The sequence below is a fragment of the Stenella coeruleoalba genome (assembly GCF_951394435.1).
Source record: "Stenella coeruleoalba genome assembly, chromosome: 20".
NCBI classification, from domain to species: Eukaryota; Metazoa; Chordata; class Mammalia; order Artiodactyla; family Delphinidae; genus Stenella; species Stenella coeruleoalba.
The window spans coordinates 31,337,728-32,343,110 of record NC_137166.1 but is presented as its reverse complement, the minus strand read 5'-3'; the positions used below and the strand labels follow the sequence as shown (position 1 = coordinate 32,343,110).

The window sequence follows — 1,005,383 nt, the reverse complement described above, 5'->3', positions numbered from 1 at the left end:
AGCTATCAAAAGGATAACCAAACCCTAACATGTGAACTTAAAAATGGATTGTGGGAAAAATTCTTTGAAATTCCCTGGTTACTCAGGGTGAGCTTAGCATCTGACCAGCCTCTTCTTCACTCCGTCTACTATTTTCGGATGTCAGTCTGTCACTGAGACTTCTAGGTCAGCATTTTCAGTACAAAGACTATGACCTCACTTTTTCTGTATCCACCATGAGGTCTGTGGCAGTCTTGCTGCCAAAACTAGGCTTCTGCAATTCAAAGCAGCAGAACCCAATTGCAGGTTGTACTGCAGTCACTATTCAACTAAATGAAACAGGCCAAGATTGCGAACCAAGATAAAGACATCCAGGGTAGTACAAATGCTGACAGGAAAGGAAATCTGCTTTTGTTTAGAGGCTATCTTCTCTTAAGAGCCAACAAAATATCTAGGAGTTAGTTAATGCTTATTTCTATGGAAATTTTGATAATCCGGTCACTCCACGCACACACCGTTCACTCTCAATTCAGTGAGAGATTCTGGGAACACCGAGGCTGGGCAGGATGGAATTATAAAGACTGATCTTATAACCAAGATCAGTGAGCTTCAGAGAGTAAAAATCAAACAAAAAATAATGAGTTTCGGAGAAAGACAAATATTATGTGATATCACTTACATGTGGAATCTTAAAAGAAGGGTACAAATGACATTATTTACAACACAGAAATAGAGTCACAGATGTAGAAAGCAAACTTATGGTTACCAGGGGGGAAGGGTGGGGGAGGGATAAATTGGGAGATTGGGATTGACATATACACCCTACTATATATAAAACAGATAACTAACGAGGACCTACTGTAGAGCACAGGGAACTCTACTCAATACCCTGTAATGGCCTATATGGGAAAAGAATCTAAAAAAGAGTGGATATATGTGTATTATAACTGATTCACTTTGCTGCACACCTGAAACTAACACAACATTGTAAATCAACTACACTCCAATAAAAATTTTTAAAAAAAGAATATGGAAAAAAAAAGAATGAGTTTGTTTCTGTGTGGGAAGTCAGCCTTCCCACAATCCACACTCCATTTTCCCAGTCCTCTCTGTTTCTTGCAAAACACACGCACTGGTTTGAAGAACAGTGATTCCTATGCCTTCCTGCCAGCCTTGATGGCACTCAGTCACGCTAGCTTTCCTTCTATTGCTTGAAAATACCACGCTTCCCCCCCGCCTGTGCTTGTGCCTCCTTCTCTTCTTGAAATGCTCTTCTTAGCTTGTTCCCTTTCCCAACCTGCATTTCGCTGGTCAATTCTTCCTCATCTATCAGATTTCCCACTCTGTTCACATGTCATATCATTTGTTGGGGGAAATCTTGCCATAACTGTCCCCCACCAATTAGATTCAATCTCCGGGTTGGCCACTCTTGCAGCATCCTCTACTCTTACTGCAGAGCAGTGATCACAGTTATATATTTATTGTTATGTATTTACTTAAGTGATTATTTGATTAATGGCTCTCTTCTTCCTACAGGGTGAGCTCTTTGAGGGCATGGACTGAGTATGTCTTGCTTAACACTGCTTTGCCCATGCCTAGCACAGTGCCTGGCACACAGTAGGGCCCAACAAATTTCTGTTGAATGAAACTCTGAACCACTGCAGAGTGTTGTCATTTGTGTGAGGGACATAAATGACATATGTCCCTCACATGACTTCACATAAATTATGTGATTCTTCAAGAATCAGCTGTGAATCCAGTCCTAAAACCTAACCAGAGAAACACTAATTCACCAGCACTTGTGCAAATTCACACCCCAAGTCTGGATTTCCCCCAGAATCCCCAAACCCAGCTTGGTGTGTGCTCAGCCTCTCTCATTTCCTTCGGTGAGTTTAAGCCACAGTGTGCTCTGCGGTTTAATTTCCTCTTTTAAAAGCAGGTACTATAACAAAATAGTGAGAGCCATGGCTGGGCTACAGAATTCCACACACTCGCCAGCACCATCCTTGGAAGGCTAGCCACAGACATGGGGAGATTATTAACACAATAAGCCATAATTCTGCAAATCTGTACTCAGGGACCTTTTTATTGCCTGGCTGGGGACTATTTAATCTATGGCTTGACTCCTTGATTACTGGATTACTTGGTTACTAAGTAACCAGGTAATTGACACATGAACCACAAGGATTTACAAAAGACGCTGTATCCAATATTAATTTTTATGAACTCAGTAAAAATTCTAGTTACATGTTTAGAGTTTTAATGAGGTTTATGGCATTTTAATATCCACATTCCATATCATAACTAATTCCTAACAGGTTTAGGTTTTCTCGTAATACTGGTTCTAAGAAAGCTTTCCTTTAAATTTTGCATTTATTAATAAGTTTTTAAAAAAACTTCCTGGTACCACGTAAGTGATTCTAAAGTTAAAATACCTGAAAATGTTTCTATGAAGCACATGCATATTCTAGGCCTTGCTCTCCTGTGAAATTTTCGTTTATGATATGGTGAAAAGAAGAGGTTTAAATGTGGCATTTCAAGACCTGTCTGTAAATTTCTGCTTCACCATCTGCTGTGTGATCTGGCCATACAGTATAATCTCTGAGCCTCCATATCCCTTCAAATGACTAAAAATCCTCAATTTGCAGGGAAGTGCTGTAAATGAAATGGAATAATATGTGAAGGAATTTTATAACCTGTAAAATGTCATACAAATGTTTTATTATTAATAATAACATTATGGAAATGTCCTACTATTCTTATAATACATTCTTACATTTTTTGTCTTGGATCCCCTATATACCGTGATTCCAATAACAGCCTCATACCTACTTTAATGGAAATGTCAATCTCCTAAAATATGACTTTGTTCAAGTACTGGAGCCCAATAAGAGCGGAAGTGACAGTCTTAATAGTTTTGACTTCACTATGCTTACAGCCTTGGCAGCTGAATTCTAATCACGTTCTAATCACTGGCATCTCTTCACTTACCCAGGGCCAGCACAGAGGTGGTGGGCAGCCACTCCAAGGTTGTTCCTTTCCCAATACTGGGAAAAAACCCCTCTGGGGACATGGCTTAGGGCTCCCAGTTCACCATAGCCACAAGCCTCCTCTTGCCACTCCATTATTTTTAAAGAGATACAAGGACATCTGTTAGCAGGAATCAAAAAGAAGAAAGCTTGGGGTCTTAAAGGCAACAATTCACCCCAAGCTCATGTTTGTATTGACAAGTTGGATTTTTCACTGGGGTAAGCACCCAACTTCTCATCTTTCCCTCCCTGGAAGGAGGTGGAAGTTTAGCAACGTGACCCTTTGGTATCTACAGTTAATAGCACAATTTTCAGAGGCCTCTTTGCAGGCACTGGCTGACCTGTCTTTCAGCAGGCCGCCTGCTTATGGGATAGCCTACATGGGAAGAGAGACCTACTCATCTTGTGACTCTCCCATGCATTATAAAGAGCAAATGAGGGCTTCCCAGGTGGCGCAGTGGTTGAGAGTCCGCCTGCCGATGCAGGGCACACGGGTTCGTGCCCCGGGCTGGGAAGATCCCACATGCCGCGGAGCAGCTGGGCCCGTGAGCCATGGCTGCTGGGCCTGTGCGTCCGGAGCCTGTGCTCTGCAATGGGAGAGGCCACAGCGGTGAGAGGCCCGCATACTGCAAAAAAAAAAAAGAAATTTCCCTGAAAATAAGGAGCAAATGAGAGCTAACGTTTGTGTGGCTCATACCTCTTTGTAAGGTAAGGTACATTTATTTTATTTAAATCTCTTCTAATAATCCTATAAGAGGATATTATGATCTAGATGAGAAAACCACGGTCCAGAGAGGTTACGTGTCTGGCCTGCGTTCACATAGCCAAGTGTGACAGGAACTAGGGCTTCATAAGGTCCTTAAGGCCTTCTTCTTTCCACTCTACATCTTAATCACACTAACTGCCTGTCGCATTAATTTCAGTTCAGTATCACATCCCTCCCAGACCAAACCCTCCCCATAACCATACGCTTAGAATCCTTATTAACACGAAGCCCTACGTAAGAATCATTTAAAATACTTTTTTCTCTTTCCAAATCCAATTGAAAATATCTTGCAAAATCCTGGCTGCTACTTAAATTTGTTCTGAGCCTTGGCCGTCCTTCCTTTTTCCTCCCTTCTTAGATGACAAAGGAGCGTCACAGAGTAAAGCATTTTTTCTAAATGAGGTAATTCCACCACTGGGATGGTACCTCTACTAAGCAACTCTGCTGCTGAGTTAGATCCTATCGACATTTCACATTCACCTACTCTTTTAGAAGTTTATATAATGCCAGAGTAAAACGTCCTCTCTGGAAAAGCTTGGCAGACAGAAAGGGGTTTTAGGTTAGAAGAGAAAAGTAGAGACAGATTCTTTGAGAGGCATCTCAGTTCTAATAGCGACAATATCATCATACATCAAGTCAGAGTGGTCTGACTTCGCCACATCGATTCTTAAAAGCTGATTTAAAAAATTACGCAATGAGCAGTGTGTAGGAAGAATACCCTTAAACAGAGCTTTTCTGCCAGCGCTTCTCATTTACTGTGGGGAAAGACATTCTTCCTGTGCCTCCCCCCACAGCTGCTATGCACTATTAATACCATTTGAAGAATGTAGCATATTATGGCATGAACAGCAGAGGGAAGAGACTGAGGTGCCCCTGATTCACCCTGGCACTTTGCAAAGAATAAATGCCCACTTCTGAGCAACACCCTCCTTCCCCAGCGAAGTGCTTGGACTTGGAGTCTTCAGTGAAACAGGTCCCCTGGGGGTGGTGGGAGAGAAGACGAACCCCTGAAATATCTTCTGAAGTTCAGGGCCACAGGCGAGCCCAAGTGAGCGTTTCTCATACCATGACCTGACGTTGCTCTCGAGGGACCCTGCAGGCCCGCCCAGGAGTGTTGGTCCCTACGCCCCTCCAGCGGCCTGAATGACAGATGAGCTAGATAATAGGGAACACGTGTAGGAGTTTTTACAGTTTACAAAGTGCTTTTACATAGTCATTACAAGCAAGGCCTCTCCAACAGACAGGCCGTCCCCCTCTGATTTTTGAGGCTCCAACTCTATTTTAAAATGTATGAATTCTAAAACAGGCATATAATTATAACATATCTTTACTAGTTACCCTTAATAAATTAGGGCCTTTAACACACACACACACACACACACACACACACACCCACCACCACCACCACCACCACCACCACCAGTGTAATCATTTCTGATTGTGCTGATGAGAAGATAAATACAGAAATAATAAAAATAATCACTTATAAGGCTTTATAGGCAGTATGGTTCAGTAATGGGGCACACGTTTACAGTCATAAGCTCACTGGCTTTTTCTTTCCAACTTGTTAGCCTATCTCTGTGACTGTGGGTATAAATTTGAGAATCTTCTAGAATGTGAGGTCACGTACCACCCAATGGTCTCTTTTTCCCACTGTGATAGACCAGTTCCAAGACAGCCATCCTTCAGTGGTACCGGGAGGAACTTCCTGCTCTACTAAACTTCATGGATCCTGTTTCAGGGACACTCTCATGGTCTAATATTCTTAAGTATACAACCTCATGCTTAGACAGGGAGAAATATTCTCTCAAGCAGCAATCTGATATGAATGGCTTAATAAGCTCTCTGATGGCGTGATAGCCATGACCAGTGGAAAGACTCAATGTCTAAAGCTGAAAGTCATTTTCAGAGGGATTCTGATACCTTAGCCTTTGGATAACATCTTATATGACTTGATCATAGGATTGTAAGTTGAGAAATCATAGTGGTGACCTCAACTTTCACCTTCTGATAAAATCACCCTTTGGATTTAATCACAATATTGTTGACTGAGGCATCAAATAATCCAAGTAGAGATCAGAGACAATTTTCCCTCTCAAAGACACAGACAACTTAATAAATACCCTCCTTAGTGGCTGAGATCAGTTCTCTTTAAAGAGTTAAGAATCCTGGAGACCCCTAGAGAATTCAGACTTCTGGGTGTTTTATCAGTTACTGTATTTCAGGTGTGAGTCAAAGAAATCTTTTTCTCAAACTACCTTAAGCAAAAAGGAAATTTGTCATCTCATTTAATAGAAAGTCAGGAGGTATAGTGAGCTCTAATCAGAGCACAATTAGGGTTCCAGCTCTGTTGTTCAGCTCTTTTCTTGGCACCCCCTTTTCTGTGCCAGCTTTTAATAGGGAGTTAATTCAACAAGGGTCTTTGGCATTTCTGCACATCTTGCGAGCAGAGGCACTGTCTCTATTCTGGACTATGTCTACAAGGATGTCTGTATAGTAAGTGGCCTTGGGAGACAGAAATAGTGTCTCCCTCTGGAGATGAGGACAGGCACGTGAACTGTCCATTATAAAAGACGTAAGTACCCTAAGCTCAAAATTCCTGGTGTGCACACGTATCCTGTGGCCCTTTCTGCAGCACCCTGAAGGAATCCGGCTCAGGGACCAGCTCTAAATATGCTGGTACTCATGCTATTTGCTGTGCCACGAGCATAAAGCCCTTCGTCTCTGGGCCAAGAGACATGCGTTTTCTTCCAGTATCCGTGACGCCGTGGCAGTCTAATTTTTTAGCTTGCAAATGTGGTAAAATATCAGACCCTTCACAATACACACGTAACCGCATTTTTTTCCAGGTGGATTTTGACATGGACGTAATATGACTGCTATTAGCGCTGGGGCAGCAGACTTTCTTGTGTAAGGTCCATAGAAGAGAGAGGAAATCTCTCCCTTAATTATAGAATATTAGCCCTAGCCTTCATCCTGATTGGGTCAATATAGGTCATGAGCCTGTCCCTGGAACAAAACAGTTACTGGGAGAAATCCGAGCGCTCACTGCTTCAGCCTGGGCTCCTGAGCCAATCACTGGCGAAGTCAGCTTCTCCTGAGTCACCTGGGGTCTGTAGAGACTGAAGAAAATCTGGATTCCATTAGGAAGGAAGAAGGAGTAATAAACGTTGGCAACCAAGAGTCTCCTCTAGAACAGTTGTGTCTGAGCTTCCCATTCTCTCTGTACCTCTGCATTCAAATCGATCTGTTCTTTAGGAAATGTGTCTGTACAACTGTCTCCTACCAACATCACACAGGGCTCTGCCAGTGGTGCTTTCCAGCTGCTCATATTTCAAGCCAATAGTTATGAGTTTAGGCATTAAGGGATCTGGTTCAGATCATAAATGTTATACAAATCAACCAGTATGGACTAAATGCTGCCACAGTCTATAACTGCTAAACGAGGGTCATGATTTCAGGCTGGTTAATATACTCTAATACACTAAATGGTTTTATGAAACCCCAGTCCAAAGGCATTCATCATAAGCGTGAAATTTTATACGGTCTTGTAGAAAAGCAGCAAGTCACAAGGAATTCTGGCTTCTGCTCACAGAGAAAGATTGGAATATAGACCGAATGCTGATTTGGGTGATCATGCTTCTGGCGGACAGGGCTACGTTGGATTTTGATGGGGCCCAGTTATATCTAAGGGGAGCAGTGCACGTCAGGGATGGGGGCTATGCTGATGAGTAATTACAGTGCTTTACCTACACTGAGGGTCATTGGCCTTTGGACACAGGCCTCCTCTCTGATCCTGAAGCAATGACAAGAATGTACTTCTGGGAGGCTCCTTAGAATCCAGTCCACACACTGGCCTTTGGAGAGAAAATACGCTTCTACAGGCCCAAGTCCCACTTCAAAGACGGGCCAGTTAACTCGAAAAGACGTTCTTTCTGCCACTGGACTGGACTGAAGCTTGAGGATGAACCTCAATGCCTAGAAACATCCCAGTGTGCCACCTCCTCTCTATGGAAGGCTGCGAGTGTTACTTCACTTATGTGAGCTTGTTCTGTCATTGTCCTTAAGAAGATAATTTTATGTATGTCAGAGGCTGCTGTATTAAATATGATAGTGCATATGAAAAAATATCCAAAAATGACGCCTGGCATGTGATAGAGACCCCATAAATGTTAGCTTCTATTTAATTAATTAAACTCAGAAAGTATATTCGTAGTCAAGAGAGTTTTGTAGTCAAAGTCAGTACCCTTTGTTTTCTTAATTTAGATGCTATAAAAACACATACTCTTATCCCTCCCTTCAGAAAGGTTACCTCTTCAAGTTATTTTGTAGCCCTGAAGAATATTTCATCTGTTTTGATATCTGGAAAGTCACTTCATAATTATAATAAATGGATTAAATGTGTCCTACGTGTGGTAGGCAGATTAATGAAACCCCAAAGATATCTATCAATACTTCCTAACCCAAGCAATCTGTGAAGATGTCCCTTAATGGCAAAAGGGACTTTACAGATGTGATCAAATTAAAGACCTTGAAATGGGGGGAATAGCCTAGATTATCCAGGTGGACCCAATTCATTCATATTGGTCTTTAGAATCAGGTATCTCTTCCCAGCTTTGGTCAGAGGGAGACACGATCGTAGCAGAATAATCAGAGATGCAATGTTGCTGCTTTGAAGATGGAGGGAGGGGCCATTAGCTAAGGAATGTGGGCAGCCTCTAGGAGCTGGAAAAGGCCAGGAAATGCATTCTCCCTTTGAGCTGACAGAAAGGAATGCAGCTCTGCCAACACCTTCAGTTTAGCCCAGTCTCAGACGTCTTACCTACAGAATGGTAAGATAATAATTTTATGTTGTTTTAAGCCACTAAACTTGTGGTCATTTGTTACAGCAAAAGAAGGAAACTGATATACTGTGAGATAGGCACTGTTCTAAATGCTTATCACAGTTTGCCTCATGCACTCCTCACAAAAACCCTCTAAGGTAAGTACTATAGAAAATTAATGCTTAGATTAAGCCGCTTGTTCAAGATCTCACAGCTAAGTCAGGCTTGGACTTAACCCCAAAGCCTGCCAATTTTATTCCACATTGCTGGAGAAAGTTGCAGTCTCTTCCTTATTATCTAATCCCTCACAAAACTCAGTAGTTAAAATAATTCAATAAATAATTACGATTTTCAATAGACTAAATCATGACGTTTCCTCTGGACTGTCGATTGCATTTACTGTGAAAACAACTTACTGGTTCTGCCTGGAGCTATTGGCAATGTTCATCTTCTTTTGGTTCTTCCATGAGAGACCTACAGCAGCTCTAGTGAAATTTCTCGAGTCATTGCTGGCCACCTATCTTCACGGGACACTTTCATGGAGAAACTCTCACCTTAAAGATAGGGCACAGCTATAAATGGTACTCAGAGCTGTGGTTTCAGCCACCCATCTCAAGACTTGCATATCCACCGAAGGTTTCTGGGCATATCCACCTCACCTCCTGTAACTCCTGGGACCATTTAGCAAAATTCCTCCAAGTTCCTAAGGTCCCTAGGCAGCCCCAAGCCCTGTAATTTTTTTTAATGTTGTAGTTTGTGTTTTTACTTTTTGTTCCTGACAACTCCATTACTCAGGAGGGCTCCCAGCCCTCTCCCTAACCAGCCAAAGAGACCCTCTCATCCTATCTCATGTCTCTTCTTTACTGGGAAGCCGTTACCTATGCTCTCATCCATTCAGTTGGAAGGTGACTACTGCTGCCTTTTCCTCTCTTCCCAATTTCTTTTTCTTTTGATGCTGGTTAAAACTCACTTTTAAAAAATCTTTCAAGCTTCCCACCTGCTTTTTATTTATTTATTTTCCAAACTAGACAAGCTTTCTAAGAGTGAGAATGATGGTGAACTGGAGAGAACCAAGGACAATGCTGGGCATTGTAAACAGTAGAAGATCAGCTCCATACACCTATTCATGATTTTAGGTAGGAACTGACCATGTAGATTAATCACCGTACAACTGCAGAACACTGAGAAAGATCTCAGAGATAATCTAATCCCAAATCCCTGCTTTAGAGCTGAAGATTTGCTTTAGAGTTGAGGCCCAGCAGCAGAGGTGGGATTTGCATGGGAGTCTCCCCTTCCCCCAGCAGGACCCTGCTACTCTATGTGGTTAAAAAATCCCAGTAGCCATGAGGTCAGGCTTGCACACTTCATGCCTTCATCGTCTTAATCACGCTTGAATTTCTGACACCCTCCCTCTCCATCTGCCGGTTCTTCCAGAATTACTGCTTTTTCAGGAGCCCCTGCCCAATTACTCAAGCAAGGCCTGAGTGGGGTTTGGCATATCCTGAGTGAGTTGAGAGTTCCAAAATGTTTGTTTTGTAAAATGGAGACTCCGTTCTACTTCATATCGACTTCCTCACCCATCAATCATGCTTTTTCTCTGGCAACAATGTCACGGGAAGAATGTGATTTGGTCCTATGCAGAGGTGATTAAGTCTCTGAACCTCTAGACTTCATTGGGGGGGATTTTGCAATGGCAAATCCTTACTCAATGACTAACTCATTTTTTGTTTTTTTACCACTTGAGCCTTGATACCACCAGTGAGCAAAGGCATCGCCCACGTGGGCTGTTGGGCTAAAGTGAAAACGTGGAAGAGTGAAAACGGACAGGAGGAAAGGGAAGGAGAAAGAAAGGGAGAATAAGGGGGAGGACCAAGAGGTGGAGGAAGGTGCAGAAAGACGGAGAAAGAAAAAAATCAGAGAAGGAGAGAGAGGAAAAAAATTGGAAAGGGAGGAGAACAAGAAAGAAGAAGCTAAAAGTGATCAGGAAGAAGAGAGCTGTAGAAGAAGAGGGTGAACTGGTGAAGGGAAAAGAGATTGCCATGGTAAGGAAATAAGACTGAAGAAATACAAGGAGAGGCTAAGGGATCCTTCCTCCCAATGCCTAGCCTCCTTCAGAAGCCATCGAACACAGCCCAGAGTAGAAGAGAAGTAGAGACAGTGCCGGGAAGAACACTGGCCAGATTGGAATTGGGGAATATTGCAAGCAAGTGAGATGACCTGCTATACTGCATCTCTCATAAAAGGAGATGCCTTGTGACCATTTATAATGACAATAGTTTAAAAAGCAGCCTAGGGCTTCCCTGGTGGCGCAGTGGTTGAGAGTCCGCCTGCCGATGCAGGGGACATGGGTTCGTGCCCCGGTCCGGGAGGATCCCACATGCTGCGGAGCGGCTGGGCCCGTGAGCCATGGCCGCTGAGCCTGCGTGTCCGGAACCTGTGCTCCGCAACGGGAGAGGCCACAACAGTGAGAGGCCCGCGTACCGCAAAAAAAAAAAAAAAAAAAAAAAAAAAGCAGTCTAAGATTTTTAAAAAATCAAAAATCAGTTTAAATCATCACAAGTCTCTTGAAAAGATTATAAACGGGATTAATTGTACTGCATGACATCCACCTAGTAAATCTCCCTCTTCATCCTCCATCTTACCAAATCCCACTTAGCAGGTCTCCTGGTCTCTTCCCTCTGTTCCCTCCAAGTGAGCCTCATTCTCTGACTGTCTGCCTCTCTCTGTACCCTCCTCACCTAACTGGGGCCCCATCTTCTATTATATAGATCAGTTAACCTCTGGGAGCTTCTTTAAATTATTCCCTGCCCTCCTTCTCCAGGTCCAGATGGGCGCACAGAGAGGTTAGAACCTGATGCTAACGTTGACACCTCCTAGAGGCTGGAGGACAGGGGAGTGGGGAGATCTGAGAGTAGGTTGAGTGATGCGACAGGGCAGCTCAGAGGGTCTGACTGGGCTTTATTCTATGGAAGCTACAGCGCGAGAGGCCCGTGAGCCCTCCACAAACACGGCCAAGGCACCAGGGTCTTTGAGCACTTAGAGTTTGGATGCTCACAGCTTTTCTTAAAAGTCTGCAATTTGGAGGTTTTTCCTAAATAAACCCAGTTCTACTGACTAGACATATATGGAGGGTTTGTCTTTGAACCAAAGTGAGATTTTACCTTCTCACCCTCACTCAGCCTCCTCTACCTCACCCTGCCACAAACTCCTTTGGGCTTCATGACTGTGAACGATTTCACCCTGAACGTTAATAGTAAGGCAAAACGCAATAAAGCCTGCAGGAAAGCAGGGGCACGTTAATAAGCCTATCCATTCTCTACTCACCACTAGAGACCTGATATCACCTTTTCACATTCTATGTTCAATGTAACTTCTAGCAAAGATGGACTCCATTGTGTACCAGTCTAGGTCCATAGCACATTTACTGGCACCCCCAGGACGGCGCTTTTTCCAGCCCATTACGTGATGCACTGGGGCTGCAGGAGAAGGCAGGGGAGGTGACGGAGTATGTGCCAACTATGGGAGCCAGCAGGAAGTGGTAGGGGCCTGAGAAGTGTCCCCAGGATAGGAAATATTTGCAACCTGTGGGTGACACTAACCTGAACAATATAAATGCAGTTCCTATATCTTTGGCTGACACCATGAGGTAGACGGCCCATCTACACTATGTTAAGAACTCCCAAAATATTAACAGGAGTGAGACAGTGAGTGAACGCACGACATACTCACATTGATGGGGGCCAAAAGAACTTCAGACCAGGGGGAAGCACAGTTTGTGTGTAGGGGGTGCTTCTCAGCTTGAACCTGTCACTTTAAAACCAAATCAACCAAAAGACTGTGAGAAAGCAGACCCACACCTGGATTTGTGCATTTTTTTAAGATGCATACGTAAAATCATTTCAGCCAACAATTCCGCTTGTAGGAACTCATCCTTCAGATATATTTACAGCTCTAAGCACAGATACATGAATAAGAATGTTCATTTTCAGCACTGTATGCCATATGTCCACTTGGTTAAAAACTATCACCTTAAAAAGAGTGAGGGGGGCTTCCCTGGTGGCGCAGTGGTTGAGAGTCCGCCTGCCGATGCAGGGGACACGGGTTCGTGCCAGTCCGGGAAGGTCCCACATGCCGCGGAGCGGCTGGGCCCGTGAGCCATGGCCGCTGAGCCTGCGCGTCCGGAGCCTGTGCTCCGCAACGGGAGAGGCCACAACAGTGAGAGGTCCACGTACCGCAAAAAAAAAAAAAAAAAAAAAGAGTGAGGAAGTTGCTTGTTCTGATATGGGAACATCACCAAGATCTATTATAAAGTGACAGAGAACAACATGTACAGTTTGCCTCAATTTATGTATACACACACACACACACACACACACACACACACATTTGCTTGTATATGTATAGGAAAAAAATTGGAAGGCTGCGAAAGAACCCATGATATGGGACCGAGAAGGGGTGTGGTAGATAAAGGGCCTGGGGAGAGAAGGATATAAGCCAGCCTGTGACTGGATGCCCTGCTGTACAGTTCGAATGCATTTTAACCAGGTCCGTATATTACTTATTAGGCCAAGCTCTCAACACCAGTAGTACTTCAAACGTGCCCCAGACTTACGACTTAGACAGGAGTCTTCCACTTCTGCCAACCCCCCTGGCTTAAGGAAAGCTCTTTCACTGGATACATTTTTGGAAACTCTCAAAACTCTTGTTAAAATAATGGCAGAAATGTAGGCGAGGCCGAGGCCAGGGTAGGGGGGCCACTGCCCCCGTTATTTCAGCTGTCCTGCCTGGTTCCACACGCTCCACTAAGCATGGCGACAATTTGGCCGGGAATAATAGCTGCAGATTCAAGGACGCGTCGGGGGAGGAAGAAAAAGTAAGCTTTGGAGAGCCATTTTCTTCCTACACTGTAAAAACTCAAATGCCAGGGGGCTGAGGGCAGGCAGGGACACAAAGTACTTTGTCTTAAATCTTCAGTGCAGTAAGTTAAGGTCTTCAAGCCTGCACACACTGTTGATGCCTTTTGAGCCTTTACATTCTGGCGCTGAGCGCACGTAATATACAAATGAAAAGAACTGGAGGTTTAATTTAGAATTCGGACAAAAGGCCCAGACACATGTGTCTCTATGGGAATGTTTGGGTTAGGGTGGGGAGGGCAGGGAGTGACAGCACGTGTCATTAGCCAGTGTGCACAGGCTGCTTTGGGGCTTTGATTGGGGGAACTCGTTCTGACTTTAACAAGTTTGCCAAGAAGACCTTCAGCTGGGCTGCATATGAGGCCCTGCTATTTTTAATATAAATGTAATGTTTTTAAATCCATCGATGGTGTCCTAGACCAGATTTGGTCGTAAGCAGCTGTGCTGAAATTGTAAAATCTCACCCTTGTGTCTGGTTTCACATCTGGTAACTCACGGCTAACAGTTACAACTCTCCAATAGTAATTAAATGTTTTCTTTAAAAGAAAAAACACCCACAATCATATCTGGCAGAATGCACTATTAAAGGAGTATTTTGACTCACAGCAACCACCGCCAAGAAGAATCCACCGCCAGCGAGAATTTTATAGGTAGTTGGGTACTTTTAGGTACTTTTTCTCAAGGTGTTGATCAAAATAAGTACACGTTACAAAAAGCAAAGGCAGTTTGCAACTGGGTGGATATTGAGTAACATTAAGGGACCATAATTGCTGGTGAGGAGAATGCCTCCTCTTTGATGTCAAAGGTGGCTTTTCTTTTTTGTTTCAGAAAGGAAGAAACTTCAAAAGCCGTAATTTCAGGACAATAAAGTACTCACATTAATATAGGTACCAGCTTTAACTGATCTTGAGCTCAGAAAAAAGTTTCAGGGTGAAAATGCTCTAGGATGAAGGAGAGAGAACTAAAATATTTTGAGATTTCTTTCCATACACCGTTTTAAATATGAATAAACGACACATAGATCCCTAATATAGTCTCTAGAAGCCCTTGTACATGTCACGGGGTGAAAACAGTTAACTCCTTATATTCTGAAATATACGGTTTTATTTTATCCTGTCATTTTAAATTTACGGGTATAGCTTATTGAATGAATGGATTCTCCTAATAGCTTAAAGATCCTGGTATAACTAGCAAGATACAGAAAAGATGCTCTATAAATTAACCATATTTTCTTTCTCTGCAATTATGTCAGTAAGGTGCAATTTTAATAAGATATAAAATAGAGATCTGAGTTTTCCAATGCTTTTTGTTTTTAGGATAACATTCTCATTTTACAAGTTTACTTATTTAAGATCTACAAGGATTTCCTATCAATGTTAACATTGTTAATATATTTAAACATTTCTTGTATGTGTGGTTCTATTCATATATCTGGTTCTATTTCTTCCACAATTAGTAATTTTCCTAAACTATAAGATTTTTGAGGGTGAAGTAAAAAGATGCATATAATCCCATTTTATAACAAGAGACAAGCTCAAGTGATTCAGAGGGATTGTTACAAAATTGTATTTGAAGTAATAAAATTAAAATTTTTTTTTAGTAATAAAAGATTGTGGTTTTTGTTTGTTTTTTGTTTGTTTGGATTATTTTTTGGGGGGGCATAGGATATTTGTATTAGTCCTTGGAAAAGGACTCTATTACTTAAACATCACAAACATAAAGAGAAAAAGGCATAAACTGTAATTATCTATGCTTGATGAATTTTTGGAGGTTAACTAACTTTTCTTCACACAGTTTAAATAGAGAAGGTAATGTTTTCTAGTGGATTTTTTGAGTTGTGCAATCATCATTCAATGTAGTTTTAGAATCTAATGATACGCGTTATTAAGAGGCGGAAAGGACAAGAAATGCAAGAACACGCCTGAAACAGCCCGAGCTTGCTTCAGTCCTTGGCACTTGCGTGGAAGAACTGAGGACCAAACGGGTTCCTTAGAACGGGCTGATATCTCATTAGAAGCCCTGGAATCCTGGCCTGTAGCAGCAGACCTCTGTCTTCACATTCTCTACGCTCTCCCTTAGGGATAAGTAATAAGAAGGCCTCCCCTGTAAGCACTCCTGTGATCCTGGAAACCTTGGAAGACAGTAAAGGTAGAATAAGTTTGGAGAGCACAGATCTCAGGAGTCCGCTTCCCGACACGAATGACTGCAGGGAGGTTCATGGCTTCAGAATGAAAAGAGCAGGGCTGGACAGTCTGAATGAAGCAGGTGCCATTTGAATCACCCAGGACTTGGAAAGCCCTGCTCGTTCGGAGCGGCAGGGTGCCAGTCTGCATAGCAGAGAAGCAGCTGCCCCTGAGGAGTGGTGCTTCTTCAAGTACCTCCTTTCCTGGGTTCTCTTGCTGCTTCTTCCCACCAAAGTGGGGAGTGGGGGAATGTGCAGCCTCCAGGAGCAATGAGGGGAAGGGGCAATGCAGAGGGGTGAGGGAAAGCAGAAACAGTGAAAAGCACTGCTTTTAAAAAAGCTTTTTTTGAGCTATAGAAAAAGCCGGGGTACAAAGGCATGCTCACTCAGCCCCTCCCTGGAGAGGGCTTGCTGGGAGAGTCAGGGCACTGAATTATGTATCTCCTTCCCCAGCTGCATTTGCTGACATGGTGTGCTGCTGCACTGCCCTGAAAGCCAAGTACACACTCAGGGTAATTTTGCTCTGATGTATAAACTGCTCTGATCTCCATAATCTTCAGGGTGTGGCACAGACTTAAAAGCCCTAAAAGGTGATTAGAGACAAGGTATTGACCCTTATCCAGGCCACTCAGGTCATCAAGCAGCCCAGCACATCTTCCTCGCTTGTGAATGATCAGAATAGAAGCCGCTTGTGGGTGCACGGAAGGTAGCGGGGCGGCATTGTCGAGAGCTGGCCTGGGATATGAGATTGGCTATTTCCCACTGGGTCAATGACTTTTTCTCTCTGATCCTCCTTCACTCATCTGAAATGGTAGATTTCACCTGGACGTTCTACGGCCCCACAGGTCTCAGTGCAAAATGATATGAAAACCCCAGGAATCCAGCCAAAGGTCAGCAACCACATCAATCCCCTGTCCATTCGGAGCCACTGAAATATCACAGACCCATCCGCCCTCCAGAAAGGAAAATACACCCAGAGATGGGCCAGGCAACTAGTGGTGTGTGGTTTACAATTCCTTCTGAGATGTTCTGCCTACACCTCCTCTCCAAGAAAGACCAAGAAAAGGAAAGCAGCTCTCCCATTGAGGAGAAGGGACCCCATCCTTTTTTTCACAGATTCTTAACTATGGTTCCATTCAGAACCAGCTGTCCTTTGAACCCTGCATGGCAGAGACAATTGCCACGGAGTGGTCATTTAATTCTCTCTCCCTCTCTTTCTGATGGCAAACATTAACTGCTGGCTACAACAGGACCACCTGCAATGTGTTAGTCATTAAAAAGGTCACCGTTACTAAACATTTTAAACTGTGAATAGCTTCAGATTAAATTAGGTGTAAAAAAAGTCATTTCCTCTCTGTGATAAACTCAAACACCTGCAGTAGGGCTCATGTTTACCAGGGACATAAAGGGCCTCTCCCGGCTGGCTCGCAGACCATTTGGGGGAATAAAAACAAAAGCCCCATTCTATCAGCTATCTCTCTGCCCTTGTAATAGGATTCTCTAAATTCAGTGACTGTGTGCACATCCCCTTGAGATGTGTGAGGATTGCATAGACAGGAATCAAAACCTTCATTTATGTTGGCCTCATGCTAGCTTCTTCAACACATCCATGTGAATTCCCTTATATGTTTTTCTTTTCATTTCCTCGTGTGTTTTTTATCGCATGTTAGTCCTTCAGAGTGTTGAGCACCCTTTCCGTCTATCACAATCTCCCTGGACTGCTTGATGTTTCCAGTCCAGACAAAGGCAGGTAAAGCAGAGTGAGTCTGGATGGCTGGCGTTTGGAGAGCATGGACCCTGTGCCGGGCACCGGGCTAGGTGTCAGCGTACAACCTGCAGATGATCCCCCCAACCTCAGAAAGCCTGTATCACTATCCCCATTTCACAGGTGAACACACTCGGGCTTTGAGAGGTGAAGTCGCTTGCTTGTGGGAAGCTCATGGCTTCTAAGCGAAAGGTCCAGGAATCATCCTCTCCTGCCACTATGTGGGCTGAGGCCACCATGGTCTCTTATCTGGTCCATAGCATTACGTTCCCAACTGCTTGCTCTGCTTCCACACTTTTGCCTGCCCACTAGCGCTCAGAGTGTGATTTTGAAGGTTTAAATTGGATGACATGACTCCCTGCTGAGAACCCTCCCATGGATTCTCACTGCAGTTAAAATACAATCCAGACTCTTCTACCTGATTTTGCCTCTGACCTCCTCCAGACCGCTTTCCTCTTCTCTCCCACGTTCCAGCCACGCAGGCTTGCCCTCTGTGCCTGTGTACACCACGCCTGTTCCCGCGCACACCACGCCTGTTCCCTCTGCTTGAAAGGCTCTACCCCAAGATGTGTGTATGTCAACGGCTCCCTCGCTTCACGGACGTAGCGACTGCAACATCGCCGCAGCCAGGCCTTCCTCACCATCCAGTCTGGACGATCCTTTATACCCTCTCCGTCACATCACCCTCTTCATTGTCTCTGTAGTTCTCATCGCTGTCTGAGAGCCATGCTTATTGTTCATTCTCCACTAGACTACACATGCCATTGGGGTGGGAACTTTGTCTTGTCCTCTGCTGTGTCCACGAGGCCTGCACGGTACCTGCCTAAGGCTGCTGATTACTGAACAGATGAACCAACGACTCACAGAACTGAACCCTGAAGACTGTGCTCCAAAGCTGGTCTTCCTTCTGTAGCAGCGATGACTGTTAAGCTAGACAGTGATGCCTGGTACAGGAGCTGGAACCACTACTGGCTTCAGAGACTGCTTTCTCACTCTGACCTGTACTTTCATCTCAACGTGCTTTCTTTCTTTCTTTCTTTCTTTTTTTAATGTATAGGAAAAGAAGAAATTTTGGACAATATGCTACTTATTTAGAGAAAATTTCCTTTGTATTTACCTATCCACTGTTTGTTTTTCCCATGCTTATCAATGTTGCTGGTAGAAAAAGAAATATGTCCTGAAACAGACAAATTTTAACAGTAAATTATACTTTCTTTGAAATACACTTTGTAGGGAAGAAAAGAAAGAGATGAAGTTATAACTAGGACTTATGGGGAATCATACATAACCCCCAGCGTATTTTATATAAGCCGCAACCAGTAATCTGGGTGTGTAAATGGAAGTGAAGACACACACGGACTCTGTTTTCAGATTTAAAATAACTTTAAACATTGTAATTGGCATTCCGGAGGGGAGCTGGGGGCGAGCTACTTTCATATTCAGTCCTTACACTTGGTGTACATGCCCCATTTTTATTTCCTCCCTTGTGTCATTTGTATAAAGGTCTATCTTTCCTAATAGACTATAGCTTTCTTTGACAGCATCACCACGTAGCACAGTGCTTTGTATCTAGTTAGTATGAAACAGCCTTTATATAGTAAACTTAGTTTACTATATAATCATTTTGATCTAGAGAGACCAGTTTTCCTATTGTCCCAACATCTCTTTCCTGTGTTTCTTCATAATTCTCTGTCCTTCACCTGTGTGTGCTGTAGGGCCATAGTGGACACTCAACAAATGTTTGTTGTAACCAATATGAGGCCTGGCCTGCACACAAATTGTAAAAACAGCTTGTGAATTTGAGAAGGGGTGTACTGAGTTCTGCATTCTATGACAGTCTTCAGACATGGACAGCACTGTGCCCAGTTAACAAGACACATACACCCCATGAAAATAACTGGGGATTGATAAGATTTGAAGATGAGGAGGAAATGATTCTAGTGATATTTAAAGACAGTTTACCTCAACGTTTTTCCTAACAGCTTGGTAGCAATTTTTTTTGTTTGGAAACGATCTGAATTTCCATTAATTTAAAAATAACTGGATAAACTGTGACATATCCCTACTATGGAATATTATTCATTTCTTATAGAGAATGAGCTCTTTACTTATTGACCTAAAAGGATTTCTATGGTATATTGTTAAATGCCAAAAAAAAAAAAGAAAAAAAGTCATCTAGAATACAGTGTGTTATATAGGAGCCTGTTTGTATTTCCAAAAATGTGTTTGTGTGGGCATGGAGAAATGTGTGGAAGGATACACACCAAACTGTAAAAATCTGTCATCAGAGTGGTGTGAGAATAGAGGGGTTATGGTAAAAGGGAGTCACTGTCTTTTCCTTTATACATACTTATTCTGCTTCCCTCTTTATAATGAGAATATTGCTTTTGGATAAAAATGTATTAGAAAATAAAGATTAAAATAAAATGCAATGTTTTCCTTGGAACAGGGCATATATCTCAGCTGGATAATAATCCTCAGAGTGTTCAGGGAATAGTGAGTTAAGTTTCTTTCCCTGATCTATGTCTCCTGATGAGCTCATCTCTTGTTCACAAATCCAGTTATCAAGAATAAATGGCAGGCTGCTGGGAATTGACCCTAAGGAAACGGGTCCAAGGAGAGAGCTCACAGAAAGCTCTCTCCTTTGGGTTATTTATCACATTGCTATATTATAGGACCATATTATTAGATACAACATAAGTGCCCTACAATAGGGGAAGAGCTAAATAAATGATGATACGCTCACTTGGAAATATTAGGAACCACTAAAATTGAGACGTCAAGCACTTTATAGTTCCCTGGATAATGCTTATATTACAATGCTAATTGAAAAGCACAGTAAGCAAAACTAAATTCTATGAGTACATTTCTATGAAAAGGATCAGCAAAAGACAAGGTATAGACACACCCCATAGACTAACGTGACTTACAGTGATACGTAGAAGCTGCCCCCAAAAGCTCATACAGTCAGGTTATTACAGAAATATTAAGTAGTCTCTCTGGGAAAATCACTGGGGGATATCGGTCCTAGAGTTATATGTCTTGCTTAAAATCATTTAAGAGGATGACATTTTGTCCAATATTTTCAAATAGCCTGAGACCATCACCATCTTTTTTTTTTTCTTTCTACCAAGTACACTACAGGAAAGAGCTGCCTGTATCTCAAGAGATAAGAAAGAAAATGGGATGTCTTTTGTTTGTTTTGTAAACTTGGTCAGTGTCCTGTGAGATCTCAGGGAAAATGATTATTAGTCCTAAGCATCACAGGACATGTTAATTCTCATTCAATTTGTTGAAAATCCCAAGAGAAAAACCATTTAAGGGCCACAAAAAGAGGTTGGTCTATAGTAAATGGTGAACGGAGCTCTGGACCGGGAGTCAGGAGGTCTTGTATTCGTTCATTTGTTCATCCATTCAATCATTCATTCATGTCTGTTATGTGCAAGCAGACTTTGGAATGTAAACTTATTAAAGCAACCTGGCCCCTTGCCCTCAGGCAGCTCAAGCTATGGTGGACTTTCTAGGACATAATCAAGTAATTATAGTACAGTGTTTTAAGAATGGTGATAAAAAAGAATATTATGGAGTATGAAGGAAGAAATTTTTGGTTCACCTTGAGGCAGTAGATTTGCCTTCAAAACCAATATGACCCTTGAATAACTGGGTTCCCGGGTGCTGACTACTAAGAGGCAAGACAGAGCAGTGGTTAAAGCAGGCTCACATCCCAGCCCCACCAGGAAGTGTGTGACATTGGGCAAGTTATTTAACCTCTACAGAGTGACTCCCTCAACTGTAAAATGAGATAACAACATTATATGCCTCACAAGACAAGTGTTAGAATTCCAGGAGAAGTTGCCCAGGCAGATTAGAGCATAGCACCTGGCTCATAATTCCAGCTGAAGAAATGATAGCTATATTACTCTGAGTAACAACGTCTCGGCCTCAGTTATTCTGGCCGGGACGAGGCAGATGGTATGCTCCTGCCGTGGACTATAATTCATTTGCTGCTTCAGGCACTGGATTTTGATCTGCAGGTGTGGAGCTAGGTTCTTAAGCATTCCAAACTGTTACTATTAATCATTTCCCTCGGAAACATTTCCGGAGTCGGTTTCCCGAGTGAATGCTATCAGTGGGCTGTGGCTGTGAGCAGAGGGGATCTTACGCATGTGGAAGCCACTCTGCCCTTCCCTGGTGTGGTACAAATTAGAGGGAGCCTGTGAGGCTTCTCTCTGGCTCCCATGGGTCCCCCCAGGGGACAGCATTGTGGTTTGGGTTGTCATCACAACTAACCACTCATTTCTCAACTGACGCCTTGTGTCACTCTGCACATCCCAGCAGGGCTGTGGGAAAGACTCCTGTAGAGCATTAGGAGGCAGGAAGACAGGCTGCACTAGGGGAATGAAGACGGCGGCGCGGCTGGGCTCAGCCGCCGGGCTTGGGAGGATGGAGTAAAGCCAGTCCTGCTGAAGCTAGGCACGTAATACACAAAACCAAGATTCCCTCTTTGCTTTCCAGAACAGCATGAAGGTGCTTTGACTTCACTGCATAATCTTGGATGGGACTATATTCCAAAGCAACTACTGAAATCCTGTGGTCACCCTAGGATCCTACGGCATCGCCCTTAGTAAACAGGGCCATACGTGCACATAACAGTAACGAAAGCCTATCTTCACGGAGTCCTAAGTTTCTTGTGTGCATTAATGCTTTAATCGTATTTCATTATTATGTCCATTTCATAGGTGAGAAAACTGAGACACAGAGAGATGAAGGTGTTTATCCCAAGTTTGCACAGCCAGCAAGAGGTAGAACCAGAGTTCAGATCCTGGCAGTGGGAGTTCTGAGCCTGGAGACTTAATCTCCATGCTGCGCTGACTTAAAGAGAGAGCACAGGGTCAACGTGATTCCCCAAAGGGCCCCATGAGCCCGCTGAGGTCTTACGTGGAAGACTCTGAAGGCCTGGTTTCAAACAAAGAAGCCTCCCAGAGGGGCCCTATTTCAGCTCTTAGCTGCAGAGCACGGACTAGTTTCTTCAGATCAACTCCTTACCAAGCAAAGGGGAGTTAGGATGGTGGGTGGGAAGAGTTTTAACCTTTTTCTCTGAAGAGGGGGATCCCTACGATTCTCAAGAGTGGATGAGAGCCCAGAGAACCAAGACAAAGGCAGCTGGAGTGGAATTAGGGAGAAATAAGGTAGAGAAGAAAGGCAAGAAAGGACTAAAAAGTCTTAATGTGTCTCCACCGCCAATTTGACGAAGGCTGACCCTGCTGATTCAAAAGGTTTGTTCTCAACTCTTCCTGTTCAGAGGAGGTTACTGGCATCTCCTTGATTTGGATATTCTCAAGTTCTACAGTCCAGCAAGTGCCAGAGAGCCCCAGGGGTCATTTGGTTAAAGCCTTGGCGTCAGAGAATTTCAAAGCCAAAAGCCAACCCCAGAAGCATTCGGTCCAGGTCTGCCCAAGCTGATGGGTATTTCCCGGTCACCTAAGTGGCAGCACCGGCCCTGGGTACACGGGTGGCATAAAGACACAGTCTGGTTGGTGCTAGAAGACAAGTAGGAACAGAAGGCTCCAGGGATCATGGCTACTGGAAGCACTAATATCAAACTCCTCTGGATGGGCCACTCTGGTGAAGAGATAACCCTTGGGTGGAATGAAGATGGGCCTGGAAAGAAACAAAGAGGAAAATAAGTGAAGATGAATGGAGTGGAGGAAGAGGAGACTAGCAGAATAAAGAGAAGACAGAAGGCCCACGAGCGAGGAGAGAGGAACCTGGCAGGAAGACGGGAATGTAGGAGCCAACCAGAGAAAATCGTCCATGGCTGAGGAACTCTGAGAGGCTGAAACACCTACTAACGACCTTTAGGTTTTTATTGGGTGGTGTTATGGAGATGATCTTCTCCCCCATTTTTCCCCCCATATTTTTCTTTCTTGGTAAAATGTGCTATTTTCAATGGCATTGTGTAAGTGACATTTTGGGGAAATCAAGAAAATGGGGCTGAGTCTCTAGGTTGAGTTTGCACAAAATGAAGACCTAGGGAATAGCTATCAGAGAGGAGATGTGAGAGAGATGGACATCAAGCAGATGCAGAAACTCAGAGTCAGGTCTGACTAGGTAAGTTCCCAAGGCAACTCCCTGGAGCAGTGAAACCAGCGGGACAGAATCCCTCGGAAGGCTTGTTGAGACACTGCTGGACTCCACGTCCAGGGTCTGACTCAGTTGGTCTGGGGTGGGACCTGAGAGTGTGCTTTTCCAATGCCCTCAGGTGAGCCGATGCTGTGTGCTCACCCTGGAAGAACCTAGAGAGATCTGGAGGGATCCTGAGGTCCTTACTCATTGTGGCTGAGGAAATGAGCCAGTTTTGTCTGAATCTCGAAGGACAGGATGATTTCTAGGTTATAAAGGAGTAATATACAAAGAGCCACCAGCAAGTTGCCAACAAGGTGCTTTTGACGTTCAAAGAAGGAGAGAATGCACATAACTCCTTTGCATACAGTGCTAAATCAGTATTGCCAGGCTCCCAGTGGGGTTAAGAAGAGCGACAACTTATGGTAAAGGAATCTAATTAGGGGTCAGGAAGCCTAAGTTTGAATCTCGGCTAAGGTTCTTACCATCTGTGTGGCCTTGGGGGGCAATACATTAACCTCTCTGACCCCATTTTGTCTACCTTACCCTGGGGAACTTTTCACTGGTTATTGCTGCTGCCACCATGCTGGCTTCCTGGCTCACACATGGACCAAGATTCTTTTCCTGATTCCCTGTAGCTTACGTGACAGGAGAATGGAGCACACAGGCTAGCCTTTACCAGAAGACTGTGTCGTAGCTCCCGTTCCCTGGAGCTGGAGTCTGAGATGGAGATTTGCAGGTAGGAGGTTGGGAGGCATCTCGTGAGCAACACATGCAAGGGAGTGAGGAAAGCAGAGCTGGGCAGAGGGAGATGTTGAACTGTGATGCAGCTGCAACAGAGGGTTCAGCCGAACTTCCGGTGAACTCCAGAGCAAGCCTGGCTCTGGTCAGTTGTCCTGGCTGCGGCAAAGGAGCTGCCTCCTTGAACCATTAAGTCTACCCTGCATTTCACGACCCTGGGAAGAGGGTTTAACCTTGGGCAAGGTGGTTCTCTTCAGAAAAGGGCAATGCCTCAGCTGCAAGCTCTCATGGGCAACCCTCCTGGCAGTTGGGAGAATGAGTGCCTTGGTCCCCAAATGGGAGGCAGGACTGTCTGCATAATTTCTGGAGGCCCTTGTTCAAAATTATTGAGAATTTCAAGGTGGCAACACCATGTACTAAACTGAACTCAGGGCCCTTCTACACACTGGACCCTACACAGGTTGTGGACCCAGGAAGCTGGCCTTGATGGAGGATCTGACAGCACATCACAGTGTCCAGTTGGTGTTGTGGAAAGGAAGTGAACACAGAGAGAAACCTCACACTAGCTCATTGGCTTACAAGATGCACCTCCTCTTCTGACTGGGGTCGTGTACAGGGTGACTCCAACACAGCACTTGTGGCAGAGACTTGTCCTTAAGGCCTCCTCGGGACCCTACAGGCTCTTCAGTGCAGACACAGGAGACCAAGAGGCGTTCTCTGGTCTTCTGACTTCCTGGTTGTTGGGCTTTGACTCTCAGTGTCATGACCTTCCTTTCACCTGGGTGAGAGACGGTGGGAATGCCCATCCCTTTTTGGAGAAATCGCACCTACGCATGGAGTGGGGCCCCACCCAACAGGCAGTGGCCGAGTAATCATCGTTCTGCCTACATGGAGCAGCTGACATTCCTCCAAGAGGCCCTCAGCAGAGGGGCGGCGTGTCTTTTCTCTACGGCAAGCTCTTTGCTCTTCCCCTGCGCCTCAATGCCCAGCCTGCCCAGGCAAGGCTGCCGTGGGCCTCGGTTGCCTAACTATTCCTCAGCCTCAGAGTCACAAAAGTCCCTTTAAATTAGTGAAAACAAATGTTTCGTTTGATTATTTTTTCATCAGCCAAAGCCCAGGGTTTCTGGACCCTGTCTTTCAGTTCTTTCAAATAAAATTTGAGGCAAAGAATAATCCCCTCTGCATAGTCTATCGGAGTTGCATTTTCTCTCCCTTTTTAAACTGTGTTCTAACCCCAATTCAGGGGCCCCCAGAGCCTATTAAAACTCGCTCAATAAGATGCAGTGTTCGCCACTCACTCTGACACAGGCCTTCTATTCCAGCTCGCAGCCCGTGTTTGCTCTCCTCACTCCTTTCTCTCCTTTATTCTACTTTTAGAATGCTGGTGAGTTGGTTGGGTTTCCTTTTTGTTTTATTTTACCTATTCAGTGGCTTGAAGTGTTTTATATCTCGCTTTAGGCAGTGGATAAAGGCAGCCTTCCTTTGATACCGGTCCTTTTCTGACTCTGGAATGTATCTTTGCTGAGTGTACAAGGGAAGCAAGACCGAGGTTCAGCTCTTTCACACACTCTCACCCCGACCCTCCAAAAGCAAAAGTGAGGGAAATGGGATTGTTCTCTGAATTCCAGCTACCAAAACACTGTATATAATTTGCATTCTGTTGTAGCCACCTATTATATGGTCTATAAATAACAATCACTTATTGTATAAACTTACAAAATAATTACCCAGGCAACAACCTTCTAAGGGACATGAGTGCATGCAAATGTACATATATATACACACACACACACATATATGTATGTATATATGTGTATGGTATATATGTATTACATGTATAATGTACACTAAGTGATTGTATATGTTGTAATGCATATCCATACATTGTATATAATCACTTAGAAGACAGATATATAAGTGAATGTATATATTATATATTCATTTACTTTTTAAACAACCTTATGAGGTAGCTCTTAATTCTATAAATATACAGTAAGTACTTATATATATTTTATAATATATGTGCATACATTATATAAAATAACCTTGAAGATATTTTTATATATATATATATATATATATATATATATATGGGGTTTTTTGTGTTTGCTTTTTGTTGGGTTTTTTTTTTTTTTTGGCCATGCTGTGCGTCATGTGGGATCTTGGTTCCCCAACCAGGGATCGAACGCACACCCCCTGCAGTGGAAGCACAGAATCTTAATCACCAGACCACCAGGGAAGTCCCTATATATGTATGTATTTTGATGTAATCTTTACCAAAGCCCCATGAGGTGGCTCTTTTCATTATCCCCATGTTCCAGATGAGAAAACTGAGGCTGTGAGCAAGGTAACCTGCCAAGGTCACTCAGCTGGTAAGAGGCAGAGTGGCTTCTGGGCCAGGCAGTCTGGTCCCTAGGTCTGAGCCTTGAAATCCCTCTCAAGGTAAACGGAAAGGGTGGGAACACAGGGACCCTAATCAGCAGAAGCTAATCTCTGGGCAGGAAAATATGCTTCTGTAAATGCTAATCCAGTTGAGTGCACTGTATCCTGCCTGGAGGGAAACCTAGATCAACAGAAGGACGTAGCACCTTGGGAAGCAGAAACAAGGAAGTTCAGAAATCTGGAAGCTGCCTGGGTGTCTCTAGCTGTCTTCGGGAGAGATGCTGACTCAGAACCCAAACATACAGTCTCTGCTCTCGCTTCCCCATTACAAGGGCTCAGCAGGGCTTGGGTGACATCTCCTCACTCTGCCCAGAGTAACTGCTCGTCGTGCTTCCCAGGAATCCTGATAGTAGGAAGAGAGCTCTGGAAAAGCCTTCTGGTTGTTATGGTGCTTAGGATAAGATATTCTCCACTGCGCACTAAAAAAATTGGTAGGTTAAAAGAAACATATTTTTCATTAGTTTCACTAACATGAGATGGAATCCAAATGTTACATGGGTTGTTGACCCTTTAAGTTGCTGTATCTTCATCACAACTGCTGAGACTCCCTGGGAGGCACTGGGGACTTAAAGTTTCTCAGCCACTCTTGGTCTATGAACCGTACTCTATTCTAGACCATGTGACCTTAGCGTGACTATCAGCCTCTTTTTAAATTCCACAAACTTCCAAGTCCTGCAAACATTCAGGAGACTAGTAGACTTTACGGAATGTGGGAGGATGGAAGAAAATGTATTTGTATCACAATAAACCACATTTTGTATTAAACATTAAATATTTTCACTCTTGAAACATCTAAGCACCTCCACACCACATTATTTTCACTGGTCACTTCACATCATCTCACCAGCTTCCACATCTCTCTGCTCCCTCCTCAGGAGCACAAGAAGGACCCTCTCCTCAAGTGCAAATTTAAACCCGGCCGCCCTGCTGTTAGCGTTGACTCCTGGTAACACATCCATTACCTTTTCTATCCTATTCCAGTTACCAAGAATTTTTTCTTTTGCAGATAAATTCAGTTCTCTCCCCCCAAAGAGTTCCAGTTCTACCAAGTTAAGGGCATAAAAGTCTAACTTGTTATAGAGATAATATATTTAAAACAACTCATTGTGGCAGGTTGATATATTTAAAACACTAAGATCTTAAAGACCCTCAAATTATTTTCAGGTGGACTTAGAATGAAATTAAACTTCTTCCCTTGACCTTCAGGGCTGTGCATGAGTCTACTTCTCCAACCTCACTGGATTCCACTCTCTTCCCCTCTGGCCCCCATTCTGATCCTCAGGCATCCTGTGCTCTCCCCATCTCAGGGCTCTGCACTTCCTGTTCCCTCTGCCTATACTACTCTTTGCCAGGTCCTCTCCAGCCAGCTCCTTCCATCCTTCAAGACTCAGCCCCATGTCACCTCCTCAGAGACTCCATCCTCGACTCCATCACTGAAATTAGCTCTGCCCACTCTCACCTGCAGTTATTCTAGCTCCTACAAGCTGTTCCTCACATACAGAAAAGATATTGTTTATCTATTCGTCCACTTGCTTTATCACATCTCTCCGACCTTCTGTCTTGTTCACCTCTCTATAACCAGCCTATAAAACAACACTTAGCAGAGTGGGCTCTCCATATTTATTTGCTGGATAAGTGAGTGAATGGAATAAATGGGCAACCAGTAAATGTTCTTTTTCTCCTTTCACATAAGAAATGTGTGAATGTACGTGTGCATGTATGTGTGCACACACCCATAAATAAATACGCACACACATATGTATATGATACAAATATATATACCTGTATGTACCTTATGCTTCCACATATACGTATCTCGTTATGACTACCTCAACGATCCTATGAGCAAATATTATTATTATTATCATCATTTTACAGTTAAGAAAACTGAACAAGTAACTGACTGGTTACATTACTAAACCTTCAGGTCACATAGGTAATTAAGGTATGCGTGCATGTGCACACACTCACACACGCATACACATACACACACATACATATCGCTGCGTATCTATGTTCTTGGCACAGATTAAACTAAAAGATTATTTAGGAAAACCATAATTCCAAAAGATACATGCAACCCAGTGTTCACTGCAGCACTATTTACAATAGCCAGGACACGGAAGCAACCTAAATGTCCATCAACGGAGGAATGGATAAAGAAGATGTGGTACATATATACAATGGAATATAACTCAGCTATAAAAAGAAATGAAACTGTGCTATTTGAAGAGATGTAAATGGACCTAGAGACTGTCATACAGAGTGAAGTAAGTCAGAAAAAGAAAAACAAATATTGTATATTAACGCATATATGTGGAATCTAGAAAAATGGTACAGGCGAGCCTATTTGCAAAGTAGAAATAGGGACACAGATGTAGAGAACAAACGTATGGACACCAAGGGGGGAAAGGGGAGGCTGGGCTGAATTGGGAGATTGGGATTGTATACATATATACACTACTATGTATAAAACAGATAACTAATGAGAATCTACTATATAGCACAGGGAACTCTACTCAGTGCTCTGTGGTGACCTAAATGAGAAGGAAATCCAAAAAAGAGGGGATATATGTATACATACAGCTGATTCACTTTGCTGTACAGCAGAAACTAACACAACATTGTAAAGCAACTATACTCCAATAAAAATTTAAAGAAAAACCAAAACCAAAACCAAAAAAACCCAGCATACCTTTTTTCAGTTTTCTTTCATTTTTAACTGAAGTATAATGTACATACAGTGAGCGCTCGTATCCTCATGCATTTTACATTCCCAGCATCCCACCCAGACGAAGACAGGGACCGTCCCAGCACCCCAGCAGGCTCCCGTCTGCCCCCTCCTTCTCCCCACAGGTGATGACTATTCTGACCTCTACTAGTTTTGCCTGTTTTTACATTTTATATGAGTAGAATCATACTATGGGTAGTCTTTTTTTGTTTGGCTTATTTCATTTTATATTGTATCTGGAGATTCAGTCAGTAGTAGCTCAATATTTACATTACTGTGTCACATTCCATTATGCGAGCAGACCACATTTTATTCATCCAACTGTTGATGGAATTTGCGTCGTTTCTAGCTTGGGACTTTTATACCTACTGTCACTATGGATGGTTTTATATGCATCTATTGGTGCTCACACACACTCAATTCTATTGAGAATATACCTAGAAGTGGAATTGCTGAGTCAAAGGTAAAGCATATGTTTGGCTGTAGTACATATTGCTGCAGTGCTTGTATAAAATTACGGTCCAGGCTAGCAGCATATGAGACCCCAGTGTCTCCTTTCACATCTTAATTACATAAGCATTTCAGGGGATTTAAAAATTAAGACTAGCTAGCGTACGGTGAGATACCCGCTAGAGGGACATCACAGATCTTTCAAATTGAACACACACAAGTCCAAGCCAGCAGATCTGGCTTCGAGTTCAGTGGTGATTTCCCACTGGCTCCCTCTCACTACTGTGACTTTCAGATAGCTAGGGGAGCCCAGAGGAGATGTGAAACAGTTGCCGGCTTCATCTGTGTCATGAGGGTGAAACCCATTATTATGAAAAACGTTAACCTTTCCTCTTCTGGCCCAAAACACCACCAGCTGTTGGGGGATGCCTTGTTTAGAGAACCCTGTGGTTTCCAAAAAAACTCTTAAAGCTCCAAAGAGGAAAAAAAAAACTACTCATCTGCTCCACGGAACCATTTTTGTTATTTGACCTGCCGATTTGTCACCTACATCTGAAGACAAGACTAGTCATCAGGTAAGAGGTGTCCCATATCAAAGTCAGGTCTCTCTCTTTTTCATACATAAGAGGTGACTTTAAAGCCAGCTGGGAACTCACAGCCTCACAGCCCTCGCTATAATTCATAGTTAGGAACATGAGGGACCTGCCTTTTCCTTGCCTCTCTCCAAGAAACTCCACTTTCACACAAGGACAGAGAATACATAAGTAACTTTATTTGGGCAGGTGAGGTGCTCGATTTTCAGCAAAGCAATTCAGGTTGGGGTTACACGTTTTAGCCAGTTTGGAGCCTCTTCTTAGCAAGCTGACTTGAAACTTGAACAAGGATAATAACATTCGATTACCCGCGGTGCTAGTCATTAGTGCTGTCTGTCAAATCTCTCCATCTGCCTCCCTCCAGGCATGTGGGAGGATTGCACTTTCTGGTCCCTCATGTTTGGATGGCGCCATAGGACTAACTCTGGCCAATGAGTTATGAATAGAAGTGACATGAGCCCCATTCACACTGGAGCTTTAATTTGTGGTCTCAGAGCCGTCAGAGCTCACTCCTAGCCTCTGGATGGTAACAGCAGCTTGCAAAATGGAGGCTGCTCTAACCACGAGGAACAGAGCCTTGGTGGTTGGCGCTCACCGAGACTTGTATTATCTGTCACTGCAACATAGCCTCGTCTATGCTAGTGGATACTCTCTCTCATTCATTTACACCCTTGTGTAAATGTGTCCTCGCTTACTTCTTTCAATCCCTAAGGAACTAGAGATTCTAAAATGGGGTTTCTTTCAAACAAGAAGCTCTAATATGGCATGAAAATCATGTCATTCTAAATGTTGTACTTAGTTTGCTATCATTTATTTAATATTTAAACAATAAGTAGTATACATTTGTTAAACAAGCAGTCATGTCAGTTAACAGGTAAGGAAATGCAGGAAGGAACTAAAAGGAGATGAAAGGAACACTGCTCATCTGAAGATGCTCGCAGGAAAATGCTGACACAGGGGCTTTCTGGCAAGAGTTGACAAGAGGAAGTGGGGAGCATTTAGAAAGTACAGGATCCGTATTCAGACGTCCTACAAGACGATTTCTCACTCACTCACGTTAAGGGGGAAAGTAAGAGGGAAGAGGATGAGGAAAGAATGAGTATCCCCCAAGGATTCTTTATAGACCAGGAAGTCTAGGTACACACAGAGCACAGAAACGAGGCGAAACAACCCATATAGTAGGACTGTTTCATTTCACATCACTTTTGAGAGCCAAACAGGGCGGATCTAATTGATTCCTACTGGGGACGGAAACAGTTTCTATCTTGCTCACTGTTGTAATCTAGGTGCTTACTGTAATACCTGGAATACAGGATGAGCTTGATAAGGGTGGTAAAATGAATGGATACATTAAGGAATTAATGGATGAGCATGGGAAAATGTTGACACTGAAATAGCCCTCACTGCAAGTTGAAAGTCATAGTTTCTCTCTTATTCCAAAACTTTGCAGAACATTCTCCCACGACCATTCTCTCTACTCATCAGCACTGAACAGCAGAGTTGCTCTGAAGTCCTGAGTTTGTGGCAGGCCTACCTACCTCAGGGGATAGAGTCAGGTAGCATCCTAACATCTGTCTGCCAAATTTGGACAAGCACAAACTCAATGGACCAAGTGATGCTGGAGCAGGTGCCCGCTGACTGCCAAAAGCCAGGTCCTGCCTTTTCCTTCCCCCCGACGCTCAGCATCACAGGAGAGAGGCTGCTTGGGCTCTGTCGCTGTGCCTCTCCTTTCTTAGGGTCTTTGTCTCCTCCGCTGTAAAATGAGGTGGCTAGATTAGACCAGGAATTGTGTATGAAGAACCACCAGGAGCTTTTTAAACACACAGATTCCCAAACGGCACTTCAGAGTTTCTGATCCTTAAGCTCTGGGATGGGATCTAGGAACCTACGTCTTAACAAACCTCCCATTTGATCCAGCCATGGCCGATTTCTGAAACCACACTTGGAAACAGAGGATCTTTAAGCTGCTTCCAAAGTCCAGCGTTTTTATAATGGTTCTATCATAATAATTCCGTAAATATTACATCCTGCCCCAGAAGTTTTTTTTTTTAAGAGACAGTAAATCCCTTGTGTGACCAGTCATACACATCCTTATTTATTTATTTATTTATTTATTTATGGCTGTGTTGGGTCTTCGTTTCCGTGCGAGGGCTTTCTCTAGCTACGGCAAGTGGGGGCCACTCTTCATCGCGGTGTCCGGGCCTCTCACTGTCGTGGCCTCTCTTGTTGCGGAGCACAGGCTCCAGATGCACAGGCTCAGTAGTTGTGGCTCACAGGCCCAGTTGCTCCGCGGCATGTGGGATCTTCCCAGACCAGGGCTCGAACCTGTGTCCCCTGCATCGGCAGGCAGACTCTCAGCCACTGCGCCACCAGGGAAGACCCCCCCAGAAGGTATTTTTAAGTGCTAAACAAATAAGTCGATCTCTGCTGATATGAAATTACTTTGAGTAGCTGAACATCTTCGTCCATAAAAGTAATGCTCCCCACTTCCTCTTAACTCTGCCAGGAAGTTGCGTCAGCGTTTCATCGCAAGCATCTTCAGATGAAGCAGTCTTCCTTTCATCTCATTTTAGTTTCTCTTCATGTTCCCTTACCATCAACTTAAAAAGGCTGGCATGGGGATTTTGTTGAGAAAGCCAATTCCTTAAAATTGTTTTGAGACAGAGCCCCAAATTCCTTTGGAGTATTTGCTAAACTCAAGAGCAATATTTTTAGGCTCCTGTCAAGCTCTAAGCTCAAGCACTCAGGGGCTGGGCTTCCAAGAGAGAAAAACCATAGATACAGTTAAGGGGGCTCCCACCTTGCCCAGGAATATATGAGATCCACCGTATACGTGGCATGGGATAACTCCTTACCCAAACCTGAATAAATCCTAAAGGCTTTCCTGAAAGTTTGTTTTCAGGAAAGGTGGGGGAGGATTTGAGATAGAAGATGTGATTTTGTTCTCTGTCGCAACTTTGCAGGGGCCTCCGAAGACTTCAGATTCCTAAAATCCTTTCCAGGGTTGCCTTGCTTCCCAGGCAATTGCAAACCATTTTGTCATCCTAGATGTCTTGCTCAGGGAAATCCAGGGTTAACCATGCTGAGAATCTAGATTTCAATCCTAGAATTCCACTTCCTTGCCTGAGGCTCAAGATGGGAACATTGGGCAGGGTGCCCAGCCCATGGCCCAGAGCAGAATTGCTGAGCATACAAGATATGCAGCGTGAGGTCAAGCCCCAGCGACATCAGAAATGGACCCTTTTGGAAAGTTTCATGAAATTCATGACCAACTGTCATCAGGCACAAAGTGGGAAGAGGCTGAAATCCTAGCGTCTGCAGCATCCTGTCTTGATAATGGTTCTTTCCTTGGTGACTCACTTAGACTGCCTTCTTCAACCATCTTTTCCAGCTTGGTTTCATTTTCCTTAATTCAAATATTAGTATTTTGCAGCTGCTTCTACTGTAACAATGACAATAGTTCAATTATGTTCTTGCATATGTCAGGTATAGTATGGTCTAATTTAATCTTCATTACACATCGCCATATTGCAATTATACATGCTATCCAAGTGTTAACGCATATTTAAACCTGCTATTCCTTTGTCACTGATTTACAAAGGAGGTACCTGAAAAGAAGCAGATGTCATAATTACACGCTTATTCAGCTCATTTTAAAGTAAGTCTCAAAGTAAATTGCAGATGAGCCAGGCATGTCTTGAAATTAATGTAGTAATAGGACACTAATGCCGCGATTCATTATGGTTTGTCAATGTGCCGTACTTCTGGAATGTGCGATAAAATTATATTAATACTCTGTGCTAATGAGATTAATGAATATGAACATGCAGGAGAAGAATGGAGTCCTTTGTTTGGCTATTGAAAAAATAACATATAGGTAATTAAAAAGAATTAATCAAATCATGTACAGCCTCATTTATATTAAATTAATTTGTCTGGTTTCATTTCTAATAATTAATCACTTTTTGCAAATTACAAAGCACTTCAGGCGGATGGAAGCACTACTGTAGGAGTTGTGATTCAGAATATTTAGAACGATCAAGGTGGTCCCTGTGGGTTCATATTAATTAAGGTTTAACAGTTTGGAAAATTGTAGCAATATTTTATGATTCATGTAATTAAACTCTGTAACAAAATGTCACAACTGCTAGTTACTTCTGCGCCTGTGATTTATATCTTCCTCCTTTTGGAGAGGAAGCAGCAGAAATGAAGTCTTCTGAAACGTGCCGACACAGTCAATGGGAAAACAAGCTGGTGGGTTCAATGCAAACTGAAGCACTTTGTCTGGGGCGCTGGTGCATCCTTGCACTTGCAAATTCCACCTTGGGGTTATGCAAATGAGACTGAGTCATATGATATGACATATGGTGGAAATCTCGGGGGTCTCTTCTGGCACGTTTGCCTGGATAAAAACTAAAAGGCAAGAGTTGTGTGTGCCTCCTTCCCAAACTGGATTGGGTGCGTTACAAACTCCTATTGACTGAGGCAGCTCCCAGAAAGAAAGGCAGCTGTTACCTTGGACCTAAAGGCATCTGGTTTATGTGGCCAGGGTACTTCCTAGAAACCAGTTTCCCCAGGCCCTGCTATCCTGGAGAGGGACTGCGATGGGAAGTACCTCCTAAGGACTGTAGTACAGGAAAGCTAGTTGTGTGCTTTCTGGCCACGAGTGGCTCTCTTTGCTGGCAGCTGGAGGAGTCAGCCCTCGCCTCATCCAGGACGCAGGTCTTATTCCTCACTGTGCACCAGAAGCGCCTGGGGATGTTTTTTTCTCCTAAAATCCATGTGTTGGCTTTCTCCCCTTTGTGGCCTCAAACCCACTCCCTGACCTTCTCATTCTGGTCTGTGTCTAAGGATGCTGACTTTGATGACTGGGTCTCTCAGCTCCCTTGGCAGCTGGATTATGGCTGGATTTTGCACGGGGGAGGCACCAGCTGGAGACAGAAAGGCAGGAGGGGAAAGAGGTCAGGTGTTTCTTCGCCATGTCTTCCCTGCCTTGGTGCTGTGTCTCTCCTCAAGACTGAGTCCCTTGTGAGTGACCACGGTCCCCTTGGGCAGCCCATCCTGCAGGGCCCCAGCTCTCACTGGCTCCAGTGACACTAATTCCCCTTCTTCCTTCAGCTCAGCAATGCTACTGGCTTCTTGCTGTGGCTACCTTCTGGGTGCTTCACCATCCTTGTCTTTAATCCAACTCTCTCCTCTATAAGCAACCACTTCATTAAAGCGTCTTCATTAAATTATATGATAGTGAATTCCTGCCTGGGCCTTGCCCCAGAGATTCTGATTCAGTTGGCCTGGGGTGAGGCCCCAGCACCTGTATTTTTTTTTAAATCATTCCTGATGATTCCATTGCGTAAGGTGGAGAACCCCTGCGTTAGAGAAAGAGTTGGTATCTCCAAAAACAGTTTGTACTAACATAATACTTATCATGAGCCAAGTTCTAAGTACTTTAAAAATACTGATGTATTTCATACTCGTAACGACTGAAGAGACAAATGCTATTATTATCCCATTTTACAGGTAAAATAGTTGAGGGCTCAGAACGGGAAAGTAACTTGCCAAAGTCATACATTAAGTAAGTAGTGAAGCTAGAATTCAATCCAGAATCTGTTCTCTGTAACACTACTATATGCTATAATATTGAGTTGTTTCAACTTATTCTAAGGAATGATTTGGAAATGGGGAGAACCTGATTGTTTATTCACATTTACCTTCAGTTGTGTATTTGTGCGTTCCTTCCAAAACATTTTAATGAGCAACTACTTATGTTCCAGGTATTGAGGGGACTATACTCTACTTATCAAGGCTAGGGTAAAAAAAAAAAACAGGTTTATAAATAGGTAAATAAACAAATATGTAAATAGATAAAACTGAAATGTGTATGATGAGTTAGGTGTGCTGTGTGGAGGGACCTCTGGAGAGTGGAAAATGTATTCTGACCAGGGATATGAAGAAGCCTTCACAGCAAAGGGGACATTTGAGATGAACCACAAAAGATCACCACATAGCTTACTGTCACTCGAGGACAGGATGGCTCAGATGGCAGAGGCTGGGCCTGAAGGGTGACATGATGTTTTAATGGTCATTTATCCCAATCATTTGGATTTTGAATTTTATCCTTTAAGCACAGAAGAACCAAACTAGTTTTTAAGTGAGGGAAAGGACATGACCATATTGGGGCTTAAGGAGATCCCTTCATCAGCATTGTGGAAAGTAGATTGGAACAAGCTTCAAGTAGGCTCCATGACACCTTTTAGGAGACTGTTGAAATTCAGGTGAGAGATGATGAACTCAGAACAAAAGCCTCCACGTTGTGTTGGAAGAGGTTGGCTGTTCCCGAGGAATTTTTAATTCATTGATTTTTGTCCTCTCTGGTCCAGGGCAGAGTCTGGCTATTAAACATAACGTGTGTGGTCTGGTAATGATGCTGAGCTGCCCGGTTCTGCCAGGCCCTTCGGGAAGCTCTGGTCCCTCTCAACCCACACTCAAATCGGATTAACTTGGAAATGAGAAAGGCCATGCCTTTTTATGCCTGTGAGCGGGTGCTAGGAACTTTGGGACTCCCATGGGAAAGGAACATACACTCCCAATCAGCAGCCATGGTGTTACACGTCTGTAAATAGCACTAATTGGGAACATTTTATTTTGTTTTGTTTTATTTATAGAGTGTACAACCCCATTGTTTCACTCAAGTATAAAATCCATCCAGGGTTCCTTTGTAGGTAATAACTTTATCCAGGCTATGCCATGGTGGAGGTAATACTAATGGGATGGAGAGTAAAACCCACTCAGAGACAAATGATGATAAAGTGAAATCTTTAAGAAATCGTCAAAAAAAAAGAGGCAGGGCCATGTGAGCTGTCTCTCCAAAGTGACAAGGCTAAAGAAGCGGCGAAGCCACCAGCCGGAGGCCCCGAAGCACATTTATGATTTAATTCCCATTTTGACATCAATCAACACGTATTAATAACTTCAGCCAGAGAAAGTAACGTCCTGGATGTGCTTTTACAGTGACATGCCTGCATCTAGGAGGCAAATTTCTGATTGCCAATTAAACCCCAGATAAGCTCAACCGTTTCCACGCATCCCACCCCACAACTCTGCACTCTATTTCAAACAGCACCGTGGGGCCCACAGTCACAACTTCAGTTTGGTATATTCCCTTAGCAACTGACACCAATTTTATGAACGAAAACCTGGCCTTATGGAATTATAAAATCCGTTAGTTGGAAGTGGAGGGTCTTATAGATTGCAGAGTCTGATCCCCTACCTGAAGCAATGTTCCCTGACATGTGGCTGTCCCACTTCAATAACTCAAGTGCTGAGAAGTCCCTTCAACCCAAGAAAGCTTTGTGCTTTGCCAGGGAATCTGTGGGTTTTAAGTCAGAGTTCTAGTTCTATCCCAGATAAATCTATTAAACCTATCTACTGTCTATCTATCTATTTATCCATCCTAACAGTGTGTATGTATATATATATATATGTGTACATATGCATATACACACACATATATATCTTATACTATATATATATATATATCTCCTATACTTAGTATCTATCTATCTATCTGTCTCTCTATCCATCTATCTATCATCTATATCCTCCCAGGGAACATTTGGCAAAGACTAGAGATATTTTTGGCTGTCACACTGGGGTGCGCTATGGGCATCTAGTGAGTAGAAGTCAGGGATATTGCTAAACATCCTACAGTGCACAGGATAGCCTCCAATAAAGTCTCCATTACTTGACCCCATATGTCAACAGGGCTGAGGTTGAGAAACCATGACCTATACATACATAGAAAAACATGTGAACACAAACACACACAGTTAGCCCAGTGTCAGTTGCAGTTCCTTTTACCCTGATTGTTAGAAAATTGATGGTTTCCTTAAGCCATTTAGTCTTAGATCTGCCCCTTGGAAAGGTAGATTAAGCTTAATTCCTCTTCAAATGACAACCCTTCAAATATATGAAGAGAATATGTAAGCCATCTTCCAATGTTACAATCTCCCCAAGCCAAGCACCCCCAGTTCCTTTCCATATTCCCTGTATATCAGGGTTTCCAATACACACATTATGATTTTGGCGGAAAATCATAAAATAATAAAAACCACTTAAGCAAATTAAAGGAAAAATGGTGGGGTGGGGGACAGTAGGATGACATGGAATTTGCTGGAAAGACATTGGTGTATCTCAGAATCCAAGGGAACACCAAACCTACCTGGTCTTTGGGAGAGAGAACAAGATAGAGAACTCTAATTTAGAGGAGAGGCTAGGTTTGTCTTTACTAATCATTGAACCCTAAAGGTCTAACACAGTGGCTAGAAAGTTGTAGTCACTCAATAACTATGTGGCACGCAGGCAGGAAGGAAGGAAGGAGGGAGGGAAGGAAGGAGGGAGGGAGGAAGGGGCCATGAGATGGGAATTTTCATAAAAAGGGAATTGAGGGCAATAGACAACCTCCAGGAATGTTCTTTGTCCTTTTTAGGAGCCACTGCTCTATGAAAAACAAGGAAACTATAAGCAAAAATAAGCATCCAGCACATGTGTGAAGCACTGACTCCTACCCTTTAAATACATCCTAGCTTCGATTCTTCTGTTTGTGATGCTAAATTTCTTGCTGCCTCTTTAAGCTTACAACATGTTTTGGTGCTTTGCAACATGCAAGTCTGTTATTAGAGATTCTGCTGAATTATTCAGGGCTAAATCAAGATGCGAAGACACCTTTTTTTGAGACAGAAAATTGGCAAACACTCGCTAAGATGCCTTACAGCCAAAAAAAAAAAAAAAAGCCCGCAAATTCTTCTGCAGCTGTTGTATTTACCAAAAAATGGATAATAATTAAAAAAAATTGTTACCTGCATAAGGATGATATGGCTCTCCAAGAATCTCTTTTGTCTCCAGCGTCAGTATCAGCTTTTGATAGTCACAGCCCCGCAAGAGATGTGCTTACCCTGAGAGCCAAGGGGTTAATTCCATCCTGAGAGCCAAGGGGTTAATTCCATCCCGAGAAGCTTCTGAAACACAAATGGGGTAACGCACAGTCAATATCAGAAATCAACATTAAGTGAAAAGATTCCCCTCTCTTTGACTTTCATTATAGGCCCAGGCATATTGAAAACCGCAATGACTCGGGGGATTGTGTCAAAACACACTTGATACACATCAAAAGGAATTGCATCAGCAGGGCTGAAAGAATCAATTGTCTTCCCTTCCAAAATGCTGACCCAAAAGCTCAGGGCTTCTGCAAAGTTCAGTGAGATTTCCTAGAAAGCTTCTGAAGGCAGTCCGGGTGTGGCACTGTGCAACAATTCTCTGCAAAAAGAAAAAGCATCTTGGCAATGCTTAGCAGCCAAGGTGTGTTCTGTACATCAATAAACTAAGAAAGAAGGTAGGAGAAGGAGATGAAGCGGACTAAAGAAAGCCTAAGGGCTATTGGCTACCAAAGGTATGGCCCATGGATGATAAAAGTACATAAAACTTGGGCATTTAAGCCAAGGGTCTGATTTCTAAAAGCTGACATAATTTAGTGTCAAGGAATCAAAGTGAGTGTGTCTCTAGCATGTTAACAGTATTAACTTAGCGTCAGTCAAATGTAGGCAGAGTGACACTCTCCTTTCCTGATGAATTCTGCTTTGGACTAAAGTCCTTCAAGGAATCTTCTATCTAGTTTTCCATTTCACCAGCCCCTATATCAAGTTACCCCACTCCTCCCCCACGATACGTGAACTTGACTCGTGCACTTAAGTTCTGAGAGTTAAGTATCACGCCAACAGTTCATCAACAAGCTGACGTCCACTAGCAACCAGGAGATTTGTAGATTTCCCCTATTGCTACCCTGGAATGGAGGCCTCAGCTCGAGGCTTCAACTGGTGAAGTCTCTACTGAGAATTATTAAATGGTGTTTCTGAAGCTGGTGAAAGATGAACTTTGGCTGTGGTCATGACTACCATTATCCCCCCGAAGCATGCATATGTATACCAATACCTCACACACACACAGCACTTTTAATTTACCAATGTCCCTAAGGTGCCCGATAGTCAAAAGACACAGCCAATGCAGTGGCCCTGTTGACAATTCAGACTGAGTCCATGAGGAAAGAAATTTTTTGCAACAAGAAGTTTCTAGAATTGAGTCAGGACTAGCCCCCTACCTCCCATCTAAATTTACTGCACTGGTGCCCCAGATTCAGTAAACAACTCAGTCATCATAAATCAGCTTTAAAACAATGCTGGAGCTGGACTGTCAGTGAGGGGCCACTTTTTCATCCTTTAATCGTGGAGAGCGTATTAGTAAGTGTTGAGATACACAGAATGAGGTGATACCTCAGTAATCTGAGAGTGATTATGCTTATTTTCTTGTTTAGACTCTGAAAACATTTACTGAACACTAAATTTTAACCCATGGCTCTGTTATCTGATACTAATTATAATTTAGTCCATTACAATTTCCTTGGGTTGCATGTAACAGAAAGGCCTATTATATTAGCTTAAACAATACGAAGTTTATGTTTATGTAACAAGAAGCTCAGAGGTAAGCAATCCAGAGCTGGTACCAAGAATCAGTGATGTCATCAGGGATCCACCCAGGCTCTTTCCACCTTCTTGCTTCCATTTTTAGCATATAGCTTTTATCCTCATGCTCACAATAGAGCTGCTGCATTTCCAGGAATCTTAGTGGCATTCCAGGTGGAAAGAAAAGGAAAGGGCCAAGAGTCAAAGAGGCAAAAGGGCTTGCCTTTTCATTTGGGAAGGGATGCTATCTCCAAAAACTTCTGCCTGTGTCTCTTTGGCCAGAACATTGTCACATGACCATCTCTAGGTACAAGGGAAGCAAGAGAAGTCTTTTTTTTTTTTTAAAATCTGGGGCACTGCCACGCTACACAAAATTGGAAGTCTAATAGCGAGAAAGAAATGGAGACGAATTTTTGGTAACTAGCATCAGCTACAGTATTTCATTTTAATGATCTGCTTACTCATTAATACTCCCTATTAGAAGCCCCATGAGGGATAGGACCACCTCTGTCTTTTTCATCATTGGTTTCCCTGTGTCTTTCACAGCGTATGGCATAGCTCATATTAAAAGAAAGAAGAGGGCTTCCCTGGTGGCGCAGTGGTTGAGAGTCCGCCTGCTGATGCAGGGGACACGGGTTCGTGCCCCGGTCCGGGAAGATCCCACATGCCACGGAGCAGCTAGGCCCGTGAGCCGTGGCCGCTGAGCCTGCGCGTCCGGAGCCTGTGCTCCGCAACGGGAGAGTCCACCAAAGTGAGAGGCCCACCTACCGCAAAAAAAAATGAAATAAAATTTAAAAAATTAAAAAAAAATAAAAGATAGAAGAAAGGACAAAAAAAAAAGGAAGGAAGGGAGAGAAGGAAGAAAAGAAAGAGAGGAAGGAGAAAAGGAAGAAAGGAAGTTAGTGGAGGAAGATTAAAGAAAGAGTAAAAGTTAACACAGAAAGGGGAATACATGATTAAATTGGGTGGGCTAACTATAGGCCAAATCCTGCCAACCACCCGATTTTATAAATAAAGTTTTATTGCAACACAGCCACGCCCATTCCTTTAGGTATGGTTTATGGCTGCTTTCCCCCTAACAGCAGAGTGAGTAGTTGTGTGGTCCACCAAACATAAAATTTTTACTATCTGGCCTTTGAGAAAAAGTTTGCAGACTCTTGGACTCAGCAATTGATGATTCCTTAGGCTCCTTAACAGATAAGCCTTACAAAATGTTATTTAAAAATAAATAACACGAAAAAAAAATAATAAAAAATAAATAAATAACACGGCAGCACTTGTGATAAGGAAGCAGTGGAGTTGAACTCCTGCCCCCTGTGCCCTTTTGCACCCTCCAACCACACTCTCCTTCCACAAGACTCAGAGGTGCCTCTGCCTGACCCCTTCCTTCACGCTCTAAGGAGCCTCCCACCTCTGCACACTCCATCTCACAGTCTGGCTCAGAAAATAAGATGGCTAAGTGTCTCTCTGCTTATCACGGTACTCAGTGGATACCGAGTGAATAAACAGGACTCGTGGGCACAGTCAGGACAGCAGGAGAAGTGTACGCTGAGCTGCCGGCTGCGGTACCTGCATTTTTGGCTTGGTTTTGCCTCGGGGAGGGTGAAACGGGTGGCCGACCAGAGCTGGCCCTGTTCCTGGGAGCTTTCCGGTCCCTCTTCTGGGAAGACTAGAGGTCTAAGCAGCTAACAGGCTGCCAGGGAACTCCTGGGGGAGGGGGGGCCGGGCCTTGCTAAGGTCCTGGCTTTCTTCTTCCCACCGAGCTGGGGAAGGCAGGGAGGTGCACCACGCAGGTGGTCGGCCCCAACCCAGGCACCCAGGGCTTTCTAATGACTCTTCCCCTCCTATCAGGGTTCATAGGACAGTCACCCTGCCGGGGTGGGAACACTCCCACACGCACGGCCCCAGCCTCGGCCCCTTCCCTTCCCTTACGTATCCGCCAAACCAAGGCCAGATATTTATTTCCCTTTTCTAGTTTCTTTAAATTTGGACAATTTTTTAATCTGAAAACAGATGGCAAGAAGAAACAGGGGCATCACCTCAGAGCAGACCTGAAAGTCTCACTTCCCTGTGGTCCACATCTCTCTAACCCCCAACACCTCATCCCAAAGGGCAAAGGCCGCTCTGAGCAAAATGCCAAACCAGCTCTTTACAAATAAACCTGTGACCAAACTGCAGCCATAAAACTTTGAAAACCACTCAGGTTGAGACATTTGGACTAATTACCAAGGAGCGGCGGCTACAGGCCCTCTCCCAACGCTGTTTATTACATTCCCTCCTTACAGGGACTCCCTGGGGTTGGTCTCTGAAATAAAGATTTAATTTGAGGGTAAATCAGAACAACAAAAAATGTAGCTCATTGTAAACAATAGTATCCCCAGCCCAGCTGAGCCCATCAATATAAAAACAGAAGTCTTCCTCATCCTCTCCATACTGTAAACACGTTAAATGCTATTTATTGTGACTACATGTGTGTGGCCCGGCATTAGTGAAATTGGGAGCGTTTTCGTGACTGAGAGACATAAACATCAAATACTGCTTCCATCATTCTTCCAGTTTTAAAGTTATAAAATCTAAATATTAATTTTAATAGAAAGGTTAGGAAATTGGAAACTGCAGTACCCACTGAAGTCATCAACAGAACACACAGTTCACAGAGGGAGCGTTCCAAGAAGATTAAGGAGGCAGGTGGGGTCCAGACGTGGTCCATGAAATATGACGTGTGTCATAAACAGTGGCTTAGGCCTCACGGCTCCTTACTAGCCCCGAGTCCTACCCAGCCAATGTTGTTTGTTTTTTTGTGTTTTTTTTTTTTAACTCAAGGCAGGATGTACACAGATACAATGAGCAAGAAAGGAGAAACACTTAATCTGCTGCCCACAAGAGAGTCAACTGGACCATCTTTGATTTGGAGTCTGGAAAAGGGGCACTTTGCTCGTCTATGACACCCACTATCTCCACACCCGTGATGGGCTGGGGCAGGCCTGCTGGAGCCACATTACAACTTTTTGGCTCGTCACGTACAACAAGTCCCAATTCTAGATGAAAGCAGGAAGCATGTATCACAGGCTCCTCACTGCCAGGCTGACTCACGTGGTCCTCTCCATTTACCAGTAAGGCCTTTTCGGTCACTTGTCCTCTCCTCTCTGGCTGCAAGGGGCACAGGCTTTGGCAGAAGCCACCCATCTGAAGGTCAGTGTCACTGTAGAGAGGGGGTACTTGATAAATATTTCGTTAGTGAATGGGTGGATGGATGGAAAACTGAATGAAGTATCGTCTAGTCAAGACACCTGACTTTTCTCTGGGGCTCCTTTTCCCCACTTATGAAGTGGGGACAATGCTAACAATTGTTCTATAGATCCTCTGGGATTCTTGTGAGGAAGACATTATGTGATTCCTGGAATGGCATTCTGAGAAATGGGTTTAGGGACCACTGGTCCTTGAAATGAAGTAGACTCCATTTCTACTACCACTCGGCTGTGGTCTCCCATGGTCAGTTCCACACCATCCTTCAGTAAGTCAGGAAGCAACAACTCTACCCATCTAAGAAGGATCTCCATCCCAAGCTGCCACAGCACCTCTGGCACTGGGGAGGAAGAGTGGAGTGAGGGTTTCTAAGCTCTGAATCCCCACACACCTACTCTTGCTAGGTGTCTCATCTACAGGACGAAAGAAATGCTGAAACATCCCACACTGCCTGTAGCCAAATTATTTTCCTCCTGACAAATATCAAACAGAAAAGAAGATGACTGGCCTCATACTCAATCCCCCACCAATCTGGAATGGGTTATATAAATTTCACATACTCTCAGGTGACGAGGACCCTCACTAGCTCCCACCCCTCTTCCCCCGCCCAAGCACACCATTACCACTCCTAGCATTTCCCTAAGGACTTCCATGGAAGAATAGTTCCATAGGATAATTCTTGCTATAATGACATGAATTCTGTGGTTACATGGTCACATAATACTGAAAATGCTATGTTAAACAAAGTTAGACAGATTTTTTTTTAACTATAGGACTTTTCAGAGCCTTTGATGTATGTTGGGAATTTCCATTGGTTATGGTATGTGTATTTCCAAATTCATTTGAAGATTGAATCTTCCGTTCTCAGTTTACCTAGAGAAAATTTTGTTTCAAAAAACAGCTTGAGAAACTCTGGGGAAAAAAATCACTTCCGTTTTGACAGGTGATTGCCTTAATTTGCTTTTAAAAGGACTAATCGACATACTTGGAGAAGGGTCCCCCAAGCATAGTCTGCTTTTAATCCCAGACCCAGGTTCTTTGGCCTAATGTCTCAGTTTATGGATGTTCATTTAAAGGCTCGAGCACCCCTGGGGAACTAGTGTAGACAAAGCAATAGGACACCATTTATTGCCCACACAGAGCACACCTCAACAGCGTCCACCCTGAGGGACTTGCAATTTATATATATGACAAGCTAGCAGCTAACCCCATAAGACAGCGTCTATACTTGATGAGAGCATTTAACAGAGTATCACTGCCTGAGAATGACTCAGCAGCTCAGAGGAGGGAAGAAAAAGCTAGAACTGGAAAGAGCAGGGATGGTGTTTGGAAGAAAGTGGAAACTAAGGTGGATCTTGACTGCCTTGGAGAAGCAGAAAGGACCCGGGCTCACATTTTCAAGCAGAAAAAGAAAAAAGCTCAGCAGTGTCTTAGGTCAGGTTCCCCAAAAGGAGAGGATGAAATACAGATTCTGATGCATAAATTGCATTATGGTATTTTCCCCCTTCAAGGTAAGGGAGCAGGCCTTTCGAACCCCACATCTGTCAATCATTGATTATGGGCTGTCCCTTGAAGTAAGGGGGTAACCTCATGGGCAAAGCAGCTCAGCAGAGGATGGATGCACTAGCCAGATAAAGGGATCTCGGTGGGACCCCCCAGCATCTATTATGAATAGCAAAGACAAAAATGTACAAGCGAACATAAGATTTTCATGGAACAATAAGAAAACAGTCTGAGTACAGGAAAAGATTTGAAATGTATCAAATCAGGCATATATAGGGAAGGGAAGGATACATGAATACTGTTCAGAAGCATTTTGTGGAAGCAACATATGCCCTAAGGTAGAGCCCGCCCCCCAATCCTGATATAATATATTTTGAATGTGACCTACTCAGTGATTTGATTGCTTTTTCCCTATATCTGATTTTATTGCTGCCATCCATCTACATTCTACAACAAACACTAACAGAACCTTTCTAGCGTGCTGAGGCTTCAAATAAAAAGCTGCAAGTGCAATTTGCTTTTTCCTTTCTTGCATCTCGTTGGCCTTTGGTAAAATTTTTCCTCTAAAACTCTTCTTTTGGATAAACTAAATGACGGTCCTCAGGGATACAAAAATTAAGACAGATATGGGATATGATATAATGTCTAATATTTGCAAGCTGCAAGAGGAAATGAGTCATTTGAATAACATAAACAATGATAACTCAGCTGAATATGACTAAGATGTTAAAAATAAGGTGTGTTTACAAGTGAATAAACTTCCTGATCATACTGCTACTCTCCAGAGAGATGGAAAGGGAACAGGCAAAGGTCCTTGGCATCCCATAAATTTCACTCTATTTTCCAGTGGTCAAGTGTGGTCATGGTGGGTTGCTCATGGTGGCCTCTCATTGCCTTTGATACAAAACTAAAGGATATACCCGCTACTGAGGAATGTTCTTGAGAGTCTACGTGATGGCCCCATCTTTGGAGTCCTTTGCCTTTGTTTTCCTGAAGATTCCTAAAGTAAAACACTGGAGCTATCCTTTCTTGAGGAACAAAACCTCATTTATATTCATTACCATTTAATTCTCCTTTCCCAGCCCTTCCCCCACTTTTCTTATTGAATCTCAGGACCCTGATAATAACACCCTACTCATCAGATCCTGATAACCGGTTAACGCAAACCTGTAAACGTATTTAAACTCAGATGTTAATGTCCTACAATGGCTAATTTCTCCTACCCAGAAGACACCGATGACTTATCAAGGGTCTTTTTCTCTTGAGCCCCACTGCTGTATATTATATGAGTAAAAATATCGGAAGAATATTGGTAAGACTTCTGTCCTTCCAGTACTTAGCTAACTTCCTTAATATTGTCTACAGTCCCTTGGTATGCATTCTCAAGAGGTTGGTAAGATTAAAAAGCTACTTGTCCAAGACCACCTTACAGTCAGAGCACTCACTGTAATTTGAGCTCTGTCAATGAGATGGATTCTCGGAGATCTGAAAGATAGAAAGTAGACAAAGAAAACTTTCTTTGGCAACATTGGCTGACAAGATACAATGGGCATATGTGTTTGTAGTTGTCCAGTTTTATGTTCCATTGTGTGGGAACCATATCTGTGGGTGTGAGACAACTGTAGGGGAAGTGGTGGCAGAAATAGTTTCCTTTGCTTCCTTTCAAAATACCACTGAAGTAAAAAAAAAAAAATCAATGGTATTTTCAGTATGTATATTATAGTTCAATCAAAGTTAAAATTTTTTTTAAAAAAATCAATAACAACCCTCTGAGTTCTGAACCACTCAATTTAAAAAATTATTTTGAAGTGCCTAAGTCCCTTTGTTAAATATCTCTCTGATTATAATGGCTAGAGTCCTTTCTGTTTCCTGCACAGATCTTTCACGGGTACAATAATTTTCTCCTTCACTTCTAAGACCATGCATAGGGGACAGATTTCAGTTTGGTTAAGGGAGTTTCCCAACAATGAAATAGACATACTGTTGGCTAGTGAGCTTGCTATCACAGAAGGTAGTTCAAGAAGAGATTGGACAAGCCATAGGAAATGGGTGTTATGAAGAGAATTTGACTACCAGGCAATAGCTTAGGCTCTACAATTTCTACTGTTCTGTATAACTCTGAGATTCTCTGATCTGGGGACAACTGATTCCCTTTGAATGTGGTCCCTGTGAGATTGCTGCAAGAGTTAGACAATCGGCCACTCAAAACAACTCCCAGGCCTCAACAAATATCAAAGGAGCCAATAGCACACATGTTCAGGTTCCGCAGGCCTTTTGCTGGGGCTGAGTTTGAACAAAACATGAGAGAAGGCAAGAATACCACCAACAACAACCTGTAGACAGAATCTAGAAGAAACTTTCATAGCACAAAGGCAACACAACAGGATTGAAGAACCCAAGGACAGAAAGATTTCTCATCCCACTTTTGCTGCCTTTCACTGGTTCAGAACTACAAGGACTATACTAACCAGAAAACTGCTGTCTCTTTACTTCCATAAGTATTTCTAGTTGAAACAACTAGGGTTGTGGACTTTTCATCAGCTCTTGTGAATGACTCTCCTTTGATTTCCATTCATAGATTATAACTTCTGGAGAATTCCTGAATATAAAAAGGGATGGAAGACTGGAAATAATACATGAACCCAGGCAGTAGCCTTAAGTAAAGAGAAGACAGGGCGATCTGTGATGGTAACATCCATGGGCCCATCTGCTCAGATCACAGTGCAAGGCACTGAAGGAAGGAAAAGAACCCTGGGAGGCAGAGTCACAACTGATGAAACTCTGCTTGGTAGGGTGCAGGGCACACATCAACCTACTGTCCAGCTCCAGACCCATAAAAAAAATCAACAAACACTCATATGAGAAGAAGGCTGGACCAAGGAGAAAGTCCATACACTTTGTTAGATTTCTTTGTATATGAAAAAACATTTTTTTTTGCATTCACTCTGTGTCAGGCACTGTGCTAAGTGCTTTCTATGTATTATCTCATTTAATACTGAAAACAACTCCATTATGTGTATAACTATTCCTGTTGTACAAATGATGAAACTTAAACTAGAAGGGTATAATTAACTAGCTCAAAGATACATAGAGAGTAATTGGGAGAGCTAGGATTTGCATGCAGACTGTCAAATATCTGAGTCTGTATTTTTAAGAACTCTGCTCTATTACCTAATTTGTGGCTGACTCCATGAGAAAATTAAAACCTGTGAAATAATGAAGAGAAAATAAAGCTTTGTTATTCTGAAGACCTAAAGGAAAAACAGGATTTTGAAAAGCATTTACTATAAAAACCTTACAACCTTTTAAAATTATTTTCTATTTAGAAGAATGCTATAAGCCATACTTTGAAGGTGAAGTATGAAGTCGTAAAGACCAGAACAGGTTAGGATGAAAGGAAAAATTAAAAATAGAGCACCACAAGTTCTCACAAGGGGTAGTGAAGGCAGATCTGGGGCAGCATGAAATATGTCAGGGGGGAGAGGATGAAACTGAGAAGTTCTCCTAAAAATGCAAAAGAAAACAACACAGGGATGAAAACGATGTTCAAGATAATAGACGTGGAAAATAAAGAATAGAGACACAAATTTTAAAGTGTTAAAAATCCAAGTCTTCTAAAGGAAGAAATCAAAACAAAACCTACAGATATCCAAGTCTCTGAGCTGATAAAACACAGGCATATTAGAATGGCTCACCACAGCCCAGCAAAAATCAATGAAAAAGGCCAATAATAAATCTCACCCTAGTGACATTTCCAAATTCTACGTACAAAGAAAAATACTAAAAGTGTCCAAGCAGAAACTTACGATTTCTTCAGAGGAACAAAATCAGGCTACTCTTAAACTTCTCTGAAACTTTTAAAGTTCAAAAACAACATTACCAAATCTGCAGACTTCAGAGAGGAAAAGGTGATAATAACCTAATATTTTTCTACCCACAGAAGTTGTCTTGCTTAGGGGAGGATGACAAAAAGCTATTCTCAGATATGGAAGAGTTCAAAAAATAAGCCTCTCGTGTGCTTTTCTTGAAAAGACCGTTTGGTGATATATGACTGGCAGCCATGGAACATATCAAAATGAAGATGGACAAGATGCCCGTAGAGAGATGATAGCAGAAAGGGACCAGCAGACTTCTCTGTGGAAGAGCAACATGAATAGCATGCAAACATCTAGATTTCTGCAGATCATCACCTCCACACACCAGACTCAGTTGAACTTATCACAATAATGAGCTTCCAAGCACATGGAGGTCTTGGTGCCTCCTCTCACAATGTTATGGGGATAAAACCTAAAATAAAATTAATTCTCTTTTTAACAGCTTTATTGAGGTATAATTCACATACCATACAATCTACCTAAAGTGTGCAATTCATTGTTTTTAGTATAGTCATAGTTACGTGCAACCATCCCTACAGTCAATTTTAGGATATTTTCATCTCCTTAAAAAGAAACTCTTAACCCATTAGCTATCAATCTTGTGTCTCCCATCTCTACCCCCAGCCCTAGACAACCACTAATCTACTTTCTTTCCCTATTCTGGACTTCCATATGAATGGAATCGTATAATATGTGGCCTTTTGTGTCTGGCTTCTTTCACTTAGCATAATGTTTTTAAGGTTCAATCATGCTGTAGCGTGTATCAGTACTTCATTCTTTTTTGTGGCTGAATAATATTCCACTGTATGGATACACCACATTTGTTTATTCACTCTCATCATCAGTTGGTGCGTATTTGGGTTGTTTTCACCTAGAATAAAACAAATTCTTTCTTTTAATTGAAATGTAGTTGACATACAATATTATGTTAGTTTCAGGTACACTTCATAGTGGTTGGATATTTGCACACATTATGAAATGATCACCACTATAAGAAAGTAACCATCTATCCCCATACAAAGTTATTGCAATATTACTGACAATATTCCTTATGCTGTACATTACATCCTTGTAACTTGTTTATTTTATAACTGGAGGTTTGTACTGCTTAATCTTCTCTACCCATTTTACCTCTCCCTCTCCCCTTCTCTCCTCTGGCAACCACCCATTTGTTTTCTGTATCTATGGGTTTGTTTAATTTTGTTTTGTTTTTTATATTCCACATATATGTGAAATCATATTTGTCTTTCTCTGTCTGACTTACTTAACTTAGCATGATACCCTCTAGATCCATCCATGTCATCACAAACAGCAAGGTCTCTTTTTTTATGGCTGAGTCATATTCTATTCTGTGTGTGTGTGTGTGTGTGTGTGTGTGTGTAGACAGATAGATAGATACCTCATCTTCTTTATCCATTCATCTATTGATGGACATTTAGGTTGTTTCCATGGGGGTACAGCTACTTTTTTGAATTAGTGTTTTTGTTTTCTTCAGGCAAATACCCAAGAGTGAAATTGCTGGGTCATATGGCAGTCCTATTTTTAATTTTTTGAGTAACCTCCATACTGTTTTCCATAGTGGCTGCACGATTCACATTCCCCACAACAGTGTACAAGGGTTCCCTTTTCTCTACATTCTTGCCAACACTTGTTGTTTGTCATCTTTGGATGATAGCCATTCTGACAGGTGGTATCTTTGTGGTTGTAATTTGCATTTTTCCTGATGAATGGTGATGTTGAGCATCTTTTCATGTGTCTGTTGGCCATTTGTGTGTCTTTGGAAAAATGTCTATTCAGGTCCTCTGCCCATTTTTCATTTAGATTGTTTGTATTTTTGATGTTGAATTGTATGAGTTCCTTATATATTTTGGATACTAACACGTTATCAGATATATCTTTTACAAATATATTCTCCCATTCAGTAGGTTGCCTTTTTGTTTTGTTGATAGTTTTCTTCACTGTGCAAAATCTTTTTAGTTTGATGTAGTCCTATTTGTTTATTTTTTCTTTCGTTTCCCTTGCCTGACGAGACAGATCTAAAAAAAATATTGCTAAGATGGATGCCATAGACCATACTGTCTACATTTTCTTCTAGGAGTTTTATGGTTTCAGGACTTATACTTAAAATATGTAGAAATCTGTTGTGTTTCCATACACTAGTAACAAAGAATCAGAAAGGGAAATTAAGAAAGCAATCCCATTCACAGTTGCATCAAAAAGAGTAAAATACCTAGGACTAAATCTAAACTAAGAGGTAAAAGATTTATACTCTGAAAACTCTAAGACATTGATGAAAGAAACTGAAGACAACACAAACAAATGGAAAGATATACTGTGCTCATGGATTGGAAGAATTAATATTGTTAAAATGACCATATTACCCAAGGCAATCTAAAGATTCAATGTAATCCCTATCTTCACAGAACTAGAACAAAGAATTCTAAAATTTGTACAGAAACACAAAAGACCCTGGATAGCCAAAGAAATCTTGAGAAAGGACAAAGCTGGAGGTATCAGGCTCCCTGATTTCAAACTATACTATTAATACAAAGCTAGAGTAACCAAAACACTACGGTACTGCCACAAAAACAGACACATAGATCAATGGAACAGAATACAGAGACCAGAAATAAACTCATGCTTATATGGTCAATTAATCTATGACAAAGGAGGCAAGAATATACAATGGGGGAAAGTCAGCCTCTTCAATAAATGGTGATGGGAAAACTAGACAGCTTCATAGAAAAGGACCAATCTGGACAACTTTCTCAAGCCATATAAGAAATAAACTCAAAATGAATTCAAGAGTTAAATGTGAAACTTGAAATCATGAAATGAATTCTTGAGGAACTGTTACCATTTATCATGGAAACAACTCTACTTGAATTCGGTATATCCCTTTTGTAGATTCTCAGGCAAGGTTAATTATATGTAAATAAAATATCTTAAAAACAGAGAAAGACACAAAAAATTACTGTGGTTATTTTGGGATTAAAGATAACATATCCTTTCTATGTTTATATATTTTCAACATTTAAAAAAAGGAGATTACTCTACATTAAAGTTTATGTGGAAAGTAAAAGGCACAGTCTCATGTGTGCAGTCAGTCCTGCTATATTAGTTTTGAAAACATAAGTTTTTTCTAATATGATTGATCTATTAGGCAACAATTTGAACATCATGTGAATTATGCTTTTGCACAATTTCTTCTGCAAGAAACACTAGGTGAACACAGAAAACTGCACCCTGCTGATGGGAGCCATGTAGGAATACACAAAACACACACTCGCACATACCTCGGACATCTACCAGCTACTTCCGTTCATTTTGTGTTATGAGACACGAACATCCACATCAGGTGTTTGAACGCTCCGTCAGATTTCAGGTGACCTTCCTTCTACTAATTCACAGAAACTCACAAGCTGCAACCCTTCCAACATCCATTTCTACAAGCAAACTCCAGGTCTTTTTCAAGCCAAAGTGCCGTACTTATTTGGCCATGCTGCGTGGCATGTGGGATGGTTCCCCGACCGGGGATCAAACCCGGGCCTCTACAGTGAAAGTTCTAAATCCTGACCGCTAGGCCACCAGGGAACTCCCCAGTGCCGTACTTATTGTAGCATTTATGTATTTCTTAGCCATTTCACATGCGTAACACTGTGCTACTATTTTTATTAGAGTCCTACGTTTTTTACTTTTTAAAAAACATGTTCTCGATGTTTTAGAGCATTGTACCCTTACCCACATTTCCGCCATAAAGCCTATGGCTTTTATTGTGTGATTTTGCATAGTGTAGTGGCTTTTAGGAACACATACGTTGAATCACAGCAGGACTTACTGTCCATATAATACCTCTGAGAGGCATGTAAGAAACTTGTACCTCGGAGAGGCAATTGGAAGTCAGCGAGCGATGTGAGGGAAACTTACTTTGCACTGGATTTTCTTTTGCAATGTGTTTTCCAGAAGAAATAGATTTGAGAAATAAAGTAATATTAACCAAATACTGCAACAAAAGAATCCAGGTTTGAAACTTTCTATTTTCAAGGAAACTTGACTCTGGAATACCGCTAGGCAGGGAATTGGAAGACATATACCATTTATGATTAAAACTAGAATTCACACAGTCAAGGGTCCTTTCAGTGAGATAAGATTATATGTAGGACTTAGTAAGATACTTGGCACATAGAAAATGCTTAATAAAAGTTAAATGAATGAATAAAAACTGGAATATATGGACAGATGAGCACATGGATGATATTTAGGGAAGGTGGCTCTTTGCAAAGATCCTTAGTGGTCTGAATCCAAATCTTAGATGAACACCAGTATTTCAGTCTGGAACAAGTCAAAGTATCGAAGAAAACTAGCCGGGAGTCACTGGGGAAACCTCCCGGTTTTTTTCTTTCATTGTGTACCAAGGCCTTCTAATTATTGTTGCTATCTCCCGTGCTGTAAAATATTTTATCGGTTGCACCACTTTGCAGCATTTTGTCTAAAGATTTTAACTGTCATAAATGCATCCAACTGTCTGCCAATGTGGAATAATAAATAATTATTATGTGAGTGACTGATTTCCTTTGAAAAAACATGAAAGGCCTCTAAACCTGGAGTTTCCTGCCCCACATAATGTGCGTGAAAGAAATGAGCATCAGTAATCACTGTCAACAGTCTCTTGTAACTAAGAATTGAATCATTTATCTGTCCAGCATGTGTAAATTATCATCATCGTCTATTCCAAGGGAAGGCCTAACGGCAATTTATGTTATAAAAATAATAAGATATGAGGGCTTAATAGAAATCACTTCTTGTTGCTCTACCGGGAAGACCAGTTTCCAGAGCCAGCAAGAATCGCCTTCCCTACAAATTCAGGCATAACTTCCAGCTGTCTATAGTTGACTTTCTTATTTGTATATTTTCCTCTTACCTCCTCAATGAAACTAAGAGCAAAGAGCCTGCTTATCGTATTTATGAAATGACCTTTCCCTACCTGTTTCAAGGATATTTCCCTTTATGACCAACAAAGATAATGCCAGGGAGCAAGTGAGTTCTAAGCACTGAATAATTGTAAATGTTCTGACATCCTCTGAAAATATTATCTGGGCTCTAAGTTGCTACATATCCATCATGTCTTCTCGGGGAGAGTTTTTGTTATATGTACTTTGTTTTTTTCCTGAACTAGACTGATTTTAAATTTAAACTTCAACAGCCCTTGGAGTGTGCCAATTTTCTTAGTTACCTTGACCTTGAGGATGTGTAGACGCCTTTGGATACCACAAACAAAGGGATTTGGGAAGGGGACACTTATATGTTTGAAAGTGCTTAAGTATGTGGAGTGAATTATTCTTTTTGTTCTTTGGGCTGAGCCTTCAAGGCTTACCACCCTGAGGGTATAGTGTCTGTTCTACACAGATGAGAAAACATTCTGTTCATCGTTTAATGGAAGAGATTTTTTTATGTTCTATCCCAGGTAAGTTCCCAGTATAAGCTCAGCCATGTCAGCACGTCCAAGGGGATGGTTGTGTATTGAAACTGGAGGATACAGTCTCGGGGGCTGGGGAAGCTCGCGTGCTTCCTGGAAGAATGAAAAGCCATGCTCAAACCATTCTGCTCCTTGTCAGTTCTGAACTGTTTAGGTATTCAAACCAGAAGTATCCTCTTAGCTCAGGAAATTCAAAGACATCTCAGATATGGTCCCTATCCTCAAGAAACTCAGTCTAGTGGGTGACATGGAAATGTGCACAGCTAATATTTTCTTCTGGTACAACATTTCTACTTTTAAGATTTTTTTCCCCACTAATTTGCACATATATGCAGAGTGGTTGCAAAGATAACCCTTGTACCTTTGTTTATTGGCCGTAATGTGGAAACAACCTACAAGTCCCTTATCATGGACTGGCAAATGTACCACATACCATACACTTAGAATATTATGCTGGCCTTAAAGAGAAGGAGGTTGGGCTTCCCTGGTGGCGCAGTGGTTGAGAGTCCGCCTGCCCATGCGGGGTACGCGGGTTCGTGGACCGTTCCGGGAAGATCCCACATGCCGCGGAGCAGCTGGGCCCGTCAGCCATGGCCGCTGAGCCTGTGCGTCCGGAGTCTGTGCTCCGCAATGGGAGAGGCCACAGCAGTGAGAGGCCCGCGTACCGGGAAAAAAAAAACTAAAAAAGGAGGTCATCCGTATATACCAGGTGCAGGACTCCCTTCCAATGAAAAAGGTCATCTTCTCAGTGAGGCCTACCCTGACCACTTAATTTAACACTGCAACTCCATCTCCCAACATTTCCTATCTCCTGACCCCTCTTTATTTTCTACCATAACACTTAGTACCATCTATCATAATGTATATTATGTTATCTAAGATAATATATTAAATATATATAAAGTGTACATATAAAAATATATACATTAATACATATTTAATGGTTTTGTTTTGTATTGTTTTGATTCAAAACAATAAGTAGAATAAATCACTGAGGGTGACAAATATATCTGTTTGTTCAATACTTCATCCCTAGAAGCTAGAACAGTGCTGGCATACTGTAGTCATTCAATAATTTTGGGATGAGTGGATGTGCTGAAGTGGAATAATCTTCAAGATATATTTTCAAGATATTATCTTTCAAAATTTCAAGTAACAAGCAAAGTAAAGTGAGGAATTGTGTATAGTATCCTAATTTGTGTACTAGTGTTGTTGATGTTTATGCTTCACAGAGGACCTCTAAAAAGATATGCAAGAGACTGGGAAAAGTGGTCTCCTCCGGGGAGAAGTACCAGGGGATGTGGGGTTAAGAGTAGGAGGAAGACTTAGGTTTTACTGCATATCCTTTCAGAAACTCTGATTTTTTGTTTACTATGTATGCATTTTGCTTTTTAATAAAAGAATGAAATACTGCCATTTGCAGCAATGTGGATGGACCTAGAGAATATTATGCTTAGTGAAATGCTATATGGTATCACTTACATGTGGGACCTAAAAAATAATCCAAATGAATCTATATACAAAACAGAAACAGACTCACAGACATGGAAAATAAACTTGTGGTTACTGAAGGGGAGAGGGAAGGGTGGGGAGGCACAAATTAGGAGTATGGGAGTAACAGATACAAATTACTATATATAAAATAGATAAGCAACAAGGATTTACTATACAGCACAAGGAATAATACCCATTATCTTGGAAGAACCTAAAATTAAATACAATCTGCAAAAATACCAAATCACTATGTTGTATACCTGAAACAAATACAATATGACAAATCAACTGTACTTTAATTAAATTTTTTAAATAAAATTAGTTTCAGAATCATGATTAAAGCTATCAGATGATGACAGTACCATGAGCTTCAAAAGAAGGAAAAACAGGGTAGCAAGACCTAGAGGAGAGCTTGATTAACTCTTCCTTTGAGAGTCAGGAGGGTTGCTCAGAGTGCTGGGGGCAGTTAGTAGATATCAGCAGATATAAAAGAAGTAGGGCTTCCCTGGTGGCGCAGTGGTTGAGAGTCCGCCGTCACAGGGGACGCGGGTTCGTGCCCCGGTCCGGGAAGGTCCCACGTGCCGCGGAGCGGCTGGGCCCGTGAGCCATGGCTGCTGAGCCTGCGCGTCCGGAGCCTGTGCTCCGCAAAGGGAGAGGGCACAACGGTGAGAGGCCCGCGTATCGCAAACAAACAAACAAAAAGAAGTAGAAAAGACACTCCAGCCAGAAGAAGTTACATGAGTGAGATGAAATGGCACAAAAGAGAAATACTTGTTTGGAGGAGTGGCTTTTATTGTAGACTTAAGGGAATGCTCCAGGGGAATCACTCAATGGGACAAATGCATCATCCCTTCTCTGGAATCAATCATATGGTAAATAAACAGGTCGTTGGATCAAAAATTTAAAAAGTAGGGGAAACAAAAGTTTACCACACTAAGACCTGGGAATCACGGTGATGATCGGTTATAAAAGAAATGAAATGGGCCTTCATTGTAAGGCATTTGACCAAGTTGCAAATCTTGTAAAGAACTATTTTCTGGTTGTTCCCTTGCAGTAAATCTGGACCCATTCAGAGGTCTAGCATGGTTGTGTCTTAGACAGATACAGGTAGTGATACCTGGACTATTCATTTGGAGTTTCAAATCTAAATACCTACAGGGGTTAAGGTGGTGATAACTAAGACGGAAGTAGGCAAGGATAAGAAAATATCTGGGAATACTTACCACTTCCCTAAAATTATATGTTTTCTTCCATTTTCCATGAAATGCACACATTTTGTCTATCTTTTGCTTTCTACTTTTTTGGAGACATGGAGATTTCTCTGCTTTAAAAAACAAAAACAGGGCTTCCCTGGTGGCGCAGTGGTTGAGAGTCCGCCTGCCGCTGCAGGAGACGCAGGTTCGTGCCCCGGTCCGGGAGGACCCCACGTGCCACGGAGAGGCTGGGCCCGTGAGCCATGGCCGCTGAGCCTGCGTGTCCGGAGCCTGTGCTCCACAGCGGGAGAGGTCACAACAGTGAGAGGCCCGCGAACCGCAAAAAAAAAAAACAAAACAAAACACAAAGAACAAAAAACCAAGAGTACAAATCCATGATGAATACGTTTTCACTCTGACCTCTACTGTGGTTTACTGAGGGCACTGACCCGTCTACCAGCGGATGGCATCTCTTCAACTCTAGTTTGTCACCAGGCAGGATTTCTGACTCAATGTTGCCAGATTTTCTGAATTTTTAAGAGAAACTGAAAAATCAAAGTGTTCATTTAAAATCTGCTACATTAAAAAAATACATTGATGACCAAGTAGAGTTTATCAGGGGATTGCAAAGCTGATTCAATTCTCAAAAATCAATCACTGCAATTTATCACATTATGATTATATCAATAGTACAGAAAAAGCACCTGACAAAGTTCAGCACCCATTCATAATAAAAACTCTCAGAGAACTAAGAATAGAAGGAAACTTAATAAAGACTATCTACGAAGAAATGTACAGACAACATTATATTGAATGCTTTCTCCATAAGAAATCAGGAACTAGTCAAGAATGTCCACTCCTATTCAATATCGTTCTAGAAGTCCTAGCAAACTCAGTAAGTCTAAAAAAGATATAAAATGCATTCATATGTGAAAAAAATCTCTATGTAAAAAATCCCTATGATATTTTACATGGAAAACTCATAGGAATCTGCAAAAAAAAAGTTCCTAGAACTAATAAGTGAGTTGGGCAAGATGGCAGAATAAAAGATCAATATATAGAAATCAACTGTATTCCTATATACTAGGAATGAACAAACTATTGTAAATATTTTAAAACAATACCATTAAACGAGCTCCCAGAAATGAAATTGTAGATATAAATCTAACAAAAAAAAATGTGCAGGATCTGTATACTGAAACTACATAATGCTGATGCCTGAGATCAGAGAGGACCTAAATAAGCAGAGAGACATACTATGCCCGTGGAGTGAAAGAGTCAATATAGTCAACATGTCAATTCTCCCCAAACTGATTAATAAATTTAATGCAATTCCAATCAAAATCCCAGCACGACTCCCTGTAGATACACGCTAGCTAATTCTAAAATTTATATGAAAAGATAAAGGAACCACAATAGCCAAAACAATTTTGAAAAAGAACAAAGTTGGAGGACGCACACAACCAAATTTTAAGATGTATCAATAAGCTACGGTATTCAAGACAGTGTGGCATTGGTGAAATGATAGACTCTTAGACCAATGGAATAGAAGAAAAAAACCCAGAAATTTTCTAGTGCACATAAATATCATCAACTGACTTTTAAATTTTTGACAGCAATTCAAAAGGAGAAAGGTAGTGGTCTCAAAAAACAGCACTGTAAAAAAACTGGATCTCCATATGCAAAAGAAAGATAAAATTAACTTGAAATGTATCATAGACCTTCAAATATAAAACATAATACTATAAAACTCTTAGGAGGAAATACAAAACTAAATCTTCATGACCTAGGGTAAGGCAAAGACGTCTTAGATATGACATCAAAAAGCAAAATACAGAAAAGAAAAAATGGTAAATGGAAAAAATGATGGGTCCTTATCAAAGTTAAACACTTTTTTTCCTTGAAGGACTCAATTAAGAGAATAAAAAGAGAAGCCATAGACTGGGAGAAATTATTTGTAAATCATATATTTAAAGATATTCTTAAAATCCAATAGTAAATAAACAACAAATTTAAAAAAAAGACAGACAAAATGTTTGAACAGATACTTCACCAAAGAAGATCTATCATATGCCAAATAAACACAAGGTGCTCAAAGTCATTAGTCATTAGGAAAACGCAAATTAAAATGAGATACCACCACACACCTATTAGAAGGCTTAAAATTTTTTAAATTACTGATAATATCAAGTGTCAATGAGGATGCAGAGAGACAGGAATTCTTATACATTGCTGGAAGGAATACAAAATGGCATAAATACTCTGGAAAACACTCTGGCGGTTCTTTAAAAAGTTAAAAACACACTTACCATAAGACCCAGTGATTTTACTTGTAGATATTTATACTAGAGAAATGGAAACTTATGTTCATACAAAAAACTACACACCGATGTTCATGGGACCATTATTCATAATCATCAAAAATTTGAAAAAGTCGAAATATCCTTCAGTAGATGAACGGATAAACAAATAGTGATACATACATACAATGGAATACGATTCAGAAATAAAAAAGAGCAAATCACTGACATATACAACATGGATGAATCTCAAATGCATTGTGCTAAGTAAAAGAATGTGGTCTCAAAAGGTTATATAACTATATAATTTCATTTATATGACATCCTGGAATAGACAAAACTATAGGAACATAGGACAGATCAATGGCAGTAAGGGGTTAGAAGCGGGGGCAGGGCTTGATTATGAGGGAGAAACAAGAAGGAATTCTTTGGGATGTTAGGCTTGTTCTGTATCCCATGTGCAGTGGGTACAAGAATTTATGTGTGTGTCAAAACTCATACCAAAAAGAGTGTATAATAGAAAGAGTGAATTGTGCTGTATGTAAATTTAAAATATTAACACATTAATATTTAAAATAAAGTAGGGAAAAAAGTGAATCAAATTAAACAAACAAAAAACAGATACTTTAGAACCCAAATGAAACCCCTCTTCAGACCAAATCCTACCCACGAACCCCCAGTTCACAGCTCCTGATTTGGACAAACAGACTGTTCAAGACAGACTGTACTTAAGACTTCATTTGACCCAGCTTCTTAAAATGAGGCTCAGAGAGGGAAAGACAATTGCCAAAGCCACACAGCTAGTCCATGCAGCCCTAGGACTGAAGTCAAGTCGTCTTACTCCTGCCCCTGTCCTTTGATGAAGGTTGTATATAAAGAGTTGCACCTGAATGACATCCTAAAATCTAACCTCACTCTCAACCACAGATTTTTGAGGAAGACTAGCAGGGGTGAGAAATTAACCTCATGAGAAAAAAGGGCAAACTCCTCAAGGTTCAGCATTTATAAGAAGTATATTAAAAATCATGACCTCAACAAATGATTCTAGTGAAAGTCTGGGAACAACAGACCTAGAACGATTTAACTGTTGAAATAATTCTGTCAAAAAAATTAGCAATATTACAGGGAAGGCTGTGGGCCCTTGACAGGTCCTCAGCAGAGACGTGTCTGCTCAGGGCTGCTATTGATTCTGAAACAATCTTGCACATGATAAATGAGAATGTGCTTAGGAGAGGATTCAGTCACGAGAGCCTCCAGATCAATCAGCTTGTCAACAGGCAGACGAAATTCAATTTTTGTTCTTAGTAAACTCTTATTTGGTGGCAGACCATCGTTTCTGTGGAAATTGCTTCACAAAGGCCGAGGGGCAGGCGTGAGAACATGGAAAAAGGTAATCTTTTCACAGCAAGTTAAAAGTGAAGAGTTAGGGATTTATGACTAAGAGTGAAGAAATGTGATTATGGCGCAGTGGCCGCCACAGCCCACCTTCTTTGCCAAAAGGACTAGTTAGAGCCAGCTCTGTGTGTCCTTGTTGATCGTCTGATGCAACCATCTTGGGAGGACATTCACTTAGGATGGGACCCCAGGCTTGTACACAAAACCCCATGACCCTATGACAGAGCTGAAAGGGGCTTCTATGGAGACCTTCTATTCAATTAGTTTAAACCATATAACACTGCCACTTCAGTAAGTTTTTTTTTTTTAAAGGTCAAATATTAGTAATTTTTATTCTTATATTCCTTTGCCATGATACTAGGAACTTTGAGGCACTTTTACTTCTTATACTCTTTTCAAAGTCACCCAAGAAATTAACTTCAGGACAGAGACTAGGGCCTAGGATTCTTGACTTCCAAACCAAAGTAGTCTTGTCCATCATTCTTGGCTGCCTCTTCCCAAAGACAGAGAGATGTCCCCCCATTTGGCTGTCGGCCCTTGAGTCAACACACATATATGGAGCACGTACACTGTGCCAGGCAGTGGGCAGTGGTCCCACATTGTTCTTATAGACGGCTATGTGACACAACACAGGCCTTAAGGAAATGGAAGAATTTATCAAATGATTGTGAGTGTACACAGCACTGCAAAGTTGATGTTCAAGAACCCTGTGCCAGCTGCACATTACAGGGGACCTCATATAACATGAGGGACAAGCACAGGTCCCTGAGGAAGCTGATCTACCCCTAAAGCTGAGGGATGGAAGAGAGTTAGGTGGCAAAGGTGAAACGAGGGAAGGAGGCCAGTGGTGTCTAGAGAGATCATTCCAGACAAAAACAGCATGTGCAAAGGTGCTGGGGTGGGAGTTGACACAGCTTGTGGGACTCACATGCCTAGAAAGAGGAAACAAGGGGGGAAGGGTTATAAGACAAGATTGGTGAGGAAGGCGGCCCTACATCATGTAGGGTCCTATAGACCTGCTATACACATAGACTCCTTTTCTGTAAAGATTGAAGTTTTCGGCACAGATTTTCCTGAGCCTTCTGTTTCATTCAGACACACAAAACCAGAAGAGCAGGGGGGACGGAGGGTGAGTAATCTCCTATGCTCAGGCCTCCTTCAGAGAGAATCCAGCCCAGATATTCTTTCAAGAGTGTTTCTGAAGTTTTCCTGCTTCAAGACAATTAATACTCAACCACCCAGAGCCTCTACAGACTGGGCCTCAGACTGCTCCCAGGTCCTGCCTCATTTCTGTCCCGCTGTGTTCGCTGCTCCATCCTAAGCGCTCATGATGACCCAGTGGCCCCAGCAGGTCCTCCCAAACTCATGCCATGTTGCCAATGGCCACCCAGTTCAACCCAGGGATTCCAGGCCTACAGAGTCTAATGGTTCAGGAGGATGTATGTGACTTTAAAAAATTTATCAAACATTTTCTTCACCACTCCCATGCAGAGACAGACCATGCTGAGAAAATAAATGCTGAATAAGACGGCTAAATCTTCCTTCAGGTCATCAAAAACCCTGATGCCAAAGACTGAGAGCACAGGCTTATACAGTATTCATTATATGTGGGGAAAATAAATGGAACTCTACCATTACTGAACTTGCAGAAACTAGACACTGACACAAACGATCTTCACTTGTGTGACTTCCTTGAGCCTCACTAAGTGAGAAGGCAGAGAAATGCCATCAAATGAAGAACAAGCAACCAACTTACATGATGATGGCCCCTGGATTAAGCCTTTTTTTTTAATAAACCCATTTATTTATTTGTTTTTTTAATTTTTTTTTGGCTGTGTTGGGTCTTTGTTCTGTGCACGGGCTTTCTCTACTTGCAGCAAGTGGTGCGCGGGCTTCTCACTGTCGTGGCTTCTCTTGTTGCAGAGCATGGGCTCTAGAACACAGGCTCAGTAGTTGTGGCACACGGGCTTAGTTGCTCCGCGGCATGTGGGAATCTTCCCGGGCCAGGGATCGAACCCGTGTCCCCCGCATTGGCAGGCAGATTCCCACCCACTGCGCCACCAGGGAAGCCCAAGGCATCTTTTTGATAAAGGTTAAAATTCAAGCTAGCTTTCCCAAAGCCTTTGTAATATTTTCCTCTAGCCAATAGTACAGTACATACATCTTTGGGGCTTGTTTTATTCTTTCCATAAGCTATACAAAAATATCTTCCTTCTTATCTTCCATTCTTTCCAATAAAGTGAACTCTTATATCCTCCCATCCAAAAAGGAATGAACCAGGACTATACTGGTTGGGTCTATTTGAAGAAATGACAGTAAAGAAACAACTTGTCCACTGGATAATTTGATAAAAGTTAAACTCATCTGCAATTTTTAATATCACCTATTTTGTGGGGACCTCTAAAGGCTAAAATATCTAGATAATGAGTTTAACCACGCAAAGAGACACGCAATACCACTTACTCCCATCCCTGGGCCTCGTACGTACTTCAGAGTGTCCCTGGCCTCCTCCAGCCAAAATACCACTGGGGCTAAGGGGACGGACCTCTGCAGAGCTCTGTTTCTCCCCTGGACCACATTCCACAAGCCAGGACCCTGATACCCCATGATCAATAAGCCCTGGGTCTGCTTCCCAGGCTGTGCTTTTCCGAGGGTGAATGGTATCCTCAGTGTGCATACCCCCAGGCCTGAGAGGGAGCTATGGGGAGCTTTGAAGAGGGAGAGACAGAAATTAGAGATGAGGCCAGATCGTGCACACTCAAAAGCTGGAGGCTCCCTGCCATGCAGGGGGAAGCTGGAGATGGAGAAGAAGGTGCATAGACTGGGCATCACAGGCAGCGCCAGAGATTCATTCTCGGGGAAAGGCCACGTTCCACTGCGCAGCTCTGAGGACTCGTGATGTGTATTTGTCAAGGACAGATCATATTGAACAGTTTGTTAGCTTGATTACTAATTATAAATATTTAAACATATGGCGTACATGCCTCCTGTGTCTCTTTTCCTGAGTCCCACAAATGTGACAGTTGAGCCTATATGGCTGTAACTATAAACTTACATCATCTTCACTCGCCTGCGCAGGGTGGCACAGCTAACCCCAAAGCACTGATAATCCCCAAGCAAGAGTGGTTCGAAAGCTTTTCTGTCTGGATTCAGAATTTTGTATTTAAAATTCCATGTATCATTATGTTTAAATAGAGTATTTAAGTATATAGTATATGTGATATTATATACAGCATATAAATTGTGTCTGTATGTATAAAAGGAAAAACTCTCCATTTTTCTCTGCTCTCCACTCTCTGAACACTCACAACACTTCTGGTCACCAAATATGTGGGTTCTTTTCCCCACACCAACCAATTCTCTGACAGCAGCAGGGTGTACTGCAATTCAATTCAGTCCTAACACTGTTTACCAGGAGTTAGCACAGACTCCTCCCTCCATCCCTCCAAGTTAAGGTCTCAGTCCCATGATACTTCCCCCACTTCAGATGCCAATTTCGAGTCCCGGGTTGTCACTTGTATTTCCGACCAATGGACGATGAGTCAGGGATACCCACGACCCCCTCTCTGGGTTCAATAATTTGCTAGAATGTTTCACAGAACTCAGGAATACAGATTATTATAAAGGATATGATAAAGGTAACAGATGAACAGCCAGATGGAGAGGTACATAGAGTGAAGTCTAGAAGGGTCCCAAACACAGGCATTTCTTTCCCTGTGGAGTTGGGATGAGTTACCCTCCTGGCACGTGAATGCATTCACCAGCCCAGAAGTTCTCCAGACTCCACAGTTCAGGGATTTTTATGGAGTCTTCATCTCATAGGCATGAGTATTAACTCAATCTCCAGCCCTCTCTCCTCCCCATAGGCTAGTGGGTGGTGCTAAACGTTCCAAGCTTCAGATAATTGCTCTGTCTTTCTGGTGAGCAGCCGCCATCCTGCAGCCATCCAGGAGCTCATTAAGAGTCACCTCACTAGAACCAAAGATTCTCCTATCGCTCTAGAAATTCCAAGGGACTTAGGAGCTCTGTGTCAGGAACCAAAGTCAAGACCACATATCGGAACAAAAGATGCTCCTAACACCTTTATCACACTTAGGAAATTTCGAAGGCTTTAGGAGCTCTGGCTAGAATTGGGATGAACCCCAAAACATCTACTTCTTATTATATCATGATATCACAATAGGTAAATGATTAAATGGTCTTTGAAAGCCCAACTATGTTCCAAATTATGTTTGCTTCAGAAAAGAGATTACCGTGTGATCACTTGAAGTATGAGAGTTAGGAGTCTTAGCAATCAGGAGAAGCAGACACTACACATCACCACCAAAATTCTCTCTGTGGAGGTAATTAGAGCTGGCTCTAATATTATATATATTTCGGTTTTATTAAATACCTTGCAGAATGAAATGGCTTGTGTAGGATATCACCAAAAATGTCTAGAGCCACCCGCAGATAAACAAGAAATATCTAACCCCTGAGGTGTCTGGAAAGAAAGATGCCCTGCCTTGTAAGCTGTAGAGCCATGCCTCACACGGAGTTCCGTTCCTCCACTCAAAATCTCCTGGAGCCCTCCCCATTCACTCTCTTCCTCTAAACAAAGGTGGGAGGTACAGAACGGATGGCACAAGGATCAAAAACTACAGGGAACCTTGAACAAACTAAGGACTTCAAGGAAATAGTGCACTCTGCTGCTGTAGTTCTGTAGGAAATAAGAGAAGCATTTCATTTCAGGGCTGTGTTTTAACATGAAAAATGACCCATATTCTTTATCCATTAAACTATTAGTACATCCCAGCATTGTGAGTCTTAATAACATTTCCTTAAATAATGGTGAAGTTCTATTGGTTTTATTTCTTCCAGAAAAAAATTGAAAAGAGGAAAATATAACATATTGGACTCTAAGATCAAGCTAATTAAAATTGTAAATGCCAATAATGATATCTGACAATTCTTTTCAACAATAACCAATTATTGTAAGCACTCCCCCAATAGCTATCAAATCTATCTCCACAAACCTCATTTTTTCACATTTGGAATATCTAACACAGATCATTTGTCCTAGCCCCTTCCATTAGTCTATGTACAAATATATATTCAGGGAATGGTATGGCTTATGTTTTGTCTAATTAGAGTATCACATTCCATGTTGAAAGCAATATTAAGTTACATTTAGGAAAACCAGAATATTATATGTTAAAAACCAGAATAAAGCTACACATCTGGTATATTTTAGTTGTGGGATATGCAATATTTCTATCCTTCCCAAATTCTGTCTACTGAAAATCAAAATGAACAACTTTAGGAAGTGTTTCCTTTCTGTTGAGACTTGAGGCCTAAACAGACTGCTTGGTGAATGGATTAAAAATATAGGTGGAAAAATCAAAAATTATTGGAGCGAGGAGATTAGAGCCTAAGGAAGAAGTGATGTGGTTCTGAAGGGTCAGGGGGCACATCTTGGGATACATGGGGCCTGGAGGAAGTCTACTGAAAACATCCCAGAGGAACAGCCAGCAGTGAGTACAGGATGCTGGAAGGTGAACCGACCTACAGACAGGACCGGGAGGTAGGCTGCACCAGCTCTGCGCTGGAAGTGGGAAGCAGGCTTCCTTCTGGTCCTCGTTGCTTACTCCAGACTCTCACAATCTTTTTGAGAGGGACAGTCACCAAGCAAAGGAAGGCTTTCCTTGGTAGAAGGAAGTATGTACCTCGCTACTGGATTGTGTAAAACCTCCAAAATAAACTGGGCAAGGGCCATTCAACAGAACAGGAATATTTCAATATTTCAGTATTTGTCACCAAATGGCACTCAAGGAGCAGAAGGACGATGAGGGAGCAACATTTTATGAGTCCAGATTTATTGATAATCTTGAGATGTCTTGTTTATTCATGATGAGAAACTTGTGAGAAAGCAACTGTGCTAATTCCCATCTTGCAGATGAGAAAACCGAGGCTTGGGGAGGTCTATGAAATCTTTTCAAGAAAATACATTTAGTAAAGGGCAGGAATTCTTCTGCAGGGTCTTTTCTCCTAATATTCCCTCTCCCTGGAAGGACAGCTCCTTTTCACGGGTCTGGTTCTGCATCAGAGTCCCTCCCTGTCCATCCTTGCTGAAGTATCTCCCTATGTGCTCTGCCCACAGCCCATCCACTCTGCACCACACTCCTGGTCTCCTTCCCTTCTCAGCACTCCTCTCTCTGAATTCTATTCTGTATGTCCGTGCTTTCTGGTGAACTGTCAGTCAGCTTGACTAGAATGCCAACTCCTTAAGCGCGTGTCAGTATCCCCAAGACCTAAATATTGGCTACTCACTCAATATTTATTGAATAAATGAGTGAATGAATGAATGAGAGAGGTTTCTAGCTCAGGTTTATCTAACTCTGAAACCTGAGCTTAATCTACTCCACAAGGCTGGCTCTTTTGACAAGAGCACAGAGGCTTTGAAGTAAATGATACACTTGGAACAATTGTTGTGACAACATTCTGGAAGGTGGGTGGGGGGTTATTAGCACTTTTTCCTTGCCCAGAATTTCTGTTAGTGCCATGTGACCAAAAGAGTCCACTCTGAAAGTCAAGGGAAATTGGGATGATGAAAAAGTGTCACCTAGAGTCAAAAATCCCCCAGGAAAGAAGAAAAGGGAAAGAAGAAAAAGAATAAGAACACAAGAAAGCCTCTCTTTGTCCCCATTTAGTTCAGCCAGATAATAGCTAATAATATTTATTTCAATTTCGGGGGCAGTTGTTATGTAGCAGTCACAATGCTAAGCCTTTAGGGCATGCATTATCTCATGTACGTGACCATCGCAACAACACATCAAAACTGCTACTATTGGAAACGGAAGCTCAAAGACATTGAGCAACTTGGCCAAGGTCATAGAGTTACTGAGTAGCTTGCTGAGACTCTAACAGGTGGTGTGTTGTCTCCAATGCCTGTGATGCTCTGAAGTACTGGGAATTCCTCAGATCCATCCCAGTGAGGATGAAGGAGCAGAAAGAGGAGTAGAAGAAGGAGATACTCCAAGTAGAAGACCATGGTGGACAACTTAACGAAGATCTTAACAGCACAAGTACTGCTGCATCTAGACGAACTTCTCAGCTGTGCCCAAAACCCATAGTATGGAATGGGTCTACAGAGTCAAAAAAGAGAATAGAAGCAGCTGTTAAATATATTTGGCTAGCTCATTCTTAGCTTATTGCTTCCCAAACAGGGGATCCCAACCAAGCCTTCTGTAAATCTTTGGCCATCAACCAAGAATTTTGGTTCTGGCCATTAAAAAGAATTCTTCAGCGACTCCCCCAAAATAAAGAGGCAGCCCTCAAATTGAATGGATTTCCAGTTCTCTAGTCTGTGTGGACTGGGACACAATTGAATCTAGGTTTATTGTCTCCCCGTGGCTTAGCTGGCCGCACGTGTCTCTGGAAATGGTTTTCCCAGAAGCCCAAGGTAAATGGCGCTATGGCCGATCCTGTGTAATCCCTGTGCCTTCTAGCAGTGCCCCCGAAAATGCATATTTGTCTCATTCGTCCTCCACTTCATACCCCTGTGGCCCTACCAGGTGCAGGAACATAACTCATAAGAAATATTAACATTAGCTGTTTATCATGGAGCTTGCAAAACAGAAAGGCAATAAAAGTGCAGGCTCACTCACTCAATTACCATTGAAATAGATATCACAAAAATTATTCAGTGTCAGAAATCTAATTTTGTATGATATTTCTATACATTTCCACTGCTAATTTTTCTTCCCTCCAGTATTAGTGAATTAATATGCTTCAAATGCCCCTCTAGCTACCCTGGGGAAAAAAAAATACTACTTATTTAGTTGAGCTACCCAAATCCATTAGACAAATTTCCTTTACAGCAAAGCATTGATGAATGAAATGTCTCATGCTAATGTAAGAATAATCAATTTAGAATGCTTATGACAATTAACAAAGCTGAAGATACGCCTTGAAGGCTCCATGCTTTGTCAGCCCTGATTTGGATTAAACTTGCACTAATGGGATCATTTTTCTTCCTAAAGGTATTCTTTTTAGGCAGACCTATCAATTAATATGAATTATGCATGTATAAAAGTACTAATGTCATTAATTAGACAAATTAATTTTTATGATGCAGTGGATAGACTAACACTAGATTATACGTGATAACTTCCCCACGGCGCCCGCCGATTTGAAATAAATGAATAGTTTATATTTGTGTGCTTTGCAACGACTCAGTCGGGATTAATCAGTCCAGTCTGTGGGCAGGAGACGGTTGAGATGCTGCACATACTTGATGGTCTTCTCAGTCAGAGGGGTCACTCCTGAGACAGCACAGCCCAGATTTCAACAGGGAGAAACTCTGGAATAATCCTACACAAGGTCATGGGGGAAATTAGTAAACTGTAACCATTTGTTCCGGCAACCTTTTATTGATCATCTTTCCCAAATTTACATGCTGTTGTCCAAGTGGGCTAAGAAACAAATAGAGCTCAGGAGATAATCAGTAGGGAAAGGGGCATTTTCCAATTGTTGAATTGGCAGGCATAGCTCATTTATGTTGGTCAAATTTGGTACAATATTTACCTTCTAACTCTGGATCTAAGTTATAACTCCTTAATTAGTGTTAGTTACACTCATTCTCAAATCCTTTAAGACTCTGATTTCCTCAAGCCTAGTACGTTATCTGAAGTGTATGACAATGAGAACCATTTGAAGTTCAATATTTGTAGGTGTAAACATCACCTTCTTCATCCATATTGCAAAAGGCTTTTGACTACAACTTAGTGAACACCACTAGGAAAGCAAATCCAAAATTATATTACTCCTTTTACACGCTTCTACTCTTTTAGTCTTTGTTTTGCAGGAACTTGAAACATGGATCTATTTTAAATTTTGTAACTGGAATGACTGATGACATATCCTAAAGTCAAACTAGGTCATCCCACCAGGGCAAAGCTGGTAGGAATTAAAGCAAGCTGATGTGACCTAGGTAATGTCTCAAAGTTGGGTACAAGACGTCAAATGTGCTCTCTTATTCAAGGTTCACATAGTTACTGCTGGGATATGGTAACAGCTCAATAAATGAAGGTTGAAAAAAGTGAGTAAAAGTATTCATTTTGCTAAAGACTTGACATGGGTTCTAAAAACAAGGGGCATCACAGACATGCGGAGGACATTTACGCTATATTCTAAGTGTTCTTTGTTACATCAAGGATGGCATGACATGTCCATGGAAAGCAAGCTCTTTAGGACAGAGGGTCCTGGGTGCAAATCATGAATCTACCACATTTGGCTGGGTGACCCTGGGGGTTCAGTGTTGCCTCACTGGGCTGTTGTGAGGTTTCAGTGGTGTGTGATTAGCAATACGATGTAGCACCTGTGAGCCTTCCACAAGAAGAATCAGTGTCTTTACTACTTGGAGCAAGGTACCAAAGGCAATGGCAACTTTTAGGGAAAATGTTGCAATTGCCTATAACTAAATACCTTCTTGGACAAATGCACTGATGAGCAGTAAGATGGACTCAAGCTCCAGTAAGAAGAAGTGGGATGGTATCCTATCCTCTCATTCAATTCTGATCGCATTTTCATCTTTTTTGGTAAGAGGTAGGTAAGAGAGGAAAAAGTGGTTAAGGTAATAGAACCTGGGACAGACTACCTGAGTTCAAATTTCACTCGCACCATAAAGCAGAAGTGTAAGCTCGAACAACTTGTTGAACCTCTTGACACTTCCTTTCCTTGCCTGTAAAATGATGGTAGGGTATGGTAGGGTTAATTCTGAAAAATGGATTAAATGAATTAAAACTTACAAAGTGCTCAAAACAAGGACTGTGACATAATAGATAATAGTACACACACAAGTAATCAATAAATAAAATTATTTGGTATCCATTGTGCTCTAGATGCTTTATTTAATTTAAACTTCACTATATCCTTGTGAGGTTTGTATAAATAACCTCATTTTACAGATGAGGAGCTAACTAACTGGGGACTGCAGATACTGAGCCCTCACCCTCCAGCCATGTGTCTAATCTCCCCACTCTGATTGTTCACTGTGGTCACCAGGACTCTACAATCATCCCCAATATTTTCTGGAGGAGAAGGAGAACCAGCAGTTTGTAGAAGTCAAGCCTGCAACTGTGAAAGGAACCAATCTTGCCTAGACCAGCAAAATGAGGGTAGGTTGTGACCAAGAAGGGCCCCACTTTGTAATGTCCATCCAAAAGATTAGCTCCCAGAGGTGAAATGGAATCATCCAAATCATTTTTGAAACCTTCTACACAGTCTGTGATGTCAGATACACTTTTTAGAACGTTAAGTTCTTAGAGCAGGTACTTTTATTTTCCTGTCTAGTCATGGTCTTGGTTTAGGGATGGTCATGTTACTCAAAGCAGGCCAATGATACTGAACTCCTGGACCTTGTTGAAACTGGGAACTGTAAGCTTGGAGCTGAAGGAGACCACTTCTTCGAGAGGGTCTGCTTGAGAATGAAGCACATAAAAAAGCCGAACTAAGAGATGGGGGCAAGAGAATAAATCCTCATAACATTATTTGAACCCCAGAACATATCCATACCTGAAGCCACCTAACCCTGGACTTCTCAGTTATGTGAACAACTGAATTACCATTTTTGTTTACACTAGTTGAAATCAATTTTCTGTCACTTGCCTCTGAGTGAAATGGGAACAATACTGGAGAAAAAACCCAGAAACAAACATTAATAATATCAACCAACATCAATGGCTTCTAACAGCAGGGTTTGACATTCACTTGAATTCACTAATTCCCTAAAACATTCCCAGAGGTTCGTTCTCTGGATAAATGTACCTTATAGATTTTATTTTTCCTGAATTCTTGGCTACCAAATCACTTTAGACACGACATTATAAACAATATTTTAGTAAGATTTGTTAATGTCTCTTTTGGTTGTTCTTGCAAAGGAGGTCACATAACTTCTTTATTCAAATGTGGGGTAGGGTTTCCTGGAAGAATAAAATTGCCACTGATCCAGATGGTTTGGTGACAATGGACTAGATCTTCAAAGGAAATGGCTACTTAGGAACCAGTGTCCACTGTTGTCTACATTTCTTCCCCCCTCAATATAATTTAGGGATCAATTAAACTCACGATAGTCTCCACTTTATAATTAATCTGAATATGAAAATTTTCCTGTGATTCTGAAAAGTGAACAGTAAACATGTTCCATTGACTACTTGAGGGAGTCATCAATAAGATCAACAAGGTTTCCTTCAGTCATTCGTTTCATCCTGTCTGAGCAAGTTTTGAGCAATACACTTGTTTCCTTCCTTGTCTCCATGACATCCTGAGGGCATCACCACTTGGCTGTAAGGCAGGTGGACAGCTCTAAAGCCATAAAAGATTTGGATCAGCAAGGCTCGACCAAGATCCTTTCCATTCTCTGACCATTTTTACTTTCCCTAAAACTTCAAAACAGGGTTGTGGTTAAAACTGTGGTCTTTGGAGTCTTATGACCTGAACAATATCCTTGCTTTATCATTTCTTAGATGCAGGCAAGTCACTTAATCCGCATATTATCTATACAATGGAGATAGTGATAAGAGACAGTTAACACATTCATTTGACCAACTTACTGAGCATTAACTATTTACTAACAAGCCAGGCACTCTTTTATGTACCTTGAGACACAAGGAACAAAAGAGACAAAATTCCTTGCTCTCATGAAGTTGATATTCTAGTCCATCTTGGCATGATATTGAGAGGATTCAATGAAATAATGCCTATAAGATGCTTAGCACTGTGCCTGGCACACAGTAAATGCTCAAGAAGTGTCAGCCTTTGTTGATGTTATTATTGCTAGTTATAGTTAGTTAAGTCCTCATAACTGCTGTGATGAGGATATATTTCTCCCACCTGGCACTGCCTTCTGCTGAAAGCTCAAATTCCCAATTCCCAGGCTGCATCTTTTCCAAAGAGGCTCCAAACCTAAATGTCAGTCATTTTTGCCAGAGTCTCTCCAAGCTCCCAGAAGACTTGATGATTCCTTCACTAACTCACTGCAGTGAAAGTTTCCTTCCCCAAAAGCATCCCATTGTGTGTGTGTATGTGCTCTGCACAGAAGAAATAGCACAGCATGGGGTGTATCCAAAGGAAAAGGAAGAGTGACATTAACTCAACAAGTGCAAGCACTCCTTGTAGACTAAAGGGAATCACAGGGTTTGAGGAAACCACATGAGGCTCAGCTCTCACTGCCCTTCTGTCCAAGAGTGCGCTTCCCAGCTAAACACTCACTATGCACAATCCAGGGATCTCCATGCTGTTCAAGTTGGTGACATGGTGTATCAACTAGGGTTCTTTGGTTGCAAGCATCAGAAAGTAACTCCAGCTCATATAAAGCAAAAAGGGAAATAATTGGTAGACCATGTGGTAGTTCCCACAAACCACAGAAAAGCTGAAGTACTGGGGTAAATAGTATACAATGATCCCAGCAGGGATCTGACTAGCAAAAGCTAATGAATTGTCTCTTCCAGGAATTCCCTCAAATGGAAATTTTTCTTTTGTTAGTGGTTAGTTTATTCAATTATGGTTGATTCATCGCCCATAACTACTCCAAGTGCCAATGTATAATCTATTGCCTTCAGCGCCATCTTCTAGTGTTCATCATTGGGTTTCTCAATGACTGGAAAGAAAATACGAATGGTTACCTCCTTGGCTTAGCTTACTCTCATTTCAAGGGAAAAATATGGGCAAAGTTGTTTTGTTTTTGCTTTTTAAACTGCAACCTGTATCATCCTGGTCAAAACATTAACATGAAAGAGATATTTTTGGAGGTAAGACTTAGATGGCCCTGGTGATGGAAGGTGGTCTCTAAGCTTTGTGCTCCTTCTGTCTGCTCTTCCAACAGCAATTGGTTCTCAGCGTTCCCCATAAGGAAGAAATGCCATTTTTCCATCAAGTCCTATGGAAACCTGAACCATGGGGACTTAAATTGCTAACCTTTATCCATACTCAACATTTTTTTCCTTTTTAATAAACTTTTTATTGAAGTATAACAGAGAAAATAATACATAAATCATACATGTACAGCTCAATAACTTTTCTCAAAGGGAGCACACCTGTGTGACCACTATTCAGATCAATAAATGAATCATGGTCAGAACCCCAGAAGTCCCCTGTATACTCCTCCAAGTCAAAACTCACCAAAAGCAACCATTTTCTTGACTTCTTACAACACAGATTTATTTAATCTGTTTTTAACATGTATAAAGGGAATCACATAATAGGTATTTGTGTGTGTGTGTGTCTGGCTTTTTTTCATTCAAAATTGTGTTTCATCCATAGTTTTCATCCATGTTTTTAAATGTAGCAAGAAGTAGTTCACTTTTCACTGATGTAAAATACCTCATTGAATGAATATACTACAATTTATTTTTCCATTTTACTGTTGGTGTAAGTTTGTTTCCAATTTCTAGCTACTAAGGATGCTGTTATGGACATTCCTGTCCATGCCTTGTGCACATGTGTATGTGTCTCTGTTAGGTATGCACCCAACAGAGGAATTTCTAAATCCTAAGTTAAATGTGTATTCAACTTTAGTAGAGATCACCAGTTTTCAAAAGTGATTGCATCAACATACACACCCACCCCAATGTAGGAAAATGTCCATTACTCCACATTTTCATCAACATTTAGCATTTTTAGGCCTCCTAATTTTAGCCATTCTGGTGTATGTAGATATATCTCATTGTGGTTTTAAGTTGCATTTCTCTAATGACTAAGGAGGCTGCTAGTTTTTAATATGCTTATTGGCCATTTGAATTTCCTCTTTCATAAGGTGCCTATTCACCTTTTTTTCATGTTATATTAAATTCGGTGTATTTTAAATTGTCAGAAGAACTTCCTGTTACCCTTTTATTCCTGATAGCAGTGATCTGTGGTGTGTGTGTGTGTGTGTGTGTGTGTGTGTGTGTGTGTGTGTGTGTGTGTGTTTTGTGGCTTCTCAAGACTACACTTTTCCATTTACAGATCACAGGCAGAGAAGATTCAGTACAATTCTTAAGGGCCCTAGGATTTTAGGAATCGTAAGTGAGCACTGGCTTCAACTTAAAGTCACCCACTGCATTAGCCCCTCACAAGAGAGTCAGCCTGTCCTTTAAAGCTTTGAAGCCAGACAATGACTTCTCCTCTCTAGCTAGGAAAGTCCTAGACGGCATCTTCTTCCAATATAAGGCTGTTTCATCTACGTCGGAAGTCTGTTGTTTAGTGTAGCCCCCTTCACTAATGATCTTAGCTAAATCTTCTGGATAACTTGCTGTAGCTTCTACATCAGTACTTGCTGCTCCACCTTGTCCTTTTATGTTGTGGAGTTAACTTCTTTCCTTAAACCTCATGAACCAACCTCTGCTACCTTCAAACTTTCTTCTGCAGCTTCCTCACCTCTCTTAGCCTTCATAGACTTGAAGAGAGTTAGGGTCTTGCACTAGATTAGGCTTTGGCTTAAGAGAACGTTGTGGCTGGTTTGATCTTCTATCCAAATCACTACAACTTTCTTCATAGCAGCAATAAGGCTGTTTTGCTTTCTTATCACTTATGTGTTCACTGGAGTAACACTTTCAATTTCCTTCACGAACTTTTCCTTTGAATTCATGATGTGGCTAACTGTTAGGTAGAAGGGGACTAGCTTCAGGCCTACCTCTGCTTTCAACATGCTTTCCTCACTAAGCTTAATCAGTTTTAGTTTTTGATTTAAAGTCAGAGATGTGCAATTCTTTCACTTGAATACTTAGAGGTCATTGTAGGGTTATTAGTTGGCATAATTTCAATATTATTGTGTCTCAGGGAGTAGGGAAGCTTGAGGAGAGGGAGAGAGACCAGGGGAACAGACAGTTGGTTGAGCAGTCAGAACACACACACAATATTTATCTACACATTATCTTTGATACATGTATTATTTATAAGTGTGCTGCTTAACAGCCAAACATTTGAGAATTTTCTAATAATTAAAAAATTAATATCTAGGTTAATTTCACTGTGGTAAAAGAACATACTATAGATACTATCAATCCTTTGAAATGTATTGATATTCACTTTATGGTGTAACATGGGTAAATAGTCTATGTGCACCTTAAAAAGAATATGTATTTTTACGGTTCTACAGCTGTGGGTGCAATGTTCTATAATGTCAATTAGGAGAAATAAGTTAATCGTGTAGCTCAGGTCTCCCATGATGTAATTTTTAAGGCTCATTTTCTCAGTGATTGAGAGAGGTATATTAATAACTCCAACTATGCTTCTGGGATTTTTTTTTAATTTCTACTTTTAGTTACGTTGATATTTGCTTTATATATTCAGAGGCTATGTCTTAGGTACATACAAATTTGGAATTATTCTATCTTCCTCATCTAATATTATGAACTATCCCTCTTTATTATTCATCTTTGCTTAAAATCTACTTTTCTGATATGAGTCTATCTACACCACACCAGCTTTTTTTTTTTTTTGGTAGTGTTTGAATGGTATGTCTTTAATGGTATACTGTTTCACTCTATAAACTTACATTTAAGTTTTGTCTTGACGCTGCATATAATGAGGTTTTAAATTTTTATTCAACCTTACAATGTTTGTTTTTTAACTGGGACATTTAGTCTGAATAAATTTAATGTAATTACTGACATATGTGTTTATAACTACCATCTTAGTTTTTGTTTTCTATATGTTCCACAGATTTTATGTTCCTTTTTATCTTCTTTCTTGTTTCATTTGGATAAATAAAGTAGTTTGGACTATTCCATTTTCACTCCATTAATTGTTGGTTATATATAATTTCATAGTTCTTTCATTAGTTAAACTAGGTATTATAAAATGGATTCTTGATTTGATAGAGAATAACTAGTATTGATACCAACTTCTGATTAACACACAGATCTTAGCAAATTTTAACTGCATCTTCCATCTCATGACTTTTACATAATCACTATGCACTTTTAATTCTACCTACATTTTTAACCCCACAAGATATTGATATTATTAATTTAGACTACCCACATATTTGTGGGTTTTTTTGTTTTTCATGCTTTCCTTCATTTTTATGTTTCTATCTGACTGAAAATATAACTCCTTCTGTCAACCATTACCACCTTACTATTTCTTTTACTAGAAGTCTGCTGCTGGCTAATTATTTTAGATTTTGTTTGTCTGGAAATGTCTTTATTCCACTCTCATTTTGGGAGGATATTTTCACTTAATATAGAATTCTAACTTGACAATTTTTTCTTTTAGCACTTTGGAAATGTCTTCTTTTGTGTTCTGACTTCCATTACTATTATTATTATTATTTTTTTTTGCGGTATGCAGGCCTCTCACCATTGTGGCCTCTCCCGTTGCGGAGCACAGGCTCCAGACGCGCAGGCCCAGTGGCCATGGCTCACGGGCCCAGCCGCTCCGCGGCATGTGGGATCCTCCCGGACTGGGGCACAAACCCGCCGTGCCCTGCATCGGCAGGCGGACTCTCAACCACTGCGCCACCAGGGAAGCCCAAACTTCCATTATTTTTGCTGAAAATTTGCTGTCAGTCTTGTGGTTGCTTCTTTGCAGAATTCTGCCCCTCTCCCAGCTGCTTTTATATTTCTCTTTGTTTTTGGCTTTCAGCAATTTTGCTACTATGAGCCTAGGCTTGTTCTGTTTTTATTTATTTTTAATTTTATACTTTTCCTGTCCGGGTTTAAATAATCTGTAGCATGATGTTTTCTTCAGTTTGGGAAAATTCTTGGTCATTATCTTTTTAAATATTGCTTTTGTTCCATTCTTTCTCTCCTATTCACTAAAGCTCTGATTACACGTTTATTAGACTTTGTATGTGTTACCCATTTTTATTGCTCTCCATGCTTCAGTCTGAATATTTTCTATTGACTTGTTTTCTGTTTCACTAATTCTCTTTCCAGTATGTTTTATCTGCCATTCAATCAATCTATTAGTTCTTAATTTCAATAATTTTTCAGTAACAGAAGTTCCACTTGATTCTTCTTTTTCATAGATTCCAATTCTGTGATGATATTCTTCATCTTGTGTACTTTATCAAACATATTAATCACCATAATTTTAAAGTCTGTGTCTTAATACACCAATATCTGGATTGTCTATGGATCTGTGTTATTGTAGCTTTTTTTTTCTTTTGAATTTTCATAGGTAGTTCGGTGTCCTTGCAGCCTATTAATATTTTATTAAGTGCCACTTACTGTGTGTGAAATCTGTAGAGGCTCTGGCTGATGTTATCTACATCCAAAGAGGTTCTACTTTGCTTTATCAGGTAGTTAGAATAGAGGTATATCACCTTAGTCCAGTGTAGAATGAAGCACATTTAAACTGAGACATTTCTGAATTGCCCTTATCCCCAGGATGTGGCCATTCAGTGGTACCCATTGAAATCCAGAGATGTTTGCCCAAAGTCCTTCTCTCCCTGGAGGATTCCAAACTCTAATTTTGTCTCCTTGGCACCAGGAGGCTGTCAAAAGCTCTGCCCAGTATCTTAGCCTCTGGGCTGCTGATTACAAATTGTCAGATGCCTCAGTTGAAAAGGTCATGTGGAATTCTCAATTGATTTTTCTACACTTTCCTCTCTAGGATTCTGCCCTCTTATGAGCTTCCTTGAAAATTCTAAATTCCAATTTTTATCTCCCTAAGCAAAAAATTTTGCTCAGATTCTTCTCGTAGCTGATGTTTTCTTAGTTTATATTCTCTTACCTCTTGCTGCTCATGAATCAGCAAGTGCCTCAAGCAGAAAAGTGCTGAAGACTTCGAAGTTTAACTTAACGCATTCCCCTTTCCTCCAGGACCACTCTTATTTACCCTGGTTGCCTCATTAGCTTTCCAATGCCTTCAAATAGAATTCTAAAACTGTTCTCCATGGGTGGCTGGATGTGATACAAGCTAGTCTGAAGGGAAGTTGGTAATAATAATAATCATATATCATAAAAACCTCTAATCTTATTGCAAGTATTGAACACTCAAATTTCTACAGAGATTGGGCAGGTAAAATAAATGGGGAAAGTGTGCCAGGTAAGGATGTCAAAGTGCAAACCACATACATACCCTGACTAACTAGGGAAGTGCTGTGTATTATCCATCATTGGACTTAAGAGTTGAAGCTGGAAATTTATGTATAATCTTCTGTATTTTAAATATTGTCAACTTTAAAAAAGTTTTTCAACCTGGACCTAGCAATTTATCTCCAGGTTACATCTAACCATAAATAGTTGACAAGCTCTTTCAATTTTTATTTTTTTGAAAATCTGTTATTTACTAGACTACATCCACATTTGAACTTATTCAAAGACTATTTTTAAGCAGTTATTAGTCATAAAAATCTGAGCTGGGTTTAACAGGAAATATATAATTAACAGTTTGTTACTTTTTGGAATTCACCAATAAGTCATGACTTAAAATAATATAATTCAAGAGAAAAATAACTAAGCACTCAGTAGACGATCACAGGTATGAAGTTCAATGGAAATTTGGAGAATAAAAAGATCTCTTCTGGCTGGCGAGCTAGGAAGAGAGTGGAAGTGAGTAACATTGTGCTAGAACATCAAAAAGGAATGAACTAGGTAAAGGTAGGGAGTCCAGGAGAGAGCAGGTTGCTTTGGGAAATGAGGAAGAAATGAAAGATGCACTTCTTCATTTCAGGAGGATGACAAACCAATCTGAGTCTGGCCTTGCACTCCAGAGCGAATCAGCCTAAGCTTAATTCCTACAAAGAATCATCAGCGTCTTTATCAAAGTATGCGAGACAACCACGAAAGCACTGCTGTTGGGTCAGTTCCTCAGTCTCATAAACAAGCCCCCGTGTATGTAATTATAACTAATATATGGGAGGAATGGACAGGGATGAACAGATGTTGGAACCAAATGAGGATACACAGAACACACCAGTGTGGTATAAAAACCTGAGTTTATATGGTGCAGCTGGCTGTGTTGCATGCTTTCTAAAAAATTTATTTACAAAGTGTGGCATCTGGCCTTCTATTGTCAAACCTCAATTTTTCTTGCAGATCATTTTCTCCTGATACAAAGGGGCTCTAGCAATGCCGGTAAGAGACTTCACTAAAACTCTCTGAAAAAGAAAGCCTAGGAATTAGAAGGAAGGGTGACCCAGAGTTCCCATCAGAGCTAAACGGCCTGAGTTTTCTTTGTCTACATTTCAAATCTGGGCTCTGTGAGTCTCCTAAAGCTATTGAGAAAGCCCAGGTCTATTTTGCCTGTGTCAGCATGATGCTAGTCAAGCGGGTTAATGGATTTTCCCCCCACTGAGGTGTCCACGGAGGTGGTACTATATAGAACTAAGCAGGAAGTCGCAAGATGTAAGAAAATACATGCCATTAACATGAGTGAGATCTGACCCAAATATACCTTCAACTCATTCCAAATGAGCCCCTTGGAACTATCCTTCCTCGATCAGTAGTTTTCAAACTGCCTTTGTGAATCCAGGGGTTATAGAACCTGCCACAGAATCACAGAGCTTCTACATCAACACGGCAGCTTTATGGAGGCCATCACCAAGAGTCACAGACTTCCTGTTCTCCAGTGTTTATTTTGTTTTTTATGATACCTCGTTTTTAAAAACTTTTTCAGTTTGGAAACCCATGAAACTTCCTTTATCCCCAGCCTCATGATGCTTTAGTGATTGGCTTGAGAAGCAGTAAAGTATTTGGGTTAAAACATAAAACTCTACATATAGGGAGCCTGAGTTCAAATTTTCTACCAAGCTGTGTTGATTAGGGGAATTGTTTAGCCTCCCTAAACCTCAGTTTTTTCATCAACACCAGGGACTGTCTAACTGAAACGATGTGTAGGAAGCATCTGGCATAGTGCCTGGCACACAGTGTTGACAAAATAATATCTACCATTTTTAATCCTATCTCCTTCTGTGCATTAGCTATGATAGAGTTGTAGCTGTACGCTTGCTTCCATAGCTTATTTATCAAGTTCACTGTTCTGTAAAACGATTTTCTTTTAGCAAATTCCTACTCCTGCTTGCACACTCAAAGTGTTGCCCTTTCTGAGAAGCTCTCCTTGCATTCCCCTACCTTCCTGAGTTCCTCAGTTCCTCTGGGTCTCCACGACAGAGCAGGCATATTATGCATATGTGCTTTGCCATCCCAACACTCTCCAAGGGGAGCTTTTCACCCTCTTGCAATTATTAGTGTATATGCACATCTTCCCTCCTTGACACTGAGCTCATCCACCCATCCATCTCTTGCTTTTGAATATCCTGCCCCCTGAGCTGTTTCCAGGGCAAAGTCAGGTTCTAGAAATGCTATAATGTAGACATGGATGGGAACAGTAAGCTCTCAATGAAGTGGAAGGGTCTCTTGCTGCCAGACTCACACACTGGACAGAGTTTTATCTTCTCATAGCCCATTCACATGTGTTCTCTTAGCAGTGCCTCCTATATAGCTTTCAGAAACAAGACGTGGACTGGAGCAGGCCAATTCCCTATTTCGTCCCCTCACCCCACTGGTGCGTGGCATCTGGGGGCCTCCTCAGCTGCCCACAGCATTAAGGAGTTGGACCTCCTGACTGGAAATATTACTTCTCCATAAAGAAAATATTTTTCAAATCAATTAGAAGCTTCTGTGACCTGCAGCAATTTAGGAAATTAGCAAACACTCCTTGTTCCTCCCGCAGGCTATATTTTATTATTGGATTAATGTGCAAAAAGCCCTTATTTTGTAGCACCAAATATTTACTTTGGAGAAGCTATCTGGTTTTATCGTGGATTTGCCTTGTACTGTCAACAAATTACTGCAGTGTGCATAATGAACTATGGAAGTAAAGAAAATATAGACAGGGCTAGAGTCACTTGGAAGCAAATTTTTGCTATTCAGGAGGGGATCAGTGAAGAGTTAACATCCGGTCACCCACTGACTACGTCTTGTGACCTTATCTCATAAAGCATGCAGAAATTTTTATTTTTATTTTAAGCATATGGTCTGCTTAAGAGTATGGGCCAGATGTCTATTGCCAGAGTTCCATCTGGGGGTTTGGTTCTATATCAAAAAGAGCAATCATAACTTCTCCACTAAGCCAGGGAGAACAGTCAAATAACAACAGTGGTGAGGCCATGGGGTGCAGGACAATGGTCGGGACGCTCCTGTGTCTCTACTCAGAAAGCACCTTTCAGGAGCTGCCTAAACAGTGAAATCAATTCTCCATTATTGGAAAAAATATTTAGAAGACCAAAATGTGGTATTGACTCAGTTCTCTTATTGATACCTCCAAGAATATTTGGACAAGAGGAAGAAGCAATCTTCCCTAATAGGTGGATACTTGATACTTTTGTACCCACTACTACCCCACGGTTCTACCCCTGAAATGGGAATCAATGTGAAAACTGTCCATTTGTCCATTCATCGTGGCAGCCTTCTTCCTGTGACACAGTGGCTGGTATGGAGACATTCTCTATATTATGTTCTTAGCTTTCTTTTCACGTGTAGAGTAAGGTTTTTGAGAAGTCTGTTGAGTATCTCTCCCAACCCCTACTGCCCCTGACTGCTTTTCTGCTCTGTCATCACATCCTTGTCTAAGCTCATGTTTTACAAAGTGATTGTCCTTTTATTGCCCTCAGCATGCATCCTTGCAGCTTTCCATTTTCTACACTGCTTCCAGAGCACTGGTTTTGAAATGCAAATCTAGTTTTCCTGCTCTGCAGATGAAGACAGTCATCCTTAACCAGGCCTACCAGATCCTGTATGCCAGCTACACTGCTCTCTGTTCACCCAACCAGGTCTTCTTCCAGAATGCCTCCTTTTCTTCTGCTACTGAGCCTTTGCCCGTGCTGTGCCTTCTGCCTGCCACGCCCTTCCTACTCACACCATGGGACCTAATTAACATCTACTCCCCACCAAGATCAACGTCAACGTTGGTCAACATCCCCTCTGCAGCATTTTACCACAGTTGGAATTTTACATTCATGTTGTCATTATTTCCTTAGCGTGTGTCTCTCCTAACACACGAGCTCTGTAAGGACAGGACTTCATCTTTTCTCTTCCTTCTCATCACTGCAGCACCAGGGCAGAGCACAGTGCTGGCCGCATAGTAAGTGCTTAAATATGTATGTGTTGGAAAGAATGTATGATCCCCAAATGTGAAGCTGTGAAATGAAAGCAGGTTGCCTTAACTCAAAAAAACCCAACACAAAACAACTTGTATACAGAAGAAAAACAAACAACCATGGTCAATATTATTCCAAGGTAATTCTATTAAAAAGTAATAGATTCTGGTCAAGACACTGCTTATTGCCTTCGGCAGATCTGAGTTGAAGGCTTAATAAAGAAAAATGAGCAGACAGGCCCTGTTTTCTAGTACTTTCTAGTGTGACAATCATACTGACAAGGGTTTAGGACTCATGGAAGCAGTACTCAAACGAGGTACACCTCTTGCCCATAACTGAAGGAAGCTTGGCTGTGTGGTAGAAACTCCCTGGAGGGCATGCAGTACTCACATTGCCCAGTGAAGATGCCATTAGGATTTTACAAACATCCTGGTTCTCTTCTCTTGGGCACATGAAACTAGATGTGACCATGTAACTTCCTTTGGGTGATAAAATGTAAGCTGAAGATATTCTTGTCATGTCCAGTGGAGGCTTAAAGAATCAGAGCATGATTCTTACTTTGTCATAGAAGCATATGAAACCTCTATCTGCCTTAGCCCTTGAGTCACTACGACAAGCAAGAGTCCTACTGCTAACCTGTGGTAGGCTCGTACTGATAAAAAAAAATGAGCCTTTATTGTGTTAAACCACTGAGATTTGGGGCCCTAGACCATGCTAGGTGATGCACCCCATTGGTCCTGCCGACATGACTGCTCAAATCAGAAGGACACACTGAGGGAAGAAGTAGAATAAGAATGTGAGAACAGGCATAATAGTAGGAGGATGGAAAACCTACTGAAAGGAGACATGCAGGATGGATCTGGGAATTCGTTCATACTCATAACTGAATACAGTGGGTTAGTTCTAGAATTCTGCCTCAGTGTAGAGGCTGTGGAGTGGTGCAAGGGCAGGGCTGGCCAAAGGCTTATGGTTGGCTAGAAAATGAAAGACAAGAGAACCAACACACACACATACACACATGCTTTACAATTTGCTTCTGTCCCTCTACTTCCTTCACTTTGGCCACAGCAACCATACAAATAGCCACCCCAATCCCTGTCCCCGCAAACTGAGAATCCAAAAATACTTCTCTGACCTCAAACCCTTAATGCCCTTCCTCCCTGCTTCTGCCGTTTCATCTCACATCCTTAATTATGAAATCCCCAGGTTTTGAAAAAAATAATTTATTAAGAGTTACTGGTATTCCAAAAACTCTCATTTGTGACTGTCTGTATTTTCCAAAATTTCTGTAATTAACACTTTTATAATCCCAGACCAAAACCAAACAAATATCACCCATTTAAAATATATATCTAAACCGACTTGTCCATATCCAGTTGCCAAGGCCAACCTTAGGCTGTAAAATCAACTACAGCAACAGCACAGAAACCACATCATAGTGAGGAATAGCCACATTCTTGCCCATAATACTCCCAACTGAATGTAAGATCGTGTCACAACAGGATACCAGAGGACAAGTTTGCAATAGTTTTTAACTGTGTTGAGCTACCATCAACATTCTGTTGATTTCCCTCAACTCTCTCCAGCAAGTCTGTTTCACGGAGGGTGTTTCCACGGGGGAAGACAAACAGCTGAAAATATTAGACAAGTCTGACCCCAACTAGAGCACAAATTAGTTTTACTTATTTCTTCAGGTGACAAGGCTTGGGATTAAACTGATGGAATAATAATTGTCTGTGGTATCTTTCATATTCAGTGAATACTACAGGGCGCACTGGATCCAGCTGTATATTCGGAAGGATAACATCCCTCAGTTTGAAACCAAAGTAGTCAGCATCTCAAATTTGGGACATTGATAAGAAATAATGATTCCTATTTGTACAGCGCATTTTATGGTCTGTTGCATTTTTTCCCCTTAAGTGCCTTTACATCCATTGTCTTAATCATTATTTGCATCAGCACCATTTCATAAGCAAGGCAAGTATAATTCCTGATTTATAGGTGAGGAGGCTGGAGCCCAGAGGGATTAGATGGCTCATCTAAATGAGAATTACAAGTCAACAGCAAAGGAGACTCAGGAACTCAGGTTACTGATCCCACTGCTTTTATAATATTCTGAGCTACTCCTACTGGCCCCCTACGATATGCCCTATTATGTTAACTCCTTCAATGCCCACAGCGACCACATGAGAGAAGTTTTATTATCCTCAAAGTAAGCGTGAGTAAACTAAGGCTGAACTGAATTGAAGGAGGAATGTAGACACAGCCACCCAGCAAATGAATCTCACACCCAGTCCAGTCTAACCCCAAAGTCCATACTCTTTACACAACACTGGCTCCCACAGGAGAGCACACTCACATTGATTTTAGAAGCTGACATGGTAAAGAAGAGCACTAGATGTTTTCACACAGTCCATACTGGTACTGCAAATTAAACCACAAGGACCGAAGACTAAATGTCACCTAGAAAGGTAACACAGAAAAAAAAAAGACATAGGACTTCTACTTAGCAATTATTTTGCTTAAGTTTATTTATTTCCAGAAAGGGCTGGAAAAGAGAAACTTTGGATTAAACTGGAAGGAAAAAGGTAAATGGATACTGTCGGGCTGGTATGGCGTATGGTGGTTGGTTTTTGCCCTGCAGGTTGGGGAAAGATAAGGAAAGTTGATGTAAAAACCTCGAGATTATATTCCCGTGGAGAGTGGGGGCAGAGTCCAAGTGAGGGGGAAATTAAGGGCTACCAAATTGAGGCCCAGGGCTTGGAAATTTTCTACAACCCTATGCACTGGGGTGGGGGATGGCCCATGGGTACACAGGCCAGAAGTTTTGTGTGTGGCAGGGGCAGGGTGCTGGCTGTGATGGAGAATGCTGGAAGTCCATCCAATCTGCCCTTTTCTCCCTTCATAGGATTAGAATTGCAAGAAGGCTCCCCTCTGCTCAGCCAGACCACATTTTCCAGACCCCTTAGAGTCTCACCTGTGGAATGTGACAGGAAGTCATGTGTCTGGTTCTGGTGATATTAGATATGCTTCCTCTACACTTTCTTCTTCCTACTGGTTGGAACCTGAATATGATAGCAACCTAGCTTCAACCATGAGATGATGACAATGCCCCGGGGTGTAAAGGAACAATGATTTGGCAGGAACCAGGGTCCATGCGGAGCAGGGCTGTCCTACCAAACCAGACCACTCACATGGGGCCCTCACATGGGTACATGAGGGAGAAATAAACTCCTTTGTTCTTTATGCATCTTGTGTTGTTGGGTCTCTCTATTACAGTAGCAAAAGCTGACCCTAATTAATACAGAAAATTGATGTAGGGCACTCAGAAATAGTCCTCTATTACACACCTTAAGCATCCAAGTTACTTCCCACAAATGGACCAGAAATTCATAAACAATACTATAAAACACAGACTTTGCTCAAAGAGAAAGTAACTCTCATGAATCAAATCACAGGAACCTACGATCTCTTCTTGATCAAGAATTCTATTCCGGGTTTGACCTAACAAGCATGCAATAGGCAGTATGTCCTATTTGTTTAAGAAGTATATTTTGTTCTGATAATCTCCACTTTTAACCACTGTTTTCATGCCACCTTGTAGTAAAGGCCATTAGGCAACTTGAAGCCATCTTGTGGGCAGGCTGACTTAAGAATTTCATCAGTCTTCATTTTTTCTCAAAATAGCAGTCTGAACCACAAACTGAACCCGAGTTTTATTTATCCTACTGTTACTCTGTAATAAATCTATTTTGTCAATCCATTTTAAAAATATTACTTATTAAAAATAAAAGCATAAAATCAATTTCTTAAAAATATATGAAGTCATAGGGCTTCCCTGGCGGCACAGTGGTTGAGAGTCCGCCTGCCGATGCAGGGGACACGGGTTCGTGCCCCGGTCCGGGAAGATCCCACATGCTGCGGAGCGGCTGGGCCCATGAGCCATGGCCGCTGAGCCTGCGTGTCCGGAGCCTGTGCTCCACAACGGGAGAGGCCACAACAGTGAGAGGCCTGTGTACCGGAAAAAAAAAAAAAAAAAAAAAAAATATATATATATATATATATATATAGACATAACAGTCACAAACTTCCAAGAAGTCACAATTATGCATCCCTTTGTATGTCCATACCCGTGTTCTATCACAGGCATGTGCTCTCTCTCCCCCATCCTCATCTTTTCACGGTCTCTTTCGGGTTCTGGAAAGAAGGCTACAAACCGGTTTAAAGTTCCTGGGACACAAGATGATTGAAACAGTGAGCATTTAAAATTCACATGTGCAAGGTGAACATCTGGAACGCATTCAAAAGAGGGAAAAATTATGAAATGAGAATATTATTAATAGCTAACATATTGCAAGACATGAATCAATGGACAACCTGTCTCCTAGATTCTTTTGGGGGAAAAAAATATTTGAAAGGAAAATGTACAAGACTGAAGAATATACTGCTACCATGGAAGGAAATATGATTTACGGCATCACCTTTCAGAGGTAAACTTGTCATTTGTTTAAAATGCTGATAATGTCTGCACTCCTTCCTCCTGCTTTATGTGATGCTGAGGGAAGAACTGTGTAGTTAACGAGGAGTTTTTTCTTCACCAGGGAAGTGGGATTTTCACACTTGCACTTTGTGGTAGCAAGTCTCAGCCCCACAGTTTATTTTTGTAATAATTAATAAAATATCACACTTCCTGACTTCCTTGCCCCTGCCCAGAGAAGGGCTTGCTGCCACCTTTCCGGGTGCTGTTGTAGGAAATGAAGCGATGTTACATGAGGATCCAGCTTAGGAAGGAAAGCATAAGAAGGTCCTTGTGTTCAATTGAGTGCTTTCTCAGTGACAGCTTCGTCAGAGGGTGACTCCAGTGGATCCCCAAATGTGTAATACGGTAGAGACGGAGACTGGTGTTTATAGCTCCAGGTGTTGACATGCTCAAGCAAACTCTGTCTATTTTATTAAGAGAAAAATAGTCCTCTATTACTCTTATTTTAGGTGTAAGGAAAAGGAACTCAGTTGCAATGAATCTGGCAAATGTGTCTCAAACTAAATACAAAACGCAAAGGATTCCCTTTCAGGAGTAGAAGAGTCATTCATCCATTTAACAAATATTTATTAAGTGCCGACCAGACTCCAGGCACTATTCTTGGCATGGGTGATATGGCTGTGAAGCAGACAGACAAGTCCTATAAAAAAAAAAATGAAAGAGGCAAACATAGTTCGGGGAAAAAGATATTTAAGCATCCCAGGTATGAGTCACTCTGAGGACCCAATCACTTTGTTAACACTCAGGGAAATCTAAGAATGGTGTTCAAGGCTTTTCACATCCTATCTGGCGGGCGGCCGAATCCACCTCCCACTAATCCTGCACCATCTCCATCACCATCACGACCATCATCATCTTTAGCAATAAACACGACAATAAGGTTTTTTGACTACAGGCCAGATATTAAACTCAATGCTGTATGCGCTTCACACCTTTACTCTTCACAGCAATCCAATGAGTTAGGTGGTATTATTATCCCCATTTCATAAATGAGGAAACTAAGGCAGAGATATGTTAACAATAACTTTGCCCCAAGTCACACAACTTATAAGTGAGAAGCCCAAGATGAGAACACAGGCAATTGAGTTCCTGAGCCCACTTCATAGCCATTCATTCTCTACGATATGCAGGACAGATCAATCCACATTTTCCTCTCCCTGCATGGTGGTCCATGCTGTTTGTGAAGCCCTGGAAAACTCTTCCTGTCAGGACAATAGAGAAAGCCTCCCCCTATAGCCAAGATCAAAGAACGTATATGCGACTGAGGACCCACACGAGGCTTCTGGTCCTCCTACTTCTGAGATAACACAAAGCTCAAAAGCAATCCATGCGCTATCCAGTATGTAGTCTATGAAGGAAAAGAACGGGTCTGAAGGTCACATTAAAAGTGAGAGAAGGTTCTGCCCCAAAATTGAAATGAGAAAATGAAATATACAGCTTTTCATTTGAGTTAAATCAAATAAATATTTGTTCACTTCATGCTGCCTGGGAACCCACTGCACAGGTCTTCAAGTAGCTTTCAATTTTAAAGACAGAAGGCATACTACAATAAAAACAGGACCTCTGCCATCTTGCATTTGGTAAGCCCTTCCTTAATGTCTTCATGAGCATCATTTTGTTTGAAACTCAAACACTCTGGGAAGTAGGAAGGGCAGCAATTATTTTCACCACTGGATACGTGGGGAAACTGAGGAAAGAGAAGAGAATGTGAATCACTAAACACATGCTAGACGTTAGGCTCCTCATTCATGTTTCATCAGAATCCTTGCTCAATAAGGAATCTCCCAAGGGAATACAGCCCTTCATTAGCCATATTTCTGAAGCGCCTAGCACCTCGGCTTCAGGTCAGATCGGAGCAAAGGCGCCCACAATAGCACTTCTCTTGCCCCCATCCTATGTGCTGCTCTAAACCCCAGAATAAAACAAATCCCAGCAATAGAGACTCTGCAACATGCCGCCACACTGCAGCGCTGCCTGAAGATGTTGCACAAGTTCTGGCAGCTCAGGCAGCGAGACTTTTATCATTGGTTCACATTAATGTACTTGGCAATCACACAGAAGAGCTTTTAAATCTAATGGGTCAGACAATAACAAAGCAGAGTTACATGAGCATTTTCAAAATGATGGGGCTGTGACCCTTTTAGGTACGTCATGCTGCCTTATCCCAGGGACGTGCTGGAGTTGTAGTACATCACATACACTTCAACTCTGTCCCCCTTTGTGGAACCACCACACAGAAGTCAGTAAATGGAGAGTATGTGCAGCATGAGTTTTCTCCAAGGAGCATATAAATCCGCACCTGTGTGGGTGCATGTTCGTGCGTGCGTGTGTGTGCCCGTGTGTGTGTGTGTTTGGGTGCACATGCATGTAAATTTCTCTGGCCTCCATAAACATCTCTGGCCAAAATTGGGATGACAGGCTACCTGGAACATAGGTATTCAGGCTAAACGGGACTAAACTTCAGGCTGTGAATCACAGCCTCTAAGGGCTTTCACTGTGCTCTGTTTTCTTCTTGAAGGTTCTAAAACTTCTGTTATGCTCCATCAGCAGTGGTCAGAAAGTTACCTTCCTAGACTAAAAATGTATTTAGATTTTAGGGAACGAAGTTTACAAAGTAGATCAAGACATTTTTTCCATCAAGTTTGAGTGTTAGAAAATTGTTTTTATTTTTTAAATAAAAGTATAGGATGTCTCTCATATGAAGAACTGATGAAATACTTTCAGAACTCTCCATATTTACTGAGGCATTTTTTCTTGAATTACGTGCACACCCCGCTTCCAGGTGATACCATCATCGGTCCTCTTATCAGTGTCAATAATTCCATTTGGCAGGCAGCAGCTAATTCTTTTCATGTGCTAATGATTAATCAGACAAGCCTATTTACTAATGTATCAGAATGCATTAGAAACATAAGGTAATGGCGGACAGAACATCAATTCAGATATAAATGAACTACATTTACATTGGATACCTATTGACTTATGTCACAGAATGAAGTAGAAAATGCAATTTACTTGTAAACCATTAAAATGAATGAAAATAGAACTTCAAACTCCATCTTCAAACATAACTTTATTGACTTGGCTGTGAGGCTTAAGGGAGTGTCTAACTAAGTTTAAAATATATAAATAACACACTAATTCATTTTGCCATAAAAGAGTTAGTGTCTCACCAACTAAATGCCATGGAATTTACTTAAGTTGGAACTAGTACAAAATAAAGAGAGGTCACAGACAGTAGTGTGAGGACATATTAGGGTTCTCGTGTTGGGGTTTTCTTATTTTAGCTCTCTTCTAATCTGGCTTTGTCCAAAATCCTGCATCTGTGCATGTCCCAAGGACACTGGTCCCTATCTAACAAACCAAAAATTCAAGAGTAAAACCCTTATGACAGAGAGAGAGGGAGAGAACGAGAGAGAGAGAGGAAGGTGGGGCTTTGGGGAGTTAGGTCAAGTAATGTTATACTAGTAAACACACTATGGGCTAAAACATTAAAACACTGGAAAGCAAAGTTAGGGGTCTACACTGGACTTTCATTGGCTAAAAGGGGCTATCAGAAGATATTTAGAGAAAGATGAGAATAAGTTTTAAGATCACGAAAAAGGGGGGGTGGATTTGAACTATTTAGTATAAAAAATAGCTGAGCCTCTGGGATGATATTTTTGCTTTTCATCTAGATGTTGAGCATGAAATAGACAAGACTTCTTGTCTCGGAGCTTCTCAGGTGTATAGGAACAGACAAACATGAGGAAATTGAAGCTACTCAAAGAAATATAATTAAATTCCAAGCTATTGTTTGTATCTATGACAGCTCAGATCCAACCAAAGGACCAACCACTGCTTTTGAATTAGGGACTTAGGCAATTGTTGCAGTTTTGAAAACCCAGTCTTGGGAAAGCTCATAGGAGATGCGGGGGTGTATATTAAGGGAAACTAACCAGCCTGACTGTCCCTTTCGTTTGAATCTCTCCATCTTAGACTACACTGTAAGGTGCTAATGAAATGTAATGTGTACCCGGAGCATCAAGCATTTTCCAAAGCATATTCCCAAGAAGTTGTCAAGAGAGGTTTGTTGATAAAGAATTTCATGATCAAATACGTTTAGGAAATTCAATATTAGCTTCCCTTTCTAGCCCTTTGAAAATTCACAGGGCAGCTTGGCATATTAAAGGCTCTGAAAAGTCCTGCAGTAAAGAAAACTTTTCAAATCTGTTCCACCAGCATTTTTCAAGTTGAATTAAGTGCAGGGATATTTGCTTCCCATATGCACGGATTTAGTGTTCCATAAAGCACAGCTTTAGAAATATTAACAATAATAAAAATACTGAAAAGCTGAAATAAAATATGTCAAGCCAAGTAAATCTATTTCTTATTCTAAAGAAAAATGGAAAGCATCCCTCAATGCTATTATTTGTCAAGAAAGAAGAAGCTAAAGGAACCCCCTCCAGCCTCAGCAAAAGGAAGCTCTCCGCATATTTGAATCAAATGCTCTCTTTTCTGTACTTGGGTCCCATCTGCTAACAAATACCAGACACAAACACCTGGCATTGAGGGGCACATGCCAGAATGGGCACGGGTCTAGGTGCTCCTCCCATTAAAAATAACACCACCTCAACACTCATTAACCTACTCAGAAGGACCTCATGCAGCTATTACTGCAGGTACCAAGAGAAGAATTAATAGCAGCTTTGTCTGTGCCCAAAAAGGAACATAAAAGCTCTTCCCGTTTATTCCCAACATCTAATCCATCAAGAAACTGTCCAAAAGATAAATTGGAGCTAAGCTGACTTTTGTTAATAATGTAACAATTTTGAAAGTGCAGCTTTAATCAAGGGGAAAATTCTCTAGAATTTGACAACCTTTTCCATTCCCTTTGGTATAGTCTCCATTCTTTTTCAAAACTGTCTAATGCTGTTTCTTAGGTGGTGTTCAATAGAAACCAGTCTATAATGCAATGCACTCTCTTTATGTGATATTTAGATATGAGATTGATCTCGTGGGCACCCTGGAGTTCTGAAAGTAGGATTATTGGATTTTGTGGCTTTCTCAGATGTTGAAGATCTTTAAACAGTGTCTTGCAAAGTTGCTACATCCCGCCTGTCTGTAAAACACTTATGAACTCATCAAAGAAGGCAGACTCCATTTTAATTAGACATGGTGGGCCAAGGTGGGGGCCAGAAGCCAACCTCCTCCCACCATCTAGTTAAGTGCCAGGACCACATCCACTTCCATACCTTGAAAAGAAAAATGAGTTCATCCGTCTCTAGATCAATAGAGCCTTAACAGGAAGACTGCTGACACAGGGTGGAATTCAGAATTCACAATAGCAGCGGGGACAAAAGACTTGGTTGTTAAAGCAGAAGTTTGGCAGCCATGTTATCTCCAGACTCCTCAAGAAGATTTTAATAGCTTTGGGCTTGGGCTGAATCAGATGGCAGCAGCAAAATGATAGTTTAGCCTCATGGAGTGGCTCCCATTTAAGAAAAACAATGTAATTAAGATACGGTATATTTCCTCTGAAATAGAGTCACATACTGGGGAGAAAGGTGGGGAGGGATAAATTGGGAGACTGGGATTGACATTACAAACTACTATATATAAAACAGATAACTAATAAGGACCCACTGTATAGCACAGGGAACTCTACTCAATACTCTGTAATGGCCTATATGGAAAAAGAATCTGAAAAAGAGTGGATATGTGTATAACTGATTCACTTTGCTGTACACCTGAAACTGACACAACATTGGAAATCAACTATACCGCAATAAAAGTTAAAAAAAAAAAAAAAGTAAGGTAGCTGTTGTGGAAAAGACACTACGCTGTTGTGGCCCACAGACCCTCGGAAGGCCCGGTATCAGGCATCAGGAATGTCTGGAAGCAAACTGGCTGTTACTCCAGAGGGGAAGTGCAGGGATTCTTAGAGCACAACCACCTGGAAACTCATGCTACACGAGCTGGTTCACGCATCTTGTCACTGCAATTAAGTAGTGATTTTCCTTTTCAGATTTGCAGCCAATGGACCAACCAATCCATAAATGCATAGAATTGATAGGTATTCTCATATCAAGTGTTTCCTTCCATCATTGTTTTTAAACTAGCAGCACTTGTATTCACATTTATATTCAAATATAATATAAAATTCTACCTGATGTAGCACAAAATTCCATGGGGCCTGATTTCCCGTGTATATATATGTGCAGCACAGGTACACTAACCACTGTCTTGGCTCTGAGGATAGAAGACGTGTTTGAGATGGCCCACTGGTCCCACTCCAGTACTGATGCTGAGGGCTTTCTTTAAAATACCACCGTCACTACAAGATACCATTACACACCTATAGGAAAGACGGAAGTCCAGAACCCTGACAACGTCAAATGCTGGCTCAGATGCAGAACAGTAGAAACACTCATTCACTAGCACTCATTGCTGGTGGGAATGGAAAACGGTACAGCCACTTTGGAAGACAGTTTAGCAGTTTCTTATAAAACTAAACATACTCTTATGGTATGATCCAGCAATCATGCTCCTTGGCATTTACCCAAAGGAGCTGAAAACTTATGTCCACACAAAAACCTGCACAGGAACATTTACAGCAGCTTGATTCATAACTGCCGAAACTTGGGAGCAACTAAGATGTCCTTTGGTAGATGAATGGATAAATCGACTGTGGTAAGTCCAGATAATGGAATATCTCTCAGTGCTAAAAAGAAATGAGTTATCAAGCTATGCAGGGAAAGACATGCAGGAATCTTGAATGCATACTGTGAAGTGTAAAAAGCCAATCTGAAATGGCTACATACTGTATTATCCCAACTTCTTTGCCTTCTGGAAAAGGCAAAACTATGGAGACAGTAAAAAAGTCAGTTGTTACCAGGCTTGCGGGGTGGGGAGGGATGAACAGGCAGAGCACAGAGGATTTTTATGGCAGAAATACTGTGTATGATACTATAATGATGGATACGTGCCATTATACATTTGCCTAAACCCACAGAATGTACAACATCAACAGTAAACCACAGTGTAAGCTATAAACTCTGGCTGATAAGGATGTGTCAGTGTATCAGTAGGTTCATCAATTGTAACAAATGTCCCCCTCTGGTGGGGGTGTTGATACTGGGGAGGCCACGCCTACATGGGGGCAGGGGCCACATGGGAAATCTCTGCACTTCCTTAATGTTGCTGTGAACCTAAACCTGCTCTAACAAAATTAAGTTAAAAAATAAAGATAAAAAATACATAAAGCTTAAAAAAATAAAACTTAAAATAAAAAAATAAAACTTAATAAAAAACACACCACAACACCCTCTGGGTGCCCAGGACACACGCCCTTGGCCTCAGGTATATATAAGTGTCCCATGGTATTGAAATGAGGGTTGCCCACATGGGGTGGGTGAAAGGGGCTCGACCAACGGGAAGGGCAGCCACTGTAGGTCCCCAGGGCAGGCTCTATGCTATATTCAACTGAGGGGAGGGATGGCTGGGCCCTCTGAAGATACAGAAGAGGTCCCCCTTCGTCTTCTAAGTGTACACCACTGACAAGGCCTTTTTGAGAGGATGCTGAGACAGAGGTTGAGGAGCCTCTGGATGCGGCCTCTGCTCTGCCCACTTGCTCCCTCCACTCACAGCCAGCTTCATAAGCCCACTAACCGCTCTCCCTCTTTACCTCTGCCATCCTCTCCCTTCCCAAAGTCCAGGACTTTTATTTATTCCTTGCTTATTAGGCTTTGCCCAGATCTATGCTCAAGTTATGCTCGTGGGTCTTCCCCTCAACCTACAGCCTGGGCTTTGGAAATGCAATTACCCATCGAGGACTCCTCCTTTCATTGTGGTTCGGTCATCCTTCCCTTGAGCAGTGAACACAGAATGCCTAGGTGACTGAATGGGAGAAGGGGCAAAGGGGAGAAGGAAATGCCCATGTGTCCTCAAACACATAATTCTTTCAACTTTTAAAATGTCACAGCATTCTATAAAACGCTCCAAGACTTCTAGGGACAATGGCTACTGAACTTGCTTAAAATGTCAGGAACAGTTTCAACACAGTGTTTCTTTAGTTAAAAAATGGAAAACTTAACTGGGACCCTGAGGTTGGGGTGGGTGGGATAGTACTGGGGGAATCACAAGATGTTGGAACAAGGGGACAGGAGCTCTACTAGGTGGCTCCACACCCACACCTCCAGCACACACAAACACAGACACACTGACACAGACACACTCAAAATATCATTGTCTACACATGGTTGTCATACACCAGTTATTTGTTTACAAGAAAGAGAAATGACCAAAGGCTCTATGTCGCAGTGAGAAAAATATTAGATTCAGGATTAAAAATCCTGGAATCAAGACTCACTTATCCCTTAAGAACTGCGTGACCTCACAAAAATTCTCTTTTCTTTCTGAACCTCAGTTTTCTCAACTGTTAAATAGAGATAATCACTTCTCTTTCCTGCTGGTCTCACAGGATTGGGAATTTTACATGAGATCATGAACAGATAAATGTTTTATAAACTGTAACATATTATCCCCTCCCTCAGGTTTTAGGTTGGGAGGAACTAATAAATAATTATCAAATTTGGGAAAGAGAAAGGGGACCAGGGAGGAAGAAAAGATCTAAGCTGTGTGAACAGAAAGGATTTATTGTGGTTCATCTTCTCCACCCTTATCTCCAGATGCAGCCTCATCTCCCAGCCATCCTCTGTGCTTTGGAATCTAGCTCTGCGTTAGGAAAATAGGGAAGGTATGGTGCCCCCGGCAAAGCCCATCCACAGTCCACTTCCTAGAACGAAATATAAATATAGTTTAAATCTGCTCCCTGGATGTTTCCCTAGCAGGTAGGTATTCAGCAAATGCCTCAACTTGCCATGCATGCCGTAAAGCAGTGCTCTCCAAATTAATTCACAGACTGCCAATACCAGAAGCATCAATAAGGTTGTTAAAATGCAGAGTCCTGGGCTCTCCCCCAGATTGTGGAATCAGACTGTGGGGCCTGTCACCCAGAAATCAGCATTTTAAGTGATTATGCATGCTAAAACGGAGACACATGAGGCTGGGGATAATAATAATGAAAATCACAATCATAAGAGCTTAACTGAATTAAATTTCTCTTTACATGTCAGATACTACCCTAAGTTCCTTGCATGCATTAATGCATTAATGCCCACAATCATGCTATGAAGTAAAGTACCATTATTATAACCGATGTGCAATGAAAAAACAGAGCTCATGGAGGCAAGTGACTTCCCAAAGGTCATGCAGGGAATAAGTTCCAAGGCTGAGGTTACCACCCAGATCCTGGTCTCTCCAGGGTACAGACACCAAACTCATACCTACAGGCAACATGAGACAGAAAGTACACGACTGTTCAGTGTCCCTAACCATGGGCAGGATACACTCCTCAGGTTATGCTAGGGCAAAATCAGCAGCTTCCAGAGCGAAGATCCCCCTCAGTGCCCACAGTCCCCAGAGACAGACAACCCCTCTCGCTTATTCCATTATGTTTTGCTGCTTGAGATGCATTTGTGATGTTTCATTTATATCCCCTGATCATACAGTGATTGCATCACTAAAAAGGCTGTGATGTTGATTTATACTATAGTTGCCTGTGTCTGTTAATTAGAGAAATATCATTTGGCTTCCTACGGCGGAAAAACAATAAATTATAGAGGAGGAAGGAGAAGCCATCGTCCCCCAAACCTCTGCTGGTTACTCCTCTTGAATCTTATTTATGATCCCAAGCAATTTTATTCCATTTACACTGAGAACCTTTGGGAAAAGCTGTAACTTGGACTGAGAAGGAAGGAACAGTAGAAAAAATAAGGTGGGAAAATAAATGTAGACGTCATCTCTCTCTGTACACCGAGTCACAGGAACAGTCACACACAGAAGTAGAGGTCAGGCCACTTCGAGTGTTCTTCCTCAGACACCCTTCCCACCCCACCCTCACCACAAACATCGCTGTCTACAAGGCTGGACTCTTTCTAGTAAAACCAATGAATAAGCAATGTGCAAAAAGGGAGTTGGGCTTCCCTGGTGGTGCAGTGGTTGGGAGTCCACCTGCCGATGCAGGGGATGCGGGTTCGTGCCCCGGTCTGCGAGGATCCCACGTGCCGCGGAGTGGCTGGGCCTGTGAGCCATGGCCGCTGAGCCTGCGCGACCGGAGCCTGTGCTCCGCGATGGGAGAGGCCACAACAGTGAGAGGCCCGCGTACCGCAAAAAAAAAAAAAAAGAAGAAGGGAGTTGCCTCTTAGGAACAGTGACCCCATATTTTCCATGCAGTGGACTGTGTGCCTGGCCAGGACTGCCTTTTCTCCAGCAACTACTTCTTGTTTATGCCTGAAGGGGAGTACAAAGAAAGAGATTTTTATTGATTGATTCGATTGTTTACTCATTCAACAAATATTAGCAAGTACTTCCTACATTGCAGGCCCTAGGTTAAGGCTGGGCATGCAGTGGTCAGCAGAAATGGTCACAATCCACAGAGCTTACTCTCTAATGGGGGAGATGACATGAATCAATCAAACAGATTTATGTGAAATCATAACCCTGCCGCATGCTATAAAGTGACCATGGGAGGCGTCCTCAAAGAAATAATATTTGAGTTAAATATTAAGAATGAGTTAACCTGGTTAAGACAGAGCGAAAAGCATTCTAGAAAGAAGGAATGGCATGTGCTAAAGCTGGGAGGAAGCAGGGTGAATCCAAAGGATTCAAAGTTCCCCGGTGTGACCACAGGGGACAGTGAGGGGGGTGGTGACCGCAGACTGGGCTGGAGAGGCTAGAGACACCATACAGGGTCCCCGAGCCGGAAGTAGCTTTTATCCCAAGGGCAGAGCAGTGGGACCCCGCTGCAAGGTTTTAAGCTAGGGTAGGGGAGTGGTGTGACCAGATTTGCATTTTGAAAAGATCACTGTTATGTATCTTGAGAAGATTTTGAGTTTCCTGAGATCAAAAAGGCCAGAAAATCAGGCTTAGGTAGGGTGGGGTGAGACATTATGAAATGTCATAGCACTTGACTCAACCAGGGCTTCGACACTGTCAAAGAGCATGAGCTTGTCTTCTTCCCGGCCACCTCCCAACCCCATCCCTGGATCATCTACTTGTACCCATCCATATTCACGCACAGAAGCGTCTTGTAACTGGCAGAAGGTGAAAGCAGGAAAGGGAGGGAGACAGACTGATGGAGGGGATGACACAGCGTCTGCTCCCTGCCCAGCTCCTGGGCCTGGATTTGAGCCCACGTCATGAGAGGGGTGAGAGCTAGAAAGTGACGTAACAGAGGCTGGTGCAACCTGCTCCTACAGATGCTTTCCTCACAAAGCCTTTCTTGGCCACTCAAGTTCAGGTAAGCCCCTAACAGGCCTCCCTGTTTCCATCGTAAGATGACCAAATGCATTTATTCAATTCTTTGCTAGTTGTGTCTTTTGCTCTTCTCTTTATCTCTATAACTTAGCATGGTCCCCTCCATATAGTAGGTGCTCAAAAAGCCTTGGTGCAATGAATGAATGGAGGATCAGTGAGTTATGACTTCAGCAGCATCAGGGGACATTAACTTTTAGGGAACCTGCTAGAGCAGGCTAAAGAAAAATATGAAGAAGTTAGGGTAAGGAAGATAAACAGGGAGGGATCCTTTTATTCTAGGGTGGCCAGGGAAGCCCTCTCTGATGATATTTGAGTAGAGACCTGAAGGAAGTGAGGGGAGGAGCCATAAAGATATCTGGGAAAGGAGCTTCCCAGGCAGAAGAAAGGGCAAGTACAAAACTGACAAAGAATTGTTAGAATTCATGAGTGAGTTACAGTTGATGCCATATTTTCCTGCCTGAGGATTTGAAGGATGGCATGTCATTCCCTGAGGTTCAGACCCTTGGCACAGACAAAAGTGGGACCTCCCTGGGTATTATCAGCAGGAACCACTCTAGGACACCTTCAGGTAGCCTCATAGGTAAGATTTCTGGAAAGTGCAGCCAGAGGGGAAAAAAATAGCAGTTATCAAGTGGAACTGTAGCTTCAGACTGGGTGTTTTCAGAGGACATGGGAGGCACCCCTCATGGGAGCACCGGGGAAGTCCCAGAAAATGTATAATAGGAAGTTACGGTAAGACATGGTAGTCCAGGAGAAAATTCTTTTTCTAACCATCTACTAGAAAGTTTCAGTACTGTGGGGACTGGAGGTTAAGGAGAAAAGACTTGACTCTTGATGACTTCTGACACATGGAAGTACTACTCACTTAAGCTGAATCCTTCTTGGAAAGGTCTGACGCAGGGTGGCAGGCATGAAAAACAATGCAGTGTATGAAAACACTTCATTCCACTTAGAAAGCCTTCCAATACGGAGATGGAAGCTTCCAGGACCCTACTCATCCTCAAATGACACGCCCTTAAAGTCCCAGACCACACCTCTCATTGCATGATCCCCTCACTGGCCACTGAGATCAAACTGGGCACCTTTCAATCTTTTGAATTCATCCTGTTCCCTCCCAGATTTTGCATATGCTATTCATTCTTTCTGGAATGCTTTGCCCTGTCTTAACTGAATGAATGCATCCTTAATATTATACTACATCCTCCAGTGTTTTCATTTTGTTCAATTTAAAAAACAGTGGAGGGACTCTCCTGGTGGCGCAGTGGTTAAGAATCCGCCTGCCGATGTAGAGGACATGGGTTCGAGCCCTGGTCCAGGAATATCTCACATGCCGCAGAGCAGCTAAGCCCATATGCCACAACTACTGAGCCTGCGCTCTAGGGCCCGCGAGCCACAACTACTGAGCCCATGTGCCACAACTACTGAAGCCCGCACACCTAGAGCCCGTGCTCCGCAACGAGAGAAGCCACCGCAATGAGAAGCCCGCGCACCGCAACAAAGAGTAGCCCCCGCTCGCTGCAACTAGAGAAAGCCTGCGTGCAGCAATGAGGACCCAACACAACCAAAAATATAAATAAATAAATTTATTTTAAAAAAAAAACAAAAAAGCACAACTGAATGTAACTTTGTAAAATGACCTGATACCAAAAGCTCTATAAAAAGTCATAGAAAAAACTTCCAACTTTAGTACATGATAGGGTATAGTACTTCAGGTGTTTTAGCAGTGACTACACAACAAATATTCATCATCTATTGTATGAAAAACACCAGGCACCAAACAGAGACCTAGAGAGAGAGTTCTCCTGTGCTTGTGACTTGAACCCAGACTTCACTGGCTGTGTGATCTGGGACTCGGGTCTACAGCCCAGTGCCATCATGGGTTCTCAGAGAAGGTTATTCTGTCCGAAGACCCAGGGTTATATTTTTGTTTTATTAAGGCCCTACTTCTGACCCAAGCAAGGGGAAAGAGAAGCTTCAGAAAGTGCCCTCCAAATGATGTGTGTGTATGTATCAACAGCAAATACCCGAAACTCTTAGTTTTACTCTTTTTGATTTTGCAACTATGTTTTTTGGTCTCATTTCACCATGGAAAGATGGCCTCAGAAAGTAAGAAATAGACAACTTTGTAATGCATCTGAAATATTATATCTATTTCTGTTTTTCAAACAAATTTTCATGCTTTTGAACATAGAAACCATTCTGTCAGAGAGAGTGCCCATCTTAGAAATCATCTGTTGTTGGTTGAATGCTATTCCTCAAAAACGTATGTCAAAATCCTAAGCCCCAGAACCTCAAAATGTGATTAGACTTAGAGATAGGGTCTTTAAAGAGGTGATTAATTTAAAATGAGGGTGTTAGGGTTAGCCCTGATCCAATCTGACTGGTGTCCTTCCATGAGGAGGCGATTAGGACACAGACACAATGGAGGGAAGGCCATGTGAAGACACAGGGAGAAGATAGCATCTACAAGCCAAGGAGAGAGGCCTCAGAAGACAGCAACCCTCCCAACACCTTGATCTTGGACTTCCAGCCTCCAGAACTGTGAGAATATAAACTTCTGTCATTTAAGCTACCAAGTCTGTGGAACTTTGTTATGGCAGCCCTAGCAAACTACTGCAGCCATGTTCCATCCCTGTGTGAACATCATACCAGCCAAGTCCCTGGTACTGAGAGCAAAAATTTGAAATTCACCTCACTGCCACCCCCCCATGCCCAAGATGCCCAAGGGTGAAGCAATCTCAGAACTGTTGTCTGCTGATTTATGTAATACTGTGGAAGTTTTAGCATCTTCTGAACTCTTATCAGGGGCTGAAACCCATCCCACATCTAAGGACCCCTTATTCCAGAAACACCCTGGACTTCATTCCTCTTCTATCTTCACATCCCATGAACACCCATGAAACATACCCTCCTATGGTTCTCAACCAGAGATGCACATAAAAATTATCTAATTAAATTATACTTGTCAAACATTCCTATGTTGGTTCTACCTCTGATCTCATGAATCAGAATCTCAGGAACCCAGATGAGGAAAAGACACATCCCAAAAATAAAAAGACGACATAACTGGAGATACCAAGGGTAAGCAAGTAGCCCGTGTGGCACTTATTCTCTAACATGCAACTAGGTCTTAGTATGGCCGAGTTTTATATTGTTCATTCTTCCATTCCAGAAATTAATTTTAAATTTCTCAAGTCTTAAGTCACATGAGAGCCCTTAACTCCTCTGCTTCAGTAGCTGGAGCTTCGCATATAACAGGCGGCTAATATTTGTGTAACCACTGCTGAAATACCTAAAGTACTGTATCTTATTAAGTACTGAAGCTGGAAGTGTTTTCTCTGGAAACACTTTTTATAGAGCTTTTTGCATTTTACAAAATTGCAGTATAATGTTTTTTTAATTGACAAAATGAAAACCTTGGAAGTTGTGGTAGATTGTTACTTGGGTGGTCACACCTTTGTGTAGCTTCTTCCCAGCATGACTCCAGCTTGGTCATGTGATTAGCTTTGGCTCCTGGTAAGTGACACGTGTGATGCAAGCAGAGGCCTGATAAACTCTGGGAGCAGCACAACAGACATTTTCAAATTTCCAGCAGCCACATTTTAAAAAGTAATGAAGTTAATTTCAATATAGTATATCTTACTTTGCCCATGTGCAACATATCGTCATTCCAAAATGGGGTCAATATTTTAAAAGGTACTAGAGATGTTTTACCTTTTGTTTTTCAGATGCAGCTTTCAAACTCTGGTGTGTATTTCGTACTTAAGGCATATCTCGATTCAGACTAAACATATTTCAAGCGCTCTATAGCCACATGCAGCTAGTGGCTACTGTACTGGGCAGTGCAGTCTTGGATGCTGGGACTTGTCCTCAGAAAGCACTTGGTCTTGGGGTGCTCCCTCTGGGGCCCCATCCTTCATGTTATGAGAAGCCCGGCCAAGCCAGGAAGAGGGCCCATGGAGGAGAAACAAGACACGGCCAACAGTCCCAGGTGAGCTCCTAGCTGGCAGCCAGCATTCCCACTTGCCAAATCAGAAATGGATCCTCCAGCCACATGGGAGCCATCCCCACTGAGGCCGCATGGAGCAGAGGTGAGCTCTCCTTTTTGAGCGCTACCTCAATTGCAGAATCTTGAGCAAGGGCATAGTTGTTGCTGTTTTAAGCCAGTGAATCACGTGGTGATTTGTTAAGTAGCAACAGACAACCCAAACAGAAGATATCAAGGATACCAGCTGATGGAACATTAATGATTTTCTTCTCTCCCTCACGCATCCATTCATTTTCTTTTTCTTTCTTTCTTCTTTCCTTCTTTCTTTTTCTTTCTTTTTCTCTTTCTTCCTCCCTTCCTCCCTTTCCTTCTTTCTTTCCTTCCTTCTTCCTTCCTTCCTTTCTATCTATCTATCTATCTTTCCTGACCGTACTCCACAACTTGTGGGATCTTAGTTCCCTGACCAGGGATTGAACCCAGGTCCACGGCAGTGAAAGCACAGAGTCCTAACCACTGGACCACCAGGGGATTCCCTCCATTCCTTTTCATTTTGACTCTTCTGCATATGCTCAGCTGGAGTCAATGGATGATGTAAAAGAAGTAAAAGTCTGGGTCACCATATGCAAGGAATTTATAGGCTAGCTCAGAAGCCACTGCTCAGTGGTGAAGGAGCATTACCTTAGGAGCACACAGATGCGGGGTCCCAAACCTGGCTTTGCCACTGTATCAGCCTGCTCAGGACGCTATAACAAAACATCACAAACTAGGTAGCTTAAACAACAAAAAGTTTATTTTCTCATAGTTCTGGAGGCTAGAAGTCCAGGATCAGCGTGTGGCAAATTTGGTTTCTGATGACAGCGTCTCTTCCTGGCTTGCAGACGGGGCTTTCTCGCTGTGTTCTCACAGGGCCTTTCCTCTGTGCATGCATGGTGAGAGACAGATATGTCTGGTGTCTCTTCCTCTTATCATAAAGACACCAATCCTATTGGATTAGGGCCCTATCCTTGTGATTTCATTTAACGTTAACTGCTTCCCTAAAGGCCATATTTCCAAGTGTAGTCACGATGGGGTTAGGGCTCCAGTGTATGAATTTGGTGGGGGCAGGAAGATATACAGTTCAGTCCTTAACAGCCACTAACCTTCCATGTAATCTTAGCCAATTCAGTTCACCACCCTGAGCAACCTTATTGCTATATCCTTTCTCATAAGTATGATATGAGGATTAAAGGAGATTATAGACATGAAAGAGAGAACAGAAAAAGAATCAAAAATATTTTTTAAAAATAATAGAGGATATCCTGGCCTTTTTTCCATCTTTGTGCATTCTGGGAACCAATAAATGATGCTGAATAAACAAATGACAGAATGACCAAATGAAAAAACAAAACTAATGAATGGGGGAGAAAAATTATCATGACACATGAAAGAACAAAATAAAAATTTTGCCTAGACCCAAGGATTCCTGCTGGGGAGATGATGGAGTCAATTATAACAATGACGAGGAGAAGATTGAAGGGGAAGAGGAGGACGGCGGATATTCTGAGCACGTACCATGTTCCAAGGAACGTGCAAAATGATGCCTATATTTCTATTCATTTGGGTTATTATTGAAGCAACAAGGCAACCCTGTAAAGTAAGCACAATTAGGTTAGGTCTCTTGAGAGAGGAACCAAAACCTGACTGAGACATTTCAAGTCAATCAGAACAGAAGTCAGAGGTAGGAAAGAAAAATGATGAGACCACCTTTAAAGGAGATGCCATTCTGTACCTGAGCGAAAAAATGAGGGCAAAGGGAAAGATGAAGCCCGGAAGCAGGTAAGAGATTTTTGCATAATGTCTTGAGGAGAAGGAGGAAGAAGACAGAAGAGGAGGAAGATGAAGGGGAAAAGGGGAAAAGAGATCGAGAAGGAGCGATAAAATTAGTTGTGGTGGACCGAGCACCAGTGGATGTGGCAGCTGTGGCACCAACAGGGCCAGCTTCGTGGGCATGTGGCCTGTGCAGGTGCACAAGGCCTCACACTTAGAAGGGCTCTGTGCTTGGTTAATGCTCTCGTGTCACCGTCTTGAAATTCTTAATTTTGGATCATTTTGCACTGGGCCTCACACAGCATTACATGCGGTCCTAATGGTGCAGTATGAAAGCTCTTATGAGCTGAGCTTTTACTATGAAACGTGATGGAGATCATTGCACACACGTGAGCCCATTTCCAAAGACGATGAATAAGCACAGACAGTAAGGACCCGGGCGGGGATGGGAAGAAAGTCAGTAGACTCCAGTGGCTAAGAGGCTGTGGAACAAAGAAGAGGAAGAGTCAGCATAGCCTGTGAACACAACCCCACGGTGGTCCCTCTTCTCCAGGGAGCTGCCCCGTGGTCACAAAGAGGAAGATATGCTCATGCTGCCTACACTGGTCAGGTTAGAGGAGACGTCGTTAGCAGAAAGCTGGTGTCCCAATGGCCATATCACGGAATGCCAGAATTCTGGAGTTCCTAGATTTTGCACTTCCTGCTGCTAAGCCTATTATTTAACATACAGAAAACCCTGAAGACATCATTCATTCATCCATTCACTGATGCATCCAACATTTTATGAACTCTCAGGAATGCCAAGTGCCATGCTGGTCCTAAGAAAGAAGTAAAAATAAATAAGTTCATCTCTTCTTTCAGGAAGCTCTCAGTTAACGCCCTCAGAAGTATAACACATGCCCAAAGTATAAAGCAAGTAAGAGTTAAGTGCTGGCATCGTGGAGTTAGCCTAGAGACCACGAGGCCCTCTAAATTGGCCCTGAGCGGCAAGTGAATGGTGGAAAATTGGGGCTCGACTTCTACTCTCGGTCTCTTTATTCACCCTGCCAGCATCTCTGCTTCCAGGGGCATCTCAAAAAATAGCCTCTCCTCATAGCCAGTGTGAGTCCTCTTGTTCCCGACCATCTGCAAGTACTAAGTCGCGGCAACTCTTCCCCAAAGCTGTAGATGCACTGAGCTGGAACCCTCAGCTGAGCAAACACGAGCACACAGACTCTCTGGCTGAGTGGATGTGGGGAGAGGACATGGCGTGAAATGAGAACAAAATGTAAAGTTCCACACGGCTGGACGGCATCCCATACCGTAAAACCCCAGCCCAACCGAATGAATGTGGTGGCCCTCCACCTCACCAGTCTAGAACCAACTGAACCAGGAACAAGTTAAGCCCCTGTTGAAAAAGCAAAAGCTACAAATCAATTCAAGACAAAACACTGCATTCTTAAAGCCGCCTTCCTAGAAGTTCCTTGGGCCACTGCACTTTCTACCCCCTAACTCCCTAAGCTTTCATAAACACTTACCATTTCATAAAACTTACAGTTTTGCACATGATTTCTAAGCTGCCAAAAATGTATAGTGTGCACGTCCTCGCCTGTTCCGACATGTTTTATAAACATCACAAGCTGTAGCAGCCATCCCAGATGTGTTCACGACTTATTTTTTTTCATAATTTAAAATCTGTTCGACCTGATGTTTTTTGCTCCGTGTGCATTTCAGCTGTAAAAAAGGAACCTGAAATATTATTCATGTGGTGCTATGTTGTTACACCTAATTTCTTCTCAAGTTCGCACTAAACTGCAATGTCTCTAGGAACCTTAAAAAAGGCAACAGCCGAGAAAGTGAGGAAATATGTCAAGGACTTGTAAATAAACAGCTGGCTCCCAACATATGGATTTTCTTCTATATTTTTCAGGTGCCACAATCTCCCATCCGTATCTGCCAGCCCTGCAGCACACGGCATAATTCAACTGTAATTGATAATGTAAGGGCAGATGGAGAGGACTGTCAGCTCCTCCCTTGGATCTCTGGGGACGCTGCAGAAATCAAAGCAGATGGCCCAATTGCGTCTTCTTTATGTGTTGCTGCAAGCTCCTCTGTCTGCAGGATAATGGATCATTACGGCCTGCTGTGTACAAACACCAATATGCTTTTAAATCTGGTTCTCAAGCTTATGAAAAAGCACTATATTTCATATTAATTTGTGAAGCTGCACTTAACAAGGTCCCCTGTTGTTAATTTACGATTTGGAAGGGGGGTGGGGGGGAAGTTCACATGGAGAGCTCACACACACACACACACACACACACACACACACACACACACCCGCCTCCTCCCCTCCCCCACTCCAGCTCTCTCTTAGCCTGACCACCCCGCCTCCCCCAACCCTGCCTCCCATGCAGCCAGTGGTGGTCAGCTGAAGGGAACACAGTATACAGATCTGCTGCTCTGATACTCAGTTGACGAACTGGATTCCAGCAGTCGGGGGCTTGCTGAACATGCCGCTGTAGAGGAGGTTGGGTTTTAATGCCCCGTCAATAGCATGGATAATGTAAAGGAGAAAAGTCTCAGAGCCACACTATCTCTTGCCTCCATCCTCCCGCTTCTCCAATGAGAAAAAAGAAGACAACGGGAGTAGGGTACCCACAGCCTTCTTACAGCGTTCAGAGGGGAAGGCCCACGGCAACATTGCAAAATCAGACTTTCAATGGAACCCATGCATCCACTTTGAAGACAATCTGAATCTTTGCCATTTCCTAATCGGCAAATCTTTTTAACCCCCTACTGTGTGCCAGAAAATATCCTAGGTCCAGAGGAGACCAAGGAGAATACAAACGACCTCAAGCCCTAGCAGCTCTCGGTTGTAGCTATCTCAACTGAAAACTTTCGAAGAATGTCATCAAGGCGTTGAGCTAGTCCAAGGCCACAACAGGAGCACGACAGTGGAACAAATAAATCCTGCTCAGAGACCCAGAATCTGTGGCCTAAGGAGTAAGTAGGACTTGACGAGGTGACAGAGTGTGCAGAAGATGCTGGGATCTCTGGGATGGAGAACCTTTGCAGAATCCTGAGCTGGAAAGTAGAAGAATTAGTCCTCCATTCTGGCTCAGGGCCTACCTTACTCTTTGTTCAAGTCCAAAGTCTTAAAGCCAACTGCACGTGTTCCTTTTCCCGAGATGCTCGTAGCTAGCAGCTGACAGGAGGGTTTGCAACTCAAATGCCTCTAAGGATCCAGCAGCTAACACCACAGTGTGCAGCTGGCCAGCTGTACGATACAAGGGATGAGCAAGCGGAAGGCAAGGGAATGACAAGCACACCTTGTAGACCAAAAGAGACCCTGGCCAGGGAGAGTGCAGGCTTCCAGTTTGTAGTACTTGCCTTCAGGTATTAGGACCTGTTACTTCGCATTCATTGCCTCGATTTTTTTTTCTCACGCAGCACCTCAAAGTCCTCCAAAGACCACAAAACAGCACATTTCTGTAGATGAGCTGCGGGCTTGGCCTGCATGCCTCCCTGCCACCTTTAGGGCAACTGCAAGTAAGGGGAGCAGCAGACAGGAGACTGCTCCCCGAGCCAAGGTCAGGCCAATGCCATCCTTCACTTAGACGCCAGAAACCAGCCTATGTTCATGTTTTGTTTGGATCTCACAATTTAAAACAATAATTTTCATGTAGCAACAACTGACAAAAGTTAAATATATGCATGTGTTACCTACAGAGCCAGATTCCTAGGTTCCCCTAAAAATTTGGAAGATCTGACAACCCCAGGCTGCATGACGACGTGGCAATCATTAATCATTGCTGGGAACTGAATACCACCAAGGCCCAGCCACCTCACTGTGGCCATGACCTCTGTGGACATAGTCTAAAGTCATCAGTCAGGGGAGCTTGTCAGCTGGGAACAAATGATTCTTGATCTCACCTTCTTTCCAGGTGGAACTAGAAATCCCTGAAAAACAAGGCAGCTTTAACCACACAAGGCAAATACTTTTTCATTGGCCTTCAGATGATAAATAATACAAAGATCATTATTCTCACAGACAAATGAAGAATAAAACAGTCACATATGGCAGCCCCTAAATGTGGTTTTTCTTACTAACAGGAATTAATTACACAGTAATCCTAAGAGAAACAAGATGTTCATGTCCATTACCCCATTTGCTAAATTTTTTTGGTGAAAGTATGAAATAGTTCATGGTTTATCACTAAACAAGCTTGAGCCGGGACTGTAATCAGTTGTCTAGAGCCAGGCAGGGACTGGGTTACATCTCCCAGAATCACAGCCTAGAAAAAGACATGAGGAAAGCAAATCTCCTCAGATGAACTGGACAACAGTAGGTAGAATAAGTCTTAATAGTTAAGATTCCCAAGCTTTCCTCTCTAATCTTTTTTTCAAAGCTTTAAAATTTTTCCTCCCTCCCTCCCTCCCTCCTTCTCCCCTCCCTCCCTCCCCCCTCCCTCCCCCTCCCTCCCTCCCCCCTCCCTCTTTTCCTTCCTTTCAAGTAGCTGTGAGAGGGAATATCCTTGCCTTGCTCCTGATCATAATGGCAAAGTTCTGAGTTTCTCATCACTGAGTATGTTAGCAACTGTAAGCTTTTGGAGATATTATTTATGAAACTGAGGAAATCCCCTTCTATCAGGACTTCAGTGGGGTTTTTTGTTTGTTTTTGCTTTCAGTTTTTAAAACTTTTTTAAGAGTAATTTCAAGTTCACAGTAAAATTGAGGGGAAGGTACCGACATTCCCTATATACCCCCTCCCTCTACATATGCGTACCTTCCCCACTATCAACATCCTGTCACCAGAGTGGTACCGCTGTTACAATCGACGGACCTACACTGACACATCATTAGCTCCCAAAGTCCACAGTTTGCATTAGGGTTCACTCATGGTGTTGTACATTCTCTGGGTTTGGGCAAATGTAAGATGACTTGTATCCATCATTATAGTATCAAACAGAAAACTTTTACTGCCCTCAAAGTCCCCTGTGTTCTGTCTATTCATCCCTTCCCACCTCCCTATCCCTGGCAACCACTGCTCTTTTTACTGTCTCCATAGTTTTACCTTTTCCAGAATATCACAGCTAGAAGCACACAATATGCAGCCTTTTCAAATTGGCTCTTTGCACTTACTGATTTGCATTTAAGTCTCCCGCATGTATTTTCATGGCTTGATAATGCGTTTCTTTTTAGCACTAAATAATATTCCATTGTCTGGATGTACCACAGTTTATTTATCCATTCATCTACTAAAGGACATCTTAGTTGCTTCCAAGTTTTGGCAATTATGAACCAAGCTGCTGTAAATATTCTTGTGCAGGTTTTTGTGTGGACATAAATTTTCAGTTCTTTGGGTAAATACTAAGGAACGTGACTGCTGGATCATATGGTAAGAGTATGGTGAGTTTTGTAAGAAACCATCAAACTGTCTTCCAAAGTGTCTGTACACTTTACATTCCCAACAGTTATGAATGGGAATTCCTATTGCTCCACATCATTGTTAGTCTTCCGGATTTTGGCCATTCTAACAGGTGTGTAGTGATTGAAATTTCTCTTTTCTGCTAAACAGTCTTTCGTAATAAGCAAAAGGACAATTCCATGTGTACATGTTGGTATTAACTCATTCCATGTCCTTTGACATAAGGGAGATGCCGATTTCAGGATAACGCTGTACATCTCATCTTCCACATTTATGCAAAAAGGGACAGAACTAGAGCCAACTCACCAGGCCCATATTGTGCAAAAGGCATTCATTCTATTAACCGCTTTGGGTCTCAAAATTTATTCATTCACCCATTAATTCATTCAACTCCCATATATCAAATGCCCACTGTGAGCCAGACTCCTTACTGTTCAACTATTTTTTTAATGATGAATTGAATTTATCTGGTTTTAACACAAGTTCATTGCTAGGCAGATATTTTATTCCTTCCCTTCTCCATTGTCTCCATTCTAGCTTTGCAAAATAAGAAACCGGAGGACCTTCAATGGTGGAGGAGTAAGACGTGGAGATCACCTTCCTCCCCACAAATACATCAAAAATACAACTATGTGTGGAACAGCTCCTACAGAACACCTACCGAACGCTGGCAGAAGACCTCAGACTTCCCAAAAGGCAAGAAACTCCCCACGTACGTGGGTAGGGCAGAAGAAAAAAGAAAAAACAGACACAAAATAATAGGGATGGGACCTGCACCTCTGGGAGGGAGCTGTGAAAGAGGAAAAGTTTCCACACACTAGGAAGCCCCTTCACTGGCAGAGATGAGGGTGGGCGGGGCAGGGGGGAAAGCTTTGGAGCCACGGAGGAGAGCACAGCCACAGGGGTGCAGAGGGCAAAGCGGAGAGATTCCCACACAGAGGATCAGTGCCGACCAGCACTCCCCAGCCCGAGGGGCTTGTCTGCTCACCCGCCGGGGTGGGTGGGGCCTGGGGGCTGAGGCTTGTGCTTTGGAGGTCAGACCCCAGGGATAGGACTGGGGTTGGTTGCGTGAACACAGCCTGAAGGGGGCTAGTGCGTCACAGCTAGCCGGGAGGGAGTCCAGGAAAGAGTCTGGACCTGCCTAAGAGGCAAGAGACCATTGTTTCCGGGAGCGAGAGGAGAGGGGATTCAGAGCACGAACCTAAACGAGCTCCAGAGATGGGCGTGAGCCGCGGCTATCAGCACAGACTCCAGAGACGGGGATGAGACGCTAAGGCTGCTGGTGCAGCCAGCAAGAAGCCTGTGTGCGAGCACAGGTCACTATCCACACCTCCCCTCCCAGAAGCCTGTGCAGCCCGCCACTGCCAGGGTCCCGTGATCCAGGGACAACTTCCCTGGGAGAACACACAGCATGCCTCAGGCTGCTGCAATATCACGCCAGCCTCTGCTGCCCACAGGCTCGCCCTGTATTCTGTACCCCTCCCGCCGCCCCACCCTCCACCGGCCTGAGTGAGCCAGAGCCCGCTAATCAGCCGCTCCTTTAACCCGCTCTTGTCTGGGCGAAAAACAGATGCCAGAGGGAGACCTACATGCAGAAGGGGGCCAAATCCAAAGCAGAACCTCAGGAGCTGTGCGAACAAAGAAGGGAAAAGGAAATCTCTCCCAGCAGCCTCAGGAGCAGCGGATTAAATCTCCACAGTCAACTTGATGTACCTGCATCTGTGGAATACCTGAACAGTCAACGAATCATCCCAAATTTGAGGCAGTGGACTTTGGTAGCAACTATGGACCTGGGGTTTGCTGTAGGCGACTTGACTAGTCACTGATTTTTATGTTTATCTTAGTTTAGTTTTTAGGGCTTGTTATCATTGGAGGATTTATTTATTAGTTTGTTTGCTCTCTTCTCTTTTTTGTCAACACTTTATTTTTATAATATATTTTTAATTTTTTTATTTTAATAACTTTATTTTATTATTTCTCTCTTTTTTTTCTCTCTTTTCTTCTGAGCTGTGTGGCTGACAGGGTCTTGGTGCTCCAGATGGGTGTCAGGCCTGAGCCTCTGAGGTGGGAGAGCCAAGTTCAGGACACTGGACCACCAGAGACGTCCCAGGCCCACGTAATATCAATTGGCAAGGGCTCTCCCAGGGATCTCCATCACAATGCTAAGATCCAGCTCCACTCAACGACCAGCAAGCTACAGTGCTGGATTCCCCAGGCCAAACAATGAGCAAGACAGGAACACAAACCCACCCATTAGCAGAGAGGCTGCCTAAAATCATAATAAGTCCACAGACACCGCAAAACACACCACCGGACACGGTCCCGCCCACCAGAAAGACAAGATCCAGCCTCATTCACCAGAACACAGGCACCAGTCCCCTGCACCAGGAAGCCTACACAACCCACTGAACCAACCTTACCCACTGGGGGCAGACACCAAAAACAATGGGAACTATGAACCTATAGTCTGCAAAAAGCAGACCCCAAACACAGTAAGTTAAACAAAATAAGAAGACAGAGAAATATGCAGCAGATAAAGGAGCAAGGTTAAAACCTATCAGACCAAACAAAGGAAGAGGAAATAGGCAGTCTACCTGAAAAAGAATTCAGAGTAATGATAGTAAAGATGATCCAAAATCTCAGAAATAAAATGGAGAAAATACAAGAAACGTTTAACAAGGACCTACAAGAACTAAAGAGCAAATAAACAATGATGAACAACACAATAAATGAAATTTAAAATTCTCTAGAAGGAATCCATAGCAGAATAACTGAGGCTGAAGAAAGGATACATGATGTGGAAGAGAAAATAATGGAAATAACTACCACAGAGAAGAATAAAGAAAAAAAATGAAAAGAATTGAGGACAATCTCAGAGACTTCTGGGACAACATTAAACACACAAACATTCGAACTATAGGGGTCTCAGAAGAAGAAGGGAAAAAGAAAGGGTCTGAGAAAATATTTGAAGAGATTATAGTTGAAAACTTCCCGAACATGGGAAAGGAAATAGTCAATCAAGTCCAGGAAGTGCAGAGAGTCCCATACAGGATAAATCCAAGCAGAAACACACGAAGACACATATTAATCTAACTATCAGAAATTAAATACAGAGAAAATATATTAAAAGCAGCAAGGGAAAAGCAACAAATAACATACAAGGGAATCCCCATAAGGTTAACAGCTGATCTTTCAGCAGAAACTCTGCAAGCCAAAACGAGTGGCAGGACATATTTAAAGTGATGAAAGGGAAAAAACTACAACCAAGATTACTCTACACAGCAAGGATCCCATTCAGATTCGACGAGGAAATTAAAAGCTTTACAGACAAGCAAAAGCTAAGAGAACTCAGCACCACCAAACCAGTTTTACAACAAATGCTAAAGGAACTTTTCTAGGCAGGAAACACAAGAGAAGGAAAAGACCTACAAAAACAAACCCAAAACAATTAAGAAAATGGCAATAGGAACATACATATCCAAAATTACCTTAAATGTAAATTGATTAAATGCTCCCACCAAAAGACACAGACTGGCTGAATGGATACAAAAACAAGACCCGTACATATGCTGTCTACAAGAGAGCCACTTCAGACCTACGGACACATACAGATTGAAAATGAGGGGACAGAATAGGATATTCCATGCAAATGGAAATCAAAAGAAAGCTGGAGTAGCAATTCTCATATCAGACAATAGACTTTAAAATAAAGACTAGTACAAGAGACAAAGAAGGACACTACATAATGATCAAGGGATCGATCCAAGCAGAAGATGTAACAATTGTAAATATTTATGCACCCAAAATAGGAGCACCTCAATATATAAGGCAAATGCCAACAGCCATAAAAAGGGAAACTGACAGTAACACAATCATAGTAGCTTTAACACCCCACTTTCACCAATGGACAGATCAACCAAAATGAAAATAAATAAAGAAACACACTTTAACACATTAGACAAGATGGACTTAACTGATATTTATAGGACATTCCATCCAAAAACAACAGAATACACTTTCTTCTCAAGTGCTCATGGAACATTATCCAGGATAGATCATATCTTGGGTCATGAATCAAGCCTTGCTAAATTCAAGAAAATTGAAATCATATCAAGTATCTTTTCTGACCACAACACTATGAGACTAGATATCAATTACAGGAAAAAAACTAAAAAATACAAACACATGGTGCCTAAACAATATGCTACGAAATAACCAAGTGATCACTGAAGAAATCAAAGAGGAAATCAAAAAATACCTAGAAACAAATGACAATGAAAACACCTACACCCAAAACCTGTGGGATGCAGCAAAGGCAGTTCTAAGAGGGAAGTTTATAGCAATGCGATCCTACCTCAAGAAACAAGAAACATATCAAATAAACAACCTAACCTTACACCTAAAGCAATTTCAGAAAGAACAACAAAAAAACCCCCAAAGTTATCAGAAGGAAAGAAATCATAAAGATCAGATCAGAAATAAAGGAAAAAGAAATGAAGGAAATGATAGCAAAGATCAATAAAACTAAAAGCTGGTTCTTTAAGAAGATAAACAAAATTGATAAACCATTAGCCAGACTCACCAAGAAAAAAAGGGAGAAGACTCAAATCAACAGAATTAGAAATGAAAAAGGAGAAGTAACAACTGACACTGTAGAAATACAAAGGATCATGAGAGATTACTACATGCAACTATATGCCAATAAAATGAACAACCTGGAAAAGGTGGACAAATTCTTAGAAAAGCACAAGCTTCTGAGACTGAACCAGGAAGAAATAGAAAATATAAACAGACCAATCACAAGCAATAAAATTGAAAATGTGATTAAAAATCTTCCAACGAGCAAATGCCCAGGATCAGATGGCTTCACAGGTGAATTCTATAAAACATTTAGAGAAGAGCAAACACCTACCCTTCTCAAACTCTTACAAAATATAGCAGAGAGAGGAACCCTCCCAAACTCATTCTAGAAGGCCAATATCACCCTGATACCAAAACCAGACAAAGATGTCACAAAAAGAGAAACTACAGGCCAATATCACTGATGAACACAGATGCAAAAATCCTCAACAAAATACTAGCAAACAGAATCCAACAGCACATTAAAAGGATCATACACCATGATCAAGTGGGGTTTATCCCAGGAATGCAAAGATTCGTCAATATACGCATTATCAATCAATGTGATACACCACATTAACAAATTGGAGGTTAAAAACCATATGATCATCTCAATCAATGCAGAAACAGCTTTCAACAGAATTCAACACCCATTTATGATAAAAACTCTCCAGAAAGCAGGCACAGAGGGAACTTACCTCAATATAATAAAGGCCATATATGACAAACCCACAGCCAACATCGTTCTCAATGGTGAAAAACTGAAACCATTTCCACTAAGATCAGGAACAAGACAAGGTTGCCCACTCTCACCACTCTTATTCAACATAGTTTTGGAAGTTTTAGCCACAGCAATCAGAGAAGAAAAAGAAATAAAAGGAATCCAAATCGGAAAAGAAGAAGTAAAGATGTCACTGTTTGCAGATGACATGATACTATACACAGAGAGTCCTAATGATGCTACCAGAAAACTACTAGAGCTAATCAGTGAATCTGGAAAAGTAGCAGGATACATTAATGCACAGAAATCTCTTGCATTCCTATACACTAATGATGAAAACTCTGAAAGAGAAATTAAGGAAACACTCCCATTTACCACTGCAACAAAGAAAATAAAATACCTAGGAAAAAACCTACCTAACGAGACAAAAGGCCTGTGTGCAGAAAACTATAAGACACTGATGAAAGAAATTAGAGATGATGCAAACAGATGGAGAGATATACCATGTTCTTGGATTGGAAGAATCAACATTGTGAAAATGACTCTACTACCCAAAGCAATCTCCAGATTCAATGCAGTCCCTATCAAACTACCACTGGCATTTTTCACAGAACTAGAACAAAAAATTTCACAATTTGTAATGGAAACACAAAAGACCCTTAATAGCCAAAGCAATCTTGAGAAAGAAAAACAGAGCTGGAGGAATCAGGCTTGTGGACTTCAGACTATACTACAAAGCTACAGTAATCAAGACAGTATGGTATTGCACAAAAACAGAACTATAGATCAATGGAAATGGAACAGGATAGAAAGCCCAGAGATAAACTCATGCACATATGGTCACCTTATCTTTGATAAAGGAGGCAAGAGTATACAATGGAGAAACGACAGCCTCTTCAATAAGTGGTACTGGGAAAACTGGACAGCTACATGTAAAAGAATGAAATCAGAACACTCCCTATCACTATGCACAAAAATAAACTCAAAATGGATTAAAGACCTAAATGTAAGGCCAGAAACTATAAAACGCTTAGAGGAAAACGTAAGCAGAACACTCTATGACATAAATCACAGCAAGATCCTTTTTGACCCACCTCCTAGAGAAATGGAAATAAAAACAAAAATAAATAAATAGTACGTAATGAAACTTCAAAGCTTTTGCACAGCAAAGGAAACCATAAACAAGACCAAAAGACAACCCTCAGAATGGGAGAAAATTTTGCAAATGAAGCAACTGACAGAGGATTAACCTCCAAAATATACAAGCAGCTCAATATCAAAAAAACAAACAACCCAATCCAAAAATGGGCAGAAAACTGAATAGACATTTCTCCAAAGAAGATATACAGATTCCAGCAAACACATGAAAGGATGCTCAACATCACTAATCATTAGAGAAATACAAATCAAAACTACAATGAGGTATCACCTCACACCAGTAAAAACGGCCATCATCAAAAACTCTACAAACAATAAATGCTGGAGAGGGTGTGGAGAAAAGGGAACTCTCTTGCACTGCTGGTGGGAATGTGAATTGGTTCAGCCACTATGGAGAACAGTATGGAGGCTCCTTAAAGAACTAAAAATAGAACTACCATATGACCCAGCAATCCCACTACTGGGCATATACCCTGAGAAAACCATAATTCAAAAAGGGTCATGTACCACAATGTTCACTGCAGCACTATTTACAATAGCCAGGACATGGAAGCAAGCTAAGCGTCCATCAACAGATGAATGGATAAAGAAGATGTGGCATATATATACAAAGGAATATTACTCAGCCACAAAAAGAAACGAAATTGAGTTATTTGTAGTGAGGGGGATGGACCTAGAGTCTGTCATACAGAGTGAAGTAAGTCAGAAAGAGAAAAACAAATACCGTGTTCTAACACATTTATATGGAATCTAAAAACAAACAAAAAAATGGTTATGAAGAACCTAGGGGCAGGACAGGAATAAAGATGCAGACGTAGAGAATGGACTTGAGGACAGGGGGAGGGGGAAGGTTAAGCTGGGAGGTAATCTGGGATGAAGTGAGAAGGTGGCATGGAAATATATACATTACGAAATGTAAAATAGATAGCTAGTTGGAAGCAGCCGCATAGCACAGGGAGATCAGCTGGGTGCTTTGTGACCACCTAGAGGGGTGGGATAGGGAGGGTGGGAGAGAGATGCAAGAGGTAGGGGATATGGGTATATGTGTATACATATAGCTGATTCACTTTGTTATACAGGAGAAACTAACACAGCAATGTAAAGCAATTATACTCCAGTAAAGATGTTAAAAAATATATTAAAAAAATATGAAACCATGTGTATATACACCCACCTGAAGCAATGGAGAAGAGGGACGGGGTCTACATGGAGCTTGGGAAGACCCCTGGAAGCATATCCTAAAACAGATTTGGGAACCTCCCTATGGTGTTTTCTCACAGGATTACAAGGGGAAACCCAATTGGTAGCTCAACTACCACATCACAAGGATAAAATTGCTTGTGTGTCTTGCATGCTGGTCTGTGTGTTCTCTAAGGGCCATGTGGCTATACAAAATGAGCAGAGCCTTTGAGCTTAGTAGGACCTGAGTTCAAATCTTGGGTCAGTACTTACTTGCTGTGTAATCTTCGGTTGCTTATTCAATCTCTCTGGATCTCCACAAAATAAAATAATTATTACATTATAGAGTTATTTATGAAGAAATAAAATAAGGCTGAAAACACATATATCACCTAGCACATAGTCAGTGTCATCTGTGATCATTCCCATACTCCAGGGACCAAGTCTCATTTGTGCATGGTCCCCAGTATTCACAGGGCTCAGAGAATATGTTTAAAACCAGAAGGATGTTTGCCTTACCTAACCTACCATTTGGGTACCCTTTCAAGGAGGATTAAAGATGTCAGTGCTTACTTTAATATTATCTTAGTGTCTCTAGTGCCTTTCCCCAAACATTAGAATCATTCATGGCCAATGTTTGGTCTTAAATGCAAGGATTTTCAAACCAAAAAATCCAAACAAAGCCACAAGGGATCTGGTCTTTGTGGTTGTTGGTCTCGGTTTCTAGTTTGGGGGGATATCCTCTCTGGGAGAGAAGACAAATCCTACATTACAGCATCATTTGGCAAACTCAGGATGATTTTAAGTTATCTTAGCCAAAGATCTCCTGGGGTTTAGGGAGAAGCTAGAGGTCCTGACACTAAGCTGGCCATGGAGTCTTTGCAACGCAACCCCTGGAGGCATCCTCTGTATGGGATGGGTTGGAGGCCTCACAGTGATAACCAAACAAGACAACTCGAAATGCTTTGTGAAAGTTAGTGCATGTTTATCAAGAGCTTGGAAGGGCCTTGTTGAGATTCTAATAGCATCTTGTCAGAAAGAATATGTACATGGATGAGAAGAAGTATCTCACTTCCTTCTAAAACTGTCCCTCACTTCCCCTGCCCATCAAGTGAGATGTCATTGTCCCAACTCCCAAAGAATGTTCTGAAGATAAAGTGAGACCCATAAACGAGAAAGAGCTCTAAAAAGCCACATACAAGAAATCACTCCATTACTATGGGTGAAGCAATAGGGCAGCATTTCAAAGAACGCGGGCTCTAGAGTGGAGAAAAATAGGTCTGAAGGTATTTATGTGCCTCAGGTTCTTACCTTGAAAATGCAAACAACTATCTACAGGAAAGCTGTGAGAACAAAGTGAGATATGTTGGCAAAGTGCTTGGCACAGTATCTGGCAAATAGTATGTACATGGTGATGAATAATCATATTAATAATAGAATAGTAATAGTAATTAATGTATATTGAACATTTTCCATGTTCAGGTTTGGCATAGAATATTCTGCATGTTTTATTCCCTTTATTCCTCATAACTACCCTGAGATTTGTGCTGTTATCCCCACATTACAGAGTAGGAAACTGAGGCCCAGAAAAATGAAATTATTTGCCCAGATTCAAATCAGAATGCTACAGTGAGAGCCATCGTTTCTCATCCTCACTGTTAGGGCTAGAGTGTAGCTTCCACATCATCTAGCCCCTTTCCTGTGTCTACACATATTCCCTTTGTAACATCTGTTATACAGCCAAAACATTTCAAGTTTCCTTGAATGATCCTGATGATGGGAACCTCACTACTGAGAATGTCCATCCAGCAGCAAAACTCTGTAAGCCTTAAATGGCTCTAGGGGCTTTCTGCTCTCCAGGATCATCACGAACAAGGAAAGACTAAGGAATAGTCACAGACTGGAAGAGACTAAAGAAAAATAACAACAAAATGTAATGTGGGATCCTGGACTGGATCCTGGAAGAGAAAAAGAACACTGGGGATAGACTGGTGAGATTCACGTAGGGCCTGCCATTTAGTTAATAGTACTGTACCCAAGTTAATGTCTTGGTTTTGATAATTTAAGTATGATTATGTAAGATGTTAACATTGAGGGAAACTGCATGATGGGTATACAGAACCTCTCTATTTTTGCAACTTTTCTGTAAATTTAAAATTAGTTCAAACTGAAAAATTAAAAAAAAAACTGTCCAGGATACAAAGAAAATTTGAATAAATACTGAGAAAAGAGATAAATGTTTCTCCAGAAGGAGAAGAGACACATAGCGCGTTCCTGGGGTCTGCTCGACAGAGTTTACATCGGAAGGCAGCACAGACAGCAGCAGCAAGCTGGCCCGTGCGGGCCCTCCTGGCTTGGAGATGCAATTGTTCTGACATCAGAAGTTCCTCTCCTTGAACCCAGCCACTCTCTATCCGCACTAGGCCGGCTCAGCTTCCTCACCCAGGACTCAGATAGCCCCAGCCTCAGCAAACCAGAAAAGCATAAGGAATTCAGAGCTGGTTACAAAGCCCTCCCATCATAGAAAACCTCAGACTGCCTTCTGGAGCTCACTAACCCTGAGAGAACTGATGGCTTTAGCCACCATGAGAGCAGGGCCATATCTTGGTCAACATGGGGGCTCAGCACAATACCCACAGAACTCTGTAAAAGTCTGTTAATAAATATACAGATGGGTGGGTAGATGGAAGGATAGTCAGTCAGTAACTTGCCATTAACTAGTCCTCTGGACTTAACAAATTCAAGGTTTAAGAAGAACTTTGAAAATAGCTTCATAATGAAGTTATATAAATTATATGTCTACAGAAGTGTTTTAAACTGAATATAGAATCACATCTGAAATTTGCTATGAATTGATATTTATGTGAAATTTTAGGGTTGAAATTCTTTTGCAAGAGGCCATGTCTATACATTATGGTGCATTGAAAAAGACATTATTAATGAGGGCTCCTGAGTTACCCCCTTAGAATAAAACTAGGAAGCAAGTATTTGATTATTCTTTAATTTTCTATCCTTCTGAAACTCAGATCAGCTGCTACCACTTCCCTGTTCAAATCTCCCCATTCTCATTTTTTTTTTCAACATCTTTATTGGAGTATAATTGCTTTACAATGGTGTGTTAGTTTCTGCTTTATAACAAAGTGAATCAGTTATACATGTACATATGTTCCCATATCTCTCCCCTCTTGCGCCTCCCCCCTTCCCACCCTCCCTATCCCACCCCTCTAGGTGGTCACAAAGCACCGAGCTGATCTCCCTGTGCTATGCGGCTGCTTCCCACTAGCTATCTATTTTACGTTTGGTAGTGTATATATGTCCATGCCACTCTCTCACTTTGTCACAACTTACCCTTCCCCCTCCCCATATCCTCAAGTCCATTCTCTAGTAGGTGTAGTAGGTTTATTCCCGTCTTGACCCTAGGTTCTCCATGACATTTTTTTCTTTCTTTTTCTTAGATTCCATATATATGTGTTAGCATATGGTATTTGTTTTTCTCTTTCTGACTTACTTCACTCTGTATGACAGACTCTAGGTCCATCCACCTCACTACAAATGACTCAATTTCAGCTATTATGGCTGAGTAATATTCCACGGTATATATTTGCCACATCTTCTTTATCCATTCATCTGTTGATGAACATTTAGGTTGTTTCCATGTCCTGGCTATTTTAAACAGAGCTGCAATGAACATTTTGGTACATGACTCTTTTTGAATTATGGTTTTCTCAGGGTATATGCCCAGTAGTGGGATTGCTGGGTCATATGGTAGTTCTATTTGTACTTTTTTAAGGAACCTCCATACTGTTCTCCATAGTGGCTGTATCAATTTACATTCCCACCAACAGTGCAAGAGGGTTCCCTTTCTCCACACCCTCTCCAGCATTTATTGTTTGTAGAGTTTTTGATGATGGCCGTTCTGATTGATGTGAGATGCTATCTCATTGTAGTTTTGATTTGCATTTCTCTAATGATTAATGATGTTGAGCATTCTTTCATGTGTTTGTTGACAATCTGTATATCTTCTTTGGAGAAATGTCTATTTAGGTCTTCCGCCCATTTTTGGATTGGGTTGTTTGTTTTTTTGATATTGAGCTGCTTGTATATTTTGGAGGTTAATCCTCTGTCAGTTGCTTCATTTGCAAAATTTTCTCCCATTCTGAGGGTTATCTTTTGGTCTTGTTTATGGTTTCCTTTGCTGTGCAAAAGCTTTGAAGTTTCATTAGGTCCCATTTGTTTATTTTTGTTTTTATTTCCATTTCTCTAGGAGGTGGGTCAAAAAGGATCTTGCTGTGATTTATGTCATAGAGTGTCCTGCCTATGTTTTCCTCTAAGACTTTGATAGTGTCTGGCCTTACATTTAGGTCTTTAATCCATTTTGAGTTTATTTTTGTGCATGGTGTCAGGGAGTGTTCTGATTTCATTCTTTTACATGTAGCTTTCCAGTTTTCCCAGCATCACTTATTGAAGAGGCTGTCGTTTCTCCATTGTATACTCTTGCCTCCTTTATCAAAGATAAGGTGACCATATGTCTGTGGTTTATCTCTGGACTTTCTATCCTGTTCCATTGATCTATCTTTCTGTTTTTGTGCCAGTACCATACTGTCTTGATTACTGTAGCTTTGTAGCATAGTCTGAAGTCTGCGAGCCTGATTCCTCCAGCTCCGTTTTTCTATCTCAAGATTGCTTTGGCTATTCGGGGTCTTTTGCGTTTCCATACAAATTGTGAAATTTTTTGTTCTAGTTCTGTGAAAAATGCCAGTGGTACTTTGACAGGGATTGCATTGAATCTGGAGATTGCTTTGGGTAGTAGAGTCATTTTCACCATGTTGAGTCTTCCAATCCAAGGACATGGCATATCTCTCCATCTTTTTGTATCACCTTTAATTTCTTTCATCAGTGTCTTAAAATTTTCTGCATACAGGTCTTTTATCTCCTTAGGTAGGTTTATTCCTAGATATTTTATTCTTTTTGTTGCAATGGTAAATGGGAGTGTTCTCTTAATTTCACTTTCAGATTTTTCAGCATTAGTGTATAGGAATGCTAGAAATTTCTGTGCATTAATTTTGTATCCTGCTACTTTACCAAATTCATTGGTTAGCTCTCGTAGTTTTCTGGTAGCATCTTTAGGACGCTCTGTGTATAGTATCATGTCATCTCCAAACACTGACAGCTTTACTTCTTCTTTTCCGTTTTGATTGCTTTTATTTCTTTTTCTTCTCTGATTACTGTGGCTAAAACTTCCAAAACTATGTTGAATAAGAGTGGTGAGAGTGGGCAACCTTGTCTTGTTCCTGATCTTAGTGGAAATGGTTTCAGTTTTTCACCATTGAGGACGATGTTGGCTGTGAGTTTGTCATGTACAGCCTTTATTATGTTGAGGAAAGTTCCCTCTATGACTACTCTCTGTAGGGTTTTTATCATAAATGGGTGTTGAATTTTGTCAAAAGCTTTGTCTGCATCGATTAAGATGATCATATGGTTTTTCTCCTTCAATTTGCTAATATGGTGTATCACATTGACTGATTTGTGTATATTGAAGAATTCTTGCATTCCTGGGATAAACCCCACTTGATCATGGTGTATGATCCTTTTAAGGTGCTGTTGGATTCTGTTTGCTAGTATTTTGTTGAGGATTTTTGCATCTATGTTCATCAGTGATATTGGCCTGTAGTTTTCTTTCTTGTGACATCTTTGGTTTTAGTATCAGGGTGATATTGACCTTGTAGAATGCGTTTGGGAGGGTTCCTCCCTCTGCTATATTTTGGAAGAGTTTGAGAAGGATAGGTGTTAGCTCTTCTCAAATGTTTTATAGAATTCACCTGTGAAGCCATCTGGTCCTGGGCTTTTGTTTGTTGGAAGATTTTTAATCACAGTTTCAATTTCAGGGCTTGTGATTGGTCTGTTTATATTTTCTATTTCTTCCTGGTTCAGTCTCGGAAGGTTGTGCATTTCTAAGAATTTGTCCATTTCTTCCAGGTTGTCCATTTTATTGGCATAGAGTTCCTTGTAGTAATCTCTCATGATCCTCTGTATTTCTGCAGTGTCAGTTGTTACTGCTCCTTTTTCATTTCTAATTCTATTGATTTGAATCTTCTCCCTTTTTTTCTTGATGAGTCTGGCTAATGGTTTATCAATTTTGTTTATCTTCTCAAAGAACCAGCTTTTTGTTTTATTGATCTTTGCTATCATTTCCTTCATTTCTTTTTCATTTATTTCTGATCTGATCTTTATGATTTCTTTCCTTCTGCTAACCTTGGGGGTTTTTTTTGTTCTTCTTTCTCTAATTGCTTTAGGTGTAAGGATAGGTTGTTTATTTGACATGTTTCTTGTTTCTTAAGGTAGGATTGTATTGCTATAAACTTCCCTCTTAGAACTGCTTTTGCTGCATCCCATAGGTTTTGGGTCATCGAGTTTTCATTGTCATTTGTTTCTAGGTATTTTTTGATTTCCTCTTTGATTTCTTCAGTGATCTCTTGATTATTAACTAGTGTATTGTTTAGCCTCCATGTTTTTGTATTTTATACAGATTTTTTTCCTGTAATTGATATCTAGTCTCATAGTACTGTGGTCGGAAAAGATACTTGATACAATTTCAACTTTCTTAAATTTAGCAAGGCTTGATCTGTGCCCCAAGATATGATCTATCCTGGATAATGTTCCATGAGCACTTGAGAAGAATGTGTATTCTGCTGTTTTTGGATGGAATGTCCTATAAATATCAAGTATGTCCATATTGTTTAATGTATCATTTAAGGCTTGTGTTTCCTTATTTATTTTCATTTTGGATGATCTGTCCATTGATGAAAGTGGGGTGTTAAAGTCCCCTACTATGATTGTGTTACTGTCGATTTCCCCTTTTATGGCTGTTAGTATTTGCCTTATGTATTGAGGTGCTCCTACGTTGGGTGCATAAATATTTATAATTGTTATTTGTTCTTCTTGGATCGATCCCTTGATCATTATTTAGTGTCCTTCTTTGTCCCTTGTAATAGTCTTTATTTTAAAGTCTATTTTGGCTGATATGAGAATTGCTACTCCGGCTTTCTTTTGATTTCCATTTGCATGGAATATCTTATTCCGTCCCCTCACTTTTAATCTGTATGTGTCCCTAGGTCTGAAGTGGGTCTCTTGTAGACAGCATATATATGGGTCTTGGTTTTGTATCCATTCAGCCAGTCTATGTCTTTTGGTTGGAGCACTTAATCCATTTACATTTAAGGTAATTATGAATATGTATGTCCCTATTGCCATTTTCTTAATTGTTTTGGGTTTGTTTTGTAGGTCTTTTCCTTCTCTTGTGTTTCTTGCCTAGAAAAGATCCTTTAGCATTTGTTGTAAAGCTGGTTTGGTGGTGCTGAACTCTCTCAGCTTTTGCTTGTCTGTAAAGGTTTTAATTTCTCCATCAAATCTGAATGAGATCCTTGCTGGGTAGAGTAATCTTGGTTGCAGGTTTTTCTCCTTCATCACTTTAAATATGTCCTGCCACTCCCTTCTGACTTGAAGAGTTTCTCCTGAAAGATCAGCTGTTAACCCTATGGGGATTCCCTTGTGTGTTATTTTTTTTTCCCTTGCTGCTTTTAATATGTTTTCTTTGTATTTAATTTTTGACAGTTTGATTAATATGTGTCTTGGTGTGTTTCTCCTTGGATTTATCCTTTATGGGACTCTCTGTGCTTCCTGCACTTGATTGGCTATTTCCTTTCCCATATTAGGGAAGTTTTCAACTATAATCTCTTCAAATATTTTCTCAGTCCCTTTCTTTTTCTCTTCTTCTTCTGGGACCCCTATAATTCGAATGTTGGTGTGTTTAATGTTGTCCCAGAGGTCTCTGAGAGTGTCCTCAATTCTTTTCATTCTTTTTTCTTTATTCTGCTCTGCAGTAGTTATTTCCACTATTTTATCTTCCAGGTCATTTATCTGTTCTTCTGCCTCAGTTATCCTGCTATTGATCCCTTCTAGAGAATTTTTAATTTCATGTATTGTGCTGTTCATCTCTGTTTGTTTGCTCTTTAGTTCTTCTAGGTTCTTGTTAAACATTTCTTGTATTTTCTCCATTCTATTTCCAAGGTTTTGGATCATCTTTACTATCATTATTCTGAATTCTTTTTCAGGTAGACTTCCTATTTCCTCTTCATTTGTTAGGTCTTGTGGGGTTTTACCTTGCTCCTTCATCTGCTGTGTTTTTTTCTGTCTTCTCATTTTGCTTAACTTACTGAGTTTGGGGTCTCCTTTTTGCAGGCTGCAGGTTCGTAATCCCCATTGTTTTTGGTGCCTGTCCACAGTGGCTAAGGTTGGTTCAGTGGGTTGTGTAGGCTTCCTGGTGGAGGGGACTAATGCTTGTGTTCTGGTGGATGAGGCTGGATCTTGTCTTTCTGGTGGGCAGGTCCACATCTGGTGGTGTGTTTTGGGGTGTCTGTGGCCTTATTATGATTTTAGGCAGCCTCTTTGCTAATAGATGGGGTTGTGTTCCTGTCTTGCTAGTTGTTTGGCATACAGTGTCCAGCACTGTAGCTTGCCGGTCGTTGAATGAAGCTGGGTGTTGGCACTGAGATGGAGATCTCTGGTAGATTTTCACCATTTGATATTATGTGGATCTGGGAGGTCTCTTGTGGACCAGTGTCCTGAACTTGGCTCTCCCACCTCAGAGGCACAGCCCTGACTCCTGGCTGGAGCACCAAGAGCCCTTCATCTACACCGCTCAGAATAAAAGGGAGAAAAAGTAGGTAGACAGAAAGAAAAAAGATAAAAGAAAATAAAGTAAAAGAAAATAAAAAATAATTTTTAAGAAAAAATTTTTAAAAGTAAAAAAAACAAAAGAAAAGAACAAAACAGAACCCTAGGACAAATGGTAAAAGCAAAGCTATACAGACAGTCACACACAGAATCATACATAGTCACACTCACAAAAAGAGAAAAATGGGAAAATATATATATATATATCTTTGCTCCCAAAGTCTACCTCCTCAACTTGGGATGATTTGTTGTCTATTCAGGTATTCCACAGATACAGGTACATCAAGTTGATTGTGGAGCTTTAATCCGCTGCTCCTGAGGCTGCTGGGAGAGATTTCCCTTCTCTTCTTTGTTCGCACAGCTCTCAGGGTTCAGATTTGGATTTGGCCCCGTCTCTACGTGTAGGTTGCCTGAGGGCATCTGTTCTTCGCTCAGACAGGACGGAGTTAAAGGAGCAGCTAATTTGGGAGCTCTGGCTCATTCAGGCCAGGGGGAGGGAGGGGTACGGATGCGGGGTGAGCCTGCGGCGGCAGAGGCCGGCATGATGTTGCACCAGCCTGAAGCACGCTGTGCTTTCTCCCGGGTAAGTTGTCCCTGGATCACGGGACCCTGGCAGTGGCGGGCTGCACAGGCTCCCCGGAAGGGGGTGTGGATAGTGACCTGTGCTCGCACACAGGCTTCTTGGTGGCGGCAGCAGCAGCCGTAGCGTCTCATGCCCATCTCTGGGGTCCGTACTGATAGCCGCGGCTTGTGCCCGTCTCTGGAGCTCCTTTAAGAGGCGCTCTTTATCCCCTCTCCTCGCGCACCAGGAAACAAAGAGGCAAGAAAAAGTCTCTTGCCTCTTAGGCAGCTCCAGACTTTTTCCCAGGCTCCCTCCCGGCTAGCTGTGGCGCACTAGCCCCCTTCAGGCTGTGTTCACACTGCCAACCCCAGTCATCTCCCTGGGATCCAACCTCCAAAGCCCAAGCCTCAGCTCCCAGCCCCGCCTGCCCCGGCGGGTGAGTAGACAAGCCTGTCGGGCTGGTGAGCGCTGGTCGGCACCGATCCTCCATGTGGGAATCTCCCCGCTTTGCCCTCCGCGCCCCTGTGGCTGTGCTCTCCTCCACAGCTCCAAAGCTTAGCCCCTCCGCCACCCGCAGTCTCCACCCATGAAGGGGCTTTCTAGTGTGTGGAAACCTTTCCTCTTTCACAGCTGCCTCCCACTGGTGTAGGTCCTGTCCCTATTCTTTTGTCTCTGTTTTTTCTTTTTTTCTTTTGCCCTACCCAGGTACATGGGGAATTTCTTGCCTTTTGGGAAGTCTGAGGTTTTCTGCCAGCGTTCAGTAGGTGTTTTGTAGGAGCTGTTCCACATGTAGATGTATTTCTGATGTATTTGTGGAGAGGAAGGTGATCTCTGCATCTTACTCTTCCACCATCTTGAAGCTCCTCCCCCATTCTCATACTATACATTTATTTGGTATTGTTTGTCTCCACCACCTGGAATCAAATTCTATGATAAAAGGATGGTTTGACTTTGGTCAGTGCCATCCCCCAAGAGTAAAGGACAGTTTCTTGCACAGAATCGGTGCTTGATAAACACTGATCAAATAGAGGACTGTTTTTCACTTATGAGCAGTTCCTAACAGTTAATAAGGTCCCATCACAAATCTGATCTGTGTCCCCAGCAGCCCAATGAAGTGCTTGGAAATTGAGGCACTAAGAGATTAAGTCAAAGTCACACAGCCAACAAGGAGTCTGGACCCCCACTCAGAGCTTTGGACCCCACAACGCTGGTGGCTTCCCTCAAACATCATCATGTAAGGCCGCCATAATTAAGTCCTACTCAACTTCCAGCATCCCCTCCCAGATACCTCATTAGGTGGGTGTTAATCACAGCCAGACCCCAGGGCCCCCTCTTTGCCCCTTACATGTGCGTCAAAATGTGGCTCTGAGGAATGAACAAGCTGAGCTTGTTGGTCACCATGTGACCAACACATAGAAAAGTGCCCTGCCTTCTTTCACAGGCTTTCCAGCATCAGCATCATTTCAATAAGTGCATTAGAACAATCCCAGGACACTGTATATCGTATTGTCTCATCTCCCTGGAGAATAATGCCCCCTATTCTTAACCCTGCTTCATTCTCATAGTTCCTCTGCTCAATGGGACGTATTAAGGCAATTTATCACAGATGAATCGGTATCTAAGCAATTAGTCTAATAGGCAGAGACTCACTTTTTTTTTTTAAGCCAACAGATTCAGTGGTCATTTCCTTAATCGGTACTGATTCAGCCCTTTCTGAAGAGTAGGTTGGGGCACTCCTTGAAAACTTCTCAGATTAGAAGAAAAGTCAGAACCACCCCTGACTGAAAAAGGAATTCTAGGATTAGAGGGATGTGTCCATTCTACTCTATCTCCCCTTCCCCCATCAGCCTACAGCTTCTGATGAAGGGCCAATGCCAGAGCTTAGGGAACAAGAAGGTATCGACGGGTCTCCTTGACCAGCTGTCACTGGGGCAGCACTAGAAGGCTGTGGTCCAACTACCCACCCCATCTTTGTTTTTAAATTAGCACCACCCTATAAACTTCTATCACTGTAAAGTTGCACAGCGATTCCCCCTCACATTGTTTCATGGCCTTTGCACAAGGCTCCCACTCAGACATCGTTGTCCTGAGTTCATAGTTGAGGAAAGTGAGATCTGGAGAGATAAAACATCTTTCCCAAGGATGTAGGGGAGGGGCCAAGGGTGAAAGATGGAGTGTCTTAGTCCGTTCGGGCTGCTATAACAAAATCCCACAGACTGAGTGGCTTATAAACAACAGCAATTTATTTCTGACGGTTCTGGAGGCTGGAACCCTGAGATGAAGGTGCCAGCATGGTCCTAATGCGGTCGCATTCTGGTGAGGGCCCTCTTTCTGGTTCATAGATTGCACTTTCTTGCTGTGTCCTAACATGATATAAGGGGCTAAGGAACTCCGTGGGGTCTCTTTTATAAGGGCACTAATCCCATTAATGAGGGTTCCACTCACATGACCTAATCACTTCTCAAAGGCCCTACCTACTAATACCATCACCTTTGCAGGGTTAAGATTTCAACATATGAATTTTGAGCAGACACAAACATTCAGACCACAGCAGAGAGCATGAGCTCTGGAATCAGATTGCTAGCATTATTATCCTGGGTCCTATGTTCCCTAGTTCTGTGACCATGGGCTTTTAAGTCATTGGTACTTAAAACCTCCATGCCTTATTTTTTTTGTCAGCAAAATGGGAATAGTAACATTATCTAGCTCTAACGAAACGGCAAATATAAAGGGCTCAGTATAGAACCTGGAACACAGAAAGCAGTCAGTAAACATTGGCTTTTGCTGCTGTTATTGTCAGTACTGAGAGTACAGTATTCTCCCTGGGTCACTGGCCCTGAGTAAATGTGGTTGTAGACTTAAAGATCTACATGAATCTAGTCATGAGACAGTCACTTGTCTGAGGGTGTATTGGGTGTGATCCAGTTGAGAGTATTTTTATTTTTACCCTATTTATAATAAAATGTGGCCAGAGTTTTGCTTGGTGGTGGCTTCTCCATTATTTCTGTGGGACCACCTTACAGGTGATCTTCCCTTCTTACGTGATAGTTGAGAAACTAAATTCTGAATCTTAAAACACAGTTTCTTTTCACAGAATTTCTTTCACAGAAAAGCAAAAGAATCCAGTTCTGAGAGAGAGGAGCAGAATCAAGCTATGTATTTAACAACTAAACCCCAACTACATGTGCTCTCTCTTTATATTCAGTCATTCAAAAGCTTGCTCTGTTATATTCTATAGGTTATGGTAGTGTGTATACATTTTACATTGACACATCCATATTACTACAGGGTTGTATCACAACACCTTGATTTCTGTGCTTCCTTATTGGGAAATTTACAGCAGTTCCGGGGGTAATTTTGACCATTCACAATTCTCACCATCTTTGGCACCCAGCTAACCTCTACCTACAGGTATATCCTATATCCCACTGTTTTTGAAGTGCCATTGTGTTTGGGAAAAGCCATTGCCTCTGAATTCCTGACAAGAGCAAGACAGTGTAGGACGGTTGATGGTTAGTCGTCTTATTTCACAGATGGAAAAAGAGGCCCAGAGAAAAGTTCCCCTCTCCTCCAGCCAGGATGACATAATGAGTGAGTAAAACCAAGAGAGTGCCTAGGTGAGCTGACATGAGAAGAGGGCCAGTGACTCCAACGCTCACAAATGGGATACACTGGCTGTTTATTTTCTAATGTAAATTCTAGAAGGAAATGGGGCAAGGAGGGGGGGTGGTGAGAGAACAAATTGGATGTAATCAGAATCAGATTTAAGATAAACTGTTAATGGTTAATAGGGTCAGCTACCCAAGCAGCAGCCAGACCTGGAATTTTCCACCCTTTCTCCTTACCCAGCATTCACTAGAGACCACATGTGCATTTGTCCAAGGAACAGTAGTTCAAGGAACCAGTTCCTGGTGCTGCTGAAAGGCAAGGGAAGTAACAGGAACCACTTTCCACTCTAAAACGGGCATGCCTTTAAATGAAACACGCCGGAGTAAGGGAGGGACTCAGCTTTAAGAGAGAGATGATAATAATTACAGCAATAAACCATAATAGCCACCTGTCCCCTGATCAGCATTGCCAACAAACATGGAGGGTTAATGGCCAGCACTAAGTAAAGGTCTTCGAATATTACACCTCATTAAATATTCACAACAATCTCTGAGATAAACATGGTAGTAAGTCTTATTTCAGAGATGAGGAAACTGAGAATCCAAGGGGTCAAGATACCGATCTAAGATCACCCAGCTAAGAGGAGAAAGAGTTGCCACGCAGTGCATTAGCGCTGAAGCACTGTCATGCATTATACCAATACTCTCTTAGAACATTTACAAATCTTTTAAAATTTAACTTGATTTTTATTTATTTTGTATGTGCCTCCTAGGTTATAAATCACTTTCAGGGGTGAGTATTCCCATGTCAAAGAGAGGAAAAAATTAAGGAAGATTCAGATCAGTATGTAGAAGAACAGTTCCAAAGGAGTGGGGTGAAAGGGCCGAGAAGTGCATGACTTCAGATCCAAGCCCCACATCCTTCTCCTCCCCAAACACACCCACCTCAAGAGGCAGGAAAGGAAGGGTTAGTGTGCAAAGCGGCCTCAGCTGAGGTTTCTTCAGTTAATGTCTGTCTGATATGGAGTGACTACTCCCCTGAGCTGGAGGACAGACAGATAGAAAAGGAGGGAGCAGACAAGATCAGTGGGGTGGGGCTCCCAGACCCAGGTTCTCTGCCCAGGCTCAGCCCCTGACCAGCAGCCAGCCAGCTCCCTGCATGAACTGCCACAAGACAGTGAGCGCACTCTCACATTCTCTGATTCCACCTCCTGCCCCAAAGTTAATATAAAACCGCCTCACTTGGACATAATTGTACTTCTCCATGGAAATGAGGGATTCCATGTGAACACAGTCACGGCTGCAAAAGCTCTCCTTTTTTAAGCATCATTGACTATCAGGATATTCAAGCCCTGGAGTGGCAATGGAATCCTTGTGGGGAAAACTCAATTAAATCCGCTGCAGAATGCACACAGAACGAGGAGGAGGGAAAAGAAGAAGAGAAGCGGGGGGGCGGGGGGGGGAGAGATTTCTTTTGAATAATAAATAATTACAGCCGTAATTCCTGGAAACCCAGATGGGGAACTAAATACATAATATATCGAGAGGAATTTATTTTCACAGACTTTGAGGATGTAATACAGTTTTTGGCACTTTCACACAGCCTTGGCCAGTGTTTCTGACAAGTGGAAGAGGCTGTTAACCACCTTTTCATGGAAAACATACCTCCATCTCGAGTCAGAGGTTAAGTTATTCTCTGGCCAAAAGAAGCAATCCATCATGCTTCATTACGGGGCAGATCTCACAATGAATAGCATTTGGCAGAGATGGAGAACTTAATATGACTCCATCTGGCAGCTCTGTAAACGGATCTGTCATCTCCAAGACTGGTCGAGGTGGTCAGGCGCCACTTGAGGTCCTGAACAAAATTCTGGCCGCTGCAGGGGAGGGAGGAATGTGGCTACTGATTCACACCTGAATAACAACCGCAACACGAAAAACCGCCGAGTGTCTATTTAAGCACCTACTAAGTGTCAGACTGCTGAGTAGAAAGTGTGCAGGTCTTTCAAGTCCTTGGTTAAATTTATTTATTTATTCTTGGCTCTACCACTTACAAATTCCTGATTGTGGGTGGGTAACAAACTCTGGCTCAGTTTCCCTGTCTATCAAAATGAGGACAACAGTAACACCTACCGTAGGGCTGTAATGCACACAGAGCCCTTGAGACAGTGACAGGTGTAGAGTAAACGCTTAGTAAGTGCTAGCAGGGCTCCGACCAAGGTAAGGCAGTCTTCTGGGGTGCAGTGTTGAAGGGGCACTCACTTTCAGGGTCACAAATCAGTGCTGTAATCTGTAAATTGTAATCAGTGCTGTAATCTGTAAATGTTTTACCCTGGATGTCTCTCTTGCTTCAATCTAGTCCCTGCCCAGATCTCAGGTTCACAGATGTAGAAACAAAGCTCAGGGAAGTGAAGTAACTTGCTGGACCCCACCCAGCCCGGTACATACAGAACCTGGACTCACAATCTGACTGTCCCACTATATATTGTTGTTGTACCACATCACACTGCCTGAAAAGCAGTGTGCAAATGAACTGTTAAGTTCCACAGTTTGGCCAGTGTCGAGCAAAGAAACAATCAGATCAGATGGAAATGCTGGTCTGAATAGGTGGGCTATTCCTGGGGACCCAGACAACAGTAAGAGAGGCCTCTGCTGAGTCTCTTTCAAGACCCAATTTAGGTGCTAAATAATGTAAAACTGCTTCCCCTTGAAAAGTGGCCAGAGTAATGAGAACTGCATCTCACTGGTCAGAGGAAAGAAAAAGAAGAGATACATGATTTTCTAGCAAAACCTTCCTTATCAGCTCTGTTGGGGGAAGGAAAAAAACAAGGCAAATAAATGACAAAAGCAGAGGAACCATTAATCACGCCGTTTGCTGTTGGTCTGCCGGCCGGCTGCGGGCGTGCAACTCACAGGCCACTCTTTGGCAGGAAGGAGCTACGCTCAGCCCAGCTCCAGGCAGGAGAGACAGGTGTGAGTGTGCCTGCAACCCTCGGATCCTCCTTGCAGCTCTGCCACTCTTTCTCTGTGACTTTGGTTAACTGGCTAAACTCCGTTGAGTTTCCTAATCTCTAGCACAGGGCATTTCATGCACAGTCTCCGAATTCCTTTCCAGCTCCAAACTCTCCATCCCCCATAAGCACTGAATTACATGAGCCAAAAGAATGCTCTGAAATAGAATCTCCTCTTAAAGTGTCCCTCTATTGTCTGGAAAACTTTCTAGATTCTTTGTATCTGACATCTTGTCACCGTTATTTTTTGTGGTTGATCAGTAAAATAAATAAGTAGACACATTTTAAATTGCTGCAGTGAGAAATTTTATACTTTCAACGTAATTTTCTGAGTGTCTGAAGTAGTGTTGGCAAGTCTTACCTGTGTAGGAGGTTCCCATACTCTAAAGCTTTGTCACAGACATCACTTCTCTTGCCCTTACAACCTCCATTTGGCAATTGAAGAATTGAGATTAGAGTCATGTAATGACTTCGTTTGTTCATTCATTCATGCATTCCTTCATTCATCCAGCCACTCCGCAAACATTATTGGGGGTCTTCTAGGCAGCAGACTCCGTACAAGGGGCCAGAAACTCAAAAATAGATAAAATAGAGTCTATACTCCGATGGAGACAGTGTAGTGACGACACTGAGAACAAAAATTTGGGATCTCAGTCCAGATCCCGCGATAGCTGGTCATGAGCTCTTTGACCTTGGGCAGCTTATTTTAACCTCTCTGAACCTCAAGTTACTTTTCTATAAAATGGGGATGTTATTTACCAGTTGAGAGCAAGTGTGGATCAGATGAGCTAATAATGTAAAGCACCCACCACAAGATCTGGGATACAAGCAACATAATGGCCGCTTTTCTTATGCGCTTCAACAACATTTTGAGTTGATGGCTGGGCCCAGCATGGAGAATTGCTATTTTTGTCTGATTATTTGTTTCTTTTTGCAGAGGACAGATCTCCCATGTGCTGATGGTCTTGTGGCAGCCAAGAGATGGGGAGCAGACCGCCTGCACAGTTCCCCAGCTTCACACTCCACAGCTCTCCGTGGAACTGTGCAGACCGGCTTCCAGTTCCGGGCTTGGCAATGAACCTCGGGAATACTCACCCACTCATATTTTAAAAAGGTCCCCTTCCTCCCCGAATCAAAGGAAATGCTATATCCCTTGGCCACACAACCCAAATAATCTCAGCAGCTCCCAGTGTGATTCAGATACCCTGCCCCACAAACGGATGTTCCTTCTTCCCCTCCTCATAGCAAGCCCCAGGGTTAGCTCAACCTGGCCAGGAATCCCCAGCCCAACCCATGACAAGCTGCTCGGCCCGAGAGCCAGGCCTTGAGGCAGCTCAGGGCACCAGCCTAGGGCAGTCTGGAAAAGTCACTGTGGAGGAAATCCCAGACACAAGGCGCCCTGTCCCCATAGTGAGGGGGACACTCACCAGAAGGGACGGCGGGCAATCCCCTCCTGCAATCTGAGCACTGTCGGCATGCAACACGGCACAGAAGGTTTTGTCATCTAGACTGTAATAAACCCCACTTCCTGAGCTCCAAGCCCCTCTGGGCTCTACATCAACCATGCCACCGGGCCCTCCGTGTCCCCTGGCTCCGTCAGAGCCCAGCGCACCATTTGGAGGACTCAGGTGCCACCCACATGTACTAATGAAAAGTGGCCCCTGGCCACCTTGGAGGACATGGGGGGATGGGTTACAGCTAAGACAGTGGATCTCAACCTTGGCTGCCCTCCAGAATCCCCTGGGAGCGTTCACAGTCCTGATGGCCAGGCTGCAGACCAGACCAATTAAACTAGAATCCCTGCAGGTGGGACCCAGGCATCAGTATTTTTTTTTTTTTTTTAAGTTGGCCAAATGATTCCAGTGTGCAGTGAAGTTTAAGAAATAGTACTTATGCTGGGCTGGGACTCCAGAGAGCATCCCTTCCTTCCTCTTTTCCTCTCTCTCTCCCTCCCTCCCTTGGTTTTTTCTTCGTACCTCCCTCCCTCCCCACCTCCTTCCTTCACTATTTCCTAAAGCAGCATACTCTGTGGTTAAAGCCCAAGGTTTACAGTCAAACCATTCTCACTTTGAATTCTGGTTTTGCTGCCACTGACTGTGTGAGTCAAAGGCAAAGTACTTCACCCCTCTGAAGTTCAGCGTTCTCATTCTATAAAACGGGAAAAATAAAAGGACTTATCCCAGAGAATCCTCGTGAGGATTACATATCACAGATAAATTGTTCAATATAGCACCTAGCAATTAGTATGTGCTCAATAAATGTGTGCTATTTTTCTTCTGGTTATTATTGTAATTTTCCAAAGCTATGCTAGATGCTGAGAATACAAAAGAAACAATACAAGTGTGATATTCATTCTCACACAACTAACTCTCTTCCCATTCAATCCCTAGGTGGACAGTGGCTCCACATCACTGACCAGGGCAGGGAGAATAGATATTTTTATTTTTCTTCATTATTTAATATATTTTTTATTCTGGCAAAATTTTTAAAGATATAATGTCCAAATATCCATAGGTTGCAAAGAAGTGGATATTCTAAGACCTGTGACGATACAAAATATTAATGGCTATAGCCATTACGTACTGAGCATCCTCAACGTGCCAGGCACAGTTCCATCACGTCACAAGCATACGGGGGCACCTGCTAGGGAAGTACAGTACTGAACAGGATTCCATCACAGGCTCACCAGCCAAGATGAGATGATATTACTGATACTTACATTCTGCAGATGAGGACTCCGAGGCTCAGAGTGGTTAACTATTTCACCCAGGGTCACAGAGGTGGATGCAAACCCAAGTTTGTAAGCTCCACATTGCTCCGCTTTCTGAATGGATGTGGGGTGTGCTGACGAGGGGATTCTGAGTTTTGACCCAAACAAGGAAGACAAAGCAGTTCCTCTAACCTGGAGATCTTTAGGGGAAGGACAGTGCCAAACTGGGGTGAGGGCAGGGTGTTAAGGGACCAGTAGCAGAGGAGGATAAGCATGGCCGTGAAGAGGGAGGGGTTTGGATGAACTCCCTTTCCCCAAGGAGCTGGGGAACCAGTGGAAGCCACCCGGTAGTGAGTGGGCAGTGAGTCCCTTTAAAGTGTCCAAGGTAGATGGAATGTTTCCAATCCACAGAAATCGTCGCCAAGTCCAATGATCTTGGTGTGTCTCGGTTTCTGTATCTGCAGCCTAAAGTTATATCATCAAGTATAGCTCGCTGAAACTGAATAGCAAGATACAAGTGGTGAGCAAACACTTTCAAGCATTCTTTAAATGGTTTATGGCTATCGAAGAGGACTTAACTTTACAAAAGGTTCTACTACCCAAAGTCTGAACAGCAATCGGTTTTGGGGGGAAAAGTCCTTAGGAAGCCTCACTGAGGCTCCGGCCCAGGCAAGCTGGATACCCTAGGTGTCGGCACACAGACTGTAAGTTTAACTTAAATTCCGCTTTAACTCAAGGCTCTGCCACCCATGATGGTGTAATCTCTCCGGGCCTCAGCTTCCTCATTTGTAAAATGGAGCTAATCATGTACGTTCCTCAGTGGGTTGCTCTGAGGATGAAATGCTACCATACCTGCTAAACTCTGAGAATGCTACTTCCCACATACTAAACACGAGAATCAGCTGCTGTTGGCAAAGGATGCCATCCTGTACTCAGGAGCTGCCCTCTCTCAGCCCAGGCCTGACTGTTGGTAGATTTCCCACTGTAGCCAAGTTCACTTTTGCTCTTCTGCCAGAGCTAGTTACATGTTATTTGTTTTGCAGGGTATTTGTTTTCCAATATTTTTACTAAGTAGGACAGCTATATCAATGAAGTCTGCTGCTTTATTGGTTGCTAATTGCTGGGGCATAATTGTTGCAATGTTATTTGGTGTTCCCATAATTCTCTGCAGCCAATCAAGGTGGCCAGTTCTCTAATTACAGCCCAGTGGATTCTCAGTCACCAGCATCCAAACACTTAGAGTGCTCAGTTTACAAGAACTCTTTTCAGCACTTTTACAAGAAAGGGCTTGACTGACCAAGGCAAGAAAGTCATGTCAGGAAATAATTTTAAGGATAATTTTGTAAGTATATATGAATATATAAAATAATAAATATTTTATAATTTTAGCGTGTATATTTTTTGAAAGCAGTTTTTAAGATCTGTCTCAAGACCTTTGCACATCCAACTCAGTCTCTAGCTGGACAAGAGTTGGGGTTTGTAATGATCATAATTCTGAGGCCCAGACAGATCTCAATAGGCCTTTGCAAACATCAGACGTTAACTGTACTCAGCCTGGTTTTGGCACTGCAAGCATTTGACTGTATTTGAAAGTTTTCTGGAACTTGTAACCCACTATGTCCTTTCTACAAGACAGGGAATCAAAATATTCAATCCACTAAAATCACTGAAGATAATGATAGCCTTAGAAGCACTCTGTGAGCTGCAACATAAAACGTTAAGCTATCGTCAGTAGTAAATTCATGATCTTAGTCAGATGACATCACTTCTTTCCTTCCATTTTCCTTAAAGTAAATCCACACCTTTTCTTTGACGTCTAAGGCCCTACATGTTCCAGCCCTGCCCACCAACCTCCAGCTCGCTCTCTCCCACCTGCCCCCGCTCCTTCACCCTGCCACAGCCGCCTGGCCTCCTTCCGGCTCGCTCCTCAAACACACATCATGGTTCCCAGCTCAGGGCCCTGGCCCTTGCTGTTCTTCCTGCCTACTGCTCTTCCCTCAGCCCTTCCCGTGCTGGTTCCTTCTCAACCGTAGGTCTCACCTCTGGCATTGTCTCCATAGAGAACACTTCCTGAACAGCTAGATGCCTTTCTCAAACTAAGTGTCACATGGATTTTGCTTTTACCTTAAACAGCCATTATCACCACCTCATTTCATCTTGTTAGTTAATTCAATTGTCACTCTGTTCGGCATGTAAGGTTCTGTGAGGACAACCATGGTATCCTCAATACTGGTGACAAAGATGGTCCATAACAGGTACACAATGAACAGTTGTTTGACAAAGCACATGAAAGAATGAATGAACACCATTTTCTGCTCCTTTATTTCAATCGTTTTCAATCTACTTTTGCTTTATCCAATATACATAATTATACTTATCTATAACCGCCTTATTTTGTATCACCGCAATGTTTTCTGTTATCATCACCACCACTGGTGCTCAATCAACTGCACTTATCGAACACCCACACAAGTATGTGCAGCAGTGCACCAACTGCTATAGAGGAAAATGAAGACCAAAAGTCATCACCTCTGCTGTCAGGGAGCCTTCGATCTAACTGGTAACAGGAACAAGCAGACTTGACATACATGTGGGCAGAGATGCAGCAGCTTTCGGCAGAGATTCTTGCTTCCTCTCTGTTGTGGACTGAACTGTGAACCCCCAGATTCACATGTTGGAGTCCTAACCCCTAGGATCTCAGAATGTGACTTTTAGAGTGACCATGAAAGTTAAATGAGGTCACATGGGTGGGCCCTAATCCAATAATGACTGGCATCCTCAGAAGAAGAGGTGTTTAGGACACAGAGGAAAGACCATGTGAAGGACAGGGAGAACACAGACATCTATAAGCGAAGGAGAGAGGTCTCAGAAAAAATCGACTTTACTTAACACCTTGATCTTGGACTTCCAGCCTCTAGAACTGTGAGAAAATAAATGTCTGCTGTTTAAGTCACCAGGACTGTGGTACTTTGTTGTGGCAGCCTGAGCAAACCGACACACTCTCCAATATTCATTTTCCCTTCCTTAGGTAAGTAAGTGGCTGAGTGCCTGGCCACCTAGGGGACTGCATTTCCTAGCCTACCCTGCAGATACATGTCGCCATGTGACTAATGAGCCGCGAGCAGCAGTGTCATGTGACCTTGGCTCTACCCCAACTCACTCACCCTTTAGAGCCCACTGATCACTCAAGTTCAAGGAGGCAGCTGGTTGAGAAGTAAGGAAAGAGTAGAAGACACTAAGAGGTAGGGGTGAGGGCAGACTCCTCTGGATGGCAGTCTACACAAAGGCCTCTCCAACCAAAGCTCGTCTCTTCACAATTCCCACCTGAGCTGTGTTGCGTTGCTATGCTGGCCCGCGTGGAAATCCACCAAATAGCAGTTTCCAAAAAATCCTGTAAGCATCTGTGGCAGGACCACGAGACATCAGCCATTTACACTCTAGCGCTTTCAAGTTCTAGATGAGGAAGATGCCTGAGGAAAGGGAGGCTTTATTGTGGAGCAGGCAAGTGGGGTTGAGGTCCTCTACTGAGTTTCTGACAGTGAGTGGGTCCTCAAAAGTGGGAGAAGAGCTCAGTAAGAAAGGCAGAAGAAGAGTCAAAAGCAAACTCACCTTATTTAAAAGTTCCTTTCGGGGCTAGACTAGACTCGTACTAGGATGGAGAGCAAAGACTCCCTCCTGCCTCGTTCCCAGAAGGGAAACGTCATAATTGTACACTTGATGCTACCTTTGGCTACATCACACGATAAACTGGTTTTGAGGCGCCTCCATGAAAACCTACCCACTATTTTTCACATGATACTTATGGATCCCCCCCCGCCCCGCAAAGAAAATGCATTCTGAATTCCCAAGAATCAAACCAGGTATTAGATTTTGGAACAACTTACTTGAAAGTACAGGATACTAAGCAATTTTGCCAACCAAACGGCAGAGAATGAGCCCAAGCTCAAAGAGCATATAGAGCACCAATAGTGAAGTTCACTGAAAAAACAAATTATTTCATGGATGTGGATTTCAACAAATCCTTTGTTGTGGCACCAAACACACCCCAAGGTACATCCTGTTTTCACGCCGTAAAGGCTGGCATTTTCTAAACGCAGACCCCTTCATTTGCTCCTGTGAGCCTGCCCCAGTCATGTGTCTGGGCCTCATGGGATGCTCTGGATTTGGGGGAAAGCTTCAGGTAGAGATTCTGTCAAAGATAAATGGCCAGGCCCGGCGAGCAGCACTGAACTGGAAGGAAGCCTGGGATGCAGCGCCATGAATCAGCGAGTTCCCTCAGGAGGAGAGCCAGTCTGCTTATTACACTCACCTTGTCATCGATCGAAACCATACAGACATCAGGCCTCGCCCCACAGGCGGTCAAAGCAGCAGTTTCCAATTTATCTGCAGCAAGTTAAATCCTGGAAAATCCAAAGTACAGGGGCTCAAAGTACAGGGGTCATGAGCCACCCTTGCCTACAGCACCTTGGGTGGGAAACAGGAGGCACCCGAGTGTCTGTGTGATTCCCAACCGGGACAAGAGAGAAGTGGGTGCCCTGAGGGTCATCTCTCCTTACCACTGTGTGTAAATAGCTTACTCTGTACTGTTTAGGCAAAAATATAACACCATAATGTATATTTAGTATGATTACAATTCTATTATATTTTATATATAACTTTGATAGTACACATACCAACGTGTTAATAGAAGTTACCCTTTGTTTTGCCATTATGGGCAACTTTTAGGTGCTTTTTACATACGTTTTTATCTTTTAATTTTTCTGTGCTGTGTGCTTACTACTTTTATAACAAGTAAAAAATAAAACCTAAAAGTGAAACACGACCTTTCCTTCTACTGTGCCCCCATGTTGCTTGGCTGCCTTACTGTAAAGAGTCCTCAAGATCTGTCAATATAATGCCCTTGAAATGCAATACTTCCAAGTGTAAGGGCCACTCAAAGAGGAGAAGCCAGCCCACTGTCACCACTACTCATTTGGAATCCTTCCTTTCTAACAGGAGCAAAACGTGACACTGCCAGGTCTGCAGTTCAGTTCATGGCATTTTGCCTTCCACCTCCTACAATAAAGTAAAAATCCCAGTCACTCTAGGTACCGTCATGTTCCATTTCACAAAACCTGCCCTTCTTCTCCACCTTTGCACAGGGCATCCCTGCCACCCCTCCTATCTGGAACCCAGAAGGGAGCTTCCCAGCTAGATTTTCCCCTGAAAGGTTTTGGTCTACACATTGGGCCGGATAATAAGATTCTTGCTTTGGCTGGGGCAATGCCTGGTGTGGCCAGTTCAGCTCAGAGAGGTTTTCTTTGCTGTCTCTGGATAAACCCATGACAGCACTGTGGATCATCTCGCTTCTGTAGCTAAGGTAGGCTTAATGTGCAGTTCAGGAATCCAAGTGTGGTGACACATGCACAGGAATGCAGTGTCACGAATGAAGTGTAACACCATAGCCAAAGCTGGCCATGCACACACCAAAAGGGTCTTCACCCAGGAGACACGAGAGCTTCATGTAAAAATAATCATCTCTCCCTGACGCTTGTACCACTAGAACTTCTTCCCATTGAGATAAGCATCACTTTCCCCTTTTAAAGTACAATTATAATTACGTGTCAATGAGTGTGGAAGAATTAAGCTGGAAAGTCTCAGCAAGGCAGTTAACCATGAACCTTAACCATTGCATCTGAGCTGAAGCATGTGATGGTGAAAAAGAGAAAACAACCAGAGAATAACTTCTGAGTAATGGGAGAGAAGCCTTCAGGCCCCATTCAGGTTGGAAGAGATCTTTTCCTTCACCTAAAATCAGTCAGGGTTATAAAAATCCCACCCCTTAAACCAGGGCAGAGCAGAACATGCCTTGTCATTCTTTTAAAAACATTCCTAGATTCCATGCAGACTGATGGAGAGCCAGAGCCCCAGTACTTCCAGGCTTTCAAGGATTCATAAAACAGCAAATAAGCCACAGAAAGGGAAGTGAAGGAGCATCTAGGCCAGTGGATCTGAAACTTGAATGTGCATTAGAACCACCGGGAGGCTTCTTAACACAGATTCCTGGACCCAACTCCCAGAGTTTCTGATTCAGGGGGAGGAGTGGGCATCACCTTGGTTTTGCTTGGCTTTCTAAGGTAGGACAAAGGGAGATGGAGGAAGATACTTCCTAGGCAGGCAGGAACACCAGGACCATTTCTGCCCATCAGCCATTGGGGAGAAGTTTCTCCCAGAGCAGAAGTAATCTTAGCAAGGCCATGCCACGAGGAAGAGTAGCCAGCAGCCTCTCTTCTCCCAAGATGGTACCACGCCGTAGCACTGCACCAGTCAGGAAAGGCTATCAGTGGCTTAACACAACAAAGTTTATTTTTCAATCTAGGCAGGTCTATTGCTGGCTGAGTTATGCTCTTGGATTGGCTTATCTTTCACGCACTTGTTCAGCATTCCAGGCGGCTCTGGTCTCGTGGCACCTTCACGCAGACCTCCACGATCTCTGTGACGCAGGAGGAGGAACCTGGGGAAGTCTTCCACTCTCATGACACTGGCCAAAGCACATCACATGGCCATGGCTAACCTCAAGAGGGAGGGAGGTGTAACCTTCCATGCGCCCAAACATGGAGGAGAACAAGATTCACTGGTTACCACTTACAATATCTACCATAGTGGCTCAATTGTATATTTCTTCTTGATCACATTTCATCTACTCCTGGGGAGTGAAGAGTGGGAGAGAAGCCTCAAGCACTCATGATATCAGAGTACAGGCACACCCCAATGAAAGAGTGGTTTAGAGAAGGGATAAAAGATGCGAAATGTTTTGTATTTTATTATTACAATTATCCAAAAGCTAGAAACAATATCGTGATAGTTGCTATTATTTAATGATTGAAAACATAGCAGGTAATTTGTTTATGTGATAACATTTTACAGAATCATACACACACACACACACACACACACATCACAGAATAAGTGCATATAAAAACTGGTGATTCCCAGTAAATCCAGTATTCTAGTTACCAGTATTGTACCAATAACAGTGTCCAGGTTTTAACAAGGTATTATAGTTATGTAAGATGTTAACACTGGGGGGAGCTGGATGAATGGTACACGGGGATTTTCTGCACTGTTTTTGCAACTTCTAGTAGGTCTATAATCATTTCAGAAAAAAAGTTAAAAGGAAATAGCAGAAGATTTTTCTACCCAGGTCCTTTGCCTCACATCTTCTCTACAAATGTCCCACACATGAGCTGCAAGAGAAGTTGTCTAAGTAAAGTGATCTTTTGCTGGGAAAGCAGGAAATCTGATTAATGTGCTGGTGAGGCAGCTGCAGACATTCAACTGCCTGTCTGCACCTTCGGTCTCTGCAGAAACATAGATGAAATCTCTTCTTTGAAAGTTAAAATAAAAGCCAGTCAATCCCCACGTGTGCCGTGCCCCGCCCCCCCGCCCCCCCCCCCACCTTTACCACAGGTAATAAGTGGGAGCCCCGGTGAATTGCTATGTATTTCCCTTTAAATTCTTGGGATTTCAGTGACAGACCAAGGCTCTCATCTGTCAGCAAACTGTTCCAGGCAGACCCATTACTTTACACTACAATAAAACGAACGACATCAGGATAATCCGTCAAACAAAAGCAGCTGGGAGCATCATCTTGTACCAGAGGCTGTATTCATTTGCCCAGAACATTTAAAAATCTATGCCCCAGCTCTTCTCCCCAAAGTCCTTATTTCACCCAATAAAATAAATTTAAAGTACATAAATGTATATTAAAAATATCTAAGCAAACACTTGCAGCTAAATAATGTTCACCCAGATATACCTACAATTTTTTTTTTATCGTTAGACATGTTTCCCATTCTCCCAAGTAAATATTTCACTGAAAATGCTCCCCAAGCAGTTGTTATCTCAATATTTTCACAATAGAATATTCTGTGCTCTACACATATAAATACTGTGAATAACCAGACATTTTCCCAAAGAGCTCTCTGATTTCCCTTCATTTTGCAAAATGATTCTCTCATAATGCTAGCTCTGAGAGCAGATGCCAGGCTGAGCAGGGTGTGAGCTCCAAAAATCCAAGTCACTAGCTCCCAGTAATTTCTTGGAGCCTGAAACGAGACGAGTCCTCATGGAATGTGTCAGGATGTTTCGTTCAAGGGTATCATGGGACAGTGGAAGGAACTCAAATGTTGAGGCCACACAGACCCATACTTGAAGGCTGTTTCTTCCACTTGTGTGGCTTTGGGCAAGTTATCTACTGCCCCATCTATCCAAAGCGTAACAGCGATAGTACCCGCTGCTTCTGTGTGGAGTGGCTGGCTTCTCAACAATATTTGGTCCTCTCACTTTACTTAAGCAGAGTCCTTAAGGGCCGGCCAGCCACATGGCAGCCCAGGGTACCCACTGTGGCTGTAATGTCCCTGCAGAGGACTCCTCACATTCATAAAGACCCTATGGCAACTCTTGAGAGGACTGAATATCCAGTGTCCCGTTAAGCTCTAGCTGTGGAGTTACTCTGCAGAACTGGTTCTCAAATTTGAGGGTGCATCAGAATTACCTTCGGAGGGGGAGGTTTATTAAAACATAGATTTCTGGGTCCCACCCCTAGAGTTTCTGATTCAACAGACCTGAGTATTACCTGACACTCTGCATTTCTAGCAGGTTCCCGGGTGATACTAAGGCTGCTGCCCTGGGGACCCCACTTTGAGAACCACTGCTCTAGAACAGGGGTGTCCAAACTTTTTCTGAAATATGTTAGGCTTTGCAAGCCATACAGTTTCTGCTGCAACTACTCAACTTTATCATTGTCACATAAAGAAACCATAGATCATACATTCTACATTCCAATGAAACTTTATTTATAGACCCTGAAGTTTGAATCTCCTATAATTTCACATGTCACAAAATAGTATTCTTTTTTGTTTGTTTTTTCAACTGCTTGAAAATGCAAACACTGTTTTTAGCTCTTGGGCTATAGGAAAACAGGTGGTTGGTTGGGTTTTGGCACCCGGGCTTATAGTTTGCCAAGCCCTATAACTAGAGCACCAGGAAAATGCGATGCTTCCAGCCCCTGTTGGATAAAAATGTCTGCAGTTTTCTTTCTCCATCTGTTTCTGTGCCGAATGAGCCGCTGTGCTGGACAGCGTTCTCCCCAGCAGCGCTCCCAGGGCAGCAGCAGCCTCCGCTGAATCAACACTGCCTCGGCCACTGAGGTCTTGAGAGTTTTCCCTGCTGCCCCTCACCGCCCACCACAGCCTTCTTTAAGCCTCACTCTTGCTCTTTTTATAGCTTTGCACACATTTGTCTCTGTGGCAAATTTACAGCACACACTGCTTGTCTGAACTATTTAAAGGCAAAATATTCTCGACTGTGCCATAAAGCTTTCCCATTCTGTGTGTTTTATTTCTCTGCTTGAGGACCTTTTATGAAATCAGCAGCTATAGGCGGAAGGAAATCATTTGCATACTTGGCTCCATACACCTGGAATTCCTTAATTTTAGGGATTAGCAAAATGAGTCTAATAAAAAGTGGAGGCCCTCGTTAATCATCTCTGTAAAATCCCTTCATTACCTGTTACTTGCGCCCAATCTGAGTGCCCATTTCAGGAAATGCACATTGTGCAGGTCAGTTATTACACTTTTATGAACTGATTTGGAATTTTATGTGACGCAGTTTGAGCTTTTAGTGTTCTTCAAAGTTAAAATGACTTTTCTCCCCCATCCCACTCTTAAGAGGACACCTCTCAGTGTTATCACAGAGATGGTCCAAAGGTGACAACTGTGAGAACCGTTATCATTGCGCTGAGAGTGGAGTCAGCATCAATCGTGTTGTTATTTGAGATGAGCTGGGTGCAGGCCCTGCTAAACTCGCTTCCCAAGTGGAGAACAAGTATATCCTCCTCTTCTATTCTGTTCTACGCCCATTCCCCAGAGAAATCTGGATGCTTCCAAGAAGTTCTCAATCCTACTCACCCCTCCTTATAGAATTGAGGAAAACTGCTTCAGTTGCCCCTGCTCTTAAGGAGACTCTGATTAAGGTCGGGCCTGCAATGCAGTTGCCATTGCTAGCTTTCTGCAAGGGGCAGGAAAGCACCATGTATACTGATTGCCAACATGTTTCCAGTTAATTCAGGGTTCCACATGCAACTCCTTACAGAATTGGAGAAACATAAATTGGTCCCACAAAAGTAGACAGTTCCCATAATTGGAGCTTAAAACAAAATAAAACAAAACAAATGAAAATCCTCTCTCTGAAAATTTCCCTGATTTTTTTTCAAAATATAACTACTATGTCACCCACCCCAAGAATAGACAGACCATAGCTGCCTGAAGTCAGCAGTTGTAATCAGGATAATTCTGAAACTGAATAATGCATACTGGAATGCTGTTTACAGGAAATGAGCAATTTATTTTATTATCCAAATTTTAAACCCTTTTAATATGCCTCTCAAGAAGACGTCTGATTTGGAAAATTGCAAAAGAGAATTTAGGAGAGGACAAGGGTTACTAAAAAATGTCAGCACTGTAAAGGCCAGATAAAGAAACTTCAGAGGTGGCTTGAACAAAACAGTGTATCTGCCTAAACTACCTCTATGCTGGTGACTATAAGGGACCAACATTACACTGCTTTGAGTAATAGAAAAATTGTGAGATGAAAAGTTGAAATGGAAGATTATATTCAATGGAAGTAATGCATTTATTAAATTCCTTTTCTGCAATTAATGTGTGTGTGCGCGTGCTCACTCAGGGACATACGTACTGACAAATATGTAAAATGTTTCTGTAAGAACCACAGAAAACACAGTAGTGAAAAGGGACTGGAGAAGGAATTTCTCTGCATCATCTTCCTTTCCAACCTGTTTACATATTCTAATTGTAGGCACATACTTTAATTTGGGGAATCATCAGAATTTATGTGGGTGGTAAGTTTTGAATAATTTTTGTGTTTTTCTTTATATTTATCTATTTCTAATGAACAAATATTTTAAAGAAACATCTTTTTTCAGGACCTTAATAAGCCTCTCATTTGAACGTAAAGGCAGAGGTATATGGATTTTGTACTTGTAATTAATTTTCATTCTTAGATATATTAAGTTCTCCCATATGCCCTGCATATACAAGCATGTCAGGAACATGTTTAAAGAGGCACCAAATTAGCAACTTGCCCAAGGCATCCATGGTTCTTAGTCCCACACCGCCCTTCAGGACTGACTTTGTGATTCAGAGGATTTCTGTTCTCATCCAATCGACCAAACCAGCTCCCCATGAAGTCGGAGAAAATAGTCAAATACCTAAGTAGGTGGGTAACCAAGACCCACTCCCACCTCTAGGAGAGATGCATGGTCTCCTGGCCTCTCTTGCTGCCCACAGTAGCCACCTTTGCACTCATAAAGAGCAGAGACAAAGGGCAGGAGGGACCAGTGGAGCTGATTTCGTGCGTTCTTTATGGGGTAGATGGGGAGCTGACACTGAGAGATGAGTCATGGCTTGTCCCAGATAATTCAGCTGGTCAGAAAGGACTCACACTCAGATTATCCTTCCACCACCACTAACTGCCTTAGGGAACCAGCTGGCTAGCCTCCCCCTCACTGTGTTTAGTTCATCCAACTAACTCATCACAAGTAGAAGAGAAGACAGGGTCTTGAGAAAAAAGGAGCAGGGAAGGTTGGTTTTGACGGAAGGCAAGTGTCCTAAGGATGCCACCCCTCCCCCATGGTCAGGGCATTAGGGAAGAGCCATGGTGAAAAGTGCAATGCAGGGGTGAACTGGGGGCTAACTAGATTTTTTTTTAATAAGGGGAAGGGAAATAACATGGATAGGACGCCTACATGCGTTAGCAATTTGCATTCATTCCCTCAAATAACTGATGGACCATCATCCCTATTTTACAAATGGTAGTAAATAACATGTTCTCAATCACACAGCTCTTGGTTGGGCTGGGTTTTAAGCCCAAGCCTGTCTGAGTCCAGAGCCCAGACTGGAAGTCTCTACATCCAACAGCCTTTAATATAAATATAAAGATTGCTGCCCAGTGACCATGCTGATGAGGAAAGAAATAGAGGGAAATACTCACTGCCTGTTTGAGAAAAAAGGGAAATTGCATTAACTGAGCATTTAATGTGCATTAAGCAATACTGTGTGTACTTAACATATGCTGTCTCATTAGATGTAAATTAGATGGGAGGTTGATATTGTGTTAGGGAGCGACCAAAGAATGGCCAACAGTTCCCACTCCAAAGGCACACGGACTCGCAGGGGTAAAGGGGAGGGGCGCTTTCCAGATTACTTCATCCAACACAACTACAGTTTTGACGTGTGATGTTCTTGGCTTGGGATAAATGATAAGCAACTATGTATGAGCTTCTCAGATTGGATGCCAAGCTGATTCTCTGCTTCAGCACCATCTAGAGGATTTCTCTGGATACTCCAAGCTGATGAATCGTAATTCTTGAATAATAATCATTCTCTGGGCTAAATATCCAGAAGTGGGTTTCTGGATCATATGGATCAATTTTTAATTTTTTGAAGAACCTCCATTCTGTTTCCCATGGTGACTGCACCACTTTGCATTCCCACCAGCAATACTCAAGGGTGTCAATTTCTCCACATTCACCAATACTTATTGTGTTATGTTTTGTTTTATTTTGTTTCGATAATAGCCATCCTGACAAGTGTGAGGTAATATACTTCACCGTGGTTTTAATTTTCATTCCCCTGATGATTAGTGACTTTGAAGATTTTTTCATATATTTGTTGGCCCTTTGTATGTCTTCTTTAGAGAAATGTCTATTCTAATCCTTAGCTCATTTTTTAACCTAGGTCTTAGTTTTTGGGTTTTTTTCCTTGTTCTTTTTTTTGATTTTGAGTTGAGGAGTTCTTTATATTTTTTGGAGATTAATTATCAGACATATGGTTTGCAAATATTTTCTCCCATTCTGTAGGTTGTTTTTTCACTCTGTTGATGGTTTCCTCTGCTCTGCAGAAGCTTTTTAATTGCAACCCCAATTCTGGGTATTTATTCAAAAGAGTTGAAATCAAGATCTCGAAGTGATATTAGCACTCTCATGTTCATTGCAGCACTGTTCACAATAGTCATTATGAGGACACAGTCTAATGTTCAACAGATGAATGAATAAAGGAAATACAGTATATCCATATAATGGAATACTATGCAAGCTTAAAAAAGGAGGAAATTCTGCAATATGTAACAACATATTGTTCATATCATGCTGAGGGAAATAAGCAATCACAGAAAAACAAATACTGCATGATTTGTCTTACATGAGGTATCTAAAATAGTCAAGTTCATAGAATCAAAGAGTGGGATGATGGTCACCAAGGGCTGGGGGGAGGGATAAATGGGGAGTTGCTAATCGATGGGCATAAAGTTTCAGTCAAGCAGGATGAATCAGAGATTTGCTGTACACATTGTACCTATAATTAACAATAATATACACACAGAAAATAGTTAAGAGGGTAGATCACATGGTAAGTGTTCTTACCACAGTAAAATAAAATTTTAAAAAAGAAAGTGCTAAGTTGACTTTTGGCACTTAAGTTCTTCTTGAACTAAATAGTCTCATTCAAAACCTTCATCATCATCACCATCATTATCATCATAATCATCTAACATTTATCCAATGCCCACTATAGGTCAGACCCTATACTGAGGGCTTTATATTTTTCATCTCATTCAATGCTCTCAACATTCCTATTAGGCAATCCTTTTTATTATCTCCTTTTTATAGATAAAGAAACCAAGACTTAGAGCAACTAAGGAATTTGCCCCAAATCACAGGACCACTAAGTGGTAGAGCCAGGATTCAAAGCCCAGGTGTGAGTTTCTAACCACTACACCCCATTCCTTTCCAGCAACAAGGTTAGTAAAGAACCTTGGCCAAACAAATCCTTGCTATTTATATCCTATTTGTAATTTTATGAGATACAGTTTGTGGTTTTGAAGGTTCAGAAATTTAAGTTTTTATTCCTCTCTTCCCCCATATCCTGCTCACCTCAAGTCAAACAAGGAAATTAATATCTACATCCAGACCCTGCCACCCTCCCCTACTTTTTCATCTTCTTCAGCAGTCGATGAGGAAGCAACCACAGACCTGGTTGCTTATCTACACTCATATCCCATCATCCAAATTACAGAAAAAGAATGGCATGACAGTAAAATGAGGTGCCAACTCATCCCTCAGGACTCTAAGGCCACAGCCCAAGGATGAAGCAATGACACACTACAGATGGTTTTGGTGGTTGCCACAGATGCCTGCTAGCTTTTCACAAAAGTCATCTTTTCCTCCTCAGCACACAGCCAGACTGCATTATCAGCCTCACATGCAGTTGGTTCTGACTGAAGGCTGATTCTGCTCAATGGGAAGAGGGGAGAAGTGACATGTACCACTTCTGGAACTGGTACATACCCTCCCAGTGTCCCCGCCTCACCCCACAATATACTCTCTCTTCCCACTCTGCCAGCTGGAAGTCCACACACAGGGTGACTTTGAAAACCATGTGTTGAAGATGGCAGAGACACCAGGTAGAAAAAAACAGCACTCCTGAATCATTTATAGAGAAGAGTTCTCAGCTGATCAAGAATATCACTTTGGTATTTTATGTGAGTAAGAAATAAATTTTTACTATAAACTGTGCTGATTTTGGCGGTCATGGTTTAAAGCAGCTATTCTTACCCAAACCAGTGCAGTTATTGCTTGATATTATCAATTATCTCAGTTACAACTATTAATATATTTAGTTCAAATAACAAAACAATGCTCCTCATAGTTAGGAGTATGAGGGCCATAGGCTAGGACTGGGATGTGGCTTAGGATGGTGACCCAGGAGCCTTCTTTTTAGATACTCTGCTCTCTCTTAGTAGTCATTTGCCCATATGCATATCACCTCATGGTCACAAGATGGCTGCTGTATCTCCACACCTCTATCTCCATACTATCCTAGGCAGGAAGAAGAAGAAGAAAGGGGAAACTAGAATGATGGTATTGATATCAGGAAAGAAAAAGCTTTCCCTTTCCCAACCAAACTTCTTGGTTTACATTTCATTGGTCTTGACTGAGTCATGTGCCCACCTCAAGTGGCCAGGGGTCTGATACAGTAAATAATGGTCATGGGGCAAACTGAGGGCCTGGAAAAAGCGCCACAGTATTTTTTAAAGGAAGATGGGGGCTAGGTAACAAACAATGTCTTTTTCAGTAATATGCGGAACTAGTATACAGGATCTTAGCAAAGAAAAATCACTAAGAGCCCTCTGCCTAGCCACTGCCTTGTCTAAAAGCCCTCATTCCTCCTCTGTCCCAACATACACATTTTGATCAACTACTCCACCTTTCTCCTGCCTGAATTCTATGCCCCTCCAACATGATGCCCCCTAATACATACATACATTTTTAAGATTTCATTTCCAACTCATAATAAACTAGGATCCTACTTTGGCTTTTGATTGAAATGTGCCATGTCTTAGAGTTGGAAAAGCATGTCTATGGGGATAAAAAGTCACCTCCCAAGGTCAAACTTGATTTTTTCCTCTCATCCTCCCACCCCCCTACTGCCTTCCACCAGTTCAGCTCCTCTCTCTCTCTCCTCACTGGCCTCGGCTCCTGAGTGCGCTACGCCATAAACAAAAGGACAGATTCACATCTCCTGGATAGAGAGTGGTTTTGTAGGTTTGGAAGAGGACTTACTACCAAGAGTCAACAGGAAAGCATCGCTATGTTGAAGACCCACGTGCAATAAGAGGACAAAACATACCAAACTGTGTAGTGCGTTTGGGAATGGAACCAGTAGTCTGTTTTTGCAGATTGTTCCGATTTTGCAAAAGAAAAGTACCTGTGTTTGAATTAGGGACAAATATTCCTAAGAACAGTCACCACCCTAACCCAACAACAAACCATCATTTTCACCAAGGATCCGAAATTTTAATCACCATACTCTCATGGACAGATTTACCACATAAGCCATTCTAGCTGAGAGGAACCTGCACCAGGCTACAAACATGAAGTGGGTAAAAATGTTGCGTCTGGTCTGTTGAGGGCTGCACGTCAGGGTGACTGTTCAAAACGAACCAAAGCAGACAAAGGTGATCTTGTGGGATGGTGGAGGCCAGTGTCCTGAAACTGATTTTGAATCTTACAGCCAATATCAATAGTCGTGGGACAGGGATGCTTTATTAAATTCAGATGCTCGGTGTCTTTCTTATTTCTATTACAAATCTAAAAAAATACTGTGTTGTGTTCGAGCCCAAAGAAGTCTTGATCATTTAAGCCTCACTTCCGCAGTCAACCATGGGAGGCTCATGGCTAGTGCTGTTGTGCGGGGTCAGGCCCTCTCTGGCTTTCTGGAACTGGAAGCCTGAACCTAGCAGATGTCTTCCCCTCTCTGTTCTTATTGTCCCTAAAGTGGGAATAAAAATATCTAAACTAATTATATAAAAGATACAGTATAAAAAAATAATGTACTAATAGGGATTATTATTCAAGCCTACTGTGTGCCTGGTTTGGTGTCACCTGCCTTATATGCAACTGCAATTAATCTACACCATAACAGCCACTTAAAATAGAAGGTTAGTTTCTTATTCCTACAGATGAGTACACCTGAGGCTCAGAGAGTGACTTGCCTGTCACATTTCTGGTATGTGACTGAGTTTGGACTGGACTTAACATCTCTTTGACTACAATGCCTAGACTAGTTCAAAGCCTTATACCAATTAAAGATGCCAGTTGATTTTTAAAGATGAACTTATTAAAGGGTTTAGGAGGAAGTGTGGTATACTCTGACTGTGGTTTGTTTTAAACTTTGCCTACCAGTGAGGAAACAATGTATTCAATTCTACGAGAAACACATAAAAGATGTTGAGCTCAAAATATAGCTTAGAATATACGCCTTGGGAAGCAATCATCCAGAAACCAAAGAAACACATCCCTGTCTCCCAAACTTTACTATCATACCTGCCAGTAGGGTGAAAACATTGTTCAGGATAGTTTTCAGAACTTGTATCAAAAGATTTGGATTTCAGAATACTTTTTAGAGGTTTGACTTTTTTTATTCCTCTTTTGACAGATAAATGATATCGAATGTAACTACTGAATATTTAGCCTATGTCTTTCTGTCTCTCTTGAAAGATAATGCTGGGAGAAGTTGGCCATCTGGCGAGGATACCAGGAGTCGCTGTGTAACTCTGTTGACTTTGTGTTTGTCCTTCCCCTTTAAGTGTCTGGACTACAAGCATATAGGCATGGTTATTTATGAAGCACTCAGATGTTAAAAGAACGTTGTCTCTGAAGCTTGCTACTCTGGCACCACACTGACTTTGACCCAATCTGGCACATTAATGGAAAATACCTATATAGATGTTAAGGTTGAATAATATTCTGGTAGAGCTCTTAAAACAAAATGGCAGCCAAGTTTTTAAATCAGCCTGCCTCTACTGGATTTTAAATAAGGGTTGCAGTTATATTTGAGGCATATATAGAAGTTACAGAAGTGTGTGGTTTTCCTGAACAAAGGAAACTGTAGACAAGTTGTCTGGTTTAATAGTACAACGATTTAATTAAAGTAAAAATGCTTGTCCCTTTCCCTTCTCCAGCTAGAAAAATTAGGATATGGTTAATAATAGGGAATGAAACCCACTTAACAAATCTGTAGTCCACTTTCTCCTTGGGGATGTATGTACTGAATTACATTGCCACTTGCACTACTTAATTTAGGAATTAATTGAATGCAGTCAGGTAGAGAGTGTGGCTTTTTTTCCCCTGCACATGAATGTGAGTCATAGAAAACACTGACAACAGGAAAATTACTATACAGATAAGACTCAGTCATAGTGTCTGTTAAAAGAACATGTCTTTTTGGTAAGATGCAGGTAAATCCTTGAACCTATACATGCCCTTTGACCTACCAATTTCACTTCTGGGAAACCATCTTAAGGAAATCATTAAGAATGTGGATACAGCTCTTGGAACCCTACAGTTGGATACAAAGAAGCCCAGGCTAAGTAACCTCCTTCAGGATGGAAAGTCATATGGTCATCCAGCCGTCACAGCCAGCCTAGCTGTTCCAGCCAATACCAACCACCAGACTTACGAGTGCGGTCATCTTAGATGTGCCAGCTGAAGTTGAGCTACTGTGACTAAAGTCATACGAGTTACCCTAGACAAGACTGACAGAAAAACACTCAACTGAGCCCAACTCAAATTGCTGATCCACAGAATCACCATTACAAACCATACTATGTAGTCTATTTCATTTGTCTTTGGAGGTGACCCTGATATCACCACATAGCTAAAGACAGTATTAACTAATTAATGGATATATATTGGAAGGAGTCAATGGAACAACCCAAGATGTAACAAATTCCATAGGTAACTACATTAGTTTGCTAGGGCTGCCATTACAAATTACCACAAACTGGGTGGCTTAAACAACAGAAATGTATTGTCTCATAGTTCTGGAGGCTAGAAGTCCAAAATCAAGGTGTTGGCAGGATTGGTTCCTTGTGAGGGCCGAGAGGGCCTAATCTGTCCTAGGTCTCTCTCCTTGGCTTGTAGGTGGTCATCTTCTCTCTGTGTCTCTTTACGCTGCCTTCCCTTTGTGTTTGTCTGTCTCTGTGCCCAAATTTCCTCTTTTTATAAGGATGCCAGTCATATTGGATTAGGGCCCCCTTAATGTCCTCATTTTAACTTGATTACCTTTGTAAAGACCCTATCTCCAAAAAGCTCACATTCTGAGGTACTGGGGCTTAAGACTTCAATGTATCATTTTGAAGGGATATAATTCCATCCATATCAGTAACTGCAACTGTAAAGGTAACTGTAAAGACCTTTGTGAGCTGAATACCTTTTAGGTATAACGGTGTAAAAGGCTGCAGCTCCAGAGAAAACAGACTTTCTGTCTCATCTGCTTGATCCTTTATCTCTACTCCAGAAAAAATTGGGCATTTGATGCTCTTGCATCACAATTTTAGAGGGAGATTTCTCCATCAGCAAAGGAGACTGGCTTTTTTGGATCTCCCTCCCTCTCCCTCTCAGCCAACAGTTACCAGGCTCAAACTGCAAGGACCCTGTGGACCAGACAGTCTCCAGCATCTCAGGAAAGCTGCCTCCTGAGCCTCCCAATCCCCTCAGCAAGTGAAGGCCCTAGTGATGCTCTGGCTCATGAAGCTGGTTAGGACTCTCTTCCTCATTCACAAACACCATTTGGACCAAATGTTGGGTATAAAGGGCTCCTGGCAGTTGGTGATAAGGAGCTAACCCTGACCAACAAAGAAGTGAAACACAAGGAGAGTGTGTGTGTTTGTTTCCTCCACTATGCCCCTTAAAGTGAGACAAGCACACCAGGGCCAATGATACATCTATTTTTTAAAAATAATTGAACAATAAAATCATGACTTAAAAAGGAACTCGAATCTTTCTTCTTTCTCAGTAGATACCACCGGTTCTGATCACTATATCCATTCAGCTGCCACATCTCCTTTGCAATGAAAGTACACAGAGGAAGTGACACAGATTTTCTTTGGTTTGTAAAATATTCAAGTATCTCCCAAAGCACCAAACTTCTAACCATTCCATCTACCACCCAACAGTCACTGAATATGGGTGCCCGAAGTGCTAAAAACAAACAAACAGCTTATTGCTTCTTTTCTTTAAGGTTTCAGCACTCTGAGGTCAAAGTTTTTACTAGGGAAACTATGTCAGGACTGTTCCATCTCTTACACCCTTAGACTAGACAAAGAAGGCAACAAGGATGCCATAGCATTCCACGCAACATCTTCTAAGTGTGAGAACAAGAGAGACCTGCTGTTCTGCAGGCAAAAGGGCACAAAGGAGAACTTTAAGATCTGAAGGTCCCACCCTGTAAAAGTAAGACAAATGCTTTCTCCCATGCTGGTCCACCCTCCTAGTTAGATTTGTCCAGTTAGCGTAAGAAGATGAGTCAGATTCCGGCTATCATGGCTGCCCCAGCCAGACAGTTAGGAAGTGTTACCTGAGTGACTACTGTGTGTCAGAGAATCAGAGAGGATCCCACTAGCAAAGAACTTATGGTTGCATGAATGAAGGCATAACACATGCACAAAAATAATTAGACAATAATTACATACAGATGTCCTCCCAGGTCAGGCAGAATCCAGCCCAGTGTGCAGCTGAGTATTTGTCAAAGACTTTGAATCTGTTCTTATATTTGTTTTCTCTTAGCCTTTCTCTCTCCTGCATCTTTTCTTGAATTATTTGCTCTCTGCCAGTCAACTTCACTCCATCCCCAACAGCACTTGTTTCCTCTTTCAACTGTTACAGAGTTTACACTTCACATTTTTTTAAATAACTATTTTCCCCACATCAAAAAATGACAATGCCATCCTTCCATTTGCTCAGGTCGAAGCCTTAGCACCATCCTTCTCTCCTCTTTTGTGTTTTTGTCACATCCACATCAGTTCCCATGCTTTAAAAATATATCAGAATCTGAGGACTTCTCTCCTCCCCCACTTCCTTGGCATCAAATTCTTCCCCCAACCGTGCTCATCTCGGGGTAACTGGTCTACCTACCTCCCCTGTGGCCCCACTATGACTTTCAGTTCTCTACACCAGGGAGTAGCCAGAGAGATTCAAAGTCCTTCCAGAGCTCCCACTGTTTCATGACTGGACTCCCAGTACGTCTCTGACTTTTTGTCCTAACTCTTATGGTACAAAAGGATTTCATTCCTTCAAGCAAGCAACTGAGCAGCAAGTGGAGAGACCCGGGACAGACCACATTATTTCAGGAGGCTGGCCAGCGGAAAAGCTAAGGAAGAGCAGGACTCCCATTTGTAGAAGAGAGCAGAGATCAAAGTGGCACCCAAGCCCCGGCCTCCTTCCCCTCGCTCCTCCGCTCCTCCGTATGAAAACTAAATCCTGCAGTAATCATATTCATTGTATCTATTTACATATACAGCATGTTGTATAAGATCCCCCGAGTAAGGTAATTAACACACTCTGTTCTTCAGTTGTGTCTCCCTTTTTCCTTCCTGCTGGCGCTGAAGCAGGCAGCATCTTTCCTGTGGCTGGGAGCATGTCTCCACTCTTTTCGAGGTGTGTAATAGACGGTTCTTGGGCCCTTGACTGATGTCACCAATATCTTGCCTGATACACTCATAGGTCCCTCCTCCAGCCCCCATCCCCTCTGTTTTAATGGAAAAACCTCTACTATTAAAACTCTCCTGTTTTTCCTCCGTATTCTCAGCAGGAGAGGATGTAGGTCTTTTCAAGAACAGGCAAATAAATTGTTGGTTCTTGTCCACACACTTCTATATGGCAAATCATCCAAGCTGAGGGGATGCGTGAGAGTGTAAGGGGGTGATGCAAACAGGTGAGAGTGAGACTCTTGTGTGAAAATTAAACTGAGTCAAAAAAAAACCCTAAATAAAACATAACACATATCCAATGAAATACAATAACAAAAAACAACAAAGCAGTTTACAGAGCACTGCCACAAACACACACCATTTTTGTTCCTACATCCCCATGTATTAGAACAAGAATTGCTCTCCCATTTAGGAGTTAAGACATGTAAACTTGACAATGTACTTGACAGGTACTCAGATGCTGAGCTGTATTCTGGGACATATTTTGAAAGCCTTAAATATATCTATCAAAATTATACATACTAAATTTCCAAGATTTTAAAATCAGCCTTTGTTTTCCCACTTTTAGCATTTCTGAAATTGGAATGTACCCACAACTGATGTGTATATTTAATCTGGCAGTGTTTCTTTCTTCCTTTTTTTTCTTGAAAGGCTAGTGTTGAATCAATGGTGTGTCTTACAGTCAGGGGCATTTTAGCTCCAAGGAAATAGGGTGTACACACTCACGAAAATGTGAGGATGGAGAGTATACTCGCCTCTCTGGGTTTATCCATTCTTTAGCTCCTCTTTGCTGTGAAATGCACACCACTGCAGCCCTGAAGTCCTGGGACAGCCTCACCCAGACTCCACTAGGCAGCCTGCAGTCTTCAAGGAGAGCTACATGCCTCCACGATCAATTACTTATTCTTAAGGAAAAAGTCCCTACAAGCTCTAAGCATTGCCAAGAAGTCAAGGAACGGTACTACTGCTGCTGTTGCTAGATCCCCAGAGGCACAGCAGAGAGGAGCGGGGAGTTCAAACCGTCGGCGGCCCCTACCCATCTCGGAGGACGTGAGTGAGTACTTGCCCCACCTTCTTTTGTGCTGCAGTTCCTGTTAGTGACAACAAGGCCAGGAACTAAATGTATGCAAGACAGGGCCACACTCTGCAAGTGAAGAAAATGCCTCGTGGTTCAAGCAGTATTTCTTTACAAATTCCTGCATTTCACCTCCCTGAATTTTACGCTGAATTTTGTCAGTTTATAAATTTGCACTACAGCTTGGCACTGGGAAGAGGGGGGTAGATAATCAAACCTACAGGCGTTTTACACACAGACACTGAAAAATAAAGACCATTAGCAAAAAGTATAATTAAATTAAAATGCCACCTTCCCATAGAAGCTCAGTAAATGGGAAATATATCAAACTGTGATAATACAAATGGGCTATTTCTCAAGGTGTGAGAATGTCAATGGAATAAACTCTGATAATTTGCTGACTTTTTATGCTGAAAGTAGAGTGATAGCTTAAAAATATATTACCACAATAACACACATAACTGTGTAGTATGTGTATAACTGTTTAACCATGTTAGCACCACAAATCTGGGAGCACCAAGGGCTGGGAGACACACAAAAGTCACTTAAAACAAAATTTCTCCTTTTGGGTGAGTTGGCCAGCCCCCAAATCCCAGTAGAAGTTTTTATTAGTCACCAGATGTACTTTTTTAGATCCATTCAGCCTGATTTATTTTGAATGTGTGTTTGCCAGTTAAGTTTAACACATCCAGTTAACGATAGCTGAATATCCTCTAAAAGCTATCTCATAATGAGGCCACAGTTCTTTGTAGAATATTGAAAATTACTTTTGGCATGCAAGTTCGTTTTGTTAATTCCTCTTTTAGTGCACAAATAACCTCTGAAAACCTGCTTCTAGGTGTTTATGTGTCAGGACAGTATCAAAAATTATTCAATTGCCAAGTCACATGTCAACACTTCAGTGTACAAAGCCTCTGAGAACCCCGATTCTCACTACTCTGCTGCCCTCTAGTGGACAGCTGGTAAATCCTCGTGCTCATTTTGATGTATTTATTTCAACCGAAGCATGCATGCAATGTCAGGCACTCCTATTTGCATCTCACCATGAAGGTAAGTGGCACTTTAGAAGTGGTAAAATATAAACAGGAAAACAGGAACCCGACTGAAACCCCTTGGAGGAACACTTAACAAAGGTGAGGCTGTCAAATATTTTCTAAGAACCTATCCATTTAAAAACAGTCACCTGTGGCTACAGCCATACCTTAGGAACAAAAGATGGCAGCTCTCCCATGCTCAAGTGATGGGCTGAATAGACTATCTGCCCTCAGGAGGTTTAGAAGTGGCTCAGTCTCTCTCTCCTAGAGTCACAGGGCACAGACCAGAAGGTCAGAGAGAGAAAAGACATTTAAAGTTCACCAACCCTTAGGTCAGACAGAGAAAGACAAGTACCGTATGATATCACTTTTATGTGGAATCTAAAAAACACAACAAACTAGTGAATATAACAAAAAAAGAAGCAGACTCACAGATATACAGAACAAACTAATGTTTACCAGTGCAGAGGGGAGGGGCAATATCAGGATGGGGGAGTGGGAGGTACAAACTATTGGGTGTAGGACAGGCTCAAGGATGTACTGTACAACACGGGGAACGTAGTCAGTATTTTGTAATAACTGTAAATGGAAAGTAATGCTTAAAATTGTGTAAAAAAATTTTTTTAAATACAATAAAAACTAAAAAAAAAAGTTCACCCACCCTAATGCTTCTCACACTGGATGACCTCAAGCAACATAAAAGCAATATTCAAAGTCTTAGCTGAATTAAAGGAAAATCACTACATAAATAAAAGTGCACTTGGTAGGCGTTATGATAATCATATATAATTGACAAGCCATTTTATTCCCATAATCACCTGATGAGAAGGCAGAAGCCCAGAGAAGACAGAGAACTTGCCAGGAGTCCACAGCTAATAGCTGGCAAAGCTGTAACCAGAACCCAGGTCTCTGTGATCCACAGCCCAGGGCTCTCCCTGGCACTTTTTTTCCCACTATAATAGCAGCAGGTCTTGAACACATTTTCATAATCAGTTGCAATGGACACAATGAGTAACCTGACAACTGAGAGCCAAATTATGGAAATGTGTGAATTCATTACTTTTTAGAAATAAATTAGAGTGGATCTACATTTATTCCTATAACAAAATCACTCTTACTTGCAATCCATGCGTGGTAGAAAAAGTGGTGGAGATACAGCTGTGAAGAACTGTCTGTGTTAGGAAAACAAATCTCAGTCCATAAGCCCAAACGAGCGAGAAATGTAAGTTTATTTTTTTAACTGTTTCTGTACAGACCCTATTTCACCAAGTGGTGTAAACTTCACTTCAGTTGAGACTGGGCTGCTGTGCCCTCTCAACTTACCTGGAGAGAAGGTAGCAGCAGGAAGGGGTGGGACACAGCCCTGGTCCTCAGCGTTGTCCTTTATTCAAGCCAGTACCCAATGAGACTTCCTCACCCCAGTCTGGGGCTCCGTTCACAGTCCCAAGGCCTGCCAGTTCCGTCAGCTCCCTGAACTTAAACCCAGAGGACTCTGAGTGTCCGGGAAGCATTCTCCTGCTTCCCTACCACAGACTGATGTGTCTGCCCAGACATTTCATGCAGTTATGCGCACTCTGTACACTTCAGCCTCCCCAGTCTGTACCTGCAAAGGAGCACAGCTCTCTTTTGCTCTCAGATCTCCTAATCCATGTGGCGTTTCCACTGTCACCACCCCTACCCTACACTCCACTTATCCCAGGACCTGCTTTATGTGACAAAGAACAGGGTTGTTGATCAAAGACCCACGAGCAGCCAATTTACCTCATTCATTAATTCAGTCAGTCTCTGTTGAACTGAGGATACCCCAGTGAACAAGGCTGACCAGGTGTCTGCCCATAGGGCTCAAAACCAAGAGACAATGACGCCATTAAGCAAGTAAAATGCACACAAAATGATCTCGGGGGTGAGTGGGGAGAGGGATGAGGGGCAATGAGGAGGGACGTGATTACAGATTGGGGGGGAGAGCAGAAGTCTTCACAAGGAAGGGTGTGTTGAGCAGAGGTTTGCATAAATGTCCAAACAGGGACACATTTCCTAATCCTGGAGTCTAGAATCTCTGCTAGAGCTGACCACCTATTTTTCCAAATAGCAAAAACAAAACACCATCCATTTGTGTGTTGGCCATTTTAGGAGCCATGAAAGCAAAATTCTTAAATGATAGGTTACAGGGGCTCATACGAGGTACAGCAGAAAAACAGCTAATATTCCAAAATATTATGATGGTACACATACATCCTGGGTGGGCTTTGGGAGGGATGTCCCTTGTGAGCAAGTCGTCTGTCATGTGTGCTAAGGAGGGGAAAGTAAGGCTGAGACCGTGGTCCTAGAGCGCTCCTTGATGTTTATTCCCAGCCTCTGGAGAGCAGAGACCCCCGTCCCAGTCACTGCAGATCCCTCGCCCTCTCACCAGCCCAGGCCTCTGGCTTGGCACCTTTTGCCCTCAGCAAGCACCCACCATGAGGCTGAAGGAAGTGACTGCACCACATCAATGTAGGTGATCATCTGTATAGCACTCCTGGCTCAGAAAAGAACTCTTGTCTTGACTCATCAATGGCCTTGGGGAAAGAGACGTCATCTCCCCACATTAATCCCTAGTCCAGGTATATAATGCAAATACTGATAGGGGCTCAGATAACATAAACAGGTGAAGCGAGCTGTTTATATTTCTTTACTTCTTCTCTCTTGTTGCTTCATTATTATTCTGCCTTTTATAGGAACAAGGGAAAAATAAAAATGTACTTTCCTCTTTACTATTAGCCTGAATAAGCATCACAATAAATGGCAACTTGTTCTATGCCTCAGAGGCAGGAAAACAATAGGGTGTGGAGGGGACCTGATGAATTGGAGAGCACGTGCCCCATCTAAAGAGAGAGGAGCTAAAGTCAATGTTCCCTTCATGGGAATATAGACATAGCGATGCCAAACCTTATGATTTTTCAAGGGAAGTTGGAACCTAACTCTTGTGAAATATCCTGATATTTAAATATTTGCAATTAATTCATACTATTTTAAAACTTTATGCAGGAAATAGGGGACACATCTTTGGACCAGATTCAGGGCATAAACCAGCAATCTGGAACCAGAATTTTAATCATATGTTCCCTCACTTCTGGGTAGAGCCCAGAAACCCTGGCCTGTAAGTCCAGAGATCTGCAATGAAGGCTTCATCCTAAAATAACTCTGTGTAAATGTGGGCAAGTTGCCATCCCTCCCTCATCTTTTGCTTTCTTCTTGGAACAAGGAGAGAATTAGATGAGACCAAATTTGTTCTTATATACACAATCTTTAGAGTTTAAACAGCTATAACAAATAGACCCTAAAATGTACATGGCTAAAAATAAATAGAAGTTTCTTTCTCACTCACCCTACAATCCAGGGTGGGACAGCTGGCAGCTTTCTTCCATACTGTGATTCAGAGACTGTCCCCCTTGTGTGTGGGCCATTTCCTAGCTTTGCTATTGTCTGCATCTTGCTGTGCTAAGGGAAGAGGTATTATGGAGAAAGTGTATAGCTGTTTCTTAAAAGTTATGGCCTGAAATCAGTACATATCATTTGTACATATATTCTGTTGGTGAGAACTAGTCACAGAGCCACACGTGGATGCAAAGTGAGTGGTGACTACATTGTGAAAGTGGGTAACTGTTTTAGTGGACATTTAGTATTATTCTTTGCTAGCTTCAAGCAAAATGTTGCATATGAGTCCAATATATAAAACAGTTAGACATGGAGTTGCACTAGTTGAAGCCAGAATATAGAATTCCTAAACTCCATGATGAAGACTGTATCACTACTCAAAACATTTCCCCTGTTCCTGGAGAAAGAATATCCTTCCTTGTTGCACTGATGTCAGGCTTGGCCATATTACTTGCTTTTGGCCAGTGAGTATAGGCAGAAGTGACAGGTACTATTGCCAAGCAAAAGCTATAAAAGCCATGGTCCACCTCTCTTTTCCCTCTGAAATGGGCCAAGCATGTCCTAAATAAGAGCTTCTCCTTCAGCAGGTTCTAGAATGAAGAAAATATGAAGTAAAACCAGAGTTGATCCATGATGATCATGTCACATGAGTGAAAAATATGCCTTTACTGTTGTAAGCCATTAAGATTTGGGGGTCATTTGTTACTGCAGCACAACTTGGCCTAAGCTGACAAATACACTCACATCTTCTTGCCTCGCTAGGAGCCTAGAAGCATAACTCGTAGAATTCAGCAACACAGAATCTGAAGAAGCACTGGAATAAATCATTGCTGAGATCCCTCAAAGTCCTAGCATTCTGTGATTCTAAGTCTCCAGATGGCAGGGCTTCTATATGAGTGATTTTTGTACCCCCAGTGCCTGACAGTGTGCCAGGTACACTTGTAGATGCTCAGTACGTTTGCTAAGTGTGTAACAAGTTATTCTGACAACCTTGTGTAACATGAATTAGTATAATTGATGGCTCTTCCCACAAGTTATTTCCTCTGCCTTGAATACCCTTCCCTTCCTCCTCCACCTGGTGGAATCCATGCTTCAAATCTCACTCAGATGTTCCCTTCCCTATGACAGCTTCATACTTGATCTAGAATAAGTGTGTCCCATCTTGGATTCCACTAACTCAGAAATTTCCCTAGGCCCTTTCATGTCATATTCCTTTGGAAGCAATGCTTGGTTTAGTGATCTTCATACTTTCAGTTCCTAGAACATTGCCTGCTTAAGTGCTCAACTATTAAGTAAATGAATGAATGCGATAGTTCCAATTAATCATAACATAAAAACAAAGAACAATTTGCTGTCCGATGTGCATCTTAAAATGTAACCTTCATAGGCTTCCCTGGTGGCACAGTGGTTGAGAATCTGCCTGCTAATGCAGGGGACACGGGTTCGAGCCCTGGTCTGGGAAGATCCCACATGCCGCGGAGCAACTAGGCCCATGAGCCACAACTACTGAGCCTGCGCGTCTGGAGCCTGTGCTCCATAACAAGAGATGCCGTGATAGTGAGAGGCCCACAAACCACGATGAAGAGTGGCCCCCGCTTCCACAACTAGAGAAAGCCCTTGCACAGAAACGAAGACCCAACACAGCCAAAAGTAAAATAAAATAAATAAAAGAAATGCATTTCCATTAAAAAAAAATGTAACCTTCGAAAACAAAACAAAAAATGTAACCTTCATGTGATTTGAAGACTGTAATTTAGGAAAGGTAACATCTTTTGCCTAAGACAAATGATCTTTCTCAATAACCTGATACTGCATCATACTACCGAGAATATATAATATCTATGTATATACATAGACTGTATATTACTATTTTATATTAATAATATAATTATATTAATTATGAAATTATAGCATTTGCTATGCCTTCCCTCAGGCTAAACACTGCCCTTCTAGTCATCTTTAAACAGATGTGCTTGAAGAAACTTCTCTGGGAGGAAAAGTATTCCCAGTCATTTATACTTTAGTATAAATTAGTTACTTAGTTCAGGATTATGCTTCCCTTACTATATACATCTATATGAATATACACACACATATACATGCACACACACGTGGCGATATATATATACACTATATATCACATATATGCTATGTATTTATTTAAATCTTCAGTTCCTAAAACTTCTGTTTTAAAAATGATGTATTCCTGAGACTTTTCTCCTAAAATTGTGTTTCGATTTGGACTTGTATGCCATGTAGAACACTGTGCTGTGGGATCTGGGTCTGTCTTTACCATCTACTGACAGAGAATGCTGGCCAAGTCAGTCAAACTCCCTTAGCCCCCAGTTCCTCAAAATGAAATAATGGATGTTTCACAAATGGTACTTCAGTCCACACATATTAGTTATTATTAAGAAGGAGGAGAATGGATGATGACAGATGGATAAAAAGTATAGCATGAAACAGAGTGTCTGGAGGCTTCTCCTTAAATTACACCCACCTGCATGAACTAAAAGAATATACCCTGCAAGGCAGGTCAGAAACTAAGGTAATGAAAGGCTCCAAATTCCCATTTATAAGCCAAAGCACCGTTTCTCCTATAACTAGATCACCAGGAATTTTCTTGTCTTCTTCTTAGTCAACTTTAATTTGGAGGCTCAGTGAAACTCTTTCAGGACCTCAGGTTGATACCTGAAACTCCAGCTCCCTCCATCATTTAACGTGTTAAACGGCAACGACTGTAATGCCAGGACAACAAAAACAGAGGGGAACAAAGAAAAGCTGGCATTCCAAAATAAACCAACCCTGCATATCAGGAACAAGAACGTTCTCTTCTAACTAAAGAGATTGATGGATCCTTTCTCCCCATCCAGCAGGAACGGAAATGATGACTCTTCCCCCAAACATAGCGACTTGAAAGGATAAAACGAAGAATCTTGTTGCCTCCCCTAAATAACCAGCATTACGAATGGGACTGACACCTTTCATCTTCTCACTCACAACAGCTGGCTTCTGAGGAATGGCCTCTGGGGATGACAGGATGGCTGGGGTGTGCTGGGGGCCATTCACTGAGAAACAGCTGTTTCTCAGGTTTGCTGGAAGGAAATTTTAATCAGGGTCAGAATGAAATTAGTTTGTATAGGCTTAGGCCTAGGCTTGTCCTGTTGGACAACAGAAAGGCAGAGGAGGCAAAACAGAATACAGGATATGGTAACGTAAAACCATCTTGTGGCACAATTTATGTGAAAATTTTAAACTCAGCTGGTGCCAGATTTCTCAATGTATTTGCCATTTCCACTATTTAAAAAATAGGGCTTCCCTGGTGGCGCAGTGCTTGAGAGTCCGCCTGCCGATGCAGGGGACATGGGTTCGTGCCCCGGTCTGGGAAGATCCCACATGCCGCGGAGCGGCTAGGCCCGTGAGCCATGGCCGCTGAGCCTGCGCGTCCGGAGCCTGTGCTCCGCAACGGGAGAGGCCACAGCAGTGGGAGGCCCGCATACCGCTAAAAAAAAGAAAAACCAAAGCCTTATCCAAATCTCTAATATCATCCTAGGGGAAGATTTTTGGTGACACTCAGAAGGAGAATGCAACAAGAATGATTATTAAGTTAGGCATCACAGCCTGGGCTGTGGCAGGCTCTGGAACTCACGTGGAGGCTCTAGAAGGATGCCTGGCCCAGGTCATTATTTGGAGAGATGCCCCACATTGAGCAAATGAGAAGGACCACTAACAAGGCCATCAGATCTAGTATCTGGGACGCATGATCTCAGCCCACCTGCACGCCAAGAACATCAGCTCATTACTGAGCTTCTCTGAGCGCCATAGGAACACGTGGTCCAGGCCATGGGAAATCCTCAATGACAGGTGCAACTGTACTTGGCACAAAGCCATGGCATTATTCACATGCCATTTCTCTGGGCCTCCACCAAGCCTCCATGTAGAACAGGGGTCACTGAACAGAAATTGTCGGCCCTGCCCAAGAAAAATCACAGAAGGCCCCATGGACCAGGTAGGAAAAGGAATGGAAGCACAGGATGGGAAGGAAAACGGAAAGGGAGAGGGAAAAATGACTTCTATACCCAGGCTTCTCCCCCACAATCGGCATTACTATCAATTCCCAATAGGAATTCCAAATAACTCCCCATTCTCAGTAAGAATTTTCAGTCTTCACTCACTGGTTCATCTTAGCTTCTCCTCACACCCAAAGACAAACTTTGAAGCATTAAACTTTCAGCACCAGAAGAAATCACAGGACAAAGGTCATAAACTGACAGACAACGCATAAGACAAATTCAGCCCTTCTGAGGTAGTTTCCTTGGTCTGCGCTTTCATTCCTTCTTTCTTTTTTAATTTCTAATTTGAAATTCTTTAAGCACTTCTTACCTCCCCCAGTTTGCCCCCATTCCTACCCGGCCCACTCTGCTCCTTTATATTACTCACCCAAAGGCATTTGAGAGGGCCACCCTGCCTTAGAAAGGGCACCCACAGACCTTCTTCCCCTCCAATCTTCCTTTCACCAGATAAATAAACCAAACTACTCAGGAAAAAAACGAATCACAGAGTGTAACCCTGGCAATCTCTGCTCACTGAGGAGAGCTGGTGCTTGCTCTGACATCTTGAAAAGGAGGTCATAAGTCCCCACGGCCTTCAGAGGAAATGCTCTGAGTTTATGATTTTATAGATATATGAAGAATCCTTTTGTTGGAATGATTTCAATAAAAGTGAGGCTGATGTTAGCTAAAGAGGGTGGGGTGATACAGAATGTCTCTGAGCTTGCCGTCTGGAGTCTCATTTTTGCAGGGCTATACACTCACCTGTCTTACTCACCTGTCACCACCCTATCCCAAGAAAAAGACCCTCCAAGTTAATCATCCCTGAGTGGCTCATTTTAGTTTATTGAGTAACACTGAGCCAAGTTCCTTGAGAGACAAATCCCAATCCCAAAGGAATGGTTCTCTAATGCTGTGATTTACAGCAAGACGGCATGCCAGAAGAGGAGAGAATTTGGACCTAGAGATCCCCCTCCCTCCTTAAACCATATGCTGAAGACTGGCAATGACTCTAGGACACAAACCAGTGGGGTTATCCTTTCCCCTATGACATCAAATTTTACAACCCAGTCTGAAGGATCACTTTATTTCTAGAAACAGATACTCACTCAAGCTGGCTTTGGCAATAAGGAATTTATTAGCAGGATGCAGGAAAGTTTTGTGAAACCTATCTGTGGAAATACAGCTGGTCCTTATGGGAAGTGGAAGCTTACCAGCCAGCTCTTCTTTTTGCCTCCTTATTTTGGGAACAACTTGACCTCTCATTTCTGCTTCTCTTTGCAAGCCCATTCCATTCTCCCTGTAGGCTCTTCCTTTTTGAGACCCGTTTTTCTGCTTCTCCAAACCTCTGCAAGTTTTATTCAGATGTTCCTCCTTGTGATCCTAGCTCCACACGGCCTTATCGTTCCAAGGGCAGTATCACCCAGCTGTGTTCTCCCTGCCACTCAGATTTTTGAGGGAGGCTGATTGGCTCAGCTGAGGTCAGGTGACCATCCAGTCACTCAGCTTTGGTAAAGGTCAAATGGAACAAAAAAAGTTGCTCCGACCTAATCTACGACTATGACGAACATTCTGAAGAGAGGGACAGCACAAGCCCTTGTCCCTGTCCTCCCGGTCTCCCAAGGTCGGAGCTAGAACGTGTCACTCTGGCACAGGAACTGGACAGGAGTTTGGGGACAACAAGCTTCAGCAATTCTCCGGGAGGAGCTCCGCAGATGCATTCCTCCAGAGGGAACTTCTTCCATCATTCCCCATCCTACTGGGGAAAACTGCTCTGGGATGAATTATCTCAAATTCCCAAGGGCATAAAAGGGTCTCCTATGCTTCCATTTCTTAAGCTACAGGAGGCATATCTCAGCTCAACTGAAGGAAATGCAAGGTGGCAGTGGAGGGTGCCTGTGAAAGAGGCCCATCCCCGAACCTCCAAGATGGGGCTAGATGGAAAGGAGGTGTCCTCCTACCTCTCGCCTTCCCTACCTCCCTTTCTCCTTCATGTGTCTATCATGTCACACACCTCTTTAGCACGTCATCCGAGCTACAGAAGGATTTTACATCTCAGCACACTTGCATCGCCTGGCCCAGCCTGGCTCCATGCCTTGCTGGACGAGGCAGCTGCCTAGAGGGTACAAGCCAATAGAGCCCCTTCCCCTAAACGCCTTCCCACCTGCCCTGCTGAGGTGCCAGAGCTCCACTTTCCAGCCACACGTCATGACCAATGTCCACGCTGCCCAGAGCAGGGTAAATATAAGGGAAATGTGATGTGACAGGACATGAAACACGATTTCACAAGAATTCAGCTACATAGATTATGAAACGTAAGTCAAAATTCTATTTGCTCCCTGCAAACTTTTTATCAAAATAGAAATGAAAAGCAGAGAACTCATGGAATGATCTACTTCGGTCATGGCATAATATAAATCTCTAACAGTAAAGGGTGGAGCATCATAAGGTGTGTGTGCACATGTGTGCACGTAGGAGGGGGAAGAGTGTGATGTGGTCAAGCTACTGCCTGAAATGCTACCTCCCTTGGGCTGAAACATCAAGAGTAAGATTTTGGTTCTGACACACACAACCTACAATTTTTCAAGACTTTCAATTTCTAGAGTAGGTAATTTACTGAAGGTAAGATCAGTTTCAGTTTTCACATTTGCTATTTTGGGGCTAACATACCTTATTCCCACGTCAATATTCTATTTTCTTTCCCTCTCAGGATGATGGCGATCTCAGCTGTGAGTCCAAAACCACTCTGCTGGGAGTGCTGCACAAAACAAACAGTCAGGGTTGAGATTTCAGGGAACTCTGGGAAATGCTAATGCAATTCCTTGGCACCTGTTGCCTTCACCCTACCATCAACCAAGAACTCAGTCATGGACTGCCATCAGGGGATTTTATTAGTTTGAGTTGTGACCCACCACGTGGCAGGCTTGCTGCAGCCCAGCTTACCCAGGGCGAAGGACACTTATCAAAGAGGCTTTTGAAATGCAAATACTATGAGAGAAAGAGAAAGAGACTGTGGCATCTGGTTCCTGGCTACCTCACTAGCTCCATCCCTCACTGAGCCCTCATCCCCATGCTCCAGTTTATGGCCTCCTAATTCTCAAACCACCAAACTCCGCCCTGTGACCATCACCTCCGTCTATCTGAAATGCTCCTTCCCTTTCCTTCCACCCTTCAGTTCACAACTACTTCTCTTTCAGATTTCAACTCAACAGTGACTTCCTCATTGAAGGATTCCCTAACTTTTAAAAAAAACGTTGAGGTGACTCTTTTATTTCCTTTTTTTAGCTTTACTGAGCTATAACTGACAAATAAAATTATAAGATATTTAAAGCATACATCATGGAGATTTGATATACATACACATTGTGAAAGGAGTCCCACCATCTAGTTAATTAACACATCCATCACCTCACATATTTAACAATTTTTTTGTTGGTTGAGAACATTTAAGTTCTACTCTCTTAGCTTATTTCAATCACACAATACAGTGTTATCAACTAAAGGCACCACATTATATATTAGATATGTAGATAATGTTAAGTATAGACTTTATTCACCTTATAGCTGGAAGTCTGTTCCCTTTTACCAATCTCTCCCTTTTCCCTCCACTCCCAGACCCTGGGAACCACTTTCTACTCTCTGTTTCTATGGGTCTGGCTTTTTATTTAGATTCCACATATAAGTGTTACCATGCAGTATTTGTCTTTGTCTGGCTTATTCATTTAGCATAATGCCCTCAAGGTCCCTCCACGTTGTCACAAATGGCAGTATTTCCTTCTTTCTTATGGTTAAATGATACTCCATTGTATATCTGTGTGTGTGTGCGTGCGTGTGTGTGTGTATATATATATATACACACACACACACACACGCACGCACACATATGCACACACACACACCACATCTTGTTTATCCATTCATCTGCTGAAAGACATTTCGGTTGTTTTCATATCTTGGCTACTGTGAATAATGCTGCAATGAACATGGGAGTGCAAATAATCTCTTCAATATCCTGTTTTCATTTCCTTTGGACATATACCCAGAAGTGGGATTGCTGGATCATACGGTAGTCCTATTTTTAATTTTTTGAGGAACCTCCACACTGTTCTCCACAGTGGCTGCACCACTTTACATTCCCACCAACAGTGCACAAGAGTTCCCTTTTCTCCACATCCTCCCCAACACTTGTTCTATTGTCTTTTGGGGGACAGCCATATTCTAACAGGTGTGAGATGATATCTCATTGTGGTATTGATTTGCATTTTCCTGATGATTGGTGACATTGATCACCTTTTCGTGTACCTGTTGGCCATTTGTTTGTCTTCTTTGGGAATATGTTTATTCAGTTCCTCTTCCCATTTTTTAATCAGATTGTTTTTCTTTACTATTGTGTCAGTTCTTTATATATTTTGAATGTTAACCCCTTATCAGACATACGATTTACAAATATTTTCTCCCATTATGTAGGTTGCCTTTTCATTTTCTTGAAGTGCAGAAGCTTTTTAATTTGATATAGTCCCACTTAATTATTTTTGTCTGCTTTTGGTGTCAAAACAAAAATATCATTGCCAAGACAGATGTCAAGGAGGTTACCCCTTACATTTTCTTCTATAAGTTTTACAATTTCAGATTTTAAATTTAAGTATTTAATCCAGTGTAAATTGATTTTTGTGTATGGTATAAGATAGGAGTATAGTTTCATTATTTTGCATATAGTTATCCAGTTTTCCCAACACCATTTATCGGCTTCTTTGTCATAATTAGTTGATCATATATGTATGGGGTTTTTTAGGGGGGGGCGCTCTCTATCCTATTTTATTGATCCAAGTGTCTGTTTTTATGCCAAAACCATACTGTTTTGATCACTATAGCTTTGTAGTATAGTTTGAAATCAGGACGTGTGACGCTTCCAGCTTTATTCTTCTTTCTCAATATTGCTTTGGCTTTTTAGGGTCTTTTGTGTTTACAAAATACAAATTTTAGGATTGTTTTCTCTATTTATGTAAAAAAATGCCACTGGAATTTTGATAGAAATTTCATTAAATCTGTAGATCACTTTGGGTAGTAGGGACATTTTAACAGTATTAATTCTTCCAATCCATGAACATGGAAAATCTATTTTTCTAAATCTAACAAAAAAATTTATTTGTGCTTTCTCCAATTTCTTTCATCAACATATTTTAATTTTCATTCTACAGATCTTCCTCCTCCTTGTTTAAATTTATTTCTAATTATTTTATTCTTTTTGATGCAATTACAACTGAGATTATTTCCTTAATTTCTCATTCTGTTAGTTTTTTGTTAGTGTATAGAAATGCAAGAATTTTGTACATTGAGTTCGTATCCTAAAACTTTACAGAAATTTTTTATTAGTTCCAACAGTTTTTTGGTGGAGTCTTTAGGGTTTTCTACAAATAATATCATGTCTCTGCAAATAGAGATACTTCTACTTCTTCTTTTCCAATGTGGATGCATTTTATTTCTTTTCCTTGCCTAACTGCCCTGGTTAGAACTCTCAGTACTATGGTGAATAAAAGTGGCAAGAGTGGGCATTTTAGTCTAGTTTCTGATCTTAGAGAAAAATTTTTCAGCTTTTTACCATTGAATATGAAATTAACTGTGGCTTGTCTTATATGGCCTTTATTATATCGAGGTACATTTCCTCTATACTCAGTTTGTTGAGAGTTTTTATCATGAATGGATGATGAATTTTGTCAAATGCTTTTTAAAAATCCATTGTGATGATTTTTATCCTTCATTTTGTTAATGTTGTACATCACATTTATTCATTTGTGGAAGTTGAGTCATCCCTGTATCCCTGAAATAAATCCCACTTCATGGTGTATAATCTTTTTAAGGTACTGTTGAATTTGATTTGCTAATATTTTGTTGAGCAATTTTGTGTATGTGTGTGTCTATGTTCATCAGTGATATTGGCAATAATTTTCTTTTCTTTTCTTTTTCTTTTTTTTTTGTAGTGTCTTTGTCTGACTTAGGTGTCAGGGTAATGCTGGCCTTAAATATGAGTTTGGAAATGTTCCCTCCTCTTCTATTTTTTAGTAGAGTTTGAGGAGAATTGGTATTAGTTCTTCTTTAAATGTCTGGTAGAATTTACCAGTAAAGCCATCTGGTCCAGGATTTTTCTTTGTTGAGGGATTTTTGATTACTGATTCAATCCCTTTACTAGTAAATGGTCTGTTCAGATTTTCTATTTCTCCATTTAAGTACTGTTTTGTTCTCATTTTGTTTTTTTTTTTAACTGAGGTATAATTAAATTAAATATTATATTAGTTTCAGGTGTACAGCATTGTGATTCAGTATTTTTATAGATTATATTCCATTAAAAGTTATCACAAAATAATGGCTATATTTCCCTGTACTGTGCTTATCCTTGTTGCTTATCTATTTTATACACAGTAGTTTGTATCTCTTAGTCTTATACCCCCTATCTCGCCCCTTGCCCCTTCTTTCTCCCCACTGGTAACCACTAGTTTGCTTTCTATATCTGTGACCCTGTGTCTGTTTTGCTGTATACATCCATTTGTTTTATTTTTTAGATTTCATATATAATTAAAATCACATAGTATTTGTCTTTCTCTGTGTGACTTATTTCACTGAGCATAATATTCTCTAGGTCCATCCACATTGCTGAAAATGGCAGAACTTCATTCTTTTTTACAGTTGAGCAATATTCCATTATAGATAGATAGATAAATGATAGATAGACAGATATAGATATAGATCTCACATCTCACATCTTATCCATTTGTCTGTTAATGGACACTTGAGTTGCTTCCATAGCTTGGCTATTGTAAATAATGCTGCTATGAATAATAGGGTGCATATATCTTTTCAAAATAGTGTTTTCTTTTTTTTCTGGATATACACCCAAGAGTGGAATTGCTGAATCATATTGTAGTTTTATTTTTAGTTTTTTTGAGGAAACTCCATACTATTTTCCATAAAGGCTGCACCTTTACATAGCCACCAACAGTGTACAAAGGTTCCCCTTTCTCCACATCCTTGCCAACATTTCTTATTTGTAGACTTTTTGATGATAGCCATTCTGACAGGTGTGAGGTGATATCTCATTGTTTTGATTTGCAATTCTATAATAATTAGTGGTGCTGAGCATCTTTTCATGTACCCATTAGCCATCTGTATGTCTTCTTTAGATAAATGTCTATTCAGGTCTCCGGCCCATTTATAATTGTTTTTTTATATATATATATTGAGTTGTATGAGCTGTTTATATGTTTTGGACATTAACCCTTTTCAGTCATTTCACTTGCAAATATTTTCTCCCATTCAGTAGGTTGTCTTTTAATTTTGTCAATGATTTCCTTTTCTGTGCAAATGCTTTTTTATGTTTCGTTAGGTCCCATTTGCTTATTTTTGCTTTTATTTCTTTTGTCTTAGGAGACAGATCCAAAAACAAACTGCTACTATTTATGTCAAAGAGTGTTTTGCCTATGTGCTCTTTTAGCATAGTTTCAGGTCTTGCATTTAGGTCTTCAATCCATTTTGAGCAACCTTAACCATGAAGTCAGTGATGACTCGAAAAACTTAGATGGTGGCTGCAATGGACCAAATATTTGTGTGCCCCCAATATTATTTTGAAACCTTAATCCCAATGTGATGGTATTTGGAGGTGGGGCCTTTGGGAGATAATTAGGTCATGAGACTGGAGCCCTCATGAATGTGATTTGTCTCTTTATAAGAAGAGGCCAAAGAGCTAGTTAGCCGCCCTCTTTCCATCATGTGAGGACACAGCAAGAAGATGAGCAACTGCAAACTGGGAAGAGAGCTCTTTCAGAACCTGAACAAGTTGGCATTTGTGATCTTAGGTTTCCAGCCTCCAGAATAGTAAGAGATAAATATCTGCTGTTAATAAGCCACCCAGTCTATGGTACTTTGTTATAGCAGCCCAAACTAAGACAGTAGCTGCATCTTTAAGGGTTTTACAGGGGGTGGTAAATTAGGCTCGTAGGCCAACTCTGGCCTGCTGAGAGTTTTTGTACAGCCTGCAAGGCCACAGTGGCTTTTACATTTTTAAACGATTGAGAAAAAATCAAAAGGATAATAATATTTCATGACACATGAAAATTTGACGAAATTTAAATTTTAGTGTCCATAAATACAATTTTATTTAAACACAGCCATGCCCATTCATTTACACAATTATTTTCTGTGGCTGTGAGAGTTAAGTAGTTTGATAGGCCCACAAAGCCTAAAATATTTACTAACTGGCCCTTTATAGAAGAAGTTTGCCAACCCTTGGGTTTAGGGTAGCCAGATAAAATACAGAATGCCCAGTTAAATTTTTATGTCAGACAAATGACAAATGATTTTTAGTATGTCTCAAATATTGCTTGGAACATGCATACTAAAACATATTCTTTGTTCATCTGAGATTCAGCATTAACTGGGAATTCTGTATTTTTATTTGCAAACCTGATAATCCTACCTGGGCTAGAATATGGTTATTTGCTCATAGTAAAGACCTATCAAGATCTTACTGATGGAGAAGAGCAAGAGATACTGATGAAAAATCTACCATGGAGAATTCCAGCCCCTTCAAATCAAATATTTTGTGAATATTTTGGACACCATGACTTTGAATTTAAACTCAGTTCAAAGGCACTTGGAGTGAAAAGACCAGTTTAAATAATTACTGGAAAAAAGGTTTAAATTTTATCGTACTAATGTTTAAGAAGATGCCTATGTTGAATAACCCCCCAATACGAACAAAGCATTCTTGCTTTTAGATTAAAATATTAGGGATACGTTCTCAGTACATGTTTTTAAGTATGTAATCTTGTAATCTTATTATTCGTTTTCAATACTTTTCCTAGTTAATTTTGTACTTTTAAAATAGGACTCAGCATCCAGGAACAGAAATCCAATTTATGACATTTACATAGGGAATAACAGGGTATACTTAAAAGAGTTTGACTCTCAAGTAGCCTCTAGGAATATATTAAACCACAGTTAAGGGTCTGAAAAACCAACTTTGGCTTCTTCTCCATTTTCCTGAGAGCCAGCCCTACACTTGCCTGAAGAGGCTGAAAAGAAATGTTCCCTTCAGCCGAACATGAGTAGGCCTATGTAAGATACAGGTAAGTTCTCCATTACCGTCTGGGCCCTGGGCCATTAATATTTGATGCACTTCTCATCATCTCTGTTTGTGTAATTTGTCAATGCCCAACAGGTCCTCTGCCAGCCATGCATTATAACTATTTTCAAAATATGTCATTGTCAGCCCTTGGCACACTCATTACTTATTAAGATAAGAGGCCGAATGAGGCAAGCAGGAGGTGGCTTGCTTACTTAAACACACTTGACTTAACTGCAGAGGAATCAAGCAATCTAGAGGGTCACAGATGGAAGGGCTTGGAGGGCCCTATCCCCTCTTCACTAAGCAGATGAAGAAACTGAGGCCCAGAGAGGGGAAGGGACTTTGCCAACGTCACAAAGACATTTTGTGCCAGAGCTAGAAATACAGCTCAAGTTTCTTAAGCTCTTGGTCCTTCCCGCCCCGACCATCACTAGCACATTCTCCTATGTGCACAAACTTGAAAAAAGGACAGATATCGTCTCTCTGAAGAGCAGAATCATCCACAGGGACAACTGAAACAGTGTTTTCTAGGTATGGTATATATACCCGTAATGCCACTCAAGATGATTTCAGATGTCAGATAACTACACTCTTTAAAGTTTAAATGATATACTTATTTTTAATGCATTACAAAACATGCATCAAAGTTACGATCTAGAGGCAATGTGCACCAAACCTAAGAATCTGTAGATATTATTGCTTAGGTCAAAGCTAAGTCCTAAACAGGGATTTGATTTAAAGCCACTTTGAATATAGTATTACTCAACCCATGTTTTCAATTACATAAACGTGTATCTTTTTTTATTATTACTTTTCATAATCAACTTTGGTATTTTAAAGATAGGAATTAGCATTCAGGAAGCAAAATTAAAAGACTTACACTCACAATAACACAGGGGTTTACAAACATAGCAAGAATAATAAAGATGATATTTGAAGGACCAATGTCTAGGGGAACCCTAAGTTATAATAGCTAATGAAAACATATTCATAAAAGTTTTAGTCATAGTTTAAAATACATAATCTAATAGTTACAATACCTAAGCAATCTATCATACATACAAAAATGGAAAGATTTGGAATATATATTACTAAAATGGTCCACATTTGGCTCCAACGCCTCAGTTTCTGGTTTAATTCTCCATCTGATGTCCCAGCACCTACATTCTCTCACTCATTCCCTGTGACATAGCTTATTCTTAAGAAATGCAAACAAAAGTGTTCCATCTCTTGTCTGGCGTCGCTTGAGAATGACCTGGAAGGGCATGACTTTGCCACATCCATCTGAAGCAAAAGAAGACATGGGAGGAGGCGGAGGAGATAGGTGTGGCTATCCCAATACTTAATGGGAAGCCTGTGGAAGGGATGGAGTGACCAACTTGGGTGTCAGGTTTGGGGCTGCCACCTTCAGGGGCTATGGACCCGAGGGGGCACTGCAGTGGGAACATGGATAGTAGAGAATGTGTACATGGCCTACATGTGTGGCTAAGCCCACAGGTCTGCCGTGGACTGTTGGTAGCCCAGATCTGTCATATACCTGATGTGAGTCATTCAAAACCAGGATGTCAGCATCATTCTGGATGCAGGATCTCACAAGATCCTATGAAAACAAATACTGTGCCAGTGGTGGGAGCAATCAGCTTCCAGGCCACCTTCCTAGAAGCAAGGACATCTGATTGACCCCACATGTGGTGCTCAGCAAATAGAGGGTCAGACAGTGCCCCGAAACAGAGGAACCCGGACTGGGCCCATGTGAATCCCCATCTGGCTCTGCTACCCTGCCAGAAGGGTCCCAGGCACAGGTGGAGTACTTAGAAAATTTCCAACACGGTGTCCCAAAGCAATTGGGCCCCTAAAGGCAAAGGCCTGCTTGCTCATCTCTAAGGATTTTAGGGCTGTGGGAACAGGTTAGAGAGGTCTTCCTCTGAGCCTCTCCTGGCATCTTAGAGCAGCGTTGGCACTCAGGGGAAAGAAGTTCACTGCGTGTCCTGGGTACGGACAGGAGGCCAAAACACTCCAAATTACTCCTAATGTCTACTCTCTGATAACAGCAAAACAGTACTCAGAGGCCAAAAGGGCACTTCTGGCCCTGCTCTGGCTGCCTGCTGGGGTCAGGGGCAAGGCAGGGCTCTGAGCAGTGACGGACAGGAGTCTGCCGGGAGCCAGGGTATCTGCTGGCAGGCGTTGGATCGTGGTAATATGACGATACCAGGGCTGATCAGGAAGGGACATTAACCCCTGGCCAGTCTGGGGGACCAATGATTTCCTGCAAAGGCAGGCTGATGGGAGGTCCTGCTGTGCCAGAGGCTAGCCCTGGGTGGTGAGGGAGAGCACCGAGGCCACACAAAGCAGACTCTGCCCTCGAGCAGGGTGGACTGCCTGCCCTTTAAGTTACCAGTCTGATGAAGAAGGAGCAGATTCTCATCGTTTAGGAAGCCCAAGTCAGATGGGAGTGGTGGGAAGAGGAGGGAGGGACAAAGTTAACAGCAGCAACAACAACAATAATAGACCAATGGGGTAGTGGGGGAGGGGAGGACGGTGCACCCACGCTTAACTGTATTTATTGAGCGCTTATTATGTGACAGCTGCTGTGATAAGCACCTTTACATGACTCCCTTCATTTAATTCCCCTAACACCCCAAGAGGTGCTATCATTAGCCCCATTTTACAGAGGAGGAAACTGAGCTCAGAGAATTTCAGTAACTTCCTCAAGTCAGACAGCTAATAAATGATGCAGTCAGAACTAGAACGCAGCTTTGTCTGTTTCTTCTTTTTGCTTTTGCTTCTTTAAAATTGAGGTATAACTGACATAAGGTTATATTCATTTCAGTTGTTCAATGTAGTGATTCTATATTTGTATATATTGCAAAATGATCACAACAGTAAGTCCAGTTAACATCTATCGCCATACAAATTTTTTTTTCTCTTGATGAGAACTTTCAAGATCCACTCTGCTAGCTACTTTCAAATATGCAATACAGTATTACTAACTATAGTCAAGATGATGTACATTACATCCCATGACTTATTCATGTTATAACTGGAAATTTGTACCTTTGACCCCCTTCACCCATTTTGCCCATTCTCCACACTAGGCAACCACCAATCTTTTCTTTATATCCATGAGCTCAGTTGTGTGTGTGTGTGTGTGTGTGTGTGTGTGTGTGTAATTCCACATATAAGTGAGATCATCAGGTACTTACTTTTTTCTGATTGACTTATTTCACTTAGCATAATGCCCTTGAAGTCCATCCATGTTGTCGCAAATGGCAAGATTTCCAGCCTTTTTATGGCTGAATAATATTCCACTGTATACATATACACCACATCTCCTTTATCAATTCAAGTTAAGTTGCCTCATGGTCAGTCTGAACATGATATCAGGTTTTTAAAAAGTATCAGTCTAACAGCATAAATATACTGGAAGGCAACTTCATTCTTTACTGAAGTCTCATTAAGAGATAACAAAGAATTACATTCATATATTTATAAAACTTACAAAGTTCTTTCGCAATCTCTCACAAAAGAGCAACTGCCCTCAATCTCATCTTTCTCCCTCCAAAATCCCAACTCTCTCAAAACTCACCTCTATCTCTGCCTTTCTCCTACCCCCAACTCTCCTCTCCACTTCTCTCATTCCCCCTCCTCCTTCCTTCCCTCTGTTCTTCTCTCTCTCCCTCCCTCCCTCCCTCCCTCCCTCCCTCCCTCCCTCCCTTCCTCTTACACTTCTCTCTTCCCACCCCATACACAGTATCTAGTATAAGAACCCAGACTGGCTTACTTCTTCAGTTCTCTGCCTTACCTATAACCACAAACATCACAAGAAGGGTCAGGCACTGGGCAAGCTAAGAGACCTCTTCTCAGAAGGCCAAGGAGCGGGGGCGGGGGGGGAGGGGACAGTGAATATATACATATTACTACATGTGATCCCTGCCTCCCTGACTAGGGAATTTGCCCTAGACTGTTGTGAACGTCATTGAGATTATGCTACCAAACACTCTATAGCTAGAGGGGTATTTATTATCCTTTTCCCCCATATGATGACTTTCCAGCACACTGTTTGCCAAAGTATCATGTGTTTTATTTTAATTGTTACATACTTCAATTCGCATTTAGGGAAAAAAAAGAAAAAAGTAACTATCAGGGAGGAAAATTACTATGTTGGGGAGGAGAAACAACTTTTCCTCTACCCTCTTAGTTTCTTATTCTAGAGGCCTGTGAATTAAACTGATAAAAGACAGACTAATAGGAGAAAAAAATCACAGAACTAGAACAAAAAATTTCACAATTTGTATGGAAACACAAAAGACCCCAAATAGCTTGAGAAAGAAAAACAGAGCTGGAGGAATCAGGCTACCTGACTTCAGACTATGCTATAAAGCTACAGTAATCAAGACAGTATGGTACTGGCACAAAAACAGAAATACAGATCAATGGAACAGGATAGAAAGCCCAGAGATAAACCCACACACATATGGTCACCTCATCTTTGATAAAGGATGCAAGAATATACAATGGAGAAAAGACAGCCTCTTGAATAAGTGGTGCTGGGAAAACTGGACAGCTACATGTAAAAGAAGGAAATTAGAATACTCCCTAACATCATACACAAAAATAAACTCAAAATGGAATAAAAACCTAAATGTAAGGCCAGAAACTATCGAACTCTGAGAGGAAAGCATAGGCAGAACACTCTATGACATAAATCACAGCAAGATCCTTTTTGATCCACCTCCTAGAGAAATGGAAATCAAAACAAAAATAAACAAATGGGACTTAATGAAACTTAAAAGCCTTTGCACAGCAAAGGAAAACATAAACAAGATGAAGAGACAACCCTCAGAATGGGAGAAAATATTTGCAAATGATGCAACTGACAAAGGATTAATCTCCAAAATTTACAAGCAGTTCATGCAATTCAATATCAAAAAAACAAACAACCCAACCCAAAAATGGGCAGAAGACCTAAACAGACATTTCTCCAAAGAATATATACAGATTGCCAACAAACACATGAAAGAATGCTCAACATCATTAATCATTAGAGAAATGCAAATCAAAACTACAATGAGGTATCGTCTCACACCGGTCAGAATGACCATCATCAAAAAATATACAAACAATAAATGCTGGAGAGGGTGTGGAGAAAAGGGAAGCCTCTTGCACTGTTGGTGGGAATGTAAATTGATACAGCCACTATGGAGAACAGTATGGAGGTTCCTTAAAAAACTAAAAATAGAACTACCATATGATCTAGCAATCCCACTACTGGGCATATACCCTGAGAAAACCATAATTCAAAAAGAGTCATGTACCAAAATGTTCATTGCAGCTCTGTTTACAATAGGCAGGACATGGAAGCAACCCAAGTGTCCATCAACAGATGAATGGATAAAGAAGTTGTGGCACATATATACAATGGAATATTACTCAACCATAAAAAGAAATGAAATTGAGTTATTTGTTCTGAGGTGGATGGACCTAGAATCTGTCATACAGAGTGAAGTAAGTCAGAAAGAGAAAAACAAATCCTGTATGCTAACATATATATATGGAATCTAAAAAAAAAATATGGTCATGAAGAACATAGGGGCAAGATGGGAATAAAGACACAGACCTACTAGAGAATGGACTTGAGGATACGGGGAGGGGGAAGGGTAAGCTGGGACAAAGTGAGAGAGTGGCATGGACATATATGCACTAACAAACGTCAAATAGGTAGCTAGTGGGAAGCAGCCACATAGCACAGGGAGATCAGCTCGGTGCTTTGTGACCACCTAGAGGGGTGGGATAGGGAGGGAGATGCAAGAGAGAAGAGATATGGGGACATATGTATATATATAACTGAATCACTTTGTTATAAAGCAGAAACTAACACACCACTGTAAAGCAATTATACTCCAATAAAGATGTTTAAAAAAAATAAAATAAAATAGAATTCAGAAACATGGAAATCCAAAAAAAAAAAAAGGAGAAAAAAGTTAATTTACACATGCAACATGTATACACACAGAAGTGCTCAGTGATGAATAACTCAAAGAGGTGGATAAAATTTGGAGATTTTTACCTAACTTAGTAGGGGATAGGAAGCAGAAAGAAAAGGCTCCTATGGGAAGAGCAGACAGGTTTCTTTAGGAAAGAAATGGGTTTTTAGGAAAACAAACAAGATATAAGAAAGTTTGTATGGGCTTAAAAATAGTACCACCATATGATCCAGGAATTCCATTTCTGGGTATTTATCTAAAGAAAACAAAAACACTAACCCGTAAAGATATATACACTCCCATGTTTACTGCAGCATTACTTACAATAGCTAAGATATGGAAGCAACCTAAGTGTTCATCAATGGATGAATGGATAAAGAAAATGTGATATATATACATATACACCACACATGATATATATAATGAAATATTATTCAGCCATAACTTTTGCCGTTTGTGACAATATGGCTGGACCCAGAGGGCATTATGCTAAGTAAAATATGTCAGACAAAGACAAATATCGTATGATCTCATTTACATATGGAATCTAAAATCAAAACAAAAGACAAAAACAAAAGAAACAAAAAATGAGCTCATTCATACAGAGAACAGATTGGTGGTTGTCAGAGGCAGGGGGGTGGAGGTGGGGGTGGTGAACATGGGGGAAGAGGATTAAAGAGTACAAACTTCCAGCTATAAAATGTCATGGGGATGTGATGTATAGCATGGGGACTACAGTTAACAACACTGTATTGTATATTTTAAAGCTGCTAAGAGAGTAGGTATTGAAAATTCTCATCACAAGAAAAAAATTTTAACTATATATGGTGATGGATGTTAACTAGACTTATTGTGGAAATCATCTTGCAATATATGTATGTGTATATATATATATACACATACATACATATAATCATTATGTTATACACTTGAAAGCAATATAATGTTAAGCACCGTTATATCTCGATAAAAAGGAAGAAAGTTTCTGACAATGTTTGTCTTTATAGGTATGAGCGGTCTGTCTCCTTTAGGGCCATAAAACTCACGCAGAGAAGAGATTTGGGGTAGGTTTTATTTGTATTCTCCGTTTTGGGAGTGGATCCACCCCAAAGATGGTTTTTATGGCAGATTTATGTGCCAGAAGTTGCTTTTAGTCAGATAAGGGAAGCTCCAAGAAGGTTTCTTTCTGCATCTGTTGAATCTCAAATGTCATCACTTTAAAATAATCTTCATATTAACTCTGGGGTTTCTAGTGGGTACCCAAAACTACATCAAGAGATAAAGAAAAAGATGTGTCAACTTATCCATTTTAAAAGAAATGTTAAGTAAATTACAGAACAAGGTTACAGGGATGCCAAAATCATGATACTGGTTCATAAGTTACCAAGTGAGGGATGTCATTCCCAGCCTGTGACAATCTGAATTAAAGTCCTGATTCACAGCTAGGGCTGCACCTGAGAAAGAGAGAGAGATCTGAGCTGTCCCTCCCTTGCTTTAAGAGGGGGGAAAGGCAAGCACGTGGCTTCTCCCTGGCCAAGGGACTATCTAGAGCTCCTCTTTTCGGATCCTACCCATCTTGCAAGCCTTCCGTGCCCCCCACTCCCTGAACTACTACAGCACTTATTTGCCTGTACAGATTATCTGGCACTTAACCTCAGATTACTTAATTTCCCACAGGTACAGATCCATTTTCCACTTAGATAGCAAGCTCCTGGGACAATATCCAGGCTATATTTTTTGTGCCATCTCCCACTGCACCTAATCTAATACACATTCTCCATACAAATTTATCGACAGAATAGTTTTAGAAGGCCTGTCAAACAGAAGCTGGGCTGGATGTTTTGGAGATAGAATCTGCTATGTCTAAGCCAATCACAACTGGGTGATTGTAAGTGGAAAAGCCAGAATTCACCACAAGATTCTCTGGAGAGATCTCAGTGGTAATGGAACTCAAAACATCTTCCTTTTCTTTCCAGGTAATTACTGAAGTGTTATCTCCTCTTTGATAAAATACAGATAGTGATCTTGGCTGTGGGCTTAATTAGGAAGCTCTCCAAATATTTCGTGTTATCCAAGGCTGCCATGTTATGCTTCTACACTGTGTCACCACTGCTGGGTATAAGAGACAATGCTGTGGGCTTCAACCTCCCTCTTGATGGTAACATCTTGGTTTTATCATCAAAAGAATATAGAGATTGTTCATTCATTAATTCTTAAGATCACAACTTCCTTTTAAATATAACTATGATGTCACTGCCCAAGATTTCTAAGTTTCTTCTTTTCTTTTTTCTATCACCACTTCTGTAGATTTTGCTGACAAGTTCACAGTTTCTTAAACACAAAGGCCATAGCAATAGGACTTCAAAGTCATCATAAAACAAATTAAAAAACCACAGATACTGAAAGTTTTTATCTTACTCTGGTTTATCTGGAAAATGGATTGTTTTCCAGGCAACAGGAAAAATCTTCACCTTTGATTGAAGATATTGTCTTTATTTACCCTGTACATTTTTGGAAAAAGTGGCAAGGCTTTATAATTGACCTAAATCTTCATAAATACCTTTCAGGCAAAACTCAGGAGTACTAATCAAATACCAAGCACCCTATTATTTGAAATTTAGAGAAAAAGGTAAAATTACATATACTGATGAGAGATATCATTGGAAAAGCCACCCTCTGTGACTGGATTTTTTTTTTTTGCAGTACGCAGGCCTCTCACTGTTGTGGTCTCTCCCGTTGCAGAGCACAGGCTCCGGACGCACAGGCTCAACAGCCATGGCTCACGGGCCCAGCCGCTCCACGGCATGTGGGACCTTCCTGGACCGGGGCACGAACCCGTGTCCCCTGCATCGGCAGTCAGACTCTCAACCACTGCGCCACCAGGGAAGCCCTCTGTGACTGGATTTTAACAATCTGTTTTCAGATTTGAATTTTCCCATCCTGCTCCAGCACATCTAGAAGGCATTCCTAGCAAGCTGCACTACCTCCTATTTTTGTAGGTCTTTGTATTTTCTAAAGGACTTCCACATGTGTTACAATGTTCATGCCTTATGTAAGGTGACCAAGGTCCTGGTTTGTCAAGGACTATCCCAGTTTTGGCACTGAACGTCTTGTGACCCGGGAAACCTTTTAGTCCTGTGCAAAGCAGGACAGTTGGTCACTGTAGCATAGCAACTCAATGAGTTAGGGAGGGAAGGGCTTATGCCCATTTAACAGATAAAGAAAATGAAGTAAAGTTGCATAACTCCCCCAGGGTCACCGACCATCTTATTTTACTCCAGTTCTCTCGCCACTGAAATCTACACCATTCATCTTCTTTATGGGCTCCCAGCTTCTCATGGGCAGGGATCTTACCTTGCTCATCTCTGAGTCTCTACCCCTACAACAGTTCCTGGCTCTGAGGAGTTTCCCCACAATTAAAATATTGGATATAATGGTGTTTCCTGCCTTTCTAAGGCCTACAGTATAACTGACTCAGATCAACACCAAACTCTCCAGGAACAATCCAGATGAAGGGAAAAGTTTTCAACCCAGTCAGGACATCATTTTCTCTCTCCTACCAGAGGGCTCCATTGCCCAGCTGCTGCATTTCCACAAGATTTATCATCAGTCTCTGCCAGATTTTCAACTCTCCATGTTAAATGTGTCAAATCCAGTCATCTCTGTCTTCTGAATTTCTCTCATTTCACATCCACATCTCCATCTTTAGTGCTGAAGTTGTGATCCAGTTCCTCATTGCTCATACTTCATTTCTCCCTGTTGTTTTTTTTTCTTTTTTTATCCCATATACAGTCCTAGACTCACCTTCCTAAATTGTCCCTCTTGTGTCACTTTCCTACTCATGGATTTACAATGGCTCCCAACTGGTTAACAAGTTGAAATTCCCTTCTTGTCATGCAAGTTCCCTAAACCCCACCCCCCATCTACTTGATCTTATTTCCCACTCTTTCGGAAGTAAGCCCTCCATTTAAACGAAGACTCTCTATCTCAATATTCTTCAAATTTCTGTGAAGCATTTGGCAGACACTGGGAAATATATATACAAGACGAGAGAGTAGGAAGCTGATCCCACATACTTGGGGAGACTGGTTTCTGAGTAATAGGTGCTTGATGTTAATGGAGTAGAAAAAGTCACCGAAGCAGAGTCTCTAAACCATAGCTCACACAGAGGTGGCCCTTGTCCTGAATTCTATTTTTTTCAGCCCCCATAATAATTTATTTTACATTGAAGTAGTTTTCAATATTTCAAAATATAGTCTTAATAGAAAAACCAGATTTCCAGCTTCTCTTGAAAAGCTTTTCGATCCAGCCATCTGTGGCTGCTCTTTCCACCTGGCAACAGTTAACTGGACTTGGGATGTTCTTTAAATGAGACAGACAGTTACTAATTCCCCCCCTTTACCCCATTATCTTATTTACATGCCCCTACAGGCTTCTTACTTTGTGATTCTTTGTGTAAAGAAAATGGAACAGAGAAAAAGAGCACAGAGAGAAAAGAAAGCAAAAGAGAAGGGAAGAGAGAGGAAAAGAGAGAATGGGAAAAGGAAAAGCAAAAGGAAGTGAAAAAAACCAAGAAAGGTAAGGAACATGGGCTTTACAGCAGCATGAGGGCCAGTCCCTCTGCAGCTGTAGAGACAATGGGCCCCATCATAGTCCCACTCACACCACAAAGAAATACTGCAGAAAGTCCAGAACACGGAATGAATCAGATACTTTAGTTGGAGCTGGAGTGAAACTCCACTGAAGAAGAAAAAGAAAGACTGCATCCATGATGACACTGAAACACATGGTCAAAGACTGAGTAGCTATGAAATGTCCCCACTGGCCCTCTCATCAGAGTCCATCTGAAATACACACCTCACCTTGCCTTCGTCTGTCCCCACCAGGTGAACACTTACACCTGTTAGGCATTGATCTGCGTATCAGTCTGTGCCACCAACAGTGCTCTCTGCCCTTTATTCCAGTCAGCTCCCTCAGTGTCAAAACTGAGACTTTCACATGGGCCTGTCCCTTTGCCATATGCTGGTCTGCTGTGACCACAGACAGAAAATCAGATCTTCTCAGACAAGGGTAAAAATCAGATCTGCAATGAGAAATGTTGCCCCCGCCAGTGTCCACTGAGATGCCTCCCCTGATTATATTGCCAATGTCTCTTTCTGTGAGGTGGCCTTCAGAGCATCATGGCTGCTATAGTCACATCCACATACCGACGGAATATTTTAAGGAGCTCATATCCTTCATACCTAGGCTTTCTGCGATGTCTCAGGCTGATTGGAAGTTTTAGAAGAGAAGCAAGAGGGCAAGAGATTTTGACTACAGAATGTATGGGTGCAACTATGTTATCAACTAAGGCTATGATATCAGACAAGCCAAGAGTTAAGACATCAAATAAATCCTACTTCCAGATAAAGAGGAAGGGCGCCTGGGCTCTCCAACTCGTGTTCTCAGCACTAGGCCTTCATTAAATAAATCTCTACGAAATGATGGATTGGAGGGGTAGAACTGCAAACTAAATATGCTACCTACTGTTTAAGAGATAAACAGAGTTTTCAGCACCTTTTTTTATCCTCTAGGTTTTATAGTTTCTCATTTCTGACAGTTTCTGACAAGCTTTCTTATTAGCCTAAGAGGGATAATTTTGATAAACAATATTATTTGATACTTTGGGGCTGCTTGCCTAAAATCTGGATTCACTGATCGGCTCCCGCGCTTAGATGGGAAACACTGACTGTTGTAATCTACATGTAATAGGCATTATGAGATTTAAGAAAAATAGCTCAGACTGCAGTTGAGTCAGTTTAGGACAGATCATTATAAAATTCCATTATCACCGCTACAAGTTGGACTATTTGTCATCACAGAAGAGATGACAAGCTCAGAAATACTACATTTGTTATTATCAGATGATAAATGATATTCCATTAAAGCTGCAATACATCATTGGCAAAGCTGCAAAGAAGATATCAAACCTATCAGGACTTGACTTATAATTTAATTTTCAAAAGCTGTCAACTAAAATTCCAAAGGCTAAGCATTTTCATTTTTAAAGTTCATCTTATTTATTTTCCTCATCTGTTAGTCTAATTTCAGTGATATGGCAAAAATAACTGATTATATGCAATGTATGATTCTCCTCTTTTGATTAGGTAATATATCAGGTGTCACTTAGGTATTAAAAATTAAATGACACATAATAAAACAAGAGAATCCCATAAAACACACCTTATTTTGATTTACTCACGTTGTGAAATACAACAGTAAAGCACAGGTCAATATTTGTTAAAGACACACATGCCACCAGAAAGCATATTTACCCGTTACTGAGCATTCTTTCATGCCGTCTATAGGAGAGCTAAACATGCTTTTACATTTGGTGTTTATAAAATCTTTCCACAGTTGAACAACTATTCTTTAGCTCAGTTCTATAAATCATAATCACATATTCCTTCTATACGTGCAAGTGCTCATACCTTCCCTGTTATTATCATCGTTACCAACATTAAGCACTCAAGTGCTGACTGGCATAATAACAACAGCTCTTACCAGTTTCTATCGATGCAAAAGCATAAGAACACATCCTTTCAATTTATGTATGTCTTGCTCACAATCAGACTAGCAAACGTATCAGAAAATGTTTGTGGACAGCCTGATACTAACTACATGAGCAGAATCTGCAAATTTGAGAACTGAAGGGCAAATTCTAAATCATTTGAAGGCTCAGAAAAGAGAAGAAATTTGCCCAAAGTCACACAGCAAGTGAGTAAAAATGATAGGAGAAGAAGCCATGATCCGCAATGCCTATTCTCATTTCTTTGATATAACACTATGCTGATTGACAGTGTATTATGAGAAATGTGACTCTTAATACTCAGGATTTGGCCAAGGGTCTAGCTTAAAGTTCTGTTAGCAGAATGGACTTAACAATGGATGCACAGATGGTGCAGTGGGTGAATGGATGGATGGATAGATGAGTAATTGCCTAGTTCTCTAATCCTCCATTCGGAAGCCTAGTTCATGTAAATAAAACCTCTGGAGTCCAACCCAACCTCATCTTTTGCAAATGCAGAATGTAAGGTGCTTCCCATTACTGTGCTGGGTCTCTCTCAGATCTTATAGAGCATTTCCAGGTACCCTAACAAGGCAAAGGGGTCTCTTTGCCTGACACTGAGCTGATCACAGTTATATATCTTCAGGCAGCACAGGAAAGCAAAAGAGCTGGTGCTTGTAGGCACTCTCCCCAACTCACAGATAGTGATGCAAACACCTGTCTAACTAGTAAGGCTGCAGTTATATCTCACTGTGAGCCATTGGGGGATACCACACCTCTGCGAGACACAGTACAGTACAGGCAAAATGAGAAAAATAAGGGTAATAGAGTGAGTTTTCCAAAAACCAAATGACTTAAATTCAAAGAACTTTTTCTTCTTTTTTTTTTAAATTGTGGTGAAATACACATAACATAAAATTTACCATTTTAACCTCTTTTTCTTTTTTTTTTTTTTTTTTTTTTGTGGTACGCGGGCCTCTCACTGTTGTGGCCTCTCCCGTTGCGGAGCACAGGCTCTGGACGCGCAGGCTCAGCGGCCATGGCTCACGGGCCCAGCCGCTCCAGGGCATGTGGGATCTTCCCGGACCGGTGCATGAATCCCTGTCCCCTGCATCGGCAGGTGGACTCTCAACCACTGCGCCACCAGGGAAGTCCCATTTTAACCATTTTTAAGTGTACAGTTCAGTGGCATTAATTATATTTGCAATGCTGTACAACCACCACTACTATCTATATCCAAAAGTTTACATCACCTCCAAACAGAAACTCTGTACCCATTAAGCAATAACTCTCTATTTCTCCCTCTCTCTAGCCTCTGGTAATCTCTAATCTACTTTCAGGCTCTATGAATTTACCTATTCTAGATATTTTATATAAATGAAATCATATAATGTTTGTCCTTTTGTGCAAAAAAACATCTTTTTAACAATAAAATATATATTTGTCGCAATATATGAATTTATAATAAAACGTAAATGTCCCAAACTTGCCTTGCCCCTCTCCACATTTTTACTCCCCATATGTAATCACTGACGACAGTCTAGTTTATCCCTCCAGTCTAGCTTTTCTAATCATGAACAGTTAAATTTCATAATGACTTTACTAGAACAGACTCTGGAATCAGACCACTTGGATGTGTCCACTGGGAAAGTTATTTCACCTCCCTAAGCCTCAATTTCTGCATTAGCAAAATGGCATTGATAACAATACCACTCTTCCACAATTGTGAGCTTGAAAGGAGATAAGGGTTTTAAAAGCACTTAGCGCAGTGCTAGATAAACAGTAGTAACTCATTAAATGGGAACTAGGTATAATATGGGGCTTTGGTTTTTAAAAGCAAAAATGTGATCACATTATTCATGTTGTTCTACAACTTGCCTTTTTAAATTCATTTCTCATTAATGCACACACGCCTACCTCATCCTTTCTTAACCGCTGCATAATACTAAAGGACTACAGTTTGTTCTCAAATTACATCACTCTGATATTTTATTTTGTATTAGGAAATTAATGGAGGTTGTCATTCTGGAGCCAGCACTGTTCTCAGGTGGGTCAACACAATTTCCAGGATTCTAATAATAATAATAGCAAGAAGAAGATGAATCATTTAATGAACTCCAACTGTATTCTAGGCATTGTGTCGGTGGTTTTGTATACCTTATTTCTGGTCCTCATCCCACTCTTCTGACTATGCTGAAAATAATCTCAAGTGTAGATGGTCCTGTGTGGGTGGATGGTGACTACAAACTGGCAGGTGATTCTTGGCATTCTGGAGAGCTCACCCATGCAACAGTGATTCACTGGACCATGGATCAGTCTTTGATTATACCTACCAATCTTGGTTTGCTCATTTTCTCTTGCCAAATTTTGGTCCAAGGAGCAGAGAAGAGAGGACGGAGGGAAGACACCTAGTGAATGGGGACTTGGAGATAATTCATTTCTTTCTCTAACACTAAACTTAACCTTCTAGATTCAGGGGTGAAGTTGAGAAGCAGAATTTTTTTCTTTTTAAATGAGCAGGATTTTACCTAGACACAAGCAAACAAATATAGGTGAAATGTGAACACACTTTAAAACCGTCTGCTTTTAAGTTTAATTAGGTCCAATGTGTTTATTTTTGCTTTTATTTCCTTTACTTTAGGCGAGGGATCCAAAAAAAATATTGCTGTGATTTACGTCAGAGTGTTCTGCCTATGTTTTCCTTTAGGAGTTTTATAGTATTTGGTCTTACATTTAGGTCTTTAATCCATTTTTTAGTTTATTTTTGTATATGGTGCTAGAGAATGTTCTAATTTCATTCTTTTACATGTAGCTGTCCGGTTTTTCCAGCACCACTTATTGAAGAGACTGTCTTTTCTCCATTGTATATTCTTGCTTCTTTAGTCATAGATTAATTGACCATAAGTGTGTGGGTTTCTTTCTGGGCTCTCTATCCTGTTCCATTGATCTATGTGTCTGTTTTTGTGCCAGTACCATACTGTTTTGATTACTGTAGCTTTATCATATAGCCTGAAGTCAAGGAGCATGATTCCTTCCACTCTGTTCTTCCTTCTCAACATTGTTTTGGCTATTCGGGGTCTTTTGTGTTTCCATACAAATTTTAAAATTATTTTTTTCTAGTGCTGTGAAAAATGCCATTGGTATTTTGATAGGGATTTCATTGAATCTGTAGATTGCCTTGGGTAGTATGGTCATTCTGACAATAATGATTCTTCCAATCAAAGAACATGGTATAACTCTCCATCTATTTGTGTCATCCTCAATTTCTTTCATCAGCATCTTATAGTTTTCTGAGTACAGGTCTTTTGCCTCTTTAGGTAGCGCAGCAAAGGAAAGCATTAACAAAATGAAAAGAAACTATGTGGAAGAAAATATTTGCAAATGATATGACTGATAAAGGATTACTATCCAACATATATAAACAGCTCATAAAACTCAACATCAAAAAACCAAACAACCCAATTAAAAGCTGAGCAGAGGGCTTCCCTGGTGGCACAGTGGTTGACAGTCTGCCTGCCGATGCAGGGGACACGGGTTCGTGCCCCGGTCCGGGAAGATCCCACATGCCACGGAGTGGCTGGGCCCGTGAGCCGTGGCCGCAAGCCTGCGCGTCCGGAGCCTGTGCTCCGCAACGGGAGAGGCCACAACAGTGAGAGGCTCGCGTACCACAAAAAAAAAAAAAAAAAAAAAAAAAAATGCTGAGCAGAAGAACTGAGTAGACATCTTTCCCAAAAGGAAATGCAGATGGCCAACAGGCACATGAAAAGATGCTCAACATCACTAATCACCAGGGAAATGCAAATCAAAACCACAATGAGATATCACCTTACACCTGTCAGAATGGCTATCATTGAAAAGACCACAAATAACAAATGTTGGCAAGTATGTGGAGAAAAGGGAACCCTCCTACACTGTTGGTGGGAATGTAAATTGGTGCAGCTACTGTGGAAAAGAGTATGGAAGTTTCTCAGAAAACTAAAAATAGAACTACCATATGACCCAACAATTCCACTCCTGGGTATCTATCTGAAAAAAACAAAAACACTAATTTGAAAAGATACATGCACCCCAATGTTCATAGCAGCATTATTTACAACTGCCAAGCACCAAGATACAGAAGCAACCTAAGTGTCCATCAACAGATGTATGGATAAAGAAGATGTAATATATGTATATGTGTGCGTCTGTGTGTGTGTGTGTATATATATATATATATATATACACACACACACACACACACACACACACACACACACACACACATACATACACAATGCAATACTACTCAGCCATAAAAAACAATGAAATTTTGCCATTTGGAGGACATTATGCTAAGTGAAATAAGTCAGACAGAGAAAGACAAATACTGTATGATATCACTTATACGTGGAGTCTAAAAAGTACAACAATCTAGTGAACATAAAAAAAGAAGCAGACTCATAAATGTAGAGAACAAACTAGTGGCTACCAGTGGTGGAGGGCAATATAGAGATGGGGGAGTGGGTAGTACAAATTATTGGGTGTAAGACAGGCTATAAGGATGCATTGTACAACACTGGGATATAGCCAGTGTATTGTAATAACTATAAATGGAGTGTAACCTTTAAAAATTGTATAAAAATTTTAAAAATAAAGAAAAGAATTATCACACCCCGCCCCCCACCCGCCCAATAACCATCTGCTAGCTTCTCAATCTCTAGTGTGGAATGAGGGGCATGTCTCTGTTCAGAGGAAAGTTCATGTTATAGTTCTCCAGCATTTTAAACAAGCAGCTGCTCATGTTGATTATAAAGAAATTGGAACAGAGACAGCCCAAGAGCCCACAGGGTCCCAAGGAGACTGGGGCCTGCTTTTCTGCTTAGGCAGGGGGAGGAAAAGCACATCTACCATAAAATCTTGGCAATTAGGAATGACCCCCTGCCCTGTTGTCCTACTGCCCCAGAGAGCAGGCTATCAGATTATTAAGTAAGCTGAGTGTTGTCCCAACTACTGTTAAAAATAGTTACACATTCTGGGACTGAGTTGTCCCTATTCAAGTAACTCACCAGTCCTTATAAAAAATACAGAAGAATAAAAGCCAATTACCTTCTTACTTTTCAAACAGTAAATATTGAATTTACATGTTGCTATCTAAATTCAAATTCCTGACATATAATCCTGTCGCATCAACCAGTTTTATATTTAAAGCTTACAGGTCTCAACTACTTTCAATGAACAAATGACACAATGAACAAAGACACTCTCATTACACAGTGACATTTTCCCGGAGTAGCCCAGGCCCTAGGAAAAGGAATTTTCCCAGAGCCTCTTGTCAAGAGTTGAGTGTTTTATTGCCTGGAATTCCATTTATCTTCTTATCTTTTAAAAATTCTTCCCAGTCTTCCCAGCCATATTTAAGTCCCACTAACTCCATGAAATCTTCCCTACATCTACTCCAACCCACTGATTTCTTCTTTTGCTTAATTCCTGCAAGTGCCGTATTCTGAGCAACATCGTTTGGGGCATTTACCCTTTCCTTCATCGGTATTGTTTTGTTGGACTGTTAAGTGCCTTGGAAATAATGACGGTTCATCATTTTCCTTCCATATCCATAGAATAATCCTGAGTGTATAGACTGAGCTCAGCAAATACTTGGGGCTTTAATCCAGAGTCAATAATAACAGAAAAATCTCCACTTGGAAGAAGAAAAACAAGGTCCACTTTCCCTTTCTTATTAATCCAATAATAAATCCTTGGGCAAATGCTTTGTTTCTACATAGGAAACAGTCAGGTGTTGGAATCTCAAGAAAAGATATCCTTTATTTGTCATTTCACTGGATTGGTCTCAATTCTTACAACCCATGACTTGAAATGGGCCAGGTTAGTAATATTAAATATTTGCAAGGTTAGTAAATATTTGCAAGTTTAAATATGACCTCCAAGTAGAGCCTCTTGTAAAGAGCAAACTCAGAAGCTGGTAAACTTCGCATGAGAAAACTGAAGCAGAGAGAGACATGGTCTGTATAAAGCAGTCTTTTTACTAAATGTAGTTGGAGTTTTTTGTAAAAGAAAAGGTTTTGGTGGTCAAATAAGGCTTGGGAAACCATGATTAACTGAAGTTATTTGTGTTTCTCCATTGCAAGATTTCTCAATACCTTTAATATGCTTATACCCTCCAAGAGAGGAAGTTAACATGCAGCATTTCAGGTTCTCCACCTGAACCCTCTCTCCATGGAGTATCTCTAGGTCTAGAATTCCCTAGAATTCTCTAGGTCATATTTTTGGACCTCTGCTCAACAGTCACTTACCTGGTATGAAGCCCTCCGTTGAGACCTTTTAGCCAAGCACATGGCTACCTGATTTCCATCAAGACAGTAGAAATACTGGTTCTCATTCACTCCACCCCCATCACCTGTCTATGCAGAATCCTCTATTACAATAAAAATAGTGTGTTCAGGAGAACTCTCTTCGGCTAAAGTAACTCTTCTACTAAGCCTGTTTATTTCACAGATTGATTATGTAATGTCATAACAAAGCCTATTCCTCAATCATCATTACACATAGTAAATATGTTATTATACAATAATCCAGCCAGCAAATAACACAGGTGGTTAGGCTTGCCAAAAATGAAACTCTTGTTCTCAGAGCCCCGATACAGATTACCCAAGTACAGAATGGAGGAGGAGGTGGTTAGTAATTGATAGCAAAACAAATAGAAAAAGCCGAAAGTTTCCCATTGAGTTTAAGGTAAAATGTGTTACTATGATATTGCTAAAAACAAGCACAAAACTACAACTTTAGGCTGAATTAACAAAAGTACATGTGCAGAAGTTAAATAACCTTCCCAGTTATTATATACATTATATATATATAATATATTATGTTATATATTCAATATTATAAAAGTTAAATAACTTTCTTCTACCCTTTCCAGAGGGTCTGGTAAAAGTTTTACACTGGATCCTAAGCACATTCCTGAAAAAGCCAATGTGCTGAAAATGTGCACTCAGACCCTGTTCTGTCACCTTTCCCCCACCTCCTGTGTTCCCCAGATCACAGCTGATTTCTCCCAGGTTCTATCCCAGCTCTGAGATCTTTGAAGGATATATGACATACTGCTTTTACCAGCCTGTCACAATGTCATAGAGTCATGACCTCAAGGAAGTCTCTTCTCATCTCTGAGCCCTGGTTTGGAACTCTGTGAACTGAGGACATTGAATTAGATGGGTCTGAGGTCCTCCCTGATCTGACATGTCACAATTTTATCAATGTATATGAGTCAGAGCTGGAGGAGAGCTTAGAAATACTTTGGCTAAAACATTTTTTTTGTTTTGTTTTGTGGTACGCGGGCCTCTCACTGTTGTGGCCTCTCCCGTTGAGGAGCACAGGCTCCGGACGCGCAGGCTCAGCAGCCATGGCTCACGGGCCCAGCCGCTCCGCGGCATGTGGGATCTTCCCGGACCGGGGCACGGACCCATCTCCTGCATCAGCAGGTGGACTCTCAACCACTGCGCCACCAGGGAAGCCCCCGGCTAAAACATTTTAACTCAAGGAATCCCTCATTGAAAAAGATATTTTTAAAATTCAATCTCAGTTATTAACATTGGAGTACAGCTTAGTTCTTTGGGGAGAAAACAGGGATTCGAAGAAATAAAACATATTCAGGGGAGTATTTAAAAGGCAGAATGGAAGGGACAAATCTGAGAGGGAAGGCTCAAAGGGAGGGCATTGGCCAGTCAGTCCCAGCAAGGGTCAGATCCCTCCAGATGTGCCTGAGAGCAATGGGATAGGAAAAGTGGCATTGCCAAGGGCTTTTCTGGGCTGCCTCCCAACAGCCATGGGCAGCTTCTCCAGTGATCATTTCTCCTCTGGCTGAGTTCCATCACAGGGTGCCACTGTGGCTTGTGTCCACTCCGGTTGTTCTTTCTGGGTCTCAGGTTCCCTAGCTGGACTCTCTTTATTAGCTGTCCCTTCTACCTCAGCAAACACTGGGCTCCACTCCCAGCCAATGCAGCTGAGCTGTCAGGGGCCTGCCCATTCCCAGGGACCTACCCAGGAGCTGACACACAGACAGTTTCCAAACACACCTGCCACCTACAGATCCCAAAGGGCCTTCTTGGGAACAACACTCTAATCAATGAGGAGAAAGAGCTGGTGGAGGATGCACTCAGTTTCCTGGCCCCCGAGGGTCCCCTCAAAGAGGTTTCTCAGAGGGTCCCCAGTGGGATTGAGCCTACTGATCCACAGAAAACTCCCCCTTTAACATGATTTTGATTGGCCTTTTCCCCTTCCCTGTCATGTGTCCTCACTCTCTCACCATGATTCTTCCTGGAATCATCCTCCCCAAATGTAACTTGTAGCTAAATCCTTGTCTAGGGGGAGACTTTTAGAAGGACCACAGGATAAATCACCCATTAAATTTCATGTCTGCCATTTTGGACCCTGCTGGGTTCCGCCCATGGCTAAGTCCCCTTTCATAGGTCTTGGAAGGGAAAACAATGGCAGGGCCAGAGTGGAAGTTCCTGTGAAAACCATAGCCCTGAGCACCATGCTCATACCCCCACCCCATCCCATGCATTCATCTCTGTCTTCTTTTTCAAATTTGATTTTAAATATTTACAGCATCATACATCTTCCCCACTAGATATTAGTAATGAACTGTTATTGTCTGCAAAACCTACCAGATGAGTGATGGCCAACTTAAAAAGAGCATCAATGTTTTATTCGTAAAATAGAAGCTGGGAACAGAAAATGCTTATGCGTTTTTAGGCCCTTCATCATTATTATTATTGATCCTCTAGTAGAGAGGAGGCACTCTGGCAATCAGCAGACAGAACTGCAGATTCCACATGGCACCAGTAAAAAATTTTATAAATATGTAAATGCTTATATCTGTTTAAATCCGTACGTAGGGCAAATTTCAAGAAAATGTAAATTTTCAACCTGTAAATTTCAAGAAAGAAGTGGAATGTGAACTGTCTCATTGACAAAGAAGGAACTCTGTATGTTGGCCTGTCCTGCCAGAGAGAAGACTGTGCCTCTCTCCCAGGTATTACTTTGTATTTCTGGGTTAAGGTGAAAAAAAATCAGAGATCCTGGTAGGCATTGACTAGCTAGAGTTGGCCTGAATTCCATCCCATATCTGCCCTGCCTTTCCTCTCTTCCTGCTTGCTCACAATTGTGACCCCCATTTTGAAGCTCCTGTTCTGACTCTGGTAAGCAGTCCGGCTGAGGGTGCCTAATGGGGACTGGATCCTGGGAGCTACACAGATTGGAGTTCAAAGCTCAGCTGGCCTTATCAGCTGTGTGACCTGGGGCATACTAGCTGCCCTCTCTGAATCTCAGTTTCTTTAACTTTTAGGTGGAGATAAGAATACCTGGGCTTCCCTCGTGGCGCAGTGGTTGAGAGTCCGCCTTTCGATGCAGGGGACACGGGTTCGTGCCCTGGTCTGAGAAGATCCCACATGCCGCGGAGCGGCTGGTCCCGTGAGCCATGGCCGCTGAGCCTGCGTCCGGAGCCTGTGCTCCGCAACGGGAGAGGCCGCAGCAGTGAGAGGCCCGCGTACTGCAAAAAAAAAAAAAAAAAAAAAAAGAATACCTACCTATCTACTTTGCAAGTCCTCAGTATTTGTGGCTCTTCCTGTCCAGTACGCAGGAAAGGAACCCACCAGTCTCTACTAGCTAACTCTCTCTGGTTATGGATGAACCTACGCTTTTCAGTTTTTTACCTCTGCCAAATGAATCTCCTTATTCCAGGTATTCCAATCTAGATGAGCTCAGGGCATTCAAAGCATTCAAATGAATTAAAAAGCTCTCACCCCATGGATTTAAGGCTTTTGCCAGCAACAGTTCCCTTCTAGGGTGACAAGGGGTAACTGGGAGTCCATGCCCACCACACAGCCCCATTGGAGCAGTAGCCAGCACATCTTCTCTAGATTCCAATCTGCTAAGTTGGAATTCAAGTGGGTGGAGACCATACTGGAAAACTGAAGCACTGGAAAAATACTAGACTGGGTGTCAAGCACCTGGGCTCCCCTCCCAGGCCCACCACTGGTGGCTGTGTGCCCTTAAGATAATATATAGCTCAGGGTCTTTAAGAGTATAAACCTGAGGTCTAGAAGTCTTGGGTTTGAAACTTGGCTGTACCATTCTCTTACCTGTGACTTGGGGAAAATGGCTTATCCTCTCTGGGCCTTATTTTAGTTACCTTTAAACTAGCAGTTTGAGGCTGTTTTAGGTGTCCAGTGAGGTTGGTGCATGGGAAGTGTTTAGCATAGGACCAGACGCACAGGAAGTGTTCAGATATTATTCTTCCTCAAGTGCTGGTTCCTCATGTGTAAAATAAGATGATGGCCTCTTGCCCCACCTATCTCACAGGCCTATAGAGAAACTCTTCATAGTATGGCTATGAAATCATTTTGCAGTCTCAAAGCATGTTGTTCTTGGGCTTCCCTGGTGGCGCAGTGGTTGAGAATCTGCCGCCAATGCAGGGGACACAGGTCCGAGCCCTGGTCTGGGAAGATCCTACATGCCGCGGAGCAACTAGGTCCGTGACCCACAGACTACTGAGCCTGCGCGTCTGGAGCCCATGCTCTGCAACAAGAGAGACCACGACAGTGAGAGGCCCGCGCACCGCGATGAACAGTGGTCCCCTCTCGCCGCAACTAGAGAAAGCCCTCGCACAGAAACGAAAACCCAATGCACCCAAAAAATAAATTAATTAATTAATTATTTTTAAAAAGGCATGTTGTTCTCCCAGTTCTGTACCAGATTCTGGATGACCTAACTGAAAGATTATACTTCAAATTGGCATTGTCCAATCACAACAAGGAAAGAACATGTGTATGCGGTTCCATTTAACCATGTCCTAGCTGAAGTTGTTGCTTGAGTCATAGAAACTGATCACTTAATCCCTGCCCTCATAGGGAGCTGATACCTCTCTATTCTCCTATTCTGCTATAATTTCCTGAAACAAAAGGCCCAGCTCTTTCCAGAGGGGAATGTCTTCAGCTAAAACTTGGGCACAGCAAAGCAGAAATGAGGCCCAGAGGCATTCTGGGAAAGGGGCATTCCTCTGCTGGGATGGGGGTAGGAGAGGGAGGTGGGTGATCTTCCTACAGTCACTGTGCCCTTCCTTCCGGGTTAGGCTGATTATAGGGCAGATCAGACTCAGTCATCAAGCTTGGCAGTATGGGTGACAGAATAAGAATAATTTAATGCCTTCTCCATGAGGGATAAAAGCTCTTACACAGACCGTTCACAATCACTATGCAGACAGACCCTGAATCCATCTGGCTGAGTCACTTCTCTCTGTGTCCCCTAAAACATAGAGCACAGTATCTGACACACATGCATAAAACAAGTGTTAATTGATTAAAGGAATGAATATGGAAGGGGAAGATGGGAGGATGGATGCTAAGTTGATAAATACTAGGCAGAGAGCAATGAAGATGGAAACAGAATACATGTCCTAGAGTGTATGTCCAGAGACAACGGCCCTGGATTCCAGATCAGGTACGAGGTTAACCGCAACAAAGCCTGCAATATTTTGCTTCAGAAGAGGCACCACATCTATTAATGATCCAGCAACCAGGATATAGATGCTGCCTCACCCTCTCTAACCTATGGGTCCATTCTGGTGCCAAGAATGAGACACAGAATCAGACTCCCTGGGGGGGCGGGGGGCTGGGGGGTGCAGTATGAGTTGGAGACTACTCTCCAGCCCCAAACCACACATCCCTCTCTCACTCCCTCTTGTCCTTATTCCTGCAGAAATGACCCATCTGCATTGGATTTCCAGGCTGGGTGGGGGGTCAGAGAAGCCTGTATTCTTACAAAGACAGAAAATTGAAGGAACAAAGGGCACTTTGGAAGGATAACATCAAGAGAATGAGGCTTAAGAGAGGGAGCCTAGCCTCCCTACGACTTCCCTGTTCTATCTGGATCTCCAAGAGGCCTCGGGACCCACTTCCGCTTTTCACTCATCTTACGAAGCTCTGGTTCAGTCAATTCCCATTTGGGCAAAGGATGCTCAGTTACCACAAGGCACAATTCTCCCTCATCTGTGTAATTCTCAGGGCTCAAAGGGCCTCTAATGAACTACCTATCAGTGCCCTTTCCTCCTTGGGGAGAAAATGAGTAAATCTCATGTTCAAAGGGATTCTCCTTCCACACACCACATCCACCTGATCCAGCCCTTTGTCCAGAGCATTTCTGCTTGGCCAAAACCTATTATACAGCTGGTCCTCCATATCTGCAGGTTCCACATCCTAGGATTCAACCAACTGCAGATAAAAATAAATCCAGAAAACTTCCAGAAAGTTTCAAAAAGCAAAACTTGAATTTGCCCATACCCATCAACTATTTATATAGCATCTACATTGTATTTACAACTAATTACAAAGCACTTACATTGTATTAGGTATTATAAGTAATCTAGAGATGATTTAAAGTATACAAGAGGATGCACACAGGCTATATGCAAATACTATGTCATTGCACATAAGGGATTTGAGCAACTGTGGATTTAATATCTACGGGGATCCTGGAACAAATCCCCAGTGGATACAGAGGGACGAGGAACACCTGTACACCTTCCTTCTTCTCAGGGAGCTGAGGAAATTGGGTTTGCATTCTAAGGACCTGGATTCCAGTAGACAGAATTATGGAGGTGGTGGTTGGCATATTTCCCTGACCATGGGGCATACCATGCCTCTGGGAAATGGGTAACAGACATCTAGACTCAATGGAGTGGGTGGGTGGAGCATAGTATTTTAACCAGTCAGGGAAGGTTTTCCAAAGTTTGAACTTAGAGCTGAAGGATAAACAGGAATTGCTCCAGAAAATGGACGAAAAGGTGTTCCAGGCAGAGGAATGAGTATGTTCAAAGGCCTGTGGAGGAAGGACGCAAGTAGAATGCCCTGATGCTGATTTGGGTTGTCATCCTGGGAACATGCTGGGATTGGGCTTCCCTGCCTCTCTGAAGGTAGGCGTGGACACATGACTTGCTCTTGCCAATGGAGTGTGAGCATACAAGTGTGTGTCATTCCTGGGTGGAAGCCTCAAGGGCCAGTATGTAATTTGCCATGCCTTCTTTTCCCAATCAGTGCACCACCACCCATGCGCCCACAACCCCACCATTGCTGATACATGTTGAACGCATAGTATGAACAATAAATTAGCCTTTGCACTTTTAAGATGCTGAGATTTAGGGGTTGTTTGTTGCAGCAGCTTAATCTACCATATCCTGACTGATAAAGAAGGTCAGTGTAACTGACAATGACAGAGTAAGGGAAAGCATCGTGTGAAGCAAGATGGAGAGATATTTAGGGGTCAAACAGTTAAGAGTTTTGTAACTCATGGTAAGGAGATTTGATGTCATCCTAAGAGCAAAGGGAAATCACTGAAGGATCTGAAACAAACAAACAAAACTGACTTTATATGGAGAAAAGATGGGAAAGAAGTCACATCATAGAGGAGTAGAAATGGTAGACCAGTTGTGAGTCTGTTTCATAGTCCAGGCAAGAGATCATCATAGTTTTGCTAGGGTGGTGGTGGTGACAGGGATGGGAAGTATTGTAGCTGAGATCTCTTTAGAAGGTTAAAATTGATGAGAAGTTGGTAATGACTGACTATGGGTGTTGAGAGACGGGGAGGCCCCCAGATTGCTGGCTTATCCAACTGGATGAAGGATGGGGTCACTTACTAAAATGGGTCCTAATAAAAGAGGAGCCCAAAGCAGGGTTTCAGCAAAAAGTTTATAGTGTCCAGGAATGGTTTTCAGCAAAGGACTTATTCCGACATTCATTCACCAGCAAGAAAAAAGTTTAACCCCATCTGAGAGAGCAGGCATTTTTTAAACAGTTCTAAGTATTTCATCATTGAAGCAAAGAAAGAATTTGCTTCAAAAAAAGAACTGCCTTGCCCTCACCCAAGGAAAAACATCTAGAAAAAAAAGTTTCCATGTCATTTCTGTAGAGCTGGAGGAGTTTTCTTCCCCATGATATTTTATGACAAAAGTATCAGATAGCTTATTAAGAAACCAAACAGGAAAGTAAAATCTGCTTTTTCTACTTGGCTTTGAGGGAAGTAGTAGAAACAACACACAACTCAGAGACAGAGGAGCCTGTGCTGAATCCCATTTCCCCATGTACTTGCTGGGTAATCTTGAGCAAGCTATTGAAGCTGTATAAACCTTAATTCTGTCATCTGTATAATCAGCGTATGGATAGCCATAGCTCAGATGATTATGAGAATTAGATGAGATAATATATGTGAAGAACTTAGTGCAGTCCTTGGGACATAGTAAGTGCTCATTAAATGTTAATATCTTACTAGAGGGATTATCTAACAGGGATACTGATGGGGAGCTGTAGAAGTTCGAAACCTAGATAAGACACTCCACTCCTCTTTCCCTATGGAGTTCCAACCAAAGCACTCTAAATACAAGGAACCGTAGCTAGTTGGGATTATAGGCTCTGGTCCAACTCTTCCATGTAGAGTTCAAAGCGAGATTGGGCAATGTTGCTCAAGACAGAAAACTAAATGAGAGCTCTTGCTTCACGTTTTCTCCTTGAAACCGAGGTGGCCTGTAGTCAGAGTTAGAGGAAGGAAACAAAAAGAGAGATAGGGGGGCTTCCCTGGTGGCGCAGTGGTTGAGAGTCCGCCTGCCGATGCAGGGGACACGGGTTCGTGCCCCGGTCTGGGAAGATCCCACATGCCGTGGAGCGGCTGGGCCCGTGAGCCGTGGCCGCTGAGCCTGCGCGTCCGGAGCCTGTGCTCCACAACGGGAGAGGCCACAGCAGTGAGAGGCCCGCGTACCGCAAAAAAAAAAAAAAAAGAGAGAGATAGGGAAGCCAGTCCTGACTCAGAAGCCGGCTCTTCCCAGATGTTCTTGCTTTGTGCAGACAGGATGTACAAGAGGAAGACTGCATTTCCTTTCCACCTTTTACCAGAGTGAGCCTGCCCACTCATAGCATGTGGGCCAATGACATTAACAAACAAGCTCTACTGGCAGATCTAATAACTACTATAATTTTGAAGCACTGTTGTGCATAAACACTATTTCAAGATCCCTGTGACAACTGTAATATAATATGAAAATACCAGGGATTTCTGTTGGTGGAAAAATTACAGGTGCCATTAACATTACTGTGGTGTGTTACGTACATTCATGACTGAAGATTTCAGGTAGAAGTTAGCAGAGATGGTATTTTTTCCCATCCAAGTTCATTCACCTCCCCTGCTGAGCTTCTATCTACAAAACCCCTCCTCCACAGGGATAAAAATCCCTGGTTGTATAGACACAGCCTCAGCTTAATGGAACCCAGCAGCTCACAGGGTTTCATTGTAACATATATCATTTATTAGGCACTTTCTGTGTGCACAACACAGTGCTAAGTGCCACAGAAGTCATTTTTATCCCCACAACAAACCTGTTAGGTAAGAACCATTATCGTTCTCATTTTTTCAGACAAGAACTCTAGATCAGACAGAGTATGTGATCTGTCCCAGGACAAGCATCTGGAAAGAGGTGCAGTTGGGATTAGAACCCCCGCATGTGTCACTCCAGAGCCTTGTGCCAGCTGGGACTCAGCAATAGCATTGATTCTGGCCACTCACCCAATCAACAGACCCAGGCTTGACTGATTTTGGAACAGATCACTCCATATGATATGCAGGTAGGAGCTCATCATATCAATTTTTTGCTTATCAATTTTTCAAGGTACTTAATGTCCTACAAGTAGTCAGTTGTTGAGATCTTTTAAAGTATTTAAGAATATTTCAGGAGAAACTAAAACCTCATGAGAGCATTGCTTTCTCATTGTCAACCCCAGAGTTAGCCCTTGACTGCTTTTAGCTATTCAATGCCAACAGAAATAAAAGCCAAAAGAACTTCAGTAGCAAAGAGCATTCCCTGAAGGTGCCTACCCCCAGGTTAATGGCAGGAAAATCTTTAAACCAGAACTTTTGAGGACTTCTAGCCTTGATTCACTATTTGAAAAATCAAAATATTGTAAACTTTCAAAGGGTGCTTTTCTGATGACAAGCAAACAGATTAATGGGCTTAAAAAAACTTTTTTTTTTACTGTCTGTTTTCTTTTGGCTGAAATCTAAGGGTTATTTTATATCCCCGAGAAATTCCAAGTTGCCCTCCAAGCTCTTATCTGACATCTAACCAATCTTTGAGTCTGATTGGGCTTTTCCAGGATATAACTACAGATTGTTCATTATCAGAGAAAAGATTTTTGCCCCTAGAATTATATATGTATTTCTCTCAAAGGACACTCAGAGGAGAAATGATCAATGAGAGAGGGCTGTGTGCTCATTCACAACATCAGTGCATTCTTTCTTTTCAGCTGGCTGCCAGGTTCTCTGAAAGTTAAAAAAGGAAGGAAACTTATAAATAAGTTTTCATTATGCTTGGAGTGGGGTTAAACACGGATCATCAAAAATATACTGACGAATCAATACTGAGTTCCCAAAGCTCTGCTGGTATTCCTGCTTCTGTTCTTGGGTTATTTTTAATGGTATGCATGGCTTAATTCCTACAAAGTATGGAAGCCTAATTGTTTTCATCATTGGATCATAATTACCCATTGTCACACTGCCTTAGTTTACCAGATCAGCTCTTATCACTCCTAGAAGATAATAAGGTTTTGAATGAAAGCTAACAGAAATGTCAAAATGTTGTTTGTTTAAGATGAAAGGGAGATAATGTTCACTACATTGGGTAATTTCCAAGTGGACCCATGAAGATGGGGCACAGAATTGGGAGACACTGGACAGTCAGATGTGTTGAGGAGATTAAGGGATATAATATAGGTAAATCCTATAGCACAGTGTTTGACCCATGGTAAGTGGTGGTAATTAATTGTTTTCTTTTTTGGCTACAGATAGGAAATATTTTGGGTTACAGATAGGTGAACCAGTTTGATCTGGTTTATCCCAGGGAAGGTTAATGTCAAGTTGGTTCTAGTAACTCCCTTCAGATACCTCTGTGGTGCATCCCTCCCAGGAGTTGTTCATATGCATTTAGGACTATGTGGTCTTTTCCTGTAATGGAACCTGTAAAGGTTACACTGATGAGCCCTTCTTGAACCTTCTAAACTCCGAAAAGGCAAGGACCAAGTGTCTTTTTGCTCCTCCTTGTGGCTTCCAAAGCACCTGGCACATAGTAAGTGCTCAAAAATATTTATTCAATGTAAGAACATGGGCGTGGAGAGAACATTTTGAACCTGGAATGATGGATCAGATGTCGTAAGATAAACACTATGCGCCTCATCATCATGTATAGGGCAAATCTGTGTTTGGGTTCTGGGAAAATCTCATCCATTTTCAATTAAATGGAATAGAATAAACATACCATACATTCTCAGTTCTTGTAGACCAAGAGGTACCCCCAAAAAGGAGCTCTCCCTGGTGCTGTTTACCCAGAATTCCACTGGCCTCCTGTTGATAAGACCCTTCAATTGCACAGCTTCAAGAGATCTGATCATGAATTAACCAAGACATGTAAATATCAAGTCCCTGTCCTACTAAGGTAGTAGGAATGTAATCTCAAACAACTTGGCTCTTCCTCTTCCCCCAGGGAAGGTTCTGGGATTGGGTGTAAGTAAGTAGTTTCACAGTACTGAGAGCAAGATCCTCTGAGTTTTCTGTCGGAGCTGATAACCTTCTGGGACACCACCTCCCTTCTCATCTTTGGCCACTGTTTCACATAGGTCTCCATTTTCCTTTTGATCCATGGCTCCTTCAGGTTGGGTGGCTCTCCAGTTACTTCTGAGACATGCTTGACACTGTGGGATTTATTTTGTTTCTCCCATGACATTGGGGAATAACCATCTATGCAAGCCTGTTTCAGGTCCCTCCCATAGTTATCGGAATCCTCCTGTCCACATCCTCCCTGACCCTGACCCCCAAGCCCAGCCCAATGGAATTCTATCTAGTCTCTGAAGAAACTGACTCAAGATGTTTCTTCCCAACATCTTGTCTGTGCCTTGCCTCCCCTTTACCCTGTGCCTAGTCCTTTAGAACATGAAAACCTGAGAAAGACTCATTTTTTCCCCTTGCTTTCCACGCTTTCATCCCTCCTCTGCTGCAGCCCTTTGAGCAGAGAAAACCTCTTGAATGAGGTGATGTGCATCTGGGCAGTTGGGGGGCAGGGGCAGATAGAGGGAAATTGCGGTAGATACTTTTTGTGAAAATGGCTTCAGTAATCCTTTCCACCCTTCTACTCTGACCCTTTGCAGTATGACTTTGCTGCTCCTTCCATAAAGATGTGGAGTCTATTTCCCCTCCTTTTGAATCTGGGTTGACCCTGAGTCTCATCCTGAGTCTTGACCAACAGAATATAAAGGAAGTGATATTGTGTGACTCTCAAGGCTAGGCCTCAGAAGTCCTTGCAGCTTTCACTTTCATCCTCTTGGAATGCAGCACCATGATGCAAAGAAGTCAAGGCAACCTTTCCTAAAGAGAGAAGCTCAGCTGACGGCCAGCACCAACTGCCTGACATGGTGAGAGGCTGTCCTGGACCATTCAGCCCCAGTTGAGCCCCCAAATCACTGAAGACACATGAGTAACCTCAGGCAAGACCAGCAGAAAAGCCCAACGCTGAGCCCAACCCAAATTGCTGACCCACAAAATCATAAGTAAATAAAACAGTAGTTATTTTAAGCCACTAAGTTGTGGAGCCGTTTGTTACAAGGCGGTAAGTGATACAGACTTAAAACACCAGGAAGAGAAAAGTTGGATAATGTCTTGATGTATTACTGTAGTATGCCTGTGCCTTAAGTTTTTTTCCAGGTATTTCGGCATCTCCTGTCCACATTTCTAGACTATTTGTCAGGAAATCTCACAACATTTAAAGTTGAAACTTCCCCAAGGAGTCTAGGGAAAAAATCAGAAGGTAGAAATGTAGAAATGACAGGGATGACTTCCTGGTATTAGCACTAGGTCCTGGATAGGTAGAGAGAATGATAATTGACTCAGCAAAAATGTACTGACATGCCTGTTATATGATCATGCTCATGGTACTGAGATAACAAAATAATCCCATTCCTTCAAAAATTTACAATACACTTGGTGGAAAAAATTAGGATGTCAAATATTTAAACCAATTTTTCCTTCAAAACCAGAGTCACATCTCCTAAGCTAATGTCCCGTGTTGAGACCATATTTTTAAGGGTCTAACAACATATACACTGTCTCTTCTCTCGCTTTTGGCATATTACTGTGGCTCCCAGAGAAAGAGCTATCTGCAAGAAGCACTTACGTTATGTTCGTTGAAATATCGCCAATAATTTATTTTGTGTGTAACTTCTATTGATCATGAAAACGCTTATGTGATCTGTTGTGAGGTCTGGGTTTGCTTGGTGATATTGATCGAGTAGATTCCTTTGTGAAAAGCTGCATTGATTAGTTTCCTGACAAGCTGTTAAGGCCACTTGCAAAGCTGTCACTGGGGATACTTGCAGTTAGAAGAGTGGAGCTCAACTGTAATGTCTCTCTGAAGGGAGACTGAATGGAAGATAGATGAATGCTGACTACATCTCTGTGCTAGGTAAACACCCAGTGATCCATCTCCCAGCTCTTTTTTTTCCCATGGGGAGAAAATTCATATACAAGCAGTGAACAGTCTCTCCTCTATCCTTAGTTAGCCTGGGCACTGGAAAATCTACCTGAAACACATAAGACTAAGAAGAGACAGAGCTGGTCACTTTTAGCAGCCTCATTCAAGTGCACTGTCAGCAGAACCATTCTGCTCTGCTCCTCTTCTGAAAGGCAACCTCCAGAAAGCCCCCCCACAGAATCCGAAATCTGGATGGAAGACAATAAATAAGATTTGTCATGAAAAATACAATGTGAACACAAGAGGGACTAGAACAATGGGCCTCAGCGCTTTCTGACGAAAGAACACCAGATCACAAGCACAAAGGACACTTGGCAATTCCCATTTCTTTACAGCGAAAGTTAATTAATAGCTTGGGCACCCAAAGGAGAACAACAGCAATATTTCAATCCCACCTCTTACAAGAGCTAAGCAAGAGTCTCTAGAGTTGGGGGTGGGAGGGAGAAAGAGTCTGACACTGGCTGGAGCAGCTTTTCCTGACGCATATGTTTTAGAACCCATTCCTCTGAAATGGCCTTCAACAGAGTTCCATGATTGACTGTTTGACTAACAGATGGAATACCTGTTAGTCTGTCTGAGAAGTCCCAGAAAAAAAGAAGTCTCAGGGTTACATGAAACACGTTTCAGGTTACATGAAACATCCCAGGGCCTCTGGGATGAAATTTCTCAATTTCATTTTGATTTATTCTCAGGCAAGTCCCTCTTTATTGCTATAAATCAGCCAAAGATCTCCTGGTGTGGTGATCTAGGCTGGTACTCCCAAGGGGTGTGTTTGAGGAACAACCAGTGGCCTTGTTTGGTTATCTAGAGGGGCTTCATTAATTTTAGTGATATTTCCAAAGTGAGGGGAAAACCTAGGTTGTTGTAGTTGATAGAGAAAAGGCTAAGAAGCTATGTGAGGGAGGAGAAAGGAGAAAAATGGGAATCAGGCACTAGGAAAGAACTGAAAAAAATGTTTAATGAAAAATATGCATTAAGTCTTTGGTACGGAGTAAGCAATGTGACTTCCTGATCTCCCCACAAAACCTTCAGAATGATCTACTTTATTTATGATACTTTACAGAGTCTGACTGTTATTTGGGGGATGGGAGGAGATGGTTATGAGCAATGCAAAGAAGTGTCAAGTCTGATCTCTGGGTGGGCTCGAGCTTCCCAAGGGAGACCCTGTCACATCTGACCAGTTTGAAGTGCTGCTCAAAAGTTGGATTAAAAATGAAGTCACATCCCAGTCTTAAACCCCTAAACCTCTTGATCAATCATGGTTTACAAAGCATCTAAAGAAAGGAAATTTTTGACCAACTGATCAAAGCAGCACTCAGAATGGAACCACTGATTGAATATTGACCTCAGCAGTCACTGTAATTGCATCTTATTGGCAAATCATTACTAGTTTATCTTAGTGATAGAAGGCACAGATTGAAATTACAGAGGCACTTACTTCTCTGGATCAAGTGAATAACTTGCAGGCAAAAAAATCTCTCTGGACTTTCAAACTATGGCAGAGGTGTGTGGGAGAGGGGGTAGGACTCTTGCTAGGAAGATTAGAGGTTAGCTTAGCCAACCTCCCTGTAACTGAGTATCCCCATGACCTCTCCAGTCCTCATTCTCTCTTCAAAAACACAACTCCAGTCACACCTCTTACAACAAGCCTTCCTTTACTTTCCAAACCCTCATCTAGTTCACTCTCCTCTATTTTGTTCTAGTGCAATATAGTGTATTGGTTAGGAGTTCAGATTCAAGTTGTGTGCACTGTTTCACACGCATCATCACTTTTAATCCTCACAACAACCCAATGAAGTGGGTTTTACTAATATCCTCACTCTAGGGATGAGGAACCTAGACTTAGTAATTAAAGTCAAAAGTTAAAAATAAGATAAAGTATATATAGAAGTTCTAACATACCTTATATATCTCAATAGGTAAGGATGCACTCTCTGAGAAGCATGTGCTGTACTTTGCAGTCTACTGCTTATGGAGACTGGTACACGTTTTCTGTAAAGGCCCAAATAGTAAATATTTTAGGCTTTGTAGGCCAAACGGTCTCTGTAGTAACTAATCGACAATGCTGTTGTAGTACAAAAGCAACCACAGATAAATAAATAAAGGAATGGGCATGGCTGTATTCTAATAAAACAGTATTTGCAAAATTAGGTGATAGGCCACATTTGGTCTGTGGCCATAGTTTGCTCACTCCTGTCTTAGAATATAAACTCCTTGAAGTTTGGGCATTATTCTCAATAGGTATTATAGAGACATATACCAATAGTAAGTCTCCAGTATATGCGATCTGATTCCAGAATCCAAGTTGGAAAGGACCATCAGTAGGAAACAAGACCATTTTCTGCTCCCTCCAAAAATATTGGCCTGAAACTACCCCTAAGAGATGGTCATTCAGGCACAGCTCAAACATCTCCACTGACATGAAGTTCACACCTGCACAGGTTACCCATCTTCATCAAGGGGCATTTGGGGGGTTTAGGATATTTTAAAATTAGATTTCTGTTTGACTAATAGAACACTAAGTTGGTAAATTTCCAAATACTGAAATCTCGACACGGTGAACACATTCTGTCCAAGAAGATGAGAAGATTTTTCTAGTGAACAATATTATACAGGGCATTCTAAATACACTAGTGAATATATGAACCCTGACTTTAAAATAGCCTCTCACCCAGCTGGAAAGATCAATGAGACTGATTGCATGTGCATTGCTCCTGTGTAAAACCATCTATGAAATGTGTTGCACTCATGTGTATGCCTACTCACAAACTATTTTTTCCTATTTTTCCTATTGGTTTCTTAGAAGAGAAGTAATTAGAACTGTAAACTCATCCTGGATTTCCATAGAAGGTAAAGTTTCCTAGAACATCCATCCATCTTTCCTTTTAGTCAGATACCCACTCATCTCATATTCACAAGCATCTACATTGTGCTTGGTCCTAAGGAAGAAACAAATACCCATAAACTTAAAATGTAGTTAGAGAGATAAGGCACAAGGGCACAAAAATTTAGAAAACTACATGTGATCTCTTGGTTCCATTCCCGTCAGAACATTTCTGAGAACTTTAACTCAAATTCAAGTGTCTGATGAGCTCTCAGAAGTTTTACTAGTATAAAAAGTTACAAGATGAACATACTTTTATTTTGGCCAAATGTAATAATCTTTATTTGCATTTATATATTGCTTTGTAACCTTTTAAAATGCTTTGAACATATATGACTTTCATGTATCCTCCTTCTATGAAACTGACATGGCAAGCAATGTTATCCTTATTTTATAGATCAGGAAACTGTGGTCTAGAAAGGGTAAATACTTTGCCCAAGGTCACACAAGTTAATGGCAGTAGTGGAACTAGAATACAGCCCCTGATCCCCAGCTCTTGGCCATTCCCATCAGACAAAGCAATCTTTCTCCTCATAATGTATATGAACCATTTATGAATGCAACTGGAGTTCCAATAATACGGGCTTGGGCTCTAATCAAGGCTGGAAAGAAAGAAACCCTCTCAAGCTACCACAAATAAAAGAAAAATGGAACATATGCAAGGAAACCACCTGGAACACACAGGCTGTAGGCTGTAAGTGCAGTCAGGTTGCATGGCAATTTGAAAATTCTCAGTAACAGATGCATCTCCTTCCATCTCTCATGTTGGTCTCTCTCATCTCTGCTTCTTGGTCTCCTCTCTCTCACCCACCAGCCCCTATTTATAAATGACCCAACCTGGCTACCAGCCACTAGCCCTGAATCTACATGCCCTACTACGCCAGACCCTCCCACCATCAACGGTTACCTCTAACCCTCCTAGCTCAATTAACCAGCAGAGATAACCTCGTCAGTGGTCACATCTTTCACAGTTAGGGGTTGGGCATGAGGTTAATATTGCGTGTCCTTACAGAGGCTGCAGCAGCTCGGCAAATTGACCTTTCTCATGGTTTGACTGTGAAAAGTAAATGGAGTATTCCAAGTAAAGCACTTAGAACAATGCCTGGCACAGAGTAAAATGTTGAGAAATAATAGTTATTCCAATGGAGTTGCACCAAATATTCATTTTACTTGCATGAATTCAACTATACATATCCAAGAAAGGGAAATAGAGAATAAGAAAACATCTCAATGCTCCAACCATTCAGCCCAGAATTATACTCAAAGAATGTTGCCTGGAGTGAGTATGAGATGAAAGACAAAGCTCTCTCATTCCCTCACTGGGTCTCAGTCCCTGTAGGTCCCTCACAGTGTAAGCATCTCACCACGTTGGTTGGGATTCTGATGCTTGAAGATAATGCTTTTGGTACAACATGGCCAGTTACTTCACCTGTGCTCAACAGCCTGGTCTGACACTAGAGGAAAAATGGCTGCACTGGAAGTCTCCGGTGAGACACCTTCTACAGCAGTGGTCCCCAACCATTTTGACACCAGGGAAAGGTTTCGTGGAAGACAATTTTTCCACGGACTGTGGCGGGGGTGCAGGAGGGATGGTTCAGGTGGCAATGCGAGCGATGGGGAGCGGCAGATGAAGCTTCGCTTGCTTTCCCGCTGCTCACCTCCTGCTGTGCGGCTTGGTTCCTAACAGGCCGAGGACCAATGCCAGTCCACAGCCCAGGGGTTGGGGACCCCTCTTCTACAGGGTTTAAAAAATAATATCAGGGGGCTTCTCTGGTGGCGCAGTGGTTAAGAATCTGCCTGCCAATGAAGGGGACACGGGTTCAAGCCCTGATCTGGGAAGATCCCACATGTCACGGAACAACTAAACCCGTATGCCACAGCTACTGAGCCTGCACTCTAGAGCCCACGAGCCACAACTACTGAGCCCGTGCGCCACAACTACTGAAGCCCACATGCCTAGAGCCCATGCTCCACAACAAGAGAAGCCACCACAATGAGAAGCCCATGCACCGCACCGAAAAGTAGTCCCCACTCGCCGCAACTAGAGAAAGCCGCGCACAGCAATGAAGACCCAACACAGCCAAAAATAAATAAATTTTTAAAATAATAATATCAGGTGGTTCAAGACATTCTGGCTTTAAACAGTTTCTAAAATTTGACTTTGATCAATTCTCACCTTATGAACCATCATTTTTTTTTGAACCATCATTTTTATGTGGTAAAGTATACATAACATAAAATTTACCACCTTCATTTTTAGGTGGACAGTTCAGTGGCAGTAAGTACTTTTACATTGTTGTGCAACCAACACTACCATCCATCTCCAGAATGTTTTCATCTTTCTAAAGTGAACTTCTGTTCACATTAAATACTAACTTCGCATTCTTCTTCTGCCATCTGAGATCCGACTCCCAGACCCTGGCAATCATCATTCTACTTTCTGTCTCTATGAATTTCATTATTTCGCTTATATAAGTGGCCTCATATAGTATTTGTCCTTTTGTATCTGAATTATTTCACTTAGAATAATGTCCTCAAGGATCATCCATGTTGTGGCATGTGACAGGATTTCACTCCTTTTTAAAGGCTGAATAATATTCCATTGTATGCATATATCACATTTTATCCATCTGTCAATGAACATTTGGGTTGTTTCCATCTTTCTGACTATTGTGAATAATGCTGCTATAAACAATGGTGTACAAATATCTGTTTGAATCCCTGCTTTCAATTCTTTGGGGCATATACCCACAAATGGAATTGTTAGATCTTATGGTAGATCTGTTTAATTTTTTGAGGAACATCCACACTTTTTTCCACAGCAGCTGTACCATTTCACATTCCCATCAGCAACGCACAAGGTTTCCAGTATCTCCACATCCTCACAACACTTGTTATTTTCTGTTTTAAAAATAGTAGCCATCCTATTGGGTGTGCAGCTGCACTGTTTTTGAATCTAATCCTTGGTAAGATACGATTTCACTACATTATGAATATGAGGCTGATAAAGGGGAGGACATGTCCAGTGTAACTTACATCATCAACCCAGGCAAAATACAACTCAAGCTAAGGGAGAAAGCACACCAGACCACACAGTGCTCGCTATTTCTCAGTGTCAGATTCGTCTGGCCTGTGCTGCCTGGAGAGAATCACATTCATCTGAGAGAATAAGAAACCATGCCATGCTTCTCACATCCCAAGGCATAGACGTCTTAGTCTGTTCAGGCTTCTATAACAAAATATCACAGATTGGGTGGCTTACAAATGACAGAAATTTCTTTCTCACAGTTCTAGAGGCTTTTGAAAAGTCCAAGATCAAGGAGCTGACCGATTCTGTGCCTGATGAGACAAGCTTACTGATTCATGGATAGCTGTCTTCTTGTTGTATCCTCACAGGGCAGGAGTGAGAGAGCTCTCTGGGTCTAATTCCATTCATTAGGACTCTACCTTCCTTACCTACACCTCCCAAAGACCCCACTTCCAAATACCATCACATTGGGGATTATGTTTCAACATATGAATTTTGAGGGACACAAATATTCAGTCTATAGCACAGAGAATATTCATTGCTTGGTTGCACTGCTCCTGCAATCCAAAAACACAGTCACTCTATTTTCCCATCAGTGATGAGATAGGGGGTAAACAAGGTATGTGCCAATCTTGAAGAGCAGCTACTGCTAAGGTGTAAAACTGCCAGATAAATACAGGATGCCCAGTTAAGTTAATTTCAGAAAAACAACTAGTAATTCTTTAATATAAGTATGTTTCAAATATCACCTGTATTTTAATTTGCTAAATCTGGCAACCCAACTCAGGTACCCAATGGCTGGCCTATCTCTGGAGGACAATGCAGCAATACTATCAGCACTTAGAGCTTTGCAGCAGTTTGGTTGAGGTGCTGAGCAGGAAATGAGTTACCACAGTCTTGCACAAGGATGCCCATTGTCCCCGAAATTGTTACAATCACCCCTGGGCTAGAATTGAGATATCCAGAGACAGACCTTCAAAGATGATATGTGAAGAGAGAAATAATCAAGCCTTAGAGGCAGATTATAACAAAGATGATAGAAAGATAAACTTCCCCTCTAAGGTGCATTCTTCTGAGCAACCCGGGCCCAGATGCCCACAGTAGTGAACAGATTGATAACCACCTATAATCAGCTTTTCCTCCTTTCCTCCTACTCTAGCAGTGCCTTGCTCCTGCCCCCTGAGAATACTTGCCAAAATAAATTAAATGCATGGAAACCACAGTCCCAAACTCTGTTTTGGGGAGGAACATTGTACAAGACAGCCATCAAATTACTTGCTTGGATTTCACCTTTTAGTAAATATTCTCCCTGGGTATTTCATTCACTCCCATGGACTTACTACCACCTACACTCTGATGATTTCTAATCTATACCTGTAGGGGAGACCTCCTTGTTAAGCCTTAGACAGCTCAATTTAGGTTTTACATAACATCTGTGACTTCTATACGTAGAAAAGTAAATCTGTCTCACTACCTACTGTCTTCTTTCTGCACTACAAATCCATATTCAAGCTGTCATAATAAGATTACTATTCAGATAAAAACTGCAAACTCCTTTGAATCTTCCTTCTCCCAGTCTGTTGACCACATTGCTCCAGCAGTGAGCTCTTCAGAGAGAAACTAGGCTGTAACTGCAATGTGCAAGGTTAAGTCTAAGGCTCCAGTCACAGGGATGGAGAGAAGAGGCATATTTGAGATAGATTTCAGAAATAAGTAACCCTTCAATGTGGCAGGACAAGACTAAAGGTCAAAGTAATTACATGATTTTTTTCTTACATACCAAGATCATGGTGGATTGCTGACTACTGTCTAGCCTGATATTCTCTCCATTGTAAGTTTTTAGAGAGATCTTTCTTGAAACTAGAAGAATCTGCAGGTAGTTAGGAAGATACCCTTTTGGAGTGGCAATTGTTTCAAAATAATCTAGTTAAAACCCATCATATTGAAAGATAGCTGATCAGGCTAGAAAAGAGAGAACAGGGACCATCAAACCTGTAGAAATTGAGCTACTAATTAAGAAATTCCATTTGCAGATCCTCATAAAAATCAACTGTAATTCTTGCCCTTGGGTCCCATGAGATGCCATCGTACCCTACCAATATAATAGTAATCAAAGCTGAATATCAAAGAAACCTCCTAAATCTTGGTCTAGTACATTATTTCAAAATTCCACATAACTTCTTTTTGTGACATTCAAATAGACTCCAAATTGAAAGTTTTGTAAGATGCTAATTACAGCTGAAGGTTTACTATTTTTGTGTGTGTGATTTTTATCCGGCTGGTGGCCTCTAAAATTACTCTGCGAGTGAATAGAATTAGGACAAGTATTAACCTCTGAGCAAATATAAAAATGATGGGTATACAATAGACACTTATTATATAATATATAAAAATGTATGAAGTATGCAATTTACATAACTTTTAGCAATTTTCGAATTATTTTATGGAAAGCTTAATAACAGAAGAATTGAATTCTCTGAGTTGGGATGTTTTCCCACTAGAAATACCCATTTTCTTTAGGATTAGGCACACACCTGCTGACCAGTCTAATGACTATGAAAATCACCCAAAACCATACTGGGGTACATCCTTTCTCATTTCACCTTTGGAAAACTTTCAGTCTGGACTGTTTTGGCCAAATATGCTTTAGTTTTGTTAACAGCGTAGGAGCGACTTGCCATTAGAGCAGTCCACTATTATTCAATTTGTCATCATTTGGATAATTGGGAAAGTGTTTAACATATATAGAGAAAATAAATTTTAAGCAAGTTATTAGCATAATGAATACGTAAGTAAAAATGCTGACTGCAAAGAACGCCAACCTGTTCACTAGGTAAATTCTTTGTCTTGTTGTATTTACTACCTCCAAGTTAGCAATTATGGAATTTCAAAACAATATTAATAGTCAATATTTAAATTGCCATGACTGGCACTTTGCAATGTATAATACTGTGTCATCTAACAGTACTAATAATTGATGGTAAAATTTGTTTAATGCCAAGTGTTTTACACTTGTCCATCATTTAATACTCACAAACCACTCCATGAGGCATGTTGTTTTAAATTTATTTTTTTAACATTTTTATTGGAGTATAATTGTTTGACAATGGTGTGTTAGTTTCCACTGTATAACAAAGTGAACCAGCTATACGTATACATATGTTCCCATATCTCCTCCCTCTTGCATCTCCCTCCCTCCCACCCTCCCTATCCCACCCCTCTAGGTAATCACAAAGCACCCAGTTGATCTCCCTGTACTATGTGGCTGCTTCCCACTAGCTATCTATTTTACATTTGGTAGTGTATATATGTCCATGCTGCTCTCACTTCATCCCAGCTTACCCTTGTCCCTCCCCGTGTCCTCAAGTCCATTCTCTATGTCTACATCTTTATTCCTGTCCTGCCCCTAGGTTCTTCAGAACCATTGGTGTGGTTTTTTCAGATTCCATATATGTGTGTTAGCATACAGTATTTGATTTTCTCTTTCTGACTTACTTCACTCTATATGACAGTCTGTACGTCCATCCACCTCACTACAAATAACTCAATTTCAATTCTTTTTATGGCTGAGTAATATTCCATAGTATATACGTGCCACATCTTCTTTATCCATTCATCTGTTGATGGACACTTCGGTTGCTTCCATGTCCTGGCTATTGTAAACAGCGCTGTAATGAACATTTTGGTACATGACGCTTTTTGAATTATGGTTTTCTCAGGGTATATACCCAGTAGTGGGATTTCTGGGTCATATGGCAGTTCTAATTTTAGTTTTTTAAGCCACTATGTTCTCCATAGTGGCTGTAGCAACTTACATTCCCACCAACACTGCAAGAGGGTTCCCTTTTCTCCATACCCTCTCGAGCATTTATTGTTTGTAGATTTTTTGAAGATGGCCGTTCTGACTGGTGTGAGATGATACCTCATTGTAGTTTTGATTTGCATTTCTGTAAAGATTAATGATGTTAAGCATTCTTTCATGTGTCTGTTAGCAATCTTTATATCTTCTTTGGAGAAATGTCTATTTAGGCCTTCTGCCCATTTTTGGATTGGGTTGTTTGTTTTTTTCATATTGAGCTGCATGAGCTGCTTGTAAATTTTGGAGATTAATCCTTTGTCAGTTGCTTCATTTGCAAATATTTTCTCCCATTCTGAGGGTGGTCTTTTGGTCTTGTTTATGTTTTCCTTTGCTGTGCAAAAGCTTTTAAGTTTCATTAGGTCCCAATTGTTTATTTTTGGTTTTATTTCCATTTCTCTAGGAGGTGGGTCAAAAAGGATCTTGCTTTGATTTATGTCATAGAGTGTTCCACCTATGATTTCCTCTAAGAGTTTGAGAGTGTCTGGCCTTACATTTAGGTCTTTAATCCATTTTGAGTTTATTTTTGTGTATGGTGTTAGGGAGTATTCTAATTTCATACTTTTACATGTACCTGTCCAGCTTTCTCAGCACGACTTACTGAAGAGGCTGTCTTTTCTCCATTGTATACTCTTGCCTCCTTTATCAAAGATAAGGTGACCATATGTCCGTGGGTTTATCTCTGGACTTGCTATCCTGTTCCATTGATCTCTTTTTCTGTTTTTGTGCCAGTACCATACTGTCTTGATTACTGTAGCTTTGTAGTATAGTCTGAAGTCAGAGAGCCTCATTCCTCCAGCTCCGTTTTTCTTTCTCAAGATTGCTTTGGCAATTCGGGGTCTATTCGGGGTCTTCTGCGTTTCCATACAAATTGTGAAATTTTTGCTTCTAGTTCTGTGAAAAATGCCAGTGGTACTTTGATAGGGATTGCATTGAATCTGTAGATTGCTTTGGGTAGTAGAGTCATTTTCACAATGTTGATTCTTCCAATCCAAGAACATGGTATATCTCTCCATCTATTTGCATCATCTTCAATTTCTTTCATCAGTGTCTTATAATTTTCTGCATACAGGTCTTTTGTCTCCTTAGGTAGGTTTATTCCTAGATATTTTATTCTTTTTATTGCAATGGTAAATGGGAATGTTTTCTTAATTTCACTTTCAAATTTTTCAGCATTAGTGTACAGGAATGCTAGAGATTTCTGTGCATTAATATTGTATCCTGCTACTTTACCAATTTCATTGATTCACTCTAGTAGTTTCCTGGTAGCATGTAGTTTTCTGTGTATAGTATCATGTCATCTGCCAACAGTGACAGCTTTACTTCTTCTTTTCTGATTTGGATTCCTTCTATTTCTCTTTCTTCTCTGATTGTTGTGCTAAAACTTCCAAAACTATGTTGAATAAGAGTGGTGAGAGTGGGCAACCTTGTCTTGTTCCTGATCGTAGTGGACACGGTTTCAGTTTTTCACCATTGAGGACAATGTTGGCTGTGGGTTGTCATATATGGCCCTTATTATGTTGAGGAAAGTTCCCTCCATGCCTACTTTCTGCAGGGTTTTTATAATAAATGGGTGTTGAATTTTGTTGAAAGCTTTCTCTGCATCAATTGAGATGATGATATGGTTTTTCTCCTTCATTTGTTAATATGGTGTATCACATTGATTGATTTGCACATATTGAAGAATCCTTGCATTCCTAGGATAAACCCCACTTCATCATGCTGTATGATCCTTTTACTGTGCTGTCGGATTCTGTTTGCTAGTATTTTGTTGAGGATTTTTGCATCTATGTGCATCAGTGATATTGGCCTGTAGTTTTCTTTCTTTGTGACATCCTTGTCTGGTTTTGGTATCAGGGTGATGGTGGCCTCGTAGAATGAGTTTGGGAGTGTTCCTCCCTCTGCTATATTTTGGAAGAGTTTGAGAAGGATAGGTGTTAGCTCTTCTCTAAATGTTTGATGAAATTCGCCTGTGAAGCCATCTGGTCCTGGGCTTTTGTTTGTTGGAAGATTTTTAATCACAGTTTCAATTTCAGTGCTTGTGACTGGTCTGTTCATATTTTCTATTTCTTCCTGGTTCAGTCTCAGAAGGTTGCGCATTTCTAAGAATTTGTCCATTTCTTCCAGGTTGTCCATTTTATTGGCATAGAGTTGCTTGTAGTGATCTCTCATGGTCCTTTGTATTTCTGCAGTGTCGGTTGTTACTTCTCCTTTTTCATTTCAAATTCTGAAATTGATGAGTCTGGCTAATGGTTTATCAATTTTGTTTCTCTTCTCAAAGAACCAGCTTTTAGTTTTATTGATCTTTGCTATCGTTTCCTTCATTTATTTCTGATCTGGTCTTTATGATTTCTTTCCTTCTGCTAACTTTGAGGATTTTTGTTCTTCTTTCTCGAATTGCTTTAGGTGCAAGGTTAGGTTGTTTATTTGAGATGTTTCCTGTTTCTTAAGGTAGGATTGTATTGCTATAAACTTCCCTCTTAGAACTGCTTTTGCTGCATCCCATAGGTTTTGGGTTGTCGTGCTTTCACTGTAATTTGTTTCTAGGTATTTTTTTATTTCCTCTTTGATTTCTTCAGTGATCTCTTGGTTATTTAGTAGTGTATTGTTTAGCCTCCATGTTTTTGTATTTTTTACAGATTTTTCCCTGTAATTGATATCTAGTCTCATAGCATTGTGGTCAGAAAAGATACTTGATATGATTTCAATTTTCTTAAATTTACCAAGGCTTGATCTGTGATCCAAGATATGATCTATCCTGGAGAATGTCACATGAGCACTTGAGAAGAAAGTATTTTCTGTTGTTTTTGGATGGAATGTCCTATAATTATCAATTAAGTCCATCTTGCTTAATGTATCATTTAAAGCTTGTGTTTCCTTATTTAATTTCATTTTGGATGATCTGTCCATTGGTGAAAGTGGGGTGTTAAAGTCCCCTACTATGAATGTGTTACTGTCGATTTCCCCTTTTATGGCTGTTAGTATTTGCCTTATGTATTGAGGCGCTCCTATGTTGGGTGCATAAATATTTACAATTGTTATATCTTCTTCTTGGATTGATCCCTTGATCATTATGTAGTGTCCTTCTTTGTCTCTTGTACTAGTCTGTCTTTTAAAGTCTATTTTGTCTGATATGAGAATTGCTACTCCAGATTTCTTTGATTTCCATTTACATGGAATATCTTATTCCATCCCCTCACTTTCAGTCTGTATGTGTCCCTAGGTCTGAAGCATATGTATGGGTGTTGTTTTTGTATCCATATAGTCAGTCTATGTGTTTTGGTTGGAGCATTTAATCCATTTACACTTAAGGTAATTATTGATATGTATGTTCCTATTAACATTTTCATAACTGTTTTGGGTTTGTTATTGTAGGTCTTTTCCTTCTCTTGTGTCTCTTGCCTAGAAAAGTTCCTTTAATATTTGTTGTAAAGCTGGTTTGGTGGTGCTGATTTCTCTTAGCTTTTGTTTGTCTGTAAAGGTTTTAATTTCTCCATCGAATCTGAATGAGATCCATGCTGGATAGAGTAATCTTGTTGGTAAGTTTTTCCCTTTCATCACTTTAAATATGTCCTGCCACACCCTTCTGGCTTGTAAAGTTTCTGCTGAGAAACCAGCTGTTAACCTTATGAGGTTCCCCTTCTATGTTATTTGTTGTTTTTCCCTTGTTTTTAATATTTTTTCTTTGTATTTAATTTTTGATAGTTTGATTAATATGTGTCTTGGCATGTTTCTGTTTGGATTTATCCTGTATGGGACTCTCTACACTTCCTGGACTTGATTATTTCCTTTCCCATATTAGGGAAGTTTTCAACTATAATGTCTTCAAATATCTTCTCAGTCCCTTTCTTTTTCTCTTCTTCTTCTGGAACCCCTATAATTCGAATGTTGGTACGTTTAATGTTGCCCCAGAGGTCTCTGAGACTGTCCTCAATTCTTTTCCTTCTTTTTTCTTTATTCTGCTCTTAGGTAGTTTTTTTCACTATTTTCTCTTCCAGGTCACGTATCCATTCTTCTGCCTCAGTTATTCAGCTATTGATTCCTTCTAGAGAATTTTTAATTTTATTTACTGTGTTGGTCATCATTGTTTGTTTGCTCTTTAGTTCTTATAGGACCTTGTTCAACGTTTCTTGTATTTTCTCCATTCTATTTCCAAGATTTTGGGTCATCTTTACTATCATTACTCTGAATCCTTTTTCCGGTAGACTGCTTATTTCCTCTTCATTTGTTTGGTCTGGTGGGTTTTTACCTTGCTCCTTCATCTGCTGTGTGTTTCTCTGTCTTCTCATTTTGCTTAACTTACTGTGTTTGGGGTCCCCTTTTCGCAGGCTGCAGGTTCGTAGTTCCTGTTGTTTTTGGTGTCTGTCCCCAGTGGCTTAGGTTGGTTCAGTGGGTTGTGTAGGCTTCCTGGTGGAGGGGACTGGTGTCTATATTTTGGTGGATGAGGCTGGATCTTGTTTTTCTGGTGGGCAGGACCACCTCCAGTGGTGTGTTTTGGGGTGTCTGTGACATTATTATTTTAGACAGCCTCTCTGCTAATGGGTGGGGTTGTGTTCCTGTTTTGATAGTTGTTTGGCATAGGGTGTCTAGCACTGTAGCTTGCTGGTCATTGAGTGGAGCTGGGTCTTAGCATTGAGATGGAGATCTCTGGGAGAGCTCTCGCTGTTTGATATTATGTGGGGCCGGGAGGTCTCCAGTGGACCAATGTCCTGAACTCAGCTCTCCTACCTAAGAGGCTCAGGCCTGACACCCAGCTGTAGCACCAAGACCCTGTCAGCCACACAGCTCTGAAGAAAAGCAAGCAAGAAAGAGAAAATAAATAAATTAAATAAAAAATTTAAAAACTTATTAAAAGTTTTTTGAAGTAATAAAAAAAGAAAGAAAGAAGAGAGCAACCAAACCAATAAGGAAATCCACCAATGCACCAATGTTAACAAGCACTAAAGACTATACTAAACAAAACAAAACAAAACAGCCAGACAGAACCCTAGGAGAAATGGTAAAAGCAAAGCTATACAGCCAAAATCACACAAAGAAGCATACACATACACACTCACAAAAAAAGGAAAAGGAAAATAAAACATATATATATATATATATATATATATATATATATATATAAAGGAAGAGAACAACCAAATCAATAAACAAATCTACCAAGGATAATAAGCTCTAACTACTAAACTAAGATAAACATAAAGCCAGAAACAAATTAGATGCAGAAAGCAAACCCCAAGTCTACAGTTACTCCGAAAGTCCACCTCCTCAATATTGGGATGATTCGTTGTCTATTCAGGTATTCCACAGATGCAGGGCACATCAAGTTGATTGTGAAGATTTAATCCACTGCTCCTGAGGCTGCTGGGAGAGATTTCCCTTTCTCTTCTTTGTTCACACAACTCCCGGGGTTCAGCTTTGGATTTGGCCCTGCCTCTGCATGTAGGTCGCCCTCTGGCATCTGTTCCTGACCAGGCAGGACAGGGTTAAAGGAGCAGCTGATTAGCGGGCTCTGGCTCAATTAGGCTTGGGGGCGGAAGGCATACGGAATGCGGGGTGAGCTTGTGGCGGCAGAGGCCAGCATGACGTTGCACCAGCCTGAGGCGCGCTGTGTGTTCTCCCAGGGAAGTTGTCCCTGGACCACAGGACCCTGGCAGTGGCGGGCTGTACAGGCTCCCGGGAGGGGAGGTGTGGATAGTGACCTGTGCTCGCACACAGGCTTCTTGGTGGCGGCAGCAGCAGCCTTAGCGTCTCATGCCCGTCTCTGGGGTCCACGCTGATAGCCGCGACTCACGCCCGTCTCTGGAGCTCGTTTAGGCAGTGCTCTGAATCCTCTCTCCTCACACATCCCGAAACAATGATCTCTTGCCTCTTAGGCAGGTCCAGACTTTTTCCCAGACTCCCTCCTGGCTAGCTGTGGCGCACTAGCCCCCTTCAGGCTGTGTTCACACCGCCAACTCCAGTCCTCTTCCTGAATGCGACCGAAGCCCGAGCTTCAGCTCCCAGACCCGCCCGCCCCAGCAGGTGAGCAGACAAGCCTCTCGGGCTGGTGAGTGCCGGTCGGCACCGATCCTCTGTGCAGGAATCTCTCTGCTTTGCCCTCTGCACCCCTGTTGCGGCACTCTCCTTGGTGGCTCTGAAGCTTCTCCCTGCTACCCCCCGTCTCCACTGGTGAAGGGGCTTCCTAGTGTGTGGAAACCTTTCCTCCTTCACAGCGCCCTCTCAGAGGTGCAGGTCCCGCCCCTATTCTTCTGTGTCTGTTTTTTCTTTTTCCTTTGGCCCTACCCAGATACGTGGGGAGTTTCTTGCCTTTTGGGAAGTCTGAGGTCTTCTGTCAGCGTTCTGTAGGTGTTCTGTAGGAGCTGTTCCATGTGTAGATGTATTTTTGATGTATTTGTGGGGAGAGTGGTGATCTCCACGTCTTGAAGGTCCGCCATCTTGAAGGTCCCCCTCCATGAGGCATGTTTATCATTATCCTTACTTTATAGACAAGGAAACTGGAGCTAAGGGAAGGTCAGAAACTTGCTCATATCTATCAATTACAAGTGTTTAAACCCTTTGACTCAACAATGCCACTTCTGGGATTTTTTCCCTACTGATATATTTGCAAATGTGTAAAAGTATTTATGTACAAGACCATTCACCTCAGTACTGTTTGTAATAGAAAAGACTGAAAACAGTCTTGTGTTCATAAGTAGGTTAAATAAATTATAGTTCACCCATATAGGAATACTATACATCTGGGAAAAATAAAGGAGTCTTCTGTGTGCAGATGGGGAAAGGTATTCAAGATAAAACTCTTTGAGGAATTCCCTGGTGGTGCAGTGGTTAAGAATCCATCTGCCAATGCAGGGGACACAGGTTCAAGCCCTGGTCCAGAAAGATCTCACATGCTGCAGAGCAACTAAGCCTGTGTGCCACAACTACTGAGCCTATGCTCTACAGCCTGTGAGCCAAAACTACGAAAGCCCACATGCCACAACTGCTGAAGCCCGGGTGCTTAAAGCCCATGCTCCACAACAAGGGAAGCCACTGCAATGAGAAGCTCGTGCACCACAACGAAGTGTAGCCCCTGCTCACTGCAGCCAGAGAAAGCCCAGGTGCAACAATGAAGACCCAATGCAGCCAAAAAATAAATAAATAAATTTATTAAAAAAATAAAAATCTTTGAGGGAAAAAAGAAAAATGCAGTACAATGTATATAAAAATTCCACCTTTTAAGTAAAATGGGAAAATACCAATCTATATTGTCTCAAATTTCATAGAATAGGTCTGGAAAATATATAGGAAACTAAGAACAGTTGTTATGAATGAGTGCATAGAGGGTCTGGCAGGGGAACTGGGCAGATGTAGGACAAGGTTAAGAGAAAGACATTTCACTACTGGAGATTTTATAATGTATTGATTGGAGTCTGACACATACCAGTGTGTTAGCTGTGCAAAGTTTGCATGAAAAAGGAAGGGAAGAAAGAATGGAGAGAGTAGGGAAGGCAGGCAGGGTAAGCAGGAGGGAAATTCAAGATAACACAGGCAGCAAGGACCACAGCCAGGCTTCAAACCCACCAGATTACTCTATAGTCCTGCTTTCAAGTTCTTTGCAACACTGAAGCTTATTAAGTCTTCACAATAGCTCCATGATATAATTATGGAAGTGCAAATAGAGCCTGAAAAAAGTTTTCCCCAAATCACACAAGCATTAAAACTACAAATACTGTTTTCTTTCTACTATACCACAACCACAGGGAAGAAGAAAAAAAAACATTATAAATATACTCAAAATATTCTAAAATTCTGACTCTGTACTAATTCCAACTCACCTCCCTTCACTATGGTTATTTCATAGGATCAACTGTAAATTAAAAGACCAAAAATAAGTAATGGGGTCTTAAAAGAGGTGTTAAGACAGTCTCTGTATTAGTTTCCTATTTCTGCTGTAACAAATTACTATAAATTTGGTGGCTAAAGCAACACAAATTTATTATTTTACAATTCTGAAGTCCAACACAGGTCTCACTGGGCTAACATCAAGGTGTTAGCATGGCTGCTTTCCTTTCTGGAGGTTGCAGGGAAGAATCCATTTCCTTGTATTTTCCATCTTCTAGAGTTTGCCCACATTCATTCACTCACAGCCTCTTCCTCCATCTGCAAAGCTAGCAAGGGCAGGTCAACTGCTTCTCACATCATAGCACTCTGACATGCTTCCATCTTGACACCTCTTTCTCTGATTCTCTCTTCCTCCTTTTTCCATTTGTAAGGCCCCTCGTGATGACATTTCACCCTTCCAGATAATCCAGGATAATTGTCTTATCTGAAAGTCAGTGATTAGCAATCTTAATTCCACCTGCAACCTTAATTCCCCTTTGCTGTGGAAGGTAACATATTATATTTACAGGTTGCAGGGATTAGGACATGGGCATCTTGGGACCATTAATCTATCTACCACAGTCCTTATGCAAGTTGAAGGAGAGAGGTATCTCTGTGTTGAGCGGTGTGGTGTATTCTGTGGTATGCCATTACTATGGATGTTAATGGGTGATATATACGAGTAACAGAGTGTCCTTTTATCAAATATTTTTGAAAAAAAAAAAGTGTTTTAAACCAAAAACAGTTTTCTTTTCTGTAGGATTTCAGAATTCTTGATGTGTCAGTGCGTGTGGTGACTTGCCAAGAGGGTATTTCCTAAACAGATCTGACACGGAATTCTCCTCAGTATGGTCCCTAAATATTGATCCTTTGTGGAACTTTTAGAATAAAATCTACAACACTATAATTTTTTTATTTTACTACATGACTGTATTCTCTTTGCTAATATTGCGTTAGATGTTTGCATCATCATTTATGTGATTAGGTTACAGTTTTTCAGTATAAATTTTATTTGATTTTGCTATTTTTTCAGAAGAATTAGGAAGATATGCCTTTTTTCCCCCAAATTCTAGCATTATTTGGATAATTTAAATGTTAGCTGTCCCCCCAAATTTAAAAAGAGTGCCCTATAAAATCATTCACCCCTGGTATCTTTTATTTATTTTTTATCCTATAACTTTAAAAAATTAATTTTGTTAGAGCAGTTTTACGTTTCTAGAAAAATTGAGCAGAAAGTACATAGGCCCCCTCACTCCCAACCCCACCCGCCCAGAGTTTCCCCTATAATGAACATAATGCATTAGTGTAGTAAACCTGTTATAATTTCTAAGCCAATGTTGATACATTATTATTAACTAAAGTCCATAGTTTGTATTAGGTTTCACTATTTGTGCTGCACATTGGATGGTTTTTGTAAAGGAATAATGATACGTATCCACCATTTCAGTGTCATACAGAATAATTTCACTGTGCTAAAAATTCCCTGTGCTTCACCTATTCATCCTCCCTTCCTTCCCCTAAGCCCCTGGCAAACACTGATCTTTTAACCGTCTCCATAGTTTTGCCTTTTCCAGAATGTCATATAGTTGGAATCATATAGTATATAACCTTTGCAGACCGACCTCTTTCATTTAGCAATATGTACTTAAGGTTCCTGCATGTCTTTGTGTGGCTTGATAGCTCATCTCTTTTTACTACTGAATAATATTGCACTATATATTCTTGCCACCATTTGTTTATTCATTCACATATCGAAGGACATCTTGGGTGCTTCCAAGTTTTGACAATTATGAATAAAGCTGTATAAACATTTGTGTGGACATAAATTTTCAGTTCATTTGAGTAAATTCCAAGTAGTGCAATCATATGGCAAGAGTATTTTTAGTTCTATAAGAAACTGCTAAACTGACTTCTGAAGTGGCTGTACCATTTTGCACCCCACCAGGAATGAATGAGAGTTCCTCTTGCTCCACATCCTTGCCAGTATTTGGTATTGTCAGTGTTTTGGATTTTAGCCATTCTGATAGGTGTGAAGTGGTATCTCATTGTTTTAATTTGCATTTATGTGGTGAAATGTGATGTTCAGCATCTTCTTCTATGCATATTTGCCATTTGTACATGGTCTTTGGTGAGGTGTCTGTTCAGATATTTTGCCCATTTTTTAACTGGGATGTTTTCTTATTGTTGAGTTTTAAGAGCTGTTTGTATATTTTGGATACCAGTCCCTTATCAGATATGTTTTGCAAATATCTTCTCCCTTCTGTGATTTATCTTTTACTTTCTTAACCATGTCTTTCATAGAGCAGAACTTTTTAATTTTAATGAAGTCTAACTTGCCTTTTTCTTTCTCTTTCATGGAATGTGATTTTTGTGTTGTAACTAAAAAAAGTCATTGCCAAACCCAAGATTACCTAGATTCTCTCCTACGTTATCCTCTAGATGTCTAATAGTTTTGCAGTTTACATTCAGGTCTATGATCTACTTTGAACTAACTTTTTTTTTGTGAACGGTGTAAGGTCTGTGTCTAGATTCATGTTTTTGCATGTGGATGTCTTTCTTGAAAATACTATCCTTTCTCCATTAAGTTGCCTTTGCTCCTTTGTCAAAGATCAGCTGAATATAGTGGTGTGGGTCTATTTCTGGGCAGGCTAATCTGTTCTATTGATGTATTTGTCTATTTTTTCATCAGTATCTCACTGTCTTGATTCCTGTAGCTTTAGAGTAAGTCTTGAAGTCAAGTAGTGAAGTCTTCCAATTTTGTTCTTCTCCTTCAATATTGTGTTGGGTATTCTGAGTTTTGCCTTTCCATATTTATTTTAGAATCTGTTTGTTGATATCCACAAAATAACTTGCTGGAATTTTGATTGGGATTGCACTGAATCTTAGATCAATTTTGGAAGAACTGACATCTTGACAATATTGAGCCTTCCTGTCTGTGTACATGAAATATCTCTCCATTTATTTAGATCTTTGTTAATTAATTTCATCAGAGTTTTGTTGTTTTCCTTACGTATATCTTGTACATTCTCTCTCCCTCTCCATCTCTCTCCCTCTCTGTCTCTCTCTGTCCCATTAATATAAATGGTTTTGTGTTTTTATTTTCAAATCCCAAATGTTCATTGCTGGTATATAAGAAAGCAATTGACTTTTGTAGAGTAGCTTTGTATCCTGAAGCCTTGCTGTATTTGCTTAATAGTTCCAGGAGGTTTTCTTTTGTTCATTCTTTGGAATTTTCTACATAGACAATCATATCACCTGTGAACAAAGACAGTTTTAATTCTTCCTTCTCAATCTGTATACATTTTTATTTCATTTTCTTGTCTCACTGCATTTTCTAGGACTTCCAGTACTATATTGAATAAGAGTGTTGAGAGTGGACATCATTGCCTTGTTCCTGATCTTAGCAGGAAACATGTAGTTTCTCACCATTAAATATGATGTTAGCTGTTGGGTTTTTGTAGATGTTCTTTCTCAAGCTGAAGAAGTTTCCCTCTATTCCTAGTTTGCTGAGAGTTTCTGTTTGTTTGTTTTGTTTTGTTTTTTAATCAAGAGTGGACAGGTCTGTCAATTTCTTTTTCTGCATCTATTGGTATGATCATATGATTTTTCTTCTTTAGCTTGTTGACATGATGGATTATATTCATTGATTTTTAAATGCTGAACCAATCTTGAATAACTGAAATAAATCCCACTTGGTTGTATGTACATTTTATACAATGTTGGATTTGATTTGCTAACACTTTGTTAAGGATTTTTATGTCTATGGTCGTGAAACATATTGATCTATAGTTTTCTTTTCTTGTAATGTCTTTGTCTGGTTTTGTATTAGGGTAATGCTGATTTCATAGAATGTGTTAGGAAGTATTCCCTCTGTTTCTATTTTCTGGAACAGATTTTTTTTTATCATTTTTCCTTAAATATTTGTTTGAATTCACCAGTGAGCACTTCTGAGCCCGGTGCTCTCTTTTCTGGAAGGTTATTACTTATTGATTCAATTTCTTTAGTAGATATAGGCCTATTCATTTTATCTACTTCTCCTTGTATGAGTTTTGGTAGTGTGTTTTTCAAGGAATTGGTCCATTTCACCAAAGTTATCCTAAGAGTTGTTCACAATTCTGATATCTTCTTTTAAAATGGTGGCTCTTAGACAAATCTTTATATTTCTTTTATGATTATTGAAGTAGTATGGCTATTTACCTTTGTTGAGCCACTGTGAATAATTCGTGTTCTTAGGAAGCTATCCACTTGATCTAGGACTTGAAATTTATTGGCATAAGGTTCACAGAATATTCCTTCTAGTTCTTCTAAACTTTTAACATCTATAGTTACATTTCTGTTTTAGATAAAACAAAGTTTTTCTCTCTCTTCTAGTGCCTTCTCCACTAGACTTTCAGGGGAAAGGGGGTCACTATGACTCTCTAAAGAAGAGGTTTTTGGTTTATTAATTGCATTTTGTTTTCTAATCCATTAAACTCAGTTTTCATCATCATTAATTATCTCATACCTTTATTTGGATTGTTTTGATGTTATCTTTAGTTTCTTAAGTTAATTATTTAATTAATTTCAATGTTTTAAATCTTTCTTGTTTAATAACTGAAATATCCACAGAGCTACATACTTTTCTAAATTATTTGTAAACCTGGGTTTGAGTTTCCCTAAGACCCCTATATTTTGGAATTTGTTTTCTTTATCGTCACATAATCAATATTGACAAATGTTTCTGTCATGAGAAAAGCATGTGTATTTGCTATAGGTCATAAAATTTTACATATATTTACTAGATGAGTTAATAGTGTCCATCTCTTAGTTAGCATTCTCTTTACTTTCACTTCATTAAAGACCCAAGTCTCTTCATTTTCTAGAAGCATCTTTTAGAGACTCTCTTGGGAGGTCTAAATCCAGAGCATTCAGACATAAGACCAGCCATATCATATTTGCAATGTCCCTCTTGGTTCCATCTCTCAGAAAGAAAAATGTCTGAAAGTTCTGGTGGCCACAGGTAGTACTCTGACAGGGAACTTTCTGATTAAGTGCTCACTGCATAAATAAGTTGCTGGGATACACTGAATTTTCTGGAGGAGAATTTGATCTTCACAAAATACAAACAGCAAATCAGTAAAAGAAATGGACTGTTCTCTTCTGTATTTCCAAGGAATGGGATTACAATAGGTGACAATGCAGCTCTCCTACGAAAAGGCCAATAAACAGTGAAAAGACGTCTCACCTACATTCATCCTTTACGATATTTTTCATCGACCTCTTCCTTTACATTCCCACCATTACCTCTGGTGTGCTTCAAGGTCCAATTAATTCAGACCAGGCCCCTCAGAAAAGCTTCATACCTAATGGTTCTCCTTTCCATCTCTGACCCTTTTCATCATTCAACCCCATAACCTCTATTCCAAAAGCATTACTCTGAGAACAGAATTTCCTTCAAATCTCCCTACAGAATGAAGTGAAAACTCATAGACACTGAAATTCCTTGACAACAGGGCCGGGCCTTTTTTCTCACCTTTCAACCTACTCATTTCCATTAATCCTTGTATCTTCCCAGACTGATAAACTCATGAACTGCATACCTATTTTTTGTTTTCCATCATTTTGTTAACTTTCGCATTGCTGAAAAACTTGTTTCCTAAACTGAAAATTGCAATAAAGTAATTATTTTATATGGTTCTTTGGTAACTTGTACTAAACACTGTGGTAAATGCTTTACATTTACATTTTTTCTTTAATCTTCACAACATTTCAATAAGCTAGGCACTGCTATTATCACTGGCCATTTAACACACAAGGAAGGACTCAGATGTTTAAAGCAGCTAAGTCTGAATCCAAAGCATACTAGGTTAAGAACTACACTATCCTCTCTCTTAATTGCCCTGCCAGGACCAAGAGATTTCTTGCAGCTTACACCAATCACTCACACAGAGTAAACACTCAATAATAGTTCATAGATGAATGAATAAATGGCTGAATGACTGAGGGAATGTGGAAATATATGCTAAAATGCTTTAGAGCTTATAAATTATTATGCAAATATTATTTATCATCCAGAAAATCACCATTATTAAATTGTTTTTATGAGACTGACTTTTTCACTTAATTCTATGCTTTGTATTAAGAGATGCTGAGTAAACACTGATTTACTTTTTTGTCGGTTGTTTTTCTCCCAAACCCAGGTAGAACCTCACCTTCCATCATATGAGCCACACGTCCAAATTGGAAAATACTGACAATAAGAAAATGCCATATTGAAGTTAGCCTTCTATCATGCATATTATTGGAAAGTCAGAAGAGATTCAAAACCAAAGACTGTAGAAAGGCTGTGTGTGTGCGCACACATGCGCGCGTTTGCACATACACACCTGTCCACGTTTTTAAACATTTAAGTCTTGCTCCATTTGCATTTGCTACATTTGCAGTGTGGACTAGTCTTGGGAGCCTCCTTCTGACCTTATACAATCTCAAACCGCACACAAGCACCAGATGTCAGTGTTGTGCCACTTTCAGGTTGAGTGTTTGAGGAGGCAAGCTGGTCTCTGTCACTTAGAGACAGAATAACAGTCATTTATATGCATGAACACAAACACCCTTAGGTGCTGGATAAATCTTAGAGGTCCACTGCAAACTGTAACTTGAGAAATTCCACAGCACCTTCTAACGACCCAGCTGTGTGGAAAGGGCTGGAGTGAATGAGCACAGGATGGATGGTGGAACCCACAGCACTCTTCTGGCCCAGAACCAGATAGAGACATCCAGTAAGTACTGGTCTGACTCCTTTGTCACGGCGTTGTGAGTGAGAGCGGAGGAAGGTGAGACCAAGTCAGTCTGCTTGATTAATGGACAGTGTGTCATGTTTGCAAGCCACATGGTCAGACGGTCAAACTCCTAGTGTGTCCTCAAGGCCTGACATAATCTGGCCCCTGCCGGGTTCTGCAGCCTCATCAGGAACCTCCCTCCTCTTTTCTCTTTATTCCAGCCACTGATCTCTCTCTATTCCAAGCACTATGTTCCCTCAGGACTCAAAGGCTCCGCTTAGAATATTCTTGCCATGCCCTTAGCTCCCATTTCTTCAGATCTCAGCTCAAATGTCCCTTCATCAGTAAAGGTCAAGTCCCACGGGTCAGGTCTCTTCTTTTATGGTCTCAGAGTACCCTTTAACTTCCTTTCATAGGCTTATCAGAATTTGCAAATATATATTTGTCTGATTATACGATTAATGTCTATATAGTCAACTTCAACTAAGGTGTAAACTCCATCAGAGTAGAGATGGGCTGTTTTGCCCATTAGTGTTTCCTAGTACCCAGTATAGTGCTTGCTATATAGAAGGTCCTCAATAAAAAAATGTTAGGGGGCTTCCCTGGTGGCACAGTGGTTGAGAGTCCGCCTGCCAATGCAGGGGACACGGATTCGTGCCCCGGTCCGGGAAGATCCCACATGCCGCGGAGCGGCTGGGCCCGTGAGCCATGGCCATTGAGCCTGCGCGTCTGGAGCCTGTGCTCCGCAATGAGAGAGGCCACAACAGTGAGAGGCCTGCGTACCGCAAAAAAAAAAAAAAAAAAAAAGTTAAATGGGTGAATGAGTGAATAAATAACTGAAGTGGTGAACAAACAAATAAATGAATTGATTTCATCCATTCTTCCTCTGAACAGACTTCCATGCACAAACGAATGCATAAAAGGTAGGATGGAAGTAGGGGAGAATATCTCAGGTAGCTGGAAAGGTGATGGTCGCTATGTGCCCAGAAGCATGAGAATTCAGCAAGCTAAGAGACCTGCAGAAATGCAGTCTGACTTGGGCCTAAATTCTGGTAGCAGGGCTTAAACCCTCCAAGCGGCAACAGGCTTCTGTCTAGCACTTTTGAGTATAATCAACATGCACTGGTCCTATCAGTAAGGAAAGAAGGTCAGGTTGCAAATATATGAGGAATACTGGCCTTTCTTCAGAATAAATTGTTTGACATATATTATGTGCAAAAGAAGAGATGATAGACAGAGATAGAGAGAAACAGATGGGCTGAATTTGTTCCTCTAGGGCTTATGCCCAAAGGTGGAAAAAAAAAATCTGGCTATTTTTCTTTCTTCCACAAGATGGGGCAATCGAAACGAATTCAGCTATAGAGCAGGAAGCGCTAGTGAATGCTTTTTCCATGTTTATAAGTTTGATTCGGGGAGACCAGAAAAATGGAGTCCGTTTTGAACTTGTTTATGCAACTGTATAACATTTCCTGAAAAGATCAGGCCTGAGGCAGACAACAGTTAGGCAAGAGGGGAGAGTCTAGGGCACATGCTCACTCCTTAGTGAGGTCGAAGTGACACTGCCCAGCTTTCAGAACTAGCATTCCAGCCCCAGGGAGTTGCATGTGTCTCCGGCAGCAAATTTACCATTTCTTCACATTAGGAGAAATTTCCAAATCAAATATAATGATGCTTACTTTGAACTAAATTATTTTAATATGATCCATCACAATGTACAAATTCTGTCTCTTAATAGCTTGCTGCTTAAAGTCTGCAATGATTTCATTCAGTGAAATATTCCATAATGCATTAAGCCAGGGCCTACATAAAATAATTATGACACTAAAAACTAGAGTTTTACTTTTCTACCTATGACCTATTTGCACATAATCCTTCTTGCTTCTACCTGGTTGTAGATCTGTTACCATATCATTATAAATCTATCCCTGGAAAGAACCTGGGAGAAATGGGCTCAAAAACAAGGTTTAGATTAAATTAGCACTGTTCAGAAAGATAATTAATATTTGTGTGGTGTTTTGATCTTCATCACCTCATTTGACCCTCCCGATAATCCTGTAGGTTAAATATTGTTTTTATCATCACTGTTTCACCAATATACAATACGGGTTATTGTCTTATTCAATATGCACAGTAGGTAAGTACTAAAGGTAAGCATGAAATCAGGTCTTTGGAATCCAGTTCTCATTCTCCATGGATGGGAGTGGTGGAAAGAGAGAAAGGGGAGAAAAGATTTAGAAAGGAGCTAGCATACCCTTGGTTTGAGGGCCAAATACACATTGTATAAGCTAGGAAACCCAGCCACGCTGGCTTAAATAATAAAGACAAATAATCAGCTCACACACTAGAAAAGTTCAGAAGTCCTAGTTGCTCAAAGGATGTGCTCATGGGCCCAGTCCTTGAGGTCTTAGGTTCATCTGCCAGCTTCATCCCATAACTTCAGTGGTTCTAGGCTACCTTCTTGTGGTAACAAAATTATCTAAGCAGGTCCAGATCTCCTACGGTCCCATTGAACCACATTTTCAGAAGAAACCAGTGTCAGTTTTTAAAGTTCCTCACCTGTGATTGACCCTCTTATTGGTTCAGACTGAGTCCATCTCTGAACCAGTCTCAGCTAGGAAGATCTGTGTGGCTTATTGACTTAATCCAATCAGAATCACTACACTGAAGCTGGGAATAGCATCAAACTCACCTAAACTCTCATTGCTAAGAATGAGTGAGTGGTACATTGTCCAAAAGGAAAGCCAAAAGGAAGAAATAGATTATGCCAAATCACAGAATTTATCTACTTTTTCTGTAATTTAATAAATTATAAAGCATTGCCTCTTTGAACAAATAAAAGACTTTGTGAGAGTTCTAGATCTATCTTGATTGCTGCATAATTACAAGAAAATGTATTATAAAATGTCCTGAAGAAAGCTTTAGGTATTAGCTTCAGAAAACTTACAAAACAAATTCATAGACATTATATGAGAGATACCTGGTGCCTAGAAAGCAGGATATTGCTCAGTAACCCTGGAATATTCAGAATTCAAGAGCAGGTAAGTATTAAGAGGCTACAGGTAGGAAAAAATGAAAGAACAGAAAATCTACATGGGTAGAAAACTTGCTGTGTCCCTTATATAAACATCTACAAAGAGCAGGGCTATCTAATTCAACTTCAGAACAGAGTCTGTCTACCAAACCACTTATTTCTCCAAGCCATAGTCTCCTCATTAGTACATGTGTTTGGGGTAGTGAGAATTACCTATCTCACAGTGTTCTACAAGAATTAAAGGCAAAAATGAGCATAAAAGGCTTTGTTAACATGAATGCTACACAAATGTAAGAATTATATTGCTGGAAATTTTATTTATAGTTATTTAAGTTGCTATGAAACAATGTCTGCCACAGGTTCTAAAAGATGTTCTCAAGCCTAAAGCCAGTTCTATATTGAACTTCCCAAAATAGGTGACGGTTAACTACATGTTTCTCATTTGTACCAACATCCCATTAGCTCCAGTCCATCAATCTCCAATCACTCAGAAGTTCACTGAATACACTCCACATAGTACACAGTGAACTTCTGGTACACACTGAACAGTATATATGGGTCTATATGTCTGTTTTCATGACTGGCTAATCAGCCCCACTTGCATAGACATCTACTAATAATTAACAAATAAATATCTTAAATGTTGCTACACTTTGTAGAAAAAAAGCTAAAAGTTCTGAAATGCAATGCCTGCCATTGCTTAATAGAGCTAAATTTGAAAGTATACCCTCAGAATATTCTCGGATTTCCTATGGGATGTCATTTGTAGATATCCAATAGATATCATCAAGTAGCTCTGCCTTAGGGATAGTGACTGCACAAGAGTTAGAAACATTTTCTTGGATGTGGCTAGTTGAGTATCAGCTCATGGCCCAAGCATTCATTGTTTTCCTGTATAAAGCATACCGTTTTATAGAAATTACAATGAATTACTCACTATAGGAGTAGAACGTATTTCCTCTGAGATCAGGAACAAGACAAGGTTGTCCACTCTCACTACTATTATTCAACATAGTTTTGGAAGTTTTATCCACAGCAATCAGAGAAGAAAAAGAAATAAAAGGAATACAAACAGGAAAAGAAGAAGTAAAGCTGTCACTGTTGGTAGATGACATGATACTATACATAGAGAATCCTAAAGATGCTACCAGAAAACTACTAGAGCTAATCAATTTGGTAAAGTAGCAGGATACAAAATTAATGCACAGAAATCTCTTGCATTCCTATACACTAATGATGAAAAACTGTGAAAGAGAAATTAAGGAAACACTCCCATTTACCACTGCAACAAAAAGAAAAAAATACCAAGGAATAAACATACCTAAGAAGACAGACCTATATGCAGAAAACTATAAGACACTGATGAAAGAAATTAAAGATAATGCAAAACAGATGGAGAGATATACCATGTTCTTGGATTGGAAGAATGAACATTGTGAAAATGACTATATTACCCAAAGCAATCTCCAGATTCAGTGCAGTCCCTATCAAACTACCAATGGCATTTTTCACAGAACTATAACAAAAAATTTCACAATTCGTATGGAAACACAAAGGACCCCAAATTGCCAAAGCAATCTTGAGAAAAAAAAACGGAACCGGAGGAATTAGGCTCCCAGACTTCAGACTATACTACAAAGCTACAGAAATCAAGACAGTATGGTACTGGCACAAAAACAGAAATATAGATCAATGGAACAGGATAGAAAGCCCAGAGATAAACCCACACACATATGGTCACCTTATCTTTGATAAAGGAGGCAAGAATATACAATGGAGAAAAGACAGCCTCTTCAATAAGTGGCACTGGGAAAACTGGACAGCTACATGTAAAACAATGAAATTAGAACACTTCCTAACACCACACACAAAAATAAACTTAAAATGGATTAAGGACCTAAATGTAAGGCCAGACACTATCAAACTCTTAGAGGAAAATATAGGCAGAACACTCTATGACATAAATCACAGCAAGATCCTTTTTGACCCACCTCCTAGAGAAATGGAAATAAAAACAAAAATAAACAAAGGGGATCTAATGAAACTTAAATGCTTTTTCACAGCAAAGGAAAACATAAACAAGACGAAAAGACAACCCTCAGAATGGGAGAAAATATGTGCCAATGAAGCAACTGACAAAGGATTAATCTCCAAAATTTACAAGCAGCTCATGCAGCTCAATATGAAAAAAACAAACAACCCAATCCAAAAATGGGCAGAAGGCGTAAATAGACATTTCTCCAAAGAAGATATACAGATTGCCAACAAACACATGAAAGGATGCTCAACAGCACTAATCATTAGAGAAATGCAAATCAAAACTACAATGAGGTATCATCTCACACCAGTCAGAATGGCCATCACCAAAAAATCTACAAACAATAAATGCTGGAGAGGGTGTGGAGAAAAGGAAACCCTCTTGCACTGTTGGTAGGAATGTAAATTGATACAGCCACTATGGAGAACAGTATGGAGGTTCCTTAAAAAACTAAAAACAGAACCACCATACGATCCAGCAATCCCACTACTGGGCATATACCCTGAGAAAACCATAATTCTAAAAGGGTCATGTACCACAATGTTCACTGCAGCTCTGTTTACAATAGCCAGGACATTGAAGCAACCGAAGTATCCATCGACAGATGAATGGATAAAGAAGATGTGGCACATATATACAATGGAATATTACTCAGCCATAAAAAGAAAAGAAATTGAGTTATTTGTAGTGAGGTGGATGGACCTAGAATCTGTCATACAGAGTGAAGTAAGTCAGAAAGAGAAAATCAAATACTGTATGCTAACACATATATATGGAATCAAAAAAAAAAATTGGTTCTGAAGAACCTAGGGGCAGAACAGGAATAAAGACACAGATGATGTAGAGAATGGACTTGAGGGCACAGGGAGGGGGAAGGGTAAGCTGGGACGAAGTGAGAGAGTGGCATGGACATATATACACTACCAAACGTAAAACAGATAGCTAGTAGGAAGCAGCCACATAGCACAGGGAGATCAGCTCAGTGCTTTGTGACCACCCAGAGGTGTGGGATATGGAGGGTGGGAGGGAGACGCAAGAGGGAGGAGATATGGGGATATATGTATATGTATAGCTGATTCACTTTGTTATAAAGTAGAAACTAACACACCATTGTAAAGCAATTATACTTCAATAAAGATGTTAAAAAGAAAAGTTAAGCTCCCCTAAAGACAAAAAAAAAAAGAGTTGGACATCAACAGAAGAATTATGCAAGGAGCAAGACTTACAAGATATAGAATTCCTGGTACACAGGCACATTTTCTCTCACTTTATCTCTCTATAGTAATCGCTAACTTAGTCTTTCATTCTTTTCTCATGTAAAAATAATCTACTTTGGTTCTTTTCTTAATATCTGAAGTTCTATAAGAAATAACTTGTGTACTCACAATGCTTCTGGGTTTTAAAAAGGGAACAATATGAAAAATTTCCCTTTCTTTTTTTCAGGCATGAAAATCTTTAGTAGCTGCATGAGAGTTAGGATGTCATTCTTATCATTTCAGTTCCTCTAATGAACTCTGCCACTAGTATTCTGTGACAGCAGTGTATAATCAAAAGAGAAGAGTTTTCATATTTAATATGAAATAGAACCACTCTTTTTCTACAGACATTTTGCTTGGTTTTTAGTCCACATCTCCAACTAGTTAGCCCTTGTTCTCAACATAGCTCATACTAAAAAGAATTTGTCTCCAAATTTGTGATCATATACTTAATTCCTAGTCCTTTAAAATATCCTTACCTTAAATATGGAATTTTCAGGTATTTCTCATCTAAATTTCTCTTCCTCTAACATTCATTTGTTATTCAGTAGCATCATAAATGCTCTTTACGGGACTTCCCTAGTGGTGCAGAGGTTAAGAATCTGCCTGCCAATGCAGGGGGCATGGGTTCGAGCCGTAGTCTGGGAAGATCCCACATGTCGTGGAGCAACTAAGCCCGTGCGCCACAGCTACTGAGCCTGCATGCCACAACTACTGAAGTCTGTGTGCCTACAGCCTGTGCTCCGCAACCAGAGAAGCCACCGCAATGAGAAGCCCATGCACCGCAACAAAGAGTAGCCCCTGCTCACCACAACTAGAGGAAGCTCGCATGCAGCAATGAAGACCCGATGCAGCCAAAATTATAAATAAATAAGTTTATTTTAAAAAATAATTTAAATAAATAAAATGTTCTTTACACAGAATCACTTAAAATTATCCACTAACTATGTTTTTCAGTATCTTTTATTTAACTCCTGAGACGTATGTTGAAATGTCCTTCTATTTACAGGTTATGCTTTTACTCGACATTTGAAAGCACAATTTTAACTTCATTTATAATAATTACGGTGAGTTCTTCACATATGAAAAGTACTAAAAAGAAATGTTCATTGAATAATAATAAGTAGCTTATATTTATGTAGCATTTATTATGCCCAAAGCACTATTCTAAGCACTTTTTAGAACTGACTTCTTTAGCCTCTATATAACCATAGGAAGCAGCTCTACTATTATCTCCCATTTTACTATTGCTACTACTATCTCCCATTTTACAGATGATATAACTGAGGCATAAAGAAACTTGCCAAGGTTACCTAGAGAATATATGCCAGAGGTGACGTTTTTAACCTAGCAATCTGGCTCCACACTCTGGGTTCTAAACCAATCAAAAATACTGCTATGACATTAAGGATCTGGAACCTTGATTTCAAAAACAGAGAAATAAGATCTCACTAAAATCTGTTCAGGAATGTAATTATCTTGCTTATGCCAGGTTAGAACTAATGATCCTCATGGTTTTGAATGATAATGATTTGGTAGGGGTGGAGGGAACACTTATCTGTATGTGATCCAATTTCTACAGTGAGATCTTAAATATATATCATCTGCTTCCAATGCAGAGGACGCAGGTTTGATCCCTGGTCGGGGAACTAAGATCCCACATGCCACAGGGCAACTAAGCCCACACGCCACAACTACTGAGACCATGCACCACAACTAGAGAGCCCATGCACTCTGGAGCCCATGCACCACAACTAGAGAGAAGCCCACACCGCAATGAAAGATCCTGCGTGCCACAACTAAGACCTGACACAGCTAAAATTAATTAATTTATTAAATAAATATATATATATATATGATCTGCTTAACTAATTAGCAACCTTATTCAATTCTCTGTATCACATATAATAATGCCCACAACTGTTTGAATGAGTCAGATAAGCAGCTACTGAGCAAAGACAAACATGAAAACTTGAGTCACTTTTTTGACACTTTATTCATTTAGAAGTATGAGGGTTTCTTCAACAGAAGAAACTTAGGGAAAAAAGAGAGAATTTCTTGAAATACCATTTTCCCAAGGTATGCAGTCTTAGGAACAGTTAGAACTAGTGACTTCACTGCTGCCAAGATTCTCTCACTTACCCTTGCTTAAAACTAGAAATTCATTGAATAATAATAAATAGCTTATACTTATGTAGCATACATTATGCCCAAAGCATCATTCTAAGCACTTTTTCAATACTGACTTCTTCAACCTCTACATAACCACAGGAAGCAGCTCTATTATTATCCCCCAATTTACAGATGACATAACTGAGGCATAAAGAAACTTGCTTCTCTGTCAGCTTCATTCTTTCCCCTCAACACATCTTTCTCAACACAGTAAAAAATCATGCCTGTCCAAGTTTCCTTTACTGGAAACTTCTTGCCTCTATTTCCCATTTCTAATTTGAAAAACTGTCAGGAAAGATTGGCCTAATTTGGGTCAGATGCCCAACCCTATGTCGGTCAAGTATGGCCAGGAGGATGAGGTTTGATGACAAATAGTAGCTGGAAACAGATGTTTGGAGTTGGGAACATAGGAGTTCCCAAAATAAAAGGGGGTGTATTGCCAGAAAGGCAGTCCTGGGAAGGCAAAACATGAGTGCCCACACAAAGAGGCCAGGTTAGTCAAGACATCAGCCTGCCCCTTACCAGCTGTAGGAGAGGGCAGGTAAAAAATTCCCAAGTCTCAGGTTTGCTCAGTGTATAATAAGAATAAGAATCCTGTCTATCTCACCAAATTGTAAGAATTGCCTGACACATGTGTCAATGTGCATAGTAACTTGAAAAATATTACAAAATTTCAAGGTATGACTGTTGCTATTACTATCTATATAGGTAACTAAATTTCCCATTTTTCACACTGATGCCTGGAGTCAGACTGACACAGCAAGTGGTCTGAACAAATTGAAGCTCATCTAGCATCAGAGGCTGTGAGTGTACTTCTTCTCAAGCCATATTGCAGTCCAGCTGTGCATGGTTATTATGCCAAGTTCATCAAGAGGTGGTTAAGCTTCTCAGGAACAAGTGGAGAGGAAGGCAGAATGAGACTTGGAGGGAAGGGAAGAACTCAACCAAGAAACACTGGCTAGTCTACTTTCCAGAGATCTTCCTTCTACTTCCTGAGCTTTAATTCACTGTTATATGCTGGAGACAATTACCAGTTAATTAACTTCCATGTGGACAAAGATGACTGTTTAATAGGTCAGCTATGTGTCACCCTGAAGTGAAAACCAACAAAGGAAAGCAGGGTAAATGATCAAAGGAATCAATAGCGTGATGCCTCTCCTAAGTCAACACTAGATACAGGGATGCAGTTACTGTTTTGGAACCAACTTCACTGCTAATGAGTGATAAGTGGCTGACTCCTGTAACTAAAGCTTGTTGTTTCTGTCTACCTTTCTCTTTATATAATATCAAAGAGAGAATCTCTAAATAATAATACAATATACCATTTACCTGACACACTTTAATCTCCTAAGCATGTTCCCCTATATCATTTATCTAAATCAATGCTCTTAAGGTCTATTAGAAGTACTGCAAAACTTGGGGGCCTTAAGTACTTGCCACTTAATCCATTTGGTGGCCTTGGGAAATTCTTGGCCTCTATTTCATTACTTGTAAATTGGGGAAGATAATATCTATCTCAAAGTGTTAGCGTGAGGCTTAAATGTAACGATTTATGAGACATGCTCTGTAAATAAGTGCTATATAAACATGAAAATTGTTTTAGGATCTAATGAGAATCCTATTAAAGTATACAAGGAAAATAGAGAATTTCCATGTTTGCATTTAATAAAACTATGACTCAATAAGTTCTAAAGACTTGACCAAGGCTACTCATAGGAAGCTGAAAGGTACAGGTCTTCCAGTCCCAAATCCACTTTACTACATTGTTTTGGCAATGGTCTACCAAAGATGGATGTTTTTTCTGAAAACATACCCTTTTTTGTCCTATTATTTAAGCTAGGAAAAGCTTTTTTATTTAAGCTAATTGAATGAACCATCCCAACAATTATGACCACTCTCCTTTTCCAGCAGAAATCATACAGATTCAAGTTTCACAGCACACAGGGTAGACACATCAGCCCACATTTATCTTAAAACTCTCGTTTGAAGGAACTCGTTCTGTAAGACCTGTTGGCAGCAAGCAGGCTATGGAGACTTATGGGTTTGCGATATTTGGAAGGGTGATATTGACTATGTGCGATCTTCACCTGACCAGCTACCGTTAAACCTACTTCCTAAGGAAGTTACAATTTTGCTGTCAAAATTAGAAATGAGGTTCTCTGGGCCTTTACAGTGAGTTTAGTCTCCTGCCTGGCTGAGGAGAGGCTCTCGTTTAATTGGGCAGTAGCAAGACATTTCAGAGATGCACGAAGCGTCTCTGTCACTCCTTCTGGAAGCAAATGCAAGGAGGATAAGCAACACCAGCACTGAACTGAGTGGGTGCCTTGGTGGCCCTGCCTTTGGAGGAACAAGACCTAAGAGGCTTCTGAAGCTTCCTGGCCAGGCCAAACAACAGATTCCTAAGACTCTGTGAGTGTCCCGGCCCCGGGTTCTTACTTGTCAAAGGGGAAACATGAGGGTCTCACCCTCTCCTGCTCTACACTTGCTATTGCTGCTGCAGTGTCTTAAAGATGGCCCCTGCTGCTTTGTTGCAAGGGGCCCTTCATAAATCCCAGTTGTCAACATACAATCAATTTTGCTATGGGCAAAAGGATGTTTCATTGTCCCAATATGTGCACCTGGCTAAACCACATCCACAGGCTGAATGAGCACTTTTTATTTATTTATTTATCTTTCCAGAAATGAACACAGAGTGTCTGCTCTGACAGTCTGAGGCAAAAATTTCATAAAAGCCATAAAGTACAAATAGTCGTCTTTTAAAAGAAGGAGGTGGGGCTCAGCCTGTAGAACAAAGCCCCCCCCCCCCCTTTGAAGACTAGCGATTCTAATTTGGAGCCATTTCCCACTCCCAATTCCAAATCTGCATCATTAAACCATGAACAAGTGAAGAGTAATAATTGTGAACGAGCTGAGTATTTTTTAATGATTTTCTGTCTTATACCCAAAGCAAATAAGCCAAATGCTTACTCAAAGCCGAGGGGGGAGTGAGGGTGGGACTTGGTTTTGCAATTTCTTTTTTTTTTCTATAGTCTTTCTTCTTCCACTGAAAGTGTCTATAAAATTTTTAAAGGAAAGTAGGTTGCTAAAACGTACTTAATTTGCCATGATAGATTGAGTCCATGCTTCAGTGACTGTAATTGAATCTGTGACCTATTTCTTTAGTAAAGTAGAAATAGTCTCTGGGGTTTTTGTCACTACCATCTTTTAATGAAATTCAAAAAGACTGTCAAAATGTCTGCACTTTTTCTACTGGTTGTTAATATTATTACTTTAGAATTTGTTACTTTTTAATTAATCTTAATAAATGTGTACATGCTCTACACCTGGCTGTTGGAAATGCTAGACATTGATTCTTCACTGTCATAAGGCAAAGCAAAATCAACAGGACAGAAAGGGCAGAGTGGCCAGGAAAGGTCTGGACACATTTTGGTTCCACTTTAAAAAAATACTTTAATGCATCCGTTTAGAGAACCTGCCCTGAGAAGAAGGGTGCACAGAGCATCAGCAGGCAACGCTGAGGAGCTGCCCCCATGGCCCTCTTCTTGCTGGTACCACCACTAACCGCCCCATCTTTGCTTTATGGGCTGCAAACCTGACAAGCCGACGGCCTCAGGAGCAATATTTTATTGACAAAACGTAAGAGAAAATATGTTCGGCTGCTTTTAAGCCGTGGTGTAGGAGGGTGTTACAGAACCAGATGGCTCAAATTAGTCTTTCATTTGCCAGGATGATGGGAAAACACTGCCTGGTTCAACAACTTAAATGGTGGTGGCTGCCTTGCCAATAGGTGGTTGGCTGTGATTTCAAGGGGCAGTTAGTTGTTCCTTCAGAGTCCAAAAGGACCCAAGGCTCCAGTTCTGAGATCCATCTCCTACTGTGGCAGGGGTGGGAGGGAGAAGCAATGTCTTCAGGTCCTGGCCATGGTGGTGTCCACAGGAAAGTTTTGCAGTGGTTTTCAAACATGGCCCCAGACCACAGCATCAGTTTCATCTGACTTACTGAATCAGAAATTCAGTAGCTGGAATGGGGTCCAACAATCTGTGTTTTATAAGCCAGCCAGACAATTCTGACGCTCACTTGAGTTTGTGAACCACTGGGCTAGAGAAAGGAGCTGGGGTGGCTGGAGCAGGGAGATGGGGGTAAGTGGTGGGAAAAGAGTCACATTAGGTTCAAACTGAGAACCATCAGGTATACTCTCGTTTCCCAAATATACTTAGGGCTTTTCCATCTCTTTGCCACTGATGTTTCTTCTGGCAAAAAGCATCATCTTTCCCCCTCCCGCTTCAATCTCTTCCTAATCTCTAACTTTTAAAAATCTTGGCCATTTCCAAGGCTATTTCATGTGTCCCGACCCTATGAAGTCTGACTCTCCGAGGAGCACGCAGTCTGCCTCTTCGCTGAAACCGCAAGGCTGTGACTTTTCTTGCAGCACTTATATTTAGCTTTGTGCCCCTAGGAAACAAACCGTTGGGGGCAGGTGCTCTGCCATAATGTCTATTATGATTCAAGGAACAGAGAAGATGTTAAAATGACTTTTGAAACATAGGGATAGTCACTCAGTGGAAAATGTAGACAACAACTAGCTTATCCATATCTGCTGGTAAGTACCTCAGTTCTCCTCTTTGTCCGGTAATCAAGGTAGATCTCCATTCACAGGCCAACAGATGGACTTCATTGTAGGAATGCTCTCAAGATACAACTAACGATTCAATTTGACACACACTGTGTAGACTGCCAGGTCTCTTGCTAAGTGCTTGTGCCTTAGCGATAAACAAAATGCAGTCCTTGCTTTTGAAAAAGCTCATATTCTAATGGGGAAACAGCACATGAACAGATATTTCAATGTACCACCATAAGCAGAGAGGCATGCACGAAGTTTGATGTAAGCACAGAGCACAACCCTCCTTGTACCCATCTCTTGGAGTTATACGGAAGGCTGTTAGAAAAGATGTTTGTGTTAAGTTTTAAAGGCGAGAAAGAATAACCAGGTAAGAAGAGTATGGAAGAGTGTTCCAATAAAGAACAGTGCCAAGGCATGGAGGTATAACACAGTAGCATAGTAAGGGTCAAGGGATACATGGATTTCACATACTCTGACATTATTAGAGCATAAATTTCTAGCTGGAGACTGGCAGAAGGTAAAGTTGTGTCACTGACCAGGGGACCAGATCACACAGGGCTTTACTGTCCATGCGAAGGAATTTAGGATTCATTCTAGAGGGCTTAGAGAACAAAAGAAGAGGAGTAGTGGTTAGATTTGCATTTTAAATAGACTGTTCTGGCTCCAGTGGTAAGGAGGGGTTCAACGGGATGAGGCTAGATGGTGATGAGAGAGGACAAGCTGAGCCCTGGGCATTTGCAGATTTCCCCAGGGGACATGGAGTGGGATTCACTCTCAAACCAATTAGAACAATGAGCTCTTTCTCATTAGGAGCAAAACCCGAGCAGAGTACAGTTCTGAGTGAGACACAGCAGGCCTTGCTCTGGGTAAATGGACTGGTAGCCAAGCTGGTTTGGATGCGAATGGCTTGTCGTATAAGTGGCCACACCACCCCCCTCATTTGATTGATAAGGATTTCCAGCCTGTGCACTTGAAGCTAACAGGCCATAATGGCTCGAATGGGCAGTCATCGGTCATTATCATCCTCTCCACAAGCCTCCAGACAGACTGACTTGGAGTCATTACTATTCCCTCTCAGTCCTGCCATCTACATTTTTATAATTTCCTGGCACATTTCACTCGATCCACCAAATAATACCCGTTTTTAGATACTTTCTTAGAGCAAATGCTGGAAAGAAGGTTTTTCAAGTACTTGCTCTTCGTGCTGAGATTTAAACCATTGCTACTGAGTTATTTAAAGTCCTAAAGATCAGTCTGTTCCCATAATCAGGCCCCCGAGGTCCTAGATTTGTGAAGAGAAAATAGGAATCCCAAAGAATCGTTATCACTCAATGTTTTAACATTTAAAACATTTCTCATAGAATTTTGATGTTTGGGAAAACACTCGTCACCTGTGTTGTCCTGCTGACTCATCACTGTGATTTTGTGAGTACTAGTATCATCTCTAGGAGCTCAGGTACAACATCTTGCTCAAGATAGTAAGACCCCAGCTAGTAAGACTCTAGAATTTGAACCTAGGACATGGCTCCTACCGCCTTGCTCTGCCTTCCCTTCCCTCTGGAACAGAATACCTTGACTATAGGTGACTGGAGGAAGGAAGACAGTCAGAGAGATGGAAGGAGGCACTAAGAAAATGGTGAAGATGAAGGTTTTGCTTTGGTACCACTACCTGCTCCTTTTATAATCTCTACCCCCAAGTGGCCCATCTCCTTGGACTACTTTCCAGAGAAAAAGTGGGAATAAAAAAGATTTTTAAAACTTGATTTCATTCCGATTGATATTGCTTATGTGTAGAATCTGAAAAGAATGATACAAATGAACTTATTTACAAAACAGAAACAGACTCGCAGACATAGAGGACGAACCTATGGTTACCAGTGGGGGGAAGCGTGGGGAGGGATAGTTAGGGAGTTTGAGATTGACATGTACACACTGCTAGTATTCTGTAACAACCTAATTGGGAAAATAATTTGAAAAAGAATAGATATATGTATAACTGAATCACTTTGCTGTACACCTGAAACTATCACAACATTGTTAATCGACTGTACTCCAAAATAAAATAGTTAAAAAAATTGATTTCATATTTAATCAGTGCGAAACCACAGCATCTATCCGAATTCTAGTCCAAATTCAAGACCTAGCACAATCTTAACCATTCTTTCACTCTTAAAGCTTACATTCAGTTACTTTCCCTTGGTATCTATCAAAAGAAATGGCAGACGACCCAGTATTTAATGACATCCTGTCACTTGCTGTTTACTGTTAGTCCAGCCTCATCAGCAATGCTAAAATCTCAGCTCTCCAGAAAATAAATCCAACACAGTAGCGGTTTTCCTGATAATTGATGGCATTCTTCTGTAGGCCCAAGCTTTTTTGAAAAAAAAGTGTAAAAAATATGACCAGAAGTGCATTTATGGTATATCTTGTATACCTGTCTTTTTAAACATCTTTGCCATGAATTACATTACTACGTGTAATATATACCAACCAGATGTAATACATACAAAGATGCATTACACCTTTGCCATGCATTACTGCATTGTGCCTTATTACTAGGTGTCCCTGTACTTAATGCCCTCATACTCTAGAGGCTTCTGACTTTTATCAAATCTCTCCTCTCTTACTTACAGAGGCTTTCAGCCATCCACACACCTGCAGTAGAAATCTACCACCTTCCAATTCACTGCTCCCAAAGTGCTACAAGCTTGGAAATCAGAGAATCATATTTGTTAGATCCGTAAGCAAAATATGAGTGAATAGGGCTCCAGTTAGGGATAAAGGTACCATCTCATTATCTGGGCTGATCAAAGCTTTAATTTCTGTCTCCTGACTGTTTTCTAGATAAATTTTCTGGATAAGGGAAATGTTCCTATCTACTGCTTTCCTAGGAAATGGTCCTAGGTATTGTTTTCTATAACCATTAGGTAATGTTTTCTTCATCTTCCACAGTGTCCAACACAATGCTGAGCCCACAGAAGACACTGAACAAATTGCTTATTGATTACAGCCTTCACCTACAAAGAGTATCCAATAACGACCAAAAGATTCTTCACACTAGCTGCTATTTTGACCGCCCTAGGCATTGCATAGTGCAGTAAAACATGAACACGGCACGATTTTAATTTTGCATCTCTGTAAGCCAACTTAAACTCTTTCTGGAACATGGTTAGATGTAAGCAAAGTGGTGTGGTCTAGTTACCTTAAGTAAAAAGTGCTGCATCTTCCAAAGAGACCATGGGTTGAGTAACCTCTGGATTAAACAACCACAAATGAAAACTAAGTAATTGTCAAATTTTTTAAAATCTCATTTAAGATTGTTGTGGTCAATCCCACATTACTGCTAAGCAGAAAGAAGGGGAGAGAGAAAGAAATGAAAATGGCATCCAAAACTTGGTCCACAGAGATGATAGTATGTGTTAGTTTTCTTAATGTTTTATTTCAACCCTTTGTGGAGAGGATATTAGGGGAATATCAAGGAATTGCCATAGAAAAGGAAAATAAACTGAAGATATCACATGATTTTATCAAGTGTAAAGTATCACTGAGTTTTGGAAATTACAAAACCTATACAACCCACTGCAGCGATGACAGTGGGGACTTCTGCCTCCTGAAGTTTTTTCCCGTCCTTCTCTGAAACTGCTTTTTAGCATTTTAGAATTGAGAAGAGCCCTAGAAACTATAGGTCTGACCATCCAAAGGCTATAATCTGGGAAGTCTTAATGACTACATGGTTAGACTATCATATTTTTGCCCCCAGGTACTGACTGAGTCTCAAAGGTGGCATTCAGCCTCTTTGCCTACTGAGATCTCATCATGCATGTGTAATTTGAGTAAACAATGAGACTCTATTGAATTAAATTCCTCCCTTTAAATTAGCCTTCATACAGAAAAGGAGGAGACAGGAGGGTTATTATTACAGAGATCAAGTAATATTTTGTAAGTTCTATGAAATATTGATGGAAACAATGCAAATGAATTTGCAAACAATTAGAACAGTAGACACTCAAATATGTTTATTTATGGAAAAAAAGAGATAAAGTGAGTCTGGATCAGTTCATTAGTCTCATGGAATTTCTCCATCCTGATAAGAGCAATGCACACATGTATTTGAAGCGTTCAATGAAAATTTCAGATGTTGAATAACCAACTGGAACTCCATATGGCTAGATCTGAATTTTTTTAAAAATCACTTTTAGAATACATATTGTGTTCAGTATCATTTTAGTCTAATCTTATATCTAGGAGAAATTATCTTAATAATCAGAATTATCTCCTCCTAAATTTATATGGGATTTCAGAGTTTTTATATGGAATTTCTGGGTTTTCCTCTTGCTTGATAAGTTCAACTGCAAGAATCTCAAGCAGAAAATCCCATCTTTTTTGAAAAACAAAGGTTTAAACAAAAGTATTTTGAGCCATTAACTAGGAAATGTAATCCATACAAATAGTACAATCCCTTAGCATGTTAAATAACGAAGGTTTAATCAAGGTTTATTATAGTATCTATTATTTAAAATTATGAGCTAGATGTAAAGGACATCTCTCTGTTTTTTAGCTTCAAATATTCATATACATGCTCCCAAAGGCTCCCAACATTAGCATTAGTATCAAAAATATTATCTACAGGAGAAAATTTACATATTGCTTCTGTATAAGTTCTGGGTTTTTTCCATGATCATTTGAATTGATTTGAAATTACAGACCTATCAGGATCCAGCCTTGACCCTCGCGGGGCATTTCTCAACCTCATTATTGAAATTTTGGACCGGATAATTCTTTGTTGTGACAGCGGCTGTCCTGTGCATTGTAGGATGTTTAGCAGCATCCCTGGCCTCTACCCATTAGATGCCAGTAGCTTGTCTCTAGCATTTGACAATTGCCAAATGTCAAATTTGTCTGGAGGACAAAAATCCCTGACACAAAATAAAAAGTGATCACAGGGCTTCCCTGGTGGCGCAGTGGTTGGGTGTCCGCCTGCCGATGCAGGGGACACGGGTTCGTGCCCCGGACTGGGAAGATCCCACATGCCGCGGGGCGGCTGGGCCTGTGAGCCATGGCCGCTGAGCCTGCGCGTCCAGAGCCTGTGCTCCGCAACGGGAGAGGCCACAGCAGTGAGAGGCCCGCGTACCGCAAAAAAAAAAAAGCCTTAGTAGGCATTTAAAAAAAAAAAAAATTCTAGGCAGGAAAAGGCACAAAGGAAAATTTTAACCAAATAAACACTGGAATACTGTTAAAGAACTCCCCATATTTGAGGTGTGTCACCAAAATGTGTCATTCTTTGTTTGAACTTAGTTTAAAGGTGGGGCCCATGACACAGGGGGAGCCTTCACCTTCCTGGGCTCCTGCTCAGACTGTGGACCACAAACTCAGGCACTGCTTAAGCTGACACTGCTGTTTACTATTCTTCCTGGATGCCCACCCCCCTCCTCCTGGATGCCCAAAGGAGGCTACCTAATGACCTACTTCCTTGCCAACAATATTTTTATCTATGGCAGAAGTGTCATTTTAATTTTCAATAAATTTTAATCTTAACTAAGCTTTCATCTTCACTCTTTATTAAGATGGAACAGACTTTTGCTGGTTGATTGGGCACTCCTATTTCTTCTTGTATAGTTGCCTCTTAATGTACATTGCCCATTTTCCTATCATTTTGTTCAGTTTTCAAGTTGGGCAACAGTTGCTCTTTGTGAACTGCAAGATGTGTGGAGAGAATGGGCTTCTCCAGTGTGTATTTTATCTTTTGAATTTGTTTCTGGTGCTTTGCTGAACGGAGGCTTTTCATTTTAATGTGGTCAAATCCTTCAGAATTTTCCTTTACAGCCTCTGGGTATCTCATCTTCCTTGGAAAGATCTTTATATCACTCTGGAATTATGATATTCTTATACTTCTAGTGCCAGCATGGCTGAAGGACAACTGATGACAAGAACTCAGATCCTTCTGACCCAATGATCAGAAGAACCCTGGGAAAAGAATGACATTTTTTAAAGGGCTATAAATGTAAAACACAAAGATCATACAGGCCAAACAGCAGAAAACCTGAAACTCCCTAGGTTTATAAAGAAGCCGTTGTTGAGCTTAGCTATAATTGGGACAGACAGCAAGGACAGAGGAACATACATTAAGGTCCTATGGTCAGCTACGCTGCCTCTATTGAGTGATACACCGTGCACATATGCACACATGCACATGTATATATACAAAACTGACAACTTAATGATTTAATTAAACTCTTCTGAGGGCCCAGAAGTAGAAAAACTGACAGGAACAATACTGATTCGGCATACTCTTTAGGTACCCAGAACTCATATCCCAGCATCTTCATAATCAACTGCGACTTCCAGATTACACACGACTTTGATTCAGAAATTTTATAACCATCCACTCCATTCTCTTTCCTACCATCAGTCAACAAAAAGCCCCAAATAGAGATTTTTCTCAACTACCCCCCACCCCGATCTCAACCTTGTACTCTACCTTTCTGGATTAAGCGTCTCTTCACTGATGGAGCTTGGATGTCTGCTTTCAGCAAGCTCAGGTCGCCCAGTTTACACTCTGGCTCCCAAATCCCCACCCACTCCTGAATGATCAGGAGCCACTGTGATGTTTGATCTAAGAGTCTCTGTTGTGACACAGGCAGGTGGCACAGAAGGATTTTTCCTTCATCACTTAAAGTCCTGCAAATTGCTGGGCACATAATAGATTTTAATAGTAACTATAATAATGGCTAACATTTATTAAGCATGTGCTATGTACCTTATGGTACTAAGAACTTCTCATGTATTTCCTCATTTAATCTTCACAAAATCCTTATGAAGTAAAATTATCATTTTATTATTATTCCAAATGAGGGAGGGGATCCATTTTATTCATTGCAAAGAAATGCTATGATAAATAGTTTTTTGTGGTGAATTTGCCTGCCATGAGCAATGGTATATTGAGAACATAGACTCTTGTCTGAAACTTTTCAAAATGTAACTGATTAATAATGTTTGTTTCCTACCGAACATCTTGAGGACAGCAGCCTCCCTTCATGACGGGGATGAGGTATCCATACAGAAAAAGGTACAGGGATTAAAATGAAAGGAAGGGTAAATAGTTTTAAGGTGTGCAAATAGTAGAATTTTTGAAGGTGGGCTTGGTAAGTGTTAAGGTAAGTATTGAGGTTTCTTCTAAGCTAGGCCTCACCAGACATTATTACTGGATGTTTCCTAAGGCAGGGACACTGCCCATTTCATTGTACAGATACAGGGTCTGACATTGGAAGTGAGGAAGTGAGCAAGGCTAATTCTGCCTCTTTATGTTTTTATACGAACTAGAAATAACTACTGTGACATATAAGGTTTTAAAATTTCTTTAATTCTCCTGATATCACCACTGTTTTATTGTTACTGTTGTCATACTGCACTCATTTTCAAACAAAATGAAGTCTGTGCTGATTTTAAAAGGCAGCAGAAAGGGTCAAGTGGATAATCCTGTACCCTGATTTACATCTGGCCTGGTAGATTAGTTCTCTCTGACTGTGTAACGAATTAACACAACTTTAGCAGCTTAACACAGTTAAATTTATTATCTCACAGGTTCCACGGGTCAGGAGGCCAACATGTTTCAGCTGGGTCCTCACAAGGCTGAAAACAAGATGTTGGCCGTCTACTTCCTCATCTGAAGGTTCAATCAGAGAAATGTCCATTTCCAAGCCCCTTTAGGTGTCTGGAAGAATGTATTTTCTTGATGCTATACGAGGGAGGTCCCCATGTTCTTGCTGGCTATTGGCCGAGGAGTGCTCTTAGCAGCTAGAGGCTGCTCTCAGGGTCTTGCCACACGGCCTGCTCCATAGGCAGTTTACAACATGGCTACGTAATTCCTCAAGACCAACAGGAGATTTTCTATTTCTTCCTTCACAAAGAACCCACCTTTTAAGAACTCACCTGATTAGATCAGACCCACCCAAGATGATCTCCCTTTACACTAACTCAAAATCAACTGATTTGAGATCTTTATTACATTTGCTAAATCGCTTCACCTTTGTCATGCCATGTAACCTAATCATGAGAGTAAAGGGTGTGAACACCAGGGAGCAGAAATCTTGGTGGCTGTCTCAGAATTCTGCCTGCCATACCTGTGGGTGGAACCAGGACTCAGTCTGAAGTTAGACGATGCACCATGAGAAAACATGCCAAATCCCTGATGAATGTAGGGAGAAGGCAAAAAGACATAGGGGCGAGGTGGCCTGGAATGAGGACAAAGAAGGAACTACGGGGGCTTCCCTGGTGGCGCAGTGGTTGAGAGTCCGCCTGCCGATGCAGGGGACACGGGTTCGCGCTCCGGTCCGGGAAGATCCCACATGCTGCGGAGCGGCTGAGCCCGTGAGCCATGGCCGCTGAGCCTGCGCGTCCGGAGCCTGTGCTCCGCAACAGGAGAGGCCACAACAGTGAGAGGCCCGCGTACCGCAAAAAAAAGAAGAAGGAACTACGTCTGCTTGCCAAAAGAGCCCCTCCTGTACTCACAAGGCTTCACCAGAGGCAGATGGAGGGGGGGAGTTGTAGGAAGAGTTGAATATTCATAGTTTCCGGATGAAGGCTGTCTGCTATATCTGGCCACTCACCCTAAGAAGAGGAATCACATCACTGGCTGAGCGCAGACCAGGGAACGTAGGTCAGTTTCATCTTGCATTGCAATTCTGATCAACTCTGATCTCTATGGTAGAGTCGGCTTGTAGTGTTGTACTGGGAAGGACTCTGAAACGATTTTTCTTGGTTCAGCAGGAAAGAGTTCTGTGCTTGATTAGTGATGTCTGTCATGAACTCTGGATTAATGTTGACCAGGTTTTGGCCATCCCTGCCTTAAACTGTATACTTTACCCTAAGAAGTCTCAACAAAACGGCAAGTGCTTAGGAACATCCGGTGTAGACGGAAGAGACAACTCTTTAAAGACAGTTTCTTAGGTTTCCTATCCCTAAAACTTTCATTTTCCTATTTAAAAACCTCCAACGAAGAAGTTGTTTAGTTTTAGACTCAATCCATAAATGGGTCCTTAGGGAGTACCAGGTAGATGTAAGAATTTACAGACCTCAAGGAGTGATGGATTCATAAAATGGAAGCCCCTCAAGGTCTGAAAATAGTTTCATAAGAGTGAACGGCCTACCAACTCACCACTATGTCCACAAAGCAGTACGTGTCTGATTTCCAAGTACTGTTCCAAATCCACATAAAGAAGGACGTGTCCCCATTAAAGAAAGAATTGAGTGACTTCCTGAAGAGTCAGACGAGCCACATCCCGTTTATCAGAGAGAAGTGCAGGTCATGTCTGAGTGTATAGGCCTTTGCCAAAACTTCTCATTTTGATTAGATCAAGGCTTCTGAACATTTTACTACTGGGAACATTTGCAGTTCTTTGTCAGAGCCATCTCTGCTTTAACATTCCTTGGGGCTTGGCAAGGAGAAGTCACCTCATTTTCACAACTTCACGGCATTTTTTCACATCATGAAAATGCCCTCATGTTTGTCACTCATACAATAAACAAAAGCAGGAAAGCAAACCCATCTGCAGAAGAGTGCCATCTGAAGCTAAATTAAAATGCTAATGGGTGAGCACAACACAGAGAGAGCGCACTGCTGAGAGCGAAGGGAACATGGATTTCATGCAGAAAGGTCCTTCGAACTGCAGTCTGTTCAACCCTGCTCCATTTGAGGGTCTAGAGACAGCAAAAGGAGGACAGAAGCAGAAGCAAAAACCAAACTTTTCATGCCTCCTAATCCCAGTTATTGCTTCTTTTGACTCTTTGGCTTGGGTTTTCTTGGAATAAGGTTATGTGAAGTCTGAAGAAACAGCCCCTGGCAATGCTTTTTCACAGAAAATATCCTGTTTCTTTTCTTCCCCCTCCAACCATTTATGTGATGGAACTGCTTTGATATAGACAATAAGATGCAATTACCCTCCAGGGCTGAGAAAGGAGAGAATAAACCACCAAGATGAACACTAGACCAAAACTAAGTCACTTATCCTTACTATACTAGACAGAATGCATGCCTCATATTCTCATCACTATTGAGTCAAATTTAGTCTATAGATATCAGATGCATTAGGACAGCTCTTCTAATTGCAGTGCTATCCCTTAGGTGTTAAACTTGTGAACAATACATTGGTGAATCAATTTCAAAGATCTTTGGGAGGAAACTGAATTGGATCCAATGCATTCAGGGATGAAATCTGGCAATGAAATGTGTTCCCATTAAGAAGCTGCTGCAGAAATGAAGTAGAACAAGGTATGTGGGAAATTCCAAGCACCTCTGTCCACAGAAAGATGTGAGAGGTATGTTTGAAGAAAAAGTCTTAATTCCCTGCTGCTTTTCCAAATGTGAGAGAGAGAGAGAGAAAGAGAAAGGAAGAAAGAGAGGGAGGGAGGAAGAAAAGAGAAGAGAGGAAAAAGAAGAAACTCTCCTAGATGTTGTGCATTTATTGAATAAGTCCAAGCCCTAAGTGTGCATTGATTCTTCAGTTGCCATGGCAGAGGGAATGGTTTCTATGTTGTGATGGCAGTTGCCATATGTTCAGCTTCAAGTCAACTGATTCCATTATAAAAGGACAAATGAGCAGAGGGGGGCCATGCAGTCTCACCTATCCCAAGATTCCAGGTAGCACTGAGTTGTCTTATGAGCCTCTGTTCTAACCCTAAATATATGCCATTGCCCTGGTCTCTACGCAAACACATCTGCAAGGGATTCTTACACACAAACCACTACCCTAGCAGTCTGATCAGCACCTGACCCAAATAAAGTACTTACACGTTGAAAAAAGGCCTATGAGGTTATCTAGAAAGATTTATAGTTGACAAGGGGACACGTTCTTGGGGGCGGGGGGCAACTGGAGTGACCAATGCCCTCTTAGGGAGCTGAACCTCAAGACATGCAGAAGGAATGTGTGAATTCTGGGACCACAGGTAGAACTGAGAAGTGATTAATATAGGTGATAAGTCCTAAGTGAGTCTTAAGAGTTAGAAGGTGTCTGGAGCCTTTGAAGCAACATCTCAGAGGGTAAGTTGGTCACATTCTTGCCCAAACTCTTTCTCCTTAAAGAACTTCATGTTTCATTGTCTGACTCAATGCAACAATCATGTATGTGATTATGTTGCCAGTTAGGACTGACTATGTCCGCTGTCAGGACACTAATGAGTGTTCTGAATGTCCAAGAGATCACTTTTTGGTATTCTTCTAGGGTTCCACGAGTAGATTGGCTATTCACTGATAGAGGAATTTATTTCTTCCTGGAACTCCATGGTACACATTATTAAATCCCTGCTGCAGCCATCAAAGTGACTCTTGAAACAGCCAGAACAGCCCAACTATAAAAAAAGGACTTTTGACACTAAGAGATATGGCCCCAACCTAGGCAACCTACACTGATTTGTTGTCTTTATAATGATTAAATTATGTCAAAGCACCAGATCATGGTGCTGGGTACTTTCTAAATAGACATCATGATAGGGCTTTCATTTATCATGGCATCAAATCAATCAGGAAAAGACAGACAATCCACTAAACAAATGGGCAAAGGACTTGAAAAGATGCTTCACAAAAGAATTCCAAACATTCAACTAAAAAGTCAAAGGCATGCTTAATCTCATTCATAATCAGAGAAATACAAATTAAAACTATAGTAAAATACCACCACACACACACCAGATTAGCTCAAATTTAAGTCTCGCATTATCAAGTATTGATAAAGATGTGGGGCATCCAGAGGTCTCTTATGTTGCTGGTAGGAATGTGAACTGTGTAAAATGGTAACACCACTTTGGAAAACAGCTAAGCATTCCCCAGTAAAATTGAAGAATTGCAAATATTATGACCCAACAATCATACTCTACAGTATGTGTTTCAGAGATATAAGTGTATACGTATCTCTCTCCAATGAGAATGCTCATAGCAACATCACTTGGAAGAGTACTAAATGGAAATTTCCCAAATGTCTGTCAGTACTAGAATGGATAAGTAAATCCATTTATCCTCAGAATGCTATACAGCATTGAAAATGAACAAACTCAGGCTAAACTTGAAGACACAGCTAACTCTATGGGGTACAGAGTGTTGTCAGGAAAGCACATAATGTGTGCTTAACAGGGATGGTGGCCACATAGAATTTTATTGTTTTACGCACACACACACACACACACACACACATTTCACTCCTTGGTAAGTTATATTTCACAACAGAAAAATATTTAAAGAAAAATCAGTATCCAACAAGTGCCTCAAGTAGAAAGTAACAATAGTTTGCTTTTGTGAAGACTTTATCCAAAAGTTTGGAGTGTGATTCAAACAAACCTCAGTAAGCATCTAGGAATGCATTTTCCATTCATCTGTTTCAGCCTTTCTTGGAGCTGCTTATATTGTCTACCTAACAACTCTTTGGGATAATGAGTTTCACAGAGACACATGGAAAGAAAAATTGTAGAGGGGCCAGAAGAAGAGTTCAGAGAGCTAGGGTTCTTTAGGAAGGAAAAAAAAAAAAAAAGAATTACATCCTCCCTCTGCAAGGGGGCAGGACTCAGGAAAAGAGGATCCTCATCAAACTGTGTGTTTCCTCTGATGAGCTCTTGTTATGATAATTATTATCACTCCAAAGATGTTGATAATTATATTTAGACAGTTTTTAAAGCAATATTGTATATTTTCTTCCATTTAACACTAGCGTCAGAGCTGATGAATACTCAGTCAGATGAAATGCAGGCCTGTTGGTTTGTCCACAAAGTGTTCCCATCAACCGTGTAAGTGAGTTTTATAATGTATACATTATAGCAGGGGGAAAAACACACTCTTTTGGAAAGGACCGATTCCTGGCGCATAATCAGTTCCCACTGAATTTAAATGACTTTTGGTCCTACACTGATGCTGATAAAATACTTTCAAATGTACAGAATATTAACCAAATGTTTATAATAAACATCTCCTTTCAGGTGAAAATGCGCTCAGTGAAGCATAGCTCCCTGGAGCAAGTTAGTGAATATTAATGTTCAGCAGATCATAAGCAGCTACAAGTCCTCTGATGTAAGAGACCGAGGGGGGGATAAAAGAGCAAGGTTGGTGGATGGGCCCTGCCAGGGGAAGGTACAATCACATTGGACATAAACTCATTGAGATGGAAATGGAGTTTGAAATACATGCAGTTGGGGCTGCCAGGAACGAGAAAGCAGATGTGGCTGAGGAGGAAGAACATTAGGCTCTGGCCTGTGTTTCCAAACTCAACCATGCTGCAGACCTAGGCTGTCCTCAGACCTGCCTGGGGTCCCATCAGCAGACAGATTACAGGACGTGCCTCATAATTAATACTAGCCAACTGCCAGTTAATCATGGGCCTCGATTTCGGGTAAGTGAAGGTTGCTTATCACGGGAAGCATTTGGACTTATATTATGTATTACAGCATTTCAAATCTGCCAAAGCACACTGTCCATTTCCAATTACCATTGTTTATCTGCAGGTTTCAGGAAATCACATTTCTTGTATGGGACACATAAATACACAGCAATCCAGTAAATATACGCATATTTCAGAGGGAAGAGAGCTTTTATCAGCCAGGCTGGAGATCAAAATGAACATTCTGCATTTCTGTTGGTGGGGAAAAGGCCATACTGGGGAACATGAGGTCGAGCTGCAATGCCCAGCTCTGACTAGGATATTGGGATTTTGGTCAGCTAGCCCCACTCTGGACTGCTGTTCCCCTAACCATAAAATGATGATATTAACATTTCCAGTAATCAATCTGAAATGCTTTGAGCAGCTTGGAAAACCATACTCTTAAGCATGAAGTACTATTTGTTAACCTAGTATTAGTAATGCTTTTGAGTCTGATGCATGTTTAAATTCTTTTGTTGTTATGGTTATTGTCTAATTATATTTCTAGCAGCTACTTTTAAAATTACTAAGGCTACATCTCCTCAGATTTATCCAAGTTCAGAATGAACAATGGTAGAGGGAAACATGTTACTATTACCATTTTACAGATCACAGAATATCAGACCTGAAACTCTCTCTCAAGAAGACTTTGTGTCTCTCACAGACACTCTGTGGGAACACCTGCCATTTGTGTGGACCCTCATCAAACAGACATTTGAAAAAGTATCACTGTAGGTATCAGATGCCTTTTTAAATATTTACCAGGTTCTAGGACATTTCTTGACTACTAAAGGAGAAAATTTTTGTTCTTCTAACCAGAAAGGGATTATAATAAAAAGCTTTGAAAACACTAACTGAGAGAGCAGAAACCATAACATTATCTATCAGTTATAACTAATACAGGAGACTAGAGAAAAATCATTAAATAATTATCTTTTTAAACAAACTCGAAAAAAAAAAAAAAAGGAGAATTTGTGTAATGACCTTGGGGGCAACTCTCCTCTAAATTATTCCAAAATATTGACTTTAATTTTCAAACACTATTTCCAGGAAAGCAGAGTACAGAATTTTCCCTAAAATTCAATTCAAATCTCTCTTCATGTACTTGAAGGATCATAAGTTTGCAGATCCAGACTCCATGGGAGACTGTCACCCAGTGACTATGCTTGGCAGATGAAGTGAATGCTGGGGCTCAGAGAGGGTAAGTGACTGGCTCAGCATCAACAAAGCTAATGGCTGAGCCAAGATTACAATCCCCATTCAAATGCCTTCCCCTTTGGGATTTTTGCTAAATCCCCTTTGGGCCTATTGTAAATCAGATATTTATCAAGCACCCACCAAGCCTCTGCTTGCTTGCAAGGCAGACACTGGACAATCATCAATAGATACTTATTAAGTGCCAATGTGAAAGTGAGAGTAGAAAAACAAATAAGCACAAGATTCTTCCTTCTGCTCTGAGAGTTTACAATCCAGTTGAAAAGTTAGCAAGATGTTCAGTAGTTAAATTGCCAGATAAAACAATACAAACACAATCAACAGACCAGACAGAATGAATTCTAAACTTACGGGGCAGGCTCACTAAGCCATGTTCTCTGTCCTCTAGGCCACCATTCTGAAACATTAATGTTTATATGAATCCACCTCAGGATATTGTTAAAATGAGTTTCTGATACAGTATATCTGGGACAGAGTCTGATATCCTGATTTTCTAACAAGCTTCCAGGTGAAACCAATGCTGGTCCCAGGATCACACTTTAAGGACACAAGGAGGTAGAGCTCACTCAAGGATGTGATACTTTTTACCACAGATCAAGAACAAAGTGCTGTAAGAACAGCAGGGAGGACATGATTCATTCTGCCTGGATAGGAATGGAAGAGGTTGTTTGAGATGATCTTTGAAGAGTGAGTGGCATTTTTCCAGGTAGAGGAAGGAAGGACACATGGGTTGAGTGAACAGCATGAACTAAGCAGCAGAGCAAAGCACGGTGCATTGCATGTTCAGCGAGCAGTGAGGGAGAAGCACACGATACTAAGGGGTACAGGAAGGAACAGAGCAGAAAGCAGGAGCCAAGTCTAGAAAAGATATTGGACTGGATTGTGAAAGTCACTGCGCTTGAGAAGTCCAAACATTTAATGGTGGGATCCCAGAAATGATAAACTGATGGGAGAGAAATCGTGGTGGGTATGTGGAGGCCTTCACGTTGCCCTTTCAACTAAACCATGTGGCCAACGTGGACCCTGTCTGATCCTGGATTCAGCTCTGTTTTCAAATTTTAATGGGATGTCAGAGAGGTCTTCAAAATCCCATGACTGATAAGTCATAACCAGTCCCTTTCACTGGTTGGGAATTATGCTGTTTTCAAAAACCACTTAGCATTTCAAGGGCTCTTTTATAGGCGTCTCCACAAATCTATAAAGCTACAAACTTTATTTAGCAGTTACAGACAGACTACGACTGCCTACAGGGTTGTATTCTGCCATTCTGCTTCAGATTTCAGTCCAGCTGTTCTGGGATCTTTCATTTTAGAAACTGGAAAACCAGGGCTATTAATAGGCAGCTAATTTAAATCTGATAATGTGCTGACACTTGGCTGCGTACTTCAGCACAGATGCCCATGTGTACAATGTGTATTTATTTCTGTACAAATGTGTACATGCACATGTATAAATAACAGCAAATACTATGAAGTCAACACTTAATATTTCACAGAGCCACCTGGGAGTTATTCTCTGCCTCATAAAGAGACACTCTTTGACATGTAAAAATCATCTAGAAGGTAATTTAAACCTGCAGGTTTAAGGGTCAGAATTACTAGACTGTTGGAGGATTATACACAACCTTTTACTGGGTGGAAACGAGATCCATAAAAAACCACAGAGTTCTAGCTATACTTCCCTATTCTTTCCCTCATACAACCTAAACCACAGTCAAACTATCACTATTGACAATATACGTCTCCTACAGTTGCCCTCTTCTTGATCATGTTATTCCCTCTGTATACTGGATGAGAGTTTGGGCTTTCGAATTATCCTTGGGTTCAAGTTCTAGCTGTGTCATTTTCTAGCTGTGCGATTTGGAGCAAATTACTTAATAAACTGAGCGGTTCCCTCATGTGTACAGTGGTGACAGTCTCCTACGTCAAAAGACTTTTGTGAGGATCAACTGAGATAATGCAAGTGTGCACTTAGCACAATGTGCAAACCTAACTTCTGGTGAGAGAAATCAGATCAGAGGTTGCCTGCAGTGAAGAGTCACAGGTCGTTGCTTGGACAGAGGCACTAGGAAACTTTCTAAGGTAATAAACACATTGTGTATCTTGATGGGAGCAGTGGTTGCATGGGTATATCTTCGTTGTCTAATAAATGGCAGTAATTATTATTATAATTCAGTCCTCTCCGTATCTAAATTCTATCCATTTCCCAAAGTTTACCTTAGACACCTTCGCTTCCATGAGGCCTGTGATAGTTTCCCTAATCAGATCAGATCCTGTTTTACTTTGAACTAACATTCTTATGTTTGCACTTTTAAGACACTTAGATTCTCCCTGGTGCTAAGGTCTAGCTCTTTGTACATATCTCAAATCTTTATGACTAGATTGTCAGCCCCTGGATGAGGCACGTCTGAGTGATTTTGAGATCCTGCGCAGTATAGAGATCCATTCATTCTTCATCCCTCCATTAAATTATTGTAGAAAGAGTGAATTCCTATAACCTCACTTGTGGGACACATGATATTATCCTGAACCCCATTTTAGAACCTTAGTATGTTCAAAGTCCTCTCCAAGATTTCCATAATCACAGTTTCCTTCTGGCTTTGGCTATGTAAGTTGACTGTTACCTTGATCCAATCATAAAATTCAATGCTATTTTTTTATAATTGACATTTGTACACATATTTGCCCTAGACACACACGTGTGAAAGAGACTTTCCTGAAGACTTGGGAAACAGGTTTGCAAAAAGGTGGGGCTCATATCACAGCAATGTAAAGAGCTGCAAACAAAGCCAGCCTGTTCTTAAACATCCTTGCAGGCTCCCTGTCACCAGAGGCTTTACACTGGCCCTCCACCTCATATAGCTGCCCAGCCTTTTACCATCACCTTGTCTGTTCTCTGCTCCTTCCTGTCTCTCTTCTTCCCTCTCAGGAACAGAAACAAATATCTTGCTTTGTCTCAGGTAGAGAAGTTCAGCCATTATCTTATTTTGCATAAGTCCCAGCCAACTTCTGTATTCTCAGCCTCATCCTGAATTCTAGCACTGATTGACATTATTTTTCTACATCAAGCAGCCTTCCTCCTCCTCAAAAATTTTGGTGACAGTACTGAAGATCATTTTTATCCCCATTACAGAATGCCCAAACAAAAGCACGGAGGGTGGGAAGAATGAAATAAACAAAACCAAAGACTGATGGCTCCTTAAAATAGATCACAATGAGGAAATGGTAGCTGAGAAGCCCACCTCATTAAGTCATCCACCTTACTTGCTACCAGCAGTAACATCACACTGGAAGTACCAACTTGAAGAGAAGAGATGGAAATCCTGGAGTTGAAAACAACTGAGTTGTTTTAACAGCCACTGAGGCTGTGAGAGTAAAATAAAAGCCAAAAAGAATTACTTTTATCTCATGATAAGAAGACTTTTGCCAGTGACTGAAAGAAAAAAAAGTACATGGATTTGATAAAAAGGATTTGCCTAGAACAGGTAGGAACAAGGAGATAGTCTCTTATCCAAGAAACCTGTAACTGGGTACAGTTGTGTGAACAGTGCACCAGACATGAAGGAATGTTAACTGGAGAATTCTTTGCTGTCTTCCTGAAACTGAGAATGGAGTGGCCATTCCTTGGGGAAGCTTCCATCTCTACTGATGGCTGGCCAGATACCCATGCCCATTCCAACACCAGCCATTCCAAATTGGTCTGTGCTCGTTTAATCTAATTTATTAACTTTATAACTAAATACATAATATTGAACACACACCATGTTCTTGACACTGCATAGAATGTAGAACGTAGTCAGGAAACAAGGGAAACTTTTAAGATCAGTTGTTCTCAACCTTGACTGAACAGCTATTTGGCCTTTTTAATTCTGTTTGAACTTATCCTGCTGGTTCTCTCATTAATGAATCAAATAAATTTTGGGCAAGTATTCTATATTTACATGAGAGTCAAGCTTTCAACTTTTAAAAATTATACTTTGACACCGGGTGATAACAGTGTGCATCCAAGATTGGGATTCACTGCTATAGACAGAAGCCAAAATCCTGGGAGGCATCCAAAGAGAAACCACTGTTTTCTCTACACCAAGCATAATGATCCTCTGTTCCTGTAAGTCTTTGATGAATCACACCTCATGATAATAAAAATTACATTTATTGTTTACTATTGCCAAGCACTATTCTAAGAGCTTTACATGCATTAACTCTCTATCATTACACAATCCTAAAAGATAGGTACTGTCATCTTCATCCCAGTTTTACAGATGAGAGAACTGAGGCACAGAAAGTTTAAGTAACTTGTCCATAGTCACACGGTTGATAAATGATGGAGCATGGATTCACACCTAGGGAATGTGAACAACATACTTGGTACTGCCTATGCCCTTCATGGCTAAGTCATGCCACTCTTCTCAAGGGAACTGGACAGACCCATCTTGAGGGTCATTTATCCAGATTCATGGAAGCCCTCATCTGGACACCTGGATTATTTTTTAAAAATCAAGGCAAGCCAAAAATTCATAGCATTATAGCTGCTTTCTTTGGCAAGGCTATAACATATCCCCTCATTTTTCCCCAACCCCTATATTAGGAAACATCTTCATAAGGGCAGGTGTCCAACATCTCAACACAGTGTCTTGTAAACAAATTCGATTGTAAGCCGAATAGAAACCTTGATTGGTATCCAAGAGGAGACACAACATTGTATGGAAATTTGAAACCCTTGTCATGTAATTCTGTGGATTCCCAATGTGCAATAATAAAAATATAAAAATAAAAGTGAGAAATGTTTTAAGTTTCCTCCTAATTTAAACTCATACCCAAATCGACATTTGGGCAGGTCCATCAAAAAGCACTTGGTGAGAAATCATCTGTGCACTAAGTGTTTTTATACCATGAGCAAAGGTCTGAATTCTAAGTAATATTGGCAAGAACAAGCTATAAGTTAAGATGCAAATCCAAATCGAGTGTGCGGTGTTCTGGCTTCAAGCCTGGTAATTGAATTTCCAGTTTATTATCCTTAATGTTTTTTAATGTGAGTTTGCAATTCAAGTCAAAATGGAAAGTTGCTCCTCCAAATCTTTCCCCTGAAGCACTTCCAGGAACAGTTTCTTTCAGAATCAAGAAATGGTTTTGGGTCAGCAATATACTTTGTAACTTTTTCAAATTCTAGAAAAGTCTGTTCCAGGGATGCCCTAAACCATGGATCCACTGAAGGACACTACGCCAGAGACCAGGGATTCTAGAGTCTGAACCTGAAACGGGAGCTTCTTATGAAAATGGGAAACCTAAATACTGTGAGCTGGTTAAGAAGCCATGTCTCAGCTGGGAATTCCAAGGGTCACACATGAGCTTGTTTCAAATGAAATCTGCTGCTCCAACATACTTGGTTTATCCACCCCCAACAGTCTAAGCCTTTTGGTTATAACAGCTAGACCTTATCGGAAGCCCAGTCTTGCATTTATTTTTCCTAAAACCAGCCCTGAATCAAGGCTGAGGACGCCATTGCCTTGAACTTGTCTTCTTAATGGAGAAAGAGGTTTAAAGGTGTTGGCTATCTTATAGTGATAATAATAATAACAAAAACAATAACTATAAACCAAACTTAATGAGGGTTTACCATTTTGCAAATTATATTCAGCTTTATGCATTATTTACTATAAAATGTAACTCTTAATAGGCTTGAAAGGTAGGTTATTGTCCCCCAATTTCAAAGGTAGTTTATTCACCGCAAAAGGTAGTAAAACTGAGGTTTAGAGACTTCAAGTAATTTTTCCAAGGTAACATAACTAGAATGGGGGGCTGAGCTAGGATTCACACCCAAATCTGTCTGCTCTGAAGACTGTGCTCGGCTAAGGGACTGTATACTTCTGTTTTCCTTTAAAAATTATTTAAATATTCTTGTGTGTGTGAATGTCTGTGTGTGTGTGTGTGTGTGTGTGTGTGTACAAAAGAACATGAAAGAAGAAAGCAAAAATGTACCACAAGCCCATTACCTACACATGTACATGACATGAAAATACAAGTGTAGTAGTAGCCTAAGATGAAAATTAAAAGATTTCCCCAACGGTAACTACTTGTAAATTTTCTTATATATCCTACCAATAAGAAGTATTCTCTAGTGACTTGTGAAATACATACATTTCCTCCTCCAGTTTTTTGTTTTGTTTGTTTCCTCCTCCATATTGTTCTTCATTCATGAGACAATCCAATATACACTGGCGTACCTTAGCTTTTATTTTCATGTTTTATATCTTGGTGCTCTTTCCATATATGTATGTTTATATATATAAATATATTTTTAAACAATCATTTAGTATTCCATTAACTTATTTAACTAGCTCCCAAAAAGTTAATTTAGATTATATAATTCTTTCTAATGAAAAACTTTAGTACAATGAATATTCTTAAGCATATATTTTGACATAGTTCTGTGAGTATATCCATAGGGTAAATATACAGCAGTCAGATATATTTAGTCAAGGATCCTCTGCACTGCTTAAAATTCCTATAGACATTGCCAAACATCCCTCTAAAAAGGCTGCATCAATTCATCCTCCCACTAACAGACTATGAGTAGTGGTTTTTACTGTATCTACTTTACTTTCACATTCATGTCACTCGATGCTCCCACCAGTGTTATGAAGCAGGTAGAACATGGATATCACCCCTGAATCTAGCATGAGTCAAGGCTAGAACCCAGATGTTCTAAGTACAGAACGCTTTCCTTGGACAAATTAACTTTAAAGACGCAAAGATAAATAAAAGGTCAGTACCCTCTGTTTCTACCTCTGACAGCTGAAGAGAGCAAATATAACTGGGAATTTGTGGTTCAGGGCTCTAGGATAAGGGCTATAACCAAGTTTGGAACCTACTAAAATACCACTTACTTAGAGTTTGGGACTGAGTCATAACCTTCCACTGTTCAAAGGCATTTTCCTTTGTAATAATTCCATGGAAAGAAAAAATGACTTGAAAGTTATATTTATTAAAAAGCCCCAAAGGCATCTGAACATCGATTTACATTTTTCTTTTTTATAGAAAAAAAATAACTAGTTAAGTGTAAATGAATGTCAAACATGTGGTTTACATTTCCTTTAAGATGCATGTGGACTTTAAAAACTAATGGAAATACCTTAGGAGAAACACACTCCACAATACGGTGAATCTAAAATATGTAGAACATTTGGAGAAGGTTGGTTCTTGTAGAGGAGATCTTTTGACCTCTCACATGAGATTTCAAAGAGGGAGTCAGCTCTTTGAACCCAGGGTCCACTCTTGTTTGGGTTCATAACTTAGAGGGATGTGAACTATTCAAAGTTAAGAAGGCTTTTACCATTACTCCCCATCCATTTTAATGAACACTTCTTCTGTTCTGGGGATCAGAGAAATAAAGATATATTAGAGACAGACTTGTCCTCAAGGAGTTGAAGTCCTAGTAAGAAAAAACTAGATATGGAAAGAGGTAACAACAATGCAATGTGATCAGTGTAGTATAACATACTGTCAGGACAGTACAAAGAGGGACTTTCACCCTGCCTGGGAGAAGGAAAGGTGAGGGAAGACATCCTAGTGTCTTCTAATGTCATCCTAATGACATCTACTCAGAAACCTGGAGGATGAACAGGAGTAGCTGGGCAAAGAGCTTACTGACAACATCACAGCACTGAGAGTAGCATGTATAAGGGCAGAGACATGGGAAGCTTGGCTTTACAGGGAGTGCTGGCAGTTCCATTTGACTGGAATGTAGAATAGATTGTGGAGGGACTAGTTAGCAAGGCTAGAGTAGCAAGCAGGTGTCAGACCATGCTAAGGTGAACTTTATTGGGAAGAGCCAGTAAAGGGTTTAAAGAAGAAGAGTTTTGAGTTTTAGAAAGATTATTCTGCACTGTGAACGGAAAACAGATTGGAGAAGAGGAGTACTGGGGGCGAGGAGGATTTGCTCCTGAAACTCCGTAAGAAGTGATGAAGATCCAGACTAAGGGACTAGCAGTGAGGATAAAGAGAAGAGAATGAATTCAAAAGGTTTAGGTTGGGATGCCTAGGTGTGGTCAAGGGTAAAGGAAGAGTTCATGGTAACCCCTGGATGTTTTATTTGAACTTGGACATTCAATCTCAATAATGAATATTTAGTTGGCAATTGGATAAGAGTCAATATAGCCTATTCAAAAAGGCACTTACCTTAATTCATTTACTTTTCTTCTAAACATAAATAGAAGGCAATAGAAATGGGACATATGACTGTCTACATAAAATGTTAAAGAAATCTGAAAATCCTTTAACATTAAGTATTAAGGACTCCCAGCAGACTTTACAATGTAAAAGGAGGAATATCTCACAAAAATTACAGTTGACGATATCACACTCTGGAGAAGACATGAGGAAATGGAAACTCATCTTCACTGTTTCTGGAAAAGCATATTGATACAATCCAGAAATTTGACTTCTCTGTATAAACCTTAGAGGAACTCTGCTGTACAGGTACATGTACAAGGATATTAATTGAATCACTGTATTTAAAATAATATTCAAAGGTGAATGGATAAATTGTGGTATATTCATAGAACACTCTTCTGCTGTTTAAATTAATAAACTACGTTTAAATTTAAAGTGGATAAATCTCTCAAAAGATAGCTTTAAGTGAAAAACATCAAATTGCTGTATGATATTAAAACAATCCATTGCATTACTTACATTAGTAGTAAATATATTATAGTAGATAGATAAAAGAATGCCTAGGGACATCTACTTCTAAAGAAAGAAGTAATCAAGGATGGATATTAAAGGGCTTCAAAAATGTCTGGTTTATTAAACCATTTATTTATTTTTTCAACCATTGCACCATTGACATTTTGGAACAGATAATTTTTTGTTGTGGAGGATTTTCCTATGCATAGCCAGATGTTTAGCATCCCTGGCCTCTACATACTAGATGCCAGTGCCACCACGCCCCATCGTGACCACCAAAAATGTCTCTAGACATTGCCAAATTGTTCCCTGGGGGCAAAATCACCCTTGTTTGAGAACTACTATTTTTTAGATTGATATTCCTTACATTAATCCTTATATTTTTCTTTTTAAAAATGTTTTACAATAAAAGGGGTGGGGGAAGAAGGGCACTCCTTCAGCTATTATTTTAATCAACTATAGCATGTGCCGGTGTTCAGCCATCAAGATGCATAAAATAGAATCCTGTCCCCATAAGAATTCTTTACCTAGTCAGGTAAGGTAGTGTGGAGGTGAAGAGGCCTTGGAGTGGGACAGATCAAGACCTAAGGATGGGGCTTCCCTGGTGGCGCAGTGGTTGAGAGTCTGCCTGCTGATGCAGGGGACATGGGTTCGTGCCCCGGTCCGGGAAGATCCCACATGCCGCGGAGCGGCTGGGCCCGTGAGCCATGGCCGCTGAGCCTGCGCGTCTGGAGCCTGTGCTCTGCAATGCGAGAGGCCACAACGGTGAGAGGCCCGCGTATTGCAAAGAAAGAAAAAAAAAAAAGATTTAAGGATGGATCTAGGACAGATCTAAGGACAGCTCCTGACTCTGCCACAAATTAGCTATGAGAACCTCAGCTTCCTCATGTCTACAATAAGTATTTTTCTTAAAGTGAGGTTTTATCTGCTGGAACTCTGGAAAATAGTAAGCATGCAATAAAGGGCCATCATTATATTGCTCTTTGTTGTTTTCGTTATTATTTGTACGCACATAATAAATCATATAAGATTCAGAGCTCCTCAGCAGGTCTGCCTTTGTGTTGGTAGTCACAAGGAATAGGAGAGCAGCTTGTTCACAGCGATTGCCTGTCAGATCCTACAAGCTCAGCCAGATGACAAGCACTCCCATTTTGCAGTCACATAAGTATAAGTCACAGTGAGGCAAAGTGAGAGAGAGGGTGTGGGCCAAGCAACATGAAACAGCTCACATGGTTCACGACACAGAAGCAGGTACCCAAGAAGTTCTTACATACTCATTTAAATTTTCATACTCATTATAAAATCAAAACCCCTCCTTGTTTTTTCTCTCTTTTAATACTACTTAGATTCTCCTCAACTCATCTGCAGGCCCTACAGGGCAATATCTGACCACACGGCCCCTAAGTACTGCCTATTTGCATACTCAAATAAAAAATAACACATTCTCATGTTATGGGAAATGTTCTGGAGTCTAGGGAAAACTTGTCTGGCACTTGAGCAGCCTTCCTTAGTAATTGTCCTAATACTAGTTGATTTTCTTCCAAATATGTGCAGGTTGTTTTATATTTTTATAACAGGATATTTGCAAGAACCAGAAATTTAGTTTCCATTACATACTGTTTACTATTCTTCACAAGCCATTGTTGAATTCAGTACTGAAAATACTGACATATGCTATGATCAGCTATATGCCACAACATTACATATGACAAACAGCCAGAAAGTTGCTACAAGGGTTGAGAAAGGAAAAAATTCTTCCCTCTGGAGCAACCAAAAAGCCTAGAATAGAAAGGAAGCCTGTGAGCTGAACCACAAGGAATGGTTGTGATTTGGTTAAGTAGGAATGCAAGACAGGTGGTCCATGTCTGTACAAGAACAAACATGAATTAAGGCAAAGCAATAGGAAGTAAGTCATTGTAGAGAACTATGATTCTGGTTTTACCTGGAACATCATAATCATAGCACCACAGAATTACTTAATTAACTTAACAATTCATTCAACAATTAATTGTGTAGCACCTAAAATGAATCCAGCACCTCACTAGGTACTATGATATATATAACCTGGATCCTTCTATAACACCAGGGAACAAATCAATAATTATGGAGTTGTCAGGATCAATCGGTGGGAGGATGGGGGAAATGTCTGTATTCTAGAAATGGAGTAAGGACTCTAGAGTGTCCTTTGTATTACTCTATAAGTGCCATATAGTGCCACTAGTATGACTCAAATATGTCATCTCAAATTTGGCTCTGTCCACTAACGTATGAATTTATGTATCATCATTGCTTTGTATCCTCCTGGATAGAACATGACCCAAGATGTACCTTCACTAACCTCCCTTTCCATCACAATTCATGGCTCCCAGGGACTGTCTCTGTCCTAATGGATGAATTCAATTCACAGAATTTAATTGTTTTCAGAGTTCTTCTCATCTCTTGAAATACAGAGTATCACAGTGGGCTGAGGAGAAGCTATAAGAACAATCTGCATTGCTGCTAAATAATCATATTCACTGGGCTTTATCTGGGCTGCACATACCTTTAATGTGCTTTTAAAAACATCAAAGCTCATTTAATTCACTTCTAAAAATGAATAAGGAAATAGAAAAGGAACACATTAATGACTATCCACATAACTTGTTAAAATTTTAACCCAGTTTATTATTTAGTGTACTGGAAATCAAATTAATTACAAATATTGGTATTATGATGTATACAAAATTAGTTTCTAATCTTTACCAATTTAACACAGTTAAGGTGCAAAAAAAAAGACTTCTAAGTGCTATCTGAGCATATTATAGACTGCTTAGAAGTAAACTACTATAATTCATATGCGTTCTATTCACACACAACTCTCTGGCAGGTCTATTGTGATACTTAATAATCCAATGCCAACATGGATTGAGATGGTTTAGCAAGCATGCACCAGAAGTGAAAATTAGTATCTGCCAAGAGAGGACATGATTTGAAAGAAACACAACTTTCCAAGTCACTGTACTACAGCATACGGTTCTCAAAGATTAATCCAAACGTACAAAATCAGTGTTCTATTTGTATGACTGGAATTCTGTACTCATCAATCTAACTTAGTGCACTGTTAGGCAGTATGGCACCCTAAATCTACCTTGCTGCTTGAGGGCACCTTCGTGACTGAAACGAACCTCCTCCTTCTACAGATGAGAATATAGGGTGCTATCAGGGAAGCTGTGTCTTATCCAGGCCCTACTCATAGGAAAGTTTGTCAATTCTAGTCCAGTATTTGCTCCTGCACACCTCATGGACACTCCAAGGGTCCCTACAGGGCTTCCCATTGTGCTACTGTGAGACAAGAAAAGGAGTGAGGTAGCATCCTCCAAGATGTGATTGATGGGTAAGGAACAGGATCCTGTTTATAAGCTAGAGCTTGGAATTTCATCATCATTAATCATCCTTTGGGGATCTTACAAGATTTAATAAACTATTTTTTCTAAAATTTCCTGTTGATAGAATAGTCCTTATAGAAGAAAAGCTTAAATCATCAGTTAGCACCTTGGTAGAAATGCTAGCAAAATAAGGAGAGAATTGCCATAAGGCCAGTGAACAAAGAGGTAGGCTGTTTGAACACACAGAAAGGGAAAATGATTTGAGCCAAGTGTCAGAAAAATCATTCTCACAATCAGGGCAAAGTTAAATGGATGGAGGCAGGTGATACAGGCAGTAGATTTTCCATTATTGGCTGTGTCCGAGCACCAAATGGCCTTTTACTTGTCAAGGATGCTATAGAGATTATTTAAGAATCCGTTAAGGGTTACCAACAATAACTCTAAGTTCCTCTCTAACTCTGCAATCCCATGAGTCATTGAAAGAAAACTGAACAAAGGATATGTTAGAGAGTTGAGGGGTCCTAGAGATAAGTGGGATAACACCGAAGACAAGTTCTACTCACTTTGTATTTTTATAAAGTAAAATTACCTTGAGAACAACTGAATAAAAAGAGAGAAGACATGCTTGAAACTGTGGAGTTCCTTACCATATCCTATCAAGTGGCACCCACAAGTGAGGGCTGTGGTACATCTAGATCCCTAAGATGTCAGAGAGACCTCTAAGCCTAGAACACTTTACAAAGGTCATAGATCCTAAGACTGTTTTCAATTCCCATCACCTCTGTAAGGAGGAGTTCAAGTACAGGATTTATTATTTTAATTAGGGGTAGAAAGCAGCAGACTTATTCAGTGGGCACTGAAAATTAATGCATTATTATTATTATTATTACACAAATTGTATATATGATTATTCTATTGTATATATGATTGTATATATGATTATTCTATTTCTCTAACCCTTGATCCAAAGGGATTATTATTTTTATGTTTTAGAATTATATATAGCTATGCTTAGTGCTCAGTTATACATACAAACTAGTTAATGTAAGTATGTATGCATTTATTTATTTTAAATGACAAAGGGCCAAACTTTTATGTATAGAGAAGCTCATCACCTTTAATCCATGACACCCCTAGTGGCTACTGAGTGAACTTCTAATATAGAGCCCAGTATGAACAAACTATAGGTTGGAACGTCCCAAAAGTGTGCTATGCATGAGTTATGAGCAGGGGTAGAAGTCAGTGTTGTGGGGCCTAAAGTTTATACAATTTAGAAAATCTTTTAAAAGAAAATGAATTAAAAACTATGGATTCAAGACTTCCCTAGTGATCCAGTGGTTAAGATTCCATGCTTCCAAAGCAAGGGGTGTGGGTTCGATCCCTGGTCAGGGAACTAAGATCCCACATGCCACACAGCATGGCCAAGAAAATTTTAAAAAAACAAACGAACTATGGATTCAAAATTAGGTGCAGGACTTTGGATGGAGCCCATGAAAGTGAGAATTCCTGAAGTATAAGTTTCATAAGTATTCCAAACTATTTCAAAAAACTGCAGAGAAAGGAACACTTCTGAACTCATTCTATGAGGCCAGCATCACCCTGATACCAAAACCAGACACACACACACACACACACATACACACACACACACACACACACATTACAGGCCAATATCACTGATAAACATAGATGCAAAAATCCTCAACAAAATATCAGCAAGCCTAATTCAACAATACATTAAAAAAATCATACACCATGACTAAATGAGATTTATATCAGGAATGTAAGGATGGTTCAATATGCGAATCAATCAATGTGATATACCATGCTGACAATTTGAAAAATAAAAATGGTATGATTATCACAACAGATGCAGAAAAATCTTCTGACAAAATTCAACACCCATTTATGATAAAAATTTTCAACAAAGTGTGTATAGAAGCAACATACATCAACATAATAAAAGCCATATACGACAAGCCCACAGCTAACATCATACTCAATGGTTAAAAGCTGAAAGCATTTCCTCTAAGATCAGGAACACAATAAGGATGTCCATTCTCAGCACTTTTATTCAACATGGTATTGGTAGTCCTAGCCACAGCAATCAGACAAGAAAAAGAGATAAAAGGAATCCAGTTTGGAAAGGAAGAAGTAAGTAAAATTGTCACTGTTTGCAGATGAGATGATATTATTCATAGAAAATCCTAAAGACACCACCAAAAAACTACTAGAACTTATCAATGTATTTGGTAAAGTTCAGGATACAAAATTAATACACAGAAATATGCTGCACTTCTATACACTGACAATAACCCATCAGAAAGAGAATTTTTTTTAAATATCATTTCTAATCACACCAAACAATAAAATACCTAGAAAGAAATCTAACTAAGGAGGTAAAAGACCTGTATTTGGAAAACTGTAAGACAATGATCAAAGAAATTGAAGATGACACAGATGGAAAGTGTTCATGAACTGCAAGAATTAACATTGCTAAAATGATCATGCTACCCAAGGCAATCTAGGAAGTGAGTTGAGGGAGGTGAGGGAGGTGAGGGAGGTGAGGTGAGGGAGGTGAGGTGAGGTTAGGGAGGTGAGGAGAGGTGTGGGAGGTGACAGAGAGGTGAGAGAGGTGAGGTGATGTGAGGGAGGTGAGGTGAGGTGACGGAGGTGAGGGTGGTGAGGTGAGGGAGGTGAGGTGACGGAGGTGAGGGAGATTTAATGCAATCCCTATCAAAATACAAATGGCATTTTTCTCAGAACTACAACAAATTATTCTAAAATTTGTATGGAAAACACAAATGACCCTGAATAGCTAAAACAATCTTGAGGAAGAAGAACAAAGCTGGAGGTATCACACGCACTGATTTCAAACTATACTGCAAAGCTACAGTAATCAAAATAGTAAGGTACTGGCACCAAAAAAAGACAATAGATCAATGGTACAGAATAGAAAGCCCAGAATGAATCCATACTTATATGAGCAATTAATCTATGACAAAGGAGGCCAGAATATACAATGGGGGAAAGACAGCCTCTTCAATAAATGGTGTTAGGAAAACTGGACAGCTGCATACAAAAGAATCACACTGGACTGCACAAAAATAAATTCAAACTAGACGAAAGACTAAATGTAAGACCTGAAAGCATAAAACTTCTCGAAGAAAACATAGGCAGTAAGCTCTTTGACATAGTCTTAGTAACATTTTCTTGGATATGTTTCCTCAGGCAAGGGAAACAAAAGCAAAAATAAACAAATAGAGCTACATCAAACTAAAAAGCTTTGGCACAGCTAAGGAAACTACCAACAAAGTGAAAAGACCATCTACAGAATGGGAGAAGATACTTGCAAATGATGTATCTGATAAGGGGCTAATATCCAAAATATTCAAAGGACTCATACAATTCAACATCAGAATTAACAAACAACCCAATTAAAAAATGGGCAGAGGATCTGAATAAACATTTTCCCAAAGAACACATATACGTGGTCAATAGACACATGAAAAGATGCTCAACATCACTAATCATAAAAGAAATGCAAATCAAAACCACAATGAGCTACCATAAGAATGGCTATTCTCAAAAACACAACAAATATCAAGTATTGGTGAGGATGTGGAAAAAAGGGAACCCTTGCGCACTGCTGGTGGGAATGTAAATTGGTGTGGTCACTGTGGAAAACAGTATGGAGATTCCTCAAAAAAGTAAAAAAAGAACTACCATATGATCCACTAATTCCACTCCTGGGTATTTATCCAAAAAAAAATGAAACCACTAATTAGAAAAGATATATACACCCCTATGTTCATAGCAAACTTATTCGTAATAGCCAAAATATGGAAGCAACCTAAGTGTCCATCAATAGATGAAAGGATAAAGATGTGATATATATTATATATATATGTGTATATATATTATCATATATATCATATATATGTGATATATATTATCATATATGTGTGTGTGTGTGTGTGTGTGTATATATATATATATATATATATATATATATATATATAATGGGGTATTACTCATTTTGAATTCATTATGAAATGTATGGAAACACCGAATTACTTGTCGTGTAACAGGAAATAACACAGTGCTGTAGGTCAATTATACTTAAAAAAATAAAAAATGGAAAAAGAGGTAAGATTTGTGGTTACCAGTGGCAGGGGCTTGAGGCAGGGAAAGTTGGATGAAGGTAGTCAAAAGGTACAAACTTCCAGTTATAAGATAAATAATTACTAGGGATGTAATGTACAACATGATAAATATAATTATCACTGCTGTATGTTTTATATGAAAGTTGTTAAAAGTAAATCCTAAGGGTTCTCATCACAAGGAAAATTTTTTTAGTCCTTTAATTTTGTAGCTATATGAGATGTGTAGATGCTCACTAAACTTACTGTGATAATCATTTCATGATAAATTTAAGTCAAATTACTATGCCGTACACCTTAAACTTATACAGTGCTGTATGTCAATTATATCTCAATAAAACTGAAGAAAAAATAATAAATAAATGATTTTTTGGAAAAACTCCTATGGATTCAAAATTAGGTGCAGGATCTTGCATGGAGCCCACGAAAGTGAAGTTTCATAAGCAACCCAACAAAGAAACCTCTGGCTGACAGGTGTGGCAAGAATCTGACCCACTCATCTCTCAAAGTGGCCTGGTAGACTTGAGGTGGGCAGCATCCCCGGACTAACTGCCTCCATCCAGCCATGGATCTATTTACCCCTTTTGGCTATATCCATTGAGCACTGTTCCTGGTAACTTGAAGACAACTGCGCTTTCTGTGACTACAAACACATTATCTTCTTTACTTTAAGCTAGAACTGGAAGGGAAGACAGAACACACCTCATGTTTTCTAACTCTCCAAGGAATTATAGTCTCTTACCCAATTTATACCTCAAAACAATTCTGTAAGGCGAAACAGGTTGTATTATCCTTGTTTGATAAGAGAGTAAACAGAATTTTTTGTCATTTTTAAATGAATGTCCTTTTCATGTGCTTTTTTCTCCCTCCTTTTCTTAATCTCCTGTCTCTCATCTCCATTTCCACCAGAAAATATCAAATGATATCTTCATCATTTCACAGGAGTGTTTTTAATGTGATTGCCATTTGTGTTGTGAGAGCTAACTACATGAGCATGCTCACCTATGCAGAAGGAATCCCAGTACCGTTTTGAGTCTTTCAGTAAAGACTCCATGAGCACACAGGGCATCTTTTAAAAATACTTAATATATTTGCTATATACTGTGGTTCTGAACATGTCATTTCCAAAATGCTCGTTTACCAAGAAATCTGCATAACTAGCAGGTGCCAAAAAACGCTACAGAGGAGTATTTCCAATCTGCTGAATGACAATTCTTTTTCCCCATGAAGGCTGCAATGGCTTAACAAGGAGATGTTGAATTTTCTGTGCTGAAAAGTCACATATGCCCCATCTGGGCATCAAACACTATGGTATTTCCAGCTTCTTCTGTTCTTTCTAGGAAGATCTGTGAGGCAGGTGAGCTCAGGCCTGTAAAAATCTGGGTTAGCATGGAGAGCTTTTTGTCTCACTTATTGAAATTAAATGCTAATTGGTCCCAGAGCTGCAGACAATTCTGAGATACAAAACAGTGTGCATCATGGACATTTCTCCTTGGACTAGTGTGAAGTATCCTCAAAAAGCACAGATGCTGGCCTACAGTAGGTATGCTCCTTGTTGAATTGTTGAAGGAAATAAATAATGAATGAATGAATGAATGAATGAATGAATGAAAAAAATAAAGAGAAAATCCCCCACTGGTTTCAAAACTAACTTCTGGCCTACCAGAAGCTGTTAGTGATCACAGTATTATTCACAACAAATAATATTAATATTAGTTAACTCGTATGTATAAATCTCATCCAGCCACTTGAAGGGTAACATCTCCACCTTTGGCCTTTCCATACCTCAGAACTTTTACCTACACTATTTGACTAGCTCCTTTGAGGGTAGATATTTTTATTCTCATTTTTCATGTAAATAAATAAACTCACTTGATGAGATTAGATTATTCATTATTATAAACTGAATATTTGTGCCCCCCAAAATGCATATTCTGAAACCCCCAGCTCCAATGGGATGGTATTAGCAGATGGGGGCTTTAGGAGGTAGTTAGGTCATGAGGGTGGAGCCCACATAATGGGATTAATGTCTGTTGGGAAAGGCAATCTCTTGCACGCAGTCTTTTGACCCCCACTTAGCCACAGAAGAATGGACCTTGGTCCTGTAACACTTCCTTACCAAGAGATAAAGAGCCCTCACAGCCTGTGTTGGACTTGTCACCTTACGTGAGAATATCTTTCCCTGTTTCAGACTCAATGTGTACTCCTTTGTTCTGTTTAAGCGTGTGTGTCACATGTGGCACCTGACCAAACCCACTACCATATCTGTCCTCTTCGGGAAAGAAACAAGGTCTGCCTGCTACAGCACAAGAGGAGTGTGTGCAGACTGAATGCTGCTGAGAGAGACCTGCTGGCCACGGAAGACCGATGCCCACAACTGAAGCAGATCTTGCTCTGTCTCTTCCCTGTGTGAGTAAAGCATTGTTCTATCCAGTGCTTGCCTGGTTTGTCTTCTCCTTGGTGACTCCAATACCAAGATGCAGTGGGCAGAAGTCCTTGAACTTCTACCGCTGATAGTGGATACTGTCTAGCATCTGTTATCCACTGAGGATACGCCATGTGAGGATACAAAAGAAGTGAGTGCTCTCCAGACATTAAATCTGCTGGCACCTTGACCTTGGAATTTCCAGCCTCCAGAAGCAAGAAGTAAGTGTTTGTTGTTTAAGCCACCCAGTCTATGGTATTTTTGTTATAACAGCTCAAACTGAGAAGTTTGAGAACAAGGAGAGTACATAAGTTTTACTGAAAATGTCATCTTCAATCCATTGGTACTGGCTTCTTGGAGTCTAATGCTGAGAGAAGAAGCTACATCCAAGTTCAAAAGAAAGGAGAGGCCTGAGTGATTAGCAATGTCTGCCATGAACATTAAAGAGGGAAGTAGTAAGTAGGTGTGCCACATTTTGCTGATCCTAACAGAATTATACTTTACTCACTCTACGTTTCTAATGCTCTAGTTTTTTTATGGAAAAGAACCATCACTTTTCTTTAATCCTCCAGAACTGAACTTAAGCACACCTTAGGTGCTCAATGTGGATTCATTCATTAAATCAACTAAATTAAAATGGCCTTCCATCACGCTAGATAGCAAAGATCAAGATTCTATGATGGTAACAAGAGCAACAATAACAGCAAAAATCACAAAATGTTTTGGCTTTTATGAGCACGATTTGAATCTAAGACATGCAAATTCTCCATAATGTGCAACTTTATTTCCCCGATGAAACCACAGGAATTTAATAAAATAGCATTCTTTCCCATGGAATGATCTCTCTCCCCTATCCTCTCACTTTTAGTTGAAAATCAAATTTGAATGCTGTGTCTTCTCATGCATCTTCAAGATTTATTCATGAGTCACAGCTGAATGCTGTACGTGTTGTATTTATGTGAACAAACACACATGAAAAAAAAAAAGAATCAGTTCTATTATCTAGATAGATGTGTGTTTGTCAGCATCTGAGAGAATATCCATCCTGGATGGTATAAGTATTCAGCCACTCTTTTAAAAACATCAGTCTGGCATTGTAAGACATATAACTACAACATAAGCAATGACCTTTATATGTGTCTTCCCTCCTATTATCTACACACTGTGAAATAGAAACAAGTTGATATTGGAAATCTCTGTAATATCGGTTTAGAAGCTATTTATTTCAAATGTATTCTGCTTGGCTCACCAACCATAATTTTATTAACAGTGGCAATATATCGAGACATTATTCAAGGGAATTCTATTCATTCACTCTACCCCACTACCCTCAACACACACACATATCCTTTTGAGAAGAATCAGAGGACTCTGTTTTTTTCTAACAAAGGATCCTATGGTCACTTAAAATCTTTATAACATTTTTTCAATTAAATTTCTAAAACCCTTATCAGGAGTATGGCATCTTCAAGGGACGTAGCTTTCACAGGAACTATACTCTACAAGCTTTGTAATATTTCAAATGACTTAGCCACAGTGACTAATTTACCCTTCCATTCTCTAAAAGGTAAGTGGCACTTAGAACAAAAAAAAAAAAAGGAGGTTTATTTTCGGCAGAAATTTTTCTAGGATTTTTCTTTAGATGTAGGTCATATTATATTGGTGCTCCAGCCAAACTAAATTCCTGCCACCACTCCTAGCAACACTGAATGACTCCCAACATTAGAAAAACTGGTGGCAGGAACATTGTTAACTACACTTCACAAAAAAGAAAATCATAAGATAATCTGGATACAAACTTCTGCAATTAATCAATTTTGTGCCAACTGGCCATTTCATATCATCCACCTTAAAAAAATCCATTGACCATAAAAGTGCTCTGCCTTCTTCACAACAGAAATCATGACACAATTTTCCCACTAACTACCTGAACACTTTACAATGCACGTGTGTGAGCTGCCATTGATCTTCCCCAGGCCGAAAACATAATAGAGTCAAAATGTACTGTTTTCTAAACCAAGCATAAGCCTACAAAATGATCTCATTTCTTCAACACCTAGTTTCCTATTACCACTGTAACAAATTACTAGAAGCTTAGTGGTTTAAAAAAACCCAAATTTATTTTCTTATAGTTATGGAGGTCAGAAGTCTGAAAAGAGTCTTACAGTGATAAAACCAAGGTGTTGACAGGATTGGTTCCTTCTGGAGACTCTGAGGGGAGAGTCTGTTCCTTTGCCTTTTCAGATTCTAGTGGATACCTGGGTTCTTGGGTTTGTGGCCCCTTCCTCTTTCTTTAAAGCACCACTCTAATCTGTTTCTGCCATCACATCGCCTTTTCCTCTTCTTAAGTCAAATCTCCCTCTACCTCTTTCTTATAAGGACACTTATAATTATATGTAGGGCCCACCCAAATAATCCAGGATAATCTCCCCATCTCAAGACCCTGAAATGAGTCACATATGCAAAGTCCTTTTTGCCATATAAATTAACATTCACAAGTTTCAGGGATTAAGACCTAAATATCTTAGAGCGTTATTATTCCACCAACCACATCAACTTATTAAGTTCCTTACCAAAATAAGAGGGAAATAAAATTGACTTCTCTTTTAAAATTAGACATCACTCACAAAGAGAGTATATAGAATAGATATAATAACTTGCAGGTTCGAATGTAAATCTAACCTGTAATATCAAGCTCAGTCTTTAATATGGTACTTTAAGCAGTTTCTTGGAAGTGAATAAGGATCAGTGTTATACAATTAAGAACTTGGAAGGAGACCCTATGAACAAACAGGGTTTTTAGTTCTAAGCAACTATATCTAACTTCAGCTAACTTAAGGAGAAAAAAATATTCATTAAAGGATCGATAAATCAATGGGAAGCTAGAGGGCTCAGCTCTGACTCTGAGGAAAAAACCAAGAGAGACTGGACATAAGGAAATATGACTTAGGTTACATAATAGGAACAGATTGATTCATATGATGCTTCTGGACTTTTGCTAAACATGCGTGGGTTTTTAAAGCTAAGAAGCCTAGCGTTTCATCTAGAAACATGCCTTACTAGTAAACTGAGACAAGTTAATTAAAATCTCAGCCTCAGCCTCTTCATATGTAAAATGAATAACATAAGAGTACTCAATACACAAAGTTATCATGAGGATCAAATGAGATATTACATATAAATTACTTACAATTAATACCTGCCACATACTGTGGAAAATAAATTAGAAAAATCACTGACCCTTATTATTCTTGCAAACCCAACCATGATTAATTTCTCAACTGTCCCTGAGCCTTTGCCTCGCCTTCCCAAGATTCAAACTCCTGAATGGGATCACTTGAATCCCCTAGCTCTTCAAGGACAGAAACAAGAAAAAATCTTTCCCTTTATTTCCATAGGAAAGCAAAGCCCTATCTCACCCTTTGAGCGGTATCCCTCTAAATGAGAAGACAATTTGGACCTTGAATTGAAGATAAAGGAAAAACAAATGGCACCATGGCAAAATCCAATTTAGAATAGGAGCAGCCAACTGGAAGTAACCCAGGGCCAGGAGTCACATCCAGCAGAACAATCCAACGGCCACTTGACCATTCCCCCACCTTTGCCTGTTACCTTGGTGGCCTTAGTTCATTATCTCAATCCTTTTTTAGTTGGCTACCCCTTGATAGAATTTAATTCTAAATTTGATTTTTGGTATACATTTAAAAAAATAAAACACAAAAAAATACTAATATAATTTATGAAACACTTTATTGTACATGTCCATTGGATATTTTTAATTTGGATATTGTTAAAATCGATGCATTTTTTCTTTTAAATGGATGAATTTCATATTTGGAGATGGAACACATGATAAGGAGTTGGAGAACAGATTTTCGGTAGTGATCAAAGGAAATTTTACATTCATCAGAAATAATTTTATTATTTTATTAGAAGTTTTATATTCACAGAAGGCAGACAGCAGAAGCAAGAAGAACTACACCCTGTAGCCTGTGGAACAAAAACAACATTCACAGAAAGATAGACAAGATGAAAAGGCAGAGGGCTATGTACCAGATGAAAGAACAAGATAAAAACCCAGAAAAACAACTAAATGAAGTGGTGATAGGCAACCTTCCAGAAAAAGAATTCAGAATAATGATAGTGAAGATGATCCAGGACCTCAGAAAAACAATGGAGGCAAAGATCGAGAAGATGCAAGAAACGTTTAACAAAGACCTAGAAGAATTATAGAACAAACAGAGATGAGCAATACAATAACAGAAATGAAAAATACACTAGAAGGAATCAATAGCAGAATAACTGAGGCAGAAGAATGGATAAGTGACCTGGAAGACAGATGGTGGAATTCACTGCTGCAGAACAGAATAAAGAAAAAAGAATGAAAAGAAATGAAGACAGCCTAAGAGACCTCTGGGACAACATTAAATGCACCAACATTCACATTATAGGGGTCCCAAGAGGAGAAGAGAGAGAGAAAGGACCAAAGAAAATATATGAAGAGACTATAGTCGAAAACTTCCCTAACATGGGAAAGGAAATAGCCACCCAATTCCAGGAAGCACAGAGAGTCCCATACAGGATGAACCCAAGGAGAAACATGCCGAGACACATAGTAATCAAATTGGCAAAAATTAAAGACAAAGAAAAATCACTGAAAGCAGCAAGGGGAAAACAACAAATAACATACAAGGGAACTCCCATAAGGTTAACAGCTGATTTCTCAGCAGAAACTCTACAAACCAGAAGGGAGTGCCATGACATATTTAAACTGATGAAAGGGAAGAACCTACAACCAAAATTACTCTACCCAGCAAGGATCTCATTCAGACTCGATGGAGAAATCGAAACCTTTACAGACAAGCAAAAGCGAAGAGAATTCAGCACCACCAGACCAACTCTACAACAAATGTTAAAGGAACTTCTCTAAGTGGGAAACACAAGAGAAGAAAAGGACCTACAAAAACAAACCCAAAACAATTAAGAAAATGGTAATAGGAACATACATATCAATAATTACCTTAAACGTGAATGGATTAAATGCTCCAACCAAAAGACATAGGCTCACTGAATAGATACAAAAGCAAGACCCAAATATATGCTGTCTACAAGAGACGCACTTCAGACCTAGGGACACATACAGACTGAAAGTGAGGGTATGGAAAAAGATATTCCATGCAAATGGAAATCAAAAGAAAGCTGGAGTAGCAATACTCATATCAGATAAAATAGACATTAAAATAAAGAATGCTACAAGAGACAAGGAAGGACACTACATAATGATTAAGGGATCAATCCAAGAAGAAGATATAACAATTATAAATATATATGCACTGAACATAGGAGCACCTCAATATATAAGGCAACTGCTAAAAGCTATAAAAGAGGAAATCGACAGTAACACAATAGTGGGGGACTTTAACACCTCACTTACACCAATGGACAGATCATCCAGGCAGAAAATTAATAAGGAAACACAAGCTTTAAATGACACAATGGACCAGATAGATTTAATTGATATTTATCGGACATTCCATCCAAAAACAGCAGATTACACTTTCTTCTCAAGTGCGCACGGAACATTCTCCAGGATAAATCACATCTTAGGTCACAAATCAAGCCTCGGTAAATTTAAGAAAATTGAAATCATAGCAAGCATCTTTTCTGACAGCAATGCTATGAGATTAGAAATCAATTACAGGGAAAAAAATGTAAAAAACAGAAACACATGGAGGCTAAACAATACATTACTAAATAACCAAGAGGTTACTGAAGAAATCAAAGAGGAAATCAAAAAATACCTAGAGACAGGTGACAATGAAAACATGACGATACAAAACCTATGGGATGCAGCAAAAGCAGTTCTAAGAGGGAAGTTTACAGCAATATAATCCTATGTCAAGAAACAACAAGCATCCCAAATAAACAATCTAACCTTACACCTAAAGGAACTAGAGAAAGGGGAACAAACAAAACCCAAAGTTAGTAGAAGGAAGGAAATCATAAAGATCAGAGCAGACATAAATGAAACAGAAACAAAGAAAATAATAGCAAAGATCAATAAAGCTGGCTCTTTGAGAAGATAAACAAAATTGATAAACCAATATCCAGACTCATCAAGAAAAGGAGGGAGAGGACTCAAATCAATAAAATTAGAAATGAAAAAGGAGAAGATACAACAGACACCGCAGAAATACAAAGCATCCTAAGAGACTACTACAAGCAACTCTATGCCAATAAAACGGACGACCTGGAAGAAATGGACAAATTCTTAGAAAGGTATAATCTGCCAAGGCTGAACCAGGAAGAGATAGAAAATATGAACAGACCAATCACAAGTAATGAAATTGAAACTGTGATTAAAATCTTCCAACAAACAAAAGTCCAGGACCAGACGGCTCCACAGGTGAATTCTATCAAACATTTAGAGAAGAGCTAACACCCATCCTTCTCAAACTCTTCCAAAAAATTGCAGAGGAAGGAACACTCCCAAACTCATTCTATGAGGCCACCATCACCCTGATACCAAAACCAGACAAATATACTACAAAAAAAAAATTACAGACCAATATTACTGATGAATACAGATGCAAAAATCCTCAAAAAAATAGTAGCAAACAGAATCCAACAACACGTTAAAAGGATCATACACCGTGATCAAGTGGGATTTATCCCAGGGATGCAAGGAATCTTCAATATACGCAAATCAATGTGATACACCATATTAACAAATTGAAGAAGAAAAACCATATGATCATCTCAGTAGATGCAGAAAAAGCTTTTGACAAAATTCAACACCCATTTATGATAAAATCTCTCCAGAAAGTGGGCAAAGAGGGAACCTAACTCAACATAATAAAGGCCATATACAACAAACCCACAGCAAACATCATTCTCAATGGTGAAAACTGAAAGCATTTCCTCTAAGATCAGGAATAGGACAAGGATGTCCACTCTCACCACTATTATTCAACATAGTTTTGGAAGTCCTAGCCACGGCAATCAGAGAAGAAAAAGAAATAAAAGGAATACAAATTGGAAAAGAAGAAGTAAAACTGTCACTGTTTGCAGATGACATGATACTACACATAGAGAATCCTAAAGATGCCACCAGAAAACTACTAGAGCTAATCAATGAATTTGGTAAAGTAGCAGGATACAAAATTAATGCACAGAAATCTCTGGCATTCCAAACACTAATGATGAAAAATCTGAAAGAGAAATTAAGGAAACACTCCCATTTACCATTGCAACAAAAGGAATAAAATACCTAGGAATAAATCTACCTAGGGAGACGAAAGACCTGTATGCAGAAAACTATAAGACACTGATGAAAGAAATTAAAGATGATACAAACAGATGGAGAGATATACCATGTTCTTGGATTGGAAGAATCAATATTGTGAAAATGACTATACCACCCAAAGCAATCTACAGAGTCAGTGCACTCCCTATCAAATTACCAGTGGCATTTTTTACAGAACTAGAACAAAAAATCTTAAAATTTGTATGGAGACACAAAAGACCCCGAATAGCCAAAGCAATCTTGAGAACGAAAAACGGAGCTGTAAGAATCAGACTCCCTGACTTCAGACTATACTACAAAGCTACAGTAATCAAGACAATATGGTACTGGCACAAAAACAGAAATAAAGATCAATGGAACAAGATAGAAAGCCCAGAAATAAACCCACGCACCTGTGGTCAACTAAACTATGACAAAGGAGGAAACGATATACAATGAAGAAAAGACAGTCTCTTCAATAAATGGTGCTGGGAAAACTGGACAGCTACATGTAAAAGAATGAAATTAGAACACTCCCTAACACCATACAGAAAAATAAACTCAAAATGGATTAGAGACCTAAATGTAAGACCAGACATTATAAAACTCTTAGAGGAAAACATAGGAAGAACACTGTTTGACATAAATCACAGCAAGATTTTTTTTGATCCACCTCCTATAATAATGGAAATAAAAACAAAAATAAACAAATGGGACCTAGTGAAACTTAAAAGCTTTTGCACATCAAAGGAATCTACAAACAAGACAAAAAGACAACCCTCAGAATGGGAGAAAACATTTGCAAATGAATCAACGGACAAAGGATTAATCTCCAAAATATATAAACAGCTCATGCAGCTCAATATCAAAAAAACAAACAACCCAATCCAAAAATGGGCAGAAGACCTAAATAGACATTTCTCCAAAGAAGACATACAGATGGCCAAGAAGCACATTAAAAGCTGCTCAACATCACTAATTATTAGAGAAATGTAAATCAAAACTACAATGAGGTATCACCTCACACCAGTCAGAATGGGCATCATCAGAAAATCTACAAACAACAAATGCTGGAGAGGGTGTGAAGAAAAGGGGACCCTCTTGCACTGTTGGTGGGAATGTAAATTGATACAGCCACTATGGAGAACAGTATGGAAGTTCCTTAAAAAACTAAAAATAGGGCTTCCCTGGTGGCGCAGTGGTTGAGAGTCCGCCTGCCGATGCAGGGGACGCAGGTTCGTGCCCCGGTCCGGGAAGATCCCACATGCCGCGGAGCGGCTGGGCCCGTGACCCATGGCCGCTGAGCCTGGGCGTCCGGACCCTGTGCTCCGCAACGGGAGAGGCCGCAACAGTGAGAGGCCTGCGTACCACAAAAAAAAAAAAAAAAAAAAACTAAAAATAGAATTACCATATGACCCAGCAATCCCACTACTGAGCATATACTATGAGAAAACCATAATTCAAAAACAGTCATGTACCACAATGTTCATGGCAGCTCTATTTACAATAACCAGGACATGGAAGCAACCTAAGTGTCCACTGACAGATGAATGGATAAAGAAGATGTGGCACATATATACAATGGAATATTATTCAGCCATAAAAAGAAATGAAATTGGGTCATTTGTAGAGATGTGGATGGGTCTAGAGACTGTCCTACAGAGTGAAGTTACATCAGAAAGAGAAAAACAAATATTGTATATTAACGCATATATGTGGAACCTAGAAAAATGGTACAGATGAACTGGTTTGCAGGGCAGAAATTGAGACACAGGTGTAGAGAACAAACGTATGGACACCAAGGGGGGAAAGTGGTGGGGGGGTTGTGGTGGTGGTGTGATGAATTGAGAGATTGGGATTGACATATATACACTAATATGTATAAAATGGATAACTAATAAGAACCTGCTGTATACAAAAATAAGTTTTAAAATAAAAGGAAAAAAATTTTTAATTCAACCTGAAGCCAATATGGAAAAATATTTATAGCACTTGATTCTGGATGGTGAAAACACATGTTAATTACATTTTTCTACTTTCTCAACTTTTTAATTTCTCAAAAATATTCATACCAAGTTAAGGTATAATAAAACAGCAAATAGCCACAAAATGTGTTTTAAAAGCCCAAGTATTTAGTAATATGTACAAACCCATAAAGTGGAGAGGAGACAGAATTCTTTCCAGTTGTACGAAATGGAATTAAATAAAGTTCATTAAATTCATCGTATTTTGTCCAATGAAAGCAGAAAAGTCATACGAATATGAAAAAGACCACACGGCATGGAAGAGGAAAAAGGTCTGAATAGTAATCACTGTAGTTTGACATTGTAACAGCTCTTTGTTCTACTCTAACACAAAGGTCAAGGGCTCTAGGGAACAGTGGACTTTTCGTAATGTGATGAAGTGGGAAAACTCCCCTCCATGAATGCAGTGTCAACCAACCCTGGTCAATGAAGGGCATTCTGACAAAAGCAGACCAGCAAGAAGAGTGAGGCGAGAAGGGCCATAATTTATTAAACACTCTGCCACAAAGATCATAGACAGCTTAAAACTAGAAGATATCTTAGAGGCTAATCCTCTTTGCATACAGATGAGAAACCTGAGGCCCAAAGAGAGGTGACCAGTGTTACATAACCAGCACCTGGCAGCACAGAATTGGACCCTGGCACTTCTGCCAATGAATGTTAGTCCCCTTAACACATCATACAAAGGGCTTTGGCACTTGGCCCCTGCCCACCTTCCAGTTCCAATCTCCTACCACGATCCCATGTTCTAATTTGGATCCCCTAGCAAGGGAACAATTCTCATTCCTCTCTTCCTCTGCACAGATGTTCCCTGTGCAAAGAAGGCCAATAGAGCTTTCCTCATCCTTCAAGACTGAGCCCCTCTCCTTTCTTTTTTGAGGCCCTAACTCCCAGCTTGAGCTGGGTTCCCTCATCTGTGCTCCCATAATATCCGTTACCTCTTCTTGTCATAGCTCTTCACATTTGCTGTGTTCTCTCTCCCACTACACCATGACCATTGGAGAGAAGACAGAACAGATCTCTATGCCCCTTTTAAATGGAAGGATTTATTGTCAAGATCTTTTTGCACTGTGCGTCTAGGGACCCTCCTAGAAAGAGAGAGTGGAAAAGCCATCACCACAATGATGATTATGGAAGCTTACCAGCTCTGACATTCTGTCATTATGAATCCCATCCTCATTGCTAGCTTTGGTTGAGGTACCACTTCCATTTGAAAGCCTTTTCCTCATTAACTCAGTCTGCAACACCTGACTGGATACTAAACATCCCAACAAATGACTGTCACTTCCTTTTCAGTCTGTCTCTTCAATTAGACTGTTGATTGCTTTAGGGCAGGAACTTACTCGTGCCTTTCAGGACTTTTATATAGAAGTACGTAATAAACACTTGTAGATGATAATTCTGTTACTAGAATACTGTTTATAGTGGCTCTGTTATTGTTAGTACCAGGTTAAAAGATGATAAGGAACAAAAAGTGTGTGTGTATGTAATCAAGCTTAGAAGTAAGTTGATGTAAGCGAGTCCCTGCTAGTAGCCTAATGTGGCACTATTTAGGATGGCACTGCTGATGGAGCAAAAGAGGTACTGCGCAAGAAGCTTGATAGAGCAGAGGAAGGGAACAAAGCAAGGAAAGTTCTTGCTTCTTCTAAATTGGTAAATCTTATATGTGTGATAACTTCTCATGTACTACAAATTCGTTGCCTTTCCTGTTGTCTCTGGCTGGGTCATTATTGAATAAATCATGTAGTTACATATCCACATTGCTTTGCCTCTTCAACTGGGAGCATGGGACACAGAAGAAGCCATGGGCCGGGAAAAATTAGATTTTTGCTCTCCTAGTGCCCTGTCAGCTGTCTTGGCATCAGAGCCACCATGCTGCATACTGCCTGTCTGTGTCAATGTTCAATAGTGTTGACCCTCCTATAGAGGGAGAGTGGAAAAGGTATTACCATGAATGGCATAAAATTATTCTGTGATAAGTAAATTAGGAAAAATCTGGGCCAGTTTAAACAAGTTTCTTTACTGCAGGACTTCTCAGAGCCTTTAGTATGCAGATAATGCTTCCAAGAAGGGTCTATAAAAATTCATAGAGCTTCCCACACTATGATTTTCCATTTGGCAGGAGTAGTATTCTATGAAACATACTTAGAGGAATGCTGTGCTAAATCAAATAAAAATCAGGTTAAGGAAAATTAGCATGATATGGAGGGACAAGAGAAAGGCTCTCACCCACCATTAAAGTTTTTGTTTGTTTGTTTTTTTAACACATTTGTTTTACATGATCTACCAGCTGGAAAATAACGTTGTAGACAAGGAAAAGTTATCCCCTGTGGAATCATTTTACCTAACATCTCTGTTGATTTCTTGTTCTAATGTTTCCCCCTTTGGGAGGATCCACATGCTCTAGTCTAATTGAGAATTTGATTGCTAGCTAATTTAGGATTCTGGCGCTCTACTAGAGATGGCTCAGTTCTTGAAACAAACTAAGCCCTCATTGTGTGTCATTATCAGTGACTAAATGATTGGATAAATGGTGAAATCGCTTTCCATATGTACATCCTGATCAGATTTTTTTTTTATTGATAACCCTGTTCATTGGGCCCATTAGGTCCTCCTTTCTCCCGTTAAAAAAAAAGTGTTTTCTTACACAGATAGTACATTAAGAAATTATATTAACAAGAAAACAGAAAGACTCAGCAAACTGAACTTTGATCTTAGATTTTGTCCCTGAAAACTAAACTGCAATTGGTCAACTAAACTTAATGCTCAGATCTTCAGCCCAAGTCCTCCCAAGGTCAACAGCACCTTTATGGGGCACCCAGAGCTGAACTGCTCTAATGTACTGCAGGCAGAGGTGTTTTTACGCAACATCTGTGGTGGCAAGTACTTATAAACCACACTGGTTCCCCCCAAAACCAATGATGTACAGTGGAAAGAAACAGTATGTTTTGAAATAAAACACAAAGTACAAGATACTCCTTATTTTTAAGTAATATAACCTGAAAATGTAAATAGTACATAGTCTTTTAGCTTGGAATTTCATGTGAACCATGTACCATCCATTATCTGCCCATAGTTTGTATTTACCAAGGACAATAGTGTTCATACCTACTGAGGTTTAGTTCCTTCCATAGAGTTACTTGAATGTTTTAAAACTATACTTACTATGGAAATTTCCAGATAAAGCTTAGAGTGATTTTCTTATCTGATTAAAATATAATACACAAATAGTACAGAGAGATTGGCTGCAAATCTTGCATAATGGCAAAAACAAACACCATTCTGAAGAAACAGAGATAAAGAAAAAATGGAAAACAAACTCCAAAATATGTCACAGGGAATAAATTCCTACCAAGAAATATGCTCTCTTCTAAACTTCTTATTTATAACTTTGAAAACACATTTTATTTCAAGCAGAGGTAATATAGCAAATGCATTTTACAAGGAAACATATAAACTTATACATACCAAATTTTAAACTTTATGAGAGCAGTTCTAAAAGCCTGGTATAAAGATGATATCTGGCAAAATAAAGGCTTGGGGAGGTATTAATTGGCCCCAATGGGTCTTCCTTCTGGGGAAAAGAGAAACTGAAAACTAAGATGAGAGACTTCCCAAGGCTCATTATATGATTTCTGACTCTGTTTTAGTGGCCAGTATCATTCTTCGTTTTCATAAAACGTTTAGCAATTCTTTCCCTATTATCAAGCAAGGGCACTGATGTCTGTCCACAAATATCTGCCTCAGTCTAGCATTCAGTATCACCTCAACAAGCCAATGTCAGACCCTTTTCATCCCCTCCTTCCAGAATCTCAAACCTCTCCTCCAAGGGGAGCTAGTGACTCATTATTTCCCATCATAGACCAGCATACTTCAATCAGCTCTCTCAGTTAATATGTTTCAGTATAAGGCACAGAAAGGCCAATTCAGAGATGCATTTATTATATCATGTAACTGAGAATTTTGGAGTCGAAGTAGGCTGTAGCATGGTTTAATTCAGAGATCTCTCTATTTTTATCTGATTCCCTTGACCATGTCCTACTCTATGTTGGCATATTTCTAGAGATGGCTTCTCTCATACAGAAGTTCTGCACCTCACATCTGCACACTGTACTAATCAGAGAAAGAGAGACTAATCACCAAGGCCTGGGGCTGAGGGGTTAGGGGGGATGGAATGATGATTGATATAGGTCATATGATCCACTCCTAGAAGTAGGAGTGAACTTCCCCAGAACCATGTGGGTCCATAAACAAAAGTCAGGGGCTGTTGAGAAGATAGAAATGGAGATCAATGTTAAAAGAGGCAATTACCAAGCACCTACCATAGCATACTTCTCCCTCCACTTTGTACTTTCCCTTCACTCCTCTTGTCAATCAAATTTCTTATCATCCATCCTTTGAGGCTCGACTCATATAAAACCTCCCCAGAAAATCTTCCCCAAGTCATTGGCTCTTTCTTCCAACCACCACTATAATACTTAACAGTTCATACTGTATTACCCAGAGTACTACTGGTTTACACACATACTTAACTGAATTGCCATTATTTATGGATAAAATATTGTTTCCTGAAGTCTTTTTTTTAATAGATCTTTATTGGAGTATAATTGCTTTACAATACTGTGTTAGTTGCTGCTGTACACCAAAGTGAATCAGCCATATGCATACAAATGTCCCCACATCCCCTCCCTCTTGAGCCTCCCTCCCACCCTCCCTATCCCACGTCTCTAGGTCATCGCAAAGCACCGAGCTGATCTCCCTGTGCTATGCTGCTGCTTCCCACTAGCTAACTATTTTACATTCGGTAGTGTATATATGTCGATGCTACTCTCACTTCGCCCTGCTTCCCCTTCCCACCCCATGTCCTCAAGTCCATTCTCTATGTTTTTAAAGCACTTTGAAGAATGAGTGGTGCCTTTTACTTCATATACCCCCCATAAATCCTAGTACAATCCTGGAAACAGGGTAGATACACAAAAAGTATGAATTAATTAAAAAAAAGCCTTCCAAACAGATATGCCACTCATAAAAGTCAACTTTGATCATATTGCTCCACTGCTCAAAACTCTATGGCTTCCCATCACCTATAGGATGAACTCTAGGATTCACAGCATAACAGATTTTGTAAGATGGTATTTTTCAAACTGTAACTCCGTTTTTGTCCTACCAGTTTTTCATGTTTGGCCATCACCTAGCCCCATTCCCATTTAGTCAGCTAGGCCATTCCATGTATATTGCCTCAGGAAAGGTGAAACCAGGAAGAAAACAGAGGCAGAAAACACAGAATTCCTTTTTTGTTTTCCGAAGGCATAATCCTTACATAAATTCTCCAACAACAAAAGAGTCCCCTGTGTTGAAGAGAAAGACAAAAGAGAAAGATGGCAGAAGAGAGATTAGTGAGGTTCCAAAGGAAGAGGGTTAGCACATCAGGGCCACAGAAATATAGATGATTTCAGGGGAGGACCCACCAGGGACATTCACTGTGGGAGCTGGGTGGGTAGCCCATAAGGTTCCCAGTCTCATCCCAGTGAGTGCCTTCCAGAAGCACTGCTTCAGAGGCTCTGCCATCTTGCTTACCTCTAGCTTCTGGGGAGGACCTCCTTTGCCATAGTTGGTTAGCTCTGCCTGAGGACTGACTAGACCTGGGACCAGAGATCTTGTTCATTCTTTTTCCACATGTATACAACTCCATGTGGACAAGCCTCCTTGCAGTGTCAAGGATAAAGAGGGTGAAGCATGGGCATCTCTGCAGTGATACTGGTAGTAAAAGTAAAGCCTCCCACCGTAACCTTTACCCTGGGAAAGAATGGGATAAGTAAGGGGTGGGAACTGTTTCTCACCAGGACCATGGTTAAAATAAAACCTCCATCTCCCACCATCCCCTCCCCAGTGGCAAATCTGAGTCAAAGAGTTGGAACATGGATGGGTCTTTCTTCTCCCAAGAACCTTTCCCTATTTAGCCAAACTTTTTCCTATGTTGAGGGTATGTAAATGTGACCAAGAAAAAGATGGGCCACACTTTTGACTGCATCAGGGGCCATATTCATTCATTCAATTTTCATTCAACACAGTATTATGTTTGCCCCCCAACAAAATACTTACCCATTATGCTAAGTGTCAGGAATAAAAAGATGAATGAGACCTGATATTTGTCATGAGAAAATCCACAGACAACACATACTGATAATTACAGATAAACAGATAATTACAGTGAAATGTCTTCAGTGGTGTTAAGGGATTATAATAGAGGAAGGAGATGGTCTTTGCTCCATGGTAAGAGGTATAAGAAATGCGTAGAGACAAGAGATGCGGAATTTGCCAACCTAAAGGGTGAATCTTGTGGCACCTCACTGAGCCACAGGCTTGGAAGAGACTCTGAGCGATCACTGACTTCAACCTTCCAGGGACCTGCAAGATCTAACCTTAGCATCTAGCCTGGGAAAGACTGAGAGCAACTGAACAGCCCAGTCCCTTCTCAACATCCTGGAAAAACAAAAGAACTAGAGCAAATCCAACCCCCATGTACCTATGAAAATAAAAGCATGAAAATTTGACTTCTTTATGGAGTCTTTCTATTATACTTTTAAAAAAAGACAAGAAGTTAGCATTGATTCTAGAAGCTTCGATCCTACCTCCCAATCTCCTCAGTAATGGCTGACAGCTTTACTTTTAAAATCCAAATTATATTGAATACAGGCTGAACTACCTGTAGAATGGCCAGGTAGTTGTTCTGACACCAAAGGAAGTATCACATACACCATACATAGATTACCTACTTTCCATAATGTATATTTAAGATAAACCAAACCAAACACAATCTGGTCTTTCTCCCATGTTTCAAAAGATTCCCCAGACATGTTCCCAGTTGAAGGTATTCCTAATTTCATGCAAAAGTTTCCCACTTTCCAGTAAATAAAATTCTGAAGGAAAAAGTCATATTTTGTTTCAACAGCAAGATTTCTCTGTAATGATTAAAATAATAGTAACAACTGAGTGAAGAAGTAAAGCAAAGCTCTTCTTTGGAAGGTACAGTCTTCCTAGTGCTTAATATGGGAAACGCTGGATAAGAAAAAAAAAAAAGATGAAGGGGAGGAGGGCCATGCGGAGATGGCCAGGGAAGTTACATGCACTGTTTCACTGCATCCAGGCCAGCTCTATGAAAGAAATTATTTGGAGACTGAGGCTTAGGCATGAAGTTGTTTATGCCAGAACACACAACCAGCGAGTGGAGGTGGTAAATCTAGAACCTCAGTCTCTGCCTCTCTCCCCTATAACAGGCTTCCTCTCCTTAACCTTGTACTACCTCTACTTAGCTGGGCAGAAGCCACTCAGAAGTCTCATAAACAAAAGGCACTTTTTGGAGAAGAATAAAATGTCACAGTTGTGAGCTGCATTCTTCCAATTCCTCTTTTTTTAATTTTTTTTAACATCTTTATTGGAGTATAATTGCTTTACAATGGTGCGTTAGTTTCTGTTGTATAACAAAGTGAATCAGTTATACATATACATATATCCCCATATCCCCTCCCTCTTGCGTCTCCCTCCCACCCTCCCTATCCCACCCCTCTAGGTGGTCACAAAGCACCGAGCTGATCTCCCTGTGTCATGCAGCTGCTTCCCACTAGCTACCTATTTTACGTTTGGTAGTGTATATATGATTCCTTTTAACACCATTCTGTTTTTTGCATCCCTGTGTTTTGCCCTCGGGTAGGTTGGGGATTGATAGAGAGATCCTCGAGTGAAGATGGTGATTTGCAAACCATCCTACTGGGTGCCTAATAAAATGCAAATCGAAACATGGGGAGAAGAGAAGTTCTCTGTCCTTCTCTTTACAAATAAAGTGTTACATGACACTTGCGGGGGTCAGGAGCACCGTGCTGGGGCTGCACCTGCTCTTTCTGACAGCTCCCCAAAGAGCCCTGCTTCTTCTTTTTTGCAAGCCAGCAAGCTGTTCTTGGAGAGTACAAAAAGAAACCTGCTGCAGAAAAAAACCAAAGTTTCTCTGAAAAGCGAGAAGAAATTCAAAATCACCTAAAAAAAAATCAAAAGCTAAAATCTATGATAGTCGTTGACTGAAGAAAAGCACATAACCTAAAGGTTTCGAATTAAGTTTTACTTGGGGACCTCACTGAGGACTATAGCCCTGGAGACAGCCTCTCGGGTAACTGAGGAACTGCTGCGAAGAGCTATGGGAGGAACCAGGATATATAAGATTTTTTTTTTTTTTTCTGAAACAAAACATGTAGTCGAATATCAAAAGATTACTGCTAATCATAAAAAGCAGACGTCTCAAGTTAATGAGTTTAGTAGTTCTCTATGTATGGGGAGATGCAAGAGCCTGGGCTCACTGAAATTATTCCTTAGATACACATCTTAACTATCTAGAGCCAGTATCCAAAGCACAGAATCCTTCCTGTTTTCTCCATCCTGAATTCCCCTTAGGGAGCCGGGGAGGCAGTCACAGTGGCTGATGACTTGATCCTATAGAAATGGAATGGATGGCAACATACTTTGTTTACTGGAATAGCAGGTAATATTTCCTTTCCACAAGCAAAACCCAAGCTCATGTTCCCAATAAAGGAAGTCCTTTTCAGTTAGGAAGAGGAAAGTTTGCAAACTCATTGAGTACAGGGACCGAATGTGTGGATATGAGAGAAGTGACCAGGCTGGAGATGGTGGGGAACTGGAGAAAGCATGCTCTGTGTCACGAAAGCCATTGTTCAGCTCTAGCCAATGATGCCTTGAGGATGCACAGTCCCAGAGCTGGTGGAGGGTATAGTTTTTAGAGACACTAGAATTTGTAGATTTTTAAGTGAAGTCTCCCAGTTTTCAAGTTTTCCAAATTATTATTATTATTTTGCCAGGCAAACTGAATAGGGTTCTTGGGAGTCAATGTTCCCCTTTCAATTTCCAGGATGGAGGAATGCTGGGACCACCTCAAATATCTGAGTGTGGTCTGCAAGGGGGGACGTCCTCAAGAAGAAAGAGAAAGCCCCAAGAATACGCAAGAAGACACCTGGTGCTGTGGAACTGTAGACCCTGGGCTGTGAAATCCTCGAGCGTAGTGGGGAAATTACAGCAAAGCTAACTTTACATTCATTGAAAGTTTACCATGTGCCAGGCCCAGGGCTAAGCTCTTCAAAAACATCATCACATCCCATCCTGACTACCAGCCTACAAAGTAGGTACAATTCTCATCACCAATTTACAAATGAGAAATCAAGGAGCAGAACAACAGCTAGTAAGTGGTGAAGAAAGAGCCTGGGTATCCCTCTCCATGGGATTTAATTGAAACACATCAGAGTTCCCAAAATGTCAATTCATACATGATGAATAAATTCTGGGCAGATCCCTGTCCCAGAGGAAAGGAGGGGCCCACTATTTTTAAATGCTGACATAAGAGATCTCTTGCCCATCATGTTCTTCTTAATATTGATGTTTAGATTATGTTAATACCTTTCATGCATTCTAAGGGGCAAGTCTTACTTTGTAAAAATCAAAGTTATATTCAATTGTAATTGTGTACTTCTCTTTAGTTTGCAGGCTTATTATTCAATGTACAAAGTCAGATTAAAATTTTAAACTGTGACACAACTAATCAAATAATAAAATGCTTTATCCTTTCTTTAAGCAAAACTGAGTATTCTCCTGAGAATCATCTTCTAAATTATTTTAGTATGTTTTGTCTGTTCACAGACTTTGACAGTTAAATTCATTTCCTGTGTTCAGCTCACTTCTCCCAAATAGACAATGAGCTTTCTGAGAAGCAACGAGGAGGCTTTGGAAAAAAAGAGCCAGGACAAAAATGGCTCCAGCCATATCTCATTTGGTCTGGATTTCAAGAAATTGAGCATGCTTACCAAGGAAATTTGGTAAGGAAGGCTTCAGTGTCAAAGGAAAAACACATGTAGATATTTCTGGATAATTAGAGGGTAGGTCTAATTAAATGAGAGATTAGAAAGTTGTACATGACTTATTTGAGTAGCACTACTACCAGTGGCAAAAGTCACTAGGAGAGAGTTTTCAGTTCAACATACTGAGGACTTGAGAAGAGTCAGCCTTTTAAGAAATGTAAAACTGGCTTCCACAATGGTGGGTCTAGACACCATTTCTGTTGCTAGAAGCTTCCAACTAAGACCTGGAATATCTATGGAATAAAAGATTCCAGCTCAGTAGGAAGTTAGACAATAAGGCCTTAAGCATTTCAAAAGTTTTATTATCTATTTCAGAAAATTGTTAATTTTTATTAAGACGTGAGTGTACAGAAATGGTTCAAAGAAAGGTAATATAGGGATGTATAATAACTGTATGGGTTAAAAAAATAATAAAAGAATGATCTATGTACCAATTACCCTGATAAGAAATGTTACCAAAGCCTTAGAAACCTCCTGTACATTCCTTTTTATCATATCCCTATTCTCTCTTCCAAAGGCAACCAACATTCTGGATTTTGCATTCATCCTGTGCTCCTCTTATAGCTTTTCTATATATGTATTTACTCCTAAATAAATACTGTTTAATTGTGCCTCACGTGGAACTTTCTATAAATGAACTTTATAAAAACAGCATGTATTCTGCTTTCTTGCTTTTTCACCAAATGTATAATATTTTAGATACCATGTTGAAGTGTGTATCTACAGTTCATTCATTCTCATTGAATGACTGTAGCAAAATTTATTCATCCTTTCTACTATTGATGAACGTAAGTTTCATTCCTACTTTTTAATACTATGGATTATGCTGCTCTGAATATTCTTGATGTGCACTGATGCAAGCATTTCTCCAGGATTCATACTTTGGAGGACACAAACAGCTGGTTTATTGAGAAAGTGCAGGTTCAACTTTACTACATGTGGTAGGCTGCTTCTGAATGACTTTGTGATAGGCGATATTTTATTCAATATGACATGAAAAGCACAAGCTACAAAATAAAAACAGATAAATTGGACTTCACCTAAAAATTTGTGTGCATAAAAGGACACCATCAATCTTTACAGCAGAGTAATATTTCATTGTATACATACACAACATCTACTTTACTCATTCATTTACTGATGGACACAGGTTGCTTTCATATCTTGGCTATTATAAGTAATGCTGCTATAAACATTAGGGAACATGTATCATTTTGAATTAGTGGTGTTTTTTCTTTTTTTCCAGAAAAAAAAAGTGGAACTGCTGGTTCATATGGTAGTTCTATTTATTTTTCTTGAGGAAACTCCTTACTGTTTTCCATAGTGGCCGCACCAATTTACATTCTCATCAACAGTGTACAAGGGTTCCCTTTTCTCCACATACTCAGCAACATTTGTTATTTGTAGACTTTTTGATGATAGCCATTCTGAAAGGTGTGTGGTGATATCTAATCTAATGATAACTGATGCTGAGCACCTTTTCATATGCCTGTCAGCTATCTGTATGTCCTCTTTGGAAAAATATCTATTAGGTCTTCTGCCCTTTTTTTTTTTTTTGCGGTACGCTGGCCTCTCACTGTTGTGGCCTCTCCCGTTGCGGAGCACAGGCTCCGGACGCGCAGGCTCAGCGGCCGTGGCTCACGGGCCCAGCCGCTCCGCGGCATGTGGGATCTTCCCGGACCGGGACACAAACCCGTGTCCCCTGCATCGGCAGGTGGACTCTCAACCACTGCGCCAACAGGGAAGCCCTCTATTTCGTTTTTTTAAAGCCATGACACACGACATCCTCACTGTATAGATATACCCCAAATTTATTTATTCAACCTCCTGTAGGTGGGCTATTGGGCTTTTTAAACTGGGGGTTAGAAAGGTGGAGAGTAGTAAGAAAGGACTAGAAACACTGGTAATAGGGAGAAGTTAAGAAGAACTGTTCTTCTGGGAAGGGAAAAAAAGAAAAATATGAGGGAAAAGTCATTAGTGAAAAATTTCACACCTATGATAGAAACCATAACTTTCTTAAAGATGAAATAAATTAGAATATGAAATGCCAAATTATATCTGGAAGAAAATATAGGAGGATATTCTTATGATTTCAGAGGAGGAAAAGATTTCTTAAGACTCAAAAAGTGCTATAAATAAAGGAAAGGATAGATGAATTTGACTATATTAAATTTGTTTACAGTTCTTCTCACTAAGAGACACCATAAGGAATGAAGAATAAGCCACAAACTGGGAGAAGAATTTGCATCGTCTATAGCTGACAAAGGATTAGTATCTAAAATGTATTTGAAAACTGCTCTAATCATAAAAAGAAGCAAAGAAAAGGTAGAATAATGCACAAAAGCTAAAAAACAGATGTTTCATAAACTGTATATTTGAATAGCCTATAGACATATGAAAAGATAATCTCATTAGTAAGCTAGGAAATGCAAAATAAAATATCACTATTTTGAAGACTTGCCCAATTGGTAAACATTTAAAATTCAAACAACCAGGTGACAGCGAGGACATGGGAGACTGGGAAATTTCATTCACCACTAGTAGAAGTATAAATTATTACCACAACCATGGAAAAGGGTTTGGTGGTGCGTTCATTGTATTATGCTGCATAACACATTACCATAAAATTTAACAGCTTAAAATAACATTATTCAGTTTCTCTGGGTCAGAAATCCTGGAATGGCCTTGCTGGGTTCTTTGTCTCAGGGTTTCACACAAGGCCGTAATCAAGGTTTTGGCCCAGGCTGTGGTCTCATCTCAAGGCTCGACTAGGGAAAGATTCACTTTGAAGCTCACTCATGTATTGATAGTTGTTGGCAAGATTCAGTTCCTTGTGTATTGCTGGACTAGGGGGCCTTGGCTCCTTGCTGTCCTCTGGTTAGAGGCCTCTATCTGGTCCTTGCTACATGGATCTCTCTACAAGGCAGCTCACAACATGGCAGCTGGTTTCATCAGAGTGAACAAGTGAGAAAGAGTGACAGAAGCCACAGTCTTTTTTTAAAGAGCTTTATTGAGTAATTCACATAATATTTGCCCATTTAAAGTATTCAGTTTAGTGGTTTTTATATTCACACATTTGTGCAGCCAACACTACCATCTAATTTAAAAACGTTTTTATGACCTAAAAGGAATTTCATCATAAATACAGTCAATTGATCTTTGACAAAGGGGCAAAGATAATACAATAGAGCAAAGAAAGCCTTTTCAACTAATGGTGCTGGAACAACTGGACATTCACATGCAAAAAAATAAATCTAGACAGACTTTACACACTTCAAAAAATTAACTCAAAATGGATCATAGAGCTAGATGTAAAATGTGAAACTATAAAACTCCTAGAAGATAACGTAGGAGAAAACCTAGGTAACCTTGGGTACAGTGATGACTTTGTAGATTCAACACCCAAGGCACAATCCATGAAAGAAATAATTGATAAGCTGGACTTCATTAAAATTAAAAACTTCTCTATGAAAGATAATATCAAGAGAAAGAGAAGACAAACCACAGGCTGAGAGAAAATATTTGCAAAAAAATCTGATACAAAACTGTTATCCAAAATTTATAATGAACTGTTAAAGCTCAACAATAAGAAAACAAACAACCTGATTTAAAAAAAATAGGCCAAAGATCTTAACAGATACCTCACCAAAGAAGATATACAGATGGCAAATAAACATCTGAAGAGATGCTCCACATCATATGCATCAGGGAAATGCAAATTAAAACAACGAGGTAACGCTGCACCTTTTAAAATGGTCAAGATCCTGAGCATTGACAAAGCCAAATGCTGGTGAGCATAAGGACCAACAAGAACTCTCACTGATTGCTGGTGGGAATACACTTTTGGTGATTTCTTACAAAACTGAACATATTCTTACCATACGACCCAGTGATTTTGTTCCTTGGTATTTATCCAAAGGAGCTGAAAACACATCTACACAGAAACCTGCACATGGATATTTATTCTCACTTTATTTATGATTGCCAAAATTGGAAGCAACAAAGATGTCCTTCAGTAGGTGAATGGATAAATTAACTCTGGCACATCCAGACAACGGAATATTATTCAGTACTAAAAAGTAATGAGCTATCAAGCCATAAAAAGACATGGAGGAACCTTAAGTGCATGTTGTCAAGTGAAAGAATTCAGTCTGAAAAGGCTGCACACTATGTGATTCCAACCAGATTACATTCTGGAAAAGGCAAAACTATGGAGGCAGTAAAAGGATCAATGGCTTCAGGGGCTGCGTGGAGGGCAGGGAGGGAGGCATGGAGCACAGGACTTTTAAGGTGGTGATAATACTCTGTACGATACTATAATGATGGGTATATGTCATTATACCTTTATCCAAACCATAGAATGTACAACACCAAGAGTAAACCATAATATAAACTATGGACTCCAGGTGTTAATGATGTGTTAATGTAGGTTCATCAATTATAATAAGTGTACATCAAAGATACCACTCTGGTAGGGGTTGGTGATAATGGAGGAAGGTGTGCATGCATGAAGATGGGATATATGGGAAATTTCTGAACCTTCTTAAACCTAAAACTATTCTAAAAAAATAAAGTCTTAAAAAAAAGGGATCCCATACTCATTAACAGTCACTACCCCTTCCTGCCCTCTGCCACCCCCAGCCACAGGTAACGACATTAATATGCTTTCTGTTTCTGTGGATTTGCCTATTCGGGATATTTCACATAAATGGAATCACACAGTACATGGTCTTTGTGACTGGCTTATTTCACTTGATAATTTTTAGGGTTCACTCATGTTGTAGCATGTATCAGTACTTGATTTTTTTTTACTGCTTAGTAATATTCCATTGTATGGACATACTCCAATTTTTTTTTCCATTCATCAGTTGGACACTTAGGTTGTTTCCAGTTTTTCACTATTATGAATGATACTGTTATGCACATGTGTATACAAGTTTCTGTGTGGACATAGTTTTTATTTCCCTTATGTATATACTTAGGAGTGGAATTTCTGGCTTGTATGGTAACACGTTTAACTTTTTAAGGAACTCAAAACTGTTTTCCATAGCAGCTGTACCATTTTTACATTCTTACCAGCAATACATGAAAGTTCCAATTTCTCCATGTCTTTATCAAAACTTATTATTACCTGTTATTATTATGTTATTACCTGTTGTTTTGATTATAGCTATCCTAGTGGGTATGAAATGGTATATCATAGTGGTTTTGATTTGCAATTCCCTAATAACTAACAATATTAGTCCTTATTGGCCATTTGTAATCTTATTTGGAAAAAAATCTGTTTAGATATGTTGGCCATTTAAAAATTATGTTATTATCTTTTAATTGTTGCATTTATAGTAGTTTTTATATGTTATAGATATATATTTCTTGTCAGATATGTTATTTGCAAATATTTTCTCCCATTTCGTGGGTTGTCTTTTCACTTTTCTGATGGTGTCCTTTCCTAAATATTTTGTTTTTTTTAATTGAAGTATAGTCATTTAAAGTATTATATTAGTTTCAGGTGTGCAGAATACTGCTTCAATATTTTTACAGATTATAATCCATTTAAAGTTCTTACAAAATAATGGCTATAGTTCCCTGTGGTTTACAATATGTCCCTGTTGCTTATCTATTTTATACATAGTAGTTTGTATCTATTAATCCCATACCCTTATTTTGCCCCTCCCCGTTCCCTCTCTCCGCTGGCAACCACTAGTTAGTTTTCTATGTCTGTGAGTCTGTTTCTGTTTTGTTATATACATTCATTTGTTTTATTTTTTAGATTCCACATGTAAGGGATAATATACAGTATTTGTCTTTGTCTGACTTATTCCGCTAAGCATGATACTTTCTAAGTCCAACCACATTGTTGCAAATGGCAGAATTTCAGGTGACATGGTACTTTATATAGAAAACCCTAAAGTCTCCATCATAAAACTATTAGAACTAATAAATGAATTCAGTAAATTTGCAGGATACAAGATTAATATATAGAAATCTGTTGCTTTCCTATACACAGATAATGAACTATCAGAAAGAAAAAGCAAAAAAAAAAAAAATCCTGTTTAAAATCTCATCAAAAAGAATAAAATACCTATGAATAAACTTAACCAAAGAGGTGAATGACCTATACTTTGAAAATTATGAAACACTGATGAAGGAAATTGAAGATGATACAAAAAAATGGAAAGATATCCTATGTTCTTGGGTTGGAAGAATTAATGTTGTTAAAATGGCCATACTACCCAAAGCAATCTACAGATTTAATGCAATCTCTATGAAAATGCCCATGATATTTTCACTTAACTACTTCAAGTAATCCTAAAATTTATATAGGATCACAAAAGATCCCCAATTGCCAAAGCAATCTTGAGAAAAAAGAACAAAGCTGGAGGTATCAATGCTCCTTGACTTCAGACTAAACTACAAAGCTACAGTAATCAAAACAGTATGATACTGTTACAAAAACAGACACACAGATCAATGGAACAGACTAGGGAGCCCAGAAATAAACACACACACCTATGGTCAATTAATCTACAACAAAGGAAGCAAGGATATACAATGGAGACAGTCTATTCAATAAGTGGTGCTGGGAAAACTGGACAGCTACATGTAAAAGAATGAGGTTAGAACATTTCCTCACATGATATACAAAAAGCAAACTAAAAATGGATTAAAGTCCTAAATGTAAGACTTGAAACCATAAAACTCCTAAAAGAGAACATAGGCAGTACACTTTGACATAACTATATATATATAGGATCTGTATCCTAAGGCAAAAGACATAAAAACAAAAATAAACAAATGGGATGTAATAAAACTTAAAGGTTTTTACACAGCATAGAAAACCATCAACAAAATGAAAAAACAACCTAATGAATGGGAGAAAATATTTGAAAATGATATGAGCAATAAAGGGTTAATATTCAAAAACCATGAACAGCTCGTACAACTTAATATCAAAAAAATGTGATTTAAAAATGGGCAGAAATGTTTGCAGATGACATGATACTATACATAGAGAATCCTAAAGATGTTACCAGAAAACTACTAGAGCTAGTCAATGAATTTGGTAAAGTAGCAGGATACAAAATTAATGCACAGAAATCTCTTGCATTCCTATACACCAGTGAATAAAAATATGAAAGAGAAATTAAGGAAACACTCACATTTACCATTGCAACAAAAGAATAAAATACCTAGGAATAAACCTACCTAAGGAGACAAAAGACCTGTATGCACAAAAGTATAAGATACTGATGAAAGAAATTAAAGCTGATGCAAACAGATGGAGAGATATGCCATGTTCTTGGATTGGAAGAATCAATATTGTAAAAATGACTATAGTACCCAAAGCAATCTATAGATTCAATGCAGTCCCTATCAAACTACCAAACTACTGGCATTTTTCACAGAACTAGAACAAAAAACTTCATAATTTGTATGGAAACACAAAAGACCCCGAATAGCCAAAGCAATCTTGAGAAAGAAAAACGGAGCTGGAGGACTCAGACTCCCTGACTTCAGACCATACTACAAAGCTACAGTAATCAAGACAGCTTGGTACTGGCACAGAAATATAGATCAATGGAACAGGATAGAAAACCTCAGAGATAAACCCATGCACATATGGTCACCTTATGTTTGATAAAGGAGGCAAGAATATACAATGGAGAAAAGACAGTCTCTTCAATAAGTGGTGCTGGGAAAACTGGACAGCTACATGTAAAAGAATGAAATTAGAACACTCCCTAACACCATACACAGAAATAAACTCAAAATGGATTAAAGACCTAAATTTAAGGCCAGACACTATCAAACTCTTAGAGGAAATCATAGGCAGAACACTCTATGACATAAATCACAGGAGGCTCCTTTTTGATCCACCTCCTAGAGAAATGGAAATAAAAACAAAAATAAACAAATGGGACCTAATGAAACTTAAAAGCTTTTGCACAGCAGAGGAAACCATAAACAAGATGAAAAGACAACCCTCAGAATGGGAGAAAATATTTGCAAATGAAGCAACTGACAAAGGATTAATCTCCAAAATATACAAGCAACTCATGCAGTTCAATATCAAAAAAACAAACAACCCAATCCAAAAATGGGCAGAAGACCTAAATAGACATTTTTCCAAAGAAGATATACAGATTGCCAACAAACACATGAAAGGATGCTCAACATCACTAATCATTAGAGAAATGCAAATCAAAACTACAATGAGGTATCACCTCATACGGGTCAGGATGGCCATCATCAAAAAATCTACAAACAGTAAATGCTGGAGAGGGTGTGAAGGAAAGGGAAGCCTCTTGCACTGTTGGTGGGAATGTAAATTGATACATGCGTCCGGAGCCTGTGCTCCGCAACGGGAGAGGCCACGACAGTGAGAGGCCCGCATACCACAAAAACAAAAACAAACAAACAAAAAAAATGAAATAGAACTCTATGCTGAGCTAGAAGAATATGTGATAAAAGCAAGTAGCAGAATAGTACAGCTGTGAGTGTGTGAGCGTAGGTGTGCATGTGAAGAATTACGGAATAAACATCAAACTTACCAGGGGCTATCTCAAGGATAAGACACAAATTATATTACAGGCTTTCCCTGTTTAAATCCATAATGCTTGATGGTTTTGCAATGAGCATGTACCACTCTTATAATTTGCAAAAAATAAATATAATAAAATATGAGGCACAAAAGAAAACCTCCTACCTATCATGTATTTGATAAATATCTGCTCATGCAAGGGCCATATCCCACACTGGGGACACAACAGAGACAAGGAGGTCCCAACCTTCATGGAGATCATTGTAATAGACTTGCCTCCCAGTACGCATCCCTTCTGTTGTGCCTTTCCTAACTGTCCTGCCCTATCACATGAGTCTTCCTTTCTCTGTGCTCCTAAAACACCCATCCTCTTGTCCACTTTAGCTCACAGTAACAGATTATCTGATTATCACTGTTTCTTCTTATACAAACCTCATTTCCCTGAACAAATTAAGTAAGGCTTCCAAAGGACAAACACAATTTTTCACATGCCAAACTCTTCCCCCGGCAAGCATCAAAGAGTAGAGAAAAAGAGAGTGGGCACTCGATGGACAGTTGCCGATTGACTTGGATGAGGTGGAAGTTGGGATAGGCCTTTTGGGGAAAATCAAATTTTCTATTTTCACTTTAAGGAATGGGGATGATCCTGACTTATACTGCACTCTGAGAATAAAAACTCAATATCCTGCACGAGCAAAACAGGGCAATTGTCAATGTAACTATTAGAATATTGTAGGCATCAACTGCTTGTCTGCATGCTTGTTATCCACTTTGTGGATTATCTGTGGCCACAATGATATCCTCAGTTGGTTGTCCCCTCTCTGACCTGCAGCCTTCTGCTTGGTTGCAACACTGGTGTGTGCCCAGGGAACACTGACTCATTTAAACATCAGCTCAGAGCAAATGTAATTAGGAAGTTGAATCTGCTACAAAGATACCACACATTGTGTATTCAAACCAAACAACAATAACGTTATCATGTATTGTTTTAGGTGATTCATGACTCTGCTCACCTCAATAACCATGAATAGTCATAATTTTCTCAGGGGAAATATTTTTTCTATAAGAATATATATTTTTTCTTATAAAAATACATATAACCTAAAGATACCATATAACCCAACAATCCCACTCCAAATTGACTTGGCATTCACCCAAGTGAAATAAAAACTTACATTCACGCAAAGACATGTACACAAATGTTTATAGTGGTTTTATTCATAATCCTCCAAAACTAAAAACACATGTCCTTCAGTTGGTCAAAAATAAACTATGGTATAAGTAAACAATGCCATACTACTCAGCAATAAAAAGTACCAACTACCAATACCTCCTTCAACATAGATGAACTTAAGTGCATTGTGCTAGGTGACAGAAGCTAGACACAAAAATCTGTGCACTGTATGATCTCATCTATATGACACTCTGGAAAAGGCAAAATTATAGAGACAAAAAAAGGATAAGTGTGCATGCAGGGCTGGGGTGGACAAGAGGTTAAGTACAAAGGAGGAAGAGAGAGCATTTGGAGGGAATGGCAGTGCTGCTTCTGTTTCTTGAATGTGGTGGTGACACAACTATAAGCGTTTGTCAAAACTCATAGAACTGTACCCTGACAAGAATGACTTTTACTGTATGTAAATTATAACTCAATAAACCTGACTAAAATCAAGTTTACCACTCCCTGAATCACAGATTTTTCCTTCTTCTACAGAGTCCCTGGTATAACATCTCAGAGTGAGAAGTTCTCCTTAAAGGGGCATTTGATAAATGCCTTCAGAGTCATGGCGGAACAAGCCCTGTCACCTCCGTTTTCCAACTATACTACTGTAGGTTTGCAAGTCATTCACTGAGGCTCATCACCTAGCCTTTAGGAGGAATAGTCTAGATAGAGCTTTATTTTTCACGCACTTTTATTTTAGTAACTTGAAAAAATTTAATCCAGAGTTTTTCATTTGCATGAGCATTGTTTGATAAAGTAGCTTAAATTAGTGGAAGAATCACACACCTGTACCAAATTTTCATATCAACCACCTCAAAGACTTTGAGTCAGGGAAGAATTCATATCCAAAAATGATCTCTCATTTCATCATGCACATTGGTATGAAGGAAATAAAACATGTTAAAGAAAACAGAAAAATAAAAATAAAATCAAAGAGGTGGCATTTATGTTTCTCCACTTACATCTGATTATGAAGCAACTCTCAGAAGACTAAAAATATGTCAAGTTAGTGGTGAATATGTATCAAAACCAATCCTAACTGTCCTCTGTTATGTCTAGCCAATGAAAGGATAGATCGTTTCAGGCATTCAGTAGTATGCCTCATGCTCTATCAGAACATTTTGTGGGTGAAATTCCACCCAACCGACAGTTGTGAACATCCATGAGATGCCCATGACCTGTGCTAGAAACAATCTAATACATAAAGATGAAGAAAACTGTGGGCCCCAACCTTAATGAAATTGAAATTTAGCAGGAGAAACAGGCATGGACACAACTCTATGCAACACACAGCAAGGTGCAGTCAACGTTATAATAATATGAGGTCACAGAAGACAGATTAATTTTGATGGAAGAACTGGGAAACCTTCAGGAAGGAGGTGGTATATGGTCTTGGTGGGGTTTCAGCAGGCAGTGATGGAGGCACGTGCTGCTCTGTGATTGGAGAACAATGGGAACAGCAAGGGGTAGCATGTAACTAGAGAATGAATGAGTTGGGTGTAGCTAAAGCTGAAGGATAGAAGTTGGAGAAATGTCCTACAGACATAGTGGAGGGCATGAATTCCATGAAAGGGGCGGGGAGGAACTGAAGAACAGCAGGATCAGACTAGCTTTCCGGGCTGGGCATTAACAATACTTCCTGGGAGGCAGATAAGAAAAAAGAGTGATTAAAAGCCAATGCTGAGGAGCCAGGCAACCCTGTAGTCAAGTCCCAGGCCTGCTGCCTCAGAACTCAGACTTGTCTTGCATGCAGTGGTGTCTATACAACAGGCATTCTTCTCTCTTCACTGCTAATAAAACCTTGATTTTGTTTGCTCAGCTATCTGTCCAGCTTCAGGAGATGAATTATTAATGGTCCAAAACAGCAGTTTTCAAAGTGTGGTCCACAGACCCTTGGGGTCCCTGAGACCGTTTCAGGGAGTCTGCAAGAAATAAACTATTTTCAGACTTCCCTAGCAGTCCAGTAGTTAAGACTCTGCACTTCCAATGCAAGGGGCACGGGTTCGATCCCTGGTCGGGGAGCTAAGATCCCACATGCCGTGTGGCACGGCCAAGAAAATATTTTAAAAAAAGAAATAAACTATTTTCATAAGAATACTAAGACATTATTTACCTTTTTCACTGTGGTGAAAGCAATGGTGGGTAAAACTGCTGGTATTCTAGAATGAATTAAGGCAGGGGCAGCAAACTGCATGGTAGCCATATACTACCATAAAAAAAAAAGCCAGTTTCACTTAAAAGAATCCTTGATGGAAGAGTAAAATTACTAATGAATTAGAAGTAATTCAATTAAATCCTGACCTTTGAATACACATCTTTTAATTGTGTGTGATGAAATGAGAAGCACACATGAAGCATCTCTGGGCATTTCTGGGCATACTGAAGGACTATGTCTCAAGGAAAGGCAACCTGTGCAAAGCTCTGAGTTATAGGCTGAACTAACCACTTTTTATCATGGAACATCATTTTTACTTAAAATAACAACTAAAAAAACATGGTTATCCAGACTTAGGTATTTGGCAGACAATATAAACCTCACACTTCAAGGAAAACAACTGATAGTATTTGCTGCCAATAACGAAAACTGAGCTTTCAAGTGAAAATTAGAATTTTGGAAAATTTGTATATGCCACGGAAAGATTTGACAACTTCCCAATATGTAAAGATTTGTGATGATATCAATGGTGATATTGATGAATATGATTTTTACATTGTTTAATAAAATATAACATTTGGAAAATCTGCATAACTCAATAAACCAATATTTTCCAAATGACCAATACATGAGGTTACAAAGTCATAAAAGGTGGGTAAAAGGTCCCTTCAAATTACAAAAGAGACCAATGAATTTTAATGAAACAGAATTCAAAATGTTTACTGATATGGTTTCAGATTTCACATTGCAAGGAACCTTAAAATACTTCCACTTGGTGAGTTTGGGGAGTGTCAATAAAGAATACCCACGCTTATCTAAAAAGAGTTTTTAAAAATATCCTAACTTTTCCAACTAAATACCTTTGTGAGACTGGATTTCCCTCATATACTTCAACTAAAGCAACTTATCACAACAGATTGAATAGAAGGAGCTAGAAGAACCCAGGTGTCTTCTGTTAAGCCAGACATTAAAGATATTTACAAAAACATAAAGCAATACCACTCTTCTTGCTAATTTTTTTGGAAAACATTTTTAAGTAAAAATATTTTAATATTAATATGCATTTTGTTTCTTGTTATTGTTAACACCTTAATCTTTTTCATTTATCAATTTTAATTTCTAATATGGTAAATATCAATAGATATAACTCATATAAAAAAAAGCTCTCTGTTTTTAATAGTGAAAACAGGTCCTGAGACCAAAATGTTTGAGAACCACTGTTCTAAGCCAATCAAGGCAACTTCATTTTTCTTTGCCTCAAATTCACTTTGCCAGCTTCCCTGGAAGGTGAGCATGATGGTATGACCTAATTCTAAGTAATGAGTTGAAAAAGGGAATCTTCTGGGGTCATCTAGGAAGGATTTTCCTCCCTGAGAATTAAAGAACAGTACAGAGAAGAGGTCCTTTGCCACTTCCTCTCGTTTCCCGCTTTGGGTGTTTTTCTATGAAGATGTGATGCTTGGGGCTGTTGCAGCCATCTTTCAATACACTGATGACTCACTGAAGTTGTCAGAATTGAAAGTATCAAAGGAGACTGAGTCCTTTGGGACATTACTGAGCACTGGTAAGGCCTGCTTTGAGATTTCCTGTAGAGCAAACAATAAGTAATTTCACCAGTTTAAGCCACCTTTGGCCAGGTTTAGAAAGTATTCCCAACTTTTCCTCCTAGGGATATTGCCATCATTAAATGAGATAATACAAGTTAGGTACTAAAAACAGTGCTCGACTCATAGTAAGCACTCAGTAAATGTTAATGATCACTATAGGTTTGTTGTGAAGATCAAATAAGGTAACATACGTAAAGTGTTTAACTGAATTCTTACCTACATAAAACACTATTTGTGAGAAATCGTTCTCAGTGATACTCACGTGTGTATACTTGAGCTCACTGTCTTGTTATTCTTTTTCTGGTTGAAATAGGTTAGATAACCAGATAGTTTAACCACTATTACTGTAGCAAGAAAGAAATCAATGTTCCCTGATGGCAAAATAGAACTTCTAAGGTATTCACATTAAGTTTTATTTGCAGTTGTCATATTCCAAAAGGCAAGAAGCTTCCAAACCAGGCAATTATCTATAGTTTCAGTGAACATGCAATTGTTTTCTATCTGTAACACTGTTATTTTTGAGGCGTCACTAGGCACTTAGCTTACATGCATAGATAGATGTTAACCACAGGAAAATCTAGAATACAAACTAACATTCAGAAATCTGAAATAATTATAAGAGTATTGTCAGGCACCCAAAAATAATAGAGGGAGAAAAAAATACAAATGGCAGGAACCCAGATTAACGTTAGTTCAAGTGAGAAAACTTGGGTGTTAAATGAAATCTAGAGTCAGGAATGATGTCTCTGCCTCCCCAAAGCTATGACTGTATCTTAAGGCTATATTGATACAGTATCTAGAAGAACAGATTTAGAAGTCTTAGTTTACATTATTCAGACTATGCCTGAAATGCTACATTCTGGGAATCTCTTCTTACATACAAATTTTAGTAACTCAAGGATATTTAGGCCCACGCCACTTGCACTTTTCTAGGAGAACTCACCCTAGGGCCAGTGTTTGGTAAGGGCACAACTATGTCTAACTTGGACTTAGCATTGGCATGGGTTTGAAAGCTGTCTCTGCCATTTACCTGGCGGCATGATTGTGACTCTCTAATCAATACAAAATTTTGTGTTCAATTTTAGGAGGTTCATTTACACTCCCCTCCTGTCCCAAGCCCATCCAAAGACCCTTTATGCTTAGAGCTTGTCCATTTACCCTCCCAGTTAAGGTGACTAAAAACATACTGGTTTGCCCAGGACTGAAGAGGTCCTGGGATGTGGGTCTTTCAGTGCTGAAACTGGAAAAGTCCCAGGCAAACTGGGATGAGTTGGTCACCATATTCCCAGATGAAAGACTGGCTAGAAGCTACCCACATAGGATATTTTTGCATCATTTTGATTTTCCATTGGAACCCCTGTAAGGAATGATAAAGAAAAGGAATCGGGGCTAGGCGACTGGAATCCATTCTGCAGCCACTTTGACAGAAGCCCCCACAAAAGAAAGAGTAAATATGGGTAGTTATCCAGGTGAGAAGTGAGGCGACTGGGGCTCTGGGACCAGTAATCAGGAAGGAAAAGGAGATCACAGGGTGGCTACCTGGTCCTACGCCTAACAATGGATTCTGGAGCTCAACAATAGAAAAGCCTTAGAAGGGTTGCCACCAAGAGCATCATGGTAGGAGCAAAGGCTTTGGAGTCCGATGGACTCAGGTTTGAAATTCATCTGCCATCTACAAGGCCTGAATATGTAACCTAATTGATTTGAGCTTCAGTTGTTGCATCTATAAAATGGAAAAATATTACAGGGTTCCCATGAGGACTCAGTAGATTCATACTTATCTAAGTGCTTGGCACAAGCCACCGGAATTATAATTATGATCATTATTATTTTCTATGAAAGATACTTGTAGCGACTGATGATGTTCAGCCTGAAAAAGTGGTGGATGGGGCTGAAGGGTCATAACAGTTGCCTTTAAATACATGCAGGGCTACCACACAGAAGCGGGATTCACCTTTCATATAATAATAATTAAAATAAAAACACTCAATGCCTGAACAAGACTCTCCAGTTCCTAAAGTGCTTTGATATATACTAGGGATAAAATCAGAAGCAGTGGATAAAAAAGCTACAAGAATTGAGATTTTTATATAATAAAGGAAAATGCTTTTTTATAACAAAGGACTATCTTGAGATTCAGAGAGTTCCCATTCTGGTGTCTTAAAGCTGGCCTACATCTGGAATATTAGAAGAGGTTAGACTAGACCACAGTAGCACTTTACATTATTTGGCAGGCAGTTTAGAGGACAGGCAGCCTGCCTTGGTTCAAATCCTAGCCCCATCACTGAATAGCTGTGAAACCTTGGGCAAAACACTTAACCTCCCTGAGCCTCAATTATCAACTCATTAAACTGAAGCCAATACGTGCGCCTACCTCAGAGAAAAATGAAGAACAATCAGTGAGCTAATGCACCTAAAGCAGTTAATAGGGTGTCTAGCACATACTGGGCACTCAAGAAATGTTAGCTACTTTTAGCTAAAAATGAAAATTTTAGCTGGTGAAAATTTGGCATATTTTAAGTGTGACTATTTCATTGTTCTTTAATCTTTGAAAATTGCTAAAATATTAGCAAATATATTAGTAAATATATACTTACAGTTAACCAAATATCTAACTGCATGGTACATCCCATTTCCTGATCACTCTTGGTTAAAAAAAAAAAAAATGAGGAGCAGCAAAGTGTACTGAACAGCTTCAATCCACAAAGTATTGTCTGTCTTATGCACTATGTCACTGTTTCTCCAAAGATAGTCACCTATGATGTATAGTAACATACAGTACTTAATGGATCAAGAGATTTGATATGGACTTTTAGTAATAAATCCATGGTCCAAGAAGGGGGAATTTTCTTACAACCTTTTCTCCCCAAAGAGCTATTAATAAAAAATATCTCAGAGGATATATTTCTACTAAACCAAGATTCCTGGGATGTAAACCCTTACTGAGTCCTGCTGAGCTGTTTATTCCTACTGAAAAAAAGTCTGGAATGATTGATGAATCCTGCCAGGAGACTGTCACACATTTTGCCTTGCGCCATTATGTACATTTCATACGTAGTAAACTTTAATGTGGATATCTTTCAAGCTCTACCTGGAAACGGGCAAGTGTAAAGGAGGCCTTTCAGTTTAATAGCCCTGCAATTTGAGTCCCCATTCTGAATCAACCACGAGATCACTTAGTGGGAATGGTGAGAGCCCTCCACCTCTCATCACACCTGATCTACCTACCCAAACTGAAGCCGAAGGAGACCTGTAAATTTGGGCTCCAGGGCAGAAAGTCCAGAAAGCTGGCCTCAACACAAATTTCCCCTGATGGATGGTTAATTTGGAAGCACAGCCCCACATAATGAAGGGGCTATTCAAAGGAAAAGTTGAACTCTCCTGAACCAAGGTTATAGCTAGTAATTATTTCACAGCTTGCAATAAATATGATTGAACAAGTGAGGTTTAATATATCAAAGGGTGACTAGCAATTCCAATAGTAATGGCATTTTATTCTGTATCTGGAGAGGAACTTTTGAGTTTATGTCAAATGATTCATCCAGGCAAAAGAATTTTTTAAAAAAAAAGGACACTACAGTGAATTTCGGAGCTTTCAGATCTCAACCAATCTGGGTCAACAGCTTTCTGGTATTCTGAACAATTTTCTTTTATTTTGGAGGGACACTGACATACACACATATTTAAAGTTTATTCCAAGTATCTATAAAACTTGTGATGGTTATTGACAAATCAATCAGGTATCTTAGTAGAAACCAGAAATAAAACTTCCCTGCTCCCTTTTCCTAGTTCACCTTGCCACATTTTTGAAATGTAGCTAAATGCTGCCCCTAAATTGTCCATCTTGTTCAGGATTCTATGACAGGTATTGGTGGTGTTAATTGAGTTCACGTTGAGTAATTCACTTGCTGCCTGATTCTGGAGTCGGGGAGGAGCTGGATTTACATCTCCTCTGGCCAGTCCACTGAGATGCAGTCGCAGCCGAAAAAGAGGATGCTAATAATCTGAGTCTCCAGAAGAAAGAGGCAGCCGCCAGAGGTGGCCTCTCTTTTTCCCGAATCCGAATGTACTATTTTCCTGCAGGCCAAAACAAATTGCTCCCTAGTCAGACTGGACACCCTGGAGAATCCCATCGGAAATTATTTTTGCTCTCTCAGAATCTACACATTACCAAGGGAAAGACTTCCTTCACAGGCCTGAGACCTAGAATGACTAGGAAAAGGGTGTGTGTTATATTTTGCCACTTTTTAAAAATATCACTCAATAAACCAACTCAAGAACTTGCCCAGGGTTAAAATTATCCTTCTTATGTGAATAAACTGCTCTCTTCACACCTATTACTTAACCAAGGGAAACTCATCTTTTCTTCTTTCCATGGAAAACAATCCTTAAAAGCAATAAAAAAAAAAAGCCCACCCCCTGTGAATTCAGGAGAAGTGGGAGCCTTTGGGGAGGAGGCAAGCAGCTGTGGAAGTCAAAAATGTCATTTGGAGAACATGTCATTCGTTCTGCTCAGCTCAGTAATCTTGACAGTTAAAGGGGCAAGGCATGCTTTGCCCCATGATAAAACGTGAAATGAATTCGTACATTTATAAATAAGTGATCTGACTCTAATTGGCATTTCTACTACCTCTCTGGGTAGTAGCTTTCTTGTTAACAAGCTACAGCATTTGACACTGGTGATATAGGAGCCTCAGAAGAGAAATTGCAAGTCTATTTCTAAACTCCTATTTACTAACAGAACCTGAAACTTTCTTCTAATACCTGCACCTCTGGACTGACATACGGAGAAGTTAACAATGAAAGTTTCTGAGCACAGCTAAATCTGAAAATAAGAACCCAAATATTCTCAAGGAAGAAAAAGTCGATTTTTAAAGGTTGCACATCTTTGGAGAAGTAACTGATTTATTGGACTGGGGTAAGAGATATACAAAATGAGCCTGGAGCATCTTGTAACAGCAGAAAGTAAGGATGTGCTAAAAAACTAAAAAGCATAACAAAACAAAAAACCCACATTGATGTGGGTATATCAAAGGGACAAAGGAGTCAACTGAAAGAGCTCCCAATGGACAATGGTGGAACAACTTGGGCAGCAATATAAATAAAATAGTATTGGATTATAACTCAAAGTATAATACAAATATCCATGAGTTCATATGGATATAAATAGTTGAGCAAATAAATTAGGGGAGAAGCAACAAATTTCTCAAATTCATAAGAACTCCAAATAATTTATATAATTACTCTGTCCTCAAGGAGGTGGAGCATGACTTTTCACTCCTTAAGTGTGGGCTGTGCACAGTAACTTCCTACCCAAGTGTACCGTAAAGAAGTGGGGCGGGGGGTGTGGAGACACCTGACAAACAATTCCCCTAGGCCAAAAGGAATTGCTCCCTAGTCACCCTGGACACCCTGGAGAATCCCATCGGAAATTATTTTTGCTGTTTCAGAATCTACACATTACCATAGATAGATATGTGAATGATAAGATTTAGGGCTTATTTAGGTAAGCAACCTCAAAATGAAGAGTAGAACCAATCTAGTATTTCCAGTCTTTTTAGTACCTGAACTGTATCCCTGAAAGTCAATCCAGTTGCCACTCAATCAATTAAGAAAATAGCACTAGATTTCACATAGACCCACCTCCACCTCAATCCTTGGGCATGAGGCAACTAAAACGTGAGGATACTTTGCCAAGAATGTCTTTCCTCTTTGTGAATAGTAATTGCATGGACCTGCATCTCATATTACAAATTTCTACTACTGAGCAAACCTATTCACTATTCAGCCCCTTAAAAAATACTTACTGACACCTTTGTGTTACAGGAACTATTCTAGGCAATAAAGACAGCTAGCTGAAAATGAGACAGGCGATCTCTCAGGGACCTCACATTCTGGGGGGGAAAAGTAAGCAACAAGCAAGTCACTTAATTTCCAGTCACTCCCACTAGTCAATGACCACCAGACCTTTTCAGATGCACCCACCACCAGCTTCCAAGCTTTCTTAATTTCCTATGCTGTGATTCTATCTCTTGGATTTAACGTACAAGATCTTTTGCTCTTTCTGTAGGCAGCTTGAGGAGAGAAAATTTCTTCTGACAGCAAACTAAAGCAAGGAGAAGCTGTTGAATTCATAATTCAACTTCCTTATTTTTACAGATGAAGAAAGTGAAGCTTGGTGGCATTAGACAACCAACATAGCCAGGAAATGGGACCCTAAAACTAACAGTCTCCAATTCAGGGTTCCTTCTATGATCCCCAGAGCACCCACCGTGATGTTGTAAAATCTACAGATTCGTGAAAACGTTTTCTCACTCTGATATTCCATATAAATATCCAGATAGATATTCCATCCCTGAAGACCTCCAGGGAAACATATCAGCTTCTACCCTACCTACACATTCAAGTATTGCGCAGTTGACACCCCAGAGAAATCTGACTCTTTTCTGCCTGTTAGCAAAGTGGCAAGGAGTTAGAGAGTGAACAAAGAATAAGAATGAGACAGAAAATTTGCAGGCTGTGAAAGAGGTATCTTGAATTTTTTCCTTTAAAATATTGTGACATCATATCCATGGCAGACGTTATTTTCCCTATGATTGCAAGTAATCTAATTATTTCAGCATGTTTTACATCAGCAAGCCAATGTAGCACCTAACGAGAAGAGATGCTGTGACACACTTAGCAAAATATCACCCTGTAATGCTTTAATCAATTATAGCATGGATGGCTGGTAAAGTTGGCAGGGCCCTGGAACTTCTAACCTCTTGGTCCCTATTAATACCTGATGCTATTTTATCTGAGAATCTAATTTGGGTTTGTCAGTATTTAAAATGCATGAAACTCAGTCCACTATTAACCCCAGGTCTACCCTTCTGGATCCTGAATCTCTTATGAAAAGCTCTTTACCTCAACATAATGTCAATGGCTGTCTTGGATATTTATGTGTGTATGGAATAAGCAACAGAAAGAAGAGGTGTGTCTCAGAATCCCATTTTAGAGATGGAGAGATGGAGATGCAGAAAATGTTAGTCAGCTAATAACTATTTGAGGAGTACCCACAGAACTACCATTACCTCTTTGTCAAAAAATGGAAATTGTGAAGAAAATGAATAATCATTTTAAGCAATATCAAAACAATATGGTTTGTAGGCATTAAAGTGATATTTCTGAAGACTGTGAAGTGAAATTGAAGATATAAATATATGTAAGATACTCAACCATATTAAAAAAAGAAGAAGACTGGAAGGAAATATATACCACAACAGTGAATATACCAGGGTGTTAGGATTTTTCTCTACACTTTAAACTATTTTCTAATTGTTAAATTTCCCACAGTAATAAAACACAGGGACTTTCCTGGCGGCCCAGTGGTTTAGACTCTGTGCTTCCACTGCAGAGGGTGTGGGTTCGATCCCTGGTCCAGGAACTAAGATCCCACGTGTGCAACCAAAAAAGAAAAAAAAAAAACCTTAAAAAGTGTTTTTAAAACGTCAAAAAAGATAATAACAAAATCTTAGGAGATGATCCCAGTCTCCTGTGTTCTTTCTTTTTTTTCCCTCAATGCACCAGAAGAGAATTTGGTCTCACTGCCACCTCTCTTGCTTCATTCTGTTGGTTAAGAGGAGAACCTGTCATAAATCCGGTAACACTTGAGATGATCTATGTCTATTCTTTGTGTTCCACCCTGGGGCCTTACATTGAAACTAAAGCTGTTGCCTCCCTTCCTGTTTGCCACCAGATCGCTGAGTGGCTTTGCTTAGCACTCTTTTCCCAAGGCACTTATTGCATGAGTGATATCCATGATGGAACCTATAAATTTATACGACAAATCAAAGAAATGTTTCCTCACAAAGCTTTAAGAGGCAATATTAATTAAATATGTCTTTTCACATGGGATCATATAATATCTATTGCTGAAGTAATTAAGAATGAAGACATAAACTCATTAGATGTGTATTGCAAAGATGAAAACGCTCAGAAATTATTGACTGTTCATATATTACCACCTCAAGCCATTTAGAGACAATGCAATCAGCTAAGATGTAATGTGCCAGAGGTTTGAGTGAGAATAAAAATACGTATTAACACATATTCCTTTATTCTTCGTGTAAATTCATTAACTAGCCGACTCAGGAAGTCCTCTAAGAAAGCCATTTAATTTTTTAAAATTAAGTGAATATGTCTGACTTTTCTGTTTCTCATCCAGTTTTCACAAATCTTAAAACCCACTTATTCTTCATGATCATTTTTTTGTTTGTTTCAAGGACTAAGGAAATAAGCTATCGAGACACCAACATTTTAGGCAGATCTACAATGTACAGCACCGTGCCTACTTAATAAATTCACCTTTGGTGACTCACTTTGGAAGATATTCAGAAACCAAGATAGAGCCTGTATTGGGCCATCCAACTGAGAAGATTTCCCTTCCTGCCATGCATTTCCTTATCACATCTGAGTAATGCAAACATTCTCCTTAGATCACAGTGCTAAGTTTACCTTTAAGACTTAGTCTCCAGAGAGTTATGGTTTCACCTTCACTGTCTTAGAGGCCCAAATATTTTTGGGTGATGAGAGTAAAGTGTCTGAAGGCTCTCACATACTATGTTTTTAATTTTCCTTTTCATAGAATGAAAGGGCATTATTGTTTCTTTTTGACTAGCAATAATAATTTTGGATTACTAAAAGAGTCTATGGAGTGTCCAAAACAATGAATTTAACATTTTTAAAAAGACCATATCAAAAGTGTTACTTTTCATTATAAGCCTTGTAAATCTATTTAACTTTTGAAACTATGTCATTGAATTATTTGACTAAGTAAAACCTAAGAGGAGAGAAGGGAAGAGAGAGAGAGCAGAAAGAAAGTTAGGCATCTAAGTATTGTCTTATAAGTTTAAGAATAATCACCAAAAGACCTGAGATACAAACCATAAATCAAAGCTTCCAAACTAAGAGAGGAAATCAAAGGGAATAAACAAAATCCTATCCAATCTACAAGAAGTATGAAAAGAAAAGAAAAAAAAAAGCTAAGAAAAATCATGGCCAACTGAAAACCAAAGACAGTAGAAATAAGTTGGTTTTTTTTAAAGTGCAATGATATTAATTCAAGGAAATGTCAGATTGGATAAATAATGAAAACCCAACTGTTTTCTGCTTAGGGACATTGAACTAAGAGAAAATGTTTTGGAAGGTTAAGAAGAAAGAGATGGTGAAAGAAAAACAATTATAAACAACATCAAAATCTGGTATAGTGACATTATTATTATAATAAAATAGCATTTAAAGCAAGCGATACTAATAAAGCTAAACAAGGATATGCCTAATAAGATAACCATAAAGAAACAACTATTGCATAAAGAGAAATAACCAAGAAGATATTAAAATCATATGCATCAAACAAATGCAGCTTAAAAACATAAAGCAAAAAAGGGTTTAATTTCATACAGTGGGAGATTTTAACACACTTTGTTTATAAACTAATAGACCAAAATTACCAAAATCAAGGATAAAGGAGATATGAATAACAGAGTAAGATTTATTATTAGTGGCATAGTTCCCACTTCAAGTGATTCTCTTTAGAAGGTCACCTCTGTTTATTTATAGAGATCTGTCTATATATCTAGAGAGGAAAAAGAAAAACTTTTCAAGTACTCTTGGAACAAGGAATAAACATATTCTATAGTTAAAATGTATTTCCCTTAACCCATGGTTTATTTAGGGTGAGCATTTTAGTTTCATGTATGTGTAATATATATTATGAACATTGCATACTCATATTATTATACACATTATACATACATGTAACGAAATGCCCACCTAAATAAACCATGGGTTAAGGAAATTAGATTGTAATTCTAGAATATTTAGAACAAATGACAATTATAAACAATATATATAAAAATCTTACAGGAGGGGCTTCCCTGGTGGCGCAGTGGTTGAGAATCTGCCTGCCAATGCAGGGGACACGGGTTCGAGCCCTGGTCTGGGAAGATCCCACATGCCACAGAGCAACTAGGCCCGTGAGCCACAATTACTGAGCCTGCATGTCTGGAGCCTGTGCTCCCCAACAAGAGAGGCCGCAATAGTGAGAGGCCCACGCACCGCGATGAAGAATGGCCCCCGCTTGCTCCAACTAGAGAAAGCCCTCGCACAGAAACAAAGACCCAACACAGCCATAAATAAATAAATAAATAAATAAATAATTTTTTTAAAAAAAACTTACCAGGAATTCCCCAGCGGTCCAGTGATTAGGACTCAGCACTTTCACTGCTGAGGCCCCGGTTCAATCCCTGGTCGGGGAACTAAGATACTGCAAGCCACGTGGTACAGCTAAAAAAAAAAAAAAAAAAAATCAGTCACTTACGGGAGACATATAACACATATATCCAGCAATGGACTTATAAAAAGAATATATAAAGAACTATAAATCAGAAAGAAAACAACAGAATAGACAAAAGGGCAAAACACTTCAACAGACACTTCACAAAATATGATATTTAAACGGTCATGACAATTATGAAAACACGTTCGATTTCGTCATAAAAATACAATTAAAACCAAAATTACATAACACCACACACCCAGAATTCCTAAAAGGGAAAAGACAGAAAATAACAACTGTTGGCAAGAATTGACTTAAATTCTTTTACACTGCTGGTGAGAAAGTTAATTGATACAACTTTGGAAACTATATGACACTACTGACTAAAATTAAATATTTGACAACTCTGTAACCAAGTAATTCTCCCCCCCAGGTAATACAAAACAGAAATGCATACACGTGTTCATTAAAAGAGATATACAGAATATTTACGGCAACTATTAACCAAAAACTGGAAACTAACCAAATGCCTGTCAACAGGAGAATGGATAAAAAATGGAATCCTAGACAACAACAGGAGTGAATAATTTTCAACACCACGTAAAACATGAATCTCACAAGCAAAATGTTTAACAGAAGAAGCCAGTTGCATAAGACAACATGACCTATGATCCCATTTACCTAAAGCTAAATAACAAGCCAAACTAATCAATGCTTTTAGAAGTCAGGATACTAACTATTCTTGAGTGGGCAGTGACTAGAAAGGTGTTAAAGGGGGCTTCTAGAGTGTAAGAAATACACTCATGTGTATTCTGGGTACTTGTTACCCAGGTATGTTAAATTACTGAATATTCATAGAGCATTGTACTTATTATCTGTACATTTTTTTCTTTATTCATATTGCACATCTGCAAAAGTTTATTTTTAAAATTGTGGGATACAGCTAAAACACTACTTAGAGACAGAAGTATGGCTTTTAAATGCATGTATCAAAAAATAAGAAAAAATGTAATTAAATTGTACCCCCTCCCCAAGGAATATGTTCAAGTCCTAATCCCTGGTACCTGTAAATGTGGCCTTATTTGGAAATAAGGTCTTTGCAAGATGTAATCAAGTTAAGATGTGGTCTTACTGGAGTAGGGTAGGTCCTAAATCCATTATGACTGGTGTCCTTACCACAGAATAAGAGACAGATATAGGAAGAAGGCCATGTGAAGGCAGAGATTGGAGTGATGCTATCACAGACCAAGGAACAGCCAGGGCTAGCAGAAGCTGGAAGAAGCTGGAAAAATTAGTCTTTTCCTAGAGGTTTCATAGAGAACATGATCCTTGATCTTAAACTTCTAGCCTCAAGAACAGGGAGATAATAAATTTCTATGCTTTTAAGCCAGCCAGTTTGTGGTACTTTATTACAGCAGTCCTATGTAACTAATACAGTAATGAATTCACTAACTGAAGCTAGAAAGGTAACTAAAAATAAATTCAAAGGACGTATGAGTTAAAAATAATACAATAATAAAATAAAGTCAATAAATAACAAAATAAATAATAATAAAATTAGTACTAAGTAATAAATGAGAGAAGAACAATCAAACAAAAGGAATAGAAACCAATAACAAAAAAGCTGAATCTGTTGGGGAGGGGATACAAATTTTAAAACAACTTATAAACTAATTAAGAAAAGAGAAAAGCCACTCACAACAATATTAGGGATAAAAAACTACCAAACAACAGATAAAATAGATTTTTAAATACTTTAAAATATTTTTAATTTTTATTTTATAATAATTTCAGAAGTTTTTAAAATTTGAAAAATTATGCAGGGTTCTGGTATAACCCTCATCCAAGTTTCCTTAAATGTTAATATCTTTTCCAATGTTAACACAGTGTTTTTTTATCTAGACCTTTATCTAGACCACAATCTAATTCAAACTCATAATGCTGCACTTAGTTGTCATTATCTCTTTAGTACTTCCATTCTCAGTTCCACAGTGTCCTTTCTCTTTTAAGACTGTGATACTTTAAAGAGTTATTTTGTAGAATATTCCTTAATTGGTGTTTACCTTATGCATTCTCACAATTAAACTCAGGTTATGCATTTTTTGGCAACAAAACTACAGAAGTGATGTTGTGTCCTTAACAGTGCAACATAACAGCAATACATAATATCAGTATGTCTCATACTGGACATGTTAACTATAATCGCGGGGTTAAGAGAGTTAAGATAGTTTCTCCACTGTAAAGTTACCTTTTTCCCTTTGTAATTAATGAATATCTTATGGGGAAATACCTGGAGGCAATACAGATACGCTGCTTAGCATAATAATTTCTCCCACTAATTTCAACATCTATTGATGATTCTTGTCTGCAACAATTGTTACTATGATGTTTGTAAAACGATGATTCTCTATATCATAATTCATTCTAGCTTTATTAATTGAAATTATCCTTAAGGAAAAGCTATCCTTTCTCCACTTATTTATTTAAACAATTATTCAATTATTTGTTCCTATCAGTATGGACTCATGGGTATTTGCTTTATTCTATGGATTATCCCCCAATATTATCTATTATTGTTTATATTGTTCATCTAATTATCCAAGATATGGCCATTTGGAGCTCTTGGATGAGTTTCTGTGTATTTTCAACATGACATTATGTTTCAGAACTTCCTTTCTTTAGGACATCACAAGATGTTTTAGGTTCATCTTATATTTTACTGACCTTAACTTGGGAATCAGCATTTCTCCAAGAAGGCCCAACTACTTTTATTGGAAAACAGATTTAGTAACAAAGATGCTAAAACTAATAAATACCATGATCCACTTTATAACAGTATTTTTTAACTTAGATGAAATCTATAATATTTTGGGGGGTAAGGTAATCAAAAATAACTTGAGAAGATATCTAAACAAACTAGTCATAATTAAATATCAATAATTTTAATCTAATAGGAAAAAGAGATCTCTCCCTTATAAAGACACCATGCCCAGACACTTTACACTAATTTTTTCATGAACAACAAAAGAATAATTCCTGCATTTTACCGTTTTATAGTTTCAGAGACTAGCAATAAGAAGGTAAATCTTCCTTAATCATTCTTTTTCTTTCCATTAATTTATTATTAACAGATTTATTAAAATATAATTCATATACCATATAATTCACTCATTTAAAGCATATGATTCAACAGCATTTCATTTATTCACAGTTGTGCAGCCATCTTACCACAATCAATTTTAGGATACTTTCATCACCCCCAAAGAACTCCATACTCTTTAGCAGTATCTATTTTCTGCTTCTACGGATCTGCCTATTCTGGACATTTCATATAAACGGAATCATAAAATATGTGCTCCTCTGTAACTGGCTACTTTCACTTAGCGCAGTATTCTTAAGATTCATCATGTTGTAGCATGCATAAGCATTTTATTCCTTTTTATTGTCAAATAATACTGCATTGTATGGATATACCATTAGTTAATGGACATTTGGGCTGTTTTTACTTTGGGGTTATTATAAATAATTTTCTTATAAGCATTTCTGTATAAGTGTACATTTGGTGTTAACATATGTTTTCATTTATCTTGAATATAAACAGGAGTTTAATTGCTGGTCACATGGTGCTCACTGTTTAACTTTTTGAGGAACTTCCAGATGGTCTTCCAGTGTGGCTGCACCATTTTGCATTCCTACCAACAGTGTATGATGGTTCCAATTTCTCCACATTCTTGCCAGCAACTATTATTATCTGTCTTTTTTATTATGTCCATCCTAGTAAGTGTGAAGTGGTATCTCACTGTGGCTTTAATTTGCATCTCCGCACAGCTAATGATGTCAAAGCTTATTTTCATGTGCTTACTGGCAATTTTTATACCTTTTATGGAAAAATGTCTATCCAGATCCTTTGCCCATTTTTCAATTAGGTTATGTGTCTTTTTACTATTGAGTTGTAGGATTCTGTATATAGTCTAAATAGAAGCCCCTTACCATATATGGGATTTGCAGGTATTTTCTCCCATTTTGTGGGCTGTCTTCCATATCCTTGTGGATCTTCAGCATAGGGTGTTTTACCTATTCTTTCAAGTAGGATATGGATGCTTCCACATCCATATTTCACATTACTGTTGAAATGTCTATTTCTGACTTTCATTCTGTCAGCTTTTATGGGGCTCTATTTTTAGGGCATGTATGTTTATAATTGTTACATTTTCCCAAAGGACGGACCCTTTTACCATTATAAGATGTCCCTTGTTTTCTCTAGTAACGTTGTTTTGAAAATATTTTATCTTAACTATTGTAGTCACTCTAGCTTTCTTATGGTTGCTATTTGCATGATACATTTTTTATCCATTCTTTTTCTTTCAATCTATTTGTATCACTGAATCTAAAGTGTCTCCTGTAGACAGCATATAATAGGATATTATTTTTCTTTCTCCACTCTAACAATCTTTGCTTCGTGATTGGATTGTTTAATCCACTCGTATTTAATGTATTTATACAGTCTGCCATCTTACTTTTGGTTTCTGTATGTCTCATGTCTTTTTCCTTTCTCTTTCTCTTTTACTGCTTTCTTTTGCATGAAGTGAATATTTTCCAATGTAACAATTTAATTGCTTTAATGATTTTTTCCCTATATTTTGGAGATATTTTCATACTCATTTCTCTAGGGCTTTATTTCTGAAAATAGTTTTGCTGGATATAAAATTCATCATTGATAGTTTGTATGTTTTTTTAATCACAGCTTGTTGAATATGTCATCCCACTGACTTCTGGCCTTCATGCTCTCTGATGAGGAGTCAACTTTAGTCTTACTGGAGTCCCCTTGTATATGATGAGTCATTATTCTCTGCTGATTTCAATATTATCTCTTGATATTTGACTTTCAGCATTTATACTATGATGTGTCTGTGTGTGGATCTCTTTGCATTTACTCTACGTACAGTGTGTTGTGCTTCTTAGATGTGTAATTTTTCATCAGACTGGGAAAACTTTCAGCCATTATTTCTTCAAGTATTTTTCCAACCCTTTGTCTCCTTTCCTCTGGTACCCCTATGTACATGTTGGTGTGCTTAATGATATCCCACATTCGACGCTCTGATTATTTTTCTTCATCGTTTCCCCTCTATGTTCTTCAGATTGAATAATCTCTATTGATCTATGTTCACGTTCACTGATCCTTTCTTCTGCCAGTTCAAGTCTACTATTAAGCCCATCAGTGAGTTTTTCATTTCAGTTATTATACTTTTAAACTATAATTAATCCTTGAACAATGAGGGGATTAGGGACACTGACCCTCCATGCAGTCAAAAATCGGTGTATAACTTTACAGTTGCCCCCCCCATATCTGTGGTTCCACAGCCACAGATTCAACCAACCACATATCGTGTAGTACTATAGTATGTATTTATTGAAAAAAATGTGCATATAAGTGTACCCATGTTGTGCAAGGGTCAACTGTACAGAATATTTTGTTCTTTTTTATAATTTCTATCAATATTCTCTATTTTATGCTACATTGTCATCATACTTTACTTCTTTAACCATGGTTTCCTTTAGTTCTTTGAATATGTTTAGAATGGCTACTTTGAAGGGTTTGTGTTACATCCAATGTTTGGTTCCTTTCACACACAGTTTCTGTTGTCTGGTTTTTTTTTTCCAGCTTATGTATCATATTTCCCCGTATCTTTGTATGTCTCATCTTTTGTGCTGTGGGGTGATAGAACATTTTAGATATATATTGTAACAACTCTGGATACTGGTGCCCTACCTCTGAGGACTCTTGTTGTTGTCTGTTCACTTTGTCAGTGAATGGCTGGACTATTCTAAGTCTATTCCCCACCGTTGTCCCTATGGTATGTAGCCTTTGGTGTTGTTCCTCTGGAGGCACAGCTTTGGGTATGCCCACAATCACCCTGGGATGACAGTGGTTTGAGCAGGACTCCCTTTGATCGTGTCTTTCCATGGTCACACCCAGCTGTTAGGCTCCATTAATCAACAGATAGTTGCTGTATATTGTTTTTGACAATGGCCTGGAGCATAAATGGTTCCACAGTCTGCTCCAATTAAATTTGGATCCCTCTGCATGGGTAGTTTTTGAGGCCAGTGTTTGAGGTTTGTTCTGACCAAGGGAGAGCTCTTAGATATCTCTTTCCCTGATTCTCTTTGGTAAATTAACTGGCTTAGTATTTAGCGTGTTGCTTTTACCTCCAAGACCTTCATTGTCTTTGAGAGCACGTTCAGGTTTGAACTTCCCCCACACTGTTTCAGATAAAGTCATTTCCTTTGGGTAGAGCTTTAAAGTTCTCAGTCATGAAGGCCTACCTCTCCCCTTGGACAAAATTTCTGAGTCACCAGCTCCAGAACTGGAAACAAGGACAGAGGCCTGCTTCTCTCTGAATAAGAACTCTCTTTGCTTTAAGAGCAGCATACTAGGTAGGGCAGTATCCTACATTCTTATTTGCTTGTTCTTCCTGGTACAGAACCTCCACTCTATGGATTAGCTAGAGTAAGGATGACAGTGGACCAAGGATTTCCAGCATTCCACAACTGAAGTAGAGCCTCCACCCTATTAGTAGTGACTGGGTGAAAGAAGGGAACCCCCAACCTTCAACCACATTCACCTGGAGTTTAGCCTCTGAAACTGTAGCTGGGAAAGACAGGAAATGCTAGTAGCCTGCCCTTCCCAGGAAGATAACTTAGATCTCAATTTACAACTTATGGGATAAGGAATCCTATGTTCTTGGCTGTATCTGCCTTGAGTATGGTTTCAATCACACTGAGCTGAGAAGGGAACAGGTCATGATTCAAATGTCACAGATTCCCAATGCTCTTACCAAGTTTTAGTAGATTTTCTGGAATATTTCTCTATTTACTATATGCCCTTAGGAAAATTTCTGGAGACTTTAAATGGTTGTTTTTTAAAATAAATTTCCACAGTTATGTTTTGCTGAAGAGCAGGTTCATGGAACTAATCACATTGACATTCCAACAGTGGAACTCCACTAGCTCACTTGTATAAGCTACTAAAACCATATGCATAAGCAAGCAAGGTCAATCAGGAAAAGTAAATTATAGACCAATCTTAAGTAAAAGTTCCAATAAATTATTAATAAAATGAAATTGGCAGTTTATTTGTTAAAAATCATAATCTTACTTGGACGTGATACATTATGCTAGGAATTCAAGGATGGTCCAAGATCATACCTATTCATCTTAAAAGATAAAAGCAAGTTGCAGAATAATACATGCCATACGGTCCCTTTCATATACATTTGAAAAGTATAAAAAATTCTATGTGTTTTAGTGAATGTGGTATACATGTAGCAATGTAGTAGAAGAAATGGACTGGGAAGGAAGAAAAGAGAATGTGATAGTAGAAGTGGACATAGGAGATTTCAAGTTGATCTGATGGATGTTTATTAAAGTATAAAGAATATTATTCTCTATTTTTGTATGTTAAAATATAGATAGATAGGTAGGTAGATAGATAGAAAGAACAACTAACCCAAAATGCAACTCAACATGCTCCTATATTTGCAGAATCTAGTCACAGTATCAAATATAGGGCATACATGTTGAAAAATCCAGGAAGGTTTGTATTACGCATTTTACAAACTTTTAAGACAAAAAATTATTTTTCTGTCTGCTTACACACCATATAACTTTGAGCAAGATTTTTTTCTTTTTGGACCTCAATTCCCACATATGTAAAACATGGCTAAGAAACCTACCTCCCAAAATTTTTATGATAACTAAAGGATTTCACATATGTGCAGTGCTTCATCCAACTTCCCAATTTATAGTAGATGTTCAGTAAATCCAAACCTTGCCTTTGGGCCCTTCCCCTGCACATGTGCAGAAAACACTACTGATGAGTCCTCCTGGGTAAACAAGGTTAGAGCCAAAAAGTCAGACTCACACCACAGTTCCTAGTACAAGCAGAATATGACCTCTGGCATTTTGACTGCCCTACCCCCTGGACCATTTTCTCCTTGAACCATTTGCCTCCTCAATGGAAGGCAGGTTCGGAGCCCCATAGCCTTGAGTTAAGTTCTCAGCTCTGCCACTTATAAGCTATGTGACCTTGAGCAAATCATTTAACTTCTCTGTGCCTCAGTCTCCTAATCTATAAAATGTGGTTAATAATCCCTACCTTTACGAATTATTGTGAGAATCGCAGATCACATATACTAGCACCTGGCACATAGGAGATACTCAATATATTAGAATCACTATTATTATTACCATGGTTATTGTTCCTATTACTATTACTATTACAAAAGCACCTTCCATATACATATTAAAAAATCAACACTGATGTATATATTCTAATCAGCACTATATCATCCCCATTAAAAGACCATTTATAAAATGTGGCCACAACACTGGTTACCATCACAAAGATACAAACTGAGTTTTCAAATGGGCATACAACATTAATCTCTCCTTAATGGATACTTCCTCCTTCCAGCTTCAGTTCCACTCTACAATAGAACAATTTAACGTCCTATGGCTAGTGGATCTTAATAAACACAGAGCTTTTACTGGGTCCTGCTGCCTAAACTCAACTCCAAAGGTGGAATGTTACTCAAGTCAGAGTTATCGACAGAAGAGAGATTTATTTCAGATTGTCTCACAAAACAGCAACAAGGCTTGGCTCTAGACCTGTCTCAACTTTGCTCCAATTGCCCTCTGAATTACTGAAGGAACTAATTAACTCAGCAATTTCTTAGTGATAATTACTATCTTTTCTTAGGCAACAGACCTGATCCCCAAGCCCAGATTTGCTAGGAAACCTAAAAGACATAGCAAAATAGTCACATCGAAGCCCAAAACTCTACCTAAACATCCTGTCAATTAAAATCTTTTATCCCACAGAAGGGACACATGGCAATTTTAAACAAGAATTAACCTTTTCATTCTTATTTTCCTTTTGAAGCTTAAGGTTAGAACGTACAGAAACTGAGAAAGGAGACACTCAGGAACCATCGCTTTGGGGTCATGGAAAGCTTTAAAACACCCCCAGAAACACACAGATAAATCTTTTGATTAAATACTTCCAATTCTTTAGAGGCATTTTTAGTAAACACAAATGTTTATCCCAATGTGCTTTCAGTGCTGTCAGTACAAGCCTGGCATGTTTATAATGCAGTTTGCATCAAGCTCAAGTCCAAAATCTGGGCAGTTTTCAGAGAAGGCACCCAGAAACCGTATTGTCTGCATTACACACAATCCTCGAAGCAAGATCAGTAGCTGCAGTTCACCAATGAAGCTCCAAAGCCCAGCAAGGAGTCTTGTTTGACACAGTTTAGCGAGAATGATGTGCTCCTTTGCCGAACCCAAAGGGCGGTATTCTCAGGTTAACAAAGATGATAATGAAGTAGAAGCCTTCGGGCCAGAGAATACCACCTGGGAACCATTCTTACTGGCAAGGGGTTGTGTGCAAATACAATATTCAAGAGGAGAAAAATCACAATGGAGTTACTGAATACACCAGAGTATATACCAGTAGAGGAAAAGTGTTCACAACAGAGCATCAGCCTAGGGAGGGGCCCATCTACCCCCTCCATTCCCATCTGCCAGCCCATCTGGAGACCACCAGGTCTTATACAGACTGAGGTCCTGGGGGCTCTTGGTTCTACCACCAGGAAGGCAAGACCTGTGGGGTTCTTCTTGAAAAAAAAAAAGAACCAGATAAGGACCATGATGAATTTATCAGACACAACAAGGGGGATTATGTACAAGGGGTCACTTGTTAACCACTGGGTATGTATACAGATGATCTGGAAACCTTAAACAAGGCTAGTCTCTGACAACAACATCACTGTAACCAGAGGACGAGTTAAATCCTTCTGAGAGGTGCCAGCACAAATTTAACCACAGTCGGAAGTGATCTTTAAGTAGGAAGACACTTTAAGTAGGCAGATGTTAAGCTGGAATACCCTAACCAATATTATGGGTAAACTAACTAATGATTAAATAGGCACCTAACTTAAACACAGACATAATACTACTATTAGTAATAATAGAAGGAAACCACCATTTCTTGATTGTCTACTACATGCCAAACATCACTAGGTGTATTATTTCACTGATTCTCCAATGGACCAAAGGATGGGTAATATTTATACCCATTTTACTGATGAGAACTTAAGCTCTTAGAACTTAAGCTCTCAGCAGCATCAGATTCACCTAGGGACTTGCTATAAATGCAAATTATCAGGCCCAACACCAGACCTCACGCATCAGAAACTCTGGGGCTGGGACCCAGAAATCAGTTTTAACAAGCCCTTCACGTGATACTGATGCATGCCAAAATTTGAGAATCTCTGCCCTGGAGCAAAGGTTCTCAGCCTTGGCTGCACACTGAAATCTGAACAGTTTCTAAAACTACTGATGCTTGCGTCTCATCCCTATATATCTGATTTAATTGATCTGGGTGCAACCTGGGTATAGGACTTTTTTTTTTCTTAATAGATCTTTATTGGAGTATAATTGCTTCACAATACCATGTTAGTTTCTGTTGCACAACAAAGCGAATCAGTCATATGCATACACATGTCCCCATATCCCCTCCCTCTTGAGCCCCCCTCCCATCCTCCCTATCCCACCCCTCTAGGTCATAGCAAAGCACCCATCTGATCTCCCTGTGCTATGCTGCTGCTTCCCACGAGCCAACTATTTTACATTCAGTAGTGTATATGAATGGATAAAGAGGATGTAGTACATATATACAATGGAATATTACTCAGCCATAAAAAGAAACGAAATTGAGTTATTCGTAGTGAGGTGGATGGACCTAGAGTCTGTCGTACGGAGTGGGTATAGGACTTTTAACTCAGGGGACTTATATGTAATGTGCAGCCAAGAATAAAAGCTGCAGCACTGGAAACTAATTTTCCAAGTTCCCCCGAGATAATGAAAACAAGGGAGCCAAGATTCAAACTCAGGTCTAAGACAAATGTGTGCCCCATCTATACACCCTTGCTACTCAAAGCCTGGCCCAGAACCAGCTGCACCTCCATCACCTGGGAGCTTGCTAGGAATGCAGAATCTCAGCTCACACCCCAGACCTGTGGTATCAGAATCTACACGTTAACAAGATCCCTAGATGACAGGCATACGCAATAGAGTTTGACAGATGGGACATTATTCAACGCAAGTGAGTATCATTAGCTATCATACAGTCATCAGTGCCAACTTACTTGTCCCTGTCAGTATGGCAGATATTTTAAGATACTGACTGAGATTTCGCCTCCCATCCAATCCCTTTTTCCCACTTCTTTGTGTCCATTACTCTTCTGATTCCATTCATCAACAGGAATAGCTGGTTAGCGGGAGAAAGAGGAAGCTTACACAGCCTTGAACAAAAAGTGAATTGAACTTCTGAACATATGTTTTAAATGTATATTAGAGGAAAAAAAAGAATTATGTATTGCAGAAGTATATATACTATAAACATTTTAAACACACAAAAGAATACCTTACATTATTTAGGAATACATATGTTTATAGTTAAAGAACAACCCAAGTATGTGAACATGATAAATACCAAATTCTGAATAGTGGTTGCCTCTTCTGAAAAAGAGGGATGACAACCAGGGGGAGGGTCATAGGGAGATTTTATTTATTTTTTTTTTAAGTAACTACTAATATTCTATTTCTTAAGCTGGGAGGTAGGCTTATGGGTCCTTGTTATAGTATTCATAAATATTTCTGTATGTCCAAAGTATTTAGTAATTTTTTAAGAAGAAAAGAAAGGGGCTTCCCTGGTGGCGCAGTGGTTGAGAGTCTGCCTGCTAATGCAGGGGACACGGGTTCGTGCCCCGGTCCAGGAAGATCCCACATGCCGCAGAGCGGCTGGGCCCATGAGCCATGGCCGCTGAGCCTGCGCTCCGCAATGGGAAAGGCCACAACAGTGAGAGGCCCACGTGCCGGAAAAAAAAAAAAAGAAGAAGAAGAAAAGAAAAACCAATTCTCTCTTCTTCCACTGTTTGGGGCTGGGGATTCAAATTTTCAAGCTTAATATGAAACCACAATGGCTTATATTCAAATTACTGTGTTCCTGGAAGAAAAGTCCTCTTCCACATTTTGAATGCTTTATTAATTTCTACCTGCACATAGTAATATGAGGCAGATCCAACTGCATAGACCTATAGCAATACCCACCACCAGGGTGTGAAGTTTGGAAAGGTTAGTGAAATGTTAGAAAGAGTGAAGTCTAACTTTTGTCTTAGCAGTATTTTATAGGTTTCTACCTGGTCTATTAATGCCTCTGATCGGGAAATGAAATAGGATTGATGTCAAACTGATTCTGCTTGAAGTGCAGCTACACCAGTAAGAAAATGCTTATAAGTGCTTACTCCATGCCAAGCATTGTTCTAATCTTATTGGATCAGACGATGGATTAATGCTATTATGAATTTACAGTAATCCTATGAGGTAGGTACTATTATTACCCTATTTTATAGATTCAAGAAGGCCATATATTTCATCAAAATCACAAAGCTAGCAGAAGTCAGAGTCAAGATCCAAATCAGGTCATCTGTCTCCAGAGCTCATACTTAACCACTGCACTACAGTACCTTCTAGAAGTTATCAACATAGAGATTTCGACTCAATAAAAGAAAGATCTTGCTAATAATTGAAACTTCTCTCAATGGTAGGAACTGCCTTGTGGCTGAGAGCTCCATATCTCTAGAAAGATTCAAACAGGACTGAAAAGGAATCTCACTGGTTATAAGGTTATTGTAAGTCCTTGCAACTAAAGGATGATCCCTGGACCAGCAACATCACTAGGGTACTTATTAGAAATGCAGAATCTTGGGCCTTATCCCAGATCTACTGAAACAGAACCTTCATTTTAACAAGTTCCCCCAGGGGAGAAGCACTAATCTAGATCCATGTTTTGAATCATCAGCTCGAAGGTTCTTGTGTCCCATCCCAAACCCACTAAATCAGTATCTCTAATTTTTTTTAATCTGTTTTTAACAAATGCTCTCAATTGCTTTGGATGAGCAGTCAGATTTGGAAGACAATGGTCAGGTGACCTTTAAGAGGGCCCTCCATCTCTGAGACTGGGTGATTCTGGGTCACCCCTTTTCATCTTCCAGGTAGGGTCCAAGTCTGAGTGGGCAGAGGAGTGATTTCTAATCATCTACTGCTAACATGAGCATTATGCAAGAAGGAGGCCCTAACAAGGTTTGTATATCCCATCACTTGCAGGGCTTAGATCAGGAAGCCAAGGCCTTTACTTTATCAAACACCGCATCTGACAATGGAACACACATGCTTAAGATGCTCACTCTTCTGACAAGGCAGGGAAATGTAACCCTGATATAATGGACTCTCTATGACTTCATCTGGGTTCACAGGTGGACTATTCCGCCTGCTCCCTGAGGTGGAGAGATGCTACCCACAAACCACAGACACAAATGGACCTGCTGTTTCTCCTTCAGAATGTGAAGGGATGCGTCAATGTTTCACATGCTCACCCCATTAGGCTGAAACTAAAGGCTCTCTGTGGCCTGCCTCTTATTCCCAGACTAGACAGTCAATCCACACATCTTACTCCAAGTCAGATTAGACGCTTGCACTGGAAACTCCACTCCACTTTCAAGAAACAATAAGTAAGTCTGAAATGTTCTACTCCACATTTTTCCTATTCCTTTCTTTTTATAAATGAAATATTAAAATTTACTCAGAATTGTCGGTTGTTAGCATCTAGTCATATTTGCTTCAAGTATTCTTGAATGGAAAAAACTCATGCCATGTCTCCGAATCCAGACACCTCTCTTGCCTTGCCCCTCTCACCCAGACTCCTGCAACAGCCTCCCCTTCTTCTTCCTGCCCAGTTCTTGCCCCTTTTCATACACTCTCCATGAATCTGTTCACATCCTTCCACTGTTTCAATCAGTAGATATTAAATGCAATGGTATTAGATGCAACTAGAAATTTTAAACAGCCAGTTAATCCTGTGATTACTTGTTCGTCTGGCTCCCCTGCTAGACTGTACACTCCCAAGCAGGCCTGTGGCCCTCCTGTTCAGAGCCTCAGTACCAGGATCTAGGATAGAGTGAGACACACTGGGTGCTAAGTAAGTATTTTTTGAACTGATAAATGTGTGAGTAATTGAATGAATAAGTTAAAAAATGGATGAATGACCCAAGTGGAATTAGGAGGAGAAACCCATCGGGAAGTGAACCACCAAATATTTTCAAGAGCCAAGTAAGAATACTGAAAATACAATAGGACCATATTCTGAAGCCAGACCTCCTAGGTTTGAATATGGGCTCTTCCCCTTACCAGCTGTGTGATTTGGGGCAAGTTTCTTAAATTCATTTTGCCCCAATTTCCTCTTATAAAAAAGTGACAATAATAGTACTTTCCTCAGAGAGCTGCTATGAAAATTAAATGAGTTTATGTACGTACCTTGTACGTGGTTATCATTGTATATATATCTACTGTGTTATTTTACTATCTGTGCATCTATTCTGCTCTTATTTGTGGAGATAATGAGCACTGAGCCCATATCAAACTCTCCCAGATCAGCACTGCAATTTGAGGGATCACAGAGTATGTTGTCTGGCAAACTCGATCTGGGTCTTAAGGACAGAGCAACCTGGCGAATGCACACAATGCTGGTGCTTTGGCAGTTGGGAAAGAGAGAAGAAATGTTAGAGAAAAAAGGCAAGCCACATTAATAATTATGTGAAATCATACATGTGGATGAAAAGAAAATCTGCTCAGGGGCAATGACAAATGACCAAAAAGTCACATGAGTTTTGTTTGAGTTTTGTTCAGCTTTGTTAATGCTCTTTTAAGGCAATTCTGAGCTCCCCAAGATTCCAGGAATCTTACACAGCCCTGAGCCAGGCCCCCTGAGGTTTGCACTGGGCGGGATTCTGACACTGGGGGCGGTGGCCGCCTCTTCACCTATGGCACGCCTTTATCTTCACAGGAAAGGTTGGGCAACTGGGCCTCACATCACTCAATCCTGACTTCTTCATAGATTTCAGTTTCTGCCTAATGTGTTTTTCTGGGTCTAGATACCACAATAAATGTGAAGAAAGAGTGAGTGAAAAAGAGGTGCTTATTGGGAAAACTTAACTAGAGAATAAGTAGTTGTCAAGGGTCAGCCATCCCCTAACTAAAATGAATTAGAATCAATTCTCTAACTGGACTCAAATAAATTAGCAAAAATATCTCCACAGACACAGTGTCTCCCATCAGGAAATCATCTTAAGCAATGAAAAAAAGATTAATTTTATTGCCAAGGGAAATATCCTGAAATTCCAACACGACGACTATATTTTCACCAGGGGACACATTTTTTTCCCATTAGCTGAAGCTCTTCCAATACAGTATTCTGCTGTTGCCTTTGAAGGGAAAGGAATATATTCTCATTAAATTTCTGTTTACTTGGAATGTAAGATGTGGGCAGAGAGGAAGAATTTTTACTCAGGTGTTCACCATAAGAAAATCTCAGTCTTATTCCCCAACAGCCATTCCAAGCTCCCGTGGCCAATAATGCCTTTAGTTAAATCCATTCTTAGAAAATGGCTATGGAAACACATTAGCAGAGTAAGTGGTTGGCTGCCTCTCCACCATTTTGAAGGAACAATATAGAATCATGTTTGCCTCCCTAAATTGTTCCTACCTCTTTCATTCATGCAATGATATCTAGTAAATTTCTACTAGGTATTTCAAACAATAAAAGGTTTATCTACAAATAAAAGTTGCCTCCACTGGATGGTATAAGAGTCTTAGTGCCACTACTGGGTCAGGGAACTCTGCTATCTTATTTTGTTTTGTTCCTGTTTAGGTCATTTTAGGCTGTTTCCTTTGTTAAGGGCAGCACAGCCAGCCTTTGCCCCTACCACAGAGGACCGCAGCAGGGTCATATCTGAACAGAAGAAAATTCAACTGATTCTGAAGTGGTTGAACGGAATTTGTCCAGTAAAAGCTTCCCATTACTTATGGCAGGGAAACTACCCACTGTGGAAAAGTGGGAATGCAGGGTAAACAAAGAAAATGGTAGGATACTCAGCTCAGGTTCCTAGTCTTAAAGAAGTTACAGACTCTGGGGTACTTCTGAAGGCCTCCATGTGGGGAGAAACAGAGTCTAGAGTATCCGTGTGACTAATGCTTATCTGTGGGACAAATTCTCTCCCTGTTATCTTCACGGATCCTTGCAATAAACTTCCATCACTCTCAAGCATCTGACACAGGTTTGGTCCTTACGCCCAAGGAACCTGCTTGGCTGGCACCATATGGCTACCCCCAGGAGGGTGCTGAGATCTCAACATCAAGAAAACCCTAGCAAATGTATGTGCCAGGCACTGAGGTCCATGCTTTACATGCATATGTCACAGGATCCCCAGCATGATTCTATGAGACAGGATGACAATATCTTCATTTCTGAAGTGAGGAGCTTGAGGGCCTAGAAGGGTAAGTACTTTGCCTGAAGTCATCCAAAGAGCAAATGAGAGAGCTGGGATACAAACCCGGACTGTCTGATTCAAGAGTTCATGGTCTTAACATCGTGATCTAACACACCCCATCATGTGTACTTCATTTAATCCAACAATAATGCTGTAAGGTGGGTATGATCACCTCTCCTTGGGATAGGAAGAAAAGCTGATAAACCTTTCTTGATGACAATGCTGATCCCAGGTTTACCTGTCTTGGGAGCCCAAACAGTTAACCACTACACTTAAAGAATAGAGAAGAGGTTCTCCTAAACAGAACACAGCTCAGTTCTGTTAGGACATGTCTTTACCAAGAATACTGGTGATGGAGGCCAGTTTGCATTTTTTCTTTTAAGCGGCACAGAGGTGTCTGTAGCACACAGTATTTGTGTGTCCTACCCATCATAATTGGACGTTTTCCACATCATCCTCCTGGTCTGTCTTCTGAATTCATTCCATACAAACACACCCAGCCAGGGGGTAACTTGGCTGGCAAAAACTCAACCCTCCTGATATTTTAAGGTTTGTTTCTTTTTATAATTATTTTGACTAATAATCTGCCTTGGCTATTCCTCATTTAACAGCGGTTCAGCTGATGGAGAAAGGCACTTAGGAGAAGGGATGACCCGGCTAGCAAGCAGACCATTGTATCTGAAATAAAAATCAATTGCCCACCATGCAGATTGCAGAAGAAGCTGCAAATAAAATTACTGTAAATTTAATTAAAACTTTCCAGCCAAGTCCATACATTTGGTATTGATTACCTGGCCTACAATTTCAGGGAGTTAATTAACACAGTCTGTGTCCGGACAACAAGCAAAAGCCAGAGCAGGCACTGGTTGTCCTAGCAACAAGTAGGCGAAAGCAGATCACAGATTAAATTGAAGGAAATAAAGAATCGTATTGAATTAGACTTAAATGCAATGATTTAAAAATATGAAGAGGCAACTTAAAGTTCAAAACAGACTTCCTGAACATCAGTCATTGTGTGTTTCTAACTGGGCCAGAATGAAGTGTTTGGACTGAAGGATGGGAAGACAGAGTGGGAAGGGTGGAGGTGGAGGTCGTTTCAGAAAAACCATTATTAGTGAGAGCATTTCCTCAGCACTGCTGGCTCAGGGTACTGACTCTTGAAAGAATTCATTTGGAAAAAAAAAAAAAAAGAAAAGAAAGAAAAAAGGCCGTTATGAATAATCTCCTAGATCCATAAGTAGAATAAATCAATTTATCTTCCCTTCTCCACAACGAGGCATCCTATGGGAAGAAAGCACGTTCTAGGGGACTGCTTAATAGGATGACCACCATATAAACTACTTCTGTACCTTGTGTTAATACACATGCCCTAGACCACTGCCTGGGTGTGCACCCATGGCTCTCTCCATCTCACCCACCACCCTAGCACGCACACAGCCTATTCGTAGATGCCTCAAAGTTCCTTATTGAGTCTAGTATTCTAGCTTAGAGTTTTGCACCCTCTTAAAATACAAATAACTTTGGGAGAGGTGACATAATTATTATTACGATGATGATGATGATTAATAAAAATTCCTAATTATCTATTATCTACCACATGCCAAGAATGATGCTAAGTGCTTTCCTATATGTTGTTTCATTTGATATTTATATTAAACTCTAAGAAACAGGGGGGGTTCACTTTATTTATTGTTTTTAACATCTTTATTGGAGTATAATTGCTTTACAAAGTGTGTTAGTTTCTGCTGTATAACAAAGTGAATCAGCTATACGTATACATATATCCCCATATCCCCTCCCTCATGCATCTCCCTCCCACCCTCCCTATCCCACCCCTCTAGGTGGTCACAAAGCACCAAGCTGATCTCCCTGTGCTATGTGGCTGCTTCCCACTAGCTATCTATTTTACATTTGGTAGTGTATATATGTCCATGCCCCTTTCTCACTTCGTCCCAGCTTACCCTTCCCCCTCCCCATATTCTCAAGTCCATTCTCTACGTCTGCATCTTTATTCCTGTCCTGCCCCTAGATTCTTTAGAACCTTTTTATTTTTAGATTCCATATATACGTGTTAGCATATGGTATTTGTTTTTCTCTTTCTGACTTACTTCACTCTGTATGACAGTCTCTAGGTCCATCCACCTCACTACAAATAACTCAATTTCGTTTCTTTTTATGGCTGAGTAATATTCCATCGTATATATGTGGCACTTCTGCTTTCCCATTCATCTGTTGATGGACACTTAGGTTGCTTCCATATCCTAGCTATTGTAAATAGAGCTGCAATGAACATTTTGGTACATGACTCTTTTTTGAATTATGGTTTTCTCAGGGTATATGCCCAGTAGTGGGATTGCTGGGTCATATGGTAGTTCTATTTGTAGTTTTTTAAGGAACCTCCATACTGTTCTCCATAGTGGCTGTATCAGTTTACATTCCCACCAACAGTGCAAGAGGCTTCCCTTTTCTCCACACCCTCTCCAGCATTTATTGTTTGTAGATTTTTTGATGATGGCCATTCTGACTGGTGTGAGGTGACCTCATTGTAGTTTTGATTTGCATTTCTCTAATGATTAGTGATGTTGAGCATCCTTTCATGTGTTTGTTGGCAACCTGTATATCTTCTTTGGAGAAATGTCTATTTAGGTCTTCTGCCCATTTTTATATTGGGTTGTTTGTGTTTTTGATACTGAACTGTATGAGCTACTTGTAAATTTTGGAGATTAATCCTTTGTCAGTTGCTTCATTTGCAAATATTTTCTCCCATCCTGAGGGTTGTCTTTCTGTCTTGTTTATGGTTTCCTTTGCTGTACAAAAGCTTTTAAGTTTCACTAGGTCCCATTTGTTTATTTTTGGGTTTATTTCCCTTTCTCCAGGCAGTGGGTCAAAAAGGAGGGGTGTTTAACTTTAACACTGAAGAAACTGTGGTTCACAAAGGTCAGTTAACTTACCACAGATCACATTTCTGGTGTATGACAAAGCGAGGATTTGTCAGACCCATCTTTCTCCAAAGTCTATGCTCTTTCCACTGTACCAGCAATTTTCCAGCTTTTGCTAAGGAATCCCTCACCAATCCCCTTTTTTAAAAATTGAAATGGAATCCTATGTGGCACTCTGATTTGTAAACTATGTAAATGCAGAGAGGGCATGGGGACAGAGCCCACCTAACTCAGCTGCCCATACCCAGACCCCAGCCTCGCAGAGCCCCCTAAGACTCCTCTAAAGCAGCCTGGGGCTTTGAAGACATGGTACGGATGCCCCTGAGGTCACCATTCTGACCTCCCGACTCAGCAGAGAGGAGCCTTGATGGGTGAATTCACTGCCTGCCTCTCCCTGCCTCATACCACTGCTGCGGAATCCCAGCTCATACCACAGGTCTTGGTTTTTCCCTCACTAGGGATCACCAATAAATAAACACATAATCAAAAGAAAAAGACAGAGATTTTACTCCAAAATGTATTTTAGCTGACCTTAGAGAGGAGTTTTTAAGGATTTGGTTTACTTTCCTAATCTCATTTAACTTAAGTCGACACTAACTGGGATGAGCAGAGCCTCTCCCTCCACACGTCATTATAACAACGTTTGCGTGTAACTCCTACACTATTATATTTGTTAACAAACATATTTAAAAGGAAATTTTATATCCTTACCATAAATTTAAAGAGTTAAAGTTCTTTTGTAATATGCATTCAAATAACTACAGCATCACTATAATGAAAAATAGAACATTTGTCCATTACCACACTTAACAAATTGCAGTAGCACCAGTATTTTGTGTACTAGGCTTTGAGAAATGCTGGGAACATTAGAAACTTTCGTCTCTAGATTATTTCAAGAGCTTCCTCCAGCTCTGCCCTTCTGGGATCTAAACTTCCACGACAAGATGGTAAGGGAGATGGCTGGGCAGCACGCAAGGGGACACAGGATGTCCAAGGCAGGTGAAAGGGAGCAGGTAGCCCACAGCTACGCATGGTGGAGATGGCCAGAGGCAAAGAAAGTCTGCTAGGTGGTAACACAACCACCTAAGTTCCATCAACCACCTGAAGTCCCCATCTGCCCTTGGGATTCCTTCCACCCCAGAAAGCTGAATAACAAGCAAACACATGGACCATGAGATTCATCCCTACACACGGGCTCCCAGGGCAGACACAGGATCTATACAAATTCCACACAAGGTCCTCCTCTGCTCCAACGCCCACTGCTAACTTCTACACGAAGCTGTTCTTCTATTCACGAAGTATATCTCACATATGCTGTCACTTCTATGAGATAAGTAGATGTCTGATGCTCATTTTGCAGATGAAGAAACTAAGGCTTGTAAAAGGAAATAAGCCACACTGGACACATCGACCTTCAAACTCAGTCCTGTTTTCCTCCAAACTGCAGCTGCCTCTACATGTATAATGCTACATGCAACACAAAATCCTGACCCCAGAACTCAAGAACAACGTTTCACAAATGTTATAGTGCACAAAGCTTCTCTAGGGAGCTTAACCAAGAAGTAGGAATTGTTCCAATTCAGGGGGTCTGGGGCCAGGGAGGCACAGAATGCACAGCTTCTCCCACTCTGGAGGGTGGTTTTGATACATACAGCCAGTGAGCCACACTCTGAATATCACTGTTCTTCAAGGTCCTAGAATAAGGAAGCAGCGTGGGGTCCTGGGAGCCAAGACACCAGATCTGCCACATTCTTCTCTCAGCCTGTTTCTTCCTCTGTAATTGAGCCCATCATGCCAGGACCTGAAAGAGTCTTCCAGCCTCGCATTTCAGGATGCTGCAGCCTTCCTGCACCCGGAGCGTACTGTCAAGTACACTAATTGGCATAGTGTAAGTGCCTCCTCTCTTTTCACTTCACAGGCAAGTAGAGTGTGTACTTACTTGGCACAAGGGTGGGGTGGGTGGGGTGTGGGAGAAGGTCCTCTGGAATCAAACTGCCCTCACTCAAATCTGGACCCGACCTTTACTATGTGAACAGAGGCAAGTTACTTAACACTGACTTTTCTGAACCTGTTTCTTCAACCATAAAATAGGAAAAATAACATTCAAATGACTGAAGATTGAATGAGCTATTAACTATAAAGGAACTAATACAATACCTGGCATGTAATGAATGCTCAAACAATCACCTATTATGAGGATGACTGAGATATTTTTGTTCTCTGCTCTGACCCTGCCTAATCCTCTCTGCAGTTTAGAAAAGAAGCAAAGGACAGGCAGAACAGCCTCTGTGCTAGAGGCATAGGCCATATGTTTAGACAGCCCCCTACACACAGGTGTTCAGTCCCATTTTTCCTAATAAGACAGCCGTTAGAATTGAGATTGTGTAATAATAATAATAATGCAGGTGGTGGGCATTGGGTGGTGATATTGATAGAATATAGAATGATGATAATTGTTGAAACCGGATGATGAATACATAGAGATTCATTATATCGTTCTGTTTACTTTGTATATGCTTGAAATTTTCCATGAATTAAAAGTTACAGATGGATTTCCCGGGTAGCGCAGTGGTTAAGAATCCGCCTGCCAATACAGAGGACACGGGTTCGCGCCCTGGTCCGGGAAGATCCCACATGCCGCGGAGCAACTAACCCCTTTCGCCACAACTACTGAGCCTGTGCTCTAGAGCCCATGAGCCACAACTGCTGAGCCCAAGTGTCACAACTACTGAAGCCCTCATGCCTAGAGCCCGTGCTCCGCAACAAGAGAAGCCACCGCAATGAGAAGTCCGTGCACCGCAATGAAGAGTAGCCCCCGCTCGCCGCAACTAGAGAAAGCCCGCACGCAGCAACGAAGACCCAACACAGCCAAAAATAAATAAATAAATTTATTTTTTAAAAAGTTACAGAAATTACTCCAGCCTCAATTTTTATAACACATTGTCTTAAATTTAGAGACTTCTTTTAAGAATGATTAGCTTCTGTGTCACAGAAATATTTTTATTAAAGTATATTAATTCCTTTCAGTTTTTCTTTGTTAGTTAAGTCCAAATAAAATTAAACATAAAACTTGTATTAAAATGTCTTTCTAAAATTATTTCTGTGAACCTTTTTGTTTTGGTTTGACCAAAAATTTCATTCGGGTTTTTTAGATGTTACAGGAAAAACCCAAAGAACTTCTTGGCCAACCCAATACATATGCATAGAGATTGGTCTGAAATGATGTTTATCATATGTTCATTGTGGTTAGTGGAATTTGAGGTAATCTTACCCCGAATTTTAATTTTTTTTTCCACCAATGAAGTAACAGCTTTACTAGGAGTCTAGGCGTATCTGGGAAACCCAGTTCAGTCCCAGAGAAGTGAGGCTAATATGGGCACAGAGCAGAAATCTAGCACTGCAGAATTTTCTCTTGAAGACCAAGTATAAAACTAAATGTTCATCTTAATATCCTAACAATCAGAAATGCTGCTGAGTTTAGCTGTGATGAAACTTCTGGAAGCTCCTAGTGAAATAATGAGACTTGTGCATAAAGGGAGAACTTCCAGCACTACTGAGTCTGAGCTCTACATGAGGTTATGGGTCTGGGGTGGGTGAAATAAAGGAAAAGGTAGGGGGATGGTCTCATCCCCACACAAGGCCATCTCAGTGTGCAGGTGAGGGAGGAACCAGGGGTTTGGGGACAGAGGGCAGCAGAGGGACACTGGCTGAAGAAGCACAGTCCCTGTCATAACGCACAGGGCCTGCGCTGTCTGGTGTGAGGGCACCTCCAGCAGGTCCCGGCAACACCTGGTGGCACCCCGTCCTGAGGCCCCCTGCGAGAGAGCCTTCCTGGTTCTGTTCTGAGTTCATTCAGAGCAGAACTGCCCATGCCTGGCAGCAAGTCCAGGGTCATGGTGAGCTGCACGGGACGGAGCGGCCCCCCTGTGACACCTATACCTGTTAGTCCAGGAGACTCTTCTGGAGCAGTCACTTTCTCAGACCAAGAGGGGGCTTGCCCAACACAGGGCCAATCTAGAGATCACTCCCACCTTCCTTAATGCTTTTCTGTATTACTGAAAATTTATAAAAATGTATTTCTTTTACAAACAAAATTATTCTTAAAAATTGTGAAAGATGTATAGTATAAAAAGTTTTCTAGTAATGAGAGTTGTCTATAACAGCTAATTCAGATTTTGGCCGTGGACACGGACAAAAATATTATTAATAAATAATACCCCTGCCTTGAAAAAAAAAAAGAATTGAGATTGTGTGGAGTTGTATTTCAGGAGAGAGAGGAGGAGTCCAGAGACCCTCAGCTCTAATTCTCCAGCCCAAGGTCACTGTTCAGCCACCACTGGGCCTTCCCCACCCATGTGTTTCATCAGCCTATAAAATGGCATGAGGTTTCTTGAGCTGCAATTACGAGAGTGCATACAGACCAGTATCTCTGTGTGGAACCTCATTAAAGTGAGTGATAAAGTGAAGGTCGACTGTCTTTATAAGGACAAGAAGTGACGAACCTAATACCCAGAAAAACAGGAGGCTAATGAGAAACAGAAAGCATTTTCAGCACTAGGGATGAAAAAAGGGAATCTATTTGGGGGCAGGTACTTGTCAGAAGCTCGCCAAACTTCACTAAAAAGAATTCATAAAATACAAATGTTTATAAAGATCTTAGGCTTCCAAAGAAAATGAAACATACAACAAAACTTTATATCATACTAAACCAAAACAGAGACCCTACCTCTCATTATACAAATTTTTGCTAAGCATCTACTATATTCCAAGACTGTGTTAGAAAAGGAGAAACATGTTCTTTAATTACAAATAATCCCCCTTCCTGCTACTATTCCCTGTTCCATGTCTCACTGTTCCATTTACCTAGCAACAATTCACTAAGTGCCTCCAAGCTTCTCAATGCTCCCGGAGGTGTGAAACTGACGGGGGTGCTGTTTCAACTGCCCACTGTGTATTTCCCTTCTGATGAAACAGCATGTGCCCATGGCCACAGAGCTGGAGAGTGGATCATCCCAGTATATCCCATGCTCACAGGAATGGTCTGTGATGGGCACATAAACACAGCCTGATCAGAGCCCTGCTCTGGGGCTTTTTCACTGGAGATGATGACCAGACTTCTCTTTATTCTGTGGTCCAGGAGATGTAGGACTCTGTCTCTATGGCTGTCACAGGGCTACATCCCCCAGCTGGCAGAGGAGATGACTACAGAAGAGGAAATGAAGTGACACACAAAGAGAGGGAAAAGTGTGTGCATGCGCGTGCACGCATGTGTGCACACGTGTTTGTACGTGTGCAAACATGTGTATGTGTACGAGAGAAAGAGAGAGATGAAGGTAGAATGTCTTCAGGGTATTTGATTCCCAGGATCTGTAATACCCAAAGCCGACTTTACTTTTGCTCTGTCCTTGTTTGATTATAAAAGCCAAGAAATTATCTGAAGTTGGGTTCCTGTCACTTGCAAATAGAGAAGGGGAAATAAAATAGAAAATAGGCCATGACCTCAACTTTCAAGGAGCTTAACACCTAGTTAAAGAGGCAAGTATAGCTATTCGAGCCCCTAACCAGCACAAATGTACACTTATAAAATCGTACAAGAATATGAATGACCATAAAACAGAGGGCTCTTCTCTCTAATGGTTGTGTTCTGTGGCACTAAACAGTATCTGCCATTCCCTCTCTCAAACTGCTTCATTTCAGTCCATAAACCAGTTCTTGAGAGCAAGAAGATGAGGACACAAACCCCATAGAAACCTATTATTCCAAGGCAAATACAGTGGGCCAGGGTCACATCTCCCAGAAGATTCCTTGGAACATTAGTCTTGGGAGATGTGGAACTGAGTCTGCTCTTCTCAAAATGGCACACGCTGTGCCTAGCAGACAGCCCTGTGGGGGGCGGGGCGGGGGGGTTAAGCACCAAATATACATTTAAGCTAGTGAATAAAGCTGCCATGAAAACCTAGTCTCTCGTCAAATAAGCTGGAGAAGCGTTCCGTGTTTTTATCCTCTCTTTTGAGATCCCCAGCACAGAAGAGCAAAAATCAAGGCTCTGAGAAGTTCTGCAGAAAGGAAGTATGTCTCACTTTATTTAGTACGCTGTTTCCCCCAAACTGTTTATCGCTAAGGAACCCATTTTGCTTCAAAACATCCATTAGCACCCCCCGCCTCCTGGATCTGATGTGTGGAGCATGCATGGGGGAAGGACTGGACAAGGGCCACCAGTCAGTGAGTAAACCCTTTCCCACGGCCCGGCCCAGGCATAGCTAGAGCGTGATAAGCAGAAAGCCTAGAGCTTCCCAGCAGCACCTGCTCCATATTCCCAGCCCACTTCCATTTCAGCATGTCCGCTTTCCAAAGGGGTAGAAGCAAGAGTGTAGACCCTTAACCTAACCCCCCCACCTCACACACACATCCACAGCAGCTCAAACACAAACACTGGAGGGTGAACTTAACCAGGAGCATTTAAATATCAAGGCAAGGAGAAAAGCTTTGAATCTGAATGTAACAGGCTGGCACAAATTAGGAAAGATTAATAGAGTCAGACACACTCTTCGAGTCATTTTTAGATAATCAGCAGGTTCTCACTGGCATTATCCTAATCCAGCACCACAGTGGAAGAAAATTCACTTGATGGCTCTCATGGTCAACTCTGCAGGAACCAAATAAGCTATATTAATGTGCAGAAAAGATCAGGGACAGGGCAAAAGGGGCAGAGAGCTAATTCTAGGTATGAAATGCTGCCAGAACTCAGGAGTGCTGCTTCTTTAGGAAAGACTGACATTCTCTGTAAGAAAATTAAATAGTTATGATGATTAATTACATCCATCTGAGTTAGTCTTTGCAAAGAGGGCCCCCAGAGCTATGCTCAGGAGTTGATTCTTAGAAGTTCTTAGCCCAAAATATAACAGGGTGAATGCAAAATGGAGAGCCAAGATAGCTCTGACCTTTTCAGCAGTAGGTTTTTTTTTACTAGAAATTGAAACTGGGGATACAGCCACTCTTTTAAAAAAAAAAAAAAGGAACGGGGGATGATGGTGATCATGCAATCCTGATTTAGGTGGGTCCCTTTAGCCAGTCACTTAAAACTTTTGTTATAATCAACCTTACACAATCTTCCCCAACTTTAATGGTCATCTCAGGAGTTGATCTGTCCAACATGCTTTTTCCTTCTTCTGAAAAGAAGTCCTCCACTTCACCTGAAAAATTACTTATCCTGTACTCCATGTGATTCTGATGGGCATCCAGTTACCTTGAGCTGCCCCCAGCCACCAGGTGTTCATCCGTGCCCTAGTATTAACAAATCATACTATGTGATTCCCATGGTCCCAAAGATTGGTCCAGGGATTAGCACGTGACCAAACCTGCCAATCAGAATACTCCTCACGGTTGTCCTGTAAATTCTGGAAGAAGAACATTTTCCCTACTCGATGAGTTGGACTTATTTTTTTCTAGAGTTGCTGGCAGCCATCTTCCCATATGAAGTAAGAGAGCGAGACTAACAGGGAGAAACTCAGTACAAAGAGATGGAAGTGGTAAGGCAAGAATAACAGCGAGACTGAGAGAGAGAGATGTGGTGACACTGTTTGAGTTCATTTTAAGCATGCCTGAAGCCATTAAATTCTTTTTTTTTTTGACTGAAGATAGTTTTTGCTGGATTTTCTGTCACAACGGAAAGAATCTGACCTATATAGTGATTCCCCCTCAAAACCGGATTAGTTTATCTTCTCTGAAAATGGCATTAATTGCAATAGTTTTTTAATTGTCCATTTTGATGAACAGACAAGTGAGCTCAATGAGCACTTCCAGGGCAGGGGAATCATTAATTTCCCCCCAGCTCCTCAACCTGTAAGTGACAATTGGCTGGTGTATTAGTATCCTATCATTGCTGTAACGAATTGCCACAAACTACGTGCTTAAAGCAAACAAGCGTATTGTCTTACAGGTCTGGAAGTCGGCAATTTAAAATAAGCCTCACTGAGCTGAAGTCAAGGTGCTGGCAGGGCGGCTCCTTTGGAAGGTCCTGAGACTAGGACGTGTCGCCTTGCCTGTTTCGGCTCCTAGGACCACTTGTGCTCCTTGGCTCGCGGCACCTCCTCAGAGCACTCCAACCTTTCGCTTTTGTTGTCACATCTGCTGCCACTCACTCTGTTCCTCCTGCCTTCCTCCTCTAGGAACTCTTGTGATTGGGCCCATCTGTATAACCCAGAATTATCTCCCCATCTCAAGATCTTTAACTTAATTACATCTGCAAAGTCCCCTTTACCACGGAAGGTAACATATTCACAGGTTCCAGGGATTAGGATGTGGGCATTTTTGAGGGGCCATTATTCAGCTTAGCATAGCTGTGTGCAAAAAGCATTTATAGAAAAAAAAAAGTATGTGAAGTATTTGCAGTCTTTCCAAAGCCCAGTGTTGTAAACATCTTTAGTGTCAGGAAAGGCAGAGGATTATAGGCAAGGACAAAGAAGAATAGAGCCACCAGGTCCTCCCTGTGGGCTTGAGGGTTCTCATTGTCATTTTACCAGTGTGAACTCCTATTTTAAGTTTTCCTTTGTCCAATGTACATTATTTGTAGTTCTCTACAGCAATATGAACTTCTAGCATTTGACACAAAAGAAATTTGAGGACCCAAAGGGCCTTCCCCTTAAATCATGCTCTTTACTTGGGTCTAAGCATAGATGTGGGCTTGCCCTCAAGGGAGGGCATCACAGATTTTACTTACAGATGGGAAAGATCCATGCTCTGGGAGAGCCAAGGCAGCTAGTTTTTGAGATGCTGACAAGGTTGTTCTTGAATGTCTGACATAACCTGATGCTGACTCATCCATCAAATTTCATGGCTTAAAGAGAAACATATTGTGACGTACGTCAACCAGCTCAGTTCCCATCTCTTCCCCTAGCTGATCTCCAATTGTCAGGTTAAGAAAACCAAGATAGAATTCACTAATTATTAATAATAAGAGTATTATCTCACATCTATTGATGATTGCTATATGCCAAAAGTATTGTGATGTACATGTAGCAGTTAGTATCATGCTAGCTGCTGTAACAGATAAACTCCCACGTTTCAGTGGCTTAACATAATAAAAGCTTAATTTTTTCACTCATGAAAAGTGCAGTCAGTAGTGGCAACATAGAGAGTTTGGTTATGCTCCATGCAGCCAAATAGAGACGTAAGTTGATTCCATCATATGGACCCCTCATTCCATACAGCCTCTAGGAGGCTTTTATGGACCTGGCACAGATAACTTTTGCTCATATTCCATTAGCTAGAACTTAGTCATCTGACCTCAGCTAACTGCAGGGGAGGCTGGGAAATGTAGGCTGGCTTTGTGTCCAGGAAGAGGATGGACAAGCTTTCAGGGAATGCATAGGAATCTCTACCAACACACATTTTTCACATGATCTCAGCTAATCCCACCAACAAGTATATGAGGTGGGCACCATCTTCATTTCCATGTACAACTGAGTTACAAAGAAGTCAGGTACCTCCCCAAGTTCACAAAGCCCGAACGGTACTCAGAATGCAGGTCGTTTTGACTCCTAAACCTATGCCGTTAATCACTGGTTCCCAAGTAGGGACGATTTTGCCTGCCTGCACCCACCCCCCGCAGAGATACTTGGCAATGTCTCTAGACATTTTGATTGTCACAGCTGAGGGGAGGGAGGGGAGGCGGCAGGCAGTACTGGCATTAATGGGAAGAGGCCAAAGATGCTGTTATACATCCTACAATGCACAGAAGAGTCCCCACAGCAAACAATCACCTAGCCAAAATGTCAATAGCACCCCAACTGAGAAACGCTGTTCTTAACATTATATGATTCTACGAAAGATGAGGGGCCAGAGGTTGCCCCACTAGAAGAGCTCCTGAGACTGACATGAAACTGTTAAGTAACAGAGGGATTTTCTTTCCTTTAATGCAAAAAGCAAAGTGCCAATTATTTAACTTATGACGGAAATTATTGCTCCAATAAAAATATATCCTTTGGAAATACGACTGCAAATAATCGGAGACGTGAGCCAAACCAAGAGTCTGCTCCAACCAGAATCACAAGTGGAAGTAGAGGGGTGGTGCCAAAGCAAAGCAGATGATTTGTATTACGAATTTCTGATTGTTTATTTTTAGTATCACCTAATCTTGGCTCATGTGCTGGAATGAACACTTACCCAAAGTGGCTTTGCCAAAATGATTATCACCACAATTCTGAACCTATTTTGTGACAATACAGGTAAAAACATGAGATGCTTCTTGCATTCAGAAACATATTTTTCTTTGCCAATCCCCAAAGCTTTTCCTCCAAGTATGAGGGAAAGACAGACGTTCACTCCAGTCAAGTGGAATTTTGTATAGCTTTGGATCAGGAAAACTGGCTTAAACCCTGGCTCTCCATTTCCTAGCTGTGTGGTCTTGGGGAAATTACTCTTGGAGTCATTTTTCTCACCTGTAAAATGGGAATAATAACTGTATATATTTCACAGAGCAGTGAAGATTAAATGAGATAACCATGTAAAGTGATTAGTTCAGAGCCTGGTTCATAGTTAGCCCTCGAATGCCAGCCCTCAGCAACATCGTCATCATCATTACTAGGAGCACGACAGGGAAGGGTGGCGGTAATATCATATGCTAAGCCCTGGAGGCAGAACGCTACCCTGAAAAGACTTAACTGTGACTCTACACGCCGGTGGCAGGCTCCAGCTTGGCTCCTTGCCGTTACTGTGAGCCTGGCCACATCAACTCAGAGCCTCTGAGCCGCAATTTACCATCAGTGAAATGGAGATAAGACCAGGCCGTGTCACACTCTCTCAAAGCAGCCATGAGGAAGCAGAAATGTGGCAGGGTGATGGCATGGGCTCTGGAGCCAGACTGCCAGGTTTCAAGCACAGGTCACGCTAGTCACTGGCCAAATGACCCTGAGTGACTCAACTTATCTGTACCTCTAGTCCCCCTCCCTGTAAAATGGGGATAATAATAGTTACCATTAGGAAGTGAGAAACATAGGGCAGGGATCCTTGTCTATTCTGTTCACAGCTGTACCCCTCCTACCTGGGACTGTGCCTGCTACACTGTTGGCATTTAACAAGTATTTGTCGAATGAATGAATGAATGAATGAATAATGGTTTCTATCACACAGGATTGCAGTGTGACTTAAATGAGATTATACCTGTGAAGGCTGTAGACTGGTGCCTGGCCCACGGTATGCGTACAAGAAACTCTGGATATTATAACACTGGCAATAAGCTTTGTCCAAATGAGGGATTACTAACCCTAAATACACACAGCCACAGTCTCAGGTTTGATTCACCAGAGCCGAAACAGCCCTGGGTGTACAGTCAAGGCAGTCATCAGGAGTGCTGCTTCCTCCTCAGCCCACTCTCTGCTCTCTGGTTTGCTGCTGTCCCCCTGGCAAAACATGATGTGAACTTGACAGTCTCTCCATGCTTGTATCTCTGGGTTTCTTCTCCCAGCTAGGTGTGCACATTAGACCTTTTGCTGAGCATCCATGGCAGTTCGTGAGTGACTCCCTCTGATGCGGTGTGCCTGTCCTTCCGTGGGTCTCCACAGCTTTGTCTCAGCAAGATGGATCTACCTGGGGGAAGCTTTCAGCATGGAAACTGCCCGTGAGGGGACTTAGGTACGGTTCAAATCTTAACTGCAGCGGGCATTCCTAACTGGCCCTCCATGTAGTGCTGGAGATGGCCGTTCAACTCCCGTTTTACACCCTCTCTAGTGGCTGCAGATTTTGTAAAGCTAAAGACTCTACTTCTCAGACTTCTCAAGGTTCAGGATGTCATTTGGGTTTGGCCACTCAGACGCACAAGACCTGGAAGGCAGCAGTGAGGCAGAAACCATGGTTCTGCTGCTGCTTCTGGCGAGAGTTGCCATAACAATATTTGATTTTTCTACAGCAAGGTTAGCAGAAGTCCAGGGAAGGGACTCACTAGCTCTGTGGATGTCAAGAGGCAGGATGCAGGGCACCATTTTGCTGATGTGGATACAGAAGTAGCACAGCTCTGACGCCAATGGTTCTGACGGCAAACTTCCCAATCCTTGGATCACAGGAAAGTGGTAAGACCAGGAGCTAGCACTTGGTAGGGCAGCTCCTCAGTTCTCCACTTCCTGAGCATAACAGGAGCCATTCCTTATGTGAACCAGTTCTCTGTTGCTCTTCTGCAAGTCATTCTAGCTCTTCCCATTTTCTAAGTGCTGAATATTCTGCAAATTGCTTTCTTCATAAAACAGCAATTCGTGTGTTCTGCCACTGAGCTGTGACTAACAGAGCCTCCTTTTCCACTATCAGTCCCAATTTTTAGCTGAAGGCCCATCTTGTCCTGCCTCAGTCCTCCTAGACCCCCATGAGTAGGATATACAACCCAGGCCTACGCCAACGAAAGGCCCAAGCCCTCTTCACGCAGTCACTGCTTCAGGGGTGAGAGCATGTGACGCGAGCCTCCCCAGTCGGAGTGAATCTCAGGAAAGGTTTCTGGGTATGCTTAGAATACTCTAACTCTCTAATGCCAGATTTGAAGCTAGCAGGATGTGACCCTGAAAACCAGAAGCAGGCATCTTGCCTCCGTGAGAAGAAACCCATCTGAGGATGAGTTCTCCAAAAAGAAAGCTGAGCCAAGAAATGGAGAATAAATTACGTCTGTGGTGGCTTGAGTTCTTGTACCCAGCTGCACCTAAAGTAAGATTCACTCCTAGGTGGTTACGGTATACAAGCCAAGGGGGTTTCATTTATTTATTTATTTTTCTATAAGCCAGTCTAGGTTACATTCTCCAACATTTGCAATCAAAAACCCTTTCTCATCATACTACCCAATATAGTAGTTTATGTTGTGGGCCTATCTCATTTTCTAGAAGTAAAGGTTATGTGCACACAATGTGCAGACCCTGCAGCCAGAGACCACCACGTTACTCTTCTCTCTCCTCTGGGCTGCCCAGGGCCCTTTCCTCCCAACATCTGTGAATGTGCATCCTGAGAACTACTGCTCAGAAAACGTGAGTCCAGAAAGGCCCTGTCTGTGTAACTCACGCTACTACCTTAGGCTTCCGATAGAAAGGAGAGTTTGCTTTTTTGTCACTTATTATAATTGATTTGTTTCTCCCTAACTGTGCGCTCAATCTCGATTCCCTTGGCTGTAGATAGCAAATCTGGGGCCCAGAGCTCCAGGAAGTCTATTATTAGCTACACATAATTTGTCATGTGAGGAAACATGGATTTTGGTGACCATGGAGATGATGAATGGTTTGGGAAGAGTGAGTGCAGGAACTGGGGTAGTTTTGCCTGGAGAAGAGAAGTGTGAAGGAGTCTTAGAGGGGTCAAGAAGGATGTAAGAGGATATGCAAAAATCAGTGGACTTGGCACAATGCTGGACACAGGGTCCCCCTGGCAAAAGTCACAGCCACCCAAACTTGCCACCACAGCATTTCTTCAGTGACCACTGTTTCTAGGCGTAGTTTGGGATTCAAAGGGTGTCAAGATATAAGATGATTCTTTCTTTGCGAAGGACTAGATGAAAGCAAAATTGTGCAATTGATTGATGGCCTGCTACTTCCCCCAGATACCCAGGGGAGTCTTCTCCTGCCTAGTGTCCTCCCTACCTTCTCTTCAAGGGCAGCTTCTGGGTTCCAGGTCTCAACCATTCCTGCAGCAGATCAATCCCTGTGTCCAGTGATGGTCACACAAGAAAACAATATGGTATACACAAGCACACCGACCTTTGCCTACACACTTTATATGTGGTCCCTTCTCCTTTGCATGCCAGACTCCAAAGACCACCTAAGAGCGAGTTTTCAGGCTATACAGGAGGTCAACAAAGGAGAGATTTGAGGCGAGTTCTCAAATTACATCACCACTCTGCCATTGGCTTACACCACAGAGGGGAATCTACTGCCTCCTTGAAGACAGCTAAAATGAAATAAGCATTTCTGAAACAACATCCAATGCAGCCTTACATTTATCTAGCATTGGACAATCACTCTTAGCCTTATACATTCATCTCCTTTGATCTTCCTTAGAGCTCAGAAGGTCTGCAAGGCAAGTAGTTATATCAGCTCCACTGTACAGGCAAGGAGAGTCGGGGGACAGAGATGTCCAGTGACTTGCTCACAGTCAAACAGCTACTATAAGGTGGGATCGGAACTCAAACTCAGATCCCCCAGCTTTTAACCAGGCACATCCTTTATTCTTGTCTACAGTACAAGTTGTCCAATCTCCCACAAGATACATTGACACCTGCAAATTGTCCATAAGGGCAACCACCATAACGTGACTTGGTGGCATCAATTTATAACTAACTTGTTTCGAAGTAAATAAGAAAACACAGCAATTTAACATGTCAGAGATTATCAGGAAATTCAACCTTCTTGTTGTGGCGTCACCAAGAATTCAGGAATAAGCTAGGCAGAAAACAGACATCTCAAGCTTGAGATTACCCACCACTGAATCTTCTTGAGCAGAAATACCCAGATGCTCTTACAGCATCTCTGGAAAACTGCAGTGACCATACCTTACTTTAATGGTGTGATAACTGAAGTGGAGATACACTGAAATCTGAAGACACTGCAATGTACATGCCATCCTCCTGAATTCACAAGGAGGGAAAATCGTGAATGGTGATGCTTTTGTAAAAGCCACGAGGACCAGCCACAGTGAGAAGTCTCAGAGGTAAGAACAGAAAGGTTATGATTAGCAGATGAGAAACAAAACTGGAAAACAAGATCAGCACTGTATAATTTCACCAACTGTAATATCCTTACCGTCACTGTGGCTTGCATTACTCAGGGAAGACTTCAGATGAGCTGGATTTATTTAAAATGCACAGGGACATCCGATAGATGTGCTAAATGAACAGGCTCGACACCACTTTTACTTTGCCTCTACACTTACTTTCAATATTAAGATTGAGGCATTGACTTAGGTATTCTTCCTGAAGGATGGAGCAGAATATTACAAAATGCATTTGCAAGCAGACTAAATCATGACTGACAAAACAAAATTTGTTAATACAATGGTTTGAGGCACTTGACAGAATTTTTTGTTAACAGTGTAGATTAAGGGATTCAAAAAAGTGAAATTTGCAGATGAAATGGCTTTGATGTTTCTCATGAAAAGCATTTTGTTGACAGACTGGATCACAGCGGAAAAAGAACTGCATCTTCTCAATGCACAGGTTTTAAGTGCATTGACAAAACAGGTTTGACAAAACACGTATTCGTCCTGCTGTTTTTGCTCATTTGTCATATACTCCACTGGCCTTGCCTTTAGCCATACAAACGGCTCAAGCATAAGTCAAAACAGCGTGAAAACCACCTTAAGAAAATTTCAAATTGGTCCTGTGCAGTCGTGAGGTATGGCCGTGTCATTTTTCAAGTGCTTACTGGTAACTTCCCAAACACGTTATTTTATCTTATTCTGCTAATTCTTCTAAGAATAAGATTCTTTCCCATTTAGAAAAGATATTCTGGTATCAGTCAGGACAGTTTTGGTCATAAGCAGCAGGAAACAAAAACGGCTTATCAGCCAACCGTCCTCAAAGTAGGGTCCCTGTACCAGCAGCATCAGCAACTCCTGGAAAATTATTTGCAGTGTAAGTTTCCGGTCCCTACCCTAGACCTACTTTCAGGTGGGGCACAGCAATCTGTATATTAACAAGTTCCTCAAGTGATTTGATACACACCAAAGTCTGAGAACCACTGACTTGAGCAAGAGCCACGAAGCAGGAGATTGGTTCATATAACTGCAAAGTTCATGGATACATGAGGCTTCAAACACGATTGTATCCAGGTGTTCAGACAATGTCATTAAGACCCTGGCACCAATTTCTCTTCTTTCCTCTAGAATGGCTGACCTCTTAGATAACTTCTCCCTTCACGGCGGCAAGATGTCAGCAGCTCCAGGCTTATATCCCATCCTCCTGACTACCACACAGGAGAAAGAACGCTTCCCCTCAACAGCTTCAACAGAAGTCCCGGGATGCAGTCGCATTTGCCCTAACTGGTCCAGCCCAAGCTTTGTGCCCTTCCTTGAACTTATTATAGTAGACTGAGGATGTCAAACTCTGAGTGGCCAGTCATGGTTTACATGCAGGAGAGGTTTGAACTCTAAAGCCGTGGAGAAAGAGAGTGAGGAGGGGTGGTTGCCCGTATAAAATCCAATATGAATGGAGGAAAACAGGGGAATGGATACTAGCCAGATAGAAACAAAATATCCATGAGAGGTATAGTCCTTGGTCTTCCAATAAATTCCAGATTAAGGTAAGGGGAGCTTCCCTAAATCCACACGTCTTACATTATTGTTACTCTAAATACTAAAGGTGAAACCCTACCCCTTTAATCTCACCCTCTTCCTTGGGCCCTCTTTGGCTTCTTAGTTAATGCAAAGAATGGAAATTAGTTCTTAATAAATGCAATCCAAAAGCTCTAGCAAAGGACCTGGAAGAGATGTCTTGTCAAAGGCTTCTCACAACACTGTTCCTGGTCTAACTTGCTGCTTGTTTATACCCTACCCTCTACACTGGGGCAGGGGTGATGTTTAATTCCTCCTGTATCTTCAATGCTACACACAAAATCTAGCACTTAGCAAGGCCTACATGTCTCTAAATAAAGAGAGTTCCTAAAGACTGATGATGGGGAAGAGGCTAGAAAAGATTCCCTAAGGAGCATTAAGTGCAGCTCTGCACAGATGGGAGGCGGTGGCCTTCTTTGACTCTACTGCCTCCCTCAGTAGAGTCCTTTATTTCCAGTAGTTCAGAGCAGAATTTATTTAGCAAAGGAATAAAGAGCTCATGTACACAGTTTGGCTTTCATCTTCAAACCAAGACTGAAACTTTGAGCTGTCATAGTTGTGCCACCTCAGCAGTCCAAATTCAGTGTTTTACAAAAGAGAGAGAAGAAAGAAAACCTTATCCCTTTCCTGTAGCATCATCTCTATTCGGAACAAGAAAATGTTTTCCCTTTTTGGAACAAACGAAAATGCTCAGTGAGTAATCTCATTCTAACTTGCGAATTACTATCAAGAAAAAATGTCTTGTCAAATGCCTCTTATAACACTGTTCCTGGTCTAACTTGCTGTGTGTATGTGCCCTGCCCTCTATACTGGGATCTCCCCCAAGGACAGGGGTGATGTTTAATTCCTCCCTATATCTTCAATGCTGCACACAAAATCTGGCACAGAGTCAATGCTGTATATATACAAGTCACACTGAATTAAGTGTAAGAGTGTCCTGTTTCCCATATTTCCTTTCTACTATTAAGTAGCCCCGTTGCAGTATACACTTGGCTGTTATCTGGTTTCTGTCCTGGAACATTTGTTCCCTCATCATTAGTCAGGGTGTTGGCAAGCTGGGTAGTCTTAAGGACTACCTAATGCCACCTTTCTCTCTTCTACAATCTAGTTATGTAAGGATGACCTTGAGACATTTTTACGCCCAACTCCCTCATATGACCACTAGAGGGCAGCAGAGAACACAATGACACGATGGCCATTTTGTCCAGCCTTTGTCTTCAGCTCTCCAATTCCCTCAATTGTCCTAGCCTTCATCCTTTTGTTAACTCTGTCTTGATGGGTGCAAATTTCAGTATGGGACAGACTGGTTTGTTTCAGAGCAAGGATAAACCATTCCTTTTTTCTGACTTTTAATGTGATTCCTTGGAAAAAATAATTTCACTGGAGAGCCAAATTACTCAAAGTTTACAAAATGCATTTTTTTTTAATGGCCTTTCCCTTCAAAATGGTAAACATAAAATCTTATCTACCTACATTAGGCTACAGCCTTCCCTTCTGAGTGCCTTTTATGTAAGATCTTTAACTGAGCTGTTCTATCACTCCCTGCAGCCTCCATTCTTCTCCTGATCCAAAATCCAGTCTGGGAAAAAGCTCCCATTGGAAGGATAATTAAAGTAGATGAACAACTCCTTCAGTCTCAGTTAATCCCAGTAAGCCTAATTCAGCTTCTATAGATGGAGGGATAAGTATGTTCTCCCATCAGAGTCATTCATAGCTGGACTGCAGCCTACACCAGTAAATCACTCCCCAGATAAACGCAAGGTCATGGAGACCAAGTTTCTACATAAGTAAGATTTAATTTGGTCTAGGTTTGATCCAATTGCACAGGTCAAGGAATCACTGCCCAGAAAAGGGGGTTGGGGGGGGTGGCTACATAGGGCTAAACTTCAGAAAGAACCAACACCTTGAATCCTGGCCTCCATGCAAAATTTCTCTTCAAGCTCCAGGAAAGTGCCTTTAATTTGACATGCAAATCAGAAGGGTCTTTTAAAATAAAAATTTAGCAGCAACTATTAAAACTAATGATTCCATTTCTAGAAATTAGGGTACTCACTGCAGCATTATTTATTATAGCAGATAATTGGAAACAACCTAAATGTCTATCAATAACATATTCTTTAGATATATTAGTACATTCATACTATGAAATGCTATACAGCTAAAAAAAAAGAATGAGGTAGATCTATAATTAATGAAAGGGGAGTGGCTGAGAAATATTAGCAATGTGCTAAAAAACTAAAAATATATTTCTTGAGTTTTAAAAATTATAGCTATAGGTACACAAATGAATATGAATACGCCTATATTTGTAAGGTCTGGAAGGATTTACAACTGGCTTGAGGGAGCACTGTGAATCTGAGAGAGGAGTGAGAAAGCGCATATTTCACCATACTCTGCTATCACTTGTGCAATTACCTTTTTTTTAAGTTGCTTATACAATTGGGCCCAAATTAGCCAATGTCACTTGTGATTGTTTGTTAACTAACACTACATTTATTCCAGGCTCTATTGCCCGCGTGGTCTTCATATCCCAAGGACAAAATAATAGCTTTAAGGTTTCACCCTTCCAAGATTTTTGGAAACTAATATAACTCTACTAGTCTGAACAAACACAACACACAGAGAATTGGAATACACATCATTCTCAAACTGAGGGTGAACAAACATCCTCTTACTGTTAGCTTTGCCCAAAGACATACTTTAAAAATAGAGTTTGGAAGCTAGGAAGAGAGCTTAAGAGTTTTGCTCAACGCCCCCTCATTCACAGTGAAGAAAGGGAGGCCCAACGAGGCCATGGCACTACCCCAGCCCACACACATACGGCTGAATTCTCTGGATTCCCTGGCCATTTCACGCAATGACCATGTTTTGTTTTGTTTTGTTTTTTTCATGTTCAGAGGATGTTTATTAACTGCAAAATTCAAACTGTTTCTTTTTTTTTTTCTTTTAAACATCTTTATTGGAGTATAACTGCTTTACAATGGTGTGTTAGTTTCTGCTTTATAACAAAGTGAATCAGTTATATGTATACATATATCCCCATAGCTCCTCCCTCTTGCGTCTGGAGGGAGGGAGACCATGTTTTTTATCACCTAAAACCAGGATACTTCTGACGGTGAAAGGTGGAGCTATTCTATTTACACTATTAATAGCCGTAAATCAGAACTGTCTTGGGCAAAGGGGACACATGGTCACTATGCCAATCCCCCTTCAACAGCACTAAATTCCAATGAGGGGGGTCTATACAGTCTGTACCCCACCCCCCAACCATCTCCCCGCGCAGGACCTTGACGAGGGCCTTCCCTTCCAATTCCCCCTTGCAGAAGTTATCTTCAGTGCAGTGATTCCTTGTTATTTTAGTTGAATATTCATGAACAAACATCTCCCTGGCTTCTCCGAAGGAAGAAACTATGTAGCAAATAATTTAATCAGTCCTGGGAGAAATAAAACCAAAATAGAACAAGGGTTCTTCTCTAACGTTCTCTCAGAGCCCTTGCAAGATGACACGGACATCCAGTTCTGGCTTTCCAGCCAGGTTTAGCAGTGAAAATACAGAACGTCCCATTAAATTTGACTTACAGTTACACATGCAATATTTGGGACGTACTTATAACAACAACAACAAAAAAAAACTGCATGTTTATCTGAGAAATTTAACTGGGCGTCCCATATTTTATCTAACCACCCTGTGACTTATCTCACTCTGCCTCGCTTTTCTGAAGGTCCAAAACATGCCAAAGACTGGCTGGGCTTTTGGAGCTACTGATTGGTGCCAGGGGGAAAGAAGCCACAATGGAGCATACAGAAAAACTACATGAAATATTTCCTTACCATACCATCCCGGGAGGCACCCTGGGCTAGTAATCAAACTAAATTTCTCTTTGTCCTCCAACTGCTCTGTGGGAAATAGAGGAGAGAAGATAGGAACCGACCTTGCCGGTCAGTCTGTCCGCTAAGGAGGGCTTCTTTATACATCCTTCACGGCCTGGCCTTCCCACCTCAGTCTCCCCCTGCTGCCCACTTCTTTTGATCCTCACCCCTGCCCCACCCCAGCCGGGGCCTCCACCGCTCTCTGGACCACACCAGCCACCTGTGGCTTGGTTCAGGCTCCTACACCTTCCCAGATGCTTTTCTCATCTCAACCTGGCAAAACCCTACATACCTTTTCAGTCGGCTGCAAGAGCACCTCACCTTACACAGCCCCCACTACCCCTCACTTGCCTAATTTGCTTCACATCACTGTCACTACCTGACATGGCAAGCTAGTTTCTTTATTTCCTTGTTTGTTGCCTGTCCACTGCACACCCCGCCCCAGCCACTTACAACAGAAGCTCCATCAGGCCAAAGGCTCTGTTGGCCTCGACCACCACCATGTCTCCAGTACTTAGAAGAGGGCCCCGTGCTTATACACAGCTGAAGAATGAATGCATGGCAAGTCACCTCCACTTGGAAGTCTCTCCTCCCCACCTTCAGGAAAAATTAACGCCTCTCTCCTTTGCGATTCCACAGCCGCATCTGGGCAACCATCTAAAAAAGAAATTATTGGGTACCACCCATATGCAAAGAACTTAGCACGTCACACAACTTAGTTATATACTTATCTATCTACACTCTAATGAATGAAATTCTTGAGGCTAGAAAATGACTTACTCATCTATTTAATAGCCCCAACAATTAGGACAGTGTTAGAGGTGCTCATTAAACAGGTTCATTTAAATGAATGGCTATTTGGGGACATGTAGGAAGAGAGACATAATCTGTTCCCTTATTTATAATTGAGAAAGCATATTTTAATTGCTTTTATACTAGATTTTTTAATTTAAATATCTAGTTTGGGTAAGTCTGTAGATAAAGGGGCAGTATCATACTTTGCAGGTGGAGGTGCACATCAGTGGAGCCTTTCCCAAGGCTGGCCTGGCTTGTTGTAAGGAGAGTCTGACAGTGTGGTGTCCTTTGACATCACAATTCCTCCCCTAGGAATCTGTCCTAAGGGAGGAAAAAAGTACACAGAGGAGGGTCACGCCATCAGTGTTTATAATAATTTGTGCTTAGAAAAAACATGATCAAACATTCGATGTGGAACTATGCAGTCATGAAAAATCATTTGTTAGACCATTTAAGAATGTCAAAAGGTTTTCAAGGTCTAGTATTAGTTGAAAAGAGTGGCAAAATGGTATTCTCAGTATGATTTTGATAAGGAAAAAAGAACATATACATATACACACTCATACATGCATGCACACACACACACACACACACACACACACACACACAGATGAGAAGATTATATAGCCAAAATGTTACCAATAGTTAAATTTAGATGTAAGATTATAGGTCCTTTTAATTTTCTTCAGTTTTCTTACTGTTTTTTTTTAAACGTTTCAAAGTTTTTACAATAAAAATGAATTACATCCAACAGGAAGTGTGAACACTAATGTAAACTATGGACTTTGGGTGGTAATGTGTCACTGTTGGTCCATCCATTGTAACAAATGTACTTCTGGTGCTGGGTATTGATAATGGGGGAGGCTGTGCTTTGCTGGAGGGCGAGGATACAGAGGTATCTGGAAACTCTGTATTTTCTGCTCAATTTTGCTGTGAACTTAAGAAATAAGTTTATGTTGAATGTATTCCTTTGATAATAAGAAAAAATATAACTAACTAAAAGGGGAAAAAAACTGTCTTGAGAATTGGAGAAGATCAAACAAAGCTTGAATGAGTTACTTGAGGACATCAGAGAGAAGTCAGCCATGTGAAGAGAAGGTAGCCTAACCCCCAAAGCTTTAAAATCCTGGGTGGACCTGCTTGCTTCCTCCCCTGCCCCTGCAGTAAAGCAGCCTCGTATGTTCCTGAGAGCAGGGATAATATTCACTCAGTTGGCAGGCGCACACACAGGCACACGTAAAGGCAACACGTGTTCTCTCTTCCCCCCTCACACACATACTTCCTTACTCACACTCACAAAGCAGAAACTATCCTAAAACCTTTCTCCAGATTCCCTGTTAAGAAAATCTAGCTCAGGGAATCCTGTGCCTCCCAGAAGCCTGATCAGGACTCTGGGGAGTTTCAGGTTTCATTTATATGAGCCCATAACACATCTATTAAGTTTTGAGACTGAGAGATTTTTTTCTTGGGGGGGGGGGGGCGCTGTTTTGATTGGACTTGGAAATCATTTTACCACTGAGAATTTTCCCCCTTGAGAGTAAGCAAGAAAGTTTCAGTTAAAACAAAGTAGCGATGATCAATTCTGGGAGCCCCAGAACAAAGCAGAAGACTTATGAACAACCATTAGCTTTAGCTCCTTTAAAGATGCCTTTCTCCCTCCCATGTACTTCTGTAATCTCCTTGCTCCAAATCATGGGCACTGAAACCCTCCAGAGTCAGTTTCCCAGTGGAAATTATTAACAGCCTCCTGACTCAGTCATTCACACTATCATTGGGAAACACGTACAAATGTCATTAAAGGCACTTGGTTCTATAAGAAGGTACTGTTGAGGCCTGATTATTCTGGGAAGCGGAGAAGGCATATCCCATAAGTGTTCTTAGGAGGATGAGAGAAAATGAGGCATCGGGGCAGTACAAACGGAGTACACAGTAGGTGTACCTGTTGTAGACAGAGTTGTTACTGTTACAGTCTCATATCACAATTAAAGAATGGTGATGAAATCAGGATGAAAGAGACTGAGAATATATGTGTTGAGTCACTAGCTAGCTGTGTGTCTATGTGTGCGTCCTCTGTCTTTTGTGGATCTCAGTTAACTGTCTATAAAATCAGGGTGTTACGCTAGAGGCAATCTGTTCCCAAATACAACTTAGCGTCAGATTTTTAAAAACACAGATTCCAAGATCAGACCCCATACCTTCTAAATAAGAATCTCTGGGGGTTGGAGTCATAGGATAAGTATGTTTTTAAAGATCACCAAGTGCTTTGACTTGGACACAGTCAGTCAACAAAAACGAGTTTGGGCACTGCTGGTTTATATGTATCACTGGGCTTTTCCACTTCTATCATCTCCTAATTCAAAAGAATCAAAGGGATGCCCAAAGGACCACTATGTGTAGAGATGTGATCATTCAAACTTTTATGGATTTTAAGTGAGAAAGTACTGAATATGGCCTGAGGTGACAAAAAAGGTAGATATTGTGAGTGCACCATTACAAAGCTTAGATCTAGGGTTCACAGAAAATAAATAGGAGTACAGCTGGACTAGAATATTGCCCTTTCTGTAGTATTTACAACACACTCAAGTCTTGGGTGTAGAATATTGCCCTTTCTGTAGTATTTACAACACACTCAAGTAGGTATTGAAAAATACCTACTTGTGCTGGAACTTTGTTTTGTGCGTTTAAAAATACAATCACCAGGGCTTCCCTGGTGGCGCAGTGGTTGAGAATCTGCCTGCTAATGCACGGGACACGAGTTCAAGCCCTGGTCTCGGAAGATCCCACATGCCGTGGAGCAACTAGGCCCGTGAGCCACAATTACTGAGCCTGCGCATCTGGAGCCTATGCTCCACAACAAGAGAGGCCGCGATAGTGAGAGGCCCACACACCGCGATGAAGAGTGGCCCCCGCTTGCCACAACTAGAGAAAGCCCTCACACAGAAATGAAGACCCAACACAGCCAAAAATAAATAAATAAATAAATAAATAAATAAATAAATAAATAGCCAAGCATTTGAAGCCCTTTAAAAAAAAAAAAATACAATCACCAGAATTTCAAAATTATCCAGCTATGTTAATGTCAAATACATGAGAAAAAGGGCTTACCTGAAATTAACATAAAAATACAAAACTTCAGTCCATAATCAACATCTCTGAACAAAGTTATTCAGATTATCCATTCTCATTCAAGATGATATCAAAATAAGGATTTAGAGAGAGTCTCTGAATGTTACCCTGAATAGTTCTATTCAAGAAAGAATTCTGCATGAATATAGACGGTTACCACCATAACCAACTGCAAACTGAGAATTAACTTAGTAGTGCTGAATACAGCACAAATCTTCAAAAAAGACTTGACTGGCTCCAAGGGCATGCCATGTAGGCGGTGGGGAGAGTGAAGGTGATGATCTTGCCTGAGGGGCCCTTAACCTGGTGGTGTTTAGTCACTGCATATTCCAGCTTATGGCCCTTAAAACTCTGGTGGCAGAGAACTTAACCAGCTTCATGCAGTTTGTCCTCAAAGAGGAAACAAAGTTAACTCTCTTTCAGAAGCCATTACACTGTAGAGGGGATATGCTCTACTTTAAAGAAAACCAGCAACTTAAGGCTGCCATAACTGACTACATCCCAAATGAGGACATAGGCTGTATCTGTTTTCATGTTTTCAGGATTGGGAACATTATCTTGGGTCTCTAGAATTGCTCTCCTGGCTGGGTTTCTTATATATGAATGAAACTCACTGATATTAAATCTCTGCCATGCTGGTCGACTCTCCTCAGCCAGATCAACATGGAATGCTCAAGTGTATCTACCCTTGGGTCTAGGGGAAGTTATCTTTGGAATAAAGGAAGAACTGGACAATTGAATTGGTTTTTTAGTTGTCCAGCTCAATGGCTGCATTCAATTATTAATTAATTCATAATATTTCTTGGTCACCTCCATGTGTTAGAAATTACTCTAGGTTACAGAGATAGAGAAATGAATAAAGGTCTATTCCCATCAACCTTACATTGTGTAAGAATGTAAGAGAAATAGACAAATAAACAAATAAGGTAATTTTAAATAGCTGTAAGTTCCATAAAGGAAATGACCAGGATGACATTGCAGAGGGTGGCTGAGAGAGGGACACTTTAGATAGATGGTCAAAAAAAAACCCTCTCTGAAAATACTGCAAAACCCTCAGCTTTCTCATCTATTTGCTGTCACCAATTCTGGAAATCAATGTTTCCCTCAAGACCCAGGGCTGAAAAATACCTAGAATCCATTGATCCCCACCTTTGTATACAAATCAGATGTTCTCACCAAACAAACAAACAAAACTGTTTGAGGGGGCTGGGGCCTTGAGCATCCCTCCACACCTTAACTAAAAAGCAGTGAGCGGAGGACGAGGGGAAGATGGTGGAAGAGTAAGACGTGGAGATCACCTTCCTCCCCACAGATAAACCAGAAATACATCTACACGTGGAACAACTCCTACAGAACACCTACTGAACGCTGGCAGAAGATCTCAGACCTCCCAAAAGGCAAGAAAGTCCCCACGTACCTGCATAGGGCAAAAGAAAACAGAGACACAAAAGGACAGGGACGGGACCTGCACCAGTGGGAGGGAGCCGTGAAGAAGGAAAGGTTTCCACACACTAGGAAGCCCCTTCACGGGCGGAGACTGCGGGTGGCGGAGGGGGAGAGCACAGCAACAGGGGTGAGGAGGGAAAAGCGGTGAGATTCCCGCACAGAGGATCGGTGCCGACCAGCACTCACCAGCCCGAGCGGCTTGTCTGCTCACCCGCCAGGGCAGGAGGGGCGGGCTTCGGTCGGATCCCAGGGAGAGGACTGGGGTTGGCGGCATGAACACTGCCTGCAGGGAGTTAGTGCACCACGGCTAGCCGGGAGGGAGTCCGGGGAAAAGGGGAAAAGTCCGGACCTGCCTAAGAGACAAGAGACTTTTTCTTCCCTCTTTGTTTCCTGGTGGGCGAGGAGAGGGGATTAAGAGCGCTGCTTAAAGGAGCTCCAGAGACAGGCGCGAGCCGCGGCTAAAAAGCGCGGACCCCAGAGACGGCCATGAGACGCTAAGGCTACTGCTGCCGCCACCAAGAAGCCTGTGTGCGAGCACAGGTCACTATCCACACCCCCCTGCCGGGGAGCCTGTGCAGCCCGCCACTGCCAGGGTCCCAGGATCCAAGGACAACTTCCCCAGGAGAACGCACGGCACGTCTCAGCCTGGTGCAACGTTACGCCAGCCTCTGCCGCCGCAGGCTCGCCCCGCACCCGTACCCCTCCCTCCCCCAAGCCTGAGTAAGCCAGAACCCTCGAATCAGCGGCTCCTTTAACCTCGTCCTGTCTGAGCGAAGAACAGACGCCCTCCGGCGACCTACACGCAGAGGCGGGGCCAAATCCAAAGCTGAGCCCCTGTGAGCTGTGAGAACAAAGAAGAGAAAGGGAAATCTCTCCCAGCAGCCTCAGAAGCAGCGGGTTAAAGCTCTACAATCAACGTGATGTACCCTGCATCTGTGGAATACCTGAATAGACAACCAATCATCCCAAATTAAGGAAGTGGACTTTAGGAGCAAGATCTATGATTTTTTTCCCTATTCCTCTTTTTGTGAATGTGTATGTGTGTGCTTCTGTGTGAGATCTTGTCTGTATAGCTTTGCTTCCACCATTTCTCCTAGGGTTCTGTCTGTTTCTTTTTTAAAAATTTTTTTTCTTAATAATTATTTTTTATTTTAATAACTTTATTTTATTTTATCTTGTTTTATTTTTATCTTCTTTCTTTCTTTCCTTCCTTCCTTCCTCCCTCCCTTCCTCCTTCCCTTTCTTTCTTTCTTCCTTTCTTTCTTTCCTTCCACTTTTTCTCCCTTTTATTCTGAGCTGTGTGGATGAAAGGCTCTTGGTGCTGCAACCAGGAGTCAGTGCTGTGCCTCTGAGGTGGGAGACCCAACTTCAGGACACTGGTCCACAAAAGACCTCCCAGTTCCACATAGTATCAAATGGCAAAAATCTCCCAGAGATCTCCATCTCTACACCAGCACCCAGCTTCACTCAACGACCAGCAAGCTACAGTGCTGGACACCCTATGCCAAACAACCAGCAACACAGGAACACAACCCCACCCATTAGCAGAAAGGCTGCCTAAAATCATAATAAGTCCACAGACACCCCAAAACACACCACCAGACGTGGACCTGCCCACCAGAGAGACAAGATCCAGCCTCATCCACCAGAACAGAGGCACTAGTCCCCTCCACCAGGAAGCCTACCCAACCCACTGAACCAACTTTAGCCACTGGAGACAGATACCAAAAACAACGGGACTACGAACCTGCAGCCTGCAAAAACAAGACTCCAACCACAGTAAGATAAGCAAAATGAGAAGACAGAAAAACACACCGCAGATGAAGGAGCAAGATAAAAACCCACGAGACCTAACAAAGGTTAGGAAATAGGCAGTCTACCTGAAAAAGAATTCAGAATAATGACAGTAAAGATGATCCAGAATCTTGGAAATAGAATAGACAAAATGCAAGAAACATTTAACAAGGACCTAGAAGAACTAAAGATGAAACAAGCAACAATGAACAACACAATAAATGAAATTAAAAGTACTCTACATGGGATCAATAGCAGAATAACTGAGGCAGAAGAACGGATAAGTGACCTGGAAGATAAAATAGTGGAAATAACTACTGCAGAGCAGAATAAAGAAAAAAGAATGAAAAGAACTGAGGACAGTCTCAGAGACCTCTGGGACAACATTAAACGCACCAACATTCGAATTATAGGGGTTCCAGAAGAAGAGGAGAAAAAGAAAGGGACTGAGAAAATATTTGAAGAGATTATAGTTGAAAACTTCCCTAATATGGGAAAGGAAATAGTTAATCAAGTCCAGGAAGCACAGAGTCCCATACAGGATAAATCCAAGGAGAAACACGCCAAGACACATATTAATCAAACTGTCAAAAATTAAATACAAAGAAAACATATTAAAAGCAGCAAGGGAAAAACAACAAATAACACACAAGGGAATCCCCATAAGGTTAACAGCTGATCTTTCGGCAGAAACTCTGCAAGCCAGAAGGGACTGGCAGGACATATTTAAAGTGATGAAGGAGAAAAACCTGCAACCAAGATTACTCGCCCCAGCAAGGATCTCATTCAGATTTGATGGAGAAATTAAAACCTTTACAGACAAGCAAAAGCTGAGAGAGTTCAGCACCACCAAACCAGCTCTACAACAAATGCTAAAGGATCTTCTCTAGGCAAGAAACACAAGAGAAGACCTACAATAACGAACCCAAAACAATTAAGAAAATGGGAATAGGAACATACACATCGATAATTACCTTAAATATAAATGGACTAAATGCTCCCACCAAACGACACAGATTGGCTGAATGAATATAAAAACAAGACCCATATATATGCTGTCTACAAAAGACCCACTTCAGACCTAGAGACACATACAGACTGAAAGTAAGGGGATGGAAAAAGATATTTCATGCAAATGGAAACCAAAAGAAAGCCGGAGTAGCAATTCTCATATCAGACAAAACAGACTTTAAAAAACAGACTATTAGAAGAGACAAAGAAGGACACTACATAATGATCAAGGGATCGATCCAAGAAGAAGATATAACAATTGTAAATATTTATGCACCCAACATAGGAGCACCTCAATACATAAGGCAAATACTAACAGCCATAAAAGGGGAAATCGACAGTAACACATTCAAAGTAGGAGACTTTAACACCCCACTTTCACCAATGGACAGATCATCCAAAATGAAAATAAATAAGGAAACACAAGCTTTAAATGATACATTAAACAACATGGACTTAATTGATATTTATAGGACATTCCACCCAAAAACAACAGAATACACATTTTTCTCAAGTGCTCATGGAACATTCTCCAGGATAGATCATATCTTGGGTCACAAATCAAGCCTTGGTAAATTTAAGAAAACTGAAATTGTATCAAGTATCTTTTCCGACCACAATGCTATGAGACGAGATATCAATTACAGGAAAAGATCTTTAAAAAATACAAACACATGGAGGCTAAACAATACACTACTTAATACCGAAGTGATCACTGAAGAAATCAAAGACGAAATTTTAAAAATACCTAGAAACAAATGACAGTGGAGACACGACAACCCAAAACCTATGGGATGCAGCAAAAGCAGTTCTAAGAGGGAAGTTTATAGCAATACAATCCTACCTTAAGAAACAGGAAACATCTCCAATAAACAACCTAATCTTGCACCTAAAGCAATTACAGAAAGAAGAACAAAAAAACCCCAAAGTTAGCAGAAGGAAAGAAATCATAAAAATTAGATCAGGCGGGCTTCCCTGGTGGCACAGTGGTTGACAGTCCACCTGCCAATGCAGGGGACAGGGGTTCATGCCCTGGTCCGGGAAGATCCCACATGCCACAGAGCGGCTGGGCCCGTGAGCCACGGCCGCTGAGCCTGCACGTACAGAACCTGTGCTCCGCAACGGGAGAGGCCACAACAGTGAGAGGCCCGTGTACCGCAAAAACAAACAAACAAAAATCAGATCAGAAGTAAATGAAAAAGAAATGAAGGAAATGATAGCAAAGATCAATAAAACTAAAAGCTGGTTCTTTGAGAAGATAAACAAAATTGATAAACCATTAGCCAGACTCATCAAGAAAAAAAGGGAGAAGACTCAAATCAACAGAATTAGAAATGAAAAAGGACAAGTAACAACTGACACTGCAGAAATACAAAAAATCATGAGAGATTACTACAAGCAACTCTATGCCAATAAAATGGACAACCTGGGAGAAATGGACAAATTCTTAGAAATGCACAACCTGCCAAGACTGAATCAGGAAGAAGTAGAAAATATGAACAGACCAATCACAAGCACTGAAATTGAAACTGTGATTAAATATCTTCCAACAAACAAAAGCCCAGGACCAGATGGCTTCACAGGCAAATTCTATCAAACATTTAGAGAAGAGCTAACACCTATCGTTCTCAAACTCTTCCAAAATATAGCAGAGGGAGGAACACTCCCAAACTCATTCTACAAGGCCACCATCACCCTGATACCAAAACCAGACAAGGATGTCACAAACAAAGAAAATTACAGGCCAATATCACTGATGCACATAGATGCAAAAATTCTCAACAAAATACTAGCAAACAGAATCCAACAGCACATTAAAAGGATCATACACCGTGATCAAGTGGGGTTTATTCCAGGAATGCAAGGATTCTTCAATATACGGAAATCAATCAACGTGACACACCATATTAACAAATTGAAGGAGAAAAACCATATGATCATCTCAAAAGATGTAGAGAAAGCTTTTGACAAAATTCAACACCCATTTATGATAAAAACCCTGCAGAAAGTAGGCATAGAGGGAACTTTCCTCAACATAATAAAGGCCATATATGACAAACCCACAGCCAACATCATCTTCAATGGTGAAAAACTGAAAGCATTTCCACTAAGATCAGGAACAAGACAAGGTTGCCAACTCTCACCACTCTTATTCAACATAGTTTTGGAAGTTTTAGCCACAGCAATCAGAGAAGAAAAGGAAATAAAAGGAATCCAAATCGGAAAAGAAGAAGTAAAACTGTCACTGTTTGCAGATGACGTGATACTATACACAGAGAGTCCTAAAGATGCTACCAAAAAACTACTAGAGCTAATCAATGAATTTGGTAAAGTAGCAGGATACAAAATTAATGCACAGAAATCTCTGGCATTCCAAACACTAATGATGAAAAATCTGACAGTGAAATCAAGAAAACACTCCCATTTACCACTGCAACAAAAAGAATAAAATATCTAATAATAAACCTACCTAAGGAGACAAAAGACCTGTATGCAGAAAATTAAATTATAAGACACTGATGAAAGAAATTAAAGATGATACAAATAGATGGAGAGATATACCATGTTCTTGGATTGGAAGAATCAACATTGTGAAAATGACTCTACTACACAAAGCAATCTACAGATTCAATGCAATCCCTATCAAACTACCAGTGGCATTTTTCACAGAACTAGAACAAAAAATTTCACAATTTGTATGGAAACACAAAGGACCCCGAATAGCCAAAGCAATCTTGAGAAAGAAAAACGGAGTTGGAGGAATCAGGCTCCCTGACTTCCGACTATACTACAAAGCTACATTAATCAAGACAGTATGGTACTGGCACAAAAACAGAAAGATAGATCAATGGAACAGGATAGAAAGCCCAGAGATAAACCCACGCACATATGGTCACCTTATCTTTGATAAAGGAGGCAGGAATGTACAGTGGAGAAAGGACAGCCTCTTCAATAAGTGGTGCTGGGAAAACTGGACAGCTACATGTAAAAGTATGAGATTAGATCACTTCCTAACACCATACACAAAAATAAGCTCAAAATGGATTAAAGACCTAAATGTAAGGCCAGAAACTATCAAACTCTTAGAGGAAAACATAGGCAGAACACTCTATGACATAAATCACAGCAAGATTCTTTTTGATCCACCTCCTAGAGAAATGGAAATAAAAACAAAAATAAACAAATGGGACCTAGTGAAACTTAAAAGCTTTTGCACAGCAAAGGAAAACATAAACAAGACCAAAAGACCACCCTCAGAATGGGAGAAAATATTTGCAAATGAAGCAACTGACAAAGGATTATTCTCCAAAATATACAAGCAACTCATGCAGCTCAATAACAAAAAAACAACCCAATCCAAAAATGGGCAGAAGACCTAAATAGACATTTCTCCAAAGAAGATATACAGACTGCCAACACACACATGAATGAATGCTCAACATCATTAATCATTAGAGAAATGCAAATCAAAACTACAATGAGATATCATCTCACACCAGTCAGAATGGCCATCATCAAAAAATCTAGAAACAATAAATGCTGGAGAGGGTGTAGAGAAAAGGGAACATTCTTGCACTGCTGGCGGGAATGTGAATTGGTACAGCCACTATGGAGAACAGTATGGAGGTTCCTTAAAAAACTACAAATAGAACTACGACATGACCAGCAATCCCACTACTGGGCATATACCCTGAGAAAACCATAATTCAAGAAGAGTCATGTACCAAAATGTTCACCGCAGCTCTATTTACAATAGCCCGGAGACGGAAACAACCTAAGTGTCCATCATCAGATAAATGGATAAAGAAGATGTGGCACATATATAGAGTGGAATATTACTCAGCTATAAAAAGAAACGAAATTGAGCTTTTTGTAATGAGGTGGATGGACCTAGAGTCTGTCATACAGAGTGAAGTAAGTCAGAAAGAGAACGACAAATACCGTATGCTAACACATATATATGGAATTTAAGAAAAAAATGTCATGAAGAAGCTAGCGGTAAGACAGGAATAAAGACACAGACCTACTAGAGAATGGACTTGAGGATATGGGGAGGGGGAAGGGTAAGCTGTGACAAAGCGAGAGAGTGGCATGGACATATATACACTACCAAACGTAAAATAGATAGCTAGTGGGAAGCAGCCGCATAGCACGGGGAGATTAGCTCAGTGCTTTGTGACCACCTAGAGGAATGGGATAGGGAGGGTGGGAGGGAGGGAGACGCAAGAGGTAAGAGATATGGGAACATATGTATATGTATAACTGATTCACTTTGTTATAAAGCAGAAACTAACACACCATTGTAAAGCAATTATACTCCAATAAAGATGTAGAAAAAAAAAGTTATAAAGAAGTTACAGATATTTTCAGTAAATATTTGTGGTCTGTAAGTGTTTGAAGCCAAGGTTATTTAAAGATAATAAAGACTTATGAATATGGGGAAAAAAACTGTTTGAATTGGGACTTTGGCAGAAACGTGGAAAATATTCATTTGGAGACTAGCTGAAGACTGATCGACAATTATGCTCACTGAATCATCTAATCGGATACCATATGGAAGATGTAATCAAAAGTAAAAAAAATTAAATATTGTAAATTCTGTCTTTGAGGAATTTTCCATATCTTAGGAAGCATATAGTCTATTGCTTGGAATATTTCAATAGCAAATAGGCTATTCAGACAACCAAAACAGTGTCATAGCTTTTTGGATTGTGCTTTATATTTCATAATGTAACACTGAGCACAATCCTATGAGGTAGGTAGTATATCTCCATTCTACATAGAAGAAAAATGAGGTTTAGAGGGGTTATACAACTTGTCCAAGACCTCACAGCTAGTAAGTAGCAAAATCTAGCCATAGACTTAACTTTTCTGACCTAAGTTATGATGCTTTGCTCTCCCACATTGTACTTAGGAAAAGGAAGAATGGAGCGCTTATCTCTCAGTCCCATTTTGCTTAAGGTATAAAGCATAAGAATATAGACCAGACCTATTATCTCGGGGTGAACTGTATTGATCTGGAAGAGAGTAGTAATCTTAACACTTCACAATAGTGGAGCTCATTCTATCACTGTAAGGATTTCATATAATTTATACCATCTTATTCTCACAATCAACTAGTGAGGTTCTTCGAAAGTCAATTTAAGCCTTTCTTCCAGAACATTCTAAGCCATCACAACTTCCAATGACAAACAGTGTCCAATTCTGAACTCAGATTGTTCTACTCTGACCTCATGTAGTTGATAAAGTCTTGTGCTGTTCTTGGCAATACCTGTCCACAGTATACCTCCCCAACTAGATCATATGCAACATGTGGGCAGAACAGTGTCTGCCATCTTGATGCAAAGCATGTGATAAACTAGAATCTCCGTTTTATAGATCAGAAAACAGAAGTCAACAGACATAACATGGCTTCCTCAGTGCTCAAACAGGCAGAACCACATCTGAAGAACATCTCCAGAAAGCCAGCCTATATTCACTTCTCAAAATGTTCCATCCCATTTCCTCCAACCCACCCCTCAGACATGCTTGGCATTGAGAATTATGAACGATGTAAGGTCCCAAATTAGGAATCAGGTGATCTAGGTTGAAGATCTGGCTCTGCAATGAATAATTCGGGGAACTTATTTTGTTCAATCAATATGTATATATTCAGCACCTACTACATGTGCTCATAAGCACACACATATACACACACATTGTTTCAAGCCCTTTAGGGAAAAAAATCTAATTATTAAACACATTCTATGAACATGGCACTGTGCTAAAGCATTTTATATACATTTCATTCATCTTCATAACAAGTAGATTTTGTAACCTAATGTAACATAATGAAAATAGACTGACTTGCCCAAGGTCACACAGGTGACAGCTGGGAGAGCCAAGATTGCTTCATTTCTTCAGCGAACATTTGCCAGGGACTGGCTCAGCCCTGAGGATAGAGCAATGAATGAGCCGGGCTGTGATCCCTGTTCTCTTGCAGCTCATGTGTCATGGAAGAAAACAGACAATAAGCCAGTAAATTCGTAGATTAACAAGACAATGACCATGGGTTCTATCTGTTATACAATCACATAAAGTAGGGCAGTCAGGAACGCCTCTATGTGACCACACAGACCTGAGATCTGAATGACAAGGAGACAGTTATGCCAAGATTTGGTAGAAGAACTTTCCAGACAGAGGGAACTGCAAGTGTAAAGGTCCTAAAGAGAGAACAAAGCTGGCATACTGAAGGGACAGAAAGAAGACAAATACATCTGGAGAGGAGTGAATGAGGAGATGAGTTCATAGCGGTGGGCTGTGACCAGCTCAAGAGGAGCATAGCAGCATGGTAAGAAATGTAAGAAATTTAGACTTTATTCCAAGTGTGACAGGAAATCACTGGCAACTTTAGCTTTATATATATATTGATTTTTAAGAAAACTGCCCTTGTCCTACTTTCCTTTTTCAATAAACAAGTTATCCAAAGCTAGAGTCGGTATTCAAAAAAATAACAGAAAAGAAATATTTCTAAGAGACCAAGATGCTATATGCTACAATTAGGCAAGTTTAGTCTAGGCTTGCCTTGGAATGAGGAATCTATTTAAAGGAAAATATGCCTTACCCTTTGCATCTTTTAACCTACAATACTGATGTGCCTAATCACTTCTGTGAACATTAAGTCTACCACTACAGTTAAAATCACAAACACAATTAAGGTTTCTAGTATTGTTTAGTAAATTAATATTTAGTCTTCCTTTGTAGATAGGTCTGGAACCTGATTAGAGGGTTTTAAGCAGTGGGGTGATGCAACCTGAATGCCATTTAGAGGGGTCCCCAGATGCTTGTGGTGAATGGTCTGTAGGGCCACTGGTGGTTGCAGGACTGTTGCCTCTGACTCCTGTTCTCACCTCAAAGAGACCCCAGTTCAGTAGGGAAAAGTTTGATATGAAATCTACAGAGTGGAAAGTGGCAAGCAACAGAAGAGAGAGGATGCCTTATCACACCTGCTTTTCTATCTCTAAAGTCAAGGAATTAGACTTGGTGCATTCCTGCTCTCAAATGCCTATGTTTTATCCTTGATGCCTGTAAGCACCTGGGCCCTCCCTGAGCACTGAGGCAACACTACCACTGTGTTATATGTTCCATTTTATGTCCTATCATATCCACCCTGTGGCCACCCCCATCCTCACAGGTACATGGTACAATGGCCTGCCCTGTTCTCCCTCTCTCCTCATGCTCATATGTGTCTGGAGAAGTATTTAGTCCCTCTTCCCTTCTCGTCACCTGCTCTCAGGTAGCCAGCCACCCTTGACAAAGCCCCACTGGGGAGCCTGGATAGGCCTTCCAATCCTTCCCAAAGAGAGGACACCAAGAGACCCACTGGCGGCCCAGACTCTGAGCAAGACTCTCTGGAAGAGAGTCTCTCTACTTTGCCATACAAAGTCAATGGTTTCCCACACTTAAGAGGGACCAGGGCAAAGGACGATGAAAACAAAACCAAAACAAAACAACAAACAAAAACACTTCCTGTACAGACTCTCAAGAACCCTAGCAGAAGCCCTTGAATTTTCATATCAAAGAATTTTACCTGGGCTTCCCTGGTGGCGCAGTGGTTGAGAGTATGCCTGCCGATGCAGGGGACACGGGTTCGTGCCCCGGTCCGGGAAGATCCCACATGCCACGGAGCGGCTGGGCCCGTGAGCCATGGCCGCTGAGCCTGCACGTCCAGAGCCTGTGCTCCGCAACGAGAGAGGCCACGACAGTGAGAGGCCCGCGTACCGCAAAAAAAAAAAAGAAGTTTACCTTCTTAGTGCCCCTGAGACTAAGTCACAGAGGCAAGACTGCTGATAATTGCCTACTGGACTTAAAAAAGGACTAAAAGAACTCCAGATAATTCCCTTCAACTTGACCCAGCCAGAGCTATCCAGCTATACAAATGGCCTCACTGCTGCTTCCGCTGGGTTACCTGAGTATTACTGTTGCCAGGTATGGAAGGATAAGCTTAGGTTAAATCACTCAGGAGGTTACACCCTTCTCAAATGGAGGCAACCAGCAGTCATGGAAAGAACCTGGGATTGGAATCATGGAATTGGATTCAATTCTCTCTGCTGCTGTTTATTAGCCATGTGACCTGGGACCCTCATTTTTCGTGGGGATCTTGGATAGTGGATGGGCTGAGATAAGTAGAAGGGAGAAAAGGAAAGTTCAGAGGAATAATTGTATGTAATGGTATGACATATGTGGAGACCTGAGCACATATAATAAGTACTCAAAAAGTATCAGTCTCCTTCTTCCCTTGCAGACAAGCCTAACACAGGTGTCTCATCTTCCGATGAAAAGTTCTTATCTGTAAGATTTAACATGGTATTTCTGTAAAACTTGCCCATATTACAAAGAAAATCTTTTCTCTCTTTACTTACACTTTACTTTCTGTATAAGAGAAAACAGAGTTAGATAATCTTGCTACAGAAGAGTCACAGAAATTATCTGGCATAACACCTTCATTTCACAGACAGAAAACTGAGACTCAGAAAAGAAGTAACTTGTTTGTTGTCGAACAGAATGTTCGTAGGACAAGGATCCACGTCAGTTTATGCAACATAAGACAAAATGGCCTATGAACAGGTGAAATGTTATCAATACCACAATAAGACCTGCAATTTGTGTATCAATTCCCACATTCTCAACATTCATCAACTCAATCTTCACAACAGGGTCATGAGATATGTTCTAATATTGTTCCCTGTGTAACAGATCAAGATGGTGGAATAGAAGGACATGGAGCTCACCTCCTTCCAAAAATACATCGAAAATACACCTACATGTGGAACAGTTCTCACAGAATACTTGCTGTGTAAGAGATTTCCCAAGCTTTTACAATGGTGGGGCCAGAATTTGAACCTAAGACCCCTTGGTTCCTTTGAACCAAAGCCCTGCTCTCACCCGCCACACTCAACAGCCTCTTGTGCTTATTCACTGCGCACCATCTATTTGCCTAAATGGAACAGCTTCTAGAGAAGACAAAGTTATAAGACACACCCTCATCTTAAAACACCTAACATGTGACTGAGGAGAAAAAAATACACACGTAAAATAACGATTCATAGCAGTCAAAGACAACATGTTCAAAGTGATGAGATGCTGTTACGTAGATGTGAGAGAAAGAAGAAGAATGTGGGTCCAAGAAGTGAAGGAGGTCTTTTCAGACAAGGTGCTACTTGAGCAAGCCTGGAAAACAAGTCTGTCCTGGGAGCCGATGTTAGTGTGTCTCGTTTAGGTGATATGGTAGTTTTAAAAATATTGGGTTGGCCAAAAAGTTTGTTCGGGTTTTTCCGTAACATACAGAGAAAACAAACTTTTTGGCCAGTGCAATACATTCACAAATTCTTTGATGTGCCTCCCTTCAAGACGTAGAATTTAGTTCTAACCTTCAATGTGAGCAGGACTCGGTGACTCACTTCTAGTAAACAGAATATGGCAGCAGTGACAGGTCATAAAAGGCACCGCATCTTCCTTCCTCTCTCTCCGATCAATGGCTCTTGGGGAAACCAGCTGCCATGCTGTAGGATACTCAAGCTGCTCTATGGAAAGACTCACGTGGCAATGAATGGAAGCCTCCTGCCAATTGAGGAATTGAGAACTCCTGCCAAGAGCTATCCTTTTGGAAGAGAATCCTCCATCCCCCAGCTTGACATCAAGTCTTTAGCTGACTGCAGCCCTGGCTGACACCTTGAGCATTAACTTCATGAGAAATCCCAAGCCAGAACCAACCATCTAAGCTGCTCCCAAATTCCTGACCCACAGAAATTGTGAGATAATAAACATTTGTTGCTTTAAGCTGCTAAGTTGGGAGGTAACTGGTTACACAGCAATAAATAAATAATCTAGGTGGTGATGCTGCATGTGTTGAAGGGATGTGAAAAATAAAGAGGATGAGGATGATAAAGTAAATGGCAAACTCCACATCTTCAAACCCTGATCCTAATGCTCTGAGACCTAGAAAATTCAGATTAAGCTGGAGTTAAGTGCAGAAAAGACATTCATTCAGGTTAATAGCCAGGAGCCAATTTCCTGAAAGCTCAGTTAGTAAATTTACCAAGCAACTATCCAGGGTCACTGTGTGCCGTCAAGAGTGATGAATACTAATTAATCTTTCTCCTGAGGGGAGTCAACTGGCCCCGGAATAGAAATATTCCTCTCCAGTGTACCCAAGGGCAGTGGAAAAAACCCAGTCTTCTCACGTGCAATCTGACTTTGTAATTACAATTTCAGGTAGCAACCATTAAGCACACACCCCACCCCTCAATTTACAGATAAGCATCTACCTGTACATGCACACAACAGCCAGCAGAACACAATTCATTCCCAGTGCTGTGTCCTTCATCTGGGTCACCCACCACAGAAACCTCCACCACACCATGATCTTAAAGCAATGATTACCATTTGTGGTTCTAAAGAGGCCCACATTATTTTCTACAAGTGTCAATTTTCCCCTGCAATATTACATTTTCCAACATTTAGTTTTCCAGCATTTTGCCATGACTATCTGTGTAGATTAGAAAGGTTCTTAACTGTTATCTGTAATAGATTTTGCCTGTAGCAAAATTCATGCAGGCATAATAGAAGAACAAAGTGTACTCTGATGAAATTGCAACCATAATTTCCAGATGCCTGACATTTATTGCTTATTGCTATTAGAATTCAAGTGCCTATTTGTTTCGTACTTTGCTTTTATTCTTGCATCCCAACATATAATGGAAAAAAAGATATTTTAAATGTTGGGTTAAGTATCACAGATCAACACGAGGTACCAACATAATCAATACTACTTAAACATACTCCTAGGCAATTAATTTTTAAAGAATCAAATTGTTGTACCACATCAAAATTTATAATGATACCAGAAAGGGCGTTACATTCTTTATTGTTTAATTAAAAGCAACGTCTAGCACTCATGCAGCTAACTGTTAAGACATCACAACATAAAAGGCTTTGCTTATCATTACAGTGAGGGAGGTACAACTGACTTTCTACATTTTTTATTATTAAATGTTAACTGCACTTTATTAGCTAGTATGCATTTATCGAATTACTGGAAACAATCATAAGGAGGACTGTAAGAAGCACAGCCGAATACAGCCATCCTACGCTGACCAGTGCCTTGCTGACACCTGATACCCAAATAACTGCCAGCATTTTAAAAGAAGAAAACAAGTGGGTTTTATGGCTACCAAGTTGATGGAGTCCAGAAAATGGCAGTGAGCAAAACACGCACAGCTTCAGGGAAAGACACAAGAAGATGCAGACACAGAACAGAGAAGAGACCTAGGAAATAAAAGCAAACAAAATTATGCTGAAAGATCCAAGCTGAAAGAAATAAAGAGAAAGAGAGAGGGAGGGGAAAAGGAAGAGCACTTACCAGCCTCTGGGTTCAGACACATAGGCCTAAAGATTCAAGACAGGTGGGTGATGCTGTTAAAAATCAGGTCAAGTGTTTGCCCAATACGGAGGCACTGCCCAAATGCTACGACTGCGTCTAGGTTCTTACGAGAAAAACTGGCAGGTGGAATGAGAGTATCCCGCCGACTATCAAGTTCATGGACCACCTGAGCTGAATTAAAGAATGTTAAAGGGCCCTGGAAAGGACATTGAGACAAACTAGGCCCCACCATGGACCCTTTTTATTAATTTTCCTCTACAAACTCCACATTTGAAAACTTTTTTCTAACAAACTGCATTTACTCTGCATTGCTATACTAAGCAATGTGGGCTAATGAAGGTAAATACACAACTTTCAGTATTGCTTTCTGCAATACTGAAAGCAACTTTTGGACCCCATTGCTGCTGTTCACACCCCAACCTAATCCTTTTATTTTATGGTTGAGAAAATGATGCCTTGCCTAATACTGACCACAATTGAGATTGGCTCCACAGACGATGAATACACCCAGGAGGCAGCGATCATGGGCCTGGTCTCTAAAGGCAGTTCCACAAGCCTATACTTTCTATGGGGAAAGGACCATGGCCTCATAAGCTACCAATAACTCTATATCCTCTGGCCCAAGACTCTGCAAATTAGCACATCCTCCTTGGGGTAAGCTGTAAGACTATGAAAGTACCTGTCAGAGCCTCTAAGGCCTGGATTCTGAAACTGGATGTCCAGACAACTATTCTCACAAGTACGTATGATACTTGGTGATTCCAAAGAAACAAGGCATAGCCACTCCCCTCCAGAAACCTATCACGAGCAGGCCTGTGTAACAAGATAGAACATTTACACAGAATTCTACAATTAGGTAAAGAAATTGAAACTACTCTAACTTCTGTAGCTGACCTCATTTTCTTGATGACAGCTTAACCCTCGTCAAAAGGAGGAGGGAAAGGATTTAAACATACCATCTATTAGTATTTCAGTCTCTTCTGATTCAAATAGTCTCTTTTGGGCAACTGAGTCTCTTTTTGGTAAATAAATCTTGAGAATGTCTTTGTGTACTCTGTGTGCACATGTGTTCATGTAAATTTACATCACGCCATTTAGATAATCATTAAAAACATCTTTTCAAGATACCATGAAATTCAGTTCACTAGTGAGAATTGGACCCAATAGGAACAATCTATAATCGTGAATGTGCGTGTGTGTGTGTGTGTGTGTGTGTGTGTGTGTGTGTGTGTGTGTGTGTGTGTGTGTGTGTGTGTGTGTGCAGGAGGTGGGAGCTCTGGGTCCAATCAAGAAAGACTTCCTGGATCTAGAATGAGTTTGAATACAGACTAAGAAATGTGGGCTCAACCTCATGGGCAGCCTCTGTTGATACAGAATCAGAGGCACTAGGATAAAATCGCATTTTAGGGAAGAGATAACTAGCAGGTTTTGCAAGACAGATTAGTAGGAAACAGTAAAACGTCTTGTTCTCTAATCCAGGCACAGGTTCATATAGGGCCAGGGTGGTAGTATAGAAAGAAAACATGGGTACAGCGAACACTAATGAGAAAAAGTCAAGGGGTAGGAAGGAAAAGGGCTGGGGGCAGAGAGGCAGGGAGGAGAGCAAGGCTGGCATTAGAGATGAACAGATTGGTTGGTGTGCTTTTTGAAATACTACCTGTCAAGAATCAACCAGACATTCATGTAATGATCTGTTGTTGTTGTTGTTTTCTCTAGGTATCTGAATATTTGTGACACAGCTTGCAATTAAAACAATGAGAATAACATGAATGCTAAACCACTCTATTTGATATTTTCCCTATAAGTTATGATATACCAAGGGCAGGAGAACAAAGGATAGGAGAGAAAATCTCTTCACCAATCCTAACTTCCTTTCCAAATCACTAAATGGTTTGACACGATAGGAGGGTAACCTTTTTCCAAGGAAATGTTTTAGATATACCAGCAAAAAGAATGCAGAAAAATAGAACCAATTCTTGTACAACCACTAGGTGGTCACTTCTGAAACATATGCTTCGAAGAACAATTAGCTCAGGGGCAATGCTGTGCCAGACGACTTAACATCAAACGTGATGTTCTTCCTAATTAATCCCTCAAAAATCTTTGTAAAGCATATTCTGTGACTGTTTTACCCCCCACTTCTTTCAAATTGCAGAGTGATTCAGCAGATCCGACAGCTGTCATAATTTTTTTACCTAATTTTTGAAAGAGAAATAACACATAAATGTGGTTTAAAAATCCAAAAAGTACATAACAGTATAAAATTAAAATGTACAAGTCTCTCTTCTTCCCCAACCCCTTGCATATCAAAGATAGCTATTGTTAACAGTTTCTCACTTATCTTAAAGGACATAAAACCACATTTATGATTTTATTTTTAAATTTACACAAAGGTGATCCTACAGACCGTTCTATAGCTTGCTTATTTTGCTCAATTTTGTATCATGGGAGTATTTCCCTGTCTATACATACCACTCTGACGCATACTGTTAACAGCTAGATGGATGTGCCACATTTACATAGCTGGTCCCCTGCTGATGAACATGTAGTTTGTTACCAATGTTTTGGTATTACACTCAATGCTCAAATGAATAATCTCATATATACATCTATAAGAATATCCATTTAAAGAAGATGTGGTTCATATATATATACAACGGAATATTACTCAGCCATAAAAAGGAACGAAATTGGGTCATTTGCAGAGAAGTGGATGGATCCAGAAACCGTCATACAGAGTGAAGTAAGTCAGAAAGAGAAAAACCAAACATCGTATATTAACGCATATATGTGGAACCTAGAAAAATGGTACAGATGAACCAGTTTGCAGGGCAGAAATAGAGACACAGATGTAGAGAAGAAATGTATGGACACCAAGGGGGGAAAGTGGTGGGGTGGTGGTGGTGCTGTGATGAATTGGGAGATTGAGACTGACATATATACACTAATATGTATAAAATGGATAACTAATAAGAACCTGCTGTAAAAAAAAATAAAGTTAAATTGAAAAAAAAAGAATATCCATAAAGTAATTTCCTAGATATGGAATTTCTGGGTCAAAGGAGATATTCTTTTTTAATTTTAGTAAATTTTGCCACATCGCTTTTCAAAATGGTTTTCCTAATGTACATTTTCACCAAAAGTTGTAGGAGTACATATTTCCTTACACCCTTACTAAGCTGATTTATAAAGCTGACTTATTAATGAGTTGTTAATGACTATATGCCACTGCCAATTTGATTTGTTTCTTTAGTCACAGAGTATAATTAAATATCTTTTTGTAGGGAGATTAGATCTTTGTATTTCTTTCTGAATGAACTTGTGAAAACTCGAGAACATGCTATTGCAAAGCATTTTTATCAAATGCCTTTCCTAATTTTACGCTGAGAATCATTACCTAAGAGGTTTCCCACAGCTTGTAAAATTCCAAGAGTCAAAGTGTCTGGTTCAGCGAACCTCATCAAGAATTCACATTTCCAACAAACATGACCAGGGCTGAGGCTGTCTTATAAAAACAACAAAACAGAGCCAGTGACATTTACATCACACTCAACTTATGAAGCACAATAGTAGGTGAAATCACCTGAAAAGAGAGTCTTGAAGGAGAGATCCTATCAAAGACAGAGGATTGATGGCTTAGCAGTAAGATTAATGTTAGGATGGTGTCTACAACATAACCAAAGGAGAAAAGTGAGTCTCAAGAGTATATTTTACCTGAATTTCTAGATACTACCAATTTTTTTTTAATAGATCATTTTATATTCACAAAGAAAGAAGGGAGTGACTGAATGGTGGCACCAAGATGACACCTACAGCAAGTGTAAAGAAACAGATGTGATGAATTCAGGTAATCTCGCCTATAATTAATGAAATTCAATCCATAATGTCTTCAACCCAGACTGCACATTAGAATCATCTGGCGAGCTTTTTAAATCATTCAATGCCTGGGTCCTACACCAGACCCACTAAGTCTAGGCTTAAGCACTGGAATTTTTTAAAAAGTTTCCCCAGGAGAGTCTAATGTGCAGCTAAATTTGAGAACCTCTTCATTAAGAGCATCTTGTAGGATTTAGCTATATTTTCAAGAACTTCCTAAAGTCTTTAGCTAATCTAGGAATCTTTCCTGAAACCTCACGACTACTAAGCCTTGCTATGACAATCTGAAATCAGTATTTGGCATGATGTCTATTAGAAAGTTATGTATGCAGAAAAGTTAGCCACATCAGACACAATGGAATACAGTGAATGTAAAGTTCCTGTGGGTCCTTGAAGGAATTAGTGTTTAAAAAAAAAAAAAAACTGACTCACTCTACTAATGGAAGTATAATCTGGAGATCATTTTAGCAATTTAAATCAAGAGTCTTAAAACGTGCATATCTGTTGACCCATAAATCCCATATCTAGAAACCAGGGATATACACAAAGATGTAGGCATGGACCAGGATGTTAACTGCTGTGTTGTTTGTATCACAAAATTGGAAACAAGTCATCTAATAAACATTAATAAATATTTACAGTGGAATATTATACAATCATTTAAAACAATATGCTTAAAGTAGGCTATCCAATTAATCATTCATTGACATAAAATGAATGACATGAAAAATGTTCAAATATATTTTAAGTGAAAAAGCAAGTTTTAAAATTCCACATGTAGCGTGATCTCATTCCTTTATAAATGATAATAACAGGGCCTCCCTGTTGGCGCAGTGGTTGAGAGTCCACCTGCCGATGCAGGGGACATGGGTTCGTGCCCCGGTCCGGGAAGATCCCACGTGCCGCTTAGCGGTTGGGCCCGTGAGCCTGCGCGTCCGGAGCCTGTGCTCCGCAAGAGAGGCCACAACAGTGAGAGGCCCGCGTACCACAAAAAAAAAAAAAAAAAATGATATAACAGTAGCACATTTATCAAGGGCTTTCTTCTTTCTAGGTATGGTTCTAAACACTTTATAAATATTAATTCATTCATCCTTACAATCCCAGTGGTGTTACTATTTTTACCTCATTTTAAAGATGAAATTGCTGGGACACAGAGAGGTTACTAATGTACCGGAGGTCACACAGCCAATAAGTGGCAGAGCTTGGCTCTCAAATTCACATACTCTGGCCCATAGCCCATGCTTAACTGCTGCACTATACTGGTATGCGTTTATATGCATAAAGTGTCTGGAAGGATAAAAGGGAAGTTTTATTGCCTACTCTTTGCTAATAAATAATTTTTTTCTAAAATGAGCATACGTGACACGTAAGTTTTTAAAGTTAGTATATTTTTAAGAATGGAAAATCCATTGACCATATCAAATAAAAATCAGAGGAAAAAAAAGATGTACAAGGGATGCAATTAACAGAGGGCAGCTGGGCATCTGCCCAGTAAGGAAAGCTGGAGAGGAGAGCCAGAGTCTCTAAAAATCTGTAAATTCTGTGGGGCAAGAGTTCTTTCAGGGTAGGAGAGAAATTGTGAGGAGAGCTGAACAGGGAGAAGGAGCCAATGAGGGGATACTGAAAATGAGTGACAGTAAAGAGACTAGGTAAGTGGGTGGGTTAGTTAGCTGGAGGTGAAAGAAAAGAGAGACAAGACCCTGCTTATATAAGACCTTAAGGAAGGATATCTACAAGGGAACGATCCCTTTACACCTCCCCTGTCCTCTGTGAGATTAATGAGCATTTGGAGCTCGGCAAAGACAAAACATTAAAAGTCTGAAGCAGTCAACTTATTGATGAAGAAACGGAGCTCATCAAAGACAAGGGGAATAACTTCAGAGCAGTGATCTGGAGCTGAGCAGAAGCTAGACACCAATGATCTGTGATGGTGCTGTGCAGCCAGTTACCCGACTCCAACTGACGTGGGTAGAATTAAAATGCAGCGCCCAGGCCTTTGGCACAATGCTCTTCCTACTGACCCAGAGGCCCGGGCTTCTGGCTCACTGCAGTCATTAGTGTTTGCCAGTCAATGATGCTAGGTTGGAATTCTCCCACTTCAACCAAAGCTTCAGTGAGTAGAACTGCTTTGGAAAGTAGGACATTCATTCTGAGTTAGGGAAAAAGTCTAGAATATATTTAAAGAAATGCAGCTGGCTGTGTTACTTTTAGGAACATATAGTCATTCAAACTATGATAACAAGTTCAAACTATTGCCTAATAAAAACACTTCTGGAATAAGCGACTGATTTATAACTGATAGATAAATCTGTGCTTCTAAAGTACTTGAAGCTGCCAGAAAACAGAAATTAAAGCGGATTCTATTCAATATTTTAAGTACATCACTCCATTTTATTCCCACTTTCAGCTTCTATTTTAAGAAGGACTCTTCCCTTTTTCATAGATTTCCCATCCTTATTACTGACAAGATAAGGTTAAATAAAGTTTCACTCTACATTTTTGCTTCACTTAGCAGATGCACTCAATATTTTCACGCGTTCACACTTAGAATTACAGCAAAAGACCACATTCAAGCCAAGAAATAATTGTCTTTCACAATCATTCTACAACCAGAACTCTCAAATTAATGAGTTTAATAGCAGATTTTTCCTCCTTTGGACACTAACCTCTTTCTGTCTTTAGATATAACATATGTTACCTGGGAAGCATGCGGAAATTATGCACACATGCACTCAGATTGTAAAACCTTCACTGTAGAAATAGCTATCCCTATCGTAAGCACTCACATAACTTTTTTTTGCCTCCTTGTTATTGCAGTACATAATTCACTCCCCTGCAAGTTTAAATTGCATATTATAGCACATTAATGTTGGTCTTCCTTTATAGCAACCTATCATATGGTTAGCATTCTCATTTATAACTTAAATTACTTTTATTTCTCCAGCCATTTCACCTAACTACTTTGAATCAAATGGGAAAATGCTCGTATATCCCAAGTTGCAGAAACATGCAGTAGTAAGAGTTGGCTGGAATACAACATTACCTGTACGTGTGGGTGCACCCATCTCAGAGGTCAGTGGCCCTTCTGAATCCACAAAGACAAAAGGGATGTGTGTTGGGGCTTCCTGACTCTATTTAGAAGCAGCCTCAGCAGTGGGCAGAACTGAGGACCAGCTATGCCTTTAATAAAGACTATAGCCAAATACATTTTTTACGTGGAGGAGTTTGGAACCTTCCAATGGCTTCCTACTTACCCTAAGATAAGGATGGAAATACTGGCCTTTCCAGGTCTGGACCCTGCCTGCCACTCTGGTCTCATTATGTACCCCACTGCTTTGCTCACTGGACAGCAGCTCCCCACCCCACCTTACATAGTTAATTCCACCTCTTTCAAAAATCTAATTCAATCATTATTTCCTCACAGAAACTCTTTCCTGGCCTCCCAACCAAATCACTTTGCTCTAGCATATAATCTTGAGCAGGATAATTTATTGAAAAGTTTTGTTACATATACATATGTGATTTTTCTTTCTCTCTCACATTTCAAGCTTGCAGTTTGGCCTTTTTGTTCTTTCTTGCGTTACCAAGTTTTGCAAAGCAGAGAGCAAAAGCATCTTGTCTTTGCCAGCAGTTTAAGCCCATTGAAGAGATAATGCTAGGACTTTAGAAAGGAGACAGGAATAGAAAGCAAGAGAGAGTGAGAGATCCTATAAGCAGTGGAGACCTTCTCCTTACTCCCAAACGGCCCTCCGAAGAGATGGCAAGACTTCCAAAGGACGGCTGCATGGTGTTTCTAGAGAACTTATGAGTCCAATTGAAGTATGCCTCTGACCCTCAAGGACACTTATGCATTGGACAAAAAATGATACCAGCAATAACCATGAAAGCCTGGAACCTGGAGGCCTTTACTACACTATCCAGGTGTCACCAGAGTTCCCTGGGTTTGGCGGGACCAAGAGGAAGAGGCAGTCCCAAGGGAGACAAAGTTGGAACATCCCACTTACCCAGATGGAAGAAAACTAAGACAATTTTAAAAGAAAAGAATGTGATGCTTGTTGCATATCTGAGTTTAGAGACTGTTGGTCGTATCTGCTATACTCTCACCTTCCTGCTCAAACATTTCACTCATCTATAGTTTTCAAATTTTTGCGTGTGATTTTTTTCATTGATGTCTTATTCCTCCTCACCTTCTAAGCTCCGTGAGGACAGGGGCTATGTCTGTGTTTGCTCACTAGGCTACCCTCAGGGTCTAGCACAACACTTAATACACAGTGGGTGACACACTCCTTTCTTAGATTTAATTGCATACAGTAAATGCACAGATCCTAAGTGTACATTTCAATGAATTTTGGCAAATGTATATACTCATTTAAGAAACACTTCAATCAAGGTACAGAGCATTACCATCACCCTAGAAAGTTCCCTTTTGTCTCTTTACAGTTTTACTCCTCTTTCTACCAGAGGTGACCACTATTCTGACTTCTATCCCCATAGATTAGTTCTGCCTGTCCTTTCACTTGATGCAAATGGAAGCATACTGTATGAACGATCTTGCATCTTGATTGCTTGACTCATCATAATGCTTTTGACATTTACCCATGTGTTGTATGAATGTGTAATTTGTTCCTTTTTTGGCACATACTATTCCACTGCATGGAGTTACCACAATTTGTTTGTCCATCAAGAAGAAAATGTAAACATGCTGTTTTGGATATTTTACGATTATGAATAAAGCTGCAATTCTTGCACAAGAATTGCACTTGTGCACTTCTTGCACAAGTCATTTTGTAGAAATGTGCTTCCACTTCTCTTGGGTACATAGGTAGAAGCTGAATGGTTGGACCATAGCATAGGTGTATGTTTAAATAAGAAACTGCCAGTTTTTCAAAGTAGTTGTGCAATTTCCTACCTCCACCAACAATACATGAGCAGTCCAGTTGCTCTGCATCCTTTCCAGCATTAGATATTGCTAGTCTTTTCAAATTTTATAGGTTTTAGTTAACATATAGTAGTATCTTTACGTGTTCCTTTTGTTGTTGTTGTTTGTTTTTGTTTTTTTCTGGTTTGCAGGATCTTAGTTCCCTGACCAGGGATCAAACTCAGCCTCAGCAGTGAAAGTGCCAAGTCCTAACCACTGGACCGCCAGGGAATTCCCGTCTTATTGCGGTTTTAATCTGCATTTCCCAGCAGGCTTAGAGTTCAATTTTTAATGAATATTTAGAGCTATTCTGGTCATCTATCTATCCTCTAATCAGCTTTGATAAGTTGCATTTTTTAACAGTGTTGTAAAATTTGGTGGCATAAAGAAATCTGTTTTGATACCTTGTTTAATACTTAACATTGATTTTTGTGTTTTCTCTCTTCTTTCTTGATCAGTCTTGTTAGTAGTTTACCAATTTTGTTAATATTTGTTCAATAATCAACTATTGGACTTGATATATCTATTGTTTTCCATTTTTATGTTTATTCTTTTTACTTACTTTGGCTTTAGTTGCTGTTTTTCCTAGCTTCTTCAGGTAGAAGCTTATATAATTTATTTTAGATCGTTCTTCTTTTCTAATATAAGCATTTAAAAATATGATTTCCTGCCTTAGCACATTAGCTGTGCCCTACAGATTTTGATATGTTTTTATTGTCATTTAGTTCAAAATTGTTTCTAATTTCCCTTATGAATTCTTCTTTGAATCATGGGTTATTTAGTAGTGTGTTTTTAATTTCCAAATATTTGGGGAATTTGTAGATATATTTTTATTATTGATTTCTAATTTAATTTTACCATGTTCAGAGAACATATTTTGTATTATTTCAACTTTTGAAATTTTGGAGGACTTGTTTTATGGTCCAGAATCTGTCTATCTTGCTTAGTCTTTAATGTATCCTAGATAAGAATGTGTATCCTACATCTGTTGACTGTAAGAATTTTATAAATGTCTATTAAGTCATATTGGTTGAGACTGTTGTTCACGTCATCTATACCCTTTCTGATTTTTTTGTCTCCTTTTCTTTCAGTTATTGAGAAAGGAATGTTGAGGTCTCCAACTCTGATTGTGGATTGATCAATTTCTCCCTTTAGTTCTGTCAATGTTTATTGCATGTAGTTTGATGCACTATTAGACACACATAAATTTAGGATTATGTTCTCAATGAATCAGCCCTATTCTTAGGAAATATCTCTCTCTTATGTCTGGTAATACTTCCTGTTTTGAAGTCTTTTTTTTCTGATTAACAGAGGCATACCAGTTTTCTCATGAGTAGTGTTTGCACGGTTTATCTTTTTCCTGTTTTGACTTTTAGTCTATCTGCAATTTTATATTTAAGGTGCATCAACTGTAGACTGCACTTAGTTGTTTATCCATTCTGATAATCTTGGCTTTGTAATGGGAGTATTTGTTCCCACTTAAATGTAAATAGTTATTGATAAAGACTGGGTTTAAATACAGTATTTGGGGGGACTTCCCTGTTGGTCCAGTGGCTAAGACTCTGAGCTTCCGATGCCAGGGGTATTGGGTTCAATCCCTGGTCGGGGAACTAAGATCCCACACGCCGCATGGCGTGGCCAAAATAAATAAATATACTATTTTGGGGTATTTTTCCCCCTATTTTTCCGCTTCTAGTCTCTGATCCTTGGGATTTTGGGGTTTTTTTCTATTTTTCTTCTTCTATTCTCTGATCCTTGATCCTCCTTTCCTGCCATCTTTTGTATTCATTAAATACTTTTCAGAATTTCCTTTTTTTCCCTCTGTGTGTTTTTAATCTGTGTATGTGTTTTCTATGGCTGCTCAAGAGAATCACAATACATATTTATTAAATGAGTAAACGAGTGGTGCAATGTGTACCCACCCTTACTAATCCCTCATCAAGCCTAGGAGGAGATCACCGTGAGCCCTAGCACAGCCAAAACTGATAACAATTTCAGGTTCACGTTGTGATATTAAAGAGTTCTAGTCTTAACTCTAACACAATTGCTTCTTGGTCTAGTTGCAGTTTTACTCCTTCCTTAATTCAATTATATTTCCATATATTAAATACACATTTCCTCCCCTGGCTATATGTCAGAATTACCTTTGAAGATTTTAAAAACTATGGATGCCTAGATCCTATCCAAGACCTACTGTATCAAGATCTCAGAAAGTTTCCATTACACAGATATAGTTGAGAAGCACTACATTACCGAATGCCCCTTAAATTCCGGACACTGGCTATAAGCACTAAGCCTGTAATGCCTCCCACCTACATGCCACAAAGCAGGTTCCCTAACAGCAACATATACAAGTTCCTTCTCTCTTTTCCTGATTATGTACAAGGCCAGAAGGGGAAAAAAAAAAAAATAGAAACTAAAGAGGCTCATTAGGTTTCTAATAGGATTTTTTTTTTCCTTTTCTTTTTCTTTTTTTGGAGATTGGCCCCCTTGAGGCACATTGTACCTAAAAATAATCCCGTGGGAGAAGGGAGGAGTGTTAGAACTACAATGGCAGCAAAAGAAAATTACAAGAAACAAAACCAAAAAAAGAAAGAAAGAAAAAATAAAAGACAATAGCCTTATCAATAATGTACTAGAAAAGATTTCTTTAAAATAGAAGCATTACCCCTTCACATTTCTTCTCTGTGTTCTCTGTATATACAGCAGATTTTGTGTGGATTGTGCATTCTTGTAATGTCTGAATTATTTCTAAGCCATTGGCCCCATCTCTACTCAGTGGGTGCTCTACTTGGTCTATCATGACCAGCTAGCAAAAGCCAGAGGACACTCACTGCTTCAAATAAAGTCTTGGGGCCCTACAAGGTCATGAAGCAAATCTGCAACCATAATCTCACCCTTCAGTCCAGTGAATTCCTTCCTCTTTTCCATGGGTCAGAGCCTGCTTTGGGATATACCATTCACCCCTAAAGTCTGGTGTGATGGTATCTCTCAGAGGCCCAGAGGCCCAGCAAGGAGAATGGAAGCCTGCTGTTCTGGTGGGAAAACCCCAAACACCTTTCCACCAACTTTTATTGCCCTGGAAACCGTATAGTCCAAAAAAAAGAAAGAAAACCAGAAAACTACAGCAAGGTGTGGTTCATGGAATTCCTACTATAATACTAGGGAAATATACCAGTGCCTCTAATGATAGCTAAGACACTTCCTCCTTTCCAAATTACCAGTGTTATGTGTGCTGTACAGCAAGTGTTCATGTGTAATTTTACCCTGCTTTTGTTTTTAGTCCATCTTTGGGTAGACAAGAACCATGTGATTATATTTTGCATGGCTGCCTAGAAAATAAGGTTATGCTGTCATTCATGAGAACAGGCACCAGGGAGAGGTGCCCAGCAGCCAGATTCTAAATGTCCACTAATACCTCCCTCACCTTGTGGGCCTGAATGCCAGCCAGAGGGGAACTGGGTCTTCACACACAGGTGAGAGAGCTGATTGCCTTGAACTGGGTGTGCCTTGTAGGCTATTCACACTCACTTACAGAAAGGCCTGCTGGGAGCAGAGAAAGCAAGCTTCTCCCAAATCAGAGGCCTCAAATTGGAGGCGTGCAGCCTGGATATAACCTCATCAGGGCTTATGCAGCCCTATATGCACCTGTGTATGAGTTAGAAAAAGACATACCTTCATCTGTGTGGACCTACTCTAGGACCCCCAGCTAAAACACAACCTACCCAATTACACATGGTGGCCCTCGTGGCCATAAACGCTTTGTCTCTTTTTAACATATCAGAATATTTTACCAAAAACCCCACCAGATTTACATTTTCTCTTGAAAAATTGGAAGAGTGGCACACTGAATTCACATTCCCCCACGGCAGCTGTCCATGAAGATAAACAGCAGCTGCCCATTTGAGCTGGGTCACGTGCTCTCCAATCCACTGCAGTCCACTCCACTCCCCATTGTCCTTCACCTGGCTTACTTCACTCACTAACCTGCCAGGCACTAAGGGCATCAGAGTTTGCAACCACTCAAGGATTTCAGAGCCTTGTTCAACACACAGCGTCAGGGTTAGGTTTCCTTCTTGCCTCCCTGAAACAGTGAAAAGAAATTCCATGGGGGCCAATACTGTCTTACATAGAGGTTTAAATGGTGGGATCTGGAGTAAGCTTGCCCTGAGTTTAAGGACATCATCTGCTACTTCCTGCCTTTATGACCTCCACCTAAAATCTGATTCCCACTCTCTTCTGCCTTTCCTTTCAGGTTCAGCCTGAAAGGCACCTCCTCCAAGAGGCTCTCTCAGACAGCCTCCACCTGCAGGGAGCAATCTGAACCTTATTACCAAAGGTTCACGCCCTAAACAATGAGCCCGCAACCCCACCTGGCAGCAGTCAGTGAAGATGACTAGCAGCTGCCCACGTGAGATGGGCCATGTGTCTAGATAGGCTTCAGGGAGTCTATGCACGTGGCTGAAATGGAATGTAAAATATTGTGTATATGTGACTTCATGTATTTTGGGAAGAAGATAGCAGATAGCTTTCATCAGATCTCCAAATGGATTTGTGAACACAAACAGCTTTAAGAACCGCTATTCAGAGCATTTATCTATACCACTAATTTTCCCCATAGGATGTGTAGTTTACTTTTTAATAGCTTATCATTCTTAATTATTACATTTATTTATGTATCAGGTAAGATCATAGCCATGCGGCAGTAACAAACAACTCCAAAATCTCAGGGGCTTACAATAATAAATGTTTTTTTCTCATGCAAAACCCACTCTGGTTCTAGATGATTCTCCCAGGCTGCTGCCTTCTGTGTAATGAATCAGCTCATACTTTTATAGCAACTTATGCTTCCACAACTGCCAAGACAGGGGAAGGGAAGGATGGAGAATCTCACACCAAGTAATCAAATCCTTCCTCCTGGGAACAAAACATGTCACCTTCTCTTACACTGCATTGGGCAAAACAAGTAACATGTTCTTACCTAACCTAGTGAGGGCAAGAAAGTTCTAACCTCCCAAAAGAAGAGAACTGAAAATATTAGCAAACTGCACTAATGCACCTGCTTCCAGTTTGACCAAAAGAGCAGACTGGTGACCTAAGTAACTGTGGAAAATGGTATTTTGACTAGGAACTGTAAAGCTAAAGAAAAAAAGAACTGTATATAATCACTGCACTTTATCTAGTTGTTTCTCTCAGGGATATGGACTAATAATTCTGGCGTTACATGTATACTAGGCTTGAACAAATATGTAAATAAATGGTAGATAATGGGAGCCAGGATTCTCACTGTCAGAGAAAGAAATTTGCAAATAAACAGGGAGAAAAGCTAAAGTTAAATCTGTAGTGGGTGCTGAATTGGAGTCACAAACAAAGGTATAAACTCATGTAAATTTAATTTATATATAGGCAGATACAGAAATAATTATAGATATGTGTGTATATATTGGTTAGTATACATACGTGTATTTTCTAGTTCTGTCCATTGAGAGAACCTATAAGCAGTGACATACCAGTGAACAATGAGCACATCCAGTGACCAGAACTTGGTTTCTAAATACCATTCTTCATTGGAAGGAATCAGGGCTTCTCAAAGAAATGTTTGTTTCTAGGGATATAGCACAGAAAATACAAGATGATCTCTGCAGGCCTCAGTTTCCTCATCTGTAAAGTGCGGGAAATAATAAATCTCTTCCCACAGGATTACTGTGAGTAAATGTAATAGCGGAGATCTTAGAACAGGGCCTGGCACAAAGTTAGCACTCAGTACATATTGAATATTATTATACTTCTTTATATTTTCCAGTTCCTTACACAGAAAAGACTCTGAACACATTTCTTGGTCCTGATGGCATGATTACTGCATCTTAAGCCAATCATTTCCGAGGTTAAACATTACATTTAGCAGCTCCCAATGCAGGATTTCTGGGTCATCTCATCCCTTATTGGGTGAATAGGAGTATTTATTCTGGCATCTAAATGTGAGGGTCAGCCTTTGGGACACAGGAATAGCATGATTACAGGGTGGTTAGAAGCACTAGCTCTGGTGTTCAGATCCCAACTCAACGTATATAAAATAATTCAATAATTAACCTCCTAGCAAACTGTCTGGCACAGAGTAAAGACTCAATAAACATCTGTTATTATTACGGAAGATAATAAAAAGAGGAATCTAGCTGCTGGTATGGACATATTCCCCATGATATACATTCAGAAATCTCTCATCCTAGCTGAAAGGTTTTCTGGGGGTCCTTATAGGCCCTAGAGGTGAAGGAAGAGACAAAGGTTCCTTCTTCCTCAACCCTGCTGTCTGGGAAGGGGGTGGGGAACTGAGGCCTGAGGTCCCAACCTTGGCGTCTGGGCCCACTGTCTCTCAGAAACAGCTGCTCCTCTATCCCTTGCCACTCACAGGCCAGAAGGGTTAAGGGAGGTGGATCTGAGCAGATGACCCCTGGGACCCACAGGTCAAACATAGGCTGGGGTAGGGGAGGGCCCCAAGGAGCAGCAGCTGCTGTTTGCTGGGCTGGGTGTCCTGGGGATTATTTAAGTTTCAATGAAATTATTTTTAATTTAGTGGATCTATGTTTTATGTTTAGTTTTTCAAAACAAGATTTTCAATCTAGCCTCAGACCTCCCTAGAGGTTGTTGATAGTAATTTAAGTACTCAATTATTTGGTCTGATAGGAGAACAACTGTTATTGGTCACAGGCTTGACCAGGGGATCCCTACGTCAACCACCAAGACACTTCCTTCTGCCTGTGTTATTATTTTGTTCTTCAAAACAAATAATATAGTTAGACATGATCTGAAATCTTAAATCTACCAAAGAATTGTCTCCTACTCATCCCATCCTCTAGTTCATTCCTTAAAGGCAATGACTTTATTAGTTTTCAGGGTTGCTTTTTGGATCCTTCCAAAGACTTTTTTGCCCAAGCACGTAAATATGTGAATATACATACTTGGTTTCGATTTCGTTTTCTGTTATTTCTTTTTAACTGAAAATATTTCTCAGATCCCCATGATATCTGCTATGTTTGTTTCCACATGCTAAAATACATTCTGAGTTTAGTGACGTTTTAAACGAACTAGTGTTTTATTAATAACATCTGCATTCATTTGAAAAATAGTTCCTGTGGGTGTTTAAGAATACCTATACTACATTGTATCACACAGCAGCTAAAAGGAATGAAGTAGATCTATCTGTATTAGTTCTAAAAGATCCACTAAGAAGAAATGTTTTGGAATAGCTATATTCATGTTTTGATAAAAAAACTTCCCCAAAATACTCCAAATTCACTGAGCGTGTACATAAAAGCCTACAACACTCTCCAGAAAGTTACATGCCAAACTAAGAACGATAGGAGAGGGAACAAAATGGATGAGAGTAAGGGGTGGGTGGTCAAAGGGGCCATTAGCAGAGTACACACTGCGCTGGGGCAGACCATTAGGCGGCACTTCCTGCTTCATGGCTGGCATCGACCCAACTGGTCAGGTCCCGTACCAAACTGGTGTCAGGCATTTTGAATCTCACCTTTACTGTTCAAATATTTTTAGCAAATGAATTTTCTTTTGAAATTAAAAATGTATCTATAAGGAAAGATTCTATGTGCAAGGTTTATGCATTTTATCCACAAAAAGAGCTTAGTGCCTATGGCTGTGTAGTCCACAGCCTGTGATCCACTGATTTATAAACCATAATTTTCCAAAAGCTAAATGATGTTTCCTCAACACTTCCAGCTGGACTCAAAATGTATCAGGGACTCCACCTCCAGCCTGGGAATGGCCTCTCAGTGCACGGAGGTGGATTAACTCCCTATTGCTCAAAGCCCAAATGCAACTTTCCTCCTCAGCCTAAGCCACTTGGATGCTGAGAAATAGGGGAGGAGGGTCCCTCTAGAATCATTCCCACCTAACAGGCTGCAAAGGCAAGGACTGCTCAGCAGAAATCATCTCCGACCACTTTCAGTGGTCAGCGAACTTTTCCACAAAGGGCCAAGTAAGTATTTTTGGCTTTGTGGGCCAGATGGTCTCCGTGGCAATCACTCAGTTCTGTCACTGCGGTACAATATGGAAATGAACGGGGGTGGCTGTGTTCCAATAAAACATTCTTCACAAAAACAGTCCTGTGGCAAGCCACGGCTTACAAACCACTGAGGCTGACAACTACCATCGCCAATACCTTATCTCTCTCTAACTCATCACTGGCCTGAGGCATCAAAACCCAATGCCGGATATGGACTCGGAGCCCTAGATGAGACTTTATATAGATCAGGAGATCTGCACATACTAAAAGGCCCCAAAGCGATTCCACTCAGCGTTGCCCAGTGACCCCAAAGATAAAGGACTCTCTGATGGTGTGTGATGTTCAATCTCCCATACTCAAGGAAATCTGGTCCTCGGAGGGCACAAGTTCACCCCAGACTCCCGAGGGAGGAAGTGCACAGGAGCTTGATGAAGAAAGGAAGTTTCAATTTTTGTTCTCTAATCTGTGTTTCTCTCTCTCTGCACTGAACACTTGTCTCCATAATTTAAGTAGAAGTATAGAGAACTGAAATGTAGAAGTCAATTACAAATCCTACCTGGGTTAGGCAGACTTTCCCTGATAAGGCCCTATCTATTGTAAAGCTCCCATATCACACAAGAAATCTATCTTTATCTTAAGTAATAAGCATTATGTCAGTCAATCTTTCTGTGGCAGGTAGACACATCATTAAACCAAGCATGAGGATTAAAAAAAAAAAAAGGCCCCATCAAACCATCACAACTCCCATTTCTTTTATATGTAAGAATGCAATAAAGGCAACTCTTAAAATTACAGGGTGTCCTGCATTCAGCCTGACCAGGTGGGGTTATTCCAGGTTTTCTCCAAAGATGCCATCTCAAAAATGGTACTGAGGAGTTCAAGGAACAGAGGAAAAAAACATAACAGAAACAATCATTTTCAAGTTCTCCAAGAAATGGCTGAAAATTATTATTTTTGTACCCAATTAGAGGTAAGGGGAAGTGGGGAAAGATCTGAAAATTGTGATTAGCGTATTATTTTTTGCCTTTTGCTCCCAATTAAAGAGGGGTTTCTTCTTTCACTAGAGATGCACAGTTATTAAATCATGATGCCTTTCTTTAAAAAACCAATTTAGAGCAGAGGGCTCCATACTGCTGCCACCTCTGCAAGGTTGCTTATAATTGCTCCATGCAATGCTTTGACTAATTAAATCACACAAGAGATTGTTTCTTAGTAACACACCTGGTCCACGCTTTGTTGTTGGCTTTCATTAAAGCACTGTGTCTCATGCTGCCTTGTAGCATGAAAGGATATTAATCAGGTAAATGGCCATTAAAAGTCATATCAATGTTTGCTGTGCAGTGATTATTTTCTTAAATCTTGAACAAAGGAGTTTTCTTTGAAATCTCAGGGCTGGCCTCCAACCACAGGAGAGAATAGCCATATTGAAATGTATTTTTCAACCTTACCAAGAAAGAAGAAAAAAGGGAACAAAATGCAAGGTGCGGCAAGAAGTAAGATTATATTCTCTTTGTTCTACTGGGCTATTTGGCGCAAGGAGGGACAAGCTGAACACACTGAAATCAGTGTACAGCAAGTGGGGACGACAGGCAAGAAGTGCTCTCTGAAGGCCCCCCATTCCCTAGGAGAGAAAAGCTCCACTTTCGAGGTAATGCTGCTAATTAGGCTGCATTTCAGAGCTTTGGTTAGAAATAAAAACGTCCAGGGAATCAAATGCTACTTGCATACTAAACTGCAAAGGGAAAATGTTGCTAAACACCTCCTTCTGTCAACAAAGCATACTTTATGGTCTCACTGATCAGGTTTTGTATCTGGACCTGGGACGTGGTCACAGCAGTCTGATTCCCCAGTTACTCTGTCCCTCAGCCCTGGAGCAGCCTCTCCAAATCAATATGTATTTATATAACCATGCCCACTTCCAGCAGAGCAAACGTTCCATTCAGGAGAGGAAGGAGGGTGGCTGCACACACACTGGAAAGAAATGACTGGCTTGCCAAAGGCACCTACCCTGCATCTTGCAACCTTTTCTTTTTTTCTGCCGTAAATGACTATATTTTTTTCTGGATTGAGCAAGTAGCCTTGATGAGGCTGGGATAAAGCATTCTGCTTCAGAACCCAGGCTCTGGAATACAAATTCTGGGGTTTGGAATCCCAGGTCTGCAACTTCATGGCTGTGTGACTGTGAGCAAATTACTTAAACCCTCTGTGCCTTGGTTTTCTCATACACAAAATAACAGTAACAAACTCCTATAATTGTTATAAAAATAAAATGAAGATTTTATGTAATAACCTGAGACATATTCATGATATGTATCCTATATATGATGTCTGATACACAGTAAGTCCTCCATAAATATTAGCTATAAAGCTCTTGATAGCTGTCAAAGGCTTACAAAATATGTGCTTTTATTCAAAACTGAGAATCAAACGGAGGACTCGGTAACTAAATACTCTTCTGCAGGTCGCCTTGGTGACCCTGTACCATGAGAGAGGGGCATGAGCTGGGATTGTTTCTCACCAAACCTATGGGGAAACTAAATCAAGGGACTTAGGATTCCCCCAGCAGAGTCCCCAGAGAGAGGCTTCTGCCCAAGGCCAAGTATGCCATGCCTGAGCTGCCCTTGAGGCCACTGTTCACGTTGTCCCCTGCACCAGATCACCCAGAGGAAGGAGGAATCTGAAATCGAGCCAGCGCCCCGCTCTCCACGCGTGCGGCGGTGTCAGCCTAGAACAGGTGCCGTTTTCTACTCTCACTGAGCCTCTGGGCTGGCTTCGTCTGACAGGGCCCGCTGACGGAGAAGGCCTCTGGGCATCTTCTCCCTCCGGCCAAAGAGAGGACTTAAAGGACACTTCCCAGGGGCGAGAATGGGTAAATCAGCCAGGTCACCAACCAGCAATGTGACAGAAAGGCCAATACAAATCAGCTCAGCAAGAAAGGGAGCGGAGGGCTGCCACAGCTGGGAAGTCCAGGGCTGGATCCAACTTTGCACATGGCCCACTCCAGACGCCTGACTACTCCAGGTTTCCTTCTCTCTCCTGCTGACACATCAGCATTTCTCAGAGCTGACTCCATTTTAGGCTGGCCACACCCACGGCGACAGGACGGCAGACAGCAACTCCTACGCCTGAATGCAAGGACGCCTGTCTCAGCACTGAGAACTCGCCCTTCATTGGCTGGGATCCAGTCACGTGCCCAGCCCTGACCCAATCACTCTAGGGTAAGGCGAGTTCATATTCTGATTGGTCAGGTTGGAGTCACAGGGTACTTCTGGAGCTGTGGGTGGAGTCAAGGTTGAGAGTTAGGGGCTAAGGGGTTTTGCAGAACTGAGATGCTATTTCTAGAAGCAGCGTGAATGGGTACTGGCCCAGTAAAACGGCAGATTTACACAAAAGTGGAGAAAGCAGGGGGAGAAAAGTGGAGGATTGGGATGGCAGGCAGGAGGAAAGCAAGAGGGAAGGTGATCTATCCTCAGGTGACCATTTACTGGTCTACCGACTCATCTGAGGAGGGTTGCTGACCACTGAACTGACATGGACACCTCTGTAAAGTCCTGCAATGGCTGCAGAAGCTGACCTGCAACTCGAAGGCTGTGGTTTTCACATACACTGCACATTATAAATCACCTAAGGAGCGTTTTAAACATCCCAGTGCCTGAACTCCACCTCCAGAGATTCTGTTTTAATTGATGGCGGAGGGGGGCGGGCAGTGAAGCTGGGTAATTTTTTTAAAGCTTCCCCAAGTGATTCTGTTGGCATCCATGTTTGACAACCACTGTTGTCCTGGAGCATCTGCCTTCCATTCTTTGATAGTTTGCTTGCAGAAGGGAGGAAAACCACCCAACTCTCAAGACTCTCATCCTGACTAACCAAACAAAATTTCCCCACTGAGGGCCAGATCTTAAGGTTAGGGGAATTTAGCCAGGGGTGCTTGGGAGGAGGCTGGGGGACTGCTCTGTTGGCTGATGAGAATAACTATGTTACGGAAAAACCCAAATGAACTTTTTGGCCAACCCAATATAGTAAAGGGCGCCACACTTATCTTATCACTGGTTTGCCTTTGCATTGCTCCTTCTAATACGTTTTACCTTTGATCTCAACAGACATAATGTCATCCTATCAGCTTACAATACAAATTGGCGAAAAGGTGGAACTTCTGGAAAATGTGCTCAGAGAAATTATTCTCCTGCCCACTAGTTTCGTTTCTTTCCCTTTTATCCAGAGAAAGCAGAGGAAATCTTTATCAGTTACAGTGAGACCCCGTTAGAGGTTTATTATTTGTATGAGTTCTACTTTTACTAAACATAAGAAGAAAGTTGCCATTTAAGGAGCCAAGTTTCTGATGAGGGAGAGAAACTACCCAGCAAGCATATTAACTGTAAGCCATCTCCACTTGCTGGATTAAATACCAAGGAAAGATACATCCACTGCAAGGTTTCTAATCTACTTTGATTCACTGTACTGCTTGTGCCTAATAGCTCTCCTGTTTTGTTTTTTTTAATCTGTAATTTTCTTGAACCATTTAACAGGCTCAAGAAAGGCTTAAATTCATGAAGAGTGGGTCTGTAATAGATTTGTAAGCAGGAGGTTAAGATATGTGTCTTGGGGTCATCAACAATGTGGGCATATTATATTCATCCACAATAGCCATTCCTTGATTCTGAAAGTAGAACTAGAATACTACCAGGATGCCTCCCCGGTCTACCCAATACAAAAATTTTATGTTATTTGTTAAAATTTAGAGGATTCCTTCAGATGCCACTCTCTTCCCCTGCTTTCACATGCTCAAATTTATTCTGCCATCATGAAAGTTTTATTGTATCTTTCGTTTTGTTCTTTATATCCTGTCTTGTATTTGTAAACCACAGCCATTTTACAGAACACTTTTTTTTTTTTCCCAGAACACTTTTATATTCGCTATCCTATTTTGATCCTCACAGCCACTCTGGAATAATGAAATATGTTAAGGACATGAATGATGCTAGTGATTCCATTCTTTAAGGTTATGTCTTAATCAATGAGTGTACAACCCATAGCAGATTTGTGAAATGCTTTTAACATATGACCATGTGTTAATGGTCTTCCCTGATGCGTATGTAACATCTTGACATAACCCAAAAGTACAGATTTTTATTACCCAGTATTATGTGCTACAGACACTCTCAGATGGTCTTTGACCCCACCGTCGCATTAAATAGGGATCAAGTTCAAATCCGCACAGGGGCCAGGGAGAAGAGCAGCTGCATGAGCAGAGCTGGGTGGGGACCATGGCAAACCAGAGAGCACAATCCACTTGTTGCCAAATCGTCCACTGTCTCAAGGGAAACTGTTAATCCAGATCTTTTTGTAATCTCCCTACTTTGCAATTATGATAACTAATCTTTTACTCTCTCTTTTAACTCTGTAGGCCAAATAGGCCATTGTTTTCTGGCTGGATTTAACCCTTGAGCTGTCGACCATGGCTCCTGCTTATCCCTCATTTTTTCTCTTTTCGTTAGCTCGGGACTGGCAATGACAACATCACTTATTCAAAACAACCAGATCACTATGTCCCAGGAGTTCCAAATGGACGTGTCAAATTATCTGTCCTTGTCCCTGAAAGCACCCTGCACCAGTTTTGATTACTGTCTCCATCTATTCCTGTTGTACTTTAAATATAATTCTGATGCCGTACATATCACACCAAATAGTCATTATTTGTGTTTCTATTTCTGCCCTACTAGACAGTGAACTCCTTAAAAGCTAAAACTGTCTTTCATCTTTCTGCCCCCAGTCCTTAGCTCACAATGGACATTCAATTATTATTTAATGGATGTAAAAAGATTTGTACCACTGCTTGTAAAAGGAACAAATTTAGTGAATTAGGGAAGTGAATAAATACTATTATGACACTGCAAGAATTGGCGCACACGTGCACACCTCCCCTACCAGTAACATCATCGCCACAAGCAAATCCTGCAGTTTTCATCAACAATAATAATGAATGTGATTCTGGGAATAGAAGAGGAAGGCAATGAGCTGGAACTGGATGCTGCCCCAGGTGCTTGAACATTTATGTTGGGCTCTTGAAACACATGTCCTCCTACTTCTCTGGGGCTTCCACAATCGATCCCAATGCTGTCTGGTTGCCCTGGATCCCAGCCAGAGGGATATGGACAAAGGCCCCTCTTTCATGTTTCAATGTTGCCTCTCACTCGAAGGCCCTGTCCCTTCTCCTATCCTAGTCATTTTTCACAGAAACTCAAGACCCATCTTCTTCCAGAAACTTCTCTGGCTGCTTTCATCCCAGAGAATAGCCTCCTCCTTCAACTTCTGTAATGATTATAATCTAGCCCATCCACTTCATCACTTTATCACATTCAGCCTTTTCTACTTAAATGCATAGTTGTGTCCCTAAGAAACTGAAATTATGGAAAATACTGTTTAGAAATAGTTGTTTTGATGGGAAATATAGAAATTAGGCGATAGGGAGCTTCAGATTCACAGTAACAAGTCATATTTTCTACACTAATTTTAAGAATAACAGATGCTTGTAGGTAGCTATAAAATGGGAATATCACTGAACAAACCCAGTATTCATTTGTTCTGATCAAGCAAAGGCCTTTGTCTTTTTATGCATATTCTTACCACTTTTTCTCCTTCACTCAGCAAATATTAATTGAGCTCCTACTATGTGCCAGGCACTGATCTGGGTGCAAAGGATACAGCAGTGAACAAAAGACAAGATCCCTGTTTGTACTGTCCTACATTATAGTATGACAAGTAAACAATTTCAAACAGCAGTTAGTACTGTGAGGAAAAATAGGCTGACAGGCTAGAGAATACCTGGGCATGTGAGGGAGGGCACAAACTTGGTGAGCTGATGAAACATACGAAAGGCATCATGCTGAACCACTCCAACAACACTTCATCTGGTCGCAAGTACAACAGTGTTTTGTTTTTAAGTAGAAGTTGCTAGTTCCTAGAATCTGGCTGATTGGCTAACTTCATTTTTAACATTTTAACTGAAATATAACATATCTATAGGAAAGTGCAGAGTCGTCAGTGTGCAGCTCAATGAATTTTCTCCAAGTGAACACATCCATGTGTCCACCCAGATCAAGAAACTGAACATCACTGCCCCCCTCAGAAGTCTCCCTTGTGCCCATTTTCAGTGACTAACCCTCCTCCTTTTATTAGTTTTGCCTGGTTTTTAAAAGTGTATAAATGAAATCATAAAGTATTAACTTGTTTGTCTTTTATTGAGTGTACTACAATTTATTTCTCCATTCTACTGTTAAGTGGGCATTTGATCATTACCAGTTTTTGACTGTTAAAAATACTACTATTATGAACATTCTTGTTCTGGCCACTTCGTGCGTGTATGTATATATTTGCGTTTACTACATAGGGTGTGTATGTGTAGCTTTAGCAGATACTGCCCAAGTAGTTGTACTAACTTATCTTTCCAGACAAGCAGTTTATGAAAGTTCAGTCCTTCCATGTCTTCACCAACTCTTGGGTGTTTTCTATCGTCTGTACTTTAGCCATCCTGGTTAAGACTGAAGTGATATCCACTAGGGTTTCAATTCACATTTTGTTTATGACTAATAACATGTAGCTTTGCGTGTACTTATTGGCCATTTAGATATCTTCCTTTGTGAGAGGCCTAAGTCTTTTGCCCATTTTCTATTGGATTAACCTTTTCCTTCTGTGTGATTTGTAATTTCCTTATACTAGCTGAACATCTATCAGCAGATTTTTTTAACAACTTTATTGGAGTATAATTGCTTTACAGTGTTGTTAGTTTCTGCTGTATAACAAAGTGAATCAGCTATATGCATACATATATCCCCATATCCCCTCCCTCTTGCGTCTCCCTCCCACCCTCCTTATCCCAACCCTCTAGGTGGTCGCAAAGCACCCAGCTGATCTCCCTGTGCCATGCAGCTGCTTCCCACTAGCTATCTATTTTACATTTGGTAGTGCATATATGTCCATGCCACTCTCTCACTTCATCCCAGCTTCCCCTTCCCCCACTCCCTGTCCCCAAGTCCATTCTCTACGTCTGCGTCTTTATTCCTGTCCTGCCCCTAGATTCATCAGAACCATTTTTTATTTTTAGATTCCATATATATGTGTTAGCATACGATATCTGTTTTTCTCTTTCTGACTTACTTCACTCTGTATGACAGTCCCTAGGTCCATCCACCTCACTACAAATAACTCAATTTCGTTTCTTTTTATGGCTGAGTAATATTCCATTGTACATATGTGCCACATCTTCTTTATCCATTCATCTGTCTATGGACACTTAGGTTGCTTCCACGTCCTGGCTATTGTAAATAGTGCTGCAATGAACATTGTGGTACATGACTCTTTTTGAATTATGGTTTTCTCAGGGCATATGCCCAGTAGTGGGATTGCTATCAGCATATTTTTATATCTTAAAAATCAGTTATCTCACTCTGTGGATTTTGTTTGTTTTTCACTTATATATATACATGTATCTATTCTTTTCCAAATTCTTTCTCCATTTAGGTTATTACTGAATGTTGAGCATAGTTTGTGAATTTTTTTCGCTCCTTTAAAGTTTTTTGATCTAAAAAAATTCTTGATTTTATGTAATAAAAAGTATTTTTTTTTCTCTTAGAGTGAATGTTTTATATGCCCTCTGAAGACATCTTTGTCTACCCAAATCTCATGAAGAACTAGAACTATGGTTACATAATGATGGCCGGGAGGAATATGTTTGGTACCCAGGGATCCCCTTGAGTGCTTGTTGGTCTCCCTTTGCCAATGATACCTGTAAATACACAAGTAGAGCATGGTAACTCAGACTGCTCAGGAGCTCAGACTGCTCAGAAGGATCATAAGATCTGTATCACACCACCGGGTAAGTCACTCAGCCCAGCAGAGGTGCTCGCTAAGGGTGAGGAGAGTCTAGAATGGCAGTAGAAGAGGGAAATGGTGAGTATCAATTACAGCTCTGAGACCAGATGCAAGTGGCAGGTGCTGCAGACTCTCCCACTAACCTTCTCCTTTGTAAGTTTCCTTTGGGGAAAGAGACTAGTGGGAATCCTAGGGGAGTTACTTCCAGAAATTATATGAAGAAATGAATCTAAGAGGTACATGGGGTAGACTGTAGTTGATGCTGTCATCTGTCAGGCCCTGCCTCAGGACCGAAGACATCTGATGGTTTTTCTGACCTTACAACATGTATCTACCCAACATTCCTAGTTCTCTGAGCCTTTTATTCCTGTTGTCTGGCATAGCAACTCTTTACTATAGCATTTCTGGCTTCACCAGCTTTTCTGTAGGCTCTTACTATTTCCATGTCACAGGAGCCACTCTAACATTAGTGTGTTTGTGCTATCTGGTAGGGTCCTTGCCAGGATGTTAAACTCTGTATCTTGACGGAGTGTTCCAAAATCAATAAACTGTGTTTTATCAAATCTTATGTTCTCCTCCTCGATCCAGCACCCTCAGAATACAGTCCTAAGCATATTTTCTGGCTCCTGCTGGACATATTGGCTACATCCTGTATCTCCTTTGAAGTCTAACCCCTTTTCTCCCTTACCAGGCCTAGCATAACCCTTCCCAAGCTATCTCGTATTTGACCCTTGTTATTTATGGGCATATTGGCCAGGAGGAAACCGGGACAGATCCTGGAAGAGGGGTTGGCATGTGTCTTACAAGGGAGAAATGTCTGCAACTGTCAAAGAAGGGGGAAGCAGCAATTTATTAATAGAGGTATGCACCATTTCTATAGGTTCAGAAGTTTGGGGAAACTTGAGATTCAAGGTTCTAGTCTGTTTTGATTTTATTCTTTCCTGATCTAGACCCAGGTACAATCGACATGCTGTCTTAGTTTGTTCAGGCTGCTATAACAAAATACCACAGACTGGGCAGCTCATAAACAACAAACATTTATTTCTCACAGTTCTGGAGGCTGGGGAGTCGAAAATAATCATACCAGCAGATTCAGTATCTGGCGGGAAATTGCTTCCTTTTAGAAGGTACTTTCATCCTGTGTCCTCACATAGTAAAAGAGGATAGAAAGCTCTGTGGAGCCTCTTTTATAAGGGCACTAATTATGACAGTTGCACTCTCATGACTTAATCATCTAAAGGCCCACCTCCAAATACTCTCACCTTAAGGGTTAGGTTTCAACATATGAATTTGGGGGTGGGGTGAGAACACATTCAGACCTAGCACATGCCTAGGTTTAGAGCTCTGTTGTTCATGATAAAGTCCTGGGCCTGGTCTTCAGCTTTCTCTGCTTTTAGGCCATGGGAGATGAAGGTCTCTTTACAGGCTACCAAGGAAGCCCTCTAGATTTCCTTCTTACCTTTTAATTGCCAATTTATCACTTTCAGCCTTTTGTTACGTTTTTCCAAGGCATGAGTGAAGCTTAGCAACAGCTATCTAAGTCCACTCTCCTTTTTGTTATGGTTACCACATGTTTCTGAAATGCCTGCTATTGCACCAGTTAGTGAATTCCATTCTGCCAGTGTATTATCCCAGTTTGCCACCAGTAAAAACTCTAATTTAAACTGCATAGCTGCCTCATGCCAAAGGCTGTCTGTGTTCCACTTACCACTAATGATGAGTCTTCATTGCCACTCAGGCAGCAAGTAATCCAGCCTCAAAATCTCATCTTAGCATCTGCTGTCTCCAACCACTACTAGACGTCAGTACCGTCTGTTGCAGGTCTGGTTCCCCAGAAAGCAGAATCTAAGATAGAGACTAGCCTGCAATAGGTTTATTAGGCAGCTTCTGAAATCAACTCTCATGGAAGGAATGTAAATAAAACAGGACTGAGCAGCAGGAGAAGTCAGATTGTGATGCAGTCTCAACAAAGGCCTTGGCCAACTCCATATGGTACTCTGAAGCTAGGATGCTCAAGTTGGGATGAAGGAGCCACGACTTTATATACCCACATACCCCAGTCACTAGATAAAGCTGCCCCAGAGAAGGGGCTGTGACCTTGAGCAAGAGGACTATGTTTACCTGAGGCAACTGAAAAATGCTGGGAGTGCTGCCTGCAAAAAGCCCTCAGTTGTTAGCCTACCTTAAAATGTAATGTAACTTACCATGTGAACAGAAGGAAAGAAAACAAGTTGACATTTTTATTTCTACTACAATCCAAATCCATTTCTTTCTCTTCCCTTATTGCACTGAACCTCTGATGTAGTGATTAATACAGTGATGCTACTAGTCAACATTTTTAAGGGAGAAAACTTTTAACATTTTGCTCTTAAATATATTTAGTGGAGGTGTTTTTATACACACTTTTTATCAGCTATGAATTTCCCTTCTTTTCCTAGTTAAGAATTTTTTCTGGGAAACAGATGTTGAATTTAACCAAATGCATTTTCTGTATCTATTGAGATTATTCTTTTATTCCATTCATATGGCAAATTTTCGTGACTTTAAAATGTTAAACCAAACAGATTCCTTTTTACACATCTGTTGATTTTATTTGCTAGAATTTTGGACATCTATGTTTTCTAGAGATTGGTCTGCAAATTACCTTTACTGTAATGCTCTGACAGATTTTGCTATCAAGGTCATGCTGCCTTCATAAAATGAATCAGAAAGTATTCTCTCTGTTTGCCTAAGACTGGTATTATTCAATTCTTTACTGTTTAGTCCAATTCACTAGTATACCCATCTGAGGCCAGAGTTTCTTTGTGGGAAGGTTTTTCTTGAGAAATTCTTTTCTTTACTAGATAGGACTATTCAGATTTTTGCTTTCTTTTTAAGTCAGTTTTGATAAGTTGTATTTTTATGAATTTAGTCATCTCATCTAAATTTTAAGAGTTTCCACTTAGATTTTCATCCTTTTATAAGCTTCCTTCTACTACTCTCTACTTATTTTTTTCTCATCTTTGCCTTGAACTACTTTTGAATTAGCAACTGCTCTGAGTGGAAAAGTGGCTTAGACTATTAGGCTCACTTCCTTGCCCTCCAGGATCTCGAACTCTCAAATCTTCCTACCTTGGTGTCTCTCTAATGCATTCAAAAAGATATCTTTTTAAACTCTGTTCAATGTTTCTATTTGTTCTTAGCAAGTTGATTGTTCTGCTCACCCATGATAGATGGAAATACTTCCATATTGTTACAATAAATATGACTAGTAAATGTAAATTGTATTCCATAATTAATCTCTCTCATATCCAGATATTGTTAGGAATATTTGTGCCATAGGAAAACACCTGGCATTCTTATATTGCATTCTATTTTTCCTCTACTATGTAACAGTCTTATCAAAGACAAAGACAATGTATCTTTGAATAGAGGAGCAAATTTGGATCCAGGTACTGAAGCTTAATTCACACAATTTGAAAATCACTAAAATTATCATCATTTTAAGCATATTAGAGGTTCTCAATTACTACAGTCTGTTACTATCACTATTATTGTAAGCACAGTAAGATGACCCTCAGCAAAACAATGAAGAAAACTGTCCCAGTAATATAATTGGCTTAGAATGGCTTAACTATTTACAAAATTCAACAAGTTTAGTTTAATGGACAAAGCAATCATGATGTAAAACTAAATGCTTGATTCTTTCTTACCTAAAAAACTTATGATCATCACCACTTAACCAAATCTCCTTAATCAAGAATCAGGAATGATCTAGTTGTAGACCAGACACACACATAAAAACAGTGTGGACACAGTCATAAAACACATGTGCTAAGCAAAGGAAAGCTTACGAGCTAAGGCAAAGAAATGAAAGATTATCTAATAAATTCAAAATTCAACCCAACTGTCCATCTTCTCTGCTTACATATTTTAAAGGATGGTAAATTTCTCATATTCTTCCCGTACGTCTGAATATAAGCCAACCTCATTAGATGGTTTCCTGCCTTTCTGCTTTGTTGCAGGAACCTGCAGTGTCACATAATTTCAAGTAGATAGTATTAGCCAAAACGGTCCATGACATTAAGAAAAAAATGAAGTCAACTGAATTAAACTTTTTAGGAACAACCTTACTTTGAGGAATTAAGATAGATTCTGGCTGCAAGTGAAAATGATAGTGGTAGGAAAACTTCAACTGCTGGTTAGCTTGGTTACACTGCACTCTGAAATGTCTTTGTTAACATGATCTCTCTATTTAGAACTCCATTACCCTGTGTTTAAAACAAAGGCACCCCATTCAAGGCAGGATATAATTGCAGTCTTTCAGCAAAACAGCATTTACCAAAACATGACTTTCAGAATGTGGTACAATTTATCACCCCCATGGTGCATGACACACAATTACATTTGTCACTGATTTAATTGGATATTACATGTCAGTAATGACTCATCAGCTCCAGAAGTTATGAAAGATGAATTTTTTACTACTATACTTCAGAATTTGCTCCAAAAATAAAGCTTAAAAAATTGTTTATTTTCTAGTAAGGGTAGAAGCTACATTTGGGAGAAACATTAATCCCTGTTTTAGAAAAATAACGATGTATTTCATTTATTGACAGCAAGATGATTGCCTACAGTGTTTCTCATTACCTCTAGATCACAAATGAGTAAATCACTGTCAGACAAACCAAGGTTAAAATTGAGTGTGTACATTTTAACAAGGTGCAGCAATAAATAAATAATGTAAACAATGACAACACAAAAACTCCATCACCAAGAAAGGACTGTTAATTCAGGGAATTTTTAGGATTCTGTGATCTGATAAGCTCTGCAACCTAGTCATTGCTGAAATTAAATTAGGTTTCAGAAAATGAATATTTCATTTTTAAGATTCTGTTGCTTGGAGACCTGAGAAGAGAAGGCTAGTTTAGCCTAAGATGGGACAGATGTTATGAGGGCCAGCATTTTCTACTCCTAGAAACTGCTGGAGAATGCCTAGGAAAAATTACATAAGAGAGGCAAAACAATGATGATTGTACAAATGGCTTCATTATAAATGCCACAATAAATGCATATCATTTCTTCCAAGCTAAGAGAGTCTCTCTCCACCCTTCACCCTTATTAATAACACTTAAACTGGGAAAAATATTATTATACCATAGACCCAATCTACCTTTTAACAGACACAATTTTTAAAAGGCAAAACAAATGTAGCCTCAGTGGCAAAACAAAGACGTTTTTCTTAACAAGGAGGCTCAACAAGTAATAGGGATATATAAGCTCATTATCTCCATGTTGGATGAATCCACACTCACCAGGCTACGTTTTCATCAGCCTCATAAACATTGAATACACTTTCCTTTCACCACCATTGAAGCTACAGCAGTTTTAAGTGATCTTCCACTTTTAGGTATGGTACAATGCTAATTGTTTCCCAGAATCTATAGTAACAGAACCTCTTGAGCTTTACCTGGACACATGGCTACCCAGCTAAAGATTGTTTTTCCCCGCCTTCCTGTTAGGTAGGTGTGACAATATGAATATGTTTTGACCAATGAGATGCAGGCAGAAGACACGTATGCAACTTGCCGATGATAATTTTTTGGAAGGAAGCTCTTGGCCTCTATTCCTTCTTTTCCCTTCCTGGGGGCTGGTGTGCAGAGGTAATGATGTGAGCCAGATTAACCAGGGGAGCTGTATTTAGGAGTATGGCAGAGCAGCAAGATAGAAGTAACCTAGACCCCTGGATGATCTCATGGAATGAAGCAGCTTAACCAACCTGTATCACCTGCCCAATTCTGGGCTGTATCATGAGAGAGACATAAGTGTCTGTCTCGTAAGTCTGTATTTGAGGAGCTCTTTTTTTACAACAATGTTGCCTATACCCTAAATCAAAGAGTAGATTTTGGTAGACATGGTCTCAAGAGATAGTTTTTCCTCCTATCATTTGTTCAACTTCATCATCATTCTAACCTACTCTTGATTCTCATCTTCCTCTCTCAGTTCTTAATAGTAGATACAAATCAGGATGAAAGCCTAGCTCCCCAAGACTGTTTGAGCTACCTCCTTCTTTTTGTTGCTGCCAGCCCCTACAGAATCCCCATCCAAAATTCTAACATGTGTTCCAACTGTGAAATACATCTATATATATGACCCTGCCTCCATGACCACAGTGACATCCCAAGAAATAAGCACATGACACAAGCTGGGAGAGTCAGAGTTCTTTCCTGGGATCTTCCTGGAGAATGGGCACTTTCTCTCTTGTGAAACAGAAATTCACTGATTTGTGAGGCCCTTTTGCAATGACAAAGAATAAACAGAGAATGAGGTCAATGTATAGAAAGGAAGAAGACAAACCCTAGTGCTTGTCTCCAGTTATCCCAAGCGAGGAACCTAAACTTCACAGACCACATAAGCCAAAAACAAAACAAACAAAAAAAAAAACCACAAAAGTTATTTTGTCCTAGGCTAGTTTGAATTGGGTTCTTCCATTAGCAAATAAAAGATCCCTGATTAATACTCTCTGCAAATTAACCTCATTATTGCAACACTGACCTTGTATGCTTAAAATGGGCCTTTGGGGTTTTTGTTTTTTCCCTAGAAGCATCAAGAATCAAACTGTAAAACAGTAAGAAAACCTAACACCACACATTATCTGGTTATAGATCCATATCTTATATATAATCAAATTTCTCTCCTCAAATCATGATTGTATTCTTCCAGGTTAAACATGAGTTACTGGAATCCGTAAGTGCTATCCTGATTTTGTGACTCCAAATGGTTAGTTCAAAGCAGCAGCAAGGTCATAAGAGTAAGGAATTTTTCTGTTATAATTTCTACTCAGCAGACAACATGGAGATTAACCACCTGGAAAAAAGAAATAAAAATTACAGTGCCGTACCTAAAGACATGTACACCACCATAAGAATGACTGATTTTTTCTGTACATCTGAATGTTGGAAAATGAAAAGCTTGACAAGAGGGCCATCTTGCAGGCCAGGATTTATTAAAGAAGCATTCTCAGGGTTCTACTGTACATCATTTTAAAGCAAAATGGAAGGGGGGAGAGGTGGCCACTTCTAATTTGGAGTGGGGCACTCTGGGAATCCTGCAGAGATGGGGGGACTGGTGGCGTTAACGGGAAGTGGGTTGTTTCCATATTGCCAATGCTGTGATCTGATCATGTAAGATCAGGAACTCTCTTGGAATAACTTATCAACAGTCATTCTTCCTGACAGATGGAGACTTACTTTTAAGCAAATGAAACTCCTTGCTGAAGAGGGTGCAGGAGCCATTTCTGAGGTGTGCGAGTGCATGGACAATACACTAAATTTAACGAAGAATTTCATGTTCTTTAGCACCAGAACTACTCCCAAGAATCAAAATGGAGAATAATTCCTATGACGAATAGGGGCTGACAAGGGCCACCACATCAAAATTCTCCTCTCTTCAGCTGTCACTCATCACTGATTGACACAGTAGACAGTCCCTGTTGGTAGAGGCTCAAAGATGAACTTATTTTAAATCTAACAGCTAGAAGGAATGTGTTCTAGCGTTTTCTATGGTTGCTGGGCTCATACTAATATTCTGCACCCAGCAAAAACTGAGAAGCTTTAAGGAAGAAAAGTAACAGTAGGTGAGTCACAGTTTTAATTGTTATTATAATTCTTAATTGTATATTATATATATTCTTAATTATGTGCATAATCTTAATTATATGTAAATTCTTCATGTTCACAGCACAACTATTTTCCTTTGCATTATATTCCTGTGAGTGTCTGCCAGTTTACAAGTCTGGGTCAATAAATAAGTTACTTTCTTCTTCAGTCATGTAATAAGTAGTTACTGTGAAAATGAACCTATAGGCCTATTAGATAGGATAGTAAATTGCAAAAAAGTGCCAGACATTCTCTTCCAAGAGGTTAACGGTCTATTTGAAAGGAAGACAGGACTCAAAGAGTAGGATGCAATATAAGAACTTAAACGACAGCAGCCCACTTGAATGTACTTCTATGTAAGTGGAACAGACTGATATTTCTTAAATTTCAGTCATATGTATGCTAATCCAATGTGGTTTTTCTTTTGCCATATTCATGTGCTGTGGAATTATTATTATTTACTCAGTATTTTTATATAAATGAAATCATTTATTTTCTCCTTAATTAACCCCGTAGTCAAAGGAAACGTTAGACCACTACCATAAATGGAAACCTCATTTTCTAAAATTTAGTAAATATAAAAGGGAACACACTAAAAATAAAACCATGTTATAAAATTTCAACTAGATATTCTCGCCTGCTGAAAGCTGAGATCTGCTATGTATCTGTATAATCTCAGATCATTTTTCAGTAGTATGTGCCCTATAATTAGGGATCTACTAGTTAGGAAGTAAATAAAAGCAAAAGGGATTCAAAAGAGGAAGTGATCTGTGGGCCAGGTGATCGTAAGGCTTCATGAAGGATGCAGCATTTGAGTGGAGCTTGAATTGACAGGATTGTCCAACTAGTGGACCCAGGGGCAGAAATGATTTGGGCAATTTCGGAGAAGACTTGAGACATGGGAGTAACATACGTGATGCTGAGTTTGCTTTCTTAATCAGCCATCATATGTGACCTAGGACTTCAATAACAGAAGACAATTAACATTTACTAATCACTTACTATGTACCAAGCACTAAGCTAGGCATTTTTGTATATGTTTCCTCTTTTGATCCTCATAACTTAAGACAACAGCTATTATCCCCATTTTATAGATAAGGAAACCAAGGCACAGAATTAATTCAAGGTCACATAGCTGTGAAAGTAGTGGAACTGGGGATTACAATCCAGGTCCTTCTGTATGCAAAGCACTTGTTTTCTACTTCACACTGTGTTTCCAGTAAAATCATGAAATGAAAGCCATGGGCCACCTTGGAAATTTTTCATTAAAGGACTCTGTAGTGGGAGCTAGGAAGGCAGAGGAGGTGAGGGGAGCTTCTCCTTCACTGAGGCCCTGAGCAACGGAGACTAATAAGCACCCAGGTAGACGTGTGGGTACTCCAGCATTTCCTTCTCTTCCGGAATGTTCTAGTTTGGCCTTCAGTAACAAAAACAAGAGCTTCAACTTAGGCCTCCCAGCTCTGAAACTGGAAAATATCAGCTGTGTGTATCAGCAGCATCAGTGACCAAAAGTTGACCTTGCTGAGTTAATCAGTAGAGAAACTAATCAGTTGGAAAAATGCAAATTTGTTTTCTGCACAGAGTTGGAAACTCATTACACTGAGCCACTCCTTAAATTAAGTTCTAAGTAGTGACCCAAAATCTGGGTCAGATAATGAACAATGTAAGGCTGTAATAAGCAGATTGGAGAGCAGTAGCACTCGGAATCCTATCACTTAAGTATTAATTTCTCCTTAGGCCCCCTAACAGTGTCTACAGAACAGAAACTGGCCAACTCAGTTTGGATTAGATTGTTTTTTTCCTAGATGTCACATATTTATATGGATGAACGTTTCCTTATAAGACAGTTTGGTTCAGAGTTTGAACAGTGCACCTGTTCCTTTACCCCAACTGTCAAACCTTAAGCTACTTTATCTCCCTAAGTAAACAGTGGATTGCTATATGTATTACCGGGGCGATAAGATTCCAGAGGTGAGTATTATCTCATGGGCTAACCTCATCCCTTGCTCCCTGGAACCTCTGGTCACTAAGTCTGAGAAACCACAACTGTGTGTGGTTTAAAACCAATGGCTGTCACTCAGTACCCCAGTGGGACAAATCAATAATGGGGCTTCATTTCCTCCCCGCAAATGATCAAGCAACTCCAAGAAAATTGACACTGTACCTCTGCATTTTTGCTAAATTCCAGTGTGCCTTGGAAAACCTCTGTGACTGACTCCCATGCACATCAACTTGGAAGACACCTGCCAGAAAGAGCCACTAAAGGAGAGGGCACTTTGTTAAGTCTTAATGCCCAATACGTTCAGTAAGAGGTTCTCAAGTTTACCACTTCTGTCTTATGCTTAAATAATCACCAACAGGATGGAATTGTTGAGAATTTAAAAATAAAACACCTTATGATTCAAAGAAAAGATTATTTTGACTAACATCCATTTCTTTATGCACCTACTATGTTCCTGGCATGGAACCAAATCATTTCAAAGGGTGATTGGACATAATACCTCAAAAAGCTTATGATCTAGCATGCAAGGCAGATAAATTTTTACCAAACAGTGAGACGTGCAATTATAGAAGTACCTACAAGGTGCAAGAGTAGTGTAATTTTTTTTCTTTCTCCCTCAAAAATCTTAACGTTAACAATAATTTAGGCAAGACTCTTTAACCTGGAAAAAAGATGATGAGTAGGCTGTGGATATTAATTGCTGTCTTCAGACAGCTGAAGAGCTGCCACAGAGGAAGGAGAAGAGTATTTCTCTGAGTTGCTCAGGAAAGCATATCTGGTTAAATATTTATGAGTTACATTTTAATTTGACATCAGAAAGGACTTTCTCCTAAGTAGGGTGTTCCCATAAGAGGTTAGCTCCATTGAGAATCACTGAGCTACCCTACTTCTACGCTATGACTGGCCAGTCATACAGCCTTTCTCCTTACTGGGCACATTTCCTTGTCTTTGCCATCAGCTCACTTCTTATTTGCCAGCATCCTTTATCTTTATGCCCTATGAAGAGGCAGGCCCACTAAGCCATGTAATACCTCAGGACCCCACCGCACCCCAGCCTAGCTAATTGGTCCTGAATGAGACACATAACCTGAGGCCAGGCTTTCATTGGCTGCCTAGCAACCAGTTGTACTTTTCTTCCTGAGAACTGAATTAAGAGTCGCAGAGATGGTGGCTGTTAAGTCCTGAATGGGTCCAGTTTGTAGACGTGACTTGTGGCACTGTGGGCTGTGTGCACATAGATACAGACAGCTCACAGAGAAGCTACCAAGAAGAGAGATATGTCATACCATGTGGCCACTCAGGGAAAGAGGCAGAACCAAGCAGCTCCTGAAACTGAGGGCAGGCTTTGGTTTGTACTCGCTTCTAATTTCTGGTTCCTATGAGCCTGGCTGTGACCCTGAGTTTCCCTGTCAAATAAGCCACATTTCCTTGAACTAGCATCAGTATCTTTCTGTTCTGTGCCACTAATGATTCCCCACTAAAATATTAACAAACATGAACAAGCTTATAGTTCTCTATCAAGAATTAAGCAGCATCTATTCACACTCCTGCCTGCAACCTAAAACAAAATTATATTTTAAGTAAATGTTTATTCCTGGACTTTGTTACTACAATCATTATTATATTATTTTTATTACACATGGAGAATAGTTTGAGAGGATCCAAGAATGTTGAAATCAAAATCACTCCCCACTCCCCGCTAGAATTGTGGAATTTCTTTTCTATTCCTGCTAGCATTTTCATATTGCAGGTGAGACACTGGATGCCAGACTGATTCTCCTTCCTTAATGGTCACCATGTTCCTTCTTTATTCTAAAACTGCGTGCTTTTTTCTCTAAGTATCCCAATAATTCAAAAAGAGCACATGTCTATATGCATCCCTTTTCCAAGCACCTGCCTAGCATTTAGTGTGCCTTTTGATCTGAACATTCAAGAATTTCTTTGAGGGAATTTTATTCACCTGTTCTATTACCACTTCTTTAAACTTCTTCCCATCTATGTTTTCTCTTTCTATAACACACATTAGATATCTCATCTCTTACACTTATTCTGTGCTTCTTCCCTTTTTATCCATAATTTAAATTTTGTCCTCTGGCTCTGCACTTTGAAGAATGTCCTCTGCTGGTTTATCAGTTCATTATTTCACCATTCGGCGATTTGGTGTCTCTATTTTATTTTCAATTTTGTTAAGCGTTTATTTTCTGTGAATTCTTTCTTGTCCACCAATTACTTCTTTTCTTTTTAAGCACATGACACTCAATCATAGTAAGATTAATAATTTAAACCTTTAGTTTTACTCCATTATATCTATTTCAGTAGAGAACAAGCGTGGTGTAGATAGTCCAGTCCATGAAAACCCCTTTGACTCCTATGTGTAGCAATAGAGCATGAAAATAATAATAATAATAAAAGATGTGGTCAAAGACAAGATTAACATCTCCTTGGCAGAAATAGGAGACAAACACAAAGCACTGAATGAGGTAACATCAAAAGCCTACAGCGGCTAAGATGTGGTTCCCACTGAGTACATGAGTCTAAATGTAACCCATCCCAAGTGGCAGACCAAAGCAAGGCAGCAGATGCCAGAAGGGAGCAAAGCATAGATCCAAGTTGAAAAGGAAAACATAAATAAACAATATACAAACAATTCCTGTCAACCTAGAATGCTATATTTTGCTAAATTTTCATTCAAATAGAAGGCCAAAATAAATACATTTTCAGACATACAAAGACTTACAGAGTCTGACAAGAGAAGTTCTCTGTAAAAGAATTATTAGCAGACATACTGCACTGAGGTTTTAAGGTTTCAAATATATAAAGAGAGCCTCACACCCCCCAAACAGTATGCTTGTTAATAATGACTTTAGTATCATCTCTAGTCAGTTATATATGCACAAATATAAAGCTACATGTGTATATATGTACCTGTAAGTGTAGACATACATGTCTACATATATATGTGGACATATGTATATGGGTAATGTGTATAGCAATGTATATACGTGTATCTACAGACATGTGTATATATGTATGTGTGTTATATATATATGTATGCGTATATGTGTGTGTGTGTGTATATATATATATATATATACACAAAATTGTGTTCATATAAGAAATGGAAGATCTGAAGATAATTTGGTAAGATGTTCACATTGGTTAGATCTGTCTGGATGATGGTGTCAAGTAGAGTGCTCTCTGTCTTTTGTATGTTTTAAATATTCCTTATTAAATATTTTAAAATAATTTCAAAGCATAAAATCAATGAACTTGGCTTGTACATGAGCACAGATTCCAGGCATTTAAGAATAGCAGTAGCGGGCTTCCCTGGTGGCGCAGTGGTTGAGAGTCCGCCTGCCGATGCAGGGGACACGGGTTCGTGCCCCAGTCCAGGAAGATCCCACATGCCGCGGAGCGGCTGGGCCCGTGAGCCATGGCCACTGAGCCTGCGCGTCCGGAGCCTGTGCTCCACAACGGGAGAGGCCACAACAGTGAGAGGCCCGCGTACCGCAAAAAAAATAAATAAATAAAATAATATAATAGCAGTAGCTGTTCTCTCACAAGCTCATTAGATCATGGATGTTGAAGCTGTTTCTTAAGCTCATCAGTAATGCTGCCTACTGTGGATTGTTTAAAAAAAACAATAAAGACAATTTTACAATCAGTCATGGATCTTTGAAAAATGTTTTCTCCCTATTTGAATTTAGCTTTACGTGAGGTGTCTCTTTATTTGGGGGAAGGGACTGGGTTTGGCAGGAGGACTGTCACAAGAGAATGGTGAGAGAAGCATGTGCTGTCTCCCCTGGTGAAGGGGGACTATCTTTAACAGTCTCTTTCCTTGGATTCATAAATGGATTTCTGCCTCATCTTGCAGTAAATCTGAGACCAAAAGAATTCACAGGGCCTCCTAATGCTCGTAATACAGCATGACTGATGAAACGTGGCAGGCACAACCCAGTATCTAGTTTTCTGAAAACCACACTGAAATGAACCACCCTGGCCAGAAAGTTAAAACAATACACAGACTTGAACAACCACCAAAGTTATTTTCCTTGATTTGGTCGTATTCTCAGGCACTTTGCAATCTGGATTACAAAGCACTATCTGTGTATTTTCTAATGGCGGGTGACAGCTACTGTTTCTTCCCAGAAACTCAAGTTAATGGTTTTGTTAAATCGACTTTCACCACTGCACACATAAGTCATCCCCTGGGGATCTAAGGGTCTAAGCCAGTTTCATGTACTTCAGAATGAGTGCTCTTAAGCAAACAGCAAGATAATTGGTTACCTGAATCTTGAACGTCAACTGAGGTGCTGCCCGCAAGGACACAGGAGGGTCAGAAGAAATAGGTGTAAAATAAGGACCAACTTCATTGGCCCTCCCCTAGTATAACAATCACATGAGTAAAATGGACCAGGGACTCCAAGACAATGGGAAAGGCTAGAATTGAGAAGACTCTGGTTCCAGTCTCATTCTTTTCCCCGGTCTCTCTCAGCCTCAGCTGTCCCATCTGTAACACGTGATTCCAGCTCCCTGCTTAGTGATTCTATACATGAGGATAAAATGAAATTACAGATGTGAAAATATGATGTAGATGGTAAAATACCTTGTATGTATAAGAGATTAAATTAACTTCTAGAATAGTTAGTTAAATTTTTAATCTTTCAAGCTGGTGGCTTGGACTCAGTGATAACAACAGACTGAACCACATCTGACTTCTCAGCATCTGAGAGTGTCCTGTAAAATGAGTGCAACCATCCTAAATTGAGCACCTTCAAAAGCTGTTGTGAGAAGCACGTGAGAAAATAGATGCAAGATCACACTTCAATGTTAAAGAGATGGGATAAATATCAAGTGTGGTTATTTTTGATGAGCATTCCGACTGCCTTTCTAAACAAGCAACCTTCTGGAATATGTTGATGAAAGAGGCAGGGAAATGTCAGTTCTGAGCAGTAGTGCCCCAAGAAGGGACTAGAGGTCTCATCATGGGGATCAGATTTGTCTCAATTATTTGGATATTTCAAGCAGCAGTTGTGATTTTTTTTTTCTTGCATTGATTCTAGCCACCTGAAAAACTGCCACTGTTCTCAGTTTCATTTTCTAGTGGGCATAGTGAAATGAAACCGGTAACCTATGCAGGAACTACATGCTTACGATTTAGGGATTCTAAAGAGTACATGTAAAGGAAACCATAGAAGCTAAATTAGGTAATTGCAAATGTCTTATTTAGGGTGAAAGCAATGTGTTTTCTTTGGCTATAGAAATTCTCCAAACACTAGTCTAAACCATCCAAAATCAATAGCTCATAGGAAAGAACACAGGTAAACCATATCAAAACCATACTACTTTAAGTGCATGAAAACAAAAAAAGAAAAGTCAAGTTGGGCAAGGAATTGATTGAGATTCAAATAAAGCCCTTGTCAGAGCAATGTAGCAGCAGGAGTACAGGTTAGGGATCACTGGTCTGGGGCAGGCACTTCACTCCCACATTTGTTTATTCTCCTGTAAAACGGAGATAATACTACAGTACCTGCTCTTTGCTGAACAAGCCTGTAGATGGGAATGTGGTTTCCAAAGTATAAACCCAGTGGAAATGCAAATTACCTTGGTTAGACCAATATACAATTCAAGGAGTTGGTTCTTCCACTCTGTGCTGGCCATCAAGGTAATGAGATTGTCATAGGCAAAAGCAGAATTTAATGTCACCCACCTCCCCAAGACAATATGTATTGGCAATATTGTGTATGCTCTAACATAGCGTTCTGAACCAGGTGCCCACAGTCTCTGGGAAGATGTGTGGATCCACTTCAAGTGGGTCTCTGTTTTCCCTCAAGTTTTATCATATATGTGTGCTTACTTATATGTATATATAGTAAACGTGTTTGTGCACGTACGCAAAGAGGGCATATATTTCATCAAATTACCAGAGGGATTCATGTCCTAACCTATTCCTCTCAGTGAGAGGCGCTACCTCCTTTCCATAGTTATCCATCACCTACATAATCTGTATCTTATTGTAACTGTTGCCACTTTTAAATGGAAGGAAGGCCTGCAGTATATTTAAACTGAACAGTCTTATCTCAGACAATATATCCCCTAAAGGTGTTTATTCCTACAAAGGTTGCTATTTCTTTCAGTTCCTATTCTGTTTACTCTCATCCTCTGGCAGGCACTGAAATACGGATATTTTGATAAAGGCTGGGAGGGTGATTCTGATGGCCAAGGTCCAGAGATAGCAACCAGGAGGCTTTACTGTTTTGATAAATCTTGAGTCATTCTTTGACAGAAAAACAATCATAATATGTTGAGTAGGAAAAGTAGCACGCAACACATTTGAAAGCCGTTGCAGCCTTGTTACAGATTGGCCGGTGGACAATTCCGTTCTCTTCACTGACTTACTACCCAGTTGGTTGAGAGTTGCCTGATAAAATTCAGCGCATTACAACCCTCCTAGCGATGGCAACAGGTCCTCCACCATTCTGCTGCTGGATCAACAAGCAGTCATCTCTAGCTTTAGTAGAAGACTCTACCCCATCATAAACAAGCCCAACCAAATAAGATGAAGTGCTGCATTTTGGCTCATGGATTCTCAATTCAGTTTTAATAAAGTTCATTTTCTCCCAGTGCCACATAAATGATATCTAAGTTTCCTTTAGTTCTTAAAATTCTAGGATTGCCAGTCAGTAAATGACACATTTTTTGTAAACCAAGGCTGATTGCCATGGAAGCAGCTGAGCCAAAACCACTAGACTGAGAGCCTGAAATTTAATGATACTGAAGATCTAACCAACAACAGAGTGAGGACTCTTGTTCTTGATCGCGATAATCAAAATGGACCTCGCCAAGGAGTCTTAAGGTGGAAAAGGCTGAATAAAATGTTATTGTCTAGTACTTTTTTGTGTGTGGTGGGAAAGGGGTATTATATGCAAAATCTTCAACTTTTTCTAAACAGTATATAAATGCTCTCGAAACTTTACCCCTTAGTGCAGTGAAATATTTTAATGATTTTACAGTGTTTTTATGCATTCAGTATTATTTACAATAGCTATGCTTCATTCTTTATACACACACAAAAATAAGCTTTAAAAAAAATCTTCCACACAACTCTTTTTGTCTCCAACTCACAAGTAGAATTACTTTAAAAAAGAAATAGGAGGGTGGTGGTTAATAATTTGCGTACATTAAAACTTATAATAAAATTAACTTCCCATGAAGTATCTCTAAATAGATGACTAATCAAACTTCTTAAAAAAGAAAATAAGTCCCCTAGAAACAGAAATTGTACATTCACATGGTAATCAATAAAGAGGAAACAATATGAAAAATGTGCTTGATCATTTATTTCTTAAGTTCCATCATGTGTGTTGATGTTTGGCATGTAAATAGGGTGGTTTGTTGTGGAAATACAACAAATGTGGACTGAATTCATGACCAAAATAGCAAACAAATGGTCATTTTTACATGTTTTCATGTTTAATCATAGTATTATTTTCCTTTGAATGCGTATATGTGTGTGTATACATACATACACACATATTTACTCGTGCATTCACAGACACATGGAGATATTTTAATCTTGAATCTCATTTTGCTTTCATTTAAAACCAAAAAGTAAACAACAAGTTTCTGTTGTGTAGAACAGGGAACTATATTCAATATCCTGTGATAAGCCATAATGGAAAATAATATTAAACACAACATTGTAAATCAACTATACTTCAATAAAATTTTTTAAAAACTACTAATCAAAAGAAAACTGGACTTGGATGGTGCTGGAACACTAGATTGCTATATGCAAAAAAAATCAACCTGTATCTTATATACATATAACTCAAAATGGATTACAGATGTAAACATAATGGATACATTTTTTAAACTTCCAAAATAAAATATAGAAAACAAAACACCAAAAAAGTTAACGTATCGGATTAAATATCAGGTTTTCACAAGTTTAAATATCAGATCTTTACAGCCAGAATGCAAACAGCAAGAGGGTTAAAAAGCAGTTGCTACTTGCATGCATTAGCCTGAAAAGCATCTTATCTAGAGCTGACCCCCACTGGCTAATACCGTCTTCTCTTATTCATTGTACTTGATTCGGTGTGTCACCTGTCTCTTGTTTGTCTATAGATTAGCACAAAAATGTCATTGCAAACTAAGTGAATAGGGCACAGCCCCAGCACCTGCCACTTTTAAAACTCTTTAGAAGAGTTCCTTGTTTATTTTGTAGGCGCCCAGGGGGGCACTTAAATAACTGCATTGAAACAAACAATGCTGGTGATGATTAAGGAGGCTTTCACATGAAAATTCACTTCAGAAAAATGTTTTGCAGATGTACTGAAGAAAACTGTATCACTAAGAACCACTCAAAATACTTTGGTGGACCAAAACACCTTTATATTTCTTCTGGCAGCCTGCCAAGTTCACTGCCAGCTTGAAAAGAATTCTATAGCTGGAGGCTAGAGCAGAAACTGCAATGATTTAAAAGAGAATTGGCTACAGTAAGAATGATAATGCCCTATATCGTTAAAATGCAACTGGCATCTTAGCCTCCCTACAGCTCTTTGAAAATGTGCTTACTCTTCAACTATTTACAAGGAAAAATGCAGAGACAATTGAAATCACAAGAAATAAAAATTATTTTAAAGGACTGAGAAGTCCTTTGCCAAACGATTTATCAGTAGTGCTTATAAAATAATGACATGTTCTCAGCTGTTAAATGAGTAAGAAATCCATGCAGAAATTCTGCTCATTATGAAACTCAACCATCAAACATAAACCGTTTTCATGATGTCCTAAATTAATTAATGCAGACTGTAAACACAAAAACAGTTGGCTTAAAATTAAGATGTAAACACAAACAGACAACATCCTGATGTCATCAGCTTAAGCATTTGACAGAAACAATATCTTTGGTTACTTTTCTGGGTGATTTTTAGAGAGCTAAGATTTGGTCTGGCAAGCTAAGGGAAATCACAGAAAGCCCAGGGACCAAATTAAAAGGGATTCCTGGGTGTTTGTACAGAAAGCCAAGAGAAGCATCAGTCCAGTGGTTCAGATGTACAGTAAGCATCAAGGACATGGCTTTAAATCTAGGACTCAACAACGCATTATACAATCACTATTTCTTCCTTATGTTAACAATGAGTAAAATTCTCCTTTCAGTTGGAAACATGGACCACCCCATTTAAATTTGCTCTCATGAGTACATAAATGTCAAGGGGAAAGTCAAGAGTAATTTGCCAGAAAGCTCAACATGGGAACTGTGGAGATGAAGCACTCAGTTTAGCACACCCATCCTTGACTGCATGTCAAAATAAGTCATGGTACCTGACTTCAAGGGGCTTAATGAACAAGGGGAAACAGATGCATAAATGCATAAAAGGGGCCAAAGGTAAAAAGTACTCTCATGGAGGTGTATATCAAGTTCAGTGGGACCATCAATGAGGGAATATTTTCTAAAAATAAGTAAGTGTATAATCAGATAAAAACCGAAGGATTGAGGACCTTGGGTATAATTCTAATCCAAACTCCACATTTCTATCCCCAAAGCCACACCCTTCCCTATAGTCAAAAAACAATGGATTCTCAATTATACCTGCCACTAATTAGGGACTTCTTTCCCCATTATGTAAACAAAGATTGGTCTGTGAAACATAAAAAGTAAATGACTAAAATAAACGGAGAATTTAATTCAACATGCATTTACTATTTCATTCTCTCCTGATGATTTCATGTACCAACAATACACTAAATCTCTGTCTACGGGCTGGCTTCACCTCCTGAGTTTCAGATCCTTACATCTGTCTGACTTCATGCCGCGGAGCGGCTGGGCCCGTGAGCCATGGCCGCTGAGCCTGCGTGTCCGGAGCCCGTGCTCCGCAACGGGAGAAGCCACAACAGTGAGAGGCCCGCATACCAGAAAAAATAAATAAATAAATAAATAAATGTTGTTTAAGCCACGTGGTCTATGGTATTGTTACAGCAGCTCTAACTAAGACACTACCTTTCAAATATATCCACTTGCCTCCATCCCCTTTCTAGCACCCTGGTTCCAGGCACCATTATCTTTTACTATATTGCCACAGTGGTCTTTTAACTTCATTGCCAACTGCTACTCTGTCCACACAACCTATAGTAGCCAAAATGATCCTTCTTCACAGCCAAGAATTCTTTATAAAATGTAAATACTCTTAGGAAATAAGCCACATTAAGTTTCCAGATGCCTTAGAGCCAATTAGCTTATAGAATCCCCTTCTCCTGTCATAGGAACCCTGGGGATAGAGGCTGAGTCTAGAGAGGACAGGAGAAGCAGATTTACCTCCTTCACTACTGTATCCAGAAATGTTGCGACAAGGCCCTACGCTTCCCACACTTTGGTTTTCCACAGATAGTTTAAACCACAAAAAAATAAAAATTGAAGGCCAGCAAAAGGCTGCTATTTTGTTTCAACTTTACTGACGTATAACTGAAGTACATTAAATTACACATATTTAAAATTTAACATTTGATCCATTTAAAAATATACATGTACTTGTGAAACCATCACCACAATCAAGATAAGAAATATTTTTATCACCCCCAAAAGTTTCCTCATGACCTTTTTTAACCCATCCCTCTCTCCTCCCCACCCCTAGTAACCACTGGTCTGATGTCTGTCATTACAGATTAGTCTGCACTTCCTAGAATTTTATGTAAGTGGAATCATACAGTATGTACTCTTTTTCTGCAAGGGTTATATCACTTAGCATAAGGACTTTAAGATTCATCCATATTGTTGCATGCATTAGCAAACTTTTTACTTTACCAAGTGATGACATCTTTTAAATCATTCCTTCTACTATCATAATCATGTCATAAAAGAAAAGGCATTTTAACCATCAGAAAGGAAAGAGGATATGTATTCCAAATAAGGACAGTCATTCTCCAGAATGAAAAATTGGCAATCTTGTGCTGACAAAGAGTGGGGTCCTCAGGCAAACTGTGTAAGACTCATCACCCAAAGCCAGTGCTTCTCCTGGCCACGAAGGGGGAAGCAACGCCCCACACAAAGCCCTATACTCCGCCTCATTCAAGAAGGGAGAAAAGCAGATCTCTCTTGAGACCTGTTTCCATGGTAACCAGCTAGCAATTGACAATGTGGCAGCAGTTGGGCCTCCTGAAGGGGAAAATCTTCAACTGAGACCAGGCCACTGAGAGGCCCAAGAAGGGACAGCTCCGACCTGGGCCTCTTGAGGAGGCCCCAGTAATCACTGGGCTGCCCCTTTATTGGGAAAGGCCCTGGTTGGTTTCCAAAGAAGTAGATGGAGAAGGGAAGAAGGGCCTCTCTGAATCAGGCTGGTCCATAAACTGCCAACAGGCAAGGCAGCGGTGATCACAGAAAGAGCGTGGGCCATACAGACACCACCCTTAGAATCAGCACAACTTTAAATAAGTTCATTAATCTCCCTAAGGCTCAGTTTCTTCCAAAAGATTAGGTAACATTGGGTTTCTGCATTGGATAATTACAGAGGGCATCATTGAGGTTACAGTCTGTTTGCCTATCTTCATTCCAGTGAGCATGTGCTTGCATTCCACTTTGCCCTGGGAACTGAAAGGGTAGAGGCAGATGTCTGTATGTGGCATTTTAGGCCTGGAAGAGTTGGAAGTCAACAACACTTAAATATTGCAGGTGAATAAGGGGCTTAAATCCAGATGCACCCCCCACCAATTCCTCTCCAAGACAGCCATCAAGAGGGCCCACATTCCCAGAATCTGTGGCTTTATATGAGAGCAAGAGTATCAATCAATATACTCCACAAAGTGTTCCCTATCCACTCCCAAGATGGTCTATCAGATCTCCAGCTATTGGTGGTTCTGTTCAATGACAACCTGGCAGCAAAGCACAGTGGTTAAGCATTAGGTTCTGGCAGCAGACACATCCAGGTTTAAGTCCAGCCATACTTTTGACAACCAGGTAACCTTGGATGGATTATTTAACACTCTTAAGCCTCAGTTGCCTCATGATAATAATTTAATAGATTTGCTGCAAGAATTATTGTGAAAATGTATATAAAGTGTTCAGCAAATACAGTAGTGCTTTATTGTAACTTTTCAGATTTTTCCTGGGCAAGGTTGAAACATTCTTGAGGATCTTCTCTTACTCAGTCCTTCCCCTGACATCCCTTCTGCTGAAAGAGAGGCTGAAATTAACCCAACACAGACCCAGAGCTCTGCTTAATGGTGGGCTGAGTGCAAGACCAGCCATCAGGCAAGTTTGAAAAGTGAAAAGGTCTACATCATTGTGATCATTGGTAACCCTCAGAACTACCTGTAACAGTTTATAAAACTGCAAACAAGAGTTTGGAGAGTCTAATTCAGCAGGTTTGTTTAGGGCAGAATTATCTATTTATTTGTCTTGTTTTGTTTGTAAAAGATTGACCTTGGTGTATAGTCAAGATTGAGTATCACTGGTCTAGAGCAAGGTCAGCAAACCTTTCCTATGAAGGACCAGACAGTAAATATTTTAGGCTTTGCAGGCCACATGCTACATTCTCCATCACATAGTCTTTGCTTTTTACAACCCTTTAAAAAAGTAAAAACCATCTGTCTAAATATGTGCTCTGTATTTGGTGTGGGCTGCACAAAAACAGAGTGGATATATGTATAACTGAGCCACTTTGCCATACACCTGAAACTAACACAACACTGTAAATCAACTATACTCCAATAAAAAATTAAAAATAAATAAAACCATCAGCTTCAAAAATAAATAAATAAATAAATAAAATGGCAAGGAAAAAAAAAAAAGGCCATGGCCAAATTTGGCCCACAGGCCATAGCTTATTGACTCCTGGTCTGGAGCTCTTAGCTCTGGAAGTTCCATGACCTAAAATATTCTTTAGATTGACTCAGAATCCAAAGACCAGTGACCCCACATTCCCTTCGGCCAACTTGGTGACCCTCCACCTTTTCCTTGCCTGCCTCACTCTGCACCTCTAGCAAGCTACCGCAGGGCTGCATTGCAGCTGAGAGCAAGCTCTCCCTAAAGGCTGCAGAGTGAGGAGTGTTGGCAGAGCAGTTGGGTTCCCTCTGGAAGAGCACGAGTCAGCACCATGCTGAGTTCAAGCATGGATATATGCCACTGTTGCCAAAGCATCATCATTTACAAGCATTTATCGAGTACCCTTCATCTAACTCATCCTGCGGAAACTAGAAACTGCTACACTTGCACGCGATAAACTTTTGGCAGTTAACCTTCTGAACTGGGACTCTGTACCATTCCTGACTGAAAAGCCCTTTCTGATGGGTGAAGGTAGGTCCTCCAGTTATTGCATTTGTTTTAACATAGCCTACTCCACAGAGCCATTGTTGGAGACCCATCATACAACCTTTCACGGCAAACCTTTCATGGCAAGATATGGGAGACCCATTTTCTGTGTCATAAATTGGAGATGTTTTTATTTTACCAGAACTCTTAGTCTGGAGAAGTGCTGTTTCTCTGTTTGGAGAAGTGCTTTGGGTTAAGGGGGGATTTGGGAATATGGGTGGGGGAGTTTGGGGTGAGACAACGTGAAGAATTAAGTGGTTTCTCCACTGAGGGAGGGAGGGGGAAGAGAAAATGGAAGGAGGTGGGGTGTGCGCATACTCCCCACGTGGCTTCTCTCCCAACTCTTTAATCACGTTATTAAATTCATAAAATGCTTGAGCGTAAATGAATTTTTGGTGGAAACAGGGAAGAGATTGAGCTTTGTTCTGAGAGTGGGACAGAGTTAGAGCAGCAGAGATGAATGAATAAATGGGGAAACAGAGAAAAACACAGAGTTAAGCCCTAAAACCTTTTCAAAATTATGGAGCGCGCTTGTGACTTTCTCCAGATAGTGTTGACTAGCTGTTGTATGAAGTTAATTAAATCCCTATTTTACGTTATTCCTTTACTTTTATTATTATTAATTTATAGAGATTTCATCTGACATCTGAGTCACATCTGGTTGCCCTAGCTCACATTTTAGTGCAAAAGTATCAAGTGGTAGATTTCTCTTTAAAAAAAAAAAATCAATAACTAATTTGCAATGCCTTTGATAGAAATTCAATGACTAACATCAGGTTTTACTTTATCAAGAAGCTGGGATATTGTCAACAGCTATCCAAGAAAGTAACTGACTCAAAATCCAATTGTCAAAACATTCACTGGGCCCTCACTGCATGCAAAACAGTGTGCAGGGTGCTGGGAAGATTAAGAGAAATAAGATGCACTCTCGCTCCTGGAGAGAAATGTCACCAAACAGCGTGTGCATCGGATCAGAGGAGTGATTCCAACATGCATTATACAGAGACAGACATGGCACAGGCCATGTGACTTAACAGGTTAAAACTAAAGTAGGGCGACTTGGGGTTATACAAACTACACTGTTAATACCAGAGACCCAAAAGCTGCAGCCTACCAAAGTCATGCCAATTTGGGATTGAATGGAAGCTTACATTCCTTCAGTGGACACTCCAAAGGCTTTCAGTCTGAATAAAGCTAGTACCATGGGCAGAATGATCAGGAAGGGTTCATGAGGGATTTACCACATGCTCAAACTCCAAATTACTTCTTGAGGAATCACGCCTAGAGGACTCCAATCATCTTTCAAAACAGCTTTTAGGAAAAAACAAAAGATATGTTTTTCCAAGAGCCTGATGCCCTAGTGGCCCGGCAAGGCATCCTGGGAACTGCCTTAGCAGGGAGTGACTGGAGATGTAACCATGGGCAGGATACAGGAGTGAGGAGTGGTGACTTAAGCATGCATAGTACATGGAGTGGACAGAACATAGCATGGTGAACCTAAGAAAGTGGTTGCCTCAAATCAAATTTAATTCTCCCCTACACCTGTCAGAAGCACTGGATCAATTGGATGTGCCAGGCATCCACTGGCACATAGTATTTGTTCAGTAAATATCTGTTAAAAGAATAAATATGGTGTAAGATTGGGGGCAGAATCAACATGGTGTACTAGGAGGATGCAGAATTTGCGTCTCCTCACACCTAGGGCACCTACAAGGCACTCGTGGGGGACCAAAGACACCTAAGGGGACGGGAGGAAACTCTAGTGACCGGGTAGGACATGGGGCATGGGGGGAGTGAAGGGGGAGGAGAAGTGGAGGTGGGACGGGACAGGCTCCCCTGAGGGGTGGCTGGGGGAGGGGAAGGGATCCCACGTCCGAAGGGGGAAATTGGGGAACCACTGGGAGGGCAGAGGATCAAAAGGGAGCGTGGCCAGGTTTCCCCTGCCCACATAGACCCCCAGGAACCTGCTGAGATCCCTGGCCTCCTCCAGCTGCAGGGGTCCTGAGGGAGTGAGAGAGAAGGAAGGGGGAGCAAAAGTAAAGGCCGGACCTCTGGGATCACACCCCTGAGGGGTGACTGGGGAAGGGGAGGAGTTCCTGCACCCAGGGGGACCCACCCACAGTTAGGGGTCCAGCAGCAACCGGGGAGACCCTGGGGGAGATGGTAGGGGAGGGGCACAAAGGAACGGCAGGGAACGGGGCCAGTGCTTTCCCTGTCCACTTAGGAGCCAGGAAGCCTGTTTGGTTCCCGGGCCTAATCCTCTGCCCTGGGAGCCTCCCTCCTGCTGCAAGCCCAAGCCCCGCCCCTACCCCCACCCAGGGCCCCACCTCTACCCTCGGAGACCCCCTTCTGCACAGGTCCTAAGCAGAGGCCCCACCCCGCCACTCGCCCAGGTTCCGCCCAACCCTAAACCCCACCCCTGCCTAAGTTCCACCCACCCCCATGTAAACTCTGCCTCCATAGCCAAGGCTTTTTTTTTTTTCCTTTTATTTTTTCCTTTTTCCTCTTTTAGATTGGAGTTCTGTTTTACCTTATTGATTCATTGTTACTGATTCTTTTACATTTTAATTTTTCCTAATAAATCTTTTATTTTTCTAATTTTATTTTATTCTTTATACTTTGTTAGTGATCTCTCATTTTGGCTTGTTGGCCCCCCCCCCCACTTTTTTTCTCCTTTTCCTGTTTTTTTTTTTAACTTTGTTGTAGTTGTTTCAATTATACTTTTAATTTTCCTAATATATTTTTAATCTTTTTAATTTTATATTGTTTTTTACATTGTACTGCTCCTTTTTTTCTTTACTTCTTCCTTTTTCTCTTTCCCCCACGCCACGAAGCTTGCAGGATCTTGGTTCCCGGGCCAGATGTCACGCCCAAGCTCCTGCGGTGCGAGCTCTGAGTCCAAACCGCTGGGGTGAACCTCAGACCCCAAGGAATATAAATCGGAGTGAGGCCTCCCGGAGGTCCTCATCTCAGCACCAAGACCCAACTCTACTAACTGCCTGCAAACTCCAGTCCTGGATACCTCAGGCCAAACAACCAGTGAGACAGGTATACAGCACCACCCATCAAAAAAAAAAAAAAAGAAAGAAACGACAAAAACATATGTTACACACGAAGGAACAAGGTAAAAACCTACTAGACCAAATAATGAAGACAAAATAGGCAACCTATCTGAAAAAGAATCCAGAGTAATGATAATAAAGATGATCCAAAATCTCGGAAACAGAATGGAAAAATACAAGAAACATTTAACAAGGATCAAGAAGAACTAAAGAGCAAACAAACAGTGATGACAAACACAATTCCTGAAATTAAAAATACTCTAGAAGGAATCAATAACAGAATAACTGAGGCAGAAAAACGGAGAAGTGAGCTGAAAGATAAAATGGTGGAAATAACTGTCAGGGAGCAGAAAAAAGAAAAAAGAATGAAAAGAGTTGAGGACAGTCTCAGAGACCTCTGGGACAACATTAAATGCACCAACATTCGAATTACAGGGGTCCCAGAAGAAGAAGAGAAAAAGAAAGAGTCTGAGAAAATATTTGAAGAGGTGATAGTCGAAAACTTCCTTAACATGGTAAAGGAAGTAGTCAATCAAGTCCAGGAAGCATTTATACCATACAGGATAAACCCAAAGAGAAACATACCAAGACATATTAATTACCTATCAAAAATTAAATACAAAGAAAAAGTATTAAAGCAGCAAGGGAAAAGCAACAAATAACATACAAGGGAATCCCCATAAGGTTATTAACAGCTGATTTTTCAGCAGAAACTGCAAGCCAAAAGGGAGTGGCAGGACATACTAAAAGTGATGAAAAGGAAAAACCTACAACCAAGATTACTCTACCCAGCAAGGATCTCATTCAGATTTGATGGAGAAATTAAAATCTTTACAGATAAGCAAAAGTTAAGAGAATTCGGCACCACCAAACCGGCTTTACAGCAAATGCTAAAGGTACTTCTCTAGGCAGGAAACACAAGAGAAGGAAAAGACCTACAAAACCAAACCCAAAAAAATTAAGAAAATGGGAATAGGAACATACATATCAATAATTACCTTACATGTAAATGGGTTAAACGCTCCAACCAAAAGACAGACTGGCTGAATGGATACAACAACAAGACCCATATATACACTGTCTACAAGAGATCCACTTCATACCTAGGGACACATACAGACTGAAAGTGAGAGGATGGAAAAAGATATTCCATGCAAATGTAAATCAAAAGAAAGCTGGAGTAGCAATTCTCATATCAGGTAAAACAGACTTTAAAAGAAAGATTATTACAAGAGACAAAGAAAGACACTACATAATGATCAAGGGATCAATCCAAGAAGAAGATATAACAATTTTAAATATTTATGCACCCAACATAGGAGCACCTCAACACATAAGGCAAATGCTAAAAGCCATAAGAGGGGGAAACCGACAGTAACACAATAATAGTAGGGGACTTTAACACCGCACTTTCACCAATGGACAGGTCATCCAAAATGAAAATAAATAAGCAAACACAAGCTTTAAATGACGCAGTAAACAAGATGGACTTAATTGATATTTATAGGACATTCCATCCAAAAACAGCAGAATACACATTCTTCTCAAGTGCTCATGGAACATTCTCCAGGATAGATCGTATCTTAGGTCACAAATCAAGCCTTGGTAAATTTAACAAAACTGAAATTCTATCAAGTATCTTTTCCAACCACAACGCTATGAGACTAGATATCAATTACAGGAAAAGATCTTTAAAAAATACAAACACATGGAGGTAAACAATACACTACTAAATAACTAAGAGATCACTGAAGAAATCAAAGAAGAAATCAAAAAATATCTAGAAACAAATGACAATGAAAAGACGACACAACAAAACCTGTGGGATGCAGCAAAAACAGTTCTAAGAGGGAAGTTTATAGCAATACAATCCTACCTCAAGAAACAAGAAACATCTCAAATAAACAACCTAACCTTACACCTAAAGCACTTAGAAAAAGAAAAACAAAAAACCCCCAAAGTTAGCAGAAGGAAAGAAATCATAAAGATCAGATCAGAAATAAATGAAAAGAAACGAAGGAAACAATAGCAAAGATCAATAAAACTAAAAGCTGGTTCTTTGAGAAGATGAACAAAATTGATAAACCATTAGCCAAACTCACCAAGAAGAAAAAAAGAAGACTCAAGTCAACAGAATTAGAAATGAAAAAGGAGCAGTAACAACTGACACTGCAGAAATATAAAGGATCATGAGAGATTACTACAAGCAACTATATGCCAATAGAATGGACAATCTGGAAGAAATGGACAAATTCTTAAAAAGCACAACCTTCTGAGACTGAACCAGGAATAAATAGAAAATATAAACAGACCAATCACAAGCACTGAAATTGAAACTGTGATTAAAAATCTTCCAACAAACAAAAGCCCAGGACCAGATGGCTTCACAGGTGAATTCTATCAAACATTTAGAGAAGAGCTAACACCTATCCTTCTCAAACTCTCCCAAAATATAGCAGAGGGAGGAACACTCCCAAACTCATTCTATGAGGCCACCATCACCCTGATACCAAAACCAGACAAGGATGTCACAAACAAAGAAAATTACAGGCCAAGATCTCTAATGAACATAGATGCAAAAATCCTCAACAAAATACTAGCAAACAGAATCCAACAGCACATTAAAAGGATCATACACCATGATCAAGTGGGATTTATCCCAGGAATGCAAAGATTCTTCAATATATGCAAATCAATCAACGTGATACACCATATTAACAAATTGAAGGATAAAAACCATATGATAATCTCAACAGATGAAGAAAAGCTTTTGACAAAATTCAACACCCATTTATGATAAGAACTCTCCAAAAAGTAGGCAGAGAGGGAACCTACTCAACATAATAAAGGCCATATATGACAAACCCACAGCCAACATCGTTCTCAATGGTGAAAAACTGAAACCATTTCCTCTAAGATCAGGAACAAGACATGGTTGATTGTGCACTCTCACCACTCTTATTCAACATAGTTTTGGAAGTTTTAGCCATGGCAAGCAGAGAAGCAAAAGAAATAAAAAGAATCGAAATCGGGAAAGAAGAAGCAAAACTGTCACTGTTTACAGAAGACATGATATTATACATAGAGAATACTAAAGATACTACCAGAAAACTACTAGAGCTAATCAATGAATTTGGTAGAGTAGGAGGGTACAAAATTAATGCACAGAAATCTCTTGCATTGCTATACTCTAATGATGAAAAATCTCACAGAGAAATTAAGGAAACACTCCCATTTACCATTGCAACAAAAGGAATAAAATACCTAGGAATAAACCTACCTAAGGAGACAAAAGACCTGTATGCAGAAAACTATAAGACACTGATGAAGGATATTAAAGATGATACAAATCGATGGAGAGACATATTATATTCTTGGACTGGAAGAACCAACATTGTGAAAATGACCACACTACCTAAAGCAATCTACCGATTCAATGCAATCCCTATCAAAATACCAATGGCATTTTTCACAGAACTAGAACAAAAAAATTGCACAATTTGTATGGAAAACACAAAGGACCCCGAATAGCCAAAACAATCTTGAGAAAGAAAAATGGAGCTGGAGGAATCAGGCTCCCAGACTTGACTATACTACAAAGCTACAGTAATCAAGACAGTATGGTACTGGCACAAAACAGAAATATAGATCAATGGAACAGGATACAAAGCCCAGAGATAAACCCATGCACATATGGTCACCTTATCTTTGATAAAGGAGGCAAGAGTATACAATGGAGAAAAGACAGCCTCTTCAATAAGTGATGCTGGGAAAACTGCACAGCTACATGTAAAAGAATGAAATTAGAACACTTCCTAACACCATACACAAAAATAAACTCAAAATGGATTACAGACCTATATGTAAGGCCAGACAGTATACAACTCTTCGAGCAAAACAAAGGCAGCCCACTGTATGACATAAATCAAAGCAAGATCCTTTTTGACCCACCTCCTAGAGAAACGGAAATAAAAACAAAAATAAACAAATGGGACCTAGTGAAACTTAAAAGCCTTTGCACAGCATTGGAAACCATAAACAAGACGAAAAGACAACCCTCAGAATGGGAGAAAATATTTGCCAACGAAGCAACTGGCAAACGATTAATCTCCAAAATATACAAGCAGCTCATGCAGCTCAATATCAAAAAAACAAACAACTCAATCCAAAAATGGGCAGAACACCTAAACAGAAATTTCTCCAAAGAAGGTATACAGATTGCCAACAAACACATGAAAGGATGCTCAACATCACTAATCATTAGAGAAATGCAAATTGAAACTACAATGAGATATCACCTCACACTGGTCAGAATGGCCATCATTAAAAAATCTGGAAACAATAAACGCTGGAGATGGTGTGAAGAAAAGGGAATCCTCTTGTACTGTTGGTGGGAATGGAGAACAGTACGTAGGGTCCTTAAAAAACTAAAAATAGAACTACCATATGACCCAGCAATCTCACTACTGGGCATATACCCTGAGAAAACTATAATTCAAAAAGAGTCATGTACCACAATGTTCACTGCAGCTCTATTTACAATAGCCAGGACGTGGAAGCAACCGAAGTGTCCATCGACAGGTGAATGGCTAAAGAAGATGTGGCACATATATACAATGTAATATTACTCAGCCATAAAGAGAAACGAAATTGAGTTATTTGCAGTGAGGTGGATGGACCCAGAGACTGTCATACAGAGTGAAGTCAGTCAGAAAGAGAAATACAAATACCGTATGCTAACACACATATATGGAATCTAAAAAAAAAAATGGTTCTGATGAATCTAGAGGCAGGACAGGAATAAAGACACAGACGTAGAGAATGGACCTGAGGACATGGGGAAGGGGAAGCGTAAGCTGGGACGAAGTGAAAGAGGAGCACTGACATATATACACTGCCAAATATAAAATATATAGCTAGTGGGAAGCAGCTGCATGGCACAGGGAGATCAGCCCAGTGCTTTGCGACCACCTAGAGGGGTGGGATAAGGAGGGTTGGAGGGAGACGCAAGAGGGAGGGGATATTGGGATATATGTATGCACATAGCTGATTCACTTTGTTATACAGCAGAAACTAACACAACACTGTAAAGCAATTATATTCCAAAAGTGAACAGTGATATCATTACTGACCATTTCCACTGGGAGAGAAGTTCTGAGGATTCTGAAAACTTGTAGGAAGAGGCAGGCAAGACCAGAGATCATGAAGTAAAGTGATTCACTGAGGAGCTGTGTGGGGGAAGAAGTCTCGACTTAGTCAAGGTTCAGGGATAACAAACTTTTGACTAAATGAAAGGCGACTGAACAGACTGTGTGTCATTGATTTCAGGGAAAGCTCATGGACAGAACAGGTAGACTCAGATAGTGCTTTCAGGTGAAGACCTCAAGGGAATTCAGTAAGTTTAGGCAGCTCCCAAATCCCATGGGAATCTAGCTTATGTCTGGGAAACCTGAACAGGAAAGAATTCATAGCTCTCAAAACTATGCATAAAAAAGTGTACCAATAAACACAGAAAAACATAACATCTCCTGGAAATGTAAACTACCTACAAACATATTTTCAGGTGTGCTCCAGAGTTCAGGCTTATGAAAGTGCATCATGAAATGCAAATACCGCTGTTGTTGGTGTGGTGGTCGTTCTGGAAAAGGAAAAAACAAAGGAAGCGGTGCAACTCTCTCTTTTCACATATTAGGAAAAGAAAACTTGGAAAGATAAAGTGGCTCTCTCAAGGTCCCACACCTAATTAGTAGGAAGTCTTTCTTCACAGCTGCATATATCACCACTTGACATATTATATATTCTCCTATTGGAATATCATTTCTGTTAAAATGGGGAATTATCTATTTGTTCACTGCTGTATCCTCAGCACTAAAATAGCACCTGGCACAAAGCAGGTGCTCAGTAAAAATGTGTGAGATGAAAGAATGATTGAAATCTTCATACTCTTGTCCCAGTGCCCTACCTCACCCTGTTTCATAAATCTAGGGGGACCTTTGACCACTCAAATCAACAAGTATTTACCATGTACACGTCACATGCCTGGCACTGTGTGAGGTTGCTAAGTGGGAAGAAGGGATGTATTAGTGAGGGCTCTTTCAGAAGCAAGACACAAACACCAAACTGAAACTAGCTTAACCATAAAAAGGGGGGCTTCCCTGGTGGCTCAGTGGTTGAGAGTCTGCCTGCTGATGCAGGGGACACGGGTTCGTGCCCCAGTCTGGGAAGATCCCACATGCCGCGGAGCGGCTAGGCCCGTGAGCCACGGCCGCTGAGCCTGCGCGTCCGGAGCCTGTGCTCTGCAACGGGAGAGGCCACAACAGTGAGAGGCCCGCATACCACAAAAAACAAAAAACAAACAAAAAAACATAAAAAGGGGTGTGGGAGGTGGAGGAGATTCATTGGTCCATATAGCTGGAAAGTCCAAGGGTAATGCCTGCAGAAACAGATGGAACTAGGGGCACAGGAAGGGTTATCTGGATTTTATTACTTTCTCCATCACTCAAGGCTCTACTTTTTCTCTGCATTGGCTTCCCTCTTGGCCAGGACTTCTCTAGACTTTAGCCCTGGTAGTTCTGGGCTCACATCCTACATACTTAACAGTAGAAAGAAAATTCTTTTATCCTAACAGTTCAAGCAAAACCCTAGGTAGGGTTCCTATTGGTCCAGCCTGGACTATGTACCCATTCACAATGAGTTACACTGACCAATGGGATGTAGTCATTTGATTAACCGTGTTTGGGTCATGTGTCCACTCATGGAGGCGGGGATGAAGTCAGTCCCATCTAAAGTACATGGACTGGACCAAAGGTAAGTTCCTAAAAGAAAATTGGGGTGCCCCATCCAAAAGAAGAGATGCTGTGAAGATAAAAAGCACACATATTCCCACCCCAAATCAGGGCTGGGGGTCAAAACAATAAGTTCCTAAGCTTCAGGAACTTAATTTTTATTGGAAGCAAAACACAAATCAATTCATAAATAACATAGAACAGCATTTGATTAAGATCAAATCTGAACTGGTAACACAAGCATACCAACCATACTCTATAAAACCATATGGCAAATTTCTGAAGGTCCAATTTCCTTTTAATGTACAACTTTGTCCTCTGACCAATGACACCCCTCAACCACCTGTGACTTGACGTTTGTATATCTGTTCTTCTTGCCAGCTTCTAAGCTATCAACGGGGCACTGGCAGGCAGTAAACAGCTCACGTTTGTCCTTGTTGCCCCTTTACTTACATTAGTGTTCAAGCAATTGGCAGCTCTTTTATTGTGCTCTGCCTTTTGAAAATAAAAATGAAAAAAAGCAAGCATAAGAAATAGCTATAAAAGTATAGTTCTCGTCAACTTAATGAAGTTCAAGCACGAACACTGTTAGGTGTGGCAGAAGTGGCACATCTTGCTCCTCAGTTAACTGTTCACCAGAACATATTTGACTGGGAATTCAAAGGTCAAAGAAGAAAATGAAGGAACAGGCACCAAACTCTGAAAAACTCATTTTTTGGTTCTCATAATAATTCTGCTTATAGCACAGATTTCTTTTACATAATGTTCAGGACTCTATTATAGATGAAAGCACTGCCTATCTGTGCATCAGAGCACAGGTGTTGTAACTATACCTCTTAAAGCAGGGGTCCCCAACCCCCATCCTCGGACAGCCTGTTAGGAGCCGGGCTGCACAGCAGGAGGTGAGCAGCGGGCGAAGCTTCATCTGCCGCTCCCCATCACTCCCCATCGCTCCCCATCGCTGGCATCACCGCCTAAACCGTCCCATTCCCCACCCCACCTGCCCCCATCCGTGGAAAAACTGTCTTCCAAGAAACAGGTCCCTGGTGCCAAAAAGGTTGGGGACCGCTGTCTTAAGTTATTCATAATGTTTGCTATATTTGCATAGCTTCTTTACTATTTCTTAGTAATTCACATCAACTTCCTTTTTCCCTTAAATATATTTATATTTAGAGGACGATCCATAACATAAATGGAACGCTGGTATCCCTGGCCATAAATAGAAAGTATTTGAAAAATAAAGCAATGTTATTAAATTCTAGCTAGACCCTGTTTACTGACAAGGCTTTAAGCCCAAGGCGGGCTCTCTGTTTATTAAAAAACAACCCCCCAAAAAAGTGACTAAAAAAACAAGTATCAGAGAGTTATTAAAAAGATATATTAGCCCTAAGCTTGAACTTTTTCCTTTGATTTCAATGCAAGGATTGAAGGAAACAGGAAACGGCAAGAACTTCCCCCCCATGAGATATTATTTAATGTCTTGTCCATGTGCTACCTAAAATTATCACATACCACCCATAACTGAGGGAAGCAGGGGGAGAGAGGAATCAAAGAGAGAGGTGAACCAGGTAAGTAACATTGGTGGAGACTTTCTCTTTGTATCATTATCCTCAACTAATTCATTTCCCAAGTGGCAGCAAGAAGAATCTTCTAATCCTGTCACTCCCACTCTTAAATCCCTGAGAGGCTCTCCACTGATCTCAGGAGGAAGTCCTATTTTCTTCTAGAAGCTTCCAAGGCACTGAATTTTTTGCATCGGTTTACCTCTCCAGCTTCATCTTACAGTACACACCTCTCTCATACCCTGCTGACCTGGAGCTCTGGCCTGGAGACATGTATTCTAGTGTGATGGTTAGAAGGATGAACTCTGAGCCCAAACTCCCCAGCTGACAGCTGTATGATCCTGAACAAGTTACATAACCTCCTCACTTCCCTCATCAGTAAGACAAGGGCAATAATGGTCCCCACCTCAGGGCTGTCGTCAAGATTATGGGAGTTAATATAACTCAGATCTGAGCTGAGCTAGCCAGAGGCCATAGGGCCTTTTAAGATTTCATTTACTCTAAGTAAGTGACCCTCTTCCTCCACCTCCCTCCCATTTGGCAAATCCTAGTTATCATCGAATTCTACCTGTTACGGGTTTAACTGTTTGTTATATGTCCCCCCAAAACTCATATATTGAAGCCCTAATTCCGAGTATCTCAAAATGTGACTATATTTGTAGACAGGGTCTTTAAAGAGGTGATTAAAATGAGGCCGTAATGGTGGGCCCTAATGCAATCTGACTGCTGTCTTTATAAGAAGAGGAAATTTGGACACACAAAGAGACACCAGAGACGCAGGCACACAGAGGAAAGACCATGTGGGGATGCAAGAGAGGGAGCATCTGCAAGGCAAAGAGAGGCCTCAGAAGAAGCCAAACCTGCTGATACCTTGATCCTGGACTTCTGGCCTCCAGAACTGTGAGAAAATGAACTTCTGTTGTTTAAGCCACATAGTCTATGGTATTTTGTTATGATAGTGCTAGCAAATTAATACACATTTGCAGATTTTGGATTTACCAAGCCTCCACAATTGCATGAGCCCATTTTTTAAAGTCTCTCTAGACAGATAGATAGGTAAACAGATCAACCTATAAAGGATATACATATCTATAAATATACATAGATCTTTCTTTTATCTCTTCTCTCTCTCTGTATCTCTATCCCAGTCTATCTATTTATCTGTCTGTCTCTATCAAGAGTCCTCCTGGTGTGTGTTCTCAGGACACCTGCATGCTTTCTTTCAGACATAGCACCCCTGGGATTGAATGGTTACATCTGTGATTATGTGGTCACCTTCCATCTCTCCAGTCAGAGAGTGACATCCTGAAGTGAAGGAGCAGCTCTGTTGTTCACTACTGCACCCCAAGAACCTATCAGGGTAAACATGGAAGACCCACATTGAAGTCATAAGTTCTTACCATCCCTTTGGTCTTATAATGCACAAGAAAACTGAAAGAACAACATCTTTTTGTAGAGATGATTAATACGTCCATTGATATGAACAATATATTCATCAATCCTCAGTCTGTTGTTTTAAGCCAATATTTTACTAAGCTTATATGTTTGATGGGAGATAATTTTGACTCCAAACCCCCTATTATTATGGCTCCTTGTACCTTAAAGTCATACAGGTGTATTCAATATAAGTTGAGTGGGCGAGAGATTGAGCAGCTGTGATTGACAACAGTGACAACAGACTTTGGAGCAAGAAGCAGGGTCGGGGGTGGGGGAGTTTGCAGACTGGATTCTATATTTAATATTTCCAGGCAAATAAATTCTATCACTTCTGTGAGTCTTAGCTATGGTATGCTTTGGGGCATGACATTTTAGCCATGATTTTTTTCAGTATTTTTAAATTTTGGATTGCAAACTTCTGATTCTTAAATAAAAATAATTTATTTTTTTAATTTCTGTGGTAACCACATAGCACAGGGGAAATGCACCAATGTGGCAATTAATAAAGAATAGTCCAGCTGGCACTAACTGTACACCTTTCCTGGATATCTTACTTCTCACCACCTCTGTTTCCCCAACTCTAAAATGTCTGTTACAATGAGGTAACTTAGGTATTTCTAAAGACCTCCTCCAATAATGGTAACTTATGACTGAGCAATCAACTCACCTGGCAGGTTAGGTGTCCAAAAAGACCAGTGTCTTCCAGGATTTTTCAGAAAGTATCTCCAACAACTCTCTCTAAGTATTTCGGGGCGGGGGGGAGAAGGGGGGGGGAACACAATTACTAAGAAACTACTATGTCCTGGTACTGTGATAGATGCTGGGAAAAATGATGATGAGCAAGAAGCTTCTGTCCTCCTGGACACAGGGGAGCTAATGTGAGCTTCCATTATTGCGTGATTAGTGCTCTGGCAACAGAAGCCCCGGATATCACCAAATTCACATCCAGGAGCCTCCCCTAATACCGTATGGAGAGGAATCAGGGAAATATTATTGGAGGGAGTGAAGTCTACTGAGACCTAGAGGACGAATAAGACTTGTCCAGGTAAAAGGATAGGAGTTGGCGATGGTCAAGTGTGAGGACATATTCCAGGCAAGAGTCCAACCACACTGAGCTCCTCACTGCTCCCTCATCTGTGCTGTCTCAGTCCATCTAGAAGCTCTGCCTCTTTTCTCTGTTGATCCACATCTCACCCATCTTCCAAGACCTGAGTAAAATACCATCGCTTTTGGAAGCCTTCTCTGATCCCCCAAATAAGAAGTCAGCTCTCTATTTACTTGAATATCCAGAGACAGCCTGAAAGACCATCCCTTCCATCCCCAGTGATGGGTCACTTTATGCAAACCACATAAAACTGAGCCCTGAGACATAAACGTGCATTCTACAAAACAACAGTACTGGAAAAAATGACTGAAAATAATTTATATCAGTAGTACACGCTCTCTGGAAAGTACAAAATGAAGGAAACCACACAAATACACAGCAGTTTCTTGTTTTAAAATCCTCTTTCCTCATGTTTAATACGCTTCATATCAACCAGTTTCTAACAAAAACATATCCAACTTGGCTCTTTATTCTTTCTGGCCACTTTTCCCTGCTTCAGTAAGTCATTTTCTATCTTTTTCAGCATAATAATGGGGGATAAGGGAGAAGAGGTGCTTATACACATGTGTTTCCCCATCACACTTATATGAGAGTTTGTACCATTAATATGTTATCTTCCTCATCAGGCCTGTGATTAATGTTTAAGGCGGACACGTTCCCAGTCTGATCTTTAAAACTTCTACCAACGAAGATCCCCCCAAAACATAATAGTTTTCTCTGCCAGTAAAAAGAATATAGCCTTTTCTAACCTCTGACTTTTTTCTCATTAGTATTCAATCAATTATTTAGCACTTATTGAATATGCACTGTGACAAAGTATATAGAGGGGTCTTACTCAGGCTCAAAGGCTCTGTGGTTTCCTCCATGTGATGTTGAAATATATAGTAAGAAATACATATCTGGTCTTTGACCCATTCCTGGCACAGAACTCCAAAAAGCCTTGGAATTTCCTAAGTGATGAGATCTAAGGAAGTGTATTTTGTTATGTTAATGAGTGACTTTTGGAAAGCCGCTAGATCACCTAAGAAAGGAAACTGGTTGCTAACCAGGTGATCAGAGGGTAGGAAACTTCAGTCCCAAGCCCTCCCCTCAACACACTTCTGGGGAGGGGAGGGGGGTTGGAGATTGAGTTCAATCCCCAATGGGCAATGAGTTCATCAGTCATGCCTATGTAATGAAGCCTCCATAAAAACCCAAAAGGACAGGGTTCAGAGATCTTCCAGGTTGGTGAACACGTGGTGATTTAGGGAGCGTGGAGCACTTGGAAAGGGCATGGAGGCTCCTTGCCCTTCCCTACATCTTGCTGTACGCATCTCTTCCATCTAGCTGCTGCTGAGTTATAACCTTTTATTATACCAATAATCTAGTAAGTAAAATGTTTCTCTGAGTTCTGTGAGCCACTCTTGCATTACTCATACCCAAAGAAAAAGTGGTTGGAACCTCCAGTCTACAGCCAGTCAGTCAGAAGCTCAGGTGACCACCTGGACTTGTGAGCTGCATCTGAAATGGGGGAAGGGGGCAGTCTTGTGGAACCGAACCCTTAACGTGTGGGATCTGATGCAACATCCAGGCAGATAGTATCAGAGTTGAGCTGAGTTGTAGGACACCCAGCCAGTGTCAGAGAATTGCTTAGTGGTGTGGGGAAGCCCTCCACATGTTGGTTATCAGAATCAGAATCATTAGTCTCCAAATACAAAAGTAAATTTTCAAAGGACGTACCTTAGGAAAGACCTTCATCCATGCTTCTTAACCTTGCTACTGTTAAAAAGGAAACAGCAGACCCAAAATGGAGTAACTTGTTTTAGCTAAGCACCACATCAGTAACCCAACACTTAATATCTAACCTGATGGCAGCTTCAGCCTCTCCCAGGAATGTGACCTTTAACCAGTTAATCTGAATTACCTGGTCAGCACTAGGGAGGTAATCTGCCTGACAGACCCCTTCTGTCCGCCATAGAAAGGTGACCTTCTTGAAACTTGCTAATTCACTCTTTGCTAGAAACTTTCTTTTCCCACCCCCTTCTGCCTATAAAAGCCTTTCATTTTGCATAGTTCCTCGGAGCTACGTTCTATTTGCTAGATGGGATACTGATCAATTCATGAATCACTGAATAAAGCCAATTAGATCTTTAAATTTTCTCAGTTGAATTTTGTTTTTTAACAGTAGTATGCTACAGAATTGCTTAGAATAATGAGCTAATGTGGTCAAAGTCTATATATTTAGTTAGGTTTGCACAAGGGGAAAGTCTTCTCTTCAGCATCAGTCTGTGTCTTTGGATACTGCTAGATGTCTTACAAATTCAGGCCACTGATCAGAAGAAAAATCAGAAAAGAATTAGTAAATGCCTTAGAAAAAAAAATCAAAAATCCCCACCTCTGGAGAAACAGCCCAGCAGGAGGCCTCATAGCCAACAGGTCAATAGATCATCTTTACACAAAGCAGGGCTTTTTTCTGATTCAGGATCTCAGAACTCCCCAGAAGGGACCAAATATCAGGCCCATGAATAAAGCTACTACATAAACACAGAAAAACTGTGACCCATAGTTTAAGAAGGAGTTAAAGGTATTTCCTTGAGAATTAAGCAAGCAATAAATCTTCTCATTCACAAGAATGACCCATGTTCTCTCACCCTTGCCATCTATGCAATTTTTCTCATCCAGTATAAAAACAATTATCCAAACTTATGCTAGAAATATTAAGAGCTGGCCTGCCTGTTTCAAAATTGCTCCCATGAGAAATCGACACAGCAATTCAGGATAGGCTATGAACGTGATTGGATTAATTTGAATGCATCAGAAAAATTTCAAGTGGGGAAACACAAAAATTCTGATGGAAATTATTCCCAGGAATGCTCTTAACATATCACAGTTACCATATGAGTACTGAGATACTGTGATAATTCACTAAATGGCCTGAAAGTGTTCATAGTAAATTAGTACATAACTAATACATAAACACATATAACGTATTTATTATTTAATTCTCAAATCCCTATTAAGGGCCTAATATGAGTTGGCAGGGTTTAGGTGCAAGAAACCTGGGGGTGAACAAGCAGACAAAATCCTATTCTCATGAGCATACATTCTAGAGAGAGAGGATACACTTTTATACTGTCAAGATGGTAATAAGAGGTATGAAGAAAAAGAGGGAGAAGGTGGGAAGGGAGGGGTGAGGGCTGGGGCAGGGTGGTCATCTTAGATAGGGTAGCCCAAAAAGCCTCACCAGGAAGTTTCATTTTAAGAGAGACCTGTGAAACTGAGAGGACAACCCATGAGAGACCTGGAGAAAATGTCCCAGATAAATGTGAAAGTCCTGGAATTGCGGTGAGCTTAGAGGTCTAGGATGATGTCATGGAAAAAGGAGAACTACAAAAGGCAGTGTAGAGAAAAAAAGACCTTTGGAAGGGAGGGAGGCAAGAGCTTAAGATGCCAACGGGTTGGATGGATCATTCTTGTAGAGGCTGGAGTCACCAAGAATGATAAAGATGTGACAATGGGAGAGAACTATTAAACTGTTTAAATTGTCAATGAATGGGAGCAATGAGGAAAATGAGGAAATGGTCTATCTCCAAGCTCTGGTCCAAGATTATGGGAAGCAATGTCCTCAAAGCGTAGCCAGGTCTCAGAGCACGATGCTGAAGAAGAATATTCACATAAGAGGATACAGGAGATTTTGTTGATGATCATGAGTCTCATATATGACACAGGTAGAAAGGTTTGGGGATTGAAGGAGCTGTGGAAAATCAAAATAAATTTGGGAATTTACTGAGTCATACATACCATTTGGGGGCATAAGAACCACAAATGTGTCAGAATTCCATAACCTTCTATCTCATGATAATGGAAAATATTAGAATGGATAACAATAAATAGCCATTTAGACAGTATGCTTAAAAGATGAAGGATTCCGATTTCTTGCATTTTTCTCTTTACCCCTAAGCACAGAATTTAATTGATATCCAGCTTTATTAGCTGCTCTAATATAAATTTTAGAGGTTGACATGTTATCTCAATGGACATTGAGATTTCAGATAGCAGCCGCATTTCCAATTGATAGAAATTTTAGGAGCTGAAAGATAAAACTGACTCCTCACACCCCAACAGCGTGTGTCAACTTAGCCAGGAGAACTTCTCCAAGATGCCTTATATTGCAATGCCAAGGGCACATCACCCAAATGCACTGACTTTTCTGTTTTGGTGAACAGAAGGGGGAAACATCACCATCAGATAAGATAATATGATGAATATTCCTGGACTACACACGTACTTTGTGAGTCCTGGAGCTCTAAAAGTTTCTTGACTTAGCTGAAGCCTCAGAAATTGGCTGGAACTCAAGTTGGGTATGTAACGTGAAATGGGTCAAGCCTCCCCCTCCCTCAGTGCCTCAAATATGTTCTTCAAACCTATCAGCTTAAATTGCAAAGTGAGTTCGCTCCACCAAGATCACAAGGTTCATGCTTCTCCTTTGAACTTCAAAGATAGTTACTGACAGTGTGTGAGGAGCCCAGGTCCTTATCTCCAATTGTTTCATTAAGGGATTCCATCCTTTGCAGTGGAGTGCACTGAGCTTCTGCCACAGTTAGGAAAATAAAGACAAAGAGTAGAACAAACAGAAGGAAAAGACAATAGAAATAAAAACTAATCAATACAGCCATGAAGTAATGAGGAAAGAGGGAGAAAAGCATAAGAAGAAGAAACCAGGGGTAGTTTTACAGGGCAGGTGGTGCCTTTCAAGTAATACAACTAATGATTTACTTCATGTTGCGTATTACTCTGCTTATAGTGAATTATGAGGCTTGTTTCTGAGCATCACTACAAAGGATTCATTAGCAAAGAACTTCATACACACACAGCCTGAACCAGATAGGATGCCTATGAAGCTTTTTCCTTATGCTTATTGAAATCTGTTAATTCACTATCAGGAAGAAAGGGTAGAAAAAAATCCATTTAACTTTGCAGTTAATATAAGGATAGTTTTGTGGGCTAACTATAATTATTTTGTACACAGATACGTGCCATGATATTCTCATTTCTGTCTCTCCTGAAACAATATAAACACATCTAGGTAGAACGCCTCTTTGTATGATAAATGGTGTTTTCTCCCTGTTTTTTCTACCATTGCCTTTGCCCATTCAGAATCCTTGCCACCAGTAGAGTTTTTGCCAAGGATTTCTGGGAAGGACCATGTTAGCAGAGACTATGGATATCTCAGCAGTAACCAATATGGAGAGAAGACCCAGGGGAAACCTTAATTTGAGGATGAATTTCCTGCCAGCTTGAAAGCACAGAAATTCAGAGTCATAATACGCTGATTTATTGATAACAAAGAATCTTTTGAGTTTGTGTCCTTTGTGTTTGAGTTGTTGTCACTGTTGTTGTTTTGTGGTAAGAACACTTAACAGGAGATCTATCCTCTTAATAAATTCTGAGGTGCATGATACCATATTGGCTGAAGGCACTATGTTATACAGCAGATTTCCTCATCTAGCATAACTGGAACTTTCCTTAAAAGAATTCAGTACAATTACAATAACCACTCCAATATTTTAATTTAAAACGTAAGTCATTTCAAAGGAAACAACAAATCTTCTCATTTAACAGTGAATGAGGGCCCCTCATGGGCCTGGACAACCTGAAAGGCACTAGGCATACAGAGACATGCAAGACTGACTCAGTGATGTGTCCCTGCTCTGATGGAAATCACATTCTACTAACAAATCTGGGTTAAAAATTTCTGAGCTTGAAATAGGAAACTTCTAGAACAAAAAGATGTGCTTATCAGAACTTGCTGAATTTTGCTTCCATGAATGGAAAAAGTAGGCCTAGGATGTCTGCATCGTACATGTCAATCTATTTGCTGCCAGAGCAAATTTTGCCTTTTATGCTCCAATCAATGTAGCCATGGCCTCTGTTCATACCCTAACCACAAAGGCAGCACTATGCTGTTAAATGAGGATGGCTGTGGATTGGTGTGGGGCTGGCTGGTGGCCTAAGAAGTAGCCTGACTGAAAGAAAAGTATACTGACATTGAGATTCCTTCCACTAGACGTTAAAATCCAAAAACAACTTTTCCAGAAGGTAACAGAATAGAGAGAAGCAACCCTTTGCAGTGGGGCTGAGTCACACTTACAGCACAGCCCTGGAGTGAAGAGCCTTGAAACTTGCAATTAAGAGCTCTAAGTCTGGTGCCAAGCAAACTTTCTTTAAATCGCAGTATCCAAGTTGCCTAGGCCAGAAGTCCTTATAAGTTCCATCTTTCCTGATGCAGCAAGAAGCACAATTATAAAGTCAATCAAAAAGAAAGCTAAACATGCATACTGCATTTATACACAGAGTAGGCTGCACATCAACCCAGAAAATTCTCATCTCCATTTATCAGAACTTAGGAAAAACATATATCTTCAGAGATAAATATGCTGATGGAAAAACAATCAAGGTGATTATACTGGTTCATTGTTTTTCCTTTGAAACTGAAGGAAGCAATGGACATATGACATAATAAAGGACTCCAATTCAGTTTATACTAGTTATAAGAACTTGAATTAATGAGAACAGTTGTTACTTTTGTTTTATTTAAAAGGCACTTACAAAACACCTACCAGGTTTCAGGCACTTACTATGTGTTAGGGCTTAACAAATACTCACATTTAGTACTCATAACTACACCATTAAATAGACACAATTATTTTCTCCTCTTTATAGATGAGAAAACAAGGCACAGAGAGGTTACAAAATTGGCCCAGGGTCACACAGCTAATAAATTACAGAGTTGCAGAGCTGGGATTCAAATCTGAGGATGGAACCATACTTTTAATCCCTATACTATGCATCCCCTTTGCTATATAAGGGCCAGGGTGATCTTTCTCCATATCTTCTAAGGGCAAGAATAAGTAATATCAACAAAAATCTGTAGCATTTTTTCTGGGAAGTGAAGCACTGAACAGTTACTGTAGGTTAGGGAACATGTTCTTTGAGGAAATCTTCTGGGATTACCACCAGTGTATTATTATCTGGCCAGGATGCTAGATACTCCTTTTGCAATAGACAAGATGATATCCCAAGATCCATCTCTGCTCTCAGAGTCTGCTGTTATATTCATATTTCAAAGCCAGCATCAGCAGATTCAGGGGTATGCTGTTCAGTTTTTAAAAAGATTTCAAACTTCTACATAAATCTTTCAGCTTTAAATCATTTTTCTTTTATTCATTCTTCTGAGGTTTCTGAGGGATTGCCAATACTTGACTTTGCTTTGACAAAGCTATCCTTGGATATCAGATTAGATAAAACAATGAATTCGACTTAAGACTCCACATAAGTTAAAAGCCCAGGAGTTTTAGTGGAAAACTTTCTCAAACACAGTTAAATCTCAAAGCCTGCAAAGAATGGATGGGGTTGGGTTACCTATAAAATAATCCAATTCATTAATGTTGTTGCTGGGATTATTGAAACCCAGCAACAGAAAGATTTTCTACATTTTTTTCCCCCAATAAGCCATACAGACAGCAGAAATCCCCTAGGTCATGGGAGAAAAACATTTTATTCTAAATGGAAAAAGAACATCTAGATTATGACCAGAGATAAAATTTCCATACTTCACAGGCTCTAAAATGTGTATTTCTCACCTTTTTACTACATCTCTAAAATTGGATGCATATCATAATCACTGTTGGCCAGGGGTCAGTCAGCCACAATGTAGTTGTCATTGTCTGTTAATGGGCATCAACATGTGCATAACGGGTGTCAATGGCTTGCAAGAAAATCGTGGAGACAATAATAGATTCTCTTTTAAGCAAAGTATTCATCACCCAAGACTCTTAGTGGTATAGAATGTGCAAGCACTGACAACCCAGATGAAATGTTAACTCAAAACATCTTCAAGACATTAAAAGTGAAGATATTTTAAAAATTGCCTAACAAATATATTTCAACTATATTTTCTTTTCTATGTATAATAATGGTGTGTCTAAATGAGTTTAAAAGAAAACTTTCAATAGGTATAAAGTGAAAGTTCTGAGTGATAAAGCACACCAATTTAATCGTCACTGGTTCTTTAATGCCTTAATAACACGTAAAAGAATAGTTTGACTTCAACCAGTGGTGCCTTAGATAGGATGAAATTCTGATCAAGTTCAAAATAGTGTAACCCAATGCTTATGAACTCTGGTTTTGGCAGCAGATAATCTGGGCACAGATTTTGAGCTTGACAAAGTATTCCTTTGGTTGATTTTCTCAAATTATTCATCTTTTAGAAGCCTCCATAGCTCGTCTACAAAATTCAGGTGTTAATTTCATAATAATGATGACTGAATGGGAAAATGCATGTAAGACACTTAGCAGAGAGCACACAAGCATTTAATATGTGAAAAGCTTCAGCAGACACCTCACAGCATCCTGTCCTTTTGCCTTTTCCCTTGGAAGCAGGAGACTCTGAGAGAACTGTGCTTGGATTTTATTTTATTTTTTTACCATTTCTGCAAGACCATTTTAGAAGCCAGAAAGGAGAAAAATACACTAATAAAAACTTACTAAGTTGGACATACATGAACAGTGCAACCTTCTTTCATCACCCTGGGATATATATTTACTGCCACAGAGGGCCAAATGAGGTCACCTGGAAGTGGATGAAAGGGTAGTCGTGTCATCATGGGACGAATATTAACCAATGGGAAGCAAGAGACAGGGGGAAGGCAAACAGGTAACTTCCCCCTCTTTTCACCATTTTCTATGGTTCTTCCCTGGAGCCCTTCTGGAAGAAAGTCCAGTGTGCTAAACAGATTTACTCACTGAGGGACCTGCTGTGTTACACTGTGGCCTACTGAGGGAACAGTGTTCCTGATGGGTGGCCAGTCCAGGAACCCATCTCCTCAGATGCTTCGCATCCTTTCCTTTTGCCTCACCTTCACCACTGTAAGTTTGCAACTCCCAAGCAAAACATCAGCAGTTAAATTCTTGCCTTGCCTCTGCTATCCAGAGCACTCAGCACTCTTCCCATGACCCACATATTGGTTATGCTGTAGAGTTCATGTGGAGCCTTGGAAATGTTGGTCTGAAGCGCTTCTAGAACCAGGCAATGTGGTTTACTCAAATACAGATGAAATTGTGCAGCCAGGTGTCCTAGATTCAAGCCTTGGCTCTAGTTCTTATTAACTGTGTGATCTTTAATCTCTTTCATCAGCCTAATGGAAATAATATTACCTGCCTTCCTTATCTTGAAATGCCATCATCAGGATCAGATAAGGTTGGAGAAAGCAAAGCGTAAGCCATAATGTATCAATAGCATACAAATGATAGTTATTGCTGTACAACATGGATTTAGTCTAACAGTCTCTGTTGCCATTTTCAGTCAGTGCAAGATCAGTGTTAAAAATTTATAGAATTGTGAAAACTTCAGGTAGGTTATGTGTGTTTTTTTGGCTTTTACAGAAATAATACCCTACTAGAACAGGGGTCATATTAAACTATGGTCAAATTCTGAGGGCTATTATCATTTCTATCTTTTACCTCATTCTTTTTCACTTCCATTTTAGTATATACTTTGGAAACAAAATGTATCAGTATGGTTGAACATGTACATAATGTATAAATAAATATGTATACACAGAAGTATATTCAGGGTGAATAGCTGAAAGTATTTATAAAAACAAGTCTCTGAGATCTAGCCATGTTACTGCATATAGTTATTTTGCCTGAACTCCTATTCGGTGCTACATTATTTGAATATACCACAGCATATGTATCAATTCCCCTTTATTAAATTTGGGCTGCTCCCAGTTTTTTTTTTTGTTTTTTGCTTTTTTGCGGTACACGGGCCTCTCACTGCCGTGGCCTCTCCTGCCGCTAAGCACAGGCTCCGGACGCGCAGGCTCAGCGGCCATGGCTCACGGGCCCAGCCGCTCCGCAGCATGTGGGATCCTCCCAGACCGGGGCACGAACCCATGTCCCCTGCATCGGCAGGCGGACTCTCAACCACTGCGCCACCAGGGAAGCCCTGCTCCCAGTTTTTACAGCTACAAACAGTGAGGCAGTAAACATGTTATGATTTGCTTTCTTCCAGACCCATGACTACTTGGCAGAACCCATGATGGGAACTTATTCTGACCTTGTCCAGCTGTGTGTACTGCACAGAGCTAGTACTCAAAACCCAGACCCAGACACAACTGGGCCATTGCTAAATTATCCTTGGCTGACTGCAAATGTGCTTTATCTGTCTTGATGACAAATGGAATACACTGAAAATTTTCACGAGTTTCAGAAGACAAAGGAAATAGAAATGTCTCAAAGACTCTACTAACCTAGCAATCTACAGGAAGAAAAAAAAGCTAATTTGAGGTGCCTCAGGCTCCCCTACTTCTTAGTGTCCCCACTTGTCCTTGACATCGGCCAGGACTCTCTCCCTGGTGCTTTGGAAGGTGACCCCACCTCACCCTCCCACCCCCACTCATGCTGGCTGGCTTCTACACCCTCTAATTAGACTGCAGCTTTCCCTGCCTTCTGTATCTTTGATTTTATGCAGGATTCTGGAAGCTCTGTGAACCTGTACTCTGATTTGAATTATTAAAGCAGGTCAGTATTTGTGCATTTAGGAGCAAGATTCTCTTTTCAACCATCCCCTATGATATGAAAAAAGAAAATTTTCAACCATCAGTTACCCAGATGAATAGTCTTTTTATCCCCCCTATTTATTAATTTTTTTTGGCAGTTTCTCCATTCCTTAGCTTTTCTCTTTTTCCCGCATCCCCTTCTATCTTAATATAATTTACTGGGCTGTGAGCCAAGGAGCATTCTATGGCCTGTGGGAACTGATTCACATCAGGTGTGTGCATGTTGCTTTTTTTTCCTTTTTCTCCTTTTGTTTGAGTTTTAGGTTGATTTGACCCATATCATTTTCAACCTTTACCAAAAGTGAAACACTGGTTTGACCTACAGACCCAGTGTTTTAGTTACCATAAAACTGTAAGTTTTCTGAGGGCTTCTTTTAGTCACCATTGGAACTCCACACCTAGAATATAGTCGATGTCTGATAATATTCATTGACTGGATGAATGAATAAGCAAACAAGCACTGAGGTAAGAGGTAGCTATAATCCAGCAACTGGCCCATTCAGACTTAGTATATAGGAGAAGAATCCTAAGTGAGAGACTCCTCAACCATAAAACTTGGACATTAAAGTATAAAGAGACTGGGGGACCATCCTTCACTATTCAGATTATATTTTTAATGTTGTTTAGTTGCTAAAGAGATGGGACTGTTATTGCACACAGCGTTTACAGAATTAAACTGAGAATAAGGAAAGTCACTGTGAGATTTTGATTCAGAACAGTAGAGTTGGAGTCTCGTATTCCCCCATTATACTGAGTCTTTAGACATGACACTACTCTTTTGAGATTCAGTGTGTTTATCTGTAAAACAACAAAAACGTGGCATTTCCCTTCCAAGTAGGTTACAATTATCAAATGAAAGAATTACTGTAACACTGAGTAATGATAAGTGTTCAATAAATTTGAGTTTCTTTCTCCATTTTTTCTTCTTTTCCCTTCCGAAGATGATTCAGTTATAGGAATGCTGAAAGGACCTCTTTAAAAGATGGGTTCATGGCACAGAATTAAATGACCCCTACATGGCTAAGTTATGATATATTGGGGGCAGGGTATTTGGAATTAAGGAATGGCAATTTGAAGATGGATCTTGGGAAAAGATTCCTAAGAGCTAGATTATTTTGCTTATTAATAAGAACTGTGCTTCTCTTCACGTTGTTAGCTTCATAGATCTATAATATTATATATAGGTATATATACACATGCACATACACATACATACACACAAATATTTTTAAGAGCTTTCACAACTCTTGTAGGTTGAACTGTATCCCCGCCAAAACGATATGTTCAAATCCTAACCCCAGGTACTTGTGAATGTGACTTTATTTAGAAACAGGATCTTTGCAGATGTAATCAAGTTAAGATGAGATTGTACAGGATTAGGGTGGACCATAAATCCAATAACAGGTTTTCTTATAAGGAGAAAAGGATTTGGAGACACAGAGACACACAAAGAGAAGACAGGTAGGTAAAGGTGGAGGATTGGAGTTATGCTGCCACAGCCAAGAACCACCTAGAGTCACCAGAAGCTGGAAGAAGCAAGGAAGGATTCTAGCCTTTGGAGGGAGCATGGCCCTGCTGGCACCTTGATTTCAGACTTCTAGCCTACAGAACTGTCTGAGAATAAATTTCTGTTGTTTTAAGCCAGTTCTTTATGGCAGCCCCAGGGAACTAACACAATAAACTACTTGAAGTTTTCACAATTTTACAAATTTTTAACACTGATCTTGTACTGACTAAAAAGACAACAGAATTCATTGGACCAAATTCACATTTGATAGTGATAATTATCAATTTGTATGGTACTTTATGGCTTACACTTTGCTTTCTCAAATCTTATCTCACCTGATCCTGATGATGGCATTTCAAGATAAGAAAGGCAGGTAATATTATTTCCATTAGGCTGATAAAAGAGATTAAAAGTCACACAGTTAATAAGAACTAGAGCCAAGGCTTGAATCTAGGACACCTGGCTGCACAATTTCATCTGTATTTGAGTAAACCACATTGCCTGGTTCTAGAAGCGCTTCAGACCAACATTTCCAAGGCTCCACATGAACGCTACAGCATAACCAATATGTGGGTCATGGGAAAAGTGCTGAGTGCTCTGGATAGCAGAGGCAAGGCAAGAATTTAACTGCTGATGTTTTGCTTGGGAGTTGCAAACTTACAGTGGTGAAGGTGAGGCAAAAGGAAAGGATGCGAAGCATCTGAGGAGATGGGTTCCTGGACTGGCCACCCATCAGGAACACTGTTCCCTCAGTAGGCCACAGTGTAACACAGCAGGTCCCTCAGTGAGTAAATCTGTTTAGCACATTGGACTTTTCCAGAAGGGCTCCAGGAAGAACCACAGAAAATGGTGAAAAGAGCAGGAAATTATGTTTGCCATCCCCCTGTCTCTTGCTTCCCACTGGTCTCATTGATTTAAAATAAACTAGAAACTTCCAAGCTCTCCTTTAATCCTGGGGTTGATTTTGAGAGGAATATCAGAGGGACTTCTCTTGTGATCTCATGGACAGTTTCTTCAACTGTATCCCTACAGGATATAAAATGATACGTATTACAGGATGAAATTGTCAACTTGCTTTGCATGTGTATTTTTAAAATAAAACTGTAGAATTGAAGGATACAGAAAATCACAGAAGATAATGTAATAGCTATCGATGTATCTACCTTGTTTGCTATGTATCTTTTTTTAAAGAAATAAAACATTACAGATAAACATGAAATAGCTTGTGTTTCCCCTGTTCCTTAAGACAATGGTTCACCTAACTTCTGAGTGTATTTAATCCATGTTTCATACTTTTTCTACCATATTTATTATATACTATATGTAAATATGCATATATGTATATAGTAGATATATAGTACATATATACACTACACACCTGTGTGTGTATATGTGTGTGTGTGTGTGTGTGTGTGTGCATAAATGAGAAAAACTCGAATACTCAAATGCTAAATAGTAGAGTACTGGTTAATAAATTAGAGTCATGAAATACTATGCAGCAATTTTTAAAAAATTGAGAGAACGCTATACAGTCATGGAAAGTTGTTTGAGATTTACTATCAAATGAATCAAAGCAAGTTCCTGAACAGTGTGAGTTGCCTGATGGCCTCTGTACACTACACTCCTTACACACATGGAGTATGTCTGGAAAGACACATAAGAAACCATTAGCAGTCTGGGATCGGGAAAGTCGAGAGAGGAGATTTTATTTTTCTCATTGTATCTTGCAATCCTTAGAAAAAACTAGAATGCACTACTTTTCTAATTAAAAAAAACCAATAAGGGCTTCCCTGGTGGCGCAGTGGTTGAGAGTCCGCCTGCCGATGCAGGGGACACGGGTTCGTACCCCGGACCGGGAAGATCCCACATGCCGCAGAGCGGCTGGGCCCGTGAGCCATGGCCACTGAGCCTGTGCATCCGGAGCCTATGCTCCGCAGCGGGAGAAGCCACAGCAGTGAGAGGCCCACATACCGCAAAAAAAAAAAACTAATAAAAAGCAAGGTCTGCAGCAGAAGTTCTCCCAGTAGGGGCAGCAAAAGAGAGGACTGAAGTGAGAGAAGAAGCATGGTAGAGTAATACAGGGGGATGGTGCAGTTTGAGGAATCAAGAGAGGTGAATCTGAGTCTTGCTTCTGTCATTGAACATGAGACATCCCTGGGCAAAGCAAGCTCCTTCACTTGGCAAGCAAGTTCCTCCCTGATCCATCTTACCTGCCTCTCCTGATCTTGCCCCATCTATCACCATGGCTTATCAACTCATTGCCCACTCAATGCTGTTTCCTCTCTTTGTGCCCATACTCACAGCTCTTCTCCTGGCCTGGATGCCTTTCACCACATAGATATTGCCCTGAAGCAGCTGGAAGACCCTCCTCTGTATGCCCAGCACACCTGCTGCATTCTGCTCCCTTACAGAGGCATTACCTGTGCATTACCTGCTCCCCGACTGAACTCTCAGCTCCTAGAGGGTAGCAGCTATGGCTGGTTGATCTTTGTGCCGGGCCTAGAGTACATGTTAGTAAAAGTACTTTTTAACTAAATATTTAACCATGTCCCAGCCACCTTCTCTATAAAACAAGGAAGCTGCATTATATGTAGTTCAACTCAGCAAATTTATACCAACATCTTCACTATCCTAGGACCTTGCTTGGCTCTATAAAGAACACGAAAATGGATGCAGCCCTCTGGTGGGAAAGATGAGCTAAGGTCCCCAAAAATCCAGTTTTCTCACAATCAAAATTTAAAAGGTGTAAGTTCAATTTTTGGCTCTGTTCTGACTGCTGAACGATCCTGGAAATATCATTTTACCCACGTTGGGAAACGGTGGGAAACACTGAATGAGGTAGCCTGACCTCTCCAAGGCGTGGAGGAGGGGCGTGCTATTTTTCCTGATATTACAACGTACTGTTATAGGGTTTACTGCTCTATCTAATCATGAAATCTACATAATTTATCCTTTTAAAATGAGCCATAATCCCCAAAGAATGCTTCTCGATTGGTATCAAATATAAGAGGGTATTTTTAAGGACACGGCAGCACCACTGCTATACATTAACCTACACAAAATCAATCCATTTCCAAGTTAAGCACAGCCCTAAAAAATCACTAATGGAGCTCTGTGTAGTTTGTTCATGCGATGTGCAGTCAGGAATCATGCATAATGTAATAGTGCAAATGCTAAAAGCAGCTCCCACAAACTAATTTAATCTTGGTTTAATGGACATAGGGAACTGATCTTCAAAAGAGACTGCCAATGAGATTCTTGGGGACCTCCCAGCAGCCTGAAAGCAATCTCCAATATTAGCTTTTGGTTAGTTCCCCCTTTCAACTAGTGCATATTAAAGGCAATCCAATATTGTCATTGAAATTATGAATAACTTGTGTCAACTTTCATGGCCTATGTAATATAGATGTCTCCATGCATTTGCATAGATCTCTGGGATTGAAATTTTGCTCTCCGTGCCTTTTAGACCATGGGCTTCTACCTCAGTCAAGGAAATCTTTTACACTCTGGAAGATCAGAAAGCTCAGCAGTACCCACAGCCCCCAGGCCATGCCAGAGAGACAGTGTATGAACAAAGATCTAGGATGTGAAGCCTGTATACAATCAAAGGGATCAGAATCACATTGCTGTAGCTTGTCTCTGAGGGGCCTCTGAAGCCCCTAAACATGCAACTCCTACCTGACACGATTAGAGAAAGAAGAGCACTCGCCCATGCAAACATGAGCGTGCACGCGCACGCACACATGCACACAGACAGGCCGGTGTGAACTTGAGTTTCTATCAGATGATCTAACAACAAATCTAGCTAAGTAGATAGCAGAAGACCCAAATTTAGGGAACTTTGGAGTGTTTTTAGTTCAAGCCACATACTTTGTTTCAAATGAATGTCACTAACCGGCTTCAAACTTTTAGGCTAAACTGTGAAGTAAGCATAGAGAACACAGCTTCGGTGGGCAGACAGAATATACAATGTGTGGGAAAAGAGTGGCAACAGAGGGTGGGACTTGGAAATGGGAGGAAGCGATAGAGGGGAGGGTTGAGGCGCTGATTTTGCAAGTCCAGGGAAAGTTGATGAAATAAGAAATGGAGGTTAAACAATGTTATTTAGAGTTAGAGAGGCAATTAATAGAGTGTAATAATATAAATTTCAAACACTAGGAGGAGGATATAAAGGGGAGAGGTCGATGTGGGTGAGCTAATCCTCATCTTCCATATTGAGGAGTTAACAGATATTGACTGAGTGATAAATCAAGAAATGGAGTTGTGGAAGCAGTCACCAAAAGAGCAAAAACTAGAAACATTAAATAGATTTTGTCTCTATAATATAGGACTAGAGATGGTCAGGGGTGCTTTTCTTGTGCTTCTGCATTATTTAGTTTGTTACAATGCAGAAACTATAATTTGATTTAAAACATGATAAGTAGGTGCTTCTGGGAAGTTGAGCTGGGGATAGGAAGGGATGGAAAAAGGCAATGTGGCTTTTCCTTAAAAGCAGCTGGACTATTTGTGTAAAACCATGAGTACGTGTCCATGACAGATTATTATTTCTATGTGCAACTGAAAAAATGTTGAAAAATTATACAATAAACTGTTAACAGTGAATACCTCTAGAGCAACAGTGCCCAACAGACTTCCTATGATAATAGAAATGACCTATTTCTGCACTGTTCAATACAGTAGCCACTGGCCACCTGTGACTACTGAACACTTGAAATGCGGCTACTGAAACTGAGGAACTGGATTTTTTAGTTTATTTTAATTAATTTAAATTTAAATATAAACATGTAGCTAGTGGATACCATATTGGGTAGCACAGCTAGAGAATCATATGGAGGTGTGAAAGACTTTTTATTACTCTCTATATTTCTGTGTTGTTTGAAATTCTTGCAATATGAATATGATACTTGCATAATTTTAAAACCTCAAAACTTTCTAATTTGAAAAAAAAGAAGAAAAATGAAACAATCATAAAGTAATTCATTGGAAAGTAAAAATTCTACAAAATGGATTAAAATATTTTAAGAGTAGAGTTCCCTGTGCTATATAGAAGGTCCTTGTTGGTTATCCATCTTCTGTATAGTAGTGTGTGTACTCTACTCATTATTCTATGATAACCTATATAAGAATCTGAAAAAGTGTGCTTCCCTGGTGGCGCAGTGGTTGAGAGTCCACCTGCCGATGCAGGGGACGCGGGTTCGTGCCCCGGTCCAGGAAGATCCCACATGCCGCAGAGTGGCTGGGCCCGTGAGCCATGGCCGCTGAGCCTGCGCGTCCGGAGCCTGTGCTCCACAACGGGAGAGACCACAACAGTGAGAGGCCCGCGTACCGCAAAAAAAAAAAAAAAAAAAGAATCTGAAAACGAATGACTGTATGTATATGTATAACTGAATCACTTTGCTGTACACGTGAAACTAGCACAACATTGTAAATCAACTATGCTCCAATAGAATTTTAAAAAATAAAATATTTTAAGAAAAATAAGTAGGTAGGTAAATAAATAAGTGTTCTTCAGAATGCCTTCATCTTTGAAATTTTACATGAATCTCCAGAGCAAATATCCTGGCATTATCTCCTTATACCACAAGCGCTTAGGTTACAGTCCTCTCCACTCTGCTAAGGTAATTGTTGCTCTATGTTCTGCTTTCAATCTTTCCGAAATGCCTCGACACCTCTCATTTGTGGCCTCTCCTTTCTGTCTTTACTGGCATAGATCTAGGTCTAAATATAGGTAGATAATTTTTATTCCTGTACTCTCATGTGAATTAGAGAGTAAATACATGTGCATTCGGTTTGCCGTATTTACTCTGATCCAAGGGGAAAAAATTGCCAAGAAGTAGCAGCAATATGATCCAGATCATCTAATCCCAAACCTGGTCCCTTTTCATTCATCAAGATTCTACCATCTGGGATCTGATCATCTCTCAATTATCAGGCAACACAATGAATTCCCCTTTTTAGCTGTGGAATCCTAAATTACTTAATCAATAAGTAACAAACTCAGTTTCCTCATCTATAAAATTAAAATAATAATTGAACTGACCTCAGAGGATTGTGGGGTAGATGAAATAAGATACTGCACAGAAGCACAGACTTGTCAAACAGAAAACACTCGATGTGTGGTAGCTCTTATTTTATATATAACAAAACTAAGAATTCTCTGCTCTGGCTGTACAAGGCTAGAGATTTCCGGTCCTCTAGCTCTTAAAGTATCAATCCATCTTTTTCTCTTTTCTTGTGTGGACTGTCAAACCACTTCACTCTTACTATAAAATTAAAGGTAGACTTGCTTTTAGAGAAATGGCAAATAATACTAAAAAGATAACAACTTGTTGATAAGCAGTATTTTTCAGTGCAAAATGATTTACATAAGTAGGAAATGGCCTGTTTCACAGGTAGCACATCTCCTTACACACAGAGCAGACACAATCAGGCTGTAAGAAAGTGTATCCATCATATAAGGAATGAGGCCATTAGAAGAGTCCCTTATCCACATCCAAACGTGAACGCCATTCCCAAACATTTTCTCCCTCTTTTTTTTTTGGAAATAGCTTTCTTTTTAGTATTAAAGTAACACCTAAACGTGAGAAGTAATTCAGAAAATAAGGGTCAAAATGAATTTCATTTACAATCCTACCACCTAAAACCACCCAAGTATAAACTGTTAAAATTATGCTATATAAAAATTTGGAAAGGATATGTATGTATATATGAATTAAATCTAAAGTCCAAATAAATATATACAAAATATAATATGTATGAAAATATAATTAGACATTTTATAATCTACAAATTATAATTCTAAACTCTAAAAATGTTAGTATATATCTTCACAAATAAAGACACAAATAGGATACATAGTCTATAATGATCTAAAACATCCTTTTATTTAACTATATACTACAGATCCTTCTATGTCAATAGGTTTATATATGTATCATTTAAAATTAGTATAATGTTCTCATATATGCCATGATATTTTTATCCATCCCTTACTGATGGACATTTAGATTGTTTCCTGCTGTTGGTTGTTTTGTTTGTTTTAATTATTTAACCTTTTTTCTCTGATGAATATATACATACAATCATCTTGGTGAAATCACTGGGTGAAAGATAAGCACATTTTTAAGGCTTTTGATGTTTATTGCCAAAAACCTCAGAGATACAGCCAGTTACCTTTCCACTGGAGGTCAGCGAAAGCGCCATTTCCCCACTCTCTCACCTACATTTGATATAATAAGTCTTCATATTGTGGCCAAACTGATGGGTAAAAAAGTAACATCTACTTTTTGTTTCAATGTTGATTCATTTTGATTTGATTATTTTGCTTACTTGTGGGAGTGAATCCTTTCTTTTTTTTATAAAGTTATTTATTTTTGGGTGTGTTGGGTCTTCACTGCTGCGCACGGGCTTTCTCTAGTTGAGGCAAGCGGGGGCTACCCTTCGTTCCGGTGCGAGGCCTACTCATCGCGGTGGCTTCTCTTGATGCGGAGCACGGGCTCCAGGCACAGGATTCAGTAGTTGCGGCATGCAGGCTCAGTAGTTGTGGCCCATGGGCTTAGCTGCTGCGTGGCATGTGGGATCTTCCTGGACCAGGGCTCGAACCCATGTCCCCTGCACTGGCAGGTGGATTCTTAACCACTGTGCCACCAGGGAAGTCTGTGAATATCTTTTCATTTATATGTTGGTCATTCCTATTTCTTCTTTTTTTGCTAAAGACTTATGCCTTGTTCTCCATCTTGGGGAGGTGAAACACAGTATGCCTCGCACACTCCTAGACCTGCTTATCTCAATATTGCCCATCCTCTAATGCTAGTTAAAGGGACTCTACATCCATAAAGTTTCTTCCAGAACTTCTCAGCTATAAGTAATCTCTTCTAATTTCTCAGAGGTCCTTTTGTGAAACTATCCTTGCAGCTTTAACATTTTGCCTTGTTCTACAGTTATTTGTATCATCCTCTTTCTTCCCCGCCCCCCGCACTTTTTTTCCTGTTCAGTTAGAAATACTGAAGAAGAGAATGGAATAGTCAGAGGATTCCATGCCATTTAAGTACATATTTATTGTGTATCTACTGGTAGCAAAGTAAATATATATAATTACAAAGACCAACACTTACTGATTTATGTATTAGGCCTAGCTCTGCTATGTGCAGTAACAAATTAAGAATGACTGCCAGCAGCTAAACCCAACAAAGTTGTATTTCTTTCTCATGGGAAGCCCAACATGGGACCAGTGGCCCTTCTTCATCTTGTAACTATTCTGTCTGGAACACATCGACTCCACGGTCACCTTGGCAGGGAATGAGAAAGATGGAGGAGGCAGACAGGCAGTTAAGTATCTTGGCTCAGAAATGACATGCAGCCCTTCTATTAACAATCCATTGGCCAGAGCTAGTGACATGGCCCCAGCCCAAGTGCAAAGGACGAGGAAACCAAGAGGAACACAGGGATATGAATATTCAGTGAGCATTACCTGTCATAATTAGCTTTAATGTTTCAGTAATTTTATAAGCATAAACTCATGTCCATCTATGATCCAGGTAATTACAAATATCTCAGACTTCCAGATGATGACAGTAAGTCCAGGGAAGTTAAGCAACTTGCCTAAGATCTCTCAGCCAGTAAGTAGTTGAGCTGGAATTTAAACCCCATCAGAATGATCTCTGTACTCTTAATGACTAGATTATGAAAATGGGAATAATAAATAGCTAGCATGAGAGAAGCTCCAATTTAAGAAAAAAAAAAATGTGGGAAATCTTAGGTCATGGAAATCTAGCCATACATGGGTAAGGGATCTCTTACCTACAAAAACGTACTGTTTAGCTCCTCTGCACGTACTCTGTACATACTCATGGACTGAGTGCTAAGGTCCAAATCAGTATGTGCATTTAAAAAAATAAATCATGATTCTGATTCTATTAGAAAACTGTGTATTCATCTCCTGATAGCAACTAAAGTGAAAATGGCTGAAAGCAATAAAAATCCATTTTGCTATTTAGTACAGTTTGTCAGACTAGAGAAATGGGATTGAATTTCAAAGCCACAGGCAAGCTGGCTACAATCTGCAGCTACACAGTTGATGGGTTTTTTCCTTCTTTATTTACAACTCTTTTGATAAGCCTTCAGCAAGTTACATAGGTTCTTCTAGTTGTATCTCGTTTGACTGGATTAGAATACTTGATGACAGTTTGGATAAGTTTGAGGCAGATGGTTCTTGACATTTTTCATGGCATCAGTTACAAACCATGCAAGAAACTCTTTCATCCTTTGTTTATCCTTCACTTAGAAGCCACTATAGTGGATCGTTAAACTTTCATTTTTCACAGTGCTGATTAAGGCATACTACAAGGCAGATGTTATTCCGTACCATTTTTAACAATTTACATTTAGCACCAAAGCTGCCTTTGTACTTGTTCCAGTGGATCAATTCACTTTTTCAAAACTTCAAGGTCAATCTCTGAAATACTGTGACTCCCTTAACAATTAAATGTTTTGCAAACTTCTCTTGGTTACAGGAGCCCAGCTACTATTCCATTTATGTGTGTTTGCTAGTCAACGCACACATGACAATTCAATAGCTCTCCTCAACAGAGTAAGAGCATTATTTAAGAGACAGTTCAGTAAACAAAGAAAAGAGTCTCAAAAAAAAAAATACAATCTGAATATAACCCATCAGAATATCTTAATTTCTATTAAAGCAGTTCTAGAATCAGAAATGAATGACAGTCCTGAAGCACAAGATTCCTTGCACTTCACAGCTGAGATGCAGAACAAAGAGTAAGAAATATTTCTCTTTTCTTTTCCATGTTTTGGTGATACAGTAAATTACATACTATTTAGTTCAACCTAAGACAAATGAGTGGGTGGATAAAAGCATCTTTAGATACAATGTGATGTTGACAAATAGACTCATTGAACCAAAATTTTGACAAAATTTGATTGGGCCTTAGGAAAGCACAGCCTTTCACTTTTTCTCTTCTAGAGTAACTGCAAAGTACATCCCCTTCAGAGACAAAAGATGACATCCTGCTCGGGAAAACAAGTGTATGGGGAATTCAGAAGACAGTCTACACGAAGTGCATCTCCCATCTCACTCGAAAATAAGGACTTCAGACAGGATTATGGGTCAGGCAAGCTGGAATGCTATTTCTTCAAAAACAAAGGAAACAAAAATACAAGCAACATAATGAGTAAACAACAGTGTCCATGATCTTCATTCTACCATTCTCAGAACCAATCCACAAACAAGCCAAGCAACTTTAAGGGCTAAGTAGGACCTTGAAAGATCATCTGACCTAGCCCTTTGACTAAAATAACTGGAAACCAAACCTCTTTCTTTCCCTCCTCTCTACTTGCAGGGGCAAGAGGTAAGAAAGGTGTGAACAACGAATAATCTAACTTTTAAAAGTAGTACTTCCAGATCTTCAGATCAGTCTTTGCATAGCTCAGGGTAACCTGAGTTATATGGGGCAGCCTGTTCTCTAATGAGCCCCATTTCTTAAATACTGGTGAGTCAAACATAGAATCAGAAAGTTGTAATGAACAAAGGAGAACTGACGCTGGTTTGCATATTAATAGTCAAGGGAATCTGCACAGATCAAGTGCACTTACAAAACTGTTTCTCTTTCTTATTGTGCGTTTAGCTAATATGGGTCTGAGAAATAAATTTTTCTTTTGGTTATGTGCAGTCATAGCCTTTCATTTAAAAGTACTGAGGGGAGGGCTTCCCTGGTGGCGCAGTGGTTGGGAGTCCGCCTGCCGATGCGGGAGACGCGGGTTCGTGCCCCGGCCTGGGAGGGTCCCGCATGCCGCGGAGTGGCTGGGCCCGTGGGCCGTGGCCGCTGAGCCTGCACGTCCGGAGGCTGTGCTCCGCGGCGGAGGAGGCCACAGCGGTGAGAGGCCTGCATACTGCCAAAAAAAAAAAAAAAAGTACTGAGGGGAGGTAGTACAGGAAGAAGGCAAGCAGGAAAAAAGGGAGTTGTTTTAATAGAGGTTTTGTTATTACTCAGGTGTGGTAAGGCCAACAGATTATAAGACAATTGCCATTGAAAAGATAATTAGTTATGTTAGAGATTCAAACTCCAAGAGGAGGGGGCACACTCTGCAGTGGGGGACACATGGGGAAGCACCAGCGTCAGTCAGGAGGCAGAGGAAGAGGGAGACTCTGTACAGGAGCCTTTAATGTGGTTTCTTTGGGAAGAAATGGGTAAGGCAGGGCAAGCAGGCTTAGGATTGGCTGGTTTGAATAATTTCAGTGGGCTCTGGAGTACAGAGGCCATCCTAATTGTCTGGTACCTGGCCCTGGGGTGATTAGGACAGGAGGTTAGTACCCAGAGTATAAGAGCCCAATAAAGGAGGCAGTTGGGGGCGTGGCTCTGGGTGGGTTGGTTTGCATTTGAAAAGAACACACTCCCCTGACAGCTGTCTACTGCCTCTAGAAATTCACTAACCCGGAGATGAGCAGTCCCTCCAGGGTCAGCAAGGCCCCAGATATCAAAGCATTAGAATACAGAAAATAAAAGATGTGGTTAATACAGGAGTGTAGCTTTCCTTGACCTGTCTGCTAAGATAGACCAAGTACACTGAGACAAAGAATTCCAAGTTCCCAGTGGTGACCAGTGATGACAGAGGGGTGGCGGATGGCTGAGCCAGGAGCAGGAGGCAGAGCACAGCACCAACTCCAAGAGGATAACTCAGGAATTGTATTAGGTATTATTGCTGTGTAACAAATTATTCCACAACCTAGCGGCTTGAAACAACAAACACTTATTTTCTCACAGTTTCTGAGGGTCATGAATTTGGGCACAACTTGCTTGGGTGCCTCTGACCTGGAGTCTCTCACGGTCTGCAATCAAGTGTCACAGCTGGGGGTGCTGTCATCTCTAGACTGGACCTGCGCAGGGTATGCTTCCAAGCTCACTCAAGTGGCAGGCAGCAGGCCCCAGGTCCTTGCTGGTTGTTGGCCAGAGACATCAGTTTCTTGCTCCACTGACCTCTCCATTGAGCTACTCATGACATGGCAGCCTGCTTCCCCCAGAGCTAAGGCTCCAAGAGAGAGAGAGAGAGAGAGAGAGAGAGAGAGAGACAGACAGACAGACAGACAGACAGACAGACAGAGACAGAGAGACAGAGAGAGACAGAGACAGAGGGTTAGAGATGTGGAGCAAGATGGAAGCCAGAGTCTTTGGTAATCTAGTCTTAGAAGTGGATCCCATCACTTCTGCTGTATTCTATTAGTTGGAAGTAAGTCACTAGGTCCAGCTGACACTCGAGGGGAGATTATACAAAGATGTGAATACTAGGAAGTTTGGGATCCTTGAGGGGCCTTTTATAGACTGCCTACCACAGGAGTGAACAGAAATCTTAAAAGCAAACAAAAAAACACAAAACCAAAACAAACAAACACCAAACCTCCTCTTTCCAATTACTGTACATAACAGAAGGAAGTAGTCCTTATGGCTGGGCTGGGTTATAATTGCTCCCATTTTACAGATCCATCTAGGGAGAAGTAGTAATTAATCCCTTTAGGGACTAAATGCCAGGCCTGCTAACTTCCAGGTTATATAATCTCTTTAAAATACAATGAAAATGCAAACACAATGAATGGAAGCACATAGTCTGAACATTCATAATGTTCTGTGCAAAGGGCTAATTAACGTGTAACAAGATGTGCAAACTCAATAATAATCTTAAATACACAAATAAGAACAACAAATGTTAATGCTGTGGTAGTTCTAGCCTTTCAGCTTGGCAAAGATTAATTGGGTTGATATTACTCAGTGTTAGGGAGCATATGGAGAAAAGACACTCTCGTACCCTGTCGAAGGGAATATAAGGGGTTTGAAATTTTGGCAGGCAATTTGGCAATACCTACCAAAAGTTAAACTTGTGCAGAACCGTTGATCCAGCAATTCTGCTTCTGGGAATTCAACCCAAGGAAATAATCAGACAAGCACACAGAAAAGTATGTGGATTGAAAAGATAGATAGATAGATAGATAGATAGATAGATAGATAGATAGATAGATGGATAGCTAGATAGCTAGATAGATGGATAGATAGGTAGATAGACAGATAAAAACAATCATGGTGTCTACAAATGGTGGATAGCTTAGATAACTATAGATTAGTTAAAATACAGGCATCTATTAAAATTGACATTTTATTTCTGTATTTATTGACAAGGAACAATGTTTGTAACATATTGCTGGAAGAAAACAATAGGAATATGAAAAATACCTATGTAACTGGCAAGTTTTGTTGTAAAATGTTAACTTTGATCGTTTTCTGATAGAAGGATTTCCGGTGATTTAAAATTTTTCTTTTTGTCTGTATTTTCTTACATTTTCTCCAAAGGGTATGCATAAATTTTATAACAAGAACTAAACAACAGAAGTTAATTATTTTTCATGGCTTCTCCTTTATCAATATGGTCCTTAAACTGAGTACAGCAGCTGATATTATTTTTTTTCACTTTTAAAGGAAAGTTCAACATAGTAAACATTCACTCCCACTTTATTAAACATAGTAGAAACAATGTTTGTAATGAACAAAGGGCTTAGGGCCCCAAAGGGTAAGCCTTCTCTTGGCCAGAGCAATAGCAATACTACTGTAAGTGGAAGATCTAAGGAAACTTAGCAATAACTCAGCCACCACTGAAAAGCTTTACCCGCTCAAAACGTGTATTTAGATCAGTTTAAAAAGCACGCTCCCAGACAATAACTTGTTGCTTAAATGTTGTGATAATTACTTTGATAAACAATTCATTAAACCTGTGTATTTGGTTTTTCAGCTCTCCATGTATCTGGATCTTTCCTATCCCAGACTCAGCTACAAAATGGGCTTCTTTCACTCTGAACCCAAGCCAAGAAGACATCTGTGCCCTCAGCCCTTCCAATATATTCCATCTGCTTATTTTGCTAAGTCCAGAGCAATATGGAATTTATAATGCTGGCTTTTGTATATACCCTTAAGTTGTATTGTTTTTTTAAATGTGACTTTCTAGGGTTACTAGTTTTGTAAGGAAATCCCAGCATTTGAATGTTCCCATTTGGACAATAATAATTGGAAATCAGGTTGGAACTATTGCTTTAACTAGCACTGACATCAAAATTTACCTTCTCTACAAAGCTCTGTGAAATAAGCTTGCCGTCAGAAAGTACTCCAGTCAAACAATTTCCTGCTGCTAAGGTAAGCATCATCTTCTACCCAAATAGAATAGAATGGTGTCTTTGGAATGAAGGAGACATTTGTTTGGCATTTAGCTTGCCATGCAGAGAAGACATAGGTCAGGCTGTCCTTTTGACAAATCAGCCTCAAAAAACAAATCTTAGAAACACTAAATATATCATGTGTTCCATAATGGAACAGAAAAATGGCCCTACTCTTCTGTCTGCTTTGTAAATCAAAAAAAACAAAAACAAAAACCACCTCTTATTTATAGAAAAGGAAGAATTTAACTTATTTTCATGATTAGATAACATTCTCATAATTTTTCAAGTTATGAGACAATTTTATGTGGATTAATGTATGTCTGGCTTTTATCACCTAGATGAAAAGAGTATCAGCAGTAAGATGGGTATAGGAGACATATCATGATTTAATTATTCTAAACAACCTTGTGCTTTAGTACACAAAGATAACAGTTAACATACTGCTAAACATTTACTGATATACAAGTCAAGACAAAGATAAAAAATTTAATTCCAAAGGAAAAATACTCAAGGAAAAATTGCTGTTACGGGGTTTGGAAACAGAAGTTAAAGAAACAAAATTAATAGTGGAGATGTGAAGGGCTTATATAGGAAAATGGTTGGGGACATAGTTTCTGCTTCAAAATTCCATCTTCTTCCTCCTTCTTTATCCTCACAATCTAATAAGTTCCTGCTTTTCCTTCCCCTAATGGATTCATAAGAGCAACTTATGTTCATATCCCATGCTAATCCTATTTTACCTTTAGAATGGGCCCTATTTCCCTCATTTAATACACCCTCAGAGAATCTGTTCTCCCTAAAAGTGTGTCTTGCTGCAATGAAAATGTGTGAAACCTCATCATGGCCAAAGTCCATTTGGGTGCACAGCCCTTTTCTTTTTCCCCATGCTTGATACATCCTGCGTTTGGGGGAGCTACACTGAGTCCATTCAAATCACGCTGAATTTATGCTCTAAGGTTCACTCTGGTTAGATGAAGTAAGAGACAGAAAAGAGGTACCAGCAGGTTCCTGCTTGTCCTAGCTTTCCCCGGCACACAGCTCTTCTTCCTGACCACAGGCCCAACTGACTATCAGTAACCCTGGTTCACCACCAGACACAGAGGCAACAACCTTCCAGAAACTTCTTTTCTAGATCCTTTTTGTGGCCCTGCTCTGGCAGCTGCACATGCCTGACTTTCCAGATTTTCCTACAAGTTATGACTTGCTCCCTGTGCTTGTGCCTTGGGAGAGCTGGTTAGTGATTTTCTCTGATCTGACAACTTCCCTTTCTGGACCTTACTTCTCCAGCTCCTCTTACATTTTGTAAAATCTAATCCCACAGTAACTCCACAGTTCATAATACTCATAGTGGTTCTGCTCCCTGATTGAGCCCCAATGGGTACAGCCATCACCTGGTGCTGACCATGATTAACCCAACCAAGGAGACTAAGGAGCAAAGGGTATGCAAATCAAGTCACTTTCAGAGATGCTGAGAGCACAGGGAGTGATACGCCCGGAGAAGGGACGATTTGGGGGAGACATGAGAGGTGCTTCAGGAGCAGCTGTGGTTAGTTGGCTAATGCATAGCCATCCCCACCCCCTTCCCTCTTGCCTGTATCACTTCCCCAGCTCACCTTGCATTGAGTATAGCCCTTTCACTCAGTCTGGCCAATGAAAGATAAGAAAAGTCTGCAGAGAGGCTTCAGGAAACACTATTTTCCTTCCTGAGAAAAGGAAAGGGAATGGAAAGGAGTTACAGATGCCACTCCTTCCTCTTTCTTTCTGCCTTGAATTCATCCATGGTGCCAGGAGCTACGGCAGCCATCTTACATCTAGCGTGCAGAAAGCATGAAGAAAAAAGCCAGTAATGCTAAGAATGGTGGAGAAGTGAGGTAGAGCCTGGGTCCTTCATAAGGTCAATAAGTTACCATACTTAGCCTAAGGCTGCCAATCTTTGAGCTTCTTAGTAAATAAATAATAAATGTCCTTATGATGAAGTCAATAATATTTGGGTTCTCTGTTACTTGTAGACAAATGCATTCCTTACCTATAGTTGTCCTCAGACTCTTTCAGTAAACATGAGAAAGAAGATGGAACAGAAAAGAAAAGTTATTGACCACCTACTATATGTTGGGCATACGTTAGTCGTTTTCACACACATTTTCCTATTTAATCCTCACAATGATTCAGTGAGGTAGGTGACTATATTTTACAGAGGAGGAAATTGAGTCATAGAAGTTAAAAATTTGCCCAAGATCAACTAATTTGTGAAGCCATAACTTGAATCTTCTGATTCAAAGCCCGATTTAGTTTTAATTAGCCATAGATAAGACATGTTCTTAGGATTACTGGAAAGATGTTAGAACTGTAGGTTTTGTCTCATTGAAGGTTATGGGATAAAACTGATATGAATAAGTAACGTCTAATAACCACAGATAACTAAAAAGCAGAATGGTCTGTCTTAAAAGGTACTATGCTTCTCATCAAGGGAAATATTTATGTGCAAGTGAGATATATAATCATTTTTCAGTGCTATTATAAACAAATTTCAGCCCTGGGTAGGGGAGTGACCTAAATAATTTCCAAGGTACCTTCTAACTCTTAAGATCCTATGACCTTCCAGAGATAGCAAGACGTTTTCCACTTTATTCTGACTACCATATGTTCCTGAAATTGGATTTGTTCTCTCTACTGCCTTAGTCTGGAAGATGCTATCCCCAAGGGAGACAGAAAAGATATTTTCTGGTATCTGGTTTACAAAATAAAAACCTCTCCATGCCTTAAGGCCAGAGCTTTGGGAAAAATCAAGATGACAACTCTTTAAGTTGGTAAAATAGTACTAACTCAGTTCAGAGTCATGGAGAGGTGATTATACGTTGGATATAGTCTACAGTCCATATATTTCACTAAAGAAAATTTCTGGTCTACCAAAACTATACTCTCTTTTTCCTATTAATAAAAAAAAAAAAAAAAAAAACCCACAGGCCTGAGGGAACACAAAGGGAAGAAAGTACTTCCTCTTTAACAAGACTTTAAATGATTTTAAATAAAGTTTGGCCTAAGGATGGATTCCACCCAACCAGAATTGGATTAGTAGATAATGGAAATCTTTCTTTCTTGGTACAGAGTAAAGATCTAGCAGAGAGGCAACTTGGAAAAGTAAAACCACTTTAATATTCAGTCCTAAAGATCATTTTGGAAATAATTTCTGTGTTTTTAGAAACTCCCCAGAGAGGGTATCAATGAAATTTAAGATGTCTTTGGGACAATATAAGGAATTCCTTCTTCCTGCTTTGGAGTCCACAGATGCTTGATTCAGTGTGTTGGTTCCTACTAGGAAACCAATAGGAAACTGAAAGCTGCCCCAAAACCTGAAAATCAAGAATATGAACATAGACATCATATATATAATGAACAATGTAATAAGCGAATATAGAAGGCTTTCAGAAGCAAAAGAGGTCATATATATTTCCCCTGTGAAAACATCTTTATACCTACCCTCCCTCATCCTTTGATGTGTTTCTCATTTTTTTCACTTTTATATCTTAAGATAAATGCCTTCTCTGATCACCCTATTCAATTTGGGTGTTGTTTCTTTATTCTCTTTCCGGATATCTAGCATTTTTTTCTAGCATTCAATACAATGTTAAATTTTATATTCATTCAATTGCTTGATTATTTATTTTCCATCTTCTCTTTATAATGTTATCTTCAAGAGAGCAAGAATAATATCTGTACTACCTGAAGTTCCACACAGAGTTTGGCATTTAGTAACCATTCACTGAATGATGAATGGATAGATGGATGGATAAGATGAATGCTGAACAAATGAGAAAAAGTATCATGGAGGTGATTTAATCAAGATAGGTCTTAAAGGATGAGCAAAATTGGTAATTGAAGACACTAAGAGCTGGGAAAGGAAGAATTCTAGGTGTAATAGACAGCATGAAAAAATGGCATAGATATGTAGGAAAGTAGGTCAGCGGCATTAGAGAAACAATGATTCCTACATGATGTGATGAGATTCCCCTCCCCAATCCACTACTATTGTGGTTATTTGGAACCAGCAGTAAATAGAATAGAGCAGAAAAGGGAACATCAGTCAATTTGTCATTGGTTAGTGATTTCATTTGTCAACTACAATCTTTTTGCAATTTTTCAAAACTACACAAATAATGCATGGATACATTTTGGTAGGAAAAAGATGCCAAATTTTTAGAATTGTATAAGGCTAAAAATGAAACAATTTATTTAACCTTGCTTCATTCTTTCTTTTCTTCCCAGAGTTGAAAACTTAACCATTGGGAGGATACACACTCGCAAACTTCTCCTATGCATTTACACACACTCACGTCTACACATATACATTCACACATACACAAAATCCACAGATGCTCAAGTCCCTTATACGTATAAAATGGCATAGTGCAGTAGGCCCTCCATCTCTGTAGGTTCTACATCTGCAGGGATGGAGGGCTGACAGCTAAATCAATGACAAAGCTGTAGCAGGAAGAAAGAAGCTCAATATTCATAGCTGAGAATGTGGAGGCTCCCATTCCATTCACTATGGGAATTCACCACAGGATCTGGGCTTTATCATTTCCCACTCAGAAACTAGGGATTCCCTCCTGAACCTCAGAGGCCCTCAGCTTTCCTAGATAAGATGGAAACTGTGATTTAAGAGCAACACACTTAGAGGATGCTGTGGAACTGTATTCAGAACATCTGTACACATGAAGGGCTTTTCTTTCAAGTCCCATAAAAGTTCTCACTGGCTCTTCCTGAACCTCCAGTCCCATCTTCATTTAATGCACTTGCCCCCATCAGAAATTCTATAGACTGCAGCCATTCAGAATTTCCTGAGTTCCTCTGCACACAGTGTACTACATGAGGCTGCGCCCCTCCACAGTCATTTTCCTTTACCAACAGTAACCTTGTCTTTCCTCAGTGCTTTGTCCCAACAAAGAGATTGCTGGTCTTGGAGGAGAAATGAGAGGGGCCCCTGAAAACAGACCCCAAATGATGGGTGAGGTTCCCATGAGTTCTCTAAACATTGTGCACTCTCTGCTACGTATCAGCTGCCCAGAACAGACACAATTTAAAGCCTCAGAAACAAACCCAAGCCCTTCTAATAAAACAAATATTTCACAGTTCATTTAATCCAAGATATTGAAAAGACCTGCAGAGCCTCAGGGTTACCCTCTCTCTGGGGATGCTGCTGTGTTTGAGTAATACAGATGCTGCCCCCTTCCCAACTCAGCAGCTGCTATGCCAACCCCAGCCTCCCTGCTCTTCTGTTTGTTTTCTGGAATCATCACTGGCTTCAATCCAAAGGAGGCCCAGGTGGGACTCTCTACCTGGGGGTGCCTAACCATGGAAAGTCATAGGAATGTATGGCTGTGGGATAACTACGGCTGTCCAAGAAAATATACGTGAACTTGACTGGTCATTCAGTATTTGCTGAGTGCCTACCATGTGTCAGGCATTGCTCCAGGTGCTGAGGATACAGCAGTGAACAAGACAGACAAAAAAAAAAGTCCCTGGCTTTGTAAAGCTGTTGTTGTAGTGAATGAAAGAAGCAACAAATACATAAGACAGAGTATGTCATGTGGTAATGTGTGCTATGGATAAAATGACTGGGAATTATTGGGAACTCTGGGGTAGGAGAAGTACAATTTTAAATAAGGTGGACAGAGGGGGATTCACTGAGAAAACAATATTTCAGCAAAGACTAAAAGGAGGTGAGGGAGTGAGCTTTGCAGATTTCTGGGGCAGGACTAGTCACGCTGGTCTCCCCAGGCAAGGCAAGTTCAAAGGCCTTGCCTGGGGAGACCAGCGTGACTAGAGGGGCATGAACGTATAAATGATGTGCAGTGATGAAGTTATAGTGCAGTAATAGGGAATCAGATATAGGAGGGCCATTTATCTAATTTTAAAGACTTTGGTTTTGGTTCTAAATCTAAATTACCCTGGCTCTGTATCAATATCAAAAGAAAAGTTTCAAGGCAAGTCTCAGCTCTGGAATTAACATTATTCATATGCACTTCACCCCATCCTTCTCCTAGGAACTGTCACCTGTCCTCATTGATGGCTGCTAGAGGAGCTGCCATGTACTTACATGACCCTGGCCACATTGGATCCACTCAACAGGAGACACCTGACCAGGAACAGACCACTGAGCCTCCTCCCTGGGAACTTTTTAGATGTGTGATTCAGAGAATAGAAGTCAAACCCTCTCATGGCAGAAGCTCTCAGGCTGACATTCAAGAGTTGTGAGTTCCTGTTTTCTACATTGTGGGAATGATGGAACACAAGACCAACAGGCAGAAAGCAGGAAAAAAAAGAAAAGAATATTTCAAGTTGTATTCAAGTTCCTGGTGAATCCTATTTATATCCCTACCCCTACAGTTGGCTTATTTAATCCTTCCTTGGCTACAGTGCAACATGGAATAGAGCAACTAGAACCTGCTGAAGACAGAGGCCAGTTCTCATAGAAAGAAAGCAAAGCACAGCACAAATCTATAGCGCAATTGGAAACTGTGTTGCAGTTCCTGAGCATAGGACACAAAAAAACATTAGCCTGTCATCACCAGGGCTTCTCTCTGCAGATAAAATAACTGAATCCAACACTAATCATATCCACCTCAGTGTTTCACTGCCCTGAAAAGGGGATCCATAGACGCTGTAGCCAAAATGAAGCTGGAGCTCATGATGAACTGCATCTAGGTAGCTGATCCCAAGACCTACAGATCATCTAAACTACCTGGGAAGCTGTCTATAAAGACAGGTACCTGGCTATCACCCCAGACCTACTCAAGTGGAATAGCTTGGGCAGGGATTCGAGCATCTGTATTTTCCAAATGCTCCCAAGGGTTAATGATAATTCAGTCAGTACAAGGAAATGCTAATATGCACTATGTTAGGTCAGATCTTAGGCCTTCACTGTGCAGAGAAAAGGTGAAAAACAACTTGGACAAACAGTTCATTCCAGCACCCTGGCCTGCTGTCCCCTGAACATGTCAGCTCAGGGCTTTTGCGTTTGCTCTGCCCTTTGCCTGGGACATCCCTCCACTAGATAAGGCTTGGTCTCATTCTAGGAAATACCCAAAGGAAGCAGCAACCTTACTGTGAGGCCTTCCCTGGCTTCTCTATTTACTATTTCAAATTCCCTCACCCTCATCATTTTCTTTCTCCCCAGACTTTTTCCTTCATTAGCACTTATTTTATTTATCAATACTATACTGTTCATCATCATCATCTCTCTCTCTCTCTCTCTCTCTCTCTCTCTCTCTCTCTCCCCCTCTCTTTCTCTGCCTCAGTAGAATGTAGGCTCCACAGGGACAGGAATTTTTGTCTGTTTTGCTCACTGCTGTATCTCCAGGATTTTGTTGAAATAACAAACACCTTCTTGGCTGTGTTTTTGCAATGGTTAATGATCCCATTCTCATAGATGAATACTGAAAATTCATTTTGATTCCTACAATTAGGAACCAGATTTCCAACAAGTTAGTTAACTTTCTACACAGCGCCCAGACACATGCCCTCTTGCATCCAAACTAACTTCTACATGCTTGAAAAAGCACAGGAAAATGTTATCTGGCTGAGAAGGGACAGACACTGGCCAAAGCACAGCTCAAGACCACATGGTTGTAAACTGGCAGGAAGATGGAGTGAAAGTACACACCTGTGTCAAAGAGATCCAGTGCAGGACCTAGACCCCCACCTCACAGCCTCCACGAGCCCTGTGTCTTAGAAAAAGAGAAAGTGCTTCCTGTCAGCTCCCCAGAAAGTTTCCATTTCATTTCAGAGTCTCTCTAACAGGATGAAAAGCACCAGGGGAAATGTGTGCTGATGGGGAGGGGGGGGGATTTAAAAGGAGGTGTCACACATGTGTCTTTTACATAAAGTGTCCCACATGTGTGTAGAGAACTTAGTGCTATCCAAATGTTTTTCAGACACCACGATAAAAACATAGCCTTTGCACGAGGGAGTTGGGAGGAAAAGGTGATTTTTCTGGCTTGGAAATGAGAAAAAGAAATTACTTCTGTGAGTGCTTGGCCCCCATTTTTAAATTTTTTTCTGGTCACCTCCTCCTCAAGGGAAGACCCTAACACACATGAAGAAATCTATCTTTTCTCAAGTTTCCAATGAGAAACCAAAGGTGGGAAGTGAATCCAAAATGCAGTTGAGCCTTCAAGACTAATAATTCACTTCTTTTCTTTTTCCAAAATGTAGATGGGATACAGAATGTTGGTGATTTATTCTCAACAGCAAAGTGGTGCACAACTACAAGGCTCATCTCCAAACTGGAAGAGCTACAAGACCTAAGCGTTGATTTCTTATTACTTCCATCCCAGGGGGATCTGGATTAGCCAATAAACCATGCCACCAAGTGGCCCAAGGAGAAGAAATCCTGCCCCCTGGCCATTCACCTCTCAAGGAATTTGATGCTTCAATATTAGATTCTAATATTGATTCCTGTCCATGCCTTCCTCTGCATTTCCTCTGCATTTCCTCAACCCTTGCCCTTCTCCTGGCTGCTGTTCTAAACAACTTATTACCAGAAACCTCAATGTAGTCTTCTCTATTCTTCTCTTTCACCCACTGTGTAATCTGAAGTGTCACCAAAATGATCCCTAAAATTTAGCAGATTCTCTAAACTCTCCAAATCTTCCATGACTCTCAATTACCTCCCAAAGTCACAACACCTTACCTGACATTTCATCTTCCTATTCTTCTCCTTTAGGTAGGGTGACCATATAATTTATTGTCCAAACCGTGACACTTTTATCTGGGACAAGTATTACCTTGAGTGGGATTCTTGAACAACAGGCATAAGTCAGGAATTTCCCAGGAAAACTGAGGTGTGAGGATTACCCTGCCTGTAGATACATCTTAACTCCCAGAAACCTGGGCACTCATCATTCACTAAATATGCCCTGAACTTGACTGCCTCCATCTTCACACATGCCTTCCCATCTGCAGAGAGTATTCTCCACCATACTGCTAGCATTTCCAACTCTGCCATCCTTCCAGATCCAGCAGAGGATCTACTGACTCAAGAAGTCTTTACTGACACCTTTCCAATGCCAGGGTGGAAAGTTATAACTCCCTTCTCCCTCCCACTGAACACTATCTATAACCGTTTTATGGAATTTAACTATAAAAATATAGGGATTGGGGCTTCCCTGGTGGCGCAGTGGTTGAGAGTCCGCCTGCCGATGCAGGGGACGGGGGTTCGTGCCCCAGTCTGGGAGGATCCCACATGCCGCAGAGCGGCTGGGCCCGTGAGCCGTGGCCGCTGGGCCTGCGCATCCGGAGCCTGTGCTCTGCAATGGGAGAGGCCACAACAGTGAGAGGCCCGCGTACCACAAAAAAAAAAAAAATATATATATATAGGGATTGGAGGGAGCTTCCATGACCAATTCATAGGTGTAGCCCCCTATTTTTATGAATGCAAAAAAAGAACTGGTATTCAAAACTGAGATACATGCTTTAAAAAGAATCAAGTGATGAGTGATTTAAAATGGCTATCAGATTAGGCTGCAAAAATATAAATGGGGTCTGCTCTGCACTCAATTGCTCTTGAGCTCCATTAAGTTCTCACTCCTCTTTAAAGAAATTGAAATAGAAATCATAGTCAATATATACCACAGTTACAGTTTAATGCAATAAATGCAATGTGAAACTGCAATTACAGAACCCATACCTAAAGAAAAGGCCTTGGGAGAGACCTTCAAGATGGTGCAGAAGACGAGATCACCTTCCTCCCTACAAATACATCAAAAATACATCTACATGTGGAACAACTCCTACATAACACCTACTGAACACTGGCAGAAGACCTCAGACTTCCCAAAAGGCAAAAATATCCCCACGCACCTGAGAAGGGCAAAAGAAAAAAGAAAAAACAGAGACAAAAGAATAGGGATGGGACCTGCACCTCTGGGAAGGAGCTTTGAAGGAGGGAAAGTTTCCACACACTAGGAAGCCCCTTCGCTGGCGGGGATGGGGGGTGGGCGGGGGGGAAGCTTAGGAGCCATGGAGGAAAGCTCAGCAATAGGGGTGCAGAGGGCAAAGCGGAGAGATTCCCGCACAGAGGATCCGTGCCGACCAGCACTCACCAGCCCGAGAGGCTTGTCTGCTCACCCGCCAGGGCGGGCGGGGCTGGGAGCTGAGGCTCGGGCTTTGGAGGTCGGATCCCAGGGAGAGGACTGGGGTTGGCTGCATGAACACAGCCTGAAGGGGGCTACTGCGCCACAGCTAGCCGGGAGGGAGTCCGGGAAAAAATCTGGACATGCCGAAGAGGCAAGAGACCATTGTTTCAGGGTGTGTGAGGAGAGGGGATTCCTGTTCTGTGTGCCCACTGAAGGCTGAGCACCGCCTAAGCAAGCTCCAGAGACAGGCGTGAGCCACGGCTATCAGCTCAGACCACAGAGACGAGCATGAAACACTAACACGACCGCTGCTGCCACCAAGAATCCTGTGTGCAAGCACAGGTCACTACCCACACACCCCCAGAAGCCTGTGCAGCACACCTCTGCCAGGGGGCCGAGATCCAGGGACAACTTCCCTGGGAGAACAGAGCACGCCTCAGACTGTGGCAATATCACGCCAGCCTCTGCCACCGCAGGCTCGCCCTGCATTCCAATTATCAGTGCCGTACCCCTCCCTCTCCCTGGCCTGAGTGAGCAAGAGGGCCCTAATCAGCCGCTGCTTTAACCCCCTCCTGTCTGGGTGGGGAACAGATACTGGAGGGAGACCTACACGCAGAGGCAGGGCCAAAACCAAAGCCGAACCCCAGGAGTTGTGCAAACAAAGAAGGGAAAGGGAAATCTCTCCCAGCAGCCTCAGGAGCAGATTAAATCTCCACAAGCAACTTGATGAACGGAATACACAATGAATGTTCACAAAATTGAGGCAGTGGACTTCGGGAACAACTGTAGACTTGGGCTTTGCTTTCTGCATCTGATTTGTTTCTGGGTTTTATGTTTACCTCAGTTTACATTTTAGTGCTTCTTATCATTGGTGGATTTGTTTACTGGATTGGATGCTTTTTTTTTTTTGTCTTTTTTCTCTTTTTGTGAGTGTGTATGTGTATGTCTCTTTCTGTGATTTTGTCTGTTTAGTTTTGCTTTTACCATTTGGTTTGGGGTTCTGTCTGTTTGGTTTTGGGGTTTTTTTTTCTTCCATTTCTTCCAAGCCGTGTGGCTGACATGGTCTTGGTGCTCCGGCCGGGTGTCAGGCCTGAGCCTCTGAGGTGGGAGAGCCGAGTCCAGGACACTGGACCACCAGAGACCTCTCGGCTCCATGTAATAACCATCAGTGAGAGCTCTCCCAGGGATCTCTGTCTCAACGCTAAGACCCAGCTCCACTCAATGACCGCAAGCTCCAGCACTGGATGCCACATGCCAAACAACTAGCAGGAAAGGAACAGAACCCCATCCATTAGCAGAGAGGCTGCCTAAGGTCATACAAAGCTCACAGGCACCCCAAAACACACCACTGGACGTGGCCCTGCCCACCAGTAGGACAAGATCCAACCCGACCCACCAGAACACAGGCACCAGTCCCCTCCACCAAGAAGCCTTACACAAGCCACTGAACCAACCTCACCCACTGGGGGCAGACACCAAAAACAATGGGAACTATGAACCTATAGCCTGCAAAAAGGAGACCCCAAACACAGTAAGTTAAACAAAATAAGAAGACACAGAAATATGCAGCAGATGAAGGAGCAAGGTTAAAACCTACCAGACCAAACAAATGAAGAGGAAACAGGCAGTCTACCTGAAACAATTCAGAGTAATGATAGTAAAGGGGATCCACAATATTGGAAATAGAACGGAGAAAATACAAGAAACGTTTAACAAGGACCTAGAAGAACTAAGGAGCAAACTAACAATGATGAACAACATAATAAATGAAATTGAAAATTCTCTAGAAGGAATCAATAGCAATATAACTCAGGCAGAAGAACAGATAAATGACCTGGAAGAGAAAATAGTGGAAATAACTGCCGCAGAGCAGAATAAAGAAAAAAGAATGAAAAGAATTGAGGACAGTCTCAGAGACCTCTGAGACAATATTAAACACAGTAACATTCAAATTATACGGGTGCCAGAAGAAGAAGAGAAAATAGTTAAAGAGATTAAAGTTGAAAACTTCCCTAATATGGGAAAGGAAACAATCAACTCCAGGAAGTGCAGAGAGTCCCATACAGGATAAAACCAAGCAGAAACATGCCAAGACACATATTAATCAAACTATCAAAAGTTAAATACAAAGAAAAAATATTAAAAGCAGCAAGGGAAAAGAAACAAATAACATACAAGGGAATCCCCATAAGGTTAACAGCTGATCTTTTAGCAGAAACTCTGCAAGACACAAGGGAGTGGTAGGACATATTTAACGTGATGAAAGGGAAAAACCTACACCCAAGATTACATGACTCAGCAAGGAACTCATTCAGATTCCACGGAGAAATTAAAACCTTTACAGAAAAGCAAAAGTTAAGAGAATTCAGCACCACCAAACCAGATTTACAACAAATGCTAAAGGAACTTCTCTAGGCAGGAAACACAAGAGAAGGAAAAGACCTACAAAAACAAACCCAAAACAATTAAGAAAATCGTAATAGGAACATATATAGCGATAATTACCTTAAATGTAAATGGATTAAATGTTCCAACCAAAACACACAGACTGGCTGAATGGATACAAAAACAAGACCCATATATATGCTGTCTATAAGAGACCGACTTCACACCTAGGGACACATACAGACTGAAAGTGAGCGGATGGAAAAAGATATTCCATGCAAATGGAAATCAAAAGAAAGTTGGAGTAGCAATTCTCATATCAGACAAAATAGGCTTTAAAATAAAGACTATTACAAGGAACAAAGATGGACACTACATAATGATCAAGGGATCCATCCAAGAAGATATAACGATTGTAAACATTTATGCACCCAACATAGGAGCACTTCAATACATAAGGCAAACACCAACAGCCTTAAAAGGGGAAATCGACAGTAACACAATCATAGTAGGAGACTTTAACACCCCACTTTCACCAATGGACATTCCATCCAAAATCAAGAGAATACACTTTCTCCTCAAGTGCTCATGGAACATTCTCCAGGATACATCATATCTTCGGTCACAAATCAAGCCACAGTAAATTTAAGAAAATTGAAATCGTATCAAGCATCTTTTCCGACCACAATGCCATGAGACTAGGTATCAATTACATGGAAAAAAAAACTGTACAAAAATACAAACACATGATAACCAAGAGATCACTGAAGAAATCAAAGAGGAAATCAAAAAATACCTAGAAACAAATGACAATGAAAACACCATGACCCAAAACCTATGGGATGCAGCAAAAGCAGTTCTAAGAGGGAAGTTTATAGCAATACAATCCTACCTCAAGAAATAAGAAAAAATCTCAAATAAACAACCTAAACTTACACCTAAAGCAATTACAGAAAGAAGAACAAAAAAACCCCAAAGGTCGCAGAAGGAAAGAAATCATAAAGATTAGATCAGAAATAAATGAAAAAGAAATGAAGAAAACAATAGCAAAGATCAATAAAACTAAAAGCTGGTTCTTTGAGAAGATAAACACAATTGATAAACCATTAGACAGACACATTAAGAAAAAAGGAGAAGCTCAAATCAACAGAAATAGAAATGAAAACGGAGAAGTAACAACTGACACTGCAGAAATACAAAGAATCCTGAGAGATTACTACAAGCAAGTATATACCAATAAAATGGACAATCTAGAAGAAATGGACAAATTTTTAAAAAGCACAACCTTCTGAGACTGAACCAGGAAGAAACAGAAAATACAAACAGACCAATCACAAGCACTGAAATTGAAACTGTGTTTATAAATCTTCCAACAAACAAAAGCCCAGGACCAGATGGCTTCACAGGTAAATTCTACAAAACATTTAGAGAAGAGCTAACACCTATCCTTCTCAAACTCTTTCAAAATACAGTAGAGGGAGGAACACTCCCAAACTCATTCTACAAGGCCACCATCACCCTGATACCAAAACCACACAAAGACGTCACAAAGAAAGAAAACTACAGGCCAATATCACTGATGAACATAGATGCAAGAATCCTAAACAAAATACTAGCAAACAGAATCCAACAGCACATTAAAAGGACCATACACCATGATCAAGTGTGGTTTATCCCAGGAATGCAAGGATTCTTCAATATACTCAAATCAATCAATGTGATATATATACCATATTAACAAACAGGAGGAAAAAAACCATATGATAAACTCAAAAGATGCAAAAAAAGCTTTCGACAAAATTCAACACCCATTTATGAAAAAAAACTCTCCAGAATGTAGGCATAGAGGGAACCTACCTCAACATAATAAAGGCCACATATGACGAGCCCACAGCCAACATTGTTCTCATTGGTGAAAAACCAAAACCATTTCCTCTGAGATCAGGAACAAGACAAGGTTGCCCACTCTCACCGCTACTATTCAACATAGTTTTGGAAGTTTTAGCCATGGCAAGCAGAAAAGAAAAAGGAATCCAAATTGGGAAAGAAAAAGTAAAACCGTCACTGTTTGCAGATGACATGATAGTATACATAAAGAATCCTAAAGATGCGACCAGAAAACTACTAGAGATAATCAATGAATTTGGTAAAGTAGCAGGATACAAAATTAACGCACACAAATCTCTTCCATTCTTACAAAATAATGACAAAAAATCTGAAAGAGAAGTTAAGGAAACACTCCCATTTACCACTGCATCGAAAAGAATAAAATACCTAGGATAAACCTACCTAAGGAGACAAAAGACCTGTGTGCAGAAAACTATAAGACACTGATGAAAGAAATTAAAGAGGATACAAACAGATGGAGAGATATACCATGTTCTTGGATTGGAAGAATCAACATTGTGAAAATGACTATACTACCCAAAGCAATCTACAGATTCAATGCAATCCCTGTCAAACTACCTAAGGCATCTTTCTCAGAACTAGAACAAAAAATTTTACAATTTGTATGGAAACACAAAAGACCCCAAATAGCCAAAGCAATCTTGAGAAAGAAAAACAGAGCTGGAGGAATCGGGCTCCCGGACTTCAGACTATACTAGAAAGCTACAGTAATCAAGACAGTATGGTACTGGCACAAAAACAGAAATATAGATCAATGGAACATGATAGAAAGCCCAGAGATAAGCCCACGCACATATGGTCACCTTATCTTTGATAAAGGAGGCAAGAATATACAGTGGAGAAAAGACAGCCTCTTCACTAAATGGTGCAGGAATAACTGGACAGCTACATGTAAAAGAATGAAATTAGAACACTCCCTAACACCATGCACAAAAATAAACTCAAAATGGATTAAAGACCTAAATCTAAGGCCAGACACTATCAAAGTCTTAGAGGAAAACACAGGCAGAACACTCTATGACATAAATCACAGCAAGATCCTTTTTCATCCACCTCTTAGAGAAATGGAAATAAAAACAAAATCAAATGGAAACTTTTAATGAAACTTAAAAGCTTTTACAGAGCAATGGAAACCATAAACAAGATAAAAAAACAACGCTAAGAATGGGAGAAAATATTTGCAATTGAAGCAACTGACAAAGGATTATTCTCCAAAATATACAAGCAGCTCATGCAGCTCAATATCAAAAAAAAAAAAATCGCAATCCAAAAATGGGCAGAAGAGCTAAACAGAAATTTCTCCAAAGATATACAGATTGCCAACAAACACATGAAAGGATGCTCAACATCACTAATCATTAGAGAAATGCAAATCAAAACTACAGCGAGGTATCACCTTACACCAGTCAGAATGGCCATTATCAAAAAATCTAGAAACAATAAATGCTGGACAGGGTATGGAGAAAAGGGAACCCTCTTGCACGGTTGGTGGGAATGTAAATTGATACATCCACTATGGACAACAGTATGGAGGTTCCTTAAAAAACTAAAAACAAAACTACCATATGACCCAGCAATCCCACTACTGGGCATATACCCTGAGAAAACCATAATTCAAAAAGAGTCATGTACCACAGTGTTCATTGCAGCTTTCTTTAAAATAGCCAAGGCATGGAAGCAACCTAAATGCCCATCGACAGATGAATGGATAAAGAAGATGTGGCACATATGAAGATGTGGCACAATGGAATATTACTCAGCCATAAAAAGAAACGAAATTGAGTTATTTGTAGTGAGGTGGATGGACCTAGAGTCTGTCATACAGAGTGAAGTCAGAAAGAGAAAAACAAATACCATATGCTAACACATATATATGGAATCTAAAAAGAAAAATGGTTCTGATGAACCCAGTGGCAGGACAGGAATAAAGACGCAGACGTAAAGAATGGACCTGAGGACACTGGGAGGTGGAAGGGTAAGCTGGGACAAAGTGAGAGAGTAGCACTGACATATATACACTACCAAATGTAAAATAGGTAAGTAGTAGGAAGCAGCTACACTGAACAGGGCAATCAGCTAGGTGCTTTGTGACCACCTGGAGGGGTGGGATAGGGAGGGTGGGAGGGAGGCTCAAGAGGGAGGGGATATGGGGATATATGGATATACATAGCTGATTCACTTTGTTATAAAGCAGAAACTAACACAACATTGTAAAGTAATTATACTCCAATAAAGATGTTTAAAAAAAAAAAGAGGGCTTCCCTGGTGGTGCAGTGGTTGAGAGTCCACCTGCCGATGCAGGGGACACGGGTTCGTGCTCCGGTCCGGGAAGATCCCACATGCCACGGAGCGGCTAGGCCCGTGAGTCATGGCCGCTGAGCCTGCGCGTCTGGAGCCTGTGCTCAGCAACGGGAGAGGCCACAGCAGTGAGAGGCCCGCGTACCACCAAAAAATAAAAAATAAAAAAAACCTGAAGTATAGTTAATTTTCAGGAAAGTGATTCATATTTTTTTTTCAGATTCTTTTCCATTATAGGTTATTACAAGATATTGGATGTAGTTCCCTGTGCTATGCAGTAGGTCCTTGTTGGTTATTTATTTTATATATAGTAGTATGTATATGTTAATCCCAAACTCCTAATTTATCTCCCCCAAACCCTGCTATCCCCTTTGGTAACCATAAGCTTGTTTTCTATGTCTGTAAGTATATTTCTGTTTTGTAAATAAGTTCATTTGTATCATTTTTTTAGATTCCACGTGTAAGTGATATCATATGATATTTGTCTCTCCCTGACTTACTTCACTTAAGATGATAATCTTTAGGTCCATCCAGGTTGCTACAAATGGCATTATTTCACTCTTTTTTATGGTTTAGTAATAGTCCATTGTATATATACAAAGTTGCCGTTATATAGGATGAATAAGTCTAGAGATTGAATCTTCAGCATAATGACTATAGTTAATTATACCGTATTATAAACAGTGAAAACTTGCTAAGAGTAGACTGGTGTAAGTAGTGCAAGATAAAGGTCCAATTTCATTCTTTTGTATATGGCTATCCAGTTTTCCCAACATCATTTACTGAAGAGACTATGCTTTCCCTATTTTGTATTCTTGGCATCCTCATCAAAAATCGCTTGACCGTCTATGCTTGGGTTTATTTCTGGGCTTTTTATTCTGTTCCATTTGTCTATGCATCTGTTTTTAAGCCAGTACCATACTGTTCTGATGACTATAGCTTTGTAATATAATTTGAAATTAGATAGTGTGATGCCTCCAACTCTGTTCTTCTGGCTCAATATTGCATTGGCTATTCGGGGTCTTCTGTGGTTCCATGGGAACTTCAGAATTTTTTCTATTTCTATGAAAAGTTCCATTGGAATTTTCATAATGACTTTATTGGAATAGAATAAATCCAAGAAAGCCCAGAAATACCCAAGCATAGATGGCCTTAGCTCAAATGTCCCCCTCCTCAAAGAAGTCTTCCCAGATGCCTTACTCCACCAGTCTCTATCTAACCCATTACACTGCTTTACTCTCTGCACAGCACTGATTTATCACTACCTGAAATCAACACAGTTGTTTGCTTGTTTCTGTCTGTCTATCCCCACTAAAACATAAGCCTCAGGGGAGAAGAAGGCTCAAGCTATCATGCTACACCCACAATACTTAGCCCATAGCCAGGGCCTGGTTCATGGTTGCATGATGTTGGTTAAATAAGAGAGTTACAAATTCCCTCTACAGTGAAGAGTCACCAAGCCTTTTAATTTCCTTTGAACATCCAAACTCTGGACATTTCCATGTCTCTGTGCTTTGCTTTTCTACACTGAATACCAAATCTCTGGCTTTTCTGTTCCTTAAAACACTTATTTAGTGTTAGGATGACAGAAGCAGTCTCTAAACTTCCAGTTTTGCTCCGAAGATACCTCTCAGGGAATCTGAACTCCTTAAGTCTACCTGGCATCAGAGTGTCATGAGCTGAAATCATCCAAAGACGACTGATGTTTACAGGAGAACACAAAACAAAGAAGAAAAACTCTTTGCTTTTCCTTGCATAGATTTCATTAACAACTGTACTATATCCATCAAGAGTCAAGACCACTTTCCCGATACATCTATGACATGCATGAATACAGTATGTAATTCAGCATACAGAGTGGAGGTAGTTTGGGTTCAAATTCCGGCTCCAGTACAAATTTGCTGGGTTTAAATGGCTAACCTCTCTGTCTCTGTTTATAAGATAGAGAGAAAGATGAAATCTAATTCATAGGATTGTTGGGAGGATTCAATGAGAGATTCCATTTGAAGGTCTCTGCATAGTACCTAGTGTGCAATTAAGTGCTGCATAAAGTGCTGTCAACAATGACTAATTGTTGATTAATGTTATTAGTGACACCTGACATCTTTTCACTTTTTCTAATGCCTTCAAATTTTTTTAGGATCTGGTATGTGGAATGTATAGGCTAGGGATTGTATGGCATGAAAAAATAATGCATAACACTTGCATTTTACAGTTTATAGATTACAAGGAAGATGGAAAGGTGAAGGGTGCGTTTACAGTCTTATTCTATCTCCTACATGCAATCTTCCTGGCTGTAGTTAGGAAAGTCCAGTAGGCCACTGACATTAGTAAGGCCACGTGTTTGTGCCACAGAAGGCACCCCTCACTGCTCTGCCCTTCCTGCATTACCTTCTCCTGTGTTTGAGAAGAAAGCTATGCCTGAGACGAAAGGTCATCCACCAATATCAGTGTTGCCTGGAACAAGGTACATGAGCAGACAGCAGAGGGACAGCAGTGCCAAGGCCAGCTATTGCGGGGTCAAGGGCTGAGCAATCCTATACCCCTGGGGCTGACCTGAGCTGGAGCACTGTTCCACCTCCATGCCAGAGAGAGGGAGCACGCCTGAGCCCCAGAAAGCTTTCTCATGGCAGGAGAAGAAAGGGAAGCTGTCAGCTCAAAAAGCTGAACACAGGAGGTTCAATCGACAGAGAGCCTCCTCATTCAAGTAACATGAGATCTGGGAGAAAAAGGCAAAAGAAGAGCTGGAACCCAGTCAGGTTTTTTTCTTTCTTTCCTTTGCCAAAGCTCCTATTGGGCATGGGGGGAGGGAGGAAAGAGGAAGGGTTACATGACACAAAAGAGACTGCTCAGAGCTGATGCCAACTTGGTACCTTAGAATTAGTGAGTTGCAGGGGTGAGGGGAGTGGGTTGGGGCCTCTTCCCTGATCCCAGGAGATGAGGGAAAATGATCCTTTCAAAGCCATTTGCTCAGTGAGCACAAAGCATACTGTTAAGATTCAACACCAAGAGTTTTTTTGTTTTTTTGCTGCATTTAAGGGGAGGAGGTAAAAATAATAATAGAAAGTAAAGGAGATGTTAAAGAGGCAAACCAGAGAGTGTAGACAGTGAAGTAGGGTGAAAGAAAACTTCATTTAACAGCTAGTAGGGGGTTTTCTCAAGGTGGGGGACTGTCTTTGCAAGCAGGCTGCTCTAGGTGGGAGGTTCTATATGGAGACAGTGAATTCAAACGATAAAAAACTTGTCTACGTAGGAATTTCAAAGGATTTAGGACTGGACAACACAGCAAGGGGTAGGCATGGCAGGAGGCAGTAGCGTACAGTGAAGAGTGATCATGGAGATATTCTGGTATATTTTAAGAAGATTTGACGTCTAAATTTAAGTTGTTTGCAATTTTGAAACGTCAACATTTCTGCCACCCCGACTTGGAGGAAGATGTACAACACACCCATGCCTGGTGACAATGATCTGGGGTAACTGAGGTAACAGGGCAATGTTCCTGATTTGGAAGGCAGAGAAAGAGAAGAGTTGCCAGATGTGAGAACTGAATATGGTTGAGAGTTCACTGAGAGCAGAGCCAGATGCCAGAGAACTTTCACATACTCCCTTCGTCCCACTCCCCTATTTCCTGCCCCCACCTACACACACACACACACACACACACACACACACACACACACACACACACGAACCCCAAGGAAAAACACTGCCTTTTCTTTCTGCATGTGGGATGGAGGTTTATGCCAAAGGACACAGTGATTGATCCCAGCTAATTCTTGAGTTAAATTAATTACCACACAAAGCAAAACTTGGTCCCTGAGAACTTCTTGAAAGAATGACAGGACTCTTTTGGTGGCAAGCTGGCTTACGCACAAAAAATTCGCTGGCCCAGGAAACACAAACGATAGAAAAAGTAGGAGTGGAAACAGTTTCAGGATTGACTGGATCCACAGACTCAGATATCCTGGGAGCTGTCTTCTCCCATCTGTATCTCTCTTGGTGGGTCTGTTTCATTCTTTCCCACCACAAAGAGAACTCATTCCTACAGTTCCTGATGTCAGCTTCCAGAGGAAGATTATTTGCCTAAACCAACAAAATACATCCCAAAGGTGTGGGAAGACCATTAGACAGTGGATGTCATCTTCAACCACATCTTTAAATGCCAAGCTTTTTGACTTTCACTGTGGAGAGACTGGTGGTGCCCCTTAAGAACCCAGAGGAAATAATCATGGAGGACATTGATTCTAAGCAAACCTAGACTTGGAGCAATGACTGTAAGCCTCAAACCATACACATGAAGGTGGTCATGGGTGTCATCTTCCCAAGTAAATGTGGTCCTATCACTGTCCCCTCCTATCCCACCCTGTATCCCATTTTAAAATCTTCAGTTCCCGGCGCTTCCCTGGTGGCGCAGTGGTTGAGAGTCCGCCTGCCAATGCAGGGGACATGGGTTTGTGCCCCAGTCTGGGAAGATCCCACATGCCGCGGAGCGGCTGGGCCCGTGAGCCATAGCCACTGAGCCTGCGCGTCCGGAGCCTGTGCTCCGCAACGGGAGAGGCCACAACAGTGAGAGGCCTGTGTACCGCAAAAAAAAAAAAAAAAAAAAAAAATCTTCAATTCCCTCATCTTGTTCTTATAATACAGTCTTTCACAAAGCTCAAGAGGCCTTCTCCAACCTAATTCCTTCTTGTTTCACGCTCTTTGGGTGCCATTCTCCTCTGAACTAACTCCCTCCCTAGCCACCTCATCAACCATACTGGCTCCCGAACATGCTATTCTCATCACACTACAGGGCCACTGAAAGTGCTGCCCTCTCTACCCCTTACTTACCAGTTGGCCAATTTAGTTCCCACTCATTATTCAGACTCAACTCAAGCCATTATTTACCACCTTCTTCCCTCACCTCCTCCAGTTAGGTTAGATCCCTCTGTTACGTGTTCAGAAAATACTATGTACTTTTTCTTCAGTGTATCCATCATAATTTGTAATTGTATGTTTAGATGATTCTTTGATTAATGTAACCTCCATGATGGCAGGAATCATGTCTATTTTGCTCACCAGTATTTCCCTGGCACCTAGCACATGTCCTGGAACAAAGTGGGTATTCAATACATTTTTAATTAATTAACTAATCAAGAAATGAATTGATGGATGAATGCATGAGGAAGTAGCACTAGGACAATAATCAAGAATAGTGAACTTTGGACATTGTACATTTTCTTTTAAATTAAGGGGGAAGGAACATTTACATTGCTCCCCACATGTGACTGATATTGGGCTAGATATTTCATACTGGATTTAAATTCAGATCATCCTGATTCTAATGCCCATGGTATTTTTACTCTCTATATATAGCCTTCTACAAAAAAATGATAAGTTAAACACCAAGGGAATTGGGAAATGCAGACATGAAACTCATTTCTTATAAGCTATGGGGCCAATAGACATTAGTTTATATAAAGAACACTTAGATATCACTTACTATGTGTCAGGCAAAGTTCTAACGCTTTATAAATATAAACTCATATTAACCCTATGAAGTATTTTCTGTTATTATCAAAGATGGCTCTTTCAATCACAGAAATCAAGTAACTTGGTAAATGCTGTGCATCTAGAATGTGACGGAATCAAGATTTGAACCCAAGCAGATGGATCTACGGTCCACGTGCTTTACTATCACTCTATGTAATTTTCATGATTTAAAAATGGACCAGAGCTTAGCTATTGCCTCAAAAGATCGTTTTTCCTTTGTCAAAAATAAAGGAACATTCAGGTTCTGTTCAAAATGGAGGAGGCACTCAATGAAACTAAAAACTCTGGACAAAATGCATGGAGCAGCTGAAAAATAAATAGCGGCAGGCAGATTAGGGATGGAAACCAGAAGTCTAAGTACTACTACACCAGTAGTAAGCTTCCCACTTTCCCCCTTCCAAAATCTCCTGACCTAGATTCAAAGGCATCTTGGAACCCAGAACTGCATATGGAGAGCAGACAGGGAGACCTCCAAAAGAGCTCTGTTTCTGGTCCAAAGAACAGAAAGGGGGCCCTCTGGATAATAGAGAGTTGGAAAAAAAACATTTTTTCCCATTTTCTCTCCCTCTAGTTACAGGCAATCACACACAGTGCTGGAGCTAGTATTGGCACCAGAAGCTGAGCAGGTGCCTAAAACTCAGAGAGGAGGTTTTGTTTTTCTTTTTTTCTGACCAGAGAGACTGGTCCCAAAAGCATGAGGAAAATGCTCGTTGTTCTTTTTCTCTGTATATCCTCCCACCACTGAGCCCCAGAAGCAGACAAACTGTGGGAAGGGCACGACAGAGAGAAGAAATTAAGTCACAGCTTTCTAGTCAAAAGACCAGGAAAGGAAATTCTTCAAGCTAGGTAGTGTCTGGGAGGTCAAAGAGAGTAGAGAGCTTGAGAAAGTGAGGTCAAAATGTTCTGTATGAACTCCTATACTTACCGTGAGCTATGTGCACATGGATCTGATCCCAAATAACATGCCAAAAACTTTAAGAACTAAATTATAGAGTAGACCACTGCCCCATTCCCAAGCAGGCACCTAGATGGCACTCACATGAGGTAGATCAAAGTATCACTGCAAAGGCTTTGAAAATGAGCTGACATTGGAACAATAGCTCAGAGGAGGCAGATAGAAACTGGCAGTCTGAACAAAATCTGCCTGGTAAAACAAACAAATAAATAACATTCTCCATTTGATTTAATAAAAGCAAGAGTGTCCTAACATGACATTCAAAAAGTCCAGGATACAATTTAAAATTAATCTACACACAAATAACCAGAAAAATCTCAACATCTGGAAAAGGAAAAGACAATCAACACACACCTACCTGAGGATGACATGGATACTGGAATTATCAGACATATACTTTAAAGTATCTATTTTAATTTTAACCATGCTCCAAAAAGGAAGAGTGAATAATCTTTAAAAAAAAAAAAAGGAAGAAAGTTGTAAAACTTTATGAATATGCAAAAAAACACACTAAAAGTGTGACTTTTATGGTATGTGGATTATTTCTCCATTTTAAAAAAACTGGGCAGATGTGAACAGGCATCTTCCTAAACAGGCTGTACAGATCAAAAATAAGCACACAAACAGATGCTCAATGTCATTAACCAATAAAGAAATGCAAATTAAAACCTCAACTATTAGAGAAGCTAAAGCTAAAATATAACTGACAATACCAAGTACTGGTGAGGATGTGAAGCAACTGGAACTCTCATACATCACTGGCGGTAATGCAACATGATACAGTCACTCTGGAAAACATACTGGCGGTTTCTTGTAAAGTTACACAGACCCAGCCATTCTACTCCAAGTATTCACCCAAGAAAAAGAAAGCATATATCCAAGTAAGGATTGATCATGTGAATATTCGTAGCCAATTCATTTGTAATAGCTGAAAGCTGAAAATGACATAAATGTCCTTCGATGGGCAAATGCATAAACTGTGGTATATTCATACAATGGAATACTTGTCAGCCAAAAAAAAAAGAATGCTTTTATAAAACAGATAAAGTATTAAGAAAGCACTAGTTGTTTAAAGAGCTCCTGTAAATCAATATCACAAAAGACAAAGAAAAGCCAGCTAAGTCTCTGAACAGGCAAATCACTGAAGAAGAAGTAAAAATATCAACAAAGATATTTTAAAATGCTCAACCTCACCAATGACCAGGGAAATGCAATTCTTTTTTTAAAAAATCACCTTTCTACCTAACAAATCAGCAAAAATTAAAAAGTTTAAAATAACCAGAGTTGCAGTGTATATGAGGGATGCAGACACTTTCATACTCTTACTGGTGAAAGTATATAAATTGGTAAGATCTTTAGGAGGGCAATTTGGCAGTAAATTTTAAAAATATTCATCCCCTCTGAATATTCTCCGAATTCTGCTTCGGAGGATATATTCTTAGAAATACTACACTCGTGCCCAGAGATGTATGCAAAAAGGTTCTGTTTATTATAGTAAAAAGTGAAGGAAAAGATACTCACATATTTTAGAGAATGCTAACAGAAGTGCACACAAATTTATGTATGCATAGAATTGTCACTGTAGTTTTGAAAGGACTTGGAAATATCTCAGATGTCCAATAAAAGCAGATTATGTAAATTAAAAAAAGAATGTATTGATAAATATGACAGCATGCATTAAACAAAGACATTAATGCTGACTGAAAAACAAATTTCAAAATATTACATTTACATGTTTCCACTGATGCGACTTTCTGAAAAAGGCAAAAGTATCATGATGGCGAACAGAACAGTGGTTGCCAAGGGTGGAGGATTTGGCTGCCAAAGGGCATTGGAAGGGGGTTTTGGGAGGGTGATGGAATCCTGACCATGGTGGTGGTTATGTGAATCCATGAATGTGTAAAAAACTCATCAAACAACATACCCACATGTACACACACACACAACATTTAAAGAGCACACACACAAAAGAGAAGAAACAAAGTAAATGGTATAGGATCAATAATCCAAGACTTCAGAAGATGACAACACAGTGTCCTCCCTTCTTAATGAGATTTGTGAACTAACTAAAAAGACAAAATTAGCAAATTCTGGGGCGCTATCATTAAGCATAATACTAATTCCTGTCATTTGTCAAGCATTTTCCCTGTGCCGGGTCCTTTATTGATGCCGTCCACCATCTAATCCTTGCAACAATATTACGAGGCACAGAAATGGTGTCAAAGCCAGGAATGACTCCAATGGCCAGGCTACCTGGCACATAAAAGCCACAAGAATAGTAGAACTGTTCCTGTTTCTTTAGGGTCTCTGTCAGAAATGAGAGCTCCAGGAACACACTGGCATGCCATTTTTCACAACTGGTTTGTTTCTTAAGAAGATGTAAGGGTATTTTTTAATGTGTATTCCTCATCATGACAACAAAACCGTCTTAGCAAGAACTTAAGTGATGGTTTATATGAGCCCCTCATTTCTTGCTGCCATGTGGTACCGGACACCAAATGGCTCCTGATCTAAACAGAAATTGTTGGCAACTTCTCCCCATAAGGAAATGAGAGGTAATTGTCTAGTCTGAAGAACTAGATTGGACCAATCAGAAAGGTAGTTAAGGCACAGCCAGGACTGCAGAAACTTCCCTGTAAAGGAAAAATATTGTCAACACTCTAGAAGCTGGAGAGTACTAATGTTACTAAACCCTGAATACACACTTTGTGCAGCACCTATAGTGATCAATAACTTTCAGCATCATTAAAAAGCAGGCATTTCTAGGAAACAGATTCCCCAGGTCTGAAGGAGGAGATCTAGCCTACTGTAAAATGCTCATTTTCGGGTTTCATGCCCCTCTTCAGAAACTCCTCCCAATGCCTGCTTGTTTGTCACATGAAGAACCAACAACCTTAGCTGGGCCTCAAAGCCTTCCCTATCTTTCCTTCTCTGGTCCATATAGCAGGAAACTCAGCCATCGTCGCACCCAGTTTTACTTCTTACAGTCTCAACCACCAGGGGGATGATGGCTTTCCCAGTTCTACATTTTCTGCGGAAGAACTCTTATCAGCTCCTCCTTGGTCAGATGACCATGCTTAGACCAACCAGCTGTGACCAATGAGGCAGACACAGCTATGAAATGGGGTGAAAGTGGAGCGAAAAGACAAAGCAGTATTTCCAATCCAAAGAAAGCCCTTTTTGACCACCCCCAGGGCTCTGTCCCTCCTGAACTCTTTACCATAAAAGCTAACATTTACTGAATACTTATTATGTGCTGAGCACTTTACACCATCTTCACGTAATACTCAATGAGGTAAGCATTATTATGCCTATTTTGTAATTGAGAAAATTAAAGCACATGGAGGTTATGTGACTTGCCCAAGATCACAGAGTTAGCAAGTGACAGAACCAGGGCCTGGGCTGCAACCACACTGCATATTATTATTTTTGGAACATGTACTATCTGATCAACTCTTTTGGTACTAATATGCCTCTAAGGGTATTTATCATTTCACTCTTACTTCCATCTCCCCAGCTAGACTAGGGGTGGAAGCCAGGTCCTCTCACTTTCTACATACCCACATCTTAGCCTCAGACTTACCCTGCAATCAGAGCCCAGGAGTGCTAGGGCCCCAGGTGACATGTGATCAGAGTGCCTGCCAAGGAAGGAACAGATGGGTCTGCTAAATGGTGAAATCAAGTCCCTGCCACTGTAATGGCAATAAGCATTCCACATAAAATAATTACTTCCAGTTTGCTTGGCAGGTTGGACGAAGTCCGAGGGAAGGTTAATTTATCTTTCACAGCTTTGAGCCTTCAAGCTGTGGTTTCCCAAGTGAAAAGGGCCTCTCTTCAATGATTCTTTGAAAGATCCATTTACTCATGACAGAATTACCTCCTCATCACTGAGTGGCAAAGTCTATTTGGAATCTACCTGCCAGTGAGGAACCAGAATGGAGGGGATCATTTAAGTCACATGGAGATTTAAGTCTATAGCAAAAGTCTGTGGTACAGTAGGTAGGATACTTAAGTAGCTTCAAGTTCTAGATACCATGTAAAATCTGTGCAATGATTTTCTCATCTAAGGAATGGGTACAATCATACATAGCCAATATATTTACGGAATATGAAGAATATTAAATGAGATAAAGGTCACTAAATACAACTTGGAATGGTTGAAAGTGCTTAGATACTTCCAGGAACAGAAATCCAGGCATTGATGGAAGCCTTTTAATCTAAGCTCAAATGACAGAGCTTCCAATCATTCCTTGTAATTAATGCTTCTACCCTTCTTCTTCACCTCTGTTTTCTGAGGCTCTGCCTTCCTCCCTTTAGACCTGTCTGTTAAGGTTCTTGCATTGACGGGGTCAGAGAAGCCAGCTTTTTTGTGTGTCTTTAATAAACAAATACCTACTCCCACTGAATGGCAAAGGTCTAATCTTGATAAGAATTTGGTGTGATCATTATGAATATCTGACCCAATTCAATCCAATCTCTTTTTCAGAGAAACCTGCTTTACTAATGCAATCCCTGGTGGCCAAAGCAAAGGCAGAATAAGGATTTCATCCAAAAATGCCTTATATGCTGCCCCAAAGGGACACTAATTGCTAATTCAGTCTTGCCTACTCAGTCTGGTCAGAAACTACTCTCTAGTAGTAGCAAAGAAGATAATTTCACACACTGGGAAGAGAAACACATAGTGGTAAATGTTTTGAGATTTGTCAGTGGTGGAAGACATCAATGGAAGACGATATTCTTTCTAAAAGAATACAGAAACAGCCATAATCACAAAAGTAAAAAAAAAGAGCAAAAATATTTTAGTTAACTTGGAAAATGGCTTCAATTACCCATTATATTTTGAGGCAACATGTATTTCTCTTAGTCTCCCCAGTACCCATACTCCCTTCTACTGTTACAGGCTTTTGGGTGTAACTTCCCCTCCGCTCTCTTAAGTTCATGTAGTTTTCTGGATTTAGAATTCACAGCTGACAGTTCTTTTATCTCAGTACTTGAAAAATGTCACACCATTTTTCCTACCTCCATGTTTCATTTGAATTTTGTGTTCACTATCATTTGAATTTTGTGTTCTCTTGTAAGCTATGCCTTGTTTCTCTGTGACCACCTTCAAGATGTTTACTTTGTCTTTAGTTTTCAGAACTTCAATTATAGTGTGTCTTGGCATGGACTTCTTTGTATTTATGTCATTTGGGATTGATTCAGCTTCATAAATATGTAGGTTCATGATTTTTGCCCTATTTAGAAAGTTTTCAGTCATTATTTCTTCAAATATTTCAATTCTACTCTATCTTTCCTCTCCTTATGGGACTCCAATGATACAAATGTCAGCTCTTTTGTTGTCCCACAGGTTCCTGGGACTCTCTTAATTTTTCTTTCAGTGTATTTTCTCTCTGTTGTTTAAGCTGAGTAAACTCTATTATTCTGCCCTCAAGTTTACCAATTCTATCCTCTGTCATCTCCACTCTACTATTGAGCCTATCCAGTGAATTTTTTGTTTCAGTTATTTCATTTTTTAGTTCTATAATTTCCATTTGTTCTTTTTTATAACTTCTCTTTTTTTGCTGAGACTTTATATTTTCTCATTTGTGTCAAGGGAATTCATAATTGCTATAAGACAGCTGCTTTAAATTCCTCATCAGATAATTCTGGCTTATTGTAGTGTTGGCATCTATTGATTGTCTCTTCTCACTCAAGATGTGATTTTCCTCATTCTTGGTGTGAGCGGTGATTTTTTATTGTGTTCTGTGAAGTTTGGATATTATATTATGAGGCTCTAGATTCTATTTAATCTACTTTTTTAAGCATGAAGTCCTCCTATTGCAATGTAGTATGAGAGCTAAGTAAAATGGAAGTAATGAAAGTATATCCCTCATAGGATTATTTCAAGCATTTAATGAAGTAATGTATGTAAAGCAGTTCAACCAATGCTTAGATGTTGTGAGTTCTCACTAAATGGAGACAAGAATTGATATAATTGATATAACTTAATAATTGATAATGGCTGCTAATGGAATGACAATGTCTTCCACTTTTCTTCTATCTTTCACAGGACTGAGCTCATGGTAAGTGCCTAATAAATATACTAGCACCAACCTATGTATCAAAAAGGAGATTAAACCTGCTAACTCAATTTCCTATCTCACAACAATACTTGTTTTAATGTAAAGATTAGAGCTGGCTCACCAATTGCATTCTCACCACCTGCTGTCACACAGCATAACATTACAGTCTCTTCCGTGCCTGTCTCTCTAGGGATTCCTGTATCAAAAGCAATTTCCTGTGGGACTGACATCCTTATAGCTGCACAGAATAAAAACTCTTTATCCACAATGATGTGGAGACTCTTCCCTCTCTTCTCTAGTCCACTAGTTTCTATTGCCACTTTTAAAAGATACCCCCAATAGAACCTGGATTCAAGAAATAAAAGTATGAGGAATGGAGGGCAGAAAATTGTCAGATGACACTGATAGCAATATTGCACTTATGAACTAATATTAGGTTTTTAAAGACAGCTAAATGAGAGAAATGCAGACAGATTAATGGTACTCTGCACTCATACATATATAGTAAGAACTATCCCTGCCAAGTTGACAGAACCTCAAGCAAAGAGGGGGCTCTGAAGTGAGTTTATCTGAGGGCAACCATGTTGAAAGAATTTCTCTTATTCTAAACCCTAATTGTCAACATCATTGGGAAAAAACGGCCTAGCATTTACCTTTATCTCATCTGTGGTAGATGAGGTGGACCTTTCATTTCAGTTTGATATTAGTATATCTAAATAGGTATTAATATATCTAAAATGACATTTTTGTGTCACTGATCCTTGAGATATCCAGGAATTTTTCTTCTACACTAACCTCCCATTAATCTATTTTGTGGAGTATGGCAGTTTATTTAGTCCCATTCCCACTCCATTCTACCATGCCTTTATTACCCTAGAGTAGCACTTCTCAACCGGAGGCAATTTCTCCTCCAGGGGATATCTGTCAATGACTGGAAACATTTTTGGTTGTCACAACCTGGAGGGGAGAGGAGAGGCACAGGCCAGTGCTATTGGCATCTACCAGAGAGAGGCCAGGGATGTTACTAAATATGTTACAATGTGCAAGATTCTCCCCACCCCACCCCCAACAAAGTATCTAGTCTAAAATGTCAATAGAATCAAAGTTGTGAAACCTGCCTAGAGGCTGGAAAACAAGGTTATTTTCCAAGACAGAAATATCCTGTAGCTAGAGTTCCTTCCACATGTGTTCAATTGTAAAGCAGAAGTTAGATCCATGTGGTCACAGTTGTAAAGTCCTCCCACAGGCTCACTGGAAGAGGTATTGGTTCTAGTCCTACTTTCTGGGTGTCAAGTGTTAGAAGCATCAAGGTGTCAAGTGTTAGAAGCATCAAGGTTTTCACTGGAAATATGCTACATATGACTGGATTTTCTCTTGGCTCCTCTGCTCCTGGCTGTGTAGCATTTAATTTTCTTTCTCTGGCTCTCCTAGAAATTCTTGTGACTTAATGACCTATCATAAATCCTTCCCTGCTTAAACAAGTTAGAGTGCATTATTTTGTCTGCAATTAAAGAACCTAAGTAATACAGTAGATGATTATAGGCAATCAATCTTCAAGAAAATGGGGAATATGAGATCAATTAGAACCTGGTTGAGTTTGAAATCAATGCCGATTCAGTCAGCATTAGAAGATGGAACTCTTGTGAGGTTTTGGAGGTCTAAGTGGCTGATGCTATAGACTATTACAAGGCACAAGGAATGGAAAAAATGGTAAGTGGATTAATACGGTGGATTAAAGATGGTCACAAATGCTATGACTTATCCATCTCTTCCCTCCTCCCCCCGAACCTCAATGGTCTCTTAATTCAATGAATAGAAATGTAACAAAATTAGTCCTGTGTAACTTCAGAGGCTGGGCCTTACTTCGATTGGCAGCATCTGCCTCTGCCTCTTAGAACATTCCCTTTTGGAATCCAGCCACCATGCTGTGGGGAAGCACAAGCAACCAGGAAGAAAGGCTACAGGGAGTAGAACCAAGGTATTCTTAGCTGACAACCCCACCTAAATCTTCAACCAACATCCAGCATCTACTACCCACCATTTTTGTCATCTATCTTGCATGTCCCAGCCCATGGTGACCCTCTGGTTGTTGTCCCAGCAGTTACCACTAAAACCAGTCAGTCCACAAAATTGTGAGAGTTCATAACTGGTCACCATTGTAAGCCACTAAACTTTGGAGTGCTTTATTACATAGCAATAGATCACCAAAATGCTTGGCTAATTCTAACTGCACTGGCAAGTTTAAAAAATAAAATGACAAATTCAAGATTTAAATTCTCTATTTAAGGCATAATTAGAGAATCACATTTCCAATGACTAACCTAAGAGACGGTGGCTACAAAAATAAGTTGCCAAGCCTAATCCTGTGGGTCGCTTAAAATTCAACATAGATTGATTAAACAGCCTCATTGGATTTCTTGTGTACAAATTAGAAAGATGATTTGGAAAGAACAGGATGTTGAGGATAAGAATGAGTTGAGGATCTGAATGCTTCTGAGGACCTCTAACTTTCCAAATATGACCTTCCATTGCCAACAGAAGCAGCCCCTCTTTCTCTCTCTGATGAAGCTGGCCCTGCTTGCTAAAACAAACAATAAAGGCATCACCTAAGGTAGTACATATCACAGAAATCCAACTATTCCCTTGACTCAATATACCACTTCTCAGAGGCTCCAGGCTTAAAACCAGTGTCAGATCTCAACCTGCCCTGGGACATCAGTTACAGAGTAAAACCAGAAAAGAAGGAACACACTAAAAGAACCGCAAACTTTTGCTAAATTATGTCAGCACAACCCAGGAAACATATGTGAGATTAAAGAGGGAGAAACATAAGTCTGAATAAGGCTGAATTTAGTGATATGGGTTTATTTACCAGAGATTCTAAAATCAATGGGCTCATTCAAGCAGCTGGGAGTGGTTCCAAATGACTGATAGAAATCTTGACTCTGTGGCGTCCTACTGTAAATAAAGTCAATATTCATGGTATAATGTAGAAGGAAAATGACAAAGATGCAGGGAGAAAGGACGCTGGAGTAAATTCATTATATTCCATTCACTCACCCACCTTTGAGAGGGTTCAAAAACACTCCCTTACCAAAGCACTGGGAAATACACTGACGATAGAAGCAGGACAATCTTTGAAAAGCAGTTAGTGGCTGTACTCAAAGCACTATAGTGGCCAGAAGTGAAGATGCAAGATGTTGCCATTGAAAAGTGCCTTCTGACTTCAGTGGGGTTGATAGAGTGGCACAACCACCAGAGGCAAACTGAGCATGATTACTATAATGAGCAGCATGGCTGGAAGGATGATCAGAATGGTTTGATCCACAGGGATCTCTGTCATGGGGTCCTTTTCAAGTTTTATTTTTTTATTGACGTATAGTTGATTTACAATGTTTTACAGTGTTGTATTAGTTTCAGGTGTACAGCAACGTGATTCAGTTATATATATGTATATATACAATACATATACATACCTATATATGTATACAATATATATACATATATATTCTTTTTTGGATTCTTTTTCCCTTAGAGGTTATTACACAATATTGAGTATAGGTCCCTGTGCTATATAGTAGGTCCTTGTTGGTTATCCATTTTATATATAGTAGTGTGTATACGTTAATCCCAAACTCCTGATTTATCCCTTCCCCCGCTTTCCCCTTTGGTAAACATAACTTTGTTTCTATGTCTGTGGGTCTATTTCTGTTTTGTGTGTAAGTTCATTTGTAACATTTTTTTTTAGATTCCACATATAAGTAGTATCATATGATATTTGCTTTCTCTATCTGGCTTACTTCACTAAGTATGATAATCTCCAGATCCATTCATGTTGCTGCAAATGGCATCATTTCATTCTTTTCTATGGCTGAGTAATATCCTATTATATATAAATATACACACACCACCATTTTCTTTATCCATTCCTCTGTCAATGGACATTTGGGTTGCTTCCATGTCTTGGCTATTGTAAATAGTGCTGCAATGAATATTGGAGTGCATATATCTTTTCAAACTATGATTTTCTCCAGATATATACCCACAAGTGGGATCGCAGGATCATATGGTAGCTCTATTTTTAGTATTTTAAGGAACCTTCATACTGGTTCTCCATAGTGCCTGTACCAATTTACATTCCCACCAACAGTGTAGGAGGGTTCCCTTTTCTCCACACCCTGTTCAGCATTTATTATTTGGAGACTTTTTGATGATGGTCACTCTGACCAGTGTGAGGTGATGCTTCATTATAGTTTTGATTTGCATTTCTCTACTAATCAGGATGTTGAGCATTTTTTCATGTGCCTTTTGGCCACCTGTATGTCTTCTTAGGAGAAATGCCTATTTAGATCTTCTACCCACTTTTTGACTGGGTTGTTTGGTTTTTTTGATATTGAGCTGGATGAGCTGTTTATATATTTTGGAGATTAATACCTTGTCAGTCATATTGTTTGCAAATATTTTCTCCCATCCTGTCTTTTCATTTTGTTTATGGTTTCCTTTGCTGTGAAAAAGTTTTTAAGTTTAATTAGGTCCCATTTGTTTATTTTTGCTTTTATTTCCATTACTCTAGGACACGGATCCAAAAAAGATTTCTGCAATTTATATCAAAGAGTGTGCTATGCTTTCCTCTAGGAGTTTTATAGAATCTGGTCTTACATTTAGGTCTTTAATCCATTTTGAGTTTATTTTTGTGTATGGTGTTAGAGAATGTTCTAATTTCATTCTTTCATATGTAGCTGTGCAGTTTTTCCAGCACCACTTATTGAAGAGTCTCTCTTCTCCCGTGTATATTCTTGCCTCCTTTGTCATATATTAATTGACCATAGGTGCATGGGTTTATTTCTGTGCTTTCTATCCTGTTCCATTGATCTATATTTCTGTTTTTATGCCAGTACCATAATGTTTTGATTACTGTAGCTTTGTAGTACAGTCTGAAGCCAGGGAGTCTGATTCCTCCAGCTCCATTTTTCTTTCTCAAGGTTGCTTTGGCTATTCAAGGTCTTTTGTGTTTCCATACAAATTTAAAATTTTTTTGTTCTAGTTTTGTGAAAAATGCCATTGGTAATATGATAGGGATGGCAATGAACCTGTAGACTGCCTTGGGTAGCATAGTCATTTTGACAATATTGATTCTTCCAATCCGAGAATATGGTATATCTTTCCATCTGTTTGTGTCATCTTCAATTTCTTTCCTCAGTGTCTTATAGTTTTCAGAGTATAGGGTTTTTTTGCCTCCTTCGGTAGGCTTATTCCTAGATATTTTATTCTTTTTGCTGCGATGGTAAATGGGATTGCTTCCTTAACTTCTCCTTCTGATCTTTCATTGTTAGTGCACAGAAATGCAACACATTTCTGTGTATTAATTTTGTATACTGCAACTTTACTGAATTCATTGATGAGCTCTAGTAGTATTCTGGTAGCATCTTTAGGATTTTTTTTATGTATAGTATCATGTCATCTGCAAACAGTGACAGTTTTACTTCTTCTTTTCCAATTTGGATTCCTTTTATTTCTTTTTCTTCTGATTGCTGTGGCTGTCATGGGGTCCCTGAGACAGCTAACTAAGGTACAACTTGATTTATATAATTGAAAAACTCTAAATCTGGTGAATAAAAACTTGACTTGTGTCAGCATGATAGAGGATCATGGTTCTGACCCAACTGAATTGACCTAGAATCCCTTGAAAAAAAAGAGAGAATCTTAGTACCCCTAAGGAAAGAGCCGAGCCTGCAATAATATCACAAGTATATTATTTCCTTCCCCAAAGGTAACTGTGACCCTTTGCGATTATAACTGTGCAGTGGGAAAGAGGAGATACACAGACATTTGTAGCATCACTGGACTGCATTATTCTGAATTATCACTAATTCCTGAGACCTCACAACACAACTGTGGACCAAGGGTTGGAGTGGGGTTGACAGTAGAGTTTAGACCTGAGCCATGTAACAGTGGGTTCAATGGATACATGAACTCATACTGGCTATTTCACTAGTTCCTGAGTTCACAGTAGAAATAGATATTCTCAGAACACCAGTGGAGTGAGAGGTTTATGGGAAAAGGACTGAAGGGAAGCTCCTAGAGCTCTCTTCCATACAAAAATAATAAACCAAAAACAATACTAATCCCTACAGGAATAGAAAGATTAGTGTCACCAACCAATTCTTGAAAGATCAACCCTATCACAATCTCATTTAGTTTGCCTATTTAATCTGTGCAGAAGATGGAGGGATCTTGGAGAATTACAGTGTCTTATTCTAAGCTTAATTTAGTGTTGACTTCAATTGAAGCTACTATTCCAGATGCAGTCTTCTTAGTGGAGTGAATCAATACAGTCTCTGGCACCTAGTGTGCAGATATTGATCTGTCTAATGCATTTTTCTCTATCACCATTAGCAGAAAATATCAAAAGTAATTATTAAGTAACCCAAAAGGCTGCCAATTCAGAGAGAGTCAGAGCAAGAGAAGGCTCTCCAGGTGGCCCAGCTCAGCCAGTTGGCCTTTATGATACCTCAGATCCAATGATGTTTGATTTGTGATTGATCCAGGTACTGTAAGAGGCTTGAGGCAATAAATGTTAGGAGAATCATAGTTGCAGCCCTTAGGTGTGGTAGCAAAGCCATGCTCTTTTCTCCTTTGAAAAAACAGCTCTTTCTCAAAGCACCAAAATGCCAAGAAGCCATGAAAACTGAGTTTGCTATCATGAAGTCGACGTTGTCTGATTTACCAAACCATAAAGTCAGACAGGCCCTGCAGCAGTCCATCATCAAGGAGATGTGACATATATAGAACTGGGCTTGAGCATATCTTTAAGGTGTAAGTAATTTGCACTCCCAGCATAATTATTCCTGCCACATTGCAGTCCCAGGACTCCTCATGAGTCCTTATGACCAGCTGACGAAGGATGAAAATCAGGCCTGATCTATGGTGGCAGTGAGAAAAGGATTTCTGTGCCATTTCAGACTCACTCAAGAATGGCCTTAAAGGACAATGGAGAAAGGGAGAGTTTTCTAGTAGGTAGGATTTTTAACAGTCAGTCTCATGATGCAAGGTCTAGGCATTTGGAAATAATAAGATTAGAGGACTGGTAACAAGGAGGTTTTAATGAAGGTTGGGTGATTCTAAATGCACTCAGAATATGAGAGTTCTTTTGTCCCATGTGAGTGCTCAGAAAAGAACCCCATTGTGTAGAAAGTTCTCAATAATCATGTTGCAAATCATATCCTTGTGGATGTCTGTCAACCTTTTTCCAGACACTCTAATGAACGGGTTCATGGACAATGTGGTCACAGAGGCAAAGAAAGAGGTGATGCACAGGTTCAATAACAAGATTAATTCTGGCTATCACCACCAATCAGTGCACCAGAGTTTTAAATACTGCATCATTTTCTGAGGACCAGACTGCTATCTGGTGTCAACTGATTTCACTGGAACTTTCTTCATGAAGGGATAGAAATTTGTTCTTACTGGAATAGACACTTATTCTCTGTATGGTTTTGTATTCCTTGTTCACCATGTCTCCCACAATCCCACCAGGCATAGAATCATTAAATGCTTTGTTTACAATCATGGTATCTCACACAACATTGTCTCATTATTTTACAACAAAAGAAGTAAGGCAGTGTCTAATGTTCATGAGGGTTTACTTGTCTTTCCATGTACCACACTTCCCATAGGAGTTGGTCTTACAGAATGATGGAGTGACCTACTGAACTATCACCTGTTGGAGATAATACCTTGAGAGACCAGATTAACTGTCCTATAGCACGTAACATATGCTCTGAACAAACAAGAGACCAACAGTATGGTGCCATTTCTTTCATAGCCAGAAGAGAAGGGAGACAGAAACATGGATGGGAGAGTGAGTGGCTGCTCTCACTACAACTAATAACCCAAAAAACAGTATTTCCTTTTTATTTCCACAGTGCTGACGTAGGAGCCTTGATACTTCAGGGGGAAATATTTTCTTCCACAAAGGACACACCTGTTCCACTGAATATGAAGTTGAGACTTCCTGTTGGCCACTTCATGTTCCTCAAAACAAAGTGTTGACTAAGATGATCAAGTCTTACTATGAAGGAGAAAGAGAATCCAAGAGGGGAATACAAAGGTTCGTAGTACTACCATTTCCAGTGATAAAACTTAATGAGAAATGACAGAAACACCGAATTGGTAATACCAAGGTTCAAACCCCTAGAAATGAATGACCCAGCAGACAAACTCCAACAAGGGAACGGGAACTGGGATGCAGAGGAAAGAATTTTTAAATTCTAACTATGAGCTCATGACACATTGCAGAAACAAAGACTGAAGAAGTTACCCATATTTTTCCTTGTTCTAATAACTAGATACTTATATTAACTAATTTTATTTTCCCTATTTTTTCATATCATGTGTGTTCACAGGAGTTACCCTTACAAATTACACTATAGTTTGCAAGTATCAAGATAGATTATGACCAGAAAAATAATGTAACATCACTCAGAGATGGATGCAATGACTGATAAGAATTTGGACCTTCCCTTTTGGAAATGAGGATGAGCTTTTTTGTTTGTTTGTTCAAGAGATAGGTTTCATTTTATTAAGCAAGAGCATGTTATTGATACTCTTATTTTCTGGAAGTTTAAGTGGAATAGGAAGAGTAGGTATGGTGGTGAATAACCAGTGGACTAGAATATAATAGAAAATGAAGAATGGCTCACCGGCTACTATGCCAAACTCCTTATATGTCTTCTTCACAGTAGAAGCTACAAAGCTAAAGATAGCATTTCCCAGACTGTCTTGCACCTATGGTTCTGCAAGTAGCCTCCCTTCATCAAGCAGACCTATTTGTTTGAAATTAGAAAGATGAAGCAAATATCACAAGGCTGAGGCCACCTGACTCTTCTGGCACACATACTGCAGGCGTTTCTTTCTTCTGTGGTAGTTGTGTCCATGTTTCCTATGTTCATTCCCTAGCTTCATGGGTGTGGAGCCTAGGCCAGTGGCAGAAAGCATGGTTCCAGCTTGATAGGATAGAGCATTTCTCCCAGTATGTAGCATCCAAGCTTGATTCCCCAACTCTCCTAGACCTTAAATAAACTACTCTGTACCATATATCAGAGTGGATCTGTTATGTGCAACTAAATCTCTGATCAATATACGGAGAAAGGTAAACATTCAAATAGAGGATTTTAGCTTAACTGTCTCTTTCTCTGGAAAAGCTTACCTCCTCTCCTTTGCACTTAGCCAAATTTTAGGTGGTCCTGCTATAATCTCTAACAGTTATTTATTTTCCTCACCACTGTACTTGATACTGTTGTTCAACTCTTTCCCCCTCCCCCTTTAGAAGGGACATATTCTGATAACAACTCCCTGTAATTTACCCACATTCTGCTAAGAGTACATAGAGTTTCCGTTAGGAAACTGCCTTCTCCCGCTCTCAGTCCAGGATATTTTGGCATGTAACCCAAAACTGGCCAATCAACATTGGCCTTGGGAACAGTGATTGGTTCAGGAGTAGATTGTGATGCAAAGCAGGACCAATGAGAGTATGAACTTTTTGTTGGAACTACTGCATACAAGATGCTCTTGCACTGGGCTCCCTGACATGACAGAATATGTTCTGGACTTCTTGCCATATTAGTATCACTTGAAAAGAAACAGAATAAAGCCAACAGAAGGCTTTCAGAGATGGAGAAACAGAGATCAATCAATTCTGATGACATTATCTGACCACATCATGAAAAACAAAAAAATCAAGAAGTACAAAGAAAATGTAAACATCACCTGAAATCCCACCACAAATGATCTCAGTTAACATTTTTATGACCATGCTTTCATACATCACTAAGCAAGAAAAAACACATACAGACATTCACTGTCACGGAACAGAAGAAAAAAGAATGACAAGAAATGAAGACAGCCTAAGAGACTTCTGGGACAACATTAAACGCAACAACATTCGCATTATAGGGGTCCCAGAAGGAGGAGAGAGAAAGGACACAAGAAACTATTTGAAAATATTTGAAAAAATTATACTCGAAAACTTCCCTAAAATGGGAAAGGAAATAGCCACCCAAGTCCAGGAACTGCAGAGAGTCCCATACAGGATAAACCCGAGGAGAAACACGCCGAGACACACAGTAAACAAATGGCAAAAATTAAAGACACAGAAAAATTATTAAAAGCAGCAAGGGAAAAATGACAAACAACATACAAGGGAACTCCCATAAGGTTAACAGCTGATTTTTCAGCAGAAACTCTGTAAGCCAGAAGGCCATGGCACGGCATATTTAAAGTGATGAAAGGGAAGAACCTACAACCAAGATTACTCTACCCGGCAAGGATCTCATTCAGATTAGATGGAGAAATCAAAAGCTTTACAGACAAGCAAAAGCGAAGAGAATTCAGCACCACCAAACCAGCTCTACAACAAATGCTAAAGCAACTTCTCTAAGTGGGAAACACAAGAGAAGAAAAGGACCTAGATAAACAAACCCATAACAATTAAGACAATGGCAAAAGAAACATACATATCGATAATTACCTTAAACGTGAATGGATTAAATGCTCCAACCAAAAGACACAGGTTCGCTGAATGGATACAAAAACAACACCCATATGTATGCTGTCTACAAGAGACCCACTTCAGACCTAGGGACACATACAGACTGAAAGTGAGGGGATGGAAAAAGATATTCCACACAAGTGGAAATCAAAAGAAAGCTGGGGCTTCCCTGGTGGCGCAGTGGTTGAGAGTCCGCCTGCCGATGCAGGGGACACGGGATTGTGGCCCGGTCCGGGAAGATCCCACATGCCGCAGTGTGGCTGGGCCCGTGAGCCATGACCGCTGAGCCTGCGCTCCGCAACGGGAGAGGCCACAACAGTGAGAGGCCCACATACCGCAAAAAAAAAAAAAAAAAAAAAAAAAGAAAGCAAGCTGGAGTAGCAATACTCATATCAGATAAAATAGACTTTAAAATAAAGTATGTTACAAGAGACAAGGAAGGACACTACATAATGATCAATGGATCAATCCAAGAAGAAGATTTAACAATTATAAATATATATGCACCCAACATAGGAGCACCTCAATACATAAGGCAACTGTTAACAGCTATAAAAGAGGAAATTGACAGTAACACAGTAGTAGTGGGGGTCTTTAACACCTCACTTATAACAATGCACAGATCATCCAAACAGAAAATTAATAAGGAAACACAACCTTTAAATGACACAATGGACCAGATAGATTTAACTGATATTTATAGGACATTCCAACCAAAAACAGATTACACTTTCTTCTCAAGTGCACACGGAACATTCTCCAGGATAGACCACATCTTGGGTCACAAATCAAGCCTCAGTAAATTTAAGAAAACTGAAATCATATCAAGCATCTTTTCTGACCACAGTGCTATGAGATTAGAAATCAATTACAGGGAAAAAAATGTAAAAAACACAAACACATGGAGGCTAAACAATACGTTGGTAAATAACCAAGAGATCACTGAGGAAATCAAAAAATACCTAGAGACAGATGACAATGAAAACACGACAATCCAAAACCTATGGGATACAGCAAAAGCAGTTCTAAGAGGGAAGTTTAGAGCAATACAAGACTACCTCAAGAAACAAGAAAAATCTCAATTAAACAATCTAACCTTACACCTAAAGGAACTAGAGAAAGAACAACAAACAAAACCCAAAGTTAGCAGAAGGAAAGAAATCATAAAGATTAGAGCAGAAATAAATGAAATAGAAACAAAGAAAACAATAGCAAAGATCAATAAAACTGAAAGCTGCTTCTTTGAGAAGATAAACAAAACTGATAAACTATTAGCCAGACTCATCAACAAAGAGAGGAAGAGGACTCAAATCAAAATTAGAAATGAAAAAGGAGAAGTTACAACAGACACCACAGAAACACAAAGCATCCTAAGAGACTACTACAGCAACTCTATGCCAATAAAATGGACAACCTGGAAGAAATGGACAAATTCTTAGAAAAGTATAACCTTCCCAGACTGAACCAGGAAGAAATAGAAAATAGGAACATACCAATCACAAGAAATTGAAACTATGACTAAAAATCTTCCAACAAACAAAAGTCCAGGACCAGATGGCTTCACAAGTGAATTCTATCAAACATTTAGAGAAGAGCTAACACCCATCCTTCTCAAACTCTTCCAAAAAATTGCAGAGGAAGGAACACTCCCAACCTCATTCTATGAGGCCACTATCACCCTGATACCAAAACCAGACAAAGATAATAAAAAAAAGGAAATTACAGACCATATCACTGATGAATACAAATGCAAAAATCCTCAACAAAATACGAGCAAACAGAATCCAATAACACATTAAAAGGATCATACACCATGATCAAGTGGGATTTATCCCAGGGATGCAAGGATTCTTCAATATATGCAAATCAATATCATACACCATATTAACAAATTGAAGAATAAAAACCATATGATCATCTCAATAGATGCAGAAAAAGCTTTTGATAAAATTCAGCACCCATTTATGATAAAAATTCTCCATAAAGTGGGCACAGAGGGAACCTACCTCAACATAATAAAGGCCATATACGACAAACCCACAGCAAACATCATTCTCAATGGTGAAAAACTGAAAGCATTTCGTCTAAGATCAGGAACAAGACAAGGATGTCCACTCTCGCCACTATTATTCAACATAGTTTTAGCAGTCCTAGCCACGGCAATCAGAGAAGAAAAAGAAAGAAAAAGAATACAAATGGGAAAAGAAGAAGTAAAACTGTCACTGTTTGCAGATGACATGATACTATACATAGAGAATCCTAAATATGCCACCAGAAAACTACTAGAGCTAATCAATGAATTTGGTAAAGTTGCAGGATACAAAACTATTGCACAGAAATCTCTTGCATTCCTATACACTAATGATGAAAAATCTGAAAGAGAAATTAAGGAAACACTCCCATTTACCACGTCAACAAAAAGAATAAAATACCTAGGAATAAACCTATGTAGGGAGACAAAAGACCTGTATGCAGAAAACTGGAAGACACTGATGAAAGAAACTAAAGAGGATACAAAGAGATGGAGTGATATACCGTGTTCTTAGATTGGAAGAATCAATACTGTGAAAATGACTATATTACCCAAAGCAATCTACAGATTCAATACAATCCCTATCAAATTACCAATGGCATTTTTTACAGAACCAGAACAAAAACTCTTAAAATTTGTATGGAAACACAAAAGACCCCGAAGAGCCAAAGCAGTCTTGAGGGAAAAAAACGGAGCTGGAGGAATCAGACTCCCTGACTTCAAACTATGCTACAAAGCTGCAGTAATCAAGACAATATAGTACTGGCACAAAACCAGAAATATAGATCAATGGAACAGGACAGAAAGCCCAGAGATAAACCCACGCACATATAGTGACCTTATCTTTGATAAAGGAGGCAGGAATGTACAGTGGAGAAAGGACAGCCTCTTCAATAAGTGGTGCTGGGAAAACTGGACAGCTACATGTAAAAGTATGAGATTAGATCACTCCCTAACACCATACACAAAAATGAGCTCAAAATGGATTACAGACCTAAATGTAAGGCCAGAAACTATCAAACTCTTAGAGGAAAACATAGGCAGGACACTCTATGACATAAATCACAGCAAGGTCCCTTTTGACCCACCTCCTAGAGAAATGGAAATACAAACAAAAATAAACAAATGGGACCTAATGAAACTTAAAAGCTTTTGCGCAGCTAAGGAAACCATAAGAAAGACCAAAAGACAACCCTCAGAATGGGAGAAAATATTGGCAAATGAAGCAACTGACAAAGGATTAATCTCCAAAATTTATAAGCAGCTCATGCAGCTTAATAACAAAAAAACAAACAACCCAATCCAAAAATGGGCAGAAGACCTAAATAGACATTTCTCCAAAGAAGATATACAGACTGCCAACAAACACATGAAAAAATGCTCAACATCACTAATCATTAGAGAAATGCAAATCAAAACTACAATGAGATATCATCTCACACCAGTCAGAATGGCCATCATCAAAAAATCTAGAAACAATAAATGCTGGAGAGGGTGTGGAGAAAAGGGAACCCTCTTACACTGTTGGTGGGAATGTAAATTGATACAGCCACTGTGGAGAACAGTATGGAGGTTCCTTAAAAAACTACAAATAGAACTACCATATGACCCAGCAATCCCACTACTGGGCATATACCCTGAGAAAACCATAATTCAAAAAGAGTCATGTACCAAAATGTTCATTGCAGCTCTATTTACAATAGCCCAGAGATGGAAACAACCTACGTGTCCATCATCGGATGAATGGATAAAGAAGATGTGGCACATATATACAATGGAATATTACTCAGCCATAAAAAGAAACGAAATTGAGCTATTTGTAATGAGGTGGATAGACCTAGAGTCTGTCATACAGAGTGAAGTAAGTCAGAAAGAGAGACAAATACCGTATGCTAACACATATATATGGAATTTAAGAAAAAAAATGTCATGAAGAACCTAGGAGTGAAACAGGAATAAAGACACAGACTTACTAGAGAATGGACTTGAGGATATGGAGGGGGGAGGGTAAACTGTGACAAAGCGAGAGAGAGGCATGGACATATATACACTACCAAACGTAAGGTAGATAGCTAGTGGGAAGCAGCCGCATACCACAGGGAGATCAGCTCGGTGCTTTGTGACCGCCTGGAGGGGTGGGATAGGGAGGGTGGGAGGGAGGGAGATGCAAGCGGGAAGAGATATGGGAACATATGTATATTTATAACTGATTCATTTTGTTGTGAAGCTGAAACTATCATACCATTGTAAAGCAATTATACTCCAATAAAGATGTTAAAATGAAAAAAAAAAAACTAAAACTAAAAATACAATTATCATATGACCCAGCAACCCATTACTAGGCATATACCCAGAGAAAATCATAATTCAAAAAGACACGTGCACCCCAATGTTCACTGCAGCACTATTTACAATAGCCAGGTCATGGAAGCAACTGCAATGCCCACTGACAGACAAATGGATAAAGAAGATATGGTACATACATATACAATGGAGTATTATTCAGCCATAAAAAGGAACAAAACTGGGTCATTTATAGAGACATCGATGGATTTAGAGACTGTCATATGGAGTCAAGTACGTCAGAAAGAGAAAAACAAATATTGTATATTAACGCATATATGTGGAACCTAGAAAAATGGTACAAATGAACCGGTTTACAGGGCAGAAGTTGAGACACAGGTGTAGAGAACAAACGTATGGACACCAAGGGGGGAAAGCGGCAGGGGACTGATGGCGTGGTGGTGTGATGAATTGGGAGATTGGGATTGACATATATACACTAACATGTATAAAACGGATAACTAATAAGAACCTGCTGTGTAAAAAAAATATCAAAAATTCAAATTAAAAAAAAAAAGGATCCACATTGAAACATGAGATTAACACAATTTGCCATCCCTGACCAACCTTTATCCAGAGATAATAAAGGAAAAGTTCAGAGGGGGAAATGAATTTTCCGGTAGCAAAAAAGAAGTAAGCATCAGAGCCAAGGAGAATGAGGCAGAGAGGATTAGAAAAGGAAAAGAAATTTAATTTATTGAGTGTGTTTGTGCCATGTTAATTAAGGCATTGTGCTTGCTGCTTTGCACGTATTATCTTAGAACACAACTCAGGCCTTGTGAGTGTACTGTATCAGTTACTTTCTTGATCAATGTCCTTTATGGACAACAGCACAGGTATATAAGACAGAGTACTAAGATGACAGCTCCAAGATGTGGCAGCTCTAAGATGTGGCAGTGGGCTGAGTGATGTTAACTAGGTCATGGGTGCAGTGTGATGAAAGCCACGACCTTGCTATCATTACCCCTATGCTCTAATCAAACATTTTCACCCTAGCATTATGACTTTGGACCTATGCCCAGAAAGCATGGCACTCTTAAAGGCAGCTGCCGTGCCTTATCAGGCAACAATCTCAGCTGTGTACTTAATATGTACAAGAACCAGTTTGCTTGGCACAGAAAAATACCTGCTCCAGAACCACATGCTGTATTAGTGGGAAGCACTGTGCTTTCCCACCACAGTCAAGTGTTACCCTCTTTCACGAAAGGAGCCAAGTTAAAATATGAAAAACTCAGGCCCTCCCCAACACACACACTACCACCATCACCACTGCTGACACTGGGCAAGATTATGGTAAAGACATAGGATGACATCTTTGCCAGTGAGGATGATGTTAAAGTTATCTAACTATTAAGACACTATTTCACTGTTCCATAGAATTTAGTTAGCATTTGCCAAATCCTCTGGGATTTCGGAGAAAAAGATTTGGGGAAATACATTCAACAGCACATATTCAAAAACTACATTTTCATATAATGCGGCGCCAACTTTGCAGTCTGACACACATGGGTTTGTGCCCTGCCTCTGTCACTCAATTATGCGACCTTGGGCAAGTTACTTAACTTCTCTGAGCCTCAGTTTCTTCAACTGTAAAACTGAATGTGAATAATAATGAAATAGAAGACAAAATATCACCGTCCTTGGCACACAGTAAACTTTTAATAAATATTTAATGTTATTAAATATTTTAATATTAATAATAATGTGAGTAATAATAATAATGATACCAACTAGGGTTCTTGGCTTTCCCCAATCAATACAAATTGACTATAGGCCAGACAAGGCTTTACTGAGGCCCCTGCTGCAGCAGGGGCGAGAGAGAACAAGCAACATGTTCCCTTGCTCGCTCCCTGAGGCGTGGGGTGGGGGGGTAGGGAAGAGCTGGTTCCTGATATGGGGTGAGCGTAGGGGTGTGTCCAGGGGTCGGGCTGGAGGGGTGGCTGGGGTGTTTCGCCCACCCTTTGGTTGAGTGCAAGAGGTATGCACAGTATTCCTGCTTTTGCTCCTGACGCCCTGCTGTTGCTCCTGGCTCTTCAGAAGTTGCAGCTGGGTTTTTTGGTCTTTTTTGTATCTTTTGTCCAGAATTTACCCCAATTGCGCACGCACGCAGTGATCTTTAGTCCCTTATAGTTTTTGTATTTTGTTGCTCGGGGAGATGTTTGTCCAGGTGCAAGCACTGCAGCACGAGGTCCCAGATCCCAGCCTATCTCACTAATAGAGGATTACTATCTCTGCAGTCCCCACAATCAACCTCACCGCTCTTTTAACCCATTCTCACTCTCTCCCAAATGAGACCCCTTACAGAGGGCTTTTGTTCATTCCATTTCCCACGGAAAGGCCATCCCTTGTCCATCTATAAAAAAGTTTCATCTTCAGAGTCAAGTTACATATCTCCTTCTTCTGGGAAGCTCACTCTCACTACCTAAAAAACATCCTTTGTCTCTGACCTTCTGAACTATGCACTTTGGCACTTCTTTCAGTCAACACTGAAAGAACACCTACACTGTACTAAGATCTTTTAATCACACTGTCTCATATTACATAGTATTGCATTTGGGTCTTTGCATTGGCTAGTCCCTCCATCTGCCATGTTTTCTTATTTCCCCAACAACGTCACATGATTTGATCCTCCCCATTTTACAAGTGTCAAATCAAATATTGCCTCTGCAGAACAGGTTTCATTGTTTTCTAGTCGCATCCTACCCCAACCAGTTACTCTTCAATTTATTTTCTTCATCAGTTTACACAATTTCCATATTCCTCCCGTTGGAAGATAAAATCCATTAGAACAGGAATTTTGTCTCTTGTGTTCATCGCTGAACCCCCAACACAAAGACAATTACCTAGCACATAGTATGTACTCAATAAATATTTACTAGATGAATCAATAATTTTTCCTTTTTCCTCCAATAACATTAGAAGCATCAGGGCAATATCTTCTAGAGCAGATATTCCTTTCATAATCACTTTACTGTGTCTGGGACAGTATTACTCAAGAGTTGAGTAAAATAACTGGCAATACACAAATTCAACGGGAAATAATATTAGAGTGTGTGTCCTTCTGACATCCTCACTAGATTATAAGCTCCTTGGAGGTAAAAGTCATCTCTTTTTCATCCTGTGCTTCACGTAGTGCCTAGCAAGCACCACGAAATGCACATATATAATAAGAGCTTAGCTATGTCAAATGGAATTGAATAGAATAGCACAAGCGTCTGCAGAAATGTTCAAACACACGCAAGAGGCAACAATAAAACTGCAAACTCATACCCGGTTCCTCTGCAGCACTGGCTCAGATCTTAGAAAAGCACTATCTATAATTAGGCATTTTGTTCTTTTTATATCAGAGGGATGAGAAAGGGACTCTTACTTTCTGGGTGGCTGGGGAAGCAGAAAATAAACCACTGTCTGAAACAGAAATGAGGATGCTTCGATTCTTTCTGTTTTATCACCAGAACCCTGATTAAATGTGCCAGTCTGCATTTCCTCATTCTTAAATGGACCCTCTTTCCAGTCTAAGCCCTGTAATACCTGACCAAATATATCTCTTCCCACTGGAAGTCTGGGCTGATAAAAGATTAGACACATTTTGTGTCTAGGAAACATCATGTAGCTGCTGTGGCTAATGACCTTCTCATTAACTCATATATTAATGAGGACCTTTCATTGAGTGCATATTACGTGGTCAATTATATGTTAAGTGAGTCACATGTGTTATGCTGTGTAGCCTTTATAAAAACCCTATGGCTAGGTATTACTATTACTGTTGCTGTCATTTCCCTTTACTTTTTTTTTTTTTTTTTAGCCACACTGTGCAGCTTGTGGGATCTTAGTTCCCCACCTAGGGACCGAACCTGTGCCCTCGTCAATGAAAGCGCAGAGTCCTAACCACTGAACCGCCAGGGAATTCCCAATGTTTCCCCCCTTTTTTTTTTTTTTTTTAAGCCAAACCTGGGAATGGTTAAATCTGAATATGGCCTGTAGTTTGGTGGATAGTATTGTATCAATGTCAACTTCCTGGTATTGAGCATGTTGTTTCGAAGCTAAGATACTATCACTGGGGGAAACTGGGTGAACAGTGCAAGTGAATTCTCTGAACTATTCTTACAACTTACGGGTCTAAAATTATTTCAAAATATAAAGTTTTTTTTTTTTAAATAAAGAAGAATCCTGGGACACAGGGAGATTAAATAGCTTGCCCAGATCACAAAGTTTGTATATGAAGAGATCAAGTGGAACCCATTTTCTTCCAGTTCTAAAGCCCATGTCTTAACCACCAATTCCATGGCGTATAGTCCATGCTCCTGGTTTCTCATCCGTTTTCCTTTCAGATAACATGAGCCCTTTAGCACCATGTTGTCCTCCTTACCTCAGCTACTGGGAAGCTCAGAGCTAGATGGTGCCAATCTGCAACATCTACTGTTATAATTGGAATATCTACTCCATTCCTCTTAGGTCTATTTCCTTCCAGCATTTATCCACAGTGGTCTTTCACAGACTCTTTTTTTCACTTTTTTTGTCTTTTAGTAAATTCCTTAAATCTTCTTGGAAAAGATTCCAGGTTATAAATAAAGTTAAGGCTCTTTCTCCTCAAAATTCAAGAATACTCTTACCCTCAATTTCCTGAACCTAGAGATCATTTGGTACCACTCAGCCAGCATCCCACAGTCGAGACCCTAAAACTAGGGAGGCACTCAAGGCAAGAGACGAGATATAGAACAATGGCTTCAGGTTGCAAAAGGTGAGAGACCTTTCTTATCTGCACTTTATTTTCTGAAAATTAAATACTTGGCAGGGTTTTCCTTCAGCTAATTAGCATCCCTTCTTAACATTTTAAGTAACTGCTCATTTAGAGTAGTGAATGATTGCTCTGAGATTAGAGTATAGGGAAAATCTTTCTGTTGGGAATAATCCACTTATGCGGCTGTTTGTTTGAAGCAGAGATAAACAGAGATTTTTTTTTTCCTTCTTGACATGCCAGGCATAAGAGAGAACAGAGTGATTAATGAAACTCTGCTTTTTGCCAATAAATTTCTGACTTCAGATACAAGCTCATAGCTGTTGAGTTTTCTGGGGATGTTTTTTCTTTTTTCTTTTTTTTTTTTTCTTTCTTTTTAACTCAGAGGAAAAAGAAAATGGCACCACCCAGATTCTAGAGCCTGTTTAAATCTGTTACACTGTGAACTATTTTTGGTTTTTAAAATGGTTTAGGTAATTTTTCATTGGCTCTACTGGGAATGCCACTTTGTGCTCTGTTATTTATAATCTGCAGAAATTAATTATGCTGCTAATCAACAGCTTGCAAACAAATTATTACTCAAGGAGTTATTTATTCAGTTACGAAAGCATAACTTCAGGGTTCTATGTAGACTCTTTCTGACAGCTCTTTTATTTCTTGCTTTTGTTTCTGAATTTTTCTGCTTCTAAGGTTCAGTGAAGGTCTGCTTGCAAGGGATGACAATTAGTCATGATCTCGGTAGCCTGGAACTGCATCAGCTGCTCTACTTGGGGGAGGAAAAAGGCAGGAGGGTTGCACAGCTTGCTTAGTGTGCACCCAGAAATTGATAGAAACATTCCTTACTGGAGTGGTGGCTCTTGTAACAACCACCACAAAGTTTCACATGCCCATTTTTGCATGTCCAAGACTCTTACGAGATTCCTGGAGACGATGCTGACATCAGACAAGGAGGAAGGCAGGAATGTAAACACATGCCATGTATGCTACCATTCTCCAACTCCATGCTCATGGCAGACAACAATAATGGATCACATATCTACTTCAGTCTCTGAAAAATTTTCACCACAGTCTTCCAGGTAGGGATTGCTAACTGTTGGTATCCCTGGTAGGAGGAAAGGGCTGGCCAAAGTGAGTGCTTTGATATTCCTAACTCATGTAAACAACTCTCCATTGCTAACCAGGCTGTGGGACTGGACAATGGGATGGAAGAAACTGTAGCTAAGAAACCTCTTTCTCCCTTGGCAAGACCTCAGAGGAGCACTCAGGACATAATCTGACTCTAACTGACCCCACCCTGCCCAGGAAGACACCAAAGAACTGCTCATACGCAAAGCCACTAACAGCCAGCTCCGCATGAAGGGCCATATTGGACAGTTCCTACATGGCAAGGAGGCCATCACAAAAAGAAAACAGAACACGGGCAGGGTTTGGTGTACCTGGTTCTGATTCTTTGTATTCCATTCAGTGGTTGTGAGATCCTTAGTGAGTCTCTCTCTCTCTCTAGTCCTTAGACTTTCATCTGCTAAATGAAGGTAGTGTGCCCAGAGTCTCTGAGCTCCTTCCAGCTCTGGCTGTCTAATGTTCCAATGCTACTGTCAGTGTTACATGCACATGGAGCCTCCCAAAGTCAGGTCTACTCCAATTAGAAAAATGAAGATGCCAAGGAACTCACTAAACCATTCTCACACCCAGCTAAGAGGGCAGAGCTGGGCTTCAGGATCAAACTGAAGAATGTTGAAGAAAATAATAGGAGAAAAACAACCATAAACTCTTAACATGCACAGAGACATGTGCAAATATGTTCATCACAGCCTGGTTTACCATAGTAAACATAGGAAAGAACCGATTATCCAAGAGTAGGAAAGTGAACAAAGAGACCGATGTTTAGTCATAAAATGGAATACTTTACCACAGTCAAAATGAACAAATTAGATATGCCTATATTAAGGTGAATAAACTTCAAAAACTAAAAGTAAAATGCAAATGGATGGGAGGTATGTAATACACAATATGGTGTATATTCCACATTTTTATGTTTGCGTGCCTATGTACTAAAAAATAAAAATATACTTGGGAGTGACACTCAGCAACCTCAGAATATTGTTTCCTCTGTGGAGAGATGAAAGGGAAGGCCTGTGAGTACAAACTTCCGTGTTTCTGATATGAGTACTACGTGATTGCCTTTAGGTCCAGTTCGTTTCTAGAAAAATTTCAGTAATTTGGGGTTTGCCACACTGAATTCTATTTTAGGTGTACTATGTAGCCTCAATATTTAAGGGAACCTTTGATAATCTCTGCCTTAGCAAAAGATCCTTCTGTTATTTAACTGGTCAACCCCTAATTCCGTCTATAAAGTAGACTAGGGTTTTGAAGCTGTTTTCTAAAAGATGTTCATTCATTCAACAAAGATTTAGTTTAGGTGCCAGTCACTGTGCTACGTGGAGGTATACAGAGATAGGCAAAGTAAATATGGATCCTCCACTCTGAGAGTTCACAGCATGGGAGAAAACTAAAGAAGTAAACAAACTGTGCTAAATTCTGGGTAAGAAATGAACAGTATGTTCTGATAAAAAGGAAGGAAGAAGAGGCAGAGTGTTTCCGTCACCTGTGGGGTGTAAATATCAACCCACAATTCAGTGTCTTAAAATAACAATAAACTTACTATTTCTCACGATTCTGTTGACTGACTAGAAGGTTCTTCTGCTTCCCATGGTGTTGCCTGGGGTGCGGCGATGGCTGGAAGGTCCAAAGCGGCCTCACCAGGTGGCCGCAGTGGGTGCTGGCGGGGAGCTCAACTGGGGCTATCAGCCTGGGGCTTCGGTTCTCACCCACATAGGCCTTTCCACGAAACTTCTAAAGCTTCATCCGCATGGTGGCCGAGTTTCAAGGAGTGTTCCGAGTAGAAAAGGCGGTAACTTCAGAACAGGGTCACTTCTGCCTCATTCTGTTGGTCGAAACACATCATGGGGTGATTCCAGATTCAAGAGTAGGGAAATTTTACTCCACTTTATTTTTTTTTTTAATTTATTTTCCTTAGAAAAATTTCAAAATATGAGCATTGGCGGTCAGGGCCAGGGCAAAGCCTGGGCCGCTTTCAGGCTCACTGGTCTGCCTCACAAGGGGTCTCGTCTAAATTGTGGCGGCCCCCTCCCACCGCCTGGCCCGCCACCATCGCTCCCATGCCCCCCTGCCCCTCCGCCGTGCGACCCCAGCGAAGGGGGAACACACTGCGCGCGCCCCCATCACGCTCGCAAGGAGGACGACCGCGACGCGCCGGCACCCGGCCCCACGAGGGGAACAGGCGTGCCCCCCTTACCGTCTCGACCCCACCCCCACCACAGCTGCTCACCGGAAGCACCGCCGCAGTGGGAACCGAGGGGCTCTCTGAGAACCGGAAACGACATCACCGCTGGGCCTTAGGCCCTCCAGGGAGGGCCCCCAGTGCTCCGGAGCACCGCCCAGGGCCTGCGAGGCGGGCTCACCCGGCGACGGGCACGCAGCGCTGCAGCAGGACGCCCGGAGCACGCCGCGCGTGAGAGGGCGGGACGTCCGGAGCACGCCGCGCGTGAGGGGGCGGGACGTCCGGAGCACGCCGCGCGTGAGGGGGCGGGACGCCAGAGCACGCCGCGCGTGAGGGGGCGGGACGCCCGGAACACGCCGCGCGTGAGGGGGCGGGACGCCCCGACCACGCCCGGCGTCTGGCTGGATGCTGCACCCCTACTTTCCACACACTACACACCACCCACGAATCGGGAGGAGAGGCTAGGGGCCCGGACAGAAGGGGAAGAGCAGCCCGGTTGGCCGTGCATGTCGGTCTCTGGTCTGAGGCGGCTTAGGCCCAGCCCAAGAAAGTGTGAAATCACCATGTCGGTCTGACCTCACGTCTTTTTTTTTTTTTACTTTCTTTAAATCTTTTACTTTTTTTATAACTTGAAGTACAGTTGATTTACAATGTTGTGTTAGTATCAGGTGTACAGCAAAGTGATTCACTTATACGTACGTATATATCTATTTTCTTCAGATTCTTTCTTTCCTTTTATAGGTTATTATAGAATATTGAGTAGAGTTCCCTGTGTTACACAGTAGGTCCTTGTGGTTGTCTCTTTTCTATGTAGGAGTGTGTATGTTAATCCCAAACTTCCCATTTATCCATGTCCCCCTGGCTCTACTTCTTGATGGGAGGATTGGTGAAGAATTGACTGCTGTCTTTAGTCCACCACGCAGAGGCAGGGACTGACTGCAGTTAATGAACTGCTGTCTACCATGTTTTTTCATAAACATTCACTGTGCCCATCATCAAAGCAAAGTCTCTAAGAAGTCCTGCAGTAAAGAACATGATTTCACTTACCTCTTAAAAAAATGTATCTTTATGTCTGTGCATATTTTTCATTTATATTAGCCCAAGTGTCTTGCAAGTAAGTTGACACAGGTACTCTTTTTTCAGAGAACTCCTGGAGTTCTCTGAACATCTTTGTGTTCAGTTTGGGAAGTAAGTGTTCTAAAACAAAGGTTTTTTTATAGATTGGAGTTGCTTAAAGCAGAGTCCAAAATGACAGGTATCTTGTGTTCTTTGGAGAAGAAGTTTTCCGTGTAAATCAGAAAAATTAATAAACACTCTGACACAGTCTTTGAGACACAGCCCAGGCCTGAGTGAGGAAGGGGGTCCAGGAGAGAGGGGAGGAAAGGAATCTGGATTCTGTCACCTGCTCAGGCCTCCCCAGACCTTCAGCATTTCCCTGTTAATTCCTCCACTCTAGGAATGACAAACTCTGAAATTTTAATTTGCGTCTAGAATAAAAATCCACAAGTAAAACGCCATCAACCTGTAATACTACAACCACCTGGACAGTTATTAGAGATGAACTGCTGTGAATTACATGAAAGACCAAAGTACCCCTCTTGAACACAGTCCAGCATCCAGCAGACAGGCTGTGATGTTCAGCAGCCTTGGCGGTCGTGTTACAATTGAATTACAAGGGGAAAACAGCTCTGTGCTGATTTCGTAATTATCATGATCTACTATTATGATCCATCACCAACAGAGCAGTTGGTGAAACCACAATAAATCACCATTATTTATATTATAACAAATCACAAGGAAGTATCATTGAGAATCATAATTCACATTCACTTCAGATCGTAATTACCTGTATATGAATGTCTAGGTATGTCATGCAGGTAGCATGGAAAAAAATTATAAACTGCGCTGCCTTGAAGTCTTGGCTTCTCTAAACAAGCTTTTAAGCTTTGTAAGGAATGAGAAGACATCTTGCTATTTTTCCGCCCACAATTATCTGTCCTGGGCCTTCTCAGATAATACCAAAAGTGGGCTAAGTTCTAGGGTCCACCTTTAGGGTGAACGGTAGCCAACTTTACAACCTTTTGGCTTGACACCTGTCCTGTGACATGTTTTAGACAAGATTAAGGATCCAGACAAAAGTTGGATTTAGATAAGCCATACCCATATTTTTGCCATCCATCAAATTCTTAGGATCAGTAAGAGTACTAGACTGTTCCTATTGGGACCTGAGGCTTTGCTCATCATGGATTGTTTGCTTACATTCTTATTTTTTTAAATATTCCATTAAGGGACTCCCCTGGTGGTGCAATGGTTAAGAATCCATCTGCCAATGCAGGGGACACGGGTTTGATCCCTGGTCCGGGAAGATCCTACATGCCACGGAGCAGCTAAGCCCGTGCACCACAACTGAGCCTGCAGGCCACAACTACTGAAGCCCGCGCACCTAGATCCTGTGCTCCATAAGAGAAGCCACCATGAGAAGCCCACGCACTGCAACGAAGAGTAGCCCCCGCTCGCCACAACTAGAGAAAGCCCTCACGCAGCAACTAAGACCCAACGCAGCCATAAACAAATAAATAAATTAAAAAATATATTCCATTAAAATATTATTTATCTCAGTGGCTGAGTATTCTGTATTCTAAGTGCGCTCTTAAATTCTGTGCCCTAGAAGAATGCCTCAACTACTCATCTTAATCCCACCCTGTGTAATTTTCTCAATTATCCTATGAGGTAGGTACAATTATTTCCGTTTTAGGGATGAAAAACTAAAGCTCAATGACTTGGCCAAGTCATGTTCTGGACAGGCTTGAAAGCTCACTGAGAGGAGAATAAGTTACTTCTTTTATCTTCCCCTTCACTCATCCTACACCATATCATTGAATAAGGAAGCTGAATTAGATTGAGTTCTAGTCCAAAGGCAGAGACCTGCAGTAACAACTTACCATAACAGAAAGGAGAGTGGCCTTCTTGTTAGGGAACCATTGACCGAAACCACCTGGCTTGACCAGTCATGATAATAACCACTTGCATGAGTTGTCTCACAACAGGAGGTCCCGATAAGGAACATGGTGCTGCTGCTGAAAAACTGACCGGGAGAATTCGGGAGGGGCTGAGAGGAGGGAGGAGATGCCAGCCCATGATATGTCCCGCCAACCTCCCAGAAACACTTATGCTAGAATCTATCTTGGCTGAGAGATGCACATGCCACCAGGAAGGGCCCTGAGTCAGACCAAATATGGGCACAAGCAAGCTGATTGGCCAGAGACAACTAGAAAGCTAACCCCATTACTATAAAACCTGAGACTGTGAGCCACATGGCAGAGCAGTTCTCCTGGGTTCCCTTACCCTGCTGCTCTCCACCCGGGCACCCCTTTGCAATAAAGTCTTTCGCTTTTGTCAGTACGTGTGTCTCCTCGGGCAATTCATTTCCGAGTATTAGACTAGAGCCCACTCTTGGACCCTGGAAGGGGTCCCCCTTCCAGTAACATTATGTGCAGCCCACTTTTTTATTCACCTGAGAGCAAGAACTCTTAACAAAGGGCCTAGAGGGGTCAGCAGGCTTTACAGGGGCCACAAACTCCCTCAAAGTTATATGAAAAGTTGTGTGGGGGGGTGTATACGTGTGTGTTCTGGACAGAGGATCTATAGGTGTTATCAGAGTCTCAAAAAGATCTATGATTCCCCCCAAAATTCAGAACCACTGCCTTATGACAGCTCAAGAAAGTTTTAATGTGAAGTCTTACAGTAAGTGATCCAGACACAATATATTAATTATATTTTTATCACAAAGAGGCTCCATGAAATAGCATGCAGTTATTGGTACCAAAGTTCCAACAGAAGCCTTACATCACATTGTCCCTCTCCAGAAACTTGGTTGGGCATAATTTTTTAACAGTCCCCAGTGAAAGAATTTTATAGGTCACTCAGTCCCAAATCCCAAGCTGAACCCCATTTTATTTATATGCTGACAGCAGTGAGGCTCAGAGAAATTGTATGACCCGTCCTTGTCCCCCTGACCCACAGCTGGGTCACCACAGGCCAGGGGTTAAAGCCAAAGCTTGTCTCCTGAGCCCCTTTCTCCACCGAACAGTTGGCTTTTGTTCGACGAGCACACCTAGGACTGTCACTTGGCTGGCTGCCAGCACCTGCACACTCTGCTGAGGTCCAAGTTCGTGATACACAGAAGTTAATGCTACATGTATCCTGGCTCCAGCTCATCTGGAGCGCAAACCTCAAACGCCCACTTTTTTGCATCTACTTTCAAATACGAACAAAAGAGAACATTTTGTGGTGACCTTCTGTACTAAGCCAGGGACACCCTCTAGTCTCGGATTCAGAATTAACTACTGTGTAACCGGCACCACTCCCCAGAATCTTATGACCTCTCTCTCAGGGCCTAGTTTCTGAAAGAATTTCCCTCTAAAGACAAACATATTTAATGGTGATCATTCTTTAAAAATAAAGAGAATCTGGCTTTGGAGAGGTCACGTGAGACCTGGCCTCAGAGATGGTAAATGATCCCATCTGGAAATAAAATGGCTTTACAGCATGGTTTTCCAATAATTAAATTAGGGGAAGCAAAGAGAAATGGTGCTAAGGATGGCAGGTCTGGATAGATAAGCTTTATGGGGTGTCAGGCCTCAAGAAAGAGGAAAAACTCAACAAGGTAGAAAGAAGGTATTAAGCTAAATCACTAATGAGTTTCCACCAACAATTTTAACGTAGTGAAGGTCCCTTACACAACAGCCTGCTGTGTGTTCGTGCTCACTGAGAGCCATAAACTGGGCTGGGAACCCTGTGGGATCCAGGGAGAGGGAAAAAATAGCCACTGTCTTCAAGGAGTTTACAGTCTAACTGGGGAGCTAAGCATAAAACATAGCAACCAATCGATGAGTAATGCAAGATAGGGTGTAAACAGGGTGCCATTATTTTTATTTTGGAGAAGAGAGCTGCCAGTGTGAGTTGAAATAGAAAGGGGAGACTTCCCTGGCGGTACAGTGGTTAAGACTGCGCTTCCAATGCAGTGGGCAAGGGTTCGACCCCCGGTCAGGGAACTAAGATCCCACATGCCACATAGCTCAGCCAAAACATAAAAAAAAAAGAAAAAGAAATAGCAAGGGGAGGGAAGCCCTCCAATTAAGTAAGCACCAACTACAATCTGTAGGAAGTATTTACCCGCTCCCCTCTAGCACATGCATCTCGACATTCTAGTGCAGTCAAAAGATGTCTTCTAGGGGCTTCCCTGGTGGCGCAGTGGTTGAGAGTCTGCCTGCTGATGCAGGGGACGCAGGTTCGTGCCCCGGTCCGGGAAGGTCCCACATGCCGCAGAGCGGCTGGGCCCGTGAGCCATGGCCGCTGAGCCTGCGTGTCCGGAGCCTGTGCTTCGCAACGGGAGAGGCCACAACAGTGAGAGGCCCGTGTACTGCAAAAAAAAAAAAAAAAAAAAAAAAGATGTCTTCTAGTATCAGGTTAATTCAAAGTGACTTTGTTGTATATCCAAAGGACAAATAGGTTATAAAGTTAAGGATACCCTAATAGGTGAGGCTACATAGAGACTCAAGTAGGGCATTAAGCACTCAGAAGTATGTTGAATTTCTTTTTCAGATGCTTCAAGATGATGAAGGAAAAAGAAAGTCAACGGCACATCAGGAACAGGAAATGCCCCCAACATCCATCTACCTCTTCTACAGCAGTCGTGGCTTAAAATGTGTCCCCCACCCCACCTAGAAGTAGAAATGTGTAAACGAGTTATAGATACCAGAGGAGGATTGGGGCTTATGACATCTGGGGGGAAAGGCAGTAAACCAGGAAGGAGGAGATGTTGGAGAAAGTGAAGCATTCTAGAGGAGAGTGAGAGTTAAAGGGCCAGAGGCATTATGAGGGCAGAGCAGGAGGAGTGGGAGGACTCTGAAAGGGGACTCATTAGTCTGAGTTCCTGGTGATAAGGCCCCTGTGCACTTGGGGAATGCAAACTGATGGCATAGAGCGATGGTGCACTGCCATGGGCAGTTTTATCTCTCCTCTCCCCTCCCCTCCACCATCCCACCTTGACTCTGTGTGATTTGGATTTGTATCCCCAGAAATGCCAAGTGAAGAGCTGTCTGAACCTCTGTTGGTTTTTGTGCCCTACTAGCTGAAATCTTTATTGAGTAAGGTAAGTGCTTCAAGTGAAATAACTCGTTTAATCCTCACAGGGATCAACAAAGAGAACAGGTAACTCCCTCCCTCTTCCTCCACCAGTGAAAGGGAATTGAGACCACTTTGGGGGGAAAAGGGTCCACTCCTATAGGAACCTCATCTGGAAAGGAAGAAACAGTAAGGTGATTGCCCTCTCTTTGTTATTCCTTCCTTATCACCTCCCCTAAGCATCCCCGCCAATAAAGAACTGCAGAAACCATGGCCCAAACATAAGGAGGCGGGCACCAAGTTAGACTCACAATTCAACCCATCTGCCCCACCCTGAGCCTGAGTATTTTCCTAGTTTATGAAACAAAGGAACCAGCAAATACCCTTGATCAGGACAAAAATAACTTGTAAAGTGGAAAGGAGCAGGACCCTATGAGTCCTTCCCAGACAGACCCCACCTCCTCATCCTCTCCTTTAGCTCCTCTCTGAAGCACCTAGATAATAGTATCTGATGCTCATTTCCTGAGTTTTTCAGATGCTAAAACTACCACCAAATGGAAGAAATTTACTACTTGATGATCATGAGCAGTAGTAGCCCCCAGACCTTCTGGCACCTATGGATTGATGACGTTAACCCCTGTGAGACTGCCCTGTTACCTCACCATCAACCAATCAGAATTGTGCATGAGCTGATCACATACCCTGGGACGCCCCTCCCTCACTTTATCTTTAAAAATGCTTTGCTGAAACCCTTCCCAAAGTATCAAACCACCCGTTCTCCTCTTATTGGTGCCTTACAATAAAGCTGCACTTTCCTTCACCACAACCTGGTGTTAGTAGATTGGCTTCACCGCTCATGGGGAAGTGAACCCAAGTTTGGTTCAGTAACAAAAGTTTCCTTGACACAAACTCAGGTTTGCCTTCCCCATGGGTATAAGAGCTGCTTGTGCATGTACACACACACACACACACACACACACACACACACACACTCACATCCCTTATTGGATAGGAGCATCCTTCGGCCCCTGGAAATTCACTCCCACTATAGTTCAACTTCTCTAGTATCTGAACCCTCCCAGAGTGGTCTTTCTCATTACCTTGTAGATAATGCCAAGACGTTACCAGCCCACTCAAAAGGTAGCACCTCAGTCCCCCATCTCTCTTATGCATACCAAGACTCCCAGCTAACACTGGGCACCGCACAGTCACAAATGAGTCCAGTTCATGTTCCTGACCATTGATCCACCATCAATTTTTTCCAAGCCCTAGGCATGCGATTATCTCGACTTACAAGATAAAATGCCCAGGCCTCTCCCCTCCCCCTCCTCCTCCAACAAGCAGACATTGATTTTACACAGAATGTGCATGGCTTTGATGGTGTTATTGCAATCAACATGAAAAATACCACCACAGTGCTTATCCGGATGTCTCAGTTGTTTTGCCTCACAGCACAAGTGATTGTTTAAAGAGGCTTGACACTGTTGGAGTCTTTAGTTTTATGGATTTTGCAAAGCATCGCTCTTTGTCTCCTGGGCTGGCAGGGGAGAAAGCTCTTTTTTTCAAGGGAATGGGCAGTGCTTTTAGACAATAGGATCCAAGGTGAGGGCTGATTCTGGAAGTCCCTTAAGCGCCCGCATATAGGTGGCCATGGTTCCACAGGAAAGGCTGCACCTAACTGGTCCCATGCTTTTAACTTGCTTCCTCTGGCCAAGTTACCCCTGTTCCTTATCACCGTCTCTTTTCCATGGTGTTCTGCCATTCTTATTCCATGCTGATCCTAGGTAACTACATGGGTTTTTTCCTTCTCTTTTACCTCCCTGCCTCTCTCTTTCCCCCACATCGCAGCTGAGCAATTATCCAGCTCATCTGATCCCCAGCAAAAGTCAACAAAGAAACTTGGAACACACACCAGTCCCTTGCTACTCCTCCCACACAAGCCAAAGATCCAGACACCCCTCCCCCCACACCCCGCAATCTCTTCTCTCCCCCTGCCTGTAAGGACACAGTCATTTGTACCCAGTATGCCCACCTCTCCCATTAAAATGAGACGCCCCCCCAAAAGGCTGGAACTCTTCAAGATGTCTGCTGTACCTACCTATGGCTTATTGTCCAATTTAGTGCTGAGTTTTCATTATATTGTGAATTAAAGTGCAGATAAGGATTTAGCTGGATAATAATGAAACCATGTATTTGAGAATGATTGCTAAATTCTCAAGCAGGTTCTCTCAACCTGGGCACTATTGACATTTTGGGCCAGATAATTCTTTGTTTGGGGGGAATGTCCTATGCTTTGTAGGATGTTTAGCAGCATCAAAAGTCTGCAGATGTTGCCGAATAGCCTGTGGGTGGCAAAAATCATCCCAGTTGAGAACAGCTATCCTAGGGCACCACAGGGTGCTATGACACTAACCTTAACACGAGTTCATGATGAACTGTAGGGCAAAGTGAACTGTAGAATTTAAATTTAGGCTCACTTACTCAACATACCTTTTCCTACCTCTAGTCTCCTTGGCACCCCCTACCAAACCTACACAATGGTATTGTCTGTCAAAATCACTGACCTGTCTTCTGAGGGTCAACAGGAAACTACATTTCTACTGGCCCATCAAATCTCCTGGCTCTAAATCTAATTGCTGAATTTATTAGACAATGTTTAAGCCCAAGCTGGGATTCTCAGCTGATTAGGGTACATAGAACAAAACTGAGCAATCCTTGATGACACCCTTAAAGAAAGGGATCTAAGCTTAGAGTTGGGACAAGTGGGTTTAGGGTCCAGGTCAGCTGGGAGCCATTGGGTGACTCCCCTGCCCTTATTGGCTTCCTTGTTTGACTTTCTTTCAGTAGAAGAGCACAAAAAGAAGAGGATGGACCCAATTAAGGATCTTCAAACTGTTGTGTGGATTTCTAAAGTTTAATAAAGGTATTGCAGGAACCACCCTGGGAGACGAGAGAAAATGAGATGAGGGGTGCCAGCCTGCTGCTCAAGTGCTGAGTCAATAAGATCCATTTTCCTCTTATCTGTTCTTCATACTGGGCTTCTGGGTTAAATTTCCTTCTAGAAAGAATGTTTCAACATACTGCACACGCCTATGTGTGTTTAATGAAAAAAATTCAATGGCACTTGTTAAAGCACGGTAAAGAAGACTTCAGTCAAAGGGGGAGAGGCGATCTCAATAGTTATAAACACACTAGTGGGATTTTGCAGGAGGGAGAAAGATTGCGCTCAACTCTGAAGGCATGGACAAGAGGGAATTTATGGGCAAGTGCATGGGGTCAGTGGACGGAAAATTACTAAGAGAAAACATTAAGGGTAAAGGGGGTTCTCTCTAAACCAAGCTAACATGATTCTTGCTGAATACTGGCCAGGGTGGTCAGACATCACCTGGAGGGGAGGTGTGGTAGAGAATGAGGAACCTGATCAGATGTCAGAGGTGATCAGATATTGAGGATGGGGGATTCTGATTCAACTGAATCAGTAGTATTCTTGCTAAGACTGGATTTTACCCCCAAAACGCACAGATAGGCCTAGGAGAAGTTTCAGGAGCCTGACTAACGTTTGATCAAGCAAAGAATCTTCATCAGTGTGTATAATTGTTATTAAAGTTTTTAAATCTCTAGGCTACATAATATCAATGAGCCATTCTCGTTCTAACATTCTAGAAAAACCCTTAACATAGACATAATTTTGCGTACAAAAATACTTGAATGGCCACTAGAAGCCCGACTTAAGGAGAGCTAGAATTTGACCCTGTAGGGGTTTCCTCTACTCTTCTAAGTTCTCGGCCTGGGCCCCTGGAACAAAAGACAGATTAATAAGAGAGAAGCCTACAGATTTATTGAATATAAGTTTTATGTGACTCAGGAGTTTTCCTAAGGAAATGATCACCTGAAGAAACAGTCAGAGGAGTATTTTTATATTAGGTTTGATGAAGAATGGAAAAGTTGTGGCGAAAAGTGATAGGACAAAATAGGGTATGAGGTCATCCTGATAAACTGGGGGAAACTTAGCAAGGCCTGTTTGTTCAGATTCCTGTTGGTGTCCTTCCACCTCAAGAGATAAGGATGCTTCTGTAGGAGGGCACCTCTCAACTGAGGGTCTTACGATCTGCTTGCGGGGAAGGCCAGAAAGTCCTTCCTGCACCTGCTGTTTCTCAAATTCCTTCAGCTTGAAATATTCGCTATGCCACAGTGCCATATCTTGGGGTAGCATGTTCTGAACCCTGTCAATCCGTTCCTTCTTTGCTTCGCCGGTACCACATAACCGCCATGGGAAAGGACCAAAGATACAGTACGTTCAGGAGAGCCTGAATTTAAAGGATATGTGAGATGGTAGCAAAGCGAAGGGGGAAAGTTGGGGTTTAATCATCTCTTCTCTCCTCAACCATCGCCTTCTCCTGCCCAACCCCTTGCCTCTTTGCTCAGGGCTTGCTTGCAGCCGAGATCTACCAGTGCAGGCAACCGTCTCAGCCTCTCCCAGCCCTTCTGAGCCTCTGCGGAGGACTGGAGCCCTCTGACTTATTTCTGAAGGCTGGGCCTTTGATAGCAGGCCAGCCTGGCAGCCCAGCTCCGCAAAGTTTGCCCTGAGCCCGCAGTGCTCCTGTTTTATTAATACTGCACAGAATGAGAAGAACCAGCCTGAGTGGGAGCTACAAAGACACTCATCTCCTAAAATGTGATATTTGATCACAGGAGGATTTTGCGGTGGGATAGTTTATAATCCTAAATTTAAATCCTTCCTGAATTTCAGACGTTCCGGTACCAAAATCCTTTTAGGATTTTTCAAAGGGTGTAATCTGTTTAGAATTTTTAAAAAACTCTCTGGCCCATTCTTTCTCCAAAAATAGGCTTGCTACATTTTTAACTTCCTTTAAAAGAAAGAAAGAAATGCCTTTTTAAAAAATTAAATTTGCTGTTTATTTGACTTCAGGGGCAACTGTTTCTAAGACATCCAATGAAATATTCTTACTAAAATAAAGTGGGATTTGTTTTTTCAGTGACTGCAAATCAACCCAGAAGAAACATTTATTTTAAAAGGGATTAAAGAGGGAGAGAAACAAGCTGTGTTAAGAGGAAGAAACTAGAAATACACAAGAAAAAAACACAAAACTCTGTTCTCTTTCCGCCATACCTCCAGCAACCTAGGAGAAAACAGGCCGGTTGCTTATGCTTATTATAATTTAAATGAGAGGGTGGAGAATAAGTATTCCCTTGAGTGCTGGAGGTGGTGAATGAAAGGGAGGGAAGAGGAAGTGGGAAGGGCAGAGAAGGAAGCTGAAAGGAGGGGGAATGAAAAAGACACTGAAGGTATGTGCCCTGCTCTGCTTCTGAGCAAGGCTTACTCTCTGAGTAGACCTGGGACCTTTCTGAGGGTTGAAATAAAGGTTGAAGTTAGGAAAGTGTCCCTAAAGACAGTCCACAGGTAGAGATTGACTCAGAATGGCTGAACCTCCTGGACACATTTTTCCATGTGATTTTCATTCCATTTTCATCATCTGTTATAACATAAAATTTCATCAACTGTAAATGTCAGTTCTTCCCTTTATTATTTGCTAATGTCATAAAAATCTGAATTGTTTGCTTTGTTAAAGGGCTTGCTGGGCATTGACTTTTCCTTATTTGTACTTTACTACCCCAAATGTGTGGAGTTTATTTATTTTTTAAAGAAAATAACGTCCCTTTTGAAATGGGATTTAAATAACAGAGCAAGGTTTGCCATTATCATAAATGTATAAAGTGCTTTGTGAGTAATAAAATGGATCATGGATTCAGGATAATTCAAACTGAAATGTTATGTTCAGTATCAAGATTAGATTACGTTAATGCAGTTCCTTTTAAATGGTTTAAAGGCCATCAGATGCATGTGAAAAGAATCTGTATCATAACTTAGAATAAATAGACTGAGACATTTGTTTATAATGTCAGTGCTAAACAAATCTATTACTACATTTCTGCATGTAGCGTTATATTACCACTGCTATTAAACAAACAGAGCATGAAGATAAATTATAGCTTTAATTATAAACATTACCTTTGCGTATTTATTAATTTAAAATGGAACAATGTTCAATAACCTTAGGTTATTTATATCAGCTAACATTTTAATTAACTTTGTTGTATTTATGCGTCTTGGTAATTGTTGCTACCAGGCACATGGAGCTCCTTGAATAATGGAAGCAATCTAACCTATCCCTGTGCATATTACCCATTAATGGGATGGTAACATTTTAACTCCTGACAGAGAGTCAGACTTTGCTGCAGGAACTTCTCCGGCAAGAGCCTAAGGCTCCCAAATTTGCCTTTCTCCTTGGAAACCACCACTGAGGAGCACCTGGAATTCCTAGACAGGCTGTGGGAAAGGCAGAGGAGCCAGGAATTATCTTGTGAAGTAAATAGTTAGCACCTTTCCAGAAGGCTGAGCTAGAGAATCAGCATAGTAGAGCATATGGCCAGAGGCCATGGCCCTTCCTCAATAGTGCTCCAACTGAATATGCCCAGCACAGACATGAATCTCGGTTGTAAGATTCAGACAGGTAATAACACAATTCTTTATTTTTCATTAATCAACTTAATTTTTTTTTTTAAGTCTCAGTTTGCAAGAGGTTGGTGGGAAATCTTTTCTCAGTCTTTATTGGAGTTGTACTAAAATTCAGAATGCAAGACCAAAAGAGGGGGAGACCTCTAGACCCCCTCTCCCACCGTATTTTCTACCTATAATCTTTGTCTGCTTTTCCATTGCTCTCTTGGAGCCTTGTTGCTACCCATTTTCATGCCCGGAGAGGTCTGTGAAAGCTGCACAGTGCCTCAGAACTTTTTCCTCTCTAGTTAGACCATGTAGTCATATCCTCTGAGGCCTGCCTGTGTATCTCTTCAGGGAGCTGGCCCAGAGCAGTGGTTGAGTCAAGCCTCACTGTGTATACCCAGGCCTCTTCTCCTATCCAAAGCCAGGGGAATCTCCACTCCCTCCCTCCTGTGTCCTCATAGTTTTCTACTCATCCCTAAACAGTCCTTCCTTTTGTTCTTTTCACAATAGGCTTTGTTAGTCCCTTAAACCTAAAGACAAAATATTCAGAACACAAAAATGGATTTCCCTGTCGCTGAGGGCAGGGTAGGCTTAATCTTCTTATGCTACCTCAAACTCCAAGAAATTAGGGGGAAGAAGAAAGTATGATTACACGGGAATGGGGAACAGGGATCTCTCTAAACCCTTGTTCCCACATACGGGTACCCATCACATCCTTTGCTCTCCAATCCCAGTACTAACCACTCTATCTGAAGGGCCTCGAGAGGGAGCACGTTGAGGGGAGGAGCTCTTTCTTTTTCACTAGACTGTCTCTAGAACTGAGCATGCAGCCAGGCGCAAAGAAAATGCATAATATACATTTGTTGAAACAATGAAAACAAAAAGTAATGACCTCCACAACTGGTATCAGGCAACTGATAGTATAACACGATCTGCAGCCAGGGCACTGTCTCCACCTTCAGAAAATAGGAGGGGTCTTCCCTGGTGGCGCAGTGGTTGAGAGTCCGCCTGCCAATGCAGGGCACACGGGTTCGTGCCCCGGTCCGGGAAGATCCCACATGCCGTGGAGCGGCTGGGCCCGTGAGCCATGGCCGCTGAGCCTGCGCGTCCGGAGCCTGTGCTCCGCAACGGGAGAGGCCACAACAGTGAGAGGTCCGCGTACCGCAAAGAAAAAAAAGAAAATAAGAGGATCATTCCTGGAGGTCGGCATATCCCATTGACCTGTGAGTGTTCTCACTCTAGACCTGGTATTACAATAATGTCAGGGGCCAAAATGTCCATGCCTTGACTTCCATGACGAAATTATGAGGTGATCAAAATAGGAAGTGTTTTAAGGGACATACTCACAAAAAAATTATTTAAGTAAACTTTCTTCTTTGCCTATGCATTTTAAAAGATTATTTTCCCCCATTCTTGAAAAAATGTAGCCTAATGATGAGCATATGCACACGTACACTCTCCAGTTTTCATCTCCATTCTCCTACTCTCCCCATAGACCCCTTTGCCATCACCTTCATCTGGAAGATAGAAGATCTGGATTCTATTTTCTATCTTCTACTGACCAGTTAAGTAAGCCTTAAACATCTCCAGATCGCTAAAACTCTGCTAATTTATCTGTGGAATAGGGTCAATAATTTCATCCTTACCTTATCAGATTGATCAGTGTATCCAGTGATATGATGAATATGAAGACATTTGAGCAGAAATAATATCTCATCTCATGAAACAAGTTATTTTACTAAAACTTTCTTTGGGACGATTCCTAAACAGAAAGCATTTTTAGCAGCAAGGTCATGCACAGGTTCAAAAGCGCTGCGTAACATTGTCAGTGGTAGCAAGGAGCTGGATGTCCTTTTTTTTTTTTTTTTTTTTGCGGTACGTGGGCCTCTCGCTGTTGTGGCCTCTCCCGTTGCGGAGCACAGGTTCCGGACGCTCAGGCCCAGCGGCCACGGCCCACGGGCCCAGCCGCTCCGCGGCACGCGGGATCCTCCCAGACCGGGGCACGAACCCGCACCCCCGCATTGGCAGGTGGACTCCCAGCCACTGTGCCATCAGGGAAGCCCGCTGGATGTCCTTTGATGTCCATAATTTGGTAGGGAGATAGGTAAAATATGGTATATGACAATGCGATACTATGCAGTGGTCAAAAATAATGACCTCTAAGTGAAATAGAATCATCGCACTGAGTAAACCAAGTTAGGAGTACAGTAAGGTTTATCAAATAATATCATAATGCAAATTTAAAATAAACACATGGAAGACAACACTAGTATTTTTCAAGGCTGCAGTCTCTATACATATATAAATGTATATAAGGTGGATTGGAAGTAGTGTGTGCATTTAAGATATCAGCATGGACATCTATAGCGAAAAATGGCATGGGACTGGAGAGAAAAGGTGATGCAGAAAATAATCAGAAAGAAATAAAAATAAAAAATGTTTTCAAAAGGTTCAGAGGAATGAACTGAGGAATAAGAAAGACCAAATCTCTGCATTTGACATATAAATACAATTTTTTTACAGGAGGGAAAAAAGTGCTTGTACTAGTTTGTTACGGATGCCATAACAAGATACCACAAACTGGGTGGCTTAAACAACAGAAATTTATTGTCTCACAGTTCTGGAAGCTAGAAGTCTGAAGTCAAAGTGTAGGCAGAGCTGGTTCCCTCTGGGGGCTGTGAGGGAAGGATCCGTTCCAGGCCTCTTTCCTTGGTTTGTAGGTAGACATCTTCATGTTCACATGCTTTCTTCCAAGTAAACCTGTCTCCAAATTTCCCCTTTTTATAAGGATACCGATCATATTGGATTAGGGCCCACTCTAATGACCTGATTTAACTCAGTAACCTCTATGAAGACCTCATGGCCAAATAAAGTCATATTCTGAAGTACTGAGGGTTGGGACTTCAGCACACGAGGTTAGTGGGGGGACACATTTCGAGCCCAAAGAGTGCTATATCTCAGTCAATTTAGACAGACATGAATATGATGATCTTAAAATTATTTTAGATGTCTCAAACTATGGTCCTGATAAAACATTGTAGTTGAAGATTAAGGGAAGAGTTACAATAAATATTTCTTTAATTATGAGTACAAAAACAATACTTCTAAATAGTTACGTAATTCACGATTTTTAATAAGTATGTCTAAACGAATCAAAGGAACAAAATAAAATATTTGACCATTTCTAAATATTTCTAAAAGTTTATACATTTAAGTTAGCTATAAAATTTTTTAAATCTCCTCATTAGGAAATTAAGGGATCACCCCATAATCAGCTTGCTTTGTATTTGCGTATATATTTGTAGCCGTAGATAGAAAAGTGTATATCTACCCAACTGTGGCTTACCTAATCAGGTATCTTCTCTAGGAATGGTCCCCACATTACCCATGGAAAATTAATCACTCGCTTTTCTGGGTAACGATTTGTTTATTTATTCTATTGTATGCTACAGTCATTTAAAAAAACATGTTTGTCTTATTTATTAACTTATGACTTTCTTAAGGGAAGAGATTGTCTCATTCACTTTTGCAGCACAACACCTGACCCATTTTTTCTAGTCACTTAGTAAATATTGTGGAACTGAACTCAGCCTTTGTTTCAAGATCTTCTTTTCTTCAATTAAATAAGTAATACATGTTGCTTACAGAACATTTAAGCGATGTAAATTTTTTGGATTGTCTGGAAGGATGCTTTCGAACAAAATGTAGACCATATGATGTGTTTGTCCCTCTCAACAGTATATCTTGCATAATAAATAATCTTCTTCATTGTCATGTTTAGTGGCCATACCATGTCCTACTGAATGGATGTCATAATTTATTTAATCTAAAAGCTCAACACTAAGCAAGTGTTTATTTTCAAGTTTTCAGTGTTGGAGATGCAAGTGGAAATAGTTAGAACTTATAATATATGACTTTAACAGTGCCCAATTGGACCTAAAATAAGTAACGATATAAAAGGCTTGAAAAGCATAAGTGTAAGGAAGATCAGATCTTAAGCGTAAACATTGAACTGTTCTCCCCAGACACAGAGAATTTTTCTTCCCCCTCAAGCACACAATGAATAATTTATGAAAATTGAAGATACATTATTTCACAGGAAAAAAAATAATAGTTTCCATAAGATAAAAGGAATACAGATAACATTCTCAGAACTTCTTTCAATAAAACAAGAAATTGACAATAAAAATAAAAAACAAGTCCTCCTCTCTCAAATTAAAAAACACTTCATTTAACATTCTCAGGTGAAAGTTGAAATATAAACCAAAAGGGCATAAGTCTTCACTTTTTTTTTTTTGGCCGTACTGCACTGCATGTGGGATCTTAGTTTGCTAACCAGGGATCGAACCCATGCCCCCCAGCATTGGAAGGTGGAGTCTTAACCACTGGACCACTGGGGAAGTCCCAAAAGGGCATGACTCTTTAAAAAATTAAATTACAGAAAATGCTACCTGTCTGAATCTCTAGGGTACAATTAAAGTGGTGATCAGAGAAAAATTTGTAGCCTTAAATATTTATATCAACTAAAATGATGCCATGAATAAATTCCCATCTCAAAAAAGCAAAAAACAAAATGAAAAGAAAGCAGGATAGCATAATAAATGAGATAAAACCCAGAAAAACAATAAGTAACTCAAGTATGATTTCCTTTTTAAAAAAACTGATACACAAACCACTAGATAATCTAATCATGATGAAAAGGCTGGTGGGAGGAGGTGGGTTGGATTCAAATACATAAAATAAGAAATGACATGTGGGAAATAATGAATTAGTCCTGGGCATGTTAACTTTGAAATACTTGCAGGAAATCCAGGTGGAGATGTCTACAAACTGTGGGCATGCGTGTCTGAAGCTCAGGAAAGAGGTCCAGGCTGAAAATAGGAACTTATCAGCCCACGTAGGTGAGTGAGTGAGGTAGACTATTGTCTGGCTATTTCCTGTTCACTCTTAGGTCCATTCTTCACCCCTTACCCTCTAGTTGTAGGACATTTCCTGAGTGTTGTGGACTATTAGTTTCTGCCTGGCATCACCCAGTGGGATACCCTGGAGGAGACAAGGAGGGCAGAGATGGGAAAAGTCAGTGTATTGGTGCCTCTGCTTATAGTCACTTCTTCCACAGTGGTTGCCTCTCCCTCTGTGGCTCTAGCTCCCAGCTGGGCAGCCTCTGTTGTGGCTCCATCTTCCATGGGCAGCCCTGGCTCTGGGATGTAGGTATTGCCACCTGCTCCCATTATGCCTCCGGCCCTAGGAGTGATGCCGGTTTTCCATTGTTGCAACTCTCTGGGTTGCCTCAGCTCCCCCATTCAGCTTTGCTGTTCTCCCAACCCTTTTATAACCAGTTGCCCTTATTAACTTTTCTTCTGTTGCACTATCTGGTATTGCTTCTATTTTCTGAGTAGAGCTTGAGTGTCAACTTCCCACTGCTGAGCAAAAAGGGAAGAATTAAGAATCCAAATTGAGGAGCCCCAGCATTCAAGGGTCAGACAATTGTTCTTGTGATTCTTCCTCCTTCCCCCATAACAAAGTTGTATCCTAATTGGTGTCTCCAAGAAACAAAATGTTGAGTGCCAAAGGAGAAATGGCAGGGAGATACTGGGGGGCTGCCTCCCAAGCTTCTTCACAGCATCCAGGGCACTAGCTGTCTCTTGGAAAAGGGACCCTCAGCCAGACAAAATATTCCACTCAGTGGCTGGACTGGGTTGTGTTTATAATCTTAATAACACACCAGCTAAATCAAGTCAGCCCTACTACCTTAGTTACCATTTAATTGCCTGTGGTTTATATCTTGCATATTCAGTGGTTATGTGAAAACTTAACCATTAAGCCACTTAAGTAAGAAAGAAGACAAATATTAACACACGCTGCATGAGAAACTTGGATTAAATAGAGTGATTTTACATCTCATCAAATTTTTTTCCACAAACTACTGAATAAAGCTTGAGCACACATGCTGAGGGAGAATTCTCTTCAACCTGAGCTTAACTATGATTTTTTTCCCATCGATAGAGCTGCTTACAAAATCATCTATCTAAATGTGCCTCATTAACCTGTATTTAACTGTGTTGAGTACCTGGGGATCCCTGATGTTTCTGGAATTGATTATCTCCCTCCAGGTGAGTCTCAAAGAGCTCTGGGCCACGGAAACTTTAATGGATCTGTTGACGTTTCCAAAGATTTTAAATTCTAGTCCCTCTTCCCTGACCACTAGTCCCCATCCATTTTACTTTTCCTGAGGGAGTTACAAATCACTTTATCTTTGCCTCCGAGCAGAAACTATGACCTAACAGGGAACTTTGACCTCCCCAGAGCTCCTGCAGCCCATGAAAGGGGTCTGGTGGTCTAAATGACAGATGACACTTACTGCAGTCAGGAAGTGAGTAAAAATTAATTGTGCTTTCAGGAAGTGTGCAATGTGGTCCCTGAAGGATGAGAAGCAGGCCCTTAAAAGGCAAAGACCAGGGCTTCCCTGGTGGCGCAGTGGTTGAGAGTCCGCCTGCCGATGCAGGGGACGTGGGTTCGTGCCCCGCTCCGGGAAGATCCCACATGCCGCGGAGCGGCTAGGCCCGTGAGCCATAGCCACTGAGCCTGCGCGTCCGGAGCCTGTGCTCTGCAACGGGAGAGGCCACAACAGTGAGAGGCCAGCGTACAGCAAAAAAAAAAAAAAAAAAAAAAAATCTCCTTAAAGAAGGCAAAGACCATAGGACACCCACTGACTCTGTTCACAGCTGCCCAAGCTTCCTGGGCAGTGCCCACAGGTGACTTGGTGGTGGGTGCTCCACGAGGGCAAGGGCCCATTCTGCTTCAGTGCTTCCAAAGCCTGGCCCATAGCAAGTGCTCAAAAACTATTTATTGAATGGCTGAATGAATGAATCTCTAGAGACGCTAATGTTACTTGTTTAGAATAGCACATAGAGACACAAACTTTCAAATCTGAAGACACTTAGAAATCGTCTAGTTTCCTGCCTTCCCTTTGGAGGCAAGTACGGCATCATAACCAGCCTCTGGAATCAGATGACCACTCCACATGTAAAAATGTTGACTCTGAGTGAGTGACTAAACTTCTCTAAGACTCAGTTTCCTCATCTGTGAAATGGGATAATAAATATAGGTACATTACAGGGCTGTTGTAAGAATTAGATGATACACCACACATTATTAACTAAGAAGAGTGGCCAGTCCTCAATATATATTAGCTCTCATTACTTAGGTCAGGGAATTTGGTTTCAGTTTAGTTTATATTTTCTTTGAAAAATGGGAACTTTTTTTCCAGACAAAGTATTGATAGAAATCTCACTAATATATAGCAGATTGGACCCTGGTAGACTCTGATGGGAGTAGGGAGTCATAGATCTCTAGTTAGTTTTCTTCTTGTCCCCGGAGATGGCCCCAGAGTCATTTCCAGTAAAACCTAAATTTCTGGAGAAAATCTTATACTGTATTTATCTGGATCACTCTTCTCATTCCATAGACAAGGACAGTACCCTCAGAGAGGGGAAGTGACTGACCCAAGATCACACAACAAGTCTCTGACCCAAGTTTCCTGGATTTTCCTCTCTGCTTTGCCACTGCCTTCAGACTCCAGACCAGCAGGACCCTTGAGAGTAAAGCAACTTAATCTTTTCCCTCTATAAATATCCCTTGTTGGTGTTAGACCCACTCATTTAGGTTTCTCCGTGATTAGGCGTCCTAATGCTATTTGCCTGCCTGCCGTGTCCACTCATAGTTAGTTATTATTTCAGTGTACTACACCAGATAACCTCCTGAGATGCAAAAAGACAAGGTAGTACCTCGCATTTGGCATTGAGGACACATCCAGTTCCAGTGTGGTCACCTGCCCTTTTCTGGATTTTGTAGTTTTGAAAATAAGCCAGAAATGTAAGAAATCTTTAGGAAACGTCACAGTAATGGTGACTTACAGAATACTTTCCTCTAAGATCACAAATAAAATAAGGATGCCTGATATCACTACTTCTACTCAAAATTGTAATGAAGTGCCTGGATACTGTAATAAGGCAAGAAAAAAAAGGATAGGTATTTAAAAGGAAGAAATAAAATAGATACTATTTACAGATGACTTAATTTCACATAAGGGAGATTTTTTTTTTTAATTGACAAAGCATTAGAATTAATTAGTGAATTTAGCAAGATCTCCGGTCGCAAGGTTGATACACAAAATTCAACTGTATTAAAAGCTACCAGCAACAAAGAAAAAGAAAATAAATTTTAAAAAATTGACTGAAAACTTCAGGACTTAAGAATACATCTAATAAAAGATATGTAAGACTCCTGTGGTGACAACTACATGACATTGAGAAATAGAAAATATAATCTAAAAACAATGACTTAATGAGTACTTTGATGTATGCCAGACACTCTGGTAGACTGAGGATACAGTGGTAAGTGAAAATTAGACAGGTCCTTATGCTCTTGAGCTTGCAGTCTGGTGGGATAACCAGTAACCATTAGATAACCATGCAAACTAAATTTGTCATTTTGCAAATGTGGGAAGGGCTAGAGAAGAAGGTACAAGGTGTTTATGAGAGCTTCAGAGATCTGCCCCAATCAAAGAACTAGGGAAGAATTCTCAAGCTGAGCTCTAAAGGAAGAAAATAAGTTAAATAAGTGAAGAGAAAAGAATATTCCAAACAAAAGGAGCAGCATGTGCAAAAACTTTGTGCAAAGAACAAATATGAACCGTAATTGAATCAACCATTCTTGGTATTGATGGTTATTTAGGTCATGTGGTAGACTGCCAAAGATACTGCAAAGATTCCCCTCCCTTGGGTAGTACTCTATTATATGGGCTCTGGGCTACACCATGCGCCTTGCTTTGGTCAATGGGATGATAGCAAACGCTGATGCAAGTGGAGACTTAAAAAATGTGGTACGGGGCTTCCCTGGTGGCGCAGTGGTTGAGAGTCCGCCTGCTGATGCAGGGGATGCGGGTTCGTGCCCCGGTCCGGGAAGATCCCACATGCCGGGGAGCGGCTGGGCCCGTGAGCCATGGCCACTGGGCCTGCACGTCTGGAGCCTGTGCTCCGCAGCGGGAGAGGCCACAACAGTGAGAGGACTGCATACAGCAAAAGAAAAAAATGTGGTACGTTGGGGCTTTGTCTCTCTTGTTTCACTTAGAACCCTGAGACCACCATTCGAACAAGCTCAGGCTAGCCTACTGGAGGTTAAGAGACTGCATGGAGGAAAGAGTAGCTATCTCAGCTGACCATCTAGCCTGCCAACCTCCAGACACATGAGGGAGGCCATCCTAGACCATCCAGCTGCAAAATGCCAGCTGACCTCAGACATAAGAAAGTCAAAAAAGAGTCAAAAGCCAAGTCAGCTGAGACCAGAAGAGCGACCCAGCTAACTCACAGAATCATGAGCTAAATAAAATGGTTATTATTTTAAGCCATTATATTTTAGAGTAGTTGTTAGGCAGTAAAAGCTAACTGAGGCAGGTTGCCTGCAGTTTTCTGTTCTGACCAGCAGTGCTTTAAGAAATGTCTTTGCATATACATCTTGGTACACCTGGCACATAGCAAACCCCTAGTAATTGGTACTATTATTGTTATTTAGATAAATTAGGGAGCTGCACAGATGAAGAAACTGAGATAGAGCTAAAGTAAACTGAAATACCCAACTCATACATGGGGAAGGAGATATTTGGGATTAGTAGCCAGGTCTTCAAATCCAATTCAACATTCATTTAAACCCATCATCGTCTTATCTTGCTAAGTGGAGAAAAAGCAACACAAATTTCAAAGTCAAAGATCAAAAAAGTTTGAATTCAGTTTGCTGGGTTTCAACCAGTCTACATTTTTTAAAACGTATGCTGTTTAATCCTCACAGTAAACCTTTCTTGTCAGGAAGAACGTTCCAACAAGAAAGACCATTGGGAAGGTTGGCTTCAGTTTCAACAGAGAAATATTGCTGGGAAGGAAATGTAGACAAGCATTTCCCCCGACCTGATTGGTCTAATAGTAGCCACAAATCATGAAGGGTTAAACAAAGATAATGAATTCTCTTCTGCAGGGAATGGTAAAGTTTATTTTTTGTCCAGCCTGGGGAATTACAAAAATATTATTTTCCTGGAACTTGGAAGGAGAGTTCGGCAGACAATATGAACTTCAGGAAAATATTTTGGCCATTAATTATGTCATAAGCAAAAGAGTAAAATAAACTGTTTATTATCACATATAAAATGCTTTTGATCAGTCAACTGAAAAACTAATTTCATTTTCTCATTACACTGCCTCAGGCATCCTTTAACATCAATTTTTATTATAGCAAAAGCAAGGAAATTAAAATGATCAGTTAGGGTGCTGAGAGAAACATTTGCTTCAGAATTTTTAAAAGTAAGAATAATAAAGCAATGAACCTCTTTACCGTTCATAATAATCACAACTCATCTGCTGAGGGAGGAATTCTGCTCCAAGGGTCTAGAATACCATCCCACTATAACCCTCTCCTTGAGCCCTTGGAACCCTCAGGGTTGCTTAGCACTGAAAGAGATGCCAGGGGCCCTGTTCATGTATGTTGGAGAGACTGTGTTGAATTTCCAGCCCAACTGGCTTGATGTTTCACAAATGGAACCAGGTGGGAGGGTGCTCTATTTTCACCCAGAGAAGCTATGCCTAGGACTGGGGAAGCACGAGCTTGGTCTCAATCTTTTGGCCCAGAAGCTGATATTATGGAAGAAAAATAGCTTGATAAAAAATAAGAAGTCAGGAGACATATTTTCTGAATGTGGCCTTGCCCTTTACAAACTATGTGATCTTGGGCACCATTCACGGGCTGAGTGTCCTGACTCACCACGGCGTTAGAAAGCATTAACAAGGTATGTGTGTGAAAGCACTTTGTAAGTAGTAATCAAAGCCCATTTTACAATGGTTGTTGAGGTAACAAAGCCTTGGCTGGGGTGGACCTGGGACTTGGCTGCTTCTAGCGGAGGATCATTGACTATGTACAGAGCTCTTGCTTTTTGGCTATAGAGGAGGAAGTTATTCCGGTGTAGCAGTGGGATGAGAAGGGAAGAAAGAAGGCCTTGGCAATGGAGTGATGACAGAACCTCTGGCCCCTCGTCAGCCGAACAATCTGATTGAGGGCCCCACGGAAAGACAGACAGGGAGAAACTAAAAGAGCCATGGCTCCATGAGACTTGCGTGAACGTCCTGATCCAGGGTCTGGATAACAAAGCTGTTGAGGGGTCTCGTCTCTGACCCACTTCTCCACACACACAGTGCAGCGTCAGCAGTCAGATGCCGTTACATGTCAGGAAACACAGGTGGTGACGCAAGCCTTGACGAGATGACAAAGGCAGAAGGAAATGAGGAGACTGGCTCTTCAGTACACATAGCCTTCTCTGCCACCCAACCCCCCAAACCCAATATTTCCCTTATTATAACTGCTGTGGCTGGTAAGAATCTTAGCTAAGGCAAAGCACTCTGGGTACACACGGGCCCAGTGGAGAAGCCGTGTCCTCCGAGAGCTGAACAAATATCCCCATTTCCTCAATTGTCAAGGCAGAGATAAATTTTGAGCCTGTACAGCCTAAGCAGCTCTGTATGCCAGGTAGGAGCCAAAAACAGGACAAAACCCTGCCCTTGAGGATAAATCAATCTACCAGGGAGTCAAAACTAGGGCACGACATGACTTCAAGAACAAATAGTAAATACGTAACTGTGTGTTTCCTGTTAGGAAGGATGGACAATGTGGAGTAGAGGACGGTATCTTCTCAGAGGAGGACAAAGCACGCTCCAATATATGAGACCTTATTATTGATGCCTCCTTTATTTTACTTTTGTCCCACTCATCTCTGAGAAATGTGTGTTGGTTGTACTCCCATTATAGACTCCAAGGAAGGACTTGCTGATGGATCACTATGTCCAGATGCTCAAACAATATGGCCAGTGAGGTGTCCTTATCTCTCAGCTTTGCTTTCCTTAGCACTGGCTCCATTCTCAGACACACGCTCCCATGTGATTGACTAACGAGGAGTTCCAAACTTACATCCTTCTAGCATCAAAGAAGACTTCAAAGCAACCCAAGTGCCCATCAACAGAAGATTGGTTTAAGATGTGAGATATATATATATATATACACACACACACACATATACATAATGTGATATATATATATGGTATATATACATATATATAATGTGGTATATATAATGGAATATTACTCAGCTATAAAAAAGAATGAAATATTGCTATTTGCAGCAATCTGGATGGACCTAGAGAATATTATGCTTAGTGAAATGTCAGACCGAGAAAGGCAAATACTATATGACATCATTTATATGTGGAATCTAAAAAATAATACAAATTAATCTATATACAAAAAAGAAAGAGACTCACAGATATAGAAAACAAACTTATGGTTACCAAAGGGGAGAGGGAGGTAGGGAAGGACAAATGAGGAGTATGGGAGTAACATATACAAACTGCTATACATAAAATAGAGAAGCAACAAGGATTTACTGTAGAGCACAGGGGATTATACCCAATATCTTGTAATGGAATTTCTATAATGAAGTATAATCTGCAAAAAAACAAAACAAACAAACAAACAAGCAAGAATCACTATGCTGTACACCTGAAATTAGCATTAACACAGTATTGTAAATCAACTATACTTCAATTAAAAAAAAAGGAAAGAAAAAGAAAAAAGAGAAAGAAGGCTTCCTTTTTCTCCTAGTTTAAACTCAGGTTCTAGAATTGAGTCTCTTTGGCCCTGGATGGCCTGGCTTGGGTCAGGTGCCCATAAGAACCAGGACAATACAGTATTCTGATTGGCCAGGTTTGGGTCACATAACCTTTCCTGGGGCTGAGAGAAGGGTGGTTTCTCAAGGTAAATAAAGTGCCCTGACTGGTAAAGGAAAGCATGAAGGCAAAAATCAGCAGATGGCTCTGTAAGCACCGACAATTATGCTTCACCCTTTCCAAGTTTTCATTAGGGTTCGGTTTAGAGCCTGAAGTTCATTCAACAGGCACAAGCAGGTACGGGGCGACGACACAACAATCCTGTTTTTCTCCAGCCAAGATCGCCCAACCTGATGAAAAGGATGATTAATCCAGCTGCCTCCCAGTAATCCACCAGCCCATTTGGTAACCATCTGTCCACAAGGCAGCCCCAATTAAAGAGGCCTGTATTTGTTTTTTTGGAAAATGTTATGATTTTTCAAGTAAACAGTAGAAACTTCATAAAGCCATGAGATTTATTGAAACTGCCAAACTGTCTGGACTTGATCAAACTGGTTTATGCTGGTTTCAGTGTGTGCTCCATTCTCTCCATTTTATTATCATAAACAACAATTTCTATTTATTTACATAGGACCAGAACTTCTCTTTATGTTTTTCACATATTATTTCATTTGATCTGCACCAAATCCATGTGTGGGTAAGTATCATTGTCAGGCCTGCTTGACCAAGGGGGACACTGGCAACCTAAGTGATGAAGGGTTTCCAGAACTCAACTTGGTGCCAGGCATGTGCTGTTTGGAGCCCAGTTCTCCCGACTGAAAACCATGTTTGTTCTGGTGTAGTCTGCTGTGCCTTGTAACACCACTCACATACCCTCTGGCCTCATTCGTCACCGGTACAATATTAAAAAGAAGGAATAAATGAAAGAAACACTTTCTCATTTTCCACACTTGGGATTTGTGCTACTTCAGACGTAGACAGCCAAGGTCATCATTATATTTCATTTTAATCAATCAGCAATTTATTGTTTTTATGGAAAAAAATACAAAGCACTGTCCTAAACACTCTGGTAGGATACACAGATGAATAAGAAATATTACTTATCCTCAAAAAGCCTGATGCCTAGATGTGGACACAAGACAAACTTGAGAAACCTTTATATATGTTTTTGTAAATTTTATAAAAATTTAGATAGATGATAGATAGATAGATGATAGATAGATAGATAGATAGATAGATACGGACAGGTAAAAAAGTTTGAGAAAAAATAAGTGAAAAGATGGCCCTACACAACTCACAATAAAATTTCTACACAAACTGTACAGAGGACAAATGAAAAACGGGTTCAAAGAAAAAATGGTATCTAAAAAATTCACCCTTTAAAGACCCTTCTTGCCAAATCAAACCTGTTAAATGACAGCAAATTGCTTGAAGTTCAGGGTTTCCTCCAAGACCAGCTCAAGACTTGGGTCCTCCTAAAAGTATCGCAAACCCTATCCTTTAGGCTGTTTATGAACAATTAGACATTGTATTTTAAGCAATGAGTTAATGATGAACTGAAACTGTTCTCAAATTTGGAAGTGCACGGGCTTGTCTTTATTAGTTAGTCATAAGCCTCGAGAAGACCTAAACCTTGTTTTCTACCTTTTTCTTCCCTCCTCACCATGCCCAGAAAGAGTCTGTATCCACAGCAAAAGCTAAAAGTACACGGCTGCTTTAACCATGCAGTGTTCAGGGAAAACATTCTCTGAGAGGCTGGCAGAGCTCAGAGCTCAATGGGAAGCACACCATCAATTCAGGTACTTCCAGTAGCCTGACTCTCATTTGGTCTCACCTTGAATTTTCCACCTAGCATACTGTAGATTACCTTAAAAGAAAGGGAGAGATGAGTAGCTTGGTTGACGAGAGGCATACTCTAGACCCTTGGGGTGGGGAGATATGTTTAATCTCGGTGGTCCGCACCCTACCCTTAGACACCTCTCCTTCATGGTCATTTGAATCAAAAAGGGACCTATTTCCCATGGACAGCAACTTCGAACAGATTTGAGCACCAGGGGCTATGGGAAGATGCACCTGAATGGTGCACAGAATAAATAAAATAATTGGACTCTTTTTATTAAATTCAATGCTTCAAAAACTTCCATTTTTTTCTCCTCCTCTACCCTGTTAAATGCTTCCACTTGTGCTTGTAAGATCTGTGCTGGAACTGCCTTAATAAATTATATCTCTTCCGAGCAATGAGTTGATCCAGCCTTGTTTGGTACATCTGTTATAACACATCACAGCCTCCCATAATTACTCTTTTATTTAATTCTACACATTCTGATTAGCTGTGTCGGTTCCAGGCGAGCACTAGGAGTGTGGTAAGTGCCCTTCATTCAAAAAGAGTTCTTCAGAACAGTGTGAAGTGAAATTAAAGTAATTATTAAGTCATAGAAACTAAATGCAATTCCACAATCGGCAGCAGGGCTGGCAAATAGCTAGCACGCCAGAGTAAGAAGTGTTCAAGGCCTCTTTCTGCAATAACTCCTAGTATCTGGTTCTCGACAATGACATGCAGTGAATGAAGAGGCAGGAAAACATAGAGTTGAGGACTGCTTGAAGATTTAAAAGGAGCCTTCTCCCAGACACTGATGGAAACCAGAAAAGCAGCAGTCTCAGAGATAGAGCTGAAGTGATGTGTGTGATACTGTGGCTGGACAAGCCTGCCTTCCTTAGTCCTTCTCTTTAGTTTCATGAATATTCTGTGCACCAAGAAGCTTTTAGTATAGAAGAGACAATTAAATTCAAGCTTTTCACCATTGTGTCTCTTGCACCAGAGCGAGTAATAGGGCACAGGGCAATAGACTGAAATTAGATTGTAGCAGGACATGTGTACTGACCTTTTCTCAGAGCAGATCTATTTACTTTGTGCTGCAGCTCCACTTGTAGGAACTGATGTACTCCTAGCTGGAGTAAAGGTTAAGAAATATGTGCATCTTAATTCATCTGGATTTCAACTCTGCTCTAGTCTTCTGCTTACCTTGTAGACCAGCATGGATTGGCTTCAATGAAACTGAGCACACAAAATTGTTTTGAACTTAGTCTTCCTCTGGTTCTTCTATTATTGTGTGCAGTGGTTCTCAAAGAGGTGTCTTCAGAGGCAGCGTTAGTGTTACCTGGGATCTTGTCAGAAATGCAAATTTTGAGGCCTTATGCCAAACCTATTGAGTCAGAAACTCTAATTCCACAGGCACTGCCGGTGATTTTTTTTTTAATTAATTTTTATTTATTTATTTCTTTATTATTTCTTTATGGCTGCGTTGGGTCTTCATTTTTTGTGCCCGGGCTCTCTCTAGTTGCAGCGAACTGTTGTTGTTACGGTGCGCGGGCTTCTCATTGCGGTGGATCTCTTGTTGCGGAGCACGGGCTTTAGGCGCGCAGGCTTCAGTAGTTGCGGCATACTGGCTTAGTTGCTCCGTGGCATGTGGGATCTTCCCGGACCAGGGATTGAACCCGTGTCCCCTGCACTGGCAGGTGGATTCTCAACCACTGTGCCACCAGGGAAGTCCCGCTGCCAGTGATTTTGATGCACCCTATTGTTTGAGGACTCTGTGTGTGTGTGTGTTAACCCTTCAAGTGCTTTTAATATGCAGCCACTGATGTAGTTCACTGGTTCCTAACATGTGGAATGCAGCAGGTACCACTGGTGACACACAAATATTAAAGATAAGATGCCTTGGGTGGTCTGGAATATGTGATTTTAAATGACACTGGAATGCAATTTTAAATAATATTGAATCTCTTAGCAAAAAGTTAATCCTTTCAAGCCTTCTCACTACTCAAGAAGACTCAGTTTAGTACTAATAGGCTCTCTAATATCTCTCTAACACTTGATAATCTCTCTTTTAAATAAAGACGTACCAGGACTCAGGCTCAGAACGTTTAGCATTCAATAGTATCAAGAGAGAATATGATTAATATCATTATATTTTATTTGGGTTATCTGTATAGGTTGCTTTCTATTTACCTCAAATGATACCAGTTTTTATTGTGATATAAATTTCCCTTTCAATTATTTTTTCTGAAAGGAGTGTAAACGAATTTAAAAAGAAATACTAAGTAAATCATTGAAATAATAGAGTACGAATGACTCTCAAGAACTCACTTATAGGACAGGGAGGGCAGGCAATTTCCAGGGCTGTACTCCATCAGTAGAGATTAAGCCTAATTTCCAACACCAGCTCAGCCTGTATCTCCAGGCCTTGACCTTTAGAAAGGTGACCTAAAGCCTGAGACGTTTGCCATCAGTAAAGAAAAATTCCATTCTGGTTACTACACAAATTACTAAAGTAGAAAAGTGACTCACATATTTCAGAACAATTTCTAATCACAACATTTGAAATCAAAAGGGTTCTGGATTACCCCAAAAATTAAAATATCAACAACAGTCAATTTCTCCAAATTCAGATTAATTGAATTTGTGCTGGTCTTGAAGAAAAAACTTACGTTTGCTAATTTTTATAAAAGCTACAAGTTTTTCGATATAGAACTTGGAAAAAAACAGAAAGAAGAAAAGTATCACATCATCTATATAAGTACAGATGTCCCTAAAAGGGACTATTAAGATTTTGGTCAATTTCCTTCTAGTCTTTTTTTTCTCCATGAGATTGTAGTACTAATATACATATAACTCTGTGCATGATAGTGTAACTTTTTCTTTTCTATTTTAATGAGGATTATATTGTGTGAATAATAAAAGAATAAATAAATGACTTTATAATAAGGGTTTCTATGTCTACATTTTCTGTATATAAAGTATATCTCTGAGCTTTGCTTTGGGCTACAAATAACAGAAAACCTATCTCAAATTGGCTAAAACAATAAAGACGTTTATCAGGTCACATAACAGAAAGCCCAAAGGAGAGCAGACTGCAGGACTTTGACATCAAGTATCCAGGTTCTTATGTCTTCCAAGCATGGGTTCCATCCTCAGACTTGTAGTAAAAAGGTTCAACAGTTCTAGGTATCAAGGCCAGCTTTCCATGGAAGAAGAAAACAATCTCTCCCTTTAGACCTTTCTTAGGAAAAAGAAAACTTTCTGCAGAAATTCCTCCAATAGACTTCTCACTTCTCATGAAATGGAGTTGGATTTCATGCCCACTTTTGACTCAGTCACTCCTTGGTCAAGGAAAAGGGCATACCCTGATTGGCTCACGCCAAGCTTCTTGGGCAGAATGTATTCTGGTGAATCAACTGCTATTCCCTTCAAAAAAGGAAAACAGGTAGGGAGGTCTTTTTAGCATATTGACATAGCAAATAGTGTGGTGCAATGTTTAAAGGAGATATTTAACCTCTCAATGGCTAATTGCTTTTGCAAAGGGCATAAAATTTAACTAGCCCCTAGATAACTTTGAGTCCCTCTCTGCTTTGGTCCAGTCTGTTTCTGTAGCTTTATTTACTCACCATTTCCAAGATATTTTTACATTCTAATCCATGTTTATTCTCCCTTGTTCCGTGAACACAGCATTTTCTTCCCCAATGATGTCCTAATCAAGTTTTACTTCAACTGCCACTCCATAACCAACCGTTTATACTTATATTTATAGAGCACCTCTTAGTTAAGCAGCAATGCCCCCGTCCTGTACATTTGTTGATTTACCTCCTACAGCCATGTCTTACGTTTTTCTGTCCCATATCTACTCTCCCGTGTGTCTTGCTGACGGTACTCTAAATTGCCATGGAGAAATACCCCTACCCAACGGTCAATCCATGCAACTCTAATCTCTGCTCAACAGAGAATAAGGACCAGGCAGCCCCAAAGACCACTTTAAAGAGGGACACATGACCCAATCAGAGTCCATTGGGCTGAATCCCAGAGATTTTAGAACTGTTTAGAAGAGAGAATTTGCTTTTTGTTGGGATTGCTTATGTGATTTAAATCTGGAAATCCCGACAGATATCTTGTTACCAAAGAGACAGCCTGTCTGGGAATGAAGGCAAAGCAGATGTAAATCAAGAGATGGAGAAGATGAGGGACTTCCCTGGCAGTCCAGTGCTTAAGACTCTGTGTTTTGCACTGCAGGGGGCCATGGGTTTGATCCCTGGTTGGGGAATGAAGATCCTGCATGCTGCGTGGCAGGGCCAAAAAAATAAAAGACTAGCACTGAACATCCAGGATCCAGCTATGCCTAACACACCTAACACCTCTGGGCTTTCAGCTGTGAATCAAAGCATTCCCTTCTTCACTTACCCCAGTTTGAATTTGATTCCACCACTTGCAAACAAGACAACCATGGCTAATATGGCCCCTTCTTCATCATTCTAATTCTGTTCATCCTTAAAGCTTTAGTTCAAGTACAGTGCCATCTCCTCCAAGAATTCTCCTCCATCCATTCTAAGCTTCACTTTTCTCTCTTCTGAACGCATAGCACCCAACCCAGAAACAGTTTCAGCTACTTATGGCCTATTGTGTCTTTTATTAAAAAATGAGTTTTAACCCTAAGTAAAATATTGCAGGCAAAAGCCATGTTTCACTGAGCTTTTGTATGCATATCAAGACTTGAAATAGAGCTTAGCACATAGCAGAGACTCCCTGATTTACTGTATGACATTTTTTTTTAATAAGCTAAAGATGCTTACTATGCATAGGGTACTTGAGAAGGGACCAAGATGTTATTGGACTTTTCAAATATAATGTGAGTTTCCTGCTATGACCCAAGAGGACACACCTGTTTCAATCTCAGAGGGAGGTCCTTGAAAATAGAGCCCCCAACCACAGCTGGCATCTACGTAAGTTGAAGAAACAAAGAAAAAAGATGAAGGCCAAAACATCCCTCTTATGAAATTAATGGAGACCAAGGTGGAAGATGAGCCATCAGGAATGACAGTCCCATGAGTTTACTAATCCTAAAGCCCATATCAGAAAGAGTTAACTATCTAGTCTTGGCAGCACTGGGCCAGAGGAGCTTCCCTTGGAGTGAAAGGAGAAGCAGAGAAATCATGCTCCCTGCGGACAGCTCACCCCCAAGAGGAATAAAGTCAGATTTGAGCCTACCATAGCCAGTTATTCCCTTCATATTTACAATCAAATATGTCACTCGCCCTCCCCAAGGAAGGGATGGAGAGGAGAAAACCAGAGGTACCACATCTGAAGCGTTCCCTCCACCTTGAAGGAAACATCAAGGGAAGGGAAGAAGCATTCCCAGCCCCCAAATGTGCTCCTAGCCACTTACCTTGCTCAAACCTTAGGGGCACGTGACTGATGGTTGCTAATGCCTCCTCTTATATTCTTAGTGGGTGAAAAAGGTTCTCCAAGTGATGTTGTGGAACTAGTCTAAGAGACCAGGTGATACCAATGAGGAGAAGTAGACACAGTGTCACTTCATATGAAAAAGTTCTCCTCTTTCATTATTTCCTGGCTTTTTCTCCTTCAGGGTTTGCTTTCTAAATCTTTCTTTTCCATGTTTTTGGGACTATGCTGAAGTGGAATTTTATGCTTCAAGAAGAGACTTGATGAATCATGGAAAGTGTAATTGACAAAGAATTGGCATGTTTTTCACTCTTCTTTTTTCTGCATCAGCTGAATAAGATTAGTGTCTTACATGGATTATTTTTTCAATAATAGGGAAGGCTATGTTGGCAACAAAAATTGCAAAACAGCAACATCATAAGCTTGCCTAACCATCCAGTGGAAGAGAATTTCAACTTGAAAAGCACTCTTGGTCCAGCAAACCAAGGACCTGAGTAACAGTTACAACTGACATCATTAAACATTCACTTTTTTTCCTATGGAAAAATCAGATCCTCTAGGATTCTTAGAGGGAAAAGCAGAAACATCAGGGGAAGACCTTACATAAAAACCTTTCTGTAAAGCTTGGATGGCACACATGATTTTGTGAGACATCCAAGTCCCATGTCATTAATCAGAAATGACAGTCTTTATTCACATATATTTAACTGAAGCTGCATAATTTTAGACTCCAATAGGTCTAGATAAATGACCCTAAGTATTGTACTTTTTCAAATTGACAGTGATTGATGATAGAGGAAAAAAACAAATGCTGAAAAGGAACCCTGAAGTAAACATTGAAAAATCAGTTACACTACTTTGGGGGAAAAAAGTTTGGGGATTTTCTTCACGACTTTTCCTCTTTCTTAGCATCTCTACCTCTTTAATTTTCAATTTCATCATTTGCGCATTGCCAAATGACCCATATTACAACTCAGATCTCAGTGAGATACTGTGACTGATTTAGATATGTTTGTTGAAATAGGAAGGAAAGATAATGACTAATAAAAATTCATCCACTCAACAAATATTTCCTGGGACTATTCTATATACTAGGGATTCAGGAGTCACTGAGAAGGATACAGTTTTAGTTCTTCGGGAGCTCACATTTTAGTGGAAAGAGACAGGCAATATCCAAGTAAACAAATAAATAAATGAGATCATTTCAGAGTGCTAAGTTGCATAAAGGAAATAGCGTGATTTAACAGAAAGTGATGTGGGATTTTGGCTGAATAGGAGCCAGATTTTTCAAAGAGCATATTATGCAGAGGGAGTAGCAAGTGCAAAGGCCCTGAGGCACAGACAAGCTAAGTACTTTGGAAGACTAGAAAGGAAGCCAGCATGGCTCCTTTAGTGAGTAAGATGAGAATGGTAGTAACTCAGGATGGAGAGGTAGTCAGGGTTCAGATTATATAAAGCCTTTTAGGTCATTATAAGGATTTGGGGTGTTAGGCTATGTGAGTTTTTAATAAAGTGGAAGGAAGACTCAATCCTATTAAAATAATATCTATAAACCATTGGACATTTATGTGCAAGGCATTGTGCCAGATAACACTACACTTCCATTATTGTATTACCTCCTTGCAAAGAAAGGGTTATCATTGCCTTTTAAAGATAAGGAAATAAGCTCTGGGTAAGATCACAGAGCTTGTAAGTAATGAAGGCAAGATTCATACTCAAACTTCAATCCATCTAGTTCCAGAGTCAAACACTGCCCACTATACCCCACACTGAGTCTCATCATCTGTCTTTTCTTATTTTCACAGAAGTATTAAGGAACTAATAACACACATATACCATATTGTTGCCCTTAATTAATATATAAGAATGTTTATTGACAGTGGATAGAGTTCTCTTTATCCCCTGGAACTAGTTAATAATTAGTTACATTAAACCTTCCCAGTTCAAATTACTCTATGGCTTCTGTCTCCTGACTGCACCCCGACTAATACCCACCCCATTCATAGCCACATCCCCCATCCTGCCTGCAGTGTCATATTGTTCACTGGTGTAATAAAGGCTCCAGAAAGTACCAGCTCAATTTTGTTTAACTATTAATAACTTTCCCAGGTTTATTTGACCATGAGACCTTTTTAATAGCTGAATACTTGTTACTTAAGTACCTTAAAGTGCACAGTATTCCACAATTCAGTTTCAGAAATGCTGCTTTGGGGACTCATCCCTAATCTAATTAATGTTTCCTAAGAAGGTAAAAGTGCTCACAGCCTCCAAAGGTATTAATTTCAATTTAATACATTATTGAATATCTAAAATGTTCAGGATACAGAAAGCTTAACAATAAATGGAGATGGAAATGTGAAAGGTGAATGTGAAAAATGCCATAGAGAATTTCTGGTGGAAAAATAGAGGAGTGAGCAATTCATCTTGACTAGAGGAAATATCAGGAAAACATGCTTCTTGGAAGCAGGGATATGTGAATTCAGTAATAGAGGATGAGCAGATTTTGACAGAGATGCATACAATGGATTGGGAAAAGGAAGGAAAAGCTGACGTATGAAACAGGATGGAAAGACGTATAAGCATTCGTCAGGACTTTTAGGCTACAAATGACAAAACCCAACTCAGTGGCTTCAGGAGAAAAGGGAATTTATTGGCATGAAGACTTGAGAAGTCCAATCTATGATGCAGGCACCTGGATCCAGAGACCTACATCGTGTCACCAGACTCAGGTTGACTCTCCCATCTCTTGGCTTTACTTTCCTTGGCTGGACATCATTTTCACCCCTGGAGTGTCTCTCCTAGAGTTAGCTGCAATAAACTTATGTATGTTCCTGAGCAACCTGAGTTAACAAAGAGATTTTTCCAACCCTAGAGAACTAGACTGTGACTGAGTCACATGCCCATCTCGAAATCTAACCCTGTGACCAGTAGCATGTGATGCTCTGTTTGGCCAGGCCTGCTTCACATGTCCATCTTTGGGGCAAGAATGGAGTCACTAACACCCATACCACACAGAAAAGGGAGAACCAGGATTCAGTTACCAAAAGAAGAGGAATAGCTACTAAGCAAGCAAAAAACCTTACAGATTGTACTTCACTACAAATATAGGAAAGAATAGATGAAATGATGCTAAATTTGATATTGAGACTGATGACCCCCAAATTAAGGCGAGTCTTGTCCGTACGTGAAATCATGATTTAACACGTGAAAAATAGAAAAGTCATAATTCACTCTAAGGCACACATCAACTTTCTCAAACTACCAACAAAACTGGGGGTGGGAGGTGGGGGAATCCATAAACGTAGATTAAAGAGAGTTTCACGACAGCAGAAGAGACATCGAGATTTGAAGCTTTTCAGAAGTCATGGGGTTAATTCCACTCTGGTGTTTTTTTGAGCAACTTTGACTGATGACACTTTTATGGGGAGGATGATAGGGACTAAAAGTAGGACAAGGTGATACTGCTTCCTGACAGTGGGTTCATAAAGCTGATATTAGATATTCAGGGGCAATATAAAAATAAGGACAGCAAATATTGCCCCAGTTCCTCATTACCCAGGAGCCTTAATATTAGATTAACAAACTAAAGCTGCCACAATGCTGATAGGCCCTGGTGAGGATCTGCTAACAAGATGTGAACACGCTTAATAAAATGACCAACTCTTGCTGATATAGAGCCAACTAATTACCTGCCACATAGCCAGGCTGTGCTCTCCTGGCTGGAATTGATAGCAGGCTGTCATTGTGAGAGGGGACAAAAAGGCAGTTCAGCGTTGAGGAATAAGAAAAAAGGGTTGATACATTACACTGGACAGTGCTACTTTATATCAAATTATCTTGGTTTGCCAAGAGTCACACTGTCAGGCAAGTCCAAGCTAGTATTTTTAGAGAAATCTAGAGTGACTTAGAATCCCATCCACATACCAAATATTGGAGAGGGGGCGATGAAAGCTACTTTAAAGTTTGGCTTTCAGGAACAGAGGAAAGAGAAAGTATACTAGTGCTGTCGAACTCAATTCAAGAAACATATCTTTTTGCAGATATTCTGTACTCTGGGATCCTAAAATATGCATACGTTACATTCCTGGTATAAAGCGATTCCTTCTTGCAAAAATAATGTCCATTTGGGAAACCTCTGCTTGCTGCATTGCTATTAATTTGAAGATCACTGAGTTGTAAATCTTCTAGTGTTTAAGACTGAAGTTTAGCTAGAGATTTCTGGTTAAGTAAAAAATACTAGCCACGTAACATGACCACTAGAGTTTGCCCTTTGGCAAGAACATCCATGTGCACTTAGTAGACTCACCTCACTTAAGTAGACATAAGCTACCTCCCAGTGCCTGGGAATTAAGAAACTTTGAGTGAAAACAGAACAAACAACTGACTATGTGCTCGCGTCAAGGCATTTGGCCTGCTGGCCTTTCTTGACCCAGCTGTCACACAGGGGATCATGGTGCTTTTTTTCAGCCACACGTTTATCTCATACATCAGTGTTACATCCAAAGATGAACGTTCATTCTCACACAAAGGGGATATTGACCAAGAGAGCCTGGGGCATTGGCAACTTTCTGAAAATAAAATAATAGGAAGCAAAATAAGGCAGCAGACGCATAATAATAGTTCACATAGGTCTGCAAAACAATAGTTACAGTTTGTTCATTTGCTTAAAGGGTCAAAGTCCCTCATTTATTATGTTTTTCTCCTTTCTAGGGCAAATGAATGGAGGGCGTACTATAGAACGGAATCTTCTTTAACCAGCTAGTGGGTTTATTCCATTAGCCCATCTACTTCATATTCATCGGTAACGTCTTTCCTCCTCTAACTTCAGCATGTAATACCTTTTGGCTGGTCCCTCAAGACACTGTATATTTCCATATTAGCAGCCTTTCATTGTAAGTAGTAAAAACTAACTTTGATCAATTAAAAGACAAAGGAGAATGCATTAGGCTTATTTATGGAATGAAGTGTTGAACGTTCACAAGAATTTGGGAAGGAAGAACCAAGCCTACCATGGAGATCCCACAGAGGAAGTTCCAAGACCTTCTCTTAACAAGTGTTTTCTAAATCAATGTGATGATAGGAATCACCTAAGATTCCTTGTTAAAACTATGATTCTTGGTCCAATCTGGACCTACTATATCAGAATTTTTCAGGGAGTAGCCTGAAATCTGCATACTTAACAGAAAAGACTAAGAAACACTGAAAAGTGGTAATATGAATTCCACACCACTGGCCTTCTGGCTCTGTTCCAATTGGCAGTTCCAGGAAGGGATAATCTGATTGGCTCACCTGGGGACAGGTGTCCCTGATCCATCAGCTATAACCAGAAGGGCTGTGTCAGAGGACTCTGTCCTATGCATCAAGAAGCAGTTCCAAAGAAGGAGAAATCACAAACAGCAGGGAAACCACCACTAAGTCATTCCACCACCAATAAAATAAGCCAAAGTGTGTAGAAATTCATTATCAGGTCTTTACAATGCATCCAGAGTTCTGAAATACCATATCAACAATTTTTTAAAATCATGAAACATAACTGTGCTGGAAAGTTGGAGGAAATGTCCCATTTGCAAATCCAGTCTGGAATTGGAGTTTGGATAGAGCAAGTGGAAAGAAATCAAAACATAGAGCCTTTCAGTGAAAAATGCAACATCGGGGACATCATTTATGTTATGTAGGTCCAACCCCTCTCCCCAGTCCCCAGGCCCACACCCTGAAGTGTTCCCAAATAGGAATGCTTCCCTATTGCGCTGTATGGAAAGCATCAAGTCAGTGGACAAGCTTGGGACAGACCCACACCCCACTCTTAGCTGGCTTTAGGGATGTTACCTTCCATGTCTTCTGCTCTTCCCCCAGGAGGCCCCACAAAGACTGATTTTGCCAGTAATAGCAGCTTTACAGTCTTCTTTGTCCACAAGGTCTTAGTCACAGCGAACATTCAATAGATGGCTTTGCTGCAGGCGTAATTTCAAATGCCAGAAAAGCATCTGACGATGTTGGGTGTTTGGAGAGCCATTGTTTGGAAGATTAAGTGCTGTCCCATGTTCAATCATTTATTCGCCAGCCAAACAGGGAACCTAACAGGAGGAGGCAAGTGAGGCCTGGATGTTTCAGTGGATGTTGCAGGGAAGAATTTCTCTCCTTATTTTATATGTAAAACCAAGGACAGGGAATCTGAACAATCAGCAGGTTACATGGCCTCACTTTGAGGGACAGACTACTGGAATAGACTCTAGGCAAAGTCCTCACTTAAAAGATAGGCTGAGGGCACATTCCCAAAGCCAGAAAACTAATTTTGGCACACAGCAAAAGCAAGTGTACCCTTTCCCTGGACTCCTGCTAGATGCATTGTATCAGCCAACTCTCTGAGAAGAATTTCCTTTGCAGAAAGTATTTTACGCGCACTGTTCATGCCATCCAGTGTGCACTCTCTCCTCTGGCAACAGTACTCTGATTTTCATAGGGGAACTACCTCTCCCTGTTCTCAGTCCATGTATTGATACTTCTAGGGGAGTTGAATCTATCCTCTCCAGGGATGAACAGGTGACTTGAGCTTAACCATTCAGAGCAGGACATTGCGGTAGTCCACAGTGATTGGTTTATGCTCGGGCACAAGACCCAATCAGAACCAAATTAATGCAGTGAGATTTTCCTGGGATGGTGAGAGAGTACATCCTTTGTTCCGTTGAGAATGCCAGCAGTAAGGATATTGTGAGCCGGTACTTCCAAGAGTCAGTGAGTGGAACCTGAGGATGCAGATGGCACAGTAGACAGCAGAGCAAAGGCACAGAGAAAATGAGCCCTGACTAGTCTATGACTTGTTTGTGCTCTTGGCACCAGCTGAGCCTGAAGTCAGTCCTGTCCCTGGACTTTTCATTTACTCAAGCAAATAAATTCCCTTATTTTCCCTTGGCCAATTTGATTTTGGGTTTTTATCTCTTGCAACTGAGAGTCCTAATTAAAACAGGAATGAAGAGAATAATGCACTTTGTCAATCCTGTTTCTTTAAAAACTATCTATTGAAGGAAAAAAACCCAAAAAACTATCTATTGAGCACCTGTTCTGGGCTTCTAAAGAAGTAGAAGGCATCGTCCTTCCACCAAAATTTGCTTCGTTCCTGAAGGAAAAGGCAATGTTCATGCGTGCACAAGGTATGGGGTCACTTCTACTTAAAGCAATGAAGAGGGTCAGTATATCAAATGATATACCAAGGGGTTGAGGTCCTACAAAGAGAAGGATCAACATGGAAGGTAAAAGGAGGTTTTCTTGGAAGTGAGATAAGCTGGGTTTCTTCCCCCTTATGGACCTGGCGGAAAGGGCCTAAGTTTGACACAGCATTAAGTGTTTTGCTCAACTCTGTAATCCTCTTTGGTGCCACTGAGAAATCTAACGAATTCAGCTTCCCCTTCTCAGGTGCTCTTTGGTGAGCTGGATTTGGAGAACTCTTCCAATGCTCCAGAGGTTAGTTCAGATCAGCCAAAGTCATCTTGTCATCCCTCTGCAATAACTGTTAGGGAATGGACTATTCTTAAATGTCTTTCTATTGATTTCTCATGAAATTATCTAGAAATCAGTCAACCAACATCTTTAAGCATTTTTTGTGGACCTCGCACTTTCCTTGGGGGTGAGGGAATACAAATGGTCATGTGTAAGACATGACCCATGTATTCCCTGCAACTTAAAATCACTGGTGACCCACACAACAAATTAAAAGAATCTTCAGGTGCTTATTTGGTATTACGAAAGAGCAGAGGTTGGTTCAAGGAGAGGGAGGTCAAAATGTAAGCTCCCTAAAGAGAGGGTTTGCATCTTAGGCAACTTATTCCCACTAAGTACAATTCATGGCCTTACAGAAGGCACACTCAGTGGATGGATGTGGATTGAACAAGGTTTATTGAAGGTTTGCTGAGAGTACTATTTGGAAGATACAAGCCAGGACGATGGGAAATGCTCCACTTCTACTTGTGAGATTCCGTCCTATGGGAAAATATGCTAGACTGTCACTGAAAGACTGATCGGCTTGGCCGAACTCCAGACCATTCTGTACATTCACAAGTGAGTGAAAGATGGTTTATGAGATGCTAAGTTTCTCCATATTGGACTCCAAAAGCATTTCTTCTTTCTAACCTTGAACTGTGCCCTTCTCATTAAAGATCAGAAATAGGGCAAAGATTGGAAAAGTAACTGGGACATAATTGTCTCAGGTAAAGGAGGTCAGAAGTCTTAAAGGACAAGTGACTTTCTCCCGCTGTGGGAATTTCCCTGGGTCATCTTACACTCGCGTACTGTATTCTAGTCAATGCCTGGATTACCATTACCCTTTCACAGTAAATCATCCTAGCATATTTTGGAATGTCCCCCATTGTCCAGGAGTGGTTGGGTAGAGTGAGAATATGTGTGTTCAGCTTACCTTTCTATGTGTGCAACATTCTATTACAGCCCTCACCAAACTGTTTTATAATTACTTTCATCTATAATTGCCTAGATCTCCTTGCTTCTGCCCTTGCTGCCCTATAGTTTATTCTCAACCCAGAATGATCTGTTTCAAACATAAGTCAGATTGTGTCATTCTACTGCTCAAAATTCTCACTCCCTTTTTCACTCAGAGGAAAAACCCAAGTCCTAATAATGGCCTAGAAGATCCTAGACCAGTTATTCTCAGGGGAATAGGAAATTAAGAAAACCTAGGGAGACTTAAAATAAACAAACAAAAACAGCATCTAAGCTGTACCCCAAACCACTTACACCAATCACTGGAGCTGTTATTTGTTTTTAAAGGTTCCCCAGGTGGTTTTTTTTTTTATTATTACAGTGAATTTTGAACTTACACAAAATTAGAAAGAAAGTATACTGACATCCACAACTCAGCTCCCACATCTCTCAACCCATGGCCAAATGTGTTCTTTCCCCATCCCCATCCATTTCCCCCATCTTGCATTATTATGGAGCAAATCCCAGACATCATCTCATTCTATCTATAAATATTTCAGTAAGTAGCATGGAAAGCCAAGGACTCATTTTTTTCCAACATAAGCACAATATCATGATCACACCTGATATTGTGTGATCCGGAAAGAAATTAACAGCCATTGTGATCCACTGTAAGGACTGAGAACCACCACCCTACATGGCCTGACTCCCTGCTTCCCACTTGCAGTTCATCTGCTTTCTTCCACACTCACTCCCCTGCAGCCAAACTGGCCGCCTTGCAGCATCTGAAAGACACCAACTATCTAGAGCCCTTGCACTTGCCATTCTCCCTGCCTGGATGCTTTTCCCCCAGATGGACATCCATTTTTTCCCCTTGCCCATCATCACTCTCTCTGAGGCTTTCTTTGACTACTCTATTCATGACTGCAGTTCATCCTCTGCTCATCCCTTGATGCCCTCCCTATCCCCCTTCCCTGCTTCTCTTCATCCACTGCATTTGATACCCAAATTCTTATTGAACTAATAAAACCATATCCCCAACACAATATAATTCCATGAGAGAAGTCACCATGTAAGTATTTGCTGAACAAATGCACGAGTGAATGACTCAATTGGGTAATATTATGCCTACCTGTGAACCAATGAGATGGTGGGATAAAATGTAAGAAGTAAAATAAATACTCTATTTCATAAAGATTAGAGAAAACCCATACAATTTGTAAACATGGAAAGGTAAGACTAATTAATAGTTAACGCATTCACAGAGAGCTATTACTGGAAAGTAGGGTGTTGGAAATAAAATCCTAAGCTCTGAGGTTAACATCAGAAAGGACAGCTGTTCTCTTTTATTAACAGTCCCTTGGGCTGCTTGTACCAGAGAATTTAGCCAGGTTGGTAAAAAGGGACACCACACAAGACAATCATAAAGAAACAGTTGGGACTTCCCTGGCTGTCCAGTGGTTAAGACTCCATGCTTCCACTGCAGGGATCACGAGTTGGATCCCTGGTCGGGGAACCCAGATCCCGCATGCTGTGCAGCCAAAAAAAAAAAAAACCACAAAAAACAGTTGCGATATATTGATCAAGCTTAGCAGTACATATGCATGTGTTGTTATACGTTCTACATAGAAATAATGGAATGTGCGAGACCAGGTCCAAGTAGGCAAAACCCCAGCATCCTTGCTCACTAAGCATTCATATTCTCTTTTGCAGGAGAACCTGATCTCAGGGCTCATTGTACCGGCTGCTGCTCTCATGGAATCAGGAGCATTCCTGGCCATCTGCCAGGTGTAGGAAACAGCAAGATGGTTGAGAATTTCTGAAAGGCTGGGGCTGCACACAGGCATAATACAGCACTAAAGCCATACTTCACTACCTTCCTCTTCTAGGGCCAAGGAGGACGATTGGAAGCAGTCCCTTTGGAAACCATACTTAAAACAGGTTGTTGCAATCCAGACTTAGAACATTAAGTATTGGCTGTCGATATAACAAGAGAGGTAACCCGTACTCTCCCTGGCTGCTAAGGCACAGACGTCATGCTTGTTGGTACCTGGTGGATAAATATTCAAGGGCACCATCATTAGGGCAACAGGTGGTGGATGTGCACGAATAATGGTCTCCCGCCTGGCACCCACTCCTCTGCCTTAGGAATCATGGAAACTAGAGAGGTGTACCAGACAGGAAAGATGCTTCTCACTTCTCAATGATAACACGGTGCACCTTGGAAACCTGTGATCCTACTGTAATAAAGACTCCAGTCATCAAAGCGTAGCAGTTACCTTTGAGAGTCTCAGGCAAAAATTCAGCAGTGGCTGCCCACCCATGAGTCAGAGAGAGGGGCAATACAGGAGAGCTGTATTCATTTTCATGCCCAATACATGTGTGTTGGAAAACAAGTCTCTCACCAAAGTCTTTTGTTCTGTAATTTACTTTCCATGTTCTACTGTTCCGTGCAAGAAGAGCCGCCGAGTTCTTCGTAAATGCAGGCCTGCTTTGTAAATGCAGTTAAGAGGAAATGAAGTTTCTCTTAAAACCCTAATGAATTTTCTTTTTGGTTGCTTTGCTTAGGGGTGATAGGGACCTATGCTCATCATTATTTTTTCGTTTTAGAAGACATGGGTATTTATGTATATAATGATGGGATGTCTGTAGATTCACTAATTCCATCCAGAAACATTAAAATAAGCATTGGGCTGATGTGCAATGGCCACAACTTGGCCCAACAGAACTTTCTTTTGCTGCTTTGGAGAAAGCTGAAGAAATTAGTACTTTCTACAGAATAGACCCATTTTTTTTTTTTCTCTTCTTTTACCTGCTAAACTAGCTATTTGCGTTCAGCCATTCATCTGGGTGGCCTAATGCAGTAAGCTCCTGACGCCCCGTGGGTGACTAGAAAGTGAACTTACTGCTGGAGGTGAGTTAGGGTAAGTGGGTCTCCCAAGGATGCAAAAAAGAGAACCTGGCCTTTTATATTTGCAATTTTGCCAAACCTTGTATAAGTTTGTAAACATCATAAAATATGTTACAATGTTTATAGCATATGTCTCTTATTGTTAAGAACTATTGTGAAAGTAGGAGCAGAGTCTCCTTCTTAAAATATTTTTTATATAATAGTTATGGCATCCAATTATACAATAGTAATTGTGAATAATTATACCAAACCCCAGTCTGTTTTATGACTACTTCTCATGCTGAGCTCGTATACTCTATATAAACACCATCTGTATCAAACATAAAACTCTTAGTTGTTCTAAGAACACAGGCTTACAAAACGTAGCTTATTAGTTCTGGAGCCAAGTAGTTACATGGTTATCGCCCGGGCGCCCACAAACCCCATGAATCCAATGATCTCCTTCTTCTCGGGCTCCGTTCTGTTTTTTTCACTCAGAGCTTAGTTACCTATGCGCTCAGGATCCTTGTGGGAATCGTGGCCCACATGCCCAGACCACTGACCCGCTTCCGCAGAGGTTTTGCTTATCATTGAATGTGCTTACTTTGCTCTGCAGAGTTCTGTTCATTTTCTATATATGAGGTGGTGATTTAAGCACTTGAAGTTGGTCAAGAGCAGTGCTTCCTGAATTTCTCTTGGTCAAGTGGTATCGAGGTCTTTGGGTGCCAGACTGTTCCTCCAGAAATCTTCAAATGAAGCTTTCCCCTGAAGATGCTCCCCACTATGTGAAAAGTTTTTAACAATGAAAGGGAAGAGCAACTTGAAAAAACATGACTCTAGGCTCTGAACAGTTTTTGGTTCAAGAATTTAAACCATAAGATCCAGCAATCCCACTCGTGGGCATATATCTGGAGAAAATTATAATTCAAAAAGATACATGTACCCCAGTGTCCATTGCAGCACTGTTTGCAATAGCCAAGACATGGCAACAACCTAAATGTCCATCGACGGATGAATGGATAAACAAGATGTGGTATATATATACAATGGAATATTACTCAGCCATAAAAAAGAATGAAATAATGCCATTTGCAGCAGCACAGATGGACCTAGAGAGTGTCATACTGAGTGAAGTAAGTCAGACAGAGACAAATATCATATCACTTATATGTGGAATCTAAAAAATGGTACAAATGAACTTATTTACAAAACAGAAATAGAGTCACAGATGTAGAAAGCAAAACTACGGTTGCCAGAGGTGGAAGGAGGGGGAGGGATAAATTGGGAGATTGGGACTGACATATACACACTGCTATATATAAAACAGATAGCTAATAAGGAACTACTATATAGCACAGGGAACTCTACTCAATACTCTGTAATGACCTCTATGGGAAAAGAAACTAAAAAAGAAAGTGGATATAAGTATAACTGATTCACTTTGCTGTATACCTGAAACTAACACAACATTGTAAATCAACTATATTCCAATTTTTAAAAATAAATAAAATAAAATACTAAATTAAAAAGAGAGAAAAGATAATGTGCACCCCAATGTTCATTGCAGCAATGTTTACAATAGCCAAGACATGGAAGCAACCTAAATGTCCATTGACAGAGGAATGGATAAAGAAGTTGTATATATATACAATGGAATATTACTCAGCTGTAAAAAAGAATGAAATAATGTCATTTGCAGCAACATGGATCCACCTAGAGATTATCATACTAAGTGAACTAAGTCAGACAGAGAAAGACAAATATCATACGACATCACTTATATGTGGAATCTAAAAAAAAAATGATACAAATAAACCTATTTGCAAAACAGAAACAGACTCACAGACTTCAGAAACAAACTTATGGCTACCAAAGGGGAAATGTGGGGTAGAGGGAGGGATAAATTAGGAGTTTGGGATTAACATATACACACTACTATATATAAAATAGATAATCAACAAGGACCTACTGTATAGCACAGGGAGTGCTAGTCAATATTCTGTGATAACCTATATGGGAAAAGAACCTGAGAAATAATGGATATATGTATATGTATAACTGAATCACTTTGCTGTACGCCTGAAACTAACACAAAATTTAAATCAACTATACTCCAGTATAAAATAAAAATTAAAAAGTTTTAAACCTCTTGTAAATCAAGTACACTTCAATAAAAAAATTAAACAAAAAAAGAATTTGAACCTCTATAGACAATTACCTAGCCACCTCAAGAATCTGACCTTCATATTTTGTCCAAAATATGAACAATGTACATATTTTGTCCCCAACGGAAAAATAAGTTGTTATTTGTCAATAAACAAACTTCAGACATGACCAACAAATAAACAGAAATTTTTTCACAGTAATTAAGCCCAATCCCAAAATGATCATTTGTTCCCACTCTGAAAAGTCATTCTGCTTTGGCTGGTAATTTGTGTCCAGCAGTTAAATGAACCCCAGATACACATTTCTGGGCGCTTGAAGATCTAGAAGCAAATATTATTGCCACCTTTTTAACATATTAACGTCTTGCAAATTTTCGCTGATAGAAAGTCCTGATCCTCTTGCTAAGATTTTAGAATTTGTGCTGCAAGAAAACGTAATAATTTTTTGGTAAGAAGTTTTCTCCAATTAGCATAAACAATGATGATTTTATTCTCTATATGCAAAAGGATAGTGCATTTCCCCCATGGAATTAGTTTCTGCTTTGGAAAGAACTGTAGTTGTACTCACATTCTTTGGCCAAAATATTCTGAATATCATTAAAAAGTTCCATGCTAGGTATGCCAACCTTCGGACACAATTTATGAAAATGGTGCAAGTCCTTCCAGGTAACTGTCCAAACGGCCAAAGATGGATATCTTAATTTGGCATCCAAAAAAGCACACAAGAGGTCAGACTGTATGTAGGTAATTTCCTCAGACGCTGTTATTTGTCCCCCGGGATTCCACACACTCAATATGAATTACAGAGGAGAGGATTAAGAGTGGGCAGAAAGGGTGAGGGTGGAACAGCAGGACTGAATGATTTGGGCAAAGATCTTGTATCAGATTTGCAAATTACCAATGAAGACAGGTTTACAGCATGGCGTCATTTTCGCTCATTGTGACAAACTGGAAATTAAGGATCCCTCTGCATGTCAGAGGGATGACATTTAACAAGGAATGTTGCTGCTTAACACAGGGAGATCAGCTAGGTGGTTTGTGACCACCTAGAGGGGTGGGATAGGGAGGGTGGGAGGGAGGGAGACGCAAGAGGGAAGAGATATGGGAACATATGTATATGTATAAATGATTCACTTTGTTATAAAGCAGAAACTAACACACCATTGTAAAGCAATTATACTCCAATAAAGATGTTAAAAAACAAACAAACAAACAAGGAATGTTATCAAAAGACTCTTACTTGGTAACAATAGATCCTTGGAGGCAAGGCAGACTGACCAGAAAGAAAAAGTAGGCCAAAAATCTGAAAATAAACATAAGACCTGGATCTCAAAATAACCATGATCCTGTTGACTCTGTATAAGTCACTCAAACACCTTGTGAATGAAAAGCCTCAAAATATTCGTTCACCAGAATGCTGGTGCCTGGTATTATGGATGAATATGTTAGAACGTCATTCAATTTTATTTAACCTTAGCAAGTGATCGTTTTCAGGGTATCTTCAGAACTCTGTTCATCTAAAGTTAAGACAGTAATAAAATCTTGTGGACAGGGGACATAGGATTGGAGGTCCTTACTCCTATATTTCCTTTGACAAGTGGCGGCCTGTAGTAAAACACACCCTACTTAGCAAGGGGCCTTGGAAATGAAGAAGTAACTTATGTAGTAGGGCGCAGGGTCACTACCCATAATCCCTAGGAAGACGCGTTCCCTATCCTGTCATTGATTTCCCGTGTTCAATATTGATTCACCAGATTCCTTAAATAATGTGTAACAATGCACACCTACCTGGTGTTTACCCATCTCAATGTTCCCTGAAACCTGCTTTTTCTCCCTTTATAAACACATAGAGAAATACTATGCTTTGGCACTTTTGTGGCACCTCCAGCCCCAACGTTTGAAGCCCACAAGTCAAAGCTGTTTGCCCGAATACAAAATAATTACAGCGAGATCTTGGTAGGGAAAACAATCAGACTGGAAGGTATTCACACTGAAAAAAGTGCCATGTGGCATTATGCCCCATTGAGAACACGGGCTAGGGGGCATTCACTTTGGTTTACTGCCTGACTAGCCATGAGGAAAACATGGATTAATTATTCTCTTTGGTACTGTGATGGATCTCTGCCATCTATCTATCTATTTATTATCTATTTATATTTATCTATCACCCGTCTATTCACACACACATATTTATTTACACATCCTACATACAAATATACAACAGTTATAAATACATGTCAAATATATACAAATATTATACCTATATTATACCTATACCTGCCATACCTATACAAATATTAGAAGGTAAATGAAATAACAGGTCTAGAAGGAGAAGATTTCCATTCCAGTTCTGACTGTGTCTCTTATAAGCAAAGAGATACTGGAACAAGTCACAACCCTCTCTGTGCCTCAGTTTCCTTTTGTGACATGGGGTTCACTCCTGTCCTATCTAGAGAGGGAACTAAATGAGAGAATACACAGAAAACTGCTTTGAAAAGTACACAGTACTATATAAATGCTGGGGATATAATGAGATGTTTTACAAAAGAGCATTATTCCTCTGCTAAGAAGTGTACATCCACATTCACATTTTCTATCTGTGAACGTTCTTCTTTGAAATTAAATTGAGACCATAACCAACATCCCTCCCACTGCTGCCTGAGGTTTTACTCAAGCGAAAAAGCAAGGCCTTCTTTTTATCATTCATCGCATTTGAGTTCAAGCACCGAGAGGTACTTTTTAACAGTGGTGAAAATAGCTTTCTTTTCACAGCAGAAACACAGAAAAGGATCTCCCTCTGGATGCTAATATAAGGATGAGGCTTATTCTGCAGTTGTCACCAAAGATGCCTTGATTCGGATTTGTCGATGGTGTGTTCCGCCACCAGGAAGTTGGGAGGGGTGTGAGAGAGCGCGTGAAGCCATCACTTTATTTATTTATGTGAATAATTAAAATATTGAGATACGTTTTCAAGTGGGAACCTTGTTCCATTTTTCATTCGGCTTTTAGTGCCAACCGGATACATCCTTCTCAAAAGTGAGTTAAGATAAAATCCTTCATGTATTCAATCAACTCTGATCCTGCTGTTTCTTACTCAGACACTTTCAGTGCTTTTTGAATTAAGCACAAGTCTCCGGCTGGGCGTACAAGAACTTCTACAAATCTAATCCCAAACCTCCTTTCTAGCACTTTCTCCCGCTCACCTACCCCCAAACCACTGTGTGTCCAAGTTGCTATATTCCTCTCTCTCTTTTGTTTTTTTGGCCTCACCGTGTGGCTTGTGGGACCTTAATTTCCCAACGAGCCCCTGCAGTGGAAGCGCAGAGTCCTAACCACTGGACCGCCAGGGAAGTCCCTATTTGGTATATTCTCTACTGCTGTTTCAATGGTGCCTGTGCTTTCAACCCAGGTGGCTCTTCTCCTGTTCCCCCTTGTCTGGAGATGCCTCCTTCTTCTACCAGGGTAGGACTTCCATCTCGGCCTGGTGAAATTCTACCTAACCTTTTAAGGCACATCTTAAATGCCAGGAATCCCACGCAGCTTTTCCTAATACCCCTAACCAATTGCAATCTCTTCCCTTTCTAAATAAATTGTGATTTTTCTCAGATTACCAAAAAAAAAAAAAACAAAAAACAAAAAAAAACCCACCACACGCACACACTACAACCCACATCCGTTCTATGTTGGCACACTGATCGACTACTGGGTGCTTTCCCTCACAACACTGACAAAATAAAAGCTCCTAAAGTTAAGGATGGCTTTTATTTTATTTTTTTAACGTGTATTATGAAAAATTTCAAACATATACAAAGTCAGCAGAAGGCCCTGTTTATTTTTGCATCTCCTTTGGGACCTATCATAGTGTTTTGCATGTAGCGGAAGTAAATTTAAGTAATTAGGGCCTTAGGCAAATAGAGCTGTCTGTCTGCATATCTGACTCCATGGTTGCTGGATGGTTAAGCTTTTCCTTTCCACACACCAGCACATACAACCCACACACCTGTAGGATCACAGTCAACATGGGTTAAACCCATTCACCAACTTTCAAAATTCAGGGAAAGTGCTTATTCTCCGGGTTACGTCAGAGAGTCAGCAAAGCGAACTGTGTCTGAGAGGATGAGGAGAAAAACTCATTAATATTAAGAACATTTTCTAAGAGAATTCTAATCTGGTTGTGTATCTGTGTGACTTTCCAGGTGAGGCACATTTCTTGTGTATGTGAAATATTTGACCGATAACCTACAAGTGTTAGGGCTCTCTCCACATATCAGAGTCTTAGCCTTTCTTTACCTTGCATTATTAACTGACATAAAATATCATTTTGAAGAAGCCTCCCTCTTCCAAACCCTCACCTCAGACCCTTAATTCTACTATTTGAGAGACTTTTAAAGAAATTTTGTGCCTACTTAGCCCATTGTTTTGCTATTACTGTGCGTGTGTGTGTGTGTTTGGGGGAGCAACGAAATCCTTCAAGCAAACCAGAATTCTAGAGTGATAGCTTACATGCCCATGCTGTGTCATCTCCAGTTAACTCAAACTGACTGTACACTTTGCTCTTCTGTGAGTGCACGGAAGATCAATAAATACGGGGAAACTCCAGCCCGGCTCCCCCACTTTCCCATCCGATGCGAGTAGGTCTGAGGCGGTCATGCTCCTGTGACGTGTGTGCCACAGCTCAGGCAGGCAGGTGGTGCGGACCCAGCTCCCCACTTTCCCATCCGATGCGAGTAGATCTAGGCGGATCATGCTCCTGCGATGTGTGTGCCACAGCTCAGGCAGGCAGGTGGTGCGGGGACACCACTCAAGCTTGGCCTATTCAATCCCGAGTCCTGTACCGCGCATTCATGCATAGCAAAACACCATCTGGTCCTATTTTGCCTTTAGCAATCACAGCTGACCAAGAACGATAATAACAGCTGTTGCAAAACAAAAGCCAGACAAAGGGGGTGGGGACGGGGGCGAAGGAAAGGTTAGATGGAAGTCCAGTGCTGAAAAATGCTCCATGAAGTGAGAAATGGGAAAGAAACCATTCAGATGTCTGAATGGACACAGCAGAGGACTGCTACTTAAACTTGAGATATTAATCCATCTGTCTAGAACGCTTTCAACCCTCCGTCGGGTGGTAATATATTGCAGAAATTATGCTGCACGAAGGCATTTAAGCTTCTGTTCTTTGAGTCGGGAGCTAATGACCCCGTGTCAGCTAAAAACGAAAACTCCTTATATTCTTTCATCATAAGGCAGGACAGGTTAATGCAAAAAAGAGAGTCTGTTTAGCCAGAGTAATAAAATAGTGTGCACATGGCAGGGGAGAGAAAAGGTGTGTGGTGGAGGACCGGGTGAGGGGGGGGAGCCTCGTTAATGTCTGTGGACCACTTAAGAGGGAAAGCAGTTAGGCCGTTTAGGTGTCCCACTAATCAGATACCACATTGCTCAGGCCTATTTTTCATTACCCTGATTCATTTCTGACCTGTAAAAGTACACCACGTACTTACTTATGTCTCAGAAATAGGAACCAATCCTGTGTACAAAGTGAAATACAAGTTGACTCATAACGCGCTTTATCGGATCCTGAGAATAATATGGTAACAAGGTTGGGGAATTCTTTTCATGATTCAAGCTTTTTGACATTTTCAAGACATAGTTCTGCCTGGTGATTAATGCTTTAAACTGTAGTAATTAAGCTGTTTTTTTTTTCTTGAAATTGACCATCAATGGCTTAGCAGTATTTAATCAGATGTGATAAAACCCAAGATTTATAAAAATCATTTAATAGATGATACAACACCTGCTTCTAACTGCAAACAGTTGAAAACAGACTTCATTTGCAATTCAGTCTTATCACTAGTGACATTTTTTTTCCGAGCAATACTTCATGGGTTTTCAAAATGACAATTACAGAACTAATACACAATTACTGTCACATGTAGTTTAGCAATTAATTTTGAAGACATTTGTCTAAAGGTTTCACAACAGAATATAAAATGGTTCTTATTGTTATGTAATGTTAGTTTCAATTCACAGAAAATCTTTTACCATCAGCTCTGCTTCTGATGGGTTTGATGCAAGCAGCTCATTTCTTTGTGGAATACAATTGCTCCCTTGTAGATGCGATTAGGCATCATTCTTAGACTGTTTGAACACTGATACCTGTCAACTAATACATCTATGAAAAGCTTCAATTTAGACATAAATTTTCCTACAGCCAGAAATCTATAAATTTATAATTAGAATCTCTTGCTGTTCAATATTTGTACATAATGCAGGGGATGAGAAGATTATGAAATATTGAAAGCTGAATTCATTATTCATAGCCCACAACATACAGTAAATATTCTTTGAAATACAACAACTTTGAGGAATCCATATTCCATTATTTTTTGAATGTCTTGCACACAGTAGCCATGGATACCACTACTCACACCCTAATTTTTTCCAGATTAGGATTCTGGTCAGGGTTAACACTTGCTGTTTTTAATTTTCATTTTATCATAAGCAGTTGAAGACTGTTGCCAGTGGTAATTTGCAATTTTTATCAAGACCTCTTCATTATAGCTTCTGACAGGACAGATGCTGTAATTAATCATGCAGGACAACTGGGGATAGTGGTCACACTGTTCTCAAAGAGGAGTCACTACAGAGCAGGAAAAGGGGGGAAGAAATGGGCACTGAAATAATTATTTTGGCTTAAGAATTAGCATCCACCATCTATTTTAACAGCAATAAAAACACAGTGCCAGCTAGTCCAAGCCCCAAATAGAAGACAAGTGCTTCTTCCTCTATACTTACTTTGCCCTTGCATCTTAACAAAATGATAATCTTAAAAAATTTCTAATGGTTCTATTTCTTTTCCTTTTTTCCCTTTTTTGGCCGCACTGCGCAGCTTGCGGGATCTTAGTTCCCCTACGAGGGATCGAACTTGCGTCCTCGGCAGTGAAAGCGAGGAGTCCTAACCACTGGGCCGCCAGGGAATTCCACTAATGGTTCCATTTCTAACGGTTTATTTGTTTTTTTACAGGCTCTGGTTTGGGGCCATGCAATCCACATTCCTGGCTATGAATCTCTTATTTCCAGTTGGAAATGGAAGAAGGTGCTTGGGCTCAAACACAGGTTGGTATGGGACCTATTCCCCCCATCTTCTACATATTCAAGGAACCCAAAGTGAAATTTGACATATTTTATTTTGAAAAGTGAACAGTAGTTGCCTGGTTGTTGCATCAAAATACAGTCTGCAGTTTTTACTGAAATGTGTTTATTCTATAGCAAGATAAAAGCATTTTTGTTTTAGTTAAGCAAAATACAAACAACTTAATTGCTGCTATCATAACTCATAAAAAAGTATAAAACAGCATAAAAACACAATAAGCAACGTAGCAATGAATGGTTTATGTCACCAGTGTTTACGTTAAAGCCTTGTTTATGAAAACTTTACAACACATGATATGAAAACTTACAACTTTGAAAGAAAATATTTACATTGATTATTCAGATGCGGTGCGCCTTTTAAATATTCTACCGGTATTACATCATAATAAAAACTCTTGCTCTTTTTTTTTTTAAATCTTAACTTTTGTAATAACTGTCTCCATTTAAGTGCATTTCCCTTTTAAAAATACAGTGTTTTTCATTTTCGAAACTTGTCACTCAAAACACAGAATATAATATTCACATTCTTTTCTTCTAATTGGAATGAATATAATGGGCTAACAGTGGTCATAGATATTGTTACAACATATACTGTGGTTTGATTTGGAGAAGTCATGGGTAAAAAGTGAAAAGGAGTCAATAATTGAAACTAATCACTTGCATTTTTTTTTTTTTTTCTGGAGAGATTTAAGGAAAAAAAATAAGAGCTTTGGCAAAAGTCTGTGATTTACATTATGTTTTTCATGACAAAAAAAATGCCATCAACGATTGACGTCATACAAATGTTTGTATGAAACTGGATTTTCGTATTTCAGGTAGTTACGACTGTGCTTTTTATTTTTAGGGCTTCGGAAGTTCCAATCGCCTTGAAGTGTGGTTTCTTCACTTCGGGAGAAATAAGGCCATTTGCTATGACTCAGAGAGGCCAGTTTATTATAATCATCAGTATGTCCCAGGATTCATTAAACGGTTTGATTCACATATTGTAGGTAGAGCCTGAATAAATAAAAAAAGGCATCACATAAAAGAGCACAGCTTTTCTTGTTTAAAAACAAAGTGGTTTAGAGTCAGCTAGAAGATGATTTTCAGCTACACTGTAGTTCTTATTGCCTATCTAATAGACACTTGAGAGGACCGCGTGATCTTTTACACATTTCTGCATAACCAACACCGACTCACGAGTTGCAGCCACACATGGTTTACTCTCGGACGCCACTCTCCTCCAGATGCGCAAATCCACCTGCCACGTGCGTTTTCAGAAAATACTGACCTGCGATAATACTTGAGTCTGTGTCTGAGACTGTATCTGTGACTGGTGCTGCTGAGAGGCTGGCTGGGGGCTCCCGATGGCGGGGATGGGGGATGTAATCTGGGAGGTGACAGGGGAGTGCTGCCGAGGAGAAGGCTGGGACTGATGCTGCATGTGCTGCAGCTGCTGCAGCTGGAGATGCTGCTGCAGCTGCTGCTGCAGCTGCTGTTGGTTGATTTGCTGCTGGAGGTGCTGCTGCTGCTGCAGGTGCTGCTGCATGTGGTGCTGAAAATGCTGCTGCTGCATCTGCTGCTGGATCTGCTGATGCATCTGGTGCTGCTGGAGCTGCTGCTGCTGCATCTGTTGCATCTGTTGTTGTTGCTGCTGCTGCTGCTGCTGCAGCTGCATCTGATGCTGCTGGGTCTGCACTGAAGGGCTCACTTGGGTGGAGGACGCCGAGCCCACCATGGAGCTGATCAGTGGAGCCCCAATGTTCGATGGCATGTTGGCTGCGATGGTGACCGAAGTGACGATCTGGTTCATGGGGAGTCTCATGGTTAAGGGTTTGGGAGCGATTGACCTAGGGAGCGATTGTTGGAGAGTCTGAGGGGAGGCCGACACTGTTCCGTGCTGAGACAGCGGAGGGCTGAGAAGGAGGGAGGAGGTCAAATTGGTGGACGCCAGGGTCTGCTGAACAGAACGAATGGTCTGGGCTTCTGCTGATTCGGCAGCAGCCTGCATTTTGGGGGAGAAGGTTGGGGTATTTTTAGTATTGTAAATTGATGTCAAAAATGGCCACCATTATTCATGCTTCCCTGAACCCAAGCACTTTGTCATGTGACTTTAAAGCTCCTTCCAGAGGTGGAGTGACACCCCCCACCCTTTGAATCTGGGCTGGCCTGGCACCTTTGCTCTGGTCAACAGAATGTGATGGAAGTGAGGCTTCATATTCTGTCTGTCTGTGTCTGTCAGAACCTACCACCTCGTGATGACAGCCATGTGGCCCAGTTACCCACTCAAGAGCCAGCTCACTGCCAGCCAACTGCCACATAGGTGTATGAGTCCAGCACCAACCCCCTGAGGTTGACTGCACACAGACGAGCAGGACTAGCTGATCCTGCTGAGTCTTGGTTGAGATTTAAAGACCCAGCTAGTTAACTGGCACTTTCTGGGATAAATGCTTATCTTTTTAAGTCATTGGGCTTGGGGTTGGTTGTTACACAGCACTATTGTAGTAAAAGATGACTGATACATATATTTAAGAGTAACAGTTCTTTAGCATTTAAGTCTGAACTAATGTCACCAGCAAGAACCATTTTGAAAGACAACAGAGTATAGACTGCCTGAGTTCAAATCTAGCTCTACTACTCAACAACTCTGTGGCTTGGGGCAAGTTAATTCACTCATCTGTTCCTCAGTTTCTTCATCTATAAAATAATGTTATATGGTATTCACCTTGTATAGAGGTTGTGAGAATTAAACTAACTCATATTTATTAAGCATTTAGAACAGTGCCCGGCCTACAAAAAGCACCTCGTAAATGTTAGCTATTTTCATTAATTAACAATTACTACTACCAGAAAACAACTGTTACCAGAAAACTTCAAAGTCCTGTATATAATAATCAAAGCCATGATTATTTATAACAGTGCTCACTTGAGTATAAGAAAAACAGAAGTGAATTCTTTAGAGACACTAAATTGAAGTACTTTACAACTTTAGAAATATTTTTAGTTTACCAAATATTTTCAAAGATTTCCAAAATTTAGCAAAGGAGTCATACACAAAGGGAGAAAGTTCAGCACTCATGTGACTGCGTAACCTGTTATAAGATAAACAAATGACCTGGGGCTCAACATGGAGAGAAACTGCCTCATATATTTTGTACTAAAAACACATAATTACCTCCACAAAAATAAATTATTTTAAATGCAACTGGGATTGGAGTAATTCCTCTTAAAGACTATTTTTTCCTCTTATTCTTCATAAAATTTGGTTTTTTTGTAGGGGGTTGTGTATGGGGGGGACCTTGGCGGCATCAAGCTGCCATCCACTCTCTTTAATGATTCTGAATATTTATTTCTAGATTTTTACTACTCACATTTATGAAATCTACTATTAGAAGAAACCTGAGGAGTGACCTTACATGGAGAATCACTCAAGGTAGGAAAAGCCATGGCCGATGGCTTCTGTTTGAACACCTGATCAGCGTAAAGCTCCGTCCATCGGTGGACAGTTCTCTGGTTTTGTACAAAAGCTCAGGGGGCGCTGCATATTACTGGAGGCTCGTGTTCTGAAGCCTTTGGGTAAGAAGAAACCTGCAAATACTCATAATTATCTTTAAAAACAACCATTAAATCACCCACAAAGTAGAATACACACAGTCTTCTACATATAAACATGAACATTATTTTATATACTCTAATATTAAAAAATTGCCAAGCCAGTCTTAAGGAAAAACTACAAGAAGAGTCTATATTTAAACACCTGGGCAATCACACCATTATGCCTATGAGATGCTCCCCTAGTGCAGAATGGAAAAGGGTGGATGGCTGTGAAGAGCTCCTGCTCGTCTGCCGGGTCTACTCCCTCATGGTTGAAAATTAAGCTTCTATTAATTTTGTTGGTTGTTGTGAAGATTAAAAGTGAGAGTAGGGCTTCCCTGGTGGCGCAGTGGTTGGGAGTCCGCCTGCCGATGCAGGGGACACGGGTTCGTGCCCCAGTCCGGGAAGATCCCACATGCCGCGGAGCGGCTGGGCCCGTGAGCCATGGCCACTGAGCCTGTGCGTCCGGAGCCTGTGCTCCGCAACGGGAGAGGCCACAACAGTGAGAGGCCCACGTACCGCAAAAAAAAAAAAAAGTGAGAGTAGAGTCACATCTTAAGGGAAAGTCGCGGGCTCTGATTGTAGAGACTTAAGTTAAATGCACATGTGATGTTTATTATTTCTAACGTTGAGGCTGAAATCTCGCTCACTTGTAACCTCACTCCTTGGATGAGTTCTTCCATCCAGGGCACAGAGATCAAGCTTAGGCTTCCCTTCCATGATGGCTCTTATATTTGAGGACCAAAATCATACTGCTCCAAATCTTTGCTTCCATGATTCTTTCAATTATTTAAGTATTATTGGATTTTCGGTCCTTACCATCATGGAGGCAACCTGCTAGAGGGCCTTCAATTGGTCAACCACTGGGAACCAATTCTTTAGACGTGATCTAATCAGCAAGTTGTACAGTCAGATGCTGCTTCCTGTGAGATCACCATATTAGCAGCTATTTCACACTTTGGGTTCAGGTTGAAATTATTCTAAATTTAGACCTCAAGGACTATTTTAGTTGCCTGTCATGTCTCTGACTATAAATTTAGGGTGCTCTCAACTGCACTGACCTAATGAAAAAAACAAAACAAAAACACCCCTCCCCCAAACAATTTGGATTTATTCTTTTCAAATTCCATCCTATTGAATAGTTTTTTAGAATCAATGTAATCAATCAATCCATTTGGAAACATTTCCGAATCGGATTTTAGTATCCAATGTAAAACGTTTAAGTTATCCCTTCTAAGTCGGTCACAGACCTGATCAGCCCAATCATGGAGGCTATTTCCAGAACGCCTTTTGAGTTACTGGCTCTTGGCTTAAATCCATGTATGATCAATTATTCATGCTCTAATGCACAAAGATTACCTGCACCTGCTTCTAGGTAAATGAATGAATAAACGATCCACGCGAGAAGTACATGCACATTGTTACTCTATTTATGTCACTCCGTCTAATTAGCCACCAAGTACACCTCAATTCTTAACATCTGTGGCCCACACATTCTACCAATGTGCAAATCCCCATCCAGAATAGGTATATCTCTCAATGGGCACCTTCCAGAGTCTCAGAAAAAACCTGATGAATGTTTTCTCTTTCTAATGAGGTGGGAAGAGTCCTAAGAGCTATACCTACGAGGTACAGGAGTACCTCTCTTGATCTGGTTCTGAGCAGCTGCCAGCAGTGGATCTTACAATTCCAGTGAAGACGAGAAAAGAGGGCTAAACCCTTTTTCAATGGCTCTGCCGGCAACACTGACCATGCCCTGAGGCCCTATGGGGTACTCTGAGGCAACAACAATGACAATGAAATGGAATCTCTGCTTGCCAGGGGAAATACATCACCAGCAAAAACATTAGTTCACATTATCCTCCCCAAAGCCTCTCTAAATTCTAGAAAGGGTAAGGACAAAGTTAATTAAATGTTAAACATATAAGGTAACAGCTCATGCTCCTTTTGGATCAAGGTAATAGTAATCCAGAGTGACATTTGCTTTGGACTACTGTTGCATTTTATAATACATCAGGGCCCAGTGTATATTCTACGTATAATACATGTATACATGTCTTTTTTAAAGTACTTGGAGCATAATTTTATTTTAAATAAGCATGAGGCTTATTTATTTATACGATGTGGAACAGTTTGGTCAAAAACGCAACATCCTCTATTATATTATATCCTCTACAATGCAACCATTGAAGAATTTATCATCTGATGTCCAAAAATGCCTAACATACCTCTCAGTTTAAATAGAGGACATCAACACAGATCTCAGTCCCCGATGGGAAGAAAGGGGCTGTTTGAAATCTGTCTAAATAGCTTCAACATACATATATAGAGATCAGTGACTCCTGGAAACAATTTGGATTCGTCAGCTTGAATGAACACTTATTTTCCATGCCAAGCTTGGGGTGATCTCTAATGGGAACAAATAAGTTTATGAGTTGTTCGAGATGCTTTTTTTTTTTTTTAAATCAACTCGAAGAGGAGTTGCATTTATGATTTCAATGCTCCAGGTCTCCTAACTCTCTCAGAGACTGGCCGCCCCTGTCTGGGTTTACCTTAGAAACGAGGCTGGCCCTATACGCAGCCAGGGCCTTCAGGTATTCTTTTTTGGCGGCTTCCGTTTTCCTTTTATAGACCTATTAAAAGACCACAATTAGCACCACCTTTAGCACACACATTCTCAGCCATAAAATAACTGCTGGGCAAATTACGTCGCAACAGAACTCACATAAAAAGTTGGTCTCCCTGGCTTTGATTTTTAAATGTAGAAACACACACACAGATATTAAAACAAAATGAAACCCTGCCACCCCCACTGGGGCACAACTCTGACGTTTACTATGGCAAACAGAAAAAGATTTCCGGTTGCAGCATAGAATTCATGAGAGTGACAGCTAAGGGCCTTCTGTTCGGGCAGTAAATAAGGTAACAAGGATGAAATTTGCAGCAAATGGTTTAAATTATAGAAAGTTAAGGAACTTCTCCATCCATGTCTTCTTTCCCTCACACCCATTTCTAAGCTGAAACAAACCAGAGGATGAAAACCCAACAATAATAGGGAAAGTGTGTGAAGACAGAAGAGATAAGATGGAGGTCTTTCAACCTGGGTTTTCTTTTGGAGAAAAAACAAGAAAAATCAGAGATAGTGAAAGATGAAAGATTTCCATTAGTGAGACCAGTGAGTTACATAAATATATTCCAGTATATTAAACCTCATTTGGGCTTCCTTTTCTTAAACTGTGGTGTCTGATGGCTGGCTGTTATACCAAAGTGCAACTCTCCTTTTCTCCAGAATTTAAAAGTTAGATGCAGCAGTTTGCCAGCCCCCTTAGGATTACATTTCTAGGGTAGAAAATCAGTCTGCCGCATAGAGCATGAAGCTCAGTGCCAACAAACAGGCAGATTCTACAGCTGCACCATCCCAAGGTAACCAGTTGGTAGGAATGAGGAGGAAGGAAGAAAGAAAGAAAGAAAGAAAGAGAGAGGGAGAGAGGGAGGAAGGAAGGAAGAAAGAAAGAAAGAAAATCAAGGGTTTTCCACTCCTTATTCCTGAAACAATTATTCTGGTTTATTACTAATAGGGGTCTATTCTTGTGAGGATATGGAAAATCAACGCCCATGAATAGTCACTGGAGCTCATGCAAGGAGCCAGGGGAGGACTGAGCCCCAAGGAAACCATTCTTCTCTCCATTTGTGTGGAGGACTTGCACGGGGGAAGATGGGAAGCGGGACCTTGAGGAAGTGTCTCCCACCAGCATGGCTAATCTCTCAATGCCTCTCATACAGCCACGCTTTCAAATGAACTTGGAATAAAATTTCAAATGCCCGATGACAATAATGAGACACGCAGAGTCATCTTCAAAGTTTGCAAACCCCCCAGGAGAGCACAAGAGTTCAGAAAGATGATCAAAAAAAAGGCAAGCAGGATGGGCCTAATCCCTTTGTAGTGCCTTTTTTTAACAAAGGGGGAAAAATTCCGCATTATTTAAAATGAAAAGATGATCATCAAAAGTTTATGCTTGCAGGATACTGCCTGGATCTCCTCCAACTCTCTTCTGAATGGGTTCTGAACACACACCCTTAAGGGAACTGAGAAATCCATATAACTGCAGAGTGGTTTGGATTTATGTGTGTGTGTTTTTTAATTCCATAGCTTAGAAAGGCTTTCATGAGAAGCAGTCATATTAAGTGGATGTATTCACTCAGAAAAGGTGTAAAGAATAATCCTGCAATGACCACGATGGATCTTTGCCTCACCTGCTTTTGTTCTTCTCCAAGGCTGTCCCACATAGATGCTACGATTTTTGAGACCTCTCCAAAGGTTGCATTAGGGTTTTGACCTTTAATTGCAGCCTGTGTGTCTCTGAAAAACAGGGCATATGCTGACACTGGCTTCTGTGGCTCATTGGGATCTTTCTTTTTCTTTTTCTTTGGAGTCTTGGGCTTCTTGCCAGAATCTGGAGCAGCTCTTTTCTCTCCAATGGCCTGCAAAGCAGGAAGAAAATTCACTGCCTAGAATGTACTTGCAGAGAATGCAGAAAGACTTACTCAGGTCCCCAGTCGTTCTTTTAAAGTTTTGTTAAACATCATCAACAGATGAATCACCACGAAGTGTGGGGGAGGGGTGAGTGTGCTTAGAGTTAACTGGACAGCAGAGATTAGCATTTAGAACATTGATTAATGAGACCCAGAAGTATCTTCAATACATTCGCAACATATGCTCTAAATAGCAATTATGAATAATGAAAAACAGAACGCTCTGTACCGAGTAATGCCATATATATATATGGGCTACACATGTACCCATAAACAAAATATTTTACATTTTCAAAGGTTTTAGAAGTAAACCTAAATACTATTGAGGATGTTGATCATATTCAGATATTTTATATAAGGTCCCTTAGCCATAGAGGCATGCCATACGTATGATCGGTCTGAATTGATTTTTTTGAGGCTTGGTCTTTTATTTTACCAGAATATTACTTTGCTAATGGTCTCCGGAAACTCAAATGGAAATTAGCTCTAATCCCTAAGCTCGCACAATAAGGGAAAGGTCACTTTTATTTTCTAAAACAATAAAAACTTCCTAAAGAATAGGATAACAAGAAATGTAAAAATGTCAAAACTCTAAGTAGAGCTAGAAAGGAAATGGACACTCTTCATAAAATTAAAAACCTGTGAAAGAGCAGCAACAGTAGATACTTAAAATCACCAAGGCTAAAAAGAAGACTAATAAGGCGATGTTTATTATTACATACAGTAAGTAACCCTGCCCACAAGAATACTGGCCTAGAGACGCTCCCACATGTTCACAATGAACTCTGAAACTGAAACTATAGAGATGATATGGGTACAGTTCCCCTCATTTATATACCACTGAGCTCCAGTATTCACCTGCTACCATCATCTAATTTCAACAGTCATATAACATACTCATCAGAGAAGCAGGGGAAATGATTTATCAACCTTGTTTTATCTCCCCCTAGATTATGATACGACTATATTGGAGATAATTTTGCCGTTAACTTCATCAAGAATGCTGAAGTGTTTGACAGAATCTGTTTTAAAAGCCAGCCTTGGGCAAGATCAACAGAGATAGATTCAAGTAGTAACAGATTGGCTTTTAATGGCCTTGAGTCTTGAATCTTAATTCAAATTTTCCAAGAGTATCATTACTTTCTGAAAGAGGGTCATTGGGAACTTAATCCAATTACTAGCATTCTTAGGGAGGAAATGGATAAGTAACTTTTCTTTGAGAGCTCTGAACCCTCAAGGTGTTAGGAAACCAAGAGCCTACTTGTTGGTGGGCGTGTTGTTTGTACTGAGTGATAACCACACCCATACTTTATACCAGTAGCTTATGCACTTCAGTAGGTGTTAAGCTAGATCTCACCTCTCCTCCAAAATGCCATCTTTCATAACTCACACGATTAATTCAATAAAATTCTGTAGACCTCATAGTCTTTTTTCTAAATCCTCAGAATAAGTGCAACTTGTTTAATCTAGTTAATGAATCTGAACTTGCAAGGGAGTCAGATGTCTGTTCAGTTAGAGCTTCAATTGGAGCCAAGTTTTCCTTCAATGAAAAAATATTACGTAAGCCACATGAAAAAATACATATACACAGATTTTTCTGAGTCAAACAACTCTATTCTTTTCTTGGAAGAGAATTTGGCACCGTTTCCGCCAACAATACCCTGACCAATGGCAAGATGAAAGTTATTTCCAGTAAAGCTTTTTCTAAATAAGAAGAGTTCTATTTCATTCTTTGTGAAACAACATTCAAGTGTTGACAACCTTTGACGTCTTTCTTGGACAACCATGACTTGCCTTAATCATCATTAGCTTTTAAGAATAAACCCAAAATGAAGAACCTCACAGTGTAAATAAAAGCTCAGAATTAATTCTCCTAAAGAAACTTCTGCATAGTTGACTCAAAGGGCTGTGAAAAAATGGAGAAATAGCTTTGCCCAAAAGACATAATCAACAATAACATTAATCTTCCTTTTTCAGCTAAGTTGCTTAAGAGATATACTGGATTCCTTGTCTTTACACAAAACCTAGACCCTGGCTTAAAATGGAACAAGCTAAGAGTCACATAAAAGGTTCTCCTTAGAGGTGACAATTTCAGATTGATACAGAGGTAATTATTAAGGTCAGTAGAAATGTGAGACAAATGAAAGGACTCCATTTGAATTGTGTAATAGCCAGTTATAACTCAGCTGTATCTTATACACATCCCTCGAGTTTCTTTATTACTTTCCACTTCATCCCGCTGAAGTCCTTGTGAGTGTGAACACAGACTGCTAAGTGCATTTCCCCACCTTGTGTCCAGTGGGGAGTTAACATAATGGGATAGACCAAGTCCTCTTTCTTAAAATCCCTGCAACGTTTCTCCTCTTTTCAGGTAAACTCCCTCCTCTTTTCATCACCCACAATCTTTTCTAGCTCCTCTTCTTCCATTTCTATTTAAACGTAAATTATGCTCAAGGTAAAAATAAGTGATGCTCAATATTCTGGCCTTGTCTCGCTCCTTGCGCACTCTGAGAAATCCTGATTACTTCTATGTGCTCACATCTACGTGCAGATGGTCCCCAAATCTATAGCTCCATCTCCAACAGACTGAGTTCTAGACTCACATGGAAGCAACTCAAATTCAACCCCTACCATGTCAAACTCTCATCTTCCCCGTGGGGAAAAAAAATAACACTCCTCTCTTCCTAGGTTGAGCCTCTCCATTTACTGATAGCTACGCTGGCTCTCAAACTAAAACCCAGTGTACCTTTTATTCCTTCAGATTCCAGGGGATCACCAAACCTTAATAGATGATTCTTTCTCTTGAATGTCTCACTAAACTGGTACCTCCTGTCCATGGGTTCCTTTGCTAAAATAAAAGCAAACACTTCATAACAAAAGGACGTTTTAATTGAGTTCCTTCTCTCTGGTCCCTCTCTTTATAACACATTCTATATACAGCCCAAGTTATCTTTCTAAAGCATAAATTTGCTTATGCCATTCCTCTATGCAAATAATTAATCAGCTCTCAACTACCAACAGGGGAAAGGCTACCACATTTCAGCCATTTCTTTCTTCAACTCATTTCTTTCTTCCCCCATGTCACACTGCTCATGATACCCATAAATGGACACGTACTCTCATTGCTCTTTCTACCAGAATGCTGGCCTCTGTCTTCTGTCTCACAAACTTTTATGTATCCTCTTAGACCTAATTCAAACATCACCTTCTCAATAAAGGCTTCCTCATATCACTCTCCTAAGCAGAATCGATGACCATCTCAGCACACCAAATACATCAATTATACCTCTAATCACATCTGGAGCTAGTTTTAAACATTACTATTTGTTCCCAGTGGGAAGTCCCAGGGGCAATAATTCTCTTAGAAATCTTTGTATCACCAGAACACAGTAAAACGCCAAGCACAGAGTAAGTGTACCACACATAATTAATAAATGAGGAACGAGTAATTGTGTACCTACAAGTAAGTTCAGTGAAACAGACTACTTTTCTAGGCATTCAGAAAAGTCATACCTGCAACTATGTTTTCACTTCACACTGTGCATATTTGAATCACGTGTCATTTCCCTGACAAAAGCAAAGATAAAACGATTGGAACTTACTACGTGATAAACCTCATCAAAGGTGCAAGACTGTCCAATGGGGCAGCAGTTCAGCCAACTAACCAGATGAAACTTGCTTACCTGGACATTAACTTAGAACCAGAGCAGTTCAGAATTTCTGGAAAGTCTAGTGCAAGCCTTCCCTTTTGCTGATTTAGGAAAATTAAGCCTACAAGAGTTAAGCGACTTACTCAATGCCTTACAACTAATAGGAGAAGCCAGATCTTCCAATTTTCAGTTGAATACACTTTCCACAGAAAATAAGTAAACATAAAAGAGTGAAGAAAAAGAATTAAACCACCATAAATTCAAATGCTACTCCAAATCCATGAAGCAAAAGAAGGTACTACTGTGAATGAAATTCAAAGACATGCGCATGGGGTGATTCCCAATTCTCTGGTAGGTTATATACTAAAGGCAATTAACTCACTCTGTTGGATTCATCAGCATCCTCTTCATTGATGGAGCTAGAAGGGGAGGGAGTCGCAGATTTGCTCGCTGGAGGTGAAGGAGACGTGTGGGGCACACTGGCACCTCCCAAATTCAACCCCAACTGGGCGCTGAGCTGAGACTGGTTGATGGTGGTGAGCTGGGCAGGAGGCATGATCCCAGAGCGAGCAGCATCCGTCATGTGGATGATGGACCTCATGATCAGGGAGGGATCCTGACGGTATTGTGAAACTTGGGTGTGGCTCTGATCCTAAAGGGGCAACAGCAAGGGGGGGAATTCTTAGTTTTCCCAAACATCAGTGAGCTTACAGGGGTTGGGAACGAAATGGGGAAAGGGGATCAAAAGGTACCAACTGTCAGTTACAAAATAAGTACATCATAAGGATGTAATACACAGCATGGTGGCTGTAGGTCACAGGACTGTATTGCATATTGGAAAGCTGCTAAGAGAATAGATCATAAAAGTCCTCTTCACAATAAAAAAAACACCTTTTTTGTAACTGTATGATGACAAATGTTAACTAGACTTACTGTGGTGATAATTTCGCAATATATACAAATATCTGATCATTACACTGTACACCTGAAACTAATGTAATATTAGATGTCAATTATACCTCAATTAAAAAAAACAATGAACTTATAATGTCAGCAGTTCCTTAGACAGGTTTGACTTGTAATTTTGATAGATCTGACTTATCTCAGGATAGCTATTAATTGTCTAGTTATTAATTTATTAATTAGAAGGACTCATGCCAGAAAGCTGAAAGGTCAAAAGCACAAAGCCCAAATTATCCAGCCTAGTCTGCTGCACCAGAGAACTATCACTGGATGACTTAACTAAGTGATAACAAAACACTACCAGCAAAGGGAAGAGAAACAGCCACCTCTTGCTTCGTACTGAGGAAACTGATGACAAGGAAAGGGTGGAAACAGAGGTCTAACCCTTTCAGGCTCACCAGTTGGTTTGCCATCCTTCTCCTGCACAGTTCTGGTTCTACTACCCTTTCCCCAGCTCTGCAAAAGGGGAGAATCAGTTCTCTATTTTATCCTCCCAGGCACGCATATGCCATATAGAGAGGATGGGCTAGAGAAGCACAGAGCAAGCATCTGTTTGCTTCAGGGCACCCTCTCTGTAAAACCCTCTGTGGTTAAACCAGAGGGTCATTCCAATTCTGAATTACATTGTCAACGACACTTGGAAGTCATTCCATGTCCTCAGGATTGGATATCACTTTTTTCATCTTAAACCTGCTTTGTTTTCTTCTGTTCAACCCATCTGATTTAATATACTAATGAATTTTAAAAAATATGTATAAGGAGGAGGTAAAGACAATCAGAATTAGCTTCTCTGAAAGTTACTGCTGTCACTTCAAATGTAGCCTTCTCTGTATTGGGCAGTCATGTAAGAGGCTTTAGAGTTGCTTCTTCTTCTTCTTTTAATTCCAAAAAATCAAAAAATGAAGACATGCTTTTCAAATGACTTACTTTAAGACTTGTCATTTAGAGCGAGTCTGTGATTTTCTTGAAACCAAATTCTCCTGACTCACAGTGACCCAGAATCTAATTTTATACACAAGCCTATGAATTCCTCTTTTGAATCTTTCTGATAAGGCTTATTTTGCTCTTTAAAGAAACAAATGAATTGTAACTTGGAGCGTTTGATTTCTTGATATTAAATATTATAATGCCACTAAGTAAGAAGCCAGAGCTATCAGTAGGAAACTAGTTGAATCAATCATGATCGACCATACTACAAAGTATTACGAAGCTTTTTAAAATAATGAATTAGATTTATGTGTATTGACCTAGAGAAATGATTCTCAATTTTGGATCTAATGACATTTTGGACCAGATAATTCTTTGCTGTGGGAGCTGTCCTTTGCATTGCAGGATGTTAACAGTAAACTTGGCCTCCACCTACTAGATGCCAGTAGCAACCTCCCTCCCCTCACCAGTCATGACAATCAAAAATGTCTCCAGACATTGCCCCCTGGAGGGCAAAACTGCTCCCAGTTCTAGAAAACCACTAATCTAGAGTGAAATGCAAGATATAGCAAGTGAAAAAGCAAGTTGCAAAACAGAGTACAGACCCTTTTTGTTTAAAAAAAAAAAAGTGTATAAACAATGGTTACATTATATCGGATTGGATTGGAGGGGCAAGGAGGGAAGCATCTTAACTTTTTCCATTTAACAAAACAAAAGAAGCAAAAACTAAAACACTCTAGTTAGGAAAAACTAAAACGAGGAGACACAAGTAGTTAAAATAGTCTGTAGCTAATTGCTAGGGTTTAATATTAAACATATAAATTTTCCACTTCTTAATGATTTCTGAGTTATCAAATTCCTGTGGAATCCTGGAGAAATGTGTCACTCATATCAGAAGAACCCCAACTCTTCTTTGTCTCACTGACAATATCCTCTTCCACTACTCCTAAAATATTACCTTCTCCGGGCAGGCATCCTTCTGCAGACTTCTATGGCAAAAGTGGATTTTACGCTATCAGTTTGTCCTAATTTCTTTTTATTAGCATTCTTCACACATTTAGCTATTTCTCTTCAAAAATCTGAGCTGACTGTCCACTCTTCCGCATTCTTTTAAAGTTCCACCATTTCTTGCTTACGTCACTTCCAGCCCCCGACTCCTGGGATTTAAGCTATCTTATTCTTTTCTTTTTATTGTTTTTTAACATCTTTATTGGATTATAATTGCTTTACGAGGGTGTGTTAGTTACTGCTGTATAACAAAGTGAATCAGCTATATGTATACCTATATACCCATATCCCCTCCCTCTTGCATCTCCCTCCCACCCTCCCTATCCCACCCCTCTAGGTGGTCACAAAGCACCGAGCTGATCTCCCGTGCTATGCGGCTGCTTCCCACTAGCTACCTATTTTACGTTTGGTAGTGTATATATGTCCATGCCACTCTCTCACTTCGTCCCAGCTTACCCTTCCCCCTCCCCATATCCTCAAGTCCATTCTCTACATCTGCGTCTTTATTCCTGACCTGTCCCTAGGTTCTTCAGAACCATTTTTTTTTCTTTCTTTAGATTCCATGTATATGTGTTAGCATATGGTATTTGTTTTTCTCTTTCTGACTTACTTCACTCTGTATGACAGACTCTAGGTCCATCCACCTCACTACAAATAACTCAGTTTCGTTTCTTTTTATGGCTGAGTAATATTCCATTGTATATATGTGCCACATCTTCTTTATCCATTCATCTGTTGATGGACACTTAGGTTGTTTCCATGTCCTGCCTATTGTAAACAGAGCTGCAATGAACATTTTGGTACATGACTCTTTTTTGAATTATGGTTTCCTCAGGGTATATGCCCAGTAGTGGGATTGCTGGGTCATATGGTAGTTCTATTTTTAGTTTTTTAAGGAACCTCCATACTGTTCTCCATAGTGGCTGTATCAATTTACATTCCCACCAACAGTGCGAGGGAGCGAGGGATCCCTTTTCTCCACACCCTCTCCAGCATTTATTGTTTGTAGATTTTTTTGATGATGGCCATTCTGACTGGTGTAAGGTGATACCTCACTATAGTTTTGATTTGCATTTCTCTAATGATTAGTCATGTTGAGCATCCTTTCATGTGTTTGTTGGCAACCTGTATATCTTCTTTGGAGAAATGTCTATTTAGGTCTTCTGCCCATCTTTGGATTGGATTTTTGGGTTATTTTTGATATTGAGCTGCATGAGCTTAAGTTATCTTATTCTTAATTTTAGTCTCCAAATACATCTTTCAGAAGGCTTTTTAAAAGTCCTTTCAGACTTCTTTAAATCTAAGTATTTTAAAATATCTACAGGCCACTCTAGAGTATTTTAATTCTGACTGAATAATAATAAATTAGTTAACTGGCATGGCCATGACATATGAGGATACGACTTACACAGTTTTCGCATTAACTGAGGAGTCACTTTGTTTTCTTTACTTCTAGGCCCATGAACATCAGCACGTATAGGTACTTGACTGATGCATCCCAGACCTACAGTATTTCAGAGGAATCTCATGGTCACACAGAAGGCCAAGGAGTTAGTTTTCTTGGCTTTATCAGCTCTTCCTGAATTCCACCTGCAATTTATGCCTTTATGATGGACCTGGTTGCCTGAGAGTTCCTGTTGACAAAGAGCCAAGGTTCACAAACAAGGAACATTGACTGTATGTTTACTCGGGGCCAGGATTTGTGCTAAGCTTAATATGCATTTTCCAATTCAATCCTCTAACTTTCTGAATTAGATACTATTATACCTATTCTTGGCTAAGAGTGATTCCCTAGGCTACCGAGCTAGCTGGTGACTGCTTGATGGAGAAACTGTGCTCTAGGGAGCCACGGTGCCACCACAGTGGAAGTACGTACTGACGGAAAGAGAGAAGAATGGGGCTCTGAGTTCTGCACTGCCACCATCCATCCCCCTTTAACAAAAGCAACTCAGTTTTCATTTGCTTTATAAATTGAGATTCCTCACAACATTTCACCAAGAAAAAATGGGTTTTCCTGAAGCAGGGACAGTGTGAAAACCACTCCTGAACCATACTGGTGGTGGGGCTAAGGTCTTGCCAAAACTTAGAGCCATCTGCATGGTCTTCAGATCCAAAAAATGCTGGCGCACCTTTTCTAATCTCCCACAGGACCATACACCAAGGACCGTTAAAATATTGTCAAGTAACCTCTGAACCACATAATCAATGCATCAAATTGTGCTAGCATTTACCATGGTACACAGCTCTCCAATAATAACTTCCTATATGTAAGGATTACAGTATAAGATTAATGGTGAAAGTTATCTCTTTAGAGAGTCAAGTTCCTTTAGGGCCACCAATTATTAACAGCTTCCTTGGGGAAGCTGACGATCCTGAAAATCTCCAATCATTTTCTATTTTTAAAAAAAGGTAACCTTTAAAAGACACTTCCTTGCATCTTAGGATTTCTACCTAAAAAGAGAAAGATGTCAGCTCAGTTGAAAAGTGTTTATTGAGCACTTACTATGTGCCAGGCCAGATATCTTTGAAAACTAGAAAATTACCATATGATTCTTTTAAACATGACTCTAATTTAGAAGGGACTGATGAATTTACTATAACAAAGTGTAAGCAAGAATAATTCATATATACTCCTCCAAAATAGCTCACCATTTTTCCTAGTAGTACTGACATGAGAAGAAAATGTATAACCATGGATATAGCTCTAAGAAATTTAATGCATTTTTGAGACTTCCCTGGTGGCGCAGGGGTTAAGAATCCACCTACCAATGCAGGGGACACGGGTTCAAGCCCTGGTCTGGGAAGATCCCACATGCTGCGGAGCAACTAAGCCCATGTGCCACAACTACAGAGCCTGCACTCTAGAGCCCGCGAGCCACAACTACTGAGCCCACGTGCCACAACCACTGAAGCCCGTGTGCCTAGAGTCCGTGCTCCACAACAGGAGAAGCCACCGCAATGAGAAGCCCGTGCACCCCAACGAAGAGTAGCCCCCGCTCGCCGCAACTAGAGAAAGCCCGCGCGGCAACAAGACCCAACGCAGCCAAAAATAAATAAATAAATTTTTAAAAAAGATATTACACAGATATAGACTGTATTTCCCCACACTGTACATTAAAAAAAAAGAAATTTAATGCACTTTTGTAAATCATTACGTTTCACTTATTAAAATTAAGCCTTGAAATATTTACCAATGATCACTGAAAGGCAAAGCAACTAGTGGGTTATAAGAGATTGCTATCAGCGCATCCAACAATAAGGACTGAATGCTGGTAGCTTCTTCAACTCCTTTCACAATTATGTTTCATGTGGAGAGTTTACTTGTATCACTTCCTAAACTGTTCATCATTTGGAAACAACTCATTCTCTCTTCTTATCTCACTCTGTCTTCTAATTGATAATATTAGATAAGAGCTTCTCAACCTCTGCAGTATTGACATTTTGGTCTTGGTAATTCTTTGTTGGGAGAACGCATCATATTCTTTGTTTACAATGCACCTTGAGCATTGTAAATGCTTAACAGCATCTCTGGTCTCTACCCACTAGGTGCCAGTAGCCTCCCCTGCCCCACAGGTTGTGACAACCATATGTCTCCAGACATTGGCAAATGTCCCCTGATGGGCAAAATCCCCCCCTTTCCTGTTTGAGAATGACTTTATTAGACAAATATAATGGAAATCATCTTCTTGAGGGGGAGGAGGAGGGAGTGTCCAAAGATTAGGTTCTGTCTGTGAAAACAGAACGCATGTACATAAACAAGATTCAAACTGTGATACTGTGAAAAAAATAAGCTAGACAAAAAAAAATTATTCTGGGGAGGGTAGCTACATTTGATTAAGTCAGCAAGAAAGGCCCCTCCAAGATGACTTTTGAGCTGATACCTAAAGAATGAGGAGAAGCTAATCAGGAAATGAGGAGAAAGTATGTTCCCGGCAGAGGGAAGAGCATATGCAAAGTCTGAGGTGGGAGAGGGCTTGGCACTCTTAAGAAATGGAAAGGAGACCCGCAGAGGTGGGAGCCGGGTAGGCAAGATAAACAGCGAAATGCAATGGGATCGGAGAGATGGGAATGGGCCAGATCATGCAAGGTGGGGAAATCAGGGGATGCTTCCCTGCAGAGGTGACCCACTGGGGTGAGGTGTAAAGGAAGAGAAGCAGCTAACTGAGCTAGAAAAGAGGGAAGAGCATCGTATGCAGAGAAGAAGAACTTGTACAAAGTCACATAGCATAAGGAAGCGCATCACGGATAAGTAAGGGAGAGGTCAGTGTTACTGGCCAGGGAAAGCGAGGCTCGCTGTGAAGCTGGAGAGGCAAGTAATGGCCAAAAGTAACAGGGCTTGTAATCCATCCTAGATTTTGTTCACGATGTAGAAGGATGCCACTCAAAGTTTAAAGGCTTGGTACCTATCCAGTGATGTTACTCATTCCAATAAGTATTAACTGATCAGGGGACTTCCCTGGTGGTCCAGTGGTTACGACTCTGCCTTCCAGTGCAGGGGGTGCGGGTTCCATCCCTGGTCGGGGAGCTAAGATCCCAGATGCTTTGCAGCCAAAACACCAAAACATAAAACAGAAGCAATATTGTAACAAATTCAATTAAAACTTTAAAAATGGTCCACATCAAAAAAAAAAAATCTTAAAAAAAAATCCTATCAATGGACAAAGGATTAATCTCCAAAATATATAAACAGCTCATTCAGCTCAATATTAAAAAAACAAACAACCCAATCCAAAAATGGGCAGAAGACCTAAACAGACATTTCTCCAAAGAAGACATGCAGGTGGCCAAGAAGCACATGAAAAGCTGCTCAACATCACTAATTATTAGAGAAATGCAAATCAAAACTACAGTGAGGTATCACCTCACACCAGTTAGAATGGGCAGCATCAGAAAATCTACAAACAACAAATGCTGGAGAGGGCGTGGAGAAAAGGCAACCTTCTTGCACTGTTGGTGGGAATGTAAATTGATACAGCCACTATGGAGAACAGTATGGAGGTTCCTTAAAAAACTACAAATAGAATTACCATATGATGCAGCAATCCCACTACTGGGCATATACCCAGGGGAAACCATAATTCAAAAAGACACACGCACCCCAATGTTCACTGCAGCACTATTTACAATAGCCAGGTCATGGAAGCAACCTAAATGCCCATCGACAGATGAATGGATAAAGAAGATGTGGTACATACATACAATGGAATATTTCCCAGCCATAAAAAGGAACGAAATTGGGTCATTTGTAGAGACGTGGATGGACCTAGAGACTGTTATACAGAATGAAGTATGTCAGAAAGAGAAAAACGGATATCGTATATTAACGCACATATGTGGAACCTAGAAAAATGGTACAGATGAACTGGTTTGCAGGGCAGAAATAGAGACACAGATGTAGAGAACAAACGTATAGACACCAAGGAGGGAAAGTGGCAGGAGCTGGGGGTTGTGGTGTGATGAATTGGGCGATTGGGATCGACATATATACACTAATATGTATAAAATAGATAACTAATAAGAACCTGCTGTGTAAAAAATAAATAAAATAAAATTCAAAAAAGAAAGTATTAACTGATCGTACTTCATGGGCATCCATCAATTGTGGACAACTTGGATTTAATTATAAATAGTATAAATATATAGCCTAACACCTCAGCTTATGTTTTGGAGAGTACGCAAGGATTAGTTTTTGCAGTCAGAAAGGTCATTCAGAATGGGCAGGCCATGGACTTCTAACAGGAAGCACATTGCCTTCTATCTATAAGTACAATTCAACGCAGCCTTTGCGCAACAATGCCTTGATGGTTTGTCCCTGTCTTGGTAGGGGGAGTGCTCAGCTGAGGCTTGCTTCTCTCTCTACCTGATGAAAGAGCCTCTTTGTCTTTTGTTTTTTTAAAACAGGAAACCAAGGAACGGGAAATCTGGGGTAGAGGTCCCCCGTTTTCTTAAATTGCCTGAAATCCAGTCTATTATTGAACGTTAATCATTTGAGTGAACGGTTAAATATCTGAATAATTTTATATTCAAAAGGAAACTTTACATCACTAGCATAAATTAAAAACTGGAATCACCATAATCAACGGAATGCCAGATAAATACTAAGTAAAGGAAACACTGAATAATTCCATTACAGTCCATCTAAATATGCAGACCTGCCTAAGGTTCTGAGCCAGAGTTCTGCTCTCTTTTTTAAAAAGGATGAGAGAGAGACGTGAAAGACTCATTAGCCCCAAACTGAGACTTCCTTCTTGACTTAAGATTGAAAGAGAACGGAAAGGGGAAAAAACGTCCCTACTGTGTAAATCACCGTGTTATATTACCATGTCCATACTTCATATAAAATATGTGGGGTTTGGGGGGATGGGAATGGTTTGCTCTTATTTCTTTAGCCAAGAAAACTCTCCCTCCTCTACATATTCAAATCTTTTTCACTCCTACTTTCGGGCCTGTCCCTCCACGAAGTCCTCTCAGAATGAATTTCCCTTTCCTTCCCATGCCTGGAATTTATCTTTGTGATGCATACTTGGTGACACATAATCACACATCCTCCTGTTTTGCGTTTTTGTTTCTTTTACAAATGTAAGATATAAGCTTTAGAATAGATTTTTAAATTTTAAGTACCACCCCTTATTCTATTTTATCTATTGATATTTTTACTCAGTTCAATGATACTCACTTCCATCTGAGTCGATTTTATCACAAACGATCTTTAAAAATCTAACATGCAAATGTATTTAATTCACCTTCCATCTACATTTACAAGTAAATATTCTCTGTAACAATGTAATATCAGGTTTTTATAATAAAGGGTAACATCTAATTAAGAAGCAAATAACCCAAATATATTAGAAAGTGCGACTAAATACATTTTCACTATGCGGTTTTTTAATCAATATTTCTTGAGAAATGGAGTAATTAATTATCAGTAATAAAAACTGCTTTGTATTAATAAATATCAGAGAACTACAAATAGGAAATCCAGTAATTTTATGCTCCATTATTTAGTTATGTCCTATGGCGAGGTTAAAATTTTATTTCCAAATAAACAATCAATCAACATTTACGCATAGCGAGTGCATTCCTAACCCAAATAGAAACTGAAACAAACACAGTCGAGCCAAATACACCAATGATAATTACAGACCTACATACCCTAAAGGTTATATTTATCAAAATATCTGCACCGAAATAGATACTTTTTACTTAATAACTACTCTCAGGGTTATAATCAAACATACCTACACATGAAAGTTTTGTGAAAACCAGTCTTCCCCAAAGTTAATAGTTTCTTAGCAAAATAAAAATTTCAAGTTTATCATAAAACAATGGTATTTTCTTATGTACCCTCTAACTCCTTTGTTTTACCAAGAAGTCAGCTCTGTGTTGATTTTATTCAATCCTAAATTAAAATTTTAAAGAGGAATTCCATTTTTACAGCTGTTGATACTTTAAACCTCCTCCCCACCTCCATTTTTATTTAGTATTAAGGTACGTTCTTAGTAACAACTAAATATTCTTTCATTATCATTTCATTCATTCATATATTCCACAAATATAATATTTATTGAGAGCCTCGTGTATTCCAGCCCAGACACTGTTCCAGGCCTGAGGATGACAGTAGCAAACGAGACAGATGAGGGGACAGGACAGGCCGTAAACGAGCAAAGGAGACCGTTTCTAAGGGTGACAAGTGAGGCCACAGTACAGGAGTAACTCTCATCCCTCTAAAAACTGTTTGACACATCAAGCCAGTTTTATTTGGGAATCTGAGTGATGTAGAATGGTGTGTCTTCTGTCCCTAACCCACAGGGAAATACTGCCAACGCTACAGAAGATTATAACTGTAGAGTATATATATGTTAAAAACAAGATACAGGGAAATAAACCATAGCCTAACTTTTTAATAACATGTTTCCTTGAATGGGATAAATCAACCAAGTAATCACGTGTTGCCCTTCACAAGAGCTAATTGGGTTTTGCAGAAGTTTGGAACACGCCCCTCCTTTAATACATGATCCTAAAGTTAACTCAACCTTAAAGACAACACTCATACGTTGGGGTCAGTAGGCCTCTCCAGGCAGAGAATAAAGGATATTTCTTTTAAGCCGTGTATGGTACAAGGTTATTTGCTCTACCAAAAAAGGCAGCTCGTAAAATGTCTGTGGCTTGGGTATTTTGGGTAGACGATTGTCCAGGTGTAGCAACAGTTAATTAAAGTGGACTTCGGACAGCATGCCTCTTTGAAGCAGTCATCAGACTCCGAAGTTTTGTATTACATGGAAGAGACACTGCTGACCGAGAACTCAGTTTGATAAATGATCGGTCTCTAATGATTAAGAACAATATATAGCACCTAGTAAGTGCTCAGCAAATGTCTGCTAGAGTTAATATGGTTTTAATTATATACTTTGGGCTTGGCACAGATAGGTCCCGTTCCACTCAAAGTGAGTTATTTTGCTTATGTAAGATGTGCCTTTTCTATTGTTAATTTACAATAAGAATACGTTTCGACCATGACCTGACCAAAAATAAACATTACTGAGTTAATCATTCAATTTGTATGAGAACTTGTTGGTCCCCCCAATGGCTAAATGGTAATCGTCCTGTGGAATTTAGCTCTGCCGCCTCTATTGACAATGGCAATGAACCTGTCCATAACAATAATAAGGGCTTGTTTTAATAGAACGTTCCATGCATTAAACACATTAATGACCCATGAAATAACTGTTTTATCTGTAACACATTAAGCTACATTGCTAAAACGATGTATTAATTGAAAAGTCTGCGATTTCTCTTAACGTAAGATTTTGGATAGTACAAAAGTGGCATGAAAGTTATTTTGTGAAAATAAAAATAATTCAGAATTAGACCCCTACTAAATGACTGTACGAAAAAATCAAAACTTCTAAAATAAGCCTGGTAATTTTAGGAGTATTATTTTGATACATTCTTATTTTTCTGATCAAAAATGATATCTGTCTGGATTATGACATAAGAGCTTTGTGAATATTTTAAAAGCTGGTACTTTTCTTCTCTGTGTGCATACCTTCTGTAGGACTTTTTTCTCTCTCATTCTCTTTCCTTAACGGGTACAGAGACTGCCATACCCAAATTTAGCTCCCTTACTTCCATCTTTGTCAATTTTCTAGTACTATGTTTGATATTATCAGAGCACCAGTAGTGTTCTCTATAAACATGTGCTATCGCAATTAAGTCCAAAGCAACATCAAACAGAAAACGTCGCTCTTCCAAACACGAAACATAATGCACGAAGAAAAAATATGGGAATTATCAGTGTGTTTTATAAATTCTCTTTTGGGGGGCATACAAAATATCAGACTAGAGACAATTATGTTACTGTCTGTTTCTTGGATATCAAAGAGAATTTTGAAATTCATCAAAGCTAACCTTCTGTTATGTACAACAGGCTAAGCTGAAAAGAATGTTAACAAGTTCAATTTTCATTCAATCAGCACTACTGCTCTCTGAAATGTTTCATTGCAGGAAAGAAATAAAAATAATCTATATGGTAATTATGAGGATGAATCCCCCAGTAACTTTCAGCTACATGAAAGGTCAGTTCTATTCAAGATATTTTATCAGTCCCCTGCACATACTCCTGTCCTGTCATTTTAAATCTGAACAGCATTTTATTTTCCCATTTACTGCTACCTGCAGAATTAAGTACTTAAGCCAAATAAGAAAAAAAAAAAAAAAAAGAAATGTTGAATGCTGGCAAAGGCTATAATAGCATAGAGATAAATCGTTCAGCTGCTCTCTCAAGCCTCTAGGGCTGCAGATTTTTCTTCTCCTGGTGCACTGTGGGTATTCAAAACTTGTTCAACATGATTTCATTTCATTTCAGGCACTGCCTGAGAAAACTAAATTACAGAATCAATCATACAGAAGGTCAGAGTGAGACTTCATTACAAGTATTGCATGCTTGCATGAATATCTTTCATTTATGACTGACCCAATATGTCACAATAGCTGTCTAGTAAAAATAATCCACTTTCTGAAATTGATGTACTACTGATGTCAATGCTACTCAGCAGGCTGGGCAGATTATAGAGAGGTGTTAAAAAAAAAAAAAAAGAAAGAAACCTTTTGGAGCGCACGTTGTAGATTTTTAGGATTGCAATCTTTTGTAGATTAAAATAATTTCCAGATGATCATCTAAACTGACAATAATGCTTAGAGGTAACCAAACTATGACTGTTGATTTCAACTTGCCAGCGACACCCTGTGTGAAAATACACATATCCACAACAAGCAAATCAAGGTTGTTCTTTGAAGTCACAAACGCATCGACTTTCCATTTTTTCAACAATTCGCTTTTGAATACCAGGGCATTATTTGCATATTTTGAAATGGGAATGCTAATCATTAGACTCTTTTTAATCCCCCCTTTTCTTTTTTGTTCCTGCTTTCTGTTTTTTAAATATAATGGCAGAAACTTAAGGAAGATAAACATGTTGTGCTGGTTGCCAACAAAAATGTAGCTAATCAGTAATGTGACAAACTGTCACTCTTTCTAAAGGAAAACCAGTGAAGCTCTGAAGAAAAGCTGGTTCAATACCCCATAAACAAGCTGGCTTTTCTTCTTATATGAAAGTCTTAATTCACCATAGCAATCCTTAACAGACAGCCATATTCATTTGGATAATAAAACTTCTTACTTGCATAAGGTATGATAGCCGGTGCACACTGGGAAGCCGAGTGCATGATGTATAAAGTATTATTTATTATTTTTCTGGTGACCTTCCTAAGGGAAATCTCCGAGGAGCTGCTGTGGAGCATTATGATGTCGCCAGCCACCTCGGTACCCGGAGGGAAATATAGAAGAACCTTGACATAACCTATTTTTAACCATGCCTCTGGCGATTCTGAATTCAAGTTTATAGGTGAACATGTCAGGTAGTACATAGAACAAAGCCAACGACACATTGTATTCATCATAATTCTGTCCTGGTACATTTTATTTTTTCCAACATTTGTGATTTAAAATCCCATGACATTTCTTCAAGGTGAAATTCTACTAGAATTTTCAACAAGATTAGTTTGTTTCCAGCCAAAATAAATATCATTTGGGTTCAGCAAAACTTCAGAAAGGCTCCAAGAAATGTGATGAGGTCCATGTAAATACCATGACAACAATTTGCACTTGGCTAAAGTACTCATACTTTTAAAAATCAATGATATAATTCAACGGCTTGAGTGATTAGCAATACATTACAAAAGAAGCATTAAAAATTGAGTCCTCTCTTCCAATGCCAGCCCGTGAAAGCACTGTTCTTTAAGTGTATGTGAATATCATAATTATTTTATGATTCCATCTTTAGTTCTTTCCAATATAGTAAATTCAATTGACCATGAAATGAAATTTCATAGTCAAAATGCCTCCTTTACACTTTTTTTATAGCAGCAATAACAGTTTTATAGCTTTAAGGCAAGGTAATTCATCAGATGTTTAATTTAAAGGCAGATTCTTATATTATTAATAAATATTTACCAATTTAATAAAGCACACATTTTAGCATGCATTATATGGTCTTTTACCTATTTCCCTAACTCAAATGAGCCTCGCTGAGCATCTATGAATAATGGTGAACCCTGGGCAAACTCTCTTGGTGACTAAACACCCTTTTTATTTTTATTATTTTCCAGGCACAACATTGCAAGCCTCATTATAGAGGAACAGAGGACAGAACCCTCCCTTCCAGTGTCAAAGGGACAAAAATGTAAGAAAGTTCACAGGAAACAATTATTTGTGATGGCGAAGAACGTTTATGAATACTTAATGACCATTTCCCGACTGTTCCCTGCATTCTTTTCTGACAAAAAAGTAAAAATAAAAACCCTGATGTTCAGCTCAGACACAAAAGATCACAGGCAAAGAAAATTATGTTGCCGCAATCCTATTTGGGAAAGTAATCTTATATTTCAGAGAGCACGCTGAATCTTTGCACTGCTAATCCACTACATATTCGGCAATCATCTGTTGTTATCTGGGGAATTAACAATGAAACCAATAAACATCGCTGGCATGGTCATAATGTGCACAGAAATATGTAAACAAGCAATAGGAATTGTTTTTTGTTATACCAACACATCTGTTTCATTTTATCAGGGTTAAAAAAAAAGCCCTATAAACTATTAATCTTGTTTTAAAATGTCTGCCTAGTACCTCACCTAGATAGACACAAATGCATTACATACTATGGTAGAGAAGAAAAAAAAACAATCCCAGCAGATGAGCTTAAAATACTTAAGCAGATTTACTCTGGTGATTGCTAACTATAATTGCACACTAAGAAAAACAGAACCAAAATTATTGCATTAGTAACCTTGGCTCTCTGGAGGGCCTTACTTGATGTTTACGACAATAAATACCACAATTAGGTATACTTCACACAATAACCTGCTCTATATTTTTCTCTGCTGGTTATAAGCAATTATTCTTTCTCCCTTTCTGTGTACCACAGTTTGATATTTCATCTCAGATAGGAGCAAATCATGTATCATAAACGTGATGCTTTGATCCAACAAATGCAAAAGACCCGGGCACTTGATAAGGGCTTCCATTTCTAAAAACTCTCCTGGGCAAACTTTCGACTCAAGTCCACCTCTCTGTCAAACCAAAGGCAAGGGGAGATGGGCTGCTTTCAAACCAATGAATCAGACTTCTCAGAAACTCATTTCAAACCAGAAGGATCTTGTTGGGTCCTCCTCTTTCAAGTCAACCAACCCAGCGCGCTCTTGTCCCACACCAGGGATTAATCCACTACCTGCATTTAAACGGCATTGGGAGGAACAATCCACACGTCCTCCGGTGGATAGGCACGAGCATGTTATGACACATGGGCTCTCAGATCTTTACCCTGAGAAGGACAAACGATAACTAAAACACTTTCAAGCAGTAAATTTGCTGCCTACCATATGCAACCCACTGCTATGAAGCACGCCATCTTGTTCCACGAGATTTCTTGAGATTGTAATGGAAGGAAGATCCAGGCTTTGAGGGGGAAACTGGGGCGTGAATTCACTTCCCTGGGAAGGCAACGGATCGCTGAGGCCTTGAAAAGGTAGAAGGACATCAGGCATGCCCAGAGCGGGGTCCGACTCTGGAGGTGGCGTGATCGGGGGTATTTCAAACTCCTCATCTCCGAGGCTTGGTGTATGGAACGTCTGCTAAAGGAAACAAAATACAGATATCTTCATATTCTCTTCCTATATCTTATTTCTCCTTGGAGGGAAAACGAAAGATTTCGCATGAAAATACTACAGAGCTAGGCCAAATATTGATTTCTCAAATGAAAATACCTTAAACACAGATTTCCATATATAAAGTTTTGCTGATCATTCTGATTAAAGATTTGAGTCTCATTATCATATGATTTTAATGGAGTATCAGTATTAACAGTTTTTTAATGCGTACTTAATTAGCAACATCTGTCTTTGTTGTTAGTTGGAGCACCAGCGACATTAGATTTGGCTATATAACAAATTACCACTTTATTGATATGTTAGTGAAACGGCTCAAACGCTTACATTATCCACATGCTTCATCAAATGCTGACGATTTTGTGGAGCACACATACGACATTAATCCAGAAGTGAACATTACACATATTTACTTTCTGCCACAACATATAAAACAAGTGATATTGAATGTATGGTTTGCTTTTTAAATTTCCTTATTGGTATATCCTCAAGTGCAATGGATGCTTCCACGGAAATTGTTACTGTTTGTAATAAAGCATTTCATATAAGGATTATCAGAGTACATAGATCCACGGCTTTTATTTCAATTGTAAGGAGAGTTATTTTCTTTTATAGGAAGATTTTGATATGTATTTATCAGAACACTTTCCTTCCAGTCTTCAGCTTTTTTTTTTTTTTTTTTTTTGCGGTACGCGGGCCTCTCACCGTTATGGCCTCTCCCGTTGCGGAGCACAGCCTCCGGACGCGCAGGCTCAGCGGCCATGGCTCACGGGCCCAGCCGCTCCGCGGCATGTGGGATCTTCCCGGACCGGGGCACGAACCCGTGTCCCCAGCATCGGCAGGCGGATTCCCAACCACTGTGCCACCAGGGAAGCCCCAGTCTTCAGCTTTTAAAGACCATAGAACGAGCATAGAGATATATTGATAGAAATGTTCTAATTCCATGGATGTTGCTCAATTACCTAGACATGTGTTACTTCTCAAGACCTAAGTAAATAATGCATTGTTTTCTTCACGGCTACTTAGATTCTCAAAGATAGTGTTTTCACATAGGGCCTTGGGATGCAAATCAGGGCTGCCTTGCTGAACCCCATGAATTGTCTTTCTTAAAATAGAACTTGGATTTTGTAGGGAGAAGGGTCAAGGTCTAGAATATTTTTTTTGTAGGGTGAAGGGCTTCAGGGACAGCTCAGATACTTTTTATTCCTAGCTCAGAGGGTCAACATTATAGTTCATTTATTACTAATAGCATTTTTTGAAGAATGAATTGGTACCACATAATTTGAATCTGTTGTAACTGGTTAAAAGAACTAATTAAGAGCTGAAAATCATCCTTCTTCAAGCTATCAATGATGATGTAACCTAAGAACCATCTGAGAGAAAATAGAAACAAACGCAAGGGGAAAAAAAAAACATTTCTTGCCTATAGAACCTGTCAACTACTATTTGTATCTCACCAGAAATAAAGAGGTCACAAGCTATGGGAGTTTATGGCAGACAATTGAACATCTTGAGGTTCTTAGCAGATTCAATAGATGCAAAACATTAGAGCATAATAACACATTTGAAAGCTAGAATGAAATATTAGATTTTCTGACATATTTATTCCAATAATGACCCCCCCAAGGATGTCAATTTCTGACTGTGGTACCCCGAGTTCTCAAACACAAAGGGATGAATTGGCCACAAGCGTGGTTGGCTAATGAATGTAACCCTATGGCTGCATTTGCCGTTATTTTGGCACTAATGTGGTCTAGTAACAGATGCAACTGTAATTTGTGACTCATTTGCTACCCCATTACTGCTTAATGAAATCTAACATATCACATTAACAATACGGATAAACACTCATTCTTGATATGTGGCATTTGGCTGTTTTCATTACCACTGTAATTAACACTTGAAATATTATTTCAATAAATATTTAAAGTACTTTAAAAATGGTCAGAGTAATCATGACACAGACAGAAAACATAAAGCAAATGTGTGAATTTCAAACTCAGAGCATCCTGGTCCCCGTAGTGTTACCTACAGGGCGATACCTATGGGAAGGGGATCGGTTTCAGGCACACTTTCGACTTTACAGCATCAAACCTAAAGTCTTCCTGAATTAGTCTGTACTCGTTAAAATGTTAAAAAAACAAATAAATTTACTTTTAAGGCAGTGATTGGGAAATTAGGCACATACTATAACATAGTGCATTAACATTTACTTGGGCTTTATTTTTTGTTCAAGAAAAGATGTACAGTGAAATAATTATATAAGATTACTTCTTAAATTCTAACATGTCTTAAGTGAGGCAGTTCAAATTAAGGAGGTTGTCATTTTTATTTCTGTTAAGGAATAAAGAGAGATCTTACATATTGTGTGTTCCTCCAGTATATTTTTTAAAAGACAAATTAATTTTGAGCTAGAATTTAATATATTACTATTTCATAACCTGATAAAATAATACCATAATATTATATTATATAACTAAGAAAATGCTAAAATCTTAAATGACTTTTAAAGAGGGGTAATCCATTAAATATAAAGTTAAACATTCCTTAGAGAAAAGAGTCATCGCAACATTGGTTATCTGAGATAATAAAAATAACCAAGTACGCAGCAACCAAAGAAAAAGACATTGACTTTTGCAACTATGCCACATGACCACTATCAGATTAATCAGTTAGAGTTTATATGATTACTTTTTGCAGATATTGACTTTCCAGTGTTTACCTTGTACATGTTAAAGTAGTATGTACATGATTAAATACCATCTGTACTGAAATGTTCAAAACATTTGTTCCTTTTGATAAAAATGCAAATCTGGAGAACTGTTGTATCAACATATAACAGCCAATGTCTGACACGGTGAATTATCACAGCTGGAATTAAATTGTCTCTGAACAGCTGCTGGCAGTAGAGCTTTCATCAATGTTTGATTCAAATGGAGGGAAAAAAATCCTACAGAATGAAACATCATGTTGTCCTTACAGATGGGGTTTGTGCTCATTATCACAAACAACACAGCAGCCAGTGCCAAACAATATTCCCTTATCCAGGCAGCATCCTTGGTTAGAGAGATGATGGTCACTGCAAAAATGATTCATCTACGGATACCCTTAGTCCTCGATTCCCCAACTTTCTCTACTAATTTCTCCAAGTTAATTTCTTCCATACCACTTGCTTCCCTGTAACTGAGATCATTTACGAAGCCATTATGATTTTCATTCTCTGGGGTCAAGCTGGTCCAGTTTCCTATAGTTGAATGTATTTGGAAAATGAAGACTTTTTATTACAGGAATCACAAGAGGAAATGTTCCATTTGGACCAATTTCACTTCTGCTTGTGCTTGTTTTAAAATCTTAAATCTCACAGTCTACCATTTTTAAGAAACCATTTCTTTTTTTTTAAATTTGTATTGGAGTATAGCTGATTCACAATATTGTGTTACTTTCTGCTACACAGCAAAGTGAGGCAGTTATACATATACATATGTCGCTCTTTCTTGATCTAATCAAGATGGAGGCTGTTCTGGAGGGCAGGCCAATGAGACCAAGACAGCAGCCTTAAGTCACTAAGTAGGGAAGGGCAGTGAAAACAGCAACAAAAATATGTTTGTTCCATGGGCACTGGTAAACTGCAGACAAACTCAGAGCCACCATGGTGTTGCATTTCAAATCCATCGACTGATTTTCCTAGCTATAGCCGAGTCTTGGAGCATGCCCATTCATTCATTCATTCATTCAGTACATATTTATTGAGCAACTACTATGTGCCAGGCACCGTACTCGGGTGTGGGAATCTAACAAAAACACTCATTTTACACCACTCTCACTGAAGACCCCAGAAATTGTAATACTGTTCTGCCACACTGTTCCCAAACCATGTCAACTTAATGAAATTATCCCCAGAGCTGTGTGAAGTTTAAATATTTTCTATTAGGAGTCCCTTCCATCCTAGTTTCCAAATATAGTTTGGATAGATATTCTATCCTTTCTTATATACTTACTTTTGCTTGCATCTATACTCTTTTCATCAAGAGATGTGTATGTGAATTACTAACGTTCCTAACAGCCTATGGACGAGTGATAAAGACTTGTCAGGTTATTTTCTTTTCCAATAGGTTTTTCTCGTTTTTCCTCCAAAGTCGTTACCTCGTGCCACGTAATAACAAGATAAATTCAATACTTGGCTTTTTCCTTCAAGCCTGTTAAATGATCTAAATAACACACAAAACATGAACAGATACATTAAGGCAGACACCTACCTCGCTGGCTGCAAAGAAAGCGTTGTTTGCTTCAGCCATATTCATGTAGTTATTGTTATTTCCAAACTGAAAGAAAACAGATCGTTTTATGTTAATATGCAACATCATAAAGAATTCTGGGGGTTTACTTACTGCTTAGATGGGATTTGGAAAGAATGTTGGTGTTGTGAGATAAAAGGGTGGTTTCACTCGGACCCAATGTGAACTGTGACAGATTTCAGAGCACTATGCTATATGCTGTCGGCTGGTTCCCTCAGAAAATAAAGCACCGAGTTAAGCTAACGCGATAATTCTAGAAAATAGTGTTGTTTCTCAACGAGACTAATAGCAAAGGGAGACAATTGTAAACATTTGGCCAACTGGTCACTAGTGGGTGTTGTTTATCGAACTGGCATTTGTCAGAGGTTAGCAGGAAAAGAGTTTCCAAGAAAATCACCCTGACACATTTTTAAAGCATGTTGGGATTTCATAGCTTACTTTTCAAGAACAGATGTCACAAGTGTGGGTAGGTTAAAATGTGAATTAGAGTGAATAGAATTCAATTCCCAGGACTCAAATTCTATTTTCCCGTGAATGGGGTGTGGCATGAATATAAATAAATAATAAGACTAAAGAGTATTTTTTAAATCTCCAGGGTTTAAAACGATATCTATATCCATCAGAGCTGTTGAAAACAGTGGTATTTAATCTCTCAATGTAACATTAAGTGCAAAGAGGTTTAACATATAAGCGGGATCCTATGAACACAGCAATTTTTATTTAATTCCCTAACACAATAGCCCATTCAGGCCATCACAAATAAGACTGTATCAGCATTTCAGACATAAGCTCTTTCCTTCTAGAGACCTGTTATCAAAATATAAAACTTGGATTTTGGCAGAAACGTATTTTCAGGTTCAGATGGTCTAAGTAGGAACGTTTTGTTGCTTTAAACATTCTCTTATCAGTCTGGCAATGTGGAAAGGCTCTGTGAGCATAATTATCCGGAGCTATATTATTTTCATGATTTTTAAATGGTAAAAGAATGCCCTTCTTTTTATAAAGTGTATTATTTCCTTCCTTTCATGCATCAAATAACACATAGGTTTGGTCTCCACAGGGTGAAATGTATATCCATTCTCTATTATAAATAGAGCTAGTAATTATTTAAAGTAAAAGGCACAATTTTCCCAAAGAGATAGGTAAACAGATAGATACAAACACACAGATAAATACAGAGAATAAATATAGATACAGACACATAGATATGGAAGACCCACATAATCCTCCTCCCAATAAACCCACAAGCACTTATTTCTGGGAGGCTCTCATCCTCTGACTCTGAACCTGTAGGATTCGTTCACAGAAGCGGGACTGACACGCTGCACTTTCTCATATCAGGGATCCAAGAACCAAGCAGGATTTATATGGAAGGCTCTAAGGGTTCCAGAACGCTGTTATGGTCTACAGAAGCCAAATCCCACCCTGTAAAATCGCACCTAAATACATCCTCACACAATGAGCCCTCAGATTCATTTGGATAAGTATCTTTATAAGGATTTATGAAAGATGTATTTGTGGCGCTTAAGAAAGCCCTTTATCTAGTTTCTCTGAAGGCATGTGATATCAAAAACACATGGTGATGGCTTCACAAATGTATACTTATCTCCAAACTCATCAAGTTGTATACATGAAATATGTACAGTTTTTTTGTAGGTCCATGATACCTCAATGAAGTGTTTTAAAAATCATTTTAAAAGTAAAAAGAAACACGTGAGCAGGAGCATGAACACACACACACACACACACACACACACACACACACAGAGTTTTCCCCCATTTTCTTTTTTTTTTTTTTTGCGGTACGCGGGCCTCTCACTGCTGTGGCCTCTTCCGTTGCAGAGCACAGGCTCCGGAAGCGCAGGCTCAGCGGCCATGGCTCATGGGCCCAGCCGCTCGGCGGCACGTGGGATCTTCCCGGACAGGGGCACGAACCCGTGTCCTCTGCATCGGCAGGCGGACTCTCAACCACTGCGCCACCAGGGAAGCCTGATCTTGGAATTTTTGATGAATGAATGATTTTAGAATTACGATCTCGGGCCTCCATTTAGAATGTTCTTTTTGGAGATTTATGAGAACTTGGGCCACGATGTATATTCCGCATACCAATTCCTGACTCAAACCTCGGGAAAGCCTGTATCACAACTTTACTGTTATTTAAATGTAGGTTTTGTTGGGGAATTAGAAATCCATTTAAGGCAAACAGCTCATTATCAGCGAGCATTTTTTAAAGATTAAACTCACTTATTATCTAATAGCACCTAAAACAACAAAGAAAAATAAAATGGCTATTTAACGAAGGACCTAAACAATTCAAAAAACAAATTAAGCTTAGAGTGAAATAAGAACTGGGTTAGAAATCCTCTTCTGAACAGTTAGTATGCGAATGTAATTACTGAAGAAACCACAGCTAATCAGCTGTGAATTGTATCCATTAATTAGTATTTGCCCTGGAGAAATGAGAAAAATCAGTAACAACGCTGGCACGGTGGCGCACTGATGAGCCACGAGACGGCTCCCACCGTGGTTCCTCAAGCAGGTGGCTCCAGTGGTCCACGTAATTTGAAAAGCTCTCACCTGAAGTACTGAGCTGGAATTACAAAGCACTCCTCGAATATCTTTTGTATCTATATAAGGCCTTAATTAATGGCTTTTAACTTGGAAACACTCGGCGATCAGGCGGGAACAGCTATAAATCATTTCAAATGGAAGCAAAAGTTCCTATTCTGTTTGGGGTAAAATATCTCCTCTGCACAGATGGATTCAAACGTTGACTTGTTGCAATCATCTTTCTTCTGTGCAGTGGGCTGGGTCCGTGGTTTAGAGAGGAAGGGTGGTCAGAAAAAAAAAAAAATACAGGATGCCCAGTTAAATTTCATTTTTAAATATACCACTTTTTATTTTAGTATAAGTATGTCCCTTGCAGTATTTGGGATTTACTTATAGAAAAAAAATTATTCTTTATTTATGGGGGATTCAAATATAATTGCATGTTGTATGTTTTTATTCGCTAAATCTGGCCACCCGACTGCCATGGTGGACCTGATTGGGAAGAAAGGGATCCCACGTTTCCCTGGCTTTACCTTATCGAGTAATGCTAGCTTAATTTTATTTATTTTCTTTTAAAACATGACCTCTGAATCTTGTGTTGCTTGTTTCATGTAAGAACAGGTCCAATTCTGAGAGAAAAAGTGATCCTTTGGGGCAGATCTCTAATATAATGACCTCAGAACAGTTAACTTTAACTGAATTGTGTACAATTAAATTTATGTTCTAAGAGACCATGACATCGGTAAACACATTATATTACAAAAACCCTAGGTCCACGAGGGAAGGGACCTTAATTGCGTTCACTGCTGTCTCCCTCAGAACTAACAACAACGCCTGGCATGTGAGAAGCCCTCCACTATTTGTTGAAGGAAGGGAGAGAGGGAGAAAGGTCGATCGCATTTTAACTTCAATGTATCATAACCAACTAACTATCATAACCAACTAAATGGAGCAATTTTATCCCTTACTTTTTTTTTTTTTCGGTACGTGGGCCTCTCACTGTTGTGGCCTCTCCCGTTGTGGAGCACAGGCTCTGGATGCGCAGGCTCAGCGGCCATGGCTCACAGGCCCAGCCGCTCCACGGCATGTGGGATCTTCCCGGACTGGGGCATGAACCCGTGTCCCCTGCATCGGCAGGTGGACTCTCAACCATTGCGCCACCAGGGAAGGCCTATCCCTTAGTTTTGTATGATGATAATGATAATAAGGGTTTACCCAGTGAAGTCCTCTACATAGTTTCATTTAACTTTCCAGAGTGGGACCAAATGTAATTTATTTTCCCAAGAACCAGTTAGAAAAACATAATTACTATCCCTATTTTACAGATGAACACACTGAGGCTTTTCAGGGTCAGGCAACTTGCCCAAAATCACAGATACAAGCAATGAAGTCTGACATCCCTCCTGCTGCATAATCTGTATCATTTAGGTTCCAATCACAGCAAAAAACTTGAATATTTCACTCAGTGATCAATTTCAAAACTTTATTTTTAACGATCTTACTCAAATCTTGAATTTCCCAGAGGGTATCTCATTTACTAAGTCTAGTAAAACGTTCCTCAAGAAAAGGGTTCCAAAGTCAATAAGTCTGGGAAAGGCTGCGGATCACCGCCCTCTCTTGGAATGAGTCACAGTGCTTGCTGTAAAGTTAAAGGCTCTGAGAAGTCCTGCAGTTCACTCTTCAGCAAATATTCTATGCCTACAACATGCAAGACACTGGAGACAAAATGACACAAAAGACAGCAACGTTCCTACTTGGACACACCTGACTCTTCTTTAAGTGGGAGACGGTAAACTTCCTTCCCAGGTTCGCTGTGGAGCGCTTCCTTTTCGTTTCCCCCACGACACCTTGCGGGAACACACTCTGGGAAACCTTGTTCCAAATCCTTTATTGACAGTACTTTCTTACTCTCCCTGGATCCTTCTTATAAAAGCTAATATCGTAGTTTTGCACCATGGTAAAATTTACGCATTTTGCGAATCAACTAAATGCGAATTTCTACATTATGTGATTCTAAGTCACCTAAATTTGGCCTATTTCCAAACTTTTTCGATGGTAGCTCTCCACTGATGTTCCTTCCAGGATCCCCTACGCAATGATATAAGGTTCTTCTACGCGATTCTAAGTCACCTAAATTTGGCCTATTTCCAAACTTTTTCGATGGTAGCTCTCCACTGATGTTCCTTCCAGGACCCCCTACCCAATGATATAAGGTTCTTCTATGCGATTCTAAGTCACCTTAACTTAGCCTATTTCCAAACTTTTTCGATGGTAACTCTCCACTGATGTTCCCTGCAGGATCCCCTACACAATGATACAAGGTTCTTCTATGTGATTTCAAGAGTCAGAACAAAATATTTCAAATAAATTAAATGAAACTCAGGTGAAACAGAGAGTTAACCACTCTAAAGAGCATTTAAAAACATTATGAAAGAAATAGGCCAATTCCAAGTGTTTTAAAGACCTCATATATATTGGGAAATGGTCACTGTGAGGCAGGGGCATTTATGAGGTGCTCTGGTGATGATCGGTCCTTTCCAATTTGATAGGCTCTAATAGGTGTGATCCCCAAAGATACATTCCCAAAAGATATAATTATAAAGCAGTGCTAAAACAATTACTCTGCGTGTCGAACTTCTGTATCTTAATAATTTCACAAAAGAACATCTTCATTGTACTTGGAGGTAGGTTTGCTTTCACTGCTTGATGAGTAATTATAGCTTTGGCAAATACAATTTATGAAGTACATCAATTAAAAAGGAGCATTGCAGGATTAAAAAAAAAATTATTAAAGACCATCGTGTTTGTGGCCTGACGAGCCATGTGAAATGCCAAAGTAAATTAATGGAGATTGTTAAGTCTAGCTCGTCCAGCAAAAGGCTTGGAAGACAGTGAAACAGCAGACAATAACCCATCTGTAATCACAAGACGAAGACTTCAGCCTGATGAGTCCACACAACATCATTTTCACTGAAATTATTTTGACACCCATGTGAAGAATTGTATGGGCTTCTAATAAGGCAGCATTAACTACAGGGTATAAACAGCTAAACGGCACAAATTTAATCCTAAAAAAAAAAAAAAAAAGATAATCCTTTGAATTCTCTTTTCTTTTTTCCCACTAGATTTGTTAGCAGACACCATCCAATTTGATGCCTCAGTAAGGACATCTGTCAAGTTGCTTACACGAATGAACTGTGCCATCATGGATCAAGTGTGCCAAGCATGGTCACATGATAGAGAAGGCTGCACTGCTAAGCTCACACACTCTCGAAGCCTCTGTTAACTGCCCCGCGGAAAACAACTTACCGGACGTAACCAAGTTTTAACCATTTTCAGCAGTGGTAATCTGTTTCAAGATAGAAAGCCCAGAAGAGTGAACACAAGCCCAATATGGTGAATGATAATACTACTGATGATGATCAGAGGTAAATGTGGAGGGCCATACCAGGAAACGGAGAATGACTCGGTCAATAAAGTCAGTCTGTACCAAAGGTTAGGGGGTCAACAATAGGCTAGAAACAAAAAACTGCAAACAATGGACTATGAGGTATAATTAGCAGAAGAACAGACATACATATACACACATAATTCTGCTAATTATACAATTATATATTGAGAGAATTATGCACACACATATATACAATTCTACACACTTACATATATACATATGCACACATACGTTAACAGGTTCAAGTACAAAGCAAGATTTTTTTTTTAAAGAAATAAACTTTCAAAAATATTATTTACCTTTGCATACACTAGAAACTCCTAGATAATTATCTCCCAAGCACCGGACTCACATATACAATTGCCCACAGCACTTCCCCTTGGTTGTCAATAGGCATCTCAATCATGTGAGCAAAACTGAATTCCTCATCCTCTCCCCCAACCACTCCACCCGCAGCCTCTCCTCATCTCCTTTGATGGGGAAGTGACTCAGTTCCGGTGATTCAGGCCAAAAATCATCCTTGAATCTAGTCTTTCTCTCTCCCTTCCCTCATCAAGTCATCAAAGGACTCTGTTGGCTCATCTTTCCAATTATATCCAAAGCTGACCGCTTGCCACCCCTCCGCAGGATTCAGGCAGGCCCCAGCCGTCCGTTCCCTCCTGCATCCCTGCTGCAGCCTCCTGGCAGGCCCCGCTGGCTCTGCCATGCTCCCACCACAGTCTATTCTCAGCACAGAGCCAAAGAAATCCTTTGAAAATCCAAGGCAGATCACATCGCTCCTCTGCTCAAAACTTTGCAATGGCTGCTCATTCACCCAAGGGAAGAAGCCCAAGTCTGTACAATGGCCCCATTTCTTCTCTGACCTTTGCCAGTGTTCTCTCCCCTTGATTATCCTACCCTAGCCCTGCCGGCCTCCTTGATGTTGCTTCAAGACCCGGACACATTCCTGTCTCAGGGCCTTTGCACTGGCTGTTTCCTGTGCCCAGACTGTTGTCCTTCCAAGTGTCCCCATGGCTTGCTCACTTCCCTCCTTTTGAGTCTTTTCTCAAATGTCACCTTCTCTCTGACCACGTATAAAATTTCTTTGCAGCCCTCCTCCACCTCTAGAACTCTACCCTTCTTTCCCTACTTGATTTTTTCCATAACACTTTTCAACATATTTCTTGTCTTTCTTCCCCACTAGATTGTAAACTTAATAAGAATGTGTTATCTGTTGTTTATACGGATGTCCCAGTGCCAAGAAGAGTGTTTGATAAATAGTAGGCGTTCAATAAATCTCAATTGAATGAACAAACAGATGAATTAATTTCTAGATGTGAAATGATGGTATGTAGAATTGTCCTCCAAGCCAAGCAGGGCACAGAATAAGCACTTGAAATTCAGATAAAGAGGAGAAACCAAGCATCTGTTACCACAGGTCCCTCCAAAACCCACGCTTATGGGGAAAAAGTGGTAATAGGAAGAATTATACATTCTAATAAAATGAATATTTGAAACACTAGAGATACTTAGCTTGAAAAAAATGCTTTATTCTAGCAAATGCACTTACCCTTTTCTAGAAAAGATAAAGAGGCCTTGGAGTGGTAAGGATGGATGCCTTCAGTGGCCAAAACCAAGCTGCAGTGAAAAAAGGGGCAAAAAGAAAAGAGAAAGCTAACAATCTAACATCACTGGGGCAAGAATCTGAGCATTAAATTTGATAGTTGATTTTTTTCTCATTGAAAAAAATCCTGGTTTTTGAAATTTTTGCTTTGTAGTCTAGGTCCGAGTTTCTCAAAGTGTGGTGCTAGGGACCACGGAATAAGCAGATGCCTGGTAACGGTGCAGATGACCTGATCCCCACCGTGGATTTACTATATCAGAATCTCTAGGCAGCAGGAACTTAAAAATCTGTATTTTTTTTTTACGGGCTTCTCAGGAACTCTAAAATACACTCATACTTGAAAACGATGAGCCTGATTAATTTTAGGCTAATGGGTAGAAATTTCTTTTTTAAAAAAACCTTTCCGTATACTGGATGTTGATCTTCCCGAAATGCTGATATAGCACAGGCTGTAGTGTTTAGAGTAATAAAGGCTTCGTTCAATTATTTACAATCTCTTATTACCTTTCTTGCTTAGAGGAAAAAGTAATCACTTGTGAGGTGACCCCCCCCCCTCCCCTCATGACCAGAAGGACTGAAACATCCTAACTTGGACCAAGTAGGAAATGCAAGTTCACTGTTAGATTTTTCAACACGTTCTGTGGACCCACACAAGAAACAACAATGCCTAAACATATGGACTCTACCCAAACAGGGAGGCCTTTGGATTTTCATGATCTGGACACATTTGAGTCTGTGAATTGCATAGCCATCTGGACTAATTAGAAGTAGCAAGAAAAAAAAAAGAAAGAAAAAAAAGTCCCAACAACTTCTGAAACCCAACTGCACTTGTTTAATATCAGAAAAACAAATATAAGTAGGGGAGAGGGTATTAAGCTTCTCAAATCAAGTTTTCTTTTTAGCAAATATGGAGCAATCTTTGGGACTGGCCCAGCAACCGAGCATCACCAACGTTCAGAAAATAGAAAAAGGGCTGATTTTCCTTAAATACACACCAAAAGGGTCCAAATATGCTGTGGAGTGACCGTGCCTTTTGTGTAATTATAGTTTATCTCACTTCCTCCCAAAAGCCTTACCAACACTTCAGTGAGTACCTATTGGATGCTAATTAAAAGGATATGGTTGGGGCTATATCTACCTTTCTGAAGACGTCAAGAAGTAGAAGTAGAAGGCATGTTTGTTGGTTTTAAGCAATGACAATTCAGTTAGGGTGATACGACAAAAATAGTTATCAGCCGAAGGGCCAGGTCAGTGAGTGACACGGACAAATGGTCTGCAAGTTTAGGAGACGGAATCAAAAGGGAATGGCCTTTCCGAGGAACACGTCTTGAACCAAGGAAGAAGGCATTAGGAGGGGGTGTCCCAGGCAGAGAGGATGGGGTGAGCGAAGCTGCAGACCTCAGTGTGTACTGGCTTCTTTCCAGGAACAAACAGAGACCTTTCTGGCTGCAGGGGAGGGCTAGGTATGGAGGGAAGGTGGGGTGAGCTAGGAGAGACGGTCTGCAGCCAGGCTCTGGAGGGCCCTGAAGGACAGTCTAAGTATGTTGAAATGCACTGAACAGGAAGGTCCAGGAAGGATTTTGTTGGAGGGAAGAGGTAGCCAGAGAGATGTAAAGCCCGCCCCTGAGCACATAGCTAGTGGGAGGTGTGCAAGATTGGAAAGACAGAAGCTGGGAGACCAGTTAACACGGCAAGCCTGGCGCCAAGTTGCAGATGCCAAGACTGGGCAGAGGCAATAGAAGGAAGAATGAAATACAGACAGCACTTTGAGATCACGAGTCAGACTAACCGGCTTTGTGCTCCAATCCTGCCGAGCTAGTTATGGGATGGTAGGCAAGTTACTGAGCTCATCTTAAGGACAAGTTCAAACCCCAGCTGGGCTACTTGCTAGCCATGTAATTGTGCACAAGCTAGTTAGCCTCTGTGGCCTTCAGTTTTTCCATCTCTACTGCTGGGATAAGAATACCATTTGCCTCATCCGGGGAGTTCTGAGAACTAAATGGGTTAAAGCACAAAAAGCCCCCTTTTCTATCTGTACTCATGGCTAAGGTGACATTTCAAAGAGTCTTGCAGAAACCAAAACAGACCAAGCATAGCTGTTTTACAAACTGCTGTGGCTTATATGACAGCATAGGAGGGTGTTACTACCTAAAGAACTCCAATGGCTTCACAGTGATATTCAGAGTAAAATCCTTACTCCTCCTGTCCATGGGCTACAAGTTCCCACATGATCTGGCTGCTGGTTCCTTCTCCAAACTCCCGCCTAAGAGGGTCACTCTCGCCCGCTCAGCTCCAGGCGCTCTGCCCCAGCTGTTCCTCACTCCCTTCTCCAGGCCGGCGCCCTGCTGCCCTTCCTGCCTGGACTGCTCTCCCCTCTGTCATTAGTTTATGTAGGTTTCTGCCTAATGTCCCTCCCCAGGTCAGTTTAGCTACAATGGCACATACACCCCCATCCTCGGTCTTTTGTCTATTCCCTTGCTTTATGTCCCTTCACAGGACTTGTCACTGCCTGACTTCACCCCATTTGGTTGTCTGTCTCTCATCTTACTAGAACGGAGTCCGTGGTGACAAGGAGTTCGTCTGGTTCCACGTGGTTTCCTCTGGTCCCAGTGTAAGTATGGCTGCCCCCAGCAAGTATCAGTATTATCAGTGGAATGCATGAGTCAATGAATGAGCCAGAAAGATCCAAGTTCAAGTCCCAGCTTTACCACTTACATGCTGGGTATCATCAGGTATATTGCTTCATGTTACCTCTCTGAGCTTCTGCTTCCCCATTTTTTTTTTTTTTTTGCAGTACGCGGGCCTCTCCCTGTTGTGGCCTCTCCCGTTGCGGAGCACAGGCTCTGGACGTGCAGGCTCAGCGGCCATGGCTCACGGGCCCAGCTGCTCCGCGGCATGTGGGATCTTCCCGGACCGGGGCACGAACCCGTGTCCCCTGCATCGGCAGGTGGACTCTCAACCGCTGCGCCACCAGGGAAGCCCCGTTTCCTCATTTCTAAGGAGGAAAGGATAGAACTTTGTGGGACTGGGCTACGTAAGGAGAAGTAATGTAAGACAAAGCCCCCAGCAAAGGGTCTTATATGGAAGAGACACATGATTTAAAAAAAAAACACACAAAAAAGTTGAGAGTGAAGAGCCTAGAAAGGTAGGAATTTGGTAATGTGGGAAAAATAAATGGATCATTGAAACATTTTATGCAATATTTATTAAGTGCCTACAATACAGAAGACAGTAGATATTAGGTAAAAAATATGTGAATAAGACTCAGTTTCTACCCAAGAAGAGCTTTAATGGAAAAGATAGGTAGGACGCCACATGACAGGTGCTGCACTAGAGATATAAGCAAGCACTCCCCCCCTGGAAAGTCAGCAGAAGTTTTCAAATAAGAGGAGCCATTTAAATGGGGGTCTTGAAGGATGTGTAGGAACTTGCCTATGAGACAAGAGCATTCTGGTAGAGAAAACTACTTGTCATAAAGTTGGCCTGGCAGACAAAGAAACGGGGATGCATGCATTCTTGGCAGAGAGGACAGAGGGAGAGTAGATATGGGAACCAGTAAGTACAGACTGCTCTCTGGAGAGGTTTAGCTCAGACATGCTGTATGGATAAAAGGCCACTTGCAGATGTTTGCAAGTAGAGGAAAGACTGAAGACAGAGGAGAAGGAATATCAGCCGACAATAAGCAGAAGAAAAGTTTCAGAGTGTAACTTGCAGAAGGTAAAAATAATGTTTTTTCTGTGTGTCTTCCATTGTATTTGACAAACTGTGGGCATCTTTTATATAATGATAGCAACTTGTAAATTAGACGTGCTTGGTCTGTTTTGGTTTCTTGAAAAGTACTGAAATTTTTTCTGTTTCTTTAATTTTGTATCTGAATGAGATGATGAATGTTCCCGAAACTTATTGTGGTAATCATTTCATAATGTAAGTCAAATCATTACACTGCACACCTTAAACTTATACCATGCTGTACGTCAATTATATCTCAATAAAACCGAAAGAAAAAAAAAGAAAACAACACCTTGGAAAAGCCTTCCTTGGCACCACCTTGCCCACCCCTGGCTGCACTGGATTCTCTTCTTCCAAGCTCTGAGGCAACCTGTACATCACTGTGCTAAAATGACCCATTTTCATATCTCCCTCGAGGGCAGGGGCTGTATGTGACCCACTGGCCATTGCAGCACCATGGCCTGGCCCACAGGAAATACTCAACTGATATGGCCTCAGTATCAACTCAGGGGTCCTTGCAATTGGCAGCTTCGGTGTGTAGCTAAGCCATTATATTTTTGGGCACATGACTCAGTCCACTTCAAATTCAGGTGAACCACTGTGAGGGTTTGCCAAAGCACTGCCAAGTCTTAAAACAAAATAGAAATGGAAAGTCATCTAAGATAAAATCTGAGTTATTTTCCTTGTACTGCCAGACTTTGTAGTTCACGCTGCAATCAAAAGACTAAGGACCTCAGAGACTTTCCACTGAAAGCAAACTTTCAGGTCTCTAATGACATGACATATTTATACTGAATACCTTCAATCAGTCTCCCGGGCCTTGCTTCTCACACAACCCTATGAAATTTCAAATGTAAAAACGGAACCACACATTAAGCAAAATGTTCCTCAGTATTTTTAAATGAAAACATTTCAACTAATTACAGCATTTCTCTAGTTCAGTAACCAAACTCTACCAACCAAAGGTAAAACAACGTGTTCTCTAATTTCAATCAATCCCTCTAATTATGAGTTAGTACGAATTCCGTCAAAACATCAATGATTTTCTACATTGTCTTCCACTCTTTGATCGCTAAAGTATAAAATTTAATGCTCCTAAACTGTGTCATATCATGTCTGGGTGCCTAAAACAAATATACTCATATAGAGATGCAGATAAAGCTATAGATATACAGATACAAATACACAGATATACGGATCAGTGGTTCCCAACCAGGGGCAATTTTGCCCCCCAGGGGATATGTGATCCTGACTGGAGAGAGTTTTTATTGTCGTGACCAGAGTGTCTGGCATCTAGTGGGTAAAAGCCAGGGATGTTGCTAAACATCCTGCAATGCACTGAGCAGCTCCCGCATCAAAAAATTATCCCATCCAAAAGGCTAACAGTGCCAAGACTGAGAAATCCTGATACAGATCAGTTCATACGTTAAGCATAAACAAAAGCTATTTAAAGTATTTTAAAATACGTATTACAGGATTATTGCTTCTACACTCTCCAAACACAATCAGTGTTCTTTCTTCAAGTGGGCATTATGCTGATTTTGGATATATCTACTTATAAGATTATTGACTGCAATTAAGGATTATCTTAAATGTGTTTCAAATATGTATCAACTAGTTGGTTGTCAACTCTGAAGCTTTCCATTTATATAAATACTCAGTTGCGTGTTTCTTCCCTGTTTTGAATAAGTCAAGAAGTAGAAATAGTTTGAGACGTTATTCTAAGGCTAACATTTTAAAAAGAGCAATAAACCTCTAAATTCTTCCCGAAGAATGATAAGTGACTTAATGTGTTTATTTTCCAGTCTCAGTCATATTTGTTACACCAAATATTGGAAGCCCGCTGAACTCAAAAATCATCAATGATAAGAGTTGGGCCAGCACACATAATACATAATCATTTAAATCAAACAGGATTACATATGATGTCTATAAATGTCTATTAATTCACATCTATCCTTTCCAAAAGCTTAAGAACAAGTCTCAGATACTTGATAAGAAATTATAAGAGTGTACGAGAACTCTGTTTCTGTTCTGGCTACGGAAGCATGTCAAGGCTAGTGCTTTACAGTGTAGGGTTGGGAGTTTTCGCTCACACTGCAAGAATATCTTGATTACATACATTTTTCTGTGATTTTATGATTGCCTGAATTCTGCAGGGACAACTTTTTACCAGATGGGCGATCGTATAGCTTTCATTAGTTCTCTGTATCTTACCAGTTATGTTTGCTTATTTATCTAAAACCTTTTACTAGGAAAGGGCTCACACGAGACTCTAAATCCCACTTCTGATAAGGTCTTGGGGCAGGAGGGAGGGAAATTACATTCCTCCCAAACAGCTATCCCGAAATCCGTAACTTAAGATTTTATACCTTATATTTATTTTTAAAGGAGGTTCCCCCCCACTTCTAGGCCTATATTTCAATTCGTTTGAGTATGAGGCTAATGGATTTTTAAACATAATCATAAAATAAAATCCCTTCAAAGTAGGAACTGTTGGCTTTCATCTTGAAGACAAATAATGGAATTCAGTCAAGATGTCAGTGTTAATCTGGTGTATAACTCAAACTTATTTTAGCATTTTACATAAAATAACCATGAATTTAAGTATCCCTAAATAAGGGAAGCATTTTATTCTTGGAATCCCAAACAGTCGTTGTACACCAGTACATTCAAGATTACCTTAACATTTCTTTGCATGAATTTAAAAAGATGTGATTATACAGCAATTTATAAGCAGCTATTCTTAAATCATATATCAAATTTTACTCACTTCAGCAAAATCCAAATTCTATTCCAGAAGAGTGACTCAACTATATGAAGGCAAATTATATCAAGTTGTAAAGGCAAAAGTTACCCCAAGGGAGGTAAGACATGTAAAAATCTTAAAACAATCACAAAGGGCTATTAGCTAGGCTGCATGTTAAACTAAAAACAGTATGTGCATCCTATCTAAAAATGTACTCATTCTCCTGCTAGCCACAGTTAAAATGCAACCTATTAGGGGAGGAAATTTTTGCTCAGAAACTTCTTAAAAAAGACAAGCTAGGGGGCTTCCCTGGTGGCGCAGTGGTTGAGTCTGCCTGCCGATGCAGGGGACACGGGTTCGTGCCCCGGTCCGGGAGGATCCCACATGCCGTGGAGTGGCTAGGCCCGTGAGCCATGGCCGCTGAGCCTGCGCGTCCAGAGCCTGTGCTCCGCAACGGGAGAGGCCACAGAGGCCCGCGTACCGCAAAAAAAAAAAGAAAAAAAAAGGTTAATGTTGAAAATAAACCCTGTATAATAGGGCCCCTGGGATAAGGAACAGATTCCGTGAGGGATGTCCATCTGGCACTGGCCACGAGCTGTTCCCTTCACTGTGCTGTCTAAACACTCCATACACAAAATAAGTGCTCACAGAAAGACCATGCCCCCCAAAACTACACCTACCGCCCAAACTGTTTCACTTTCATCATGTTTTAATGACTTTCATCAGATTATAAAGAGGTGAAGCTGAATATCCTAATGAACAACTAGGGGGGAAAGGTACATATAAAAGGGAAACTCTCAACATAAAAGATGATGCTTCTACATGGGAAAATAAACCCTCCAGAGATAACAGGAAACGTATTCTATTAAGTCAAAGTTCTTGACCCTTGCACTGACCAGAAAAGAAGGGCTGACAAAACACCAAGTGTTCATCTCATTCTGGCATTGAACAACTATCAACTCCCTGCACGTGCCTTTCGAAAACAAGAGCTACAAGGAAACCCTCACCTGCTTTCTCTCCACTGTTGGGCAAAAGTTTTTAAAGTTGCTTCCCCTACTAGTCAGGGCACTTTTTAATACAAGGAAGGTAACTTTACCAAAGAGACAAGATTTAATTTCTAATGGCAGAACCTGAAGTGGATGCTGTAGATGGCCATCTGGAACTATATCAAGTGTTGATTTGGGACAGATATTAACCACGGAATGCTCCCCCTGGTCTTGAGAAATCTGAATGATGGAAGGTCCAGATAACAACATGGAATTTTACAAAGTAGCAGTTGTACTGAAGTAGAAAACATATCTTTGACGATAAGCACAACGTCACATATTTTAAATGGAGCCTAACAGTCATTAAACCTTACGAACTCCAACAGTTCATAACTCCATTAGCTAAACAAGGTCTTCCCAAGAATGATACTGCATCAAATATAAACATTCTAGAAAGGCTGTATGTCGTGGATTTTATTTTAAACAATTCTAAAGTGGTTTTAATGTCGTAGGATAATGGTCCTGGTTTAATAGAAAACCATGCTTCAAAACCATATACAGTGTGAAATAATTTTTTCTTTTTTTTGTGCTTTCTAAAGTTAGCACCTACTAGTTCTGTAATCAGAGAAACTATATATTTTCAATGGAACTGCTCCCAAGAAGGATTTCTTTAATCTCTATCAGCACAAAGCACATAATAAATAAAAATATTGAAAAACAGAAACAGCAATAATCAATTTTTACTGTTCATTCATTTACTCATTCTTGCAACAAATATATTCTGAGAACATCTATGTGCCAGGGAGTTTGCTTAAATACTGAGAATATGACATGAGCCAAAAATGATGGTTCCTGACTCCGTGGAACATATAGTCTGGAGAAGAGAGATAAGATAGCAATTAAATGATTACAGAAATATTTGGTAAGACTTCACCTGGGAAGTATGCCTTGAAGAAGGACACAGGGTACAGAATGGATTACAATAGATGCTAGTAGACCAGAAGGAAGATATTGCAACAGACGAGATGAGAGGTGATAGTAGCATTAACTAAGGTGGGAATGGTGGGGGTAGGGAAGTGAAGATGGGGAAAGTTGAGGAGTGGATGGAATCCAGGGATTTCCCCTGGACTCCATAATGAGTTGAGAGGGGTGAGGGAGAAGGGGCTGCTATCAAGGAAGATGGCTAGGTTTGGGGCTCGTGTAACTGGAGGGTTGGCAGTGCCATTCATCCAAACAGAGGAAGCGGAACAGAATCAGACTTGGGGATGGGGGGTGGGCTGAATCATGGGTGCATTTTAAATGTGTTGAGATTGAGGGACCCAGAAACATCTGTAGTTTTATAATAGGCAAGAACAAGCGACTCCATATTAGATCTGTTCTACGGCCTGTGCTTCGTCATGCTGGCTCTGAACCTTTTGTAAAAAAAAAAAGTTGCCTACAGCCTGCAATATACAGGATAGCCTAGTCTCAGGGCTCTGACCTTTAAGAGTCCATTCATATAGAGATAAAAAGTTGCAGAACAGAGAATAGCATTTGGTCTGTTGGAGGTTTACAGGAACATGTGACCTGACCTGTATGGACAGCTACAAGAACAAAAGATTCCGAAACCAAGAAGTCTGCAACAACTAATCACACCTCTCCCTCACCTTGCCTTTAAAAGTGCTTTGCTGAAACCCTTAGAGGAGTGCAAGGTTTTTGGGCACAAGCCACCTGTCTCCTTGCATGGCCCTGCAATAAACCTTTTCCTGCTCTAAACTCCGATGTTCAGGTATCGTTTGGCCTCACTGTGCATTGGGCACACGAACTTGTGTTTGGTACCAACTGGGATTGAGGGACCAAGAAACATCTGTAGTTTATGGGAAAGGTCTGGAATAGAGAGAATTTTTTGTGAGAATCTTTGTAAGACTCACAGGTACAGATGTTCAGTGAAGCCATGAACATGAATGGCACTGGGAAGAGAAGAGGCCTAGAACAGAACCTTGAGCAACTCCAATATTTAAAGTCCAGGATGTTGACTCAGCAAAGGAGCCTGTGAAAGCGTGGCGAGGGTTGTAGAAGTGCAGCCTAGAGAGAGTGGCATTCCCAACGTCAAGAGAAACTACAGTAAGAAGAGAGGAACTGGCCCTGTTAAATACTGCGAAAACTTAATTTCAACGTCTGTTGGATTTAGTGACACCAAGACACTTTGCTGTTCACAAAAGGCACTTAGCAGAAAGATAAGGAAGGGGTAGTACCAGCTGCCCTCAAGGGGTTGTGAAGACAATATAGACACACAGGCAATGACATGGAACCACGTCCAAAAGAAACTCAACTCCAGTTTTGGTGGGAGAAGAGAAAAGTGGAGAAGCAAGAGGGAAGGTTGTGGCTACAGAGGATTTTACTGATATAAAGAAAATATGATGAAACTTATTTAATGTTTTAAATCAATGTTGTAATAAACAAATGAACAAATAAGTAAATAAATGTGACGAATGCCTACCCTGCAATCTTGATTTATTATGGGAGAAAAAATAATAAGCATTATGCTCTTAGCATATAAATTATCCCTCAATAGATAAACAGAGTCCAAAAACATCTTTAAAGGAAAAACCCCTAGAACAAAGGGACAAAAAAGATTTTCTTATAATAAAGCAGAAGATGTATTTTCTGGGATTAGTGAAAAAGCCTTGTTTGCCAATGATCTGGAAGAGCTGTATGGCCCAGAAACTGTTGGTTTCAGGCCATGATAAGCACACGGCAGTGCCATGCCTTACCTCTCCACCTCACATCCCTCCCCACCGGAGCAGCTGAGTCATAGATGAAAGAAAAGGAAAAAGGAAGACATCCGCTTCATCACGAGTGGTGGCAAAAGGGAGAAAAATGAGCTTTCCCAATACCCTTTCACAGCTACGAAATGTCATATGTTAAAAGGTATTGTAGATTGATTTCACCGCAGTACTTAATTCTAAAATAGGGGCAGCTCAAAATGAAACATACATGTAATGGAGCGAGAAATACTTCCTCTCTCCAGTTTTATTCACCCACACCCTTTAAAGACGAGGAATTATCCAGATGTGTTCAGAAGGAAAGGACAATCTAGAAGACACAGGGTTAAAGGGATTGCTTCTATCTCTAGGACAACAAGTTTGGAAGCCTGAAACTGCCACTGTCACATTATCTTCTCAATATTGTTTTAAAAACAAGAGAATCAGACTAGATTTTGTAGTTAAAGTTAAGGAATGAAATATTAACTGGAAATTGGAGGAAATTTCTAATAAATTTGAAACCACTTCTCACAAAGCAATTTGGTTGTGATAAATGTGGATGTTGGGGCCCTTTACAACTCACAGTTTGCCTATGAAGCCATCAATATGAATTCTTACAAGTCTGTAATTTTTGGAACCAAAAACTTAGCGACTAATAGAGAAAAGTAAAATTTCCTCCAGATTCTGATATGTATAGCGAAATTCAGAAAGCATGCCATTTGCAGCAACATGGATGGACCTAGAGATGATCATATCAAGTGAAGTAAGTCAGACAGAGGAAGACAAATATTATAGGATATCACTATATGTGGAATCTAAAAAATAGTACAAATGAACTATTTACGAAACAGAAACACCCTCACAGACATAGAAAACAAACTTATGGTCACCAAAGGGGAAGGAGTGGGGGAGGGATAAATTGGGAGTATGGGATTAACAGATGCACACTACCATATAGAAAACAGATAAACGATAAGGGTTTACTATAAAGCACAGGGAACTATATTCACTATCTTGTAATAAACTATAATGGAAAAGAATCGAAAAAAATGTAGATATATACATGTATGTGTGTAACTGAATCACTTTGCTATACACCTGAAATTAACACTATACTCCAATAATTAAAAAGAAAAAGAATGAAATTCATCCACCTTGAATCTTCCGCCCTTCATCTGAGGTCCTGTGAGCTCTATTAAGCAAGCAAAAGATAAACTTCCAGGTCCCCGAACTTGAAAATGAGTAACTAACTGTACTTTCTCCATCTGTAGCCTCCTGGTATATATTTTCTTTCTTGAATACATCCCACTCTTTCCCAGCTTCAGGCCACCTCCTCCATTTGAAACGCTGCTTCACTCCACCCCCATCCCAACATAACCCTGCCCCCAGCTAATGGCCTCCTGTTGAAATTCCATGCTTTCATCAAGATGCAGTGCAAACACCTCCTCTCCTCCAGGATTCTTCCCAGCTCAGGCTACCAGAGTTGCTGTCTCTTTCTTTGGAATCTTCAAAGCCCTTCTTCCCATCTCTTTTATGATGCTCAGCATGTGCTGATAATGACGAATTCTTCCTATGCTTTATCCCACCACCCACATCTCCTACCACACTGGAAGGTCCTTAAGGGCAAGGACCATCTTGTCCCCTCCGACTCTTTTGCAAGACAAGCTGCCTACAATGCGTTATCCATAGAAGAGACACAATAAGTATTTGGATTTACTTTTTCACTCTGACATGAACTTTTTTTTTTTTTTTTTAGTGGAAGAGAAAATATCAACTGAAGAGAAAGAAAACCAGGGTCACAAAAGTAAAGCATAACAAGGAAAAGGGATTCAAATCTTGACATATTACTTGGGTCCCAAGAAACAGACTCCCCCAAATTGTCTGCAGATCTACAAAGACTGACTCATTTATTCAACAAATGTGTACAGAGCCTTCATTACAGAATACACACACACAAAGGACTATGGAAACACGAGCACCAAAAATATGTATCTCCCAATAGGTATGATCTCTATATTATTAGGTTTCTGATCTCAGCAGAGCCCCTGCAAACACTCAGCAATCCCTTGTAACTGCTGATCCATTTCCCAGAGCATTTCTGCTGAACCTCTCCCCTCCCCTCCAGCTCTCAGCCAACCCTCACCTACTCCTCCACTAGAGAACTTTGTCCCTTACCAAAGAAAGCAGAGGTCCTCAACTGAATTCTTCAACTGTCTACGCCAAACCAGCACCTCAAATCATCCTTTTCCTTCCTTTGCCAAGGAGAACGTGTTCTTCTGCCTCTACTCTACGTCCCATTCCCATCTAGACTGACTCTATCAATTTACCTCTCGTTTGATTCTTAACTTTTCCCACTGCACTGCTTCCTCCCTAGACTTATAAAAATATTAATCCTTGGGGGGAAGGGGAACCAAAGACCACTGAGACCACTGAGCCCCTCTCAAATTAATCTCCTCCCCTCCCCGCCATCCCCACCAACCCAGATTCCACCTCCACACTTTGATCTTTCATTCACTCCTAAGGCTTCAATCTGTCTTCTTTTATTTAATGAACCGCTGTTGTTGAGTCTACTACCATGGACTCCTGGCCACTTCCCTGTAGTATCTCTGTCTCAAATAATCACTTTCCCTCCTCTGACACTTTCAACCATTCCCTTTATGAAAGAGTATTTTTCATTTGGAAACTGTGACTCTCCGCCAGTTTTCTTATCCCCCTGAAGATTTCTCAGTTTCTTAACACATGCTCTGATAATTCATCACGTCCAATGCATCAGCCACCACCAACACTCTCCAAGCTAAATATCTATCATTGTACTGAGTTGCAGTTTTCCAATTCCTACTGAATATTGCAATGGATGTCTTATCAACTCATATTCAACACATGCAGTGCAGAACTAATCTTGACCAATCTCGGCCATATTTCTCCCAAGGAACCATCCCAAACAACGCCTTTGATCTTCTCTCTCATCTTCCACATAAGGTCTGCAGCTCTGCCAACATCTTTCACATCGCTGCTTCCAATGGCACTGCTAACCCTCACCAACCCTCAGACTCCAGTTTCTCTCTTTCTAATCCATCCTCCACATGACATCTAGAGTTACCTTTCTCTCAATGTATCTTCTTCTTTCTTTTTCTTTTTTGTGGTACGCGGCCCTCTCACTGCTGTGGCCTCTCCCGTTGCGGAGCACGGGCTCCGGACGCTCAGGCTCAGCGGCCATGGCTCACGGGCCCAGCCGCTCCGCGGCACGTGGGATCTTCCCGGACCGGGGCACGAACCCGTGTCCCCTGCATCGGCAGGCGGACTCTCAACCACTGCGCCACCAGGGAAGCCCCTCAATTTATCTTCTAAACAGCATTTTTATTACATTATTTAAAAAAAATGGAAGATACTGAAAAGCATGACAAGCAGAAAAAGCCTTTCTCATAACAACATGATCATTCAATCTTTTGGTGTAATACTTTCCCAATCTTTTCTGGTTTTCCTTTCCGCAATATACATAATCTTTAAAACAAGATCAGGATCAAAGTGTATATTTAATACACTTTTTAAACTTAAAGATATTACACAACCATTTTCCTCACTGTTACCATCTAGGAGGGGATTTTTCACAGCCAGGCTGGATGCCAAGTCATGGCTTCAGCATCATTTACTTCACCAGTTCTGAGTGGGGTTAGCCTTCCGGAATGGAACTCTGATCGCGCATGCCCCTGTGGGGCTTAAAACCCTTCAAGGCTGCCCACAGCTTACTGATTACAAACTTTCATCAGTAGGGAAAAGAGGCCATTCACAAGTCCACACCACCTTATCTATACAGCCTCATTCCCTTCTGCTTCTCTTCTCTGCTGGCTACCTCACCCTCTTTATTTCTATGATCTTTCACTTCTTTGGTTCTGCCAGTCTCTCTCCTAGAAGTGCCCTTTCCTCTTAACATCCAACCATCCCATCCATGCCCGGGCTGTCTTTCACACTAAGTATGACTGCTTCCTTCAACCTTCTCCCTAATTAGGCTTTAAAGCCCTCCAGAAGACATATCATCTTATCGCACAGCTAAAGACTTACAGCAGCCCCTCGAGTTTGTGTTAAACACGTGGGGACAAAGGCTTTTCATGGGGGTCCGTCACCAGCGTAGGACTTAGTATGTAGTATTTATAATAAGAGCTCAATTTACTGAATGCTAAGTATGTGCCATGTCAGCTGTTGTTTGAGCTTCAGAGTTGCAATTGTATATGTATTTGGATAATTATTTGATGGACGTGCTTCACCCGCCCATTGACTGTAAATGTCACAAAGGAACTGCATCCCTTTTTGCTATTTTGTTTTGAGTACTGGATACACTGTGTGGGACTAGACAGCTGCTAAATAAATATTTCCTGAAAAAATGAATAAATGACTCCATGAGGTCACTGACAGTGTGATCGCCATCCTTAGAGAGTGGAAATGGAAGTACAGACACTTTAATTGAGGTTTCATATAAAAAATCAGAAGATGACACATCAGTATGCTCGAGTGTCCCATAATAATTTTTCGGAAGGTTTCTTGTTTCTTATTAAAGAAGGCACTTTCAGCCATGTGCCAAGCTGCTTTCAGGGCTACATGCCACGTTGCTGGGTGCAAGAGGAAGTTTGGCTTTTGAAGGGCTCCAATCTGACCAGTTCTGCGGGGTCCCCTTGACACGACAAAGGCTGACTTTGAAATATTATTCCCTCAGTTGTTCCAGGCTTTATAAATTACATCTCTTTCTCAAAATGGATCTGTATAATGAATCTTGGTATCAAATTACTTTGGCAATATTTTTAAAACTTTTTAATGGCGCTGCTGTTGTCAGTCACTTTTAAAGCTACACAAAAATTCCTTAATTTTCCTTTATGTAGAACATTCATGAGCAACCGAATTTTCACACACTGTATCTGGGACCTAAGACAGATGGCCAATCAAAATAAAGTCACTCTTCCTCTTCCCTATTGAGTCAGGGCTCCAAACGTTACCAGGTGTTATCGGATATGACGAGAAAAATGAAAGGCCATATCTTTGCTTCTGATTTGCAGAATGATGAAAAGCGTCTTTATTTTTTTCCTCAAGAGTCGACTCTTTCAACTCCCAATTTTGTTTTCATGAGAGGCACAAGGTAGATCAGACAACCCAACTAAAAAAAAAAAGTTCACCCCAGCTTTCTTTCTGAGAACAGTCAGATGAAAAGAATTTTTCTAAAGGCAAAACAGGTGGATTTTTCCCCTTTATACTTACAAGTGAAACAAACATGTACTTTGTACTTTCACTGAACACAGAACAAGTGGACAGAAGCAAGCTTCCCTCTGCTTCGTTAATACTCACACCTGCAAAGGACTCCTTTCCTGCAAAAGGCAGAGGCATGTGAAACTAGTGACTTAAAACTGGAGCAAAGGAAACAGGATCTCAGTGCAGTATTCCAGACAACATGTGAAGAATAATGTACAGGGGAGAAATAAATGTGAGGTAATGTTAAGAAATATTTAAACTTGGACACACAGTCCCCTCCCACTGCGCCCCCCTCCCAAATAAAAAACACATACTTATACGCCCACATGCACATCCACCCTCTTTTTCTCAGTAACTAGCTCTCTGGAAAAGTGAGAGCTACAGTCTTTATTCAAGTTACGCATATTCATAAATTGGACCGTAACCTAAAAGTAGTAATGGTGAGTTCTCAGGAGAGGTTAAAAAATAAATGCACAAATAAACTACACGGTGATGAGAAGCCATAAAGCCCATTTTATACCAAATATCATCTGAAGAGAATTACTTACTGGCAAGAAGACAGGCAATCGGTTATAAATATTTGACCCCCCCTGAAGAGTCTCTTTTGCCCTTCCCAACCTCTCTTTTTCTCACGAGAAAATTTCCTCAATTTCTTTATTTTCACCCCAGGCCATTTCAGAATCTTCTTAAAAACTGTGTCTTGTTTAGAGAAGATGCCTTTTCATCCAAATACTCAGCACCTTTGCTTCTATCTCTTGAAACCCCACCTTTCCTACAAAGTGTCCCCCTTCGTATGGAAGAAAGATGGTAATTATTTCCCAAAGTCCTAGCCATTTAAGCCCACAATCATCCAGACAGCTCTTCTGTCATTGCCACACTTCCTATCTTCAATGTCAATACTTCAGATGCTTTTTCAGTGTTTATAACTCTCCCTGTGTTTAAATGCTCTTTAAACATTTATCTTCACCAATATTGAAAGGCTTGAATTTTATACCTTAGGAGAACAGATATTTATTTTCTGACTGATAATCCAAAACTCCCCTACAACCCTTCCACCCACAATTTTAAGAATAATTTTATAATCTCTTCTTCCAACTCCCCAAAGAATCCTCTAATACTAGCAAAGAAATCTGCTTGTCATGTGTGGCAGCTCCAGCTAATTATTTTCTAAAAGTCAGGCTCCTCTCTCCATGGTATAGAATTACTGGCTGTTTCTAAACCCCTTTTGGCCGGGCCGTGCAACTAGCTCTCACCAATGCTCTCACCGCTGCAGAAGGAATGAATGTGTGTCACTTCTGGAAGAAAACAGTTGAGAAGTAAGTGTGTGGCTTCTCCACCTACTTTCCTTTCTATCCCAGCTGGTTGCTGGCACTCAAAAGAAGACGACAGAATCTCCACCAGCCTAGCTTCCCTGCCAACGGGACCAAACTTGAACTGCATGGGTGAACAAGAACTACGCCTCTATGATGTGTACCTCGTTACATATCTGGGGCTATTTGTTAGAGCTGTTAGGCTAGTCTGACTGTATCACCATCTCCTATTTGCGCATTTCTGATCTCGTAACTTCTGAGGCCATCTCGATGGTCCTCCATGACTCATTCAGTGTCCATCTTGACCTGCAAAGCTCTGATCAAATCCATCTGTCTAATAAAAAGTTCCACCAAAGACCACCCTCTCAACACTTGTATACTGTTTGTATTACACTCACTCGCATCTGGTCAAATGACTCTTTCAGTCCCTCCATCAATAAATATTTATTTAGTACTCTTACATCAGATGCAAAGTTATTTGTCAACCTGATGATATCATACTGGAGGAGAGAGGAAGTTTTTTTTAGTTTGCTTGCTTTCCTGTGACAAACCGTTTACCTGTGTGATACACCAGCGGGTTCAAGAGTTTATGTCAAATGGCCAACAGTGTGTCATTAGCTCATTGACGACAACACCCTCCTCAGCACCATATAGGGAGGGCTGGTTAATAGATCTCCCATAAAGAAGTTTTTCTCCTAACAATAGGATGACTGCCTGCTGTAGCTGAAGACGGCATGCGTTTGTAGCCCGCAGCACCTGGATTCAAATGCGACCCACCAGCTGGGGTGATATAAGCTCCTTATAAGTTCCTTAAATCCTCTAAGCTCCTGTTTCCTCATCCAGAGGACAGAGATAACACTGACCCAGACCTTGCAGGACTGTCGACCATCTGCTGATAAGAGATGTGAAGAAACCCCTTTTACCTTTAAGACTTTAATATATATTGTGATTTTTAAAAATTTTTATTGGAGTATAGAGTTGTTTTACAATGTTGTGTTAGTTTCAGGTGTACAGGGAAGTGAATCAGTTATACATATATCCACTTTGTTTTTTTAAGATTCTTTTCCCATAGAGGCCATTACAGAAGTATTGAGTAGAGTTCCCTGTGCTATACAGCAGGTTATTAGTTATCTATTTTCCTTTAAGACACCTTTACCTTTACATTACCTTCAAAGAAGTCAGGAGTTCAGAAAGTACTTTTGGAAACAGAGATCTTCCTATCTCCTCAAAATGCAATTCCCTGATACCTAATTTTTGTCTTCCAAACACACTTCTTCAGAAGATATGAAGAATCGCCATGTGACCTTCCTAATAATGATCAGGAAATGAAAGTAAGTACTAACCACTCTGGACCCGCTTTCCCAAATCTCACTAGTTCTAAAACATCTCACAGATAGACCACACTAACAGTAACATTTCTTGGCATTGCCGTACATTTCACGTGGATCACAACCCTAAATGAGGGAAGTATTATTGTCTCCTCTGCTTGCAGATGCAGAAGCTGATGCTCAGAGGAGTTAAGCATCTTGTTCAAAAGTCACACGGTGCGTGCACGTGTGGTGGACGCACGATTTGAAGCCAGGCTGGATCCTGCCAGATGGCGTGCTCTCAGCGACCACCACAGTGCTTATGCACACCCCTGTCCTTCCACTACATGCTGGCCCGTTGATAATCTCCAAATTCTTGCAGCAAGGCACTTGATCCTGAAATCCCCCACCCCAAATTCATCTAGAAATGCTCGAACTGACCATGTTGGGAGGGTAAAAGAGGATCTGTAAACGTCTATTTGAGTAGAGTGATACCCGAGTATTACATTTTCTTCCAGTTATTCTCACTAGAAGTTTGGTCTGAGAAACTTTGAAAACGACCTCCACCACAACAATCAAACCTTGTCACCACGAACCGCAGGCCGTAGAAAGAGGTGCTATATCCAGTTTTACTAAATGCTGTTCACAGAAGAGTATGGAATTCTACTCGTGAGATTCTTGCATTCTTTTCTAACTAAAGACTAAAAAGCCTGCACAAAATAGTAACTGGGAGCTTTAAAAAAAAAAAAACCTGTAAAATACCATATAATCAAGATTGTTTAAATGTATAAAACTGTCAAGTAGATTATCCTTTATGCAATTCAAATGAGCCTTTGGGAGACAGAATTAACTGAGGGCAAACAAGAGCTTAACTTTAAAAGACAAAGGCTTGGCTTATATCAAGTTGACAATTCCAGATAAGATACTGCATTATACCAGGTTATATACTCGCAATAATAATTTTTGATTGGCATATCATTTGCCACTAACTACTGCTTGGCTTCCACGGAGCACACGCAACATACTATAAACTGTTATGAGAGATGTCTTTGTATTGTTCAATATTTACAGGGTGCGTTATTTTATAAATGCTCGAGTTGGCATAAGCAAAAAAAAAAAAAAAAAGGCATTAAAACATTTCAGATCAAAACGATCCCCTTCGCCTTTCAAAAGAAGTACTTTCTAAAGACAGGTGACAATTCTGTTCAGAAATTTTCACACCAAGGCTAAGTAAATGTTCAGCAGTAAAAACAGAATTGCTTTGTTCAGCTGCACAAACAGATTTCTCTATCGCCTCTATTTGCGTATTCCTGAATATCCTCTTTCAGATCCCACTTTTATGGGAAGCAAAATCAATTTTCTTTTGGACAAAAAAAAAAGTGAGATCTGGTCTAATGATTTTAATCTTTTAAATAAACATGAACTGAACTTGGAGCACAAGCTTTTCTCTTAAGAAAAGATCTTTGTTGTCCAGAAAGATCTCTTTCAACCTATGAACGGTTAATGCCAGTGACAGTCTAACCTGGGAAAAAAAAAGGAAAACACGTATTTATACCCCTGTTCTTTTAAAAGAAATAGCGAACGTTTAAAAACACACACACAAAAACCCTGCAACCAAATGATCCTGCCCCAAATGTAGACTGATGTTAAGTTTAATTTTTGAAACAAATTAGGTTCCCCAATTCAATTTTAAACAAATAGAAAATGAGAAACAGAAAACTATAACATAAAACTTTTATTGCTACTTTGCTAAAAAAGCACACTCATGTTTATGAAATAGAGTCTCCCTCAGCCTCCAAAGGGGAATTATTCTAAAATTCGGCAATACTTCGGGATCCTCACAAACACCCGCCCAGAGTAGCTTTTCCAGGCCTGTTTCAGCCCTGCTAATAGTTATTGTTTGTACAACTGTAACTAAGTACATTACCAACCAGTTGTTCAATCTATATAAATTTAAGAAACACACATTGCCAAGGAGTGACTCATATATCAGTCTATTATATGCTACAGGGCTGACTGTTTTAAACAAATCACTCTGCCTACAGCTGAAGAATAGAAGCTATATACAGAGCAGAGGTTATTGTCTAATTTAAATCTTGGCTCGCTTCCCAGTGCTGTACAAGATTCCAATTTGTGGAAATGTTGCTCTTTGCTACTGCCAGAAAGGCTGCAGAAAATGGTATTGGGAGCCTTCCAGAAATATGTCTGCAAAATGCCAATCAACAAGTCACTAAAGATTAACAGTACGACTGTACCAAATTAATTTAAATTATAGAAACATATGGCTAGGATGTTTGCTTTGCACTTAAGACAACACCAACCTCACAAAGAGCTAGGTTTCTTCCACAGTATAAAATAATATCCCAATGTTCAGATTCCTGCAAAATGTATCAGCTAATAAATCGGGATGTCCTTGCAGAGCCAATCTTTTCGAATGTTTGGGGTTTTATCTTTAATATATTCAAAACATATGAGAAAATAATTTGTGTAACAAGGTATTTTTCTCCCACAAAGATAGAAAGGAAAAAATCAACATTATTCAGTGACTGAAAACAATTTGCTCTATAATGTGACGAAAATTCTAGCTTTATTGAGATTCGCCGTAGAACCCAGAGGATGATGCGATCTATTGCACATTATTCCCAATTCTAAAATATGATATTGGGCTAAGAATTTAATATATAGCCAAGAGAAATTCACCAATTATATGACCAAATCAGGAAAATCAAAAGACAACACAATTTATACCCCGCCAGCTGCTCTCAATATATATTATATTCATGCCGCTTCCCCATTATTTTCATGGGAATCTCTAATATATACAATCATGTCATCAACCAAAAGGGGGGAAATCAATGGCACTTTAAGCCGTAGTTATACATTAGTGTACGCTGTATCTCAACTGAATAGGAAGGGAACTGTTTTATGTTTCTCTCCACTGCTTTTCTATTATTGCCTAGCTAATGGAAATACATCAAACAAATGTTCTACAAGAGCAATAAATATTAACGTTGACCTATCCATCTGGGAGAAATGAGAACAATACTGCTCACTTTTAGCCCAAATATGACACTGATAAATGAAGCGATGAGATTCCATCACACTTTCAACAACCTGGGCTGGAAGCCCCCGCGTGATCCTGGTACTGGCAATTTTCTTCATTCATCTTCATTAGGCAGTCACTTGACCTGCCTCCCAACATCCCTGTCAAATCAGAACCTTTGGGGGGCTTGTTGTACTTTCTAACAATGTAGCCTAAAAGTGTTCTTCAAGTTGGCTTTTTTTTTTTTTAAGCCAGAGGAAGGCCTGGATGAGCATGAAAGAGGGCGCAAACAATTCCTCTGGAAGCAAAGAGACATCAAATGTCACTCATGATTAAAAGGGAAGCCGCGGTATAAAACTGGTCATGCAGCCTCTGGCTCGCCAGCCGGAGCATCACCCTGGTGGCAGGAAGGCCTCCGAGTGTGCAGACCAGCACTCCCTGAGCCATAAAAAGACAATTATGTATTCAAATGAAAAATATATGTGGGACCTTATCACAGATGTAGAAATGCTTTCCATTTCCTTCCTCAATCACAGTTTCAAGTGAGCTGGAACAAGAAAGGAGGACATTCTTACCCTAACACAATGAGCGAGTTTCATCACATTAGCGGTTTTACATTACAGTCCATTATTTTCTATTTCAACAGCGTAACAAGAGAGGTGCTGATTTGATTATTCCGTAATAGTGAAAATGAATACCAATGCAATATAAAATTGCTATTATAACACAAAGCTACTAATATGATTCACAAGACCCCCTGGAAATTAGGTTTTATAACTATGATCACAGGGGAAAAATTAGAAAGCCAGTAGGCAAGAAGGGAATTAGGTGCTCCCACACCAGTCTTAGCGATGCAGAGAGCTGCTCAAAGGAAGCCAGGCGGCATTTACGTGGGAACGACACGCAACACCCCATCCTTGTGAATTATTTGAAAGGTATTCCTTCGTTTTTCTTCATGGTGTGTGTTCCAAATACTCATGATATTAACTAAAGCTGTGTTCGCCTATACTATTGATGTAAAGTTTCTGATTCAAGAAAAAAAGAAACCCAAAAACCATAAGATAACCAACAAGGGATCTACTGTACAGCACAAGAACTACACTCAATATTTTGTAATAACCTATAAGGGAAAAGAAGCTGAAAAAGAATAGATGTATAGATGTATAACTGAATCACCGTGCTGTAACTAACTAACACGATATGGCAAATTGACTGTACTTCAATAAAAATTTTAAAAATTAAAAAAAAATTAAAAACCATAAACGAGAGGATTCTAAACAAAGGATGAAGAATCCATCACTTCTGGAATCAAATTTTTTAAGACCAGGGTGATTCTAAAAATCCATGATAAACAAAATGATGAAGTAAAACTGCCTGAAGGCTTTTGGGCAAAGGCCCTCTTTTCTCCCTGTCCCCCAGCCCAAATTAAAAGGATGTAAACTTCGCTGGATTATTTATTTCTAAACCAATCTCCTCTCTAGCAGTCTGGAAGGATCTAAGACCCACCTCAGGATACTCTTGGCGTATGGCAGGGCGCACACCTGGACTGGTGGTTCTAGCGAGCTGAAAATGTGCTTTCCCTATGGTCTCAAATATATACCTGCCCAGACAGGTAGAGGGTGAGCAGAGAAGCACTGAACAGCAACTCTAGCATCACCCTAGGTACGAGGTAAGGATGCATGGCCCTTCACAAAAGCTTTTTCCAAGTCAGTTCTCTGTCAGTTTCTAAGAGTGTATAAGATGTCTGAGACAAACAGAAAACCATGGGAGGCATCCATCTTTGGTTTAACCATAAAAGTCACTGGCTTCAAAGTGATAACTATGAATTTCTGCTCTGGCTCCATGTAAGAATAGATACTATAATGTAGGCCAGACGTTTTCCATCTTTGCAAAGACAGGGCATTCTAGAACTGGAAAAGGGTTTGCAGACCATGGTTTTCCTCTCCAAATAAAAGAGAGTATGCTATATTTAAGAGATTTAAAATAAGTAACTCACTAGTTGGCCTAGAAAGTCACATTGTGTCAAATTGTACCCTGTATCTGCACGTGTCCTTCTTGTGTTTAAACATCTCAGTTATTGGAGGAGGTGGCAATATGACACGAACAAACACCAAAGAGTATGTAAATAAAACGTGTACATCCCGTGCATATCAGCTCCTCAGCATAGGCCATAACTCCTGACACAGCCTTATATTCAACAAATACCCAGCTAACTGACCAGTACTGGTACTACCTCATCAGCATTTGATCACATGAACCAATAGTATCACACAGGATGTTTCACAAAGATTTCTGGAGAACATTAAAATGCTGCCACATTTCTCAAGCTGGGTACCACAGAAGCATTTCCAAGTGTGTGAAGGCTGAAATCTATACTCCCACTAGGTATCAAGAGCTGATCTCTAAAAACCTTCCAACGACTGTCATTGCATTTTGCTTTCTCACCTCCCTTTTAGAAGAATCCATATGCCAATGTGTCTTAATAACAACAGTTAATATTTATTGAGCACCTTCTGTATGTTAGGCATTCTGCTAATCACTTCCCATTAATTATCTAATTCATCCTTCACAACATCTTTACGAGGTAAAAAAAGATCATATTTTATAAAATCTAGGACACCACTGATTGTAAAATACAATCCAACTACAGACATGTTAAAATGTGAATAAATGTGTGCCTCAGTCAATGAAATATGGTATTTTTATTATTACTATCCCCATTTATAGCTAAGGAGGCAAAGCTCAGAGAGGTTAAGTAACTTGTCCACAATTGCACAGCAAGTAAACCTGGACTCAAACTAAGAACAGTCTGATTCTGAAACCTTAAATTCTAATTAAGTAGTCTCCAATTATTTTTTATTACACACCTCTACTAAAAATATTCTCATAAATAATAATAACTAACCCTTTCATTTACTTACCAAGTTACCAGGCACAGTTCAAAGCCCTTTCCATATGTTAATTCATTACTTCCTCACAACAACCTCTGAGAAAGGTACCATGACTATACCCATCCTACGAACTGAGGACCTTGACCAAGGCAACCTGGTGGTGCAGAAAGCGGGCTCCACACTCTTGAGTCACTGAACTGTCTCCCTAAAACCACTGGCATCCACTGGCAACATAAGCAGGTTTATTTAGTTATAATGTATACACCTAATTACCACCATTCTGACATATTATGCATATTTAAAAACATATCAAAAATTGTAATTAAGAAGGACGAGAAACACAGAATTACTAATATTTTCTTCTCCAATCCTAAAGTCACTCCCTGAGCTACGTGAGACCATACTGGGGAAACTCCTGCAAAAAATTCCTTTTGACAACCTTCCTTATCTAGAATGATCTATAAGAGACAACCACACCACCAACTAAGGCTCCCTCTGCCTTCCTTCCTGGGGTGGCACGGACTTGTCTCACCATCCTGCAATTACTTGAGGGAAGGAAGCAACAGAAAAGGGAAGGAAGATATCAGTTTCCTGTAATTTGAATACCCACCAAACAAAACGTGGGTATGTCAGTGAGTCCTGTCAGTAAAGTGGCCACATCTTCCCAGGTGGCTTATCAATGCATGGTTTTCTGGGACACTGCAACTCCACTTTTTCCTGAAAGTTCCTTCTAACCCAACAATAAGACAAATAGTCAAGCATTTCCTGAGCGCCTACTGTTTGCCAGCCCGTGTGCAGTACCAGGAACACACACACACAAGCTGCAACCATAAAAAACAGGAAGAAAATCTAACATGTCTAGAAAAAGCTCCACTCTTTCATGCTTCAAGTTTAACTCTTACTTCTAAAATGTCTTCTCTTGAAAAAAAAAAAAGAACTTTCTCTCTAAAATGTCTTCTCTTGTATATTGGCCAGGCCAGTTTCCCACAGGATAAGCAGTAGTAAATATTATGCAGATCAAACCTACAAGAATGGGTCTTCAAGAAAAGAAAATAATTTTCAGTTAAAATGTAGAAGTCTATTCTCAACAAAAAGGACAGATTGAGAAACTATTTCAGTAGCAAAGAAGGAAAATTACTATTGATCCTGGCTGCCACGTCTAACGAACACACTGAGGTTTTTAAGGGTAATCTTTAGTAGTGAAGTTCAACCACATAAATTGATTATGCTGTAGTCAGAATGAAGAATTCCAGAATGAGATCTTAAATATCACTCTTAACAAAACTAAAAGCAGGGGAAGTGTTTCACAATTATTACAAAATTTTCTGGAGAGACTAAGATAAGAATTCCATAATATCCTAATGAAGACTGAACCTTGGTAACTCAGTTTCTGGGAATTTCAAAATATTATCAAACAGTACTGCTTCTTGCTTTAAGTATAACATTGGCTTGCGGGATAATATTAATATGAATAATAACAATAACAATGCATTTTTACATGTTACAGAGATCAGCAAACTTTTTCTTAAAGGACCAGATAGTAAATATTTTAGGCTCTATGAGCTATCTGGTCTGTATTGCAACTACTCAGCTCTGCCTGATGGAGCATGAAAGCAGCCACAGAAGACAGACTTAACATAAATGAATGAGTGTGGCTGTGTTCCAATAAAACTTTATTTACAAAAGCAGGTGACCAGCCCACAGGCCACAGTTTGCTTACCTCTGGTTTTAAATTATTATTTGTATCTATTTAATTTTTTTAAGCTTGATGTTTATTGAGATCATTCCACCATAAAAATTATGTTTGCTCATTAAAGAAATTTAGAAAGTATAAAAATGCAGAATGAAGAAAGAGCCTTGGGCTATGACGTCAAACAGGGTTGGGTTCCAGGACAGCTGTATGACTCTGGGCAAGTGACCTACCATAACAAGGTGTCAGTTTCCTCACCTGTAAAATGGAGATGATGACGGTCCTGACTTCATACTGTCATTCCTTGTGAGGACCAGAAAATGAATATATGTAAAGCACATTCCTTCTACCCACCCTATCACAACTGTTGCTATCAACTTTCTTCCAGCTTATCTCTAATGATATTAAAAACCCAGCACAATGCCAACATACCTAGTTACTCATATTGAATGCACGAGCAAATGAAACAAATGAAAGGGAAGGAGAGGGCAAAACGTTACCTTAGTTTCCAAATCAAAGTATAACCTGGATCTTCTAATGTTTTACAAGAGGGAAAGGCAACAGAAAATAATAGTTAATATTTCGACTGTATTGATAGATTTTCCAGAGCAAATTCTATATAATTTGTTTCTCTCCAACTTTCAAAGAATAAGAAACAAAAAGTAAATGAAAAGAGCTGTTATTTTACAACATTACTTGAACCAAGGGATGCATTTATGGGAACACACATATTGTAAATTAACCAGTTTCAACACTACAAAACAATACTCCAAGGACAAAAGTGTGAGATAAGTGATTGCACATCCCTCTAAAGCCTGATTTATTGTTGTTCTTGAAATCAAGTAGTCATATTCTGGTATTTGTTCTCTACTACAGAATCACTACTTTCATATTCACTACAGCGTGAGATGAGATATTTAATAAATAATAGGTCTTGAAAGTCCAGGGATTAAGTAGTTTTTTTAAGCAAAATTGAACATCAGGGCAGCATATGCCAACGATTTCTAGTTGTGCAACAATTTTTATGGTTGGGAAAGGACAAAAAGGCCTGGCGTATTCCCTTAAGATGCTCATGTTCTAAAATGAAGAGAATGAGAAATGTCTGTGTACACAGGGCTACACACACACACGCACGCGCACATACATGCGCGCGCGCGCACACACACACACACACACGCTGGTTGGAAGGCACAGTCATGGCTACATTCTTTCCCGCTCACATGACAACACTGCAAAGCACAGGTGAGATTCAAAGGATGGAAGGGATGTTGTTTGTTACACTGTTGGGATAAAGGAGCTTCTTAAAGACCTATTGGGATGGACAAGTAGAGGATCAAGCATGAGAGACAGAAAGGCAAAGCAAGGGACTCGATCTAGGGAAATGGACAGTGGAGATGAAAGAAGTCCGACAGAACAGCAGTGATATATTAAAAGGAGAGAAACTTTTAAAGAAGCAGGATAATGAAGATCAGGTAAGGAGACCCATACATGGGAAAGAAAAAGCCTGGCTAGTCATCCTTGAATCTTACCTTTTCGCTACTCTCATTTTAGTCATCAATGCAGTTAAGATGTAATGATTAATTTATGCCACCAATAGTTCTGATTTATTAACTTCTCATTCAAATAACAACAACTGGCTAGTCCAGTTTTTTCAGAGGGATTACTTGTTTGCTTGTTTCTTTAGCTATAATAAATTCTGAATGCCAGGGTCTCCAAACTAAACATTAAACAAACTGATTGACAATTTGGAAGCACAGGAATAATTACAGATTATGCTAGACAATGTAACTAAATTGAGTTTTCATAAAGCTGATGACTGGATTTTGCCACCAAAATCACCAACTGCTTTGGCGTCCAGAGAACGGCCTCATGGATAAGCCCCAAGTTCCTTCTGGAGAATGCAAAACAGTCAGAATCACAATCAACTAGCTAATAATTTTATATCACAAGAAGAATTAAGAATCTCTAGGAGAATCTCAATTTTTATCTAAATCTATTTGAGACCTCAATGATGAATTTTATTAACTTAGCCCTGAATTGACACTCCCAGTCAGAATTACAATCACCAGAGGAGAAGGGTCTCAATATTAAATTCCAAGTCTATTTTATCTCCATCCAAGAATTATGGGAGCAATGCAATTAAAACTCTTCTCACGCTAAAAACGATGCACCAAGTGCCTCTTGGTTTCAAGTCTTAGCAGCAGGCACATGCCTGAAACACACAAACTGCTCAAGCTTCATTACCCATGTGCCCAAAGGTCTAACTACCGAAAGACATGAACAAATACAACAGATGAAGAGGAGCATTTTCTTCAACTGCTAGAAGCCAGGTCCAAGGCGAGAAAAGAGGAAAGAACAAGAAGGTAAACAACCTCCCATAAGTAAGAATGCAAAACACATAGTCATCAGAGACTTCATCTCAACCCAACTCACCAAGGGATGCATCAGATTGAATGGTAGACAGATTAGAGGCATTATGAAAGGGCTACAGTGCATGACTCAAGGGTCTCGTGGATTCTTGGCCTTTCTTTTGAAGCTCACAGGGTCATGGTAGCCAGCCCCCTACCATAAGTTGTTTACCACTAACATATCGGTCAGGTTCATAAAGTAATCAGAGACTGAAGGCAAGGTGCAGGTAAGAGAACTTTCATGGGGGGTAAGGGGGATGGAATTATTGTGGAGGCCTCCAGTGATGAGATACCACTTATAATCATTTAAAAGATTCAAAAACATGATTAAATCACATGTTAACATTCTCCTCCTTAGAACTCTGACTTCCCTTAGGATGTCCTTCTAAATCTACTTCATCTAAGAAGTGCTACCATTTATAATGTAGAATTGTTTGTGTCAAGTTCTCAAAGAGGTCATCATGGAGACTAATGGATTTAAGTGGTTGGAACCTGTGATTAGAGTCCTCCACAGAGATCTGAATTTTCCTCACACTGTTCAAAGGCTTCCAACAAAGTGGTCATTGGCTCTCAAGATGATGAGATTCACATAGTTCATATTTAATGCTAAAATGTGTGGCACCCCACGATTTAACTGGGGTACACAGCAGACATGTAGGATATACATAATAATGTTTTCAGAGTTACAGAATGAAGTTGGCAGCTTTCCAGATAACCAATTTTACTCAAAGACTGTGGTGGAGGGGGGAGTCATGACTTTTGTATTACAGCAAACGTGGAGAAACTACGTTAAAAAATTGCAAAAACTGTGTTAAAAATAAAACAAGAGACTTTAAAGAATTGCTGGCAGCTAAGTGACCTTGAAGAAAGTGAGTTCTCTGCCTTCTTTGCCATCGGGGGCTTCTGTGATAAAGTGTTAGGAAGGTGAACCTTATAGGAGTCATGAAGTCTTCATTTCAACATTTATGCTTAATTATTTGCACACAATTCAGTAAGCAAAAGAAGCCACAAATAAGAAAAGAACTATTTAGGAAAACATTATGTCAAAAATAGAAAATGATGTATACAATTATTTCCATATTAATAGAGCACAGAAATGCCATAGGTGACCCAAAGTATCAGTTCATCCAGAACTGGTACTAAAGTCCAGAAGTTACACATTGAGGATTTGATTTATACATTAGATCATTTTTACAGTTTATCTAAGATCTTAATTACATTTTACTAGGGCTAATACTATCTTTTTTCCTTTCTTTTTGGTATCTAGATTATATTACTTGAAAATAGTGACTTTCAATCATGTTAGGTGGTAGAAGAAAGCCCAGGAAGGAGTGAAAGTAAATCAGAGGACTCAACTCTATCACAACTAAGCTATGGAGTTTGCATAACTATAACAATATTATGAATGAGTTTCAGGCTTGTTTCTGAACATATTTAATATTTGATCAAAACTACTGAGCACTTCTGACTAAGCACTATAATCAAAGAATTATGCTAACATAGCAGAACTCCTGTAAGTTTCCATTATATAGGAAAAGTTTCCCTTTGATTTAATTAGATAATTAATTAATCATACAAGTATCCGATGACATTAATACAAAGGCTGTTTTGGAGGAGACGTCTAACATCTTGGGTGGGAGTGTAAATTAGTACAATCACTCCGGAAAACAGTTCAACATCATCTAGTCAAGCACAAACCCTACCCTAAAACGCATGAGTTCCACTTCTAAGCAAACACATGGGAGAAACTCTTGTATGCTGCACTTCGGTACAGATACAAGATGTGTGCGGTGATACTGTTCGTAATAGCAAAATGTTGGTAATAAAGTCAAGTGTCCACTGACAGAAATGGTATATCCATACAATGGAATAGTGTACAGCAGTGAATACCAGAAAAGTACAGCCACATGCATCAACTTAGATGATGCATAGTATAATAATTCCATTGATTTAGAAATATGCAAAATTAAACAATGTGTTGTTGAGAGATAACTAGATGTGTGGCAAAACTATAAAGAAAAAACAAGGGAATGACAAATGTAAAACTCAGGAAAGTGACTGTCTCTGGGGGTGGGGATGGAGGGAGTTGCAATTGAGAATGACATGGAAGAGGCTTCAATGTTATTGATAACTTCCCATTGAGTTGGGTGTTGGGCAGATAGGTGATGGCTTTATTATTATTCTTGAAACATACTCATTAATTATACTCTTGTATGTGAAATATATTAACTGAAATTCACACATATAGTCATATATACACACATATATCATATATATATATAACAATTAAGAGGCTTACGATGCACTAAAAGAGTGAATAAGCCCAAATCTCTTGCACACTGACAATCAAAAGATGATTGTTATTGAGGAAGTAATTCAAAAGGAAGCCTTAGAGTATTTCCAGAAACACTGGTTCTTGTGATGTTCTTTCAACCCAAGATAATAAAGTTTAGGAAAGTTCCACTTTGTGTATCTTTCTTATAAGCTGAAAATATGAATAAATGTTTACTTGGAATTATCTCTATAACTATGCTTGAAGCTTATGTTGCAAGTAAAGCTATTTATATAGCCTCATCATTGGTCTGAATGCTTATCACTGCAGTTTTATTATAAAGAACATCTAATAGACTTCTTTCCAAGCTAAGAAAAAAACAGTACTATAATAAGGTATCGTACATTCGTGGGTAAAAATACTCCTTTTAGAGAACATAACATAATTAGTTTCTATTCCAAGTCTGTCAGTGTGCACTGTTAACCTCTGACAACTATACGCGAACCTTTTAATTAGTATGTTATCTTTGGTGCAATGAATAACTTGTACCTCACGTTATAGGCAAATTAAAGATTTCCCACTAAAGCCAAATTCTTCAGTGCAGTTCTAAAAGTGTTTTGCCATTTAAATGAAATTTTACCATTCCGACTTCTTACTCCCAAAACACGTAAGCCATTTTTTCCGAAGCTAGACAGCTTTTCGCTATCAACGTTCTTTCAAATATTTTACTTAAGACAGAGAATCTCATATTAAATTCAATTTCACACTTGCCAATCACACACACCCACTCACAATTCCTCTAGATGATGCAATGTGGCCTAACGTGTATGTGTGTGTATGTGTGCAAACACACAACGCTTAAATACGTATAAACACATTAACTGCTAGGTATTGGTTAAAACAGATTTTAGCCTATTACCTTATTATATATTGAACATAATGGTTGATGTTAGCAGTTCTACTAAGATAATTAACTTTTAAACAGGAATCGGCAAGTTCAAAGTCTATGATCCACAGCAGTAGTTCTCAAGCTGGTGCTGTAACAGCCCAGTCATGATATTTGCGAGATGCATCTAAAAGGATCCCCAGTCCCACCTCCACCCCCAGAAACCAGAGCTATTTCCTGCTGATAATGGTGAGGAGGGAGCATCTAAGTACAAAGTCAGCTATATTCCTCCGATCCCTCGAAATCCATCCCCCCTTATACTCAAAAAAATATCTGTTGCGTTTCCAAGAGAAACAACAAAGACATAAGCCTTGGTAAAAATGATGCCACTTACAAGATAAAATGCGAGGCTCTTTTTCACGTGTCTTTCCCTTTTCTCTTATGACAAGCATGGATAATCTCAAGATATTTGTGTCAATAAACTGATTACAATAAAGTGATGGCAAGACATTAAAGATTAAAGAAGAGAAAGGAATAAAATTACATAATACTTAGAGGACAAGGGCCTTAAAAATCTAGACGAGGTCTGTTGAGCAGAAATATAGACAAAAATTGTATATTAGAACAAAATAAAGATGGATTTAGTAATGCTGGATTTAAACTGGAAATAGCTATTTGAACTCCTGACCTTGACCTTTTCAGCACTCACCCTAAAATGACCTAACAGAGGAGTCATTTCTTCTTTCCAGAGGCACTTGAATGGCACAGCATACAAATTTTAGACTCTAATACTATTCTCGACTAAAAGGATTCAGAGCTCCTTGGAGAATAGCTGATTCCATGTGTTGGGATAGGAAAAAAAATCAAGGTCAACTGGAACTCGTGGCTCTCAGAAAATAAAAGTGCTTTCAGGAATGCCTGGGGTGATGCTGACAGGACCAAGAAGGAAGCTTAAGAAGACTCCCACAGTTCATGCTGCGACCATCTGAGCATCAACCTGAGAATACGAATCATAATTAATTAGAACAAGTACAGCCTATAAAAAGCTCTGAGTTCAGGGTGCTAGAATAGAAAAGTTAATGTAAAGTATACCCAAAAGAAAGATATTTGTAATACAAAAGAAGAGTATGTGAAGATATCTTAAAATCAATTGTAATAGGTGGTGAAGTGTTCGCAGATCTGGATGTTCTGGTTCTCCTATTAGGCATGTGCTTCCGTATAAAGTACGGGTCTGCATTTTTCATTATGTGAGTTTGTAGGAAAGAATGAATACGGGAACTCTGAGTAACCCAAATAGTCCTAGAAAAGTACGAACTATTCCAAGGAAACATGAAGAATCCCAGCAACAGCTGGGAGAGTGAGTCTTAAGGTCTGAAGAAGTTCGAGACTTTTTTTTTTTTTTTTTTTTTGCGGTACGCGGACCTCTCACTGTTGTGGCCTCTCCCGTTGCGGAGCACAGGCTCCGGACGCGCAGGCTCAGCGGCCATGGCTCACGGGCCTAGCCGCTCCGCGGCATGTGGGATCTTCCCGGACTGGGGCACAAACCTGTGTCCCCTGCATCGGCAGGCGGACTCTCAACCACTGCGCCACCAGGGAAGCACCCCCCACCACCAAAAAAAAAAAAAAAAAGAGGAAGTTTGAGAACTATTAGCCCAAAAGACTCAAAAATTGAGTGTACTTGAAAAAAAAATCTCTTCAGTGTAAAACTGTGCTTGACTGTATAATTTCAAAGAATGCTTAAAACCAAGCAAGATAGTTAAGGCTTAACTAGATACATTCAGGACTCCTGAGGAAGGCAGCAGAACACACAGAGAAGTGAACTTGGAATCGGAGAGTCCAAGTTCAAGTACCACTTCGCCTATTTTCCATTGTTTTCAAATGTTAATACCTGCCAGACCTCCCTCCAGGGTAAACATGAGGATCAAATGTAAGATAATATATGCAAAGTGACCATCCCTGTATCTTGTATTTGTTTGTTCATATATACAGAACCATCTGTATTTGGTGGTTCATCTTTAAGACAGTTTGACTATGAAAAGAGTAAGATATTTTTTATTACTCTACCCCAGAAATCAGGACACATTCTGGAAAAGACACAGAAATACGGGCTCCAACTGATTTTCCTTCAACTGAGTCAAGGGAATAAAAATTTGCCTCAGAAATAGTTGCCAAAACACCATGAAGGTTTTTGAAGGAAAAACTACAAAAGCTGATGGATTGTGTTCAACCCTCTCAAAAACGATCCCAACCCCCAATGCTCTATAACCCAGAACTTTACTCCAGGGATATTCCACCCAACATGAGCCTCTGTTTCCTATTTACCCAGAGCATAGTTACTGCTCAGTACATCTATTTATGTGTCAAATGCCATATTGATTATCACTATGCTATGTGCTTAAGATGCAGCTAGCAGTGAAAGAGACCAAGGTCCCTGCCCCTGATGAGGGGCGACAGACAAAGATAGGTGACAATAAGTAAGAATTTCAGGAAGAAAATAAAATAAGATTATGTTACTAAAAAGGCCTTGTGGGAAGGATACTTTTGAGCGGGGGAAGAGGAAAGGCTTCTGGGAGGAGGTGACATTTGGGGCTAAGACATCAACAATGAGAAGGAGCCAGCCTTACCAAGAGCTGGAAAAAGATCCCTTGCAGAAGAAAGAACAAGCAGAAAAGCCTTGAATTAGGAATGTGCCTGGCATGAGGCTGGAAGGAAGGAGAGAAGAGAAGAGAAAAAGGAAGAAAAGAAAGAGAAAAAGAGATAAGAAAAAAAAGAAAGGTAAGATGCCTTAAGCAAAGGGAATGCTAGGGAGGATTATGACATGAGCTTGGACAGGATGGAAAGGACTATAGAAAATGGTGTGAGCGAGGTAAGCAAAAAGAATAAATAGTACCCCTCATAACAGTCAATAGTAGATCAATTCTCTTTCTTCAATTCCGAAAACTATATACGTACATAACGCCATATTGTGCACCACAGCAGTGGATCACAAGGAAAGAACAGCTATAATGCAAACAGACAGCAACTGATTCTTTGGGGGGCTTAAGAAAAATGAAGTGGACATACCAACACGAAAGGCTGAGTAAACCACAGCTTCTCCCAAAGCACAATATTAAGGCTGTATGCTGTAGAAAAGGCAACTGGATCTCCATTTTCATTCCTGCCCACTGAGAGCCATCACTACCGGTAGCACCATCTTCCAAACAACTGGAAATACAATGTTACCTGCGTTCCAGAAACATTTTGTGTTATGATACCTGGTGATGTATGATATATTTATCACAAAGAGATGATAAATAACCATTTCCTCTTTGTATATTCAAGGTACAGAAATAGCTAGGACCAGGCCCACACTTCACAAACATTCACATAATTAGAACTGTTACAAGGGTAAAGGCATGAGTTAAAATTACAGAAGCCTAGATGAGAGAGAAATTGGAAACATACTGAAAACTATTTCTTTCATCATTAAAATGGTATAAGAAATGCCAAGGTCCTAGCAGAGTACCTAGGGTCCTATAAGGGCTCAGTAAATGTTGGTTTCCTCTCCAAAATAAAAGTGACATGATTTTTCTGTGTTGCTTCTATTCTAGTTCTAAAACTAAAATTCTACTGAGTAAAAGCAGAGTGACCTAGAATTGGGATGGAAAGGCCAATCTAAAATTGAAAAATCTAAAACATAGAACTTTTACAATGTTCACTACTCATAAAATACTTAAAAGGAGGGCAGGGAATTTACATATATTCTTCTACACGCTTTACATTCATTAAGACTTACAATGGTCCTGAGGTAGGTATTACTATCCCCTTATTTCTGAAGAAATCATGGTTCAGAGATATAAATAATATAAACAAAGGAACCAAGCTAATAAATGGTAATCATGGGAGTCAAACCGAGGGCTATTAGGCTCCAAATCTATGTTTTCCACTATATCAGACTGTTTCTCAAATATAATACAAGTTTAGCAAATTCCAAATTACTGAGGCCTAAATAGATACCTTTTTAATGAAACATTGTACGTCTTCTCTTCTGCTTCTGCGTGTCATTTCAGCCATAATTCAAGAGCCAATGCTTACAAATTTAACTCCACATGACTGGTTTTGAGTAAGATCCCAACTGGTACTTAACCACTAAACTACTCAGAGCACCCTTCATTCATCTTTAGAAGAGCCGTTTAAAAACAAGGAAAATAGGTACTGTTTTCTCAAAATAGTTGTAAAAGTTGAGATAAGAACAGTACTCACAAGTTCAATTACGCCCGAAACAGAAGGCTTGCGAAAACTAGGGGAGGGTGAGTATAGTGGACGAAGACCCGTGAGTTGAGAATCTAAGAGGGGATATTTATATGGAAGATAGGAATTACCTTGGAGGACGAGCTAAGCCCCAGAAGAAAAGGGGCATATAACTTTAATAGAAGAGCTAACTTTATAAAAGGACCCAAGAGAATACAAGTTCCATGAGACTGGGGCTCTGCTCTGTCTTGTTTTGTCACATAGTAGATACTCAACAGGTAACTGCTGAATGAGTAAACGAAGCAAATGGGTAACTTAAAAGCACAGCTATGAAGAGTTTACCAAAAAAAAAAAAGTTTCAAGAGGGAAGAGGCATGCCTGTGTCCCTGTCCTTGGTGCTGAATAACTGTGTTTGGCTAGGTATGACAGTATCCTGAACCCACTTCACTGGTGTCCAAATTCTACTCATGTTTCTTTGTTTGAATTCTCAACTTTATTAAATTTTAGAAAGAGTCTGTTTTTTGAGCTGCAGAACAAATCACTTCATGACTTCTGTTCGGAGTTGGCATAGCTGACTGCGTGTACTTTCGACAGTTCTACCATGTTTGACACTTATATTTTCCCTACTCCCACTGGGAAGTTAAGCGTTATGTGTTTCTCATCCTCCCCTGATGTTATACTTTAGTTTAAAAATAACAGTCATTATCACTCAATTATTCAGTGATCAAGTGTAACACCAGGTGCAAACAAAAGTTCTGACAACACTAAAACATGCCCTTGTTACTGCAAAGGATTTGAGAGCTTGGCATTTATGAAGCTAGTGATCATGTTACTCTAAATTTGAAGGAGGTGAAACAGAAGAACAGAATAAGCTGATTTTTTTTTCTTTTTGCCCTTTTAACTTCCTTTTTCTTGACAGTAAGGATACCTATAGCAAAATGTTACTCTTGTAAATCAACTATACTCCAATTAAAAAAAAAGTTACTCAGCTTTACTTCATCACTGTTCTCATTGGTATAATCAACATATAGAATGTTTATTTTAATGATCTTTACAATCTTCTGAACATGATAGCTCTAAAATAGCTACAGCTCAATCACTTTGGTTTTTCTCTTTTCTTTCCATTTATAATCCATGTGTGTGTGAATCTGTATACACACACTTATACAGATACACCTATACACACACACATAAATCAAACATGCACACATATATATGTAAAAAAAAAACTCAAAGAGTTATATATTTCAGAACTGAAAAGTCATTTGAGCTCATCTGATTAAAGCCTTGGTACTGCAGATGACCTCAAATAACTTTCAAATTCCACACAGATATCCAACACGGTCATGGATAAGAAACCTAAGAAAATCAACCAAAGATGAACATCAATGTACTTAGATTTAAAAATCACCTCATTTAATATTTTTAATTAATTCTCAAATTTCAGGAAGGAGGTCTATATAGCCCTGTGGATCTAACTAACATTATCAAAGAAAAATTACTATATTTTTTCCCATGTAGAAATAGACACACAAGTGAAAAAATTTAATTGCTGGAGAAAGGGACCTGGATGCATCACTTACATGTTTTTAGAAAAATCTGTCTCATTCATCAGCAAGAATGAAGCAGAAAAGTTGGCAACAGAGTCAATTATATTATTTTCTAAGTAACATATAATTTGGGGCTTTTAAAAATCCTTTTTCCTATAATTGATATAAAGTTTTTACTCAAATTCTGACATTTCCTCTTTCTGGTAATGACTCAACATTACCAAAATGTAGCAAAAGACTGAAAAAACAGAACATTTATGCTAACCATAAAGGTTTGCCAATATGGATATATCTAAATATTTACATACTTATTGATTTAACCTAGTTCTCTTAAACATAAATGCATGTCATAAACAACATGCGGACAGAGAGTGGACCAGTGGTTGGGGGTACGTTGTGCTAAAGGGCACAAAGAAACCTTTGTGGTGACGTCAATGTTCTATAATCACGGTGATGGTTGTTCACAACTGCATATATTCGTCAAAATGTAAACTGTGCACTTAAAATTAGCATATTTTATTGTATGTAAATTATATCTCAATAAATCTGACAAAATAAGACCCCAAACCCTAAATGTACCATGATGCCTAAAGAATAATTTCTATCGAGTACCTGCCATGTACAAATATTAATTATGACCCAACAGAATACCAAGAATGCATTAAGTAAATAGTGATTCTCCTATTAAATACACACACATAGATTATATGTTAAGGAATAGTAAGTACAAAAATTAGGTTAGACACTGTTAACACAGAACAGAAAATGGATTTCCTACCCCCTGCCCTAACTATTCCTTACCAGTGCTCAGTCTAATTTAGGATAGAGCTGGGGGAACTTCCAGGAGTGTCTTAACTCACTTCCTCTAGACGCCACCACTCAAAGCTTCCCTTGGACACTTCAGTCTAGTTTCATTGACAGTCATCATTATTTTGACCAGGAAAGAAGAGTGGCCCACCTCCAGCTATGCCTCTGCCCCTACGCTGAAAGAATTAGAGAAAGAGACTCAAATCCTGCAGAAGGATGTAGTGGCAAGCTAGGGTAGTCTGCTGTGGCAAAATCTTCTCCTCTTGTCACGCTGAGAGCTCCCTTCACCTTGGCGGTGCCCTAGCCAGCCCCCGAGAGTGTCTATAAATATGCAGGAGAAGAGAAAAGCACTAATAATGATGAATGTTACATAATTAAATAATTTATGAAGGATAAAATATTGGAGCCACGGGAGCTGTGAAGGAACAGATAGGCTACATGTATCTTATCTGCAAGTTCAGTATTTAAGTTCTGACTGTCCTCTGCTGTCACACCAAAAAAAAAAAAAAAAAAAAAAATTTGGGAACCACTCAATCTTTTCCATCAGATTAAACACACCAAGACCGCTTTGGAAATATATAGGAAAACATACAATTAAGAACAAAAATGATATTTAAAAATATAAACTATGAAGAGTATGAAAAAAGTTTCTATTTATTCCACCTGTGATCCTTCTCCCAAACCCCTAAGCAAAGGAGACGCAGATTTCTGCTTCCAAAAAATGATTTCTTGCAAACCATATAATACCTATGCTTTCAATTTTATTTAATTAAAAGTAGGGCAAAGTAAAAAACAGGTGCCTCTGCAGATGGAGTACGCTAAACACATGTAACACCTCTGATAATGCGGAATCCCACCCTCCCTTTGGAATTTAAAACATCCCTAAAAACCTGCATGTCAAATATTACCAAATATTTAGAGTCTAAAAGGATGAAGTTCATTATTTTGCACGGTAACGCATCTTCAAATAATATTTCAGTCTCATTTTGAAGGACTGCAATTGATATCTTTTCCATATATATTTAACCTCCTACAGATTTATTTGATTCTCAATAATTACTATTCTCTGGTAAAAGGCATATGTTATTACAGTACCCTACGCTCCCACAAGCTGTCCATTCAGTGTATTTTAATAAATCTCTGCCAGAGCTGTATAAATTTGATCCTGTTTAAATTTAATAAGGATCAGAATATATCAAAGCACAAATACCCATGGGAGAAATAGATATTTTGCATAGTTATTGAATGGCCTATTCAGGGATACAATATGTAAGACCCAGACCATCAACCTTGAATTAAAAAGAGAGATTAATGTGCTTAAAGCCGGCTACTTGTTAAATAACATATGAAATTAGTATTTAATAAAACATCTTCTCTATATTGCTGCTAATGGTATCAGTCCTAATACAGCCTTAATATCAATATTCCCGTACAGAACTCTAATATTTACAAGAATTGCCAGCAACATATTTCTTAAATATCTACATTTACTTTCATAAAACACAATACTGTGTGGCACAGAGATGGAAAGTACCTTACAGCCACTTAGAATCGGGGCATTTAATGTCCATCTGAAGAATATAAATAAAAAGAACAACTGCGTTACTTGATATATTTCTCACAGATTTCAAGCGTGACGAACAGTGCACTGCTTTTCCAAACATTCTCTTCTATGGTAGGATGGGATGTTTCTGATCTGAATCATATTTCAATGATCATTAATATTCTGCGGTTAAGTAAATCACTTCAATTCTTTGTTCTACCAGAATTTACACTTGAGTGTAAACACCAAGGACAATGATTAATGAGCCTGGATTTAGAACCTGGAAGAAGTCAGAGAAGGGCTAAATGTCAGTTATCAGGAAATCCTTCCTCGCAGTGAGGACGATTAAGAGACAACTATTGCCAAGAAGATCAAAGAGAAGCAGTATCACTCAAGGCACGTAAAACCAACCTTTTCTAGCATTAAATGTCCTCGGCAGATGGATGGACTAAACTGTCTTGAGTCATCTACAAACAGTTTGGAGGCTACAAATTGTTTAAAGCCCATGAAATCTACATCAGCTCACGCATGTTATATTGAAATCTACACTTCCTTATTCCCAAACACTTTCATCTTATTTAAACTAGAAATGCAAGGATCAGTTCACTCATCACGCAAAGTGAGAAAATACACTGTCGATTAGGCCACCAAGATCCATTAGCCAACCGTACCAGAAGATCAGGTCTCTCAATGGGACAGGTGGTTATCATGTAACCAAGGCAATGTGGCCTGCTCCTAAGCCAGGTTGCCCCCAATCGCTTCTCACTGTATCCTCTGTGAGCCCCTGAGTCTTCCTTCTCTACCACTGTTGTCTCTTCTCTGCTGGATTGGGCTGCATGAAAGAAGTGAATCCTAGCTGAGCAAAATAAAAGGATGTGATGGTTGGGCAATCAGCCATTTTTCACACTGAGAAGACAAGCTTAAACACCAGATATCACTTCTTACAAGAAGTGGTAAAATGACCTACGAATACCATGGCCTAATGGCCGATGGAAACTGGAATATGGGTCTAGATATCGCATGACAGATACGCCCAGTTTTATGAAGCACTGGTATATAAGTTCCAAACATAAAAAGCAAATCCATAGGAGTAATTAGCACATTAAAAAACTCCTGAGATAGTATCTCTAAATCCATTAAAAAACTGGCTCTTGGTTGAATGTCTTCAGTTTGCCAATGAAAGTGATGTCATTTATTACAACTTTCCTGAAGAGCTTTTATTCTAAAAGATCAGGCTTATTAGCAGCTGAACTAGCACCTTATCTTACGCAAAATACAGTTACAACAAATAGAGATGCAACCACTACCAACGGTTATTAACAAGCCAAAGCTGAGAAACTCCATTAAGTCTTATGTTTGTTCTGCTGGTGCTAATACACTCACCTCAAATCACAGTTCTTCACCCTAGATCAGTGTCTGTCAAATTTCAATTATTTGTATACCACCTTTATGAACTTTTCCCTTTAAAGCAGGTCCACATTCTTCCTTCCCCAAAATCTTGGGGCCAGAGGGGTTTTACAGTTGCATGTTTTTAAGATTTAGAAAAGTAATACAATGCATATTCCATCTACGACATAATACCTCTAGTGGTCTGGGGCACCATCCCATAATCAAATAGACAAATATTTCTGCAGCAAAATGTCTGAATATTCACACAAAGGGAGATGAATAGAGAATAAAAACAGCCTCGCCTAAGTTCGGTTCAGATTTTGTTGCAAATGTGTTGCCATAAATTTTTTTAAAAACACTTTGTTTTTCAGAGCTTTCAGAATTTGGGAATTATGGATACAGCATTGTGAGCCTTTATTTCTCTTTAACTCAGCCATCTGAATAAGAACAATTGTGCTTTTTTGTGAACAAAAGGAAAATTTATATCATAAGTGGAAAACCAGTATTTGCCATAAATAGAACATAACCACCAAAAGTAATACAATAAAAGAACAGTGATGAATTTCATTCTAGCAAGCCATTAGCTACAGAAGGTTTGTGACCAAGTCCTGTGTTTCCTCCCTGCCTCCTTTCTCTCTGCCTCTCTCTCTCTCCTTTATCCCTCCTTCTCTCCCTCCCTCCCTCTGCTTTCACCTCTCCCTCTTTCAATCTCTCTGTTAAAAAAAAAAAAAAGAGAGAGAGAGAGTAGCAAGTATTAGGTGTTAAAAACATAGTGGTACCACACTGAGACTTTTCTCATTGATGGAATAAGGAAGACTGAAAGGGAAATGGAAAAGAAACCCTTCCTATGTAATTCAGTGTGGTTTAATGACATATCCTCTTAGCTGAGAATCATATCACGTCCCACCAATGGTAGAAGCTCACCACCAACTACCTCGCTTTAGTCTTACACAAACTCATCCCAGTGTTTGTTCCCGTCCCCCGCCAGCCCTACCTTCATCTTGTCAGATGTTTGGAAACACACGGAGGTCTTCAGTACGCAGCTGCAAAGAAACTTAAGTTGTGTAAGACCACAAGGGTCCACGAAGCGCTTCATTTTACCTGAAACCCACCTTATACCTGTTAGATGTGTTCTGCCTTTGTCTATGGCTGCCTGTGTGGAAGACACTGTAATTACCAGAGTAGGCAAGCATGACTGGAGAGATCAACTGTGTGTACACAACTCCGATGGCTGCGAGTATATTCTCCTCGATGGTCCCTGGTCCCTTCAGAGGCCTCGGGATGGATCAGAGCAGTGGTTGCTCAGACTGAGATCCTGTGACAGTAGCATGAGCATCACCTGGGAACTTGTTAGACAGGCAAATTCTTTGGCCCCAGCCCAGACCAACTGAATCACGGACTCTGGATGTGAGACCCAGCAATCTGGATTCTAACAAGCCCTCTAGGTGATTGTGATGTTCATTAAAATTTGAGAAGCATGGGGGAAAGGAGCACAGGCTCTGAACCAGCCTGCTGAGTTTGAATCCCAGATCCACCCGCTCCTAGCCTGTGACCTTGAATAAGTTATTTAATCTAGCCATGCTCTATTTCCTCATCTGTAAATTGGGACCTTAATAGTACTTACCTTATGAGTTGAGGATTAAATTTATTAATAGATGTAAAGTGCTCAGAATAGGTTCTGGAAATATTCCACAAATATTCATATTCCAAATCTCCACATAAAACCTTTACTTACAACTAACAATGATATTGCCTTTCTCCAAACAATAAAGACATTTAATAACTATGTTTTCATTTCGTGCTTAAAATTAAGGTTCACAGGCCTTGTCTCCTAAAGAATTGGGAGCTCAAGTCTACTTCAGCAGAGGTGGCGAAATGACGGCCCACAGGCCATACATAGTCCTTAGACGGTTTCAAATTAGTTGCCAACATTTAAAAATTGAAAAATATCACAGAATCAAAATTTCTGGATCCCCTTGAAAACTTTGGAGCTCAGACAACACTGGCCTCTAACTCCCTAGAGCTATGGTTGGCCAGAGTGGAGTTGCAACCATGCCCTTTAGAGGGGCCCGTGTTCTGCTCATACGGTCCCCAGCCACACACAGGCAAGTCAGCTGCAGTCACGTATCATCTTCCTGGTGTCTATGACAGGTGGGTTTGTGAGCCCTGTCCTCCTGCAAACTCCAAAAGCTTCTAGTATGTTCTCTGTGCACAGAGTAACCAACCGTCCCAATCTACTTGAGACTGAGGGGGTCCCCAGGACATGGGTCTAAAACTGGGAGAGTCCCAGGAAACCCACAACGAGTTGGTCACCCTATCCGTGCTGACCACTCCCAAATCCACATGCCAGGAGTCTTTCCTGATATTCTGGTCCCCATTCCCCACTACCATGGAAAATATTTCCCCTGCAAACTCCACTTTTACCTGAAAAAACACTTTCTTCATTCATTTGTGCATTCCACAAATACTTCTTGAACGTTCCCTCTATAGCAGGCACAGCTCTGGGCAATGGGGATAAAGCAATGAAGAGGTAGAAATCTCTGCCCTTACAAGGTTATGTCCTAGCACAGGGGAGACGGGCAATCAGTAAAAGAAACGTGGTGTATGTTATAAGACCAGAAGCGTGGAGAAAAATGAAGAGGGGAAGGGGGATGGGGAATATCATGGAAAGGGAAGGGGGTTCATAAAAGGGTTCCCTGAGTAAAGGACATTTGAGAAAAGACCTTAAGAAGATGAGGGAGACATGAAAATATCTGTCGAAAAGGGGTTTGGGGCCGGGTGAAAGGCCCTGAGATGGGTGTGTGTCTGGAGTTTCCGACTGGCGGGAGCAGAGCGAGCCTCACCTAGGAGATGAGGTCAAAGGAGATCATGGCGGCCACCCAGCTAAGACTGTTTAGGCCTTTATGTGGACCTTGGCTTTTAGTCTGAGTGAGTCAGAGGGCCACTGGGGAGCCCTGAGCAGGGGAGTAATAGGAGTAATAGGATCTAGCTCAATTATTTTTCTAGAATAGCCATCAATATAACAGTTGTTTTTTCTTCATATCCAAGTAAGTCAGTTCAAGGAAACTCCTGTAATTTCAGCGTCTTTCCTGTTAAAGACACGAACCCCGTTTAACATCATGGGGTCCTTGGGCAACAAAGATTGATGTAGAACCAGACAGTGAAAAGAAAGACTTACCTCAGTTCATCTACTGGGATTTATGGACTGCAGGCTAATGTGCTTTTGCACAGGAATATTTGTGTTTATGAAGACATTCTGATGAATGATACTTTTTTTTCCCGTTCATGAAATTTTCAACATAAAAGAACCCAGAATTCCTATTTTGAAATCCATTGTGCCATTTTTATTCTGCCTGTATTTTAATATAGCATCAATATTTAACTACTCATTAAATGAAGTGTGACTTTTATAGTGAAAATGTCAGTCTTTGCAGTTCATTAAATTCATTTAAAGTATAGCTGCTTGATTTTTTTCCCCCTGGAAGAATAAAAGGACTACGAATTGAAGGCATAAACTTTAAATTTAAGCATGTGTTTTCTTCAAAATTAACATTCAGGATCTGTAACATTATTCATAAGACCAAGGGAGTGTTTGCATCTTCCTGCATTTTACTTAGTGACTGTCGTCTTTACAGAGTACAGAGCTGTTTATCACAGTTGGATATGACCAGTGGAATGTCACTGTGGACATTAAGATGTCATAAGTTATTATGAATCTCTGGAATTCTGCATGTAGTATTAAAAAAACATTATCTTGAACTATGGCATCAGAAAAAATACACCCTGGAAGATGTGAAATTTAATAACTTGCTGAATCCAATAGGCCCTAAAAGTAGTCTATTTCAGTTTTTAAAAATCATTATGATATGACATTTGGTCACCTGAAAGAAAAGGATATATTAGAGGTGGAATTTGAGAAATGAATTATAATGAATTTTTTAGATGTTTGTGATTCCTTCTTCCTAAAATGACTATAATTTACACGTATGGGGCAGTAAAATGCAAATGATGTCAGATCACCACCGGTATGTGTTCACGATGACAAAGTCTCTTAATGAGATTTCAGAAGACTTCAGCATTTCTGAACAAGACATAAAGGAAATGAACACCCCCAGGTCCACCTCTTCCAACAGAGGCTAAAAGGGACCCAAGTGTCGTGACAGGAACACAGACACACACACACACACACACACACACACACACACACACACACACACACACACACGCTGCCCTGTTACCCTCTCCTCCCCCCAGGCCACCCCTCATGCCAGGTCCACCCACCCCCCAAAACAGAAATCTAAGCACACCCCCTGAAGCAAAGTGCCTGAAAGATAAAGCTCAAACTCTGAAGCGTGCAGGGAGAGACCTTTCGAAATCCAGCCTCTGTCTTCCCCTACGGGTGTCCACAAGAACCCCCGTCCTCTGCCTCGTCAAGGCTCCATGACTTTGCGTGATGCTGCCTCCTCCCCCCGGATACCCACCCTGAAGTTCTGTTAAGGTAAAATTCCCAAAACAGTTTCCTTACCTGGAATGATCATTATAAAAGAAAAATTTTACTTTGTTCTATTCTGGTTTCAAAAGTCTAAAAGGCATTATATTTGAGGAAAAAAACAAGGTCGGGGGGGGGGTGGCTTTTGAAAAAGAAATAGGCAGGACCTGACTGCCACTGTATGTGCTGAACTCACTGCACCTAAACAGCTACAGTAAATAAAATGACTGGGGAATCTTTCTGATGAACCCAAAGGTTGATGACTGGAGGAGGAGGGCTATCCATGTATTTGTTAAAGTGTAACGATCCACTTGAAGAAGTTTGTGGGGTTGTTTTCTCTTTTACTTCTGCCCTTTTCCCTGAAGCCCTCCTACTGGAAAGGAAATGGGAAAAAAAAAAACTTATCTGGAGTCCAGAGCACCTACCTAAATTACTAAGACAGTAGAGCACATACAAAATAAAATAATAAATCAAATTCTACTCCAGGCATCTGGCCGCTTGCTAAGAAGCATGCAGCCTGCCATCAGCAACTTCACCACCTACACCTAGAGGGGCAAACATTAATTTCAAATCAGTGGCTATTGTCAAGCATGTATGAATGTATTTTATTGCTTCTTTGTGATCGGTGACAGTGGACTGGTAGGTTACAAAGGCAGTAACCAAAGGGAGGGCCTCTTCTCACGCCTCTGCTGCTTTCCACCACTGGGAAGTCCATCCGAGTCCCATGGAGTGTAGTACACATGCGTGCGCGCGCACACAGACACACACACGCCCTTCCAACATTTCCCAATATTTTTGTATTTTCCCCACTCCCTCCCTTCCCTGTTATAAGTATTAATACTATATTAATTTATAACACAAACCTGCCAGGTAAATCCAAAAGGAAAAGAAAATGAAAAAATGTACGATACATCCCATTGAGAGATACCCACAACTGAATTATTTGTGCCTCTCTTTAAATCGCAAAAATTTTGGTCTGCCCATAAAGAACTAAATGTTCATTTGTTTTCATTTAGCTCTTCCAGGATTGGCTCTCCAGGAACGGCCCATATTGGCCAAAGTAGCTACTTCTTATAAGCTACTGCTGCCTCTAAGACATTCTCCCACATTCCCATTGGCTTAAGTATTCTCGTACTTTTCTCAAATTTGTAGCTGCCCAAGTTTAATTACCCCAGAACAATCCAGTCATCGACAGCTAACTGAAAGAGTGTGGAGTTTTTCTTCCCCCATAAATCTATTCATTGAGATTCCACCAAGCCTGGAATGTCCAGGGAAAGATTCAATAATCAGGGGAGAAATGAGTTGCAGAAACTCAAAGAGAACAGAATAGCCAAGGCAGGAGATTACAAAGCCAAGCGATGAGGACTCACTGAATTAAACATTCTTAAGCAGACTTACATACATAATGAATTGGTCAATTCTGTCCAATGTTTCTGAAAGAGATTACCCTTCCAACAAGCCAAACGAGTGTTCAAGGATGGTAGCTCGGATGGATTCCCGAACAAAATAAGTGTTAATCACTTTATCTCCCCCGATCTTTTTTTGTGAAGAAGAGCAACTTTTCATTTCCATAAAGCCTTGAACTCGTTGGCTGGTAGGGGATGGGGGTGGAGCTGCAGTTGAGGGAGGGCTGGTTCGAGGATGCAGACAATGAAGTCCCTGAAAAGGGGGATTTCCTGACAATAAAACCCTCCTGATCAGGGCAAGAGAGGGGACATTGTTGTCTGCAGCGCTCCCCCTTTCCTTTGGGAATTCCAAGCATGGTGGAGAGGGGAGCGTCATGGTGACAACTGCTCTGGGAAGGATCAGCCAGGTAGGCTTTGCGATTTATTGCTTGCGAAACGCTGGACCACCACAAAACATTCGTTCTTTTAAACACATTGCTACGGGTTCCTTAAGACATCCTGTCAGTTTAAGGAATGTGTAAAGTAATCAGCCTATAAAAACTTTAAGCAAATGGCCACCGTCTATTAGCAAAAAAACCTCCCAACTAGTTATGACTGGAGATTTTTCTGTACACCAGACACAGTGCTGGGTTCTGAGGACAGAGCATCCAATAAGACAGACATGGTCACTGCTCTCAGGAGCTCACAGTTTAGAAGGCCGACGCTATTTCTTAAGCGTCTATGCGCGCCATACCGTACAGAGTAGCCACTGCAAAATATCTGAGGGAAGAATGAAGAAAAGACTTCTGAGCTTGGGGTTCACGTGGCTCAAGACTAAAAAATAATAATAACAACTAGCAGGTAGACTGGAAATGACCAAATATATGAAATAATCAACTGGAGTGTGCCCCCCAAGTTAGAAGAAATGGGACGAGAAAGAGAAATAACCCTGACACCCAGATCCTATCTGTTATTTCATGCAATCACTGCACAGAACCAGTCATTGGTGGTGTTTTAACAATTCACTCCAAAGAGCTTTGTGACTGACTTACTTCAAGTATCTAGAGACACAGGTGAACCCTAATTGAGCCAAGTCCCAAGTTCATGAACACTTATTCCAATTATTCCCTCTAGTGAACACAGACCTTCTCTTCTCAATCTGCTATATCACACAGCTTTGCAAATTCAAAAGTTATTTCTAGTAACCCAGAGAGAGCCCCAAACAAAAGAGAGAGAAGGAAAAAGAAAGAAAACAGTTGCCAGATGTCAAGACAAGTGTTGATTCTTTTACCTGGTCCAGGGACTTCCTTCCCTGGTGACTCCCCCCCAGATGGACACTGGCCTTCTTAGCTATTCCGAGGCACACACAGTGAGGGAGCATCCTTTTAGCTCCATCAGGCCCTAGAGAAATAACTGCCCTATATTTAGATAAATGCCCTTTGTAACGAAGGAATGATTCATCCCAGTTAGCACTTTCTAAATGACAAAGCCACAGAGTTTTCCAAAATATTCCTCTAGCTCAGTGGTTCCCAACCAGGGGCGATTTTGCCCCCCAAAGGATATTCGGCAATGAGATGGTTTTGGTTGTTTTACTGGAGGTGCTACAGGCATCTAGTGGGTAGAGGCCAGGTTTGCTGCTAAACATCCAAAAATGCACAAAAAGCCCCAAAACAAACAATTATCTGACCCCAAACATCAATAGTGCTGAGGTTGAGAAACCCTGACCTAGTTATATATTAAGCGAAGAACAGAGGGTCCACATATAAATGTTTAAGGTGTAAAGTCCTCCAAATAGTTCTGTTCATATGTCGGGATATTCTGGGGCAAGAGTCTTTCCCCACCGTCTGTGTTCCACAGTCTATCCGTATCTTAAGAAATTTACCTGATGTTCGGCTAAAAATAATATCCTAGAATAATAACGATGATAATATGTAATATTAATGAAGTGCTTAGTATATAGACAGTTAGTCAATATTTACAACAACCCTATGTTATAGATGGTCTACCATTATTCTCTACAAAGTAAGCTTATTTATTGCACACAATGACCCACAGAGCAGCTGGGTTTATAAGCCTCTAAAATGTTAGTGCTACGGGGCAGGATTTTCTCTGTTTCGTTCACCAATGTCTATCCACCACCCAGCAGAGTAGAATCCCCATTTTAGAGATGCAGACACTGAAAGGCTCAGGAGCGAGCTGGAGATCACAGAGCCCATACGTGGTGGAAAGTGGCTCAAACCTGGCCTCTGCCCACACACCCTGCCAGCCTGCCAACTGCTCGATATTTGGAGTCATTAAAATCCATTAGACCTCTTGGGCCAACCTTAGATAAACAACCTAAGGAGGAATGAGTCAGGCTGCTTTCCAAAGTTACCAAAATAAAGTTTCCCACTTTTCAGGAAGCTGATTAAACAAAACAGTGGCACCAAGACAATGGTAAAGTACATCTGCATTGCCATGAGTCACTTTAAAGCAATCTAAGCGGGTGGCTGGTTTTATGAGAGGTTAACTGCTTCTCTTAATTTGGGCAGGGCTCACGTGGCATCAGGAAGGCTTCCCTGAGCCAAGACAGCAGGGCTTTCTCAAAGATCAAATGCCCTGGGTGTGCGCAGAAACGCTTTCCAACCCCTAGGGAGCCAATTCGCGGATCCTAGGATGCACGTGTGGACCAGTCTCCACTTGACAACTGGTCCAACGGACCCCCAATGCTGGGGTAATCTTAACAGTCTTCAGGTAAAATTAAAACTACATCTACTCAATTAAGATAGATGCTAATGACGGCAGGATGTGAACATTTAGGAATTAGTACTTTTTGAATGATAAGAGAGCTCAAACACTGATTTGAAGGCTCAGGGGCTATCCCAATTTCCCTGTTTTCATCATTTCAATAGATTCCCTAACTCTGGGGGAAATATCCTAAAGGAGAGGAACTCTGGCAAGTGCTATAAATTGAGAGTTATACTCGTCCTTGTAAAAAGACCAAAAGGGGAAGGGATACGTTTGTTTTTTATTTTTACAATATTGACACAACCAGTAGACTTTAATTTCCTAAGTGGAAATTTCTCTTGTAGAAAGATACTCAAAGTATTCTTGACACTATGCAAACATGCTCATTGTACTTAGAAGTATTTTAAGTATTTATTCATAAGTTGCTTTTCTCCACAAAAGAATTGGGTGACTTTTATTTGTTTTTTGGGTTTTTTTTGCGGTACTCGGGCCTCTCACTGTTGTGGCCTCTCGCGTTGCGGAGCACAGGCTCCGGATGCGCAGGCTCAGAGGCTATGGCTCACGGGCCCAGCCGCTCCGCGGCACGTGGGATCCTCCCAGACCGGAGCACGAACCCGTGTCCCCTGTATCAGCAGGCGGACTCTCAACCACTGTGCCACCAGGGAAGCCCCTGGGTGACTTTTAAAAGTACAATTGATTCTAAAGAGAGAGGTAATATTTCTAAGAATCAAGGCAAAAAAAAATTAAAATAATAAAGCCAAGGTGACTAGCACTCAGGAATGCACATCCTATTCTTCTGGATAATTACTACATAAGTTTCATGCTGGACTCCAAGCTTCCTGACAGCCAATGCAAAGAAATGAGAATAACAAGATTAATAATACCCATTAGATAAAACCAAGTGATGTTTTTTCCAGCTCTTCCTGATACAGTAACCTAAAAAGATCCTCTGGTAAGTCATCCTAAAAAAAAAAAGACACTATGAATATGTAATGGACTATAATTAAACAGAACCCCAAAAAAAGGATGTTCATGAAACTATTATTCATAATTCCGCTCAATGCGAAATCCTAGGAGTGTGTAATCGACACCTGAGAGATACCCAGTGAAGGCAAATGTGGACTGGGGTGTACAACAGTGTGTCGTCCTAAGCATTCAGCTCTCAGGCTGGCAGAAGCCTCACTTTAAGTTAGGTTATCTGGATGAATGGATGCACTGCATCTTCTTCAGGCCATTCTCCATAAATATATTATTTCTTAAAACAGTTTTTAATAGGGACTGAGCACCAGATTTAAGGGACTTCCCTGGTGGCACAGTGGTTAAGAATCTGCCTGCCAATGCAGGGGACACGGGTTCAATCCCTGGTCCGGGAGGATCCCACAGTCCGTGTAGCAAATAAGCCCATGCGCCACAACTACTGAGCCTGAGCTCTAGAGACTGGGAGCCACAACTACTGAGCCTGCGCACCATAACTACTGAAGCCTGCGTGACCAGAGCCCATGCTCCCCAACAAGAGAAGCCACCGGAATGAGAAGCTTGCGCACCACAACGAAGAGTAGCCCCTGCTCGACGCAACTAGAGAAAAGCCTGTGCACAGCAACAAAGACCCAACACAGCCAAAAATAAATAAATAATTTTTTTTAAAGAAAGGACCATCATTTCTGATAAGAAACTAAAGGACAAGAATTCTGCATCAACCATCAAGTATGATGGCCAAACAACATCATCAGAAAAAAGTTTCCCAGAAAGTTAAATTCTCATATATGGGTTATGCTACGCTGGGAAATTTTAGTAGTCAAGCAATGAGGTATTGTCTATTGTCCAAAAGTTATCTGTTAACTTAGGGTTGAACTGGCCTCTTTAAAAAAAAAATACCCTTTTCTTTTTCCTCTCCACATCTGGACACTGTTTTTTGTCTCTCTTTCTAGATAAGAATGTTCTCGATCACTCTCAACTATTGTCACCCTTCTTGTCTTCTTTTGTCACTCTTCTTACTTTTCGTATTAGTCTATCAGAATTCTTTAGCCTGACTTGGTTTTCCTTCACTTGGTTTCTGCCCTGAGATTCCACAAGTTTCACATTAATAAACACACAGGCTCAAGAATCGTAGGGAAGCGGGATGGATGCCAACTACAACCTGCCATCTTGCACCTGCTCGAGTGCCAGTGTTTTCAAAGTGTCTAACCATGAAGAGATATTCAGATGATCAAAATGGTATATATCACAACTACAGTGTTTCCTAGGAATCTAGGATTAAGACAAGCCATAAAAAAAGGGAATGTGTAGTATGAAATTTAGCCCACTGGCAGTTAAAAACCTGTTAAACCAAAGCCAGAATTGGAAACAGTATTTGAAACATTATTAATTCAGACAGAGCAAGGCTATTATGCTACCAAGAAAGTTATCTACTGTGAACAACTGGGCTTTGAGGGCCAGCAAAAAGAGCTATTTCAAATTAATATTTTCAAAACAACTGATATGTCTAAGCAATGCACGAAAATATTAAGACAGGCAATCCTACTTTGTGGTGCTGATCTATAACCACTGAAATGACCCTGAGCAGAACTCTAGTGTTTAATAAAATTCAACAATCTTTTTCTAAGGCATTTTGTTTTTGCTTAATGTGGTTAACTTTGATACTAGATATGGAGGGTCTTCAATGTCAAGTTGAGGACAAAGCAATTTATCTTGTAGGCCATATCTATTATGCCTATCTATTATCCCATATCTATTATGCATACTGGATTAATTTAGTTGATATATACATACATTTTTTTAATTTTAATAGTTTTGCATTTATTGTATGGGTAATTTTTACATGTTGCCAGCAATACAAGGTTCCCTTACGCAACAGTGATATAAGTTAAAAAGTGAGTCAATGTAAAAACATTTTTAATAAATAATACTGGTGGTAAGTAGATACGGCCAAAAGGAGGTGGCAAATCTGCGAAAGCACTGGTATAAACAAAGACGAGCCATTGGAAGTGCTTTTAGAGGGAGAATGATGCTTAGACTAATACCCTTTTGAGGGATCAAACCGAAGTGGAGCGCAGATTTGATTGCAGGCGGGAGAAATTTAGAAAATACAGAGAGTCAGGGAGGAGCTTGTGGCTATGGCTGAGGCCTTGGCTAGGACACTGGCAGTGGAAAGAAAGAAGACAGACGCAAAAGAGGTCATGAGAAGAAAAATGAAGACGGCATGAAGAGCTATTGCCTTAAGAGAATGAAAGGGGCCAAGTAATCACAGTTAATATTTTGTATCCGAAAATGACGAGGGCATTGAGAGAAGTGGTAAAAACTTGAAGGGGAGCTCTGGGGCAGAGGGATGCAGGTTGCCATATGGCTTATGTTTGATTTAAACTGATGGCAGGCAGGGAAGTGGTGATATCCTATAGAGAGCTGCCATATAGGGGATGAGAAATGTAGATCAAGCCAGAGATGAAGCTTTGAGGCCTCGGGGAAGACTGCGAAAAAGGCCCCAGTTCTTCCACCTCCCTGTATCCACGCCCCTTTGTCATGTGATTTTGCAGCAGCTCCTTTCAAGAAATGGAATCTACCTCCCCTCCCCTTGAATCTGGCTTTGGGCAGTAGAACGTGGTAGAAGGAACAGAATTTCTGAGCCTGAGCTCAAGGGCCCTCTGCACTTCTCAGAATGCTACTACCATGCAGGCACTTGTGTACATCTTGGCGTGCTGGAGGGGAGAGACTACACGTATGTGCAGGAGAAGCAAGGGGCCCCAGTGGACAGTCAGCCAATCTCCAGAAACAGAGCCTCACAGCCAACCTGCCACTGCCCACAAACACATTAGCGAATCCAGCCAAGATGAGAATAACTGCCCCACTGGGCCCAGACTAAATTACTGACTTGCAGAATCACAAGTAAAACATGTTTTCTGTTTTAAGCCACAAGGTTTACTTTGTTACGCAGCAATAGATAGCCGATACAAACAACATCAGAGAGGGAACAGCTAAAGGCAGAAAGCAAGATCCACATACAAAGTGAAAATAACACAGGGGAAAAAGAGCAAGAAGCCAAGCTTTGGGAGGACATTCCCACCGCCTGGGAAGAGGAGGGAAAGCCGCAGACAAGACAACAGAGCAGGAGTACCCAAATATGTCAATACAATATTTGGGAACCAGAGACATGGGAGATCACAGGACACAGAAGGATAGTCATCAGGAAAGCATAGCCCCAGGGCTCAGAGCAGGATCTAGCTTAAGTAGGCACTTCACATTCTTGCAGGAATGAATGAAGTTTGATCCAGCAAGGCAGAGCTCACAGGAGAAGAGGAAAAAGGTAGTGTCAGTAATGCAAGGAGGAACAGAAGCAGACTGCAGGGTGTTGAGGTGGGCCTGAGTGGGAAAGACATGGAAAAGCCCAGGGAGAGACATCTTGTTTGCGCCATTGTTCAGAGAGATGTTAAAAAGGCGGTCCACAGAGTCAGACAGAAGAGTCGATGTAGATGGTCCTTTCTCTAGGACTCACAACTACCAGCATAGCCAGGACCAACAGCAACAGCATCACCTGGGAATGGGTTAGCGATGCCAACCTTCCGGCCCACCCAGACCCGCTGATCCGCATTTTATCCTGACCCCCAGCTGACCCGCATGCATATCCCTCATAGAAGCACTGCTCTGCGAGGTCCAGAGACAAGGAAGAAAGAATGTTTAATTACATCTTGAGAAAGTCATTCTGTTTTGAACTCCTTTCAAGCCTCCAGATAAAATCAAAGCCAGAGTCTCAGTCTGGTGCTAACACATCTTCCACACCTCCCTAACACTTGCAAATCCCCCTTTTCAACAAACAGAGAGCAGAGCCTGAGGCCAGCAAGGTCTCCAGTGAGCTCTCCAGAATACTGTTTACTCCCCTGGTATTTATCTTTAGGATTTTCTTCTATGTCTGGGAAGTGATAGGGTTTTCCATTTGAGATGGTCTTCATTTCACATTAATTTATGTAAGGGAAAAAAGTGACTTAAACAAAACCATGACATGTACTATAATGTGGATAGAATGAGGAGACAGCCAAAGCCGTGACAAGGGAGGTGGCCCTCAACAAACTGTAGATTGGAAAATCTGTAGTGGAGGTCAGAGGACATCTGGGCACATTTGAAAGTAGAAAAAGGACTAAGACGGGAAAGATAGGAGCTGTCCGCAGAACCAATATTCAACAATCAGAAAGGGAATGACGCTGTTGGGGGAATTTCTCCCAAAGAGTAGAAACTGCTCTCCTCTGGGTCTGGATAAAAGAGAGAAGCGGTTCCTACACGAGTGAGGATGACACATGAGCAATTCCTAGCAGATAATATCAACGTTCCTCATGAAGCGAAAGATGTGAGTTCCCTCCTAAGAGTGAGGGGAGAGCTGGTCTGACTGTGACTTAAAAAGAGTGGAGGCGACTTGGACTCTCCGTTTGGAGAATGTCCAAGAGAATAAAGAGATAAACAGAAGGACCCAAGCACACTCAGAGAGCTTTCGTTTTTAGAAAGGAAAACGGACACAGTGTTCAGTTACCCTAAAGTTGAGAAATGAGGCTGACCAAGGGCTGACACAGCCTACACAGCAAAAGGAGAGGGGGCTGAGGAAGCTGCCGTGTCTTTGCCATCGAGGTTGCATGGTCAAGGGTAAAAGAAGGGGGCCAGAGGGTTAAGTGAGGAGAAAGGGCGTAAAGAACTGCAGGTTTCTGGGGAAGAAGATTTGGTGAATGTGTGGATACGATGAGTCACAGGTAAGCTGGGTTTGATCAAAAAGGAAACCCATCAGTTGAAAAACAATCTAGTTTTAAAAAACGCAACTGAAGACTGACTTGTGCGCAAAACTCTATTACCCAGAGTTAGGACCTGAGAAATGGCAGTGTAAAAATTCAAGAGGTATTTTGAAAAGAAGAAAAATTTGGGCCTAAAATATAGGTAATGAATTAATATTAGGACATCGGATTTGCAGTTCCTACAAAGACACAGATCAATCATCGGGTATTTTAAGCATGCCCAAAATAAAACCCCAAAGCTGAAGAAAGGATTGAAAAGATAGCACAGTGTATCTCTTTCACCAAAAGAGGACCCTCCAGGAGCAAATAAAACCAAAAATATTGAACGAAGTTTAGCAAAATACAATGTTACAGTTTGTTCACGAAATCTCCAACTTGGAGATACCCAGAAGGGTTCCTTGGACCTCACCCATCACTCACTCATAGGCACTCACCCCTGCTTCTGCAGTAACTGAGTGTTCCCTGGGCACGTGGCCAGCCACAACCTGGCAGTCACAGGTGTGGCCATGTGTCTCAGTTCTGGCCAGTGAGAAAGAAGCAAGTGTCCTGTGGCAGCCTCTGGAGACCTCCCTTGACCACATTTCCTTCCTGCCGGTTGGACCATGATGATGACTGGCATTCTACCTTGGACCATAAGGACAAGGGTCACATGAAAGTTAGAGACAGCTTGGGTCCCAGATGTCTATGAAGCCCGCGTAACAGCCCAGAACTACTTACCTCTGGTCTTCATTAGGGACAAGAGAAAATCTATCTCATTTAAGCCACTGCTTCTCAAGTGGTTTGGGGGGTGTTACTGTTTGTTTGGGGGTTTTTTTGGTTTGTTTTGTTTTTATTTGGCCGCACTGCACAGCTTGTGGGATTTCAGTTCCCCAACCAGGGATGGAACCCGGGCCCTCGGCAGTGAGAGTGCGGAGCCCTAACCACTGGACCACCAGGGAATTCCCTCAAGTTTTTTTTTCTGTTACTTGCAGGTGAACCCTAACTAACAGGCCCTTCTTTGCCTACATTGAAGTTTCCCCTTCCTTGACCATTTCTGGAACACTTTCACCAAACCAACCATTGGCTTCTGCCTAGAACACCTCCCTATGTACACATATTCACACACACACACACACACACACACACACACACGAATTTCATGAACACTCACATATGCACACCTGCTCTCCTACCAAACTAGAGGTCTCTTGAAGGCAGACCACATCTAATGTCAGCCCCTCACAAGAAGTGCATTCCTAATAAATGCTTGGCAAATAACAATGATGACATTTGCATTAAATAAGCACAAGCTATTTCTGGTTTCCACAAAGGATAAGAAACATGGACAACTCAAATCCTCAAAAATCGTCAAAATCGTCAAGCTCCACTTCATTTAGCAGTTTAAATGGACTTTTCTTTTTTTTTAACTACCTCATGCCCACTTCCCTTTGCTGTGACATCAGCGGTTTGCTCTCCCTCTGAGGATCCATTGCTCCCGACTCTTGGCCTATGCGGTTTCCATGGGGCTGCCAGTATGCGCCCCTGATCCTGAGATGGGTATGTGATGTTGGGCTTGGGCACGTGACCCAAGTCTGTCCAATGAGACTCAGTGCAGAGGAGGTACAGAAACAAGCAGGGAAGAGAATCTCCCCTTCTTGGGGAAGCTGAGCTGTGCAGGTGTGACTTGGAGCTGCTACTGAACATCTTCCCACCACCCAAGTATAACCTGACTGAGAGAGAAGCTGAACAGATGAAAACAGAACTAATATAAAGGAGTCTTGACAGCATCCCTTTGTAACGCCTGGATCCAGCTATGCCTGAAGCAAAACTTACAACCCCTTTTCTATTTAACTCATTTTGAGGACTTTTCCCCACTTGGAGTCCAAAGAATTTTTACTTATACAACAGTTTAACCACTTCTCCATTAAACATTGTTGTTAGAATTTTTTGAGTAAGCCAAATAATGAGTTGAGTTTCTCCCTGGAGACAGGCATAAAGGAGTAGCAAAACAGTCTACTAGTACGCTTTATGAGTACTCAATAGTTCTAAATTTAACTCATCCTTTTTTCGAGAAAAACCAACTTCCAACCAAACATACATATTTCACAAAAGTGTTCTAGTCAGGTCAGCATTTGAGACTTCTCCTTCCTATATCTAGAAGATTTTTTAAAAGAAAGTGGAAAAATTTTGTTATTCTGCAGCACACCAAAATCCCTTGCTCATTATAAATTAGCTGTAGAAATTGCTGGGAAAATCTCACATTATAGTACAGTTACACTACATCAATTTAAAATATTTTGAAAACTCACTTCCATTAGAATATTTAATATAATTCTTCTATATATACAATTTATAGTCAGTGTAGAAAAGGTCACATTAAACTCGCAAGATATGGAATAGAAGGGCCCACCTTAAAATCTATCTCCTCCAAAAGAACGAATCTATATCATTCAAATATGTATTTAGAGTGAAATCCAAACACTTCTTGATGTTGGCCAATTTCTTTAATTTATGGATTATCAAGACATGACAAGTATTCTTTTATAAACAAAGTAAAATTAAATTAAGATTAAAGATAGAATGTTAGTCATACAAGAAGGGACATTTTCCAATGGCTAATGTGTTTTATACAAGAGTGGAACATATCTAAAAGAACATGGCCTCCCAAAGGAAGGGATTAGGATACAAACCTAGGAAACAAAGAAAATAAAATGACCTACTACAAAGAGAGAAGATAAAACCTGTCAGAAGCTCATGCAGACCTTGAATAAAAGCTTCTACTCCTTTTATTTTAATAGGGTTTTTTAAAAAGAGTGCTGAATCCACCTTTAAAATACACTGAATTTATAAGCATACTTAGCAGAAATCCTGTCCTTCCTTATTAACCACACTCAAAACAGATTCCCCAAGATATTTATGACATCATGAACATGTCACAAAATCCAGTTTGAAGTTGCATCTCTTACACAAAGAAAAACACATGAAATGTTTTAATTCATAAATGGCTGACGTGGTTGTAAAGTATGGTATTGCAAATTTTGCATTATTCCCACTTGATGATAGCCATTTAAGACTGTTTCTTTCCAAATAACTGTTAAGCTAGAAAAGATATATCATCACACACACACACACACACACTCCTTTTTTTGTTTTTTTTTTTTGCGGTACACGGGCCTCTCACTGTTGTGGCCTCTCCCGTTGCGGAGCACAGGCTCCGGACGCGCAGGCTCAGCGGCCATGACTCACGGGCCCAGCCGCTCCGCGGCATGTGGGATCTTCCCAGACCAGGGCACGAACCCGTGTCCCCTGCATCGGCAGGTGGACTCTCAACCACTGCGCCACCAGGGAAGCCCCACACTCCTTTTTTATACCATCCTTGTCATGGTACAGTAAGATTTCCAAATTTTCGGAGTTTCACGTGTTACGTCCTAAAATACTGCCTCCCAAACTGGGAAGTTGGATTACCAAACACCGCACCAGCCTACCCTCAAGACCAAGGATGCGTCCTTGCCACCCCGTCTCCTTACTATTAGAGAAATGACTTCTGTTTCCAGCGCTTTATCACTTACAGGAAGCCTCAGAGTTTGGTTCTCCAACCCTGAGCTCTCTGAGTTCCAAGGCACGGGTAGGTTCCAGGGCACCTACTTGACATCTCTGTGGGAATGTTCCACCCAAATATCCCATATCAGTGTTATCTTTCCTTCAACCCCAGCTTCTCCTCTGGCCTCTCTGCTTCTGTTCAAAGTCTTAACATTCATTCAGGTCCCCAGTTCAAACACCCTGAGTCGTCTCCGCTTCCTCTTTCTCTTTCCTAAGCTACAGAGATGCTCTGTTCCGTGCCCTCCTCTCCTTCACGTCCATATTCACATCTCCTTAGTTCAAATCTTTCTCACACTTTTATCTTGACTGGCTAGTGGCGTCCTCCCTGGTCCCCGCTGACCGCCACCTCCTGTCGGGCCCCACGCTAATCTAGTCAAAAAGTCAGATTCATCTTCACAAAATTCAACCCCTACCACACGCTAGCCCACTCAAAATTCTTCAAACGTGCTCAGCAGCAGACACGGGTGTCCTTCCAACAGCCTCCTTCCTTGCTAACAGAGCGTAACATCAATTATGCTCATGTGACAAGTGTCCAGCCCCAGGGGATGACATGGGATTGGTCTATGCTGATCACAGCAGTCCTCTTCTTCTTTGCCAATGACTGTCCTAGGGTGGGCATGTGATCCGTTTCTGAACAGTAAGATGAAAGAGTCTAGTGGAACTGTTTCCAAGAAAGCGATTCTTTCTTAATAAGAGATGTGTAGAAAGAGAAAGCGCTCCTTTACTGCCACCCACACCACTGCCCTGCTTCTCATTTCGCATGCTATCATGTGAGGATGTGACGTCTAGAGCTACAGCAGCCAACCTGTGACCATGAGGAGAATGTTGAAATTCCAAGGATGGCGGAATAAAGAGAAAAGTAAAGGGGGTCCTTGAAGACATGATTGAACCATCCAAAACAGCCTGAAATGGCCCACCTAAAGACTTACTAGTAAACAAATGTCTTTAGGGTTTATGCACTGTTTATTGTTTATTCTGTTACCTGCAGCCCAAAGCATTCTAGCTGATAAACTTACAAAGAACAAACTACTTCCCTTACCACTGAAGGCCCTCTGTGCCATGCTACTCACAGTATGACATCATCACCTGAGAGCCCCACCCCAGACCTATGATGCAAAAACTCTAGAGGTAAAGTCCAATGGTCTGTGTTACAGAAAGCACTCTGGGTATTACTCGTGTATGCTCAAGTTTGAGGAGCACGGCTCTATAATATGATCACAAATTACTCTTTTCCATTTCATCTACTATCCTACATACCGCAAGGAACACTGGGTCTGTATTTCTCCGATGACAGTGACCTCATTTCACTAGGTCTGAGCATCATTTGATGCTCGCTTAATTTCATCTCTTTCTAATCAAAGTTTTCAAACTCGAAGCCTCCTGGGACCTGAGAGGTATACAGAAGGAAGTGTGAGGTGGAGGGAGTGGAGAGGACCACGGTGAACTGTGGAGTACACAGCCATCTGAATCAGGGCAACTAGCAGACGATGCCATGCCAGGGTACAGGTCCAGTATTTACGATGAAAGAAAAACTGGAAATCCAGATTTATATGCAAAGATTTTTAGAAACAGACAACTAATTTATTTTTTTAAATACTGGTGCAAAGTAAACAAAACAAGTCCTCAAGTGGATTCAGTGTCTCCCTGACAGTTTGTGACCTGGAGTAGACAGTTCTTGAAATAACCACACATACTTTGAAGGCTGTGGCCACGTACAACCATTGACTTCACCTGAAATGACTAAAATTAACATTCTTTGGCTAACTGTATATTAGGCTTCACTGAGCACATGGTTCTCATCAATATTCCACTGGTTGACGTGGAAAAATGGGGAGTTTCTGGACCTCAAGCTTGTGTCAGCAGGACTGCTTTATCCAGTAGTCACCATAGACCGGACACCTAGAACTATAAGATTCTCAGGAGCCTACAGAAATGTTTAAAATGTAGAAAAAAGTAATTGGCCACACAGCACAGAAGTAAGCGTGCGTGCACGCACACACACACGCTACAAAATTAAAACTAATAGATGCTCAATTAAATGCCTACAAAATACAAACATAAGCCACCTAATCAACATCAACTCAGATATGGTATCATGTCATATTGTATTGAATGCAGGATGTGGAGGGGAGCCCAAATCAATAGGGCTTAGGAATTGCCAAGGACCTCAAAAGGCCCTGAGTGCCGACCAGGAACCAACCATTCTGTCCTAGGTCTTGTCTTCTTTATAGCAATCACAAACTTCGTACCCAGTTTTACTGCCCCTGGACATTGCTCACTTCAGGATCCTCAGCCTAAAACAAAGTTTCCAACCAGAGCTGCGTGTTGGAATCACCTGGGGAGCTTTTAAACACACAGCTGCCTGGATCCCCTCCCCAGAGACTCTTACTGAACGAGTCTGGGGTAAGGCTGAGCTTGAGTATCTTCTACAAGCCTCCTCCTACCCGACCATGGCTGAAGCCAGGGCTGAGACCCCACTGTTTTAGAAGCATTTCCAGAAGCATTCTCTGAGAGAGTCATCTTTCCAGTTAGGCCATCTTGATTTTCTTTCTACTGTCTTGGCTTGGAACAAAGGAAGATCACGGTACCATCAGTGGACTGATCATCTAGAACAGGGGTTGGCAACCTTTTTCTATAAATAATAAATGTTTTAGGCTTTGCAAGCCATGCAGTCTCTGTCACAATGACTCAACTCCGCCACTGTGGCAGGAAAGTAGCCCCAACAAGATGTAAACAAATGAGTGGGGCTGTGTTCCAATCAAAGTTTATTTATGGACACAAAAGTCAATTTCATGTAGTTTTCACAGTCACAAAATAGTCTTCTTCTTTTGAATTCTTTCAACAGTTGAAAAACGCAAAAACCAACCTTAACTTGCAGACCATGACCTGTGGGCTGCAGTCTGCCAGCTCCTGACCTAGAATGACTACTCCATTGGTTTGAGACCATAAAACTAACGAATGATAGAATCCAAATTATTAGATTAGAACTACACTGAAAGTGGTTAAATTATACCTCCTCCACTCACTCAACTGAATTATCCACATAGTCGAACACTGTAGTAGAACTGCCCACAGAGTCGAACGTAAACTAGAAATGATGTATTTTAAAATGATTTTCGCATCCTCATCTGCATATGAGTTTGTTAAGACAAAAGTTGCAAAGGAGCAGTACACAGGCATGCTTTGAGGGTCCCACATAATGATTTCACGTATTTGTTAATTTGCAGCCAATACTTAAAATTCAGGATATTTCCCATAAAAACCCAGATTATCATTTTCTTGAAAAAAAAGAATTGCAGAATGTGGAGATACTGGGTCAAATGTTGGCATGGCAACAATCTACTAATGCTGAGCAAGGCTCCCCCTTTAAATGGGGCATGTTCTCCACTTGACCACAACCTCTAGCTTCATGAAGGTTAACTGGCTGTCCCTACAGACAGAGTTTATGACCCTTGCTCTAAGGTCCCTAGAAGAACCTTTTACTTCTTTCACAATGTGGTTTCCACATCTTGGTTAAACACCTGACATGGAAATCTCTCAATCTGCTCTCAAAATTCAACACCCCCATACTCCAGACCCTAGAAATAAAACCATGAGTTCTCATGCTAGTGCAAGATATCAACTTAAGGAGAGTTTCAATCAAATCCCCCTTCCCTCTCAATACATTCTCAACTTGAACCATGGGCTCCAATAAGGTAGACCAATGACAAACCACCCTTCAGGTCCTCTTATTCTTCAGGCTAGCCAAGGTAGATAGGCCCATGAGGTGGAGGGAAAGTGCTCACATCAGAACAGCTTAATTAAGCAGAGTGATCAATAACACATATAATAATTAGGAAGCAATGTTTGGGCCAGATGGAGTTACAACAGCATAGGATTATTCTACATAGGGTAAGACGTCAATAGCTGTATTTTGAAAGGGGGTGGGGAAGCCCTAAGAATATGCAGAAAAGCTAGTAACTAGAGTTTAGTCCAAATTCATTATTAACCCAATGCGTGATTGTACCTGGCTTACACCCACATTAAACGTAACAGTGTATTTGGGGGCGGGTGGGTGAGGAGAGCTGGCTTCTGACCACTACATGCCGATTGATACGTTGCATATTAGCTTCTTACTGGTGAAGACAAATTGAACCCAGGGAAAGAAAAGTTCCAGATATATAGACAATGGGTCACTAATTCACTTGAATAACATAAAGCTTTTTTTTAAAAAAAAAGATATAGGTGTTAGTTTAATTTGTTAGCTGCATCAGAAAAAGAAATGTTCAAACAGTAGATTTTCCACTTGAAATTAAAATGGAAATTAGCCCTGAGGAAATAGAGATGACTTTGAGTTTATACATCAGTGGCTGGTTCATGAATTATTAACTGATTTTAATGATCCTGGCTATATTTTATTTGAAGTTATTCTCCTACTTGCAATGACTTTTGAACCCTCAAAACTCTTTCATCCATTCTCCATAGACAGAGTACACACTTTCATGAGCGCTGACATTTAAAAAGGATCCATATACTCACAGAATGTGAAGATAATACACATGCATATAAGTTATACAAAGGACTCGGGTCATTTGTTAAAGAGAGAAATGAATGAAACCCTATTATTCACGGTTTGTAAATAAATTTAACGATAAGCGCTAACTTTTCCCTTGTTAAGCCTGGAGCGGAGGGTTCTGTATTTCTTCTAAAGTTTCCCAGATGGTCGTTAAAACAAGAAAGGGCAGAAACAGACTTTCTTTGAAAGCCATCACTTCCCATCCGGAAAGATAACGCACATGATCAAAAGTTAAGTCTTAAAAGATTAATGATTACAGGTGTTTTCAAATAAGATACATGCATGTCTTTGTACGCTGGTTTTTACATTTTGAGTATAAATCTATTGAATAACGTCACTTCAGACACACAAGTTAGCTATGAAATGAAATGCTATAAACCTTTAACTAGCACTTGCTGTTTTATACCCATGAAGTTAATACTTCTTCTTCTACTGCATTCTCCCCATAAGGAAAAATTACGGGGAGTAAAGTTGGGTTTTTCACTTCTGAAATTAAGAGTAGGGAAATACAGTATCGTGGCTCAATTTAAAGATTATTGTATTTTTATCTGCAAGGAATGAAATGCAAATATCCCTTAAAATAAGTACAATCTGATTTCTACCAATATTAAGCACTGACTTTCATAAGTTGGGTACACAGAGCACTTAAGACGACAGATTGCTGAATAACTAAGAAACCGAGTTATTTCAGGCGAATCGCTGCATTAGGAAAATATGACAGCAATCCATCTTGCATCCTCACTCCTGAAACTGAACAAGCATCTCAATAAATATTGTCTGTTTGCAAGCTTTCTAGGCGCTCCCAGAAGTAAATGTTCTGAGTTTAAATTGACTCGAAATAGCCTTTCTCAAAAAATAAAAAGAGACACACACAAAACACCCACAATTTCCTCCGGTCCCTTGAAGTACCCTTGGGATCCTAGTGAACAGAGAGATTTGCCACGCATTGCAGTGACTGGATTAGTACAAAAGGTTTCTATTTTGGTGTCATTCGAGTGTTGCTGATCTTAAATCAGAGAAAGAAGTAGTTACATTAGGCAAGGTAATGGCTTCCAAAAATAAGAGCATGCCCAGCTATACAAGGCTTGAATACACAAGGCTAAGTTGTAAGGAGATAAATAATACCCCACTGGAACAATTAGGTGGATTCTCAGAAACACTACATACTTAATTAGGCTGCCTAAGTCCCTAACTGAGCATACATGGGAGACTTTTGAAAGCATTTAATAACTTGAGTAAATCCAAAATCAGAGGCCTGAAACTAAACCTGAACCCTGGCTACAGGGATAGGCCTTTTCTTGCTTCTCTTTCAATGCTTAATGTTATCACTCTAGGAATTTTGAGAGCATGAACGCCCACCATCACCAAAGGGTTAAAACACACTGAATGATGTCCCTTCCTTCTATACTTGTTGGGAGGCCCCTCCGTGCCAGGCGCAGAGCTGGGTGATGATGACACAGGGCAGAGGGGTGAGGAAGAGAGACCCTAATGGTGTTTCACAAACTTCAGCACTGGAGTTGGGAACGGAGTATAAACAAACAGAAAGGAACACGAGCCTCCATCAGCCACAGGGCACAGCAAACTGTTCCTCACTCTTAGATACAAATCCTCCTCTTCCTGCTATGTATTCATTAGTTTTGTATAGCACCTTTCTTTCTGCAGGCTCCTTATTTCCTCCTCTGTTATCCAAGCAATCATAAACAAACTGCGATTTGAAAGAAAAAGGAGGGGAGGAGGGAGGGGCAGGGGGGAAGGAGAAAGAAAAACCACATTCAAAAGGCACAGGCCAGCCAGAGCACAGCTCTTTCTCTGAATATCGCCCTCGGGGTGATGTTTCCTCTAAAGCTTGGCCTTGGGGGCTTCAGGAAAGGATTGAGAACGGGAGTACGCGCTGCGCTGGCCCAAGGGCCGCGGTTCTCGCACCTACTCGCCGCTCCGAGCTGCGGCCAGCTGCCCTTCTGAGATCCACCTTTGGCCACCTGAAACGCTGGGTCCTCGAAGTTGGAACAGGGGGAGGTGAAGGAGGTGGGGTGACCCAGGGCGTGGTGTGGAGGTCTCTAACCCTGATCTCCCCGAAATGCCAAACTTACCCCTCCCCCCAAAATGAAAGATAAGAAGCCACTAGTGCTAACCAGGGAGGGGCGGGCACCTCCATTGCATGGTCCAGAGCGCCCTAGCGAGAGGGCAGGAAAGGCCACCTGCGGGGGTCCCACCACTTCGCGGCTCCCCTCTTCGAAGACCCCATCCAGGGCACGCTCAAAAGTTAGTTCCTTTCCTTCGCTAAGCGGCCCTGGGTCCAGCTCTCGGGGGCGTGGGGGAGGTGAGATGGGCTGGGAGGGGGGCGGCGAAGTCATCAGACCACGAGATGGGGGACTCCTGCGTTGCCCCCTTCCCCCCGCAAACTCAGGGGAACTGCGATCGTGTTTACTAATAACAACAACAAAGAATCACACGCGAGTCCCCCCTTGCAGTTCTTGGGCTGCTCTTCTTTGGGGCAGCCAAAGAGCGTCGGCCAGGTTGGGGGGGGGAGACAGTGGGAGGAGAGGCGGAGGAGAGAGGGGAGCGCCGGCTGAGGGACAAAAAGGGGGGTGGGAAGGGGGCAGAAAGAGTAGAGCGGGAGAGTTGGACAGAAACGAAGGCGCAAAGGGAAAGGAGCGGAGAGGGGAGAGAAAAGTGAAGCAGGCGGAGATCTGGACCGCGGGGCGCGCCCGGGATGGGGAGGTGGCCCCCGACCCGCCGCCCCCCGGCCCTGGCCCGGCCCGGTCACCTTGCTGTAGCCGTAGTACCCCAGGCACTGCGCGAAGTCCAGGCCGGCGGGGTCCCCGGCCGCCGCGGGGTAGAATCTCACATCCATGCCGGAGCCGGGCCCGGGGCCGGGGGCCGGGACTGGGGCTCGCCGGGACCGGTGCCTGCCTCCTCGAAGCCGCTAGATCCACCGTCGGGGGCGCCCAGCCGGGGTTGTCCGGGGGCGGCGCGCGGGACTTGGGCCGGAGGGGCGCCGCGACCGGGAGCCAGAGGAGCCCGGGAGCCGCGGCCGCCGCACACAAAGGCGCGGCCACGCGAGCCGCGAGAGAGCGGGAGGCGGCCCGGGGGACGCGCCCCGCCGGGGCACCAAGGCAGCGCTGCGCACCGGCCGGGCGCCCGGGGCGCGGGGCGCGGCGCGGGGGCCCGGGGCGGCGCGGCGAGTTCAGGTGCGCGGGGCGAGGCTGGGACGACGACGGCGGCGGCGGCGGCGGCGGCTGGCCCCGCTCCTCCTCCTCCTCCCCGGGCGGACTGAGGAGAGGAGCCGCGGAGACAAGGGGCCCAGCCCCTCCCCTCCTTCTCCCCCTCCTGCCTCCCTCCGCCGCCGGTCCCCTCCCCGCGCCGCCGCCGCTCCGCCCCTCCCACCGCGGGCAGCTGGCGCGCCGCCCGCCCCGCCGGTGCGCTCTCGGCCCGGACCGCCTCCGGGCGCGCGGACCCCGCCCCGCCGGCCCCTGCCCCGCGCGGTCCCTCGCGGCTCACCCCGCGCCTCGCGCAGCCCTCGACCGCCCCGTCGCCCGCGCCGCGGCCTCCCCCTCTCCGGGGCCCCTCTTCTTCCCACCGCGCCCCCCTTCCCTCTCCGGTCCTCTTTGTCCCCGCTGCCTCGGAGCGCTCCTCGCTCCCCTCCTTCCCTCGGCCGCTTCGGCCAGTCCCGTGCCCGGTGTGGACCCCCGCCCCCTTTCGGACCACCGCTGCCCTGGGCCCCCGGCTCCTGCCAGCAGCATCCGCGCGCCGTCCGCTCCCTTCCCACCACTCCTCTTTCCCTCGGTTTCCACTCCTCGTCCCCATTCCTTCCTCGTGGGTCCCCCGATCCCTCTACCCCACTCCGCCTTCCCCCACGAGTGTCCCCTTCTTGGAGGCACCTAACCCAGCAGGTAATCTGCACGATTGCCTCCGAAGAGCCGGGAGCTGGGAGCCCCGTGTACACCTGTGGTGTTTTCCAGGAGGGGTATGGGGGCCTGACCTTTCACAGGTAGGCAGACTTGAAGCTCCCCGGGTTAAGCCTCATGTCGCTTCTCTTCGTATTTTCTTTGCTCTTGTTTGTATTCGAAAGGCATTTGAGTAACTGGATCTAGGCGGATCACTCACCGCTCTCTGAGAGAAAATGTCCCTATTTTCCTAAAAGGTTCTGGGTGATTAACTTCTTCACAGTGCACTCACCCACCCCCCTCTTGATTTCTTTCTCTTTCTTTAAGCTACATCTTCCCGCCCCCCCCCCTTGCTTTGGGTTCATCTGACAGTTTGGCCCTCAGCCTTGGCGAAGGGAAGGGATTTGCTACCAGATGAGAACGTTAAGGAGAGGCTGTGAGATTTGCCCCCCTCCCCAATATGGTTGTCTGGTAACTACTTTAACAGGAAGGGAGAAATTTACAAATATTTTAGCTGACACTCACTCACACTTTCGTCCCTGATCACACTTTGCTGGCCCACGGCCTGAAGTTTTTCAGACAAGCATCACAGGACTTTCTCTTCATTTCGTCTGTTCTCCAAAATAGGGACCCTGGCTGGGTGACACCTTGTGTATGTACCTTTGCCCAATATTATCGTTCTGGAACCAAGCAGGAAAAATAAACTTCAATTAGGCGAAAGTTTGTGTATTTGCTCTTCTCTTAGCAGAGTCGGGTGTTTGGAGACTGCGTGAGAGAGCGGTGTGTATTCAGGAAAGGAACAACTGCTTACGTTGTCGCTGGGTTGACTCCAATCCCCCCCTCCTGAAAAAGCTTTGGTCTCCTCTCCCGAGTCTCCATTTAACGTTGACAACCCAGCGGCGCTCCCTAATGGCCCAGCGGGTTGCACAAATTGGCAGTGAGCTGAGATATTATCAGGACAACACCCCATTGAGCAGGTTCTTGAAACGCAGAAGTGGAGGCCCTTTCTCCGGGCCACTGGGCGCCTGTGGCCTTTCCACCAATCAGAGCTGGAGGTTGCAGTGGCCACCTGTTGTCTCGCAAGAGTACATCTTTTAAGTTTCACTATTAGTATTTAACAATGGCGTGGAGTGCAGCATCTGGCCACAGGCGAGGAGCAGCCTGCTGATCTGAGGTACCAAAAAAGAAACTGTATTTTTTTTCCAGATAGTTGTTAAAAGGAGCCCCCAAAAGGCTGGGAAGCGGAGTTTTTCTTTGCACACTCACATTCCTCACCTTCTGCTCATTCTGTCGTGCATCTGGAGTAATCTGAGCTTGATTACAGAGGATGAAGCAAAGTATAATCAAAGTTACATAGAGACTGAACCTGAAGTTGTAATCAGACCTCGAGGATCAGGAATACAAATATTCGCACTGGAAACCCCACTAGCTGCGAGACGGGGAATTGCATGTGGGCGCCTGCGTGGCACTGAACGTTGAGCTGTGGAGACTAGCAACTGAGGGGACAGCCTTCTCCCAGGAGGCTCCCAGGAGGCTGAAATGCCCGCTGCTAGGGATACCACCTCCCGGCCATTGTTGTGGGAAAGGTTTGCTCTTAAAACCCCCCCTCCCTGTCACAATGCAAATGTCTTGGGGAAGGAAACAATATTCGGTCAGTCAATATTTTAAGATGATGATGATTTAGGAAGTAATGTAAGCGAAAGTTCTGAGTGTAGATCTTGATTAAGGAGAGAGGAAAAAAGAAACTGATGAGTCTGAAGATACATATGTTGAGGCACTTTGAATGAAAAAAATCACTAGAACAGAAACAGTCATTTGGGAAGGCTGCATACCGACCACGCGATTTTGCCCACAGTCGGTCTCCGTGCACTCAACAGATACTTTTTGCATGCTTCCTCTGTGCTGGACACTGTTTTAGGCACTTGTGAATGATAAAGAGGAGCCCAAAGTGACACACATGGAAGCCCTCAAAGGAGAATTGGACCCATCACACTCCTACACACACACACACACACACACACACACACACACACACATACATAGTCACCCGCATGCAGGTACACATGCCCTGTCCCATCCAGGTACCTGGAGATCCCGTCATGACATGGCTACTGCTGCTATGGGGAGAAACAATCTGACAAGCAAATTTGCATCATGGTATTTGTAAAAGAAAGCTCCAGGAAGGGGGCCAGACACTCTGCTCAAGAGCCCAAGCAGGATCACTGCTGTATCCCAAGAACCTTGGACCACGCTTGGTACTTAGGTGGTTTGCAATAAATAAATATTCATTTAAGAAAGGAAAGTGAGAAGGAAGAACAGGGGTGGGGGGGAGGGAGAGAGAGGGAGGGAAGAAAGACGGATGTTTTTGTAGTGGAATATCCCTCCCAGGGAACCGGGTCAAGGTAAGATTTGAAAAGAGTGAGCCCAACACTTCTGATTTGGAGAAGAACAAACTACCTGAGGGTTGGGAGAAGAGAGCCTTTTGCACCCTGCTGTTTTAGATCTTTTGTATACATTAAAACTAGAATTATATGTTGTTTCATTTAGAGCTGTTCTAATTAACCATTGCATTCAGAATGCCCCCCAATTTTAAGGGTGCCAGTGGATTTGAAGCCCATCCATTAAAAACTTAGAATGATGCTTTTAAAAATTTAATGCAATTGTAACTGTCATGCTATTTGTCATCGTAAGAGTGTCACCTTTTTCAGGCTGTCAGCGTTTTGTTTCTGAAATGCCACAGACAAAGGCTTCCTTTGTACTATGTTAGCCTTGAATTTGAAGAAACCTCCAAGAACATATCTTAAATATGCTTTGAATTTATGCTGCACGGTGCTAACGGTCATTGAGTTAGAAGAGGGCAGTACAAGAATCAGTTCTGAACCCAAAATACAACTTCTGGGCATAAGAAAATTCCTGTAAGGTTTTTATATGATTTGGGTCCAAAACGTCTGTCTTATTAGCTTGATGTTTGTAACTGGATAGTTGGTGTCGTCCAAGAATCTCTAAAAAATGGGGGGGGGGGGGCGGAAATACACAAACTTTACATAACAGGAACACCATTTTTACATCTTGACAGAACTCAAAAACTTTATTTCTCTCCTTTATCTGGCTCCAAAATTAAGCAAGAAAGTCCCCATGAGGACTGCATTTAAACTTGCTGCGTTTTATAACTAAAGATCTGAGACTCCCACTTTTAGGGATCTATGAACCGTAATTTAACCTGTGTTCTGCTTCCTCAGTTGAGATGAGGATTGTATTAAACATTACATACAGTTTAATTTTCTTGAGTTTTGGTCATGAAAAGTTCTACCCAAATATTATAATCCTTGTTTGCAATATGTAATGCAACCAACTTAACAGCAGCTCCAAGTGGAAATTAGCAGGGCCAGAGCTACTCAAGTTTCTTTTCTTTTCCCATAATAACAGCTAATGTATTATATTCATAAAATGTCTTATACTTGGTTTTATATCTGAATTGGGCTTCACGTCATAAAGCATAGCATTTCTATCTAGCATGGGTTCTTAGTGTCTGTATTAACTCATCTCCATGAAATTTAAGAGAGTTTCATGCCGAGAATCAACTCTTCACGTTCATAGTCTAAATCACATGCAGATAAAATCAAGTCAGGACCTACCAAGGCTCTCACAATAGTGAATGTACACATGGTATAGAGGAAGCATTCTGACCTTGGGGCCCTCATTACACGTCTCCAGCGCAGGCTTGAAAACTAATCACCAGGAGAGAGTTTCACACAGGAATTATAGTGTGAAAATAATCCCCAAGCACTGTCATTGTTAGTTTCAGTTTTCAGTGAATCCAAACTTTTCTGGTCTGGAAATGTGAATTATTTTTATAGTTTTACTTAGGTCAAGAAATACAGACACATGAGCAAATGGGGAAAAAAATAAGCAAACTTTTCATTCATGGTAATAAATATATTGTTATGTATATGAGGTTGTTTCTCGTATTACAACCAAGTTTGGCCATATTGGTTTCTGTGCTACCAGGCACAAGAAGAGCTCTAGAAAACAAATCATTTTCCCAGCTGAGTATGACTTTAACTAAGAATAGATACACCCATAGGTTCTGACAGATATATAGTAATTATAGAATGGTAACCCCCAAAACCTTAGTAGCAAAAAAAGTACTGAGCTGAGAACTCATTCCTGGAAATGTAGCAAGTATTTGCTTGCGACCTAAGTAGCTCTTCAATAAAGCTATTTTAAAAACCAATACACTCCACACAATCAGGAGGTGTGCAATTTTCAGTGTGTTTACACCCTGCCTTAAAAAAATATATCCTGTGTTCACAGAAATCCTAAACTGTTGTCCTGCCTGTTTTCTGAAATGTATTCTATTTCTTCTAAAGTGAAAGAATGACCTCTTTTGCAGGAACAATTTTCAGAGACAGCGTGTTTATCGAATGGTTTCTCTGCTTTCATAAAAACAATTTATTTTCACTGAACTCTTCAAGATAAGCATCAAAGCCAGGAAGAATGTACAATGAAGTTTATAATTACACTCCAGAAACAAATACTGGGTAGTTTTTATTTTGCTCGAGTGAAAAAGGTTTCTTTTCCCCCAAAGAGACAAAGGTAGTGATGGGGGAGGAGGTTTATGCAGGAGTGGAAATCAGGAAGCTCAGAGGATTTCCAGCAAGAGGGGCCCTGCAGTGTCGCCCACAAAGCCCACTGGCTGAACAATGAAAGCTGAGGACCCAGAACTCTCTTAGCGATGGGTGGGGGTCAGTACATTTTTTAATTCTTCACCAAAGGACAGCTATTGGGGCCTTAAGGAGAGAAAAATCATCAGACAGATATTAATTAACTCCTTCCATGACAGATCTATATACCATTGTACATAAATATCTCCCATAGTTGGAGCCTCTGATGACATCCTTTCTTTGATAAGCACCATGTTTCTAGGTTTAATTTATAGGGTGTGTTATTTTTAATAACCATAGAGCAATAAAATGGTAAAAAAAAAAAAAAAAAACCGAGAAAAGAACTGAGTCTAATAAAGATTCTGTTTCTTACGAATTGGGAAACCATTGCATTTTGATCACAGAACAGCCAAGGACTAGCAGCAAAATAACCTCCCCTAATTTACATAGATCTGTGCGTGCCAAACAGACGAGTGTTTGCTTTTCAAGTAATAGTGCAGGTGCGTATCCTGCAGTAACGAAATCTCTAACTCATCAAACCGTTTCACCAGAGTGGGACATGCCCTCTTTTCTGGAACTGTTTCAAGCTTTCTCCCCAGCATTCCAGCCACCTGTTTATGGAGTTCATCCTGGGGAGTAGATGCATGGAGTTAGAAACAAGAAAATGAAAATAAATGACCTTGTTTGTTATTTATAACAAAGAAACTCAGCAAAATTAATGCCCTGGAGCTTGACCTCTTGACCTGGGAGAAAGAGCCACCTCATGGCTTTGTGGCCAATGAACAATAGTCCGGCAGCTCCCATTGTCCAGCTAGGCTGACTTTTGGATGGTCATGAAAGCCATATATCCAAAATATTAAATGTTTTACAAGTTAGATTACAGGATTTGCCTTTTGTTTTGTTTTGTTTTTTTAAAAAAATAAAACATGTTTAAAGAAGCGAAGCTAGTTAGCAAAAGAGCTTTTCTGTTTAAGGTGAACAGGTAAAATCATGTTGTTTTATCTACTCAGTGTGTCCTGTGTCAACAGCATGTTGAAGAAAAGGAAAATATTAAAAGTTTCGAACCAGGACTCTGAGAACTGAAAAACGGTTACGTATATAATAGAAATCAAATAGAAAGATGGGCTTGGCAAGTGGTTCAGGGAAAACATCGTGTTTCCTCCTTTTACGACTCTCAGTGGGAAAGGAGAGTGCAACTTCCTTCTGTTACATAAATGCAGTGTGGATGGTGTCCCCTAGAGTTGTTCAGTGAAATAGCACCGCCTTTCCCTTCTTCCACTTACCTCAGCCCACACCCCAGAAACCCAGGGCAGGCAGGAAATGAAGGCTCTTCAGAACTGATGCCTGCTTGAAACATCTTGAAGCAGAATCTCTAGTAAAAATGACACCCTCCTACCTTGGGTAGCTAGTCCTCAGGCTGGCCTCTGCCACCACCTACTGCCTGCCTTCCTGCTTTTATTTCCTTCCCTCGTTCACCTACAACACATCCCATGAGTGTCTTGGATTCTTCTAGACCTTAAATCACAAAATCCAAATTTAATTTTTCACCTCATATTGCTTATTTATTGCTCTATCTGTCCAGGGCTACTATGCCTTTAACTGTTTTATTTTTCCCCAGGAGCAAATAGCTGGTTTTTTTTAAGGATTCTCTACTGTTCCTCAAATATCTTTTTCACTATAAAATGAAGCCAGTTTCACAAGCTACACAGATCACCATGCAGACACTACCCCAAGTATTATAGGCCATCCCTCCTCCCCCTTTTTTCTTTTTTGACCCCAAGGGGTGGTTCAGCACCTTTCACTGGGGATGCTACCTTCATTTATCCAGAGAGAGCCCTACAACCCCTTTTTGTTTTCTCACATACCCACAAAGCAACAAAAAAATTATAGCCATAAATGGTCCAACTTTCTGGCTAACATCTGTGGGACTAGCCAAAGCTCAGTCCCAGGGAAAAGACCTTCAGGAAATTTTTGCATTTAACTGGTCTAAAGAAACCCATTCCGCTGTCCAGAGCCACATGTCAGCTCTTGTTTAACTGAAAGACTCTCTTAATCTAGGAACATCACCAAATGATTTCCCACTGTGAGCTTGAAGTACCAAGTACCTGCGCTTAGTGGGAGAGATAGGGTAGAACGTTATTACTCCATCTTACCGAGAACTGAAACTCACATCATTTATTGTTCAGATTTTTACTATGCCTTTCTACATACCTGGTGCTAAATTTCCAGAAATGGAAACAAGTGTGATCCCTGTTCACACAGTGAAGATTATAAGACACAGGGAAAGTATTATAATGATGAAAAAATTTTTTTCTTACTTGTTTTTGGCCGTGCTGTGCAATGGCATGTGGGATCTTAATTCCCCGACCAGGGATCAAATCTGTGCCCCTTGCAGTGGAAGCGTGGAGTCTTAACCACTGGACTGCCAGGGAAGTCCCAGTGATCAAATATTGTCATCAGGGTCAGAGGAGAAGCATCCCCTCCCTAATGTAGCCAACAAACGTTTATTCACAGATATGATTGCAGATAACATGTTGGGGTGTTGCTTAGAGAAGGGAGAGATTGTTTGAGATCAGGATCATCAGGGGAAGCTTCACGGAGAAAACATTTGAAAGCAGGAAGCTTTGGGGGGAGGCAAGAGGGAGGAAAAAGTGTCCTGGGGAGGGAGCTTTTGAACACACAGTCATTAAAAAGAAGAGCTCATGTGTGTGGTGGGGACATGGGGTTGTGTCAGCCATCTCTTGGATAGATGATGCTCCAGTAACAAATAACCCCTAATATCTTAGTGGATAACCACTACAAAAGACTGTTTCTCACCCACATTTTTTTCTACCAGCAGCCACATTTTCACTTCAGGGCCAAAGCTGACACAGAAGCTTGTATCTGGTCTTGTGGCAGAGAAAAAAGAGGTAGTGGAAGCATGCTACGCCTGTCGAAGCTTCTGCTCACATCACTTCCAGTCACTTTTTACTGGTCAAAGCAAGTCAGATAGTCAGATGGCCAAGCCTGATGTCAACGAGACAGAAAGTACGGTACTCCCATAGGGAATGGTCTGATACGGAGGGGCCCCCAATATTTTGAGAAAATGCAATCAGCGACAAGGGAAGAGTTTTAAAGAGACTTATCAAATGTCTCAGGCAGCAAGTTAAGATTGTTTAGCCAGAGCAGTGAGTGAATATTGAAGAACTTGGTGAGATAAGACGCTGGGAAGTTGTAGGGGGGAAGAGGCAGGATGAGAATGTAATGGAGGTTTTTTTTGTTTTTTTTTTTTTGCAGTACGCAGGCCTCTCACTGTTGTGGCCTCTCCCGTTGCGGAGCACAGGCTCCGGACGCGCAGGCTCAGCGGCCATGGCTCACGGGCCCAGCCGCTCCGCGGCATGTGGAATCTTCCCGGACTGGGGCACGAATCCCTGTCCCCTGCATCGGCAGGCGGATTCTCAACCACTGCGCCACCAGGGAAGCCCGGTAATGGAGTTTTGAAGCCCAGGCAGCTGAGTTAGATTTCATGCAAGAGTCTACGTGGAGGATGACATGAAAACATGGCTGGGTGCTCTGATCTAAAATTTGCTTTGACTCATATACAGCAGCCTTATTTAACATTTAATGAGTTTATCCTGTGTGCCAGTTGTGGTGCGATGTAGACATTTGCATATGTATATTTAAAATTTTAATCCTCATGACATCTCTCTGAAGTAGATAGTATTATTCCTTTTTTTTTTTTTAAGTTGAAGAAGTAAGCTCGCAGAGGTTAAATGACTTGCTTAAGGACACAGAAGGAGCATGTAGGAGAGCCATGATGCAAATTGAGGTCTTTTCTTTCTACTGCATCACTGCAGGGCAAAGAAATAAAAATGCCACCTTTCTTTAGTATTCACTTGTTATTCTTTATCTTCTCCTTAAACCCACAGTCTGAAAGCAATGTTAACATGATACTTTTTCTCCTCAAGCAGAAGCTGTCATTAAAATGCTGTGTCTATAACCACTCCTTGCACAGAACAACTTTATAAGTGACTAAAGAAGAAACAAATCTTTACTTGAGTTTATTTATTATAAAATCCTATGGCAGAGACAGTTACCGTTTTCAAAGTGTTCATGTGCTGCCCCCTCCTCCAACCAAATATTTCCCAACCCTTTTTGTCATTAAGCAAGGGGTCATGTGATCATTTCTGGCCAATGGACCGTGAGCAGACATGTGTCACTTCCAGGCTGAGACAATGAAGAACTGACATGCATCCTCCCTATTTCTCTTGCCCTGCTGTGTTGTCATTGGAGACCAGGTGTTTCAAATGTCCTAGGTGGAAGCTAGAGGAGGGCCATTCACGCCTCAGAATTTACATGAACAAAAACACATCTTTATGGTTTTGAGCCAAATCAGTGTTTGTTACTGCAGCATAGCCTAGCCTATCCTGATCAATACTGACTTTTAAGTGACACAAGGAAAGGCACCGTATCTGTCTCGATTATTCCCAGATCCCTACTGCTGAATACAGGGCCTGACTGCTCCATGGTATGTGCTCACGAAACATTGGTGAAGGATAATGAATGAATCCCAAATTGAGTATGGTCCCTATATGCTATTTGTTTAAGCCACCTGTGAACTGTTTTTGAAAACGAGCTGTTGATCAGTCTTCCTGAAATACCATTGCATCTTGTCACTCCTCAGATTAAGATCTTACTATGTAGTGAATCAGTTTTAAACTCCTCTCCCCAACATGCAAGGTCCTCATAATGTGACCTAGGTTCCTATGATTTTACATCTCTGATTTTATATCTCTAATCTAGTCTATCATTACTCACTGACATGTGCCCACTAGTCATTCTTCCATTGTTCCAGGAGTAAATATGTTCTTGAGCAAATTATTTGAAGTCTCTGAGCCTCAGTTTCTCATTCTTGTAAAATGTAGCAGATGAGAGAATGTAGACAAAATTTTTAAATTATGCAAGATTATGAAAATACGAACATCCAAACTTATTTTTATTTGTTTTTGTTTGTACACATTAACAAGATCAATAGATTAGAGGAGAGATATTAAAGAAGTATTTCTATTTCAGCAACATATCTGTCAAATTTTTCTATAATAATCTTGTACATACAGTTGTGATCTAGGGAACATTGGTAAAAGGAACCAGAAAGACACTGTCGGTTACCTACTCCAAATTCACTTCCCCTTCTTTTTGCTTAACACTGCCTCCGTTTTATGTAGGCCTTTTCCTCCTCCATGGAGCCAAAATCATTCAGGGTTGATCCTATCACGATGTCCCCATTTTTCACTGCTAGTGATTAGTTTCGTCATTGGCTGGTACGCATTTCTGTTTGATGAGATGTGCAAAAGAGTGCAGGAGGGCTTCTAAGAAGCGTTTCTTTGCTCTTAAAAGGAAACACTCAAAAAGATATAATAATTTCTTCTTCTGGACTGTGTCATGTCTGGAAATGTTGCAACCATCTTGTCAACGTGAAGGGATCTAGCCTAAGGTCAGAGCTGACATATTGAGATAAGAATGGTGAAGCAGAAACATGCAAAGAACATAGATTCTTGACAATGTCATGAGTCACTGAATTAACCAACCCTGGAGCTCTTTTTCCTCCTGCTTTCTAGTTATGTGAAATAATGTATATTCCATCCTTTGAGCCAATTAAGTCTAAGTCTCCTGTTACTGAAAGCAGGGACACCCACCTAACTTGCTGAATTAGTTTGTCAGGATTGCCGTATAAAATACAAAAAACTGGGTGGCTTAAACAACAGAAATGTATTTTCTCACAGTTCTGGAGGCTGGAAGCACCAGATCAAGGTGTTGGCAGGTTTGGTTTCTCCTGAGACTTCTGTCCTTGGCTTGCGGATGGCCAGCCTCATGCTGCCTCTTCTCATGGTCATCGCTCTGTGCTAGGGCATCGCTGCTATCTCCCTGTATGTCCTAATCTCTTCTTACAAGGGCAAAAGTCAGATGTGTTACAGACCACCCTAAAGTCAGATGTGTTACAGACCACCCTAAAGGCCTCATTTGAACTTAGTCACCTCTTTAAAGGCCCTATCTCCAAATACAATCACATTCTGAGGTACTGAGAGTCGGGGTTTCAACATATGGATTTTGGGGGGAAGCACAGTTATAAGATTTGCTCAAGCCAAACAGGAGTTTGTTTTCAAACTATAGAAAAATTCACAGAATCAAAGTGCATGTTATAAAGTTAGACCTCATGGGAACTGAGAAGCCAACAGACAGCTATTCTTTTCATCTTTTTCCTGCTTTCTGTTCTCAAACTTCTATTTCTCTCAGCATGCATGCTTTGGTTCTTTTTTTTCTCCCTAAACATCAGCCCCCCACTCTTCTGCTTGGCCCATCATAGATGGTCCACAAGAGTGGCCTCAGGCCCCAAGTCACATGACCCTCCTTAGAGCTAACAGACTCAGGCTCCATGCCTCTTTTGAAAATCTTTCAGTTTTATTGAGATACAATTGACATATAGCATTGTATAAGTTTAAGGTGTACAATATAATGATTATATGTGTGTGTGTGTGTCTGTGTGTGTATATGTGCATATATATGTATATATATAGTTGACTCTTGAACAATGTGTGTGCTAGGGCTCTACTCTCCTGCACCCCTCCCCCAGTCAAAAATCTGCATACTGCTATCTCTGCCTCCAAAGCAAAGGAATTGATAAATGACTCACCCACCCAAAGGCAGGAAGCTGAAACAGTTTGGATAGAATCAGGACTCAAACCCTAGTTCTTTCGATGCCACATATTGTGATCTCTAATCAAAGTCAAACTTTTCCCCACACTTAGTTAACTTAAAAGATCTGTAAAATGATATTACAGGTACTATATTTGTTGAAAAAAATCTGTGTATAAGTGGACCTGTGCAGTTCAAACCCAAGCTATTCAGGGGTCAGCTGAAAATACATTGTGAAATAATTACCACAATATATTTACTTAACATCCTTCACCTTACGTAGTTACAATTTTTTTCTTTTGCTGAGAACTTTTTTTTTTTTTTTGCGGTACTCGGGCCTCTCACTGTTGTGGCCTCTCCCGTTGCGGAGCACAGGCTCCGGACGCGCAGGCTCAGCGGCCATGGTTCACGGGCCCAGCCGCTCCGCGGCATGAGGGATCCTCCCGGACCGGGACACGAACCCGTGTCCCCTGCATCGGCAGGCGGACTCTCAACCACTGCGCCACCAGGGAAGCCCCTGATGAGAACTTTTAAGATCTACTGTCTTATCAATTCTTTACCAAACTCTTGAGATAGAAAATCTGATTGGCCCAGTTTGCTCATCCTTAGTCCAATCTAATGTGGCCAGGTACATGAAGGTTGGGTGTTATGGTCTGTGACTTAGTTCACCAAGGAGAAGATTTGAATGGGAATAAAATATTTGGTAGCTCTAGTGGAACAAAGGAAATGTGGACGGGTTTATTCTCTAGTCAGGTGGATGTTAAGTAGATCGATGATCATACACAAAGGATGTTGATTTATTATTGACAACCTGAAGAACCCGTTAGTAAAGTCTCACTTTGTTCTGTCCCTGATTCTGATATAAAAAATTTTTTCCAACATTTACATAAATAACTTAGATTAGGACATAGAACACATGGCTACTGAATTTTCAGTTGACAAAATGATGGAAGCGTTAGTTAATATAGTTGGAGACAAAATTCAGACTCAAAATAATCATAAAGGACTAGAAACCTGGGTAGAATGAATAAGTTGAAAATTATCTCAGATGAGTATTCACTTCCAAATATGGATTTCAGTATTCACTTGAAAAGCAATGGAATGGAGTTTTCAGATCGAGCCTTTATATAAATTGTAGCACCCTATATGGGTCTGTATCTCTCTCTCTCTAAGAAGGAAGTTCTTTTTAAGTTAGTTGCATGCCAAAGTTAGTTTGGAAAAGTCAATGTTTTCCTAGAATTGGAAGAGTCCTATAATTTTGGTTTCCCTGTTACCAAGTAGATAACAAGAAGCAGTAAGTACGTTTGTGTCCCCACAGGTAACGCACCAACGTAGAAAATCACTGAACTAAGAGGTGCCTCCCTAATGTAGCTTAGTAGGGAGAAGCTACTGTAATACAGCATGAGTCTAACCATAATACCGTCTCTCCACGTACAACTTGATATTCTGTAACCTTGGCTTTCTTAAATTAAGAAACAGAGATAAAGACAAGCCCACTTTCCAGCTGCTTTGTCTTTTATGCCATTTTTGTTTCTTTAATTTTTTAAATGACTTTATAATTTCCCCTTATATATGAATATACCCTCATTGAAAAGTGAAGCCCAAACATTACAAAAATATCTAGTATAAAAAATGAAATAGGGACTTCCCTGGCAGTCCAGTGGTTAAGACTCCGTGCTTCCACTGCAGGGGACAGGGGTTTGATTCCTAGTTGGGGAACTAAGATCCTGCATGCTGCACAGCACAGCCACCAAAAAAAAAAAAAAAAAAAACAAAGAGTGAAAAAAAGAAGAAAAGAAATAGTGCATAATGGGTAACCAATGTAAATGGTTAGGTGACTCCATTTCCAGATTATATTTCTGTGAATATTCTAACAAATTATTAATATTTTTATTTTATTGAGTATAGGCTCATACTACACATGTTCTTTTATAACTTCCTTTTCCCATGTAACAATATGTCTTGACGCCTGTAATGGTAGTCTTGTTTGCTGTACACTAATCCATCACCCAAGGACAATTAGAAAAGCCAGACAAAATATTTGATTGATTTGGGTTGAAGGCATCAAAGAGCTACCAAGCCTGCAAGGATTTGAGGTGCTAAGACCCTTGAGAAAAGGCAAGAGCAAAGATGTGAGTTCAATATTCAGTCTGCTTTCCCTCTCAAGGCCCTTATCTGATTCACAAGCAGTGTCTGGATCCGAGAAGCTGAGCAATACCTCTGGCAGTCTTACAATACTGAGGAGGAAAATGGGAGTTTTTCCAAATAAGGAAAAGCATCCCATGTTTTCAGTTGGCATCAACAAAAGGCTATATCATAGAAATAGAGGTGAACCAGAAATAAACCAGCCCTCACAAAGAGTGAACTCCAGTTTTAATCAGCTCAATCCCTGATTGGATTAGGTGATTTGCTTCTACTCAGTTTGCTAGAAATAAAAGCAAATCTTCTTTGTAAGAAAATAAAGTTACCCAGAGTCTCAAATTATCTTAATTTTTAAAAAATAAACAACACCTGGCAGTCCAGTGGTTAAGTCTTTGCCTTCCAATGCAGGGGGTCGGGGAGCTAAGATCCCACATGCCTGGGGGCCAAAAAACCAAAACATAAAACAGAAGTAATATTGTAACAAACTCAACAAAGACTTTAAAATGGTCCACATCAAAAAAAAGATAACTAAATAAAATAAAATAAATAAAAAAATACAACATCTGGTATCTAATTTGAATCTACCAGTCATTTCAGGAGGCAAAGCCACATGGCTGAATAGAATGATAGAGTGTACAGACACAGATACTAGGGTTATTAGACATGAACTTAAAATAATCATGATTAATACCTAAATGAAATTAGACTTTCAAGAATTATACTTTAAAGAATCAGAATTTCAGCAGAAAACTGGAAATTATAAAAAAGGAAATAAAAACTATAATTTAAAAATAAAATAACAAATTAATAAATCAGATAGATTCAACAGTAGTTTAGGCACAGAGAAAGGGAAGATTAGTGAACTGGATGCGATGTGAGACTAAAATAGCTGAACTAAGGCCGAGAAAGGAAAGAAAAAAGATGAATGCAGTTGAGAAGCTAGTAGACACATGGACGTGGTTTTTCTAAAAAGATATTTAAGTATAGTCTCAAAAGATGAGAAAAGAGCAAATGGAGCAGAAATAACATGAAGAAACAATGGCTAAATTTTTTTCAAAACAAATAAAAGATGCCAATCTACAGATTAAAGAAGGACTTTGGACCTCAACTAAGATAAATATAAAGAAATGAATACTTAGCACATTATAATAAACATACTAAAAACTAGGACGAACAGAAAAATCTTAAAAGAAAGAAACGTACTTCTTTTAAAGGAGTGACAATTAGACTTACAGGTGACTTCAAAATGAAATGTCATAAGACAGTGGAATAACATATTCAAAGTGCAGAAAGAAGATAACTGCCAACCTAACATTTTAAAAAGAAAGCTTCAAAAACAAAGGCACAGTATGTAAAGGTATCAGCTCTTCCCAAATATTTATGCAGAATAAATGCAGTACCAATCAAAATCTCAGTAGATACTTCTTGGAAACTGAGAAGTTGACTTAAAAATGTCCAAGAATAGCAAGACCATCTTGAAAAAGAAGAGGTGGAAGGAGTTACACTACCAGAGCACAATATTTATTATAAAGCTATAGTAATTAAGACAGTGTGGTATTGGTGTGAGGATAGACAAATTGACCAAAGGAGATAATTGAGGGTCCAGAAGGAGACCCACACACATATGGACACGCTTTTTATGAAAAAGGTGTCACTGCAGAGCAGTGAGAAAGGATGGTCTTTTCAGAAACTGGTTCTGAATTCTTAAAAATCCATATGAAATGAAAAAAAAACAAGAGTCTTCATTCATACTTCACCTCATATACCCAAAGTGGATTATAGATATACATATGAAAGGTGAAACAATAGAGTTTCCAGAAAACAATACAGAAGAATATCTTCAGGATCTTGGGATTAGCTAAGATTTCTTAACAGAATATAATAAACACTACAAAGGAAAAGATCAGTAATTTGGGCTTCATTAAAATTAAGAATTTCTCTTCAGTAAAAGGCATTATTAAGAGAGTGGAATTATAGAGTGAGAAAAGCCAATTATAGAGTGAGAAAAAAATTGGAATACTGAAACTAAAAGAGACATATCCAGAATATATAAAAACTCCTACAAATAGATAAGAAAAATGTAGAAAAATAATAGACAAACGATTTAAACAGTTATCTTTCAAAGGGGTATGCAAATGGCCAACAAGCGCATGGAAAGGTATTTAACCTTATTAGTCACAGGGAAAATGTAAAGTAAAGCTACAAGGATTTACCACTGCCTACCCACTAGAACGGCTGAAATGAAAAAGACTGTTAATAGTAAATGAGGTAAGGATGTAGAGGAAGTGGGATTCTCATACTTCTGGTGGGGATTATAAACTGGTAAAAACCACTTTAGAGACTCTTTGACAGTATATGTAAAATTGAACATGCACATACCCTGTGGTCCAGGAATTCCACTCTAAGATATATGCCCAACATAAACGAATACATATGTGCACCAAAAAATATATTCCAGGTTGATGCTAACATGTCTTACACACTATCCTAACACTATTTGATTTTCCTTTTTAACAAAGAAAGGACAGTCCTCAAGCTTGGACCACCCGCAGATTATATCCTGGTATCTCTTCTCTGGGATTCTTAGGGAAGATGCCACGGCTCCTCTGGAAATCTGGTGAAGCCTATGGACCATATATCAAAATAACGTTTGTAAATGCCCACAGCAAAATGCCTAGTATCACAAAGAAAAAAATATACTGAAGTAGAGTTCTATCCACCATCCCTTTGGCACTAAGGTTTGGATCACTGTGTTTATTTTTATGGTTACTTTCTATGTATGGAAAGTGATACTGGTTTCCATTTACAGTCATGACGTACAGTGTATGTTTGAAAGTTATTAAAAGAGGAGAGATGAATTAGAGAGATATATTAAATAAATTAGAGGAAGAGATATGACCAAAACTGTGAAAGTGCTGTATCATGATTGAGTGAAGAATGCTGACTTACCCCAAAGAGGTGAGTTTAGTGGTGGGAATTTCAAGCACCACTTCGGGCTAGTGATTGCACTAGACCAGGCTTGGAACAAATCTTACTTATCTATCAGTCGGTCAGTATCTATTGATTGAGCAGCCCCACCCAGTATAAGACACTCCTCCAGGTGTGGGAATAGGGCAACGAACAAGGCAGGTGGATCTCAAGGCGTTTCCATTCTAGTGGAAGGATACAGAGACCAAGAGGACAAAAACGTTCAATAATAAGATAACTTCCGATGCTGATACTTGCGCTGAAGGGTCACTAGAGAGGAGTGACTTGGAGTAAAAGTGGGGGAGTGAGGGTGGGAGTCTTGATCAGGCTGGGTCAGAAAAACACACCAGGCCTCCACTCCAGTAGTGCCTGGAAAAATGCAGAGCGGCAAGCTGGGATTTCTGGGTCATTACCGTGAGGAAAGGAATAAACGTGTGTTCTCTCTCAGCGGCTCCTCTTGACACCTGGGTAAATGGCTGTTTACACAAGCACATCACCCAGCCGCTCCCTCAAAGGTAAATAGCTGCTTCCTGCCTTCCCTGCTAGCACAGATTGGGGCCCCGGAACATTGTGTACCCAGGGGAAAGAAGAGGTATCCTCCATTCATGTTTTTGTTAATTCATTCAAGCAAGATTTATGAAGCACCTCCTAAGTACCAGGTACCGTGGTAGATACTTGGGATATAGTATGGAACAAGAAAGAGGACATTCCTCCCCGGACCTCTGTCCACTGCACTTAGAATCCAGGGCTGTCCAAGCTACAAGTGCCTCAGAGACCCCAGGCCAACCCTCTCATGGTACAGATGAGAACATCAAAATCTGAGGAGGAAAAAGGACTTGCCCAAGATGCTGAGCTGGGTCATTGCAGGTTTCAAGCTGGTCCAGTCTCACTACTCCTTTGTCAACTGTGCTTTCGTTACCTACTCCTTCTGAGGTTATCTCGGACGGTATTCGAATAGACTCTTCCTGTTAGCTCAGTGCGTTCTCTGTTACCAAACTATCATGACTTAGGGAGAAACAGAGGTACCTCCAAGTACACTGAAATGTAATCCAATTCTAAGCCTAAATTACCACATGGACTACTTGGACTGGCTGAATTCGTCTTATCTTTACGTACCTTTTCTCCAAGGGATGCTACTCAATTTCAGTTTCCCATGTTGAAATTAGCACAGCCTACAGTCAGGACAAGTCTACATTACATTTAACTACACCTTTCATTTTCATAAAGTCATGTATTATCCATTGTTTCCTTCATATGTTAAATCAGCAGGTGTTTACTGAGTACCCACTGTGCGCCAGGCCCTGTAGGAGAGGCTGGGATTTAATGTAGGCCAAAGATAAACATATCCCTGAACAGATCCTGCCTTCATGGTCTAGTCTGGGAGGTAAGCATTCATCAGATAATTGCATATATAAATATAAATTTTTACCATTGTAATAGATGCTTGTGTTATTTCATGGACTCCAAGAAGCAGATGCTAAGACAGGAATAAACATGAAGGAGGTTTATTTGTGAGTGAGACTAGGGAGGGGGATGGAGAAGCCTGGGCGAGCCATCAGGCAGTGATGCAGCTCTGGGAAGGAGAGAGATAGGTAGTCTTGGGCTGCAGTGTAGTTCTAAGGAAGACCTGGCAAGGCCAAAGTTACCCATCAAAAGAGTCTTAAGGTCTCCAGAATGAACCTGCCTTTGTATTCCTGTTGTGCTCAGGCACGGGCTGGGAGCGGCCCATGGGAAGTGTGGCCTCAGCAGAGGGGTGGTGGTGGTGGATTCACAGTCAGCAGTTTGGGATGTCAATTACACTCCCCTCTGTGAGAGATCTAAGAAGTGCATTTCCGTGGCTACCATAAAGCTACAAAGGAGCAGAATATGGCAATAACATAGGATAAAGCGAAACTTGATGTGGTCTAGGAGGATGGAGATTCCCTGAGCAAATTACCTTTGTGTTGCGTAAATGAGGTGAAAGTTCAGTGTTCCAGGGAGAAGGAACAGCAAGTATAAAGGCCCTGTGGCAGAAAGCATGGGCTGGTCAAGAAACCAAAAGAAGGCCAGTGCAGTTTAGTGATGAGTGGAATGTCAGGCTGGAGAAGTGGGCATTACTGGGGAGCCCCCAAGGGTCTTTCAGCAAAGGACATTATTTTGAACATACAACTCAAACTCATCATGAGAGACATAGTGTAGAAGCTGGGCCTGGATTTCCAGGTGATTTAACTGTAGCATGACTGGTGGGAATGGAAGATTGGAGAGGCCAGGGCCTTGGTGTCATACACTTTTGTTAGGGTTAAAGCAAAGGTTACAAACTGGTGACCTCCATGACAAATATAACTTAAAGATGTGTTTAATTTGGCCCAGGCAGTAGTTTAAACCTTTTAAAAATTTGTTGCTTACATTGAAAAATTGGGTCATTCTACACAAAAATCTAGCAAAAAAAGTCAGATCTAGCAAAAATTAGGCACACATTCCTGCCTGAAAATAATTGTCTGGAAAAGAATAGAGGCTGTTTCCTTCAGACAGGGCCTATCACATGGTAGTTGATCAATAAACATTTACTGAATGAGTGCATAAGTGAATGAAAATACAGAGACCTATGGGTCAGCAGGGCCTGTGGTAAAGGAACCCCTCTCAGCCTGAGAGAGAATGTGATTTAAGACTAAGTCCAGGGTGTGCTGGTAAATGTTTAACAACCAACTCTTTGGGGGAAATAAAGGAGGCCTGATTTGTAACGTTTGCCGGTTTTTAATGCTGTGAATATTCCCACCATGGCCAATTTCAAGCCACCGACATGATGTCACTCAATGTGAATTTGAACATGAGCCCCATCAGGGCTCCCGAAAGGGCCCAAGCTCACCACTCCTGCATGTGAGGCTAGAATTACTGAAATACCGACCTTCTGGAACAGTGCCTGGAACATAACAGGTGCTCAACAAATGTTTGTTAAACCACCAACTGAATGGGTTGAAGTCCATACATGGAAAATCAGTGGGAAAAAGGAAAGCATAAGAAGGGGGATAAAGAATTGGGGTGCTGACCATGAGTCAGGGGGAGGTTGTCATTCTTTTGACCATTAATCATCCTTTGACATTTTCAGATCTCTCATCGGTCAAATGAAGGGGAAGGGTTGGATGATCTGTCTAAATCCTCTTATAACTCCATGATGTAAATTAGTGATTTTCAGCCATTATTAAAAAGCATAATTATCTTTTCAAATAAAATATTACAAATCCGATAAAAGGGGATATACATCTGTTGGGAGCCCTGATCCCCTAACTAGTTAGTTTCCCCTGAAGTCCCCTGTAATGGTCTCTCAGATTGGTGACCTCCAATGAACTCCATCTCTCTAGATCCACACCCCTGTGAAGTCCCTTCCCTTTGAATCTGGGCTGAGCCCATGACCTGGTTCAACCAATAGAAGACAGCAGAGGTAAAGTTAGGCCACTTTCTGGCCTAACTCTAAGAAGGCTTGGAAGCTTCCAGAACTCTGAATCACTGCATAACCTGTCCAGTTACCCTGCTGGGGGGACCACATAGAGAGGCAATGGAGGGCTCATGGGGAAAGATAGTGGCCCTGAGACTTAACGGAGTGACAGCAAGAGACCCAGCCATCCCAGTGTGCCAGCCCCCAGCCCACCTGCCCGCCGAATGCACCTCCAGGAATGACCGCAGGCAAGACCAGCAGAATTGCCCCACCAAGCCCAGTTCAGATTGCAGAACTGTGAGCAAATAAAACAGCTGGTGCTTTTGTTTTTTTTGCGGTACGCGGGCCTCTCACTCTTGTGGCCTCTCCCGTTGCGGAGCACAGGCTCCGGACGCGCAGGCTCAGCGGCCACGGCTCACGGGCTCAGCCGCTCCGCGGCATGTGGGATCTTCCCGGAGCGGGGGACGAACCCGTGTCCCCTGCATCGGCAGGCGGACTCTCAACCACTGCGCCACCAGGGAAGCACAAAACGGCTGGTGTTTTAAGGTTTTAGATTGCTACAGCTTAGATTATGTTAAAGAAGCGAGATTACCTAAATAGCCATCAACGCAAAACTGATCCTTATAAAAGGAGAAGGCAAGTCTAGGTTTACTGGTGTGAAGTGGTCACCAAGATTTACTCTCATATGAGAAGGCAAGATTCATAAGAGTCTGGAGAGTACAGTACAGGATTCTACCAGTACTACAGGGACATAGGCCTGTGGGCCTGTGTGTGCAGATGTGTGTGCTGTGTGTTTATGTGTGTGTGTGTGTGTGACTGTTAGCGCATAGAGTATTTCTGGAAAGGCACTCGTAACAGGATGGTAGACTTAGGATGGGGGGTGCTTACTTTCATTATCTATCACTGTGCACATATTTTTACCATGTTCCCATTTATTACCCATTCAAATTATAGAAATAACATTTTGACAAAAACAAACAAAGAAGTGAGCTGTACTAACATAATGTTGGAGATGACAAGCTTCAACACTACGGTAACACTCTATGATACGAACCTTGATGACTGAGGGCTTTGACTAAATTTTGCTCAGAAATAGTATACAAAAATAGAGGAAATAATTAAAAATCTATCTGGTCAACAAATACCCTTGTCACTCTTTCCATCAGAATGGGAGATGCTAGTGAGGAGGGAGTTCTTATCATGGGAGAGGTCTCAAGTTCTCTAGTGCTTTCGGTTCAGTTTTCCAAGAAGCAGGTCCAGAGTCAAGGATTTTAGTGCAAGTAATTTATTTGGGAGGTGATCCCAAGAAGCACCAAAACAGGAGTGGGAAAGCGAAACAAGAAAGGCAAGAGGGTCAATAAGGAGTGTGTCAATGGTTGGCGCTGTGGGCAGCTGGGACTCAATCCCCCTGGGGACCTCCAAGAGCCAGGGTAGAACTTGTTGAGTTGTCCCACCCATAGAAGGAGGAATATGAGGTATTTATCCTCTGCTCCTGGTGGCATCAATTCTCCAGCATGTCCAGCCTACCCCACGTGCAGGCTGAGAAAGTGTTGGTGGTAGGAAGTCATCCACGAGCAGAGGACGCGAGTGCCAAGGGGGTAGGGGCAGGGCACCATGAGCATCGGCTTACCCAGAGGCAAAGCTTGTGGCAAGAGCCTTTGTGCCTAGGGAGCGGGGAAGGAGAGAGAGGCACACAGGGAAGTGCGTTGCTCGATGACTCGCTGATTGCTTAGTTTTACTGGATGTCTTCCTTTTTTTTTTTTTAAAGGGAAGGTTACCCAATTACAAATTCTAGATTTGTTTTGTTTTGTTTTTAAATTTATTTATTTATTTATATTTGGCTGTGTTGGGTCTTTGTTTCTGTGTGAGGGTTTTCTCTAGTTGCAGCAAGTGGGGGCCACTCTTCATCGTGGTGCGAGGGCCTCTCACTATCATGGCCTCTCGTTGCGGAGCACAGGCTCCAGACGCGCAGGCTCAGCAGTTGTGGCTCACGGGCCCAGTTGCTCCACGGCATGTGGGATCCTCCCAGACCAGGGCTCGAACTCGTGTCCCCTGCATTGGCAGGCAGATTCTCAACCACTGTGCCACCAGGGAAGCCCCTGGATGTCTTCTTGAAGTCCATAGGAAACCACCTCTTCTCCATCCTATATGTCTGTGAGGAGGAAGGAAGAAGGATGTCCAAGGGACTTCAGCTCCTCTGCACTTCTGGGTCGTAGGCGTGAAGGTGCCTAGTGGATGTCATAGCGTTTTGCACTTCAGTGGCAGTAGGCAAGTCCTGGGGCAGGACATGAGCACCTCAGTGAGCCCTTCCTCCTGTAACAGGTGATCCAGCTGTAGTGATCCAGATGCTGTAGCGATCCAGCTTCATAACTATGGGAACAATGCGTTCCCATGTTGGGGCCGCCTAACTGCTCATGAGGTCAGGATGGATTTGGGATGGTGCACAAATGCCTCTGGTCCAGGAGACAATGTGGGAGACTGAACCAAGTGCAGGGGATGTGTCCTAAGACGCACAGTCTTGGAGTGCATTGTACCAAATTATGCTACTATGTGAATGAGAAATTTCCTTAAAAATTTTAAAGGTAGATTCTCAAGACTAGAGACATTATTTCAATATTGCTTCCTGACAGTTATATGGTAGAAGTTATTAAACAATGTTGATAAGCACATAGAAAAGAAAGAAGTAATTACTAAGACCCAATATCGGTTCTCCAAGAGCAGATCATACTGTACCAACCAATTTCCATTTTTGATAAAATTATTCCTCTGATAAACATTGATCTAAGCAAGGCTTTTGATCATGTCACTCATAATGCTCTGAAACACAGCTGAAACACTGGTAGGATGACTGTACAGTTAAAAAGGCATTTGTTGGGAATTCCCTGGAGGTCCAATAGTTAGGATTGCATGCTTTCACTGCCAAGGGCCCGGGTTCAATCCCCGGCGCAGGAACTAAGATCCCACAAGCCACGCAGTGTGGCCAAAAAATAATAAATAATAAGTAGATAAATAAATAAAAAGGAATTTGTTGGGGCTTCCCTGGTGGCGCAGTGGTTCGCAGTCCGCCTAACGATGCAGGGGACATGGGTTCGTGCCCCGGTCCGGGAAGATCCCACATGCCGCGGAGCAGCTGGGCCCGTGAGCCATGGCCGCTGAGCCTGCGCGTCCGGAGCCTGTGCTCCGCAACGGGAGAGGCCACAACAGTGAGAGGCCTGCGTACCACAAAAAAAAAAAGGCATTTGTTGCTGACTTCAACCCACCATACTTATATTCAACCTAGAAGTCTCTAGAGATATGCCATAAGATTATTGTCTTTATATCTGCTATGCTCAATATTCTTCCTTCGGTAATTTGTATAAAGACATAGCAGGCATACTCACCCAATTTATGGATGGCATAAATAGGGGAGGAATAGTTGGTATGTTTGATGGCAGAATAAGGATTTAAATTGTACTGACAGTTCAGGTTGCTAGGTCAAAATCGACCATACACAATTTAAGTGTAATAGAATCTGTCTTTAACATCAAAAAAAGTCAACTATGTAAATACAGGGTCAGAGAGCTGGACTGACAGCAATTGACTCAGAAAAAATCGGAGGGTTTTAATTAACCCAAAGCTCAATATGCCCCAACAACAGAACTGCTTTTTGTATTTAATGCAATTTTAAGCAGTAATAAAGTATTATTTTCAGTTGAAGGGCAATGACGATCCTAATAGAATCTGTGAGGGGCATATTACATCTGGAGTATCATTTGCTCAGTTCTGGGTGAAAGAGTGAGCGATTATATACAGCAGGGATTCGGAATGCATGTCACACAGAAATGGTTATCAGCACTGAGGACAAATGAGAACAAAATGATAATATTTTCGGGGAATAATAATGTCCTCCATCTATTTGAAGAGCATTCAGGTGTAAAAGGGAGTAAACCTAATCTTTGTTGCTGTATGTTTTAGTGCACTATTGCCACATTAATGCTGCGGCTTATTACCACATCTGTTTGCCTCATAGGTATCTGCAGGTGAGCTGGAGTTTGTCTGATCTGATGTAGGCTTGGCTGGGCTCTGCTTCAGGTCATGGCTTGGGTTCAGTTTTATTCTCCATGTTTCTTTGTCTTTGAGAATCAGTAGGTGCCGTGGGGAATATTTTTCTCATAGTGATGGAAGAAGCACAAAAAGGCACACAAAAATCAAAGCCTCTCTGGGCATCACATCCAACAATATTCCGGTTGCCCAAATCAAGCCATCCCAAAGTCAAGGGTCAAGAAATTACAACGAGGCCATGGGAAGGGAACTGGATGTATTAGTATTACAAAGTAGTAAAACCAATAGTTCAACTTATCCCACCCCAGACTAGTAGGGCAAAACTAAATTCAGTGGGCTAAAGAACACTGATTCTGGTATAATGTAATAAAAAACTGAATGATCATTGAAACTGTCCAATGATAGATGTAAACTAGCAAAATTCTTGTCCCAGATGAAGTTAGAGTCCAGTGGTCCATTTTCCGAGAACATCATAAATGGAAATCCAGTATCATTTAGGAAGTGAGACACTGAGCCAGCTGGTCGCTTTCCACCTCTAACATCCTTCAATTCCATGATTCTGTTCTACCCCACATGCTTCTCTCCAGACTCTGACATCCTGAGGCTATTACTCCCCAAGCCATCCCCTGGGAAGGTTAATTATATATGGCTTTTGTGTGTCCCTGAGGGTTTCACATGAGTATTCCTTATCTTCCCAATTGCTTTGGAAGACTTTCAGTCATACAGGCTGGGTCTTAAACTTCTCTTGCCCTGTTTATAGCCACTAGCTCAGCGTCAGGCACCAAGTCCTTAGCAATGGCATTGAACAACCACCCAATCCCCAGCCCAGCCCAGACAGTCCTGAACAAAATCCAGACTGAACTGAAAGCTACAAAGAGGGGAGAATGGCAAACAAGAAGAGCAGCTTGTATCCACAGATGGCCCATGGGACAGTAAGCTTGCTGAGGGCAGGAACGTTCGTGCACCCAGAAGCTTTACGAATCTTCAGAGGCGCTCCATAGTCCCTTGCTACATAACTGAACCCTCTCCCTCCCAGCCATTGTGTCTTGAATGCTATTTTTATCCTATTGTAATGCATGCAGTCGCGTGCCCCACTTATTTTGACTTCTGAGGATGTTCATTTCCCTAGGATCTCCAAATATGTCAGGTTTTCACTGAGGGCTACAGAGCCCTCACAGGTGTAGAAAGCATATAAATATGTGCTAATGGTTTAGATTCCTAGAAAAATGCATATCTATGAAGGAAGCATGGATTAGGCATAGCTAGTATGTAAGATTTTGTCTGCCTATCACCTGCCATAAGGCAGGATGGGAAGTGAATGTGTCAGACAAACCTGGGATCAAATACAAGCTCCAACATTTACTGCCTATGTGACCTTGGGCAAAATATTTAACCTCTCTGAGCCTTAGTTTCCTCACATGTAAAACATGAACCTTCTCCCAGGGATGCTCTGTGGACCAACGCTGGTAAAAACTGCAATGATAATAACTATCACTATGAGGGCCCACTCCACAGCTGGCCCTATTCTAGGTATTTTACATACACTATTACTTTTAATCTTCACAAAAGGGTGATGAGGTAGGGGATTGCATTGCTCCTGAGGCTCAGAGAAGTTAAGGAACTTACCGAAAGTCACACAGCTCATGCGTGAGGGTTGAACCCAGGTATTTGACTTGAAAGCCCGTTCTGGAACATATCAATTGCTCAATATTTCTTGTTTCCTTTTTCCTTTTCTTCAGTTATTTGATGCTATTCCAAAATCCTCCGTGTGGTTGCTGTAGGCAATCTTTGCCTTAATTCTATAATGCATCATTCCCTCTTTCTCTTTTCTCTGCTTGGTTCCCAGGTAAATGTTTAGTATTTTTTAAATGCCCATATATTAAATGTCCTTGCTAATATACAATTCTTTTAGACTGCCCTGCCTTGTTTGGATTAGGGAGAAGTGGAAGGGAGGCAGGGAGAAAGGCCCATGAACTCCAATAGCCTTTGTAGCTTTTATTCTCTGTTCTCATTTCAGAATGCTGTGTCATTCCGTGATACCCTCCTCTCAATCTGCCTTTTCCTGGAGAACGCCAGCCTGATTTCACTTCCCTTTTAAACTATCCACGGCTCTGTGTGGGCCTCGATCACTTCAGCTGTATTGCACTGGGCCTCACTAATGGTACAATATCCTTTTCATCAGAAGGTATCCAAAATGGCACAGTAGACTTTTGTACACAGCCAGAATCGCCGCATTCATCACAGATACCATGCACTGATCCAACGAATACCCTCATTTTCTCTTTTCAGGAATGGCTGGTGTCAGCTTTCATCCTGCCTCTTACGAACCAGGAGCTTATTTTCTCAAAGTCTTGTGACTGTTGTTTTCCAATCTCTGCCAGTTTCCATTTCTGCATGACATCAGTTGACCGGGATGCCCCTACCCAGGACCGGGACCTGGGTTAATCAACACTTGGCATTCTCCCCAAAGTCTGTTCTGCATAGATTTCGAAAAACCTGTTGCTCTCCTGTTCACCATCTTTCCTCCATAAGTAGAGTGTAGTGGACACATCATTCTCTTTCTTTGCTTCTTGCATAGCTTCACCTGCTCATCGTAAGGCAGCCATTCTTACTGCGAGGGCTGATAGATATCCTACGATGGCGATTTAGCCTGAATCTGTCGGGACCACAAAACATGCTCTAGAAAATTTAAAAGAACAATATAATAAAAAACCCCGCTGTGACCTTTTCTTGAAATATGAACATAGCAAAAAACTTGAGAGGAGGGTTTCCCTGGTGGCGCAGTGGTTGAGAGTCTGCCTGCTGATGCAGGGGACACGGGTTCGTGTCCCGGTCCGGGAAGATCCCACATGCCGCGGAGCAGCTGGGCCCGTGAGCCATGGCCGCTGAGCCTGCGCGTCCGGAGCCTGTGCTCCGCAACGGGAGAGGCCGCAGCAGTGAGAGGCCCGCATACCGCAAAAAAAAAACCAAAAAAACAAAAAACTTGAGAGGAGAGAGCCTGAAAATAGGTTAATTGCAGTTTAATTGTATACAACAAGAGCTCTCATTGATGGAGCCTGTAAGAATGCCAGGGCAGTCTCCCAAACATGTTCTATACATTATATCATTTAATCTATATCACAAGTCACAGAGGAATACATTATTTTCACCCCAGATTTACCAAAAAAATGAAGGCTAAAAAGGGTTCAGTCATTTGCCCAAAACCATGCAGCTAGTGAGTATCAAAGGAGGGATTTGAACCCAGGCTTTGGCTGATTTCCAAGGCCACGAGCTTCACTACTGTTATCCAGTGCCCCTTGCTTTTTGCTCCGTGCACCAACCCTCTGATGTTTCCGTATTTGCCTTCTGGTTAATGTTTAGTCCCTCTTTCCTAGTAGCACGTCAAGGGTGTGGCATGGGCTTTCTGCTTCCTGAATAAATGTTTGTTACTCAGTTTAAACCAGCCCTACTCCTTTCCAAAGAGACATTAAAATTGACAACCCTAAGCTGAATTGAGAACCCATGCACGATTAGCTACGATGTAGGGTTTTGTTTTCCCTTTTACATTGTTGAAGCTTCTTTAGTAGCAAAATGACCCAAACATTATTTAACCTTCAGACAATCCCAGAGGACCTGGAAGACACCCCCAAACACCCAGGAGGGGTCACTGGGGATGCAGGGATTAAGGGAAGACCCTGACATAAGATTGTTGGTGGAGGGAAGAGAATTGTGGACAATTCTTTTTCTATTGCAAAAAGCAACGTCGTGGAGGGAACGTGGGATTTCAGACCCAGGCCTGTGGGATGACCTTGGGCAGCATTCTGGGCATTTTGGCCCTCCTTGGCTTCCTTAATGGTGAAATGGAGATGGCCATAGGCTGTCCTAGGAACATCCTGTGGGTTTAGGAGATTTTTGTCTATAAAGTACCCAGCACATACTTGGCACCTTGTAGATGCTCCCAAAACCGAAGCAATAATTCTTCTGAGAGACTAAGCTTGCCTCCCTCTGAAGTCCCATGTGACTCAGGGTTTACGCTCAGCCTGATCTCTAAGCTGCTGAGTGAACCTGGACTTGTTCATCCTATTGCTGACTCAATATACTGCTCGGGAAATAGATCTCATCATCCCACTCTGCCTTTTATGGATTTTGACAAGGATAACTGAGAAGTCCATGTAGCATTTTGAAAATCTAAAATACTATCAGATCACTCTTTCGTTCACACAGTAAAAAGAAAGGAAGGAAAGGAAGGGAGAAAAGGAGACAGAATCCAAAAGTGATGTTTCCAAATTTGCAAAGTGAGTGAGATTGGTGTTTGGTACTTTTGGATCTCTCCTTTCCCTGCCCCTTTTTCGTCCATTAAAAAGGGTGGGGGGAGTGTATTAGGATTCCCCCATGCAGAGAGAGAGAGACAGACAGAGAGACAGACAGACAGACACACACACACACACACCCTTCCCGTTATCCTTCAAATTATGCCACCAAGAAAACTGCTTACTCTGCTTTTATGCCAATTGACCTCACTGCCTCAGTTTCCTCATCTATTGAAATGTGTTTAGTAACAGCTGCCCTGCACACCTGCCGAGTCATCAGAGGAGCCCAATCGATAAGGGGGTGAGGAAATGTAAGGTAGTATTCAAATTGAGGTGAGAGACTTCCTGGTAGAGAAGGAGCAGTGGGCCAGGAATGAGCAAATCTGAGTTGGAACTCTCATGTTGACAGTCAGCAGCTTTGTGACTTTGGGCAAGTCACTTCACCTCTTTGGGCCTCGGGGTCCTCATCACGCAATGAAGCAGAGCACAGCCTGGCTGCCGTGCCTCTCCGGCTTGGAGGACCCATGAGCTCTCACGTGTGGGGACACCTTGAAAACTGTGTTTTCAATTTGTTTTCAATCTTTTCTCACACAGTAAAAGCACAGACATGGAAACTCCCTATCCTTTTGCATTTTTAGGAGAATCTGAGGTTCCTTTGGGGTTCTACCTTTCTCCAGCCTCTGACAAACCTAGAAGCAGGGTGATGGTAAGACAGAGTGGGCTCTGGGTGGGGAGTACACACCTCACCTAGAAGGGACGGCGGAACTCAGGGCCAACAGACAGTTGGCATGCATGAGTAGAGGTCCAGGGTGGCCAGATTTGATTTTTCAAGGAATGACAACGATCTTGAATTTTCTTAAATATAAAATCTAGCATTTAAAACTAAATTGTATAAAAACTTTAAAGTTTTTTAAAAATAAAACTAAGCATAAGTCACTGGCTCTAAAAAAAAAAACAGTCTCAAAAATAACAGTAAACAGTATAAGAAAAGTTCTCCTGTCTTTTTAAAAGGGCTGCAAACCATAATCTGGTGCATGTGTCCTGTGTTGCAGATTGGGGGCTGAAATCTAAAGAGTGGAAGAAGGCTGCTTGGCTGGTGGGCAGTCAAAGCACTGAGCTGGGACCTCGTAGCTCAGATCAGCATCCCTTGTTCTTCGCTAGTTACAACCAGGTCTCCTGATTTCCTGGGCAGGTCTTGTTCTACCACATGGGCTTCCTTTTCTGGAAAGGCTATGGCAGAAGCGAGAGACAAATGAAGACGAAAAGGGGAGAAGGAGCTAGTGTAGAAAAAAGAGAGGAAGAACCTGCCTGGCACGCCCTAGCAAGTGCTCAGCATGCCCTTCATTGGAGCACAGGCGGGTACCCTCTTCCTCGGGCGGGCTCCAGCAACCCCAAAATGACAGTGCACCCTGGTCAGGTTTGGCTGCTGCCCCCACGCAAGGAGCAGAACGCATGCAACTGCCAAAGTCCACCTTGTGGGGCTTGGTGCTGCTGTGTCGTCAGTCTCAAGTACTGACCAAGAGTTTTGGAGGCATAGCTTCTGATGGCTTGGCAGGGTTGGCTCCATTCCCGGAGCCCTGCCACTACACCAGGTGAAGGGGAAGTAGATTGTGAAACACTCTGGATATTATCACAGGTTATTAAAAGAAAGCAGCAACCGCCCAACCTGATTGTGCCACGTTCCTGATAGGAAGCAGAGAGAGGGAGGGGGTCTTTGATGTTCTTAATGACCCTCTTTTCTTGTCTGACCCTTGACCCACCTGCCTTCTCTGGGGCAAATCAGGGGATGTAACTTGCTTTCTTGATCTCCTTCATCCCTTGCCCACTCCCCACCGCAGGGGCCCAGGTAGGACTGTCAGCGTCCTGAAGTCACGGCTTTGGTATCTGTTGTGCAGGTGCCTCTGTCTGAAGCCAGACTCTTCCACTCACCAGCTGTGTGATTTAACCTCTCTCTGAACCTTGCCGTCTTTAGCTCCAAAATGGGAATGAGAAAATTAAAACAAAAGAATGAATGTAAAGCATTTCCTTTAGGATGAGACACATGAGAAGTAGTCAACAAATGACAGCTATAGCTGGGGGCGCAGTGGTCTCTAGAGCTTCTAGACTCAGATTCCAACCAGAACGTTGGAGAAGCAGTCTAGCACAGCATCCCAAAGGGTACGCTCTGGGGCCGAGCTGCCCAAGTTTGGCTACCCTGACTACCACCTTAGTGAGTTACTTTAACTCACTGTACTCCTACAGCCTCACCTGAGATGGAAGTAATAACAGCCTCACGGGGCTGTTTTGAGGATTGGTAGAGCCAACCCTGGGATGTGCTTAGCATTACACCCACCATGAGTGCCTAATGGATGAGACATATGATTACCCAGGTGGGCAATATGGAACACAGACCGATGCATGAGCTCAGCCCTTGTCATTATGGAGCTCACCGTCTGGGGGGAGACAGAGTAGACACACATGAGACAGTTTACAGTGAAGCTGCTGACACCCACCCGTGTCCTCTCAGGCCTTAGCCTTGTGGTTCACGTGCATTGCAGGGACCCACCTTCCAACTGCCAGCCTCTGGAACTCACCCGAGATCCTTCTCTGGCATCCAGAGCCTGCTCTGCCCACGTGTTCAGCAGGGCAGAAATCCCGCAGAATTAATGCCCCCCCGACCCACCACAACCCAGGGAGCAGTCCTCAAGCAATGGTTGAAAGGAGCTGCTATAAAAATACCCCGGGTCCCTCATGCCTCCGTGAGATAACTGCATGCACATTCTGTGTTGGTTCTCCGAGTTCCCCCGACAGGATTGAGCCCCAGTTGCCCACTGGCTTGATGACACATCATTTATCGGCTGTCTTCCTGCCTTGTCCCATTCCCTGCTTCCTCTCCTGGTGCTTCCTGGGATCATCTCCAAATAAGTTACTTGCACTTGAATCCTTGTCTTAGGAACCATATTATGATAGATACAAACTGCAGAGCCAAGCTGAATATCCCAAAGTGCTATGATGTTTGTATAGGCTGCAGGTGCCAGGGATCCACGGTGGGGACCTGGAGAGAGGCTCTTTGCCGTGGTTTCCCTTGGTGGGAAACTGCTGCGCACCTGAAGACCTGAAACCTGCGCTCCACGAATCCACCCTCGGGTCCTTGATCGGGAGCAGACTTCCTTAGCAATGTCCCTGGAGCCATGGGTAGACTGATGCAAGAAGCTGGGATTGTGTCTCTAGGCTGGGACCACATCCCCACTGTGGGCTTCTCAACTCTAACACAGCTCCCTGTCGACAAGAAGCAGCACATTCCAGCCAGGCAAACTGGAGTTGTCTCTTCATTGGTTTTCTTTTTTTTTTTTAACGGGGGGTAACATATAAAAATACTTAAGTCTCTTGGCCATTTTTCTGTAAAAAATAAAGAATTAGAGCAGTAAATCTCATGACAATGAGACCAAAAGATGCGTTCCCTAAACAAAAAGGGAGACAGTGAGGGAAAAAGTAAGACTCAGAAGTGCTGCTTCTCAACTGGGTAATTGGTGTGTAAATAAGTCAAGTTCTGGCTTCCCTGGTGGCACAGTGGTTAAGAATCCGCCTGCCAATGCAGGGAACACGGGTTCGAGCCCTGGTCCGGGAAGATCCCACAGGCCGCAGAGCAACTAAGCCAGTATGCCGCAACTACTGAAGCCCGCACGCCTAGAGCCCGTGCTCCGCAACAAGAGAAGCCACCGCAACGAGAAGCCTGTGCACCGCAACGAAGAGTTAGCCTCTGCTCGCTGCAACTAGAGAAAGCCCACGCATGGCAATGAAGACCCAACACAGCCAAAAATAAATAAATAAAAAAGAATAAGTCAAGTTCTGGCTCAATTTTCTATGAAAAATAAAAGCATAAAAGAGAAGAGAAAAGATCAAAATGAAACAAGACACTCAGAGCCAGCTCTGACACTCAAGTGTTCACAGGAGAAACTTAGCACGTTTACGAGATAAATCTGCCTTCCCCACAAAGTTGCCTGCTCCGGAGGCATGTGCAGTTTGTTGGGACATTCTCCACACTGACAGATCGTTTGAAAATCTAACAGGAAACTCGAGTGTGGGTGCCCAGGCCTCAGAAAGAGCAAAGAGATTAAAGGACAGGCTTTTCTTCAAAGAAATTAGATTTTTGCAAAAAATCAGGGTCCCGACAGTTTAGAGGAGGACAAAGGACACTCAGAAAATCCCCTCCACAGGCTCTTCCAAAACAAACACAGTCATTTCCAACCACTCACAGGTGGTCTTCCTCCCAAAACAAATACGGAAACAAATATTTACAGAGTTATGAAAATTCAACAGAAGTCACCTGGGCACTAGGTTTCCCACCTGTGCCCAAGATCTCTGGCCTGGGATCATTAAACAGAACCTCACAACGAGTTTCCATTGTGGGACAGGAAACCCTTGGGCCAAAGAGAATTCGTTTCCAGAATGTATTCATAAAGAAAAGCAGCGCATCTTTTCAAGAAAGTGTTTGCAGCTCCAGGAGAAGAAAGGCGATACCAATGGCTTTCTCTTCATCTGCCAATATTTGCAGAAATGCCCTCAAAGAGCGCGTGACAGGGCTTCCCTGGCGGCGCAGTGGTTAAGAATCTGCCTGCCAATGCAGGGGTCACGGGTTCGAGCCCTATTCCGGGAATATCCCACATGCCGCGGAGCAACTAAGTCTGTGCGCCACAACTACTGAGCCTGCGCTCTAGATCCTGCGAGCCACAACTACTGAAGCCCGCGCGTCTAGAGTCCGTGCTCCGCAACAAGAGAAGCCACCGCAGTGAGAAGCCCACGCGCTGCAACGAAAGTAGCCCCCGCTTGCCGCAGCTAGAGAAAGCCCGCGCGCAGCAACAAAGACCCAACACAGCCAAAAATAAATAAATAAATAAAATAAATTTATTTAAAAAAATAGAGCGCATGACCGCCTTGCAAATCAATCCATTACGATCATCAACGACACAAAGTGTAGTTCTGGCTGTCGTGCTGACCACCTTGAATAATATCTCATTTGGTTGTTTACAGGAAAGGCCTTCGTTGGCTTTTCCCAAATGTCCCAGGGACGTGAATGGGTCTCAAAATTAGGAATGCAGCTGGGAGGGGTTGCTGTCCACACTCCCCATGTATCCTTTTGCTTTCTTTGATGGACCTGGAGAAAACAGGCAAGACAAGAAAGTGAATGTGGTCATGGCAGGAGGGAAGAAAGGACAGAGAATGAGAAAAGGATGGAAGGAGGGAGGGAGGGAGAGACAAAGAAGAAAGATGGGAAAAAGGAAAGGAGGGAGGAAGGAAAAATTACAGAAAAGAGAGGAGGAACAGGAAGGAAGGGAATGAAGAGCGGAGGGAGGGAGAGAGATAGAGACGAAGAGATAGAGAGACAGAGCGAGATCTGTGGCTGTCAGACCCTCACTGGTTTACACTGAGGAGCCAGATAGCCTCTCAGTGAAAAGCTGAGATTAAGCTCACAACATAATTTCCATTATGTTAATGTTGCTTTAAAATATATTGCACAGAGTGCTGCAACAATCAAATTATCAATTATAATGTCTACTCAGAGTAGAAAAGTGTTGCAAACAGAGGGCTGATTACTGCTTCAGTACATCCAATCTGCATACTCATTGTTCAGTACAGGGAAAACAAATTATCTTGTGTTGGCCCCAGTTCAAATTTAATTAAATGAGTGCAAAGCAATTATAATAAAGTACAATAGTGTAGTAATGAAAGGAAAATAACTCATTAACCTATTAATCTTTATTTATGTTCCTCTCAAATAACTATGTAATTTCTTTATCACTGCATCCCATAAGAAAAAGTAGGGTCTCACTGCTTGTGGCCTGGTTTAACAGGTCCTGTTTGGTGAAGATGCCTTTGCATGGACCGTTTATACCAACTTTCCTTAGCTTGGGGGCCACCCCTCCCGTCAAGCTCCATGCCTATAGGGACATGTACGTGGTCTAGATTGAAACTTCCTCATTCACAGTTTCCTGACACTTGTCAGTTGTCCAAGGTAAATCTCTCTGGAAGCTGAGATGTGCTTACCACAGCATATGGGGAAGAGGTATCCTGCACATCTGCTGTGTAAGGCATTGCAGAGCCAGAGAGAGGACAGAGTCACTCAGGTTGAGAGAGAGCCCAGTCCTTTAAGCCTGAGGAGATACTAAGAGCTCACACTTCACAGTGCTTTCTGAGCGACAACAGTTCTCACATGTATGATCTCATGTAAGCCTCCCAACACCACCCTGAGGTGGTATGATTATTGTTGCTTGCTTTAAAGGTGAGGACACGAGTTTTGAAATAAGGAAATGCCTTGCCCAAACCTCGAAGTTCACCAATGCCAGATCCAGGATTCTAACTTAGAATAACCACTGCTATATCCTCATTTCTTTCCCCTGGAACCCCGTCATACAGTCCAGGGACCAGTATCTCTGGTATCATCTCAGAGCTTGTCAGAAGTACAGAATCTTGGGCCCCACCCTAGACCTAAAGAATCAGAATCTGCATTTTACAAGATCCCCTGGTGATTCAGGTACATGTAGAAGTTTGAGAAGCGCTGGCAGGGGCTACTGGGTACCATGGTGCCTTTCCTGGATAGAGGAGCAAATCTTTCGTAACAACTGTCCTCTGGTTTGCCCTATGGACTCTCTCTCCAACTGTCTTCACCCTTCTGCACCCTACTGTGTTCCCCAGGAGGCTGATCTTTATGAATCCTATTAACTGGCCCCCTGGCCCTGCGCCTTCCAAGTGGATGAGGCCATATGAGGGCTTGGAAGCCAGGAGGAGACTGTGGCGTGTGTTCCCCATCTCCATAGCTGCAGAGTTGCCATGCACTGATTGAATCTCTGTCCAGAAAGCCACAGCTCCTATCAGGAAGCTGGGAGTCAGCAAATCAAGCTGAGACAAGTGCGGTGGCTAGCATGCAAAATTTAAGGCACTACTGACTCTAAGACCCTTGCCTTGTCCTGGCACTGATGTAAATTTTTTCTGTAAAGTGTCAGATAGTAAATACTTTAGGTACTGCAGACCATACAGCCTCTGACGTAACTATTGAATTCCACCTTTGAAATGTGACAGCAGTCACAGGCAATATGTAAACAAATGGTCACATCTATGTTTAAATAAAACTTTATTTTCATAAACAGGTAGCGAGTCATATTTGGCCCATGGACCATGTCTTATATAGAGCCAACCCCTGCTCTATGTGAGACAATCCCCCATGGCTGCTAACGCTAGGGTACAACACTGTCCCTTGTGGTTTCCTTTAACCCTGCTCACATCTTTGCAAACAATCCTTTTCTAAGCTTCCCTCGAATTATCCAAATTGAGTGTGCCATCTGTTTCCTGCTAAGACCCTAATTGATGCACTTGGCTTTGCATTCTCCATCACAGACTTTAATTGCAAAGGAACAACAACAACAAAACTAACAACAAAAATGGAGACTATGACCAATTACCGTGCAGTGGGGACAGAGTGCTTTACATGTATTCATCCATCTCGGAATATGATGGAATATTTCACAAAGTTGCAATATGCTCTTAAAGTTGGCTGGAGCTGAAATAAATAAATCTTTTTTTCCTTGGGGCCTGGAGTCTCAATCCTGCTGCCCTACTTGTCCTCTTCTAATGGAATGGAGGTCTGTTCTAATTAAACAAGAAAACACATCTTTTCACAAGGGGAGAACGGAAGGCATTGTACTCTGTGCTCAAAGAAAGCATGCTTTAATAAGAATCCTTTTATAATCCCTGCTTTTATTTGTTGCTTCCCAAAGCTTTTGCTGGTAATAAAAGGATTGTAAAGTTGACAAATATAAGCAGGGACAAAGAAGTTTGGGGAGATAAGGCCTTGGTGAATGGGCAAGTATTTGAAAGTGTATTGATCCCACAACACGTAGAAGATGATCCTGAAAAACTACAGCTGCCATCAGGGTGATATTTCCATTACAAAGTAAAAGTCCCTCCAGGCAGGACCATATATACCTCATATCATGTAAGAATTATGCTCAGTCTTGAGGAGGAAAATAATTCAAACTGAAATGTAGAATTTGAGATCTGAATATCTGGGCTCAGATCTTGGTTGCATTGCACTTCTCCTAACCTACTGTGTTAGTCTAAGTAACCAGCAAATGTGCTGCGTTCTGTTATGGGTATGTTACGGATGTCTGTTGTCATTCTGCCACTATTACTGTCACCAGCAGCATTCATTACTCCTCTTGGCAAGAGCCAACAATTTTTATTTGAGGTTCGATCACTCCCCTACTCAACCTTTATGCTTCTAGTGGGGCTTCATCTCCGGTGCATGGGTGAAACATGTAGCCAGACCTGGGTTGATCAATGTACTTCATCACCTGGCCACAAAGATTGATTTAGTTATAGGCACACAAGACCCAGTTAGCCAATGAGACTGAAAGCAGTAAGCAATCAGATGGGCTGTCCTTTCCCACTAGACTTGAATGTGAGGGCTGGAACTGCTGCAGCCATTGTGCCAATGTGTGGAGCTGGAGGCTGAAGTCAACAGAGTAGAATGATGACATTGTTCAAGCCCCCGGTATAGCCTTGCCTAAAGCCAACCTTAAGGAGATCAATTGGAGAAAAAAGTAAACAAGTTTTTACACTTCCCTGCGTCCAAACCCTTTGGAATGTGTCTGCAGATTCTCTCACTGAGAACGTTAAGAGACGGAGAATTTCCTACCCCATAAATACGAACTGGTCTTGTGACTTGCTTTGGCCAGTGCAATGACAGTGGAGGTCATGGTCTGCACTTACTCTTTCCCTTAGAATCTGGCCAGGATGCAGTAAAGCCTGGGCTAGCCTGCTGAAGGAGGAGAGATGAGGTAGAGGAGAGCCAAGCATCCTAGCCAACTGCCAGAAGCAGTGCTACCTACCCCATCCACTGCTAACTGCAGATGAATGAGGGAAGCCAGTGGAGAGCAGCAGAACCTTCCAACTGAGCCCAGCTTACACTGCTGATCCACAGGTTTTGAGCTAAATAAATAGCTGTTTTAAGCGACTATATGTTGAGGGGATCTATTACTCATCAATAACTAACTCATACACACAATGACACCCCACAATTTTGCACTTACATGAACCAATAATTTATCTTTTTGTTTGAGCCAGTTAGGATCAAGTTTTATGTCACTTGAAATGAAAAGAATCCTAGTATAATAAAGGTGTGCCTTCATTCCCCATCCAGATGGGGATCCTGTCTATCTGATCTGGATACAAGGTTGGGATCCATGGGTGAGCGAGTGATCAATAAATTCTTAATGATTACATAATATTTGGCAGGTTCTCAAGTCACATTTGGGTATATTTGCTCTTGAATCTCCAAAGTAATCTCTACAGGGATCATACTTTACTGGGCCTAACTCCTCAACAGGAATTCGGAAGATATAAGGGGCTTCTCCAACCATCACAATAGGTGAAAACAGGTGAGCTTGAATATCTAAGGAACCCCACTGAGCCGTCTTCCTCAAGGGAATCCCCCCAAATCCAGGGCTCAATTCTACCCTCCTTCTTATAGAAACCTGAAATTAAGTGTCATCTTTTTCTTTCTAAAATAAAAGGCAGGTACTCTTTTCAGACAAGAAGCCCAGATCCGCCTGCCCTTCCTCTCCTCTAGGACTTCAGCCATTCATTGCTATAACTTGCTGCATTTTTCCTATAATTTTCCTTTGTTTTAAAAAAGAAAGAAACTAAAGCAAGGACTCCGTAGGTATCATATTCCACCCTAGTAAAAGATAAAATCCACCTGACCTATGTCAGAGTGGAATCTAGCAGCAAGTTCTCACCAACTGTTGACAAATTGCGAGTATATGTGTGGGAGCAGGGGAGAGAGAAAAAAAAAACACCATTATTTTTTTTCTTCAGTCAGAGGATAACCAGACTTTCTCCACCCTAAGTTAGTTTACATTTTAAGTTCTTAAATGGTTGTTTTTTTCTCAAATCCACAGCCAAAGGTCAGAAGAAAGAAGGTCTTGTTGAAGACTGAAAAGAGAAATACACTCTGAAGACAGAGATAACTTCTCTCAGCCCAGAGGTCAGGCGAGGGAATCACTGGCTGACATGCACCCTTCTCTCTAAACTCTCCCAGGCCTCAACAGCTCCTTTCCTTCCTTCTCAATCCTCCTCACTTACAGGCTCATCTTTTTTTCCCCAAAAGGCTCAAAGAAAAGTCCAAGGTAATACATTTCATTCATGAGAAAAGGAAGATATACGTTCATCTGATTGATCTCTTCCAACCTAAACAACTGATGTGTCTGACAATTGCCAATGACCATAATGAGGTCCAGAGCCATTCAAACTTTCCTTCCTCAACAGATTGCAAGTATACAGACTAGAGAGAACACCACATTGGGAAACTGGATGCCAGTGAGAAGAAATTCAGAAGGTAAATAACTGATCAGAGAGCAAGTGGGATAGGTAAACTCTCAGGAGACAGGGAAACAGACATGTGATGGAGAATAGTCGGTTGAAACTAGAAACAGAAAAGTGACAAAGCAAAAGAAGCAATAATGCAAATTAGGGAGATAAGCAGGGTGGTGGGGGGGGTGGGAAAAGCAGTGAAGAGCTTTAATTCTCATCACTCACCCCCTTTCTTGAATTATAAAGTGCAAACTCCGTATCATAGTCATATGACCCTACATGATCGACCCTCCCCCATCTCTTCAGCCTCTTCCCTATAAAGGCTTCCCCTTATTCCAAGAAAACAACCATTCGATAATTTTTTAATAAAACAAAATATTAATTGTCTTTACAACAAATGTGTCCTTACTTAGTCTTTGGAGTTTGTGCCTCATGAATCTTCACATCCCAAAGGGCTGGTAATGGGTGAGGACAGGAGTGGGCAGTGTGGAAAAGTGGGACAGGAAACCAACCTCAACCATGGGGCTTAACTATCCCGATGGTCCCTGCAGGCTCCAAAGGTGCTGTTCAAGGCACAGCATTAGGGATGGGGACAGCCGTTTAGAATCGCTGGAGTACGGTGACAATGAAAAGCAAAACAACTGTTAGTCAGTTTTATCATTGTTTTAAATTCTCTACAGACTATGCATCCTTCATTGCCTGGACCCTGGGTGGACTGTTCCTACCTTCACCTGTTCCTACCTTAGCACATCACTTGTTTTTTCTCCGTTCTTGTCTGAGCACGTTTATTGAGAGAGCAGGTGTCCTTGAAATCACGCTAGAAAGCCAGCTCCACGACAGCACAGATGTTCTCACAAACACACATATAAGTGAACATGGTAAAAATTAGGATCTTTACCTTGGCTACGGGGCATCCTTGCTCTCAGGCTACTAAAACACCTTGATAATAGATTTTTTTTTTTGCGGTACGCGGGCCTCTCCCTGTTGTGGCCTCTCCCGTTGCGGAGCACAGGCTCTGGACGCGCAGGCTCAGCGGCCATGGCTCACGGGCCCAGCCGCTCCGCGGCATGTGGGATCTTCCCGGACCGGGGCACGAACCCGTGTCCCCTGCATCGGCAGGCGGACTCTCAACCACTGCGCCACCAGGGAAGCCCTTGATAATAGATTTTTGCCCACTAACTCCATCTCCTGTTGCCCTGGCAGAAACTCCCTCTCTCATTCCAGCCCCTCTCTGGAGAGCAGGAAGAGCTCTGTTTAACCAAGTCCATGAGCCTTGCTAACCGACGGCTCACGGCCCCCTCTTCTCCATTAGGGCCACACGGACAAAGATGCAAATGGAGTGGGGTGTGGGGAGGAGGAGAGCTGGTCTATTCTGGCAATAGGAATGGCGTGATGGCAAGAGACCTACGTTTAGTGATGCTTATTTCTCATCTCTATTCTGGCGCTTTCCACATTCAGTAAACTATGGCTATCAGGACATGAACAGTGCTGGGCTGAGTGACCTGTCATCCTAGCTTCTTGCCACTGGACACTCCATGCCGCAACCCCAGTAGGGTGCCTTGGTCAGAACAAATATCTACTCTATGTGCTATCTCCTTCTTGATTCCTTTCTTTTTTTTTTTTTTTTTGGTACGTGGGCCTCTCACCATTGTGGCCTCTCCCGTTGCGGAGCACAGGCTCCGGACGAGCCGGCTCAGCTGCTACGGCTCACGGGCCCAGCCGCTCCGCGGCATGTGGGATTTTCCCAGACCGGGGCACGAACCCGTGTCCCCTGCATCGGCAGGCAGACTCTCAACCACTGCGCCACCAGGGAAGCCCCTTGATTCCTTTCTTGATCTTGCTTCTTCTTTTATCCCAATTAGCAATTTTGTATTATTACTTTTTTTTGGAATTTTTGAATTTTATTTTATTTTTTTATACAGCAGGTTCTTATTAGTTATCCATTTTATACATATTAGAGTATATATGTCAATCCCAATCTCCCAATTCATCACACCACCACCACCACCCCTGCCACTTTCCCCCCTTGGTGTCCATACGTTTATTCTCTATATCAGTGTCTCTATTTCTGCCCTGCAAACCGGTTCATCTGTACCATTTTTCTAGGTTCCACATATATCCGTTAATATACAATATCTGTTTTTCTCTTTCTGACTTACTTCACTCTGTATGAGAGTCTCTAGGTCCATCCATGTTTCTACAATGACCCAATTTCATTCCTTTTATGGCTGAGTAATATTCCATTGTATACATGTACCACATCTTCTTTATTCATTCATCTGTCGATGGGCATTTAGGTTGCTTCCATGACCTGGCTATTGTAAATAGTGCTGCAATGAACATTGGGGTGCAGGTGTCTTTTTGAATTATGGTTTTCTCTGGGTATATGCCCAGTAGTGAGATTGCTGGGTCATATGGTAATTCTGTTTTTAGTTTTTTAAGGAACCTCCATACTGTTCTCCATAGTGGCTGTATCAATTTACATTCCCACCAACAGTGCAAGAGGGATCCCTTTTCTCCACACTCTCTCCAGCATTTGTTGTTTGTAGATTTTCTGAGGATGCCCATTCTACCTGGTGTGAGGTGATACCTCATTGTAGTTTTGATTTGCATTTCTCTAATAATTAGTGATGTTGAGCAGCTTTTCATGTGCTTCTTGGCCATCTGTATGTCTTCTTTGGAGAAATGTCTATTTAGGTCTTCTGCTCATTTTTGGATTGGGTTGTCTGTTTTTTTAATATTGAGCTGCATGAGCTGTTTATATATTTTGGAGATGAATCCTTTGCCCGTTTATTCGTTTGCAAATATTTTTTCCCATTCTGAGGGTTGTCTTTTAGTCTTGTTTGTAGTTTCCTTTGCTTTGAAAAAGCTTTGAAGTTTCATTAGGTCCCATTTGTTTATTTTTGTTTCTATTTCCATTTCTCTAGGAGGTGGGTCAAAAAGGATCTTGCTGTGATTTATGTCATAGAGTGTTCTGCCTATGTTTTCCTCTAGGAGTTTGACGGTGTCTGGTCTTACATTTAGGTCTTTAATCCATTTTGAGTTTATTTTTGTGTATGGTGTTAGGGAGTGTTCTAATTTCATTCTTTTACATGCAGCTGTCCAGTTATCCCAGCACCACTTATTGAAGAGGCTGTCTTTTCTCCACTGTATATTCTTGCCTCCTTTATCAAAGATAAGGTGACCATATGTGCGTGGGTTTATCTCTGGGCTTTCTATCCTTTTCCATTGATCTATATTTCTGTTTTTGTGCCAGTACCATACTGTCTTGATTACTGTAGCTTTTTTTTTTTTTTTTTTTTTGCGGTACACAGACCTCTCACTGTTGTGACCTTTTCCGTTGTGGAGCACAGGCTCCGGACGCGCAGGCTCAGAGACCATGGCTCGCGGGCCTAGCCGCTCCACCACATGTGGGATCTTCCCGGACTGGGGCACGAACCTGTGTCCCCTGCATCGGCAGGTGGACTCTCAACCACTGCACCACCAAGGAAGCCCCATACTGTAGCTTTGTTGTATAGTCTGAAGTCAGGGAACTGATTCCTCCAGCTCCGTTTTTCTTTCTCAAGATTGCTTTGGCTAGTCGAGGTCTTTTGTTGTGTGTTCATTTTAAAAGACCATTGGTAGACAGCATTCTAAGGGTGGCAAATAAGTTCATTCCTATGTCAATTCTAATTGATTAGTAGGGGTTGACTACAGCATTGTGTTGAGAAAGTTTCTGAGGTTGCATCTGAGTTCAGTGGCAAAGAATGCTGAGGTCAATTAGCAATGCCTGCCATACACTTAGAAAGGGAGAGGGACAGCATTTGGGCTGTGTTTTGTCGCCACTGCAGTAATTTCCAGGCATTCATAGATTTAAAATTCTTGGGTTCAATTATTGCAGAGGAGTCCCAAATGTTCCAAAACATGTAGCAGTTTATATTTTGTGTATGGTTTGGATTTGAATCCTCATACTTGGTGTCTGGGAACAAGTCACTTTGCTGGAGAGCTTCGTGGAATTTCCTCACACCCATATTATAAAGCTACTTTGTGATTCTCACCTCTCTTCACATGAAAAGTATCCTTACAGAAATTTATTTTTTTAATTATTTTTTAATGGTAAATATTAATGTTTTGTCACATTTGTTTTTTTTTTCAATTTAAGTATAGTTGATGTACAATATTATGTAATTTGCAGGTGTAAAATATAGTAATTCACAATTTTTAATGGTTATACTCCATTTATAGTTATTATAGAATATTGGCTGTATTCCCCATGTTGTACAATATAGCCTTCTAATTTATTTCATGCATAATAGCTTGTACCTCTTAATTGCCTACCCCCATGTTGCCCCTCCCCCCCAGTAACCACTAATTTGTTCTCTATATCTGTGAGTCCAGTTCTTTTTCTTTTTTATATTCACTAGTTCGTTTTATTTTTTAGAGTCCATATATTACAGTATTTGTCTTTCTCTGTCTGACTTATTTCACTTAGCATAATATTCTCCAAGTCCATCCATGTAGTTGCAAGTGGCAAAATTTCCTTCTTTTTATGGCTAAGCAGTATTCCATTGTACTTATATACCACATCCTCTTTATCAAAACCACAAGGAGATATCACCTCACACTTGTCAGAATGGTTATCACCAAAAAGAACAGAAATACCAAATGTTGGCAAGGATGCAGAGAAATGGAAACCCTTGTATACTGTTGGTGAGAATGTAAATTGGTGCAGCCCCTGTGGAAAACAGTGTGGAGATTTTTCAAAAATCTAAAAATAGAACTACCATATGTTCCAACAAGTCCACTACTGGGCATATATCCAAAAGAAATAAAAAAAAAATTCAAAGATACATGCACCCCAATGTTCAATGCAGCATTGTTTACAATTGCCAAGATATGGAAGCAACCTAAGTGTCCATCTTTACAGAAATTTAAATTTTAATTTGTTGTGGAAAACTAAACATAAGCCCCTTGAAGGGAGAATTCTTGATTCTCTTTGTTACTATCGTATGTCTTGTACCAAGTAGGTGCTTAGAAGATATTTATTAAATGAAAAGAAGATAGAGAGTGAGGAAGAGAAAGATGGAAGGGAGGATGGAAGAGGAGGGTGGGAGGAAGGATGGAGAGAGGGAGGGAGCTTGGGGAAAGGAAAGAGGGAGCAGGGGTGAGGTAGGTAAAGAGGGAAGAACTTAAGCTGGTCCTGAAGGACAAGTGCTAAGGCTGGGGGTAAAGAGAGTATAAACGATCATAGAAGAAGACATTACTTACCCAGAAGGCATAAGTTTGGGATAAAACAAAAAAATTAAGTGGCCCATATTCTTAGAATCATTAGGGGCTTGAGGGGTCATTTATATGTTTGTTAAGGGACTTCTCTGGTGGTCCAGTGGTTAAGACTCCGTACTTCCACTTCAGGGGGCACGGGTTCAATCCCTGGTCAGGGAACTAAGATCCCACAAGCTGCACAGCGCCGCCAAAACAAACAAGCAAACAAAAGACTTCACTGCTTGCAAAGGAGAAAATTATAACCGAAGTGCTATTTGGGACAAAAACATCTATGGTACCAGCCTTCCCACTTCTCATCCCAGAGTATGGACTATGTGTTGGTTATGGCTAAAAATCCAACAGTGTCTTTCCCCCACTGGGGTTTACTGTGTATTCATGGAAATGACAGGGGATTTAATGAAGATGTTAAGTTTGTACGTCTCAGTCAGTAGTGGGCACTATTTAAGCCCAAGACAAAAAACGGGGTGGGGGGGGGAGGGTTGGCCCAACACCAGCCAGAGGAATTTGAAAATGTGAAGGCAGAGAATAGAAAAACTGAGATCACATGACCTCAAGTCAGACGTATGCTGGGTTTGGATCTCAGCCACACTATATACAAGTCATGTGACTCTAAGGAAATTACTTCAGCCCCCCCGAGCCTCAGCTTACTCATCTATAAAATGGGAATAACATTAAATAAGGTCACACACACAAGGCATTTAGCCCAGGGCTCGGCACATGTTAAATGAAAATGTTAGCTATTATTACTATTATTTTTGTTGCTGTTATTATTATAGCCAAGATGCCTATTGCAAAACTAAGTGTGCATCAAATGTTTTCCCCCTGGGCTCATGGCTCGACTATATTTTCTAGCTTACCTTATAGTTAGATGCAACTATGTGACTGGGTTCTGGACAAGGACCACTTCCCGGCCTGGCTTATAAAATCTCCCTCCATGCTCTCATTTCTCTCACCTTCCAGCCTGATGGAGATCTCCAAAGTCCTAGGGATGCCAGGCCACTAGACGGAAAGAGCCTGATCCATGAATGACTTGTGGAGCAGAGTTCCCATTCCCACCCCGGGAACCCACATTGCACAGATATGTGAACTAGGAATACACTTCCATTCTCTTCTGTTGTGGCAATTAGGGGTCTTTGTTATAGCAGCTAGTGCTACTTACCTTAGCTGTTATGCCAACAAAGTCCTGCGGATGTGTTGTAAGAAGACCCACATAAACACAGCTTCTCTGAAGTTCCTCTTTCCCACGATTTATGTCTCCTGGGCCTTGGAACATGGGTTCCAGCTGCCCCATCAACCAACGGCTAGCACCGTTTTCTCTGTTGAGCACAAAGTCTTCATTCATTGGGTGCCCTCCAAACACATTGATCCCTTGGTGCTGGTTTCCTTGCCTATAAGCATGTGAGGGGCAGAAGACTCCCTGGATTTTTACTCTCTATTACCTGTATTAGTGAGAACACCAGGCTGCGGCCATCCATCATCGGCCAGCCCAAAATGATTCACTCTAGACTTAAAGGTTGAAGTCAACTGAGTATCATCTTAATTGGAGGGAGAGGCTCCTCCATAAAGTGGAGAGAGCTTTATGGCAGAAAGTTGTATTAATGACCCCACTTCCGTGCTTATCAGGAGGAGGTCATATAATCCCTTCCCAGAATTACATGCTGGCCAGTTCAGATAAATAACACAGATCGCCACCATTCATAATCCAAAATGTTAACAATTAATTTTTGAAATCAATCCTGAAGGGGGCTGGAAGCCCAAATGCCTAGGCCCAGACAGACCTTAGATGGCGGATTTCTCATGAGTCAAAATTTAAACCACAAACTCGTAACAAACTGTTGTCAAGAGACAGCTGACTCAAGCAATCAAGATAATATTATTCAGCAATAACCTGGGTGAAACTTACTCTAAGTGTGAATTAATAAGTCGGCTGACACTAGGCCCCAGATGTTTCCCACTCTGGCAATATGCCCAAAGTGATGATAAGCAGATTTACATACTTAACTAATATGTTTATTTAAAGGAAATTTCCAAATCCAAAATAACAACCAGATTTTTTATTTGGCTGCAGATCAAAAGACATCCTATCAATAAAGACAGAATCCAGGATAAACCTTTTCAACATCTGCTTAAAACCAAACAACAGCTTTGAGGGTTGGGGGAAAACTTAATTGCAGACAAATTTTACTGCCTCTTATATAAATATATATTTTCATGTCCCTGGGGTGGGTCTGACCTCATCAATTCCCCTGTTCACAATACACAACATTGTTCTTTTACCGGCACCAACAGCTCTGCCTTTATGGAACATTCCAGTCTCAAGGTTTTTTTTTAAGACTGAAGGACGAACAGACTTTCTCCGTCATCAGGGAAGTCGAGCAAAAGTCAGGGGCATGAGCCAGAGCTCAGAATGTTGTAGAAAAGAAAAATTTGCCCCTCTACCAACAGGAAGCGCTTTGTTTTTCCATAATTACTACAAAGCATTTATTTGGTCTCACTCTCCCTTCCTTTTAGAAGGAGATGGTAGAAATGGTGGTCCTCTTTGCACATTGACATTTTTCTTTTTCTTTTTTTTCTTTTTTTTTTTTTTTGCAGCACGCGGGCCTCTCACTGCTGTGGCCTCTCCCGTTGTGGAGCACAGGCTCCGGACGCACAGGTTCAGTGGCCATGGCTCACGGGCCCAGCCGCTCCGCGGCATGTGGGATCTTCCCGGACCAGGGCATGAACCCGTGTCCCCTGTAATGGCAGGCGGACTCTCAACCACTGCGCCACCAGGGAAGCCCTCAACATTTTTCTTTTTGTTATTGTTGTTGATGATGATTCCCCAAGGGCGAGCTCAGTAATTGGATCAAAGTGTTAATAGATCTCTGAGCTTGTGAAGGAGATGGTAACAGAATGGGTGTTGGTCCTAATAGCTCACATCCCTTGAATGTGAATTAGTTCACTTTCTGTAGGTGTTAACTGCCTAAAATTGAACCAGGATTGTTGGGCACAGAAATATTTTTTCTACCCACTGGCCAGGGCTGTAATTAAACTAGGGATCTACTTCAGAAAATCCCTTTGCCTAGGGATCTGTTTAGTGTCAGGGCCAATATTAGCCGGTTGACCCTGGCATGGGGGTACTTAGAGAATCAGAAGTCATCCATCTTCGCTCCCACTCCATCCTTTGAACTTCATTGCATTAAACTTCTGGGTCCAATCGCATCACAGCCGAGATAGGAAGAATAGGTTGGTGAAAGCAACCAAAGAAATGCAAACTAAAACAGCAATGACATACCATTTTCCTCCTCTCCATTGGCAAATATATTTCTAAATACCCCCTTTGTCACAGTTCAGATTTCCTCAATTAGACATGATATGTATAACAATTATATATGTATGAAATATAGTTATCAAAAGCCTTAAAATTTGTCTAAACTTTGACGCAGAAATTCTACTTCTAGAATGCATCTTAAGAAAATAATTAGAGATTTGTGCACAGATTTAACTATGAGAATGTACGGCTTTGCTTATGATAAGAAAAGAAATATTACAAATGACCTAAGTGTCAAACAATTGAGACCAGCTAATTAAATGATGGTCCACAATTTATAAAATTATTCAAAATGATGTAATAGAATAAAATTTAATGACAGTGAATGGTGTTTGTACTATATTATTGAGGGGGACAAAAAGGAGATTAAAAAAAAAAACCCATGTATTGCATCTTGCCACTAAAAGATATGCATGTACAAATATGTAATATGAATATATCTTAATGACATACAAAAAATTATGACAGTGGTACAATTATGCATATAGTTTGTTTTTGCTCATTTTTATAATTAAGTGTTCTATAGTGAACAAGTATTACTTTTATTACCAAAAATTCTGAAAATATTGTGAAGGTTTTGATTTTAAATCAATTGTATAAAAGTATAATTTACATACAGTAAAATGCACTCATTTTTAAGTATTCATTTCAATGAGTTTTGACAAATGTATGTGCTCATATCACCAGCAAATTAAGATACAGAACAATTAAATTATAGAATAATCATATAATTTCTACTACCCTAAAAAGTTTCTTCATGCCCCTTTGTAGCCAAACTCCTTCTCACCTCTGGCTTCAAAGCAACTTTCTGTCACCATTATGGGCTAAATTGTGTCCTTCCCAAAATTTATATGTTGAAGTCCTAACCTTCAGTACCTGAGAATGTGACTGTATTTGGACATAAGACTTTTTAAAGAGGTAATGAAGCTAAAATGAGGTCACATAGGTGGGCCCTACTCCAATATGACTGTTGTCGTTTTAAGAAGAGGAGATTAGGACATAGACGTGCACAGAGGGAAGAGCATGAGGACACAGGGAGAAGACAGCCAACTACAAGTCAAGGAGAGAGGCCTTCAGAAGATACCAACTCTGATGGCACTTTGAACTTGGACTTCTAGTTCCTAGAATCATGAGAAAATAAATTTCTGTTGTTTAAGCCACCCGGTCCATAGTATTTGTATGGCAGCCCTAGCAAACTAATAAAGTCACTATGATTTTGTTTGTTTCATATGATGGAATTGTACAGTATATGTGCCTGATTTCTGTGGCTCAGATTCAGCCTGGATGTTTTTGAGATCCATCCTTCTTGTTGTGTGTTAGCTTGAGATCGGTAGATTATTTAACCACTTGATGATTCCTTTTTACTGTTGAGTAGTATTTCATTGTTTGGCTATACCACATTTTTGTTTATTCATTCACCAGATAATGGACATTTAGGCTGTTTCCAGTTTTGGACTATTATGAATAAAGCTACTGTGAAATTCTTGAACAAGTTTTTTTCATAGACATATGTTTTCATTTATCTCGCGTAAATATTCATAAGCAGAATAGCTGGATCATAAGGGAAGGGAATGGTTAACTTTAAGAAACTACCAAGCTGGCTTCCAAGGTGGTTATACCATTTTACAGCCCTGCCAGCAATGTATGAAAATTCTGGTTACTCCACATCCTTCCCCAAACTTGGTTTCCCAGTCTTTTTTAAAATTTATTTTTTATTTTTTACATCTTTATTGGAGTATAATTGCTTTACAATGGTGTGTTAGTTTCTGCTTTATAACAAAGTGAATCAGTTATACATATACATATGTTCCCATATCTCTTCCACTTGCGTCTCCCTCCCTCCCACCCTCCCTATCCCACCCCTCTAGGTGGTCACAAAGCACCGAGCTGATCTCCCTGTGCTATGTGGCTGCTTCCCACTAGCTATCTACCTTACATTTGGCAGTGTATATATGTCCATGCCTATCTCTCAATGTTAGCCATTCTAGTGGACATACAGTTGTGTGTCATTGTAGTTTTTACATTTCCCTAATGACTAAGAATGTGAGCATTTTTTATGTGCTTATTGGTCATTTGTATATTTTATTTTGTGAACTTTCTGTTCAAACCTTTTGTCCATTTTCTCTTGAGTAATTTATCCTTTACTAGGAGTTCTTTATATATTCTAGATACAAGTCTTTGTCAGTTACATGTATGGTAATATTTTCTCCCAGGCTGTGGCTTTTCTTTTTTGTTTTTTCTCCCTTTTTACATTAAAAATTTTTTAATACATTTTTTAAAGTTTACATTAATTTACAGTTATTACAAAATATTAACTATATTTTCCGTATTGTACAGTACATCCTTGTAGCCTATCTTACACCCAGTAGTTTGTACCTTCCACTCCCCCAACCCTATATTGCCCCTCCCTTCCCCCCCACTGGTAACCACTAGTTTGTTCTCTATATCTGTGAGTCTGCTTCTTTTTTTGTTGTTGGTATATTCACTAGTTCATTGTATTTTTTAGATGCCACATATAAGTGATATCATACAGTGTTTTTCTTTCTCTTTCTGACTTATTTCACTTTGTGTAATGTCTTCCAAGTCCATCCATGTTGCTGCAAATGGCAAAATTTTGTTCTTTTTCATGGCTGAGTAATTTACATATATATGTGTGTGTGTGTGTGTGTGTGTGTGTGTGTGTGTGTGTGTGTGTATATATATATGCCACATCTTTATCCATTCATCTGTTGTTGATGGACACTTAGGTTGTGTCCATATCTTGGCAATTGTAAATAATGCTGCTGTGAACATTGGGGTGCATGTATCTTCTTGAATTAGTGGTTTTGGGGTTTTTTTGGATATATACCCAGGCGTGGAATTGCTGGATCCTACTGTAGTTCTAATTTTAGTTTTTTTGAGGAACCTCCATACTGTTTTCCACAGTGGCTGCAGCAATTTACATTCCCACAAACAGTGTACGAGTGTTCCCTTTTCTCCACATCCTTGACAACATTTGTTATTTGTGGTCTTTTTGATGATAGCCATTCTGACAGGGGTAAGGTGATATCTCATTGTGGTTTGATTTGTACTTCCCTGGTGATTAACAATGTTGAACATCTTTCCATGTGCCTCTTGGCCATCTGCATTTCCTCCTTGGAAAAATGTCTGTTTGTTTCTTCTCTGTGTCTCTTCTTTATACTTTCTTCCTCGTATTTTTCAAAGAGCAGAAGTTTTTAATTTATTTGGCTTCTGAGAAAAAGAAATGACCAGTGGTACCTCATGTGAGTTCAAGAGCATCTGCCTTTTGATCTCAGCTGAGCCTCTGGTTTTCTTACTTGATTTCTATCTCTTTTTCCACATGGACTTTTCCTCATTAATCCAACCAACTGGCGCCTACTGGTGGAAGCTGCTAGCAAAAAAGGCAAATGAGGTGTCAGGGAAGCCACAACAAAAAAAAAGCAAAGCATAACCTGTCCTGGTGCTTCTTCTGACCTCTAGGAAGGGAAGTACCATGTCTGCTGAAGCACATTCTAGTACTTTCTGGCTTTAAACTGAAAGCAAACAGTTCCTTTGTTCACAACCATCACATTTTTTTAAAGGTATGATTTGTTAAGTGCTGTCATGCTGCTTTCCCAAAAGCAGAACTAGAAAACAGAGATCCTTCAAAATTCTATTAAAAACTAGACCTTTTAGGAAATGCAGAATTGGGCTTTCTGAGCTGTAGGGCTAATTCATCCCTCTGCTCCTCTAGAATTGCCTGCTTTCTGCTGCGTGCCCCAAATGAAACGCAAGCACACATATCTCACAGAATGCAAAGTTTTTAGGGTGCATATTTCTTTACATGTCTATCCCCGGCAATCACACAGGAAGCCCCTTGAGGGCATGGCCATGTTTTGTCCATCTTTGTATATATGAACTGGCACAGAGTAAGAGCTCCATGGATACTATCCCAACTTCTAAGATACCTCTTCCTGTTCTATACTCTACTTGATAAAAGCTTTCACTCTGAAGTTGGACAGACCCAGGATCATGTCTCAGCTCCAACTCTTGTCCTTGAGTTACTCAACGCTCTCAGCTCTTGAGCCTCAGTCTCTTCAACTTACCTAAGGAGAATGATGGTTATAGTTACAATAATCACCTTACTGGTTTGTATGGGATTAAATGAGGGAACACAGTAACCCATTGCCTGGCTCCTAGTAAGTGCTCTGAAAACGTTGTGTCTGATTATTCATATGCAGTACTTTAAAAAATTTTATTTTATATTGGAGCATCGTTCATTAACAATGTTGGGTTAGCTTCAGGTGTACAGTATATGCATTATTTTATGTGACTCATCTCATAAAATTACTCTTAATGTTTGCTATGGCTAGAAGATAATGGTAATGGTGATGATGGTAAAATAACTATCAGACTAGCTGCCTTATATGCATCGTATTCTTTTATCTTTACAACACAGATTTGAATCACTGTCATTTCATCACTGTTTTATAGCTGTAACTGAAGTAACTGCATGAGGTCATGAGTCTAGTAAATGATGAAACTGGGATTCAGGCTCAAGCTTATCAGCCTCTAAGCTCTTTCAAAACAGTCATTCTGTCCCTTCACCCAAGAAGGTGTTTTCTGATGTAGAGGAGAGGATGCCTGTGGCCAAGGAGGAGAGAATAAGTTATAGGTATGGGGTTGTCAGACTGTTCAGTCCAGTGGTCAGCCAACTTTGGGGACTACTAGTTCAATCCTTCCCTCCTTTAGATACTATGTCAATTAAGATTAAGTTCTGTAGCATATTACAGACAATACAGATAACAGCGGCTAAAATATGATAGCACCTTTTTCCTCTTACTTAAGAACAGAGATATTTAATCTAAAGCTGGTATGGTAGGTTTCAATCAGCAGAATCAGGTTTCTTCTAACTTTCTGCCCCCCAAAATGAGCAGTTGGAAGAAGTGTTGCCCTTCCTCATAGGGCCAGAAACTTCCCAGCACGACTGAAAGATATCCAGCCTCAAGAAGCAGCCCAGCCCAGAAACCCTCTTTGTCTTGAAGATTTGAGACTCTCCTACCCCACCAAGTGCCACTCTTCTGCTGGCCTGGGGAAACCCCTCTATCCCCTAAGGAGGCTCTACTAGAGGCCAATGGGAGCCCCAGCTGTGCCAAGCTGACCAAAATCATACCACAAAGGCTCTGAAAATTAAACGGTCATTGGACATGTTCATCCTAGACTCATATCAGCTCCCCCTCTCACCAGCCCACGAAAGCATGCCAGGGACTGAGCCTAGTTCACTTGCTAAAACAAGAGATTTAAATAGGACCCACAGTCTCCCACCAATGATAGCCCAAATGTCCAGGATACAATTGAAAACCACCATACCAAGAACCAGGAGAATCACAATCTGAATGAGAAAAGATAATCAACTGACACCAGGACTGAGATGAATCAGATGCCGGATCATCTGACAAGGACTTTGCGGCAACCATCACAAAAATGCCCCAACAGTCAACCACAGTTCTCCTGAAACAAATGAAAAACTAAAAAATCTCAGCAAACAGACAGAAGTGTTTTAAAAAAAGAACCAAAAGGAAATTATAGACTGAAAAATATAATAACAGAAATACAAAGAGTATATCTCCCAGCTGGGTCAGCCTCTTCAATGAACCCCAGAAGAACCACTCAATGATTTCCACTTAATCTCATTGGCTGCTTTCTAGCTACCAGGGAGGTTGGAAAAGGTAGTCTTTAAGCAGGGCCACCAGGAATAGATTGGAGTCTTGTTTATTGAGTAAAAGGAAAGAATAAGTATTGGGTTATTAACTACCCATGTCTGCCACTGAAACAAAGGGCTCATACAGTGAGAATGAGACCAAGGCTCTAGGAGTGTATTAGAATATGGACTTATTATGGATAAGACCACGAGAAATCGTGTGCCCATCCATGAATAGGATAAACTTTTAGTTCTGTCTGACGTGATCCACAGTTACCATGATTCCTAAGAGTCTGCATAAAGACAATCTGATGTGACCTAATGTCACTAACACCTCAACAGGCTCACCTTCTCAGGGAAGGCCACTTAATTACCTGATTAATTTGCTCATCTTAATTAACTTGTCCATATTGTTGATAACCTTGTATTGATTGCTCTGCTGGTAGTAATTAGAAAAATGGTAGAGAAGTAAATGGAGAAGCCACAAGAAGGAAAAACACAGCATGCATTCCTTTCTCCCAGAAATCTACCCTCTAGCCTTTGAGCTCAACACTTTTTCTTCTCCTTCTGGGTTTAATATCAATATATTAGAGATGCAAATCATTTCTCTGCTAATCATTTCTACCTGCTCCATATTCCTTCTTAGAAGATCTGCCCTTTATATTTTCTCAAAGACTCTGTCTTACCCCTCAACCACAGCTGACTGGACAGTGAATAAACATATAACCTAAGGTGAACCAATCACATTCTATTTTATCAGATTTTTGGAACATGAAGAAACAGTATCAGTTAATTTTGGATGATGAAGCTGTAGGATTATGTAGACTTGGAGGTGGCCAGGGCAGCCATTTTGTAGCAGCCATCTTTGTTTTTTTCTTTTTTTAATTGAAGTGTAGTTGATTTACAATGTTGTGTTAGTTTCTGCTGTACAGCAAAGTGATTCAGTTATATATATATATATGTATGTATACATATTCTTTTCCACTATGATTTATTACAGGACACTGAATATAGTTCCCTGTGCTATACAGTAGGACCTTGTTGTTTCTCTATTTTATATATAGTATTTTGTATCTGTAGAAGCCATCTTGAACCTTGTACTCCCACCAGAAATCAGAGACACCTGGTCAGTCAAGCTTACCAGACCCCTGAAAGCTTTACAATTCCTGATCCCAGATTTTTTTCCCCTAGTCATACTTCTTACTTGGGAGCTTATAGGATACCTCTGATTCTTTCACAAAAGTTTCCTTGTACAGAAACTCACTCAAGTTTGTTGCCATTTCCTGCAATCCAATGAGCCCCTCATAGAGTAAAGCACTCTCACCGTTGACTTCTCTCCATTTTAGTTTTAAACGCCTCTCGTGAAAATGCACACTTAAGGGACCTACGAAACATCAGTAAAATGGAAGATGCTATCAAAAATATATAAACTGAGAACAGATTGATGCTTGGTAGGGGCAGGGGGTGGGGGTAGGAGAAATGGGTGAAGGTGGTCAAAAACAAACTTCCAGTTACAAGACAAATGAGTCCTGGGGATATAGTGTACAGCATGATGACTATAGTTAATGATACTGTACTGAATATTTGAAAGTTGCTAAGGGAGTGGATCTTAAAAGTTCACATCCCAAGAAAAAAAAGTTGTATGTGAGGTGATGGAGGTTAACTAAACTTACTGTGGTAATCATTTTGCAATATATACGTAGATCAAATCATTACATTATACACCTTAAATAAATAAAATTCTGTTATGTTAATAGTATCTCAATAAAACTGGGGAAAATGTATAAGCTGATACACTGCTCCCCAACCAGGACCAATGCTGTGTCTAACTCTTTCCTACCCAGGAAATCAGGGCTCTGCCTGCCATGAACATGTCACCATTTCACCACTGACTTCAGGGTTCCTTTGGAACCCCCTAATTCTCAGACCTCACCCAGATTCCCAGAAATCTATTGCCTCCCAGAAGTAATCACAGTCAACACTTAGTGCCAGTTATTTTGGCTTGGGGCTATGGGCTTGCGATGCTGGAATTGAAGTGATGCTCTCCTATCTAATTTGATTGAATCGAGTGTTCCAGTAAGACTGGTGAAGTTTTCCGTGCTTCAGGGTCCATCCTAACGAACAAACGCTGCCTCCTTTTCATAGAAGCCCACAAATATGGGCTTGTAAAGAAAATCTTTACAAACGCTTCTTGGTGTCTAGAGATCACCCAACACAATTACACGTGGGGCTATGCTGGGAAAGACTAAAATAAACCTGATTTACCCTCCACAAATGCCTTTTATTATTGTAGCATCAAAGGTGAAAAAACAATGTTTCTCCTAACTTTGACAGTTTATTAATTTAGAATATCATGGAAGTGAAAGAGCCAACAAAAATTCAAAGCAGCTTAATCAGGGAGACAGAGTCATGGCCATCTGGAGTCCCATATTCCCAACCCCGTTGTCTAGAGTCTTCATTAGCCCTGCCTAAGTTCACGCAAGTCACACAAACAAGAAAGCTCCAAACTTTGTTGAGAAGAATAAGGACATCCTTACAAAGAAGGAACAGTGCAGAGGAAAGCCATGTGCTTTTTACCACTCTCTGATGGCTACTCAGTGCTGTGGGTTTTTACCAATCCTGACAGAGCAACCATCTAGAAGCTCAACTATAGAAGACTGAGGAGCCCCATCACAGCCCTAAACTTTCACATAAGACACTAAAGCAACACCCTTTTTTCTTCTCTGTTACCTGAGCCTAACCTAATCGTCATGAATGCACAAGCTTCTGTGTTGACAAATATATGTCTACAACACCATTTAAATGGCAGCAGGAAAGGAAAAGACCACAGTTTACTCACAACTTACTATTGTAGAATGTTTACGCTCTTTCCAATATTTCACTATGTTAAACGAGGCATTGATGAACACCCTAGTAGTTAAACATCTATGTTTATCCTCAGATATCTCTTTAGGATAAATTCCTAAATGAGTTTATGTACGCCAGTTTACCTGCGTGCAGCTAAACTATTGAACATATTTAAAAATTTTGAAACTTTTTGCCAACATCCTTCTCCAGAGAGATAGTACCAAAGTATCCTTCTACAAAACTTGCAAGAAGTCTGTTTGTCGACACTCTCAACACACTGGTGATGATTATTTTTTATCTTCGACCATTCAATTTATGCTGGGCTTTTGCAACCAGAACCAAGGAAGTGCATTATCTCTTAGTCTAATAATAACTGTCCTCTCCCCATCACCACTACCAACATGACCAATTTCTCTGCACTAGGGGTACCAGCACCAGTTATACTTCTACCACATTTACTTCATTTGGAGGAAGAAAAAAGTTGCAACCAGTCCTTCATTTATTCATTCATCCAATATTATTGAGTACCCACTTTGTACCAGCATTGATGTAGGTGCTAATGAAATAGTGATGGATGAGACTGGCCAGATCCCTGTCTTCAGGGAGCAGATGGTCCCTGCCACCGTCCACATAGCAGACTGCCTGGGGCTCGCCATCTGCTTCCATCTCAGCACACTAGAGGCAGGACTGATCCCAGATCCTCCTCTTTCTCCCATAGGTACTGACTCACCAGCCTTGGAGAGCTTCACAGACACTGTCTTCTTAATCCTGCTGGTCATAATTGGAGATGGTCACCATGACAACACTACAATGGGCAACTCGTGAGCAACTTGCATATTAGACATGTCGGAGTGGTCCAAATACGCTAAAGAGGAGACTCAGTCTTAATCTCATAAAAGATTAAGTTTTCCTGCGTGCAGTCTCTCAACTGGAGGTGGTATTCTCTCTGCCATCCAAATGACTTCGACCATATGGAAAAGTCATAGGTCCCACCACCCTTCCATTCCTGAGCACCTAACCAGTCCAAGGAGGTCAGAGCTTTGGAATATTCCAGGAATCACAGAATCTCTAAGGCAGATGAGATCTTAGAGAAAGTAGAGTACAACCCACCTCCTATTTAGGAATCTCTCCATCTTTCACATACCCACATCCTCCAGGTCTGTAGCTTTCTAGGATAGATACACAGGGGACGTGACCTAGGAGCCATGATCCTTCCCCAGATGCAGCCAGACACAGGTTTTGGAACTGCAGAGAAGTATGCTAAGTGAAATAAATCAGACGGAGAAAGCCAAATAGTGTCTGATATCACTTATATGTGGAATCTAAAAAATAAAACAAACTAGTGAATATAACAACAACAACAAAAAGAAGCAGACTCACAGATATAGAGAACAAACTAGTGGTTACCAGCGTGGCGGAGGGGCAATATAGGGCTGGGGGAGTGGGAGACACAAACTACTAGGTGTAAGATAGGCTTAGGGATGTACTGTACAATACAGGGATTATAGTCAATATTTTGTAATAACTGAAAATGGAAAGTAACTTTTAAAAATTATATTTATAAAATATTTTTAATTAAAAAAACAAAGAAATGCCCAGATGTTCTGATCTGAGGGACCATGACCCGACAATGGCTCCAAACAAACTAAGATCTCTCTGGATTCTTGACTATATTCTCAGTAAGATCACATGTATCTATCTCTTGCAGATTTTACAAGAAAAAATAATGTATATTTCAGGAGCATTACAAGTCCAAGAAGATGGTGTGCGTCTGTGTGCATGTGTATATTTATATATATGAGTACGTGTCCATGGAGGGGGAAGTTCTTTGGAAACCACCCAGCAAATACAGGTGAAAGAGCCTGATCATATATGTGCTTACAAGTCTCCTCCTTTTTGCTACTTTCCATAGGAGCAAAAGAAAGAGATCTAAAGTAATTGAGCTCTGCAGCTTTCATTGTGCATTTGTTTGTTTGTTTTTGTCTATTTCCTGATGGAAGATAAGCTCTATGGGAGCTGGGATCTTGTCTATCTTGCTTGCCACTAACTCCCAATAGCCTAGAGTGGTGCCCGGCATATAGAAGGTGCTCAAAAGTTAATGTAAACAAATACATCATCACATTTCACACAATTGTGCTGTGAGGGGACCTCTGTTATTCATTCAGTCATCCAACAATTTTGCCCGAGTGTCTACTATGTGCCTGACATCATGTCAGCCACAAGCCATAGTTAATCAACTTCCTCGTCCCTGCCAGGTACACTTTTGGGGCCTAAATGTATCCCAGGAGATGAGAACGTGCCGCCGTTAGCAGGTTGCACAGATACCTAACATGTCATCTGTCCCTTCAAACCCATTTTGGAACAAAAGAAGGGAATAAAGATATTTGACGTATTACTGACGATGTGGATGAATTTAGTCCTCCTGCAACACACACACACACACACACACACACACACACACACTCACTCACTCACACATATGAGATTCAGCGGAAAGGATGTAGCTCTAACTATTCTACGTGAAAGTTCCCCTGTGCCCCCAGGGCAGGCAGGCAGGATCCCACCCAACTCATACACACATCTCAATGTCACCACCTCTCCCCTTCCCCAGCACGGAGTCTCGGCTTACACAGAACCTTGTCCTCCAGAGGACGAGCCTTTCTCATCCCGAGCTGAGCTCTCCAAAGGGGACTATACATCCAGCCAGGTACCAGGTGAGAAAGTCAGAAGCATGCTGGGGTGGGGGGTGGGGGTCTCAGTATTCTCAAGGGGAGGGGCGGAGAAGGGTCCCCAGAGGGAGAAGCCTCCTGCAGCCGGCTCGTGAGTGATTGGCACCTAGGTTTAATGGAGCTGGCTTTGGGGCACACTGCCATTTCAACAGATGGGCACGTGGGTAGATAGCCAACAGATAATGTGTGAGCAACAAATGTGTTTGTTGAGGGCAGTTTTCCCAGGCAGGAGCATCCAAAGAGGCTCGTCCTGAGTCTCCACGCCTGGGCTCCTCTTCTGTTTGAAAAATCTAATAGAGGCTGAGATCCCAAACACTGGGCAGGGGCCTCCACAACTGTTACCTAATTCCTGCGGGAGAGAGAAAGGGGTGGCTCCAGGGAGCACAGGGAAGGATGCCCCCAGGGGGCAAAATGATGCCAACTCCTATTCTCAACGAAGGGAGGGGTGAGGTTGGACACAAAGAAGATCCCCACGGGTTTGTCTATACTTCTCCTCTTATAGCTGAGAAATTGCGAAAACCCACTTATGACACTCATGTAGCCATGATGGGTTTTTGAGGAAGAATGGGAAACGTGCAAAACATTGGCAACTGCTGTAGGATCTTCTCCCTGGGAAATAAGAAGCTCTATCTTCACGAGGTACAAGTTATGGAAATCATGACTAGTGTCCAGACATAAGAAATGCACAGCTCATGTGCAGACGCTGCCTTATCTTGTGTCATGGGAGACCCCACGAATTGATTACAACGTAGTTAGTATTTTCTCATGATCCCAAGGTAGGGCTTCAGATCTTTTTTTTTTTTTTTTTTTTGCGGCATGCGGGCCTCTCACTGTTGCGGCCTCTCCCGTTGCGGAGCACAGGCTCCGGACGCGCAGGCTCAGCGGCCATGGCTCACGGGCCCAGCCGCTCTGCGGCATGTGGGATCTTCCCAGACCGGGGCACGAACCCGTGTCCCCTGCATCGGCAGGCGGACTCTCAACCACTGCGCCACCAGGGAAGCCCTTCAGATCTTTTAAAATGTATTCTCCAGTACATTCACAGGGGGAAAATACAGAAGTATATATACTTGAGAAATCTCCCTCCCACCCCTGATCCCCAGCCACCCCGTCCCCTTCCCCAGACTGGGACCAAGGTGCTCAGGCTCAGAATCTTTTGTGAGACAACATTCAAGGCAATCGACAGCTTTGAGGGGAGGTGGCACAGGAGATGGTACTGATTTCCCATTCAGAATCTAGTCTTTTGATTTCAGAAAAGTGGTCCAGAAAAATATTCCTAGCCTTAGTCTCTGTCCCCCAGTGGTCAGCTGGGACAGAGAAGACTTGGCTTCGGGGCAATGATTAAATCTATGATAACAATTTTGGGCACCTCTGTGTCCACAATACCCCGAGGAAAGTCTGGGCTTCCCAGAGGCTGAGACCCCCAGTGCAGGATCAATACTGCTGGGCAAGTCTTTGCTGAATAGACAATCATGGACTATCTGAGTCCTTCTCCTGGGGATGAGGGTCGAATGCCAAGATGGAACATTTCACTGGACTGTGGATGTTGACAAAGCCTTAAGAAAGCAAGGGAGAGAAGAGCAAGCACTGGCCTGGGAATCGGAAGAATCGAGGCTCTTCTCCCCATTCTGGTATCTCTTGGTTGTGGGACCTTGGGGGTGCCGCTTCCCACTTCTGGTATAAAACGAGGGGGCTGCCCTGTTGAAGAGAAGGAGCAGGGTGGTTGCACCCATGGACTTTAGAGCCAGGCCTTCTAGGTGGGAATCTCATCTCTAGCACTCACCAGCCTTGTGACGCAGTGTGAGGCACATAAGCTCTCCTAACCTTCGTGTTCCCCTAAGTAAAGGGAGGATAATAATTGTACCTCCCTCCTGGGGTTATTACGAGAATTAAATGGGCTTCCCATCCACTTAAACTGTGGGGCATAATGCATAACACATGGTACACACTCAATAAATGTTCACTATTATTACTTTATGATGACTTTCAAAGGTAGCCGTAGATAGTAAAGGGAGTAGACTGAGGAATTAACTACCTATTTATATGCCAATACTACTGAAGACAAGCAGCTACTAAGGAATTTGAAACTTCTCAATTTGCTACTGCTGCCACCCATGCCCTCCAATGGTAGTAACAGTCATTTTAAGTCAGTGATTCAGTTTAGAGACATTGATGGTAGTAACCTGCTTCCACCAAAATAAAGCTTCAAAATCACTTAGGCTAAAAGAGAGATAAGAAAATGTCCATAGGGAAGCCAGGCATTGGAGTCTTTCATGCTGAAGATGGGGTCATGGCTTTTGTCCTAAGTAGGCAAAATATGGAAGATCTATCTGGTGGTAGGAGCGTGTGGTCCCTGTGTTATCAAAGTAGCTGCCTTAAGAAATTTCCCTGAGATATGTCATCAGTGCCTCTGCTATGAGTTGAAATGCGTCCCCCCAAAAGATATGTTGAAATCCTCACCCTCAGTACCTTTGACTACGATCTTATTTGGAAATGGGGTCTTTGCACATGTAATCTGGTTAGGATGAGGTCATACTGAACTAGGGTGGGCCCTCATCCAATATAACTGGTATCCTTATAAGAAGAAAAAAGACATAGACACACAAGGAGAATGTCATGTGCTTATGGAGGCAAAGATTAGAGTGATATGTCTTCCGGCCAAAGAATGCCAAGGATTGCTGGCAAACACCAGGAGTTAAGAGAAAGGCACGGACATACTTTCACCTAGATTCTTCAGAGAGAGTGTGGCCCCATCAGTGCCTTGTTTTCAGACTTCGGCCCTTAGAACTGTGGAGAGAACAAATTTTTCTTGTTTAAGCCATCCAAGTTTGTGGTATTTTGATACAGCGGTCCTGGGAAACTAATATAGTCTGATTATGGTCAAGTTGGAGGTTTGGGGAAAAAAATCAAGGAAGGACAGGGAGATTAGATCTTTGGAAACATATATAACTATCCTCATTTGAACATATTGAGATAATTATGCCTGGAAGGATTATGTCACCGGTGTCCCACTAATCTCATTCCCATTTCAGGGGCCATCTTGCTGTCCTCACACTGGAAATCTTTTGTCCCAGATCTTACCATGTAACCTCTCTTCTTGCACTCAGCTTTTCTTCCTCAGAGACGCTTTCATGGACCATCCACACTACAGTAACCCAAGCCTCTTGGCATTCTTTATCATTTTTTTCTGTTGAGTCATTTCAAAACACTATACTGTATGCAATTCTTTGCCTCTTTGGCTTGCCCCACTCCACTGCGGCAGGATGTGAATACGGCGAGAGAGGGAACAGATTGCCTTGGGCCTCACTCTCTGCGGCACCCAGAGTAGAACCTGGTTTGTAACAGGCACACGATTCCATAATCCATCACATCTAAGATGACCTTGATCGCAAGATGCATCATTATTGTGCGCCTCTAAGAAAGAAGAAGATGCTGCTAATGAAACTCTGGCCTGACGATGACTGAGAGGCACATCCCAGCCCGGAGATGTTAAATTACGGGGGGAAAAAATCATGTCTTAGATGCAAAGACATATGGTAAATGTTTCAATAACAATGACTTCAGTAACAATTGGAGAAATCTCTTGACCCCCGTGAAGACCCAGACAAGTTACTGTGCTGACCCTGAGTGTGGTTCCAAGGCTATGAAGGTCCCACACATGCAGAGTGGAGGGGGAGAGCAGGATGCGTGCTAGGACCTGTGGGTAGGGACCAATGTGTCTGTAACAAGGGAACTTCTGGCCACTTCCAAAGCTCACGATGACATCCCTGAACTTCAGAATCCCAGCATAAGGTCGTGTGGCCTATTGAATTTCACAACTTATGTTTGATAGCACTTCCTGGCCTTCAACACACTTTCACAAGGATTCCCACATTTCCTTCCACCTCACAACAACCCTTTAAGGCAGGTAAGGGAACTGAGGTTAAATGACTCACTCAAGGTCACACGGGTAATTAGTGCCATAGCCAGGACCTGAACAAATTCTCCTAATGCCATGTCGAGACACCCAATTGACTCTAGTGCCTAACCCAAGCTAACTACAGAGCTTGCAAACTACAAATCCTAGTATTCAACTGAATTGAATTGAAATGAATTCAGCCGATGAACATTCTGGAAGATTCCAGAAAAGTATGAACATGCGTTTGTGTGCTCTTGAAAGAATCATCTAACCACAGCATTCCTGACTCACCTGTTAGAGCCCCTTCAGCCATCATGTTCCCCATTTTGGTTCCAAAGTCCTTCATGTAACTGAGCTATTGAGCCAGCGGGAGAAAAAGTCTGAGCTCCTTTGGGGGTGTGTTTTGGAGCAGTTTGCTGTTTTCTTAAAGCTTGGAGAAGAGTAAGCGGTAATCAATAGTGAAATCTGCCCGAATCTCGGAGGCTCAATGAAGGTGCTTTTGAAGCACATCTCAGAGCTTGATTTTCTGTTATTTAGTGCCAAAAGTTATTACCTCAGCTGCAGTGCAATGTCTAATTTATACCAAATTGTTAGCTGAAATCTATTAAAGTTTATTAGCACCGTCTCAGAATACAGTAACATCTCACTGGTTCTGCTCCTGTTTAAATTGACCAGCTGGTTTAACTCTATTAGCTTTGAGGCTGAGATAAACTCGAGTCCACGGGAGCCATCCACGGCACCAGGGGAGAATGAATACAGATGAGGCTCGGGGTATTTGGGGTGTTAACTGTTACCAAATTGCTACAGGCTTCATCTCTCTGGATGCAGCCGCGACCCCATCATTCCATTACCAGTGGAATGGGGAGCCCTTCTCAGAATTCAGAAAGCAGCTGTCAGTGTGATGGAGCTTCCAGCAGAGAGGGAGGCATTCCCGGAACTGGAAGGCTGACAGCCCACAATAGTGACTTGGAGGAACTTGGATTGCCTGAAACTGATTTTTCAAGACATTTCCCCATTGCCTGCAAATCTGGGACTTCTAGAAGGGTACTTCCAGTTGGACTGAGGGAAGATTGAAGATCTAATGTTACCAGTGGAGAGATGCTCTGACCTTGGGTCCATCCTACCTGTCCTCAGGGCCAAGACCTCAAAGGAATCAGACAATGAACACACAGAAACATTTAACTAGGGGCTGAATGGTACTCTGGGGTGTACTCTATAACGTACTCTGGAATGTAATCTAGAATGGCATACAGTGTTTGGTTATTCTGAACTCCCTGGAGAAATGAGAATCTTAGCCTTAAAAGCCACCCAGATCTGGTGTGAAAACTGACTTCTTTGCTTACTGCCTGCACAATCGTGAACAAGTGACCTAGACATTCTTGGTCCTAGTTTCCTCTTCATAAAATGGTTTGGGGGAGGGTTCGGGCGTTGTACACTCAGTGTTCAGCACAGACACCCAGGAAATACATAATCAACATTAGTTTCTTTCTCTTTCCCTCTGCTTAGCATTGTACAGCCATTGAGTCCATTATATTTTCATTTTGCTCATGATCTTCATCTAAGCTCCCTTATAATTACTCATGACCTTATTCAAGTCTGAAAAGAACCCAGAAGAGTAGGTGGAGCAGGAATTGATAGCCCGGTTTTACCTGAGCGAAAGTCCTTGATTCAGCGAGGTAAAGAGACCTCCCCAATGTCATATGGTTCATATAGAATGAGGTAAGAAGGCGAGGCTCCTAAGTCCTCCTCCAATGTTCCCTGTACCTCCCCATGTGGTCACTATGTCCCAGCGTCCTGTAAGGGACATGTGCTTCAGAAAAAAACAACTAGCACACCACACCCCAAGCCTATGTGAGGGCCAGAACTGCATTGTCTCATATAGAAAACAAATTTATGGTTACCAAGGAAGGGGGGTGGAGGAAGAAATTAGGGGTATGGGATTAACAGATAAAAACTACTATACATTAAATAGAGAAGCAACTAGGATTTACTGTTCAGCACAGGGAATTATATCCAATATCATGTAATAACCTATAAGGCAATATAACCTGCCAACAAATTCAATCACTTTGCTGTACCCCTGAAACTAACACAATGTTGTAAGTCATCTATACTTCAATTAAAAAAACAAGAACTGAGTTGTCTCAGAGGCAGCAGAAACAAAGTGCTCAATGGCTTAGAAACACCTAGAACACTGCTCAGAAGATAGCAGGTGCTCATTCCGTGTTCACTGAATGGCTGGACTGATGACCCAAGCTACATTCACTCTATCAGGATCTCCAGAATGGAAGTGGGAAGAGGGTACACAAGAAGCTACGTTAAATAAGGTGCAGAGTGGGAAGACGGTAGAAAGACCTCAGAGTTTCCTAAGTACATGACCATGGTCATTCAATGAGCACACCTAAAGTACACTCTGTTCTGAATCAAAGGCAGCCAGGCCAACAGGAATGGGGAAGAGAAGGCCCCTGGGGTGCTGGGCTGGTGGTGCCTGAAGGGCAGAGCTCTGGAGGAGCAGAGTGAGTCAGTCCCAAGTCACACACCCTCTACCCAGCCCCTGACACCAAGCGTCCAGCACTTGACCCTCCTCAAGACCCCTTGAATGTTTTCAAGATAATGCGTGTCCCTGGCACTTAGCAAGCAGCTTTTCTGTGTTAAGTGGAGGATGTCTAATAAAGCAGGTGTTGTTAGCTCCACCTTACAGCTAAGGAAAATGAAACCAAGAAAATGAGCCCAGCGGGAAGACTTCATTCCTTCCCAAATATTAATTAAACAATTTAGCATCTACTCTATGCCAGCACTGTCCTAGCTGTGTGGGACAGCACGATAAACAGGGCAGACAGGGACTCTGCCCTCCCAGGGGAGGAAGACAGACCCCAAGAGGAAAGTCCACCCACATCACACAACTAAATCGCGGTGTGATGAAGTTTAACAAAAGATGGAGACAGAGAGCAATGTTTAGGGGGAATTTAACCTAAGTAGGGTAATCAGAGATGGTCTACCTGAAAAAGTAGGGATTTACGCTGAGATCTAAAGGATAATAAGAAAACAGAGAGAGAAGAGTTGACTGGTGGAAACAGCAGCAAGAGTGTTCCACGTAGAGAAAAAGCCCATTCAAAAGCCTGATGTAGAGAAGGGTTGGGGCAGTTTGAAGAACAAAAGTGAAACTCGGGGCCTGGATCATGGGGAAGGAGAGGAAGTGAGGTGGGGATGGAGCTTGAGAGTTAGGTTGAAGCTGGGTCACACACAGCTTGGTTGGTCATCGTGGGTTTTATTTTAAGTAAAATTGGAACCCCAGTGGAAGGGTGTTAAACAAGGAAGTGACATGATTAATTTACAATTTAAGAAGATCACCCTCTGCTGCAGGGTGAAGAATGAATGGGGAAGGGGTCCAAGAGTGGAAGCAGATTGGCTGGTTGAGATGCCTTTTCAGTTGGGGCAGGAGATGATGGTGGCTTATTTTGGGCTGTTAGAGACCTCAGAGGAGACCTGGCCAGAATCAGAGACAGCTAGGGCTACAACCAGAGCTAGAGGCCAGGTCTCCAGAGTGTCCAACTGGATCTGCTAAATTGACTATGCTCTGCTGGTGCACAGGGCAAAGGGAGAAGATTGGCAAGAGAAATGGAAAGGTTGTTAGGAGAATCCGTCTAGAACACTGTGCTCACACCAGAGTCCACAGCCCCTGAGGGTCCACATACATTATTCTCTCCAAAAAAAATTTTCATTGTCACATGCAACTTCAACGACAAGTGAAAGGTAATCAATAGGAACAGAGTGTGGGTCATTTGGATGGCCACCTTCTGATGGAGTTCAACCACACTCTTTCAGAAAAGACCTTTGCATTTTTTATTGACCATCATGCAGGCTCTAAGTACTACTTACTACCTTTTCTCTCTATAGAAAAGAATACAGGAGAACTCAGTGCATACATTTTCATATGAGACGGTAAATTCAAGCCAAGAGATGAGAAAGAGAAGACAGATAGTATTGTTGGTAGCTTAGGTCTCCTACCCCAGGAGAGCCTGCCCAAAAGCCCAAAGTATGACAACCGTATTCAAAGATGGGAATCCAATTAAGCCGAACAACATGTTCCATCCTATTTATTGAATAGTTTTAGTTTGAATCTGCAATGATGTTTTTATTTAATATCGAATTTGTTTTGGCTTCATAATTGACTAAAACAATAAGCACAAGGAGATTGTATTTGATTTTACATTCATATATATTAACCTTTAATAAAAATACTTTATGCTCTCATTGGGATCTATGAAGATTACTTTCCTCTAAGAAGAGTCTACCTATGGCTCAAGTTTGAGAAATCCTCTTCTCAACCAAATGAAAATTAAGCAACGGTCTGCCCTATTCCAGACTACAAGACATTTTTTTCCTTGGTGGCATGAGAGAAAAGGAACACCAGACAGAGCAAATCCTATGTCCTTCCTGGTACAACTCCCCAAAGGTGCAAAATCTACTGAAAGTTCAGTTTAAAGAATGAGCTTCAATGCTATTCACTTATTATTGTATTCCCCCATTACAGTGGGTATAGGTTCTACCTTTTAGGATGAAAAGCAAGTTACTATCCTCACACCCCCTTAAGAAGAAGTCAAGGGCCATGTTCCATGAAAACTGCATATCTGTAAACCCAACCCTTGCATTCGGTGTAGAGAGCCATTCATGTTATTGACAGGCCAGCAGGTACTGAGACCGTCAGACTCTCCTTCCCCTTCTCAACCTCTGATGAAGTCTTCAGCATTCTTTACATCTTTTCTTTTCCTCCTCCTTTTGGTTGCCTGCTTTCTAGTTGAATTCTCCTAAGATAAAAGTGCCTATAATGTAGATACGCTATGTACACATTGTTAGAACATTAAGAATAAGGTACAGCGGAAAGTTTGCTTTTGATGAAGGAGAGAAGGGCAATGATGCTATGTGTTATTCTCTGTGTGGCACCCAAGGCATTCAAGGTGAGGGGAGGACCCTGGGGCTCTGGGCTGGATATTTTTAAAAAGAGACACATAATTTTTACCCAAGACTTGCACCAATGGAAGGTACCATTCCTTAGCTGTCTGATTAGGCATAAAGAAATCTTAGTACCAAAAACAATGGAGGCTGCTCATTGGAGGAAACAGACCAGGACAGGGAGGCTGGGATAGAGAGTGCAGATGACTGCTGATGTCTTGACTGTGTCTCTTTTCACCCAGTTCTGGGATGGAATGGTCCCATCAAATTCCAGAGAGGATAAAAGCCAGGTGTGTTAGCCCAGGGAGGGGAATGGCTACTGAAATAGATTTCCTTTGCTTTGCTTTGTGCATCACTACTGACCTCTATCATTCCCCATTTGCAAGGCACACAGAGCACATCCCTGCCCCATTGCTTTTTAGGTAAACATTAAACAGCACTGCGCGTGGAGGACAGCCAAAGTGTTTGATAATTTGTCAGCAGTGGCAAACCTGAGTGTTTCCATGCGATGCAAATTGCTTTGGCTTCCACATTGCTCCTGTCGCGTCAAGTGCTGATGGTAAATAGCCTTCCTTGGGATCACTATCAAGTATGCATTTTAACCACATTAATTTACGACGTGTTATCCCACTTTACGTTGTGCTACCTGACTTATTCACAGAGCTGGCCCTTTGGTGACTGATGTTTACTCATTCTAATCACCGTACTCGCCTGAGATTTTTAGGTTAATGGGACCCGGACTGGAAAAAGATTGTGTGCAGAGTTGTTCATGTGGGACTCATTCATGATAAAGACAGCAACACCTTCTGAAAAATCTATGTCTTTATGGCTGGGGAGTGGAGAGGGAGGAGGCCACTGGAGGGGGCTGAGTCAAATCAATTTCCTCACCTAAGGACTTCCTGAAACCTGCACATTGAGGAAGCAGCAGTAGCAACACCAACAACAGTGCAGATCTCCTTATGGTAATTTACATTTTTCAAATCTCTTCCTATCTATTGTTCTCATAATAACCCTGTAAGGTAAACGTGGGGGGTGGCTTAAGAGTATGGGATCTGGGCACTGACTGATGGGGTTGCAACTTGGTTTTCCCACTTACTACCCAAGTGACCTTGGGCAGGTTACTCAACCTTTCTGGGCCTCAATTTCCTCATCTTTAAAATGGGCACAGCAATCATAATTACTACGCAGAGTTGTTACAGTAAAATGCAGAACCGAGTTGGCACGTGAACGATGGTAGTTCACCAGTGGTCTCGGTCCTCTTCCTCCACACACCTGGAAGGACTGCCTTTTCCTATGCTGGACCTCAGGTGTGCCCACATGTCTACCTTCGGCCAATGAAATGAAAGTGGAAGAATATACATCACTGCCGAATGGAAGCACATGGCTGCTAGTGCAGGACACTGTGGTGCCCCCGTCCCCTGCTACAGGGACAGCAGAAGCCCATGCCACGATGGAGCCCGTGAGAGCTGAAGTCCTGGAGAAAGGAGATGTGGAGCAGAGCTCCCAGACAACTCATGACGGAGCATGAGTGAGAAATAACACTTTGTGATTATAAGGTTAATTTTTTTTAACTGAAATATAATCCTACTTACCAAAGTGATCTAGCAATGTTAAGTATCATTATCATCCTTATTTTTGTTTTACAGAAGAAGAATCTAATGCTCAGAGTCCTGGTCCCAACATGACACAGCAATGATGTGATGGAAGCGCAATGAAGCCCCGTCCCTAAAGTGGATACTAAGCGGAACACAACAGAAATAGAAATTTCCTGACACAGGGAGTACTTACTACACAGGTGCAAACAACAGGCTTCACTACTTCCTGGCTGTGCCTCAGTTTCCTCATCAGTAAATGGGAATAAAAAAATAGTATCTAGTGTAGAATTAGATGAGATAATACATATAAGGTACTCAAAGAATTATCTGGAGCATACTAAGTGATCGATAATGTTAGCTATTATTATTACTGTTATTAATAATACAAAGGACCGATTACATTACAATCAATATCACCTGGTCCCATCAGTCTGTTGATACAAGCGGTTATATTTCTATAGATATGTAAGTAAGTAATAAAGCCAGACCAGAGGCTCCTAATTGCCCTCATGCTTGCCTCTTCCTTATCCTCGAATTTAATCCCCTTGTCTGCCTTCACTTGGCCAATTCCTCCTACTATTCAATAGCTCATCGACCTGGAAGCCTTCCCTGCTCATCCCACCCAAGACTGTTAGGTGCTCCCACAGAACTGGATACAACACTTTCATAGGCTGCATTTGCTTCTTTTTACCTTTGTTCAAGGTCTCTCTTCCCTGCTGGACTGGAAGCTCCACGAGGGCAATCTATCTGACAGGTTCACAACAGTAGGGGTTCAATAGTAATTAATGAGAAGAAATAACAACGACCAAAAAACCCAATAGACAAGTGATACATGATGTGAGCAGCCATTCACAGAAGAAACACATTCAGCCAACAAACGTGAAATGATGCTCAGCCTTGCCACATGCTAAAGAAATGCGTAAGAGCAACAATGAGATATTATTTTCACTTTATAAAATGGGGGACAAAAACGACCTTGAGAACATTAAGTGCAGGAGAGGGTAAAGAGAATAGAGCAGATCCAGACTCTACCTAAATATGGGTACAATATTTTGGATGGTAAATTAACAGTATCTATTAAAATGTTAGACGTGACCTAATAATTCTATTTCTAGGCTTCTATTTCACAGAAATAACAGCATGAGTATGTAAAGATATATATTCAAGAATGTTCATTACAGTCATTTTTATAACAACAAATCAAATTGAAACAATATAGAATGCTTACCTATGGGTAATTAGTTAAGTGAAATTTGGTACTTCTTTTTTTTAAAACTCTTTATTTTATATTGGAGTATAGCCGATTAACAATGTTGTGATAGTTTCAGGTGCACAGCAAAGGGACTCAGCCATACCTACACATGTTTCCATTCTCCCCCCAGAATCTCCTCCCATCCAGGCTGCCACATAACATAGAGCAGAGTTCCCTGTACTATACAGTAGGTCCTTGTCGGTTATCCATTTTAAATATAGCAGTATGTACATGTTAATCCCAAACTCCCTAGCAATCCCTTCCTGCCATGCTTCTCCCCTGGTAACCACAAGTTCGTTCTCCAAGTCTGTGAGTCTGTTTCTGTTTTGTAAAGAAGTTCATTTGTATAATTTCTTTTTAGATTCTGCATATAACGGATATCATACGATATTTCTCTTTCTCTCTCTGGCTTACTTCACTCAGTATGACAATCTCTAGGTCTATCCATGTTGCTGCAAGTGGCATTATTTCATTCTTTTTAATGGCTGAGCAATATTTCGTTGTATATATTTACCACATCTTCTTTATCCATACCTCTGTCAATGGACATTTAGGTTGCTTCCATGTCTTGGCTATTGTAAATAGTGCTGCAATGAACATTGGGGTGCATGAATCTTTTCAAATTATGCTTTTCCCCGAAATGGGATTGCTGGATTCTATGGTTTAATTCTTGAACCAAAAAACTGTTCAGAGCCCAGAGTCGGGTTTTTTCAAGTTGCTCTTTCCTTTCATTGTTAAAACCTTTTACATAGTGGGGAGCATCTTCGGGGGAAAGCTTCATTTGGAGATTTCTGGAGGAACAGTCTGGCACCCAAAGGCCTCGTTAGCACTTGACCAAGAGAAATTCAGGAAACCCCACTCTTGGCCAGCTTCAAGTGCTTAAATCACCACCACACATATGGGGAATAAACAGAACTCTGCAGAGCAAATTAAACACGTTCAGTGCTAAGCAAAACTTCTACAGAAGCGTGTCAGTGCAAGTTATGTGAACCTTGGTTGAACCTAACACAAACTGTGTGACTAACAGAAAGTTATTTCACGTCCTTGAACTCAGTCCTCAGATCTGTAAAAAGAGAGTAATATGTTAGTGAGAGTAATTAGCGTTAGCTGCTGTCATAAACAAACCCAGTTTCAATAGCTTACTACAATCACAATTTATTTCTTGTTGACACAAAATTCGACATTGGTGTTCCTGGTTGAGTGGCTCTCCCAGAAAGCTCTCTATGCAGCTGGGTGTCTTAAATGGGGTTCCACAGAAGGCAGAGCCTGAGGAAAGGATTTACATACCTGTACTTTATTGGGGAGCATGATTCCAGGCAGCAGGAGTGAGAACAACGAGAATGAAGCAGGTTAGAAGGAAGAGTGAATACAAGGACGCCTCACCAAGTTGTTGGCCACTGAGAATGATGGAGTGTGTGATGTCACAGACTCTGAGAAAGTGCATGAAATGGGCCTTATAACTATGTATCTGTTAGAAAAAGGGTGAAGCATTTATCCACTGGCTCCCACCCCCATGGATCAAAAGTTTACTCCGAGAACCTAAACAGACATTTTGCAAAGAAGATATATGAAAGGACAACAGGTACCTGAAAAGATGCTCAAACCACAATGAGATATCACCTCACACCTGTTAGAATGGTCCGCATCCAAAGAAATAACAAATGCTGGTGTGGATATGGAGAAAAGGGAACCCTTGTGCACTGTTGGTGGGATTGTACATTGGTACAGCCACTAAGGAAAACAGTATGGAGGAGCCTCAAAAAAAAGAAGTATAACTACCATATAATCCAGCAATTCCACTTCTGGGAATATATCCAAAGGAAATGAAAACACCAGCTCGAAAAGATACCTGTGCAGCATTATTTACCATAGCCAAGAAATAGAAACAACCCAAGTGTCCATCAAAGGATAAATGGATAAAGAAGCTGGCCATATATATATACACACACACACAATGGAATATTATTCAGCTATAAAAAATGAGACAATCCTCTCATTTGCAACAACATAGGTGGGCATTGAAGGCATTATGCTAAGTGAAATAAGTCAGAGAGAGAAAGACAAATATTGTAGGATCTCACTTACATGTGGAATCTAAAAACCACAAACAAAAAAACCCCACAAACTCATAGAAAAAGAGATCAGACATTTGGTTACCAGAGATGAAGGGGTGGGGGAGGGAAAATTTGCAGAAAGTGGTCAAAAGGTACAAATATTCAGTTATAAGATAAATAAGTACTAGGGATGTAATGTACAACACGATGACTGCTGTGTAATATATAGAAAAGTTGTTAAGAGGGTAAATCTTAAGAGTTCTCATCACAAGGAGAAAAATTATTTAGTTTTTTTATTATTTAGTTTTTTTTTCTTTTCTTTATATTGTATCTGTATGAAATGATGGATGTTAGCTGGACCTATTGTGATAATCATTCTACAGTAGTATATGTAAGTCAAATCATCACACTGTATGCCTCACACTTATACAATGATGTAGACAATTATTTCTCAATAAAACTGGAAAAACAAATAAACAAACAAAAAATTTTCCCCAATGGAGCCTTCACACCTCCACACTTTTGAATTATCTATATATTCACCATCAACAATGAAGCTTTGGTGTAAATAAGACTTGCAGGCTTGAACCTTTGGCAAGCTGGTAATCAGAGCATGACTTGAATAACGTACAGGGGAATCTGAAGAGGTACTCCTGGGATGCCACACACAGAGACTTGGGGATTAAGGGGCATAGGTTTCTTCCATATTGTAGCTTGACCATCTTCACACATGGCCACCACACCACGGAAGGGGAAGACAGAGGAAAAGAAGGAGCCTGGCCTGGAGATAACATATGTTGTTTCTGCCCACATTCCAATGACCAGATCTGATTATGTACCCTTCCCTGCCACCCGCCCTCCCATCAAAGAGGAGACAAGAAATGTAACCTTCCTGCGAGCTCAAAAGGAGAAAGAAATGGTTTGGTGAACACAGAACATTGTTTCTTCCACTGGTTATACTGACAATCTCTCATAGCAGTTGAGTGCTTTGATTGACGGTGTATGTTCCAGAGACTGGGTGTTCCAGGCACATAGTAGGCAGTTGAGAAATGATGTCTCTACTTAGCACTCTGCAAAACAAAAAATCTAAGTGACTACAAAAGATATTTCTCTATGAGAAAGCTACAAAAGTGATCTTGGCTAGTAGAGATCTCACTCAAGAGTATGAGGGTTGGTGCTAACTGTGCTCAAATAATGGACCCATGGTGACATCCCTGTTGCCTGGGGCTCATGAAATGACACCGCTAAGCATGACTTGGGCAGAGGGCTGCACACAGGAGACCAGCCCTCTTGCTACTGAGCTAAGCCTTTGCTGTTGACCTGTGCACGTGTTCATCATATCACATTCTCACTGGGTGTCTTTCTCATCAGGTGGGCAATCACTGATCAGACAATATAACTTTACCCAGAGGGTCAGGAATAGATCACCCACCTGTATACTCTCTGCCTGGAATTCTCTTATCTTGTAGCTTAACAAAGATAAAGTGACCTCTACCTACACCTTGGCTTAGAGCTGGGGAAACTGGCTAAGAGCTTGGCATCCTGAGTTCCATGCCTGACTCCGCTTGTCATCCATTCAAAAAATACTGAGCAGCTAGCAACAACAGACCAGGCTCTCTGCTCAGTGCTGGGGACATAGCAGGAACGGGTTAGAAGGTCTTAGTTTTAGCCTAGTGAGAGAAAAAGACATTCAAAAATACTAACAAATAAAGATCTAACTACAAGTTGGAGAAGGAAAAGTACAAGGTTCTATGGTAGTAGTCTTTTCACGCCCATTCCCCCCTTCTCACTCATCACCAGAACTCTCTACTTTTTAGCTGGGCATAAAGTCTTCTAGAAAAAGGATTAGTTGTCCCAAACTCCCTTGCAGCTAGCTGTGGCCATCTGACCAAATCCTGGCCAATGCAAGGTGAGCAAAAGAGGCAAGCTGTTCTACTTTCTCTTCCTCCTTCTGGCTGACTGGAAGTCATATGTGATGGCAGGAGCTAGAGCAATGTTTTTGGACTCCAAGACAGAAGGCATGTTGAAGAAGGAGCCTGGTCCTCCGTGATTATGGAGCTGCCTACCAGCCTTTAATGTCTGCATACACTTTTGCTTGAGCAAGAAATAAATACTGCTATTTGGAGATGTCTTTGTGAGCGGGCAGGACCTATTTTTTGTTAAGGTCACCTCATCTGAGAGATGTAAAGGAGCCAGGTACATGAAGAGTGTACTTCTTCATGGGAACCTCATAGGCAAGAACTTTGAAGTAAACCTGAAGGAAAATGAGGGTGGCTTACAGGCAAAAGGCAAGAAGAGGGTGGCGTGGAGTGAAGTTAGGCAGGGGATGGCAGAGCATGAGTGGCTTTGCAATGAAATAGGTGTTCATCCTTGGATTTTTTTTTTTTTTTTTTTTTTTTTTTTTTTTTGCAGTACGCGGGCCTGTCACCGCTGTGGCCTCTCCTGTTGCGGAGCACAGGCTCCGGATGCGCAGGCTCAGCAGCCATGGCTCATGGGCCCAGCCACTCCGCGGCACGTGGGATCTTCCCAGACCAGGGCACGAACCCGTGTCCCCTGCATCAGCAGGCGGACTCTCAACCACTGCGCCACCAGGGAAGCCCTGATTTCTTTTAACCATTTAAAAAATGTCAAAACCATTCTGAGCTCAGAGGCTATACAAAAAGAAGCAGTGGAATGGACACGGTCCATGGGCCCTAGTTTGCTGATCCCTGCCCATAAATATTTGGCACAATGCGCGGCATATAGTGCGTGCCCAGTAGCTGACGTTAACACGTTTGTTATTCATATTAGCAAGCGAGCATCAGAGAGTGGCTTCCTAGTCCTGCAACCCATCATTCCACAAACACCTGGAAATCAGCCCTAGTCTGGGACTTTGCTTTTTCTTCTTGTCCTTCTAGCAACTGGACCTGCCCTGGGTCGGGGCTGGGATTTGGGGCGGAGGTGGGGGGAGGCGGGTTGCATGAAGCAATGCCTTGGTTTCACAGCTTCCTAAACATCCTGACGGCTTGGACCCAAAACTGCCAGATTGAAAGGGGCTTTATAAATGAAGAGCCTGTAAAGCAATTCGGAATCTGGTTTTGCTGCAGAAGCACGATTTTTAAAGATCTGTAGCTGTTCCCAACATTTTAACACTGTCTCCTGTGAGTCAAGAGATTTTGATCTTGTAACTAAATTGACTCTGCCGCAGGTTTGCCATCCTCCTGGGTAAATTCTCTGACATGCACGGCTTCAGACCCAACCCCCTCTCAAAAAAAGAAAGAAAGAAAGAAAGAGAAAGAAAAAGAAAAAGAAAAACACCCAACTCTCTCCTGTACCCAGTTATCCCCTATCTCGTTTTCTCCAAATTGAAATATTTTTTTAAAAACATCATAACCAATGTCAGAATCAACTCCCTTCAGCCCTAAACCTCATGTTCTTTTATTTGGGGTAGGAGACATTTCTTTTTAATCCTAATGTTAATATTTAGAAAAGTGGCAGCAGATTTAAAACAGTTATTTGCATCATGCCAGAGATCTATCATGTTCCCGGGACAGTTAATCAGTGTGTGGCGATCAGGCCATTTCTTTTTATGTTTTTTTTTTTTTTTTTAATTTTGAGACTGATTGTTGCAGAATCCAACAAGAAATGGTTTCAAAATAAACAGCTCAAAGAGGATCTTGGCTGGGGCCCAAAAGCAGCAGCTCTGGAAGTGCAGGCTTTTCTGGACGGGGCAACATTATCCACATTCTATAGCGCGAGGCAAGAGGCTGCCGGGCAGTGTTCCGGGGCTAGAATCCCTCCGGGCATGTGTCTGCCCACAAAAGCTGTGCTCAGGTGTGATGAACACAGTCCTGGGGCTGATTTTGTGGAGGTGGAAATGGGTCCCATCTCTTAGTGTTGAGAACAGAATTATGACCAGGAATGTATAGGCTCCTCCAACGATGGCGGGGGAGAGAGAAGTAGGAGGAGGAAAAAACAGGAGGGGGGAGAGGGGAGAAATACAGAGAGAAAAAGAGATGAAAGAATGGACGAAACAATGAGCCAGTATATGAGTGGCCTGGAGAAAGCATGCCAAGGTGGGTGAGTGTGCAGATATGCTCCAGACCTTTGGTCCTTGTGCCTTTGAGGATGTGGGCGCACTTCAAGATGGATCACCCTCCAGTGAGATCCAGAAAGAAGCGCTGTCCCCAGCAGACTTAACAAAAAGCTATTTTCTTATAAATTCAAAAATCCTATAGCTCACATACAGAGCAGGGTTTGTATGTATAAGAGAGAGAGAGAGAGATTTTTTTTTCTTTTCCTTTGCTCTTTCCCCCCAATCTCTGCTTTCTCTTGCAGAATAAGAGGTTATTCCCCCTGGAGTTCTGGTTGAGAAGGTCTGAGTTCTAGAACTTTACAGAAACTCCTCTGTTGTTTCAAGTTGGACATTTTTCTGGGATGAATTGAGCACAGGCTTGGCTGGTAAGCAGGGAGAAGGATGAGAGAGCTCTGGAAGGACGTTTCATCCCAGTAGTCTCGTGGCTGTTGAAGAGAATCCCTAGGTGCAAAATCAAAGCTCAGCCTGTATTTCCAATTCTCACCCATCTCGGAAAAGGGAAAATGAATCAAAGCTAAAAAGCGCGCAGGAGATGAAACTGAATTTATTTACCAGAACCTCCTGGTAACCAGCACTTTAGCCCATCTAATGGACAATGGTTTATCATTGTTTTTAGGAAGGATCCCCAAGGTACACAAGATTTGGTGTTGTTGTTGAAATAGAGTCCCTTCCAAGTCATCAAACCACAGAGAAATTCTGTTCAGAAGATTTTTTATAATAATATCTAACATTTGTTGAAGGCTTTCTAGATTACACATATTATCTCATTAAATCACCACATTATAACCCTTACAGGTAAGTCTTAAGATTATTCCTATTTTATAGGTGTGAACACAGACTTAGAGATTGAGATACCTTGCACAGGGTTACAGCTAAGAGTTGGAAAAGCTATGATTTGAACAAAGATGGGTCCATCTGACCATCTGTCCAGAGTTTTTGTGTTTAATCTCCAAGCTACACTACTTTCCTGTCCAAAGATATGTTTACAGGGGAGTAAACATGAAGATAAATAAAACAAAGCGGTCCTAAGGAGTTTAAGGTCACATCTAGTATATGTGACTAATTCATGAATGAAGAAAAAGTGAAGGGTTAGAGGTGGCGCTTTGCATGGAGGCCCCCAGCCTCAGAGTGCCACTTTGTGCTGGGTTCGGCCACTTTGTCATCCCATTCAGTGGTGTGTGTGTGTGTGTGTGTGTGTGTGTGTGTGTAAGTCTCAAGGAGAGCTTCCTGGAGGGGAATATATTTGAGTCAGCTTTAGCAGGTGATTAGGAGTTTGTGATATGGACAGGTGACGAGAAGGAAGTTCCAGAAAGAGGGAATAGGATGTCCAGAGGCATGGAGTCACAAACAGTATGCATTGTTTCAGGAATTACATACAGTTCTAAATGTCTGCAACATAAATTGCAAGATCAGGAGCGATCATAGCTGAGACTGGAGAAGGAGCAAAGGCCTTGAGAGTCTAAAAGGGCCTGTGTTTGATACCAAAGAGTTTGGACTTGCTAGGGCCTTCATGACCCTGCCTTGTTTAGGAGCATCATATATACATCTGTAAGGCAGAATGATGTACCTGGTGGAAAATGAAGTTATTGTATGCACTGTAGGAATATTCAGAAATACAACCTTGATATGGCCAAAGCTTGAGTTCACAAAGATTAGTTTCACATCACTGTTATTCTGAAGGATGGCATCTAAAATTAGTAATGCTCTTTTTTCTTATTTCTCCCTATACACGAGCTTTCCCTAACCTGGTCATTTGTGATTCTCCTGCAGCACAGGCACTTGGAAAGGGATAGATCAGATCGTATATACTTTTTTAGAGATGAGGTGGGAGGGAGTGATCTGCCCAGTGTCTGAGCAATACTTCTTTTTTTAAAGAATTTCTTTCTATCACAGGAATGGGACACTGACAGTTGTGTTTATACTCTTTGACCCAGCCTATGGACAAAGGCGATCGGTGTGATATTGTGATTTGTTAAAAGAAATACACAGTTGACCCTTGAACGACATTGGTTTGAACAGCGTGGGTCTAATTATACGTGATATTTTTTTCTGATAAATATAATGTTTGTATTTTCATTTTACATATCTTTAACGAAATGTGGGGAAGAGTTTGTGTTCAATTAGAGGTCAAAATAGGTGGAATCAAAATCGAGTCCTGATTCTATCCAAATTGTTTCAACTTCCTGTCCTTGGGTAAGTCATTTATCAATTCCTTTGTTTCTGAGGCAGAGAGAGCTGTACTCTCAGATTTTTGACTCCACAGGGATTGGCAGCCATAAGCCCTGAGTACTTCAAGAGTCAAATGTATATTTGGTTTTCATCCCCATTTCTGTCACAGAGCTCCTAAAACCCTTGGAATTTCTGATGCTAAGAGCAATAAAGGTGTCTCTTGTTATGTTAATGAGGTGACTGTTGGACCATACCTAAGGATGGGGGCTGGTTGCCAGGAGAACCAACTTTGCGATTAGAGGGTTGGAATTTTCAGTCCCACCTCCGACTTCTGGGGAGAGGAGAGGGGCTGGAGTTTGAGGTCAAACACCAATGGTCAATGATTTAATCAACCGTGCCTATAGAATGGAACCTCCATGAAACCCAAAAAGACTAGGTTTAGAGAGCTTCCAGGTGGATGGACGGGTGGAGATTCAAGGACAGTGGCACTCCTGGGGAGGGCATGGGAGCTCCGCCCCCTTTCCCCATACCTTGCCTCATGTATCTCTTCCATCTGGCTGTTCCTGAGTTATATTCTTTTATCATAAACCAGTAATCTATGTATAACTGAATCACTTCGCTGTACACCGGAAACTAACACAACATTGTAAATCAACTCTACTCCAATATAAAATTTTTAAAAAGAAAAGAAAACCTAGGAGAAGGCGACAGAGAGACATCGTCTGCATGCCGTGATGCTGTCCCTGCCTGAGCACACCGCCCACGGATTGCTGAGCAAGTAGGAAACAAAGGAAGTGAAGCGCTGAGGTCAGTTAAAATAGCATGCATACCTGGATCCCCGATTGCCTTCAGTAGGAAGGAAATCCTGCACTTCACTGACGATGCAAAGCGTTCACCAGCCCCCCGACACGTGATCCCCGCAGCACAAGGCTGTGACCAACCTGTCCGCCTACTATGTCAGGCTGGCCTGGCAACGACCCCATCTCAGGTCCCATCCGTGACACTGCCTCTGTCTCCCACCTCCAGGATGACCCCTTGCACCTGGTGGGCCTGAAGAGCCCAGGACCTCGGCATTTCTCCAGCCCGAGTCTGTCTGTGGAAAGTTCCAGAGGCCTCGAGGCAGGCTCCGTGTCCGAGTCGAGTGGGGTCTGCAGAGGCAGCTGCCTGGTGATCCCGGTTCCCCGCTCGGCTGGAGTTTCCCAGATTCTCTAGGCGGAGTCCACCCTGGGTTTTCGGGGCAGAGCAACATAGGAAGGGGGCCTCGACACCCTCCACCACCTGTACCTTCACGAGAAGTGACTGGCTCTTCCAGGAAAGTACCTTAAGGGACCCCGGGAGCCCGAAGCGGGCACCTTACTCCCTGCGTGCGCGCGCGCTGGGGGCACCTGGCCTGGCCTGCTGCGTGCAGATGTCGCGGAGAGCCCAGACCACCAGTGAGGGCGCTCTGAGACCCGGGACCCCGAGCTGCTGGCGGCCTCCGGGCTGACCCCGCGCACCCAGCCCTCCTCGCAGGAGATCCAGCAGTCGGCCACCGTTGGGCGCCAGTACCGCAAAGGACCTCAGGCCACGCGCTCGCCGTCCACGTGCGGCAGCTCTATGCGGACAGCCATGAGTTCCAGCAGCTGGGGCTGAGGCCCCTCATCCCACAGGGGGACAGCCAGCACTTGGAGGACTCCCTGGAGACCATCGGGGGGGACGAATGGCTACCACATCACTGTAAGGGCAAGGCCTTGGGCGCTTTGCCGTCCCCACCCACCGCCTTAGTCTTTGTGTACCCCAGGAAGAGGTGTCCACCTTTCCTGACCCTGGACTGGGGGCTCTGCAAGAGACTCCAGGCACAGGTATCTCTCTGCTGTAAAGGAGCACTTATATATCAAGAAACAATATATCAAGCAACACAAAATGATAACTCATTTTATGATCATATTAAATAAAACTTTCCAGATATTTCCATTCCTTGCTAAAAATAATGATAATGGTAATAATAAACCAGTAATCTAGTAAGTAAAATGTTTCTCTGAGTTCTGTGAGCCACTCCAGCAAATTAATCAAATCCGAAGAGGAGATCGTGGGAACCTTTGATTTGTAGCCAGCTGGTCAGAAGCCTAGGTGACTACCTGGACTTGTGGTCTGAAGGAGGGGGGCAGTCTCATAGCACTGAGCCCTTAATCTATAACCCAAGGAGGAGGTCACTGGAACCTACAGTCTATAGCCAGTTGGTCATGTAGCACAGGTAACAACCTGGGCTTCAGATTGGCATCTGAAGTGGAGGTCAGTCTTGTGGGACTGAGCCCTGAACCTGTGGGATCTGATTCTCTCTCCAGGTAAATAGTGTCAGAACTGGGTTGAATTGTAGGACACCCAGCTGCTGTCAGAGAATAGCTTGAATGTGTTGGGAACCCGACACCCACTGCAGTTAGAACTGGGTGTTAGACGCTTAACTGGACCAAAGGGAGACACATGGCTTAAGTTAGTTTAAACAGATTCGCTCAGACAAAACTATTATTCAAAAAGATACATGCACCCCTATGTTCATAGCAGCACTATTTACAATAGCCAAAACATGGAAACACCTAAATGTCCATTGAGAGATGAATGGATAAAGAAGATGTGGTATGTATATACAACGGAATACTACTCGGTCATAGAAAAGAATGAAATAATGCCATTTGCAGCAACATGGATGGACCTAGAGATTATCATACTAAGTGAAATAAGTCAGAAAGACAAAGACAAATACCATATGGTATCACTTATATGTGGAATCTAAAATGTGACACAAATGAACATATCTACGAAAAAGAAACAGACTCACAGACATAGAGAATAGACTTGTGGTTGCCAAGGGGCAGGGGAGGTGGGGAAAGGAAGGATTGGGAGTTTGGGATTAGCAGATGCAAAGTATGATATATATAGGATGGAAAAACAATAAGGTCCTACTGTATAGCACAGGGGACTATAATCAATATCCTGTGATTAAACCATAACGGAAAAGAATATGAAAAAAATATATATATATTATACACATATATGTATATATATGTGTATAATATATAGATGTATAATTGAATCCCTTTGCTATACAGCAGAAATTAATACAATATTGTAAATCAACTACACTTCAATAAAATTAAAAATAAAACCTGAAAAACAATAATAAATAGGTTGTCTTTACATGGAATGTGAAATAGGAATTCAGAGATAACCAGTTAATTCATGTGAATGATAGAATATGACAGACACATTAAAAACTTGACATCTGGGGCAGCCATCTCTTTTTTATATGGACTGAGAAGCAGTATGAACAGATATATAAAGAGAAGAATGAAAAAAGATGCTCAGAGAGAAGCAGAAATGAGAGTGGGGGAGATATGCCTGGATCCCTAGCAGCTTTTCCAGTTTCTGATAGCAATTCTGTTCTGAGACTCAACTATATTCCTCCACTTGGGTTTCATAAGGCATTCACATTTTTAGCAAATTCATTTTTCTTTTGCTGGAGCTCTCTTGAGTTGGCTTATGTTACTTGAAACTCAAATAGTTTTGACAGTACCTAGATCAGAGCCCCCGCACGCTAGTGGCCAACAAGAATCATAAAGACCAAAAAGATATACAGAAGGAGATGAGAAAAATCTCAAAGACTAATAGTGCTGAACCAAGTCCCGTATCTAAAGACTGAACATGATTTCTAGGACCTGTTCTCCAACATGGCATGTCAAATACTCCTCAAAGCCCTCTTTGATCAACCTGGTGCTGAAGCCTTGTGAAGCGAAAGTGTAGTGACTGAAGATATTGGTTTGATCCCCATGGATAGCCCTTGCTAGATTGTCTTCCTCCTCCAAGGACCTTGCTTTACTCCCTCAGCCCACACAGATGGCTTCCTCCCGGCTCTTTCAGTGAATTCTTGCACATGTATTACAACACTTAACAATAGTCTAGTGCCATCATTGCCTCTGTACAGCTCTGTCTCCCCCAGCAGATAGAGAGTTACCGCGAAGAGGATCATATCTTACTTATTTCCATTTATGCCACAGTTTTCTCACAAAATCTTGAACCGACAAGCCTTTCGATGAATGCCTTTAAAATGTCTTTAAAGGGAAATTTTCATCAGTGAATGAGGTGCACACTGAGATATGGTTTCCTCAATCCCCTCTAAACAGCATTTGAAGGAGAATAGAGTGCTTTTGATGGATGGAGCCTCAGTTTGGAGCCTGCAGCTCTCCCCACACCAGTTTGATGTTTAGATATGTGTCCATTGGAACAGGGGAAGAGGGACAGGGTTGCTTCAGTCAGGGTGCAGAACCCAGGATCTCTGTTGGGTGCTGTAAATCCTGACGCTGTCTCCCCTATTTGGAACGTCCACACTTAGTTTTTATTCCATCACGGTGAGATAGAGATTGTAGAACTCCTAGAAGGAGAGGCTGACCAAAAGGATTCACCTGCTCTTTACTCACTATCTTTTTCTTTATTCATTTTTATCTTTTTATTGAAGAATAGTTGATTTTACCCACTATCTTAATAGCCAAATCATATGCACAAATATCACACATTCCTTTCAGGCCTCAACCTGAAGGTGAATTCTTCAAGTATCTGAGTGGCTCGGAGCCTCAGGGCTAAAACCAAGTCCCCCTCCACCCCCAGGCCACTAGTGCAACCAAAGAAAAGAGTGTACTCATTCTGGTCCTCAGTCAAGTCTATCACTGTCTTCAGAATTCAAGGGAAAGTTTATCTGTGGAGAAATACCAAGAAGCAAGCTAACCAAATTCTTAATCAAATGGGCTCTCACCAAGAGCGTAGGTATTTCTCTCTTTCCCTTAGTATAAGCATGAATCTATTTTACAGGAAATAATATAGTGACCTCTGACCTATTAAATAATGATCCTAATTTGTTAGTATTCTGTTCCTGAAAGAAGGAAAAATATCATCTCACAGTGTGTGCTAAACTTTCAGGCTTCCGCCATCATCTTCCCAGAAAATCCTCTACAACAAAACTCTCAAGCCAGCTTCCTAGAAAATTGTGGAGAAGAATCTAAACTTAGCCTTTCAAATCCTTGTGTAAAGAACAGACAGGGCCCGCAGATCATTTTCATCCTCATTAAGTCTTGCTTTGTGCTTTGTAGTAGACCTTCCAGAAGCTGGAACCTGTAAAGGTTACCCTGTGGCAAAAAGAGACATTCTATGCCATCAATGTTTGTTGGTTTCCTACTGTGTGTTCAACACTCTTCTAGTCGCTGTGGGAAGGTTGGAAGCAAATGGAAGACAAGAAGTTCAATATTATTGATACTCCTTATATGTTGCAGGATTTTCAGTTTATGAAGTATTTTTGCTTCATTAGTTCACTTACTATTACAGTTAGTATTACAACTTTTTAATGTGACAAGCAATGTAACACCTCCATTTGATACACAAGGAAACTGAGGCTTCAAATGGTTGAGATGCTTGCCCGATGTTCACATGATGAGTCCATGATGCTGTGGAGATGAGAGCCCCTTGTGTATTTACCTTAGTGCATTGGTCTGTCCATCCGCCCGTGCCTCCATTTAACATACAGGGGAAGGCAAGGGGGTGAAGCAAGGCAAGGCCATGTGTGATTGAATGTTAAACTACATGGTTCCATAGATTGCCCGAGAGGATAAGGAGGGAAAGACTGGTGTGAACCAAAGGGTTATGGGAGGCTTCAGGGAGGACATGTGTCTTGAGTGGGACCATCAAGAAGAAAGACAACATTCCCATGAAAGGAATGGAGCCTGTGAGTAGAAGAAGATTCCTCAAGGAGACTGGTAGATCCCCAGAGTGTGAGACTTAGAAGAAAACAAAACTGAAAAATGCTAAAGCCCATTTTTTTGGAGAATAAATATGTTTTTATTTTTGTTATTAGAATAGAAATTGATCTCAAATCTATCCCCGTACTTGATTTCTAGCTTCAATTATGCATGTAACTTAATGGGCTAAGACCATATTTCAGCATAAGCAAACAATATAAGGCCAGTGAAGACCATAACTTCATTTTACATATATGCCAACTGAGATCTAGCCTGTCCAATTGGTTTCCAAGATTTTCTAGCTCTTTCCATCAAAATATCTTAATGAAATCTGGGTGTTTAAAAAAATCTGGATTTTTTTTTTTTTGACCTCTTCAGATTTTTGGAAGAATGTTTTCACTTTTAATTTGCATGTTAGTTCCCATGCAGTTAAGCCTTTGTCCTCTTCAACAAGAAATTATGATGTAACTCTCTGTAACAGAGAGTTTGGAGTTGAAAACTGTGAAGCCCATTTTTTAAAAAAAGTCCAAGAAAACTGAGCAGAGACAGTAGAAAAATGTCATTCTTCATTCTTTGCCAAATCAGAAGGGCAGGAGAGAGAGAGCCTGAGAGCCAGAAGAAAGGTCTGAAATTCATCCAAGTAAATGAGAAGCAGTGGAACAAAGGGGTTTGCTCTATACGAAGAACAGCCAGGCCCTCTGGCAGGCTTCTTCCAGAGCTTCAGTCTCTGAGAGGAGAGACCCTCCGAATGCAGAGCTTGGCAAGTCTTCCAGAACTCCATCCTCCAGGATGTAGAAAATGCACAACTTCCACCAGCTCTGCCTTCACTTTCACGCAGACTTTGCTGTGTGGAGATGCCGAGAGGACGGGCAGTGATGGCTGAGAGATGAGTTCATCTTTGGCACTAGAGAGAGAATTCTAGCACCCTCTTTTTCTCCTCTCCTGAATTTCCATCCTGGCCAAGTTAGCTCTCCCAGCAACACGCTAGACTCTCCAGGCCAAGGTGAACTTTGAGAGCCTGGGCCTTTCATTGGGTTGGTGGAGGAACCATCCACTGGGTTGGTGGAGGAACCATGCTGCAAGTCTCCTCTCTGCTCTGTATGTTCTAGAACTGATATCCATTGAACCAATGGAGCAGTCGACTTGACCTTGTGGCAGAAGGGTTTGGACCACCTCACGTGGAGCCGCCCAGCTGGAAGAACCCATTTCTGTAGTCAGAGTGGCAAAGGAAAGTCAAGGCCAGCAAAGCAGGCAAGCGTAGGGCGTGCTTTTCCCTGCCTGCCCCACCTGACCCACTTCTCCACGATCCAACTGCTTCAGCCACCTCAGGCCCGGTCCCAGCTGCCAGGTTCTAACCGAGGCAGCTCCTCAAATTGCCAGGAGATTGCTCTCCAAACTGTCACCCCCTTATCAGAAATGAAGGAGTCATGGAAAGTAACTGACAGCACCTGAGAGATCTCTCATTGGAATTAAATCAGGATCTTTAAATATTTATAAAGTTCTGGTTTCTAAAATAGCCAGCCCTTGCCTTGCACACAGGCTGTTGAAATATGGGCCTACTGCATTCTAAACTGAATACTTGTCTGAAGAGTCATATATTTTGTTTGTGTGTGGGAGCGTATGTAACAGTGTGTATGATTGTGTGTGAGAGGGAGTGTCTGTGTGTGTGTGTGTTGAAAAACTTACTGCATTATGTTAAATATCCCAAGGGCTCCGTATAGAACATGACCGGAATGAATATAGGACAAGAATAACCTCTATCTCATTAGATGGTCTGAGTTTTGAAATCTACTCTGAAAGTGTGGTAAAGTGTGCAGTGTTGTAGATTAATGCACTGAATACATTTCTACAGTTCTTGATGTGTTTCATAAAAGGTCCATTTCAAAAGTGTGCTGTATTATAGGTGAACACTCTCAGTAAATAATCTTGTTACAGAAACCTAAGCAATTTTTACAAGGCGTATTTCTGGCTGACTGAACAATTTATTCTCCAGATGTCACATTGTATTTTTCCAATATAAAATGAAACAGCTTTTTTTTTTTTCTTTTAAGGCCGACTGGGCTGCTTTGTCTGAGTCTAGAACAAAGGATCTCTCCTTAAGGAGGCTGATGCAGTGTTAAAGCCCATTGCTTTAAAATTAACACCACACCTGGGAAGAGCAAGCAGCGCCATCGCTGGCTTTATTTTCAGGAATGGTACTTGACAATCAAGCAAGACATTCCCCTGGGTCATCCAGTCAGAGAAAACTCTCTGGGCTTCTTGAAAAGCCAGAGAGAGTGAGAAAAAGAGGGTGAAGAGAGTGAACAGGAGAGGGGAGGAGAAGAGGAGACAATGGGGGTTGGAAGGGGATGGGAGAGGAAAGAAGAAAGAAGAGGAGGAAGGGAAGAAGGAGAAATAGGAAGCAAAGGTAGAATGATGAAAGGGGATGGAGGAGCAGGTCGCAAAAGAAGACAAGACAAAACAAAGACGAGAGTGAAGACAAACAGTGAAATAGATCGATGGCTGGAAGAGATGGGAAATTTCGGAGAAATATGCAAATTCTGCTGCCACCAAAGGCAGCATTTGCTGAGTTTTTTTGCAGAGCGTTAAGCCCATGTAATAGTCTATGAAAAAAAAATCCCATTATCAAACAACCTTGGAAAACAGTGAATTCTGTATCACCCTCTTCCCTAGGAGACTCACAATGCACCTCAGCATATTAAAAACTCTGAGAAGTCTTGCTGGAAAGAATCCTGTTTAACTTCATTTAACCCAGTGTTTCCAAACATATTTGAAGTCCAAGTCTCTTTTTTTTCCACAAAACACCTATGATCATGTGGTTTGGACACATTCTTCTAAAGTTTCTGGCACATCTATCATAGGTTGTGTCTAGAAAGGCTGGATGGTCTTACACCCTCCACACCATTGATACCAACAGCTTATGTAAACCAAAAGCTCTATAGCTACATGACACTTACTCTGGGCAAGCCCTGGGAAAGTTATTTCTTAACATGGTATTTAATGCTGACAAAGTGTATTAGTCAGCCTTGGCCAGGTACAGCTACAATAACAAACACCCCCCAACATTTCAGTGGCTTTCAAAGGTTTATTTCTCACTCACTCTATATGTTGCTACAGCAAAGCTTAGGCTTAACACTTCTGCTCCATGTGTCTTCCAAACCAGATATCTAGGACTCATAGCAGAAGGAAAAGAAGCACCATGACTGAATCATGCAGTGTCTTTGAAAGCTTCTGCCTAAAGTACCGTACATCACATTCCATTGGCCAAAACAAGTAACCTGACCAAGTCTGAAGTCATGGGGGCAGGAAGTACACATCTCTCACAGGGAAGCACTGCAAGTTGGCAATGCATGAGGAAACTATAAACCTCTTATAGGGAGGGAGTGAATGAATGAGAACAATAACACAAGCTACCACATAGAGGTTAGAGGGAAAATGATGGCTTATTGGCATGTCTTTGGGGGGCTCTTTATGTTAGGTTCAGCCACCTCATCATCCCAGAAGGTGAAAAACAATTAGACAAAGGCTGGGAATGAAGCTGGTTCCAAGGTAGTTGTGTTAGGATATTAATCAATACAGCTGGGTCCCACTTTAAGAATATTTAATGTATGAAAAATTGCAGGTATATTCAGGTTGAAGTGTTCACAGAGAATAAGAAATCTTTGCTTAGCAAAAGATTTCTCAACAAACGTCCACTGAACAGAGCTGTATTTAATTCAATGGACTAGATTGAACCACATGAAATTGTCATTTTTTAAAAAAAGTTACCTAATAGCAATTTCATATGGTTTGACCTAATACAAAAATTCCATTTATATGTATATTATCAGAAACCATCATCAAAGATGATCAAAAGGTTTCATTTTGGGTGCTATTATGACTAACTTGGGGTGTTAAGAAGGATTCTGAAGTGGCATCTAATCTCAGCAAGAAAGAGCACCATGATCAACAAGTGCTACCTGCCATGGGATCTGGGCACTTGTGGTATATATTTGTTATCCTTAGTCTCCTGCAGTGGAGTATGGGGTACCTCCTTCCTTACAAGCCTTCATCATACCAGCAGCAATCCCTGAAACTAGGATAAGTGTCAGCCACCTCTCAAAACTCAAAGGATTTCTGCTAGAATGCAAGCAGCATCTTATTGATGGAGACATCATGGACCAACTCAAAATTTCCTCTCCTGGGGGAAAAAAACCCTCTATTTCTGGGAATTAGAGAAAACCCTACAAAAATTATCCTATGGCATAGGCTAGGCTTGAGGCAGAAAGAGGTACCCTGGTGACAGCCATCTCTGTGGAGTTTCCCACTTAAGCTGTCTTCTACAGAAAACAGGCTTGTTTCTGCAAATGGAATAGGGCCTTTGCACTGGCTATTCCTTGTGCTAGAATGTTCTTCCCCTAGAGAGCCACATCTCTTGCTCCCTTAATTTCTTCGGGACTCTGCTCAAATATTGTCTTTGTGGAGAAGCCTTCCCTGACAATGCTATAAACAATAGCTACCCCTGCCACACTCAGTTCCCCAACACCCTGCTATATTTTCCTTTCCTATGACCATCTGATGTGATGAATGATATAGGTATATAGTAGACACTCAGTAACTCTTGAGTGAATGAATGAATGAACTCAGACCAGTAACACTGTGGCCCAGCAGAAGAGGGACACCTTGGAGAAACAGCCTTTCTTACATAGATTTATTGCTGAAAACTGAAAAAAAAAAATTAAAAGAATTCTGAATAGTGATTTCAAAAATATTTAATATAACATTGCATCTGTAGAATTAGACTAGATTGTCATAAAGGAATAATTTAAAAGTAGGAGCCACTTCAGAGGAGTGTACAACAGAATGAATACTGAAGAAAAATATCAAATGAGTGAGGTGGAAGACAAACTTGATTATTGCAGCCTGATGTCAAAGGACAATAGACCTTAGAAATGAAAAAAGGAGGGAAGGAAAGTGGGCAGGCATACGCAGGAGACCCAGTTTACAAGTCAAAAAAAAAAATGTCAAAGAGGAAAGAATAAGAGGAGCAGAAGCAAAAGTCAAGGAAAATGACAGTAGAAAACTTGTCTGACCTAAAGGAAAGAATAAGTCTGAAAACAGAAAGGGTTTTCTGAACACTAGGCAAATTAGGAAAATGAGTCTTTTGAAAAATTAACTTAATTTGAGGAGTTACTTGAGTGAGTATGCCAATCACTCTGTTCAGTGTTTGCAATACACCCTCTCATTGAATCCTTACAACCACAGATGAGGTGCTACTTGTATTATATGCATTTCACAGATGAGGAAACGGAGGCCTGGAGAGATCCAGTGAGCAGTCCGAGGTCACATTGACACTGTCAGGAGTCAAACCTTTCTGGCTTCCAGGCCTCATTCAATTGTCCCACCCTGCTTTTTGGTGAATGTGAAGTGCTCAGTACATACTGATGGGTAGCACGCCAAATGCCACTTACTGGTACCTATGAGGTTAGCAACGAGTAAGATGCGCCCCCTTCCTGCAGAGCGCTCTGAGGACTTTGCCTTGATTTTCCAGAGGTGGGGATGTCTTTCACTGAGACCACCCCTCTCTCCCCCGCCATCCCCCCTCTTCCACACTCACTGCCAGTATTGATAGGCAAAATCAGGAGAACGGTACCTGTTCCTGGAGCAAAGCACAATGCAGTGGTAAAGCTCAGCGTTCAAAGCCAGACAGCCTGAGGGTCTGAATCCCGATTCTGCCACTGACTAGCTGTGTGACTTTTGCAAGTTAATTAACTTCTCTGTGCCTCAGTTTCTTTATCAGAAAAAAAAATAGCTGTCTCATAGAGTTCATGTAAGGAATTAATAAACGGAGACACATAAACTCTCAAGCACACAGGCACATAGGAAGTACTCAGTGGAAATGAGATTTCATTAGCTCTCTGGTCCGGATGGAGCTCTGGCTTCGCTGTCATCCCTCCTCCCCTCCCGCTCTCAGACCCCTGCTACAAGGCGCTGCAGCCGGCCGTGCAGATGCTGCTCCATTGAAGAGATTCACCTCCCGTTTAACTGGTTTCTGGTCAACTCCACTTGCCACCCATCTGTAGTGGGCTGTGGCAGACCCTCTGCAGCCTGGCTCTCTCTCCTCGGGCCTTCTTCATGGTCTCTCCCCCTTTACACCATTTAGTCAATGCCATTAATCAAAATCCTATAGTAGAAAACGCATGCATAAGTCCGACACATTTATTGCTATGGCAACAATTCAGGCACTTGTCCCAGTGTCAAGCTATATCAGTGGAGATAAATTCTATTGTTTTCACAGTGACAGTCTTCTCTGTATTGGACTTAATCCATGGAAAAATATAGCCTTTCTCCTTATTTAAGAGAGTGAGAGAGAGCTCGAAAGAAAGAGAAAGTGACCTCTGGGTTTCTTACCCTGTGCTTTCTTAACTGAAACCAAATTTTTTCCTTTCTTTTAAAGGAAGGAAGACATTCAGTGATTTGCAGCAGCGTCAGACTGATAATCGATCAGCAGGGTCCCTATAAGCAAGATATCCTGTTTGGAACCTGGACTTCCAGGAGGGCCCAAGTGCATGAAGGAAGTTTGCCAAATCCGGCTCTGCAATGGCCTTCCTTGTCTTTGCCTGCACCAGGGCTTAGCTCTTTGGATACCCTGGGTGAATTCAGCCTCATGCCTCAGCAAACAGTGTTGTAAATAGAAACGGGCTTGAATTTTTCCCCCGATGAATAGCATCTCTCATCCAGAGAAACAGCCTCTTCTGTGTCTTGGAGATGAGTTAAGAGTCCTCTCTCCCATCTTCTCCAGCATCTTCGCCTGCAGCCTCCCAGCAAGGTGGCGTTAAAAACTGGCTTCTGTGTTATGTGTTCTTGGAGGTAACCTGCACTCACCGCCCTGACACTTCAGGCAAGAAGTCAATTTGCCTTTTATAAGCTCCTACATCCTCTTCTATGCTGAGTCTCTATCCCACCTCTTCTTCTGGCATAGCTCAATCCCCAAAGGTGAAATTCAGGCTGAGTCTAGAAGCCTTTTGGAGCGTTGGTGTGTGCGCAATACTCTGTTAGATGCTGGGTGGTATATAAGAGAAGAAACACTAACCTCACTTTGCTGATAGTCTAGTGAGAAACACTAATATTCATTCATTCAGTCAGTCATTCTCTGATGTCAACCATTAAAGTACCCAGTGTGTGCCAGGGACTTTACACACAACACCTGTGCATTAGTTTCCTCTTGCTGCTGTAACAAATTACCACACAGTGGCTTAAAGCAACATATTCTCTTACAGTGCTGGAGATCAGCAATCTGAAATGGGTCTCGCTGGCTTAAAAGCAAGGCACCCACAAGGTTGCATTCCTCCTGGGTGCTCTAGGAGAAGGAGAATCCATTTCCTTGGTTTTTACTCTTTCTAGTGGTTGCCTGCATTCCTGAGCTCTTAGCCTCTTCCTCCATCTCCAAAGCCTGCGACCTGAGGCTGAGTATTTCTCTCAGCACCATCTCTTTTGTTCACGTCTGCATCTCTCTTCCATTATTAAAGACCCTTATGATTACATTGGGCCCATCCAGATAATCCAGGATAATCTCCTTATTTTAAGATCAGTTGATTAACATCCTTAATTCCATCTGCAGGTCTGATTCCCCTTCGTTGTATAACATAACATATTCACAAGTTCCAGTGGTTAGAATGTAGACATCTTTGTGGGGGGAGACATAATTCTGCCTACCACAACCTGTAAATGTTGAAGTTCTTTGGAAGGTAGGTATTATGATCCCCATTTTACACATGAGAAAACTCTGGGTCAGAGAATTGGAGAGACTTGCCCAGAGCCACACAGATAAATTAATGGTGCAGCTGGAAATGGATTCAGAATTCCAAAGATTCCTGCATTCTTTCCTACCTGGACCACAGTACATCACTCACTTATTCACTCAACAAATAGTAATTACTGAGCACCTCCTATGTGCATCTCTGTGAGACACCATTTGGAGGTCAGGATTGAAAAACAAGAAGGGAAGGAAAACAAGGCAATGCCCCTAACAGAAAGACAGGATAGTAATCCAGGAAGGCTTCCAGGAGGTGGTGGGGCTAGGGCTGCATCACAAGGAGATACAGAAAAATAGCTCCATTCCTTTGAGACTGCTGGGTGTATAAGTATGGAGGAGAGGGGGCGTTGCCCCCAACTCTTGCCCTCATCTCTTTGAGGAGCCCATCCCAGGACAGGAAGTCTTGATTCTTTCCAAACCTGGAGTTCAAGGCTGCTGTTCTAATTTCCACAGAGGCCTCAGCAAATTTCCACCAAGGTCATTTCCCCTTGAGTTTAGGGTAGAATTTGATGCCATGTTCCCTCAATCCCTAGAGTCAGTGGGGGTAGAGACAGAGCTCTACTTTGTTGCACGTTAGATCCAAGACCTGCCTTTCACATACTCGGCACCAAGGTCAAAGCCTCCTTTACTTTTTCTGTTCTTTCTTCCCCTCCCACCCTCCCTTCCTGCTTCCCTTCTTTTCTCTCTTTTCCTTTCCTTTCTTTTCTCTCTTGACTTATTTTTCACAAAAGGAGGTTGGGAGAGGGGGGCACAGGACGGGTGCTGTATGTCCTCAGGACTCTCCTGGGAACCCCCTCCAAATGAAGGAACAAGGCCTGTGTCTCTTAGCTGGGCATCCCCACTGTGGATCACCTTAACTCCTTCTGTGTTGAGACCTGGCTGGACCTCGTATCTAGGGAGGCCTCAGTCCTGAAAGCACAGAAGCAGAAAATGAGACTGCACTGCCGTCCTGACCAGAGTCCTCTCCTGGTTCTGACGTAGAGAGAATTACTTGAGGGTAAAGGTCCTGTGCTCCTGGGCCCTTTGTCCTAGAAATGAATACCAAATTGCAAAGAGGAACTCCGTATCTGGTTCAATGTGTGAGTGCCAGGAGAAGAGGGTGATGGGTTCTAGAGAGGGGACTTGCAATGGCATTTCCTAAACCTTGAGAAACTTCTCTCCATGAATTATGGAAGAAGGGTGACATTTAAACACTGTGTTTTCAGTGAGTAAGCCTGAAAGGAGGCCCAGAGAACATAAAAGAAGAAAACCAAGTGATAGAAGCCTGTAATGGGAGAGGGAGGGAAGGGAAAGAAACAAGAAATGGCAGGCAGTGAAGATGAGCTACAGCAGCTAAGCTACAAAGGAGGGAGGGAAGAATTCCGTGGAAACAGCAAGAATTTCTAGACAGGAGGGGACTAGTAGAAGCAAGCTGGCAGGAAGGCAATCTTTTTTTTTTTTTTTTTTTTTGGCGGTACGCAGGGCTCTCACTGTTGTGGCCTCTCCCGTTGCGGAGCACAGGCTCCGGACACGCAGGCTCAGCGGCCATGGCTCACGGCCCCAGCCGCTCCGCGGCATGTGGGATCTTTCCGGATCGGGGCACGAACCCGCGTCCCCTGCATCAGCAGGCGGATTCCCAACCACTGCGCCACCAGGGAAGCCCCAGAAAGGCAATCTTGAAGTTAGATAGGTATAGTATAGTTATATAGGTAATAGGTATACCATTGCCATTTCAAACAATGGGGGGCAATGGAGATTATGGGAACATAATGGCATTCTTTGGTGCCAAGACTAGGTGTATTAAACTGGAAAGAAGATGATGAGTGGCTTCCAGAAGCTCTTGCAGTTTGAGCCGAAAGATGATAAGGCTGGGGTCACAGCAGCAACCAGACCAGGTTTAGAGACCTCACTGCGGTTGGGGGGATGAAAGGATGGGTCTCATGGGTGGATATGGGGGGTTCCTTTTTCTTTGGCATTCTTGTTATTCATGTCCGTGCCTTTAGTTATAGACAGCAGGAAGTAGGAATCTTATTGCTGCACTGAATCAAACACAGTTGCCAAAATCCACTTGAAGACTAGGAGACCTTTATACCCTGGGGAAGAAAGGGGCTATAGAGCATAAAAGGATCTCAGGGAAACGCTAGCAAGGAACAAAGAGGATTTTGAAATTGAGGTTGAGACAGGTTTTCGTTGCCCCCATAGTACCAAGCAAAAGCCTTTGCTACAGGCAGTTCCCCAAATTTCAGCTGACCATGTTCCATTTTCATCATCTGGGCCAGATGCCTGTGCTATGTACCATGTGTGTGCTTCTCCTCTATCTCAGATCACCTCCTTGTTTTATCTACTTATTTATTTTTAATTGACTTCTTCTGTTCATTTTATTTAAAAGGGAAATGTATATCACTAGTGTAATTGGAAAATGAGTGTCATTTACCATAAAGAGAAACTAAACAGAATAAATACACTGGATATGAAATGATGTGATTACAATTTCTGCTGAAGATTTTGTGCCTTCAATCTGGTCTCTGCTGAGAGGGAATGTATTGAATTGGGGAGAGTTATTTAAGAAAATGCACTCCAAATAGAAATTTTCTCCATGGGGTAATTAAAAGGACTGAAAGCAAATTGATAAGGAAGGAACTTTCTCATCAAAGGATTCAGTGTTGTATCTGTGGGGGACCCTAAAATAATCTCCCAAATGCAAGTGCCGATTGTCCGGTATTGGGGGAAATGCTGTGGAAAGATGTTGTCTTAGCACAGTTCCTTAGAGCACAGCCTGAGGCAAAGTTTGCCCACCAGGGCTTTATGAGAATGTACAATACCAGGACATCAAGAGTGAAGGAAAAAAGATGCAAGGCAGTGATGAAGGAGAAGCAAATACAAGTGGGTGCATCACTGAGCTGGCCACAGCCTCAAAAGAAACACAATTTCTTGGTCATGTCGGACATCCCTGGAGAAACGATGAAATCATTGCAACTCGGAACTATCTATTGGAAGAAAGAAGGATGAGGAATTTATCTACAGATTCTTTGCTATGCTTTTTCTCTCATTGGATGGAGTTTGCTTCACAAACTCATCAACCCTTCTGGTTTGGGCTGCATCTTTGGACGCTGTGGGTCCAATCTGGTTAGACCTGGGCACTGCAGCTACTAGAGTGAGCACGATGGAGGCCACGCTGAAAGGCAGCTTCATTCTCAGGGGAGAATGAGGTCACCAACATTAAGAGATAAGGGGATGGTGGTGGCTGAGACATCTCTACTTCTTTTTCTCTATAGTGACAAGTTGAGGTAAGCAATGCAGGAGACCCCACTGTATGCTGAAGTTCTGTGGATCTGAACAGATGCTTCACGTCTGTTCCTTCTTTTGGAGAGTGAGAAACCATACAGGTCGTGCTGGAGGTCCCTTCTCATGATGAGGTTCTTGGACCAGATGGGCAGGTAGGGCCAAGCAAATCTAATGAGGTGCATCAATTTGTTGCTGCACTAACGTCAATGATAGTCTACCTGATATCATTGAGTTAATAGGAAGACTCATGGCAAGAGGAAATGAAGAGAGATGTAAGTAAGTTTATGTGGAAAGTTATGATTTGGAAGAAGGACAATATACTTGCTTTTCCATAGTTTGTGACTGGAAAGGGCTGCTAAAATCATCTCTTTTAACCCCTTCATTTAATGAAAGGAGGGGTGACGGGGGACTAAGAAGCCCTGGACCCTCCTCCCACTACACACACACCAAGTCAACAGCAATTTACAGCCAAATTCCCTTGTGAGAAATCCAGAAGTCGGTTGGAGGCTCCTGCACCCTGGGAGAGCATGAAACTATCCACATAGAGGCTGGTAGGGAAATTCAAGATGCCCTCTGGCCATAATCCTTACCTCCAGCACAGTGTTACAGTATTGAGAGAAAACTCTTCAGTTCTCAGCTTCTCCCTGGGGAGGGAAAGAGGTAGACACATCCAACACCCCCAACTTTTCCGGGGGCTACTCAGAGGACTTGCTTCCATCAAGCCTCTCTCGAGGTGTTGACAGAGCCCAGAATAATCTAGCCACCTGGGGGCCAGTGAGAACAGATTTGGTACTAGAACACAACTAGTTACCATAGCCTCTTCCCTGGTTAAGCATCGTGCAAATAGGTGAATGACTCCAGACCCCAGCTTCTTCTTGGGGAGAGAAAGAGGTGAAAAGAGCATCTAATGATCCAACTTTTCTGGGGGCTGCCTGAGGAATGGGCTTGGAGAGCTGACAAGATCTAGTATACTCCAGATGTCTGGGGGCAGCTAAGAATGAAGAAACAGATTAGACTAGCACCAAATTTAGAGAAGGCCCCAGAGTCTGCTGTCATACAGGGATGGCTGTTTGTTGTCTAGGACACAGACACCAACACAGAGAGTCAAAGAAAATGAAGAAGCAGGGAAATATGTTCCAAATAAAAAAGATCAATCCCCAGCCATCCCCCTAATAAAATGTAGTTATATGATTTACTTGAAAGAGGATTCAAAATAACCATAATAAAGATGCTCACCAGAAACAATACGTGAGCAAAGTGAGAATTTCAACAAAGAAATAGAAATAGAAGAAAGTACCAAACAGCGCTTCCCTGGTGGCGCAGTGGTTGAGAGTCCGCTTGCCGATGCGGGGGGCGTGGGTTCGTGCCCCGGTCCGGGAAGATCCCACATGCCGCGGAGCGGCTGCGCCCGTGAGCCATGGCCGCTGAGCCTGCGCGTCCGGAGCCTGTGCTCCGCAACGAGAGAGGTCACAAGAGTGAGAGGCCCGCGTACTGCAAAAAATAAAAAAAGAAAGTACCAAACAGAAATTAGGGAGCAAAGAATACAATAACTAACTTGAAAAATTCACTAGAGGGGTTCAAGAGCACATGGGAAGATCAGTGCCCACAGTCCCAAGCAAAGCTCTGGCTTGAACCCAGCTCTTCCAACCTTAAACCTAAGGCAGAACCCACTCTAGTACAATGTAGCCTCAAGATGAATGACCTTCCCCACCCCACCATGAAATGACGCAGCATTGACCAGAATTACATCTCTAGCTTATTACTTTGCTTAAAAGTGTACTTAATGTGAATTTAATGCTACAGACCCATGATACAGAAACAAGAAATTAAGGTGGTAAAGCTGTGTTTACTGATGCCAGCCTACTCTTTTAACCAATATACTGCATTGGTTTAAATTTTATATATTATTATATTATATTATATTATATTATATTATATTATATTATATTATACACTCACATACACACACTTCTAAAATTGTCAAAAAATTCCTGTTCCTAAGCCAGTCACTTTGACTTACCTTAATGACACGGGAAAACTCTTCAGGGAGCTTGGCATTATATTGCATCTTTTCCCTGGTAGGTTTACATTCTTTTTCATTTTTTTCCATTTCCTTAACTGACATTTTGAAATGTGCATTTATTTCTTTTTTGAAATGCTCTTTTGTGGAAATGAGACTGTGTTTGCATAACAACTAAGATCTTTGTTTTAAAATACTTGGGGTTGTTGTAAGAAACTTTCATCTCTGGGAAAAAATAAACCTGTGAAACAAGCCCAAACAGAGAATTGATTTGGGCAGTTGGGTTAAATTGGGGCTAAGTGGAGAGGAAAATGAGGGGGGGTTTGTTTTACTTTAAGATATGAAAAGTACACAGCAACCTTTTCCATCAGAGTGGAGAATAGGGTTTTGGTTCCAATGTTAGTATGGAACTAGTTACTAGTTTTGGTTCCAATGTTAGTGTTAGTATGGAACTTCCTGTTAGTGTTAGTATGGAACTTCCTGTTTTGCTCAAGGAAACAACAAGATGTTAACATACTATGGATACAAGGTAGTGTAGTGAAAGGATCATTTTCTGAGGAGTCAAAAAGCGCTAAATGCAAGCTCTTATTTTCCTTAATTCTCAAATTTCCCAGGTGCAAAATTGGGATAGCAATACCTTTCCAGTCTCACTAGGAACTTTTAGATCAGAAACCAATTATGGAGGGAAAAGGGATAGTGGCAAAACTAGAAAAAATCTCACTTCTGCAATCAGTCATGCTCAAATTAAAGAAATCTAACACCTGCCCAAACTCAAGGGTGGATCTTTATCTATTGGAGGAGGCTGTCCCTCATTTCCCCTTCCATGGCAAAGGCTTCTCTCTATCCTCCAAAGGTTTATGCTTTCCTTCCATGGTGCAGACCACTGCTGGGAAGTAATTACCCTGCTGGGATTTATGTTTTCCAACTCCCCTTAGATATTCAGTGGGACCATAAGACTGACTTCTAGCCAATGGAATCTGAGCAGAAATGATGTCCACTACTCCCAGATGTGGCCCATTAAAAAGGGGTAGGGCAATCTTCCATACTCTTTTTCTCTGAAACATAGAAACACCTACAGAGTGAGTTTAGGGGCCACATATTGAAGATGCAGCGCTACAAGATGGAAGGAACCTAGATCCCTGAATCCCTCCTTAGAAGTGAGCCTCCCAGTTAGGAACAACCAGAGGATATCAATCAGATGGCCAAATAGGAGATTCTAGCCCTCATACCCCAACAGAAATATTGATTTTAACAATCATTTGTGAAGAAGAATACCTTTATGGGAGCCCAGGAGTATAGCTAAGAGGTGCCAGCACCTCGATGTAGCAAAAAATCCAAGAATAGATGCATTGAAGCAGTTAAGACCAGTTTCACTTTACCCTTGTTGTTCCTCCCCCAAGGCGGCACAGCTCAGAGCAAAAGAGACCCTCCAGGTCCACAATTTCTCCCACCAGGGAAAGTGAGAGTGAAGTGAGTACCTGGCTTCCTCAACTTGCAGAACATGCCCAAGAGGACTATTTCTCTCTTGCCCTACCCAGAACATTAAGGGGATTGGCATGGCTGAATAGTCTGGGGACAACTAGGAACAGAGAAAAGAAGTGATGGTTCAGAGCAACCAGGATGTGGATCTCAACAACTGACCATAGGCCCTACTAACCAGCTAGGGAACTCCCACAGCTAGCCAATTCATGCTCCCAGCAGTCCCCACTGTCCACCCACCTTGTGGCCAGTGCACCACGCTCCCCTGAAGAATGCATACATGCAAACTCCTCTAGACACCACAGAGATATCATTCCTTATAAATGAAAAAGAAGACATTACAGCTGATACCACAGAAATATAGAGGATCATAAGAGACCATTATGAACAACTATATACCAACAAACTGAACAACCTAGAAGGAATGGAAAAATTCTTAGAAACTTACATGTTACCAAAACTGAATCAGGAAGAAATAGAAAATCTGAATAGACCAATTACTAGTAAGGAGATTGCATCAATATCAAAAATCTCCCAATGAAGAAAAGCCCAGGACCAGATGGCTTCACTGGTGAATTTTACCAAATATTTAAAGAATTAACACCAATCCTTCTCAAACTCTTCCAAAAATTCAAAGCAGAGGGAACACTCCCAAGCTCTCTTGACAAGGCTAACTAGCATTATCCTGATCCCAATACCAGAAAAGGGCACTTCTAAAAAAGGAAACTACAGGCCTGTATCCCTGATGAATATAGATGCAAAAATTCTCAATAAAATACTAACAAACTGAATTCAGCAGCACATTAAAAGGATCATTCGGGCTTCCCTGGTGGCGCAGTGGTTGAGAGTCCACCTGCTGATGCAGGGGACACGGGTTCGTGCCTCAGTCCGGGAAGATCCCACATGCCGCGGAGCAGCTGCACCCGTCAGCCATGGCCGCTGAGCCTACGCGTCTGAAGCCTGGGCTCCGCAACAGGAGAGGCCACAACAGTGAGAGGCCCACGTACCGCAAAAAGAAAAAAACAAACAACAACAAAAAAAGAAATATAAACTAAAACCACAATGAGAGGGTTTCCCTGGTGGAGCAGTGGTTAAGAATCCACCTGCCAATGCTGGGGACACAGGTTCCATCCCTGGTCCAGGAAGATTCCACATGCTGCGGAGCAACTAAACCCGTGCACTGCAACTACTGAGCTTGTGCTCTAGAGCCCACGAGCCACAACTACTGAGCCACGTGCCACAAATACTGAAGCCTGTATGCCTAGAGCTCAACAAGAGAAGCCACTGCAATGAGAAGCCCGCGCACTGCAACAAAGAGTAGCCCCCGCTGGCCACAACTGAAGAAAGCCCATGCACAGCAACAAAGACCCAACATGGCCAAAAACAAATAAAAATAAAATAAAATAAATTAAATATCACCTAGTGCTGTTAGAATGGCCATGATAAAAAGACAAGAGATAACAGATGTTGGTGTGGCTGTGGGAAAAAAGGGAACCCTTTGTGAACTGCTGATGGGATTTTAAATTGGCATAGTCACTATGGCAAACAGTAAATGGTGATTCCTCAAAAAATTAAAAATAGAATTACCATATGATCCAGCAATTCCACTTCTGGAAATATATCCAAAGGAAATGAAAACACTAACTCAAAAAGATATCTGCACCCTCATGTTCATTGCAGTATTATTTATCATAGCCAAGACATAGAAACTAAGTGTTCACTGATGGATAAATGGATAAAGAAGTTGTATATATTTATACAATGGAATATTATTCAATCTTTTAAAAATGAGGAAATCCTACTATATGCAACAACATGGATGGACCTTGAAGGCATCATGCTAAGTGAAATAAGTCAGACACTTACATGTGGAATCTAAAAAAAAAAAAACAACCCTCATAGAAAAAGAGATAAAACATGTGGTTACCATATTTGAAGTGCTGGGGAAGGGGGGATTGGAGGAATGTGGTCAAAAGGTACAAATTTCCAGTTATAAGATAAATAAGTACTAGGGATGTAAATGTACAACATAGCGACTATAGTTAACACTGCTGTATGATATATAGGAAAGTTGTTAAGAAAGTAAATCCTAAGAGTTCTCATCACAAGGATAAATTATTTTTTCTTTTTTTCTCTTTTCTTCTTTCTTTTCTTTATATTGTACCTGTATGAGATGATGTTATTTGAACCTATTACGATAATCATTACACAATATATGTAAATCAGATCATCATGTTGTACACTTTAAACTTATTCAGTGATGTATGTCAATTATTTCTCAATAAAACTGGGACGAAAAAAAAAGTTGGAAACAACCCAAGTGTTTGTTGATGGATGAATGGATAAAGAAAATGTGGTATAGACATACAATGGAATATCATTCAGCCTTAAAAAAGGAATTCCTGTCATTTACAATAACATGGATGAACCTAGAGGGTGTTATGCTAAGTGAAATAAGCCAAACACAGAAAGATAAATACTGTGTGATCTCACTTATATGTGGAATCTGAAAAAGTTGAACTCATAGAAGCAGAGAGTGGAATAGTGGTTACCAGAGACTAGGAGGAGGGAGAAATAGAGAGGTGATGGTTAAAGGACACATAGTTCAGTAATGCAAGGAAAATAAGTTCTGTAGATCTACTATACAGTTAATGATTATGGTTATAGTTAATGATTAATGATTATAGTTAATGATTCTGTGTTGTACACTTCAGAGTTGCTAAGAGGGTAGATCTTATGTTGTGTATTTACTGCTACTACTACTACTACTAATAATAATAATGAGGAAGAGGAAACTTTGGGAGGTGATGGATATGTTTATGATGTTGATGGTAGTGATGTCTTCATGGGTGTATATTATGTCCAAACTCGAGTTGTATACATTAAATATGTACAGCTTTTTAAATGTCAATCATACTTCAATAAAATACCTTAAAAAAGAAAAATCCAATTAGGAAAACTAAAGTGGACTATTATGTAATGGAGAAATAAACTTTTACTGTGTTAAGCCAGTAAACAGAATTAGGAATATTACCTGTTATAGCAGCTGTCATTATCCCAGTGAATATCACTTTCGAACAGCTTAATGATTTCCTTTCGGGAAATTACTTCTTCCATTGTGTGTCACCTGGATGGCACAGCAAATCGGGTGCCCGTTCCCCACTATGGAAAGTCTGAGGAGACTAACTTTTCTCTCTCCTCCTCAGTACAGCCAGGGAACAGAGACATGGCTTAAGCTCAGTTAGTCAGATGTCCTGTCCTTGGAGAGAGTGAAATAAAGGGAGAGGTACTTACATGGTTGGAGGTGGTGGCAGCACTCTGGCCACACTCTTCTGCTACAAGAGACTTACTCTAAGTCCTATTTTCCAGCCCTTCAGAGTTGCCCTGGTTCCTGCCCATTCTCATTCAAACTCAAGGCTCTCAAAAATTCTGCCAGCTCCTGATATCCTTCCAGCAAATTTCCTCTTCTTCAGTTAATTGGAGTCAGCTTCTGTTGCCTACAATCAAGGAACCCTAACTAAAACCATCCCCTCGAAAGAAGAAACTTTGAAAATAAAATTTAAAAGAGCCCATGTTCCAGTAAATACTTTGAAGTGTAGATTTGGCAGGAGTTTGGGATTAACATCTACACACTACTATATATAAAATAGAAAATCAACAAGGACCTACTCAATATTCTGTAGTAACCTATGTGGGAAAAGAATCTGAAAAAGAATGGACATATTATATATATAACTGAACCACTTTGCTGTACACCTAAGACTAACGCAACATTGTAAATCAACTATACTCCAATAGAAAATAAAAACTAAATTAAAAAATAATACCAAAAGCAAATATAGGTCTCCTAAAATATAAATATGCTCTACTAAGATGCCTCCTTAAGTTTGGCCAGGGTCGGGGGTGGGGAATGTAGGAAAGAATTAAGTGTGGTTTTCCATATACTGCAATAAATATGAAGACAGCGTAGTCAAGTCAGAGGGACCACGATTGATTTATTACATTATAATTCCTTAACAGTGTTTCATTGCCTTTTTAAAAACCATCCAGTCATTAAAAAAATCTTTGTGAATACAGTTTCCAATATCATTATAAGGGATTCTTGACAGCTCTTCATTTTTAATGGCACTGTTATAAACAGGCCCCATAATGGTTCTGTTTAGTGGGAGACTGGCTTGGGGCCAATGACTAAAGGAGTCTGGGCTTACGTGGTGGCCCTGTGCAAAGACTAATGTGAAGTTAATTTGTGCAGAGTAATTGAAGAACTTTGGTTTTGCAGTGTGATGCTGACAGTACTTTTTCAAAGGGGCTAGGCTACCAACCAGGGCTGTGAAATGTGTTTTCTCTTTTAAATCTGAAAGATGAGGAAAAACTACTGAAGTGTCAGATTGTCCTTAAACATCCAACAGGAGGACATCGTACTTATATATGCAATTCAAATTGGAAGGGAAAGCTTGTGCCTCAGGCCAACTGAAAGGAAAATGCTGGTTTTCTAATTTGTAGCAAATGGAGATGAGCTCTCATCTGGGTTGGCCAGGGTCTCCAAGAGACCTGGCAGCAGGGAAAAGTTTCCAGGAATGGAGTAGGGCTGCATTTGGGTCAGCACTGCACCCCTCTATTCTGCCTATCACCCACCCACCATAGAGAAAATACAGGAAATCCAGTCTGCCCCACCCCTGCACCCAGGGTATGGAAAATGCCCTTTGTGCTCTAGAAATAAATGCATAATGCAAGTGCTTATACCTCAATCCAGTTCCATAAACATTTACTGAGCGCTTACTTGGTCCCCGGTACCATGCCAGACATTCCTGGGATATAGAGATGAATAAGGTATAACATTTGCCTGAATAGTAGGGACACAGGGAAATAGGAACAAGGCAGATTGTAGAAGCGCTGGAAGGGTTCAAGGAGACATCGACTATTTATGCCCACCTAGCATCCCCCTTTTTGGGGAGAAGCACCTTAATTTAAGCAAGTTGTCCCTGCCTCACCTCATTCATCCGACTTGGTTTCCTGCCTCCACTGATGGACACCTTGATGGACATGACCAGAATATTCCACTTTCCTGGCCCTAGAGGTCAGTGCAGTCACGGACATTTGACCCAAGCCAGGCCAACGAAACTCAACTCTGGGACTTTGACTGGAAGGGTTGAGAAAGAGGTGCTGAGTTTTCACTAGGGCTGCTTGGCCAGTGGATGCAAGTCCAGAGCTGCCCCTGAGAATAAAGACAGAGGAGCGGAGAGTTGAGAGATGACCAGACAGTCACCTGAATTCACACGGTTGAATATCTGTACCCATCTGGGCCTGAAGCCTTTTCACCCTGGACATTTCAGGAAAGTGAATCACTTGCAACTGATAAGGGTCCTGTTTGCTACTAGTACAATCTGGAAAGGATTAAGTCAGACCCTTTCAGGGATGGCTACATGGCCGGTGGCATATGAACTGGTTGAAGGGCAATCTGTGACACTTCATGTGCCTTTCATGCCCTCAATTCCATTCTGAGCCACATGGTCACAGCAGTTCCTTGGAAGTACTTTGCCTTGGTTTGTGTCACGTGACCCTGAGTGCTGGTCACTTGCCCCATTTATGCTTAGACCCCCCTGTCCTGCCCTCTTCTGTATCCCCGGGGACTGACCCCTGCAAATTATGGCACTCATGCTTCCTTAGCAACAGGATTCTGGTAATAGTCTCATGAGAAGCCCCAACAGGAGACTGGATGATGGGAGCAGGGAAGAAGCTAAAATATTTATACCGCCCCCCCACTTTGGACTCTGTCTTTGGCAGTAGCTAAAGTTCCCTCTCCCACTAGATATCTCCACCATGGCTCCAGCTCCTGCCAGGTGGCCCTGGCTCCTGGGCACAAGTAACACCTCCTACCCTCTGGGTCCCTCCAGTCCTACGAGCAGAAGTGACTTCCTGCCATTGCTAACTCTGGGTGGCTGTACCATTCCTTATCAGCCCTTTGAGCTCTTCCACCATTTTTCTAATCGGTTCTCTACGTTAGTTGCCCTCTGTTGAATTATCTGGCATGGATTCTGTTCCCATTATCTATTGCTGTGTAACAAACCACCTCTAACCTTACTGGCTTTAAACAACAGAAGTCTTTTTAATATCTCTCACAGCTTCTGTGGGTCCGAATGAGGGCAATGGAAAAGTAAGATCACCTGCCATAAAAGAAGGCAACCTAAAACTAAATGCAAGATAATATGATTAAATTCTACCAAGATAACGTTGATTGCTGAAGGCTCTTAGCTTAAGTCCTATCCTCTCTTTGTTGAAATAGGAAATTAACAAGTCTTAGGTGTTAAAGACAAGCACACAACTGAGATAACCAAAAGGGCTGAAAGGGAATTTCCTCCTCGTAATGGAAATCGATGGTGATGTTTTGAAAGGCTGTAACAGTGCACCACGGAAAATCATCTCTCCTGCCACATAAATGGCAGCCTGTGCACCACGGAGGTGGACATCCCAGATTTGGGGGAGCAGTTTGGGTCAGGACAAGGTTTCTGGCAGAGAACGGAAGCCCAGTTAAGCTAGCTGGAATGACAAGGGCTTTATTTTAAGAAAGCAGAGCCGAAGCCTCCACCACACCCTTCTCCAGAAGGCTGCTCTGCTCTGCCTGCAAGTAGCCCATCCCAATTGCCTGGAACTCTTACCCCTCGCATCTAAATGCCCTGCTAGGTCCAATGATATCTACTAGAGATCCATTAATTTAATTCTAGAAGTGGCCCATCTTGGATGAGGAATCCAGCTGACTCAGCCAGCCATAGCCAGGTGGAGTGTGGACCTTTGAGTGCAGGCACCCCGAAGATACTGAGCCCAAGCCTTGGAGGGAGTTTGCTAGTGGCCTAGAAGCCACTGGGGAACCTAGGCAATTACCTCTGTCCAGCGGACTCGGCAAAGCCACCGGCAAGGTGGGGAGAGCCTGAGGTAATGGAATTGCTATGGGCCTGTGACTTACTCCCTGAAGCTTCAGGGCCCTGCCTAGAGGCCACTTGTGTCTTCTAATCAGTTGTTGATGGAACTTTGGTTTTGCATAAGGTTGCTCACTTTTGGGTAAACATACCAACAGGAATACAAATGCTGCTCTCTGCAGCTACTCAAAAGTTATTTTTAAGTGAATCTTTTGCTCATTTTTTTTTCTGTTCTTATATCCTCACATTCTTAAATTCCCAGAAGCAAAAAGTAATAATGACTTACTTACACTGTGTCCTGTTTTGACTTGTCAAAGTGTTCAGTTTTAGGCTCACAGCCTGGGATGCTGCGGGGAAGTAATTAGAGTGATTTTGGCTAACCTTCCTGCTCTCTGTAATTAATGATAACAAAGATGTTTAAATAACTAAGACAACAATCCCTTTCTCCTAACCCCCCAAAATTCCTGTTTATGTTTTCCTAACAGTTACACCATTTTGTCCTTTTCAAAATGGTGGTAACATATTGTTATATCTTTATCCCTCCCCCGTGATTAGGTGGGACATTGATCCCCAGCCTGCAACCCTAGTATCAGCCCATTCAAAACCTAGATCAGAGACCACAAAGGGGTTTTATTTTACACTCCAACTCTGATCAGTCTTGGAGGCTGCATGGAGAGTTGTGTTGAAAAAGGATTGTAGAGTCATATCTGGGTTGAGCCAGAAAGAATGCTAGGATCAATTGGTGATGTCTGCCACAGGCAGAGAAAGAGAGCATTGACATCACTCATGCATGTTTGCCAGAGACCAAGACAGGTCAGCATAGGTCCAGATACAACTCCTGGGAGTATACAAACAACACTTAATTTTAAAGCTCTCATTGGGTCCTCACAACACCTGGATGGAGTAGGTAGGGCTGAAATTATTATGACCATTTGATAGATGGGGGAGAATGAGGGGGAAACGAAAAGCCGTGGAACCAGAATTCCTGTGCATCTGACTCCTCCTAAGAAGGAAGACCACAGAGGTGTGGGGAAAGGCCCAACACTGATTATCCCATGATATCTTGTCATTCTTTTCTGTTCCATGGTGATCTTGTGAATTAATTAGTCATTTAAATATCCCCTCCCATTGCAGATGGATTTTTGCCCTGTGGTGGAGATCAGGGCTGAATCCTCACACCATCACCCAGAGAGGGAAGTGAGCTCTTTTCTCCCAGCTGAGTTGGAAAACTCCCAGGGAAGGACTCTAATTAGCCCAGCCCAGGCCATGTGCCCACCTCTTAGGTCACTCACTGTGACCAGGATGGTGATGGATGGTTTAACTATGCCCCGCTCTCTTTGAGGGCTCTGTCATCAAAAGAGTGACCTCTCCAAGGATTGTTGTAAGCCAGGTAGCCACGCCCAAATCTACCTATAACGGACCCTTTCCTCCAAAAACGCACATACTCATATACATGCAGTTTTTCACATAAAATTTCAAAGAGATTGTAGACCCTTCAGGCCCATTCCAGTCCCCTAATTTAACCCTGTTTACCAAAGAATTTGAATAGCTAGTGGAAGTGTTCCAAATGGCTGATAAATCTGTGGGGCAGAATCCTCCCAGTAGCCCCTCAAATCCAATCCAACGCCATTCTCCTCATCTGCCCCCTTGTCAGTCTGCCCTGGATTTGCATGCCCCATCCTCTCTTCCTTCCCCCTTCCTACCACTCAGTACTCCAACCCCACTGGGAAGATAGGAGGCCATTTCTGTGCAGGAACACCTAGAAAGAACTACATGGTATTCATCAGCTTTGAACATCACCAGGGAGTTCAAACAATGACACTGAATTATGAATTGTAGAAGTATAGAGATAGAGTTTTGTTCTCAGAAAAGAGGGTGGTGGGTTCTCTAAAGAAGAAAGTAAAGCAATATTTTCTCAACGTGTCATAAACGGTCATTTGAAAACTGTCGTAGAAGAAGCTGGAAACCAGTACAATGTCCAGACTTCACTTGTTGGAGCTGGAAGCGATGTGCACACACATGCTGTATTCTCTTTACATACATATTTACACACAATATACATAAAGAATGACCTCCTTTCCCCTTCCGCCCTTCCGTCGCCTGCAATGGTAACATTTACTGGAGACTTTATTACAAAAGCCACAAAATGAAATTCTAATCAATAAGAGTTTGCAGGATGGTGGGGAAAAAAAAGGGAATTGAATACATTCATAGGTAAAAGATGTTATTATCTCAGTTCAGTAACTATGAAAGAGAAATAGATGAAAAAATCTGGGTTTTATATTAAAAACCAGCACAGCTGTAGAGTTACATAATAAAGTATTGCCTGTATCCATGGAAATGGAGAGTAATTGATGTACCACAAGTTATTTTTATAAACCCAAACAAAAAAATTCAATCAGAAATGTCTTTCCCCGTTTTGGGGGCATTGTATATTTTGTATCTGAACATAATGCACACTTAGTGTGTGAATGCACTCATTATTGATCAGCCGTGTTGAATAGGACATGCTGCTTTCCCTGAATATTCAAGATTAGAATCCTGCGGCCTAGCTCCCACTCCTTCTTGAAAGACTTCCTCTGAATAAATCGTGCCGTGCTTTAAAATTCAGGCAGTTCCAACTCAGGGGAATAAAGGAGCCCATTCCTGGTGCTGAAGGGAACAAGTTTGCAAGATGGGGATTCTGCAAAAGGCATACAGTTGACTCCCCGCAAAATACCTGCTGTTGCCTCTCCCTCTCTCCCAACACACCCACAAAGTGCTAAGCACAGAGCAGGTCCTCCGAAAAAGCCAGGATGCACAGCCCGTTGCAATTTCCCCAGTTAAAATTCAGATTCCAGGGCTCCACCCCAAACCCATGTATTGGATTCTTCTGGGTAGAGACAGAAAAATCTGTAAAATCTATACACCTCCCCAAGGTAATGCTAGTCATTAGGCAAATTGGAGAAACATAACTGCAAGGCTGGCTTCATAGGTGTGTGACATGGACAGTCGAACAGGGCCCTGTGCTCAGTCACAATCACCCTTCCATCCAGAGACGCATTAAACTTCAATCCATGCCGCTTACTTAACCCTCGTTTCCTCTGACTTCGTCATGAACTCCATTTTCCTGCGTGTTTAGGGACTCTTTAAGTCATCCGCCATCTCACTGAGATCCTAGGCTCCGCTAAAGTCTCTTTCCATGGTCTCAGCACACTCATGCTTGCAGTCACCAGATTCGAAATATAGAAATTCCCACACCCACCATGCAATCCCCGAATTATCCCATTGCTCAGACTTCACTTCCAGAATATCTAAGCTCAGCTTCCCATCATCCCCACTGGACCTCCTCTTACAGTGACTTTTCTTGATCCACACCTTCCTTGACTATAAACCTTGTCCCTTTTTCTGTTCTAGCTCTAGCTAAGTGGGTAACCCTGGCTCTGACCTATCACGTCCTATGAATGTTAGTGCCACACATCACAGTAACAAGACAGAATGGCCCCGCCCAAGTTCTCTGTATATTACACTTTCCTCCTCCTCCTATCAGAAGAATGATATCAGACAGCATGAAGTAGTTCTTAGTCACATTGAGTGACCCCTAGTTCCTGGCAAAGTGCCTTGTGCACTGTAGGGTCCCCAAACGGATATCAGAGTGTTAATTCTAAAGTGTTCAGTGTCAGAGTATTAATTTAAAGAAGAAAGGCAGTATGAAAAGAGTGTATTACAAAATAAAGTTGGAAATGCTTTCTTTGTATAGACGTAGCCTACATGACTATGGTCTATTTATGCTTGGAAAATTAGGATACGTTCTACCCTGGTCTCTTCATGCATATTATGAAATACCATTATTGAGGGAGAGACCGAGTCCAGAGTGTGCTCTAGTCAACAAAGGAAGAAATTCCAACTCGATCATAAAGCTTTAGTTTAGGATTTGTTGTTGTTATTTCCACAAAACAGAGGCTCCCAAATTCTAGATGAGCAAACATTTCCTGGAAAACCAGTACTCAACAAAACAAAACAAAACCCTGATTTGTTGTGTTGGTCAATTTCCATGGAGTAAATATTCCCACTACAGCCAATTTCAATCTACCCTGGGTTTTACAATTGACTCGCAAAATTTCCAAAGCTTGCGTAAACCAGGACAAATCAGCTCCAGCGCCCCATTTTGCAAACCACTGTGCCTTGTGCTCTGAAAGATACAAAGCCCCTCTCCCTGACCGCAGTGAGCCTATAATCTAGTGCAGACACAGACATATTAACTTTGATCAATTCAAAAGAAATATGCATCAGCCTTGGTGTTTACTGTCATTTGGAGCCCATCAAGGTAAATACAATGAGCTTCCATAAAGGTTTAATTCTCAGAGATTGCTAGGCTCAGAGATTGCTAAACCTTCCCATAAAGGTTTAATTCTCAGAGATTTAATTCTCAGTAATAATGCAGCTATAATATCATCTACTCTAAATGTTCTACCTTACTACATTTTCAAGACTCACATTCTAGTAGAGTTCTTGGTTATTCTTTTTTCAACATGAAGGCATTTGTGCTAGACACAGCTAGTCTTTCAAGACATTTAAAGACCATTAGCAAAAAAAAAAAAAAAAAAATTCCACACTCCAACAGAAATTCTTTTAATGGAAGAAGATAAAATTCCTCTATTTGTTCTCAGATTTTGTATTATTTATGAACAAATCACAAATCACAGGGGTAGGGGGCAGCAAATAGAGATGAAAGCATATTACAGAAACACACGCTGATGTATGTACAGCACGTCCTGAAAATATTCCCCTATTCCCTAGTCGAATGTGTAAAATGATACCTCTGGTAATACAGTGCACTCAGTAGTGAAACTAGTAACCTTTAGAATCTGCAGAGATTTCTGTCTCCGGTAATAAGTGAAGTCTTTAAGGTTCGGGTTTGTCCTGCAAGAAAATTTTAGGAGAAAACCAAGACTAAAAGTCAGGATGAAGAAAGGCTTCCTTTAATAAGTTTTCTTAAGAGGGAGCCATTCTCTGATGACACATCCTATAAAGATTCAAAGGTCTAAACAATGAAAACGAGAGAATACCATATTCCGTGTAGCTCATTTTGAATATGGCCACTAAATTTTTTTCTTTCAAACTGTGCTCAGCTTTCTGGCTGTGGCCACCATATTCTCTCTCTCTCTATCTCTGAGCTACCACATCTCTTCCCCACTGGGAATGGATTCTTCAGAGAGCCTCGAATTCTGAGACCAAAAAGTTCATACGTTTACTGTTATGCAGCTTTCTTACAGATGATGGTCTGCAAATCTTTTGCTACCCTTGTTCCCTCACCCTTCTATAACTTCTCTCTCCATCTGAGAAATCTCTCAACACCCTTTAGTATAAGCCTGGGAAAGTAGACAAGTTCATGGGGCTCTGTTGCCAGACACCTATGCGTGGATTCAAGTTCCTTCTGCATCTTCCCTCCATCTACTGCATTCCACTTGGGTAAATTTCTCAGCTTTCTGAAGGATTTTTCCCATCTCTAAAATGGGTCCATTGTAATTCTTAATAAATGTTGTTTTTAGTTATCCAGTTCAAATGCATTCATGAAGGTTGGTACAATCTTCCCAGCCAGAGGGAATCTCTCCCTTCTAGTTTTCTGATAGACTCCATTAGGTAAGTGTCTCATCGTCCTCATTAAATTGAGCCTACCCGAGGCAACCTCCATTCATTATATTCATATTCATTCATCATGGTCAACCTTGAGCGCCCAACAATGCCTAGCAGAGTGCCTTGCATTCTGGAACCTCCTTAAGGAGTGGTAGCCCGTCTGTCTTTCTCACCGCTCTGTGCTTCAGCATAGAGCTAACAGAACTACACATGCAAAACGTATTCGTGAGATGAAGAATAAGCATGTAAGTAATAGCTTAATTAATACAGTTTGTAAGAAATGATGCATAAATCAATGGGGGCCAATTGCAAGTTCTTAAATGTCCTTGTTCACCATTGTACGCCTGGTCTTTAATATGATCATGTTCAGTAAATGATTAGCGAGTGAATTAATCAATGGATCAATCGATTGATCCAGTGACCTAGTGTCTTCTATTGCTCCGTGGAAGGCAAAAAATACTACTGGAAAGTCTGAGTAATATTTTGCTGTTAGAACCAATGAAACATAGATCACACAAAAACAGATGAGTTTTCCCTAAATCAGTGATTCCCAACTAGGGCGATTTTGCTCTCATAGCGGGTATTTGACAATGTCTGGAAATATTTCTGGTTATCACACTGGGATATTGCTCCTGGCGTCTGTGGGTAGAGTTTAAGGAGGCTGTTAAACATCCTACAATGCATAGGGCAGTTGCCACAACAGGGAATTATTTTGCTTCAAATGTCAATAATGCAGCATTTGAGAAACCCTGCTGTCAATGATCAGCTATGGAGATATTTTTTTTCATAGCAACATACTGAAATGTGAATCAAAATTAGCGAGACTTTATCATGCCTGCCTCATTCACAGAGTCATAGAAAGTCAGGGTTGAAGGGAACACTAGAGATGATCAAGTCCAATCTCTTCATTTTACCATGGGGACCCTGCAAGTCCTGAAAGGGAAGAGAAAGCTCCAAGCCGCACAGTTGGTAAGTGGCCAACCCAAGACAAGAAGCCAGGATTCCACTGCCCAGGTCATTCTCAAGACCTTTCCCCAACCCTTTCCAATGTGTCAGCAACTGAGCCTCCGTTTAACTCTCCCCTGCAGGTTCAGCCCCAGCCCAGATGCTGCAGCCCGTTTTACCCCTAGAATAGAGCACTGTGTCCCCAACTCCCATCATTCACATCCTACACTGATGACTTCTGCCATATCCATGAACCACCGGTACTATTATTTATATAATAATTTCATTTAAATGGACACTGACTTTTTTCTTTAAAAAAAGTCTAATAAGGAAATCTTTCATCAGCACTAGAAGTAAAAGCTGGTATGATTTGCCATAATTAAAGGGACCCGAAATCGACACAATACAAACAAAAATGTTGTTCGGTGCTAGGTGGATACTGTTGCATCTGTAAGTCTCTGAGCCTGAGACCCCTTGTTATAAAGAGAGATTCGGAAGCGTAGGAGGTGTTAAGGTTAAGGTTATGCTGGCAGCAAACTGAGACTTTCTCCTTAATGTAATGAGGTATTGGAAAAGAATTGAAAAGGGAATGCATTTCTCAGCATTTGCTTCAATATAATTTATTACTGTGACCATGCACCCCTTAAGATCATCTTGTTTTCCCTCAGCGATATATTTATTTTTGGAAATATTGGATTCGAAGAATGAGTGACCAAAATCACTTCTGCCCTCTTTGATATAAGTTTCTTCTTTTGTCTCCCAGACTGAAAGATTGAGGGCATCCTGAGTTTTTCTGTACTCACATGCCAAGTGCAATGAGCTAGGAAAATGAGAGTGACTCGATGAGGAATCATTTACTGCACTGCCAACTTTCACAGGATATATTTTAGGTGGTAGAAGCGTGTATAGGAGAATTCTAAAATAATCCCCAGTGACCTTCACCTTTGTATTAATCGCCTCCCCTTTGACTGTGGGTTGAACCCGTGAATATGATTATATCACAAAACACACCTGTGATTGTTACATTCTATTTCCAGAGGGAGACGACCCTGGGTGGGCCTGACCTAGTCATGTGACTGCTTGAAAATCAGAGTGTTCTTCAGCTGGTTGCAAGAAAGAGCTGGCCTGGAAGAAAATAAACATCCATGTTGGGAACTGCCTATGGGGACCACATGGCCAAGGAACTGGTGGGAGAAGACTGGAAGCTGAGAGCAGTTCCCAGCTGACCACTAACAGGAAAACGGGACCTCAGTCCTATATCTGAGAAGAAATGAATTTAGCCAATAACCAGTGTGCTTACAAGAGGACCCCAAGGTCAGACTTCTGACCTACAGAAACTGTGAGATAGTCACTTTGTGTTGTCTTAAGCTGCTAAGTTTGTGGGACTTTGTTGCCTCGAAAGAGAAAACTAGTATGAAGTGATACAGAGATGAACATGGTTGACTCCCTGGCACCAGGGAACTTATATTCTAGCTCTGGAGATAAGATACGCATAGAGGCAACTTAAATATTAATCAGGGTATATAAGTTTATGTCTGAGGAAGACACAAGCAAAGTGAAGAAAGACATGTGGCAGAGGAAAACCAGAGAAGGCTTCATGGAGGAGGTGACATTTGCACAGGCCTTAAAATTCAAAGAGAATTTCAACAAGCAGAGAGGTGGGCCCAGTGCATGCATGTATCTACGGGATTGACCAGATTCCGCCTTGGCCTTGTGCACAGAGCCATGGAGTGTACAGGCCCTGGGTTCAGAATTGTCTAGTTTCAGTCCTGGTTCTACCATTTACTAGCTGCATGACCTTGCACAACACAATGAAGCTCTCAGATTCTCAAAGTCCCCATCTGGGAAAGAGAGGTAATAATAACAGTGTCTACTTATGGTAGGCAGAGTCACAAAGCCAGAACATGGTAGAACCTTCTTCCCTCGCTGTGCTGACTCCACACCTGTATCCACCTACGGGGATTCGAAGCTTCTGATACTGAACAACTTCCTTGAGGCTGCCTCCATCATTTGTAGGGCCCAGGGCAGGACTAAAAATAGAAGCCCACGTACCATATGTCTGGATATTTACAAGCTATAAATCAAGCAAAATGCTGTTAAATAAAATAAGTACCATCCTCCCACTCTGCCAACTACACCTTCATAATGACAACATTTTTTTTTAAGGTTTTTTAAAAGATAGGCTTCGGCTGCCTTGCCTCAACTTGGGACACTGCTGAAGGGCCTCCCCAGCCCCAGTGGAGCCGAGGCCTCAGTTGTAACCACAGAAAGGACCAGTTTCTCCCTTTGTCTGTCTCTTTCTACTCCCCTACAGGAACATCTCCTGAGAACGTGACCCAGGAACCTTCTGTGAGCAAGTCTGTTCCCAGGGGACCTCATCCAAGGCAACCACCCTCTTACCTCTCATCAGGTGAGGAATCTTTCACCTGTGGAATGTCTCCAGCCAGGGGCCCTTCTAATCTGCACCGTTGGCTCCTGGACCCATCTGCCTAGCACATGCTGGGCCATACCTGATGGCTTCAAAGCCAAGAGCCACAGTTATGGAGGGAAGTGTTGTTGCCATTACCTCTTTATTAAAGCAAAGCAGTGCATCCTCCTTTGGCAGTTTGCCACGTGAATGCTCCCCTGGGGAGGACCAGCTCTGTGTGCCGATCGCATTCGGTATTTAAAAAAAACAACAATATTTCCTTATGTGCAGAGAGTCCATGTGTCACTTGTTGGCTGGGTTTGTTTGGGATTTTATTATCATCCGTATCACTGTAGCGTATTATTCCTCAGCAGATTGGACAAGTTTCAAGGTTAATAAAAACGTTCTGGCAAATTGTTATTTTGAAAGTGATTGAAGGAAATGTCTCGCTCGAAGCATATGTTTGACCTTTTGGGGGAGGATAAGGAAGAAAGTGCTCATGGAAGCCTCATGCCGTTTGAGTTCCTTGGACAGCTCTAAATTGTTTGGCGAGCGTTAAGTTGCTCTAAGCGCCTCAGAGACAGCACTTCCTTCCCGAATCCCTTTCCCTCCACTTGGACGTGTCACGTTAGGTAACAATGATAATAATCAGAAAGTAATAAGAAGTTGCATGTTTTTGAGTCCAGCCCGGCGCTCCATTATGTAGAAGAGGGAACTGAGATTTAGAGAAATGAAATCACTCGTCCAGGGCCACAGGTGTGGAACCTGGGTGAAAACCCAGGTCTCTCCATCCCAAATTTCCCAATAGTGTTTGTCTTTTGCCGCAGCTGGGACACTACAGGCGCTGGCAGCCCCCGGCCTGCCCACGGCTGTCCCCTGGCTGCCTTCCATCTGCCAGTACCTGTGTCTCTGTGCCTGAAGCCCGGCTTTCCCCAGCTTTATTGAGGTATAATTGACAAATAAAAATTGTATATACTTACGGTGTGCAACATGATGATTTGAAATACATATACATTGTGAAATGATTATCAAAATCAAGCTAATTAACACATCCATCACCTCACATAGTTACATCTGTGAGTGTGTGTGTATGGTGAGAACACTTAGGATATACGTACCCATTCAAGTCTATACAATACAGTATTCTTAGCTATAATCAATCACCATGCTGTACATTACAGCCTCAGAACTTATTCATCTTATAACTGAAAGTTTGTATGCTTCGACCAACATCTCCCCTTTTTTCTCTCCCCCCAGAACCTGGTAACCACCACTCTACTCTCTGCTTTGATGAGTTCAACTTTTTTACATTCTACATATAAGTGAGATCATGCAGCATTTGTCTTTCTGAGTCTGGAATATTTCACTTAGCAAATTGTCCTCCAGGTTCATCCAGATGTGTGGAAGGCTGCACTGCCTTGCAGAGAAGTGCTAGGGAATTGCAACCCCAGAAGAAGCCCTCAACACTCGATTCTTGAGTGTTGGCGTATAAATGTCCCAGCCCCTTGGTGGGAAAATTCTGAGGCCATGTGTTCCTCCTGGGGCTAAACTCCAGTCCCCCACTGTGGTAGCTGATCTTATAATGCACATTTTATTGGCTGCCTTCCCTTCCCTGTGTCACTTCTCTACTGCCCCACGGGTGTCCTCAACACCTCCCAAATGAACTACTTGCACTTAAATCTTTGGTTCTTTTGGAGTAACTTTGGAGTAATCCAAACTGAGACAGGAATTCCCTAAAAATACCTCTGGGATTGGGACATCTGTGACCAGTGGGGACTGAGACAAGACAGATGTTGGGCTGCCCTGCTGTTGTCCTGGTGATAACACTGACCTCTGAAAATTCTACCACCAGTCACTTTGGTCCTAACATTACTGACCCCAGGTTACCACTCAACCACCTTCACGTTGGCTGGAAAATGCTATTCCAGGTAAAATCATGCCCAAGGAAATATGTAACCAGTAGCTATGCATTTAAAACTTCCCAAGATGCTAAAGGACACACACAATCAGACAGCTCTAAACAATGCCTCTAGGTGTGATTTCTCCCCACCCTACAAGGCAGTGTGCAGTGGTGGTCTGTGGCGGTCAAGTCCACGGACTCTGCGCTCAGGCTCTCTAGGTCTGAATCCCAGCCCCACTACTTACAAGATGAAGGCAAACATCTTAATCTCTCTGTGACTTAATATCCTCAGTAGTAACGTCATGATATTAGTACCATCTACCTCACGAAGTTGTTGTGAATACAATTTAGTTTGTATAAAGAGTTTAGATCGTGCCTGGAACATAGTAAGTGCTGGATAAGTACTTTTTCTTCTCCTTCTCCTTCTTCTTCTTCTTCTGCTACTGCTGCTTCTTCTTCTTCTTTTTATCATTATCATTATTAGCACACTGGGAAAGAGATAAGGACGAGCACTTAATAAATGCAAGGTATTATTTACCAAAGTTTGCCCAACTCTCCTCTTACAGGACTCATGTTTCCATTTACAAAACCACAGTGGAAATTAGTTTATTTATTTATTTATTTTTAGTTGAAGTAATATTGACATACAGCATTTTATTAGTTTCGGGTGTACAACATGATTCGACATTTGTATACACTGTGAAATGGTCACCACAATATGTCTAGTTACCTTCTGTCACCATACAAAGTTACAGAAAAAATTTGTCTTCTTGTGATGAGTACTTCTAAGGTTTACTTTCTTAGCAACTTTCAAATTTGCCATAAAATACTATTGACTATAGTCACCATGCTGTACATTATAGCCACATGACTCATGTATTTTATAGCTAGAAGTTTGTGCCTCTTGATCCCTTTCACCCATTTTGCCCATCCCCCAACACTCCTCCCCTCTGGTAACCATAAAACTATTCTGTTTCTCAGAGTTCTGTTTTGGTTTGTTTGTTTTGCTTTTGATTCCACATGTGAGGGAACTCATATGATATTTGTCACTCAGCATAATGCTTTCACTTTATTCACTTTATTTATTCACTTAGCATAATACTTTCAAGGTCCATTCATTTTGTCACAAATGGCAAGATTTCATCCTTTTTTATGGCTGAGTAATATTCCATTGTATATCTATATATTACATATATGTATATATTATATGTAGTATATATATATATATATATATATATATATATATATATACACACTACATCTTCTTTATCTATTCATCCATCAATAGACACTTAGGTTGTTTCCATATCTTGGCTATTGTAAATAATGCTGCAGTGAATATAGGGGTGCATACATCTTTTCGGATTAGTGTTTTTGTTTTCCCTGGATAAGCAATTCCAGAAGTGGAATTGCTAGATTGGATGGTACTTTTATTTCTAATTTTTTGAAGAAACTCCATATTGTTTTCCACAGTGGCTAAATCAGTGTACATTCCCACCAACAGTACATGAAGATTCCCTTTTCTCCACACTCTCTCCAACATTTGTTAACTCCTTGTCCTTTTGAGAATAGCCATTCTGACAGGTATGAGGTGATATCTCCTTGTGGTTTTGAGTTTCATTTCTCTGGTTATTCGTGGTGTTGCAAACCAGCAATCTAGAGTCACCAGGATGCAGGAGTTTGCTGATGGCTCTGGGTCACTCCCTGCTGAAACTTTGTGCATACCTGTCCAAGCGGTACATTTCAGTAGTAGTCCAGATGTGCTGGAAATGTCACATTTCTAAAATAACACCTCCCTTTTTCATACGAAGACCCTGTACTGTCTCACAAGCCAGCCCCACCATGACTGGGCTCTCCTTCACCGATCCAACCTCCATTTCACCTGCTTTCCGCTTGTGGGATGTTCGTTGCCCCAGTGTCCCACTAACGTTACACTCTGTCCAGCCCTACTTTTGTGTAGTTGCTTCTGCTACTTCCCTTTTGAAGGCTTGCCTTTCCCTGCCTTTCTTGAAAACTCCATTCAAGGGATCCTTCAGAGTTTTCCTTTCTGCCAAAGCCCCTCTATTCTACTCGACCCACCTCCTCCACGGATACTTAGCCTTTCATCATCCTCTTCTTTCCCGGCTCGTCATCCACACACACTGAGCAATTCATTATAGTTTGTCTTGTGAAAAGGAAAACGTTCTGGGTTTACAGTCCCAAAAACCCTAGGCATGTATCTCCTTTAGCCAAGATACATAACCTCTCTGAGTCTTGATTTCTGTATCTATTACCATTCATTCATCATTTGGTCAACATACACTTTTGAACAGCTGTTATGTGCCAGCCCTTGTGCCAGGCCCTGGAGATGTGACAGCATTGAGACTACATGGTCCCAGCCTTCGTGGAGCTTAGAGTGAAGCAGGGGGAGACAGACACTAAACAAATAACGACAATTAATTTAGCTAATTGAATTAGCTAAATGGTGCTATGGCTACCATGCCCACATCCCCTCTTTTTACCAGGAGATCTCCTGCACCTGCCATGGACAGTGGTACCAAGTTCCCCTACCAGCTGACAGCTTCCTCCTCTAAGCACTGATGTCTCTATACCTGAGGGCTTCCTCGGTAACAGGAGCACCTTGCAGCCACTGAGAGAAGGGAGCAGGTGAAGAAATACTCCACATTTCTTGCCTCTCGATAGGACAATTCTAGGGTATGTTCTAGAGCAGGGTTTAGCAAACTTTTTCTCAAAGGACTAGATAGTAAGTATTTTAAGCTTTGCAGCCCTTACAGTCTCTGTCACAACTACTCTGCTCTAGACAACACATAAACAAATGAACATGGCCGTGTTCCAATACAACTTTATTCACGAAAACCGGCAGTTGACCCCAGGGTCGTAGTTTGCCAGCCCCCATTCTAGACTCTCAGAGGGTCGCTAGGGGAACTGGGTCCAGTCACCCCCAGCTGTAACTCACCCATTAACTCTTTGTCTGACCTCCCTCCTGTGCTCCCCTTCGCTACTCCATCACCTCCCAGATCCTAGGCTTGGTTCTGCTTTGGGAGAATCCAAATTGAGACAAAGGGCTGTGAAGGAAAAGTGTAAGGAGTTATGAGACCCTATCATGGGAAACTCATCCAGTCTGATGGGGTCAGAGGAGTATTCAGGAAAAGGGAACAGCATGGGCAAAGCCCTTAGCAGGAAGGAGTCATGGCTGCTTTGAAAAACTGGATAAAGACTAGGTGTGGTTGGAGCATAGGAGGAGATGGAAATAGAAAGAGAGAGGGTGGCCAGAGCCTGTGGGACCATAAGGCCTTGAGCCTAGATCCTGAGGCAGTGGGTGCCACTAAAGTGGTTAGGTAGCTGAGTGGCGTGATGTGATGTGAATACACAGAGCTGCACTCAGTGGGCCCACAAGAAATTCTGCCCCTGCCCCCTGGCCTCTATTAGTGGCCTCCACCACTGCCCCACACACCTCTATTCGCTTAGAATTCCAGGCAGGAAATCACCCTTGAACAGGACTCATAAACAGTTAAGTACCCTCTATCAACAGGGGATCGAAGGAAAAATAACCAATAAAAATACATAATAAAACAACTACTGAACAAACAGAGCTGCCACACTCGAGCCCTGCCACGTTATTACTTAGACCTGGAGGAGGATTTTGGAGGATTATGATTTGATTTGGCTGGCTCCCTGCCAATTATTTCAAAATGCCATTTATTCTTTCCCACTTCGTATCTTTGTCTTGGAGAACTGATGCTCTAGAGTCTTTGGTGAGGAAGCCTGGAAAAATAGCCCCATGCCTCCCTTACACAGACAAGAAAGAAGGAAATGTCACCCAGAGTTTTCTGTGTATTTTTATTTCTTCCAGAAAGCCCCTTCTTTAAGGCACACAGGTACTTCTGAACCCAGCATCCTCTCTGAGAGGTAACCCTGCACTGCTCATGAGCTGAAAAGACTGTCCACTAACCTCCCCTGCAAGAATCCACCCAGTATTGGGAACTTGAGGGTGGAGTAACTACACAGAGACCTAGGGAAGCTCTTAGAAGACTCTGGGCACAGTGACCAGGTTGGCAGGTGAGTATTCCCTAGGAGAGGTTCAAGGGGGAGACACTTGGTCCATGTGGATTGATCAGTCTGTAATAACAGCCAGGCCCTCCAGCAGTAGATTTCAGGACAAAGCCCTGCACTTCTCTGGGTCTAAAGTTATTCAGACGCACACCACATACATGCTGTATAAGCGTGTGAGAGGCATCCTTTCAGTCTCTTAGCCTTCCTTGATATGTTGCCCCAACATATGAACCTGTGTGTGTTTGTGCACATCTGTTAACTAGGTTTCTTCTGGGTTGTTCTGAGGAAACAGTACCATCCTACAAGTAACATCAGAGCTGACATATTTCTAGACCCAAAGGAAAGGTCAGCCCATGTGTCTCCCCCAGAGGTAGCACTTGCATTCCAAAGTTGGCTAGACCTCTCTAAATTTCTTATTTGATTTCTTCCGCTCTTCTTCCAACAGAGGTGAACTGAATGTATTCCTAGGTCTGGTAGTTAGGGAATCATAAATCCCAAAAGGGTAGGAGCGTCCCTTTGGCTAATGTTTTAGTGAGATTTCTTTTGGTTTCAACTGACAGAAAACCCAGCTCATACCTGCTTAGGCAAAAAAGGAGAGTATTAGGCAAACCCAACTGAAAAGATCAGGGATAAGACTGGCTACGGATACAGCTAGGTTCCTTCTGAATATTCTTATTTATTGTCTCCTCTGTTAATCATCAGATATGATGAAGGTCAATCGCTACAAGTTAGTTTTTAAGTCTCTTCAGGATTTTTAAAAATAATTATTTTACCTACAGGAAGAGGTTACCAAAATTTATCACTCACTAGCAATGACTCAAGACATTTTTGACCCTTAACAGCAACTACATTTCATTGCAACCCAGTTATTCTTTTCATTTTAAAAAAATGTTCTTGATGACCCACCGAATTTGTTTTTAACAGCTCACTAATGGGTTATAACCTACAATTTGGAAAACACTGTCTTGGGATATCCTGCTCGAGCTTTCCTACTGAACTTCCCAAGCAGCAGGCAGGAAGGAACTGAGTCATGGGGACTCAGTTTCCCTCTCTCTCAGCTGAGTCTTTGCTGTGATGGCTTCATCCTTGGGTTCCACAAAGAAGCAAAATGGCGCCAGTGGCTGTAGAATCTGTGTCCTCTCTGTTTTCATGCGAGGGGCCCCTGGCTCTCCCAGTATTTCTAGCAAAAACTTCATCGTGTCTCACCGGCTTTCATTAGATCAAGTACCATTCCTGAACAAATTGCTGTGACCGGAAGAATCCTACTTATGGATTGGCCTAATGATGTATTGCATCCAGGTATGGAGCTCCACCCAAGCACATGGGCTGAAGGTTGGGGAAGGAAAATCAAGGCATGCTTACAGAAAAAAGATAATAGGGAAAAAAACTGCAAAAACAATAGATGTTGTCTACAGGATTAGTCCTAATCACAGGTGAAACTGGTAACTAGCCTGTGATTGGCAAGTAGGGGATGGGGGTCACTGCCCCAAGCAGTGGCTCCCAGCTGTCTCACCAATACCTGGGATAACCTTAACAGAGGTCTGAAGCTTCCCTTTCACAACAGAAAATAAAGCTTAAGGTACAAATGCTTCTAGGAGAGAGGAGTCAATGCACACTAAAGTGTAAATGGCTGATGCAAAATTTTCTTTTGACTGGGGTGGAAGGAGAAAGGTATCATAGAAGGATCCATGCAATGGAGTGGAAGAGAGGTATAGATAAGAGAAGTGCAAAGAAGAAAAATTTATCTGCCTCCATCAGGATTTAGCTTAAGGTTATCCCTGCTCTAGTGAACTGGAGAAACCATCATATTTTAAAGTTAAGTCCAAAAGAAGCTTCTACATTGTACAAAGGAATTTGTCCTTGCTGCTACAAGTAGAAGGAGAAAATGGAAAACATATTTCCAGCCCTCAGAAGAACTAAAATTTACTTGGGAAACAGAATATATGGTTACAAAATCAGGATCCCTCTTTACAGGTTACATCGTGAATGGCCTCCCCTAGAACTGTGTGGGGTACAGCCTGTAAAACCACATCCAGTGGCACTGTAAAGAGGGCTTAAAGTAAGTCATTAGCAAATCTAAATAAACTTCAGGAAGAATTCCCCAAATTGTGTTCTATGGAGTACTAATTCTTCAGGATTTTAATGAGTATTAGATAATGAAAAGTTCATTGAATTAAGGATTTCAAAACATGCGAAGTGCATGAGGACCTCTGCAGGACTTCTCAGAGCCTTTAGTATGTTAACCTGTGCAGTAGATATCCAAGAGGGGAGTATAGAAAGAGACACTATCCAAATATATTTGATGATAGAGTTATGTGCCAAAAAATTATGCTTTGAGAAAAGCTGACCCTGTGCAAAATGAATAGCAAGCAGTTTTCCTCTTTCAAGACTTAGTTACATTCATTCAGCAAATTATTATTGAGCACCTACTCTGTGCCAGGCACAGTACCAGGTGCTGGAGACATATGGTTAAGACAAACATAGGTAAGTTCCATGCCACTGATGCTTACAATCTAACGAAGGGAAAGATATTAAACAGATAATCACACAAATAATATACAATCTACTCTTGAACAACATGGGTTTGAACTGCATGGTTCCACTTATACGTAGAGGTTTTTTTTCAATAAATATAGTACTTGCATTTTCATTTTACAGATCTTTAACTAAGTGTGGGGAAAAGGTTTTGTTCCAATAATGATCACAATATGTGGAATCCAAAGAACTAGAGTTTGAGTCGATTCGATCCAAACTGCTTCAGCTTCCTGCCCTTGGGTGACTCATTTATCAATTCCTTTTTTTGAGGCAGAGATAGCTGTACCCAGATTTTTGACTGCACAGGGAGATGGCACCCCGAATCCCTGTGTTGTTGTTCAAGAGTTAACTGTATAATGTCCTATATGATGTCCGTGTAAATCTATTTAGAGATGTGTTGCTTTGAGCTGATGCATATATATGCATTAAGTATGCATATGTATTGTGTATATATATACATATATATACACAGTTATTTTTAAAAGAAACTGAATTCAGTAAAACTGATTCATCAGAGAATTCTAGAACTGGAGCAGACCTCAGAGAGGATCTGATCTAACATGTTCATTTTAGACTCATTCATTTTCACAAAAAACATTTATTGAATGCATACTATATGCTAGGCTCTCTTTAGGCACAAGGTTATGGTGGTAAACTAAAAAGTAAGCCACTGCCCTCATGGAGCCTATAGTCTAGGTGGAGGGACAGATGTTGATCAAATAACCACACAAATTCGTTCACGTGAAATTCATTCATTTTTTTTCAACAAAAATGTATTGAGGTAAAGCCCAAGGTTGTAAGGACATAAACTAAAAAGAGGCTAGTCCAGTCCTCAAAATGCTCATAACTTAGGGGGGACACGGACCTACAGGCAACAATTTGCTCATAACAATAATAAGGACTGAATGGCTATTTCTGCAAACTAAAATGAGAGCAGATAGAAAGAGGTTACATTTGGGGGACGGTTAGGGAGAACTTTGTAAGAGGAAGTGTATGAACTGAGCCTTAAAAAGTGAGGAGACAGGGCTTCCCTGGTGGCACACTGGTTGAGAGTCCGCCTGCCGATGCAGGGGACACGGGTTCGTGCCCCGGTCCGGGAAGATCCCACATGGCGTGGAGCGGCTGGGCCCGTGAGCCATGGCTGCTGAGCCTGCGCGTCCGGAGCCTGTGCTCCGCAATGGGAGAGGCCACAGCAGTGAGAGGCCCGCGTACCGCCAAAAAAAAAAAAAGGTGAGGAGACAAAGCCCCAAAGAGGTGAAGGGGCTGTGAAGCCACACAACCTCATAGTGACAGATGTAGAGGAAAAACACTAGGGTGCCAGAGCTTCCAAAGACTGCAGGAGAGCCAGCAGCTAGAGCTGACTTCTCTGGGGTCCTTGAAGGGAGCTTTGGACCCTTATAGACTGAAAAACATTCAGAGGGAGTCAACTTGAGCCAGTTCCCCTCTACGTGGCAGCATGTAAGTCTGCGTGCATCTGGTAAGCCCGGTGCAGTGCTGAGCGGCTCTGAAGCTCATTGGTCTGAGCCAAAGAACAATCTGGCTTCTGAGGTGTGTTTGCTAGCAACTCAGATTACACCTTCCACTTGAAGAGAGAAGCTGGGACAGATGCCAAACCCACTGCAAGCCACTCTGGTCCTTAAAATGGCACTTATAGGGGCTGTAGAAAATATAAGCTGGATCAATCACTCAAAATAGAAGAGCAATCATAATCGTAAAATTCTCATTCAGCTCAATTCAACAGACAGCAACAAAGGGACTAATCCTTGTCAGCTCTGTCATCACCCAGCTAAAAAAAATAAGTGTAATAAGGATATAGCTATAGATAGAATTGATATGCAGATATCATATACATACACAAATATATCCAAATCATAAGTATGCAGCTCAACAAGTTATCACTAACTGAACACACCAGTGTAACGAGCACCCGGACTTTAATTAATTAATTTATTTTTGCTGTGTCGGTCTTCGTTTCTGTGCGAGAGCTTTCTCTAGTTGTGGCAAGCGGGGGCCACTCTTCATCGCGGTGCGCGGGCCCCTCACTGTTGTGGCCTCTCCCGTTGCGGAGCACAGGCTCCGGACGCACAGGCTCAGCAGCCGGGGCTCACGGGCCTAGTTGCTCCACGGCATGTGGGATCCTCCCAGACCAGGGCTCAAACCCGTGTCCCCTGCATTAGCAGGCAGATTCTCAACCACTGCGCCACCAGGGAGGCCAGAACACCCAGATTTTAAAAAGACCCTTACCAACGTCACAAAAGCCCTTATGTTTCTTTCTAGTCACTCCCCAAGGTTAACCCCTATCTTTATTCCAACAGCATAGATTAGTTTTTCCTGTTTTGTATTCTATAGAAATGGATCATACAGTATGTACTTTTGAGTGGTGTCTTCTTCAATCATCGTGCTTGTGAGATTCTTTCATATCGTTCTGTGTGGTTGTGTATTATTCAGACTCAATGTACAATATTCCATTGTGTGACTATACCAACATTTATTTACCTATGTTGCTGTCGATGAACATTTGGGTAGTTTCCACTTTGTGGCTATTACAGATTGCGCTCCTATACGCACTTTAGTACATACCTTTGGTGATTACAGGTGTGAATTTCTCTTGAGTATATGCCCAGGCGTAGAACGCTGTGTTGTGGAATATATGTAAGTTCAGCTTCAGTAGTTATTGCTAACGGTTTTCCAAAGTGGCTGTACGTCTATTTACACTCTCACTAACAGCGTTCCAGTTGTCTCATGACTTCAGGAACTCCTGGAATTTTTTGTCTTTTTCCGTTTTAGTCATTATGGCTGGTGTGTGAGCGGTAGCGGCCACGGCTCACGGGCCCAGCTGCCATGGCTCACGGGCCCAGCTACTCCGCGGCACGTGGCATCCTCCCGGACCGGGGCATGAACCCGTGTCGCCTGCATCGGCAGGCGGACTCTCAACCACTGTGCCACCAGGGAAGCCCTGCATGGTCGTTTTAATCTTTGTATTCTGGATGACTCGTGACATGCTTCACTTTTTCATATGTTATTGGTCATTTGGTTACCCTCTTTTGTGAATTACCTGGTCAAACGCTTTGCTCATTTTTCTATTAGGTTGTCTTTCTCTTCCATACAGATTTGCAGGAGTTTTAAGTATATTTTTGTTGTGAGTCTTTTGTGGATATACACAATGTTTGGAGGGTTGCCTTTTTACTCTATGTGTCTTTCCTTGGATGGAAGTTCTCAATCTTAAATTATTCCAATTTATCAATAGATTTTCCTTAATGGGTAGCAACTTCTGTGCCCCGTTTAAAAACTCTTTGCCTACTCCAAGGTCATGGATATTTTCTCCCATTTTCCTCTAAAGGCGTTACTGTGTTGCCTCTCATACTTAGGTCTCCAATCTATATGGAATTAATTTTTCGTATGGTGTGAGATAAAGGTCAAAATACATTTTTTCCATATGAATATTCAAATTACACCTAACAAGTTTTTTTTTTTGTTTTACATCTAACAAGTTTCAATACTGAGGGAAGACCAACAGATTTTTTAGAGAAGCCAGCGGGGGATATATAGAGAAAATCTGATTAATCTAAAACATAGCATTAGGGCAGAAGAAGAGTATTCGTGTTTATATGATCATCTCGAAGGCTTTGTACAAAGTTCCTCTAAGATGAAGCTAAGTCTGCCTTTTCAGTCTAACGACCCATCATGTTCCATACAAGACTAATTGTGGCTGCCCACTCACCACGTGCTTCGTCGTGTCGCCACGCTTTTGCTCATGTTATTCTCTGCCTGGGATGACTTCCCTGTCTCTTGTTCATGACCTGTTACTCCTTAAGACTGTTCTCCAATGCCCCCTTATCTATGAAGCGGTCCCTGATTCTGTTCCCACAACAGTTTCTCCCATCATGTAATTTGCCTGCTTCTGTGATAGCAGTTATTTTACCCTGTTTTAATTCTCTGCCTCACTTCCATTAGACCGTGAACTCTTTGAAGGCAGAGACGGTGTTTTATGTTGGTATCTCCATCATTCAGCACAGTGATTGGCCCATATAAGCTAAGTTAATTTGGTTCTGGTTTGATTAATGTTGAATAAATCAAACTAATGGGAATGCCATCAAAAGAGACATTAGAAGATAAAAATGGGACCATGACATGTCTTAGAAAGTAGAAAAGATGATGAACATAAGGTCTTTGGTACGGGAATAAAGACGCAGACCTACTAGAGAATGGATTTGAGGATATGGGGAGGGGGAAGGGTGAGCTGTGACAAAGTGAGAGAGTGGCATGGACATATGTACACTACCAAACGTAAAATAGGTAGCTAGTGGGAAGCAGCCGCATAGCACAGGGAGATCAGCTCGGTGCTTTGTGACCACCTAGAGGGGTGGGATAGCGAGGGTGGGAGGGAGGGAGACGCAAGAGGGAAGAGATATGGGAACATATGTATATGTATAACTGATTCACTTTGTTATAAAGCAGAAACTAACACACCATTGTAAAGCAATTATACTCCAATAAAGAAGTTAAAAATAAATAAATAAATAAGGTCTATGGTAATATTACCCTTTTTGAACAAGAGAGGAAACTAATGGCAGAGGCAAAGGAGGAGGATTAAAGAAAAGACAGAGACTTCTGTTTTTATCCAGGATGGAGTAACACTCACCATAAATTGCTATAAAACTGGATAAAATATGCCAGACATCTATTTTCAAACATTGGACAAAATGCAGCACGGGAATGTGAGAAAAAAGAGAGGTGAGCCCCATGTTTACTGCACTCTGTATAGGGACATTTTCCTGACCATGGCACAGGAAGGTGAAGCCCAAGGCAAACAGGATGGTTCTGCTGAGTTGAGGAGGCCGAGATTAGAAGTTGAGACCAATGAAGCAACTGGAACTTGGAGGACAGGGTTCTGAAGAAGAGACAGTCTCTAGAAGCTTGTATGGAGAAGCCCTGTGTGTGCTTGATTAAAAGTTGGACCACACTGGGGCTTCCCTTGTGGTGCAGTGGTTGAGAGTCCGCCTGCCGATGCAGGGGACACGGGTTCGTGCCCCGGTCCCGGAAGATCCCACATGACACGGAGCGGCTGGGCCCGTGAGCCATGGCCGCTAGGCCTGCGCGTCCGGAGCCTGTGCTCTGCAACGGGAGAGGCCACAACAGTGAGAGGCCCGCGTACCGCAAAAAAAAAAAAAAAAAAGTATGTACGAACTTTTGTCAATGACTAAAGCCGCAGTGCACTCTACATTATTTCCCAAGCTTTACTCTTTTGCTTACCACCTTCATCAATGTTGCAATTATTTGTTCAATATCTTTCAATTAATTTCAAAAGGCAACTTGGGGTACTACAATATATGGAGTACTAGTATCTCTGAACATAAATAGAAAATATGCATTAAAAATGGAATTCAAGCAAAACAATGTTGTTACAATTTAGCTACAAACTATTGCTTTCCAGAGACTTTGAACCTGAGGCTTGCTCTGTCTTTGTTGAGAGCGAGAAAGAGAAAGAGCTTGAGAGAGAAATTGATTAGCAGATGTTACAGAGGCGTTAAATACAGACTAACTCCTGAGAAGCTCTTTTTGTTGAAATCTCAAGGAAGGAAACAACTTAAAAAGAAATAACTTTCTCAACGTGCAACTCAGTTTCACTAATGATCTGTTCCCAGAATTTTATTCCCCCATATATTAAAAAAATGGAAATAATAATAACCTACCTCACAGGTTTGAGCTAAATGTTAGGCAAAATAAAATGTGGAGGGTTCTTACCCCAGGGCCACTTACATTTTCCATTTGCATGTTGAAACTGAGGATGAAGGGGTACTCCTAAGAAGAGGAAGTCACCATGGTCTAGAATTTTAACTTGCTAGTAGACTTTTTTTTTAATTTTAAAATTTCTGAACAAAATGTAGAAATAAGATTCATTACTAAAAGATATTAAGAATAGCATTCCCTGACACATGGTTTCCGCAATCATTATTCTACCTCTGTTACTCTCCTTGGGGGAGAGATAGTGTCTTTTACTTTCAGTCTCTCTCTCTCCCTCTTTTTCTTTTTTACACACACACACACACACACACACACACCACCACCACCACCACCACCACCACCACCACCACCCCCAATGAGCACTTAATTAATACTTGTATATTGTGGAAGTTTTCTTGAAGACATAAAGCCCCAGGCCTATCTCATTTTCAAAAGACCTTATGTCTATGTGGCACTGGTCATTTCTCTAGTTTAATAATGGAAACTTTGATTCTATTGAAAATAATTCCTAGTAGCAAATTAAAGAAAACTTTTTAGTAAATTTGAATTTAGGAAAACTTCAAAAAAATAGGACCATAAACCTCTAGAGATAATGATGTATTTATTCCTGGTAGAAGAATCTAAAACTCACTTATATTAATACTACATCTTTCTCCTCCACTGACATGAGCTGTTAATTAATTGCACTTATTGCAATCAAAAATAATAAAGAACAAGCAACATAAAAAGAGAATGTTGTCAAATCGTCACCATACTTCAGACATAATGTTTTTTTCACTTTCATCAGACCTTTATTATCTAGCAGATACATTAATATTTATGGAGTGCTTATAGAAGAAATCTGTTAGAATTTATAAATAATAAAACTAATGTCTTTTTAAAAAGTAAATCAAGAATCCCATCATAAAGTTGCCCATAATTCACAGCAGCAATAAAACAGCAGAAAAGCAGTAAGCAAACAGGGTTATATTCCACTACTCAGACAATCTAACTACCTCAAAGTGTTTTTGGCTTTTTTTTTTTTACAATGAAAAAAAAAATGTTTTGGCAACCCAACTCATAGGACTCTTTTCATCAATCTGTATGGGGTCATAAGGGATTATATATACATAGCAATTCATGCTAAGAGATTTTCTTTTCCCCTGATTTGAGACTGGGATATTATGTTTCCTAATATATTATTCAGGATTATAGTCTATATTCCACACTGAGACTTATTTTGTGCTATTTTATCAGTTTTTAGTATTAAGATTAGGCAAACTTCTTAATTATGCAGACTTCTATTTCTATTCTCAAGTAACATGTTGACTGAATATTCTCTGATGTTGTCCTAGCAATACAAATCCTCTACTGCTCAAAAATTCCTGGAAGGGGGAAGGGAAAGACAAATCCTAAAAAATTATTTTTAGCATCAAAAGATAAAGGAAGTAAAAAATATTGAAAGTTGATGTAAATATTTTTTTCTGTACGAGAGTAGTGATAAACAAATAAAAACATTTCACTATGTACCAGCAGACCTGAACTCTGGTTAAGTTTAGCTTTTCTCTTCTTTTATTCCAAAATATAATTTCTCTCCCTCTAGATTATTGAAGTCTTATTTTGATGATAACCATGTTCCTGAGAATAAGGAAGTTAGCTTTCTGTTCAAAATGCAACATTTTCAAACCCCTGTATTAATAACTGAACTGGACCAATTGAAGAGCTAATGTGAATTGAATTACTGAAGTCTGTGAGTCACATAGGTTGAAAAAAGATCACAATTTGATGTTGTTCACTTAGTGAACACATACTACCTACAAGCTGCTGAGAAAGGAATAGTAATTTCAGTATCAGCCAGTGCTTATGTTATTTTTATTTTTATTGTTTGGATTTTAGCCTTTAATAAGAAACTTACCAAATTACTTTACAAATGCATTGGATAATTTTTTACTGACTTGAAAAAGGTGTAGTTTTGTTTGTTTTTGTTTCTTCAAATTTTTACTACTATTAAGTATTTGAAATGAATTTCTTGCAGACAATATCTATTAGATGGTGCTTTAAAATCCACTTTGTCAATCTCTGCCTTTTAATTGTTGTGTTTAGATCATTTACATTTAAGGTGATCGTTGATATGTCAGGATTTACGTATGTTCCAAATATGTTCATGAATGTCGTTTCAAGGTATTAATGTGAGACTAAGCATTGGGAGAAATAATCTTCTGACCAATCAGATAACAATTTCAAGTTGAGTGATAAATCACATTGTACTTCCCACCAATAGAATAGCCTTTACCCAGCCATGCCCTGATATTACACTCTTGGATTATATTGTGAGATGTTTTAAGAAACTGCTAAACAAATATACTACTTCATTTATTATAAGGATGTTTTTGAGTACATCACCCACTATATTCAGTGTCCATTCTATAAATGGCAAGTTAAAATTTTATTTTAGGCCTCACAAGGAAGTTTTCTTTCTCCTGAGGAATAAGAATAGATTTTTCAATGAACAAAATGATTTTGAAAATAGTGTATATTTCACTTTTTGCTAAATTCCATGAGGCTCAACACCAACTTTTTAACTTTAAAATTATAAGCTTATAATTGATTTACCCCCTACCCTTTATGTTATTGTGGTTTTCTATTTTATTTCATACGTTATAAACACTATAAGATGGTGTTATTTTTCCTTTAAGCAGTCAAAAATCTTTTATATATACTCATACATGTACCTTTTTAAGAGCTTTTTGTTCCTTCTTGCAGTTCTGTTCTTCTAACTGGAAATATTTCCCTTAGTCTGAAGAACTTGTTTAACCTTTCACCTTTTGAACATTGGCACTGTTTCCAGATTTTGCTGCTATGAATGTTTGTTCTCTCTGTTGAGACATACGTTTTCATCCCCCTTGAATAAATACCTGAGAGTGGAATAGCTAGGTTTAATGATAAGTAAGTTTATATTTAACTGTATAAGAAAGTACTAAAGTGTTTTCCAGAATTGCACCATTTTACATTCCCACCCCCAATGTATGAGAGTTGTATGCGTGGGTCTGTTTCTATGGGCTAATTTTTCTCTTGATTATGGATCACATTTTCCTGCTCCTTCTCCTGTGTCATATTTTATTATATTCCAGACACTCATATAAAAGAAATTAGAGACTGTAAGTCAGTATTAACTTTCCATTGTCAGAGAAATTGGTTGAGGGACTAATCACATTGACTCAATCAGGAATTAAGATGCGTGGTGGCTGGGTTGTAACTAAGTTAGTTTTAGTCTGCCTCTGATTTCAATTGTCTTGAGGATAGGAAACTGTTTTGTGGTCATCGTTGGTCCCTTCCTTTAACAGAAATTTTAGTTCTTGACACTGTGAGATTGCAGGTGATTTCACTTTCCTTTCCAGCCCTGTCCCTGGGTGCTTTTGCTGTGCCAGGACTCAACAAAAGTCCTATGGAGGAAAACTCATGGACAGAGAAAATAATTCCTCGATCCAGCCCACTTTTGATAACTATATTATGTTAAAAATGGTTTATTCATTTTAATTTTCCTTCAATTCTTATCCCTTAGTCTGTATTTCAAGGCCCTGATTTCTATTTTATTTTATTTCTTATATTCTTTTAAGTTGCTTCAAATATTTGTTAACCAAGACAGACAGGGCCTAAATATATAAATAAATAAAGTTAACCTAAGGTTACTGCATTAATTGTATCACAAAACTGTTTTTAATGATGTTCTTTAAGGTCTTCAACCTTCTCTGAGAAACCACAGAGGAAGATCATTTTTCTTCAGTCAACCTTGGTTTTTCAAGATCCTCATTGGAGTCTCAAGAGTGCTAAAGAACAAAAATATAATTTATTAGTAGAATCTACAATGGATGGGCAATTGTTGGCTACTGAATTGAACTCATTTTTCTGAGCCAGTCTCTTTAATGAGAAAAATGAAGGAAATAAAATAGGACATTTAAAAACTAATAGAAATCTTGAATATAATAACTACTGACAAAGGCAATTAAGGAACACTTTAAAAATTTTTAATAGAAATAAATGAGCATGTTCAAATGACAGGCATCCAAAGGAAAGAAGGAAATTCATTAAATTTAACTATTGCATTTCTCCTAATTATTTTCCCTAAATCAAAGAAAAAATTTTACAATGTTTAAAAAAGTACTATAAATAAAGATTCCTGAGTTTTTCAATGTATAAATATGATTTAACATTGTTTCCTGTGTATTTATAATTAAGTATCTTTTTACCATCATATAGTTCCATAATGAATTCAGAATCACATGACCATGTTTCATTACATGGAGAAATGGGAAAAAGTCGGACTAGAAAGTTCTTTTCAATTGATTAAGGAGATTTATAAAAGGGAGGAGGAACATTAACTGAAGCTGTGCAGCCCACATCTCTCGGACACCTCTTTCCATCCACCGTTTTATGTTTCTAGACAGTATATAGAAACACAACTTATATAGAGACTTATGCAGCCTGATGATACTTATGAAATATTCAAGGATCACCTACTAAGAGGGAGAAAACTACTCTCAAATACAGTCAGATACATTTAAGAGCAAAGAAAATTTGCCATACATCTCCAGCTATATGAAAGTGTTTTCTATACTGGCTAAGTGAAAGTTTTCCCAGGTTTCCATTTCAGAGTATGGAAAACTGGGCTTGCAGTGGGGAGATAGAATACATAGGTAAGTGATCTTGAAAAAGATCTGCATGCAGGTCTTCATGTTCAATGACCTTTTTATCTGTTTGGGATTCAAGTACAGTAACAGTGATCTCTTTGCCAAAAATTGCTTAGTCTATCGCCTGCCTATATTAGTAGGCAGTCCAGTATTTCTTCCAAAGGCCTCTATTTGTTCTCCATGAAAGGCAGGGGTTTATTTGGAAGACACAGAAGTCTTCCAGAGCTGCCATCAATGCCCTTGCCGCATGGAAACAGTGTCACTCTTGAACGCCTGTTACGCACAATCACATACCTACCTTGCAACCAGATTGTGCGGGATAGTAAGCAAAACACCAAGACCATAGGTGATCTTGCCTCATGGTGAGTTTGTGCTGGCTTATGAACCTTATGTTGGATTATCCTGGTCTATCAGGCAGGTTCTTGTAACATTGCATCAGGAAGTTGTGTCTACGAGGTTTTCTAGTGTATGACTCTTTCTCCCAGGAAGCTCGATGGTCCCGATGCCAAACACCTCCCTCCATCCCCACTATGAGTTCTTTGGATGGGCAGTCTTTGCCAGGCCAAAAGGAATCCTGCAGTATTTGCTCTGGGGAGTACCTGATTACCTTATGCTTATGTAACTACAGCAAGCCTTCAAGAAGAGACTTCTCGCATCCCTCCCGGCAGTGTAGTGACTGAAGTTGCACTTACAAAAGAATCCAAAGTGCTTGTCCATACTAGGGACGGCTACCCTTAGAAAAAAGTGGGAAAAATTGGCTTGTGAGTGTTCCCACTCCTCCAGTGCAATATACCCATCCCAACAAGGCTTTGTTCTGGGCGGTTGTGTCTTGGCCCTCTCTCCTTCTCGGTCTACACACTCTTCCTGGTCAGTTCCATCTGGTTTCCCAGCTTCCATCAGGTTAATGTGTGTGTATGGATAACTCTGCAGCCGAGATCACTCTCCTCAGCTTCAGATGTGTACACCTAACCCTTCCAGACACCACTACCTGGATGTCTCACAGACTTATCAAAACTCACCACAAACCCCTCCTGTGTTCCTTATCAGTCCAGGGCACCATGGTCTACCCATGGCCAGAGCCAGACACCTAGGAGCCATCCTTGATTCTGACCAGCCTTTCATCCCCCATCAATTCTATTTCCTAAATCTTTCCCAAACCACCTTCCCATGGTCAGCTCACTGCCACTACACTTTCCTAGGTTACCACTATCTCTTGTTTGGAATTCTCCAACGGCCTCTTAGCTGGTTACCAAATTACCTGCTTTGTCTCTCTTTGATTGATCTTCCAACTTGCAGTCAAATGATCCTTCCAAAAGGAAATCTGACTTCCCACTCCACAGCACTCTCTATGATACTTAAAACTTGTTCTGAATTCCCTAAAGATAATGTCAAAATTTTGTAACAAGTCTTCCACAAAGCACATTTTAATCTGGCCCTTGCTGCTGCCTCTTCCTCCTCCTCTTCCCCCTCCTTCTCCTCTCCCTGCCTTTTTCCTCCCCCCTTCCTCCCCCTTCCTCTTTTTCCTCCCCCCTTGCTCCCCCCTCCTCTTTTTCCTCCCCCTCTTCCTCCCCCTCTTCTTTTTCCTCCCCCCTTCCTCCCCCCTCCTCCTTCCTTCCTTCCTTCTCCATCTCTCCCTCTCTCCCCTGCCTTCCCTCCCTCCTTCTCTTCATCCTTCCCCCTCCACACCCTGATTTTTCTGGCCAAATTATAATCCTCTCTTTTACCTCCATGACTTTGAACATGTTGTTCCTTCTGTCAAAGCACTTTTCCTCACTCTTTTTCCATAACAAACTCTTATATATCACTCAAAGCTCATCTTAAATGTCCCTCACTGGAGAACCTTTCTTTACCCTCTTAGGTTAGGTTAGGTGCCAGCTCTACAGGCAGGCATTTCCCTGATCAAGGTACGTTCATCTTTTATTAATAAAGTCAATAAATATTTGTTGTGAACCTATGACATGCCAGGCACTAGGGAGATACAAGTTTCATTGCAGAGATTTTAAAAACAATAATAAAAGTGACTAAAACTTCTTTATTGGAAAATATCACCGTGCACCAGCAATTCTAACAATGTCAGTGATAAATGCCCCTCTCTGAAAATCTTTTCTTTTCCTTTTTTTTTTTTTTTTGGTAACAGCTTTATTGAGATATAATTCACATACAATACTATTCAGCCACTTAAAGTGCACATTCAATGACTTTTAGTATATTCACAGAGCTGCGCAACTATTACTACAATAAATTTTAGAACATTTTCATCAACCCCTAAAAAGACCCCTGTACTCTTTATCTATGACCCTCCCTGTTCCTCTAACCTGAGGCAACTACTAATCTGCTTTTGTTCCTATAGATTTGCCAATTCTGGACATTTCATCTCAACGAAATCATAAAATATATGGCTTCTTTTACTTAGCGTAATGTTTTCAAGGTTCATTCATATTGTAGCGTGAATCAGTACTTCATTCCTTTTTTTTAAAAGAAAAATTGTGTATATTTAAGGTACACAACATGATGATTTGATATACGTATATATAGTGAAATGATTATTATAGTCAAGCTAATTAGCATAGCATCTCCTTACACAGTTACCAAATTTTTTGTGATGAGAGCTCCTGAAATGTGAAAACTTCCAGTATTCAGTACAGTACTGTTAACTGTAGCCATCGTGGGGTACATTAGATCTCTAGACTTTTTCATCCTGTATAACTGTGACTTTGTACCCTTTGACAAATATCTCCCCATCCCACTCTTCCCCACCCCACCCTACCCTCAGCCCCTGGTAACCACCATTCTACTCCCTGTTTCTGTGAGTTCAACTTTTTTAGATTCCACGTATAAGTGAGATCATGCAGTATTTGACTTTCTATTCCATTTGTCCACTGATGGACTTTTAGGCTGTTTCCATCTCTTGGTTATTGTGAATAATGCTGCAATGAACATGGGAATGCAGATATCTCTTCAATATCCTGTTTTTATTTCCTTTGGATATATAGCCAGTAGTGGGATTTCTGGAGCACATGGTAGTTCTATTTTTAAGTTTTTTAGGAAACCTCCATACTGTTTTCATAGTGGCTACAGCAATGTACATTTCCACTCACGGTGTACCCAGGTTCCCTTTTCTCTACATCCTCAGCAATACTTGTTACCTTTTGTCTTTTTGATAATAGCCATTCTAACAGGCATGAGGTAATATCTTATTGTGGTTTCGAATTGCATTTCCCTGATGATTAGTATTGTTGAGCATCTTTTCATATATTTTTTGGCCATTTGTTATGTCTTCTCTTGAGAAATCTTTATTCATATCCTTTGCCCATTTTTAATCAGGTATTTGTTTCCTTGCTACATAGTTGTTTGAGTTTCTTATATATTTTGGATATTAACTCCTTATCAGATGTATGGTTTACAAATATTTTCTCCCATTTCATAGGCTGTCTCTTCACTCTGTTGATTGCTCCCTTTGCTATGCAGAAGCTTTTTAGTTTGTTGCAATCCCACTTGTCTATTTTTTGGTTTTGTTGCCTGTGCTTTTGGGGTCATATCTAAAAGAAATCATGTCAAGAAGATTTTCCCCCATGTTTTCTTTTAGTAGTTTTACAGTTTCAGGTCTTACATTTAAGTGTTTCATCCATTTTTTTCTTTTTTTTTTTTTTTTCCGGTACGCGGGCCTCTCACTGTTGTGGCCTCTCCCGTTGCGAAGCACAGGCTCCGGGCGTGCTGACCCAGCGGCCATGGCTCACGGGTCTAGCCGCTCCACGGCATGTGGGATCTTCCCGGACCGGGGCACGAACCCGTGTCCCCTGCATCGGCAGGAGGTCTCGCAACCACTGCGCCACCAGGGAAGCCCAATTTTGAGTTCACTTTTTTATGAGGAGTAATGTAAGGGGCCAGTTTCATTCGTCTGCAAGTGGATAACCAGTTTTCTCAACACTATTGAAGAGATTGTTCTCTCTCCATTGTGTGTCCTTGGCTAAATGTGTGGATTTATTTCTGGACTGTCTTTTTGTTCCATTGGCCTATGTGTCTATTTTTATGCCAGTGCCATGCTCTTTTGACTGCTATGGCTTTGAGGTATAATTTAAAATCAGGTAATCTGATGCCTCCAGTTTTGTTATTTCTGCTCAAGATTGCTTTGGCTATTTGGAGTGTTTTGTAATTCCACAAGAATTTTAGGACTGTTTTTTTAATTCTGTGAAAAATGCCTTTTAAATTTTGATAGGGATTGCATTGAATCTGAAGCTCACTTTGGGTAGTATAGATATTTTAACAATATTAATTCTTCTAATCCATGAACACAAAATATCTTTCCATTTATTTATGTCTTCTTCAACTTATTTTATCCATGTTTCATAGTGAAATATCGTTTTTTAGTCTAAATTCTAAATAATTGCTGCTTTATCTGTTGAGGCTTAACAATATATATAAGCTTCAAATTAGCACATTTTATTACCTATGCCTTAATAAATATTTCATCCTACACGCGAGGTAATTCAGACAACTCCCAGGTATGCAGTGGTTCCCCGTTGCACCAGGACTCAGCCCCAGGGTATGTCTCAAGAGAATAATTCTGCAAATGTTCAGAACTGTTTGGGCTTGCTTCCAACATAATGTGTGTGTCTCTAACACCTGGCGTGTGACATATTCCTGTACTTATCTAGTAGATTCAAAATAAGCAATGATAGTGAATACAAAGATGAGGAATTTGAGTTACTTCAGTTCTGTCATTCTATGTGACAAATAGAAATGTTTTATTTATGTTTAAAATAGTGACACAGTACAAAGAGCTAGGTGTAATTTTTTTTCTTTGGTAAAAGTAACTTTTAGGTCATATGTGAAATATTTTACTGAATTGAAATGCTATCTTTAAAATTGAAATTTATTCTTTTTAAATTGCTTATTGTTTGTTCCAAAACTAAAGGACAAATCAAAATATAGCAATTATTGTAACATCATTAATTATTATATAATTATTACTGAAAATAATTTTGTTGTAGAGAAAAGAGGGATATTTTTAAGTGCTTCATATTTTTAAAGACATTAGATACGTTACTAAATACAACAGCTATACTTATAATTAATTGGAGACTGTTAACTGCTTGCTGTACCTGACACTGGGTGCTTTGAATCCATTAAATCACTTACTTTATGTCGAAGTAAAAACTATATTATTGTCATTAGTCCCAGCTGTACATGAGGAAACTGAGTCATAAAGATGCTGTATAAGAGGTGAAGGTGGAATGAGAACCCAGATGCTCTGATTCCAGAAACTGTGCTATTAACCACAATGCTGTGCTGTTTCTCAATATTTCATCCAATAAATAATCATCACAAGCCCCAGTTGTGTGCTGGGGACTTTACTCGTGTTATCTCATTTAATCCTTTAATCCTTATAACAACACTATGAAGTAGTTACATTATTCCCGCATTACAGGTTTAGAAACTGAGATTCAGAGAAGTTCAGTCACTCGCCTAGGATCAAAGTGGTATAAGTGTCAGAAAGGATATTCTGGGACTTCCCTGGCCGTCCAGTGCTTAAGAAGTTGTCTTGCAATGCAGGGGACATCGGTTAGATCCCTGATTGGGGAACTAAGATCCCACATGCCGCGGGGCAACTAAGCCCACGCACCGCAACTACTGAGCCCGCGCGCTCTGGAACCTGAGTGCCACAACAAGAGAGAAGCCCACCTGCCGCAAAGAAGAGCCCGTGTGCCACAACTAAGACCTGATGCAGCCAAAATAAATAAATAAATAAACAAATAAATATTTTCTTTAAAAAAGGAAGAAAGAAAAAAAAGGGTATTCTGATTCTGCCCACTCTGGCTCTAGAACCCTCTCTCTTCCCACTGCTCCTTCCATTTGTTGTACCACAAAAGGATGGTGGGCTTCTGAAGTGCTAGAAAGGGCTTCCTGACTAGTGATTGCAGTCTCTGCTGGAGGGGCAGTGTTTGCCTGTTAAGCGTGACTCTGTTATTCCTTCCCTCACAGCCATAAGAGAAAGAAAGAGGAGGAGACACATCTTGCGAGTAAAAGGGGTTGGAAAGTCTTCTCCAGGTTAGAGAAGCCCAGGAGTTAGTGCAGCAGAAGGAAACTGAGGCTTGAGCTTCAAAGTGCAACAGCTAGACAGAACAGTAAACATTTTCTTGATTTGTCAGAGACAAAGCTCTGCCAAAGGAGAGACCAGGCACTGCAGCTGTGTGGGGTGGGCACAGCTGAACAAGGAACACCAACAGGACTCCATCTCTCTCTTTCCTCCATTGGCTTTAGTCTTGGGCAGAGCCTCCTAACATGACTGTAAGAATGGCCTCCCACAGCTGCCTGCTGCTATCCCACCAGCTGCATAACCCCTGCAGAAAGAATACTTCTTTCCCAGTAGGGACAGCAAAATTCCCAAGGCTGGCATTGAATGCCCCATCTTGGGTCACATGCCCATGCCTGAAATAATCAGGCAAGGGGACATGAAAATTCCCCTATGTCAAGTCTGAATTATGTGTCAACCCCTCGGACCACAGTGTAGAGTCAGCCTACCTGAACCACATGAATTAAGTGGGAAAAGACATTCTGTTGTTTCCAGAAGAAAAGAAATGCAAGATGTGCAGACAAAAAGCATAACAAAAACTGATATTTCCGTTAATGGTCATCTTGACTGCCAAATATAACAATTCTTTCTCAGTCCTCCTCTGACTTGTCTTTCTGGCCATAGGTCACCTTGCTGACTGTCTTGTACTTGTTTCTTACCTACAGCTTGATCTTGGGATCACATCAGCCATTAGAAAACAATGTAGGTGTCCATCCAGTAGCTACACTTGGGTCAGTCTTCCAGGCCACACAGATATTTATAAATCCAAAGGCCTCAGCCTCTTCTAACGTTGCATGATGGCAGTCACGCATGTGACAACACATTTCCCATGGGCGTTATGACGGAATTAGCCATAGCTGTAATGCTACTACTCCTCTCTTACAAAAGTATACATGAACGTAAGCCACAGAGAGCAGCATTATTACAGGCATAGCACTGATTCTTCTCTCCCTTATTTTTTCAAGGCATTTGAAAATTTCGGTTCATAGTTATTAGTCATTTTGCAATACATCTTCCAAACCAATCATGACAAACCAGGATTTCCAGGTAACCAGGTTACATAGCTTTTAATCATCTTGTCATTCCACCCACAGTCTTTATCTGTACCATTCATTTGGTCATGGAATCATATTCTAGTTTGCATTTTTGTTTGTGTGTTTGTCTTATGTTACTATTTTCCAAGGGTTGTAAAGACAAATGCCTACTGAAGCAAGGCAAATAAGGCTGGATTAAGAGTGATGGGAATTGTGATGAACTGGGGAGTACATTTCTCAGTAAAAGGAAGTAGCCACCACTCAGGTCCTGCTGGTTGTTGCCATGACAGAGTGTGGCATCTGTGTTTCTAAGTCCTCTGATATTCTCTAAGAGAAGCCTGAACTCTCAATTTTCAGGTGAAACATCCCAATTTCTAAATGTTGGCAACAAAATCAAATTTTAGTTTTTATTTGATATGTTTAGTTATTTATGCTAAGACACTAGATGCCAGACAAATTATATCTGCTGGCCACATCTACCATTTTGCAACCTTTGGTCTCTATGTCTTGCACCTCACCAAGAGTGTACACTCCTGGGAATGTGGGTGGATTAAGTATTTTTCTGCAAAGCTTATAGCACTCATCACAGGATGGAGCTCATGGCAAGCAGTCAATAAAAAAGAGAAATAAAATAAGGCTCGCAGACAAATGTTAGAAACACAACAAATGCGACAACAGCAATGGCACAGGACATGATATCCATTTGGATTTGTTTTCAAAGATGTCAAATGACCTCACCCAAACTTTCTTTTAACCAGTCTGTGATTCCACAGAAGCTGCCTTTCCAAACCTGATGAGTTAATTTAAATAAAAGTCACTCAAACAGTCCCTGCATTGCTGTTGTAGGCTAAGATGTTGTAGGACTCTATAGGCTGTGATCAAAACCCCTTACCCCAAAAAGCTACTCACGGCACCCACCACATTTTTCTCCCAGCCTTCTCTCATATTCTAGAGAAAGCCCTTAATCTGTACATGGTACATACCAGTGAGATTTAGATATGATTTTAGCAAATCTCTGAAGCTACTCTGCTGCTGAATTTTATGTGTCAAAGCCACATTTAAGGAGATAAGGGTCTTCAGCCAGCCACAGAGAGGGAAGCCCTACATGGCTTTGGTCTCCGAGTCTACATTGGAAAAGGACGAGGTGATGATTTGTATAGGTGGCACAGGCTTGAAATGTTCGTTGATCAAGCACTATTTGAGAATCACTTAAATGGAAACGGTACATAACTCAACATTTCATTGATTCATTTGCTTTTCGAGCTAGTGACTGGTGGGACCAGAAAGTGATATGGACTGAAGTCTAAAGTCAAACTTACACCAGTTGCCTCTCTGTGTCCACCTCCAGCTTTAGAATTAAAATCGGCACAACTCATGAGAGTGTTTGAGCGTGGCTGCAAGAGTGGCAATGAGATCTCTGGTTGAGGGAAAGCCGTCTCCTCCTTCCTCCACTGTTCCGATTCCCTGCTCATTGGTCCGCCGTACAAGAGGATGCCTCTGCTTCTGTCCTTTGCATCTGACACAGCACCCTGCAGGCTGAACAGGCTTGGGGGGGCGGGCGGGGTTAGGAAAGTGCCAATTATTAGCTGGTGGGAAAATGTTATTAAGTCCATGGATGAGGAAGGAGAAAAGGAAGTCAGGATGTCCCAAGGAGAGGATGAAGGACTTCATTCTTAGGATATGACAACAGCAGAGACACTATAACCATTTCTCCTGAATGACTTACTCTTTTCTTATTCATTGCTTATATTATACTCTGCACTTCATTTACTATATCATTTGATTATCAAAACAACATGAGAATGACTGTTATTTTTTTACTGATGAGAAGTTTTCTCAGAGAAGATAAATGATGAGAATGAAATTGTTGTGTTGCAAGAGTCTTTAGATATCCTTAATCTTATCCCATTTTATACATATGGAAACTGAGACCCACAGAAAATAAATGGATTGCCCAAGTCCAGTGGGTATTTATTAGCAGAGACCAGATGAGAACCCAGGCTTTCCAACCTGCAGCCCCCCATTCTTGCTAAGCAGCCATGAAGCCACCAAAACAAGCTTCCCTTACTTGCCCTGGTGCCAGCACTACTCAGGACTGTGTTCTACAAATTAATCTTTCTATCATCTCAAATCTAAGGCTTAAAGATAAAAGGTAGAGACAGGATTCAAGAGAGGTTGGTCAAGAGGTCTTCAAAGTCTTACAAAATGAAATAAATTATGAAAGGAAAGGCAACGTAAATCAACCAAATGCCTTAAATATGAACTTGTAAGGACTCCCCGCTTGTTCAGTTTCATCCCTCTAATGCTGACAAAATTTTGCAGAGTATGGGTATCCAGCAGATCAAGATTAATGAATAGACCAGGATTACTTATAATTGACCTATTCATTGTTCCTATGCAGATGGTTCTACTAAGTATGTGAAAACAATTTGTTCTCTTAAATAGGTTATATATTCCCTACCCTCAATTTTGTTTACACTATTAATTTGCTTAGCAAACCCTTTTTTCCATATCTAGTACAAAGGTAAACTTCAGCCCAGCCAGAAGGTCTGAATTATTCATACATTCTAAATTAGCACGGTCCAGATTAATGAGGTTTTATTCTACTTTTTATCCTCAACTACCTTCCCTTGGGGCACAGAATCATTGCTATCCTCTTTCTCCTTCCCTATTATCATAAGCTATATCCCCCAAGTGAAGCCCCTTTAAAGGGGCACCTGGTTACAATCTCTCTAGGGCTGCTCTGAACGCACAATGAAAGAAAGGCAAGTGGTCACAGAGCTACAGAGTTTCTGTCACCCCATCCTTGGTTCAAATTCTTTACAGTGACTAGCTGTCAAAAGCTTAACTTCCTCTTCTCCCACATATAACATTTTTAAAAGGACTTGGGTGAAACTAACACAACATTGTATATCAACTATACTTCAATAAAAAAACGAGTTGGACACCGTGAGGCCATTAGCTGGGGGGACAGAAGCAGAGAAAGCCTTGGAGGGTCCTTTCCAGTGGACCCCTTGGCAGTCATGCACTTGCTTAGTGAAAATTAGAACTCCAGCTCCATGAGACAGTGGCTGGTTTACAATCATCCCCTGCTCTTTGGTGTTAGGTAGATACATACGTTTTAAACACTCATTTTCCATACACCATTCACGAACAAATACACCCTCCCTCCAAAAACATAACTGCAGGAAAGGAGCTCTCTCTCTCTCTTCCGCACACTCTGCCAATGTCATCTCTATGATGTGAAAACCACTATTTGAGATTGGTGCAATCTGTGAAAACTAAAAGCAGAGAAATTCTGTATGTTTACCCAAGGTAAGTGTGTCAGCACCAGGAACATAAGAGCAGGGACCGTGTTGAGGATTAGCTGAAAGCCAGTCGCCGTATGCATGCTCATTTCCTCTTTTACTGCTTAATTCCCCCGCGATGCCGTCTGATCAGTTCTCGAATGTCCCCTGTGCCTTTGCCTTAACAATCGAGCCTGGTAGGCCATTCCACACATTTAGTGATTCTCCGCATGAAAAAAAATGCTTCCTGACATCTGTTCTGAATTTGTTTCTCTTTAATTTCCATTTATGCTCCCTTATCCTAACATCTGTGTCATTCTGAAAACAGTAACTCACACTGACGTTATCTGTGCCATTTACAATTTTATATTCCCCAGCTAGAAGTTCCTCTTAACCATGTCGTGGATGTGGAATTCTGGTTGGTGTTCAGTCCAGCGAGAGGGGCTCAGCTGTGATTTCAGAGGGTTCAGCTGATGTGTCAGCCCCCAATCCTTTCTCAATATCTTTTTTGAAAGAGAAGCCAGCAGCGAGGGTTGGGGGAGGGGGGTCAAACCTGGATAAACACAGTCTTTCAGTTGGAAACCTTTCTGCTGAGGCCTCTCCCCGGCCCTCAGTGCAGAGGTGTACTTTACTCTCAGTACGCTAGGGCTTACCCGCCCACTTTCCCAACAGTCATTTTCTAGCACAATCCAGAACCTGGGATGTTTCATGCACTCAGGAAACATTTGTGGGGTGAATGCACAAACCAAAGAAGGTAGGTAGGTGGAAAGGAAGAACCGAAGGAAGGTTGGCTGTCTCTTAGAAAACAGAAGAGGGCACGATCGAAAACTCAAAGCCAATTCTAAAATCATCACGTCCTTCTGGAATGTATCTGCTTCTTAGGGCTGTTACTTGGATGCTCCAAATTTCTCCCCTACTTCGCAGTCCCCACTCTTCAGGTAAATCTCTCTCCTGTGTGTTGACAAGTTCATTCTGTGCCCAAGTCATCGACGTAAATTCTAATCATTGCTACAGAAAGCTGTTTTCTGGCCACTGCCATGTTTTCTGGCTTGTAGTTCCCACTTCTGCATCCCCCATTTCATCTCTGCCTCTAAGTTTAAGAGCATGCATCTGAAACATGTCCTGAGACCCAAGCGCACCCTCCAACAGTTAAAGAGCCTTCAATTTTAAATTTATTTATTTTATTTATTTATTTTTGTCTGTGTTGGGTCTTCATTGCTGTGCACGGGCTTTCTCCAGTTGCGGTGAGCGGGGGCTACTCTTCATTGAGAGGAGTGGGCTTCTCATTGTGGTGGCTTCTCTTGTTGCGGAGCATAGGCTCTAGGCACGCGGGCTTCAGTAGTTGTGGCATGAGGGCTCAGTAGTAGTGGCACACGGGCCTAGCTGCTCCACGGCATGCGGGATCTTCCCAGACCAGGGATCAAACCCGTGTCCCCTACACTGGCAGGCGGATTCATTTTTTTTTCCTCATATTTTCATTTTATTCATGACTTTTTTGGTAAGGTTGACAACAGAAAAACATCAGAATTTATATCTTGCTCATACTGATGGCTACTACCACAGCTCAGTAAGTTATAGAAGTTTAATAAATATTATAAATATTATTATTAGTATTATTTTTTTTTTTGTGGTACGCGGGCCTCTCACTGTTGTGGCCTCTCCCGTTGAGGAGCACAGGCTCCGGACGCACAGGCTCAGCGGCCATGGCTCACGGGCCCAGCCGCTCCGCAGCATGTGGGATCTTCCCGGACCGGGGCACAAACCCGTGTCCCCTGCATCGGCAGGTGGACTCTCAACCACTGCGCCACCAGGGAAGCCCATAAAAATTATTTTGATTAATGATGATAACATCGGTCAGGCTGTTATGCTATTATCAGCTGCCAGATAGAGGACATTGTACTTCAGAAAATATTTTCAAAGGTTATTAAAATTTCTTCAATTAGTTTAGTTTAGTTTTTTCCATTCAAGTCAGTTCTTGATGATTGCCTAAACTTCATTCTATTGTTAGCAATTCCATGGAAATTGAGTTTACCCTCCTTCATAATAAGAAATGGTGGTAAGGAGGAAATAAGAACAGGTACAGTATTTATTTATGATATTAAATATAAAGATACTGTACATGCCTTTGGATGGGCAGGCGGATTCTTAACCACTGTGCCACGAAGGAAGTCCCTAGAGCCTTCAATTTTAGAAAAATACTACAGTCCTTCAAGAAGTGTTTATCTGTTGCACAACTACTCTGTAGCAGGCATTGAGCTACATGCTCAGAATACGACGAGGAAAAACAGACATGGTCTCCATCCCGATGGGACTTAAAGTCTAGTGGGAGAGGCAGAAAAAAGCCCAAATAAGCAAGCAAATCAAATTAACCCCCAGCTGCACACTCTGGCCAACGTTACGAAGGAGAGGAGCAGGGCACTGAGACGGAATGAGGGGACAGCTGTTTTTCCATTGAGTGATCAAGGAGCAATCACAAAATATATTTATCATAATAAATATGGAGCCACAGTAGCCCGCTGCATCATGAGCTAGGAGTTGGTCCAATGCAGAAGTTACTACGAGCCACATGTTGGTGGAGGAGAGACAGGGGCAAAGAGAAGTTAGAAGGCAACCTCTATCATGGCAGCAGAGATGGATACACCTGTACCTGTGTTCATGGGAGTGAAGAAGCAAAGCCTATGCTTGTTTTCAAATAGGAAACAACTGGAAAAACATTATTATTAAAGCTTAAAGAAAGGAGAGCTTGGTGAAAGCTGGAGATGTCAGAAAAGGCTTCGAGAAAATGAAAGGACTTAGGCCGGGCTGAAAGGGATAAGAAGGTGAAAAAAAAAAAAAAAGCCCTGTCCCTCTTCTGGTCCAGGGTACACTATTTCTCGCTTTAACAAAAGTTCCCGCTACTAACTGCTCTCTTTGGTGAATGAAAATGAAATTTCAGATTCCAAAATGAAATCCTAAAATGTTACTCTGGCCCTGTCACCTCACGCTAAACTTTTTGATGGGTCTCGCTGTCTTCAGGATGAACGCTGAACTTTTTCAGGTGGTACAGAGACCCTCATCCTCTGGCCCCTGCATACCTATCTAGCCACCTCTCTTGAAAGTCTCCACAACCCACTCTTTACCCCATAAATTTACATTCCACTTGCACCAGTTTCCTTTGTTCCATGAGTTACGTGACGCACTCTCTGTAGATACGTGCTCCTGTCCACCTGGATCACTCTTTAGTCTTCCACTTGACGACCGCCAGCTCACCTGCAGAGGCAGGTGATGAAATCGCTACTCTGGGGAGCCTCTCTGAGTCTCCCCCATGTCTGAGTTGGGGGCCTTTGCTATGCAATCTGACGGCCACAGTCTACGTAGCATGACCCTAATCGCATAATATTATGTCTGTTTAATTCCCTTCCCCCCGCATTATAAGTTTTGTGAAGGGAGAGCCCACGTGAGTCTTGTTTACCACTGGCTCCCAAGAACTAACAGCTCTTCTTGGAAGTAAATAATGAGTGAGTACAGATTAAATTGTTGAACCACATTGCTGAACTAAAAGAATCTCTGGCCAGTGGTCCTAGATCTTCCACAGAAAGATGATAATGGCATTCCGTTGACCGATTCCAAGCTTCCTCATTGAAATCGTCCCGTTCAGAGATGAATCAGCCACACGAGTATAAATCTCGCCCGAACTAGAGAGCCCCAAAGAGACAGAGACCAGAGCTCTGCCTATTCATATCCAGGAAGAAATTAAAGGGAGGCAAAGAAGTGGGAAAAGGGGGAAGAGACATTGCAGCACTTCCCCAAACGGAGCCAGCCTTGGCACCAGGACGTCCAATAAAAGCCTTTCCCCTCACTTCCCCCAAGTTATGATGAACACTGTGCGTGAGGATTCCATTTCCCCCTTTTGGAATTATTTATGGGGCACTGGGCTTAAATACAGATTCTACCCTTTTGGAGAAAAACGTCATATGTTTCCCCCAATTTTTTAAAAAAACATTAGGTATACTGATCCTGTTTTTAAGTAAGCTCCAGCCTGTGAGTAATAGGTAAGTTTTCTTTCTTGGTTATATCATACTAAAGCTTATTCAGATATGATAACGTTTTTGCTGCTGTATCTTGGCAACATGATTTATTCTGCAAATGCTCAGTGTTACCGTCTCACAAGGCTGTACCATCTGGGTTGAATTAATAGGCTACCCGGAGAAATAAATGAGAATGGTCTCCCATAATTAACATGTAGGTAAAGTATATTTAACAGATTATTATAATTAATATGTCAGTTACTGATTTCATGCTAAATAGAATTGTGAACACAAGATATTAAGATTAGTTACCCTCTCTGTGTGTGCCTTGAAAAAAGGCAACAGGGAAAGAAATGAGGGCACAGAGTCCAGTATCAATAGAATTGACCTTAACATTAAGAACATCAGATACCAAAACTCTAAGTAAACAGTGACAGTGTCAGGCATTATAAGCTGGGAGCAGCAAATTACTGGTTTCATAAATTCAGAGTTTATGCCAGAGATGTCCAGAATATCCCAGATGTGACCTGCAAAAGCACAAGAATGTGGTTAATTTATACACAGCTGAAAGCGGCTATCGAAAGGAAGGGGGTGGGGTACGGGAGGCAAGACAATGAACGAAACCAGCTTTGCTCCTAATGCCAGTCTGCATTCCCTGCTGCTCAGTACCGTATGCAAAATGCCAGTGTGAGGGAGAAAACCCACAAAGGACACCTAGAGGTGATGGGAACTCGGGGGGCATAGGCACCTGTGCTGGATCCTCATGGGATGTGGACAGGGATTTTGTCACCTGGCATGAATGGCAATAGGTGGGTCCTGGGGAACAAGGCAGTGGGGGCCAGGGAGAAGAGAGAAGGTGACTCACCGACCTTTAACGTGTCTTTCACGACAAATTCGTCTATCGAGATTATTAAGTTCCATTTCTTTCAAGGCTTCTGGGAAAAGGAGAGATTCATCTTAGCAGAGATTCTCCTGGGGATGCTGAACTAAACTGTTACCTCACCCAGCGAGGAAAGCCACTCACCTTCCTTCAGGTTCATCCGGTTTTCCCATAATGGATGTGCATGTGCTTCATACCACAGTGATACAACAATTTTTTTTTTTTTATAATTGTGGCTTTAAAAAATTTTTTTTAAATTTTTTGGCTGCCTTGGGTCTTCATTGCTGCGCACGGGCTTTCTCTAGTTGTGGCGAGCCGGGGCTTCTGTTGCTGTGGAGCACGGGCTCTAGGTGCACGGGCTTCAGTAGCTGAGGCACGTGGGCTCAGTAGTTGTGGCTCGCAGGCTCCAGAGCACAGGCTCAGTAGTTGCGGTGCGTGGGCTTAGTTGCTCTGCGGCACGTGGGATCTTCCTGGACCAGGGATTGGACCCGTGTCCCCTGCATTGGCGGACGGATTCTTAACCAGTGTGACACCAGGGAAGTCTGGTCCAACAATTTTTTAACGTGTGTTTGCTTATGTGTGTAATTGAAGCAAGAATATGAATTTGCTCTCATCACTCTGGGTTTGCCTGGTCTTTGACAGGTGGTATTTTTTCTGGACAAACCCGTTGTCCCTCACTCCTCACTACTACCCAGTGATCAGAAACTCTTTGGGAGTTTCCTCACTTTCTCACTGATTTTGAGCTTCTAGGCTTGGATTAAAGCTGTAATTCTGGTTTCAACCGGCATGTCCCAGCTGTGTCTTCATTGGCCTCCAAGGAAGGGCCATATTTCTGGGGAAGCTTCTCGGTGGGGGGGGCGTTATGTCATGTCTCCCACCTCCCCCAGCAGAGAGCAGTGCAGAGCATCCCACCCACAGAACGTCTGCTTCAGGGCTCCCTAATTGATGAACAAATGGATTCATGAATCCTCCAAGCTGAGCCTTCCTCAGGGAGTCTCTGAGGATGGAGTTCAGCATGTTTCCAAAATAATCAGGGCATCAGAGAAATGGCAGATAGAGTCAAAAGGAATATACCTCCCAAGAACATGACTGTTTGGCCTTCAGGAACAGAACAAAAAGAAACTTCTGTATCAGGCTTTATCTCAACAGTACAAAGGAGGGAGTAAATATTGTCTTAGCCAAAGTGGTCATTAGAAAGAGGAACCATCAGGTTATCTCAGGAAAAAACAGGGATTTATTGGAATGATTCGGAGAAGGGTATCCAAGAACAGGAAGCGTTCTTGACCTCAGGAGAGAGTTCTCACCAAACGGGAGCTACATTCCCCAGCTCTCTGTCTCTTTCTGGGACTTCACTGTTCTCATCTCTGTTTCTTTCCTCCAACCTGCTTCATTCTCTTTTTTCTCTGCAACATCACCTTCTCTGTTCCATTTGCACATGGGCCGGGGCATGGTTCCACCTTTTAAATTCTTCCCAATTAAGCTGCCCCCCAAAAGCTTGACCTGAGTCCTGATGCTACAATTCCAACCCCCTAAGAGAGAATACGACTGGCTGAGCTTGAGCCATGTGTTCGATCCTGGTCCAATCAGCTGTGCCAGGAGTAAAGTGGTCCAAGTTGTCCCCTCAGCAGGGGTGGACGAAACAACTCACTAGGAGGGAGGAAGGGGGAGATGGAGGCAAAGTGATTAACATCATTGGAATTAGTTCTCTCTTCCTGCTGACTTACCATCACAGTGTAGAATGTTACTTGCTTTTTTCAAGAAAAGTTTATCTTCACTCCACCTTGGCTTGATTAGTTCTGGTTTCTAAAACACCTTTCAAAAGCAACTTTCATTCAAGGTGTTTCCAAGACAGAAGTCCAAAATTGTGAGGAGAAGAAGGTATTACTCTGTAATATTGTTAGAGTCATCAGGAGTAGGGGCCCCTATGTGTTTTTGGAGATCTACTGTATCTCTTACTCCTGTCACAGTGCTTGGCTCCTAGTAGATACTCAAAAAATATTTATTAAAGGAATGACCCAATTAATGAAGTCTTACCAAAGGCTGTAAGCCACCGGCATCAGTGTCTTAAGCAGCTTCTTAAGGATCCCCCTCGCACTCAGCAGACAGTAGCTGCAGGATGTTTCAGAATTTGGCTGTGGGCATCACTGAGGGTACCACCCGTCACTGCCTGGTTCGGTAGCAGCTCCCAAACTCCAGCTGAGTCTGCAGGTGGGCAGCATGTGTTCAGAGGGGAGATGCGCACAGCTTAGGAAGCTGGCTCCAAATCTGCCACCATACACATAAGCCCTGGGCTGCTCAAGGGAAGACAGGACTCAGATGAGCTCTTCAATATAAAGGAGGCTCCAGTGCAAGTGTGACAACCAGAGCCACCGAGAAGGCACATCGTCCCTGTGCCCGAATGTTCCTAAGCACGGGAAAAAGATCTAAACCTAGCAAATGCTAGGATATTTCACTGGAATCCCTTTTAATAATTCCAAAAATGGTCTCCCATGCATTTACTTTAAAATACAAAAGCACTTTTGACCCTGCCACTCTACTTCTAGGGATCTGTTTTATAGAAATATCTAGTCCTGTGAGCAAAGATATATAGACAAGGGTATTCACTGCAGCAGAGTTTAAAATAACACTTTTTTTTGTTTAAAAATAAACTCTGTATATGTGTTGAGGGAAAACTGTACATCCATAGAAAAGGGTTGAGAAAATACATACCCAACTTTAAAACTGATTACCTCTAGCAAGTAAGACGGCAGAGGAGAGCCACTGAGGAGAATTTTCATGCTGTACCTACTCACTACTTTCTATTTCTGTGTTTAAAAAATTTTTATTGGAGTATAGTTAGTTTACAATGTTGTGTTAGTTTCTGCTGTGGAGCAGAGTGAATCGGTTATACATATACATATATCCACTCTTTTTTAGATTCTTTTCCCATAGAGGTCATGACAGAGTACTGAATAGAGTTCCCTGTGCTATACAGTAGGTTCTTATTAGTTATCTATTTTGTATATAGTAGTGTGTATATGTCAATCCCAATCTCCCAATTTATCTCTCCCCAGACTTTCCCCCTGGTAACCATAAGTTTGTTTTCTACATCTGTGACCGTGTTGAGTTTTTATAAGCATGTTTCCCTTTTGTAATTCTCTGAAATTTGTTAAAAATAAGGAAAATGGAAATATATATATATATATATATATATATATATATATATATATATATATACCTGTACCATGCACACTCTCCACATAAAGAACCTGCCTCAGACACTAAGTAGTTTACTACAAGTCACTTGTCTAATTTGGAATTGGAACGCAGTGGAATCCCAAATCACCTCCATGAAGCAATGGGCTTACGCTGCATCACGGTGCATTTGAGCTAGATGTAAAGATTCAAACCATTATGGACTGGTATTCATTGTGACCCATTAGTAGAGTAATTTATGAAGTCAATGAAGGGGTTTAGAACGCGGCCACTTGTGTCTTCTAGACTGCATTTTGCTCACTTATAAGCTTTGTGACCTTGAGCAAACTACATAACTCTTTGGCATCTCAGATTATTTGTAAAATTAGAATAATAGTAGCATCTATCCCACAGGTCATTGTCATTTATTTATATAAATACTATATGTTAAGTACAGTGCCTGGGATAAGTCCTCAAATATCTTAATGAACAAATACGTATCACTCACAAGAGATGTTATAAAATGCAGAAGACAGATCATCTGCCAGGTTCTTAAAGTGTGATCTAGAGTCCTCAGGAGACTGTAACTGGGCTTCTGTGATTCTGAGAGCCACCCAAAATTACATGGGAGAGAGCATAGGTGACTCTTCCTAGGGACACAGTACAATCTTATCACATCCTAAAAGTTCCCCCAGAAGGCTAAGGATGGCTGGTTGAAACCTACTTCCTCCTAGAGGCAGGGGTTCTAAACACTCTCCCACCAGGATGGCACAGTCCCAGCACCAGTCTCCACACCCCGCTTCTCAGGCCAATCCTTTATTCTTGCTGGGGGTTCAATGGCCACCCTCTTTCACCAGAGCTGAGTCTGCCATGGCTGCCCAACCAGTCAATCTCACTAGGTTAGAATAAATCTAGTCTAACAACAGGTTGATAAATCCATAAATATATTTTGTCACTGAGCTGACCAGTTTGGCTGAGTTACTCAGCTGCACTACTGAATTAATCAGGACTATTTCAATGTCAAGCGATGGAAATACAACTCACTCTTGAAGAAGAAGTTGTTGACATAAAAAGTCCAGAAGTGCATCTCATTTCAAGCAGGACTGTGTCCCGGGGCTCAAACAACATCATCAGAAATCATTCTCCATCTCTTATCTCTACTTTCTTCTGGGTTGGCCTCCATCTCAGGCGACCAGGTGGCCACAGTGAAGCTCAGCAGCTCCGAGGGGGTAACCCCACTTTAGAAGAGAGCTCATCTTTCCCACCAGTTCCAGCCAAGCTCCAAGATTTACTCCAATTGGGCACTGATCTGCCTCTGAACGAATTACCACAGCCAAGGAGGTGGACAGCTCTGATTGGTTAGCCCGAGTCCCGCCTCTGGAGCTAGAGGCTGGAATCACCCACACAGAACCCCATGGATTAAGAGTGGGTGAAGAATGGTTTCCCAGAGAAAATAGGGGCCTTGTTACCAAAAGAAAGTGATGAATGTTGGACTGGACAACTCTTTGCTACCCTGCGATCAGTCATCTCAGAGACACAGCCTCTGCATTGGTTGGTGTACCCAAAACACAACAGCCAAGTCTCCTTTAATGAAAACAGCCTAGCCCAGTCCTGATTCTGCAGCACCACAAGTTCAGGCAAAAGACTTCCGAAACGAAGGATGTCTTCAGTCTTCTCCAACAGATAAGCCACGCAGACACAGCTTCTGCTACTTACTCTCCTCTCGGTAGCTCTCACTGTGGTTTTCAAGGCTCATATTAGCCTGTCAGAAGGAAGGGATTAACAAGTATTTTGATTTCTGTTGAAAACACGTTGTTTCAGAAATAAAGTTGGCATGGCAGTCATCTTGGTTGATTTAATCTCTGACACAGGAAGCTTATTTATAGCATCACAGCCTTCTGAATGTTTAAAAACTCAAGCTTTATCAGCCCGCTGTGCTTTTCCTGCGAAGTATGGAACGGCACTAAATGAATAATGCCACCTGGGCCAACAGCACAGGCATGTTCTAGAAAAACACAGCTTTCATCTTCTCCTGGTACGTGTGAACTCCCTTCTGCTTAGCCTGGATCCCTCCTGCAGGATGGTTCCTGGCCACCCGTCCACATCCTAGGAATGAAGTCCTGAAGGAACCAGGCTGGGCTGTGACCCCCTTTCCCAATCTGCTTTCCCTCTCTTCCAAATCTTCTCCTGGATGGCTGGAGACCTCTCTGAATGGGATGAGTTTCTCCGTGCTAGCTCTTCCCCAGAGGTAACCCCTTGGTAACCCCTTATTTCCACTACCAATCGCGTTCCACCGGGCAAGTGGCAAGAGTATTTCTGAGAAGTGATGTTAAAGCAACCTAAGGCAATCTCCTCGTTTTTCAGGTTAAAGTGAGTCTCAAACAGTACAGTTTTTTTCCCCTAACAATGTAATCTCCACTAAAAGTAGGTATTGGTGACAGGGACATGGGTTAATTTAGGCATTTAACTTTACCTTCCTGTCACAGGAAAAATTGATTATCCTCGAGTTAAAAAGTAAGTCGTTCTGAATGTATTTAAAACAGCCAGGCGATGACATCTTTTTGGGCAGAGGGTCCCCAGTGACTACTGCAAGTATAAACATTTTATCATATTAATTTATGGGCAAGCACCAACAGCCTCAAAGCTGTATTCTCAAAGCAGTGTACTTTCTTTTACAAATCAAAGGATCAGAGACATTGTTTTCTGGATCTCAATGTCAGTCGTTACCGTTTTGACGTTTAGACAGAAAACAGACTGCATGCATTTCAGATCAAGCTAACACCACCTCTTTCTAGAATCTGGCTATAAAAATAGATGTGCCACCCCAGGACTTTTCTATAAGACACAGAGCACAAAACAACTAGAAAATTACTCTCCATTCCTAATTACAAGCTTGATTACAGGAAAGTTCTCATCGGGGAAGAAAGTTCTCAAAACTAGGCCAGGGACCTCTGGAAGAGGCACATGACTAGGTTTGTGAACTATGAACACTGAGTATTAGTACAGTGACCACACTTCTGAACCAAAAACTAGGACAGATGGTCTGAGAAGCGTAAGCGTTCTTATGGGGGTAAATATTGAACCGAGGACCGTCACAGAAAATGCAGAAGACACAGAATGATATCTCGGGCCTGGAGTTAAAACTTGGGTTTGAACTGCAAATGTACCAACTCCACGACCATGAGTAAGTCATTCTTCCTAGGCCTCAGTTTTCTCATCTGTGTAATGGCAGTAATCACAGCACTTTCTTCTTTTTTTTTTTTTTTAACATCTTTATTGGAGTCTAATTGCTTTACAATGATGTGTTAGTTTCTGCTTTATAACAAAGGGAATCAGCTATACATATATATATATCCCCATATCTCCTCCCTCTTGCATCTCCCTCCCACTCTCCCTATCCCACCCTTCTAGGTGGTCACAAAGCACCGAGCTGATACAGCACCTTCTTGACGTTGTCATGAGAATTAGATGACATACACTGAATGTTATGATACTAAGTGAAGTCAGACAAGAGAAAGACCAATATCATATGATAACGCTTATATGCAAAATCTTTAAATAATGATACAAATGAACTTATTTACATAACAGAAACAGACTCACAGATTTAGAGAAGGAACTTATTGTTACCGGGGGAAAAGGTGGGGGCAGGGGGAGGGATAGATTGGGAGTTTGGGATTGATCTGTCCGTACTGCTATATTTAAAATAGATAACCAACAAGGACCTATTGTATAGCACAGGGAACTCTGCTCAATACTCTGTAATAACCTAAATGGGAAAAGAATTTGAAAAAGAATAGATACATGTCTATGTGTAACTGAATCCCTTTGCTGTACACCTCAAACTAACGCAACATTGTAAATCAACTACCACATAAGATAAACATTTTTTAAATAAATAAATAAATGAGATACACTGAATGTTAAATCAGGTTTCTTTGTGTCATGGAAACCCTTAAAGTCAAACACCACCAAAGAGATGCCAAACCTCCCTTGGGAGACACGCTAAAAAGTTGTAAAACTGATTTTTTGAGTAACCTTGGGGGAAGGCAAGAAGTTTGATTGAGAAGGCCAGTACTAAGGATTTTTTTTAAGTCTCTGGTGTACACTGTCAGTGTTCATCACGCAAAACTTTGGTACCAGCAATTTCCACCGGAAAGAGTAACCAGTGGAGGGACATACAAGCAATGTGTCACTTTGGAGGGTGTTGCCATCATGGCTGCCCTTTGGTCATCTGTGGGAACAGACACTACAGTACCAGTAAGATGCAGCAGGGAAGGAGATGGCTGGTACACAGAGATGCCCAAGAGAACAAGTTTTTGGATCTCACAAATTCCTGCTAGGTATCTCCCTGATCTGATGGGGTTGGATATCCCACTAGGCAGATACAATCAGAACCAAAGAGATGTGGTCTGGAGTCTTATTTTTCACTCCAGGCCAGTGTGGGCTAAGAAATACAGATTCCAATTAATGTGAAAATCCTCAGTCTGTAGAAAACACATTGTGCTTGAAGGAAGCAGCTCACTGAGGGAAGCGGCTGACAAAAGCTGTGAATGGCGTGCGGGTGAACTTCGCCAGGACCCCAAAGCCTGGGGTCTCTGGAAGGAATCGGTATCACCTGGGCCACAGCAAGTCTCCTCAGAGGTGATAGCCCTGAGTTGGAACTTGGAGAAAAATTTGACTGTTAAGGTGGGAAGTTGCCAGAGTTTTCCATGAGAAGAATGATATGCCTATAAGACTTCAGTGTATTAAGACTGTAGCTTCTTCTCTGATACAAATGGAAGAGGAAAAAAGTGTGTGTGTGTGATAAAGCAGGGATAGGAGTGACTTCTCTGCTGACTCACAAAGACGACCTCCCTCCATGTTGCCATCATGGCTTGTTTCACAGGTCCTTGCAAAGCAAATGTCTATCAGCGCAGAAAGAAATTTCTCCAAGGAGAAGACAAAGCTAGGTCTAGACTCCTCCAAAGGAGGAAAGAACTTGGGAAGGAAAGGAAGTCAACCAAGAACTGAAGACACCAAGGAGAGGGGTGTTAGAGAAAATTAACCTCCTGATTCCTGAGCGTGGGGGAACGATACTCACAAGGTCTCTGGCTCTTCCATGACTCCGTGACACTGCAAGAAGCCTACAGGGACTTTCATGGCATCTGTGCTGCTGAGGAATTTTTAGAAGGTGTCTCTTTTGGCCACTCAATATTGGAGGCTCCAGATCCGTAAGGAAGTAGATGATTCTGTTGAAGTTTGGGGCTGGGGGGGAAGAGGGAGGTGGGAAGGAAAGCCAGCAGGCACAGAAGCCGACCAAACAAACCTGAACACCCACTGAGTCCCTCCTCACCTAGGTGCTGGGGTGGAAGCTTCGATGCTTGTTAGACAGAATGTCAGGGCTGCAAGGGCCTGACAGATAGTACCTGAACTTCAGTGATTTCAAATTTTTGTAGTTTTTGTGAACATTTTTTAAAACAAACATTTTTACAGGAAAACTCATATCACTCTCATAAATAGAAACCTGAGCTCTTTTGCCAAAAGAAGGTAATTAAATAACAACAATGATAATAAAAACAACAGAAATCATATTAAGATACTGAGTGATAGCTTTATGCTGACTCCTGCTGAGAAGACCTCCTCTCTCACCCTCTCTCTCTAAGAGACAGGAGCAAATGTTAGGAGGTTATTAAGACACACAGGGCCTGAAGGACAAAGAAAAAGACCTGTGCGTCTGAGTACTCTCGTAGCCACAACCTGGGAGCTCCACCCCAGTTTACCTCTACTGTCAGTGAAGGTCAAGTCCTCAAGGTCATCCTCACCTGAGTCCTCATCCTCTTGCTGGATCCAATCTCCCATTATTCCCCTTTCTCCCAAAGCCACAGTGCTTGTGGAAATAAACTTTATCTTCAACAAATACCCCTGTATCCTTAACTTCTCCCCTAAACATCTTCTTCACCTCCTTGCCTTCACTGAACACCTAAGCATCCCAGGATGGGTTCTCTGCAAGCCGCAAGATGCTGAAATGGAGTCTGGCACGCAGGGTATTTGTTAGGGACCAGCTCCCGTGAAGGGGGGTGGGTGGGAGCAGGGTGGGACGGAGGGAGATGCTGAGCGTGCCTTTCCTGCTTTTGGGCGAAGCGGCTCTCTGCAGCCCTGGAGAAAGCAATGGCTGGAGGCTGTCCGTGGAGGTGGATCTGGGTGCTAGTCTCTGTGTTCACCACCCCAGGCAACCCAGATTCCCCTGCAGCCCTGGCAAGCGGGGCTTGGCTTTTTCTTTTCATGCTGCGCATACTCCAAGATCTAATGGGGGATCAGAGACTCCTTGCTTCTCTCTTTGCCTCTCATTCCAATTCTTTTCCCTCCTCCCAGGGCCCCCGTGCCATGAGGTGCCTGCTATCAGACTGCGCCGTCGGCTGACCCTCTTTACAGTCATTCATAGATCACGCCGCAGCCCCCTGCCCCGCCCCCGGACCCAGCGCATGAGCCTCGTTCACGGGTTATACCGGCAGCACTTCACTCTCTCCCGCCCCCCCCTCCCGCCCCCATCCTGTACCATTCTTGGCAACTTCAACACCCTCTGGCTATGACTCCAGCATCCACTATCTCCGCCTCATCACTTCCGATTGTGCATTTCTACACCTCAGCCAACCTGCCCTTGGCACCTCGCCCTATTTTAATTTTTTTCATGACTTATGCCGTTATGATATGGTTAATACCTATTGATTGTTTCTGCTCTGACCTTCCCCCGCCTCCCAGGATAAAAGCTCCAAGAGAGTAGGGTCCTTTTCTGTCTGGTTCACCTCTCACCCTCAGAGCTCAGAACCTACTTGGCATGTACTAGGCATTCTCAATAAGCGTTTGTTGAATGAATGAATGAATGAATGATTCAATCGGTCAAACAGAGATTTTCTTCTAAAGTAATGAGTAGAACTAAAATAAAATTTAAAAGTGAATTCTATTTTCCCCTGAGTAAGCTGATCGATGTTAATTAACGCTCAGACCTCTTCACACTTTTGTATGCGCACACCCCACATGCTGGGAAACACTGGTCTGACTCAACCCTTTCCTTTCAGCGATGTAGAAGCTGAGACCAAGGCAAGGCAGAGTCTTGTCTGAGGTCTCAGGGCAGGAAGCTAAGGATCCAGGCCTCTTGACTCTCTATTTAACCATCTTCACATCCCTCTGTCTGCTCTTATTGTCAACAGGATGGTCATTTCACCAAGTGGTGTTGTGGAAAGAGCTGGTCTTGTGAAGGGCTGGCCTCAAGTTCTGGCTCTACTCCCCACCAGTGGAGCAGTTTGGGGCTGCTGTCAACCCTCAGAAATGGGGACGTTGGGCTTCCCTGGTGGCGCAGCGGTTGAGAGTCTGCCTGCCGATGCAGGGGACGCGGGTTCATGCCCCAGTCCGGGAAGATCCCACATGCCGCGGAGCGGCTGGGCCCGTGAGCCCTGGCCGCTGAGCCTGCGCGTCCGGAGCCTATGCTCCGCAACCGGAGAGGCCGCAACAGTGAGAGTCCCGCGTACGGCAAAAAAAAAAAAAAAAAAAAATGGGGACGTTAAACCCTCCTATCTGCAATGTTGGGAAGCTTAACAAATGAACTGTCTCCAGCAACACCTAGTATATTGCTGATACTCCATAAATGTTAATTCCCTTCCTAAGAGATTCATTCTATATTTAATTAATTTTATTGAGCTGCCTTTTAGAGTGTCAGGTGCTACCTCAGACCCAGGCAATTTAGTTCATGGTTTAGTTGAAAGGATGGTGGCGTAGCTGGTTAATTTGATCACATTTTGTAAATGAAGGCTCTTTACGTTTGCTCGCCAAATAGAAGGCAAGAAGACACAGTGCTAGGTAAAAAGAAAATCCATAGAAAAGTCCTCCACAGATGGAGTCACCAAGCTTACGCACAACCAGCACTCATGCAAGGCTCCCAGTGGTGAGAGGATGGAGGAGGGTTAAGGGGGAAAGGGGAAGAGGGGGAGGGGGAGAAAGGGAGGGGGAAGGGGAGGGGAAGCAGCAAAGCCGCCTGCTCAGGTCCCCAGATATCTGTGTGACGGTGGCCACTGGGGAATGACACAGGACTGACAGTATTCGTAAAAGTTTTCAGAGCACAAGCTTTGAAGTCAGACTGATCGAGGTTCAGATCCTGGTTCTGCCAGATACTCACTCTGTGACCCTTTGGGTGACAAAGTATCTCTCAGAGCTTCAGCTATCCCATACCTATAGTAAGGACAAGGGAGGACCTTTCTTGTAGACTTGCTGTGAGAATTAAATAAACCGACTATGGAAATCACAGTGCCTGGAACATAAAACATCCGAGAGTTTGTCGATGACTGTTAATGATTGTCATTGGAATGCCACCTTCTTTCATCAAGCTCAGGTCGATAGAGGTAGTGTCAGCGCCTGAAGCAAGTCAGTTCTCAACTCCAGACACTAGATCCCCCTTCCTCCTGCCTTCCTTCTCTGTCACCCCTCCCCCTCCTCCTGAATTCACTGATAGACTCTGGCTTTCATGCTTTCATGCAGAGGTCACTCTTCCGGTTATTTTTAGACTTGGAACATTCCATGATCCCTGAAAGAGGACACAGGGTTTTGGTGGAGCCAATCCTGGGCCAGGAGTCAAAGATTAGGATTTAAGTCGTGGCTCTTGCTTACTGGCCGCCCATGCTTAGGTAAATACTTTTTCCTCTCTGGTCCTCAGTTTCCTCCTCTATAAAAAGGCCGTAATAACCATCCTTTGGGAGGCAGTGACCCAACAGAACAAAGACTTTGGAGTCATGCCGACCTTCTTCCAGCGTTGGCTGAACAACACCCTGAAGATCTCAGGAAACGTACTTCCCTTTCCTGGGCCTCAGTTTCCTCCCCAAAATGGAGATAATGGTAACTCTCTCCCAGGTAGATGTGAAGATTAATTGAGTTAGTTAACATTTCTTGAGCACTTGTTATCCGCCAGATGCTCTTCCGAGAGCTTTACAAATTTAAAGGCATTTACAGATGAGACAACTGAGGCACAGAGAGGTTAAGTGACTGGCCCAAGATCACCCAGCTAGGATTCAGCTCCCAACCATCGGGATCCAATGCATGTTAACTTCTGCTTCCTCTCACGCGTGATGCCTGCAAAGCACTGAGCACAGTGCCCAACACATAATAGGCACTCAATAAACATTCGCTGTTATTACTACGTCATGGGGTTTCTGTGAAGATAAATGAACGCTCTACCTTCAAATACTTGGGAAATTTCTGTATACACAGAAATCAGCAATGCAAATGCAAATGCAAACCAAGAAAACCTGAAACTACTGTTACCCAGCCCCATCTCCTACATCAGGAGTTGGGAGACAGAGTCCAGCTAGCTGCCACCTGTTTTTATAAATAAAGTTTTATTGAAACATAGCCACACATATTCATTTACATATTGACTACAGCAGGAGTGAACAATTCTGACAGAGACCATATGGCCTGCAAAGCCTAAAATATATACTGTCAAGCCCTTTATATAAAAAAAAAAATTGCTGAATCCTGTCCTAAATCATGTATTTTAACTAGAGTTCCTCAACAGTCAGAAGATTTGTTTGCTCAGTAAAGACATGACGCAATGGAAAAACTATTGACTTTGGAGTCAGAACAAAAGAACAGCAAAGCCACCTGACACCTCCTGAGTGCCCATGCCATGGCTGGCAGTAGCTAAGTGTCTGATGTGCATAACCTCACCTAATCTTAACAAACCCATGCAATAGGATCATTACCATGTTACAGATGAAGAAACTGAGGCTCAGAGAGGTTAAGCAACTTGCTTAAGGCCACACAGCGGGAACTTGGGGGAGCCAGAACTCAAGTTCAGATCCAAAGCTCTACTCCTAACCCTTGCTTCCCGCCTCCTGCAGCCTCCAGAGCCAGCTTTGTCCCTTCCTAGCCACGCAGGGACATTTAAGTCCTTACTCTGGATCCGGTAATGGATGTCTTTATCAATTCCAAAGCATCCCCAATTATCATTTTCCCTTCCCTTTTCTTCACTCTCCCTCTCTTTCCCAAGAAAAAAGGAAAGACCTGCCCCCTCCCACCAACACACACACACACACACACACACACACACACACACACACAGAGCCCTTGGTGTTGTGTGCTGAGCAGGGATGGATTAAAGAAATAGAAAGATAGGAAATCAATATGTAAATGGGTGGGGTTTTTCTTTTTTCGTTTGCAATTCAAAGTCATTTGGCCAATTGTCAAAATGTCAACTGTGAGTTTTCTCTCTTGTTTTCTCTCCACATCCTTCTCAGCTTCCTCGCCTTTCATAGTGTGCGCTGTTTTTGTTGGCCCTGCTATGGAGGAGGGAGAAATCCATCGGTTTCATTAGCTCTTTGAAAAACGAGGTGGGACCAAGTTGGCGAGGTGACGAGGTCACCAAGAGTCATTTATCATTTTCGATGAGGCATAATGAACTCCTCGAAGCTGGACTCTAATTTAATTGTCTTCTACTTAATTGAGGAGAAGGAAGCCTGTTCCAAGGTACTGACTGAAGGTGTTTTTATTGAAACAGAGACAGTTCTCATTTGTAGCCTGTAGGTGACAGGAAAAAAAACCTGCTTCTTGTTAAACTGTCTCTCACTCTCTCGCTCATTCAAGGCAATCTTTATTTTGTGTCTAGTGGAGTCTAGATTTTCCTCTCCCGACTGATCCATCCCCTTCCAGTAAATGGTACCACCATCCATCCAGCTGCCCAGGCTGAAAAGAAAGGAGTGTGGTTCCTCACACCCCATAGTTTCATCGGGGAGCCCATCAGCAAGTCCAATCAGCTCCCTCAAAGCTGACCATTTCTCACCATCCCTGGTGAGAACTTTCCTGTTTCAAGCCACCACTAACACTCACCTGAATACCTACAAACCTTCTCAATATTTTCCTGTTTCCACTCTTTACCCTCCCAAGTTCTTTGTCCGTTCAGCAGCCCAAGTATGGAAAATCTAAATCAGATGATACCACTTGAATTAGTTATCAACTGCAGCAGAACAAATGACCTCAGCATTTAGCAGCTTCAGGTAAAGAATAAATATTTATTATTTCACACAGTTTCTAAGGATCAGGAATTGGAAAGCGGCTTAGCTAAGTGGTTCTGATTCAGAGTCTCTAGTGAGGTTGCAGTTAGGATGTCAGCCTGGGCTGTTGTCATGTGAAGGCTGGACTGGAGCTGGAGAATCCACTTCCAAGGTGGCTTACACCCATGGCTGTTGGCTGGAGGCCTCAGTTCCTAACCACATGGACCTCTCTTAAAGCTGCTTGACTGTTCTCATGGCATAGCAGCTGGCTTCCTCCCAAGTGAGTGAACAGAGAGAGAGAGAGAAAGGCAGAAGCTGCAATGTCTTTTACAGCCTAGTCTCAGAAGTCACAGTTGTCATTTCCACATAGCCTGTTAGTTACAGGTCACTCTTATTCAGTGTGGGAGGATATGAATACCAGGTAGCAAGGTGGGCACCACCTTGGACACTGGCTATCAGATGACTCCCTTGCTTTAAACCCTCCAATGAGGGGGAAGGGTAAGCTGGGACGAACTGAGAGAGTGGCATGGACTTATATACACTACCAAACGTAAGGTAGATAGCTAGTGGGAAGCAGTCGCATAGCACAGGGGGATCAGCTCAGTGCTTTGTGATCACCTAGAGGGGTGGGAGAGGGAGGGTGGGAGGGAGGGAGACGCAAGAGGGAGGGGATATGGGGATATATGTAAATGTAGAGCTGATTTACTATGTTATACAGCAGAAACTAACACACCATTGTAAAGCAATTATACCCCAATAAAGATGTTAAAAAAAAAAAAAGCAATGGGTGAAATTAAAAAAAAAAAAACCTCCAATGTTTTCCTACTGAAATTAGAATAAAATCCCAATTTGCTATTACGGTTTAGCAAGCCCTGTGCAATCTGACCTCCACTTACATCCCCCTTACCCACTTGGCTCCAACTACTGTGGCCTTCTTTCTCTTTCTCAAGCATATTCCTGCCTCAGGACCTTTTCATGTACAGTTCCCTCTGCCTGGAATGTTTTTCTTCCAGACTTTCATACAGTTGGTTCCCTGTCATTCAGGTCTAAATACAAATTGTCACCTCCTGAGAAGCCTACCCCAGCTACCCTATCTAACTAGAGAAAAATTGATGTATTAATATTAAATTTTTAGAGAAATGCAGTGGATTACTGCAGAATACATACAGTGCCTTTGTAAACATTGCCCTCCCTCTACCTGCCCCCTTATTGAGGGTTCAAGAAGGAAAGTAACCAATCTCAATTTGGTCTAAAGATTACCTGATCTGGGGAATTAATTGGAATATACTCTTCTAGGTAGAGCTCAGATGCTTGGGTAATCTCCCTTTTCCCCATGTCTCTCTGTGCCTCACACCAGAACCTCAAAGAGGTAGATAGCCCCCCAAAGATGAACAACCCCTTAGAGCCAAGTGGAGACAGCCAGAAGCAAGCTCTAAACCCTCAATCCACGTGAATCTAATGCTTTCGACCTCTTGGCACCTACCTACCACTTACAAAGCACACTGATGCATCAGGTGCAACGCTAACCACTTCATGACTTCATAAACTGCATCCAGTGTAATTCTCACAACAGACGCCTCTATGAAATAGGAAGTCTTATCTCCACTTCACAAATGAGGAAACAGGGGCACAGGTGGGACACTATACCAATTAAATGACATGAGCCAGGATTCAAATCCTGCTTTAAGTGCAAAGTGTGTAGTCTTAACAGCCCATTATATTACCTCTTTCAATGTTTACAGAGGCACTGTATGTAGTCGTATAGTAATCCATTGCATTTCTCTATGGAATTTTATATTAATATATGAGTTTTTCTTACCTTAAGCATTTATTGAATAGCTGCTATGCTCTCAGTCCTGTGCTAGTTGCTATGGGGATCCTGGAAAGTGTGACATCATTCCAGCCTTCAAGAAGCTCACAATTATACATTGGTTTGAGAGGTTAAAGGAGAGCAAGTCATTTCTCTAATACTTGGGGAAGTGAGAACGTTATCGAGATGAGTAGAGTAGGGTGGGGAGGGACATTTAAGGCCAGAGAGGATATGAAGTTTGAATTAAGCCTTGAAAAATAAGCGAGCTTTAAACAGCAGAAGGGAGGAGTGGGGCGGGGGTCTTGTAAACAGAAGAGTCTGTTCTTACGAAAGTGAAGAGGCAAGAAAAGTCAGAAAACAGTGAGATGACCAGTCTGAGTGAAACTGAAGCTGTATGCATGAATGGAAATGGTGTAAAAACATAAAATCCGACATAAAAAGAGAATGATATGTGAAGGGAATTAACTGACTAATAAGGCAGGTGTCCATAAATATTAGTAAAGGAATGAGACGTGACAAGAACTAGTTCTTTCCCAAGAGAATATCATTGGATAATTAGGCTTACATCCTATCTGCCTGCTCTTAAGTAATCTAAATAGAAAATCCAGGAAACTGAGTGGTCACATGTGTTCAATCAGTCATGTGTTCTGGATCATATAAACAAATACTTTAAGTATTTTCTGTTCTAGCACAGTTCATAAGAACTGAATCCCTCCTCCGTGCTCGGAACGATGATCAGAGTCCAAAAGAGTTGGTTTCTAAACCTAGTTCAACCACTTCCTGGTTAAGTGACCTGACCAAGGTAAATAACTTTTCTAAGCTCAACTGTAAAATATGGAGTAAGAGTACTATAGTTACAGGGCAATCGTGGGGATTCGTTGAGATAACATCCATGTTTTATAGGCACTCAGATATTAGCTTTCTTTCCCCAACTCTGACGTTTTATTCTCTAAAGCACATGGTTCAGGTTGGTTTAGAAAGGGAGGAAGGAGAGCGGCACAGCGGGAGGTGGCAGCCTCATAAACAGGCATGCGTAGTGGACATCAATTACTCTGGCTCCCCAGAATAGCCACTCCCCTCGTTTCCTGGCTCTGCTCCATGTCCCTGTTCTAATCATGTTACAGAACCTACCTTCCTGGCCAGAATTATTGTGGGAAGAACTTATCCTAATCTAAGTCAGACCAATGACAGGGCTCAACCTCTTGGCTACAGCCATTATACCAGAGATGGGCACCTGACACAAACCAGGCCAATCAGATTCTTCCCTGGAATTTTTGAACCTGAACCCAGGAGACTGGCTGAGTTTCACTTCCTCTCCTCTGTTATTCCCTGCCCAAAAGAGGAAGTAGTTTGACAGTAATAGAAGGTGTGAATCTTCCCATCTAGAATAGTGACAAGACTGAGAGAGACCATCTGAGAAGTATTTTGGTTCCAAGTTCCACCTGTGCCAGATCCAGCCAGCCCTGCCTTCCTTGTTTGGTGAGTCAAGAAACTTCCCCTTTCTGCCTAAATAAACTTGAGTTGGGCTTCCGTCACGTGCAACCCAAAGAACCCTACACCAGAATGAAGAAGGAAATGAACTTGTCATGTCTAGAGAACAATGAAGAGACACACTTCGTTGGAATGAGAGATTTATTTTAAGGAGTTGTGAGATCAGAGCTGAATGAGGAGGGGTGTGAATGCCACCCACCGGGGAGTCACTGAGGCTTCTGAGCATGGAGCGACATGGTGAAAGCCGTCACTTAGGATCAGGAATGTGGGGAGGGTCATCTTTGATGAATAACTGCAGGGAGAGGCTAGCGGCCGGGAGGCCGCCTTGGAGGCTGTTGGAAGTGGAGCAGGGTAGATTCCAGTGCATCAGCCTTCAGCAATGGTTGAGTCATGGGGCTTCACCTTGGTGGTGCTTGTGCCCTGAAAGCTGCTTCCACCTTTGGAATTTCACTTGACACTGGCTTCATCAGGGAAAATGTCTATCGACAGTCACATCAATAGGACATGTGTAATTAACTCAGAGTCCTGCCCCCCAGGGGGTGGCCATGGGGAGGGCTCAGAATATAAGAGCTCAATATCATAGTCAAAGCTTTTATGCACGTGTCTTCCTCCAGTGGGTTCCACGCTGACAGTGTGGCTAAATGAGGCTTAATTCGACCATCCCAACAACCTATGGTTAATGACATGACATTGTTGTAATTTGCATTTGGTAAATGCAATTTGGGGGCTATTTTCTCTCTCTTAGCTTTCTCTCCTGGGTTCCTGGACACCTGTGCTCCTTGGGGGGCAGGTTTCCTTTTCAACACCACAAATACCATCTCTGCTATTGGGACACAACAGTTAAATAATGTGAAATTGCACTGATGCCAGTGAAATAAAAGTGAGTGTTACAAAACCGAGTTCCTTCCCTGAACATAATAACAGTAAATTTCTAGGGTCCTATCGTGTAATATCCATTAGATTTATTATGTTGCAATTCCCAGTCCCACTAGTTCTGCCTGAGGGTGAGTATATTACATTTCATCACAGTTTCATTTTCTCCTACAGATGAGAAATGGGAATGCGATTGCAGTTATGTAGCATGCATGTGTTAAATCTGATCTCTAATAAAATCAAACACATCACAACTCAAAGCATTTTAGCACAGTGTCGGGAAAATGAAACACCATCTGTCATCATGTAGAGATTGCCTTATTATAACACAAAATCAAACTGCTCAGTGTGAACATTGCTACTTAATAAATGGGTAAATGAAAACTGATAATTATGGTCTTATTTATTTTAAATGATTACTTAAAGCCACCAAAAGTGCAACATAATTTGTCAATTAGGCACTCTGGACCCCATAACAGTATATAGAGCAAACACCCCTCAGTAAAAATGGTGCATAGACTTGGAGAGAAACAAAGGGGAGAGACTGAAAGGAACTTTCAAGAACTGCCAGACGTGGAGATGAGGAAAGAAGCCCAAGACTTGAGAAATCCTGGTCCGTCCTGATCAGGTGGGGGCAGTTTCCACATCAGAATCGCCCAATATTTTCACTTGGAAAAAAATCAACAGTTTCCACGGTGCAGGAAGATATGATGAGAGACTGAGGGTCCCAAGGAGAGCTGGTAACACTGCCTTCATTCCCATGAGACTCATGTAAGATGCTGTTTCCAACTCTTGGGGGCAGGAGGTTTTTAACTTGGTTTTAATCTTTCATTTGAATAGCACACTATTAGGCTAGAGTTAGTCATTTCTGAAAACAGATATTAAAGTAGGTAGAAAATACACAAGTTGGGAGAGAGACATAGGAAATTTGAAGAGAATTAAGGGCACTGATAGTTGTGAATCCACTGTAACATGGACAAGGGCTTTGTTCTTCCCCGGAAAAAAGGAAATGGAAACACCTAAATGACTCTCTGTGATCAAAGATACAAGCTGATGTCTCTTCCTAATGCTTCTACCTATAATCCTGATTATCTGCCCTGATGAAATCGCAACCATTCCTGGGATCCTATGAGATGTTACAAGAGTCTGCAAGCCCAAGAAGACAGAGAAACGCCTCCTGTCCCTGTGCTAAGCCGTTTGGTGTAGACGTAGTACACAGGGATTAACAATTCTAGACTCTTCCTTTGACATGTCACCCAGTTTTTCAGAGTCTTGCAAATACTGCAAATTCTCTTAGTCCCCAAGAAACTGATGCAGAGTTTACAGACATCCCCTAGGTTTCCCAAACGCCTCCTAAGACCTAGAAAACGCCCCCTAAGACCTAGAAAAGGTTTCCCAAACGCCCCCTAAGACCTAGACCAGGAAAATAAATTGAGTCTGAAAAATATATAGTCTACTACCATCTTACTATGCCCCTCCTCCAAAACCTTAAAGAGTGCTTTCATGGAGGGATTATCTTAAGTACCATCACAATTGATTTAATATCCTAATTTCAAGAAAACTTTATTACAAGGTGGTTTCATCTCCAATATTCCATTCAATTAGGTAAATATTTTGGAGCGCTTGCTATATTTAAATCAGTGAGGTGATTTAAATAAATAAGCAGTTTGCATTTGCATGTAATTTGCGACCCAGTTAGATAGAGAAAACTTTCAAGGATTAGAATTTGTGGTAAAAGAAGGTAAAGTTGCATTCAAAGAAAAACTGTCTTGTTGTGGGAAAGAGCATTTCCAACTGAGGTGATTGGGAAAGGCTCATAAAGGAGGTGGCGTATAGGATGGACTTTTTTTTATTGAAGTATACTCGATTTACAACGTTTCAGGTGTAGAGCAAAGTGATTCAGATAGATATATAGATATATTCTTTTCCTATTCTTTGCCATTATAAGTTATTACAAGATATTGAATATAGTTCCCTGTGCTATACAATAGGACCTTTTTGTTTATCTATTTTATATATAGTAGTGTGTATCTGTTAATCCCAAATCCCTAATTTATTCCCCTCTCCCCTCTGGTAGCCATAAATTTGTCTTCTATGTCTGTAAGTCTATTTCTGTTTCATAAATAAGTTCATTTGTATCATTATTTTTTTAGATTCCACATATAAGTGATATCATATGATATTTGTCTTTCCCTATCTGACTTACTTTACTTAGCATGATAATGTCTAGGCCCACCCATGTTGCTGCAAATGGCATTATTTCATCATTTTTTATGGCTGAGTAATATTTCTCTCTCTCTGTCTCTCTCCCTTTCTCTCCATATGTATATATATATAAATGCCACATCTTCTTTATCCATTCATCTGTCAATGGACATTTAGGTTGCTTCCATGTCTTGACTATTGTAAATAGTGCTGCAATGAACATTGGGGTGCATGTATCTTTTCGAATTAGAGTTTTCACAGGAAGGACTTTGAAGAACTCAAGAGGTAAAGAGGATGAGGCAGAAGGAGAGGTATGGTTGGCAGAATTCTAAGATGACCTCATGGTGTAAAAAAGAATTTGTCCGGTCTTTGTCCCAGGTTCCTGGCATACAAGTCCCAAAACCTTTGGGATTTCATGACTGAGAAGAATGTTTCTGTTATACTAATGAGGTAACTCCTGGTGGGCCCTTAGATAGTCACCAGAAAGACCAACCTTGTGATTGGGGGGTTGGAAGTTTGGGTCAGCCTGGAACTTTAGATCTCCCAGGGAGAGGGGGGGACTGGAGATTGAGATCAATCATGCGGCCAATAATTTAATTAAGCATGACTACATAACGAGACCCTCAATAAAAACTCTGGCATCCAAGTCTCAATCCTGCTTGGTGCACACATGGATGTTCTGGGAGTGTGACACACCTTGACACCAAAGGGAGAGGGCATGGAAGCTCTGTGCTCCCTCCTACGCCTCACCGTATGTGTATCCTTTCTAATAAAAGTGTAATCATAAGCATTACTTTTCCGAGTTCTATGAATCATTCTAGTGAATTATCAACCCCCTGAACTTATAACCAGTTGGTAAAAGGATGGGTGGCCTGGGATCTCACTTGCAGCTGGCATCTGAAGTAGGCTCAGTCTTACAGAGAACTCTGCCCTTAATTTATGGAGATTATCCTCAGTGGGTCTGATCTAATGAGGTGATCCCTGAAAAGGAGTGGAGCTCTTCCTAACAAGAGAGTTGGAAGCATCAGAGGGATTCAACAAGAGGTATTCACCATTGCTAGGTTGGAAGATGGAGCAGGCCATGTGGCAAAGAACACAGCAGCCACTAGGAGAGCTGCTTCAGCTAGCAGCCAGCAGCCAGCAAAGAAATGGGGACCTCAGGCCTACAACTGAAAGAAACTGGATTCTGTCACAACCATGTGAGCTTAGAAGAGGGCCATGAGCTCAAGATGAGAGCCTAACTGACACTTTGATTGCAGGCTTGTGAAACTCTGAGCTGAGAACCAAACAACACAATGCCCAGACTCTGACCTACAGAACTGTGAACTAATAAATAGGTTTTGCTTTAAGTCACTAACTTTGGGGGTACTTTGCTACACAGCGATAGAAAACTAATAAAAGAGGGCCTTGTGATGAATATGTCAGGAATCACATTATCATTCTATACAGCCATATTGATTTGTCTGTCCAGCTTCTCTGATTATCTGGGATTTTCCCCATTACCATCTGCATCACTCCAACCCTCATGGTTATCATTTTGGAAACGTGACCTGCCCCAGGGACAGAACTGATTGGTCCAGGAGTGAGACCTAGACAGACCAATAGAGCCCTTCTCTGGAACTTTCAGACTTGAGACACAGAGGGTGGCTGAAACTATAAGATGTATGTATCAATAACTAGTGGTGGGTGTGTTTTCTCCTATGTGGGAGAACCTCTGCTGTGAAAGAAAAAGAATGAATTCAGCACGTAGAGAGAAGCAGAGACAAGAAATACTGAGGCTGTCTGACACCAAAAACAAAGGCAACAAAGCAAAAATAAACAAGGGGGACCACATCAAACTAAAATACTTCTGCATAGCAAAGGAAACCATCAACAAACTAAGAAGACAACCTGCTGAATGGGAAAAAATATTTGCAAATCGTATATCTGATAAGGGGCTAATATCCAAAATATATAAAGAATTCATGCAACTCAATAGCAAAATAACAATTTGATTAAAAAATGGACAGGGCATCTGAATAGACATTTTTCTAAAGAAGACATAGAGATGGCTAACAGGTACATGAAAAGATGCTCAACATCACTAATCATCAGGGAAATGCAAATCAAAACCACAACGAGATATCACCTCACACTAGTTAGAACGGCTATCGTCAAAAAGGCAGGAAATAAGTGTTGGCCAGGGTGTAGAGAAAAGGGAACCCTAGTACACTGTTGGTGGGAATGTAAATTGGTGTAGCCACTGTGAAAAACAAAATGGAGGTTCCTCATAAAATTAAAAATAGAACTACCATATGATCCAACAATCCTACTTCTATGTATTTATCCAAAGAAAATAATATCACTAACTCAAAAAGGTATATGCCCTCCCGTGTTCATTGCAGCATTATTTACAATAGCCAAGATATGGAAAAACCGGTGTCCATCAATGGATGAATGAATAAAGAAAATGTGATATATATATGAATATTATTCAGCCATAAAAAAGAACGCACTCTTCATAACATTGTAAATCAACTATACTTCAACTTTTTAAAAAAAGAATGAAATTTTGCCATTTGTGAAAACATGGGTGGACCTTGAGGGCATTATGCTAAGTGGAATAAGTCGGACAGAGAAAGACAACTACTGTATGGTCTCACTTATACGTGGATCTAAAACAAAACAACGAAACAACCCAGCTCACAGATACAGAGAACAGATTGGGGATTGTGGAGATTGCCGGCGGGTGGGAGGGAGAGAAGGGGGCGGGTAGCAAAATGGGTGAAAGGAATCAAAAGGTACAAATTTCCAGCTAAAAGATAACTAAAGAAGTCACATGGATGTGATGTACAGCATGGTGACTATAGTTAATAATACTGTAGTCCATATTTTAAAGTTGCTGAGAGAGGAAATCTTAGAAGTTCTCATCACAAGACAAACATGTTCTATAACTATGTATGGTGATGGATGTTAACTAGACTTATGGTGGTGATAAGTTCGAAATATACGGTCATCCCTGTATATCTGCGGGGGATTGGTTCCAGAATGCCCCTCACTTACCAAAATCCCTGGCTGCTTAAGTCCCTTATGTATGTATGTAAAGTCCCTTATGTATGTATTGTACTTGTCCCTTATGTATGTATGTATGTAAAATGGCATAGTATTTGCATGTCACCTACGCACATCCTCCCATATACTTTAAATCATTTCCAGATTACTTATAATACCTAACACAATGGAAATAGTTGTAAATAGCACATAAATGTTACGTAAATAGTTGCTGGCACATGGCAAATTCAAATTTGGTGTTTTGGAACTTTCTGGAATTTTTTTCCTGACTATTTTAATCTGCAGTTTGTTGAATCCAAGGCTGTGGAACCCGTGGATACAGAGGGCTGACTGTATACAAATAGAGAATCATTATGTTGTATGCCTGAAATCGATATAGTGTTGTATATCAATACCTCAATTTTAAAAGAAAAAGAAAGAAATATTGTGGCCGTATTTGAGCTCCGGGTTCCAGTTCTTCTTTAGGCCCAAATACAACTTGGCTTTAGGTTCTGAGAGACAAGTATCTTTTACAAGAACTTCCCTTTTGACTTAAGCTGAATCAAGTTGGGTTCTGTCTACTTTAATACATACAGTCTTAATACAATAATGTTAGTAAAATTTCAGTTTTCTAATTTACACTAGGCCGAGCCTAAATTCTGCATGTTCTAAGATAATGCGTCTCCTCCAGGGAGTATATTCATGGTTACTCCACAGATAGGGTGCTGGATTCCCCGACACAAATCTAAACAAGGCCTTTATTTTTACCTTTTAGATGTTTCCAGAGGATGCCAAAATCATTGATTCATGTGATCAATTCAGCAAACAACCTGTTAATTAACGTTAAGAAAAGAAAGAACTTAGCCACAGTTGGTTCATTGAACTGGCCTTGTAGATAAGCTTCAAAACCACATTGCTGACACAAAGATTTGCCTGAGTTATGACACATCCAGGACTACACAGGATAAAGGTGGAGGGACTTCCGAGTTCTGGGGGCTGCTCTTCCTCTATGTTTCCCTCATTATCCAAAGCCCTGAATGCAGCCACATCTCCTGGACTCTCTCCAGGAAGTCAGGGCGTCAGCCAACATCTCCCTTTCATCTGGGATCACGTCTACCAAAGCCCAGAAGAAGTTCAAGACAATTTTAAAGCATCAAAGACAACACTGGATGTTTAGAGGAAACTTGGCATTTCAGGCCTCCTACCCATTTTTCCCATGAAAATCAAATGGGAGTGTAACACAAATGAAAGGATGAGTATAATCTTTTCCTGTTGCAAAAGATTGAAAAACAAACCTCAAATTGCCTTCGGCAAAAGGGGAAAAAAAGGAGCTCAAGTAACGGGAAATCTGAGGGGTTCAGCTGCATAAAGGCATGGACACCCTCACCCCCACTCCCCCATCCACTCCCTCCCCAGCTCCAGCGACAGCTTCAGGATGTGGTTCCTCTCTCTCTCTCTCTCTCTCTCTCTCTCTCTCTGGTGCCCCCCCCCCCCAAAATCGGAGTTGCACTGAAGAGTAGGAGTGACTTCTAGGCCAGCAAAAACAACAGGTGTCCACTGCCATAGTCTTGCCTGGCTCCAGTCTCCGTGGTACCCCTTCTTCACACCTGGAGCCACTTGACCTACGTTTTCAAGCTCAACTGACCACAGGCTGACTTCTGGCATAGGAAATCTGAGAAGCTTCAAGCTATCGCTCCGAAACTCGGCCTCAAGTCACTTTTGCTGGTTTTCCAGTTCTGACCCAGCTTTATATCCCAGGATTCTCTTCTTGTCCCCTAGACCTTCTTGTCTTGGCCAGCTGCCTTAGGTATCTCCATTAACATGGAATGACCCAGACTTGCTTTGCTAATTTTGTCCCAGAAACTGGCTTGGAACCCCAGTTCCGTCTTGGGCCATGTGTGGACAGACTTCATGATGGCAACATGGATGTTAGTGTGTTATGTATTTCTCAATTATCCATCATCATGTACCACTTGCCTGTTGAAACTCCTCCCATCTCCTGTTATCTCCTGCTGAATCCTCAAAGTGTGTCCCTAATCCAGAGTATCATTTGTCCTCCATTGGCTGGGCAGGACTTTTTTCAATTCTTCAAGGCTATGTCTAATTTTAAAAAATAATGCCTCTCTCTAGGGGGCATTTTTATATTTGCTACCAGCAGCCACCTCCCTTTTCTCCAGTACTCTAATTTTCCTCTTGGGAGCCTATCCAGTGTCCATCCATGGATTGTTTGGCCTCAGATTCACTCCTCGCTTTCCCTTGCTCTATTCTGTATTTCAGGATTGCTGACTCCTACAAACTGAATTTCCTAAGCCCCAGTCAGATGTTTTCCAAGAGAATTAACTAATGAGGGGCAATGGCAAGAGACTGGAGGGTAGGAGAAAGGGAGATGCCATAGTATTTCTCTCCCTCCATCTCTGCCTTGGGTGATGTGTCCAGCAGTGGGAGTATCTTCTCCATGGCTTCAGCTCCTACCAGGCAGCCTCTGCTGTAGCTCCTGCTTCCACCAGGTGGACCTGGCCCCAGGGCTCTGGGAATTTGCTTCCTTCCTTCCTTTGTCCCTCCAGCCAAGCTGCGGTAGCAACATCCAGCTGTTGTTAATCTCAGGATTACTCCACCATTCCCACCTGGCTTCTCTGCTCTGCCATAACTTGTGTAACCAGCCGCCTGCATTAAGTTACCTCTGCTTTAAATATTCAAAGTAGTTTCAGCATTCCTAGTTGGACCCTGTTTGATCCCACTCTTTCCCCCATTCTCAGTCCATTTGATTCTAGTGAAGCTGACTCCACCCCCAGCTGTAAAGGTGGGCAGGTGACCATGTGACTTAGACCTGGCCAATCAGAACATCTCATCCCCCTGGCCACAGTGACTGGTTCAGGAATTTGCATATGGCACCATCAGAGCCAATGATAAATGTTATCAGGAATTATGCTGGGACTGCTGGGAAAGAGACAGATTCTCCTTATTCTCTTGGACTTCCAGGTGTAAAGATATAAGCCCATATCTACCATCAGTCATCTTGCCAGTCTCTGAAGAGAGTCCTGGCTGAGAATGAAGTCGATATGGGTAACAGCAGAGCTGAGAGATAGAGGGAGGAAAAATGAGTCTTGATAATATCTGCTGTCTGATACCGTGAGCCCCTAGAGCCTGAAGACAAAAGAAACTGCCTTATGAAGAAGGGGAAGAAAAAGCTATATCTATATCATCTGTATCTATATCTATGTCTATATCTATCTACCTACCCACACATAGTTTTTTAAAATAGCTGAAAAGCCCAGTCCAAAGGCTAAATCCAAGGTCTCACGTAATATGATCAGGACAAGGTCTTCCCTCTTCCCCCACCTTTTTCTTGGTTCTGCTTAATTATGTGCCAACTCTAAACCACTGTGGCTAAGGATATATAATATTTCATTGCCGGTCCCGGCCATGGGTCTACCCCTAGAAGCGCGGGAGAGGAAGCGGTCAGCCCCAACCAAACTACATGGAGAGAATTGGGGGAGAAGTGGTTTCCTGAAAGTGTTCGCAATGTTGTAATTTCCAAACAAGCAGGAGGCAGTAACAGTCCCTGACCTGGTCCAGAGCTCCCATTCGTAGATAGGAAAACTAAAGACTGGAGAAGAGATATGACATGCCCCAGGCCACACAGCCCAAAATCACTTTTCTATGTCTGGTGTCATGGTAGCTGGAGACCTCATTAGCCTCCTTCCACAACAATTCACCGAGAATACCGTCCATGAGCTTCAAACAACACTCAGAATATTTCCAAACTTTTTTAGTTCATGGTACCCTTGAAATCTCAGGAATTGTTCCCAGTGCCTCTACGCCAAAAGAAATACGTAACAGTTCCAAATATTTGGTAGTTAGGCTCAATTAACTAAGTATTTCTATTCTAACAACTTAGTAACCATTTAAAAAAAATACAAATAAGTTTAAAGAAAAAATAAATTTTAATTTCATTCTAATGCCCATAACTAGTTAATGGGAGGCAGATACCCACCTATTAGACTTCTCAAACCTTGGAATCAGATTTGATACCACTACCCTTACTTCCTATTCCACATTGATGTTGACACACTTCTTGCTTTTGATCACAGTAACTGTCAAAAAAAAAGAAAGAAAAAAGAAAAACAGCTTCACGAAGATACATCATAGAAAGAAATGTAGTTGAACTAATATTCACTACCTCAAGCTAGTAGTTTATATAGTGTCCAACAGATGCTGACTATCACTGGTTTCCTCCAAAAACTGTTAAAAATCCTGCGGTGCCACTATGAGTTAGCTGCAGTGCTTCGATACACCTTGACAGATGGTTCAGGAACTGCAGCCTTAAGATAAAGGCCTATGGCCTGCCCCCAGGGGTAGCACCTTGAGCCACAGAAGGGAGGCATGGAGGAGAATGAGGGTGCTGCTGGCAGTTGGCCAGATTAGAGGAAATCCCTTGCCGTCTGAGCAGAAGAGGCATTACCCCTAAACTCCTTGCTCATCAGAGAAAAATGGCCAAGCCACCCCTAATTCTAAGGAATCAGCATAACCACCTTTGGCCTCCTTCTAAAGGCAGTGGGACCACCATCGCCGCCCCCAAAAACCACTTGCGGCAGTATTTATTGCATTTCAGAGGTTTGCTTCTTCCTTTTGCATCTCTGACCGTTCATCTCATGACAAACTTGCGCAATAAATTCCTTCAGAAACTGATGCAAAAATTCTTTTCAAAATTATATAGTTGCCCTAAAATGAACATTAGTGCTGCTTACTGACCTGAAAGCAGAGAGATCCGTGCTTTGAACATGGCTCTGCCATCCCCTTGCAGTGTGATGCTGACACACACACACACATACAAGCCCCATTTTTCTTATTTGTTAAAAAATAAGGAACTTCCCCGGTGGTCCAGTGGTTAAGACTCTATGCTTCCAATGCTGGGGGTGCGGGTTCAATCCCTAGTTGGGCACCAGGATCCCACATGCTGTGCGGCACGGCCACATAAATAAATAAATTGGCTTTAAAATAAATAAGGTGGGGGTAGACTTTGAGATTTTACCAACCAGTAGATTTTTTAATGCTTTGGATATCAGCCTATGATTGCCAAGGTTTAATTTTACCAAAGACAAACCAAGAGCCACTGACATCTACTATCGCCATTACTTTATAATATAAAGGTTATTTTAGCATTAAAAAAAGGAGAAAGAAAATATCCCCCAATAATCTCCATTTTTAAAGCTTGTTTCTTTTACTTTATTAGGAAAACTCATTGTTTGTCCTTTTTTCCATTTTGCTTCAGACTGGTGAAAATTTCATCATAGGTCAGCACAAGCTTCGAATGCGTATTTGCACGTCTGAGGCATCCCTCCCATCTTTGACTTTTTAGATGTTCACTGCAACAACTTAACTTTCTGAGCCTCAGTATCTCCATCTGACAAATGGGCACAGAGAAACCAACTTTACTTCCCAGGGTTGTTATGAATGTGAAGTGAAAAAGTGGTTGTAGTAGTGCTTTAAAAAAAAAAAAATTAAGGTACCATTCCTACCACCATCTTTTAAAATCCTTTATGTTCCATTCAGCATCAAGACTGCAATTATGGATCTCCCAACTTTTTCTCTAACTCTCCAGCCTTGACTGGTTTAATTTAGACACTGAACATTAGTTTAACAAAGTGCTTTCATGTTTATTATATTGGATTAGCAAATTATAAGCTATCATTTGAGGCTTTCAAGAACACCCAGACAAACAGTCTGCACACAGGGAACCCTCATATAGTCACCATATGGGCTTCATTTATTAAAGCTTTGGACCCCGAGCGTGGGGAGAGCCAACCTCTTTGCAGAGAGACTCCTGAGGACTGGTTGCTAGGAAGCTACAAAAGCTAGTGTTTCTAATGAGATTTAAAGTATCATAAATTATATATTATTTTCTGCACTTAGGACATTCATAGCTCCTTGGCTTATTTTGTATTTCATTTTGCATTGGTGACATATAATCCTTTACATATAAAATGGCTTGCATAAGAATTCCCTCAGAAATCAGAGCAAAATTACATTTCAAAATTATTATTTTTTCCTCTCTAAAATAAAAGTTCACATTTCTTTGTCTCCTTCTGTGTGTCCAGGGCAGGCAATTGCTAAGAATTTATTCTCTCCAGCTTAAAAAAAATTAATCCCAGCCTTTACCAATAATAATTACTCAAGTGAATACTGTGAGTTGAGTCTGGAGCTGCTGTTAGTAAGAATTCTCATAATTCCATTTTCTGATGAGAGTTAATGTGGGTTCTGCGGGTTTAATTCCACAGATAATTACGGAGGCAATATTTAAAAAGCCTGTTTAGTTGGTACCCTTCCTCAACTCCCTCCAGTGTTCAACATTAAATAAAGAGCCATTCCACAAAAGAAATTCAAAAACTATTTGGTTTAACTGCCCATCTTTAAGGAGGAGAGTCATTATGCAAATATGGTACCCAGAATTGGCTGGTGGAGGCCAGTTCTGTCCGATCTGCATGATAAAATGCAGCCCCTGGTCTGTTTCAAAGGGCCAGGGGCATATTTCTGCAGAGAGTGGACACCCATAGAACAAATTAAGAGAGTGGTTTTCGATTAAGAAGCTGTTTTGATCAGGAACATTTGGGAAATGAGATTTTTAACACCTTTGGAAAGCAATGGTCCCTGAGAAAGACGTGTTTTCTTTTTTGCTTCCCCTTTGTAACTTGTCTTCTTCTCCATCACAAGCTTCTCACATTAGGCAGCTTTCAGGGACATCTCTGTGATTTAATTTAGCAAGCTCTATTTTTCACTTTAAACAAAAACCAAGGGCTCTAGCAAGGTACAATTAATTCCAGCAAAAGTTTAGGAACAGGTGTAAGTCGGGACATGGAGAAATCTGGGAGGCGTGGATATGGCCATCAACAATTGGATGCAGGAATATGGAGCCCAGGTCTTCTTGGAATGTTGAAAGTCATCTTTGTCTTGCCTTCACAGTAGCCAGTTTACACACTACTCCCCATTATCTTCCCCCCAATTCCAGTGTAGGGGCATTTGACAGATCAGGCTCTATCTGCTTCAGGGTCCTGATCTCCACCTTCGATTGCTTGATTTCTGGACTCAGCTTATCCCTCACTGGGTTAGTAGCTGACCAATCAGAAATCTGGGCTTCACTCAGCATCCCAGCCCCCTGTTCCCTCTGCTCTGCTTTATACCAAAATATCCTTTTCCAATTGCATTCAAATGCAACTCTTCATACACTTGTCAACTTATGAACTATGTCCTTTAGCTGTAATTTCAAGAAAACCAGGAGAGTGTAGAAGGATGACATGGAAGGCTGGAACAAGTGGCAAAATGGAAAAAATAAGAAATTGTTAGCAGATTGAAAAGAGCAATGGAAATAGGAAAAAAGAGTCCGAAAATATATATATAAACCAGAATCATTAGGGTAGCTATATGTGAGTTCTGAAAGTTGATTTATATTTTCTTTTTTTGGTCTACTTGTCTTTTCTACATTTTCTACAATGATCATGCATTACCATTACAAATATTTTAAATATTTTTTAAAGCGTGTACTGATTTCCCATGTTGATATGGCCAAGTGAAGCCTTCAGGTGTGGCTGCACGAGCTTGGACCCTCTTGGGCTTCAGCTTCCTCATTTGAAAAGGAAGAATCTGATTCTGAAGGTCTCTTCTGGGGCTCACGTGTTGAGTCATCTATGAATACCTGTTTCATTCTAAGGATAAAAGAAAAATAAAGAAGCAAAAGGATAAGGAGGCAAGATAAATCTTATTCCTACGACTCAGCAATATTCAAGCTATAAGAGTGCTTGGAGATCTTCCAAAATGTTCCTGTGTAAGAATTATTTGAAAAGAACTATTCCACTAAGCAGAAAAAATGGTCGAGAACCTCTGATCTATTTTAATGCCTTAGATAAGAAATTAGTGGCTCAAGGATGACTTGAGTCTGCTTCAAGCTAGAAGCAGGCAGAGCTAGGACTGGAACTTTGATGGCTTAGATCTGTCTAGGGCGTCTTCTACCAAATTATGTGCTTTCTTTAATTTGTGATGTTTCCGTATTTGACCCCTGAATAGGGTGACTATTCATTGCAGTTTGCCTCGGATCGTCCAGGTGTACAGCTGTTGTCCCAGTGAATTTATTAATAGCATCCCTTTTGCTCTCAAAAACGTCTTGAATTAGACAATACATTTTATGGTCATGTCACTCACCCCTTAGCCCTCTCTCAGCCTGCCAGCATGACACAGCTTGACCTGGGTTCCCTCCTTGACATCTATCTTCATCAGAGAAAGGACTGACCCTAATATCTCAGAGTCCATCTTCATTCATGGGTCATCTTATGGTCTGGATGACAAAAGAGATCCCAGGAGACATAGACCAGGGTTTGGTCTCTTAGCTCAGGAACCAAACTCTTCAACAAATCATAAGGGGAGGTGGGATGAATTGGGAGATTGGTATTGACATATATACACTATTGATACTATATATAAAATAGATAACTAATGAGAACTGACTGTATAGCACAGGGAACTCTACTCAGTGCTCTGTGGTGACCTAAATGGGAAGGAAATCCAAAAAAGAGGGGATATATGTATACATGTAGCTGATTCACTTTGCTGTACAGTAGAAACAAACCCAACACTGTAAAGCAACTATACTCCAGTAAAAATTTAAAAACAAACAAACAAGCAAAAAAAAAAAATCATGAAACACCATGCAGAGAGAGAGGCCAGACCTGCTTAAAAGGAGACCACCATATCCACGTGGGGCAACAGCCCCTTTCTTTCTAAAAGGAAGAATATTGTATGTAAAATGTCTCATATCCCCACTAGGGATATGAGTCTTATCCAATCAGCCTCTTTCATTCGTTTGACAATTCCTATGTGTCAGGTTCCATGTTAGTCCTTGAGGAGAACTACGTCACAGTCTGTATTCCCAAGAACTTCACGGTCTAACTGGGGTTGGGGGGAGAGGTAAGGATACAGATTTTACATATCACTGCCTCATCTTTACCATTCTTAGTCTCCTCCAGACAATGTGCCATGTCGTAGGCACTCACAAAGATTTGTCGAACGCATTCATGAATGAACTCATTAACTAACATTGCCTTATTCTGTAATTGCATTGTGTATATATTTCTCATCTCCCAAGGGATAGAACCATATTATGATAGCATGGTAGACGCAGAGAGACAGTAACCTGTAACAGGTAAGAAGTTGGGTCTACAGGCAGAGTTCCTAGGTGTGAATCTTGGCTTTTCCACCTGCTAGTTGCACAGTTTGAGGCAATTTACTTTACTTCTCTGTGCCTCAGTTTCCCATTCTGAAAATAAAGATAATAATAGTAGCTACTTCATGGGGTTGTTGAGATGATTGAGCTAATGCATACTCAGTACCTGAAGCAGTGCCTAGCGATGGTGTTGTGCTGGTAAATGTTTAACAATCAGCTTTCTGGTGGTTAAAACACACACACACACACACACACACACACACACACACACACACACACACACACACATACACACCAATTTGTCCCATTTGCTGATTTCAGTGGTGTAAATGCTTCCGCCACCAATCACCATCAACATGAAATCACTGAACTCAGAGCTGGGAAGAGATGTGTCCAATCTGTTTGGTGAGCCAGCTCTCCATTGAGTTATATCTAATGAGCTAATGTACATGAAATCATTTCCTAAACTTTTGTACCTGTTAAGTTTGCTCTGTTAATCTTTTTCCGTTTGCGGTCCTTATTGTGTTTGACAGAATGGTAAAGATATGAGGTCAATTTCTCAATAATTATACGAACAAGCCAACTACTGTCTCAAAGTCTGACTGAGCACCAAGGAATGAGGGAGGTCCCCTTCACAGCACTGTCCACTGTGTACAATGTTGTCAAGTTTCTTTAGAAAGATACCATGATAATAAGTCAAAGTTAAAGGACTTACTATAGTCTACAAACTGTATCAGGTGTCTTAAATACATCATTCCATTCTATCCTCACAACTTTGAAAAATCAGAAATATAACCCCAATTTATAGATGAGAAAACTGAGGCTCAAAGGGGTAAAAACAAGCTCTTATTCCACCACCGCTAAGTGACAAAGCCAGGATTAAACCCTGGTCTGTGTGATGTCAAAACTCACACCCTAAACCACTTACACTTGAACTTCCATGATGCTTTTAGGTCCTAAAGTCATTTTTTTAAAAATTTATTTTATTTATTTATTTTTGGCTGCATTGGGTTTTTGTTGCTGCATGTGGGCTTTCTCTAGTTGTGGCGAGTGGGGACCACTCTTGTTGCGGTGCATGGGCTTCTCATTGCGGTGGCCTCTCTTGTTGCAGAGTACAGGCTCTAGGTGTGCGGGCTTCAGTAGTTGTGGCTCACGGGCTCTAGAGCACAGGCTCAGTAGTTGTGGCGCACAGGCTTAGTTGCTCAGCAGCATGTGGGATCTTCCCGGACCAGGGCTTGAACCTGTGTCCCCTGCATTGGCAGGCGGATTCTTAACCACTGTGCCACCAGGGAAGTCCCCTAAGATCATTTTAATTTTGACTATTTGTGCCAGTAGGCAACATATCATAGTGGATAAGAGGATAAACTCTAGAGCCAGACCAGGTTCAAATAGTTGTCTGCTTTTTATCAGCTGTGTGACTTCAGGCAACTTACTTAGTTTCTCTGTGCCTCTGTTTCTTCATCTATAAAATGGGGATAATTATGATAACTGCTTTAAAGTTTGTTTTGAGGACTAAATGAGCTAATATGTATGAAATATTTATAACAATGTCTGGAACTGAAAAGTTCTATGTAATTGTTTAGTATATGAAAATGAAGTTCCTTTAGATGAGGTGAGATTATCCCTGGATTTCAAGAGAGAAATCACGTGAAACCAACTCTTAGCTACAATAGCCAGTTCACTTAATTCACTTTCCAGAAAAGCTCCAGGCAGATGAAACCAAACAATAACAGGACCAAATACAGACAAACAGCAGGCCTAGCTTTCCTCTCACACGTACACTCTGCACCCTGAGTTTCCAGTTAAATGACCTCTATGGAAACCCCAATCATAACAGCTTAAATTTTTCTAAGCAGGTTCTTCAATGGTGACTATCAGTGCCCCTCAGAGGACACAGGATGGAAAATAAACAGGAGTTTTTATATGATGATAAACTCATGACTTAAGCAGCCTTTCCTCAGTTATGAGCAACACAATTCCACTCAGCTAACTAACCCCAAACAAAGCCACATAGACATGGCTCTCTCTCACATCCCTCCACATCATAAGTAAACACTCCTGTTGAAAGGCAAAAGCTTTTGAAAAATCTGATCAAGATATAGACCCAGGTGACATTGCTGTATCCACCAAATGGGTGGCTTTCAAAAAGTACCTGGAGGGGTCTCATTGAGTTCTTCTTTTCTTTCTAACTGGTGGTGGCAGCAATACAAGTTGGATGACCCATATACACCTCCAGAAACTTTTTTTGCATAGTTTTGATAGCACCCCTTGAAACCTTTAACCACACATACACCCATGTAGGCCATCACCTCCAACACAGTACTTACCATGTTTTCCAATAAAGTCTGTGTCTTTAAGGATTACCTCTTATGTGTAGAAAGTTATAATAAGATCTAACTACCAGTGTACAAGATCAGGGGTCAGAGGAGCATTATAAATGGTACTACTGGGATGCAATCAGCAAAACTTGGAAATTCTATAGGGTAAATGATGTGGTTTCTTCCATGAATAAAAGGGAACGAAATTGTTATAGATTAAAAGAGAGTTTAACTGATGAAAGAAATTAAAGATGATAGAAACAGATGGAGAGATATACCATGTTCTTGGATTGGAAGAATCAATACTGTGAAAATGACTCTACTACCCAAAGCAATCTACAGATTCAATGCAATCCCTATCAAACTATCAATGGCATTTTCAACAGAACTAGAATAAAAAAATTCACAACTTGTATGGGAACACAAAAGACCCCGAATAGCCAAAGCAATCTTGAGAAAGAAAAACGGAGCTGGAAGAATCAGGCTCCCTGACTTCAGACTATACTACAAAGCTACAGTAATCAAGACAGTATGCTACTGGCACAAAAACAGAAATATAGATCAATGGAACAGGATAGAAAGCCCAGAGACAAACCCACGCACATACGGTCACCTTATCTTTGATAAAGGAGGCAAGAATGGAGAAAAGACAGCCTCTTCAGTAAGTGGTGCTGGGATAACTGGACAGCTATATGTAAAAGATTGAAATTAGAATACTTCCTAACACCATACACAAAAATAAACTCAAAATGGATTAAAGACCTAAATGTAAGACTAGACACTATAAAACTCTTAGAGGAAAACATAGGAAGAACACTCTTTGACATAAATCATAGCAAGATCCTTTTTGACCCACCTCCTAGAGAAATGGAAATAACAACAAAAATAAACAAATGGCACCTAATGAAACTTAAAAGCTTTTGCACAGCAAAGGAAACCATAAACAAGATGAAAAGATCACCCTCAGAATGGGAGAAAATATTTGCAAACAAAGCAACTGGCAAAGGATTAATCTCCAACATATACAAGCAGCTCATGCAGCTCAATATCAAAAAAACAGACAACCCAATCCAAAACTGGGCAGAAGACCTAAACAGACGTTTCTCCAAAGAAGATATACAGACTGCCAACAAACACATGAAAGAATGCTCAACATCACTAATCAGTACAGAAATGCAACTCAAAACTACAATGAGGTATCACCTTACACCGGTCCTAATGGCCATCATCAAAAAATCTACAAATGATAAATGCTGGAGAGGGTGTGGAGAAGAGGGAACCCTCTTGCACTGTTGGTGGGAATGTAAATTGATACAGCCACTATGGAGAACAGTATAGAGGTTCCTTAAAAAACTAAAAGTAGAACTACCATATGACCCAGCAATCCCACTGGGTTGCAACCCCAGCAATCTCAGGCATACACCCTGAGAAAACCATAATTCCAAAAGAGTCATGTACCACAGTGTTCATTGCAGCACTATTTACAATAGCCAGGACATGGAAGCAACCTGAGTGTCCATCGACAGATGAATGGATAAAGAAGATGTGGCACATATACACAATCGCATATTACTCAGCCATAAAAAGAAATGAAATTGAGTTATTTGTAGTGAGGTGGATGGACCTAGAGCCTGTCATACAGAGTGAAGTCAGAAAGAGAAAAACAAATACCATATGCTAACACATTTATATGGAATCTAAAAAAAAAAAAAGGTTCTGATGAACCTAGGGGCAGGAAGGAATAAAGACACAGATGTAGAGAATGGACTTGAGGACACGGGGAGAGGGAAGGGTAAGCTGGGATGAAGTGAGAGAGTAGCATTGACATACATACACTACCAAATGTAAAACAGCTAGTGGGAAGCAGCTGCATTGCATGGGGAGATCAGCTCGGTGCTGTGTGACCACCTAGAGGGGTGGGATAGGGAGGGTGGGAGGGAGACGCAAGAGGGAGGGGATATGGAGATATGGGGATATATATAGCCTATTCACTTTGTTATACAGCAGAGACTAACATACCATTGTAAAGCAATTATACTCCAATAAAGATGTTAAGAAAAAGAGAGAGAGAGAGAGAGAGAGAGAGTTTAAAGCCATATGAACCAAATGCAATGTGTGGACTTTGGTTCAGATCTTCATTTGAGCAAACCAATTATAGAAAGTCATTTTGAGATTGTTTGAACACTGATTGAATATTGGATTATATTAGGAAATTTATGTTAACTTTTTAGGTGTTAAAGACATTGTATTTATGCTTTTAAATCCTTCTTATCTCTTAGAAATCCATGCTGAAGTATTTATGGATGAAATAATGGGATATCTGGTACTTGCTTTAAAACACTTCAGGCAGAGGTGAGGGGCATGGTGGGGGGGGGAGTCAGAATTGACGAAACCAAAGGACTCTATGTTGATGGTTGTTGGATGTTAAGTACAAGAGGGTTTATTACACTATTCTCTCTACCTTGTATGTGTTTGAAGGTTTCTATAATGAAAAGTTTTTTCAACTTTCTGAATCAGAAACATGTGAATCCTCTCTGACTTTTCCCCTCCCTTCTTCCCTACCCGCTTTCCCTTTGCTGTTCAGTCACTAGGGCTGGTCTCTTCTACATACTAGAAACTGTCCCCTCTTCATCCAACAGCAACCACCTTAGTCAAACCCTCATTTCTTCCTTCCTGCATCATTGCCACAGCCTCCGTACTGTCCCCAGTCTCCAAGCTCCTGAGCCTTCATCTTCTCTCCCACCAGAGTAATCTTACTAAAATGCAAATCTGATGAAGGCACCCCACTATGTACAACCCTTCAATGGCTCATCTTCATCTTTAACCATAACCCACAAGGCCCCTCATGATCCATCCCTTGCCTACCATTCCAGCCTCATCTTCCCATCTTGCCTTCAAATAAGTAGGTTCCAACAATACCAGGCTACTTCTCATTCATTTGACAAGAATTTAATTAACGGGCCCCTATTATCAGATGAACGCCATGCTAAGTATGGGGAACACAATTGCAAAAACCACAGACAAAGTTCCTACCTCATGGAACTTATAATCCACTAGGAAAAACAATACATAAATAAACAAGACGGTGATGAACAGTGAATGTATTCACTTACAGTCCCCTGAATTTGCTATGCTCTTAATCTTCTACGTCTTTGCACATGCAGTTGCTTTTATCTGGAATGCCCTCCCACAATCAGCTCCCTTCATCTGCTGAATGCCCACCCATCTATTCACCCTTTAGGATTCAGCCCAGCCATAGCTTCCTCTGGGAAACCTTCCCTACCTCCCTCAGGCTTGGTTTTTCATCGTTGTATCACCAATATTTTGTACATTGCCTAGGCTAAAGTAGGTCTTTAATAAATGCTTATTTAAAAAAAAATGAATGAATGGATCAATGAATGGATTTCTGCCTCCCTTAAACTGGCTTTCTTGGTCTTTTAAGTTGTGAGTGTTAAAAGCAGAGGTTACATTTGAGCATTATTCTATATCTTGAAGCACTTGAGATTATGATGTATGGTGTATTAACCAGAGTCATTGAAAATGGATATTTGCTTAAAGCAAAAGTTTCTCTGCGCATTTCCAGTGAATCGTGTTATGTGCAAAAAAGGCTCTACCATGAAACACACTGAGTTAAAGAAAAATTACACTGAGTAGTTTTTTTTTAGCTCCAGGATTTCTCAGAACCTTTAACATGCTAATTTGCACTGTGACCCTCCAGAATGATACTTTATATAATTTTCCAAAACATGTTTGACCAATGGACCCATTTGTTCTAAGGGCATCTCAACAGATGAAGGTCTTGAAGAGCATCTTTTAGGAAGCATTGGTCTACCTGATGCTCTGCATAAGAGCTTGCCTTTACTGGTCCATGTGACTTACCATAAAATAAGTAATACAACAGGGCTTTGAAGCAGTGACTTTTCAACAGCAAGAGAGTGCTGAAGCTCTCTTCTCCCTTGCCTCCTGGTCTGTTAAAGTATGGTAATAACACGTGCTAGAATGAAACCAGCAGAACGAGAAATAATTTACAAGGATGGGATGTAGAGATTTTATTGTTGTAGTGTGTTATTATCACTACTTTCCAGCTTTCTCCCTTTCTGTCTTTATTCCTCAATCTATACAGTAAAGTTAGCAACGCCTTAGTGATTGAGAAAATGGCATATCAATCAATGCTCGTTGAAACGAACGTACAAAAATGAAGATCTCTAAGGACAAAAGCCAGGAGCTGCTAAGGCTGCTTCTAGATATGTGAGAAATGAAATAAGAGTAGACTATATGACATTTGGGAGAAGAGAGTTTCTTTTAACACAGTGGTTTACATTGTTTTCGAGAACACAAAGAATGCAATAAAATACATGTGAATGTGCGATTTTACACATATATATGAATACCTGCCTTACACTATGGTGTGAGAAAATAAAATTGATGGAGGTTTTCTTTTCAGGCTATATCTTTGTAGCTTAAATGATGACTAATCTTACAGATTAAATCTGATCTCTGGATTATTGATATTAGTTCTTTCTTTGGCTTGACAGCTGTAGGATGAAAATGTCATAGGAAAAACACTGAAATTGACTGAGCCCAATTAAGAAGGCAGGACCTGGGCAGACACATAAAAAATACATCAATCACAGCTCCGAGTTTCATTTTTAAGTCAGAATATTTTTGTAACTGGAGAAAGTAAGTTTAACACACTATATTAGTAACAATATTATTTTACATGATGATTTATGTAATGATTTAAGCTTTAGTCCATTGTTTAAACCTAATCTGTCAACACATAGTAAAGATTTCTTAAACTCTTTTAAAAGCACAATTTGACCAAGAAATGATCAGACATGGAGGAGACTTTATCATCTTCAGAATTTCAAGCCGTGCTTTTGGTGAAAGCTTTTAGTTAAACAAAGATGAATCTGTCTAATCTGGCAATTCGCAAATAGGCTCATTTCAGTACCCATTCATTAATGTGCTGATTAGAATCATAATGTAGAGTTGGAGGCATCTTAAAGTCAACTCATTTATGGAAATGCTCGTAAATTTAGCACCTCATTGTTCAAATAGAAACATTCCATAATTATAGAATGTAGAAAGAGAGTAGATTTTAAGCAATCGAGGACGAAGGAGCATACAAGTTCCTCGTTACAAAGTATCTAGACGGAAGTGACAAAACCTAAAATCAGAAGACGTGAAAGATATCCAGTATCAGTGAATGGTAAAATTGGCAGATTCCAGCAGACTCATCTTTATCTCAGTGCAGAAAGCAGTGGGAAAGAAGGAAATGGAGGGGTAAGGAGAGAAGGAAGTCTTTAGAAGTAAGATTGGTCGTGAGCTGATTATTGTTGAAATGACATGACTGATACGTGAGATTGACTATTTTTATATTTGTGTGAAACTTGTCATGATAAAAATGTAAAAATAGGGCCTCCCTGGTGGCGCAGTGGTTGAGAGTCCGCCTGACGATGCAGGGGACGCGGGTTCGTGCCCCGGTCCGGGAATATGCCACATGCCGCGGAGCGGCTGGGCCCGTGAGCCATGGCCGCTGAGCGTGCGCGTCCGGAGCCTGTGCTCCGCAACGGGAAAGGCCACAACAGTGAGAGGCCCGCGTACAGCAAAAAAAAAAAAAAAAAAAAAAAGTAAAAATATGTATATTTGACTTCTAGCAAGAAACATACTAATTTTAAGTGAATAAAAAAGAAATCAAAAGTAAATCAAGTACTGTGAAAGGAACACATTGACTATAAAGAAGAAAGGAAGGAAGAAAACTCTCCAGAGAAAGGAAGAAACCCTGTATAAGGAATATTTAGAAGAAAGCAGGACGAGCTGAACATAACAACAACAACAACAAAATTGTAACTGTGTGAGGTAAAGGACTTGTTAACTGCTGTGTTAAACTGCTTCGCGGTATATACGTGTATGAAATCATCACATTGTACGTCTTAAACTTATACAGTGTCGTATGTCAATTATATCTTAATAAAGCTGGGGGAAAAGAAAACCAGATGGACGGTGATACAGATGTGTTTTGATAGATAACACGTTTTTCAATTTCAAGTAAAAACAAACAATTATTACTGAAGTACACTACATATTTAAAAGAGTACTAAGAAAAATGTACAGACAGAGGAGATAGATGTCGCTAGGACCAACATTACAGAAACTATTCAAATCAAAATTCTCGTGAGAAGGTGGTTGAAATAAAAAAGAGGGAATATAAATTCCTACATGGGAAACGGAGACTTGTGAAGGCAAAAAGGGCGCTTCAGAAAGTTCCAAGGATTTCTTTTCTCTCTAGGATAGCATTCATCCCAGCCCAGCCAAACACCTTGCCCCTTCTGTGACCTGTATTTCTTTTTTTTTTTTAAGTATACTTGGTTTACAGTGTTGTGTATCTAGTGTACAAGAAAGTGATTCAGTTTTATACATATATATATTCTTTTTCATATTTTTTCTGTTACAGGTTATTACAAGATATTGAGTATAGTTCCCTGTGCTATACAGTAAGACCTTGTTAGTTATCTATTTTATATATAGTAGTGTGTATCTATTAATCCCACATTCCTAATTTATTCCTCCCCCGCACTTCCCCTTTGTTAACCATAAGTTTGTTTTCTATTTCTGTTCTGTAAATAAGTACATCCCTCTGCATACTTCTAAGTGGTCCTAGGACAGGGCCGAAAAGAGATGACATGCACGCCCAGGTTCTACCTCAATAGGTACAGCGAGAAGGTGACAGGTGTGTAGCTGTGCTGTTTAAAACCTTAAAATCTTTTGCCATTGAGTTTTCCTGAGTTTTTAACATATTCCTTGTGACTGGTGGCATACCTGGCAACTAGGCATTATTTCTCAATTAATATTTGTTGGATGAATAGAAGAATGAATAGGTGAATGTATGAAAATAAATGGATGAAGCACAGAACATTCCCTGTATGATACCATCTCCACTAGATATCTGGGCACGTGAGTGTCAGACTGCATCCAAGTCTATTTCGACTTAAAATGAACACATCAGGCAATAGTGGCTTCAGGGTCACCGTCATTTTCTCCGTGTCCCTCACTCTTCTTGTCCAATCAGTCCTCAGTGTCAATGTCACCTCCTAAATATCTCTCAAATCTACTCCTTCTTCCATTGTCTCATTAGACCCTTATCATCTTTCACCTAGACTGTCTGAATAGTTTCCTAACTAGTCTTCCCTTAAAACTTTCCTTTCTCCAATATGATCCTCTTTGACCACAGATCCATCATGCCTCTTCCCTTATTTAAACCGTCCAAAGCTCCCCTAACTCAGAGGGTAAAATCAAAGATCTTTAGCCCAGGAAAGGTTTCCCAAGATTCCCTCCACCCACCCACCAGTTTCCTCCTCTTCCATTACACCCAGCTGTACTTGTCGGGGGTCATGGTGGTTTTGTAGGCTTTTCCTATATAAGAATGCTTTTTTCTCCAGCTAGGGCACTATAGATCCTTCCAAGCCAATTTGAAATGTAACCTCTGAAAAACTTTCTAATCGTTCTTTCTTCTGTTTCCATTGGCATTTAGGTCATAGGCTTTTATAAAAACTTATCTGATTATCCTAGAATTATTAGTTCACTTGTCCGTTTTTCCTACTAAACAATGAGCTCTTAGATGGAAAATATCAATTCTTATTCTGGTCAGAATCTCCCATGTCCAGCAGGCACCTGACATATAGTAGGTATTCAATACATGTTTGTTGTATTAATATAATTCACATTTGAGAATGAGATTAAGGACAGAGAAGGGAGTGACCCAAGATAGAGTCCAAAAAATGCTATGAAAAGTCCACAATTTTCTTGAAAAAAAAACATAAAGGAAGATATATGAACCTAACACATAAAGTCCCTAAATTAGCAAATGTTGGGAATGTAGTAAGCTTTCAGGCCAACTATTATTCCATCATTAGGAAAAATGAGAAACTATAATCCCACTGTTATCTAACCTTTCCCACTGTGTAATGTCATTCTATCTCCAAATCATTTTCTTCCTGGTCTGGCAAAAGCAAGAAGTTGATCCAAGAGGAAGATCACACCATGGATTTGAGACCTGAGTCAGAAATGAAAAAGGAAGGAAGAAGGAAGTGAACGAGGGAAGAAGAAAGATCTAAAAAGATAAATGCAATGACCTCGTTACATCAGTAATTTTATTTACCAGGTTTTGAGGCCCCAGTATTTTGGGAGGCCTGCTAATAATAAAAATCAGCCCAAAACATAGATACCAAATTACAGTGACGTGATGTCTCCTCTCTTCTTGTTTCCTTCTTTGCTAAAATGTCCTTGATTTCCCCCCATTAATTGCACACAAGTTCTTCTAACATACAGAATATCTTCTAAATTACCCACTAGTGTGAGCAATTCGTACTGTGTGAGCTGAATGAAATACTCAGCTCCTCAAAGCTCCCCAAATACTTTCTTTCAAAAATGATCCACTATTTTCTTAGTTTGAATAGTCTTTTCATCGTAACCTCAGTGACTACTAAAACAGTTTAATGTTATTAGAATGTCATCAAGTTTCATTATGTTTAATAAGAGATGGTGACAAGAGATAATTTTAAATACATTTTCACCAAAATTAAAATCACAAGTTGTAAAATTAATCTTCGAAGTGTCAGTTATAATGTGATGTAATTTCAGTCTTCTTAAACTTATTCTCATTAGCTGCTCTGGTATGGAGCTCTAGCAATAAAATTATAAATATGGCAAAGAAGTTAAGGTCTTAAATACCCATCTTCATTCTCAATAATGAAAACTGTGGTTTGCCTCATCAATTTATTTGCCACTTTAAACAGATTATCTAAAGGAAATTGATTGATATGATCAAATATCTCATTGTCTATTCATCATTCGGTGTATATTCATCAAATATTTATACATAGAACATTGTTGGTAGGCCCAGTGTGAACTAACAAGAAGGGTAAAAGACATTGCATGCTCACTTTCCCCCATTCTCTGTAACGAACTCAGAGAATAACCTGGAAAAATATCCAATTCAATGTGATTTGTATTTATTTATTCATATCCTGTTTCATGTAAAAAAGGTTTTTGAGTTTCATTTTTAAAAATACCTGAAATACGAGAGTATAAAACAAAAGATAAATTAAGATGAAAGGAAAATGAAAGAAAACATATGGTCAGGTGAACATTCCATTAAAAGAGGTGGACTGTAAATGAGGCAGAGAGCTCCCTGTGGGTCAAAGCAAAGAACACACACACACACATACATACACACACGTGCGCGCACACACGTGCACACACATGCACATACACACACATACACACACATACACCAGTTGCTTAGAGAATGCCAAGCTTTTCTGGAACTAAAACTCAAATGATGCTTTCATGGAACATATAAGGGATGCTGCAATGTTTCCTTGACGACGTCATATCTGTATCTGATGGCATGGCGAGTTTCATGTAGCTTAGCTGATAGCAGAGTGGTAATAAGAGGCCAAAGCAACATGGGCTAAGGTTGCTGCTTTCTATTCCTCATCTCCCAAGGACTCATTATCTAGTTGGAATCCCTGAGGAGTCCAGTCAGAATTACAGTGCATGTGATAAGAACTATGGTAGTCTCACACACAAAGTATCATGAAAACACTAAGAAACAGGTGGCCCTTGGGCAAAATTGTAAAGGAGGAGGAGGAGTTACCTTAGACTAGAGGAAGCAAACCAGCAGGGCACAGTCAAATCTCACAGTCGGCTGTATCTTTAAATGTACACCAGTTGCTAATGAATTCAGATTCCCCATTCCCCCCACAAAAAATTGGAAGATTTGTCAGTCTAGAACCCGCATTCCTGCATGACGAAAGTTGGTTGAGACTGAGCAGTGGCCTCTTCTTTTGATACAGTGAGCACCCTCCAGTTTGTCCCAAATCCCATCCAATCCACTTCACTCATGAAGTTACCTTCCTTAGCCCCATGGACAGTCAAGGAATAAGGGAAGGAAAGGAATCAGCCCATGCAAAGGTATGAAACAGCATGGCACCTTGGGGAAACTGGAGTGAAAGGTGTGTGTAGGAATGATGAAGAAGAGGCTAGGGTGGCCAGCAAAAGCCAGATGCTATTCAAGACAGTATTTGTTACAGGCAGAATAAAAATTTGTCACACCTGTTCTTTGCTCACGTGATCCATTGACTCCATTTGCTGCAAGAAGCTCTTAGGGTCTAATTGTTGCAATGGTTGTAGATCTTTAGTGAAGAGCTCCACTAAGTATTTAACACATGCGTCTGGGAGAGGTTCCTTAGGAACATTAGCGTTCAAAGACTTACATTTAGATCGCTTTGCTGCACCAGAGTGGGTTCCCCATTTGAATGTAACAGTCATAAATAATCCCTAGGAATCAGTGTCCTCAGGACATTTCTTCTGTATCTGGAAACCCGTACTATAGTGAGTCTTCCCCACTCCTTTTTGCAGACGCAGAGATCAGTGCAAAGACTGCTTCCTACATGAAGCCATCTGCTTTTCATCTACCTGGATGTGATCTCTCCCCCCATTGAGTCCCTTGTGGCCCTCAGTGCTTGGTATCTTTATATCACAGTTATTTGTGTACACATCTCCTCCCTTATTTGTTGAGATTTTGGGGGGAAAAATATCAAAAAGACTTCCAGAATGAGAGCAGGAATTTCAGTTTGATGCTCTTCTGTATCCTATATACTTGTACCACCAACTTCATTCAGTCCACAAACTATAATTGACCATGTACCAAACACTGTTCTAGGCACTGAAGAACCACATTCTAAAAGAGGAAGAAAACGGTGCTTAGCTAAAGGGATTTAATTCTAGAAGAGAGATATGTTTATTTGTAGACAAATGAAATCATTTCAGATGGTGATAAGGATACAAAATGCAGTGAAATAAAAGACAATGGCTGGGGGAGGGATGCCCGCTTAGAGACAGGGGTATCAGGAAAGACCCCTGTGATGACTTGACATTTGAGCTGAGACCCAAAAAAATCGTGGAGAAGGAAACAAGCCATGGAAACATCCGAGGGCAAGATGTTCCAGGCAGAAGGACAGCAAAGGCAATCACAGGCAGAAACAAGCTTGGTGAGTTTGCAGAACAGAAAAGAGGTCAAAGTGGCTGGATGGCAGTGAGTGAGGGAGAGAGAGATAGGAGGCGAGGCCAGGGAAGTGAGCACTTTAGTGCCCTGTGGACTAACTAGGCCAGGGTTCTGCAAGCTATGGCCCATGGGTCAAATCCAGCTCACCACCTGTTTTTGTATGGCCAAAATGGTTTTCACATTTTTGATTAGTTGGGGAGAAAAATCAGAATCAAAATACTTCATGACAGGTGAAAATTATATAAAATTCAAATTTCAGCATCCGTAAAGAAAGACTTATTGGAACGTAGCCATGCCCATTCACTGACGTATGGTCTGTGGTTGCTTTCATCCAACAACAGCAGTTGAATAGTTACAACAAAGAGCATATGGCCCACAAAGCCTAAGATATTTACTATCTGATCCTGTACAGAGAAAGTTTGCCAACTGTTGAACTAGACTATAAGCTTCCTAAGGTCCATTCATCTAGTCAACGAATATGCCTTGAGGGTCTCTTTTCCAGACATGATGTTGGCTTCCAGAGAAACATGGTGGATTAAGTCAGACAGTGGAAGATTCTGAATTCCAGTAAAGATACATTAAATACTGGGTGAGCAGGAAGACAGTTTTCTTTGAGCTCACGGATTTACAAAAACTCTTATGACCCTCTCCCACTGAACAAAATCATCTGGCCCCATTTTTATCAGCCCCAAAAGACAAGAAAAGCTGGATCCTGAAAAGTGACCAGCTTGTGATAGAAATGTAGCCAATCAGCAAAATCTAAAGGCTCTGAAATATGTTTAGTCAAACTTTTTTTTTCAGAGCAAATACGAAAAAAGACGATGAAGTCCTCAGAAACAGAATATTATTTAGCAAGCGCTGGAAAGTGTTCTCACTGCACTAATGAGTCATTAAGTGAGGCATTTGGGAACTGGGGAGGTGCTATAATTAGGTTATCTGTATTTTTAACACAAGAAAAATAATCCAAAGCGGCATTAACCAATGCAGCTGTATTGGAAGGGGGACAGCTCTTTGCAAGTCTCCAAACAGAGGGGAATCGTTTTTAACAACTCAGAGTTCAGCTGAGCAGTTAATTTAACAAAATGCTTAAGAACAAACCGTCAGCCATTGGTTGCCATCCTTAACTGTCTCCTAGTTTTACCCTAACTAGAAATCAACACACCATTCCAAAACACCAGGCCTGTAGAGATATCAGTTTAGATGGAGTGGAAACAGCAGATCTGATCATAACAAAAGGGGAACAGAAATGAAGTGAGTGACGGGTTAGGGATTTCACATAATTAAATTGTCAAAGGCCACAAAAGGAATGTGAAAATCAAGGGATATCACCATCCTAGGGGAAGAGAGAGGGGATTTAGTTATAAGTACATTTCAGAGGAAGATGAAGAAAAAATAGATGTCCAGATTGCTCATTTTTGGCCTAATGAATAAATCATCTTGCTCTCCCCCAACCCCCAATGCACCTGCTGCTTTGAAAAGTCCTTCCACACCAACCCAACAGTAAATGCCTTACAATGGCTCCAACGAAGCTGGAGTCCCGCCAATGAAAATTACCACTCTTCAACCAAGATAAACATCATATTACTTCATTACCCTTTTAAAACATATGCAAATTAAATCCATTATTCTTTTTTCACCCAGAAATGAGGTTCGTTTGGCTGGAATTCAGCGATTCCTTTTGTTGCAATTGACCATGAATGGATGAACTTCATGTAGATGGTGCTCACTCCCCATCTTTGAATCAAACATTAATACCATTTGACAGTAATAAATAACACTTATCACAATAGGGATGGAATAATGATTTTCCCACTCAGCTGGCTCATCAGAGCCTATCAGCTGACAACTGCATAAATGAGATTAGCATAACAGCTGCCTATGACAAATGTATCTAAATCCTCCTAATGCCAGCTAGTGCTTTGATCTCCCTATCAAGTCGATGCCAAAACCCAAATCCATTTCTGCAAAATACATCTTGTTTATTACAGATACATATGTATGTCCCAGCCCAGTCTGCAATCCCAAGACAACCTTAATTCAACGAATTTGGAATATTGATTGAAAATTGTCAACTCTGGCTTTGTACTTCCTTCTACGACATTGCCGAATATTTTAAGAAATTTATATTCAAGATGGAGTTTATGCTTTGCCTTCCCATACTTCCCCTTGAGTCACTCACTAGAATGTAATGAGGTCCCATTCTGATGTTTTCAAATGAAAATAATTACCATGGTTTCATTTTGATTATTGCCTTTCAGAGGTATCAGGTTCATAAAAATTTAAATCAGCTCCAAGTAACATAAGCCACAGTCCTTTACTTCCTATTATACAATCACAGTGAAACACAGACTTGTTCTTTGTTTGGGAATGCAAATGGAGTTTGATCAAACCTGAACTAGAATGCCTTCATTTATCCTTCTCAACAATCCACATGGCTGATGAGGGTAATATGAGAAGCAGTAAATACACATTTTTGGTGTCCAGGTCCCTGCAAGTCTCCATTTGTTTCTCCTACTGAACTTGAAGTTGAAGCAAGACAGAGAGTCCAGTGTCCAGGAAATAATATACTGGATATTAGGGAGATTAGGATGTAAGGAGTTAGAGATTCCCTTAAGAAAAGGGAGGCAGTTTGGAAAGCAAGGCTAGCACGTGAATAGAGTGTAGGTCTTGTTACTCTGTCTTGAAACATACTAAAGGCGATGGGCAGTAGTACCTAGTTTACCTCCTGCCCCTCTATGTGGAGCATTTTAATCATGTTCGTATCGCAACACTCCTCCAAACAATAAAATTAGTCAGTCAGTCAACAGTCATTTGTTCATACAATAAGTATTTATCAGGGGGCTGCCATGTACTAATAATTAATAATGTAGGTGCTAGGAGTACCACAGAAGCCAGATAAACAAAGTCCTCACCCTCATGGGACGTTCCAGAGGACAGATACGAAGTACTATTGAAAAGTAATTACTTAACAGTTGAGAGAGACAGGATGCTTTTCAGATCACATATTAGAGAAGATGTGAACAGATTTCAACATTCGCACAAATATGAGCCGTCACAAATAAGAACAGACATAGGTGTGTTAGGCAAATACAACTGATGAAGACCACATTTGAGGTCTGACTTTTGAGCAATTTTTAGACTGGGGTTGGGATTCCTCTGTAATTAATTAGCCCAATGTAGAGTGCTCAATATGAAGCCTCGGGGGATATCCATTAATTGATTCAACAAACGTGTATTGATCAGCCCCTATGTGCTAAGGATACTAGCATGAATGAGACTAAGTCTCTGCCCTCCGTGGCATGCCATCCCAATGGTGGAGTTATGGGCATCATCATGATTTACAAAAGTATAAGTCTACTAGGCTAGGAGGAAACAGGTAAGGGGTTCATGAAGAAGTGGACTTTAAAATGAGACTAAAGAGTGAAGGCTGGTTATAATACACAGCAGAGGATCCGTGCGACAAAAGGAGACACCAGATAATATCAGCAAAAGGCAGGCATGTCAGAGCAAGAACTTCAGCAAGATCAAATTAAGGAGATCTTGGTCATTAACACCAGACCCCTTTGTAGTTGTCACAAAGTGATTTGTAGTTGGATGGACATGTGTTTCTTGACATTAACTCTTCATAAACCATCTATGCTTCATTGTGTAAGGTAGATCTAACCATGAGTGAAGGAGTCCCACAAATATTATGAGGGCAAGACTTCATAACCTTCCCAGAGATGGTAGAGAAGAAAAGTAATGCACTTAGCTGAAAGGTTGTGGAATAGAATCTAGTCCTTCTTGGTTTTGCTCCACAAAACCTAGTTAGACATTTATTAGACATCTGTTAGTCAATTGATATTCACATCAATGGTCCCACTGGAAAGAGTTCTGAAAGTCTATTTGTACTACATGCATTACCTGTTGTCGGAATAAACATTATGCATCACACAACAAAATTCTGCTTTTGTCAAATATATGAAGATGGTGCTATGACTAACAAGATACGAAAGATTTTTAAAGCATTATTGAATTTGTCTTAGTTCTATTATTGTGTATTTTTTCCATTCCCAGACACAAAAGTACTACTATCATAAAATTAGCATTAAAAATAGAGGTTTTCACCATATGATATCACTTATACATGGAATCTAAAATATGACACAAATGAACCTATCTGTGAAACAGAAACAGCATCACAGCCATTGAGAACAGACTGGTGGTTGCCAAGGGGGAGGGGGAGGGGGAAGGATAGAGTGGGAGGCTGGGGATAGTGAATGTAAGCTTTTATATATAGAATGGATAAACAACGTCTTACTGATAGCACAGAGAACTGTGCTATCTGAATCCCTTTTCTGTACAGCAGTAATTAACAAAACATTGTAAATCAGCTATACGTCAATTAAAAATTATGTAATTCAAACAAAGAGAAATTACGCAACTGAGGTAACTCTGTATGCTTAAGGCCTCTTCCACAAAGGTGGAACTAGAGATTCAAGCTGAAAACATACAGGATTATGACCAATAACCCTATTAAGGATTATTTTAATCCTAAACACAAGTATGATATCCCCAAATAGTCTATTTGGGTTAGAAAAGTTTCTACATGGACTGTTTGGGCTCCTGAAAAGAGCCATCTTTTGTAATCAAATCATTAATGAGTTCAAAGGAAGTGGTTCTGATATGCTCTTTATGTTATTAAAAGACATCAGAAAAGTATAAGGTATTGTTGATTTACAATGTTGTGTTAGTTTCAGGTGTACAGCAAAGTGATTCAGTTATATACATATACATATATATATATTCTTTTTCAGATTCTTTCCATCGTAGCTTATCATAAGATATTGAGTATAGTTCCCTGTGCTATACAGTAGGTCCTTGTTTTTTACCTATTTTACGTATAGTATTGTGTATCTATTAATCCCAAACTCCTAATTTATCCCACCTCCCCCTCTGATAACTGTAAGTTTGTTTTCTATGTCTGTGAGTCTGTTTCTCTTTTGTAAATAAGTTCATTTGTATCACTTTTTTAGATTCCCCATATAAGTGATATCATATATTTATCTTTCTCTGACTTACTTCATTTAGTATGATAATCTCTAGGCTCATTTTTAAACTTTATTTCATTAGAGAATCAAACTTTGTTTTAAAAAATTGTATATTATTTGCCTATGCAGCATCTCCTTTCTACATTCCTGGGAATTCTCTCAAATTCCTAGAAATCTGAAAATAAAAACACACACAACCTCATAAAAAATATATGTAATAAAATTTAAAAAAGAAATAGAGGTTTTCATAATGTAAAAAATTAGAAACTTCTGGTCTATCTGATGAAAATGCCATACGGAAAAATGATCGATTCTGTGTTATATGTCTCACCCAGCTAATGATTAAGAATAATCAAGCAATTGATTCACTTGATTTCACAGAATTCCATCATTAACACGACACCAGAGACTTCTATTTGATTCAACACGACACCAGAGACTTCTATTTGATTCAACATATATCCAAACTTGAAAATAAAATAATGGAATCAATAGAGTCAGTGTTATTAAGAAGACCATAGGTTTCCACCTCAGTCACGACTGAAACCTCTGGCCGTGTTTTTGGTTTCTTTGTTTCCATTCCGAGCACTTGCTATGTGCCTAGCACTTTGATGGTGCTATGGAAGAGACAGTAATTTTGTCTCCTGACTTCAAGGATCTTACAGTATAATTGGGGAGATAATATAGAGAAGATGTATACCTTGGGGGGTGGGGCGTGGTGGTGGGATGAATTGGGAGATTGGGATTGACATATATACACTAATATGTATAAAATGGATAACTAATAAGAACCTGCTGTATAAAAAAGTAAATAAAATTCTGAAATTCAAAAAAAAAAAAAGATGTATACCTAAGTTCCAATTCAAGACAGAAAGAGCTAAGGACCATAAGAAATAGGGGCGGTCAGAATGGGAAAATTGTCCCAAACACTGGTATCAAGAAAGTCTGCTGGAAGAGAAAACATAGAAGATGAGTGTGGGAGACTGGGCTGCACTAGGCTTCTGGTCCAGATTGGCTAAAACTTCTGAGGACAAAAGGATAAATCAGAAACTAAAATTTAGGACCAATGGATGGAGGGTCTTGACCACCCTCCTGGGAGTCACTAGGCTTTGGGGAGTCATCATCTACTTTTTAAACTACAGAGTACAGTTTAATTTTCTTTATACGACAAGAAGTCTGGATGTGGGCAGCCCACAACTAGTACAGCTGCTCCGTGGCACCATCAGTTTCTATCTTTATATTCCATCATTTTTTTTAATTTAGAAAAAGAAAAAACATTTTTAAGTGTACAGTTCAGGAGTGTTAACTATATTCATGTTGTTGTGCAGCCAATCTCCAAAATTTTTTCATCTTGAAAAACTGAAATTCTATAGCCATTAGACAACAATTCCTTCATTTCCCATTAACCACAATTCTACTTTGTTTCTAAGGAATTCAATACTTTAGATGCCACGTTTAAGTGGGATCAAAGCAATATTTGTCTTTTTTTGTGGCTGGCTTATTTCACTTAGTATAATGTCTTCAAATGTCTTCCCTCCATGTAGTAGCATGTGACAGGATTTCCCCCCATTTTAAGGCTGAGTAAAATTCCATTGTACATATATACCACATTTTCTTTATTGATAGACATTTGGGTTGCTTCCATCTCTGTGGAATACAGTGAATAATGGACTAATATTGCTATGAAGATGGCTGAGCCATCATGCACTTTTGAGGTAGAGAAAATGATAACCACATAGATACACAGCCATAAAGATTTGAGAGGTTTTACCTCACTCAAACTCTCATCAACTGTTAAAGAATAGTAAGTGAATAGAACTTATTCAAATGTACAAGTGGCTCTTGCCCAGACACGGTTGTTTGGAAATGCCTCAGCAAATAGCCCATTCAACCAACCTTCCTTCCACCCTCCCCCACCAGCTGGCCGAGATTCCTCAACACTCTCAGCACCTACTGATCTCCTGATCTCAAGGTCCAGGCTAGCTGGATTTGTAAGACTTCACTGAGTATGAGGGATGTTAATCAGAGACTCTGCCTGGGGCTACAGCTGAGGTGAAAGTCGGGGCTGTAGGGCAGACACATGAAGAGAGAAGCAAGGATCAATGAAAAAAATGTGGCCTGCCATATCAGGAAACAAAGGGTGCTGCAGCCCTCAAGCCTTCACATTATGCCCCGGGCGCCTCCACCCATGGTGAGCCCTGAAGGAACTCAGGATGATAAAGCACAGGATAGCTGAGGTGCACAGCAAAGGAAAGATTTCAGTGAGCCCAGACTCTTGCATCTTCCCATACATACAAAAGCACTAAATTTCTTAATGCCAGAGAGAGGGTTTTCTTAAATTAACAGTAATCTTTTGAAGTTCTGACTACCTGGTCTTTGCTGCAAAAACTCATATATCCTGTCTCCTCCCTTACCTCTTCAGACCAGTCCCTCAGAGCGATCTGAGATGCTGTGTCCCAGGCTTAAGTCTTCAGTTTTGTCCGCCAAATAAAACATAATTCTTAACTTTTAGGTTGTGCATTTTTTTTCAGTTGACACAAGAAAAGCCATCTTCTGCAAGAGAGCAAAGGGGTTACAAAGAGAAAGACAGAGATGAGAGACCAAATGACCCCAGAAGGAAACCAAAAGAATCAGTGCCTTGGTTCTGGACATATTCTAATCCCAGCCCCCTGTGGCTTCTGTCACATACCCCTGTATACTTATAATAAATTCCATTTCTTGTTTAAGCTAGCTTGGTGTGGGTTTCTAGTCCTTAGAGCTAAAACAGCCTTCACTGGGATAGTGACATAAAACATCGCCTAGTGTAGATGATAAATGTGTTTGCATTCATCAAAGTGATATTTCAATGGGTCTGTGGTCAAATAAGTGCTCTCGCCTTGCAGTTTGTCGCTTCATTTAGAATCGCTTGGAGCAGGGTTCACACTGCAGTTTGAAGACAGGTCTCTTTATGTGGCTTTTTCATATGATAATGTAGACTGTATTTTCAGCCCAGCCCTCAATCAAATGGGCATCGTCTTAAAGAGATATAATTATAGTAGCTATTTTGCTGGCTCTTAACTGAAGACAAAGCAAACAGTATGCTAAGAAATTATATCCAATGATGACACTTAGAACAAGGTGGGGAAGAGGGTCAGGCAGCATAGAGGGACTGCACATTCCCATCTGTAACATTTTATCCTCAGAGGACTCCCCCCTAAACTGAAGGAACATGAGGATTGTTGGGTAATTTTTCTTGGGTGTAGGGACTGTGTTACTTTAACAGGCTGTGAAGTGATTGATGCTGGCATACCCAACAAATCCAAATAAAATAAGGAACAATAGCCATGATCACCAGTGAATCGTATTCAGCAATAACCACTTAAATCCACTGAAAACAACTTAGGTAAAACAGTCAACCATTTTTTGTTTTGTTTTATTTGTTGTTGTTTATCTTTTTTTTTTAACATCTTTATTGGGGTATAATTGCTTTACAATGGTGTGTTAGTTTCTGCCCTACAACAAAGTGAATCAGCTATACATATACATATATCCCCATATCTCCTCCCTCTGCGTCTCCCTCCCACCCTCCCTGTCCCACCCCTCTAGGTGGTGACAAAGCATCGAGCTGATCTCCCTGTGCTATGCGGCTGCTTCCCACTAGCTATCTATTTTACATTTGGTAGTGTATATATGTCCATACCACTCTCTTCATCCCAGCTTACCCTTCCCACTCCCTGTGTCCTCAAGTCCATTCTCTACGTCTGTGTCTTTATTTGTGTCCTGCCCCCAGGTTCTTCAGAACCATTTTTTTTTTTTTTTAGCTTCCATATATATGTGTTAGCATACAGTATTTGCTTTTCTCTTTCTGACTTACTTCACTCTGTATGACAGACTCTAGGTCCATCCACCTCACTACAAATAACTCAATTTAGTTTCTTTTTATGGCTAAGTAATATTCCATTGTATATATGTGCCACATCTTCTTTATCCATTCATCTGTCGATGGACGCTTAGGTTGCTTCCATGTCCTGGCTGTTGTAAATAGAGCTGTGTTTATCATTTAATACTAACCATTCAAATTCACACTGGAAATTTTTGCCTTCCAGTGAAGAGTCAACCTTGACAATTTCACAACCTTGACAAAACCTTGACAATTCTTTGTAGTTTAAAATCGCCCCAAAGTTAAAACACTGTAAAAATGATTAACTATGATAATATAGTCTATCTTAATGCCACAATCAGCAAATGAAACATAATTAGAGAACACCTGGTTTGGAGTCCAATTATTTATCCATCTCTGTTTGTTAAGAGAGAAATTTGACTTGGTCCATCATGAAAGTCACCAAACTGCATTACATATCCTCTGTGGTGAAATAATTACATTTCAAACATACAGCAAATGTGTTTGAAAGTGAGAGGATAAGAGAAAATAATTTTAAGAAATACAAGTGATACGTGCTGGTATAAATCTTTCTAATTTTCTTTCTTTCTTTTTTTTTTTTTTCATTTCAAACACTACATAAGGTTCACTCAGACAATTGGGTTTGTCTGTAAACACAACCGACCCATTCTCATTGAAAAGACCCTTTTCTCACTCTTCAGCTAATAATATTTTCCTTTTGTTCCACCTCATTACTTCGAGATCTCCTCCACTTTTCTAAGCTAAGTAATTTCTCTCCCTCTTCACTGTCTGCACCTTTACAAATATTTGAAAACTGTTATCATGACCTATCCTGGTATTTACCACGAAGCAAAAATCTTCAGTGTCTTTAATACTTAATAACTGGGCCAGTGTCTTAACTGTTTTTCTCCCTTGTAATTTCAATTGTCTAACGTGTTATGGTAATTACCTAACACAGTCCTCGGCATCACAATGTTGAATTCAAAATTCATGTTGTTTTCCTTAGAAAATGCTGTCTTGGATGAAACTACTCCAAGAGGTTATCAGAGCCAAAGAGGCACCACTGAGTCCTAGACAGTTATGAGACTTTGGTCGTGAGATTAACATAGTCGTCCTACCTCTCTCACCGCGTGGCTATGGGCAAATCAACTTCTATGGATCTCACTTTCTTTTCTTACAAAGGGAGAGTTCACACAGACTGTCTCTAAGATGCCTTTTAAATCCATGATTCTAAGGCCAACCTGCATTTTAGATTATCCCATTTTAAAACCTAAATCTAATCAAGTCACTCCTTTCTTAAGAGCCTGTGGTTGTTTCCTAATGCACTTATAGTAAAATCAAACTTCTTTGCAAAGCCTGCAAAGTGCTGCATGGTCCAGCTTCTGCCTACATTTCCAGCCTCAGCTTGCATCACCCTGCCCATTGATCTTCAGCTAGGTTTCTCCAAATAAGACCTTGAAAAAAAAGGATATGAGTTTATCTGGAAGGGGAACGATAAAGGAGTGGGGAAGAGAGGCATTCAAGGGAAGGAAGCCAGCAAAGGGTATCTTATCAAGCATCTTACCATGATGGTTTCCTGAGGTTCAGCCCCAATGAGGACCCCTGGGAGACTGTGGGGAGAACAGAATATGCCTCCTGGTCATCCCTACCGAGGGATGGGGCAGTTGGGACATGTCTCCACCAACCCATTCATCATAGGTTGAGAACAGCTCCTGGGACATCAACTCCCTGGCACCTCTAGCTTGCCCAATATGTTGACCCAGCACGCAGGAAAAGCTGCCACTGTATACAGGACTGATATAAGGGCTGATGATATAGGGCACTGACACATCTGCTACCCCATTTTTACAAAAATCCAGGCTTGCAGGTCTTCTTCCCGTTCCTCAGACTTGTCCTGTCCTCTCTTTTAGGGCCTCTGCAAACATGACCCACTCTGATTCAGACACATTGCAAAGCTCCCTCCATCTTGGTGTAAGCGTCACCTTCTCAGGCAAGTCTTCCTTGACCACCTTAATTAGGTTACCCTCTTTATTGTATTAGCACTCTGTGTTTGATCCCTTCAGAGCATTCTTTATACTTTGTAATTACGTTATTATTTTAATTTATTTTACATTTGTATATGCCACTAGAATATAAGTTGTCCTTATAGGGACCATGTCTATTTTATTCACCAATGTATAGCCAGCATCTGATAAATGGCTGGTAATCACTAAATTGTTCTCACATGAGTACATTTTTGAAAGCCCACAGTTGTTTGTAAAACGTCATCCACTTATACTCAACAACAAAAATGTTTGAGTGAGATACAGAGGAAACGTTTTGATGCGTGTTTCTCCTACACATTGAAAAGTGCTGATTTCAATGGTCTTCTGGAGGAGACCATACCATAAATTACTATAGGTACTCAGCTCAAGTAACTTGTACAAGTACAGTAGATGTAAGTAGGGATGCAGATACTAAAGCAGTCAGAAGACAGGATTCCAGTCTAAGCCTTCTATGCTCCTATGCTTCAGGCAATAATTGTCACTTTCTGAGCCTCTAGTGTATTTGTTCTCTTTTTTGGAGGTTTTAATTTTTTCATTAAAAAAAATCATATGAGGAAATTAGGTTATCTTTCAAGTCTCCCCTTCAGCCTCAACATTCTCTCAGTCTATTAACTGAGAAACAAAAATATGACCCTTGCATATTATAGATGTTCAACAAATATTTCTTTTTTAAATGCTTAACAGGGATGCATGGTATGGATGGCAGAGCCATATGTACAATTACATGAAATTCTGAATAACTGAATCTCAACTTCATCTGCAAGAGATGGTGGCCTTATCTGAGTCAGAAACAGCAAATATCGGGCTTCCCTGGTGGCGCAGTGGTTGAGAGTCTGCCTGCCGATGCAGCGGACGCGGGTTCGTGCCCCGGTCCGGGAGGATCCCGCATGCCACGGAGGGGCTAGGCCCGTGAGCCATGGCCGCTGAGCCTGCGAGTCCAGAGCCTGTGCTCCGCAACGGGAGAGGCCACAGCAGTGAGAGGCCCACGTACCACAAAAAAAAAAAAAAAAAAAAAGAAATAGCAAATATCAATACTTGCTCTGAGTAGCACTATTTCCTGATTCTGTGCTCATGGCAGACATCACTAATCAATTGCCATACTCCTTACCACTGATCAAAATGTAGCCCCAGAAACCTGACATACACTAACTTAACCAAGAGATCAAGGTTAACACTGCCAGTGGTAAGTTACACTGAAAGCAGGATAGCATGATATGATGTGATGAGAAAGACACCCTACTTCTGTGGTATTTTTCCCAAAAACCCATAACCCCAGTCAAATCAGGAGAAAAACATTAAGACAAATCCAAATGGAGGGATATTCTACAAAATACCTGACCAGTATTCTTCAAACTGTCAAGGTCATGAAAAATGAGGAAAGACTGAGAAACTGTCGCAGACCAGAGGAGACTAGGAGACATGACAACGAAATGCAATGTGGGGTCTCAAATAAGATCCTCGGTCAGAAAAAGGACATTAGTGAAAATAAATAAATAAACACACACACACACAAACCTGAATAATATCTAGAGTTTAGTTAATAGTAATGGACCAATGTTAATTTCTTAGTTTTGACAAATATACCATGTAAGATGTTAACAGTAGGTCAAACAGGGTAACAGGTTTACAGGAATTCTGTGTTATCTTGGTGATCTTTCTGTAAATCTAAAATTATTCTGAAGTAAAAGGTTATTTTTAAGAAGTCGGTAAGCCAGACCCTTCACTAATTATATGTTTAACCTCTTTGACCTTCAGCTTTCTCATCAGTATATCTTTAATCTTTTCAGATATTTTATGCAGATATAAAAGATTGAAATTAAATACTTACTATTAAATCTTGCAGTTAGAACACCTTGCCTGGGGCACATAGTAGGAGAAAAATAAACGAGCCCGCCAAACTCAGCACTGCTTTTTTCCCACTTTCAAGTAATTTGAGTTGCTATGCCGCCACAGACCTTTCTAAATGAAGGCTTTTGTTAAGTTTTTAATTTAAAAATTAGTTTTCCAAAGCATCTTCTACCTACACCCAAATTTAATTGCAAAGTCTGAAATCTGGGCACAGGGAGAATTTATGGAGTATTTTGATGCTGAGGAATCACTGCCCCTAACACTACCAACCAACTCAATTGCTACAAATCTTCTCTTAATACCCTCCAGATGACATCCAGGCTGTGGCTAGTCTTTGTTAGATTCTTACAGCTTTTCCCTTGAAGATACATACCAAGTGCAGTATTCAGGCTTTCTATGTACTTCTGGATCCCATAATTCATTGCCTAGGTGAAATGGGCCGCTTTTGAAAAGTTGGAGACTACAGCCTTCACTTTTCAAATTGTGTAGCTAGCAGATTTCATTTACAGTATATTGCAACAAGTCCCTGGGAGTTTCCACCTAAAGCCATAAATCAGAATCAGTTAAGAAAAATGTTCAAGAGAATTTCCCATTTCTGCAGATAGACAAGGTTGAGAAATATCAGAGGCAGAGTTATGTAGTGTGAAATGACACTTTCTAAAGGGCTTTTCTGAGCAATTTATTAAGAATTTGTCAAAGACTTGCCAAGTGCTCACCAGTGAATTAAGCATGTATTATAATGCTTATTGTAGCATTTAAAGATCACGATACTTATCACTTAGATTGTACTTAACATGCTCAAAACATTTTCAGTTCTAATTAAATATTCTCCCACGTGTATCTGTGTAGAGAAATAACCATTTATAGGAGGAAGAAATACCCAGACTCACAAATAAAAAAAGTCCATCAGAGAAGGCTTGGGAACTTGAGTACAGCATTAAATAGGTAGGCAAATGTATAGCATCTTGAGTTTCAGCCAGAAGTCTAAGCTGGTTCCTCAAACAACAATTTGGATTTCAGTCTTCTCATCAAAATGAGCCTTAATGCTTTTTTTTTTTCCCTGAAGTTTGAGCTGCCCTAGACAGAGTCTTCTGAGGTTAGGCTAATTACGTGAAGCCAAACAGGGAAGCCAAGAGATTCCAGTTTCCCAAATGCAGGGTTTGTCTTTTCAAAAATCAAGCTCCACAAATATGGGTTCAACCTATTCCAGCTTCATGACTTCCTCTTCTTCGTTTTTTTTCAAGTTTAAAAAAGGCATCACTATTTCCCAGTGGAATCAGCACTCTGGTAGAGGGAACCAACCAAAAGGAGAGGTAATAATTTTGCTATTTGAAAATATGGGGTAAGAATTTTTCCTGAGAGAAGTTTGGGATTCAAGATTCAAGTTCGGCCACTCAACGAGGAGCTTTAATTTTAATGTTCCCCCACTAAACGCTAAATTTAGTGTAACCGTGAGTCCCAATGGTAGACAAGATGGTGGTATTTATCCAAATGTATCAATGCACGTCCTTTGGTCCAAGCATGGAACATATAAGCATCTGTCCCAAGGTCATACCACGTATGAAGTATATGTACAAGTGTGTTTATTGTAGCACAGTTGATAAGAGGAAAAAACTGGGACTCTTCAAAAGGCCCCTTGATCAGGAAATATATATTCATCCATCAAATACAATACAACCCTGCAATAGCGTGAGTTAGAACTAGGGTCACATCAGCTGGCTCTATTAGTATCCTGCTGCTCCACAGAGAATCAGCCACCACAACTTTACCCAGAAGAGCAAAGAAACGAGAGCTAGAGTTTTTCAAAAGCTAAATTACTTGGCAGGCGACAGTGCTGTCATTATGTGTATGAGCAACAGAGCCAGATACTATGAATTCAAATCCCAGCTCTGCCCTCCACATGACCTTGGGCAAGGTGGCGATACCCATGATCCTTGGTTTCATTATCTATAAAATGTGGATGATATTAATCATATGCCCTCTGTAGAGTTCTTATGAGAATTAACTGAGACAATGCACGTATTTAGCACATTGTCTAGCATACAGGAAGTACTCAGTCAACATCACCTACCACGCTAATACACAGCTAGAAGGGATCTGAGAGCCTCACTACTCAAAGTAGACTTTGGGGAGCAGCTGGGGGAGCTACAGCAGCAGCCCCTGGGAGCTCAATGGAATGCAGAATCTCAGGCTCTACCCCAGATACGCTTAATCAGATTCTGCATTTTAACATGATCCCCAGATGATCCGTAAGCCTATCATAGTTTGAAACTAGTAAATCTGGGGTAGGGACTGAGATTCTGCATTTTCAACAAGCTTCTGGTCCGTGGCCCACACTTTGAATAGCAAATTAATTTTGAGATATACTGCCTTAAAATTTGCCCAGTTCTGCCCCCTCTGTTTTATAGATGAAGGAACTGAGTTCTGAAAAGGTTAACTGACTTGTTCAAGTCACACACACACACACCAGTCCGTGGTAAACCTGAGACAGACCCAGCCCTCCTTACTCGGCACCTTATACTTTAAACGAAGCTTTTGGATTGCAAATTGTCAAACCAGCACAGCTCTCTAAGAGCACAGTGGACAGTTTGAAATGGACTCACTACTGAATTCTGAGAATCCGTAGGCGTGTCAAGGTAAGTGAGATCCTAAATGGCTGTTTTAATGAACGCCACGTTATAATTCATGCAGAGTCACTGTTGTACCTAGCAAATCCATAATTAGAGGTAATTTTGCACCTGCTGTCACAAGAAGATGGCATTTCCTTTAATTTAGCTTGATGCCTTGACTATACTGTGGGAGCGGCAGGAGACAAGGCAATCTCTCACTCGACTCCTGGAGAAAACACACAGCCTCTGGTCTGTGGTTATGATTAATAAAGCCAGTTAACGTCCTCGGAGTCATCAGCTGCTGCTTCTCATCATACTGATGCAGAATCTTCCATGAGGCGGGAGCGCTTGTCACCATCCAACCTGTTGCAGAAAACGTGAGAGGCCACAGGGTTCTTTTTAGGATTCCCAAGAATTCCATTCAAACTAACTTGGATAATTATCACTAAAGCAGCTGTGAATTTGTTCTAGTTCAAAACCAGGAGTTTGGAAGGATACCACCTTTTCTTGTGGGCTGCTTTAAATTGGGGGAATTTTTGTGGCACCAAGTCATTAGGGATGTGATGGTTAATTTTCTGTGTCAACTTGACTGGGCTAAGAGATATCCAGGTAGTTGGTAAAACATTATTTCTGGATGCATAACATTCTGTGAGGATGTTTCTGGAAGATTAGCATTTGAATTGGTGAACTGAGTAAAGAAGTTGGCCCTCCCCAATGTGGGCTGGCATCATCCAACTCATTCAGGGCCCGAATAGAACAAAGGGCAGAGGAAGGGCAGTTCACGCTCTCTCTGCTCGAGCTGAGACATCCACCTTCTCCTGCCCTTGGACATCAGCGCTCCTGGTTCTCAGACTTTTAGACTCAGATCAGGACTTACACCATCAATTCTCAGGCCTTCAAACTCAGATTGAATTACACCACCAGCTTTCCTGATTCTTCATCTTGCAGACAGCAGATCATGGGACTTCTAGACCTCTGTAACCACATGGGCCAATTCCTATATTAAATCCCCTATCTATCTACCCCCTGTTGCTTCTGTTTCTCTGGAGGATGCCGGCTCATACAAGAGGAGAGAGGCTTCTAGACACACTGACATCCACTGAGAGGTCTCTATCTGGTGTTGATCATCAGTCCCCAGGGTCACTGCTATGTCCAGTCACAGGATTAACCCATTCCAGTGCTCTCTTGGGGACTCTTGGGTGCCCAGACTTTTTTCTGCTGCTCCGTGCCAGCCAGAGGAAAAGGGGGGCCAGGTGAAGCCTGTCCTCTACCACAAAGCCACCACGTCTGCTCTGGTGTCATGCTGAGAGAGTATGGAGAACTGTGGAGTCTTGCCAGCTCAGGGTTCAAATCCAGGTTTAGCTGAGGCCAAGTCACTCCTTAACCAATGCATGACTGAGCCTCTTATTTTCCCCTTCAGTGTTGATCAGTAGGGGGCAGGCTCGGGTTCTGGCTACCTAACTGTGTGACACTGGAAACCTATTGAACATTCTAGGGGGGAAGCAGGAAGGTCAGTCTAGGGAGTCAGAAGAAGACACAAGTCCCTGGGACAAGTCTCTTAACCTGCCTGGCTGTCCCTCTTCAGTCCTGACACTCTTCTCAGCAGCTGAGGAATATTCCATGATGGCAGTCACCATCCTTCGTTGCTTTAATCCCTTGCTGATGAAAAATTAGGTCATCTGCACTTTTTCCTATTTTATGCAAAGCTGCAATGGGCAGTCTTTAGAAAGTATCTGCACAGGCTGTTGTTACCTGATCAGCAGGGATGGGGACAGAGTGTGAGGTCACTGGAACCACTCTGGACTCTAGTCCCCAACCATACCATTCATTCCCTCTTGGCTGTCTCTTTTAAAGGAGTGTTCCTTCAAAATGCAGGAGTGAAGAGAGTGCAGTTTACAACTCGAAGACTCCAGTTCACATCACAGTTGTGCTGCTTACCAGTTGTGTGACTGTGAGCCAGTTTCTTGACCTCTCCTAGCCTCAGCATCCTCACCTATAAAGTAAAAATACTGCCTTCCTCACAAGGTATTGCAAGGTCTAGATGAGATATGATAAGTACAAAATATATAAAGTGTTTAGCATTGTGTTTCACTATTGGCAAACACTTAATAAATGGCTTGTTGTTGCTGTTATTATTATTTTGACTTGAGTAGGGAAAAAAGAGGAAGAGCAGGAGAAGAGAGAAGGACAGTGAAACATTTAGGAGCTTATCATTCATGGACACACCAGAAGGTGGTCCACACCTGCTCAAACGTGGCTGTCGGGCTTCCCTGGTGGCGCAGTGGTTGAGAGTCCGCCTGCCGATGCAGGGAACACGGGTTCGTGCCCCGGTCCGGGAAGATCCCACATGCCGCAGAGCGGCTAGGCCCGAGAGTCATGGCCGCTGAGCCTGAGAGGCCCGCATACCACAAAAAAAAAAAAAAGTGGCTGTCAAGTGAAATGAATTGTCTGCAAAGAATGGATGAACCTTCACCTCCTCAGCCGTATCTCCACTTCCTGCCGTATCTCCTCACCTCCAGGAAAAAGGGAGTCCATCTGGGGTGACTCAAGAAGACCCTTCAATGCTCCGAAATGGCAAATAACTACACAGGTATGTTAAATTCATAATAACTTTCTGGTGTAGACACATAAAGTCGGTATGAATTCCCAACGAAATGCAATTGACTCTAAGCTATTTTAGTAATTGTGGGATTTTGTTACACATAAAAATCATTCATGATGACTTGAAGCCAAACTACATTCCAAAGGGTGTATGTTGTTTGGGGTTTGCTTTTTAATCAAACAGTAATAGGGGATGCAAAATTATGGGGAACGTAATTACAGGGTTGAATTTTTTGGGGGGTAGGTTTTGTTTGTATTTTTTTTAAGGTTTTATTGTGTTTATTCTATTTGCCTCTCATGAGATTCAAAATACAATTGAAAGTGGTATTAAAAGACAATCATTACCCCAAGCCCAGAGGATAGAAGGCTCAGCGTGTTGCATATGAGCCACTTGATTTCAAGTGGTGTTAAGAGGGTTTTTAATTACTCAGCTTCGGACTCAGGTATCACCTTCTCTGACAAAACAGCAAGAGAGGAACAGCTTTCTAAATGGATTAGATCACTTCCCCCACAACCTGCCCCATGACTGGGAGCCATTTTGCCACACCGGGGAAGCTGTTTTAAACCAGCTCATTAGAGGGGGCAGGGAGAGATGCTATTCAGAGTTCCCCGGGGCCCGTGGGGAGAAAGCTGAGGGGAAAGTAGGCAACTCTCATCAGTAGTCAACATCTCAACACTTCTCCCCACCCGAAATCTGCCTCTTTCAAGGGCACCACTCAAACTATATGGAACGAACAGAGCAATACCTAAGAGAAGGGGCTTCAGAGTTGATCAAAAAGATCTAAGCTCCAATCCCAGCTTGGGTACACAGAAGCTTAGGCAGTTCTTCAGGGATTTTAGACTCACTTTCCTCACCTGGGAACAGGGCATATGAATATTATTTGCCCCATAGGATTTTTGTAAGAATTTTTTAAAAATTTAAGTCTTGGCAAAATGCTTCTCCCTCAGTAAATGTTCATAGGAAGTAACTATAATTAGTGTTATGATGATGGCCTTTCTTTCCTCAATCTACCAAACCAATGTCATACAACAACTTCATTCTCGTCTCGTCCTAAATCATCCTTCAACCTAGTGTGTCTTCCATGACGCTCAGCTTCACCACTGGCTTCTGTGAGAAGGGTGCCCCATTCACACAAGCCCTGATCACTCTGCTTTTCAGCTCTACCATCTCTTACCCCACCTCAAACTCATAGTAAAAACTACAGGTGGGGAGAGTGGGACTGAAAGTTCCAACCCTCCAATCATGTGGTTGACTCCACTGGCTACTAGCCCCCATCCTTAGGTGAGACCCAAAAGTCACCTTGTTGGAACCCTCTTGCACTGTTGGTGGGAATGTAAATTGATACAGCCACTATGGAGAACAGTATGGAGGTTCCTTAAGAAACTACACATAGAGTTACCATATGACCCAGCAATCCCACTACTGGGCATATACCCTGAGAAAACCATAATTCAAAAAGAGTCATGAACCACAATGTTCATTGCAACTCTATTTACAATAGCCAGGACATGGGAGCAACCTAAGTGTCCATTGACAGATGAATGGATAAAGAAGATGTGGCACATATATACAATGGAATATTACTCAGCCATAAAAAGAAACGAAATTGAGTTATTTGTAGTGAGGTGGATGGATCTAGAGTCTGTCATACAGAGTGAAGTAAGTCAGAAAGAGAAAAACAAATACCGTATGCTAACACATATATATGGAATCTGAAAAAAAAAGGTTTTGAAGAACCTAGGGGTAGGACAGGAATAAAGACACAGACGTAGAGAATGGACTTGAGGATATGGGGAGGGGGAAGGGTAAGCTGGGACAAAGTGAGAGAGTGGCATGGACATATATACACTACCAAATGTAAAATAGGTAGCTAGTGGGAAGCAGCCACATAGCACAGGGAGATCAGCTCGATGCTTTGTGACCACCTAGAGAGGTGGGATAGGGAGGGTGGGAGGGAGTTGCAAGAGGGAAGAGATATGGGGATATATGTATATGTATAGCTGATTCACTTTGTTGTAGGACAGAAACTAACACACCATTGTAAAGCAATTATACTCCAATACAGATGTTAAAAAAAAAAGTTACCTGTTAACATAGCAAAAAGCACCTTTATCACTCTCATCACTTAGGAAATTCCAAGGGTTTTAGGAGCTCTGTTCTGGAAACCTGGACAAACACCAAATATATATAGGTTATCATAAATCATGCTACCACACTACCTCACAGGGCTGTAGGGAGGACTGAATGAGTTATTTCATGTAAAGCACCTAGAACGGCATTGAGTAAGTGTTGGCTATTTTTGCTTTGGTTTATTGTCCCAAACACATGTGCGTTCATTCAATTCTCAGAACCATGCCTATGAAGAAAGCAGAACATGATTTACTGATGAGGTTTAGAAAGTTGTCCCTCCTATCAGAGTTCACCTTTGTTCTTCCAAACTTGCGTCAAGTAGAAAGTCAAATCCCCCCTATATGATCACCCACCCAGAGAAAGGCACTGTTAACAGGTGGTGTGTGTTATTCTACATGTTCAAAAAATATGAATACATATAAATGAAATTCTTCTATACAACCGGCCTCATTTTTTAATTTAATAATATATTGTAGACATCTTTCATGTCAATATTATTGGCTACCTCATTCTTTCCGATGGTTAATTCTGTCCCATGGCATCCATGTACCATACTGTGTTGAACTAATCCTCTATCCACCAAAATGTGATCCTGCATTCATCATCATTTTAAATGCATCCACACAAATGTATCTGAGTATTTAGGATACATTTCAAAATGTGCACTATCTAGGTCAAGGAATATGAATATTTAAAATTTGGGTACCTATTGCCTGTGCACCCACCCCAAAGAGAGTTTTTACTGTATTTTATCTATTTGGTTTGCCCTTTCTTCTAGTTCTGATCAAATTTTACCTTGGGTTACATTTCATTTCTATCTGTATTAGTTTGCTAGGACTACGGTAACAAAGTAGTCTTACAGACTGGGTGGCTCAAACAACAGAAATTTATTTCCTCACTGTTCTGGAGGCTGGAAGTCCAAGATCAAGATATCAGCAAATTAGTCCTTTCTAAGGTGCCTCTTCTTGGCTTAGAAATAGCCATCTTCTCTCTGCATCTTCACATGGTCTTCCCTCTGTACCTGTCTGTGTCCCAATTTCCTCTTCTTGTAAGGACACGCATCATATTGGATTAGGGCCCACCCTAATTTCCTCATTTTAACTTAATGACTTCTTTAAACACTGTATCTCCGATTGACATATATACAGTACTATGTATAAAATAGATAATTAATGAGAACCTACGGTTTAGCACAGGGAACCTTACTCAATGATCTGTGGTGATCTAAACGTGAAGGAAATTTTAAAAAGAGTGGATATGTGTATATGTATAACTGATTCACTTTGCTGTACAGCAGAAACTAACACAACATTGTAAAGCAACTATACTCCAAATAAACATTTTTTTAAAAAAGACCCTATCTCCAAATACAGTCACATTCTGAGGTTCCAGGGGTTAGGATTTCATCATATGAATGGGGTGTGGTGTGTGTGACACAACTTGGCCCATAACATTACCTGTCACCTAACAATTGCTTTTTGTATTTCTGGAATGCCTAGTATGAAAAAAAAAGAACTCAAAGAACTATTAAGGCTCTCCAATGAAAAATTCGTATGAATGCATTTAGTAGACAACAAAGTATGTTGAAAGATGAAGGGCAGTTACTACACTGTTTCTTCTTGCCTCTGCTTCTCCCATCACCACATTCATGCACCCCCTACCCCTCTTGGCCTCTTCAGAGTTTACATTCCTCAGGAAGAGGTCTGCTTCCTGTGCAGTCTCCAAAGGTAATCAGGACTCACCCTCCCTCCCCAGGGTTTGTGAAACTCTATGCATTCCATGCTTCTAAAAACAGTAACCATGACTTGGTGACACCATCCCAAAAGGGACCAGTTGGCTTTGGGATAGCAGACCACGACTTCATCGGGAAAGCCATTAATCATAATTATGAAATAATGAAATGGCTGTCAATTTGCCCATGCCTAATAACACCTAGTTAATAAGAGGGTTTTTTTATTTCTCGCAGTGGAAATGGATGGCAGGGGATAGTGTTTCTGGGAGAACATTACACGTCTTGGGTGGCTGAAACGCCTTGGCCGTGGAAGCCACTCAGCTCTTGGCTGTATGCCCCGGCAACGCTCTATGAGACGTGCAATAACCTCTCCGAAATGCACTGCCTGCCTCTGTCTTATTGCTTAATGGATCCTCTTCCAACTGATATGCCTGTGCATTACCATGGCTGCTTCCCTGCCGTGAGAGCCCATAAAAACTTGTTTGGCTTTTTTAACAGGACTCTCCAAAACAATGTCAAGAACATGAACTTCTAAATGACATCATACTTTGTCAGAGCTGTGAGTCCTGTGACATTGGCCAAATATGATCCTGACGTCTAATAAAAACGTCCGGGTCCATCGAAAGCATTACCATATTTCAAAGAATTTATATTGCAGCGAGGTGGGGGAGAGGGGGGATGGAAGAAGATAGGAACTAATTGGAGAGTGGAGGCTGATATTGCCTTTGGCACCATCCCCTAGTGGACACTCTTCGTATCCTTCCTCCTAATTGCATCGTTCTAATCACCAAAATGTCTCTATCAGGTACCTAACTGAGTGCTAGGCTGTGTGAAGCACTGTCCTAAAAGAAATTCATTTCCAGATCAGTCGATTCTAGATGTTTCTGAGAAGGCGTTCCAAAAACAGAAGGACAGTGTTCAAATCCCAGCTCCATCACTCCCTAGCGGGACGCCTTTGGACAAGTTTCCTAAGCTCCCTACCTAACCCATTTCTCTCAAATATTAAAAAAATAATAATAATCACATATAACAGTATGTTGACTAGGGCTGAGAACAAAGTCTTTGCAAATTACATATAATCAAAATCATCTTTAGAAAATCCTTTAAACCCCTGTTGTCCCTCTAAATCTACCCCTGTAATCCTCAGGCACATTCCACTTTGAGACCTCTGAAAGGCAAGTCTAGATCAAGGGTTGACAAACCATGGGCCAAATCCAGCCCACCACCTGTTTTTGTAAGTAAAGTTTTATTGGAACACAGACACACATTCATTTACATATCGTCTGTGGCTGCTTTCCCACAGCAGCAGAATCGAGTGGTTGCAACAGAAGCCATATGGCCCACAAAGCCTAAAATATTTCCTCTCTGGCCCTTACAGAAGAATTTTGCTGACTCCTGGTTCAGGAGCAGATGTCTGTCCATGCCACCCCCTCTGCCTTCAAGACGACTCTCAAATCCCTCGCAGTGAATGGAGAGAGATGGAGAATTCTCAAGCACACCACTTGCCTGGATGGTAGTCTCCATTAAGTTGTAATACGTAACCTCTACAGCCTTAATTTGGGTTAATGGAGTTGTTGGTTGCCAACAGAATTAAAAAGAAATCTTGGCAAACATCTTGCGCAGGAGTTAGGTTCTGAAATCAGCTAGAACTGCACTTGGGATTTGATTTCCCTAAACTCAGCACCTGTCTTTCCCAAGTGGGAATCAAAGTGAGGGGTGAGGGGTGTCAGCACAGAAGCAGGGCCTGTTGGGAGAGTTCTAGGGTTAGGCTCCGTCCCCCTGGGAGCTGGCAGGATGGGAGACTGAAGAATTCTCTGCGAAGGGACAAATCAGGGCTTCTTGGCTACTGGCTTCACAGGAGCCTTTGACAAACTGGCTTTGCCCTCCAGCTCAGTGTTTCGCTGTCAGTTCCCAATGTCATCTCCACCACTTTACCCATTCCAGCTCCTTCCTTCCCGCGAGAACAGCTCAGAGACACTTCACAGGAGACATTAATCACGCTGATTAGGCTCGACCTTCCCTTTTGTAAACTAATGTTGATGGCCTCAAACCAATCAGTACCTGTCGCAATGTTTCTGGTCCCTAATGAGAGTGCAAGACAGTGCAAGGGGAGAGTGCTCTGTGTGGGAATTAGGAGTCCCTCCAGGCCCGGCCTGCTGGCGGCAGCTGCCAATTCTGGGAGGAAGTGGTTTTCAGAAATTTCCTCATTGCTGTGGCCTCTTTTTTTGGTCTTTTTTTCCCCTCAGCTCTATTGAGCTATGATCAACAAAAACAGTACACGTTGTACAACGTGATTTTTTTTTCAAGATGTACAACATGATGATTTAATATGCACATGCACTGTGAAAAAATCAAGTTCATTAGCACATTCATCACCTCACAAAGTTCTCTTTTTGGGTGTGTGTGTGGTGAGAACACAAGATCCACTCTTAGCAAATTTCAGGTATACTGCACAGTATTATTAAGTCTAATCATCATGCTGTACATTAGATCCCCAGAATTTATTCATCTTGCAACCCTTTTATGGTCTACATTCATAAGGCTGCCCCTCTTGGAAAAAAAAACAAAAACAAAACAAAACACTACATTTATGCAGCATCTCTGCATACAGTTATCTCCCTACGAAGATGTTACAGATTAGGGGCAACAAACCTGGGCTCTTGACTCACACTGCCAGGATATGAATCTTGTGTGCCTCGTACTAGCCAATGGTCTGTAGGAGTGTGAATTTCTTTATACCTCAGTTAGATCATCTGCAAATGAGGGACAGTAGTCAGGGCCAGCTTTGTGGACCAGTGACGTCAGCAGTTACACAGAACTCCACACTTAGCAGGGTCTTGAACTTGATCTAGTTCTCTGTGGTCACCAACTTGAAATTCTTAGGAATTTTTAAACAAAGAGGCTTGCATTTTTATTTTGCACTGGGCCCTACAACTGTTGTCGTTGTCCTGAAGTGGGTACCTCCCTCACAGGGATCACTGGGATAGATGAATGCATGGGAAGTTCTTGGTACAGTACCTGGCACATGGTAAGCATCCCCAAAATAAGCTATTCTCATCAATACTGCTTATCTGATATCACAACAGGCTTATGAGGCAGACTGAACTGAGTCTATGATTTAGCCAACAGTATGATTTTACTTTACAAGTGAAAACTTTGAGGCTCAGGGAGGTGAAATATCTTCTCAAGATCATCTGACTCAGCTTTGTTCAACAAATGTTCTTTCATTCATTTATTCAGAAAATGCTTAGTAGGTTCCAATTATGTGCCTAAAGGCTTGGGGAGACTAGCGAAAAAGATAGACCAGTGTATCCCTCGTGCATCTAACCATCCAGCACCAGCTCTTCAAAACCATAACCCAGGGTCACTATCCTCTAAGATCAGCAGAGCCAGCTCATGTGCCCTTCCAGCGGTGACTAAGGTGAAGGCACCCTACAAACACCTTTGGTCGTGTCCCAAGGCCTTTGCGGAATTTTCGAGTCTCAGTCATGGAGGTGTGTCCACTGCCCCAGCGTTAACCTCCAATGTCACTTGTCATTCTTAGGCTTCCCTCCTGCAAGGACACCCCAGGGGATGACCTACTGATCCTTCATTTTAGTTTCCTTGCCCCTGGGGAGAAAGTTCATATGCACAAATATGGCTCTGCTCAGCCCGGTGCTCTGGGGTCTTGCTTATCTGAGAAGAGGATGAAACAGTGAGTCCCTAGAACCTAATCAGCTGCTTGTCCATCATAGCAGAGCCAGAGCAGGAACTGCAGTTTCACCCTCTAGTCCACCTGGTCCCCAGGATGAATCGGTCCCCTCCTTATGGCCCCTCCAATTGATCCCAGCACCCATGGGATCATTGCCAAGAACTCACAACCTTGTTTCTGCCTCACCCACCCCCATTACAGGGCCTTTCCATCTATCCATGCAATAAGATGTGCTGTTAAACCAGCATTTCCCAAACGTAGAGTCATTCATGGTATTTTTCCACGTCCTCGTACACCTATCTTATAAGGTACGTAATATTTTTCTTCAAGTTGCCTTTTTTCAATTAAATAAGTTTATTTAAAAGAAATGTTATATCTTTAACGGCCCCACTTGCCCTAAACAGAAAGTGACTGCACAGAGGAAAAATAAAATAAAATAATATAAAATAAAATACTGGGTAAGATCGTGTGGGTACCACTTGTAACCACCTTCCATACCTCAAGAGATATGCAGGGCCCACTCCGGGAAACTCAGGGTTAAACTAATTCCCAGCACTTCATTAACAGCTGACAACACCTGAGTGTACTACCTATTTGTGGATATTTGCATTTTTATAGGAGACTCTTGGAAACATAATGCTTAACATATAGAAATAACATGGGGATTCTAAGCAACTGGTAATACGAGGTATTTTGCTGAGAGCAGGGCTTTCCGGTAAAGCTGAAAACTTAACACATGGGCAGCCACTTTACTCATCTCTGAGTAATGCAGACCCTGGACACTCAAGAGTGGGGTCTGGACTCCCTGTTGAACGGAGGAAGAAAGGTAATCTGCTTTCCCAATGAACTCTGTTTTCTTTGTGCTTTGTTCCTTTCCCAAGTGAAACCAGATAAGGAACGGCTGCCAGGTCCTCCTGTCATTACAAATGACTGGTGGAGATGTGAGTTATGGAACAAATAATCTAACAGGTATCTACTGAACAGATGTTCAAGTGCTTATCTGCTGATAGCCAGGGCTGGCCTGCTGCAAAATGGAGAAGACGGTCCTGTTTGTCAGCCACGCCTTTCTTGTCTATCTTGCTTTCCCCCTGGGGGGTCATGATTCCCCTCAACTTCTCAGGGGTCCACCCTTTCATAATGCACCTGCTGACTTTTCCCTCCTCTCTTCCTACCTAAATTTGACAGCCTTGATCCATTTCAAACATTGGAGCTGCTCCAGGTAACACAATTAGAACAGGAATACCCACGATGAGCTCTGTAACTTTGCATGCTTCACCATCAGCTCAGCATACAAAACTTTCTCACTTTCTGCCCCACGATTAATCACTCCCCTGGATGACTGACAGTGGGAACATTCATTTCCTTTGGACAAAAGCACTACTTCCACCCACTGAGTGTCATCTTGTCACCATGGTCTCAAAAGACAGCCATGAAAGAGTCAGCCATTTGTACATTTCACAATGTCCGGGCAGTCCAGTCTTATCTATGACTAATTTGTTATGCAGATACAGAACCTTCCAGAGCCTGTGGCCTCCTACTGTTGAAATGAGATGACCTCAAAGAGAGAAGACATGGGAATGAGTTCTAGACATGCTAGAAAGCTAGGGAGAAAGGTAAAAGGACCTAGTACTTGCCAAATGACATTTCTTTTAATAATCAAATTATAGTGAATCCAAGTTCCCGTATGCTTAGGTGATCCAAGGTCCAGTCTTTCCTGGAGGTTTCTCTTCAAATATCAGAGGGATCCCCTCTGATATTGCTTACTGGACCTGTTGCTTACTGGACCTGTGAGTCAGGCTCCTCAATGTTACCCACTGCCACCTCCCAACTGAGACTGACTCACGGGCAACCCAGAAGGTGTGACAGCCTCATCTTCTGCTGTTGGTTGCCCCGGAGAACTTCTCCTTCCCATGGCCAAAGTGGCCCCACAGCTGGAACCCAAACAGCTCAAAAAGTGTAAAGAAATGCCCCCAGAGATTGCCTACCATCTCCAGTGCCTTGCTTATGTCCAACTAACGCTAGATGGTAGGTCTCTGCTAATTGGTTCAGGTCACGTTCAAGCAAGCCTTGCAACAAAACTGCCCAACACCGCAAAACAGTTTTGTGTGAAGTAAGAGATGAGCTGGATGTTAGACACCGGCTGGGACATTTTCACATTATTCCCAAACGTTTTGCAAATAGAGTTTGTTGCTCCAATAAGGATAGTGGGTAAGCAGTGACTTGTGTGTCTTTCTGGGTGAGTGCAGACTCAGGTTTTAGACTTTTTCTTCTGCTAAAACAACAGCACACCAGATCATAAGGATCTGCCTGGATTCAGGAGTTTGACTGGGACTATCTGGTCTACCAAGGTGTGTGCTTCCCACTACTGCAGGCCAATAAATTGAAATTCGGGGGCCCACGTTGCCTCTGTCTTCCCTAAGGTGCTATTGCATGGAGGAGGAAGCCACCCCAAAATAGATAGAACAGCCAGGGAATAAATGTCTCCCAGCCCCCAACATCTATCCCAGACAAATGAGAACATGGATGAAACAAGAGACTCTTACAGTATAATTTTCAATGCCTTGAATTCTTAACAAAACCTCCAAACAAGAATCTCCTAGGAGAGGATAGAAAAATGCAACTGAAATAAAGACTTTTGGAAACGAAAAAGAAATGGCACATTTGACAAGGGTCAGCTGGCCAGGCTCCTGTGATGACAGCATTCTGGGAGTATTGATGTGTATCAAGAGCTGTAAATGGTTGCAAAAATGTACATGGATTCCTTGACATAATGTACTAGCTCACACCATCTGCCACTTTCAGCAGTCATGGACTGCATGCTTGAAATCCTTTTTAATCACTTTCACTTAGCAAGGAGTTGAACTCCAAGCTAATTTTTGAAAATCTACCACTAGAGCACTTCCTTGGGGTTGTTGCTCTGGTGACCTTCAGGGATACCTAAGATAGACAGAAGTCTATGAAAGAATGCCAAGCATTTCAAAACTTGTGCGCTAGCCTACACTGGGTACTAAATTGAGCTTCTCTTATGCTAATAACGTTGGCCATACATGGTAGATAGGGCAGTGAAATCCCCACATACCAACATGTAGTTTCCTATATTCTCAGGGGGCAAAAAAGAATTTTTAATATAGTATGGGCACTTAAGCCCATTACTCTTTCTCAAGAAACTCAAGGTCTATTCAACTCAAGAAACCACGATGCCAACACTTCAAGGAGAGTATGACAGTGCTAAACTTATTAAAGTCTGATACCGTATACCCTAAACCATGTATGCTACATTTCCCAGTGAATATAAAATATTTTTAAGGAAATGTTCAATTATACACAGTTTTTGCCTTAGACATTTAGAGTCCTAACCCCAGTCTTAAGAGTTAAGCCTTCTTTTGAAATTCTTTCCAAGTCCACAGAAAGCCACCCTCTCTTTGGAGATTGGAGGGAACACGTGTAAGGAGACAGAATACCCAGAGTTAGTGGGTGTAAGGGTCTCTGAGATAGACTTTCCAATTTCTGGTGGGTTTGTTTTGTTCTCCCAGGGAAGTGTTGCCTTGGCAACATTTTGCCAAAAAAGTCAACTTTTAGGGCCAAATAACAGGACTTTCTAGAAAGGAAATAAAGATTTTTCCTGTCTTTCAAAAAGAGCATAACAGGGCTTCCCTGGTGGCGCAGTGGTTGACAGTTCGCCTGCCGATGCAGGAGACACTGGTTTGTGCTCCGGTCTGGGAAGATCCCACATGCCGCGGAGCGGCTGGGCCCGCGAGCCATGGCCGCTGAGCCTGCGCGTCCGGAGCCTGTGCTCCGCAACGGGAGAGGCCACAACAGTGAGAGGCCCCCGTACCACAAAAAAAAAAAAAAAAAAAGAGCATAATAGAGAAAAAACATCCCAGATCAGGGCTACATGCACTGCCACATACCCCAGAGAGATATGAGCGGAAACCACACATTGGCACCTAAACAGAGACAGTTATATAATGAGACCTTTTTTCAGGTATCATAACTGAAGCTTTATTTTAATATGTTTCCTTATTTTCGGAACATCACTGGCCATTAAAAACTTGTATGCATGGGTGATTTTACAGTACAGTAAATAAAAGACCTTTACATATAAGCCACAGATGTCTGTCTCTCTCTCTCTCTCTCTCTCAATGGAATGACCTTTGGGGTTACATTGCCAAATGGACTGATTTTAACACCAAATTCCATTGCTCTGTGTTGGCTCCAAGATTTGTTCACCATAGAATGAACCTGTTTCCCACAAAGCCTCAAATTCATCTTGTGGTGGATAATCTTATGTCTCAACTTGACTGAGCCATGGGGTGCCCAGATGTGGGGGCAAACATTATTCCGGGTGTTTCTGTGAGGGTGTTTTGGGATGAGATGAACATTTAAATCAGTAGATAGAGTAAAGCAGATTGCCCTCCCTAACATGGGAGGGGCTTCATCCAATCAGTAAAAAGCCTGAGTAGAACAAAAAGGCTGAATAAGAGGGAACGCCTTCTGCCTGACTACTAGAGCTGGAACACGGGTCCTTCCCTGCCTTCAAACTCGAACTGAAATATGTCTTCTTCTTGGGTCTTGAGGCTGCCAGCTTTTAGACTGGAGTTTACACCACCTGCATTCCTGGTTCTCAGGACATTGGACTCAGATTGGAACTATACCACTGCAACTCATAGGTCTTCAGCCGGCTGACTTTAGATTTGGGGGACTTCTCAGCCTTTATAATCACGAGCCAATTCCTTGTAATAAATCTCTTTATACACACACTTGCACACACACATACACATATATCCTATTAGTCTGTTTCTTTGGAGAACCCTGACTGAGACTTGCCTCTGTAGGCAGAACAGTCTCTGTGGTTTGTGCATCAAACTAGGTCTCAACGTGACTGTATTCATCAGAATAGGCTCTGGTAACAAGCAATTCCAAAAACTCAGGGACTTCTGGCAACATTGGTCATAACTCACAATACTCACCCATCCCAGGTCAGTAGAGAAGCACAATTATTGCAGTCACTCAGAGATACAGGCAGATGGGGTAACCATCACCCCACCACACCCCCCCCCAGATCCTGCTGGTCACTGCGCCAGGAGAAAAGGAAACTCTGGACAGTCTTGTACCAGGAATGTAATGTTCCAGCTAGAAAGGACATGGAAAAGACAAACTACTTTTTCTTACAACTCATTGACCTGGGCTGGTGCATGGCCTCATCCAACCATTAGGAAAATAAGGAGTACAATCCTACTGTGTGCCTGGAAGGCAGAGAGTTGGAAATATATAGTAAGGATAGCTAAGGTCGGCTATACTCATTTAAGACATGATTCTTACTTCCTCTGCTAATCTTCTTCGGTTGTCTTAAGAATCACAAAACAGTCTGACCAGATCCTGTGAACTCATTGCTAGAACAGTAAAAAAGAAAAAAGAAAAGAAAATCCTTGAACTGACTGATAGGTTGTCCAGCTAGTAAATTTTCATTGAAATAAGTAAGTAAATAAACAAACACAGCACCCTCAGAGTGATGCCTGGGATTCTTCTCCGATGGTCCAGTTTTGCTTTGTGGTAGTAGAAAAGCATTAGTGCCCAAGACGAAATGTTCCTTGAAGACGTCCTTTTCTCCTCTGTCCCACTTTGTGGGCAGTGAGCTTTCCAGAATTCTTATCTCATAGTCACTAGTCTTGATTTTAATTCTCTTCCACTCACCCCCGAATTTATCTTCCTTCCATTCCAAGAATTGATGCTTTATTCAGGTGAGATATCACATTTATCTCAAGAGCATCATTACATAAATTGTAGAGCAAGGCAGTGGGAGGGTAGCCTTAAAATCAGTGAGAATAACTGCTTCGTTTTATGGATAAGGAAATTGAGGCCCAGAAGAGGAAAGTTACTTTTGCAGGTCAGAGTCAAGGCTCCTAACTATTAGCCCAATTCACTTTTTACCAAACCATGTGTCATCGTGGAGGAACCAAAAAAGAGATTTATTTTGCCCAGGAAGTATGGGAAAAAACAAACAAACAGAAAACTAAAAGGGGCTAGTCCCATGAATCATAGGGAAAGAAAGGAAGGTAGAAAATGAGTACCTGTGATGTTTAAGAAAAAACTAGGGGATGCTTTATCATATTCAAGATTTCCAAAAACCATGTTTCATGATGTTCATGATTCACCCTCCTTGTCTTTCTCTCTTCAGTCTCTCTTTACTTACGCACAAAAAGACACGAGTTAAACAACAACAGGGTATGAAACCATTTCACTGAGCATTTCAGGACAGGTGAGTCATAAAAGAAAATGACCACTGACTCATTCCTTCTGAAGCTGAAAGGAAAGAAAACAGAGGTTCCTGTTGCATGAAGGGCATCCTTACAATTGACTTTTCCCCTACAAATGGTGTTTTCCCTGGGAGTCATATTCTAATCTATATTCATAAAGACTAGTGCAGAAATCAAAAGTTAAATAATACCTCTGGCCTTAGCCACCGACCTCTTCATAAGCACAGATTGCATTCTCACCTCTCTTGGAGCTCTTTGATATCTAACATATATTTAAAGTAAGTATCAGTCATATAGAACATCTGCATAATCTTGGAGAGGGTTATAGTCATGCAAATAATACTAGTAGATGAGGGACCCTGGGATAAAGGCACTGTTCACTGTAAGTCCTAATTTGAAAGCTAGATCTGTAACCTGTCACTCTAATTACACCAGTCCTCTGTCCTCCACGGGTCCCCTACATATCCATGTGTCGTGGCTTTCAGTGGAAGGGACAAAGCGTTTTAGAGAAGCGACAAAAGTGTTCTTGTCAATTACAGCAGCTATTAATACTAATTGTGCTTTAGAATTCTCACTAACAACAGCATCAGAGACCCTAATTAATACACCATGGTTTATAGAGATAGGATGAAACCGAGGTGTTACTGACACCAGTGTAATAACCAGGCTGGTTGCAATGTGAACTGGCTCAGAGTTAGAATTTTAAGTACCATACAGAAAAGGAATTCGTATCCTTCAGTCTCCTGTTGTAATGGGGGTGTGGGGAGCCGGCCTCAATTGCAGAGTTGTGGCTGGAGGAACATAAAGCCCCTGAAAGGGGAGTCTTGCTTTCTAAACCTTTTGGAAAATGGAAAGGCCTTCCCAGTGTTGTCAGTTCGAGTAAACGTGTGCAGTGGGGTTGCACACAGAAGGGGGCTTATCCTGGGAAGTTTCACCTTCACAGTCAAACACCAAGAGAAAGAGTTACAAGGTGACTTCCATAGACCAGCTTCTACTTCTTGTCGAGAGAGTAAATCGGAGTGGAGACTTCTAGAAAAGAAGAAGGAAAGTGTCTCTTCTTTTGTTGATAGAATTAAGTGCTTGCCTTGGACTTGGAGGGTATTATGCCAAGTGAACTAAGACAGACAGAGAAAGACAAATACTGTATGATATCACTTATATGTGAAATCTAAAAAAATACAACAAACTAGTGAATATAACAAAAAAAAGAAATAGACTCACAGATACAGAGAAAAAAAAACTAGTGGTTACCAGTGGAGAGGGAAGGGGGAAGGAGGAAATAGGAGAAGGGATTAAGAGATACTACTATGTATAAAATAAATAAGCTACAAGGATATATTGTATGGCACAGGGAGTAGAGCCAATATTTTATAATAACTATAAATGGAGTATAGCCTTTAAAAATTGTGAATCACTATGTCATATGCCTGAAACTTATATAATATGGTAAATCAACTCTACCTCGATTCAAAAAAAAAGAGAGAGATTGCCTTGGTTTGGGGGTGGAGGGTTACACTTGCGAATAGGTGTTTATATCTAGGTGTTTGTATCTGTAAAAGAAACACACACACACACACACACACACACACACACACACACACACACACAACTTTTCTCAGCCATGCTCTGCAGAGCTGCATGGCCCAAATTTACAAGATTTCCTCTCCATTCCATTGGTAGAGGCCCTCTTTTCACACATCTCAGAGGGCCAAGAGACTATTCCAGATGGTAAAACAAATTCCCTTCATTTAACTTGAATTTATATCAAGATCTGTGTGCAATAGCTTTGAGCACAGAGGCAACCGAGGAAGGGGATCTTATTTCTCTATGTGTATTATTTTCAGATCTCTGATCTCCTTTGACCTGGTCCTGTGTCCTACTATGCAACATTTCCATGCACAGATACTACAGTCAAGGACTTGTCATAGAAATCCATTAGGACATGCAATCATGCTCTTAACAGATTTCTTCTCTTGGGCAGGGAACAGTCCTGGCCAGTGATGATGCACAGGTGAGAGGTTTTGTCAAACCAGGTACCGATCTCGGTGACCAGGACCAGTCATTTTACTGCTCTGTGCCACTGTTTCCTCAGTGGTTGAAAGAGGGTGACAACCACTGCCCCTGGTTCCTCCTAAGAATGTTATAGTGAGGAAAGGACGTGAATGCCCTTGGATGGGGGAAAGGTAGTATACAAAAGTTGGATGTTACTAACCAACTAAAGGAGAAGTTTTTAAAAAAAGGAGTAGAGAAGGGAAGATGAGAGAAAAAGGAAGGAAAAGAAAATATAAGCATATTCACAAATAGAACCGTCCACCCTCAGAGGAGCTGTTGGTAAATGTCCTTATTCCATGGGATGTTAATAGGTGTTATATAATAAAAACATTCTAGCAATCCCATCCTTAGGCCCGTAGAAGAGAGGACCCTGACCTGGGTCTTGAGTGACAGAGGCCTAGCTCTGGTCCTTCCCTGGTTGTACCCTTCAGGGCAAGGAGTCCCAGGTCCATGGGGGCATGTCTGCTTAGAACACACACCCCTCCTTCTAGCCCACACTCTGTGTCCCCAACAGTCCCCAAGCTCCTATGGGAAGAAGCTTGGATATGGATGTGCTATTAGAGTGTCCACACACATAAACCAGAGGCTTCCTGTAGTGTGGGATGCAACCAGGGGTGGTATGGGAGAGAGAACAGACAATGAGCTGGGGGCCAAGGAATAACCCTCCCAATGCAGAAGCCTAAGGAGTCCAAGAATTCCAAATCCAAACCTGGATTTCCACGTAATTGAGAAGGCATATTCATCAGTATATTGAGGATATAGTATATATTACATAACAGTTTGTTATGGTATATGGATCTCCACTTACTCTCTTGTCAAGGCCCTGAAAATATTAGGAGTGGGCCTAGATTCCAGGGTCAATTAAGTTTGGGCAACACTGGGATAAACACAGTTAAACAGACTTTTTTTTCAGGGCAGAGTGTCACAAAGCCTTAAATATGCATCATGCATTATGCATATCCAAGAAGGGATTATACTATATTTCCTTCATTCCAAAATGCACATTTTTTTTCACATTTTAACATTTCCGAAATCAAAATGCATCTTACATTGTAGTCAGCCAGAAAAACGGCTGTGCAAGAACATATGCATTAAAATTTGCATAGTGAGTGTCAGTGGCTTGGAAGAAAATCTCAGAGACAATAGTGGAGTGTGTTTTAAGAAATGTGGCATCACCCAAACTCCTGGTGACATAGAAGGAGATACCTTGGGGGAAAACACACATATCGATGACTCTTGGAGTCAAATGATACACAAGAGTCAAACTCAACATGAAAGAGACCTAAGAAATTTAATTGGCTTAAATTTTCTTCTTTAGGTGTATGCAAGAGTGATTATGACAAAAATGTATATAACTACATAAATATTAGACAACTCTTTCAATAAATATAAAATAAAAATTCTAAGCGCTAAGAAAGAGTTGTTTCATGGTTTAGTCGGTAGCAATTTGCCTTCCTTAGTTGAGCACAAAGTAGTGGTAGGTATTTATTTAATGGCATTTTGGAGCCTATGAAATACTGTAGCATGCAAAGCTTCCCAGATGTCTTTGAACAGGGAGGCTCTTTTTTGCTAAATGATTACTTGAGATTAATGATTTCTGGATCATACTTTGAAAAGGCTGCATTATATCATGAAATATTGAAATGTAGGGGTTGGAAAGGGCTTCAGATGACCCAAATCCTCACTTTCAAGCTAAGAAAAGTGAGATACAAAGGGGAAGTGACTGGTCCAAATTTATACAGCACATAAACGGCAGATGTAAAACAAGCTACCCCGATGCCTGATAGAAAATATTTGATCCCTAGATCAATTGAATCTTCCTGGATTTTATCACACTCATTATTTCTGTCCCACACAGAGTGAGTCAATCAATATTCTGTTCTTTTGTATCTTGGCAAACTCAAAACTTGTTTAGGATTTGCTTGTCAATCACCAATTAAAAAAACGAAAGTGACTGACAAAGAAAATTCATCCAGAGGTCTATAAGCCCACAGATTCAAGAAGCTCAGTGAACCAGTAGCAGAATAAATTTAAAGAAGACTGCCGCAAGATACCATAATCAAATTACTGAAGGCCAGTCTTTTTTTTTAAATCTCCAAAACAGTCAGAGGCAAGAAATATAAATAGGTTAAAAATGAAAGAATAGAAAATAGATGTGCAAACACTAATCAAATGAAAGCTGGAGTGACTTTATTAATATTAGACAAAGTAGACTTCAGAACAGGAATATCAGCTGGAAGCTTCTGAGGAGATTTCTGATATTATTACAGGCATTACATCTAACATCAAGTGATGAAAATGTAAATCATCGAGAAGACCTAACAATCCTAAACATATACACCCAATAACAGAGCTTCACAATATATAAAGCAAAACTGACAGAACTAAAAAAGAGAAAGCAGCAAATCTACAATTATAGTTGGAGATTTCAACAATCCTCTCTCAGGAATCAATAGAATAAATAACTAGAAAATCTGCACGAGTACTCCCAGTTTTACAGAAATGTACGTACACAACTCTTTGGAGAAGCACACATTTTGAACCTGGATTTTACCCCTGTAAAGTAATGATGCAGACCTCTGAAACTGTGCTCAGCATTGAGTCCTGTCAAGTGAAGGGGGTATTATCTGCATTTCAGCTTATGTCAAGAATGAAACAACTCATGAGTCATTAACTATGGGCTCTCCACTTCTGCCCAAAGCATTTGAGAAGCTAGCAGGAACTTTTACAGAGAGTTTATCACTGAATGACTGAAATGTGTACCACCTCTTTCTTGGGGACAACAACCCCATTAGGACACAGAGGGGGTAAAACATGCATACCCCCTTTCCTGTGTCATTTATCTCTAGAGAATGCTAGATAATTCCCCTTGTGGTAGATGGATACAATCATGGCCCTCAGTGAATCATGCTTCCTTGTACCTGGGCTCATATGTAGTTTCTCCCACTATGACTGTTGTCTTGTCATGTAACTTGCTTTGGCCAATGGGACATCAGCAAACATGTAAGGTAACATATTCACAGGTCCATCCTAAACCCCAGAACCTGTGAATATGTTACCTTATGGGCAGAGGCTTGAAAAGCACTAAGAAATTGGGGTTTCTCTCTCTCTCTCTTTCTTTCTGGAACCCAGCCACCACGTCAAGAGTCTAGGCCAGCCTCCCAGACACATGTGCCCCATGATAACCAAGCACCAACCACCATATATGTGAGCCAGCCATCTTAGCCAACCAGTTCCAGGCAAGCAACCATAAGTGACCCCAGATGAGACTGGGGGAAGCCCTGCAGAAATTGTGACAGAACTGCGCAAAATAAGATGATTGTTTTAAGTTTGGGGGTGGTTTAGAAGGCAGCGAGCAATGACCTGTTATTCCCCAAGCAACCACCAGCTCTGTACCAAGAAAGGCATGAGTAGTAACCACTCTTCTGGTGACTCAAGGGAGAGACAGAAAATGTCTCATTAGTATCGCCTAGGAATTCAGGCTTAACCTGTTCTAACGCAATCCCTCTCTCAGCCCCGCAAAACGACATGTTAATAAAACACATGTGCTGGAAATCCCCTGATACCATTCTAGGCAGAACTTTTTGGTTAGGAAAAGAAAAAGAAACTTAATTTGAAGCTTTAATAACCTCCCAATTAGGTTGTTTCTGTTAGTATGAATATTTAATCTTGACAGTACTGTGACTATTTTAGAACTGAACCAAAATGAAGTAAAAATGATCATAAATAATTTCATTATTAAAAATAATCTTTGTTATGTATGTTCCTGTGCCTATCTTTTATTAAGTTTACTTTTCATGTTGACATTTTTAAGGGCATAATTGTATGTTTTCGTTCTTAGTAATATTGTTACCATATATTAATTATGGCATCATGCCAGGAACACTAGTAATGAAATTTGTTGCGTTTTTAGCCCAGCCATAGTCTCTCTCTCCTTCACAACTAACAGAGGGATGATCGACTTTGAGCTGTACATTGATTCCCTGAATTATCGTCTCTCCTTCTTAATTTGTGAGTCAAGCACCATTGGTCTTGATTTATGGGAAAAAATCAGTGTAAACAAGAATGGAAGGGATCGTTATCTTTGCCCTTTTTTCAGGAGTTTCCTGGAGGCCCCATATAGCACCCAAGGAAGGGTGATACGGTAGGCAGAAAAACAGCCCCCCAGAGATGCCCACATCCTAATCCCCAGAACCTGTGAATATGTTACCTTCCATGGCAAAAGGGGCTTTGCAGATGTGAGTAAGGGCCTAGGGATGGAGAGACTATTCTGGATTCTCTGGGTGGGCAAAATGTAATCACAGGGGTCCTTAAAAGTGGAGGAGGGAGGCTGAAGAGACATGCAGAGCGGTAGATATGACAACAGAAGCAGGATGGGAGTGATATCATGTGAGGACTCAACCCACCATGGCTGGCTTTGAAGATGGAGGAAGGGGTCATGCATCAAGGGATGTGGGGCAGCTTCCAGAAGCTGGAAAATGGAAGGAAATGAATGCACCTCAGTTTGTGAATCTAGGCATCCCACTCACAGGCTGCAGAGCAGGAGGCTAGCTATTTAACCTCTCCAAGCTTCCATTTTCTCGTCTGTAAAGTGAGGATAATAGTGGTTATTTCCTAAGGTTATTGGGATCATTAAATGAGGTGATTTGCATAAAGCTCTTAGCACAGTGTCTAGCACACTTTAAGTACTTGTTAAAGGTCAGTTATTGTTGCCATTATTAAAACCTGTTGTGACCGAATGTGTGATTGTTCCCACTTATTTGCATTCTGCCTTCGTAGAGGATCCCACTGCCTGTCCACATGCAAGAAATCTACAGAGCCTTCCTAGAGGTGGTGTGCACCCCCAGCCCCCAGTGTCAGGCTTGGAAAGGGGGCTTCTTTGGCCAATGGATGGTGAGCACACCTGAGCTGAACCACATCCAAGGGGAAGCGTCCAGGCACACAGGTTGGCTGGGCCTCTTTTTCTTTTCTCTTTGTGACAAGAAAGTCATTTCCCAAATAAGGGCTGCTCCTTCCACCTGGGTCCTGGCTGGGAAGACACACGGCAGAGCCACAGCACATGTAAAGAGGGATAGAAATGTTTATTGTGGGAAGTCATTGAGATTTGGGGATAGTTTGTTTTCACAGTAAAGGTGACAAACACACCTCTCAGAGATACAGTTTAGAGAGTCTGCCAGCTCACTTTCTGTCTCTCTCTCTCTGTCTCTCTGTCTATTTCTCTGTCTCTGTCTCTGTCTCTCTCTCTTTCTCTCTCTCTCTCTCTCTCTCTCTCACACACACACACACACACACACACACACACACACACACACACACCTCTCCCCAGACTATTCCAAGAACTACACTTCACAGACCCACAGATATAGAGAACAAACTAGTGGTTACCAGTTCAGAAAGAAGGAGAGGGGAATTGTAGGGGTGGGAAGTGGGAAGTACAAGCTATTGGGTGTAAGACAGGCTCAAGGATATACTGTACAACACAGGGAATATAGTCGATATTTTGTAATAACTGTAAATGGAAAGTTACATTTAAATTGTATTTAAATATTTTTAAATTTTTTAGTAAATTATTAAAAAAAGAACTACACTTTGTTCTCAAGTACTCTGACACTCACATTAGTATTCTGTGACCCCCAGGGTCCCTAACCATAGTTATTCCAAGCACAGATGGACCTTTGGCCTTACTGGGGCCAAATAAATTCCCTGTCTGAGAAACTTGGAATTGTGACATAGAGGCAGCTAGAGACAAGCTCTATCTATTCCAAGAACTAAGGGATTTGTGCAGCAGATGAGGTAGAAGAAGTGACCCAGTTGGATGATCTTGAAATATCATCATCAGACTTGATATCAGACATTTGCACCTTGGATAAATTAACAATCTGTGAGTGTGAGGAAAATGAGGAGAGGAGTGAGGGCATAAGCCACTGAGCATTTTATTGGATCTGGGGAGGGTTCTATCTCAAGGAAGAATGGTAAAGAGTAACAGTAGTTTGAACAATAAAGCAATGAAGACCCAACAACAAAGACCCAATGCAGCCATAAATAAATAAATTTTTAAAAAAACAATAAAGCATCCTACTGTCTTACATATCTAAGCACCGTAACTTCCCTATATATGAACCTTCAGGTTGCGAGCTTTCAAAGATGCCAACGTGCGTTCACACATCCAGTCACGTAATGTAGTTCACGTGTCTGGCATAAATTTTCACGTGTGTGCATCCTCTACAAGTGGTTGTGCTTTGTGTACTTTACTGTACAGTACTGTATAGAGTACAGTAGTACAGTACCTTTATTTCAAGCCCAGGATGTGCTGAAGTAAGCGTAAAAGCAGTGGTGATGTAGCTGGTATTACTGTACTTTTTAAGGTACTGTACTGTAAGATTAAAAATGTTTTCCTTACTATTTGTGTTTGCTTTTATGTATTATTTGGTGAAAATATTATAAACCTATTATAGTACAGTACTATACAGCCGATTATGTTAGCTGGGTACCTAGGCTAAATTTGTTGGACTTAAGAACAAATTGGACTTACAAACGTGCTCTTGGAATGGAACTTGTTCACAAGTAGGGGACTTACTGTATAGAGCTAGGTGTTTCTGAGTTGTTTTAGTCTCACATCAGAGATCAATATTCCTTTTGTTTTTTTCTTCCTTTTACTCCACCATCCTCCACATGTAGATTTTCAACCTCCAACTTATTACCTCATAATCACAAGATGGCTGCCATAACCCTGGGTATTGCACCCTAACACTACAGCATCCAAAGCAGGAAGGGAGAGAACAAGCCCTTTCTTTCTACATGTCTCTTTGTAACCAGGCAGGAAAACTCCTTCCAGAAATAGCATTCATCTCATGCCTCATTGGCCAGGACTCTCTCACTTGATCACTGTTGAGGTTTGAATTGTGTCCACCCCAAAATCTATGTGTTGAAGTCCTAACCCCCAGTACCTCAGAGTGTGTGACCTTATTTAGAGATAAGGTCTCTATAGAGAGGTAATCAAATTAATGTGAGGTCATTAGGGTGGCTCCTAATCCAATATGACCTGTGTCCTTATAAGAAGAGGAAATTTGAACACAGACACGGACAAAGGGAAGATGATGTGAAGACACAGGGAGAAGACGGTCATTTAAAAGCCAAGGAGACGAGCCTGGAACAGATGCTTCCCTTGTGGCCCTCAGAAGGAACCAACCTTGCTGACACCTATATCTTGGACTTCCAGCTTTCAGGACCGCGAGACAATACATTCCTGTGACTTATGCCACCCAGTTTGTGGTATTTTGTCACAGCAGCCATAGCAAATGCATACAGCCACCCTTTGCCTAAGTTCAAGAGATGCCACGAGAGTGAATACATAATCAGCCTCTATTGTGCGAGGCAGACCCGTAGGCATAGAATATAGAGGAGAAAATGCCTGTTGGCTGGGCAACCAGTAGTGACAATCCCCATCTTTGTTTGCAAGTCACAGAAATAGAATCTGACTAGCTTAGTGGGGAAAGGAATGCATTAGAATCATATAAAGAAGGGGTTCGGATTAGGGACTTGAGGGGAAAGCTAGAGAACCAAGCTCAGACAAGTATAGAAAGCAGGGTGGAACTGGGGGTCTGGATAGCAGGAGTGACACCACCTCTTCTCATATCTCCCCCACTATAATGAATGAGCTCCTGATACACTTTCTGCCCTTAAAATGCTTAATATTCCAAGCTCCAGGAGAGACTGGACCCACCTTTTGACCAGGTAAAAACAGAGAAGCGTAACCTGAGTTAAGTCCAACAAAGCAAGCCTATACTAAGTTGAAGACAGAGAATTCTCCAAAAGAAAATTAAGGAATTATTTCTTAAAGGATTAAGAATAAATGCTGGGGGGCTTCCCTGGTGGCGCAGTGGTTGGGAGTCCGCCTGCCAATGCAGGGGACACGGGTTCATGCCCCAGTTCCGGGAGGATCCCACATGCCGAGGAGCGGCTGGGCCCGTGAGCTATGGCTGCTGAGCCTGCACGTCCGGAGCCTGTGCTCCACAACGGGGGAGGCCACAACAGTGAGAGGCCTGCGTACCGCAAAAAAAAAAAAAAAAAGAATAAATGCTGGGAGGCCAGAAAAATCCATCCACTACACTGGTCAAAGAAGGGCAATGGGTACAAAGACAAATAAGCCTTTCTTACAACTATTGCAGGTGTCCCAGATCCTGGGGAGGGGTCCTCAGGGCCAAGTTATTTTTAAGCTGCCCACACTTTTCAATCTAACACCCCCAGCTCTTGAGCATGATAACTAGTTACCCAGTATCCATTCAGGAATCATTTTCCAATCTCTTCTTCTAAATTCTCCCTATTCCCTTTGGATCTTAAGCCCTCAAAGGACCAAATTAAAAAGCAAACACAAAAGCACTGGTGTCAATTCACCAGGATCACCCAGTTTCTTCAGATCCAGCAACTTTTTGCATACAAATAACAAAGAAAAAAAATCACTTGAGTCTTTGCTGACAAGGTACCAAAACATTTAGTCAATTAGATCACATTGGCAAACAGACTGTCACTCTGGTCGAGGGAGGGGAGAGAATCTGTCACATTAGTTCTTTGACTAAATTGATGGACTGCCTTGGTCAAAATAAGTCTTTTTTATTAAATGTTGACAGATCATAATATATCAAAAGGAAAATCTACAAAAGCCACTTTTCATCTATGTAAACAGTAAAATCAAGATGGCATATCGGAAATCTCTAAATAATACTTTGTCTACATAAAAGGGTGTAATTCTTTAGGTCAGAATAAATTAGGAAAGAAAGCCTCCTTTTTGAGTAGAAAAGGGTTGAGAATCTAAATTACCCGGAGATGGTGTGTCACCAATATCAGTATGATTTCTCACCACCTCTATCATTTCACAACTACCTGCATAGTTTCAGCCCCATATACTATGCACGCCATTCTGTTTTCTATTATTATCTTATTTAATCTGACCATCAACTGTATAAGGTAAGGAACTGCTCTCCCCTTTGCAGAAAGAGGAAACTGTGGTTTATGTGGTCTAAGTAGCTTCCCCAACTTTAGACAGGTATGAAATTTCAGAGTGGAGATTTGAACTTATGCCTGACTTCAAAGCCCTTGGTTTTAACCACTGTGCTAGTGGCTGCCTGCTAAGAGCATCTGAGTACCTTCCTGTCAACTTTTTCCTTGGGCTGACTCAAAAGTTCTAGAACATTCTTTTACAACAGTTTGGGATCAAAGAGGACCCACTTTCATCAGCTCCCATAAATACAAAGTTGACCTCTTGACAACCCTGGCTTCAAAATTCCTTCACCCAGGGGAAATGTGCTGCCGACTGGAGCTGTGAGCAGCCTTGCTTAGTGTCAGAACAGTGACCTAAAAGAGCCAGTCTGCAAGGACTGGAAAGTGAATTACAATAGGAGAAAATCAGACTTCTATGCAGTGGATGCTTGATGCATTTTTAGAAGCCTAACAGTAATAGGGGGAGACCTTCAAGATGGCAGAGGAGTAAGACATGGAGATCACCTTCCTCCCCACAAATACATCAGAAATACATCTACATGTGGAACAGCTCCTACAGAACACCAACTGAATGCTGGCAGAAGACTTCAGACTTCCCAAAAGTGTGGCTGACAGGGTCTTGGTGCTCCGGCCGGGTGTCAGGCCTGTGTCTCTGAGGTGGGAGAGCTGAGTTCAGGAAACTGATCCACCAGAGACCCCCCAGTTCCACATAATATCAAATGGCAAAAGCTCTACCAGAGATCTCCATCTCAACAGTAAGACCCAGCTCGCCTCAACAACCAGCAAGCTACAGTGCTGGACATCCTATGCCAAACAACTAGCAAGACAGGAACACAATCTCACCCATTAGCAGAGAGGCTGCCTAAAATCAAAATAAGGTCACAGACACCCCAAAACACACCACCGGACACAGTCCTGCCCACCAGAAAGGCAAGATCCAGCCTCATCCACCAGAACACATGCACCAGTCCCCTCCACCAGGAAGCCTACACAATCCACTGAACCAAACTTACCCACTGGGGGCTGATACCAAAAACAACAGAAACTATAAACCTGCAGCCTGTGAAAAGGAGACCCCAAATGCAGTAAGTTAAGCAAAATCAGAAGACAGAGAAACACACAGCAGATGAAGGAGCAGGGTAAAAACCCACCAGAACAAACAAATGAATAAGAAATATGCAGTCTACCTGAAAAAGAATTCAGAGTAATGATAGTAAAGATGATCCAAAATCTTGAAAATAGAATGGAGAAAGTACAAGAAACGTTTAACAAGGACCTAGAAGAACTAAAGAGCAAACAAACAGTGATAAACAACACAATTACTGAAATTAAAAATTCTCTAACAGGAATCAATAGCAGAATAAATGAGGCAGAAGAATGGATAAGTGACCTGGAAGATAAAATAGTGGAAATAACCACCACAGAGCAGAATAAAGACAAAAGAATGAAAAAAAATTGAGAACAGTCTTAGAGACATCTAGGACAACATTAAATGCACCAACATTCGAATTATAGGGGTCCCAGAAGAAGAAGAGAAAAAGAAAGGGACTGAGTAAATATTTGAAGAGATTATAGTTGAAAACTTCCCTAATATGGGAAAGGAAATAGTCAGTCAGGTCCAGGAAGTGCACAGAGTTCCATACAGGATAAATCCAAGAAGAAACACACCAAGACACATATTAATAAAACTATTAAAAATTAAATACGAAGAAAAAATATTAAAAGCAGCAAGAGAAAAACAACAAGTAACGTACAAGGGAATCCACATAAGATTAACGCTGATTTTTCAGCAGAAATTCTGCAAGACAGGAGAGAGTGACAGGACATATTTAAAGTGATGAAAGGGAAAAAAATACAACCAAGATTACTCTACCCAGCAAGGATCTCATTCGTATTCGACAAGGAATTAAAGCCTTTACAAACAAGCAAAAGCTAAGAGAATTCAGCACCACCAAACCAGCTTTACAACAAATGCTAAAGGAACTTTAGGCAGGAAACACAAGGGAAGGAAAAGACCTACAATAACAAACCGAAAACAATTAAGAAAATGGTAATAGGAACATACATATGGATAATTACCTTAAATGTAAATGGATTAAATGCTCCAACCAAAAGACACAGACTGGCTGAAAGGATACAAAAACAAGACCCATACATATGCTGTCTACAAGAGACCCACTTCACACCTAGGGACACATACAGACTGAAAGTGAGGGGACAGAATAAGATAGTCCATGCAAATGGAAATCAAAAGAAAGCTGGGGTAGCAATTCTCATATCAAACAAAATAGACTTTAAAATAAAGACTATTACAAGAGACAGAGTAGGACACTACATAATGATCAAGGAAACCCAAGAAGAAGATATAACAATTGTAAATATTTATGCACCCAACATAGGAGCACCTCAATACATAAGGCAAATGCTAACAGCCATAAAAGGGGAAATTGACAGTAACACAATCATGGTAGGGGACTTTAACACCCCACTTTCACCAATGGACAGATCATCAAAGACGAAAATAAATAAGGAAACACAAGCCTTAAATGATACATTAAACAAGATGGACTAAATTGATATTTATAGGACATTCTAACCAAAAACAACAGAATACATTTTCTTCTCAAGTGCTCATGGAACATTCTCCAGCATAGATAACATCTTGGGTCATAAATCAAGCCTTGGTAAATTTAAGAAAATTGAAATCATATCAAGTATCTTTTCCGAACACAACATTATGAGACTAGATAACAATTACAGGGAAAAATCTGTAAAAAATAAAAAACACATTGCGGCTAAATAATACAATACTAAATAACCAAGGGATCACTGAAGAAATCAAAGAGGAAATCAAAAAATACCTAGAAACAAATGACAGTAAAAACACGATGACCTAAAATCTATGGGATGTAGCAAAGGCTGTTCTAAGAGGGAAGTTTATAGCAGTACGATCCTACCTCAAGAAACAAGAAACATCTCAAATAAACAACCTAACCTTACACCTAAAGTAATTAGAGAAAGAATAACAAAAAGCCCGAAGAGTTAGCAGAAGGAAAGAAATCATAAAGATCAGAGCAGAAATAAATGAAAAAGAAATGAGGAAACAATAGCAAAGATCAATAAAATTAAAAGCAATTTCTTAGGGAAGATAAACAAAATTGATAAACCATTAGCCAGACTCACCAAGAAAAAAAGGGAGAAGACTCAAATCAACAGAATTAGAAATGAAAAAGGACAAGTAACAACTGACACTGCAGAAATACAACGGATCATGAGAGGTTACTACAAGCAACACTATGCCAATAAAATGGACAACCTGGAAGAAATGGACAAATTCTTAGAAAAGCACAACCTTCCAAGACTGAACCAGGAAGAAATAGAAAATATAAACAGACCAGTCACAAGCACTGCAATTGAGACTGTGATTAAAAATCTTCCAACAAACAAAAGCCCAGGACCAGATGGCTTCACAGGCGAATTCTACCAAACATTTAGAGAATAGCTAACACCTCTCCTTCTCAAACTCTTCCAAAATATAGCACAGGGAGGAACACTCCCAAACTCATTCTACGAGGCCACCATCACCTTGATACCAAAACCAGACAAAGATGTCAGAAAAAAGAAGACTACAGGCCAATATCTCTGATGAACATAGATGCAAAAATCCTCAACAAAATACTAACAAACAGAATCCAACAGAACATTAAAAGGATCACACACCATGATCTGGTGGAGATTATCCCAGGAATGCAAGGATCCTTCAATATACGCAAATCAATCAATATGATAAGCCATATTAACAAAATGAAGGAGAAAAACCATATGATCATCTCAATAGAGGCAGAAAAAGCTTTTGACAAAATTCAACACCCATTTATTATAAAAACCTTCCAGAAAGCAGGCATAGAGGGAACTTATCTCAACATAATAAAGGCCATATATGACAAACCCACAACCAGCATTATTCTCAATAATGAAAAACTGAAACCATTTCCTCTAAGATCAGAAACAAGGTTATCCACTCTTACCACTATTATTCAACATAGTTTTGGAAATTTTAGCCACAGCAATGAGACAAGAAAAAGAAATAAAAGGAATCCAAATTGGAAAAGAAGAAGTAAAACTGCCACTGTGCAGATGACATGATCTATACATAGAGAATCCTAAAGATGCCACTGGAAAACTACTAGAGCTAATCAATGAATTTGGTAAAGTAGCAGGATACAAAATTAATGCACAGAAATCTCTTGCATTCCTATACACTAATGATGAAAAATCTGAAAGAGAAATTAAGGAAACACTCCCATTTACCATTGCAACAAAAAGAATAAAATACCTAGGAATAAACCTACCTAAGGAGACAAAGACCTGTATGCAGAAAACTATAAGACACTGATGAAAGAAATTAAAGTGATACAAACAGATGGAGGGATATACCATGTTCTTGGATTGGAGGAATCACCACGGTGAAAATGACTATACTACCCAAAGCAATCTACAGATTCAATGCAATCCCTATCGAACTACCAATGGCATTTTTCACAGAACTAGAACAAAAAATTGCACAATTTGTATGGAAACACAAAACACCCTGAATAGCCAAAGCAATCTTGAGAATGAAAAACGGAACTGGAGGGATCAGGCTCCTGGAATTCAGACTATACTACAAATGTACTGTAATCAAGAGAGTATGGTACTGGCACAAGAACAGAAATATAGATCAATGGAACAGGATAGAAAGCCCAAAGGTAAACCCACGCACATATGGTTACCTTATGTTTGATAAAGGAAGCAAGACTATATAATGGAGAAAAGACAGCCTCTTCAATAAGTGGTGCTAGGAAAACTGGACAGCTACATGTAAAAGAATGAAATTGTAATGCTCCCTAACACCATACACAAAAATAAACTCAAAACAGATTAAAGACCTAAATGTAAGGCCAGACACTATAAAACTCTTAGAGGAAAACATAGGAAGAACACTCTATGACATAAATCACAGCAAGATCCTTTTTGACTCACCTCCTAGAGAAATGGAAATGAAAACAAAAATAAACAAATGGGACCTAATGAAGCTTCAAAGCTTTTGCACAGCAAAGGAAACCATAAATAAGACGAAAAGACAACCCTCAGAATGGGAGAAAATATTTGCAAATGAAGCAACTGGCAAAGGATTAATCTCCAAAATATACAAGCAGCTCATGCAGCTCAATATCAAGAAAACAAAAACCCAATCCAGAAATGGGCAGAAGACCTAAATAGACATTTCTCCAAAGAAGATATACAGGTTGCCAGCAAACACATGAAAGGATGCTCAGCATCACTAATCATTAGGGAAATGCAAATCAAAACTACAATGAGGTATCACCTCACACCTGTCAGAATGGCCATCATCAAAATATCTAGAAACAATAAATGCTGGAGAGGGTGTGGAGAAAAGGGAACCCTCTTGCACTTCTGGTGGGAATATAAATTGATTCAGCCACTATGGAGAACAGTATGGAGGTTCCTTAAAAAACTACGAATAGAACTACCATACGACCAGCAATCCCACTACTGGGCATATACCCTGAGAAAACCATAATTCAAAGAGTCATGTACCACAATGTTCATTGTGGCTCTATTTACAATAGCCAGGACATGGAAGCAAACTAAATGTCCATCGACAAATGAATGGATAAAGAAGATGTGACACATATATACGATGGAATATTACTCAGCCATAAAAAGAAATGAAATTGAGTTATTTGTAGTGAGTTGGATGGATCTAGAGTCTGTCATACAGAGTGAAGTAAGTCAGAAAGAGAAAAACAAATACCATATGCTAATACATATATATGGAATCTTAGAAAAAAAAAAAGTTCTCAAGAACCTAGGGACAGGACAGAAATAAAGACGCAGACGTAGAGAATGGACTTGAGGATATGGGGAGGGGGAAGGTTAAGCTAGGACAAAGTGAGAGAGTGGCATGGACGTATATACAATACCAAATGTAAAATAGATAGCTAGTGGGAAGCAGCTGCATAGCACAGGGAGATCAGCTCAGTGCTTTGTGATCAACTAGAGGGGTGGGACAGGGAGGGTGGGAGGGAGACGCAAGAGGGAGGGCATATGGGGATATATGTATACTTATAGTTGATCCACTTTGTTATACAGCAGAAACTAACACAACACTGTAAAGCAATTATACTCCAATAAAGATGTTAAAAAAAATAGAGTAAATAAAAAAAGAAATTATTTCACCCAAAATGCCCTTGCCTTTCTTTTAGGCTCAAAGCATGGAGTCTAACAAGGTCTCCCCTGCCCTGTCTAACACTTTGTTTTCCAAGTGCAATGTGATTTCCCGCTTAGGCTGCACAGTCTGTGTTCTCAGAGAGAAGAACTTTCACACAATAGTGCCTGACCCATGGTGTCCACTACTGCTTTATTCTATTTAACTCAGGCACCAGAGGGGCTCTTTCTCTGAGCACAGTGGTAAGATTTTCATTGCATTGTCATTGACTTTTGTCTTATATTTACGACCAGGTCTTCAATATCTCCTTTAATTTAAAGAGCAAGGGCTGCTTGAAAGGCACCAAGGCCAGCTACTCAGTGGACTGTCTCCTGCCACTTCTTTATTGCTTCTTGCATTTTATTCATCCCAACTTCAATTTCTGCTTTGTGCAGTGTGACCAAAGCCCAAAGGGGATCACAGAACATGAAGAAGGGGTTTCTGGTTAACCCTTCTCTTCAGGGATAATGGCTCAAGAGGTACATAGGACTTTTGTAGCTCATGGACTATTTTTATTCTTTGCCTTAAGGGTTGTCACAGAAATTAATAAGGAGTGAGCTTCCCGTGGTCCATTCCTGTAAGACACAAAATTATTTTGAACTATTTCAATAGCCCAAATCAATTTCTTTAAATTCTAGGCCCCTATTTTTCAACACTTATCTCTTAGACAAGCATTATATATAATTAAGCTGAGCTCCAGGATCAGACCCAGAAGGAAGAAGAGTCATATGAGAAATGAGGTTCGGAAACATGGGCTCTTCCTTTTAAAAAAAAGAAAGAAAAAAATCTTCACAAGAGTGGTCACACTTCTTGCCCTTATCCTCACCCATCTCTACTCTTAAAACTTAAAAGAATACTTTGTAATTTTCTATCATTCTTTTCCCTTCCAAATTTATAAGCACCTTCCAGGACAAAGGACAAGTAGTGAAATGTAGCATGCCCACAGAATCAGCTATCCCAAAAGCCATCCCCAGTCAGGTCCCCAAAACATGACTCATAGGTTCATATCACTTTCCCAAACAGGGAGAGCTTAGTCTCTAGAAAGAGATCCATTGCATCTAATTGCTTGATTTTAGACAGCATTTCTTCTCCCTCTTTCCCAAAAAGTTTTTACTAAATAGATGATATATTTTATAATCCATGTCAATTTAAAATTAAAGAATTTGGGAATTCCCTGGCAGTCCAGTGGTTAGGACTCCACACTTTCACTGCCGAGGGCACTTGTTCAATCCCCGGTCAGGAAACTAGGATCCTGCAAGCCGCATGGTGCAGACAAAAATAAATAAATAAATTTTTACATGAATAAAATTAAAGAATTAATCAATCCTCCTGCCTCTCTGTCCAGGGGACTTCTCTTAATCTATTATGTATTATTTAATATAAATTACATGTATTAGTTTTGTATGTAAATCATGAAACATACAACAAAATGAAGACCTGTCAGCCCATGACCCTATGTACACCACTACTATTGTGTCTACCTGAGAGCTTCTTCTCCATCCCAGCTCCTCAATACCTATAGAGGCCCAAGATTTTTCATTGTTTTTTTTTCTTTTAGTTTTTACATGTGTGTCTCCCTAAACATATTGCTTAATTTTGTTACTCTTTGAATTTTTAAAAATTGGCATCATACTATATGATGTCTCCAGTAACCTTCTTTTTCATTCAATTTTATGTTTGTAAGATTCACTCATGGCTGGTCTATGTGACTGTGATTCATTTAGTTTCTTTTCTGTATAATATTCCATTGTGTAACTATACCCTAATTCACTTAACTATTCTCATATGATGAATATTTCGATTGTTTCCAATTTTGGTGGCTCCAAATATTCTTTTACATGTCTCCTGGTAAACACATCCAAGGATATCTCTGAAGAACATACCAAGGAATAGAATGGTAAATCATAGAGTATGCAAATGTTCAATTCTACAGGAGAGTGACACATTGTTTTCCAAAGTGGTTGTAACAATTTACATTCCTGCCATCCTCTGCTGCAACTTCTATTTCAATCTTGTAGAAGTCTGAGAACAAGACTGAAAGAATGAAACAGGATGAGCAGAGTTTGACATAAGTTGGGAAGGGGTGCAAAAGAAGATTGCACATGGGGCGATGCCCACACCAGGCAAGCCAGACTAGAATCCTCTTCCTGACTGTGTCTAATCCCTCTGACCCAGCCCAGCTCGCAGCCATAGGCAACCCATAAAATCCACCATGGCTTCCTGGTCCTCAGAGCCCTTCTCACCCTTGTCTCATGCCTGCCTTCTTGGCAAGGTCTCCCAGTCTGTGCTTGGCCTTGGCCCTGAATATTGTCAGTCTACAAGGACTTCTTGAGCATCCATCACATGCCAGACGCTGGAGGTATACAAGAGATACAGCAGGCAAGGGGCTCGCCCTTATATTCTATTGGAGGGAAAAGATAATAAGTAAACAAAAAGATGAGTCCAGATTATGACTATTGTCCCTTGTCCTATTTATTTTCTTGATAACAGGTGAAGAGCTTAAGAAAAGCATTCCAGGCAGAGAGCTGGAAAGTTTGAGTTCTCTAAGGTTGAGCTCATCTCTCAGCATTGCCGAATGAAGCCGTGGCATCAAGGGGAGAGCCCTAAAATGCGAATCATGGTCCAAACCTGCTACTTCTTAACGATGTGACGTGTGGACAAGTTGCTTAAGCTGAGTCTCAGATTCTTAGGATGTAAAATGGGATGGGCAGTGGGATGGGGGACTTTGCGTACCTGTTGTACATTGGGCACTGTACATATTTCATGTCTTTTAATTCTGAAAGTAACACCACTTTATGGATGAGAAAGCTGAGGCTGAGAGATATTCAAGGTAACTTTCCCAAGGCCACCATGATAAGACTCTAACCAAGGTTCTCTAAGACTCTACAGAGCAATGCCTCAGAGATATCATGAGCACTAAATAAGAGAATGTATGCAAAAATGTTATTGAAGCATTCTTTACAAATGTAAGGTGTAATTACTAATTTTTAGTCTTATTTCTAGTTGCTTGCCCACATACTTTCTGCATAATGAGCTATTTGCCCTTTCCAAGATGCTTCTTGCACTTCAATGAAGGCCGTTTCTCAAATCATTCCTTTTCCCCAAATACTCTCCCCCATCTTATCTACCAGGTACTCTTTCATTCTATTTTCAAAAAGACTTACTCAGTGATTTCTTCCTTTCCAATTTTTCTTACTCTTGTCCTGAAAACAAGACTGATTACCACTTCTTCTGGATTCGAATGGTACCTAACACATATAGCATATATATACAGCATTAGCTGTTGACACAGTAATGCATTAACGTCCACTCCAAAACTATGTAACTTCAAACAACAGTAATTTTTTCTTGCTCAAAAATCTGGGTGTTGGCTGATCTAGGCTGGGCTCAGCTCCAAACTGAATGTTGAGTCCAGATCTACTCCACATAAGTACTGCTTGGAGCTTCTCCAGAGAAGTGAACTCTTTCTCTAGATGAAAGAGCTATAGAGTCAAATGGCAAAGGATATAGCATCAGGGACAGGTGAAGATTTGAGGTCAATAATCCAATCTGTCACACATACCTAGTAAAATGTTCATACCATTCACTCAACAACTTCTTACTGAGCACCGACTGTGTGCCAGGCACTCTTCTAAGCGCTGTGGACACAGCAGTAAGCAAAACCAGTTAAGGTACCCAACTGAATGGAGCTAACATTCTGCTGGGAGGGAGCAGACCAACAGACAAGAAAAGTAATTTCAAATAGTGTTCAGTACTGGACTTCCCTGGTGGCGCAGTGGTTAAGAATCCTCCTGCCAATGCAGGGGACACGGGTTCGAGCCCTGGTCCGGGAAGATCTCACATGTCACAGAGCAACTAAGCCCATGCACCACAACTACTGCCTGCACTCTAGAGCCCGTGAGCCACAACTACTCAGCCCACGTGCCACAACTACTGAATCCTGTGTGCCTAGAGCCCATGCTCCATGCCAAGAGAAGCCACCGCAATGAGAAGTCTGTGCACCGCAACAAAGAGTAGCCCCTGCTCGACGCAACTAGAGAAAAGTCCGCACGCAGCAACGAAGACCCAACGCAGCCAAAAATAAATAAATAAATAAATTTAAAAGAAATAGTGTTCAGTACTGTAAATAAAACCCAGACATATGGTAGAGTAATGAGAACAACAGCAGGAGCAAAGGGGAACACAGATATCTTAGACGGGGTACGTGGCAATGTCCTTTCTGAAGAAATGGCTTTGGAACAGATATGAGTAAGGAAGCAGAGCTGGTCCCACAAATCATGTGGAAATCTGGGGAAGAGCCTTCAGGGATGGCTCCTGTGTCTAAGGAGCACAGGGAAGCCAGTGTAATATCAGAATCACCTAGAAGGCTTGTTAAAACACGGACTAGTTGGGCTTCCCTGGTGGCGCAGTGGTTGAGAGTCCGCCTGCCGATGCAGGGGACACGGGTTCGTGCCCTGGTCTGGGAAGATCCCACATGCCGCGGAGCGGCTGGGCCTGTGAGCCATGGCCGCTGGGCCTGCACATCCGGAGCCTGTGCTCCACAACGGGAGAGGCCACAACAGTGAGAGGCCCGCGTACCGCAAAAAAAAAAAAAAAAAACACAGATTAGTGGCCCTCACCCCCAGAGTTTCTCATTCAATAGATCTGGTGTAGGCCCAAGAACTGCATCTCTGACAAGTTCCCAGTGATGTTCGTAGTGCATGGACCACTTCTGAAACTACGGTACCTGTATGATCAAGAGAGTGTGGCATAAGATCAGGCCTATTAGGCTATGCTGAAGAGCTTGAATGTTACAGTGTGTGCAATGGGAAGCCACTGGAGTACATTAAGCAAGGGAGTGATGTGACCTGATTTAGGTTGAATAGAGCACTCTGGCTTCTATATGGAGAGAGGGTCACAAGGGACCCAAAGCAGAAGAAGGAAGTTATTTACATCATATCATCAGTTCTCCAGGGTTCCTACTTGGGGTGATGGGGCACGTGGCGCTGCCACCAACATAGAGGAGAATCATGGAGAGAAGCTTTGGGAAGGAGGTGAGGTCAATTCAGAGGCCCCCGTGGGACATCCAAGACCACCATGCTGCACAACTCTATTTAATGTGAATGGCAGCCCTGCAGAACAGAAGCATAAAGGGACGAGGTGAACAGGACCTCTTGAAGTTGTGCAACATGTCAGCCCTGGAATAGTCTGCTACCACTGAGTTGACATCCTAGTGAGAGGAGGCAGATGAGAGGCAAGCAAGGTACTTTCAAATGATGCTCAGTACTATGAAGAAAATCAACTCTCAGCTATGTAGATCGAGACCACTCATGTGGCTCTTACTCCCAACTACATGGCTGGGGCGTCCTGGTGCTGCATTCTTAGAACCTGCTTAGTTAAAGAAGACACACAGAGAATGGTAACTTGCAGGTAATAATAGTAGCTAACATTTATTAGCACCTATGAGGTGCTAAGCACTAAAAGCTCTTTTCGTGTATTATTTCAAATAATAGTCCTATGAGATGTGTATAATCATTATCCCCATTTTACAAATGGGAAAATTAAGGCACAGAGTGGTTTAGTAACTTGCTAGAGGGTACACAGCTAGGAAGGAACAAACCTGGGATTCGAGACCAAGGAGGCTAAATGCAGAGCTGACTCTTGTACCCACTCAGCTCTACTGGCTCTCAGTTACTTGCTAGCAGACTCTGTCTGAAGGGGTCTATATCACCCTTGTCCCCTGGCCAGACTCCAATATTACCAAGGAGAAAAATCCAGCCTTTCCAAGGCCTATGTGCTTTGCCAATAAGTAGCTAGAACTGTCAGAGCGTCTGTAGCATTAAAAAAAAAACAAAACCCATGCCTGAATCTATGCTACAGACCTTTTATACAGAGAAAATATGGATATTTTCTTTTAATAATGCTACAGAGAAATAATGAAATGGTAGCATTACAAAAACATAATTAGGTCTTCAAAAAAAATCTCCACTGGAGTCCTATAAAAAGACCACAGGTGTCCGTCATTATTTTTTATTTAGCAGACAGTTTTAGCCACTGTTTGTTTTTTCCCCCCATTTATTAAGTTCTGGTATTTTAAGATGATTTGTGTATAATAATATCAATAATTTCCTGTTTGCCTGTCAGTTGTGAGCTGTTTTAATTACAGATATTCATTTTCACAAGTTAACTTGGTAAACATGCTCATTTGTTATGTTCCCTGTTCATTAAATCAGTTAGCACAGCTAGTAACTATGTTAAGTATCTTGCTGTCGGGTTTCAGCAATGGCTGTTCATCGGTTTCCAATACTATTTCTCACAGAGACAGAGACTTCCTGAGAGTCCCTTCCCATTGGACTGGAGATGCAGAGTCTTCCATCCACTTAAGGCTTTGTGTATCACAGTCAAAATCATTAATTCAGACTAGAGCGCGGTACTTGGTAACCAGAAGCGAGATATGAGATAAAGGAAAAAGGACACGCTAATGAGGGAGGATTTGTGTAGACATGTTCAGAGCACACCTGATCATAACCCTGTCCTTAGACAACCTCACAACTGACCCCTGCAGAAGGGGAGAGCCTACGCGACCACCGTTGTACCAGATGACCTGGACCTCTGGCAGCAGTAATTTTTCCAGGGGTGGACATCAGAGAGCATCAGTTGTCTCACTCAAGCCTTTGAAGGAGCAATGTCAGGTTGGAGAAGTAAAATTCGGATAGAATCGGGGCTGAGTCTCTGTGCCGTTACCGCCCCAAAACACACACAAGCGTGGAAAACTATTGAGATGAATGAAGCAGACATTCCTCAGCAACAGGAGAACACGCAACCAGAAAAGAAAAAGCGGACAGAAGGAAGGTCACCTGAAGACTTAGCAGTTCCCAAGAAACCTAGCTACCCGGGTCCTTGAGACTTCTGGGCGTCTTTACAATAAACTGGTTACTTAGCTAATTTAGTGAGTCTCTGTTGCTTACAACCAAACACCCTTAGATCAGTAAATATGTAATCATAGTGACTAGGATGATGGTGGTTCCACTAAAAATTGTCACATCTGGTACATTCCAATTTTTCTAGGAAGAAGCCCAAAATACCAGCGCCTAGGTGGTTAGACGCTTCGTTCAAATTTTCCTTTAAGCAAGTGAGGACTATAATTTTGCTGACATGCCAAATCAGGACTGAGGGAAGTAAAGGGTTATAAGCTCCCAGTAGCTAAGTCAAAAGGCTCAAGAGGAATTAGTTTGTCCGAGGTGTGAGTCAGGATGGAGAAACTTGTGTCAAGGCACTCAAGAGTAGATATTCAAAACAGAGTAAAATTTCCATGAATTGACCATGGTCAATTCTTTTAACTACTCTACCTTGTTTCTTTTGTGGCCTTGCTGAACTTTCCTAAAAGAGAAAGATCCATTGGTTGTCCCTGGGCAAGCAATGATGAGAAACCGAATGAGAAGAAGGTTTGATGTAAGCATGGAGCAATTAGGGAAGATGATATTTAGGCATGCTGAGTTTAAGGCAGGGCATCTAGATGGAGACATCAGACCCTGAGGGACACCATTCATCACCATAGGATAAAAGCCACCACATTTAATAAACCCAAACCAATCTGGTAAGGATTCTACAAAAGGCTGCAAAACTAGTCCCATACTATTTTCTCCAGCATACATGACATTGTCCTATATTTCCTTCTCTAGTTTGCAATTTCAGTTCCTCCCTACTTGGCTCTCCTATCTGCTCAACATACACCCATCTTTTGGCTTCTCCTATGGGCCTTAGCTATCCCTGGATTTTCCCTCCTTTCAGAGAGAAATCCCCGGGTCAATGCTGGAAATACGTGCTGGAGTTCAGGAGAGAGCTAGGGGTCTCATGCTCCACCCCTGGAGGTAAGAATGGAACACATCCTAAACCACAGGGTCATGGGCATGCAGGGTAGGTAGAGAAAGAATTTTTGTCCCAAGGCCCCCAAAGGAGGTGGATGATAATAGGACCTAGAGTTCATGTGAAGGATTATAGTCTTGGAGGAGAAAGAAACTTGAAAAGAAGGAGAAATGTCAAGGTAGAGCAGAAGAATGACAAGGGATCTCCTTTTAGAAACTTTCACCTTCCCTGTAAAGTGGGAGTATGGGGCTCAGAGATAGAATTACAGGCACGAACAGAGTGGGGGATATTTGGAGAAGGCAATGCCTATGTACTTATGAGACTCACTTTCATGAGTACATGGAGTCATTTTGTGCTGGCACTCTAGGTTTTATGTACACTGCACCCATTTTCCCGACTCTGATAATAGCACCTGGTTGTGATTTGGAATCCCCAAAGGATGCAGACTTACTGAGACTGTCAATCAAAGTGTCCCACCCTCCCCTGCCTAAGGGGTGGGCAGGTGACCCAAGCTAGACCAGTCAGAGGTCTCTCCCTGGAATCTGAATCTTGAGTGTAGCAACACAGAGACTGAAAACTCTTGGTGCTGATTCATTCAGATGGTGGCTCCTGGAAGGGACTGCCGTTTGGTTCCTGCTCTCCAAAGGCAAGCAGAATTCAGATGCCAGTCTTGTCAGAGGTCTAGTTCTTCAAGTTTTCCTTTAATTTTGTGAACCACTCACTGCTTTCCAAGAAGTTCCTTTTGTGCTTGCATTGGTCAAAACCAGGTTCTTTCGCTTATAACTTACAAACTCCAACCAAGGCATAAGTAAGTATTACCAGTGTTAAATAAAAAGTAAGACTTGGGGGAAAGAATTAAGAATTCTTAAACCAGGGTTGCCCTCCCAGCCCTGCCACTGACACTAAGATGCTGGGCAAGTTTGAGCAATTACCTCAAGCTCACTCAGCTTTATTTTTCACATCTATAGCAGAGGTTCAACTATATGCTGCTAAGATTCTTTTCTGTCTTCACAGAAGTAGTTTTTCCCACATCTCAAGCGCTTTAAACCGTCTCTAGTCTCTGCCATCCACTAACGCTGGCCTCACCATTGGGCTGAAGGGACTTTAAGCAAAGGGAAGAACAGAAACGTTATATAATAATACCATTCCAATAGCCTTCATTAAAAGAATTCTAAATCCCATGTGATAAACCAATTTTGTTAAGCAATATAAGTTTAATCTGATTTCATTATTTTTTCACTCTTTCATTTAGCATCAACCAAGTACTTCTTTCATAGACTTTACTCTTTTTCAGGGCCTAAAACAGGAAGTCAGGACATGATCTCTGCCCTTAAGAAGCTTGAAATTTAATTGACGAGGTCCATGAAATCCCTAGAGAGTATTTCCAGGAGGGCCAGAGTCACACACCCAGCACCTAGCGGGTGCCAAGTATCTAGTAAGTAATTAGTAAACATTTGTTGATTAAATGAGCGACAACACACATACACATACTGTTATGTAGACTACAACCTTAAGAATTCGGAAGATGAAAAGAAGATGAATATTTCTTTTGTCAAGTACATAGAAATTTAACATAGGTTTCAATTCTAAAAATGTTGGTCAAAATAGATCAATTGAAGGATGACTATTTGCATTTCAAAAAAGAATATTCTTAACTTAAGGGAAATTATTTAAAGGGTCTAGTATGTTTAAAATAGAGTTTTCTTTGAATGAAAGTTTAAGAACATTTCTGTCGTAAGTGAGGGTAAACCTGAACTTGACGTGCTTAAACATAACTCCATCCAAAAACTTAAGGCCTGTCCCTCAGATGCCAGTGTAATGGAATTTGACATCCAGCAGTGTTAAGCAAATGGAATTAAAGCCTCGGGTCCCTCGCCAGGCCTGTCAGCACTTAGAGGTCTGAGTAACACAGGGGACTCTTGTTTCAAGAGGCAAAGTTCAACCTGAAGATCACAGTCCCTTAGGCAGTAACGAGAGCCTTCTGGCATGGCCAAGTGGACGAGACTCGGGAAAACCTGAACAGCGAATGCAGTAAAATTAAAACGCGAAGGGGGTGAACTGCCGTGGCAGCAGCGTGACCTTCCTGGTGTCTTTAGCGGTGTTAATGGATCTACTTATAGCACAGATGGTGGTTTTCAGAAAAGTCATTTTTTGTCTTAACAAATTCATGGCTAAACTAAAAAGACCACTATCAACTTCATTATGCTTTCCAATTGACTTGCTTTAAGGGTTATTCTTTTATTACAGCTCTTAAGCTCCCATTTCTTTTTTAAAGTACTTCTTTTAATACCAATTTTCACAGCACTAAGAAATTTAACACTCTTCAATGGTTATATTAATGGCAAGGAACTATTGCAGTCTGGGTAGAAGCATGAAAGATACTACTATTGGACTGGTCATTTGTTACCTCCTCCACCACAAGTTAGGGACACAGATCCTAGGGGGTGGCCGTCAGATTGTCACCGAGGAGAGTGGTGATGAGAGAAATGCGGTGTCATACCTCCTCAGAGAAAACTTGCTTCCTCGCCAGCAGCACGAGAGTTACGACACACAGCAGATTCTATATTACTCTTTTCCAACATGATTCTACGATAAGTCTCGCCTAGCCAACTGTGTCCAGTTAGATTTTTCAAGTGACCACAGATCTAATTTGGGGTTGGTCACACGAACAAGTCCATAAGCATTTTACAAACATCATCATGAGTAAGTGCAACCACAAAGATAAAACAGAGTTTGTATAACGTGGGATCAGCCAGAGTTCTGCATTAGGAGACAACAAAACAATTTTTTTTTTTTCGAAGTGAGAGGCAACCCAAGATACAAAATATCTATAAACAAGATAGTACAACTAAATAAAACACCTGATCTATAGGAAAAGTACCGGTAGAAATACATGAAGATGCCACCAACGGTTGTCCTCTGGTGGTGGAATTATAGGCATGTGCTCACTCACTCCCATTTCTCTATTTTTCAATCTTCTTACAATGTGTTTATTTAAATTTATAAGGAAAAATTTTAAATATTTTATCTCAAGTGAAGGAAGAACAGGGATCATTCACCCAGAGGTTTTAATGATAGAAAATGTGTCTCTAGTGATTTGAATTCCATTTGAAGGCCCCCCTTTACCATATGACTTTTGAACAGTTCATACCATTGCATTGAGAAATCATACTTAGCATCAAAACTGGTCAAAGAAAGGGTCACATGATCCAACCCTGCCTCTTTGCAGCTGGAGAAACTGAGGTTTGGAAGTCCCTTACCTGGGACAGAGAAAGACACTCCTTCCTTCAGCTCCCTCGTCTCTCAACTAGATCCTTCCTTTCAAGGTAAATCCTTGCCTGTGGTAGAAAATCCGCATGCCTTGAAGAAATAAAAATTTAAGACTCCACTTAGACTTAATCAAGTTTTTTCACTGTATTTTGCCATTTGGTTGCAAAACAGACTCAAATTCAGCTGCTGGATTAGATTCAGGGAGACAATGTTTCATAATTCTTAATTTATGAGAACTACCATGGCCTCCAAAGCCCTTTTACTTTGAGTCTCACTCCTGAGTCTAGGGCTTATGTGATGGTGTGTGCAAGTGACTGCAGTCGTGAGCTCCTATATCCCTGTTTGGCTAAGAAAACTCTGGAATCTGCCTCAACAATATTTTACTGTGACATGGTCTGTGCACGGTACAGATGTTACAGGCATATGGAGAAACACAGAGCAGCCTGTGTTATCTGGAAAACAAGAGCTTGAGTGGAACACTCTAAAATCTTTGCTTGCTTAAACTAATCCTATCTTGGGGTGGGGGGGGGGTGAGTTAACATGTTGGAATATCTGAGGAAAATTAAAGTGCTTTTCAATGAAAGGTTGAATTTTTTTAAGAAAGTTTGCTTCCGTCTTTTTCTCAGAGACATTCCCCCCTTTGGAAATGGAAAGCAGTTCTTTTTTATTCAACTTGTCTTTAATTTTTATCTCATGTGAAGAAAGAACAGCGATCACTCACAAAGAGGTTTTTTGTTTTTTTGCGGTACGTGGGCCTCTCACTGTTGTGGCCTCTGCCGTTGCGGAGCACAGGCTCTGGAAGCGCAGGCTCAGTGGCCATGGTTCACGGGCCCAGCCGCTCCGCCGCATGTGGGATCCTCCCGGACCGGGGCACGAACCCGCGCCCCCTGCATCGGCAGGCGGACTCTCAACCACTGCGCCACGAGGGAAGCCCCACAAAGAGGTTTCAATGACAGGAAAATGGTTTCATGCTTGATCATTTCATATCACACATTGCCCCTGGAGCGCCTACAGATCGCCAGCATGGGAGAGGCTCTCAGTACAAGCCAGGAGCAGGCCTCAAGGGCTTGGCATATGTGGGGGTCTTCCTTGAACAAAAAACACAGGAACAAAGGGCCACAATTAGAGGTACCTTCAGAGGCAGAGAGAAATACTCATATTGTGAAATATTTGAGCACTTTTGAATGTACTCTAAACTTTTAAACTCTCCCATCATTTTCCATATCCTGATTTTTAATGAGGAGCACCACAGATAGATACCAAAAAGAAACCCAAGAAAACCTGAATGAACAATCAGGAGAGTCCTTAAAAATCAGAGACATTTGAAAGAAGCTACATATATCTGTAACTCAACCTGAACACAACATTGAAGAAAATTGTTCTTTGTCTCAGTGTGCAAAGTTTCTCACTAAGTTATACGAATGCAGTACTTAGCTCATTTCAATTCTGATTTCCCAGCACAGTTTTCTCTGCAGTTGGCTCTGAGGTGGAATGGAGCATCACATAGCCTCTAGAAGGTTTTACTTTCTTTCCCATGAACTTTCAGGTTGGCACGGCGGTTAACAGATATTCATACTCCAAACCTCCCAATAAAATGCCCACCAGGATACACAAAAGGCCTATTGTGTCTACAACGTTGTAAACCAAAGATTGAAGACCACAAACCTAAAGACAGAGGGAACGGATCCTAGCTGTTTCATTAAGTGAAACTGATTTAGAAACACATACATACTCTCTGAATCCAAAGAGGATAGTTAGCTGCAAACAAGGTAAGAGAAATTAACTCTCCTTCACTATCTATGGCTCAACTCTATGACCCAAGGATTGACCTGACAGAAAAACAATCACCCTTTCCTCTGTCCCCACAACTCCTAAACTAGAGCCCCAACCTTGCCTCCATCAGCTTCTCTCTCCCCATCCATTCAGAGGCGTCAAAGCCCAACATATAACATGGCAGAAAGAGAAGGGGTTGAGAAGAGGTGTTTTTGCAGCCTGAGCTACACTGCCTTCACAAGAACAGCATCAGAAACAGGCTTGGAAAACAAGAAGTGCTGAGAGCCATGGAAGGTGTTGGGGAGAGGGTGATTTTCACTTCATACACTACTCAAAATATTGAAAATGATCTGTGACTCTTGAAATTTTTAAGTCAGACTGCAACACAATTTCTAAAACAGACAAAAATAGTATATAGACCAGTGGGCAGGAGGCAACTGATTTGGTTAAAGACTGTATAACATACATGCAAGCACACATATGCATGTGCGTACACACACACACATTTCTCTTCCAACCAAATCTTTATTGCAATGAAGGTGAGGGCAAAGTCTTAGATATGGAAGCATTAGTATAGTGTTGGATCCTTGAGAAATACAAAAGCTCAAAGAAACAACAAAACCATCAGTCAGAGCTCAGTGCTCAGAAATGATTTGAAACATTCTTCTAATCTGAACCGAAAAAAATTAAATCCTGGATAGTGTTGGGGGATTTTGATACTTAGCTTTGAATAATTGTTTAGTAACTCACTTTGGCTACCTCAGCTAGCGTTTCCCAAAAGTAACAAATTGGTCTTAATGATTAGCTCTCCTTTTGGCTCTACTTCCTCACCTTAAGACAGGAATGTGCTAATGACATTTCTTGAAAGACTATAATAAAGAGAAGACATTAAAACATCTCAGATGGTCTGCCTGGAACATGCTCTAAGGCCAAGAGGAAGGCAAATGGATGGATGATACAGCTGAAGTGGCACATTTGAGATGGGCTAGAGAAGGGTTCAAAGAATCCCTTCACTTGTACGATATCAGCATTTCCCTATGTGACCTAAACAAACTCTCAGGCTTGGGGAAAGAAGTCCTTCCTCAAATCTCATTTTGTAGGTAGACTTCTAAAGAAAGGCAAGCTAGTGTACAGTCGTAGATCTTGTGAAGTCTCCAATGCCTGCTATCTCTCTGTGTGCTTTTAAAATGTTAAGAGTCTAGAAGTTCTTAGGAGGAGCATTGCCTTGATGGAAGAGTCTTGTTTAAGAAACCCAAGTCACTTTACTCTTTGGGAGACCTTTTCATCAGAACCATCTCCATAGTGCAAATTCTAGAATAACCCTTGTTATGAGTACTACATATGTTTTCTGAAACCTCAAAGGTACAAAGCAGATATTTTACTGAGACATCTTCTATTCCCACTGTCCCCAAATCTCCTGCTACAAAAAAGTCCCGATTCTGAAGGAAAGATTCGTCAAACTACATTCAACCAAGATTTATAGAGCCCCTACCAGGAATTTAAGGGAATGAATTCTACAGTTTCCGGAGACACAATATGGAGATCCTGTTTCATAAGGTTCCAAAGGCAGCTCAAAAGAAAAAAAATAATAACCTAAATGTGATCTTTGAGGATCTAATAATCATAATAATAACCTTGGGTATTAAGTGTCTGCTGTAAGTGACACCAAGGAACCATGCCATTCAATGTTCTCTCTCTGCAGCTTCTCTAATGCTTAGTGGCATTTGAACACCTGATCACCCCCACTGTGTTGAAAACCTTCTCTTGGCTCCAATGACGCCACATTCTGCTGATTTTCCTCCAACCTCAATGGCTACTCTTTCTTAATTTTTTAAATCAAAGCCATCTCTAAAAGTTGGCATGTCAGGCTCTAGGGCTTTCTCTTCTCTACCCATGAACCCTCTGTAGGTGATTTTTTTTCCTAGTCCCATGGCTTTAAATATTCTCTATACACAGAGAAATCTTGAGCTCTCGCCTGAGAGACTTGGGTTCATCTGCCTATTTGATGTAGTAGCAGGCACTGCTCATATCCCTATATTGACACAAATCCAGCTGCCAGCACCTGCATCTCTTTACCTGAGGGCTTTCTCCGATGCCTAGAGGCTGCTCTATCTGTACACACAACAGGTCAAAGGTGCCAGGATTCTCTTTCTCCCCCGGGACAGCCTTAAATCAATGGCTGCTGGGAGTTGATGGATTAAGAAACCCAGTTTCCTTGCCACTCAGGTGGAATAATATTGAGGTGTATGTTCCATACTGACCCCCGCAGTGTTCTCCAAGGGAAACTTGCCCACAGTGGTAACTTGCTTGATCGTGTATACTCGATTGGCTGCCTTTCCCTCCCTGCCTCACCTCCCCGTGCCTGTACCAGTGTTTCCTGGGATCATCTCCCAAATAATCTAGTTATACTCCAATCCTTATCTTGGGACTCCTGGGAAAATTCAAATGGAGACATGTCCCTACACATATACATTAAAACCCCTCCCAATCTACCCTTCTATATATGTCTCTTTCCATCTCAGAAAACGACACCACTATTTCCCCCCTTCCTCAAACAAAGAATTAGGAACTGTCCTTACTTTTCCCATTTCCATGCATTTTCATAGCCAAGTCCTGTCTCTTGATCTACCTTGTTCTTTCACTTTCCTTCTCTAGTCCTACCGCCCATCTACCCATCGGCTTTTGTCTGAACTACTACAACAGTCTTCCATCTGGCCTCCCCAAATCTACTCCCCACCCAGATGCTATTCTCTACAAAGTGTCCAGAGTCATCTCTAAACAAATTTCAATCAGATCAATTCACTCCCTTGCTTAAAATATTATGATGCTTTCCCATCACACTCTGAGCAAAATCTGAACCAATGTCTTCCAGGCCCTTCACAGTCTAGCCCCTTGCTCACGACACTCCAGGCCTCCTTGCTCTCCTCCAGACATGCCAAGCTTATGCCTAACTTAGGATCCTGGGTTGACATTCCCTCTGCTCACAGATATTTCTAGGACAGACCCATTGCCATCCAGGTCACCACTCAAATATCCCCTATTCTCTGGACATTCTGTCCCAGAAGTGATACCCTGTCCCTCTCTATTACACCACCTGAAATCTTTATTTCTTTACTTGCTTTTGTTTACCTTCCTACACCAGAATGCACGTTGTTGTCTGCCATGGGCACCACGGTAACCTCAGCCTCTGGAACAATGCCGGGCACACAGCAGATGCTCAAAAATACCTCTTGGGCTTCCCTGGTGGCGCAGTGGTTGAGAGTCCGCCTGCCGATGCAGGGGACAGGGTTCGTGCCCCGGTCCGGGAAGATCCCACGTGCCGCGGAGCGGCTGCGCCCGTGAGCCATGGCCGCTGAGCCTGCGCGTCCGGAGCCTGTTGCTCCGCAACGGGAGAGGCCACAACAGTGGGAGGCCCGCGTACCGCAAAAAAAAAAAAAAAAAAAAAAAAAAAAAAAACCTCTTGAACGAGTGCACACTCCCGGCGAAGCACCACACGAGGTGCTTTACAGACACAAGGAAACACTGCCATCGACACTTACCACTCTGACCTTCAATTTTCCATTTCTAAAGTGGCTTGCCAAAGATCACTCAGCTAATTAGGGAAGATAACCGCCTACTCAGGGATGCTGAAGAGTTAGAAATGAGGATTTGTGGCTAATTGTTTCAGTTGAAACAGCTAAAGTCATGGACAGCTGCCTCATCTAGAAACTCAAATAATTAGGTCCCACATTTAGCCTAAGTTTCCCACCTTCCTATAGTCACCTTCAAAAACACTAAACTTGAAAACAGCAGTACCCTCGTTTATAAAGAGGTATCTAGCACAGAATTGTGCATGGAAACCTTCTGACTTAAATCCTAAACATTCAAACATGTTTGAATGCTGATGCTAAAGAAACAAAAAAATCAGAAAATTTGAAAATTAGATTTCATTGACATAGAAGTTACCAAATGACAGCAGAGTCTGATGACAGTGTTTTTTAATTTTTTATCAAAAGTCACACTTCAGAACCTCTTTGTAGATGAGACCATTCTTAGCATCCTTTTCATAGGTTAGGCTTGCTGGATGATCAAGGCCCAGTAGGAGGCATATATATATTTATAAAATTCTACATGACTTTTAGCATGTTTTATATGATAAAGTGCACATTTATCAAACCCTCACAGGACTTTCAGAATTTAGAATTCCAGGCATCACCCATAAAAAGGCATTGTATTGTTTCCTATTTAATAAGGGAATTACTTGAACTCAAAAAGTTGTTCGGCGATCTAATCATAGTTTGGTTACAGAAGGTTCAACGTTAATTATGAATGTAATTCTAGGCCAGAGCAAGGCTCTATGGGAATGTTTGGGGATGAGAAGGATGATCTCAAAGGAAGCAACATCAATACTGATGGGGGGAAAGCCTTTTAACAGATTCATAGCACTAATATGTATGGCTGTTACCCAGCAGGCATCTATTAAAGAGTGAGAAGACAAAAAATGAAGAAGGCGAATATGTCCCTACAACTAAGAGGCATGTTAGAGCCAGAAGCTGGAAACTCAACCAGTTGCTGACCACTGTGGACATCCCCCAGGTAACTGTGTCTTTTGCCCATTATATTCCAGACACAGACCCTTAAGTAGAAGGAGAGGCATCAGTGGGGAAAAAACCTACCTTCCATCAGCTGGATGGACTTTTCTAGGAGAAATTGTCTTCGCTTCTCAGGAGGCCCTGGTAGAATCAGGCCTCCCCTGGCCAAGCAGCAACCTCACTCGCACTCTCTTCTGTGGACCTTTCCTCCTCCCTGTTGCGTTCTCCCTAGCCCCTTACTCCACCTTCCTGAAAGCACCTGCCGCCAAGTCTTTGTCTCAGGTTTTCAGGGTAATCTAATCAAGGCACCATTCATGGGAGTTGATAGTTACGACTTAAGATGATCACGTCTTCCATTTTATATAATACTTTACTCCTTCCAATTTCCTAAGAATTTCACATACTTACCTCCTTTGGACCTCTCAAAAACTTTCTGGGTTGTTAATGGAGAGAAGGTTATCTTCCTCACCTGGGCAGTTGAGGAAATTTAGATTCAGAAGTGGAAAGAGCATTGGCCAAGATGACAGGGTTTGTCGAAGGTATGGCTGGACATCATCACCAACCCAGGGCTGACATCAAGTCCTCAGCCCCACCCAGTGCACTTGGATTTTCCTCAGACTGCCTGCAACATCATTTCCTTCCTCGTCTGCCCAGCACCTTTCTCCTACTTGTCTTAACTCCTTGACTCTAGGAAGCCTACTGAGCTCTTTTAGGGAAGGGACCAAGTCTTATTACTCTTGATATCCCGTTATGACCACAACATCAGTGCCTAGGGCATCATCAGTACAATGTGTCTGTTCCTTAAATGAATGAAAAAAAAAATAGTGAATGAATGAGTTCATGACTCACTCTTCCGGGGCATTTCTCTTCCTGCTCTGATGAACTGCTTACTAGTCTGCCTCCCTCGAGTCTGTGAGCCCCTTGAGAAACCATATTAGTCATCTTCACATCTCTGTGCCTGGAACAGTGTTATGCACAAGTTGGTACTTAACAGCATTTCATGAATGAATGAATGAATGGACAGAACTTCACTTTCCTAAGAATAATACGGCACTAGGCATAGGATAAACTGGCTAAAGAGTCATCTAGAAGAAAACTCTGGAATCAGGTCACAGATGAACCAAATCCACAGAAATACAAAAATCGAATCCAAGCTTTTAGTAGATAATTGTTGGTTATCTTAATCTAACAATTGAAATCTAATATTAAAAACACCAGGATTGTTGATAACCATGTATAGCTGCTGCCACATGATGGTGGTTTTTTCACAGAGAGTATATATTTACAGCAGGTTTCATAACATTTGTGTGCCTTACGTGTCTTAATAATAATAATAATAGTAATAATAATAATGGCTGTTTCATATATCAAGCACTGACTTTGTACCCAAGCTGCCACATTGCATTGTAGTCTATATGACTGCCGTCCACTGGAGTTGTTCAGTTCACAATCTACACAGCTTTACTTGGCAGCCCTACGTTGTGCTAAGCACTCCATGTGTATTATCTCATTTAATCCCCCCCAACAACTCTGAAAAATATAGAAGTACAGGCTCCATATTACAGATAAATCAATCTAGAGAAGTTAAGTGATTTACCCAACATCACACAGCCATAAGCTATGAAACAGGATTTGCACCTGTGAAATCTGGCTCTGAGGCTCCCAGTATGAACTTCATTCAAGACTGTGCAGTATTATTACAAAATCAGAATAAACTCATAGATAGGAAGGAGATACTTTTGCAAAGGGTAAAGTCAGGATATCTTTTAAAAACTTTTTTATCTCTACCTTTCCTTGATGATCCAAACCCAAGAGGTTTTATAAATAATCTGGGAAAATTTCTAACCTCTCTGTACAAATTCATATTTTATAACGTGAACCTAAACTATAGCTAAGAGAGAAATAGAATCAATCCCAGCCATTACTGATGTTCTTTATCAATAATGATAAATATAGAATGATTCAGAGCAAAAGGGAGAAAGAGCTAGAATCTGTTGAATAATGGAGAGTCACAGAACTTCCTTCCTTTAAAAAATTCCTGGAAAATGTATTGGAAAAATCCTCAAAGCCATCAACTCAACAGCAGCCCTACTTCTGAGAGTGATGTATTCTCAGGCTCCCAAGCTGAAAACAATCGATTTCCCCCCAAGTTTAGCAAGAGTGGTCCAAGATACTTTTTCCTAGGAGAACACTGGTTTTTAGCAGTCAGCATAAACTGTGAGTACATAAAGTATGTTTTACTATTCTGCATAGATTGTTTTTAAAAACGGAGTAATGTAGATTTTGAATGTTCTCCTAAGCCCCATAGAGAATCTGGCCAAAGATTTGTGCAGAAAGCTGGTTTCATTAGCTAGTCCCAAGCTTAAAGAGCAAAAGATAAAAAATACAGTACCACTTCAAGAACCACAGATTTCAGAAATGGACAATTCCATGAGTTTTTCAGATAACTGATGCTCACCATTGTAAGTACAAAAATTCTTTTTCTATTTTCATCTGTTTGGTGTAACTCTCTCATATATGTTCCTTAATTCTCTATCTTTGTAATCAGAATATATGGAATATATTTTAATAGCTGCTGGAGGATGTGAGGTTATCATTATGAATCTCAGTTATCACATTTGAAATTATATCAGTGATGTTATGCTCCCAGAACGATTTCTGCCCCATGGAAAGGGCTTGGAAGGGTGCATTTATATAAGGTTCTGTCTACCTTGAAGATGTTGTTTTATCCTTCCTTCTGTTCAACAGCTATACTTTTTTTTTTTAACATCTTTATTGGAGTATAATTGCTTTACAATGGTGTGTTAGTTTCTGCTGTATAACAAAGCGAATCAGTTATACATATACATATGTCCCCATATCTCTTCCCTCTTGTGTCTCCCTCCCTCCCACCCTCCCTATCCCACCCCTCTAGGTGGTCACAAAGCACCGAGCTGACCTCCCTGTGCTATGCGGCTGCTTCCCATTAGCTACCTGTTTTACGTTTGGTAGTGTATATATGTCCATGCCACTCTCTCACTTTGTCCCAGCTTACCCTTCCCCCTTCCCCATATCCTCAAGTCCATTCTCTAGTAGGTCTGTGTCTTTATTCCCATCTTCACCCTAGGTTCTTGATGACCTTTTTTTTTTTTTTTTTTAGATTCCATATATATGTGTTAGCATACGGTATTTGTTTTTCTCTTTCTGACTTACTTCACTCTGTATGACAGACTCTAAGTCCATCCACCTCATTACAAATAAGTCAATTTCATTTCTTTTTATGGCTGAGTAATATTCCATTGTATATATGTGCCACATCTTCTTTATCCATTCATCTGTCAATGGACATTTAGGTTGCTTTCATGTCCTGGTTATTGTAAATAGAGCTGCAATGAACATTGTGGTACATGACTCTTTTTGAATTATGGTTTTCTCAGGGTATATGCCCAGTAGTGGGATTGCTGGGTCGGATGGTAATTCTATTTTTAGTTTTGTAAGAAACTTCCATACTGTTCTCCATAGTGGCTGTATCAATTTACATTCCCACAGTGCAAGAGGGTTCCTTTTTGCCACAATATTTTAGATCAGAGGTGGGCAAACTATAGCCCGTGAGCCAAATCCAGCCCATTTCTTGCTTTGTAAATACAATTTTATTAGAGCACAGCCATGCTCATTCCTTTCCATGATGTCTATGGCTGCTTTCACTCTACAACAGGCCAAGTTAAGTAGTTGTAACCGAGACTGCATGTTATGCAAAGCTTAAAATATTCACTATCTGCTCTTTACAGAAAAAGTTTGCCAGCTCCTGTTTTAGTTTCATAGGTAAGTCAGTGCCTTTTGGAAAAATCTTGCCCTCTCCTTCTGGATAAAGTGCTGTGTTTGGCAACAATTGTGGTCTTAGCAGCTGAAAGACCTTTTTCGTTTACACCTATGTTTCCAGATATGTCCCGGATGGCTGAGGAGGCTAAAAACCTGACCCTCAAGTAAGGGAGCATTTCCCAGACTTTTAAAAGTTATAAAACACCATTATGTTTGATGGTAGTTTACAATGGCCTAAAAACAATGTTTGTAAATGAGAGAGTTGTATCTATAGCCTGAAGCCAGGTATGTAAACATCACTGTCATTCAGTTCTGATGCCTTCAAGTAATTGAGCACACAGCTAGTCCCAACCCTCAAAGCACAGCTTGAGCCACTGACTTTAATAATAATAGAAAAATGAGCTGGAAAAAAGAGAATTAGGCAGTCACCCAATTAAAAAATAAAATTATAAGGAACAACAACTGAATCAAACTTCTCCTCCTACAGAGGAGAAGCCAACCAGAGACATTGTTTAAAAACTAACATGGCATTATAACCCAGAGCAGATTTCCAGCTAGAGGAATTACAGCATATGGTATTTCACATATAAAAGGTAATTAAGAACTGCCTTGGAAAAGAGCATTTGTAGACACCTCATCAGTGACCTGGCAGGCTGGTTTCTATCAGTTTCTATTCATTACTGTCAGTAAGAGCAAAACAGGGTATGATTAATGCAGTCCAGTGCAATGAATTGCAACAGAGGAAGACGCCTCCAAAAAAGTCTAGACAAAAATACCATCATTTACTAAGCCTGAGGATTCTATCTGCATTTTATACCAATAAATAGTACTATTATAATTGTTATTATTACTAACAAAGTAATGAGCATTTAAACATCGCCTAATACTAGACTATGTGTTATACGTGTATTAGCTTATTGAATCATTGAAAAAGTCAGTGAAATAGGTGGTAACATCCCTAATCTACAGGTAAGGAGACATTTTTCAAGAAGTCAAGTAATTTAAAAGGTAGTAGAACCAGAATACACAACCAAACTTGAGTAATTCCCAAGACTATGCTCTGAATTCTAGTTCTACACTGCCCCCCCCACAACCCATTTCACTGGGACTTAGAACTTTGAAGCTAGACATTAGGTGCCCTCCAATATAGCTTATATCATTGCTAGCCGATAGAAATAGAGTGCAAGCCATATATGTGACTTTATATCCTCCATGTAGCCACAATCAAAAAAGGGAAAATAAATAAGTGGAAATAAATTTAATAACGTATTTTTACTTAATCCATTAAATCCATAATAGTTTCAATTCAACAAATAATAACTAATTAACTAGCAATAATTATTCAACAACTAAATAATTATTGAAATACTTTACTGTTTTTTTCATGCTACATCTTCTAAATCCAACAAATACATTACATCTCAATTCAGACACTAAGGTTTCATTAAGAAACACAAGACATATTTAGATATAAAATTTACAGTTAGAAAAACCACTTTTTCATGTATTCATTTTATTTCAAACATGTTTAAAAGTTTCCCAATGCTTATTGAGTATCGGTCTTTAAATTTGAGTTTAAATTCATTAAAATTAAATAAATTTAAAATTCAGTTCCCTAGCTGCAGTAGCTACATTTCAAGTACTTATTAGCTCCATGAGGCTAGTGGCTACTATATACTGAGAAGAAAAATCTATATCCTACTTTTCACATCCTAAGTATTGGAGGAAACTGAGCAAATGATAAATGGCACTGGTGAGTAGAAAAGGGAAACATTGGGAATCCAGGGACTGGGTCCCAAGTCTGATTTTGAATGTTCAAAATTGTGTAGCCTTGGGCAGGCCTTTTAACTTCTCCAGACCTCTCTTCCCCTGTGCAAAATAGGGGTTGAAATAGCTGCTCTGTCTCTTAAACTTGTTAAATAAGATGATATTTTTGAAATAATTCAAAATTTTAAAAGCTATATCAATGTAAGATCCTATGTTCATGCTATCTACTTTTCACAATGAGTAACTCAATTCTGTCTGGAGTACTGTTTCATGTCAGCCCAAGCCAGATCAGCATAAATGGTCATCAGGGTTAAGAAATCACCCCAAGAGCAATAATTGGAGTATTGCAAGTTGAAGTCACATATGAGGATCTCTAGATTATTATCTCCTTAAGTTTAGGGTATGTAACAAAGTAGTCACTCAATAAACATTTGTTGAGCTCATGAATCAATAATGGCATGGATGAATAAACATCTAAGCCAATCTGCCTGGTTTGAATATCAGGTCTATCCTAATTTGTTTACCTAGCAATCTAAATGTATGTTCAAAATACTTACATTTTCCCTGTCAGATACATATGTTTATTTAGACAGATGACTCCTCATGGATGGTCCTCTACAACATGATGACACATAAACACCTCCAAGGGTAGCATGATTAGAGGTGGCCCCTGAAATCACCTGAAACATGGGAGAATTACTTCCTCTCCAGAGCAGAAGTTGGCAAAGTGTGTTCCATAGTACAGGAATAGGCGTTTTAGCCCAAAACACAGTGCTGTGGCCAAGTAAGTTTCAGAAAAACAGAGCTAATCAAATTTCTTAACTTCAGAAATTCTGAGAGCTTTTAATATGCTAAAGTGCATTGAGAATGGCCAACTAGAGAAACCTAGTCTACAGAATTTATCAAATTCAGTTGATCATGCAACACTTTCTTAAAGCAATCTTCTAGGACTATGAACCTGAGAAATCCACACTGGGAAGTGTTGTTATAAAGAAAGACAAATGCATCGATATGACAAAAAAATTACTAAAAACTTATGGACACAAACTGGTGGTGCCAAAGAGAGAAACCTGGGAGATTTACTCTTGTCAGGACTAGATCTCTGGTTTTAGGCACAGTCAAATTCGGGGGCTGAAACATGGTCATCAGGATTCAGCTCTTCTCCACGTGTCAGCATCTTCCACCCATGTGTGGGCTTCATTCCCAGGCTTCATAGGCTAGCCCTGGCCACTTCAAGATCACATCCTTCTAGGTTCAAGCCCAGGGAAATCGCTTGCTCAAGCAAAAATCCCCAAGATGAACTGAATTTAGATGAATTAGATTCTAATTGAATCTAAGAGTACCCACCCTGACCCAATCGCTGTGGCCAGAGGACTGAAATTCTCTGAGTGGTCAGGCCAAATCAGGCATTCCACCCCTGCAATTCAGAATTAATACCTCCTAAAGCACAGGGTTGAGAGTGGAGGACAGGGTGAGTCACCAGGGGATACTTTTACTAGAAGAAAGAAAAACGGATGTTGGGAGCTGAAATGAATCAAAGATTAATTTCCCAGGATTTCTAAAATACAAGTGGCTTTCTGATAGTTTGGGTAATGTCCCCTCATATTAACAGCTGATTAAAAATCCTAAGGTAACACAGCACCTGAGGAGGAGATCACATCCCCAGATTTGCTCAAAACCTGACCCAACTAGCAAAACCTTGATCCTTGCCTTTGTTTCCCTTTGTCATTTCTGTGTCTTTAGTCTTACCAAATTGGACACCACAGTGCTGTCTATCTCATATTTTTCTTCTAAATGTTAATCCCCATTCCCCAAAACTAGAGAATAATGAATCTAAGAAAGAGCCAAATTTATACCAATTTCCTTCTTGACAAATTCCAAGGCTAAGTCTCCCGGTCCTATAATCCACAGGAGGAACATCTGATTTCACCAGAGCTATTTCCCTATTGTTGACTATTCTACATTTTAGCACTGCATTGTGATAACTATTCAGAATAACAGGTATTATGCTTTTAGCCTGCATAAAACTAAATATTTCTGTCATAGGAAACCTCGAGGTCTGTGCTACTCAATACAGTGGCCGGTAGCCACGCATAGCTGTGAAGCAGTTGAAATGTGACTAGTGAGGATTGAGAAATGTTCCAGGTATAGAATACACATTGGATATCAAAGACTTATCACAAAGAATGTAAAAGATCGCATTAATAATTTGTATTTTGAATACATTTTGAAATGACAGTCGTTTGGATATCATTGGTTAAACAAAATACATTATTATAATACATCAAAATACAGTCATCCCTCAGTATCTGTCGGGGATTGGTTCCAGAACCCCTGGAGGTACCAAAATCTGGTGATGCTCAAGTCCCTCAGCGTAAAGGGCCCAGGACAGCCGCCATTCATATTCGTGGGTTCTGCATCCTCATCCACATCCGCAGATTCAACCAACCAGAGATGGAAATCAGTATCAGCGGTTGGCTGAATCCACAGACGCGGAACCTGCGGATACGGAAGGTGTATTGTGTATTACTAAAATTAATTTCATGTCTCCTTTCACTTTTTAAAAATGTACCTACTGGAAAAGTTTAAGTTACATATGCAGGCTTTGTTATATTTCTATTGGAGAGCACGGCTCTAAGCCATCTCTACGTGTGGCAGAGATAAAGAAATACTACTTAACAGTTACGGTGGTAAATACCGGAAGAAATGGATAAGAGAGTTAAACGTGAGTACTTCTAGAAAGCTGGGATGACAATTTTCATGTTACCTTTTCAGTACAATCCAAATTATCTTTAACTATGTTTATTCATCACCTTAATTTTTAAAATCTCGGTAGCAGCAAAATAATAATTAAGCATTTCAGGGGGACCGCATTGAGACCTTTTAGATATGGACTTGTTTACAACTGCTCCAATTTTTTTTCAGCTCAGTACCTATACTTCTTAACCAGGGTGGATGCTTCAGAATCACCCGTGGAGCTTTAATAAAAACACATAAACCCAGGAACCATCCTAGATTTTTCAAGCATATTTTTTCCCCAAAGATTCAAGGTGATTCCTTCTCTCACATCTAGTTAAGAACTTCTGGGCTATGGCATGGACCTCTGGGATCTTATGGTAAATGTTATAATGGAGCCAAAACTATTTATTGAGGAAGATATTGGCCCAAGCTGTAGGTATTCTTTAGGTAATATGTCTACTTTCCTTTGGAAGGGGAGCCATTGTGAAATCACAAGTGTCCTTATTAGGCTCTTCAACTCTACCCTTGGGAATACGCGACTGTTAAACATATTCTGGCTTAGTATTAGCTGTTGCCACAGAATAGCTATAGGGCAGGTATTGTCGGGGTGTTACCCCCAAATGCACCACCACTCAGCACATATCTAAAACCCAATTCAGGGAAATATTTATGGCAGATTTCCTGAGGGATAAATAATCTGACCCTTTCTCTGCACCAAAATATTGTCCAGAGACTCTACACTGGAAACACTTGGGGTTCTCATACAAAATACAGATTCTTTTCTTCCAGGCCCAAGGTGGGGTTGCATTTTCCTGCCTCCCTTGAAGTTTAGCATGACCAGGTGACTCGTTTTGACCAAATGGACTTGAGAAGTAACATGCCTATTTTCCAGACGGAAGCTTTTGGAGCCAACGTGTAATTTGCCCCAATCTCTTTTCTGCCTCAGCAGTCATGGAAGCTTAGAAATGGAGCCTCCCATAGCCTGGATCCCAGAGTGCAAAAGCCATAGAGCAGAGACACTCTCACCCCCTCCCCACCCACTTCCCCAGTCGACCTGCAGTGGTCATGTAGCATGAACAAGAAATTAACCTTTGCTCTTTCAAGCCCGTGAGATTTGGGGGCTGTTTGTTTCTGCAGCATAACCTGGCTTATCCTCGCATTTGAGAAGTTTAATGAACTTGCTGGGTGGATCTTATGCACAATGAAGTTTGAGAACCACTACATGGGTGTGCCATGATCTCCTCCTGGCTTAGGCATGGGCAGGAGGGAACTGCCTGTCTAGGTTTCATGTTTGGCGCCCATAGAAATGTTTTTGCTGCTTGGCACTGTGCCACTGGCCTTCAGGGAAATACAAGTATAAGAAAAACCCCAGCTACTTCGTTGTGTTTCTTTAGGATGTTGTTGAAGACTCTTGTCCCTCAATTATAGTGTCCTCTTGGTGAGGACCCAGAGGGGAAAAGTCTCTCTGATGCCAATACCAAGCACAGTTTGGCTTCTCCTGAGTCATTAGTGTGTTTCTAATCTAATGGTGACTAGGAATTATGGCATTAATCCTACGAGGAGCCTCCAAGCCAAACGCATGGTCTTCCTTTCACAGTATGCAACTTCATACCATTCCTTGTGTGGGTCAATCTCATGTCTTCATTTTATTCTTCTAAAATGATTTCCCCCTTTCCATCAATTTTTCCGACTCACTCATTTTTATTTTATTTTGAATTTTGTGTTTTTGTAAGCTGCCTTAATTCTTTTCAGGAAAAAAGGTGGTGTAGGAATAAAAATATAGATGACATGCGAGCATGCATGCATAAATAACAGGCTCTTACTGCCAGAGCTGCAATAATGAACCTCAACTTGTTTTTTAATGATGGCAGGAAAAGAGGAAAGAAAAGAGCAGGAAGAGGTTGGAGGGGAAGGCGTGGGGAGAGGATGTTATGACATGAACCCTCCACAGTATTCCAATTCTGGCTCCTAGTTAGTAGGCAGCTGAGGAAGGCAGCTTTATCTTCAAGATAAATGTTATAAATTGCACCTAATGAAATAAGGTCTTATTTTCCCACCTTTTGATTTTTAAGATATACAGTCCTGTGTCAACCAAAATATCTAGACTTATAGCACCCAATTCTATTCTGCTTGTAGAACAAATTCACTGGCACAGTCGATTTTTATTTTAATTATTTGTATAGAGTGGAAAGGAATGGCCTGATTTATTACCGGGTTGGACTCCAATGGCAATATTATTATAGTTGCAACAGATGAATAAACTAATATATTTCTTAAAGCCATAAAACAACCAGCTACATGTCAAGGAAAATTTTTCTCCAAAACAACTGCAAAAAAGAAAAGAAAATCAAGGAAAACAGTGGCCTCCTTAGCCTCCCAAAGCCATTCCAAAGAAAACAGGACTCCCACAGACCAGGAAAAACTCATTTCAACAAACTTACTTTCTATCTACCCCCTGAAATTAAAAGTTGACTGAAATAATTTATAATATTGTCTCTGGCATTGATGTGTTTATTCCATTTGAATGTGCTTTTAAAAACATCAGTAGCCACAGAAGATGATTGTTCTCTCATAACCCAAAGTTTGACGTGCTGATGCATGCAGCCTTTGGCAGCAAACCGCAGGATTAAGTTGATCAGAACTATGTGCTGTGATGACATTTTAATGCCTGATCAGGACAGAACTGTTCTTTGCAATTTGCTTTGAAGGGGGAATGAGGAGGGAGGGGGCAAAAATGGGAGGACGTTTTTTCAATCCATCTTTGCTTATCTCCAGCGTGCATGCCATTCCTGCGAAGGCTGAGGGCAATGAACAGCGGACTACAGAGGGTGGTTAAAGTCAAGTGCAGCGCTGAATGCCTCCCCTGGAAGTCTTCATTGGATTAGGTGAACTCAGACTGTGCTGACTGCCAGGCTGCAGGGTCACCGGTGTTTCTGTTATCCACCGAGATGCTGAGGTTGATTTTCTGGTGTTTTCCATTTGTATCTATTTCAAGGTAGGCTGCACACCTCAAAACGTGCAGAACTACCCAGGGAATGTGAAATGTGTGTATTCCAAAATACACATTAAACACACATGTAATAATAGTTAAGACCTCCAGTTCTAGAATCAGAAAATTTTGAATGAAATTCACTTTCCACATACTTCTTGCAGTGTGTCCTTGGGCAAGTTCCCTGAACACTTTGAGCCTCCCTTTTCTCATCTGCTGAGTGGGGATATTAATGCCTACCTCATACGATTATTGAAGGGACCAAAAACAATAAGCTTAGCACAGTGCCCGCCTCATGCCAACAGCAGAAGCTCCCGGGGTTATTTACTACAAACCCAATCATTTTTAAATTGCACAGGCTGCTTTTTATGCCAATGACCACTTCCAAATTCTCTCATCAGGTCTGGAACTTGGTTTTCTTTCCAGGTACTTGTAGTTTCTTGGAATGTCCCATTTGAAAGTATATCTTTCAAAGCAAGTGCTACAGCATCATAATTCAGAGAAGATAAACCACTTACCTAGGAAACATGGAATGTAAATGCTATGGGTCTGAAAATACTAGTAGGCCCACAAGGCTAGCCCCAAGAGCTGTCAAAACATTAAGGCTTTTTCTCTTCTGGGCAGCAAATTTTAAAATAATAAAAATAACAACAACCGTGTGGTTGTATGTATGAGGCACTTACTGTGTGCCAGGCACTGTATCATAGCCCTTGCCAAGCCATAGCTCATCTAATCATCACAGCAATCCACTAAGGCAGTTAGTAGCTGCATCCCCATTTTACAGATGAAGAAGCTGTCTCAGAGAGGTCCAGCCACTCGCCCAAACTAGGAAGTAACGAAGCAAGAATTCAAACCCAAGTCAGTCTAATTCTGCAGCCTATGGTTTTAACCAGTCTTAAGTGAAAATCTAAGATGGTGGTCACCCACATTCTGTTCCTTCCCCTAGAAGTCTCTTTCGCTCCTGCTGGCATTGGAAAGTTCATGTAGCACCTCTCACCCCTCACGTTGGCACAATTCCACTTTAAAGAGCCCTTTCTAAAGGGACTATCTGCAGGCAAAGGAATGACTCCCATGGTAGGTCTGGCTTTGGAGGAATACATTCTCTTCTCCATCACTAAGATTTCAACACACAGCGTTCAGGCACTGCGGGGATCGACCAAGTTATTAAAAAGGTGGTCTCTGCTTTCAAGGAGTTCCCTTTTAAAAGCAAATGCACAAGTGAAAAAGTCCCCTATTCACAAATACCCTGAGACTTAGAGGGAAATATCCCACAAGGATCGGAGTGAAGAAACCTCTTTTTCTGAATGCCAACCTTCCCTCGTCACAAGTAATTAATTTCATAGCTAGAAAACCTCCTACCTATCTGGCCTGAAGACCCCCATCTCTAGCTCAAACTAGACAACAACCAAGGGATAATCAAAAGATCAAAAACGGATGATTTAAACCTCTCTCCACTGTGAAAAAAGAACATTCATATTTATTTATTCCTTATTGAAAAAAAGATTTCATTTCTAACTCTAAAAGGATTCATAGTTTCTTTAGGCCATTGTTCTGATTTGGAGCAATTCATCACAGAGCGATAACACGCTGATGATACGTTACACTAATACATCCTTACACTGGTAATGCTCTAATGATCTGGCAGGCTCCTAAATCACCAGAGAGCTGTCACTCCCATGATGTGTTACTCAGAGATATGGCTCTGATCAGAGGAAGGCATCCAGGAACCCAGCAATGGGAGAATTATACTTTTTGACTTCAGAATTTTTTGACTATAAATAATAACCTCTTTCACAGCAAATAGAAAACTCAGCCTGAAATCAAGAGAAGCAGCAAAGTTTCTTATATTTTTGAATACACCAGAGATACCAAGATAAGCATATATATTAGCGGCCTCGGCTATGTGATGGAGGAGGTCACTGATAAGAAAATTTCTGGAGTATCAATGGGGTTGCTGAATCTGTTCCTGAAAGGTAATCAGTTGGGTGCTTGTGGATCCATTTGTCACTGATGTGGATTTCATCAGTGCCCTAAAATAAACAGTGTTAAAACCTGAGTTAAGAGAAAAATGACAGAGTGAGGAGAGAGGTACCCTCTTCAGCACCGTTGGCAGGAGAGTAAATTGATATAACCTTTCAGAGGGCAATTTGGCAATATTGATCAAAATTTAGAGCATGCATGTTCTGGGCCCAGCAATATCATCTCTAAAAATCTATTCTGCAGACATTCACACATGTACAGAAGGATATGTTATGTGTAAGAACATTTAAGAACTGTTGCAATCGAAAAAAAACAAAAATGGAAACAACCTAAATACCCATCAATAGTGGAGTGCTTAACTACATCAGTCTGTGTTCATTCTATGAAGTTTATGTGGTCATTACAAATTATGATGTGGATCAATGGCTTTGAAAGTGTTGCAGAGAATTGTAGAGCTGTGGTTGTCAATTTTCTGTGTGGACAGAATCACTTGGGGAGGTAATAAAAAACATACAGGCCCACTGAAGAAGAATCAGATCTAGGCCTCTGTATTTCCATCAGGTTCTCCAGCTGGTGATGAGATACACTAAAATCAGAGAACCACTTTTCCAGAATACCTAGAGGGGCATCCAGTACTCTGGATCCTCACTCTAGCATCATTCAGAGAAGTGTCACTCTTTGTGTGTATGTGTGTGTGTGTGTGTGTGTGTTTCTTTACTTAGGGCTCTGCAAAATATTTTCTTACAATGTTGCTTTAAACTGGTTTGAAGGGACTTCCTTGGTGGTGCAGTGATTAAGAATCTTCCTGCCAATGCAGGGGACCCTGGTTCGAGCCCCAGTCCGGGAAGATTCCACATGCTGCAGAGCAACTAAGCCTGTGCACCACAACTACTGAGCCTGCACTCTAGAGCCCGCGAGCCACAACTACTGAAGCCCGCGCGCCTAGAGCCCATGCTTCACAACAGGAGAAGCCACCACAATGAGAAGCCCGCTCGCCGCAACGAAGAGTGGCCCCCACTCACCGCAACTAGAGAAAGCCCGCGTGCAGCAACAAAGACCCAATGCAGCCAAAAATAAATAAATAAAATAAATTTATATTAAAAAAAACTGGTTTGAAAACAATCACTGTAGAAAGATAGTTAAAACTGAGTCCTTAGGCTGTACTTTACAGTCATTCTCATTTAATCCTTATAGTAACACAGTGAATTAGGTCATATTATTACCCCAATTTGGTGGACTAGAGGCACAAAGAGGGTAAGTCAATTCCTCAAGACCAGCACAGCTAGTAATTCTGAGGCTGGGATGTGAACCCAGGTGGTGTGAGAGCTGAGAGCTGAGAGCTCTGTTTTCTGACTCCAACGTGCATTTGTATTTGTTGTATTGTATTTGTTGTATTTGTTGTGTATTTGTTGACCTGGAAACAGGTCTACAATATATGGGGTTTTTGAGAAGCAGGCTAATAAACAGCATGTGCAACTGGGTACCATTTTATTATATATTCATAGAAAGGGATGGATGTGAACAGAAAAAAAAATGAAGCTATACCCAAAATGAAAAGAATAAGAAGCATGTGTAAGCCAGCTGGAGAACGTGTCCTAAAGATTCCGAATTTGATATATTCTATTATCCCAGGCACGATCATGTCCCCTCCTCAACTTACATATGGGTGGATTGCCCTTGGAGAGCACAGCATTTGTGTATGACCAGCCCGTATTTTGGACACTGAAATGTCTTGGGTGTTAGGGTCTTATTGAGGAAGGAGATCCTGTGTAAGCTCCATGCAGGCAAGAACCCCATCTGTCTTGTTTCTCTTGTATATTCAGTGCCTACTCAACGGAAGGCACATAGCCCATGATCCATAAATAGTTACTGAATGAATAACATTGTAACTATGGATATGTGACTGAAGGATATGTGACTGTATTGAGAAGAATTTTTTTCTGCATTTTAAGAATTTATTTTTTTTAATAAATTTATTTATTTATTTTTGGCTGTGTTGGGTCTTTGTTGCTGAGCACAGGCTTTCTCTAGTTGTGGCAAGTGGGGGCTACTCTTCATTGCGGTGCACGGGCTTCTCATTGTGGAGGCTTCTCTTGTTGCGGAGCACAGGCTCTAGGCACGCAGGCTTCAGTAGTTGTGGCACGTGGGCTCGGTAGTTGTGGCTTGTGGGCTCTAGAGTGCATGCTCAGAAGTTGTGGCACACGGGCTTAGTTGCTCCGCCGCATGTAGGATCTTCCCGGACCAGGGCTCAAACCCGTGTCCCCTGCATTGACAGGCGGATTCTTAACCACTGAGCCACCAGGGAAGTCCCAAGAATTTATTTTTTAGAGCAGTTTTAGATTCACAGAAAAATTGAGAAGTTACAGAGTTTTCCTATATATCCTCTGTCCCCACACATGCATAGTCTCCCCCATTATCGACACCCTTCCTTGGTGACGGTTTACTGCTGGTGTTATATATTCTACAGGTTTGGACAAGTGTATGATGATATATGTCCACCATTAGAGTATCATACAGAGTATTTTCACTGCCCTAAAAATCCTTTATGCTCTGCCTGTTCATCACTCCTTCATCCCTAACCCCTGGCAACCACTGATCTTTTTACTGTCTCCATATAGTTTTGCCTTTTCCAGAATGTCATCTAGTTGGACTCATACAGTAGGTGGCCTTTCCAGGTAGTCTTCTTTCACTTAGTAATTATACATTTAAGTTTCCTCCAAGCCTTTTCATGGCTTGATAGCTCATTTCTGTTTAACATCGAATAATATTCCATTGTCTGGATATACCCGTTTATCCATTCACCTACTGAAAGACACATTGGTTGCTTCCAAGTTTTGGTAATTATGAATAAAGCTGCTATAAACATTGTGTTCCAGTTTTTATGTGAATCTCAGTTTTTGACTCCTTTAGATAAATTCCAAGCAGAGAGATTGTTGGATCATATGGCAAGAGTATATTTAGTTTTGTGAGGAACTGCCAAAGCATCTTCCAAAGTGGCTGTACCTTTTTGCATTCCTACCAGCAATGAATGAGAGTTCCTGTTGCTCTACATCCTTGTCAGCATTTGGTATTGTCAATGTTCTAGAATTTGGCCATTCTGAAGGTGTGTAGTGGTATCTCATTGTTGTTTTAATTTGCATTTCTCTGATGATGTATGATGGGAAGCATCTTTTCATATGCTTATCTTCCAACGGTATACCTTCTTTGACAAAGAGTCTTAAGGTCTCTGCCTCTTTTTTTCAATCAGGTTGTTTTCTAATTGTTGACTTTTAAGAGTTATCTGTATATTTTGGATGACAGTCCCTTATCAGATGTGTCTTTTGCAAATATTCTCTCCCAGTCCGTGGCTTGGCTTTTCATTCTCTTGACAGTGTCTTTTACACAGCAGTTGGCAAAATTTTTAATCACAAGTTTGCCATAGGCATGATTAAAATTTTCTCACCTTTGTTTAAATCACCTAATCTAGATAAATCACCTTAATGGTTATTTTTTAAAGAGATTTCGCACTATGTTTTTTATTTTTTTATAGTTTATTATTATTTTTTAAATTAATTCAGTCATTTATTTATTTTTGCCTGCCTTGGGTCTTCATTGCTGTGCACGGGCTTTCTCTAGTTGCAGCAAGTGGGGGCTACTCTTCGTTGTGGTGCGTGGGCTTCTCATTGTGGTGGCTTCTCTTGTTGCAGAGCACGAGCTCTAGAGCACAGGCTCAGTAGTTGTGGTGAATGGGCATAGTTGCTCCACGGGATGTGGGATCTTCCCGGACCAGGGCTCAAACCTGTGTTCCCTTCATTGACAGGAGGATTCTTAACCACTAGGGAAGCCCACCTTAATTGTTATTTTTAAAATCTACAGATATAGTGGATTTGAACTCACTCAGGAGCCAAGGGAGAAGTGACACAAAATAAGTAGCAGGTGGTTCTCCTAGTTTCATGATACTTACAAGTTCTTACTAAAATGAGAAAACACAGATTTAACAAAGAATTACAAAATGACACAGAAGTTTACAAATCACATGTTAGATTACATGGTGTAGGCTGAATTAAAGGAAAGGGAAGAGTCTAAAATAGCCACAAAAGACATAAGGTTTTAACTGGACTCTATAAAAATAATTTGCATTAGCCAAGAACATAAGTAGATCTAGATAAGTGGTTCTCAACCGTTGCGTTGTTGCGTACTAGTGAACCATCAGCCTGGCACAGAGGTACAACCAGATTTTGCCCAATAGGACTTTTTTTGAATAAGGGCACAACTGAAAATGCATACAGTTCCAGCAGCATCTGTTTGATGGACAGTTCAGTTGAGTAGGCAGGAAAACATAAATGATGGTTTAACCTGCTGTGAACGAAGAGTCAAGTGTGAGGTCAAATGGGCAAGAGCTTTTGAGTATTTAAGAGAGTATCATCAAGGCAGTAAACAATTCTATTCAAATAGCAGGATGGTGTGGAACCCTAACCACTAACCTCTTTGTAAACACTGGGAGATATTGTGACACTGCAGTAATGATGGCATTGTAATTATTCCCAACTTGTTCAAACGTTGTTGTTAGTCTCCTAGTCACTCCAAGAGGGCTGCCAAAATTCTAATATTTAAAAGTGTGCCATGAATCCACAAAGTCTGGGAACCACTGATTTATGACCTCTCCCACTCATATGTTCTGCTTCATTTTATAGTTTTGCCCTTAGGACACAGCATTTTAATAATACTAAGCAAAATCATTTGTGGGCTATGGAATTTTGTGATTGCCTGCAACTGTTTGAGTTGAGAAGATACTTTCTAAAAATAACTGTTTATTTTGAAAGAGTTTAAAACTCACATGAAGTTGCAAGAATAGTGTAGTGTTCCCATGTACCCTTCATCCAGTTCCCCCCAATGATTACTTTTTTTTTTTTTTTGTGGTATGCGGGCCTCTCACTGTTGTGGCCTCTCCCATTGTGAAGCACAGGCTCTGGACGCGCAGGCTCAGTGGCCATGGCTCACGGGCCCAGCCACTCCACGGCATGTGGGATCTTCCCGGACCGAGGCGCGAACCCATGTCCCCTGCATCGGCAGGTGGACTCTCAACCACTGCGCCACCAGAGAAGCCCCAGTGATTACACTTTGTATAACCATAAATGTCATCAAAACCAGAAAACTCACATTGGTACAATACTTTGACTCAGGTTGTACTGTTTATTTTTACAAATTGTCCCCAACTTACAGTGGTTCAACTTATGATTTTTTGACTTTACAATGTTGCAAAAGCAATATACAAATTCAGTAGAAAACATACTTTGATTTTTGAATTTGGATCTTTTCCCAGGCTAGCCATATGTGGTACAATCTTCTCTTGTGATGCTGGGCAGTGGCAGTGAGCCACAGTGGCCAGTCAGCCACACAATCACAGGGATAAACAACTGATACACTGACAACCCTTCTGTACCCATACAACCATTCTGGTTTTCACTGTTAGTAAAATATTCAACAAATTATGTGAGATACTCAGCACTTTATTACAAAATGGGCTTTGTGTTAGAAGATTTTGCCTAACTGTAGGCTAATGTAAGTGTATTGAGCAAGTTTAAGGTGCCAGGCTAAGCTATGATGTTCGGTAGATGTATTAAATGCATTTCCAACATGATATTTTCCACTTACGATGGGTTTATCAGATGAAATTCCATCATAAGTCAAGGAAAATCTGTATACAGATAGTTTAAGGCATGTTTATTTATAAAATAAATCAAACCAACTTTGAGTTTTTAACTCTGAAAAATTTGAGGCATTTGACTCCATATGTTAACTCAGTCAGCAAAAGTGAGTATAAAAGTTTAGTTTGGGTATCTGAAAATCAATAAATAATGCTTTATTGAGAATCCAGTATATTTTAGGCATTGAACTAGTGAGTCAGATATACCAATAGTGCCTTCATACAGCTCACAGTCCACAGAGAACTACAAACCAGCAAATGGCATTGGGAACACAGCAAGAAACATTCTGTGATGCTTCTGAGGAAAGACATGGGAACACATAAGGAAAGACACCTAACCTGGGTCTGGAAAGTCACAGAAGGTTTTCTGGAGGAAGGTGAAACCTGAAAATTACACAGGAGCTAGCCAGATACAGGAGAGATGGGAAAGATGTTCCAGGCAGAGAAATAACCTGTGCTAAGACCCAGAGGTGAGAAAGAGCATGATCTACCTAAAGGACAGACAGAAGTTTTGTGACTACACAGGAGATGAGAGACAAGCGCCACAGGAGGGCAGCTGATTAAGTCTACAGCTACTCTCTCCAATACAGGATCCCCTAACTACACGTGGCGATTGAGACCTGAAACGTGGCTAGACTTAATTGAGATGTGCTGTAAGCACAAAATATGCACCAGATTCTAAAGATTCACTACCAGCATATATATATATATATATATATATATAAATTTTAAAGTATCTCAATAATTTTTATCTTGATTTCACATTGAAATGAAAATGTTTTGAACATGTGAACAAGAGCCCCAAAATGCAGTGTCTTCTAGGTTATGTTGAGAATATAAATTTTAATCTGAGGGCAATTGAACCACTGAAGAATTTATGCAGGAAAGTGACATGATAGATTTTTAACAAAGAGGATCACTCCGATCAATGGGATGGAGCAGGAGTGAAGTAGGGGAGACAAGTTAGCCATTGTTGAAGTATTCCTGGGCTAAATATCTTTCTGCCTGTCCTAACCCTCAACTCCCCATGTCTACCCTGGTGCAAATCCTAATTAAACACGTGCCCTACTTAGGGCATAAGGTGAGGTCAGAGCACACTTGGAAACTTTATAAGAAAGCCTTTTCTCTGTAGCTCAATTTCCAAAGCTTAAATAATAAGCGATAAGGTCCTTCCTAGATGTACTGGGTGAAATTCAAAATTAATTACAGATCCATCTCTGTTCTCTGCTTTCCTTTGCCCTATGTACATCAAAATGATATGATCTCAAAAGGACCATTAAATCAACTTAACTCTTCAATGTCCCATTGACATCTCAATTCTCCATTTAGGGGACTTATTCAGAGATCGGAGGTTAAGGATGAGTGTGCCTTCCCAATCCTGTCCCTCAGTTCCAGCCACTTGCTAATCAACAAACAATCAGTGATGGACCCTGCTGTCAGCCAATCAGATATATCCGATGGGGGCATGGGGGTGGGGAGCAATACAGCGTTAGTGTATTAATATGCCTACACTGACCATTGTTAGTGACATCTTTGGAGGTGATTTTAACCACCAAGTCCTCAATTATACTTTTTTTTTCCTAGGTTGACTTGCTGTTGTTTATTGTTCTCATTGTTTTGTTAATTGTTGCTATTGCTTAGGTTTGGGTTTTGTTCTTGCTTTTTTCGTTAGTTTCAGTTTGAGGGTCATCTTGGGCACACTGGGTAGATGGAAACTGAGGTCTGGAGATAGGTGTATTGTTTGTCCTATGGAGTGGATGCAAAAATGAGTAAGGAAAGGGGCTTGCCTTTGAAAAAAAAAATTAGCCTAGAGGGATAATGAAAATAGCACATGCAGTAGTATAGATAATTCAATGGTATCCAAATAGTGGGGAACGGTGTTAATCAAAGGGCACACATCAGCTGTCCTCCAGCCACCTCAAGGCTGCTGGTGAGTTTTGTTTAAATTGGATGACTATAAAATATTTGACTGAGTTGTCAGCTTTTAAAAATTAAGAACGTTTCCTTCAAAATCTATATTTCAGACTTCTCTTGAAAAATAGGAAGTTTTTGCCACACTGGGCCTGTCGTCCCATGCGGCAATAACTGGCTGGGGCAGCTGGGTAGCTGCTGCCCATGCATCTCCAGTACTTCAGCCTCCGCTCTGCCCAGCTATTTTATACCCCGCCTCCCTCACTCATTTATGTTATCTGCCAGGCCCCCGTAGACACTTGGGCTAGCCACCCATAGTATAAATGAATAGAAAAACTGCATGAAGGCTAGGCCCCATACCTTAAGAGTGGTTACCTATGAGAAGGGTCGTGGGATTGGGAGGCACTCTCTGTTTGCCAATTTACGTCTGCATTTTTGAAGACTTTAGGACAAGAGTATATTCATGTTTTATTACAACAACTTTACAAAGCAATGTTTATTAAGAAATTACAGTCGTGTGTAGAAAACTAAAAATACCATAAGAGGAGAATAAATGGATTACTATGGATTCTTAGAAGGGAGAGAAATTATCTTCAACTGGGAAAATGCCCCTGGACTGAATTGTGAGATTATGCTAGAATCTCAGCTCTGCTCACTGGCATTCAGCAGACAGATGCTATATGAGAATAGGCAATGTATTTTCTGCCTAATACATATAGTGGCAAAACAGCTAAGTTGGAGATCTTCCCTGGTGGTCCAGTGGTTAAGACTCTGCACTCTCAATGCAGGGGGCCTGGGTTCTAGATCCCACATGCCGCAACTAAGAGTCCGCGTGCCGCAACGAAAGATCCCACATTCTGCAGCTAAAGATCCCACACTCTGCAACTAAGACCAGGTGCAGCCAAATAAATAAATAATTTTTAAAAAAAAGCTAAGTTGAAAGGTCAAACAGGATTAGACTATGTGAAACCTTGGACATAGTAGGTCATATTGAAGAAAAAAATCAGCCTTAGACCAGTCTATTGTTCTCTTCTTGCTTTACTAATACAAAAAACAAGCAAGACCAGGTTTCATATCTATTTAAGATGAGACCATCTGGGCCAGTGTGCTTTTGCCCGTCCCATACAGAGGCACAAAAAAGCATGACCATCAACTGGGCAAAACCCAGAAAAAAAACCTTGTTCTTCTCAATACATGCTGCAGGACAAGAGTATGTTCAAATGAATAAACGCTCTTTAAACAGATTGATCAGCCAGTATTGATGGTCCTGATAAATTTGATATTCTCAGCTTATTCTCTGTGCTCCATAAAAGAATTCCTTAATCAAATTTCATTTTTCAGTTTCCATTAAAACCTAAAATAAGAGAATCCTGAGCATGTTTCAAAAGTCTACAGAAAGCAGTGAAAATAAACTTAATAGTCAGCTGGGATATAGCAAATAAAAAGAAATCACTCTTCCTCTCACTGATTTTTCAGGAAAGAGGTAACCCATAAATTACAGTTTTTAAATCCATAAGGAACTGCAATTATTTGCCTATACTTTCAATTTATGGCTATGCAAACAAACCAGCTTTACTTTGAAGATTTTAAAAATAATCCCCTTCATCTTAAAAGAAGTTTGGATGAGATGAATCTGTTAGTCCTCCCAGCTCTAGGAGCCTATGTTTTATGACACTAAATTCACTCAAACAGCTGTTGTTTTTTAAATAACTAATTAACACTACCATGGCTGGCTACTGAAGTTAATTGGGGGAAAAAAAGTCTAGCAATGAATTATTTCAACCCATGTGATGATTTCTTTATTATGTATTATCTCTAAATTTCTAATGTGATTGTTTTATTATAAAAATAATGATAATATCCATTAAGTACTAAGTGTTTTTATGTGCCAGACACTTAACTGGTGGTGTTTTTTTAATCTTGACATCAGTCCTATTAAGTAGATACCATACTGCGCCCCACTGTATACATTAGAAAACTAAGGCTCAGTGGGGTTAAATAACTTTCCCAAGGTCTCAGAGATAAGAAATGGTGGAGCCAGGATTCAAACCCAGATTGATTTTATGCCAAAATTTTTGTTCTTATTCATTCCATGCTACAGTCTCCAGATTTAAGGGTAAGCTTTTTTTATCAGGAGAAGCCAAATTTAATCTATCCCTTTGACTGATCGATTTAGTGATAGACCATATAGTCTCTATAACAAGACTCTAATAGAAAAATAGCCAGTTTTTCCTATCATTGTCCTATCACTGTCCATTCTACACATTTTAATATAACTTTATATTTCCCTTTATATTTCTTTTATATTTACATTATAATATAATGCTCATGTAAAAAGAATCAGAGAGCTGTAATTATTTTCGTCCTCTCAAACACGATCTGCACTTTTAAGAAGATTCTTAGAAATGTATATCTGAGGCCTCCCACCCACTCCCAAACATTGCTTTATTACTCAACCATCTGCATGGTTCCTTGGACAAAGAGTATGTCACTTTCATACCTAATAGCTAAATAGAATTGATATGACACCAAACAAATGCCTTTCCATTTGGGAGAATTTATACTTGAGAAAACATGTTTCCCCCAGGAAGCCTCCATTTATCCACCAGGATGAATCACGAGGATGGGTTACAAAGGCAGTCCCCAAAGAGAGGATTTGCTCACGTGTTTGATTGGTGGGCTTTCGGCTCTGAAAAGTATACCTGCAAATTAAGCATGTGAATTATCTTCTCAATGTCTTCTAGGTTTTGTTCATTTCAGTGGGAGAAGAGAGTAAGGCAGTGTTTAGACCCAAAGCGCTTTCCAAATGGAACATGCAAGTTAGATCTAAACATTTACTAAGAAGGCATAATCTGAGTCCAGTCATATTATTTTAAACAGAAACATTGTTTGGCCAGAAATTACTTCAGGACAGAGCTGATTCCAGCATTCACCATGGCTACAAAAGGGATTCTATTTTGGCCAGCAAATACTTCCAAAAAAACATTGCTAGCCATCCATGGGAAAGGAGTGAGTGCCCCCTGGTGAAAATGTGGGAAACGTTTCCATATGTTATTTTTGGCTGGCAAGAGGGTGCAGATGTCTTCACAATAAAAATATACTCGCTATGAGTGCACGTCTCCTTGAGAAGAGTTGGCACCATTTGGAGCACTGGATCTACAGTGTGGCAAAGACACACAAAGAGAGGAGGGTAGCCAAAGCAATCGCCAAGGCACAGTTAAGAGGGCGGGCACCCAAGTTACACAAGGTGGGGATCATGGGTGACCCTTGTTTTACTTTTTTATACCTCTGTTGGATGGTCTCTTGTTTTACGCCCCTCCAAATCCATTCTTCACCCATCTCCACCCTGCCCTGTGTCCCTGGAGACTGACCTTTAGGGACTGCATTAAACTATTTCCTTGTTCTGTGGCTTCTAGTTAGGTTCAACCAAGGGAAGACACCAGCAGGTGATCAGAGGGTAGGAGGAGAGGGAAACTGGGGTATTTATTCCAGGAACTCACTCTTTGTCAGTAGAAGTTGGGATGGACGGTGTCCCTCCACCAGCTCTGTTGGAAGCTCTCTATTATACCTATAACTCTCCAGGATCTGGTGAACTATCCCTCCCGAAGCCCCTTGAGGCTTACAGGTGGTAATAGTTCCTTCCTGTTGTTGGCCTTGCGTGCTTCACCATTCTTTGTTGGGTTCCCTTAATCCTAACCACACCTTTGTAAAATGTCCATACAGTAAACATACCCTCTTAGCTGTTGTGAGTGTACCATCGTCGCTTCCCCTTGTGTCCTCCGACTAATACAGTACTTTGCCATATGTTCCAAATTTTCTGCAATGGGCATCTATCCCAATGCAACTGCAGGGATGACTAAGGTTACTGGTAGTCCCCATTACACCAGTTCTGACCTCTTGGACTTGGGTGAGGTCAGAAGAATCAGAAGGTGGGACCATTGTTTTCAGGGTCTCACCCCACCATCCTGTTCTCCAGGGGGTTAATTAGGCCACAGCCACCCTCTCATTCCAGCTGCTGGCTTCCACTGCATCTCTACATTTTGAACAGGAAAAAGAAAGGCTCTGTTTACGTTCAGACTGTATCACCAGGAGGGAAGGAGAACAGGGTGTTCTGTCAGGAGGGATCTAAAAGATTAAGCAAACAGTGGACTGGTTCTGTGGGTCTGGAGCTGGCAAGACTTGGGTGCTCTGCAAACCACAAGAACAGAAGGGCAGCCCGCTGGGTCAGCTTCCAGCCCAGGGGTCGGTTTTTGATAAAAGGAAACAGACATAGTTAGACCTTGCCAGTTACACCTGTCCTCCAAAGACCCAGACTTGCTTCATTATTCTATTATGAAACAGTCTTCCAAGATCTTGCCTGAATATACCTTTTGATACTGTAAAGAGCAATGGTGAGAGGGGAGCATGGACTTAGGCCCTAAAGCCGGGCTCAACTCCCAGATCCATTCCCCTCTTACTGTATGATGAAGGTCAATTTTACTTACTTTACTTCAGAGACTAACTGTCCTCAACTGTCAAATGGAAATGGCAACACTTATAGCATAGGGTGGTCTCAAGGATAAATGAAATCAGGTAGATGAAGTACACCATCCCGGACACAGAGCTGGAACTCTATGATATGATTTTGCTTGTTCCCTTTTACTACCCGAGGTATTGTAGGGTTCCATATCTTCGTTGAAATTCAACAATTAGATCATCATGAAGAAAACAGCTCAGATCTAACATAGAGATGGAATTGTTATGCATCAAGGAAGTTTCTCCTTGCTTCCTTTCACATCTGCTCAGCACTGACACACTAGGGATCATAAAATTAATGATAACTGATTATTGAAGACTCATTATACAACAGGTACAGTGCTAAGACTTTTTTAAATTTTGTGTTTATCAAAAATATAAATGCACTAAATAGTTAAAGAGTTGGACCAGTTTATGCAAAATTCAGCAACTCTCCCCCTTCACCTTACTTCTGCCTTTCCAGAGGCCACCATTTCCTACTCTCTGGTGAGATTATTTGTGTATTTACCTTCACATCTTGAAACAATATCCTTATTACCACTTCTTTATTTAGATATTATCCATTGACCTCCTTTTATGCATAATGACAACTGAGCTTCTATTTATTCCCCTGCCCCTCACCACACACTTCCCAATATAACTTTCCCTTCTCCCAACTTCCCAACTAGTTTGTGATTTTCCTAGATCTACATTTCAGTGTTGACATGACAACTGTGTAAACGCTGTTCACAGCTGAGTCATGAGCGAACTAAAGATTATGTTTCTTTCCCTTACAAATTTTAGTTTCCCTAGAGATAATTGTCTTGTTTTCGTATCTGTTTTCCGTGAACTTGTCACTAATTCAACTCCAAACTCTCTTTGGTCTGAATCTCTTTTAAAAATATTTAGATGATCAGATACTCCATCAATTTCCTACTCTTGCAGCAAACTTTCCTGGAGGCCTCTGATAGGCTTCAACCTCTATTTGTTACCCTCCAGGCCTGGTGCACAGCTCCTATCCTGGGACGTACCCTCAACATCTTCTTGTGTGTTCCCTTTACCTCTCCCTATTTTGGGTGGAACAGATCCTTCAGTAGCTTCCTGAAAAAGGACAGTGGGAAATAAAAGTTGTTTAAACATTGCTTACTAAAAACATCCTTATTCCACTCTCATATCTGATGGATAGTTCAGCTATGTATAGAAGTCCAAGTGGGAATAATTATTTTCAAGTTCTGAAGGCATTTCTCCATTGTCTTCCAGCATCCATTATGGCCGTTGAGAAGCTTGAAACCATTCTGATTCCTGGTCCTGTTTTGTGTGGCTAGTATTTTTCTCTCTCTCTTTTTTGTCCCCAGTATTCTGAGATCTGTAGGTCTGGTGTCAGTCTTTTTCCATCCAATGTGCTGATAACTCAGTTGCCCTCCCTATCTGGGAACTCACCCTTCACTTCTGAGAAATGTTCAATTGTCTCTCCCTCCATCTTCTCTTTCTAGAGCTCCCGTCATTCAGATATTGTACTTCCTAGACTGGTTCTCAAAATTTTCTTCCTCTCTATCACTTCAACTTTTTTTTTTTTTTTTTTTTTTTTTTTTTTGCAGTACGCGGGCCTCTCACTGTTGTGGCCCCTCCCGTTGCGGAGCACAGGCTGCGGACGTGCAGGCTCAGCAGCCATGGCTCACGGGCCCAGCCGCTCCGCGGCATGTGGGATCCTCCCAGACCGGGGCACGAACCTGTGTCCCCTGCATCGGCAGGCGGACTCTCAACCACTGCACCACCAGGGAAACCCCACTTCAACTTTTTACTCTACTTTCCAGGAGATATTCTTGGCTTAATCTTTTCCTCTGCTTAATCCTCAGACTCTCTTGTTGAATTTCTCATTTCTGTTCTCACTTGTAATTATAAAGAGCTCTATTTTATTTTCTAAATGTTCCTTTTTAAAAGCATCCTGTTCTTGCTTTATGAATGCAGTGATAAAAGGTTTTTTTTCTTAATTTGTTTCCCCTGAATGGTCTCCACTTTTTTTTTTTTTTTTTTTTTTTTACAGTACGTGGGCCTCTCACTGTCGTGGCCTCTCCCGTTGCAGAGCACAGGCTCCGGACGCACAGGCTCAGTGGCCATGGCTCATGGGCCCACCCGCTCCACGGCATGTGGGATCTTCCCAGACCAGGGCACGAACCTGTGTCCCCTGCATCGGCAGGTGGACTCAACTACTGCACCACCAGGGAAGCCCTGGTCTCCATTTTTTTTCCAGATTGTTATTCTTTGTTTGTTTAATTGTTGCTGCTCATTTTCATTTCTCTCGTTCAATGTTTAAGCTTTCTCTTGTGTCTGGTCATCCAATTGTCTGCTGTATTTAAGAGTGGTGGAGAGAAAACACAGATTAGAAGCTCTGAGTGGGACATACTGACTGCAAACTTGATTAGGTGATCTGGCTGGACTGTTTCCTTGCAAAACATCCACAAATCGGGCTTCCCTGGTGGTGCAGTGGTTGAGAGTCCGCCTGCTGATGCAGGGGACACAGGTTCGTACCCCGGTCCGGGAAGATCCCACATGCCGCGGAGCGGCTGGGCCTGTGAGCCATGGCCGCTGAGCCTGCGCATCCAGAGCCTGTGCTCCGCAACGGCAGAGGCCACAACGGTGAGAGGCCTGCGTACAGCAAAAAAAAAAAAAAAATCCACAAATCAGATGAGATTCCCCAGAAAAGACTCTGTCCACCTCCTAGGAAGGGAAAAGGCCAGAATGTTGCTTCCGGAAACTGAGTGAAGGGAGAGTTGGGGGTCGTAGCAGCTAGAATGCAGTCATTCATTTAAACCCTGTGTTTTCAGTAGGGTAACCCTTCAGGTATGACTGGGGTCTCCCAATCCAGAGATGAAGAAGGGCCAGTTGTCTAGCTGTACACTATGCAGCTAGCTAGGATAGGATTTGAGGCTAGAACTGTTCTGAAATAGACTTTCAACCTATCCTCCTGGCCTCTGATCCCCTGCTTCACCCCATCTGTGTTCCTGACTCCAACCTTTTGGGTCTGTGGTTTAAATCAGGTTGATTTTCAGCTTTCCACACTGCAGGTTTGAGATTCCGTTTTCTGAAGTGTGCTAAGTTGCACACTATCCTATTTATCTGTTAATGGCCTCTAAAAACTTGTTGCTGCTGTCTCCTCTCCCATTCGTTTATTCAAAACAAAGCACAACACTTCATTTAGTGGTGTTTCAGGAGAGAATAAAAGTAAATGAGTAAAATGCATGGATCCCAAACGTCTTTACTCAGACAATCCCATGAAGCACTTTACATATATTATTTCATTTACTCCTCACAGTCCCCCTCTGAGCAAAGTACAATTATTATCCCCATTTCACAGATGTGGAAACCAAAGCTCAGAGAGCTTAATTTACCAAAGGATGCACAGCCAACCAGAGGCATAACTAGGATTTTAAAATTTGCTCTGTCTGACTCCGGAGCCTCATTTCTAATTACCACACTAATGTGCAATGTACATAAATCATGTAGACCTAAAAAGAAAGACAATATGGATGTGACTCTAGACCCTGTAATCTAAAGTTCCCTATGGTCAACAGACATTATATGAAAACTGGTCTAGATCTGAATTAAAATGCATTGCACAAGTGTTGGTAATATGATGTATTTGTACTAGGACGTCTTGGGCTTAAACAACAGTTTGAAAGTTTGGATTACAATTGGCATCTTATTGGATTGTAATATAATGAGTAGCATTCTAAATAAAATGCTAGAGAGTGAGCAAAGAAGACTTTGAAATTTGAGCTTCTTCAGTGAATATTTTGATCAAAGTCAATAATTTCATCAAAGGTACTTCAGCTGCTAAAATAAGGCAGACCTACTATTCAAACTTTTTATAATGTGAGCACGTAAAATTAAATTTCCTCTCTCAGCTTCTGATCATCTTTGCTTTTCATCAGGTGTTTGAGGGAGTGAGAGAGACTTGTAATGTTTTCTTCCATGAGGAGGAATCTGCTTTCGCATAAGACTCCTGGCCTGTCTCTGCCCCCTACCCCCCAGCTCCAGATGGGGGAATGTGTGGAGAAGAAATCGGAAACACATAGTTGTCACTCCTCCTCTCTCTTTCATTTTTGTATGCTAGTTGTCTGCCAGATGTATCTTCCCCACTTGCTCTAAGGGCCAGGGCTTCCTGGGACTAGTGTGTAACTCTGTGTATCCATCAGGGTTCCACCAGGAAGAGATTTATTACAAGGAATTGGCTTATGCAATTGTGAGAGCTGGCTAGACAACCAAAATTCATAGGGCAGGCTACGTGGGCATGCTGGGAACTCTGGAACGGGAGCTGATGCTGTCATCCATGGGCTTAATTGCTCCTTCCTCAGGGAACCCTCAGTTTTGCTCTTAAAGTCCTTTCAACTGATTAGATCAGGCCCATCCAGATTATCCAGGATAATCTCCTTTACATAAAGTGCACTGATTATAGATGTTAATCACATCTGCAAAATACCTTCACAGCAACACCTAGATTGGTGTTTGACTGAATAACTGTACTATAAGCCTAGTCAAGTGGGTACATAAAACTGACCATGACAGTGTGTAAGCTCATTGTTGACTCAGACCTAAGTCACATTCTCAGATACCAGCTTTCCTTCACACGTAGTAGTGCTCAAGATGTACTTATTTGAATAAATGTATGAATTATAGTCTCCATCTGCTTACCTTTCTCAATGTTTTTGGAACTCAGGATGCAAGAAAGGATATGGTCCACTGTAGCCCCTCAAACTCACCCTGCCCTCCCCCCCCCACTCCCGAGTCTGAGTCCAGTAGGTTCGAGGGAAAACAGATGCCAAGAGAGGCGGTCATCAAGCAGAGGAGAAGTGTCCCATGAGACAAGGAGGGGTCCCAATGGGGTTGCCTGCAGCCCAAAGCATTGTGGGAATAAAATAAGTGTCTCCCCAATGAAGGGCTTTGGACAAACCCAGCAAGTTGCCCTTGACCTCAGAGTGGAACAGGAAAGCAGCCAAGTATTTTTCATGATCCCAAATGGGATGCAGAAATAGCTTACAGATTAAAGCTAGAAAGGCTGGGCTTTCAGAAGTGAAGGACAACACAGCAGCCTGGATCAATGACCCAGGCCAGATGGGACCATTTCAGCAAATGCCAGCAGGGCGATTTGCAGGTCCAGGACTCAATGCCTCTCCTCTACAAAACTGTAACATGAGTAGGGACCCCAGAAACTAGATACAATCCAGGAGGAGCGTGCAGGGTCAAGTGGAATAGACCCTGAATTGATTGAGATTGTGTCCCACCCTCCACCATCCCTCTCAGAATGGAAGTTCAACAGGCAAATTATGGTGGATTATGGAAAAATAACATATTTCCCATGCGTCAGAGTTTGTGGACCAATACTCATGCCTGGCTACACACAGAGACTGATGGTGTGGACTGCAAACGCTTCAGTTAGAAAGCCCTTCTTTCTTTCTTTTTTCCTCTCCTTCTTTCTCTCCTTCTCTCTTTCTTTCTTCCTTTTTTTTTTTAAATAGACACTTCTGGATCTTTCATCACTTTATACCTAGGCTAAAAGAGTGACCTGAGGTATCTAGGATCTTCTCAAGGACTGAAGAGACAATAATGCCTATAACTGGAAAAGAAAAAAAAAAGAAGTGTGGATGTATTCTTTACCCCAGCAGAGAAGCATATAGATGTTTTGCTCTATCCAGAAGAGGTTGGAGTGTTTGGGGGAGATTTTTTTATTTTTAGTTGCATACAAAATTCATTTTGAAAATGAAGTTTAAATTTGTGTATTAGAGTAATAGACTATTTGGAGGTACCTTCACATCGACTCAGTTAGAAAAGAACCTTTATAGGGTAATTGACTATTTGGATGTACCTTCAAATCGATTCAATTAGAAAAGAATCTTTACAAAATATAATGGCCTTCTAAAACACCCAGTTTTGGCAAAGGTGTGGAGAAACCCAAATTCAGACATGCTGATGGGAGTAGAAATTGCGCAGCTACTTTGGAAAACTGTTTGGCAATATCTACCAGCCTGTGACTCAGCAACAAAAGAAATGAGTCAAACAGTCACCGAAAGATATTGTGATCGGTTTAAAAGCATGGCCACAGTATTTACTACCTCCTCCCATCCAAAGGTGGAATCTATTTCCCCACCTCTCGAATTTGTGGTGACCATGTGGCAGGTGTGACAGTGTATGCCTGTCAGAGTTCCAGAGTCTAGAGCTCAAGATGTCTTGTAGCTTTTACTTTCACCCTCTTGGAACAATGCTCTGAGATTGCCACGTAAGCCAGTCTAGCCTTCGGGAGGATGCGAGCCCACGTGGAGGAGACGCAAGATGCCTCAGCTGACAGCTAATTGCCAAACGTGAAGGCTGTCTCAAACCTTCCATTCCAGCTGAATACAGTTGCACGATGGGTCCAGAAACGACCTGCAGAGGGACCGCCAAGCCAACCCACAGATTCATGAGAAATAATACATCATTGTTGGTTTGTTGTGGTGGTTTTGAGGACAGCGATACGTAATAGATTCAAAAGTACAAAAATAGGTGCAACTATTCAATGCTTTTAGAAGTCAGAATAGTGGCTTCCTTTGGGGGATGGTAATTAGAAGGGAACACAAATGGGGGCTTGGGGGCTTGAATGTTCAAGTTTCTCGGTCTAGGTATTAGAGGCAAGGCTATGTTCAGCTTGTGAAAATTCAATCATCTGTGTAGTCAAAGATTATAAACTTCCAGTTATAAGATGAACAAGTTCTGGGAGGTAACACCCAGCATGATGACTATAGTTAACTATACTGTACTGAATACAAAAGTTGCTAGAAGTGTACATCTTAAATTTTATCACCACAAAAAAATGTGTAATTATGTGAGGTGATAGGCATGTCACCTAACCTTAGAGTGGCAATCATTTTGCAATATAAATGTGCATCAAATCCTCACATCGTACACCTTAATCTCACACAATGTTATACGTCAAATACATTTCAATAAAGCTGGAAAAAAATTAATGAAATAAATCAATGAGTTCAACAAACTATAGCCTTGTCTCCTGTGCACTTCCCCATCCGTATGTCACACGTTAATAAAAAGTTCAAAATATATACCCTATAGATTATCTACTGGGTTGGAGCTGTTGAAAGTGGGACATACCTTTCATGGCAATGCACGGTTATATATGGATTCAGAGTCTCTGAAGAGGAATTCCCAGAATGTAGCTTTAAATTATTTTACTGGGTTCTGCTAGCTCTCAGTTCTAGTTACTGTGGCCTTAAAATTTAGATACTATTTTTCCTGGGATTTAGCTAAGTGATATGACGCCAAACCAAAAATAAAAATAGAGTCTTCCCATCCTTGAATGTCCTCTACAATATCTTTGACAAATAATTAAAGTACCACTCATTCAATAGCCATTTATTAGGTATTTACTCTATCTTGAGTTCTGTGCCAGTCCCTGGGGCATACAGTGGTGAGGAAGATGGGCACTCTGGCTACTCTCAGGGAACTTACATTCTAATGGGTCTACTTCATTTTGACTAGTAACAGGGAACTCACTATTTCACAAGGGAGCCTCTTCTACCCCTGGAAATTTGATTGTTAGAAATGGCTTCCAAACCTAAGTGTCCATAGACAGATGAATGGATAAAGTAGATGTGGTATATATATATATATATATATATATATATATATATATATATATATATATATATATATATACAATGGAATATTACTCAGCCCTAAAAAAGAGTGAAATAATGCCATTTGCAGCAACATGAGTGCAACTAGAGATTGTCATACTAAGTGAAGTAAGCCAGTCACAGAAAGACAAATATTTATATGTAGAATCCAAAAAAAAGTGGTACAAATATACTTATTTACAAAACAGAAATAGACTCATAGACATAGAAAACAAACGTATGGTTACCAAAGGGGAAAGGGGGGAGTGAATAAATTAGGAGTTTGGGATTAAAATATACACACTACTATATATAAAATAGATAACCAACAAGGACCTACTGTATAGCACAGGGAACTATATTCAATATCTTGTAATAACCTATAATGGAAGAGAATGTAAAAAAACAATATATATATTTTTATACACATGTATAACTGAATCACTTTGCTGTGTACCTGAAACTAACACAACAACTAACACAACATTGTAAATCAAGTACATTTCAATAAAAATTAAAAACATTTTTAAAAAAAGAAATGGCTTCCCTATGTTAAACCAAAACCTCTGTCCCAGTGGAGTTCATTCAGTTTGGTCTACGAAGTAGCAGAACAAACTTCCAGGCTTCCTGAGCCTCCCTTTCTCTGGATTCAACAGTCTTGGTTCCTTTCCCCTTATCTTGTCTGATACCATTTCAAGTACCCCACCTTTCAGCCACCCTCCTGGGACAAGCTCCAGATAGGCAAGATTTTGATTAAAGTATTAGACTCAGAACCAGATACAATATTCTAGGTAAGACTCGATCTAGAGCAGGGTTTCTCAACCTTGGCATGACTGACATTTGAGGAAGGATAATTCTTTGTGGTGAGGGCTGTCCTGTGCATGGTACAATGTGTAGCAGCATCCCTGCTTTCCAGCTGTGACAATCAGAGGTGTCTCCAGACATTGCCAAATGTCCCATGGCAGACCAAATGTCCCCAAGTTAAAAACCAGTGACCTAGAAACAGCACGATTGCCAGGTTTTCTGTCTGGACGTTCTACGTCTACCCTTAAGCCTCCAAAGTGCCAATTTTACACGGACTTCTCAGGCAATAACTACAAGTTTTCTCTTGCTTGCTCTAAACTACATCGCCCAAAATAAATACGTACACACATAAAATAAAGTAGAATAAAAAGGCAATTGCCCAGAGAAAAACAAAGTTTGTGCTGTAGCCTCACAAAGAAGAAACTCTCTCTTTGCTCCAATAAAATCAAGCTAATAGTTTTATTATACATCCATGTCTCTTTCAGAAGGGAACTGTACAGTAGAATTAAGCAGACAGAACTTGAGTCTCCATGACCAGGTGAAAGAGAACCAAGGTCCGGAAACAAAGTACATATTAATTTAATTTCCCACCAACCCATTATGGTGGGGCAGGAGGGGAAAAGTTTATGGGAAGGAGAGAGCTACAGTAGACTGTCAGGTTCTTAGAATCCTCGAGTTGTCCAGGTCAAAATCAGGAAATCTTGTCTTTGTCCTATACTCAGTAAACAGATCTTATTCTTAACTGAATGAATAACAGTCTAGTGTGTACAAAGCAGACACTTAGAAATTAGGTGGGTGCTGTGCTTTCACCCCAGAACTGAAGGAGAATCTCAATCAGGCTGAGTTTAGTTTAGCTCGTAAACTTTTGAAATGGGCAATAGACTGGATCTTGGTTACTCTGTAAACCAGAAATTCAAGTTTGTGACTAGTGTTAGCTTAACACTTCTCTGTCAGAACATACTAGAATTGTCTTTATAGAATGAGATCAGCTTGCAGCCAAATTACACTTCCGGAATAGGGCAGTGCAAGCCTTTAGCACAAGAAGGTAAACACAGCGATCTACTCTTTTTTTTTTCCTTTTCTTATCTATAACAAATGCACTTTGAGTTATCCTACTTAAGTGGGGGGTGGAAGGGTGAGCGGAGATGGGAGACACATTATTTTGTTTTTGGTGTGCGTAACTGGAGGAATTCCTTCAAGCTTGGGGTGGGAAGCAGGCAGTGAAAGGCCGATGGTTAATTCTTTTGTTTGGTTTTTATTGTGCATGACTAAATGTATTAGACATGTTGGATCACAGAGAATATGCATCTGTGAATCACTGCCCTGTTGAATTTGTATGTGTTTTGCCTACTAATATCAACTGCCCTTTCCAGCTACAAAAGGCCTCTCTACTAACATGATATCCGAATTACCTTAATAAAATTAGAGACAGAATGTGTTCTGTGAGACTTCTGCAAGAAAGAAGAGATCCTTCCCAACGCCTTTATAAAGATACTGATTTTCTGTGATTTGTGTTTTCTTTAAAAACAAAATAGGAAAAGATGAAGAATGGGAAAGTAGGAAGCATTGCACAGAAAAGAGAGTGATGAATATAATAGGTTTTAGAAACAATGCTTTCTAGCGTCCAACTAACTACAAATAATGCACATTTTTTAAAAATTTAATCTTTTCAACAAAAAAACCTCATTAAACGTCTGCTGTGTGAATGGAGTTTGGCTTGGCTAGGTCATTTTCCAATATGGTCGCTGGAAAGCTACTGATTCAAAGGACAGACCATTCTGTAAATAGATGGGTGGGTTTTTATTCTTTTGCGGATGGAGTAGTAATAACGTATTGCACTGGGCTTCTACTAGACACCAGGGGGAGAAATCTGAACATCGCAAGGTTTTCATCCGCTTTATTGTCATTCCTTGGGAGAAGAAAAATGAGATTTACTTAATCACAAAAGTATGACAAATTTCTTTCTTCAAATCTCAAAATGTTTTTCAGTGAAGATTTTCAATTGAGAGAGATTATTATTTAGGGGGGACATCCTTGAAAACATCTTTGCTCCCTGTTTGAAAATCACTCACCAAGAGGATTACTTCTAGCTTTATTGCTATGTCACAAAGCCAGGTACTTTGTGTTTAAAACAACAGTAGTGTGGTCTTCTGGAAAGAACACTGGACCAGGAATAAGAGGTCTGACTGGCCCTCCTTCTACTATATGACCTTGAATAAGTCACTTTCTTTCTCTATGCCTTGGTTTTCCCATTTGCAAAAGGAGGGCTTTGAGCTAGATTATCTTTAAGGCCCCAATGGCTCAAAGCAATCTTAAGATTAAATGTGTTCCTGCCTGCCAACCAGATATCACTCTGAGCAAACATATTTGCTCTGCTGAATGGCTGTGTTTCCCCCATACACATAATTGAAGATATTTTCTACCTGAAGTTACAATTTCACCACTTACCTACCCAATATCATTTAAGGTCTCCTCCTTCTGCTTTGAAGTTCAAAGAAAGAGAAGACTCTGTATAATGAGAACGGCCCCTTTGAAATGTACCCTTCGCAGCTGCAAGCTCGGCAGATCCTGCACTGTACAAAGACGAGGAGGCTATTGTGATGCAGATGTGCTCCAAACCGCGTCTGCAGCAAGAACATTTCCATGGGTCTTTACTGTATTTCTTCTATTATTCATAGAACACAATGTAAATGAAGCCATAAATTTTACCCCCCCCCCACTAGATGTAGAAAGAAGATAATGGAAATTGTGAATTATGAATGAATCACTGTTATTGTAATTCCTTAAGGATTCTGATGGAGATGATTAAATTCATGCAAAGACACAGATTCTAAACTTTTATGCCTGAGTCCTTAGTCATGCTGCTTGGAATTTCACAAGGAATGGAATAGAGATGATCTTGGTTTTGCATTTACTTGCGAAATCCTCTCACAGATAATCTACCTAGGTCTGGCCCCATCACCTTATTAAAGATGAATTCATTTCTGGGGGAGGGGAAAGTGTGGCAAAATAAGTGTGTCTTCCAACTATTCAGACACATTGCTTGGGATCTTAAACACAAAGCAGTTGAAACCTTCAACACTGAGTTCTTGGAATTTATTTTCTCCTTTAGAAAACCAGAGGGAGAAAGAACAAAATAATTAGGAGTCCCTATCCTTCTTTACAAAATGACCCAGCAACATAAAGTCAAGGATGCAGATTTTTTTTTTCCTTCTAAATTTGTTTTGATAACAGGAATTCTGGTTAGCAATTATTCTCTCAACCCTGGTACACAATTCTTCTCAATAATAACAGTGGACCATGAGATTCAGAAGCCGTTCTGGTTTTGATAGTGATAGAAAGTGATTAGAAGTACTTCACTGATCTGAGACAAAGCCTCCGGAAAATTTCAACCTTAATCCACTTTAGGCTTGCGCCAGGCTTTTAGAAGGTTATAGCCCCCCAAATGAGATTTGAGATGATATTTAACAGTTCAAGTGTCATTCCGGAAAGAGTTCTCTTTTGCAGAACCCCAAAATAGATTTTTAACATTTTTATGCTACCGAATATGCATGAATTGATAAAGATATAGGCACATGCAAGCTTCTGTTCAGTAGCTGCTTTCAACTCTCAAACACAAAATAATTTAAATTTTAGAATATATGCGATTATGCACGGTGTAAAAGGTACCAGTGGAGATTCTCCATAAAAGATGCTAATATTCACCAAAATGTAGTAGATGCAAGATGAGCTAAGAGTTCTTGGGCAGCCAAGAACCCCTCCCTGATCCTCAATACCCTTATTTGCAAAATGAAAAATTTGGATTAGATGGTGTCTAAGGTACTTTCCAGCTTTAACTTTCTCACTTCTTGAATAGAAAGCAAATTGAGATGCAAATGTTCTTACTTTATGGGGCCTGGGCTAAGAGGTATATGAAAGGCTTAGACTCCATCCTCCGTCTTGAGGACTTAGGAGTGTCTTGAAAGTCTTGAATGGGGGTTGTCTACATACAGCCAAGTTTGGGGTCAAAAACAATGTCACTGCTGCTACTAGCCAAGAGGAGTCTTTGCCAGTTGCCAAAGGTAAGGACAACTAACGATCTGAGGCCACAATTCCCCCAGATCCAAGGTGCTGCACCCATGGTGCTTGCTTGAATGGCTGCTCAAGTGGAGGCCAGACAGTGCCTTAAAGAAACTCCTACCTGGTCCATACGGGCCCTTCAGCTCTGCTTCCTTCAACCCAGGACCCATTCACACCTCTCCTTCCTTGTGGGCCCTCCTGACAACTTCAGGGCATCAGTCAGTATCCAGTAAGGAAAACAGAACTTACACTACACTGAAGGCATTTAAAGTGGAGAACAAGTTACAAAGGATAGAAAAATTCCAGGGCCATCAGGAGACAACCAGTCAACCAGTAAAGGGACAAAGGGACAAAAGGAGGAGCCCAGATGCTGTTGGAATCAGGGGTGACACCTGCTGGGCACTAGAACCTTGGAGCTGATGCAGCTGCTGTCAGGGATGCCACCAGAGCAGAGAGAAAAGAGGAAGAAATGTCCTGATGTCTCCCTCCCCTCACGCCCCCACCACAATGTCTGTGCCACACCCTGGACAAACCAGATGAGTAGAAGAGCCTGGGAGCAGCGTCTGCAGGGGTCAACCTTGACATGCAAAGCAGAGCAGCAGAAAGGTGAGAAATGGGTCTCAGAGCAAGCCCACCATGACCCGCACACCTGGGAAAATTTTCTCCCATTAGAAGCCAGAAGTTTTCCTCTGATGCAACTCAAATCCTTCCTGCTCCTCTGAGGCCTAAGGCTTTTTTTTTTTTTAAACATCTTTATTAGAGAATAATTGCTTTACAGTATTGTGTTAATTTCTGCTGTATAACAAAGTGAACCAGCTATAAGCATACGTATATCCCCATATCCCCTCCGTCTTGAGTATTCCTCCCACCCTCCCTATCCCACCCCTCTAGGTGGTCACAAAGCACCAAGCTGATCTCCCTGTGCTATGCAGCTGCTTCCCACTAGCTGTCTATTTTACATCTGATAGTGTATATATGTCAGTGCTACTCTCTCACTTCATCCCAGCTTACCCTTCCCCCTCCCCGTGTCCACAAGTTCACCTCTACGCCTGTGTCTTTATTCCTGTCTTGCCCCTATGTTCATCAGAACCATTTTTTTTATATTCCATATATATGTGTTAGCATACAGTATTTTTTTTTCTTTTTCTGACTTACTTCACTCTGTATGACAGACTCTAGGTCCATCCACCTCACTACAAATAACTTAATTTCATTTCTTTTTATGGCTGAGTAATATTCCATTGTATATATGAGCCACTTCTTTATCCATTCATCTGTCGATGGACACTTAGGTTGTTGTCCTGGCTATTGTAAATAGAGCTACAGAGAACATTGTGGTACATGACTCTTTTGGAATTATGGTTTTATCAGTGTATATACCCAGTAGTGGGATTGCTGGGTCATATGGTAGTTCTATTTTTAGTTTTTTAACGAACCTCCATACTGTTCTCCATAGTGGCTGTATCAATTTACATTCCCACCAACAGTGCTAGAGAGTTCCCTTTTCTCCACACCCTCTCCAGCACGTATTGTTTGTAGATTTTTTGATAATGGCCATTCTGACAGGTGTGAGGTGATACCTCATTGTAGTTTTGATTTGCATTTCTCTAATGATTAGCGATATTGAGGATCTTTTCATGTGTTTGCTGGCAATCTGTATATCTTCTTTGGAGAAATGTCTATTTAGGTCTTCTGCCCATTTCTGGATTGGGTTGTTTGCTTTTTTGATATTGAACTGCATGAGCTGCTTGTATATGTTGGAGATTAATCCTTTGCCAGTTGCTTCATTTGCAAATATTTTCTCCCATTCTGAGGGTTGTCTTTTCGTCTTGTTTATGGTTTCCTTTGCTACGCAAAAGCTTTGAAGGTTCATTAGGTCCCATTTGTTTATTTTTGTTTTTATTTCCATTTCTCTAGGAGGTGGGTCAAAAGGATCTTGCTGTGATTTATGTCATAGAGTGTTCTGCCTATGTTTTCCTCTCAGAGTTTTATAGTGTCTGGCCTTACATTTATGTTTCTAATCCATTTTGAGTTTATTTTTGTGTATGGTGTTAGGGAGCATTCTAATTCCATTCTTTTACATGTAGCTGTCCAGTTTTCCCAGCACCACTTATTGAAGCTGTCTTTTCTCCATTATATAGTCTTGCCTCCTTTATCAAAGATAAGGTGACCATATGTGCGTGGGTTTACCTTTGGGCTTTCTATCCTGTTCCATTGATCGATATTTCTGTTTATGTGCCAATACCATACTGTTTTGATTACTGTAGATTTGTAGTATAATTTGAATTCAGGGGGCCTGATTCCTCCAACTCCGTTTTTCTTTCTCAAGATTGCTTTGGCTATTCAGGGTCTTTTGTGTTTCCATACAAATTGTGAAATTTTTTGTTCTAGTTCTGTGAAAAATGACTTTGGTAGTTTGATAGGGATTGCACTGAATCTGTAGATTGCTTTGTGTAGTAGAGTCATTTTCACAATGTTGATTCTTCCAATCCAAGAACATAATATATCTCTCCATCAGTTTGTATCATCTGTAATTTCCTTCATCACAGTCTTATATTTTCTGCATACAGGTTTTTTGTCTCCTTAGGTAGGTTTATTCTGAGGTATTTTGTTCTTTCTGTTGCAATGGTAAATGAGAGTTTTCCTTAATTTCTCTTTCAGATTTTTCATCATTAATGTATAGGAATGCAAGAGATTTCTGTGCATTAATTTTGTATCCTGCTACTTTACCAAATTCATTGATTAGCTCTAGTAGTTTTCTGGTAGCATCTTTAGGATTCTCTATGTATAGTATCATCTCATCTGCAAACAGTGACAGCTTTACTTCTTCTTTTCAGATTTGGATTCCTTTTATTTCTTTTTCTTGTCTGATTGCTGTGGCTAAAACCCCCAAAACTATGTTGAATAATAGTGGTGAGAGTGGACAACCTTGTCTTGTTCCTGTTCTTAGACGAAATGGTTTCAGTTTTTCCCCATTGAGAACGATGTTGGCTGTGGGTTTGTCATATGTGGCCTTTATTATGTTGAGGTAGGTTCCCTCTACGCCTACTTTCTGGAGAGTTTGTTTTAATAAATGGGTGTTGAATTTTGTCAAAAGCTTTTTCTACATCTGTTGAGATTATCATCTGGTTTCTATCCTTCAATTTGTTAATATCCTGTATCACATTGATTGATTTATGTATATTAAAGAATCCTTGCCTTCCTGGGATAAACCCCACCAGATCATGTTGTATGATCCTTTCTTTTTTTTTTTTTTTTTTTGCAGTACGCAGGCCTCTCACTGTTGTGGTCTCTCCCGTTGCGGAGCACAGACTCCGGACACGCAGGCTCAGCAGCCATGGCTCACGGGCCTAGCCGCTCCATGGCATGTGGGATCTTCCCAAACCAGGGCACAAACCCGTGTCTCCTGCATCGGCAGGCAGACTCTCAACCACTGCACCATGAGGGAAGGCCCCTGTATGATCCTTTTAATGTGCTGTTGGATTCTGTTTGCTAGTATTTTGTTGAGGATTTTTGCATCTATGTTCATCAGAGATATTGGCCTGTAGTTTTCTTTTTTTGTGAAATCTTTGTCTGGTTTTGGTATCAGTGTGATGGTGGCCTCGTAGAATGAGTTTGGGAGTGTTCCTCTCTCTGTTCTATTTTGGAAGAGTTTGAGAAGGATAGGTGTTAGCTCTTCTCTAAATGTTTGATAGAATTCGCCTGTGAAGCCATCTGGTCCTGGGCTTTTGTTTTTTGGAAGATTTTTAATCACAGTTTCAATTTCTGTGCTTGTGATTGGTCTGTTTATATATTCTATTTCTTCCTGGTTCAGTCCTGGAAGGTTGTGCTTTTCTAAGAATTTGTCTATTTCTTCCAGGTTGTCCATTTTATTGGCATAGAGTCACTTGTAGTAATCTCTCATGATCCTTTGTATTTCTGCAGTGTCAGTTGTTACTTGTCCTTTTTCATTTCTAATTCTGTTGATTTGAGTTTTCTCCCTTTATTTCTTGGTGACTCTGGCTAATGGTTTATCAATTTTGTTTGTCTTCTCAAAGAACCAGATTTTAGATTTATTGATCTCTGATATTGGTTCCTTCATTTCTTTTTCATTTATTTCTGATCTGATATTTATGATTTCTTTCCTTCTGCAAACTTTTGGTTTCTTTGTTCACCTTTCTCTAATTGCTTTAGGTTTAAAGTTAGGTTGTTTTTTTGAGATTTTTCTTGTTTCCTGAGGTATGATTGTATTGCTATAAACTTCCCTCTTAGAACTGCTTTTGCTGCATCCCATAGGTTTTGGGTCATCATATTTTCATTGTCATTTGTTTCTAGGTATTTTTTGATTTCCTCTTTGATTTCTTCAGTGATCTCGTGGTTATTTAGTAGTGTACTGTTTAGCCTCCATGTGTTTGTATTTTTTACAGTTTTTTTCCTGTAATTGATATCTAGTCTTATAGCATTGTGTTCGGAAAAGATACTTGATATGATTTCAATTTTCTTAAATTTTCCAAGGCTTGATTTGTGACCCAAGATATGGTCTATCCTAGAGAATGTTCCATGAGTACTTAAGAAGAAAGTGTATTCTGTTGTTTTTGCATGGAATGTCCTATAAATATCAATTAAATCCATCTTGTCTGATGTGTCATTTAAAGCTTGTGTTTCCTTTTCCTTTTCATTTTGGATGATCTGTCCATTGATGAAAGTGGGCAGTTAAAGTCTCCTACTATAATTGTGTTACTGTCAATTTCCCCTTTTATGGCTGTTAGCATTTGCCTTATGTATTGAGGTGTTCCTATGTTGGGTGCATAAATATCTACAATCATTATGTCTTCTTCTTGGATTAATCCCTTGATCATTATGTCGTGTCCTTCTTTGTCTCTTGCAATAGTCTTTATTTTAAAGTCTATTTTGTCTGATATGAGAATTGCTTCTCCAGCTTTCTTTTGCTTTCCATTTGCATGAAATATCTTTTTCCATCCCCTCACTTTCAGTTTGTATGGATCCCTAGGTCTCTGGTAGACCGCATATGTATGGGTCTTGTTTTTGTATCCATTCAGCCAGTCTTTGTCTTTTGGTTGGAACATTTAATCCATTTACATTTAAGGTAATTATCGATATGTATGTTCCTATTACCATTTTCTTAATTGTTTGGGGTTTGTTTTTTTAGGTCTTTTCCTTCCCTTGTGTTTCCTGCCTAGAGAACTTCCTTTAGCATTTGTTGTAAAGCTGGTTTGGTGGTGCTGAATTCTCTTAGCTTTTGCTTGTCTGTAAATGTTTTAATTTCTCCATCAAATCTGAATGAGATCCTTGCTGGGTAGAGTAATCTTGGTTGTAGGTTTTCCCCCCTCATCACTTTAAATATGTCCTGCCACTCCCTTCTGTCTTGCAGAATTTCTGCTGAAAAATCAGCTGTTAACCTTATGGGGATTCCCTTGTATGTTATTTGTTGCTTTTCCCTTGTTGCTTTTAATATTTTTTTCTTTGTATTTAATTTTTGATAGTTTGATTAATGTATGTCTTTGCATGTTTCTCTTTGGGTTTATCCTGTATGGTACTCTCTGTTCTTCCTGGACTTGATTGACTATTTCCTTTCCCATGTTAGGGAAGTTTTTGACTTCCCTAACTTTTGAAGAGCTTTGACTCATTTTTGACTCTATTTGAAGAGCTTTCGACTCTTCAAATATTTTCTCAGATCCTTTCTTTTTCTCTTCTTCTTCTGGAACACCTATAATTTGAATACTGGTGTTTTTAATGTTGTCCCAGAGGTCTCTGAGACTATCCTCAATTCTTTTCATTCTTTTTTCCTTATTCTGCTCCCTGGCAGTTATTTTCACCTTTTTATCTTCCAGGTCACTTATCCGTTCTTCTCCCTCAGTTATTCTGTTATTGATTCCTTCTAGAGTATTTTTAATTTCAGTAATTGTGTTGTTCATCACTGTTTGTTTGCTCTTTAGTTCTTCTAGATCCTTGTTACACGTTTCTTGTATTTTCTCCATTCTGTTTCCAAGATTTTGGATCAACTGTACTATCATTACTCTGAATTCTTTTTCAGGTAGGTTGCCTATTTCATCTTCATTTATCTTGTCCTGTAGGTTTTTACCTTGCTCCTTTCTCTGTAACATATTTTTTTGTCGTTTCAGTTTCTTTTTTTTTTTTTTTTTTGATGGGTGGTGCTGTATTCCTGTCTTACTGGTTGTTTGGCCTGAGACGTCTAGCACTGGAGTTTGCAAGTAGTTGGATAGAGCTGGGTCTTGGTGCTGAGATGAGGACCTCCAGGAGGCCTCACTCCAATTGATATTCCCTGAGGTCTGAGGTTCTCTGTTTGTCCAGCAGTTTGGACTCGGAGCTCCCACCACAGGAGCTTGGTCCTGACCTCCAGCCTGGGAACCAAGATCCTGCAAGCTTCATGGCGTGGTTAAAAAATAAAAAAGGAAGAAAGAAAGAAAAAAAGGAGCAGTACAATATCAAAGAACAAAAAACAAAATAAAATTAGAAAGATAAAAAATATATTAGAAAAAAAACTATAATTGAAACTACTGCAACAAGGTAAAATAAAACCACAACAGAAAAAAGAAAATAAAAAAATATAAAAGGGGGAGGGAAACAAGCCAAAAGGAGAGAACAATAATAAAGCATAAAGAATAAAATAAAATTAGAAAAATAAAAGATTTATTAGGAAAAATATAAAAGAATCAACAGCAATGAATCAACAAGGTAAAACAGAACCCCAATCCAAAAGAGGAAAAAAAAAAAAAGCCTTGGCTATGGGGGCATAGTTTAGGTGAGAGTGGAACTTAGGCAGGGGCGGGGTTTAGGATGGGGAGGAACCTGGGCGGGTGGGTGGGGTGATGTTTGAGCATGGGGCGGGGCCTAGGCTGGGGGACGTTCAAGCATGGGGCGGGGCCTGTGCTTAGGACCTGCGCAGAAGGGGAGAGGCAGCCAGTGGAACAGAGGGCCTCTGGAGTGTAGAGTTCTGGAGTTTGGAGGTGGGGCCCTGATGAGGATGTGTGGGTGGGGTTTAGGCCCAGCACGTTGGAGGGGGTCTCAGAGGGGGTCTCCGAGGGTAGAGGTGGGGCCCTGGATGGGGGTGTAGGGGCGGGGCTTGGGCTCCATGCGGCAGGAGGGAGGCTCCGAGGGCAGAGGATTAGGCCCGGGAACCAAACAGGCTTCCTGGCTCCTAAGTGGAGAGGGAAAGCACTGGCCCCGTTCCCTTCCGTTCCTTTGTGCCCCTCCCCCACCACCTCCCCCAGGGTCTCCCCAGTCGCTGCTGGACCCCTAACCGTGGGTGTGTCCCGCTGGGTGTAGGAACTCCTCACCTCCCCCAGCCACCCCTCAGGGGTGCCGTCCCAGAGGTCTGGCCTTTACTTTTGCTCCCCCTTCCCTCCCTCCCCTGCAGCTGGAGGAGGCCTCAGTGGGCAGAGGATCAGGCCCGGGATCTGAGCAGGTTCCTGGGGGGCCAAGTGAGCAGGGGAAACCTGGCCACGCTCCCTTTTGATCCTCTGCCCTCCCAGTGTTCCCCAATTTCCCCCTTCGGACGTGGGATCCCTTCCCCTCCCCCAGCTGCCCCTCAGGGGAGCCTGTCCCGTCCCGCCTCCACTTCTCTTCCCCCTTCACTTCCCCCCCACCACGCTCCACGTCCTATCTGGTCACTGGGGTTTCCTCCCGTCCCCTTAGGTGTCTGTGGTCCCCCACGGGTGCCTGGTAGGTTCCCTAGTTGTGCAGAGACACCAATTCCACGTCTTCCTAGTATGCCCTCTTGACTCCGCCAGGCCTAAGGCTTTTGAAATTCAAAACCAAGAAGAGACTCTTTTCTCTGAATTTCTGCTAAGACAGCAAAGATGGAGTGCCTGGCTGACTGGATGGAGAAGTACCAAGAGCTAGAGAGCAATTCAAGAAACTAAAATCACACTATTAATACTTTTTTTTTTTTGAAAGATATTGGAAGTTTAATTCAGAACAAGTTTGGTTTGCTTTTTCCAACAAGAGTCATAGACATTGTTTAGTAACATCCATACTTGTTTTCCTTCTCTGGAAGGAAATAATAATGTTTAAAATTCTTCACATATTGGAGATGTCGAGATGTGCCTAATTCAGATTCGTTTGGAGTTTGGTATAATCTCTTCTTAGTTAGATCCAGGTACTGTAGCTCTGTGTTATAGAGTCCAGGCTGTTGGATACTCCTGAGTTTAAATGACTAAACTCATTCTTTTACTCCTAATGATCATACATATTCATAAGAGTATGAGATGATTCAAAGACTAAATAATAACAAGTGACACCTATTATCACTTATTATGTACCAGGTACATATTAACTGTCTAATATTTATTAGTTTATTTAATCTTATGAAAACCCTGTGAGATATTTACTATTATTATCACCTGTTTTATATGTGTCAAAACTGAGCCATGGATATTCTGAAAAAGACCATATATATATATACATATATGTGTGTATATATATACGTATATATACGTATATACGTGTATATATATACGTATATATACGTATATATGTATACGTATATATGTATATATGGAACTGAACCACTTTGCTGTACACCTGAAACATAGTAAGTCAACTACCATAAAAAAAACAAAATTAACATTTATGAGGAATTTAATGGTAAAAATTAAAAAGTGAAAATTATTTACTGATGTATTCATCTCACTGAGTACTGACCTTATAGTAATGATAAAACAGAAAAAAAAAAGGTCAATAGCAGAGCAAGAAGCAATGCATCATTATGGTGAACAGTATGGCCTCTAGGAATACCAGAGCCAGGTTGCCTGTTCCGTCATGGTTAGTACTTTTTAAATGTTATGCCATCACGTGTTCTTTTCTAAGGCCACAATCACCCTTCTAGACACAGGTCCCTGTTGCCTGTGTCAATAGTCCCCTTTCTGAGTTTCCCATCACGGCATCCCAGGATGAACATTTATTTTTACATGTGGAAACAGTCACATCAACTCAACTCACACAATGGTTATATTTAATGAATGTCAAAACAGACAAATCAGTTATTTCTCATCAGATAGGTCATACCCCTCACCCAGGAGTATTAGCATCACAGACATAGCTCATATGAATTCTTCATCTATTCTAATTCAGTAACACTAGGAGACAAATGCCAATGACTCAGCCCTCAAAACGACCTAGGTAGAAGTCCTTTTCTGCCCTCATTTCTCACTCATGGTGTTGGGTCATGCTTCCATAGCGCCCACTGCTTCTCTTTTCGTTGCTTGATTCACACTTGTAGTTACCTGTACAAAGTCTAGCTTTCCCTGTGATATTAAGCTCCAACTTTGTAGGGATTGTGTCAATGTGATTCACCACTACATCTTTAGTTCCATAGTGCCAGGAACACAGAAGGCATTTCATAAATACTTGTGGAATGAATGGGTGAATGAATAAATAAAGCCACTCATAAGACTGCCTTCAAGTATGCTGGAGAGAGTTATGCCTCTTTGGAAAGAAAGACTTTCACAAAGGAGGAAGTGCAAAAGATTTTGTGCGCTCCAAAATTATCTGCCTGCTGGCCTGTCATGATTACCATATTCTCTTCACAGACTCGCCTCTCAGGATTCACATATAGTCCCCAAGTAGCTCCTATTAAGTAGTTCTTACTTAAGTGGCATATTTAGGCCATATCAGAGGAGAAAGTAGTTGACAAGAATGAACTGAACATTCTGAGGTTATAGGAGCGTATGGGATTTAAGCTTGGGAATAGCTACTTCAATTAAAAATTTCTTTCCAAGTACAATTTGCAAAATGTAATTTTTTTTTTTTTTTTTTTTTTTGCGGTACGCGGGCCTCTCACTGCTGTGGTCTCTCCCGTTGCGGAGCACAGGCTCAGCGGCCATGGCTCGCGGGCCTAGCTGCTCCGCGGCATGTGGGATCTTCCCGGACCGGGGCACGAACCCACGTCCCCTGCACCGGCAGGCGGACTCTCAACCACTGCGCCACCAGGGAAGCCCCGCAAAATGTAATTTTGATGTCTGACCCTCCTCGAAATCTTTCACCTTTTTATGACATTTCCATAATTACTTTTGGAGAAGAAAGTTTCCTTTTCTAAAAACTATGGGTTTCTGAAATACCAAAGATTCCTTCCTCAGTCCCACAGTTCTTCAGTTAAGGTAAAGCAAAGGTCCAGTTTATACAGAGCCTTCAATCACTGGATGAGTCCATCAGTGGTTTACAAACCACTTAATGTATTAAAAAAGGAGGGACAAGAAAGAGTCCTCAAAACCATCTCAGATTTTTTTGTGTATATATATATATATATATATATGCAAGTCTCTCCATAGAGATTTCGATTCAGCAGGTCTGGAGTGGAGCCCAGGCATCTGCATCATAATAATCCCCACATGAGGCCATAGATCAGACATTTGGAGTCCCACTAAGCTCCTTTCAAGCTTTGACATTCTAAGGGTTTCAGTCTTTTCATCAGCAGAGGAGCACTTGTCCCAGCAACCCCTGCTTTGAAAGGGGACCATCAAAGGGCAAGAGTTCTGCCCCTACAGTGTTCTGCTCAGTGGTTCTCACCAGTGAGAACAGCAGCCTCTGTTTACTGAGTGTTTCTATGCAGTCAGGCTTTCAGCACATGTCAAGGGAGTTACGGGCTTTTCCAACATGACCTTAATTTCTGCAGCAACTCTCCCAAGTAGGTCTAATAGCCTCTCTCCCACAAATGAAGCAACCAAAAGACTTTGAGAGGCTGAAAAGATTGCCAAAAGTCCTTGGCTTCAAAATGGTGGAATCAGGATTTGAACTCACAGCTGTCTGATTCCAAATCCACAGGTTTAACCACTGCACTAGCCCATCTGCTATGCCAAAGAGCACAGGCTTCCCATTTAGACAGAGGCGCTGGAGACAAGGACAAGATTCAAATCCCAACCAGAAAGTGAGCAAAGGGAGGCAGAAGGACAAAGCCACACTCATTTCTTTTCCAAGCAAAAGTCCCCCTGCTGGCATTGTTCACAACAGCCAAAAGGTGGAAACAACCCAAATGTCCATCAACAGATCAATGGATTAAAAACATATGGTGTGGGCTTCCCTGGTGGCGCAGTGGTTGGGAGTCCGCCTGCCGATGCAGGGGACGCGGGTTCGTGCCCTGGTCCGGGAGGGTCCCACATGCCGCGGAGCGGCTGGGCCCGTGAGCCATGGCCGCTGGGCCTGCGCGTCCGGAGCCTGTGCTCCGCAGCGGGAGAGGCCGCAACAGTGAGAGGCCCGTGTACCGCAAAAAAAAAAAAAAAAAAAAAAAAAAAAAACATATGGTGTGTGTATATATTAGTCAACCAAGAAAAAGAAGAAAATCCGCTCTTTGTGGCATGGAGGGACCTTGAGGGCATTATGCTAAGAGAAATAAGTCAGAGAAAGACACATACTGTATGATCACACATGTACAATATACAAAAAATTTTTTTTAAACCTCATAGATATAGAGAAAAGACTGGTGGTCGCCAGAGTCAGGGGGGTGGGCAAATTGGGCAAAGGTGGTCAAAAAGGTCCAAATGCACAGTTGTAAACTAGTAAGTCCTGGGGATGTAATGTACAGCATGGTGACTGTAGCTAATGACACTGTAGTGTATATTTGAAAGTTACTAAGAGAGTAAATCTTAAAATTTCTCATCACAAGAAAAAGATGATAACTCTGTATGGTGATGAATGTTGATTAAACTTATTGTGGTGATCATTTCATAATAAATTCATATATCAAATTATTATGCTGTACACCTAAAACTAATACAATGTTATATGTCAGTTATATTTCAATTTTTTAAATGTGGTATATGCATACAATGGAATATTACTCAGCCTTAAAAATGAATGAAATTCTGGTGCATGCTACAATATAAGCTTTGAAAACAATATGCTAAGTGAACTAAGTCAGACACAAAAGGACAAATACTGTGGGAGTTCAGTTATATGAGGTACGTGGAATAAGCAAATTCATGTAGAGCCAGAAAGACGAACATAAGTTACTAGGGGATTGGAGGGGGTGGGGAACTGAAGAGTTATTGTTTTATGGATACAGAGGTTCTGTCTGGCGTGATGAAAAATTCTGGAAATTGTTGCAGAACGTTGTGAGAGTACTGAATGCTGCCGATTTTTACGCTTAGATGTGGTTAAAATGGTGAAAAACAAAACAAAGCAAAAATCACAGCCAAACTGGATTGATCCCAGAATCGTAAGAATGGTTTCATATCAGAAAATCCATAAAAGTAGCTCACTTTAATCGACTAAAAGAGATAAAACATTTTTTAAAATCTTGCTACTGTCACTGAGGTCAAAGTTATTTCCTATGCTACTCTTTCCCAGTCAATTCTGCTTGAAATTTTTAACCAAGGCATTCAAGTGAGGCATCAACAGGATACCACTGTAAAAATGGCAGCAGATGAGGGTCATCTGTAGAGTTTTTTAGTCTTTTATTTTACTTTCTTCTTCTGTACGTCCAGAGAAATCAATTCAGTAAATATATGGACTGTCTTTTAAAATGTGATTTCTGGGGCTGGAGCCTCTTTATCTCCGCAGCATTTCCAATTTCACTGTTCCCCAAGACTTCCTACTGCAAATGTTTCAGCCAAGTAAACTTTTTTATTGAAGTATAGTTGATTTACAATGTTGTGTTAGTTTCAAGTGTACAGCAAATATATATATACACATTCTTTTTCAGATTCTTTTCCATTATAGGTTATTACAAGATGTTGAACATAGTTCCCTGTGCTATACAGTAGGACCTTGTTGTTTATCTATTTTATATATACTAGTTTGTATCTGTTAATCCCAAACTCCTAATTTATCCCTCCGCCACCTTCCCCTTTGGTAACCATAAGTTTGTTTTCTACGTCTGTGAGTCTATTTCTGTTTTGTACATAAGTTCATTTGTATCATTTTTTTAGATTCCACATGTAAATGATATCATATGGTATTTGTCTTTCTCTGTCTGACTTACTTCACTTAGCATGATAATCTCTAGGTCCATCCACATAGCTGCAAATGACATTATTTCATTCTTTTTAATGGCTGAGTAATATTCTATCATACATATGTACCACATCTTCTTTATCCATTCACCTGTCAATGGACACTTAGGTTGTTTCCATGTCTTTGCTATCATAAATAGTGCTGCTATGAACATTGGGGTGCATGGATCTTTCCAAATTAGAGTTTTCATCTTTTCCAGATATATGCCCAGGAGTGGGATTGCTGGATCATATGGTAACTTTACTTTTAGTTTTTTAAGGAACCTCATACTATTCTTACAAGTAAACTTTCTAATGCACAGTGGATTTCAATTTCTTCCCATTGCAAATAGTGTGGAGTTCCCCACTCACCTGTAAAGAGAGTTTAATAGAACAGTCTCCACAGCTTTGGAAGCAGAGAGACAAACCAGTAAAAGACTCTATAAATCACAACCTGTCTGGATCTGCAGAGGGAGATTCGCCAACTTCTAGAAGGCCAAGATCTAGGGAACTCCTGCTTTTAAGTGTCAAAGAGGTAGGTAAAGAACAAGCAAGAATGGGACTTCCCTGGTGGCCCAGTGGTTAGGAATCCACCTGCCACTGCAGGGGACACGGATTCGATCCCTGGGAAGGGAAGATCCCACATGCCACAGAGCAACTAAGCCCGTGTGCCACAACTACTGAGCCTGAGCTCTAGAGCCCATGAGCTACAACTACTGAGCCCGCATTCCACAACTACAGAAAGCCTGAGTGCCTAGAGCCCGTGCTTTGCAACAAGAGAAGCCACTGCAATGAGAAGCCCGCACACAGCAATGAAGAGTAGACCCCGCTCGCCGCAACTAGAGAAAGCCTGGGCGCAGCAAAGAAGACCCAATGCAGCCAAAAAAAAAAAAGAAGAACGAGCAAGAATAAAATGGCTTACTCAGCACTCAGTGCTATAATGAACTTACAAATATTGTTCAGGCTCTATGTGTAAATACCTACTGACAAGGCTTTGGGTAAGTGTGTGGCTGACATCTTCATTCTCGATTCTGAAATAAATACTCAATGATTACTATTTCCATATTATTTAAATTTAAGTAACTTCAAATGGTTAATGTTTTGAGAGACTGGGGTATTTGTGAAACATCTAACCCCCTTCCAAAAAGCTGCAATATTAAGGGAGGCCAGATTAATTCACGGATCAGGCAGCAATAATGGGACACTAGGAGAAAAAAAGTCTATGGGTCGGGCTTCCCTGGTGGCGCAGTGGTTGAGAATCCGCCTGCAGATGCGGGAGACACAGGTTCGTGCCCCGGTCCGGGAAGATCCCATATGCTGTGGAGCGGCTGGGCCCGTGAGCCGTGGCCGCTGAGCCTGCGCGTCCGGAGCCTGTGCTCCACAACGGGAGAGGCCACAGCAGTGAGAGGCCCGCGTACCGGAAAAAAAAAAAAAAAAAAGTCTATGGGTCACCTCAAATTACCAACTGTAAAAATCTATAAGTCTAACTGCAGCACATCGAGATCTTGGTGTTCCTGACAAAGCAAATGATCTACTTCCATGTCCACTGTGCTCCACTATCACTGGCCCCTTCTCTGATGCTAACGGGCCAAGCTCCTTCCTGCCAGGGGTCTTTGCCCATGCTGTTCCCTCCACCTGGAATGATCTCCCTAGAGAACTCTGCATGTTTGCATTGTCTATCCTTCAGATGTCTGCCCGAATGGCTCTTTTTCTGGGTGACTTCATTGACTCCAGCCTACTAGGTCCCCTTGTTACATACCCTCTAAGCCCCCTGGACCTGTCCCTTAGTAGCCCTCATCACAACTGGAATAGCAACTTATGTAATTAGTTCATGTCTGTCTCCCTCACTAAACTCTAAGCTCCATGAGAGCAGAACTGATTGTGTATGTATCAGGACCAGCTGCATATTTAGGAGGGCCAGTGCAAAATGAAAACATGGGCCCTCTTATTTGAAAATTACTAAGAATTTCAAGACAGAAACAAGAGAACATTAAACCAAGCATGAGACCCTCATAAGCATGTAGCTTTGGGCAAAAGCAGAGGTCACATGTCCATGAAGTTGGCTCTGGTCTTTAGGTTTACCACTACATCCCCAGCTCCTACATACTTGCTACACAGTAGGTACCCAATAAATATGTTTTTCATAAGTAGATAGAGTGCAGAAATTCTCTGACATCCTCTTCTTCCTTTGCTCCATCCATCTCCTATCACTTCAAGGCAAGAAACGTGATTCCTGCTACGGTCACTCACATCTTTCTTTAAAGGTTATAAACTTCCTCAGCAGCCTCATCCGGAGCCCCTAAGATTGAGATTTCTCTGAAGTTGCAGCTGAGAAATGTATTTTTATGTTTTCTTAAAGAAGGCTCCAGTGCATCCTTCAGTGAACTGTTCTTGAAGAGGAGGGGAAAATCAATGCTCTCAGATAGCATTACATTGCCCTGAATAATCCTGGAGCTGCCCATGACTTACTGTAGAGGGTATAATTGAAGTGAGGATAAACTGCACACCATTTCAAAGTCTACTAAATTGAAACCGTTCTTTTTGTTGACACAGGCTTGGGAAGCTGTAGATAATGTGATTTAAAATAAATACACTGGCCCGGTATACTTCTATAATTGAAATAAATATGGAATAGCCCATAGAGTCCACAGGCAGTTGGGTACATTAACACCTTGTGTACCAGGTGACAGGGCACCTGCATGGGAAGGAGGACGTGGCACTGAGTAAATTTGGGGAAGAAAAGGGCACACATCCTCAAATGAGATGGACACTTTCAAATGTTGAGTTTTCAGAGCGTTTCTGTAGAAAAAAGGCTGCCAGGTAATGAATCCTCTCTTGATTCTCCCACCACACAATTCTGTTGAGTCAATATTAAGGACTCCCGATGCCCAAGGGCAACAGTTGCAGTAGATTTAAAAAACAAAGAGAGAGAGAGCAAAGAATTCGTTTTCCTTTTTCTGATGGCTCCCAGGGAACAATAAACAGCAAAACTCCAAAAACTTCATTCAGATGGTTTCATCAGGGCTCTTTTGAGCAATCTGAATGTGTAATTTCTCAGTCAGGATGTACCTGAACACCCCAGTGGGTGTGTATCCATCAGCTAGCTTTCCATCCGAGAAGCAGAGCCACCATGAGTGAAAAGACAGATTTGTTAGAGGGTCTAGGTCATCAGTGATCCAGGGACCAGTTAGTTGTCAGTGAAGGTCTGTTGCCCTGTCCTGAAGTCAGCAGGCTTAGCCATTGCAAAAGGAAGATCATGATGACATGAAGGTGAATAAGGACAAAATGAGACCAGAAGAACAGTCTGGAACCACAAGGACTGATGGTAATGGGTGTCTAGCCCTCGTGGGAACCAACATTGGTCTCTCACCACCTCCAAGCCTGTAGCATCATTGATACAGGTGTCCTGCTGGGGAGCCCTGCAGGGGCCTGATGCAGAATCCAGAGAAGCTGAGGGAGGAGATGCCAGGAGTGGGAGCAGCCATCCCTCTACCCACACTGCCCCCCACACACACCATGATGGTCCACGCCGACGACGTGGTCAGCAGACCCATGATATCCAGTGTGAGTTGCAGCAGAACCTGACCCTCTTACCACCTTTCATAGAAACAGGACTGTAGCCACAATCCTTAGACTTACCCTTAGATATTTTCATTTTTCACTTGAGATGTCGTATGGTTGCAGGCATTTTGGTATAATCTAACCCTGGAAGACATACATATGAAATTTACCTCTGAAGACATATGTAAGAAAGCACAGCATCTGTCCCCAGAAAACTTTGGACCTACAAAGGAAGACAGTGTTTGTCCAAGGGAAAATAAGATTCAGGAGCTTTTTGTCGGTTGCAGTGTTTAACTTTTAAGCCAGGTGACATGAAGTTACACTGATTTATCAAAAAGCCTCATTGGAAGGTGCCTGCCCTTGTTGAGCTTACCTTCTAGGTATCTGTGTGGGGATGGGAGTAAAGAGGGTGGGAGGGAAAGGACCATAAGGTCAATAGAGGTAAGTAAAATGAAAGAAATAAAATATAGAGTTAAGCAGTTGAGAACAAGTGGGGGCAGGGGAGGCCCCCTAAAGCGGGGATGGTCAGGAAAGAAGGTGACATTTGAGCTGTGACCTGGATGACGATGAGCCTGCCATAGCCTCTATGGAAAGAGAGCTCCCAGCAGGGGGAAGAGTAAGTGGAAAGATCTCGAGCCAGAAAACCAGGTGGGGCTGCAGCAGGAGACTGATTCAAATGAACTGACACTTTTACAAATCACTCCTAGAGACCATGTAGAGAATGGGCGCAGGGTGGGAGTTGATGGGGGACAAGAATGGAAGCAGGGAGACCAGTTACAGATGGGGAAACAGATGACCAAGTAGAGGAAGGGGACTTGTTCAAGGTCAGACAGCAAGAAAGGAGCACCTCTGAATGGGCTCACTTCCCTCTTTATAGGTAAGAGCTTCTTGCTCTGGCTGGAGACATCAAACCATCAGGGGTCTTCATCCACGGCAAGTAACCAGCCGCTCCCCCGGTGTCACATAGCCTCTGGACTGCGAACAAACATTCACTGTTGGATTTTTAAATGTTTTGCTAAATGCGTCAAAAAAAAAAAAAAAGGACATTTTATTCGAAGCCGCATTTACAGTCACTTCACAGCTGGTGGCTGCTAATCGTCATCTGTTAGGTTGGGCATCAGAATGTGGCATCAGGGCTTCCCTGGTGGCACAGTGGTTAAGAATTGCCTGCCAATGCAGGGGACACAGGTTCGAGCCCTGGTCCAAGAAAATCCCACATGCCTCAGAGCAACTAAGCCCATTCACCACAACTACTGAGCCTGAGCTCTAGAGCCCGCAAGCCACAACTACTGAGCCCACGTGCCTAGAGCCCGTACTCCGCAACAAAGAGAAGCCACTGCAATGAGAAGCTCTTGCACCGCAACCAAGAGTAGCCTCTCTGCTCACCACAACTAGAGAAAGCCGGCGAGCAGCAATGAAGACCCAACACAGCCAAAAATAAATAAATAAAATTTAAAACAAAAGAAAGAATGTGGCATCAGAAAGTCTGTCCATCTGTCCTGGGCTCTATCAGGCTTCCTTATGCTTCCCATCTACAACGTGCCTTCTTACCATTCTCTCCAGGGCAAGCTGCTCTGTCTCTTGGTCCTCAAGCCAACCCTCTCTGGGAGGAGAAGACAAATTCTTATTCATGAGGGTTCATTGGCTGGAGAAGTGGAAACAGCTATATGAATTCAAAATAAGAGTCTGAACATGTGGGTCCCAGTAAGAGTCTGTCTCTCATGGCTGTCAGCCCAACACCTCAAATCCTTTTTGTACAGAGGTTGTTAGAAAGAAATAATTACATGAATAAAGAAAGCAATAGACATGCACTCTCCCTGAGCTTCATCTTCACCCGTAAAATGAGAATGTTAAATATACATGGGGAAAAATTGAGAAACATATACATCAAGGTGTTAACAGTTTCTATCTCTGAGTGAGAAGATGTTTTTCTTCTTCTTCCTTGTGTTTGGTAACATTTCTATAGGAAATATGTATTGTTTTTGCAGTAAGAAATAAAAACAATCAAAGCTATTTTTAAATGAAGATAGGACGTACTGTCTTGCCTACCTCAAAGCCCCAGTGTGCAGGCCTTAGGAGCCATGGGATGGTCTTGGTCTTAATCCAACCCCAGTGAGAGGCCATGGGAGTCTTATAAGCAGGAAGATGACATGTTTATATGTGCAGGGTGTGTGTGTGAGACACCACTCTCGCCTTAATGTGAGGAAGGAAGCTGAAAGATGGCAAGTGGAAAACTTCCAGTTTTCTCCAAATCCTTCTTCCTTTCTTCCTGGGCACACATTCACCCAGCTAGAGCCTCCATTTCCCAGCATCCCTTTCAGCCAGGTGTGGCCGCATCACGTGAGCATTCGCAGAACAAACAACTTCTACTCACTTGTTTACCAGGAAGTGTTAGCCACGGGCTCCCTCTCACCCGTGGGCTGGAGTGTCGATGTGGCAGTGACCCCGCATCAACCAAGAAGACAAGGGCAGCACCCTAGGAATCGGCAGAGCAACAATGAGGAAGCTATCTGGGCCCGCATGCCCTTAGGGCACAGACCCTCTCACCCGCTCTGGACTGTGACACAAGAGACGGACAAACGTAGATCTGGCTTGACCCACTGTATTTTGAAGTTTCTGTTACAGCAGCTTAGTCTTTATCCTAACCAGTATCATGGATATTAGTTCAAATTCTTTGGTCGTAAGAAACAGGAATTCACTCAGGTTAACCTAAGCAAAAAAAAAAAAAGCAAAGGCAATTTACTAGAAGGCTATGGGAGGCTAAGGCCCAGAATCAAAGGAAAATCTAAAGAGCCTGGATTGGAAGCAAAAATTAATTGATAGTCTCTTCTGGTGCTGCCAACTGGATGAATAACTATAGTCATTTTCAGTCTTTATTACATTCTGCTCAAAATTTAAATGCCTAAGACAGAGCCTCTGAACGTCTAGTATAGGTCACATGCACCCCTGGGCAGATAAGGGGGTTGGAAGGAGTAGCAAGCACCTTGTTTGATACTCCCACTAAGGCTGTACCTAATGGAACTGGATGTTCCCCCAAGAAAAATCAGGGTGCTGCAACCCAGAAAAGGGGACTGGATGCCCACCCCGAGTGCAAGGGCAAATATGAGGCAACAACATAGGAGGCTACTGCAGAGGTCTGGGTGACCATCGATGCTGTCTTGGATGAGGATGGTAGTGATGATGATAAAAAGCAACAGATGAATGTAAGATATAATTAGGAGGTAGAATCAAAAGAAGTTAATTCATACGTACTCCTTCAGTGTCATGACAATTAAAAACAGAAAGCATAACATAAGGCCAATCTGAGACAGAGCTCTCTTCCCAGCAGGGTAAATGGGATAGGAATTCTGTAGGTAAGCTTTAAACTGAGAGATGCACACACCCATTGTAAGATTAATACCTGATCTGTTTAGCCAAAAGTACTGAGAATTCTGGGAGTTATCCTTGTGGCCTAGTGGTTAGGATTCCGGGCTTTCACTGCCATGGGCCAGGTTCAATCCCTGGTTGGGGAACTGAGATCCCGCGGGCCGCATGAGAATTCGCAGATGCAGAATGGCCATTTGGACTAGGACCGCAGCCCCAGTAGGGCCGCGGCTCCACTGATGCTGCCCGTAAAGCTAAGACTCTACCAGAACTGAGAAGCTCAATTCTTGCTGCTCCACATGGGACTTCCGAGAAGAATGTGCGTAAACAATTGGTGCCCTTGACAGAAAATATTTACAGACATCCAAGGCTTTCCAACTCTCAAGCCAAACTTAAGGCTGGCGAGGCCACATTCTAACCCAGTTTAAAAAAGCAAAAAGCAAGACAGTGCCTAGGTGCCTCTGAACAATATTCCTAGCCCAGCTTCCCAGCATCCCAGAAGCCCCAGCACCCTGTGAAGTTAACTTCACTTCTCCCAGTGATACTGTCAGTCCTCTGCTCATAACCCCTCAGTGCTCACCATTCGCATGTGGGCCAACAGTTTCTACAGCGAGCACTCGTGGCTATGTCTGAGTGCTTTCTCTGGCTGCGGGAACATGCTCAACCCACACGAGGAGCAGGGTAGAGAGCAGCTCTTTGGCAATAAGGAACAGGAGTGAAGGGGTCAATATCCCAGGTCCCTTGGGTAGATAGTGCAGAGGTGGGTGCCACACTGTCTTCCAGAAGTCCCCAGTAGGGTTGAGTGGTAACCTGCTCCTTCCTGCCCCCTGGATTGGCTGTCCTCCCTTCCCTGTCTCTCTTTCCCACTTCCTTTCTAATATCTCCTGGTATCACCTCCCAAATAAATTGCTTGTTCTGGGATCCTTGGGTCAGGATCTGGGGAAAGCTCACTCTAAGACACCCATTACAATACACTAAGATTCGGGCTTTCCTGGTGGCGCAGTGGTTGGGAGTCCACCTGCAGATGCAGGGGACGCGGGTTCGTGCCCCGGTCCGGGAGCATCCCGCATGCCGCGGGGCGGCTGGGCCCGTGAGCCATGGCCGCTGAGCCTGCGCGTCTGGAGCCTGTGTTCCGAGGCCGCGGCGGCGAGAGGCCCGCGCTCCGCAAAAAAAAAAAAAGAAATACACTAAGATTGGATCACAGTGTAAAGTCCAACTACATGTTACACACAAGACATATATCTAAAACAAAATGCCTCAGAAAGATTGGAAGTGAAAGAATGAACAAGACATTCCAGGTAAAAACAAAGATAAAATGGCCAAGTGTGAGTGAGGCCACAAATAAAACCTCAACAAATTCTCAATATCAGAAACACCTCCGTGGGAGAAGCGGGGAAGGGAAGTTATTGCTTAATGAGTAACAGGGAAGATGACAATGTTCTGGAGATGAATGCTGATGGAGGTTGCACAACCATGCAAATGTACTTAAGGTACATTTAAAATGGTCAAAATGATAAATTTTGTATTATGTATAGTTTACCGCAAGAAAAAATATCTCGATAGCATAATCTAATTGCAAAGCAATAACGTTAGGAATTAATAAGAATGCACTAAACAATAAACACACTGCACCTGAAAAAGTGGTGAACCTCATCTTAAGTAATTTTTGCATCAAAGAAGAAATCCAAATCAAAATATTGGACTATGTACAAAGGTGTACCAGAACATATGGAATAAAACAAAAGCAGTATTTAGGGAAAAATCAAAGCTTAAAATATGTATACTGTTAAATAAGAAAGAATAAAAATAAGTTACAAAAACTTCCAAAAGTTTTTTTTAAAGCATAACAAAATAAATCTAAGGAAATCAAAAATAAGGAATAAGTAGGTACAAAAGCAGAAATTAGTGACTTAAAAACATGAAAAGTTGGGAATTTCCTGGTGGTCCGGTGGTTGGGAGTCCATGCTTTCACTGCAGGGGATGCACGTTCCATCCCTGGTGGGGGAATTAAGATACCACGTGCTGCACCACATGGCCAAGAAAGAAAAAACAACAATTTTTTTTTAAAGGCATGAAGGGACTTCCCTGGTGGCACAGTGGTTAAGAATCCACCTGCCAACGCAGGGGACACGGGTTCGAGCCCTGGTCCAGGAAGATCCCACATGCCACGGAGCAACTAAGCCCGTTCACCACAACTACTGAGCCTGTGCTCTAGAGCCTGCAAGCCACAACTACTGAAGCCCACGCGCTCTAGGGCCCATGCTCCACCACAAGAGAAGCCACCGCAATGAGAAGCCCACACACCACAACAAAGTAGCTCCCGCTCGCCACAACTAGAGAAAGCCCGCGCGCAGCAACAACCCAACGCAGCCAAAAATAAATTTTAAAAAAGGCATGAAAACTTGTGACTAGAGAATAAATGCAAGAGCTTGCTCTTTGGGGAAAAGTAAAATAAAATGTATGTACCATTAACTAATCTAATAAAGAAAGAAGAAAACAGAATAGGTACAAAATATAAGTGATGATGGAAATAATAAGAGATAATTCAAAGAATCATGATAGAGGCTTCAATTCCTTGTAAAGTTGAAGACTGGGGTGAAATAGATAATTTCCTAGAGAAGTATAATCACAGCTGACCCAGGAAGAGGTAAGAGTATAAATACGTTAATTTTTTATAGACATTAATTTATTGTAATGTTTTTACATCACAAGTGGAACCACATACAGCTATGCTTTTTTAAATACACTAATTTTAGAAGTAATTCAGAAAGGAATTAAAGAGCTAGCCACTCAAAATGTAGAAGAGAGTTTCACAGAGGAAAATAACCAAATCTTCACAGAACACATAACTCCAGTGCTACTTCAACTGTTCAGAGTCTTAAAAGATTCTTTCCAACTCCTTTTTTCAAAGCTAGC

At 41.0% G+C, this 1,005,383-nt stretch overlaps 1 protein-coding gene and 1 long non-coding RNA gene across 3 annotated transcripts; both read right to left on the bottom strand.

The window, feature by feature from the left end:
• Positions 1-38,855: 38,855 nt before the first annotated feature.
• Positions 38,856-523,943, bottom strand: LOC307178367. The gene is made up of 5 exons (XR_013825184.1): positions 523,073-523,943; positions 522,386-522,667; positions 322,654-322,760; positions 170,351-170,438; positions 38,856-39,551 (listed from the first exon to the last, which is right to left on the bottom strand). It is a non-coding gene; the product is annotated as an uncharacterized lncRNA (long non-coding RNA).
• A 53,420-nt stretch (positions 523,944-577,363) lies between these two features.
• On the bottom strand, positions 577,364-682,193 carry TOX3 (TOX high mobility group box family member 3). 2 transcript variants are annotated; one of them, XM_079907659.1, is made up of 7 exons: positions 682,047-682,193; positions 608,368-608,433; positions 603,824-604,078; positions 588,372-588,641; positions 584,061-584,288; positions 582,359-582,439; positions 577,364-578,217 (listed from the first exon to the last, which is right to left on the bottom strand). In XM_079907659.1, exons 1-7 carry the CDS (start codon positions 682,131-682,133, stop codon positions 577,489-577,491), a joined length of 1,716 nt encoding a protein of 571 aa, XP_079763785.1. In that variant the 5' UTR covers positions 682,134-682,193; the 3' UTR covers positions 577,364-577,488. The 2 variants fall into 2 exon arrangements, with proteins under 2 accessions (XP_079763785.1, XP_079763786.1); XM_079907660.1 differs by having other exon boundaries at positions 603,824-604,075.
• Between the last annotated feature and the right edge of the window lie 323,190 nt (positions 682,194-1,005,383).

Coding starts and splice junctions, on each gene's coding strand:
- TOX3 (XM_079907659.1), bottom strand. CDS start 682,133: ATGGATGTGAGATTCTACCCCGCGGCGGCCGGGGACCCCGCCGGCCTG. Junction 588,642..603,823: donor ATAGCAGTGGGTTGCATATG/GTAGGCAGCAAA, acceptor TTGCCCCTTTAG/GATCAGAGCCACACCCAAGT. Junction 578,218..582,358: donor GGGCCAGCCTCGTTTCTAAG/GTAAACCCAGAC, acceptor CCCAAAATGCAG/GCTGCTGCCGAATCAGCAGA.